Source organism: Natator depressus, chromosome 16 (genome assembly GCF_965152275.1).
Source record: "Natator depressus isolate rNatDep1 chromosome 16, rNatDep2.hap1, whole genome shotgun sequence".
Classification (NCBI taxonomy): domain Eukaryota; kingdom Metazoa; phylum Chordata; order Testudines; family Cheloniidae; genus Natator; species Natator depressus.
In genome coordinates, this window is record NC_134249.1 from 10,083,597 (window position 1) to 11,196,265 (window position 1,112,669).

Consider the following 1,112,669-nt stretch of genomic DNA (forward strand, 5'->3'; position numbering starts at 1 on the left):
CGCACCAGGACATCAGTGAGGGCTCCTACACTTCCCTGAAGAACCAGGTAAGCACAGCAGACGATAAACGGGTATTTTCAAAAGTGCCGTTAATTTCATGGGCAGTGAATGAGGGATATGCCTCCCTTAAGATTTTGACCTAGAGCTGCCACTGGTTTGTGACCAATGGTACACCTTGGTCCATGATGTATTTACACATTAAGATAGATGGAGAAGGATTGCACTTATTTAATCTCAGCTTTAGTGATTAAAGCAATAGGGGGTGGCGGGAAAAGGGCAGTTTGCCATCAGCCTCACATATGGCAATCGTTTCCTATAAGCTTACGAAATTGTATTCATTTCATGCAGTGACATATCACAGAAAGCCATCAATGCCAAGTTTCTAACAGAACCCCCTAACCCCTCCATTTTTTAGCTAGGGCGGGCCTCAGGTTTATTTGATTTTTGTTGTGGTTTTTGTCTTCTTTTCCTTTGTCTGCCCATCTTCTATTTTTTCCTTTGTTTGTTTGTTTGTTTTGTTTTCTTACCATATTTGAGGAATCTCTATTGCACTCAGAAGCTTGGGAGGAACGACTGGAATGTTTTGATTTCATACAGTTCTGCCTGCAACTTCCTTTCACAAATCAATTAATTTCTGCACATCCTGACAGTGTAATGCTAGGGAAGAAAAAGGAGCAAAGCCTCACGTGTGTGTGGGGGGGGGAATGGGGGGAGGCAAGGAGGAGGGGCTCTAGCATGGTTGTATGTTCTGATGTAAAGGGGATGGGAAACACTCTCAGGAGCTGAAGCAAAGCATATTACTGAAAGGGAGCAGTGATGGGTGGACCTACCTCCATGTTATGTCTGGCAGACAGGAGGATGAAAAAACCACCTTGTGCCATACAGACAGATCACTGCAGATGAGTGTCTTCCTTTGCCATCCCAGCATTTCCAGAACCGTGTGACTAGATAGGACCAGGATTTATGCAACGCTCTGATTGGCAGAGGTTAGTACAGGATTATATGCTCCTTCCACTCCCCTTTCCCCAACCCTTCTTTTGAACCCAAGGAACCAATCAGGAAATGGTTGAAGGGGTCCAATGGCCATTTGTAATTTGCCCTCTTTGCCATATCAGTAGTGCTTTGGGGCGGCAAGAGGCAAGATGGCTAGTGATTGTAGCACCTGCCTAGGACTGAAGAGACCTGGATTCAACTCCCTACTCCTTCACAGACCTTAGACAAGTCATTTAGCTTCTCTGTGCCTCAGTTCCCCATCGGTACAATGGGGATAATAGCATTGCCCTATTTCACAGAGGGCTTGGAGGTTAAATACACTACAAATTATGAGGCACTTACATACAGTGGTGATGGTCAGAGGTGGATTAGAGTTTTTTGGGGCCCTGTGCCAGAGAAAGTGGGGGCCCCTCCACCCACCCCGCACTTCTGCCAGGGAAATAGGATCAGGGTGCGAGGGCATGCAAGTGGAGCAGGACAAGCCAGCAGAGTGGGGCAAGCCCCTGCGCCCCGCCCCCTGCCAGGAGCACCAGGCAGGCAGAGAGGGTCAGGGTGCCAAGGCCAACAGGCACAGGTCCTGTTGGCCCAGTGGCTAATGCGCCACTGGTGATGGGGGCAATATCAGTACCCAAGGGCTTATCTACATGGGGGAAGACTGGACTAGCTATTCTGAACTAGCACCCCATGTACTAGTGCCGAATAAGAATGTCCACACAGGAAGTAAGGGTGGAATAGCTACTGCACTTTACATTTACATCCTAGCTATTTTGCACTAACTTTCCCATGAATTCCCCATGCAGACAAGATAGAGATTCTGAAACATATGCCTTTTATCAGCTCCATTATGTTGCTTGCCCATTCAGTAGGGATTGACTTACCTATGCAGAGTGACCTACCTTTCATTTTCATCCATTTCTTCAGTTCTTGTGGAGTGGCCATTTGTTATCATTCCTGGCAGGCTCCTGGGGGTCAGCTGAAGCCCCACAATCAGAGAACCAGGTGCAGTGCAGGGTTGATAGCTGACTGCTGCCAGCCAGCTGCTACTGTGGTGGGCGGCACTACTGCCTCACTTAGGGGGAAGGTTAAGGGCTCATCGGTGCGAAGAAGACAGGAGTTCATCAGGAAAGCTATGAAGGTATCTGTCCTGGGGGGAATGGGGCTGGGATTGGAGGACAAATCGGTCTGGGGCAGGCGTTAGGAGCATGTGGGAGAATGTAAGTTTAATCTACCCATTGGTTAGTTGTAGATGGACCCAAGCCACAAAGTTTGGATCAGGATCTGAACTTTACTAACGTTTGGGGTGTTTAGATCTAGGGCATTGATTTAGCCCCTTGCACTGTAGAAATAGGGGCAATTGCTAAGTTCAGATCTGATTGTGAAAGTTGGGGCAGTCTGGATCAGGCAGTTCAGTTTGGGCCCATATCTCGTGTGGATGGGACATTGCAGTTGCGTTTTTCAAATGCCATTTGAGTGAAAGAAGTAAGGGAATTTCTGAGGAGCAGAGTGAGGCCTTTCTCCTGAGCTCTCTCTTGGCTTTCATTCTATTGAAATAGTGTCTTTTTCCTGATCAGTTTGTTTATCACTTACTTGATTATCTTCATCAGCAGCAAGACAAGACAGGTTTTCCCCTTTGATCCTGTCAGCATCACCATTCAGACTAGAAAATTGGTTCTGGGAAAAAAAACACTTGGGTGTGTTTGACTCATTTGTGAAAGTCCTGGGACCTGATAGATGGCATAATATGCCCTGGCCTGACCTGATCTAAAGGCCTCTCCAGGTGGCTTTTGAATTTTCCAGGTTATTCTGGAGCCAAGTACTCCAGAGTACATTTCTATCCATCTCTGACCCTACCCTCATCACCTCATGCACACGCATTAACCAGCATAGCACCTTGCTTCCGGCTTTCAGACCAGTTCACTCAGCTCTTCTACTGTCATGCCATACCGTACTGACTCAGCCTTCAGGAGCGCCGAGCGAGCGGTACGCGGAGCACCACTCCTTGCTTCCCCATCTCCCAGACACACAGCTCCCCTCCAGAACAGCTGTCAATGCCACGCTGTCCTGAGCCAGCCACCAGAATCTCGGCGCGAAGGCAACCCAACTTCTCTGCCGCCCTAGGCTCCCAGTATCCCCTCCAGAATGACTGTCAGTAACATACCATTCTTTCTGTTTTCTTTTTTAAATGAATTATGGCTGGAGAAAGTTGCTGGATTGACAGCCCTGGAGACTGATGTCTTCCATGTATCCACAGAACAGGTACAGAATCAGTAGAGGCCGTATAATTTTCCCCCACTCCCCCGCACCACTGTGCTTTATCTTTATTGTAGAGAAAACATTACTAGGGCTAAGAAAAGAGTTCAGTCTCCATAGCCCATTCAGTCCTTGACCTCTCTGCTGAGACTGCCAAAAGGCAGGGGGGCCTGGGGTGGGGGGAGTTGCTAATTAACAGCAACCATAGTGCTGTGTTTTGTGTTATGGCTACATGCCCATTTGGATTAAACATATCTACTAATATATTTACAAAGACAGGGGACCCTTGTGTAATAAAAAAAGCCCCCTGTCTTTTCCGTCTTGCAGTTGATTGGCTGCCCAATGCTGGCTAATAAGGAGTTGCTCTTTGGTTTAGCATAAAGGTATTTTTCCCCACTCTGAGACAGCCTTTGTCTCCGTATTGGGAGGCTGCATACTTTGCACATCCTGGGCCACATTTTCAGAGGTATACCATCCCCACAGCTCCCACTGACTCCAGGAGGGGCTGCAGGTGCTTAACACCTCTGGAAACCAGGCCTTAAGAGTCTTGCAGTCTTTGGAGGAAAGCAAGGAGGCTGCTCACAAAGTAGTCCGTACAGAGTGAGTATGAATATTGATGAGTAAAGCAGCTGCCATGTGACAGTCCTCCTTGTGAAAGTCAAAAAACAAACAGTCTAATAGTCCAGGGACGAAGAACACATTGTCGTCTTTCATTTATGTTCATGGACAGTTGGACATCTTCCCTGCCCACCGCCCCCGCCCCAGAAACTTGCAGTAGTAGCCCATATTATCCTAATGATCAGATAAACAGATTTTGCAGGCAGAGTAGTCATTTACCAGATTTCTTTCCTCAGCATTTGACCTGAAGCCAGACATCCTGTAGATTTTAAAATCTTCTGATGAGACAGTTTGGGACTTCATCTCAGTTTTGTTCTGGAATACCAGATATCCAGTTAGTTCACCCCGGAATGTAGTCCACTTGTTTAGTCTGCTGCCTTTAGCCTACTTCTTAAAGTGATATACATGTTACGATGTCTTCATGCAATCTGGAAATTCTTTATTAGACAAAAGGGGGGTGGGGGTGATCATCGTGATTAATATGTAGCACTTTTGGTAGCAAATTCCATCTGAGGATCTCAAATCTCTGTGCAAACAGTCAGGTAATTCACTAACTAGGGTGACCGGATGTCCCAGTATTATTGAGACCATCCCAATATTAGGGGCTTTGTCTTATATACACAACTATACCCCTCTCCCCCTCCAGAAAAAAGTGTCTCAATTTTTCCCACTTGCTAGCTGGTCACCCTACACTGAACACACTTTTAGGTACGTGAATATTATTATCCTTGTTAAAGGAAAGGAGGAAGTGAGGTATAAAGTGATTGTGACTTCAGTGACTTAATAGGCAAGATGGGGATAGAGCCCTGACACCTGAATCCCAGTTATGTCCTTTATCTCCAGTACACGCTAAAAAGGGGCCAAATCTTCAGCTGGAGTAAAGTGTCATAACTTCATTGAAGTCAATGCAGCTGTGATCATTTAAACCGGCTGAGGATCTGCCCCCAAAGATTTTTACGTTATTTATTTTAGTTGCCATTCACTTCTACACAGAAGAGGGTATAGCGATCCCCTTAAGGAGCTTTAAAAATCCACATTATTATTTTTTTAATGTAAGGGTGAGTAATGTGGATTTTTAAAGCTCCTTAAAAACAACAAGGAGTCCGGTGGCACCTTAAAGACTAAGATTTATTTGGGCATAAGCTTTTGTGGGCTAGAACCCACTTCATCGGATGGAGTGGATACAGACTAACACGGCTACCCCCTGATACAAAGCTCCTTAAGGGGATCTCTATACTCTCTTCTGTGTAGAAGTGAACGGCAACTGGGAGTCCCTTGCATAATGACAGGTTTCAGAGTAACAGCCGTGTTAGTCTGTATTAGCAAAAAGAAAAGGAGTACTTGTGGCACCTTAGAGACTAACCAATTTATTTGAGCATAAGCTTTCGTGAGCTACAGCTCACTTCAACGGATGTGAGCTGTAGCTCACGAAAGCTTATGCTCAAATAAATTGGTTAGTCTCTAAGGTGCCACAAGTACTCCTTTTCTTTTAACTGGGAATCCGTATGCCCTAGACAGCCTTGAAAATGTCTCCTCTACAGACCTGAAGAGCTCTATGGAACTTGAAAGCATAGTATGTCTCTTTCACAAACAGAAATTGATCCAATAAAATATATTACCTCACCCACCTTGTCTCTCCCCTCAGTGTGTCCCTTTCTTGATTCTATCAGCTGGAGCTTTAACATGAGTTTCAGTAGCCCTGCTTGAGATAGACCCCACCCAATGCTAATAAGATCTAGTTAGATGGGAATCAGTGTTAGCCTGGAGCTTTAAATAAAGGACACACATGGTTCCTCCTGGAACAATTTACTGGTGTTTTGTCACTCTTGAGATTATCAGAGAACAGAGCAATGCAAACATCTTTTGCAACAGGACAAGAGCTCCTTTTGAGTCTGCTTTCTGCCCTCAGCTAGTACACACAACTTTAAAAACAGCCAGCCAAAGCCCTTACTACCTGTATCCTACCATAGAAGTCCAAAACACCATACTCTTGAAAGTTATTTGAGGTCATTGCTGTAGTTTATGGCATTGAACAGAGCTCTTTGGAGCGGGGAGGGCTTGTAGAGCAGACCCATTTGGTAGGATTAACACAAAGAAGAAGACTGTAGAATGCTGTAGTATTCTTAAAGCTTATTTTAGCTGTCTATGGGACAGAACGAAGCAGGAAATTCCCAAGTTTAGGGCAACATTTTTATCCCAGAAGCTGCATCTCAAAGCCAATACCCTAGTCTCCTTAAAGGCCCAGTTTTCGCAACCCCTGTTATGATTAGTGTGGCCCCCATCCCTGTGCACTGAAATCCATGGGAAAGGGATCACACGTTATGTATGCAGATATTCCCATTGAGCTCACTGAACTCTCAGGGATGGCTCTCTCATAGGGAAGACTTTCAGAAATTGACTTTACGTGTCCAGGTGATATTGATGGGAATTTTGTCATGCAGAAGGGAGACAAATATTGAGTGAAATCCTGACCCTCTTGAAGTCATTTGGGAGTTTTACCTTTAGCTTTATTGGAGCCAGGATTTCACCCACTGAGTCCATACTGAACAGAATATTGCTAAAAGCTTTGGCATAAAACTAAAAGGAGAATCTTTGATTTAAAATGATTTTCAGAATCAACCCCTGCTGTGTTACTTCACTGTAAATGCAGAATAATCCCACTGCTAGGGTTGCCAGTTTTGGTTGGCCGTATTCCTGGAGGTTGCTGGAGTTGCTCAGGATTTACACTGGTGTACTAAGGGCAGAATTTGGCCCATTGTTTATATAATCTATGGCAATCAAAATTTCTTTTCATTATAACCACAATGGAATAGAATTCAACTTATTACTCACCCCGCCCTTCTACCTCCGAAAAAACTGTAGAATTTATTTAATGAATGTAATGAAGAAAAAACAAACAGAGAATACATACTATCGTTGGAAATGTGATATTTCATGAGAGAAATTTGAAGGATAAAGTAACTGAATTCCAAACAAACAGGCTGATCAGCATGTCAGGGAAATGTACTTTTCTGCAGGAGAGAAGTTTAAAGTAAAAGTTTGCAGCCATGACTGACCCCTTTATAAAGTGATCAATATAGTTTTTAACTTTGTAATTTATTGCAATTCTTAATTGTTTTGTAGCTCAAGCAACATGTTTAAAATTCACAAGAGGTTATATAAAGTAATGGCATGTGTACATTTGTATATGGAATAACTGAGGAAATTACAATTGGTGAGTCTTTTATCCAGGAATCTTCTTCTCATTCCAAAGCATCTCTGCCGAGCCTGGGAGCAGTATAGTGGTGCCATTGATTCCTGTCCATGGCTTGTTCTGCCACTAAGCCCAGACTGGGCATGTCCTGGTATACAATGTCCTGCCATCTACTCAGAGATCTGCTTCTAGGTCTGAATGTCCTTTATTGTGTTTGCATCATTTTCTTTGGCATCCTATCATCTATTTGTCTTCTACAGTGTCTCCACCATCATAATCTTTTTTTTAAATTGCAGCCCATTCAGTACCCTGATTTTACATCCTACTCTCTTTCTGACATCTTAAAATAATTCCACTTTATATCTGCCATCTTCCAAAGAACTCTCATCTCTACTGCCTCCAGCCTTCTGACGTCTGTTTCATTTAATGAAGCTGCTTCCAGACCATAGAGTAATACTGTTAGCACACTGGTTTGGTAAATTTTCACGTTGATACAAAGTCTAATATTTTTATCAGTCCATAATTTCATCAACTTCTGCGCAGCACTTGTTGGTAAGGCACATCTTCCTTTAACCTCCTTGGTGATGGAACCATCGATAATGATCAAACTTCTTAGACGCGCACAAGGTTTCACTTCTTCAGTGACGTCACAGCTGCTGCATTTCAACAATTTATCTACAGTTTCTCCTCCAAGATACAACCACTTTGTCGTCTTGGCATTTATCAGTGCACATTGAGTATACCTATTTTTCAAAGTAATGAAGAAGATCATCATTAATGAAGACATGTCTGCCAGTGGTATGATGTTGTGTGCATAAGATAAAGAGCTTACCACTAGATCAGCAGTTCTCAAACTGTGGCTTGGGACCCCAAAGTTGGCCCCAACCTCATTTTAATGGGGTTACCAGGGCTGGTGTTAGACTTGCTGGGGTCCAGGGCTGGAGCCGAAGCCCCAAAGTCTGAGCCCCACTGCCTGGGGCCAAAGCCCCAGGGCTTCAGTCCTGAGCGGCGGAGTTCAGGCTTTGGCTTCAGCCCTGGGTGCTGGGGTTCAAGTTACAGGTACCCCGAACCGAGGCTGAAGTCCTCGGGCTTTGGCTTTGGTTCCCCTGCCTGGGGCGGCGGGGCTCAGGTTGGCTCAGGTTTTGGTCCCTGCTCCTGGGGTCATGTAGTAATTTTTGTTGTCAGAAGTGGGTCACGGTGCAATGAAGTTGGGATGATCTAGAGCAGGGTTTCCTAATGTCATGCCCTCCAACTCATCTACCATTCTTAATGTCCAATTTAAGAACCTAACAAAAAGTGATGGGATTCCATGCTTCCTTGTTTTACACCAAATTTGACCTGAACCAGTTGCCTGTTTTTTCTCCAATTCTTAAAGCATTACAGGAGTATTCATACATAACTTAGTAATATCCAGTAAAAACGGGGATATAATAACAGTAGCTAAATGTTTTAGGTTAGCATATTTATACACTATTTTGAATACACAGCAGTAGGCAGTAAAGGATCCATAACAATGGAACTTTGATGTGAATTGTATGCAGGTAACTAAGGCAGGGTGTAAACTTTATGTCACATGCACTCATTTTCAAATAATATGGAGATTAAGTAAAGATGGACAACTTGTTAAAGAAGAAAAATTAGAATCCCTTTTTTGAAAAATTGGCAAAGAGCCCCCATCAGCCTCACCCACTCCCAATGTTCTTTTGCCATTGTTTTCATTTTTGCTCTACCTCTGTATTTCTTGGTTCCACCAGGATCAAAAATGGAAATGTCCAAATCTCAGGAAGGAGGCTTTTTCTGTCCCGGTGATTCTGGCCCAACTGGCAGCCAAAATCTCATGAGAAATGCAATTTTTAGGAGATTGCTAGCCCAGATTATAGTTCAGAGCTTTCAAGTATGGCACAGCTCTGATGCTGTCCATGTGCACAAGGTTGAATTTCATTTGTTGTGAGAAAGGGAAGCAGGATTTGATGCATAGGCTAAGGGAATCCTATTAAGATGTTTGGTTTGGTTTGGTTTGGTTTGGATGGGTTGTTTACTCATTTGCTTTTTCTAAAAAAAATTCTGGAACATGCGTATTTATTATAGCTTACTTTTCGTTTACATTTTCTTTAAGTCTTTGTCGTAGAGCTGGTCAATACTTGGAATATCCAAATTAGAAAAAAAAGTTAAAATTTGGAATTTCCCACCAAATGAAAATTCCTTTTCAGAAATATTGAAACAACTTTAACAAAAGGTTTCGTTTTGATAATGCTGCAATGGTTTGTTTTGACTTTATTATTTGGACTTTTATATAATATATTTTCATCTAATTGTCAAAAAAAAGAATTTGAAATGGAACATTTCGACACTTTTTCATCTAAATATTTCAACGAAATCAATACGTTCATGTGAAATGTTTTGATTTCATTGAATCACCATTTTCTGATGGAAAATTATTGCATTGGAAATTGTGCGACCAGCTCTACTTAGGCCTTTTATTACTAAGTACTGCCCTTGCAGACCCTACTCAGGCAAAATTCCCATTGACGTCTGTGGGAGTTTTCCGAGTGGATAGGGCACTGGGTTGGGAATCTGGAGGACTTGTTTTTTATTCCTGGATCAGCCACTGATCTGCTGTGTGATCTTGGGCAGGTTCATTTAATTTCTTTATACCTCTGTTTTCCCCTCCCACCATCCATCTTGTCTATTTAGATTGTAGACTCTTTGGGACATGAACTGTCTTTCAGTATGGGTTTGTGTAGCACCTTGCACAATGGAGCCCTAGTCTCTATTAGGTCCTCTAGGTGCTACTGCAATCCAGATTATAAATAATAATTTAATAAGGTACTCAGATTCTGCTCCAGATCCTCTCTGTAAAGTATGCGTGTAATTGAATGTGCCCTTTCTTTTTCTGTCATTTCTTGTATTGCGGTACTTGCGCATGATTATACCATAGCATGTGTTTTGATCAGTAATTGCTAGTCTGTATCTGCCATACACAGATGTTGTGAGGCTTAATTCACAAGTACCTGTGTTGCATTTTGAGGTCCTTGCATGGAAAATGATATAGACTTACAAGGGTGGTTGGTTGGTTGGTTGTTTTTTTTTTTTTTAGATCATTATCCCAATTCGGGCTAATGCCTGGGAGACCCTTGACCTGGTCAGAGCAGTGCTGAGCGTCTGCAGTGCCATACTGACTTCCATGATACCCCTTGGATGCCCAGCACCTCTGAAATTCTGGTCCCCATTGTATATTCCTGAATATTTGCAAATTAGCAAGTAAACAAAAAATCCTCGCATATATTCACATTAATAATAATTTTTAAAACATCTAGGTTACTGACTGAAAGAATTGATTTTAGTTACTTTTTACATATGTATTCTAGATGTAATCATCTATCGTGAAACTTCTTCTTATACTAGTAGTATAATATGTCGAAGCAACGAGGTCATAATAATTGGAGATTTCACTGCAGCGACTCTGTTTTAAATGTTTGCAGAAGAACAAGGCCGCTAGTATTTTGGGGGAGGTTAGTGAGAGTTGTTGGGTTTGTGAGTTAATGTAATAGGAGGTAACCAGGCTGTAGCATACTTTTTGTGAATGGAATAGTAGCCTATGGATTTATAACGTACTACTGCTAACTCATTTCCACTTAAGTACTTAGAAAAATCCTTTTTGTTGCCATCAGGGGGAGCTTTTGAGATCTTTCAAGAGTGACTATATATATTTAAAAAAAAAAAAAAAAAAGAAAAGAGGGGAAAAAAAAAGAAAAGAAAAAAACGTCCCAGCTCAGAAACAGAGATCCACAAACCAGCAAGCAGCCAGAATCTTACCTGGCTACAACTAAGCCAAGGAAACCAGGGGAGCTGAATTCCTTAGATTTGAAAAATCAGCCAATTGAGAGAGGATTTTTTTAATCAATCAAAAATAAAATTAATAATTTTTATTATTTAAAAAAAAACCCAAACCAAGAGTCTTTGGGAGCATTCAAAAGGCAAACCCTGCTCTGCTGCTACAGCTTCTGGAAAGCAAATGCTCTTCAAAAAGCTTCACTCCTTTTTGCTCCTGATGATCGGATGGGGACCTTTGATGCAACATTTGGATTAGCTGCACACAACTGCACTGAGGGGGACCACAAAAGGGGGAGCCTGGCTGATTGCATAACTTTAAGAAAATAGTAAGAGGGAAAGAAAGAATTAGAGAGAGAGAGTGAAAAAGAGAAAGAAAGCAAGCAATTTTTTAAAAAAATCTGAGAATCAAGTTTCAAGACTCTTTATGTGCTGCAGAGGAGCATGAGGTTTACCAGCAAAGTGCAAAGGGGAGCCTGAGAGGAGAAATAGCTTACTCTTTTGCCAAGAGAAAACATAGGAATGTGTGTTTTGGGCTGGACTGAGGAGGAAAGCTGGGGAGATTGCAGAAAGGGGTGCAGGATTTTTATCACATTGGTACCTTCACATTAATTGCCCTCTTTAAAAAAATAAATACAAGAGGAAAGAGGGGAGGGAAAAGAACAGAAGGGAAGGAAAGGGGGGGGGGGAGAAATCAGCAAAAGTGTTTGAGACTCTGGAGCTATCTGCCCCTTCAAGCTGATTGATTAGTCATGATCCCTGCAGTTTTAATGGGAATCATTCAATTGGGAAGGTGGAGCACCCTTGAGTAGATTAGCATATTCTTGTTTACTCATCTTCTGAGGGGCTTTTTCTCTTTTCTTTCATTTTGTAGAGAAGAAGGGAGGGGGGAGAGGTTGGGGGGGGAAAGGAGGGGGTTGTGGCTTATGTTATAAAGGAGCCAAAAAATAAATAGATTAGAGCATCTTTTGGGGGGGAGGGAAATCAGTGGGTCTGTGTCTTGGAGAAAGCTGGGTTTTTTTTGTTTTTTTGTTTTTTTAAGAAGAAAAAAATAAAGGGAGCAAAATCCAGCAGAGAAAAGAAGAGAGAGAGGAATTCCAGCTGTGGAGGAATAGAGAAGAAGAAGACAGATAGAGTAGGAAGAACAGAGAAATACATTTTAACCCAGGAGGAGTTTTGTTTTTGTTTTTTTGTTTTATTTTATTTTAAAAGGGGAAAAAAATCTACAACCAGGAAAGAAAGAAAGGAAGAAAAAAAGAAAAGAAAAAGAAACTGAGAAGGGTTATAAAAAGAGCAAATACCCAAGAAGGGTGAACAGGAGAAGAAAGTCAAGGCAAGGAGGAGCCCAAAGCTGGCAGATCGGGAGGATTTGCAGGGGAGAAGGGGGGGGAAGATTGGAAATGCAGCTCTGGAGTTTGCTGCTGCCTCTTGCGCTTCTTTGTACAGCCGTAGCCAGTGGACCCGAATGTGGGATGGACGAGCGCTCCCGCAGGGCAAGAAGGGACACCAGGCACACCCGCCAGAGCCACTACGCCGCCCCGGGCACCTGTGCCACCAGGTTAGCCCGAGGCAGGCGCTCCGCTGCTAGTCTGGAGCCTCTGCCCGTCCCCCGCAGGAGGCAACAGCGGGAGGCAAAGGGCGAAGAGGGTTCCCTTACCCCAAGCAGGGCGCTCTATTTCACTGGACAAGGTGATCAGCTGCGGCTGAAAGCAGATATTGAGCTGCCCAGAGATGCCTTCACTTTGCAAGTGTGGCTGAGAGCTGAAGGAGGACAGAGATCACCAGCTGTCATTGCAGGTAGGTAGTTCCCTGTGCCTGTAGCATCCCTTTTCTATTTCACACGTCTGCAGAACAGCCGACTGTAGGCACGCGCGTGTGTATAATGTGTGAATGTATATTTAAATGTGTGTGTGTATATATACGCGTGTGTGTATGTACCTCCGTGTACATATACATGTACTGATGTATGTATACACGTTTGTGTGTTTATTAGAGATATCTCTACATTTGATGAACTAGAAACTCAGCAAACTGTCTAAAAGTGCGTGTGTGTGTGTGTGTGTGTGTATATATATATATACAGTTAAGTAAACTTTTGCCAGTAGTGATGGCATTATTCCAAATAGCCTCTTTATTTTTAAATCAATGTACAAATGGGAAGGCAAGTACTTTCTATACGTTTCTAATTTAATTTGATAAGGAAAAATAGAACTGTAGGAAGTGTGTGTGTGTGTGTGCGCGCGCACAATTCATGCATATGTAATTTGTTTGTGTGGGGATGTGCATGTGAGGATCCTATTTGATTTCCTTGGGTTTTATTAGCTTTTCTGTTTATTTCCGCTGTTACCTTTTTAGACAGTAGGTTAGCATGTGGTTCCAAAGAGCTGTAAAGGAACTTTTGGCTATTGTGAAGCCTCAGTAGTCAAATTTAGTTCATAAAGTTCCCAACCCCTCAACACTCAGCTAGTACTTGACTGGCACAGCATCTAGAGGATGGTTTTAGTATTTTTTTTTCTCCCCTTCGAAATCACAAGTGTAACACACATAATTGTAAGGTCAAATTGCCCTATGAAATTGTTTAGCGCTGAGACCAGTTATTGAGCTAAGCTGTCCGATCATGACAATAATGAGCAGTATTGCACTTTTCTTATTTAAAACTTATGAACCCATCAGGGATTTGTGTTCTTTTTCTTTCCCCCTCCCTCCCTCTGCTTTAGTGCTAAAGTGTGGTGAAGCTGCCATAAAATTGGATACTTTTGACAAAGTAAAAGGTTTACAAACCCTCATAATCGCTGAAACATTCATCTTTGCTCTGAAGGAAGCTGTAGAAAATGGAAATGCCCTTTAAACAAAACAAAACCAAACAGGGGTGGAGACAAGGGATGGGGGGGGGGCAGAGAGGAGGACATATTTTATAGTTCTTTTGGCAAGGAGATTCCCTGAAAGTACAATTTTTCCATGTCGTAGGATGCCTTAAAGAGACAGTGAGGGTTTTCCCTTCCCCTTTAACTAGAGTCATTTCCTACAAGAGACCAGCGGATGCTTTTCTTCTTCTTGATATAGTCACTGATCAGCCTTTAGGGCTGCTTTCCTCCTGCTCCCCTGCCACATTCCATTCTTTTATTTCCTTTCTCTTGACTGCACTATACTTGACCTATGGGATTGTTGTCACTCAAGAAAGTCTCTTCCTTCTCAGGAAAAAAACAAAAACAAAGCAGACTCGGCAGCAAATTGCTTTAATTTTCCCCTGTGCCCAGCTGTTGTGTTCACTTTTAAGGAGGTGAATGCGGTGCGTTTGTCAGAGTATGAGACATTGAGCATAGATTGTATTTCCTTCTGCCTATGGTAAGGAAAAAAGCTGGAGTCCAACTAGGAAGGAGAGATGAGTGATCTCAGGCAAGGAAAAGATTAGATTATCACCATTCCCCATTATTTATTATTCCCCCTCCTCCCTTATTCCTAATCTTGATTTACAACAGTAGGTCTGAAATTGCTTCCCTTTCAAGTGGAGAAAGACAGAGTCTAAGTTTACACTGATATTGTCAATGAAAATGCAAAGCAAATACATACATTTATTTAATCAAACCCCGGAAGCACTGTTTCACAAGAATGTGTAATCCACATGATGAGGGAGCTAGATAAACACACGCACAAAGATTGTTCGTAGTAAAGTAAAATATTTTAATTGGATAGGGGAGGTTAAGTTCTTGCTTGTATAAAACACCTGACCCGTTTTATGCACGGAAATGACCTTCCACTAGAAAAGAAATGCCCCAGTTTAGAAGCATAAAGCTTGTAGCTTTACTCCAGAGAATGCTGACTCTTTTTTTTTTTAAACTCCACCCCCCCCCCTTGAAGAGGAGCCAGGTTTGGCTGTGTGTGTAAACACCTGGAATAGATCCAAGGAGGAACTCGCTTGGAGTATCCTCCACACACTAACAGTCTCCCAGACCTGCAACAAGCTTAGGGAGAGATTAGACTCTTCCCTGAATGAGGAAATCAAGGGTTCCAGGTGCCCAGAAACTTGGCTTTCTCATTTTCACTCGTTTTGGATGTGACAGATTTAGGACTCTGATTCTGCCCTACGAGTCACATTGGTGTGACCCCACGGAAGTCAGTAGTCTGTCTAGACACTAAAACGGGAGCAGAGATGGGGCCAAATTCACTGCTGGTATAAGTGGCAGTCTTGGCCCCTTCAGTCTATCGTTGTCTTTACCACTGATACGTTGTGGGGAGGAGAGGGAGTCAGTGGGGTTGCACAGGATGTAAATAAGGGCAGAATATTACCTCAGTGAAACGAAACCTCTCATTTTCTTTAGTATCCTTCCTATCACTTCCTCTGCCCTCCCTCACCAAACCTTCTCTTCTCTCTCTACCCCTCCCCAGCCCCCCGTTCCCTCCGCACCCCACTGGTTCAGCCCCGGATCTTAAAATATTCATTGCTCCATTTGCAGGCCACAGTCAATAACGTGCACATAGGGGAGACTGGATGTGCACTGAATTCATTCATTCTAGATCTCAGGTAGAAGCCAGGTTGCCATCAGCTTCTCCAAGTGAGCCCTGAGAGATAAGGAACTGCTGTATTTCAGGCTAAAGGGAGCTTCCGTGCTGCTCAGAAGCCAAATTTCCTTGTGTTACCCTTTGCTGCTATATTCAATTTATTTTTATGAATGCCTAATTTTATAGAGCTACTATACTGGTTAGTCATCACTTTGAGCCACCTCCCCTCACCCCCGTCTCTGATGGTAGGTGGCCCTTGGTACCAGAGTCTGACGATTTTCAGACTGCTTTGCAGCGATGTTATTTCTGCCCTACTTGGATTCATGGATATCAGTTCTGGCGTTTTGCGAAGCAAAGCCGTGGAGAAAATTGCAGTTTGACCCATGAATATGTGCGGTGCAAAACCCCAGCCTCGATTGCCCAGAGATAGACTCAGAGCATGGAATATCCCTTCGCTACACCAGCCCATACAGCATACACACACGCAGCACAGGTGACCTCACAAACACCGCACAGTCAGGTCGCACAGCGGTTGCAGAGACACCCCCCACACACACATCCTGCATCACAAACACATTCACACACACATGCTCAAACAATGCTTTATGATTGCTTTCAAAGGCTGCAATAATCTCTAATGCAACCCTTTCGACAACGGGATGTATCTCTCGTGCATAAACGAAGGAGTTAATTTAACCAGGTTAAACCGGGGTGACCGTTAATCCACCTAAGTTGGATTACCTAAAATCAACACAATACATAGACTGCAATGCGCAGCTGACCCTGATTCTGTTGGACTCAAAGATAGTCCAGTTCTACAATGGAAATACATTTCCACCCTGAGAATTGCTAAGAAATGGGCTCCTCCTGGCTTGTTCCTGCCTGTGTGTGTTGTTGGTAGAAAGCTCAAGAGTTGGATGACCTGTGTTTTGTTAGCAGTGTGACGTTGACTCTTTAAGAGGTAGGAGCTGAGAGGATTGTGTGAATGATCAGACGTGGGAGCTGGAGTAAAAAGGCGTGCCTGCTCCGAAGAGTAAAAGTTATTTGTGTTTTGTTTTCTTTTTTTCCCCTTCACTCACACACACTCTCTCTCTCTCTCTGTCTGTCTCTATCCCTCTGGCTGCCAACAGAGAGCATGATCCCAAGTTAATAGCGCTTCATATGTAAGGGAGTGCCTGTGTTTTCCCAGCTTCCCTCTTTGGTGAACACACAACTGCAGCAGAATCCAAGGGGAAAGAAAGGCCAAAATCAGCACACAGTGGAGCTCTTTTAAAGTCACAGCCTCAGTGTGCCGTAAGCCATTTGAGAAATGCCTCCAGCAGGGTTTCAACAAATGGGTTAATGTGAAGGTACACAAGGGATACACAGTAGCTCTCCAGTGTTCAAACAGTGGCATCAGAGCAGGTCGACAAGCAGTTTCATATCCATGGAATTTCCTCCTATAATTTTGAATCTGCTCTCAGATTGATCCACTTTCGTTGGACTCCATGAGTGGGGTGAAATGGTGGTGCTTTTCCAGCCAGCCGATTTTATAGCAGGTGCACTTTCAGCTGAGTGACTGCTTCTGCACAGATGCTACACTTGATAGCCCCCCATACAAAGCAGATAGGTAGGTAATGTAGTACCAAAACGGACAGATAACGCCGCGTCTTTTGTTCTTCAACCGCCTGCAGTCTTTCACTTGCATGGATTTGTAATTGTTTTTTTTTTAAAAATCAAATCTCTGGGTTTTTTTATTACCATAGAAAGAAAGAACCATGTGTGACACGTGTTAGTCCCATCACTTACTGCATTGCTGGAAGGGGCTCTGATACCAAGGTGATGGGCATGGTATAAGGAATAAAACAGAAAGGGCTGGGTAGGGCAACAATATACAGTGGTTTTTTCTGTTTATCTGCATAATAGGTGCAGCCTGGCAAGCAGTGGTAACACAGTCTTCCACTAAGATCCTCTGCCAATGCTGCTAAACCCTGACCTGAATCTACCACCTGTGGGGTGAGAGGATAAATCGGTCTGACTCCATAGTGCACTGTATTTTTGGCCATTCTGCTCAAGGGTTCAAATCAGTAGCGCCAATTTTGGTGGCAGTTTTGTGCCATGGATATCTGGCCACTGAGATTAGGATTACTTATTCATTTCAAAATAGCCACTGATGGCTTGTCATTTTAGAAACACTTCGGTGCTTTTGTGATTTATTTCATTTTGAGAGCAGAAATAGGGACGGGGGATGGGAGAAGACAGCAACATTGAGGGTGGGGAGTTGCAAAACCTCATACTTGTTTGGGGGGGAAGCCATGGGGGGTTTAAAATACTTTTTCCCCTCTACCCATCTCTCACCTCCCCCAGTGGAGGCAAGGTAGAACTGGGGAAGGGAGGAAAGTTTGCCAAAGCTTGAGAAGGCTTTCAGTTCTAGAACCCAGAGAGTATTTAAAGGTCCTGACATTTGGGTTCTGCTGGCTACTCAAGCGGTCAGACCACCATATTCAGGAGAGCAGTATAGGAAAGAGTCTACAATTCTGGCTTTGCTAATAAATAGAGTAATTGTAAATAAAGGAGGAACGGTGGTCATGGTGGTGCGTGAGTGGAGGGGAGGGATGGCTGTGCATATGTAAAGGGTGGTAAATTAAGGCTCCCAAATGCTGAGGTTTGTCACAGGGTGAGCTGGTTCCCTCAAGTCCCCTATCGGATTTGTAGCCAGAGCTTGTGACAGGACTACACTCCGTAAGGCAAGCCTGTGGCTCAGAGTACATCGACACAGCAAATGCTGTGCTTAGGCTAGCTTACCTGAGCTAGCTTGAATCCAGCTAGCACGGGTAACAAGAGCAGTGAAGAGAGCACAACGCCGGATTTCGAGCAGGCTAGTGAGCCAAATACATGCCCAGGGTCTATCCTATTGGGATTCAGGAAGCGGAAGCCCGCCCACTACTAACGGACCTCCCCCCAGCCTAAGGGGAGTATCCACAGGTCCGGGATTCCAAGTGAGTATGCGGGGCAACTAAAGATAAAACAGGGACAGGAGTGAGGTCAAGGGGCTAAATGAAGGGAACCGGATGGGGACACCGAGCAGAGAACCCCAGACAGCGCCCACTGCTCCTCGAAGGTGTCAAGGGAGCCAGCGGACGCCGCCCAGAGGAACTCCGCCCGGATGCGTGAGCGGCCAGAGGAGCGGAAATAGGCCCCACAGTCACAGGAGACTCCGTAGGCCAACCTCCTCTCCCTGGTTTTGTAGATAGCCATTTTGGCCAGGGCTAGGAGGAGGTTGACAAGGAGGTCCCGTGACTTCGTGGGGCCACGCTAGGCTGTTACTCCTGCTCTGAAGCCCAAGCTGTGCTGTCATCATTGCTGTTACCCACTCTAACTGGATTCAAGCTCGCTAGTGCACAGCTTTTGCTGTGTAGGCATACCCTGAGAGAGGGAGATCTGCAGAAAGTGAGCTGCAGGGACAAGGACTGGCAGGCCCATATAGGCAGAAGGACCCTGGGAGAGTTTCGTATATAAGGGAGTCACTTAGTCTCTATCTGTGAAATGGGGATATTATTTTCTTTCTCCTGCCCCTTTGTTTGTCTTGTCTATAGAGATTGTAAGCTCTTTGTGGCAGTCTTTGTCATGTATTTGTCCAAAGCCTGGCACAATAAGTTCTGTTCTTTGGTACGGCCTCTAGACACCACTGTAATACAAATCAATAATATGAATAATGTCTTTTCTTCCTGAAATTGCTCATTATATCCCAAATAGTCCTGAAGCAATGCTCCATGTAGAATTGTATGTCTTTCATTTCCATCTTTTCTACTAAATACTAGCCCGGAAATAACAACCCTTCTATCTACATATTAAAAAAAATACTGCAGTATTTTACAGCCATGGCCCTGCACACTACAGGTTTGTTACTGCTTTGTTTGGGACAATGAATGAAGACTGCTCCAGTGTTTGTTTTTTTATAAGTGTAACATCTAAAAATAAATGTCACAGCCTGATTCTGAAATGATGCCAGTGTAAATCTGTAGTAATTCCCTTACATTGGTGTAAACGAGATGTGAATTTCTTTATTTTTATCACAGCTTTCTGTAGGTGGGGAAAAAATCCCTGGCTATTCTATTAATTCCTGCTCACCTCTAACCCCCTTCTATTCTTCTCTCTTTCTCTTACACACACACACACACACACACACACACAATTCCCAAAGCCCTTTTGATTTTTCTCGGATCAATAGAGCATTTAAACTCCAGTCATAAAGGAAAGAAAGCTTGTTTATTCTTCTAAATTGTTTGACACAAGTGAAGGATCCTGTAAATTCCGTGGGTTTCATTTAATGCATGTGTTTGATATACATTTCAAGCTCCACAAAGCCATACATAAAAGAAGGCATTATTACAATGGCCCATTGGGAGGAAAATCTGTGAAGAGTGTAAAAGCAGTGGGGGGAAAAAATGAGGGTTAGCCCACAGGATGAAAAGAAAACGAGAGAGAAGCCTGAGACAGTTCCCAGAATCATTGATTCTGCCACGCTTATTCAGGTTGATCGTAATAGAACTTCTCGCCGAGTAAACTACTGCTCCATCTCAATAAGGTTGACTGACCCTGACCCTATAGACACAAATTCTATCGTCAAGATTGTCAAAGTGTATAAATATGATCGGCCAGATGCTTAAATGGTGCAAATTAGTATAGCTCCATTGACTTCTGTTTACACCAGCTGAGGATCTGTCATGAGGGACCTGAAGTCAAAGGAAAGACAGGAAGATTGATATCAGTGGGCTTTAGATCAGGCACAAGGATTGTAAAGAGAACCTTTTTTGTCTTGTTCCCCTTCTGCATCTCTGCAGGAGAGTTAACATCCATTGGTTTCCTGCCCTATCTTGCATATAGGAGCTGGACTAGAAGGAGAAAATCACAAAGCCCTCAACATCAGAATAATTGGCGAGAGGAAGAAGTGGTTTTTGTTGTAATCCAAATCCCATTATGGACTCTGTCTCTTCCAAGCTATTTTTTTCATGGTTAAAATAAGTATTTATTCAAAATACACGGTCCAATTTTCAGGTCTGCTGGATGATGTAAGTGTGTAACTTTCCTGATGAATCCCTCTCATATGACCATCATATTCTGGGTTCTTCCCTGACTGTCTGGGGTCCTTGATTCCCCCTTATTTCCTTCCTTCCTGATAGGCAGAGTTTCAGTTTCTTTGCCTTTTGCCTGACCAGCAGATACCATGTATGTGTTGGTGTTTTAGCCGTGTTGATCTCTGGATATTACAGAGACAAAGTGGGGGAGGTAAAATCTTTTAATGAAGCTCTGCGTAAGCTGGAAAGCTTGTCTCTGTCACCAACAGAAGTTGTGGTCCAATAAAAGATATTATCTCACCTACCTGGTCTCTCTAAGTAAAAAACATCTGTTGAATAACCTTGAGCTCTTCAAAGTTCTGTTCATCTTTCACCACATGATGGTAGTGCACCATATGCCTCGAGGGACAACTCTTTGGTTGGTGCTTAAGAGTTTTTGCCACTCCTTGTTTGAAATCTACATGGTGGGTGGGGGCAAGTGCATGTGTGTGTCTTCCTGGAATTATTGATCCAGTTTACTATCCACCCTACTGCTATATGAATATGGAGCAAGCAGTCACTTGAATTGCCTGCACCCTTCCAACAATGGGGGTGAAGTGAAACTGAGAAGCATGGGATGTGCTTTGAGGGAGAGTCAGAGGCGATATTAGGTACCAGCTCACAATGATATGGTACCAGCTCACAAAAGCAAAAAGATTACTGTGTTAGAGTAGAAACCCAATATGTCCTGGGCCAATTAACTCCTGAGGGCTGGTAGGCTTTCCTCACCTGCTTCTCTTGAGTGAGATTTAGGTCTCTTTTATCTCTTGCCCTTCCGTTCTACTGCAGTGATTTATTCTCTCTCTCTCTCTCTCTCTATATATATGCATTAGATCACTTTCTCATACACATTTCCCTCCCTGTTGCTCATCCCCTCCAGCTCCATCTGATTCCCAGGGGTTTTCTGTGCAACTGGGAGAAGAGCAGGCCTGTTCCAGACACAAGTGCATCAGCTGCTGGCTCCATTTCTCCCTGTTTTTGCCTCCTCTCTTGGTGCTCAAGCAGTCAGAGTCAGGAAAGGATTCAAATAACTCAGGTTTTCGGGTTTTTTTAATATTTAAGGGAGCAAGGGTTGAGGGAAATTATTACTCAGGAAGATGTGCCAATATGTTTGATTACTGTCAGTTTTGTTTATTTTTGAATGCAGGGGATTTTTCACTGACCCTGATTATTCTAGAGTTATTTTTTTTATAATAACAATAACTGCACTTCTATACATTGTCCTGATCATTCAGGGATCTCAAAGCACTCTTCAAACAATGATATACTCCACAATTGTGAAGTTGGTATTGTCCTCATTTTACAGGCAGGGAAACTGAGGTAGAGAGGTGCTGTCACTGGGTGTCAATGACAGGTCCAGGAATAGAACCCAGCAGTCTTGTCTCCTGGTGTGCAGCTTTAGCTCTCTCTAGTGGTAGCATATGTTACTCCATAATCTGGGTTCTGTTCATTTAAAGTCAAGGCTAGGTCTCTAAATTCCTGTAGGACTTTTCCCTGCACCTGCTCAGATCTTACTAGGTCTTACTATACTTGTTGGTAAGCAGTGCAGTTCCAGTGGAGACTGGTGCAAAATCGTTCTTTCTAACATCACTTAGTTTAGTATGGTGGCAACAACTGAGAAAAGGGAAGGGGGAAGTGCAGATCATATTCACTGTTTGGGGAATGGGTAACATAAAAACAGAGATTGTTTGTTTTAAATTAAAATCTCAGATCCAAAGACCATGAAAGTCGTGGATGTTTAGATCCAAATTAATTGCTGTTATTTCTAACATGGAGCAGCCCCTGAACTTGGGAGAAGTGCAGATACAATCCAAGCTTCTCAGATCAGACCCATCTCTAGTTAAAATAGGATAGTTTAATACTTTGGGGAAACCATTGGTTTATTCTGTGTATCAGTGAGTACGTCTGTTTGCTGATAAGCTTTTTAGAAAAAAACGGCTATAAGTGTTTGCCATCTACCCATTTCATGAGCCTTATTCTAAACAATCAGCTCAGATTATGGGCCAGATTTTCAGCACCCAGCAGCTCCCATTATTCACAGTGGGACGTGTTGGGTGGTGAGCAGTTTGGAAATCCAGCCAGAGATGGCTCAGGGGATTGTCAGTGGGTTAGAGCATTTCACTGCCTGTCATCGATTTGAATAGGGGTCTGGTTAATAGATACAGAAAGGTGTTTCCTTCTGATGGTTGTTCCATGATTTACTGTTACATCAAATGTCCACAACCCCATGAACAACTGCATTTTTGTAGGCAGTGTCAACAGGGAAGCTAAGGATTGAATGAGCCATGAGACCAGTTAGAACTGAGGTGCCCAGGTAGACACAGGGGAAAGTTGCATTATTACTGTTTATTGTAGAATTCATGTGTTCTGTGGATAAACAGAAGGACTCTGTCTCTGGGGTTGTCAAAACAACACCCTTCACCAGCAATAGTTTAATTATCATTTTCAATGTAAACAAAACAAAAATTGGAGACTTCACACAACTTAGCTCTTGAACGGCAACATTAGGGAAGAGATGGAAAACTGGGAATCAAAGCTGAATGTTCACTGAGTATATTATGCACAGGATTTGGAAATGTGTGTTTGGCAGAGGAAAGGATAACCAGGGTGAGCCAGATTCTGCTGTTGAGTACATCAAAGTAAATCTGGAAGAACTCCATTGAAGTGGAGATCAATAGAGTTGCTCTAGATTTACACCTGTGTAGCAGAGTTTTGAGCCTAGAGGTATAATTGTCAATGGGGAAACAATGTGCCAAAGTCTGCCCCCCCTCCCCCACCCCCCGGGGTCTCCCTGAGACTCTGTTTGCTGAGGATGATTTAATCAGGGTGTGTGTTCGTTCTGGTGATGCAGTGGGAAGCGTTTGTACAGCATGGGGTTGCTTTTCTTTCTGAAGTATTTTCTTCATGTACCTATGGTATTCCCCCTAGCCTTGTAAAATCACACCATATACAGTTCACACAATAAGCCCGTTGTGTCGCTGACAACAAACACATGTAAACTCGGCTCTCAAGTCTTCTGGCCACAAACTGTTTTCCCTCTCTAATGTCCCAAATCCAGTAATAATATTGCCTCTTCTGTTTACAAACACAAACCCCAGGAGGAAGTCCAGAAGGTAGTTAATGAAAGGCAGCCATAGACTCGTCCCGAGGCTGGGGGTTGGAACCAGCAAGGTTACTGGATGTTTCCTACTGTGCATCTGCTTATGGATGTCTCTTTGACAGTATGTCTACCAGTGTATTTATGCGGGATGTGGAAGGAGGAGAGAAGCTAGCTGCTTCTAGCATCAATTCATTTTTAAAGATGTGTCAACCCAATAACCATTCAAGGTCCCAAAAAAGAAAAAAAAGATATTTGTTGAGATTGTAGTAGCCTATGTAGAACTCTGTTCAACCAGCTTTGGGTCACTGAAATTCATGCTTAACCAAAGGTTTATTCTGTCCCTCAACATCAATGTACATCATGCATTTCTGTCTACCTTCTCAATCAATATATTTACACTACAATCACCACCACAGGGACTGGGCTTATCTGCAATCCCATTTACCTGAAGGTTTCAGAGATCTCCAGAACTAAACTTCAACTTTTGGGGCTAGATGTAAACTTTCTCTGATTTAGGATTGTTTGTGGTTCTGGCTTGGTTCCCTTCTCAAGATGGGCCTAGGCCATTTTTGGTTGTATCTGGGTTCATATCTAAACATCCCCAGAGTTTGAAGGGGATCAATCTGGAGTTCTGATTTGGGATCATCTTCTACTAAAACCTTTTGGGTAAATATAGTCCTGCTGTCAAGTTAAGGCCTGATCCTGCAACCCTCAGTCATGTGAGTAATTCTTGGTCACATACATAGTCCAGTTGAGTGGAGGTTGCAGGACTCCTAGCTCATCAATCCATTGGAGCTCCATTTTGGAGTGACTCCTTTTGAAACACTGAAGGCTAGATTCTGGCCTCTGTCCCAGCCGCTCTAAACTATTCTGTTGGTGTACAGGGACTTCAAAGGGGTCACAACAACTCTGGGGAGAATTCCAATAGCGTAGGGCTGGCATACGTGGCCCTACACTTCCCCCTCATTCACCCTCTATCGGATGGGGTGTGGAGGTGGGCAGCGGATGTAGCACTCAGCTCTACAATCACTGGAGACTGTTGAGCAGGGCACAGGCAAGCATGGGGAGGCTATCATAAGTTAGAAAAGCCCCTGGGATGGCTTTCACTTGCCCTAGGAACCACACCAGCTCCCAGTCCAGGCAGAATCCAGGCAGCACAAAGGTGACCTGCTGTGGTGTGCCTTTTTGGCCCAGAATTAAAAGCAAAGTAATGAATGGTCTAGAGGGGGACAGTCACTCATTTGTTTGGCAAGCAGCATTTTCAGTGCCGTTTCTGTGGGGTGAGTCTTTTGAAAGCCGCTGGCAAAATATGCTGATTTGTGGGTGAGCGTTGGTCAGTGAACAAGAAATTTGACTGAAAAGAGCACAAGAGATGGGGCTAAAGCAAAACCCCACATACAAACTATACAAATACACCCTTGTTTCTGTAACGGACTGCGATGAAATCCTGGATCCCCAACCTTTAGAGAAGTTTGTGCTCTTCTGTAATTTTTAGCAATACTTCACTACCCTCTGGCAGTAGCTTATTTCTCTTCCCACTCCCGTATGTTAATGGCTCTTCTGTATACCATGACAGAGTGATCACAGGTAAATTGTGTGCACAACATTCTTCAAAAGCCAATCAACACAATTTGCCATTCAGCTGTAATGTTGTTTGAGTGCCATCACTGTGCTCAGAACATGCTGTTTCTGCCCTAAAGAACTTCCAGCTTAGTTCATACAGAAACACCACGGTTCAGGCATTTATCAGACACTGCGTGACAGAGTAAGCTCCAAGCAGCACAAGATTTCCTGGAGATGTCATCGTGAAAGGGCAGGGTTGCGAAGTGTGTTTTAAGGAAGAGAGATAAAGAACCTGGTTGGAGCACAAGGAGATGGAGACTCCTTGCTGATGAATTTGGGACAAGAACAGAGATTTTTCTCTACTAATAATTTAGAGGGGCTTGGGGTAGAGAAAAGGATGTTTGTGAATGAAAATGTAAAAGCTGCTCTTTAGGAGAAAAGTAATTTTTTCTCCCCTGACAAAGTGATGTGGAAGAATGAGCCCAGTGATAGGTAGAGGGATGTCCTGCGTTTTAATCCTGGCTATACCTCTGACATTGGGCCATCCACTTCATCTGTCTGTTTCCTTATCTGTAAAATGGGGATAATAATACAGACCTATCCTCACAGCAGTGTTAGTATACACACGATACTTTGGACATGTAAAGCGTTGGTTCATTTTATTGTGCCCAAAATGGATGGAAGAAGAGCTCTTTCTGCCAGGGTTGCTGTAGGTGCAAGGTATCCTCACAGCGCTATTCTCTCTGCTGTAGCAGTAGCGTTCAGGTTACAGAATGTACAGGAGACAGAAATACAGCAGTATATCTTGCATATCACATCCTTATCTATTTTTCCCGTCTTCTTTTTTTGAAAGACTCTTGCTTCTTGTGTAAGTGTGCAGCAGCCTGTCTCTCAGGCATTTGTTCCCCTTGTTCAATAGCAGGCTGTTGTCTGAATGGAGTGACTCAAGCAATCCTCCTTTGCATTCAGCGTTATGCAGACTTCTTGGGATGAAATTTGCATCTCTTGATCTCTTTCTTGGTTGGCGGAATATTGCAGCACTAAGAGTTCTGAAATATCTCTGCATTTTTTATGCCAAAGCCTCTATCTAATCTACCCATCTGTCCATGTATTCCTCACCATTATTACGGTATCTGAGTGTTTCTGAGGTGAAAGAACTCTATTGTCATGCAGCTATCACTGCAAAAATATATACGCCACAAATTGTCTAGTTGAAATAGCATCTTTCTTTAATAATTAACACTGTGGTTTAGTGGCTAGAGACAGGGACTGGGATGCTATTCCTGGATTTGCTATTTTGCTATTTTGGATGCTATTCCTGGATTTGCCACTGATTTGCTCTGTGACCTTGGCCTTACCACTTAATCTCTGCTCTCATTTATATCCCGCAGGATCCCCTTGGCCATGGTGTGGTTGCATACAATATAAATCTCCACGAAACTTGGTCCTATGCTCAGTCTCCTCACCAGCGAAATGAAGATAATATTAATCCCTCTTTGTAAAGGGCTTTGGGATCCTCTCATGAAAAACACTGTGGAAGTGCAAAGTGGTATTTATTAATAGACTAGAATATAAAATAAATATCTTTATTGTAAGCCCAGTCCCGTGAGAGACTGAGCACCCTTAGCTTACATTATACAGAATGGAAGTTGAAGGTACTCATTACCCGGCAAGATCAGGTCCCATATGTGTCCTGCACAATGGAACAGCATCAGACCAGTTAGTGGACATCTTTGACTTAAATATTCCCAGCCTTGTAACTTTCAGTAATAGATGCTTTTTATAGTCAACCCCACTCCATAACAGCAGGTTTTCCCATTTGTAGCTATACAAGGGGACACAGCAGGAAGGAAAGGTTTCAACCTTCTTTCTTTCTTTCTTTCTTTCTTTCTTTCTTTCTTTCTTTCTTTCTTTCTTTCTTTCTTTCTTTCTTTCTTTCTTTCTTTTTTTCTTTTCTTTCATAACGCTGCCTTTAGTAGCACTTCACAATATTTACAGACCATTCACAGCTCAGATAGCATTGAGTTTAAGAGACCATCCAGCCCACACTTGCCCATGGTCTGTATGTCTAGGACATGTGTCTGTGAATGTTTCCACTCACATGCATGCATGTATCCCTCCGTAATGCTCTAAAGCATTACATTTTGTACTAGTGATTCTCTTGGTAGAGTTTTGTACTTTATTTTTAATAAGAGAAGCCTGTGACAGTCTGTGATATACACGTGCATATGCCTATGTTTCCATATGTGCTAAGCATTCAAGTATTGTATATAGTGTGACAGGGTTGGGCTAGATGGCTATAGGAGAGTAATAGAAGGCAGATATATTAGCCCCAGGCTAAGTAGGTCCCTTTTCCCTGGGTAAGGTAACAGGGAAGTTTCCAGAACAATCAGGAACCTTCTGGAGACAATTAAGACAGGCTGATTAGAACACCTGCAGCCAATCAAGAAGCTGCTAGAATCAATTAAGGCAGGCGAATCAGGGCACCTGGGTTTTAAAAAGGAGCTCACTTCAGTTTGTGGTGTGCATGTGAGGAGCTGGGAGCAAGAGGCGCTAGGAGCTGAGAGTGAGAACGCGGACTGTTGGAGGACTGAGGTGTACAAGCATTATCAGACACCAGGAGGAAGGTCCAATGGTGAGAATAAAGAAGGTGTTGGGAGGAGGCCATGGGGAAGTAGCCCAGGGAGTTGTAGCTGTCGCACAGCTGTTCCAGGAGGCACGCTAGACAGCTGCATTCCACAGGGCCATGAGCTGGAACCTGGAGTAGAGGGCGGGCCCGGGTTCCCCCCAAATCCTCCCAGTTCCTGGTCAGACACAGGAGGAGTCGACCTGGACTGTGAATTCAGAAAAATGGCCAAGCTGAGGGCTACCGTGAAGCTCCAAGGTGAGCAAATCCACCAATAAGCGCAAGACCCACCAAGGTAGAGCAGGAACTTTGTCACAGTAGGGAAGACCAATCTTTTGCTATATTTATTTTGCAGTGTTTGGAGGGGAGAGGTGATGCACTTTCAGGGAAAGCTGATTATTTGCAAACTTGTTGTTTATATTATAGTAGGGCCCAAAGGACTCAACTTGCTAGTAAAAAATAGTCCTTGCCCCCAAAGAGCAGCCAATCTACATACACAAGACAAACAAATGGGTGGGAGGGAAAACAGGCATAAAGAGGTGAATAGACTTCCCCATGCCACAAAGCAGGGTAGCAGCAGAGCCAGGAATCCAGGTGTCCTAAATCCCAGTCCCCGGCGTTAAGCATTGGACAATAGTGCCTTGCTAAAGGGAATTCTGCCAATGAATATTTGAAATGAGAAGACACCATGAGAGCATCTTTGGTGAGATGGTATCTGGTAGCATTTGGAGATCCTACATCTAAGTCTTCCTGACACAAACAGCTCTGCCAGGGATGGACAAAGCAGTAGTGAGAAAGAAAGTGAGAACGAGCCTCAAACCAAGCACCAGACTCAAACAACATGATCAATTTGGGCAAGTATTATCCCTGATTCAATCCGAGGAACGTTCAACACTCAGCAAGACTCATTTGTACTTTTGCTAATATAACTCAGCCAATCCCTGCTGCATCTCAGCCTCTTCTGGGATGGCTGCTATTCATAAATCTCATGCTTCAAGAGTTGCTCTCTAGTCTCAGAGATACACAAATCATTCTGTCTCACCAGTGACACGGGAAAGCCCCTTGGAACCATACAGAGTGTGGATACAGCAGCCCGTCCAGCTGAAACTGCCAGATCAAGTGAGACCCACTCCACAAATGTGGCAGATTACCAGTAAAGGGAAGTTGGCCTCCTGGGGTGTCAAAACTGGCTTTGGCTTGGGTCAGGAAGATGTAGTGGCAGAATGAAAGGGGATAGTGGGTAGGGGAAAGGGATGATACATCAGTGTGTGGCTAGAGATTAGGAGTCACTGGGTTTAAGATGTGGATGCGGGCAGAGAGCTGATTGTACTTAGAGGAAGAGGTCGGAGATGGTTAGGCTTCAGAATCCCATAATTGTGAAGAATGAGGCAGGGGTAAATTCAGGGTAAGAGCAAAAGTCCTGATTTCAAAGAGAGAAAGATGGAAAGGTGGAACTGAATGTAAACGCACACTATACCATTTTCACCCATTCAAACTCTCTGCGGATGATATATCTGAATATTGACCTGTAGCATGTCCTGCAGTTCACCTCATTCATGATCTGCAACAGACAGCTCTGCTAAAAAACCTCAAACCAAACTGGTACTCTTTCCATCCTCTATTCTTAATGTTCCGTTCATGGGATCTTCACACAGCCTTGCCAGTGCACCATGCTGGTGAGTAGTAACACTCCCCGCTCTTGTAGTCGCACTGCCTACAATGTCCAGATTATGTGAGCTTCTTTAGTGGTGTTGACCAATTACTAGTGCCCTACCAAATTCGCGGTCCACTTTGGTCAATTTCACAGGTTGTAGGATTTTGAAAATTGTAAATTTCATGATTTCAGATATTTAAATCTGAAATTTCATGGCGTTGTAACTGTAGGGGTCCTGACCCAACTCGGAAGGCAGCAGTGCAGAAGGAAGGGTGGCATGGTATGGCATTGCTCCCCTTACTTCTGGGCTGCTGCTGGCAGGGTGCTGACTTCAGAGCTGGATGCCTGGCCAGCAGCCGTTGTTCTCCAGCCACCCAGCTCTGAAGGCAGTGCAGAAGTAATGGTGGCAATACCGCGACCCTCCTACAATAACCTTACAAACCTCCTCCCACAACCCTCTTTTGGGTCAGGACCCCCAATCTGAGAAACCCTGGTCTCCCCCATGAAATCTCTATAGTCCAGGGTAAAAGCATACAAAAGACCAGATTTCACAGGGGGAGACCAGATTTCATGGTCCGTGACACATTTTTCACGGACATGAATTTGGTAGGGCCCTACCAATAACTGCTAAGGACTAGCCTAGACTGGGGCTGTCAAATTCATTTTCACTTGTGCCCCAAGTAAGGCACAGAATTTAGCTCTCTGGTGGGTAAAAGGTTAAGAATGGAAAAAAATAGGGCCCTCTGTGCTTGGGGGAGGGTGGGTGGTGTTAGGGACTCCTCTGACCAGGGCTTTCCTGACCCCACACAGCTGCGGGATGGAGTGTCAGATGGAGTCTCACTCCAGTCAGACACAAATGGGAACCAGATCTCAGGCTCAGGTAATAAAACGGTCTTTAAGAAAACTCTTTTACAAGCTTAGGACCGTTGAATTTTCCTCCCGTACCAACTTCTACCAAAGCGTCAATGTCTGAGTCCTCCTTTAGACGGCAATAGTAATTAGTTTTGCCCACCCTGGTGCTTAGCAGGGACTGTCTTGTAAATCCTCCCAAATAGCAGAGCAGGATCAGTGTCCCATTATGGCTCTGGCACTTTAATTTGTGGAGCTCCATCGGCTGATTAGCATCAGACTGTGCTTAATGCTTTCACCATAGGAGCATAGACCCCAGGACCCTTGCCCCAGACAGGTGAAAGAACAGCAGTAAAATGCTGGTCCTGTTGACTTCAGGGAGCCCAGGATTTCCCCCCAGGAGTGTATCCTTCAAGGAGTGAATCAGAGGTCTCATCTCAAAAGCTGCAGCATTAATGCTTTGGGGGTTGTTAGGCTAACTCGTCAGACATCCTCTGAGAATAAAGAAGCAAATGCAAAAGGGTTTTAAAAAAACCCCTGGTGGTAACCCCTTTGGTGGTCAGCTTCTTTCTGGGTGGTCTGCCTCAGTCTCAGGGCACAACACCAGTCACTGTGGTATGTACACCGAAGGCTGAAATGACTTGTTCTAGTGACTTCAGCTGAGCTGCAGGCGCAAAGAATGGGGCAAAGAGTTAATGATGCTAATTAGAGTCCTGAGATAGGTCCCTAGCTGAGGATGGTTTGGGTCAAATAAGAATCTTTGCCCAAAGATGCAACCAGAAATTGAAGGGTTAAAATAGCGTAAGAAAGCTTGGATAAATTATATTTCCCACTGCCCAATCAAACACACGAACTGCCAGAAATCTTCCAAGGAAGTTTGTACTCATAACATTTTTGTCCCAATCTTGGAAACTCATGAGGGCCAGCTACTTTGGAGAGGCTTGTGCAAAATCAAACTAGAATTCTGATCTTCTGGAGGTTTGGCCATCACTTCCACATCTTGCCCTCTAAGAATTAAAGGTCAGATTTTCGCAGTAGCCATCACTTTTGCAGGTGTATTTTTTTCCCTCTGCAAATATCTGGGCCCACATTTTGCATCTGTAATAAATTGCAGGCATAACTGTTGGACGTTAAACATTTAACTATTTATGTTTGCAAATCAAGCAGTCAAATTACTTAATTGTGCTCAACGTTCATAATGTGTGCAAAATTACAGGGTTGGTTATTTGCAAGAGGAAAATTATACCCAAAAATATCAGACTGGATTAACACCAAACTGAAAATCTGGCTCGTAAACTACATTCTTCCAGTTAATATATGGAGGCTACATCCTATGAAGAACATATAGTATAGCAGTTAGATCACTTGAAAGAGGCATTTCTTTTCTCAGAAGGATGTTTCCTAGAAAGCAGGAGTGTCTCTGTGGTTTGGTGTATCGGTTTGGCACTTGTGTGTGAAGAGGGGAGAATTTGAGACACGAAATAATCATGATTAGAAGAGGGCAGGATGCTTTTCAAGAGTGACAGCAGGAAACGAACACAATCAATCCCATTCTGTCTGCAGAACGGTTATTGTGTCCTTCTGTGTGAATCAGACCTAAAAAGTTTAGTTTAAAGTCTGCATATTTCCTCTCTAGCATCTATACATAGAAAAAAACATGGAAAAATAATATTTAACTCTTGATTAGGACTGTAGCTTCCCACAGAGGGCCAGAACTTCAGGTGGTGTAAATCCATTGACTCCAGTGAAGCTATGCAGATTTACATCAGGTGAGAATCTGCTCCACATAGCCTCACAGTCCAGTTATATAACCAGCATGCCCATTTCACATGGAAATGCCCCTAAATTACCAACGAAATTCCCAGTTAACACTGATGTGATTTTTTTTTTTTTACCATCTCCCAGCTGGGTGTCCTGGTTAGCCCTGATGGAAGATTTTTTTTGTTTTAATGGAGACTTTTTAGCCATCTGTCGGGTCCCGGAAGGAATGGTTGCAAGGTTGTCCCCGCCCCCCCCCCCCGTCCCCACTTGCCCCCATCCTGATCCTCCCATTTAGTTTAGGGGCTGCTCGTGTTTCCTTCTTTGTTCTTCATCCCCACCCCCACGCTTCCTTTTGTGCAGTGGTGTAAAAGCCATCCCCTTTGCAGCTGGGAGTAGTAACTGCTCAGCTGGTTCCAGGGCTGCCCTCGGAGCCCTTGTAAAGGTCAGTTGAAAGGGAGCTCTGAAGAGCAAAACAAGTTATGTTGCCCCTCCCCCACTCTCCACCATGAATTTTGGCTGCATCACAGCCAAACTCACTTGTATACATCCCCACCTTGTTGCTCTGCTGTCTTGGCCAGCAAGAATGCTCTTTCAGGGCAGAATGTCTGGCCCTTTTCCTCTTCAGCTACTAGCTTGGCCAGTGCTGCCGCTGATTTACTTCCCTAGCACATCAGGCACAGGAGCTGGTGCGGGTTTATGAAATGAAATAGCATTTTGAACTGCCGGTCAGCTGATGGGCATTGTGTGCACTTGTCCAGTGACAGATATACTCCATAATCCCTCCAGAAGGACGTTTTCTTTGGGGACTCTCTGGCTGTCTGATCTACTTTGAGGTTCCGTGACCTCTCTTGACCCAATTTATGCACCAGCTTTCCATGTTGTCTAATATAAGCCCAGAAATTTTGAGGCCTTTGTTATTTAGATTACACTAGAATTATGATACAGCTTCTGTACAGAGCTTACTGCCTAGTGTTAGCCCTCAGAATGGAGAAGGAGATGCCACTGGGTTAGCAGGAACAAAGCTACGTTATTTTCCTATAGACCTTTGAAGGTTAATCAATGTTTCGGTCTAAGACAGAGGGGAGGTAAGAGCTGTGGGAGCAGAGATGTTCATGTGTGTGGATTCTTATGTGTGTGTGTATAAATTATTTGTTTTAATCCTTGTGTGTACCTGGGTATATATGTCTCTCCATGGGCGTGTAGGTAAATTTGTTAGTGTGTGCGTGTGATGCATCCCTGTGTATATACCTCTCCTTATTGTGTGTGCTCCTTGCCCGCTTGTGTATGTGTGTGTGTGTATCTTTGTGTCTGGGACTCTGGCTATGTACCCCCTTAAAGTCAATGTAATGTTACTACTGAATTTCTCCTAGAGACTATGTGAAGTAAAATAGGAACTGTTGAGAGCCTTTGCCCAAAATTCACTCAAATGTGAAATTCAAAAGAAATATTTTGAGGCTAGAAAGAGCTGGATATAGAATAGAACTTTTCATTTTTGCAGTGGGACTCTCTGCTTCCTGATTATGACAATGGCTGCAAGCAGAAATGATGAAACCCCAGGAGAAAATCTGTTCTTTCAGCAAAACTGGCTTGTTGGAAACAGGAAGTTCTGGAAGTCCAATAAGAAACCTTCTTCACACTTGATTCCTAGCCAGGTTTTGCTGACCCAGTTAGAAGTTCAGCTAGTTTGGATGAGCATCCAAACCTGTGGGTGCTGTACTCGAATTGAGCCAAACTCATGAATGTCTTGTCTCATTTTCTATATTTATAGAACAGCAGCCTTTCATAAATAACAAACACAGCTCTCTGATTGGTGGGCTAGATCATGACGGCCTTATTCTGTTAAGCTCCTATTGGAGTCTTGCCTGAGAAAAACTTGAGGAAAAACCTCAAGATTTAGCCTTATATATTTATTACATGCAAAAAATAAAGTTGTTAAAACATTATTAAGGTTGCAAAGGCAAGCATGGAAAATTTAGGAAATGCCAGAATTAAGGTTGCCTGTGCAACCTTAACTCTGTCCCCATGTGCATATGCATTATGATAGTCTTTAATTACATGACCACATACTGTTTCATCTCCACAGGACTCCACCCTCATATTTAGGTAGCACCTCCCATTTTAAAGTTTGCTCAACACTTCCCTTTATAAGACTCTTTTCAGTTGCTTATAATTTTGCCAAATGTTAACCCTTTAGGCAGAAATTTTCCATAGTGGGTGTTTTCTGCTGGGGCTGAATTAATTTTGAGAATTTTAGCCAAAATTATTTAGAATAATAGAATCATAGAAATGTAGGGCTGGTAGGGACCTCAAGAGGTCGTTTAGTCCAATCACCTGCACTGAGGCAGGACCAAGTAAACCTAGACCATCCCTGACAGGTGTTTGTCTACCCCTGTTCTTAAAAACCTCCAATGATGGGATTCCGCAACCTCCCTAGATAACCTATCATGCACATACACACCCCGTCTTCTTTTCTCAAGAAAAAACATGCTCGGTTTTTGTCTTTCCTCGTAAATCAGGTTTTCTAACCCTTAATCATTTTTAGTCATTTCCATGAATGAGACTAGGGTAAAATAAGTTGATTTGCCCATGTTAAAAATCCTTGAGACTTTTTAAAAAATGTTCTAACTCCCCTGTGATTTCGTGCAGGGATCTGAAATTTGGTTGGGGGCTGGGAGGTAGAGATAAACTTTGTGTCATGGATGTGGCTTTTACTGTCCTGTGAGAATCTACCCAAATGTGGCCTATATCATTTAGGTTTTGTGTAAGTATAGAAAAAAAAATCAAGTCATTACCACAGCAGCTGTTTGATGTTTAATGATCCATTGTCTCTTTGAGGAATCTGGATCACGAACAGTTACAATTTGTTAACTGAGCACCACTCTCCTCAGATCCTGCAGCAATTGTGAAATGCTTAGGGAGATTTAGGTAAGGAGCAACACCCCCCAGCAGTACTCCTTTATATTGATACTCTAAACAATGAAGCCCTTTAAAAAGAGGTACCCAACAGAGAAATGATGCTGTTAAAGTGCTGGCAGGTTTAGTACTGAAGCACACTCTTCTGTGCTGTCGGATCTTGCTGTGTGCTTTGAGATCTTACTCTTCATAATCTCTCATAATACAGTAAATTATCTCTGTCCCTACCCCACGAGATCAGTCTGTAGGAGGCACCTTGCATACAGACAGCAGGTTTATTGTCACAGCGAAGCTCAGTGATGTCTCACTCACGTTGTTGGGGCTCCAAGGTCCAGGCCAGTAGCTGCTCCGTTACAGCATAAATGATTTAGTTATCACAAAGCCAGGACTTTTATAAAGTTCATAACTAACCAGCCACTGCAAATGTATATATCTCATATTTAGCTGTGCTGTTCATGCCTCCCAACCTTGATACTACAAGGCATCATGTCAAGCATATGGGGCATAAATCAAATCCTGTAGCATTGCTTGTGAGGTGAATGGCAAATATCCGATCTGAATTCAGCAAGGCAGGCAGCAGCAGAAAAACAAGTACTTGTTCCTGGCCTGAGCAGTAAACTGCCACCTGGGCAATTCTGAGGTGCTTTGCTTGAGCCAATACTTGCCCCTGGGAGTGCCCCAAAGGCTGCTTGGCAGCATCGGAAATGGTACAGATGGAGTTGTTTTCTTAAGTACCTTGGAGTTTGAATTATTTAACTGTTCTGGAGGAAAGTGTGTGGAGGCTGGGAGAGAAGGGAGAGATTATTTCTTCCCTTCATAAAAGTATATTGGGTTCAACATTGTACCATGAAATATCCAATGCAGAACTCGAGAAGCTGCTCTAGTGGATCTTCCCTGACTTACCCAATAGCATGGAGCATGGGGATACTTAACCCAAATCTGTCTGTTTTAATTATTTTCCTCTGGACAGATAAAAGCTTTCTATAGGTTCCTGTAGAATATTTGCTCTGTCAAGCATTCCTCTGTGGCTTTGATACTAAACGATTAAAACATGCTAGGGGAAAAAAAACAGCCCCAACCTTTAGCTCCCTCTTCTTGGGCCCCTGACTGCAGCTTTGATTGTTGACCTAAATTCCCCTTTCATAACGGAGTCCTGTCACCTCTGGTTGTAGTCTCCCAGCAAAGCAGGCGTGGCCAACTTCCAGAAGTGCAAGGTATTATTCCCTCCCCGCCCACTTCTTTTCAAGGCTGCTGTGGACTCTACAGCACACCTGGTGCGTTCAAAGTCAGCTCACCCCGCCCCAAAAAATGGCACCACAAGCTCCCATCCCCCATTGCACAGTAAAGTGAGAAACCTGCTTTGAAGTAAAGATTTCAAACCTTAGCTAGTTCACTGGCTGGGTTGGTTATCAGGAAGCTGTTGTTAGAGACACAAGAAATAGTGCTGAAGTGATGGAAGGAGGCTTGGAGTTTGTTATTGGTCATTTGAAAATGGATTATAGCAGTTTGCACAGGTTACTTTAGCTCCCTTCCTTGTGAACACTGCCCACTGAGAATGCTACTTATAACTTTGGCACAGAGAGCTTCTAGCTGTGTGTCCCAGCCTCTCTGTAGCCGTTCCTGATCACCATCTGCTGCAACCTCAGCATCTTGAGTTTGGTTACAGCAGCGCCTCATAGAATCATAGGGTTAGAAGGGACCCCCTGCTAAGATGCAGGATTTGTCTCTAAACCATCCAAGACAGAATGTTCCCCCAATGACCTTTCTTCCAAAAGTTCAGCAACCGATGTCATATATTATATGCACAGTGCAAAATTCTCCCCCGTGCAAAGGGCCCGCACAAAGATAATTCACCATTTCAGTCCCATACAGTCCCTTAAAACAAAGTGGGACTTAAGTGGTATACAGGCCTTGTGCATGGCCTCCTGCAAGGATCAGTTATGATTAGCAGAGGTATACTGTAGCAATCATGGGTAAGGCTTCAAACATCATGCGTTTGGCTTAAAAATTGTGAGATTTAAAAAAAATACACTTCTGGTTATTTTTATTTGCTTGCTGGGTTTTGAGTCATTGGGGCTTACATTTTCAAGCTTTCATCTGCAAGCACGAGGGCTAAAACTTATTTTTTTCTTTGTAAATGAAAGCTGAGATTGTGACCTAATCCCCTAACTCCAAGAGCTGTGGCTCTGAGAAAGCAACAGATATCATGAGACTTGTGAGCTGGCAACACTGACAGTGCTCATCTCGCCTAAAGTGCTATCCATCCCTAGCAACTCAAGGCAGGCAAAAGTGAGGAAGAACGGCAATGTGAAAATTGTGCACTTTTTTCGGTGGCGGGAGGAGGGGCTTTGGTTTGGTCTCACACCATTTCATGGCTGAGAAACTTTGCTTTTCAAGACGTGTTTGTCAAATTCCGGTATTGCACTGAATCATCTGCAGAATCATTGGCCTAATTTTCCTGTACTCTGCGGACCCTTTACGCCGCTCTTGAAGTGTAAAGGGACTTTAAAGTAGGTGAAAATCTGCTGTAGCAGAGCAGTGGGAAGGGGCCTTAGTGGCTCTTTGTCCTGTATTTGTACAGTGCCTGGCACAGTGGCGTTGTGGTCCATGATAGGATCTCATAGGCACAACCACAATACAAATAATTAATAATAGTAACAATAAGAGTATAAATTATGTGAAAGTTGATCATGAGAACTACATTTATAAAATTTAAATTTCAGTCATTTTGCTCAAAAACAGGCTTGATTTTGGGGATGCAAAGGGGCACTTTTTTCTCAAAATGTTTTTAATGATTTCTAAGCGATAACTCACGCCGATGGACTCATTTTACAAAGTCAAAATAAACTGTGAAAACCTCTGATTTTGACGTTTTCCACATGTATGGAAATTATTTCACATGTCCCTATTCCAGAGCCCTTTCCTTTGTTGTTATTAGTGGGAGTGATAAATATTTATATTTTGATGGAGCTCATAGACCCCAATTGGGATTGGGGCCTCATTGCGTTGGGCATTGGACAAACACAGAAAAAGAGATTGTCCTCTACCTGAAAAGATGTATAAACCGAAGGTAAAAGCAGATGAAGGTAAGGGATGTGGATGTAACATACAAACAAATGGATATTGTGAAGGATTGGCACAGTTTTGTAAGTTACAGCTATTGTAGGGTTTTCCTCTCCTTTCCCCTCTTTTCCCTCTCCCTTAAAAATAAACAGCACACAAATATTCTATACATCCATAAAGCTAGTCTGTCTTGGAATGGAACAGCCTTGTAGCTGTGGTTGGATACCTGCAATGGTAAATGCTTGAGAAAGGAATATTGCATGAGAGATATGGTCATTTGGGTTGACTGATTGGCCTTTGCCCTAAACCAGAGAACATAAGGAATCAGAATATTAAACTGTTCCATCTCAGCAGCATTCACACAGGCTGGTTCATTAGTGTCCCCATTGTCACTACTTATGTGTCCTCTGTTGGCTATAAATCTTGAATTGATAGCAGCTGTTTGAGGCAAACTCAAGCCACATTGCATCACATCAGAGTTAATCGCACAAAGGAAGAAGGAGGTTTGGTACATTTCTGTAGTATTCCTGCAGCAGCTCCGTCTGTTCGACTGAGGTCAGTTGCTAGCCCCATGCAGCGCATAAGAAGAAGAGGAAGAGGGCTTATCATGGTCAAGAAGAGACCATTCTAACTTTCCTCTCAAATGTCCCTCATTTTGAGGGACCTCACTCGTCTGAGATCCAAAGTTGTTAGGATTTGATATCCTTGCACTTTAGTTAGTGAAAATTTTCTATTTCAGAAATAAAAACCAAGGCTACAGAAACAGATATTTACATTTTAAGATTTCTGTGTGAATGTTTTTTTGAGTGTCCCTGTGCCCCGGTTTTCAATCTCGGCAGATATGGATATGGTATTGTCATGTGCAACTTCTTAACTGTTCCTCTAGCAAATGCCCATAAAAGTCTGTATCTTACTATAGGAAAGGTGTGTCTTGCAGCTCTCTATCCCCCAGGTGTCCCTCCAGTCTGGGAGGGACTCTTTCCATACCAATACACACCTCAGGGCTCCCTCTATCCCATACTGGAGTGGGGGGATGCATTCTGGACTTCTAGTCCCGAGAACCTCTTATGTGGATGAAACTTGTCTTTCCAGTGTTCCCATCATTCACTACAGTATTACTTACCCAACACCATTACATGGTACTTCCATTGGAAGTAACATTTCACTTAGCACATTAAAAGGAAGCGCAGAAGAGAGGGCACATCTGAAAATGAGTGTGTGTATGTGTATACATATATATATATACACACATGCATGCGCACACACACACACACACACACACATATATATATAGTAAAGAAATAAAGCAAGCTGGGAGCCCTGACACCAAAACATCATTGGCAGCTTTGAATTTGATAGTATTCATTTCCTGGGTAAATATTCACCTTAGCCTGACTGGAAAATGTCATTTTTAAACCTACTTGTTTTCCTTCTCCCTTCTCTCTCCCTTCTCTCTCCCTCCCTCTCATGATCAGAAGTGGCAGTATAAGCTTGAAGCTGGTCTTGTAAAGGTTTTGAACTGAGTGCGCCCTACAGATGAATAAACACATTACCTTCCTAACCCTGGGATCTCTCTTCCAAAGGAAACAGGAAAAGGGGGAGCTTAGAGCCCCTGGCAAAATAACAGTGTGCAGAAAAAAGGCCTGTTTAAAAATTTTCAGCCTTCCCATCAGAGGATTTTGGGGCGGAGGGGAAAGGTGGGTGACAGAAGTGGGGGAAGGGAAAAAATACAGTGACTACTCCCGTAACCTTTGCTCTGTTGATATTAGACAAGACCACACTGTTAATGAGTGATTGTTAACAGATGGCTGTTGAGCAACTTGTCCAGCGTCAGAAGCAAAAGATGTTGTCATTTGGTGGTGATGGTGCTGGGAGGGTTAGGGTGCAGAGGTGAGATAGAGGGATATTTAGTCTTTTCACGGAGATAGAGCTGTCAAAGATTTATGATTTCAAGTCACTTCTTTTGGTGGCAGAGGGTGGGAAAGAGATTGTTTTAATGCGTTAGGGCTAGAATGCCATTTAGTACAGAAGTCCTTACTTTTTTTTCAGTCAAGGTGTCTACTATTAAGAGCTGAGGGGAGGAAACCTGTATTCCTTTATCTTCCTCAATCCCTGTATCTGACACTGGGAAAGGACTTTCTCTAAGACGGGGTGGGACAGGGTTCTGAGGTGGCATTGGGCATACACTCTCGCAGGTGCTTGACTGGCCGGTTCTTGTTCACATGCTCACGGTCTAACTGATCGCCATGTGTGGGGTTGGGAAAGAATTTTCTCCCAGGTCAGATCGGCAATGAGCTTGGTTGGTTTTTTTACACCTTCCTCTTCAATGTGTGTGAGCGGGCCACTTTCCAGGATTATCTGAGTCTATCTCACTGAGTGATTTCCCTGCCATTGTGGCGGCCTTGGGCACTGGTGCACCTCGGTCCCTCCTATTCTCTGCCTGTGGCAGAGTTGTGTCTCCTGTGGGTTGTAATACTTGAGTCTCAGTTCTGTTGTTGGGTTTAGTGTGTGAGTGGCTGGCTGGGTGGTGTTGGTGGCATGTGTCATACAGGAGGTCAAACTAGATGATCTGGTGGTCCCTTCTGTCCTGAAACTCTGTGACTTTATCACTGTGACTATGGTCTCTAACCCCCAGAGTGCTCTCTCTCCCATTTTGGGAAGTGATTTTCTCCATACCTTTATTCCCCCCACCACCACCCCATCGCTCCCTGTAACCCTGGGTGGGGGACTGCTTCATTCCTCTAGCTTCTAGAGCATGCTTTCTCTTTTCATTCCTTCCTCCCTTCCATTTCCCTTATATATTTAAATTGAGCTATTTGGACACACAATGAACCAGAGAGCGCTTTGCATGTAGGTGAGTAGAAACATGGATATGTAGTGTATGAGAGAGATCATTAGTATCTGTTCTGTTGTGGTGCAGTAAATGGATACACATCTTTGGATGTGTGGGGGATCTGGAATACAACTTGTTCATCAGATTCAATATAAGTGTGTGTATGTTTCTCTCACCAGTTCTCATTGGCTGGGATTTTAAAAGGAGCCTATGGAAGTTAGGCACCCAAATCAATCTCAGCAGGATTTGGTCATTTAGCCCTTAGGTTCCTATGGAAATCCCATCCATTTAGCATTTCTCCTGCTGTATTAAGATTGGATCTCATATTCATTTCTCCTGCTAAACTTTGCCTACAGGTTGTTCCTCCTGTTTTCAGGGGGAGAATGGACCCGGGGTGGGGGAGGCAGAGAGGGAGAGAGAATTAGCAATCAAGGACGTTTCATAAGACTCTATTGGTTTAAACCAGTGAGGTTAAATTTATGGCTCAAATGAAGTTAATGAGACTACACAGAACAGCTCTCCACTGCTTTGAAATTGCAAAACAGTTCTGGTCTTTGGCCAGGGAATGGGGGTCCCATTCACACTGCATGCCTCTGGCAGTCCTTGTCCTTTGATGCTAAGTTCTCTTGTATGGCCACGCGGCCACCAGATGGTTTAACACCACTGGTCTACGCCAACCCTCTTAATACCTCTATATTTTTAATGACAAAGTAAATACATTAAATAATCTGTTGTCACCCTTATTTATTCCTATTTCTTTTTTGGGGGCCCATAGGATTATATGACAAATGTTCTTACACCTCCCGTGACCGAGGATGGGTCCTGGGGATTAACACCGTCAGTGACCAGGGGAATAGAGACCCCCGCTATTTCTTCTCGCTGAAGACGGACCGTGCTCGCAAGGTCACCACCATTGCCACTCATCGCAGCTATCTTCCCAACCAGTGGGTGCATCTGGCTGCCACATACGATGGGCACTTGATGAAACTCTATGTGAACGGAGCCCAGGTGGCCACGAGCGGGGAGCAAGTGGGCAGCATCTTCAGCCTTCTGACCTTGAAGTGTAAAGTGCTCATGATTGGAGGAAATGCCCTGAATCAGAACTATCGGGGTTACATAGAACACTTCAATCTCTGGAGGACAGCCCGGTCCCAGAAGGAGATCTTGTTTGACATGGGCCAGGTGGTTCATGAACTAGACACCCCTCTACCTCAGCTAGTTCTTCAGGAGAGTTTACTGAATGTGAAAAACACCTGGTCTCCCATGAAGGATGGCAGCAGTCCTCAGATCGAATTCAACTATCACCATGGCTACTTGTTGGATACCAGTCTGGACCCTCCTCTTTGTGGGCAGACAGTCTGCGACAATGTGGAGGTGATCGCCAGCTACAACAAGCTTCCCCGCTTCCGCCGCAATAAGGTGGTGCGCTACCGGGTGATGAACCTCTATGACGACACATACCAGAACCCCACCGTCAGCCGGCAGCAGATCGAGTTCCAGCACCAGCAGCTGAATGAGGCCTTCAGCCGCTACAACATCACCTGGGAGCTGGAAGTGCTGGATGTGAAGAACTCATCCCTCCGCCACCGCCTCATCCTGGCCAACTGCGACATCAGCAAGATCGGAGATGAGAACTGCGACCCCGAGTGCAACCACACGCTGACTGGGTACGATGGAGGGGACTGCCGGCACGTACGTCATGCCCTGTTCCACAAGAAGAAGCAGAACGGCGTGTGCGACATGGATTGTAACTATGAGAGGTACAACTTTGATGGTGGGGAATGCTGTAACCCGGAGATAACTGATGTAACCAAGACATGTTTTGAACCAGATTCTCCTTACAGGTAGGCAACTTCTTAAACAAATGAGGTATTTATAATAATACCTGTGAACATCAGACTAATGGCAGTCCTGCCAGCTCTCCATTCCTCCATATTTATTGCTTCTCTTGTATTTTTTCTTTCCTTTGTGTGTGTGTTTGTGTGTGTGTGTGTAATTGGCGCACACTTAACCTGTCTCAGCACAAGTCCTCAGACCTGCCTTGCCACTGAATCCAAATTTACCCTCTCACCACCGAAGATCAGATTGTCGAAGATTTAAACAGCCAACTCAGGGAAATCCACAAGCTGTAGGTTATCAGCTGTAGGTTAGAGTGCTGAATAGCTGATTTTAGCCACAAGCCCTCAGAGTGTAGGAGTCAAAACCATAGGAAGGTCGCATTTGGTGAGGCTCTGAGGTGAGAGTGATTAAATACTTTTAGGCAGACTTCAGTTTACTGAGACTTCTTTAAAGGATAGACAGTTTATTCAGAGCCCTTTAATGTTATGTCAACACAGCTTTTTTTGTGCACACATAGGGAGGGAATGTCATTCTGCAGTTATAGAGAGGAGGGGTCTGAGTATGGGGGCAGGGGATGGATCACTGGATGATTACCTGTTCTTTTCATTCGCTCTGAAGCATCTGGCATTGGCCACTGTCGGAAGACAGGATACTAGGCTAGATGGACTTTTGGTCTGACCCAGTTTGGCCATTCTTATGAGTATCAGGACCTCTAGCTTCTGTTATGAGCTCTGTGTCTTTGAGCAAGTAACTTAACTGTCTCAGTTTACACAACTGAAAAACGGGGAAAGTATCCCTTCTCTTCCTGACAGGGGAGCTGTGTGGGCTAATTACATAACATTCATAAAGCAGTCTGAGATCTTTGGATGAAAGGGTCTACGTGTCTACATAAATACAATTTTTTATTTTGTATCGGGGTGTCAATCTCAAATCACTTGCACTGGTTTGACACCAGTTTAACGCCAGTGACTTTAGTGGAGTTGCTCCTGATTTACACCAGCATATGTGAGAGTAGAATCAGACCCTTGTATATTCAAAAAAACCCTCACCCTATGGTTTAAAGTCATTATGGTCTGTCTTAAACCTACATTAAATAGAAGGTAAGGGTGAAATTCTGTCCTTCACACACTATGGCTTATAGGGTTGCAGCTTATAGGGTTATGGGAGGGGGGGAGGAGGGGTGAGAATCACACAGCACTCAGAACACCCTGTGTTACCAGCCACCACAGAGCAGATTAAGAAGGAAAATGTCAGCTGTGAGAGAATTCCCTACATTGTGTTGGTTCAAGCCATCTCCTTAATATTTTGAGCAGAGAGAAGTTTTAAAAGGACACTTTCAGCTCAGTTTGGGCTCCAAATTTACAAAACATCTGAGAAATGCTTCTTCCATTTTGTTTATATAAATCCAATGTATCAATATTCCTTTGCAGCTCAGCTCAAACACTACAACCTTGTGATAGTGCAGGAGAGTCAGACAGTGAAATGCATTAAATACCAATTATAAAAAAAGGAAACTGACCAATCTACTTTCATTGTCCAGTCAGAGAAAAATGCAACTAAGCAAACACCATCAGTAGAGAAATGTAAATTGGATTTTTTTTTAAATCTGCAGTTTTCATAACCCATGGCTTTCGTAATAACATAGCTAAGATAATTTTTTTAAATGTTGTTTTTAATCTGACAGTGCCCTTTTAACATTTTTACTGTATCCAACATCACAAACATGCACAAACCTTTTAAATTCAACCTAACAAGAAAAGCCTAACTCAGTTTCTTCATCTGTAAAATAGGGATAAAGATACTTAACTCTTTTGTAAATTGCTTTGAGATCAACTAATGCAAAGTACTGTATAAAAGCTGGGTATTATTATTATTTATTATTTAATTTAAAATCACATGACCACATTTAAGACTGATCCTTAACATTCAGAAACTTTCAGGGCCAAATTTTCCAAACTGCATGCCCAAAGTTGTGCACAAAAAATGTACATGTGGAAGTTCAAGTATGTCAAATGTCATTTGCAAAATATGCAGTTCCATGGACAAAACAGGCATTTCTACACACTGTTTTTTCATGTGCAGCTGTTTATTCTTCTTCGGGTACCTCTGTGCACTGTCATTTGTGGATTTGGTGCCCCTGGCATCGAGCTCATGGAACATCTACCAAAGCCATGGCTTTTGCAGTTGTATGAGCTCCCCCTAGTGACTTCGGGGTCCCAGTGTATTTAAGAGAGCCGCAGCCCCCAACTGCCCAAGGTCCTTCTCCTCCACAGCGATAAGCACTGGGAACCTCTTTGTGTTGGATCTTCTTAGCAGATGCATATAGCCCCCCACAATTGATAAACATGATTGTAGCTTAGATCATCAAAAAGAGAGAAAACATAATGTGACCTCAGCACCGCCTTGAGGTTGCAACACTCTCATTGAAGGCCAGCAGTGCAGCTAAGAAGGTCTTTGAGAAACCTCACCTGTGTAAATGTCTATCCCGAATCTAATGTGAAAGTTGGATGTGTCCAGGAAATGCTCACACCTCATCTCAGCGCTCCATCTGTTGGGCATTCTCACTCTGACTGCATCGAAACCAACTATTAGGGGCTACAGGCATCCTTGATCACTGAGACTCTTGTAGTACAGGCCTCGGCATCGGGGGTTCAGGCTAACAATACAATTGGCAATAAGCCACCTGGCACTGCAGCCCTTATCAATGGAATGGGTAAAGCCTCCACCCCCTTGGTACTTGGCCTTGGTGCTTCCTTTCAGAAAGGTTCCATCACGACCGCTCCAAAGTCAGAGATTCAGTCAGCACCGACTGCACCCATTCTGCACCCATGCCAACCACGTCTGGCACCATGTATGGCCTTGCTGAGTCCTCAGTCCCTCTGCTGGAGGCCTCAGCACCTGTTGCGGAGAACATCTCTTTGTCCGCTACATGCTCTGCTCTGACTCCTGTCAAAGCTCAACGTCACATAAGATGCTGAGGAAAGGGAAACAGAACTCTGACTCCTCCGAGGGCTCCCGGGAGAAAAGGAAATGGTGCCAGACACATGATGATTCCTCGGCAGTGTGTCAAGAGGAGGTCTCAGCTTCTTAGTCTTCCTCAGCACCATAGGGCTCCACATTTCACTGATTTATATTCCCTACCCAACCTCAACATCACCTATACTGGACAGTCCGGTGCAATATAGCATCCTAGCATCCCCAGCAGAGGCACCAACTTCCCTAGATCGCGGGGGGTGCTTGGCCCCCACTCCACCCCAAGCCCTGCCCCCACTCCACCCCAAGTCTCCACCCCTGCCCCGCCTCTTCCTGCCCCCATTCTGCCCCCCACCCTACCTATTCCTGCCCCGCCCCTTCCCACCTCATTCCGCCCCTCATCCGCCTCTTCCTGCCCCTATTCCTTCCCCTCTCCCCCAGCACCTCCTCCTGCATGCCACTGAACAGCTCCTTTCCGTCCCCGCTGGGAGGAGACTGAGCAGGCTCCTTTCACTCTTCTAGCTAAGGGATATTCCGTGATTGGTCCTCTCAGACTTGATGCATTTATTCCATGGCCCCTTAGAATTGTTATGTCCCATGTTACAAGAAGTGCTGAGGGTGGTAATACAAATAATAATAGTAATAGACATTGCTCAGCCTGAACCAACAGGGCTGCCATGGCACTGGCCTCCAACTCTGCTACAGGTTCCTTGGAATCTCCTTCTGGCACAATTGGCAGGGTCCTCGAGTCCTTCAACACTGCCCTTTCAGTCACGGGCCCTGCTGCAGCCATCAGGTCACTGGTGCCAATTCCAGCACTAGTGTTGTCACTGGCTCCCCCTCCTTCCCTTCTGGCACTGATACAGACTCATAGGTGTTGTCTCTGAGTTACCGGGGGTACTCGACCCCCGCTTCGCCCCAAGCCCATACCCCCACACTGCCTTGCCTCTTCCCATCCCCACTCTGCCCCATTCCACCCCCTCCCCTGAGTGCACGCCATCTTTGCTCCTTCCCTCACTCCTCCTCTCCCAGCACATCCTGCATACCGCTAAACAGCTGATCTGCGGCGGGTGGGAGGCGCTGGCAAGGATGGGGAGGAGCTGATCCGCGGGGCTGCCAGTCGGTGCTGAGCACCCGCTATGTTTTTTCTGCAGGTGCTCCAGCCCTGGAGCACCCACGGAGTTGGCATCTATCTACAGACTTCTCCACCAAAGAGCCAACACGCCACAGCACTTGCAGATAGCAGTGGAGACAGTGACGGAGGACTTCTTTAGGATGATGTCAACGTACAAATGGGGAATGTCCCAAGGGATGGCATATCACCAGATGACAATACTGCTCCCTTAGTTGTGTCCCCTCTGATCAAGTTTCATCAATTCCAGGAGCTGCTGACCAGAATAGCTTATACGCTACAACTGGACGCTGGTGCCATACCAACTGAAGCATCTGCCCTTCTCTTTGATGTTCTGCAAGGGAAACCAAAGGATAGGATATCATTACCCCTACACAGGGGTTTGATTGACCCAGCCAAGGAAATCTACCTGACACAGTCTTCTCCAGCAGTTTCACGGAAAGGGGACAAGATGTTCCCAGTCATCCACCCACTCTCCCCATGGAGACAGGAAAGGTGCACTTGATAGGAAGACATATTTCTCTGATCTTTGGACATGCACATCATCCATTACCAGGCAGTGATGGCATACTACCAGTTTGACTTCTGGGAAACCATAACTCCTATCCTTCACCAAAGGATCTGGCTGCTGAATAAAAATCATAGTACATCACCAGGGATCCTAGTTTTCTGTGATAAAAAAAAACAAAGTTCTCCAATTAAAAAAAATAAAAATCCATGTTTTTCCAGGATTAAGATGAAACACTGAACATTAGTTTCCCTAGCCACAATATATAGTGGTATCAGTTGAACACAATGCTTTCTTGATATACAGTAGAACCCCATTTATCTGAGCCTCCATTATCCAGCTTTCTGTATTAACTGAACCACCAGCTTCTTGGGGCTCACAGAACTCCACCGCTGTCCACGCCAGGCAGCTGGTGGTTCGGTTAATACTGAGAGCAGGATAATGGAGGCTCAAATAAATAGGGTTTTACTGTATATATATATTTTTTCACAAGATGTCAAAATGAAAGATTCTCTGTACAAATGCAAATTCTGTGGTTTTTTCCATGTTTTCCCATGGCAAACGGATTTCTAGAATCCCTGTACATCATGCCCTGCATGTGGCATATGGTGCATCAGAGTCTTGTGCTAATACAATGGCCACCAGAATCACTGTTTTGCAGGTACTCATAGCTTTGCCCATCAGACCTCACTGCAGAATCTCATGGACAGATGAAAATCTTCCCCTTGATGGCAAAAGTCTTTTCAGTGAAAAGACAGGTGAAACTCAAAGCCACCAGAGCAACTGCAAGCTCTCTTGGACTCTCACACTTCACTGCCATTCAAGGTGGAAAGCCATGATGTGCAACTGATACCACAGACCTGGCTTGTCAGCGTCCATTCATACTTATGCATAGTACTGAAAGTGCCAGCAGACCTCCCGTTCTGCCAAACGGCAAAGAAAGACAAGAATGAACCATCCAAGGTCTGTAAACCATCCTGCTTCATCAGCCTGGAGGTTGCAGGTTTAATATCACAGTCAAGAGTCAGTTTCCAGTGTTCGGCATATCCTACCCTTCATCTACTGCCTCCTCCATCTTTCCCTCTCGAGACCATATTGTGCAGTCTATAAAACCTCATGTGAATCACATCAGATTTCTGTATAATACAGTAGATTGCGGCTACTCTATAGAGTTCCTTTCCATTGGACTACCTCCCTATTCTCCGTCTTACCCCACCTCAGGGACGCTGCTCGCACCACAACTCTATAGGGAGAAGTCAACTAATTCTTGGCAAAGGGCTCCATAGAGGAAGTCCCTCAAAAACTGAAGGGAAGGGGCTTCTATTCAAGTTACTTCCTGACTCCCAAAACAGGACACAGCCTCTGCCCAGCCCTAAACTAAGGGGACTGAACAGGCACCTCAAAGTCTTCAAGTTTGGGACACTTTCCTTGTGGAGCATAACTCCCCACATATCCCAAGGAGACTGGTATGCGACTCTTGACCTCAAAGATCCTTACGCTGTCACAGGGATCAGGCAGTCACCCCAAAAATGTCTGTGATTCCACCTACAGAATCAGCATCTAAAATGCAGAATTCTTCCCCATTGGCTTATCATCCATTAAGGTGTTTATAAAATGTCATGTGTTTCTGTATCTGGTGGCTGATGTTTATAGGTGCGCTATTGAATGCGACTGTAGGTAGCATCTCCCTACTAGAGGAGTGATTCCTCCATACATGCAAGACCTGCGGGCTCTGAAACAACGTTCAGACATAAGGGTTTGCTTGACCTTGCTAAGGAAATCTTCCTAGCACAGTCTACTTCACCAGTAGTTGCACTTATGGCTTCTTCCACATGTCATCCTTCATGGGAAATGTCATAGGAGATCTCTGCAACGCTGGCTAGTTTGAATGCACACACCCCAAATGTGGACAGCTTCAAGAGCAATGGACTATCCCAGCAGAGCTGTTAAAGAATCTTTCGTGATGGGAGGAGACAGTAAAAAGCAGGAATTGCATTCAGTCCTCCAGTTCCAAAGGTTGTAGTCACTGTAGGCCTCTCCAGCCATGGCTGGGGAGTCCACATTCACCTCCGGGTCTGTACAGTCAGCAGGGATCCAGACGATCCCTAGGAATTCTGGAACACTGAGTGACACATTGGGCATTGGAGTCGTTCCTGCCTTCCCTGGTGGTGAACACAGTACAGATACTAACTGACAACACCGCCGCAAGGCATGATGTAAACACACCAGGTGGAGCTCACTCCCCCATGGGGTGTCCGGAAGCAGTAAAGCTTTGGCTGCAGTGCATTCCTCATTGAACACACCGAATCGCTCTGCAGCTGCCAGGAGCAGAGAATTCTCAAGCAGACTGAACCAAGACCAACATAAATGGTTCCTGAAGGACTCGGGGACTCGGCACCTTTCTGCAAACGGTGAACTCCCTCAATAGATGTGTTTGCCACCAAGGAGAGCACCAAGACTCATCACTTCTGAGCTAGAATTTCTAACAGATTGGAGCAAGGACTTTCTGAATGATACCACCACCCATACCACTACTACTCAGAATAATACACAAGACCCAAACAGGGTGAAAGCTCTTCTGATTGCATGAGGGTGGCCCAGACAACATTGATATGCCAACCTATTACAATTCTTTCAAACTCCACTGTATCATCCGCCCTTATCCCTGGATCCCTTATCCCAGGCAGATGGGAGAATTCTCCACCCAAATCTACAGTCCCTATTCCTGGCAGCCTAGATGATAGACTTCCAAAGGGGCCTGACCTCTCTTGTTCTGTAAGAGTAAGTCAAGGAAACCTACAGTCATAAAATATTATAGACAAAAGTGGAAACATTTCACCTTGAGGGTAGGTAATAGGTGACTTGTTCTAGAGCCTCCTCCTCCCATTTCTGCAAGTCTGTGTTATTTGCTACACTTAAAGGAAACTGACTTATCTGTGGCATCCCTGAAGGTTATTTAGTTGCAATTTCAGCATAGTGCCAGCCCGTACATAAGTCTCTCACTCTACAGTTAACTGATTCTGTACAACCTATCACAACCCATTAGTGCCACGATTTCTGTATGGTTTGGTTTTGTGTGTTAGAAGGTTTGGGGTTTTTTTTGTTTGTTTGTATTATTTGAATTATTTTGAATGTTAACTGATTCTTTAAAGACTTTGCCGACACCTTTCCCTCAGCAGAGGAGTCTATTACCATGCGGGGTTGATATTTAGTATTTGCAAAGCTCATGGAGTCCCCATTCAAGCCCTTGGGAGACCACAAGTGGGTTACAAAACCTCATTCCTTATAGCCAGGCCCCTTTGGAAGTCTATGGCACTAACGAGTTAGCAAACTGTTGCGCTGTTCACGCCACTTGTGTGCTGCATTTCTTTCCCCCAGCACACAGTGGAACCAGAACCAGAGGAGGGCACAGCTCTGACAGGCTGGCTGGCTCTTTTCAAGGAACTTTCCTCCCCAGGCTGTGAAAATGAAGAAGGTCTGGTCCCAATGGTTAATTTCAGGATGAGGCCTAGGGAGAGATTCCAGGCAGAAAAGCCCAGGATGGGGGACAAGAGGGCTGCAGAGAGCAAGAAGGCTCCTGCAGTAGACCCCAAGATGCCATGGGAGAAAAGATTCCAACTGAAGTAAGACTGGGAGTGGTTTGCCAAGGCAGGGAAGGCTCTGGGCAGGAAGGTCTGGGAGGGGCTTGATGAAGAGTGGGGAAAGATGACTATATAAACTGTAAAATGAGAACTTTTCCCTGGGGCTTTGAGGACTTTATTTTGGAACTGTTTCTGATACTAAACCAGCCCAAGCCAGGGTGTTATTGGCTATGAGAAGAACCTCTGTGAAAATTTCTGAGGAGAGGGAAGCAGAGGCAGGAATGCTGCAGGGCAAACCCCATGCCACAAGGGAGGCTCTCTGGAAGCAGCCACCCCATTACCACAACTATCGTTCACCGTTGCGCCCACCCCTTCAGGTGCAATCTGTGCTGCTTGCTCTCTGTCCCCAGCTAAAGAATCTGTCCCTCTGTGTGTACATCAGATGCCCCACTTTGGGGAAAATGCCCTTTAAGAGCTTTTTACTTTAGTAATAAAAATATTAAATAGATCAGAAGACAAAATCCACTGCTGGAAAAGGCAGGGGCTTTTTTTTCCTGTTCAGAAACAATGGCTAGGCGCCTGCTGCAGTCTAACATGCACAAACAGAAATATATGGCATCAGATATTGAGACATACATGGTCCTTCCACAGGTATTCCATTTTGTGGAGGAAGCACATATTTATTAGTTGAGATCATCTTTAAAGTGCATGTGATGTCTCCCCAATAGGCCGTATGTCATGATAGCACCCACTGAAACGCCTATAAAAAAATCTGGAAGTGCTTTTTGATGCATTTGACAGTAATGGCTCCTTTAATGCTATCACGAAGGCCTGTGACACAAAGCCTTGTAACAAGTCTTTAAGGGCTGTTATGAGATGGCATTATCCCTGTGCAGCGCAGGGCTGTTGCAGTGTTTATAACACGTGCTTATTAAAGATGTGTTATAAAAATAATTTATGATGCTTGTAACAGTTACTGTTTTTTAAAATGTAGAGCCGGATCTAGTGAGAAGTGTGATGTTTAGGATCCAGTCCCACTGCTGTGGGATGGTCACACCTGAAATAGAGACAAACCTTGTCATTAGCATTTCAGTTTGCTCAATATACCAAGAGATGCATGAGAGGATGCACTTCGAAGATTCATAGAGCTCATCTAGATCTGAGCAAAATTCAGAATTCTTGTTTGGCAGAGGTTTATAAGAATCTTTCCTTCAGTTTTGAGCTAAGCAAGTTTACACCTTCTGGGTTTTTAGTTTGTATGAACCCCCAAGTTCTTAGTGAAACTCAATTGCGATGGTTTCATTTGGATCCCATTTCAACACACAACACCTTAAATTAAGAAAGGTTTGCATGAAAGTAGTTCCAGGTTCATTAATAATGAATGGATAAACAGACAATTCGGAGCTTCCAAAAGGCAGCTGTGTTGGAGAAACTCCATGTAACACGTACCATTTTAGGGGCATAACCATCTAATAAATGTCTTAAAAAGTCAGGAAATTCAGAGTGAAAGCTGAAATTCCATATTTAATGCACGGGGCCTATGTATTCTAGCACGTGTGCTCAGTTAGTTTGCTTAGAAGCCTGCAATATAGGGAACAGCAGAGGTGGTCTGAGGGTGGAGTTTAACCTTCAACTCTGAATTTCCTGGTATGTGCAAGTTGGAAGCGAGTGCTTAACTTTTCCCTATTGTAGTTTTTCATTTTTAATTTCCTTTTCCTTCTAATTAATGACAGCTAGGGGGACTCCACTGAGATTGGATCAGTTTCTTTGGACCCAATCTGATCTCAGTGAAACTATTTGGGAAAACTGGACTAAGCAAAATTCTTTTCTCATTGGGCTAATGGGCTCCAGTAGCTGCTCCAGTCCCAGTAGACACCTGAGAGAAAGAAAGTTCAGAGACGTTATTTTACAAGGGACTTTGATGGCTCTGGAGGTATGTAATGGGACACAGAACCTTTAAATGACTGGTTTAAATCCTGGACAGAGCTGATTGGTGATCATTAGTGACTGACACCTGAGTGAAATGAGTTGGAATATCTCAGTCTCGTTGCCAATAGTCAGGTGTGAAAACGACCTTTGCGGCTGGCACAAATTGCCCCACTTGGTTACGTGTCAGCAAAGAGACCTTGGACTAGAAAGGCTTTGGAGAGTGAGCTCCCTTCTGACCCCTAGAGATGGGTCCTGCAGGTCAGAACTGAGCTGTATTGTTCGGAGAACCTTGCACCAATGCTTCCTGTGTGTGTGCCAGTTGTGTGAATAAACAGAGGACTTCAGTCTCCTGGAGCTGTAACTTCAGCACTTTTCCCCAGTATTGAACACATTTTTAAAAATTCACTCCCATCAGCTGTTTAGCTAGAATTCACCAGAATGAAGCATTCATAGAGAAATCTGAAAATTTTCCTGAGTTGCCTGGCTACCGGTTTTGTAACTGACTCAAAATTTGGGTCAGGTTTATTATAAGGTGTGAGACTCTGGGCCTAGTTTCAAATGAACACGTTAGACATATTGTTTCACCTCAACATCTTGTGACACTTGTGATTTCACATGTATTTGACATGCAACTAGTGGAATCTCTGCAATTCCTGATGTTTTTCTTTGAGATTTGGGGTTCATGCAAACATCAGAGAGAAACTCTGGGTAAAGGACAGTGAACATAACATAGGAACTCTGTTAGTCAAACACATAGCTGAGGCATCTCGTCGCTTAGCAGAACCTACATTTAGGGAAATACCTTAGAAATACTGAGAATATGGGAAATTCCCTTTACCCTTTGAGAAGCCAAATTCTTCCCTTTCTGATAGATAAAAGCTCTTTCATCACCTTTACAGGATGCAGATGGATCGTTTTTGTTTTTTAATTCCCTGAGTCTTGTTCTGCCTAATCAGCATCATCATGTGCGTTTTCACCATTGACTATTAACACTGACCACAGCTGACAAGTTTAAATTGCCATAGGGTTATCCCAGGACCAGTAATAGGACTGGAGTAGCAGAAATGTTTAATTCAGTTAAACCAACCAAATGAAAACTTAGATTAGACTTTAAAACCTGCAACTGCAACTCTACCTACCACCTTCGACTCTATCTCTGAACAGCTCTTTGTTCTGTCTCTATTTCTGAGACTCAAGAGTTTATTGGAGTTGGGGGGGGGGGGAAGAAGGGGGTTGCTAAGTGAAAAAGCCAGTGAGCAAATGGAAATACCCTCCTATTTCCTCAGTCTAGTGCAGGAGTCAGTCTCTCTCCCTCCCTCCTCTGTTATGGGGGGCCTCCTTTTCCGTTTTCTCAAGTTGGCAACGGCCTTATTTAATCAGTTTGCTCTGACGTGGAGCCAAGAAGGGGCTCCGCTGGGTGATGTCGGGTCTTGTGTGCATTCAGACATCCACAGCTGTTAGTGAGCAAGGGTTGGCTTTTGACTACTGAGGGATTTTTTATAGCCACAGAGGGCGACTATTAATAGAATAAGTTTACCAAAACATAGAACTACCCAGCACTGAAAAGCTTGGGGAGGTGTGTATGTTGGGGGGGAGGGGGAAGCAGGGAAGCTATGGGATTCATGCCAGGAAAATTCAGTGTTGAAATTATACCAAAAGATAAAGTGAAATGAACAGCGCTGAGAAAAGGGTTGAATCTGTTCCTTGCACTATGATAGCATTTCTTCTCCTTTGTTAATGACCTGCCCTGACCTTACGGATTTATTTCTGAATTGTCTCCTTTTGAACAAAATTGTAGTGAGAAAAAAGATAACAAAAACGTGGGTAGAAAATGTCTACTTTTTGGAGATAACTTAGACTGTGGAATAATTGCCCAGGGGAAGCATTGGAATCTCCACCCCTTGAGACATTTAAATTTAGACTGGAAGACATATGTGGAGAATTGTGCATTAATATGGTATGAACTAGAGGACTAGAAATTTTTTTCCATCTATGATTTTCCTCATAAGATTGTGTGAGCTTTTTGGCCACGCAGTCACGTTTACAGGTGTACCAAGAAGGATTGATTAGTAAGCAAGGAGCAGAAGGGGACAAAGGTGCCAATTTAATACCTATTTTAGACAGTGGTAGGCTACTGATAAAGATGCAAAGTCCATCAGGAAATAGACTTGTTATTCCAACTCCTTATACATTTTGCTTTCCAAAGACACAAAAGAAATGTGCCCAACTCCCACTGACTTTTAAAGGGAAATGAGTGTCTAACTCTCCATTGTCCCTTTGAAAAGCTGCCCTTATATTGGATTTTTTGTATAAAATGGAAATGAGACAGAGACAGATTGATTTATCAACAATTCAGAATAAATAAAGAAATATAATACATTGTATAATACATGAGGGCGACCCTCAACAGAGCCAGAGTTTAGTTTGGTTCAACAAAGCACCACAAAGTTGGAAAACTTATCCGAACTGTCTCGGTCTGCAAACTGGTCTTACAGGAAAACTCCTGAAAACTCCAGGGCTTCCTGTTTCCCTTGAGGCTTGGAATACTGCAATACCATCTTTCCTTGCAATATGCCATGTTTCTGCTTTCAATCCCACCAGGAACTTGCAGTGGAGAGGTGTAGGAAAACCTGAGAAAAAGTAAAGGAGAAAGTTACATGGCCTTTTTGTAATGTCAAGGAAGCTCAGGTTAGGTTTTGGCTCAATATTTTGGGTGAAGGGTTTTTATTTCATCTGTATGTAGGACTTGCTTACTGTTAGGGCCTCATTCTGTGAGGTGCAGGGCACTTTCAACTCCCACTGACTTCGGTGAGAGTTGAAGATGCTCATCAGCTGTTAGTAGGCACTCAACACCTTGCAGGATTAGCCCCTTTGTCTAGAGCAGACTTCCCCTTTACTTCACATTCCTAAACATTCATTTCACCGTTTTCATTGAAAAAATACAATGTGCATGTATGTTATACTTTCCATCCAGACGGGGATTCCAAAGCATGGGCTTTCACCAAGGTCCTGATCCAAAGCCCACTGACATCAATAAAAAGACTCCCATTGACTTCAGCAGGCTTTGGATCAGGCCCTAGATTCATATAGTAATACTAATATAGAAGTCACTTCTGGGGTGGGGAAGACAGTAGCCAAGAGGGCAGCCAGTGCAAAGCAGCACACTGCACCAAACATAACGCAAAATGCTTCTGTCAGGCAGATGCAGTGGATATTTCTCCCATTTTGCCTGAGGCTCTCTGGACATTTTTTAAATCTTTCCCTGTAGGCCAGTTGGATCTGTCTAGAGGCTGAGAGTTCCAGGTTTCCAGTACCCCTTTCATATGTTCAGGATTCATCTGATAGATCTGTTGCTGTGGCTAGATTTACATCTGGATTTTTGCTTCTAAGTCCCATGTTTTCTCTAGCAAACCTAGACGTAATCGTTTAGATCTCTTTGACTTGAATGTTCAGAGAGTATCAGCCTACCTGCGTGAGATTCATATTATCTGAAGCATGTTATTTTTAAGCTAGTATACCCCATTTCAGCAGTTAATAAAAAAAAAATCTCCAAATGGAATGTCTCAGATAATTTTCTCCCCCAAAATGTTATACAGTGGGATCCCATTTTTACAAAGTTCTCACGCTTTTATTACGCTGGGACTGTGAAATTGAGAGAATCCATTCTGTCTCTGAGGGGGATATGAAGTCATTTCAGATTGAAATAAGTGTTGTAAGTTCCGGTTTTATAAAATTGGAGCTCTAATATAGTATATTTCACTATTTCACTAGGATGGTGGTGAAGCACTGAAATGGGTTATCTAGGGAGGTGGTGGAATCTCCATCCTGAGAGATTGTTGAGGCCCAGCTTAACAAAGCCCTGGCTGGGATGATTTAGTTGGTGTTGGTCCTGCTTTGAGCAGGGGATTGGACTAGATGACCTCCTGAGGGCTCTTCCAACCCTAATCTTCTATGATTCTATGATAGGCCAAAGAACGACTTTATAAAACTTTTTGCTTGGACCATCAAAAGTCAGATTCACAGTCACCAAAAGCTTAGGTTCTGTAGAAGACAGGGGGTTGTCATTTAGTGGCATTTTACAGCTTGGCCTGTAAAGGGAATCACCGTGACACTCTTGATATGTGGTTGGGATACGGCAACCAAGTTGTACTATGATACAATCGGCTCATGCCATGACAAGGATAACACCTAGACTGCGGGGGATAGCCATGAGCCAGTCTACCATATGCCTTTCCATTCATACACATTCCCATTTTTGCCAAAAGTGTGGCATGGGACTGTTATCCTGTAGATGAAAATCAGAGTGATGTGGTTCTCCTCTCTCATAGTGCTATTCACCAATGGAAAAATTATTTGATTGTTGTACTCGCTCTTTACTAGAAGTCTGTATTTGTAGTAGATTAAGGCAGGTCATTTGCATATAAGTTCCTTGGTGCTGAAAGGGGCAATTTTCAACTGTCATGTCTGAGGGCTGACAGGAAGTATGTGCGTAGTTTCTATAGTTTTCCATGACATGTAGGCGCATTATTCCATCTTTCATAAACTGCCAGTCCCATTTTGTGGGGTTTCAGGAAATGCATCCCCCAGGGAATATCCACAATCAGCTTGATCTGGACTGCTAATGCTTGCTTTCTGATCTTTACATTAGCAGATCCATATGACAGGGTACACATATGTCCTTCCATCTGTCTAGTGCCTCAGCATCTGATGTGGCTGCTGTCCGTCATTTACTTAAGGAGTAGAATATCTTTTCCATATGATATATCCTTCAGTTCAACTAATCTGCAAACTATTTTTTGCCTTGCCATACATCTTTTTGGAAGATCCATTAGGTCTCATGCACGTGTCGGGTGTAAAAACTGGCAGTGTCTAAGACGACACACTTCCACCCAGTAATGCAAAGAAGTCTTTCGTTCTGCTGCGTATCGCAGGCTTGACTTGCGGATCTGGAGGGAGGATTTTGACTTTAGGGAATTAACTATTTTAGCGATGTTTCCCAATCGTACAAAGATTACCTCCACCACCACCTTTCCTGCCATATGCTCCCCCTCCCAACCATGGTAAAGACATTCTTTCTGTCAGTGGCATTTAGGGTTACTTAAGGTGAAGACTAGAACTGGGTGAATTTATTTATTATTATTTATTATGTGTATTCTGGTAGTGCCTAGGAACTCATAGTGGGCCAGGGCTCTTTATTTGCAGGAAATGGCTTATTTGACAATTTTAGACTTTTGTCTGTTCATGAATTATCCAGAAACAAGTTCATTATGTGAAATTGTCCAACTGGTTCTTTATATGAACCTATTCCAGCCTATAGATTGTGCTTGCAAACTCTTCATTTAAGCCCTGTTCTTAATTCCCTGTTGATGCTGCTTGTTTGGTTAAATGCTCTTGTTATTTCTGTTTCCATCAAGGGCTGTCCAAGTGACTGCTTACAGTACAATTAAGAATGCAAATAGACAAGCAAATGTGAATTGGATTTGTGCCAATGGTTGAAGGAGGTGAAGGAAAGGGTCCAGGAATACCTGCTGAAGTGAATTCATGCCGTTTGCTGCATTGTTTGGCGTTATTTGTACCTGTGTTTAGAAATACGTTTTGCACTTTTAGGAGGTTGCACATTTCATTGCTTCTCTTGGCCAAGCTCATTGCACACACCAGGGGCTCCTTTAGGGTTACCAGGTGTCTGGTTTTTGACCAGAAATTCCAGTCAAAAAGGGGACCTGGCAGTGTTCAGTCAGCTGTACTGACTGGACACCAGAAGTCCGGTTACTTGGATGGGGGGAGTCACTGGGTCATTAACCCGCACTAGCTCCTGCTCAGCCAGGGACATCTCCTGCTTGCAGGCAGGCAGCAGGCTCTGAGTCAGGCTGCACCTCCCATCCCAGCTCTGGAACAGAGGGAGCCCATATAGGGGGGAGAGGGAGGTGGAGAGGATCCAGCGAGGAAAAAGGAGGGTGAGAGGAGTGAGCAATGGGAGGAGGAGGGAGAGGAATAAGTGGGGGTGGGGTCTCAAGGGAAGAGATGGAGTAGGAGGTGGGGCCTTGGGGAAGAGGCAGAGGAGGGGGGTCCAGTTTTCAGGAATTTGGCAATCCTAGGCTTTTTGCATCCCTTAATTCTGCCCCTCAAGATCCTGTGTGCCACCCTGCCATCACCCTCTATTTTAGGAAGGTGCTGCAGAAGCACTGGGGCCTTTGGTTCTGTGGCAGCCCTCCTGGCAGGGTACTGAGAAGCATGGAAGCCCTGGGAGCTTGAGGAGCCCCAGGTCCATGGTAGCTCACCTGGCAAGCTGCCTGGGAGCCCAGGAACTGAAATGTTCCCAAGTCAGTTTTGCTAGTGGAAGGTCGTTCTGTTGAAAAATTTCCAGCCAACACTCTTTCAGTGTTGACAACTCTGAGTCTCTTTAAGGATCTTTTAATGTTTTCTTAAAACCCCAGCTCCTGGAGTCCTGTGATTATCTGAGAACCTCAGCGTTACTTTTTTTAAAAGTAAATTCCTAGACCGCATGGTTGAGGAGAAAAGATTAATAATGTGACTTCTCAATGGCTCAAAAACCTGAAGGCAAATAAAAATACCCAATTTTTTTAATCTTGTGATAGCTGAACATTTAGGGTTGGCAGCCCTTCTTGGTGCTCTTGAATTGAGGCCTCAGTCTTTAAATTATGTTCATATTATCATCTTGGTCTCCTTCCACCCTCTTCTACCAGTTGGTTCCAAATATGGACTGAGAGGAGAATTCAGCCTCAATATCAGTGGAATCAGGTTTTCAGCTCTTCCTCAGAACTGAGGAAAGGTGAGATTATCCTAAACATAAACCACTGATGATCTGCCTGTTAACAAGGTAACAACATAATGTAGAATTCTTCCAGAAAGTTAAGAGACAAGATTTGAGAGTTCATTGTGGCGTTACAACAAAAGCAAAGAGAAACAGGATCCACAAAGCAAGGGTGTTATTTTGCCAGAGACAGAGCTGAGCTGGTTATTTTGGCCCATCAAGTATAGAAGTATCTGTAACAAACCTAGCTCCTTTGTGAACATATATGTGGGGTTTTATTGATGTTGTGGGCCTGGTTCCAAGCCTTTCTTTTTCCAATAGCAAATGTGTATTTCATTTTGTTGCATGGAGTTTATGTGCAGGAGGTCTCTGTAAATATTCAGCAGGGATTAATGTCAAAAAATGAGATGAGAGGAGCAGAGACCTTGAGCTTGTTCTCTTTTCTTTTCAGTTTTTACTACTGAATGCTAATTAGGATAGAGACCAGAGAGAGGGTTTAAAAGGTCTTGCATCAGGTAGGGAACACCCAGGCTCCCTGGACCCCCCCAGCTGCAAACCCCAGTGGGGTCAACTCAACTGAGAAAGACAAATAGAGTATCAGGCCATTGATTGGGTGGGTCTGTCACTGAAGATCTTAAAACGTTAGGTCCTGTCTGCTAGGCAGAGATGGCCAGATGCACAGAGGCTGGGTGAGAGGCCACAAGGGATGGATGGCAAGGTGCAAGAAGCCTCTTACTCCCTCTCTGGGTACGTCTACAAAATGCGTGGCAGTGAGCTTCCCAGCCTGGATCGACAGAGTTGGGCTTGGAGCTCAGGCCTGGACGTCTGGAGAGTGGGGTGGACTTTGGAGCCTGAGCTCCAGTCCAAGCCTCAACTTCAGAGCACTGTCTACGCAGCTGTTTTTAGACCACTAGCAGGAGCCCCTCTAGCCCGAGTCTGTCAACCTGAGCGGGGAGGCTGGTGACTACAGACTGAATCAACATACACCCAACACTATTATGCAGGGGCCAGCCACAGTGTAGCTTGGAGGCCCAGACCCTGCCCTGCTATCTGCCTGACCGGGTGTTGAAGAATAGCAACGGGGCAGGCCAGAGTCTCTGCCTCCCGCTTCCTGGGTCCACAGAGCTGTTTGGGCATGGAAAGAGGGAGCCGATGTGATAGCTTTTTTGTCAGTGTGTGTTGCTCAGGACCACCAGAAGGAGAGGAAATCTAAGTCTTTTGATCACAGTTCCTTTTAGGGTGTTTGGTGTCAGCCCAGTGGTTCCACACACCCCAGTGCACCTGAAGGATGTCAAGTGTATGATACAGCTTGTAGTTTCAACTAAGAACCAGAGATAGGACTTGGCTGTAATTAATATTTATAACGGAAAGTACTAGGCAACTTAAATATAGGGATCACTCCCAGCTCTCTCTATAATAGTGGATTCTGTGGAGACTTCTGGAAACAAACAGAACCTGTGGTTCTTTCTTGCTCTCTGGCTCTGAGTCTGATTAACACCGCCTTTGCTGTCTACTGTCACCACAGGGGATCTACCTATGTCCTGGCCTGGATCATGGGAAGGACTGTCGGGACACTAGACATTCATCAGTGCTTCCCTTAAGATCAAGAGTCTGTTCTGGTATCCTAGGCCATAAAAGCTTCTCCCACACCTAACTGTTGTGTAATGTGCTGTACAGTTACTGTCGGCCTGGCTGTTCCTGGACGCTCTTTGGGCTAAAAGGTGATATATAACTGTCAAATATTATTAGAACCGGAGCCACTCATTCATTAGAAGCAGAGTTCTGATTCCATAAGAGAGTCTGTTCATGGCAGAAGTTTGCCTGCAGCTCCTTCTGAAATGGTTAAGCTGATGGATTCAAAGGAAGGCTGACTTCTTCAAGTGACCACTCACTTTCTCTCTGTAGCGTAGGAGAGCTTCGGTGGGTCTCCTAGGTACTCTGACACTGAGATAAGAATGCTGGCACCTGCTCCTCAAATACTGCATGCATAAGAACATGTGAGCATGACTAACGAAAGGTATCTAATTGGAGAAAGGATGTAGTATGGGTTTGTAGTTAGCTCACAGTTCTTAGACTCAAGCAATTTAGTTTCTAATCTTAGCTCTCACACTGACTTACTGAGTGACTTTGACCAAGTCATTTTATCTCTGCACCTCAGTTTCCCCAGATGTGTAAGGGGAATAATGATTCTATTTCCCTTCTTCAGAGAGGGTGGAGGCTTGAGGCTTAAGCAGTTATGGTGAAATTCACTCTATTGCAGAGGACATCCAGCTCAAGGCCTCTGCACCACTCCAGTCCCACTTAAGCCCTCCAAATAGAACTTAAATCGAATGCAGAGGCCTTGTGCCAAGTGAATTTCACTCAATGTTTGTGAAGCATTTTGAGGCTCAGATGCAAGGTGCTACAGAAGTGCTAAATAGTATAACTGGATCTTTAGCTAAGTTGCTTAAAACATACATACATTAATATATTGTTTTAAATTCTTGGATATAAGAACGAGACTCATTACAGCCGAAAGGGCTTTGGAGGGACGTCAATTTTAACAGAACTGGTTTGTGGAAAATATCCTTACACCACTTCTTTCTTTATTATTTGATTTATCTCTGTGTTACAATGGTTCAGCATGTAGAGTCTGGAAAAACATCAGGGTAACGAGGGCAGAGTGAATATCAGATGGAGATGACGGATGGATAACAGGCAAATTACTGTATATTTCTCATGGGTCACTTGGCCTCAGTCTTGAAAAGAAAAAAAATAGGAATAAAAGAAAAGAAAAGAAACAACTGAAACAGATAAACCAGACAGTGTTGCTGATGATAGAGTATGGTGCAATTTATTCCCCAGAATGTACTTGCTCTTTGAAAATGTGTCCTCCTTGCAATTCACTGTAAATAAGTCCTACTTCCAGTCTAAAAAGGTTGTTGTGTAGAAAGAGCACAATTCAATTTGCCAGAACTTCACCATCGTGCCTTCACCCCACATCCTCCTTTTCCCTCCCAAAAGCTGGCCATCCAGGAAAAATTCTCACAGTTCTGTATAGTTAGTTGGCTTAATTCGCAGTCGGTCAGCTTAATTATTGATTATGAAGATAAGAGCAGCCATATTGGGTCTGACCAAAGGTACATCTAGCCCAGTATCCTGCCTTCCGACGGTGGCCAATTCCAGGTGCTTTAGAGGGAATGAAGAGAACAGGTAGTCATCAAGTGATCCATTGCCAGCTTCTGGCAAACAGAGGTTAGGGACACTATCCCTGCCCATCCTGGCTAATAGCCACTGGTGAACCTATCCTCTGTGAATTTATCTAGTTCTTTTTTGACACTGTTATAGTCTTGGCCTTCACAACATCCTCTGGCAAAGAGTTCCACAGGTTGACTATGGCTCCAGTTTTTCAAGCTGCTGAGCAGCCACCACTCTCACTGCAAGAATGAGCTCAAAGCTTTGTACCACTGCTAATAGTAAACCATACAGAGGAGGAAGCTACCGAGATGACACATTTGTGTTCCTCAGCAGCACAATACTATGTAAACCCATAGGTGTAGTTCCCTGTGAGACTGAACAGTGTAGCTGTTAGGGTGGGTGAATTATTTTGGATGTATTAAGAGTCACTGTGAATCTTTGCCTACAGCTCAGACTGAAACTTTGACATTTGAAATATATTGGGTAACCTTTTGCACCATTTCTTCCTGAGCCTCTACTGTTCCCCATCCCAGCCAGGACCAGCAGCAGAAGTGTAAAAAATATCTGTTCTCACTGTATTTCTGAATCTCAGCCCAAGTTTCTGCAAGGATTTGGTGAAGATTTATGAAACTTTCAAGAGAACCTGTGCTGAGATTTGAGCAAGCCCTCCTCCCTCTTTACAAAAGTGGGTTTAGTTGGCCAGAAATTAGGCAAAAACTGGTAATTTCGGGGGACATTTGCTTTGAGACTTTGAACTTGAATTCAAAAGTAAAATTTGATTCTGTTCCCACTTATGCTAGATTTACACTGGCATAACTACATTACAGCCAGTGGGGTTACTCTTGATTTACACCAATGTAAAGGAGAACAGAAATCAGCCCAGAGTACAAACCAATACTAGCCAGAAGAAAAAGAAAAGCAAGTGTAGTCCTCAAAACTTGGATCCAATTCTAGATTTTGAACAAACCAGAATCCAGGATTATTCAGATTAATGGTTGTTGTTCAGACCATTAAAGAGATATTAGCCATTTGGAACATTCAGAAGTTGCTTATGGGCATTTGTGTGAAATACAGCTGTATTTTGTATTAGGGATTCCTTAGGGGAAAGTCCAGTAGAGTAGTATAGGGATGAAACCAGTAGGATTCTATAGCAATTACTCCAGACTATTGGAATTTAATAAAGAATAACTTCTTATAGCAGGAATATGTTTATTCAGTTCTTAGTTTATTCAGTTCTGTAGAATGGTCCAAAAGTCCTGTAGAAAAGCTATAATTTTCTATCAAATGCTCTAGTATTTTTCTGTAAGGATGAGTTTACACTAAATCCGCCCAAAGTTTGCAGAAATTCCCCAGTCTGACTCTGGCTCTGGTCCCTATAGTAAACCAAAACAAAATCCAGAATCCAAATGTATTCAAAATGTTAGCTAGTTCAGCTGCATATTTGTTTAGATTGTAAGCTCCTTGGGCCAGGGACTGTCTTTTACCATGTGTTTGGCAACCCATTGTGTTATATACTGTACACTCTCCATTGGGGCTAAATAATAAGTAATTTGTATCTCAACCCAATTTTTACAACACTGCTGCAATTACTATTGAGACTTTTGATGATGGTCTAAAACATGACAAGCTTGAATCACCAGAACCATAAGAAAAGCCAATATGACCTTAGGATAAACTCAGTTTGTGGAAAGTTTATTATGTAGAACACCCTTGTATCAGCAGAAACAAAACACAGACACCTCTCATAAACATTCAGGTTTTTATCCAGTTGTTTACATCACTTTACGTCATCTCCTTGGAGTCCTTTAATTTATTTTATCCTCTCCAAACGTTTCTCTCTGTTCTTCAGACAGAAGAGCAGATCTAGGAAGTCTTGGGGACATTTTGCTGCAGTAAACAAACCAAAATTCCTAAACAGCTTCAAAGTTGTAAGTGGGACAATACTTGGAACGTATGTTTGTAGATTGAAGCCAGTTGTCTCCTCTTTTGGTTGCTGCCAGAACTACAATTTCAGGTTTGGATTTCTACTTGCGCATAGGCAGTGGGCTGGATTCAAATTGGAATCAAATACTTTGCTGTTCTTGCAACATTTTGGTTACACCATACCTCAAACATCTGCCTCTTCCAAACCATCCAAAGTAGCTCTGAAAGCCTTAGTCTCTATTAATTATCATCATCCTCATGATTTATTATTAAACACATGGCCAGTGTCACAGATTTATGCTGCTCTAAACATAGATGAGACATGTTTCCTGCTCCCGAGGATTTATTGATTCTGTCTTAAATGACTAGGAATACTGAGTTTACTACCAGAAGTGAGTCTTTATTGTAAGGTCAGACAAAATTGCACTGGAAACCCTGTGAGACTATACCTCTTCATAGGATGTAATCATTTTGTGCAGGTTTTTAATATGCACATAACATCACACTTTCAAATAGAAGAAAGTAAAAGCCCAGAAAATGCCTGTATTTTGGAAGGGTGTATCAGGTGATGTGATAAATGGAATAGATTAGATAGTGTAACTGTTAGTTGTGACAGAAGATCAGAAAGGCCTTGTTTTACTATAGCATCCTTCCACTGCATCTCCAAATGCAATAAGTTCTAAAGACAAAAGCTAGGAAATTTCAGTACACCCAATAAGGATCCTAATGAATGAAAATCCTCCTTGCCAAACAGGAATAGTGAAGAGAGCCATTAGTATGTCAGAGACTTAGGGTCTCTGTCATTTAGGTTTAAAGCATGATAGTGGAGGAGGAATGAAAGCGCTTGGGAACAGAGCTGAGGACAAAAATAAAACCAAACTGTCACACTTGCTTACACACACATATGCAGTGTAGTCAAGTGAAAGGTGTCTCTCTGCAACAGTTGGGTATGTAGGTGCTATGAGAAAGAGAGCTCCATTCCTGGCCACTTAAGATTGAGAAACCGCAGGGAAAGAAAAGTTAAAATATAATAATTCCAGGTCCCCATGCTGTATATCTGTCTGCCAAATGGCCCTATATAAGGGCCAGATGCTAGTTTAATTGACATCAGGGAATTTTGCCATGCAATGGGACCAAGATTTGGCCTGGAGTGATCATTGCTGATGATGTCTGGCATTGTAATGTCTGTAGGTGGTTATCCCAATGGTTGTTTCCCCCAGAAGATGGGTATTCAAATTATGGTTTGGGTAATATGTGAAAACCACTTTGGTGGCTGTTCTTTAGTACGTAGCAGACACTCGTTCACATACCAGACTACAGCATGCTTTGACATTACTGGCAGTCACTGTCCAAGATAGGCCCCAAGACTAGAATACCAGAGTGTGTTATAGTCTATAATGTATAGATCATGAATGAGGTGCATCAGCATCGCCTCACTGGGTACCTGGCTTGGAACAGGTGCAGGTCAGAACTGAGTTGCACTGGCAACGGTACTGGGGGAAGCGTGCTCTGAGCCTGCCTGAGTCTATAGCTGGTTCAAATCAGCACCTACCAATTCCTTTGAGGAGCATCAAATTCACACAAAATTTAAAACAGAGTGGACCAATGGCCAATCAAAGCCAGCTTATGCAACTGATTCAGCGATGGGATATCTTTATCCCTTGCAAATGTCCTCCCCTCTGTGAAAGGCCGAACTTACATACAAGGAGAGAAGAGCTGCGCTTTTGGTGGTTAGGAACTGACTCCCCTCCCCACTACATGGAAAGACAGACTAATGAATGCCTCCTTCTGGAGGTGAGCAGCATGCCTTTTAAACCTAGCAATGAGAGCAGGCAATTGGAGATTGGACTTGGAAGACAGAGGAGTACAAAGGCCCTCCTCTCTGTTTTGTGTAGTGTCCTGTGGATATTTCGTTATTTAGCCTCTTTGTTTTCCTGCTGCAAAGTGACACTTGTCTTTGAACTTTAAAAGCAAAACAAAGTCAAGTGAAGAAAAACCTAAGGACAAATGTCGGGAAACATTTCCTGACAGTGAGAGCTAGAAGGCTCCTCTCACATCACAGAAACAACCACATTTAACAACCGTTGTTAGGCTGGACTGCACTGCAACCCAGCTCATGTGAAAAGGATCAAGCCATAGAATCATCAGGTTAAAACACTGTGCTCTATTTCAAATCTCTGCCTGGTGAAGACATGTTGTTTTAGGCCCTCCATGCAGGTTAGCTCTGTCTGGGTCTAGCCCTGATGACTGAGCCACAATCAAGTGTAAAAGCTATCGGTAAACTTGACTGTATCTAAATACAACACGTTTTGCTAATATGATTTGGCACTGATATCCAGCAAAGCGGAGTTCAGCAGAGTGGTACCTACTGTACAGGAGACAGGGCCCACTGTATCAGGGATAGGGATCAATCGGTAGGTGATGGATCAGTTGTCCAGAAGACTGGCCTCACTGACAGGAAATGGGCCTGCTCTCTAGGACCCAGGGCCCAGATAGATAGGAGATGGGCCTGACAGACAGGAGAGGGAAATGGATCGATCTCCGTATATGGGAGATGATGTGCATGCTGGATGGGGGATGGAGCTGTTGTATAGGAAATGTACTGTTGGTTGGGCTATGGAGTCTGTTGGAAAACAGATGAAGCTGGTGTACAATGCAGCTCTGGAGTGCTCTCCACTCTATGGGCTAAAACTGTGCATTAGACAAATATGCCTGTGCGAACATTTGGGTGGGAATGTGCCCACAATCCAATACGATTCAGTGTCCCCAGTGGTCAAAAGCAGCCTGCAGCAGTTCTATGTCTAAAACAGATTCTAGCAGGGGAGACCTTTTACTAATGTACTAATGATCTCATCGTGTGTTTTTGAGCTAGCACACTCAAGGCGTCACAGGGTTTTTTTCCATTACAGGGGTTACATATGCCTTGTGTTGTGTTGTGTTTTGTTTTCCACACAGACTTGCCCTGACAGTTCCCCCATTCAGGTTTATATTGGAGGTACCATCTCGAGCCAATGGATTTATGAAATACGTTGCTGGCACTCACAGAGAGATGCATAAAGGAGTATTTCTAATGACAGCTGGAAGGGCTTTGATCCCTTTCCAAAACTGCACTCATGTCTTTGAAATGCGAGCTTGGCACCGGTGCAGAGGCTGGGTTCCTTGGTTCTCTTTGGCATGGGCCCACGTGACAGGCATTACGTCCTCTATAGTGGGACCCACATAACCTTGAGAAGAGTAAGTGAGGCTCATAGATTGCACTGAATCAGATATTCTGGACTGATAGCAAAGAAGCAGCAGCAGCCAGAGGAGAGTCAAATCAGTCCAACACAATAACCGAAAACTGTTCTGACCTAGTAATGGTAGGGTCCAGTGCCTGGATAAGAACTGCAAAGGTAGTTAATCTGTGTCTGTGTATGTGTGTACTAATGTGGTGATGAGGGATATAGACGGGAGATTATTAGAAACATGGGGAGGAAGGAAGGAATAGATTTCTAAACCATATTTTCTCTTGTTCTTTGCCCCACACCCTAAAGCTTTGCATGGAGCCCCATAAATATGCTCTGATCATCTTGCATATATACACACTCCCAAACTTACACTTGTGTGTGTGTGTGCGTGTGTGTGTGCATGTAGACATACATATACCCAAGGGACTGGCCTGAACATGATCTTGAGTGTGTTCATGAATATATGCAAAAGGTCACAGTGTATACGTGCCAGGGGAGTCACACACACTCTCCAAACACACCCCAGTTACACCCACCTATTATGTCCAGTCCTGTCCAGGGTCAGGAATCAGGGCCTACTCAATGCCTACTCAGTGCTCATGCCCACCGCTATGCCTGCTCCTTGTTCCGTCTGCCCCTGCCTTGCTCCCAGCCTTTCCTCTGTCCTGCCCTTGCCTTGAACTCCTCCTTGCCTGATACTCTGCTTGCTCAAGTGCCTGCCCTCTGGTTTGACCCTTGGCTTTGTCTTCTGACTACTGACTCCAGCTCTGACCCTACTTCTTGATTCCTGGCACCCCCTCTGACCACTAGGCCTAACACCCGCTCCGACCACTAGGCTAGACAGCCCTTGTCCCGGTTGGCTACATTCAGCCCCCTTGCAAAAACACTTTTCGCATCCTGTCCTCACACCTACATATCCTAATCTCCTTATTGGCTGACTTTGACCAACTCCCTATATAAAACAGCAGATGCTCTGCAAACCCCTGGGTGAGTCTGTACCACATTATGGGTCAAATTCTGAGCAAAGGTAAGCCAGTGCAACTCAACTGACTTCAGTGGAGTTACACCAGATATGAACAGGGCCCACAGTGAGGTACAAACAGCCCTGGCTAGTCAGAGGCTGATGCACTCAGCCTTGGGGAGATGGGTTAGCTATGGTAATATTCCATTTACAAACCATCCCAGAAGCTGAAAGAGTATATTGTGAGTGCAAGACAGAGGAAGGTTGTGCTAGGGGGTATGGGAATGGGATGTAGCTGGTGAATGGCTTGTGAACATATTAGGCAAAAAGGTAGCTAAGAATAAGGAGGTGACAGCTTAGCTTCTTTGGAACTACAGGAGAATGAGGATACAACTACTGGAATGCTCTAATGCAAGGGTTCTCAAACTGTGGGTCAGGACCCCAAAGTGGGTCGCGACCCCATTTTAATAGGGTGACCAAGGATGGTGTTGGCCCTGGGCCCCAGCAAGTCTGAAGCCCAAGCCCCACCGCCCAGGGCTAAGGTTACATGATGCCACTCACCCAGGGCAGAGGCTCGGTCTTTGGTCCCCCCCCCCCCCGCCCACCTCCCCGGGGTTGTGTAGTAATTTTTGTTGTTAGAAGGGGGTCACAATGCAATGAAGTTTGAGAACTGCTGCTCTAATGTACAGTTGTGAGGGCTTCACGTAGGCCCTACATTCTGTCTGCTTCTAGCATGAGCAGCAGTAGCCCCCTCTCCCTTAAACCCAGAAACTTTCTCTCTCCAGGGTCTCACACAATGATACACACACACTCGCCTATTTACACTTTCTCATACTCCGATAATGCTGCTCTCCTGCTATCTCTCATTCACTGACATACCATCTCACACGTGCTCTTGTACATACGCTTTCCCTCACACGATGTGACCTACTCTCATACTTAGACCTGCGTGTGTGCACCTACACAATTGCACACTCTCACACATGGGTCATACCAGGATGAACAGTGCACAGCAAAGACATTTCAAAGAAATGAAGAACCCTCTGGCACTAGATTAACATATAGAATCAGACCATTGTGCAAATATTTGCAGAACGGGCTTGGTGGGGGGGGGGGGAGGGAGAGGGCTGTGTGTTTATGAGAGATGAACTGAGAACAGTGGAGAAATGAGAAATGTGCAAAGGGTCACAGTGTTGGCCTGTCCTTCAGAACTTCAGCCACATCACAAGCCATTGATTTGAAGATAAACGCTACATGGAATGGAAACAAAGCCCCTCTTACTGATGTCCCCAAAGAGCATGTCTTCCTCGGTGAGTCAGCAGGGGCTTGGGGACACCCGGCCTCGAGCTATTTTGGAGATGGTGACTTCAGTGAGTGGCAAGGAAACTATTGCGGAAATGTGAGTCTGTTTTCCATTGGGGTGTCCTCCAGGGAAGGACAGAAAGATCTTGGTGCTGAGCCAGCTCCCCTAGGTTTTTTTGGGGTTTTTTTGCCCTTCTGGGAATGGAAGCCTTGTCAAGTATGCAAGGAACCCTGCTTACTGAATGTGAGTGCATTGAGTTCGTGAGAGCTGCACACACACACGCACACTCATAAGGAAAGAGGGACGACAGGGAGCAGTCATCTTGCAGAAGTATTCAACTCCCTATTAGAATGGGTCAGGAACTTTTCAACAAAACATTTTTTTCACCAGAAAATGCCAATTCGTCAAAAACGTTTTTGCAGAAATATATCAGTTTTGACAAAACTTTGCTTGGGAAGGTTTCTCAGGTTCAGTATGAAATTTCTGGCATGAGAGAAAAATCAGGGAAGTTAACCTGGGTCTCTCACATCCCAGAGAAGTGGCTTAACCACCACACTATTGTCTGTTCTAGGTTTGGTGGCTGTCTGGTTTTGACCAGTTATTCCATCTTGGACCTGAGAAACCTTTCCTACAAAAGTTTAGCTATACTAGAGAGAAGGGTTCTCTCCCTGATATGGAGCAAGGACTTGAACCCACAGCCCAGATAAATGTCCTACCCACTGAACTGACTCCCCTTCCCACTACATGGAAAGATAGACTAATGAATGCTTCCTTCTGAAGATGAGCAGCATTCCTTTTAAACCTAGCAATGAGAGCAGGCAATTGGAGACTGGACTTGCAAGACAGAGGAGTACAAAGGCCCTCCTCTCTGTTTTGTGTGGTGTCCTGTGGATATTTCGTTATTCAGCCTCCTTGTTTTCCTGCTGCAAAGTGACACTTGTCTTTGAACAATTTTTCACAATTTTTTTTGAAAGGCCTCAGTTTTGTTCTGCATGAGAACAAAACCAAATGTGAAAACCTAAAAATTATTCATGAAATGAAAGTCTTGTTTTCTGGCCAGCCCTACCCCCTAATAAATTATGCTTTATTCTCAGAGTGTTCCCTATCCATGTTGGTCTTAAAACCAAGGATGATTGTGGTGTAGTAGATTGAGCATGGAACAAGGAGTTATCCACTTGAGTTCTAAACTCTAACTTGGTGACAACCTTAGGAATCTCTGTGCCTCATTTATCCCATCTGACAAATGGGAGCAATGATGCCCATCCACATTTCATATTTCCTGGCACAGCGGTTAATAACAGGAGGTCATGTGGAGTGGGCCTAGAGAACCAAAAACAAGGGAAAGGGAGTAACATTACTCTTGGCACGTCTTTAAGGAAATCATATCATTTGCTATGATGGATAATCAGCTGAACATGCACTCCCAGTGTGATGCTGTGGCCAAAAGGGCTAATACAGTCCTTGGCTATATAAACAGGGTAATATCAAGTAAGAGTAGAGAGGTTATATTACCTCTGTATTTGGCATTGATGCGACCACTGCTGGAAAACTGTGTTCAAGTCAGGTATTCATAATTCAAGAAGCATGCTGAATGATTAAAGAATTGGAAAACCTACCTTCTAGTGACAGACTCAAGGAGCTCAATCTATTTAGTTTATCAAAGAGAAGGTTAAGGGGTGACTTCATCACATTTTATAAGTACCTTCATGGAGATGAAAACATTTTGATAATGGGCTCTTCAGTCTAGCAGTCAAAGGTATAAAAAGATCGAATGATTGGAATTTGAAGCTAGACAAATTCAGATTCGAAATACGGGGCACATTTTTAACAGCGAGGGTAATTAACTATTGGAACAACTTACCAAGTTTTTTTCTTTTTCCGGTGGATTCTCCATCATTGGAATTTTTTTAATCAATTGGATGTTTTTCTAAAAGATATGCTCTTGTTCAAAGAGGAAATTGATTCAGGGAAGTCCTATGGCCTGTGTTATTCAACATGTCAGACTAGATGATCACGGTCTTCCCTTCTGGCCTTATCTATGAATCTGCAAATTTGAATTGCTTCTCCAAACTGAGCCAAACCTCTAAAAACTTTTAAACTTTGTAAAACTTTCTGCATGGAAAGAGTTGTGCCATGGCTGTATTCTTGCAGCCCCCCATTAATGGGCTGATTCTGATCTCAGGTGAGTTTTACACCAATGTGACCCTACTGACTTGGTTGCAGATAGCTACTCATGATTTGCACTGGTATAAGTGAGATAAGAATAGTGGTGGGTGCTAAGCACCTTGAGGACTTGGCCATCTCAGAAACACATTTTCTGTATTTCTAACCTGATCTATTTTACATTTCTAGGGATGCTTACAAAGAAAACTTGTGTTGTTATGAGCTCATTTTCTCTCACTTCTTATGGCCTCATTTCCTCTGTCACAAACCACGTGGTTGGTGTGAAAATGATGATGGTATCCATAATGGTGCCGATAGTTGGGGGGGAACTCTCAGGGAACAAAATCCAGGCGTCAGTGTGTTCTAGTCATAATGCTACTTTGCACGTACACCACTGCTGTCATCTGAGAATTTCAAAGCACTTTACAAAGCTGGGTAAGAAGTATCATCTCTGGTTGGGGTTATCAAAGGAGCCTAAGAAAGTTAGGTACCTAACTTCATTTGACTCTCAGTGGGATTTGGGCACTTAATTCCCTTATGGTCCTTTGAAAATCCCAGCTTCCGTTGTTACCAATGGAGAAACCGAGGCACAAAAATAGTATCACCATGTTCACACAATGAGCCAATAACAAAGCTGATAATCTAATTCACCTTCCTCTGTACACTGGGAAATGGGGGAAGAGAAGAACCAGAAAAAATGATAACTCTTTCTATTGAGTTGTCAGCAGGGCTGAATGGCTAAACTCCCACATGTCGGCTTGTTTCTCAGGAGAGCTGGGAAGGGGATAGGTGAGGGTGCATTAAGAAGTCGAATGGGAAGTAGTACAAGCTTTATATCCTGATTATCGCTTGTATTTTTGACTCCCTGCATCCTTTGAGTGCAGTGAAACTAGTTCATTTCTTATAGATTTATTTTGGTGCAGTGCATTCGTTGAGTCTGAATGTACAGTATCTGATACCCTCAGTATTTTCCCATGAGGTACTGGCTGCTTTGCTAATGAGGCATCAAGAGAGGAAAGCAGGTTTGTGTCTTTGTGCCAACAACACCACTTTCGACATCAACTTTTCCCTCGATTTTTTGTCTGTTTCTGTTCTGTTAGAACACTGCCTGATTTCCTCACCCTCCCTTCACCTCCTTGCAGCTGCACTCCATTGGGTTAGAGTGTTATGGTACGACGGGAACTTGATGGGTAGCATGGCATATTCTTTGGCAACATATCTGTGCCTGTGCCCAGACAAGGCCATATCACACCTTTCCTGGAATACCCCAAGGGAGAGCTAAAGATACTCAGAAAAGGCATTGAGTTCAGGGGGCTGGATTTGCCTCCTCAAAGTCGTGTGCTCCTACAACCCTGCAGATATCCCAGGATTCACGAGGAAATCCCACAGTTCTTGGGGGATCTGAAACAGGCCTGGGGAATTTACTCAATGACCTCGTCCTAATTCTCTCATGGAGCACATCTCCCTCAGAAGCCCCATTGTCAGTGGTTACTAGGCCTACTCCTTCTTCAAGAAGGTAGATAGAAGGGACCAACAACCTGTGGGAGTAGATGCTGGTTCAGTGGGGATGATGCCATGTAGAACAGTTCTCACCCTGCTATCTGCTAAACCCACATAGACCTGACCACCCAGGGCTTATGTGGGGACAGAGGGAGAGGAGAATGCACTTGTAATGGCTTAGCTCCCCTCTCCACCCAAACACATATGAATACTAATTCAGCTTTAGAACCCCCACATTCAGGCTAAGTGTGGATTTTCCATTCTGCCATGTAATATAGACAGGCAAGAAGCAGGTATCACATAGCTGCCTCCTCTGACAGCACCATAAACTAGGTCAATTTTTCTTCCCAGTTTTCCTATTTTCTAAATTCTGTCTATAATAACCTCTCAGGAGCTTGCCGCTGAATTGTTTCTCTGCCGATCTTATCATTCTCCATTTGTCAAACATTGCTTTGCTTTGCTTCTTTGCAGTGTTTTAATAAACAAAATCTAACCTTGTTGTGTTTACTTCCTTCTCCGTGGTACTAGTTTCCATCTGGATGTAACAACGTACCATAACCAGGGCCCTCAGTCAGGCTTAGACTTTCTGCACCTCAGCATGAACTTCTACCACTTGGACTAAAGGAATAACACCAGAAGCTGGTAGCAGTAATAATCTGTTACCATCTGCTGCTGGAGTGAGGATATGAGACTCCTTGCTGTTGTGTTATGGAAGCAGGAATATAGGTAGCAATAACAAATTTAGAGCACGTATAAAAGGCAACTATTTACATAACTGGATTTACCAGCCATGATGATGATAATAATAAAGATTCTGCGGCTGTGTCAGGAAGGTAGACAGTTCTGGGTATTTACCTTGAATGTTGTGAGCCTTCATTGATCAATACTTAAGTGAGTTGAGCTCCCCAGATCAAAGGCACTATATAAATGCAAATTATTATGCCATATTTAGGATTTGAGGATTAGGATGTTAAAATGTTCTCAACTGCTTGCTGCTCATGGGTTCATGAGGATCTTTACCTGGCTTTCAGCGTCCTAGTACTCTGCCAGTGCTGGTAATGCTGTTTGTAATAGTTCATTTATCTATTTCAGAGCATACTTGGATGTCAACGAACTGAAGAATATACTCAAACTCGACGGATCCACTCACCTCAACATCTTCTTCGCTAATTCCTCTGAGGAAGAGCTGGCTGGAGTGGCAACCTGGCCTTGGGACAAGGAAGCCTTGATGCATCTAGGTCAGTCTTAGAGACGCTGCCTCTTTTGAAAAGTTTTCTCAGGGGGAGCAAGAAGGGAAGACAATTATGCATTAAGCCCAGTTTTGATTTCTTATCATTCCACTAATAAATAGTCAAGGGGAAAAGAATTCCATGATTCCCAGCTCCTGGCTCACAACCAGGAAAATATTAGATTATAAAGCCAAAGCATATTATGGTATTTCTAGATGATGTCAGGCTGAAAATATTTCACCTTTTAAGTGAAGCTACTTTACAGGGCATCAGCCCCATGGGAGCACTTTGCAGAGGAGGTTGTGGGGAGGGCAAAGGGAGAATGCTGGACAGCACTGAATTATTAACCTTTGCCCATTACGGTATTAACCTTAGCCCATTACCTAGAATGTGTGCAGTTAATTTTCATCTTAAAATGCAGTACAGGTTTGTTGTTGTTCTATATCAGTTTGCAAAAAAGCAACCTGCAAAATCCCCATGTTTCTAATGTTAAATTGAGTGGAACTGGAGAGAATTTGCTACCCTGCAGCTTGGCCTGTGTATTTCTTAGCTAAGGTTGCTGAATATAGCTGCTATAGCCCCAGGTATCCCGAGGAAGCCACACAACCTAGCAGACGAATCACTCCCTGGATGCTTACAGTGCCAGAGTACGTCCTTACATCCTTATGAAATGATGGATGAGCCTCAAAAGAGACAGAGGGACAGGTCACTTAAGCACCCAAAAAGTCTGGATATGCTTGTCTGAACTACACAAACCTCCTGGGGGCAGCAAAACTGGACTGGAGATCTCACGAGAACAATGTTGATCATATGTTTTCCAGAGCTTCCTGCATCCAGTGTCACCTGGAAGCAGCAAATGCAGAGTAAGTCAAAATGAACAACAGTGTAGAAAATAAGTACTGTCATGCAGACTTTTCTGGACCAAGAATAAGGTCCAGTTTAGATTAGATGGATGTTTGGGTGTGGCCATTTGGATCAATTCTGATATTATCTGAGCCAGACCATCTTCAGATTAAGAAAAACAACAAAGAAGTGGCAAATGTGAAGCCTCTGTGAGAGACATAGACAGAGCACAGTGTGAGTGTTCCTTCCTCTGTAACATTCTGCATGTGAATTGAACTACACAATGGCAGCCTCACTGCTGGCTGTGCAGCGTGGTCAGGGAGTCTCCTCTACATTCAAAACAGAAAGGTTTTGAAGGTCCACAGAAAACAGAAGGTTACCACCCTCCCTAGTCAAACAATTTAGTTGAAGCTGGCTGCTTCACCACAGGCAACCAGCATTTCATGCAGCATTCATCAGGGTCGCTCATACTACAGAAGACGGCTAGCTAAGTACCAGTATAGAGTTCCCCCAAGAGCCATCACTCCTATACCATTTCTTACAGTGATTCCTGCTGAGAGGGACTGGGACTGGAGTAGATGTGAATGCCCCATAGTCAGCATTCCTGTCTCATTCCCTTCATCATGTCCTCCTGGGTGAAGCTAGGACTTACACAGCACAGAGACTTCCTAAGAGCCAGTGCTCCTTCTGTAACTTCTTCCAGGACAGGCTGGATTTAGTGTAGCTGCAAGTTCCCCTCCACCAACACTCCCACAACATTCCTACCATGACTCTGACAGCCCAAGACTGGAGTAGCCTGGATTGTCCTTAAGAGCCTGTGCCACTACTCCTAGAATGACTCTTGCTGGGGTAAGATGGGACTGGAATAGCTCCTAAAGCTCCTACCTCTATAACTGTGGAGAGAGGCAGAGAACGCATGAACCCATGCATTCCTCTGCTTGGTAAAAAGTCCTTGTAGCGCCTCCTGCTGGACACAGAGAGATGGTGGCGCTCATTTGTAATTTTGATTAGTTGTCCTTTCACTTCTCTAAGGCTGATTGTCAACAGTGTGTCTTAACAAAACAGCTTAAATTCAGCTTCTACAGCTTATTGACTGAATTCATTGACCAGAGGGAGAGCTCACTAGAGAGCTAGAAAGCCTTTAACTGACCGTTTGAGGTTGACTCACAGTAAAAGTAATAATAATAATTTCCTGTCTTAACAGCCTTCCTGCCCCATGGTTGGTTTGTGAGAATGCTATTTTAATCTTTCTTTTCTCACTCTCTCTTTCTCTCTTCCATAAGTCCAATATGTATTTAATAAAAAAATATGAAATATGCTCTGTAGTCCAGATCTAAGTGCTGGACCATAGCTTGTCTGGGTGAGGTAACTATCTTTTCTGTAAAACTACAATTGATTTAGACTCTTGGCAGCTATGAAAAAGAGACATCTTCAACAAAGGCAAAAATAAAACAACTCTGCCCAGCTCCAGTGCTCTTGAGCCAGCCTTTATTGTGATTGCAACTCCAACTTTGGGGCATTGCCAAGATTGCCCGTGATGGTAAACCCAAAATGTGTGCTTCCTAAGGGGGGGGTGTCACAAATTATGTAACAGAGATTCTCCCTGGGTGAAATTCACTTACCCCACATGAGCCCAAACACTCAGGGATCTGTGTAGATGTAGTGCAGGGAGGATGGGAAGGCGAAGTTCACATGCTTCCCTCAGACAAAGAGCCAGGGTGCTGAGATAGCAGGATCCACCTAACCACCGATCCACAGCCCCTCAGTTTGACTTATGCAAAGCTGGCACAGAGACTAGTCCTCTGGCATGCAGGAGATGCGCAGCCACCCCTATAGGACTGCTAGGGGCTGACTCCTGGTGCAACCCCATGCATGACTGAAGGAGTGTAGAGGGCCTTGTGCTCTCAGGGAGAATTTCACACTCACACACCACTTTGTATCTCTCCTTTTTTTATAAGCATATAAAAATGTGTTTCTTTTGCCTTCTCTCTCACATGCTCACTCTCCTCTTTTCTCCCTTCTACACTGCCCCCCCACACACACACTCCCTCTCCTCGCTCATTCACACGCACCCCTTTATTGTTGCAACAAGAGTCACTGAACAGATGAGCATGAATAGAATCTGTGGTGTGTCATAACGTAATGATCTCATCCTCACAGTGCTACAGCCTCTGATAAAATTCCTCCTGCCAAACCTTTTTGCTCCTCATCTTCTCTAACTTAACAGTGCATCACATCCATTTTTTATTTTGCCAGTATTCTTTCGTAAAACAGTTTTCCTTTACCTGGGTAAGGCACCAGCAAGGTAGGTAAACACTTTAAAATAAAAGGGCTTGTGAAAAGATGAGTTTAACAAAGTATGGAAAGAAAATATGGAACTTCTCACTAACTCCAAACATAGCTGAAGCTCAGCTAAAAAATAAAATTCTAACCATCCCTTCAGTGTGCTGCTGAGCCTCGCTAGCTTACCATTTGCTTATCTATACATGCTCTAATTCACATGCAAAACCTGATCACCACTCACTTCTCTACAGATTTAATATCCAAGCAAATAAGTTATCACATTACTAAGATTTCATATTTTTTACAAATTAGATTCCATGCCTTTACTAGTGTACTATGCAGTACTTTTTCAGATAATTAAAGTTACAGCGGCTAATAAATGAGCAGAGTATATTTCATCTGAGATTTTCAAAGCTGCCTAGGTGATTAGGACAACCAATTCCAGTTGATTTTAAAGCTTCACCCTTCGTAATGTGGAATATCCTCACCTTTTTGTCCAGTTATTAATTTAGAAATACCAACAATAAGCAACATGCCTCCTAGACTTTAACAGTGTCTGCTCCTGCAAAAGGCAGAGCACCGCGTGTGAGGTGCAGACCACTCTGAGCTCCCTGCTCAGCACCCGGAAGGCTCAGATGCACAGTGAGGATCTAAGTATCAGGGAGTAACCATGTTAGTCTGTATCCACAAAAACAACGAGGAGTCCAGTGGCATCTTAAAGACTAACAGATTTATTTGGGCATCAGCCTTTGTGGATAAAAAACCTACTTCTCCACTTCCCCCAACTCCGACGTTCCAAGATAAATGAGACAAAAGCAACAGCTTCTCATTTTCTCCATGCAGGTGGCATCGTGCTGAACCCTTCCTTCTACGGCATCCCCGGCCACACACACACAATGATCCATGAAATCGGGCACAGCCTGGGGCTCTATCATGTCTTCCGGGGAATCTCTGAGATCCTCTCCTGCAGTGACCAGTGCATGGAAACCGAGCCCTCCTTTGAGACTGGAGACCTCTGCAGCGACACCAACCCTGCTCCAAAGCACAAACTGTGTGGGGACCCTGGACCTGGCAACGACACATGCGGTTTTCACAGTTTCCTAAACACACCGTTCAGCAACTTCATGAGCTACGCAGGTACTGAGGCTTTGCCAGAGGTGTCCCTGATACAAGAGGGAGGCAGAGAGGGAGGTTTGATTTTTAACATTCTGTTGCAGATGAGACATTATCCCAAGGTCATTGACGTTCCAATGACACTTTTCACATCTAGATATGGCGATTTGGGGCTTAACTTAGTCTGGGATTTCCAAAGTGAGGTAGGCAACCAGTTCCTCTTTAATTTCAATGGGAGTTGGGTTCCTAACCCCCTTTTGTCTCCTTTGGAAATCCATTGTCTCCCCATCCCTTATGGAAACAATGGGTGTCAGAGGGATATTCATACTACCAATGTTGCTGGAGGAGCATGAGATGGATAGATAATCAGACCCTGTTCATCCTCCTTGGGGTGTGGTCTAGTACCATTGGCTGGTTGTGTGAGCAAACCGTACGAGTTTGGTTTGGCTCGGGTGTTAGCGCTCTCATCTCTGGGTCACGTCGGAAGTTCAAGTCCTACATCATGAGCTGGGCTCTGTGCTGACATTGCAGTGTAGGGAGAGCTGAGCTACGAGAGCCCTTATCCTTCAGATAAGACATAGGGGTGGGATCCCTGCCCCTCTCCCTTGGCAGTCCAATGGGCAATGAAGGATTCCATGTTGTTTTGGGAAGAGAGTAGGAGATAGAGACAGATGTCTTCACAGCATTCCCCCTTTGATTGGGTACTAGGGCCTGATTCTCAGTTGCAGTAAGGCTCTTTTACATCACCCTGGCAATATAAAGGTGTCTTAAAGTGAGTGTAAACTATTACTAAGGCTAAGATTTTGTCATGGAAGTCACAGAATTTGTCTCAGTGGGCAGGTCCCCCCTACAACTCCCAGCTGCTGCAGGGGATGAGGGGACCCCACAACCCTGAGCCACCACCGTGGGCATCAGGGGGACCCTGCAGCTCCCAGCTGACATGTGTGGCAGGTATTCGTGCAGCCCCAAGCCACTGCCGGCAGGGGGACCACACAGCCCCAAGCTGCAGCTGCAGCTGCATGGGCGGCAAGGGGGACCCCGCAGCTCCCAGTCATGCGGGCTGTGGTGGGGGTCCCTGCAGCTCCCAGCCAACATGGACAGACCCCACAGCTCCAAGCTGCTGCCGGTGGCAGGGGGGACCCCGCACTCTCAGCCATCATGGGTGGGGGAACCCTGGAGCCCCAGCAGTGGTGGGTGCTTCCCTCCCCATTTTCTCATCATTATTTTTAATAAAAGTCAGGGACAAGTCACGGGCTTCTGTGAATTTTTGGTTATTGCCCATGACCTGTCCATGACTTTTCTAAAAATAACTGTGACAAAATCTTAGCCTGAACTATTACATGTACAGCCACTTTAAGGTACCTTTGCAGAGAAGGCAGAAACAGATTGTCCATGCAAAGTGCCACATGAGTACTAATATATCTGTAGAGAAGCAAATGATTAATATCATCCGGGGCAGAGGCTGAGTTAATTTATAACACTGCTGTAGATATATCCTGGATGCTGCCGGATCTAATGGGTGCTGCTGTTTCTCTTATTTTCCCACTCCTGGTTTCAAGGACAAGTATACACACGGTGACCTAGCTTTTTAGTACATACTGTGCACTTCTCATGATTTGGCCTGTATACTAACATTGTCGTTACGCAGATATACAGATTACAGCCAGAAACTATTCCTGCCCACTAAATTCTTATGATAATCTCACACCTACATGTAGAGGCCACCTGTTGTTACACTCCTCCCAGCAATGTGTTTGTGTGTGTGGACAAGGGCGGAAGATTTGGGGTGGGCCCGGAATGTTTCAACACTCAGAGAGCTCTTCTGTCCCGCGCTCGCCAGCTCTCTCAACAGATTTGACACAGCCAGGCAGGACACCGAGATACCTATCTGCTAGTGAGAGCTAAAGAGGTGCTGGTGTTGTGAACAAAAGCGACTATTTATTCTTGTAAAATTAAGTGAAGTAACACGATAGGCATCTCTTGAGCTCATGCATGAATCTGTTTGCTTTTCTGTTGTTCCCAGTGGAATAAAAATCATATCAGGATATCACATCACTGTAGAAATACCTTTGAAGCCTCTAGGCTGAGGTCATACAGCTCTGAACGACTGACTTTCTCTCTTTCTCATGTCTATATTGGTCTATCTATCTTATCTGTTTCTTACTTTGTCTCTGTAGGATGTACCCATACAGGCAACCTCCTATCTCTCTAGAATTCAGGGGAGCTAGAAGCCGGAGGAGGGTGATTTGCATTGTCTCGCCTGTCAAACAGAGTCATGGTGTCTCCAAGTAAACAAAACATTACTTCCTTAGGGCCACTCCCATTGAAGCCAGTAGGAGTTCTGCCTCTGACTTCAATGAGAGCAGAAGTCCTAATGAAGCCTGTTTCATTTCTCTGGTCATTACATCATCTGTGGATTTGTGAGCCTTTCCTGAACGCTAATGACTCTCTCTCCCCTCCCCCACCCCCAAAAGAGCAGCCGAGGCTGGTGTTTAGAGAGACACTTGAGCTGCAGCATAGACTGCATGTCATCTTCCCCCTCTGCCATTCTTTCCACGATTGAGTCCTATCTATATTTTATTGTTCCTTTATGGTGGCTATTCAAAGCCTTTTGTGCACTTTTGGGCTTCCCTAAGGAATATTTATGGCTTTTACAGGATGTTCAGGGATAGCCTGTCAATAATTATCGAGGAAATCCAAGGATTAAAGCGGCTCCTTGCATGGACACAGCAGCTTTGAGCTGGCCACTGGGATTTGATAGATATTTACAAACCAACTGCACCTGCCCAGTTTGTTTGTTTCTTTGATGAGGGGAAGTTAGTTACTCTGTGGAATTAGCAAAGGAGATGCACTGGAGAGGATATGATCCTCTAGCCATCCTGGCAGCATTAATTCCTGCAACACATCTCCTGGAAGGGTTTGGGGCTGGAACTTGGAGCATTGTTTCCAACCAAAGCACCCTCCTTGTGCTGTTGCTGGATGATGAGGTGGAAAGGACCCCACTAAGCAAGCAAGTTCCCTTTTTCTTTAGAACATTTTCACGTTCTCTCATTCCTCTTGTGCTCCACAATGCTCAGAACTGAAGGCATCTTGGCACCTACAAATAAATATAACTAATCCCCAAAATATCAAACTGGCAACATATTCAAATAACCAAGCAAGCAACCAAACTGTCCTCAGTAACCCATCACCCACACAAAACCGAATGCACAAGAGCTGTGTAAGATCATCGTTGTTTTTTGTATTACAATCATGCCTAAAGTCACTGTATGAGTTTGAAGCCTTGTTATGCTAGGTACAGACTATACATATATAATATAGTAAGACACAATCCTTGTTCCCAAGAGCTTCCAATCTAAATAGACAAGGCGCAAGCAAGAGCAAGGATAGAGATTAGAGTACTAGCCTGGGGGCTGTAAGATCTTCAATTCCCTGCTCCACCAGAGACTTCCTCTGGGACCTTGGGCAACTCATTTAGTCTCCCTGTGTATCTGTAAAATAGGGATATATAAATCCCTACCTCTTAGCAATGTTATGAGGAGGAATACACTAAAAGTTGGGGTCAGGGGACTCATGCTATGATAAATGGGGGCATGTAAGTACCTATGATAGCTAGATAGATAATTATCTCCATGTATGCATGGAGAAAAGCAGATGAAGTGATTTGCCCAGGGTCACCCTAGAAATCTGCAACAAAGCCAGGGAGTTGCAGAGCTGTTAAAAAAATGGAATGTTTCTGTCACCGAAAATGTCAGCATTTCAAGATGACTTTCCATTCTGATTCAGAACAGAAAGTTGAAATGTCAAAAAATTCTCATGAAATGAAACTTTCTGAAAAGTTTCAAATCAAGGATCAAAGAGGCTAATTTCGACATTATTAACGTGCTGAAACGACATGTTTCATTCTGAATCGACATTTTGAAATGAAATTTTTATTTGAAATAGACATTTCAAAACTCAACAGAATTTTGTTTGTATTCCCCTGATTGCATAACTTTAAAAAAAAATTGAATTTGATCTTTTCCCATGGAAAATTTTGACTTTTGGGAAAACAACATTTACTGGTGGGGGAAACAATTTGGTTAAAAAAATTTGACTAGTTCTTTTGAATACAGATTTCCTGAGTGCCAGCTCCGTGCTGAAGCCACAAGAGCATCCTTCTTAGATTCACAGAGTTTAAGGCCAAAAAGGACCATTAGATCATCTAGTCAGAACTCGTGTGTATCACAGGGTGTTACATTTCCCCATTTACCCCTGTCGTGACCCCAGTAACTTGTGTCTGACTAAAGCCTATCTTCCAGAAAGGCATCCAGTCTTGATCTGAAGACATCAAAAGATTTCATAAACGGTCACGTGACAAAACCGTCAACACCCTCTAACTGAGCCTGGTTTTAAAATGTGCTAGGTTCCTGGTGAAATTCATTTCCATGCTCACAACCACCTGCTCACCTCAAACTTTCAGCTACCCAGCCTCAATCCATCACTACTGCAGACCCAGGACCCCCCTACTTACTATTGCCAACTGGCCTGTGGGTAGAGACTGTCTCTTCTGCATTCCCTACTGCCTTCTGGGCCTCTGAGGGGTAACAAGTGGCTGATCCCACATTTTCTGCCTTTGGGGAGAGGGCCATTAAACTCACTTCTCCAGTTGTCTTTGGAGAGGCCAAGAAGCAGCTTGACACCCACTCCCTCACCTTCAAAGGGGAGAGAGAACCTGCATCTCTTGGTGCGAATGGTTCTGTATTTCCACAGGGGCAAGTAGCTCCCTGCCATACTCCCTTGTTACCACCCTAGGCCTTATGGGGCATTACCTTCCCCGAGGCTTAATGCAGAGACAGCAGTGGTGGGAAAGGGAGGACTTGGAGGATGAGGATGTGTGGGGAGTCAGTCCAAACAGAAAGGGAGCTAAAGAAGAAACAGAGGCAGGATAAGGAAAGCGTGGGGGAGAGTCGTGCTCTGAATTGCGCTTTCGTTCCATTCCCTGCCCACCTTTCCTTAAAGACAAAAGCTTTTTCTGCTCTCACATTCAAGTGTAGACCCAGCTCTGACCAGAAGGTGCTGCACTCAGGCTGTCTGGCTCCTTTCATACCTCTATGCATCACTGCCCTCCTTGGGGTGACCTTCAGGATCTTCCTGTGTGCCCCAGGCCATAGCAAGAGAGGAGGGCTGATGTTGTTTTGGTATTTTTTTTTTTTTTACTTCTGTTTCCTTTCACCTGTCTCCAGAAGTGATGACTGTACTAATTTGTTCACAGGCCATTAACTCCTGAGAGCAGGGAGAGCCCATTCCGACATCTGCAAGTAGCTTGGGAGCTCACGTTTGCCACATCATAATTCTCTCCTCTCTCTCTCCTTATCTCTCACTTTGTTGGTTTTCAGACGACGACTGCACCAATTCCTTCACGCCCAATCAGATGGCGAGAATGCACTGCTACTTGGACCTGGTGTACCAGAGCTGGCAGCCTGTCAAGAAACCCGCTCCAATTGCCATTGCCCCGCAGATCGTGGACCGAACTTCGAACTCCATCACTCTGGAGTGGTTTCCTCCCGTTGACGGTCATTTCTTTGAAAGGTGATCACGAGCTTTGATGTGCTGCAGCCCTTAACCTGAAAGAGTCAGGGGAAGGGAACATGGAAGTAACCAGATGCCCTACTTCAGGAAAGCAGTTAAGCATATGCTTAAGTGCTGTCCTGAATAGAGATGCTTTCCTGAATAAGAGCTAGAATCAATAGCTTATTGATCTATTTTCACCATCTCTATCAGTCCCTTTGTTCCTTTATTGGTCTGGAGCATTCTCTCTAGATCCTTTGATTGGGCATTTAAAGAGCAAATCTCCTCCATATTTGATCTAAAGCAGTGATTTTGGTTTTGCAATCTCTGTTGTTATTGCTGCCCATTCACAAATAGATACTCGCAAACAGCCCTATTATCTTCACCTCGGACGGCAAGTCCTTCCTACTCCCATGTGCAAAACAGGGCAAATCCTGCCTGGGCTTCCATGCTTCAGAGCCCAGATCCTGCCTCTGCTTCCCTGGCAGTGGAAGCTCTGCAAGAGGACAGCAGTGTTTGGGAGAGCACCCCGCATCTGCTGTACAGTAGCAGAGCAGGTGGAAATGGCGCAAGGGCAGAGCCGGAGATCCTAGCTCCTCTCTGCTCTGCAACTTTCCGAAATGACCAGTAGGGCTACTTCAGCCAATAGCCTTTGCAGAACATCTCAGCAGCCACACGACCGCCAGGAGGGTGGATTCTTTTCCCCACCCCACAGAACAATTAGTCAGTGCACGGACCAGCTGCTCAGGCTTGTAAGTGGCACGTATGATTTGGCCCTATAAACCTGATGTGTGCCCCTGGCTATATATCAAGTAGAACTTGTCTAGAAGAGGACGTGTGCATATGCAGCTGGCTGGCTGTCCTTAATACAGAACCAAGATGAATGCAATGCCGTGGCTGATCATTTCAACACGCAGCAGTCAGGCAGTTCGTAGTTACAGCTACCATAACTCAGCCCTCCACAGCTCTCGACTTGCCCAAGCCATGCTTTCCTGTCTACACTTCTGTTTTTAGCCATGGAGCATCCCGCTGCCTCTCTGCTGCTGGAGCCTTTCCCCGCTGCAGGTAAAGACTCCAGCAAAGGGGAAAAGCTTCGGCAGCTCCCCACGGCTAGCACCTTCCTGCTACAGCAGTGGGGGGAAGGTTCTGACAGCTCCTTGCTGCTGGAGCCCTTCTTCTCCGCAGGGAAAGACTCCAGCAATGGGAAAAGGCTCATCCTTTCCCCGCTGCCTCCCTCCCACCAGAGCCTTTCACTGGCCCATGTAGTTACAGGCTGCAGCATGGACGCAGCTTGCTTTTCACTGCGGTGGGTAGCTACGAAGACCCACTGGCAGAAGTGGTGTGTAGTGTAGAACTAGCCTCAAGGTGTATGCCATTAAAATATATTTATATGCAGATTGGCTGAGTGGCGGCAGCCATGGGAAGCCTAACTGAACTTCCTCACACGTTTACAGTCTCAGTCTTAGCATTGCAGTAACCATGCCAAAATAATACAATGCCAAATGCTGGGACTGGAGGACAGGAGGCGGATCACCTGTTCTGTTCATTCCCTCTGAAGCATCTGGCACTGTCCACTGTCAGAGACAGGATTCTAGGCTAGGTGGACCATCAGTCTGACCCAGTGTGGCCATTCTTTTGTAATAGCCTACTTTGTTTGCATTGAATTTCCATGGTTTTTGTTTTGTTTTTTTTTATAAAAGAGAAAACTTTATTGAACTCCCATTGGAACCAATGCAATCTGCAGTGTATGAGACTGAAGTGCAGTGTTCCAGATACAAGCATATCAGTACATGAATATCTATCTGAACACTCATATTTATTTAAAGGAGAGCACCTTGAAATATGGGGCATTCAGTGGATGTAATTCCCGCCTTGTGTAGAGCATCAATACAAGAACTGTGCACCATTTAAGACTCACTTACACTCTATTTTGTGGCTATAAGTGGTGTATAGCGGTGGTTCTGACCCTCTGGGCAAAGAGAGTGAATTTCACCCTTTCTGCATGGTAATGTAGGAAATGCCATACCAGATCAGATCAATATCTGATCTCGAGCGTTTTAGCTCACATGTATTTTGCTTGAGGTTTTGTAAACTCTCCATTACTTTAATTGTAGTTTTGCAGCAAGACAAACTGCTTTGACAATGTACTTCTGAAAATGTATAGCATCTTATATGAATCATTGAGAATTCTCAGGCAGTTTTGGTCTATATTCATCATAAATAGATTAAATTAAGCTTTCCCAATATGCATTTAATTTAGATTTCATAAGGAAGTTATTGTATGTTAAATAAATACCATCTGACTGTTAAAAACATATTGATATGGGATTAATTGTTATGTAACAAAATATGTCTCTATTACATATTTCTAAAACTTTATCAGTAGGTTTTTAATAACTCATCGCTAGTTGGTGCTTAAATGATACACAGTGGATAGCCTGTTAGTCTAGAATGTCATAACAAAGTTATCACATATTAAATAAATACTAATTTCTTCGAAACATATCCTTTGGGGCTTGACATTTATGTGATCAATATTACTATAGATAGTTAAAGAGACATTGTCAAGCTTAGGTCCAACTTTTGATCTTTTAAAAGTTTCCCATCCTAATGTAAAGCAAAATTTTCCTGTGACCTTTTAAACAAATACATTTAGCTACAATCTTTTTTTCCCTTAAAGGTAAATACCACTTCTTATATGTTGGGAGAACCAAGCACACTTGTGCCGTCATAGGGCCCAATCCTACACCTGCTTACAAATATGCTTAACTTTAAGTACCAAAGATGAGCACATGTAAGCATTTGCAGGTTCTGCGCCATAGTGAAAGAGAACTAGGAAGTGAGGCTGGTCATAGTCTCATCTGTGTGGGAAAAGGCTGTCGTGAAGGGCTTTTTTCCTCACAGCATAAATCATGGGCCAAATCTTGCTTCCTTTGCTGAAATGAGGAGAGCATTCACTTCAATGGGACTACTCATGTAAATTTCAGGAGTTTGATTCTCCACTGCTATGCACCTTGGGCCTAATTCTTATTAGACTGAGGGCCCTTTTACATTGCTCTGGCAGCATAAAGGGGCCTTCAAGTGAGCATAAATATAATTTATGCTCACCTTAAGACCCCCCTTACACTGTCAGAGCACTATAAGGAGGCCTCAGTATAAATAAGAATCAGGCCCATAAAACCTAGCCATATATTATCAAAGAACAGAGGGCATGTAATGCTGCTGTACGAGAGGCCATTAAGTTTCATAAGCTTGGTGAGACACAAAGCATGACACCAAGGGCCAAGTTCCTTAGGTGTCTTTTAGGAGACATTTTAGTGTAAATTCATATTGTCATCTCTTCTGATTTTGTCACAAGTCTTGCAATATTCATTGTTTTTCTTAAAGGCCCAGCTTCTACAGTCAGGTGATTACATGAGAATCTTAGCTTTCATTTTTAAAAAAGGCATGTTTCTGTCCCTCATGGATGCAGAGAAAAGCTTGAAAATGTGATCCCTAAAGGCTCAAAACCAGAAGGAAAATAAAAAGAGCCAGAAACGAATTAATCTAATTATTTTGGGCGCCTTGATCTGCGATGTTAGAAAGCTTTGAGTTGGTGATTCTGTGATCTTATTATTCTATAATATACGCGGAGAGGAGAGGGTTATTTATTTATAACCTCAGCAAACATAGTTATACCAGATACCTACACTATTGGTACATTCGGTCAATCCAGTGACTCCATAAGCTTTGTATTTTATGTAGTGTATGGGGCTAGTATGCCATGCCAGGGAGAAATCTGTATGCATGTCCCTAAATTCTAGTAGGTTACTGAGCCCCTAAGTCTTTTAACACTCAAATCTGGGGGTAAATAGTGCCTCTCGGTCACATGGGTCTAGAATAGAGCTATGCGGAATTTTGGGGGATGAAACATATTCAGGTTGACCAAAACATGTTGTGAATTGTGTTGAATTTGCCCATTTTTTAAATCCAGAAAATAAAGGAAGAAAAACTCCAAAAAATTGAAATGTTTAGTTTAGATATTTTCAAAAGGAAACGTTTTGATTTTTTTATTTGAAATTACTTTTCATTTTGAATTTTAGTTCCTTTTTTTTTGTTTCACCAAAAAATTGGGGCAATGGATTTTGGGTCAACCCAAACTGAAAAATGGGTTATTCACACAGCTCAGATCTGCTGTACCTGCCATCCATGTATTCTGCAGAGAAGGCCTGTCTCATGGAATAAAAGCATTACCAGAATCTGATGTCAAACATATGTGTTTAAAATAATAATAAAAATAAAAAAGAGGAAACAAAGGGGGAGGGAGAAACCCTGTTCATTTCCTGACTGTCTCAGACCTATTTTAATCTTGTTGTTATCAAGCGTCCATTCATGTGGCTACTGCTTGATATGCACAGTTGGAATATAAACAGTTATTGTTATGGGGCTGTGTCGTGTGGCTTGCTCAGGCAAGAACGGACTGAGTGCATCTGATCTTCCAACTCTTCATCAAGGCAACTGCATTAATTTCCATGGAACTGCTGATATCTCATTCTTTGCAATACAATATTTTGTGCAGCACAATTCCTAGATATAGATAACTGGGGGTTTTGTTGCTGTTTGTTTGCTTTAATCACCCTTGACAGTTTAAATGTCTCCAAGGACATGGAAGAGATTCTGAACTCCAAGTAAGCTATATAGGTGTTTTTATCTTCAAAAACTTTAATCTGGATGGAGCCAGCCATGGCAGGAGAGGATGGCATTTCTCCACTGTTCAGTTGCAAATTCATTTTAAATAGGCTGCTATAAGGTTTGTCTCAGTATAGGCTACTGAATCCATTCCACTGAAATGTGTAATTATGGGAGTACATCACCTCTATGCCATCAACTTCATACACTGAAATGTGCCCAGTACTTCGTTTCTCCAAAAACATGGAGGGCGAGATTTTCCATTACCCTGTACACCCAGTATACATGTATAAATTCAGTATAAATTATTGCCATTCTGAATTAGTAACATTTTAAACCCACTTTGTCCTCATTTGCAGGGTAGTGGAGAATCTGGCTCGGAGATTCACAAACCTGTAATAGCAAACTCTTTATCAGTTCTGATGCCCATGTCTGCTTACAGGATTTGTGTGCCCACGTGTGCATGATTAGACAAACCGAAAGCTTTAACCCAAGAGTCGTCCCTAGTGTAACGCTCCTTTTTTAACCAATGGAGTTATACAGGGGCTGAGTTTTGCTCCCAGTTTGGAAAAGTAAGAGGAGAATATCTGTTCACAGCCTATCTCACATGATGCTCCTTGTGATTTCTCTTACCTCCAAGTCATTGCTGAGAAAGGAAAATGTTTTTTCTGTAAGCCTATTGCTTTTTCCACCATGATAACCTATGATGAAACTATAGCTGCTCATTTAAGTAAAAAGCAGTCCTAAATGTGGAAACTTGGATTTCCATGCCCTGTGTTCCTCCAGGAGCAAGTGCTACTGCAGGAGTTTCTTTGTAGAGAGACTGAGAACTATTAGCTATTAAGGTCTAGTAAACAAATTACCATTAGGGTCTAACACAAATGCCTGGTGATAATTCTGTGTTTCACTTACTTAGTGTCTTTCATCCTAGGCTCTTAAAGCATTTTACAAATGGTAATTAGTTGAGCCCTATTATGTACTCAAACCATGACTAACTCAATAGTTAACATGTCCTATGAAATACTGTAGTGGAGTTAAACCAGCGTGTTGTGTAATTGGTCACTTAAAGTCACATGATATTCTTCTGCTCCCTGAATGGGTGGTCAACTTTTTAGAATGGAAGACCCACAAATGCTGAATAGCAGGTAACACATCATAGAAGTGTAGGACTGGAAGGGACCTCAATAGGTCATCGAGTCCAGTACCCTGCACTCAAGGCAGGAATATGTAATAACTAGACAGTTCCTGACAGGTGTTTGCCTAACCCGTTCTTAAACAGTGACAGAGATTCCACAACCTCCCTAGGCAATTTTTTCCAGTGCTTAACTACCCTGTCAGGAAGTTTTCCCTAATGCCCAACCTAAACCTCTCTTGCTGCAATTTAAGCCCATTGCTTCTTGTCCTATCCTCAGAGGTTAATGAGAACAATTGTTCACCTTCCTCCTTGTAACAACCTTATATGTACTTGAAAACTGTAAAGATGTCTCCCCTCAGTCTCCTCTTTTCAAGACTAAACAAACACAGTTTTTTCAATCTTCCCTCATAGGCCATGTTTTCTAGACCAGTGTTTCTCAACAACTGGTCCATAGATCAACGCCGGTCCCTGAGATCTCCGTGACACGGATTAGGAAGGCAGTAAGCTGGTCACTGGTAACAAAAAACATTGAGAAACGCTGTTCTAGACCTCTCATCGTTTTTGTTGCTCTCATCGGGACTTTCTCCAGTTTTTCCACATCTTTCCTGAAATGTGGCACCCAGAACTGGAAACAAGTATCAGAGGGGTTTTTTTTTACCCACGAAAGCTTATGCCCAAATAAATCTGTTAGTCTTTAAGGTGCCACTGGAGAACTGGAAACAACGCTCCAGCTGAGAGTAGAGCAGAAGAAGTACTTATCAGCATGGAGTAGAGCAGAAGAAGTACTTCTTATGTCTTGCTTTCAACACTCCTGCTAATACATCCCAGAATGATGTTTGCTTCTTTTGCAACAGTGTTACACTATTGACTTACATTTAGCTTGTGATCCACTATAACCCCCAGATCCCTTTCCACAGTACTCCTTCTTAGGCAGTCATTTCCCATTTTGTATTTTTACAATTGATTGTTGCTTCCTAAGTGGAGTACTTTGCATTTGTCCTTATTGAATTTCATCCAATTTGCATGCAACCATTTGTCCAGTTTGTCCAGATCATTTTGAATTTTAATCCTACCCTCTGACCTTGCAGCCCCTCTGAGCTTGGTGTCGTCCACAAACTCTATAAATGTAGTCTCTCTATGCCACATCTTTGAATGGATAATCTATTTGTGCCAAAATTTGTGATACCTTCATGGTCTGCAAACACTTTTCAAAAATACTTCCAAATGAATAAGACCCAGAGTCATTGCAAACTGCCGGGCAGGCCAGATCTTCAGCTGGTGCAAATCAGTATAGCTTTATTGAAGTCAATGGAGGTAAGACAATTTACACCCGTTGAGGTTCTGGCCCTGTGCACTTTTTAGTAAAAATATTTGTGAATCAGTGAGGTTGTTTGTTTGTTTGTTTTTTTCCCCATACTCTACCATCTTTGCTCACAGAACCGTATTCAGGTAGCTGTTATTAACCATATTTTACAGAGGGGGAAACTGCAGCAGAAGAAGTGCCTTACCTAATGTCATGCATGAAGTCCATGACAGAGCCAGGAATGGAACTGCACTCTCCTGATGCCTATTTCTCTGCTTTAACAACTAGACAGGGTTTTCTTTCATTGGGGTTTGATCCAGTGGTAGAGAAGAAAAAATAAATAACCCAGCATGGTTTTACAAGTTGCTGTCATTTTGTATTCTGTACTCATTTTAAAAACACAGATGCAGTCTTCACAGGCTATTAGCTGAACCCTACAGAAGGTCATGCTGAAAAGTGCAGTTTGCCAATGCCCTAAGAAAAGGGGGTTAAGTGGAATTGAATTCTAAATCTTGTGGCTTTTAGTATTGTAGGAGAAGCAGCTCATTCAGCTGTTACTAAGTTGATGTGTTCTTCTGTTTTCCTGGCTTCCTAGAGAAGTGGGATCAGCATGTGATCTGTGTACAGAAGGAAGAGTCCTGGTGCAATATGCCTTCGGTGCCTCTTCACCAATGCCATGTGATCCATCTGGGCACTGGAGTCCACGGGAAGCAGAAGGTGAGTCGGAGGGAGGGATGGCTCTGCCATGGAAGGGAAAAGGTGGGGGATGGGTGGAAACACTAGAATGGGAAAGAAGGGAGAAAGGGGCAAAATGAGGAAGAGATAAAGTTAACACTGGTTATCTTTTCATGTGGCATGAACGAAAATAAAGGGCAGATAAGCACACAGGACCGGTTTCCGCCATGGCATAGCTCATTAGCTGAAATCTGTGTGCTCAGACGTACCTGGACAGCTCCCATTTAAGTCAGTGGGAGCTGAGCATGAATGTCTGAGAGCAGAACTGTGCCAAGAAACCAACTAATCTGATTTGTAACGTGAAGTGAAATAGGTGCCGACAGAGAGGCCTGTTTACTCCAACCCACAAAAATGCAATATTTAATTTTATTTATTGAGGCCCAGATTCTACCACCTTTACTTGCATTGAGTAGTACCTTACTCCAGGAGTAGCCTCATTGAAAGCAGTGGGGACTACTTACAGAGCAAAGTACCCAGCAGCAGAAATAAGGGAGGCAAAATCAGTTCCTTGATTGATTAATGAATTGATTGATTAATTTCAATGTATCCCAAATGGCGAGTGCTGACTTATGGGGTGTTACTATGAATAGTCCTGCATAGCAATTAATGCCAAGAAATTTAAAAAACAAACAAACCAACAACACAGCACAAGTTTAAATGTTTACCTGCTAGATATGCAGTTTTAGCTCAACAAGGTTAGGAAAAGCTTGGGAGAGTTGATTCCCCACTCAGTTACACCCAGTTTATAACGTGTAGCTCTGTCCATTTCAATGGAGTTATACCAGTGTAGAACTGATTTAAGACAATGGAGAATTGGGCCCCAAATTTTTATAATCTACCTTCCTAGTGTATCTTAATATAGGATCCTTCATTGGTTTCTGGGGACTGCAGAACCTTTTCCATAGTTTAGAAGAAAAACTTTTTTCATCAGGAATCCTTGCAATATATTTCCTTTTCCCTCTTTTTATCCATATGAAGCAGATATTTGTCCAAGCACTGATTATTCCAGCTTTAGATTTAGATATTAAGCTGGATATTTTACAAACACTGCAATTGAGACACAAATCATGGTATGAAATATTTTTCTGAGCTTCGTAGAAATTGAACTGGTTTTCTATAAGAAGCTGTGACCCATTGTTGGTTTCATCTCATCAAGATGATCAGGGGATCAGAAATGGGCAAGGCAGCCGTCAAAGGTTTTGGTCTCCTTAAAGAGCATGAGAGACAGCTGAACTGTTCACCAGAAAATAGATTGCGTGAATAATTCACACTGAATAACTTATTCAGTGTATCTAGCCTCTTTTTTTTCCCTGTCTGTTGAATGTCCACAAGCAGATCTCAGTGCCCTCAAATGCATTCCCCATTCAAGTTCACCTGACACATTGTTCCCATTTTTTAAGTCTGTGTCTTAATCACAAACAGTGAATGGATGATACTCAAAAGATTAAACATGCATTGTGATTGGTTGTATAAATTCCATGCCATTGTTTCTGTTCCTTGACTTGTTGACTTGTAACTACTATAATCTAGAGGCGGTAGGAAGAAGCCAGTGGGGCTTTGTGTCTTTCAGGGTGAGGGAGCAGAGAAGCAGGATTAGAGAAATTTGGATCTAGAGCTGGCTAGAGGATGGAAGTCTCATCTCACAAAGGATTTTGAGATTTCAAACTCTGGCTTTATTCCGAATTGGACCAAAAATAGAAAATTTCTAAATTCTCCACGAAGGAAAATTCTCCCCCCAAATTAGTTTGGGGGTCTCAGTCAACCCATTTTGTTTCTGTTCATTTTGTTTACATGTCGATGTTATATATATACCTTTTATAATATATCATAAATATAATACAAAAGATAAACAATGTTAAAACAATAGGTCATTTCAAAACAAAAGATTGAAATGTTTCAACATTGTCAAAATTCATTCCTACCCCCCCACCCCACCCCCCATTTTCTTCCAGAATGAAATTCTGGTGAAATCAACCCCATTCCGCAAAGCATGTTGATATTGACAGACCCGCACAATGCATCGGAATATCTGGTTCTGTCTAAATGTCTCCAACTAGCGCTAATTTGAAACCACCTTTTCCTTTTGGATCACACAGGCCTAGCCAGAGGCAATATTGCTAGAAAAAATGGGCCACTGTAAGATATTATTAGTGGGCTGCAGAGTTTACATTTAATTTCCTCTTGTCACAGTGTGTGCCTGCATATTCTTAGCTATGAAATGTGCAGTCAGATCCTTATCTATCTCATTCAATTGCAGTTGGGCCATAGCTATGGCGAGGGGTTTTGGAAACCGTGTCTGGCTACTGTGTTAATCATCCGTGTCCTCTCCCGTATATAAGATCTACCAAGTGGATGGCATTTGCTGGTCTGTAATTTTCCGTCATCACCACCCAGTCACTGGCATACAGTAACTGTGTGTGTTTGTGTTTGCACACTTGGTCTTAGTTGCAAACAGCCTAGTTAGATCATTGCCTGACTTTGTTAATTGTCTCTCTGCGAGTATTCAGCAAGCTTAAAAACCACTTTCTGCAATGATTCATGTGTGTAAACACTCCACTACTTGAATGGTCATGGGAAGCAGCCTTGAAAGAGGAAAAAGCATGGTCAAAACAAGCTCATCTTAAAGTTTGAGCCAATATTCATGGGAAATACTTTGTGGTACTCTTCCAGCTTACCAGAAAACCACAGTTCTCACATGGATCAAAAGCTACAATGAACCCAACTGCTGCAATTTCAAGCCTTTAAGTTCTCTTTGTCAGTCAAGGGTAGGTTGTGGTTGCCTGTGTCATACTGATTAAGAGAAGCTGGGAACATGGAATAGCCACGATGGATCAGACCATTGAACAATCCAGTACTCTGCCTCTGGCAATGGCCAAATACATTGCTCAAGAGCAGTTCATTCCATATTCGAATTTGAGCTGTCTTAATTGGACGCATAGGTCACATGGTATGTTTTTTTTGCCCTGAATGAATGAGTGCAACTCAGTGAACCAGGGTTTAGTGTGGTCACTCATGGTTGCAAATCCAAAATGCTCTCTTCGTGTCCGTTCTGCACTGCTTGCATAGGATCTGACATTGCTACGATCGTTCCCGCCAATTAACTCATTTACTGGCATATTTGCAGAAGACGAATGTAAAAGGGGCACAAAGCAAATTTGTTTAAAAATGCTGCCATGCGTTTGGTACTTCTTCCTTTTGCCGTAGTCACCCTGCCGTAGAAACCCAAAGGTGCATGGAGTAGGACTTTTCACACTCTCCACAATTAAATATAAACTTTTATCTAAGCTCAACACAGTTTCTGACTAATCATAAATTCATACATTCCAAGGCCAGAAGAGACCACTGTGATCATCTTGTCTAATCTCCGGCATAACACAGGCCCTAGAACTCCCCCAAAAGAATCTTTTTTTAAAAAAAGCATCCAGTCTTGATTTTAAAATTGTCAGTAATGGAGACTCCACCATGAATCTTGGTAGATTATTCTGGTGGTGAATTACTCTCAGTGTTAAAAATGTACACCTTATTCCAGCCTGAATTTGTCTAGTTTCAACTTCAAGCCATTGGATCTTTACCTGCTTTATACCTTTATCTGCTAGACTGAAGAGCCCATTATCAAATATTTGTTCCCCATGTAGGTATTTTTAAACTGTTATCAAATGATCCCTTCAACTTCTCTTTGTTAAACTAAATAAATCGAGCTACCTGAAATTTTTTAAAGTAGTAACGTCTGTAGTTTGCTCAGGCTTTCAGTCTGTGCAGGGCCGTGGTCAAGCATACAGCGTAGCTACTCAGAACGGCTGTTGCTTAGTATGGATAAATGTCTTGTAGTATTAAACTCTCTGCAGTTGGAGTGAAATTCACCCCCTGTGGGGGAGTTAGCCCACTGGCTGTGTAAGTGTTGCACAAGCGTTGTGCTGGGTGGATTGCACCCTTTCTGAGGATGTCTCTCATTTGTGCCAAAGGAGTCTGCATTGCAGCACTGTCGGGGATTTGAAAACCTGGGAAAAGAAAAGGGGGAAGAAGGCGGGAAGGTGAATGGAAGAAAGACAATGTGGTCCAGTGGATGGGACGCTAACTTTTGGAACCCTGGGTTCTACTCTTGGCTCTGCCACTCATGCACTGTGTGACCTTTTTAAAAGAGCCCCATCTCAAGCCTGACTTTCAGAGGCGCCGAGTGCCCGCAATTCCCGGTGAAGCCAAAGTGAGCCACGGGTGCAGCACACCACCGAAAATCCTGCCCGATATGTCAGTTTGGGCACCCAAAAACAGGAAGACAAAGCCAGTGGCCACCTTTGAAAACCTGAGCCTGGCCCCAAACCACTCTGTGCCTCAATTTCCCCATTTGTTAAATGGTACTTACCCCCCCCCCCCCCGTCGAAAGTCCTTGGGGATATGTGGGTAAAAAGTTTTCTTCGGGCTGCTGTCAGGAGCTCAGTGTACCAGATACAGTGTAACCGTTGGACCTGACCGCGCATACACACTGCAGCAAATGTTCTGAGATAATCTGAGCTGGATGGATTATTTGCTACTCAGATTGATCAAACACTCAATACTTGTAAGCCTAGCAGGAATGAGGTTGGGGGGCGGCGGGAGTAGATGGGGGGCTCAGCAGTTGCCCTGCTGGAATCGTAAGAAAGGAGAGCTAACTAAAGAAATAGTACAGAGCTTGAAACAAAGCCCTGGCTTCCTTCAAAATATGTCACTGCTACTTGAGCTTGGGTCTCTTTCCATGCCTGAGGTAAGTGGCATTCCTGCTGCACAGGGATGTGTGTGAGGGGTAGAAAGGGTACGTGTGGAGGGGGCTAATGGGGAAAGGGTGTCACCGTTTGGCCCTCTGCCAGGACTGCATTTGCTATAGGGAAATCGTTCTGCATCTGGACTCCTTTTGACTGAACTGGAGAGTCTTTGCTACAAGCCAACCTTCAGGGAAATAAATAATAAATAATAAAACATATTTCTAACACTTCAGAGGATCGCAGACCATGAGAAAAACTCACATATTGGCATTTTCTTTTTAAATTAACACTCATGTCTTCTCTTAATTGTGTTTGACCAATGCTTTGTTTCCCTTCTTTTCTTCCTCTGTTACATTCGGCTGTGTGCTCTCTCTCTCTCTCTCTCTTTATCTTTACTTTCCCTTCCTTCTCTCCTCTGCTTTGTATTCTCCCTGTCCAGCTGACTCCCTCTCCGTGTGGTTATTTGGGAAGGAAGAGGGAATTTATAGCTCGCACTGGATTCTGTTACCGACTGTTCCACCCATCCGACCTCTCTGGATCTTTCAGTACATGATTTCATGCCAGATTGTAATGTTACCAACTATTTGGGAGCCCAGCAAGCATTGTGGCTTTCATTAGCTTTTAGTAATACCTCCTGTGTTGTAGAGCAAAGCCAGTGGTGAGAAATTTAAGAGCACATTTTCTCGTTATTTCATCACAACGGGTGAAATTCACGCAGCACAGAGCCAACACAAGGTCTATGCACCACTTCCGTCCAAAAGCCTGGGCTTCCATCACACGGCATCAGCCTTGTACTGGCCTTCAGCACAGTAGTGAATTTCACCCAAAGAGCCCTTGTGAACACGTCAACCTCTTAACAGCACAATGTAGCTGCCCTTCAGAGTAATCAAATGCACTTTATTTGTTCTTTGTGTCCTTTGGAGAGAAATGGATTATTTGAAAGTGATTCATAGATTCCTAGGCCAGAAGGCACCATTGTGATCACCTAGTCTGACCTCCTGTCTAACACAGACCAGAGAACTTCCCCGTCACTCTCACCGTTAAAAAATTATGCCTTATTTCCAGTCTGAATTTGTCTAACTTCAGCTTCCAGCCACTGGATCATGTTATAGCATTCTCTACTACACTGAAGAGCCCTGTACGAAATATGTATTCCCTATTTAGGTGCTTATAGGCTGTAATCAAGTCACCCCTTATCCTTCTCTTTGTTAAGCTAAATAAATTGAGCCTCTTGAGTCTGTCACTAGAAGACAGGTTTTCTCATCTTTTAATCCTATTCCTGGCTCTTCTCTGAGTCCTCTCCTTTTTTTCAACATTCTTTTTGAATTGTAGACATCAGAAATAGACACAGTGTTCCAGCAGTGGTCATACCAGTGCCAGACACAGAGGGACATAACCTCTCTTCTACTCAAGAGTCCCCTGTTTATGCATCCAAGGATTGCATTAGCCCTTTTCTCCAGTGTCACACTGGGAGCTCAAGTTCAGCTGATCATCCACCCCAACTCCAAAATCCTTTCAGAGTCACTGCTTCCCAGGATAGAGTTCCCCCATCCTCTAAGTATGAAATACTTTCTTTGTTCCAAGATGTATACACTTACATTTAGCCATATTAAAATGCGTATTGTTTGATTGCATCCAATTTACCCAGAAATCGAAACCAGTCTGTATCAGTGATCTGTCCTCCTGGTTATTTGCCACTCTCCCAATTTTTGTGTCATCTGCGAAATTTATCAGTGATTGATTTTTTGTTTACTTTGTCATTAATAAAAAAATGTTAAATAATGTAGAACCAAGAACAGAATCCTGCAGGACCCCACTAGAAACACACCCTGTTGATGATGATTTCCTATTTACAGTTACATTTTGAGACCTATCAGTTAGCCAGCTTTAAATCCATTTAATGCGTGCCATGTTCATTTTATATCATTCTCGTTTTTTAATCAAAATGTCATGCTGTACCAAGTCAAATGCCGTATAAAATCTAAGTATATTACATCAACATTATTACCTTTATCAACAAAACTTATAATCTTATAAAAAATCAAATTAGTTTGACAGGATCTACTTTCCATACAACCACATTGATTGGCATGAATTATATTATCCTCTTTTAATTCTTTAATCAAGTCCCATATCAGCCACTCCATTATCTTGTCCCAGCTTGATGTCATACTGACAGGCCCATAACTACCCGGAACATCCCATTTACTGTTTTAAAATATTGGTACAGCATTATCTTCCTTCCAGCCTTCCAGAATTTTCCTAGTGTTCCAAAACTTATTGAAAAGCAACATTAACCATCCAGTAAGCTCCTCAGCCAACTCTTTTAGAACTCTTGGATGTAAATTATCTGAATCTGCTGATTTAAAAATATCTAACTTTAGTAGCTGTTGTTTAACAACTTACTGAGATACTAGTGGAATGGACAGAACATTATCATCATCATCATATGATGAGAGAGCATCATCTGTTCATTTCCCCCCAAACATGGAATAAATGTATTTATTGAACATTTTCACCTTTTCTGTGTTGTTATTGATAATTCTTCCATTTCCATCCACTTATGGACCAGTAACATTGTAAGGATTCTTTTTCTTCCTAATTATATAATAAAATGCCACAAGAGGTATAGTTAGCAGCAATGAGGTGAAATTAAAGTAACGAGAATTGAGGCTGATTGTTGGAAAGAATCATTTGCCACTTTGAGCTCTTTCAGACTGTGGAATCATCACAGTGGTAGCAACCTTCACTTGAAACTGGAGATTGAAAATACGGGGCCAGGTTTACTGACACCTCCAGATGTTTTGTGCCTCTCTGGTGATGAAAGGCAGCCCTAAACTGGGCTCAGCCAGCCAATGAAACTGTGTTCGTGGTTCTTTTGCATGGCCATGATGTGCTGGCGAATCCAGCTCATATTGTACAGTACAGAACAATCTTGCATTAGCAGTTGGACAGGACAGATTACCTAAGAGCTCATTTCTCACCCAATTGCTGTGTCACACAAAACCTTTCTGAAATGCAGGGTACAGTTCTAGGTAGCCTCCTACTTCCTTCCACAGTCTCTCAGTTCTGATATCTTTCATCCTTCCATCTAAATATATAGCTTATCTCCCTGCCTGGAGGTGGCCTGCTCTACTCTTAGCTTGTAGGTTTGTATTTCAGAAGACTGTAAAATCAGTGCTAAGCCATAGTCTCTAACATCCTTTATCTCTCTTCTTTGCTTCTGCCTTTCCTTCAGGTCACCCTGATGTAGAGCAACCTTGTAAACCCAGTGTCAGGACTTGGAGTCCCAACTCAGGGGTCCACCAGCACACAGTACCGCCAGTCTGTCCCGAGCCCCAGGGTTGCTATCTGGAGCTGGAGTTCCGCTATCCCTTGATCCCAGAGTCCCTCACAGTCTGGGTGACATTTGTCTCCACGGATTGGGACTCCAGCGGAGCAGTGAATGACATCAAGCTGCTGACCATCGGCGGGAAGAACATCTCTCTGGGGCCCCAGAACGTCTTCTGCGACATCCCTCTGACCATCAAGCTGAATGCCAAACAGGTGGACGAGGAAGTGTACGGCATCCAGATCTACACCTTAGATGAGCACCTGGAGATTGATGCGGCCATGCTGAGCTCCATCCCGCGAAGCCTGCTGTGTACAGACTGCAGACCCATCCAGTACAAGGTGATCCGGGACCCTCCCTTCCAGACTGGTTCTCCATTTGTCATCTCAAACCTCAGCAGGAGATTCGTGGACACGTAAGTATCTCTAGTCAGAAGGATGGACACATGGTTTTGGAAACGTCTCTCCCCATAAAATTACACTGGAATGGCAGGGTTCTGAAATACTTAGAGAGGCTGACTCTCCTCAAGAGAGGGCACTCTCAGGGTATATGTCTGGAACTGGAGGTACCAAAATCACATGAGACAGCCGGACCTCGTGGGCTTTCCAGCCTAGATTTGCAGGCACAAGAAGTTCAGATATTTTTTTTACCGCACAGACTACCAAATACTTATCCAAATTCTGAACTTTATGAGAGAATCCATGAGAGGGTTTTGGGACTCGCATAGCGACACTCAGAAGAATATCTTTTGTAAGAAATATGTGTGTTGTGGTGGGAAATCATTTGGAGTGCTCTTATTGGGAACACCCAAAGCTGAGGTTGGCAGGTGGGTGGGAGAGAGAGAAGTGCATATATTTGTTTACATTTTTAATGAATTTATTTCAGCTACATTTGCATCCCTCTTATAATCACTTTCTGCAGTTGAGTTTTGTTAGCACAAAAGTTTGCAGATTTGAATGGGACTTACATGAAACGTGCCTTTTGCAAGTTCTCTGTGCACAGGTGAATTTCACACTGGGTTTTAGCCTAAAGCCTGATTAGAAGGGTTATGCTTATCCAATCAGGGAACATAAACATTACCATGTGACTTTTATTAGGCCAATCAGCTATGCACAACTTAAACCAAAGGAAAAGTAAAATAGTGTAATAACTTCAAAGTAATTCATGCTCTGTTCACAGACATTCCACAAACAGAAAAAAGCAAAACTGTTTAATAAAAGTATTCTTTAGTAATTATTCACTCACCTTTAGCAACACAATGAAGCCCTTTTGAAAATTAACATCAGATAAAAGGAACAAAGCTGCTAAGGAAAGCACATGCTAATTTTAAAAAAATATAATCTTACTACTAATAGCTAATAGCAAGGAAAACTACATTGTTACAGCTTTCTAAAGAGTTTTAAAATATAATAAAACAGAATAATTAACAATCCAGTAATTATAAGATACTGCCACTTTGGCAGCCCAACTGTACAACTGAGAGAATGCAAATAGTCTCTGAGTGCATGAGAATCCAGGTTAATTATTAAAACCAAAAAATGTACATCATTGGGGCTCCTCAGATGCTTAAAGTTTAGCATGCGCTAAAGTATTTTCCTGAACTGGTGCTTTAATTTGCAATATTACTGGCACTTACAGTAAATAAGGCCATTGGCCTTTTGGAAATATGGGAAATTGTGAATTTTCCCATGGTTTTTGCTGCAAAAGCATCTTTGCCTGAAAACTGGCCCATTCTTGTTGGAAAAAAGGACTGATTTTGCTTGAAACATATGCATTCCTTAGCACAAGTTCCATGAAATGGGCCGAATTCTGAGTTCATAATGAAACGTGGAGGAAAAAACCTTTGAATTCTGAGCACTGTTCTATCAAACTTTGTTCTGAATATTTTTCAGACCTCTATCTGATAGTCCTCTTAACTGGTTTTGAGAGAAGGAGGATGGTCTTGTGATTAGAGCACTGTCCAGGGATTCAGGACACCTAAGGTTCAACTCCCAGCTCTGCTCCAGGTTCTTTTGTGACCTTGGACAAGTCATGGGGGATAAAACTTTCAAAAGTATCTAACTGACTTAGGAGCCTAAGTCCTGTTTTTAAAAGTGGCTTAGACTCCTAAGTGCCACAGAAAGTCAATGTGTCTTAGTCTCTTAAGTTCACGAGTCCCTTTTGAAAATGGGGCTTAGGCTCCTGTGTCACTTAGAGCCTTTTGACAATTTTACCCATGGGCTCTTTGTGCCTCCCTGTCTGTAAAATGGGGATAAGAACACTGCTCTATCTCCTGGGTGGGCAGTGGATAATAGCTCAGGTACTATAGTGATGAGGACCAAATAGATCCCTAGGTAGATTGTGTAAGTGCACAATCTGATTGGTTCTTTCTTTTGTCATATGGCCGAATCCTTTGTATTCTCAGTTAGGAGCTAGATTGAGGCAGGATAAGCTTGCCATCATCAGTCTGGGCAGAGTATTTTTTACTCACCAAGCAGAAAGGAGAGGGCTGCTGGCGGCCCCTCACCAAGGCACCCATGAAAGAGAAGCTAGAATATGTCCCTACGTAAACACGTACATAAAATATTGCTTTGAAATATCTCTCAGCCCAGATTCTCTTCTGCCTGTGTGTTTGACTCTGTATACGTGGAACTCAGCATCCCGCTACCAGCTGACAGTGCAGCCCATCTGTCTCTCTGTAAACCCCAGCCCAGTTACCCCTCCTCATTGTTTTTGCATGTTTCCAGATTGACTAGAGTGGCATCCACACATGTATATAAAAATATTGTGGAGGAAGTTGCACATCTCTTCCCCTGTCTCCTCTGACCTTGGTCTCTGTTTTCTCTTTTCTTCCTAAAGAAAATATTTGCTTGTTCTGTTTTCTCTGAGGAGGATCTTTTCCCCAGGTGTGGCAGTGATGAAAGGAAAATTAATTTCTCATACCCTCTTCCTGCTGGTGAAGAGAACACCCCCTAAGCTGAAAGAGGAGACAGTCTTAATGGATGGCTCTTGCCTAGTCAGCATTAGGTGCTCTTACAGGAGAGAGAAAATAGCTAGAGTAAGGCAAACCTTTTATTAAGGAACACAGACCCATCCCAACCCTGCCTGCTCTCAGGTTGAATTAGAATCTCAGCTCTCAAGCAGGCTGAGATCAGGGAACATTTCAAAAGGATGGGGCTGAGATCTGAATGGCCCCTTCATCCCTGCAGATTATAGAGTAACCAGGCAAATCTCAATAGCTTCAGAAGACTTTGAATGTCCAGGTTTTCTTGAATCCATTAAATAAAGGGAAACTCATCAGCTATGAACTGACATAAACCAAAAATAGGGGGGGAAATAAATAAATAAAATAGTCAAACCAGCTGCAGTGTGAAAATGCTGAGTTCTTTACAGCTCTAGGAATAAGTAGAGAGGGGACTTGCCTGCAAAGTTCAGATCTGAGCGCACATTCAGATCCAAAGTTCCCCAATACTCCTGGGGGTTCAGGCTGATGACTAGAAATAATTAGGGATGGTCAAACCAGTTAACACAAAACCTTTTGAACCCAGCTGTAGCCTGGTATGCTGACCTAGTTAGAGCTGCCATGTAATCAGTAGCTCAACATTTGTTCTGGAGCAAAAACCCTTGAATTTTTAGGGAGAGTTTATAAAGTAAAGAAAGCCTGGGATGGGAAGCTTCCTCCAAGATGTCGAGAACCTGGGTAGATGTCACTCACAAAAGACTTGTCCTGTTTCATAGCCACAGCAGTCTCCACTTGTCACCCCCTTTTCATGAGTGCAGCCTTTTTATCAGGAACAAATGTTGGCGAAGAGAAGCCATCATAGAGCCGGCTCTCCCTGTGAAATGGTGGCAATGGGCAGCGTACAGACAGAGGTGATCTGTTCAAAGTTCTAATTTGTACTATAGCTGTACAGTGCGTGCTGGAACTCTGGGGAGACTGAGCTGTCGTTGAAGAGTCCACAGCTGGGTTGTATTGTTCCTGTGAATTCCTATACACACTAAAATCCTGAGATCTTGGTCCTCCCGCCATGGGGCATGCGTAACTCCCATTGAAGTCAGTGGCACTTGGCTCCATGGGGAAGAAATTCAGACCCTCACCAAAGATCCCACAGTAAAATTGGGACATGAGTCCACAGGGGATATAACAGGGTTTTCACAGGGTCCCTAGAAACCTAGGCTCCTGCCTTTATGTCTGTATGTGGCAGTTATGTAAACTGGTTCTGAGCCAACCATTCAGGTTACAGAACAGAGAGTTTAGCTATATCCTTAGCTACATGGCAGGTCATTCATGAAACATGTTTACTGTTTTTTATCAACCAGTCTGTTAGGGTTTAGATACAAATGTAAGGCTTGTAGCTGGCTCTGCAGGAGTGCCCAGGATAGGGAGAGGGTGTATGTGGCTTTGGCTCCTGTTATTTGCTTTAAATGGTAAGAGGCCGTGTAGATGTGGCATGGTTTGTATGTGGTAGCAAAAAAAAAACAAAAAAACACCAAAGCAAAAACCCTCTTGATTCTTCACTCTTCTATACCAGTTTGACACTGGTGAAACTCCATTGACTTCAGTGGGGCTTTACTGGTGTAGAACTGAAGTGACGCAAGGGAGAGAATCAGACCCCCAAGCTTCATCACAGCCTTACTTGTCTCCTGCCTGTGACACCCATCCCCACGATTTTGGATGGAGAAATCATTTGTATTGTGGGTCTAGGGTTACATTTTGCGGCAAGCTAGAGACTGTTAACCACCTAGACACGGACCAAATGTGCTTGAAGCTTTTTCTCTTTTGGCCAAGTCTTGGAATCTCCCTTCGTCAGTTGTCATTCAGTCCTCAAGCAAAAGTTTCAGTAAAGCCAACTACTGAATAAGGACTTCAGCATTTAGGGCCCGATCCAAAGCTTATTGAAGGTAACAGTCAATGGACGTGGAGCAGGCCATTAGCCAATGATACAGTTGAAAATAATGTGAAGAAAAAAAAGTATGATTCAACTAATCAGAAGACAGCATACAGATGACTTGAGCAAGAGAGATATTGTTGGTCCAAATTGCACATTGACAAACCAGGACTCTTGAATCCCATCTGTTGCTTGTGTATTCTTGTTAAGAAGCCTGAGGCTAGTCATGGGGAACTGTACAAATTGTTAGTAAAACTTCTGAGGCTTGGAGGCTGGTTTAAGTTTGCTTCCAGAGGTGTCATAGAACACTTGAAAGTAAGCAGCTCCAGATTCCTCTCCAGCATGAATGAGACTGCTAGTCCAAGACAAAGGACTCTGGCTGAAGTAGAGATGCTCAAGCACTGGTAAGATCACTGCCACCAGGCCCTGGGGGGGAATTATTTTCTCACCACCACACCTCTAACATACATCTTAGACTGGGCAGGGAGGATGACTAATTCTATTCACACATTCCAGGTATGAATATGTACCATTGCTCACCCACACACAGCACACCAAGTGCCTGGCAGAGAAAAACCAAAAAGAGAAAATCCACTTTTTTTTTCCTTTCTACTATTCTCCTTAATATTCCTTTTGGAGTGTTTCCTTCACATATGCAATGCTACTAAAAGCTAAAGTGTATGTTGCCATTGTTTACAACCTCCAATAGTGTGCTAGATACTTTACAGAAGAAGTAAACCAGGTCCTTGCGTCAAAGAGCATACAATCAAATGGTCGAGGCTAATATTGCTGCTGTTGCTAGGGATTATACATCTCCATTTAGCTGATCAGAGCTGGCAGCTGGCAGCCCCATTCTTTTCTTTTCTTTTCTTTTCTTTTCTTTTCTTTTCTTTTCTTATTAGTTTAGTACTGGTTTAAAAATGCCAGGTTATTTTTGCAAGAGAATGAAATCTGCTTCCCACCACCTACAGAATAGGCATTGCAAGCTTCCCCTGTACCACCCCCTGCCAAAGTGTTCTAGTCCTGACCTGGAGAAGCAAGAGGGCATGTTCGTTCTCCACTCACTAGGCAGTTTTCCTGTTAAATCTGCACAAAGGTGCATTAGCACCAGCTGTGGTGATGGGTCATGATTATTAGTTGTTGTGGTTACTTACGTAACACCGTAGCTTCGTGTGGCACTTGACAAAACACACAGCTCCAGAGTCTCTGTGCTGGCTGAGCTGCATTTGATGTAAGATTAGGAATGAGAGAGCAAAGGTGGGCTTATGCCTTAGCAGCTGATCCTGAGACAGGGCCGAGACCGTTTTTGGCCCCAGATTCAACTTAGGGTATGTCTACACTGCAGCTAGGAAGTGTAATTCCCAGCGTGGGTAGAAATACGTGTGCTAGCACACCAAAAATAGCCATGTAGTTAGGATGGCACTAGCAGCAGGTCAGGCTAGCTGCCTGAATACATACCTAAGATCTGTCATGGGAATGTACGCAGGTGCCTAGCCTGAACGGATATTTTCCACGTGCTAGCTCAAGCAGAGCTAGCATGAGTACATCTGCCTCAGCTGGGAATTACACCTCCAGCTCTGGTGTAAACCTTACCTTAGAGGAGCTTCAGAGTTGCTGTAAGTTACTCACAGCTGTCTGTGCCTCATGGGGTGGTTCCAACCACGGAGAATAGGTAGAATGCAGAAGCACTCTGACCATGACTATTTCCTCCCTAGAGATACTTGCTTCTCCAGGGGCTGGGAGTAGTGATGGAGAGTTGCCACTATGCAAAGAAAATCCTCAGGAGGCATGTTAAGATGGATTTGCAGCCCTATGCCCTGCCAGAGCCGTACAAAGAGGCTATAGAGGGGCCAAGGATGTGGCCCACTATTGAGCTGTAGACAGATAGCCAATAGAACGTGAACTGATACCACCAACTCAAGCCATATTGGCAACCAAGCAAACATTAGTTGAAGATGACTGATTGCAGTCACTACCAGCCATGGTTGCGTTTGAACTGGCAACCTGGCAAGAGGGTTTTTAGCTGCAAGGTGATATGAAGGTTAAATGGGACCTTTCCCATTAGGCAAAATAATTTATTGCAGGTGAAACAGTCTCAGAGCTGCAGTGAATTAGGCTGTACATTACTCATGGATAATTACTATTAGCTGATGTTTCCCTTCTTATGTACCTATTATTTGGGCTTCTAAATAAGGCAAGAAGCCCCAGGAATCTCCCAGGAGTAACAAATGCATGTTCTTTGCTTGATTGAGGAAAGAAATATTGGACAGGCATGTGTTATGCAACAATTTAAAAATAACTCCTTTGTAAAACGTGGACTGAGCCTTGAATACCACAAGAGAGGCAGAAATGTGTTACCTGCTTTTTTATCAGCAGCATCAGCTAGTCTAGTTTTCGCTATTACTTTTGTAACTATTGGCCTAATCAGTTGCTGGGCGCGTAGTTTTATATCTTTAATATCTTTTGCTGTGGGATTAAAATACCAAAATTTGATAAGTTCATGGAGGATAGGTCCATCAGTGGCTGTTAGCCAAGATGGTCAGGGATGGAAACCCAAGCTCTGGGTATTCCTAAATCTTTGACTGCCAGAAGCTGGGACTGAACAACAGAAGATGAATTACTTGATAAATTGCCCTGTTCTGCTCATTCCCTCTGAAGCATCTGGCATTGGCCATTGTTAGAAGACAGGATACTGGGTTAGATGGGCCATTGGTCTGACCCAGTATGGACATTCCTATATTCTTAAGCTTCTGTTAAAGTTGGAACTCAGAGTCAAATCAAATGGGGATTGAAAACAGAGCTAGACTGGCATTGCAATACTGCTCTTCCCTTAGTACCCCATTTGGATAGGACACTGATGGGCACGATAGAAACCCTTTTAGGCATATAATGGCTTACAAATATTCTGAACAAAGAGAGGGGCCTATGTCAACCTCTCAGGCTTGATCCTGTTCATTGTGACCAAGGCTTTTAAAAGTGACTACTCAGGGGTTGGGTTTTTTTTAAGGGGGTGGGGAGCAACCTGAAACACCTAATAGGGACTTGGTTATCAGGGAGATAGTGCTCAGCACTTTTGAAAACCAGGCCTCTTTAGGGTGTCTCAAGATGGGCATCCAAAATCATTAGTCATTACTGAAAATCTTGGCCTCTGAAGGTAAATACAATGAACTGGATCATTTGTTCACAGTGCTTGTTTTTAAGTATGACCAGTTGCAAATGTAATGACAAAAGAAGAAGTTAGCTCATGCTGGGACTTTAGCTGGGTAGAGAGAGGCCAGTGGATATAGGTTCCATCTGGTTATTAAACCACTGAAGAACCACAAGTGATCTCCTAGTAGGATTTGTCATAATTTGAAGTGGATTAAGCCAAGGCACAGAGCCCCTACAGAGGGAATCGTGACAGAATATTCCTTTGGAATAGACACATCATCTCCCTGTGTAAATGATAAGTACAGATACATTGTACACATGAGAGCATCCACATATATCAGCCCTATGCTATTTGGAAGCAGTATCCTCCGAGGAGGGGCTCTGGACTCTGTGATTTTTTGGTGCCGCTCCCCTAAGAAGAAGAGAAGTTCAGGATAGTAAAGAGGTGGCTTAGCTGAGAAAAGAGGAACCTCAAAACCTCTATGTGCACCCAGGTCTTGATCCAAAACCCACTGAAAATCAATGGACAGTCTCCCCTTTGGATCAGTCCCCTAGAGTATCAGCTTTCATGGCTCTTTTTCTGCACACTGAGTGTTTTACATCTCTTCAGGATTACACAGAAACATTAGAGTATTACATTCTGAAAATGAGGTCTTGGCTCAGGATTGTTGAAAGGAAATCCTAGAGGTCACGTCTAGATTCAAAGACACTGCCTTGCTAATGACCTCAGCCCTGGAGGGACCTTCCTCCCAGGGACACGCTCAGTGGTGCAGGACTGAACTTGCTGATGCTGGATCTTAAAACCAACTGAACTTCAAAACCAATCTGCAGCTGAACCATCTGTATGCTGAATCCTGCCTGGAAGAGCCTACAGACAACTCACAGGGTCCCCATCATTTCTGTTAAGAGCCTTTTTCAATTTAAATTAATAGGGTCTGAATCAGGTGTTTCCCAGGTAGCGTAGTTGTCAAAATCAAGTTAAAACAGATGCTGACCCCACTGGTAGCAGTCTTGTCAGTGGAATGCTTTGTGCATGGGTAAGAAATGGAAACATCATTAAACGTGTGAGTAATAAAATGCTGGCCACCCATGCTGGCCTTAATATCTCAAAATTATGGATCAAGGCTAAGGTTCAGCAGTGACTGTTGCTGATGATGACCCTTCCGATCTCCAACCTGCCTCCCGGTTGGTTTGCTCCCATCTCAAACTGACACACTGTAGTTGGGTAGCTGATTATTTGCCAGATCCCCAGCTGGTTTATACCAACTGAAGATGCATCCTGATACATTTTAGCTTCCAGAGTCCTTGGTGCTGGGTCAACTCCTAACAAACCTCTCTCTCTGAAAATGCTGAGACAGAACTTCACAGGAGCCTTTTCTAATTGAGAAGCTCTCATACCTCAAATGAACATCACCTGAAACCATGCTCAGGAAATGAACAAAACAGATTTCCCCCCTCCCTGCTTTTTTAATAACCAACAGGTGCTGAGCCCCTTAACCTATATACGTCCATAAAACTGCCTCTCGGGTACAAACTCCCATCTAAGACTGTGGACCTCTAACAGTTACTTTATCCTGGAATTTGTAACTTGATCCCATTAAGAAGCTTCAGAAGGAGCTTGTCATCCTTCTAAAGAAAAAATCTTATTTTGTTTAACCAAGAAACTTAAAAATTGTCCATCAGTGTTAAAAAGTTTGTTTTCAAACACAAACAAGAAATATCTTTGCGACCTTGGCTGCAAACTTTGTTTTTTATTAAATTTGCTACTGTGTTTTCAATTGGTACCAGGGCAAATATTTGTATGATTATATCAAAGTCTGCTGGAGTTAATCAGTTGCATATATATGTTTGCTACTTTAAAACGTCATGCTTTTGCATGAAGGAAGAAAATGATCTATTTAAAGGAAAATTTTTCAGTAGTATAATGTCCAAGTTATCTGCTAGAAAAATACATGGGGCTCAATTTTCAGAGTTAGGTTGCTATATTAACGTGTGCGTTACTGCATTTTGACCACTCAGAACAGCATCAGTTACCTATTATGGGAACCTATGTGCTGATCTGAGCACCAAGTATAGAATGGACATTTTAACCTAGGTTGGAAATTGAACTCGTTGTCTCATACTCTTTTTTTGTTACACCAGTGTAAATCTGGAGTAAGGTTACTGACATAAGTGGAGTCACTCCAGATTGATGCCAGTGTAATTGACAGTAGAAACTGTACCATAGGTGTGTATTTTTAATCTTGTATTCACGGGTGTCATTGTTGCCAGTGGTATACAAAAGCACGTTACGTGCAAATACCTGTTTCTAATTTATTTGATCATTGCTTTATCATTAATACCTGGGACATCATAGATGAGATGTGTAGGCTCCCTAGCATTGTGGAAGTGGGTAAGATGTTGATATTGATGTGGTACTAGAACTAGCTTGCCAAGACAGAGTTAGAAAAGAGTTGGCTGAGGGCCTGGTCTAGTTTCTGTTGAACTCAATGGAAAGGTCAGACTCTGGGTTGCTAGAACCACTTGGTAATACAAAATATGCTACACAAAGCACTCAGCTGAGATGAAAACTTGAGGTATACTTGTTATTTCCTCCGGCTATGGTTAATACCAACTGCTGAGCTGATGAGCAGGACATGTGCATCTCTTATATACTGCATGGAAAACCACTGTCCATGTCAAATGGGCAAACAAGTTAGAATCCAAGGGCCAGATCCATAGCTGGCAGAAATGGGCAGAGTGCTGTAGACTTCAATGGAGTTATGACACTTTATGCCAGCTGGGGATCTGGATCCAAACTTTGATTAATGGAGTTCAGAGCAAGGTGCCCAGGAATAGAATAAAAGGCAAATGGATTAGACTAATTAATGTCTATCAGGTTAGACAAAAATCCACTTGAAGTTTGTTTGTATATCCACTTGTGTGGGGTCTGAGGGGAGTGTCAGCCAAATCGAACTCTGCCTGTGTAAGTGTGACCATGGGAGGGGAGATTGGAACACAGTCTTTGGAGACAGGAGGTATGACCGGTAAAGATATAACATTTCCATGTCCAAAAGGTCCGAGTTGATCAGGCAGTTTGCTGGGGAAGACTTTGAAGTTCTTAGCCATTTGGAAGGAATGGTGCAGAGAAACAATCAGGCTGGGGAATGGAATAAGTGAGGACTCTTTTTTTGAAATGGCAACTACCTAAATTTCAGAAGTGGCATATGGTTCTGCACAAACTGCCTTTGATGCATAAACCTCACACGTTGTGCAAGCCGGTAGGAGATGAGGTAGCTAGTAGGGCTTGGCAGGACTTTCCCCAAAGATTCAGGGCTGGTGCAGTTGGGTACTTTGGTATTTGCAAACGTCTGCCCATGTTCGTGAATGGTTTATACACATCAGTTGAGGATGATCAGGTTGCAAACAACCCCTAGTCCTCCTCCCACTGCTCTTCCAAGAGGTGTCCCACGGACTCTGGGACCCTCTCCAGCCAACATATGTTTGCTGTATTGAGGGTCCTGTGTGGCCTGTCTATCCCTCCTGAGTTCCCCCGAGACCTCGGAGGGGTGTGTGTGTGTGTGTGTGACTGTTCTGCTCCCTAAACTGGTTCATTGCAGGAGTGAGGATGAAAGATGCTTTACATGGTTTTGGCTTCCTCCAGTACTTTTTCCAGTACTTTTTCCCCCAGTAGTTTTTAGGGTGGGGAAGCAGTCTGTACCCCTCCATCTCTCCTTCCTGCTCCCTATTCTCACTTCCAAACTGGCTTTCTGTGGAACACAGCACCCCATAACCCCTAGGGTAATTACTAAGGAGACCCATCTGGTTCCATAGCAAGTGCATGCTGCGCATTATAGGTTGGGGACAGGAAAGGCAGTGTGGATAGGGCACTTAGCTGGGACTCAGGAGACAGGATTCTATGCCTCATTTTGCCACTGAGCTGCTCTGTGACCTTGGGCATGTCACCTCACATCTCGGTGCCTCTGTTTCCCAACCTAACCTTTGTGTCTCTTGTCTATTTCAATTATAAACTCTCCCAGGCAGGGACTGTTTTTCGCTACGTGTCTGTGCAGCACCCAGCAGAACTGGGCCCTGGTCTTTGCTGGGGCCTCTAGGTGCTACTGTAATAATAATGTTACTACTAATAATAAATAAATAATAAGGCTACTCCTGGGCAAATCTCAGCCCAAACTTAGTCAGTATTCATCCTTGCCACTTTGTGAAACTCTCCATCTGTTCAGGTTTAATTTGAGTTTCAGGCAGAGGGACAGGGTAAAATCCATCCTGGCATCTCCAGCCTTTGCTCCAGAGGGAACACAGCCCAGGGCCTGTCAGGTTTATTTAATCCCGCCACTAATTTGTTTTGTTCTCCCTGGTGAACAGTAAAAGCCCGAGGACGGCACGTAAGCCCAATCCTCCCGTCAGGTCCTAGCCTATCTTCGTAGAGAGAGAAGAATCTCAGCGGCAGCCTCCTGGGTGATCGTTTCTTCTAAATCAACTTTGTGCCAAAGAGACAGGTGGGAGGATTGTTTTGAGGCCCTTGCATCTGCCATGTCGCTTGGCTTATGCAAACAGCAAAAGATCTGACGGCAGCTGAAATAATAGACAAGTGCAAGAACTCGAGATTTTTGACGTCCTTCTCTTGTTTACAAAATTCCACACATCCCCTCCCAGCTTCAAAATCAGACAGGAATTCTCTTCATTGTCTTCTACCATCACTCTCATGCCATTTTTATTTAAAAGAGAGATAGAGAGAGATTACGGAAGAGGGGAAAGCAGCTCTGTTTGTACAGTCAATAACAAGTGTGATCAATATGTCCTAAAGTGACCCTCTCCCCTGGGGCATCTGTTATAGGAAGAGCTTTTGTAAGTACCGTAGGCTATGGGAACATGAAAAGCTACAGTGGCACTTCCTAGGTGCTCTTCCTCTTGCAGTGGAAGTAAAGTCTAACAACCCTAGCTTCAAGCAGATTCGAAGAAAGGGTGGGGCAGCTCTCAGTAATCCAGGAGCACGCTTGACCACAGAAAAAGAGGTAGTTGATTCTCAACTACTTTACTGACCCTCATTTCTTGCCCTGAGCTCAGGACCAATCCCACAGAGCATCATCTCTGAGCTACAGAGCTCCCTCAGCTCCCATTAACTTAAATAAGGCCTCTTATTTTGGTGCCTAAATATGGGTTTGAAATAGCATGTGAACTTGGGCAAAGCACTTCTCTCTGTGTCGCTGTTTTTCCTCTCATCACCTTGTCTTTCTTGCCTATTTAGAAGGTCAGCTCTTTGGGAGAGGGACTCCCTCCCCCTGTGGGTCTACACCGTGCCTGGCACAATGGTACCTGTATCCCAATTGGAGCTATTACTGTAGTATAGGTAACAAATAACAATTACATTAATCAAGAGGAGCAGTGAAGACTTATCTAAGTTCTCCTGCCAACATACCTCAAGGGAAGAAGGAATTTAGTCTCTATGGGTCAGATGTTTAGAGGTATCTAGGTGCTTAACTCCCATTAAATCTCGCCCTATCTCCATTCCGATTTGTGACCAGATACCTACTCCCATGGAAGCCAATGGGGAAAACTGCGGTTGGTTTCAGTCAGTCAGGATCAGGCCTCTTGTGGCCAGTTGTGAAAGCTCTTGTGGCACTTGGACCACTAGGAGCTGATTGAGACCCCCCATCCCATCTTGTTTCAGCCTGAACATGGCTAACTCACTAGTGTAACATGCACAGTGGGGACTTCAGGACCATTGACCAAAGCAGGGGATGGGCATAACAAATATGAACATAGCAGGAATTTCAAAATGGCGGGAAATGGGTTCCTTGCCTGGACTCAGGTTTTCATTATGTAGGACAGCCACATTGTAGAGCTAATTAAAATGGCAAAATACTGGGCAGCTCTATGACTGTGGAGAACTGAGGTGGAATAAGGCAAGATCTTCAGCTCCTCAGGATTCAGGTTTGTGACCATGGTTGGCCCACCCTCAAGCAGTTGGTCCAAGGTATAGCAGCCAGAGAAAGTCAAGGCCACAGCTGGTAGCTGCCATCTGGCTTCTTGCTTTGCTGGACTAGGCTTCATCACTAAGGAAGAAAACCAAGGGCAAAGGTGCTGGAGAAAGCAAGGATTCAGCTGGGACATGTGGAAGGAGGGGCTGGTTCTGGAGAGGAGGGCTGAAGGAGAGAGTCTGTTCAGAGAACAAAGTCTTTGGGGGAGCAGGACCCAAACTTTTGGTGGACAACATCCCCATTTAGGAACAAATAGAGGCTGGGCCTTCTTGGGAACACTTAAGGTGTTGAGGATACAGAGATTTCCTTCACCCCTCCCATGCACCCTTGCTGGAGGCAGCCATAATTTGGCTGCAGGTACTCAAGACATTTGCGTGCAGTGGCTCTCCACCTTCTCCTTACATGATAGGAGCACCTGGCTAGCCTTCCTTGCAGCATTCATTATTTTATGGAAATCATGCTCTCTAGGGGCAGAAGCTGGGATGGTCTCTAAGAAGATGTTCAATTTCATGACAAAGGGGGAACTTTATAATTAAAAATCTATCTATCTATCTATCTATCTATCTATCTATCACTTATGCTACTAAAAACACACTGGCCCTTGCAGTGGGAAGAAAGGGTGCAGGGAGCTGCTTTCCCCCAGTATACCAAACAGGAGACATCTAGAAAGGAGCTGATTTCACTTGCAGAGTAGGAGGGGCAGCTCGTTTGGCCAAAGGTGCCGAGTACCCTAACAGGGGCATACCCAGGCATGCCTAGGGTGCAACCCTAGCTCCTGCACATCTGCAAGCATTCAGGGAGTGTGCGCTGCAACTCTAAAATCCACAGTCCGTTATGTCTAGGGCTCTACCAAATTCATGGCCATTAAAAACACGTCATGGGCGTGAAATCTGGTCTTCCCCCATGAAATCTGGACTTTTGTGTGCTTTTTCCCTACACTATACAGATTTCATGGGGAAGATCTGCATTTCTCAAAATGGGGGTCCTGACCCAAAAAGGAATTGTGGGCTGGTGGCAAGGTTATTGTAGGGGAGGGTTGCGGTACTGCTACCCTTACTTCTGTGCTGCCTACAGAGCTGGGCAGCTGGAGAGCTGCGGCTGCTGGCCAGGAGCCCAGCTCTGAAGGCAGAGCTGCAGCCAGCAGCAGTGCAGAAGTAAGGGTGGCATAGTTAGCAGAGCACAGGCAGAATTATCCTTCATCGTTTACATCTGCAAAATGCACCCACATTTTTGTACCCACAAAACCGTGCCACCCTTACTTCTGCACTGCTGCTGGCTGCAGCTCTGCCTTCAGAGCTGGGCTCCCGGCCAGCAGCCGCAGCTCTCCAGCTGCCCAGCTCTGTAGGCAGCACAGAAGTAAGGGTAGCCGTACCGCAACCCTCCCCTACAATAACCTTGTCACCAGCCCACAATTCCTTTTTGAGTCAGGACCCCTACAATTACGACACCATGAAATTTCAGATTTAAATAGCTGAAATTGTGAAATTTACCATTTTTAAAATCCTATGACCGTGAAATGGACCAAAATGGACTGTGAATTTGATAGGGCCCTACTTATCTCACCACTACTTGGGGAGGGAGCTCTGCCCCAGCATCCGGGTGGTACTGTGGAGCCCTTTGAATGTTATAGGAACACTGGCTGAAACCAAAACAGGAAACATGGCTGACAAGGTCACTTCTGAGAGACACAGGGGGAAAAAAAAACCTCAGCTGCCCACCCTCCCCAATAGAAAGAGAAAAAGAAATAGAAGACCCCGATATCTCAATCTCCAAATATCTCCCTTGCTGCTGGAGAGAGGAAAAGCAGCCCTTGTGGTATTTCACATGGCGTATTCTAATTCCTCCTCTAAACCGAGGAATTGAGTCAATGCTTTTCAGTAATAGTGCCTCCCCCTGAGCGGAAGCCAGAGTGATCAATACCCTTTACTCAGTTCTGGAAAAGGTCATTAAAAGACCATAGGTATAAATTTGAAAGAGCAGTTGCTCGTATCCTTAATATTAAAGATGCTCTTCAGCTTCAACTCCTTAAGTACCATCATGTGAAACAGCCATGCATCAGAACCGATTGACAGAGGAGTGGAAAGTGTGCATTATCATTATTACTGTCCCATCGGGTAGGTACGAAGGCAGATGGAAAAATACATGGTCAAAATCTTGCTTATATCAGTGCCCCCCAAAAAGCTTGTCTTGTTGACAACTCCAGATACACAAACTCTAATATCCACTTGAGTGCTCATTAATGTACCTGACACATGGAAGAAATGCAATGGCATTTCTCGTTCATTCTTTTGTTAATCTATCTGTTTTTCTATGTGTACACTGTGCTTATCACCATGGCTTTGCATATTACTGCCTGACGTACTAGGTGTATCCACTTTAAAACACTCATGTTTCTCTCCAAGTTTGGCACTCTAAAGGAATGCCAGAGCATTAAGTAACCACACACAGCTTGTGACAAACAGCAGTGGATGAGTTAATGTAACTTAAGTCCCAAGTGGGAGATTCTGAAAGGCCACTTTTGGTAAGCCAAACTGAGTAGGCGATTTGCCATTAATTGCAAAGCATTTGGCATGGTTAGTGCTGCAAACCCTAAGTCACGTGAGCTTAAAACGCCAGATCTACACTTTAAAACGTATATCGGCATAGCAATGTCAGTCGGGGAGTGAAAACACACACCCCTATCAACATTGTTATGCCAACAAAAAACCTCAGTGTAGACGCAGCTATGCCACAGAAGAGGGCTTCTGTCAGCATAGCTAATGTCGTTCAGGGCGGTGGTGTTCTTACGCTGGCAGAAATACTCCTCCTCTTGGTGTATGCTGCATCTACACTAAGGGGCTGTGCAGTCTCCATAGTGTAGACATAGTCTTAGAGTTTGTAGCCCAGGTGTTGCTCCACCTCAGGAACATCTGTAACCAGCGTCTACCTGTTGCATCCAATTGGAAGGGTCACTTGGAGCTGCCCACTCTCCCATTTCCCATCCTCTGTGGGTCACTCTAATCTAGCCTTCCTTTAATTGGAAGTGCTCAATCTACCTTAGACCACAGAGGTATCTGACAGACTGAATTTTCTTCTCTGTGTTGGATTATTAAGGTAGGGAGGCTTCTTAAGTTTGCTAGCAGTAGTATGCGCAGAAGAACCTTCTGAAAGGGCCGGAGCGATGGAAATCAGGAAGAAGATTGGTTTTGTGGTTAAGGCACAGTGCTGGGCACTTGAAGACCTGTGTTCAGTTCCTGGTTTAGCCTCCATTTTCCTCTGTGGCCTTAGGCAAACTGCTTAGTCTTTCTGTGCCTGAGGAGTGGTTATATATTTCCTAGTCCTCCACAGTTAGCAAAGAGGTCCAGGAAGTGTTTCAGTAGAGAAATGTCCTTTCTGCCTCCATCCCTATAGCTGAACTGTAAGAATCACTTGCTGTGATGGGAGCCATCTGTTGTCGGATCACGTGGGTAGCAGATTGCAGTTGGAAAACTCTCCCACCTCATTGTGTAACTGGTGGCTGGATTAAGCCAAAGCACACTGGGACAAACCAACCCAGCAGTCATTCTTCCCTGACATACACAGAACACTCTCCCTGTATTAACTCGTGCATTCAGTCCTTGACCACATAATTATGCACACTCAGTCCTTCCTCCATATGAAGTTTCCTTTCCAGTCTTCCAGGTCATATTCACGCACAAACCCAGTCCTCTGCAGCCCATTAACTCATAAACATAATCCTCACCCCATGCTTAATGTAGTGCCAGTCCCTCTGTTATGACGCTCTAGGACCAATTTCCCATCCCATAGTTAAACAAACATGAACTTTGTAACTCATTGTTTTCCTATGGAATTTCTATTATAGCAAAATTTTCCTTTGCTGAATGTATTTTCAGTTTGCTTACCCATGCGAATGTGCGCACACAGAGAAGATACATACACACATTGGCTGCACTTTGCTCTCAGCTGTATGTGCAGTCAACTATCAGCAGGAATTGCATGTGTGCCCAAGAGCAGAACCTGTGTGAACCGTTTCTGGGGAGGTTCAAGCTCACAAAGAGTGGCACATTCACTTTTCTGAAGTGACTCTGTGGTTATTACAGCTGCCTGAACTGTTAGCTCACAGATGATTTTGTGCCTTTCTTGGTTAGCAGAGCACAGGCAGAATTATCCGTAATCATTTACATCCACAAAATGCACCCACATTTTTGTACCCACAAAATCAGATGTAGGGGCAAATCTGGGGAGCAGGCTATTTCACTCCTGGATTTGTACCTGCAGTTAAGAGCTGCCGCTACTCAGATTTGCACTTGCTCTTGAATTGAACGTGGAAGAATGTGGGCACAGATTACTCCCACAAAAAAGGAGGGTGCCTTTCTGAAAACTAGTCCCATGTAATCCCAATCAAGTGATTCAGGAATGTTCTAGGAGCCTGATTGAATTAAGGACGTTTTCTGAGAAGCCTAGCTGCTTTTCAGCAGCCCCTTCTCTGACCTGCATTACTGACTGTATTGTGCTGCTCACTTACTGTTTCCTCTCTTGCGTTGTAGGGAGTTGAGTGACAGCATCGTGTACACGTACCAGGTTGCCGTTATTTCTGGGGCAGAGGAGAGTGAACCCTCCCCCATGACTGTATATACTCATGGAAGTGGATACTGTGGAGATGGGATTATCCAAAAGTAAGTGTGGAGTAAGCAAATAGATACAGCAGTGCTGCTTCCATTGATCCAGAGATTGGGGTTAGAAAGGAAATTACTGCCTCTCATACATAATCACTACAGATTTTGTCTTTGATCACCTGATGTCTCCATAGCCTAGGCTGACTCTCAGAAGTAGAGAGACAAGGACCCACGTCTCTGATTATTATCAAGATGATAACATTTAATTGGAACTTAGTTCGGTCCTGCTGTCCTGACACCTTTATTTACATATATATATATATAAATAAATTTCTTAGTGTTAATTGCTGACAAAAAAAGAAATGTTCACAACATCTTTGGTGCTGTCATTAAGTGAGAAGTCCCAGGCGGGCTGGCGGTTGATGGACAGCTGGCACATGGGAGGCCAGGTTTCCAGGGCAACCTCAGGGCAAGGTTGCTCTGCAGGCCGCTGGAACTGGGATGCATTTGGAGGTGACAGATTTGGGCTCCAAGGGAGAGTGTTAGTCATTGCAGGTTCTCAATCATCTCCTCCCTCTCCTTGCCTGCTGATCGACAGACCACTAATAATAAAAATAATTATGAACAATTGTCATTTATTTTTACTGTATTGTTTTTATAGCGTGAATGGGACCTGCTCAAAAGTCTCCAGGCGCTTTAACAAAATGTAATTAATTAACAACAAAATTAACAACAAACGCAGGTCCAGTCCTGCAAACGCTGTTCATGGGAAGCAGAGCTTCCTGTCAAAACAATGGGACTACTTATGGTCTCAAGCATGAGGCCTGGCAGCAAGTGTTTGCAATATCGGGCCCTAAAGCCAATGCATTCAAATTAAAATAACCAAGCCATTGACACATCTGGGGCAGCTGGGAGGAGAAAGATAGAGGTATTGGTTGTACTTTGTGTACCACTTCTCATGCCATTATGTTGCAAATGCTTTAGACATCCGTTGTGGTTTTGCCGCATGGCTTGAGTAAGGGGTAGCACATAGTGGGGCACGGCCCCAAGAGCAGACCCAGAACCAGACTGTGGCACAGTCTGGTCCTTCCTTGCCACACTTGCTCCTGTGGGGTCTGTGGGGGGAGAGAGTCCCCATGCCCATTCTTTCTGTGGTTCAAGTTGCTTCCCCCGCTGTGTGGGCTTAACGGCACTGGCTGGTGGGTTGTGGGGGCAAAGCCAGGATTCCATCCACTATCGGCCAAGTGCTCTCCATCCCATGCAGCTACCTGCAATCTGAGCACATGGAAGGCACTTACACCTCCTTATTCCCCTGTGTGGGCGCATTGCTGGAGCCACAATCTGGCCCTTTCAGACAGAGCATGAAGAGCTTCCAGAATTCCTGCCCTTCCAGGCTCTCCTCTGATCCCATAGCTGCTGTCTTTCCCCCACCTGCTGAGACGTCAGCAGCAGCCATAAAGGAAAGTGCTCATGTCTTAGCCCGGAAGCAATAGTGCCACCTAAGTGCGAGGGAACTGGAGGGGAAACCTTGTACCCTGGAATTGTCAAAGCTGAGAGATGGAGGAGAGAGAACAGGTGTTTTGAGGGCCAGCACAGCACTGAATTAAGCATCTCCAGGTTATGAGACAGGAACTGAGAGAGGTCTGAGAAATGCAGCTGTTTTCCATCTGATCCCTCGTTTTGTCTCCTGCCTGCAGAGATTTGGGGGAAGAATGTGATGACATGAATAAGATCAACGGCGATGGCTGCTCCCTCTTTTGTCAGCAGGAGCTATCCTTTAATTGCCTTGGTAAGTCTGGTCCAGAGCCCCTTCCACCCAGGGTGGGCAGCGCCTCTGTGCATGGTGCAAGTAAAAAATAAACAGCAACCTCAGCGACCTGCAGATGGGTCACCCTAGATGCAAGGGAAAAGGTGGGATTTCTGGGATTGACAGGCGTGTGTCCCTTCCCAGTTTCTAGTCATTTGGATGGAAAATTGATTCTGGTGGTTTTGTAACTGGCTTGGATTTTCAGCTGTGTTAGGGCCTTATCCCAAGCCTATTGAAGTCAGTGGGTGGCTTTTCACCCCCTGCAATAGGTTTTGGATCAGGCTCGATGTGAGGATATGAACTGATCCCTTCTGGTAAACAGAGGAAAGAGTGTCAGGGGAAGGGACTTGGAACAGAAGCAGCCCCAGCTGAGGTCACACCTGCTTTGAGATGCAAATCAATATCTGAGGATCAAAGGACCAGCTAATCCCCTTTTTTCAGAGGTGAAAACTACTTAATCAGATTTTGTTTGCAAGCCTGGTTTGCCCTGATTAGCAGGAAATGTAAACACAATGGCCAGAAGATGTTGCAGCTCTCTGGGGACTGCAGGGTTGCAGTTGTGAGCTTAACATATTTATTAAATCCTTGAGGCGAAGAGGGGGCAGAGAAGGGCAACTGAGGGCCCATCTACACTGCAGCTTCTGTGTAAGGCTAGGTCTACACTATAGTTTATGGTGGTGTAACTTATGTTGCTCAGGAGTGTGAATAACACCCCCCCCCGAGTGACATAAGTTACCCCGACATAGCACTGTCCACAGTGGCACTTACGTCTGCGCGAGAGCTCCCGCCACATAGCTGCCACCACTACTCACAGAGATGGTTTTATTATGCTGACGGGAGAGCTTTCTCCCATCAGCATAGAGCGTCTTCGCCAGATACGCTGCCGTGATGCAGCTGCACCACTACAGCGCAGTATGTGCAGACATACAGCACAAGGAATCAAGGTATGGCCTAGGCCGGGGACGAGCCTCTGTGAGCATTTGGTTTGGATGCTCTTTTGACCTATCCAGACTTCTTGAATCTGCAGAATCAGGCTGCAGATCACAAGAGAATGGATGTGCTCAGGTGATGTTATGCAGTTCCATAGCTGATCCCGTCTGGATGGACTGAGAGAGCAATCTATCTAACCACAGTCTATTTAATCTACTTAAGATTTTGATATAGCAACCTACACCTGAGGATCCAAGGCACTGATTCAGCAATACTTGGGTACCTTTAAGCACATGAATAGCCCATTGAAGTCAATGAAAATACACCTGGGCTTAAAGTTGAACATACTTACATTTCTGCACAGGTTAAAGTACCTTGCTGAACCAGGGCCTCAAGCATGGTATTTTGACACTACCCGTTCAAACTGGAAGTGAAACAATTCTTATCCAAACCTTTTAGGAGCTCCGAAAAGGTTTAGTTTGTGTTTAGTTCCAACAGTTTTGGTGGTGGGTGTTTTGGTTTTTTTTATCCCAGTCACATAGCTCATCTCAAGGAATCAGAGTAGAGCTACATGTGAGTGTGCAAAATTTGTGTCCTCTAACACGATGGACAAAAAATCAAAATAAATACAGTGCAAATCCCATTTTTGCAGATTGAAGTATTTTCAGTCTGTCTTCTGTGTTTGGTGTTTTAGGATGGATTTTTTTTCAGCCGGGGGGTTGTGAAAATGTAGTTAGTTTTCAGAGCAGCGTAAAGCTGTTCATTTTTCATAGGCAGGTGCAGAGTTAAAGCCGGTGTTTTGCACAGGTCCTAGTTTTAGAAAAAATCAAAATAGAACCCAGTTGTTGGTGAAATCATTAATATGTGGATTCAATAAGAGCCTGATTCGACTTCACTGAGATCTACGGAAAGACACCAATTGGCTTTCAGGGGCTCTGGATTACCAGTGATGAGTGTCTAGACAGACACAATACTGGTCTTTCAGCCAGACAGACATATTTTAACACAAAATAAGGCATTACCTTATTAGAAACCACTAAACCATTGGGGTGGGGGAAGGGGTTATTTTTTAAAACAAATTTTACTACTAATAAAAATGCATAACTAAAAACAAAGCAGGTAGCCCCCTTCTTGAAAGCCTGATAACATCAAACCAGATCCTGCCAGCATTAGTCAAGCAAAACTCTTCTTTGACTTCAGTCGGCTCTTTTGCTTGAGAAATGACTGAATGATTGGGCCCATGGCTTGAGGAATGGAAAAGAGGCAGAGAAACATATGCAATTGATCTGTAATGTTACGAGACTAGCACATGTTGTGGCCCTGTAGAATAATAAATAATCATTTCACATTGTACTGCTTTTATACTGACATTACTGTGATAATATTTAGCTCTCTTTAGCACCAGTGAAGCATACAACCCCTGTTTACCAAAGCCTTTAAAGGAATTTAGGCACATGCTTAAATTCTTTGGGGCCTACAGTTATGTCTACACTGCAGCTGGGTGCGTGCCTCCCAAGACAGACTCAAGCTGGCTCCTCTCAAGATAGTACAGCATGCTGAAATAGCGGTGTGGGCATTGTGCCACAGTCAGCAGATAAGGCTAGCCGCCCAAGCTTGGACACAGAGGGTTGGGAGGACTTGGACAAGGAGAGCTAGCCTGAGCCACTGCCCAGGTCACAGCATCAACACTGCTATTTTTAGCATGCTATCTTGTGCGGAGCTAGTTTGAGTTTGTCTACGTGGCCTGGAACGTTCACTCCCAGAAGCAATGTAGATGTACTGCAAAGGTCTGATCTTCCAAACACCACCAGGCATAGTGCTTACTTACCGTGAGCAGTTCTGTAGAAGTCAGCAGGTCTACTCACAGTAGTAAGCTATACGGCTGGCAGTAAGCATTATCCGGGCCCTAATTTATACAAAGTGATCACTAAACGTTTCAGAATCAAAAGTTTCAGAGTAGCAGCCATGTTAGTCTGTATCCGCAAAAAGAAAAGGAGGACCTGTGGCACCTTAGAGACGAACAAATTCATTTGAGCATAAGCTTTCGATGAAGTGAGCGGCAGCTCACGAAAGCTTATGCTCAAATAAATTTGTTCGTCTCTAAGGTGCCACAAGTCCTCCTTTTCTTTTTTCAGAATCAAAAGATAATCTGAGGTCTCCATGATAGGAGGTTTAACAGGCATGCACATTCACACCTCCGGAGAGACGACTCTCCTCACCTTCTTTGCTAGAGCAGAAATGCAATTAAGCAAGCAAACACTAGCAAGCTTAAATCTGCTGCTTTCCCTCTGCATCTCTTGCCATCAGGGCCTTTTATTTTTGTCTCTGACAGGTTCACTTTGTTTTGTGTACATGGCACACAGCAGCTCTCAGGACGCTTTGCACTGGTGCCTATAACTCAGTTAGGCTGCTTCTCTTTTTTTGTTTTGTTTTTGTTTTCCCTCATCCTCCCCCTTATAATCAGATAAGGCTGTGATCAATCTGCTTTGCCATGGGAGGGGTGGGGTGAACCAAGGAGAGAGGCGGGGGAGAAAGCTGTGTGGTCTTTACTGTCAGGCTGCCCTGGCCTTCTCAGAACAGAAAGCCGAGAAGAGAAAACAGATAAGATTAATAGCATTTAGTTCTTGCAAGATGCTCTCACACCAAACTGAAGAGCGACATGTGGAATAAATAAATAAATTAATTAAAGCATCTGGCAGTGCTTCCTTTTAAATGTGATACTGCAATGTCATTAGTCCTTCTCCAGCCCCAATTTTATTCTATGCCCACATCCACCAGTTTCTGCTTAGTGGATTTTTGCTCATGGAGCCCTTGTTCTTTCCCCACGGAGTTTGGAATTCGGTCCCTGGATGAAAGTTTCACCTCTCCTGTTAACAACATGCTGCAGGAGAAAAGCAAATCCAAGCTTTGCCCCATTGCAACACACACACACACACACCCATACAGCTGTCCTGTAGTTGGATGGAGATCCCTGATTCATTTCACATTGACAGTGAGGCCTCATGGCATGGAAATGATTTGGGGTCACTATGGACCAGAGCCAGGTTCAAACCAATTGCCTGAAGATGAGAGTCTCCATGAGCATCTTTTAATAAAACTTTACTTATCCAACTGGTCCTTACTTGCCCGAGTAAAGGCCTGCAGTGGTGGGATGCACATTCTCCTACCATTCTGAAGAAAGAGAAGGCTATATTGGAAAAGACACCAAAGAATATCAAAGAAACCTGTGAGAAGATATTATGACAGGAGCATAGTAAAGGCTGAAAGACAAGTTAAAAAATGTCTTTAAAGGAGTTTCAGGTCCTGCATCTACCCCTGAGTCTGCCTGGCAATTTGTGGGTTATTACAATCACATTTACTATTATTCTCATTTATTACTTAACTTCCCCCTCACATCATGGTGAGAAAGGCCCACGTAAACAAGTCAGGAAACCAACTGCACACCAAGGCCAGCAAAGCTTTGAAGTGCGACCATAACTTGAAGCACATGATCGGTCCCATTGAAATCCTCATTACACATCTGCTGGATCAGGGCCTCGTGCTGTCAAATGCCAAAAAGGAAACAAACTCCAGGAAAACAAAAAGGACAATTTTTATCCCCGATCTCTTTCAGCTAGAGTGATTTTCGGGGCTGCTTGGCACAGCGGTAGGTGAAAAACGTTCAGAGAGATAGATGTGTGTTTTTTAAGTTGCTAATGTCGCTTTAATACCACTGCTTTTCAGCTTATGCTTTGGCATCAACTTTATCATTCTACCTCTGTCGCCCTGGTCTGTCTTTCCCTGTTTGAAAAAGCCTCTCCTTGCAGTTGGAAACTTCCCTTTGTGGAGGATCCATCATTTACCTCGCCAATTTTCCATACATTAGGTGTAGCATTCTCCCCAGTCTCATTGTCTGGAGACTGTATTGCATTCAGGGAAATAATTAATATTCATGAGCTTGCTATCTCTATTTGGAGCATGAGCCTCTAGGGAAAATGCAATGTTAAGTGAGTGACATAAAATTAATTTTATATGTCTTTTTTTTTTTTTGACAGAGAAGTAATGTGCTTAAAATAAATTGATGGATGACCATCCATATTCATTGTGGGTATTTAGAGGAGACTGAGCTCCCATCCTCCCCACCACCACCCACACACCCACTCCTGCACAGGAACATGTGGTTTTGACAGCTGACTCCACATCCCTGTACAGCAGCTAATGGTGCTTTTTTTTCTTTTGAGAATGGTAAAAAGGTCTTTACAAATCCAGCCAGGGGCTGAGTGCACCACTGGAGTGGAGGGCACTTAGCCCCTTCCAGGACATGCTCAGTACCTCACTGGGTCAGGCTACATAAGAGCAGTGGTGTCCTAAGGCCAAAATGTGGACCCAAGTACCTTGGGGAATGAGTATTGCTGCTAACAAACTAGGCGGGTCTGTAGTAGAACCTCATAGTAAATGGAAATGAATTTTGCTAACTGGAGCTCTTCAGCCAAAATTCACACACACCCCAATATTCAGCTTCCAGTAAATACTTTGAAGCTCACCATTTCCTGCAGCCCTTGGCAGCATGTGGCTGCACATTCCAAGATGTGTAATTACTCATTTGGCAAGTTAGCAATAATACCAGTGTCAATTTTCAGGGGCTGTCATCATTAACAGGGTAGTTTTTAGCATGCAGACCAGTGGTTTGACTTTCTTTGTGAATGAAGCCACTTGGTTTTTCTCAAAGGTTACTTCCCTGCCTCTAAAGCAAATTGGCAAGCTTCTGAAAGGTCCACACTGCTAACTTTGTTCATGTTCAAAACATCTCCTTCCCCTGTGGCTATCACCCACTTCCACCGGAAACCCAATTAGCTTTTCAGTGTGATCTCCAAAAACCAGTTAATGAATCTGCACTAGTCCTCTCTGAAGTAATGGTGTATCATCAGCTCCATTTTCATGGGTGGATAGAGGCACAAAGAGTTTCAGTGACTTGCCCAAGCAGATAGAGAGAGAGAGGTGGAAGCAAGATTAGAACTCATGAGTACGTGGGTAGTTGGTTTACAGAAAAGATAAATAGTTTACTACTGCTGGCTAGCTATGGAAAATCTCTTTTAGCTCATATGACAGAAGTTTGTGTTTTTGGAGGTGAAGTATCAAGATTTTAGTCCTACTCACTGCAGGTGAGTTGTCATTTTATCTGTGGCACACAGATGAATTACATAGTTATTATGTTGAGCTAAGGCCACTAAATCGTACTGAAGATCCTAGTCACCTTGGTCAAAGGAGAAGCCCAGGGATGGCAGGCTGAGTTTATAGGAAGTCGCTGAATGATCAAAGGGTAATACTACACACTCCTTGTGTTTGCCCTTTCAGTTCAAAAGACGCTCCAAGATGATTGTCACCTTCCTCCAAGCCTCTGAATATTCCCCCGTAGAGTGTGACATCCACATTTACTTCATTTCCAAGAATGTCTATCTACCCATTTTATTTCACTGATGAAAAATGTCACAAGTTACTGAGATGTGACTTTATTTGGTGCAGTTTCCATGTGTCCTAGTCAACGATTTTTCCTCTCTTCAGTTAAAATCTACAGAAAGGAAAATTCATCTGAAACCTTGTATTGACAGAAGAAATGTAACTATCCCCAGTTTCGTCAAAATGAATGAGAGGGATAACAGACATCCTGGATTTCAAGCCTCCTCCCCGAGGGCTTGATCCTGCTCCCACTGAAGTCAATGGTAAAACTCCCATTGATTTGAATGGTGCAGAAACTGGCCTCCAGTGCCCACCTTCAAAGGGTAGCCAGTGGAACCACTTGTTATTTTGATATGGGAGCCTCTGAACAAATACCTGCTCATCTGTTAATGCGAGTTCTGTAGCCAGATCTGCAGATTAAATAATCTAGTGCAGATTATTAACTAGTGGGTCTAATCCTGGCTTTATGTAGGTCAATGGGTTTTGTTTGTTTTTTCCCCACTGACTTTGTAGAGACCGTGATTTGGCCTTAATCGGTCTGAATATTTCCTCTGGTGATTGGGAAGACCCGTATGCCAATTGTCATCTTCCTGGGAGGGTCAAACAGACCTTTAGGGGTTAAGATTTAATGCCCGCTCTGTTCCAAGAATCCGTTACTCTGAGACAATGTGTGTGCATTTTTGTCCCTTTTTGGGGGGGAGAGGGGAGGAATAGCTATGAGGCATGAGGGTTGTTGTAGTTGGAACTGTCCCTAAATAAACAGCTGAGCTTAAAAATACTTCTTTTTTGTCCGGACTTTTAAAAAAACAGTAGTTAATGTACAAAAGAAGACTATTCTGGTGCCAATCACTGTATTCTGAGCTGAAAACAGGAAGCTGCACTGGGTGTCTGTCCCCAGCACTTTGACCATTCTGCTTGGACATTAAAGGCCTTGTCTGAGGATGTGCTCTGTGCCGTGAATTGGGTACATCTTATTTTTTTCCCCACAATGTGGAAGGCTGCCCATCACAGATAAGTCTGTATCCTGCATGTCTGCTTCCTGATGTGTCCCAAACTTAATCAGTTTCACTGGAGTAAAGCTCTAGCCTCTCCCTGAACAGGTAGCCACAATCCTTCTGTGAACTACAATATTAGCAATGTTAGCAGCTTCCGAAAAAGGTTTACTACCACCTGACTTGCTTTGTACTTTCCCTTATCTCTGAACCCAGTGAGAAATGGGAACACTGGATGCTGAGAGCTGAATTTTTGCTGTGGGGAGCTGTGCTTGGGGACCCATGCGAAAGGTGGCTTTCCGTCCTCACCCCAACACGTTAGCCCCTCTATGATGGAGACGAGACTCAGGGCTGCTGTGGGTTGCAAAGTCTGGTTAAAGGGGGCTCACTGGAAAGCAGCAGCTGTCTTGCCATACCTCTTTCCTCAGACACATCACCTACACCAGGGTCCGCAGAGCTTAGCAGAGAGCTTGCATGTGCCATTCAGAGACTGTCCTGTTCCGGGGCAAACCTGTCAGCAGATAGAAAAAGGGGCAAGGTTTGGCTTAAAAATTCCAGTGCCTGCACTGATGGTTTTCTAGGGGGAAGGGAACTTGGATTGCCTAGATTATTACTTTGGTTTCTTTCAGAGTTCAGCTCAGGTCTTTGGGCATCTGTATCAAAACGTCCAGAGAGACTCCATCTCCCATTCCCAACTGCTGCCCCTGCAACAGTTTTGCTGTTCCAGATTTTGATTTGATTTTGGCATCTGTATTAATTATTTTATGTCACTCTTGCTCACAGTCAGCAGCTGCTCCGCTTCAGGACCCCTTCCAGGTTGAGCAGTTAAAATTAGACACAATTTCAAACTGAAAAGCAACTCCGTTAGTTGACACAGTACAAGGAGCAAGCAACTAGCAATAGAGAGAAGCACCACAGCAAAACTATTTTTATAAATGCAACTGGTACCAGGAGGTGAGATGAACCCTATTGTGCAAAGGAATCTGGGTCCAATCCAGTGAAAGGGAATGTCAGGAAATGGCAGATGGAGCCTGCAGTATCCCTTGTGTTAGGGAGGAGACCAGACTCAGATGTAAGTAAAATAAAGGAGATTTTTTGTTGAGGCTACTAGACACAGTTAGAGTCTAGGTTCTCTCTGGCTCTCAAGTGGTTAAACATAGTGGGTGCTGCCTACTGCCACCATACATGGTCTCTTTAAATCCTGGCCTGGTTTGTACAGCAATGGAGTGCACAACAGGGTCTGGTAAGAGCAGTAGCTCCTATCCAAGTGCCTTCTACCTTCCACCTAATTTGGTGCCTGATAAATAAAACAAAAAGAAGAGTCCACTGCAAATAATTCGGGGGAAGTGTCCACTGTCCTAAAGGCCCGTGCTTGTAGATTCTTCATAAATTGTGCTTTAGCTTAGTCCTGATCCAGTGATGAGTTTCACAGTGTCCACATGGAGCTCGTTGCAGCGTCAGGTCATGCAACTGTAGACCATGCTCTCACGTATGCGTATATAGGCGTAGCACAATTGGCCTTGATCCTGACTGAGGCCTAGCAGGGTAGACTGGAGGGTGAAATAGGCTGTTGGAAAAGAACTATCAATTAAAAAAACACCAGGTTATCATCACAGTTGTCTCGCAAGAGAAGAGATTATTGCTTGGCCAAATGTGATTGCATTCAGCGTCACGTCCTGCTTCCTTCCCTGCCTTACTTTGCACACATCCAGTCTTTGCCGCCCTTCTGACTTTGGAAACATTGCTTCCAAGGTTGGTGAAACATCAGCCATGGGTCTTACAAAGAACTGCTGTCCTATTCCGCTAGGAATGGAATAATCCCTGGCATAATCAGATTTGGTGGTTGGAGCTGGGTAAAGTCTTTCACGCGTTGCCAGTACATTCTGGCCAACCAAGGCTCTTGCCAGATTTCTCAGAATGATGGATAAGAGCAGTGTTGAAGAGTCCTTTATTTTAGAATGTGATAAAATTGCCCGAAAGAGTGGATGTATGAATGGACAGGAACCATGCTGAAGGGGACGTTTGGGGCTGATAAGGATGGGGTAAAGAAAGCTTGGATGTATTTGTTACTGCTGAGAGTACCTAGTATTGTCCTGACTATTGTGAAATATAGGGCCCACTTCTCCTCTTTCTGATTCTGAATCCATATAATTCCATTGACTGAGTGGAGTTATGCCGGATGCGCACCATGGAGGGACGACAGTCAAGCCCATAGATTTTCACAAGTAGTGAGGGAAGTCTCAGGAAGACCTGACCAGAACATTACCCAAGTGCGCTTTGAAAACTGTGGCTCTGATTCTCATCTGTGCTGAGCACCCAAAGCCCCATCTGAAGTCAACAGGAGTTGCAGCTGCTCAGCGCCTCTGAAAATCAGTCCCTCTGGTTTCCCTTCAGTCACCCACGTGACGTTAGTTTGGGCACTGGCTAGCATCTTGATTCTGATGTGCACCCCTTCTGCATCTACAAAGTTCGGAAAGAGGTCGGAAAGCTCAGCCTCTTGGGGTTCGCTCATATGCGAGAGTATTTATGTGATGAGGTTTGGAGGCATATTGAAATTCAGAGCCATGAGGTTGGAAACTTTCCAGTATTTATTCCCCCCATAAAAGGACATCTTTAAATGTTTCAGAATGATTTGCTAGTGGCAAGAACACATTCCCTTAAAAAGCAAAATGCAGTTGTAAAACCACTTTTCCTCCCTCATTTTTCAAAGCTTACATCATTGACTGAACACCTGATCTTCTATTGGCTCGCATAAGTAATGCCATTCAGCCAGTGTTACCGACAGGTAATAAAGGGCAGAGCACACTGACTCATTGGGACTGGAACTGGAGATGGGACACAACACACACCACATTGCTGTTTGCTAATCATCTGGGCAGTCTCCATTTAATTCAGACATCTCTGTCTCTCCATTCTGTTCCTCCCTTGGGTTTTGCAGACTCCGAGCAGACAGATTTATTGGGGTCTTAAACATAATCAGGAACAAATTAGCCTCTGTAAGAATCACACACTGGCCTGGATCACAGCTATTCGAAGGCAGCTTCCTCTCCATGTGAATATGAATTAAGTCATCTGATTGGAGCAGGTCTTGAGTATTCTTTTATCCCAAACACATGATGTTATCAGAGGCCCATTACATTTATCATCGCATTAGGAGGGAACATTTGGAAACAGTACAGGAGAACACTGGTTATATAAATTGTGTGCTTACTCCAGTGCCTATAGTGACAAATCAGTCTGTTTGTGGAGATTGTGTCTAAAGGCGTATGTGTAGGATGGATGTGTGGATGGAGAGTGTGTCTCTGTCAGTGGGGCTATCCCTGCATGGGGGTTGTGTGCATGTGTGAGTATCGGTGGGGTATGAGCGTGTATGTGCGTGCATTTGCACGTACATGTGTTTGTCAATAAATGCGTGTCTCAGTCAGTGTGTGTCCGTGAGCAAGCTGCCTCAGAGTGTCTGTACTTGCCATGTGTCTGTCTATAAGGGAAAGTCTGTTTTTTTTTAAGTTTGGCGGTCTTTGTTTGCTTGTACTTTTTAAGGAAATCGGTCTCTTTATAAGAGAACATAAAACCCTTTTTCCAAAGAATAAGTGGTGTTTTGCTTTGGGTTATTTACCACCATCTTTCCAGACCTGAATATTTCTTGGAGATTTCTGTTCAGATCCTCCCCTAATCTGGGATGTCGTTTTCCGAAAACCGTGCACAGCTTTGGCCGCTTGATACCAGAGTTACCCAGGCATGTCAGAGAGATGTCTAAAAGCGTTAGTGCATATGTGAAGGAAAGGTAAATAGAAAAAGAGCTGAAGAGGCATGAAATGGTGGAGTTCTTCTTTAGGGGACCACAGATGTCAGAAGCAAGGGAATGCAGCATGCAAGTGTTCATTGTCTTCTTGTTACCTTCCACTCTCTTGACCAGGCCTGATATTAAGGGATTAGAATCTTACATTGGGGTGGGTGGGGGGAGGGGAGAGAAACTCATTACATAATTGAATTATAATAAACTGATTTATTCTGGCTCATGCAATGATATTTCATTGTGTAAACTGTGGGGGAAAATAAACAGGGGGTTTCGTATTTTGGAAGTGACTCAGAATTGAGTGACTATTGAATTTTCTGACACCTATCTTCAGAAAGGACTCAATTCTCATCCGGGGTCACTTCCACCATTCCAACTAGCAGCTCATGCCAATTTCCTACCATTTTTGCAGTAACGTCTTTACCAGACAAAAATACAACAGCATGTTGGGACTGGATGCTTGGCAATGATAACATGATATAAACTGGGATACTGATAGGTCAGAGATTTAATTCTCAGTGAGGCCTTCAGTGACTGAAAGTCATTACTGGTCTGAAGTCTGTTTAAAAGAAGAGGGTTGGTCTCCGTTCAGTTCCTACTGGGTGAGCGTCACAGACGCAACCTCAAAAATCTGGCACTAATGGGCATCTTTGCTGGCGGTCTCATTAGAGAAGCCACAGAATAAATGAATAAAGAGATTTAAGTACCCTCTTGCTTCTGATCCTTCCAGGTCAAGTCTAAGTCACATCGGTTGGGGCGGTATGTGTGTGGCAAGTTTACCCTTCCGCTGCCCACGCTGTATCTGAATAAACAGATACATTTGGCCTTTAGTTTCTCCCTAGGGCTGTTCATTTGGCAGTGTTGACCATCACTGAATTTAGTTCTTGTCGTTTTGCAAGTGTCATTTAAGAACAAAAAAGGGAAACATTGTGGACCCAATTCTCTTTTGGCTTAACTCCATCAAAGTCAATGAAGTTCTGCCAGCTAAGAATTTGGCCCTGTAAGTGCATTTTCTTTCTCAGCACTAAGCTTTAGTAAGATCCTTTAAAAATGGATACAGGTAAAAATATGCAGGGAAGACACGGGCTAGGAAGTATCCTGGGGACTTTCATATGGCAGAAGAGCTGCATTCTTTCTTTGTTCTGCTTTCTAAAAATCATATCATCTTGCGCTGCTAAATGACCACTGCCATTACTGCACATGGACCTGGATGGGGGATGCATTACCACTTCCTTTGCCTGGCCTATTGTGACCCAAGCAACTGGGGACACAGGTGAGTGTGGGAAGTCCTTAGTAATTATTCCTCTTTGATTTCTCACTGCAGACGAGCCCAGCAGGTGCTACTTCCATGATGGTGATGGGGTATGTGAGGAGTTTGAGCAAATGACCAGCATCAAAGACTGTGGGGTTTATACCCCCAAAGGCTTCCTGGACCAGTGGGCTTCCAACGCGTCAGTCTCTCATCATAGTGACCAGGGGTGCCCAGGCTGGGTGGTCATTGGTCAGCCAGCAGCAACTCAGGTAAGAAAGACCAAGCCCTCTTCCCCTGCTATAAAGCTAAGTCCAACAATGCAAAACTTCCATCTGTAGATCCATCCAATTAACTTGCAACTTGGATCAGGAAAGCTACTGAGGTTAGCTGTCTTCAGTATGAGTCTGCCAAGCAGCAACGAGCTCCAGATTCTGCCTCTAATGACCGGGTAGGAACTGGCTCAAACTACTGGTCTCTCTGCTTCTGAATCCTATCTAATAGTAGCCAATACGTGGTGCTTCAGAGGAAGAACTCTGCAAGAGGCCATTATAAAATAATCTGCCCGCAAGGAAGGTTTCCTCCTAAAGCCCATTCGTTAAAGTTACCTTATGTACCAAAGCTTGAAGATTTATATCCCTTCCAAAGCATTTGTTTATTCGTATCTATTGCTTGTAAGGCTGGATATTCCTGTTATCTGTATTGATATTGAATCCTTTTTGGAATCTCTTGACTTTGATGCTATCTTGTGGCAATGAGTTCCAAAGGCTAACTGTGTGTTGTATGAAGGAATATTTTCTTCTAACAGTTTTGAATTTGTCACTTTTCAGTGTCATTGAATGTCCCCTCATTCTTATTTTCTGAGAAAGGGTGAACAGTGGGGATCAGTCGATCTGCTTTGTACCATTCATTACTTTGTATACTTTCCTCATGAGTTGTCTCTTCTCTAAAGTAAACAGCTCCTCACTACCTGTTCCCCTGGTAGAACTACCCATGATTATCTAGAATGGGTCATGGAAGGGCACTGTAGAGGGACGTGTAATGTCAACATATACAGCAAAAGATTGAACTGTGAATTATACATTCTAAACACTTCCAAGAGGCCTGCAAGCAAGAACAACTTTCACCAAACCACTTGGTCCAGTTTATATTGTACATGAATCTGTAACCAGTTAGTGACAAAGTCCACTCCAAAACCATAAAGTGCCATTAGTATTGGGTTAGTACCATGGCAGCATCACGCTTACTACCAGCCTAGGATTGCATGTGGTTGCCTTGTGGTTACCTGTTTGGTATGATCTTTTTATTCTTTCTGTGCACAGGTGCCCCTGCTCCTCCTCCCTCTCCATTCTCTGTGCATTAGAACATTCCAAAATGCATGGCCTAATATGCTTCTGGCGCTGCTCGGTGTGCGTGTCCCCCGGGCACTCTACCCCAGCTGAGGCACTACAGGATAGCAGATCTGTTTTCATAGTGTACTAATAAAAATACACGTAGGCAGTGAAGTGGGGGACATACAATCATGCTGTGGAAAAAAACCCTACTGTGTGGCCACAAGTCAAGCATGTTTGTTGTACCCAGCTGAGACGAGGTTGTCACAGCCTCATTAAGAAAATATACATACGGGACACTGTTGCATCACACAGGCTCAATGCATGTAAACATGTCTCCCCCTTGTGACTGGCCACAGTGCCCCTAAGAGCTGACACTCCCAGATAAAGGATATTCCTTTAGCTCAACAGGTAGGCCTTTGTACTTTTGGTGCTTAAGGACCCAGGGTGTGTCCCCGTTAACAACCATGGAGTCTGTATGTATGTGGCCGTGTTCCCATTGCACTAGTGGATTAAGTTCATTGACCTTCTGAAGTTAAAGACATATGTGTATGGCGCCATTGTTTTCCACATGACCAAGGCAGCTTCATATCTTGCAGAACAGCTCATTACATATCACCGTGGAACATTTAGACCAGGCAACGAGGAGTCCGGTGGCACCTTAAAGACTAACAAATTTATTTGGGCATAAGCTTTCGTGGATAAAAAACCCACTTCTTCAGATGCATCTAAAGAAGTGGTTTTTTTACCCACAAAAAGCTTATGCCCAAGTAAATCTGTTAGTCTTTAAGGTACACCGGACTCCACGGTCTGTATCTACAAAAACAATGACACGGCTACCCCCTGATACTTAGACCAGGCAGTACCCCATCAGCATCTTAACAAGAAGCCCTGACAGGGTGAAAATTAACCTAAGACCCCCCTCTAATCACTCCATGTGACAATCAGTGGAGCGCTGACTCCTCCAGCTTCATTATCTGCCCAAAGCACCCAAGCCTGTGGCTTTTTTTTCCTACTGAGATTACTGGTGGAAGGGATGCCTTTCCCCATCAGAATAGTATTCAGAGTTGTGTGTGTGTGTGTGTGTATTTTCAGTTATAGTTTTTCATGGTGTTGTAGTCTTTTGCTTGAAAATAAAGAGGCATTTGTGCTGGCTTTTCCCATCTGAATCCCCTGAAATGAGTGTGGCACATAATAATACACAAAATACGTAAGCTCACTGTTTGCTAACTATCCATGCTTTCCGTAATTAAAATGGCACGGTCAAGGTGCTTTAAAAACATTTTAAGTACTTTCTTTTTAAAGTCACTTTGGGTGTTTCTCCCCCTCCCCCCCCCATCTTTGGATATTTGAAATTGTTTTCTCACCACAACTTTATTTCTGTCAGAGGCTGCTCCCGAGCAGCAGGTTGTTCACATTTGTTAGCTACTGTCATGTCATTCATAAGTCTTGGGCTCGGTGTCTTTCCTTGATATTGTAGAGTGGCTTCTGAGTATTGGCCTGAACGCATTTATTAGCTGTTCTGGGTTTGTTTACAAGCAATGTACTGAGCCCAGTTCCTTGCTCTGGTAGGGCTGGTTGTTCATGAGAACTGTATTACACAAGTTTGTTTGATGTTCTAAGATTACCCGTGAGTACTGGATTGCCTGTGTTTTGTTATTGTAGGATTACTCATGAGTACTAGATTGATGAATATTGAAATACTAAGAAAAAAAGAGAAGCTACAATATCCAGTCTGTTTTTGGATATCCAATGTCCAAAATGCTTGTAAAGAATGACACCATCTTGGCACACAGGTATAAATTTGAAAAATGGAGAGGCCAAACCTCCCCTCACCTTTTAAGTAGTCACACTTTCCACAGAGGCAAAAATGATAGACCGGCCACTTCTATTTTCCTGGCAGCCACTGTTCAGAGCTGATTAAGAAATATTCTCAGAACTAATAATGTCACATTTAAAGCCAAATTGGACCAGTCAGCAACACTGCACAAATACCAAGCTACTTGTACCTACACCGTATTTTCTTGATTTCTAAGTTCTCATCCTCTGATGATGTTTCATGCAGGGATAACTAGTTATCTGTCACTGATGGACAAGGAGTTTCTGGGCAACCTACACACTGTCGGGCAACTCTTCAACCTACAAATCTTTCAGTAGGTTTTTAAGGATCTTCTCTTTTCCATAAATGCTTTGAGAATCATTATCCGGGCACGTGCCTTATGCATGTGGTGTTTCCTTGGAACTTTTCGTGTGCTGGAGGTTGCTGAGGCTGGTGTAATTCTTTACAGGACCTGGGCTAGATCCTCAGCTAGTGTAAGTCAGTGAAACACCATGAACAGCAGTGGAGCTAAGTCGATGTACAGCAGCTGAAGATAGGACCCCACGTCTGCATTAGCCCTGTTTCTTACAATTCCTTATTGCTATCACTGTAGGTGACACTCTAGTGGGAGTGCTAGTGTGGCCATTGGTTCTTTAATCACTGTGCCATAGAGACCTACTTTGAGAAGGCTAGAATGTTTTCCATACTGGAAGCCCCTGAGAGCCCCCTCTTCCCATTTAGCTTGCACCTCGCTGGGTCCCATTTAGATTAGTGCATCCCCCAGCCCGCACACTAGTAACCCCTGCATTAGACGACACAGTGGTTAACATGTCGGCTCTCCCAGTCCACTCTAGGACCTCCGCCACTGCCACCATGAGTAAAGGTGCACCAGTGGAGAGTTTTAAGGAAGAAAGTCTGCTGTGGACTAGACAGAGTGCGAATGGGAGGCCGCATTGCTTTTCATTGGGATTTGAGGCGGCAGGTTTGGCTAGAAGGCTACGTATTTGGTCAGCGTTCTCATTGTGCATGTGTTTCCCTTATTTTCCAACAGCACCATTAGCACTGGAGGAGGGTTTTGTTTGTTTGTTTTTGGAGCAGGTTGCATCAAATCACGCTCTTGTGTTTGGGGGGTGTTGTTTTGTTTTTGTTGTTGTTGCTTTTTAGAGCAAGCTTTCGGCACAGCTTTGCCTTTGCTAATATCCTTTACGGGAAGTCCACACAAATGCTAACAGGCTGGTTTCAGGAAGGATTGTTTACCTTGGAGATCTTCTGAAGGGAAATCCACTGTTTTATGAGAGAAAAGCAGATGGAGCGCTCGCGTGTGTGGAGTGACCACAGGGGGCCTGGGAGGCCATTTCGCCTCACCTCTGGTTGGCATCGCTCCCACTTGTGGATGGCTAACTCTTTTGTGGTTTAATTCCCATTGAGCCGTTAAGTGGTTTTAATAAAGGAATAAAAAGAGAATCTTTGGATAGCTTACTATTGCACTTACAGCGAGCCCTGCTTGTTATTATCCCACTTATATCAACATGGCGTGCAGGACCCAGAAGCTGATGTTTGCATTGGCGACCTTCAGTGCCAGCCCCTAAATAGCTTAGCAGGCCTTGATTGCATTTCCTCCCAATTGTGCAGAAGCTGATTACAGCAAGTCACCGTGTAAATATTCAGTTTATGCTTGCTGCTGGTACCTATGTTGTCCCCTGGATGGAAAGGAAGCAGGGCTCAGTTGTAACTAATCTAAAGGAGATTTTGTATTGAGTCTGCTGGACACAGAGAGACCCTGTGGTTCTTTCTGGCTTTTAAGCTCCCAGACTGACTCATATAGCCTGTGCTGCCTAGGGTCACCACACAGGGACTCCCATTGGAGTAAGAAGTCATGGAAAGGGACTGTTGTTCTGTTGTTACTTCTGTACCCTCTCTCAGTTCTTACACTTCTACAAACCCATGTGTATAAGCAATAAGCACATCACTCTACCTGCTGCAAAAGCCTTTCTAGAATTACAGAACCGCTGACCTGCTGATGTTCTGTGTGCTAGGGGAGAGACAGCCCCCTGCATAAAGGAAATAACAGCACTGCAAAATGGGGATCTGGGAGGGCGGGGGGAGTAGAGCAAATATGGTAATGACATTGACAAGGATGAAGAATCCACTCCCAGGTTTCTGCCACATAGTTTTATTTCAACAAATAAATATAGCTCAGAAGAGAATTCCCCAAAGATCTGGCAATGCCAATAAATATAATAATCCTGGATGGGGGTGGGGAAAAGAGGAAACACGCCACTTCCTTTGAGGTGACCTGCTTGAGAAAAGGGAAGGTGTCTGTCTCTTGGCCCTGCGAGTGGCCGTGTCCGAACTTCCCTGTTAGAAGCCGCGTGCTCCTGCTCGTCAGCAGTGACATGTCTGTTGTGCTTGGATTGAGAAACAATCCCCAGTTTTAATAAGATGATTTGCTTTGCAAATGTCTTGGTTATTGATAGCACATCCAGGCTTTGAACTGCTAGCCTCTTGGTTGACACAGAATCCTGCTAAGGGTATGTCTACACTGGAATAAAAGACCCATGGCACAGCCAGGGCTGGCCCAGGTCAGCTGACTCAGGCTCATGGGGCACGGGCTGCAGGGCTAAAAATCTGTGTAGACGTTTGGGCTCAGGCTGAAGCCTGGACTCTGGGACTCTCCTCCCAGGGAGCCCGAACAATTTTTACAGCCCAAGTCCAAGTCAGCTGAGCTGGGCCAGCCGCAGGTGTTTAATTGCTGTGCCGATATACCCTAAGAGGAACCATTAGTGGTGGAACCATGAGTGAGCAGAGGCTGTGTCAGGGTTCCTTCCCCACTCTGAACTCTAGGGTACAGATGTGGGGACCCGCATGAAAGACCCCCTAAGCTTATTCTTACCAGTTTAGGTTAAAAACTCCCCAAGGCACAAACTTTGCCTTGTCCTTGAACCCTATGCTGCCACCACCAAGCGTTTTAAACAAAGAACAGGGAAAGAGGCCACTTGGAGACGTCTTCCCCCAAAATATCCCCTCAAGCCCTACACACCCCCTTTCCTGGGGAGGCTTGAGAATAATATCCTAACCAATTGGTTACAAAATTATCAAAGACCCAAACCCCTGGATCTTGGAACAATGGAAAAATCAGTCAGGTTCTTAAAAGAAGGATTTTATTTAAAAAAAAAAAGAAAGGTAAAAATCATCTCTGTAAAATCAGGATGGAAAATACTTTACAGGGTATTCAGATTCAAAACACAGAGGATCCCCCCTCTGGGCAAAACCTTAAAGTTACAGAAAATAGAAATAAACCTCCCTCTTAACACAGGAAAAATTCACATAAAACAAAAGATAAACTAATCCGCCTTGCCTGGCTTACCTATATTGGTTGCAATATTGGAGACTTGGATTAGGATGGGTTGGAGAAGATGGATTTCAGTCCCAAGAGAGATCAACCACGTAAACAAAGAGCACAAACAAAACTCTCCCCCGAGATTTGAAAGTATCTTGTCTCCTTATTGGTCCTTTGGGTCAGGTGCCAGCCAGGTTAGCTGAGCGTCTTAACCCTTTACAGGTCGCAGGATGTTGCCTCTGGCCAGGAGGGATTTTATAGCACTGTATGTAGGAAGGTGGTTACCCTTCCCTTTATATTTATGACAGGCTGGTTCTGGAAAACAGTGAGCTGGGTCCTAGTTGCTTTCTGTTGCAAAAGAACTGTCGGTTTCTCTTTCAAGCCTATGCTCCGTTCATGTAGATGGATTTCTAGTACTGATCCTCCTGAGTGCCTGAATTCGGTTCAGTAAGTCCTTAAAACCAGACCTTGGCCCAGAGTCTACTGACCAGATAACTGGGTCCCTGGCCTAAAGGCTGTTTTGTCTTATGCCATCTGCCAGTGGTTAGTCCAGCAGCTCAGATTAATTTAATAGCAGCATTGTGGCCAGACCCCTTTTCTCACCAGCCATGCACCTGCACCAGAGCCAAGAACGGTCTGATGCAGGAGCTACTACAGTGGCCATATGCCACCCAAGCTTCCAGCACTCCAAAGGAATCCTCAGTTGGCCATTGATAGCAGGTTTGAGTCTGCCAAGGAGCTGGCCTCTTGCCACTGTGCCAAACTGGGCTGGAAATCTCAAAAGAATGGTCTTTCCCAGGAGACCTCTGGCACTTCCACTCCATGGCTCAATAGTGGCACTTAGTGCATCATTTGAAGATCTCAATTGCTTTACAAATATGAATTAATTTAGCCTCGTCACAGTCCCACTCTGAGATGGGGGGTTTCCTATCAGTTTAACAGATGGGGAAATTGAGGCATAGAGAGTGAAGTCACTTGTTTAAGGTTACCCGGCAGGTACACAGTAATAGAACCCAGGCCTCCTGAGTCCTAGTTGGTACCCTGTCCACTGGGCCACACTGGCTAGGATTAGACTGTCCTGCTTCCCAGAACTAGGAAATTCAGAGGCCCTCGTAAATGAAAGATGTTATCCTCGTATTTTCAAATCTTAAAGAAAGATTGGTTCAAATTCGTGGGTGTCTGTTCTTATCACCTCTCTCTGGGAAAACATGATTTTTCAGCTCTTTTGCTAAGGGTGATCAGGTGTTTTTCATCAATCTGCTGCAGTCCAACAAGTGTATCACCAGCCACCTAGTCTTGTTGATCTTCTGTCCCCTGCTGGAGGTGGCTCACCTGGGAGGCTGGAAGGATGTCCCTCAGTAGTGACACCATCCCTCCTGTGCATAACTCAGATCAGTGTTTTGAGGAAATCTACAGTTCAAAGTAAAATTGAATGAGAAGTAGGATTTCCATGTGTGCTGACCGGCATGAAAAGGCTGTATTGAATAGAGAAGGTTGGAAAAGACAGTTATCTTAATGGGCAGTCAGGGATTAGATAGTAAAAAGGGTAGAATGCTAATCACTTGACTGCATTCCCTGTTAGAACAATGGTCTGTCTCCCACCCACTTCCTTAAGCATTTATTTCATCTTTGCAGTAGTAAACCACCAGCCCGCATGCTGAATGTAGTAGTCTCAGGTCAATTCGTGAGAGGAGGACAGTGAGGAAACATAGTGAGATGTCAGAGGAGATTCCAAGCTATTTTACCAAACACTGGAGGGATTCCCTCCCATCCTTTGGTTTTCAGAATAATTTTTCAAGAGCACATGTGCAAGTCATCTAAAGGAAACAGAACAGTGAGGACCAGGGGCTGGTACACTGTGTTCCCTTTGTGTACTGTTCAGAAAATAGATAAAAGAAACAAAGGATGATGCAGCGAGCAAAGCCACCATCAGGACTTGCAGAGAGGTTTAATCTGACCTTTTTCAGAAATGAAGATCAAACTGAAAGTCCTCAGGTACTGGAAACTGCTCCTGCCTGGCTAGGACCTGGAGGCATTTACCACTAGCAAAACACGATCAGGAGTCCATAACACTGGTACTAAATTAAGGCCAGAACTTGAGGGAAGGTAGGTAGGTAGGTTTTCTCTAACGAAAAACCTCATCTGCATTTTCAGGGAACCAGTACAGTACATCATTTTATCATCCTGCCTGTTATACATACAGAGAACAGAAAACAGGCCTGGTTGGCACCCCCCTCTCATCAGGGAGATGGAAAGTGGGTACCTGGTACAATCAGAGTGCTCACTAGCATAAACTCTTGTGAATGGAGACATCTCCCCTCCTTTGCTCTTGCCACTCCACCTGCCGGTCTCTGTGCCTGTGGCTGCTGCACCCTTGTGATTCACAACGTGTACAGCAGTAAACGTGGGGTAGCTCCCCTACATCCAATCTGGATTGTTTGTTTCAGGTCTCTCTCTGTTCAGAGCAGAACGATCGGACATAAATGCATCACCACGTTCGCATTGTTCATGCATGAAGGGATCACAGCATTTCTCTTCCCGCCCCCTCCCCAACCCTCGTCTGACTCTCTCCCCCATGCAGCTTCACCGTAGTTTGCATAATTTCCCTTTGCAGCAGGAAATAAAACCTGCTTAAAGCACTGCCAGTCAATCAAGCTAGGTTAAAAATATGCTTGTAGATTAGTTTTGATTGAATTTAAAAAGAAGAAGAAGAAGAAGATGATGAAGAGGGGTGCAGGAGCGAAGCCAGCGTGGCCTTTACTATGTAATTTGGTTTCATGTTCTGCACGAGAAAACATGTAAAATATGTAAACAGAGCTCTCCAAGATTGTAATGTAGCTACAAAGCCACAGATACACAGACAGGCAGGGTGCTATTCTTCAGCAGAACGGAATGCCATCCTCAAAACCACACGCTCATTTCTTTAAGCCTGAAAGTAAACTTTCTCATGCCAGCAGTGGAGAATTTATGTTTTTCTTTAAATGAAGGCTTGTCTGGGCTGCTTGTCCAGAGCATTGTAGGCATTTAGGCCTACGTTGTCAGAAAGGGCCGGGTATCGCTCAATTTTTGGATGTCCAACTTGAGGCACCTTAATGAGGCATGATTTTCAGGGGATGGGTGCTCACTCTGCCAGTGTCTGAAAGTCAAGCCACTTGAAGAGGTGTCAGGCACCCAAGATCACTCGCTGGATTTGAAAATGTGAGACCATGGGGCCAGATCCGCAGCTGGTATAAACTGGCCTATTACCATTGGCCACTGGTTCCTCAACTCAGTGACCTAATACTGAGGAATCCAAAATTAGTGACCATGTTTGAAAATGTTGGCCTTGGGACTGATTTTTCCTGTTCCCTTTGAAGTCACTTCCGTAGGAGTGTTGGATGCTCAGCAGCTCCAAAAAGCAGGCTTAATTCTCCACTCAGATAAATGGCTGCAAAGCCCATTGGTATCAGTGGAAGCTGTGCAATGTATCTGATACCACAACTAGGCCTTCAGGACCCAGTTTTCAATCATGGATGCCTAAAGGTCATGTTGTGAACTTCTCACTCAGTGCTGCTGTTATTGACATGAGCAGTCCCACTGTCTGTGTGTGTGGGTATGGGATGGTGGCACACATTTCAGCAGAACATTTTGGTCTCCTTCCTAGCTGATTTCAGTCGGATTGCTCTTGTGCATAACTACTCACAATGTGAGTAAGAGGTTCACAGCATGGCTCGAAGTTGTTATAACGCTTTGCACTTCTAGCAGAGGTGACTTCACTATCACTTGTTAATTAATCCTTACATCACTCCTTTGAGGCAGAGCAATAATGAGAAAATTAAGGCCCAGAGTAGAGGTGACATGTTCACAGTCATGCAGTGAGTCTGAGCCAGGAATTAAACTTACATATCCTGATTCCCAGTGGCATGCTTGAACTGTGGCCATAAAGAACGCATGCTTGTGAGCAAGTAGGTAAATACACATACAAAAGTGGTGATCACCTACTTTCCATGCACCCATATATATTTGTGCAGACAGGGAGCTGGTTGCACGTGCACATTACTTGTGAACTCAATTTGCACATCTCAGGTTTAAAGATGTGGCCTTTGCTTCCAATATAAATGAAATGTGTGTGAAGGTTTAACTGTGCATGTGTTTTAATGCAGGCCCCAGAAGTCAAGGAATGGCAGATTTTCCAAGGTATTTAGGTGCTTAAAGAAATGCATGTTAGACACCTAACTCCCATTGAGTTTCAATGGGAGTTAGATGTCTAACCTGGTTTGGAGCTTTGAAAATCCCACTAGACACCTATCTGCATCTTCGGGCACTTCAGTACCTTTGAAAACCCAGCCTTCAGAGTCAAGTAGCTCCCTCCTTGATACAGACCTGCACTATTCCCAACCATAAACTATTGGAAAAGAACAGTATTGGCATATGGAGTTTCTGTTCTATCCCCGGTAGCGATTTCTGAGAAAGGCTGAGCCTGCAACAGCTGTGAGCACTCCTACTCTATCTTCTGAAGGGACTATACCTGGGAGAGACTGAGACTGCGGTAGCTGTGAGCTCTCTCTCACAGACAGCGCTCCTGCTTTATTCTCTACTGTGACTTCTGTTGGGAAAGACAGGGACTGGAGTAGCTGTGAACTCCCTCACTATCCTGGGAAGTTCTAGGGGGAAATGTTCCAAACAGTCTTCTGGTTTCATTAATCAAAGTTTGAAGCTCATCAGAGCTACCGGAGCTGTTCTGCAGCCTGATAAAAGTGACGGGCTTTCCCAGACACCTGCAGCAAAACTGCACTGGGATGCAGATGTGAACGGTTGCATGCCAAAGGAAGCAACTGGCTGCTGCTCTAGGAAGGGTCTCTTTGGATGGTCCAACTCATTTAGGGGAACTCATTTATGTGGCGGCAGTTTTGTTAGTCAGCAGTTTTCGTCCGACCACCAGAGAAGCCCTGGGAAGCGCGTGTGCTCTTTCTGGTTTACACCCCACAAGCCATCCTTTCGGGTGCTAAGAAAAACAAGCCACAAGACCATTTAATTTCAATTTGTGCCTGCTGACGTATTGCTGGATAATTGAGATGAGGCCAAAGTACTTTGATTGTTAAAGTATAAATGTATTCCTTCCCCCCCGCCCCCCCGCATCCCCATCACTGCTGCCCGCCAGGGTATGGCTTCTCTATGTATTTTCTCCCTGGATGTTGTAGCCAATTGAAGCCTGGTGACAGGCCAGAGCAAGTGTGTCCCTCTTTGTTGATACCCTTTAAAATGTGAGGCATATTTAAGTTCTCACATACCCAGAGAAGGTAACTGGGCATTTGCCTCCTTTCCTGCTTGAGTATTGCAGAGTGTTGGGGGTTGTATGTCATTTATACAATATATTGTCTTGGTAAATAACCCTACACACCACTGAAAAAACATGATTCTAACTCTGAAAACAAAAGGCCTGGAAACTCATCGTTTTCAGCACATGAAAAGGTTTTGTTCTTTCAACACGCAGATGTTTTTAAGTGAAAAATCACTCCTTTGACCTTTCCTGAATGGGACCGTGTGGTCAGAGCTGACATTAACTGCTGCACGACTGTTGGTTGTACCCACAGGCTAAGCTTAGCCAGAAACCTTCAGAGAACACGTGGAGCGCCTTTCCGGTCTCATCGTAACCCTCAAGCTGCCACTGATGGTTCTGTGCACTTGAGCTATTAAGGGAAAGAGATTGATGGCCAGATAGCTATTTAGGGTCCAGAGCTCCAGCCCTCGAAGCCAATGGGAGTTCTGTTTGACTAAGTATTGCAGAATTGGGCCCTGCACTTTTACTTTACTACTTTAAAAATGTATCTTAATTTTGTTTTTGTTTGAAATTTTGCTCATTGTCTGGGTTGGTTCAAGTGTCTTTATTGCCCAAGTATCTTCTTAGTCAGTATGTTCTTACTATGGGTAACTAATATTCATAGTAGAACGCCTTTTGGATGAATTGTTGTTGCTGCCTGTCTTTCTACAGCTGGATGTGTATTTGATCCATCCAAGTCCATCTTTGCTATCCTTTTGTGTGGGGCTAAGGAGGGAAAGTTGTTGGGTAGGTTTTAACAGGCCTGATTCTGCTCAGACTTGCAGGAGTGCCTCACCAGTGTCACTCCATCGAATCACTCCACTCCAGGACCATTGAGATCATTTTTTTGCCCTTCTGTCTGCCTAAATTCATGCCACTTTTCTCTGTTGTTGGCAACTTGACTTCATATTGGCACTTGATGCCAGATGGGTTCCTCCTTAAAAGACTCTTTGCTCTGCCCAGTGTTCGTAAAAGCCTGTTGAATGAGGTTGTTTGTCTTTACAGTGACACTAATACCACAACCCCAGCGAGCTATTACACAACTGTTTTGCCATAGGCTGTGCTTGCTGGTCCAATTTAGAGACATTTAAATTGGGAACCCAACTGTGCCAACGGTAATGTTCTGGCTAGTGTCTTTTGTTTACCATTGCCTCCTTGTGGACAAGATGTAAAATCTGCTAAAGCACTTAGCAATCTATGACGACTTCACACTTTTGTGAGTGGTGGTGTGAAAGGTGGATGCAAGAGCTACTGCTGCTGAGAGTTAGCTGAGAATTTATTTTCATTTTAATAGGAGTGACCTGAGGTTTTTGAAGCTAAAGGTACAAAAGTCCTACTTTGAGCTGTATCCTACATGCTTCATGGCCTTTTTATGTATATAGCTGGCATTTGTAATCTGTTTAGACATTTGAACCAATGCCCTTTCTTAGTGGAAAACAGCCATTATTTACACTCTAGTTACCAGAACTGCCACACTAGAACAGTTCCTAACAGAGCTAGCATAGGTGATGCAACTATTTCAATGCAACCGCTTTATTCCAAAGTACTCTGTTAAATAAACAGTAACCCTGTGATATATATAAACAGGAACACATGGCAAAATTGTGTTACACGGGATACCCCCATGCTTCAGATGAGTTCAGATTCTCTGTTGCTTTGCACTTTGTGCCATCATTTACTTACACCTACATTCACTTTGCACTAATGTAAATGATTGCATAAGGTGCAGGGTACTAGTGCATCACACTTGGGTGCCTCTAGCAAACCAAGAAATTCTGGCATGTGGCATAACTGCATTTATTAAACAAGGTTTTGCAATTTTAATTTTTTTAGTGACTGAGTAGGGCTGAATGAAATGTTTGCAATGAATCTCTGACCTATGCAAAATCACCAGGTTTGAGGTTTTATTACAAATTCAGAACTCAAATGAGCTTTGCTGAAAGGTTCGGCAAAGATCACTCACCTCTTGTGAACACTTGGGTGTGGATCCAGGCCAATTTGGGCCCGGTTCTGAGCCAATCTGGACTAAGTTATGGTTTTGTATTGATACCAGATGAAGTTCATGGTTTCATGTGATTTTGATTTGAAATTCATTAAGTTTTTAATGAATTTGCTTTGAGTTTGGGGGTACATTAGAACCAGAAAGACAAAGCAAAGCTCAGAATGTGCAAACCAAAATGGATTAAAAAAACAAACACAATGTTCACACAAACCTTTTGGAAGTGAAATAACCACATTTTGCATAAGGCCGTAATTAATAACACCTTGAGTCATGTAGTTATTTCAGACACTCTTACAGCCAGGGCCAGATCCTCAGCAGATGTAAATCAATATAGCCCCAGTGGACTTCTGTGAAGCTACACCACTTTACAGCCGTGGAGGATCTGCTAATTAGATACTGCTTTTTCATAATCTCTATTTATATACAGTACACTTCATAATGTCATTTTCCCATAAGAACAAATACTATCATTGTTGTTGCTGTTAACATAAAGGGCACCTATCCACATCTCCGTTACACTAGTACAATTCAGAAGTAACTCCAGTGAAGCCAGTGCAGTAACGCCGCTCTAAAAGCAATGCAAGGGAGACCCGTAACAGTGTTTGAACATGTGTAAAGATCACATTTCAATTAACCAAAAAACAAAACAAAACCCCTCAATGGAAAACTGGGATTCATCACTAGGAAAACTGCTAGAATATGGATCAAAGGGGCAATCAGCCAAGACAGCAGTGAGAATATGTATTGACAGACTAATTGCAACTTTCAAGCCACAGATGCCATCGGCTGCACCAGATTCAAATGGAAACTATTCTTGTTGAGAACTGGCTCAGCAGTCTGGTGCTAGGACTTTGTACTGCTGTGCAGAAGACATAGGTTTGATTCCCAGTCCTAGTGCCAAATTCAACTCTTAGTTACATTGGTGAAATTGACAGATGAAATTTCATCTCGCTCCTGAGCCAACAGAATCTGGGAGTAATATAGAATCAGTGTGTTCACCCAGAGGGTGGAACAGCCTCCAGTGAATTAAGCGAACTGTTGATGAGCTGCATACAGTTCTTTGGCGCAAAGGACAGTGGCCATGCTGTGGGTTTTTCTCACTTTGCCCCAGCTCTGTGAAAATGCAGGGGAACGTACAAGAGAAATAGGCCAGGGTAGCACAGATTTGTAATGGACTGAATAGTCTGAATAAAATAACCCTCAATCTTCAGCTGGAGGTTTACAAGCAAACTAGAACTGAGCCTTTGCTGGCTTTCTATGATGTTCAGATAAACTTTGCCTCAGTACTTCTTAGTTCTGAACAAGACAAGAACTAAAGGTTCTCCGCACCAGGAGAAAGGCTGTTCTTTGGGTATTTCTGGACTGGAATTGAAACTGAATTGCTGGATACCTCATGAGTAAGCCTGTTCCTGTGAGATTTCCATCACAGCTTTGCAGACTCCTGAGGTTTGGATAGTTCAGATAAACTGCCAGATTATTGGGTGTTTGTTTGAACCCAAACTCTGACCCTTTTAATGATTCACTCATCACTAGTATAGACAGTTTCACCTTCCTGTAACCCACAAGTCCCATTTCCTAGCTTAAATGAGGAGCAAAGAGCAGCAGTTTGGAGCCTTTAGTACAGACTGGACCCACTGTGCAGTAGTAGGGAAATCATGTCAGGTATATGTGGCAGTCATCCTGGCTTTAGGTAATAAGCAGGCAGGAGCCTTTCTGAAAACTGTCTGCTGCATCTGTGTGTAGCTTTATAGGATGAAATTAATCCTAGGTCAGTAAAAAGACATATATACTGGAGAATATGTCCTCTTGGTGACTGCGGAGGACAACCCCCAATTCTGACATCAAAGGGTTAAATATTTCATTTTGGAGGGATACGCGACGATGTTTTTTAAGTCTGCCTTTGAGATTCTTTGGCACCGCTTTTCCAAAGCTGGCCTGCAGACAAATTTGCTGGGGTGAATGTAAAGAACATTCTGCAGTGAGGCCAGCTAGAAACTTTAGGAATGGAGCTGTTTTTTATTATTATTATTATTATTATTACTATTTATTTGTGGCAATTCTTTCGCTAGCTCCCAAAGGAACCGAATGCATCCAGTTGGTCCTCCAGCAGGTCATATGTTGATCAAAAAGGTTTTCCTGCCCTTTGCAATCATTATATCTGCTCAGCGCTGGGTAAAACAAACCGCTAAGGCTATGTCTATACAGCAAAGAAAAACCCATGGCTGGCCCGGGTCAGCCAACTCAAGCTTGCAGAGCTTGGGCTGCGGGGCTGTTTCATTGCTGTGTAGACATCCAGGCTCGGGCTCGAGCCCAAACTCTGGGACTCTCCCACCTTGCAAGGTCACAGAGCCCAGGCTCCAGTCCAAGCCCAGATGTCTACACAGCAGCGAATCCGCCCTGCAGCCCAAGCCCTGCAAGCCTGAATCGGCTGGCACGGGCCAGCCACGGGTGTCTAGTTGCTGTGTAAACATACCCTAAGTTACCAGTAGTGTGCCAGGTGTACCACGACTCGGAGCCAAGTGCTGAAGGCGCTTCAGCTACTAGGCCTTCTAGTCACTAACCCTGGTGGGTCCCAGTAACCACTAAGAATAAGTCCATGCTGCAGTTAGAAGCCTGCGGCTGGCTTGTTGCTTGCTGACTCAGACTTGCAGGGCTTCGGGTAAGGGGTTTTTCCTTGCAGTGCAGGCATAACTTAAGACCCATGGCTAAAGTGAAAGGGTGTTTGACTAGGGCTGGCAAGAAGGGGAAAGGTGGCAGGTACTGTAAGTACAGAGGCTTTAACAGTTGCAGTCTAAAATGAGCAATAGCCGTTCTTGTTTGGGCCCCTGGGCTGTCCAGTCAAGGGTTTAGGCTCTTCAGGGTTAGTCGCTGGGGATGTCTTCTGCAGTCCAGTTTCTATGGAAAGCGAGTAGGAATCATGGAATCATAGAATCATAGAATATCAGGGTTGGAAGGGACCTCAGGAGGTCATCTAGTCCAACCCCCTGCTCAGAGCAGGACCCATCCCCAACTAAATCATCCCAGCCAGGGCTTTGTCAAGCCTGATCTTAAAAACATCTAAGGAAGGAGATTCCGCCACCTCCCTAGGTAACGCATTCCAGTGTTTCACCGCCCTCCTAGTGAAAAAGTTTTTCCTAATATCCAACCTAAACCTCCCCCACTGTAACTTGAGACCATTACTCCTCGTTCCGTCATCTGCTACCACTGAGAACAGTCTAGATCCATCCTCTTTGGAACCCCCTTTCAGGTAGTTGAAAGCAGCTATCAAATCCTCCCTCATTCTTCTCTTCCACAGACTAAACAATCCCAGTTCCCTCAGCCTCTCCTCATAAGTCATGTGTTCCAATCTCCTAATCATTTTTGTTGCCCTCCCCTGGACTCTCTCCAATTTTTCCACATCCTTCTTGTAGTGTGGGGCCCAAAACTGGACACAGTACTCCAGATGAGGCCTCACCAATGTCGAGTAGAGGAGAACGATCACGTCCCTCGATCTGCTGGCAATGCCCCTACTTATACTTCCCAAAATGCCATTGGCCTTCTTGGCAACAAGGGCACATTGTTGACTCATATCCAGCTTCTCGTCCACTGTAACCCCTAGGTCCTTTTCTGCAGAACTGCTGCCTAGCCATTCGGTCCCTAGTCTGTAGCGGTGCATGGGATTCTTTCATTCTACGTGCAGGACTCTGCACTTGTCCTTGTTGAACCTCATCAGATTTATTTTGGCCCAATCCTCTAATTTGTCTAGGGCCCTCTGTATCCTATCCCTACCCTCCAGCGTATCTACCTCTCCTCCCAGTTTAGTCTCATCTGCAAACTTGCTGAGGGTGCAATCCACGCCATCCTCCAGATCATTAGTGAAGATATTGAACAAAACCGGCCCCAGGACCGACCCTTGGGGCACTCCACTTGATACTGGCTGCCAACTAGACATGGAGCCATTGATCACTACCCGTTGAGCCCGACAATCTAGCCAGCTTTCTATCCACCTTATAGTCCATTCATCCAGCCCAGACTTCTTTAACTTGCTGGCAAGAATACTGTGGGAGACCGTGTCAAAAGCTTTGCTAAAGTCAAGGAACAACACTTCCACCACTTTCCCCTCATCCACAGAGCCAGTTATCTCATCATAGAAGGCAATTAGATTAGTCAGGCATGACTTGCCCTTGGTGAATCCATGCTGACTATTCCTGATCACTTTCCTCTCCTCTAAGTGCTTCAGAATTGATTCCTTGAGGACCTGCTCTATGATTTTTCCAGGGACTGAGGTGAGGCTGACTGGCCTGTAGTTCCCAGGATCCTCCTTCTTCCCTTTTTTAAAGATGGGCACTACATTAGCCTTTTTCCAGTCGTCCAGGACCTCCCCTGATTGCCATGAGTTTTCAAAGATAATGGCCAATGGCTCTGCAATCATATCCACCAACTCCTTTAGCACTCTCGGATGCAGCGCATCCGGCCCCATGGACCTGTGCTCATCCAGCTTTTCTAAATAGTCCTGAACCACTTCTTTCTTCACAGAGGGCTGGTTACCTCCTCCCCATGCTGTGCTGCCCAGTGCAGCAGTCTGGGAGCTGACCTTGTTCGTGAAGACAGAGGCAAAAAAAGCATTGAGTACATTAGCTTTTTCCACATCCTCGGTCACTAGGTTGCCTCCCTCATTCAATAAGGGGCCCACACTTTCCTTGACTTTCTTTTTGTTGCTAACATACCTGAAGAAATCCTTCTTGTTACTCTTAACATCTCTTAGTAGCTGCAACTCCAGGTGTGATTTGGCCTTCCTGATTTCACTCCTGCATGCCCGAGCAATATTTTTATACTCTTCCCTGGGGATGCCTTCTGCAGTCCAGATTCTATGCAAAGCTTGCAGATTTCCAGGCCAGGCTCCCTTGGTGGTGTTGGTCTCTCACATTGGGGCCCCTCTGCACCAGCTCCCTGCCCAGCTTCTGCCCTTCCAGCATAAGTCCCAGCTGAGTGTCTGACAGTCTCACCCTGCTCCACACCTGGGCCTTAGCTTCTGCTGCAACCTACTCTGTATGCAGTGCACTCTGGGTTTCTCTTCCCTGCAGCTCCTGGCTAGCCATGTCATTGCTGTTTCCAGGTCACTTGAACTTCTTGCTGGTTCAGGGTCTTTTCATGGGTTGTCTGCCCCTCTTCCTACCTGGCCCACTGAGAGGAGGAATGTGCTGTGGGGAGGGGGTTGATGGGAATCGTAGTTTCTTGCTTAGCAGATCCATCACACCTTCTACAGTTCCTGTGCAGGACTTTGTGTCCCAGGACAAATATACTTGTCACAGTGAATTGTAACCGTAGAACCCATTGTACTCATTTGGGGCTTGCTCTTTCGCAAACAGTACTGTGTTCGGCATGTTTTATCACAAAGGATCCCAAAGAAATTTTATTACTGTAATCCTACAAATAGGAATTGCTGTGGCCAGTGCTGAAATGCAGCCCCCCGCTACAGCAGGAAGCAGTGGGCCCTTAACAACACACCACAACGCCACATATCAGCATTGCATACGTAAACATTACATCCACTTTAAACTGTCTCACCTGAAAGCCACCCTGCTCATTGTCACCAGATGAGACACTGGTGCAGCTCTGATGATCAGCAGCAAGGCTTGATTTGGAGGAAGTGAGAACAGACCAGATCATACACTATGATCTTATCTATGCACTGGAGATTTGCCCTACTTACAGCCATCTGAGGCCACCTACCTGGGTAGCTGCACTGGCTCAAACTCCTGGTATAGATAGGCACAGCTGCTATTAATTGCAGATTTTTCCGTCTGTCTGTTTCAAGTAGGGGTGAGTCCCATCAGTGCAAATAGGAGCTTTGCTTGATTTCACTTGGGGGTTGCTTTGTCTGGGCTGAATGGTTGCTTGGCTGGGTTGAATGGTACATGACCGACACATGCTTGCTTGCAGAGGCAGATCCTTCATGTGTCTATAGGCCTCAACATGGTATCCTCTGAGTGCCTCTCTGTCTTTCATGGATTTTATCCTCACAGAAACCCTGTCAGATAGGGAATTGTTCCCTCATTTGTAGGTTAAACCTGTTGGGCTTCTAGTAATAAGGGTCTGAAGCTAGAGCTCTTTGGTGCTGTTGGCCGTCACATGCTCTGGCACGGCTGCTTGGACCTCACCTCAGTCCCTGGAAAAATCATGGAGCAGGTCCTCAAAGAATCAATCCTGAAGCACTTACATGAGAGGAAAGTGATCAGGAACAGTCAGCATGGATTCACCAAGGGAAGGTCATGCCTGACTAATCTAATCGCCTTTTATGATGAGATTACTGGTTCTGTGGATGAAGGGAAAGCAGTGGATGTATTGTTTCTTGACTTTAGCAAAGCTTTTGACACGGTCTCCCACAGTATTCTTGTCAGCAAGTTAAGGAAGTATGGGCTAGATGAATGCACTATAAGGTGGGTAGAAAGCTGGCTAGATTGTCGGGCTCAACGGGTAGTGATAAATGGCTCCATGTCTAGTTGGCAGCCGGTGTCAAGTGGAGTGCCCCAGGGGTCGGTCCTGGGGCCGGTTTTGTTCAATATCTTCATAAATGATCTGGAGGATGGTGTGGATTGCACTCTCAGCAAATTTGCAGATGATACTAAACTGGGAGGAGTGGTAGATACGCTGGAGGGGAGGGATAGGATACAGAAGGACCTAGACAAATTGGAGGATTGGGCCAAAAGAAATCTGATGAGGTTCAATAAGGATAAATGCAGGGTCCTGCACTTAGGATGGAAGAATCCAATGCACCGCTACAGACTAGGGACCGAATGGCTAGGCAGCAGTTCTGCAGAAAAGGACCTAGGGGTGACAGTGGACGAGAAGCTGGATATGAGTCAACAGTGTGCCCTTGTTGCCAAGAAGGCCAATGGCATTTTGGGATGTATAAGTAGGGGCATAGCGAGCAGATCGAGGGATGTGATCGTTCCCCTCTATTCGACCCTGGTGAGGCCTCATCTGGAGTACTGTGTCCAGTTTTGGGCCCCACACTACAAGAAGGATGTGGATAAATTGGAGAGAGTCCAGCGAAGGGCAACAAAAATGATTAGGGGTCTAGAGCACATGACTTATGAAGAGAGGCTGAGGGAGCTGGGATTGTTTAGTCTGCAGAAGAGAAGAATGAGGGGGGATTTGATAGCTGCTTTCAACTACCTGAAAGGGGGTTCCAAAGAGGATGGCTCTAGACTGTTCTCAATGGTAGCAGATGACAGAACGAGGAGTAATGGTCTCAAGTTGCAATGGGGGAGGTTTAGATTGGATATTAGGAAATACTTTTTCACTAAGAGGGTGGTGAAACACTGGAATGCGTTACCTAGGGAGGTGGTAGAATCTCCTTCCTTAGAGGTTTTTAAGGTCAGGCTTGACAAAGCCCTGGCTGGGATGATTTAACTGGGAATTGGTCCTGCTTCGAGCAGGGGGTTGGACTAGATGACCTTCTGGGGTCCCTTCCAACCCTGATATTCTATGATTCTATGATTCTATGAAAGGGAAACATGGGGAAGCTCCTAGCAAGTAATTCATGGAGGTACTTTGCGGTTGCTTTGTGACAATCAGTAATTGGCTAGAACTGAGAAAAGGATACATTCACCATGTGCATTAGAAGGACTACTGAAATGGTGAAATCTGTCAGAGAGTGGGAGAGTTAATCTAATCAGGTTGTTATGGCACAACCCTTAAGGAACTTGACCACACTAGGGAAATTTGTTATCAATTGCTAAGTCCAGCCTTAACAATGGTACAACTCCCACAGCCATTCTTAACACCACATGGATTAGACTTGCTCAGACCCCGGTCAATCACAGCTTTCCCCTTGATCTTTACCCCCCACCACCACCCGCAATGTTCTGAGTTGTTTGCAAAAGTAGTGACAGGTCAGCCTCAAAAGGTTGGGGTGCTTATCTGAACCTTTTTCAAACTAGCCAAATCTACTGAGTCTGCAAAATTGAAGTAGAAATCTCCTAGGAGCAGACTTTCTTGTGAGATGTTAAGGATTCTGCTTATGTTCCCAGATAGAACCAGAAAGAGCTACAGTTCACAAAAAGTGAAAACTAGCTATTTAAAAGTTATCAGAGTTTTTCTGATCCTCAACAATGGTTTGTTTTGGGTTTTGTTCAAATTTTTGGTGAAGGTCTGGGCCTGTTTTTAATATTGGTTCTCACACATCTTTTAAGTGGCATTTAAAATGAGCCAAACCCCAGCTCTCCTGTTTCTCTCAACCAGCTTTTTGTGCTGATAGAGTTAGTAGAGAAACAAGAATAAGAACAAAACAATATAAAAGCAGTGAGATCTTTGTTCATGTCAAAGAGTTCTATGACCATTTAAATTGCAGATGTGGGTAAGATACATTTCCTAACTGGATAGGTACAGTACTAAAATAAAACCCATGCTCCCAACAAGAGAGAGGCTGCTGAAAATGCAAGAAAGGAGAATTGTGAAATGATACATGTTGAATTGTTGGACTGGATTTCAAATGCCAAAGATAGTTTATGTAAAGTCTTGCACTGTTGTAAAATGTAACACTATCCACTGGCTAGCCTCAATGAAGCTTGGTCCCAGTTGTTTAAAAAAAAACAAAACTAAAAATCTTCTTCCAGCCCATTAAAGCTGATTTATATTTTGTGCATAGATTCCTCAGCGCTGGGCCTTTAGGGATTCAAATTATAGAAGCTATTACCTCACTTTTGGCCAATCCGATTGCTCCATTCCCAGGCATTCCAAGCACTCTCAGCATTTGCCTGCCGAGACCGGGAACAGAGTTCGGTGCACAATTACTGAATGGACACTGTATTTTTCACTATCAAAATAGCTCTTGTAATATGCTCAGTTCCCGTTTTAAAAACAACAACAACAGTGGTGTAGTTTCAGGGAATGGGCTATTTGCAATGTATTGACTTTGGAGCTCTCCGTTGAGGCCCCACTTTTGCAGCCAGACAACCCACTGCACCCAACAGAACATAGCGCTGCCCAATGCAGACCTCTGCACTTGTGGTCCCAATTGCAGAGTCAGGGCCTTAGACAATCGAGGTGCCTTGGCCTCCAGGTTTGGACTCTTGTCTCTGCTACCAACTTGTGTGACCATGAGGAAAACACTTCACCTCTCTGTGCCTCGTGTTCTCCAGATAATAATGTTGCTGAGTTTGCAGAGGGGCATCAGTAAAGGGCATTGAGATCGCTGAATGGAAGGCATCCTACATATGCAGTTGTGGTTTTAATGTTCAAAGCACTGCAGCTTTGCTGTTCTTCCATTCAGTTTTCTCCAGAGGCAGCACTATGGGGGCTAATAATTCACAGCCACATATATACATTTAAAAAACTATCTCACTTCGCTATGATGTTGCAAGAGAAAATCCATGTCATTTCCTGAAGATTATTTTTCACGTCTTCCATACTGACTGTGCTCTGCATTTCTTATGCACTTAAATCCCTGTACCCTTCCTAGCCCTTTTCACCTGTCCCACAATTTCAGATATGCCGTATTTGTTCTTGAGCAGAATGGAGAGGTTTGCAGATAATCCCATCTCATTTTCACCTCTGCCTCACCAGGGGATGAATTGTATGGGATGCTGTGGGAATTGTATGGGTTGCTATGGGAATTGTATGCTATGGGATGAATTGTAGATGTGAGAAGAAGGTTATTTTGATTAAAGAAACTAATTAATAAGATCACCATTTTCCTATCAGGGCCCATTTCAGGTTGGGTTGTGGAGGCAATGCTGATGGCATGTATTTTCAATTTCACATGGTCATCTGTAGCCATCCTGAAGAGAGAGCGAGCTAGTAACAGTCAGTAACATGCAGGGTTTAAATAGAAAGACACAGTGTGTAGAGAGTGCTGGCTGCATCCACAATATCCTATCTGTCTATGTATCTAAGAAGCGAAGTAGGTGACATGATATCTTCTATTGGCCCAACTTCTTTACAAGCTTTTGAACTACCCAGAGTCTTTTCCAGGTCCAGGGAAGGAGTGCTTCAAAAGCTCGAAAGCTGGGACCTCCACGAACAGAGGATGATCTAATAAAAGATATCACCTCACCTACTATGTCTCTCATATCCTGGGACTAAAATGGCTACAACAGCACTGCAAATGTCTCTCCATCCATCTATTATTTTAGTACTTTGACTTCAATGGGAGCAAAGTTAGACTGGGCACTTTTGAAAACTCCACCCTTAACCAATTAATCACAAAAGGAAACTTTCTTTTGGCAAACACATGGCCACTATGAGTCTGGTGTTCCTGTTCGTGGTGTCATTGTGGAATAATCCAGTGGTGTATCTGACCTAAAAATAATGATGTCTATTAACCTAATGGTATTAAAAGTTGCATTTTCAGTTTTTATGGACACCAGCACCTCTTTTGACAGTCATATCCATTTCATACTTGAATCTGAATCCATTGTAACATTTCCCTGTGTCGGTCAGGTATGCCGAACCAAGGTGATGGACCTGAGCGATGTGGTGTCTGAGTATGCCTGGTATCCCTGCACAGCCAACTTACCATATTCCCATATGGCTCAGACCATTTTCTGGCTCAAGGTAAGAGATATGCACATACCAGGGCAGTGACTTTCCTTTTTTTGTCTTACCTTTTTTGCAAAATTAAAAACCACAATGTTGTGAGCACAGACAAAAGAAGACTTTTGTGTGGTTTGTGACAGGAACTGTGACTGAAAAGTGATGCTTCAGATGTTGTATCTTAAAAACGTAAAAACCCATGACCCACACCCGTTCTGCACCTGATTTGCTATGCTTCCTTCTCACAGGCATATTTTTCTCAGCCCATGGTGGCTGCTGCTATCATTGTCCACTTGGTCACTGATGGAACACACTACCTGGATCAGAAGCAGGAAACGATCACTGTGCAACTGTTTGACACCAAGAAGCAAAACCATGATCTTGGTAAGACAGTTTTGCAATGAGCTTTGCCTTTCTTCTTCCATCGGTTTCCTCTGTTTGCTCCACCCCAATTCAGAGGAAGGCCGGTACCCCTGTTCAGCTTTCCCACCAGCAGACTGGTGTTGCTGGAGTAGAGCGCCAGCAGGAAGACGTACCCACTTCAAGCTCCAAGAGCTGGGGTTTATTGCAAGTCTGTGCTGCTAGTCAGGTATTGTCATGCCCACTGAGACTACACAGCAACTAATCACGGTGGGCTAGAATTCTGGAAGTGCTCAGCTCCCCTGTAGGCATCAAAATAAGGGCCACATTTTCAAAAGTGCTCATCACCCAGCAGCTCCAATGGGAAGGTTTTTAAAAGACCGTAGCAGGTTGGGTGCTGAGTTCTTCTGAGCTTCTGGCCCTGATGATGGGAGCTGAGCCCTTCTGAATATTTATCATAAAGCCTCTTGCTGCCATCCCTGCAGCCTTTGCAGATGGCTTTTGTTGAGGCTGCAGCCCCCAAAACCTGAAGAAGCCCATTTTTCACTGCTGTTATCCATACACCAGGTGTGTGTGTGTGGCAGGGAGGAGGAGAAGCCTTTGCAGGTATTCTGATGGCTGGAGTGCAGAGGGATTATTATTGTTGTTAGACACTCTCCTAAATCATTCCCCCTTTTCTGGATTTTCTTACCCTTTTCTGTCTGTAGAGAGGAGGAGGAAGGAGACCAGGGCAGAAGAAAGGCTATTTGACAGGTTTCCCACTCAAAATTAACTGGGCCTGAAACAAAGGCAAGTCTCTAGGGGTTCACTTGCAGCAGAGTAAATAGGAATTTATGTGGGTGACTCCCATTTAGCTCTGAATGAAATGTATCCAGATAAGCCCAGCGCATTGCTCTAGCTGAGCGGGTTTCCTTAAGCAACAGTCCCGGAGTATACAGCACACCTTGAGTCAGCAGCATCCTTCTCCTTACACAGCAGAGTGACTTGTAGTCTTCCTATGGTGGCCACCTTCTTAAATATAAATGACAGAGAGCTGACCATGGTAACTAACAGATAACATACAACTATACGGAGAGACAGACAGACTGAGAGGGCGCAGGAGAGAGAAAGGAGAAGCAGCGATCAAGGGCAAAGTTTTGCAATCTTGCAAGAAGTTGCAACATGAGTTTGGCACTCTCCAAACTGATGCCTGCAAATCTTCAAAGTCAAGGGACTCTCTTCATCATGGAAAGGCCCCATGGACCACCCCAGGCTAGGTTGCTTTTTGTAGTTGAATGGAAGGGAGAAATATGTAAGACTCAGCTCAGCAGTTCTTACTCAGCTACCATTTACGTCAGTGGCTGTTTTACTGACTGCAGGATCAGGCCCATTCTCTGCCTTTGTGAGGTGTGTTATGACATGAATAAAGACAGACTAACTACCTAAATTGAAAGGAGCCTAGAGGAATTGTTTCAGGGAAGTTCTGTGTCATATGTTAAACAGGAGGTCAGACTAGATGGTCACAGTTGCCCCTTTTATGGCCTTTTATGTACAGACAGTCAGCCTTAGGTATAAGAGGCAGAAAGAGACAACAGATTTCGCGACATTTATTAGAACATGTTTTTATTGTGTCTTCTGGACTTAGTAAAAAATGAGGTCAGGGGTCATGGTGCCTTGCCTAGGAGAGAATGTGATGAGGATTGCATTTTTACCCACCAAGACAGCATGTGAAAAATATAAGTCATGCAACCAGATAGATTAGACAGCCATGCAGATAGCTCTCGCCCATGTGGGTCTGCCCAGTATGGCCTAGTCCTGTCTTGGATGGGCTCCGTCTAGGGAAGAAAGAGAGAGTTCCATGTCCATAACCCGTTTTCCTTTGTTGGGAATTGAAGCACCAATTAGTAGCGCCCGTTGTGGTGATCTGTTTTGTTGCAGACACCTGACTGCTAGGAGTTCAATCAAAATGAATAACCAGCCCAACAGTGAGGACTTTGGGGCTTTCCATCAAAGACAGCAGAAACGTCCAAGGGATTTGGAATCCTGGGATTCCAGTGGGGCTCAATTTACGAATTAACTGCACCTGTTTCTAAGTGCGAAACCTGCACCGTTCCTCAGGGAGCTCATATCAAAAGACCTCTGGGAGGCAAGCAGACAGAGAGGTTATGTCAGGGTCAGATAGGAACCAAAGGAGAAGAGAAGCCTTTTATTTATTATTATTATTTATTATTTATTTATTTTATTTATTATTGCTGGAAGAAGGACAAGGAGATCAACACATAAAAAAGGGCAGTTTCAAAGAGAGAGGTTTAAAGAGAATGATCAGAAGCCTGTCTTAATTAACCGGAAATCACTTTCTAAGAAAAAAAAATATCCCCACACCCCCAACCTTGAGTCAAGAAACCTGAACGGGGTGGGGGTGGGGGGAATCTCTGAGCCAGTTAAACACGCAAAGAGAATTTAGTCTCAAATTTGTAAGTGTATCGGTGTCGCCAAAGGCACTGGGCCAAATCCATCACTGGTGGAACTCCAGTGAGGTGAATGGACCTGGAGCCAAATTCATCCTTTATGCAGCTCTGAAGTCAGTGGAATAAGGGCTGAACATTCATTGCTGGTGCAACAAATTGGAGTGAATGGAGTTGCAGTCCAATTGACTCCTGGGGTAACTCAAATGAAATCAGTAGGGTTACTGCAAGAATGAATTTGGCCCATTAAGTTCAGACTTTCTGTACTGTGGCCTGATCCCAGGAGGTGCTGAGCAGCTACTGAGTGTCCTCCTGTCCTACTGAAGTTAATGGGATGAGAGAGGTGCTCAGCATCTCTGAGGATGATGCACGGTACCTCCCTGAAATGGACAGACTTTGTACATCTTTGGCTTATTTTCACCTCAAGGTCACCTTTAAAACCTCATTTTCTCCCACCACACACCTGTATCTCTCCCCTGGCTCATCAACACAGTATTGCCCTGTTTGGGAAAAGCAAGAAGCTACTTTGTTTAAAAAAAAAATAATCAAATGACCAAACAAACAAACGGGTGTATGTCCTACATCCAGTGGGGAATTGCACACAGCTGCAAAGAAACCACTGGTAAACTGCCCATTTTGCACAAAGCTACCCATTCTGTTTGTGCAGTTACATGTTTCGGTGCATAGCACAAAAAGTCTAATCGTTTGCTTGCTTATGCTGTTTTAATAATAGTGTAACTCCATTGCCTTTAATATAGTTGCTCCTGCTTTAATAGGGTTTATTAGAAGTGGAGTAAGATTTAATAGAAATTATTCTAAAAACCTACAGAAATTACTGGAGAGAATGGAAGCCTTTCTTTGGGTTATTTGGACCATCCTATCTGATTCTACAGGAGAGATATACTTCTCTGTAAAATTTTAGGAGATGGTTCCCAAAACCTCCTGTATTGTAACTGTTAAATTCTGTAGGGCTTTTCCATAATGGCTGAATGCTTCTGAAGTGCTGATGGCATGTGGGTGTAATTGTGCAAAGTACTGACCCCCCCCCATCTTCCCCGGTCTTGTGTCTTCTGACAGGTGTCCACGTTCTGAGCTGCAGGAACAATCCCCTGATTATCCCTGTGATCCATGACCTCAGTCACCCCTTCTACCACACCCAGGCTGTCCTCATTAGCTTCAGCTCCCCGTATGTGGCCATCTCTGGGGTGGCCCTCCGTTCCTTCCACAACTTCGACCCCATCACCATCAGCAGCTGTCAGAGAGGACAGACCTACAGCCCGGCAGAGCAGAGGTGAGCCTGTCAGCACGCCGCCTCCTCCCCTAGCCACCCACCGACTTCAGCTCCAGTGGGTCTGATCAAGAGGTTAAAAGGAGATAGGAGGGGCAAGGCCAATGAACTCTGCTGACCCTTTTGTGTTGTTGGTAAAAACAGCAGTGTTCTCATTGACCAGGATGGATGGGACATTTAACCCACACGGGACACTGTTAGTAAATTATTTCCTACTCCTTTTTCCTCCCTCCTCTGTTATGAGATGGAATTGTGGCCAGCTGGCTCTATACACATTCTCCAATAAGGAGTGGAGTTAGCCTCTCACAAGTATAGTCCTTGCTCTAAACTGCATTAGCATTACTGTGGATGCACTTCCATGGTGAATTAAGGGATTCCTGTGCCTTTGTTAGGCCTGATTCTGAAAAGCACCTCATTGTAGGCGCTTAGTACCTATCACTTCTACTGATTATAAGGTGAGTCAAGGGCCCCCAGAACATTCTGTGGCCCTTTCCCATGGTCTGGAAAGCTTTTCGGGACCCTGTAGGATGAAAGGCCCTATAATAAGCTTATTGTTGTTATAGATACATATCAATAGGTCATCACCAATCCCTCCCAATCTCTGCTTTGCAGCATCATGAAGAGATTGTGACCTTTCACAGTCCGGTCTCTGCAGTCTCATGGATCTTTTCAGAAAGGCACTGAAATGATGTGGGGAGAACTTAGCAAAAAACATAAAAGTCATGGTTTTTTTTCTCACGACGGTCAAAGCTGCAAGTAATAGTCAAACTGTAGCAGCAGTTTGAGTAGAGTACAATAATAAAACAAGCAAGTTGCATTCCCTCACAAGCCCCTGCTCTGCCTCCTAGGATTTTAGCAGTACTCTCAGGTTTTTGATAGCACTCCTGGCTGGTTTTTTAGGACCTCACTTTTTATTCCGAGGGGTGGGGGAGTATATCTATAGCTAAATCAATTCAGTCAGTGTGTTCTGACCTAGATTCAATCATTTTGTGCAATAAGCTGTATAAATTCAGAGGCCCAAACTCAGCAAGATCAAGTTTCAGATGAGAGGTCTAGTTTGGAAGTCTGGCCAACTCCCAGTGCAGGAGGTAGAGAGAGAGAGAGAAACCGACCCGTCAGAAGGAGGTAGCTAGGAGCAATGTGGAGTTTGAGAGGATTCAGAAACAGTGCCCCATTTCTCTCTCTCGCTATTTTTCAGTAAAATTGAACCATTTATTGTGAAATTAGAAGTGCTGTGTGTTTAGAAAAGATATTTCCTTGATTTAAAAAAATACATTTCCCCTTAGGCAAGACCTCAGCTGCAACAGAGCAAACTAACCTTTCGAAACATTTCCTTAACAATAATAACAATTGCCCACTCTGTCTTCTCTCCATGTTTTTAATGACACATGGCTGACCCCCTTTAAGCCGCAGCCCATTGGATCCCAAACTTTCAAAGTAAGAGTCTCACCTATTCAAAATAGTAAAACTCAGAGACATCCGGGTTATGGCTAAGTACTAAATTATGAATAAAGCTTCCAATTTCAAGTAAGGAGTTAGAGACTTTCTGAAAGAAGGATTGAAATCAACAGGAGCATTTCCATTCCCTTCAATCAGGCCCTAATGGTGGGAATGCAAATCACTGCATGGTGAGACTGCTTGTGGTGACCATATATAGTTCCGCCCACCCCCCTCCATAAAATAGTTTGAATGAGTGAATGTTATGGGGAAAGGAGTGTTAAGACAGGCATCAAAGAGGCCAAGAAATGAGCAACTTCCCAGACCCCTGGGAGTTAGCTGCTATCTTCTTGCTTCATTTATTTACCCAATCTGAGATGAACTTAGAAAGAGGGTTTATTTTAAATTAATTCTTAACCAGATCAGAACCTGCATGTAGGTTTCCTGTTCCCTTCTGCAGAGCCTGCCAAGCTGTCTTGATGTATTTCCCATTTGGGCTGTCCTCGATGGTAGACTCCAGCTGATCTCATACAAGCATGCACATATGCATTCTCTTTCCAGGAACTGTCTCTCTACCCCTCTTTCCCATTAGCCCAGGTCTCATTTGATGAGGTGACTTTTGTTCAAAATTTGCTTTCCAAATATAAGATTTTCCTCCTTCATTTTCCTTAGATAAACGTGGATATTTTTGCCTCTAGTTTTGGCTTCAGTCTGCAAGAAAGATTCTTCCCCACCCCACAAGGAGAATTATTTTGGTTGGGGAGAATTGTACCCTCAGATATACAGATGCTTATAAGCTTGGGTGAGAGTCTGAATATGGAGGAGAGAGAGAAGAGGAATATACCTCCTTTTAGAGGTTCACACAGCTTTTATTTTGGGTGTGAATTCATCTTTCCCATTGTCACAAGTTGGTCACCCTAATGACTGAATAAAACATGCATTCCCTCTCCTTTTTAAAAGTATATATTTAGCGTGGTATTTTAAGAGCCTAAGGAAATTAGGAGCACAAGTTCCATTGAAATTCATTAGGATTTCTGCTCCTAATGTCCATAGGCACTTTGGAAATTCCAACCTTAATTTATAAGACATTTATGGAGTGTTTATAAAATTGCATTCTTTATTTTTCCACTGATTTTCTTTTTCCAGTGCAGCTGACAGTGGGACTTTTGACATGCTGTCAAAATGACATGGGCGGTTGTGACATGACACCCTCAGAGCCGATATCATGGGCGTGATTCTCCTCTCAGACTAGTTCTACACTTGTACAGCTCCACTGATTTCAGTGACGTTACTCCTTATTTACAGTAGTGCACAAGAGATTGAAGACAGGCCCATATAAGCATTTGCTTCCACCCAGGAGACACTATAGTTCCATGAAGATGTGTGTACGGTGATTGCGAGGGAAAATCAGTGGTTGCCAGACCTGGGTTTGAGATACTGTGGTTATTTCCTTTTCATGGTGCAGGGAGTCAATGTGATCTCTTGCGTGCCCACTGTTCTTGCGTGCTGACATTTTCATGGCAACCTCTGTATGCCTTGTTCACAAGAAGAGCTGGGCATCTCCTTCACTTTGTCATGGATTTGTTACTCTAATGGAAACTGCAGCTTCACAGCTTAGGCAGACACCTTGGTCCAACTGCTAGAATTCCTGGTTTCCCAACAGCATTTCAGCTTTACAGTTCTCCACTGACTCCTTGTTTATAATGAAGATAAGTTTCCCCTTTGTGGGAAGGCCAATGGTATCCTGTTTTATGTGGTTCTCTGGTACAGGTACTGCATGTTTTCTTGTTATATAACTATGTCACCACTGTGTGTATTTTATAGTTTGAAGAAAGTACATTTGCTTTTCCCAGTTCCATTGAACCTTGTTTTATTACTATCAACCTCACTGTAGCAGCCAAGAACCAGCTTATGCAGGGTGGGCTGTGTTTTTTACCCCTTTGACTTATGTCTATGTAACGATACACGTATACATATAAATCTCTGCCTGTATACACAGATACACACTTAACAACTCTTTATGTCATGGACAGGGCTGTAGGCAAAATAAACTAAAATAAAATCAGCATCTCCCAACTGCTTCTCAGCTCCCTGAGTGCAATAATCGGGATCTGAATAACAGACCCACAGTTTGTTTAGACATGGCTTGGAAACCATGCACCCTCAGCTCCTTCCACAGAAGTGCATGACCTGGCATACCTGAGCCAGCATAAACCATTCCTCAACAACATGCAATCCCCTCCCCTCACCCCTGCCCTAAAAAAATTCCTTCCATCTGAGAATTCTCTCTTCGATGGGCCAACACAACCCTCTCAGAAAGGTGGCCTCTCTCTCCTTTCAAGCGTTCGCTCAATTCTCTCCTGCTCTCTCTGTCTCCAAGAAGAAATTACTAAGGAGACAATCATCTGCAAAAGCATAACAAACCTGATCATCTTTTGTAGTCCCTTCTGTGACTTTTTTAAAGAGAAAACAAAAAAGAATCTCCTCCTCCTCTGATCTCAGACTTGTTATTTAATGCTCCTTTTCTTAACTCATTCTGCTATAGTTTCCACCTCTTCTGCTTTCTTTCATTTTACGCAATTGCGGTCAATCTGCTTCTGGTGAAATTACTGAATTTCTCAGAGAGCTGTTAATCATAGAAGTCTTGGCCCGTGACTTGGGTTATAATTCAATGGGGTTTTAACATTCACCCTGTTTTGGTAATTGGCAAACAGCATCATTTGGCTTTTATTAAGCTAGAATGTGGTGCGCATTTTTTTTCTCTTCAACACATTTTCACGGGGAGAAACTGCAAGGCATTCAGTTGTTAACACACACCTCCCAAATACTGCTTAGCTGCCTTGAGGTCTTAGAGGTGTTTTGAAAGCTTGAGCGTTTTGAGGTCTTCATTTCAGCAGAAGTCTCACTGGACATGATATTTCACAGAGCAGGAGAACCAGGTGGAAAAATTTTCACGGAGACCTGGTAGTGGAACCCAGGGGTCCTGACACCTGCCCCACCCTGCTCTAACCACTGTGAACCACTCCCCTTCCAAAGCAGGGAATGGAACCTAGGAGTCTGGCTAACCAGTCAGTCTAGTGGCTCTAATCAGTAGGCTATGCCTCTCCTTCCTTTCAGTTCACTCAGTTTTAGAGCCAAACTTTTTAGAAAGCTCTGAAGTCTTCAGGTAATTATTTCTCGCACACATGCATGCACACACACACACGCGTACCTTCTTTCTTTCTGCACTTCACTCCTATCAACATATACATGCGCAATTCCCACTGAGGTCCCTCTGGGAACTGGGCTGAGGTCAGTTTCACCCAGGTCATTGAATGAATACCCAACAGCTGGTAACTATTTCTGATCACTATCACGGATAGGATTTGAAGCAGAGAACCTAAAATGAAAGGCTCTGAACCCCATTCCAAATCCCCTGACCCATCCAATCCCCTCTGTCTAATAAATTCTGATATTTGCCTTACACATATTCAGAACTTCTGCTTCAGAACAAAGAAATCGACAAGATGTTAGCAGAAAGCTGGAGAAAAGAAACTAAACAGACAAAAAGATTTTCAAATCTTTCTTTGGTTGAACTGTATAACTGCAACCAGCAGTGTAACTGGAAGTAGCCTGATGCATCTGCTTTTCTAAAGCATTCATCAAAGCCTACTTTGTTTTGCGTAAAGAGAGAGAGTCTGCTTTTTCTCGGTTGACAAGTGCCCTCCAGACAGACCAGAAGAAATGTCCATCTCTGCTTTCTTGTGTCCACCTCAGTGAGACCTGGTGATGATGAGAACATTAGAAACATGGTTAGAGGATGTGTGTGTGTGTGTGTGTGTGTTATGTGCATTGTCATAGAATCAGTGTAGACAGAAATGTTTAAGATCTAAGGCCCAAATCTATCCTCAACTACACAGGTAGTTACATCTGTGTAAAATAAGATCAGAATTGACCCTCTGTTGTATGTCAGGGTGCATTTGTGTGTCTTTGTGCTTGCCTATACAAGTATATTTGGCAGAGAGATCATTAAGGAAATTACTTAAATAATGAGGGTGCACAGTGTTAGGATGAGTTCTTGGAAAAAAGTGTTTGACCTCAGGGTTAGGAAAAGATATTTGGCTGCTGTAAGCTTTACAAAGCAGGAGGTGTTGTTTTGTTTTTTGTAAGGAAGGAAGAGTTCCTCTTAATTGTCATAATTTTGTACAAACACATAACAATATAGATGTTTCCAGGATTGTGTTACTGGGGTCCCCATTCAGATCACTTAACTACATGCTTAAGTCCCATTGATGTCATATACTTCCAGTGGGATTTAAGCACATGTTTGAAGATAAGCTCATGTTTAAGTGCCTTGCTGAATCAGGGCCAATATTAGCAGAGGGGAATTAGAGCTCAAGTTTTGAGCATATCTAGATTAGAGATTGGCGAAATGGTTCAGATAAACTAAATAAGATAAAAGATAAAATAAAAACTAACTCAGAACTTCAGCATAGATATGATCTGAACTCAAATTTTCTGTGAAGCTCAAAATACTTTGGTTGAATATATATTTTAACAAAGTCACATGTCTCTTCTCCTTCCAGTTTCAATTGGTGCCACACTGTGAGATAGCCTGTCGGTGCAGTATTATTTCCAACATGGCTGAAAGCAAAAGGCCCTAGAAATCTCATCGAACTCACAATCTCGTATTTCTCAAGATCTCCAGTCTGCAAAGATGTGGATGAGTTTGGAGGAGTGCATAGTTCCCCTTCCCCACATACTTTTCCAGGTTTTCCTGATTTGTCCAGAAATGTTGAAAGCCAGCATCACAGATTTGAGTGTCAGAGGTTAGAGAGCTTTGGAGACAAGGTACTTGAAAAGGTATAGACAGTAATACAACCGTCCTTATGTTTCCAAACCAGTGGTATCTTCAGAGAGATGAGTCAGGAGGAATCAAGCTATGCAAAATGTTAATAGTGAAGATCAAAACCAAGTGGTCTCTAATTGTGGGTGTCCCAATTTTTAAGTGCACAGCTTTAAATGCATAGGGCCGGATTGTTGGAGTTTAGTGCCCCTGCAGCTGCTTTTGACTCCAGCTGGTGCTGCAGGTGTGGAACACCTCTGAAAATCACACCGAAGCGGTCTCAGGTTGGGCACCCAAATGTAGAGACCACTTTTGAAAATATTGAGTCATACCCTCTCTCTACCTTGGCTTCCCTGTCTGTAACATACCCTTCTTTGAAATCTGCTTAGCGACCCTCCATTGAACAGTGCAAAGTTTCATTAAGTCATTCGTTGAAAAACTATTGTCCACACTTAAGAAGGTGGATTAAGGTAAAAAATTTATTTCATTCTCAGATTTTTTACTCTTTCGTTCCTTAGGAATGTATGGTTTCTTGAACATGTTGTGTTTTCCCATTCCTACATGGTAGTACCTGAGAAAGGAATGGTGCAGCCCACTATTTTGTGCTTACGGGCATGATGGGTTCTGTCTGGATGTTTTTTCTTGTTGATATTTGTTTCGCCTATTTAATTCTGTACTTGCAGCACTCGGTTCAGGATGGTGACTCCCAAAGTCATTGGGATTTACAGCTGACAGTAGCTGATACCAAACTGGAACTAGTAGCAAGAGAGCCAAAAGTATTTAAATTGGAAACATTTGGTAGTGGTAGTTGTTGTTTTACAAAAAGTGAATGGTTGTATTGTTTTTTATGAAGTCATTCTTATAGAGTTACATGCCGAGAGAGCTGCTTGGATGAGCCTGCTAACCAAAGCATAATCTGGAGCCTCGAGGGATTGCTAAAAATGTTCCCCAGCCATTTGCTAAGACCACAAGGGGACTTGTAAACAGAAAGAGGAACATCACAAGAAGTGTTATTTAATGCTTTTGCCTCTGGCGTTTCAGTTCTGTACAACTATCAATGGTCATCTGGGGGCCAGATTCTTGTTCTCACATCCACCAATGTAAATCAAGACTAGCTCTGTTGACTTCAGTGGAGTTATTCCAGATTTGTACTGGTGTAAGGACAACAGAATTTGGCCCTAGTTTTTCTCAGGTTTGTTCCTTCCCATGATATCCTTCAAGGCTTGAATTCAGGGTAGCATCAATATGCTGTACATTGGTGCACATCAGATATTTACTGAAAAGGATCTGTTATTTTATTTATTTTTATCTGACTTTTGTGCAGGAGAGTTTAATTCTTCCTGCAAGATTTACAAGGTTCACAACGTGTATTTTTGAGAACAGATTTCTCCTTATTCGATATGTTGAATTATCAGTAATGTTCACTTTGTTCCTCAACAACACAACTTACTTCTCAGTGAAGCACCAAGGCAAAAGAAAGTCACATACAAAACATCACTGTCCAAAAATGGAGGAAAACAAAATAACAATTAGCCTCAATGCACAGGTGTAGTTGGAATGTGTAGTGAGGATTGGACAAACCATCATGGTTCAATATCCATTCCCTTTTAGTGGCCAGATTCAACAGCCTTATGAATGTTAAGTGGGAGCCTCTTCGGTAATTACTTCCATTCATGTCAACAGGACTACTTGCAAAGTAAGATGCTGCTCAATTTTAAGTAAGGGTGGCTGTCTCTAGGACTAGTTGAGGGAGTGCTTCTAAAAGACTCAGTACCAGAGATTTCAGTGGGATGGCTTATGGAGTAGGATACTACTCATTCAGAGTTTGGTCCTAAGTGGGAACTGTGGCAGCGTCTTTCAGATGCTGCGACCTTACTTAGGCTGGGAAGCACCAACCTAGAGGAAAGGGATAGGAATTGGGCCCATGGAGTCCGTCCGAATGCAGAGGATATAAGCAGCCCAACTCATTCCAGCAAAGGGCTTCCAAAAAGCAAGGGATGATTGAATTCCAAGTGTAGGTTACTTCCCAGGCGGGGTTATTTCCTAGTTGCAAGAGAAATGATTTGATACAGCAACAGAATACTGTGTCCAAGTCTGATTTGCGACTCAGGAAGTCCCAAGTTCTAAACCTGGCTCCACCTTTGACTCTCTGTGTGGCTTTGGGCAAGTCATTTCCCCTTTCTGTATCTCCTTTCCCAGCTCTAAAATGGGATTAATTGCACTGACCCAGCTTCCTCACAGGGATACCATGAGGTAGTTACTTAGTGCAGTAGCTCTCAACCAGGTGTCAGGGGCTCCTGGGGGGCCGCGAGCAGGTTTCAGGGTCGGCCGCCAAGCAAGACCAGCATTAGACTCACTGGGGCCCAGGGTAGAAAGCTGAACCCCCACCACATGGGGCTGAAACCCAGGGCCCTGAGCCACGTCACCAGGGGCTGAAGCCGAAGCCTGAGCAATGTAGCTTTAGGGGCATGGGGCCCCAGGCAGTTGCCCTGGTTGCTACCGCCTTTTATATGCAGAAAACCAGTTATTGTAGCACACGTGGGCTGTGGAGTTTTTATAGTATGCGGGTGGGGGGGGGAGGGAGAGCCTCAGGTTGAGAACCCTGACTTAGTGTCCATACAACACTTTGACCATGTAAAAATGTCATGTAAATCATTAAAAGCAGCAGAGTCCTGTGGCACCTTATAGACTAGCAGACGTATTGGAGCATAAGCTTTCATGGGTGAACACCCCCTTCATTGGATGTATGTCATGTAAATCATTGTATCTCTATTGTGTGGGTGCGGCCCACGTAACACACAGAGAGCTGCATATGCAGCCCACAGTATTAAATAGGTTGAGAACCACTGGGTAAATGCTCAAGTTCCTGAGCTGGATACGTTTTCAGTAGTTGTTGTGTCTGGGTTATCATAGACTGAAAGACTTTGCTGCACACAATCCTCTATGTGTCGTTTAAAAAAGAAATCACTATTTTGCAAATTGTTTTAAATGTTAATATCACTTCCTGCGAGGAAACAGAGAGGTTCCATCTGTTCAAATGCTTTGTGGACAGGAAGGCAGCATTGGAGTGATCTGAAAAGACAGCATACTACTCAGCTTGTTCAAACTGATAAGAGCTTATCACTAGCTACATACCTGGAGTTGTGTCCTTTGAGTCTCAATCCAGTTCCCCAAAAACAGGTGTCAGCATCACAAAAACACCGGCTTTATTGGTATGGTCTGACCCTTGTAATTTCAGCAGAGACCAAAGATTGGATGGTGCCTGGAGACCGAACAACATCCCAAAACCTTGAAGATGGTTCTTCTCTGGCAAGATTTGGTGGAACGCTGAAGGGAAGCCTGAGATGCTGCAGTGCACACCGTTCGTGTTCTGTGTATCCTGTACAAAAACCAAATGTCATTCTCAAGCATTGACAACCTGGCCCCTTGCACCAGCATTTTGTTCACACGCACAAGATCTATAATGTGCTGCAGGTGTCATTGCCAGCATGCACTCATTCAGCAGGAAGTGTGACAATGGTGCCTACTGTTCCCGGATGATTTTTGCAAAACTAGTTCAGTATGCAAGCTGTGTGACTTGTACGTGCTGCCCTACCCATGAAGCATTTGTCAGTGTAGCCTTGTCCTGCAAAAATGAACTAAAGGGGCCATTTCTTGTTTCCTTACTAGCTGTGTCCACTACTCCTGCGAAGCCACTGACTGTCAAGAGCTGGAGATTGAGAATGCTGTGCTGAACTGCACCAGTGGGGAGCTCTACAACGGTGCCCAGTGCAGTGTGCGTTGCAAGATGGGCTACATTCTGCAAGTACAGCGAGATGATGACCTTGTCAAGAGCCAGGTATGTTGGGGGTTCTCCGAAAGGAGAGATGGGTAAATATAAGTCTGGATAAAATAGGAACTGACCCACATTTTCATCTACATTTCAAAATCTTTTTCAAACATGCCTCTGCACTTCCTAGTCCCTCCCAGGCTCAGCAGCAGAGGAAATACTGGAACACCATAAGAAAGTCCATTCTCATGGTACAATTTCTGGTCTGATCCAGGAGTAGGACATACCAGGAGTGTCACAAGAAATCCTGTTTTCACGAGATTTCAAGGTCACTTTTACCAACCCAGAAAGTTGGAATAGGTTCACAGGAAGTTCTTAAATCGTGAGAGCTGATCAGAATAGAAAGTCCAAAGCTTTGGAGGTTCCTTCATCATCACACAGATGATAAAAAGTTGGGTCTTATTGTAGAAAGCCTTTCATGAAAGTATTTCCAACCAGATTACAAACAATTTTGTTGCCCCTCATAAAATGCAAGAGAGGTTGAGTATTACTACCTTCCTTTGCAGTTGGAGAAATTGAGGCACGGAAAGGCCAAATGGCTCACACAAGATCACACAGGTAGTCATTGTCAGGACTGAAAATTGAATCCAGGTATCCTCACCCGCAGATCTATGCTTGAGCTTGTAGACTACACTCCTTCCCAACAGCCAAACAGCTATAGCAAGATTAGATAAATCTGTAGTTTCTATATGTCTTCTTGTTTGAGAAAGGGTCAATTCTATAGAAACATGTTCTAATGATGGGTGAACCTCAGATGTTTCTGAAATTTAGAATTCCCAAACATTTAGATGGTTATTCTGACCTTATCTGATCTTATTAGGTCTGCAAAGCTGAACTGTGAATCTCACGAGCACGAGCTTTTTGGTGAAATTTCTGGTGTTTTCTCTTTTGTCTTGGCCTGATAATGTCACAGGCCACGCCTCTTTTGCAGCATTTCATTCCATCGGCTTCCAGCCAGAACCTGACAGTGCAGAGATTCACAAACATGAACGACGACAAGGGGAAAAGTGTACCTGGGTTTTTCAGATTTAAAAAAAAAGGGGGGGGGGGTTTCAGACCGTGATATGCTGCCTCCCCTTAATGATGAGCTAAGCCTCCCATTCCACAAGTGCATTTGTTGGCAGAGAGGGCAAGGGACAGGGGAAGCTGGTCATTTGTTTTCCTGTTTAAACAAAACCCAGAAGGGAAGGCAACACCACTTAGCAAATTTTACATTCATTTTGTGCTGGAAATATTTATACTTTGTTCCTGGAAAATCTATGGTGTGTGTTGATAGCATGGCAGAGTGTTCATGTGTGTCACAGGAAGCGTGGAGTGTGTGCAAAGACCTTTTAGAGGAAACCCTGGAGAACCCTCCTTGGAATCCTTTTTTCCCCACTCCCACCCCCAAATACCTGACACTTGCTACAATCTGGTGCATTCCAAAGCCAAACTATTTGCTCTTCAGAAGGATTCTTGTGCGCGCCAGGCATAAGTCATCTCCAGGCAGGGATGATTTTTCAGTGCCCGGAGAGGGGGCTGAACTCCATCAGAGCTGTGAAAATCACTCCGGCTTTCCCTGCAGTTTGCGGGGAGAGAGTTAAATGCGGGGGAGGGGGAGTTGTCCCATGACTCTCACATGCAGAACCTCCCTGGATTCATGTTAAGTTTGGGGGCAAAGCTTTGGAGTTTTCCGATACGCACACACTGGTTCCCTCTTCTCAGACTTGTGTACGTAAAACCAGTTGGGTCCTGCACGTGAGACCAACAGTGCTTTAGTTAAGGTGTTCCACATAGGCACTGTTTTCTGTGGTAGGGGCAGCAAGCGTGGTGTTGCGGGGGATGTAAAGGAAAACAGCCACACTCAGCAGCTTGTCTGGATTTGTAAAATACTGGGCTCTTCATAAGATCACTGAGGGGGAGACAGTGTGGAGGGGAATGAGTCAGCCCTTTCAACTCCATTACAAAACAAATACAGGACCCCATGAGCTGGGCCTCTTCCATCTTAATTGGCATCAGCACCAGAACCCTAGCTCCAGCTGAGCATTTTTGCAGACTAGAAAACAAAGTCTCAAACAAGCCTGAATGACTGACCAGGGAAATAGTTGGACTAGATCTTTACATTGAGAACACAGGAATCCACAAACCAAATAAAACAACTAAAATTGTTTCACCAACACCGTATCACTTAAATGGGAAAAGTCCCTAATGGGGAAGATTGAAGCCAATTATTACTGTATGGTTTTGATCAGAGAACCCTGGTTTCAAAGTGTGCTTTTTTTCCGCCCCCAAAGCATTCAGGACTTGATCTGATTCATATGACACAACTTGAGATGTTAATTCCACTAGCCAAGGAGATTCTCTGTCTGCCACAATGCTCTTATCCGAACCCTGATCCACCCCGCACTTTGCTCTCAACAATCCTCTCCCAAAGAGCCAAAAAAAAAAAAAAAAAACCCCACACCCTAGGCCAAAGGCTCTCTGTCTTTCTTATATTCTGTGCATTCATTATAGTGTGTATGTGGGCTTTGAGGCCCCAGTTCAGCAGAGTTAAGCATGTGCTTAAGTCCATCCCTCATCAGCAAAGCACTAAGCACATGCTTAAAGTTATGCATGTGCTTAGGAGATATCACCATGCTCCGCACAGGGGTTCTTTATTTCATTGCAGTCAGGTGCTTCAGGCTGGAATTTGGGTTATTTTCACACAAGAAATAAAATCTCTGAGAAATCCTGGAATTTAATTATCATAGTTTAGATTCCTTTCATTTATTTTTGTCCTTCCTCAATTGCTTCCCAACTTCCAATTTCTCTTCTGATGACAGTAGTTCAGAAGTAAAATAGGATGTATGGATTGTTGACTATCTATAACCAATGGCCTTTTTTGCCCTGGGTTAGGATGGAATCTCTGTGTTTGCACAGTGGTTTTTTGTGCAGAACTGGAAACATGTTCCTCTCATTCAGCTGAAGGAAACTGGAGAAAGGGAGAAGGAAAGCAGTTTTGCACAAGCTGGTATTCCATAATGTTGGGTAGGGAAGGAAATCAGGCATCTGAAAGAGAGTCATGAAGATCTATAGCCTTCTTGGCAGGAGGGACAGTGAGGACTGCCATGCTGATGAAAATGATTGATGACCATGCCCTGATTTCAGCACCAGAGCTGAATTTCTCATAGACATTTCAGGGTGAGGCTTTTTTAGGGACTGAACAGAGAGAATTCCGGGGCAGATTTAAAAAAAAAAAAAAGATTTAGGAGCACAAGTACCCTTGAAAGTCAACCTCTATCACCCTTTAGGCACTTCTGAAAATCTCCATCTCAGTGGCTAAAGACTGTTCAGCCTTTCGGTCTGTGTTGAGTCCCGGTCCTTACCCATTCCTGGGACATGAAGATAAGAACATAAGAACGGCCCTACTGGGTCAGACCACAGGTCCATCTAGCCCAGTATCCTGTCTTCCGACAACGGCCAGTGCCAGGTGCCCCAGAGGGAATGAACAGAACAGGTAATCGTCAAGTGATCCAGCCCCTGTCACTCATTCCCAACTTCTGGCAAACAGAGGCTAGGGACACCATCCCTGCCCATCCTGGCTAATAACCATTGTTGGACCTATCGTCCATGAACTTATCTAGTTCTTTTTTGACCTTCACAACATCCTCTGGCAAGGAGTTCCACAGGTTGACTGTGCATTGTCTGAAGAAATACTTCCTTTTATTTGTTTTAAACCTGCTGCCTATTAATTTCATTTGGTGACCCCTAGTTCTTGTGTTATGAGAAGTAGTAAACAGCACTTCCTTATCTACTTTCTCTACACCAGTCATGATTTTATAGACCTCAATCATATCTCCCCTTAGCCATCTCTTTTCCAAGCTGAAAAGTCCCAGTCTTATTAATCTCTCCTCATATGGAAGCCGTTCCATACCCCTAATCATTTTTGTTGCCCTTTTCTGAACCTTTTCCATTCAATCAGTGCTCTTTGGGGGGGGGCATCTAAGGGCAAACTCCATCAGGTGACAGAACCCTGAATACAGTGAAGCCATGTGCAGTAAACAGAAGTGAAGTGGTGGCATGGCTATTTACTGTAACTGTCTCTCAACCTCACCTAACTATATTGACGACAAAAGAAGCTCAGTGTGCGGATGGGGGCTAAATCCTCAATGCACCTTTCCCCACATAGGGCCGTTTTAAATTACCCGCTACATCTGTTTCTTCCTCTAGCCATATTTCATTTTGTCCCACCTTTCTTTTTCTCCCATCGTAATCTCTCTTGTTCTTCTTTTCCTCCCTCCTCTCTTCTTCTTTCATTACCTTTCTCTTGCTCCCCCTCCCCCCCATCCCTTTTTTGTCCTGCCTTCCCTAAAAGCCCCCGTCGCTTGGTTATTTGTTGTCATCTCTCCTTCTGGATGCCACTGCCGCTGCGGCTGTGGTTGCGAGGTATTACTTAAAACCCAGCAGCTCCTTAGTGTTGTGCAAAGGCATCATCAATCATGCCAGGCAAAGAAAGCACAGTTCATGTGGGTTCAATTAGCAGCACAGTAAGTGGGCAGCAGAGGAAGAGTACTTAGAGGAGAGCACACAGCTGTTCATTTTTAAGGAGGGGAAACTTCACACGTGAAACGACTCTTGAAGAAGGAGCAGACAGATCTCGAGTAGCGGGAAGGGGACGTGGATTCTCACAAGCTGTCAGAAGTCCCAAGAAACAACTTTTATGAGACTGGCTGAGTTTTAGTTCCTTTAATCTGCACCAGACACTGGGTGACTGTGTTTCATTTTTTCAATCTCTCCCTACATAAGGCTCATTTTGGAAGGCAGAGGAGTGAGGGCAGCAGTTGCTGGGGATGCCAGTCAAAGCAACGCAAAGTGCCCAGAGTGACAGCTAATAAACCCCAGGCAAAAGCCAAGTGCTGCACAGATGCGGCCTTGGGCTGTGTGGCCTTGAGAGGTCTCCCCAGCTAAGCAGGCTTGTGCCTGGTCAGTACTTTAGTGGAAGAGCTGCAAGGAAAAGCATGGGTGCTTCCGGATATGATGCAGCTGATGATTCAGGGGGTGGTGCTGCTCCCTCTGAGGCAGGACTGATTAATGTCCCACTGTGGAATTAAGGAATGCTCTGTTGCTGTATCTGCCATCTTTTGGACGAAGTCCTGGCCACCTGCGGCCCTCCTAGAGCCTTTAGCACATTTTGCAAAAGGAGGGCTATGAATGCTGGTTCCCTGGATACATTTACTATAACTCTGGCAATCTAAATTCCCCCTGCACATTGAAACAAATAAGTTAGCTTTCACTTTCCTTTCCTGAAAGCCATGACTGTGATGTTCTGCCACAAAGGTATGTGTGTTTCAGTATTCATTAAAGTGACGATGGTAGATGATCGGTATGCCTTAAAGAGTACAGTATCAATGACCTTGAAAACCAAGAGCCCCCACCAGACAATGTAGGGAACCAATTGCTTGAGAAGCCAATGATCTCACACTCTGATATGTTATTTCTTTGCAATGGAACACTGATGATGTGCACTGGCTGAAGGGTTTGAAGTATCCTAGTGATTCTTCTTATCCTGAAGAGGATGATCGTCCAGGTCTGGGTAAGTTCCACTGGAGGGAAGCCTAGGGCCGAATGCAACAAGAGACTGAATTTTCCTGTTACACAGCAGAGAATGATCATGCCATAGCAGGATACAGGACAGAGGCAGCAATAAGTGCAGACTAAGTGCACTGCTGATACATGATGTCTTCTAAGCTACAGGGCAATAACACAGTCACTTACCATTTCCAACAGGCTGCAGCTGATTGCACCTATACTATTCAACTAATATACAACACAGCTACTGCTGAAGCCCTTCAGGAATAGTGCAGTGCACGCTTGACTATTTCTTGAGTGGGTGGGCCTGCATAAATGTATAACACCGGGGCTCAAGGTTCTGTATTACTTCCCTGTTTGTGGGAGCAGTTCAAGGTGTTCAGAAAATGCTTTTAACACTCTGACTGGGCTGGGGGCCTGGTTAATGAAAAGATTCTTTAAATACATTAGGAGCCAAGAGAAAGGAAAAGGAAAGTGTAGATCCTCTGCTTAGCGGGGAAGAGAGCTAATAACAGATGATATCAGGAAGGCTGAGGTGTTGAATGCCCATTTGGCTTCACTAAAAACGATAATGGTGACCAAATACTCAGCAGAATTAATATTAACAAGGGGGAAGGAACACCAGCCAAAATAGGGAAAGAACAGATTAAAGAATGTTTAGATAATATGTAAGGAACTAGCGGAAGCAATCTTGGAACTGTTAGCGATTATCTTTGAGAACTTCTGGAGGATGAGTGAGGTCCCAGAGGGATGGAAAAAGGTAAACATACTGTGATAAAGTTCCTCCTCTACCTTGGTGGGTCCTGCACTTATTGGCGGATTTTGCTCACCCCAGTGATTCACAGTAGCCTTCAGTTTGGCCACTTTCGTGGCTCAAATCTGCCGTTCACTCAGATAACCTCATCACTGGCCAGCATAGGGAAAAAAGAGTAAGAACAATCCCCGCAGTTTCTGCTGATCCGCCATGTGGGTCGGGAAACAGCCTAGAGACCTTCCCCTCTGATGGAACCTCCTGTGTTGGGTCCGGAGTTGGGAGGTTTGGGGGGAACCCAGACCCGCCCTCTACCCTGGGTTCCAGCCCAGGGCCCTGTGGACTGCAGCTGTATAGAGTGCCTCCTAGAACAGCTGTGCGACAGCTACAACTCCCTGGGCTACTTCCCCATGGCCTCCTCCCAACACCTTCTTTGTCCTCACCACAGGACCTTCCACCTGATTTCTGTCAACGCTTGTACTCCTCAGTCCTCCAGCAGCATATCCTCTCAGTCCCAGCTCCTTACGCACACCTCACTAACTGGAGTGAGAGCCTTTTTAAACCCAGGTACCCTGATTAGCCTGCCTTAATTGATTCTAGCAGGTTCTTGATTGGCTGCAGGTGTTCTGATCAGCCTGTCTGCCTTAATTGTTTCCAGAAAGTTCCTGATTGTTCTGGAACCTTCCCTGTTATCTTACCCAGGAAAAAGGGAACTACTTAACTTGGGGCTAATATATCTGCCTTCTATCACTCTCCTGTAGCCATCTGGCCCGACTGTGTCACAATACATAGTATCTGTATTTCAAATGGGAAGAAAGAGGACCTGGGGAATTATAGACCATTCAGCCTACCTTCAATACCTGGAAAGATACTGGAAGAAATTGCTAAACAATCAGTTTGTAAGCACCTAGAGAGTAATAGGGTTATAAGGAATAGCCAGCATAAATTTGAAGAACAAATCATGCCAAACCAACCTAATTCTCTTCTTTGATAGGTTTCCTGGCCTAGTAGATGTGGGGAACCAGTAGATATACCTTGATTATAGGAAGGCTTTTGACACAGTCCCACATGACATTTTCATAAGCGAACTAGGGAAATGTGGTGTAGTTGAAATTACTCTGAGGCGGGTGCACGACTGGTTGAAATACCCTACTCCAAGAATAGTTATAAATGGTTCCCTGTCAAATTGGGAGGATGTATCTAGGGGAGTCCCGAAGGAGTCAGTCCTTGGTCCAGTACTATTCAATATTTTTACTAAGGACTTGGATAATGGAGTGGAGAGCATGCTTCTAAAATTTGTGGATGACACCAAGCTGGGAGGGGTTGCAAGCACTTGGAGGACAGCATTGGAATTCAGAACAACCTTAACAAATTGGAGAATTGGTCGGAAATCAACAAGATGAAATTGAATAAAGACAATCACAAAGTACTACACTTATGAAAATCAATGCACAACTGCAAAATGGGGGATAAATGGGAAGGTGGTTGTATGGCTGAAAAGGATCTGGGGGTTATAGTGTATCACAAATTGAATATGACTCAACAATGTGATGCAGTTGCGAAAGAAAGGCTAATATTCTGGGGGATTGTCATGGGTTACACTACTCATCACTGGGGTGCCTCCTTGCACCTGTGTCTGGGGGTTAGCTCTGCCCAATCTGATGCCCCCTTCTGTGTCTTGCTCATGCTACAGCTCTTTTCATGTTCCAGGAGTTGCAGGGCTTCCTCTTTGTGAGTCAGGATACTCCCTCTTCATGGCTGGGCCCTCCAGCCAGGTCACTATGTGTTTTCCACCTTCCAGAGTGTCACAGTCTCACTGGACCGGCTGATCAGGTATTCTACCCAGCAGTCCTCCAATCCAAGGCAATGCAACTTCCCCAGTGGCTGGTAGGAGAACCCGGGCCTACCCACTACTCCAGGTTCCAGTTTAGGAATCCTTAAATCAGCGGCCAATGTCTGTACTGTCCCAAATCTTGCTGCTGTTTCCCTGAGCTTCTTCCTACTCCACCCCATTAGTTTTGTGCTCTACCAACCTTCTGGGTAAAGCCATCCTTCAGGGCCAGGATCCCAGGGCTTCTGCTCTCCCCCTGGGTCTCCTCCTTTCCCTCTCTAAGCCCAGAGGGTGACTGCAGTCTTCCACATTACAGCCCCCTGTCTGTTGCATACTTCCTGGCTTTATACTAGCTCCACCTGCTCCCTGCTCAGCTGGACTCCATCCTTATCAAACCTAACGCTCGCTCAGATGTGACTTGTCGGGTTATTTAATGCCCTGTGAGCCACAATAATCCTTTTCAGGAGCGTCATATGCAAGCTACACTATGTAATTGTCCTGCTCACCTGGGGATTAGTGAGGCCTCAGCTGGAGTCCTGTGTCCAGGTCTGGGTGCCACACTTTAGGAAAGATGAGGATAAATTGGAGCGAGTCCAGAGGAGAGCAACAAAAATGATGAAGGGCTCAGAACATGAGTTCTTTGAGGAAAGGGGGAAAAAATGGGAATGTTTAGTCTTAAGAAGACTGAGCGGGGACCTGATAACAGTCTTCCAATATGTTAAGGGCTGTTGTAAAGTGGACAGTGATCAGTTGTTTTCTGGGTCCACTGAAACTAGGACAAGAAGTAATGGGGTTAATCTGCAGCAAGGGAGATTTAGAGTAGATATTAGGAAAAACTTTCTAACTATAAGGGGAGCTAAGCTGTGGACCAGGCTTCCCAGGGAGGTTGTGGAATCCCCCTCATTGGAGGTTTTTAAGAACAGGTTGGAAAAACACCTGTCAGGGATAGTCTAGGCTTTCTTGGTCCTGCCACAGCACAGGGGCCAAGACTTGATGACGTCTCAAGGTCCTTTCCAGCCCTACGTGTCTATGATTCTATTGGAGAGGCTGTCTCTTCCTCTGTATCCTCTCCCAGAAGCAAAGGTCAACTGGGAAGTTCTTGAAGTTGGTTACTACATTAGAACACTCCATACCCAGCAGCTGGGTTTCCTGAGCTGAACTCCCACACCTTTGGGATCCCTGTGCCTTCTATCAGAGCCTGAGTCCAGTGTCCTTCAGGGCACAGTGCAAGAGGCATGTATTTGGTTTAGCATTTGATTAACAGCTTTTATTTTGTGTTTTAATCTCTGAAATTGACGTGCCGAGCATCCATGGCCATAGGTTCTGTGGAAATTAGCAGATAATAATAATGTTTCTTATGGGAAACAGTGGCTTCCGCTCACCATGGAGCCACACAGCCTGGAGTGCAAAACCACATGCTGCATTGTGGTAGCAGGGAAGACTGCATGTCTCCCTGGTCTATAGAGGTAAAAGGCCTGATTTTCAGAAGCACTGAACACCCACTCCGACTGAAATATGGAATGGGAGCTGGCATCACTCAGCCTCTGAATCAGGCCCTGAACTCCTTCATTAACCCACGTGTTGTCCATTGAAAATAATGGAAATCTCAGTGGTTGAGAAATGCCCAATTTCTACTTCTGCTCCAAGGAGTGGACCAGAAGCAGGCGGGGGGGTGGGGGGTGGGCAGGGATGTTACATACTTGAACATTCATCTCTTCACTTTTCTTCTGTGGAGTCTCACACCGTAAAACATCTTTCCTGAAGTACAGACATCTCCAAGTAATTTTCTATCTGCAGTCTATAAACAATTTAAAAATGGTGCAGACAATTTGGAAAGCAATGAGGATAAAGTCCCTGGGAAACACATCCTCTGAAAGTGATGTCCATAATGTCAGTTTGCCTTAGGCTCTCCATGGATCCTGGTATGTTACGCTGTGGATCAATAGGAATTTGTTTTGTTTTGTTTTTGTCAACAATGCTTCCTATTTAAAGAAACTTGGTGACCTGGAAAAGGGGTTTTGTGCCCACTTGGGAAGTCTCCAGACTGTGGGACTGCTTTTTCCATTCTGAATACAACCATATATCAAAGGGAGACAGGTTCGAACTTCTGTTGAAACCATTAGGGTGTTTTGGCAAAAGGGAATTCCAGGTCCCTTTGATGTGTGCTAGAAAAATTTCCCTTGCTTTTATAAACCCAGATCAATGCTTGGCATTGCAAATCTCCTGTGACTGTGCCAGCCCTGAATAAAATATCCCCTGGAGGGACAGGACTGCTACAGTTCAGGCAGATTTGTGCAGGTATCTTTTCTTTCCTGCTCGAGCTACCTCTTGCTTTTCGGTCTCTTACATCTCTCTTATTTCTCCTCTCTATCCCACTCTATATTCTCCTGCAAGGAGTCATACTCTTGGGCTGGCCTTCCCTGGTTTCTAACCACAATGCTTTAAAAGAAAATTTAAAATATTGGCTGTGTTATTTGTTCTGTTGTCTTCACCCCTACCTGCCTGTACTTTGTAGTAAATTCATGGTCTTAGCAGTGGAAGGGTGGTTCCCTCACTTTCTGTGTCCTCTGCTATCTAGCGATTCCGGATATCTGCTGCATCTCTGGGGGACATTCCTCCAAACCACTCCAGGATGGTCTTGTGGCCCAGGCACTAGGTGTGACTCAGGAGATCTGAGTTGAATTTCCAGCTCTGCCACAGAATCTCTGTACAACCTTTGCCACGTGTGACCTTTCTGTGCCTCTGTTCCCCCATCTGAAAAATGGGGATAATAATATTACCTTGTCTGTTGAGATTACTAGGGGCATGTCCAGTGCCTACCACAGTGGGGCCCTGATTCCATTGGGCACTGCCATAGTACAAGTAAATAATAATAGCCACACTTAATGGATGACAGTGTTATCAGAGTAAAGGTGAGCATCTCCAGGAAATGGATCACAAAGCACAGTCCCTTGGGTGCCAGAGCACCTTACAGCTTGACGTTCAGCCCTGTCTAGGGTCAAGCACAGCAGCTGTTTCACAGCACATACAGCCGCACCTAAGGAGCGGAAGTGAAGAAGAGATTCACATACGGTGAAAACTGGAGAGTGAGTTGAAGTTGGCAAACAGGAATACCTCCAATTCACATTCAGCCAGGATGCCACGGTTAACATCTTAGTAGCAGAAAAATCACCAACGGTTCTATAACAACCACAGGTTATCAGGACTTCCCTTCTAAGTCCCATCACCAGCAACACAGCACTTTGGGGGCACTGGTTTGGTGCTAACTCAGAGGGGGAAATATCCCCTACTGGCTCACTGACACCATTTCCTTAACATCTGGATGTTCTTTGGGAGCCTCTGCTGATGATCAGGCTCAATGATTGGCCTGTGAGACCTGATAGGATAGCAAACATGAGCAGCAGTTAGGCTGTGGGTGGCTCTTAGTGGGTACTGGGAGCTATTTGGTTATTCTTAGGTTTGATCTTTCCCCTACTGGCTGTCATGTCTTTGGCCATGTGTCTCTTTCAGCTGGAGTCCAGCATCACAATGACTTGCACAGACGGGAAATGGAACAAACAGGTGGCCTGTGAACCGGTGGATTGTGGCATCCCAGATCAGTACCATGTCTACCCAGCCACTTTCAACTGCAGCGAGGGTACGATTTTCGGAAAGACATGCTCCTTCAGATGCCGACCTCCGGCGCTGCTGAAAGGTATGGAGGGCATTTTGCTGCAAGTTAAGGTTAGGTCTGTAAAAGGCACAGACAAGTCATTATTATTATTATTTATTATTCCATGGGGTTGAAGCATGAAAAAGAATGAGGGCAGAAAGTTACCGGCCAGGTTTTATTTATTCCGCAAGTTAATTTCCCCTTCTCTTTCTGTATGTTGTGAGGGTTTATTTAATACCTTGTCCCTTGATGACTGTGGGCTGGGAACAACAATGAACGCAAAAATTACGGCCATAAAATCAAAACTTTAAAAAGTAATAGGAATAAACAGAATCAGAACCGTGATTCCTCCAGGCTGGCTCCCCTCACTGGGAGGGAGCAGAGGATGTTTAATGCCATCAGTGAAATGTAAAGCTTGTATCTCTTCCTGGGGTGTGCAGGGGAAGGTGTTTATAGACATAGGGTGGGATTTTCAAAATGCCTAAGTCCCATTTTTAAAAATGACATAGAAACTCAGGAGTCCAAGTCTCAGTGAAATTCAATGGGACTCAAGCTCCTAAATTCCTGTGTCACTTTTGAAAATGGGACATAGGCTCCTATGTCGCTCAGGCGCTTTTGAAAATTTTGCACCGGCACCAGCTATGACTTATGTAGCTGGGAGCACTTTGTTCGTTCATTCTGAGCTACGTGATGAGAGTCCAAACCAAGGGCCAGTTTCTGACACCTTTACTCATGTTGAATAGCACCTTATTCCACAAGTGGTCCCGTCAACTCCTACTAGATTAGCAAAGTGGTACTCAGTGTGAGTAAATATCAAAATCCAGCCTGACAAAAGGAAACCTCTGGGCATTGATTACTATTACTGACATCTAAAGAAATCCTCCACAGTTTTCATCAGGCTCACACATGCCACCCAGACAGAAGCTGTAGGGAGGGCTTTGTCTGGAATGAGAAAGGCGAGGGGATTCCTCAGGAAGTAAAGAATGAAAGGAACAAACACACCCCAAAAAGACCTCTAAGTTACCCAAAATGTTCTGCAGGGGCTGAATCCTGAAGAGATGCTGAGCACTTGTAACTCCTTCCAACTTTGGTAGGAACTGCTGATGTTCAGAAGCTTTCAAGATTTGACCCTGTGTCAATAATAGAATATTTGAGAATCTCAGGATTCGTCTCTCTTGTTCACTGAGGTACATTTGGTCTGCCTTTGCGTCCGCACCCCTGTGAGGGGGGTACTGCTAGATGGATCACTAGAGCAGATGTCCCAGATGTGATCTCAGCTCCATCTTTTACTTTTTCCTTCCTGCCCCCATCAAGCACAGCATGTGACCTTGATCGTTCATAATTAGGGGTGGACCCAATTCAGACTTTAAGGAACTTCACTGGATGAAACCCAATGAAAACACTGCATCTGAACTTTGGAGAGTTCAGAGCTTATGATTTTGGCCCAGCTCATCTCACAGTCTAAGATGATGCACTGGACATAATGGTCCCTGGGGCTTTTGAACATCCCAGAGTTAACTGGATGTACTGATTGAAGCACAGCTGAGGATCTGGCCCCTGAAATGTTGTCCAAATGGAGCATGTTTCCTTGCTCTGTCTTCTTCCTTCCCATGTCTTCTCTATTTCCTATTCCAGTCTCCCCTTTATGCTCCTTCCCTTTGTTTTTGACGGCAGCAGAAGACTTCAGCCTCCCACCTCCCATTGGCGCACACTCAATTCCCTAAGGGATCTTTTCCTGATCCTCTTATCTCCTGCTGCCATCCTCTTTCCCAGCCCTCTGCACATCCCAGCCTGTCCCCTTCTCTTCTGCCTTCTCTGCCTGAGTCCATTAAATGATACTCCCCAAAGTAACACATGCTGCTCCTTTCTTTCCTCCTGCTACTGCCTTCCTTTCTCTGATGAGTGCCTATCCCAATTTCATGCGGCTTCTAGAGTGCTCATCCCTGCAATCTCTACCCTTCTCACCACTGCCTGATCTGATCTTGTCAGTACACCAAGAAGGCTTCTAACTTGAAAGAACGTTGAAGGCAGGTTGGCTTGTCACCCACCAACACTGAATTAATCCCTAACGTTACTGTAATTTAGGTACACTAGAGATGCAAGGCTCTTTTGTATGTATGATGTCAGCTCATCTGCTAGTGCTGATTCTGGATTCCAGATGAGGTGCATGAAATGCCCTTAATTTTGTGGGAGGGCGGACTGAATTCTCCATTCATGACAAAATTGTTGAATCCCTGCTTTAAGTGCAAAACTCAGCTCAACCTTAACTATGTAGCCACAGCCAACGCTTCCATAGTAAAAGATAAAACTGCTCAAAAGGCATGAGTTTCCCCTGTTGTTATAAGTTGTCCTATTTTTACAAAATGTCTTTTTTATTATTATTTTGCACTAACGTGGGATCTTCTCCAAGAGGAAGGTGGCATCTAATTGGAAATAATTGGGGAAAAAATAGTGGAATAAGTTTTAACTGTGACAGTCAAATTCAAGGGGCGCAAATTTGTCCACCACAAAGGGTGAAAATGGTCACACTGAACACTGCAGAATGAAATAAGTCACAAGTGACCGGATCCTCAATTGGTGAACACAGTGGTGCTAGGCTGATGGACACCAGTTGAAGATCTGGCCCTTAGTTTTGCACAGCTAGTATCGTACTTTTGGAGTGTAGCTTTCAAAACAATACGGCAAAACAGTGGTACCCAAACTTTTCCTGTTGTGCCCCCCCCTTATCAGGAATGGAATCTGTCCGCACCCCCTCCCGCCCCATTCCAGAGGAGCGTGGGCTGAAGATGGGGGATGGGGGAGGAGCTGGGGCTAGAGGCGTAGCTGGGCTGGGGACGGAACAAGGAGTGGAGTGGAGCCAAAGCTGGGCTTGTGTGGTGCTCTCTCCCCATCCTCTGTGGGGGCTGGCCTGCCCCCCCACCCCGATACTCCCCGAAACCTTCCTCTGTGCCCTCTTAGGGGGGGCATGCCCCACAGTTTGGGGACCACTGCAATAAAAATATCATTTGTTGCACAGTCACAGATGGTGACTAATAGGCATTGCCACTGAGCTTCTGGAGGATGGACGTTGAATGACTCAGACCTAATTCAATCACTGATGTCATGGAAGCCGCTGTTTGTAATGTCACGGTTCATTGCTTTGCGGTAGCAAGCAGGCTCTCACCAGTGCAGGACTGCAGAATTGCTGCATGAGTCAGACAAGAGAAGCAGGCTGGTGCTGTAGGAAAGAGCTTTGGTTTTCACAAAAATACCTCAGCAATCAGCCACAATTACGAAGGGAAGAAAAAAAAGCCACCAATGGTTTAATGAAGGAGGAGGGCTTCTCCGCATGCCTTGCTGTGCTCTGGGAATTCCTCCATTTTTCCTCTCTTTGAATACCAGCTTTGACATCTCATGTCACAGCTCTCATCCTTCCAGAGGAGAAAGACCATATGGGACTCAGTTTGGGACTTGTCAACGTGAGTGAAGCTCCCCACACTGTTTCTGAAGCACTGGGTTGGGGGGTTGATTGACTATTAGGTCTTTGAATGGTTATTGGCTCACAGCTGTGGGATTTTTTTTTTTTGGACAAAGCTTGTTCCTTTGTTACATACAACATGAAATGACAAAGAAATACAAAGCATACTGAGCCTGATTCATCCTGGTGTAACTCCAGTGAAATCAGCGAAGCTACACCGGGGATGAATGTGTCCAACCATATCTTCTACCTTTCAGATATTGGCCAAGCAAGCTTCCAAAGAAAAACAACACTTTAGTTGTTGTTATTATCATTATTATTATTATTATTAATTATAATAATTAATAATAAATAATGCTAATCATGTTCAGGTACTAATGCCAAAGGACCAACCCATTGTGTTAGGCACTGTAATGCAATACAGATGGTCCCTAGTCCCCCAAATCTCCAATCTAAATAGACAGGACAGACACAAGGTAGGGAGAAGGGGTATCACACCCAAGCAGAGTGAAAGGATGGCAGCAACATCATGTTAGTTCCATGGGGTATGTGTGTATGTTTTGGGGTAGCTCATGAATGATTTTGCAAACAAGCAAGCAGACTTTCCATGCATGGATATTTTCAAACAGAAAAGACCTTTTTGGTTTTTTTAGGTTAAGAGAAACCACAAAACAGGAAAGAACAAAGTAAAGTATCCATGCAAGAGCAGACAGTCAGTATGTCTCTTGTGTCACAGCCTTTCCTGAAAAGAGCACAGAAGGGCTACCTTGTCTTTGTGGACAGCAGAGTTCTTAGTTATTTAAAGGTAGAAGACACAGAAGATAAATGAAGAAAATATACATAGCTCACTTTGACATGCAAACCAAGGAATCTTTTGATCTGTTGTATGAGTTACGATACCCTAACAAAATAGCCATGCCTGATTTTGTTAACCCTTTCCACTGTCCTTTCCAGGAAACAACAGCAACTTGACATGTATGGAAGACGGGCTTTGGTCCTTCCCCGAGGCCCTTTGTGAGCTGATGTGTCGAGCTCCATCTCTAGTTCCTAATGCAGATCTTCAGACTGCCCGTTGCCGTGAAGATAAGCACAAAGTGGGCTCCTTTTGCAAGTACAAATGCAAACCGGGTTACCATGTTCCTGGCTCCTCCAGGAAAGCAAAGAAGTAAGTAAAACAGTAACACCAACCAGACAACGTATTCCAGAGAGATGTGGGTTAAAAAAAAATTCTGGAGAGGAAGATCTCTAGGTACTAGTGGATTGTGTGAGTAGCAGGGACTATTGTGGGGCAACTCACATATGCCAGCAGTTGTGGATAACGCAACGTTATCAAAGATCCCAGAAAAGAGAAGAGTTATAGAGGATATCCCAGGTGTATGGAATGAGAGGGATGAGAGCCCATAGACAAAGTTAGTTGTATACAGTAAAAACAGTGTTTGGAACCATTTGCTCAGATTCCAAACAGCTGTTTGGTTCAACCATATTGATGCCATTTTTATTCATTATTCCCGAACGTACTTTTGTTCATCCAAATGTTTGGGGAATGGTCGTTCTTCATACAAATACCCATATCCACATCCAAACAAAAATATTTTTATGCACCAGAAGGACTATTAATTATTCGGTGTTCATGATTCATTCTTCACCAGTTTAAAAAGCTTCAGTCATCCAATCAGATAGCAAAAACAAGGCTGTATGACTTAGGTGACTAGTAACACACCACTAATAATGAATAATAAATACTGAGTAGTCCAAGAAAATAATTAACTCACAATCCACATGCTGAAATTAATTCACATAAACTATTTGTCAAACAGTTAAAGTAGTGGCTAAATCAGTAAATATCAAAGTGTGTTTACCAACAGAAAAGACAGTTAACTTCAGTGGGTAATTTATCTGCAATGAATAATTGGACCAGCTGTACCACTAGAGATCCTATGAGTACAGAATGAGGATAGGGTAGGACGCAGATGAGATCCCAAAGGCATGAGAAAGAAGATCTTTTCTTGACACAGACTCATGGGAGTTCTCCCTATTAGTGATCTTCCAAGGACAGGGGATAGCACACCTGGTATTTTCAAAGGAACCAAAGGGAAGTAGGCACCCAACTGTCAATGGGAGTTGGGCGCTTAACTCAATCACTATCCTTTGACAATTCCAGCCTGTGTTCCCCAAGAGTTTACATTAAGGACCTACTTTACAAATATATCTTTGATATTCAACCTGGGGAGCCCCCTTTGAAACTCTGTGGGGAAGGCTTACTACTGTCATATTTCTGACCCTGTTCAACCCATTTCACACTACCCGCAGCCCACAAACTGGAGAAGCAGTGTTTTGGGAAATGTGTCAAAGGCAGAAGAGAGGATTAGATGAGCAGACTGAATGTTGGTTTTGCATCTCATCATTATTTTCGCTTTAAGACCACACGATGCAAATTCACAACTTGGTCCCTAGTGTGAAAGGCGCAAACACAGCCCTTTCCTGCAGCTTGCTAAACAGAGCTCGGGTTCTTCAGAGCTGTAGCTGACACAGCCACTCACTAAATATTCTGGTTTGTTTCCACATGGAAGGAGGGCCTTTAAGATCCAGTGCATGCAAGATGGCACCTGGCTAGCTGGAGCGTGCATGCCCGTCACCTGCGACCCGCCACCCTCAAAGTTCCATGGGCTGTACCAGTGCACCAACGGCTTCCAGTTCAACAGCGAGTGCAGGATCAAGTGTGAGGAAGATGACAATCAATCAGTGAGTTCCTTTTGTGTCCGAATAATTTAAGCCAACAGGAACTAGATTCTGGCAAGTCTTGTATGTGCCGCCCGGCTGCCTCAGGAACCAAATCTATGAGAGGCCGCACACCTCCTGGGAAGTGCTTAGCACCTGCAATTCCCATGGGCATCAGTGGGATTTGAGGATGCTTTGGGCCTTCTAGGATGTGGCCGTATAAACCCATCTTCATTGGATCAGACCAGTCCATTCAGCTTTGCAGAGAATGGCCACTGTGTTTCTGGTATGAGGTCTCAGTGATTGCTTGCATTGAGCTTCCCTAAGATAGGTGAGAAGGTTGCTGCAGCATGGGAGTATGGTAGTGGTCGTGCTGTGTGGTCACGTGAGCAGTCACCGTCCCAGGTTCAGGAGCAGTCTTCCATGGATATTAGAGAATGCACCGGGCTGCATAGTGTGCTATGCTGTTACCTGTAATGCACTGTCTCAATCACTACCTCCGGGTTCTGACAGGTGATCCGTGCAGTGTCCTAAGTAACATCATGCTCATTAAAAGCTTCTCGCGGTCATAATGGAAAAAACCGAGTATGCTTCTGTAAAGTGTCTTTGTGAATGGAGAGCAAGTGCCCAAGAAGGAGAAAATGTGGGAGTAGGGGTGAAGGAGAAACAGTAGTGTTATTAGTTGGGAAATATTTTATTAGGATGATAATTGTATTCATCATTTATGTGTGGAGGGCTAATGGTGTGTGCAGGTGGCCTTGCAGACAGGTAAGAGGGCAGGGTCTACGCCTCAAAGGTTTTGTAATCTAGAGAGACATTCTCTAATAGCATACTAATACAGGAGAGAGATGGGACACAGTAAAAGAAACTGACCGAGCACTGAAGTTTAGCCCTTGTCTTGGTTGTTACGTGGCTTTTGTTTGGGTGACTTTGTCTGTTTTTAAAGACATAAGTTTGGTTCTTGGGTTTTCTTTCCCTTGTGCAGTCCAGGCATTTATATCATATAGTAGTTTACTTTTATATGGATCTCGACACTTTAAGCAATACTTCAGCTTCACTGAGCTATAGTGTTTCTCTGGCTATAAGATGTCATTAAACAGTTAGGGTCAGATCCTCAGCTGATGTAGATCAGTGTAGCTCCATTGGCTTCATTGGAACTAAGCTGGTTTACAGCAGAGGAGGCTCTAGTCTTTATAAAGTTCAACAGCTAGTTTGAACTGTTTGGTTTCCTGAACCAGAGCGTAATTTCAGTTTGTGAGATGACTAAATTATCCTAAAAGTGCTACTGCTTGATAAATTTGGTAAGAGAAGGTGGAGGCCCTGGAAGTTACTGTGAGTGCACTTAGTTCGGAGAACAGAGAATACCCTGCCAAAATACTTTTTATTATAATTGAAATTTCTGAGGGTCTATTGAACATGGACTGCATCTGCCATCAGGCAAGTAGCCTGAAGGACACTGCTGATGTTTGCTCCAAATAATAAAAACACATAGCCTTGGAAGAGGGCCCAGTCAGGTTTTCTGTACTTAAAACTGTGACAGTTCTGCAAGAAAGTAAGAATGTGTTTCTTGTCATCCCCAACTCTCTCAGAGTTGACTTGCTCTCGTGGCGAGGAGTAGAGAAGGACTGAATCCTGTGCTTTGATGTGAGATTAACCAAAATGGTGCAGAGGCCTGGCTGGCATGACAAGGCTTGTGTGGCACTCTGAGGTCTGTGCTATGAAAGGAGGGTTGGGTAGTGTGTTACAAATGTGCAATGTAATGAAGGATGCGGGAGGTTACAAGGTCTGTGTGGTGTTATGAGACCTGTGGGGCGGAACGGGGGAAAGGTGGTGATGCCACCGGGGAAGTATGGCCTTATGAGGCCTATGCAGTATAACAAGGGCTGTGCATAATATTGAAGACTAAATGGTGCTACAAGGTTTGTGCATTTTTACAAGGCCAGTGAGGTGTAATGGGCAATGGAGTAAGAGTTAGCTGAGTTAATGAGGCTGCAATGGTGACACCAGAGACTCTTTGCAACACATTAGGGATGTGCTTATGCACTTTAAAGTAAGATTCTGGTGGTCAGTTCAGAAAACATCTCAAACAAATGTGCAAGAAGCAGCTTGGAAAAGGACCTCCAGGGAAAGATATTTCCAGATATAACGGAAAACAGATTACAAAAAAAAAAAGAGAGAGAGAAAGAGACAGGACCCCTGACCTCATCTGACCTGCCCAAGAGGTGTTAATTATCTAAGGAATAAAACCCACTAAGATTTTCTCAGATATACAAGGTGATAATGCATGCTTCATCCAAGCAAGAAAAACAGCAGGGATTTTCACAAGAGATTATGCAGGGTAGGGAATGATGGACAGGATATTACTATAGCAGCAGATGTCCTGGGAACTTGGCATCATCTTCTCTGATTCCCATCAGCCAGCTCTGCAAGCGACCATGGGGCTGAATGACGTCTGCCCACACTTTCTGTCTTGCACCAGCTTTACGGCTTTCTTCATCTTGAAACCTTTTTTTGTTCTATGTCATTCTTCACTGTGTCTATCCAATGCATCCTCAATCTTTCTGTTTCTAGTTACTAGCACTCTGGTATGTATCACCATGTATGGTATCCTTTCTGGGTCCATTCCTGACTTGTTTTCAGACCATCACAATTGTCTTTATTGAATCTTCTGTAACAGAGTTATTTCTAGCCCAAACTGTTTTTCTTATCACTTTATTTTTATTTTCTGTAGTCCTGAAACTCTCAGTATTCCACTCAGGCAGTTAGTTTCTTCAGTCAAAATCTTTTGGTCATCGGCTTTTCTCCATATTCCAGCATTCCAGAGTACTGGAATCTTGGAGTACTTTACAAATATAATACAACAGTAACCCAAGCACAGCCAGCTCTATGGGCATAAATCTGGGTCACCTTTAAAAGTCGCTGTTGAACACTGCTATCACATGTATTTTGAAAATTGCAACGGAAGTACAACCCACGTGTTACAATAACAAACCATGCTCAGTTATCACTGATCAGCATGTGGTACCTGGATTTTTATCCTCTGCTCAAGAGGCAATGAGGGTCCTGCCAAGTTGGCCAGATTTTCTCCTGCTCCACAGATCTGCTTCTTGCAGGAGTAGGGGGAGGCTGTCCGGGAGCTGGTGACGCCGTTCTGACACCCCCACCCTCGTGACACTTAGGGTATGTCTGAACAGGGATAAAAGACCCGCAGCATTGCTATGGCTGGCATGCTCGCAACTCAGGCTCACAGGGCTCGGGCTGCGGGGCTAAATATCACTGTATAGACGTTCGGGACCGTTCACCCTCGCAGGGTCCAACCCGAGCCTGAATATCTATACAGCAATTTTTCAGTGCTGGAGCCTGAGTCCAGTGAGCCCGAGTCAGCTGACCCGAGCCAGTCGCGGGTGTTTTATCCCTGCGTAGATGTACCCTCAGAGCTGCTCTCGGTCAACACTAAGTTACACCACTGATGTAGGGTCCTTAATGGACCACACAGCACAGCTTTCCTGCCCTAACATGGCCCCTATGCCCGCTATGGGAGATGCAGAGGCCAAGTAACACTCATCAGAGTTCTACACCAGGGGAGTCCTCTGCTGGAATTTTCTACCCGAGTTGAGCACAGGGGTGTAACTCACTTGAGAATCTAGCCCAAACCTTCTATTCTCATGATATCTCAGTCTGTAATGGACTGACCACCAGGTGTGCGGTGACTGTTTAAGCAGGTACACACAAATACTCCCACAAAGACAACAAATCTCTTCCTTCTCTAGCTACCGTGCATGCCCCAAATGAAAATCAGATCTAAGCTGTCTCTGCAAACCTGAGAAAAGTTACCACCACAAACATGAGGTAGGAGTTGCCGTACTAGATTGAACCTAGTACCCTGTCTTTGGTCAGTGGTCAGTACCAGATGCTTCTCTTGCTATCTCTGACAATACCTTAATGCCCAGAGAAGGCAAACAGAACCTTGTAGCCTGAATGAAATATTTAGTTCACTGTCACAGCATCAGATTCAGGCCCTTTATAGCTTGCAGGTGCAAGGTCACAGGAAAGAAAGAAGCAAGGCTTTTTATGGAAATTTCTTATAGTGTTTAGAGGCTGGGCTGCCATAATGCCATAAAGCCATAGGAAATGCCATAATGTGCTATAGGTACAAATCATAGGGGGGATGGACAACATGGCCCAGTAGGTCGTCTCCATGTCTAATTTGGATTACTCATTCACAAAGAAATCTGGGGAAATAATTCTTCCACTCAGATCCCTTCTCTTCCCACCATACCACAAGAACTTCTTGCTGCAGGGGAAAATGTTCCCTGCATGTAGGTGCTCTGGGCTGTCTGACACCCAGAGTCCAGTGAGCAGCAAAACAAAGCAGGGAGTTGAGGTTTTGATCCCTCACCTAACATTCTTCAGCTAGTCTGGACTTTTATGCTGTTTGCATGGTTACCCTTGGGCCACTGGGAGTCACAGGTACTGGTCTCTGCCAGACTGTAAAATTCAAATGATATCATCATCATTCATCACACAAACAAGCGGGCTGAAAATTCAACCCAGTAGCCTGCAGAGGAGACCAGTTGCATCACCCCGAACATCGTGTTCGTCAACACGCTCAGCAGGGAAGGATAAGAATGTCAAAGAGAAAAACAAATTTCCTCCTGGAACCAAGAGCAAAACAAAGGTGACGAGCAGCACAAGCAAAACACCAAGGGATGAGCTGGGGACATAGTGTGCAGATCCTGTTATGCAACCTGCACAAGACGCCTCAGGCACCTGCAGAGTGAGGCATGCGGGTCCCAGAGAATATCCCCCTTGCCTGCTGACGGCTCTGTCCCCCCAAGATAGCTCACAGAGAATGCCCAGTACACTCCGCTGAGTGACAAGTACAGGGATTACATTAAACCCCCCTTGCATGGCAGGGATTGGGAGTGAGATGGCCAGATCCCATAACATATCCAGTGTAGAACACCGCTGGGAGCTAGACACCCAGCCCCACAAAATATCCTGGTGCAGAATATCCCGTGTCTACCCAGTAACAACTAGGCTTGTGGATCCTGCAGAGCAGCTCATGCAGAACTCCCTGGGTGCTGCGTGCATAGATCTGATGAAAGAAGCCTTGTGCACTTCTTTGTTGTTTTAAAAGGGCATGATATTTCCCCATGGACTTTCATTCATTCTCCAATATTCCACAGGGTCTCTTTTTGTAAGACAAATGTGATATCCCGCACCCTCCCCCACCCTCACACGCATCCACACACACAAGATGATTTCTTTCTCTACCTCTGTCTCTGTGCTTCTCTATTGCAGTTTCTTTCTTTGCTGTCAGTCACAGCAGGCAAGCTATAAAGATTACCCCAGCTAAACCTCACAGAGAAGTGTCCTGCCTTTGTTTCTGCTTCACATGGGCATAGGGAACTCTTTGTTCTCTTCCATACAAGGATGATGTAACTAGTTAGAAAAGGGAAAGAAGAGAAAGGTTGACTGTCCTCCGCACAAACACCTTAAAATCAAGAAAGAGGGAACATTGGGTGAATGTTCCCTTATTCTAGTTAGCTTGGGTCCATTTTGAGAGCATCCTTTACAGGCCATAATATTACATAGAAAACGGTAGTGTGCATCTGTCTCTCTGGGCAGGATACAGTCTGTCTTTTCTTTGTCCTTTTGAAGAAGTCTGATTCTGTTTCTCGCTAAGCTAAAAGCCCAACCCCTAGACCTTCGCAGCTCCCAGAGAACATCAGCCCTTGATTCGATTCTGATTCTTTTTCTGTCACTTTTCTGACTGTATTTTGCTTTTCCCATTCTCAGGGACGTGGTAACAACGTGATTCACTGCCGGAAGGATGGCACCTGGAGCGGCTCCTTTCACCTCTGCAGGGAGATGCAGGGCCAGTGCTCTCTTCCCACTCAGCTCAACAGCAACCTTAAGCTGCATTGTGCGCACGGCTATGGAATAGGTATATGAGCTAAAGCCAGGGCCGCAGCTGGTCTGCCTGCCAGTGGGGAGGAGGGAAAGGAAGGAGACAGGAGTCCTTGGGTCATCGTGTCTTTGGGGCCAGTTTGCCCTAGTGGGAAGCAGCTAATTAGAGGATTTGCAGAGAACATCAAGCTTTCAGTTGCCACACACCAGGTAACATATGCTGCCTTCCTACTCCCTCACAGCATTTCCACTTCCACCACGTCCCTTGTCCTGCTGAGTTTAATGAGCAGTTCCCGGGATCAAACTACGAGAGCGACAAATCCAATACGATCTTTTTTAAAATAAATGAAGAAATACACACACATTTCCTCTCGGCCTTAGGTGAATGGTCACACACACACACACACAAACAGGCAAATATTCCCACTCAGCTACACATGTTCACGCACACATACAAAACTCACATACCCTCAGATATTCTCATCCCTATAGTCTCACCCACACCAACACAGAAATACGCACACGCGTATGTATGCACACACACAAACATGCTCTCCCACCCATGCATATTCACAAAGACACAAGTGCACTCCCCTGTGCGTAAATACTCCCCTTCAAATATAAATTCACCCATCCAACCACATTCTTTGTCATACACACAAAGCCACATGCTCATACATCGGAAGGCACACAAAAACACTTACCAGCATGCACTCTCTCATATTATCAGGTATTATGACTCATAGAAACCTATATCACTTTACAGATATGGAGGAAGACAAGATCCCTACCCTGGGGAGTTTATCATCTGCCTTAGACAGAACATAGTCATGTTGTGAGCCCTGACAACAGACAATGGCAGGGAGTGGGGAGGGATGGAAAAGGTGGAGGGTTTCACCAACAAAAATCATATGATTGCTGTGTTTGTGCACATGTGTGTGCGTGATTCCAACCTACCGTGTTAGCGCCAAGCTTTTTTATTTATTTGTACTCTTCCACATATTTTATTTAAAGAATTTATCAGAAGGTATAGAGGCAAAAGGTCAGAAGTGGGGTAATGGTGACAGGTTAACCAAAATAAGTGAAGAATAATTTGTGCACTTGGCTGGAAGATGTCTAGTGCATAGGTTACTGGATTGGGACTCGGGAGGGCTAGGTTCCATCCCCAGCTCTGCCACTGACTTGCTGTGTGACCTTGGGCAAGTCGCTTCCCCTTGCTGCGCCTCTGTTTCCCCACCCACCCTCTGTCTGCCTTGTCTGTTTAGAAGAGAACCTCTTCAGGGCTGGGTCTATCTCTTATTATGGTCAGTGCCTCACACAACGGGGCTTTGATCTCAGGTGGGGTTCCTCGTTGCTACTAGAATACAAATAATAATAACAATAATAATAATAAAGGAGACTGCCTCAGTCCCAGGGGCCGTGTGAAAACACCACAAAGTCAAGAGTGGGAGAAGGAGACAAAGGCTTTGTCTTCTCTAGTGCTTTGGGGCCATCTCCCACCATTGCAGTAGCACTAATGCAGTTCTGCCCGCAGCAACACGGGTACCAGGGCTACCACAGACTGGCGGTGTCACTGAACCTTGCTCAGAGCCGGTCTACATTACCCGGTGGCAAAGCCATTCGTTCTCTGTTTACACTGGTGCCCCACCTCTTGCCCCCATTTCTACCACCCATGGGGCCGCACCAGTGATGTTGGAGATTTGAAGAAAATGGTTAGTGTAGACGGGGCCAAAGAGAAAGAGAGAATTGGGTATAGCACACAAAAGAGGCGGAGGGGAATGAGGGACAGAGATGTAGGCCTGGGCAGAGCAGAGCATTGATGCAGAAGGAGAAGCCAGCGGGGGGGGGGAGGAGGCATTCTGGTAGTGGGCCAGTTCAGTGAGAAATACAGCCCTCCTCTCATGACAATTATAACCCCCGGCTAAGCATCCGGTAAGAGTGAGAAACCCGCATACCAATAAGTTCTTTGGGCACCCTCATAAAGGCCTGTCTTACTTCTGCCTTCCGTGGTCCCTAAGTACTCTGCGTGGGCTGCTATGCTTTGTACTGTAGGCCAGGTTCAGATTGCTGGGGGACGGGCTATATTTACCATTCCGCACACCGGGTTGCACCTCCCTTCCCCAAGGTCACCGCCCAAGCTCCATACTGGAGCATTCGAATGTGAGCTGTATTAGATGCAGCTTGGAGAGAAACCCTGGGCCCCTTCCTCCCCCTCCAGGCCCCTTTCCCTAAACCTCCTCCCCCCACTGCTGTCCCTTTGAACTTGGAGAAAGTGTTCCCTGTTGTGCAGATCTCTCATTATATTGTAACCATTGTAAGGTACCAGGAGCCTGCTTCAGTCCCGTCCCAGGGGAGAGGAACACAACCTGGATGAGATCACTGCTCTTTAATGGTGCCAATTACGGATCATATATCAAAACAATGGAGACCTGCTCCTTTCCTTGAGTGTAAATAGCACCGTGGAGTGGCCTGTGAGCAGGCAGCAGCGACTCTTAATTTGACAATGCATTTTACCCTTGAGATAAGGCGACCTTTGCTTACCTACCAGGGGTTGCCACTTTTTCAGAGAAGAAATATTGATTCCCTGTTCCCAGGGAACATCTCTCTGTGCTGGAGGCAAGGAGGCTTTTCAGCCCTTCTTTGTGCACTCCTGGCCCTTTTCACCTCCGTTCCAATGGATGCTTGTTAGTTTAGCTTACATTAGCCTTGTCCAGAAGACAGATCCCTGGGGCCCAATCCTGAGTGGCCCCCACACCCTCAGAAAAGCTTCAGTAGGAATCGAGGGAGCTCAGTGCACTGGCCCACAGCATAGACTGAACCTGGGACCTTGACCTCTTCAGCTAAAGGGGTAACTCTCTTAGGGGAGCATCTGAAGGCTGTTATCCTCCAGTGCAGTGGTTCTCAACCCGGGGTCCTGGGCCCCCTGTGGGGCCGCGAACAGGTTTCAGGGGGTCCGCCAAGCATGGCCAGTGTTAGACTCGCTAAGGCCCAGGGCACAAAGCCAAAGTCCTGCCCCAGCAGACTGCAGCCCGGGGCCCTGAGCCCCACCACCCGGGACTGAAGCCAAAGCCTGAGAAACTTCGCTTCACGGTGCCCCTTGTGGTGTGGGGCCCTGGACAATGGCCCTGCTTGCTACCCCCTAACGCCAGCCCGGGCTTTTTTATGCAGAAAAGCAATCGTTGTGGCACAGCTGGGGAGGGGGGGCCTCAGAAAGCAAAAGGTTCCTGGTCTAGAGGACCAGCCACTAGCTGGAGAAATTAACACACACTTTGTGAGTGTCTCACATCAGCACTTTTCAGGATCAGGTCACGTATTTTGGAAGTCATCTGGATGTCCCTCAAAAGAGGATCTTTTCCTTCCACTCATGGGCCGAGCCAAACCTGGCAGATATCCAGTACAATCAATGGAGTCACTACTGCTCAAACTAGAGGAGAAAAACAGAAACAAACCCTTCCTAATTAAACTAACTGGCTCCTGCTTTGTTCCAACTGGCTCCGCCACGTGAGAAAAAGAAAAAAGACAGAGGCTGGGGGGAAAAAGTACCCAGCCAGGGTCAGTGTGACCCTAACACCTTTCCTTTTCTCCACAGACACCTAATCTGCTCCTCCAGGCTGAAGTGACTTTTGAGCCAAAGGCACAGCCATCCAAACCACTCCACAGATTAATTCCCCCTCACGCTGATTGGAGTGCAGGATTCCTAATGATAGGGTTTACAGCAGCTGCCCCTTTCAGCAGTGATTTGCTAGGGGGGAAATAGTAATAGTCCAACACGCTAAGGCTTATGGTTGTGTCACCACATTACTGCAGAGCACCGCAGTGTGTTTTAACAAGGAAAGGATAGGATTCCCACAGGGCATGGCAGTTAATCAGAGAAAATACCGGTTTACACGTGAACAAATTGATCATTACCTCTCCTCTTACTTCTTGTTTAGCATGGGGCTTAGGTGATAACCAGCCTGCAACATCATTAGACTTGCTCACCATTATTTCAGGGTCTTCTAATTTTGGAAAATCAGGCCATTGGCTCGTTGTCCATGTCAGAAGTGAGAGGAATTTGGTGGCATCTGCTCAGTTGCTTCACGGCTGCAGAAAGAGCTCTTGAAATGGAACTGCCTTCAATGCCTCTGCCTCTCCGTGATTGCTTCAGGAAATGAATAAATCCCCCATTCGATCCATGGATTAGTAGCCACAGTGATATTTCGATACTGTAATCTATTGGTCACGTTAAGAAGCAAGCCCTTATGTATATCCCCACTCTGGTCCTAGGGTCACAAGCTGTGGGGTGTGATCAGAATCCTATCACAATGTAAATCCCAGGAGGTTGTGAGGCGCGTGGTGGTGAAGAGCTCCATTATGGGTTGGCTGTAATAATCGTTCTGCAGAGTAGGAAGATGGAGGCTATTCAGACAACTGAAATGATGGTAGGAGAGTGACATGGTGTTTGCTTTCTTCCTTCATTCCCCTCTGCATGTGCCATGAAGGAGCCGAATGCACCACCTCGTGTACGGACCACAACGAGCCCATCCTGCTGCGTGTGAATGAGACCTTACAAGACATCCAGCACTGGATGAACCCTCAACGAGTGAAGGTCAGTGGTGGGGCATGTTACTAAGTACCCCTCCCCGGACCCACAGACTTTCATGTTCCTCCAGAATAGGAGAACATGCAGCTTGACCCACAAAGCAGAGATTAGGGATGCAGAGGATAGCGAGGACCAGCAATATTTCATATCTGTCTGTGTAGCGAGACATCTTCCCTCCTTGGACAAGGTTGTCATCAATAGGGACTCCAAACCTGATTCTTGCTTACCCCACGGCCCTTTTCCTTTGCTCTAGCGGTGCCCATTTAACTCTGCGGTTTCCCAGTGCAACAACCTCTGGGCATTTCCACCTTGAGTTAAAGGGACCACGTCTTTGCCCTCTGATCCACACAGCTCCTAACTGTTCTGATCTGGTGGGACTTTCACCCCTTGCACCAGCACCATGGGGAGTGCAGACAATGCACTTACATACTTACTGTAGGAGAAAACAAAGGGGGACAAGAAAAACTGCACAGAACAGGTTTTAAATTCTTACTACTCTTCAGTTTTCTGTGCACATTGCATGGTAGGGAACTGTCTGTGTTCAGGCAGCAGAAGAACCTGATATGATGAGTATATAATCTCCCAAATTGGCTGAGGCAACTGATTCTCCTACATCCCCATGTGACAGACGTCTGTCTGCTCAGCACAGCATCCTTTTCAGAGGTCACTGCTCTCTCCTTCTGCACTCTGCAAACACACACTCTCCGATACACACACAGGCCAAACACTCCGATCATGCACATGCACTTATATGTACCCATGAAAACACACACAGGTGGACATTGGTTGGCACACTTACCTGCAGATGCGCACACACAAGTAAACACTCACAGATGTACACAAATGCATATTTACCGTCACCCATAAACACACCTACACAAAGAGTGCACATTTACACACACACATTCAACCACTACTGGAAACACACACACATATGCACTTGTGTAGATTAGACAAGCAAGCACACACATTCATCCAAAACCACACTCATGCTACCCATACATACCTAAATATAAGCTCCTGCATAGAAACCCACATAAATAGGCACTTACATACACACACTCACTAATACAGGTTAGTGTAGGCATATAAACACAGAAATGCACCCTGTGTGCCAGATTTTCAACAGCCCTGTGCACCTGGGGTGCAGGGTGGGTGCAGAGCATTTCTGAAAATCGGGCCCCTTTTTCATGCCTAAATTGGAGACCATTTTTTTTAAATGTCTCCCCAGTAGTGGGTGCTGAGTACTTGAAAGTCTGGCCCTGAGCTCTGTGGGAAATCTGGCCCTGCATTTTACATATCCAGGGCAAGGTTTTCAAAAGGGCTAAGCACCCACCAGACAACCAGCATGCTGAGCATATTTAACAATCCATCTTTTTAGGTGTCTACATGTAGCATCTTTGAAAATTTGGCCCTGAGTGTGGGTACTGAGCCCTTCTGAAGACCCTGGCTGTGCCGTGCTTGTGTGCTGCACACCAACAAGCAGGCAGAGCGATAGAAACGCTCCTGGGAGGTGACTGGAGGATATCACAATCACAGGCTGTCCCTCTGATCTCCTCATTCACTCCATACTCTCTGATTACATTACGGCCCCGGCCAAAGCTTTGCCAAGCTGCTGGTGTGAAATACATATCTGTAGAAACCTTATCTCTGTATGAGAGGCTATTTCTCACTGGCTCTGTCCTGAGCTCTGGAGTTCAAAGAGGTTTTGTAATTCATGGTGAAATAAAACCACAGCTTCCCTCCCAATCTCTGCTGTGCTGCCCTCATTTATTGATGCCAGGACTTGGAGGGAGCTGTAATGGGCAATTGTAAGCCCAGGTTTACAATGCAGCGTGGATGCTTGAGGGTCTCTGGAGGGCTCATTAGGCAGCAGGGGGAAAAATGGTACTAAAGGGGGAGAACAGGGGAGTGAGGTGTAAGGGGGGGGGGGTTGATGGTTTCCAGGAGCACAGTGGAAAAATCTGGGTCCATTTTGCCCCTACAGCAGTGATCTTACAAGATCTTTAGATTGTGACTGGTTAGGAGTTTGACCCCCTCACAAACACCAAAAAGGATTGGTTTGTAAATAGCAGGTTAAAGGGTTGAGTTTCTAAAATTATGTTAAAAGGTGGGTAGGACATTGAGTACCAAGTGAAAATTAATCCACTCTGAAGCCTCAATAAACAGACCTCTTTGGAAATGGAGAGGATGGAGCATCTCCCTAGAGCAGGTTCTGGTTGGATCAACTAGGGGATTGTTCTTAGAAAACATCTTACCGTCTCGTCACTTGGTATCAGTCTCTGCATAATTCTGGAAGGCCTGCAGCTAAGAAAGCAGTAACTTTTGCAAGTGAGCAGTGTTAGTGATTGGCCGTGGGGCCAGTCTGTAATCAGAGTTTGATCATTTCTGATCAGTTCCAAAAATTGAAGAGAAAAAAAAAGGAAAGAAAATGACACATTCACTTCCGCCTCCAAACCCCACCTGCTGTGAAACACTGGAATGGTTTACATAGGGAGGTCGTGGCCAGACCATCCTTTGGAGTCTATGCAGTGCAGAAAGATCATAAAATCTCAGGAGGGACCTCAGGAGGTCATCTAGTCCAACCCCCGGCTCAAAGCAGGACCAAGCCCCAACTAAATCATCCCAGCCAGGACTTTGTCAAGCCTGACCTTGAAAACCTCTAAGGAAGGAGATTCCACCACCTCCCTAGGTAACCCATTCCAGTGCTTCACCACCCTCCTAGTGAAAAGTTTTTCCTAACATCCAACCTAAACCTCCCCCACTGCAACTTAAGACCATTACTCCTTGTTCTGTCATCTGCCACCACTGAGAACAGTCTAGATCCATCCTTTTTGGAACCCCCCTTCAGGTAGTTGAAATCAGCTATCAAATCCCCCCTCATTCTTCTCTTCTGCAGACTAAACAATCCCAGTTCCCTCAGCTTCTCCTCATAAGTCATGTGCCCCAGCCTCCTAATCATTTTTGTTGCCCTCCGTTGGACGCTTTCCAATTTTTCCACATCCTTCTTGTATTGTGGGGCCCAAAACTGGACACAGTACTCCAGATGAGGCCTCACCAGTGTCGAATAGAGGGGAATGATCACATCCCTTGATCTGCTGGCAATGCCCCTACTTATACAGCCCAAAATGCCGTTAGCCTTCTTTGCAACAAGGGCACACTGTTGTAAGCCAAGGTTTGGGCTCAAGCATGGGCTTGGAAACCCCAAGTCCACAAGCCCCGATCCCAGAGAGCCAGCCTTTGTGTGCAGTACAGACATACCTTAAACAAGATTTAATATTTTTCTGAAAGATATGCTTTACTCCAGCTTCTGGTAGAAGTTCTGTGGCTTGTGCATACAGAGGGTCGGGCTTGATGGTCATCGTGATCCATCTGGCCTTGGAATCTGAATCTATTAATCCCCTGGTACGTCCCCTTCCTTCATGGGCCATGGGAAGAATGGAATTGCCCAACACGCTCATAACATATGTACCTTTGTATTATGATAATGGCTGTAACCTAAGCTCATTCCCAGGCACTGACATGAGCCCCAAGCCATTCCAGAGACATATGCCTCCCTGTTGACCCCCTATTTTATCTGCTTTTGCAGCACAGCAGCGCTCAGATTCATGCCTTACCAGGCAGCCTTGTATATTTGCCTTGGTCTTGTCCCCACCCCATAAATACCATTGGGTCACATCTGCAAGCCAGGCTCCAGGGGTGGATCTCTTAACAGTGGGGGCACCTCCCATTCCTCTTCTGCTCCGTATTTGCATTTATTTACTTCATTCGGCCCATGCAGTGCTGCAAATGCCCGTGTATTCATTAGAGCTACCGCTGTTAGGACCAAAGGCTGCAAATCAAAACCTCCCATATTTCCATACAGACAGAACTCTCCCATCAAGTCATTCCTCCTGCCCCTTCCTCACCCATGAGGAAAAGCCTTGAGGGGAACAAACTAGCCTTGCATTGGGAATTCAGGCTTTGTCAAACCAGCAAGAAAAGCCAAGTCCATAGCTGACGGCCTTTCTCTGAGAGGGTCCTGCTCCCATATTAGCAGTGTCAGGTGTTAGCGGGAGCAGCTGCAATGATCTCATCTGCCAAGGTATCACACTGGGCGAGAGCTGGTCTCTGAAGTCACCAGGACTGAGACCATGTAAATCTCCCAGTTATTAAACCCACCACCTTAAATAGCATCTGGAAATGACCTGGAACCAATGCAGATCACAGGTGGACTGCGCTTTGTACAAGTAGCAACTTTGTATGTTCTACTGCACCAGCTGATTTCTGGGTGTGTTTGGACTGTGCATGTCTGAGGAGGATTGTGGGAGGTGAAAACGGCCTTCACACACGCACACACCCACAACACCCCTTGTTTAATCTGGGTGCAGTCCCCTGCTTGCCTTGCCCCAGGCCCTGCTCTCTTGGGCATTCCATCACTAACATGGAGAAGGGAAAAGTGTGGTGTGGGTGGGTTTAGGGTCCCACCTCCCCAGACTGGCCAGCAGAAAGGTTGGCAGAGCAGCTGCTGCAACATGAACCCCACCCACTCCCCCAAGCCGCTCACTGTAATATGGACCCCCCATGTCCCTCTCCAGTCACAGCTCAAAAGCCCCTGGTCAGGTCCTAATTAATTCAATACAGGGCTAATCAGCCAAAGGCATCTTACAGGGCCCTACAATATGGCAAAGCAGCCAGTGGCTGCATTCCCTCCCTCTGGGTGAAATTGCCCCCTAGGCTAAGGGCCAGCACAAAACCTATCCACCATTTAACATTTGGGACTTACGTGGGGCATAGGCATTTTGTTAGCCCTTTGATTGTGGGGGGGGGGGGTACATAGCTACAGAGAGAAGACAAAGCCAAACAGTTGATGTGGTTTAATGCAGGTAAGTAGAGCTGGGAGACATTTTTCACACTAATTTTTTGGGGGGTGAAAAGTGCAGATTCAGAGTCACATACACATTTCACAAATTCATGTTGTTTTCACTGAATTGTTTTGGTCGAAAAACAATGGGGAAAAATATTCCCCCCAAATCAAAAGGTTTTGACTTTTCAGTTCAAAATTATTTTTTGTTCATAAATTTCCTTTAATCCTATTTTTTTTTTAATTTTTAAAATGGTTTATAATGGTTGAAACATGTCAGTATGGTTGAATGAAATGTTTTGTTCAATCTGAAATGATTTTTTTCCGGCTTGTCATTTCACCAAAAATTTCAAAAAAAAAATAATAATAATTTTCAGATTGAACCAAAACGATTTTTTTAAAGTTTTTCAGAATGGCCAGTGAACTGACAAATCCATTTTTCTCCTGGCTCTACTGCTGAGCTCAGTGAAAATAACCAATAGATCCTCTACAGAGAGCCAACTTTACTTGGCAACAGTCTTTCTGAAGAAGAGTCTTCTCCAAAGTTGCCTCCAAACTTACTGAGAACAAGTTTCCTCCCCGTTTATTTAAACACCACCTCCCTGAAGCACCCCGGTCTTGTCTGTCCACTTGAGTGGTGGCCTATGCTAGGTCTTTACTAGAGTTGTTCACCCACTAAAGCACAGTAAACAAATGTTATGGCAACGTGCATTGATTTGGGAGTTTAAGTAGTATCTATGTTTTTATGCAATTAGATGCTCGTGGCAAATTCATAGAATCATAGAATATTAGGGTTGGAAGAGACCTCAGGAAGTCATCTAGTCCAATCGCCTGCTCAAAGCAGGAGCAACACCGACTAAATCATCCCAGCCAGGATTGTTCATATGAACCTCAGTTTTGCAAAGTTTGAGCAACTGTAGACTGGACATCCACTTCAGCCCATGGATTTTCCCACAGAAACTATCCACTGTCCTATCGCTTCCAGTGTTTTAATTCTTCCTTTCAGTTGACTTCTTGCTAGGACTGTTTGTAATGGGATATGGAGTCTATCATCTCTAAGCAGTTGGTGTGAATCCAGCCCAGGTGGTTTCTTCAGGTATGTTGGCAACAAGAAGAAAGCCAAGGAAAGTGTGGGCCCCTTACTGAATGAGGGAGGCGACCTAGTGACAGAGGATGTGGAAAAAGCTAATGTACTCAATGCTTTTTTTGCCTCTGTTTTCACTAACAAGGTCAGCTCCCAGACTGCTGCGCTGGGCATCACAGAATGGGGAAGAGATGGCCAGCCCTCTGTGGAGATAGAGGTGGTTAGGGACTATTTAGAAAAGCTGGACGTGCACAAGTCCATGGGGCCGGACGAGTTACATCCGAGAGTGCTGAAGGAATTGGCGGCTGTGATTGCAGAGCCCTTGGCCATTATCTTTGAAAACTCGTGGCGAACGGGGGAAGTCCCGGATGACTGGAAAAAGGCTAATGTAGTGCCAATCTTTAAAAAAGGGAAGAAGGAGGATCCTGGGAACTACAGGCCGGTCAGCCTCACCTCAGTCCCTGGAAAAATCATGGAGCAGGTCCTCAAAGAATCAATCCTGAAGCACTTACATGAGAGGAAAGTGATCAGGAACAGTCAGCATGGATTCACCAAGGGAAGGTCATGCCTGACTAATCTAATCGCCTTTTATGATGAGATTACTGGTTCTGTGGATGAAGGGAAAGCAGTGGATGTATTGTTTCTTGACTTTAGCAAAGCTTTTGACACGGTCTCCCACAGTATTCTTGTCAGCAAGTTAAAGAAGTATGGGCTGGATGAATGCACTATAAGGTGGGTAGAAAGCTGGCTAGATTGTCGGGCTCAACGGGTAGTGATAAATGGCTCCATGTCTAGTTGGCAGCCGGTGTCAAGTGGAGTGCCCCAGGGGTCGGTCCTGGGGCCGGTTTTGTTCAATATCTTCATAAATGATCTGGAGGATGGTGTGGACTGCACTCTCAGCAAATTTGCAGATGATACTAAACTGGGAGGAGTGGTAGATACGCTGGAGGGGAGGGATAGGATACAGAAGGACCTAGACAAATTGGAGGATTGGGCCAAAAGAAATCTGATGAGGTTCAATAAGGAGAAGTGCAGGGTCCTGCACTTAGGATGGAAGAATCCAATGCACCGCTACAGACTAGGGACCGAATGGCTAGGCAGCAGTTCTGCGGAAAAGGACCTAGGGGTGACAGTGGACGAGAAGCTGGATATGAGTCAACAGTGTGCCCTTGTTGCCAAGAAGGCCAATGGCATTTTGGGATGTATAAGTAGGGGCATAGCCAGCAGATCGAGGGATGTGATCGTTCCCCTCTATTCGACACTGGTGAGGCCTCATCTGGAGTACTGTGTCCAGTTTTGGGCCCCACACTACAAGAAGGATGTGGATAAATTGGAGAGAGTCCAGCGAAGGGCAACAAAAATGATTAGGGGTCTAGAGCACATGACTTATGAGGAGAGGCTGAGGGAGCTGGGATTGTTTAGTCTGCAGAAGAGAAGAATGAGGGGGGATTTGATAGCTGCTTTCAACTACCTGAAAGGGGGTTCCAAAGAGGATGGCTCTAGACTGTTCTCAATGGTAGCAGATGACAGAACGAGGAGTAATGGTCTCAAGTTGCAATGGGGGAGGTTTAGATTGGATATTAGGAAAAACTTTTTCACTAAGAGGGTGGTGAAACACTGGAATGCGTTACCTAGGGAGGTGGTAGAATCTCCTTCCTTAGAGGTTTTTAAGGTCAGGCTTGACAAAGCCCTGGCTGGGATGATTTAACTGGGAATTGGTCCTGCTTCGAGCAGGGGGTTGGACTAGATGACCTTCTGGGGTCCCTTCCAACCCTGATATTCTATGATTCTATGATTCTATGATCCGTTAGGTGACTGCTCAGTGCGGTCATGTGGGATAGGTTTGGTGCTGTTAGGGCAGTTCTCAGGCTGTAGCAATTGTCCATCTCAACAGAGAGACAGAGAACTGAAGGTGCCGTGGAGAGGAGTCTCCTGGTCAGGGCTGGTGCATATCAACAAGACATGGTGATTGGGTGCTTGCCCTGCTGCTGCGAGTGCTTGACCTCTTCTGTGGATAAACACAGTCCTTCCCTTTCCAGGACGGCCGGGCCAGTCCCTTTCTCCAGCTCCAAATCCACATACTCAGTCACGTATATTGGCAGCAAATGGTTTTTTGGTTTTAATGTTGGTGTCCCAGGGAGCACAGGAAGTTCTTTGGAAATGCAGTTATTTTTCTCGTATTATTTGGATGGGTCTGGGTATGGAGAAGGGCAAGGCCTGTATTTTTCTTCAGTTCTCCTTCAGTTTAGCCCTGGGTTCAAAAGCTCCTGGAGGCAGTCCTTGCCTCTCCCCAATCCCCAGGTTTCTATGTTTTGAAACCTAAAAAGGTTTTCTCTTTTTTGCCCTGAAGCGCAGCAAATAAAAGGGGGAAAAAAAAGTCTTACCGTTTGTGGCGGCCTTGAAAGTTCCAGATGTCTGTCAAGAGCTCATTGGGAGCAAACTTGATGCTGTGGGGCCCCTGCGCCTTGCGGTCTCCCTCGCTGATGGGATAAACAACATTGGTTTCTCCCTCCTCCCCCGCCAGCTTCCCCGGCCTCTTCCCCTCTCACATAGACGGGCCCTGTTGTGAGACAGGTGGGGCAGGCCAGGCCTGACTAATAGTGGAAAATCCGAGGGTGTCGGAAAGATAAACAGCCCTGTGCTGATAGTATAAAAGTTCTTTTTCCTAGTGCACGTCAGGTAAGCCTCAAATGACAGAAACTGTACAAACATGCTGAGGTTCCCCTGCAGATGGCTTAAATTAGGCCTCAGATAAATAGGGAAAGGGATGGCTCATGCCACAGTCCCTTCTAAATGTTAATTCCTTTCTTTCCTAAGCCTTTAGCACAATCCTGACTGTTTGGCAAATGCCCCTTGGCACACCTCACAAAACCAGCGGTTGTGTCACCGTTGTTATCTTAATATGATTGTTCCCTCCTCTGTAAAGGAAATCAACCTTGTGAAATGAGTGTGACTGATGGACGTTCAGAGAGGGTGAGGATGAGAAGGCAGCATAGAGATAGCTGTCATGCAGTCCACGCAGTACTCCTTACTAAGCTCGCTTCCGGTAGGGTCTTTCTTAAGTAGGGGAGAACTGGTTTAGATAAAATAATAATCCTCTTTGGTTCCTCTGGACTTTCCCTCCTCTTCTCTCCACCCAAAGACTATCCAAACCCTCAACCATTTCTTGATATTTGAAAGAGTTTGGCTTAATCTTCTTTTTCCTATAGTTTCCATGTTTGTGGGTACCATTACCATGCTGTGTGTGCCTCCACTAGGGAAAAAAAGTATATTCTTACCTTGTAGTAGCTGAGACACGGTAACTAATGTGAGGTAAAACCCAAGTGAAGACAAGGCAGATTGTAGTTTTACACGAATTAGCAGGTCAAGGTAAAGACTATGGGGAAGACCTCATGATAAAACTACACACTGCCTTGTCTTCACTGGGATTAGTCTTCACCATGTTAGTTACCATGTGTCAGTTAACATGAGGTAAGAATGTACCTTTTTTCCTGATGAAGACAATGCCTCTGTGACGACTGGGGACTTGAAGTGAGAGTGTCATCAGAAATATACCTGCTCTCATGAGTCTCCCACTCCCTTCTGCAGACCTGTCGGGTTTGAAGAACTTTTTGAAATATCTGTGTTTTGCCCATGACTAGTCCTTCCCAGCTTTGCCTTACGGAAAAGTCATGTAATATTTGATGAAGCTGAAATAAATAGGGTTCTATTGAAATGACTCTAAATGTAATAGCGGATATAGCCCTTTTTATGGGTTATTTTGAGTGGTCTTGTGGGGATACAGTGCTATTTAAAATCTATATGAGGGTGCAAAAGACTTATAGAAAGGTTTCCATTTTCTATTCAATTCTAAAAGACTTTTTTCCATAAGAGCTTTTTTCCACCCCCAGCACTCGCCCCAGCAATCTCCTCATGCAGCATGGGAAGGATAGGCAGCCATAAAAAGTGGTACCTGGTGGCTCCAAAGAAGCCCCCTAAAGCCATTCCGAAATGTCTCCCCCACACTTCCCAGAGCTAGAGCCTGGCTAGAACGTTTCCCTTTCCCTGCCACATCTCCCCGCCATGAGTGAAATATTTAACATGACTTTTCAGAAGAACCTTAAGTATTATTTTAATCCCAAACATTCTGTTATTGCAAGTGTCAAGTCCAACACATCTTGTAAATAGTTGGAGGACTGCCAGATCCTGAAAATTCAAGAGGTGTTAGGAATGGGACTACATTGGGAGAGTTTGATGGGGTGGGGAGCATGTATGCAAGCACATTCGCTTTGTGCACACTGATTTCTTTGTCTTAGCCCATTTCTTTCTCTCTCCTTCTCCAGAGCGTTGTCTGCACAGCAGGACTCAAGTGGTATCCGCACCCAGCGCTGATTCACTGCATCAAAGCCTGCGACGTGAGCATTAGAGTTAATTAACTAAGCCCATCCACTTTGGTTTCCTAGGGTGGGTGGTAACAATGGATGCAGATGAATCAGTTTTAAATCTCTGTTTCTAAGGAATGGCCAAATCCGGTTTGGTCTTGTCTTTACTTGCAGTTACATGGTCTTCAACTATACCAGTTCTGACACCTATTGGCAAGAAAAAGTCATTTTTCTAGTGCAGAGCAGTGCTCAATGACAGCTGATGATTGGACAAGCCTTAGAGTGTCTAACTAAGGTGGACAACTCTTTGCTACTAAACAGGCCTGATTCCCTTCACTCGGGCATTCTCAGGGTTTGGCGAGTCATCACTGGACAGTCGCAAAAGCCTCCAGTTGTTTGCCTTGATGTTGAAGGTGTTTAAGGGTGCTCTGTCTGACTAGAAATTGAACTCTCTGAAAGTCCAGGGCACCTCCTCTCCCCTGAACTTTGGAGAAGAGATCAACGTTAGGAAAGAGAAAGGGAGCAAGAACAACCCAGATGTGGAGCTAGGGCAGGAATGACTGGGAAATGGCTGGAGGAAGGAGGACTGGAGATGGGGACTTTTAAAATACTGAGATTGGGTTGTTTCAAAGGGGCTTAAGAGAGTTAGGCACCCAACTGTCATTGAAATACAATAGGAATTGGGGGCCTAACACCTTTGGACTTCATTGGAATTGCCAGCCTGAATTAGTTTCTGAGTTGTTCAAAAACCCGGACACACGTCACCCAATACAACAGGGAAAATGGCCACTGATAGTAAAAACCCACCAAGTGGCCCCTCCAAGCCAAAGTTTTGCCTCCTAAAGGAAACGGTGTTGATGAACCCTGCCAGACAGGTTTTCTGGGCACTGAACTCATCCTGCTTATGAAGGACTTATGCCTCAAGGCCCTTCCCCACCCAGCAAAAGGTTCAAACCAAGGCATTCTTAGCATCTCGTACCCTTTCTATCTGAACAAGCATCCAGTCAGATCTAGAGCCATGGAAAGCATTTCCAATGAAACCTAAAAAACATATTAAACTCTCCTGGTTTCATCACACACTCAGCCCTCTGCCCTGAGATACTGAAAGGTTAACAAACCTCCCCATTGAATCTCAGCCCATTTTTGAGCAAATTGAGGCAGTTTAAGGGTTGATTCTGGCTTTTTAGTCTCATGTGCTTTTAACAATTAATGATTTTCAGGAAGTATGAAATATCTATTGGCTGCTTCCTTTAACAGTTGTAGAAGTCTTGACATATTTTGTGTAAAAGCAGCACTGGGCACCTCTCTGTGTGTCTTGGTGCTGACTTGCCCCCCACTGCTGTGTTGTCTGAACACTCCACAAACTTAACTTCACAGCCCCTTTGTGAGGCAGGGAAGTGTTATCCCCATTTACAGAGGGAGAAACTAAAACATAGAGGGATTAAGGTTCAGATCCTCAAAGGTCTTTAGGCCCCTAATTTCCAATGGAAGTTGGGGATATAAATACCATTGAGGATCTGGGCCTAAGTGACTCACCCAATGTTACATAGAGAGTCTATAGAAGAGCCAGGATTTGAACCCATGCCTCCGGAGTTCCATGCTGGTGCATTATCCTTAAGAATGTCTTTGCTCCTCTGAGCCTTCCGCTAGCACCTAACTGAGAATCCCAAGCACTGATAATACTCTCAGCACCCCCGTGCCATCGGTAGATATTACTCCAGTTTTACAGGTGGGTACGCTGAAGTGAAGTGACTTCCCCAAGGTAGCAGAGCTTGGAACGAAACCCAGGTCTCCTGACTTCCACACTAAATACTAGACCACTAAATACTAGACCATCCATCCTGTGTGGATGTTGTGCAGTACAACTTTCACATGGTAAAAGACAGGTTCTTCTTTGAGTAGACGTAGCCATGTATTCTGCGTAGGTGTGCGCACCCTGTGCACCAGAGCCAGAGAACTTTACCTATAGGGGCAGCGTTCACACCCTGCCCTGGCTATATAAGGGTGGCTAACCCCCTGAGGTCTTTCTCACCGCCCATGGCCAAGAGTCGGAGATCTGTGTGGTGTCTTCACCTCACAATTTCATCTCATTTTCTGCGAACTGTTGCTTGTATATAATAGTAGGAGTACCTTAGGTTTAGTTAAGCGTTAGTTTAATTTTAGCTAGAGTACTTGGCTGACTTGTTTGATGCCCTCACCAGTTGTCCAGTGTGTAGGGGGGGCATCCCCAGCATCGACTCCCACTTTAACGAGGGACATGTTAAAGACAGTGGCTCCATCTGCAAGTCATTCCCAAAGAGGACCCTGGTGGCGTGAGATTTGCTGTTTAAGCAGTACCTCCTGGAGCAGGCCACGAGGCCCGCTTCAGCACTGAGGCCCTCATCTGCTCAGCAGCCGCCTTCGGACCTGGCAGGTGATGCCACTCCGCATTCAGGCTCTGGTGTTTGCCCCAAGAGGAAAAGCGTTGTCCATCCTCCTTTGGTCAGCGAGGAAAAGGTCCCATAAAACAAACCAGGACCATTCCAGGGCTCAGGGAGACTCCTCCTCCTCCTCTTCTAAGAGGAGTGCTGACCAGCACTGGCATGTGGGAGGGAGCAGGTCTGTCCAGCCGCTCCCTGGCCCAGCACCGAGGGCAGCGAAGGCCAGTACTGTCAACTCTGGTTGTGGTCATGGGCATCCATTGAGTCCAGTACTGACCACATCGGCCCTACGCCAATAGCATACCAGGCAGCATCAGACCTACTTTGTCTCTCAATCCCGGACGCTTCATGATTCAGGAGTTCTCCAGTGCTCTGGTGTCTACTGGCTCATCCTCTATTCTCTAGAGAGAGCTAAACAACATCCAGGGACCATTAAGAAATGCCAGTCATGTGCTGATGAATCATTGGGTACCAACTCCTCTGCTATTTAAGAAGCATTCTTACTCAGGCAGACTTTGAAATGATGTAATGATTTACCAGAAGCTATTATTACTGACGTGCCTTTTTTCTGCTTTTTCTTTCCCATCATTGCTAATTGCCAGGATCCCTCTGTGTCAATAGAAACCTTCTTCATCATCGTTCTTTCAGTAGTGTCACAGCCTCTCCATCGAAATCTTTACCATGCTATTGGTTGTGGGCTACTGCATAAAACATGTCATCTGTGCAGAGAATGATCCTTCCAATATGTAGGGCGTTAGCCAAGAATGGGCCAGGCCATGTCCTCCAGTATTAGGGCTATGGAGGAAACATTCAGTATGGAGTCCCCTCCTTCCTGCATGGAGGGGGTTGAGCAACCTTCCCCATTATCCCAGGCCATGGGGAGGCAGTGTACTAAGCCAGTAATAACATGATTCTGCATTGATAGCAATGGGAGCTTTACCTGTGTAAAGTCTCTAAGAAGATGATTTCCTTGACTTTGCTTTTCAAAGTGTAACCCAGGCTAATGCAGTGTGACTTTTTGTCCCCTTCTTGTGGCATGTATAGAGGTTTTATGAGTCTACTACTGCAGCTGAAATAGTAGACGTGGTCTTTTTGCTAAAGCAGTAAAAGCACATGGTTTTAAATACAGAGGTCTCGGTTCAGTCCCCCCAGATGAGTCAACCGAGAATGTTCTTACCAAAGCAAAATATTTATTATCTTTCCCATTCTGTCCCTCCAGACAGGCCCCCTATTCTTGTGTATTACAATGGAGGTAAAAGGCATACTCCTCCAAAAGTCCCTGTTGACAGCTTTCCAGGGTGGAAAGGTGTGTCGAATAAGTAAATGGATTGGCAGGTTTATTGGGAGATTGCCCAAATATTACATATTTTTAAAGTGACCTTATCAAAATAAAATCATATCTTTTTTTTAAAAAAAGCCCTTGCCTGTATAACTATTAGCACATTAAATAAATAATACAGAAAAGCTTTTATGGACCAAAGCCAGTGCTAGTGTAAATCACGATAGCTCAATGAGAGTCAATGTGTTATGCTCATTTACACCAAGTAGACATCTTGCCCAACAATTCTAATTTTCTTCCCACCAGTTATGCTTTTTGTTTACTCTTTGCACATAGCTCATTTGGAAGGTGAAACTAGACTAGCCAATTTTACTTCCAGATTTTCTTACATGGGTACAGCGTTGTTATGTTTGGGTGTCCAACATTTCAAAAGAATATTTAAATTTGCAACAGTAATATAAGTCTGGGTATAAGCTGCTTTGTGGTGTCTTTTTAGAATACTTATGAACATGGCCATGGCTTTTAAAGAGGATGTGTCTGGCACTACCGACAGTAGTGCCAGATCCTTCACTGAGGACTGTATCCATATTCTCAGCCTCTTCATGCTGTTTATTTTTCAGCCTTTCATGGGGGACAACTACTGTGATGCCATCAATAACCGAGCCTTCTGCAACTATGATGGAGGGGACTGCTGCACCTCAACGGTCAAGACCAAAAAGGTAGGTCTGCCTTCCCCTCTCTTACCCAGAGCTCCCCAACAATGCAGGCTCAGGCTTGGACAGTAATTGGTGTCCAGCTGGAGATCCAGGATGTGGAGAGATCTTCAGCTGCACAAACATTTCAAGGGGCAATGAACATTGTCCTACCAAAGGCACTGAATTTCTGCTGGTTCATTTGAAAGTGCTCTCATTCTCCTTTGGTCTGCCTTTGTGTTTCCCATCATAGTCTGCCTTAGGCCCGTACAGCAGGTGCTGTTACACAGGGATATTGCTTTACCTCCTTCGTTCTTGTTCTAAACCAATGGTTCCCTGGCTGCTTTACAGACAACTGCTGGCGCCCCCTCGAGACTGGTTTGGCGTGTCATCAGTAAAGCGGTCCGACATCAGTTCTGACCCTGACTCTTGTGGGAATTACAGACAGGCACACTGAAAGGAGGATCTGCTGCATACAGTGTAGATTCCAAGGTCACTCACTAAGGGACTGACAGAGAATTTAGCCACGTGTTCATGCTTACGTACTGAATTTTGCACAGCTCTTTACCTCTTCTTTGGGATTTGTGGTTGGGACAGAAAGCCAAAAATCTTGATACTAACAAGGGAGGTAACTTAGATGGAAGTATGCTAGGCTTAGTGTGTTTCAAGAAGGCCAGTCATACCTGTCTAAGGAAAGGCAGTCTGTATACCATACCTGGAGGACAAAGAGGATGTCTCTGCAGGGAAGACAATCTTTTCTAAGTTGGCCCTCAGCACCAGGGTCTTTTTTCATCTTTCCTTTGGTTCACTTGGCCATGTCTACCAATTCTGTGCTGTGGCATGTCTCTGGTATATCAGGGATCATTGGAAAGGGGCAGTGAGCAATGACTGGTGATAGGTTAATGTCATCTCTTGGTAGCAGCAAAGAAGGGGTGCAGGTAGTGCTTTAATTTTCCTCATAGTGCCTCTTTTCAGCTATTCAATATATCTTTATTTTTAAAATGATTTGTGTGAACTGTGCAGGCAAAGGGGCAGCCCTGGCAAGGGAAGTTCTCTCTTTAGTCACAAATCACGTATTGCCTCAGCGGTGGCATGGGTATGATCGAGGATATCATGGGCAATTGCTTCCCGATTGATATCCCTCAACCTTTAACTGAACGGGCCACCTCTTGGGATGTAAGGGAATGTTCAGTTTCCAGGGCCTAGTCAGTCATTGGCCTCTCCGCTGGTATAGCCCAACAAATGTGGCAGTAGGTTTAAGAGGGGGTACCTCTCCACAAGGAACTGGACTAAGACCTCCAAACTTATTCCATATAGGATACTAAGAGGGGAGGGAAGAGAGGTTGCAAATTACTGTGCATTGGCCTGGCTCTGTTCCCATGGGCTTTCGTGGGAGTTTTACCGTTATCTTCAATGGAAACAGAGTTGGCCAATACTGAGGGCTTTTGAAAATCCCATCCTCAGTATTTCCTAATCATTCACAAGGGCCAACTCCTCAAATGAAGTGTTTTCTCCAGACACATGCACTCAGCTTTCAAAGACTTTTAAAACACAACAACAAGAACCCAGAAACCAAACAAAACACACAAAAGAAATGAGAAAACCAACCAAGTCCTAGGCTCTTCAAATCAAAAGTGAGATGGCCAGTGCCTAGTTTATTAAATTTATGGCATAATAATCTAGCAGCCAGACACATAGCATGATGTAAAAGTTTCAGAGGAAAAGGGTCGTTTGAGGCCAGCAGTGTGTCTCATGCAGTTCAAAGGAATGGCCACCAGCTCACAGACACCTGTTTGAATTCCCATGCAGACACTCAGCCATATGGGGAAGTTAGTTGTTTTCCGGTCTAAGGGCCCTTGGCTGGAGAACAGATTTTAGGCATAGCTATTCAAATACAGTCTCCTCCTTTGAAGAGCATTATGAGTGGAATGTTAAGGGAGATATTCCAAAGGGAAAAACAATGAAAGGTGAGAGAAAAGAGAGATGCATAAAAATATTCCACATACCAAATCCTTCCAGCACAATTTGTCACCTACTTAAAAGCCACAGCCTTAAAACACATTTTGGGTGTAAAGGCCAAAACCTGAAGGAGTCATAGGGAGGGGCAAACCCAGCTCTTTTAATTCCAGTACCAGATGATGGTGTATTTCTACGCAGTTGTTAGAAAGTGTTCAAGCATTTGAGGGAGACACCCACCTCTGCTGCCTGCTGTGTCAGGTTCACACACTGCAGTCTCACAAGGCTCTTAAAAGAGGACTAGTAAAATATTGTGTATTTGCACCGCACCTTTCATCCCCAAAGATCCCAAAACATTTTACAGTCCCCACTGAAATACAGTCCCCTCTTTTCAGTCCCCACTGCAATATAGTCATCTCTGAGTGTTTAGCGGTGCACACCGCCACCACATTTTGTTTTTAAAAAGGAAGTAAAGAATCATTGCATATCCGGTTGAAGCTGGAGGTGTTAACAGTCATGCCGAAGGCGAACTGAGGTCTTTATTGACCACAAATGGTCAAAAGTTTGGTTTTATGTCTCTTCCAAAAAAAGTGGTATCTCCAGCTGCAAAGCAACCACATAGAGCTGGGCAGTATGGAAATAAAAGGTTCCACCAAAAAGTCCCTGGAACATTGACACCTTTTCTGTTCACGTTCCACAAATGTTCACACAATCACGTTACACTGGTGTGAAAGTTCACAGAAAGGCAATTAAATTTGCATGCATAAGGATTGGCAGAAACCAAATTTTAAATTGGCGCACACATCTGTTAGAATAACATGGCCTTGTGCGCTCCTCCAGTCAAGGAATGGAAACAATGCCATATGACTTACCAGACCAACCGCAACTCGGCTGAAATAATCAATAGTGAATACTTGCCGAGAACTGCTCACCATCAGTCCACAGAGTTTAAAATAAATCATGAAAGAACTGCATGGAATACTTTGATATTCAGTGAACACGTTCAGTAATATTGAGGTGAATACATTTTGAGGCGATTGCGATCTGTCATGGGTATTTAGTAAGCAGGGAAAGGATACATTCGTCAGATAAATGATTTGTTGTGCATTCCTGGATCAGCTGCAGTGTCCCACAACACCATGCCCAGGAAAAGATTCTGGGAGAAGAGCACTGCCTAATGAATCATCAACACCACTTCCTGCAGCACCCTTTATGGAACCAGCCGGCAGGCCTGGCAGTTAACAATCAAAGGTTGTGCACCTAAAACTCAGGTTCAGTTTCTAGTCTAGTAGGGACTGGTACACGTACAGACAGCATGGTCAGCCCCTGAGGGAAAGAGTATGGGACACTGCTGGGCTGCCTGCCCCATGGATGACCCGGGAGTGGGTTTGAAGGACTCCATAGGGAAGGCCACCCAGCTCCCCTTGGCCAAAGGAAGGTCACCACAATGCATGTCCTCGAGGGAGAAAGGGCTTCTGTTGTGGATCCAGCGGGAACAAGGTCCTCCATTAAGGACAAAATAAAATCTCATTTCTTTTTAATGTCTGCAACCTCCTGACCTGGCACAGATTGCCAGCTTGCCCTTTGCCCAGCTGCGCTATAAAACTGCTTCTTGCTTTGCATCCTACAACACACAGCAGTAAGGTATTTATAAAACATGTTTCAGAAAAATATGGCACATTGTTAAAGTAAACAAGCAACTACCCAGGCATTTACTGGACATCTCTAGACTGGTTGTTGTCTGGAAGGACTTCCTGGTCGGTGTAACAGTCCAAGCCGACAGCATTCTGGGATCCCAGACAGCAAACATTAAGGCCAAATTCTGTCCCTACTTCCATTTGTGCAACTTCTTTGGAGTAAGTAGAAAGGTCTGGGTAGAGCTGAGGGAGAAATTAGGCCCCAGAGGCCAACGAAGGAGCAGCGCAAGGAAGTGATAGAAATTTCCCACACGCCCATCTTGCTGGGGTTATTTGCATCTTTCAGAACCAAACATTAAAGCTCTTGGCATCCTTCCAAATGTAAGGCCAAATGCACACAACAGCTTCACCTTCGATAATGCATGATTTAGCCCCAAGAGCAGATTGCCTCAAATCCCACTATTAGGGCTCCTTTGATTTAGTGTCTGTTCCTTTCCTATCCCCTCATTTTATAGAATCATATTGAATCATAGGACTGGAAGGGACCTCAGTCCAGTCGCCTGAACTCAAGACAGGACTAAGTGTTATCTAGACCATCCCTGACAGGTGTTTGTCTAATCTTCTCTTAAAAAATCTCCCATGGTGGAGATTCCACAACCTCCCTGTGCAATTTATTCCAGTGCTTAACCACTCTGACAGTTAGGAAGGTTTTCCTAATGTCCAACCAAAACCTCCCTTGCTGCAATGTAAGCCCATTGCCGCTTGTCCTATCCTCAGAGGTTAAAGAGAACAATTTTTCTCCCTCCTCCTTGTAACAACCTTTTATGTACTTTAAAACTGTTATCATGTCCCTTCTGCATCTTCTCTTCTCCAGACTAAACAAATCCAATATTTTCAATATTCCCTCACAGGTCATGTTTTCTAGACCTTTCATCATTTTTGTTGCTCTTCTCTGGAGTTTCTCCAGTTTGCCCACATCCTTCCTGAAAGGTGGCGCCCAGAACAGGACACAATACTCCAGTTGAGGCTTCATCAGTGCGGAGTAGAGTGAAAGAATTACTTCTCATGTCTTGCTTACAACACTCCTGTTAATGTAGCCCAGAATGATGTTTGCTTTTTTTGCAACAGTGTTACACTCTTGACTCCTATTTAGATTGTGATTCCCTGTGATTCCCAGCTCCCTTTCCGCAGTACTCCTTCCTTTGCAGTCATTTCCCATTTTGTGTGTGTGCAATTGATTGTTCTTTCCTAAGTGGAGTCCTTTGTATTTGTCCTTATTGAATTTCATCCTATGTACTTCAGACCATTTCTCCAGTTTGTCCAGATCATTTTGATTTTTAATCCTATCCTCCAAAGCACTTGCAACCTCCCCCAGCTTGGTATCATCCACAGACTTTATGAGTGTACTCTCTATGCCATTATCTAAATCACTGATGAAGATATGGAACAGAACCGGATTCAGAACTTATCCCTGTGGGACCCCACTTGATATGTCCTTCCAGTTTGACTGTGAACCACTGATAACTACTCTCTGGGAATGGTTTTCCAACCATTTATGCACCTACCTGATAGTAGCTCCACCTTGGTTGTATTTCCATACTTTGTTTATGAGAATGCCACGCAATACACTATCAAAAGCCTTACTAAAGCCAAGATATATCACTTCTACAGCTTCCCACCTATCCACAAGGCTCGTTATTCTGTCAAAGAATGCTATTACATTGATTTGACATGATTTGTTCTTGACAAATCCATGCTGACTGTTACTTGTCACCTTAATATCTTCTAGGTGTCTGCAAATTGATTGCTTAATTATTTGCTCCATTATCTTTCCGGGTACTGAAGTTAAGCTGACTGGTCTGTAAATTCCTGGGTTGTCCTTATTCCCCTTTTTATAGATTGGAACTATATTTGCCCTTTTTGAGTCCTCTGGAATCTCACCTGTCTTCCATGACTTAATTTCAGAGATCCTCCAAAAGTTCCCTAGGAACTTTAAGAACTCCTTGCAGTGTAACTACTCCCCTGTTGTGGGTGTGTTTTTTTTCTTCCCCCAGGACTTCTCCTGTCGAGTTGCCTTTCTCCTCCACTACTTTCCTCGTTTCTTTCCATTTTATGAGTTTTTGCTTGACAAGCATGGCGAGAAAGAACTTGTGCAGATCAAAATCATTTCTCAATGGGCCCTGCTCACATATTTTATTCTAAACTATCATTACGGACACTCTGTGTTAAATATTCTGCATCCCAGTCCCTGCAACTTGTTCAAGGTACACAACTTGAATCTAACCCAGAAGAATAAGCTCTTTAAATTCCGCAAAACTGGACTGTATTTGTAGTGCCACATTCTCCTCTCACTTACATCCCTGCCACTCCACTTCATCACAAGGGGGTAGCCCCAGTGCAGTTGAAAGGAGAATCTGTCTCAGACAGTTTCACAGCTCAGGTTAGACATCAACTACTTTGCCCTAATGCCAAGGATACATCACCTTGGCACAAATCTCCATTTAAAATGCCAAATCTTCCGCCGATTGATGTTCCATTGAAACAGGTGCACACCATGGAGAAAAAACCACAGAGTGGCTCAGTGAAAAACAAATGAGGCCTAGTGCTGGATGGAGAACCTGGCATGGTTCACCCAACGTTTTGTTTATCCAAAACCCATGGAAACTTATCTGAGCCTCTTCACTCAAGAAACCAGGACATAAAGCAAACGGACTTGAGCAGACATATTGCTTTAATTTGCAGTAGTATCGGCAATGATTTCCAAGGAGTGCGTCCATCCCACCCCCCACCCCAAAGTGGGATCCAGTGGATCCCTACCCATCTTCTGTGGCCAAAAGTAAAAGTGACAATCTGTGAGTACTCTGGAGATGTAAATACGCAAGTCTGATCATCTCTGAAACATGGTGCTTTCTTGCAATGTTCCTATTCCTGCTCTTCTGCCTGAAGCCAACAGTACTAACTGGCAGTGTTTAGAACGTGGGTATGAGAAAGCTCACATAGCCAGTGGCCTAGCTGCCACTGAGGAAACGATGCTTATCCAGAAGAGTGGATCTCCCTGACATGCCACCTCCAGTGCCCCTGGCAGGCTGTTCCTGTTCACTGTAATTAGCTAGAGAGGTACAATATAGGGTGCATGAAGGAACAGAGGATGCAATAAATAGCATTACTTCCTTTGTTTGGAAATGGTTCAGTGTTTAGTATGTGCTCCAAGTGCACTGTGTCATCCAGGCATTCGGGTGAACTTGCTTACTTGTTATGTTTGGTCCTGGTTAGCAAGTGGTTGTGTGACATGTGAGGGCATTTTTGGTCATAGGTGGTTGAGTGGCCATTTCAGGGCTCAGAGTTGGTTTGCCTAACACCAAAGGGATCCTTTTCCAGACAGCAATACATTAAAAGCAGTGATGGTTGCAGCCCGTGTTGTCTATCCTGAGAGCAAATTCTTGGTTGGTATGAGAAATGCTGTGTGTTTGTGGGAACCCCACAACACACAGCAATCCCTGGAGAGCTGCTAACTGTTTGCTCAGCCACCCAACCTTGCTTCATTAGCAAGTGTTACAGAAACCAAGGAACAGGGCTTTCCTTTCTGCACACCAGCTATTTGCCTCTGGGTGGTCAGGCTGCTCTGAAATCTTTGGTGCTTATTTAGACTAATTACATTCATGTTTTCACAATCAGTAGCACAGGGATTGGAAGCACAGTTGATTGCGGAGCGGCAGAGCTGCTTGCTTTCACACTCCGTGTGGTTTGCCAAACTGGCTCCCTTGCTCATTTCAGCCCCTCGACTGTCAGCATTACGAACGCAGATGAAGAGCAGGGAATTAAAGTAAGTTACTGACCTCCTTGTTTCATCCTCCCCTACTCTAGGGGGATGTCTACACAGCAACTAGACACCTGCGGCTGGCCCGTCTCAGCGGACTTGGGTTCGCGAGGATCGGGCTGAGGGCTGTTTCATGGCAGTTAGATTTCCAGGCTTGGGTGGGAGCCCAGGCTCTCGGACCCTGCGGGGTGAGAGGATCCCAGATCTTGGGCTTCAAGACCGGAAGTCTATACTGCAGTGCAACAGGTCCATAGCCTGAGCCCTGTGAGCCCAAGTCAGCTGGCACAGGCCATCCGTGGGTTTTTCTTTGCCACGTAGACATACCCTCTAGGGCCTGACACTACTCTCATGCTGGGTCTATGTCAATGTAATTACATTCATTTCAGTGGAGTTACCCCGATTGACACCCCAGGGTGAATGAGAGGCGAATCGGGCCTGTTGAGTTCAATGGGGTAACTCTTGATTTACATCAGGATGAGTGAGAAGAGAGTCAGGCCCATGAACATCAATGGGATAACTCTGGATGTACAACTGTGGGAGAGGCAAGTCAGGCCTTCTCAACCTTACATACTGTCCTGTACTGGGCCTCTGAGGAGCTTTAATCTCTCCTTTCCCAGGCCCTGAGGGGGCATTGACCTGGTTTGGGAGTGAACCCAGCATACCAGCCCAAAGAGTTAAAAGTCAATTTTTGCGTCATCTTAGAAAAGCCCTGGTGACCTAAATGCCAAAAGCCAGGGAGAAGAAAAGTACAAGACGTGTTTGTGCTTAAGAGCCCTGTTAGGGAACAAAGCCCCCACTTGGTGTGTGAACTCTGAGGGTACCGGGGGGAGGTGAGCGGCCACTGAGAACGGCTTGCTGCAGCCTGCCATGCTTATCTTGACCCAGCACTTTTATCCATAGGAGGGGAGATGGACGTGGGGGTTCTTCATACTTCCAGAGTTAGTCACATCAGGGAGATTTTGCAAACATTTCAACTTCTATCTAACAACACGCTGTTTCCCGACATGCGACGCTCCTCCCCACCCCCACAGCAGCACTTATGCCAGTGTAAATCAGCCGCAAGTGCATTGAAGCCACAGTGTGAAGCGGGGGTGGGGGAGAGGGTGTGGAGGGCTAAGAATCAGGCTATTTGTGTTACTGTTCTCCCGTCCCTCTCGGTACCTGCCTGGGATTTCACCCTGGGAAGGAGGCGAGTAATACCCTCAAACGCATTCCCATCTGTTTCCTCCAGATTGTCCTTTCTCAGCGATTCTCAGTGGGTTATCTGAGTCTGGATAGCATTAGCTGTGTGTCAATCCGTAGCTGCCCCGTGAGGAGGACAAGCTGCCTCTGGTCCATTTAGTTGACTGGATCCCAGCCATGCATCAGTGTCTCCTGTCTTTGTGCTGTCTCCTCTAGGACTCAGAGTGGCCGTGCTTCTTCACCGTCGGAACAGGACCTGTCATGTAATATATGGGCGCAGAAATTAAGGGCCGGATCGCAAGCCTACTGAAGTCAACAGAAAGATTCCCATTAACTTCAGCAGGCTCTGGATAAGGCTCTTAGATCAGAGATTGCAGAGATTTAGTTGGGGATTATGTCCTGCTCTGAGCAGGGGGTGGGACTAGATGACCTCCTGAGGTCCCTACCAACCCTGATATTCTATGATTCTAAGAGGGTTATATCCCTTCTATAGTCTGTGATGGATGTAAAGTTGGCTACAAATTATATGGAGTTTTTAGCTCAAAGAAAGGGGGAAAAACAAAAAATAACTTCTGGTTGTGAACCACAAATAGATCCTCTGAGCCTTGGTGTCACAGAGCTGACAGAGAGGTTTGAAAGGGTGAAATGTCCTCATACAGGTGGTCTCTCTCTTTTTCTATGTCTGTCTGTCCTCTCCCCCTCCAATGAAGCTGGAAGGCAAGAAATTTAAAACTGATGAAAGGAAGCAGTTTTTACACATCATATCATTTAACATGTGGAACCCACTGCCACATGATTTTATTGAGACCGAATGCTCGGTAAAATTCAGAAAAGAATTAGAAACATAAGGATTTATCTACATTTGAAAGATAATTTGGATTAAGGTGGGATGTGAATTTAAAATGCAATATTGATTCTTGAATAGCTGTGTGTGGATGCTCTAATTCCAGAATAATGTTTGCTCTGTGTTCTCCATGTCTCTTTGTCAGGCTTAGCCTATGTGCATGATGAGGACAAGGTGCCTTTGATTCCTTTTGTTAACTCTGTGTGTGTGTGTGTGTGTGTGTACACGTGTATGTGTGTGCGCATTAAAGACAGACCCAGAACCAACATACAGATTTTGACCCAAAATTCCCCAGAGTTCTGTGCTAATCCGTCCTGTGGTTTTTGGTTCTGGCCCATCTCTCAGATGTTTGTGCATGTGTGTGTGCATTCAAGATAGGCTCAAAGACCAGCATTCCGGTTTTGATCCATATGTCCCTGGAATTCTTTGTGGTTCGGTCCTTTGGTTTTGGTTCTGGCTCATCTCTCATATGCTAGTGTGTGTATATGTGTTATGCGCTCTCATTTCTCTCCCCTAACCCCTTTTCCATGTCCCCTCTTGGGCTGTGGTGTTCTCTGCCTACATCAGTTTGTTTGTGGATACAGTATCTTTGTCTGTTTCACAACAATCACTGAGCCAAGACCTGAGTTTTTAACATTCTGTCTTTCTCCTGCTACAGCAGCATTCCTGGGTGTTAGGCATCAACTGTTGCAAGGGGAGACACAAGGGAGCGCAGGTCTTGGTAGCTAAATAAAGGAAAACAGATTCGTTTTTAAATGTATATAATGTCTACATTAAATGCCTGTATTTGGACATGTCAGTGCTAGTCATATATTCTGTTAATGACTTGGGACCTTAAAGAGCTATCTGGAAAAAAAAATCCAGTTCATTTTAGAGTGTGTTCTTCTGGGCTCAAGCACCTAACCGGAGCATGGCTCAGTGAACAAGGAATGGAAGGCAGCTTCTTCTTAATGTTGTTTGTTTGTTTGTATTGCTGTAGCACCTAGGAGCCCGAGTCATGGACCAAGCCTCTGTTGTGTCAGGAAATGTACAAACACAGAAGGAGAAGATAGTCTCTGCTCCCATAGAGCTTAGGGCTGGATTTTTAAATGTCTGTGGGAATTAGGCCGCCAGTAACTTTTTGAAATCCTACTTGGTGCCTTTCTGCACCTTTAGGTGCCTAAATACTTGTGAAAATCTTGGGGGCTTGGAACAACCATATGTTTTCATTGTTATTTCTCTGTGAGAATGCAAGCCTTGCTCCTCTGCTCTTTTGTTGCTGCAATCATGAGATTAGCCATGCGTGTTTGAGTTTACCTGTCCTTATTGCCTTTTTCTTCCCTGTCAATGAGCGATTGGCTTACGCCCTGTAGCATGAGCATTTAAAGATTTGTATCCTGTCAGATAGGACTGTGGATGTTCTCTTTATCCATATAAATGTCCAGTACATCGTTATACAATGTATAATTATCCCGGGAGTCTCGCTGCTGTTAAGATATCATTGTGGTGAAGATTAGACAATGGGAACATTACATTAGATAGGATAAAAATATGTAAGGGGTATAAAGAGACTAACACAACCGTTCACTGGATTAGGAGGAAAGTCCCCTTATAGCCATGTTGTTCCACTGCAGAGAACTTGCACTTTCCTCTGAAGCATCTGTTGGGGACAGACTACTGGCCAAGTTGGACTATTTCAGTATAGAATCCTATAGGGCAGACCGTAGGGTTCTTTTCGGACAACACAGAGGAAGACATTCCCTCTCCAGAGGCTCTCACGGTGCAGGGGAATTATTCTCTTTCCGCAGATTGATAGAGTTTAAGGCCAGAAGGGACCATTAGGTCATGTAGTCTGACCTCCTGTATATTGCTGGCCGTTGCATTTCACTCTGTATTGAGACCTGAGATTGTCCAGTTCTGATTTCACGCGTCCTTGTAATTGTTTGTTAGAAAGCAAAGAAGGAGGGGCCGATGGAGGGGGGAAGGCTATAAGGAGAGGCCCACTGACTTCATTTCAAAAGAACACCAGACTGACATCAAACTGTAACGAACTCCAGAGAGCCAGGAAGTTCAAAAGTCAATATTTCGGCACAGCCCTGTGAGGTGCACACAGGGAAATTACATACCTGTAACATGCTTCTTTGAAGACATCATCTTCCAGGGTTCTCATTCTTGACTCTGGAGTTCCAAAGAGTGACAATGTTGCACTGATGGTATCTCTAAAGGAGATACCATCCCAGTTTACAGGGAGAATAACTGAAACACAGAGACAGAAGAGCTTGGCCAAGGCAAAACAGTGAGTCAGCAGCAGTCAGGAATGAACTTCAGGTCTTCACTCTACCCAATAGACTCCACTCTCTCATTTAAGAATATTTGGGACATTGTAGTTTGCAGTAGTCCTGCCCTGACTGGTTTAGGGATGGACCAAGTTGTAGACTATGGGTAAAGGTATTTGCTATCAAACCTCAGTGTGTTAACTGGGAATTCTTAAGTAATGAATATAATTAATACACCCTTACAGGCCTGAAAGCTCATTGCTTTACTGCCTTAACTTGTGCCTATGCCTTACCTAGCAAAATACTTATACCTTTAGGCTACAAAGTATCCTCTTAGCTCTTCCTGTTTTCTCCAGTTTCTACAAATTCTCTGATTTCTATTATTTGAATTTATTTATTTTTAGACTCTTGACATTTCTCTTCCCTTCACACGTGTTGCAGTCACTCGGTCTTTGATTCAGTTCTTTGGGCAGTGCCACAGTTTGACCCAAAACCGGTGCCCTACTCCACCTGAACGGTTGAGGTTTGTGAAGGTGAAGTCAGATGTGCTAGGTGGAGGTGCTGGAGAGCACTGAATCCGTGCCCGGCGTTGGCTATCTGAGCTCTTTTCTGAGCTGCATTGTGTCCCCATCTCAGGCTGCCTCGCTGTGAAATAAAGATCCCCCCCCCGCCCCGCCCCGCCCGCCCGTCTTTCCTGTGCGTGTGTGTAAAGAGAAAGGCACATTGTACACAGACACGCAGGCACACGTACGGAAGGGATAGCTCCATGGACAGAAATGGTAACTATGTGTGTAAGTGCATGGTCCACATTCTTCCATGTGCCAGTGATGGATGGATTCAGATAGGGAACAGACAGATCCGAGCTGTATGGCCTGGAGAAAAGTGCATATAAAACGAGGAAGCAAACATGTGGAAGCAGAGCCAAGCGAATGAGAGTGAGCAAATGCTTGCTGTACTTGCCGAGAACATTTGAACAGGTTGCAGCACTGTCCTGGAAAGGGTTGGGGGAGGGGAATTAGGTCATTAACTCTGTCTGCGCAGATGGGAGAGACTCTTGGGAATTCACTTCAGGCAAGCAGGACTCTCCCCCACCCCCTTCACTTTATGTAAATGCCATGATGCAATAGGCTGAAATCAACGTCTGTTAGCCAAGCACTCCAGGCTGTTACTTCGACTACTGCACGCTCTTCTTTAAACAGACAATGAGGAGATTTTATTTGCACAGAGCAATATCTCCCGCTCCCATTCCTTCCAAGGTTCCCACCCACTCAGTTGTTGGGCCTCTGTACTTTGAAAACACCTAACATTTAAAGGCTCGCTCTTGGTGAAACCCAGGCACCTTTTCATCATTGTTTAAGTGCTCAGTGATGGGCAGGGTACAGGGCCTGCCCCGAGGAATTTAGCCCAAGATTTTAAAGACTAGGGGCATAAAATTATCCACATGACTGTTGAAAAGTGTGTTTCCTCGTGCACTTCCCTGTGTTTTTGCCTCTGTCCCATAGGTTATTCCTTTCCCTATGTCCTGTGACCTACAAGCAGAATGTGCTTGCCTAGACCCCAACGCTCAAGAGAACAGCCAGAAGGATGTACGCAGCTTCAGTCGCGGGTAACGTCCGGCAACATGGAATGGACGATCACACCGCTAAAGGCAGGCTCGGAGAGATACCACATCCCTTTTTGGTATTGTCTTTAACATTTAGCTGCTCAACTGGATGGCATTTCTGCACCAGGGACCTTTAGAATTCAACCAGTCTGCCTTTAATTTTTGTCCAAGGAGAACTCAAAGTGGGGGGTTATGTATTAAGTATATCTTAAATAGCAAAAACAACAAACAAGCAAAAACAAAGAGTCGAGTCAAGACTTTTAAGTATCAAAACAGCATGTGTTTATGCAGTTGTGCGCCCACCTAATTTGAACTGTTTGTATCTAGATCTAAGGCGAGAAACAAGCCATATATATATATATACACAAATTTATAGAGATAAATAGAGAGATTGAGATCAAAGCAAACACACGTTCCCCTCTCCAGCGCTCATAACTCAGACCATTCATGGAAGAGGCTGAGTTCTCGGATGAAACCAGGCCAAGCCTATACTGATGCTGAATGCCAAGGTATCTCATGCCCAGGGAACTGAGGTTAGGATGGGTTCACCACGGGACCGTGCATCTTGGCAAATGTCTTTCCAAATGGCCAGACGGCTGAAATGGGGGTTGCATTATCTTATCATGGAAATATTACACCCAGGCTAGGAGCTTTGCAAACTGTACGGGGCTCTTCTGCGTGGCTGCACTGGCCTCCATCCAGCTTGCAAATTGCAGCCTGCACATGGGAGAACTCCGAAATGTTTGCTGGTGGGCAGACCGTCCCGTGGTGAAGCAAAGGCGGGTGCTAGCGGGTGGATGGGCTGAGGACTGGCATTGATGAGTTAGGCTGGCACTGAGGATTGGAGATTATTGCTCCTGAGGGAATAGGGAGGGTAAATCAAACCCCCATACTTTTCGTTTGAGCATGTCTGCTGCTGCTACTCCTGCTGCTATGTCCCATACAACTAGTTTCTTTACTGTGTCAGGACAGGGTGACAACAACCCCAAGCAACCAAACAATCTGCCTTAAAGCTTACCTACAACCTGCCTTTCAGACCCTCTGGTTTTCTCCTCAGCACTGGGGCAAGAAATCAGGACACCAGCCAGCCAAAGAGATTTGCTGCTTCACCTCCAGCTAGCCAATGGTTCTGCTTAAACCTCCTCCCCTCCCCTTTGGTATATTGTATTGAACAATGTTTTCGTGTTCCTGTTGGCACAGGAGAGGCCGGAGGAGAGGAGAGAGTGCAAAGGCATGAGCCAAGTGGAAAGAATGGCTGGGGACAGGATTAGACTTTTGAACCCAGTTTGTCAGTGTTAAATTCCCAGGCCTGTGGGCGATACATCCCACAGAGCGACTTCAGAGCAGGAGATCAGCTGCTTTGAATCTTCCAAAAGGAAGGGCATGAAGAGAGGTTACCCTCACACCTCCCATCTGCCCCTTCCTCCCCACCTCCAGTTCTGGTCCAGAAAGGTGCACTTTCCACCGGCCGCTCAGTCATGTCTTAATTGGGATTCAGCATCCTCTGGTTGCTTCAGATCCCATCGAGTCAATCTGATACCCAGTGGAGCCAGTGCAGACATTGCTGCTACAACCCATTCCGAACATATCCCTAAAGTCTGCACACTAACGGCTGGATTGGCATCCCGTAGTTTAGGGCTCCTGTTGACAATAATGCCTCCCTGAAAGGGTTAATTCCCCCTTCTGCAGGGCTTTAAAATGGGCTCAGACGAGAGGCAGGCCTGACATTGCCTGACAAGGGAATGGTCGCGGCATTTTAGAGCTTGGGCAGCTCATTTAAGTGCATTCACAAGGTCCACGGCTCCCCTTGAAGCCATCCTAGAACCGGCTGCAATCCCTTGAACCAATGCAGCCAGAATGAACTGTCCTGCTTGCCTGATATTTTAGGCTCTGGGGAAGGAAAAAGATTTTTTGGGGGGTGGGGGGGAAGCAAAAAATTCAAATCCATGGGAACATTTTAAGCCAGAAGAGGAATTCTTCCTAAACTCAGTGACACCAAAATCCCCCAATGCTTCGTTGCCCAGCTTGGGCATCCCAGTGGCACTCACTGATTTAGGGGCCTTAGGACCCCTCCCTAGACCTAGACTTTATTTCTGTCGAGTATAGTCAATGCCCAGCCTTCTACAGAGGCTGCAGCTCCCTTCCCCAGCCATGGCGCACTTGGGGAGCTGCCGGAGGCTGTAAAAATGGCTCGACATGGGAAATCAACAGGCTTGTAGAAACTGGGGTCAAGATTAAGGATCCAAAGATAAAGGGCCAAACACATCCCTGGACTCACTCCGTTAACGCTACGGCAATTAAACTAGGGATGGCCCCAAAACAATTCCAATCTGGGAGGGCAGGGGCAGTGACTGTGTCGTACATCTGCTGAAGGGTCCCACCTCCAAAGCCCTCTATTGATTCAGAGAACAGGTCCGGTCCTGGCTGTCAGGCAGGCGTCCCACCCACCTGTATGCACGCGCTCACTGCTGCCCTCCCAAGGACAAAAGGATTGGTCAGGCATCATGGCTCTCTCAGGGGGCTTATCTTGAGCATCCTCAAAACTAGCTGAGTAGACTGGGAGCTGCGGTTACTCATAGAGATCCCCTGCAACTTGCAGCCCCGAGTCCTTTGCCTCTCTTCTGAGGCCACCATCCACACAAAAATACATGTGAGACAGTGGCATTGCCCCCCCCCGTGCTGGCGGTTTGCTTCATGTGTCATCAAAAGGGCTCACAAGCCCCAGTTACCAACTGGCTTGTGTCCTCTATGCCCGCGACAGGTTGGCAGGAGCTCTGCTTTGTGTCCCATGTCCTACTTGCACCTCCCAGAGAGCAAAGAGCTGCTAGGCCAGGGGCAGCTCTAACTTTTCAGTGATGTGTATTAATATGGGTTTGGTTTTTATATATATATAATTTTATATATATAATATATATAATTTTCCCAGTTAGAAGGCCACCCTGCATAGAGTCCCAAAGACGCATACTTGCCTCATGCTCGTTGTGAGCTCCTGAGAACTCAGGGCCAAAATAGCCCCCTTTTGCATAGAGAGGGATCAATGCGGAGAAGATAGGGCAAGCTGCTGCTCACAGAGATTTGAGTCCTCCTTGCGTTCGGGGGAGAGGCTAGTGTGGAAGGAGGTGTGGCCTCTCACCCACACAGCCTCACATGCCAATTACCGCGCTGCAGTCCCCGGTCTGCCGGCAGTGGCAGTCCCCTCTTCAGGGCAGAACCTCCATGCTGCTATTTTCCCCTCTGGCATGCCTAGGCGGTGCATCTCCTCCCACGGAGCCCACAGCACCAGCAGCGGACGTCAGCGCTGTTTTGCACAGCGTTCCCTCCCTCCCATGGGGTTTACCAGAAGAAAACCTGGGTTGGCATGTGCGTGAGGGGGCTGCTGATTCCCAGCTCTGCCCACTTGCGCTCCCTGAACACAAGACTCCCATTGTGCCTTGCCTCTGTGCGTAGGTGGGTGAGTGGAGGGGCCACTTTCCCAACCTCCCTCTCACTTGTGCAGCGGTCCTGAGGAAAAGGTTAATCTAATCCTTGGTGTATAAGGGGTTAACTCTTTCAGGGTCCAATCCAGCCCCCATTGGCATCAGTGGAAAGACTCCCATTGACGTCAGTGGGCATTGGATCAGGCGGGAGGGACACGAGCCACCAAGCGAATGCACAAATCAAAAGTTATGAAGCCACTGAAGGCAGCTGCTCACTTGGTGCAGGTCCCGTGGCACCTGCCTGATTGCCAGAGATGTGGGGCCAACACTCCACCCCACAGGAGCCCTGAGTGAGGCGATCATCTTCGCCTGGAGCAGGCTTTGCCCAGGCTTGGCTCCAGCTGCTGATGGCTTCCATGGTTAGGAAGAGGGAGAGCTAGATCAGAAAGTGGCGAATCGTGCGTGACGGGGTGGAAAAACCCGATCAGCTGCTACTCTCCACCCCCAAACGGACTGCGCTGGTGTCCATGTTTTCTTGCACATTCTGCTGCCCCTCACCCCCCAAGGCTGAGACAGGAGGGTTGTGCCAGAGGATCGTTCAGAGTCAGGTTCCAGCTACCTCCCTTCCGGTTTTGGTTTCACTTGGTTGTAACTGTCGGTTTGTTCTAGGTTTTACCTGTGTTTAAAAAAAATATATTAAAAAAAAAAAAAACCAAACAACGGTTTCTTGCTGCAACTGATTCAAGTGGGGGAAAAAATAACAACAAGGCTTTATGGAGAGAAGAGAAAGAGGAGGGGGAAAAAGAAAGGAAAAAAAATGCATGATCCAAACCTGAGAAGAGCAAAACCTAGTTTTGTGTGTTATTCTGCCAACTGAGTAGAGAGTTAGACACTTATGTGTAGATTTCCCTAGAAATACAGTGAAGTGTTTATTGCATTGTCTGGAGGGTTTTCGGGGTTTGGGTTGTTTTTTTTTTTCCCTTGTGCTTTGTGACAAGTCCAGGAAATAAGGCTAGTTTGATATGTTTTCTGTTTCTTGCGGGGGAGGGGGCGGGAGGTTGGTATATTGTTGTTTTTTGGAGGGTGGGGGTGGGTGGGTTCATTGCATTTATTTTTTCCAGATTTTTTTAACATGTGTATTTGTGCTTTTTTACATTATCCAACTGTACATATACATTTATCCAGTATTTCACTGTGCTCAAATTACTGCACTCAAAAATCACTGCACAGTCTGAATTCAGAACAACAAGATAGAGAGAGAGAGAGAAAAAGAAAAGAAAAGAAAAGCTGCTAAATGACAGGTAATTCCAATTAGTTGGGATTAGGGGCACTAAACTTTTCCCCATTTCCTAGATTCCATCCCTTGATTTCCATTAGAGTCCAAACTAGAAAACAAGGAGGTGACTGAATGGGTTAAACTGACACTTAGGTTGGGATTTCCTAAGGGCGTTAGATGCCAGTACTTTGATGTCTAACTCCCTTGGGCAGCTTTGAGAATCCTTGCCTTAAGGCCTCATCTTGCAGTCTTCTCACCTGCAAAACTCCCACAGACTCCAGTGAGAGTTAGAGGTGTGTTCAGTCTGTCGCTGGGAGAAAGCCATGTGCAGAGACTTGATAGCTTCAAGTTACATGGCCTGATTCTGATCTCAGTCGTGTAACTCCATTGACTTCAACTGAGTTACTTCCGCATTACATCATCCTGGGGCCCAATCCTGTGAAGCGCTGAGTCCCTCCAAGAGGCGCTGAGCACCCTTAATTCCCGTTGACTTGAGGGTGTTCTGCACCTTGTTGGATTGAGCATTGATGGAGTTTAACCATTGAGCTCAAGGGGGCTTGATCAGGACTTACTGAGAGCAGACCCAAATCTGTCAAGCTGTGCTCCCTCTGAGCTCCAGTTCATTAGGGCAAATAGGGACTAATGCAAAGGCTAATGGGTTGCTCTTGCTCCCAGTGAGCCCAGTTTTCAAACACTCAGTGGAGTATAGTGGGACCAGGATGGGGATGATGTTTTCATTGTAGTAATATTTTGTAGCAAACCATTTCCCCCCCTTTTGGCCCCATTCTACAGCTCTGAGATTCAGTTAAAATCTAATTGCTTCCTCTCTGGCCAAGCACAAGTGCATGAGTTGGCTTGACTAGCATCAGATAGAGAGTCTTGGTGCTACCTGTGCAATATTGGCCTTGGGGGGGGGGGGGGGCGCAGAGCTAATGAGGGTTGCGTTTGAGCCAAAAGAACTCAGTTCTGAAAATGTTTTTGGTTCCGTTTTTTTTTTCAATCCATGAGGTCACAATTCAGCCACCCATTGTGATCTTCTGAGTACAAAGAACCAGGGCTGTAATGAGACATTTTTCACCAGAAATTCAAGAGGGAGGAATTGGAACCATTGTGGAGTTTGCATTGTATGGCCTCTGTAATCATTTACCTGTCTGTAGGTGTTGGGCTGGATCTTGTTCCCATCAATGCCAACAAGAGGTTGGGTTTTTTTTGTTATTGACTTCAATGGGAGCAGGATTGAGCCATTTTAGAGATATATATGCTATATATATATAATATTATATGTGTAATATTATATATATGTGTGTAATATTTACAAATAAAACTGTGATCTCATCTAGAGAAAAAATGTATTCATAGTACCAACTGCTCTTCCATATTTATGTATCATATTGTATCTTTTTATTATTGTTATAATTATTATGTTTATTATTATTATGATTATTATTATTATGGAATCTTTCTGGCACTTTCTGGAAGCCACGTCAACCAATAATCCAAGGAAGTGCTGAGGATGTATTGTCACAAGAATTCTACTGGTCTACTGTATACAAGAAAAATGAGAGAAAAAAAAAAAGAAAGAAACAGATAAAATACAGTTCAGCCCTTAATTCTGTACCTCACGCCTGTACGTTTGCTGCTCCTATTTTGGGTTTTTATTTTGCATTCGTTTGTTTTTAACGGATCTAATTTAAGTCTCCAAGCAATATATAAAGATGTAAATAGTAAAGCTTATTTATTAAGATTGTCATCTTTTTTTAATTTATATTTACACAATTGTTCATCTAATTTATTTCTTTTTTTCAATACAGTTTTTAACAGTTGTCCTTTTTTTTTGGTTCATGAGGGTTTTTTTTTTTTTTTTTTACCATTTTCACAGAATTTCTTTATACAGGTTTTTTAAAAAAAAACAAAACCAAATTCCTCTGGTCTTTCAAATACAGGTCACGTGTCACTTAAAAAAAAAAAAGCTATGTCAAAGACATAAGAAATATTTTGCCATTGTTGATTCCTATACTTTAAAGTTCTATATTATATAAATATATAATACCTTGTATGCTTAAATATTTAACTGTGTGATTTTGTATATATCTTCATACACATGCTCACACATCTAAGAGGGTTTATGTCCCCTGACGCCGGGAGAACAGAGAATCAAAAACACAAACAATATAAGCTTGTATTAAAGAGTTCTGAACGAGAGTGTTTTCTTGTGCCCCATCTTGTTTGGTTTCTTGTGGCAAGTGGACACTGGGCGTATTACTACCTAATATGCATTGAAAAGAACACCAGCTGTTAGTAAACACTTGGTTACATCTGTTACAGGGATCCGAGAGCCGGCTACCACAGGCATGTTTGTGTATTAGCTGCCTGTGTGTGTGTGTGTGTGTGCGCAAATGATTGCACTACAGGGAACGGAAAGACTTACAGAAGCAGCCCATATGGTGACTTTTAAATAGTATGGAGTCTTACTCCCTTGCTACCTGGTGTCTTTGTAATCGCAGAACTGGGACAGTAGCCTCCAACCAAATCACACTGGCCCCTGCTGCACCAATTAGTTAAGACCTTGAGGGTGTCATGCATGTTAGGGGTAGGTGGCCCCCATTCAGGAAAACATTTTACATGTTTAAGTCCATCCCTATTCAGGAAAACACTTAGGGATGTGCCTAACTTTAAGTATGTGCTTACATCAAGTTCCATTGACTTCAATGGAACTTAAGCAATTGTTATAGTTAAGCGCATGCTTAAATGCTCTTCCTGCAGAGTGATGTTTGCCTGATTTGGGGCCAGGGTCCTTCACATAACTAAATGCAGAGCAGTTATCTATTCGAGGTTATTGCATAGTTGCATGGAAAAGTGAGGTTTCACCGGTAGCTGCTCATCAGGCAAAAACATAAATTGCCCCCAAAAGAGCAAGCTCTGTGACATCAGATGGTGTCTTGAAATCCAGCATCCCTGCTAGTAACTTAAAAAAAATTATGAACATCATGGTAAGCGTGACTACTTAAGGCATAACCCTTAAGATAACAAAGTGTGGGTCCCTACAGAGTGCTTCTACAGCTATAGTCTCGTGTTGTCTATTGGCTCTCAGTGTTCCCAGACCACATCAGAGGATAAGTGAATCGATGGCTCACCTAACGGCCAGTGCCACAAGTGCACCCTGGGACCCGAAGGTCAGGCTGGGTCCTTTGTGGTTCATGCCTCACCAGTGAAGATTCTGCAGGGGGACTCCAGCCACTGTGGTCTCGACTGTACACAAGCCAGCAGAGAAGGTGGCTCTCTCTCACATAGCTGCTTGGGCTCAGCAGAGCTGATGGCAGGAACTAACAATTTAATTTTGGTCTCTGAAGTCAGCAGAGCAGTGTGCACAAAGACGAGAACACGGTTGTGTTTAGAACAGGGGCATGCACAAGGGTGGCAAAAGGCCATGCCCCCCAATCGCTGGGGGAAGAAGGGGGAGCCAGCTCCACCAGCCCTGAAGCCGCAGTGGGGAGAACTGGGTTTTCTGCCACGGGGGCTGTGGCAGGGGAGAGACAGCTCCTCTGGCCACGGGGGAGGGGAGGGGGGAGGGAACAGAGAGGGGGCCAAGAACTAGCTTCTCTGGCTGCAGGGGGCCCTTCTAAAGCAGGCAAATTTTTACTCCTGTGTATGACCCTGGTTTAGTGATACTTAAATTTGAGCAAAAGCCAGCATGGCTTGCATATCAGGGTACACCTGGGCTGGTCCTTGGTTGCTACCAGGAGCCACCAGTGCTTCTATGGTCATAACTCAGCATTAGCACTCCCCTTGCAGGTCTGGCAGGGAGGAACTGTCGCCGCCGATAGCTGGCTAAGCATGGTTTCCACACAGTATCACTGAATGACTGAGGTGCAGTTACACTCCCTCTTTTGCATCTTGGTGACCCCCCAGCACGATTCTTTTCTTCCCCATTACATAAGACGATTGGCCCCCCCCAGTAGGCCCAATTTTCTAGTCTTTTAAAAAATGCAAACAAAGGGATTTTTGCCCCCCTTTCACGCCAAAGCCAGAAAGTGGCCACCATAAAATCATTTCCACGCTGGGGCCACCCTCGATGCAAAGGTGTGGCTGAGGTGGGGGAGGGAGCTGAGAGCTGCCTAAATGCAGTTATAAAGCTGGAAACTCCAGACACTCTTTAGGCATCAAGCCTGTGGCCATACAAGAAAACATTCAGCTAAAGATAAGCGTCATTCTCCATGGGTCAGGCGCTAGCCAGGCCTGCAACCTCACTCCTGACCAAGGCACTTTGAAACCTCCCCGGGCAGATAAAGGCTACTCGCACATTAGAGTCCTGCTCTCAGGGGCTGTGCTGCCTGAGCATAGTGCTTCCCATTTTAATCTTGCTCCATTGTTTACAGGGCGAGAACATGCCTTTCGTTTACCTTCTAAAGAATGAGATTCTGCAATCCATTAAAATTGTTTTCATCTGTGCATAACTGGACACATTTCAGTTACATGCCCAAGGGGCTGCTCAGGTCCAAAAAGACAGGAAAAAAACCCCCACAGAACTGTAGTTTCTTGCTCTTTCATAAAAGGTACAACTTTAAAATCACAATAAAAACAAACACTGAGCATTTGTTTTGCTAGGGAACATGTGTAAAGTGATGGGCAGCCATATGGTGCCCCTATTTGGCTTCAAGGATTCGCAAGCACCATAAAAATTACAGGCTCACTTGTGACTTGAGCTATGCCTCCTGCAAAGGCATAAGACCACCCCTCCCACCCCCATTTTCCCCCTGTGGGATTACCAGCTCGTGGATCCAGGCCCGTAGGAGTAAGGCAGTGCTGCTGATGCCCCACTTCTGGGGCGGATGGAGGCAGGCAGTGGGCAGAGAAATTGGCCCCTGTAGCTGGCAGGATGGTGGAGGGGGCTGTAACTGTTTGCTGTGATAGGCCCGCAGCAATTTAATACCCCTCCTAGTGACTGAGAGGCTTGTCTCCCCAACCCACGCCTGGGCTGGCATAAATTACACACACTCACGGCCCTGGCTAAGGGTACAAGCCTAGCCCGCTGTGCTCAGGAATCACTCCAGCAGTGGCATATGGCCACTGCATAGCAGTGCCCAGGGATGCTACATCCCCCACAAGCTGGGAAACTAGGGTGACCAGATGTCCCGATTTTATAGGGACTGTCCTGATATGCAGGGCTTTTTTTATATTGGCGCCGATTACCCCCCCACACACACCTCTGTCCCAGTTTTTCACTCAAAGTTTCAAGCCATTGAAAGTGGAGGGGGAATTTAGCTAGTAAACACTGGCAGCATTAACCCAACTGCCCAAACACCCAGGCTGCCATGGGCTTGTTACTGATTGGAAAGGACGAGAACCTCCAGTTTATACAGCTCATCTTTAAAAAACCCAGCATAGCCAGTAGACAACTGCCCACTCGTGCCACCCTGGGACACCTGTTCAGCTGGAGCCACTCACCACTTTCTGCAGCACGTTCCTTGGAGCTCTTGCATCCAAACACCGACCGGCTCCACTTTGCTGAGCATGGGGCAGACTGGCCACCCTCCTGAGTGTCTCACGGATGGAGGTGCCACTGCCAGGGCTGTGTCTGACTCAGGGGATGTGTTTTTCTCCATACTTCGCTGGCCAGAGAAACCCGGTCAGCTTCACGTCTTACAAACAAAGCCAATCGTGTTTGAAAGGCTGGGATTTTCAGCGTGAGTCAGGGTGGGTTTTCAAAGGGGTTGGCCGCCCAAAGCCCTTTAGCAATTAACGGCAACGGGCCATAGACAGGCAGCGTTGACAATCCCGACTGTCGTTGCTGGTGGATGGGAGAGACCCACAGCACTGGCTGAAGAGCAGCAGACCCACCGCAGCCTCTGCTGCCGTACCGTCAGCACCATGTGCCGGGCCAGTCTTGCGCCGGCTTCCCAGAGCACACAGCACTCACCTGTAGACCAAGCCTTCCATACCTCTCGCCCTGTGCACCTTAGCCCTAACCAAACCTGCTTCGGTCCCACCTGCCCTGCAACGGACCCTGCTAGTCTTTGTAAGTTGTACTAAATGGGAGAGCCAGGCCTGGGGGACAGTTGATATCTATATATTACATCTCATCATTGGTAACTATAGCACCAAGGAGGAGCTTAGACAGCTCAGATCCATCAAGATGGGAGTTAAGTGACCAGCATTAGTTATGGCCTGACTTTTCAAACAACATTAAAATGTCCTCAAATGTTTCAAGGGGCTAATTATTTTCTTTTCCCCTCTGCATGCATGTAGTTATGGCCATCATCACTCTCAACTGTGGGGAAAGAGAGCATTGGTTTACCCAATGAGCTTTGCCGGAGGGCTGTCAGGCCAGCAAGGGCCTGGTGATTGTCAGCATTCTCCTGCAACACAACGCGGTGAAGAATTTGACAGGCAGGAATGCACACTCAGGTAGTATTAGCAGACGGACACGGGGTGCCCTTTAGCCTAAGCGAGTCTACAGGCTACTACCGAAATTCTCAAAGCTGGCTTGGGGACTTGGCATCCCCATTCATTATAATGGCAAGCCAAGCCCCTTCAGTGGCTTTGGACATCTCAGCTTTTGTCTGTTCACTGGGTTGGAACGCAGCAGCTGTTTACAGTGCTAAGCGGCCCTACAAACACAAATCCGCTCTTGTCAAGGCATGACCCACTGAGAGCTTTCAGCACCTCAAAGGGGCATGCATCTTGTTAGGGAACCAATCCCATGCCCTGTGAAGTCAATGGGAAGACGCCCATTAACAGCAGTGGGAATTTGAGTGGGCCCGGTTCAGGACAGGAAGTGCAGAAGCCTGATGTGGGCAGTTAGTGAGGTGGAATAGGAAACTGGCCAGGAGGTCACAGCTAATGCATCTCCCTGTGCAAATAACACTGAGTTTATTTAATGCCGAGAAATAACGAGGCTCTTCCTTTTCCATCTTATGTCAAAGACAACACCCTCCAGCACTTCTTGGCCCCATGCTGGGGCAATGGGTCAGCAGTGTCTCTCAAGGAAAAGCATCTTTTGATTCATTGACACAGCTTCCCGAAGCTTCCCAGCCAAGTTCTGAGCACACGCAACCCTGCCTAGCGTGCAAAAACCACTTGGCCCCCTGGCTGGCTGCAGGCCAAAAAGCACCCCACGGGGAGCAGTGAGGGTATTAACAATAGAGCCCTTGTGTCGCGTGGCCTGCATTTTCTCACCCTGACCGGCTGCCCTGGCACAAGACACAAGCCTGCTTGTGCCACTCAGAGCTTCCCACTCCTGAGGCAAAAGGCTCCATTCTTTTCACTCAGAGCGGGCCCCCACCTCGCTGCCTCGCTTTCTTCTTAACCCCACCCAGATTGGCAACATAAGCAAACAAAAGCAGGCGCGTGTGTTTTCATACACAAGAGCTGCTGTGAAGAGCGCCCTGCCCCCCCCCACACACACACAGACCCTCCCCGCAACCTCCATGCCAGTCCATGCTGCAGCAGGGTGCCAGGAGAGCTGGAGAGTATCAGTTCTCCTGAAGTCAGTCCTCACGTTTAGCTTCAGCGTGTCGAAGAACTGCTCGTGCCTCCCAAGATTCTGGGCCCTGGCTCTGCCTGCAGCCTCTGGACACAGGTACACCCTTGTCCCACAAGCATGTGCCACGTGCTAAACTTGCACTTTTGTTTACCTGAAATGTGTTTCAAGCCCCCGTGGTTAAGAAAACATTCAAAATGTAAACGGCAGCAGTGTTGTCATCCTGAAACTGCACCCAATCACAGGAGAGGCGTTAACGGTTGAAGTCGGCAATGGGATGTTAACTCTTGATCCTAATGAGGTAGATTCTTAACCCTAATGATCACCAATTAAATAGCAACCTTGTTCACTAATAAAAAAACTGCAGCCAATCACAGGAGAGGCGTTAATGGTTGAAGTCGGCAATGGGATGTTAACTCTTGATCCTAATGAGGTAGAGTCTTAACCCTAATGATCACCAATTAAATAGCAACCTTGTTCACTAATGGCTGTACAAGCAGAGACATCAAGCTACCAAGCATCTCCTACTGCCTCCCAGACTCACCCAGGTGCCAAAGGCATCATCCAGTCCATAACCTGCCAACTTCTTCACCTGTGCGATGAGGGATTTTGCCTATAAATTTCTGCAGCACACAGCACACGGAAACATTTGGGCACAACAGAAAAAAAAATAGACTGGCATGTCACCATGAATAACATTGATTGTACCATTTGGTGTCACACATAAGTCAATAAGAACAGCTCAGCTTTTTAACTCTCTAAAACTGCTGCAGAAATCAGAGTGGGCTAAGTCAGGAAGCTACCTGGAGCTGGAGGTCTAGCTGTCCAATTTTGATCAAGTTTGCCCCACAGACTAGCATAGAATCATAGAAGATTGGGGTTGGAGGAGACCTCGGGAGGTCATCTAGTCCAACCCCCTGCTCAAAGGAGGACCAACACCAACTATATGGGGATGGGTCTCTCCCTCTCTGTATATAGATAATGTGGTCACAATTTATATATTATATACCCCATTACAAAGGTTAATAAATGATTAACAGTTTATTATAAGCATGTTATAAACACGAGCAGCATGTGTTATAGATGGTTATAAGCACATCAGTAGAAGGGCTTGCAGATGGCTATAAGCAACTTATGACTGGTTAGAATCTATAACGATCTATAATCATTGGTCATTTATAAAAGTCATCTATTAACCCTTGATGTGCCTTAATATAACGGGTGACCCATAAATATATATGGATTATATATAGATCTAAATGCCTTCAATATGTGGATCTGGAGTTTTGGTTCCTGCTTATCTTGGTTTTTCTCACCAGCAACACAAGGATAGATAATTAAACTGTGTGTCCAATATACTAGTGACATGGCTCATTTCATGCTCCTGGCCAGACCTCAGTGCACTGCGCCATCATGGTGATGACGGTATCTTCGTAGCCCCATAGACAATTGAGTTGAGACAGGCTTACACCTCCTATGTCAAGCAAGACCTTCCTAAATTGCTTAGGCCCAGAGTCTCAAAGGTATTTAGGAGCCCAACTGCCATGAATTTCAATAGGAGCCTAAATACCTTTGAGGCCTTACTCCTGCTAACGTCAGAATACCTGCAACCCTTTCAATCATGTTTGTTTCATGACTTGTGCATAAATTAAATCTCCTGTACTAGGTGTAGTGCCGATCACGAATGGTGATATATTAGTGCACTAGTATCAAACTATCTGTAGCCATAACAACCCCGAGCATATTGCCTCTGTGCAATTACAGCAATCGCCCTAATAAACCAATTTAAGATGAATTGGAAAATCCCAAACCGCTCCATAGGGTCCTCTGACACTGCTCTCCAAGGAGAGTCAAAGTATGTGGAACTGAGAGGCATGAGGCCATATCCAAGCCAGGTAAGCCTGGGTATGGCAAATTCACAGCAAAAACTCCAGCCAGATAGTGCCCCCAAGAGGGACCAAACACCTCCTCAAAGAGGTCATAGGGGATGATGGGAGGAGCCTAATTCTGCTCAACAAGTTGGAACATTTCAGGACTATGAATGGTGACTGAGGCTGAAAGTCCTAACTACAAAGAAAACATGCCTTTGCAGTGTAAAACAAGGCCACATGCTGAACAAATGAATGCACAGACGCGCACGCTGGCACATGCATACATTCACACACATGCAAACAGGAAACGTCGAATGATCTGGCACTAACTTCTCAAAGCAAAATTCATCAAACGTCTCTTAGATCTTCAGGTTCAAAGTGATGTACTTGGGTTGTGAAGTGCAGTGAGATGGCCAATGAACAGAGGGTTTGGGCTTCTCTCACTCGGTGAGAGCCATGTAAGAGTCATGATGAAGGGCTTGAATCAGCAAGGGACGTAAACACAGGCTTAAAGTCAGCCACATGATTGTTGAATTGGCGCCTAAGCTTCTAGATATCTTTCCATTTATTTCTGCGGACATTGGAGCAGTCCCCAATTATTTTAAGAAAAAAATGGTTTGATTGATTTGCTCCTAGGAGATAAACAGCTTGGCGCAAATTGATTGCGTTTTGTTAATTTCTATCCTTTTGTCTACCTTCCTGACAAGTCATCTCTACACAGTTTCCCATGTCTCCCATAATTCTAGATCTTTAATGAGTACAACATGGAAATGTGCCTAATATTTAACTGAGTGCAATATCTCTCTGGCTCTTCCAGCATATTTGGCCCAGTCCAGGGAAATTCCTGGCTCTCAGAGTGGAGCCTTGGAAAGCAGTGATATGTGGGGATCCTGGGGCCAACGGTTTCAAAGCCCAACCTCTGCTTTTTGAGTGCCCAACTTGCGACGCGAAATCAAAAGCTCCTTTCTGAATAGGGTGGCCTGTTTCTTGGAGAGTCTCTATTCCCTTCACTGCCACATCCTCCATCTGTAGGGGAGACTCACGATGGATAATGTCAGGGACCAGATCAGATTGAGTTCAATAGCATTACACCCAAGATGAATTTGACACAGTGTCTCCATGACAGACCAAATTCCTCTCCCAGCCTGTTGACTGGGTCACCATGGTCATTACAAGACAGCCTTTCTCTCCTAGAGATTCCCAGCCACCCCTTCTTTCCAGACTGTAGATCAAAGTGCAGAAGAGCCCTTTCCTCCTAGGAAATGATGTCGTTTCCCTACCCCTTCCGTCCAAATTGGGCTGCCCTCGTCTGGGGCACTGGCATGAACAGTAACCTTCTTCCCGACTGTGGTAAGTGAGACTCTCCATTCTTTCCACCGTGGAAGAATGCTGCAAATCACAGAGGCTGTTAAATGACCTTACAAGAGGGGAGAAGAGGGGAATGGAGGAGGAGGGGGAGGCTGGAAAGAAAGGGGAAGGGAATCCTTTTTATTGGACAGTTTATTAGTAGTTCAACACTTTTAACTTTCCATCCAGTCATGCAAAACCTCAGGGCGGGGGGGGGGGGGGGGGCTTGTCAACCTCTGTGGTGTGATTTTAAACCCTAAGGCGGGTGAGAAACGTACTGAATTACAACTGTGCCAAGCAACCCTCGCGGTGGGTCGTGCCTTGCCCCCGTCTGCTCCCACATGCGGCCATGCCACCCCACTGAGAACGGGGCGGATTCAGCGGTGTATTAACTCCTAGGCCAACAAGGCCTAGGCCTAAGGCAGCAAATTTGCAGGGGTGGCAAATTTGTAAGAGCAGCCAGAGGCGCCAACTTCCCCCGGCACCGGTGGGCACTTGCGCCCCCCCCCCCGGCCCCACCCCAACTCCACCCCTTCCCCGCGCCCATTCCAACCCCTTCCCCAAATCCCCGGCCCTGCCCCCTCCCCTGTGCGTGCCGCGTTCCCCCCTCTTCCCTCCTCCCTCCCAGCCGCACGAAGCTGCTTTGTGCACAAACGCTGGCAGGGAGCGGGGAGAAGCAGGACCCGGTGGCACACTCAGGGGAGGAGGCTGAGTCGGAGCGGAGGTGAGCGGGGGCGGGGGGCTTCTGGGGTGGGGGTGGGGGCAATTATTTCAGGGCCTAGGGGGCGGCAAAATCATTAATCCGCCACTGGGCGGATTTGGCCTTATGTCATGGTGAGTGGCATTCCGAAAAGTGCTCAGCGTTTGGCCTAACTTTGCTCCCATTGAAGTCAACGGGAGGCTTTTAGCTTTGACTTCGAGGAGAGCAGAGGTTGGCCAGCACTTAGTGCTTGGGCCCCCACCATAAGGCTGAGCAATCACCAGGGCTGTCTCTGGGGGGGACACGGCCCGGGGAGGAAGTGACAGCTCCGTCTCATCCGGGACTGACTGCGCTGGCCAATTGCACCTGCCCGCGGGGGGAACAGGGGTCGGGGGGGGGGGAGTGACGGATTCGTCTCTTCTGGGACCGACCACGCCTGCCAATCGCACTGGCCCGTGGGTTCCCCCCAAAGCACGGGGCCCGGAACGGTCGCCCTGATGCGCCCTACCCAAGGGACAGCTCTGGCAGTGATGTGCTTGCCTGAGAAAGCAAGCCAGCGGGTGAGCTGCAGTCCAGCCTACAGGGAAGTTGTACTCAGGGGCCTGACCCTCGGCAGAATCCAAGCATTTGGCCTGGGTAAATGACTTCAGGATGGGACCCACTTATGCAGCCCCCCCCCCCCCCAGTATAACAATAGGGGGCTGTTTTGTGCAGTAGCTATACTAACTAGCCTGGGAATCAGGAGACCTGGGTTCCACTCCTGTCTTTAATTGTAGGTTTTGGCATGTTGCTACGCCTCCCCATGCCTCAGTTTCCTCATCTGTAAAATGGGGATAATGACACTGGCTGCCTTTGAAATCCATGGGTGAAAGAATTTGTGTTAGATGATACTTTTTTCTCTATGGGTGACATTTACCCCAGGCAGAAGGCCTTGAGCTAGGGCTTAAATGATGCACAGGCTTTGCCCTGCACTAGGTTGACCAGATGTCTCGCTGTTATTGGGACTGTCCCAATATTAGGGGCTTTGTCTTATATACACAACTAACCCCCTCCCTCCCCCCAAAAAAGTGTCCCCATCTTTCACACTTGCTATCTGGGCACCCTGCTGTGCACCACCACATGAGCATAGACGTCATCATCTCTAGCTTTGGTTCTGCTGCTCATTGTCACACTGTGGCGACAGGTGGGGAGCGCCTGAGACAGAAACACGGGCTGGGACTTCCAAGGAACCCAAAGGGAGTTCGGTAGCTGTGTATGCCCACATTTGTGCCTGTGTTCCAGCAATACATTAGGAGCAGACCTAGAGCAGACCCCACCCAGCCCACCAGGCTGTTGATGTAAGAGCCTCAGGTCAGGAGATTCCTTGAAAGCCAGTACAAGGTTAATGAGAAAATTCCCACTGCTAAAGCAGCCACAGATAAGACAAGGAGACAGGGCGCTGGACCAGCCAGGCCCCTGTTTGCCATACATTGCCAGGTTCCCACTTGCAAAAAAACCCCAAGCCCTGGCTCAGACCAGTGGCTCCTAGCAATTTCCCCTTAGGACTCGTCTACACTTGACATGCAAACGTCTAGGCGCAATTGGTCTGAGCCAGGGCTTGGGGTTATTTTGCAAGTGGGAACCTGAGCAAAGTAGCTGGGTAGACCTAACTTTTTTCACGTAGACGGGCCTTAGATACAGTGCTATGTTCACACTGTGTCTTGTGTGGAATGCCCTTTGACAAAGTCCTGATCAGCGCTCCTTTGCCCCCCCCCCCTTTTTTTGACAACAGTTGCTGTTTACTGTGAAGCAAAGACGTGGCATTTTATCTTTCAGCCTCACCCTTCCCTTTTACTCATCCCAGTGGCCTTTATGTAGGCCGCACCTTCTATGCTATATCATTAAAAAAGAACAGAGCCAGAGGGTCAGATTGGCGGCAGCTACGTCAGAGCCGGATCATTAAAAACAATAAAAAAAATCTGGAAAACCATAAAAACTTTTTGGAATTATAATGCAAATCATTGGCAAGGTGTTTGGTTTTTTTGAATAGCACTGAAAGTTTCCTGCAATGCCCTGGATATGTCTCCAATGCTCCCAGGGGGTGGTTGAAGTAGAGAGGTTGGGGGCAGCCCTGGAAGATAAAAATAAAAGCCCCCAGGGCTAGACCAGAGTTACGGTTGTGATGTCTGGGAAAATATCTCCTGGTGTAAAATGGTATCTCTGTTTGATGAAGAAACTGGGAGCACATTATTCAGGCAGTGTGAAGGCAGGTTCACTTATTTCATGTGACCTCCCTGGCATAAAAAAGAGCAGAACCAGTTCAAATCTTTTACAGTTGCCCAGGCATCCAATGTGGTATGCGTGGAATCTGAAAGAGGGCAAGGTACAGAGACAGTAACAAACGTACGGAGCCGGCATAGCCATGGCAGGGGTATGATTGGGCAAAGACATAGAGTGGCAGGAGAGCCATGGACGGTGCCCAAAGCTAGGGCCCTACCAAATTCACGGCCATGAAAAACACGTCACGGACTGTGAAAACTGGTCTCCCGCTGTGAATCTCGTCTTTTGTGTGCTTTTACCTTGTACTATACAGATTTCACGGGGCAGACCAGTGTTTCTCAAATTGGGGGGTCCTGACCCAAAAGGGAGTTTCAGGAAGGTCGCAAGGTTATCTTAGCCTGGATTTTCAAACTTACTAATGTATTCTCCCAGCTCCCAGTGTATATCTACAGTGCAGAGTAAATTTGGGCTTTTACATTGCTGCCCCTAATCTTTCTGCCCTGCCCCAATGCACTCTCACAACCATCTCACCTGAAGTTGCTGGTGCTTTAAACTCAGGTTAGAATCCATGTTCGTCTTTCACCTGGGGGGCTGGAACATTTTTTATAGTGGGGGTGCTGAGAGCCATTGAACCAAACTGTAAGCCCTGGATATAATAGAAACCACTTCAAGCCAGGGGTGCATCAGTACCCCCAGTACCTCTAGTTCCAGCACCTATCAACCCACCCACTTTGCAGTGAGGAGGCAGGCGAAACCACTCCAGTCCCTTCCCACAATTCCCTGCATGTGCCCAGAAGGACAGACAACTTCTCCCACAAGTCACGGGGAAAGAATTAGAGTGCGACTCTGCCGATGGCAGCGCAAAGAACTATGGGATTATGATGCCAGATGTCTTAGTGCCCCCCATGGGTCATTGATGCAGGTAGAGATTTGCAAGGTGACTGCTCACACCCAGCTAGGCTGATCCAGGTGCCAATCACACGATTTGGTGAAGCCATGGCCCCACTAAATTGAATCTCAGTGAGCGCTTGGTGTTTAGCTCCCTTACAGCTCCTTGGACGAGCCCAGCCAGAAGAACCCTCCCCACTATGTGCCCTGGATTTAGGATGGGAAAGGTGGGTTGGGCTATTTTATTTTAATTTTAGAAAATGCAAGTGGCTTAAGAAATAATCCCCAATGAATGGCTCAAATTAGTCACCTGAACATTGGTGAGGGCACTGCTTGGAGTGCACTGAGAGATGCGATGGGATTTGCAACATCAGGAGCGTCTGGTATGGCCAGAGTGGGCTGCTCGTTGTCATTCTGGATCCCTGGCACCCACCAATTCTAGTTCCATGCACATAACCTGCCTGCTGTGTTCATTCTTTTCTCCTCCAATTAATTTTCACTCCTCCCTTTCCAGCCCTGCATGAGAAATTCACTGAGGTTCTGAGCCTAGCTGTGTGACTGTGGGCAAGTCACTTTGCCTTTCTGTGTCTCAGTTTCCCCCTCTGTAAAATGGGGGCTAACGATGCTTACTTCCTTTGTAATGCACTGTGAGCTGTGTGGATGAAACACCCTATAGGAGAGCAGGGTGGTACAGGTCATATTACTTCTGATTTACACCTATGTGTGAGACAAGAATCAGGCCCTTTATCGTCAGCTTTAACCTTCATTATCACCTTTTCACAGATGAAACTGAGTAGGCATAGAGTACAAAGTTCAAAAGCACCCAAGTGCTTTAGGAGCCTAGGTCCTATTGCAAATCAGTGGGACTTGGCTCCTAAAACAGTTACCCCAGCTTGTTTGACATGCGTGCAGATTTCCAAGTGAGCTCAGCACCCAATGCGCACCCATCGCGCTGAGCCCTTCTGAAATGCTCCCTCCTAAGAACTCCTTCCTGTTCACCCTTTCCACCCATCACAAGAAATGCAAGGCTTAGCCAGCCCAGGTGGAAAAGGGCATTGTTGGCATGACAAAAATTGCACTGCTATTTATTATTTACATTGTAGTAGTGTAGGCCACCATCTATTAGGCATGTTCCCAACACAGAGGAAAATAGTCCCCAATGAACTTCCAATCCCAAACAAAGCCACACCAAGGTTGGGAGATATGGATGCAATGTACGAGGAGCTCCATGTGATGTAAGCTATGTGGCTTGGTAGCTACATGCTTATACGGCTGTTTTAAGTTAAAAATGATCCATTCCCCTCTTCCCATCCTCCTTCCATGAGTCAACCCCCTTGTCTTCACCTCCAATTCCCAGCATCGATTCCAGTGTCCTTACATCCTTGCCAACATCCCTCCACCCCCCCTAAACAGATGAGCAGTTCATGCTGAAGACAAAGCAGTGACTTGGAGAAGTAGGAGACTTGGCCAGTGAGTTTCCTGAAGGCGCTGCAGGAGGTGGGGGTTCTTTAGGGGGAAGAGAGGGGTGTTGTGCAAGGGGGAGGAGTTAGGATAAGGTTTCCTCTAAGGAAAGTCTGTAACCTGCAGAGAGAAGGCGTTTATAAATGCTCAGGCAGGGGGGCAGCCTGGTAGGCAGGGAACACTTTTGTACATATGCTACGACCTGTCAGCTCTTGTGGGACAGGAAAGTGTAACAGATTGGCTTGAAAGCCTGCGCATAACATCATCCAAAGTTTCCAGTGAGGAAATCCAGAAGCTTCCTTTCAGTTGTGAGATGTTTTATTTGCCACCTCAAATCATTCCAGGGTTTTGTTTGGCTCGGGCACCTAACTCTTGGGTACCATCACAGCACTCACCATGGCTCACTGCTTTTAACTAGCTTTGATCTTGAGGGCTATGCACATTGCATCACAGCTGAATATGCTGTCAAAGTGTGCAGCCTCCCTTCCTTTGTTTCTATCACCAGCGATACATACACACACAGCCCTGCTGGGCACATAAACACAGACATATGGGGCCAGAGTCTCTGCTGGGGTAAATCAAAGTTGTTCATAAGAACAGCCAATCAGATCAGACCAGTGGTCCATCTGGCCCAGTATCCTGTCTTCTGACTGTGGCCAATGCCAGGTGCTTCAGAGGGAATGAACAGTGATCCATCTTCTGTCGCCCATTCCCAGCATCTGGCAAACAGAGGCTAGGGACACCATCCTTGCCCATCCTGGCTAATAGCTATTGATGGACGTGTCCTCCATGAGCTTATCTAGTTCTTTTTTTATAATCTTGGCCTTCACAACATCCTCAGGCAAAGAGTTTCACAGGTTGACTGTGTTGTGTGAAGAAATACGCCCTTTTATTTTAATCCTGCTGCCTATTCATTTCATTGGGTGACCCCCCCCCGCCCGTTCTTGTGTTATGAAGAGTAAATAAAACTTCCTTATTTACTTTCTCCACGTCAGTCATGATTTTATAGACCTCTAGCATATCCCCCCTTATCATATTCCCCCAGTCTCTTTTTCAACCTGAAAAATCCCAGTCTTCTTAATCTCTCCTCACACGGAAGCCATTCCATATATCTAGTAATTTTTGTTGCCCTTTCCTGAACCTTTTCCAATTCCATGATATCTTTTTTGAGATGGGGCGACCACATCTGCATGCAGTATTCAAGATGTGGGTGTACCATGGATTTACATAGAGTAGAGGTGGGCAAACTACGGCCCGTGGGCCACATCTGGCTCGTGGGATCGTCCTGCCAGGCCCTTGAGCTCCTGGCCTGGGAGGCTAGACCCCGGCCCCTCCCCTGCTGTTCCCCTGCAGCCATGCTGGCAGTGGGCTGCGAGCTCTTGCCGCTCTGAGTGGCATGGTAAGGGGGTGGCGGTGGCGCGCAGGGCGGTGCAGGGGTTGGGCAGAGGATCCTGGGGGGCAGTCAGGGGACAGGGAGCGGTTGGATGGGGGCAGAGGTTCTGGGGCGGTCGGGGATGGGGAATGGGGGGGGTTGGATAGGGCGTGGGAGTCCCAGTGGGCCGTCAGGGGGTTGGGGGGGTGGATAGGGGCCAGGGGGCAGTCAGGGGCCAGGGAGCAGGGGGATTGGATAGGGGGTGGGCTCTCTGGGGGGGGTTGGGGTGGGGGGTCCTGGGAGGGGGCGGTCAGGGGACAAGGAGCAGGGGGGTTGGATGGGTCGGGGGTTCTGAGGGGGGCAGTCAGGGGGCGGGAAGTGGGAGGGGGCGGATAGGGGGCAGGGGCCAAGCTGTTTGGGGAGGCACAGCCTTCCCTACCCGGCCCTCCATACAGTTTCGCACCCCGATGTGGCCCTCGGGCCAAAAAGTTTGCCCACCCCTGACATAGCGGCATTATGATATTTTCTGTCTTATTATCTATCCCTTTGCTAATGATTCCCAACAGTCTGTTCCCTGTCCTTCACTGCTGAAGCACCAGCTGAGAATCTGGCCCACACGACACATCTACACGCTGCAGTGTACTATACTCACAAACCTGCTGTGCTCATACACCCAGATCCGACGATGTACATGTGTGTTTCATACACCACCACACATGAAAAGACACTACGCCCCCTGGGCCTGATTCTCAGTTACTCTGTCCTGACGCTTGGGCTACGGAGGGCTGGGAGTTAAGGTGACTTTACGCCATCTTTGTGCACCGTTTATTCTGCTTGCTGTGTAAGTCTGAGCAGCCTCAGTGCTGTTGTAACTGAAGATTGGCTTTCGATGGGCACTGTGCACTCTTTACCTCCTGCCATGACTTGAACCCTACATTGAAGGCACGTGCAAATGGCACAATCAGAAGCAAAACGTGTGCAAAAAGTTGTCATGACCAAATGTGCCCTGACTCACCCACTCAAGCCAGCCCAGCTTTTGGAGTGAGTCTTAGATCCTAATTCATAGGACATGCAGCTCTAGCTAGAGAGCCCATCTGTCTAGCAGTAGCCCTATGCTGTCGCTGGTATCTACCAACTTTTCTAGGATTACAGACAAAGCATTTGATTTGTCCACAGCCAACACTGCCTCCTTCCCACCGTTAATCCACAGATTTCCTCTCCCCCTTGGCACTTGCAGGTCGGTTTTAAGCCCGTTTTTTTTTTTAAAGCAAGAAATGACTCCTCCTTGAAAAACCAAGCAAAATTGTGTGTGTCGAGTATGGGGAAGGGACAGGAAATGGTCCAAACCCCTGTGCACCTAAAAAAAAAAAAGTGAATGAAATTTGTAAAACCTCCAACGCCTCCCGGCTCACCCAGCTCGCATGATGAGACACAGCCACACCGTGTCAGCAATACAGCCCAGGTTATACACCCCCTGCACGTACACTTGCTGGTCATGCACATGCCAGGCACGCCCCCCCCCCGAGCTGTCACATGCTATCACACGTGAATCAGGGGGTCCCCATTCACCTCTCGCTCACCCCCTTGTAAACCAGGCACAGTCAAGACAAGCTGATGGGGTTACCCAGGTGTAAGGATGGGAAGACTCTGGCCCAGCCAGCTGGGCGCTAGGGCTGCCAACAGATTTCCCTCACGGCCACGGCTGGTATTTTTCATGGCAGCACACGCAATCGGAACACAGCACAGCAGTGCGGTGCCAAAACACCAGCCAGGGCATCAAACAGGCCCTCATGTGCACTTCAAAGTTTGTTTGTGTTACAATAGCAGATTGCAACAAATAGTTCCTGCACCTTGTCTCCCATGTCCAGAATGAACATGTGATGCCCGGGGCAGCTGAGCCGCCTGCTACCCTATAGGGTCGGAACAAGGGGTGTATATTTAAAAGGAGCTGTACGAGCAATTCAATCCTGGCTGGCATCCCTGGCAGGCTCAGGAGCTGGAAAGGGTCCCAAGGGCTTGCCTGCACGAGGAGCCGCTGAGATGCAACCAGAATTCCCGCTGGCCAGTACAAACCAGTGTGCCCGCTGCAGCGTCACTGGAGAGGCTGCAGTGTGCTCCTTGTCAAGTGCCCGCTCTGGGGCGTGTGGCTGGCCAGGACAACCTCGCAGCCCTCTCCCGGCACGTCTCTGCTGCAGCTGGAGGTAACTTTGATGTACCCGCCGTTAGCTCCAATCAATCTAGACCACTAAAAATTGCAACGTAGCTGCGGCAGCATGAACTAGCTGCCCAAGTACCATCCGGCCCGAGCCCCTAGGTACGTACCTGGGTGAGTAGCCAGTGCAGCTGCCTGCACTGTGGTGGTGATGCTGTGCTTTTCAGTGTGCTACCTTGGTCAAAGCTAGCAGGGATACGTGCTGGAAATCACCCCCTCCCCGTGCTCCCTCCCCCCAGTGTGGATGCACGCTGCCTCCTCAGCTTTAGCCTGATTTCAGGAGGTACTGAACTGCCTCGCGAAGTCAGCGGAAGCTTGCACGGTCTCGGCATTTCTGAAAAAGAGGCGGTTTCTGTCCCTGGATGCACTCGGACTGGACAGGGCCTGCATATTGGGGCTGGCCCCTATGCATGGGCACGGGAGGTGCGGGGGGAAGAGGCTCTCTGGCCTTTTCATCTCTTCTCGCATTCTCTCAATGTGGCCCCACCAACGGCAAAGGGGATGGTTGACTAATGGGGACCGGTAACTCACAATCTCCTGAGGCCTAACGGCATGCAAAGCAGGAGCACGGCCCAACGGGAGGGAGAAGGAAGATCACAGTGTAGGGTGTTTTAGGTGCCATGGGATTAACCCTTCATCAGCACAGCAGCAGGCAGGACCTGAACTCCAAGGTGCTACAGGTCTGTATCTAAGCAAATTTGGGTCTGGACTCAGGGGAGCCGGGAGGGCTGCTGGGGGAGCTTACCACAGATGACTCTCTGAAGGTTATTGCTATTATTTATTGTTTGTCTGTTGGTAGCATCTGGAGGCCCCAGGAGGGACTGGGCCACATTGGTGTTAGGTGCTGTACAAACACATAGTGTTTTCACAGCCCCAGAAGAGCTGAGAAGAAGGGGTGTTCTTCCTTTGTGTTATCAATTATCCTTCCCCCACCCTCTCTTTCTTTAAGGCAAGAGGACTGGTCAGCCCCCATCTGCTCTGCAATGAACCCTGTGGGACCTCACAAATGAGAAATTCCAACCTGTCTCCATTCAGTCTTGGGCCTGCTTGAGTTGCTTCTTCAGCAGATACCAACTCAGGCCCAGACCAAACTCCTCTTCTGGACTGAAAGAAGAATTCACTGGCACCACTGAAGTCAATGGAAAGGCTCCCACTTACTTCACTGGGCTCTGGATCGGGTTCCTCTATCCTCAGCCTCCCACCTTGCTCCATCAGCGAGTGCCAACCTTATCCATCTCAGATGCTAAAAGATGATAGAGTCTCCATGTCTATCTAGCCCTTGGCTCCCTTATAGGGTTTTCCCACGAGCACAGAACTCTTACAACAACAGGAGCTGAGAACAAAGAGCTATCTGGCTTTATAGAAGGAGTCTGCAGACAAAAAGAGGCCCTCCCCACCCTCTTTAAATGCTCAGCTCCCATCACCCCTACCCCAATCCAGCACTGAGAAGTGTCTTATTGTTCCACATACTGGGATTCTTCTCTTAATCCTGTACCCGACACTCACATTTCTTTTACCCGAGCTCTGAAGAGACTCGTTTCCTCCCCAGGTCGTTCTGCAAAAAGACCCTGCAAAAAGGCCATGGCAGAGACGTGTGTTGGCAAAAAATACCCAGCAGACGGGTAAAGTGGACTTCATATGAATCTTTAATGCACAGAACAACCTGTCAGGAGCCCTGCAAATGAAGAGTCCACAAGCAGCAGTTCTGCAAACTCAGAGTGTTAAAAAACCCCCAGTTTGCCTGCAATGTCTTTGCACCTGCCCGGCTGGCGTTAATCTCCACGATCTTCAGTTTCAGGATGGTGCCTCCAGCTCCCGGTGTCGCCTCCCAGAACTGAGACGCTTCGCCTTGGCTCCTTGACACTCTAAGGCAGCGGGCCCCCTTTCCCACCTCGTCCGCTTCCAAGGCTAGCAGGGGAGGGCGCAGCTAGCTCTCCTGTGCCCTGACCTGGCTCTTTTGGATTTCTCCTCCTCTCAGATTTGGAGTGCGTAGTCCAGGAAATTCGGTAAGAAAAGATTAAAAAGGAGAGACGGTGCTACTGAGTCAAATTAGGCATTTTCATTTTAAAAAATAAAATAAAAAGGGAAATCAAAGTCCAACTGGCTGATTTCTTGTTTCTCCACCACCCGTGTCAAAAAGTCCAGTTTGGCCTCGCTGTCCCCTCCATCCGAATGTCACCCTTCCCCTAAGCCCACCAGCTACTCAGGTTATCACACGTCCATGACTCCTCGGAGTTCCCTTCCACAGCTCCAGGCCAACATCGTCCCTCACCGCCCCTTGGATTCCCCGTACATGTTGCGCAGCATGGAGACCATCTTCTCCTCGCACGTCACTTTGGTGTCCTTTAGGATGTTGTACCAGACCATGCCGGCTGGCCGGACCTCTTCGCTGCGGCAGAACAGGTACGGCATGGTGTCAGTGCGGCTCTGGATATAGGCACTGCGGAGCAGGGTCGAACAGTGGCTGCTAACTTTCTCCAACCTCCTTAAGATCAGGTGAGCTTTCCTGGAATGGAGAATAGGAGACGGAGACATAGCAAGAAGGTGGAAGCAGTTAGACCAGGGAGCTAGGAGCCAGGACTAGAGGTGGGTGACATTGTTTTGGGGAATAGTAAATTTGCCGAAAAATTCATTTTTCAGGTTGAATTTAGCCAATAGTTGTGCATACCCCTCCCACCAAAAACCAACCAACCAACCAACCAATCAAACAAAAAAGATCTTTTTTTAAATGTTGAAATGGTTTGTTTTGGCATTTTCAACATGAGCTGTTACAAAATGAGCTGTTAGAATCCCTTGGAACTGACATTCTGTTTAGAAAATGTCAATTCGAACAGACAACTTGTTTCAAGATGTTGTTTTGATTCAACATCCAAAACATTTTGTTCGACCAGACTGAAATTTTTTTCGTTTTTTTATTCCGGCAAGAAAAAAAATATCAATTTTGGTTCGGCCACCACCAAAAAACCCAAAACAATTATTCGCTTAGCTCTAGCCAGGGCTCCTAGGTTCTGCTGGTAGTTTGTCCTGTCACATACACAAAACAGTTCTGTTAACAGTTGCCAGCAGATAGATTGACAGAGTCTGTCTTCTGATTCCTAATTACAGTAAAAGCTTTTTTTGTCTGGCATGTTGGGAAATGGGGGGGGTGCTGGTAAAAGAAAAATTCAGGTTAACTAAGAGGGAGGGAGTTTGGATGTAGGAGGGGGTGCAGGAGCGGGTTAGGGCACGGGAGAAGTTTCAGGGTGCCAGATCCAGGGGGGCGCTCACCTTGAGCAGCTCCCCGCAAGCCGTGACCTATCCCTGCTGTTCCTAGGTGGAGGCGAGGCTAGGAGGCTCTGTGCATTGCCCCCTCCCTGCCCCGAGCGCTGACTCCGCAGCTCCCATTGGCTGGGAACCGCGGCCCCTCGCCAACTGGACTATACACCGGACTTTCTCTGAAGATTAGAAATGCCGGTTTATAAAGCTTTCCGATTGGTACAGGGCTGGATAACACAGCTTTTACTGTAATTAAATGTCTATAGCACCTGCTATGCAAGGATCTCAAAATGCTTTACAGATGATACAGAGGATAGGACAAGAAGCAATGAGCTTAAATTGCAGCAAGGGAAGAGTTAGGTTGGATATTACGAAAAACTTCCTGTCAGGGTGGTTAAGCACTGGAATAAATTGCCTAAGGAGGTTGTGGAATCTCCATCATTGGAGATTTTTAAGAACAGGTTAGACAAACACCTGTCAGGGATGGAATAGATAATACTTAGTCCTGCCATGAGTGCAGGGCACTGGACTAGATGACCTCTTGAGGTCCCTTCCAGTCCTATGATTCTATGACAATGAATTAAGGGTTATGGCAGCTATACTATTATTCCCAGTGTACAGATGTGAAAACTGAGGCACAAGGAGGTTTAGTGACCTGCTCTAGATAAAAAGTTGGGAATATAATTCATCATGTCTCTCAACTGCATTGGGTCATCTCACCTAGGCTGCCCTCTAGGCAGTAACAGCCTCTTCAGTAATACTGCCACATCACAGAAAGTTTCCAGAGCCCTGCCCTATGGCTTCAAAACTGGCAAACTCCCGCTGGGGCTAGGGCTTGGGTGGTATGAGCAGCTCAAGTAAAGCAACCCTTACCGGAATCTTTGGCAATTAGAGTAAAATAGATATATATGACTGATTTGGCAATACATTCCTGAACCAAAACTGTTCCTTCAATAACTCCCTGGAGACTCCAGAGTTTAATGTATGCTCCCTTCTTTTTTTATTTCTCAGTTGGCTGAAAGAGAGAGAGAAGCAAACATCCTGTTGGAAGCTGGGCTTCCTCCCCGAACCCAGGGGCCAAATTTGCCTCTCAGTTACACTGGTGCAACTCCAGTGAAGTAACAAGTTGATCACGATTCTTAAGAAGCCGATGAAACATGGACTCATAGAATATCAGCGTTGGAAGGGACCTCAGGAGGTCATCTAGTTTAACCCCCGGCTCAAAGCAGGACCAATCCCCAACTAAATCATCCCAGCCAGGGCTTTGTCAGGCCTGACCTTAAAAACTTCTAAGGAAGGAGATTCCACCACCTCCCTAGGTAACGCATTCCAGTGTTTCACCACCCTCCTAGTGAAAAAGTTTTTCCTAACATCCAACCTAAACCTCCCCCACTGCAACTTGAGACCATTACTCCTCGTTCTGTCATCTGGTACCACTGAGAACAGTCTAGATCCATCCTCTTTGAAACCCCCTTTCAGGTAGTTGAAGGCTGCTACCAAATCCCCCCTCGTTCTTCTCTTCCACAGACTAAGCAATCCCAGTTCCCTCAACCTCTCATCATAAGTCATCCACCATCATCCACCTGGTTTCAGAGTAACAGCCGTGTTAGTCTGTATTCGTAAAAAGAATTCGTAAAAAGAAAAAAGAAAAGGAGTACTTGTGGCACCTTAGAGACTAACCAGTTTATTTGAGCATGAGCTTTCGTGAGCTACAGCTCACTTCATCGGATGCATAGCATATCGTGGAAACTGCAGAAGACCATCATCCACCTATCCATCCCTTTAGCCATCTATCTATCACCATGGCACAACCCTCAAACTCACTGCTACAGGAAGCCACTGGAGAAGTGACAAGCCAAATGGGAATACCTTGCCCTCTCCTTCCCTTACTTATCTGGACTTCTCCAGAATACCTGCCTCCCCCCACTCATGCCTCACCCCAGGGAGGAACCCAAGCACACAGCCGCCCTCTCTGCAATTTGTCAAGTCTTCAGAGGGGGAATGGGCTAGGAAGAACCCAACTCTGTAACAGCAGAGAAGGAAACGTGCAACAAACCCAAAAGACAAAACAAAATTAAGTAGTTACAGGCCAACCCTCCCCTAGTGAGAGCCTGCAAAGTGCTAAATCAAAAGTGGGGAAAGAGGGTTTATTTGAGTGGTTTGAAAGTCTCAAGATCACAGATTATTCCCTCTCCCGCTGGTGCCGCAGCAAAGCTCTGGAATTAGGCTTGGGGTTTGTTACAGTTACCGAAGGAATGTCAATTCCCAATAATGACATGTCAGGGGCAGCGCTCTCAGTCAGCTAGGTATAAACATGGGGATTATTTGATTATGAAAGCTTTCTGGTGCTTCAGCCCCCGATTCTTTGGGAGGGAGCATGGCTATTTTCTGATGCGGCTGCTCTCTCCGAGGCATCTCACTAATTGAGATTTCAAGTAAGAATTCACAGTGAGTCACAAAAGAGTGCGATACAGACAGAAGTGCGTGACAGAGCGACAAGCCAAAACAGCAATGACTGGAGGCCAATCAAGCCTCCACAACCAGGTATGACTCTCTGTTTCTGGGGAGGCACATACATTCGATGTGATGGCTTGAGCTTTGACCAACACCTTCCAACTCCCGCTAACACAATTCCATTAAGTAGCCACCACCCTACCAGAGAGGTACTCCCTCGCCCTGAAATCCAAGATGCATAACTTCACCAATAACATACCACCCGCCCCGCCCCACCCCAATCCTTGCCAGAGATTGTTAAAATGGGAAATACTTTGGAGGTTTCCCATTATGGAAGTTGATATTTTCAGTGAGGATGCCATAGCTAAAGCAATGCACACCAAGGAGTCATATTCTGCACTGACTTTCACTGCGTAGAGTTCATTAACTTCGATGTGGATTGCACTGGGTGTAAGCAAGCATAGGATTTAGACTCATGTCTAAAAGAGTCCAGTGCTTCTGAACATTGTGTCTGCAGCAAAGCATCGGGACATGCCTGCTATTACTAAATGTAGACGGGAACGGGTAGATATAAAATGAGTTACACATTTTTGAATGACGAGTTTTCGTCAGAAAACAACCTTTTTTCTTGGGGGGAGGAACAAAAATGTTCATGAACCCTTCTCAACACTGTCCAAATTTTGTCATTTTTCATTCTTTCTGGGGGCTAATTTCCCCCCAAAATAGTTGTCAAAAAATAGTGAAAATACTTTTTGAATTTTTTATGACAGTAAAAAAATACAATTTTTAAAAAGAAATGAAGAAAAGTGGGCCTAGTTCAATAGAATGAAAACAACTTTGAAATTTCAACATTATTTGTGAAACCATCTTTCTGTGTTTTCACCAGCTCCAGTCAGACAGCAATGGCCATTTCCAGTTCATGCTAACGACATTCCCACTGAGCTTCTCTCAAAGTCAAGCCAGCTGGGTTGTGAGCTGGGCCCCGAGTTGTGAGCTCTCCCTGTCGAGTTTAGGGAGACAAGATCTATTAACATTCATGAACCCTTTACAGTGTGTTCGGAGAGGGGACCATGTGTCGGGTGTTTGCTTCAAAGGTCAAATCTTGCCAAAGAATGGAAAGGCTTATATGGGTGGGAACTACCCAGTCTGTCTGAATGAAAGGAAAGAAAACAGGAAGGTAGTTAAAGAAAGAAAAGACCAACCTATTTTGAGCACACATCTGGAAACACTTTCTTGTTTGGAAGATTGAAGGTATGTCTACACTGCAATCAGAGGTATGACCGAAGCTAGCTTTGATCTAGCTAGCTCAAACACCTATAGCAGTGAAGTCATGGCAGCATGGGCTAGCCACTGGACTACACAGATTCATAGATTCCAAGGCCACTTGATATCTAGTTTGACCGCCTGTATAGCACAGGCCATAGAGATTCTCCAAATTAATTCCTGGAACAGATCTTGTAGAAAAACATCCAGTCTTAATTTAAAAATGGTTGTGGTGGAGAATCCATCACGACCCTGGGTTAATTGCACTCACACTTTTAAAAATGTATGCCTTATTTGCAGTCTAAATCTGTTCAGCTTCTAGAGGTTTGTACAGCTCCTGGTGCTGTGGATTCATTACTAGCGTTATTCAAACTAGCTAGCTCACTTACGTCTACATGTGCTGCAGTCACACCTCTGACTGCAGTGTAGACAGACCCTAAGAAGCAGGGTGAATCAACACTCTGATACCTACACTGGGCTTGCTCTGGAGACAGCTGGTGTTTGGCGTGAGTTAGGACAGAGTGTGTGAGGGAGGTGTCATAGCTATCTTGGTATCAGTAATATTGTGTGGTGTTCTCTGCCCGTTGGGTGATTCGGGAAGAGGGGGTGGTCCAACTCTGGGCTGAAGTTGCAAATGGAACGACCTGGGTTATTCTGCTCGCCTTGGGACTGCCTGCTGGAGTGGATGCTATACTCTATTGCTGAGAAGGCAAACAGGAGACGGATGTGTGGATGGGCAGGAATAGCTGGGAGTTTGTCCCTTACGTGCTACAGTAAAGGGAAGCTGCATTTACCCACTAGTGAGTCCCCTCCACTTGCTCTAGGGCAGTGCACAATGCATGAATATCATGCCCTGCATCAAAATGGGTGCAAATAGGGTCATGCCTTGAGCTTCATAACCCCAGATCTCCAAGGATGGATTCAGACCAATGGTCCATCAAGTCCAATATCCTGCCCCTAGCCTATGCCAGATGCTTCAGATGAAGGCCTAGATCTCCAGGACATGCCTAAATGTGCCTTCTGTCCCATCTCTCCTCCATTCCATCTCCTATACCCTGTGTTTGCTTCCCTCGTCTTTTCTCTCCCTCTTCTGTGCCATCTGCTTATCTCTCCCTTTCCATTTCCTTCTTGTCCCTTCTATAGTTTCCTACGTCCCCTCCTCTCTCTTTCCCCCTCTCCATCCCTTTACCTTTAGACACCACTGAAAACTCCCTCACACAGCTTGCTTCCTCCAGCCTGTCCTGGGCCATTGCTGTTATGGCAGCACAGGGCAAACACACGCCACTCCCTCTATCTATCATCTCCTGGGGACAACTGGTGGGTTTGTTCTGTTCTCCAGCAGACATGTGGTTGCATCTTTCTGTCTCACTCCAGCTGCTTCGTTGGTGTCTGGCTCTGCTCAATGGCTGGGGAGCCTTAGGGAGTGTAACCATGGGAAGCAGCAGGTGATGGAATGGCCCAGGGGATGCACCAACTGCAAAGTGCTCCGACGGACAAGCAGAGGAGGCAACAGCTATATGCAGGAGAAACCAAGGAGGGGGCAGAGGAACATGCTGGAGTGGAGGATCAGGAGGGAAGTGGATACCTGGATTTTGCTATCCCCGGGTTGATGACAAACCCCCTCAGCAATGGCCAGGTTGCTTGGCTCTCTTGGGGGGAGCTGGTGTGGCTCACTTGTTTGAGAGGGTTAATGAAGTCATGCTTAAATGTTAGACTTTTGGCTGACATCTTTTCTTTATTAAAAAAAAAAAAAGGAAGAAGGAGAGAAAGAGACCAGGGGAGAGCAGAGAAAAAGAGAGAGAAGCCTGCTGGTGAAGGCCGGGTAATAAATTACTGAAGCAGTTCTTGGGCTGCCAATTTAACGCCATCAATCAAATTCTGGCCACCATCCAAGTGCTCTCTGCGGGGGGATGTCAGGCCAGAGCGACCACCTTTTCAAAGACTGGAAATGAAATCTTCCTAATGCCGAGCTACCCCGTTGCTGCCAGAAACAATCATTTATTCCCCTATGAAAGGGCAGGATCAGGAGGGGATGGCTGCAGAAGTCAGACTCCCGGGCTGGCTACAGCCAGGGCTGACACTGGCTGCACTAAGCCCCCTGACCCACCGAAGCTTAGCGGCTTCTTCCCCGCCCCATCCCCACATGATGTCATCCCCGCTCCACCTCGCCTGCCATAGCGCACTTTGCGGCCAGCTGGTTTAAACTTGGTGCCAGCCTGGGACTGATCTTGTTTGCTGTGAAAGTGAAGGATTTAGGAGGTCGATGCTGCGGTAAAAATGATGGAAGGGATTAAAAGTAATGGCCCCCTGCTGCCATTTTCCCCTCTCGTGTTACTGGGGCCTGAAGAGAGATGGGAAGGTGTGACTGTTCGGGCCGTTCGAAGTGCTCATGCATGGATAAAGGCACTGTCATAAGGGAGTGTGATACTGTGGTTAGAGTAGCAGACCTGGACTCCTGGGTTCTATTCCCTGTGCTGCCAGGGAGCTTGGGAGAGCTGGGTGTCTTGCATTGGCTACTTCCAGCTCTGCCCCGGGCCAGTTGTGCCCCATATGGTGCGTCACTTCACCCTTCTCCATCTCAGTTTGCCCATCTGCATTGGGAATACAATACTCACCTTGCTCCCAAGGCTGCCGTGGGCCTAGTTAGCTGCTTGCAAAGCACTTTGACATGCTAGGATGAAAGGCACTAGGAAAGTACAACGCAGGATTACAGAGCAGACAGGGAACAACAGCTGTGTTGGAGTGGAGCAGGGTCTCGCCCCAGGACTCTGACGGGAGGTGGGGGAGAGGGTCAGTGCCTGGTTGTCTTGTTCTCTTGTGGGGTTTCTTTGCTATAAATTCAGATTTTCCGCCCAAGTGATAATTGACCCAGGTCTGTCAGGCTCTCAGATGGGAGGATAGAGAGTCCAGCACTCCAAACCCTGCTATCACAGCCTCTCATCTGTACATCGTATTCCCTCCTGTTACCGTAAGGCAGCTGCTGGTGGAGACGCCTGCATTTAGAAGGATCTTCTCCTGCTGCTGCGGTCAGCAGGGGTCTGTTACTTGCTTTAAGAAAAGGAGGGGCTTAAAGCCCCATGCTGATGTCACATCCTGACCTGATGAGCACGGGGGTGGGGACAATTTAACCATGTCTATTTCCTCCACCTCTCGCTGAGAGTCAGACACTGTTGCGATGGCCACAACAACGCCCCAAAAATGCAGACAGCTGTTAAAAGAAGAGCCTGTGACATAACAAAGCACCGTCCCTGCACCACACAAGCCTGGGAAGGATTGAACAAATGCATAGTAGCATCAGGCCTTTATTGGTCTAGACAGATTCTTCTCTTTAGTTGGAACAAAGTGTTGCTGTAAATTTGGAGAAAGCGTCTCTTTTTGCGTGTGTTGGGGTTATATGGGGTTTGTTAGAGGAGACTAGCAGGATGAAGCAAACCAGGAGCCAAGTCCTGACCACAGCAAGTCCTGGTCTAGGGCCACCTATGAGCTAAGTTTTTTAATGTCTCCTTAATGTAAACCTTCTGTTTGAGACATCTGGTTGTCAGTGTGTCTTCTCGCGAGCAGCTGTTTGCAGTAACCTGTGGCTTTCATGGAAACTGGGCTCTCAAGGACTCCAGCATGATGTATTTATTACACAGAGGCAATAGACTCCCCTCTTGTCACTAAGTTTTATGAGTGAACATTTACGGTGGATCTGAGGCTCATCTGATAAACATTTCAAGGTACGAAAATGAATGCCCTCCTGGGAACGAGAACAGCCTGTCAGTTAAAATCTCATTACGAGATGTTCCCTTGGGAAATCCTCAGTCACCTCTCCCGCTGTCGGGGGCTCCATCGCTGCCAGAGCAACCTGAGAAATGAGGCTGGAGGATAGACGTTCGTTCTTGTCAAGAGACTAGAACTGCTTGCAAGCGGCAGGGGTATTTTTAGAAGCTTCCCCATGGCTAGGAGATGCTGGTTACTCAGATGCATGAGGGGCTGCTGAAAGTTCAACCGGAGATCCCTGCCTCTGTGTGGAAGGACAACTGCAGAATCCATGGATGTCTCTAGACATTGCTTTCTGTATAACGATGTGTCAAGGACATGCTGGAGAGCACTTTCCAAATCTCCTTGCTTGACATGGAGAGACAAGTTTGCCTGGCTTGTATTTTCCTGCTGGATAATGCCCTCAAATAGGTGCATCGTCACTCAGCTTCCAGAGATGCCCAAGTAACAGATGCAGTTACCGGGGAAACATAAAGAAAGCCAGTGGCCCCATGGATTTGTACAGAGAGGGACGACTTAAAATGACAAACATCTTGCAGTGCCATCAAGGAGAGGGGAAGAGAGTGGCTGCACATCAGAGGTTAATGAGCTATCAAAAAAATTACAATCAAGGTCACCTCTGAAGGAGGGCCAGTCACAGGCTAACTTGGATTTATGTCTAGGAGGGTCGTAAATTGTTGCAAGAAATTGTGGCATGGAGTCAGGAGTGGATCCCTGCTTGTGCCCAATATGCAGGGTGGGCAAAAAAAAGTATAATCTATTGTTATTATGTGTTTATTGTGGTTAATTGCTCCCCCCATCATCTGTACCTCCCAGTTCTCTCTCTCTGTTTCTTTCTAGCACTCAGAGAAAAGGTCATTTCTGAAACAGACTGCTGACAGCATGGCATTTGTGAAACATCTCTAAGCATGCTGGCCGAATCTAGAAACCTGAGGGAGCTTCATGTCACTTGCGGAATGTTCTTTGTGAGGAGTTATGGTAGCAGCTCATGAGCAGTGGCAAAAAGGTCGTAAGAAGACACCTTGTCCAGGAAACAACCCAGCTTACTCTCCCAGTACTCTGACATGGCATACTCCATGTATGCTCTATTCCACAGTTGTAGTCTCTCTGAACCTGCATGTTCACCAGTAATATACTTTTGCAAAAACCCCAAAACAATATTTGGGGTGGGGGGCTGTTACTGCTAGAACCATTGTTCTTCACAATCTCAGAGTTATCCAGCTGCTAATTCCCACTCTTAGCACGAAATTAAGGAAAAGGGAACACAGGTTTGTAAAATACATTTTCTGCCATAGCCTGGCATGCTTCAGTTTGCAGCATGGTTTTAGTGTGCACTGCGTTTAGAATTTGGGGAGGCCACTGTAATGCCATGTTATTATTTTAGGTGGGAGGGAGGGAGAGAAATCTAAGATCTTTAAGAGTATTTATAACTTGTAAAGTGCCCAGTAACCATGGTGAGGGGCAACGTATCAATATGTCACATTAGGCTGATTAGACAGACAGACAGACTATACATCTCATCTGTCTGTCTCTCCATCAATCAGATGAGAGAGAGAGGATTAATTCACCAGCAGGGGTTTAGGAGATATTGTGCTGCAAAGTCACAGTCTATCACATGCTGATAGTTCATTCACCAAACCCTAAGGAGATATCACAAGGGTAGAACTACAGATTCAAAAAAAAAAAAAAATCTGCTGTTTGTGAGACATGTAAACAAATGGAAGTTTTATCTCCACTCTCTCATGGTGTCAAGACAGTTTATGCATGTGAACCTTCTCCCCTGCCCCTTAAACAAAAGCTACATAAGGCCCTCATGCCTTGTGCCTCCAAAATAAAGGGGGAGAAAGAGCCTGTTTAAGCCTTCACATCTGTAGTGGGCTGGTGGGCCACAGCTGGGTTAATGGTTTAGATGAAGCTGCAATTCCAGCATTCACTGTCGCCTCAGTTAATTTTACTGCTGTTCAAAACCAGAACACAAGCAAAGACGATCGCCGTGGGACAGCCACTTTCACTCTGGAGATCTCAGAACAATAGGGCAGGATCTAAGTGGTAGAACATCCACTGTAAACTTCTCAAGAACACACGACACAGAGCTGGGGAGGGATTTTCCAACAAATGTGTTTGTCAGTCAAAAAGTGCTGATTTGTCAAAATCCCAAACAGGCTCCCTCTGCCAGTGCCCCAGTACAGTGCTCTGCTGCTCTCCTTCATCATCTGGACTTTTTCTACGTACCAATGCTACAGCTGTTAGAGGATGTGCTGATTGAGGCAGAGTCCTGGATACATCCTTAGGGTAAATTGTCCCTTTATTATTCTAGTCCTTAGCTCTCCAAACACCTGATACAATGCACCTCAGTCCTAATTTGCATCACTCTCTGTACTTCCACACTCATTCGTTCATCGAATCAGTGTATACTGTGATAATGCTGAAAGTATCAGGGCACATTTGAATCCTGGAAGAGTCACAGTCTCTGCCATGAAGACTCTCCAATGTAAAAAAGACTGGGGATCAGTGCTAATTTATAACAGCCTTGGCAGTTCACCTCAGTCCTAATGTATAGCACTGGGTCCACACAGCTTTATCAGTTCACTTAGGCCCAGATCCTACTTTGCAGCACTGCCTTTTATTCCCAGGACTGGTCTCCCAAACAACTGTTACAAATCACTTAAATCCTAAATTACAGCACTCCCTTGTCCCAATCCAGGGCAGATGATGGGACTGGTTGGTGAGGTTTACAAAACGCTACCTCTCTGGTATTAGGGGATCACCAGGGTCATCTGAATGGCCACCTAAACAGGATGCACTCAGCAGTGTAAGACACTAGGCCAGTCTAATGGGGTGGGATGGACTAACCACAAAGGATTATGGGAAAGCACAGCTACCTGGGCCCCAGCTCATCCTCACTGCGCCAGACAAAGTCTCCAAACTTCTCGTAGTGCGAGTTGTAGTGGTGCTGGACTCGGAAGAGCATGGACGTGGAGACCTCCATCAGCGTGTTGTAGGCTGTCTGCTGCTCCTTCCCACTGGTATAGCCATTGTAGAGGTTGTAGATTTTGTCGGCTAGCTCTGCAAAGAAGCAGGGGAAGGAGGAGTTTACAAGGGAATGGGAGTGCGGGAAGGGAAAACCGGCCAGTGGGGCTGACGTTGTGGGACTGGGGTGGCCACCTCACCCACAGCAGCTTGGAAGTTGGCTTTAGAGCACAGCCATCTATCTGGGCAGCTGAACCAGACTGAGGTCCTACATGGCTGGAACCCAGAGTCCCCACAGAGACCCAGTGACTTCAACAACTCCAAGTGGGTGCAGGGAGTCTGCCCCTGCAGAACCATTTGCAGGATCAGGGCTTGAAACCTCAACTCTGCCATCTCCCATTCAGTGATGCATCCTCTAAACCTCTGCGTCCAGTCCCAGTCAGCCAAAGTGCCGCAGCTGCTGAGTGGGAGCTGGCAAATAGTGATGCACAGAGGGAAGGAGATGCCAGAATACCAGGCACAAAAGCCTAAAGTGCCCGTAGTGCTCACCTATACCCCAGAGCTGGGAAGCACCGCTGTAGAGGGAACTGCTTGCTCAAACATTAGGCACCAGGGGCCAGATTTTCAAGAGCTCAGCTCTCCATGAGAGTCATCTTCACTGCAGATTTAACCCAGGCTCTTACTTGGGTGTTGCCCCTAACATCCCCATACCGAGCCCTCGCGCGTGAGTTGGCTGGTGTTTTCAATGCAGGCGATCTGGCTTGCCTGGGGTAGAGCTCAACTGCTGCTTTCTCTCGGGCTCGTAATCTGCCCACTCTGCGGCAACAACCCCGGCTAAACCCCTCGAGAGCTGCCAGCCCTCCAGTGCTTTCCCACCAATCCCCCAAGTCCTCCCACAATTCGCTGGGAAAGCATCAAAGAGCTGCTCAGCTTACAGCAGCACAAAAGAAGCGACACACCTATGGGGGGGGTGCAGTTACCCCCGACTTTCATTTTTCTGGGTGTGTGCTCCAAAGGGGTCTGCATCTCTAGTCAAAATTTTGTAGGGGTCCGCAAATGGAAAAAGGTGGAAAACCCCTGCAGTAACAGATCACACACATCAGACATCACTTGCATCCAATGAAGTGAGCTGTAGCTCACGAAAGCTTATGCTCAGATAAATTTCTTAGTCTCTAAGGTGCCACAAGTACTCCTTTTCTTTTTTCATCAGACAGACTGTGAGCTTTTGGTCATGCATGTACCCTGCATGTCCCTGTTTGGCTCTTCATTCTCTTACTGCTGTTCAGAACAGTCTGGCTATTCCAGCTTCACCCCTTGTTCTTTCTCTCTCAGGGCTTGTCTACACAGGGACACCCAAGAAAGCTAATCCAAATTATTTTTTACAGTGGATTAGTTAAACCAAATTAAATCCCTGTGTCGATGCTGTCATTCAAATGAATTAAGCAAAATCGAATTTAGGCCACTTTAATATTGAATTTCAATGAACTTTCGAAGTGTCCTCGTGTAGACAAGCCCTCATTCTCCTTTAATGTCTCCTTCAGTATCTCTCTCCCCTTCTCTTGCCGTTGTTCCTTTTCTTTTCTCTCTCCTCACCCCCGCTACATCATTGGCTGCACGGCAATCAGCTGTGTCTCAGAGGCCAGGGGAAGTGGGAAAAAGGAGGGTCAGGGGGTGATTAACAGGAGAGCTCTCCGGGGTCTGGAAGCAGGGGAATCAGGAGATTGAACTCTTACCTTCTGCCTTGCTGTCATCCACCAGTGGGCAGGCTGTTCTCAGGGTGACGGTGCTCAGCTCTGAATGCCTCCCTCGGGTGTCCACGGCATAGAGGGTAAATCTGGAAGGCAGAGAGAAGATCAGCTGTGATAGCCGTCACACCAGTTCCGCGATGGTACATGGACAAGGCTCCAAAACAGCAATGAGCTGTTCGGTCCAAGTTCGTTGCGTCCACTTCCGGCAGCTTGAGTGGGCTAGAGGAGAACAGTAGCATTTATAATGAAGAGGACGAAGAAGGAAAGCTGCTGGGGCCTCACTGCCCTGCTCACTGCATTTATGCAAGGGGACTGGTGTCTGGAGAGCTGTCCCACTGCACTGCAGCTGTATAAAGTCACTCACCTATGGGGCTGCTTCCCCTGCTGCACTGCAACTGTGCCAGGAGACTAGTTTCTGCAAGTACACTGCCTCTACCTCCATCCTTAAGTAACAGAGGTTTTAATTCCTCTCTTAAATGCCCAAAGTGGTGGTGAAAGCAGCTTGTATGCATCCTTTGAACAGACCCGGAGGTTGTCTTTTCTCCATTCTCTAGCCAGAGAGGGGTTAGGAAAGGCTGAGAGTGTTGATTTCACACTTGAAATGAATGGAGAGCATCTGACAGTAAAATACGGCACTTGTGCTTGGGAGAACCTTTGATCAAACAGGCCGTGGGCCTTTTTTTTTTTTTGGTTTTGAGCAACGAGTGTCCCAATCAGAGGTTTACAGTGTAAAACACAGAGAGCTTCTTATCAGCTTGCGGATCGGGTAAATCCTAGCATAATCCTCTGCACGGCTCCCAGTGGGCATCTTTCCATATTTATCCACTCAGAGCCAGGCGGTGCAACACACGTCTCCAGGGCTGGCTTTGACAAAGTGCAGGAGCTTACCTGGCCTCCTTGGAGGTCTGAGACACCCAGTGACGGGGCACCCGCTGACTGAAGCCAGATCTGGCCACTAAAGAGCACGGCCCAGCTTATTATCTTAATGTCAAACCTGACAGCTCTTGGGAGAGAGTGAAAATTGTTCTTTTAAAAGCTGTTGAAGCTTAAGTGGGATCTGGACTGTGCTGTATGTTCTCTTCGCTGTGGTCCGAGTCCACAGCATCCTTCCGAGTCCACAGAAGTAACATCCCCACGGATGGTCTCTCTACCATACATAGCTGAAGGGGCAATTTCCAGCCTGGGTAGATGTACAGGCACTAGCTGTGATTGAGCTAGTGTGCTGCAAAGAGCAGTGTAGCAGCGGTGCCACAGGTGGAGAAACAAGCTGGCGACCTGAGTACATACCAGGAGTCTCAGATAGGTTTGCGCTCAGATGGCTAGCCATGCCGTCAGGGCCACACTGCTCTGGCTAGCCATGCCGTCAGGGCCACACTGCTCTGGCCACACTGCTCTGGCTAGCCATGCCGTCAGGGCCACACTGCTCTGGCCACACTGCTCTGGCTAGCCATGCCGTCAGGGCCACACTGCTCTGGCCACACTGCTCTGGCTAGCCATGCCGTCAGGGCCACACTGCTCTGGCCACACTGCTCTGGCTAGCCATGCCATCAGGGCCACACTGCTCTGGCCACACTGCTCTGGCTAGCCATGCCATCAGGGCCACACTGCTCTGGCCACACTGCTCTGGCTAGCCATGCCGTCAGGGCCACACTGCTGTGACTAGCCATGCCATCAGGGCCACACTGCTCTGGCCACACTGCTCTGGCTAGCCATGCCATCAGGGCCACACTGCTCTGGCCACACTGCTCTGGCTAGCCAGGACACACTGGGCACACTGCTACTTGTAGCGTCCACAGTCGATCATGGCGAGCACGTGTACATCTGCCGGGGCTGGGAATGGACCCCTCCAGCTACAGCGTGTACTACCCACGCATACACAACGTACGAACCGGCTTCTGCTCTTTTCCATACACTGGCCTTGTCTGGGATTGGGATTAGCCCCAAATCAGCCATCGAGGGCCATCGAGCTATGTAGCTATGTCCTGCCCACCTCCAGAGTCGACAAGGAACGCTGTCATTTGCACCAAGGCAGCTCACAGCATTTCCAAGCAAGGGATACGCTCCATCAGTGCAAACAGTGTCTTTTCTTAGCCATATTTGGGGTCTGCATGGGCGCAGTTCTGTCTATACATCGCCAAGGAGTCTGCCTGCCCACAGGGACAGTTGTCATTTTGTGAAGCTCAGTTGATACAGCATGTTACGGAGAAGAAGCCCACGCAGTGCCCTCTCATGGAGACACTGCTTTTACCCTGTTATTGTGGTGCCTTCATCTAAAAGTGAAGTTGTTTAGACTGGAAGAATCAGAGCATATGGAAAACCATTGCAGCCCACAGGAATGATAAGGCCCATTTTATAGAGGGGTGAACTGGGACAATTGCAGGTTGAGCGACTTGCAGTGAGGCCGCGGTTAAAAGCGGCAGTGGAACCCAGGAGTCCTGACTCCCCGTCCCTGGCTCTCATTGCTGGACAGCACTCCTCCTTCTCCACAACCAGCTTAACACAAACGTGACAAGCTGCAAAAAGAGCGGACGACACAGTTCTCCCGCCAGCTGATGTTCAGTGCAATACCGGCGTCATTTGTTTCTGCATGTGCTATTTTTTATTTTTGTAATGTGTGAACACAAGTTTAATCCCTAACCTCTGCCCCAGCTGCAGCCATTCAGTCAGTCAAGCTCCAATCTGTGCCACAGCATTTTCCTTTAAAGCCGAGAGGTTTTATCAGCACATAATTGCAGCACTTTGTAATTAGTGCCCACATAATCGCTTCGACCGCAAGGGGGGTCAGAAGGTGGCGTCTCTGCCTGGAAGAGTGTTTAAAATATTTCAGCAGTGTTGGATGATGTCAAAGGCCCAGACCGGCACCACGTCTGACTCATCACTGAGCTCACCCTGACACAATGGGAAAGTTATTCAGTCACCAGTTCCAGGAACACTGGCAGGGCTGGGTTAATTGAGAAAAGGTACACAGCCTCCTGGATCATGGTTTATTAGAGCAGGGTTCCCTCAATACTATGCTGCAGTGGGCAGCGGGCCCTATGTCCCACACATTCTAACCTGGCTCTGGTTAGCTGTGTCAGAATTAAAAAAAACCCAAACTATCCATGTCCACTAAGCCACAACTCTCCAGCCCTTCAAGGATGTTCTGAAATTCCACCTCAGGAATCACAGGGAGTATCCTGGTCATAATGAGCCCAATCCCAGAAAGGGCTTGACTCTTGCTCCCCTTGAAATCCCTCATAGCTTCTGTGGGGGGGAAAGGTTGGAACCCGCCGTCCCTTTTTTTGCCTGGCTTTGTGTTAATCGCCTGTTTCTTACCCCCTGTACACATTAGAGCAGGAGTGGCCAGCCTGGGGCTCCGGAGCCCCATGTGGCTCTTCAGACGTTAATATGCAGGTCCTTATCTAGGCACCGACTCCGGGGCTGGAGCTAAAGGAGCCAACTTTCCAATGTGCTGGGGGATGCTCACTGCTCCACCCCTGGCTCTGCCACAGGCCCTGCCCCCACGCCACCCCTTCCCGCCCCCTCCCCTCAGCCTGCCGTGCCCTCGCTCCTCCCTCCTCGAGCCTCCCGCATGCTACGAAACAGCTGACCAGGAGGTGCGGGGAAGGAGGGGAAGGCGCTGATCGGCGGGGCTGCTGGTGGGTGGGAGGCACTGGGAGAGGGGTTGGGGAGCTGATGAGGGGCTGCTGACATATTACTGTGGCTCTTTGGCAATGTACATTGGTAAATTCTGGCTCCTTCTCCGGCTCAGGTTGGCCAGCCCTGCATTAGAGTGTAAACTCAACAGGAACCTCTGACTTGGCAGGGGTGTTTTCCTCGGTTGGGTACAGTGCTGGGCATGGCAGCAGGGCTATAATAAGGTAAATAAACAACAGAAGGAAAAGAAGATCTACACAGATGGGAGAGGAGAGGAATTGTTCAGGGTGTGGTCCAAGAGGGTGCAAATTAGGTGCAAAGGAATTAGCTACGGAAAAGGCCCTGAGGCTGAATGTCGGGGGGGAGGGGCAGGGAAGATGCCTGACAATGAGAGCTTATATTGTGGAATAGTCTTCCAAAGGAAGTAGGGCAACCACATTTCAGATATTTAGAACTAGGCTGTCTGGAGTTGCTGGGCAGAGTGGCCTCACTGTGTCTAAAGGAGCATTTCTGTCAATACCTCTGGCAATCTGTTACTCACACCACAGCAGCCACCTGTGCTGATTTCAAGGTCCACCCTCAGTTTAGTTGGTGAGTGAGTTTAAGGAGGCCAGAATGTATCCAGGCATTCCTGAGGGAATAAGGGTATGTCACAATAACGAAGGTGGTGACACCGTACCACAGGGCGATGATGAAATGATTTGCTCCTATGGGACATGGAAAGAGAAGAAAGGCCAGTATCTGACATTGAGCAGAGCTCTAAGTGCTAAGAACACATCAGTGTGGCACCTTTAATGAGTGGCCAGGACCTCACTGTTATGTCTGAAAGACGTCATTTTCCAACAACGCTGGCTGTTGAGAGGCCTTCACAACGTCCAGCAGCCCCCAAATGCAAAAAGCTCCTGTGTCCTGGACACAATTTGCCAGCGGCTCTAGCCTGTAAGCCCCTGTCATGTGACCCTCTGTTAAACCAGGGAGTGATTCATTTACTATAGAGAGGATGGAAAGCAGCATTCCCACTCTGTGACTTCACGTCCGCTGCATGGAGCAAAGGTCGCCCCACACCGGCTATTCCACCATCCAGGTTGTTAAGTTCAGCTGTTAACATTTCCAGCCTGTAGCCATCCAGCTACTGCAATCTCGTGTATTTCCGGTCATTCTCAAAGGGAAGACTCTGAAGAGGGGAGCCAGATGTTCTTGAGTTAAAGGGCCAAATTCGGAGATGAACCTCAGTAATTCTAGAGGGAGTGTACGGCTATGTCTATGCTACAGCTTACATCAGCATAACTTATGTCGCTTGGTGTGTGAGAATAAATCACTGTAAGTTACACCGACATAAGCACTGGTGTGGATAGCATTTTGTCAGCAGGAGAGTTTCTCCCGCCAACATAGCTACTGCTGCTCATGGGTGCTGGAACAGTTAAGCTAGGGGTGACTTTTGGCCTGAGGGCCACATCTGGGTATGGAAATTGTATGGCAGGCCATGAATGCTCACAGTTCCCAGCCAAGGGGAGCTGCGGCGGCTGCACTTGGGCCAGGGGCAGTGTGCAGAGCCCTCTGGCTGCCCCACGCATAGGAGCTGGAGGGGGGACATGCCGCTGCTTCTGGGAGCTGCGCGGAGCCATGGCACATGCAGAGCAGGGCAAGCCCCGGACCCTGCTCCCTGTCGGGAGCTCGAGGGCCAGATTAAAATGTCTGAAAGGCCGGATGCGGCCCCCAGGCCATAGTTTGCCCACTCTTGAGTTAAATCAATGAGAGAGCTCTCTCCTGTCAGCTTAGAGCAGCTACATCAGAGAGCTTACAGCTGTGCCGCTGCAAACTCTCTAGTGTATCCGTGCCCTAAGTTGGTGTCACTTCCATCGCCTTCCTCGCCCCTCCCAGCATGCACATCACACTAGGGCTTGCTCCACACATACACAGTGGCAGGGGCGTACCCAAAGGGGTGATCTGGAAACAAGCGAGTCTAACTGGTGCAACTTTGTGTGGTGGTGTGTAATCGATTTACACTAAACCAAATTCAATCATTCTTTAATAGGTTTAAGAGTGTCCACACATGGGTGGTGGTGGTGGTGACAATTTATCTCAAGCTGTTTCTAAACTGATTTAATTAAATTGGTGTCCAAACTGTGTAGACATGCTCAACGTTCTCTCCCTCAGATACTGACATGTAAGTCAGTCTGAGGGATTCTAATGGAGTGTAGAAAACTCTAAATTACACATCACCTTTGGATTGGGCCCAAATTGTGCAACAATTTGGTGCTGGTGAGTGGCTGAGCTTGGGAACGCTCTTTGTTTATCCACAGTCCAAATACAACATGGGCAGCAGGAACATAAGCTTCTCTACGTGACCCACTGACAGGCTCCACCTCTTCTTGCAGTTCGAAGGCTGAGAGATTAGTTTGGTCGCCAGACTCATTCAGTCTTTGGCGTCTCTGCTAAGAGACTGCCAATAAGGGTGTGACGAATGCTAACTGGACTAAGATCCAACAGTCTATTGCATACATGTTATTGAATGGCTGTCAGGTGGGAACGACTGAATCACGGTCAACATGGGACTGGATGAGATCTAGTGACCTGGAGGTGAAAGGCTCTGCATCCCAGTGCAAATCGCCTGAGCCTTCCAGGCCACAAGAGGTGCACACATGCAGTGTAGATCTCAATTCTGTTTCCCAGGTTTTCCGTTGTTTTTTTGGCATGGCCACTAACGCTCACACATCCGCCAGTGATTACAGGGTAAAAAGACCTCTGCATGAACATGCCTCACACTGCCGAAGCAGGTTGCTTTCCCAGATCCCTAGTAAGCAGCAGCTGCCAGCTAATCTCCTGTTCTCATGCTTTTGAGCTCTCCAGAACTGTCACTGTGTTGGCTCCTGATTTGCAAGGTCCCAGGTGAAGTGTTGGAACTCGGCCTTTTGCCTCCACCTCCAGCTCTCTTTGCTCTGCATGGGGAGTAGCCCATTTCCTTCCCTTACTCACAGTTGGCTCTTACACTCACACTTATCAAGGGGGTTTATATTAAGGCCCTCAAAATCCTCAGTAGCGCCTACATGCAGTGCTCGGAAGGGCTGCCCGGCTCTGTACCCACTTCAGTGATAGAAAGAATTGCTCTGCAGGCATGCAATGCTAGCAAAATAACCACATCTGGTTCTCCGTGGAGACCCCAGCAGGAAAGGGAGGCAAGAGGTGAAAGGTGCTTCGCTTCCATTTCCCCGAACTTTATTTCCCCCCTTTGGTTCTCTCTTTTCGTTTCTGTTCTGCAGTGACTCTCTTTTTTCTGGTCCCTCTTTTAAAAGTCAGCAAATAAATTCAAAAGGCGCAGGACTGACAGGGCTGGAGAGTGAAACTCACGATCCCTATAACAGGAGACAGCAGCAGGGAAAATTTTGCCAGCTGTCCCATGTCACAGACCTGCTAGGACAGCTTCTAGGTGGTCGGGCTTGCAACAAGGGCCTCTTCCTGAGCTGGGCCTATGGGCACTAACTGTGCTGGTGGCTTTTGTGATGCAGTGATTGGCCCGAGGCCCGTGTCACACAAGCCGTCCCCATTCACCCTCTCTCCTTGTCTAGCCTGCTCTACTGTCCTCACGGACACAACTATGATTGAAAGCAGGAAAATGCCCCCGACCTACAATTTCATTTTCTCCAAGACCGGGTGGCACAGCAGAGCACTGGGGACCCACTGGTAAATGCCACCACTGAGAGGACTGGGCAACTACAGGACTGAATTTATTTCTGCTATTTAGTGCTGCAAAACCCAAGAGACCTCTGGGTAGCCTGCCAAGCTCCTCTCTGCACTTGGCTCGGCGTGTGGGTGTCTTCTCATAGGAAAGACACCGCTGCCATCAGTAAAACAGCCCTCCTGCTGTGGCAACAATTGAATTCACGCGTTGTGCATTTCTGGGGGAGCGACAAAGGAGAGTGAACTCGCTGGGAAGTAACCTGAAGAGGTGGGGATAAAAAGCTGCCTTTTGGGGTGAGCTGTGAAATGGATGGAATTCCCTTTTCTTTCCTCCAGTCCCCTGCACCATCATGCTCTATCGCTGGGGAGCTGTGAACACCAAGGAGTGCAGAGAACTGCTTAGGGGGGCAACAGGGAGCTCCGACTAAACTAAACCAGCAACTTGCACTGAAAAATGAATGCCAATGCAATTCCCGATCATGATGTGAAGGGATGCTGTATGCACACTGAAAATAAATGGGACCTGTGGGACAAGTTGGGGTAGGACCATCCACGAGGTCATTCTACAGCCCCTCATGTGGGCAGAGGAGCCATGAGAGCCCCTGACCCCTGGAATCCCCATGAGAACATAAATCTCCCACAGGGAGAGAGCAGCAGGAACTGCTGAATTAGCTCTGGAAAATTTTAATAAGTTTGACCCTGTTTGGTTGTCTCTATAGGCAAGGTGACAGAAGGAAGTGTTGCCTAGTAGATAGGGAACTAGATTGGGATTCAGGAGACCAGGGTACAATTCCTTGCTCTGGCCTTGTGGGTGATCTTCGTCAAGTCTCTTCACTGCCCTGTGCCTCAGTCTCCCTATCTATGAAATGGGGATCATGCTACTGATAATGTAAAATTCTTTGAAATCCAAAGATGCAAAGACACTTTAGAAGGGCTAGGTGTTATTATTTGTTCTGATATCAGTCTTGAACCAAGAGCAGATAGAATGAGGGGCATATTTTGCATGGGGGAGGGGAGTCTGAGGTCCCTGCATGAGAGGAAAAGCAAAGGGATGAAAGGGGCAGGATTTCCATGAAAAACATCAAAAGAATTTTACAAAACAATTCCCCCAATTGTTGTCATGGAAATTTTAAATTTTCCTTTCTTTTTTTAATGAATGAAAAACCCAAAACTGAAAACAACTGAACAACAAACTATTGTGGGAGAGTTTTTAGTTATTTTTGGAAACTGAAACATTTTCATTTATTTTTTTTACAGGGGTGGGGAAAATTTCAAACTTTTCCATAAGCTCTCGGATGGGATTTTAACTGTGTGTGTCTGACTGTTTCCCTCTCCTTCCCCACCCTCCCCCTCGCCCTCTAGGGTACAGACCACGGACATCTAACAGCAGCCGCTTTCTGTGGGGACTGAGGAGGACAGATGGCACAAAAGCTTTCAGGCGCGCACCCAGTACAGGGCAATCAGTGGTGATGGTTGGCTAGGGGCGGTATCAGTCTGGGCTTTGAACTACACCAGTCCCTGGGTGGAGAAGATGTCTCCAGACATCACCTCAAAGACTCAGAAAGTAGCCAATCACTGCAACTGAGCATCTTCACTTGGGCTCCCAGGGGAAGAGAGCAGAAATAAGGCTGGGCTGCCATAGGTTAACGCAACGGTGTGTCCGCCTCAAAGCCCGTGGAGGGGTAGATTGACTGGGAACGTATCACATCACCTGGGGCTGGGGTGGAACACAGGGATCTCCCACCACTGGTCCTGGATCCAGCACCAGCACTCCCTTTGACACCAGTCAATGCCTTCCATCAGACACCTCAGATGGGACCTGTATTTAATCACCTTCACAAGGGTCCCACCGCTGACACCAGCCAACCTGCTGTAACCAGTGAGACTTGCTGTCTTGCCAGTCAGCCACACGACCAGAGCACAACTTCATGCCAAGTTGTTGCAGAGCTTTTGACCTGGCAGAGCTGATGTAAGGAGACCCTGGTGGTGCCAGAGAATGAGGATTGCCCTGGGAGGAAATGAAGCTGCTAAGGCATGCAGACACCAGGGCAATCCGCAGGGCAGGCAGCAAGATGACTGCATCTGGCCTGGTGGAGGCGACTGTCTGGAACATAGACATGAGGAAAACAAAAGGGAAGCAAGGCTAAGGGAAGGACTCAAGCAGAGAACACCCCGCCCTGGAGTCCAGCTCTGAGTAAATCAGCCACAACACTTCCTTAGCCATCAATTCATCCACTGGAGTGCATGGCTAGGGGGAATCTCTCAGATACAGGGTCCCTGGAGCTGCTGCCAAGCCCAACCCAGCCTTGTTTAAACTGTCCATCTGCATCTCACCACTCTGTGCAACGGAGACATTAGAAACAGAAGAAAACCCAGAAAGGCTCTTTCCAAGTGTATGTTCTGTGTGTATGGGGGGGAGGGGAGGGATAATGTAGGCAGACATGTGATATACACTGTATGTTCCTAGGCTGAGTGGAGAGACACAATACGACTACTTAGGCCATCACGAACTTTTGGGGCCAAACACAGACCCGATGGAAATGGGTGCAACTCCACTGAAGTCTATGGTAGGGTTGCCAACTCTGACTATTCCGGGAGATTCCCCCCATAATGTAACGTCATTTTCTTAAAATATCCTATTCAAATCTCCCGGATAGCTTTCAATCATCGCCGGAAGATCAATGCCGATTCCAGGAGACTCCAGGCCAATCTTGGAGGGTTGGCAACCCAAGTCCACCGAGATGTGCCCACTCACATGAAGACTGAGTTTGGCCCCTTAAATAATTCATGGGGAAACCAAGGCAAAAGAGTGGGACTAAGTGACTTGCCCAAGACAACAGGTGTAGAGTCAGGGTCAGAACTCAGCAGCTCCCAGCCCCATGCTCAAGGCACTACCCTACACGCCCGCTAATCAGAAATGCCTTACATTAAGATGTGGCAGGGCTTGCAACATAGCACAGAGGCATTTAATGCTAAGCTTTCCTCTAACAGGTCTTCTCATGTTTTCCCAGGTCTCCAGTGGGTTGTAGGCCACCCAGCCAGCATCACACACCTGGCTCTTTTCCTCTTTGATGCTCTTGGTTGAATAATATGAACATTACTTTTTATACAAATAATAAATATTTGGCTCCATCCACGCACTGCTATTCACCTCTTGGGTGAAATGCAGCAGCTGTTGAATGGCAAACACAGCAATGCCTCTCAAGACTTATCATCATGTATATTCTGCTGGAGCTGCAGGGGACATGCAGGGTAACAGAATGCAATTTCCTGATTTAGATTTGTCCAGGAAATCAGGGTTAAAAACCCAGCTCTTAAAAATTGCCAGGGTGCCTTTAAAAACGTGATGCTAGAATATCTGGTTTTCCCAAAAGATAGCAGCCCCGGCAGCATAGGGCCCCCTGCCATCATGCTGGGAAACTAGTTCATGACTTAGATGGAAGACCACTTCTGCTGAAACATAAAGTAAGTTGCTGTAGCACCTGAGAGATGCTATGACATCTTCCTGATAGGTTTCCCATCCAAAATTTACAACTCTTGCAATTTTATCACTCGTCTGGTGCTTTTCTTAAACCCCCAGCTCCTGGAGTCCTAGGGTTATGGGAGAATCTCAGCTTCCAATAAAAAAACAAAAAGTAAGTTTCTAGGCCTAGTAGTTGCAGAGAAAAGCTTGAAAACGCAAAACCCGAAAGGCTCAAAAACCAGAAGGCAAATAAACAGAGCTCAGAACATATTATTATGTTTTCAGATCCCATGATTTTAAAGTCAATGTCATGATTTTTGAGTGGCTGGGGTGGGCAGTGCTGCAGCCAAGAACTGACCCAACGTAACCACACTTTGTGTGGGAGCTGAACAGTTTCTGTTACATGATGACATGGATGCAGGCCCAACCTACCACTGCATCTCTCTGACACTCCACATGCTTGACTCTTGCTCTCTCCTGCCTCTGCTGTTTACTGTATATTTTGGGCTCTCGCAACTGCTAGATGCTGTGGGATATCACGACCTAACTGCCTGGGCCATGGGAAAATAGTGCCAATAAACAATCCCATCATTTGCCATATAGCGATGCTAAGTAACCATGTAGGTATATGGACACACTGGGTATTCAGTTATGGGATGATCACTGACGAGGACTGGCGGGAAAAGAATTCCATTTAGTCAAAAAATGTCAAGGTTTCAGGATTTGTCTCACCTCAGCATGAAAACTAGACCTTTCGACATGCTTCAAGAAAAAATAGGAGAGATTGAGAGACAGTCCCAACCTAGAATAGCAACAGCCCAGTGGTTGGGGATATAGGGGTCCCTCCTCTGAACGAGGCCCAAAACTCTGGGCTATAGAGTCAGTCTCTCCTGTTGGGACTGTTCCACTTTGTATAAATAATTAAATATTCATTGGCCCAGAGAACGAGATGCTGACTCTGTAGGTTAGAGCACTCAGCGAGAGGTGGGGGAGACCCGCATTCACACCCCTGAACTACTGGATTTGGATCAGGGACTTGAACGTGAGTCTGCTGCATCTCAGGTGATTGTCCTAACTACCAGGCTCGTGGTTACCATGGAGGATAGATCTGTCTCTCTCAGAATTCCATCCTGGACCTGAGAAACCTTCCCAAAGAAATTTTCATCCAAACCAACTTGATTCTGCGAAACATTTAGGTTGCGATGAAAAACATTTTGTCGAAAAATGACTGACTGGCTTTTCTACCAACCTTACCCTGTCACACGTATGACACTATTGTTGTATGCCTGGAGTCCATCACTGCCTGTATTACACTCTCATTTGAGCCTTCTGCCTATTGAGTTCTAACCCATTACAGTCTCATAATTACACTCCTCGATTTTGGAGCAATAGATCATCAGATCCACGCTCAGGTTCTGGAAATGCTCTCCCAATGAAAGCTGCTTGGCTGGCTAGAGGACTGTGTTTTGCTTTCAGGAGAAGACTCAGCTACAGTGAGCAAGGCTTTTGTTTCACTCTCTCTGGGTCTGAACACAACCAACACAAAATGCCTGAGGCCAGTGCAGAGTGCTGATGTGAACACATCCCACCTGCGCTCTGCCAGCTCCTCTGGTGCCTTATTCGCTTTAGAACAGAATTCAGAGCCCTGGTCCAGATCTACAAGCCCTCAATGGACAGGGATTCGGTTATCTCCATCTGCTTCACCCTTCATGACCTTCCAAGACAATCCCCCCTGCCCTCAGATGAGGCAGCTGGACTGACCCCAAGAGCTAGGACCAGAGTGTTCTTAGCTGCAGGACACAGGCTATGGGACTCAATGCCAGAAGAGATCAGATTGTGCCCAAACTTGAGTGTGTTCAGAATGAAGTGTGAGACACACCCCAGGAACAATGCCCATAAATAAATACATATGTAAATAAAATCATTGTACATATCACTTCACACCTCATAAGAACATAAGAAGGGCCATATGAGGTCAGACCAAAGGTCCATCTAGTCGGTATCCTGTCTTCTGACAGGGGCTAGTGCCAGATGCTTCAGAGGGAATGAAAAGAACAGCCAATTATTGCGTGACCCATCCTCTGTCATCCAGTCCCAGTTGCTGGCAGTCAGAGGTTTAGGGACACCCAGAGTATGTGGTTGTGCCCTGACCATCTTGGCTAATAGCCACTGATAGACCTATCCTCCATGAACTTATCTAGTTCTTGTTTAAATACATTTATACTTTTGGCCTTCACAACATTCCCTGACCACGAGTTGCACAGGCTGACTGTGTGTTGTACTCAGGGAAACAGAGTGAGAAAACACCATTCTCTCCAAGGGCTTGTGCTTTTTCATGATTTTGTTAAGCACTTAGGTTACTGAGGTGACAGGCACTTTTATAAATGACTATGATAGACAGAGAGATATAGACAGACAACCCAGTTTCTCCCAATACAGTTTGTGTACGTACGCGGGGTTGACTCCAAGTAAGTGTTGATGTGCCTATAGGGGAAAGTGTTGACATTTTAAGGGATTTTGTGTGGGCAAGCGTGCATGGGTGCATTTTTGTGTGAGCAGAGTTGCGTACTTGCCTGTACCTCAAGATGTCTGTGTGTGACAATTAATGTCTTTGCAGTGCTTTGCACATGAAAAGTGTTTATACAGGCTAAGTATTATTGGTATATCTCAAGATAAGGGTGTCTCTGCCTTGGTTTGTAGGCATCCTCTGTGTGAACGAATCTAAGCACGGAGGGTGTTTGTGTCTAATTACTGAAGATTGGGTGTAAATGTGCTATGCATGAGTGTGAAAAGGAGACTGAGGTTGTGTGCAACTGGCTCTAAAGCCTGTCTACACTGTGTCTTTTCAGGAAACCTCCTACCATTACACTAGCAAGGCATCCCCCGTGGGGGCAAAACTGAGACTGCTAGTGTGGACAAAGCTCTGGGAACAGCCAGCATGTTTACTGCTGTCCCTCTGGACCTACTCTGAGCAAGGTTAGATGCCCTGGTGGCAAATATGCTGCTGTCCTGTCTACACTAGTGCTTCCACCGTCGCTACCGCTGGCGGAGGTGCCCAATGACAGTACACAGGTGAGGGATTTCCTGAGAAACGTGTCCTGTGTGTTTGGGTGAGCAAGTGCGCGGCTTCATGACGGTGCTGATCTACCGTTTAAGTCAATGGAAAACTCCCACTGGCTTCGGTGGAGCGGGAGCTATCTGCCAAATGTGAGTCTGTAAGGGTGTCTTTGTGAGTGTTCCTATTCAGAAACCATTACAATAAAAAAATAAAAATCAGCCCCTTGACACAAGCCACAAGAATGCATTTCAGTGTATTGCTTGATGGTGACTCTGCAATTAAGAAACTGTTAACCCCCCAGCCACTTTGTGGTGAATAACAAGCAGACAATAGGAAGGGAGCATTCCCTGGAAGGGAAGGAATTTTCAGTTGCTTTTGTCAGGCTCTGAATTCCTGCCTGACTGGTCACGCTATGCCCGTGTTTATAGTGCCATTACCCAAGCAGGCGGAATGCCTTGTCAAGAGATCCACTGCACATTCCAACCCTGCCTCATGGCTGGCCTTGACTTCCTTATGGCTGGCACCACAAAAACCTTGCAGCGACAAGACAGTCCTGTTGGGCCACCAACAACGCTGGGCTGGGGGAGATGTGCTGTGCATAGGGGCAATATCTGTGCAGCTTTATCTATGAGTAGTATGGCCTATGGTGCATAATACGGTGACACAACTGACACATGCAACTCCCAGCTGCTATCACCAGCCCCACCAGGTCTGTTTCTTGCACTGTATGTACCCAAAACACATCCTGGAACAGCTGTGAAGGTGTTTGTTTAGCATTTCCATGGTCTATTGTTTAGCGTTTCCACAGTGAATACGTTAAGGTGGATGGATGGATAAGTGGATAAATATTGCTATTATGGAAAAATTCTACAGAATTTAATAAAGGGCAAAACCACTAGAAATGTGTGACAGTTCTATATAAAATACTCCAAAAAACTATCAAATTGAATAGAGATTTATCTGCGTTCAGGGTTTTTTTTTAAAAAATCATCTGACACAACCATCTTGGATTTGATTCTATCAGCCATTCCCATCTGATACAGAAATGAATGATCATTAACGTGGAAGTACTGTGTCTGAATACTGGAGCCCTATCTCTAAACTCAGATCCAAGGCAGCCAGCAAGTGGTTTTGAAGGATTACGCCTTCCCTCAGGGACGGTAAACATTTTAAAGCAGGCTAACCAGCATTCCCCAAAAAGTTGTTCCAAGAACAGACCACGGACTGGAGGGTGGGGGAAAGACAAATCTGAGCTGAGAATCAACTCGTGTCTGGGGGGGTTGGATTGGCATAAAGTTTTGCACATCGAATGAATGCTGGAAAGTACAATAGACGACGAGCGGGGAGGGTAGACAGCAGCTACCTGGATAGGAAAGGTTTCAGAGTAGCAGCCATGTTAGTCTGTATTCACAAAAAGAAAAGGAGTACTTGTGGCACCTTAGAGACTAAAAACTTATTTGAGCATAAGCTTTCGTGAGCTACAGCTCACTTCATTGAACGAAGTACTCCTTTTCTGGATAGGAAAGGCTTTCTTGCAAAAGGAAATGCAGGGAAAGGAGAAGCAGAGAAATAAGCTGCTGTGTTTGGCAGTGTAATGAGAAGGTTAAAGCACCGGTGAGAGACTCCAAAAAGGTGGGTTCAATTCCCTGCCCTCCTGTGTGACCTAGGACAAGTCACGGGGGGCTTGTCTTTGCTGCAAAATTAACTCAATTTATAATTCAAGTTGTGCCTCTAACTTGAGTCCCACCCCCACAAAAAGGCCCTTGAGTGTGGTGGTGCTTGTAAATCCAGCTGGCTGGCTCCTCAGAGGTGCAGGCTAAAGCTCACGTTTGCACCGCTCCCCAGCTGCCACCACCACCACTCTGCAGAGAGGACACAGGTTAACGCCACACCAAGTGCAGCTAGTCCTCCAGTGCCTTCCCACAATCTCCTGCCATGTGTCCAGGAAGGAGAAACAAGTTCTCTACAATTCACAGGGGAAGAAACATGGAGTGGCTCAGCTTACTGCAGCTCAAAGCACCACGGGATGTTCCCCCCAAAGCTCTAGCACCACGCACCAGCGAGTGCCGCTCCAGTGCTATTTTGCAGTGTGGCCGCTCTGCCTTGAACTAGGCTAACTCAAGTTCACTTGGCAGCGAAGACGCAATCCTCTTCTTTCTGTGCCCCCTCTGCGAAGTGGAGATAATAATACTTTTGATTTTGTCTATCTAGCTTGTAAACTCTTTAGGTCAGGGACAGCCTCTGACTATGTGTAAGTGCAGCGCTTACCATAACGGGGCCCTCAGCTTGGTCAGTGCCTTTAAGCACCACTGTAATGATAAACAGATGGTAAAAACTTGTATCTATCTCATGTAACTCTTGCTGAGAATGAGGCTAGTACATCTCACAGAGTGCTTCTCATGGGGGTAATTTGATTTCCCCCCCCCCCACTCTATTCTTAATAAAATCTTGGCCGGAAATTCGGCCATTTGAGTCAGAGACAGTTATGAGGTAGAGTCACTGGCGTTTGCCCTCAGAGGGCAGACGATGTGCTGGGCTCTTGTAAGAGGCGGTTGGGAAGAGAAGGGTACCGATCCTGCAGAATCAACCCCCCAAGAAGGGCCACCTGGCTGTTGATCAGTAACAGGCTGAGGAAAGGCAGCTGGCCATGAAGTGCGATGGGAAGAAAGGAGGCCTATGTTGATCCCATCCTATGGAAACCTAGTGCAGGGATGTTATTTTCTGTTGGGTTCTACAGGGTGATCCAAATAAAACAAAATACAATGGGAACATCCTCCATTTCTATGAAGGGTGGGGGTTCCCACAAAGGCTGCAGTATGCGTCCCACAATGCAAGAGACACCAGAGATAAGGAAACCTCAAAATCCTGTAGTTCATAACCCCTCCCACGCAGAATCTGGATTCCTTCCAGACAATGGCTGTTGATCCCCAACAATTAACCAACTGGGGGGGAAAGCAAAGGCTCACATGAGGGGATTTTCTGACTCTTAACGAGGGAGCTTTTTAATGCAAAAGGTAACGACCCCACAGGGGCACAGCCCCTGGGATACCTCTAGGGAAGGGAAGGCTTTGGGTTCTTTCCACCAGGCTGGGGTTCTATGGGAATCCGGGGGCAAAGCCATCAAGTGGAGAGAACAGGGTACAAGAGCTCTATAAACCTTCCTTCTTGGTTCCTTCCATTGAATACAACATGTTTTAGCTCAGCTATGGGGCACACTCACTGTGCTTGGGCTTGTTACAACGTGTAGTGGTGCCACCAACTCACCGGCATGGCACCTCCTGCTGGTCAGTCCAGGAATTAGCTCATCCAGCTCAGGAGCTCCCACCTCTGGCCAGTTTCTTGCCCTTGGTTACCTGGCCTGTTGTCTCCACGACCTCTGGCCCCATGTCCTTCCCAGACTCCGGTAACCCTTACCTTGAGGTACTGCCCCACAGCAGTTCCCCCCACACTCTGGGTCTCCCTTCCTCATGGGAACCCCAACCCCCTATACCCACCGTGCCCCAGTGGCTACTGCCAGTCATCATCTAGCCCCTTCTCTCAGGGGCAAATTGCAGGCTGTAATGGCCACTCATCACTGGCAAGGGGGTTGGACCTGCTGCCTTTTCTTGGCCTGGCTGCCTCCCTGCAGCCCTAGTACCTCCTCAGGTCTTTGCTGCAAGGCCTCAGCCTGGGAGGTCACCAGGCCAGAGCTCCCCAGCTCCGCCTGCCCTTTCCTAGCCTTGCCCTGCTCTGTCCAAGGTACCCCTGTCTCTACCAGGTAGCTAGGTCCTTCTCACTCCATTGCTGAAGCAAGACTGACTTCCTTCTCCCCAGGAGCCCTTCTTATACTGGGCCCTGATTGGCTGCCTCAAGCCTGCTCGTGATTGGCTCCCTGGGGCAGCCCTTTCCCAGGGCTGTTTTTAACCGCTTCCAAACCGGAGCGGGGTGAGCGCCCCGCTACACAACACCTCATTGATCTCTTTAGGTTCCATATCCCTGTTGGCCAGGATCCAAAAAGGATGGAAGGGAGAGAAAGAAATCGGCTCCTGCTGCTCCCTGAATCTGCCATTCCAGTGACGGTGGGGAGGCTGTGCCTGCACGTGGAGCTAGGGATGTGACCGAGCAAACACGCTCCCAGCAGTAGTGTGGCCCTGGCAGCGCAGGTGGAATTGAGTGGCGGCAGGGGCTAGCCGCCCCCAGTATGCCCCCACCGGGTCCAGGCGGATGCATGCTCAAGGTGGCTAGCCTGGGCTGCCACAGAGAAACTTCTATGTTTAGCACGCTAGCCCAATGAGAGCTACTGCCAGCACATCCAGGCGTGCTGGGAATCGCACCCACAGACCCAAGTGTAGACGCGCCCTGGGAGACAGAGCTAATTCCCCTCTTCTTGCCCCTGATTCCGAGGAAGGAAATCAGCCGTCCTGCCCCCAGTTCCAAAGTCCCAGTGACCCAGGGCTGATCTCCTGGAAACCACCTCTCTAATCCCCCCCCAGAACTGCTTTCCCCAGTGTGCCAATGTCCGGGACCGAACAGGAACCCCCAGGAACCCCGATCTTCCTGCTCCCTGGGTCCTGTAGGGTATCTGTGTCTGGGAGCTGTTCTCCCCCAAAGAACCCCCCCAATTAGCTCATCTCGCTGCTGGCAGTGCCTTGGCAACACACCCGGGGTGCTCTAGGTGGCCTCATTGAAATCCATGGCAAAACTCCCACTGATTATAATGGGGCCAGGATTTCACCCTAGGGGAGTCCTGGATAAGTCATCTTTCCTGTTTCTCTCGGTCTTGCAGATTTTCTCCTTTCTGACCCCTGGTCCTCAGGGCCACTGGCAACAAGCAGATAATTTGTCCCTCATCCCTCACACTCGATAAGGTTTCCATTTCCTGAGTGTGTGCGTTACATTTTGAATATGTCCTTTCAGAAAAGCTTTGCACCACTGATTAAGAAAGAGCAGAGCGAGCCTCCCCAGAGGGGGGCTGGCGTGTTATACAAAGCCCTCTGACGGAGAGCAAACGTGGCCCAGAGAACAGCTCCTTGGCATGGCAACAGGAGACCTCGTCCAAAAAGCAGCCCTGACATGAGATAACATTAATGCAGCTTATGCCGAGGGTCTAGGGCTTTTGGAATTAAGCTTGCTCCCAGGAGCAAGAGTCTTGGTCTTTATCAATCACAAGCAGCCCATCATGTCACAAGGATGTTCCGAAGGGATGGGAATGGAGCTCTGCAGATAATGGGCATGGCTGGGAAAGCAGGGTCACAGTGGAGTTTGGGGATGCCCAAAGGGGAAGGCAGCCCCGCTCTTCTGAAAGGGTTTACTTCCCTCTCGGAGGATGGGGAGGGGCAGGAAGGGATACAGTCATAGGGAGAGGGTGATCGCGTTGTGGTCTAGGCTCTGTGTTAACTTTGCTGCCCTCCCTGTGCTGCTGGGGCCTCTGAACAGCGCTGAAAAGCCAGGACTGGATGGGTGCTCACGCAGAGGCTAGGGACCTGCATGCAGCTATGCACCTCTCTCCACGCCGGAAGGAGGAGGCCGCATCTCATGTCACTTTCCCTCCCCATGCTGGAAGGAGGTGGACGTGTCCGGTGCCACCTCCCTTCCCCACCCCGGAAGGAGGACGTTGTGCTGAGTGCCATGTTCCCTCCCCACCCCAGAAGGAGGAGGCAATGCCAGGTGCCACACTCATACTCCTCAGCACAGCAGGGTCTTCTAGGAGCCTTCTTCTTGACCCCCACACACTGCAGTGTCCTTTGCCCTGTCCCTTCAGAAAGGCTGCCCCAGAGCACAGAATGTAATGCCAGCGGTGGCACCGTATCAGCACACCACACCTACAGGGTCAGGGATGGGGCCGAGAGGCTACTCCCAAGATGAGAACTCAACCCTAAGCCACCGCCATGGCGGAGACAAAGCGCTGAATGCAGAAGGGGGCTGAGCAGAGCAGGAGGGAGCGTTCCCTTGGATGGTCTGCCAGTCCCAGCTGTGAACTGAGGACCCATGAAACCCTGCAGAGGAAAGACAGGAGGAGCATTAAAGAGTAACCATGGAGGTACAGCGGGACGATCCTTTGTCTCCCTCCATACCTCTTGGCTGCTGTCTCCTCATTCCTTCCCCTGGCTGGGTCAATGGAAGTGAGGGTGGTCAGCAAACGTGCAGCTACTGGCATTATACTGACCTCCCGCAGAGCAGATGGAGCTGGGCTGAATAGCTGCTCTCTGCATTGCCCTGGTATGGGCCGGTGAGGTCCTAGCAGCAGCTCAGAGTCCATTTGTTGTGCTTTTGGCTGAACATGGGGCTACCCCTGGGTTACCACTGCCTGATCTCTCTGTCTCACAGATAATGGGGCACCGATCAGCTCATTCAAGCACCAAAGCACCATTGCAACTTGGATTAAACCCCCAAATGAAGTACTTTGGCAGGAGTCAAATAGGGTCTTTGCCAGAGCACTGCTCTCTACCATCAATGCCACCATGATGCTCTGGGGACCAGCTGCACCATTAGAATCTGGGCTCGGCTCTGCACGCTGCCCCAACACAATCACCACCTTGGCTTCAAGCTATTTGCAACTGCCTTGGTAGAAAAAGAAACAATTATAACTAGCCCCCAGCCTGACAGATATCCCCAAGCCTCCAGCCATGGCACCCTGAAGGTTACATGCTAACAGTCGAGCCATTAGTCAAAGGTTACAGCCTATCTGCTTTTCACAAGTCTAATGCCGGCATCACTTTGAGCCACATGTGAAAGGCATTGAAGTGCAAGCCACTGTACTGCACAGGTCTCCAGAGAGGTCACTTTTAGTGCCTTCCTCTATGTGGGGTGATTCATGGGGCAAATTAAGGCTGCAGGTGGCTGTGTGCGTACAGAGCAGAGATGGCTATTCAGAGTGAAGGAGAGGGAAAAACCAACCTCTCTCCTGGAGCACTTGGGAAAGAAGGGAGGCCAGAGAGACCTTCAAACCTTGCAGCTGGCTCCACAGCAGAAACAATCCCATATAACAACACTATCCAGTTAACCTGTACACTCTTTGTGGAGATTGGGCTCTAGGGGTTTTGCTGCCCTCGCTAAACTGGGAAACCTCTGCCCCTTCCAACCCAACAGTGGTGCCAAACAAGAAACAGACACTCAGCATGAGTTTGCCCCAGGAGATTAGCTTTCCTGTCTGCTTGGCAGGGCTTGTTCTCATCCTACAGGGTGCTCGGTTTAAATCTTGGCTGTAGCCCAGATTGGGAATGACTAAAAATGTTGCCACCTGAAGACTATGGAGTGGTTTATGTGCATGATCCAGTGGATAGGGCACTGGACTGGAACTCAGGAGACCCAGCTTTTAATCCCAGCTCTGCTGCTTGGCCTGCTGGGTGACCTTCGGCAAGTCACTACATCGCTCTGTGCCTCATTTTCCCCATCTGTAGAATGGGGATAATGATAATGGCCTCCTTTGTAAAGCACTCGGAGGGCTGCAGATGAGAAGAGATAGGTATTGTCATTCAGTGAGTTCAGGGGTCTCGGCTCCAACCAGCCCCCTATGTATACACCACACTATGGGCTCCTGGCTGGCAGTCTGAAGCACAGGGAGTGGGCTCTGCTTGTACGCTCCAGAGGACATGAGCACGGCGGTGTGGGGGAAGCTTGCACTGCTGCTACTCATGCCCTTGAAAAGCACTGATCAGGGGGCTTCAGTCCCCAGGTTTGTTACTCTGGCACCTTTCGCCAGCGCTAAATTCACCCCTGACAACGATAAGGAAACACGTGCATTGCGGAGGCTCGGGGATTGTCTAAATGGCAACTGGCGGCATGGCCTGCCAGGGTGTGACTCTACAGCAGGAGCTTGCTGCGCAGGCACGTCCCGTGCGGACACTGCGTTGGAGTGCCCAAACAGGCTCTTACGGCCCGGAAAGCCGGTGCACTATAGAGTCACACCCCCTGGCTGGCTGCACAGTAACTCGCTGGGTAGCCAAAGCCTAAGTCTGGGAAGCCTCTGCTAATCTCATTCTCAAAGTCCCGGATAGGGAAAATCTCAGTGTACATGCCAGCCCATCCCGTGACAAAGGGCATCACCCCCGCCCTCCCATCCCCATCCCCTAGAACTAGTATGCAACAGCTGCATACGCTGGAATGGAAAAACAATGTACAGCCCAACCTCAGTCTTTGAACCATACTCTGGATATTTGTACTGTAGAGCCCACAAACGAATGGCATAGAGATGGCAAGGGCAGAGGCTCACATCTGGATGGCACAGAGTTGCAGGGGTAGAGGCTCACATCTGGATGACACCGAGATGGAGGCGTAGAGGCACACATCTGGATGACACAAGGAGATTTGGGGAGAGGCCCACATCTGGATAGTACAGAGGCAGCAGGGGAGAGGCCCACATCTGGATGGCACCAGATATGGAGTGGAAGAGAGACACATGTGGCTGGCACAGAAGCAGCAGGGAAGAGGACCACATCTGCATGGCACAGAGATGGGACATAAGAGGCCCATGTCTGGATGGCACAGAGAAGATGGAGAAAAACAAGGCTGGCCAGTGGGAGCTCTTTTGGGTGCTGGCTGAAGGAGTGCCATGTGCAAATAAGCAGGTATGTACCAGGCAGGCAAGAGAAATCCAGCCAGGCCTGCAGTCTCCTTTGCCCACCAGCCTCTGCCCCCCAAGCCCTTCATCAGAGGAGGGAATGCACGGCAAGGTTAACAACTGCTGAGAAATTCTCACGGATCTGACAGGCGGGCAGGAGAGGGCGGGGAGTGAGAAACAAATAATAAAAACAAAATCCCAGTAAGCATGTTAGAATTCGTTTGAAGTCTGGGGAGCTTTCAGGAAGGGTTATGTACAGCTCCCAGCCTGCCGTGAATTACACATTCCTTGCAAGCAAAGGAATCTTCTCGGATTTGAAGTAAAACAGATGTTTTTATTCTTCTTGCTCTTTTTTTTTTAAAATCCTTTCTTTATTGAAATGACAAGTACCCAAGGAGCATCACCGAGAGCCCTACCACACCGAACGGGGCTGCAAGGCTACGAACTCTCAACCAGACATCGCCACCCTTCTTCACAAAGCATAGTGTCTCAGTAGTCACCACCAGTGAAATCTAGGGGCTAGGCTGTGGCTTTAGACACAGCCCTGAGCAGGGAGCAATGCATATGCTGCACCACTCCAAGGAGACACCTTCCCTCAAGGACGCCCCTGTGAGGCACCGTTCCTAGCCTTGCTTCCTCCTTGCTCCAGGCAGGGGAGTAGCAATTTACTAATGCTCCATTCCCTGCCCCTTCTCAATCACTCTGTGCCCACTCTCTCTGTGGGGGATGCAGGGCCTATCCCCTTCTGCACATTACGCTGCGAGGGAACCTGCACTGGGGTGTTTGTACATGGGGCTCTTCCCCTCCACCGCACCCTTATTCCCCTGTGTAGGTGAGCAGCCCAAATCACAATCTAGAAGTATTCATGGAGCATACCTAAGTACCTGAGAATTCCTCAGCACACCTAGGGATGGCAAAATCTGGCCGGTGGTGGGTACAAGCAATGGGAATGTCTCTCTTCTACCATTGTAACTTAAATATATTGAGAGGCAGGGTGGTCTAGTGGACAGACCTGGAGTCAGGAGTCTATTCCTGGCTCTTCCAGTGACCTGCGGTGTGACCATGGGCAAGTCACTTTACCTCTGGTTTCCCACCCACCCTTTGTGTTATCGGTTTAGACGGCAAGCGCTCTGGGGCAGAGACTGTACAGCCGCCTAGCACAAGGGACTCCCAATCTTGAAGGGCCTCGAGGTGCTAAGTGATACTAACACACAACATCCCGATTTGTTTGGGGATTTAAAAAAAAAAAATCTTGCTCAGTTCTTCACTGGTGGCATAGTGGGAAGCTTTATATGATGCGTTCCTGTCTCCTCGGGACCCGCTCCGACTCCCAGCGCAGTCTGGCACGTCACACAAGAAAGAGAAAGAAACGAGGATGAAGAAATTTCTGTCTGTCAGGAAGAACCCCCCCGGAGAAGCGCTTTGGAGCCGGCAGAGACATTTCATTCTCTTCCAGCCCCTCATTCCCGACCTTCCTGGTGGTTCTGTGAGTGGACACAATTCCACAGCATAGCTAGGAAGTCAGAGAGCTATTTGTTGTTCTCCACTATTTGTTTCAGGAGGGGTTTCTCTGGAGTCTACTAGAATTCAGAAATAACAGTGTACTCTTGACTGCTGTATTTTCTGCTACTGCAAAAGAATATTCCCTGATCCCCCCCATTATCTCTCCCCACTTCTCCCCCAAACCTCACCCCTTCACCTCTGCATGCATCTCTCTTTACCCTTCTTCCCTTCCCTTGTCATACCCATTTTCCCCACATGTCTTAACAATGTTAAGGAGTCTTTGTCTTTCCTATGGCCAGGCCTCCCCTTTGATTGCCCTGCAATGAATTAAAGAGAGAGTGCAAATCTACCTCTATCATCATCATCCTCACCCTCCTGAGCCTATGGGAAACTCTCCATATAAGCCAAATCAAGCCACACTGCTGCCTGATCAGATAAGAGTCCCCAGTAAATAACCTTGATGCTAGAGGTCAGAAAAGCCAGGGATCCTGTATCAGAACCCATTAATGATTTAGGATTGTGCAAGAGCTGCAGATGACAGCTAGGGGGCCCAATCCCTCTCTCCACCCCCACAGTCCTCTCCTTGGATTGCTCACGGCTGTTCTGCCTTAAACTGCCTTTACACCAGAATAACTTGCCGGGACTTACTCCTGGTTTAAGGTGAAAGAAACTCAGGTGCCGCTTGCCTCATCTCCACGCTCTCCTTACCCCATCCACTCACCATGCTCTGCGTTTACAGGCCTGGAGCTGGGGCAAAGCCCCATGGACAGGTGTGAGATAAGTCATACAACACTCCGCTGTAACCCAAACTCCCTTTCCCCTTCCCCACTGGTCCCGCAAACCCCTCCTTGCCCTGCCCGCCCCCGCACACACCTCAATTTCATTATCTCCGATCTGGAGCTGTCTATTGCATGCTTTTTGCCAACGTAAATATTTAATCCCGGCGCATTGCACAGAAAGGCCCTTGTGGAGTTAACGCGCCAACTCGCGTTTCCACTTGGAAAACGTCTCATCTGGTGACACTGCAGCAGGCATAAACCAGGGGCAGGGTCAGGATGCCTGCGATGGACTGGCGGGATGGGCTGGTCAAGGCCGACTGGGGTTGTCTGGAGGGCTGCACAAAGCTGTGGGGGCAGGGATTCGGGGGCACGCATGATGGTCCCCTGCAAAGGGGTGTTCTGCAGGAGCCGCGCATGGGCAGGCTCTGAGCCGACGTGCAAGAGAAAGAGAAACGTCCGCCGCCAGCTACTCCCCTGCGGATGGCATGAAGTGCAGTAAATATGGGATGCCATGGGGCATGAGCTAGGGGAACCAAAGGTACTACGCTTTGTCGGCTTTCAATAGCATTCAGGTGACGTAGTCCTCTGCCGCGTTATCCTTGGCCCAGTATGTGTGATTGCTAGTATATAATACACGGGCATTACAGCAGCGCCCTTGAAAAGGGATGAGAGCCAAGAGCTCGGAGAACCCCCTCCCAGCCCATTTGCCACACCATTCCCCACAGCGACTCCTTCTGGATGAGGCTGGATCTAGCACCTGGGAGCTCCCACCACAGCCAGCGCTCCTACATCGTTGCTGTCACTGGCTGCTGCAGGCTACAGGCGGGGTGCCTGGCACAAAGGGGAACGGTTCCTGACAAGACACAGGACAATCCTAAACCAACTGACATAAGAGCAAACGCTGAACAGGGATACCCCAGCCCCGCCCGTGGCACTGGGTTTTAAATCTTGGCTTTAGATCCCAGCCCAAAGAGGCACTCATGTTAGCCGAGGAACCGTCTCTCCTCTTAGCTCCTCTGCTTTTCCCTAGGCCCTGCACGGGCTGTTTAAAAACAACAATAATAATAATAAACCTCAGGCCTCTCAGTCAGAGCGCAGGGCTGTGGTATGAGGACCAAACACAACAAAATAATAGCAACCAAATGTGCTGGGGAAGCTGACCAGATCGACAAATGAAAGACAGCTGCGGTGTCAGCACTGAGAACACCCCAGCCCCTCTCACATACACACACACCCACACCTTGCACACCCGTGCCAGCACGGATATATACAGCAGGGCTTGGGCTGAAGGACTAAAAACGGCAGTGTGGACACTCGGGTGCGGGCTGGAACCCAGGTGCTGAGACCCTCGCCCCTTGTGGGGTCTCAGATCCCAGGTTCCAGCTCAAGCCCAAACTTCTGTACTGCAGTTTTATAGCTCTGGGGCCTGAGCCCTGCGAGCCCAAGTCAGCTGACCCGGGCTAGCAGCATCCATGGTGTAGTACAGACATACTGTTTGACACTGGTATGTCCCCATGCCCACACACTAATTCCGAGAGCTCCTACACTTCCCCACCCATACACAAACGGGCTTTCAGACGCACACCTCTGCACAAACGGCCAACTGATTAAACACAAATGTACTCCTCTATCCACACATACAACCATGCACAAATGCACACAACCAGCCACATATCCAGTCCCTATTTATACACCCCAACATGTACACACACCCATATTCAGTGTATATGTGTATATACCCATGTATGCATAGCCATAGATTAACATACCTATGTGCAAACTGCATCCACACTCACACAAAGCATCCACACTCCCAGCAACACACCAGCACTCACAGTTACATACAGCCTCCTCCCACATACACAAACTCCATTGTCCAGTCACCTATCCCTATCCACACTCACACAACATATACATCTATGAGCTAACCCCTACCCACACAGACACCACACACCCCCTCAAACACATGCCCAGCCACCTGCCCCCTCTCACAGGGCTGCAGGTGCCCATGCCAGCACAGGAGCAGGGCCCCAGGGGAACTGCACGCTCTTGGAAAAATAAACAAACACCAAAACAAACCCCAGCTGAAAGCAGTAAGGACGAGAGAGGATGGCTGGGGTCACATTGATAGTGATTATGTGCCTCTGAGCCAGGCTGCGGCTCGGATAAACACATTACAGAGAGCAGGGGTGTAGTGAAGGTTGGACTTTATTAGATTACCCGGACTCTGTGTTCTCTGGTTTGTGAATGACTATAGAGAACAAAGATGTGCAAGAACAACACACAAGCCCCACACCCGTCCCCCTTCTGGGACTGGACTATGCTTCCAAATCGCTGCTACCCCCAGCAAGTGTGTGAGGAGGGGAAAGCTAGGAGGCTGGAGACGAGGAGCCAGAATCTCAGGGTGAGGGCGAGAGAGAGAGAGTTGGGAAAACTCACCCCGATGACTGCAGGGTGCATGTATTCACCAGCCACACCACCCACTGGAGAGGACCCTGAGACAAAAAATCCCTCCTCTGATCCCAGGAATGTTACCACCTGATGCTACCTTTCCAAAGGCAAACCCAGCTGCAGCACTCCAGAACTCTGCCTCTAGCCCCCCCTTCACCTGCCATTGCTACAGGGTACGCGTGGCTGACACTACAGCAAGGGCTTCACTCTGCATTGTTATTTTTGTTCTCCTGGTTCCATGTGGCCCCCTCGTGCTGCAAACCTTTCAGGGCAGGTGCGGGAGTGTGGCCTGGGCAGAAGGTGGTGATAGAATAAAGACCAGGAGCATGAGGGGTATCTTCACCGATTTGACTCTGGTGGGGTTACTCTAGATTTACACCACGGCAGCTGAGATCAGCCGCGGGCCATAGGCAGTAGCTACCTTGCCCTGGGAGAAATGACTGGATTTTCCACTGTGGAACCAGGTCCCTAGATAGTGTTCCTTCCCTCTCCAGCCACGGAGGGAGGGATATTCAGGGGAGGAAGGCAGTGTAGTTAAGCGCCTGTAAGCAGTGTCAGGATGAGCTCCACCCTGACATCTGGTGGTGAGGTGTGGCAAGTTGTGGAAAAGAACTTCAGGTGCCGATCTCATTTGCATAGGCACACCCACCCCGCCTAGAATGAGGCCATAGCTGCCCAAATGGTCACTTTGGCTGCTGTGGGATCCCCAGTGTCTCTGTTATTGGGGCAGGAAGAATAAATTGTTATTACCCTGATTATGGGAACTGTGCTTGGAACTGTACTGGGCCTTTTGTTATGATGGAGGGACTCACCATCAACTAAGTAGCACTCGCTAGGCAAGGGTTGTGGGTTCCAAAACTCTGTGAATTGAGAGAGGCTGGGGACAAGTATTAATACTTGGTGGCATGGGTCCCTTGGTGAGGGCCTTACATGCTGGTTGCACTGCCTCCTCTCTCCATTGTAGAATATCAGAGCTAATTTTGATTCTATTAGGAGTCTAGTTACAGGCTGCTGAGCTCACTTTAGGCTAATGGTGCACCAGCACTGAGGCTCCCCCACTACAAGCTGAATTCACCTAAGAGCTGAAATCACTGAGCGTTGTGTTAAGTAGTGGGGGAGCCTGAAGATATATTGTGGAGCAGTTTGCGGGATGGCTGGAGTGCCTTGTGGACAGGCTGGTGGAGCAGTTCGTGGGATGGCAGGAGCTGCTTGTGGGACGTGGAGCAGTTCGTGGGACAGCGGGAGCTGCTTGTGGGATGCAGAGCGGAGCAGTTTGTGGGACGGCGGGAGCTGCTTGTGGGCCGCAGAGCAGAGCCGACCAAAGCAGTTTGTGGGGCGGCTGGTGGAGCGGAGCGAAGGCCTATGGAGCTGTGGGGCGGTCAGCTTCAGATCATGTAAGGTGCCCCTTACCTCTCTTCCCCCCCCCACCCCCATCTCCACCCAGGTTGGGAGGTAAAGCTCTGCATATAAACTTTCGAACTCTGGGGCTGCCCTGACCAGGGACAGAGACTTTTGGGTCATTGGACTTTTGGGACTTTGGGTGATTTGGGGTTGCTGGACTCAAGAACCAAAGGGAAAGGGTATGCCCCAAATTTGCTTGGGGTGGGTTTTTGCTCATGGGTTGTGTTATGAATCCTGTTGGTGGTGTTTCCCCAACATAATGCCACATTGTTTCCCTCTGTTATTAAAAGGCTTTTTGCTACACTCAGACTATGTGCTTGCGAGAGGGGAAGTATTGCCTCTTGGAGGCGCCCAGTGGGGGTGGTATATATTTGTCCCAGGTCACTGGGTGGGGGCTCGAGCTGGTTTGCATTGTGTTATTGAAATGGATCCCCTAGATATTGAACCCGGCCCTTGTTGCTGCCAACTCTGACGGGCAGAAGGGTTACACGCCATTGGCAAAATTTGTGGCTTAGGAGCCTATGCCCAATTGACTCTGTCCCACCTTAGGCACAGAAACCCCTAGCCACCCCGGCAGCAGGGATGTGGGGCGGGGAGAGGAGAGAGGTGAGCTCAGGCTTCAGAGCCCATTCTATCCTTGCCCTCTCTCAGCGAAGGCTACTCACCAGGACACCCCTTTATTCGCAGTGCTGGCAAGTTTTTCTGACCTGGGAACCCAGCACCAGGGACTGCCAGTCACTCTCCACCATACATCTAACCATCTTCAGGGAACTTCACAGTAGCAACAAAATAGGCTTGATCCTGTATTCTTCACCCTGGAGATTGCGCTGCAAAGCATAGAAGCAAGTGTGCCCCCAGCTATGCATCTCAATTGTGGGTGCTCTTCCGAGCGGGATCTCCAGCCCTCCTGAGTTTGGCCCATCACCAGCAGTGACCCTTGGCGTGGATGTCTCTCTTTGCATGGTAGGGTAGGGGTTATGGGGAGAGCGGAAGAGCTCAGACCAGCTCTGCCTCCAGAGTATTCAAACGCCCTCAGTTACACAACAGAAACAACAGCCCATTGATGATCATGTATCTTGTTTGAGTAATTCCCCCCACCCCGATCCTTCCTCCTCAATATGCCTCCTAGTTATACAAAGGAAATATTTGGAGGATTTTATTGTGCAGTCCTGCACCCCAGACAGATTGAAAAGAGAAACCCACAGGAGATGCAATCCCAGCAAGAATGCACCCGGCCTGGCTGTGTACACATCTCTTTGTGGCGGCACCGCAAAACAGAGAGCTGAACTGATGTCAAAACCATGACAGTGACATGGTCAGAGGGGAGAAGAGAGTAACACCAGCTCTCATCTACGAGGAGCCAGCAACCTGGGTCATCCCTGGCCGTATGATCGTCAGAGTGCTCCAGACATCTAGTGCTGGCAAGAGACACTGCACTGCCCAAGGGAAACCCAAGGTGGTACATACTGTAGGTTGCATTTCTCCCTGTGAGTCAGTACTAAACCTATTCTCCAGGATCATGCTAGTGGAGGGAATGATTTTCAGCTGAGGCAGTGAGAGCTTTTGTTCATGAAAGATCCCCTAATAACAACACCTATCTCTGCAGTTCTCTACAAAAGGGGGAAACTGAGGCATAGAAAGGTGAAGTGACTTGCACCAGGTCATTCCGTGGCAGAACTGGGAGTAGCATCCAGCCCTCTTGAATTTCAGGCCAATGCTCTGTCCATTAACCCACACAGCCTCCATGCCACACTCTCTGCAAGAACAGAGTCTTAGCCGCAGGGACCAGAGACAGAGCATTACATTCCCCAACCCAGAGCTCCCCCTGCAGGGTCATTTAGATGCAGAATTTTTTTGTGTGGTCCCACAGTGTAAGTGCAGCCTTGCTGCGAGACCTCAACTAGCTGCTGGGGAGAGAGGGTTCGGACAGGTTGAACGTCCTGTGGTCAACAGAGCAGAGCCCCCAGCCCCCTGAGGTTGAGCCAGGTATGCTGCCTCCTGCCTTGGGGAGCTGGCGAGAATCCCAGTGCCTGAGGGCCCTGAGCTCAGCCAGTCAGGATCACTGGGAGCTGCCCAGTGGCCAGCGGTGATCACACTCCCTGCTGGGCTGCTCCTAGTCTCCCTGGTACATACTTGGGTTGTAGGTATCTTCAGCTCCAGAGGAAGCGGGGGAGTTCCTCCAGCCCAGGCTGGGAGGACAAAGGGAGCAGCTGTTCCCAGCAGAGTTAGAAGGAGCATTGGTGGGTTCTGGAGGGCACATCCCGTGCTGCGATGCATGGCATGGGCTGGAGCCGGGAGGGGAAGATGGGGATCCACAGATAACAAGGGATGTGGTTTGGATCTTCACTCGCCGTGCAGTAAAGCCGGGGCCAGGAAAGCTGAACACGGAGAAATGGGCACTGGTTCAGGGAATGACTTTGGGAAGGGAGTCGGGGAGAACCCTGAGCCCAAGTCCAACTCTCTGGGATTGTAAGACTGAACTTGTCACCTCCTACTCTTGAGCAGAAGGGGGGGGTCAGGCCGGGGGGCACCTGGCCATGCTCTCAGGTGTGCAGAGGGGAGAGGGTCTGAGGATTGGCCGGCTGCAGTTCCAGTGCCTGAGGCAGCTGGGGACACGGTTATCATGCATCTGACGAAGTGGGTATTCACCCACGAAAGCTCATGCTCCAATATGTCTGTTAGTCTATAAGGTGCCACAGGACTCTTTGCTGGGTTATCACTGATTCAGCAATGAACCCCTTGAATTTGGGCTTCCTTCCCCCCCACTCTCGCTCGTCCCAGTTTGGAGGTTCAGGTTTCCACAGCTGGTCCGCCACCTCGCCCCGGAGAGGGAAGCTAATAGACTGGCTCACCCCCGGATCCTTCCAAGTGTGCTCAGCTCCCGCTCTGAGCAAGAACCACCCCTGCCCCCCTCCTTTTTTAAGAAGCATTTTAATTATGACATACGTTTTGGCTCTGTGGGTTTCCGGCAAATGCCAGGGTATTTTCTTTCCCCCTTTTCATAACAGAAACCATATTGCTGTGTAATCAATTCATCTTGCTCTTGAAGGATGGAGGGGAGTATGTGGGATGAGATCAGAAGCAGAGGGGGGAAAAACCTAAAGGTACCTCGTCTCCTTCCTCAAAGAGAACAACTGAGGCGAGTGTTCCTGACCTTGGCTGTGTAATGTGGCATCAGATCTCAGGGGTCTGGCAAGCTCAGAGACTATAGTCAGGAGCACAGTGTAAACACATGACTAGAGAGAACTGAAACCTGGCCCCTCAGTTATCCACTGAAGACAGCACCTGTTGGGCTAGGTGGGATGTCCATCAACATATACATGGGTGGAGCTCATCACACATGCCTACTGGGGTGCAATACACTCAGTCCACATTAAACTCCCATGGCAGGGATTTGATCTTGCTCCAGCAGGGGTGAGGATGTGTCTTCCAAGCAGAAAGGAGAAGCCAACACATCCAGTGCTGGACAAACCTTTTCCAAGTGAATGGATTAAAGGACCATCAGATTCCAGTAAACCCCACTAGAGTGTGAGGAATTCAGGATCTTGTCTCAGACACCATGGATGATAACTGCCCCCTCCACACTCCCAGCTTTAAGACCATGTACTGTGCTCTCTAAACCAGATTTTCAAATATTCTGCATCCATTTAAGCACCAATGCAAAGAGCTCAGCTCCCTCTGTGGCACTTTGTAGCAGCTTTTGCAGAGAACTCGTCATTCAACATGCGCTGGACATGCTGAGTTGGGTGCTGAGCTCTTTGAAAAACTGGCCCCCAAGGTCAAATGTTGAGCTTGGATGGTCATGCAAAGGATCCTCAGTTCGAACTGCCTTGCAAGGGCAGTCCCGACGCATAACAATGATGGATGGTGGAATGGCTTGCATACAATCAGAACTAAACAAAAGCTGTACTGAGTCTTTAATGAAGTTCAGAAAATGTCCAGATAATGTTACCTCCCTTTATTTTTCATTTGGTGCACATGTTCCTGTGCTTCCCCGCGGTGAAAGGACTGAAATACTAAAGCAGGAAGCACCATAAATCTTAGACAAAGGCCTGTTCTTGTGAGATTTCTTGCTAAGGAACCAACCGTTTGGGAACTTATCAACGGCGATCATTGCTGAGGGTACTCAGGGCATAGTTCGGGGCGATCACTGATGGAGCTACGTGGAGGAAGCTGAGAGGGTAATGCATACCGAGACGGCGTTCCCATCTTGTCCATGGAAAGGACAGATGCACCAGTAAATCTTACGTCCTCATGTTGCCTTCCAGTCATTCACTAATTAACCCTCACAACACTTTAATGTCAGGCAGGTAAGTTGTGTGATCTCCATTTTACAGATGGGAAAACTGAGGCACTGGGAGGTTTAAGGCAATATTTTCCAAAGTGTTCACTCATGTGGGGTGCGCCTGGTTTTGGTTGGCCAAATTTGGGCACCTTGGGCTTGATTTTTTTCAGAGGCCTTGAGTATGCACAACTTCAGTGGAGGTCAATGGGAGCTGCGAGTGGTTGGCACCTCTGAAAATCAAATCCTACGGCGGTCTCAAGTTAGGCACCCAGAAATGATTGGCTACTTTTGCCCATTTAAGCCCCACATTAGGATGTTGAGTACCTACACCAGGAACTGTGGGAGCTCTGAGCCTGTGAAAATCAGCCCTACGACAGGTGCCTAAAGTTGGCACTGCAAATTAGTGAACGCTTTTGATCATTTTGCCCTTCAGTGACGTGCCTCAGCAGCCCCAGAGAATCTGTGGCATGGTTGAGTCTAGAACAGGAGAATTTCAAACCCAATCCACCTGAACATACTTCCTCCAAAGCCTTGACCCAAACCTCATGGAAGTCAGTGGAAAGACTTGCATTGACTCCAGGGGGCTTTGGATCAGACCAAGAAAGTCAAGCAAAGGATCCAGTGATGGAACAGCTCAGAAAAGTCCAGGAGCGATTACACATGGGATCTCAGTTCCCCTCTCAAACTTCCCAGCCAAGGATTAGAAAAAGAAAACCAGGCAAACTATATGGAAAAACAATAAGAGAGTGAACGTTCAGTTAATGTATATTGGAAAGCAGCTGAGTCCAGCAACCCCCTCCCAACTCACCCCTCTGTGGAGGATTCCTGCATCCATCCACCTCTCCTCTGCAGCCCCCAAGATAACCACATTGGCAGACTTGGAAACATTTTTTGTCTTGAAACCTTGAATTGTAAGAATGGCTTGCACAGCTGGGATGGGTTGTTGGTGGAATCAAACCCTGATAAAAGGCAGCAGCAAGGCTTGGAAAGGGTGCCTATGACGTAATGCTTTGCGTAAATGAGAGATTAGGAGAGAAATATTAAAAAAAAAAATAAATTAAAAGAAGAATATGAAGCACCCTCCTGGAGATAAGGCTGGCGAGGACTTTGTGTGCCTTTGTTTTGGGTTTTTTTGTGGTTGTTACAAGAAAGCGGGATGAGGGGGAGTTGTTGCAGGTGTCAGCTGGAGAAAGAAAAAAAAAGTTTTACAGACGTACAGGCCAGTTTGACAGACACTACTACTGTGATGAGCTTTCAGGTCTCAGGCAGGCATGTCTCCAGAAGTTCTCACGTGGCACCTGTCACTGTAATGTCGGAGCTATGCACCACGGCGTGCGGAGGGGGCTTACTCAGTTGACAACTGCAGGAGGATTAATTTGTGGCTTAACTTGCTGCTTGAACCAGGACCACTTTAGAGGCCAGTCCAAAGCCTATTTCAGTCGATGGGAGGCTTTTCATTTATTTCAAGAGGCTTTGGATCAGGATGGAATTTTAGAGGCCCAGACTGGAGCTGTGCTTTCTGCACCTCTAGCCCTAATTGTAAATACTGAGCATTTGGAAATCTTGATTCATCCAGATCCATCCTCATCAGCAGCACATTTATGTACAGAGGCTGTTGCTGCAGAGACTAAGAGCCCTGGGTTTGAAGTTCCCCATGGGTGGAACAATCCTATTAAAAAGTGGAGTCACTTTTTACACATCCTGATGAACTGCTGGAAGGTTCAGGGGTGAGGACCAGCCTAGCATTCCCTGGAGAGCAGTAGCTAGCTGTAAACAACAGGCTGAACTTTTTCTAGAAACTTCCATCCTAAACGGTCCAAGCATTTGACCAACAATGAATGACTCCACACCGCAGCTGGATCACCACCCATTTTGCAGACAGGGAAATGAGGAGGTCAGGGGATGCAGTGAGTCAACAGCAGGGCTGGAAATAGAATCCAAGACTCAGATGGCGACTCCCAGGCCCCTCCGTTCCAACCACGAGGCAGTACTATGTCTCTGTATTAAATGCTTGATTTATCCCTTGCCAACCTTTACCGAGCACCATTTAGGTCCACCAACAACCAAAGTGGCCCCAGGAAGAGTTTACAGCATCTATAATTCCAGCTGGAAGGAACTGGCCTTACAATACGTTCCTTTCCCTATAGGAATAGGTGGGGCACCAGAGGCACTGCTGAAACAACTGGAGTGGGGCCCCTCTTACCTTTCCCTTCACCAAGGGACTGTCTTTGTCAGGAGGAAAGAAAAAAGGCTAACAGCAAGAGAGTGTTCCAGGCTGGAGAGTTTAGGGCACCATAACAACCTGGATCTCCCCCACATAAGCCCCTTGGGTACCCAGATGTTATCCCTACTCAGGAAATGGGAAAGAAGAGGATGGGGAGACTATCCGCTAAAGCAGTGTTTCCCAAACTTTTTTGGCCACGGAACACTTTTTAGCCTGGTATATATTTACGGAACACTTATAACTGAAACGTGCCAGAAAGGGGTAGACGCCAACAGGCTTGCGTGCCGCGTTCTGTTTACGCCACGATATTCAATACGAGATCTATCAATAACCGGAAAAAGAGTTTTATGTTAAATTATAGTCATTCAAAAAGAGTTGTAAACTACGCTTCAAATATGCCAAATTTAAAATTAAAAAAAAAATTAAAGACCCTTTTTAAAAATGACGATTCTTTCACGGAACAGCTAGTCACATCGTGCGGAACACAGTTTGGGAAACGCTGCGCTAAAGAAAGGTGTTGGCAAACTGTTGCTGGGATTCTATATACCATGCAGCTCTCGGCTTCTCTCTCTCTTGCAGGGGGTGCTATCTGACACCCGATCCAGCAAAGCGCATCATGCAAGTGCTTTACTGCAGTCGGGTGGCAGTGAGGAAAAATGATTGCTAGAAAAGGAAGAGTGTGGTCATGTTGCTACACCAGAGCACTTTGTAAGGCAGGACTCCTGGGTTCAATTCTGAGTCTTGCTCTCAAATTGCTGGGCAACCTCGGGAAGTCACTGCCTTTCTCTCTGCCTCAGTTTCCCCAACTGTGACATGGCTAATAAAAGAAAAGGCGTACTTGTGGCACCTTAGAGACTAACAAATTTAGTCTCTAAGGTGCCACAAGTACTCCTTTCCTTTTTGCGGATACAGACTAACACGGCTGCTACTCTGAAACATGGCTAATAAAAATAACACTTCCCCTCCTTCTAGGGCCAGCTCTCCCCTGCAGTGTTCTCCTGCTTAGATTAGTGAGAGTTACATGTGTCCGGCAGTGGCCAGGGGAAATCAAACCTCAGGGCTGGCCTGAGAGTTAAATTAGCATTTGTCCTGGTCATTACAATCACCAGGTGAAAGCAGCTGTAGAGTTCAGAGAATCAATATAAAAGCAACGGTGGAGGACTTAGGAGCACAAAGAAGCTTTTGCTGGCTTAGAAACGGACCAAAGCCAATAACATCTCTGTTTGTGTTTATTTCTGTAGCTCCCTGGGTCTCTTGCACTGTCTCTTCCATTACAATCAGAGAGATAAGGTTAGAGAAAAAAACCTGTTTACTAGTATTAGGTTACTACACACTCAGAAGTGAAAATAACCTTCAAGCACACAGATGAAAAGGGTTAGTAAATCTGCAATGGGAAACTGGTGGGACCAGTAAGGGCCAATTCCCCACCAGCCTATCAACAGACCAGGCTGATAGGGTCCTTTCCCTCCCCTTTCCTGTTAACATTTCCTAGCAGAATCATCAATTTTTACGTTCCTGTCTGCAATACCTTACACAATGATCTAAGAATTCCACCTCCTCCTCGCTCCCCCTTCAACTTTCCTATCTTGCCTTCCTCCTCCAGCCGACCCCAATGGACCCATGCAAATAAGCTCAGAGACGGCTGGGGGTCTACAGATCAGATGCCAGGAGCTTTATAGCAAAAATGCAAAGAATGTTATTTCATTCCTGACATCCTGAGGAAAGGTTGGGAAGAGGCTGGGCGTGGGGGGAATCTATAATGCTTGCTCTATTTCTGTTTACAGTGTGGGGTGTAGTCAGAAATGGGGGCAGGAGGGAGGGAAATTTTGCCTTTCCCAACAAAAGAGGAGAGAAAAGACCAGCTTTTCAGCTAGTGTAAATCATCAGGACTCCATTGAAAGCACTGGAATTACCCCAGTTTACACCACATGAGAACCTGGCCCACATGTCCAAGTTGAGGACAGTCAGAGACAACCTCTGCCCTGAGCAGTTTACAAGCTAAAAAGAAAAGACAGACATAGGAAGCGCTTGTCTTAAGATCACACAGCAGACCTGGGGTCAGAACCCACGTCTCCTGAGCCAGCACTCTAGCCACTACACTACGCTGCCTCTCCTGTAGCATGCTGGGCTTGGCACACCATAGAGCTGCTGTGAAGTTGAGAGTGGAATCTGAACTTCATTCAAGACCAGGTAATTTTGGAAAAAGGGTTTTGCTTTGGGCCCATCTCTCGTGGGCAAGGGAAGGCTGCACAGGGAGGGACAGAAGGAGGCCCCTTGTCACATGACCCAGCTGTTGCTGTATGGACAGGACAGTTCCATCCACAAGTGGCAGGGTGATGAGCGGGGAGAGGAGACGGAAGTGGTCCATCCTGTTGGTTGCTTGGGTAGGGAGAGAAGCACCTTGCTTTCTTTCACACGTTTCCATTTGTGAATCCTTTCCCAAAAGTGTATGCATGATTTTAATGCTGGTGGAAGAAGCCAGGCTTGGAAGCTGCCTGTGGGTACCACCATGATACGGACAGTCCGGGCAGTAGCAGCCCAACCTTCTCCCTAGCCTGGGGGTATCACCTGTACTAGTGAGGGGAGGCCAGGCCTCATGGTCCTTTCAGTCCTGGGCCCATCTGCAATGATCACCTTTCACAAGGGTCCATTAATGCCTGCTGCAGTTATATTTTGGTAGGCAATGTGGACACCTGTCAACTGGGAGCTGGACTTAACCCCTACAAACTCATGTCACCTAAGCCTACATTTGGACAGCCTGATTTTGCTGCAACTCTAAGATCTTGAAAGAAGGAGGTTCTTGCAGTTCAAGCCCAGGTCTGGGACATAGGAATCCTGGGCTCAATTCCTGGCTCTGCCACAGACTCCCTGATGAACTTGGGCAAGTCCCCTCATCGTTCAGTGCCTCAGTTCCCCATCTGTAAAATGGGGATGACAATACTTCCTTCTTGCGTTGTCTATTTAAACTGCAAGCTCTTTGTGGCAGGGTCTGTCTCTTACTATGTGTTTGTACAGCACCTAGCACAATGGGGCCCTGGTGTCACTGTAATACAAATATTAAAAATATGTAACAGGAATTGCCTATATGCGCAGCTCTTACTGACCTTCATGTATTTAGACTGTAGGCATTCTGGGGCAGGGGCTGTTTGCACAGCCTCTAGCAAAAGGAGACTCTGGATCCATGGTTGTGACTCCTAGGTCCTTTGGTAACATAATAAAATAAAAATAAAACTCAGGTATTAGCTAGCCAGGCTGTACAATCTATTGGAACTGCTCTGCTCTGAGATGACATTGCCAAGAATCCTGTATTTGTGTCTATGGTAGAGTGAAAGTAGAACTAATGGGCATTTTTAATGTTCAATGCTGAGGGGTGGGGAGGAAATCACATGCACACACACAAACACTCAGTCTCTGCTTAGTTCTCCATGACATCTGTCCCCCTTTTGCTGCACATGCTGCCAGTCCTTGATGCCCTGATAAGTAAGCAAGCACGGTAATGCATGCAAGACAGATGTATGGTATCATGAAGAAAATGGGGGCTACGTTTATTATTCCTTTAAGAATATCTTTAGACCTCTATTACTATTGTGATGTCTGCTACATGGGCGCAAAGAGTTAACTTCATGCTGGGGAGTGGTGGGTGGGGGTGTTATTGGCAGGAAGGCAGACAATGGTTGTAGATAGCTCCATCAGGGATACTTAACAAACAGCACAGGTGTCTAGAGCTGCTGAAGGTGTCCTTGTTCAATGGAGGCACAACTGAGCCGTTTCTGTTTTACCCAAGTCCAAGGGGCGACAACTGGCCAAAGACTATGGACTTGCGAATGACTCTGGTCTGCTGTAACAAACCCAGTGAGATTGGAGAATGGGGGAGGAAAACGGGTAAGGGCAGGAAGAGACAAAGGTGTTAGAAACTGCTGTTTAAAGAGACTCTCTCTAGCAAGGGAGGGCAGAGCAAAGCCAAAAGACAAGAGTGGGTGGGAGATGAGAGAGGGCAGAAGAATCATGACCTATCGGCTCTCAGTAAGGGTGAAGAACCTGCGGCAGGGTTTTGTGTGCAGGGTGTTTATTATTTCTCCACAGATCTGTCTATCTCTTGTGCTGTGTCTGTGGTTACAACTGCACTTGGAGCTAGATGGGTGACTCCCAGCTCCAACGGACATACTCCTGCTAGTGCACATCAGGCTAGCCCTCCAAAATTAGTACTGTAGCCATGGTAGCAGGGGCAGCAGCATGGGCTAGCTGCCCTGAGTATGTACCCACAGGGCTCAGGCAGGTCTGTATTCAGGGCAGCTAGCCTGTGCCACCGCTGCCCAGGTTACCACAGCGACACTACTACTCGCAGCGAGCTCCCTGGCTGAGAGCTAGCGCACGAGCCGGGAATCACACCCCTAGCTCCAGCGGCCGATATAGCCGCCGAGGAACGTGGCACTCTGAAGATGGCATGCATAAGCTACCGGGGAGACTTGGGAAGTCAGCACTGATCCTGGGGCACAGGGCAGTGGACCAGAGGGTCCCACTGGCCAGTGAAGGGTGCCGAACAGGGAGTATGTTTAAAAGGCCTGATATAGGGACAGTAGCTGGATGCTGCTCAGACCCAATAGGCTTAAAAGCACATGGGATCCAATGGAAGGATCCAGTTTTGCAGCCTGGTGACTGTCCAGAGGCAGAAGCTTAGCCAGGGCTGAGTTTCAACCTGTTCTGCTACGTCTTCAGCTACGTCTACACTACGAACTGGGGATGAGTCCCTGCTTGTGTAGACGTACTTGGCGAGAACTAGCACGAGTATAAGTAGTAGCATGGGCAGTGGTGGCCCAGCTTAGCTATGCGGAGCACAAACTTGCCTGAACCTCATGAGGATGGACTTGGCATAGCTTGCCATCGCCGGCACTATCCCGGCGACACGGCGCTCTACACCCACACCAGCTCTTACCCATTACGAATCAAACCCCTCGCTCGGAGGGTAGACATGGCCTTTGAGGATCTGCTGCTGCTGGCTACTGAGCTCACTCATGTGTCTTTCTGATATACGAACAATAACAATCCCTACCAACTAAAGAGCAGCAGGCATTTGCCAGCATTAGCAGGCTCTTGTATGCATATAAATAGCCAGACATGCAGTCAAAAAGGCATATACACTTTGCACAGGCTAAGCCTAGCTGCACTGGAGACAGCTGCTGTGCCAGCTAGCGGATTAAGCTGGCTAGCAGGATTTGCTGGCTGTGGCTGCAGCCCCACGTAGTAGAGTTTATTGCTGTTCTGAGGTCTGATTGTAGTCACATGGCTATAATTCACTTCCATCCAAGGGAACTGACCTTTCTTCCGCAGCTCCCCATCAAGAGCTCGAGACACAACGAGCCATTTCCTCTGGCTTCCAAGTTTCTGTCTCCTTGAGGTGATGATGCACAGCGACCTCTCTCCCCATGACCTCTCTGACACATTTGCACGCTCGGGATGGTGAGAGGCCTCGGGTCAGGTCAGCAACACACCAAGGTAGCCTATCTGGCATGGCGAGGGGAAAAGCAAACTCAGCGGGAGGCTGGAGGCTCCTTCTCGGCAGAAGGACACGCTCCAAGGAAGAGGCTCTGGAGGGGTTCCTGATGACTTCCATATTGTTTCCAGTAAATTTTGTGCTGATTCTTGGCACAAACACCGGAAATGAATAGGCTAGGTCAGGAATGTAAATAAAGTGAAACATTGGGATTTAATCTAATCTATAATTATAGTATCTCTGGTAGAGGAAAGAGCGGCTGGTGCTGCTCCTGCTTTCGCAGAGCCGATCTATAGAAGAGCCAGAAGAGGTTTCATCTCCTTTTCCAAAATCTCCCTCTTTGGCCCCCAGCTAGTGGCTTCTCCCCAAGTGCTTTGAAATAAACACGCTGGCTAGCAATCCCGTTCTCCAGCAGCTGATCAGGTACAGCACTTGGATGCGGACGGCTTTTACAGCTCAGTAAACTGGTGTCCTAAGTGCTCGGAGAGCAGCTAGGTAAGGAGATGAGACGGGGGAGGTTGGTTGCAGGGGTAGGGAGGTTGCGGTGTGCAAAAGGAGATAACCCAACAAGTCCCATTTAGGAGAGGGGAATAAAGGAAGCTGGTGGACCTCTGGGGTTGGGTTATGGGTGATGGACCCTCTAGGCTGATCTTTGCCTTTGGTCAGATGCAATGGACATTTAATGGCTGCTGTGCAATGAGCTACGGGGTCTCAGAACTATCACAAAACCATCAGTACAATTGGCACTAATTACGCCCCTTGCTGGTTGTCCCAGGAGCAGCCAAGCATTGACCAGACATGGGGGTGGCTCTGCCAGACCAGGCTTGGAGGAGTGAGTGGGTTGCCTGAGTTCTGTCTGTTCTATGGGGAGAGGAATTCTTGCTCATGGCACATTTTGCCAGCAGGATATTTAGTTCATCTCTCTCTCTCTTTTTTTAAGGGACATACACCAAATGCTGTATTCTCCAAAAACACCCACAAGCAATACGGCTGTGTATTTTTAAGTGGGCGTTCACATGTTTTCAGTATGGATTTGTGTGTACATGCATGCATTTGTGTGTGCACGTTTGTACGCAGGTATCTGTGTGTGTGCGAACTTGCATGTGTATGTGTTTACAGGCAGGCACGTGTGTATTATATCTGCTCGTGCTGTAGGATTGGTGTAACAACCCTAATGTTTTACAGGCAGAACAGCCCAAGCTGGAAGGCAACTTGTTCTCATCAAACTGAAAATGAAGAAAGACATACAATTTAGTTCTGCTTTTGTTAGTTTATTTGTTTCAATTACAGAAACCTCAAAAACAGAAAAATCAATTAGCTTGTTTGTTCAAAGATTTTGTTTTTCTTAAAAAACTGAATCCTGGCTTTGACCTAAGGACAGAAATGTACTGAGCGATTGGTCAATAGTGTTGCCTAATTGCTTTAGGTGATTCAAAACGAAAAGCCAAATGGACAGGACGTCAGATCCACATTTACGGATTTGATCAGCCTTGCGTGATCGCACAGGTCTGTCGCTCTCTTTAGATGATGTCCTCCAACTGTCCAGAGGGCAAAAGGGTTTGCCTTTTAAAAACACCGATGCAGCACAGTGCATGTGCATTCACCGGACAGCCTGAAAGAAATCTCAGCTCTTGACCGAATTGCTGCAAGCTGGATTTTGCCCATTTTAGAGTCTTCCAAGAAAGAGATTTTTCCACAAAAATAAAAAAAAGCGAAACAAGGAGAAGAAATTTTAAACCCAACCTTGTGCCCAGGGTTTTGTTTTAGTTATGTCTGCGTGGGTTCAGAACAGAGCATTAGCCTCACAGGTCACTGTCCTGACTTTCTGCGTTTTGTGTCACAACTGTATGGGTGTTTGCAGAGAACAGTCCTTAGGATTACACTACGTGTGTGTGGGGGGTGTGTGTGTGCATGTGTGTGCACGCACACACTGCATGCGAACATGTGTGTTTACAGACAGGTGTGTGCGCATACTGACGGGTGTATGTACCAGTGAGTGAATGTGTATGTTTAGATGTATACACATATCAGCCCCTATATACGTGTGTATGGACCAGTGTGTGTGCACAGATGCTAGCATCTGTGTGTACGTGCTGGTGTGCACGTAGCATTCTGGGATCCCCAGGGAAATGGCTGCCAAGCCCCACAGATCCTTAGTCAGATGCATGGAGCCTCTCTGTGTGCCTCCCAAATCCCACCTATACTCCCAGAACATCTGCTAGCTCTCCCAGTTCCAACTTGTCTTTGAAAGGCATGAAGAGAGGAGATAGAGAGCTAGACCCAAAGCCCATGTTGTCAGTGGAAAGACTCCCAGTGACTGCAATGGGAGGTGGCTCAGGCTTTTAGTACAGAAGGCTGCTGCATCATTGTATACACCAAGCTGTCACGGAGGTTTGGCCCACTTCCCCTGAAGGCGGACTGCACAGAGCAGCAGCTTCCCAAATCCACCCAGCCACACACTCCCTAATGCACACATGTTCTACTTGAGAGTAGCTAGCAGGGATGCTGGTGGCTGCTCGCTAATTGAGGACCACCTCTCCCCACCTCCATTGCTATGGGGTTCAGTGCTGTGCAGCAGAGAAGAGCCTTTGGCCCAGGGAGAGGACAACACTTTGTCTACATGCCCTTGGACAAATGGTAAAGCTTTGCACCTTTGACCTGAGAATCCCCAAACCCTTTACAAACACTGGTGAATTAAGCCACACAGCTCTCTGGGAGGCAGGCAAGGATCATGCCCCTATTTTGCAAATGGGGAAACTGAGTCATAGAGGTGCCTTGGCAAGTCATACAGGGAGTCTGTGAGAGAGCTGGACCCAGTACCCAGTTCTCCTGACTCCCAGCCCAATGCTTTAACCTCCAGACTAGCCTCCCCAGAGACTGGAAGGCCAATAGAATTGCTCATCCCTTCTGACAACGAAGGACCAAGCTGCCAATAGCTCGCAAGTGACGAGATTTTACTGGAGGCAAATCATTAGCCAGCTCCGTTCCAGACTCTTCCTGGCATCTGCTCATTCCCAGTGATATTAATAATTATATTACATACCTATATATATTTTAACAAGGAAACATTTAGAGTTATTCAATGGCAAGCACCATTTGGAGCCTGCTCCCAGATGCGGCACAGCACCAGAGTTGTGCAATAAAAGCTCTTCCCTCTTTGGAGGTTGTCAACGTACTTAATGGGGTGGGGAAGAGAGGGCGGAGCGGGAGGTGAAGGGAAAGTATTAATCAAGATCTTAAAAAGTTCTCGTTGACAGTCCATTTGCCAGCTCTCAATTTAACTGCCTTTGTGGTCCCATAAAAAGTTTCATTACTCACTACAAAACGTGTTTTAATTATTACAGCCGCTCTGACATTAAGGCCTGGGTGTTTCTCTCTCTCAACTCTTTTTCTGTCTCTCTCTCTTTTTTTTACGTTTGCTCTCCTACCTTTCCCCGTCCCCTGTACGCCAACTGAGCCACGCAGGGGATGCAGTGCACGGAAAGCACAGAGATGAGGAAGGGTGGTCTTGCAGGTAAAGCACAGGCAAGGGAATTGGGCCTATGTGACCTTGGACAGGTCACTGTGTCCTTCAGTGCCTCAGTCCCCCCCCCCCTCTGTAAAAATGAGGACAATGACACTTCCGTTGTCTATTTGGATTGGAAACTCTTCAAGGCAGAGTGTGTCCCTCATGGCGTGTTTGCACAGTGTCTAACACACTGAGGACTCTAAGCCATTCTGTAACATTCATAATACTGCCTCTGGTTGCCCTGCCTGCTAAGCGGGGAAATGGAAAGGGGAGAATCTGGCAAGGACTCAAACCCATCTGCTGCCTCTGAGGAACTCCCTTTAGGGTCAGATTCCAATCTCCCTGATGCTGGCTCAATTAATCAGAGTGAGGCAGACCATATCCCATCATGCACATGATATCAGAGAGCTGCGATAACCTCAGTGAGATCTCTTTTATCCCACTTACCCATTCATGGAACCGAACCAAACTCCCAGATCCAAACAGCCCCAGTCTCTCCAATGCTGGACGACGGGATCTCAGTTTCATGATCTGAGCCTGTCTCGGCTCCTAACGCACAGTCAAGACATGTGCACCCAACAAACCTGTTTGTACAGCGCCAACCTCAACGGAGCCCTGTCTTGGTACAGCCCTCTAGGCACTACTGCAATCAAAATGTTAACCAATAACTGCATTATATGCTATCTCTCAACCCTCCTCCCCATCCCACCCTACATCCATCACTTTCTTACTTGTACAGGCCATCTGGTTCCAGGCACTTGAAAATGACCGAATAAAGGCTGGTTTCTGGGACCTCTCCATGGCTCCTGCCAGCTGCCACGCAGGACGTTCCAAGTCCAGAGAGCAAATCATCAGCAAAGCTCAAGGATTCTCCTGAAGACCAAAGAGCAGAAGGGCAAGATTAATAAAGCTAAGCAACCCCATGCTCAATCTCCAGCCCTGGCATTCATTATTTCCTGAGCCTTTCCCTAAAGGACGCAAAGCAACTCATATACAGCACAGGCCTGCAGGTAATCAGAAAGGAAGAAGCTGCACCAAGGGCTCCTATAGGGTATATTGCCCATACACAGTGCAGGGCCACCAGCAGTATACAAGCCCATTGCAGGGCCCATACACTGCAAGGCAAATCCAGACCGAGTTGACTCACAGCTTGGACTGGGCAATATGAGCACTCATAGAGCATATAGGCAACACACAGATTCACTCCAGGGATGACCCTGCAAATGTTGAACCCTGAACCTACATCCTCTAATGGGGCAATGCATCCTTCTTTGGAAGAAAACAGACTTAGTGCTTTGGTCGGTCTTTTCCACCTCAAAAATCTCTGATTTCCGATTCTGTTTTTAAAGTGACACTACCACTTTTTCAAACAAGCACCTGTCACAGTCAAGCAGGTTTCTTCACCTTGGCTACTACTAACACCTTAGATGACCGGCATTGAAGGACATTTTAGAAATGCCATGTCCTTGTCACGGTTATGCTCTTTATTTGTTGCTTTTTCTCTCAGGCTGGCTGGACAACAAAAAGCAATGACTTCCCGTTCACAGACCGTCTCCCCGTCAGGTTCTAAACGCTGCAGAACTTGCAGTTCGAACACTGCAGGGAGATGATTGCTTCTTTTAAAGCCACCGTTTTTATTATAATTTAAAATAATAATAAATAATAATCACGCAGGAACATTTTTGTAAGTCTTAGGTTTTATACAAGCTTATTTTTACTACTACACCACTCAGTTTTTACAGCATGACCCAATTTAAGTTGACAGCATCCCTTTAATTACACTTCTAGGACCTGACTCCTCACTGCTTTCCCCTACGTACCGTTATTTATACCAGCGCAAAGTGAGTTACTATTTGGATTTTTCACAGGCAAAGCAGTGGAAAATCAGACCCAGTCCTTGCTATTGATGTACACTGGGAGTAATTCCATTGAAATTAGTTGAGTTACACTGGTGTGAGTGAGCTCAGAATCAGACCCTTCATTCCTGCTTGTGCCAGGGCACCTTGTATGGAAGTGCCAAGGTTTTATGGCTCATATCAGAGAAGAATTCTGTTCTGATCATATTTCTTTCTTTGCATTTTTAACTGAAAGTAAATCTGATTGAGGACCACAGAAATGGAACATAAATTTTAAACTCTTGGTATGAAATGTGAAAAGCAACACATTGGTGTAATCAACACGGAATGCATAATTCCCGCAGGCTGATTACCCAGATAGCACACACAAAAATTGTGTCTTGTCACAAATTACACAGTTCAATAACAAATGTCCCCCTTGACTGGAGAGAAGAGCAGCAATAAATTTCTTCCTTTCCTAAAGGAATCCAACTCTTAATTATTCATCTTAATGCACCATTCAGGCCCAGGCTCTCGGTATGATTTGCTGTTTCCAAACAATTTTTCAGGCAGATCCATTACTGCTCTCCATATTTTAACATTGTTATTAGAGATGGACCTGAACCAAATTTTGAGGAAGTCTGATTGAGAAGAAGGTTTTGGGTAAAGCACAGGACTGGGACGCAGAAGATCTGGGTTCAATTGCTGGCTCTGCCATGGACTTCCTGTGTGACCCTGGGCAAGTCACTTAAACTGACTGGGTTTCTGGGCAGATTTAAAAACAAAAAAACAAACCCAGCTTTGAACTGATTGGCCCTTGGTTCCAACCTTAACTTCCTGCCCTTTTCACACAATACATAACCAGACTGTAGAATTCATTGCAATAGGATGGTATTAAGGCCAAGAATTTACCAAGATTCAAAAAGGGGTCAGCCATTTATATGGATAACAAGAAAATCTAGAGAAAGAATAGTTAACGCTATGAAATTTTGGGAGGGATATTAAACTGCATCCTTCAGGGCTTAAATCAATCTTTAACTATTAGAGATCAGGAAGAGACTTAATGTGGGGGCATATTAGTCCACATCTGTCTTCTGTGGGTTCTTTTGACTTCCTCTGAAGCATCTGGCATGAGGTGATGCCAAAGGCAGAATACAGGAGTAGAAGGACCACAGGTCTGGTCCTGTCTGGCAATTCCTATGTTATTGCTCATGATCTTGGTGCCCACCTCATTCAATTGTGGTTTCATTACTGCTTAACTTAGACCTTGTTCTTTGAGACCGGATGCCCTGTACCTTTGAACAGACACAATGCACCCGAGCGTATAGGCATGGTTAACATTATAGTTCAGATACAAACTGACTTTCCACCATTACAGCTTTGTTGTCTGGAATTGCTGCTGATGTCTTGAAGGTTCCTGTTCTGAATACAGGGTCACAGGTTACTTGAGGATAACCAGAAGAAGTTTGGGGTTGAGGTGACACAGCACATTCTAGTGAGTCTAGTGCAAATGTTTGGGCACAAGAGAGATTATCACTGCTTGCTGCACAGCCAATGCTCTCCTGACTTAAAACAATAGTCACTCATTATCTGGTTTGATGTTATTTTGCAGTTGCAGAGTTTTAGGGAAACACAGCTATGTCTAGCTGGGGATTTATGGAAGCACCTGCATTCGAAATGAGAGTTAATAAATGCACGTGATGGGCAGAACATACAAGTGCTTTAGTGCTCTAAAGGCTGGTGGGCTCTTTCACCAGCAAGGGAAGGGAAGCAAACTCCATGCCCGAGTCCTTTGTAAGGGCCTTTGAACAATGGGCACAAACATAACAAACCTGAAAATGCTGGTTACAATCCCCCCAAAAGCTTTTTCCCTACCTCAAGCCCCAAGAGAGAAAGAGAACACACCCTTCCTCCCTCAACCCAGCCATGTGATAGGCAGGGATCTCTTATCCCTTTCCAGGCTGCTGCTTTCACTCTGCAGGGGATTCCAAAGCCCTGGCACTTCCGCTGCCAGCCCTAAGAGGTGACCCGGGCAAGCCAGAGAATGGCCTGGGTTCTGAGATCAAGTTAGAGCCAGGAGTCTCACACTGCTCCAACAGGCACTATGGGGTGTATCTGAGACCAGCACAGCACCCACACAGACACCAACATATGCATCTGGGTTTTTCTAAAGAGACCAGAACATCAGGCACTGAGCACTTTTGAAAATTGGACCCATCTGTCTAGTTACTTCTCTGGACCCCACCACTGCAATATCTGAGTTCCTTGCAAACATTAATGAATTTACCATCACAACACCCCTCTGGGGCAGGAGAGCACTAATGTTCCCCAGATACACTGGGGGAACTGAGGCACAGAGAGATGTGTTTGTGGCAAAGCCACCTATTGAACCCAGGTCTCCTGAGACCCAATCTAGCACATGAACATGAAAAACGTCCTCAAGTTGGCAGATAAATAGTTGCATAAGAACTGTGCTGACCAGAAGCCAGGGTGCTCTGGGAAAAGGTACCTTAGATAAAAGTCCTGCGTATTTCATAGCCACCGAATTTGCCATGGAATATCCCTTTGCTGCAGAATTGTGCTTCGGAATCTCTGCTTTCATATAAAATAAAACGTTTTTCTAGTGTAACCTGCTGGCGAGCGTGTGCAGGCCTCATCTCTAGCAATCTACCAAAGAGGAATAATTAGCAGTATTGCCTATAGAGCTTTAGCTCAAGCTATAGCAACTTACAGTTACAGCTCTGGAGGACCCTAGTTCAATCCTCGCTATAACATCCATCACACCCGTGCTTACAAAAATAACCTTGACCAAATATAAATTGACAGAGTGATGCCTGCAGAAAGCCTAGAACAATAACTCTGAGAGGTGTGGTCTGATGTGACCTGCCCTGTAGACTCTACAATTTTACAGCCTATGGCTTTTTTCCAAGATGCTGCAGAATTTAGCCTTTATGCGGCGGAAGTCACCATTTTGCTGGAACCAGACATCTGACATTTTGTTTTCTGTCTGCTGGGACTCATCCCCGGCATCCCATTCTCTCCAGCTTTTGACACCATGGCTAGTTATCTAGATCCCAGTGAATTCGTCCTGCACTGTTCCACGGAGCCAGGCAGCAGGAGGTTGGGCAAGAAGGGGAGTGAGACAGAAGCGCAGTTGGTCTAGAGAAATGACAAGCTAAGCTCAAGAGAGCTGGCACATGAGCGGCTAAGACTAGCTGCAAGCTCCCTGCTTCCATGGGACATACGCAGAGGCCCAACCTGCAGGGACAACGTTGTGGGACCGAGACCCAGCACGTGGAGCAAGGCCACCTGGAAAGCAAAAACCCCATCCACAGAAATAACCATTCTGCAAATAATCATTGACCAAGTTTATCACACTGACCCATAGCTGTTTGCATTGGGATGGGGGTGGAGTAGGAATGAAAGATGTTTACTGGTAGTATAATAGGCAGGGTTGGTAGGCTCACCTATTACTAAGGTTGCCTGACACTTCCCATTTTAAGACCCTGTTTTCAGTTTGCTTATAACTTTGCCAGAGTTTAACCATTTGGGCTGAAAATGTACACATTGAATGTCTGCTTCAGGCTGAATGATTTTGGAATATTTCACCCGCAGTGGTTCAGCCAGTTCAGAGAATGAGGCTAGTGAGAAAATATGTTGTTTTACATGTTAAAAATATTTGGAAACCTTTCTTTGAAATGCTCACATGCTTTGGAGCAGGGACTTGCAACTTGGCAGGGGGCTTCTCTAGAGAGGAAGATAGCGTGTAGCAAGCTGGGGTGTACCTCTACAGTTCTCCAGTGCTCTACAGACTAACTGTCCAGGTGGAGACTGCCACTGCAAATTCAAGCTCCCCAGTGCGCTTTGACCTACTGCTGTGTGAAACAGAATGTGCCTTTTGCCGTCCCTGTAATAATCTGCCCACATTTGGCCAAGTGATAAGCCTTTGAAACACTGCAGTTCACACTTGATCAGCAGAGACTTGCTAGAGCTGGGCAGGTAAATTCCTGGAGGATTCCATCTGCCCTGGGTACACTCCAGCCTAAAATTGAGCAGAACTCTCCCTTCAACAGCCGCTGTGGGCTAGTGCCAGATGTGTCAGGGCTGGGGCCAGCCACTTGAACTGAGAGCAGGGAGCCTAGCACTCCTGTGCTCTCAACAACCGCCGCCCCCCCTCCCCTATCCCTCCCACACACACATTGGGCCCTGGCAGCTTGGAGGCCAGGAGCACTTATGTGTAGGTAGTAGCCAGGAAGCCAATGCCTATGGTTCACAAGTGCAGCAGATGTGGGGGCAGGTATGGCCGCAGGTGTAACACAGCTCAAGGGAAAATTGGTTATCCCATAGGCTACCTAAAGGTCAACCTATCTACCAATTTTCATCTTAAAGGCACATCTGCATTTTGAACTCTCCCACAATTAAAAAACAAACCATGATTTTTCTTTAACGTGTGGGGCGGGGGAAATCTCTTTATTCACCCTGTCATAAACCAGGAGCAGCTGAAAGGAATTTGCTCAAACTTTCCGTAATATCCTCACAAACCAGAGTTCAAGTGTGGGGGAAAAAATGAACACAAAACCAGACCCCCAAAATAGAAGTTTAGGAAAGTTATGAGCCTCTGAAAGCAGCACATTTGGGCCAGATTTTCAAACATGGCTAGTGATTTTGAGTGCCTCCATTTTTGGGTGCTTCCAACTTGAATCCTCAGAAACATGAGGCCCCTTTAAGATGTCTCAAGTTGGAAGCACGCAAAATCATTCGTCATTTTTTAAAATCTTGGCCATCACAGTGTCTTTAATATACTCATTCACGCAAGGGCCACAGCCATTAGATATGGAAAATATCATCTCCCTCCAACAGCAGGATACAGTCACCCCCCAAAGAACATATTAGACCTTAATCTGATGCCACAGTTGATGTTCCTCACCAAGACTTTGCATACAGATGAAGCAGAAAATCAATGCTTTAAAAAGAGGTGGACTTTCCTGTCCAAGAACCACAACCTATGAGGTGCTGAGCACCCACAAACCCCATTGAAGTCTGGGAGGAGCTCAGCAGCCAGGAGGCCTGGATGAACATGGAGTCCAAATTCCTCTGTTGACTTGAGAGATGGCATTCCTTCCATATCACAGTTAGCCTCCAATAGTGGAACAATACAGGAAGCTTGGGGCTGAAATAATGTGAATACTGAATTGCCCCCCCATCTGCTTCCATAGCAAAGCTGCCCATATCCTTTATCGGACGAGGCAGGTCATTAGAAACCAGACCCCCATCAATCTAAAGAAGGAGGTCAGCCCCCTAAAACAGTATTGAAGCACAGTCACCCCAGCCTAACTGTGGCAGTTTTTTGCATTATTGGCCTTCAAAGAAAAAACAAAGATCCCCAGCTGAGTACATGACAGCTAATTAGGTCACCTCCCTGGAGCAGGAGAGGTTTGTATTGGCAGGCCAGCCTGGTGTGTCTTTAATTAGCAGGAATAAAAAATTCCCCCCCCATACTGATAAAGCAACAGTCAATAATGACCAGCTCCAATCTGGATGTCCCACCTGGGCTTATCACTTAGTGCCAAGATAACTTCGTCAGGATCGGGCCCCATTGCGCTAGATGTTGCAGGGACCCAGAGTAAAAGATGGTCCCGGCTCCAAATTCTTACAATCCAGCTGGCTAATAACACCAGTTGATGTCACAAATTACATGCCCTATCCCTCTCCTACCTCCGTGCTACCAGGGAATGGCCTCTCCATAAACATCCAGTTCCCTGGGGTGATTTTTGCACGATGGCTCGTGCACGAGCCCACTCTGCCTTGCAGTACATTTCAAAGTGCCTTTACAGGACCCCTTATTATTGTATCCACTGATAGAGCTATGTGAAACTTTGCCATTCAAACTGGATTAGGATTTGACAAACCTATTTAGGTTCTGTTCATAGTCCGCCCTCTGTGACCCCCCCCCGTGTCAGTTTGAACCAACTCGTAAAACTCAAAGCAAAATAGATGGCATATGTAGGAGTGGGTTGCAGGGGATTCAGCTTAGGTTTGTGAGCCTCCACAAGCCTTTCTTAGTCCCTGGACCAAGACCTGTGGTGGTAACAAAAGGTTCCCCAGGGGCTTTGTTCCTAGAACTTGCTAGGACAAGGTTCCTCATTAGAACCTCCTCTCTCAAGAATGGCTTGTGAACGCAGCATCAAAGCACCAGGTCAGCAATAACTTACCCGCCCAGCCACCCTGAGATTACAGGCTCTGTTTAGTGCAAGAGGGAAGGCTGGGTAGGCCACCAGAGTTATCTTTCTGAAAGTGCCCCAGGCTCTCTAACGCCCACCTGGCCAGTCCTTAGAGGGGAACTCAGTTTAATGCCTCATCCGAAGGCCATCGCCCCACCCTGTACCAGACTCAGCATCCCGTTCGGAGACTCGAACCCTTGGTCTCTCGGCCTAGCTGTGAGCAGGCTCTGAGTCACACGTCCTGGTATGAACTATAATCAGCACCGATGGCCTAATCCTCCTGTCACTGACAGCTGCGTAAATCACAAGCAGATTCACTCACTTCAACGGGACTTCCTTGGCTGTGCAGAGCCAAACGAGGAGAGAGGCGAATCAACCCATGAGATTCCTTGGGGGGGAGAATGTGGAAGCCCTTTTGCCATAGGGAATGCCTGCCTGTTTAACCAGATTGCCCCCCGTGCTCAGAAACCATGTCATGGAGAGAACGGCAGCACATAAAGCATGGGGAGAGGATGACTCAGCCAGGCTCCTTTGCGGGTGCACAAAGGTTCAGCCCCGGGTGCTGTGGTTCTTCTTTCTGGCACAGACAGGCCCGATGTGGTGTAGCGGCAAAGGAGGGAGATGAACAAGAGGGAGTGGAGGCTCTATAAGAACGGTCTGCTGCAATTCCTAGAAAGAAAAGGAGGAAGAGAACTCTCAGCTGTCCATTTGTCACTCAGGCCGGACAGCTTGTTTATTGGCCTAGACTAAACCCACCCCTATGAACTTCCCAGTCACTCTCCTCTGAGTGTGGTTTTCTTTTTCTCTTTCTTTCTTACTTTTTCTTTCAACCTGTTTTTAATTTATTCTTGTGCTATCACTGACTGTGACCTCAACTCAAAACTGGTGCTTGGGGGGTGGAGGGAGTGGGGAAGACAAGGGGGGGGGGAAGTCCTTAAAAATCATCTTTAATTTAGTTTGGTTCGTTTTGAAGCTTCAGCAGAAGGAAGATTAACCTTTTCTGCCTAACTTAATGAAAACAAGGGGAAAGTCGGTATGGACAAATAAATAGCCATGTGGGCATGGCGCAGAGGCTCTCACGTTACAGCCCCGGTGGAGCTGTAATGGGGAACAGGCACAAGCCTGCAGAGCAGCTCCCAGTTCCCTGTCCATTTTCAAGGAAAGAACAGCAGAATAGAATGTCAGAAGCCCAAACGGGCACCAATGACGGCGCCCAGAGGTGGCAGGTGGGGCCCTGCTGGGACGTCCGTCCCTGGCGGTGCCCTCTGGAGCGGTGCCAATGGGAGCAGGGGGGAAGGGAGGCCGCCCCTGCATTGCTCCTTCCTAGTTTTGTTTTCTGATTGCAAGAAACACCTGATGCAGCGAGGCCTCTAAATGCATCGCTTTTTTCTCAGTCCTCCTTGCACCCTCCCTTCCGGCCAGGGTCCGTCCTCAAGGCGCTGGGGCAAAGAGAGGAGGGCAAGTTTGGGAGCCTGAGATTTGCTCTGCTCTGTTTGGAGCGACAGATGCCGAGCGCAGGCCCAGGGTTGTTCTTCGGGAGACAGGCTGCACTTCAGTTCAATGGGCTTTCAGATCAGACCCCCCCCCATGTGAGGGGAGGTATCTCTCGAAGAGGCTTGGCTAGATCCTCAGCTAGGGTAAATCAGTGTGCGGACACTTCAGTCAGTGGAACTACTCTGATGTACAGGGTCCAACCCACTGATCATGCCAATCAAACGGTGTCCTCACTCCTGGGGACTGGAGGTCGGATCCCTCCTTCCACCTCACCTCTCTTGCCATGGTGCACAAAGGGAATTCACAAAAAATGATTAGCTCTTCTTTATATTTCAACGGCGCCCACAATGTGCTAGTTCCCGTTGCCAAACACAGGAAGACTGGGCCTCTGACCTGAAGAGTGTGTAGTCTACGAAAAGGTCCTTATGTCCTGGAATACCTCCAAGTGCTCTGCACACTATATACGGGAATCACCTTACCTGTACCTGTGATGCAGCCACTTCTAGAGTGGAACATGGAAGCTAATTGAGACTATGACTTTGGACAAGTCACTTAATCTTTCTATGCCTCAGTTCCCCAGTACTTCCTTTCTCCCATTCTTTGTCTTGTCTAGTTAGACCATAAGCCCTTTGGGGGAGAGGGACTGTCTCTTACTGTGTGGGTATTATTATATTAATTATTATTTCTATTTCTGTAGCACCTAGGAGCTGCAGACAGAGAGAAAGACCCCAGTGCAAGAGGTGCTGCACATACACGGAACAATACAGAGCCTATGTGCCTCTGTTACACCAATACATGAATAATAACAAAAGGCTCCATCTTTTATCCAGTCCCTTGAGTCTTCCAGTCCCTCAAGCAATGGCAGCTGGCATTTGTGCATGGCTAAAATGACAAGAACAGCATTTCCCAATGTGTCTAGAGTCCGAAAAACCCCAAGGATGGCTCTGTTAGAGCCTTCCGAGTCTAGGAGTCAGTGGATGCAGACCCCACACCAGATTGCAGGGTGCACTGCTGACCGCAATCAATAGCAGCTTTCTCAGCTGAAGGAAATGGTCTTATTTTGAAGGTGCTGCAATACCCAGCACATAGTGCCCCTCATCAGGAACACAGGGTGCATGGCTAATTTCTCAGATGAATCCCTTTGATTTAAATGGCACAATTCCAAAGGCTTGTATCTGTCTGTCTTAGGATTCCCTACACTATCCAGCACCATAGTATCTATGCCTTCTGGACAGTATCTATGCCTTCACAGCAGAACCTGATAGCTGCAGCAAAGACCTTCTGGAAAACAGCCCTCCGTTGGACGTGACCCAGCCCACCCTGCAGCCAGCATTACTATCCCTGTCCTCCAAGAAACCAGCATCCAGACAAAACGTGCACCCAGCCCGCTTGGCCTGTGCAAACTGCAAAAGACACCATCCACTGGGTGGGGTGAGATGGGAGATAATGCATTTAGCCCTGTCACTAATGCCTCTCCAGGCTCACCCACGGCATGCAGAGGCTGTCAGAGCTGGTTCTTCTGATCACTTGGCTCAGATCCTCAAAAAGATATTTAGGCACCTAATTCCCATTGATTTCAACAGGAGTCGGGCACCTCAATACTTTTGAGGATCTGGGCCCTAGCTTTCATTAGGGGTTGGCTGGGATTTCCAAATAGGTTGTTCTTTAAGGCTCAGTCACAGAATCATAGAAGATTAGAGTTGGAAGAGACCTCAGGAGGTCATCTAGTCCAACCCCCTGCAAAGCAGGACCAATCCCCAACTAAATCATCCCAGCCAGGGCTTTGTCAAGCTCAGCCTTAAAAACCTCTATGGATGGAGATTCCACTAGCTCCCTAGGTAACCCATTCCAGTGCTTCACCACCTTAGGTACTGTTCTGCAGAACTGCTGCTGAGCCATTCGGTCCCTAGTCTATAGCGGTGCATGGGATTCTTCCATTCTACGTGGGACTCTGCACTTGTTTTTGTTGAACCTCATCAGATTTATTTTGGCCCAAACCTCTAATTTGTCTCAGTCACTCTGGACCCTATCCCTACCCTCCAGCATATGTACTTCTCCCTACAGTTTAGTGTCATCCGCAAACTTCCCTACTTCTCCTTCTTTAATGGAATGATCCTTAGTGATCCTCATGAAGCCAGTTGCTAAGTGGGTAGCACAAGAAGTCCTCTTGCTCCCGGACTGGAAGAGTTCTGGCCTTGACAGTCTCCCACTAAGAGAAGCATCCATCTCATTATTATTTGTAGTGAAGTGACACCTAGAGACCTCTGCCTCATGCAGTAAGGCTCTGTACAAACCTATAACAAAGAGACAGTCCCTACCTCCAGGAGCTTAAAGTCTTGTGAGAAGTTCACTACCAAATTGCTCACAAAGGGTCACAAAACCGCTCAGGTGGGTTTGTCCCCACGCTTGGTTCAGACCCTTGCTCTCATGGACCCAAGCATAGCCCCGTGCAGCTTCGCTCTGTCTATCCAGGATGTTGGGCGGTTCTGGCTGGTTGGTGGGTGCCCAAATGCAGAGCGGACCAGCTTTCACCTAGGGGCACCAGGGATCTTTGCTGAACTAGGAGGAAGCCTAGTGGATGGAAAGCCAGCCCTGGTTGAATTCCACTACTGTGTCTAACATACCATCTGGCCTACCACAGAATGCAAGTAGGGACTTTGATCCAGCGAGGGAGCAAGAGAGAGCCTGCCAAACGTTGTGCTGCCAATCCCTCATTTTCAACTCTACTGATCACGCCCCCTTATGCCCAGCTCTTAAAGGCCAAATTCTCCATTGACTTAACACCCTGTGGGACCTCACTGATCGGGTGCAATTCAGTGCAGTATTGAATCCTCAGCTTTTTTTAAAAAAATCCTCCTCTCTACACATGCACCCTGGCCTCAAATCCCAAGGTAGAAGGGGGACGGGGGGAAGCATTTCCTAGAAAGGAACGCAGAGTGTATAATTAATCTCTAAAAACACAATTGCCCTGGGTAATTTGTCAAATCAAATCACTGTAAACTGATGCCAAAAAGCAATCCCCTGCTCTCTGCTTCACTTCTCTTTGCACTTTTTGGGTAAATGGACCTTTTGTAGCTCTGCAAGATCCCAAAATTAGTTCTACAGCATCATAGTAGCCTTCCCCCCCTCCTCGCCCCTTCCGATACTTCCTGGCTCAGTGCTGGAGAGCGGCTTGGACTAATGCACCCAAGTTCACTACTCTCAGTAGTGGCCAATTTAAAGCAGCAACTCTGTGTCCAGCCCAATTTTCTTCTGAATACAGCCAGGTGATATTGTCAGACGCTGATTTCTGCAGTGTGCTAGTGATAATGTCATAGATCAGGATTTTCAGAAGGACTCAGCACTCACAACTCGGGCTGGATTATCAGCACGTTTGAAAATCTGGACCTTATTCAGTTATCTCAATGGGAGCAGAGCTCTTTGGAACATCTGGCCTCCCACTGGGGTCTTGAACACCTGAAAATCCAGGGGTCAGATCTTCAGCTGGTATGAACTGTCCTAGCTCTACTGAAGACAACAGAGCTATGTCAATTTACAATCTCTGATGATCTACACCCTGGCTGTGAGTGATTTGGAATAACGGTGCCATACTGGTTATTACAGACCGATGAGTGATTTGGAAAAAAAGATAGGAATGTAGTGAACACTCTCATAAATAACAGTGTGGAGTTGCTTCACTATGACTCCTGGGGAATTATTGATCCTGATCAGGCAAACCTTTACACACGTTTAATTTACTCATGTGAGCCGTTCCATTAAACTCAAAGGAACTACTCAGATGCATACAGTTACTCAAGCTGTAGCTCACGAAAGCTTATGCTCAAATAAATTTGTTAGTCTCTAAGGTGCCACAAGTCCTCCTTTTCTTTTTACTCAGGTGTGTATGTGTTTGCAGAACCAAGGCAATAATTGGTGAGTACCCTGACAACTGGAGAATTTGAGAAAATATTGGTGAATCCTGAACATTTTATCACAGATGTTTTTCAACCGAAAATTCATACCAGGAAGTATATCATTTGTTATTCTCCTGTTTACAAACTTTCAGTCATCCAATCAGGGAGAAGAAGCCATGCCATGTGACTTAGGAGACCAACTACATATGCCATGACAACACAAATAATGCATAGCAGAAGCAGACAGATCACAAAGAACTCACAGGCTGGAAATCACCCATTCAAGCCCTTCGTGAATACAAGCGCAAGGATGGAGATCAGTTCTTGAACGAGGGCTATGTTTGTAATTAGGGTCAGTTCATAACCAAGATTTCAAATCAGATCTAATGGTGATCAAAGTGATTCATTCTTTTATAATTCTGATTATTTTTAATGAATGACTGGGTCGAATGAAGGCTGGAGCTGGAACTCTCTGAATGAGGATGAGTTTATTTCATCACTAGTATAATGGCCAACTGCCCCCATTCCATTTCTGGTGTGACTAGTGTAGTTCTCCATTCCAGCAGTGTCTGTCCTGCATCCCATACCAAAACTGGCAAGTTCCTTTAGACCTTTCCGAGTACACATGCCACATGCGTCTCCTCCATGAAACCCAGCTGTAATGTATGGGGATTGAGTAATATCCTTTTAAATAGTTTGTGAGCCCTCTAGTGACCTTCACTGTCTTCTCTGTTTCACAAGCCACCAGAAGGCTGCCAGAGCTGCAATGTTGTATGTATATGCAGGAAGGCCTTGCATGTTGTATGTAGTTCATAAACACGGCTGTCTGAACCCATCATGCTCATGTGGTTCCTTTGTATTATATATGTTATATAAAGAGCAGAAGACAACATCAGCAGAATAAGTGCCTCTAATGACCTGCACGTAGAGAATTATAGATTGGCTCTTCAGAGACAGCTGTGTCTACCACTGTACTAGCAGAAAGGTTGTCTAAAGTCTTCATGGCAACAGCCTCAAGCAAATTAACTAATAGAGCTGGTCAAGATTTTCCCAGCAAAACATTTTTTTATCTGCTCCGAAATGGGCAGAAAAGGAATGTGAACCTGAGTCTTCCACATTGCAGAGGAGTGCCATAACCAATGGGCTATTATGGGATGGGGCTCCACTCTATTTTTCATTAAATTTTTTGAAAGGTCTCAGTTTCGGGGCGATGCGGAATGAACTCAAATGCCAGAACCTCAGTGTTTTTTGCTAAAAAGGAATTCTTGATTTCCAGCCAGCCATATTTGCCAAGACTCTGGGCTCTCTGAGGCTTTCAGAGTTTTGCACGAAACAATCTGTTAAGCAGGGCATCATTTTCCCTTTGGTTCTCCTAAGAGAGGTGGCTAGGAAAACTTTTTTTATAATAGGGATTGATTCTGCAAGGTGCTGAGTACTCTGGCTCTGATCCACCAATGCACTTAAGCACAATGCTCAACTTTAACTCAAGCCATGAGTTTCACAGGCTAATTGTGCACTGTTTGGAAAAGGATTTCCCCACATCAGGTCTAAATTTATTGCCTTACAATTTCATTGACTGTCTCCTAGTTCTTGTGCCATGACAAAGGATTAACTGAAGAGCCTGACCTATCTTCTCTAGATCATTCATTGTTTTGTCTGCATCTTTCACGTCCTCTCTCATTTGACTCCTTTCTATGGAGAACAATTTCAACATTTTCCATCTCTCTTCAGATTGAAGTTCTTCCGTGTCTTGTCCTCTCCTTGCCATTGACTGTATCAGGATGTTCTCTGTTCCATTACTATTTCCACTGGAATAGACTCTGCCATGTTGAATCTTGAGCACTTACTCACTTAGAGATAATACTTGGCATTGATATGGCATTAGCCATCCAAAGATTTCAAAGCACTTCACAAAGATCGTTATTATTTATATTGTGATAGTGTGTAGAGGCCCCAGGCTAGACCTGAGTCCCATTGTGCTACACACACATGGTTGTTGGGTTTAGTGTGTGGGTGTTGAGTGATGTTGGTGGCCTGTGATATGCAGGAGGTCAGACTAGATGATCTGGTGATCTTTTCTGGCCTTAAACTCTATGTCTATGAGTGTAACAGGCAGCTCTCATTCTTAGAGCCTTTAATCGAAATAGAGAAGACAGACAAAGGGTGAGAGGGGAACAGAAAAATGACTTGTCCAACACTACATAGCAGGACAGCTATACAGCTGGGATTAGAACCCATATCTCCTGGTTCCAAGTCCACTCTATGTTATCTGGCATCATGCCCTGCTCATAAGTAGCATTAACCCCATTTTACAGATGGGGGGATTGAGGCACTGGAATGGTTAAGCAACATTATCACATGGCAGGACATTGGCAGAGGCAGGAATGCCCCCAGCTATGAATGTCAGACAACACAGCCTCAGCCACCAAGGCAAATTTATGGCATCTTGAGTGACTGCATCAGGAGAGTCTATTTTCAGAGGGGGCAGCTCTGGGGATGGCTGTCCCTCAATGTAATACTTCCTGGGAGTCTGTTTCACCTGAGAGAGGAAGATGCTGATGGCATTCACATGGTGGAATGTCTGAGTTGTTTTCCTAAATGTCTCACAGAATCATAGACTTCAAGGCCAGAAGGGACCATAATGATCACCTAGTCCAGTGTTTTTCAACCTTTTTTCATTTGTGGACCGCTAAAAAATTTCAAATGGAAGCGCGGGCGCCTTCGGAAAGCTTAGACATAGTCTGCGGACCCCCTGGGGTCCACAGACCATAGGTTGAAAACCATTGTTCTATGGTAATGACAACCTTTTGAGGACCCCTTAGACGTAGTCTGAGGAACCCTAGGGGTTCACAAATCACTGGTTGAAAACCACTGATCTTGTCTGACCGCCTGCACATTGCAGGCCACAGAACGTCTCCCAGCCACTCCTGTAATAGACCCCTAATCTCTGGCTGAGTCACTGAAGTCCTCCGTGCGTGCTCATAATCCCCAGTAACACCAGTCACTCTTAGACGGCTGCACTGTCATACGGAGATGGGTCGTAGCCAGCAGCCAAGTAATATCTCACCACTTAGAGAAGGGAGGAGAGGAAAGAGAGATTCCCAGAGCGAGCAGTGAGGGATTAAGCTAAGTGGGGAATGGACTCCACAGCTGCTCCAAGACCCATGCTAACGAGGGAGCATGTGCCTGGCGGTGAAAGCCTGCGAGCTGGCACAGCGATGTCATCGCGTCCTTCCCTTCTATGGAATCCAACCACTGCTTGATGGCTGGGGGTTTGTCAAAACCATAGGGAGAGTCTCCCCTGGCCCAAATCCCTTGGCTCCCAGCAAAGCCTGAAATAAAACCCCTGGCAGTCCTGTAACCCTCCCCCGGCCCCAGACACCAAGCATAGGATGCTGACATTTAGCCGGAGGGAAAATTACCCAAACGAGCCCACTCTCTCTTCTCCCCCCGTCCTATCCCCCGGAAAAAGTTCGTAAAGCAGAGCGAAAAAATTAAAAAGGCAAAAAAGAAAAAAGGGAAAAAAAAAACCCTCTGAGGTCTGTGGAAATAATGTGTGGAGGGGAAGGGTGAGTCAGGCTTACTAATAGTGCGAGGATCACCATTCCACAGAGCGGGGATGATTCACGAACAAGGGAGCGGGAGTTGAAAGGTGGCAGAGCCCCAAAGAGCAAGAAAGAAAGTTGTGTTCAAGCAGGGGAGAAAATGAGAGCTGGGAAGGGTCCAGGTTACATGCACCTTGCTCCTTATCAGGGAGCCACTCAACACCGCGTGGGAACTGACCACTATCTCCATCCCCCTTGACCGTTCCAGTTATTCCCCAGTGCTTTGGCTTTAAACGCACGTAGGCTATAATACCATAACTACCCCCATGTCCTTCGCTCCCCCGCACTCTCAACCCTTCCACGGGACGCTCAGCACAGCTGCGTCTTCCCTCGATCTTGTCACTTCACTCCCCCACCTCTCCCCTTGAGCAGCCACGGATCTACATGACTCTGTTTTCCCCATAAAAGATGCCTTCAAGGAGATGAGAAAAGCAGGCCCTGCTTAGGAGCTTTGCGCACTGTGGGGAGAAGGCCCTTTTGGAAGCCATCGGCGGGGAGACGGGACCGTTGGGGGTTCAGACCGTGTGAGCTAATTTCGCTACCCCTGAGTCTATTTCTTCATCCATCCGTTATCTCCCCCTCGCCCATCCCCACCCTCTTCTTTTTATCTTAAATAAATAAATAAATAAATTCCTCTCTCTCCAGTCCACAATGAAAGCTGTAAAGCTTTTGCAGTTTGGAAAATTCTCCCACTCAGTTTTTCCTACTGTTTAATCCCCGCTTTGAGTTACAGAATGAGTAAACACATTTTATAAGGTTCTAATTCATACCTAACCCATACCGTTGATAGCTTTACACAGTAAAAAATAAAATAAAATAAAAAAGAAAATAGCCATGACTCCACAGCAGCACTTCTGATCGCTCTGACATGTGCTCAGTACCAAAGGCAGCCTGACACAGTGAGGTGTGAGCTAGCCAGGCTGAGGAATTGTTTCCTTTCCCGATTCCTGCAATCTCCTTTGTAATAAATAGTCAGTCTCATTAAGGGAGTTGGAACAATCACTGCTTACTGTTTGGAGAGAGGAGGAATGCCACTGTATGGTATCGGAGGAGTTGCTCTGTCCACCTGCTGCCCAGCAAGCTGTCCAGAGCAAGGGTCTGTCCCTGGGACACAGATGGAGGCAGACCCATAGAGGTGCGATGAAAGTGGGGATGGCCTTAGCGACACTTAGCTGACACCTGTCAGGGATGGGCTAGACAATACTTAGTCCTGCCATGAGTGCAGGGGACTGGACTAGATGACCTCTCGAGGACCCTTCCAGTCCTATGATTCTATTGTGTACCAGAGGTAGGAATCCAGGCATACATGCCATCTGTCTGCAAGGCATTTATAGCTGTTATAGGTCATTATAGAGAATGGCAGGCATTTTAGTGTGAGGGAAAGGTATCCAAATGGACAGCCATGGGTTCTGAAGTCCTCTGCATATCCACAGAACAGGATCAGCAGGATTATAGAGAATGGCAGGCATTTTCTATAATCATTCTATAATGGCAACAGGATTATAGAGAATGGCAGGCATTTTAGTGTGAGGGAAAGGTATCCAAATGGACAGCCATGGGTTCTGAAGTCCTCTGCATATCCACAGAACAGGATCAGCATGGGCAGAGACATTGCATGCTTCTTGACACCCACCCAGCCCATGCACTGGCTTGGAGGCACCATCTGTATGGGTCACTGAGCCCTTTTCTTCTCTGGTCTTTCTGCCATGTCCACCAGCAAGGGGGGCAACTGTGCTGCTGGAGTTTGTCATGTGGAGACTGTCACGGTTACAGAGCTAGTGGTCTCTGGTCTCTCTGAGCGCAGCCCTGGAGGTGTCAGGCTATAAACTGCATGGCTCAGGCATGACCTCTCCTGGGGTAGAAGCAGTGATTTCTCCCATTTTTAGATGGCCCCTGGGCTACAGTACCCTGGGTATCCACTGTATTTAGCCATCAGGTCCAGCTGTCCAATGCCTGCAGTTCATTCCTTCCGAAGTCTGTGACTAGAGTGACCAGAACAACCTTCTAAATGTCTAAACAGTAGAAATAAAACAAGGCATAAGAAAAACAGGATTTCAAAACGAGAAGCAGCCTATATGCATGTCTCTCTTATCTAGAGGCTTACCATTAGGGCAGGGCTGGCCAGAAAACAAGAATTCTCTTTCACAAAAGATGTTGAGGTTTCAACATTTGTTTTTGTTCTACGTTGGAATAAAAATGAGAGCTTTCACATTTTTTTGGGAAAAAAAAAGAAGTAAGGAGAGAACATCGTCCCAGAATAGCCACTAGTCAGCTGGATTCAGAGCAGGTACTTTACCCCGGGTCCCCTGCACTGCAGGGGAGGGCCCAACCACCAGGCTGTCGAATCATTCTCTTGCTCTCCAGCCCAGTGACTATTTGAATATTTATACAAAGCGGAACTACTCCAAAAGCAGCAATTGTGCAGTCAGTGCAATAGGCTGGTGGCTCGGGCACTCACGTGGCATGTGCACGGTCCACGTGCTCTGAATAAGGGATAGCAGCTTTTCTGGGGCCTCCCTCTGTTTTGACCACAAATTCCATCCTGGATCCGAGAAACCTTCCCTGATGAGAGTGTCATTGGAACTGAGGCGTTTCTGTGAAAAGGTTCAGATCTGAAGAGCTGGCATTTGCCAACCAACAACGTTTTGAAGACAAATTCCCGACCAGCTCTACTGACTACTCCCTGAAGGAAGCCTAAGCTTTTCAGATATCCCCATAGGTGCCACAGCTCCTCAGCCACAAGTGCCCTGACTTCTGGACAGAGTGTGTCTTTTTTAGCTCTTTATAGTCCTTCTGGGCAGATGGCCCCCAGCACTGGCCAAACAAGTTTTGTAAGCTGGCTGGAGGGAGGTCCGATCTTCACAGTGAATGGGGTCAGGCATTGTCTCTTAATGGCCATGAAGTGGTTTACTGGGAGCTGGCTTATCTTGAACTATTGTTTCCCTTCCTGCTTGTCTTTCCAGCAGCCTGCTATTAAACTGAACCAGTGTATTCATATGGCAAACATCCCCATAACCATGTACAGTACTCAGACTCTTACACAGCAGGCCCACTTCCACCACAGACACCGCACACTCTGAGGCCAACAGCTCAATTCACACTCCCCACTTGAGATCAGAGGAAGGAGAGGTAGCAGCAGATAGAGGAAGGGACAATGTGAGGCTGAGGGGCAGAGTCCCAATTTATGCAAATCACTACAGAGCCAATGGCTTCGGTGGAACTCCCGTGATTTTCACGCCAGCTGAGCATCTGGCTCTGGATTTGGGTTCCCGGAGTAGCTTTCCAGTGGAGCTCTGTAAGAAAAAGGGGAACATGCCCAGCTTCTGAATTGTGTCACTCTCCAGGAAGCCCCTCCAGTGACAGATGTTTGAATGATGCTAGTGAGGAAGAGCTCCTGCTTGTCAACTTTCCTACCAGCCAGTCATCCCCCCGGAGCCCTCCAGATTTCAGTGATGTGTTTTCACCTCCTGGAGGAGTTGAGATTTATCAGCACAGAGACAGGCCAGTGGTAGTGAGCCTGCAGTCCATGTTATATAACCAATATATATCCAACAGCTGCAGTGAAGGCTCCTGACTCCTCCTCAGTCCCTGCCACCATCTCATTGTGCCTCTTCTCCTCCCCCGTCCTCTCCCCCAATCACTTCCCTTCTGCTCACATACAAAGGATAAATCAGTAACAGCAACACCACCACCAAACGCCATCAAGTGGCGTATAATGAAATCTAACACAGTTGCGTGGGCATATTTTTTCCTTTGTCATCTCTCTGTCTGACGCATCCTTCATTTGTTATTGCTATTGGGCCAGATCCTGTATATTAGTGTAGGTCCATTGACTTCAATAGAGTTATGCTGATTTACAACAAGCTGAGGATCTGGTCTATTATTTCCAAGTTAAGGCTCTGGTCCTGAAAACACACCTGCTTTACTCTCCTACCATCTGTGGTCCCACTGCAACCACTGGGAGTAGTCCTGGTACTAAAGTCACGTATGTGTGTGAGTGGTTGCAGGTTTGAAGCCTTAGATGGTAATACAGCTGGCGGAAATTTGTTGTTTGAAACTGTTTCAATATTTTTTTAATGGCCTTTTTTTCCCAATAGCAACATTTGTGGTGAGATGTGTTCATGTTTGCCCTTTTTTGATGAAAAAGAACCTGAAATTGAAAAACTGAAAACGTTTCAGTTCTCGAAACCAAATCTTTTTGTTTAGTTATTCTCCCCTTTCTCTACTTTCCTTTTTATGTGTTTGCTGTTTGTTTTTTTGTTGTTGTTTTGGTTGAAACTTGTGAACATTCAAAATAAAAGGTAATGAAAATTTTTTAAAAGACACAAAACATTTGTGTGAAACATCCCATTTCCTGACAGCTCTTTGAGGAGGGACCAGGCCATTCTTACATACTTCTGGAAGATGCTCAGAAACTACAGTGATGAGCAGTGTCTAAATGGGTAGACTCCAAATAAGCAGACAGATCGAAGGATTTACATCAGTGACTTGGCAACTCCACTTGTCCCATACGTGAACATTCAGAGACACGCCAACTTGTGTCTGTTAGAAGAGGTTTTATATGATTACAGACGGAAGGCCAGAGTGCAACAGATGGCAAATGCGGCCTGCAGATACCGACACTAAAGGACTGGTGGTCATCTTTATCAATAACACAGAAGACAGTGAAAGCAGCTCTGAGCAAAGATGAAATTTGCTTTGGGCGTCCGGGCTAGTAGATACAGGAAGCAGATAAGGATACCTGGCCACTCGTGTCAACACAGACCATTGCCTGATAGTGTCTGTCAGCCCCGAGGAAGATATCCTCTAACTACATGGACGAGTGCAATCTGCTCCATTACACACAAACTAGGTGCCAGCTTTTGGCATCTGGCAAGTCACTGCCCCGATCCAATCCATCAAACACTCTAGGGCAAAAATCACCTTCCTTGCCTGATACTGTGGCCATGTTCAATCCACCCCTCACCTCCACATGTCCCCTATTCTCTCCTGCATCAAAGGTAAGAACAAGTAGCTTGAATTCAAGGCCCTTGGTGATTTAATTCCTTTGCACCTCTCTACCCCTCTCCATCTTTGCTCAGCTGTCTGGATCCAGCTTTTATGTCTCTGTCCCATGCCCACTTCCATGCCTCCTATCAACACATCCCCGGTACACGGAACTTCTTTCCTAGCCCCAGTCAGCACATCTCACCTCTCTCCTCCTTTTACTCCATCCTCAAAAACTGGTTACAGATGATGGCTGAGATACCGTGCCATTCTTTCAGGAGGTGCAGCTTGGGAAGGCCTGCTCCGGTGCCGGAACAACTCCCAACATAAAGTAGAGGAACCAGGAGCTGCTCTATTTTATGGTGTCCCCTACTCACCTAGGCTTCCTATGAGCTGGTCTGCAAGACCACAGCTGCTGAGAATCCCCAAAGCTGCCCCAAAGCTACAGGGATTCCCCTTCAACCCCTGGGTCTGCCCGCAACAGGTTGCCTGTGCTCAGGCTTCCAAGGGGGCTCGCAGAGGGCAGCCTGCGACTGTCCTCTGCAGAACCGGAACACCCCCAGGAAATTCGCTCCTTGAGGCATTGTAGAGCTCCTCTGAGTACAGCACTCGACGTTACTGATTCTATCAAGCATCTTGAGCCCCTGTGGTGTTATACTACTAATTAATATAAAGATGGCAGTCATATGGGCCTCATTTGGGCACTTCTGCCCTGGCCTATCACACAGACACTCAGAACCAGAGCTAGCCTGAAAGCAAATGGCCTGAGGCTGCCTCAGCAGCTAGGCAGCCACCCACACCAAGATCTGAGGGGTTCAGGCACCGTCATGTTATTTTCATTGTCCTTCTCCTTCAAGAAACAAAAATGAATGTTTACTTCCTGCAAGCCCCGGTGTGAGAGAGGGCAAAACTTTCCTCTGGGAGCCAGGCAGCTGGAAAGTGCGCGCAGAGGCCAATATTGGCAGAATTTGTCAGTGAGCTCTTATTCAATTTTTCTTATTTATTCAGATGTAATATTAGGGGAAACCTGCTAGGGCCAGAGCACTGGGGGAGATGCCACTGTTGTTCTACTCCTCACGCCGGCCGTGGCAGAAAAAAAAGAGAGAAAGAGAGAGAGAATCAGAGCTTAGAAACAAATAGAGACCGACACAGGCATAAACACTCAGTGAAAGAGAGTGATCGCCCATACAGCTGGGCGGCATATGGTGGGGTGAAAAAGTTCAAGAATTGGGAGTGTTCTGCTTGCAGCCAAGGCACACGACAGCTCGGCAGGAGGCAGTGTGGGCCCGTGAATAAAGCACTAAGCGGGGATTCAGGAGAGCTGGGCTCTGTTGTGAGCTACACTACTGATCTGTGACATGACCTTGGGCAAGTCTCTGTCTCTGCTTGCCCTCCCAGCTTTCTATTTAGAGTGTTAGCTCTTACAGAGCTGGTTTCTTCCTCTGTGATAATACCTAATACAATGGAACCCTGATCTCATTTGGGGCCTTCAGGAGTTACTGTCATCCGGATAATAATTTACAGACAGAATTTCAGTCTGGATAAAAGCCGGATTCTGGACTGAACTGTGCCTTTCACTGCTGCAGTGAAGCCAAGACCCATCTGCAAGCTCTATTACTCACTTTTCTTTTCTTTTGCCTACTGTCTAGTGTTGGTGTTGCCTTGTTACATTGAAAGTCTCCAGCCCTGCTCTGCAGGAGAGTGGACCGGATGATCTGATGGGCCTTTGCCAACTATGCCTATGAGTGCTGCTGCTGAAACCTTTTCTGGTTCTTCTTATGTGGCCTCTGTCCCAGCCCTGTGGCTGGCACTCAAAGTGGCGAGGCCAAATGCAGAGTGGCACTGTGTGCAGCTGTTGTCAGCTAGCTCAGTGGTTCTCAAAGCCGGTCCGCTGCTTGTGCAGGGAAAGCCCCTGGCGCGCTGGACCGGTTTGTTTACCTGCTGCGTCCGCAGGTTCGGCTGATCGTGGCTCCCACTGGCCGCGGTTCGCTGTTCCAGGCCAATGGGGGCCGCGGGAAGCGGCGCGGGCTGAGGCACGGTCCGGTCCGGCCCGCCAGGGGCTTTCCCTGAACAAGCGGCAGCCCGGCTTTGAGAACCACTGAGCTAGAGGGATGGCAGCAGCCCTGCAAGACCCAGGGGAAGCAGGATCTGGAAGGCTACTACAGCAGCATCACCTTCTTAAACACACATGCAGACACAACGGCCGAAATCACTTCCCCAGACCCTGTGCGAACCCAGCTAATCACTTTGCCTCTTGGTATAAACGGCTCTTGCAAATTAGTGAAAGAAAGAAAGAAAGAAAGAAAGAAAGAAAGAAAGAAAGAAAGAAAGAAAGAAAGAAAGAAAGAAAGAAAGAGAAAACAAGCAAGCTTTCCCATACACTGTGGTTAAGGGCCCTGATGAATGCATACAGCAAACAGGAGCTCAATAGAGAGTGCACAAGATAATTTAGACAGGAAGGAGGATGTGTGGAAGCTCTATTTAGACTATATTAACCACAATTAATTTAGAGCTCATTGTCTGATATACTAATTGCAGTAGCACTTCGAAAGTTTTACGTTTTCTACATGCTTTGCGAGGAAGTTGGGGAGAGGGGGCAGGTTTTCAACAGCACTCAGCACCCAGCACCTTCCACTGTGGCACTTCTGGACAGGCTTTCAGATAAGACCTGCCTCCCAAGAGGCTGAGCTCATTTGAAAATCTGCCCTGTATCTTGGTGCCTAAATGGGAGCTGGGAATCTGGTCTAAAAGCCCACATTACTCCTTGCCTTCATGGTGCCGGAGGACAAAGCAAAGGCGCAAGACACTGTACCAATCCTCTGCCCTGGGAGCAGCCACCATCCCAGCCCTTGTACTCCTTGAGTTTAAAAGACCAGGAGAACGGTACCAAGCAAACGAAAGGATGCAGGGCACCTCAGCACTGACTGACAGGTAACAGCCAGCACTGTGGGGTTCTAAGCGCCACTCTTCAGCAAGTTCCTTCCTGTGTACTCTACTGGCTGAATGCCCCCACTGGAGCAGACACATCTCCAGCATCATTACGCCTCGCAAAGGCACAAGAGAGTCCTGAATAATTAATCCATCAAGCCTCCCATTAGGGTTAAATTAATCCCATTTTACAGATAGAGAAACTGAGGCACGGAGGAATAAAGACTTGCACACAGCTTCAAGAGGCATCAGAAACTCAGGACTTCTTGTCTCCCACTTCTATACTCAGACCACATCTCTCTCAGGATAGTTAGGCTTGGAAGAATTTTATTTTTATTGTAATTTCAATGGCTAGCATTAGTGTTTATTTCAAGCAATGTTTTCTATTTTTATAAATTAAATTTTCACAGTTGTGCAAAATTATGGATTTTTTCTATGTTTATCCATTTAAATGTTCACAGTTGTGGTACATTGTGGGTGTGTGAGTGCTAGACAATCATTTAATGACAGATGATGATGAGATGAAAAATGTTACAGCGTTACAACCGTTAAAACACAAGCTGTCAACATCTCATGTCAAAATACACAAAGGAAATCAAATGCTAAGAAGTTCTCAAGCAGCATTTTCCTTTACTTTGCCTATCTGTAAATTTTGATTATTATAGACGGAATTTTTTTTTCACTCATCTGGGTGTGTATGATGAAATCGACGATTAGCAACATTTACCGATAAAAATCTAATCTTTCCAAGCCTAGGTAGACTGTGCATGTGTACCACTGCCCTCTACTGGATGGAATCAGAATTGCTCACTGCTATGCCATGTCCCGGACTGCAAACAAGTGAGTGCAAATTCTCCTTTAGCTCAAGTAGTAGCAGTCTGTGCTTTGGTAGTGAGAACATCTGAGTTCTAGCATGGCTGTTACATGGTGTGCAACACAGTGCAGCCATGAAGTTTTGGGGGGCACAGATTTGCTCAAGCTACAGTCAAATGAAGCATCTTAAATAAAAGTTATGAGGAAATCAATGTATTACTTGACAGCTGGTTATTTGACTAATTACACTGTACAAGGTATGTCAGTTTTACTTTCCTTTACTATTTTGTGCCTTGAAAGAGAATTAAAACAAAAAGCAAAGATAACCAAAAAGTCAAGCACATTCTTTATGTGTTCTTTATTAACACATAAAGAAGTGTATGACAGGAACATTATGATTATTTTATTAATTATTATTATTTATTTTGCCAGATCAAACAATTATTAACCTGAACCTGATCTAACCTGGCCGTTTTTCATTAAACTGGGCTTCCCTTTACACACGGTCTTTAAAAAAAAGAAAAAGGAATCATTTGCTAAACTGAGCAGTCCAGGGCCTGATTTAGCAAATTATTACTTTACCGTTTTCAAAAGCCACTTTTAATGAAAACCGGCCCTCAAAATTTCAGCCAGAATGTAAAGCACCATCCCAAAGGAAACAAACCATGTTGATGTCACACCGTGTGTGGAGCAGATTTTACAGTGTGAGCTGTTTTCTTCCACATGCTTCTTTTTTTAAGATAGACAGATAGATAGATAGAAAGAATTGGATTTATTCTTAAAAAAAGCGAGAGTTTGAGCTGATGCGGGGTTGGTGCATTACCTAAGGTTGGCAAGTAGGATCGTCCCCATGTGACTGATGCGGGAAGAGGCAAAAGGACTGCACATGGCACTGACGACAGAGAGGGGATATGGGGAGGGGGGAGAGGCAAGCTCTCCGAGCTCCAGGGGGAGATTGGTTTGCCACACGGTGCCTGGTTATGGTTTTTCTCTTGGAGAGCAGCGTGAAGCAGGAAAGCAGATGGCAGAGACAATATTGTGACACCTCTCCTATCCTGCCACACTTGGTAAGACAGCAATGATTATCCAACTCGTACCACCCTGATCAGACAAAGAATAAACCCAAATAGGCTCTTACATTATTCACTTCTTTCCCAAAAGATTACAGGCTTCTTTAAAAAAAAAATTCTAGGCTTGCAAACTTCCTTCCCAACCCAACAATAACACTGGAGTAACAGGAGTCCTGGGGCTCGCAGAGATGGAATTTTACAAGTTTTGTTGAATTGGTTTTCTGAAGAGCAGGTCTTTTTGGCACAGACCAGAGAAGTCTCCTCTGCAGCTCAGGAACAAGGCTAAAGACAGTGCACACTGAAGGCCAGTTAAAGGGCCAGGATGCTGGGACTCTCCTTTCTGTCTCCTCTCACACTCTGTTTCTGTGGACATCATCTGTGTCAGGAGGGGTCGTAGCATCACTTTGCTGGTTCAATCTGCTGTTACCGCAGTGAGGTACAATGAGCATAACGTCCTTGCCCCACTGAAAGCTTCTAGCCATCCCCTACACCAACCTCCAAAGTGTAACTGATCACGCTTGTACCACCAGCAGGGGGGTTTAAACCCTGGACCTTCAGTGCTAAAATCACGAGTCTCTACCACTAAAGTTAAAGGAATAACCCTGCTAGCCAGCCGCTGTGGTAGACAAAGTCCCACATTCTCATAATGCAAATCATACAAGCTTCCCTCCAACTGTTCCCAGCTAAGGTGCTAAGCACCCCTGGTAACACAGCAAGTGTAATCCAGCCTCCACGACTGTTCAGTCTATAATTCCTCTGCTTCAGCTCCCAGAAAGAAAGCCAGTTAGCATCAAAGACAATTGTGTTGCTGCTGGGTACATGGACTCTAGGAATGGTGTATAGAAATTTCTGTTCCTTATTCCATCTGTCAACGAGGGCTAAACTTTCCCTACATCTCTCTGCAGCCAGCTCCTCTGTCCCCGTGCTTCACTGTCTGAGATGGGGACTCCAGCAACAATATACATTACAGGGATGCCACCTAAAGTTAAGCTTGGCCAACACTTCCAATTACATGTTTTCAACGATTTTTAAGTTTGCCAGATTTTAACCATTTGGGCTGAAATTTTCCATGCCAAGTATCTGCCTCAGGTGGAATATTTTGGAAAGTTTCAGCTAAAAATGTTTCAGTCATTTCCAGGAATGAGCCTGGGAAATACTGTGTTGTGTCGTCCATGTTAAAAGAAGAAACTTACAGTGATTTTGTAGAGAAGCCCTAGCATACCCATGCCTTGGGGCAGGGATTTGAAATTTGGCATGGGAGTCACCCTGGTGCCAGTGATGTGCCTTATGCCATCCCTGTGACAATCTGCCCAAATCTGGTGAAGCTACAAGCCTCCACAAAATCTTAGTATGCACCAGCTCAGTAGAGACTTTTGAGTTTGGCAGCTAAGTTCTCAGAAGATTCCATCTGGACTGAGCATGTCCCAGCCCCTCACAATTCCTGTGTGTGAGCAAACTGCATGCACACCAATCCCACAACACAAACTGAGCGTGTTCCAGCCCAGGGCTGCAGAGGCTGAGCAGGATATTCCCACCCATTGCTCCTCCTGGATGCTGCTCAAAAACTAGAAACAGTTGCTAAGCATTTCCCAAACGCTGGGCACACTCAGCAGGTGCAAGGGAGTAGAGAATCCAGTATCCCTGTTTGGCGATAAGACACCACTAGAGAAAGGGAGTGGTGGTGATGGAGAGGTGGCTTCCATCTGAGTTCTTTCCCCTGCTCTAGCCAAGCTGTCCTGAAGTTTTGGGGGCAAAAAACCTAACTGGCTTCAAGACTGAGCTTGATACGTTTATGGAGGGGATGGTATGACGAGACTGCCTACAGCATGCAGCCAATCTGCAACTGCTAGTGGCAAATATCTCCAAAGGCTGGTGATGAGACACTAGATGGGGAGGGTGTCTGGCTGGTGGGTCTTGCCCACATGCTCAGGGTCTAACTGATCACTATATTTGCGGTCGGGAAGGAATTTTCCCCGGGTCAGATTGGTAGAGACCCTGAGGGGGGGCGGGGTTGTCTTCTCTGCAGCATGAGGCATGGGCCACTTGCAGATTTAAATTAGTGCAAATGGTGGATTCTCTGTAACTTGAATTCTTGAAATCACAATGTGAGGACTTTAGTAACTCAGCCAGAGGTTAGGGGTCTATTACAGGAGGGGGCAGGCAAGGGTCTGTGGCCTGCAGTGTGCAGGAGGTCAGACTAGATGATCATGATGGTCCCTTCTGACCTTAAAGTCTACGAATCCTGAATTTCTACACTGAGTCTTAGGTCCTATTTACTTGCCTCTCTGCCTGGGGACTCAACGCCAAACCCTGGCCCTATCTGAGCTTTGCCACCGACTTCAGTAGGGCCAGGATTTCACTCTCCATTTTTAGGGCTGTTCAGAGAGCTGAAGAGGCTCCTCCTGCTGCTAGTTCTCACTGCCCTCTTTGCAGCCACAGGACAGACAGGAGGAAAGAGGGAGCTCTAGCAGAAAGAAGGGATCCCTTGGGTGCGACCATACAGAGGTTGGGAAAGAGAGAGGAAAGAGGGATGGAGGAGCAAAGAGAAAGGGGGGTGGCGGGGTTGAGCAGGGGAATAAAAAGGTAGGTTGAGAGGAAGGACATCGAGAAGGGGAACCTTGGAAGGGGGAGAGAGGAGGTGGATGTCAAGAGGAAAGGAGCTTAATAGGGGTGGGGAGAGGGATGAGAAACACCCACAAATGTGAAAGGGGAGGAGTCTGTGGCAGGCAGCTCCCAAGATACCTGTGCTGGGGATCAGGCCACCTCTCTGCCATGGAGATGGCATGGGAGGGATAGCAACATGCTGAGTCCTCCCTCACGGCGAGAGATGGGGGCAAGTGAGCCAATGGCTGCTTTAGTGGGGATCACAACGACAGCCTGTGAACAGCAGCAGCTCAGAGGCCTGGACAGTGGAAAGGAATAGAAAATACATCCCAGGCTTCAGCACAACACACACTTGTCCCTATGGCAGCCAGGAACAAGGGCCCCTCTAGCCCCTGGGCTTGTTCAGAAGTCTGTCTTCCGAAAGTAACTTTCAAACGCTAGCAACTACGTAGTGAGGATGAGTGACTTAGGCCCCGATCCTGCAACTGGAGGCATGCGGGCAGACGCTTTCACCAGTACAAGGCCTCACTAGTATGAGTAGGGCTCCGCACCAATCTGAGGGCATGACTGAGGCCTAAGGTTCCCGTCCCTCCTCTTGACCTTCCTGCCACCTCAGGAACAGGATAGTTTTGAGGTTTGCAGATTGGGCTCTTCTAGGGGTTGAGCTGGTTGCTTTAGCTCTTCTAGGGAGCCACCGAGACATCGCCAGCGGAGGCCTGATCAGCACAGACAGGGCGTAATCCAGCTCCCAGTGAAATCAATGCCCGAACTCCCATTGACTTCAATGGGGCCGGACTGAACCTGAAATATAAAGAGATTCTTCTTCTTCTTCTTCCTCTTCTTCTTTTCTGGGGGGGAGGGATATATTAAGAAAAACACCAGGGGAAAAATGGGAAACACTTTAAAAAAGAGTCGCTACTTTCTTTCAGTAATAGTGGCTAAAAAATGGCTTGTTTGAGTAAACCAACAACCAAAACCAAGCGGCTTATTTGTTTCAAGACCTCAGGGTTTCCTCCAAGTAATGAATCACCATCTGGATTAACACACTATTTTATGTTAACCACAAACATGCACCACTACAGGGTTTGGTGGCCCACTCCAATTTACGTGGCGTTAGGGGAGAAAGTGGCGCTGGGGTCAGAGTGTTACACTGGGACCTTGGAGACCTGGCTCCAATTCCCTGCCCCATCTCAGACTTCCCATGGGACCTTGAGCGAGTTATTCAGGGTTTGTCCACATTGCAGCCAGGGGTAGGATTTGCAGCTCGTGTAGACGTACCCACACCAGCTGCTCTCTAGCTAGCTTGCTAAAGATAGCAATGAGGATGTTGAAGGGTAGGCTCCAGCGGTGGCTGCACAAGCGAGTACCTACCCAGGGGAGCCACATCTATTTTTAGCTAGCTAGCATACAGATAGCTTCTGTACATCTGCAGGAGCTGCCACTCACACTTCTGGCTGCAGTACAGACACACCCTGAGTCTCTCTGTGCCTCAGTTCCCCATCTGTACAATGGGTATAACAGCTCTGCCCTACCACACAGCGGTCCTGTGAGGATAAATGCATTAAAGACTTGTGAAGTGTTCAAATACTACAGTGCGGGGGCCACAGAAGTACTTCAGAGAGAACAGAGCTTGCATACAAAGCCACACCCCTCAACTACTACAGCCGTTGCCCACTTTCCTCTGCCAACATTGTAAAATCCTACATCGGCTTAGTGGGGATGAAAGCGTAGCCACAACTAGGACTGAGGTACTTCGTGGAGCCCAGTGCAGGGAAAGCTGGAGTTCTGGCTGTACTGCTCGGAGATTAAATAAATGACTTCAGTCTTCAGGGCTATTCATCTTGTATCTTTCACCCACGCTTAAAAAAAAAATGGAAAAATAAATAAGACTAACAGAAACCAACCCACCCTGGAGCTGGCCTCAGCGTTACTCTATTAATAACATCCGTGAGAAGGAGACAACCCTGATGTGACACTCCTGCACAAAGGGTGCACCCGGTGACTTCTCCCGAGACCTGGGGAGGAGAGGTGGAACCTGGCAGGGTGAGTATGCTGTTGAAAGCAACCTAGAGAACACTGACCCAGCCACTGAGAGATTCCATGCATACTTCCCAGATATGCCGAGGAGGTTACATCTCTTCCTTGCGCTCGGCATGGCAGCAGTTATTAGGAAAACAAAATCCATCAAAAGTGACGATGATGCCTGGGCATTAATGAGATGTCCCCAGCTTCTCTGCTTTGGAATGCTGGCTCTGCTTTGTGGTCAGCAACAAGGCTCTGGGAACTCTTTGGTCACGTTAAGCTACGTTACATGACAATCCAGCAGCACTTGCAGATGCAGGGAAAGGGAAACAAAGCAAACCAGATGACTGTGGATGGAAAGGGATTGTCTGCAGAGAGGGGGAGAGAGAAGAGCATTCCTTTGGATACTTTTTTTGGCCAGTCACAGACTGTGAGGTTTACTAATATTTCCATAATAAATAAAATAAAATGTGTGAAAGGCCATGTCGAGTGGTGGCAGCTAGACAATGGAATCTGCAAGTGTAGGGTGGATTTTGAGCACCGAAGAGGTGCAATTTATTTATAGGGCATGAGAGAGCACAAAAAAAATGTCTGGCCCCCTTAAGGCCCCTTAATCCAAACCACCAATGCAAAACAAGAGGCTTCTCTCCACCAGAGTCTGAATGTGAAGCATGAAAGAAGTTAGAGCAACAATCTGGCATGGACACAGCACCATACATCCAGAAAGATCTGCACCTGATCCTTCTCTCATCCCGCTTTTCCGCCAGTGTAATTCCACTGACTTCAATGGAACGACTCCTGATTGACATGATCCCAGGGGAGAATCCAGGCACTTCGTATGCGGCTGTCTCCAGGGTGGGACGTGGCAGCTGCTTGGAGCATGACACAGCAGCTGAGCATGGGGACTGCTGGAAAATCTGGCGAAGGGAAAATTTTAGAGAGGGAGAATGGTATATTATTTACAGTGGAAAGTCACTAGGTCAGAATAGGCCTTCTTCAGCCAAAATCCAGTGTCTTTCTTTCCACAATCATCTGGGTGTACAGGCACCTAAGATACACCCTATTGGCTGTCCTCAGTCTCATTTGACAAGCGCCTTCCTGAGCAGGGCTGTTTCTTCTAGGGATCTGTCTTCACTGCAGAGTTAACTTAGGGGCTCAGCGCCTGGGTTTCCCTAGCCGGGGTGTGAGCTGCCATACTGAGTTATGGCAGCCTCACTGGTGCTGTGCTCCCCTCTGGGTGTCCCTAGAACATCTGGGGGCACATCATTTGGTTCTCTGTTCTGCCGGAAGACCAGTCGCTCTGTGGTTCTTTCCCAATGAACTGTGGGAGAACTTGACTGTCCTTCTTGGCACACGAAGGGAATTACGGGAAGGCATGGAGGACTATCAGCACTTGTGGAATTTCACCTGTCTACACTGCAAAATGGGCAGATTACCAGCCAAAGTGAAAGCATCACTTTGGTTTTAGCCTATATCCCAGAGGAGCCAGCTAGCTTGGGTTAAAAGCAGCACCACATTCAGTTGAGAGGGTTTTGCGTGTGGATGGGAAGAAGTTGCGGCAACACCCAAGTAAGAACCTTGGTTAACTCTGTAGTGAGGACAGTCCCTTAGTTGGAGGTGAAGTCTCTTCCCATCCCCCACATATACCCTGCTTATCCCATTAACCCTCATTAGCAGATTGCAAGTGCTTCCATACTCCATACAGGTCCAGCACTCTCAGGTCCTGTGTGGGATTTTACTCCTATAGCCCCATCACAATAAGGTTTATCTTGCTAGGGTTAAATATGAAGTTGAAAAGAACTACCCAGAAAAACAAAATTCTGCACAAATAAATAAATAAATAAATAAATACAAATCAAACTTCCTCTCTGCTCTTGAGCGTTGAGCGTAGGTTGGGCTTAGCTAGAATGCATTAGCTAATCCCGACTCAAACGCGACTGCTTTTCCTACTCAAGGCAAACTCTGGGCTACCGTGGTTCTATGCCAAGGATAGGGGAAGCCATGTTGTAACTTGTTTGTGTTTGTTTTTTCAGATGGGAAATCCCCAGTGCTGCATCTGTTCTCTCCCATCTGCACGCATGATAAAAAGATTGTGGTATAATGTGGAAGCCCACAGCTGTTAGTTAGTCGTACTGGCTCACCGTTCCTTTTGTAATGTCGATGTGCCTTTACAAATGCCTAAGACATCTAAGGTGTGGGGAAACTGAGGCACAGAGCTGTGAAATGATTTACCCGAGGTCACAAGAAGGAGCATATCCCCAGCTGGTGTAAATCCGCATAGCTTCTTTGACCTTAATGGCCCAGGGAGTCTGTAGCAGCACTAAGAATAGAAACAAGGGGAGGACTGATTCTCTTCTCACATCCTCCCATGTGACTCCATTGACTTGACTTACGCTGGCATGGGAGGAGACTCACACCTCAGTTCTGTTCCTGTCTTGGGCTTTAGCCATGAGAACATCCTGGAAGGAGAAACTCCCAGCACCCCCCAGTTCTTGACAATGGGGACCTTTGCTGGCAGCCTCAGAAGAAAGGGGAAGGAAGGAATGGGACACAGAGACCACACTCTCCTTTCATCCCTCAAGGGGATCTCTTCCCAACAGGCCTGGGTCACTCTGGAGGGCAGTGTGGGGCAGCTTGCCCTGCCCATCCTTGGTCTGTTCCAGAGGTGGGGTGAAAGAGAACTTTACCAGGGATGTCACTTGAGCACCTTTCACTAGCACCTCCTTCTTTTCCTTTGTTTCTGTCCCAGGAAAGCAGCTTAAAGGATCAGGCTGCAAAGTGCAGGCAGAATAGGATTTTTTTTTTGGCTTCTAATACAAGAATGCAAAGCATGGTCTCTTTGGGAGAAGAGTTAAGTATGGGCAAGTGTCTTGGCAAGCAGGTCACTGATGAGTATGGAAGAAGGGAGTGGAGGGGGAGGGAGAGCTGGGGGTCAGATGGCTGGTTTGGTCTTTTATACGTCTTGGACAGGGGAGAGGCACACAGATGGCTGTGTGTTCTAACATGATTCTCATCAATCAAGTCCATAATTGCAGTCAAAATGCCCGTCTCTCTCTTCCCCCTCTCCCTTGCATCACAGCTGAGCAAGAGCTGGAGAGTACGTCTGAAGACAGAATGGCCAGGGCTCCACGTGACGACAGATGGGGACGGTACGGAAAGAGTGGGTGAGCATAGGGGTTTTCAAGGATGTGTATGAGTGTGTGAGAGGGTGGGTGAGTGAAAGTGTAAGGGCAAGGGTGTGAGTGTGAGTAGGAGTGTGCGCATGCACATATGGATGAGTGTGAGTATGAGGAGAGAGTTCACTGTGCTCAGTTGTTTTCAGCGTTTCATGTGGGAATCAGAGTAACAGCCGTGTTAGTCTGTATTCGCAAAAAGAAAAGGAGTACTTGTGGCACCTTAGAGACTAACCAATTTATTTGAGCACAAGCTTTCGTGAGCTACAGCTCACTTCATTGGATGCATCGATGAAGTGAGCTGTAGCTCACGAAAGCTTATGCTCAAATAAATTGGTTAGTCTCTAAGGTGCCACAAGTACTCCTTTTCTTCATATGGGACTGTTTCTACTGTTTAAGGTTGCACACTAACCTGCCTTGGAGTGGTGGGATGGGGGAGTGGGAAGGTTCCTCCTTTCCCTGATTGGGGCTGAACTGCTGCAGAGGAATGCTGAATCCCCAATCTGTTTGGTCTCCGCCACGTGGAATATGCAGCCTTCCCTCTGACAGCAGGAGCCCAGGCCCTGGACTGTGCGGGGGACAGAGCTTCTTGCCATCTGGGTTTTCCATCAGGAGCACCACACGGCGTGAAGTCCCATCAGTTTCCTTGCCAAATGGAGCCAGGTGGAGAGGAGAGAACAACAAGAACCAGAAGGAGAGGGGCGGGTTGGAGATGGTCAAATGCGGCTGGGGAGGATGGAATTAATCAGCTCTCCGAGTGGAATATTAAGAGTTCCTCAGACCACCATCTTCATTCTTCCCCCTCCTTCCCAAAGACAGACACGATGAGAGACCAAGGAATGTTTCCTACTGTTCAAGGGAATTTGTCCACAAGGCCCGGCACCATGTGGAAGTCATTAAAGCATGGGAGTGATAGGTGTTTTACACACACAGCTCGACAGGACAGGGGGAGGGGAAGAGGATCGATGCAGGAGACTGGTGAGAACGTGTCCATAGCTGTGTGATTTATCTCGACGTTTCTTGGGCACCCGGCGCTGTGGTGCCTAGGCCCCGAGTACAAGGAGGAAGGATTGCAATGGTTTGGAGCAGCGAGCACATTGCTCCTTGCTGCTCCTTGGACGTAGCAACTGCATCCTGCTAGGGCAACTTGATGCTAGTGACGGGTGGCTCGGTACTTGGCAGAATGGGCACTAGTATAACTGCTGCTACTGAGTGGGGGTTTGGCGGCTTTTTTCATGACTTTTGCTGGTGCAACACGATCTTACCCCCTGCACCCTGCCAAAAGGTTCCTTCCAGCCACAGGTACATCAGCCTCCAGATGAGCTGAACAATGCCACTCAGGATTCCTGTCAAGTCAGGAGACGCTCAGCCTTACAACCTGCTGGTGGAGAACTGGGCCTGTCCATGTGTGGGAGCCCAGCACTGAAGGATCAGGGACAGTCAATGGCCCAGGAGAAGGTGGTCCCCTCTAGAAATGTGCTATCATCCGGCCGTGGCCACTTTGTGCCAAGGCATGTTTAAATCATCAGCTCCGGGAATCACAATGCCATTGCTGCCCAATGCAAACACAGGGAGAACCAGTGGGAAATGGGTTCAGAGGCATTGCTAAGACCAGCATTAAATGCACGTACGTGTCCATTAATTCCCTCTCTGTCTTTGCCATCTGTCTCTCTCCTGACACTAAACCGTAGGTGCTGGCCACAATTAAGTGAAACAACTGCTGCCCTATTTGACACATGTACCAGCTGCCTATGCCTCCCAAATACAGCCAACGTTCTTCCACCCTTTAAGGAGTAGATAGGGAAGAAGAAAAGCAGCCACAGAAACAAAAAACGTGGCAGGCCACATGAAGATGGAAACAAAGCAACGCATTTCAAAGAGAATGCAGCCTGCTGGAGGGTGGAAGAGAAAGTGTATCAGAGGAACAGCTTTTAATAGGATCCCCGGCTCACCCTAGTGAGATGAAAGCTTTATGGTAGGGGTGTCCAAAGGGCAGACTGCAGACCAAAGGAGTTCTACATGCAACCCACGGCAGCTGTCGCCTTTAATATGGAGGTGTGGCTCATGGTGACTACAGGTCCTAGGACATGATCTGAGCCAGCACTGAGCTTGGTGTTAAAGGATGAGAGAGCTGCAGACTGCTCTAAATCATGCTACCTAGGGGCAGGGTCTGGGTGCCTAGAAATATTGCAGAGTAGCTGGGAGGCGGGTGACATTTGGAGTGGAAGCGCGGTTCCACTGAATATTTACTTTTTATGAAGAAGGCTCTCGAGGACCGAGTGGCACACTGATATATACCTATATACCACTGCCAGGGGAAAGGGATCATTACAGAAGGTGAAGGCACAGATGCAGCAACCTCCGCAGTCCATATCACCGTTAGGGTTATGGGCAATGCCTGGAAGCACCCAGTTAGTGGTGTCTACTATCGAGCATCCTGAGAACCTTGTCTCCAGCAACAGTGTGTTTCTTTGAATACAAAGACTGCGCACATCCAGTCCATTCAGAACAGCTACCTCTCTTCTCCTCCCTCCCCCTCCCCATGCAGAGTTCTCCTTTTCTTGCCCTCTCTCTCCTACCACAGCTGGTTAAAATTACGCTGGAATTTTGTTTTTCTGTCAAGTGAATTTGGACCTGGTAAATCCCTCCCAGTCATCACAGTGGCCTCCCGATGAACACTGAGGCTGCATGTAATATACATGATTTAAGAAAGGTGCTGCTGGCATTATTTCCAAGCATGCTCCTGCAACAGGACAGAGAGCAGCTGAGTGGGGCTCCCTAGCTGACAGCATCTTTCAGACACATGGTGCAGGGGGAAGAATCCCAGGGTCATTACCAGGGATGGTCCAGGGCACTCTGATGGCCACCATCCTGTCACCTGGAGCGACTCACCTTGCAAGGATAATGGGGGTGAAGGGAGAACCAACACCAACTCAGGCCTGGAGAGATTCCAATTCTTTGCCTTGAGAGACCACAGGAGCAAACAGGAAAACCCTGCCCGGCGCCAAGCCAATGGGAAACCATGGCACAGAAGGAGAAAGACACTTTCTTGGCTGACACAAGGAAGCTAAGTCCCTTTAAAAAGTAAATAAATAAGTACATGAAATAATGCCCGTAAAGGCTGCAGCTAAAGGATTCCCTCCTTCCCCACTGACGCTTTGCTCTGGAATCCAGAGCTCTCCGTCGTCACCTCGTTAGGGGCCTTGTGTGTTTTCTTTCCCCTTCTCTGGGTTGTGTCCAACCAACCTTCTCTTACCATCACCCTCCCTCCCTCCCGCACGCTCACTGCACGTACTGCTGCTGATGGGAACACAGACAATCGCTTCCCTCCAGTCTCATTTCTCAAGTGTCCACTTGCTGATGTCCTGGAGATGGGCCCTAAACTCCTAGCCCTAATGCTCTCCTCCTGCCCCGGCCACTGGATAAAGCTATAGAGTGTGACAGCTTGTCACAATGAGCTGAACCCTCCAGTTTGCCTGGCTTCTATCACCAGCTGCATTTCCACCTGCAGCGTGGACAGCTGCTGGATGTGGACCACACCTTGGAAGGCTGCATGGGGGTGGAGAGATTACACAAGGGACTGAGATTCCTGTGATGGGTAGCTATGTCCTGAAACCATAAGTGGGTTTCTCATCACAGCCTTAACAAAGCCAGGCAGTTCTCACATAGACATAAACCAAGGTGCAGCGTGAGGAGAGCTAAAAGTCTGGTGCTTTCTGCAACCCCTCTGCACAGAAGCAATGCAAGGAAGGGTATTTGGAACCTTTTGCAGGATGTAACAGACTCTGAGTACCTCTTTGCAGGCAACCATAATACTCAGCTGTCCTCAGCATACATCTTAGTAAGCCCACTGCAGTGCTTCGTAAAGACTCTAATGATCATGGTCACCAACTGGCTATACTGCAAGGCAGTTGCAGAGAGCATATGAACATAAGAACAGCCATACTGAGTCAGACCAAAGGTCCATCTAGCCCAGTATCCTGTCTTCCGACAGAAAGGTAATCATCAAGGGATCCATCCCATGTCACCTATTACCCTCTTCTGGCAAACAGAAGCTAGGGACACCATCTCTGCCCATCCTGGCATAGGTGCCGACTTCTGTTCACGCCGGTGGGTGCTCGACCCCGCTCTGCCCCCGGCCCTACCCCAACTCCACCCCTGCCCTGCCCCCTCCTGCCTGTGCCCCGCCCCCATTCCAACCCCTTCCCCAAAGTCCCCGCCCCAACTCCGACTCCTTCCCCAAAACCCCACCCCGGCCCCACCTCTTTCCTGAGCACACCATGTTCCCGCTCCTCCCCCCTCCCTCCTGGAGCTTCTACGCCGCCAAACAGCTGTTTGGCGGCGGCAAGCACTGGGAGGTAGGCGGAAGACTGGGGATGCGGCGCGCTCAGGGGAGGAGGCGGAGGCAAAGGAGAGGTGGGGCAGGGAGGGGAGCTTGGCTGGCGGTGGGTGCAGAGCACCTACTGATTTTCCCTCATGGGTGCTCCAGCCCCGGAGCACCCATTGAGTCGGCGCCTATGAATCCTGGCTAATAGCCATTGATGGACCTATCCTTCATGAATGTATCTAGTTCTTTTTTTAACCCTGTTAAAGTCTTGGCCATCACAACATCCCCGGCAAAGAGTTCCACAAGTTGACTGTGCGTTGTGTGTCCTTTTGTTTGTTCTAAACCTGCTGCCTATTCATTTCAAATGGTGACCCCTAGTTTTTGTGTTATGAGAAGGAGTAACACTTCCTTATTTACTTTCTCCACACCCGTCATGACTTTTTAGACCTCTATCATATCCCCCCTTAGTCGTCTCTTCTCCAAGCTGAAAAGTCCCAGTCTTCTTAATCTCTCCTCATATGGAAGCCTTTCCATACCCCTAATCATTCCCTCATTCTTTGGGAAGAGGCCTGATTGGATCAAGAAGATTCTCGCCCCTGCTGTGATCATAGAATCATAGAATATCAGGGTTGGAAGGAACCTCAGGAGGTCATCTAGTCCAACCCCCTGCTCAAAGCAGGACCGATCCCCAATTAAATCATCCCAGCCAGGGCTTTGTCAAGCCTGACCTTAAAAACTTCTAGGGAAGGAGATTCCACCACCTCCCTAGGTAACGCATTCCAGTGTTTCACCACCCTCATAGTGAAAAAGTTTTTCCTAATATCCAACCTAAATCTCCCCCACTGCAACTTGAGACCATTACTCCTTGTTCTGTCATCTGCTACCACTGAGAACAGTCTAGAGCCATCCTCTTTGGAACCCCCTTTCAGGTAGTTGAAAGCAGCTATCAAATCCCCCCTCATTCTTCTCTTCTGAAGACTAAACATCCCCAGTTCCGTCAGCCTCTCCTCATAAGTCATGTGTTCCAGTCCCCTAATCATTTTTGTTGCCCTCCGCTGGACTCTTTCCAATTTTTCCACATCCTTCTTGTAGTGTGGGGCCCAAAACTGGACACAGCACTCCAGATGAGGCCTCACCAATGTTGAAGAGAGGGGAATGATCATGTCCCTCGATATCAGCATCGGAATGCTAAGCCTCTGCAGAATTTCCTGCTGAGAAGGACCAGTTGCTTGGTGGTCTCAGAAACCCTGCTGGTATCACCTTGCCAGTTGGTAAAGACCAGAGTGAAGGCACTGGACAAACTGCTGAGGGAGGCAGTTAATCTTTTGCTTTGGGAGTGAAGGGTCACCCTGGGCTAAAATGTACTGAAATGTAACAGAAAATGTGAAACAGATTTTTCCGAATGCTGACTTCTCGAGAGCTGTCAACAGAGTCCCCTTACATATTCATTACCGATACGACAATATTGCTGAGGGACTCCAACTGTGATTAGGGAGAGAGCTATTCAGGCACTCTGCGTCACAACGGGGTTTTGACGACAAATGCAGTTTTCATTCAAATAAAAACAACATTTTCAAAACTGTATACATTTCCACAAAAGTTCATGTTTGGGGAACGAAGCACCTCAATGATGCTGACATGTCCTGTTTCAGTGTGTTCAGAATGGCAAGTTTCACTTTTTCATTTCAAAATAACTTTTCACAACAAAATTCCTTGTGTTTTTTACACATATAGTTTAAAAAGGTCAAGTGAACTAAACGTTTCAGATTTATCAACATTAAATGTTTCAGTCAACCCAAATTAATTCCACTTTTGCAGGAAATGTCCATTTGTTGTTGTTCCACTTTGGAACAGAAAAACAATTGAAATCACAGAATTTCCCACAAAAGGGAAAAGTCGGTCCTCACCCTGTTCAAATTAGGACCCATTCGTGCTAGGCATTGTACAGAAACATCATAAGAGACAGTCCCTGTCCTAAACAGCTTGCAATCTAAATAGAGAAGACAGACAAATGGAAGGAGGGGAAACAGAGGGGAAGAGACTTGGCCAAGGTCAACCTGGAGATCAGTAGCAGGGCAGGAAATAGAGCCCCGCTCTCCTGACTTCAAGGTCGATACCTTATCCACTGAGCCATGTATTTTTTTCCAGAAAGATCACTGGGAAGGCGGTAAATGAGCCGTCCCAGGACCAATGAAGATTCTGGGTTTGGATGTGAGTGCATCGCAGAGAAAGTTGTGTGTACTTGTGTGTGTGTGTATGAGCATGCATACGTCTCCATCCCAGACAGGGTGAGCAACTAGCAGTGAATTTCCTGACTGGCAGTAAAAAAAAAGACATCAAAGGTCTAGTCTCAGTAAAAGTCAGTATTTTTTTTTGTAACATAGCTATAAAAACGGTAAATTAACTTTGAGACATTTCCCCCCCTTACTCCAGTGTAAACTTCTGAGTATACAAGAAGTTTTAATATATAATCTAGATTTATGGCCTTTTGCCTTTTTTTTTTTTTTTTGGCAGATGAAAAGGTGGGTTCTGAAAAAAAGGAAAAGAAAAAAAGCACACACATGGCCATAAATAGAAGTTATACAAATACAAACTTGTTTGGAAATCCTAATTTTCCAGGCTATCGTATGACTGTGTGTGTGCAGATATGATAAATATGTATATGGTATAAGTTTGATTATATATATATATATATATATATATGATAGTTTATTGACCTTTCTTACTGTCTGGAAATTTGCCAGTAAAAAAAACCTGGAATGTCAGTACACATATTGGATGTTGTCAGCAATTTTTTCTTTTTTCAGGTTGGCTTCCCTAGAGTCCAAGGGTCAAATTTAGATCCAATGTAAATTATTATTATTTATCTGAATTACAGCTGCACATCAAAATGCCTACCGAGAACAGAGCCCCACTGTGGTAGGTGCTGTTCAGATGCATAGCTCCTCCCCCATAGAGCTTACACTCGAAACAGATAAGACATATGAAGAGTGGGAGAAAGAAACAATCATCATCTCTGTTTTACAGATGGCACAGAGAAATTGAATGACTTGCCCAGGGTCACACAGGAAGTATGTGGCAGAGCTGGAGGAATGAAGCCAAGTGTCTTGAACTCAGCCCTGCCCCTTACTCACAGCCCCTGCTTCTCAGTAGACACTACTGAAATCAGACGCAATGTAGAGGGAGTGCAGTGCCACTGGAGTCAAGTTTACACCAGCTGTGAATTTGGATCAGGAGGTGGAAAAGTGAAAAGGTGTGTACATGAGACTGGGCTGGGGCCATATGTGCCTACGTCTTCTGCAGGGCTTCAAGCACCCATTGCGGGTGCTCTGAAATAATCAAGTGAGTGGACACAGAGGCATGTGCAAACTGGAAGGCGTGACCGTGTGCTTGTATGGGTGTCAGTGGCCATGCCCTGGCATTTTGGCATGTATGCACGGTCCCTTGCCCATGCAGAGGGAAGGTGAAGGTTTTACCTGTTACGGGTTTGCTCAGCTTTGGTTTGACGCATGACTGAAAGAGCTCCCAGCCTCTCTCCTTTTCTTCCCCTCTCCCACATGTGACAATACAACGCCACCAAAACAAGCCCATCCTCAGCAGTTGCTGGATGTATCCCTGGCATGCAAATAACGACAGACCATTGCCACCACTCTCCAGGCTATGACGCTCCTCTTTTGGACTTTACTTCAGATCAGAACAGCAAACCTGTGTCCTCGGATGACCCCACCAGCCCCCTCCCCCCCCGAAGCGGCCAAAGAAAACCGACATGCTATATTTGTTTTTCAAGCCAGGGCCAGGAACGATTCCCGTAAGGCTTGGCCTGGCTTAATGGAGCTGTGTCTGTGCCGTGCCTCTAAGCCTGCAGTTGGCAAAGGGGTCGGTGTTGCTTTCTTGCCTGGCTCGGATCGGATGCGGTGGCGTTTGCTTAAGGTAATTCAGAAGTGAGGAGAAGCGGCAGCAGAAGGAAAAAAGAAAAAGAAGGAGCGATGGAGGGGAGAGTGAGACAGGAGGAGGGGGAGAGGAACTACTATGATTTACAGCATCTCGCTGCTGGTCTGAAACAAACTTGGCTGCACAAAGCATTTCAAGAGAAGTCTGCGAAGAGGCGCGCCGACCGAACAGCTGGGGCTGCAGCGAGGTTCTGAGCACGGCATCAGGCGTCTCTGGGACCCTCCCAGCCCTGTCTGCATCACACTGGCTCGTTCTCCTCTTCCAGCCTCTTGCTCAATCGAGGGAGCAGGCTGGATGTTTTTCTTGGAGGTGGCCTCCACTCCAGTTGTTCGGGGGCAAGCTCTGCTGTCTCTTGCCCAACAACTTGGCCAGTGGCTGGCGATAGCGATGCCAGGCGAAGCAATTCATCATGGGCTGGAGCCGGAGCAGTTTGGGATGACTCTGTCCCATACGGGCAGAGAAACAGAGGTTAAGTTTTGAGACCCTTCTGGTCCTTTCTGACCCACTCAGGTCATGAGGTCACAAGGAATCTGCAAACTCGGTGCAGCTTTCCTAGGAGAAGTAGTAAAGGCGTTAACCTCTCCTCACTTCATCACCTTCAGCTGGGGACATTCCACTGGCTATCCTGACTCTTTGCCCCATGGGGACATATACAAGGAGGCAGAAGAGGGAGCAATGGGCTGCCCGGTTTTGCTCAGATGCTGTGGCCTGGGGCAGTTGCTGATAAACCACATTATTCATTGCACAAGCCATGGGAGGAGGTCATGCACATCCTTCATAGCCATGAACCCCAGAGAGGCACTGGAAAGGCTTGGGAATCAGAGGCAGGAGCAGCTCTGAGAGCAAGAGGCATCCAGACAATTGGCAAGAAGGTAGCCAGAGATATGGAGACATTTAAAGGGTTACGGTTATTTTTCTAAGATGCTAAGAAAATGTTGGTCTTAGCCTAACATCCACCAACACCAGAACAAAGTAGCATGGAGATGGGTAGCACCATTTTATGTGCCGGGGACAAGAGTACCATGAAAACGCTATGCAATCCTATCACCTGCCTCGCTAGACCAAACCATCTGTCTCGCCAATCTCCTCTCTCTTGACAGTGGCCAGAACCAGCCATTTCAGAGGAAGGTGAGAGAAAATCGTGCTCTAATAGACATATATGGCACCTCATGGCCACTGTACACCTGAATCTCCGTTCATTCTTCTTTGACTCTTGTAAAGTCTGTTTTTTCCCCATCTTGACACTGCCATGTGACGAGCATTTCTGTGGTTGCAGCTCTATCTAATCCATTCCTAGGGAGCCCATTTATATGGCATCTGGGTGTCATGATATGGAGGTTTCTTTACAAAGACAAATAAATAAATAACCCCTCCCTTATTCTAGTTTTCATGACATAGCTGCCTGAGCCCTGGGGATGAGCAAAGTGCAGAAGGTTTGCAGGAGCAATCACCTGCTTCCGGTTTGTTCTTGCTACAGGTTATTTAAGAATGAGGCAGTGGGCAGTCAGCAACCATAGGACACGATGGTGCTATTTATACTGATTTGCATTACAGTACAACCCCCTAAAACAACCAGGGAGAGGACTCCACTGCACACAGGAAAACAGTCCCTGCCCTGATGAGCCTAGAGTGTTTGGCATCAGATGGGGAATATGTAGGGCCAGGCGAGCAGAATGTGGGCAGCTGTATCAGGTTGCAGGAGAGCAGAAATCTCTGGGAGAACTGCAGCCCAGAATCTCAGTAAGGTGCGGCCCTAAGCATTGCTAGATCTTTGACTCAGCTAAAGAGCCACAACATTCATAGAATTAAGGAAGAGAAGGAAGTACAGATAGGCCTAATTTGCAACATTTGGATCAGGATCCAGATGTGAATCCAGCTTTTCCCAAATGCTGGATACTTTTGGATTCAGGGTTGGTTTGCTGTAAAATTTTGACCCAGAACTAAACTTCCTCAGGACGGGTCACGGGGTTTGGGTTCAAGCCCATCTAAAGCAGCTGTGCCCACTCTCCCTGAATAAAATACATGTCTTGTAGTCTTTGAGGAGGGTGAATCTGGCCAGAGCTGGACATATGATATTATTAGGTTAAATTCCACCCTCTTTTGCCTGTCCACCTCGATCCAGATTGACTGCTGTTCCAGTCCTAGCCTGTGGCTAGCAGACACTGGCATCTGACCCGATTCACAGTGTTGCCACCTTAGTTTAAAATCCAAAATGCTGATGCTTGGAGAGAGCAGGAAGAGATAGAGACTCCCAATTGTTTTGCTTGTTAACGCAGGAACGTGTGCCAATTTCATTCCCCAACTATCAGAATGTCTGTGCTGGGGGCCTGCTGAGCTTGATAGGACTCAGGCATAAGGGAGGGTAGGGATGCTCTTCTGTTACACACCCGCAAAAGAACAAACAGGTGGCATAAAACCATGTCCAACAGACTCATGAGCATCTGTGTTTCCTTGTCTCCTTTCTTGCCAGTCTCACTCTGGAAAGCAAGACTGCATCCCATAGGAATACTGCCAGCTGCACAGACCTGTGCTCACAGATTCACAGATTTTAAGGCCAGGTAAGGTCCGCTAGTCTGACCTCCCGCCGTAGAATTTCATCCACGCTGTAGTTTTACCGTGACAAACAATGACTTTTAGGGATTAGGATGAGACCTCACCAAACACACGTCACTTGGCATATAAGCAGACCACCTGAACTGCTGTATTTCAGCCTGTCAGGGCTTGTTTGAAGGGCACAGCTTTTGCAGTATAGCTATGCTGGCAGAATCACATAGTGGAGACAGTGTAAGCAAACAGAAGAATTTCTTCTGCCGGCATAGTTCACAGCACCTCCGTGAACATCAGCAGAAGCTTTTCTGTCTGCATAGCTGCATCTACATAGAGGGCTTTGCTGACAGAGCATGACAGTTAGGGCAGCGAGGAGGTGTGATTTTTTTCACACTCCTAGCTGGCACGGCTACGTCATCAAAACTTTATAGTGGAGACTAAGCCTCAGAAGTGGCAGCTCCAGGTAAGGGGAAAAAAAGAGTATTTGTAGCTTTTGATTAAGGAGTAATTGCCTAATTACTGAAGAACTTCAGAGCAGGCTTTTTCTCAATCTGTCTACAACTATGTCCACACACCAAAGAGTCAAATACTCCCCTTTTCCTGGGACTTGGCTTACAAAATCCTCAACAATAAGATAACAAAATTCAGCTCAAGCTTTCTCCAAGAGCATGGCTGCTCCTATGGTTCCTCCCTCAGGCCTGCTCAGTCCACACTCTAGATCCTCACTTCTCAGAGAGTGCTTCTTTCCTCCCTTATATCCAGATTAGGTAACAAGCCCCCAGGCCTCAGGGAGTAAGCAGAACCCACATCACCCTCTCCCTGCAGGAACAACATGTGCTAACAGGATGGCACAACACCTGCCATTCTTTTGCATTCAGATTTCTCCAGAATCAGCGTCCTGCCTGTATCAGGGGTTTGAGAACTGAGTGAATCCCCTAGCAATACAAAAGCTCTGCAAATGAAGAGCGAGATTGTGCCTTTGGGTGCAGCCCTGAGCAGGGGACAGCTCAGAAGATGCACCGCTCTGGGAGTACCCCTGGGAGACACTGCGCCCCTTCTAAGACACAAATCCGTCCCTACTTTCCCCTTGTGGCCGGGTAGTTGGGGGACACCTCACCTATGCCCACCGCCACTCACAGCACCCCTCGCACTGGCTCCGAAACATCAACCAGCCAGCAGGAGGAGTGACGCCAAGACTCCACCCATTCCTTGCCCATTTCCTGCTCCAGGGAGGCAAGGAGCCCCATTTGTTCCTCTGTTCCAGACCCCGAGGCCTGGTTAGCCTGTGTTTGTATATGTGTGTGTGTGTGGAGTGGGGCTCTGATTCCCTAGTGTGGGCACAGAGTCCAAGTCGCAAGCCAGCCGTTAAGAAAGGAAACACACACACAGACTGGAAGGGCTGGGACTGCCTGAGTTTTGAGAGACCCAGACTGGGCCCCCTCGCCTTCTCAGCCAAGAAAGGATGGAGCAACCCAGCTGTTCAGGCTTGGCCTATTCCTGCATGGCAGCTGGAAGAGAGAACCAGGCAGAGAGTGAGCAGAGAGGGGGAGGGGGTTACAAACTTTACTCTCCCCTGCTTTAAACCCCAACTCCCCCCCTCCCCCCAAAAGGGTGAAATCAGGACATAAAAGAAACAGAGAATCATTTCAAAGGGATTTTTTTTAAGGTTTCACCAAGGCTTCTGCTATACCCTAGGGTGTCCTTTGCAAATCAGGCCTCACTGCAAGGGCTATTGGAGACGACTCTGACGTCATCAGGGAAAAGGTCCCCAAACTCTCATTAGAAAGGGGGAAGATAGATTCCTCCCCCAACTACTTTAACCTTTTCAGAACAGTAACCAGAGGCTGGCTACAGAACAAAAAGACGGCAATCAAAAAGGCCCCAAGATGTGCTTCCCAGTGACAGAGAGAGAGAGTGTGTGTGTGTGTGCATGCACAAATACAAAGGGCTTCAGCAAGCTTTAATGTCGCAGACCAATCCCCAGGAGCTGCAGCTACGCACGGATCTGGCTGTGCCATACCAGCAACAGCCAGGGGAGACGCAGTACCCAAGACACACCGAGGTCAAACCAGTGCCACCTCACCAGCCACTGGAGACTTGTATTTTTCCCGGGTGTACACATATATCCTCATGCTTGCTCTTGGTTATAATTAACCCCTTGTTAGCTTTGAAATGGAAATCAGTCTTCCAGCCGGGCCAGTGGGTTACTGCACAGGAAGGAAAAACTGCCAGGTTTAGAATGGTGGGTGGGTTTGGGAGGCCGTAGGCGGGTATATTGGAGGATGCTTGTTCTTTTAAGAGGAGATGGCAGTTGGTAACATGATCTAGAGGTTAAAACAAGGTACTGGGAGGTGTGAGTTCTCTTCCTGGCTCTGCTGCCGACTCATTATGTGACTACCCCTCTCTGTGCCTCAGTTTCCCCATTGCTAAACCAAGGGGAGATGAAGTACACGTCTATTGCCCTCTTCATCTGATTATCTCAGGAGGTGAGTATCACAGTCCTCATCTTACAGGAGAGAAAAAAAGGCACAGAGAGGGTAAGTGACTTGGCCAGGGCCACTTGCAGCGGCTCTAACCCCAGCTGCCAATACTTCCCTGCCATTCAGGAGGGTTGTGAGGTTAGTCATTAATGTGTGTAAAGTCCGGGGTGATCCTCAGAGAAAAGATACTGTAGAAGGTAAGAGCAGGGTTATCTGCAGCAGGTTGTCCAGGCAGGATCCTGCTTTGAGGAATAGGCTGCTATTCCAGTGACAAATGAGTGTGTGAGGAGGAGATATAGAGGGGGTGGATTCAAACATCCAGCAGCCAGTGGGAGTTGCCAGAAAAATCAGCAAGGACCTACCATCTCTACGAGAAGCCCAGCCAAACCCACTTTCTTTTACCTGATAGAAACGATGCACCGCCCAGTACCTGAAACCATAAATTGGGCCAGGGTCACTCAAAAATGGTCCCTGCTTTGGGAACCCCGTTTCTGACAAATGAGGAGTTTTGTCTGCAGTGACACAGGCAAGGGAAGGAGGGCTCCACACCTGCTGAAAATGGAAAGAAGGATAGTTCAGTGGTTAGCCTGCTCACCTGAGAGTCAGGCAACCTGACCTCTGCCACAGACTTACTGCATGACCTCGGGCAAGTCACATAGGGTATGTCTACACTGCTGTCTGAAATATGATTGCAATCAGGTAGGCACACCTGTGCTAGCATGGGTACAAATAGCCGGGTAGGTGTGGCAGCATGATCTATACAAGAACCTGGGGGGCTTGTGGGGCTCACACCACATATACACTGCTATTTGTAACCTTGCTAGACCATAACATCAGAAAGGCCAGACTGGATCAGACCAAAGGTCCATCTAGCCCAGTAGCCTGTTTTCTGACAGTGGCCCAAGCCAGGTGCTTCAGAGGGGATGAACACAACAGAAACAATGCAAAGAAGGGTGTTTGGAACCCTTTGCAGGATGTAACAGACTCTGAGTCCCTCTTTGCGGGCAACCATAATACTCAGCTGTCCTAAGCGTACATCTAAGTAAGACCACTGCAGTGCCTCGCGAAGACTCTAATGATCATGGTCACCAACTGGCTGTACTGCAAGGCAGTTGCAGAGAGCATAAGAACAGAAGGATGGTCATACTGAGTCAGACCAAAGGTCCATCTAGCCCAGTATCCTGTCTTCAGACAGTGGCCAATGCCAGGTGCCCCAGAGGGAATGAACGGAACAGGTAATCATCAAGTGATCCATCCCATGTCGGCCATTTCCAACTTCTGGCAAACAGAGGCAAGGGACACCATCCCTGCCAATCCTGGCTAATAGCCATGGATGGACCTGTTCTCCATGAATCTTTTTTGAACCCTGTTATAGTCTTGGCCTTCACAACATCTTCTGGCAAGGAATTCCACAAGTTGACTCTGTGTTGTGTGAAAAAAATACTTCCTTTTGTTTGTTTTAAACCTGCTGCCTATTAATTTCATTGGGTGACCCCTAATTCTTGTGTTATGAGAAGGAGTAAATAACACTTCCTTATTTACTTTTTTACTGCTAGCATGGGTAGGTCTACCTGAGCTTCAGCAGTGCCTTGGGTTGCAGTGCAGACAGACCCTTAGTTTCTCTGTGTCTCACTTCCCCACCTGTAAAATTGAGATAACAGCACTGCCTACCTCAGAGGAGTGTTATGACTCAGATACAACAGTACTGAGGGCCATATATGTACCTTAGATAGAGTGGGCTTGCTTTGTCAAAGACCTGTGAGCTAGTCTTGCCACACATGGGTCAGAGCTGCCCCGACATAGCCCGGTCTGTGATGTTCAGAATGGGCGTGACTCCAAAGGGGACATCTGTTCAACACGTGGTGTTTTGGGCCAGGTTTTCCCAGCCTCAGATGGGCAGGCCCTTGCAGGCCTATCTAGCAAGGGGATCGTGAGAAGCCTTTTGAGTGTGATCATTCCCCAAAGCACAGCCCAGACAAATTAGGCTGAGATGGGAAAAGATGCAAAGAATGGCAGACTGGGCCACCTGATCGACGGGAGAAAAAACAGAGGTGGTCTGCTGCTCCGGCCTCCCATCTCTCATATCACCCACCCCGCAGTCTAGCCAGCTCCGCCCTGCCTCCTCTTTTGGGAATCTCTGCACTGGCTTCCCCCTTCTTCCACATGCATGGCGAACTTTTCCTCTCCTGCCTGTATGGGGACCCCCACTTCCTCCCACGTCCCCTTCCATTCTGGCAAGCCTTTTCTTCTGATTCCTACTTCTCGGTTCTGCGCCATCTCTCATGCTGCCTCCCCGCAGAGGGACAGCCTCCAAATGAAGGCACATCAGGCCTTGCCAATTTCCAGTCCCTTCTGACACCCACCTGCTCTGACAGTCGGCCAGTTACAGTCGCCAGCGTCCAGCTCTAAGGGTAGGTCTACACTGCAATTAGACACCCGCTGGCCTGGGCCAGCTAATTCGGGCTTGCAGGGCTCAGGCTAAGGGGTTGTTTAACTGCAGTGCAGACATTCCGGGTTTGGGCTGCAGCCCAAGCTCTGGGACCCTCCCACCTCACAGGGTCCTGGAGCCCGGGCTCCAACCTGGGCCTGAACATGGACACTGCAATGAAACAGCCCCTGAGCCTGAGTCAGCTGACAGGGGCCAGCTGTGGGGTTTGAACTGCAATGTAGACACACCCTTAATCTGTTCTCTGCTGCATCTGCTCATGCAGGGACCCTCTTACATGGCCCTTCCCACACCAAATAACAAATGGTCTCTCCCCACCGCCTCTACCAGCAGCAAATTATGTAAACATCTGCACCAGCTCAGCTGTACTGGCCAGCAAGTAGGGGAAGTTTGGCCAAGTCTCCATCCATTTCCTGTTCCCCCTGTGCCCAAGACAGGCTGTTTACTCCTGCGTGCTTGGTCCCAAAGTCTGGGTAGCCCATGTAGGGTTGTGTGTGGGCGAGTCTCTCCTCTCTCTCTCATTCTTTTATGCAGACACATTGTCCAAGCCAGTACAGCCTACAGAAATAACAAAGCACTTTGGCCATATCAGCCGAAGCAATATCTCTGAGTTAGAGTTGACATTTATTTCCCTTTCTTCCGGTGACATTAATACTGTGACATTTGTATTGCCATCTACCCGACACCCAATGTCAATCTAAGGCTGTATTATTCTCCTGCAATGTGTCCAAGCAGCCCTGTTAAGAAAGAGGCACTCTTCCTCTGGGACAGAGGTGCCTCTTTAAGGACTTGATCCTGCAAGGTGCCAGGCACTCATTTTAATGGGAGTGGAGAGTGTGCAGCCAGTCTTTAGTCACTGCACAAGGTGCTGGGTCAGTACAGGCAGCTAGCAGTGGCTCAGGAAGCCAGTGGCTTCTCCTGAGTATTACAAGGATTCGGAAGCATCCTCCCCCAAGTCCCAGGTAACAGTGGCTAGTTTCCTCTGACGCTGCTTGTATATAGCCTCATTCCTTCTGTACTACCACTGAATCAGGGTGTCTCTAAGCTAACAGGGTTCACTTGTTGAGTCCTTGGTACACCACATCGAAGGGGACAGAGACAGCTGAGGCTCTCCTGGAAATTTGTTGGGATGGCCCTTTCCCTGCCATGGCGCTTGTAGCACCCCTTCCCCATCCCTGCCCCAAGATGGCACCTTTGAAAACATTTGCTTTGGTTTCCTGTAAGCTTCCCCATTTTCACCTCTGCCCCAATCCCTGGCTTTGTAGAGTCTGGGGCCAGCACTGGCAGTTCAGGGCCAGAGAGGACACTGCCTTGATTTTACCCAGAGAGGTGCGCAGAAGGATGCCTATGTGCCAGCTCCAGAGGGGACTTTGTGCCGCACAGGCTAATCCTCATCCCCATGGAAATTGAGCCGTGTTCCTCACATAACACGGCTAATTCGATTTCGCGCAGTGCAGACAGACCTGCCAAACCTTTATTGTTCTTACGACTTGAGAAGTTTGCTATGGAAGGGCAAGGCTGCCGGGGGGGAGAAGAGGCGTGGAGGGCGGAAAGCAGCTATATGGCTCCCAGGAGCCAGAGAGCTCTGTGCATTGAGTGTGCCTGCTTTAGTCATTCCGACAGCTCTCAATTCTGCCTTCTCCCTTAAACTCTCCCCCACAGCGAAATCCCGAGGATAAATGGTCACTCTCAGCGCTCTTTAAGCATGTCTTAGTTGCTCTCCTTGCAAAACAGGGGAGGAGAAGGTTTGGGCGGGTATTTTATTTCTTATACATTTTTAAGTGGGTATGATATCTTTTGGCTTCCAGCAAATAGAGTGCAGACAGATGTTATGCAAGCTTCCTTCGCAGCTCTGTCAATGCACCCAGGACCCACCCTGCTAGTCCAATCCTGGGCCCCATTACAGCTCTAACAATGGACATTAGTCCTGACCTGCAGCTCCCCTCCAATCGCATTCTGGCCCACATGCAGCTCTGCCAATCCACCTTAGTCCAGACCTGCAGTCCCCGTCCAGTCCTGGGCTGACACACAACACTCTCTTCAGACCTCAGTTCTGACCGGCATTGCTTGTTCTTCCATTCTGGAGCCTTGCCAGAGCTCTTCCAATGTAGCACATCAGACCCTGTTATTTCAGTCCATCCCAATAGTTTTGCCAAAAAACCTCAATTCCAACCTACGGCACCTGGGAAATTCCAGACCTTTGCGCTCACCCCAGTCACATCTGAATGTCTGGTGATTTTGGGATAGAAACATCCAGCCAGTTAGGAATAAGATATGGACATATAAATCATTCCACTTGTCATCTCAGCAGAGGATGTAAAGCTCGGGTTCCAGATGGGAGCGGCTTATTTTTCCTCCAGCTTTTTCTTGAGTTTAAAGTTTCTCCTCTTCGGTTCCCTCGATGCCCTTAATTCTGTACCACTTCTCTTGATCTCTCATAACTAGTTTGGCGAGTGGATAATGCTGGGGCAGCAGTGAAGACTGGGGAAAGAACCCTTCTGAAGTTTGAAAGTCTATAGGGCTGTAATAAAGTCCATTATCAACAGCAATGATCATTCGAAGCGATACTCAAAGAAAGGGAACAATGCATCATCAAAAAGGTAGGCCACCCTTGAACAGCACACTGCTGTTCACTAGCCTCAAGATACCATATACAAGGGAGCCACCTGTAGGAATCTGTCAGTCCAGGTCCACTCAAATACTTGCACAAATACAAGTGTTACAGCACGCATTACTATGCAATTAAGGCTTGATCCAATGCTAGTGAAGTTAATGGAAAGGCTCCCATTGGCTCCTATGGGCACTGGATCAGGCTGTTGGAGAGTAAAGGCATGATCCAGTGGATTGACTACCAAATTCTAATCCCAGGTCTCTCTCTGTAATCCTGGATGAGCCATTTAAGACTCTGCTTCAGTTTCCCCATCTATACAATGGGGGGAATACAGGGCAGAAGCCACTATCCCATAGCTAAGGTTGGGAACTCAGTTTCCAATAGGAGCCCAATTTTGCCACCTCTCTCAAAATCCACCAAAAATGGAATATTGGCCTCAAAATTGTTATGTGCTGTCTGTGGCCAAGGTGGAATTTTTAAAATAATTTAGACAAGAGGTTCATTCATTAGGAGACATTTAAATACAGCCATTCATGAGAGTGCATAGAGTCTTCTAGAGGGTTTTTTGTTGTCCCACTATGTAAAGTAAATGAATTTACCTGTAGAAACTCACATGTCAAGGAAAGTTTAGAACATATCACAAATATTTTCAATTATGCAAACTCTGAGTAGATTCTTAGTAGAGAGGTATCAAAAGCAACTGCATTAATGGCATATAATTTTGCGCTCAGTTAGATCTCAGTTAGTCACTGAGCTCTGCTGCAGTGTCAGATGTTGTGGAGAATGTAACCCTTGGGCATATTTTGCAAAAATTAATTACCAGGGTATTGAGTTATTGTCACTTTAATAATAAAATAATAACATCTAGCTCTTCTATTGTATTTTATATAAGTAGATCCCAAAGCACTTGACACATTAGGTCACAGTATCACTCTTTGTTTTACAAATGGGGAAACTGAGGCACATGGCGGGGCAATGACTTGCCCAAGGACTCCCAGCAGGCCATTGGCAGCCCGGGAATAGAATTCAGATCTCCGGAGTCCCAGTGCAGTACTCTAGCCATTAGATGACACTGCCTCCCTTTAAGAGGAGCGACTTGACAGGAGGGACCTTGTGAGGAGGCATTTAAAGAGAAAGTGAAACTGAAATATCTGTTGGGAGCCTCCAGGCCTGACTGCAAAGAGAAAGAAACTGATGATTGATGCTCCAAGGAAAGGGTTTGAGTATCATTCGCAGCTGGTTACTCACCTGTCCTCCTGCTTTGGCTGCCTGAGTAGGCATCAGATTGCCCTGCTGATCTTACTGCTGCTAGGAAGGCTTGAAAGGAGATTGATGTGTGGAGCTGCAGGTGAGGTTATTCCTTGTTGGATGGGTGGTACTGCCGTGTAGTAAGCAGTCTCTTCCATAGGAGCTGAGTCCAGGCCAGGACTGAAGGAGGTGCAGTGTGCTGACAGTAGGCAGCATAGGCGGCCTTACTCAGTCTTGGGGTCGAAAAGAACCACAAGGTCTGTCTGCATCCAGCAGCATCAATAAAGAATCCCCTTTACAGTCATTAGGTCAATCAGAAAGGCTAAGTCACAAAATGAGTTACACCTACCAAGAGATATAAAAGATAGCAAGAAGAGTTTCTATAAATACATCAGGAACAAGAGAGAGATGAAGGGAGGCGTAGGTCCACTACTTAGCAGGACAGGAGAGCTAAGAACAATGACACCAAGAAGACAGAAGGGTTCAATGCCTATTTTGTTTCAGTCTTCTCTAAAAAGGTTAATTGTGATCAGATGCTTAACACAATTAATATGATCAATAAGGGGGAAGGAACACAAGCCAGAATGTGGAAGGAACAGATTAAAGAATATTTAGATAAATTAGATGCATTCAAGTCAGCAGGATCTGACAAATTCACCCTAACTTAAGGAACTACCTGAAGCAATCTTGGAACCATTAGTGATTATCTTTGAGAACCCATGGAGGATAGGCGAGGTCCTAGAGGACTGGAGAACAGCAAATGTATTTCCTATCTTTTAAAAGACAAACTTAGTGGACCTGATACCTTTGATACCTGGAAAGATATTGTAACAGATTTTTAAACAATCAGTTTGTAAGCACCTAGAGGACAAAGTGATAAGTAATAGTCAACATGGATTTGTCAAGAACAAACCATGCCAAGCCAACCTAATTTCCTTCTTTGATAAGGTTACTGGGGCCTAGTGGATAGGGGAAAGCGGTAGAGATGATATATCTTCATTTTAGAAAAAGCTTTTGACACACGACATACTCATAAGCAAACCAAGGAAATGTGGTCTAGATTAAAATTAGACGGGTGCAAAACTGGTTGAAAAACTATACTCAAAGAGTCATTATCAATGGTTCACTGTCAAACTGGGAGGATGTATCTCGTGGGGTCCCACAGGGCTTTGTCCTGTGTCCGATACTAGTCAATATTTTAATTAATGACTTGGATAATGGACTGGAGAGTATGTGTACAAAATCTGTGAGTGAGACCATGCTGGGAGGGGTTGCAACCACTTTGGAGGGCAGGATTAGAATTCAAAATGACCTTGATAAATTGGAGAATTGGTCTGAAATCAACAAGATGAAATTCAACAACAACAAGGGAAAAGTACAAATCAAACACACAACTACAAAATGGGGAATTATTGGCTAGGCGGTAGAACTGCTGAAAAGAATTTGGGGGTTATCGTGGATCAGATGAGCCAACAATATGATGCAGTTGCAAGGCAAATATTGTGAGGTGTATTAACAGGAGTGTTGTAGGAAAGACACAGGAGGTAATAGTTCCACTCTACTTGGCACTGGTGAGGCCTCAGCTGGAGTACTGTGTTCAGTTTTGGGCACCACACTTTAGGAAAGGTGTGGACATGCTGGAGAGAGTCCAGAGGAGAGCAACAATGATAAAAGGTTTAGAAAACTGGAGCTAGGGAAAGCATAAATAGCAGTGTAGTCTTAGTAACATGGGGAGCAGGATGAGCTGTGGCCAGGTACAAGCCCACGTGTAACCGGAAGGTGCTAGAGGAATATTAACAATAACAACTGGGGAGAAAGTAACTTGCTGGGCAGAGACTCAAATGCATTCCCAACATACCCTCAGAGAAGACAGGGGACATGACTGCAGGTCAGACTCTTCTGAATTTTGCTATTCTTTTCTTGCAAAAAATTTGGGAGACCATCTGGGGACCAAGGAACTCTTAAGACAGTGTTGATCAGGATTAAAAAAGTATCTTAATGGAAATGCATTTTGTTGCCTTAACAATTATGCATTGGAGATTTATACTGAACTGTGCCAACAATCGGGGGGAGGGGGGGTGCACGCGTATTTGTGTGTGTTTCTTCTTATTGCTCTGTATGCAGGGTAGGGAATTATGAAACTAAATTAAAATGTGAAAGAACTGCAACCAAAGCAAATGCCCAAGTGCAGAACAACGCTCTCTCTTCTTGTAGCCAATAGGAGGTTCACAGAGGCAGGGCTCCTCTCTGGATGCAGAGCGGCTTGCAGAAAGTTGAAGGAACAGCACATTGGGGAGGAAGGAGTGCGTTCCTCCACTTCAAAACACTTACAAAGGTGCAAAATCATTGTTCTTCTCCTGAGACACTCCTAGAGCCTGCAGTGGCATGGCTTTCCTCCAGCCTACCATAGAACCAGTTTAACAAATAATTAAATACATAAAAAAAAACCTAAGGAGCAATTTGGGGGGGAACTTTGCAAAAGCTGGCATTAAATTTGAAAATTCAGTAGCAGTGACCTACCTGAGTGAGTGCTGAAAGCCATGCTGGAGTTATTACAAATAAATAAAAACAGAAATTTAAGAGCTTGTGTTTCGTTTGAAAGAAGCTTTAAGAAGCTTGCCATTTTGTTTAAAAAAAGAAAACTAAGATGACAAAAGTATAAATTAAGTTTAATATATTAACAAAACTTGAAGGCAATTTTTAGTGAAATTATGTTATAGACAAGATGTTCTGGTGAAGTATGTTTTATACCTCAAAACAGCACATCCTAGGTTTTGTATAAACATGTTTTAGCATGTGTTTACTGTCTTGCCAACTTGACATGTAAGTTACCAGTGTTTGTGTTTTCAAGTTACTTCTTTTAAACCTTAGTTTCTAATGGTTGGTTGGTGGTTTTAAATAACTATCACTTCATTACAGGGCTGTTGGTTATACCTGTTTACCCTTAAATTACAGTCTTAGCTCCATATTAAAGTTCTTTGCCTGGGATTAATATTCTCACTCCCATAGCTCGGAGGGGTGCTGAGGGGATTACTTGGAGTTGGCAAAGGGCTTTGAAGATGGAGAGCGCTATATAAATGCTAAGTATTATTAAATCAGATGAGCTATTTACTGATCCAGATTGGTAATAAACAGGCATTCCAATTTGGCATTGGAAAGTGGAAGAGCACAATTCTTTTTTGGAGAGACAGATAGTGTGAGGTGCCAAGGAAAAGTTCCACCCGTAAAGTGATCCTGAAACATCATTTAAGGTCAAAAAGGGGAAGAGCTTTATTCCAGCTAGGAGCTCACACAGAGAAAGTCCCAGCACTCAGCTATACAAGGACGGGTGTGAGGAAATTACACCTTGAGACAGCTCCCAGAATGTACCTATCCATCCCTCCCCTTCATTAATTATGCAGCCTGAACTGCTGTATCAAAGTCTGTCTGGCAACAAGAAACAATCTGGCTCCCGAACACAGACACAGACCAATCCCTTCTTGTTTGGAAAGATCAGACTCATGTAACATGACATTTTGATGTACAGCTGTATTTTATCATTTCATATTCTGGTAGTTCCTAGAGGCTACAGCTGAGATCAGAGCCCCAGGGTGCTTGACACTGTAAAAACACACGGTGAAACGCCCCAGAGAGCATGCCAACTAATTAGATAAGGAGGGAAACAGAGGGGAAGTGACTTACTCAAAGTTACACGCAGGTCAGGAATAGATCTTCAGGTCTCCTGACTCCCAGTTGACTGGACCATGCAGATACGGGACTTGTCTTCACTTCCTGTCCTAAATTGTTCTGTGGCCGAGTCAGCATTGCTGTGATGGGTTAAGCAGCTCCTGTGTGTATACATTCTACAGGACTTTAAAGCCATTTGGGATGAAAGGTGCTATCTCAGCATGTGATATCTATAGCGATACAGGACACGATGGCAGAATAAGAGCTACCTGAGGCGGAGAATGCATCTTTCTCAGTCTTAGGATCTCTTCACCAGTCACCTGCAGGATTTACTGTCGTTTGCCGGTTTAAGGGAGAAGACAGAAGACAATCAAGGCTGGAAAGTGGGCCTCTTGGTTTTTGCAGAGTTGCTGAATAGGCACATATTCTGCAGAACCAAGGGAAGACAAGGCCTCTTCCAACGAACCAGAAATTGCCCACAGGGAGCAAGAGCCTGGGGGGCAAGATTTCCAAAGGGGGGTGCAGCCGCTGCCTTGCATGCAGAGACCCCAGCTGTGCACAGGCAATGCAGGGCACCACAAGGATACTAGCACACATGGTATGTTCAGCAAGCGGCTTCTGGTCCAGGACAATGCCTGCCTGCTATTCTATTGTGGTACCCAGGAGGGTCTGGGCAATCTGAAAGCACGTCAAAGTACACGGATATACTTCAGTCAATGCAGCCCAGTTACTATTGTTTATGCAGTGCTGTAAATGAACACACAGATGCAGACAACAGCACTGACCTCCTCTGTAGGTGAACAGTGCTATTTAAGAGCTAGATATTATTATAATCACATCTCAGAGGCTTGTAGGTGTAATTAATACAGACAGCATGGAGCTCCTCAGACAGTATCATGACTGCTACCCCATCAGCATCTCCCTCTCCATTATTAATCCTAAAACGTTTATAGATGGTAGCTGGGTAAATCCACACCACGTTTTTACACACTAGAGATGAGACCTGGTTCCCTGTCCCAAGACATCTGATCCAGGTGAACCACTGTTATCTCCCTGACCCAGCACAGCCTGGGGCTGCTGCTTACTCGCAGGTATGTCCCTTTCCTCCCCGCCCCGCCCCGCTCCCCGCCACCCCTGTTCTTGGAAACCCTGAAACACTCACGTCACTGAGCTCCTCCAGAGGGTGATGACTACACATACCAACGTCAGTTCTGTTTGCTCTTGTGGCCCATGGTACTGCTGGGACTTCCTCACTAAGGTGTAGCTACATTCAAGCCCCACCAGTTTGGTTCTCTCTTGTGCCACAGAAGATAGGGCTCCATCTTCAACCCACTGCCGGGGCTTTATCCACGCTACTGGGCCAGCACAAACAAAAACAAGGGGTAGTCGAGTGGTGGTGGTGGGGGGGGGAGGGGAAGGCAGGGTGTAAAAGCAGCCTTTTCAGATACTCATCACTGAATATACCGTAGGTAATTAAGAGGCTGAGCAAACAAGCATTTTACCCTCTACTGCAGCATGGTACAGATAACTCCAATTCCAGAACGCCCCATCGCTGACCTAAAATACCCAAATTGATCCAACTAGACAGAAACAGAGCATCTTCCAACTGCAGCATTAACAATGTCTGTGCAGAAGGACCTTGCAACTGATGGATGGTTTGCAGTATGGGTTTGCACAGATGCCCTGTTCCACCCCACCCCCCTGGTGCTAATGCAAAGAAAGGCTTGGAAGAATTTACCTTGGAAAGCTGCAGTGATTTAGGAAAGAGGGGGCCCAGGATGGGATCTAACAGAGTTGTAGCCACAGCTTGGGACAAGGAACTTGTTAGTAGCCAGGGTACAACCCTCCTTGTGTGATGAACATGGCTGACACTCAGAGGGAGTGCGGCCTTTTCAACATGAGCGGCTGTGTGAGTATGGGAGTGTGTGACTGCAGATGGATGGGGACGTTACAGGGCACATGTATTGCTGAGTGTGACAATGAGTGCAGAGGCGCTGGTGGTTGGGATGCAACTTGCCCCTCTCACAGAATTGCTTCGTCTGCTTAACAAACTGTTATAAAAATGACACTGTAACGTGCATGAGCTGGGAGCTGAGCCGCAGCAGCAACCTTATATCACAGGGTGGAAGTGGCCAAAGTGCAGCCTTGGCACAGGATTCGGCACTGCGGGAGAAATAGTCCCCAGCTGGATGGACCAGCGGCACGGCAGCTAGTCTGCAGTGCAGCCACCTGCCTCCCACTTGCGTCTGTCACAGGTAGGGAGAGAGCTGGGTGATGGGAGCCTCAGTGCACCCTGCGGAAACCATGCAGCCGTTTGCCTCCAGAGAGAGAGGGGGAGATAACAAGCGAAGGGGAAGAGAGGGGAGGGGCATTAAAACCCTGCAGACTCCCAGACCCATTCAGAGGCAAAGCCCAGTGTGGGTAAGGAAGTTTAAACTGGTGCAAGTCAATTGCTGGGGGGAGAGTGGTGCAGCCAGAAAACGAACCGGACAGTGCAAGCAGTAAACAGAGCGTCCTATTTTGGCTGAAACAGGCAAGTGATCGAGCTGCATGTGGTTTCAGAGTTGAAAATAAAACGGGATCAAGGGTGAAATTCACCCCCCCTTGCAAAGGGTCGGCACCAGCCCTGAGGTCTTAAGTGGTGCACAGGCATTGTGCTGGCCCTCTGCATATAGGGTGATCTGCACCAACTGGGAATGCAGTGCATGGGTTCCTCTGGCAAGGGGCCCCCAGCCCAGGAAAGCCAGACAGTGTACACCAGGGAAGCTGAACACCACAGCGGGGCTTGCACGACAATAACGTTTTTTTCCACCTGACTCTTCTAGTCACAGCTGGCATCAGTGGCCAGCACTTAGGGCTTGATGGGATAATGCGTCATGGGTCACCAGCCACTTTAGAAACGCCAGGTGATTCCATCTTCCCCCATCCCCTCCATTTCAGGTCTGCATGCACACGAACAAAGCGTCTGCATTTCCATAGGCATAGAAAGCCGGGCCCTCTGCGGGTAAGTGCTTGGAGTCTATGGATGATCAGTGCTTAGATACTTCAGTGATAGATGCTATATAAAAACCACTTGATAGATAAGACAGCATGATTGAATGTAAAAGCCAGTGAAGGAAATGGCCTATTAGAGCCTATCTAGTCCATCCTCCTGACAGTGTAAAGCTGTCCCTCATGGTACATTTTCTAATGCTTTGTCTAGCCTTGTTTTAAATGTCCCTGAGGAGAATATTTGTCAGGAATGGCATGTCGAGGATGGGGGCTCAAACTCTGGTCTTACGTGTGGAGCATAAATATACTGAGATTTAAATATATGAAAAGTTCTACCTGTTGGCCACTGGGATAGATCCTAGATAGCCAGTGGAAACAAACCTAATGACTAGAGCGGTTTGGGAAAGTTGTGATGAAAATTTCTCATCCAAAAATACCACTCTTTTCGCACGAGTGGGCCAGCTTTGGAAAAAAAAAAGGTTTCTCAGATGCAGGGGGGAATTTCTATTCAGAGAGAATAGCCAGTGGTCACTGCAGAATAGCCAATAGCCTGGTGGTCACGGCATTCCTGGGTTTGTGGGATACCAGGTGAAAGTACCCGTCTGAATCAGGAAGAGTATGGACCTGAACTTGGATCTCTCACAGCCCAGGCAAGTCCCCAAACCAGCAAGGTATGGACTATTCTGGAGTTGGGTTGTCTGTATCGTTTTATCTTGATATGGAACAGGAAATTTTTCACAGGCTGGGAAAATTATTTCCTATTAAGCTCTAATAATATTCCCTAACACAGGTCATCAGCAGGGTTTGAACCTAGGATCTTCAGAGCCAAAGCACTGCTTGAGCTAAAGGAGAAACTCTATTAGCTGGCAACGGTAAAAGGCTGTTATCCTCTTCCCGGATGTATCTTCCCGGATGTACCACTGAATGGAGATACAACACGCCTATTACAAGTGTGTTACACAGACACCACAGTGGGGACAAAGACCAGCAGAGAAGACAACCTGTCTGTTTATGAAATGCAACCCCTTTGGAAACCTACAACAAAGCACCCGGCAGCCCATCACCCTGCATTGTCCTCTTCCACAAGGAGTGCTCACTGTCTGCTCCTCTGTGGAACCATCCACGTCTGGCAGCATGGCGTGGAATCATAGTGAACATTGTTACAAGATGCAAAGGCTGCTGCAGCGTGGAATATGCCCAGCCAAACAAGGGAGGGAAATCGAATAGGGAAGGAATGCAAAGAGCACACACAAAAATGGATGTGCTGGATGCTGAAGGGAAATGGGGCAGGGACTGAGTGATATGGAGGATGCTTAGGCAGGGAGGGTGGTATAAGAAGACAGCTGCTGTCGTCACAAGGGGGTTAGGGAAGCAGTATGTGGACAGTGCTGGGGCGGAGTTACATAGTCTGTGCAGATAGGCAGGCAGTGATGAGAAAACAAAGTGAGAGCTGTCTGGGCTTTGGTCTCTGGGGGCTATCCAGTGCCACTACCAGCATTACTGGAGATGACGCCTAGATCTACAGTGATGGGTACTATAAAGATGGTACAAATGCAGGGAGGGAGGGAGGGGAAAGGCAGGTTTGTGAGGGTAGTAGCTGAGGTGGCAGATTGAAGCGTGTGGGCAGTGAAGGAATCAGACCAGGAGTCAGAGGACAGCCAACCAGCCGGAAACAACAAGAGGGAGATTGAATTCCCTGTCAGGGTCCTGCCAGCTCCATCCAGTCCTGAAGATGGAGGAATCCAGGTTGAGCCCATCCATATAAAGAGTAGTATCTTTGAGAACAGCCTTGTCCTGTAACAGCTGTTCCTACTTCTGGAGGTGCCAAACTGGGTTACCCTGGGAGGGTGGTTCGCATAGAAGTTCCCCTGGAGCACTCGTGAGCTCAAATGGGGCAGCTCATCCAACGATGCTGTCAACATTCGCTCACCGCTTTGAGCCGACCTTAGACATCATCCCTCTGTGCTCCTTTCCCATCCCACCCTTTTTTCCGTCTTCTCTCTTTAGACTGTAAACTCTTTGGGACAGGGCCTATCGCTGTCTGTAGACAGCACCTCGCACAATGGTGCCCTGATCTCGGCTGGCGTCTCTATGTTTGACTGTAATACAAGTACTACTAATAATTAATGGCTCCTAGGAACTCGAGGGGGGAAATTCGTGGAAAATGCTCCCTTGAACATTACACATTTGCCATTACATAGCTTCTTTACTCCAGTGCTGGCTGGCAAATGATATCCCTGAAAATTACTGGACATGGTTATAGATCAGCTGATTGAAACAGTGATCATTCTTAAGGGAGACGGGGAGGAGGCAAATGGATTGGTTTTTTCCTTGCTAGTTTCCAGAGCAAACAGAAATGGGCTGTTATTATGCACGGGGAGGTGAGGGGGGGTGGGATTTGGGGGTCATGGACGTTTGGGTTTTGTTTTTGATTTGAAAATTGATGGTTAAATATAATTTAAAAATAAAATAATGATTAAAACCAAGCAGCTTCATTTTGTAATCTCTCCCCTTCAAGGAGCTAAATACAAGAATATTAATCTGCCTTTCTATATGTTATTTCATCCCAGGGTCTTAAAATAGTTTATAAACACTCAGTACTTAAGCCTCATCACTGCTCTGGTCAGTATTATTGTCCTCATTTACAGATGGGCTAACTAAGGCATGGAGGCATGAAGCGACCTGCCCAAGGTCACATTAAAAGCTATTTATTGGAAGAGCCAGGAAGAACCCAGAAGTCCTGATTCCCAGTACAATGGACTAACTCAAGGGTAGCAACACCTACAAACCAACAAGCTTCGTGGAAACATTTAAGGAAACAGCTCCTTTCACAATACCCACTGTCTAATTTACTCTCCATTTTGGTGCTTGTGAGGGACTGTATGTTGGTTTTAGCTGGTGACTGACCAACTGCCCCAGGCTCAAAAGAAATGTCATTAAAATAAAATAAGATAAAATAAATAAACCCCAAAACAATGAAAGGCCCCACTTTAAAAATAATTTTGAGGAGAAGCAGAAGATTTGGGCGACCGTTAATTAAATTGGATTGCTGCAAACTCCACCAAAGCTGGCTATGGGCATCGATGTGTAATGGCTTCCCACAAGGGGTATTGTAGGCAGTGATTTGTGCTCTCTGCAGCCAAGCTCCAAGAGGGATCTACTCGGGAGCATGCTTGGCCAGCGTACCAGCCTGTTTAGCTTTACTCAGCTTGGAGGGGAAGAACAGGTGCTGCCTACATCCTGGAGGCTGCTCCCTGGGTTTCAATGTGTTGCTCTGGTGGCAGAGTCAGGGATGGAAAAGAGGGAGAACAAAAGACAGCAGCCCCCCCAAGGGAAAAAGCAAGGAGGAGGGAGGAAAGCGCACCCTTATTTGTTTCCCCTCTCCTGTCTCTGCTGAGAAACGATTAATAGGTTGTGAGATTTCCAGCGGGCCAGGATTGAGCCTTTTTTCCTCCCCTTTCGAGTGCCCCCTGCCTTCCTCCTCCAGTGACTGGGAAGCTGTGACTGCTCTACACCGCCGACACCTCGGCTGCTCTGGAAACCCATGAACTATTTGAGAAAGGTCAGCTGGCAGCCTCAGCAGCCCTGCTCGGTTTTGCTTTCTTTCCTGCATGGCCTTGGACGGTGCAGGAGCCCCCTCTGTCGGGGAAGCACTGGAGTTACCAGTCTCCCCCTGCTCCTTGTCAAGCCTCTTCCATTCCCCCTTGCCTCCTCCCGACCCTGCCTGGAGGCCCGTTGTCATGGAACTGAGCCCGCACAGGCTGCCACACGCGAACTAAAGAGCCATGGCTGTAGTGCTCCAAGCCGGCTTTTCTCCAGAATCAGGCTCCAGGACGAATACACACGGCAATAGGGTCTCCCCCCTTCGCCACGTTCCTTCTTGCCAAAGCCAGGCTTTCCCCAGTGCTGAGAACCCGCCAAGCCGGCCGACGACCCCACTTGGTGAACTGTCGCAAGCTCTTCTCTGGGCAGTGACTGGGGCCAGCAATACATTGCATGGCATAGGAATGGCCAAATGTCACACAGGATGCACCAGAGGCAGAATTGCCCCCAACATGGAGGCAATTTCAACTCTACCCAAAGGGGAGAGGGTTTTTGCGGGGAGTCAAGGGGTTGAGTTGAGGATGGGAAGTGGGTTCTGGCAACGGATATCCAGAATTATTCCTATTTCTAGCCAATTGTTTGACCCCAAAATCTGAAATACATTTGAGTACTAGCCACTGTTTACTGCACTACACCATCCCCTGCAGAGACTCCTGCTGGGAGAGGCTGGGACCAGAGTAGCTGTGAGCTACCGGTAGCTCCTGCCACTATGCAAGTGGTTCTCAGACTTTTCTACAGTGGGACTACTTTCCAGCCTGGACCCCCGAAAGAAAATCCTTCTTATGCATCCAGTATCTAGCCACAGTGCCTCTCCCACGTAGCAATATGGCAAGGGCAGGGTGGTCACAGCCCTCTGTGGCACCTGTGGGGTCCCAACTACCGGGTTGAGAACCCCTGCAATCAGCTGTTCCCTAGCTGGGTGATACAGGCCCATATCCATCCCGGACCCCCACTGTACAAAGCCATCGGGACTCCCCACCCTGCACAGGGGCACGTGCCCCATGACAAACAAGAGTGGAAATCAGGAACAAAAAAGCAGAGGGTCTAAAGGCAATTTGTATGCACCTTTGAATAACTCTACTTTCTCCAGAGTCCTGGAAGCACTTTCATCTGACACATAACATTATTCATTTTCATTCGGAGAAGTTTCAGCGCGCAACAAAAATATCTCGAGCTCAGTAATGAGGCAGGAAATCATGCTTACGTAGCTGAGCCAATCCAAGTCAGTAACATCACTCAACTTCCCTGTCCTTAAAGCACAAGAACCATGATTGGAGAATAAATTAATCCTAATAAATGTAAGATTCCGATCGTGCCTGTATAACTGGTGGGGCGGCCGACGTCTGAGTGACTGATGAAGTCATTGTTTCAAAGGTGCCTTGATAGAATTAGTCTCTTGCAAAACATGCAGCAGAGAAGAAAATCTTGCTTCCTTTGTTACGGAGCATGAAAATACTCCACACATCAGAGTGATTTATGGCTTACCGTGCAGCAAAATTAGAATGAGCAGCAATTAGGGTTGTTCTCTTGATAACTAAGGGATGGAAAGCAGAGAGGAGATGAGTGAGGGAATGGATTGGATGCAGACTGGCCAGACGAAGGCAAAAAGCCAATGCTGCATAACAAAGCTGTTGGTTTTTTAACAAGGGTTAGTTCCCTTTTTCATAAATTGTTAGAGCGTGGGGGGCTGTCCTAAAAACCGACGCCGTTTAAGATGAATTGAGACATTCATCACATCTACGGGCATCTGTAATTAGAGCCCTCAGGAGTCACAGCACAAGAGTCAAAGACTGTAACAGGATTATAGAAAGGGCTGGATCATTTTATGACTAATATTATTAGATAAGGAGAATCTGGCCACATGCTGTAGGATGTCGGGGGGGAGGGGGGAATGGCAAGAAGGAATTTCCCCACCCCATCTACAATATTGCACAGTTGGACTTAAATGCATTAGTCTCCTCTGCATCATCAAACACTGGCCATTGCTATCTAACCTAATCTATCTCTATGACATAGGGTTATCAGTTTTGGCTGGATGTATTCTTGGAGATTTCATCACATGACATAATCTTTAATGAACGATTCGTCTTTAATTCTTGGAGACTCCAGGGCAATCCTGGAGGATTGGCAACCCTAATATGCCCCCAGAAGGCTGACCCAGTATATTCCTTAGTAGATGCTGCAGTGGAACATGGGCCTTTAGCCAGGCAGGCAAGTTCCCTTTTCCCCCACTGTGCAATGTCAGCCAATGGGCTGATAGACAGATGGAGCTGACCGACCCTGCACATGCTGATGCCTGGTCAGTCTCCATCCAGTGCTGGGTTTGATTGCTGAATGCACCAGCTGAGTGTGTGTGCAGCACAGATGCAGATGAATAGCAGCACCATTGCTGTGCACTGCTGGTGTGGGCTTTCCTACTCTTGCCCAAACTAACCCTGCTGTTTCCCTGCTTTCCCCCTCCACAGGCACCCTCTCCAACACACACTGTTAAATCAGCCAGCCTCCCCGGCCAGGCGTGTTCCTGACAAGCCCAGACATGCCTGCTGCCTGCAGACACTTGCTTTCGCCAGACTCCCCCGGCTAATAAAGAATGAGAGCACTGTGCAAGTTGCCGGGACAGAGGAGGCAGAGTGAACTACTCCAAGGAGTCCTCCCCAGCTCCCTCCATCCCACAGTGGGAGAGAGCTGCCGCGGTGCCTGCTCCTCCTAGATATCCCTCCATCTCCCACTGGCAAGGGGGCTTTTTTCGTGGCATACTTCTAACTCCTAGAGGTCTCTGTATCCAACACTAAGAAGTTGTTGCTATTCCTCTAAACTCCCTCTGATCTGGTCTGTGAGAGTTCAATGTATGGCATAAGGGCCAAATAAGGACACAATTGTCTCTTTTCTGCTCTCGCCTCCAGTAAGCAAGGTGTCCCAGGGTAAGAGAACATGTTCGTGTTTTACCTAGTGTTTCGATGGTTCTGTTGTTGACCCAGCTGATCACATCTGTTACTTGCGATAGATAATAATAATGATAAGTCAAGTCAAGGGAAGCCAGCCCACCCCTCTTTGTAGGCCTAGAGAGAACTTCAGAATTCACCCTTTGCTTCTGACATGTCTATGAATTTTAATAGACAGAGGTGCCACTTGTTAGGCTCTGAACCACAGTCCTCTTTTTAGCTGGTTCATCCCCCGCCCGGTACTGAGAGAAAACCTGACGTGCATTTGTCCAGTATCAGACCGGGGATGCCATTTTGTAGAGTGTGTGGCTCTGCCCCTGCCGGTTTCACACCAGCAGGGGCAGGGCGGCATACTCTTCAAAATGGCACTCCCCCCTGTGGCATAACCTCACACGCACTGTGTGCGTGAGCTCACAGCGGTGGGGGTAGGCCCACCCCATTCCCGGAAGTACCAGAATGTCCACTGTTGCAGTAATGCATGAATGGGCACCCAAATAGTGCATCCTGCCATGCTTTTAATGTCATATCAAGGATACCAATGGGGAGGCTCTGAAACAAAAATAACTTCGGGAGGGCACGCGCCTTTCCCGAGGTTACCCATTGGAGCAGCGAACCACGGCCACTGGGAGCCGCGATCGGCCAAACCTGCAGACGCGGCAGGTAAACAAAGCAGCCCGGCCCGCCAGGGGCTTTCCCTGCACAAACGGCGGAACAAGTTTGGGAACCACTGCCCTAGCCAGCCAAGAAATTTCATATTTGTTCCATTCGTCCAAGTGTTTTATTACATTTCTCCACAATATTTATCCCTAACTATTTTAAAGGTTCCTTTATGCATTTAAATGTATGTAGCTGACAACAATCTGTTCTGACCTTTTCCAGGATGTTAATTCCTAAAATTTCATCCAGCCAGCCAGAATCTCTAGCCAGGTTCCTTGAATTTTGCCCTGAACCTGAATGAGTAATAAGTAATGTACAATGTAGCATGTTAACATTTTATTGTAACTTTGCTGTAACAAAAAGTTAAAAAAGAAAAGAAAAAAAGACAATTGCTAGGAGAAGAAATAGCCTTTGGGATGTGACTGAGTCGAGACGATGCAAAGGGGGGCTTTAACAAATGCCTGGAGATGTAAAGGGCTCTTATAGAGTGCAGGGATATATGTGTGTGTGTGGGGGGGGGAAGATTTGGACTCCCTTTTGACCCTCTTTCCTCCTAATACCGGCTCACCAGGTGAAACTTTGGATCTGTACTGCAGTGGCTGCTGCTTCTCAGGGATGAAGTGCTGTAGCTAGAATAGCAGAGGGGAATAAGGGTCAGGAATGAGGTGCATTGGCAGAGCTGGGTCTCAGGACTGGAATAGGAGGAGGCTGCATGTCAGGACTATGGTGCACTTTTATCAGCACAAAACCCCCACCAATGTCCTAATATCACCTTGCCTCCCCCACTCAGGAGAGATCTGGAGAAAGCAAGTGAAAGGTTATTTGGATGCACCAGCAATGAAATACCAAGAATGGCCATTCTTCAGCCAGGCGCCTGAGATTGCAATCAGAACAAGCTGGGGGAGAGGCAAGCAGGCTGCACCACTACACAGCGTGTGCCAGCTCCCCATTGTGTCTCTCCTCCCGAACAGGGGCTCTGCTCCTGGGCGGTCGGAACATAGATTCTGCTTCACGCACTTTTAAGTCAACAGCTTTTAATGGGTGCCAACTCCCACCGAAAAGCACCTAAATCAACCTGCTGTGTTTCCTCGCTCCCTAGATGGTGCCCCATCAGGCCGCCCCTTATTCCTTTTCTTTATTATTATTAATTATTATTTTATTTTAATAGTTACCCAAAATCTCACGGCCAAGTCTCTTGGGGGACGGGATTTTGTGTGTGTGCTGGGGAAGGTTCCGCACGCATTTTCCATCCCTGTTTCATCTCCCATCATAACATGCATTCAAACAACAGACAAGGGGATGAAAAGTAGTGTTCTGGCCTGGGCAAGAGACCTAGGTTACAACTCGAAGTTCAGGGTCTCTCCCTATGTCTATGCTAGAGTTTAGGTCAGGCTTCGATAGCAGATGTTATTCAGGGCATGTCTACACTACAGCTGGAATTATAATTTCCAGCTCGGGTAGGCATACCCACGCTAGCACTGATCGAGTTAATGTGCTAACAACGGAAGTGTGGCTGCATCTGCCCCAGCCACAGAAGGGGCTAGCGCCCCTCAGTCTGATCCTGTCTGAAACCCAATGTACGTACTCAGGGAAGCTAGTCTGTCTGGTTACTTGTGCTGCCGCGGCTGTACTGCTATTTTTAGAGCACTAGCTTGATCAAAACTAGTGTGAGTAGTGGTCCCAAGCTGGAGATTACATCTCCAGTTCCAGTGTAGATGTACCCTTAGACTGAAAGCTCTCTGAGCCACGGACTGTCTTTCTATTCCATGCTTGCACAACACCTAGCACAGTGGGGTCCTGATCCATGACTGGGGTTCCTAGGTGCTACCACAATAATGGTAATTATCGTCATCCTCTACCAGCTAGCCCAAGAAACTACTAATGTCATCCTCTCTGCTAAGTTTTCTGTGCCATGGGAGTTCTTTTTCCCTTGGTCCCCATGCACAAGTAAGGAGGACTCTAGAACAATTAAACAGCAACTGACTTAAAAAGGAACATTATAGAACATATGGTGCTTAATTGATCTGTGGAACTCATTGCTGCAGGTTATTACAGTAGAAACTTGCTTTTTTAATTAACATCATTTGCAGTTGCATGAGCTAAAGTAAAACAGACAAGGGCTATCAAGCTTCATGCTTCAGGGCATAAACTCAATACCAGCTGGGGCCAAGAAGGAATTTCCCCTGGTTCTGGCATTGCACAGTTGGTCTGATACCATGTAGGAGTTTTTAATGCCTTTCCCTGAGTCATCCCTCATTAGCTATTGCAAGAGAGAGGATGCCAGTCTAGATAAACCATTCATCTGGTCCAGTATGCCAACACCTATATTACTATCCAGAACTGGGATGGAATTTTCAATCCAAAGAGGACTGGGAAGGAAGTGCCTTCTGTGGACAAACCTAACCAGCAATCAGAAATTTAATTTAAGACCTCAGGACCCACTATTTTGGGACGGGGAGGGGATAATTCAGTATTGATGACATCCTGGGGCAGATTTTCAAGGACAAAATAAGAGTGAGGTGCCTGACTCCCATGGACTTTCAAGAGGAGTTAGGCATGTAAATGTCAGTTGTACCTTTGAAAATCTCCCTCCTCTTCCTGCATCTGTCCCAGAGTTTCACTTTCCAAGATAAGGCAGCTATTGCCGCCAGCTCCTGTGTAGATGTCTAGGAAGTGTCAGGAAGGTCCTGGAAGGTGACCTCAGAGGGAAATACGGTTTACAACTAACAGAAAGGGAACATCTCAAAGGAATGTGCTGAGTATGGGACCTCCATGTCTCCCACTGAGCCCTGAGCTTTCATGCCAGGGTGACAGCCTTCCCATACTGTTCCCTTGCTGGAGTTTGGATCCTGATTGTCAAAGGATAGCACTCCTGCTGCTCTTGCTCTTTCTCCTGGATTTGGCTACACTCCTCCCCTCTCCATCTAATGCTGTGGTGGTCTTACAGCACAAAGACAACAGGAGGTGTTTTCTAGCCTTAGGGCAGGGACTGGGAGTCAGGACTTGAAGCTGTTTGAAGCCAAGTCTGAAGCTGTTGAGCATGATGCAGGAATTGCAGGGTGACTCTCTAGCTTGTGTTGTGCAGGAAGGCTGACTACTTGATCACAATTAAAATCTACAAATCTATGAACATTTGTGCCTTTACCTCTCGACACCCCACTTTCCTAAGCTACAGAATGTGGTTCACAAAAGTTACCAACTATGTAAAGTATTTCGCAGTCATGTGTAAATGCAAAGCACTATTAATGATTGACATGCAAACTCTCCTCCAACATAAGGGCTGCACAGCTAGTTTGTCATTCCTTGCTGGCATCAATCCGCCACAGTTTGGGGGGAAGGGGGAGAGAGTTGGCAAGGGGGATATGGAGGGGGCGGGAACACTGGTCTCTCTGCTTTATTGAAACAGTGTACAAGTCCACTGTAGTTTCTTGAGAAGGGGATGCGAGCAGGTGGCAGAGCCAGATCCAACACTGGTTAAAGTCAATGGAAAGAGCCATTGACTCGAGTGAGCTTTGCATCAGGTTCACGGGTAACTCACAAGCGAGGGTTAAAACGCTGATCATTAAAGAGGGTTGGAAAAAGCCCTTTCTTCACATTAATCTCACTCCAAACACACTCCCAGGTTATGCTAAGAACATCCTGGCTGAGGAGGCTGGAATATATCCCGCATGCATCCCCCACTCTTTGCAAGGCGATGGAAAAGGAGCTGCTGGCAGGCGCAGAATCCGAACAAGGCATTTCCAAGGCCCATAACACCCTATTTCACTGGAGAGTTGCACAATCACCATTAACAGCCAATCCAGCCACTGGGCCTTTGCCACCACTTAACCTTATTGATCAGAAACTTCCTAAGTTAATGCCCATCCCACAACTAACATCCTGTAATCAACAAAACAAAAGAAGGGCTGGAGTGAGTGCTGTGGGCTGGTACCTGGGGCAGCCCTAAGCCAGTAGGGCTTATGGCGCTGAGCCCAGCAAAATCACCTGCCTGAACAAGCCAATGAGAGTTAAAGGGCAAGATTCCATGCTCCAGGGCACACAAGAGGGGTCCTCCTTAGCATCAGCGTGGCTGTACTGCTGTCTTTCTTCACGTCCCTGGGGCCTCCATTCAGGAAAGCATCCCTAATCAAGATAGCTGGGAAGCACCTCCTTTGCTTCAGGCACATGCTTCAGGTTCACTGACCTTATTTGGACGTAAAGCCCTACCCCACACCTTGCTGCTGTTTCCCTGGCCTGATTCCTAGGTTGCCTCTCTCAGGCTCCGACTCCTTCTTCGCCCACCTTGCCCTCTGGGCCAAGCCTCCGCTCCTCCTAGCCTCAAAAAGAGCATCTGCAGAACTTCCTGCAGCCCCTCTCTGCCCTCAGCTACCTGGCTTTATACCAGCCCTGCCTGTTCCCATCCAGCTGAGCTTCATCCTTTAAGGAGTCCTCACTGCTCCCTGGCTCCTCCTCCAGGTGCAGCCAACCCTTCAGGGGCTGGTGTGGGATAAGCAACCCACCACAGAGGGACTTAAATATGAGGTTAAATGCTGTCCTGAATTGGGGCCTGGAAGCACCTGTGGGCTAGCAAGCTGGAGATTTGTAGGCAGAGAGACGCTTGTTCCCGATGAAAAAGAGAAATATACTCCTTCCTTTTATCCCTGTGCTTGCCAACCCCTCTGGAGCACACAAACCCGCCCAAGCTGGGGGGAACTGGGCAAGGCAGGGGCTTGCTTGCAAGGGGAGATTTTCATAGCTTTCTCTCTCTGAGCAATGCTGCCCCAGTGTAGGAGGCCCCTGGGCATTCTCTATCGAAGTGGGGCTGGTGATGTGATGCCCATTTGAAATAGAAAGCCAGGCAACTAACTCCTCTCCTCTGCACCAAGGGGAGGGGAGTGAGTCAGTCCCAAGGAAGAGATCATAGTTAGATGCTCTGGAAGGGCACAGTTACACGAGCTGAACGGGACCAGAGAGAGGTTCTCCCAGCAAAGGTCAAAACCAGTTTGATTTTGTGGAAAGACCCCTCCCTGACCCCACAGTGCAGGCCTCCTGACAGGGAAAGGCATCAGGGGAATGCTACAGAATATCCATTCATCCCCCATAACCCAAACTTGCCCCAGCAGTATTTCCTATTATGTCTCCATAACCTAATCTGACCGCCCCCCAGGGCCCCCAGATTAATATCTGGGAAAGCACACGGACTCAATCACCCAATTACAAGGAGGAAAGGTTTAGCCTGTCTAAACAGCATGAAATGTGACGTAGCCTCCTTGCAAGAACCAGATCTTCCTCCACAGCAAGCTGAACAAACTGGGGAGGGGCCACCGGGGAGCGGGGGGATCTCTCCTACTCCCGTATCATGTGAAATGTGACAGAGGAGTAGCTATTTTAATTGGCAAGTGCCTCTAACTCACAGTACCCGCTTCCCCGAAAGAAAAAGTGATGGAAAGGGCAGATGCAGGGCAGTGCCTGGAGCCATGGTTCAACGAGGGGGTAGCACACTGTCTTAGTATATGGGGTGGGGAGGGGGGAAGAGAGATTTTGAGTTCTGCTTTTGGGCAGATGCAACACACAGGGTACAGCTCAGGAGGAGCAGGGGCAAAGGGGACTTTAAGACAGCTTTGCAGCACCCAGATCCTGTCTGTGCCCAGGGGCCAGAGCAGCCCCTGGTGTACATTAGAGCAGCCCCAAGGGCTGCACTGCTTTACTACCATGGTCTCGCTGCAGCTACCAAGGGACAGCTCCACAGCCCAGGAGAGCTGTAACACTCAGCACTATGGCTACTCTCCTTCCTGCCTCTGGCTTTGCCCCCAGCATGCCTCCTATGCTGGAGGCTCAGAGGTCAGTCAGCATATGCCAGCTCTATGCAATTTCTGTGCCAAAGGAATTCTTCACCAGGCTGGGGCAGCCCTTTTATAACCTCTGTACGCAGCCAGAGCGGTGGACAGGGGCCAGGTACTTTCCTTTTTGATGCATTCTTTTCCCATCACTGGAAATAATCCAAGACATAGTCATGCCCAATAGCCTTGCAAAAGACTCTAAAGCAAGGATACAAGGATAACCTTAGTACCAAAAATCCACCAACTTCAGCACCATTCCCACAGCAGTGGCTAAGACCAGATGCTTCCAAGGAACATGTACAAGCCTCACCATGGCCTCAGTCCAGCAAAGCAGTCTAGCATGTGCGTACTGTCAAGCAAATGAGTAGCACGGTTCACTCCAAAGGGACTACTCATGTGTTTAAAGTTATTCATATGCTTGAGTTCTTTGCTGGATCGGGGCCATATGCACCTAACTGTGCTCTAAGGGATGGATTTTCTGAAGAGCTCAGGGCGCATTTCCAAGCACTCAGTGGGGTCAGATTTTCACAGGAGCCAAGATCCCGACATGCACCCAATGAACTTAGCACTTTCAAAACTGTGGGCACATCTTTGAGTACCTCAATGGGAGGTGAGCTAATTTGAAAATCTGGCCCCCCCCCGGGTAGTTTCCAACCATATCATTTTACTGTCCAGAACAGTGTCTTTCCATAAAGACTGGTCCATAAAGGGTTTTATATAGATGACTACTGACCTGCATTCATATGCTACAATCACTCAGTCCAAATTCCAGGAGCAGCCTTCACTCTAGACAACTCTGGGACCTCACTACTCCAGACCTTTATTCTAGGGGATGGTTTTATAAACCTGGACAAAACGCTATGTGTGACCTCATTAACCTCCATTGTAGTAAGTTCAGAGTCGTTTTGGCGAGGAGGGAACATCCTACAGCTGCCGTTTTACCCTCTATCCTTGTCTTCAGTAAGAGCCAGTGTGGTCTGAACAGGCCAAACAAAGCCTTCGATTAACAATATACCTTGATGTGGATGACATTCCCTTGGCTCTGTCCCATTCAGCACACTTTTCAGTTCCCTATTTCAGAAGCGTATTGATGGATTTTCCTACTTCTCAAACTACAGAACCATTTGGGAGGATTGGAGGTGATGCCCTAATCCCAGTTCTGTCCCAAAGGCCTTCCTACAAGATAATGAACTGGAACTGCCCCACGGAAACATGATTCAATGAAATGCTGAGGCACGTGGTTCAACATTGGCCAAGAATCTCCTCTTCCTTCTTGCTTTCTAGGATTCAAAAATGACATTGGTAGGTAGAAACAACTACAGCTATCCCAGTGGGAGAAAATCAGTGCTCCCCAAATGAATGCAAACCCCAGAATTAACTACTTGCTAGATATTATTTCATAACACCTTCCAGAAAGCTTCTTCCAAAAATTTGACCTTTTTTTCAAAGACTTCCCTTTGTTTTTGATTTTTTTTTTAATACAAGCCAACAGCTAAGTGTGTTAGTGCTCAGGAAAGGCACCTGGGGAACTGAAGTCTTCTATTTCTCCATGCGATGGATACAACAGAGGCAGCAGCTGTGCTAATTTACACACACTAACCTAAGCCTGGATGGACTCACTTTGTGTTGGAGATGGGTAGTTCAGGTTCCATTCAGTTCTTGGCCTCTCTACTGACACTATCTACAAGGGTGCCAGTCAGTGCTCACTCGGATGATGTTTTATGTCATGTGCATAGCTGCCAACTAGGAAGTGGATGGAGGCCTATTTCATGTAAGCCACAAGAAGCTAGCAAATGGTAACATAACATTTGCTCAGTACTGACCTGAGGTAGAAGGCTTGATATTCCAACACCCATTCCCCAGAGCCACCAGTCTTCCTCTACTCCAGTGATGTTCAAAGACTTCCTAAGAGAGGTCACGACAGCCAGACTCTCCATGAAACAGTTACATATAACTCCCGGACTGTGAAGTCTAAACCTCCTAGATTTTATCAGATTTTATCACCTATGGTAGTCTCCTCTGAGACAAGCTCTCCAACAGCACCATGATAAGGAAGACAAGCAGAACCTTGGTGCACCATACAAACAACTTCCTTAAAACCAATAAAGGCCAACAGTATTTTCTTCCATTCCTAACCAGAAAAAAAAGACCCCAGCCCATTGACCAGAACCAGCCAGGAGTCCGAGCTGCACACAGCTGTGATTACAGGCCAAGACTGTAAAAAAGACAGTACTTAAATTATTAATTGTTAGCTCTTTGAGAAAGAGAGAGAGAAATATAGATATTAATAAAGCCATAGAGCTCAAAGCACTTTACAATGGAGGTCGGTATCATTATGCTCATGTCACAGATGAGGAAACTGAGGCACAGAGGAACATGCTGGTTGCTCAGCACTTTCAGAAATCAGGACTCTGACCTAGTATGCAGCTAGGAACCTAACTTCAGGCAATCTTGGCAATAGGGACAACGTCTAATCCCTTTGTGACCTTCACTGCGTTCACTCTGGCTATATCTTTATTCCTTCACGTCCATAAACAGATGTTCATATAATACCAGTTGCACAGCATTCACGAAGAAGATGTTTTGCTGGAAAATGGTGGTCACCATAATTATATTTACATAGCCAAGCAGTGACGATGTTTTAAAATGATTCACAATGAGCACACCAAAACTGCTGTAAATACAATTCAAGTAAGATCCTCTCAAAATCGCAACTGAAAATGTACCTTGTGAACCGACCAAAAAGGAAGCTTTCCATGTCCAGCACGAAGGCAAACACCTTTCTTTACAAGAGCCGGTGTTTTTCAATGGACGCCCCCTTGTAGGACATGGCATTCTAGAGGAGAGGTGGAATTTTAAGGCTTCAATCCTGTACTTTCTGCCAAAAGTTTGCAACAAAGCTGGGACCTCACTCTCCTCAAATAATCCTGACTGGTCCCGGTCTACTGCCCAACATACCGCCTTCAATTGATGAGCCAAGGTCTTCTCCTACTCACGTGGACACAACCCGGCTGATGTCAGCTGGGCTGGGTCAGCACAAAAGAAGGCTGGATTGACCCTGTGCAAACTGTTAAAATCAGGACCCCCCTACTCCTGGCCTGAGGGTTCTATTCCCAGCTCTGTCACTGACTTGCTGCGTGACCTTAGACAAGTCCCGTCCCTCCCTCTGCTCCTCCCCGCCCTTTACTCTGTTTTGTCTATTTGGGTTGCAAGCTCTTCAGGGCAGAGGCTGTCTCTTACTGTGCTGAGTACAATGCCTAACACAACAGAGCCCCAGTCTTAACTGGGACCTCTAAGTGTTACCTTAATAAAAATAATAATGGAGAGCTATGATGTCGAATGCCTATCTTCTAAGCAGAAGGGGGCACCTTCCAATGTGCACAGCAGGACTGCCATAGTAAGGCAAAACCAGGTGTAAACTTCACCTGATGCTCTGGAATTCCTCCCAGCTACCCAGGCAGGCTTGTCATACACATGTACCCGCACAAGAAGATCCAGTGCAAAGGGACTTGGAGTCTTCATTGCACGTGCTAAGGAATATCCCCTTCACAGCAATCCTGTGTCAGCACAACCTGTTCCCTAGGGAGTGCACCCATCCACTGAGAATCCCAGCCTGCAGGCTTGATGACACAAGCGCCATCACATTCTCCTAACCGTGTTAAGGCGAAAGAATCCTATGGCAGCTACAAGCCTGTCCTCTAACAGGAGACCAAAGGGTCATCGGAGGACAGTAGCAGCAGGTAAATTTAGAACAAATCCGATCGACCGATCTATTGAGAGCCTGCAGCCAGCCTGGTTTTAGTACAAAATCACTACGTAAAGCCCACGTTTAATTTTTTTTGGGGGGGGCATAAAAAGCTGGTGACCAAGGAGCCTCCTCCATTTACCTGCACCTGGGGACCAGCTCAATGCAGCCGGAGATAACACACTGCTGGCTCTACCACTGGAGCCAGAGAAGCTGGGAGGGACAGGATGAGGGTGGCATGAGCCAGCATGGGAAGGCACCAATAGCATTGCATGCTGCACTCTCTCATGCGGTGGTGGAGCTGCTTCTCGGTCTTCCTCCCCGGGAGGAATTTAGTTTGATCCAGCCTGCACTTCCCTTGGGACTCCGGCTCGCCGCCCTCCAGCATTGGATGTGGCTTTAAACCACAATCTAGAGGCTTTGTTTCAAAATACTTTCAATGTCTCGTGAATGCAGGGGATCGCACCTGATGTATCACAAGTCCTCAGGGGAAGGACCCCAGATGCTCCTCCCACCTGTTAGCTCCTTCCCATCATCACTGCTTGGGCTTTGCTAGCTAAGGTCCTCGGCCAGGGTTTGAGTTGTTGCAGATCAGGTGTGAACTGAGCCCTTTACATGGGCACCAGCTTTTTACGCCCCCACGCCCCCCTCAAAAAAAACAATGAATATTGCTGAGGGCCTGTGTGATGCTGGCAGACCAGGTGCCCTCTCATGCCAAGGCCCCTACGCCTCAACTGAACACTGACAAATGCATATCGGAAAACCGGTCTGGCTCAACTGTGTATTAAAATTGTTAAAACAGGTATTAGGTTTTGGTGTTTAGACTTTATGAAATGCTTGTGAGCTGCTTGCCTGCACTAATCTCACTTATAATATCTCTATCCCATGCCATAAAGTAATATTTAAGTGTTTGCTCTGTAAATGTAAAAGTGATTGCTCTGAAACTGTAAACCCCCATGGTCCGGGAGAAGCATTACCAAGTGTGAAATGGTAGTTTACCACAGGAGGTGTTATCCTCTGCCCCCCAAAAAAGCAGCCCATAGACACCAGGCAAACCATTGTGGAACATCAGAGGACAAAAGTGTGTGTTAACTGCTTGGACTTTAGGAGGGCAAGATTAAAGCAGATAAATATACACACACAAATGAATCACAGTCTTAGGTTCCAAAAGGTTATAGAGGTTGCTGTAATATGCAAGCACTATATGTTCTCTAGGACTAACCCATGCTAAGCAGCTGGGGATCCCTTGCTTATGCTTAGAGACATGGCCCTCCTAAAGTCCAAGCAGCACAGAAATACAATTTCTTCTTGTCAAGGATTTTTATTCCCTTCCCACAGAGTTCAGGGACGAGTCCACATGGATGTCTGATGGGACGAGTCCACATGCATGTCTGCTCTTCATGACTGGGGAGGGGAGGAGATCAATTAACAAGTCTCCATCCGTAAAACAGGGATAATACTTCCCTACCTCCCAGGTGCTGAGGATTGATTTATGAATGTCTGTAAAGTGCTTTGAGCTCTTCCTGTGGCACGTAAAAGCATAAGAACGGCCAGACTGGGTCAGACCAATGGTCCAGCCTAGTATCCTGTCACTAACAGTGGCCAATGCCAGGTGCTTCAGAGGGAATGAACAGAACAGGGCAATTCTGAGTGATTCATCCCTGTCATCCAGGCCCAGCTTCTGGGAGTTGGAGGTTTGGGGACAATCTGAGCATGGGATTGCGTCCCTGCCCATTTTGGCTAACAGTCATTGATGGAGCTATCCTCCATGTACTTATCGCATTCTTTTTTGAACCCCATTATACTTTTGGCCTTCACAGTGTCCCCTGGCAATGAGTTCCACAGGTTGACTGTGCACTGTATGAAGAAGTACATCTTTATGATTGTTTTAAACCTGCTGCCTATTAATTTCACCTGGTGACCCCGAGTTCTAGTGTTATGCGAAGGGATAAATAACACTTCTCTAGTCACTTTCTCCATGAAATTCATGATTCTAGAGACCTCTTTCATATCCCCCACTGGCTGTCTCTTTTCTAAGCTGACCTGTCTCCATCTTTTTAACCTCTCCTCCTATGGAGCTTTCAAAGCGCAAGGCATCATTACCCCTCTTAGATGAGTGCATGTGCACCAGACCCCTCTCATCACCCCTTTGCGGATGCCCGGGGACTCCACCCATGACAACTGCAGGAGGGCTATTAAGCTTCACTGGTGGAGGATCACCATGCAAAAGGGAAGCTCTTTTCTGGAGAGGCCCCGTTTATTCTGCCTTAGCTTGACACAGCCTCCTCTGGATCCACGTGAGCCTGATAGGAGGTTTGTGCCATTCGGCATCCTGCCCACAATTCAATCTGCTCCTGCTGCTGCTCCTGTTCCTTATACTGACACTGACAAACCCGCTCTTCTGCCTCAGGGGATGCGGCCACCAATCATTTAAAGGGGGGGGAGGGGAACCGTGAGAGAGAAATAAGACTGTGTAAGCGCCCTCAGCCTCTATTTACTCAGTGCCTCAAGGACAAGCTTTATCTGACTTACTGGAACCTGGGTGATTTGTAATGAGTAGATTAGATCACAGAACACAGCACCCACATTTCTGGACTGAGGCACCGGGTGTGTGTGTGTGTGTGTGTTCTGGACTGAGGCACCGTGTGTGTGTGTGTGTGTGTGTGTGTGTGAGAGAGAGATAGGTCAAACTTAACCCAATTGCAGAGTCCGGAGCTGAAGAGACAGTGGATTCAGACTGTTCCAGGACTGGGGGATCTCCACCTAGCTTCGAGAAAGGGGACTGTCCCTAGGGTTAGATTGCCCAGAGGTGATGATCCAGAAGTAGGAGTTTCCTGCTCATGTTCTGCTGGGCTTGTGGTTCAGGACATTGAGGGTATGTCTGCACTGTAATAAAACACCCACAGCTGGCTCAGGTCAGCTGGCTCGGGCTCGTGGGGCTTTAAATGTGCCGTGTACATGGTCCCAAACTCACTGCAGTTGTACAGCCCTGCAGCCCGAGTCCCGCAGACCCAGGTCAGCTGAAATGGGCCAGACAAAAGTGTTTTATTGCAGTGTAGACATACCTATAGACATAGCAGAAGCCTGCTGTGAGGAGGCCAAGAGAGGCCTGGCAAATGCTGAAAGGGAGAGGCCGTGGCCAGCAGGAGGTCTCTGCTCTTTGTTAGCTGGCAGCTACTCCCAGCAAGGAAAGCTCCCAGAGCTGTTTTCCTGTTTGTCATTGGCACGACACTGCTGTGAGGAAGCTCACCCAGCTAGATACTACCTGGCAAGCGTAGGGGACACTACTGTGAGGAAGCTCATGCTGGGGGAGTGTTCCTTATTCTTGGCAGGACACTATTTGATGGATGTTCACATGGTGCGAGTCCCAGCTGGCCAACGCGGGGCACTGCTGTGAGGATGCACCAATTGTTGTTGGTATATTCATGGTCACTGGCAGGCCAGGGCTGTGAGGGCGCTCGCAGATGATGGCAGGAGCCAAAACCAAACTGCCCAGGAAGGTAGGATGTGAAAGAATGCCCACCAGCACCCAGTAACACAACAACCACCCCCATCCTGCACAGCAACACAATACCCACGCCTGCCAGCACAGTAACACAACTACCCTCATGCCTGCTCACAGCAACACAACACGCACACCTGCCTGCCAGCACACGGTAGCGCAACAACAACCCCTACACCCGCCAACGTACAGCAACACAACCCCCACATCTGCCAAAGCACAGCAACACAACAACACCCATGCCGGCCAATGCACAGCAACACAACAACACCCATGCCCGCCAACGCACAGCAACACGGCCGTGACCCTCCACATCCCAACACAACAGCCACAGAACAGCAACCCCCATTCTCTGGCCTGCAGTGTGTGTGTTATAAACAGTGTCAGGCTGCCCTACAGTGCCCAAGGGCATGAGTACCAGCCTCAGGGCAGACTACTCAAAACCAGGGCACCAACCCCAAATTGGTTGTGAGTTCTGCATTTAGATTTCACCAACCAAGTATCAAGTATAAACTCCTCAAGTGCTATAACAGCCTTAATATGGAGTTACAGACAGTCCTATTGTGTACTCCGATCTGTCTTGCCACCCAGGTGAGCCTACCTTTGTGACAGATGGTCCCTTACACCAAGTATCACGGCAATATTCAAGTTACTGCCAGTCCCAGAGAACAGTCACTTACTCACGTCAATTGCATCATAGATTCTATACTAAAAACAACGCTTGTAGCCAACCCAATAATAAATTAACTACAATTTTTTAACTAAAGAAAAGGAACAAGAATCATCCACAAGGTTAAAGCAGGAAAACATAACACATACAAACAAGTTACAGCCTTAGGTTTCAAAAAGGAACAGAAGCTTCTATGGTAAGCAAGCTCTAGATGTCCTTTAGGGCTACCCCAGGCTAAACACTAGGGATCTTTTGCTTATGCCTAGTAATCTTTGTCCCCCAGCCCACCCCAGTGTCCAAGTAGCATAAACATACAGTTCATCCTCCTGTCCACCAGCACTAGGGCCATTTACAAACCCAAGCCACCCCGCTGGTCTCCTGTCCCTACATCGCTGAACTGTGGTTGGGGGAGTGAGGAGAACCTTCTTCATGGTGAAATTCACCATGTGGAGAGGACCTGCAAAAGGCCTAAGCACCCACAACTGCCCTAGATTGAGGGCTTAGGTGGGACTTAACTGGTACATGGACCTGCACTGCCCCTGTGCATGGGGGCAATTGCACCATTCACCCCTTCTTAGACTGTAAACTTGGGGCGGCGGGGAAGAAATGCTGTTCCCATGTGCTTGCCCAGTGTCTAGTATAAACAGGGCCTTGATCCAGACTGAGGTGTCCAAGAACTACCACGATGTACATAGAATCACAGGACTGGAAGGGACCTCGAGAGGTCATCTAGTCCAGTCCCCTGCACTCATGGCAGGACTAAATATTATCTAGACCATCCTTGACAGGTGTTTGTCTAACCTGTTCTTAAAAATCTCCAATGATGGAGATTCTACAACCTCCCTCGGCAATTTATTCCAGTGCTTAACCACCCAGACAGGAAGTTTTTCCTTACATCCAACCTAAACCTCCCTTGCTGTGATTTAAGCTCATTGCTTCTTGTCCTGTCTTCAGAGGTTAAAGAGAACAATTTTCTCCCTCCTGCTTGTAACAACCTTTTTATGTACTTGAAATCTGTCATCCTGCCCCCTCTCTGTCTTCTCTTTTCCAGACTAATCAAACCCAGTTTTTTTCTATCTTCCCTCATAGGTCATGTTTTCAAGATCTTTAATCAGTTTTGTTGCTCTTCTCTGGACTTTCCTGAAATGTGGCGTTCAGAACTGGACACAATACTCCAGTTGAGCCCTAATTTATAGTACATAGTATACAGGGATTAAGAGGAAGGATGATCTTGTATTGGTTAGGGTTTTTTATTCCTTTCTCCCCTTCTGCTTTGAGTTGCAAACTCAGCTGATGGCAGGAATTCCCTTGCAAGTCTCAAGTTCAAGGAGCATAGGGGGGTAAACAACAAAATCTTTGGTCCCTTTTAATGTTTCACTCTAGACCGCGTGAGGTTGACGGGCCTTCCTTGTCGGGCTGGACACCACACCTTGTGTCGGAGACCAGCATTTCACACTTAGATAATGTTTCTCTTCTGTCTGGTGTTATATGTGGTTACAGAGGCTTACAATGCAAAAACACTCAAATATTACCGTAAAATATGGGCTACGGAGGTTATGAGTGAGATTAATGCAGGCAGGAAATCAAAAGTGTTCCATACAGTCTAAATACTAACCACACTCTTATCATTCTAATGCCTGCCTTAACAATACTAACACACAGGTGAGCCAGACTGGTTCCAGCTATGCATTTGTCAGTGTTGTGTGGAGACCTGGGGATCTTAGCATGAGCTGGCTCTTGGTCTGCCAGCATCACAAGTACATTTTGTTATTTTATTTTTAAACCCTTTACTAATGTGGCTATTTTTATCTGAAGCCCTAAAAATCCACCCAAATGTCCTCCCCCGATGAGGTAAACAGGAGATGGGATTAGTGACATTACATTTAATCATCCCCTTTATTCCTACACAGGGGCTGGTTAACAAGGAGGCTTTTCTTCTCTCTGATCCATGTGTCACTCAGGGAGCATGCAGCCAAAGGGTTGTTCCTTTCTCCTCCTCTGAGGAGATCACAATGCTGAACTCTCATTCTTCCAGGGGCTGGAGTTACTTGGCATGGAGGTGTGTAATGCACTGATGCTATACTGCCACAGAGCTCTGAAAGCCTCAGCACTGAACAGCCTGTCTGCAAAGGAGACGAGTCACAAGGACTAACAGTTTGATGCCAGGACAGCATCTACAGGGACTGAAGCCCTCAGTCACAGACAGGCTGACATGGGGCAGCAGTTTCATGGAGGGACTGATTTCGAGGGGAGGTGCATGAACTATCAAGCATGTACAAAGTCCTATAGTGGGACAGTAGCTCCAGCAGCAGGAAGCGTGTGTGGGGGAGGTTTACAAGGACTCACCCACCCATACCAATTGAAAAAGAATCCAAAAGTTTCCAACTCTCGCTATCTTTTTGTTCTGTTTTGTACAGCACCTAGCACAATGGGCCCTGGTCCACAACCGGAGCTCCTAGGTGCGACTGCGATACAGCTAACAATATGAAGGCAGGAAACTGCTCTAACTGTGCGGGAGACGTCAGGGTTCCCCAGCACAAGACGGGCCTTATTTGTGGTTCTTCAGATTGGGATAGGATATCACGTGGGCATTCAAAGCCCGGCATCTCACTCCCTAGACTGCTACAGTGCCCAGGCCTGACCTGGAAGATGGACACAGGATCTGGTGAGTCCATTCACCCAGATTAAAAACATGCGCCTGAGAAAAGGAGTCGAGAGGTAGATCTACAACAGCAAAAAAAGAGCAATGGCAGCAACCCTCAGAGTCCGGGTCAACCGACTTGGGTTCATGGGGCTCACGCTGCAGGTCTAAAAATAGCAGAGTAGATGTTCGGGCTCGGGCTGGAGGCCGGGCTGCAAGATCCTCCCCCTTCACAGGCAGGAGAGCCCCAAATGTCTGCTCTGTTTTTAGCTCTACACCACGAACCCAAGTCAGTTGATCTGGGCTCTGAGACTAGCTGGCATGGGTTGATTTTTTTGGCTGTGTGGACGTACCCTGGATGGCTCAGGATTGTCAGTGGGCTCTGGAGCCTTTCCCCGAGCTTGCTGGATTGAACACTCCGGCTCATGGCCAGAGTGACTGTCAGGTTCTCCTTGTACACAGTAGATTGCAGGGCTGCGACCTGCAGGTCAGGCTTCTGTACTCGACCTGGACAAACTACAGAGCTTCCATCCTGGAGAGAGATACGAGAGATGTGGGACTGAAGACTGTTACCATCTTCTGGCTGTTTGTGGCCTACACGAGATGGGAAAGGAGGCCCCTTGGTTAGCACTGAATTGGAGACTGAATGTCCCTTGTTCATTGAAGGGGTTGCCCTGTTTGGGATAAGTGGCAAGGATACCTCACCACTGCCCGTGCCACACCTGTTGTGCAGAGAATCAGAGGGCTCACATCACTCTCCAGGGTAGCCAGCCTGACCCCATCCACCAGCACTAGCGCCATTTACAAACCCAAGCTACCCCACGGGTCTCCTGTCCCTGCATCTCTGAACTGTGGTAGGGTGAGTGAGAAGAACCTTCTTCATGGTGAAATTCACCTCTGTGGAGAGGACCTGCAAACGGCCTAAGCACCCACGTCTCCTCTAGATTGAGGGCTTAGGTGGGACTTAACTGGTACATGGACCTGCACTGGCCCCTGTGCATGGGGGCAATTGCACCACTCACCCCTTCTTAGATTGTAAACTTGGGGGGGTGGGATGGGAGGAAATGCTGCTCCCAAGTGCTTGCCCAGTGTCTAGTATAAACAGGGTCCTGATCCTGACTGAGGTGTCCAGGCACTACCACGATATACATCGTATGCGGGGATTGGGAAGAAGGATGGTCTTGTCCTGGACTGAAACTCTGGAGCGCCTTGTTCTGCCATAGGCTGCTGTGGGACCCGGGGGACGTCACTATGCATGGGATCTTCTAAAGCAGCTCAGGGAGACCACATCTAATGGCACAGGAACCGAAGGGGGTACAACTGGACTTGAATCTATTGAGGATGGAGATCAGAAGAGGATAGCTAACCATCAGAGAAGTGAGGCTCTGTAACAGCATCCCATCAGGAGTAGGAGGGGGGCAAAGAGCCTATCTACTTTTAAAATGGAGCGCGATACATTTCTGAACAAGATTACATGACAGAATTGCCTGCAATAACAGGGGACTAGATTGGCAACCCCAGCTGTGATCTCTCAGAACCTCAATTCTCCATCTCTAAAAGGGAGGCAACAGTCCTTCCTTTCCACCCATCCTTTGTCTGCCTTGCCTAGTTGGACTGCAAGTCATTTGGGGCAGGGACTGTCCCTCATTATGTACAGCACCTGGCACAATGAGACCCCCATATCAGTTGTGGCCTCTATGAACTACTGTAATAACAATGAACGATAATAATAACCTGGAGCCCTAGTCTGAACCAGATGGGGATTTGGACTGAAGTGGAACCAGAATAAAGAAATGAAAAGTACGTAGCACAGGGTTCTCGCTGCTCTGCTCTTCTTCCCCCTTCGGAGGTTCTTAACTTTACACTCCTTCCTCCAGAGGAGTTTTGAAGTCACAGAAAACATTTTCCAAACCTAATATTAGTTCCAGATGTTCACAGACATTTTGGTTTGTACCTCACTCTGTAAAACACATTTTCTCTCTCTTTTTTTTAAGTGCAGAGCCTGCTTTGTCTATGACATAATCTGCTAGCAGCCCCGCCAGTGTGCGCGCTCACTCGCGCGCTCTCCCCCTTCGAACAGCTCATGTTCGAACAAAGAGCATCCCTCATCTGCCAAGTTGTCACGCACATGGAGTTGTAAGTAATTTCCACAAACTTTAAGGAACAGTTCGGGATGCGATTGTTCCTTCTTCTTTTCTGGCTGCTGAGTGGAGAGCCGCTCTCTCGCCGTTGCACGGTGTTGAAAGTATGGTTTGCTTCGCACACAAATTCACCTTGAGAACAGTCCTGGTAACATCCAAGGTTTTGAGGGCTGTGTTTTTCTAAGCACCAGTAATAAGCCTTTAAAAGTGTATTTATTCAGGGAGTTGGGTGGGCAGGTATTCCCCGAGAGGCCTTCATTTCTCTCACCCTCGCTCCCCAGCACCTCTGTCCTGCACACCGAGACAAAGAAAAAGCAGGGCTGGCTCCTGACCCTGCTCCTGGATGAAGAAGAGGATAAAATTATTTTTGGCTCAGGAAAAGGGCTTCTTCCACTTGCCAGCAGAATAGGAGGCCAAGGGTTTTGTCGAGATTAGACGCTGGAGCCTTTGGGGGACAGGCAGAGGGCCAGATGCCATACAGGAGCAAATCCTGCCATGCAGCCAGAGGGTGGGTTGGCACAGTGCTAGCAGAGGGCATTGCCAGGAATCACAATATTAGGAGGTTATAACTCTAATTTTTCTTTAAAAAATACGGATTATCTTCCCACTCTTAAGACCTGGAGATCTCAGGAATAAACTCCAGCAGCATCAAGACCATAGCTGGTTTTTGGATGGTATGGCTGTGCTGCCAGAATGACCCTGCTGTCTCTCTGGGGGAGGGGGCATGGCCAGCTGCCCTACTGAGAGAAGAAGAGTGGAAAACCTCAACTTGCCCCAAAACGGAGGCATAGCTTTTCCAGGGGGCTCCTGTTTTTAGGTTTTTGCTATTGATTTTATGCAAAAGTCACACAGAGACTGGTGACGGGCAGCAGTATGAGAAAGCAAGAGAAAGAGAGAGATACTCACCTGGAGGCACCCAGGGGCTCGTTCTCCGAGTAGCTGGGCACCCACACGTCCCAATGAAGTCAACGGGACCAGCGGAGCTCAGCGCCTTGGAAAAATTAGGCCCCTTGGTGTCTCCAGTTGGACGTCCAAAAATCAAGGCATCTAAAATTAGTAGCTCCACAGGCTTGAGAAAGAAGGAGGGAACATTTGGATACAAACGACTGAGCGAAGAGAGAACTTTGGGGTTTGCTCTTTATTTATTTATTTTTTAATGTCTGTTCGTTGTTTTGGTTTTTGTGTGTTCAGAGTGAGGGGCATGCGGCTCTCGGGAATGATTTTCTTTGCATGTCAAACACATGGCAAAAAGAAAAGAAAATAATAATAATAATCTGTATTTCCTGCTGCAGCTGTCACACGGAGGTCCAGCCACATCAGAGAAGAAACCCCATGTTTCCCTCATCTGGCCTCACCTGACAAATGTGTGAGCAATCTGGAATCTCCATCCAAAACACAGTGCTTCCTTTACCGTGTTGCTTTCCTTTTGCACACTGAGGGTGCCCCTCCAATGCAAAGAACAAACCTGCCATGCTTGGAAACTGGAACCGTAACCCAGGCATTGCAACGGCATTGGATAGCTTTGGAAATGGAAGTCAGTGACAGGGAGGGAGGGAAACTTACTTTGAGACTGGGTCTGAGGTGTAAACAAATGAGGGGCATCAATTCTGACTGCCCATAGCGGAGGCCCCTGCAAATGATCAGTGGCCTCAGAAGGATGCGCTGATCTTTCCCCTGACAACGAAAATCTAGCCTCTGTAGCACAGATGCTTAGTAATGGGGGCCATATAAATACCTGAAAGAGAAATCTGACAGGAAGAACAGATGGGACCAAAAATCCCTGCTGGTATAATTTGGTGCAGCTTCCTTGGTTGCTCCAGTTTACACCAGAAGAGAATTTAGCCCATAGGTATTCAGAAAGTTACAGAGTGAATAAACCCACAAAAATCCACCCACCACTAATAGCCAAATTCTTCTCTCGCCTGCATTTCCCTGGCTTACCCCTGCCGAGCTGAGAGAAGGAATTGGTTATGAATGATCACAGTGAGATAGCGCCTCTGACGAAATCATCACACACTCAGAGTCCCAGGTTCCCAGGACTCATCCTCCATCAGTCATGATCAGGAGTCTTCTGCTCACTGCCAGCCAGAGGCACTTTAATGTCTCCCTGCCCCACCCTGGTGCGGGTGCCAGCACCCTGCCCTGCACTGAAAAGGTGCATGACCAGCTCCTGCTTAGTCTGCAACAACAGCAATGGAAAGGCTTTCTGAAGAGGAGCCTCTACTAGTCACCAGCCTGTGGCTTGGCGCACACACCCCTCCGTACTACCCATTTGGATACAAAGGTGTGTCAAAGTGACTGCGACTGGAGCGAGGTGTTACGTGGTGACAAGAGTATCCGGAGGGCGCTGAGCCTGCCCCAAAGAGAGAGCAGTAGTGAGGGAACGGTCTCAGAACCAGCAGGCCTCTGGTGGGCTACGCTCACCAGCGCAGATGCTGTGGGCACATCTGTGCAGGCCTCATGGAGAGGCTCAATCTGTCTGGTAGCGCTTCAGAGTGACGCCCACCAGCCGGGCCCGTTCCTCAGGCTTCTGCAGAGCATGGTTTAGTAATGCATACAGTGGTGGAGCCTAGCCCCTGCTAGCGCTGACATGTGTAGCCTCTAGGAGGCGCTCAGACAGCACGGCAATGAGCATGGGATGGGGAGACAGATAGCACCAGGAAAAACAAATGTAAACAACCCCACCCACATGTAAACCCCCTAGCCTGTGAGATTTGCAACACAATGTTCCAAAGAAGGAACCTGTAATATATATATATAGAGAGAGAAAAACCCACATGCACCATGACTTTGAACTTTCATAGTTAAATGAACCCCAAATCCTCCATTAATTGCAAGATAAGGAACTGAGTTTTGCCTGGTTTTCTCACTGAGCAGAGCTTGAGCAGCAGCTTTCAACACCTTTGGTGCTATGTTTTAGAATACATCATTTTTAATTACTCATCCAGACCCATCAACAAGTTTCACATCCTTCCACCTTGACCTGCAGGCCCCTGAATCATGCTCTGAGTCTCAGCCAAAACATTGACGAGCCTCAGGGGACTGGGTCCACGTTCTGTGTTTATAGCTAAACTCCAAAACCAGGTGAGTTTCAGGTGCTGTTAGCGAAGCTTTGCACAGCTCTAGCTGAGGTCTCAGTTTTGTAGGTTGCCCAGTTGCTACAAAACTTTTGAAATGCAAACAACTTCTTTGTAGTTACCAAACACTTTTCTCTAATTTTTCCAAGTAACAGAATCTACAGAGGCCTTCAGCAGCCACTCCCGGTGCAGGAGCTTTGACACTACACTCCAGCTGGTGTCTGTGTTCCGTACCCTTCTGCACAAAGCCAACAAAATCCCGAGGACAGAGCTCGGACCCATCTGTGGCCAGCAATCTCGGGCACAGAATCAGTTAACATTGCTGTGGCACTTCCGGAGCTGCTGCCCTTTGTCCTCACCTACCTATGTAGAGGTCAGTGTCCGTGTACTCATCAACCTTCTTGTGCTGAAGGATATAATCGGAGACCTTTGTCCCGATCGCAGGCTGGACGTCCAGCCACTCCAGAGAGACCACGGTGCTGGAGGGCTCTACGCTGGGGGATAAGCGCAACCTGGGCAGGGCACAAACAAAGCAGAACTCCTGGAGATCAGCTTGCACTCTGAGGAAAGGCAGCCTGTTAAAGCAGCTTCTGAACATATGCCTATGGGCTCTCTCGCACATTCAGACACAAACACATGAACACAAGAAACACGGAGACAATAGGAAGGGGAGGGAGAAAAAAAACAAAAAAGGAAACTTTCAGCCAGGTGGAGTCAGATCCTGCTGTATGCTGTTCCCTCCTCCACCTGCTCCCTGAAGAACCTTGGCCTCGTGACTCCTTCTGCATCAGCGTCTCTGGGCTATGAACCTACCGCCGACTGAGTGGCCAAACCCATCCCACCTGAAGGGCTCTCTGCCTTCTCATTAAAACCCTCATAACTACGTCCCTGCAATCTCAGATCAGCTCAGTGACCCTATGGAGAACGGATATCAAGCAGCACGAGAGAGTGAAAGAGGAGAGCAAGAAGGTCAAACTTTCCCTCCGTGTGTCTCCATGCTACCCAGCTTATACCCAGATGGGGTATAAGTGAAGAGAGAATCTAGCCCAGGTTGTGTCTGAATGGGAGTGAAGGACTGCAAGAGTGTGCATGTCCAAGAGTGTGTACGAGTGTGTGTGTGCAAGAGGGCTTGTGAGCGAGTCTGAGCATGTGTGTAAGCAAAAGAAAGAACGGGATGGATATGTACAAAGGGTGAGTCAGAGAGCGTGTGTGTGTGTGAGAGAGAACGGGAGTGTATGTGCGAGGAGAGAGAGGGGTCTGATTCTTCATGGTATGTGCCTTGTATCATAGAATTGTAGGACTGGAAGGGTTCTTGAGAAGTCATCTACTTCAGCCCCTTGCACACATGGCAGGACACCATCACCATCACTGACACCAGTGCAAAGAAGAGCATAAAGTGCCACCAGGTCAGAATCATGCCGACCTTGCGCCCCCTTAGGACTGTAGTCAATGACAACACAAGGTGCAGGGCTATTAACAACTAGGCTCTGAGAGTACCAGTGTATTTGCTAAGCTCAGGATGGGAAATCAATGCCGTCTGAGGGTACTGGCTTACTAAAACGATGTTCTCTTCCTAGTGGAGAGCTGGAGCCAGTCTCTCTTCCTGCTGTCTCAGCTAATTCCCCATCAGTTTGCTCCTGATTTGTTCTCACTCTGACAAGCCACAATGAATTGCATTGTAATTCCATTTCTTTCACCGTTTTAAATCCCATTCTACAAGCCGTACTAATAAGGTGATGAAAAACAACAAAGAAACCTCCCAGGGCCGCAGGCAGCATCAGGATATCTGAAAGGCCTCAGTCACACAGCAAGATGCACTGGGCCGGGGACCTGAGTTTGAATGCAGGAGCCAGGAGGCACCTGTGGGCAAAACCGTAACCCCACTCAGCGAACCAGAAGAGGACTGAGTATGTGCTGACCACACCACAACATGGAAGTCATTCACCAAGAGATACATACACAGGCTGAGGGAGAGGACTGCAGTTTGGGAGTCCATTCTCGTCGAAGGCATTCAGGTCACATCGGCACCAATCCTCGATAACGTCTCCTTTCCCTGAGCACCAGTATGAGCTCATCAGGGCTCCCCTGAAGGCCTGGAAAGTTTTATTAAAAAGAAACAAACATGTAAACGCTGAAAGCTCAGGGAAATCAGCTAACACCTAGTCCTTACCCTGCCCCAATTATCAATGTCAATGTCATTAGGTCTGGAAAGGATGAAGTAGGGGCTTGTGCATGCAATGGGACTCAGGAGACCTGGGTTTAATTCCCAGCTCTGCCACTGACTTCCCATGTGTCCTTGGGAAAGTCATTTAATCACTCCGTGCTTCAGTTCCCATGTCTGTGGGATAATGGGGGATAATGATTTGGTCTTGATTGTTTAGACTGTACACTTCTTCCAGCAGGGCCTGTATCTCTTTATGTATCTGTACAGCACCGACCACAAAGGGAGTCTTTTGAGATGTAAAAGGGCTCATGTGGTCCCCTGGGACTTTATTGCAGAAGGACAGGGATAAACCCAATTCCAACAAATCTGGGCTCCCTTAACTTGACCTGAAGTTTCAGTAGGATGTACTACTGTTCTTTACTTCCAACTTTTAATATTTCTTATGTTCCACCCCAGAACTGACTGCATTTCAAAGGTGAGTAGAATGACTCTTGAATAAAAAGCACCCAGAGGCCATCATGCATGCTGTACTCACACACTCCTGACTCATATGAGCAGTCCAACTGAAGTGAGTGGTGCTACTTGCTTGAGTAAGGATTACTCACAAGAGTAAGAATTGCAGGACTAGGTACCCTAGTCGGTACAACCAGAAGAGTTTGTAAAAGCACTTTAGGGAGTACATCTAATGGAAATTATTAATACCTATGCACTGCCATTAACATGACAAGAACTCCTCACTGCGGTTGCTACCGCCTCAGAGGACTGATACTACAATATAAGCTCAGGAGCAATGATGATCCTCACGGATCAGACAGCACGATTGGCCCTAAATTAGTAAAGGTGAAATCATTTTTAAAAAAATCTAACTTCCTTAGAATCTATTCCTGATGATTGTTCACTTTTTGCTGTTCACTCGGCTTAGGACAGAGAGACAGAGCAGGTCAGTTTCACTGCCTGGTTCTCACGCGCTAGCCCCAGGCTGCTGGAGCTGAGTTGCTAATACCGCAGGGGAATGCTTAAAACAAAACCAGCACCCCGGTCTAGTGGTTCAGCTCTGTAACTGGGTCTCAGGAAACCCGGGTTGTAGAGACAGGAGTCCCTCCCACCGGCTGCGTAACCTTAAGTTGCTTCACCTCTGTTGCCCCTCTCCTCCTTTGTCAGTCTCCTCTACTTAGACTATTAGCTCTTTGGGGCAGGGGCTGTCTCCCACTATGTGAACGTACAGCACCTGGCACTCAGGCGCTCCAGCCTCCGTTTAGGTTTCTAAGAGATATGGCAATAATGAAACTCTGACTTCACTGTAATTGTTTTTTAAAATCTGCTTCTATTAGATTTTGCAACTCCTTTCCCAAGGTATTAGAAGACCTACATTTTGGATCCCAAACTTCTGAGCAGTGTCCCCTATAGACCTAACAGCTCTCTTGGCTTTCCCGCCCCAGCCAGCTCTGACCTGACAAATCCCCAGTACTTAAAGCAGCACTACTTCACCCCCTTCAAATCTCCAAAAGTGCCCGATCGCAGCTGCCTGGCCCACGTGAGAAGACTAACTTTAAGGGCTATACCTTAAAGACTGAAATCACCCCTTGGAGAGGATAGGAATGGCTTCAGCAGATTTGGTATTTAACACAACACTGTAGTAAATACACCTTCCTCGAACCATTGAGAAAAAGGGTATAAATAGAGACATACGTCACACTCTATTGTTTCAGAGTAGCAGCCGTGTTAGTCTGTATTCGCAAAAAGAAAAGGAGGACTTGTGGCACCTTAGAGACTAACCAATTTATTTGAGCATAAGCTTTCGTGAGCTACAGCTCACTTCATCGAATGCATCTGATGAAGTGAGCTGTAGCTCACGAAAGCTTATGCTCAAATAAATTGGTTAGTCTCTAAGGTGCCACAAGTCCTCCTTTTCTTTTTACTCTATTGTTTGGGATTTTAACAATTTCCCCAAACACGCAACCACCTTTATAACAAGGCGCCTTGAGTCACCCAAGTCTGCAATAGTTCTGCTTCCAGGCATTTATTAAATGTTTCCCACTCAAAAAATAAAAATAAAAGGGCGGGGGGGGGGGGCAGAGGGAAAGGGATGAGAAAGAGAGCAAAAGAGAGAGAAAATACATCATTATTCTTTAGATCCTAAGTAAAAGCCTAAAAGCGGAAAGGGTATTTTTAGACAATTAGAGAATGTCTAGAACAGACAGACAGATCAGATGCATGAGAATGAATTGTCCCATGTTACAACCATATAATAATCTCTCAACCTGCATTACCCAGAGGGTCTGCTATAACTAACGTGACCAGGAATTAATGGAAAGGAAAAATACATAAGCAAAAATACATCAGGCCCACTCCATAACTGGGGGATGTGGGGGGCTGTACTGCTGACCTAGGTACAATGCCATAGGTGGCTGCCCGGGATGATTCTTTCTAAATGGGGCCACAGATTGGATGGGATTTCCTGATGGTTTTGAAAGAAGAGGAGAAACTGACACATGGATTTTAGAAAAGCATGAGGGAGCCTGAGAGAGAGAGAAGGTTGGATTTCCAAGAGGATTCGAAGGGCATGGAGCTGAGAGTACTCTCCAGCCAGGCCAGGAATGGGGAAGGAAAGACGTTAGACCATCCTTGGCCTTTGAACTGCTCCTCCTGCTCCATGTTATGTGTCCTGCAATAGACTCACTGTTTACAGCTCCCTGCTGGCCCACATGGGTGCGGGCTCCCCTCACATCTCCAGCCAACAGGGGAGACTCAGGGAGCTTGCTGGAGTGAGCGGGGCCATGTGCAGCGTGTCGGAGCAGAGCACCAGGTGGAGCCGAAGAGAGAGAAAACACCTGAGCCACTCAATAGGAAATAGCTTCCAGCTCTCTGAGCTCAAGGTCCGCTAGCGCCTATGGGGTGGGAGCCTGCAGAGACAGCTGTGTCAGGCTGCCCAGGAAAGTCACCTGGGCCCAAAGCAAAGTCTGCGAAGCAATGAATTTCCTCTCAGTGACTACACTGCTCTCCTGCCACCCCCGCACCCTGCACTGCCCTCCTGCCACCCCCGTACCGCTAGGGTTGCCAGGCGTCCAGTTTTCGACCAGAATACCCAGTCAAAAAGGGTCATGGCGGCTCCTGTTGGCACTGTTGACCGTGCCGTTAAAAGTCTGGTTGGCAGAGAAGTGGGGCTAAGACAGGCTCCCTGCCTGGCTCCATGCAGCTCCCGGAAGCAGCTGGCACGTCTCTGCAGCCCCGAAGTGGCCGGCAATCAGAGAAGCGCCGCACGATGCCCCCGCCCCCTAGCTCAGCGCCTGCAGCTCCCTTTGGCTGGGAACCGTGAGCAATGGGAGCTGTGACGGGGGTGCCTGCGGGCGTGGGGCAGTGCGCAGAGCCCCCTGGCCCCTCCGCCAGGAGCCATTCGGAGCTGGAGCTGGCAGGCAGGGAGCCTGCCTTAGCCCTGCTGCGCCGCTGACCCGCAGCCACTTGAGGTAAGCGCCACCTGACTAGAGCATGCACCCCGCACCCCCTCCCACACCCCAACCACCTGTCCCAACCCTGAGCCCCCCTCCTGCACCCCACACCACTCAGCCCTGGCCCCACCCAAGAGCCCACCCCCCAGCCAGAGCCCACACCCCCTCCACACCCCTTGTCCCAGCCCAGTGAAAGTGAGTGAAGTTGGGGGAGAGTGAGTAATGGAGGGAGGAGGGATGGAGTGAGTGGGGTCAGGGCCTCAGGGAAGGGGCGGGGCAGGGGTGTTTGGTTTTGTGTGATTAGGAAGTTGGCAACCCTATGCACTACACACTGCCTTTCTGCCACCTGCGCACCCTCCCCACTGCCCCCTACCATCCCCACACTGTCCTCCTGGACCCCCGAACCCCACACTGCCCCAACACCCCCTCACTGCACACTGCCCTCCTGCCATCCCCGCACCCCACACTGCCCCCGGCCACCCTGCACCGCACCCTACCATCCCCGCACCGCACACTACCCCCGGCCACCCCTGCACGGCACCCTACCACCCCCGCACCGCACACTGCCGCCTGCCACCCCCTCACCGCACACCACCCTCCTGCGACCCCCGAACCTCACACTGCTCCCTACCACCCCCTCACTGCACACCACCCTCCTGCCACCCCCACACAGCACCCTACCATCCCCTCACCACACACTGCCACCCCCCCTCACACACCACCCTCCTGCGACCCCCGCACCCCACACTGCCACCTGCCACCCCCACTGAGCTGCCACCACATTACCTGTACTGTTCTCATACCGTTACTCTTCACATCTATGGCCCTTGCTGTCTCTGCCAACCCATCCGAACACGTGCCCAGGCTGCTGTCACACCATCATCCGAAAGCCTCACAACCCTCAACCCCAAATGCTGCCGCCCCTGCACTCTCCCCCTACCAACTACCCGTGTGGTGCACGCCTGCCACGCCAGACACCCTGGCACCATCACAACATGCCCGTACATCCTCCGTCTGCGTGATGTCGCCGTGCACTCACACTGCCCCGAGGATGGTGCAGCAGTGGGTGCATGGTCACTGGTATTCACGAACACACGTGCTAGGCTTCCACAGAGTCAGAGGTCGGTGCTTTTGTAGCTCTTTCCCCTCGCCTGGGCTCGCTCCTTGCTGGATACCCTGGCCACCTAGTGATGTAATCTCACCCACCATGGCCGTGCCCTTTAGCCCCATCCAAGAGTTAATTTCTTTTTTGTTGTTTACAGGAACTACATGCTCCCCCCCCCCCCCGGCAACCCGCCACACTTTAATTTGATCCTGCAGGTACAGAGCCCTGATCTGCCTTGTGTCAACCTTTACACAAACGAGGTTAGCCCATCGATGCGTCCTTCAATTCCACTCATTAGGCTGAGCGCACCTACGCGCAGTAACAGAGTTACACGAGAAACAATGGGCCCCTGGCCCTGACAGCAGCCTCTATTCAATTTCGCTGACATTTGTTTATGGAGGAGCAGCCCGGCTGACGTCAAACCGAGCCAGGAGAGGCTGGGCGTCGGGCTCAGCAGACAGCCAGTGGGCAGGCTTCGGCAGAGCCTGCGCATTGCTTGTTTTAATCAGGGTTTCTAGTAAGTGTGTGCGCTGGGGAGCGTGTGCGTGGGGAGCTGGGGCGGGGGGGGATCAGAGGAAGGGAAGAAGTCAGGTGCTTTGGCAAAACAGGTCATGACAAAGGTCAAAGCAGTTCCTGAAGCAGGATTCCAGCAGGATCCTGCAGCCTCCAGGAAGCTGCATTACCCTTCCAGGACACCGCTGTACAATTCGGGGGCTCCAAATTCCCTTTGGGGCCACCGCCTTGCCCTCGGGGCTCCATGTCTACCTTAGCATACCCACTGTAACCTTCAGGGGTTCCCTGATGCCTTCAAGGGACATTGCCACAACATTCAGGGGCTCTGCACTGTGCTTGGGCGCCCTGCTGCAAAGTGGGGTGCCCAGCTGATTCCGCTGTAGCCTGTAGGAGTCCAGTATCTCCTCCTGTGGGACCCCCCAGTAAGCTTCAGGAATTCTCTGCTGCCCAGTAGGGACGTAGTACTTGATGAGTGGGACCCACCTGGCTCATTGGGTACGAATGTGTCTTTTGGGGTGCTATCTGGTCTTGGAGGGGCTCAGTCTCAGAGAGCGGTAATGCTCAAGGGCTATCTGCTACCCTGCAAGCTGGGCTGTCACCGTAACCCGGCTGCCTGCTTGCTTTCTCCCTCTCCTGAGCATCGTAAAGAAGGAAGGGATGCTGCACAGAGCCCGCTTACATAGACAAAGGTGAAACTGCAATCACTGTAATCCAAACAGTGACCCTCAAGGGGGAAAAAGACTGCTTGCAGATGGCAATGGTGGGACACATATGAAGGGGGAGAGATCTGCCATATATCCATCTTTGATTATCGAGTGTATCTTCAAACACAGCTGTGCTCGGGCCCAAAACACCTTTAATCCAGCCCCGACCCTGGGCGACTGAAGACTCTCTGCTCCCTGTCTTGGCATTAGGGCGTCTGTGACTGGGGGCTAATCCCCCGGGAGGCTACCCTTTCTTGTCCTTGACACAGCTACCTCATTGCTTTGGTGTCTGTGACTGAAAGGTACTTCTCCCCGCCCCCATACCCAAAGTTAACCCTTCTCTCTCTTCGACACCACCGTCTTAGGATATTGGCAAGGGAGGCCCACAGCACCATAAAGTTAATCCTGGATGTGCTGATTTAGGGCCCGATCCTGGCTAAGTACTGAGCCATGGCAAGTCAATGGGACGTGAGGATGCTCAGCACCGCACAGGGTTGGGCCCTCCATGTTGGAGGCGCCTGGGATGGCAGAGTAACTCCCTTCCCACAATGCACTGAACAGGCTGCTCGTCCTGTGGGAGCTAACCACTCCCCAGCACCCTGACCCTGCTCTGAGTCCTCAGGCAAATTTCTCCTTCATTTTAAAGTATTCAAATTGTATGGCTTCCCTGTAAGTCAGGGCACTTGGTTTACATCCTTCAGTGCCAGAGGTAGATTTATGAGAGTAGAAACTGGCTCAGAAGTTTTATTTTCTAAGATGAGGAGTCATGCCATTAGATATATAGCGTTATGAATCACCGCAACAGCATCAAATTTGCTCTTAAAGGTATAATAAACTGACACCCCACACCCACACATACTCATATAATGGATTGATGGTCCCCCCCCCCCCCCAAAGACGGCTACTTTGTTTGTTTTGACGTGAACAAGACATAAAGGGCCGTAAAACCCCATCTTGCCATACGTTGAGTCTATTCTTAACAAATATTAGGAAAATGAATGACCCACGTACCCCATCTATCATTGACGTGAGTGCAGATGGGTCTTTTCTTCCCTTCTTGTTTGTGCCACGGGGAACACAGGGCTTGCTTAGTTTTTCATGGCTCAGAGGCTCAGCAATTGAATACAGAAACATTTTAACAGTCTGCCGACAGTTCAAATCCGGGTGAGAAAGGGAAGGATGGAAAGTCATTCCTGTATGACCGCTTTTTGGTGGTCGCTGGGAAATGTCCTGCGGGCCCCAGTCCAGCTCCCAGGACCTTGAACACAAAGAAAGTTTCACCACCAGGGCTGACTGAGGAACAGCTGCAGGATAGTGGGGAGGGAGAATCTACTTCAAGTGCCCGAGCTTTCAGGCCAGCCTTCTCATGAGGACTCAACACCCACCAGGGGGCTCAGGATTTCCAAAGAGCTCAGAGGGTTGGGTGCATGTTGGGTGCTGAGCATGTCTGAAAAATGTGGCCTCAACTGGAGCTGCTAAGGATTGGAAATCTGGCCTTACTTATTCTTTGGATCAAAGAACTTTTGTGGTTAGTACATGCCTCATTTTCAGGAAGAATTACAGAGGGGAATATATGGATCAGGGGGAAAAAATGCAGGCAGGTTGAATGCGGAAGTGAATTTCTGTGAGGGAATCTGGCTATAGACTGTTTGGATGGATTATTCCAATAGAAATTGGCTATTCTGGTACATTGTGTGTCTTGCATTGGTTTCCCGGATAAGCCTCTCAAACCTTAATCTCTGTTTTCCCCCAGTGACTAACTTCTTGGTTAGACCAACCTCAGCAATAAATGAGAGTTCCATCTTTTTCTTGTTACTCCATGGCCTCCTTCAAACAGTACAGGGGACAGCCCCTTTGCCAGGAGGAATGGGTAAAGGGCTTGAAATCAGCACGTCTCTCAAAACCAAGAGGAGCTTCTAACCAAATGATGTATGCAATCATGGAGTCTTTTCTGCATCTGACAGCAGGGTGCTAGATGCCTGGGTTCCATTGTCAGTTCTGCTGCTCGTGCATTGGGATACCTTGGCCAACCTGCTTCACCTCCCCATGCCTCAGTTTTCCCACCTGTAAAATTGGGATAATAATCCTTCTTTATCACATCGGAGTGCCTGTGACACTAAAAGGAAGTCATGGGGTTCCTCTCTTTATGCCCATTTATCCATTTTGCCTATATATAAATTGAGTGCATGCTCTCATGATGGTGAACCTGAACAAGATGCTGAGAAGACTTATCCTCTTGCAGCTCATTGCAAAGGACGTTGAGAAAGGAGCACCCATCTACTAGGCCATTGTGGATCATCCCAAAAGAGTTAGATACAGATCTGATCTTTCTTATGCCTCCATCATCCTTTATGGGATAGCAGACTTTCCACTGTGACCCTCCATTCAATGGGCTGTTACTCAAAGCTGCTTTCCCTCTTGTGCATCATACATGCCTTGTTTGTACTGTGTAGTCTGACTGCCTCTAGGCCCCATCTGTTACTCTCTGGTCTCCGAGGTGCACCTGTGACCTAGCTATGTGGTCTCCATGCATTTCCAAGGCATCAATAACAGGTATCTCTAGGCAACGCTACATGAGTTCCAAAGTAACATCACATCCCTCTGGAAAGAAGAACCAAGGCCATGGCCCCATTCTTCCATTGTGAAGCTGCTAACTTAGCCAAGACATGGGATCGCTTGATCTCTGGTGGCAGTTAGTCCCACAGCCAAGACTAACATCCTGCTTTTCTGTACCACTAACTTGACACTGGGGTTCATTAACCACACGATCCTCCTTGTCAAACACAGCTACGGCTGTGGGGAGTGGAGCAAGGAGTGCCCTTCAGATACAGCAGCCAGTTCGTACCTTTATCATGATCACAGGGCAAATCCTGTGCAGATAAATGCTACAAGTTTCTACAGCACCTAACACAATGGGATGCTGATCCATGACAAGGGCTCCTATGCACTACAGTAATACAAATAATGCCCTGGGCATTATTCATTGGCATTCATTCATTGGCGAGTGAAGGTTCTGCAAGGATTAGGGCCATATAAGCACCTAGATAGACAGAACTGTAATCTCAGGTCAGACCTCAGTTTCAGTGCATTTCAAACCCAGCAGCATGGCTCAATGGGCTTCAGCAGGAGATAAATGCTACTCCATATAAGTTACAACATCTAATAGAGGAGATAAAAATAAAGGACTTCCCAGACCAGGGACTCTTTCCAGGATTATGGAGTTTGCGTCTGCAAGTCTGTTCCAGATTCAGAGCAAAGGAAGGTGAAATTTCCCTACTGTTGTTGGCAGGCGACCACATCTTCTAGTGCTCACACCCTCCTCTTCTCCGGCTGCTTCTCCCTGGGGAGCAGTATCTCCTGCAGTTCATCCTGTGAAGGGACTTCAACATTTTGCCAGAAAGCTCAGGGTGCTGGAAAGGATCCAGGATGGGCAATGCACTGGCTTCTATTATTGATGGGAACCAAGGGAGCAGCAGAGGAAACTGGAAAACCTGGCAGCATCAGACAACATTCATACTGTAGCGACAGTCCCGTCCAGGCGAGTCGGCTTTGCTTTCACACCTAGAATACAAAGCTCCCTATTATAGCACAATAGGGCAGATCAGAGCGGGCCTATTCACTAATGCAAGTCGGATGTGGACGAGATCCATATCAGGAAGAGGCCCGAGTGGCTAAACTTTGCACAGCGTATTAATGCAAGAATGATGAGTGCCAATTAATAGATATAAACGGCCTTCCCTCCCCCCACACACACACTCAATAACAACGTTGTCCCCAGTTGCTCTGGCTCCCTTGCGACTTTGTCCATGGAAAAATAAATTACTGGCACCGACCTTCCATGTCTTCAGACTCTGCTTTGGGGGAATTATCTGCGTGCACAGAATGTTTTCTTTTCTTTCAGAAGCTTGCCTGGCCTTCCACTTCTGCGCAGTCTGGCGGGACTAGGACCCAAGAGTGCTTGGAGAAGCTGGCGAGAGCTGCAATGTTGGAACCAAGGCCCTGTGAATGCCAGTTTCCCTGGCATTGCTGCCAGTCACAGGTACAGAGTTTTCCTCCCCTCCCCTAAAACAAGCAGCTCTGGGATACCACAGAGAAACATCCCTGAAAAATGTGACCAGTGGGAAGGGGCACAAATGTCTGTCTGCTTAAACAGACTTCAAGGGATAAGAGCAAAATATCACAACCTTGTATGCAGTGCCTCCTGGCCAGCTGTAGGTCAGAAAGTGCTCTGAGTAAATCCACATTTGACATGCTCTAGCTCCACTTTGATTGTTTTCCTCCCTGCATTCGCGGAGGCTCTCAGCACTACGGCATCCCGATTCATTTTCTCAGTCCATGGCTCTGGCTTCCCCAGGTCCAGGTTTGCTCTGCCTCCAGGGCAAACTGCGACATCATCAGAGAGAGTGATTAACTCATGGAAATCAGAGATGGCAAGGGGTGGCCTGGCCAAGCTGGCCATACCTACACTGGCTTGTGAGCCTCCCAGAGACCTTCCCAAGCTGATCTGCAGGTGCTTGGGTAGTTGACTGTCAACAAACCCTCCTGTCCTCTCCCACCTGTCATCAATTCCTGCTTCCCCTCTGCCCCAGAGCATCCCAAGATGTGTGTTTGTGGATCTGGGGAGATGCTACACTACCAATGTTCCCAGGGTTTTTCCCAGCAAACATAGATGTGCACTTCACTCCAATTCAGCCTGCGGAGCGCACCTTCCTCGGGGATGCTTGCTTTGCACATTGCTACACCTGAACATCATGTTACAGAGCAAATCCCTGCTGGAAACGTGTGCTACCTCCCCATGATGACAAAGCATCCCTGCGCCTCGGCTCATGTTATCCAACTGGGCCTTTGGATCACATTGTTACGGGGTTTCTTGCAGCTCCTTTCAATCTCCCATTTTCCCTGGCAGAAACTCTGGCACAGCAGCTGTGGGGAGCGCACCAAGACTCGCTGTCCTGGCGCACCCCCTCACAGTGAGACCCAGCACTGCAGCGCATCCGCCTCAGTTTCCCCACAATGATCTTAAGCCTATTCCCGGCATAGAGCTGACCTGACCCCCCAGCAAATCCACCTTTCCATGGTAACAGTATCCTTTGGATAAACTCCCAACCTCCTCCCCCTACCCCCCCAAAAAAACTCCAAAGGAATCTTTGGCCTAGCTGGGCTCAATGTCCAGCCCCCTTCCTTACAGGTAGGTTCCAGCTGCAATGGCAGTCTTCACATCCACCAACAGGTACCTGGGCTCTGGTCACCCCAACAATCCCGCCTCCTCCTACCAAGGGCCCTGGCCAGCCAAAGTCCTCAAACAGCTCATGGCCCTCACCCAGGCTTCACGCCTTCAGGCAGGAGCAATCTGTCTGCTCTCCTCCCAGCCAACATTCAGCTGCTGGGCTTTCCTCTGCAGTCAGCTCCTCTTTTTTCCTCCCCAGCCAGTTATCCCCATAGCTGGGCTTTCCTCAACATAGGCCCCACATCCAGAGCAGATGACAGCAGGGTGGGGCTAAGTGAACTGGGCTGACTGCCCCACGGATTCCTGGTCCTTAAAGGGGCGGGCCACCCTGTCACAGGGGGTTCAACCATCAGTGATGGAAAGTAAATTCTTTGCCCAGGTGCTCAAATACCGTGCAGGTGAGTGCAGCGTGAAAACCCAAACAGAATGGATTCCCCCCTCCACCCCGAGCATCTGCCTTGGGAATAGTTGGGCATGGATGTGTGATAGTGATATCAGCTTAAAGGCAGGTATCAGAGCCAAAGCCCAGTTGGAATCCCATTCTCAAATTCCTATTAATTATTATTAGCTGTCCTACAGTAGCACTTAGGGTATGTCCACACTAGATTGCAAACCTAGATGTACTGGACCTGGGCTTGTGGTCTCATGTGTTTCCAAGCCCGTGCTTGAGCATCCACACTGCACTGTAAACCTGCGTTTACCATTGCTGGACTCAGGTCTCACACCTGTACTAACGTATCCCTACTGTGCCACGCAGACTCTCTGACTCCGGTCTGCCGCTGGAGCTGCACCCACGCTGCAAAACAGGCCTTGGGAGGGACAGGTTAGACAGGCTGCCTTTGCTTTTGCCACTGTGTCGTCTAGACCTGCTCAGAGCGGTAACGACCCCGGCTCTTTGTCTGCAGCAGGACGGGGAACTTCTGAGAGAAAGCTTCGTGCAAACGCTGTCACAGAGTTGAGACATCTTGTGGGGGGTGCGTAACTTTCAATTACAGCCCCCCCTCCCAGCCCAGCACCCAAAAGAGCTTTGGAAGGATGGGGGAGTGGAGCGTGTGACGAAGGGGTTTCCCTCCCTCTCTCCTTTCATGGCCTCATTTTCATCAACGGGCCACAACTTTTCAGGCAGCGCAGCCAAACAAACGAAGACAACCCTGCGGTCTCTGAGGGGGGTCTCTTAGTTGGGGATAACTCCAGACTGCCTCTGTGGGTCAGGCTCAATGCAAACACTGCGCGCTTCCTCAGTCCTGAAGCCCCTCAGGGCCATGGGCCTGATCTCACGTGCTGACTGGAGCTCCTTCTGTTCCGGCACGGAGGCCCCATGGCCGAGCCTGGCTGGCTGGTGTGCTCAGGCTCGGTACCATCGGAGGGGCATCCGCTAACCGGAATGCCGGGAAGAGCCAGTGAGAGCCTTCCCAGTTGGATTTTCCCACTTGGCCGTTTACTTGGCCAGATTTAAGGAGGACAGATGGCCAATACGTGTCTGAGTCTCCTTCTGTTTATCCCATCTGCTCAAGGCAGCAACTGAGAGTAACAGAGAGAAGGGGCGGGGGGAAGGGAGGTGGGCAGCAAGCGGCATTTGGGGATTCCAGCAGAGTTGGTTTCATCGGTGGGGCTGCTTGCAGTTCCCTTTACGACCCATCACCGCCAGCCACAGCGTTCCAAGGACTCCGTGAGCCGGAGCATTTCCCAGACAGGCAGCACTGATGGGCAGACTCCTACAGCTGCCAAGGATGGGTGGGTGAAGCACTGATGAAGAGGACGGACTGGCTCTCAGGGGACAAACCTCAGTGCACATTTACTGATCAAGTTCCCAGCGCAGCCTTGTTTGTGCAGAGAAGCAAGCGGGTATTGTCCCCTCCTTAAAGTATATATTGGCCATACCGACACTTACAAGCCTGTGTAAGGGGAGAGACGGTAATAAGCATAGATAAAGGCCTCTCTAGCGCTACCAGGAGAGTGCCTTTGGTCGGAAGGGGGAGTACAAACAAGGCCATCATTTAAGGCCTCTGGCACACGGGGAAGTGTCAAGTGTTGGCTCGGCTGAACCTTTTCAGGGGAGGCCAGATCCATGCATAGACACAGGGGAGGGGGGCTGGATGAACACTGGCAACAAGAGACTGCAAAGTGCAGCCAGCGGCATCAGACAACAGGTAGTAATGAAGAATTGTGCTCCCATCTAAAGAAACTTCCCCTCCCGCAACACACACACACACACACACACACACACACAAACGCCCCCATAGAGTCCACCAAGGTCAGTATTGCTCACTGTACCCTGGGCATCTCCTTCAGCTGAGGAAGAACAAGGGTGCGAAGGGAGCCTGGCCTCTCCTCTTCCCGAGGCCATGTGGGAGGTGATGGTCCCTAGACTGCCATGGGTGTTTTTGACCATGCACTGGCAGCTCCACTCACGCAGCAAGCCCTTCCTGCAGGTTCTGTGCTGTGCTCTTTGCTGTGAGGGTGACACGGCGAGCGATTGATGCTGAAATTACTCACGTTTAAAATTAAATAAAGGTCCCAGAGGTCTCCTAAAATTCTAACTAGAAGTTCATTCGTCTCCTTACATTCAAAAAGAGCTTTGAATCAATCTCCCGCAGGAGACGAGATTAATCTCCCTTTGCTCCCCTTCCCCTGCAACCATCTAAGCATTTCTGCAGCTGGCCAAGCTGCTCTGGGAGAGCTTGTGTGTGCGTGTGCGTTTGCGTTTGATGGGGGAAAGTGCAATGCAAATGAAAATATTATCTTGCAAGAGGAAGATCCCAGCCAGTCAGGTGTGACCCACCCCCCCTCAAACCAGCATCCCTTGGCTTGCTATTAGTGCAGAAGGTGGATTCCTGTAGGTAACCAGCATACTATGCATGCACTGAGTCTTCTAGGTCTCAATACTGTGATGTTCAGAGTGTGTGGGGGAAAGCGTAAGCTCCATTCTCTTCCTGCTGCCTCTCTGGGTTAGCGGGCTGGCTCATTTTCCAACCGCCTCTTCCAGGGGACTTGGAGGTTTACAGAGTACGCAAACCTGATGTCTCTCGCTTTCTCAGCCTGTGCCTCTGGGTGATTATCACGAGCGGGGCTGCTAGTCAATCACACAGCTGCAGAGAGCTGAGAAGTCAAAGAAGCAGAAAGGTGAGAATGATAATATTACAGGCTTTGCCTCTTTTCTCTTTCTCCTGGTTGCACTCAGAGCTGGAGGAATTCCCCCTGCCCGGTCTTTGCAGGAGATGGATGCTCCCCCGGCTCAAAGTTGGAGAGCAGTGCCAGGGAAACTCCAGGTGCAATGAGAATCACCTTGCCCAACCCAAGAGGTGGATGTGAGGCCAATGCAGGGCAGGAATACATTGGTGGAATAGCATGGGCTAAGCCCAGGAGACCAAATGACCATGGCAGACATCTAAACCGCACCCTCTTGAAGGCAGGGTGGAGTGATTCCTTTCCTTGGCACTGGAGCCTGTCTGAGAAAACGCTGTTGTTACATGTCTCTTCCTGTGGGGCTGTTCGATGGCTGCTGTGTTCACTTGATTGCATTCTGTGCCAAGGGTCACGGGGAGAGGGAGCTTTTCCATAAGACAGAACAAAGATGTAGGATGGGCAGAAACCTTTGTGCTTCACTGCACAAGCCGAACTGACCAATAAATGATGGAGGAGAGAGAGAAACCTCAGAAATTTGACAGGAAAGCGCATGTTGCACCTCCCCCTGAAGCGCTGACTGGTCGCTGTCAGAGACAGGATCCTGGCACGGATGGACCATTGCTCAAACCCACCGTTTCAGTGCCAGTGGTGTTACGGTGCACAAGCAGACGGAAGCAGGACAGAGACAGCAGACTAGCCTACACGCTGAGACGGTCCCCAGAGACCTCTAGTGAGACGATGGCCCGCACTGCATGCCTTAGTCCAGAGGTGGGCAAACTACGGCCCGCGGGCCACATCTGGCCAGTGGGACCCTCCTGCCCGGCCCCTGAGCTCCTGGCCCGGGAGGCTCGCCCCTGGCCCCTCCCCTGCTGTTCCCCCCTCCCCTGCAGCCATGCTGCCGCACGCGCAGTGCTCTGGGCGGCGGGGCTGTGCACTCATTCAGGGGAGTGCGGCAACTGGTCTGGCTCTGGCCGGGCAGCACGGCTGCCAGACATGCTGCTCTGAGAGGCATGGTAAGGGGGCCAGGGCCGGGGGGTTGGAGAAGGGGTGGAGGGTCCCGGGGAGCAGTCAGGGGACAGGGAGCAGGGGAGGTTGGATGGGTGTGGGAGTCCCGGGGGGCCTGTCACGGGGCAGGGGTGTACACAGGGGTCGGGTCAGTTAGGGGACAGGGAGCAGGGGGGGTTGGATGGGGGTGGGGTCCCAGGGGGGCAGTCAGGGGACAAGGAGCAGGAGAGGTTGGATGGGTTGGGGGTTCTGAGGGGGGCGGTCGAGGGGCGGAAAGTGGGAGGGGGTGGATAGGGGGCAGGGGCCAGGCTGTTTGGGGAGGCACAGCCTTCCCTACCCGGCCCTCCATACAGTTTCGGAACCCCGATGTGGCCCTCAGGCCAAAAAGTTTGCCCACCCCTGCTTTAGTCATAGCCTCTGCCTATTTGCATCAGGCTCGACTTAGACAGGAAGCAGATGACTGGAGCTCACTCGAAACCAAGCTGGGTAGCTGTTATAAACTGAAGAGAGGCAACACAGTCACCTGCTCCACCCAAGACAGTTGAGTCGCATCAATTTGACTGGTAGAGCAGGAGTTCTCAGTGGAGAACAGCGCATCCTTTCACTGCAGAAACCTTCATTAACAGCCCATGCATCGCAGCACAGATAGCCAGAGATGGCCATGAATAGGTGTTTGAATTTTGAAATGAATTTCCTTGGGCCGAGCTCACCCCACCTGTTGCTGAGTCCCGCGGACACTGGCGCAGTTAAGTCGCTGGGAAAACGTTTGCGGAAAGAGAATGTTGAAGATCCATGTGTCCAAGTATTTGCAGGAAGTAAAGTTTGAATCCTCAGACCCAAGCACTGGCATAAGTGCTTGTGCATCCAATCTGCAATCAGAAATACTGTCCAGCATGTGACTTTTTGATCAGCTGCAGCCTGGCAACACACAGGAAAATTCAAATATTCACTATGAAAGAGTCAACCCACAGGTTATTTACTAAATAAATGCGAAGAACTCATTATCTGCTTGCAGATACTCCACAGGAGAGCAATAGCTACATCAATTGAGTATTACCCACTCCAACAGCAGACAGCAAACGGGAGTTTTTGGAGGAATAACTGTGGATCCTGTGCTTGGAGGAAAACACGAGACTAGTTTGTGGGTGATTCGTGTTGAATGGCTGCTGCAGTGAAGTCTATCTCTCTGGGCTGAGTATTCACACCAGACCGGACATCTTGGAGTTTGAGTAGGAGTCCTAGACACCTGCATTTGTTGTTTGTGCTCAAGGTCAACAAATATCTCTACCTCCGCAACTGGTGGAGACCAGCCCCAGTCCTCAAGCTTGATGCTGGAAGAGGATGCGTTGCCGGTCAATGTTTTCTTATCTTTACCTTCTGCTCTCTTACAGAGTTGCTGTTCCTTACAGCAAATCATCACCTAGGGCAAGTGTGTCATTTTACAGCCTGTGCCACTCAAGGGGCAGCAGATAGCTACGCCGCCCTGAGAGCAGGCCAGGAACCGCAGTGGGACTTCGATAGTCACCTGGTTCCTCCTGGTCTCCCCACACTCTGGGGTGGGGGAAGTTATCTGTGCCAGATTTATGCTTGGTACAGATCACTTCCCCATCAGTACTGGTGCATGGTGAGGGAGGGAGGAGTCAAAGCTCTTCCCACTGCAAGCCCCTGTCTGCCGGTTCATGCAGGATGGGGAGTAACCCTGCATTGAAAGCTGCCGTCCCTTTCAAGCACTGACCCATGAAATGGGGTAGCATGCGCAGGGGGAAGCTGGTGACCTCTTGCATCCTTGCTTTGGTGTGTAAAGTAGCTCACAATTGTGCCCTCAACAGGAAAGAAACATTCAAAGAATCAAAACAGGGCAAAGACTCAATGCAGGGGAGGGACAGGCAGAAGAATGGTGCACATCTGTATGTGCGCATAACTCAGCTCTGGCTGGGGAGGGTACTGCTCCCAGTGACTCCAGTGGAGACGAAGAATGGCCTGGTAGCTGGGCCTGTAGACTAGAACTCAAAAGAACCTGTGTTCAGTTCCTGGCTCTGCCACTATCTCTGTGTGACCTCACGCAAGTCACTAAATCTGCCCTGCACCTCTGTGGTGTAGGGTAAACCCCATGAACAGCTGTAAGCTGCTCAGATACTATGGTGAACTCCTCTAGTGAGATGGGGACTTGGTAGCCAGGGCTCAGTTTGGTCCTTTATCAGCTAGTAAAGTCCCCGAACCTAGCTCACTCCCTCTCTGCATGGGGAGGACTCAGAGAACGCTGTAGGAGTAGGAATTGTCAGTGTACGGAGCAGCTAGAACCTAGGTCTGCTGGACACTGAGCAGCTGCTTACCCATGTCACCACCCAACAGTTGTGGGCCAGCAGCGACCGACAGGCTGTGAGCCTGGAGGAGCGAAGTACAGGCCCTGATTGCTCCAGGCACACTATTTAAGCCTGATGGGGACACCAAGAAGTGGTCTGTGCAACCAGGTGGATCCCCATCTGGGTCTATGACAGACCCTGCTCCTTCGCCTTGCTTTGGTTCTTGGTTTCTGACCTTGGCGTCGGTTCTTGGTTTCCGACTCCGGCCCTGCCCACTCGGCCTGGCCGCCCATGCCCTGGCCGCGACAATTTGGTAGGATCAATTTCAGTAGGTAGTGAACTTAGCCCAGGGGTGTCATGAAAGTTTCCACTGCCTATTCTCCTACCAGCAATCCTGACCCTGTAGGATTCTTTACAATAGAGGGCCTGCGTCATTCCAACCCCAATTCTTTCAGTCAGTGGGGACGCTGCGCTCTCCCCAGTAGAAATCATGCTGAGGGCACCGAGCCTGCTCTAAGAGCGATGCCGTGAACATCTTGGCTCTCTCCCCACACTGGGACGGAGAGACCTGACTCAGTTTCCCACAGAAGCGACGGCGAGTTCTTACTGGGGGTTCCTGGCTGGCGGCTGTGAATTACAGCTGATTGGCTCTGAAGACGTGGGGAGCTGTCTCAGTCAACAGAGGATGGAGAGCTAAAGGGGGGGGGGAATAACCTGCTGAAGCACAAGGAGGAGAGGATCAGAGAAAGAGAGGAGCGGAGGGAAGGAATGGGGAGAAAGGGGCGGGCAGACCAGATGAAAAAAAGGTTTTAAGAAAAAATAAAAAGGAGGAAAGAGAGAAAGGGGAAAAGAATGGAACAGAAGAATGTAGGAAGTGATATGAAATAACTGAGAGAGAGAGAGATTGACAGCAAAAGACAGAGAGCAAGCTGTGGTGGGGGGTGGACATGGAAGACAAAAGGAGTTAATTACCTGTGTCCTGCCCCAGACAAAAACAGGGCCCCTAGCAGGACCGTGGGTGGGTAAGTGAGGCCTGTAACAAAGGCAAGCATCAGAGACTCCAGCCGGACAGAGGAGGCCTAGGCCGGGTTACAGCTGCTGTGCAATGGTGCCACATGGTCACCGTCTGGCACATAACATGTACTCAGCTGAACTCCATCCGCCAACACCATACACATCGACTTTCCCTGACCTTCCGTGCAGTGTTCTCCTGCACCCCTCCGCCTCTGCGACTCCTTCTCCTGCCGTTCTCAGAGCAGCCTTCCCCCTCTCTTTGGCATGGGATGCACAGGCGCAAGAGAATGTGCAGCTCAGATCCAAGCTCCGCCATTGGCAGGAGCAGCTGCTGATGCAGAAAGTGTTGGGGGAAGGGAGGGAAGGCTCTTTCTCCCTCAAATTTGCATGGAACCCCCGCCTGCAGAGACAGGCTCCCTTTGGGGGCATGCTTCTCTGTGTGCAAATTTAGCAGGTGCAGGGAGGAGCACGCGCGCATTAATCAAAGTCTTCGTAAAAGGGTGGTTGGTTTTTCCAGGGCCTCAGCAGAAAGTACAATTCGGGGCTCGGTTCCAGCTGCGGCCGGTGGGACAGTCTCTCTTCCGCGGGACGGAGGGAGGGAGTGACGCTGCTGCTGGAGAAACGCAGCCCGTGTCCAACTCACAAGCCAAACCGGAGGCCCTTCCAGGGCAGGGCACATGGGAACTTTGCTTCTGCTCGGAGCCTGGGAAGAGTGAGATCTGATCTCTGGGCACCCAAAGGGAGGAGGCGGTTGGGAGGGGACGACTGCATCATGGTAGCGGCGGAGGGAGGGGTGATGGGGCGCTTTGCAGGAGGAGAGTGAGATGAGGAGACTGGAAGGCCACACTGCCCCCTTGCACAAGCGAGTGTATGGGGAAGGGAGGGGTGGAGAAGCTGTCCTACTTCCTGGTGGATGAGCAGTAGCAGCAGGAGCTCTTTAGACTGGCTTGGTCTCTCTCTCTCTCTTTTTTCTCCTCCATTAACCCCTTGCCTGCTGGTGAACCCATTCCCCTTCCCCAAAACAAACTGACATCTTGCAGAGCATCCCGAGGGAACAACCCTGTCCCCACTCCCCATCGCAGTAACATCCCAACCTACCGAACGGCATAAGTGTGGCTCAGTGCCCACTCCAGGCTATTCGCCTGCTCACACACACACACATGGCCTACTGATTCCCGAATCCCTCTTGGATCCACCCTGGCCTTCGGCAGCCTTCACTGTCTGTCACTGCCCAACACCCTTACTGTGGACGTGTTGCTAGGAGTAAGGGAGGGCGCTCCGGAGACCGAGACGCCATTGTCTTGTTGGGTTATTCTGGCTGCCTGCGTGAAGCTGCAAATAGCTCCCTCCTGTCTTGCGGCCAGGGAAGAAGCCAGTGTGTGCATCAGCCTCCCGTTTGTCTCTCCCAGCTCTCAAAGGAAATCCCACCCTGTTCATTCCTGGGTCAGGCTGGGGGAAGAGGGGTTGTCAGTGTCCCAGCAGAAGTTCCCACATGGAAGGAGAAGGCATGCTGATGGGATGGTGCTGGTGGTGGATGCATGGAGGCTGCTTTGACACCAAGAGCCAGCAATGTCCATCGTCTATGCTCCCTCACTGCAAAGGGGGCCGGGGGAGAAGAAGCTTGCGCCGGCGCAGCCCAGGCTAGTATCATGGCTGCATCGGGGCCATGAAGTCTGCCAGTCTGAGGTCTCCAGGTCCAGGTGGGCCAGCTAGGGCTCCACCTGCTTCGGAAGACTGCAAGCCTCCTGTACTTCACCTGCCACAAGCGGGAGGAGCTCCCGAGCCTAGTTAAAGGATGGGCAGCTTTAAAAGCCATGATCGGGGCCGGCTGGGCCAATCCAGGGCTCAGAGGGGAATGGAGAGCCTTTGCCAAGGGAGTGCAGACTCTTCCTCTGGATGGAAGGAAGCAGAGGTTGGAGAGAGATGGAGGGATCATGAGAGGCAGCGGTAGTGGCAAAGAGGGACAGACTGATTGGGGGGCAGGTAAAGACGGACGGAAGAGAAACAAGGGGGACTGAGAGAGGATTGAGAAATGGCTACATGGAGAGGGGCAGGCAGATGGGGTGGAGAAAGAGACGGAAGGAGAGCAAGGGGCAGAAAGAAGGATGGACAGGCCCAGGAGAAGGGAAGGACGCAGAGAGAGAGAGAGAGGTGCTCTGCCCTCTGAGGGTGTGGGAGAGTGCGGGGGAATCGCACTAGGTGGCCACACCTCTACTCGGGGCTGGGATTGTTTCCAGACCTGCAGCTCCCCTCGTCCCACCCACAGCTGCCGCGCGCTGGCTTGCTCTGAGCCCCTTAATCAAGTGCAGGCTTGGTGCTAATAAGTGACTTTAAACAGGTCTGTCATTTTTGGATTGGGGGCCGGGGGTGAGGGTGGGGGGAGCAGGGACCGGGGAAACCAGCAAATAAATCTACATCTGATTAACATTTACGTTCCTGCAGGATTTGCAGAGAGCAAGAGACAGGAGAGAAACCAGTGCCAGAGGCAAGGCTGATCCTAGCCTCGCCTGCACCTGTTAGAGTAACAGTGACCTCCAGTGGCTGGTTGGGTGAATCCCAGGGGCCTGTTCCCAGGCCCTGTTCCCTGTGCAAGGGATGGGTAGAGATGTAGGTTGTAATTTGCAAAGTCCTAGGGCACTGAGAGTCTCCACCAGATTCCCCAGGCACATTTAAGGGGTGCCACTCCAGGTCCTGATCCTACATACAAGGCAGCCATTTTCCTGGTTTGTTGAATTCAAGGGGCGTCCATGGGAAAGACCCTGAGCTCTGTTTTCAGCCGTGGATGACCGATAGGGACAGAACGAACACACACATACACACACGCTGCCGGTACTGTTCTGCTTTGCATCCAAAGGGAAAATGATTTGGGGAGAAGGAGAGAGAGAGGGATTCATAAGAAACAGTGAGAAAAGGAGTGATTGGGGGGTGGGGAGTGGGGGGGAGAGGGAGGGATGCTCCCAGGCTGCTTGAGACACATGGACACAATGCCATGTTTTGGCCTTTCTATGGTGGTCAGGATAATTTGGGTAGGCTCTCAGATACTGTGGCGGCTAGTGCAGGATCAATGGCTATGACAGAGAGGTATTATTTGTTTTGCGGTAGTGGCTAGAAGCCCCAGTCATAGACCAGAGCCCCATTGTGCTAGGGGCTGTACAAACACAGAACAAAAATACAAAGAATTTCCCCAAAGAGCTTCCAAACTGGATAGAGAGATCGACGGGAAGAAGAGAAGAGGTGAGGAAAGCAGGGAGAGAGAGAGGAGTTTCCAGAGCAGGCTTCATCACCACCTCACTCACCTCCTTTGTGTCATTGTCCGGTATCAGAGTGTACAGGGGCATCACGCGGTTAATTTCCAGCAGCACCGGGGCTGGGCTGAGCTGCTCCTTGCCTGGGCGCCGACACAAATGGCAGGTGGAGGGGCAGCGGCCCTTTTCTTCGCAGTGGATCTCCACGCCTGAGATCAGCTGATCGTCCGAGAGCATCTGAGCTGTTAGCAGGCCTGAGAGGTAGGTGATGAATGGCATGGACTTGAGTTCCTTCTTGGTACCGAGTTCAGTCGTTTCTGTTTAGGGAATGGGGGGGGGGGGGAGAAGACCAGTGGAAAATACATTTCAGCCCAATCAAACATTTTCTGTCGCCAAACCGAACACCACAGCAGCCAGGATAAAATGCAGCTGCTTACAGCACAGGTCGTGTGGGACCAGGCTAGGATGGAGGCACAAGAGAAGGGAAGGGAGATAAAGAGAAACATGAGATTTTCACATTGCTGTTTGGTGTGGCTGGTTGAAAAATGGGATGTATTTTCAGTGAAATGTTTCTAAAGAAATGAACATTTCTGTGTTTAAATTTGCAGATTTGTTTGATTTTTCAATAAAATGAAAACCAAAAAATTTTGGTCTTTGGAAAAAAAAAAAGGTTTTCAGTTGCCCTTTCCCCTTTGTCTCCCTTATTTTCTTCCCTCCCTGCCCCTTTTTCCAGTGAAATAAAAGGGAACATACCCATCAGAAAAGAAATTTTTCATAGTATCGTAGGACTTGAAGGGACCTCAAGAGGTGATCTAGTCCAATCCCCTGCTCTCATGGCAGAACTAAGTATTATCTAAACTATCCCTGACAGGTGTTTACCTAACCTGATCTTAAATATCCCAACTGATGGAGATTCCACAACCTTCCTGTGCAATTTATTCCAGTGCTTAACCACCCTGACAGTTAGGAAGTTTTTCCTAAAGTCCAACCTAAACAGCCCTTGCTGCAATTTAAGCCCATTGCTTCTTGTCCTATCCTCAGAGATTAAGAAGAATATTTTTTCTCCCTCCTCATTGTAACAACCTTTTATGTACTTGAAAACTTTTATCATGTCCCCTCTCAGTCGTCTCATCGCCAGCCTAAATAAACGCAATTTTTTCAATCTTCCCTTACAAGTCATGTTTTCTAGACTTTTAGTAATTTTTGTTGCTCTTCTCCAGACTTTCATAGAATCATAGAATACCAGGGTTGGAAGGGACCTCAGGAGGTCATCTAGTCCAACCCCCTGCTCAAAGCAGGACCAATCCCCAATTTTTGCCCCAGATCCCAAATGGCCCCCTCAAGGATTGAACTCACAATCCTGGGTTTAGCAGGCCAATGCTCAAACCACTGAGCTATCCCTCCCCTCCAATTTGTACACATCTTTCCTGAAATGTGGCACCCAGAACTGGACACAGTACTCCAGGTAATACATCACAGAATGATGTTTGCTTTTTTGTGTGGAAGAAAACAGAGTCTTCACTTTTAGGTGGGTTGTAACAAATCAGAGACCGTTTATTCTCAAGCAATTGCAAGAGGGGAACTACACACCCGGGCAGGGAATCTGCCTCACTCCAGGTAGGGCTCCATAGATAAGCAATTGAGGAAAGCCTTTATACCTTTTTGCTACAAGCAGTAATGATCACAGCTGCAGTTTGTTTATACATATTCCTACCTGCTATCTTATTTTTCTCAACAAATTCTGCTACAGTCTACATTCCAATTTTATCAAAGCAAGGTCAAAAAACAGCATCTCAAACAATTTTCCCAGACGCCTAGCACAAGCCCCACTTCTACAAATCTCGCACTATTAATAATAAGGTTAGCCTGTCTTCTGCAGGGCTCTTGCCTAGCACAAAATGAGTACTACACTTCCACATTTTACAACAGCGTTACACTGTTGACTCATATTTAGCTTGTAATCAACTATGACCCCCAGATCCCTTTCCACAGTACTCCTTCCTAGGCAGTCATTTCCCATTTTGTATGTGTGCAACTGATTGTTCCGTCCTAAGGCGAGTACTTTGTATTTATGCTTATTGCATTTCATCCTATTGACTTCAAACCATTTCTCCCATTTGTCCAGATCATTTTGAATTTTAATCCTCCAAAGCACTTGCAACCTCTCCCAGCTTGGTATCATCCACAGACTTTATAAGTGTATTCTCTATGCCATTATCTAAATTATTTTCATTTAGGAAAACATAAAATGAAACAAACACAAACACACTATTTTTCATTGGAAAAAAGTCAACAAAATCAAAGCGGACCAGCTCTACTGCTTAGGAATGGTGTGGTCCAATACACCACCAACACTAATGGAAGCTCACCCAGAGACAGCGCCTTAATTCCAAACCAGGTTTGCTGGAAGGCTCCTGACCCTTTCAGACAACTTTGCAGGGAGACTGTGGCTGTTGTGGGATTTCAGGTCTCGGACATGCAAAACCAAGTGAAGCACTTTCAATGGGGTTTTGCTGTGGGTTTCTGGGTGCATCAAACCATGGGAGGTGCGGTCTTTGTGAGGATCAAAGACAGAAAGCTTCAGGCAGCTGAGGTCAGGAAGTAATGATGCCCCCCCAACCTCCCGTTTTTCCCCAATGCACAGAAACACACCACTTGGGGATGGCGAGCATCACGATATACTCTTACTCATCAAGTACTGGGCAAGATTCTAGGTTACATGAACCAGCTGTCTGGCCTGATAGCCCCATTGTCTGGTGTGAGACAAGCCCTGTGATCATTATAATTGAGTATTAATTAATTATTTATTAATTTTTTTTATTAATTATTATTATTATTATTATTTAAACTAGGGTGGTACCTAGATATCAATCACCTTAGGGCTCCCTGGGGCTGGGTTCTGCACAAATAGATAGTATGTGACAGTCCCTGAGCCAAAAAATGTTCCATCTCCAAAGAGGCCATGTCAAACTCTGGTTCAGATCCTGTTCCCTCCCCACTATTGCCCTGTGACCACTACCTATCTGTTGTGGAGAATATAGTAAGGAGTAGGGCACTGAAACTGACTAGAAAGGGGGTGGGAAATACATTGAATGTTAGAAATATGTTTCTCTGCAGTGAGGGGGACTGGGACCTGGAATGACCTTCTTGCTGCTCATGGAGCCGGCTGCAGCATGGAGTTCTACCGTTGCCACCTCTGAAGGTCTCTCCTCCAGAACCAAGCTGACACATCTCGATAACCCCTCCCCTCCCCATACAGCGTTGTCACGTGAGACCACGATGCTGGGTCAGTCCCAAATATAGATCAATGGAAGAGCTTGCTGGGTAGGGAACAAACCAAGCCCAAAGTGAAACAGCAGGTTACCCGACACAAGGCAAAGGAGCTTTTGAAGGTAAGTTGGAGGAAAAGGTTTCTTCTAAGAAGAAAATCCTGCTCCTGCCATGAGGATCGTAACATTCTCTACCCCAAGCGGGGGGTGGGGTGGGGGTGGTCCGACGCTCAATCCTCATTGCAAAGTGTTCTGAGATACGATGATGAAAGGAGACGTGTTATTAATTAATATTACAACATTAGCACAATGCTTTTTTTTTTTTTTCTGAAAAAGATTCAAGTGTTTGCAACCACTGTGCAACTTCCTGGCCGCCCTAATTCCAAGCAGATAAATCCAGAGGTCCTGCTTCAGCCAAACTCTTGCCAAGATCAATGAGAGCTTTGCATGAATAAGATCTGAGTGAAAAATTGAGAACAGGCTTCAGGCTTTTGCTCTCCCAGTGAGCGGCCTCTTCTCTGACAGCAGAAGTGGTCTCTCACCTAAAGAGTCTGAAACACAATTTAAGATCACAGCTTTATGGCTGCAAGAGGCTCCCAGGTGGGATGATCCAGGGGATAGAGTCTGTCTGCTTTCAGGAAGCCAATACAGCTGAAACAGATCTGTGTTACGTAGCCAAACAAAGAGCACGTGTAACAGCAAATGTCGAGTGAGCGCAGCAACCCCCAGGAAAGGCATCACGAGGGGAGGCTACATTCCAGATTTCAGACAGCGCAGGGGAGGGAGGGGATGTGAGGAAGGTGCATGGAAGTGGAAGAGAAGGGGAACCAGTTGACATAGGGCATTTACAGTGGGATATGGAGCCTTCCCTCCTGGCATCTATGGTTTGATGGGTATTGGCCAAAAGCCTCAACGTCTAAAGGTTGTGGGTGGCCTGAGGTAAGGTCTGGTAAGAGACACAGTCAATGGATGTTGTAGGCGCTCATTTGGGAGATCAGGCCCACAGTGGTCTCAGGGCACTGTCTAGTAGTAGGCCGATGTCCAAATCTCCCAAACACACAAATTGCTTCTTGTGTGTTTCTTGGCCTCCTGGTGGCCAGTCTCAGCAGAGGTCAAGGTAGGGTTGCCAACCCTCCTGCTTTCGCTGGGAGTCTCCTGGAGTCATGCTCTATCTCCCGGTGGCTACTTCAGCCAAACCGGGAGATTTGGGGTGCTAACAGTCCAGCGCGGCAGCGGGGCTAAGGCAGGGTCCCTTACCTGCCGTGGCTCCGCGCTGCTCCCGGAAGTGGCCAGCACCATCCCTGTGGCCGCGGGGGAGGGGGGGAATGTCTCCACACGCTGCCCCCGTCCCGATGAATTGCGGCCAATGGGAGCTGTGGGGGCGATGCCTGTGGGCAGTGATTTGCGGCAACCCCCTGCCCAGAAGCCACTGCCAGAGGGCTGTGCCAGTCAGTTTCGGGAGCTGCCCGAGGTAAGCGCCCCCTCACTCCCTCCTGAACCTAACCCCCCTGCCCCAGCCCAGAGCCCGCACCCAAACTCCCTCCCAGAGCCAGACCCCACACCCTCTCCCGCACCCAGACTCCCTCCCAGAGCCAGACACCACACCCCCTCCCGCACCCAAACTCCCTCCCAGAGCCCGACCCCTCACCCCCTCCCACACCCAAACTCCCTCCCAGAGCCGGACCCCACACCCCCTCCTGCACCCAGACCCCCTCCCAGAGCCCGACCCCTCACCCCCTCCCACACCCAAACTCCCTCCCAGAGCCGGACCCCACAGAACAACTGCATTCTACAATGCACCCTTCAGGAAATATGTTTGAAAATAGCCTAGCATTAAGAGGCAACATGGTCCAGTGGATAGAGCACTGGACGGAGAATCGGAAATCTTGTGTTCATTTCCTAATTCTGCCAGTGACTTGGGTAAGCCATTTCCCCTCTCTGTGCCTCTGTTTCCTCTCCTGCCTTTTGTCTGTTTTGTCTATTTAAATTGTAAGCTCTTTGGGGCAGGGACTGCCTCTTGATAGGTGTTTGTACAGGGCCTAGCACAATGGTGGTTGGGCTCTTAGGTGCTACCATAACACAGAAAATAATGACTGGACTGAACAAACATTAACCTGTGTTCCTTCCAGGTCAAATTCCATCATGCTGACCTTCATCGCCCCAGCCAATGGAAAGTGCCAGTGTGGGACAGAGGGCACGTGGAAGCGGGGGGAGAGGCTTAGGAGGTGTGGTACAAAGGAAACTCCAGGGACAAGAGGAAGCATGTAGACAGGTCCTTCCCAGCGTGGGACCCTTCTGGGATTATCCCTCTCTCTCTTACCCTCAAAGGAGAGAATGTGGATAGGTAGAAGAAAGCCCTATGTTTTGTATGCAGACCAAGGCAATCCCTGAAGAAGCCAAGGAGCAAATGGGCCATGAACTCCCCTTTTGCCCTCGAATGGGGTCCCAGCTTGTTCAGGATTAGAGCACATTGGCAGGGCAGCATAGAGAGAGGTTGCATCAGTTTTGACGATAGACAAAGGATCTCAGGACTTTGACTTGGACCTCGAGAGGTTGACCTTGGCTCCTTTTGGAAAATGGGTTATTTCTTGTTTAACAGCCAAATAGTTCAAACGGGAGTGCAGTCCATTCCCCTTCACCTGTGACCAATGGAAACTACCCGCGTCTTCCCCAAATTTTCTGAATGATTTGGCACCATGAACCTTGGTCAGAATGACTTCTCTTTGAAAAGAGAGCAAGGCGTTCCTGCTGGAGGTACTAGGATCTCACCTATCAATGTCAAAAAGCAAAATCAAGGTGCTAGGTCAACTGTTCCTTGAAAGGACAAGGGGACTGTGATACTTGTGCAGACCAGGGAGGTCCCTCACTGGTCAGCGAGCTTTGATTATGTGGCTAGTTCACCCTGGGCTCTCAGTAATGGGAGATTCTTCAGGGACTCAGGCGAGTCATGCTAGAATTGTTAACAAAGCATTCTTTGGGACAAGGTGGGAACTGGGCTATTTATGCCATTTCTTTATTACAATTGAATCCCTAAACACTTTGGACGGTGGGCTCGTTTCTCAGACTGGGCTCCCTTTGGTCTCAGGGGTGGTTGTTTCTTAGCTCAATAGTGCAATGGGATTCAATCAATATTTGGTGTTCCATTGCCCTGCACAGACATGGGGCGCAACTGCAAGCAACAGGGCTTGGAAGACTAGACAGCCCGGCAGATTAAGAAAGGGCTACAGAACTGTTTGGTGCTAAATTTCCCGTTCCCATCCAGCCCAGGACGGCAGTGCCCCAAAGACATCAGCAGTGGATGGCAGTTTTGGGGAGCCTTTGTGAAACAAGCCGGTGGGATCTCAGGTAAGTTCCTAGAAGCCAAATCACAAAAAAAATTGTCCGACCAACTTCCCCCTTTCGTAGCAGTCAAACAAGAATACTGAACCAGCCATGGAGAATAATCAACTTCCCTAGAGTTGGTCCCTCCATACCGTCCCTCTAAAACAGTCCTGCCTCACAGCTGAAACTTGCCATTAATTTTGTCCGAAGAGGAACTAAGAAGGGGGAAGTGAACTCCTTGGGCCTCTCTCTCTGATGAGTTTCAGTTGTCTGAGAAGATCAGGGTGCAATGCCTAAAGGCTGCGGGCTTTCTGATGTGGGTTCACATATGAGAAGGAACGCGGAGAGGGGACCGATCACTTTTTTGCCTTATTTAGAGTGGAAATGTATTCAGAGCTGGGTGACTCAGGTCAAGTGAATTACTAGAAATATGTTATGAAGACCTACCACTAGAACTTGATATTAATTTGGGAGATATTACAATGAAAAAAAAGTTACTCTGTTTTCCTGGAAAAAAGGCATATGCAAAATCCGCCAGGTACTCATCAAGAAACAAGCTGTTTCTTCAACTTAGAGAGAAGCAAGCAGGTTTTAGACCATTAAGCTCATGAGCTCACCATACTGTTGTTCTCGGAAATGTTATAGAACAAAGTGAGGAGTGGCAAGCAGCCACTGTGATAAGTTTTATAGATTTCCAAAAGTCTTTTGACACCATACACAGAGACACTTTGGAACATTAGGGCATACTACAGAATACCAGGAAAAAAAAATTAAAACAATCAAGGATCTATGTGATAATGCTGATTGTGCAGTCAGAGACGGTGACAATCAGCCAATAGCTTGCAGTGACAACTGGAATAAGACAAGAGTGTATTATGTCCCCACTATTATTTGCACTAGTCACTGATTATGTCGTGAGGAAAATAATTGCAAAAGGCAACGAAAGAATTTTATGGGCAAATGATAAAGTACAATTTTTGCTGAGGACATTGTCCTACTTACAGGTTTCAGAGTAGCAACCGTGTTAGTCTGTATTCGCAAAAAGAAAAGGAGGACTTGTGGCACCTTAGAGACTAACCAATTTATTTGAGCATAAGCTTTCGTGAGCTACAGCATCCGATGAAGTGAGCTGTAGCTCACGAAACCTTATGCTTTTCTTATTGTCCTACTTAGTTCAACACATCACTTAATGGAAGAAAAGACCCAGCTTTTGGCAGATACAGCAAAACAAGTTTGTTCCTTAACAAGGAGAAGACAAAATATATGGCTATCAATGTTCCAAAAGCAACCATTAGCCTGGAAAAAGAAACACTAGAAGAAATGTCATTTTACAGATCGAGGGAGTGAGATGTGCAATCGTGGTGACACCAGGCTAGATGTTAAGCAACGAACATAAAGAGTAGCAAACAACTTCCATAAGCATGAAAAGATTTGGAAAAATAGCATAATTGGCACTGACACAGAAATATGAATTTTTAATACTGGCATCATGTCTGTCCTCCTTTATGGAGCAGAGTCATGGAAATCTACAACAGAAATTTATAAGAAGATGAACTCATTCCAAATAAATGTCTGCATGAGATCTTCAGAGTTCATTGGAAAGAGAGGCTTGCAACATCAGAAATTCTAAGTAGAGCAAACTAATCTAAAACATCATCTATGGTAGGGAAACAACGATGGACATATTTAGGACACCCTTGAAGGATACAACCAACACAACTTTCACAGCAAGTGATATGATGGACAAGAGAAAAAAAAGAGGATGGCCTAGAGAAACATTATGCAGAACAACAGAGAGAGAAGCCAAATCCTGCCACATGATATTCAGAAGCCTGAACAGACCAGCTGAAATAAATGGTGGAAACTGGTGCATGCCCTATGCCTCTGAGGATGGAGGAGGCTAAAGAGAGAAAGAAGACCCAGGTCTTGGCTTCCAATATTTTCTTCCCTTGGAGCCCTTCTATACGAGGGAAATGACCCCTTGCTGACACTACTTGTCAACAGGCCCACCTTGTTCCTCCTCCCACTGGTGCTGAAATCTGGTGTTGAGGGGATGGACCATTTTCAACTCTGATGCAGAAATCTCAAGACTTCTCAACACACCCAACCTGTAATGGTCTCTTTGAAACAGGGCTAGAAAACAGGCTTGTCCCTTGTACATGAAGCACAGGTGACATGAGAAGTTTGCCTCCGGAAGTTACTCTCGTGGGTCAATGGGGCTACTCACTCCTTATCTGTGTGAGTAAAGGGCTCACAGCCTGGCCCTATCTCTGCAGGGTGAAATTGACTTTGATTTGGAGAAGCCTGACTTACTGCTGGGAGCTCAGTCTGGTTTTTGTCACCAGTCTCTGCGTGATATTCCCAAATGCCATTAGTCCAAGGCCCCGATAAGTGGGTGCTTCTTGAATTGAAACGCTTATGGCCCAACCGTGTACCTGGTGAAATAAATGGGAGTTTTCCCAGTGGCTTAGAAAGGATCAAAATTAGATCCTACAATGTAACACTGAAATGCCAGCACCAGCTTCCAGTGAAGCCAATAGTAACACTCCCATTGTCTTCAACGAAAGTTGGGCAGATCCAAAATAACTCAGCTTTACAGTGCAGGTCTACATAGGTACTTCTAAGGTACAGTATATCATCTCCCAAGGTACTCACACAAATACTCTCTCAAAGCGTCCTGGGGCCAGTGGGACAATGTCTTTGAGGGTGGTCACGTTTGGGATGACCCAAAGCCTTGTTAAAGAACCTTTAAGGGATGGGCGGGGCACATGCAGGGCATGACAATGGGGGCGGGAGTACAGTGTATCCACTGTGATGGATGAGCGATTCCTTATCTGCCTTTTTGTCAGTATGGGCTTTTGCTAGTGCTGCAGTGACTCAGTGAAACCAAGCAACATCTGTTTAGAAGCCCCACACGATAGATGCATCACGGCAACTTGTGGGAGTTATTAGGGTATTTCTCTGAAGGAAGCAAGGCACAGCACCTAGGAATCTGAAGAGGTAACCTATTGGCCATTCTGGGACAGAACTTTTTGCCTGCACGGTCCTAAAGCCGTTTATGCAGCCCCTCACTGACAGGCAAATGAGAACAGCATTCTGGAGTCACTGGCTGTGATGTGATAAGTTAAAATTGCAGGAGGATTTCTGTTCTATGGACAGCGCTTCGTAGTGCTGGGATGCCAGAGGGAGCTTAATACTGCTACTACTAAAATAATAACAATACCTAGTTCCTAAACAGTGCTCTTCATCTGGAGATCTCCGAGAGGACAACGACCTTGATAATGGCCCTGAGATTTCATATCATGCCTTTTGTTTTAAGGATCCAAAATCCTTCTAAAACTAGGAATCACTGCTGCAAAAATGCAGCAACCTCAGGGGTAGAGTTTAGAACAGAACAGGAAGAAAAACGTGGTATCCAACTGAAACTGCAGGAGGCATTTAGGGAGGCAGATGTGAAGTTATCCAGGACGGAATCTCCCCTGGTAATTGGGGGAACACATCTAACCCTTGTGAAAAGCCACTTGATCTTTGAGGATTCAGACCTCAGTTTTACATCTCATCCGAAAGTTCAGGCAAGTCTCCCGCGCACTGATTGCAGGACAGCTGGCAGCACAGCACAGGGGCGTGTCTACACTACAGGCACAATGGTGGCACAGCTACAGGGCTGCAGCTGGAGTGTAGATGCTTCCTACATCCGCAGAAGGGTTTTTTCCAGGAGTGTAGATAATCCACCTCCCAGAGCACCCCTAGCTAGATCAACAGAAAAATTCTACACTGGGGCTTCAGTCAGCTTACCTAGGGCTCACTGGGAATTTTTCATACCCCTGAGTGACATAGCTAGGCTGATCTAATTTTTAAATGTAGACCAGGGCTTAGACATTCTGCTACTGTGAGAGAGGGGAGTGGGGATGTATGGATGATGTGTATTCACTGCACCAGCTGTAGTTTCTTGGGGTTGCCAGTTTATTACTTAGTGCAATAATATCCCATTTGTTTGCCGGTTCCTCCAAAGGCAGTTAGAAAGAAAATCAATCATAGTATTTGCCTGGGAGTTTCTCCTGTATCAAGACGTTGTTAGAGCAGTAAACAACAGAGCTCTGAAGTAGTCTGACAGCTTTAACTCTGCCTGCTATTAGTTATGGGCAAACATTACTCAGGTCTGCCATGAAAGCCTGATTGCAATATCCACAAAGACCTCAGCAGGGCACCTTCAGTGCTATGTATCCACCTGTACAATAATTGCCCAATGCCAAGCACACTGTTGGATCTCAGTAAATAACAACAAGAATGCACAATATTTATACCAACTGAAATGCATTGCAAGGCTGCACTGTATTGAACGGAGCATGAATACATACAGCCAGCGTGAGCTGGGCACTGCAGAATCTCCCGTTGGGCTATACAGCAGCTAAACTGGTCCACGGCAGTATCTGTCCCAGCTGTGTGTGTGTGTGTGACCATGTGTGTATGCATGTAACAGTGTGAGCATGTATTGTGGAAACGTGGGTGCAGCAGCCTAAGCACATGAAGCCAGGAGTGTGCGTGTGTGAGAGAGAATGGGGTGTGCCATGCTCATGTGAGGGACAGTGTGTGTGTGTGTGTGTGTGCAACCAGCCTCATCTCAAGTGTATCAGGTGGGGCACATGGCTAAAGAATCTGCTTTCTGCGAGTGACTGCTGCCCTCTAGTGGTGTTCCAGAGCAATGGCTCTCGGGGGGGAAAAAAACCCAAAGCTAGATTATGTGCAGTGTGGTTGTAACCATGCTGTTCCCAGGATATTAGAGAGACAAGGCGGGTGAGGTACTAACTTTTGTTGGACCAGCTTCTGTTGGTGACACAGACAGGTTTTCAAGCTTACACAGAGTTCTTCTTCAGGTCTGGCAAAGGTACACAGAGCATCACAGCTAAATACAAGGTGGAACAGATTGTTTAGCATAAGTAATTAACACATTTCAAGGGACCACTCAAGGTGAAGTTGCCCATTAACATCTGTCCAGTCATTGCAGGCGGGGGGAAGTAGGGTTACAGATTGTTGTAATAACTCATAAATCCAGGGTCTCTATTCAGTCCATGATTTTTAATGTCTAGCAAAGTGATGAATTTAAGCTCCCAGGCTCGTCTTTTAAAGGTGTTGTGCATGTTTCCTTTGAAGACCATGTGGGGGTGGAAATTTACCGTGGTGCTGCAGCTGTCCTAGGGTTACAGAGTGCCACTCCGGCACGACATTCACAGTAAAAAAGAAAGGCAGCCCAGCTTGGTGCAGCCTGTTGGAGAGATAGAGCATGTGGGGAAAAACAAAACTAGGGGAATCCAGAACCCCTTCCCCAAGAGTGAACTAGGGTAGAGCCCCTGATCACGGAGTGTGGGACTTTCTGCAGAAACCTCCCCATACTAAATGCTGATAGGTCAGCTGAGAAGAGGCTGCTTTCCCAGATCGAACTGGTGGGGAGAAACGTCAGAAAGGTGTATTACTGGCTCCCTGCCTCCCAATACAAGCCCTTTGCAATGAGCCTAGACTCTCTGTCTGATGATCAAGAGGAACAGACTAGTGGATTGGAGCCTTTTCTCCTTGTCTCAGAGATTCCTATGCAGCCAAGGGACCATGTGCAGACACAGAGACTGTTACAGCTCTGGCAGGTGCTTGTGGCCTTCCTGCTCAGAAGAAGAGGGCTGCAGCTGACTGTAGCCAGACGGAAAGTGGGATACAAGGCAGGCGGGGATAACGAGGCGGGGGTGAAGCTGCCCAGTGTTATGAGTCCCCGAAGGCACAGATGGGGAGCTGCATTTAGTTGCTGCACCGGGCTTTCCTTTTCCAGACAGAGTTGCGGTGCTCAGTCGGAAGGCCACTGCTGCAACAGAGGCATTATGTGCCTAACAACATCACAGATGCATCTTATGGGGGGTGGGGCTGGAAATCTGCACAGTGAACCCCTCCCGGCCAGCACTCAGCAGGGAGCCCTGAGGGCCTGACTGCGACAGCTCAGCTCCTGCTAGTTTTGGACGATATCTCTCAAATGACTCTTTGCCACGGAAATTCCCTCCTGGCCCCTTTTCTGATACAAACCCAGGCCCGGACGCTGCAAGGTGCTGAGCCCCCTCAACTCCGACTGACCTCAATGGGACGTGACAATGCCTTGCAGAGAACACTCAGCACCATCTACGATCGATCGGGGCTGTGGCTTCCTGCTCAGCCACGTAACTGGTGTGGGTGTCAAGCTAACGCTGCAGGGCCACAGGAAAAGACCCTTTAGTGCTCGCCTTCACGTGGGTTCCAGCCCTGGAGTGTGGGAAGGTTCAGGGGCAGCTTGATTTGAGGAGCTGACAGGCGCGAGCCGGGTCCCAAGCTGGCAAAGGTATGGGAGATCATGGAGGAACTTGGGATGTAGGTTGTTCTCCCCACGGTTCTGTCTGGCAGAAATGCCTCCTGCCATGGTCCCTCCACCAGAGAGGAGTATCTGGGCTATCCTGGGGGTTATACAGTCCCTTGGCATGGTCTAGGATTAAGGCATATTTTGAATTTGCTTCAGATTCCTCACATTCCCCTTTCTTGAACCGGGCATGAGGAAAGAGGCAGTGGTGGAATCTCTCCACCCCCTAGTCCTCCACAACCTTTTCTGAACACTTCCTAGCAAAGGAATCTACCAGAGGAACCCTGCTTCCCTCTAGCAGGCCCATTGCGGGGAGCGTGGTTGGACTGTGTGGGCTGGCTCCCACAGAAAATCCACACTTCTCAAGGGGGCAGGCTGCCCCAATGGTTCGTGGGAAATGTTACGCTTGCTCCTCTGACCACTGACCTGGCTGGGTGGTAGACAGGCTGGGCGCTGAGCATTTGCTGGGACTGGGGCTAGGGAGACCCCGATACTGAGATGGGTTGGGCAGAAGCACGACTCGAGGTTTTCACAATTTAGTGGCAGATGCAGGCACCCTATTTCGACGTTCCTTGGGCTGGTCCTAAAGGTACCACAAGGAAAACATCTGGGATGCAGAGTCATTCCACAGCCCTCGGATTGTCCAGGCCTGTTCTGAGTTAATGTCAGGCTCAGACACGAGGACTAAATTTAGCAAGAAAATTTCCCAAAACCATAACAGCAGCCCAACAGCATATCCAGGCTGGGAAAAAGCTGGGGAAGGCTTTTAAATCGCACTAATAAACCCTATAAAAGGGGAAAGTGCAGGCATCATTGCTGAGCTGACTTTTACAAGGTGTTAGTTCTGTGGAGACCTGGGAGGCCCGCACTGTGACCTTACAGTCTGTGCACGCTATTGCGCCTGGCTCATTAGGGGAAGGATTGCAGACCTGCCCTCCTGCAAGATTGGGCCTCTCTCATTGCCCTCCCCTCCCCAAGCAGTTACAGGTCCTCAGAGGCCCCTCTGTAGCCCAGCAAACCCCTTGACAGTGCTGGAGTTTATCTCATGGGGTGCAAGTCAAGGACCACCCTTTCCACACCAGAAGTCCAATGTCTCACCCACTCCTCTCCGTCCCCATGGCTAATTTCCCCTAGGATTCCTATGGTTTACTGAGCCATCTCACCAAATCCTGCCTGGTTGCCTGAATCACCGCTAGTGTGAAAAGGCAGCTTCCCAACCATGAGTCACCCCAGCCTCGGTTAGGCGAGTCAACATGACCTTGGACCTGGGCTGCCAGTTCTCTCCCTCTCCCTGTTCCTAACAGCGTGAGGTCCCTACAACCTCGAGGTCCTATTAACCATAGCATTTAATCATTGTTGTGTGCAGTGTCATCGTAGCCATATTGGTTCTAGGATATTAGAGAGACAAGGGGGGTGGGGGATGAGGTAATATCTTGGTAATATCAACCAAGATGAGGTTGAGGATGAGGTAATATCAACCAGTTGTGCACCCATCTTACAGTAGATTTCATCTAGCCCACATTTCCCTAGTTTGCTTATGGGAACGTCATATGGGGACTATCAAACGCCTTATCAACATCAAGATATAGAAAGTTAGGTGGGCTATTTTTAAGTCTTTTGAAAGAACCTTGTAATAAGCAGCCTCTACCCCAGTGGTGAGCAACCGGTGAAACCGCGGCCACTGGGAGCTGCGGGCGGCCATGCTTGCAGACGGTCAATGTAAACACTATCTCGTGGCCCGCCAGTGGATTACCCGGACGGGCTGCGTGTGGCCCGCGGGCCGCAGGTTGCCCACCATTGCTCTACCCTGTCTTTATAGCACTGTCTTGCGTCGAACCTGATGCTGGGAAGCAGCTGGACTTTATAAAGAGCCTTATGTAATGCTCCTAAAAGCAGCCACATGCCTGTCCTGCTCACACAGCACAATTCCACCCATCTGTAGGCTGCCACAGACATCAGAAATGGAAAACGCCTATTAAATCATCCAGACCACCTTGCGCAGGCCAGGCCAGGATTGTGACCCACAGTGTGTTCCCCAGGGCTTTGTCCTATCTAAGGGCTTGTCTATACCTAACATGCTACAGTGGCACAGATGAAAGCTTCAGTACAGACACTACATACACCAGGAGAACCCCGCCTGTTGGCAGAGGTTATCCACCTCCCTGACAGGCAGTAGGTCAACAGAAGAATTCGTTCATTGACCTAGCGCTGTCTACACAGGGACTTAGATGAGCTTAACTATGCCGCTCAGGGGTGTGGATTTTTCACATCCCTGACCAACACAGTTAAACCAACCTAATTTTCTAATGTAGATCTGTCCTAAGACAGTGATTCTCAAACAGTGACCAGAGAAACATTGGTGGTCTGTGGAGCATTTGCTAACGGTCACGTGGTTCTGGCTTCTCTCTTATATGTCTACACTGCAAACAAAAGTTTATTCTTAACTCCGGTTAGCTAACTCAGGTGAAAATAGCAGTGAAGGCAAGACAATCCAGCTTTTAACTCAGGTTAGCAGCTTGAGTACAGTCCCAGGCTTTAACACAAGCTGCTAACTCAAGTTAAAAGCAGAGTTGTTATGTCTTCTCTATTTTAACCCACGTTAAGAACAACCCCCCCCCCTTTTAAATTTTTTTTGCATTGTAGACATACCTTTGGAACCCATGTGCTGCCAAATTGTGGTAAAAGAAACTTAACTCCCACTGAACCCTTTCCAAAAACAAGCAATTGCCATAATCACCCTGGGGATGTTAGGAGGGTGACGAGAAAGTGAAGCCACTTGCAGGAAGAGAAAGAGAAGTGAGGTGCCCATGAGATAGCGTGAACTACTTCTTCGAAGAAAGGCTATGGAAAAGCTTGAAAGCCCCAAGTCTGATACATCCATCATGGGTATGTTTTTCTAGCTATTCTACCTGAGTTATTTTTTCTTAGGCTCTGTCTGTCCTTGGGAACAGCTCCCACTCGGCGGTGGGTGTCCTGCAATTGGAGTACGGGCCCCACAAACTGGGGGGGGGAGGAACATCAGAGAATCACCCCCAAGTACAAGCAGAGGGAAACAATGGGGCATGCCCCCAAAATGCAAACGGGGGGGCACCAGGGACCCCCCCAACCAAAACCTGGAAAGGGGCGGGGGAAGCTACCAAAGTACAAAACGGGGGGTGTGGGGGGTGTCCTGTCAGCAAGGCCCCCCAAAACGCAACCCCGGAAATGCAAACTTGGGTGGGGGGGCAGTGGGGACACCCCCAAAAGGCAACGCTGGCAATGCAACCCCGGGGGGTGCAGTGGGGACGCCCCCAAAAGGCAACCCTGGGGGGACACTGGGGGAGCCCCGCAAACACAGACCTGGGAGCGGGGTACCCCGAGCCCGTTGCCCCGCGAGAGCGCTCTAGCGCTGGCTCCAGGCCCGCGGCGCAGCTGGACGCGGGCAGAACTACAGCTCCCAGCATGCTCCGGGCCGGCGCGGACGGGGCGGGGGAGGCGCCGGGCGCGCTGAGCAGGCTGGGAGAGGCGGCGGCGGCCGGAGGAGCAGGTCGGGGCCGGGCAGGTAGGGATGGGCCGCGCCTCCCGCGCCGGGCGGTTCGTCGGGGCTCGCGGCGGGGAGCCAGGGATCGCCGGGGGGCGGGCGGGAGGGAGGCCGGCCGGCCGCGCCCTTTGTTGTGGGAGAGAGGAACGGTCGGGCCCCCGGGGGTAGGCACCGGGGGGGGGGAGTAACGGGCCCCCGGGGGCAGGCACCGGGGGAGGGGAGTAACGGGCCCCCGGGGGCAGGCACCGGGGGGGGGGGAGGGGAGTAACGGGCCCCCGGGGGCAGGCACCGGGGGGGGGGAGGGGAGTAACGGGCCCCCGGGGGCAGGCACCGGGTGGCTGAGGGGTAATGGGACCCCATACTGAAAGGGGGGCAGTATGGGCTGGGGAAGCAGAAAGAGCGGGGGGAGAAATCTGAATTTGGGATGGAGATGTAGGGGGAGAGGGAAGAGCTCCCAGGGCAGAGCCAGGCTTGGGGTGGGCACCTGGGGGTGTCTCGCCGGTCTCTTTCCTTCCGGCTGGTACGGCCAGGTTCCAAGCCATTGAAAGATGCCCCCCATTTGAATACAATAAATAAAAGCCAAGTGTCGCTTTCAAAGGCGCTAAACCTGACTGGCCTGGTGCTGTGTGAGGTCAGTATCTTCTCTCTGGAAGGTGCCAACCCCAGGGGAGAGGGACGCAATGGCAGGATGGGCTCTGGGATGATGGGTAGGGGAGCAGAAGCGGGGAGCAAGAAGGACCAAGGGGAAAAATGGAGGGATAGCAAAGGAATAGACACACTATTGCTCACTGGATTATGATGACTAGGACCGAGTCTACACCTGAAACTTAGGTCAGTTAGCTATCTTGCTCAGGGGTATAGTTAAGCACATTGACCTACCTACTACCTCACAAGGAGGTGGATTTACTACAGCTATGGAAAAAATCCCTTCTTCACGGTTACAAGCATCTGCACTACAACTTTGTCGCTCTAATACATGTAGTGTGGACATACCCTAGCGTACTCGACTAGCAATGGGCATTAAGCTCTATTGACCACATCCCCACCTACAGGACAAACATTTTCAATCCAAGTTGAGGGAGGCTAGTATGTCTGCTTAACTCCTTTTGTCAATCAGGATTCGTTATTCCAGGACTGGTCTACGCTTAAAAGTTAGGTCAACGTACGGGCAGGGTGTAAAATCCACATCCCTGGCGGACGCAGCTATGCCAACCTGACCCCCAGCGTAGACACAACTGTGTCAATGGAAGAATGCTTCCATCAAGGTAGCTTCCATTGTTCAAGGAGGTGGGGTTCCTATGCTAATGGGGGTCAAAACAAAACAAACCTTTCCATCTGTGTAGCCTGATGTAGCTATTCCAGCATAGTCTCAGTAGCGTAGACATATCCCCATGTAGATAAAGCCTGGGGCAACTAGATCTCTGTAAGATTTCCAGGGCCAGTGTGGGACTGTAGCATTTCCTGCCTACCGTATTACACAGAGAGCAGCATTCCTTCTCCTGGGAGAGGCTGGAAGCTTTTATAAGAGAATGTGGAAATTCTTATAATTTTAGTTAACATGGATGCAGAGCAGTTACAGGCTAGGTTTTAGATATGACCTGTGTATGGATGATGGCTTTGTTTTGAAGTCCCTTCCCACCACTCCTGACCCCCCCAAAAAGTTCTCCCAGCCACAGCTGTCTTTCTTTTAAGGCTTGTTAGCAGGCAGCTTTATTATGTTTACATATGGCTTTAATTGTATCAGCAGTTAATTCCATTTGTGGTTATTCCCATGTTAACAGAGCCCCTTGTTTAATGAATTTATCTCCTGCTGCAGCAGACATGTCTTTGCTAAGGAGACGGTTGTACCCATGTTACAAATCAAACTTAAGTAACTTGTACATGGCTGTGCAAGAGTCTCAGGGCATCACTGAACTGAATCACTTGCGATAGTTTCCACTGTGCGTTCATCAGCCCATGCTTGACATGCTTGTGTTCACAAAGTGTATTCTTAACAATCCCAAGGGCACCTCCATTTGACTCAGGACTTACATTTGCTTAATAAAAATGTTAATCGATGGAAAGAAAACACATTTAGAGGCATGCATGGGACTTTGCTTCTTGGGACATAAACATTATTTTCTTTTTATAGAAAAATATTCTCCTGTGATCACATTGTATGTTTCCATTCCCACAGTGCTGATTTGAAAAAAAATCCTGCAATGTTTCTAGTAGCCTGTATATTCACTCTGAACACACATACAGATAAGGGTTAATACAAATAAAAGCAAAGGCAGGAAAATTCTGAGTTACAGGGATGCATTATTATTATTATTTATTCATTCCAGTGGAATATTTTCTTAAACAATTTCCCTGCAGTGTTTGTAGCCTAAATTTTGAAGCTTTGTCCTAGTGCCAGAATCTGATTGTAAAGTTGACTAAAATACAAAAGTGAAACTAACTAATTTAGTCTCTCAGTGCATGCTAAGAGAAACAAAAAACAAAACAAAAACAGATAGTGCAAAGTTATACAGTAATTAAAAAAATCACATATATATTTCTAACTTGACCCTCACCTAAGGTTTTCTCTAATTTTAACCCCTTGTGCTTAATGAACTGCCTGAACTATGATGCACAAGAGCACCTGTTAGCTGGAAACCTCTCCTAAGGGTTGCCCTCATGCGAGTTAAGGATGCAATTACAGCGATCACTGAATTGTTTTACTTCAGTGAGACCCACAGTATCATTCTCATAAACAGGTGTTTGTGTGATTTAAGACCTTGTTTAGTTCAGCTTGCTGAATATTTGAGCCACTTCAAAATGAATAGCAGTTTATTCTTAATGAACAGAGCTCTCTCTGCTTTGTTTTTTTAAAGGTGGTCGGCAACCTTTTATCTAAACTGGGATTCCTCCCCACTCCAATCACCTGACATCTTTCCCTATTGTTATCCCTCCAAGCAAAGCCAGCCCTCTCGTATATTTTTAAGGAGAATATATATAGAAGATAGGTCTTACACTGTGGATTTATCATTCTTAAATACTGATTTTCACTACTTTGAGGAACATTTCTGGCCTACTTGGCAGTGTCCTGGCTATTGAGCAATGCTTTCTGTTCCCGCAGCTCCTACGTATGCTAAGGATAAAGACAAATCTTCTATTTCAGTGCTAGCGGTAGGAGCTGCTGGATAACAGCTTAATTTCTGGAGACTGAAATGCTTTAGTCTAACCCAAGTTATTGGGCTATAGGGTAAGTAGGACATGTAATGGTTTGTGATATACAGGTCAGACTAGATGACCTAGTGGTCCCTTCTGGCTTTAAACACTATGATGCCAAAATTCCCCAGGAGCTCTTGAGTATTACATCCACAACACTGCAAATCCTGGGAGTAAAGGATCAGGTCCTCACTTGGTAGATAACTGTGATTCCCCTACACCGACTCAATCCCTGAAAATGAGGGCTCCAAAGAATAACAAACAGGGCATTGGTTGAAACCTACTGATGCACACTTTCTCTCTGTATGAGCACAAAGCACTTTCCTCCACAGCAGTTGTCTGCTCCCTTCCTTTGAGCAAATGGTCGTCTGAAGTATACAAAATCCTTTTGTCTCAGATGCTCCCAAGGATGAAGCAGGCAAGCTCAGCAGGGAAGCAGGAGAGTGCTATGTTCAGGCAGCCGTGATTCAGAGCACAGCGGGTATGTTACTTTTCTGTACAGGTCTCACAGCTCACTCTCTCTTCATGTTCGGGACCAAAAAAAGAATAGGGATTTCTTTCTTTTAATGGCCAGGCCTTGCAATAGTAAAGGTATGGAAACCAAGTCCACTGAATAATGGTTTAATGATGTGAACTCTTGTGTTCTTTTTGAGTGGATGCCTGCTTTAGTGAGAGAACTACTGCAATTCTTTAATTCAGTATGGAGGAATAATGTGAGGATGCTGAAGGATACAGAAACCCCTGGATAAGGGAGGTTGGCAATAAAGGTAGTATTAGATTGAACCAAAATGTAAGAGCAAGATGGATGCTGCAAGATTATTAAATCTGTAAAGTGAAACATTTTAAAACCAAACTCCAGAACGAATAATGAGCAATTGAATTCAAGTAGTTTTTACAAATGAATGGAAATGTCTAATTATTAACCTGTTCAGTGCCAGTGCCCACTGGAATTTTGGTACATCAAAGGTGTATTTTGTTTCATGTGTGGGGGAGGGATGTAACACTGAAGAGGTTAATAAAATATACTGGATTGAATCTTAGCTGTGAATGATTGCATGTTTAAAAAATGCACAAAAAACCAGCAGAAACTGACAAATCTCTTTCACTCTAATTTATCTTTCTGACAAACAGACAGGATGTTGGAAATTTATCATTTTGGTTGATTAACATCCAGGAAGGTAGATCAGAACAACCACATTCATTTCACTCATGTCTGAGGTCACATCTGAATCCTGGTCTCCAGAAGTAATATTCTAATGTCCTAAGGCACTGCACCATCTGGTCCCCCTTTTGATCTGCAATATTTGAATGCTTGATTTACTATCCCTGTGTATCCATAAATTGTGTAAACTCAGAGGCATGGCAGTGGTAGTTGGGTATCATGAGCAGATGATTTAGTCATCAATATCTATTGGGTTTCCTTATTGCTGCCATTAGACTTCTTTCAGTTTTACTTATAAATCATGTAAGTGAATCATTCAGTGTACCAGAAACTGCAAGTTAGTGTTAGAACTTGCCCACTGTGAGATTAGCTGAAATTAATCTGCCCCTTCAGAATGTGGAAGAGCCAAGTGGATTGCTTATTCGCCAGAGCTGGTTGATAAATCAGAAATAAATTGCATGTGTATGTATAGCCGGAGGTGGTAAGGAAATAAATCACTTTTCTCTTTTCTTTCTGAACAGGATCAAAGCACCTTGGAATAAATGTGAGTACAAGTTTTACACTAATTGAATCCACCTTGGAAAGCCATGGCCGCTGCCTCTCACCTGAACTCGGATGCACTTCGGGAAGTTCTGGAGTGTCCTATTTGCATGGAGTCCTTTACTGAGGACCAGCTGAGGCCCAAACTCTTACACTGTGGGCATACCATCTGCAAGCAGTGCTTGGAGAAACTCCTAGCAAACAGCATCAATGGGATACGCTGTCCCTTCTGCAGCAAGGTCACTCGGATCACAAACTTGGCTCAACTGACCGACAATCTCACGGTGCTGAAGATCATAGACACCACAGGACTAAGTGAGGCTGTGGGCCTTTTCATGTGCAAAGTTTGTGGGAGAAGGTTACCCAGGCACTTCTGTAAGAGCTGTAATTTGGTTTTGTGTGACCCATGCAAAGAGATGGAACATCAGCAACAAGGACATGGTGTTGTTGCCATCAAAGAGGCTGCTGATGAACGGAGGAGGGAATTTGGGATAAAGCTTGGCAGACTTCGGGAGCTCATGGGGGATCTGCAGAAAAGAAAAGCATCGCTGGAAGTGGTCTCCAAAGATGTACAATCCAGATACAAAGCAGTTCTTCAGGATTACAGCAAGGAAGAGCGCAAGATCCAGGAAGAACTGGCAAGGTCACGGAAGTTCTTCACAAACTCTTTGTCTGAAGTTGAGAAAGTAAATAACCAGGTAATGGAGGAACAGGCTTATCTGCTGAACATAGCAGAGGTGCAGATCGTATCTCGATGTGACTATTTCCTTGCCAAGATTAAGCAGGGAGATATAGCTCTCTTGGAGGAGGCAGCGGATGAGGAAGAGCCAGAACTGACGAACAACCTACCAAGAGAGCTGACTCTGCAAGAGGTGGAACTCCTCAAGGTGGCCCATGTGGGACCTCTCCAGATTGGGCAGGTGGCAAAGAAACCTCGGACAGTCAACATGGAGGAATCTCTGATGGAGACTGCTGCATCCTCATCAGCTACATTTAGGGAAACTGATGTGGTGCAAGAAGAGACTAGTTTGACCCCAAATTCCTCACCTGCCAAACCAAGGATGCCTGAAACAGCCACTAGCATCCAGCAGTGTAACTTCCTCAAGAAGATGGGCTCCAAAGGCAGCATGCCAGGGATGTTCAATCTTCCTGTCAGCGTACATGTCACCGTACAGGGAGAGGTGCTTGTGGCAGATCGTGGCAATTTCCGAATCCAGGTATTTACCCGCAAGGGTTTTCTGAAGGAGATCCGGCGGAGCCCTAGTGGCATTGATAGCTTTGTGCTGAGTTTCCTTGGAGCAGATCTACCCAATTTGACTCCCCTATGTGTCACCATGAACTGCCATGGCCTGATAGGAGTGACTGACAGCTATGATAACTCACTAAAGGTGTATACCATGGATGGACACTGCGTTGCATGTCACAGGAGCCAGCTTAGCAAGCCCTGGGGCATCACAGCTCTGCCTTCAGGGCAGTTTGTAGTGACCGATGTGGAAGGGGGAAAGCTCTGGTGTTTCACAGTGGACCGTGGTGTTGGGGTAGTCAAGTACAGTTGCTTATGTAGTGCTGTGCGCCCAAAGTTTGTCACTTGTGATTCTGAAGGGACCGTATACTTCACTCAGGGGCTGGGACTCAATCTGGAGAACCGTCAGCATGAGCACCACCTCGAGGGGGGCTTTTCAATTGGCTCTGTAGGTCCAGATGGGCACTTAGGCCGCCAGATCAGCCACTTCTTCTCAGAGAATGAGGATTTCAGGTGCATCGCTGGGATGTGCGTGGATGCTAGGGGAGACCTGATAGTTGCAGACAGCAGCCGTAAAGAAATCCTGCATTTTCCTAAAGGAGGTGGCTACAATATCTTAATCAGGGAAGGCCTCACCTGCCCTGTTGGCATAGCCATTACCCCTAAAGGGCAGCTCCTAGTGCTGGACTGTTGGGATCACTGCATTAAGATCTACAGTTACCATTTGAGGAGGTATTCCACACCATAAGGGTGTTTCCCTGGATAAAGCTACTCTTCTCATTATAGATTCTCCCCACCTTATCATCATTTGACAGAAGTTAGTGCTGCACTTGCAGGTGGATTATGTCCTAATCCGAGCTGTGCCACTATTTTGTGATTAGAAACAAAATAGCCTTTTTTATTTGTGTAATTTAAAAAAAAAACCCACCACCCCCACCTCCATGGAGCAAAGGATACTTATGGAGTACTGGTTGTGGGTTAAGTGACTGATCTCTCCCTACATTTTACTGCCTTGTACCGTAGCTCATACTCCCAGCTTCAACCACTGCAAGCGGCTTTGTGCCATAAATATTAACTGACTGTTCTATATGACCTTTCTTTAGGGGACTTGTGAAGTGATCTTCTTCCCACCACAGTCTTCACAAAGATCTCAGTCACAATTCTTCACAGACAACCACGGAAAGCTATTTCTGATTGCAACGCTGTAGTTGCATACGACAACACAGCCTCCCTAAACTGCACGAAATGCAGCTTGCATACAACTAAAGGGCAGGGCTGTGGCCCTCCCTGTTTGCAGTAGTTAGGAGATTATCCTCATGATGCCATTAGTGAATCCCACTTGGTCCACCAGTCTCTTCAATGTGAAGTGAGTACAGTGCAATCATGGAAGACTGATCGAGCCAGAGAACTGCCCTCTGATGGCAAAGAGAATTTCGTTTACAGTTTGATTAGCATGAGAAAAGTGTAGCGTGAGAAGGGGGAATTGACAGGAGAACCTATTTAACAGAATAAATTTCAGTCTGTTAGTATTCACAGTTGTTTTACTATTAAATCTGGCTTGGAACCTGTCTTTGAAGGGTATGTTTGGTATTTAAAGCTTTGCCAGGGGAGAGAGAAATTGAAGTAAACAAGATCAAATGTGACAAATGGTATGTTCTTCTGCACACTTCAATATTCTGCATTCCAGATCATTGCATTTACTGATAGGTTTCCATTAGTCTGCACTTTGTATGTGAAAGCTACTTGTTCATGAGATAAGGGAAAAAAAGGTGGGGAGGGAATCTTATTTTATTACTTGGAAGCTCTTGCTCTGGTGGTTTGCATCTTTGTCCATGCACAGCAAAAAGCTACATTCCTAGAGACGTTTTTTGGCCTTTTTTATGGCTCCAGCAGGCACCAGGTGCATGTTCATCTCAGCTTTGGGTCAGATGAAGCACAAAACTGCAGCTGTGTGAGTTAACACCCCCACAGTGTGCCTATCCTGGCTGATAAACACATATCTCAGTGTGGTGTTGCTTCTCTAAAATAGTTTACTGAAGAAAAGAAACATTTAAATAGGACACAGTTGTAGAATGTTAATCTGCCAAAGATCATGGTTACACAGCAGTGTAATTACTATGTGTTACCATCAACAATGTAGTTGCAAATTTGGGGGCACAATAGACCACGTAAAAAACTGGCTTTATCTGTCCTGTCCAGCATTTTCGAACTGTATTTGCTGTAGTATCAACTCTGTGCTACAATGTGTCTGTAACAGGTGAGTTTTTAATTTCCCACAAGCTGTCTGTACCTTCTTAGCTAAGCAGCAGTAAAAATAAGAGCTTCCTAAAAGCAGCTGCTGTTGTTTGTGCCTCTCCAGCCCGCTGTGTGACTGTAACAGGGCTTCAAGACCTAGTGGTAAAAGCAGAACCATCTTGATTTGTGGATTCCCTGATATTGCCAAAGAACTGAGTAGGACCAGCACATTAGCCCCAACTACTCTAGACCCATCTTTGCTGTTTGTACGGTGCCTAGCACAGGGAGTACAATGCTGATCAGGGCAATTGCATGTTACTGTATTATGAAGTGATGAGCGAGGAGAACTTTGGAGAGAAGGGAGCAGGCACAGAGGGAAGCAATGGATCTGTAGAGGGGAAGACACTGTGGCTTCTGAGGGAATTTAAAAATTCAGCCCTTACCATATGAGCTGTGTTGTGTTGATTTGCTGTAGATACAAACCCCAAACATGGATTTACACACTCAGCTGTCTTCTGGGCAAGTTTGCATAGGGTGTGTAGTAGCAGTCTGGAGAGTAACTTGCACTCTGGTGTGCATGTTGTTTGGATAGATCTACTTGTATTTGGACTTTGTTTGGATAATTACTCTGCTGCAACCCAAGCTGTTCTATAAACATTACATTGATGGCAGTTCCTATTGTACTGATCTTTCATGTTTAAAAATCTTACCTGTTCCTAAGAGCCATTTTCTGCAGGCAGCTTCCGTAGAACTGAATAAATGAAGCAATATTATCTTTCCTAATGAGCATCTGCATCAAACTCGGGAGAGAATATTTCCTAGAGGCCAGCTGGATACATTAAGTGGACTTAAAACCTGGCCTGTTCTGCTGACTGAGCAGTTGGTTGCCTAGGTTTCTCCTGGTGGCCACAGTTTAAATTAAGTTCTCCATCATCTCTTCCATCCTGTATTACAGATTCCAAGAAAAGGAGACACTATTCTGTGAAGCACTTGTAGAGTAAGGTGGGGGGGATTGGTGCCCGTGTGTGTGTTTAGCCTGTAGCTGCTATACTGTTCTTGTGGGGTTTTTTTCAGGCAGACGGGGAAGAGAAGAGGAATGGCTGTCCCCAGCTAGAATACGTGCTTCAGCTGGCAAAGCAGAATTGGCTATAAACTAGTTTCTCAGAGCTGCATCTTTTGCTGTGGTGTTTTGCTTTTTTGCCTCCCTTGTGATCCGCTCCAAAGGAGATGAAATGGAGTAATTAAAGATTGTGATGAAATAGTTTAGCTTCTGCTTTTCACCTGGAGATGGAACATGTCTGATTATGAGTGTGTTTGATTTTTAAAGATTGTGTAATAACGGGAAAATTGATCCAATTAAAAGTGCATTACAAATGGCTCATCTCATTATTAAAAACATTTCTCCTTATGTTCTCTTTGGTGGCAGACTGGTTTCCATGGCCATCCGGAATTAGGTTTGCTAACATATTAACTGCAAGATACCTCTTCTCTTCCTCTCAGGAAGTGGAGGATAAATCCACTCTCTGGCAGGTCTACAATAAGTATCTCACACTTCTTTCCCCACCTTACAAACATAAATACTAGGATTTGTCATATACGCTCAGATCAATAGGCCCTCAAGGCCTGTATCTTCGTGATGTATGTCGTACCTAATGCCTCAAAGGCAAACAACCGTCGCCCTTTCGTAGTGCAACAAATAAAAATAGTTAAAAGTGCGTCAAGTAGTTAGAGCCAGGAATCATGGATTATAATCCTAGATTTGCCACCAATTCACTTAGCCACTGCCTGCTTCAATTTATCCATCTGCAAAATTGGGACAGTATTGCTTATATTACTCCCGAGTGGCATGAGGTTCAACTAGTTGTTATGGATTGAACTGGGATAATCTGATAAGTGCTATCAGTATTCTTTTTAAGAAAATCTCATTTAGGGGAAGCCACAAGAGAGCCAAGCAATTTGCCATTTCGGTTTAGAGGACAACATCTCATCAGTGGACACACATCCTCTGATTTCCTTGTTACCAGCTCAGTTTATGTTACCCAGACTCTCTTCCTATGATGTGAGACAGCGCTTTAAGCAGTTGCTGGTTTATAAAATAAAAAGAACTTTGAAGAATGATAGTCATAATGTCCCTGCTAGACTTAGCACTGATCAACTGTTTCATGAAAAGAGGTGATTTCTTATGGCAGTTATAATTTCACTGTAAGCATTTATTCTGGATTCAAAATTGGCATGTGAAGTTTGAGGCTGGGAGGTTATTTTTAAAAATAAAGTTTTATTTTTTAATCAAAGAGGGCAGGGTTATAAAAGTAAAAACAAAATACAGGCACTTTTAGGTTCTTTGCATTGTATAGTTTAAGTGATTTTTCTGGGTCATTAGTCAATGTGAGGCTTTAAAGTTATTTCATTTTGCACAACTAATTACTGTACTCGCCTGGCAATTTTGGATTACAATGAGCAGGGCATAAGGTCATTTAGCAGACTGACTCACCGCATGTGCAGTTTAGTCTAAACAAAATTTCACAGCAACTGACTAGATTTTTTAAGCCTGAACAGTATGTTAAATCTGTGGTTTTAAAACATGTATCAGGACAGAAACTGCATGCTGCAAAGAGTTATACACTTAATATAGTGCTTGTTGGTAGAAACAGATTTCAAAGTGCTATAAAATTCTATAGGCTCATATTGTAACCAGACAATAAAACCAGGTATAGGGGGAAAGTATTATATCCCAATTGCCTAAATACTAAAATGGGTGAACTAGAGGGCATGACATTACATTAGGATATAATAGGCAACCCGGAAACTTGGTAGAATGAGGGTAATCAATGGGACACAATACATAGGAATGACAGAGTAGGTTGCGCTGGTGAGGGAGTGGCCCTCTATGTACAAGAAAGAGAGGCAAATAAAGTAAAAATCTGAAATGAATCCAATTGTACCATAGAATCTGTATGGACAGAAATTCCATGCTTGAACAATAAGAGTATAGCAGTAGGAATATGCTACCAACCACCTGACCAGGATGGTGACTGCGGTTGTGAAATGCAGGGAGATTAGAGAGACTATAAAGGTAGAAAACACAATAATAATGACAGGTTTCAGAGTAGCAGCCATGTTAGTCTGTATCCGCAAAAAGAAAAGGAGGACTTGTGGCACCTTAGAGACTAACAAATTTATTTGAGCATAAGCTTTCATGAGCTACAGCTCGCTTCATCGGATGCATCCGATGAAGTGAGCTGTAGCTCATGAAAGCTTATGCTCAAATAAATTTGTTAGTCTCTAAGGTGCCACAAGCCTTCCTTTACAATAATAATGGGGGATTTCAACTATCCTCATATTGACTGGCTATATGTCATCTCAGGAAAGGATGCAGGGATAAAGTTTCTAGACACCATAAAAGATGGCTTCTTGGAGCAGCTTGTCCTGGAACCCACAAGGAGAGAGGCAATTCTTGATTTAATCCTCAGTGGAGCCAAGAGGTGAATATAGCTGAACTGTGACCATAATATAATTACATTTAACATCCTTGTACAGGGAAAAATGCCAGAGAAACACACCACAGTCGGGACGACTGGGCAACACAATGGCAGATGAAGTTCAACGTTGATAAATGCAAAGTAATGCACATTGGAAAATATCCCAACTATAAGTACAAAATGATGGGGTCTAAATTAGCTTATCCCATTCAAGAAAGAGATCTTGGAGTCATCGTGGATAGTTCTCTAAAAATGTCTGCCCAATCTGCAGCAGCAGTCAAAAAAGCGAACAGAATGTTAGGAACCATTAGGAAAGGGATAGATAATAAGACAGAAAATATCATAATGCTGCTATATAAATCCATGGTACGCCCACACCTTGAATACTGCATGCAGTTCAGATCACCCCTTCTCAAAAAAGATATATTAGAATTGGAAAAGGTTCAGAGAAAGGCAACAAAAATGATTAAGGGTATGGAACAGCTTCCATATGAGGAGAGATTAAAAAGATGGATTTTTCAGCATGGAAAAAAGATGAGTAAGAGGGGATATGATAGAGATCTATAAAATCATGATGGGTGTGGAGAAAGTGAATAAGGAAGTGTTATTTACTCCTTCAAATAACACAAGAACTACGGGTCACCCAATGAAATGAATAGGCAGCAGGTTTAAAACAAACAAAAGGAAGTATTTCACACAGTGCATAGTCAAGCTCTGGGACTTGTTGCCAGGGGATGTTGTGGAGGCCAAAATTATAACGGGGATCAGAAAAGAATTTGCTAAATTCATGGAGAATGGGTCCATCAATGGCTATTAGCCAAGGTGGTCAGGGACGTAAGCCCATGTTCTTGGTTGTGTCCATACCCTTTGATTACCAGAAGCTGGGAGTGGATGATGGGATGGATCACTCGATGATTGCCTGTTCTGTTCATTCCCTTTGAAGCACCTGGCAGGATACTGGGCTAATGGACCATTGGTCTGACCCAGTATGGCCGTTGTTCTCCTTTATTAGCTAGGGGTGCATTGTTTCCAGGTGCTGAAGCTGTTTGCAACATTTGGTTTGCTGGGCACATAACTGGGCCATGTTGGCTCAGGCAGGGGAACTCTACATGTGTGCCATTTGGGGAGGAGAGGTGTAAAAAGAGCAAAATAAAATTAACCCAATGTTGGAAGGAAAATGCTGTCTGACAATGAGAACATAACCTCTGCTTCTCCAGACACTTCCCTCACATCCTTACCACTCTAAACCCCTCAGCAGCAGCTGCTTCTCTGGCTGTTAGAATCTTTTTATTCCCATCTCCATTGTAAGGGAGAAGAGTGATCTGAGTATTAGGACTGGGTACATCTGAGGTTTCATCGAACACTGGCTGCGTGGCCTTGGGCAAGTCACTTAACTGCTGTGCCTCAACTCTCTCCAGCTGTAGAGCAGAGGTAATCCTGCCTTATGGGAAAGGTGGAAGGTTTAGTTGCCGTCTGCACAGTGCTGTTAGGAAGAGTGCTACTAAAGGGCTTAATGCTAGTAGACTCTCTGCAGTATTGCTGATGACCTCTCCGTTTTCATCTGGGCCAATGACATTTTCAAATGCACATTTATTGTCTGTGGTCTGTTTATCTTGCTGGAAGTGAGGGAGACACAAAGCTTAGTTGTTTGAAGTTCCTCCTGGGATGTCAAAGTTGACTTGCTGAATAACTGTTCCCCTTTCCTCTTACAGCTGCCTTTCTCCCTCCATTCAGTCAGACTGAAGGGAGGCGCAGAGCAAATAGATCTGTTACAATTATTCTGCAGAGAATGGACCGGACAGTAGCAGGTGCATTTGCTGTAATGGGAGAGCCCTTCTTGGAAGGATTCCCCTACTTCCTCCTGCATGTGTTGTGACAGTGCCTTAAAAGCAACAGGAGGTGGCATGGAGTCCACAGGTGTCCACAAGCTGCCAAATAAAGATGTCCGTAGAATTGGTGTGAACGTAATGATGTGCTGTCAGCATTAAACACAGGCTCTAATGGTGGAGAAAACCGATGCAGGCTTCAGTGAAAGGGATCAACAGCAGGGTCAATTTCAAAGCCTCGGATCAGTGCCCACATCTGCCCTTGATGAGTTAAAGTGTTGCTAGGTAACGTGGAACCCTAGCCAAAGAGCCCCTGAAATAGGGCCTTTAATGATTTTCAATGAAATAAAAGGGGGAGGGGTTGTTTTGTTTGCCCAGAATCTAACTCGTTCTCCAGAGGGGAGATTGGAAGAAGGCAAACTTCCAATATTTGCCTTAGATCTAAAAGAAAAGCAACTCCTGATTTGTAATCTCTACTCAAAAATTCCCCTCTCTCTCTTTCCAAATATTTTATGTGACTGAAAATCCTTATCACAGGAAGGCTCCTGGATGGCGTCAGTTCAATTTCCAGGGATGACGTGTCTATACCTCCAAAACTATCATAACTGGTTCTCTTGCTTGCAGTCTCAGTGGAGGGGTTCAGGAGGCTGTATGCTCCTCTTGCCTTTTGAGGGGGTGCATCCAGAGCAATGTTAAGGTGGTGTAAGGTGATGCTGCTCATGCTATATAGGGGCGGAGTAGGGAAAACTGGCCCTCATCTGGCCTCTGTTTTGTCTCCAGGCCTGTCCATCCAGTACCTGTCACCAGCACGATGTTCATCTTGAACGTACAGGGTTTGTTTTTAATGGGGGAAGATTAACTCTGTAGTTCCCCCCTTTTGTTAATGGACATAGAAACCAAGCTGTCCATCAACCCCAGAGCACACCTCATCTCCTCTGTCACTAGCACAAATGAGAGAAGATGCAGCAGAGTGGAATCTCTCTCAGCTTTCGTATCATGCTCGTCCCCAGGGTGTCTGAGCACTCGGAGCGAGAGGGGCAAGCTTTCTGCTGGCTCGCCACAAAACCAAATCAATGTGTCTTGCATTTGGCTGGAGTAAATCCATATGCAAACACCTACGCCCTTCCAGGGCTCCCATGACTGTTCCTTTCTGCTGCCTGCTAGCGTGGTTATTCAAACAGTTCCAACGTTGGCAACTAGCCCGCGTCTGGCCCAGCAGTTTACAAGAAATCGGACTGCCAGCAGTACGGTTTTATGTTCGAGACAATGTTTTCAATTAGAACACAAACACACAGATTGTGTACTTTGTAGGCGGGCATCTCTTCCTGGGGCCTCCAGATTTATTTGTGAAGTTGATTAAAATATTTGGTCAGGAAGCTGCAAATGTGCTACAACTTCAATTTTATTATTATTATTAATATAAATTATTATTTTATTATTTTTTGGGCCATTCCAGTCAGCATGAGATTTTTTTTCTCCTTTATCAATTTCACCTGCTACCAAATTACAGGGAAAGTGCCCCTTTCATATAGTTCATAGACGTGCTGCAGATGTGTTCCCGGTGCAGGCAGGACATGGGTTGGCTAGCAGGAAGGCAGTGATAAGCCAGAGATGTTTCTGAGTTGAGCAGGTACCCAGTCGAACTGTCTGGGTTGGGGCACTTTAGTCATGTCATCCTCATTGTTTAAAAACAATAATAATTTGTGTTTTAGAGCCTTTCCTTGAAGCAACCCCTTAGGCAGGTTTCATGTCCATTTTTCAGATAAATAATGTGCCATAACGCTCCAGAATACAAGCAACCTATGTGGCTTGTCTTCCAGTGGCGGGGCATAATCACCAAAGGGCTAGGAGCCTTGGCCTGGTTGGAATGAAGACACTCCTGGAGAGAGGATGCTTTCCGCCTCCTGGTGGAGGAGACACTAGTGGCTTCACTTGAGCGCCTAGGCTGCTGAACAGCAGTTGAAGCCTTGTGGGTGATGACTTACTGTTCCACGTGGAAGGTGAATGCCATGGCCAGGGCTACTAAGAATGGGATGGAAGCGATAAGGGAGCTGGATAGGAAAGGAATCAGAACAGTGCAAGGGAGTGTCTTAGAACCACACAGGTAAGATGTTCACTTTCTCCCCACTGCTTTTGGGCAGTGAGTCCCAGTGCTATGTACGACAGCTGGAGGGGAGGGAGAGCCTACACAGAGAAGCCTTGGTAACGGCACTGCATGGAATAGAAAATAAAGTGCCCTGTCTGTGAGGACACATTCAGGTGAAATTAACTCACTGGGATGTTGTCCTTCAGAAGGCAGCTGCTCTATGGAACCAAGGTTCCCCTGCTGCCCCAAATGAAAGAGCCGAAGGTACAGATCTCCTAGCCATTCACCCCAGTGAGGGCCAACCTTGTTCCCTTAATGCACCTGTTTGGTGGGGGAGGCAGTGCACTCCAGGAGCTAAGGCAGTGGGCTAGACGTCAAGAGACCTGGGCTCTGTCACTGACCTGCTCTGTGATCTTGAGCAAGTCCACAGATAGCTTTGTACCTCACCTCACTCATCTGTAAAATGGGGATGATGTTACTCACCCACCTTTCTAAACTGTGTTGAGAGCTACGGATTAAAAGCACTACTGACAGCACTGTTGCTATTAGTTACTTTAGTTATCAAATCCAGATTCTACTCTAAATTATGCCCTTGTAAATCTGGAGTAACTCCACTGTCTCTCTGGAGTGGAGTCTCTCTGGATTTAAATCAGCATAACTGGGAACAGAATCTGGCCCTCTTGAGTATTTCACACTATCCCATTTTCAAAGGGATTCCAGGAAGCTGCACAGTCTGAATGATTAATAGCCTCACACATACGTATACAACGTATCTCCACATTTTCCTCCCCATTCGATGGCATTGCTATGGCAAACGTCCATTTATCAATATTTAAAAATAAAACAAACAAGAACAGCATGTTATAAATAACTCACAGGAACGACTATGGCTGGGATGCAGGTGAAAAATAGCTAAAGGCCATAGCCAAAGGTTCACAGAACCCCAGTGTATGCGTTAGTCTCCTCTCAATCATAGCATGTCAGGCCAGGCTCAGTATGTAGAGACGATAGAATGAAAGTGCCTTTGCAATCTCTGCTATTGTGAATCCTATAATATGTCCCATGTGTTCATACATACGCTGTGGTCCATTTGAGTGGGGAAAGATCAAGTCAAGGGACTATTCCGGGTTCTCCGGAGGAGGGAAATGAACTGGTACACGGAAGGCTACAGCAATAAGGGAGTTTTTATAAACATAACCTAATTGTATTACTTCAAAGGCCTGAAGTTTATTGCCCTGCTTAATGATGTGTCTCGTTATTTATAGTGCAGCGCAATGAGTCTGCTATTGATTTAATACACTTCCTTAAAGACTGTCATTGTCACAAGCAATAAAACAAAGCCATTCTGAGACAGCTCAATTATGTCACATTTATATAAAACAACCCAAATCACCCAGGGCATTCCAGGGGCTACCACAACAGGGTAGGGAAGCAAATGACAAGGATCATGGCAAGTACTTCTTCTCAAAACAGGGCCTGCAGGCGACAGCCCGGTGGGCAGCTGCCCAGGGAAGATGAGGGAGGGTGTGCGTCTGAGGAAAGGCAATGGTAGGAACAGGTAAATAGTCGATCCAGGGCCTAGCTGGAGTTTTGGACTGACTTCGGGACACAGGCAGGCTTGTGTCACTGGCCATTGGGTCAACCCAGGCCTTCAGTTTGCTTCTAATTACAGGCATGGCCCAAAGCGCCTGCAGGGTGGTGGTGAGAGGGCTGGGAGGGAACTGGGTCAAAAGGGCTGGGATGGTTTTGCAGCAGTGGGCGTGCCCGAGGCAGCAGCTCCTCCCTGGGGTCCCCTTACCTTTCTGGTACTGGAGCCAAAGCTGCTGTTGGACCTTCTTGCTGGGGAAGTGGATGGTGCAGCTGAACTCTGATCCATACAGTGCCTCTTGGATGTAGTGAGAGCCGTACTGCTGAATGAATGACAACAGCTCCTCCCGGCTGCTGTCCTTGCTTAGGATCTTCAGCACATTTGCAAATCCTGAAAGAGTGAGCATCTCATTGGTAAATACACCAGACAGGGCAGCCAGGTGTGGGCAGTGGGGACTCACATAGTTCCTGCTCCAAACTCTCTGATCCCTGAACACTCGTGTGCCAGCTGCATTTCCTCCTCCTCTACCTGCCTCTGTGGCTTACATTATGGTTTGCTAAACACATGCTGTTTACCTGGGTCTGCAGCTTTCGGACCTTTCTGTGGCTTCCCCCCCATCAGGGATTTCACATATAAGTCACTGGTGACAGTGCTGCAGTGCAGACACATGCATGTGTTACACAACTGAAGCTCCGTTCCTTTTTTGCAAGATGCACCGGAGGGTATGTCTCAGCTTCGTTTTGCAGTTATCACAGCCGGAGACGTTGCCCTAGCGAAGGGATTAATTTATTCCAGATCATACAGTGGAGCATCCACAGAGTTAATATTCTGGGCATGTTTGTTTATTTTAAAAAAAAAAAGCTGAAAGTGCCCTGGAGTGCCCTGGATGGTTGGGATGGGAAGAAAGTAACTGGACACAGACAGCTGGACTGCAGGTCATGTGAATTTCCCGGCAATCTGCCAGCAGCCCCAGTTGAAAGTGAGTAACCCTAAGGCAGGTGTCCCAGCTCTCCGGACTGTCACAGGAAAAGTTCCATTGGAACAAGGCAAGGAGTAGCCTGACGTGTCTCCTGGTGGCAGCAAAATGTGAGGCCACTGTCCTGGTTTGAGCACACCAGCCCAGATTCACAAAGGAATTTAGGTTCCTAACTCCCCTTGATTTCAATAGGAGTTAGATGTCTTCTGCTCCTTTGTGAATCTGGGCCAGTGTATCACAAAGAGTGCACAAAGGTAAAAGGGGTTAACCTTAACTCAGTTGTCCCACTCCTTTGCACAGGTGCTCAGGGGTGCTCACTGGTCACTTGGCAGACAGTGGGGGGAAATGCTTTGGGGTCACAGGACAGGGCTGGACTTGAGGGTGGGGAAGTCTTTTGGCTGCAAACTTTCTCCTGGGAAGAAAAGCCCTTGCAGACTTCATCTGTATTTTGTTTCTTCAGAGCTGGTGCATCAGGTTTGCTGGGACATTGCCCCATGATGGAACTTGGAGAACCATGACAAGGCAAAGACATTTTAATGCAGACATGACATTCGGATGCAATGAGTTTGTCCACTGGGGAAAATTTTTATACCAGATGATCAAATACAAACCAGATCGCAACGGGGCCAGTCTCTCCAGGTTTTCACAAAGCACCTGGCCCTGGAGTATCTGTGCACCGGCAGAAAGGCTGCTGAAAAAGGCTCTTGAGACAGTGATCTCGAGGATTTGTGTAACAGTGATGCTTAGCCAGATTGCTCAAGAACAGTCGTGCAATTGGAAACCTAGCAAGTCTAGGTCATTAACCTCCCTGGTTAATCCCGAGCTCCCACCATTCCGAGAGGTGCATGAGGGACAGCAGATGAGCTCAGGGTGAATGGGGAAAGGGAGGTAACTCTAATCACGTTGAACACACACTATTCTGATAGTACAGAGCAAGGAGGATGTGTCTCAGTGGAATAAGTCTGTATGTGTTACAGGAGGCGGGGTTTAGTTTAGAGAGGTAGTGCCTTGTGGCATGAGTAGGCGGTGGGGAGTCAGAAACTTCTGAAAAGGAAACATAACCAAGGGAGCTGGGAGCCAGGAGACCTGAACCTCTACCATTCCTCTGCCACTACTGTGTCTTCTTGGTCAAATCATTTAGCACAAAACATTTAAATGTGGTTGCTTAAAGCCAGCCACCAAAAGCCAACAGGAGCTGCAGGTGCTCACAGCCTCAGAAAAATCAAGTCCCTCAGTTAGGTGCCTAAGTAGGGATTTAGGTGCTTAACTTTAGGCACCCAAAATGGACAATTTTGACCTCAACCTCTCCCTGTGTTGGTTTCCCCCCATGTTTAATGGGAACAATGGTTTTTATCCCCCACTATAAAGAGCTGTGCATTCCTCTGTGAACAGTAAGGGCTGGAGGTTATTATTTCATTACCCTCATCCTGGCTCTGTCTCCATCTGTGACCGTGACCAAATCATGTGAACTCTCTGCCTCAGTTTCCCCTCTCTGTCTTTTAATAGGCAGCAGGTTTAAAACAAGCAAAAAGAAGCATTTCTTCACACAACACACAGTCGGCCTGTGGAACTCCTTGCCAAAGTATGTTGTGAAGGTCAAGACTATAACAGAGTTCAAAAAAGAACTAGATAAATTAATGGAGGATAGATCTATCAATGGCTATTAGCCAGGATTGGCAGGGATGGTGTCCCTTGCCTCTGTTTGCCAGAAGTTGGAAATGGGCGACATGGGATGGATCACTTGATGATTACCTGTTCTGTTCATTCCCTCTGGGGCACCTGGCATTGGCCACTGTCGGAAAACAGGACACTGGGCTAGATGGACCTTTGGTCTGACCCAGTGTGGCCATTCTTATGTTATGTTCCTATATAGAAAGCAGATAATTCTCTCTGCCGACCTTCCTGGGGGAGGGGATTGTGAGCATTAGTGTCTGTACAGAGCCTGGAGAAGCAAAGTGCTGGATAAGTGCTCGGTATTAAGGCATGGGTAGTGATGGGAGAGCCAGTGCCTACTGCCCACACACACACTCTCCTCCCAGCTAGAACCGTATTCATAACAAAGGCAGCTCTCACCTGCAGAGTGGGTGATGGTGCTGAGCTTCACCTTGTACAGGTTGCTTCTGACCCTCCAGTGTTGCACCATAGGGTAGCCCATTGCCTCATCATACCTGATGTCTCCTGTAAAAAGGAAGCCAGGGCTTAGAGAGTGGGGAGGAGACAGCTAAGGATGCACCCTGGGAAGAATTACTTTCACTCTGACTGTATTTTTTGCTGCATGGTTTGTGGCTACAGACACAAGGATAACAGAGACCATCACCCCAGACGGATCACACTGCCGGAGCGCTGGCTGCACGGCCAGGGCTGAGATGAGGAGGCTGACCTGCCACGAGCTCACGCTGCTGGAGAAGCTCGCATTGACACAGACAGGGCACTGCTGGGAGGAAGCTCACAGGGATGGGATGCAGGTTGGCATAACAACCGTGACTGTGGGCTGGCCAGTGTATTATTTCCAACAGACAGTAGCCAGCTGGACACATGGAAGGTCCTTGAGACTGAGGAGGAGAGCAGGACCACTGGGGAATGTGGGGAGATGGGGGGAGGGATTTACACATGGGGGTCAGAGACAGGGAGACAGAAAAGAGGGGGTTTACTTCTACGCACACCCCAGACACCTCTTTAGGGTGTTGTTCTCCGACAGGCGGCTGTGAAAGCCCAGCCCTGCCTGGGGGCCGAGAGCATGCCACCTCCAGGAAGGCTGCCGGGACAGAGGCTGCTTACCCGTGAGCAGCTGGAGGTCAGGCAGAGGCTCAGAAAGGACGCCGCGGCACTGCTCCTCCACGGGCAGCGGAATCACCATCAGCGCGTCGGCCAGCTGGGGGAAGTCCTTGATGAAGTTATTCTCCCTGAAGAAAGAAAAAAAGAAAATTCCAAAGCAACAATGCAGGGGACCTCCTGGCGGCGAGGCTGAGCGGCTGGTGGCAGGGCTCTGTGGGAGACAGGCACACACCCAGGGATGGATGGGGTGTTGGCACACTGTGGCTGTTGCTCCCACTGAAGTCCCATGGGGCACGGATCCGCGGACAGAACTGGATCCCAGAGATCCAACCTACAGCGTGTGATGGGGTTTTCATTCCTCACCCCGTCCTGTCCCGCTGGGGAGCCACTCTCCTCTGGAGCCCACAGCCGCCTCACCCCAACCAGGGACCGCAACACTCGGCCGACAGCCCAGACTTCAGCTGGCCACGGCACGTTCCTCAGAGGGCGCTGCTGTTGCCCCAGAGGCAGTGCTGCTAAGACACGTCGCCATGGGGCAATTAACAGGGACCCAATGGGGCTTGCGGGAGAGTCCCAGTTGAATCGTGAAGCACCTTAGTGTGCGCTAAGGAGGCACTAGCCATGCTTTCTGGGTGGGAGTGCGCATGAGTTTAAAGTAGCGACAGGGTCAAGCCAGCACCTGTCACCAGCACAAAGTTTGCAGGAGGCTTTTTGTCATAATACCATGGTTTTAGGTCCCTGGACCTGCCCCATCCCCTCTGTGCCAAGCTGAACACCACAGCTCCTGATGGCTTATTGAAGAGCAGATAAAAGTGTCCACCTCTCCCCTAAATGCCTCCCCATTTCCACCCTCCTAAGCCCCACACTGCAGGGGTCACTAGGGAGTGCTACAAACCAGGTTCCATCCCTCCCTCTTAGTGGATGTAGTGTGGCCTACTGGATGGGTCACTTGTACAGGACTCAAGAGAGTTGGGGTCTAATCCCAGCTCTGTCACCGGCCTGCTGGGTGACAATAGGCAAGTCACTTCCCTCTCTGTGCCTCAGTTTCCCCCTCTGTAAAATGAAGATCATGATACTGACTTCCTTGGTAAAGCCCTCTGAGATCTACAGATGAAAATGCTACAGGACAGCTAGGCATTATTATTCTGCAGGCCCGGGGATCTCAGCGCTCTAGGCCAGATGCCCACAGACTGGCCCCAGGAGCACCACGGTTAGCATTGTTTTTGCACCTCTCAGCGGTAAGAAGCAGGTTTGGTGCTTGCAGGCGGCAGAGGAGAGTTCAGAGAGCCTCTGCCTGGAGCGACAGTTGCTGTCAGCCATGTCCTGGAACGCCCGCAGATGAATCCCGGCGGATGGAGACAGCTTTGAGATCCGACTCTCTTGCATGTCCTGCCATTCAGTTTCAATCCCACGTTTCCTCCAAGGAAGGCGAGTCACTAATTAGTTCCCCTGGGGGCTGCTTCATTGTTATCCCTCTTAGCTTCCTGGCAGTGGCGATGATAGAAGAGCCTGCCTGTCAGGCCCGGGAATGCATTCGCTGCTTCCGCTCTGGCTGTTTAGCTGTGCCGCAGCGGTGTAAGGTGTCAGACCGGGACACAGGCAATGGGGCAACTCCCCAGGGTTGGCCACCTTCCATTAGCCACCTCTCCTCGATGGTCACAAAGAGCCAAATTCATCCCTGGTGCAACACCACTGCCTCTGATGCTGTTCCCCTGGGGATTCTCATGCGTGAGAGACAGAGCCCTTGTTGGAGCAACAGAGGGGATAACAAAGTGGAACAGATGCAGCCCTTGGAGCCTCAGGGCAGATTCACTTAGCAGCACCTTCGACTCTTGTCCCTCACCCTTCTCTTTATTTTCCATGGCACCCCATCAAGCTCTAAGTTCGCCCAACTCCCCAAAGCGGCCATCCCTTCCCCCTCTCGATGGCGTGTCCACAGCTCTCCACACTCCCACGGGACCAAAGCCAAAGGCTCAGTGGGCTGCCGTGGCAAAGGCACATCAGTTTTCCTGGCCAGCGGTGCACAAGGGCATGGTGTGGCCAGCACCATGACCGACCGCATTGGAGGGGATGTTCCAGGGGAAGAACTAGTGAGACTCGAACTGACAACCTGGAGGCCTGTGATCAAGATCCTGAACAACCCAGACACCACAGCTCCCCCTGCTGGTGCTGATCCAACATACCACAAGGCCCGACTCTCTTACATCCCCAGGTCCCTCCAAAAAGCCCCACTTGACCCTGGTCCAATCGGGGTTCCCATCCAAACCAGCCAATTCACCTTTAATTCCCTCTTGGATTTGGTCCAGTCTGCAACATGGGCCTTCTTTACCGCTCCCCTCCCTGCTAACCTCCCCGAACCTGCTCTCCCTCCCCCCATGCTGTTTCACCCGAGGCAAAACCTCGTTCCTGAAGGAATCAGCCCTCTGGCCTCCCCACTCCAGCAGCTCCCCAGTCCGTTCCCAATCTCAGCCAAAGAATGGGGGGGGGGTTCCCTCCCTAGTCTCCACGTCTGTGCCCCTTCTCCCCTTCTGCTAATGTTTTCCCTTATTGAACTCCGCAAAGCGCTTCGGGAGAGACCGCTGATATGAAAGACGCTCCACCAAATACACTCATGTTGATCTGTGCAGGGCAGGAAAGGAGAGCCAACCACAACTCCATGGAGTGCGGGAAGGAGGCGGTCACAAGCCCATTAATGCAAGGCGAGGGAGGGAGCCCAGCCCGCTCTCTGCACCCAGGACCCATACTCTACCTCCTTTATCCCCCACTTGCCTCCGAGGGCTTCAAGTATCTCACAGCAGAGCTGAGCTACACAAATCGATCTCTTAGCCCTGAGGTCTATGCTCCCTGCAGACAGAGAGGACAAGTCTTCATGGCGAAGGGCAGGAGGAGGGGGCTGGGAAAGCTCTCGATCATTGTTGGGGATTTTTAAGGGCTGGTGCAGATAGCGAGCCTGGCTACCGCTGACTCTGCCCTTGCTGGCTTGCTCAGGCCTCTGGAAAGCTATGGCTGTGACGAGTGACATTTATATTCCTGGCTGATGGATGTTACTGGAAAGCACGTGCTGCCCGCTGAAAACAGACAAGGCATGCTGCTGTGGTGACAAACACCACGGGGCTTTCTGGGAAACCCAGGGGCTGGGTTCTTTGGGAGCCATAACCGGGACCAGATTATCAATGCAGCTCAGCCCCCAACGTGCATGCCCTGGGAAACTGAAAACTTGGGTGCCAAAATGGGAGCTGAGCTGTCCTGCCAACCTGGACCCGACGGTGAGGGCTGGGGGACAGAGCCAGTGAAGTGCAGGGCAAGAGTCAGGATAATAAAGGGTATTGCACCACGGCGACAGGAACTGGGGTCTGGCTGTGGATTTAACAGCTGCTTGTGTTCTCTGCCGCCTTGCGTCCTGTTCAACAAAGGACCCAGCACCTTATTGCATCTCAGAGGTTTCGCTTCAAGCAACGACGACGTTTTATTGGTTGGGGGGCGGGGGAGATCTCTCTTTTCCTGTCATTCACACGGAAATCTAATATTGACCACACTCCGCTCCTGATCCCGGGTGGCTAAAGGGTGATTTGCCGTTCTCAGCCTTTCCCCGTCGTAGCAGTGCAAACGAGTTAGCAATTACTGCATCAGCCTCAAGCCTGGGTGGATGGGTACAGACAGGGGAGGGAGAGAGGTTGCGGGCATAGGGAGAGACGATCAATTTATTCAGCTTTCTTTCCAGCGTGCAAGTACAGCCTCAGCATAGAGGGAAACCATGCCACAATGAAGCTAATTTCCAAGACAGCTGAAACCACACAGCACCGTGAAATAATAGTGTTGGGCCAGGCCCTTTCCTAGTGCAGCTGCACTGAAGGCCATTTGCAGCGGCCTAGGCTCTGGTTTGTTTGTACCCATGACTAGCCATCACACCACTGGGGCTGAGGATTATGGGTGATGATGGGGCTGCTCAGCCCCCATGAGCACCTCCGCAAGGGAACCAAACTCCCGGGCAAGAGAAACACTTGTTGAAAGCTGAGCCGTGGAAGAGCAACATCTAAATGGATTTGGTCATTGCTCATGGAAAGGCTGCCTTGCAAACACCTTCCGGAGCTGAGCGTTTTATCTCCCCATGTGTGGCCTGTTTCATTCTCCATTGACTCTGATTTAATGCTGGCTGCCTCTCCCACTCCCTTCGCTGACAGCGAGCTCAGCATGGGAGACACAGAGTTCTCTGCCCTCTTGGCTAGCAGAGGAAAGTCTGTGGCATGAGCTGCCTCATGTGTTCAGAAAATCAGCTCTCCCCTTGCAGCAGCAAGCGTACCGAGGGGGCCATGCATGTCTGGGTAATGTGCTAGCCTAGGTGCATTAAATACCGATAGTGGCACAGGCTTTGCCATACCAGATGTGAGCCCTGGTCCACATAAATCTGGTGTCCTGCCTCCAGCACCAGAGGAAACACAAATAAAGGAAAATGACTCCCCCCACAGCCTTCCCTACAAAATGCACCTAGTTAATTGTGCAAAGCTGTATAACGGAGGATGATCATCCCTTATTCATGACTCAGACACATGTATGGCAACTGGGCAAATACTGATATCACTCTGCATGCATATTGCACTTCCAGTGACAACTATTTGTGCACTACACACACCATGTACATTATACAGAGCACACGTGGAGGGTTACACAGATGCAGCCAGAGGATCTGGGCACAACACCAACTTATTTGGTGTAAGAGCAGGATTTTGGCAAAACAACCACTGGGTTGGAGCGGGGTGGCAACCTGTGTGCCAGGGCAGCACCTGGGGACAGAGAAGAAGAAAGCAGAGGCAACTTGGAGAGGGTAATCTGAACGCAATGGTTTCTAGCTGAGGCAGGGGATCTATAAAAAGATTTTCACTGAAGAGCTTTGGTCTGTAATGCAGGTTTTGTCCTGTAAGCAAGGAGCTAAAGAAAAGCAGGTCCAGCTGCATTGGTGCTTGTGGTTGCAAGGGCAGGTGTGTGTGTCTGTGGTGTGTGGATTGTGCATTGATGTTGTGCCTGTACACGGTGGCGCGAATGGCCGCAATGCATGGCTACATCTGGCTGCTGTGTGTCTAAGTGGGCAGTTTTGATGATACATTCTTTGCTAGCTTTTCTGTAACTCCTCCCTCCTCTCTGCCCTCAGCTCCGTCTTCGGCACAAACCCTGCCTGTGCCACTATTGTGTGCCCGGTCCTCAAACTCAAATGCCTACCAGACACAGCAATTTAGAAGAAGAGCAACAGGGCAAGGCAAAAGAGCCACTAGGCCGTTTTAGCTGGTGCAGGACACAGCAGCCCGGGCCTCCATCACAGAATTGTAGGGCTGGCAGTAGCCTCAAGAAGTCATCAAGTCCAGCCCCCCTTGCTGAGGCAGAACCAAGTAAACCTAGACCATCCCTGACAGGCGTTTGTCTAACGTGTTCTTAAAAAGCTCTAAGGATGGGGATTCCACAACGTACCTGGGAAGCCTACTGCAGAATTTATAGTTAGAAGGTTTTTCCAAAATCTAAACTAAGTCTCCCTTGCAAGCAGATTAAGCCTGCAGATTAAGGATTTATTATCCTTCCTTCAGTGGACATGCAGAACCATTGATCACCGTCCTCTTTATAACAGCTCTTAACATAGTGAAGACTTACCAGGCCCCCTCGGTCTTCTTTTCTCAAGACTAAAACCACAACCAGCTGTTTTAACCTTTCCTCATAGGTCAGGTTTTCTAACCCTTTTATCATTGTTATTGCTCTCCTCTGGACTCTCTCCAATTTCTCCACATCTTTCTTAAAGTGTGGCACCCAGAACTGCAGACAGGACTCCAGCTGAGGCCTTACCAATGCTAGTAGAATGGGACAATTGCCTCTTATGTCTTACATATGACACACCTGTTTATACACCTCACAATATGAGCCTTTTCACAACTGCAGCACACTGTTGACTCATATTCAATTTGTGATCCACTGTAACCCCCAGATCCTTTTCAGCCATACTACCACCTAGCCGATTATTCCCCGTTATGTAGCTGTGCCTTTGATTTTTCTTTCTTAAGTGAAGTACTTTGCACTTGTCTTTATTAAATTTCATGTTGTTGATTTCAGATCAATTCTATCATTTGCCAGTATTGTTTTGAATTCCAGTAATGTCCTCCAAAGTGCTTCCTACCCCTCCCCGCTTGGTCCCATCTTTAAATTTTATAAGGTACTCTCTATCCATTATCCAAGTCATGAATGAAAATATTGAATAGTCCAGCACCCAGGACTGACCCCTGCAGGACTCCACTAGATATGTCCTCCCAGTTTGACAGCGAACCATTGATAACTACTCTTTGAAAACGGTCCTTCCACCAGTTGTACACCCACCTTCTAGTAATTTCATCTAGCCCACATTTCCCAGGTATATGAGCATGTTGTGTGGCACTGTGTCAGAAGCCTTACTAAAATCAAGATAGATCACGTCTACTGATTCCCCCCTACCCACTAGGTCAGTAACCCTGTCAAAGAAAGAAATGAGGTTGGTTTGGCATGATTTATTCTTGACAAATCCATGCTGGCTATTACTTATCACCCTATAATCATCCAAAAACTGATTGGTTAATAATTTCTCCCCCTGTCTTCCCAGGTATTGACGTTAAACTGCCTGGTCTATAGTTCCCCAGGTCTTTTTTGTTCCTCTTTTCAAAGATATTTTCTCCACGGAGAATTAATTAGATGATCTTTTCTTGGGAGTGGGCCCAGGACCGAGCTGATATCTGCTCTTACAGGCAAGAGAAGAGAGAGTTGGGGACGAAGGAGAATGACCATGAAAATCTCTTCTCTTTTCTCCTCCCCTTCAAATCCCCTGGAATTTGGTTTGGAGTGGCCAGAGCTGCAGATTAAGGTTTTAGCCAGCAGAGGGCTGTCGCTCCTTTTCATCTGTCCGTTATGATAACCTTATAGCTTCTGCTCAAGTAAATGCATAAGAAAGAGTTTCCGCCCGGCTTTTGTGCTCTTAAGAAGCACTGATCAAAGCCCCCACATGAAGCCCTGCTGAACTCTGTGCAAGGAACAGAAACATCAGAGAGGGGAGGAAAGGATTCAGGAGGGATTCAAAGACTCCAAATTACCAGCGGTGCAGGCGGAAAAGCGTGTGCGCATACGTCTAGGTGAGGGACAGAGTGTGTGTGTCTGCTGGCATATGTGTCATGATGTACATGGGTGTCTACATGCATATACACATGCATGTGTTTTCATGGGTATCTGCATGTGGGCGGGCGTGGGAGTATGTGTATCTGCATGGGGTAGTGCACGTGTGTGTCTGTGACCGTGTATGTTTGTGAGTGAGCAACTCCACGGTTTCTACCAACTGTGGAACAAACTTGGCTCCAATCAGATCCACGTGGAGTCCAAAATATCTGCCGTCTATGAACACCCCACAACAAAACATTAGCCCCCCCCATTACTTCGATCCCTAATGCTTCTGTTTTTCAGAGCAGATGGTTAATACTCAGTTCTAGTAATAACAGCGCTGTATCTCCTCAAAGTGCTGGTCTTTGAATTAACTCATTCGTCCTCACAACCAGGCCCGGATTAACCAACGTGCACGCAGTGCACTTGCACAGGGCCCCAGACCACCGGATCTGGGTAGGTGGTGTTGCAACAGGCCAAACCTGAGTGGTATTGTGACCCCACGCACCAGGTCGCAACTCTGCTCCCTCAAATTTGGCCCATGCCATGGGAGTGAGGGGAGGCTAAGGGGAGCTGCTGGGCAGCAGGTACTGGGCAGAGCCCCAGGTGTGCGCTTTTGGAGCAGATATGATGACACAAGCTTGTGAGAGGTAGTCATGGGCGGGGCTACATCCATCATGCATCGTCTCATGGTGCAATTCTGTTAAAACATGAGGTATCCTGTGCAGATGTTTGAACAACAGGCCTGATGTGCCATGGCCCAAGCTGGATATAACTGAGGGTGGATTTACATTTAAAGACAGCCAGAGCCTCACGATAATATCATTTTCCACTCGGAAAATATTCTGCTGAGAAACCCTTTTTTGGGGTCTGATGGGCACTGTCACTTCTTCCCTCATTCTTGGGAACTGAGACTTTCTCCTGACATCCTCATTATGAACCCATTTGCTTCTCACAGGATTTCCAGGGCTAGATCAGACCATCAGGCCAGCATGTGGGTATCCTGCCTCCAGCAGTGGTAGACAGGGGATGCTTCAGAGGACAGCAGCCATCATTCCCCTCCACCCCGCTCCAGTGCATCTGTGCATAGTGCATTAGCTGATGCCCCGAAGGATAAGATTTAATTACCCTTATCTTAGCTGGCACAGCTACTAATGAGAATCAAATTATCAGCCAGAGTGGTCATGTCCAGGAAACGCCGTGAAAATGGCACCTTTTCACGCCACAGAGCTGCTGTACCAATCTGACACGCTGAGTAGAATGACAAGAATAGGGTGATGCTCTGGTTCCTCTTAGCTTAGGGAGAGTGAGCCACATTCTAGCCTGGCCTGGGCATCATTTGAATTTTTAAGTAACTTTCAGTGGCAGGATCTTTACCACTGTGCAAGCTCAGAAGAGCCCACTTTTCTTTCCATCCCAGCTTGAGGCTGGAGGGCTGGAAATCTCTTTTTACTTGTAAACAGGGCACAACGGATCTAGAGGCACTTGGAGACAGTAAACAGGGAGTCCTATTTTTACAGTCACTTTGGAGAGGGTAAATCTAACCCCAGAATTTGATTCGCTGTCCTCCTGTACCAGTGAATTGCACAGGCTGATTATGTGCAGCATGAAGTAGCATTACTTATTCTGAATTTACTGGTCATTAATTTTGAGTGAGTCCCTGCTCCTGTATAATGAGACAGGGTAAAAAGAATAGACTAATCAGTTTTCACCGTGTCCTTCACAATCTTCAGTCCCCTCTAGCTCCCTAACTTGCTAAGCCCAAGAGCCTGAGTATCTGCAGTGTCTCATGGTCCGGCAGAGCCCTGGGCACAGAAGATAGGAGTAACCCAGAAGGCTCATTAACCCTGGCGAAAGGTGAAGGAAGCCAGCTTCACGTTCTCCTATTCCAAGGAGAGCTGTGATTTGCTAGAGTTACACCGGAGATGGATTTGGCCCAAGGTTTTGGTGTCCCTTACTGCAGTCAGTTACACACAGTTTGGAAAGGTCCGGGCTTCTGACACTGGGGCTGGGGCTAGTTGGAGAGAGCCCAGCAGAACGTGCCAAACCACCGGAGTGAGTGGGCTGGACAGAGCCAGTGTGGAACAAGGGGATAGACAGACCGATGTGGGAGTAAGAAGGGCAAGGGGTTAGAAGACTCTGGGGAGCAGAAGTCCAGAGACAGCTCAATGCCCCATGTGGGACAGAGGGGACCCTGCGGGGTAGCAGAACAGAGAGCCCGCTGCCCGGGGAGAGTGAGGACTCCAGCCGGTTGCTCTACAGTGGCAGCCCATTGTCCGGGCTGGCACGCTGCCTTGAAGGACAGTGAGCTCTGAGCCCCGAGCTTTCCAATCCCTCAGCTGCCGGCTGGAGATGCCCTTGCTCCAAGGCATGAGCTGTTTTCCACTGCAAGCCAGCTCCCGCCCGGCTCCTGTGGTAGGAAGCGGAGCACGCAGATGGTGCATTGCATTAGATCAGAGGGCCAACATGACAGCCTCTGGCGGCAAGATGATACCATTTGGTTTGTACAGGAAAGGGAAGAAAACCCTCCTTCTCTTGAGGAGAGCAGAACTCTCGGGGCTCAATGGAAATACAGAGAGAGGGAGTGCGGGGTGGGGAGAGAGAGATCAGATCTGACTCAGCTTCTTGGAAATGTGTCTCATTTCAGGGGCAATCAGCATACGGGGCAGAGGCAGGTTTTATTCCTGGGCTGATGCGCCAAGCCAAGGAAAGGGCCTTTCCAGGAGCTGCCCACAGCTGGGCCAAAGGAGAGCATCGTGGGGAAGCTCCATCCCGTGTGATGCTATGAGGCAGACAGACTGATGCCCAGGTGTCCCGGCACGGGGGCAGAGTGGCTGGGAAGCACACTGACACTGAATGAAGGAAACAGGAACATCTGTTCCCGTTCTAGTCTGGGGCTCCGGCGCTAAACACTTGGCGGGAGGGGAGGCAAAAGTGACAGGAGATTCAGTCAGTCACTCACCCCTCATGCTGTCAGCCGAGAGAAGAACTCTGCCTGCACTCCATTCCCTGCCCCTCCCTGGCACATTAAGAATATGTGCCAGTGTTTTAGCTCCATTAAGAAACAGCCCAACAGTATTCAATAGCTGCTTTACCCCCCTCAGTTCTGGGGAAATTAGCATTTAAATTGAGGTATTTCAGGAAGGTAAATCATGAGCGCGCCAGAAAGGGAGCGTATCCTCGCCTGCCAGGGCTGCTTCCCGGCTCATGCGGAGCTGCGTGGGTATGTGTACACACACAATCCTCTGGCTCCAAACAGATTGCCTGGTTGTGGGTCCACCACCTGCTACGGAAGGAGATCCGGTCCCAGGGAGGCGCTCAGGGCTGCACATTTGAGACGGCCTGAGACTGACCCCTAAAAGGGGGTGCGTGGGTTGGACAGCTAGATCTGCATCAGTGCATGGTGCACGGCGGCAGGTGCCAAGGGCCAATGGCTCTGCAGTTGCAAAGGCTGCAAACTCAATAGCACACACCGGTTTGGAAGGGCCAGCCCATGGGGTGCTTTGCAGCAAGAGAGACGTTACCCTGAGCATTTGGATCAAAGGAAGCAGAAAGCTGCCCGGGACCTTCCTGCTCCTGTCACCCACACCAGGTCCTGGGTGGGGGTGTGGCGCCGTAGTCCTGCCCCACGCGCTCCTTGCCTCCTCCTCTCCCCAGGGGTTACAGTGCGTTGATATAAAGTTATCTGCACCGTAGCTGTGAGGTGCTGAAAATGATTCAGTCCATCAGAGCTGGCCAAGTGCCTTGGGCTCTGTCTTGGCAGCTCTTTGATCCGAGCAGTGGAATACTAATCACGCTGCCACTCTCCCACTGCCGATGTCGCTCGGCACCGCAGCCAAGGAAGCCTCCAGACAGCCTAACCTGGGCTCCTCTTCCCTAATAGCATGAGATTTGAGAACACAAAGGCATGGCAGGGATGACACATGCCCACAGGAATGGGGAAATAAACAGGCAGCTGTCCGCAGAGAGAACGCAACTCCAGAGCCCTGACAGAAACGACACTTGCAAAATGCATGAGCTCCTACACGGAGCGGGACTGGGGAAGCGAGGGGGTCGGCTCGTGAAGAAGAAACAGCATCAGCTGTCTTCCCCAGTCTTCTCGAGGCCAGACTGCCACAGCAGCACACATGGCAACAATGGCTGAGCACGGAAACAGCATGGCCTTCGCTGACACCTAGAGATGGGGGCTCTGCTCTGAGAGCTGGGGCTGTTCTGAGCTCTCTTTCAGTGGAGTCTAAGGACCACTAAACTCCATCAGTGCCAGGGGAGGCCCGGCCGGCTCCAGGATGGCACCGGGGCAAGGGGAGGCCAGGCCGGCTCCAGGATGGCACTGGGGCCAGGGCAGGCCCGGTCTGCTCCAGGACAGTGCCGGGGCGAGGGGAAGCCCAGCTGGCTCCGGGGCGAGGGGAGGCCCAGCCGGCTCCAGGACTGTGCCAGGGTGAGGGGAGGCCCAGCTGGCTCCAGGATGGCACCGGGGCGAGGGGAGGCCCAGCCGGCTCCAGGACGGCGCCGGGGCGAGGGGAGGCCCAGCCGGCTCCAGACTGTGCAGGGATGAGGGAGAACCATGAGACGTGGGGAAGTGAAACTGACAAGTCGAAGGAGTACACGCTCACCCACACTCTCACCCACACTTGTGGAAAGCTGCTAAGTATCAGGCACCATTAACCCCCTGTTGGTTCTTCACCAGAGATCTCTGTCTCCGCAGTGCTCTCCATCCTCAGTGGCATGAGCACTTCCACTCCATCTCCTTTCAGCCCTGGCTCTCTGGAGCCAGTAGAAAACTCTTGGTGCGGAGAAGGAAATCCCAAACTCTCTTTGGGGTGTTGGGGTCCCATTGTAAGCCCTAGACCCCCCACAATCCCTTCAGCATGGAGGGAATTTAAAGGCCACATTTCTAATCTCAGCTCTGATGGCGACTTCCTCTGGGGCTTTGGGCAAATCACTTCCCCCCCTGCATCTCTGCATCCCCATCCGTCAAGCCAGGTTGGTTGCCAGACATGGGTGTGAGCCAAAGCCCCAAGGTCCAGCTGCCCCCAACTGTGTGGTGTTTGAAATCTTAGTGTGGATCCAAATGCTGAGGCCGGGACACATCTCCCAATAGTACCCCTGCCCATCTTAGCAGTGGGCTTGGGAGGCTCAGTTGGGGCCAACCAGTGCTTTGAAGATGAAGGCAGAGATTGTCAGCGCAGCCTAGCAGGCTGGATGGCGTGGCCAAGTCGGTCAGCATCACTCTCTAGAAATGTTGCATTATTCAAACTTGACCTTCCTAGCAGCGATCTCCAGCCATCCCTCCTTGTGCTGAAGACCCTGTCCTATGCATATGGGCCTGCCATAGGTTTCTAGTGCACTGAGCCAGTTTAGTTCAGCCTCTACAATCCCCATCCCTTTCTCCAAACCCCACAATCTTGTTACCCCGGGTTCCACCTGCTGTCACCATCCTCTGTGCAGCACATCAAGGACAACGGGAACTGGGTCAGCAAACAAGGCTGGGCAGAGACAGCTCCCTAGCAGAAGTGCCGGCCAAGCAGATGAAAAGCATCAAGACCTGGACACCGTTCGTGCAGCTGGATAAAAGACAAGTGCGGAAAAAAAACCCGGCTGACAGCTCCTACCACATGCATATGAAAGGATCCGAGGGGAAAAAGTGCACTCAGGTTCACGTCCGTTCCTGATGAGACCATCCCAACATCTTCAGGCTGACGACAGATCTGCAGGAGCATGACAGTAACTAAGCAATCCTCTCGAGACAAGGCCAGACTCCCTTCTTCCCTGGCTAGGACAGCCCCTGGGGGCTTCACCCAAGTCCCCACTAGACGAGAACACACCACAAAGAACACAACCTGGCACCCTCAACCTCTGTAGAGAAGCCAAAGGACTGAATGGGCCATGCAGTCTCAAACCATGTCTATACTACAGGCTTCCGTGTGAAAAGGTCTGATCCCTGACTGAGAGATGTGCTGACAGACACCACTTGTGTAAACGCAGTAAACCAGCAAAACTGCCTTTGCCTGAATAACTTGTTTCGCTCGGGGGCGGGGGGGGGTGGCTTTATGACACTCATACAAAGCACAGCTTTGCCAATACAGCTGTGTCCACACTGGGTGATGCTTTGCCAGTGGAGTATATGCAGTATTCCTAATACCGCTAAAAGCACTGTTGGTGTCGTTCCCAGCGGCGACTCCCCCGGAACAGGGCTGAGGCCCACGGCTGCATGGGGTTCTGCGCTACCCTGCAGTACCCAAGTTCTGTCTCCAGCATCGTCACTCCTCCATCTCTCACCTGCACTGCACCAAAACCATCAAATCAAGAACACCCTCAGCCGCCCAGCCATCCCAGCGCATGCCAGGGAGGACTGGTCTCAGCTGTGCAGGCAGACTGGCTTTCCAACAAGGCAGCCCGACCCCCCCTTCCTTTTTATTATATTCTGCTTCTCCTCCCCGCTCCCCCCATTATGCAGCTATTTATTTATTCTACTAAACTCTCTCTCCTGTGGGCAAAATCTTGCAGCAGGCTATGGATCTTTCTTCCTCTGGAGCGTCTGCTGGGAACGCACTGAAACACAGTGCGGTGTAAAAGCAGATTCGAAAAGCTATGGTTCCCACAGCAACGCCTTGTGCATATGGAGTGTGTGATGTTAATGTATACGGCACTAGATTTATACCTTAATTATGGAGTCATGATTGCTGGAGGAATTCCACGCTAACCTCTGTGGTTTCAGCCCCCTGTACAACTTTTGCAAAGAAATAGATCCTACCCTTTGGGGCTAAAATTTCCCTATGCTTTGCTTTGGCTCCAAGTCAATTTCTCACTGAGGGTTTCAAGGAAATCGGGCAAAATGGTCTTGAGTAATAGGAGTGAAATGAAAAATGGACAGCTTTCTGTGTAGCCAAAAAAAAAAAAAAAGAAAAAAGCTGCAACCTTTATTTTGCTCACCCGTAACACAGGCACAACTTGTTTTTCAAAGTTCACGCCTGTCAGACTCGCAATCCTCCATTAGGGCACGTGCGTGTGACACGGGGGGAGATTTGGTGGAGAAATAAGGATGATTATTAGTGGTCAGACTGGTTAACCTTTCCTAGCTGCACCAGAGCTCAGAGTGGAGGGTACAATAACATGCACCAAGGTAGCTCTCTCTCAGTGAGCCAGACCACGAGTCCCGCACTTACACTGATTGAGTCCGATCGGTTTTGATGACCTATTCGTGTCACTCCCTGCTCGCCAGGGTTAAGTGTCTATCTGCAAAGGAAGGTGTGCTTGTAGCATGGGTAGCCAGACTGCTTTAATCCAGGTAGCACGGGATAACAATAGTACTGTACACGTGGCCAGCTACCCAAGTACAAATCCACTGGGGGCCCTGGGTACGTACTCGGGTTGCTAGCCCGCCCTGAAGCCTGTGCCACCACGTCTACATTACCAGCATTAGCTAGATTAAAGCTAGCCTGGGTATGGCTACATGCTACAGTCTCATCTTCACTTGCAGTGCAGACAGCCTAACAGTGCTGTGATCTGACCCAATGTTAGGAAGTGAGAGGGCCACTCACTACTCCCAGCATAGGCACCAAATCAGTATCTATGACTACTACTGTGGAAAGGCTCCCTCCCCTGCCACCATGCATGCCGAGCCTCTACCAACCTTAGCTCAGAGTGAGACCAGCCCATCTTTCAGAACGAGAGAGGTCTCCTCCAGCAAGGTTGATGTGCCATCTGCAGAGCCTGGACTTTGTCACCTGGAGCGAGCCCGGCTCAACTCCTGACTTACCTGGCAGCCATAAAACAGGGTCCTGAGGAGCTTTAACCATGGGCCAGTTAGAGCAAACACGCAGGGCTGCACTGTGCCCTTGTTTTACTTGGTCATGCAGGGCAGTATGAGGGACTCACTCCCCTGCTCAGCCAAGTAAGACCCCTCTGGATCTTGTATCCAGCTCTGGTGCGGCACAGTCTTGGCTCGGGAGTTTGGTTTTAGGTCCGGAGCCTCTGCACTTCTGCTATTCCCCCCACTGCACTTGGGGGCAAGGCGCCTGCCCCTCCATTCCCCAGGCAGAGGAACAGGGAAGGAAATAAACCACAAAGCTTTCAGGTCTGCAGTCAATTACTCCCTTTGCCGCCAGGAGCAAGCAGGGCAGCAATTGCTTTGTGGCTGGGTCCAGCGATGAGACACCTCTCAGTCTGACCCGTCGTGCGTGACAAACACAATTGATCTACTATACTGCATAGTGTCCCTGGGAAACAGGTGACAGCTCCATTCTACAGGAGGGGAGACCGAGTCTCGGTGTACCCTGCCTTTCCTTAGCAGAATAGATTAGTGTCAGCACTGGGATTCAACTTGAGCATCCTGACCCCCAGCCCCATGCTCTGGCTGTCTTATCCAAGGGGCAGACTGTAGATGCTTCAAAGCAGCTGATGTGGCTAGCTGGGCTTGTTTTCAAAGGTCTGAAGCTGTTTAGTACTTGAGGGGGTATCTGGTATTCAACGTCTCCTGCTCCATTATGTTAATGACAGCAAACGGGAGTGACCTTGTCGGCTCTCATAAGCTAAGCAAGGTTCACCCTAGTGAATATTTGGATGCGAGATTGAACAAAGGCAAAGTCTGCAGAACAGCACACATGCCTGCTAGACTGTAGCTGCTCTGAAATGGACCGGGGTATGTGTATTTCAACACTTTATGTGAGAGTCAAGTGGATTAAACCAATTCGATTCCTCCTCCAAGCTTTTACTTTGGTGGTGACACGAGTCAAAGGGTTTGATCTCATGGATGTGTGGGCGCTATTTGCAACTGTTCAAAACAATTTTGCTTCAGCAATTTTATGATTGGTTGCTAATTATTATTATTTGTATTGCAGCAGCACCGAGCCACTCCCATCAATTTCAGTGGAGCCAGGACTTCACCCCAGATTGTGGCTGCCATTTTCAGAGGAGCCTATGGGAGTTTGGTGCTCATCTTGCATTGAATTCCGATGAGGTTTGGGCACCTTTCAAAATGTCAGCCTTGGTATTTTTTCCCCTGTGTCAGTGTGGGACTAGCAAGAGCTATCATGCCGGATACCTGTCACCTGACATCTTTCTGTACGGTTCTCTCCATCGACTGAGGGTCAGCAGCTGTTTGAGGGAAATGGGAACCCCTGGACCGTGACGCCGGGCAGGTGGGGAGCTCATTTTTAAATATCTGTCTTTACAATATAAATGCGCTGGCAGGTCTCCACGCCGCACGCACATAGATTCCCTTAACAACTCGTGATCTGAAGCATTTTTTCTTCTAATCTTTGTCGTTTACCTTTAAGGCTCAGAGGAGACATAAGAGTTTGGAAGGGACTAAGAAGGGGCTCTGGAAGCCAGGCAATATCAGTGCTAATGTTGGGCTACACATCACAGCTCTCTTGCTCTCTTCTCTGCTCTCCTCCCCCCCAGGGCAACTTGGGCTGCTCTTGGCTACCACCATGGGATTACAAACGCTAATGAGGTTTGGAAAATAAGAAACCCACTGCAGTGTGGGAGAAACTAATAGAAAAGGTTTTGTCTTATCTCTCTTAGTCATTAGGAGAGGAAAAACAGCCACGGGCAGTGGCAGATCTGTAATATCACCACACATTTCATATGCTGGCATGCTGACAAAGTCATTTCAACACAGCTAATGTGCCGACTTTTCCTCAGACCAGTGCCCCCCCTTATGCCAGCCAGGGCTGCTGCAGTGTGAGCTTCATGGCAGCAGTGCCCATTAGGGCAGCTTATGCCAGGTGGGCATACAGCAGCGCAAGCTTCCTCACAGCAGTGCCATGTCCTGTCTGTTTAGCTGTCAGCCTGTCTCCTAATAATCAGAATCAATGCAAACCACTTGCCTCCTGCAATGCTCACTTCTACCTCTAGTTTGGGACCCAGTGCCCGTTGCTGTGGGGTGTTTCCACTGGAAGGGTGAGCACCTAGATGCATCTGAAGACAGAAGAAGCCAAGAACGGAGAATCTCTCTGGGAGCCTCCTGCATCTTCGTGTCGGCACAGAAAGCAGCACCTGTGGATGAGTGCTTGGAAAACCAGCGATTAGGCAGCATGTCAGGCAGCCAGACCATATGGTTAATTAGCTAAAATTTGTGACGGCTTCTGCGATGCTGCATTGCTGTGTGTGAAGTTAATTATGGAAGCCGTGACATGCTGCCCTCGCTGAGCCGGTGCAGAGTGGATGCACCTGCAGCACTGGGTGAAGTTAACAACTCTGCTCTCCAGCCAAGTGAGAGCTAAAGACCCCAGTTTTAGGATCATGTGGGTAGATGCACATCCCTTCTGCCTTGGCTTTCATTGAGGTCAGCTCCTCTCTGCGCTACTTGCCATCTGCAAGGGACCTGTTCGTTTGCATCAATTAAGGGCCAGGCTTCTTAATGACAAGCGGCAAGGCCAGTTGTGCCTCCAGGTGTTCACTTGTTGCCTTCAGGTAATCAGACATCTGGTATCCGGTGCAATCCCCCTGAAAGCAGAGGTGGGGGCAGGCGCTGTGTCCTGCTATTCTGCGCCATCCACCTCACCAACTAAGCTGCACTCCCAGCCGCCAGCATGGCAGACAGGAGGGGAAATGAAGTGACAAATGTGCACCGAGCTTTCCTTCTCGAGGGATGCTGTTAAAGAGCCTGCAGGCTCGTGGGGAGACTCCAGCACCTGTCCCAGCCCTCAGACAGTCTAGAATTGTTGCTGGGAAAATATGGAAGGCAGAACAGAATGTGGGTATGAAATCAACAAGAAGAGAGGGGAATCCTGGATCAGTGCCGGGCGTCTGGACCTATATTTCTGAGCACCGGGCTGTGGCCATGCAGTCTCACATTGGGCATTAACCTCCTAGTGTAGAGATGGGAGGTGTCCAATGCACATCAAGGTTATACAATTTGCGGATGACGTCAAGCTGGGAGGGGTTGCTAGCACTTTGGAGGACAGGATTAGAATTCAAAACCACCTTGACAGGTTAGAGAATTGGTCTGAAATCAATTAGATGAAATTCAACAAAGACAAGCACAAAGTACTACAGTTAGGAAGAAAAAAAAACAAATGTTCAACTACAAAATGGGGAATAACTGGCTAGGCAGCAGTTCTGCTGAAAAGGAGCTGGGGGTTACAGTGGATCATAAATTCAATGAGTCAACAACATGATGCAGTATTACGAGGAGTGTCGTGCGTAACACACAGGAAGTCATGGTCCACTCTACTCAGCACCGGTGAGGCCAGAGCTGGAGTCCTGTGTCCAGTTCTGGGCACCACGCTTCAGGGAGGATGTAGATAAACTGGAGTGACTCCAGGGGAGAGCAATAGAAGTGACAAACAGTTCAGAAAACCTGACCTATGAGGAAAGGTTAAAAAAACCTGGGCATGTTTAGTCTTGAGAAATGAAAACTAAACGGGGGGGGGGGGGGGGGGGGCTGATAAGAGTCTTCTATATGTTAAGGACTGTTATAAAGAGGACAGTTATCTATAGTGCTCCATGTCCCCTGAAGGTAGGATAAGAAGTAATCAGCTTAATCTGAAGCCAGGGAGATTTAGGGTAGATATTAGGGGGAAAATCTTCTAACTATAAGGAGAGTTAAGCACTGGAACACGCTACAAAGGGAGGTTGTGGAATCCCTATCTTTGGAAGATTTTAAGAACCCGTTAGACAAACACCTGTCAGGGATGATCTAGGTTTACCTGGTTTCGCCTCAGAGCAGGTGGCTGGACTAGATGACCTCTTGAAGGCCCGTCCAGCCCTATATTTCTACAGTTCTTCATACACCCCCTGGGGCTGGGATGTGACAATAAGAAAGGGAGGCCAATCAGCATGTTCTCTGTGACTGTCAGCCTTTGGTGGAGGGCCAGTCCAATTAAGCCACGAAGAATGCCCCAGAGCTTGGCTTGACATCTTCACTGTCCATGTTAAAGTGTAACCTGCACAAGAGTTGGCCTCTGAAATGATAGCTTGGGACGGGGAACGGCTTTCTAGTCATCCATTCAATCTGTTCAACCAAGACCCACACAGTCTGGAAGCAGGTATTGTTTGACACCTGGCAGGGTCCAGGGACAACACTGTCGGGCTCAGAAATCTGCAGTCACACTGCCTGGAGCAATGATTCTCCAAAGCCATGCAATGCCACACTAGGTTAGCCCTTGGATGGGAGCTCTCTGAGGACCAGCTTGGTGCTCATAAGAAGTAGCATTAATGATCTAGTGGGTGTGTCTTCTCTCAGCGTTACTATTGAACCAATGTCTGTGGTGCTGGCAGGGGCACCGTTCTGTAGGAGATGGCGTCTTTTGTTTGACATACGAAACGGACCGCTTCTTGTCGCTGATGGTTCCACAACATGTTTTGCAGGGATACAGGGTGTTAACCCCAGTATCCTGACCCAGTTCCGTTTTTGGTGATCAAATCTTGCCTCCCTCCCCCTCCCCCACTCCCCCTGTATTTTCGGTTGAATATGGGGACTCTTCTTCACTTCTCATCCTCGAGTGCTGTGCCACATCACTGTGCCCTGCTGAACAATCTGCAGCACCCAACCCGAGGCAGCTGAATTCCAGCACGTGGGTGAAGCAATCCCTCTGGATAAGTCTGGGTATCACTTTAAGGCTATAAAGCACTTTGGGTCCCTTGGGACAAAAAGGGCTATATGAACAATGCAATAATCCCAGGCATAAAGAGAAGCATAAACGTTAGAGATGAGAAAGACCTAACAGGTCAGCTAGACAATCTCTAGCCAGAATCTGGAATGTTCCCACCCGGATAATGAAAGGCGGTGGGGGGGGAACCCTTCATGTATCTTGGGAGCTAGTACAAGAGGAGCCAAAACTGAACAGCAGTGCTGCGGGGAAGGGACGAGGGAAATCACCGAGTGTTTGAGAACGCAGCAAGGTGAACAAAAGCAAATCCACAAGCCACTGCCCTGCAATCCTCTATTCATCTAGGAGTCTGCTTCAGCATTTATACTGGTCCCCTACTGCCTTGGGGTGTGAATCCTGCACCTACTTTCATTGCTTCGGCTAAAGGAGTAACTTCATTAGCTGGTAACTGTAGTCAGCTCATATCTTCTGACGTGGGCTGACCACTAGAGGGGGAGACAGAGACCGATGTGGTGCTGGGGGGGGATTATACACTCATCAGCCCAGTGCCTGGGTCCAAGGCCCTTCTCTAGTTTCACTGGCCCATCTCTATCTGGTTCATTCCCACTCATTCCACCTCATTTCCTGATGGCACATGGACACTACTAGACTATTCAGGACTCCGGGCAGGGGGTAAATTATGTCCTCATCAGCCAGTTAGGATACAGAAGCCCTCTCATTTCAAGCAGCGCATCATCCCACACCGCTCTAGGAACGCTGACTGGCTTGGGAGAGGGACTGTCTCATGGGGACGTGCTGGCCTTTCCCACAAAGTCAGGTGCAAAAATCAAAGAACAAGTGTGCAGAGAAACAGTTCTGCTGGGAAAGTAACAACACTACTCGGGGGAGCAGCCCCATGTGCAATCGGAATCACGTCATTCGAGGGATGGGCATTCCCTGACCCAGCTCAGTGTTGTAAGAATCCCCCTGTCCCATACAACCTGTGCCTCCCGTCTCACGAGTGCTCCCTAAACTCAGGCGCTGAGTGTGGAGGCATATGCCCACCTTTGCATTGCACTAACTCCAGAGAAGACTGAAAATTCAGTTCCCCAAGATGTACCATAACCTCAGTTGTGCCCTCTCCACTCCAGCTGCTCAGCTTACACAGAAGAGGCAATTCCAGTCTAGGCTCCTGTTCTGACCACACTCCATCCCCTTCCCTGTTCTCAGCCCACACGCAGATGAGGTAATTCATCCTCTACACCTGCTCTGGGCCCGGCTTCCAAGTGCCTCGCCACTCTGAGGGAATAATTCTGCTCCCCCTTGCCCCTCCATCTGATCAGTTTTCAGGCTGCCCAGAGGGGCAATTCCACGCTGGGCCCTTGCTGTATCCTCCCCGACCCTTTACACACACACACACACACACTCTCTCTCTCTCTCCTGCCCCCTTCAGAATGGGCAATCTGCTCCTGTTCTGAACCTCACCCATCCCCGATACTCAGTCCACGTAAATGGAGTAAATCCATCTTAGGTATCCGCTCCGACTCCAGCCCCCTTTCCCCAGCAAAGAGGGAGGAGTCCATCCAGCCCATCTCCCCAGTGCTCAGCCCATTCAGAGTAATTCCATCCGGAGCCTCAGCTCCCCTTTCCTCTTGATGCTCGGCCTGTGTGGAGTGGGGATTGTTCCCTGCCTCCCCTCCTGGCCACCCACTGCATGGAGTGAGGAAGGATGCCATTTCCCCTCCTTTCTGTGGGGGTTTCCTCTTCCTTGGCAGATTAGTGTTCTGCCCAATTAGTGCCACCGGGTGACAGGCTCTGTTTGTGCTGGGTGATTATCTGTGGAAATGCAAATCCGAGCTTCCTTCACCACAGCCGCTAACGAGATAATGAATATTTTCATCAGCTGCAGAGAATACAAACATCTGCACAGACATGCTATCAGGGGTGGAGATGGAGGAGTGGCGGAGGGGAAGCCGCGTCTCAGTGGCTTTGGGGAGAAAAGCAGATGCTTCACTGCTTTGTGGAAGGGAAATTCTCCTAAGCACAAGCCTGATCCAAAGTCCACTGAAGTCAATGCATGTCTCTCCATTGGCTGCAAAGGTCTGGGAATCAACACGCCTGAGCAGCAGTCCAGTCGCACCTCTGGGCTGCACTGCAGACTGTTGCTCTGAGCAGAGTATCCCATGACTGCGGGCAGAACTGCTCCTCAGGACAGGAGATCCCAGGACTGGCTCCAGATTTCGCTGCCCACCTGTGGTCTGGTGGTGAGTTTCACTGAGTCACCAGTCAGGAAAAGCTCAAAGTTCACTTTCCTCCCTGTGCATGTGGCAGCTGGGGCCAGAGCTAGGGTCACAACTAACCTGGTATTTCTGTCTACCTGGCTGCTTATTATGGCCCCGGTCACCTGAGTATCTGAGCCCCTGGTTTCATCATCACGGACTCAACACGCACAGACTGGAACATTCATGGATCTTGGAATCCCATTCCGGGCCCATTATAATAGTCACGGTGTTGCAACGCTGGCGATATTTGCGGAGATCACGCTGTTCTGCGAGCAGCAGGGAATTTCGTAATCCATGCCTCTGGTCCCTGCGTGCTCTCTCAGTACAGAGGGGCGCTGCAGCAGGGTGACGTTTTGATGCAGCACCGTCACATCATGATGCAATGGCCCAGCGCAGTGACATAAATGTGACAGGATCACATCAGACAAGTTTGTCCAGTGGGGACAGACTAAGGAGGTGGTTCCCTAGGGGGTCAGGATAAAACCATTTGGCACTGAGAGCAGCTCTGTGTTTCTTATTCTCCTTGTCCATGGCACCTGGGCTTGGCACGGAGGAGGACCATTTCAAGAGAGCAAAGTGTGAGCGGGGCTGGGAAGTCAGCAGGGCCCTGAGCTGGATGTGGAACCAGATCCTCAGATTTCTCCATTGCTCTTGTATTTTATTGTATTCACAGTTCTCAAGCTGCTGACAGGTGCCTCCAGTCCAAGTTGAAAAGGACAGGTTCTCTACATAGACACTCCTTGAGTGTCTTAAAGGCCTTGTCACAGTTTGCAAAAAGAAAAGGAGTACTTGTGGCACCTTAGAGACTAACCAATTTATTTGAGCATAAGCTTTCGTGAGCTACAGCTCACTTCATCGGATGCATACTGTGGAAAATACAGAAGATGTTTTTATACACACAGACCATGAAAAAATGGGTGTTTATCACTACAAATGGATGAAAAGTGCTATGTAAGTGCTGGGTGGTGGTATTATTAATTATTATTATTTATTTATTATGCAATGTTATACACATGGGAAAGAGTAAGAGGGGGAGTTCCTTCCCGACCAGCCCCAGGAGAGTCTGGTGTGCATGCACTTTGATTACTCTTAGTAACCTAACTCTCACAGCTACGGATCCTGCTAGTGGTCATGACATTACCCAGCGATTTGTAGACACAGCTGGGGAAGGTGATCCCTGTTTCTGCTGTGTTGCACCAGCGTAAAGGAGGAGTAATGCTACTGAAGCCAATGGAATTAAACCAGGAGGAGGCCCCTTTCATTTACGCACCTTCCCCCCCTCCCCACTGCTGGCTTCAGTGGCATCTCCAGTTTGTGAGAGCAGACCATGGCCCTGTAGTCAGAAACAGAAGGTTCTCTGCGTAGCTCCAGGGTCCCTTGCAGGGACCGCTATGTTTAATGGGGTGAGCAAAGCGGATGAGCACTGGAGGTTGTTGTTCAGTGCTGGGCAGGGAGCGGGATAGTTCTGACAGAAGGAAAGTGGCAGGATGCACTTTAGGTCTCACTCTGACAAACTCTGCTTGCCTTAGCTGTGCTGTCTGGGATGCTTCGCTTTTAGGCTGGCTTTTAATTAGGGCCAACTCGTTACACCGCTGTGGCCGAGAAGGCCCTCCTCTCGCCCACCCCACTTCATATTTCAATCTATGCTAGCCACTGGCCAGAGTGGAACGAGGTCCCTTCCCTCCATGTCCCCCTGCGTTGCCAAATTCCCCCCCACCTTCAGTGGGAAGGGCAGGGAACTGCGCCCCAGAGCCTCTTCGCCTTCATCCTCTATACAAATCCTCAAGCACCGGGGCGTCACTGCAGTTTCAAGGGGACGTTATTCTCCACGCCTCCCTCAAGCCTTTTGCAGAGTCAGTTGCAGCAGCGGGCTCAAGGCAAGGCAATGTGGAGCTTGCAACGAGCTGAAATTACGCATCGGAAAGGCAATCCCACATCTGCTTTGAGCAGGTTCCCTATTGGAGGTTTCGTGGCATTAAATAGGAAAATGAAAAATGGAGTCAGCACAGCACCCTCTATCGTTCAGTTTAATATTACACTCATTTTATCGCGTCCTGCCCCTCAGGGTTTCAAAATTAACACCCCGTGGAGAAGACTGGGAGAAGATCACACCTCTCGGAGCTATTATTTCAGGCTGTCTCCAGACACCACAGTGTGTCTACACTAGATTTTTTTTTCAAAAAATCTAGTGTCGTGTAATCCAGAAGACAACACCAGTGGCTCTCGAGAAAAAAGGTGCTTAAAAAAATCCTCGCTGACCTTTTAATTAACATGATTTTACATACCACTTACCACCTCCTGTAGTCAGGGCTTAACACCTTTAAAAAAATCAGTTTGCTGGATCTGGTTAAGCTCTGCGAGCTTGTCCTGTCTCCCCCTCCCCCATGGTGGTGTGAATTGGGTGTTTTAAAAAGTGTTCATTGAAATCTATTGGCAAAGGCAGGAAAAATTAAACCGCCTTTATTCTGAGGTGGGGACGGCCCATGCTGGGTTACCCTCTGGTCGTGTTTTTAAAGCTTTCTTTGCAACCGTGCAGACTGGCAACGTAATTTTTCAAATGCAAGCTTAGACTCTGGGAAAAGACTTGACAGCAGGGGGTGAATATTGATGCAGATTCCATGAAATGCACCAGTTCCCACCTGGAGCAAATAAGAGGCCTAGGTAATCTTCTCAGGTACGTCTACGCTGCTGCTGGGAGTGAGCCTCCCAGCCCAGGTAGAGAGAGACTTGCGCTAGCTCTGCTTGAACTAGGGCACTAAAAATAGCACTTTGGACATTTGGCCCCAGGGTGGGTCAGTGACTATTACAGATCCTGCCCAGAATGTCAGCTGGCCACAGGGGCATCCCCAAGGCACTTCTCCTTCCACTTCCTCTTGTGGATGTACCATGTGAAATGATAGGAATAGACTTGATGGGACCCCTGGATTAGAGTGTTGCCAACTTCCGGCACATCTTCATCATCCTGGATTATGCCATGAGATACCCCAAGGCCATTCCACTACGATTGACTAATGCAGCCCCCACAGCAACTGAGCTCAGGAAACTGGTTTCCTAAAGAAACCCTGAAAGACCAAGGCTCAAATTTCACATCCTTGTTGATGAAGGAACTGTGCAACCTATTGAAAGTAAAGATACTGCGACCATCAGTCTACCATCAGAAAACAGCTGGCCTACTGAAATGTTTTCATAAAATGTTAAAAGAAATGTTGAGGAAGTTTGTGATTGCCGACCCCAAATATTGGGACCAACTACACCCACCCCTCTTATTGACCATCCAGGAAGTCCCTCAGTCCTCCATGAGCTTTTCACCTTTTGAGATCTTGTATGGAAGACAAACCACTCATCATATTGAAACAGCACCAGGACAAAAATAGTGAAGGAAAGCCCTCTCCCTGCCCCGGAAAGTGTGGGGTTGTAATCCGTCAGGTGCTTCAAGCAATGTTAGATGTAGAAGTGGTAGAGGAGTCCTACAGTGAGTGGAGAAGCCCCCTCACCTGGGTCCCTAAGTCAGATGGGCCACTACGCTGCTGTATAGACTTCTGCAAAGTGAATGCAATATCCACATTTGAGGTCTGTCCCATGCCAAGGGTGGAACGATTAGGATCAACCGAGTATATATCTACTATTGTCCTTTCCAAAGAGTACTGGTAGGTTCCCCTTACACCCGACTCCAGGGACAAGTCAGCTTTCTCAACCTCCTATGGATGTACCAGTTCCATACTACGGCCTTTGGATTCCACGGTGCAGCTGCCACATTCCAGAGGCTGATGGATGAAATCTTGCAACTCCATGGACAATATGATGCTGCCTATCTGGACACCATTGTCACCTAGAGCCAGAATTGCAGGGACCACCTGAAATAGGTAGCGGCAGTACTTCAATCCCTTGCAGATGCAGGCTTGTTAGCCAATCTGGCAAAATGCAAGATTAGGACCCACGGAGTTACATACCTAGGGTACACAATAGGAGGTAGCCAGTTGTGACCCTTGGTGGACAAAGTCCATGCTTTAATGAGCTGCCCCGTCCCTTCAATGAACAAAAACAAGTACAACCATGCCTGGGATTAGCCGGGTACTGTCAACATTTTGTCCCAGGATTGTCCACAATTGCAGCACCCTGAACAGGCCTCATAAAAGAGGGCCACCCCAGGTAAATACGGTGGACGCCAAACTGTGACAAGTTTCAGAGTAACAGCCGTGTTAGTCTGTATTCGCAAAAAGAAAAGGAGGACTTGTGGCATCTTAGAGACTAACCAATTTATTTGAGCATAAGCTTTCATGAGCTGCAGCTCACTTCATCGGATGCATACTGTGGAAAATACGGAAGATGTTTTTATACACACAGACCACGAAAAAATGGGTGTTTATCACTACAAAAGGTTTTCTCTCCCCCGACCCCACTCTCCTGCTGGTAATAGCTTATCTAAAGTGATCACTCTCCTTACAATGTGTATGATAATCAAGGTGGGCCATTTCCAGCACAAATCCAGGTTCGATACAACCGCATTTGCTCCAACCCCTCAGACAGAGACAAACACCTACAAGATCTCTATCAAGCATTCTTACAACTACAATACCCACCTGCGGAAGTGAAGAAACAGATTGATAGAGCCAGAAGGGTTCCCAGAAGTCACCTACTGCAGGACAGGCCTAACAAAGAAAATAACGAACGCCACTAGCCGTCACCTTCAGCCCCCAACTAAAACCCCTCCAATGCATCATCAAGAATCTACAACCTATCCTGAAGGATGACCCAACACTCTCACAAATCTTGGGAGACAGGCCAGTCCTTGCCTACAGACAGCCCCCCAACCTGAAGTGAATACTCACCAGCAACCACATACCACACAACAGAACCACTAACCCAGGAACCTATCCTTGCAACAAAGCCCGTTGCCAACTGTGCCCACATATCTATTCAGGGGACACCATCACAGGGCCTAATAACATCAGCCACACTATCAGAGGCTCGTTCATCTGCACATCTACCAATGTGATATATGCCATCATGTGTCAGCAATGCCCCTCTGCCATGTACATTGGGCAAACTGGACAGTCTCTACGTAAAAGAATAAATGGACACAAATCAGATGTCAAGAATTATAACATTCATAAACCAGTCGGAGAACACTTCAATCTCTCTGGTCACTCCATTTCTGATCTCAAAGTGACTATCCTTCAACAAAAAAACTTCGAAAACAGACTCCAATGAGAGACTGATGAATTGGAATTAATTTGCAAATTGAATACAATTAACTTAGGCTTGAATAGAGACTGGGAATGGTTGATTCATTATAAAAAGTAACCTATTTCCCCTTGTTTATTCCTTCCCCCCCTCCCCCCGTTCCTCAGACGTTCTTGTTAAACCCTGGATTTGTGCTGGAAATGGCCCACCTTGATTATCATACACATTGTAAGGAGAGTGATCACTTTACATAAGCTATTACCAGCAGGAGAGTGGGGTGGGGGGAGAGAAAACCTCTAGCTGTGAGAGTTAGGTTAATAAGAGTAATCAAAGTGCATGCACACTAGACTCTCCTGGGGCTGGTCAGGAAGGAACTCCCCCTCTTACTCTTTCCCATGTGTATAACATTGCATAATAAATAAATAAATAAATAAATACCACCACCCAGCACTTACATAGCACTTTTCATCCATAGATCTCAAAGCACTTTCCAAAGGCACTCAGTACCATTATCCCCATTTTACAGATAAGGAAACGGAGGCACCAGGCAGTGATATGACTTGCCCTAGGTTACCAAGCAGGATGCTAATTGTCTACATGCTTTATTGAGGAGGGGCAGTGCTGGCCAACCACTGTACAATCAGATACTAGCCACTGCTGGGATGCCAGGCTAGATGGACCAAAGATCTGACTGCTGACAAATGTGTCCAGCCTGATCAGAGACGGGGTTTACTGTGTCATTTTGTTCCCCCGTATTACGCCTGGATTTGTGTCAGGGGGACTTGGGAGCTCATTTGCTGGAGACATTGGCATGCAGGCCAGATTATCACCTTTCCTCTAGGCATCAGGACTGGACATTTAAAAATGGGGGGATCGCAGGAGGGTTCTGTTTAAAAAAAAAAATAAGGACTGTGGGGTTTGCAGCACAAGGCTGCTTAGAGCGCGGGATTCAACAGTGCTGGCTTCTCTGCGGGCAGCACATGGCCCTAAATTGCTAATGACGCATTTACCACCTCAGCCAGCACACTTTGGTCCAGTCCTTAGATGCTGTGCCTGTGGCATCAGGCTGGGCTGTCACCAATACATCTGCGGCTTCCGAGTCGTGAACGGTAATAGAATCACAGCAACAAATAATAAAGGGAATGAAATGGAAGCCAGCCACCGGAAAGGAGCTCTATACATTATCCAAACCTGAAGGGTAATAGGTAAACAAGCCAACTGGGGTACGGGGAGGTGCGGACCTTTCCGGCACTGGAATAATAAACAGCCCAATTATACCTGCCGCACTCAGGTGTTTCAAAGAGAAGATGGGGGAAAGGATCAATGAAATTAATTTAACATAGTTACAGACTTTACATTTATTATGCTACGGGGGCTGGGGAAGTGCTCGCCGAGGAGCTGCCAGGTGAACCAGACCCGAGCATCACAGTTCAGTCACTGCAAGGCGCCCGGGAATGGGGTGGTATGGCCATGCCAGCCATGTTGCTTTGGGTGTGCAACTGCCCTGCATTCATAAACAGTGCCCCCTGTTGGATCCTGGGGCTCGGCACCTATGTGGCACCTTACCCATGCTCCACCCCCCTTACTCACTTGCATAGGAGCTACAGGTAACCTGACCCACAGATCTACCCATGTCAGACAGCCACACACAACAAGATCCAGTGGAAAGGGACCTGAGCTGGGCTCGGGAGATGTGGGTTCTACCCCTGACTCTGCTACTGACCTGCTGTGTCACCTTGGGCAAGTCACCTCCCACCAATTTCCCCTTCCCCTGTCTATCTAGCTAGGCTGTGGGCTGTTTGGAGCAGAGACTGTCTCTGACAATGGGGACGTAGAACGCTGAGCACAATGGGGCCATGATCTTGGCTGGGCCAGTAGGTGTAATGATAGCGATGGGTTCTGACGGTGCACCAGGAAATAGAGATGCCAGTTTGGTGGGTTAGGAGCGCTCACGGCATGCTCTCACCCACAGCAACCAGCTCATTTTAAAATCACACCTGCGTGTGCGATTGCAACCATCTCAGCCAACACACTAGGGACGGAGCTGAGGACCTGCAGAGCTAGGAGCATGAGCTGCTAAAGCTCCCTAGCTGGAGGCTGTAACAAACTGGATTGGCACAGAGGGGGACCTGTAACATACACTCAGCATTGGGCTCGTGTACATCCCCTGGCAGAGTCCCTCAAAGGCCTGTGGCAATGCACATCTACCTATCCAGGGGCAGGAGTGAGCTCTGCAGCCAGCTTGGAGGGGGAGCCTGGAAGTTGGGCAGGAGAGATTGTTGGCATGCAGCTGTTGGCCGAGGCTGGGAGGTGCAGCGGGTATTTCCAGGAGTCCCCGAGCAGAACTTTGCAATGACTGACAGTGAGGCAAAGAAGCCACCCAAGGCCTTACGCCGGACCCAGGGCAAACTGGGAGAAAACTTTCAGTGACTTCTCTGCAGCTCTCCAGCTCAGCCAGACTTATTCAGCGAACCTGCCGGCTCATTCCCTTTGCAGGGAGTCTCAGGGTGTTAATTAGTAAGACCTTAGACATGACAGAAAACTTCAAGGTGTTTCCACATCCAGCCCATCTGAATAGATCCCAAGGAGAGGGCAACCCTGGGAATGGTGACTGAACCTTCGGTGAGCCAAGCTTCATTATTGACAGGAGCTCCTTCGGAAGACTTCAAGAAATAAAGGTTCCCTACTTCCAGCATTCCCCTTCATTGAAATCCCGTCCCCACTCCATACTGCAGCAGTCACAGCAAGACGAGGTTGTTTCGGGGGAGCGGGAGGGAGAACTGCTGTCTGAGCACCCTGACATTTGGTGCCTAAACACTATCCGGGGTTTGCTTGGTGCATGCGTGTGTGCTGCTGGGGGACGAGGAGGAGGAGGAGGGAAGCGGTGATGGGGGAGCGCAACCAGTCATTTCAGGCAGGCTCCAGCGGAGCTGTCAGCAGAGCCCCGCAATCATGGCGGAGTTTTATTACGGAACGAGAGAATGCGAGGGGAAGGAGTGACAGATTTAAAATTAACTTGCCAAACTTCCCGTCAATATTATGACAATTCCCCACATCAGTTCAGTGACCCGGCACGCTGCCTGACAATATTAACATAACTTTGTTGAAACAAAACCCTTCACCGGGCCCTCCAATTTGGCGGTGGCAGTGGGCAATTCTTTGCTGAAGATGGAAGCCCCTCACTCTCGCCGCGCTCTTTGATCAGCATTTCCCGCACAGGGCTCCCCCGGTGCGGCTGCGCCCTCAGGCAGAAACGCTGTCCCAGGGAGACCACGTCAGCACAGGGGGAGCCAGCCTGTGCTTCGGGAGGCCCTGCTCCTGGGGGACATTGCTACCTGGTGCCCAAGGCTAACAGGCAGGTGAGGCAGAGCCGTTCCCACTTCTCCCTGAGCAAGCACACTAAGGTTTTTACCCCCATTCCCCATTCTTAGGGGCCCAGCCCCATTTCTCTTCCTGTTCGCTGTCCAAGCATCTCTCAATCACGAGTGGATTTTATCTTGCCACGGACTCATCGCAACAACCTAAACTGCTTCAACCAGATTTTTTTTTTTGCACTCACATCAATCAAATGGCCACAGAAATGTTTCCTTCTCCCCACCCCCAAAATGTGTCACTTCCTCCCCTAAACTGCACTGGCTACATCCCCACCACCCAAAGAATCCGCAACAGCCTGAGTTCACTGCCCCAGAGACAGGAGAGCAAGCGAGCGAGGGGCCCACCCCAACCTGGAGCTGAGGGAGGAAGAAAAAAGAGACACAGCAGAAGATAAGGGAAAGAGAAATATCACATTTAGGGTCAACCGACTTGAGCAGGGTCTTTCCAATCCACTCCCCAGGGAGCGCTTTTCCTATGTGACAGTTACATGTTGGGCTGACATCCCATTCTCCACCTACCAAGAATATAGCAAGCAAAGCTCCCTGCATGAGCAGTAATTTGGGATTTCTGTCAACCAATTGCATAAAAGCAACCATTTGAAACTCCAAACAACTCTTAAACAAAAATTTTTGTTCCCTTGGGGCAAAGAGATGGCGCAAAACACAGACGGGACTGGCAAACAAGCCATTTGGAAGATAATCCCCCTGCAATTTGAGGACAACAATAGCTTTTGGTTGGGCCCCATTGCGACACAAAAACACTGTTAATCTAGCCTTTAGTGAGCTGGATTTGTTGCTGAGCCTCTCACCCAAACTGAGAGACGTGTGTGGAATAGATACATATTTTTCTTGAATTAGGCTTATTTATGAATATTCCATAAATGTAACATTTGGGTGGGAGGAAAGTGTGGTTTTGAATTTGTTGCTCACAATCCCTTGGGGGAACTTCCAAGAGGGGAGCAAAGCAGACTGTTGGAGTGTGGTTAAAGAGCATTCATCTGCCATCCTGGCATTCAGCCAAAGGGAAAGAAAGGAGGAAGGGAAACACATTGTAAGTGGGTCACTTTAGGGCACTGCCCTCGCTCTTTCAAACGCTCACAGCCAGGCTCATGGAAGGCTGAGGGAGGCTCAATATGCCTCCCTGCAATCCGTGTGTGTTACTTTAAATGAAGAGCACGAAGCTGGAAATCAGGAGTCCAGCAGGTGTCAGGAGCGAAGTGAGAGGCAACGGGCAGGTGGAGCAACTCTGTAACAGCTCAGCCACTGGACAGGACTCTGTGCCCTTCCCACCCCTGAGCTGTAGAGAGAGCTCTTTGGACAATTATTTTTTCCCTCCCATATGAAAAAAAAACGGTATTTGGAGTTTTGGATTTTGGGCTTTCAATTGAAAATGCCCAGGTTTTGTCAAAAAAAAAAAAGGAATATTTTCATCCAAAACACAGTAAAAGCTGTGTTATCCGGCCCTGGACCAACTGGAAAGCTCTATAAACTGGCATTTCTGATCTTCATTGAAAATCTGGTTTACAGTCTGGTTGGCGAGGAGCTGGTAGGCTCCCTACTTGGCAATATGTCCCTGCTGCTTCTAGGTGGAGGCATGGCTAGGCGGTTCTGCACGCTGCCCTTGCCCCACCCTGCCCCGAGCGCTGACTCCGCAGGTCCCTTTGGCCGGGAACTGCAGACAATAGGAGCTGCGGGGTCAGGGCCCGCAGGTGGAGGCAGGGTGCAGATCCACCTGGCTGCGCCTCTGCCTAGGAACAGCAGAGACATTTTGTTACTTGTGGGAGCCACCCGGATCCAGCACCCCGCAACCCCTCCTGTGCCCCAACCCCATGCCCTGAGCCCCCTCCCACACCCTAACTTCCTCCCTCTTAGTTAACTGGAATTTTTTGCTTACCAGCGCCTCCCCATTCCCCCAACATGCCAGATAACAAAGCTTTTACTGTATTTTCCCCCACAAAAGAGGTCATTGTTGACATCAAGTTTTCAACCCCCAAACGTCATCCAACTGTACTCATAAGCTCTTTGGGGCAGGAACCTCATCTTCTAACTTGTCTGTTAAGTGCTGTGCACACCCACAGAGCTATGCAATGACACACAGTAATAATTAATGAATGATAGCCCAGCTATGCAATGAATGAGCTATGTGCAGGGTTGTTAGCTGTTTCTCTCCACTGTCCATGAACTGGAAGGTGGCATTCAAGGATGTTGGGACAGGGACAGATGCTCATCACCATGGCACACACAGTGAGGGTGACATAATAATTCCTGTGGGGTAAGATATGCCTGCTGCTCCTAAGAGTTAGATGATGTGAGCTGCTCAGCTGATGCTCACACATTAGCTTACCGATCGCTGATGTACATGAACAGGACATATCCTCAGCGGCTAGATGAACGGGGAAGCGGATGTGCAGGCAAGAGAGCTTGTAACATGGTGATACTAAGGGACAGGGCTAAGATCTCAGGAATAATCTGATTCACCTGCTCCAGCCGGGTGTGTAATCCTACCAAATCCTTTACCTGTTCTAGTTCGAAAGGGGGCCACTTTACATCCCAGTCCTTCAGTGCCATATGAGGAGCCTGCCCGTACTCCAGCACAGCCCCTCATCTCATGCTGCACGTTGGATAGAAAGGCATATCCAGCAACTAACGGGCAGGGCCTACTGCCAAGCATTGGGTGGCAGTGGGACACTCCAGCACTTACCACCAGACCCTGAAACTGGGACTAATGGGGACATCCAGACTAAGACATGAAGGACAAAGTTTCTAGCTGCACGACGCCTTCCCCCAACACTGGGCTGCCATGATAAGTGGATGGAGACTATACTCTTTATTAAGGGCACTGAAGAGATGACAACATGGGAAGTGGGGAGCATTGAAAGGACTGTCACATCTCCATAACTAAGGGATCCCAGCCACGATAAATGCCTTTAAAATACTCAGCCCTTTGTTCTGATAGCAGGTTCTTGCTCCTACTTTGCTGAAACAGGTTTTTAATCCCTGGTATTAGGGAGTTTCCTGCTATGTTTCAAATGCACCAAATTAAGGGCTTCTTGAACAGCTGGCGCCTTAATGCTCAGAGAGGTTCTTGAATATATATGAAAATCAGAGGCAAATTACATCTTTTAGTTAATAATTTCTTCTCCATTAACCTCCTTTCCGGCCCTTGTTAGAGGATGATGTAATGGTGTTTCGACACCATAACCCTCCACAGAGAACAGGCAAAGGAACTCCAGGGGAGGGGGCTGAATAAATTTGTGTGCGGGCAGGCGGGGGGGCCTCCCAATATTTTTAGCTAATATTCTCAGAACAAACAGTCTCATTTTGAATAGGCAACAAAGCCAGTGCTGGCCTCCCCACCCCAGGGAACAATCTCTAAAGCCCAAGACCCTGGTATCCTGGGCGCTGAGAACGCTGCACGTTATACCGAGTCACGGATGTTAGCTAGTCGTATAGATGTGCGCAGGAAAGAGGATAGCAGGACTCCCGCCCGCCTTTCCCCAGGCATTCATCCCTTCCGGGTGCTACCCCTCTTCTCCATTCTCAGAGGATCCTGCAATCCCTCCTCTCCTATTCAGCGACCACAGCTACCAGCTCTCCCGCCCCTCCGGCGTTGCTTTCACCCCAGAGCTGTTCTGTCCCTGTCCTATACAGCAGCTGGGCTCAGGGCCAGATCCTCCGCCAGTCTAACTGTCATAACTCTGCTGGTTTCAATGAGGCCATGCTGATTTTCACCAGCTGAGGACCTGGCTCCTTGCCTGCAAGGCACAAGGCCAATTTTTGTCCTGATTTGGATATCGTCTAATCTCCCCTCGTTATAGCCCATGTAGATTGTGGTAGGAGCTCTCTCGGTGATGCCAGTGGGGCTGGAAACCCACAACTCACATGCCCAAGAGGCAGTCAGAGTTTAAGGCCACCTCGTCTGACCTCCCGTCTATAACCCAATAGCTCAGGTTAGACTAATGCATTCCGCTGCTCAGGAGACTGAACTGGTGTGGGCCACAGGCAGAGAACAGGAGCGAGCCAGGTGTCCCCAGGGCCTCTGCAACGTCAGGGAAATGAGCTCAAAGAGACATAAACTTGTGCAAGGTCTCATGGAGCTCGGGTGCTAAATCTAGAAGGGAGCCATGGCAGCGGGAGAGGCTAGCTGTCCCGAGCGCGTACCCGTCGGAGACGATAGGTCCGTACACAGGGTGTCTAGCCCTTCCTGCCACTCGCGCTGCCTCAGCTACCTTCTGGTTTTAGCACCCGAGCTCCATGAAACCTAGCACAAGTTACGTCTCCTTGAGCTGGGAATTACAACCCCCGGCTGGAAGGGCAGACATACCCTAAGGAAGAAGTTTTCCTGTGCCACCTCAGAGCACTCACCCTCCCTGTCCGTGGTCCTGTCTCCAGCTGTGGCCAAGCCTGATGCTTCAGAAGAAGGCCACCCCCTCCCACCCAGAATACATCTTTCCAGCAAGCAACTCTCTGAAGCCCTGACGCATGAGATTTGATTGCAGTCATTGTCTCAATGCAGAGCTGCGAGCATTACAAAGGGCAGCGCACAGAGTTCTGTGCAGGTTTCACATCAGATGGGGAAAGTGTGTTTATGGTCTCACCTCCCACCGGCATCCTGCCTTCGCCTGGGAACCTCCAGCTGAATCTCGGCCTGGTAGCTAGAGCTACCGGAACCAGCTGAGGTATTTCACACTCTCCACCGGTCGGTGGCTTTTTGGACTCTGACACCTGGAAGGTTTGGGAGGCAGGTGTAATACACTGGGGGGAGGGGACAGGTGGTCCCCTCAGATGACTGGGAGAACTTCAGCTGCAGCACACAAATCCTGGCATGTCTCAGCAGCTGCAAGCAAATAAACCACACTCCTTGGAGTCCAGGGCCATGAAAGTGGCACAGATCTGGATTGAGGTAGAAGGCACCTGCTGATGAAGACCGAGTGGAGAAGGGGGAATTTTGCCCAGTGGCATCACTCACCATGCAACAGTATGAAGGGAAAAATCCCCAATGGTGCTGGGGCTAAGTGGAGTGCTTAGGAGAGTGCGGTGGGAAATTCCAGCCATAAATGGAAAATATTACATAGGCAAAACTGTCGGGGGAAGGGGGGCTTCCACCTTGCCATCACAGAGGGCCTGACGCACCCAGAACAGCAAGGTGCACCCTCTTTGGCTGAGAGATCAGCTCACAGTACACCAGGCATGGCCTTATGATTTGGATTTGGGCGTGACTACCAGCCCACGGGAGAAGGGAGCCGAATCGGGTCTCCCCGTCCAGCCCTCCAGCCGGGGGGACAAACTGGGTTGGGCCTGACGCTGAATCAGCACTGGACCAGGAAGAGTCTCTTAGCACAAAGCCCCGAGGCTGGGTGGTCTCTTGCACTGCTTGGGCCCAAAGCCAGCTGACCACCAAAGCCAGGAATGAAGCGAAGCGTCTCCCAAACGAAAATGGAGTTATAAAATCCTTGCGAGATTTATGGCTGGTATTCAGCCTGGAAGATGGTTTCTCGCCTGCTTTTTAATCCCCACACCAACTGGAAGCACCTGGCAGGGTCAGATAAAGGAAGCCCCGATGCTGTCTAGGGCCAGTATAGACCAAGTGGCTCAAACACGCTGAATGGGATCGGGGGATGGGAGGGAGGCAGCGCTCTCCCCAAGGATTCACGTTTGTTGTTATTTCCTTTTTTTTTTAAAGCATCTTTCCTCTGAGAACCAGAATCCATCCTGGCTGCAGTAGCGGCAAAGGAAGAAACCCGTCTGCCTTGGAGTCCCTGAGCCCTGCGTTTCCTTTCAGGCAGCAATAAGCAGCCCCCTCAATCAGGCTGCTGTTTGGGCAAGGAGAAGGCTGCCTTTAAACAAATCCCTCAGCCCTAGCGCAGTGCAAGGAAAGGCCACGCTATTACAGGAGCGGGAGAGGAAATTAAAGCCCCAGCAAGAGGCGGCTTGGAGCCCAGAGGACAGCAGCAGAGGCGGGAGCTGGTTAGGATGCAGGGAGGGCTTATGTGAGATTGCAGCCATCGCACAAGGGGCTCTTTAGGCGGACAGGTTTCATGAAACTCCCAGTCCTGCTCGGCCATCAGGAAACAAAGCGCATGGCAAAGATTTCCAATCTGCATTCCTGTCTCTGTTCAAAAGGCCCCACCAAGGGTTGCCACAAGGGGAGGGGAACTGAAGGAGAAGGCGCTAGGAAAACTGTCTCCGCACACAGTCAGTTCTCACTTCCGGCAAAGGCCGCTGATCTACAGAGGCCAAAGTGTGCGCTGCTGAGAACCCCCGAGTGCTCGGTTTGCCAATGCTTTCTGGGTGCAGAGCAGCTCCTTGTGGGTCGTACTGGTTCTACAGCCCACATCGTCATAGCAAAGGGCCAGAATTCAGCACCAATACATCACCGGGGAGATTTTACAAACGACTGGAGAAAGCCGCAGGACTGGACTGTAAGAGATGCAGACCACACGCAACTCGGACTGACGACCATGGCAGCTGTGCAGCCTCAGGGCTTTGGAAGAATGAGGCCACTGGAGAACCCTTTGTGTAGAACAACCCTGCATCAGACCCTGCAGTGGTCGGGTGGAATGTGGAGTCACTCCTCAGTTGATACACATCGGCATAGATCCTTTGAAGTCAGTAGGGCTAAGCTGGTTTACACCAGCTGAAGTTCTGGCCCCACTATGTGACATACCTCAGACGGAAACAACCTCTCAGCTCTTTCCCCTCCTCTGTTTACTTTGTGTTGCCCCCAGCTCTTGTATGTCAATGTTACAAGACAGAGCTCTTGACAGCTAAGCTTCCCACCACCCTCACCTTTGACACCCTCCCTTCCGACCTTCAATATCATCAGGGTACATCTTGCAAATCTACCATGTTACCTGACCCAGCTAGGGGGTGGGGCAGTACCTGAAGGTCATCTGGAACACCTGGCCTTGGTTGACATGCTGGGTCCTGTTGTTGTACCCGTGCAGCATCTCGCCAAAGAGGGTGTCATTGAATTTGGTGTCTGGCTTCAAGCACTTGGGGCCCTCGCAGATGTCAGACAACATGAGGCAGGATTTGCCATCTGGAGCGAGTCTGTATTCCTCGACACAGCTGGGAAACAACACAAAGTAGGTCAGAGAGAAAGACAGAGCCACATGCATGCAATACCCAACCCCCAAACAGGGCTTGTAGTGACATGAACCCTGCTCTAGAAAGACTCTTCTCAAGATAGGAGAGTCAGGGTGATGCACACAATCGAAGTCGAATAAGCCAGCTGACTGTAAGGAACTCCATGAGGATCTGGGGAACCAGGGTGCAGCAAACTACTCCAGGGAGTCACATCACTTAAAACCTGCACCGGGTGGGTGCACTGGGCCTGGAGAGCCAACAAAGTATTAGCTCCAGGCTTGGCACTCAAAATCTAGGCTGGGGAGAGCTCCTGGAGACTAACAGCTGAGGCCTGGGAGTTACCAATGCTTGTTATTCTTGCAGCTTCAATAACAGCTTTCTTCAGCACCATGGACAGCTGCAGCAGGGCTGACATCCACATTGGCTGCCAGCTACAACTGGTGCCAGCAGTGCGTATTCTGGGCCTCCCTATGGGTAGGCCTGGCAGCGTAGAAACGCCAGTACCAGGGTCACAAGGCAATATGTTCTTGCTGCCTCGGTCAGGTGGCAGGGGAAAGAGAATTCAGCTCAAACATGCTGCCCTTCCCAAGGTAGCCAGTCCCCATCTACCAGGGCAGATGCTCACAAATCCATGGGAATGACGCCCTGTGCCTGATGGCAGAATTGGGCGCCAATGCATATTGTCTATTTAGCTGCTTTATTTTACACATTCCCTCCCAATACTAGTACAAACACCCACGCCAACGTCCCCCCAGCCAACAGCACAAGTAAGCCAGAGACACTGCCCCTGTTTTTATTTAGCTGTTCTGTCCCCAGAGATGTGAATCCAAGGTTTTTTGTTCCTCTCTCCCACTGTTAATTTCCAGGGCTTCTACAAAACTTTGCAGTTCTAGTTGGCAAAACTCTTCGCAAAGAAGGAAAGTATCATCATCCCTGTTCTACAGATGGGGAAACCAAGGCACGGAAAGGGTGAGGTGACTTGCCCCCAGGTTACACAGGGATACCTGTCGTGCAACCAGAAATAAAAAACAACTCTCCAAATTTTTGCTCCCACAAGACATGAAGGATGATTTTGTGGAGGAGGCACTGAACTGGGGCCAGGAGATCTGCATTCAATCCCCAGCTCTGCCACAAACTCCACATAACCTTGAGCAAGTCAGTCATCTCTCTGCGCCTCAGTTTCCCAGCTGTAAAATGGGGATAATAGTGCTGTCTTTCTTCCACCCTTTTTTGGCCTTTCTTGTTTATACTACAGGCTAGGGCCTACCGGTCACTGTTTGTACAGCACCTAGCACTGTGGGGCCCTGGAGGTGTAGTTATAACACAAATATGACTTTACCCTGTACTCATCACCATGGTATTTGCTTGGCCCAGCTGAACTAGTTTTGCTGGCCTTCCCCGCGTACGTAACATATTCTGTTGGAATGCAGAGCCTGGCTGTTTATCCCCTTCCCTGCCGAACCTGCCCCACTTCCCAAAACTCCTGCATAGCAGCTGCGGAAGCTGGGTGTTTTCTCTTTCTAACACAATCATTCCAAGTAGCAAAGCAATAAAGAAAGGGGAAAAAAAATAAAAGGAAAGAAACTGGCTGAGAAAGCTGGGTCCCCTGAGAGCTGTGAACGGCTGGGGCTCAGCGAGATCTCTGCCGTCTGAGCACCTGGATGTGTCAGGAGCTGACAGATGTTCCTCGGAGTTACTTTTAGGAATTTGTTTCTTCACTTCACGAACTGTAACTCACATTTCCTTGAAGGTCAAAGTGCTTTTCTGACTGGCAGCAGCCACCAGGCAAGAGGCGGAATGTGTCTGGGAAGCTTGGGGGAGCCTGTTATATAGCCTCTATGCTCCTTTTCTGCCTGCCGGAGCTGGTGGAGAACTCCACTTTGGGACCCTAATGCACAGGGGATATTGGAAAGATCCCCGTTTGATTGTGATCAGCCAGGCTCCTGCTGCTGGCTGATAGGTCCCCCAGCTGCTTACAGGAAGAATGGTGGACATTGTGATGCTGCTTTTCCCTGGGCACCGAGAGGAAAACAGATTTGTGCTGTCTGAGCAGGGCCAGAGGAAAGTGGTGATAGACCAGGCTGCGCACCTACACTCTGGGCCTGTCCTGCCAGTCCCTCTCCATCTGACGTGACTTCAGGGCAGTGACGCATGAAGGCTTTGTGTGTAATGCAGCTTATGGCCTGAAAGCAGCATTCTCCAGATAAGCAGCACTGGGGGAGAGGGGATTCACCAGCTCCCTGCCTGTAGATGCTGGCTGGACCCCAGAAGCACAGGTGCTGGGAGAAATTCCCCCCCCCCCGCCCCTTTCCAACACACAAACCCCAGGCTCCCTCCCTCCATCCAAACAAACCCAAACTGGAACAGTGGCTATTATAAACTCAGGAAGGTGCAGCCACTCTGCCTTTACCAAGCACAACACTCCCCCGCCCCGGCAGGAAGGGCAGCGATGTCTGCAAAGGCCTAACAGGGCAGGCGCCCATCAATGCTCCCTGCAGTTTTTTTTTCTAGTTAGGGGCATGGCTTTCCTGTTCCTCAGTGCCCTCTTACTCTCCACCACCCACCAGTTTTAGCCAGATGCCGCATGTCTCCCTCTACTCTGTGCCTCTGCATCTGCTGATGGGGTATCCTACTACTTTCCCACTTGCCTGGGAGCCATTTGGCCTTTGCCTTGAGCCAGGCTGGGTACTGAGATGCCTCAGAGTCCCTGCCTCTGGAACCTCACTGTCACCAAGGCTGGGCACGGGGTTCTGTGATGGCTTTTACTCTCGCACTGTGACTGTACCCTCTCCCATGTAAGAGTTTGCTGTGAGCCTGGAGGCCCCTCTCATTCCTCCTTGCGTGTCAGCCTGCAGTCATGTATATTAGGGAACGGTGGCATGTAGGCACTCAGATGCCATAGCGCTCAGTGCAGGATGAATGGATGCATCCCTCCATTTCAGTGCATTCTGCTGTAAATCCTTCTCCCTCTGCACTTTTTTGCTACCTTCCAGGGGACGACTGGGCCCAGATGTTTCATTCACTAAATGGCTTCTTGCTCCCTTCCTTCACCTTCCCATTACCACCTCTTCCCCTGTAGCTAGAAGGTCTGAAGTAGGTTAATGCATGTGCTCACAATTATGTGTAAATGCAGATACGCATTAGCAAAGGTGTAGCCAATAATCTTACTTTATTATTTATTTATTGTGTGATGTTATGATTTGTCTTTCTTTCTTTCTCTCTATGTTCTTGATTTCTTTACAAAGGGATACAATCTGCCCCGCTTCTAAACCAGGGCAGTGCATAGGGCGGCTTGTGTGATGGATGGCTATTTTTGCAGCCGTGCCGCATAAAGCCAGATAATCACAGAGCTCCCTTTGGAGCATTCTGTAGTTGGGGAGATTTTCCTTAGAGAAAATGCTCAATCACATCGGATTCTAGGATCCTGGCCAAGCTCTGGGACGAAACTCTATTTAAAGAGAGGCACAGCAAAACCACAACAACTCGACACAAAATAGTTTGGGATTTATATAACAAGATATGGACTGACTTGTACAGTCCCTTTCTCTTTCTCTCTCACACAGAATCCTGTAGGAGAGAGAACTGTCCGTCTGCACACAGATCATTCCCACGTGCTTAGACTGCAGGCCAGAAGGCATGTACATTCACCATCAAAAACGGCATGTGTATGCAATCGCAACTTGTTGCCCCCATGTGAATAATCTTTCCCCCCATGGGGGCATGCAGCACATACAGTTACTCATTTATTTTCACAGATGCATACTGGGTCATCAAGCTCTTGCATGGATGTGCAGCTAGAACAGAATTATGCTTCCACACGTGCACACACACAGGCCACTTCCACCATTGCTCTGAGCTAATGTACTTCTCTACTGCCTCCATGCCAGACAGGTCCAACCACGCAGACAGAGAGACATGCGAGTACAGACGCAGACATGGCTCAGAGGAATCCAGTGGGAGAGAAGAGGGCAGAGGAGGAACCAGCTGCTCAAGTCCTCCGTTCAAGCTGCAGAACCCCTTTGACACAATGGTTCCAGGAGACTCACCCGCAGAACATGAAGATGGCGCTGGAGGAAGGGTCATATGGCAGGGGAAGGGTCTGCTGGAGGCACAGCTGCTCACAGCCACCATTGAAGCCATCCGAACAGTCGATCCCCTTGGAATAGTCGTAGCAGCCAGTGCCGTCCTTCATGGGCCTCAGCTCCTGCGGGCACTGCAGAGAGAGGGGACATGTTAAGGCGAGTGGGATGCTTCACCCTGCTGGTTCCCAGGGCTGGGGGTGTTTTCCCTGCAGGAGGTGACGGTGTGACCACTGGAGGTAAGCCAGTGCCGGGGACACAGCACCCTGCTGTGAGTTAGCTCTCTGCCCTGGGGAGCCACATTCATTCCTAGTGGAAGCAGGCTCCACTCCAGCGAAGTGGACGGCGTTATACTGGTGAACTCAGGTCTGTTGTCGGCATTAACAGAGGACACACGAAAACCCGACCTCAGGTCTCCACAGGTGCAAGTTCACCTGGGAAGCCGGTGTGGACTGGGACGAGCACCGGATTGGGACGTAGGAGAGCTGGGTTCTACTCCAGGCTCTGCCCCTGGCCTGTTTCCCTGCTCTGTGCCTCAGGCAAATGGTGCTAATGATACTGACCCCCTTGGCAAAGGGCTTTGGGACCTTCTGGTGAAAAGAGCCATTGCAAGGATCTTCACGGCACACCCCACTCAGAGCCTGCTGCAGAGCCCCACCTACCTCTCTCCCTGGAGTCCTTTACCCGGGCAGCGTCTGGGCGCTAGGGAATGGCAACGCGTGACGCTGAATGGGAGGCACAGGCTATGGAAGGCATCCCAAGTAAATGGACTCCTGTGAGTTTGGTCCTGGCCCTCCTGGAATCAGTGGGGATTTTGGCTGGGTATCGGTCATTTGTTTAAGCCTGCAGATGCATTTTATTCATGGTTGGGGATCTCAACACCACCCCCCCCCGCCCCGTTTAAAATCATTCCCAAAAAGCAGCCCAGTGCCTCTTTGAAGTAGGCCGGTGGGGCTCTGCAGCAGCTCTCGGCAGGGGGCAGCCTTCCTGGCTGACACTGAAGCAGACAACTTGAGAAGGACAGATCCTCACTGAAGCCAGCAGAGCCGGGCCGCTTTGCACAAGCTAGGGATCCGGCTCTGCTCTGGGTTTTCATTTCAATTCTCCGGCTGGCTTTCCCTGTCCCAAAAGATTAAAAACAGCAGGCACCTAATGCCATCAATCATCTGCCACCCTGATTAAAGTGCTTTCCGTGTCCACCTTTGCTATTTATTTATTTTGTTTTATCCAAAACCAGGACAAAAAAAAAAAAAACAAAAACACAAAAACCAACCTAAAACACAACAAAAGGACCAGTCCTCGGAAAAAATAAATCTCACCTAGGAACAGCTCACAATTAAAAATGCATTACTGAGTTCTTGAAGATGAGTTAGCTCAGAGCCTGCACATGTAGCAGTGAAGGCAGGTTATAAATGGCCTCTGTCAAGCAGAAGAAAGGTTATAAAACTGCTATATTTTGTGCTTAAAAAAGAAAATCAATTTTCTGTGCGAGCAAAATGCCATACATGTAATAAAAGTCCAGGAGATCCCTCCTCCCGAGCTGGCTACCCAGCCGGGTGCCGCTCCAGACCCAAGCTGCCAGGTCTGATGGATGCCTGGGCATCAGGCCATTAGCTGTACGATGACAGCTGAACTCTGGCTGCTCACGGTGCAAAGCCACACATGCCCAGGATAGTCCTGTAGCTTCTCAGCTGGAAAGCTCCTGTCACCTGCCTCAGTCCCTCCCCTCTGCTGCGCTAGCTCCTTAAAATAAAACTTAATTCATTCGAGCGATTGCTGTCATTCCCGCAGGCGGTGCAGCCTCCCTGTAGGGCCAGTGCAGATGTAACAGGCAGTGAGCTCCCGAAGGCCACTCCTTCCTCTTCAGCTGAGCTGCGAACTAGGTGGAATGGACCATGAGAGCCTGGGATCCTCGGTTCAGCCACTGGAGCATGGGCCGTGCAAAGGAACAAGGAACAGCAGGAGAGGCAGAAGGCTTCTCTGTCCAGAAGATATGGGCAAGGGAATGATGACACCTCTTTTCACAGGACAGGGAGAGTGAGGGCATGTCTAGCCATGGGGAAAGGGCCAGGACTGGCCACACTGGAGACCGAAGCTTCTGATACCCATAAGTAAGACTAAGATTTTGTCATGGTTATTTTTATGAAAGTCACGGACACGTCATGGGCAATAAACAAAAATTCACGGAAGCTGTGACCTATCTGTGACTTTTGCTGCTGCGGCTCCCTGGTTTCCCCCACCACCATGGTGGCTGGGAGCTGCGGGGTTCCCCCTTCCCCCCCACAGCGGCTGGGAGCTGCAGGGTGACCATATTTCCCAAAGAGAAAACGGAACCCCCCCCAACCGCTCGCCCGAGACGTCCCCCTCTCCCCGCATGAGGCTGTTGCCCGTCACTGGAACCCTGAGGAGCGCCCCCTCGGGAGTCTGTCACCTGTGGCTGGAACGTTGCAGGGGGGCCCTGGCACTTGTCGCTGCTGTTGCCCGTTGCTGGAACCCTTCCAGGGCCCCACTGGCTGTCAGCTGGAGTCCTGCAGCCCCTGGGGCTGAAGCAGAGAATGTCAGGAGGTCTCTGGAAATCGGAAACCGCAGATTCTGTGACCTCCGAGTCTTACCCATAAGGCACCAGAGGGGGTTGCAGCAACCTGCGGCAAGCTTTTTCAGTTCATACTCCCAGCATGGATATAAAGAGGGGACAGACGCCTCTCGCACGTGTTACATTTTATTGCTAAACACTCTGGACAAATAAGGCTCAGAATAATTGTGGCTGTATAGATACAAGCCACATTTCTAGTCTGTGCGGATCAATGGAAGAGCAACAGGAGCTGTGCAAACAGGCAGAAACAAAAGGGGGAAAGATTCATCGACTGCAGTAGTGGCCAAAGTTTCTCCTTGCTGCCCTGGCTTCAATCTCTGCACTGACTTTGCTCTTCAGCCACTGATGAGCATGGACAGCACCTTGTGTAGCTGAAACAGAGATGCCTCTCGTTCCAAGGGGTCGGACCATAACAACAGGGCTCCCACTGAGGTGAATGAGGATCCTTCCATTGACTTCCAGGGGAACTGGCGGGGCTCCTGCTTTAGGGTCACACCCATAGATTCTGTTGACTTTGGCCTGGCCTAAACTTACAATTTAGGTCAATATAACTCTGGCGCTTTGGGTATGAAAATCCAGAGTACCGGAGCTACGCCAACCTAACCCCCAGTGTAGACACAGCTAGGTTGATGGAAGAGTGATGCTTCCATTGGCCTAACTAGGATGGTTTGAGGAGCTGGCGTTCCTACAGGGATGGGAAAGCCCCTTCAGTCACTGTGGGTTGTATCTAGAGTATAGGGTTAGGCTGATACAGATACAGCTCTGCAGCTATGCTGCTTAGACCATGCAGTGTAGACATGGCCTGATTCAGCAGCTGCAGGTTGGCTTTAAGACAGATAGTGCCATGGAGAGATGGGAGCACCCTTTTCTGTCTCTGGCGGAAGAGGCTGGCACCTGTGGTAGCTCAGGGTGGATTGGACTGATGGAGACTCACCCCGGAGCGTTCTCCGTGGTTCGTAGCCACGTTCTGGTTGAGGTTTGCCCCTTGGAATACTTCCCCAACTTGATTTTTAATCATCAGGAAGCGTGCTTTGTTTCTGTTTGTAATTATGCATTGCCATGTGCATTAATTACTGAACGCAAATTGCTCCAGCGTGAAATTTGCAAAAGAGAGTCCCCTTCCCTCACCTCCACGCCCCCAGCTGCAGGGAAGTAGCTCACAAGCCAGCTGTTGCACTGCAGCAGAGAGTACCCCTGGGGAAGAAGATCTCCTTGACACCGCACAAATACTGGGGGGTTCCCTGGCAGGGTCAGAGGCATAACAAGCCCTCCTCGGAGCACACAGTGAGATGGGCAACAGCCAAAGGGAGCCGGTCCGCTTTGCAATTAGCAACAGGCTGTTTAACAGACAGACACACAGACATGGAGGCAACAATAAATTCAAGCCTGAGGGCTGGGAATCTTGGCTGTACTTTGTACTTCAATTTAAACCTTTCCCTGTGTAGCAAACTACTTAGCACATGGGCATGTTCAGTCTTTGGGCTTGTCTACATTTGAAATGCTACAGCAGCGCAGCTGCTGTGCAGACATTCCCCACAGCAGTGGGACGGGTTCTCCCATAGGCCCAGGTAATCCACGTCCTGAAGAGGCAGTAGCTAGGCCGATGGAAGAATTCTTCCACCAGCCTAGCGCTGTCTACCCTGGGGGTTAGGTCGGCTTAACTACGTAGCTGAGGGGTGTGGATTTTTCACAGCCCTGAGCAATGTAGCTGGGCTGACCTAACTCTTTAGTGTACACCAGACCTGTCCCTGAAAGTGTTTCGGAGTCACTTGCAAAGCCTAGGAGCCTCAGAGCTCAGCAGGAGGGGTCTGAGAGCAACGTCAGTTCTGAACCCTGATTGGATGCAGCAAGTTAGGGAGAGGTAGCTGCAAGGAGCTCCCCTTCCTTGTGTTATGATGGTTCGTCCACAGGGACTGGACCTGGTTCCTCTGGATCTAAACACATGAGACGCTGTTGCTTGAGCTAACGGACCAACTCCTCCACCTTGGAGGGCGTAGAAGAATCATAAACCTCTCCACTTACAGAGGGTCAAAAAGCCACAAAGGGTTAATGTGGGTTAACACAGGGGGCTGGACACCATTAGTCTCTGGGCTCAAGACTGCTCAAGGACCATGAGGGTCAAATCTTCAGCAGGTGTAAATCCACTGACTTCAAGGGAGACACACCAATTTATAGCAACTGAGGCTCTGGCCCAATCTACCAAGCAGGGACCAGCAGGGAGGGGACCATGGAGCTGGCCAGGATAATGCACCTGGGTTTCCAGAATGCCTCATGGAGACCCCTACTCAGGGCCTAAGTGCTGTAATTTCAGCTCTGCATGGTCTCCGGGCAGGCAGTGCTCAAGAAGGCTGGTCTCTTGATCTCCATCCAGCGAGATCACAAGGGTCAGGCTGGCAACTGATACAGGGAATGTGTCGGTATATTCTACTCAGGGAGAGGGTAGGCCAGTAGTGTAGCAACCTTCCACGTGCCAGGCGGCGGCATACGCATGGATCTCTCTTGCTGTCTTATTTTTAAAATTAGCTTTTTCTATTTACCTCTTGTTCTCTGCCTGTGGTATGCAATAGTTTAGTCTCCTGAGGGCTGTCATGCTTTGATCTAATTCTAGTTGGCTGGCTTGGTGTGGCTGTGTGGTGTGTAGTGGCCTGTGATATACAGGAGGTCTACCTGGGTGAGTGGGGGGTCCCTTCTGGCCTTAAACCTGATGACCTCAAATGCATTTAGTCATGGTATCACCAATCTCCAGGGAAAGTAGGTGGGTGTTTCTCTGCAGTCAACAGGGCACTCAGCACCTCCCAGGATCATGCCCTCATAATTGTACTTCTATCTTTCTTGAGAGAAGAATGGAACTTTGTTGCTTGCCTGTCACCAATAAAAACACTGCAGCTGATCAAATTTGCCCTTACCTCAAAACTGTCCTTACCCAGCAGTTCTATGGGAAGAGCAGCTGTGGACCATAAATTATGTGTCCACAGGTTGTATTTAGACACCTCTGTGCACAGGATAAGCTGCTCTGGAGGGCTGGTCTCTGCACCCAGGGGGACTTATGCGCACGGTACTTGGTGTGCATTTTCTGCGCTTTGATAAAGAACCATATCCATTATTGCTAACATTCATCTGTCTGGCTTGAGCAGCAGAGACCCAATAATTACTGTGAGTTCTAATCAATCCAGCATCAATCCAGCTGCAGTTCAATTTGCAATCTCCTCTGCAGTGACACAGGATGAGGGAGGACATCATCTGAAAATGATTAGAAAATCAATAGCTAACTCGGCCAATAATTCTGTCTGGGCAATCCTTGGTGACACAACCCTCACCAATTCCCCTGCTGTGACCACGCCATGAAGGATGGAGGTAGGCAGGGGACAGCACTCTGTATCCTGCTAGCCAGATAATGCCATTAAACACCTGGAACAAATCAGTAGTTACCCTGACTCTTTTCTCCATGTAGACTAATAGCTTCTGCAATCCACTAGCTGTCCAACAAAATCACCCTCATAAGGGCTAATGCCTTCTTAGCTCCTGTAATGCTTTTCAGCCAAAGATCTTAAAGTACTTTACAAAGGAGGTCAGTATCATCACCACCATTTTACATACAGGGAAACTGAGGCATGGGGCGTGAAGTGACTTGCCCAAGGCCTCCCAGCAGGCCGGTGGCAGAGATGGGAACAGAACCCTTGAAATCACTAACCATAAGAGGAATACTTGAAACTTCTAGATCCTTGGATGAACAATGCTCTAAGGTCTTTTTAACAACATTTACATAATTAAACCTCAACTCAGGAGGTAGTTCAACTATCTGACTCCTTCTACAGAGCAGGAAACTGAGGCATGGAAAGGTTAAAGAGTGACAGCAAATGTCACATGCTTATTGTCACTCCAAACTGCTCAGGTTATAGAACAAACAAATGTGTTTTGTTCCCTCCCACCTCTCCAGCCTTAAAAACTCCACTTGGGATCCAAGAGTCAAGTTAGATTCCTGCCTTCTGGAGCAACGTAACTAGTAATAAATATTCTGCTGGATAAATTAGACCCCCAGCTACTCCCATGCAACCCCACTGCCATCAAGAGGTTTGCACAGGTGGCATTGATTGCAGCTTGGTAAACAACCCGCGGATGATGAACAGTGGAATAGATTCCAGCTCACTCGCTCTCAGATGCCTTAGCTCTGCAGGTATAGCAGGAGGAAAAGCTCGTCTATTTTTGTCACTCCGGTCAGCAGAAAGAACTCTGTGTGTGCATGGGGAGCAGAGATGCTGAATAAGAAGGTGCTATTTTTACTTAGGTACATTTGGGCGTAGAATTGCTGTTTTTAAATGACTTTGCCCAAGGGCACACAGCGAGACGATGGGGATCGAATTCGAGAGTCCTGCCTCCCCAGCCTCTGCTCTAACCCCTAGACCACACTAACCAACCTCACTGGCATTCGGTGTCGCTAGCATGATACCAACAACAATAAACACCTTTGGCAGATCAGCAGCCAACCACTGATCAACTGAAGGCTAGAACAAGGTCCAGAACCAAGGTCCATTCACCTCGGTAACATTAAGGTGACTCACCACTGTGCAAATTGCCAAATCCTTTCTCTGGGTCCCAGCTCAATCCACTGGCCAGCTAGGACTCTGAGAAGATAGACTCTGTCTAGACTCACCTGCATAATCAAATCCAAAGCAGAAAAGATGCAGCTCTTTGAAGACGAGATTAAAGAAATGACAGCTGAAAGCCACAGAGGACTGTTTCCCCAGGGAAATGAGTGTATGGACCGGCCCCTGTTTATTTCACTAAGCAAAGGCACGCTTTTCATCCACACTCACAAAGCACGTTAGAAAGGAGATGGGTGCCGGGGTCACTGGAAACATCAGAAATGCCTCATTACTGACACGAATGAGAGGAAACTGACTCTCCAGCTAAATTGCCTGACGGGGTTTTTGCAGCTCGGCTTCCCTTTTTTATTATTAAGTTTAAAAAAAAGAATATTTAATGAAGTGGTTCTGCAGAGAGTAAATTGCCCGTTTTTATTATTCTGCTGTATTTTCGAAATATCAGCTGCCTTTTTGTTGGAGATGTTTATGAGATGAAGGCCCAGATTCCCCCAGCAAAGCTTCAGTGCTGTGCAGAGGATGGCGGGTGTCCAGGGATGGCCTGGCAGTGGTGGAAGCAAACAGCAGCATGGAGGTGAGCTGGGGTCTCCACTCTTTTCAAAACAGTTCTGGGGAATTTGACATTGCTCTTAAGCCCTGCACCTAGCTTGTGGTGCATGGGATAGCAAAGAATTGGCTCCCAGATCCATCAAGTCACCGAAGCACATGTCTGACTATAAGTATGTGAGTAACCCCTATTCTGAATAATTGACATCAATGAGATTTAAACATCTGTTGAAAGGTAAGCCCACGCTGAAGTGCTGTCCTGAATAAGAAAGGACTTAGCCATGTGCTTACATTGCTTTCTGAACTGGGGCCTAAGTGCTTTGCTGAACTGAGGCTATCCAAAGGGTTGGCTCAATCCTGCAAGGTGCTGAGCACTCTGTCCTGATCCAGCGCATGTTTAACTTTAGACATATAAATCTAAGCACTGATGTTAGTGGGTCTAAAGTTAAGCATGTGCTTAAGTGCTTTGCTGGAAGGGGCCTGAAGGAGGTTAAATGCAAAGGCTAGGAAAGTTTGAGCCAATGCAGTTTCGATTATTCTACCTGCTGCTCTATGCACCTTGCTCATCCAACCCCGCCATTCCTCCTTTACTAATCTTTGGCTTGCTGATTTGGGGCTGGTGAAACGTGCCAGATTCGCAGCCTGAAAGACTAATATTTCACAGAACAGGCACGACACAGACGGCAGCAGGGCAATCTTCCCCCCGCCCATGTGACTCAACCCTGACCTCTAGAGGAGAGTATGGGGAGTTCCATCTATAGGGTGAACTCAGACTCTCACACTTGTCATAAATATAAAGGGAAGGGTAAACCCCTTTAAAATCCCTCCTGGCCAGAGGAAATCTCCTCTCACCTGTAAAGGGTTAAGAAGCTAAAGGTAACCTCGCTGGCACCTGACCAAAATGACCAATGAGGAGACAAGATACTTTCAAAAGCTGGTAGGAGGGAGAGAAACAAAGGGTTTGTGTGTCTGTCTATATTTTGTCTTTGCCGGGGATAGACCAGGAATGAAGCCTTAGAACTTTTAGTAAGTAATCTAGCTAGGTATGTGTTAGATTATGATTTCTTTAAATGGCTGAGAAAAGAATTGTGCTGAATAGAATAACTATTTCTGTCTGTGTATCTTTTTTGTAACAAGGTTTTTGCCTAGAGGGGTTCTCTATGTTTTGAATCTAATTACCCTGTAAGGTATTTACCATCCTGATTTTACAGGGGGGATTTCTTATTTCTAATTCTATTTTTATTAAAAGTCTTCTTGTAAGAAAACTGAATGCTTTTTCATTGTTCTCAGATCCAGGGGTTTGGGTCTGTGGTCACCTATGCAAATTGGTGAGGCTTTTTATCCAACATTTCCCAGGAAAGGGAGGGTGCAAGTGTTGGGAGGATTGTTCATTGTTCTTAAGATCCAAGGGTCTGGGTCTGTAGTCACCTAGGCAAATTGGTGAGGCTTTTTACCAAACCTTGTCCAGGAAGTAGGGTGCAAGGTTTTGGGGAAGTATTTTGGGGGGAAAGACGTGTCCAAACAGCTCTTCCCCAGTAACCAGTATTTGTTTGGTGGTGGTAGCGGCCAATCCGAGGACAAAAGGGTGGAATATTTTGTACCTTGGGGAAGTTTTGACCTAAGCTGGTAAAGATAAGCTTAGGAGGTTTTTCATGCAGGTCTCCACATCTGTACCCTAGAGTTCAGAGTGGGGGAGGAACCTTGACAACACTCCTTGCCAAAATTACCAACGGGGGTTGAGGGCTGGGAACGGGACTGAAGCCACCAACTTTCATTTCACACAAGCCACCCAAGAGCTACCAGATGGTAACAACTTTCTCTGCCCACCTGAGTTGGACTGGAGACAAGCTTCAGTGGTGGTGAGAAATGGCACAGACTATAATTAATCCCTGGAGGCATTCATTCCTTCACCCACAGCCCAAGACAAACAGCCACCCTCGGTGTTCCTGTCATTCCGTCACACGACAACATTGTACTGAGATCTCAGCTACGCACTGGCATGCATCTGATCTGCTCTGAAATGCAATGCAAATGCCTCAATCATATGTCTGTGTGTCTACGTCTATTTAGACGCTTATGTCTAGGATATCTGCATTATTAGCCACACAAGGCATGCATTCCAGGATGCACGAATGGTTCTGGAGACTGGCAGTGGAAGATCCAGTGTCTAAATCACCAGTTTCAATGCAGCTCAGGTTGAGGGTGACCAGCTGTTGCCTCAAAGGACTTTCCAGTGTCTTCAGAGTTCTATATTAAGGCCAGAAGGGACCATTAGATCATTTATTCAGACCTCCTGTATATCACTGGCCGTTCATTTCCACCCAACTACCCCTCTATTAACCCCACAGGCTTGGGACTAAACATATCAGTCCTCAGGGCAATAAACTGTGTGTCACAGACAGAGAATGGGAGAGACCAAGGTGCACCAATGTCCAAGGCAGGGAACTGATTAGGTGAGATGGAGTCAGATGGTCTCAGCAGGTGAGACCCCATGCTGCACAGAAAGGGTGGGGGAGAGTCCCAGCCAATCTACCCTGAAAATTCCTTTCGGATCCCAAATCTGGCAAACAGTATGACCCAGAGCATGTGAGCAAGACACACCAACCGGGCATCTAGAAAGAGGATTCTTTAGACCCCCCTGAGCAGACTGGTCCACCCCATCCAGTGTCCCATATACAGCTGTGGCCAATCCCTGACGCTTCAGAAGAAGCGGAAAAATAAAACAACAACAAAAAACAAACACCACAATACGTCTGGCCAATCGTGCATCAGGGAAGAAAAATCCTTCCTGACCCCCTATGGGAGGCGAGTTGCCGGTCTCAGTCCAGTTCTCAGTGGCTACACATCCACATGCTATAAATCCATCACCACAGGTAGCACCGCTGTTGAGTTCCTGGGCTCAGCGAGTCATTGAAATGGAACTAACCTCTTTGTGCAAAACGGTGACCCTGTTGGCTCAGAAGAGCCTGCATTGCTATAGCCAGGGCTGTGCTCGTAGACAGACAGGGGGAGGAGGGATGGAGGGGAGAGTGTCGGTCTCCAAGGCTGTCAGTGTAAGCACCTTTGGGAAGCAGTGAAGTCATTAAAGCAACCCAATGGCCAAGGTTTTCATAAGTGACTCCAAATTTTGCGTGCCCAACATGAGACACCTCAAAAAATGGGTGCTCAGGACTGGAGCTAAGCAAATAATTGAGTTTTTGATGCCAGGGGCCAAACCAAATTTTTTTAAAAAACTGATTAGATTTGAAGGGACACATTTTTTTAAAAAAAATTATCGAATTGGAAAACACAAAAATGTTGAATGTCAATCAAAATGTTCCAAATTGATACACAACGTTATTTTTTTTCTAATTCATTTTCAGTTAATGGAAAAGTTTCAATTGATTCTAAACTATTCCCCTTCTCCACCCCTCGCATACCGCCCCCAAGTATTTCATTTGGATTTTGGGTATTTTTCAACTTTTTGTGCATGTTTTAAACTGGCCAGTTTTAAAAGCAAAACACACATTTTGACTCTTCAAAATGGTTTTTCCCAAGCAAAACTATTTACTGAATTCAATCTAAATGTGGTAAAAAGTTTCAGATCCCCCCAAACTTGTGTGTGTGTGTGTAAAAAAAACAATGTGCACAGAAAAATCCACCCAGCTTTAAAATCAGGGCCCTTTAAAGTATCTCAAGTGGGGAGCCCAGAACTGGAGCTAACCCACGAGAACTAGTCTCTTTAGAAAATCTCGCCCAACAATAACTTACATGACTAAAGTGATCAAAGAAAAAAGCACACCTTGGGAGGGGCACCGCAACATACAGACAGCATCAGCCACTTCTGTGTACAGTGCGGCCCTGCTGCAGGAGCAATGTCGGCCTCAGACACTTGGCTGGAAATGGCTGCTGAGAGGCTGAATTTTTGCTTTCCAAAGTCCTTCCATTGTACTTGTGGAGCCCGGTTTCCTGAGTGCTCCTAGCAGTACGCGTCTCTGCTATTGATTTTCACAGGGTGACAGAGTTCTCAGGAGCACTTCCACAACGATTTCAAGATATTTTAGGGCCAAATGTTGAACCGCCTCTAAATTTGCCTCTGCAATGAAACGTGAGCACAGTTCGCAGTCGCTGCAAATCACAGCACTCAGACATCTCGCTGGCTGATGGCGCCTGCAGATCATGCAGTGGGAGAGCCATATGCCATCATTTGTGGCTGCAATCAATTGCAGCCACAGAATCAGAGGCCAGGTTAAGGCCCCTTTAAAACTGCAGGCCTATAATTCACGTATCCGTGAGAGCAAAGGCACAGTGTCCAAGAATCATCAGAATTAATCAGACCTCGTTTTATCGTTTTAACATCCCTCTCATTTTAATATCTGTCTAACACTGAAACGTATCTTCTATCTGCCCGGAAAATACCTCAACACCCAGCTCCTCAGCCAAGTAGCCACCAAACAACAAGCTCAGTTTCCTTAGCCAGCAGTAAAGGTTCAATCTTCCAGCCACCACAAAGGCAGGACTCCCTTGGCCAGAAAAGCTGCATCGCCACATGGGCTTGTGCCATGGGAGAAACATGTCCATCACCATGATGATCCCCCACAGGGTGAGCCCAGAGACCCACCTATGGCCACTCTGAGCCTGCCCTTCCCGATGATGAGAAGCTCTCTTCCAGCCTCCTTCGTTGGTGGGAAGATCACCCCTCCTCCCCCCAGCCCACCAATGTCCTCATAGACATTAAGGTCAGAAGGGACCATCATGATTATCTAGTCTGACCTCCTGCACATTGCAGGCCACAGAACCGCACCGACCCACTCCTGTAACAGACCCCTAACCTCTGGCTGAGTTACTGACATCCTGTTCCAGGCTTGTGAGCAGGCAAAGCAGTTTTCTTGCAAACCTCAGTACCTAGCCGGCCCACAAGAACACTGAGCTGGAGGTGCTCCTGCCTGTCTATCATAGCTACGTGCACATCTCCCATTAGAATAGTATCTGAGCGCCTCCCCCTGTGTAACAAATTTATCCCTCAAAAACCGGCTTGGAAGGTGGAGCAGTGCTATTATCCCCTTATACAGATGAGGAACCGAGGCACGGAGAGGCTTAGTGACTTGCCAAAAGTCCATAGCATAGCAGGGACTTGAACCCAGGCCTTCCAAGTACTAGGCTGGTAACACTACACCATCCTTCCTCACTTCCATGTCAGTGGGATGAAGGGGTCTGTTAGCTTTCATGCAGGTGAATTTGGGATGCCGGTCAGCTTGGGTAGAATCCCCTCACTTGGAAAGGACCCACTTTTGTCCCAGCTCTGCCCTGCACCATTTGCAAGTGAGGAGGACACCCCAAACCTTCTCCCCTAATCCCGTCTCTTCTCAGCCATACATGCATGAGCGTGAAAGACCTTTCCCCACAAAAGCTCTCCCGTTTTAGGACCAAAGGCTGTTCCTCTCTAGCTTCCTGTGACTGAACTCCAGTCTTTATTCCCTCCATTCCCCAGCCACTCAGATCTCATCTGTCTCCAGCGCTCTTGTTGCTAGGAAAGGAAGATACTCAACACCAAAGAAAATTAGAAATGGAGTGTGCCACATCTGTAAGGGGCGCAAACAATCTCATTTTCTCTTTGCCATCCCCCTGCTCTTCCCCTTCTATTCAGGGAAGATCATTGCCTCTCCCTCTCCAGAGTAATGATGTCCGCAGAGCTTATCATCATCTTCACTGGCTGGGGCAGTCCCACTTGCAGCTTTTACACTAATATTCAGGACACTCCTGGAGGGTAACACCTCTTGCCAGAGCAAAATATGTTGCAACTGCTTTCTGAAATAACAGCCACTATTTTCCATACTTTTCTCCCCCCGCCTTTTCAAGATGATCAGTCATTATTTTAGTTTCAGATGATCAAATCCATCTGTCTCTCGAGCTTCTAATCACACGTTGTAATATCTTGCCTTTCCCAGAATACTCTCAAGCGACAACAAACACAGGGAAATCAGTAATGGATTTGGAAATTAAACAGAATGACACATTCCCTCCTAGATTACATTTATTTTTATATATCTATCTATATTTATATAGATATAGATATAATTTTAAAATGTTCATGCTATCGTTTATGGACCTGTTAGAGCAGATGACTAGGAGCCCGGGCTCGTAGGTACTGTGGCTGGCTCTCACTGACTTCGGGGATGGTCCTAAGAGTTTGAACACTGACAGATCCATTGAATGGATCCTGCCCCCCTTGTTTCACTGAATGGCTCATGAGTGAAAGCTGCAGGATTGGGCCCCCAATACTGGCGGACTATTGGGTCGCTAATGTATGCATATGTTGAAGCTACCAAAAGGGGCTTGGGAAAGTCCGTGACATCTCAGGATGGAATTCAGTGGGAACTGTGGTTGCTGAGCACCTCTAAGGATCAGACCTGTCCGGTGTGATCTTGGGCAAATCACTACCCCACACCGCACTACACGTGTCTCAGTTTCCCCATCTTTGAACTAGAGATAAAAATACTTTCCTGTTTCAGACATGTTCTGAGGCTTAATGAACATGTGCGTAACACACTCTGAGTTCCCCCAACAAAAGAAATTAGGTAACTGTGAATTCCTGCTCAGATTTCCTTCTGGGGACCAGAAAATGGTCCGTCTAGATGTTAGAGTGACAGCTGTAATGCACTGGGTTGTGTTTGCTTATAGCCAGCATGGGAGAGATTGGCTGGCTCTAAGAATCTGCCTGGGGATACGGTGTTCGTCTGCTAAGTCACCCTGAGAGCAGGTGTTCGAACCTTGCACCAAGATGCACCGTAATTCTGCTGAATCGTACTAGCCAGTGGATCCAAAGAGCTGCAGTCTGAATGTGTGCAGGATTGCAGCCTCCTTCAGGAGCAGACAGAGGTGGCTCTGGGACAAAGTGACCCTGGTAAAGAAAACCCTTGGGAGAGCTGAGCAGAAAACATCTGCTTTGCTGTTAAAGTTATCAGTCAAGGCAGAGCCCAGAAAGGGGCTACGCTCGGATTCATAAAGCATGTGCGCACTCTGTTCAGAGCAGGCTGGAAACTTCCCATACTTCAGCTTTTACCAGCTATTTATTTGTACTTACTCTTTAATTTAACAAGCCCTTTCCTGAACTGGCAGTGAGGTCCATGCCACACAATCCCTTTTCTTCGTCACACTTCTATGTGCATCAGGGACTGAGCCAGGCCCAACTGCTGCACTGTGATGTGCCAACCTCTGCCTGGTCTTCAGCTGCTATTCACCCCTGTGATGACAGTCCCTTGGTTCAAACCCCCTGGGGAATGGCCACCCATCACCCGTCAAACTGCTCCTTGTGAGACACCTCAGATTAGCAGTTGCTTCTTTCCATTTCATTACTGTTCTGAAATACTTTCAGCAACATCTGGGAGCTCTGACACATGCTTGCTGTAGCTACTGTAAATTTAGGCTTGGTTTTAGCTCCTTCTTGGCCACATTTCTCAATATTTCTAACACTGGTAGCTAATAAGGAAAATAAGAGGAATCAGAGATTGTAAATTGTTTGGGGCAGGGAGCGTGTTTTTGTTCTGTGTTTGTACAGCACCTAGCACAATGGGGTTCTGGTCTATGACTGGGGTTCCTAAGTGCTCCCACAATACAATTAAATAATCACGTTTCAGGGTATTAGCTGAAACTATAGGGGTCAGAAAGGAATCCTTCACTGCACCCATGTACATCTCTGCATAACTGGCTAGGTGCATAATAACTAGAACTAGTAGAAAATTTGCTGACTGAACTGTTTTCTGTCCAAAAATGCTCAATCAAAGAAATCAAAACATTTTTGTGGAAATGTCCCATTTTCATCAAAAATTTTGACAGAAACATTTTGTTTCCACTTTATGGTTTCAACTCGTATGTTGCAATATAATGATACCAACTAAAAGTCAAAACGATAAGGTCAGAATGAAACGTTTTGACCTTACCAAACTGAAATACCTCAAGGAGATTACTTTGATGTTTCTGAAACAAAATGTTTCAGAATTTTTGTTTTGTGATAAGTTTTGAAATGTTGATATTTTGCTCTGATTCAAGATGAAAGACAAGTTTGAAATGCCAGAATTTCCAAGGAACTGAAAATCCAAGTTTCTTTCATTATAATTATAAACCCAACCCACCTTTCTCTGAAACATCATCTTTAGCTCATGCTGGAGGAAGGAGAGCTGCTAGAACATTTTATGATGGAACAGGTTTCCACTGGAAGATGGTGATTTGGCAAAATTGAAAGTTTTCTCAGGAACGTAACAATTTCAACAAAATTTTGAAAGGAAATTATCAAAATGTTTTGTTTCCACTTTGTCATTTAGACTTTTATGGTATGACAACGTAAAATGTGAAATGATAGAGTAAAAACAAAATGTTTCAACAAGGTTATTTCACTGTTTTGGAAACAAAATTATTTCACAATTTCCATTTCATGGTAAAACTTGAAATTTCAACATTTGGTTCTGATTTGGGAAATTATGAAATGTCAGGTATTCCCAGTGGAATGGAAATTCCATGTTTCAACCAGCTCTATTCATATCTACAGGCCCCCACCACCTTCCACTGGAACTTCATCTTTAGCTTGTGCTGGAAGGAAGAGACCGGATGTGATGGACCACTGATCTGATCCTGTATTGCACAGCTTATATCCCTAATGCAACAGCTACATTCTTAAATCAAACCATTTTGCAACACTGCCTTCCAGCACCTCAGGAATATTGCATCATTTTGATATGAAAATAGAAGGGGTAGCTCAAGACAGGCTGAGCAAAGGCCTGTATGTCTACCAGGAGACTAGGATCAATTCCCTCTCTGTCTAAAACAGAGGTGGGCAAACTTTTTGGCCCAAGGGCAACATCTGGGTATGGAAATTGTTCATTGGGCCATGAATGCTCATGGAATTGGGGTTGGGATGCGGGAGGGGGTGAGGGCTCCAGCTGGGGGTGCAGGCTTTGTGGTGGGACTGGGGATGAGGGGTTTGGGGTGCAGTAGGGTGCTTCATGGGATGAGGGGATTGGAGGGCAGCAGAGGGGATCAGAGCTGGGACAGGAGGTTGGGGCGCGGAGGGGTGGCTCAGGGGTGCAAACTCCGGGAGGCGCTTTGGCTCAGGGGTGCAAGCTTTGGGCAGCGTTTACCTCAAGCAGCTCCCAGAAGCAGCGGCATGTCCCTCCTCCAGCTCCGACACAGAGGTGCGGCCAGGCAGCTCTGCTGCAAGCTGCCCCATCCACAGGTGCCGCCGCTGCAGTTCCCATTGGCCGCAGTTCTTGGCCAATGGGAGCTGCGGGGACAGCGTGCGGAGCAGAGCCCCCTGGCTGCTCTGACACATAGGAGCCAAAGCGGGGACATGCCGCTGCTTCCCGTCTGGAGCACCAGAGCAGGGGAGCGGGGTTTCGGGCTTGCCCAGTGGGAGCTCAAGGGCTGGATTAAACCCAGCTCTCCTGAGTCCCAGCTCAGTGCCTTAAACACAAGAACATCCTCTCCTCTTCCACAATCAACAGGAAGTTGTGAATGGTGACCCATCTGGCCCCCTCCCTACATATCTGAGTGACTGGCCTTCACTGTCTCCATAAATCTTTGTGCTCTCAGCTGCACAGGGGTTGGTATGGCAGGAAGAGATCACTTCTGGGGTTAAGATACATCACATTCTTTTTATAACCTCTCACAGACGGGAAAGCTCAGTGAAAGAGAAACCAGAGAGGGGATTATTAGAGGCATCTCTATCTGCTCAGCCGTGGGATTCTCACCAGTCTCCCCTTACCATGAAGTTGAAATTCTGTGGGCTTTGTCAGCCGATCTCCAGCTCTGCACTCCAGTCCTGAAATCTCTCCTAGTAACATCCTTGGCAAGAGTACTGCAGCCCAAGCCCTTTGCCAGGGAGAAATCTCACAGCTCTGCTTTCACCAGAATTCTCCGGGGAGGCACATATCGCTGATCACAGTGCCAACCACCTGCCAATAGTCACGGATGCTCTGTCCCTCAGCATTTCTGACAACAGAGCTTAGCTTTCCAGATCATTCGTCAGCTGATACCAATTTGCCTGCTCATTGAGCCAGTTTTGCTTCTCCTGCGGAATCCCACATCAGTCTCCCATTGATATTTAAACAGAGAAGAAGACAGACAATTCCCAAAAAGGTCGAGGGAGTGACCATTTGAGAATCAGCTCTAAAATGTCTCCCAAAGGGGGAACTCTAACAACTTGACTGAAATCGCATCAGGCCAAGACCAGCCCTGCATTCCCCATGCAACTAGCTCAGCAGGGCTTCCGCTGGGCTCCAGCTGGGCTCCATGCGGGAAGCCATAGGTTCTGGGACTAAGGGTGCAGGGGGTGCCGCAGCAGGCTTGGTGCGGTTTCCATCATATGCAGGGGTGACAGTTGGGTTCAATGGCTCTCAGCACCCCCACTACACACATTGCTGCAGCGCCTCGAGTGGAGCAGCATGAGACAGTCCAGATCTAGAAAGCCTGCGCTTGCCCCAGAACCACGGCCACCTCCCTTGCTAAGTAGGAAAGTTGTCTGGACAGAGGAGGATCAGTGCCAAGCCCTGGCATAGCATGGAGTCCTCCCTCCCTTTGCAACGCCGCCTACATTGGTGTTCTATTTCTGCAAGCGGGAGGGAGAGAGGAAGAGATGAAAAGAGAGAGGAACAAAAGAGAGGGTGAGGAGATTAAAGCATTGTGCCTCTAGCACCTCCCATTGCAGCACCAGCTTTTCCTCACGAGACCGGCGAGGGGAGCAGAAAGAACTCCACTTTCTGCCTGGAAGTGGCATGGATCCTGGCGACTCACCAGTCCAAGGCTAGCCCCGTTCTTCCCACACCAGGGCCGCACACTGGTAGCAAAAAACAAAGGAAGCAACCCGGAGTGTGTGTGGAGGGGCGGCCCTGGGCAGCCTAAAAACAGCAAGCACCCCGCCCCTTCCAGCTCCCCACTCCCACCTAGCAGCAACTTACACCCAAATGGATGCTGCTCTGTCTCTCCCGCATAGCTATCAGGGACCAGGATTGCACTCCAAGGTGACTGCTCACGCTGATTCTCCATCCCATCCCCGACCCCCCTGTGTTTCGTTCCCATTAATTATAGCCTACATTTAGGCATAGGAGCAGGGTCAAGGAAGGGAAAGAAGCCCCATTTTCCCTGAGTGACATGGATTTCAATTTCCACCGCTTCATGGGACATGCAGGGAGAGCCAGGCCTGTAATTTATTGACAATTTCTATCTTTTAAAAGGCGGCATCTTGGCGGCGCTTCTCTGTGGCGCACGGCAATCGGAGCCAGGATTGTTTCTGACAATATCTGGGAGGCACGTTACTTTTCAGGGTGAATTGGCAAAAGAGAGAGAGAGAGACAGACAGACAGACAGACAGACAGACAGACAGACAAGAGGAAGGGAAACCAACTGTGTAAGGACCCACATTGTAAAGTGTTGCCCGTAACGCACCAGTGCTATTAGGCGGCCAAGCTAAATGTGCTTAACAAGCATTCGGGGATGGGGGGTGTCATAAATATAAAGGGAAGGGTAACCACCTTTCTGTACACAGTGCTATAAAATCCCTCCTGGCCAGAGGCAACATCCTGTGACCTGTAAAGGGTTAAGCTCAGCTAACCTGGCTGGCACCTGACCCAAAGGACCAATAAGGGGACAAGATACTTTCAAATCTTGGGGTGGGGGAAGGCTTTTGTTTTGTGCTCTTTGTTTATGTGGTTGTTCTCTCTTGGGACTGAGAGAGGCCAGACAGAAATCCATCTTCTCCAACACATCCTAATCCAAGTCTCCAATATTGCAACCAGTATAGGTAAGCCAGGCAAGGCGGATTAGTTTCTCTTTTGTTTTATGTGAATTTTCCCTGTGTTAAGAGGGAGGTTTATTCCTGTTTTCTGTAACTTTAAGGTTTTGCCCAGAGAGGGGATCCTCTGTGTTTTGAATCTGAATACCCTGTAAAATATTTTCCATCCTGATTTTACAGAGATGATTTTTTCCTTTCTTTTTTTTTTTTAAATAAAATCCTTCTTTTAAGAATCTGACTGATTTTTCCATTGTTCCAAGATCCAGGGGTTTGGGTCTTTGATGATTTTGTAATCAATTGGTTAGGATATTATTCTCAAGCCTCCCCAGGAAAGGGGGTGTGTAGGGCTTGGGGGGTTATTTTGGGGGAAGATGTCTCCAAGTGGTCTCTTTCCCTGTTTTTTGTTTAAAACGCTTGGTGGTGGCAGCACAGGGTTCAAGGACAAGGCAAAGTTTGTACCTTGGGGAAGTTTTTAACCTAAGCTGGTAAGAATAAGCTTAGGGGGTCTTTCATGCGGGTCCCCACATCTGTACCCTAGAGTTCAGAGTGGGGAAGGAACCCTGACAGGGGGATAATGTTAAGAGCCACCCGGAGACGGCACCACTCCAGGCTGACCTTTCTTGGCTCCTGTGTATAAACATCTTCAATAAAGAAAGAGACACTTCACTCCTGCTTCCGCAGAGCTGAGGAGGGGGCCAGAGAACGCTCCTGCAGGGAATAGGGCGGGTTTGGAGAAGGGGTGATGGAGGGGCTGGGAGAAGCATCTATGGCTGTGCAGGTGTGCGTGAGAGAGAGACTGAGTGTGACTATGAGAAAGACGTGCGTGCATGGAAACCAGCATGTGTGTGTGTGTGTGTAGGGAGGTGACAGTGTGTGTGTGTACACATGTGCTGAGGTGACAAAGAGTGTGTATACACATAGAGGAGTGTCATTGTCACTGGCAATCTGGTGTGTGTGTATGAGATGAGTTCCAGATTGGCCCTGTGTGCCAGTGACAGAGACTGTCAGTGAGTGTGTGTTTGTGTAAAGTGTGTAATGATGCAAGGGCTCCACTGTGAGCACCAGGAGAAGGATCCCATTTTAATCAGCTTGTTTTTTCCAGGCTCTTTTTACAGAAAGAAGAGGACTGATTCTCCAAGGTTGCCAAGTGACTCTGTTGTACAAGGAAACCTCCCCATCCCCTGCAATGGTGTCCCGTTGTACAAGGAAACCTCCCCATCCCCTGCAATGGTGTCCCTTTATTCATATTAAAAATCAACCTACAGCAACAAAATTCCCTTGGAGAGGACTGTGATGCTGGAAGGTGTTAATGGCTGCCATCAATCACAGACCTGGATAAAGTCAATAGTTGCGCTAAGCACCCTTCTTTCAGGCTTATGCCTCTTCATGTAATGAGAGCTGGAAAGAAGAAGAAGCTACTGCCCAAGGCACTGGGCAGCCTGGCAAAACCTGAGCAGAGTTAAGCAGTGTGGTCCGTGGGATTTCCAGGGGATTGGCTGCAAATACAGGGACAAGGGTATTGTTTGGCAAGCTGTGAATGTGCGTGCGTGAGAAGCAGAAAGCGAGAGATGCTGGGGCGAGCGTGGCCATGGGAGGAGGCTGAGAGATGGAGCTACTTTTCGGCGCAGAACTTGCTGGAGAGGCAGACTCGGATTTCTGAGCCAGGAAACTGCCTGTTGTTTGTTCCTACTGTGTTTGGGGAAACAGGATTTTTGTGCGTTCTTGGAAAACAAACAGGATTGCACCAAAGAAACACCTCCCTCTATCATGAGTTTCTCCTCCGAAGGGAAACAACCCTGAAGAAGCGGCTACCCACTGGGGCCAAAGAGGTGGCACGGGGCTTTGGGAGGGGCACAGTGCATGAGGGAGGAGCTCCCAGAAAGTTGGGAAGCATGTGGGCGACAGAGGAGACAGCAAAGTCCATTTCCAGTCCACAACACTTTGGCAAGTATGTGACAATCGACTCTGCATTGCTCAGCGCGCCTTTGAGCTCCCGCCGGACCTCTGGGGGCTCCGTTGGGCTGGAGAACAGGTTGTTCATTACTGAGGCAGAATTCGCACCTGTGGCATTCCCCAGGAGCCCCCACCCCTCCCCACAGCTTGGACCATTCTACCAGCCCTGTTAACATTCCACAGGACCCTCGGGGCATCTCTCCAGCTAAGGCCAGAGCAGTCTGCTCCCACAGAGCAAGGCAAGAGAGAGAGAGAGAAGACAAAAGGTGGGACAAGGAGGAGAGGGAGAGAAAAGGAAAGAGAGATAGACAGACACACAGTCCCACTGCCCAAAAAGGCAACAGAGATTCCCTTACCCAAATCCATGGACAAAGAACTAGTAACTCCCACCCAGGGCAGCCGTGACAACATGCCATCTCTCTACAGCGCTAGTCACCCAGTGGCATACATACCACACAGCCCGTGGAGTCCACTTTGCGGTCCGACACACACTTGAAGTTACGGGTGCAGCCACCATTGTTGCGTGAGCAGTCTCGGACCGGCCCAAAGGAAGAGAGCAGGTCATTGATGGTTTCGAAGTAGGTGGACAGCATCGCTTCTTCCCTTGGAGAGAAAAGGCACTGTTAGAACTGGCGACCAAGCAGACTCGAGACAGCTTGTCTATGGGTGGCCAAAGGGTAAAAGGGGGGGTAACTGGATGGAACGTTTTACATGAAATATTTATGTGAAATATGCTTTGTCATTGAAGCTAAAATGTTTCATTGGCCTAGTTATGGTCCTCTGTACAGGGGTGAATTCCACCCTATGGGCATAATTCCTACCCACCATGCAGGAATTCTGCTTCCAATGCTACAGTGACTGGTTGTGTGGCTTGCAGTGTTCAGTAATCCATTTTAGGGGGAAGACAAAAGGGTGGGATTTCAAACGTGCCGGAAGGCCAGATTTTCAAAGGTATTTAGGCCTCTAAATATTCAGATAAGCACCTAGTTGTATTTTCAGAAATACCTGGATGCCTAAAATGCTTTTGAAAACCTCACTAGGCACCTGTCTGTATCTTTAGGTGCTTAAACACTTTTGAAAATCTGGGCCTAAGTGACTTAGGAGCACAAGTTCCACTGACTTTCAATGGTCACTAAGGCACTTTTGAAAATCTCACCTCTTAGAGCCACATGCACAGTCCATTTTGCAGGTAGCGAAGAATTCAGGGGTGAATGTGTTCTTCCCATTTGATTCCTGTCAAAGGGGGTTGGGATCTTTGTTGAGAGCACTAAGCACTTATAGAATGTTTATCTTCTTCAAAGCGCTCTCCAAATATTAACTCATCCCCATAACATCTTGGGGAAATAGATATGATCATGCTGTTTTACTGACGGGACACTGAGGCACAGGGAGGTGAAGTGACTTGCCCTAGGTCACAGAGTCACTCCCTCTGTTATTTCCTGTCCATGTTTCATAAACCTCTTGGGTCTCTTTGAATTAGGGCTGGTCTATACTGGGCACTGCATCAACAAAGCTATATCCCTCAGGGTTATGAAAAGTCACACCCCTATGAGACAAGGCTATGCTGGCCTTTCCCCCGGTGTAGACAGTGCTGGGTCGACGAAGAATTTTTCTGCTGACATAGCTACTGCCTCTGGGGGAGAACCCCTTCCGTTGCTGTAGTGAAGCCAGGTCTACACTAGGAAACCAGGTCAGTATAACTACATCGCTCAGGGGTGTGAAAAATCTACATCTCTGAGTGAGGCAGTTAAACCAACCTAATCCTTGGTGAGGACAGCACGTGGCCGATGGGAGAGTCTAGCTACCACCTCATGGGGAGGTTGATTATCTATACCAACGAGAGAAGCCCTCCCATCAGTGTAGGTAACATCTTCACTGAAGCCCTACTGCTACACCATTTTAAGCATAGACAAGCCCTGAGTGTCTACACTGTAGCATTTTAACTGCAGACATAGCGTTGGTGCTCTGTCCTCACTAGGCTTTACAACTCCTCTCAAGTGTGTGTCTGGGTGTAGGGGGAGAAAGAGGAGGAGATGTCTCACAGCTATAGTGCGGCTGGGATTCCAGGGTCAGATCCTCAGCTGGTGTAAATCACTGCAGCTCCCATGACTCGAGGCAGAACAGGTGTGCAAAGCTGGGATGGCCCTTCTATTGTGTTGCACTAAAACCAGAGCAACGAGGACGGTGTGCAAGCTAGGAGTTGGAGAGGGGGGATCAATTCTCTCTTTTAATTAAATCTAGAAACACCGAATGAAAGAGGCTTTTGTGCCTCTTGTACGGCCGGTGATTTCTGCTGGCAGCGATTAGGAGAGAGGGGAGGGGAACGGCGCTCTCTGAAATTATGCCTGGTGTAATGGATCATCGCTGACAAAACAGGGGCAGCAGCTGATGAGCCTGAATGAGCCATTACATGTATTAAAATATTAACCTCCTCAGAAGCAGGGGCGGGAGGGAGAGAGATGGAGGGAAGCATTTAAATGTCACCTCTGAGACGAGCGGGGTGACAGCACCTTCTCCAGACAGAGAGGCTGTTTGGCTCCGGACGCATTGATTCCTCATAAACGTTTGTTACGTTGGTGGAACATTGCTACAACACCAAGGCCTGACGGGAGGAAATGTCACACAGAGGAAAGGATGGGTGGCGAGCTCCGAGGGAGCTGGGAGCAAACTTTGCTTTTGCTGCATCTGAGAGGGGCTGCTCAGCTCTCCGGAGCCAGACTCTGCGCTCCACAGACACGGACACGCTCAGCTTTTCTTTGTAATGTTGGGGTGGATTTCAGCGCCACAATATTTAATTAACCATCTCACACAACAAGACAGGGGCAGACGGGGTCACAGGCAGCGGGTGATTTTCTACACAGAGAGCTCTGCCTCCGCCCAACAGTCTAGACCTGCAGCCCCCTCCTATTCCCGTCCTAGGACCCCCACCCTACCCTGCCAATGCCCTTCAATTCAAACCTGCAGCCCCCTGCTATTCCCGTCCTAGGACCCCCACCCTACCCTGCCAATGCCCTTCAATTCAAACCTGCAGCCCCCTACTATTCCCGTCCTAGGACCCCCACCCCACCTTGTCAATGCCCCTCAATCCAGACCTGCCCCACTTTATTCCAGTCCTAGGACCCCCACCCAGATCTTCCAATGTTTCCTTAGCCCCTCTCAACAGCACCTCCTACTGTTCCAGATCGGGGCTCAGCAAAACCTTTGCCAATTCACCTTCTTTCTGCCCTAATGCCCCACCCTTATCCCAGTCCTTGGTTGCTCCAATGGTTCTGCAAATGTACCTCATTGCTGACCCACAGCACCCCCTGCTATTGTAAGTCCAGACTTCTTCACAGTTGTGTCAATGCACCTGCAGCCTTTATCACCAAATGCCTAATCTGGTCGAGCCCCACTGCCCAGCCCTCCCCACCGCGAGCAATCACACACGTCCATGCATCTCTGCTCGTGCATCTCTGCACTGACCTGTGAGTCTGTTCCGAGGCATGTCCCTAACAGAGCCTGCAGAGTGCGTATTGTGAGCTGGAAAAGCCCTTGACTAGGACCTTGACTGACATCGCCAACCCCATTTCTTCTGTGAGTCATTAGATGGGGCCCAAGACTCGGAATCTTTAATTGTATTCCTGGCTCTAACTGGACTCGCTCAGTGACCTTGGGAAGTCAATTAAACTCTCTGAGCCCCAGTCAATCATAAAGGGAGGGTGGTGGCTAGCCGTGCTCACCCACCGTGGAGAGCAGCAGGTGAAAAGCCACTATCTAAATGCTAAGCATGCCAGAGAGGTGAGAGGCGAGTGCTCTGACATGCTGTACCACTCAACCTCTTCATCAACATTTTACTGACTCCCACCAACTATGCTCTTCCGTCTAGGACCAGCGTGAACGTTAATCGTCAGTGGTAATGCACCAAAGGGTATTAACTAAAAGACAAATCCAACCGGTTGGCTTTATGGGCAATTCAGCAAGACGTCTCCTGTCTGACTGAGGTTTAGATCAAAAGCCTGTTCTCCCCCTCCCGGCCTACGGCTGGTTTCTGTAGAACTGACATCTCGCCCAGAACTCATTTCACCCTGTCAGTCTGAGCCAGATGCTTGGATTTACACTGGAAATAAATACAGATAACAGATTCTGACATGTCCCATTGTTAACACATGCCCTTTAAGGTCAGTGTCACTCACGGAGAGATGCTAATGCTCAAGTCAAGATGGAGAGCAAGAGCTGTGTCTGATCTGGAATGTTTAGCAGCCTGGGCAGAGAGGGGAGGGAACAGTCCCTCTCTGAGCAGCTGGAGAGGAAATGCATCTTCTAAATCAGGAAGGTATCCGCAAGAACCTTTTCTCCTTCCCAAAGACAGGCATTGCAGCACCCCCTGAGCCAGAGGTGCATTTATTTCTGCAAACACGCCTGAAATCCAGACCACCTAGTCACCTTGACCAAGAGTGGCTGGGTTTGTCATCCAGGAGAGCTCATGCAGCCACTGCAAACTGAATCTCTGACTGCTGCACTTCATGCCACCATGATGTCCGGCTGCCCAAGCATATGCACTGATCCTTGTGCCTGTCTGCTTCCAGCACTTAGGGTTCTGTGCTCCCAAGGGAACAAAACACATCTGTTCCCGTATAGCTCTGTGTTTGTCCCCTTGTTAACCACATCACTGCTGGCTTCTCCCCCGTGACTGCTGCGGTGGCTACATTCCACTGCCGGCCAATGTGAAAATCTGGGGTTGCCACATCAGATCAGACCACCAGGCCATCATGTCTCACCTCCTGCTTCTGATGAGCGACAACACCCATGGTTCAGAGGATAGTGGAAGGGATATGGGGGGGGGGGGGCAGGGGAGTCTAGCCAACTGTGTATAACTGTACATTAGGGGAAATAATCCCTCTTTACCTCAGGTCAGCTAAACCGCAGCAGCAGCATGGGACTGGATTATCCTTGATGTTTGATTCTGACTCCCTGCAGCAGTGAGTTCCATAGGTTGCCTTGAAAAATGTTTCTCTTCTTTGTTATACCTTTGCTGTTAAATTCACTGAGTGACACCATGATCTCTCATAACAGGAAAGGATACTAAAGAGGGGCTCCTCAGTTTGAACTCTGCCGTTCTGTATCTCAGAAACTTCAAGGAAGTGCCCTCTGACTCCTCTCTGGCCCAGGCGAAATAACCCTAGTTTATGCAATCTCTCATGTATGTCAATTTCTGCTTGGGCCCTAACCATCCACTGCAACACCATGCCTGTACCGTATCCCAGCTCCCAGAATGCTACACCTATGCTGGGAATTCAGCGAGCTGTGTGGGTCAGAAATATCTGATACACAGAGCAAATTTTGGATCCGAATGCGAAGAACATTTCAGAGTTTGTGAGCAAATTTCTGCTTCCTGAGACCTCTCCCCACCACAAAAGGCATACGTTTAAATGAAATATGCCTGCCTCGCTGCTAACCCTGCTGCGAGCCCCTGTAAAACAAGGCTCTCTGACTAGTTATATGGCAATACATTCTTTGCATGATACCCAGAGACATTCGTTTTTGACCAGGCTTCACAATGGTTCCTGAGTCAGTCAGAGTGCTGCGTGTCATCTCCCACAGCCTGCACTTGCTTTGACTACTCATTTGTAAATACTCTTCTCTTCTCCTTCCCCACTGCTCCGCATCCTCCTCCCTTGCCCCATCGTTAATAAAACAGCATCAGTGACAAATACTGCTGGGGGTTACTTATTCATGAAATATCAGTGCCAAGCAATTCTAAAAGGCCCCAAAGCACTCATCCCACAACAAGCTCATCACGCCAGTCTCCTGAGCTTCACAACAACCCTGTCTTCTGGGCTGACCCTGGGAGGGGCTGCTGGGGATGATTCCCCTCAGCTGCCCTCTCCTCTATACCTGCTCTGTCCCTAACCCACAGACCTAACCACTAGTGAGACCCTGATACATCCCCGGCATCGGCTGCCCTGTGATCTACTCACAGCACTGGAGAGGGGCATCAAGCTACAGCCTTGCTGCTCACGAGTCCCAGAGACAGTGAACGCTGAGTGGAAATGGGGTCGCTGCATGCTCTGTGAACTTCAGCATCCCCCCCTTCTGTGTAGGGAACTGCACACCCCCATCCCCATACACTAGACAACAAAGGAAAGGCCCAAGCAGAGAGGGGGACATCTTTGGCTCCAAACACAGAGCTGTCTTCTCTTTAGCCCACCAATACAGACTATACCCACAGAGAGGGCTCCCCACTGCCCAACCCCCTGCCACTCCCCACCCCAGCCATACTCAGACAGGGTGCTCCCCACCCTGGCCAGACCCAGAGAGGATGCTCTCCACTGTCCATCCCCCCACCCCCTTTACCAGCCCTGGGCATTCCCAGACAGGGTGCCCTGTGCTGTCCAGCCCCATGGTACTCCCACACACACTGAGAGGAGTTGCCTTCTACTGTTCCCTTTCTGGGTACAAGGCAGCTTTTTGCTATCCCCTCACCCCAACAGGGAAAGCTCCATGGGACATGACCTTTATCCGCCTTCTAATGAGCTGCTCCGTGGATTCCCCAGCAGGGAACTGGCAGATCCACGGAATGACAGGAAGCAGCCAGGCTGTGGGTTAGAGGTGGAAATTAACCAGACTGACTCAGGGCAGCCGTTGAATTGGCTGTCAATGAGCAGCCGGGATGAACCATGCCCTGGGGCAACCGTGTTCACACCAGCTTAATGCACACAGCTGACATGGAGCTCTGTCCCAGCTGGGGAGGAGGGCTGCTGTGTCCTGTGCACAGTCCGTGAATGCCGGCAATGCCATTCCTACAACTTTCAGAGTAGCAGCCGTGTTAGTCTGTATTCGCAAAAAGAAAAGGAGGACTTGTGGCACCTTAGAGACTAACCAATTTATTTGAGCATAAGCTTTCGTGAGCTACAGCTCACTTGTTTTAGCCACTGGGGCAGGGAAGTGGCAACCACTGTGGGCAGGAGGCAGAATTCCACTGGTGACAGTGGTCTGTGATCTGGGGTATACCTCCAGGACTCCATAGTGCAGTGCGTAGAGGAGCTCTCACTGGTGGCGATGGCAGGTATGCACAAAGATGAGGTGTAGCAGGTGATTAGGGCCAAGCACCTAGTAGTTTGATATGCCTCTATTTTTGGGTGCCCATTTGAGACGACTTAAAGGAGCCTGATTTTCAGAACGCGCAGCACATCTACCCTCCAAAAAGCAGACCCCTCCAAGGTATCTCCACATGAGCACCTGGGGTCAGGGCCTTACTGCGCCAGCCCATCACTTTTCACTTTCAAAAATAGAATGTGCTCATGTAATGAAAGACTCCCTTGGGGGGGAGGGATAGCTCAGTGGTTTGAGCTTTGGCCTGCTAAACCCAGGGGTGTGACTTCAATCCTTGAGGGGGCCATTTACGCAAAAATTGGGGATTGGTCGTGTTTCAAGCAGGGGGTTGGACTAGATGATCTCCTGAGGTCCCTTCCAACCCTAACCTTCTATGATTCTATGACACCGCAGACTCCTGATTACGCAGATGCCAGTGGGCCGAATTACAGTGGCACAGGCAACCTTAACTGTGGAATTTCCTAACATTTACATATCACCCCCCTCTCCCATATATATCCGATACCGTCAAAGCTGCCGAGGGGAGTGCTGCCAACCCAATTCCCACTGATTTTAGTAGGCATCCAAATATCACAGGTGGTTTTAAAAAGATCAGTCATACAGGCCAGATCCTAAGCTGGGGGAAATCAGTGTAGCCCCATTGACTTTGGACGATTAACTTCAGTGCAAGTCGGCAGCTGGTTTATATGAATTTTCCTTAGTACTCCCATATCTTATGATAGTAGACCTTATAAGCCCCAATATGACAAAATTTATATATATATAAAAACCATGATTCAAAGTGTGACAGGTTCCCTACAAGTTTGCAGTAATATACTAGAGATTCAATAAATCCAGCGCTACATCGGCTGCATTTAGAAGCTTATCCTGGCAACCAGAAACTTAATTAAAATAGAAAAAAAAAGCGCCCCGAGTCTGTAGGAAACATCAAATTCATCCTTGGGGATCCCAGAATCTAGGGGTGAAACTGACATGTGTTTAATTATCTGGGACTGATCCTATGATGCTCTGCATAAGGAATTCCCATCAGGCCAGTGGCCTCTTTTATGGTAAAGTAACAACCACACAGAAGGGAAGAGAGCTCAGAGATGTCATATGCAAGGGATAGGGCCAAATCAGCGATTCCATATAAAGGTAAGCAACTATTCTTTCCCCCCTTTGCCTTAGCAAAGAATCACGATCCCCTCTTCAACGCTGAACAAGTGAGGTGCAAGTAAGATGCCCTAGCTATACACTGACACATGTCTGGTCTCCTAGGCAACCTTTGCTAGGGGAGATTTAAGAAGAGGCACATTAGATCTAATATAGATGATAAACCACATTCAGTAAGAGCCTTGCGATTTGCATGTCTCAGTTCCCAGTTCACTGCGGCTCTCATGGCGCATAATTATTCCCAGATTCAGTATGTTCGATTTCATGGGTGGAACCATCTTTTTTAAAAGGTTGTGCATTTCCAGACACCAGTGGCCGGATGATAAAACACAGAACACTTGATTCAGAGCACAGGAAATTCCAGCTTTTGTCAGGGCGATAAGCTAGGGTTAACCACATCAGAGGATGAAGGTCTAGAACACAGAGATGGGATTTCAGAGACCTCTCTCTATTCCTACTCACATCCTAGAACACACACATCCACAGAGATCACTTTAACACTTTCTCTAGGCTGCTCCAGAGCCCTGGCAAATGGGTGGTGAGGGCGGAACAAACCTTGGTTTTCTTGGTACAAAAGGGTTGCATTTAACCCAGATCCCAATGGATCATAAGGAACATATTTAGGGCTTGATTCTCATTTACATTAATGCTCCTTTATACCACTCTGAAAATGTAAAGTAACCATAAATTACTCAAATGCCGACCGCTTTACATTGCTAGAGTCAGTATAAAGGAGATCCAGGCCCTCAGAGTTACATCTGGCATAAGGGTGGCCACGGTTTGAAGAAGACATAAGAAGCTTCTTAGAACTCAATCCTGCCACAATTAAATAGGTGCATATCCTTGCTGCTCACTCATACATGTTTGAGGAACTTATTTGGTTTAGCACTTGCAGAATCAGAGCCTTAGAAAGTCTACTCTTTGGGGCTGGAGACATGTCTTCCTCTGTGTTTGGAAAGTGCCTACCATATGTTGAGGGATATCACAATCTAAATATTGATTAATGTTAATAAGAATTATTCCCTACCCATCCAGACAGAGCTGCTCAAAATCAAGTATTGCCAGTGCTCATAATTTGATCACGTCTTGCATACTTGTTGTTTTCCTTAAAGCTGCAGCTTCTGGAGTCATGTGATTATGTGAGAATCTGTGCTTTCATTTTTTTCTCCCAGTATGTTTCCAGTCCTCGTGGTTGCAGAGAAAAGCTGGAAAATGTGACCCTCTAAATGCTCAAAAACCAGAAAGAAAATAAAAAGACCTCCAAAATTATTGTTGTTTTAAATCTTATGATTTTGAAGGGACCTGGCTTGTGAATTTTGAACACTTCGGGGTGGTGACACTGGCTCGGCTACATATGCTGGGTAGTGAAAGGAACAGCTTGGAGCAGTGAGATACCTGTTCACCTAAACCACAAAGATCACTTAGGAAAACTTGCAGGAAAGGTTATCTGTAGCTGCACAATATTAATAATTTAAATCATTAAGATGAGAAAAAAAGATGTGTCCATTCAACAAATAACTGGCAGTAGTAATATTTAGTAACTGATGGTAATTGAACACTAATTAACTCATTTACTGAGTAATGTATTTACCCAGTCCAAAAAAAAAAAAAAAAAAACCCTCTCTCTGTATAATGGCAGAGGTTTATATGTAATTTGAAGCAATGCATAATTTAAAAAAATGCAAATGAAAATTACTAAGTGATTTCTCTTTGCTTATTAATATTTTTATTAGTATTAAATTTGCCAAGCAATTCCCCCCACCATCCGTCTTCTCAAAATGTTAATTTTAAGTTCAAACTAAATCTTAGTAAGTAGCATAATTGTTTTGCTTGGACTCAGTAATTAAAAAGCGCTATGCCATTTTCTCTCCCCTGAAGCCTGTGAAACAAGCACTCCGATAACATGCTGATGACTGGGGTACTAAAAAAATATCAAAATGAGTTGTCTTGCTGTTCTGTGACATCGGATGACATGTTGAATCTTCGGTAAATGGGTGTGGTTCGTGACAGGGGCAAGATTTCAATCCAAAACCCATCCACAACAGTCTTCCCATATATCAAAGGTTGTTATAGAGAGGTCAGTGATCAGTTGTTTTCAATGTCCGCCGAGGGTAGGACAAGAAGGAATCAGCTCAGTTCACAGCAGGGGAGATTTAGGTTAGATATCAGGAAAAACTTTCTAACTGTCAAGGTAGTTAAGCACTGTTCCTAGGGAGGCTGTGGAATCCCCATCACTGGAGGTTTTTAAGAACTGTGTAGAAGAAACACCTATCAGGGACGGTCTAGGAGCTTTACTTAATCCTGCCTCAGTGAGGGGGACAGCCTAGATGATCTCTCAAGGTTCTGTCCAACCCTCCATTTCTATGATTCCATGGGCTGGTCTACACTGAAACCTTACATTGGTATAGCTATGTACGTCTCTCAGGGGTGTGAAAAATCCACACTCCCAAGGAGAGTAGCTATGACAACCTAACCTGCAGCACAGACAGTGCTAGGTTGATGGAAGAATTCTTCTGTTGCTCTACCTACCACCTCTCGGGAGAACCCCTCCTGTAGCTGTAGTGTCTACACTGAAGCACTGCAGTGTATTAAGTCTATGTCTCAAGCTATGTCTACACTACAATTAGACACCCATCGCTGGCCTGTGCCAGCTGACTCGGGCTCACTGGGCTTTGGCTTAGGGGCTGTTTAATTGCAGTGTAGATGATCAGGCTTGGGCTGGAAACTGGGCTTTAGGACCCTGATAGGTGGGAGGGTCCCAGAGAGCCTGAACCCAAATGTCTGCACCACAATTAAACAGTCCCTTAGCCCGAGCCCCGCAAGCCCAACTCAGCTGGCACGGGCCAGCGGCAGGTGTCTAGTTGCAGTGTAGACAAACCCCAGTTAAACTTCAATGGGCTTTGGAAAAGGCCCCAAAGGAAGAAACCAACTCCTATCAATTAAAACAAAACTGCCCCACTGAACTGTGCTGATGTCTCACCGCAATTCACTTCCTTGTATCCTGAATGATGGGGGAAAGGGACTTAACTCTGGGTAAAATGGGCTTCCACCCCTAGTGAAAGTTGGGTTATTGAGGGGAAGGGAAAGCAAGAGGGTGTTGCAATGATCGGTAAGAAGCACAAACTCTGGCCCAAGACTCTCATATAGTGACTGGTGAGAGAAACAGTCACATATGGTACTTGGAGGGTGCTCTGTGCCTGGTGTCAGATCACTTCAGAGCCCCCACACAAGGAAAGCCAGGTGACTAGACAGGGACAAACTTCCTGCAGGGAGAGGAAGAAAGAGTGGTGCCAGCTCCATCCCGGTTGCTGTTCATCTCCCCTGCAGCCAGTCTATCCACGTTGATCTAGTTCTTTATCTACTCACACTGAAACCCACCAAGAACCCAAATTTACCAGAGACTCTCAGAACGGAAAGAAAACTCTACCCCTGCTCCCCTCCTCGCTCCTACTCAGGCAAGTCAGAAGCCCAAATCCTAGGTGGCTGGTGCATGTAGGACATCCAAAAGCAATTAACAGTCAGACTCAGACTCCCAGCCGGGCAAACCCTGGGTTCTCGGAAGGATGTAAGGAACACAACTGTAGCTCTACAAACCTGGGGATATACAGGGTAACACCTCACTAAGTGCACAATTGGAAGGTGCTCTCACACTGAGGGGATGAGGGTGGTATAAGAACCTATACAGAATTACACACCAAAAACTGTGGTTAAAAGAACAGTATTAAGGTTGCAAAGTCTAGCACTCCGAAGTTAAGAAATGTCAGAATTAAAGTGAGCCATGGCACCTTAATTCACCCCCTTGTGCATCTGCATTATGACACTGTCTTTAATTACCCGAGCACCTACTAGTTCTCCCACAGGACTCCTGGTGCACATGATGGATGGTGCTCAGTTTGGACCAGATATTTAATGCTCCTACACATATAGATGGGGCCTAACAGGATTTTAAGAGCCTAAGGAATTGGAGTTAGATGCCACGCTGCTCTGCATGACTCCCAGTATCCTTGCCCAACCACTCCCAGTCATAACTTCTCTCCCCGCTCCAATTCCTTTCTGATGAAACTCCTTGCCCCAGTCCATGCCTTTACCTCCCACTCCAGGTCTGGCGCTTGTGCCCTCTCCATTCAAATCAGGCAACTTCCACCTCCATGCTGTTTGGGTGCCCACAGGGGGGTTCATTGAGAGCACAGGAGAAATAGTCTTCCTGGCTCTCGGATCTGATGCCAAGCCCCACTCCAGCCCAAAGCAGTTGGGAGCAGCCTTTACAGGGACACTCCGGCTTCGCCCTGTACTGGAGCATGCTCCGTCATTCTGTGGGGATGGTGCACACAGTCTGGTGAGCACTAGGCTCGATGAGGACCTGGAACATGCTCAGTGAGGATGGAATCTTTGGAGATTTTTGTCGCTAGAACAGAAGTCTCCATTGAGCAGGCGCAAACTACAATTTTTCAGAAGCTTATAACTTAGCCAAATTTAGGTTCATTTTCACGGGCACAGCAAAAGGCATGTTCCTGACACAAGGGCAACCCCTGTGCCAAAAGTCAAGTCCCTGTTCCAAAGCATGGGGGCACTACAGCTGTTCAAAAAAGAGGCCACCGGAATTGTTCAGCATGGCCAATGCAATGTTTTCCTCTAGCCCTGTTCTAGCAAATGGATGAACTGTTTTGGTTGAATTTTTCCTAAAAAGTTTAGCTTGAGGCAGACATCTGGCATGGAGAATTTCAGAACAGTCAAAGTTTGGTAAAGTTATAAGTGAGTAAAAATAGGATTTTATAATGGGAGGTATCAGGCAACCTTAATAATAGATTGTTCTTCTAGCCCTGCCTACAATCAAACAGAAGAGAACCAATTATACAGGGGACTAATTTTATTTCTATTGTAGTTCAATGGCGAAAGCTCACATCAGTGTCACCGGTATCGGACAAGATCCTCAAGCAACACTCCTCCTCACATGTATCCATTCCGAACGAGGCCACAATTAAACAGGTGGGACATTGGAAGGGAGTTGATCATCCAATCACCATTTTTTTTTCTGGCCTCTCAAAATAATTAGCATCCAGCAAGCCCAACATGTAAGGTCACTGCTCATTCATCACCCCCAAAAAATGGCTGGTGATTCATTTGTCACAAGCTAATGTCCTGCATTCCCCCCTGCAGGAGGCTCTCTGGACTTTCTGTCTGCCTTCCCTCCATCCCCGATTTACTATTCAGTGAAGGTTGGGAGGAATAAGAATTAAATATTCTCCTGCCACTTTGCATACTGCCCTGCTGTGGATTAATGTGTAGTTCGCACACACAGAGGTATGGTCCACACTGCTGTCATGGTAACCACATCAGCTCGCGATTTGGCTAAAATACATGAGAAGCCCTGATGCAGAGCTCTGGGCTTCAGCCTGCTTACAATGATAGACGGTCTTCCCCGCCTCACCCACAAGGACACGCTCAGCTGAGGTCTGCATGGGGAGAAGGCCTGAGGAAGTCACAAGAAGAGTGGAATGCTGTGTGGTGAGCGTCAGGGGAAAGGCCGATTTTAGAACCCACATGCACCGTGTTAACCCCCAAATGAGGTCGGCCCCAGTAATGAGGACACAAGTCTAAATCCTTGGGAGATCTGGGTTCTGCTTTACGTGCTTCCCCTCTCTCTGCCTTGCATTCCCTGACTGTAAAATGGGAATAATTACACTCCATCCACAACTGTAAAGAGCTTTTCACAATCTGCAGCTGAAAGATGCTATGCGTGCCAGGCATTACTGTACAGACCCACTCATCTTCATGCCACGTATGGGTGTAAGCAGTCACTTGTTCTTCCTCGATTATCCTGGTCTTCCTCAAGAAGCATTGTGGGAAATGTTTCTGTTCTGATGGGCTGCTTGACAGATACATTGGCATTTGATGCCAACTAAGGAAAGCGATGGGATGTCGTATTTGGTAGAAAACAAACAGGGGAAAAGTTTCCTCCACTTTTCCCAGGAACTTAGCTACTTTCTCTCTCTCGCCCACACACATACCCCAGCTCCCAGCCCCAAGCCCGGCCAGCTCTCATTATGCTGCTGCTGCTGGTTTTTAAATCCAAATAAAGTTCTTGGTTGCAGCAGTGATCAGCACTTTAGAAATGCCGATAGAACTGGATGAGATAAATAGGGACTGGCCAGTCGTGCAGGAGCAGACATCTACGCCCTGGTTTGTCACAGCTGCTGAGCGCCTGGCGCTCCCATCGATTTGCTGGGAGCAGAGGCTGCCAAGGCACCTCCAACAATCTGGCTATTAGCAATCACCGAAAGTTCAGTCTATGGGGCGGGGGGAGGGAGAAAGAGTGTCAACACTACGCAGCTGGCTTCTAGGGCATCTTCTCCCTCCCGCCTGCTACTCCCAGGGGCAGGGGAGGGGAGGAAACGGGTGTTCAGACTGTGACTAGGCTTGTTCCAGAAGAGGTGTGGGGACATTTTGTCTCTCCACAGGTGGAACTGTCCTTAAAGGAATGAACCCGTCAGCACTACACTCTTCCTGGAGATTACGCTTCCCTTCAAGCTAAGGGTGGAGACGGCCCCGGCCCCAAGCTGGCGGTGCTCCAAAGGTCCGGCACGTTACATTACTCGCCGACCACCCCCTGCGGCAGTGAGCTCTCGTTATCTACCTGAGCACAGTGTGGGCGGCTGGGTCGCACCTACTGTTAATCAATACAACATCCCCTCGCCTCACGGCTGGCGGTAGGGAAAGGCAACAGGACAGCTACCTGAAGGCCCTCTGATCTGAGAAGCCCTGAGCTTTCTGGAGGCTGCTGAATATCAGCACAAACACCCACATGAATGGCCCTGAATGATCTCAGAGCCCCATTAATCAGGAGATTTCACCCCACCTTCCCCATTCCCCCTCCACATGCAGAGAAACCTTTGAGGCTGGGAAACTGAGGCCTGGTCTACACCTAAAACTTAGGTTGCCCTAGCTAAGTCACTCAGAGGTGTAAAAAAGTCACGCCCCTGAGAGACGTAGTTAAACAGACCTACACCCTAGTGTAGATAGTGGTACATGAATGGAAGAATTCTTCACTCTTGAGGAAACCCCCTTCTGTCGCTGTAGGAAGTGTCTACACTGTAGAATTACAGCTGCTGCTGTGCCATTGTAATGTAGACATGCCCTAAGGGCTGTTCTGCGCTGAAAACTTACATCAGCTAGCTAAGTCTCACAGGGGTGTGAAAAATCCACACCTCTGAGAGACGTATGCCAACCTAACCTACCGCCTCTCGAGGAGGATTAACTAAAGCTGTAGCAGTTCAAGACTAGGCACAGCCAAAGTTTAATTTCATTCTTACACAGGGATGGGGGCGGCGGGGGAGAGGGGGACACGTGGCGATGGGGGAATTGTTTGTAGACCAGAGGCAGAAAGGAGGTCAGGGATGGAGCCCTGAATATTATTTTCTAGAGGGCACTTCAAAAGCTCGTCCATGCACCACGCTTTACAAAACGCTGTTCAACAGGGCTGGTTACTAGGGAGGCTTCTATGCAAATAGATATTAAAATCCTTTGTTCTTTTAGAATGTCTTCTATCAGACGCTCCCAAGGCATTTTTTAAAAGTAAATAAATATCACCATTCCACAGATGGGGAAACGGAAGCAGAGACGTTACCTAAGGCTAAATTTTCAAAAGTGGGCCCAACTTTACACATTTAAGGTATGTCTTCACTGCAGTGTTAACTTGGCCTCTTACTTGGGTTTTAGCCCAAACCCCACTACTGTCCCCACACAAAAACTTCTGGGCTAGCCAGCCCAGCTGGGATAATGGGTGAGAGCCTGGGCTCCATTTTAACATGGGCTGCAACGTACTCACTTCGTAGTAAGGACACAGGCTAAATCACTTGAGCATTGACAGTCCGCCAATGCCTTCCCCCGGAGGACACACGAGTTCTCCCACAATTGCCTGAGAAAAAATCTAACAGCGTCAGCAAAGAACCCTGGGATATACGCTCCATGAGGATATAGTAATGCAGGCTGGGCTTTGCAGTGGGGAACGCTCACACCCAGCCTAGGCTAACCCAGGTGCCAATGGCCCAAGTTACCTCTGCAGTGAAGACATACCCTTACGGACAGATTTTCAAAAGGATTCAGGTCCAGAGCCACAAAGGTATTTAGGCTCTTGACTTCCACTGAAATTGGGTGCTGAGTCCTTCTGAAAGCTCCATTCCTCGGGGTCTGATTTCCAGAAGTGAGGAGCACCCAGAAAGTCCTTGAACTTCAGCAGTCACGCCCTCACCTCTCAACTGGTTGGGGACACATGCAGTGAGAGGAAATATTCTCAGCAGGGTGAGGGCAGGAAGGGTGAGAGGTAGGGGTTTTCTGTGCTGAGGGAGGATGGTGGGGAAGTCATGGTAAGAGGAGATTCTCAGCAGCAAACCTAGAAAGAGGCATGAACATGTGGAATGAAGATTCAAGCACTCTGGGTTTGTAGGGCAGTTAGAGGAGGGGCAGCTTAGGGAGTTAGGGGAGGGGCAGCTGGGGAAAGTGTAGAGGGCAAAAGACACCTCAGAAAAGGATAGTGCATGGTTAAGGTGCTAGCCTGGGACTCGGAAAACGTGGGTTCAATTTCCAGCTTCATCACAGACTTCCTGTGTGGCCTTAAGCAAGTCACTTAGTTTTGTTGTGCCTCAGATCCCCATTCTTTAAAAGACTGTGAGGTGCTCAGACACTATGGTAAACGGGACCTACAGATCCTAGATAGATAGTGGAGAAGAAGAAAACACAACAAAAAAACTCACAGCAAGCCATTATAAAGATGTGAGCTACGATCCCTTTGACCACTTGGACTGCATGGGCAGACCTCTGTGCCCATGCTGGGACCTACTGACTGCTGCGGGGCGGCTTGCAGGGCGTGGAGTTCAGGGCAGGACAGGGACTGAAATGATCAGCTCTTTGGGGCAGGTGCTGTGCCTTCCCCGGTGGGTGGAAAGCCCTCAGTGCAATCTACACCAGTGGTTCTCAACCCAGGGTACATGTACCCCAGGGGGTACACAAAGGTCTTCCCGGGGGTACAACAACTCATCTAGATATTTGCCTACTTTTAAAACAGGCTATACAAACAGCACTGACAAAGTCAGTACAAACTAAAATTGCATGCAGACACCGACTTGTTTTATACTGCTCTATATATTATACACTGAAATGTAAGTACAATATTTATATTCAATTTATTTTATAATTATACAGCAAAAATAAGAAAGTTAGCAATTTTTCAGTGGGCTGTGACACTTCTGTATTTTTATATCTGATTTGGAAAGCAAGTCGTTTTTAAGTGAGGTGAAACTTGGGGGTAAGCAAGACAAATCAGACTCTTGAAAGGGGGGCAGTGGTCTGGAAAGGTTGAGAGCCACTGATCTAGACAACATCTTTGAAGTATCAATTCCAGACCCTCCTGGCAGAATGGTAGCTTCTAGTGCAGATTAAGCTTCATACTGGAGTGTTCCATCAACAAACCACAGCCACAGACAGCTCAGGGACAGCATCAGCTCTGGGAAATTCCTTCTCTGTAATGAGCTGACCCTCAAGCTGGCTCCCAGCTCTTCAATTCCAGAGGCAACTGCTCTGCATTTTAGCCTTGCCTGAAGCCGTACTGTGCAGGAAATGCTACCTAGTCACACCTGGGGCCAGGTGTATTCTAGAAAGATAATCCACGCGAAAAAGAAGAAAAGAAAAGAATCTGGATCTGAGTTCTGTTGCATCCATTTTTGTTCCTACAACCAAACTGGTTGCCACCACGCCTGATGGCAGATGAAGAACACATTGACTTTCTGCTTGGGTAAATAAACAAGATAAATTAAGTGGCAAACTGATCATAAATTGGTCATGATTTACTTGGGGATGGGGAAGGAAGATGGTTAAAGGCAGAAAGCAGCGGACGGCAAGTGCCTGGACTGTATTATAACCCAATGTTCAGCTCCCCATTTTTGCTCGGTTTTGGGGGCTAGGAGAGTTCCAGCCCAGATGAGGCACTTGTTTTGTGTGGAGCCTGTTTTGTGTGGATTTGGTTTTTGGGGGGTTGTGAGATTTTTGCTTTTTTTTTAAACCAGGACAAACACTAATATTAAGCTAGTACAGCCTAAGAGACCAAATTTACAGATTAATTTACAAGAATTTGTGTTAGCATAACTGCCACCTTCTGGTGCCAATTGCATGTTTGTTACACTGGGCACAGGCACCGGGGTGTGTAAACTACAAAACATTAGACACTCAGAGGCCCAGATCTCTGAAGTTACCTAGGTGCCTAACTCCCATGGGAATTACCAAGCTTTCCAGGACGGACCATTGCTGCAACAGAATGCTAAACTGTATTACACTGTCCAGCCACTAGGTGGCACTCCATGTAAAATACTGTATTGAAACAAACCTCAGCCTTACCTAAATGACATGGTCTCATGATTAAACTAACACCAGAATCAGAAGGAAAACAGCAACAAAGGTTGCAGATAGAACGAAAAGTGCAACAAAGATTGCAAGAGCTCATCAACATGTCACTTTTCAATGTCCCAGAGAACTTCAGCTTTGACAAACCTTCACAATGGACAGATTGGAAGCAGATTGCAAATTGCAAACAAACTCCACTGGAAATATACAGATGTCTTCTTTAATTTATGCTATGGGGAAGCAAGCAGAGCGGATCTTTAAATCCTTTGACTTTACTGCGGTCAATCACAAAGATGACTATGAAAGGGCTCTGGCTATGTTTGATACATACTTTATACCTCAGAGAAATGTGGTTTATGACAGAGCACGTTTTCACCAGAGAATTCAAGAACCAGGGGGAAATGCTGAATGTTTTATAAGAGCTCTGCATACATTGGCTGAAAACTGTGATTTTGGGAATGGGAAACATGAAAATATTAGAGAGAGATTGGTTATTGGGTTAACAGATAAAAACCTGTCACAGCAGCTACAAATGAACCACGATTTAAGCCACACAGACAGCAAAGCAGTCAGAATTAACAACAGAACAAAAGGCAGGAGCACCTTGAAAAAACCTGAAACTAGCTTAGAAGCTATAAACAGACACTTGAGTGTTAGAAGTCATTATCATAAAATCCCTGAGGCAAGGAAAGAGAATTCCCAGGCTAAGAGGGACAAATTCCAGACTACATGTACAAGGTATGGAAAAAAAAGTCATATCTCAAGAGAGGATGCACTTCCAGCCAGAGGCGCTTGGTGTAATACATGCATGAAATATGGATATTTTGCAACAGTTTGTCACACCAAAGCAATCAGGGAGTTGGACTCATATTACAGACAATCAAGAGCCATTGTTTTTTGATCTATCATTTGTGATGACAGAGCCTACCGAGAGAGTGAAACTGGATATTAATGGCAAGACTATTGACTTTAAAATTGACTCAGGAGCTGATGTCACGGAAGGGACTTACAACTATCTTCAACCCCTCCCAGAGCTGAAGTCACCTGACATAGCCCTGACTAGCCCTGGAAGTATTCTGAACTGCACGCACCAGGTTTATCACAGAAACAACATAGAAAGCTATGCATTCAGAGTGCATGTGATCAAAGGCTCTAAGATCAGCAACCTTATCAATCATAGTGTGGCAGACATGATTGGCCTGGTAAGGAAGATGGAAGAACTCGATGGAGGATTTGAGGATATTGGAGTTTTGAAAAGAGATCCAGTACAAATGAACTTAAGAGATAATGCTGGGTCATGCAGTGTACAAACACCTCTACCAGAAAGACCTTGGAAGAGTCTAGCTGCAGATTTATGTAGATTCAGAGGACATCATTCCTTGCTCGTTATGGACAGTTTTTCCAGGTATATAGAAATAATGTACTTGAAAAACATAACACGTCACAGAGTTACTGAGAAACTGAAGTGCACTCTTGTTCTCTTTGGTATTCCAGAACAACTAGTGTCTGACAATAGACCACAATTCGCTGCAGCAGAATTTAAGTCATTCCAAACAAAATATGATTTTGATCATATTACTAGCAGTCCACATTATGCAAAAGCAAATGGAAAGGCTGAGAGAGCTGTACAGAAAATCCTACAGCAAAAAGACCCATTCCTTGGTCTTCTGAGTTACAGATCAACACCAGGTTTCAGAGTAGCAGCCATGTTAGTCTGTATTCGCAAAAAGAAAAGGAGTACTTGTGGCACCTTGGAGACTAACAAATTTATTTGAGCATAAGCTTTCGTGAGCTGTAGTGCAGCACAACTCCTGATGGGAAGACAACACAGAACTACTGTTCCAACTTTGGAGAAGAACCTGCTCCCAAAGTGGCCAGACATGAAGACAGTAGCCACATCAGATAAAATGGCTAAAAGAGATTATGAACACTTTTACAACAGATGTCATAGAGGACTGCTGGATCGAGCACCTGATGACCATGTTCAGGTCAAATCGGATGGAGAAAAAGGATGTACAACTTCATCTGTTGTAAAGAAAAAGAATTCAGTGTCCAGATCATATGTGATTGAGTCTGACAGCAGGGAGCTCAACACAAACCACTGACAGCTACAGTTTGTTCCTCAGAAACAACTCTACAAAACAAGAAGATGAAGACTCAAGCATTTCAAACCCACCACAGCCAGTCACTGCAAATAATGGACAGCTAGATGACCAAGTTATTATGTGTTTGGGTCACATAATTAGAAAACCAGTACAATTCAGAGACACTAAACAGACTGTTACATACTGAACTTCAAAGGTAGTATGACAGTGTAAATGGTAGGAATGAAGAACTTAATAGTAAACTGTATTATACTGGTCAGCTACTAGTTGGTGTTGTGTCTAAAATACCTTGTGTAAGCCAACCACAGCCATACCTGGCAGAGCATTACACAATCTTATGAGGAACACATCTGGTGTGTACAAGCAAGCTCTGTAGCCAGTCCTTATCTGATAGAGAAGAACACAATTGTCTTCTTAATAGTTTATAAAGTGTGATTCACAGCACATGAGAGAAATATAGCCAAGCCAACCCTACTATAAAGTGGGTGCACAACTGGTTGGAAAACAGTAATCGGCGAGTAATTATCAATGATTCACAATAGAGGATCTGCCCTGGATCTGGTTCTATTCAATATCTTCATGAATGATTTGGATAATGGCACAGAGAGTGCACTTATAAAATTTGTGGACGACACCACGCTGGGAGGGGTTGCAAGTACTCTGAAGGACAGAATTAGAGTTCAAAATCATCTTGACTAACTGGAGAAATGGTCTTAAATTAAATAGGATGCAATTCAATCAGCACAAATGCAAAGTACTCCACTTAGGAAGGAACAATCAATTGCACAAATACAAAATGGAAAATGAGTGCCTAGGAAGGAATACTGCCGAAAAGGATCTGGGGGTTATAGTGGATCACAAACTAAATGAGAGTCAACAACATAATACAGTTGCAAAAAAATCAAAGATCATTCTGGGATGTATTAGCAGGAGTGTTGTAAGCAAGACACAAGAAGTAATTCTTCCAGTCTACTCAGCATTGATAAGGCCTCAGCTGGAGTACTGTGTCAAGTTCTGGGCACCACATTTCAGGAAAGATGTAGACAAATTTGAAAAAAATAATCCAGAGGAGAGCAACAAAAATGATTAGAAGTCCAGAAAACATGACCTATGTGGAAAGATTGGAAAAAGTGAGTTTGTTTACTCTGGAGAAGAGAAACTTGGGCGCGGGGGGATGGAGGGAGAAGAATGCACGGGAGGACATGATACCAGTCTTCAAGTACGTCAATGTTGTTGCAAAGAGGAGGTTGATCATTTTTTTTCCTTAGTCATCGAGGCTAGGACAAGAAGCAATGGTCTTAAATTGCAGCAAGGGAGGCTTAGGCTGGACTTTAGGAAAAATGTCCTAACTGTCAGGGTAATTAAGCACTGGTACAAATTGCTTAAGGAGGTTGTGGAATCACCATCACTGGAGGTTTTTAAGAACAAATTAGACTAACACCTGTCAGGGACGGTCTAGATAATACTTAGTCCTGTCTCAGAGCAGAGGACTGGACTAGATGATCTCCTAGATGAGGTTTTTAAGGCCCCACTTGACAAAGCCTTGGCTGAGATGATTTAGTTGGTGTTGGTCCTGCTTTGAGCAGGGGATTGGACTAGATGACCTCCTGTGGTCTATTCCAACCCTAATATCCTATGATTCTATGACCTATCGAGGTCCTTTCCAGTCCTGCATTTCTATGATTCTATGATTAGGAAAACAAAACAAAAACAAAAATCAGTATAAAATGATGTATGCATCTGGTAAGGGCCAAGACAGACCCCTCCTCTTCTGGCAGCCCCCACTCTAGGATCAGTTTTTGGACCCATGCACCATGCAGATTGCACCCAGAAGAGTTGCACCCCAGCAATGGTTACAAAAGATTTCTCAGAAGTTCTGAACACTCAGGGGTTAATGATGCCTGCTGAAGGCAGGTGTGCATTGGGAGGGATGCCCCCCCACCCCCACCCCTTATGTCCACAGCTGTGCAGTTATCAGGTTTGTTTCAGTTGACAATGTAATTGTGACGGATATTCAGTTTGAACGGCAATCCGCAAGGGGAGACACTGGTGTGTGGGACTTGGGCATCACAATTCCTGCCTGATTAGATCTGTCAAACAGATCAGACCGAGCTATGCCTTGGAATCTGCTCTCCAGCTTCACATTTAGCGGCAGGCACCTGATCAGAGGAGAAAAGAAAATCTTGCCCTGACATTTCAGGGTCTCTTTCTTTCTCCCACCATCATTTTCCCCTGGCCTCCCCCCTTTTAATACCTATTCCAATTCAAGGAGCTATGGCCTCATTGCTAATGCAGGCTCTGAGTGTGTCAGAGCCAAGGGGACGGGAGAGGACTGTGCAGAATACAATGGGATTCCTTTGACAGGTACTAGAGAAATAAATATGAAATCCATTGTCAGCGTTAAGAAGGCAGCAGCAGGAACCTGCCCAATGCTAAAAGGGCATTTGTAGCAGTGGAAAACACTTAACCATTTGACTAAGATATGGAGTGAATACAAAGGAGAAAAGAAGCGTTCCTGGGGAATTAAACTAAAGGCACTCTGCAATGAATACAGGGGAACAACTGAAAGCTGTATCGCCTATGCAAAAGGACAGTTCTTCTCCATATAGCCAGCAGCTCTCATGAAACCGAGTACCACTGACATGTGAGGCTCAGGCGACAAACTCTGAGAAACCCCTTAGCAAGCCAAGGGGGATCAGCAGAGCTTGGAGGGTAAAATCGTTATAAAGGGAAACTTTCTCTGCCTTTCCCAGACACTCATTATACTATTACACTGGAATCCTAAAATCATAGAAAGATACGGCTGGAAGGGACATTGAGAGGTCATCACGTCCAGCTCCCTGCACTGGGGCAGCACCTAGTAAACTTAGAGCATTCCTGAGAGGTGTTTGTCCAATCTGTTCTTAAAAAAAAAAAAAAATCCACTAAAGGGGATTCCACAACCTCCCCTGGAAGCCTATTCCTGAGCAAACTATTCTTACAGTTAGAAAGTTTTCCCCTAATGTCTAGCCTAAATCTCCCTTGCTGCAGATTAAGCCAATCACTTCTTGTCCTGTGTTCAGTGGAGCTGGAGAACAATTGATCACTGTCCTCTTTACAAAAGTTCTTAACATATTTGAAGGCTGTTACCTGGTCCCTCCTTCAGTCTTCTTTTCTCAAGACTAAGCAATGCCCAGTTTTTTAAACTTTTCTCATAGATCAGGTTTTTTAAACCTTTTTATCATTTTTCTTGCTCTCCTCTGGAATCTCTCCAATTTGTCCACACCTTTCCTAAAGTGTGGTGCCCCAAACTGGACACACTGCTCCTGCTAAGGCTTCATTAGTGCTGAGTAGAGTGGAACAATTACCTCCTGTGTTTTACATATGACACTTGTTAATCCACTCCAGAATGCCATTAGCCTTTTTTCACAACTGCATCATCTTGTTGGCTCGGGTTCAATTTGTGATTCTCTATAACCCCCTGCCCGTTCCCTTTCTGCAGTTCTACTGCCTACCCACTTATTCCCCAGTTAGTAATTGTGCATTTGATTTTTCATTGTAAGTGTAGTATTTTGCACTGTCTTTATTGAATTTCATATTGTTGATTTGAGACCAAATCTCCAATTTATAAAGGTCATCCTAATCCTGTCCTCCAAAGTTCTAGCAACCCATCCCAGCTTGGTGCCATCTGCAAATTTTATAAGTGTGCTTTCCACTCAACCATCCAAGTCATGAATAAAAATATTGACGAGAACTGGACCTAGAAGTGACCCCTCCAGCACCTCACTAAATATGTCCTTCTAGTTTGACAGCAAACCATTGATAAATAACATTTTTGAGTACATCTTTCAACCAGTTGTACACCCACCTTATAGTAAGTTCGGCTAGAGCATATTTCCGTAGTTTATGATAATGTTATGTGGGACTGTGTCAAAAGCTTTTCTAATATCAACATACACATATACTGCTTCCCCCTTATCCACTAGGTCAGTAATCCTGTCAAAGAAGGAAATTAGATTGGTTGGCAATATTCGTTCCTGACAAATCCATGCTGGCTTTTACTTCTCACCACAATATCCTGTAGGTACTTACAAATTGTTTAATAATTTCTTCCAATATTTTTCTGGGTATCAAAGTTAGGCTGACTGCTCTATAATTTCCCAGGTCCTTCTTGTTTCCCTTTTTAAAGATGGATACTATGTTTGCCCTTTTCCAGTCCTCTGGGACCTTCTCAAAGATAATTGCTAATGGTTCTGAGATTGCTTCAGCTTGTTCTTTAAGTACCCTATGGTGAATTTCACTATGCCCTGCTGACATGATTACATCTAATTTATCTAAATATTCTTTAACCTGTTCTTTCCCAAGTCCAATTTGTGTTCCTTCCCCCTTCTTGTTAATAGAAAATGTGTCAAGCATCTGATCACAATTAACCTTTGCAATGAAGAAGAAGCAAAATGGGCATCAAACACCTCAGAGTTTTTGATCCAGTCAGAGACCTAATTAAAGCCAATGGTGGTGTCAAGCACCCTTTCAGATTCAATGGGAGAGCAATTAAGTCCCTTTATGTACAAGAGGCAGCTGCAAGCAATGGAGGGACTGCCCAAAGCACAGGGCAGGTCAAAGCAAGGACAAGAGGTTCCTTGACTGGAAGCCCTGGGGCTATGATATTGGTTTGACAGCCTGTGTGTGTTAAAGGGAGAAAAGGGCTGGAGGAGTAGTTGTTTTCAGGACCCAGGGAGTCATAGAGTTTAAGGTCAGAAAGGACAAACTGATCATCTAGTCTGACATCCTGTATATCCCAAGCCAGCAATGCCACCCAGCACCAGCACACAGAACCCGACAGCTGAAATTAGACCAAAGAAGAGGTACAAGGACAGAGCTACTTGGGCATAGAGCTTGCTGGGGTTGCAGACTAGGAGGTTGCTGAGCAAGGGAACTCCCTGCCATTTTATTTCTGCTCTATTCGGCGGCTGTGTACACACTTTGTTATGACTAAACAAGACTACTCCAAACAATGTACCTGACTCATATCGCCGATTTCTCATCCTAATGGAACCAACCCTGCAAGGCCCCAAAGAACGGTTCTGGCCAAAGGGGCAGCAGTACTGTACTGGAGCCATGCACATCAGGGGAGTCCCCCTCAATCTCAAATTCACTGTCACTGCGGGAGCAACACACACCTCTACCCAGGGATAAGTGCACTCTAAGCAACGGACATGACCTTCAAGCTCCCGAGGGGCTTGTGGAGAAATCCAGGGACAAGTTTTCCTCCAACTCCAGTCCTGATGCCAGAACTGAGCTGGTCCAGGAACTGAGGGTCGGAACAGAACAGCCCTGTCTGGCTCTGTGTTTCTAAGCTCCCCAGCGTTGCAGAGCCCAGGGCTGTGTGCTATCCCGATAGCAGCACTGTTCCTCTTTGAAGAGGGACTTAGACCTCTCTGCTCCACTCACATTCAAGGGTGTTTTCTAGGTTGGATCATCAATGGTAGTTGTCCTCCAGGAGGAACGTTAGTTACCAAATGCAGCCCTCATCACTGACGGGAGGCCTGTGGGAAGAGATGAGACTGACTTAGGGCCCTAGAAGGCCCTCACGGTTATCCTGAGCTGCAGGCTGGGAATCTGAGACCGGGTCTACACTCAAAAGTTTGGTTGACCCAGATACGTTGCTCAGGGGTATGAACAATCCATGATGCGGGTAAGCCAACGCTCTACGTAGATGGTGCTAGGTTGACAGAAGAAGTGTTCCATCAACCTAGCTACTGCCTCTCAGGGAGATGGTTTAACAGCAGTGACTGGAGCATTCCAAGTGTAGACTAGCCCTCAGTCATTGTCCATCCACTCAAGTTGCCCTATCCCAAGTCTCTGAGCATGGCACCCTGGGGAGACTGTCCATCAGCTCTCTATACCAGCCTGCTGTAACTCTGCCTGTACATCCTCTAGACATGTAAAGTCAACGTTCCCACCAGTGTCATTAGAAGGAGCCAGGCTACAAGAGGTTCAAACTTGGAGGGTGAAGGAAACTGGAGCAATTTTATGGTGATGCCTGTACTATGGAGAGTCCTCTGGTCTAGCATTTCCAACCGCTCAGATGCCTGGGGGAATTCTGCGCCACTGCGGCGCCGCAGAAGAATACCCCCCGCAGATTCTCTTTACTTTCCACCAAAAATGGGGTCTGTGGGGAAGCAAAGAGAAGCTGCACCAGTGCTCGCTCACCTCGGACACACCTGTTTGGGCAGTCGGGGAGAGGTAAAGCACTGGGGGAGGGAGGTCTGGGGATGCCCCAGCCACCCAGGGACTTTAGTCCCAGCTGGGCAGGGAGGAGGACAACCACGGAGACAGATTTCCCCCTCCCCCTTCCCTTCCCTGCACAAAGCAGCCAGGGCTGGGTCAGATCAACCCCCAGAAACTTCCCCTGGCTGCAGGAAGCTCTGCACCTTGGGGGTGGAGGGTGGGGAGGGAGAAGGGTGCTGGCAGGGGTGTGTGTCTGGGTGCGGGGGGTGAGGCTCGGTGGGGAGGGGGGTTGAGTATGGAGGTCCAGATGCATGGGGGTTGGGTGGACGGGGGGAGCAGCTCCTCATTCATGCTTGTGAATGTGCTTGTGGTGTTTTCCCAAATTAATGCCTAATTTCTTTTACCTTCCAATAAAAGTTTTCTTTTGTTATACACAGACTCAGTGCTTGTGAATGGAGAAGTATTGCCTCTTAGAGGCACCCAGGGGTGGTGTTAATTTTTCCCAGATTACTGGGTGGGGCTTGAACCGGTTCTGTTTGTATAATTAAGACAAACCCCTCGATACTGAATCCGGCCCTTGTTGCGGCCAACTGCGCCTGGCAGAAGAGTTACATTATGAATGAGGCCTCCACTTGTTCCATTAAGGGTGAGCCTCAGCAGTGTTCTCCTAGACTCACTGTGAATTGTTTCCAGTGGCTTTACCAGTACTGTTATTCACAGGATTTTGACTCTGCATTACAATGCAAGAGCCTTGAAACTGTTAAGAACACACACAAACAAAACAGAACACAAAAACCAAACAACTCCACATTCTCCAGGAGATTCTTTGCTGAGCACCCGGAGCAAACCCTTTATAGAAACAGGGCAGAAGGTGCACAAGCCTGGAGATTGAAAAACATACAGAGTCATCTCCAGGCCTCCCCAGGTAAGGTGACCAGATGTCCCGATTTTGTAGGGACAGTCCCGATTTTTGGGTCTTTTTCTTAAATAGGCTCCTATTACTCCCCCACCCCCTTTCCCAATTTTTCACACTTGCTGTCTTGTCACCCTATCCCCAGATGATGCTTTCAGATTAATGGTTTGCTATCATGCCCTCTCTCATCACAGTGCAAGGTACCACTTAATGAATAACAATCTCCTGCTTCCAGAGCTGATAAATATCATCCCCCTTTGACAGAGAAACCGGGGCACAAGGCAGCAAAGTGACTTTCCTGATGCACTGGAGGGAGCCAGCGGCAGAAAAAGGCACTTAGATCAGTTGGCTTGTCAATTCCTTGGAGCAGGGATGGTCTGTGTGGGACGCCTAGCACCACAGGGTTCCTGGTCCGTGACTGGGGCTCCTAGGCACTGCCGCAATGCAAATAATATGTAATCACACTAATGAGGCATTTGGGGTTAGAGCGCCAGGGGTCCTGACGCTCTAACCCCAAAACAACACTGCACATCGTATAAACATCAGGCTACCCAAGCACTTCTGGGGTCTGCTCACCCTAGCAAAGAGAGCATGTCGGGAGACCAGGGGATAACCGCCAGGCGACCAGGTTGTATTGCTGCTCTGAGAAGATCGGGGCGGTGGCACAATTCTTGGCTCTGCAGACAGGACCTACCCATGGTATAATCACAATCCCCCAACAAGGTAGTGTTGAAGATGTCAGCGGGCCCTGAAACGGCCAATGACAAGACACTTTAGCAGACAACTGACAGCAGCCTACATTCAAGAGGAAGGATGGTTCTGAGGTTAAGGCACTAGACTGGGACTCAGGAGACCTAGATTAAATTCCTGGCTGCACCACCGACTCCCTGCTCCCTTTGACCAAGCACAACTCTCTCTTATGCCTTGGTTCCCTAGCTGTAAAGCCGGGATAACAATCCTCCTTTGCTCCTACTCCGTATCTCTTTAGATTATGAGCTCTCCAAAGCAGCGACTGGCTCTCATCTGTACGTACAGCACCTAACACAATGGAATCTCGATCTTGGCCAGGGCCTCTAGGCGCCACCGGGATACAGTTGATACCCACTGCAGATTTTGAACCAGACATGTCTCCAGTGGGACAGTGTTTCTGCTCTCCCGTCCTACTGCCCTCAGACACGTCCACCTGCAGGCCAAGACATGGTGCGGCGTACAGGCGCGCTGGTCGGTACCCTGCAGCTTTATTTCAGGGGCTATCGTTTCGTTAATCTGGTTTTTAGTCATTCATCCCTTCCATCTTAATTTTGGTAGTGGCTGAAAATCCCTCATAAAAGATTTAAGGGCTCTCCCTCTAGCTGCAGGGGGGTGACTCCCTTGGCAGAATCCAGGACTTTGATGTCTTGTCTCGATTCCTTCTCCCTAAAGAAGCTTCACTCCTGTTTATTGCCGCCTCGCAGGTAAGACATTCTTGTCGAATTTTGTAGCATTTAGACGCTCGGTCAGCATTAATAATTCAGCTAGCCTGCACACCTTGGGCCAATCACGCGGCATGCGAGCCTCTGCCTTTTATCAATACAGCTGCCCCTGGTGCAACAGAACTTGACGGGGGCAGGAAAAGCTGCACCAGGCCCAGGCAGTGTTTCCAGCCTCACATGTGCCTGAAGGCGGAGGGAAATATCACAGGTGCCAACTGCATTGTTCAAAGAATACCCAAGCTTTTACAGCCCTTATATTTCATTCTCTACTGCCGGAATGGAGAAACATGCCGGGGTTTTGTATCCATAATTGGGGAAGAACAGATGTCAGTGGCACCGTTGGAAGTAATGCGTCCATTAAAATAATCTATACCGCTTGTAATTCTCCAGCATGGGAGAAGGCGAGCGGAGCCTGCCTTCGTGAGAGCTCCTGGTCCTGACCCTGCCATTTGCCATGCTGCAGCATGGGGGGAGGGGAGGGGGTGCAGTTTTCTGCAGCTCTCGAGGCAACGAAGGGGTTGGCTGGCTCTCTTTTGAAATAGGCCTTTGCGCTGCACGTGAGCGAAAAGGACTGAGGGAGGACGTGATCTGCTCTCCTGCAGGTCTGTCCTTTTCGGCTAGCTAGCTATTTTAGGTACTTATATGGCTTCAGCTTCCATAGGATCTGTGTGACTCACAATCTTTAATGCACTTATCCTCATAATACCTTTGTGAGGTAGGGCAGTGCTATTATCTTTCATTACAGATGGGGAACTGAGGTACGGGGACACAGAGCCAGATTTTTAAAGGCTCCAAAAGATGCTGATTAGCACCTAGTGGGATTTTCAAACAGAGTTAGGCACCTATCATCTTCATCATGGCAAATCCCCAAGGGAGGAGGCTTCCTTGCAGATCGAGTGCCACCTGGCTCGATCTCTGGCTAGATCCTGAAGGCGGTCTGGCTGGATCAGTGTTCGAGTCATGCTGGAACGCTCCAGAATGCCATTCTAGCACTTCTTTAGGAGCATTCTGATACTTCTGATCATTGTAAAGTAAACTGCTCCATGAGTCATTCCGTGCGTCCTGTCTGTCGGACTGCATGCTGGCATCTTTTTTGGGGACTCAATATTGGACTGGATATTAATTTTCTGTCCATAATTGGCAATTTGGTGCTCGCCGAACCTTTGGGTGCCCAGGAGACCACTGGCCACGTAGTGGCATTCCTTGGTAAACTTGCTTCAGAATTCATTGGTCTTCCATTCTAATGACATGCTCACACCAAGAAAGTCGCGGAACCCCACTCGGTGTCTCCATCTTTAGATGCTTAAATACCTTTAAAAATCTGGCCTATGGTTAAACAGGATGTCTGCAATAGAACAGGGAATTGAGCTCACATCTGGTGCCTCACCACTCGGCCATCCTTCCTCTCTTAAGAAGAAAGGGAGCCAATCTGCCAAGAAGCAAAGGGTTTATGGCTGCAAAGACCAGAGGAAACAATTTGCAAACATTTCCTGCACAAAGGGTGTTGGGTGTTATTTTCAGAGGAACCTAAATGACTTAGGAGCACAAGTCCCACTGAAAGTAAATATCAATGGGGGCACCTAAGCCACTTTGGCTCTTTTGAAAATCCCATCCCCGCCATTTTCCATTTCTTGTTGAAATTTCCCAACCAGCTCTGGTGTCCCTTTGAAGTTTGACCTGTCCCTCTTGTAGAAATTCCATGCTGATGTGGATACAAGGGAAGCCCTCCACTCTATGAAGAACATGCCCAGCACAGGTGGATATTGTAAGGAAATCATCCAGTAGCTCCCCTGAAGATGAACATAGTCCATTGGCATTTGCCACTTCTTCAGATGCAAAAGGACACCACTTTAAGGGCAGTGTGGCACTGGGAATGGTGAGAGACCCAGTGAATGCTTGTGTGACCCCCCCATGGCTGACAAACAGGGATTGAACTGGGGCCAGCTAAAGGTCCAAGGCTCTGCAGCTGGGGGCTGTAACAACTCGCATCTTCTGTGCATTGGAAGAGAGGGGGACTTGTAAGGCACACTCACCACTGTGATACGCTTGCAGTCATACACAGCTTTGGGAGTGTAATCATGCCAGATTTCAAGCTACACAGGGTCAGCGGGTCAGTGCCTGCATGGCAGCCTGCCACCAAAAATCCGAAGTGCGGCTGGTGAATGGCTCTCGCCCTCGGGAGTCACTGCTATTGGACCAAACACCGCAGCATGATGTTTGGAGGGGCTGTGCTGCTGGAGGTACCATATTTCACATGAGATGTAAAACCAAAGGTGTGGCAGGTTTGCAATCACCAAATACCATATGGTGTTCCTTGCAAAAATAAGGATATTCAGCCCATGTCCTGGCCAAACCCCAATTATCTGGACAGTTCTGTTCTACCCTATTAAATTCTTTCTGCAGCATTAACTGGATGCAAGGTTCTTCTTCACGTCTCGCTGTGAGCTTACATACTGTTGCTGTGCACTATTAAACAGTAGCTACTTTCCCCCCCAGTGGTGGCTGCATTACTGTGCTGGGCGTAGTGATGCCTGGATACGTAAAGTGCTCTAGAAACCCATTCATAACAAAAGGGAATATGTGAACGTGACATATCATCAATGGGACACTATCCTGGCATGGAACCTTGTCCAAGAACCCTGTTGCCTCCCACATGGTGGAAATAATCCATGAGGGTCTGCAAATAGGAAAGAAGGAATCCTATGGTAAGTACCAACTCTGTTATTCCAGTTCCCTGGAAGAGGATGAGGATTGAAGGCCACTATGATCCACTGCTGAGGAGAACTGTGATGTTGGGAGCAACTTGCTCTACTGGGCAATCTTCAGGAACAGGGGCACTAGCTGCAATAGTGAGCAGAGGTACCTAGGTGGGGTGGGGGGAGTGGGCTGTTTCGCACAGAGCTGGACAGAACAGAAGAAAGTTGGGGGGAAGGATAGCTGGAGCAGAAGACAAGGATTATTTTTCTATAAGGGGAGTAGCAACAACCCCTGTGTTAAGGTTGCCAAATCCTTTCTGTTCACAGCACTGAACAGCCTTTCATCAGATAATGGGACATTTACAATCATCCCACAAGCCAGGTATTATCACCCCCCCCCCTTTTTTTTTTTTTTTACAGATGGGGAAACAGAAACCCAGCAAATCGGGGCAGCACTGGGAATAGAACCCAGGAGTCCTGATGCCCCGTCCCCTGCTCTACCTACTAGACCACACTGCTTCCATGAATACCGTCCCCCGGACAGCAGTGAACTTGTTAGTCTGAAACCTCCATGTTCAACTCAAAATCTTTGCCATGATCATATGAGCAAGCTCCTCCCCAAAGCCTCACCCACTTTCCTCCCCCCCCGCCCCTCTGCCCCGAACATACTGGAGCCACCAGGACATTACCTTGACAGCTGGCTTTGCTTTATGGAGCTGTAAATATTTTTTAATAGAATGGAAGCAGGAGAGATGCGTTCCAGATTCCACAGCATCCAAAATTAACTGAGATTAATTTTAAAAAGAGAGGGAGGAGGAGGGAGGAAAAGCGAGGCTGAAGCCAAAGGAATATAAAGCACTAAAGTGACTATTGCAAAGCCAGAACACGGCTGCCTTCTGGCTCTTGGATGAGAGACGGAGAGCTCAGGCAAAGCGAATGTCACAGAGAGTGGTGCCTGACCTGTGCTACGTTATTCTGTCTCTCCTGGGGTGGGTTCACCTGGCACATCGGATAGCAGGAGGGTAGAATTAGCAGTAGGGGATCATTTACACTGAAACCCATTAAACACGGTCAGTTTGCTGGGGGAAGGTGGTGTGACGGTCCTGCTTTACCTGGGACAGAGGGTCTGCTGGCATCTTGATGGAGCTGACATTGAAAGAACAGGGCAGGTATTGACGTACTTTTTTGATCAATCTGAAACATCAGCTCCAAATCTGTGTACCTCAAGCAGAGCTGTGCACACAACTGATTTTTTCAGTTTGGTGGCTGGACTGAAAATCATCGATATTAGTTTTGGATCAACCCAAAATGGAGAGTTTTCTCTTTTTTTTTCCCTCAATGAAAAACAAAAAAACAAAGTTTCACATCAATTACAACATTTTGTTTGACCTAAAACATTTTTGTTATTTTCTCTTTATATTTGCATTGTTTTAAAACCTTTAATTATTAATTGTTAAATCTAGCTAAATTTCAAAATGAAAAGCTGAAGTATTTCATTTCAAAGCATTGACATTACATGTTTTGATCTTTCAGAAAAAAATATTCATTTTTTTTCCAGCTGAAACTATTCATTGAATTCGACCTGAATTCACAAATAGTGTCCATCGCCCCCAAAGTGCATTTATTGGCAAATAAACTATTTGTCCAATACATTTCACACAGCTCAAATCTTAAGGACTTGGTTCCAACTGCTATGGCATCCGAGTGCCTTACAATCTTAAATATATTTATCTTCACAATGCCCCTGGGAGGAAGGGACAGGCCATTCTCTGAGACACAGGGAGGCTAAGTGACTTGCCCCAGGTTATATAGAAATTTGAAGCAGAGTATAGACTTGAGCCCACATCTTTCCAAGGTGTAGGCTAGTGCCCCCTAATCACTGGACTATCCATTCTGTAAGCATTCACATACGCTTCGCCTCAGTACTCAAACACAGAGCAGCCTGTTCACAATTACCCCATCAGTCCACACAGGCCCTCCATTTCCCTCCCTACAACCAACAAAACTCCAGCCTCTCCCCACCTGCCCCAATCCCCATCCTCCCTCACACCTATACGCTCCCCACACTTCCCTTACAGTGAGTGAAGTAGGTCTGTTCACAAAGTCAAGGCGAATGGAAAGGGGTTTTCATATGCCAGGGCTGCTTTCAAGGGCCCATCTCCAGCGCTAGATGAGCTAAGATGGATGGGTGGGTGCTGGCATGGGGTGAACAAAACCGTGCTCGTCTCCAAATTAAAAGGGAAATATAATGCTCTACAGCTAGACTTGGCAGAATTCAATTCTATTTTTTTTAAATAATTTTAGTACATAATATCAATGTTCAGATTTTTAGCGACTTGAATTTTCACAGTTGTGGGAAGCTGTGGGGGAGTCAGCTAATGGGGCGGGGGGCGTCAGACAATAATTTAATGACAATAGAAGCTGAGATTCAAAAAGTTAAAGCTTTACAACCATTAAAACCCAAATTGCCAACATCACATCAAAATATACACAGTAAATATCCTTAAATCGAACTGTAATACGTTCTCAAACAGCGTTTTTCTTACTTTGCCTCTTGTAAATATTGAGTATCATCGCTGGAAATATTTTGTCAGTTTGGGGGGTACGCAATGAAATCAGTATTTGCCGATGTTTACTGATAAAAACCCTTCCAAGCCTATCTGTAGTAGTTCCTCTAGGTTTCAGATGGTTCTGTAACAGCCCCCCACCAAGTCTCTAGCTGCACAGGTTCCTACCATGGTTCTCAAGCAGAGGAGCAGCCCAGAGTAGATCAATGTTGAACCAAGTTAATCCCTGGAGTACCTGCTTTGATTGCAACAGTGTTACTCCTGGGGTGGGTTTAGCCCACTGTGTTCTTCTTGATATATTATGGGCGAGGTTGGTAGCCCCACCTATATTAAGGTTGCTTGACCTTTCCCATTTTAAGACCATGATTTTGGTTGCTTATATTATAACTTTGCCAGACCTTAACAGTTTGGGCTGAAATTTCCCATGCTGGGTGTCTGCCTTAAACGGATACTGTTTTGGAAAATCTCAGACAAAACCGTTCAACTGTTTAGAAGAACGAGGCTAGAGAAAAATATGTGGTTTCACCCCTGTTAAAAATTCTGGGCACTTATAGAGGCTTTAGAGCAGGGACTTGAAATTTTTAGCCTTGTGATAATCTCATGACCCTGGGCGACCTAAATGCAGTTACTGGTGCCCTGCGACTGGGTTTGAACAGGTCATTGGTCATTATGGTTCAGGCATACCCAATGATAACTCTCGCCGCTTGCTTACATTCTGTGCCTCCAGAATCTTTCCATTCTTGGGTCATGGTTCAAGCGGCAATGCATACACCAGATGTCATGGATCTCTCATGAGGGTGTCACTCAGAAGGAGTTGGACCACATCATTACAGACGCTAGGTGTCTCTTTGCCTTCTGTAGAGTACATTGTGGTGTGGAATGTGCAGCGAACACAGATCACCATCTAGTAGTTGACGCTCCAAAGAGCAGGTAAGCCCTCTGCAATGATGAAGAAGTTTGACATTGACGCGCTCCATGTGCCAGGTTTAGCCAACAGGTTTTGTGTTGACGTCAGCAACTGATTCTCGGCTCTAGCTAATCTGTCAGATGATGTGGGGGTTGCCCGGTCCCTGTTCATTTCTACCCTCAACCAATCTGCTGAGCAGACAATTGGCTATAGGCATCCAGCATCGGATGAAGGAGCCTGGCTATCGGAGGAGGCCTTCCAGATAATTAAATTGAAGGCCGCAGCATGCCAGCTTGGTGATAAGCGCTCTCGTAATCAGCTGAAGCAAAAATTTAACACCCTGGCACTCCGCGATCACGTGGCATATTATAACCAAGAGGCAGATGATGTTAAATTTCGCTTAGCCAGGGGCAACTTGAAGCCAGCATTCCACACCATTCGCAACCTCAGCAGTCAAGAGATAGTCAATACAAATGGCATCCTGAACGACAGCCAAGACCATCCATGTAAATCGGATGATGACAATCTCTCACGCTGGGTGGAACATTATCAAAGTGTCCTGAACCATCCTCCAGCTGCCGCTTGTTCAGAGCTGAATGATCTGGCAGTCACTGCAGTTCCAGATCCAGACATTTGTACTGATGCATCAACATTGAATGAAATGAAGTGTGCCACCTCCAAACTGAAAAACGGATGTGCAGCCGGTGCTGATGACATCCCCTCAAAGCTGCTAAAATGTGCTATTGATCCTGTAGCAGAATCACTTCTGGCCATCTTTCGTCTGGTGTGGAGAACTGGAACCCTGCCAACTGCCTGGAAGGACGGTATTGTGATCTCACTCTATAAGGGCAAGGGACCACGCAGTGAATGTAAGAGCTACAGGCCGATCACCTTGCTCTCCGTCCCCGGGAAGGTGTTTGTGCATGTTTTGCTGGCATGCCTGGAGCCTTCGCTACATTGGAAGCATCGTCCTCAACAGCCAGGATTTATGAGAAAAAGGTCCACCTTAGACGCCATTTTGGCCCTTCGCTTGTTGTCGGAGATACATCGCGAGTTCAGGAAGCCCCTAAACGTAGCATATGTTGATCTTAAGGCTGCATTTGATTCAGTAGACCATGTCGCGTTATGGAAGGCCTTAAAGGGCGTAGGTGTCCCTACCACTCTGCTGGACTTGATTAGAGAGCTGCATAATGGAACCACTGCCCGTGTCCGTCTAGGGAACCGGATGTCATTGCCTTTTAAATCAGTATCTGGTGTTAGGCAAGGTTGCGCTCTGGCCCCTGCACTCCTTTGTCGGGCAATGGATTTCACAATGCAGCATTCCGTCAGGTCTATAGGCATTGAGATCGGTGATCTCTCGCTCACAGACCTTGACTACACTTTTGATGGTTTTTTAGTACAGAGCCCCGACAGGTTTTGTGAGGCACTCCAGCATAGGGAGGAGGAGTCAGCTAAGATTGGTCTCTGTGTTTCATGGTCAAAGACAAACATGCAAAATCCAGGACCAGGTCCACCCGCGACTCCAATCTCTCTGAACAACAAAATCATTGAATCAGTTTCCAGCTTTTGCTGTCTGGGATCTATACTTACCAGCTCCTCCAATTCTCACATGCAAGTTCTCCATTAGATTGGCATCGCAGCATCTGCCATGGGCCGTTTACAAAGGGTATGGAATCCACATCATCTTAGTGTGGCAACCAAGTTCAGGATTTATTCGAGCTGTATCCTTCCCATACTGTTGTACGGCTGTGAAACATGAACACTACGGCGCTCAGACTGGACAAAGCTGGAGACTTTCCACACAAAATGTCAATGTCATATATTGGGAAGAGAGTGGAATGACTTCATCTGTAATGCAGATGTTAATGGTCACTCGGGTCCACAGACTACTGGGGCCATTGTCCACAGGCAATGCCTTACATTTTCAGACATGTTGCAAGGATGCCACAAGATGTTCCAGTGAACGCCGTTCTCTGGGTGGCTTGTGACATCCAGGATAAAATGCCACCAACGGAGGGGAGGAGGTGGCCCAGAAGCAGAACCATTATTACATGGGTTCATCAAGTCTGTTCCGATGTTGGACTTTCAGGCCCTCAAGCCTTTGCGTTTGCGCAGGAATGGACCAAATTGCAAACGATTGCGACGGCTGACTGTCTAGCTAAGCGCTGAAGAAGAAGCAGCCTTGTGTCAGGGATGGATGTGCCTTTTGCTATCTCCATGAAAATCCATCCAGATTTGGTCAAGTTGTAAGCCTAAAATAATCCCAGTCTGCACATGCTCAATAGAGACTTTGGGGACCGTAACTGATACATTCCATCTGCACTGAGCATGCTCCAACCTGAGTCTAAGAAGGACTTTCCCGTCCTTTCTTTTTCCTGAAATCCCCTACCTCATTCACTACACACCTTCCAATTTATACAACAAATGAAGCACGGGTCCTAGAGAGAACAGCCTTCTTCACTATACAACTACGGTTAAAGCCCGGAACAGGTCCATCCTGTGCACTGAATGAGGCAGGAATCCTGTGCAAAAAATAGAATGTGCTCATGTCATTAAAGACGATCATAAATTAAAGGTTGCACAGGCAACTTTAAGTCTGCTATTTCCTAACGGTTGAGTACATGACTTCACAACTTTGATAATGCTGTCTAAATGTAAGGGGGTGTTTGTAATATAATATCTATACACATAATATTTGAATAAAGTAAATACAGGAAAAAATGAGAAGACACTAGTGTTTTAACATTAGAGGGACAAATCTACTCATATGTTCAGAGGGGGTGGCGACCGCACACACCATTCTGCCACCAGGGTGGAGAACCCACCAGAGGAAAGGGCGTGGTCTGGTCCCACTGCTACCTTCCTCCAGGGATTCTGCCTGGAGAGGGAAGCTTTAAGTTCTGGCCCAGGCTTCACAGGAACTCTGACAGCTGACTCAGTCCTCCCCAGGGTGCCACGGCTATTTGTTGAGCTGTGGGAAACACTGAACCCAGAGCTGTATGTGACGTGCTACCCACTGGAAGCCATTTGCAGTGCAGAAGGTTTTGGTCCTACAAAATTCACATACAACATGTTCCTGAGCACCCCATCTGGACGTGTCCAGTCCTCTCTTTCACTGAGCCAGGGTGCACCAGTCAACAGCAGGCTCCTGGCCAACTGTCCACTCTTGAGGAACCAGAGCCCGGGTTCTGCCCCATGTGTTTGATGTTAATGTACAAATAAATATACGTAGAAAATTAAATGAGTTTATCCTTCACTTACTGAGCCAAGGCCTTTGCCACCACAGCTACCACCTAAAACTGCATAAGGAATCCAACTCCACCCTCTCCTCTGCTATAATAATCTACACATCTAGAGCACTTCCCACCTGAGAATCTCAAAGCAATTTGCAAACCAAGGATCCAGGCTCAGAACGCCCCTGTGAGGCGGGGAAACCGTTAACGTCAGTGATTTTGGAGGGGGAAACCAAGGCACAGAGAAGGGAAGTGATGCATTCACCCATCTGTGGGTAGAGCTGAGTACAGAACTCACATTGGTTGGCTTTCGGGCCTGGGTTTTTAGCTTGACTAAGAGGCAGCTTGATCCAGTGGATCGAGTAATAGAATGGGAACCAGAGGCTGGGATTCTATTCCTATGTAACTTTGGGCAAGTCGCTTCACCTCTGCGCTTCTGCTTCCCTCCCAAAACTTGTCTGGTTTGACTGTAAGCTCCCCAGGGCAGGGACGCTCTCACTGTGTGTTTGTATAGCATCTAGCGGGGGGGGGTGATCTATTTGGGGAGCTCTATCTGCTACCCTATCACAAACAGTAATACGCTCATCCTGCCTCCTCTTTCCAGATGCCCCAAGGCAGCTGCAGGAAGAGCACAAAGCCTGAACTCCAGTCTGGGAAGGGATTTAAAAGTCTTTCAGGTCACCTTTAAAGCCAAGTGAGCTTCATATAACATGTGGCCATGACAGAAGGGAAGGAGGGTCCCTCATTAAACCTTCACCAGGCAGGCTTTGGTGGCACCTCATCCTCCTTCGGGCACCGGAACATTAAGTCTGACGTTACTGCCCCAGCGCCATTCACCGCCACCTAATCTGAATAACCCTTTCGTGTCTAATTTAATTACCCCAGCCCACAAACTGACAGACAGCTGTTAAAAATGGTTATTGCATTATTAATACGCTCCAGTAATTTCCCATTAAAACTGTACTGTTAATATTATTTCCCCCCTGTATTTCTTCCCTCTTAATTAGTCTATTTAAAACTTTGAAGGAATATTCTCTTCATGCTAAATGGAAGCGTCGAGAAAATTACATTTTTGATTGAATACTTCTGTGATAGGCCAGCAATAAGACCGTTGAGTTGTTAATTATTGTCAGCGTTCCACACGATGCCTGCTAATGAGGCAGTCAATCTTTTCTGCCATTCCCAGAATATTAATGGAGGCCTTTGGTATTGATTTTGTTGCTTGGAGAAGCTGGGAAATCCTCCGCCTCTTTGTGTAGCTTGGGGTATTGGAGGAAGGGTAAGAAGGGGACTTACCCTAGCTGGCAGGGTGATCATTGGTCATACACAGCAAGGAAGCACCTTCTGTTGAGGGCAGCAGTATGCATCTTGGCACAGGAAATACCTTCGTCCATCAGCCAAGCTGGTGCTGAGTTCATTGACAGGAGGGTAAGGGAAACAGAAACCACAACAATTCCATGTGCCATCTGTACCCTCCCTTGCTTAATGGCCATGAGCTTGCACACCTAGAAGTGTTCATGAGGCTTGGTCTACACTATAAAGTTAGGTTGATGTAAGTGCCCTGTTATGGCGACGCAATAAAATCACCTAAGAACCAAGAAGAAAACAACTTGGGAAACAACCTGTTCATAATACGGTGTCATGGTTTTTGGAGGGGACCAATATGAATGGCTGAGGTACTTCTAGGCTAGACCGTTCTTGCAGTAACTAGCATCACTAGTCCAAATGATACAGCCTCATGAGTAAGGAACCTACCCTCATTTCGGGAAAATACCTAAGTGCAGATTTACTATGCTCATGATGGAGCTAGCAAGCAGAAAGCCACAGTCACAAGATACACCTAATATGGGGTCTCACGCCTACTGTGCAATGCAGCTCAAGGAGGGCCTTGTGGATGATTTACTTGCAAGCAATAACTGTGATGTTGCAGCTAGAGAAAGCACACTTGGATGGTGCAGTACTGCGAAGTGTTCCCCCAGTACAGCCACCAGGAGCCCTGCTTGGTCTAGGTAACCACGGCAGGCCATATTCTCAAGGGAGAACCCACTGTGTCCCAGAATTTTCAGGATAAAAATGGGGTAAAAGCATATACAGATGTGTGTGTAGTGACCCAGCTTACATGTGCCAGTCACTTGCCAGGAGCATATCTGTACAGCCCACGAGCAAAAATATCACTCTGCATGTGCAAATACAGAGGTGAGCAATGTCACCTTGGAAATCTGAGCCCCAATTCTGTTGACTAAATCTGAATCCTTCTCACACCATCAAATGTCGCTCAACACACAAACAAGGCCCCACAGTCCACGTCTAGCCTGCTCTTTGCAAGTCCTCTGTTGCTAACCCTCTTTTTGCCAGAAGCTGGGAATGAGCGACAGGGAGTGGATCACTTGAACCTGTTCATTCCCTCTGGGGCACCTGGCATTGGCCACTGTTGGAAGGCAGGATACTGGGCTAGATCGACCTTTGGCCTGACCCAGTATGGCCGTTCTTAAGTCTCCCTGCTAAAGGTCCCACTTTAAATCAAGGGGACATTCTCGTTTATAAAAGGCTAATAAATGATTAATAGATGTTAGAAGCATGTTACAGACAAGAGTAATGTGTGTTATAGATGGCTATAGGCAGCTATTGACCTGTTGGTCTCTATAACAATCGAATAACCCTTTATTAAAACATCTATTCACCAGTAATGAACCCTTTATAAAATATTTATAAAGAAACACTCAATATAAAGTGTGATGGAATGGAGTTTGACCCAGAATCTAATCTGAATCCAGAGTTGTGGGATTTTACAGCTCAGTTTTTGATTGGGCCCATTTCTACTTAATATATATTGAATACAAAGGAACTGGATAAAGAATCTTGTATTGCAAAGGCTCAGTACATATTTACACAGTGTCGTTAGCACTCAGCTTCTTCATTTGTGCCATTTTAAGCCTTCCACCTTTTTGGAGAAGTATTAGCTTGTGCTTAATTCTGTGTCGCTGGGGTCAGTGCAGGTCCCAAAGAGCAAGTCACTTGAGCCATGTCTACACTACCAACCTTATAGCAGCACAGCTGTCCTGATACAGCCGTACTGCTGTCAGATCTCTCATGTAGCCGCGTTATGCTGATGGGAGAGAACATTCCCGTTGACGTCATAAAACAGCTCAACGAGCGGCGGAAGCGTGTCGGCGGGAGAGTGTCTGCCACCAACAGAGGGCTGTGCACACAAGCACTTATGCCAGCAAAACTAATGTTGCTCAGGAGGAGTGTGATTTTTCACATCCCTGAGCGAGAAAAGTTTTGCTGACATAAATGCTAGTGTAGACATGGCCTTGGAGATCTACTCCATCCCACATCTGAGAAGAGACTGAAGGCTGGTCTACGCTAGCATACCTATGTCTCTGAGGGGTGTGAAAAGTCCATACCCTTGAGAGATCTAGCTATGCCAAGCTCAGCCCAGTGTAAACAGTGCTAGGTCTAAGAACATTTCCCTCTACCTGGCTACTTCCTCCTGGGGAGGTGGATTTACTGTAGTGACAGGAGAACCCCTCCCATCACTGTGAGTTTTTATACTGAAGCCCTAGAGGGGAGCCACTGAGCCACTACAGTGTTTTAAGTATAAGCAATACCCGAAGGTAGGTTTCACACCTGAGGCCGGTGTTTCCACAGATGCATGCTGAAGAACCAGTGCAACTCCCCAACAGGGAAGGGGCAGGGCTGTGCAACCTTACCAGAAGAAAGAATTGGATGGACAGAAAAGAGAATGTGTCAGAGCAACAGTGCCATTTTACACAGGAGAAATGCCACAATGGGCAGGAGAACTATTCTGATTTGCATCACAGTAGCATCTATGGGCTAGAAATGATGATCGGGGGCCCCCTGTGCCAGGCGTTGCACATACACATACCAAGAGGCGGACCTTACCCCATAGAGTCTGCACTCAAGAAACAAGACAGACAAAAAGTGAAAGAAAAGAAATATTTTAGAGTTGTTGAACTGGAGCAGAGAGAGTTAAGGGCCTGATTCTCGTTCAGCTCTGGCGGTGTAAAGGGTAAATGTAATTTACATCCACTAAGTCCCCTTCACACTGCCTGGGCAGCATAAAGAGGCCTTAGCACAAACGAGAATCAGTCCCTAAGTGACTTGCCCGAAGTTATACAGGAAGTTCAGTGTCTTAAACACAAATGTTTCCTTCACATGAGAACGGTGCTACAAATATAGTAGCAACCGCTCTACAGGGAGACAGTTCTCAGCCCCGATTCCAGAACAAGTGTGCTCTGCCCATCTACCACACCCTGTGTTTGAGGCTCTCCAGCCTTTCTTATGCCTCGGAAACCTCCCACATGCCAAGAGCTAAGTAACATCCGCCCCATTTTACAGCTGGGAAAACTAAAGCACTGAAAGGTTACGAGCCTAATTTTCATCCTAGGGACGCCTAAAGTTAGGCACCAAAATCCATCTTTAAGCACCTAAACGCTTATTTAGGCATTTAATTTTAGTCACTTGTATTTGAAAATGGGAATCCAAAGACCTGGTTTTCAGAGGTGCCAAGCACCCACTGCTTCCACTCGCTTGAAATGGAATTGTACATGCTCAGCCCTCTCAGGAAAAAGGGGTGACAGAGAATCAGTGTCACAGCAGGGAATAGAACCCGCAACTTTAGATCAGCCGGAATTGCTGGGTGAAATTCTATCACCTGTGTTCTGGAGGAGGTCAGACTAGATGATCATAATAGCCCCCTTCTAGCCTGAAAATCTAGGAATCTACAAATTCCTATTTTCAGTGGTAGCTCTAACTATCACTCCACATGCCTTCCGAAGCTGGCTTGAGACCTTGTTTCTCGAAGTCATTATTTCTAGCTACGGCATGGACAATGCTTAATTCTACAAGAGACCGAATCCTCTCCAAACAATCAAATCCCTCTTGCCTTTTGTTATCCTGTTTATTTCCACTGCTGTTAAAGTGTCTGCCTGACTTGACCTGCAGCTTGTGACGGGTTGTGGGGGCCAGAGCTGACGTCGTGTGTACTTTTTGTGTTGCTGTGCAGTAGTGGGTCCCTAACTACACCAATCCATATTACAATAAAAGCCATTTGGTTTAAGCCAATAGTAACTCATTCTGATAAAAACACCAGAGGAAACGTCTGGAGTAGAATTGATTAGTGCTCGGTAATTCATCAGGCAATGAAATCAGGGCAATTCCCACAATGGGATTATTTTTGCTAGGTATTACTTAGTTTTTCTTCATCTTTTTCCCCCCCACCAACTCCTCACCATGTCCTAAGCATTTCTCATTCCATTTAGTTCCTTGAAATGCCATTCTGCTTGGAACAGTTCTATGCAATGCCTAGCATGTTATCACCCACCCCCCCAACAGCTCAGAATCTGTACTATCGGAGAGGTCTACCAAGCAGATGCATTGCCCTGCAACTTCACAGGAGCCATACTGGGGGGACTGGTAAAACGTCTATAACCAGAAAAAGGAAGAATATAGTGAAACCTGAACTGATGAAGGCCAAACAGCACATGATTTAGGGCTGAAACAACAAGCTTTGGCTGTAATATCACCTCTCGACCGCTGCAAGGCACAGCCGGGGCTAAGATCCCAGCACAGGGCATGTAAATCTACACAAGCAGATATTAAGTACTGGTGAGAGGTGTCAGACAGCTCTGGAGTTCGAGCCGCTCTGCTCAAGAGGAAGAGCACTGCTGCACCTTTCTTCCCCCACCCCCGTCTCTTAGCCAGATGATCCAGTGGAATCTGGGCTACTCAGTGGCCAGCAGAACATTTCCCCTGCGTTAGGGGCTCTCCCTTGGTGGAGGGGATAGGGAGAGGCACGTCAGGACTGGGATGGGGAGCGGAGATGACGCTGCTATGTCCGATCTTCCACTGGCACCGAAGGATCTCACACCGGTGGCAAAAGCTAAAATTATTCCTCAGCATCCGGGCTTCCTCAAAGGGTTAGGCTGGACACACAGGATCAGGCTGTCGTGATTGACTCCCTGATGAGAATCTAGCCCAAGCCTTTCTGCTCAGGCTGGCCAATGAGGGTGCTAGTCATGGTGAGAGTTTTATGAGATGTGAAGCGCAACCCTTTGGGAACTGGACTGAGAGCCACCAACTCCTTTCCCCCAGGACACCAGACACAGCCTGTGATGTGGCAATGATTAGATACATCACGCCCTAGGTTCCTATTGGACATACAAGAGTTGATCCCTGCCCTGAGAACCTCACAGACGAAGGATGGACAGACACGCACATCAGGAGATGGAATCCACCCCCCAGATCCATCTCTTCTCTCTTTCTTTCTCACCCTGTGGGTTGTTTCCATCCTTCATACGAGCTAAGGTACTCATCACACATCGTTATTAAACTCCCAGAAAGTTTTGTCTCTCATGAATGTATTAGTTTTGCCCTCTGGCTGCAGAAATCCAGGAATAATTCTTGGAGGTTAAAAACTAGGGAGGGAAGGAGAGAGAGAGAGAGAGACTCAGGGCTTGTCCAGACTGGAAACATTACAGTGGCACGCAGCTAGTGTGGTGACCGCGTGCTATAGCATGTCAGTGTAGACACTGGCTCCTGTGACAGAAGGAGTTTTGCTGTCGCTGTAGTTAATGCACCTCCCCGAGAGGTAGCTAGGTGGGCAGAAGAATTATTCTATCGACCTAGCGCTGTCTCCACTGGGGGTTGAGTCTCCTTAATTACTTCGCTCAGGGGTGTGGGTTTTTCATACCCCTGAGCGACATAACTATGCTGATATAAGTTCCTGGTGTGGACTGGCCCTTATTCAGACAAGCTTGCAGGTGCAAACTGAGGTCCATACAGAGCTGGCTGGTCACATGGTGGTGGCTCTTCCTACTAAATGTCAGGAAAAGAAGCTAAGAAAAATAAATTAAATCTTTTCTCTAACATTACTGCCCCACAGAAGCCAAAGCTGTAATTGCCCAAGGGACATTATGTGATTGAACGGGGGGAGAGCTGCCGTGGGAACATAGCACTGAAAGGGACCTTCTGGGTCACTGAGTCCAGGCCCCTCTTATCACAGACAACGCAGTCATATAATCTCAATCATAAATGTATCAAGCGTCACTTTACTGCAAGTTGGGTTCTTTGCCCCCACTACTCCTGTTGGGAGGCTGTTCCCAAGCCTCCCTCGTCTGATGGTTGGAAACCTTCTGATCTCCAGCCTAAATTTATTTATAGCCAGTTTATCCCTATTTGTTCTGGTGCCAGCATTGTCCCTGAGCTTAAATAGCTCTTCTCCCTCCCTGGTGTTTACCCCACAAGGCATTTGTAGAGAGGAATCAGATCCCATTGCAGCCTTGTCTTTCTAGGCTAAGCAAGCCAAGCTCTTCTAGGGTGCATCTATAATAGAAATGCCACAGCAGCACAGCTGCAGCCGGGCCCCTGTAGCCTTGTAGTGTGGACACTTACTACAACCATGGAAGGAGTTCTTCCGCCGCTGGAATAAATCCGTGGCTCCGAGACGCGGCAGCTGGGCCAACAGAAGAATTCTTCTGTCAACCTAGCACTGTCTCTGCTGGGGCTTTTCTTCCCACAGCCCTGCGCAATGTAGTTAAATTGACCTAACGCTGTAGTGCCGACCAGCCCGAAGGCTTTGTCTACGCTAAAAAGTTAGGTCAACCCAGCTAGGTTGCTATGGGGTGTGAAAAATCCACACCCCTGCGCAACTGAGTTAAACTGACCTAACCCGCCATGAAGACAGCACTACACCAATGGACGAATTCTTCCATCAGCCTAGCAACCGCCTCTCAGGGAGGTGGATTAACGACAGCAATGGAAGAATCCCTCCCGTCGGCTTAGGTAGTGTCTACACGGATGTGCTGCTGCAGCCGTGCCACTGTAGTGTTTCAAGTGTAGACAAGCCCTAAGTCTCCTCTCAGAAGGCAGGCTCTCCACCCCCTGATCATCCTCGTAGCCCTTCTCTGCACCAGCTGCAGGCAGGCAAAGGTTTAGAGTTGCTCCAAGCATGAGGTTGCATCCCTGACCATCTTGGCTAATAGCCATCGATGGACCTATCCTCCATGAACTTAGCTAGTTCTTTTCTTATACTTTGGCCATCACAACATCCCTATCACATGCCTGTTGCAACTCTGGCAATGAGTTCCACGGATTAATTGCACTTTGAGTGAAGAAGTACTTCTTCTTGTTGGTACGAAACCTATGGCCTATTAATTTCATCAGGTGACTCTTGGTTTTTGTATTGGGTGAAAGGGTAAGTAACACTTTTCTATTCACTTTTTCCACACCATTCAAGATTTTACAGCTCACTATCTATCATACACACCTTAGCCATCTCTTTTTTAAGCTGAACACCCTAATCATTTCAATCTCTCTTCATATGGAAACCGTTGCATGCCCTTGATCATCTTTGCTTCCCTCTGAACATTTTCCAATTCCTCTATATCCTATTTGAGATGGGGTCACCAGAACTGGACACCGTATTTAAGGTGTGGGTGCGCCATGGATTATATAGTGCAGTGGTTCTCAAACTGTGGGTCAGGACCCCAAAGTGGATTGTGACTGCATTTTAATGGGGTCACCAGGGCTGGTGTTAGACTTGCTGGAGCTTAGATTACAGGTCCCCTGCCTGGGGCTTCGGCTTTGCCCGCCACCTGCCCAGGCGACAGGGATTGGGTGGATTCAAACTTTGGTGTCCCCCCTCCTGGGGTCATATAGATTGTTTTGTCATCAGAAAGGGGTTGTGGAGTAATGAAATTTGAGAACCCCGATATGGTGCCATTATGATATTTACTGTCTTAATTTTCTATCCCTAAATACCACCACTAAAGGTGGCAGTGGGCAGGAGGGAAGCAGGGGGAGAAGAAGAAATAGAAGAAGAAGAAGAAAACCCCTTTCATGACAAAGTAGTTTTTGGATTGTGCTATCTGGCAGCTCCCCAGCTGCACTGAGTATTTGCATCACCTCAATGCCCCTCCCTGCACACATTGTATTCGTATATTTCTCATGATGTCTGTTCAGTCCCCTTCCCGCAACAAAGAGGCTGTTTGAAGGAGAATGAAACCAGGACTTCCTAGGTGTTTGGACAGCTGAGCAGAGTGGGAAGCCTGTGGATGCTAGCATAGTGTGTGTCCATCATTATGAATAGTAAAAATGACAGAAGAAGTCATCCCCCATTTCTTTTGAAGATTTGGGGTAAAACACTGAGTTAGGGGAAGCTGCAGAGTCCAATAACAGTGTTTTAAAAGCTTGTAATGAAAAGATCCAGAGAAAACAAAAGAGCATTACAAATACGTTCACATTTGAAGAGGTTTTTTTATTTATTAAATTGGCTCAATAAATATCTAAACAACATCTGTGGGGAGGTTTTTTTTAGTTCGTTTTTTTTCCCTTCTTGACGCTGAGGCATCAGCGCCAATGCAAACAGCAATCAGACTCAGGGAAAACCCAAACCATCTCTTGAGACTTTGCAGGGTTGGTCTCTATGGCACTGGGTTTGCTAAAGTTTGTTCCAAAGTGGTTTTAAATGGCCCAAAATGCTTCTGTCACTTTTCCTGGGGTGGAGTTTTACAACTCAATGGCAAGAGGCTGAGAATTTTGTAGGATTAAAAAAAATTAAAAAGGACTTTTATACTAATGACGAGAAGACTAAGAGTTACAATAGCAAGAATTAAAAACAATAACAATAAAGAACAGAAACAAACCCCAAGAGCTTTGGAAGGGATATAAACCCCCATGCTTCAGGGCATGAACCAACTTCTAATGTTTGGGGTCAGGAAGAAACTTTCTCCAGGTGCAGGTTATTCCATAACTTTCTTGTCTCTTCCTTGGAAGCAAATGATGCTGGCCAAAACTTGAGGGTGAGGGGATGGTTCGTGAGGGGTTTTGTATTTCCAATTTGCTTTCATCCCGATTCAGGATTTTATTCCAATTCAATTTCATTCCAGGCAGGGCTCCAGGGGCTGGCAGTGCTCCCTATCACAGAGGGGGATCCTAGCAGCCCCCAGAGACCTGCCTCCAGCTGGGGTTCCCAGGACTGCCAGGCTCCCTGCTGCGGAGCTCTTGATCCCAGAACACCATCAGGTTTCCAGTGAAAACTTGTCTGTGTTCCGGCAAACGTTTTGTCAAATCTGCCACAGAGCTGGCAAAACATTTTGCTTCAGCAAATCAGCATTTTCCGACAAAACAATTTCAGAGCAGCTCTACTCAGAGACAGGATACATGGACCTCGGTTCTGGCCCAGCTGGGCAATTCATAGGTGGCTTTCAGCATAAGTTTTCTTTTTAACTAACATCATCTGATCATCATCTGAATTACACCACATTGTACAGCCCTAAATAATTCCTATCCTGCCTTGGCGTTTACATCCTTCAAAGTGCTTTCACAAGGGTAGGTCCCTACTTAGTCATCCCTTAGCCAAGCTAGAAATAGCTGGCTCTTTTCATCTGCTCTCATAAATCAAACTGGGAGGCAAGGAAGAATTCCAAGGAGCAGCCGGGACCCTGTCAGGGGAGATTACAAGCACAGGGCTGGAACGCATTCTCATTTGTCTTTCAGCAAAGGCCTCTCCTGTTCTGTGTTTTTTTTGGGAGATGCTGTCCACAGATGGTCCCTATCCCAGCTTTAAAGATTTGAGGCTCCCCTCCCCCACTCCCTTTGGAAACAAGGAGCCCGCCAGGGTGATGAAAGCCATCAGCCCGTGCAACAGGGCTGTTATCTCTGGTGATGACACAGCCACCGTGACATGCCAGGTAATGAATCACCCTCTTTTCAGAAATGAATAAGTTGTGGTCGGTGATGCAATGATCAATTTGCTTCATCATGTTAAGCCGTCCATTCATCACCAGCACCTGCTGTCAGGGGCTCAGGGCCACTTTTATTGGTGCCGGCTGCTGCCATTATCGACAGAGCAATAGTCTTTGAAGGTAGCTCCTTGCGGCTCAAGGCTGCCATTGATGAAAGGGGCTGATAAAGGCCTTGCTTTGCGCTCGCCCATTCTCTCTTCCAGCAGCAGCAAATGGTTTCTTACCGGAAAAGCATCTCCCTCAGCAACCTCTTCCCCCCTGATGCCTGGAATGTCCCAAAGCCAAACCTCTCTATCAGGAGGCCTATCAGACAAATCTTCTATATAGCAGGCTGCAGGGGACTCGATTTCCCCTCAGCACCCGCTGTGACTCCAAGGGGCACAGAGCTATCATAAAATCGCAGGATATTGCAGGCCCTGTAATCAGCCGCGTCCTTCCCATCCATCACTGGCGTGCACCATCCAATAACCCCAGCCCTGGCACGCTGCCTGGCCAGCCTTGTTTCCTTAAGGTCCTGCAGACAAGCAGGTGGTGTCAAGATGAATGGTTCACTCAGGCAGAACGGAGAAATGCAGAATAGCATGAGTGAACTTGGAGAGAGAGAGAGAGTGCGCGCAACTGGGAAGAAGCTGGAAACTCTTTCTATGCTGCACCAAGAAAAGCCAGCTCAAGAGTAGATCCTGGAATCAGTTCTGTGTGGTTCGATGGATAAGGCACTGAACTAGGACTCAGGAGATCTACACTGTATTCTTGGCTGTGCCACTGACCGGCTGGGTGACCTTGGGAAAATCACTTCCCCTCTCACCTTCAGCCTGTCTTGTCTATCTAAGCTGTAAGCACCTTGCAGCAGGGACTGTCTATGAACAGCACCTAGCACAAGAGGGCCCGGATCACTGTCGGGGCCCCTGGGCAGTACCATACAAGGAATACTAGTAAAAATGCGAACAAAAGGAATCTAACATGGCACCAGCCAGCATTTTCTCAGTCTCTGCAGGCAGCGGGATATTGCACGATATTGCAGGCCCTGTAATCAGCCACGTCCTTCCCATCCATCACTGGCGTGCACCATCCAATAACCCCAGCCCATTTGCATAGAAAAATTGTCACCAATAGAGCATTCACTCTTCTGCACAGATCTCAAAGCATTTTATCAAGGTGGGTATTATAATCCTCCTATTATTGATGGAGAAACTAAGGCAGAAAGAGGCAAAGAGTGTGTTTCCCCCACGCAAAAAGTACCCTAAGTCACTGAAGAGCTACAATCCTATTGACTTTCAATTTGAGCAAGTTTCCGAAGTGCCCAAGTCACTTTTGAAAACGGGTCTCAGGCACTGCAAAGCTGAGTGCAGCGTCCCCTAAATAACGTTTAAAAATCTGATCCTTAGATGCTTTGGAAAACGTTCCCCGAAACGACTAGCTGGAAGGTCACCCACCAGGACAGCAGCAGAGCCTGAGTCAGGGATAGAATCTGTGGCTTCAGCCAGCACGTGCTCCTGCAGCGCTCCCCTTTTCGGCTGGGTAAGTTCGGAGACGGCGGACGGAGCTCCCTCTCTGTCCTGCCGTTGAAAGGAAGACGCATGTGCAGTAGTGAGAGAAGCGAGAGAAAAAAAAACAACAACCTGTTGATTGGCCAAAGAATGCAGAGAGCAAAGGGGCTCAACTTGGGAGCAAAATGGAGATGAATCGACAGCGAGTTCAAGAAAATTCATTCTTCCACTGAACACTTGCCTCTCCATCAGGGCACCTCAAAGGCTTGTCAAGCAAAAGCAGGGCTTTTATTTGTTTCTATGGTTGCCATAACGATAGAGCTGTAAGTCATGTCAGCTGGTAGCTGAGGCTCTGCTCCTGTGATTTATAGCTGCTCGGGCTAAATTAGAAACTTTTCTTTGGAATCAGTGACAAAGTCGGAGTGCGTGAAACCCCCACTTTGGAGAGGGGAGAACATAAAAAAATATATTAATAAATAACCGAGCACAGACAATCGGCAAGTGTGAAAGGAAAAGGAGATCACAAGCTTCAACCCAGACCGCATGGGCACCAGAAGGTGCAAGAATCCCTACCTATTTACCCACCAATGTGTCTAACCCCAGATCTCACAGGGACCATTTAGGGGAAAAAGGGGAGTTCAGGCTCTATGGCCCATTCAATCCTTGATCCGCTCTGGCCCAACTGTCAGCAACAAAGCTAATTACTTTGGTTTGTGATGTGGACAATTGCTCGGTAAATTTTGGACTAAGACAATCCACTCATTCCACACAAGTTGCCAAACAGCCCTAGAATCATAGAATATCAGGTTTGGAAGGGACCTCAGGAGGTCATCTAGTCCAACCCCCTGCTCAAAAGCAGGACCAATCCCCATTTTTCACCCCAGATCCCTAAATGGCCCCCTCAAGGATTGAACTCACAACCCTGAGTTTAGCAGGCCAATGCTCAAATCACTGAGCTATCCTTCCCCCAGTACTGCCATCTGATATATCGATTTTTGGTCACTAGAGCTGGTCCGGATTTGAACTGATCCCAGAGGTGAAAGGTTCTCCCTTTCTCAGTCTCCTTAGCCATGTAGTCTCTGCTCACCTATGACAATGCTCACCGGAGCTAACCATTTTCTAGGTCATAATTATTCCCCTTTCCACTACTGGAAACGATCTGTCAGCATTGTTTACATATGTCAAACTGGCTGGGCATATCTAGTGGGGTCCTTCAGGGGTCTGTCTTGGGTCCAGTACTATTCAATTTTTTTAATTAATAACTTGGATAACAGAGCGGAAACGTGTGGATGACACCAAGCACTTGGGAGGACAGGATTAGAATTCAAAACGACCTCAGCAAATTGGAGAATTGGTCAACAATCAACAAGGTTAATTTCAATAAAGCCAAATGCAAAGTACTACACTTAGAAAGGAAAAATCAAACACATCCACAAGATGGGGAATAATTGGCTAGGTGGCAGTACTGCTGAAAAGACTCTAGGGATTAGAGTGGGACAGGAATATGCGTCAACAATGTGATGCAGTTGCAAAACAGGCTAATACCGTTCTGGGGTGTATAACAGCTGTGTTATATTGTAAGACAGCACGGGTGAGGCCTCCATTGGAGTACTGTGACCAGTTCTGGCCATCATACTTTAGGAAAGATGTGGACAAACTGGAGAATCCAGGGGAAAACAACAAAAGTGATAAACAGCCTATGAGGAAAGGTTTAAAAAAACCCAAACTGGGCATGTTCAGTCTTGAGAAAAGACTGAGGGGGGACCTGATAACGGTCTCCTGTATGTTGTGGGCTGTTGTAAAGAGGATGGAGATCAACAGTTCTCCAAGTCCACTGAAGGTAGGAAAAGAAGCAATCGGCTTAATCTTTAGGAAGGGAGATTTAGTTTAGATATAGTTAGACTCTTTTCCCTAATAGTGATAGTTAAATAGTAGAATAGGGAGGCTCGACATTATTAGAGATTTTTCAGAACAGTTTAGACAAACATCTGTCAGGAATGGTCCTGCCTCAGTGCAGGGGCTGGGCTAGATGACCTCTCAAGGTCCCTCTCAGCCCTTTATTTCTATAATTCTATAGACACCATGCTGCCCCAGTACTGCACTGCACTGCCATTTTTTACCAACCATAGACCAGCTTACACTACAGCTGGGGGATTCAGTGGAGAAATTACATTGGGAGTGCAAGGCTTGCCAGGTATATAATGAACTGATAACATTCACGGCGCTGTGCAATACATAAAGCTTTAGAAAGTCTCTGTCCCAACAGAGCGTGCTGGCACAGATCGAGAAGGCAATGCACTCTGGGAGACACCGAGGGGAGAAATAAGGGTTTGGATATTATGAACTTGCAACTTGTGGGAAATGTGGGATTGGCATGAGGAGAGATGTGGGTTGCAAGCCAGGGCTGGGAGGTCAGTTCATTCACAGCGAGTAACACGGGAAAAAACACAGAGATGCCGGAGAGCAGGAAATTAACAGATGTTTTAAGAAAGGGAGACAAATACTGATTGATGGTCGCATCAGCAGAGGGGAATCTGGGAGAGTCCATCAAGCCTAGTACTCTGCTTCTAGCACAGCCAATGCCAGATGCTTCAGGGCTAGGTGAACAGCCCCATAATGCACTGGGCCAAATGTCCAATAACAAAGATTCCAATCTGTGTTTGGCCATGCAATGACATGAGACTGATATCAACATCATACAATGGATCATATTGTGTGGCTGAGGAGGGGACACGTAATGCAGTCTCTGATGAATTATATATGTAAGTATATTAATTATACATTCAAGTTTCATTAACCATAAAAGAAGGCATGTGCCTAATTTATGGTGCACAGAATTAAAACAATACACCATTGTAAGTGATGCATGCAAAGTTATATCCCAGCTCATCTCCGGTAAAAAATGTAACATGGGGAACAATCCTGCATTGCCAAAGAGATGGGACTAAAAGAATTGATAGTCCTTTCTGTCTCTAACTTCTATGATAACAGCTTCTCTAAGTCACAACTTGAAACTCCTTGAGCTATCTAGGGCCTTTCACCAGACCTGCAGCTAACAGCTGGGACATGCAGCTGACTCTCTTGTTGAGCTATTTAGCAGAGCAGCGAACGAGTACAACGTTCCCTCTGAATGCCGGCAGGAAGCTGGAGTCGGCACTTCACTGAACAGCCATTGAAAGGCAGATCTCCATCTACTCTTTACACACTCTCCGGCGTCTTCATAAAAACACAAGGCCACACTCAGACCTTTCCCCTCAGAGTTGTAAAGACTTCACATGCTTCTTCAAAACTAGCCCCCCTGCAATTTCCCTCCATTAAACTCTTAGAGACAAGTGACCCCCGAGCCAAAGGGGACAGACTAATCAAAGGCCTGAAGGAACGTGGCACACTTGTTACCAAGGACATAAAAGAAATACATGACTGTTTTACTGCCACCGTATTACCGTACAGCAAATGGGAACCTCTCCCAGCACCAAGACACAGCTGCATTACAGTTAATGCATTTCAGCACTGAACAGGAGAAGCCCTGGCGCTGAGATGGGACCGCATTAGTGCTTATGCATTCCAACACAATCAGTGGGATATTGCAATCCAGAGACACGCCTGCACTACTACCTCCGTATTACAGCTCTGCAATGGGAAGCTCCAAGGGCAAAGACCCAGCTGCTGTACGGGGACTATATTACAATAAAATGCCCAGGAGTCTCCAAGGGCAGGTTGTATGTTACAGGTCAGTATTGGGGATTTACAGCCCTGAGAGACAAGTTCAGTATCTCCCCTCCCAGACTATCACTCTGAGGCTATGTCTAGACTTAGAGGTAGGGGGGTAATTCCCAACTTTGAGCAGACATACGCACACTAGGTCTCACTGAGCTAGCATGCCAAAAAGAACAGTGTAGCCATGGTAGCACAGGCTACCTTCCCCAACTACATACCCATGGGGTCCGCATGGGTTTGTACTCAGGGCGGCTAGCCTGTACCACTGCTCACCACTGCCCGTGCTACACGACTATTTTGCGTGTGCTAGCTCTGAGTGCTAGCCCAATGATGTCTTTACGAGTTGGGAATCACGCACCCCTAGCTCCAAGTGTAGACACGCCCTGAGTGTGTCTCAGTCCACAAGGACAAAGTGAAGGAACTGGGAAAATATATTTGATTATTTCCCAAACAGCTAAGCTTTCAAAGTAGCTTTCTTATTACAAGAGAGCACTTGAGAACCTCCAGTGCTGAGATAGGCCAGCACCAAGCCTTCTTAATAGCGGATGTAACTCCATCACCTATTCTCAGCATTGCAGTGAACCTCCAGCACTGGAACATGATTGCACTGCACCTGTCACTGCATTAGAGAACCTGTAACACCAACCTACGTGTGCATCACCTTGGCTGTCATCCACCATGGGACACCCGGGCCCTGGAGCTGACAGCCTGATCCCTGTTTGAGCAGTGTTTAAGTTCTAATGCAGAGATAATAGATCATTTTTCGGTTTCCACTGTATCTGTGAAAACTTCCATAATTCAACATCAAATATTTATTATTACGTTTATTAAAGTTTTAATAATTTAGCACCTCCTGCATGTCAGAGTCAAGCTCAGTGAACTGTTCTCCCTTTATTTTACCTGGGTCACTCCAATATTTATATCCACAATTGTAGATTCAAGTTTCATTTACCAGGGAGCAAGTGACATTCTCGGCACCTGAAGCTTCCCCTCACCTCCACCCCCTTCTGTTGCTCTTTCACCCCCTCTGCAGTGGCAAGTAATCCCAGGAATCTCCCATAGGGATCAGTGTTTGAAGAGATTTACTGCCGCCAAGAGAAAACCAAGCTTAATAGACTTTGCTTTTATTAAAATAGCTTGGACTAAATTTGGAGGTGGAGAGAGAAAATATTCTCCTGGCTAGATGTGCTGGGAGATATTAAAAGTGCACAAACATGTTAAACCTTCCCCAGCACCTTTCACCCCAGCACCACAAAGTGCTTGGTACAAAGTGAGCAACTCACAACAGCCCTTCAAGGCTAGGGTATATTATTTTGTAGGAAAAGTGAGCCCAGAAACTAAAGTATAAAATGGGGAGTCAGGAGTTCTTGGGCTGGCACCCTGGCTCTGCCACAGACTTCTTGCATGACCTTGGGCATGACATGAACCTCCAGGCGCATGCATTGCCCAGTCTGTGAAGGTCTCTTCCAACCCTAATATTCTATATTCTGTGATAACTTGACTTTACATTTTTACATGAATGAACAGCAGCTCTCCCTGACAGACAGCTAGCAATGGCTACATCAGGGGGTAGATGCCTTGTAGGTGTCATGGTCAAAGTAGATCTTCAGGAGGGATTTGAAGGGGAGGGTGGTGTCTTTACAGACAAGGTAAGGGAGGTGTTCTATAAGCAGACTCATAGACTTTAAGGCTAGAAGGGACCATCACGATCATCTAGTCTGACTTCCTGCATATTGCAGGCCACAGAACCTCACCCACCCACTCCTGTAATAGACCCCTAACCTCTGGCTGAGTTACTGAAGTCCTCAAATCATGGTTTAAAGACGTCAAAAGTTACAGAGAATCCACCATTTACACTAGCTTAAACCAGCAAGTGACCAGTGCCCCATGCTGCACAGGAATGCAAAACAAAAAAACAGGGTCTCTGCCAACCTGATCTGGGGGAAAATTCCTTCCCGACCCGAAATCTGGAGATCAGTTAGACCCTCAGCATGTGGGCAAGACCCACCAGCCAGACACCTGGGAAGCAAAGGGAAAGAAGGAGCAAAGACGACTATTGGAGAAGTGGGCTAGTTGGCAGAGAGGAAAGGGCAGGGGCATTGTGATAAAATTATGGAACCGAGGAGTACTGACTCCCAGTTGGTTGCTCAGCACACTAGACAACACTGCTCTCCTAAGGTTGGGTTTGTGCCTAGCTTGTCAGTGAAGGAAGAGAGGACGCACACCTGACCATCGCCTTTCTTGAGTGAGTGAGTGGATGGATGGATGTCTGAATGTTCAAAGATAGAGTTGCAACACTGATGAGGATCCATGGGGTAGAGAAGTGAGGTCTCACATTCATGAGGAAAGTCTTACCAGAAAAAAAAGAACCTGAGGTCTCAATAGAACCCGACTAGCTTATTCTCACCCAGGGATTGATTTGGGAGACTCATGATGGTTGAGGGTAGGGGTATAAGAAGGGGAGCTCACACTTCCATAGCTAGGAGGGCAGCATAGCTAAACCCTCATGTACGAGGTGGGGTGAGACTTGCCCTGCACCTGGGTTAACCTCGTTCAGTTGACAGCCACCACAGCGCCAGCAGGGGCAGTCTCTAAGGCCCTGTCCTATACTTGGTTTTCCCTCTGGCACACGGTGGACACGTGACTTGCCCAAGGTAACACTTATAACCACAGAACACCTCTGCTTCCCAGCCCACACTCAGTACACTTCTCCTTCACCCAGCAGAGGTTCCCTTAGATCCAGCTTCTGAAGTAGACCAGTACCAACCAACCAAAGTCCGGGGAACAGAGTGAGCCACGCCAGGGAAGCCAAACAAAATCCACCAAGTTTACAGAGAAGCATAGGAGAAAAATGTATAAAAACAAGACAAGGCAAGGTGGGCTCTGTTCACTAGGGACCAGCTTTGACCCCACAGCCAAGTGCTGGAGGCTGCAGCATAGGGGTATAAGACAGTCTGAGTATGTGTCTGCCAATCCTCCATCTCCGCCTGGAGCCAGTGCCTAATGTTTTAATACCCAGGAGAACTGCTGGCATTTCTATGAGCGTTTCTGAAAGATGAATAATCCATTTGCCAAGTCAAGCAAGCAATCTCTCCCCTCCACTCCCTGCCTTGCAAAGAGCATTCCCAACTTGTGCTTGTCACAGTCAAATAAGAGCATGTGATTCTTGCTAGCCACTTGATCTCTTGACATCCCTGACCCCTTATTCTTATTTAGCTCGCACTGGAGAATGCTTTGATGTAAGATACACCAGTATAAGTCAATTGGTTTAATTTAAGAGAATCCATCCAACATCTGCACTAGTTTAGCTGCATGGATTGAAAACACGCCTTCAGTTAAAATCTGAGCAATTGTGTGTGTAGGCCAGCCCTAAGCTCAGAAGAACTAAACAACCTAACAGCATCCGTGTAGGCCTCTTCCCACCATGCATATCATCTACAATGAAGGTGGCTCTCCACTGACTCAAGCATGTAGAAAGGTTTTTGGAGCAGACACGGGCATGGAAAACACATTCTCCCTCAAGAAACCGACTCATGTGCAGGACTGCCAATGGCCAGGTCAACACTGAAATATTCAAAGCCGCACTCAGCCCGAGAGACAGTCCCGTCTGGAGATAGGAAGACATCCCACCAGAGGGGTACTGCATCTCGGCTTCTTACAAGGAGCATTGAGAGTCATCTCCGCAAGACAGTTTGGTCCCCTACCTGACATCTGCCGGGTCTTCCGTCACCAGGACGTCTGTCTTGCAGCTGGCGAGAGGGTTGATGGAAAGCTCCACAGGAGGCACCACGAAGCTCTTACTGACAGGCAGCCAGAGGCCCTGACCCAGACTATAAGTGGACCTGAGAGAGAGGCAAGAACGTAGCGTAAGCACATGAAATACAGGGCAAGCGCTAGGTCCCCCTTCAGTGTCTGAACGTCTGGAGGCTGGTTGGATGGTACGGTGGGGTGGGTTACGGAGCCTGTTTGGTATCTTGCTCCAGAAAGCCAACACTGGGGAACGGACCCAGAACAGGGGAGAGCAGGGAGAGGGGTAGAAGGGCAGCCTGAGCACAAGTGGGCAAACTGGCCCCTCTGAATCTGGAGGACAGAGTGGATCGCTGGGATCCACTTCACGCTTCCCTCGGTTGCTTCCTGACCCAGGTGCATGCCAAAGGGGATGGTGACCGGAGGGTCAAACCCTTCCCCCCCCGAAGGTCTTCCAAACTCACTGACTACGAACGGAGCCCGTGCAGCACAGGGAGAAGAACAAGATGGCGGCAGGAGCTAGTGACTGCAAAGCCTGCTGGAGCGGTTCCCAAAGAGACCCGATGTGCCCTGGCAGCCAAGTGCTCCAACTCCCAACAGACTGACTGACTAGCCATTCAGCTTACCTGAGAATCTTCTCGGGCGCTTGCTCTCCTGTGACCAAGTCGTAGCCCCTTTCGAGCGTTGTGTAGGGCCAAGGCCTGAGAGACAGAGAAGGACAGAGAGCACCGCACGTCAACCGGCAAGGAAAGGTAAACACCCAGGGACAAGCTCACCTAGCGATGCCAACAGGTGGGTCTAGATCCAACTATACACATCAGGAACTGGTACACAAGAAAGGGGATCTGGGAGAAAGGTAAAGCTCCGTTTTCCCCATCCTGACATTAAGGGCTCATAGCACCCGTCACAGGGTGCCTGACCCTCTGACGGGCTAGACTAGCTGTGACAGGCTCTGCTAAAGAGAACGAACCCAGCCAGATCCACCCGTGAGTCGTTTAATTGCATAGGCGGCCAGGCAGCAGCTAATTAGCTAAGGAACACCTGGGCTTAATAAAGGCTTGAGGGTTCAATCAGAAGGTTCCAAAAGCTCTGGAGGAAAGGGACTGCTCAGGGGAACTCCCCAGGAAAGGGGACTGACGAAAGGTACTCCTGGAGGGGATGTGTTTCAAAAGGCAGGTGCCATCAGTGACAAGTCCCTCCAGAGAGCTGGTCCCAGTGAAAGGACTTTACCAGACAGCAGCAGGCGATCCAGATCCAGAGAAGCATTGTGGTGGTTCAAGCTCTGTGGGATCCCTGAGCCCAGAGAAGGAACCCTTCCCCAGCTGATGGCAAGAGGCCTAACTCCAGAAGAGGGTCTTGATTTGAGAGGGCCTCACAGGTAAGGAGCCTGGACGGAGAAGGCAAATGGACTCGGTTCGGGCAGACATTTGCCGCTCCCCCAGCTAGGACGCTGGGCAGAAAGCTTGCTTGCCTGCCATATTCAGCTTTTAGTTACATGAATTAGATCCCTGAAGGGGCGTTGTTCACTATGTGAAAGCCTCACTGAACTCATAAAAGCCTATTGGGGAAACTGAAGCAGCAACGTAACCCTGGATCTGCACTGAACCGTTGGGCAGTGTGTGCCACTGATGACGCCAGCCTGGACCCAAGGGGGCAGTCTGGGGGTGAGTGTCCACTTTACCATCCCCACTCACCCTTCACTGTGCCCCCAGTCACTGCGCACGCACAGATGCCGATGCACTGGGTCAGGGGCGTAGCCTTCATGACAGCTGCACTCACCTAAAAGGGAAAGGAGAGAGATTCAACCTCTGTCTGCAGAGAGCGCATGAGGAGTAACTGTATGCGGCTCTCCCACACCACCATTCCTCTCCCTGTTCATCCACAGCTGGCCGTTCTAGCGTTCTGCCTCCTTACCTCAAGGGCTCATTCTCTGATTCCCCCCCACCCCATTCCCCTCCTGACAACATTAGTGGAGGCGTCATGATTTTTCCACACCAGAGACCTAACTACACTTGGCCCAGATTGATTCTTTGTTTGGTAGAAATACATAACCCGGAGCGAGAGATGGTGGAATAAAAGATTAATTGGATTTGCACATATAGTCGCTGTTAAAAGCTTTTGTTGATTTTTTTCCCTCCAGCCCCGTCCCTTTCTTTTCCCCTTCAGCTCCTGTCTTCATTTGACAGAGCATCGGACTAAGTCTTAAACACAGGCAGAGTGTGTGCGGGGGGTGGTGGTGGTGGAGGGACTGTTCAAAGCAAACCGTTCCCTTTAGTTCTCTCTGCCCACACCCCGCTATGGCCACAGTGAAGGAAAGATGTTGTGGCAGAATGGGGTGTGGATACCCCAGACAGAGTTAACACAGACTGACAAAATACCCATGCTTTCTTTGGGCCCTATGGAAGACCTCAAAATGTCTTAAGGGTATTGAAATAAGCGCTTTCTTTGCAGAGGGAAGGAAACAGGGGTTCAGCTCAAAGACTGTGAAAAGAACAGTCTGCAAAGGGGGGGCGGGGAGGAAGCAGACAGCTAATGATGTGCTCAAATGCAACAGCACCTTCATGAAATATTCACTGCTTTAAACACGTCTAATATTAAAGATTAAACATCCCGAGATTTGTCCTGGTGACTCTAGAGTACTGATTGATGATCTGCCATAGCTGCTAAACTCATGATTCATAAGGAGCGGTGGAAGCACTACCTCTCCAAAGGGAAAGGGACTCGGGGAAGAAGGCTGGCTGTATTGTCTCCCGCAGGAGTTCAGACAACAAGGCCAAGCGTGCCTGCCCTGGGATGTGGTGGATGGAGTTTTATTCTCACACACCATCAATCGAAAAGCAGTTATTTTTCCAAGAGTGCTTAGCATGCAAGTTTTCTCAGTTGCTGCGTGGATCATTAATTCCTGACGCTTATTACATAACAAATATGTGTTCTGCAAATGAGAGACATCTCAAAGTGCTTGCAAAGCAGAGCTGTGGGGCTGCAGGGATGTTGGCCCGTTCTCCAGCTTCAGCCCCTGCCCCAGCAATTACTAGAGCTGTAGGCTGGAGTGCACCCACTGAGAATTCCTCGATGGATCCATAGGGCTGTAATAGACCTGTATTTTAAGGGTTGGCACCAAGGAAGGTGTGGGGTGTCTTTGATTAAAGTGTTTATTAAAGGGTTTATTTTGCCCTCCAGTTTGTTAACTATTTGCAACCACCAGCAGGAACACTGATTTTATTGACTCCATTCCCACAATGCCAACAGCTGAAGGTTGTGCTTGAGGGTTTACCGGAAGGTTTATTTCAGTCAAGTAAAACAGCAAGCAACACTACCAACTTCCCTTCTCATCCAGATATTAAACTCATTTCAGAGAGCAGAGATGAGAGAGACCCAGGGACTGGGAATCAGGCCTCCGCCGTCTATCCATGTGGCTTGCTGCCAGGCCTGAGAAGTCATGTGTGTCCAGATTTTCAAAAAAGACGAGCATGCTGGGTGTTAAACCATCAATGTCACAACAGTAGGAGCTGCCAGCACTGAACTCTTGGCAATCAGGTCACTAAACTCTCCATGCTGGAGTTCCAAAGGTATTTAGGTGCCTGAAGATGCCGACAGGTACTTAGTGGGATTTGCAAGCGGGCCCAAGCCAGCTAGCCCCTAACTTCCATTGACTCCCTAGCTGCATCTTTAGACACCAAAATACCTTTGAAGAACTGGCCTTTTGTGACTCAGCTCCTCCCTTGCAGGTGTGTTGTGAGCAGAGCTGATCACAGCAGACTGACTGGCAAGAACTTTGCTTTAGATTCATTCCCTATGGGGGCAGGGAGCGACCTGCATCTCAACTCTCCCTTCTGAAAGAATCCGTGTTCTTTGTTCTTCAGATACAAACAAGCTGTTCAGAAAAACTCAGCTGGAGGTGCCAGATTTTGCATAAATGAGAAGTCAAGATCATCAGTCAACTCAAGATCACTCTAAGTCTGGATTAGGCTCATGCACTTGACTAGAGTTTTGAGTCAGGGACAAAACTCCAGAGCAACAAGTTGCAGGTAGCTTCGGGTTTAGTTACAAGCATTCTGTGCAGCTCTGATTGTGAGGGGACAAAATTAATTAGTATTTAGAAAGTACTTTGAGGCTCTTTGGGTATCACACCCTGATGGCACATACCTAACTGTGAATAGACAGCCTCCAATGCATTTCTACCCGTTGGTGAGTGTGTTGCAGGTCCCCGCTGCTGTGACTCATTCACAAAGGATATGAGTCTGTAAGAGTACATCTCCACTTCAAAAACACCCCTGGAAGGAAATCTCAGAGCCCGGGTCAACTGACTCAGGCTTTTGGGGCTTGAGCTGCAGGGCTAAAAACAACCATTCCTGCTAGGGCTGGAGACCAGGCTCTGAGGCCCTCCCCACTCCCAACAGAGGAGGCTTGGCACTTTAGCTTAAGCTCTAGCAGCTCACGCTTTCAGGTCTGGAGGTCTCCGGTTCACTCCCTGGTGTGTCACCCAAGATGTGGCACATTCCTTTAGGCTGGCAGGTTACAGATCGCCCATATGCGAAGGGTAAGGAATATCCAGTACGTCACTATTTTATCGGAAGATATCAGGAGGAAACCACCTCGGCGGTGACCAGCTACTGGAAAAGCAACGGCCGATAAACCCAGAAATGGGGTATGGTGATTCCCACAGAACACAAGGCGGGTTTTGAAGGGGGGAGCCGCAGGCCCCGGATGGCAGTGAAGCCCCTCTAAGGCAGGCTGTGCAGCTGCCAAACCAGAGCGCTGCATTTCTTCCAGAGCCCTCTGGGGACAAGTCAGCAGCTGCCGTCTCTGCTGAGCACACAGAAAGCTACAGAGACCTGGCCCTGCGGGGTGCACATGGCCTGCACATCCCCCACCCCAGCATCGCGCAGCTGAACCAGACAGACATCGGCAAGGCTTTCAAGGCATGCATGGTACCAGGTGCCTCTCTTCACAGGAGATATAAAACTGAGCTCCTGCTCACCTGTCCAGGTGGTGCTCACAGTTCAGCTACTTCCAACAGCCAGGAAGCTGGGGAGCGCACCTTTGTTCTCTCCTTCCTGCTACCCCGTGCTGATGCTCAGACCCAGCTGTTTCTGAACGGCCACTTGTGGGTTTATATTAGGCGGGAAGGATCGGCCTTGTGTTCCACATGTTCTCTCCTCGTTCCCAGTTGACAATGCAACCACAGTGCAGGAAAATTAGCAGCTAAGAGGCCAGGTCCGATGGGCTAAGTTCTCAGAGCCCCTAATCTCAGCCACTAACTGATGTCAGAGATTCCTTGGCCTGAGTAACTGGGATATAGAAAAAGAGGGCGGACCTGAGCAAGCCCATGACTGGTTCACCCTTCCCCCGGACTGGAGCAACTCCAGCATGGGGCCAAGGTGGCAAAGCACCTTCCTGGCTTGCCAAGCGCTGGTTACAGAATCACTAGCAGCAGACATGTGAGGAACTTTCTCTCGGAATGCAGTTCCATGACTGGAGGGACGGAGCACGAATAACGGAAGAACATGCAACAAGAAGTGAGCTGTCAGTCTCAACCAACACATCAGGGCTCCACATCTCTGACTCCCAATGACACCAGAAGAGAGGAATGGGGGAGCACTGTAGTTTCCAGCTAGCTCACCTTTCAGTACAGGGTCAAACATCATTAACAAGGACAAACACAGGTTTCAGAGTGGTAGCCGTGTTAGTCTGTATCAGCAAAAAAAAAACGAGGAGTACTTGTGGCACCTCAGAGACTAACACATTTATTTGGGCATAAACTTTCATAGGCTAAAACCCACTTCATCGGAGCCATGCAGTGGAAAATACAGTAGGAAGATATATATACACACAGATAACCTGAAAACGTGGGTGTTGCCATACCAACTGTAACGAGACCAATTAATTAAGTTGGGATATTATCAGCAGGAGAAAAAAGAAACTTCTGTAGTGCTAATCAGGACGGCCCATTTCAAACAGTTGAGAAGAAGGTATGCTCTCCCTTCCCCTGCCTGTCCTCCCCTGCAGGGAATGAACGCTGGCTCTAGCGTGGGGGATACACAGCCCGTTGTTGCAGCACCTACAGACCCCATCGGAGATAAGGGCCCCTTTGTGCTAGGCGCGGTACACACACAGTAAGTCAGTCCCAACCTGATGAGTTTACAACTAAACAGTCAAGAGGAACAAAGGGTAGGAGGGGAAACAGAGGCACAGAGAGACGTGACTTATCCACGGTCACATACCAGGTCAACGGCAAAGAGAGGAGTAGAACCCAGGCCTGAGTTGCAGTCTGATGTCCTCTCCCCTGGACCACACTGCCTCTCAAACTGGCTGGGCTATCAATGGGGCCCAGATACAGTGAGGGGTGCATTGAGAATCCTTGAAACCCGTTTTTCTGTGCACAGGATGCAATGCCTGTGCCCATTCCCCAACTTCAGGAAACTCTACCCCCAACAGTCCCGTGCTGCGTGTCAGTGACCAATTCCAGGTCACACTGAAGTCTCTCTGCTGACTTTAGCTTGAGGAGATGCCCTTTTGCCTCAGCCAGCACGCCTGGGAAGACGAGAGAGAGACACCTGTGACCCCCCTCTGCCTGCTGTGCTTTTAATTTCCATGGAAGGTTGGCTCGGGAGGCTTCCGTTGGCTCACGTGAAAGTGCATCCATGCAAAAAGGAGCCAGCGCAGCAGGGTAATAATGAGCCACTCTCCCGGGGAGGGATGGAGATCCAAGCAGAGCCTCGAGCCCCTGGACACCTCTGACAGGGAGTCTGCTGCAGGGATGGAGCCTACAGCTCTGGCCCACTTTGTGCAGCTGCGGCAATGACCTCTATTGGCTATTTAGGGAAGCTGGGGGCATTGCAGCTCTGCCTGAGGCTGGCAGCGCTGAAAAGGTGGAAGAGAACAGTGGCTCTGCGCGAGGGAGCAAGGAGAAAAGTGACACCTTGTCAGGAACAGGTGAGTCCCTGGGAGTGGAGAGAAGCAGTAACAGGAGATGGTGTCCTTCTCTTTTCGTGCCAAATAGTTTCTCTTTTCTTTACTGGCAGGAGAGATTTTAGAATTGACAAGGAAGAGCATGTTGGCTGCTGACCCATCTCCCCAGCCCAGGGTGGGCTCATGCCCCAGCCAGAGTCCGTTCAGACCCTTGCTCTCAGGGCTTCAAGCTTTACTTCCAAATAAAACTGGTAGCACAAACTCCACATCAAGCCTGTTCCTTCCCCTGAGCCTGCCTTCTGCTGACAGCTCTTCCCCAGTCCTCCCTGAGGCCATCTGTCTGGGGGCCCATCCTCTGGCTACACACCCGCAAGAGAAACCAACCTGCTTGCTGCAACTCTGCCCTCAACTGAGCTCTTTCCACTTTTATAGGAATCGGGTGCTCACCTGGCAGTCATGTGACCACTTGCAAACTACCAGGTCCCAACTGGTTCTCAACAGGGTGCTGGCCCCTAAAGAGGCAGAGCACCCTGTGATGATGCCCGAAAAGGAAATGCATCCATTACAAAGCACACTCTCAGGGCAAAGGACAGTAATCCCCACATGTTGTATCAAAAGCTGCACACATGGAGAAATAAAAATATCCCAGGCCCCAGCCTCTAAATCAACGAGACCTGGGATTTTTTTGGGGGGGGGTGTCTCTTTTGTACATTTAAAGTTGCAAAATTATTTTACCCCATCCCCTAAAATCCAGCGACTCTTCTCCCCAAGATTTACTATTCGGTTTTGTGCCCTGTTAAAGGTCTTCCAGTTCATCTCTCTTCCCAAAGTAGCCTTCCCAGGAGAGGCTGCCGAGCAGCCGCCTGTCAAGAATCGTCACTCCGAAAATTCTTCCTCCTCCCGCCAGTGCAGCAGAGTAATCCTGTTAGCCCTGGTTAGGGCGAGCAGCTGATCTGCTGTGATGATGCTTTAGGGATTCCTTTAATGCCCAAACACACCCAGACAGAAGGCTCCACAAATCTATCTTCTTTCCCAGTCATTTTCTTCTCTCTCCGCTCATCATTTCAAATCTGGGGACAAAGCAATGTCACTCGGTGTTTTGCACTTCCGGTATTTGAGCATCATAGCTGGGCCACTCTTTGCTGATATCTCCTATTCTTAGCCTTGGTCTACACTTAAAATTTAGATGGACTTACCTATGCCGCCATGGGGTGTGAAAAATTCACACCCTGGGCGCCAAAGTTAAGCTGACCTAACCCCTGGTGTAGACACGGCTCGGTCGATGGAAGAATTCTTCTGTCATCCTCGCTACCATTGCTTGGGGAAGTGGATTAACTACAGGGGTGGAAACACCCATTCCTCGATGCAGGAAGCACCCACACAATGGTGCTAGAGCCGCAGAGCTGCAGCTGCACCTGTTGTGTAGACATGCCCTAAAGGCTTTTTTACACTGGAGAAACCGGCCGCACTGTAACCACAGAGATGGAGTCACACTGGAACACCTCCCCCCAGTGTGGACATGCGGCACCAGTGTCAGGTCGGGCTGGCACTGGGGCAACGTACTCTACGGTAAGCCCCTTTTTCAGCAGGTCCAGTGTCTCCATCCTAGGGGTCCTGCACGGGTGGAACTACAGTGATGTGGTGACATTAGTGAAAGTTTCTCTAACGAAGACAGCACCTAAGTTTGTCCATGCGAGCTGGGGTCCTGGGGAAGATTCTGAGTCACACATATCACCGAACAATAGCAATGTAAGGCTGGAAGGGCCTTTGCGAGGCCATCCAATCCATTCCGCCTTCGCTGAGGCAGGACACAATATATCAAACCATCCCTGGCAGGTGTTTGCCTAACCTGTTAAAAAATCTCCAGTGACAGAGATTCCGCAGCCTGCTCCAGTACTTAACTACCGACAGCGAGAAAGTTTTCTCTCATCTCTAACATGAATCTCCCTTGCTGCAGTTTAAGCCCAGTACTTCTTGTCCTACCTTCAGTGGACACAGAGAGCAAATGATCACTGACCTCCTTACAACAACCTTTTACACATCTGAAGACTTATCAGGTCCCCTTCAACCGTCTCCTCTCCAGACTAAGCACACTCAGTTCTTTCCACCTTTCCTCACAGGTCTGCTTTTCCAAACGTCTTATTTTTGTTGCTTTCCTCTGAGCTTTCTCTAGTTTATTCACATCTTTTGCAAAGTGTGGTGCTCACACCTGGACACAGCACTGCAGCTGAGGTGTGCCACCTCGCTTGCTGACCCGTGGCTCCTTTCCAAGATCTTGTCCCAATTTCCTCCTCTATGCCAAGAAACAGGAGTCCCTCCCTCCCCCTGCATGGCTTGATATTATAAATTTGCATTCACATACACTCCCTCTCTCTCCAGGGGTGTTTATTCCGGCCAATGCCCTTGTGGCAGCTTAAAGCAAAGCTTCGACCCCTTACTCCTGCAGCCTGTCCCTGGCTCTGTGGGTCAGCTCCAGATTGGGCATGGGAGGACATCCAAAAAGAAAGAGCTTTAACACGCATGGATGGACAAAACGGGAGAAAGCATCTGCCCTGGGAAAGCACTTTCCACAGCCAATGAGCCAGCGGGAAAGCATTCCTGGAAATAACATAGGCCATTTCCCCGCAGCTCTCAATTCCCATCTGATGCCAGCTCCAACCCAGCAGGTGCAGCTGCGTTTCCCCCGCCGCATGCAGGGCCAAGAGGAGACAGGACCCAATTCCTATGTGTCATCCGCAGGCAACTCCACGGCAGGGGGGAATCTTCAGCACAGCCACCCCGTAACAGTGTCGGTTGCTTCCCCCTGGCTGCCTGCCTCTCCTGCAGAACGAGGGGGAGGGGGAGTGCCCCAAGAGAGAAAGCCCCAGCTGTAATTGGTGGCCCAAGGTCGAGCATTATTCAGCTCACAGAAGGACCCTTTCAGTGCCCCCATTTCCCAGACAGAGCATGGCTGACTGCCCCCAGTGTTCACTACATTGCCTGCACAAAGGCGGGCACAATGCCCCTCTTTTCTGGGTGAGCTGCCTTTAGCAACAGCGATAGGATCCGGATGGAGAGCAGCACCACTTTCTGGGCTCGCATTGAACGGATCACTGCGGTTCCAATCACGCTCGGATAAGGCTCTTTGTTACGGCATGCGGAGGGGATCTCGGGTACACGCAGGGCCGGCTCACCTCTCCCCTTTGCTGGCTGTGTGCATGGTGCTGACAATGCAGAGGAACAGGGCCGACTTGGCTATGGGAGCCTGCGGGTCCTTCTCCGCAACAGAAATCTCTGACCCACCCCACACCTATGGAAAGGGCCTTTCTCCAAGGCTAGAGCAAGAAAAAGCTGCCAGGACAGGCATCCCCTGGCACAATCACTCCCTGGGTGAAGCCAGAGCACAGGTAGGATTGAAGAGCAATGGCACACTGCAATCCCCATCTCCTTCCAGAGAAAGGAAATGGAGCAGGGGAGCAGGCTGGGGTGCCCTCCTCTCCATTTAGAAATGCTGCTTGCAGAGGGGACAGGCCCCAGCTGGACGCCAGCAGCCAGCTCCATGCTCGCCAAGAGGAACTTTTATACAAGTTAAGGCCATTCTGTGGGTAGCATCAGTGACAACAGCAGGAGCGACTGCCAGCGAGGCATGGCCTGGACAGGGGGCACAGCACCAGGAATACCTCCATCACACTCTTGGAGCCCCAGCCCACACTGCTCCTTGCCCCAGACACACGACAGACCCGGCTTCACCACCAAATGGGTCTGGGTGTGCCCTGACCAGCATCATAATCTAGCCCTTACGTGACACGTTTCACCAGTAGCTCTCAAAGCACTTTACAAAGTAGGTCAGTAGCATTTATCCCCATTTTACAGATGGGGAAACTGAGGCACAGAGAGGGAAAATGACTTGCCTAAGGTCATCCAGCAGGCCAGTGCCAGAGCCAGGACCAGAACCCATGTCCCCAACCAGTGCTCACCGGCCATCAAAATCCATGGCAATTTTGCCATCAGCCCTGAAGCTTTCTGAGTGGCAGGTAGAACATCAGAGAAACAAGTTCTTAATTCAACATCCTGAGCAACTGCCAAATGGGTGGGTCAAAGCCCGTCGCTCCGCTCTGCCATTGGAAGCCCAGGATTTAGCCCTGCAGGCCCCTCTGTCTGTCCTCCCCCACATTTTCTCATATATGGAGCCTCACTAACAGAAACAGGTTTGGGGGGCTCAATGTATGCAGGCACTGATCTCCCCCCTGCCCCACGCTCTCCAACCGGGGGACCTGCAGTCCAAGCTGAGCATTAACACCGGTCGCACACTGGCTAGTATCAGGTCTTGGTGCTGCCCGCACAAGCCCCCTTGCCCCGTGCGATTTCAGTTGGATACAGTATTCTTCATTTTCTGTCACAGTGCTGTCAGCCAACGGTGCTGCCACGTCCCACTGCTGAGGTGGATGCATTATTGTACACAGAAGGCCTCCTTCCACATACACAGCTTGTCGTGGCATGCAATGTTCTGAGGCCCATGAAAGATGCTCTGTAAATACAATTTATGTAAGAGCTCTGCTGTGGCTTTTGGCCACAGCCCTCCATGACGGGCGGTGTTGGAGCTGCAATAGCCCACTCGGACACCGGGGGGGAACTTTGGGATCTATGGTGCAATCGCCCTCATTGCCCCCAGGCAGGCACGGGGAACATGCCCGGGCTACATCCATTTGGATGATTCATCATAGGGACCTCTGTGCGGCTTGCAAATTCTTCTGGCTGGTGCTGAGGGAGACAGGGTCATGGGCCTGTCTCTTCCCCATCTGCCAAGGAAGCTACACTTAGGGTGCAGGAGTTACCCACAAACTGGCCTTGGAGAGCAGGATTGCTGCCAGTGCTGTTAAAAGCCAAGAGACTGGATGAAAATGCCTTCTTCACACACTAAAATTAACACAGAAACTAGACAAGGAGTAAAGCTTCACCCATCACTGAAAGGCAGCCACCCCTGGGGTAGAATAAGGCAGCTGTTTAACAGCACACAGCAACGTTACAGAAAAGTTGAGGTCTGGGAAGGAAGAAAAATGTCCTATCCAACGGAAACCACAAGGGGGATTTAACCAGACCAATTTTGATTATCCAAACTAGGCCCTGGGGTTAGCAGTCCTGGTCTGACAAAACTGCCATGGAATCTGTAACCTGCCATATAATCAGAATTTTGGCGTCTATAACACATAACACCCTCCACCAGCACAGCACCCCTGATGCGATTTAAGGGCACTGGGAAAAGCATTACCTACAATATCTCCAGCACCATTTCCTATAACACCTGCGATTTCCTACCGGGTCTCCCATCCAAGCACCGCACTGACCCTACTAAGGGCTTGTCATCGCTGCAGAGCTCGAGCTGGAATCTGAGCGTTGCCTCTAACCTGACTCCTGCCCTCACACAAATATCTCTCACTCAAGTTAAGGGATGCTTTAAGCTTGAGCTAGCCAGATGGGGCTGATGGTGTCTGAGGCTCCAGAGCTGCAGATGCTGGAGCTAGTAATGCCGTGGGGATACAGCAGCCCATGCATCAACTGCAAACCCAACCACACTGCGTAGCCCCATGCTGTTTCACAACGTGGTCACTTGAGCTAGGCTAGCTAGAGTGCTGCAACTCTCAGGGAGTGTCTATTCTGCAATCGGGACAGCCCATGTGGCTATACCCAAGTGAGCACGGAGCTAACTTGCTAACAACAGCAGTCAGTTGTTAGTTAACAACAGCCGCAGCGGCATGGGCTAGTCACTTAAGTAGGGTTGCCAACCATTCAGGATTGTCCTGGTGCCTCCAGGAATCGAAGATTAATCTCTAATGAAAGATTATGTCGTATGATGAAACCTCCAGGGATATTTTCAACCCAAACCGGTAACCCTATTTACCAAGATCATAGCATGAGGCTGTCTGACTCTAGTTCCTTTGGTAACCAGCGCTGGAGGTGGTAAGGGGCACAATTCCCCACTTTCCTCTGTTCCTTCTCTCTACAGCAGTGGTTCCAAACTTTAACAACCCGTGAACCCCTTTCACTAAAATGTCAAGTCTCGCGAACCGCCTCCTAAAAATGAACATTTCTAAGGACTACCTCCTTTAAATTAGCTTGGCCCACCCCCCAGGTACAGCGTGGCACCTGCTCACTCTGCCCTTGATGCCAACTTCCCCTGTCCAACAAGGACAGGTGTCCGAGCTGCCACCTGCACGCCTGGCGTTTCAGCTGCCGCCCTGCCCACCACAGGGCTCAGGCTGCTGGCCCCGCGCCAGGGTCTGGGCTGCTGGCGCCGCACTCCGTGGCGCTCCTGCTGCTGGACCCCGTTGACCACCCCGGTCAGCTGAGCTCCACTGAGCTTGGGCTGCAGGTCCCGCTGACTGCCGGGGCTCGGGCTGCCGGCCCCAAATGCCCGGCCCCGCTCTCCCTGGGGCTCGGGCTGCCAGCCCCACGCGGAGCGCTGGGGTTTGGGCTGCCGGATCCCCCGCTGATGGGGGCAGGGCTCGGGATGCCAACCCCAACTGCCCGGCCCCGCTCTCCCTGGGGCTCGGGCTGTCTGCCCTGCAACCGGGTCCCACCTGCTGCCTCCAACACCCGGGGTCCTCTGGCCGCCATGAGTGAAATTTTTCTGGGAAACCCCCTGTACCATTCTGCGAACCCCAGTTTGGGAACCACTGCTCTACAGTATGGGCTCCCAGTCTAGGGGTCATGAGCTTCAGAAGAGATCTTGATGGAGGTATGAAACAACCTGCCCTTTCGTATTGCTCAATGGGACCCCCGTATGGGAAAGGATGGGAACCTCTGCCCTGTGACATTAGGCCACCAAATGGCTGTCTCCACATTGGCCTTTTTTTCATAACCCTCACTGGTCCAGCTCCATCATGGCAGCAGCAGCAGCATAGATAAGCTGCTGGAGGAGTTTCAATCACTGTGTCCCCTAACCCTGCTCAGAGCAGGTCTAGGTGACATAGTGACAAAATTGCCAGACCCCAACACCTCACGTTCACCAACAACCTCTCCGGATGAACAGCGCTGATGGAGAATGCTGTGCGATGCTCTGAAGGCAAAGCCCCTGGGAGATGAGGCCAGAACATGCATGTCCACAAGCTTTCTTGCCAGGCTTGCCAGCTGCCAGAGAACTTATTAGCTGTGCTGATGAGCAGAGAGTCAACCCCCCTGCCAAATAATTAACGAGGCCACCATGGGACAGCATGGCAAGATCTCACAGCTCCCCCTGCCAGGTGAGGAGATTCACAGAACATTAAATACGAAGAAAGAGATCCTGATAAATTATGAAATGCTGACTTCAGTGGAAAGCCGCTCCTGGCCAAGAGTGCTGTCTTCAGAGAGCTCCTGGCCAAGCAAGCACCAGCTAGAGACTGTGAACTGCATTCGCGAATAACCGCAGCGGCGGTGACAGCCGCAGGAAAGGTTGCTTCATCGTTTCCATTCCAGCCACTGGTTACCAGTCATTTCTAACTTTCTGGGCTGACGTTTTCCAGGCCTGGTCTCTTCCCAATAGTGATTTAATGAATAAACAAACACACACACACAGTTGAGCTATTTAAAATGAAAAACACCTTCCTCTTTAGACCTTTTTTTTTTTTTGGCGCTACAATTCTTTAAACAGCTGGGGTAGAGGGGTGAAATTTGGCAGGGAAAGCACCCTCCCTGAGCAGAAGCCCCTTTGAGTGTTGCGAAATCTGGCATTGATTTGCCAGTTACATCCCATTGAGCTCCACCTTTCATGGTCCTGATTCATCAAAGCACTTAAGCATGTGCTTAACTTTAAGGAGGCGCTTAAGCCTCATTGCATCCAGCCTAATTTCTGCTGTGAAGGCACACACCAAAGGAGGAACGGTTCTGCCAGAGCCCCGTCTCAGGCACTTTTTATCATCCAGGCTAAAAGCTGCACTGCTCCTAAAGAGTCACAGCTGAAAGGTGACCTCCTACAGATCTCATCATATTTATCAAGTAGTTTGGCTTAGAGGGGCCTGTGCAAAAATAGCTCCACATTATGGAATCCTTTTTTTCTTTACACAAACTCAAAAATTCCATTATGACAACATTAACGGTTGCACGGTCAAACCTGCAAATGGTAGAAAGTGAGAAAGCAAAGTCAGCACAGGTAACCTTAACTCTGCCCCTTTATGTGCATGCATTTTGATTATATCACTTAAGCCTGAAGCTAAACCAGCATGGGAGTTAATTGCCTCATGCTCTGAGTTGCACATAAAGCAAGCTGTGCTGATGGATGAAAAGAAATCAGATATTACATGGCTGCTGACCAAGTTATTAAAATACAGACCTTAGAGAGAAGGGACCTCATCATACACAAGTCTAAGTCAACAAAGACGCTGGACCATTATGAAAATGAAAATAGCAAATGGATACAAGAATAAACAAACCGTACTAGATACTGCAGAAAAGCTGCATGATATTAAATTGCATTACTTGGGATCAAAGGGTGGTTTTAATATACACAAAGGGAGGGGGCACTTCCCAACTTACATGCTCAACCATGCAACCTCCAAATTCTCTAAAGGGGAGTGTGTTTGTTTGTTAAATGGGATATGTTTAAAAACGTCTTTTCTGAACCTCCTGCTGGCAAGTCCCCTTTTTGCTGGAGACAATCATATAATCTGTGACTACAGTGGCAAAAGAAACCATCTGGAAGACACTGGAAACCAATGCCATTGCCAATTTTTAAAAGGGGTCTCAACAACATCTCTACTCTTCTTTTTTTTTATCTTCAATCAATTCTGCTCACCGTTTTGTTGAGGCAATCAGCTCTACAGATGATACAATTTAGAGGTCTGATTTGTGAGGGCAAAAAAATCACGTGCCCCTATTAATCAAGGTCGTTTTCCATCTCATTTATCTCATTGCACTGCTAAGTGCCAGCACGAAGTTTGAACATTTCAGCATTTGGCCCAACTGGACCAGTTTTCCAGCAGGCCTCCTAAGATGTGCCCACAACATGTGAGAGTGAATTAGTTGCATGTATACAAAGCAGGTAATTGCGTACACAAATCAGTATTTGCACATGCCACAGAGAAGGGAAAAAAAATAGATGCCCTCATAAATGTAACCGGTGCTGATAAGGGAGGCCAGTGAAAAGGCAGCCCCTCACTGATTTTATGAGACTGCATCATAGTGTGTGGTACAAGCAGCGGCTTTGTCATGCGCACACAAAGCTTTGAGACACAGAGCTGGCAGACTCAGCTCCAACTCACAGCACAGCACAATCCCTCCTTATCCTCAGTTTGCAAAGGGCAGCAATCCAGTCCCAAGCACGGCATGAATTGCCCCTTCTTGTTGGTAATCTTTATAGCCAGCCATGCCAACAGAGCAGCAGCTCTCACTCATGTAAATTTCATGGAAGGATGGATGGCACTGGCTTGCAGAAAAGGGGGCCTGAATCAACCTAACCAAGGTTGGTGTGTTATATTGGTGTGTTACAGGCAGATGAAATGCCAGCCAGCACTTCATAGCTACACAGTATCCAGGGATCTGGGGGTGGCGAAGGAAGGACTCTAAACTTAATCCCTTTGAAAAGCAGGGATTCCTGCCAGGGTCCCCACGGCAGCTGTATCACATGGTATTAGCCCTAAAATGAGATGTCAACCCCCTCACACCCTCTCCAAAAGTTACCTTGATGGTAGCAATCACATCACCCATAAAACCTAGGGCACCCTGAGGCTTGTGAGTGGGAGACTAATTTGTGTTATTTGTACTGTAGTCGTGGCCCAGGTCCCCATCATGCCGGATGCTGTCTGAACACAGAAAAGATAGTCCCTGCCCAAAGAGCTATTAGGAACTTGAAATGCAAAGGCTAATATGTCAATGCACTGCTGCCCTTCGCAGCATGGACTGCATGCACCTGTTCACATGTGTCACAGGCCCCTTGTACAGCTACAGCTAAAGGAGATCCCCTTTAGCTCACATGGAAGAGGTCTGTGCTTCTGGAGCAGAAGGGCCTGAGTCCTATCCCTGCCTATGGCTGACACACCCCAGGGGACCATGGATTGACAACAGAGCTCTACTCTTCTATCCCAGACCCAGGCTTCATTGGATGATTACAGCAGGAGTTCTGGATTCCAGTCCCAGCTTTGTCAATGATTCACTCTAGCTCCTTGAGCCAAACCCACGCCCCCCTCACTGCCTCAGTTTACCTACCTGTAAAACAGGGATAACAACACCAAGCTGCCTTGCAGGAAAGAGGCTTAACTAATGCCTGCGAAGCACTTTGAGACCTTCAGAGCAGAAACGCTACGCAAGGCCAAGGGGCTGTCACTAGAAGGGGGGCTCCCTCATGCTACGTGGGTCATTCTCCTTCCCCATTCCAGACCTTAGCCATCACTTGCCATAGGGCCTCTCCTCCCACCAAAAATAAAATAAACTTGACCTATGAACAGGTTCTTCTCCCACCCACCCCTCCTGAAACATTTCCCTAGCAGAGAACTTTCTTGCCAAGTAGCCATATCACAAACATACTGGCCATGATTGTCATTGGGTGCCTAGAGATTCTGACTGTCTCACTTTCGGGGGGGCTCGCTCAACTCTCCAGGTTTTCAAAGGGTGAGCGTTCAGAACTTTCTGAGAAATGGGTCACTTTACATAGTCTCAGAGTTAGGCTGCCAAAATCACTAATCCCGTTTTAAAATTTGCGGCCGACGTCTTCCCAACAGCAACAATCTATCCCTGTTTATCAACCAGTCTGGAGGGAAGATGGGATCAGCTTTGTAATTTCTGCCCTTGATCTCTCTTTCCTTGATTTTAAGCTTAAGGTTAAGAATATCCAGGTTGAGATCAATGCTGCTCTTTGACTCACCTCCCTGGGCCTACATGATGCATTGCTTGTGACCAACACTTTCCAAGACCCCGGAGAGAGAGAACATATGTGCTGCAATACGCAGGCATAGTCGGGTGAGTCAAGAGCAGCAGGACAGGCTTAAGAATAGAACACTTCTTCATGGCAGGTCCCCGTACTCAGACACCTTGTGTGCCAGATCTGCTTTCTCACCCTTCCTGATCTAGCTATTCCCGGGCCTTCATGAGTTCCCTGTGGTTGGACTAGACATTACAGGTGAGGGCTGAGCTCATCCTCTTTCTGTTGCTCACGGCCAGCAAGCCCCTGCCAGGGACTTCTAACTGATTTATTTCTCAGCCAGATCAGTGATACAGCAGGGTCCAGGAGGGCCGACACTTGGATCAGAAAGGGGCCCAATCAGCCCATCTTCCCACGGATTTCTACTGCACTCAGTAAGGGGCGGATGCTCCTTTTGAGGGATGTGCTGAGGAACGTTCCTGGCAAAAGGGCAGAGGCAGCCAGCGAAGGTGGAATACAGCATGTCAAAGGCGCAGAGCAAGCCTTGCTCCATTCCCTCTGGCTGAGTTCTGTCATCCTCTGCTAAAGCATGGCACGGGGGATGGGGGGAGCCAGCCAGAGGAACCAGCTGCTCTCACAAGCCAGAAAAGCCTGAGCTGCTGCCGTTGTACAGATGTGGCCAGCAGCAGTCTGTCCCACACCGCAGAAACTGCGAGAGAATTAAACCAGACAGCATGGGGCTTGCAAGCAGAGCTGCCGGGCTTGTTCTGACTGGGTAATTGCATTCTGCCTCCATACGTTCTCCCCGCAGTTTCAGACGGATGAAAAATTCTTTACTTGCTTCTCTGAATTGTGGTGTAGTTACAGTGGGCTGCCTCCCGCCCCAGAGGCGACAGTGCTTCTCTGACGGCTGGAATGATCTCTCTATATAGTTTACAAAGGGCTTTGAGATATTTGGAGGAAAAGCTTCTATGTATATATCAGCCCTCCTTGCTGGGCTGGTTCTTCCCTTTTTCCTGGAAGTCTGGATTATACTGAGGGTTTGTCTACACAGGGAAATTGACCACCGTAGCTATAATGGAAATATTATCCTGCTATCGGTGTGCTGGTTAATTTCCCTTTGCAGACAAGCCCTGAGAAAGAGAAACACTTAGAAGGGAATAAAACACATCTCCTCCAAGCTACTCCTGGACACAGATATTTGACCCACTCTTGAGAACACAACCCAGCCTTAAATGACTCTCAAGTGTCTGATGTTTTATAATTGCAAGTCCCCCCCCACCCCACCCGCCCTTGCTTTTGGGACTCCTTTCTCCCATTATCTGGACCAGGACAAAGCATCTCCCGGATCCCAGATGGTGTTTGTATCTCCACAGCCACAACGGCCCCTGACCTGTGTGGGGTGGCAACTTCCTGAGATGGGAGCAAAGAAAATCAGAGCAAAAAAAATTTAGCTTGAGCCCAACTCTATCCCCCGCTCCCAGTTCAGCCAGTTGACAGAGCTCCTCCTCCACACCCAGAACTGGGCTGCTCCAGTGCCTGCTGTGAACAGTCTGACAGCCACAATAGTGCACTGAGAAGTGTCCTTAATTAATGAATGAGCAGCTAAGACAAGGTCTGGAGCCCCCACCTAAAATTCAGCCCTCATGAAGCTGTGGAACAGATTAGCACTATCCTCATACAGTCACTCTCCAACTGGTGTATCTGGTGCCACTGCCTCCCATTGTGGTCACTGCAAAAAGATGGAAAGGACAGAAATGGGGGAGGGATAGCTCAGTGGTTTGAGCATTGGCCTGCTAAACTCAGGGTTGTGAGCTCAATCCTTGAGGGGGCCATTTAGGGATCTGGGGCAAAAATTGGGGATTGGCCCTGCTTTTGAGCAGGGGGTTGGACTAGATGACCTCCTGAGGTCCCTTCCAACCCTGATATTCTATGATTTTATGAAATTGCACCAGCCTTGATGTCAGCCAGAAACAACCCTGCTCAGGCAGGGAGAGAGTCTGATTTCTCAGGGGGGAGGGTCTCAGCTGGAACTCGGACAGAGGACATAGAGAAAGCTTTCACAGCCTTAAGTGCTGAAAGGGTTGAAAATGAACCCCCTTTCTTCCTCGCAGGCTGCCGTGGGGGAAGCGCATTCCAGGGCCTGATGGCATCTCAAAAAGGCTTTCACAGCCACAAACTGCCCCTCTTCAAATCTAGCCAGCAGAAACCTGAAAACACAATCCCACCCTGCTGCTGGGGATTTGTGGCTCTCCCTGGCACTGGCTACACAAGAGGGAGGTGGAAGGAGGGGAAGGTCCGATGCTTCTCCTTCCATGAGCCAAGGGTTATCCCATTTCTCTTCTGGGAGGCAAGGTCATTTGCATGCTTTTTCGATTCAGCTGCAGGCAGGGAGTTTTATCAGCACCGAGGCCACTTCCCTCCAGCCAGCCAGCAAAGCATTCCAGGGAGAGGCACCGGGAAATGGTAACTCTCCCCAAACCCTGCAGAGGGCACCAAGGACCCTCATCAGAAAACCAATCACAGCCACAGAGCCATCTTCCCATGCAGAGCGCCCTGCTCCCTCATTATCAGTGCTGGCAGCAAAGGAGGTGTCAATGGAAAGTGACCTGAAAACGAGCTTTCAGTTGGCCACAGCCATGAGTTTATTTGCTGACAAGTTTTCTTTTTAATTCCTTTCCTTTATTTGCTGGTTGTACAGCTGGTTTCTTTTCAATTCCTCTCTAATTACAGGCTCTGGGGACAAGTTTCTCACAGCTGCGCTGAGAGGCATTAGGGCACTGAACACAATTGCACGGGCTTGCAGTTTCTGCAGCACCTCCAACAAGACTGTGATCCTGATGCCATGTCTCGACGGTGCAGGGGAAGGCTATTCAGATGACAAACAACTCTCAACAGCAGAGTAACTCCCCATCCTGCCCACTGTCACGCTGGAGAGCTGATCAATGTCTAGCACAGTGGGGTCCTGGTCTATGACAGTGGCTCAAGGAACTAACACAATACAAATCATAATAAAAAGATAGAGTGTTTCTAGGGTAGAAAAGACAGTACTCTCCTTTCTAATTGCGTGCTGGAGAGCTGCATGAGAGATCATAGCTAAATTGCATCCTTGTGGAAGGGACAGTAACTAGCAGTCCAATGCTGAAGGGCTGGTAGATCAGTCATTCGTAGGTTATGAAGGACTGCAACCCCACCAGCACAGACACTCTTAATACCAAGACAGACACCTCCAACGCTTCCCCAAGTCTCTTGCCTGCCGCTTTCCACTTACCAGTCTCTGGATCACACAGCTGCTCACAGGCATCGGTGGTCCTCTGCCCACAGAGATCTCTCACCCAGGGGGAGGTGGCGTTAATCTGATAGTAAAGGGAGAGCTTGGCTGGGTTTAACCAGTCAGAGATGTCCAGGTAGCTTCCCTCGCTCACAACAAAACTGCTTCCTGTCGGGGGGAAAACAGGGAAAGGGACAGTTTGTTAGTCGGGTGTAATCAGGACTCCAAGCACTTCGGCATAGCTGGAGAGGGTGAGAGGAGAAGAGGACAGACACATCAGACAAGATCCCAAATGGCATGCACAGAGCTTGGGTAGAGCATCATCATATGACCACGCAGTTGCTCTTCCCACTTCCCTCTTGGCCCAGTTGTGCTATTTGCAGAAAGCAAACTCTTGCCAATCTCATGTGTAGTGCATTAGATGCAATTGTGCTGAGCAACCTCCTCTGTGACACTCTAGAGTTACCGTCCCCTGGTTTTCCAGAGCTATTCCTGCCAGAAATGGATGATTGCTCTCTTGCTCCGTCTTCTTGATCCTCAGCCACTCCCCAAATCACACAGAGCCCTGATGCAGGAATGTCACACCAAGGGTCTTCTGGGGGCTAAGGAATGGAGCGAGCTGTAGATGTCACTCCCCTCTTTCATTGGTTATTTGGCCCTTTCCACCCCTGTTTTTCTCCCTTCTGCCCCGCTTGCTGGAGGGAACTATCTGCCCCAATGTCAGTACATTCATTTTATCAGGGGATGCGGGAGCTCAGGGTGGAGGATTATGGCTCAGATCTACAAACAGGGTGCTGGGGCTTCATTGCATCGCATCAGCCCAATCCTATGCCCTCTCATAGCTTGGTGCACCCCCAGAGCTGCTTTCCACCACCAGAACCAGGCTTGTCCATGGCCCCAAAGCAGCAGCAGGAGCTCAATGAACAGCCTGAGAGCCACAGCAGAGCACAGAGGAGTACTGAGAGCCCCCCGCCCCCAAATCTGAACCTGCTGTTCAGCTCACATCTTTATGAATTCACCCTGAAGAGGAAGAGGAGTCCAGCCTACATGACATCAGCCCAGGACTCAGAAAACCTGAATTCACCACCTGGCTCTGCCAGACTCTCTGTCCCTACAAATGGATTAATTTGCTCCCCAGCTCCTGATCTGTAAAAGGGGGTGAACACTTCCCCATCTCACAGGGTGGCGTTTCTGAGGCCCACAGATTCTAGGGAGATGAGGGCCATATACGTTCATAGACAGTAGCAGCAGAATGCACCACCAGGCTGCTCTTGGCTCAAGAGGCATGAACCTGCCCCATCTGCCAATTCCCCTGAAGAGGAGCTCTGTGGAGTTCGAAAACTCGTCTCTTTCACCAACAGAAGTTGGTCCAATAAAAAATGTTCCCTCACCCACCTTGTTTTTCTCACTTCCCCGTATGAGCAGTCTTCTCTCTCCTGAAACTCCCTTCCTCCAGAGGTCAGTGATTGAGAAGTAAATCCCTGCCAAAATCCTTTTCCTAAGAAATCTGATGTTTCTTTATTTGTGAAATGTATTCTTCCCCCCCACACACACACCCCACCCCCCGGCTTGTGGGAATATGCATCTTCTAATTAGCCAAATAGATTTTCAGTTCAGCCCAATCATTTCCTTATCTAACATCTGAAGCCCAGCATCACTAGGGGGATTTCACAGACGCAGAGGTCCTCATTAACTCTGATCTTCAATTACATTGATTAGAAGACTGCATCTGTAATAGTGCTGCATAGATCAGAGGTGAGCCAGGGAACCCTGGCCATTACACGTAGCATTTTGTGAAGTAACAGGTAGAAGCCACTAAAAGCAGGGCATGGAGGCCACTGGGAGAAGACACCTTCAGAGAAGAATGGTGGAAACAAATGTACTTTGTGGACTATAAGAGAGTCCTGGAACTAATTTGTTTCATTCCTTTAGAATTCCAGGTCTCAATATAACCTTTAAAATAGAGGGCAAAGAATGCACTAGATTTTTTGAGGATTCAGAGCCTTCCAAAGTGACTGCCCAGAGTGGGAGCCTCTCCAGAAACTGGGTTTATCCCTTTGCAGCACGGAAGACTCACAAGACTTAATAAAGGATTCAGTCTTTAATTTCTGAAAACAGTGTGTGAGGTTTTCGTCTCCTGTCTCCCATTAGCACCAATGGAAGCCAAGCGATTAAGAAACCCCATCAGGACAAGAATCGGCGCACATGCATCCGTTGGAAAATTAGAAGTTAACTGCCATGTAAATGAGGATTGTCAAGGCCTAGTGAGAAAGAAACCTCTCAATCACCTTCCTCCTGCCGCACCAACCGAAGATTTATAAAGCAGGAGTCTCAATGCAGGTGCTTAAATGAGTGGCCTGGGAAAACCCCATGAGAAACAAGTGCTGAGCTCGCAGCAGTTCCAGCTGATTTCAATGGGAGCTGCCAAGAGGTTAGCAGCTAGGAAAAGCTGGCCACTTATTTGGGTGCCTATATTTGCATATTGGACATTTATACAATATACAGATACACACTTTATATATTCATATATGCAATATGTATATTAAAAAAATCTTGCTCCTCATTTTCATTTTATTTATTCTGGTGGGAAGGGTGGTTTTGGGACCCACACGGGGATATTTCATGAGGGCACCTGTAGGGACAATTCCCCCTGCCCTAAAGGACTGAGCAACGACATGGACCAGCACATTACACTTTCACCAAAGCTCTCTACCCAGATTTAAAATGCAGCCAACCCCAAATTAATAGAAACAAAATGAATAGGCAATAAATTAAGAGCAACAAACTAACCAAGAAGCAAAACAACAAGACTATTCAAAGGTATAGAAGCATAGAGACATGTCTTGGGGGATGGTGGATGGGGAGCAGGTTGAAAGTGGAGCTAGGTATCCAATACCCATAGGATTTCAGGCTCCTTTGAAAAACTCCTTTGAAAGCTGGAAACTGTGTGTTTGCTGTTGAGAGGCAAGTAAAAAAGAGAAAAGAAGTTTATGCAAGCACTATACACAACAACACGCGAACATGCCACTAATGGGGGACAACGATAGCCCTGTGGACTTTCAGAATTCAGGCCAATGTGCATGTAAACTGGGGGATCGATTCTCTCAAATAACACAAGAACTTTTCACAAACCCACACACTCATATGAATATTTATTTATCTGTCCATTCACGGACCAGCTCATGCACAAGATAGTGCAGTGACTAGGAGTCCTGTCCATTTATGTGTGTCCCAATTCCCCCAGCTCAGATTTTCAGACAGGCTCACAGGTATCCTCATCACCTTCACACTTAGTCACCCTCCTGCAAAAAGTGTGTGTGTGTTGCCCACTGACCCACATGTATTGGGCAAGGTGCTTTTGGTTTCTGTTGCAGGAGTTCTCACCTCCACATCTGTCTGTTCCCTGCCCAGAAGCTAATTCTGACCCCAACCCAACACTTCAGTCCCCCCTTCCCTCCTGCAGCTCTTCACTCCCCCTCTCCCAGGCCTGCGGCTGGTGGCTGTAGCAGGGACCCCTCTCTCCCTTCTAGCAGGAACTGGGGGGCAGCTCCAGGGGCTCTTTACCTCCCTGCCTATTCCAAGGCCAGGTATGGCAGGGAGGGAGAGCAGAGGAGACACCTTGTCCCATTGCTCACAGGATGGGAGGGAAAAGAAGAAAGAAGGTTGCTGAGTTGCTGGGCCCTTTCTGCTCCCTTCTCCTTCTGTGAGGCTGGCTTAAGGTTGTCGGCTGCAGGGGGACAGAGCTCTTCCTGCAGCAGCTCTGGCTGGATGCTCTGCCTCAGGAGATGGGCAAGAAAGTTGGATTTTCTTGTGTCATCACCAGTCTATGCTCCAGCCCTGGCTGAAATCCCATCACTTATGAAAAATCCAGAGTGCTGACAACACTGAACTCTAAAGAACAGTGAGATACCACAGTCAGGCCTCCCTATAGTCCCAGCTTTCAAGGGAGTGTCCTGCTTGACCTCCAAATCTAGCTGTCCCGATTAAAGCAGAACATTCCCCACATTGAGGGACACCCACAGCCAGGAAGACAGGGGGCAATTTACTCTGGATCCCCCAAATTGAGAGGCATTGTGACTCGGCACACAGGGTCACAGCACAACTCAGGTTCGGTCTGGCCACCCCTCCATCTACAGTGGGGTGGCTGGGCCAAATTTGAATGGCCCTGCAACCCTGTGCACTAGGTCGCAATGCCCATCAAATCTGGCCCGTCTGCGCCTCTGTCTCTGTTGACAAAGGGGCAGATGGGCCAAACCAAAGTGGTGCTGCATCTCACGTTAGCCGCATGAAATGTGCGGAGGTATTCATAGTCTAGAGCTGAAACTTTGGGCCCACAAAGTCAATTTCAGAACTCCCATTCTCGACAATTGTGCCAGCATTTCACCTCAAGCATCTCAGCCATTGGCACCAAAATGATCAAGGTATTTCCCAGTGCTAACCAGCTGCAGTCCTAGAGACGCCAAACATCACTAGTGTGCAGGAAGAAAGGGTCTTTTATTCCGGAGCAACTCAACATTATTCAATGGAATTCACCCAGCAGGTAGAACGTTAGGCCTCAGGACCAGACTGTCATCAATGCTATGGCATCCGATTGCATAAGGAAGGACAAAACAAAAATGCAACAGTTCTGAAGCTGTCTGCACAGAGTCCCAATAAATCAAGTAGTGACTGACGCAGCCCGGCTCCACCGGCTGTGAGAAATGGAATGAGAGAGAGGCAGAGGCAAAGAAAGAGCGTGGCTGGCACAGAGCATTTCAGCACAAAGCTACGTATGTCTTTTGGCCTCAAACGTAGCTGTTTCCCAGAACTACAAGGTCCACAAAGACTTGAGGCTATTGTTTTGTTTGGGTTTCCGCCCCCCTCTCTCAAATGTTGATCAAAGTCAAGCCAGCTAAGGCAGCTTCAAAAGTTCATGAGTCTCGTCCTGAGGTCTCCCTCAAAGTTCAACAAGACTGTTTAAGCTTGACAAAAGAGGCTTGAAGTTTTGACATTTCAAAAATTATTTTCCAGAATAAAATAGGATAAAACAGCTCAGAACACAGATATCTAACAAGGGAACAAAACAAAGCACCCAAAAGGCAGCTAGAAAGGGTTGGCTTTTTTAACTCTCTTGCTCTCTCTCTTTTTTTTTTTTTTAAGAGATGTATTATTTTTTACTTCCACTTAAGAATTTTATTTTTCCCCATTTTGTCTCTTCTAGCCCATTGCTACTTCTTGGCGAGCCAAACTCCCTTTGATCTAAAATTAGCATTTCTTTCCTGACTGCTGTGGCTGGTCATACTAAACCCCTTTCTTAATGCTTCTGCCCTTATGGGGAAGTCCCAATAGAATTAGATCCCTGCTATGGAATTCTAAAGGATGGTTAAAACAAAGAAACAGAGGCAAAAATTATAGAAGGGATCATATCCTCTGTTCAATTCTATAGTAATTTATTATTGTAGCGCCTAGAAACCCCAGTCATGGAGCAGGACCCCAACGTGCTGGGTGCTGTACAAACACATGGGTACTTGGAATAACCCTTTTATATTTCTACAGAAAACTATTATTTTCATTTCTATTAAACAGGAATGGGCTTCTCCCACTAGGATAACACGAGCCACGCTCCACTGACTGGCCCCCTCCCATCCCTATACATATAAAATTTTAAAAATACATTTTGCTTCTCAAATTCATCACAGAGAAGCAGCCAAGGGACTCCATCCATGTGATCCAAAATACACTGACCTGGGAGAGAAAACTGAGGAATGGGAGGGGAAATCTGTCCACAGATTTCCCTACATACCAGCAAATCTGATCTCTGCTATGGGAGAGTGGGACACTTCACTCCATGACTTCCCTGCATATCTCTGGAATGGTGGAGGTGGGGTCTCCCTTCCTCCTTGAGAGTGTCCACCTGCTCTCTGGGGGAGAAAGAGGAATGAAATCCTCAGATTCACTCGAGCTCTGGGGGTTTGATTGTGTAGAACACACACGTTAATTGTAGAAATGGACCCAAATGGAATCCCCCAGCTGAATGGTGTGAGCAGCACTCCCTGTGATTCCACGGGGAACACGGCTGTGGGGGGCAGGAGAGAACTGGACCAGCATTTGGGAGGGAGGGGTTTGGAACGCAGATCCAAATCACTGACTGTAGTTTGCTCCTGTTTCCATAAAGGGCCAAGGCTCAGATCTAAACGTGCCCAAACTCAGTGGAAATTCAGATCCTGGGACTCAGGCAGATCTGGACTCGGCGGCTCGAGGCTGTTACTAATGATCACATTTTGCACGCCAGCCAAAGCCGAAGCCACTGAAGAGTCTCTACAAGTTTTAAATTAGTGATTAAAACCCTGTATATTTCTACAGCTGACACCAGAACCATCTCTCCTGCGGGATGGACTTAGTTTGATTTTTAATTGTTAAAGCTCTCTTTATGGACAATTATCTGTGCCATTAGCAGTGCATCTCTGAATTTTGCTGGAGATTCATCTGTTCTTGACATTTTCTATGGAGCGCTTTGCAATGGCAGTTTCCCAAATGAACCCCCGTGGCCTGGTTATAACTACGCCCCCCATGCTGTGCTCCACTGTATGGTGTCAGTCTTGCCCAACGAGGGGCCATCTGTTTGGGGAAGAACAGCGTACAACATCCTCCATCCCAGCATGCTGCTGCTGCTGCCAGCTCCTCCATTCAAACTCTGCATGGAAGCAGGCAGCCAAGAACACCCAACTGGAGAGTCCGTCCCTAGGCGAGCGCGCCACGTCAGCTGCACTGGGGAGACCTGCATGGATGAAGATTCCAGAGCTGGGCTCAAGGTGGCATAATTCCGCTGAGTGCGGAGGAGGCTGTCTCAGAGGCACATTCCCCTCTGGAATTGAGGAAACTGAGGCAGATGCAGCCGTTCCACCCCCTCTCTCCAGGAGCCAGAGGGTTTGGCTAGTCCCGATCTCAGGCCCGCCCTGAGCGGGCCAGGCTGCTGCCCATTGCATTCTCGTTAGCGTCCCCCTTGGGTTGAGGGATAACAGCAAATCCTCCAAAAGGCTGCATGTTTCCAGGTAAGGCTTCTGCTCTTCCCGGCATTCCACCTCAATCCAGATCTTTAAATTGGCTTGTATCCCTCCCCCCCCTCACTCTCCTGCAACCCGATGACATAAGAAAGCAAAGCTATTAATTATTATTATTATTATCAGCAGCAGCAGCATCTTAGGTTGATAATTTGGCCCCTCTGAACACAGGGAGGCTGAAAATGAAATCAGATTGTCAAAGGAAAGCTTCTACTTAATTCTCAGAGCCTCCAAACTCTCACGGCACAGCCTTGGGCCATTGTCCAAACACATTCTCTGGAAACTGGACAATAGTTCAGAGAAATCCAGCCTCACTCTCATTGTTCTGCAAAGTTTATGAAGGCCAGGCGATGATAAAGGCTCAAACAAGATACATCTGCATGTCAATGGAAGAGATTCTGCAGCTAGGCACAACGAGCAAACATCCTCCTTGCTGTACAGCACCAGAAACAGCAGAGCAAGTGAAACATGCCAACTCGAGATGCTATGGGAGAAGGCAAAGAAAATGTACGCTCTGTACTCATCAGGAGAGCAGAATTAGATATCCAGGATATTTCTTGCTGAAGGATTTTTTAAAAATGCCAAGTTTTCCATACGTCCCAGCAAAAACTGGGAAAGTTTTGTTCCACATTTTGTAACCCCCCCTCCCCCCACCCATGTCAATCAGCTGCAGAAATTAACCACAGGCCGGCTGCATGCATGTATTCCACAAGGGCCTCCCCCACCTACCACCCATTGGACATGCTGCGGTGCTACCTTTCTTCCTCTCTCCCAGTTAGGGTTCCCAATAAGCTCCCCTTTGCCCCAGGATGGCAAAGCCCTTCTGTGCACCTTGCCTACTCTGTTTTCCCCCACTCTGAAATGGAAACTGACATAAGCGACGTTGAAGATACCACCCTTAAAGAGGTCCCAGCTGATCAGATTCCCAGCCTGCAGTGCTGGCACATATATCCCCACACCCTGGTGCCTTGAAGGGGATTTGAGGACAGGCGTCACCTCAATTTCAAGCTCCTCCTTGCTCAGAAAATAGAGCAAAGGAGAGAGCGAGAGGTGGTCACCTGCCCTCCTAAACTAAGCTGGCAACCTGGGCTTCCTGGCTGGGTGGCCTGTGCCTGTTGCAGGCACCCCTGTCTCTCGCTTGCGGGAGGCAAGCCACCTTTTGGAGGGAGGGAGGGGGAGAGAGGCAAGCAAAGAGAGAACATCTCGGGATCAGAAGCCTGTCAAAGGAACGATAAAAACATGATGTACTTCAGTCTGCGGAATCTATTAGCTCTTCATACAAAAAGTGTTTGTGCTGGAAAACAGCCTTTGATCTGGGCTGATGTAGCCCACGAACTGTTGTTAATATTTAGAATGAGCATCCAGCTGTTTGCCAACAGTTTCTTACAAGCTGAGGGTACAGGAGCAAGGCTATGCGTTATTGGGGAAACCACGATGACTTGATGATTCAGAGCCCGCGCGCACCCCACACAGCCACAGAAATGCAATGGCATTCAAGACAAGCAGCCCTCAGATATGGTCTCTTGAAGAGAAAGATGTATTGCCTCGGTCAATCAGACTGACCAGTGTCCCTAGAAGGGGAAAACACTGCTTACTGTGAAGTGTTTGTACAGGGCTTCCATGATGAAATGCAACAGCACGATTGCATATTCAGGTACTACCAAAGGGAAAGCCTGGTTCAAAGTCCACTGAGTCCATCTGTTGATTTCAATGGGATTTGAATACGGTTCTAAGCAGGGTCCCAGGTGACAAGCAAACAGGAATAGGATTCCCTCTTGCAGTTTGCAGCGGTGAGACAGCTACATGGAGGGTCAAATCTTGCTCTCTGTTTCACTGGTGCAAATCTGGAGTTCCTCTGTGGGAGTCAGTAGGCTAATTCCAGATTTATCCCAGTGTCCCCAAAAGCAGAATTTAGCCACAATGCCAGCGGAAATGCAGCCAGCTCCCCAGATTGAGAGTCTAACGTTTGATGTTAATGTCATATGCAAACGCATGTGCGGGGCATGCTGGGCACACAAGACTGAAATGTCTGAGGAAACAAACGAATGCCTGGTCACCTCGGAGAGCGGCTGAAGAGCAAGCGAAAGCAAACAATTTAAAGCAACAAATTTAATTAAAAACAAAATGAGAAGTGGTTGCAGGCCCAACGTTGCTGCCTGAGGAGCCCAGTCAACCTTCGGGGGAAGTTAGCGAAAGCCGCTAATAGCTGCATGGATTCCACAAGCGTAGAGGAGACGATCATGTGGGAAGGAGATCAATCATTTTCAGATGAAACAATTAGAGATCAGCTGCATGGCAATCATGGAATGGCATTCGTCAGGGGCAGGGGAAGTTACATCTTAAGATCCTGCTGCCCTTGTAAGGGGGCAATCCGAGGGGTTGGCTTGGACCTGGAAAACCTCATGGGGTTTTCAGCCTGTTTCCCCCTCCGCACAATTGGGACAGCGAGATTCAGCTGACCACTCCAGCTAACAGCAACTGGATTGAAGGGCTGCTGATTTGGCCCTGATTTCAGGCACCAGCGTAGCTGCCCCATGCAGATGGGAAAAGCTGCCAGGAGAGGAATCTGCCCCCCCCCTGCCCCCTTGAAACTAGGGTAAAAGTGCCTCACAGTGCAAATCGCTGCTTATAGGGGTTCAGCCCGTCTGCTCCAGAGGTTGCACGGGGACCAGCTACACTTGGGGTTGAAATTGGGGTAAATCTTCAAGGGGGGCAAGGCCTAAATGTTTGAGTGGGAGGGAGTTTCACAGAACGGGGGGTTGGCTCACGGCCCTGGCTGGCCCAAAAAAGTCCAAGTCCACTGACTTTGAAGGGCTGGAGCAAGGACTATCTTTTCTCGAGGTTTGCTGGAGAGTGGACGGGATGGAGAGGGGAAGGAGCGGGGTGAGCTTCTTTGAAAAACGCTACAATCCACTCTGGCACATGTGCTTTGAGTTCCACAACGGGGCATCGTTTATAAACCAAAGACCCCCTCCAGACTGAACATCGCTGCCGCCTCATGCTCCAGAGAGTCTCCCCAAGCTCCCCCACTAACACAGCCAGATGTAAACACATGCCCCTGCCGTACACAGGTTGTGAGAACGGGGAGGGGGGGAGTTAATGGATGCCCCATTTCAAACTGTTCTGCAGCAAGGACACACCCGAGGCTAAGTCCTCCGGGTCTCTTTCTCCAGCCGTGGTTTCTCTACAGGCAGTTCTTGTCACTTGTATCTCTACATTTTAAACGATTCCTTACATGAAAGAACCATTGTGAGTGCTTAACTGAGGAGTGGCGAACATATTCTTAGGGGATTTTGACAATTCAACCAAGGAGCTCTTTCTATTTTTTTTTTGTTCCCTTCTTTCTTGCTGCTGATAAATGATACTTTAAGTAAGTTGAAATCCTCACAAAAGCTACTCTGTATGAGTCTATAATTGTGATCCTGCTCTGAAATTAGAATGACGTCTTCCACTCACCGTGGGGTGACATGGTGGTAGGATCTCGGAGTTTCTGACTGTGTCAGCTGGAAATTTGGGAGCAAGTTGTCCCAGGCTGAGGGATGGGGGAGGGAGAGTAAGAGGGAGGAGGGAAACTCCCAGAAGTTCCCCTCGTGGAACGGCACCCAAATATTTTGGGGAGGAGAGAGTGGGGCTTGCCCACTAGTGAAATGAAAGAGGGGATTCCCCACCAGCACTCATGGATCCCCCTGAAAAAAATAATGCAGATCCCAGGAGATTCACAAGAGGACAATGAATCTGGGACACCACCCCACGGTAACATGACTACATTGGAGAGGTACTGACAGGACGTCCCCCACTGGCAGCTGCCCCTAGACCCCCTCCTTGAAAGTGGGTTGCACAGCACTGGGAAGAATCCCACCAATGGTCATAGCAGCTTAAGCGCATGAGAGGTGGGTGGGGTTTTTGTTTTGTTTCGGGTTGTTTTCTGCAAGTTGCCTGCCTGGCTTAGGCTGGGGGTTGGGGTGGAGCAGTACCTTCTGTCTGTGTGCCCTGCTTCTAAGCCCAAGATCCACTCTGGCAGGCTACCCGGGGAGGGGGAGGGATGTCCCACAGAGGCAGCTGTGCAGTGCAGAAGGAAACAGACTCACACACAGGCCATCTCCCCTTGCCCCTTCCCACAATGACTATGTCAATGTAATTACCTGTGCTCTGCCATTCCCCTGCATTCTGGCAAGTTGTAATGGAGCCAACTCCCACCTCTATAATGCGGGGCACGTCTGACGAAACCCCACAAAACATGGGGATTTAAATGTAAAAGGTCTATTACAGATATTTTTAAAAAGCAGAGGGAATCGAGAGAGCAGCAAGTCGCCTGCGCCAAGGACCCTCCAACCTCTCCGACACGAGCAGGTACTGGGGGGGGGGGCTGGGGGGGGGCGGACGTTAGCTTGCAACCAGCTTCTATTTATTTGGCTGCCCCATAACATTGAGACAAAGCAGCAATACAAAACCTGAGGCTCATTGTTCTGAGAGGAGGAGAAAAAAACAAACAAATGAAAGAAAGAAAATGAACGGAGAGAGAGAGAAAAAGAGCAATAGAGACGGTTTGGTTATTAAAGCCACCTGGTGCAATAGACTCTCCTCTGCCCCCTTTTGCTTTCGTTCGACATCTGTTTCCATTCCTGCATTCATCCGTCTCTGGACCTCTGCAGCTCCAATTCGCTCAGCTGCCCGATGATGCAGCTTGCTCTGGGGGTGGCTTCTCCCTGAGGCCCAGTGGCCCACACTGCTTGGCTTTTATCCAAGCTGGCTGTGGAATGCGGCACATCTGAGCAAGCTCCCATTTATCTGCTACAAAAGGACTGGGTTTGTTTGTTTTTCCAGGCTCTCCCTTTGACAGCGTTTCTTGTAGAGCTGAGGACGCTGGTAGCAGCGGCTCCACTCTGAGATTTGCCGCGGCCACCGGCTTCTATTAAGAGACCGTGCCTCAAAGGGGATCTTTGAGGCCAGTCTAGCCTCACACCTGGGACTGTGTTGAACAAGTGCCACCAGCCCTCCCCTTCCTCAGAGGCTGGCTCATCGCTCCGCAAACACCAGAGCGTGCTGCTGACGGAGCCTCGAGTATTTATGTTCACGGCAACGTCTGAAAGACGTTGAGCACACGCTTATGGCTCACGCAATACTCTGCTTTAACACTGATCAAAGCTCCAAAGGCTTGTCTAACCTGGGGAAGCTTGAAGGGGTGTCATTACATCCATGTAGCTCCAGGGGCACACACCCCTGATGAAGACGCTGCACCAGTGCAAAACTGGGCTTGAGAGCCCTGTGCGCAACTAGCATAGAGCCTGGCAGTGGGACTGGGATTCTGTGGGTCCTGCCAGACCCACTGCCATAATAGCCGGAGTGGGACGGGAGCGGGATTGCAAATAGTCCCGGGCAGAGCTCTGTGGTGCAGCTCATCCCAGTAAAAAACCAGGGTCAAGTCACTTATGTAAGCCCGATCTTTTACCAGGGCAGGACATCTACATGGTGATTTGCACCCACTTGTGCTCAAACAACCCAGTATAGACAAGGTCTAACTCTGAGAATGAGCCACTAGCTCCATCTTCCTTCTGGTCCCCAAGCCAATTCCCTTCTGTTCCGCCCAATTCATCCCATGCAGAGCAGGAGAGAGGAAATTTGCCTCTCCTCCCTCCTGCCTCCTCTCTTTTCTACACACATTAAGGGCTGCTGTCCAAACAGAAGAATTAGCCTCCGGTTTTGAACTCGGCTATTCCCTTTGCCGAAGAGTGAAATTAGCAACGATCTGTGCTGGGGAGAAACCAAGCCAAGAACACTTCCCTGGGTGTCATTAAAATTTCCCACCCCAGCTCAATGCTGTGATCTCCTTAAATGTTTTATAATATTTTGCTGCCAGCCTAGCACTACCTGGGGATTTGTTGTTATTTAAAGGAAGGAATGGCTCTAAGCAATTCTCTGTTCCAAGACAGGGCCTCCGAGTGCCGGTGCATCTCATGATGAGATTTCAGGAAAACAGATCTTTGCTGCAAATTGTCTCTGTTGCTCCCAGTTCCATCTGGAGCCCTTGACCCCATTTCCCATTACAAAAGAAAAAAAAAAAGTTTTCACAGTTTATAATGATATTTTACAGTTTTGTTGCAAATCTCATTTCCCTTCTCCTGCAAACCTTTTCACCACTCCTCTCACCACTTTCTCTTTAGAAAAGTCATTAAGGCGGGATGGGAGATCAGCCTGTTTTCCCCCAGTTCCAGAGAGATTAATCTGTTTTATTGGTATTTCATTGTCATCTCTGCTTGAATGTTCTGGGTATTTGAATAATTTGCAGTACCACCCTCTTCCTGGAGACAGGAATATAACCGGCTCCATTTTCACTTTAATTATATGGAGTCACCTTATATTTCATCATAGTTTTCAAGGGTGCAGTGTCATCAGATGGTTCGAATTATGGACCAGGAGTCTGTGACCTTCAGCAAGTCACCTTAGCTCTCCCTGCTTCAATGTAGCTGACTGTGAGTTAGGAATAGCACTCGTTTCCTTCCATGACTATTGGGTGTCTTGACTAGCATTTGACTACCATGCATTCATGCGGAGCCTAACATAGCAGGGCCCAGAACCTGGCTGGTGGTTCCAAGCGCTATCAGAACAAACAGTAAATAACAATGTATGAATACACTACGTTCCTTGGATGCAAGTGGATAGAGAAGGAGCAGCAGCCTCTCTTATCAGGGCAACGGTTGCTTGTTTTCTTTCCTAGTCACCGATTACTCATCAGCTATGTTCTATGGAAACGCCACTCACTCCAGTCTAAGGTCTAAGCGCTCTTTTTATTTATTTGAAGGCTGCGGAGAAGTATCTTGTTTCGTTTTGACATCCATTTCACACACACGCCCTCTCCCTGTTCTCAACCCTGAATTTTTCCAACTTCAGCCTACAGCTGCAAAATGGAAATACACTCAGCATTGCTGGTAAGGGCCCAAAGGTTTGCTTTTTATAGGCTATCCAGCACGTGCTGAGGCAGGATTTTCAAAGCCTAGCATATAAGTAGCACCCTCAAGACTTACATCTGATGTTGCAAAACAGGTAACTGCCCACCTCCGTACCATACTGCACCGAGGTCTGCTTGGGTCTAATTTTAAAGCCTGACCTAAACCCGACTAGCCCACAGCTGGCCTGACCCAAGCCTGAGAGTGCCAAGTCATTTTCAGACCCAATCCGAATCTTGCACTTGCTGCTCTACCTGGGTCAGCACCCCTGTCACTGTTTCATGCTTGGGACGTGGCCAGGGGAGGCTTCCTGTTCTCCGTGCCCACAATCTGTCTCCAGGCTGTGGGCCCCGCTCCTGCTGGGCAATGCCCCCTGGCTGCTGCATGCGCGCTATGAGTGAGAGGCGCTATGGCTCCTCGGCGCATTCGCGATGCAGTTCAGTGAGGCAGTGGCAGCCGGCAGGAGTGGGGCACGCAGCTGCCACTCTGCCAAGCCCCCGGGCAGGAGAAGGTGAGCAGAGACAACCCAGCCCAAGCGTGTTAGGTTATTTTCAGGCCCAAACTGAACCTAACACATGTCATCAGGTCCCACTGGGTTCAGGTCTAGTTCCGCAGGCACATTAATCCAGCCAGTGCATGTAGTGCTCATGTGCACAAGTACCGTTTTGGGGTGCACTAGAGATCAGTGCAAATTTTGTGGGTACCAACCTTGGAAAATGTCATCATAAACACCAGGGTTGGGATGCGTGGTCCATTTGTGGTTCTGTGCAGGATTAAATGGCTGTGAATTCATTTTGAGGCCAGAGGGGGACCATTATGAGCATCTAGTCTGAACCCTGCGCAACATGGACCAGATCGTTTCACCCAGTGAGGCAGATGTGCCGTAAATTCCATCTCACCGCAGTTGGCCCCTTCCAGGGTCACTTCCTTTGCTGCTTCATAAGCCTTTGTCCTCCCCAATGCTAGCACCTCCCCAGTCTCCGGTGAACAGCCCCGGACTGGATCAGAACCGGACGCCCAGCAGTGCAGTATGGGTGCAAGCTAAGAGTGACTGCAGCCCCCTAAGCAGCACCGAATTCTTTTGGACAAAAGCCCACCCTCAGCCTGTCCCAGGCGGTAAGGAGAGCGCAGGAGCTAAAGAATTGGAACCGACTGAATAATGGGTCCCGTCTTCAGAATTTTGCCCTCATGTTACTGAAAAGTTACACTTGACGCTCACTGCACATTATATGGAAAAGGTCAGTGAAACAACAAACACAAGGAGGCAAGCTGGCGAAAGCAATAAATAGTGACAGTTGCCTTTGTCTAATTCTTCAGAGCCTCTCGCTCTTCACTCCAACACTGGCAATTTCACGTTCTCCGGAGCGGCGAGCGCCAGAGACAAACAGCTTCACTCTGACAGGAGGGAGAGCATCCATGCAGCTTCCCGGGGTTCGCCGGTGAAGCCCAGTGCTTCACTTCAGAGCAAGCAGGGATTTCAGTTGGACACAGAGTTATAAAACAGAGGTGGGGGGAAGATTTCTGCCTCCCCCTCGTGCCAACAGCTTTGCATGCTTGGGTTTTAGTTCCAGGGCCTGGCATCTCTCTGTCTGAATTGGCTCTGTATGCACAACCAGGGAAGTTTCCCTTGAGGTACAAATATAATGCACTCGGCAGCTCTCCTGTTGGGGAGGGGGAGGAATCTCAGAGGAAAGCTGAGCGGCTCTGATGCCAACAATACAAATGCAACATAAAAGGACTAGTCTCCCTCCCACACAACCAAACCCATAAATCACTCCATACTCGCCGCGTCTTCCTCACAACCTCCCCGCCCCCTTTTCAAGTGAGAGTGAATGCGGTGCTGCTGAGGACTTGCCAGATTGCCAAACCCCCGAGACTGAAGCCTTCTCTTTATGCAAAAAAATAAGTATGCACAGACAGAGCCTGATGCAGCAGTGAGCCTCAACCCCGTCCTAGAGAGCTCTCTCCCTGGAGGTAGAGAGGGGAAAGAACTCTCCATGGCAAAAGTCCTTTTCCTCTCCCCGCTGGGGATGTCAACGATTGTTTTAGGGTTAGTGTGTGGGGTGCTGGGGAAAGGGAGGAGTTAGTGTCCTATAACAGATTGTCCCCAGGTGTTTTTCTAGGCCGTCCCAGCGCTGAGGAATAAAGCGAAGGGTGGAAAGTCCCCTGAAGGGTGGTTTGAGAAAGGGGAGTTCTAGGAGGCACTTGGGAATGTCACAAAGCAAAGGACTCTACTGACTAGATTGAATTGGGAAGCTCCAGGGCCCCAGGATGCCAAGTCCTTACACAGAGGTGTCGCTCTCGGGATCTTACCGTCTGCAATGAAGTGCTCGGGCACATGAAGCGTGACCTTCACTGTCAAAGGGCAGGACAGCTGGGTGCCACACACCATGGCCAGGATGCAGGAGCTGACTGCAATTAGCATCAGGGCCGTCTTGTTCACCGGACTCTTCAGAGAGCCTGAAACGCAAACAGACACGCATATATACACAGAGGCCAAAGTGAAGTAATAGCGTCTCGAGCTAAAGGGGAAAGACGTGGATCCAGTTTGCATCTAACCCATCATGAGCAGCACAAAAGAACAAGAGCAATTCAATCTAACTCTTTAGGGCCCTACCCCATCGCTGTTTCTGGATACCCATCCTCACCATAGTGTCTGAGCACCTCACACTAACTGCAGGATTTTATCCTCACAGCAATCTTGTCAGGTTGAGAAGCATTGTCCCCATTTTACAGATGGGGAAACCAAGGCGCGGGGCAGATTAAGTGACTTACTCAGACCATATGGGAAGTCTATGGCTGAGCCAGGGATTAAACCCAGGGCTCCCCCGTCCCACTCCAATGCCCTGTCCACTCAACGACTCACCTGCCTCAGTTTCCCCATCTCTCACTTGGGGATAACACCTACCTGCCTGCCTGCCACGGTGGTTGTGATGCTAAACTCATCAGTAACTGTAAGAAGGCCATGCTAGGGGAAACGTATGTTTTAGTAGAAAAATGCTTCAGTTAATTATGTCTCGTGCTGAAAGGCACTGCAGTTAAGAGCAAGCGATGTTTGAAGACAAATTAGTTCTGTCATGTTAAAGCTTGAAGAACATAGAATCACAGGGTTAGAATGGGGCGCAAGGATTTTCTTGCCTAGCGCCCTGCCGAGACGCAGGGTTTGTTGTGTCTAAACCAGCCAACATTTAGGGGATGTCTGCCTGGCACACTAAGCCCAGGCTCTGACTCAGGTTTTAGCCACTCTCACACACAGATCAGTCTGATTCAGATCAGCCAACACTCAGGACGAGGGTCCTAGGACCCTTCTGAGGAGGTGGATCAAAGTCCAAGTCCCACTGTAGCTCGAATCCAAGCCCTGTCCTTTTGCAGTGCGGATGCAGCGTTTAAGCTGCAGACCTGAGTCAGAAGGTCTGTGTAGTGGAGTATGGCCCTGGCAGCATGGCTGTGAGACCCGGGTCCAGCAATTGTAAACCTAGGTTTATAATGCTGGGTGGATGCTTTAGCACAAGATGACCTGTGCCTGCTGACTGTGCGGGGGCACAACCCTGGAACAGCTTGAGTCACTCCCCTCTCCCGGCAGCCCTCCCCCTTCTGGAAAGCAGCCCCCTCGCCCCTCTGGGAAAGCAGCTACCCCTCCGTGCAGCTCCCAACTCCTCCTCTGCCTCTCCCTGCAGAGTTAAAGCAGCGGCACCTCTGAGCAGCTCCCAGCTCTTCCTCTACCCCTGCCTCTGCCGCTCCCTGCCCAGCACAGCTCGCTGGCTCAGCTGCTCTGAAGGTAAGGGGCCCTGATGCACTGCTTGACCCCACATGCCCTCCCCCACATGTCACCTCTGTTGGAAACCCTGAGTCCACAAACCCAGGTCTCACAGAGCTGGGTTTACAATGCCGTGTAGTCATATCCTCAATGACTTCAGTCTGAAGCTTTTCCATCCTGTTATTTCTGGTGTTGGTTGCGTTTTGTTAAGATTAGTCAGTCCTTGGATCAATCCCTGTTAAAGCCCAATCTTTCAGAAGTGGCTAGCAATTCTGGGTGCTCCAATTTTTAGGTGACCCAACCTCAGCCACCCTAAAGAGGCCTGAATTTCAGAGAGTAGGTGCTCTGGGCTTTTTGAAAATTTGACTCCTTTAAAGTGCTTTAAGTTGGGCATGTGCAAACTGAGGGCCCCCCAAAAAAGATCACTCCTCATTTTTTAAAATGTAGACCTAAATTTTCATTACTTCAATGACCAAATCGATTTTCTTCAAAATTGGCTTGTTTTGCAGATCTTGCTGAGTCTTAAAAATATCAAGCCAAGTCTCCAGGCTGTGTGCAGTGTGTTATCATTAACTACACCTCGTGTCATACGTTGGTACAATATTATATATTGCACTAATTAACAAGTGATACCTAGATGCTAATTATTAATATTCCTATACTCACAAACATCTAACAGTTAATTCAGTGAGCAAGAAAACAATCTGTGCAGAGCAAACCAGAGCCAGTGGATTTTACAAGAGGAGTTTTATTTTGTCAGGCACAGATGTTTACTGTTTCTCTCAAAACCCAGCTCACAAAGGGACTCCCTGCAAGTGCTAGCTAAAATATTTTCTGACAGTAGGAAGGCAGACTCCAGTTCAGGCCAACGCCATGCTGAAGGATCCCAATCCTACCCTGACACCAGAGCGATATGTGGGTCACACTGAGCCCTCCCTCCATCTCTGTGGGCCATCTGTCTAACACCACGGATCATAGAACATTGGCACCTCAGTAATAATTCAGGAGCGGTGGTGCCTTTGAGGCGGAAGAGAGAGCCCAGATCTGCAGCTGCCAGGATTAATGCTCTGTCTCATCTCAGAATATGGCACAAAGCTCGGTGCGAGCAAGGTTAGTTTGATTTCGGTGTTTTTAGCGAAAGGGATAAAGTGAAAAAAGAACTCAGCCGGCTGCAGCTCTGGACAGACTGGGCCGGGGACAGAACCGGCTGTGAAATCCTACAGCATAACACATTGCTAAGGAGCCCAAGCCAGGCCAATGGCCCATTAGCTTTCTGGCAGAAGAGGCCAACTTGCTAGCTCTATACAATGAAAGGGAATTGAATCAGTGAATGAGATGGAGAACCACTGTGGGACAGTGGATTACCTCATGGGACACAAAACTATGTACCAATGGCTCCTATTGGGCCCAGGGTGGTAGTGACCAAATGTCATTACCATCTGCCAGCTGCTTGGCAGTCCATGCTGAATGGAGTCTGTGGTCTCCATCTGCTGCCCAAAGAGGCACCATCACAACTGGCACCCATGCTGGCCCTCTCCAGAGAGGCCAAAGATGGTGTGCTCCACTGCGGAGAAATCACCCTCTCACCGACAGCAGCCCCAAGATACATTAGTGGGGCAGGCTGGAGAAGCTCGAGTCGCTACTGTTCGGGCTGCATCTGCTCTCGGTCAGAGGACTTCGCTCTCCCATTAACAGATTGCACAAGCACTAAAATGGACTTAAGGCAACCTTGCGTTTAGCAATTCTGGGATGTTTGGGAAGCAGCCCTGTAGCATTTTGGAACCTTTTTTCAGGAATATAAAGACACTTAAGCGAGAGCACTGATCTCCAATTAACTGCAGCCTCTGTGACAGTCTGACACAGATCACTGAATTCCCAGCAGAGCTGACTCTATCTCTGTTCAGAATTCGGGGAAAACTATTTATTTATTTCTGGAACTCGGTCTCCTTTCTGACCCCCACCTCCACACATGCACAAATCACATCAGCAAAGTGAGACCTAAAATGCATTTGTTTGAAAACAACAGGAAATACATCCACTAAGATACTCCAGTGCTCTTTACCTCATAATTTGATCGATTCTGCTTTTAGAAATATTGGTGTCAGAACAGAGAATCTCATTTAAGTTGGATTCAGAGCACAAGCCAGCTTTGAAGCTAATGGGAATATATGCACCAAAAATGCAGAGTTTTTTGCAGTGCGCTGGGGGTTTGCAAACAGGGTAAAAGTTTGGGTCTCGGGAAGGCATTCAGCACTGAATTAGAGGTGCTGATCCGCTGGACAGCTCCCTGTGACAGAGGCGAGGAGAGTACAGAACAAGGGATATTTACACAACACATTTCACATTCCACCTGTCCCCAAAGAGCCGTACAAGCACCTTCCCCATTCCCAAAATATACCCACTGCCTAAACTTCCAGCTCTGCCACCGACCTGCTGTGTGATCTTGGGCAAGTCACTTCACTTCTCTGGGCCCATCTTCCCTGTCTTGTTTATTTAGATTGCAAGCTCGCCAAGGCACAGACTTCTCTATGTGGGCATACAACCAAGCCTGGCTGGGGCCACTCAGTGCTTTTATAACGGAAATATATCAGTGAGAATGGAAACATTAAGAGTCACAATAGACTAGAGAGCAGATAGCAAATGTGTATTATTTAGCCCTTATAAAGCCCCTTTCAGCCCAGGATCTCAAAGTGCTTTATAAAGATTAACCCGCAAATCCCAGGGAGATAGGCAAGTACTACTCTGCTTTTACAATTCAACTGAGTCACAGATACGGCGGCTTGCCAAAGGTCACGCTGTGAGTCAGTGGAAGAGCTGGGAGCAGAAAGCAGGGACCCTGACTCCCAATCTCCTACCCTTCCTACGTGCACCACTAGTGCCATGGCTCTTGATGCTCCACCATTCACTCCCGAACTTTTTTTTTAAAGAAAGCGGCACATGAACCAAAAAAGCAACCGCTGCGCCAGACCCAACGACCTCCTCTTCCTGCGGAAGAGCAAAACGTTTGAAATAGCCAAAAGCCTGAGCAGCTGAGCTCCCGGCAGATGGGGCTGAATGTCGGAGGGAAGGAACAATGTGCTGCCGTTCTCATTTCACTGGCCCTCCTCCCACGTCTCCACCCCTGCTCCATTGCCCTGCTCATTTTCATCTTGTGTATCTAATTACTGACATCCCGAACAGTAAACACCATCGCCCAAGGGTGGCAAGCAGGGGGCTCTGTTCAACCGAGCCGCAACAACGGGGCTTATGTTTGAGCTGAAATTAGATTTCCGATTCAGCTCTTTATTGCTCGAGGCCAGTCTGCTGCCAGGTTCTAAGGAATGCTAACCGAATACACAGCTCGTTCCCTCGCTCGTTAAACAGAGGGGCATTTCTCTCGTTTTCCATCCCATCGCCTGCTCTTCAGACCACTAACACTTCAGCAGAAGCACTTCTGGGCTGCGTTTAAATACCCATCTGGAGATAAACAGTTTAGTGCCAGATCTCTGAAAAACCCAGGGAAATGGACATGTTACGACCTGTGTCTAACTAAACACACCTCTAGGGGTTAGCCAGAGGCAGTTGGGTTTGTTTGAGAGGCACAAAACAAAACAAAAATCCAACCCCACCCTTGCCCCAGGGGTGTCCAAACTCCCAGGTATTGCAATAACCGTCTGCAATCATTGAATTGTCTTAGGTGACTTAGGCTGGAGACCCAAGCTTTGCTGCTCTCAATTTCTCCCCCCACACCCCTTCCCACAAGCCTGGGACTACCACCAAGATGTTCGCACAGCAGTTTGCCAATCCCAATCCCATCTAAAGGCTGGCCCCAGGTTTATGCTCTACAGGCGGGGAGGGGGCAGGGAATGGAGGCTCTAGATGGAATGAGGCTGCGAGTTGGGCAGCAGGAGGCCCAAGGGGGTGAGGGGAGAGAGGCGAGGGTCGGCCTCCTTCCCACGCAGCGGCACACAGCTCCTGCCAGCTGAGAGCTCCATCGGATCTTTGTCGGCTGACCCAGTGCCCCAGTGGCAGAGCGGAGAAGGACCTGTGACTTGGAGTCATTATCCCCGTTCTGCTCTCACCTTATTCGAGATTATATAAATATATCACCTTCTCCACAGAGCAGCATTACCCACCCCCACTCACTCCCATGCACCTGGCTGGGGGTGCGGGGCAGAATCAGGTCTCCTTTCCTTCCTCTTGCATGCATGGTTTGGGGGCAGGGTGAATTGGGCAAACAGCCTCTCTTCTCTTCACAGCAGCCAAAGGCACAATCTGAGCAGGGGGACAAGGAGGGGTCTTACTCCTTCTCTGGCTAAGTAAAGGCCTGAGTAGGGAAGACAGACGCTCCGGGGTAGACTCCTTGCAGCAGGTGAAGGAGGAGAGGGGCGATGCTGCTGAGTATTGAGGCACATGAAGGTGGAGGACCAATGCTCCTCCAGGTAGCAGGTAGCAGAAGGGATGTCGTACTCTCTAGGGTTCTCCACCCTCGGCCTTCCACCTGCACTTTCGCAGTCACCCAGCCTTATAAATAATAAGCAAGCTGCCCAAAAAATAAATCCCTCCTTTCCTCCACCCCAAGGCAGGGCAGTACGAGAGGCCAAAATGGTTGGCTTCAGTATTCACAGCCAGTGTTCATACCAAGTCGGGAGCCCACGTGGAGAACCTGCCGCTGACAGAGAGCGTCTGTCACAGATAGGAGGATGGTAGGGCCCCAAACCAAGACAGTAGGGTGTGGTAGAAGGAGTATGAGGAATGAGACTGGAAGCCATGAACTTCTGGACTTCAATCCTCCTTCCACCAATGACTTTGGGCTTGTCAAGAAGCAAGTTAGCACCTGGCAGGCTGGGGTATAAATCTACGGCATACTAGCAGATCACTCACTAACTGTCCACGCGGACCCTGCTGCTACGCACTAAGAGTTCCCTAGAGCGGTCTGAGCTACTGCTCTTTGAAACAGGAGTAGGTCAACACTCAAGAGGGAACTTTTAATGTGCGGCAGCAGCATCCACACAGACAGTTCACGGCACGCTACACTCCAGCTTGTCGCGCACTAACTGGTCATGTAGACAAGACCTTAGGTAGCCTTGGGCAAGTGACTTCAACTCGCTGTGACTTAGTTTCCCAGTCTGTAAGAGGTTGGATAACACTCCTTCATAGGGTTCATGTCTGACACAGGCCCAGATCTGTGGAGTCCTCCAGTGGTGTTATCTGCCCGAGCGGCTGGGTTAGAGTGCAGAAACCACAGATTTGCTTTCCTTGTTGCCTTTGAAGTCTCCGCTCTAAGGGTTCGTGAACACAGTCTGTTTGCATGCAATCTGCTTGGCTTGAAAGTGAAAAGTCATCGGTGATCCCCAGCTGAGGATGAAGGAGGAGGAACAGTCAAGGAATTATGATGTGATTGGAATAACAGAGACTCTGTGGGATAACTCACATGACTGGAGTACTGTCATGGATGGATATAAACTGTTCAGGAAGGACAGGCAGGGCAGAAAAGGTGGGGGAGTTTCACTGTATGGAAGGGAGCAGTATGACTGCTCAGAGCTCAAGTATGAAACTGCAGAAAAACCTGAGTGTCTCTGGATTAAGTTTAGAAGTGTGAGCAACAAGGGTGATGTCGTGGTGGGAGTCTTCTATAGACCACCAGACCAGGGGGATGAAGTGCACGAGGCTTTCTTCTGGCAACTCATGGAAGTTACTAGATCGCAGGCCCTGGTTCTCATGGGAGACTTCAATCACCCTGATATCTGCTGGGAGAGCAATACAGCGGTGCACAGACAATCCAAGAAGTTTTTGGAAAGGGTAGGGGACAATTTCCTTGTGCAAGTGCTGGAGGAACCAACTAGGGGCAGAGCTCTTCTTGACCTGCTGCTCACAAACCAAGAAGAATTAGTAGCGGAAGCTAAAGTGGATGGGAACCTGGGAGGCAGTGACCATGAGATGGTCGAGTTCAGGATCCTGACACAGGGAAGAAAGGAGAGCAGCAGAATATGGACCCTGGACTTCAGAAAAGCAGACTTTGACTCCCTCAGGAAACTGATGGGCAGGATCCCCTGGGAAAATAACATGAGGGGGAAAGGAGTCCAGGAGAGCTGGCTGTATTTTAAAGAATCCTTATTGGGGTTACAGGGACAAACCATCCCAATGTATAGAAAGAATAGTAAATATGGCAGGCGACCAGCTTGGCTTAATAGTGAAATCCTTGCTGATCTTGAACACAAAAAACAAGATTACAAGAAGTGGAAGATTGGACAAATGACCAGGGATGAGTATAAAAATATTGCTCGGGGATGCAGGAGTGAAATCAGGAAGGCCAAATCACACCTGGAGTTACAGCTAGCAAGAGATGTTAAGAGTAACAAGAAGAGTTTCTTCAGGTATGTTAGCAACAAGAAGAAAGTCAAGGAAAGTGTGGGCCCCTTATTGAATGAGGGAGGCAACCTAGTGACAGAGGATGTGGAAAAAGCTAATGTACTCAATGCTTTTTTTGCCTCTGTCTTCACGAACAAGGTCAGCTCCCAGACTACTGCACTGGGCAGCACAGCATGGGGAGGAGGTGACCAGCCCTCTCTGGAGAAAGAAGTAGTTCGGGACTATTTAGAAAAGCTGGACAAGCACAAGTCCACGAGGCCGGATGCGCTGCATCCGAGAGTGCTAAAGGAGTTGGCGGATGTGATTGCAGAGCCATTGGCCATTATCTTTGAAAACTCATGGCGATCGGGGGAAGTCCCGGACGACTGGAAAAAGGCTAATGTAGTGCCCATCTTTAAAAAAGGGAAGAAGGAGGATGCTGGGAACTACAGGCCTGTCAGCCTCACCTCAGTCCCTGGAAAAATCATGGAGCAGGTCCTCACGGAATCAATTCTGAAGCAATTAGAGGAGAGGAAAGTGATCAGGAACAGTCAGCATGGATTCACCAAGGGCAAGTCATGCCTGACTATCTAATTGCCTTCTATGATGAGATAACTGGCTCTGTGGATGAGGGGAAAGCGGTGGACGTGTTGTTCCTTGACTTGACAGTGGACGAGAAGCTGGATATGAGTCAACAGTGTGCCCTTGTTGCCAAGAAGGCCAATGGCATTTTGGGATGTATATGTAGGGGCATTGCTAGCAGATCGAGGGACGTGATCATTCCCCTCTATTCAACATTGGTGAGGCCTCATCTGGAGTACTGTGTCCAGTTTTGGGCCCCACACTACAAGAAGGATGTGGAAAAATTGGAAAACGTCTAGCGGAGGGCAACAAAAATTATTAGGGGACTGGAACACATGACTTATGAGGAGAGGCTGAGGGAACTGGGATTGTTTAGTCTGCGGAAGAGAAGAATGAGGGGGGATTTGATAGCTGCTTTCAACTACCTGAAAGGGGGTTCCAAAGAGGATGGATCTAGACTGTTCTCAGTGGTAGCTGATGACAGAACAAGGAGTAATGGTCTCAAGTTGCAGTGGGGGAGGTTTAGGTTGGATATGAAGAAAAACTTTTTCACTAGGAGGGTGGTGAAACACTGGAATGGGTTACCTAGGGAGGTGGTGGAATCTCCTTCCTTAGATATTTTTAAGGTCAGGCTTGACAAAGCCCTGGATGGGATGATTTAGTTGGGGATTGGTACTGCTTTGAGCAGGGGGTTGGACTAGATGACCTCCTGAGGTCCCGTCCAACCCTGATATTCTATGATTCTATGAGGAGAAACCGGGAAATGAAGAGATAAGGAGGGGAACGCAAGAGACGGGTTGAGGAGGAAAAGGACTTCTCCTGAATTGGAGAAGGAATTGGGGCCCTCCTCTCCCACCCCACACTCCCCAACTTGTGAGCAAGGAGAAGACAGAGGAATGTGAAAATTAAAAGCAAACCAATCAGTTTTAGGGCAGAACTGCATCAGAGTTTCTTCCTGCTACCGATCCAATTAACCACTGCTTAATTAGACTGGAATGCAAAAGAAATTCCAAAAGAAAACCTCTCCTTGGAAGTCTCTGATCCTGACACCAAGCGCCAATTAGACTGGCTCTGGTCTGCCTGAGAACACCCAAGTCCCCTCTGCAGAGAGTTTGGAAGCAGCCTGCAAAGGGCCTGAATATTTTGCACCTACTGCAAGAGGAAGATAAATTCAAAGCCACCCCCTGCAAACAAACACTCCACATGCAGCCCTGTGTCTCATCTAAAATATCATTTACTTGTGCTGCCAATTACTCCTCCTTCCACTGCCTCCTCCCCAGCCCCAATATCTGGCACATAAAGGGCAAAAAACTCGGATCTGGCACTGCGGCACTGCTGAAATTAAAAAGGAACATACAGAATACGTATGGATTTTAAGCAACACTAAAATCCTGCTTGCTTGGCAATATGATGTTTCTAAATCAGGCTCAAATACATGCTTGGGAGATTAGTCTATAAAAAATAAATTTTAATGACTCCATCTTTCTCAGCACACAGCCCATAGCATTGGCCATATGTGGGTGTTAAACACCAAGTACTCTTCAATCCTTTCCCCCCCAAGATATAATAGTTTCATACATAATGTTTCAAGACTGCTTGGATATTAAAACATATTTCTACCTCCCAGGAAAGACGGGGATGTAGAAATCAACCTCCTGAACTCCTTAGCAACTGAACTCCACCCGCGAATCAGAAAGCAGCATTTTTAACATGGAGAGGGTGTGTTTCAGCTTGAATTTTGGCAGCACAAAAATGCACCCACCTCTGGGGTGGAGGGCAGGGAGTCACCAGCCACCTGATTATAACCTTAACGCAACCGACATAGCGGAATGACCCTGATGTGGTATCCTGCCCCCACCCACAGCACACCTCAGACAACTTTCCTTGCTGGTCTAGGAGGGCTACCTCCAAAGCACTCAGCTGTCCTGTGCATGTGAAGTAAGTTCACTGCCTCTAATTATCTCCCTTTATGTTCCAGTGGAGGCTCATTAATACAGTACAACAGCGTTTCCCGATGCCCTCACACACAGAAACATCTCAAGGTGTTTTACAAGCAGGAGATCATGTTAAATCAATTCAAATACCAATTAAAGATTAACAGCGATGTTGGAAGGCTGCTCTCACTGGATCGCACCGCCCACTGGGAAAGAAACACTGCTTTCTGTAGCTGCTGCCTGGCAGGCTCCTACCCAACCCCCAAGCCAGCCACTCCCCTTTACCCCTCCACACAGCCCATGCCCCAGCTGCAGAACCCACATTCAGTCAAGGCACTGTCCCCCAAAGAAGTTCTAGCAAGCAAACCTTCCCTCCCCCATTCAGTGAATGCCCCAACCATTCTCCCCATCTTCCCAGAGTGTCCAGCCCAGAACCTGAGCCAACACCCCTTATCTGGACAGTCCTCTTTCCCCCCTAAGGTAACCAGCCACCTCTGAACCCATGTCCACTGCCCTCCTCTCCACAGAGTAAGCCCAGAGCAGCAGACCTTCTCTTCTCAAGTTTCTGCCAACCACACACACTGCCTTCCACGTCCATATCCCAGGCCAGGCATTCTCAAGCCTGCCGAGACCTTCTTCCAACCACACTCCACATCCCAGACTCTCACCCACAGGGGCAGGACAATACACTGTGTGTTTGTGTACGTATTGGGGAATGGGGGGGGGAGGTTTGCGGGAGAGAGATCATGCCATTAACTCCATGGGCCACATCCAGCGCTTGGCGAAGTAAGGGTGTGTGATCCCTGCTGAATCTGCAGGGCATTATACCTCCTCACACAAGAGTCCAGCATTTTGATCTAGCTTTCAGCGCCCCCCCCACCCCCCGCAGCCCCCATGCATTTTGGTGCTGTCAGAATCTGGGGGGTTTGGTCCGGGCCAGTCTGTAGTCCAGGGGTGAGTAAACTTTTTGCTCCAAGGGCCACATTGGGGTTGCCAAACTGTATGGAGGGCCGGGTAGGGAAGGCTCCCCAAACAGGCTGGCTGCTGCCCCTATCCGCCCCCTCCCACTTCCTGCCCCCTGACTGCCCCCCTCAGAACCCCCAACCCATCCAACACCCCTGCTCCTTGTCCCCTGACCGCCCCGACCCCTATCCACACCCCTGCGCCCTGAAAGGGCCCCCCCCCCGAACCTCCAACCCATCCAACCACCCCCTGCTCCCTGTCGCGTGACTGCCCCCCTCAGAACCCCCAACCCACACAACCCCCCCTGCTCCTTGTCCCCTGACCACCCCATCCCAGGATCCCCAGTCCCTACCCAACCCCCCCCCCCGCTCCCTGTCCCCTGACTGCCCCAACCCCTATGCACACCCCTGACAGGCCCCCCTCGAACCTCCACCCCATCCAACTGCCTACCCTGCTCCCTGTCCCCTGACTGCCCCCCAGGACCCCCTGCCCCTTATCCAAACCCCCACTCCCCACCCCCTTACCACGCCGCTCAGAGCAGCAGGAGCTCACACCTCCACCATGCAGCCGGAGCCAGCCACACACACCCACGCTGCCCGGCAGGAGCAGACGGCCAGAGCCCTGCCAATGCGGCGAGCTGAGGCTGAAGGGTAGGGGGAAGCAGGGGAGGAGCCGGGGGCTAGCCTCCCCGTCTGGGAGCTCAAGGGCCAGGCAGGATAGTCCCACAGGCCGGATGTGGCCCGTGGGCCGTAGTTTGCCCACCTCTGTTCTAGTCCCAACTTACAGCCCCTTTGTTGGCAGCATGGACTGGACTTTGTTCCATCCGCCCTGTTTTGACATTGACCCTGAAACTCGAGTCTTCTCCCCCAAGAAAGCAGCTTCTTTACAGAGACTGGTCCCTTTGGATAGCTCTGAGGAAGGAAGAGAAAAGGTGAAAGTAGAGAGAATGGACCAAGGGTCAGAGATGGAGGAGGAGGAGGTGGTGAAACATACAGGAAGGCAGATGTGGGAGGACTAGAAACGTTCAGGTTTATTAAGAGCTTGATCTTGCTTAAGCGTAGAGCAAAGATGACCGATAACACTAACAGGTATGAATGATATCAGCCTGTAAACATTTCCTCCGTCAGAGTTCGAGCTAGTTTAACTGGTGTTCCTAGAGGGGGGTTATTTGGGGGCAAGGAGTTTGCAGATGAAACTGTTGGCAGTTTTGATAAGGGAGATCCCATCAGTGAATGCAGGAGGCTCAGGTGCCTTTCTCAGTATCGTGAGTTGGCTCCTGGATTCACACAGAGATCAGGGATTCAGCCAGCCCGTAGGAGCCTAAGCAGCATGGGGAAGCCAACTCCTTCCCTGTGCAGCCTGCATGTTCCGTTCAGCGTGAAGATCCCATGACGCCTTTGTTGATCTGTTTTTAATACCCTGGGTCTCGGCCAGTTATATACTTTGAGTTTTAATACCCGAGGCGTTAAAGAAATGTGTCTGGACTTAGTATTTATAAAGTTTCAAATATTGACCTCTCTCTCCCTCTCTCTCTCTCTCACACTCTCATTCTCTTGTTTGAAATACAGGGCCTGCCGTTTGTGGAGAGCGATGCGTGGGAGAGAGTCAGTCATGATAAGGAGGAGGACGGGGAGAAGGGAGGGGATGCCGGCGGGCAGGGCACATAGAAACAGAAGGTGCAGGAGAGAGGGGGAAGTAAGGAGAAGGGAATAAAAGACAGATGATGAACCAGCGGAGGCTCTGGTAGTTGTTCTCCTTTCTTGGATGAGAGGCGAGAGGTTCCTTGCCATGGTCACCACCACTAGGTGAGCTCTTGGGTAAAATCAGCAGGAATCACCGTTTCCCAGAGAAGCTCCCATCATCCTGAGTGTTTCCTGCTGAGTCGGTGGAGCCTGAGGATTCAGCAAGGAAGACCCCAGTACCCTTGCAGGGTGGCTGAATCTCAGTGACAGGAAACTGGACAGCTCTGGGCTCACATGCTACCCAAAGAGGACGCAAGGCAACAAACTACTAGACACTGATCGGCAGAACAGGCTGGCTGCGGGTCCTCTGCTAACAAGACGTTAACTTTGGCACAGGTCCCCCTCTCCTTATCCAGAGGCTAAGGGGAAGGAACCTAAGAACAGCCTGACTGCAACTGCGGCACTGATCTCCTTGGGACGTGATCCTGCTGGCGAGAAGAGGAGATGGGGAGGAGGAGACATTTTGCAGAGGTAGGTGGGCCGGGGCCAGCTTTAGCTTCCAGGACCTCCACCGCACTCACAGGAATGCCTCTGTCTATCCCCAAGCATCAATCCCATTGCCCCCAGCAGTGCCACCACCCAACAGGGGTTAACAAGAGCATCCTTAGAAGCTCTCAGGGAGGGAGCAGCTGATTTGCTGGCAGGATGCAGCGGAGGTATTGCCTCTACAATGGATGGCACAAGCTGGACTTCTCCGTTGGCTAATGCAGGTACTATCTGCCCTACGTGTGGGCTGGGGAGATGAGCTCAGAAATCCGGGGCCACCCCCCCAAAACAACTCAGCATGCAGAGCAGCGATTCAACAGCTGCATGTCAGAGGCTCTACACTTGGGACTAGCTCCAAGCCAGCTCTCAGTGCCCATCAAATGGAGCAGCTACACCAACACTGACAAGAGCAAGCCAGGGCTGCCGCTGCTTGGAGTCTATCCTGATTATAAGCGGGGTAAATCTTAATTAGCTCAATCAGCAAATGCCCCCAGCCTGTCCTTGGACACACCCAAGTCCAGATTTTTCTAAAGAGCTGTGCATTACTCTCTCTGTCTAAAATGGTATTACCGGTTTCTGAGTCACTGCTAACTCAGAAGAATAAGATCTTGAAATGCTTATGGATCAATGTCCTGACAGATAAAACCCAAGGCAGGGTATCAGTTGGTGCCTGCCAGACCACCATATCACACTAGGGAAGCGGCATGACCTGCTCCTTACATACCTAGCTATAATCAGAATTGGAAGGATTAGATTTTTACTGGTAAACATTGATTTCACTGTACACACACAAACCGATGAAAAAATATTTCCATCAACAATAATCCAAATTTACAGATAGGCACAGAAAGAAAAATGTTTATTGAGAACTTATTAGTGTTTGATTTAAGACTATTTACTTTGTATATTTTGACATATGATGTTGATAATCTGTGTTTTCACCATTATGAAGCTTTAGCGTTTTGAATCTCAACAGCTGTCATTAAACAATTATCTGACACCTCCCTGTTGTCTGAACCCATGTCATTTCCCACAACTGTGAACATATAAATAGATAAAAATTGAAAATAATGCTTAAAACCCCATAATTTTGTGCAACTGTGAAAATTATAAAAAATTTAAAACATGCTTACGATAACCATCAATATTCTCTGCCAGAATGAAAAAGAAAATAAAGATTGAGTTCTGCCAAGCCTACCTATAATGTGTAGGGAAAAAAAGCTGTGTGATGATGGGGGATTTCAATTTGAGTGACATATGCTGAAAGTCTCCTGCTTCCAGTACTAAAACATCCTTGGAATTTCTAAATATTATAGATGACAATTTCCTAACTCAAAAAGTGTTACAACCACCAGAAGGAATTCTATATTAGACCTCACCTTGACAGATCAAGAGGAACTGATCACAGAACTAAAAATTAATGTCAAGTATCAGAGGCGGAGCCGTGTTAGTCTGGATCTGTAAAAGCAGCAAAGAGACCTGTGGCACCTGATAGACTAACAGACATATTGGAGCATAAGCTTTCGTGAGTGAATACCCCCTTCATCAGACGCATGTAGCGGAAATTTCCAGAGGCAGGTATAAATATGCAAGCAAGAATCAGGCTATGGATAACGAGGTTAGTTCAATCAGGGCGGATGAAGCACTCTTCCAGCAGTTGAGGTGTGAACACCAAGGGAGGAGAAACTGCTTTTGTCGTTGGCAAGCCATTCACCGTCTTTGTTTAATCCTGAGCTGATGGTGTCAGATTTGCAAATGAACTGAAGCTCATCAGTTTCTCTTTGAAGTCTGGTCCTGAAGTTTTTTTGCTGCAGGATGGCTACCTTTAAATCTGCTATTGTGTGTCCAGGGAGACTGAAGTGTTCTCCTACAGGTTTTTGTATATTGCCATTCCTAATATCAGATTTGTGTCCATTTATCCTTTTAGGTAGGGACTGTCCAGTTTGGCCGATGTACATAGAAGGGCATTGCTGGCACACGATGGCATATATTACATTGGTGGACTTGCAGGTGAATGAACCGATGACTGTGTGGCTGATCTGGTTAGGTCCTGTGATGGTGTCGCTGGTGTAGATATGTGGGCAGAGTTGGCATCGAGGTTTGTTGCATGGATTGGTTCCTGAGTTAGAGTTACTATGGAGCAGTGTGTCATTGCTGGTGAGAATATGGTTCAGGTTGGCGGGTTGCCTGTGGGCGAGGACTGGCCTGCCTCCGAAGGGCTGTGAAAGTGAGGGATCGTTGTCCAGGATGGGTTGTAGATCACTGATGATGCATTGGAGAGGTTTTAGCCGAGGACTGTATGTGATGGCCAGTGGAGTTCTGTTGGTTTCTTTCCTGGGCTTGTCTCGCAGCAGGAGGCTTCTGGCTACACGTCTGGCTCTGTTGATCTGTTTCCTTATTTCCTCGTACGGGTATCGTAGTTTGAGAATGCTTTGTGAAGATCTTTTAGGTGTTGATCTCTGTCTGAGAGGTTGGAGCAAATACGGCTGTACCTCAGCGCTTGGCTGTAGACAATGGATCGTGTGGTGTGTCCGGGATGGAAGCTGAAGGTAGACATAGCGGTCGGTGGGTTTTCGGTATAGGGTGATGTTAACGTGATCGTCACTTATTTGTACCGTGGTGTCTAGGAAGTGGACCTCCCATGTAGATTGGTCCAGGCTAAGGTTGATGATGGGGTGGAAGCTGTTGAAATCGTGGTGGAATTCTTCTGGGGTTTCCTTCCCATGGGTCCAGATGACGAAGATGTCATCAATGTAGCATAGGTAGAGAAGGGGCGTGAGTGGACGACAGCTGAGGAAGCATTGTTCCAGGTCAGCCATAAAAATGTTGGCATATTGTGGGGCCATGCGGGTGCCCATAGAGGTGCCACAGGTCCGGAGGTATATATTGTCACCCAATTTGAAATAATCGTGCGTGAGGATAAAGTCACAGAGCTCAGCAATCAGTTGTGCTGTGGCATCATCAGGGATACTGTTCCTGACAGCTTGTATTCCCTCTGTGTGTGGGATGTTTGTGTAGAGAGCCTCTACATCCATGGTGGCTAGGATGGTGTTTTCTGGAAGATCACCAATGCATTGTAGTTCTCCCGGGAAATCAGTGGTGTCACGGAGATAGCTGGGAGTGCTGCCGGCGTAGGGTCTGAGTAGAGAGTCCACATATCCGGACAGTCCTTCAGTGAGAGTGCCAATGCCCAAGATGATGGGGCGTCCAGGATTTCTGGGTTTGTGGATCTTGGGTAGTAGATACAATAGCCCCGGTTGGGGCTCTAAGGGTATGTTGATTTGTTCCTGTGTTAGTGTAGGGAGTGTCCTGAGTAGATGGTGCAGTTTCTTAGTGTATTCCTCAGTGGGATCTGAGGAAAGTGGCCTGCAGAATTTGGTATTGGACAGTTGTCTGGCAGCCTCCTTTTGGTAGTCAGACCTGTTCATGATGACAACAGCACCTCCTTTATCAGCCTCTTTGATTATAATGTCAGGGTTGTTTCTGAGGCTGTGGATGGCATTGCGTTCTGCACGACTTAAGTTATGAGGCAAGCGATGTTGTTTTTTCCACAATTTCTGCCTGTGCAGAAAATTATTTTTTTTTAAAAAATGAATGGTAGCTTAGGTATAAGTGATCATGGTTTGACCACAATTATAATGTGCAAACAGAATAACATAAGCAGTGTTGTTGTAGCCATGTTGGTCCCAGGATATTAGAGGGAGACAAGGAGGATAAGGTAATTTTTTTTTTTATTGGAGCAACTTCTGTCTGTGAGAGAAACAATCTTTCGAGCTTACACAGAACTGAAGAGCTAGACCCTCGGGGGTCTGTTCTGCATTCCATATTATTTAACATTTGTATCAGTCACCTGATAGAAAATATGAAATGACCACTGGACAAGTTTTCAGATGACACACAAACTGGGGAAGTGGTAAATAATGAAGAGGACAGGTCACTAATACAAAGATCTGGATCATTTGGGAAACTGCGCATAAGCAAACCATATGTGTTTGAATATGGCTACATGCAAATGTATACCTCTAGGAACAAAGAATGTAGGCCATACATAACAGGATGGGGGACTCTATCCCAATGGTGGATAATCAGCTGACATGAGCTCCCAGTGAGATGTTGTGGCCAAAGGGGCTAATGCAATCCTGGGATGCATAAACAGGGGAATCTTGAGTAGAAGTAGAGAGGTTATTTTATCTCTGTAGTTTGCACTGGTGCGACCATTGCTGGCACACTGGTATCCAGTACTGGCATCCACAATGAAAAAAGGATGTTGATAAATTGGAGAGGGTTCAGAGAAGAACCACGAGAATGATTAAAGGATTAGAAACACTGTGTTATAGCAATAGACTCCAGGACTCAATCTCTTTAGCTTAACAAAGAGAAGGTTAAGGGGTGACTCCACTGCAGTCTGTAAGTACCTACACGGGGAACAAATCTAAGAATGAACTCTTAAATCTAGTAGAGAAAGTAGAATATGATCCAAAGGCTGAAAATTGAAGCTAGACGAATTAAATCTTGAAATGAGGCATAAAATTTTAACAGCCAGAGTAATTACCCACTGGAACAATTTAACAAGGGTCACGGTTTAGTCCTCGTAACTGACAGCTTTAAAATCGAGATTGGATTTTTTCCCCCCTAAAAGATATGCACTTATTTTGGGGAAGTTTGCAAGCCTGGGTTCTACAGGAGGTCAGACTACATCACAGTGGTCCCTTCTGGCCTTAGAATCTGTGAATCTTTGCTGGGTAATGAGCCCATTTGAAAAGCTGGCTATTTCCGAGCCAGCTACACCTTTGACTGCATTGGGGCTATTCCGCAGTGTAGACCAGATCTTGCAACACATTGAGAACGGGAGCCTGGGGCGCCGGAACAGGGGGGCTATGGGGGCATGCCCCTGCTTTTTTCCGGCCATAAGGACAAGCAATTAGGGGGAGGGGATGGAGAGGAGCGAGCGGGGGTGAGGTCTTGGGGGGAAGAAGCGGCGCGGGAGCAGGGCCTCAGGGGAAGGGACGGTGCGAGAGCAGGGCCTTGGGGAGAAGGGGCAGCAGGGCCATGGTTCGGGCACTGTTGCCCCCCCACACTTTTAGGGAACTTCTGCCACTCCTGACTGGAGTGGGCTGAGATGCGGGCTTTGTGCAGACAGAATTACTCAGCACAGCGAGACACAATCACAACCAGCAATGGCTTTTTTCATAAGCAAAACCAAGGTTGTAGTGCCCTGTTTGGCATCCAGCCCCATCCTGGGACACTTGGGTATAGCACTGCCCTTCCAAAGGCATCCGCTCCCAGAAACAGCCACTCAGAGTCCTTTTGCTTCCCAAGGAGAGGGGAAGCTGACCCAACATTAACCCCTGGTTAGCAGACCTGACATATCATCAACCTGCTGGAAAGGACAAGGGGATATTTTATTAAGTGTGGAAAATTCCCTGCGTGGGTGGCATGCAGGCAGACTAATACCATAGTTAAAGGAACACTGTCAACCCAATCATATATTGGGATCAAATTCCTTTGCCTGTGTTACTAAAATAGCCTTAGCGTATTGAAGTGGAAAGAATTTTTTTACAAATCCAATTTGCTTTCCCACTCTTTATGCTGTTTACTTTTTGCATTTCTCTGGCCACGGACAATTAAAATCAATGAAGTCCATTTCACTTTCATGTTCTCAGCACTGAATCGGTTGAGATGCAATCACTTCAGAGATGCAGTTATATGTTTAAAGACAGCAATTGTTTTTACTGGAATTGTCTTTCACGTAAATCAGTGGAAACTCTTCCACTGGGATTAAGGTTTGAAAATAAAAACAAACCAACCCTGTTTTTACAAATTACAACTGCTGGGTCAAATCTGAGTTGAGACCTTCACTTTAAAGGTGGAAGACAGTTTCCAAGATAAGCATAATTTAAACCCTGTCCCAGAGGGAAAATATTATCATTCTCTATGAAATGTCCCATGTGCAGTCACTGCCCAGAGAAGAATCTTTCTGGAAACAGAGAGGTTCAGGGAACAAAATATAGAACCAGCCAAAGTGTTAGAAGTAGGGTGACTAGATAGAAAGTGTGAAAAATCGGGACGGGGTGGGGGGTAATAGGTGCCTATATAAGAAAAAGACCCAAATATCAGGACTGTCCCTATAAAATAGGGACATTTGGTCACCCTAGTTAGAGACCATGTTAGAACATGATACAAACTGTCTGGCCCCACCTACACTCCAAACCTACACCATGCCAAGGGGCTATGCTTTCTTATAACTAGGTCCCCCAACATTGTCTCTCGGCTGTAGCATGTGAGCATTGCACAGTCAGGGAGTGTATCCTCAAACCACCCCGTGAAATAGGGAGGATGTATTCCCACATTACAGATGTAGACTGAGAGTAACTTACCCAAGAAGCCACACAGGGCGTCTGGGGCAAAGGTGGGAAATGAACCCAGGTCTCCTGAGTCTCACGTCAGTGGTTTAACCACACAACCGTCCTTCCTCTCCTGGCTACTTTGGTACCTGCGACTGTGTGGCCAAGTGGCTAGAGCACACTGGACTGGGAATCAGAAGATCTGGGTTCTATTCCCAGTTATGCCACTGGCTTTCTGGATGAATGTGGGGGCAAGCCATGTTTCCTCTAATGGGGATACAGTGATACTGACCTCCTTGGTAAAGTGCTTTGAAATCTACAGATGAAAAGTTCTCTAAGAACTAGCTGCTATTACAGTGTAGGTGGGCACAAGTCACCCTACCTTTCCTTTCGTCCTAGCAAGGAGACCAATGATCTGACACCATCATGTCATGGATGCACAGAGCAAATGGGCCTGTTTATCGCCAAGGTACCGACTCCCACTCCCTCCCTTTGCATCCAGCACCAACAACGTGTTTACAGTTTACTGCCTGTGACACAAGAGGCTTGTTGCCATGCGGAGGACGACAGCAGAGCGATTAGAGAAATTTGTTACCCACATGCTCCAAACAAAATTAAATTAAAAGAGCTGCTTTGCTGTCAAGATAAGGGCCAACCCAGGGAGATAATTTTTCACTCTCAAACACTCAATTACTCAGTGAGGCTGTATCAGATACAATAAAAAAAAAAAAAAAAGCAAAGCCCAGCCTCCAGGAACAGATGTAAAAGCTGTTATCTCTATCGCAGGCCAGGGGACGTTAAAGAGGCTGGGGCTGCAGCTGTGGTGTGGCGGGCCTAATTGCAGTGGGTGGGTGGGCGAGCAGTGCCTCCCCTCCGAGTTCATTGCCACTCGGTTAATGATGGTCTTCACACAATGGCTCCATGGTTGCTTGTTCAGACATTCTACAACCAAATCGACAAACACGTCCAGGCCAAGGGCTGCAAGAGGACAAGCTTGCCCTGTGTACAGCTCTATTGGGGTAGTGCAACAGTAATCGTTAATGACAGGTTTCAGAGTAACAGCCGTGTTAGTCTGTATTCGCAAAAAGAAAAGGAGGACTTGTGGCACCTTAGAGACTAACCAATTTATTTGAGCATGAGCTTTCGTGAGCTACAGCTCACTTCATCGGATGCATACTGTGGAAATTGCAGAAGACATTATATACACAGACACCATGAAACAATACCTCCTCCCACCCCACTCTCCTGCTGGTAATAGCTTATCTAAAGTGATCATCAAGTTGGGCCATTTCCAGCACAAATCCAGGTTTTCTCACCCTCCGCCCCCCCACAGACAAACTCACTCTCTTGCTGGTAATAGCCCATCAAAGGTGACCACTGTCTTCACAATGTGTATGATAATCAAGGTGGGCCATTTCCTGCAGAAATCCAGGTTCTCTCGCCCCCTCACCCCCCTCCAAAAACCACACACACAAACTCACTCTCCTGCTGGTAATAGCCTATCCAAAGTGACCACTCTTGGAGGGGGGTGAGGGGGTGAGAGAACCTGGATTTCTGCAGGAAATGGCCCACCTTGATTATCATACACATTGTGAAGACAGTGGTCACCTTTGATGGGCTATTACCAGCAAGAGAGTGAGTTTGTCTGTGGGGGGGCGGAGGGTGAGAAAACCTGGATTTGTGCTGGAAATGGCCCAACTTGATGATCACTTTAGATAAGCTATTACCAGCAGGAGAGTGGGGTGGGAGGAGGTATTGTTTCATGGTGTCTGTGTATATAATGTCTTCTGCAATTTCCACAGTATGCATCCGATGAAGTGAGCTGTAGCTCACGAAAGCTCATGCTCAAATAAATTGGTTAGTCTCTAAGGTGCCACAAGTCCTCCTTTTCTTTTTAGTAATCGTTAATAAGCTGGCAAAACTTTCTAGTAAACCTGTAGCTTACACCAGCAAATAAGTGATTTTGCTGCTCTAGCTTATACTTGTTTGGTGAACTAAATAATCGACACAAGCAAACGGATTTTTTTTGTCTGTGTAACTACGTATACACTAGGGTTTGTACCATTATTGAAATGTTATGAAAACAAGGTCACACCCCTACCTGCCATTGCTATACTGGCAAAAGTTTCTAGGTGTGACCAAGTCACACACACACATGCTGCTCATTTGTAAAAGATTAGAGAGAGAGAGAGAGAGAGAGGAGAAAAGGGGAAGAGTGATCTCAGGGCACGTCCACGCTACAAAGTTTTCCCACCGCAAGTTGTGTTGCTGGGGTTAGTATATCGCTTTGTGCATGCGGACGTGGCCCCTTGCATTGCTGCAGCACACGCTCACCAGGATTGCTTGTGTCGATTCACAGTGCGGCGCAGCATGGGTAGGTATCCCAGTGTGCAAACCGCCACCCTTCAGTGACTCCTGGGCAGCGGAGCTCACAGTTGGGACTAGAGCGGTCAGAGTCAGGCCTTGTGAGACCACTGCTGGAGGACTGTGAAGGTCGACATGAGAAACGCTGTGTCTACACTTGCGCTATATCAACCATTGTTTTACAACGAGTGGGGAGGTGGTGTTACTGTGTCAGCATAATAGGGCACTTACATCGGTGGGAGACAAATTTCAGTGTAGATGCATGCATAACTGGGTTGACGCAAAGCAACCTATGTTGACCTAACGTTGTAGTGTAGACCAGGCCCCGGATGGGATAGTATCAGTGGGATTTGGGACTTTCCATCCATTAAGAGAAGACACATTTTGCCTTGTCAATACTGGAAGGTTAGAGAAGTTAGAGATCCCCTGGTTGCTTTTTGCAGTGTATTCGCATGTTCTGTTTAGCAATGGGGCCTCCATGGGAGAAACCATCTAACTGTCCCTGTCTGTCTGCACAGTTTGGAAAGCACTTTGTATTCCTTCAGTATGAAAAGGGTTACCCAGCGGTCTCATGCTGGGTTGGGGTGAGGGCAGGTGTCAGGGTTCCTTCCCCACTCTGAACTCTAGGGTACAGATGTGGGGACCTGCATGAAAACCTCCTAAGCTTACTTTTACCAGCTTAGGTTAAAACTTCCCCAAGGTACAAATTAATTTTACCTTTGCCCTTGGATTTCCACTGCCACCACCAAACTTTATCTGGGTTTACTGGGAAACGTAGTTTGGACACATCTTTCCCCCCAAAATCCTCCCAACCCTTGCACCCCACTTCCTGGGGAAGGTTTGGTAAAAATCCTCACCAATTTGCATAGGTGACCACAGACCCAAACCCTTGGATCTTAGAACAATGAAAAAGCATTCAGTTTTCTTACAAGAAGACTTTTAATAGAAGTAAAGGAATCACCTCTGTAAAATCAGGATGGTAGATACCTTACAGGGGAATTAGATTCAAAACACAGAGAATCCCTCTAGGCAAAACCTTAAGTTACAAAAAAGACACACAGACAGGAATAGTCATTCTATTCAGCACAGCTCTTTTCTCAGCCATTTAAAGAAATCATAATCTAACACATACCTAGCTAGATTACTTACTAAAAGTTCTAAGACTCCATTCCTGTTCTGTCCCCGGTAAAAGCAGCATACAGACAGACATAGACCCTTTGTTTTACTCCCTTCTCCCAGCTTTTGAAAGTATCTTGTCTCCTCATTGGTCATTTTGGTGAGGTGCCAGCGAGGTTACCTTTAGCTTCTTAACCCTTTACAGGTGAGAGGATTTTTCCTCTGGCCAGGAGGGATTTTAAAGGGGTTTACCCTTCCCTTTATATTTATGACAGCAGGGAAGCTCCAAGAGATGCCAGAGCAGTTGCCTCAAACTTTATTTACTGCTTACCTAACATCCAAAGGATCAGAAGAAAAATATTCAGCAGTAAGGAAATTAACAATGTGGGGTGCCTTTCTGGGGAAATCCCACACGTGTATGTTGGAGCATTCCCTCCCTATCAGAGGCAGCAATGTGTTCCCCTTGCTCTGGGACTTATGGAGAGTCGCTGATGGACCAGCCCATGGCAAAGTCCTGCCTTTTATATTATCTGTTAGATTGATTCTGAACCAATGCTCAGAGGAGAGACTAGAACCCTCTGCCCCGGTGCTCTGCCCATAAAGGTCTGCTCACTCAGGACTCTCCCTACGGCAGAGCTCTAGTTTCTGGTCACTTGCAGGCCTGGAGAGGCACAAAAAAGAACCGGGATGACGACAGATGTCCTGGAATGCGCTGATAGCTTCCCCCTCACCCTCTCCCCCCCCATGCTTCAACTGTGGACATTAAACTACATCAAAGGAATGAAGAGCCCCATCTGCAGTGATTAGGGATGCAGCTCTGACATCCTGTTTGTTCTGAAGTCTGTAGGGTGGTGTGCATGTCCGTGATGCATCCCTGAACTAGGAACTTCGGAATCACCGCACTGGATTAGAGCCAAGGTGCATCTAACCCAGTAGCCTGCTTCCAGCTGTGGCCAGTGCCAGCTGCTTCAGAAGCAGGAACCCGCAGTAGGCAGTTCCAGGATCACCTGGCCCCAGGGAACGTAGTCAGAAGTTGGCCGATGCTTGTGAGTAACTTCAGGAGATGTGGCGGTCAAACTGTAGGAGATCAGCGCAGTGACACAGAGGGGGAGGGAGGGAGGGAGGGAGGGAGGAGAAATCGTTCACAGTGCTGGGGATGGGGGATAGCTGAGCGTAGCTGAAAAGCATTAGCACTGGAGAGACTGATTATTCCCTCTTGCTAGTGTAAGCAACGAAAAACGACATGTTTGGTTTATCGTCTTTTGTCTCCCATTTGATTCTTGACAGGCATCTCTTGGAGTTTGAAGTCTGCCGCTGTCAGGGAGGCAAGCTGTGCTGGCTGGTGAAATAGGTGCAGACCCAGAGAGACAATTTAAAACCACTGCATTCTCCAGCAGCATCTCTGCCTCAAAGAGACACATTTGAGACATGGTGACGTGATTCCCTTCCAGTGCTCCCTGTTTACTTAGCCCTTATGTTTCCCTGCGTTTCAGCTGCGAGGGAAGGAAAATGCTACCTAAATTTCATTCTGCATTTCCTTTCACTCCCTGTGAAATAATAAGTGTCTGGTTTGCCTCCGGAGACAGGAGAGGATCAAAGGGAAGCTTCCTCGTATGTAACAGATTTCAAATACCTAATTTTCCCTTATAAAGGGCCTTGTTTTAAACACCAAATACAGAAGCAGATCAAAGCCCGGCTTCTTGCTCCTCTAACAGCTCTCAGAAGGCTCTACCAGCCAGAGACACACATATAGAGGCTGCTGCAAATCCGAGGAAGATAATTGGGCTCTGCTAATTTATCTGAAATATCGCTGTGTGCTACAGAAACAATTGGGCATCTAGTACACACGGACCCCTCCCCCACGAAAAAAGAACAGGATGTAGGCTAAGCCCACTCCCCTGCCTCTCTCTATCTGCACCTCCCCAGTCCACAGGCCCTCAACACAAGGAGGATCCAGATCCACCCTCAGCCTTTATCTCAGCCAGGCAGTATGCGGAACTTATCACCGGACAACAGGAACCCAAATCCCCAAGCTTTTAATTAGGCCATAATGGGAAGACTGCGCTGTTTTATGAGGCAACAACATGTCCCCTGGGAGGCCAAATGATGACTAGGATGCGTGTGTTATCCTGACAAGGAAGCCAGATTACTGTGGAGGAGAAGACGCTGTCTGGCCCAGAGCAACGCAATCAAACAAGGAGCAATTTTTCTCTCCCTCTTACCAGGCTGGTGGAGAAGAGATTCAGAGTTGAGGAAGCTGCCAGAGTTCTGCTCTTCTGGGGTGGGGACGAATGGGAGCTGGCCTAGACAATTTATTCACTGCAGGGCCTGTTCGGAGTGTCTCCATGAAGTATAAATGGCTGCTTAAAAATAATTTGCATCCTATCAGAGAGACAAGTTATTCAGCTCACAGGGACAATCTCCTTCCCCGTTTCTGGGGCCACTGGACGAGTCATCAAGCCGCCATTATTGCAATAATAATACTTTGCACTGACATTCCGCGCCAGAGATGATTTCATCCGACGCTTCCGAGCACTTTATAAAATTAACCCTCTGTGAGCGGCCGGTGGAGAGAACGGCTCCAGACACAGCTGGACGGGAGGCTGAGGCAGCCCCTCTTTAGAGCAAGGAGGATTAGGATTCCAGCAGCATGGAGGAAAGTTGTTCTTTAAAAGAAGAGGACTGGACTGAATGTGCCCCACTCTGCGAGAGGGAAAACGGGAGCGTGATAAGTACACGGAGTCTGACATCTCCTATGGTGGGCAACTGCAGAGCTGCATACACATCTCGACAACAATGACGGTTCTCTTTATACGACTGTAGTGATGGTGAAAGATGCATAGTTTGACAGCCCTGGAGACGGGAACCTTCTACGTACCTGCAGAACAGGTACAGAGCATGGGAGCTCCCCCACAGTGCCCTGCCAGCCCTCACTTGACTGGAATGAGCAATGAAGTTTGCTTCTGTGGCTCGTCTGCTGCTTGGCATCTCCTACGGAGGCTGCCAAGGGGAGCACCGGCACTTGTGCTGGCGGGTTTTGATGGTGCAAATGCATTTTGAAGGGTTTATTAAAATGCCCATCATTGGAGTATTCTAGTGCAGTATTAAAATACGCACAATTGGGGGAAGGAAGACAGCCAATTCCCTGACCTAGCCTAAGTCTAATCATAACTTCTGATTTTGAGCACCATGCTAGCCCTCCGCCTTGCTCCAGTCTAATAACGGGCTGTTTGCTTGTGGATGCCAGAGGGTTTTCCGCTGTCCGGTTCGCTGAGGACCCTTGCCTTGCAGCATGACTGTAGGATGGCAAGCGGGAGACTCTCATCTCCTTGGGGAGGCTGTTACAGGGCTTAGGTAGCACAACAAACAGGCTCTGCTGACTGCTGCACTAAGTCCGTATGTGGCTTCCAATATAGGTGCCGACTTCCCCTCTTTCCCATGGGTGCTCGACCCTCCCTCTGCTCCCGCCCCGCCCCCACTCCACCCCTTACATGAGGCCCCACCTCTTCCCACCCCTTCCCCACCCCCATTCCAACCCTTTCCCCAAAGTCCCCACCCCAACTCCAAGCCCTCCCTGCCAATATTCCAACCCCTTCCCCAAATCCCCACCCCGGCCCGCCTCTTCTCCACCTCCTCCCCTGACCGTGCCACGTTCCCACTCCTCCCCCATCCCGGAGTGTGCTAACGCTACCAAACAGCTGTTTGGCGGCGGCCGGGCGGGAAACACTGGGAGGTAGGTGGAGGAGCGGGGACACAGCGCACTCTGGGGATGAGGGGAGCTTGGCTGCTGGTGGGTGCAGAGCACCCACTAATTTTTCCCCAAGGGGGTTCCAGCCCCAGAGCACCCATGGAGTTGGTGCCTATGGCTTCCTGTAAGCATGGCAGACCAGGTGATCATAGCTGCTGCCAAGGGTTCCTATAAAAGAGCAGGTCTGAGATAACATGGATCCCACCAAGGGCTTTGCAGAGCAGTGAATGGGACTGGGTAAGGCATGGAGCACCAGTAAAGGATGAGGTGCAGTGGTGTGATTAGGAGATGGGACAGTGCATTGTGTAGCAGTCTGACCTGCAGCTGAAGAACACATGAACAGCCATGGCCAGGTCTTCGTTGGAGAGGAAAGGACAGTTTTGTTGTCCGAAGAAGGTGGAAGACAGCGCTTCTAGTGACTGCTGTTTGATTCCTCATGGTCAGCAACAAGCCAGGATGACCAATAGGCTTCATACAAGAGTCCATGTGCCCTCCAACAAGGGCAAAGAGATGGTGCTAGCCAGCCCCTCAAGGACCTCTCCTGATTAGCATTGAGCTTTAGTTCTTTCTGGATTCAAACCCCACGCCTTCATCCAGCCTCCAGTTTCCACCACGAACTCGACTGAGCAGACAGACAGACATTGAAAGGGAACATTGCACCACTGACCAAGGGAAAATTCTCCTTTGTTTCCCCATGTTTCTTCCCATCATCTCCAAGGTAATTCCAAAGACACAGGAACATTAGTGCCTACCAGTGAAGGGATCCAGCACTATAAGATGGGAAGATCTCTAACATGGTATGACTGGGATCACAGAATTCAGAGATTAGAGAGAGAAGACTCCCACTACATCAACTAGTCTGTATTCCTGGCCAATGTAGACTGATTCTCTCTTTTATATTCTCAATGCTTTGTCCATTCCAGTTTTAAGCAATCAAGCAGGGAGGTTTTAACCCCTTCTCATGAGAGGCTATTCCACAGTCAAAGAGACCTCACTGTTAGGAATATCCTCCTCCTCACCCACACAAAAACAACAACTATGGACAATTTATTTATGTTCCTTTGGCCTACCCCCTCGAACAATTCCTCCTGCATCCCTTGATGTGTGCAACCTGCAGCCACTTGCAACAATTATAATGTACAGCCACCTAACTAGCTTACTTGACCAAAGCACAAAGAAAATCCATGTGTTACCCTGCATTTACAGGATCGTTTAGACATAAATTGAAGTTATTGTGCAAGCTGTAACTAACAAATCACATACATCTGAAGAGTTCCCACCACATCAACTCTGATAAGCACGACCAATGCTTCAGAAATTGTACTCTGTCCTGCAAAAACCGGTCTAAGGAGAGAAATTGTGGGGAAGATCTCTCTCATTGGACTCACTGACTATCCCATTGCACCTACAATGACACACAGCCACAGTGGAATCAATATTAGAACATCATTGTAACAATAAACTGTATCTGAGTCTGCACCCTTCTCTATTAGAATGATGAGCCTCTCCAATTATGGATCTTTGTTGTAGCGGTAATTATTATTTTTATGCTGTAACTTCCCACTAAGCTAGTGCTTTCTTCACACAAGGGAGCGAAGATGATCATGGAAAATTTCTTCCAAGACACCGTTAAAGGTAAAGTTTAGCCAAGCAACAGGGAAAGGCAATGGAGTTTTATTCAGGGAGCTTATTTATTTAAAAACCAAAACAAACCAAAAAAACCCTCTGGTTAATGGAGAAATAGCCAAGGTCATTTGTGCATCTAGCAAAACCAGACTTGTCGTTCCATTGAAGTGACAGATAGTTTATTAGATCATCTAGCTCAGCGTTTCTCAACCTTTTCAGGATGGCGACCCCTTATTTGAGTTCAACAAATCTGGGGGGAGGGATAGCTCAGTAGTTTGAGCATTGGCCTGCTAAACCCAGGGTTGGGAGTTCAATGCTTGAGGTGGCCATTTAGGGATCTGGGGCAAAAATTGGGGATCGGTCGTGCTTTGAGCAGGGGGTTGGACTAGATGACCTCCTGAGGTCCCTTCCAACTCTGATATTCTATGATTCTATGAAATTTTGCAATCCTCCCCCTTTACCTTTTTCACTCTTACTGTTAAGTATAAGTAATAACCAGACAGAGACCACTGACTTTGAAGAGGAAGGGAAAGGAGGAGCAAGAATTTATTTGCTTTAGATTGTAATAAAATCTCCAGTGACTCATGACCCCCCGATTGCTTTGTGTGTTTCCCTACCCACACCCCCAGAGGTAACAACCCACTGGTTGAGAAACAAACACTGAATCCCATGGGTGGGGTTTTTAAAAGTGTCTAAATGACTTAGTACCCTAAGTCCCATTTTTAAAAGTGACTCCTTGAAAATCAATGGGACTTGGGGTCTAAGTCACTTCGACGCTTTTGAAAAATGTATCTTGTCTTCCAGCCATTGCAGGATTGCTCTCTACACGACTGTTTGAAGTGGGAGAACTCCTTTCACAGCAAAAACTGAAGCATCACTGAAGAATTCACTAGCCCCTTTTCCAAAATTGAGGCCTGTATCTTTAACAAGACTAAGGCAATGCTGCCACGGGAAGCCTTTGTTGACTTTCCGTGCTTAAAAGGGCAAGTATAATTCCAGTGAAAATTTATGTAACATTGGATTTCCCTTTCTTCTAAAAGAATGAAGATACAAGAACACACCTGAACGCAATCCTATTCCACATAAATAAATGCAATGTGTGTGTTTGTTCTAACGTGAAATCACTGGGCCAACCGTAGGTGTGGAGGTAATTTCACATTGAAATAAACATGTTATGCGCATTTATCTGAATGCCTAATCACGGAAATAAATGGAGCTGTATTTAGTTTGGTGGGCTCTGGCACCTATCTAGAATGCTGCACTCTGGCTCTGCTTGGCTTAACAAAGAAAACAAATTCAGGACTCAGAGCCATAGGTGCAATCTTAAAATCACTTTCCAACTTGGTTATTTCTTAATGGTGGTTTTCAGACTTAGCAACAGCAGCAACAAAAGTCACCTATTTCCCCTATTGAGAACTAAACACACACTAGATCAGAGGTTTAGAAACAAAGTGATCCCTGGCATTATTTGAATGGGGGAAAATGTAGGAAGTAATTTTAAAACCTGGAAGAGACTTTCTCTCTCTTTTAACTCACAACGTGACTTACGAGATTAAGTCCCTGCCTCAACCTCAATTTTGTGTTTGTTTTTTAATTGCTTTTGGGCTGAGAACAAGCATGGAAAATTCAAGTCCAATAGGAAATTTGCTGAGAAACTTTAAGTGACAGAAATTGAGCTTTACGTATCCTCAGGAAACTTCACCATTACAGTCACAGGTGGCTGGACCAATAGCATGGCTCTACCAACGCAAATCCCTAGTGAAGACACTTTGAGCACCACTGCCATGGATAGTAAACTTCCCCAGTACAAGTTGTGGCTTATCACACTTGTGTGTGTTGACATCAGAGGTATGAATTGGTGCAGTGACACCAGTGGCTGGCTGCCAGTGGCTGAAATGCCTAGTGTCTATAAGGCCTTAAAACAGGATGTCCATGATACTCTTAGCAAGGCTGTACTGAAAACCCACTGTAGTTATAATATAATGCACTGGAAATGGTACTTAGCTGGAGACTTTTGAAGGGCTGTGCTTCCCCATCCCTCCCCTTTCCTTAATTCAAATCTACAGCTTAGTGTTTCAGTGCACTCTCAGCAAATTTGCAGATGATACTAAACTGGGAGGAGTGGTAGATACGCTGGAGGGGAGGGAAAGGATACAGAAGGACCTAGACAAATTGGAGGATTGGGCCAAAAGAAATCTGATGAGGTTCAATAAGGATAAGTGCAGGGTCCTGCACTTAGGATGGAAGAATCCAATGCACCGCTACAGACTAGGGACCGAATGGCTAGGCAGCAGTTCTGCGGAAAAGGACCTAGGGGTGACAGTGGACGAGAAGCTGGATATGAGTCAACAGTGTGCCCTTGTTGCCAAGAAGGCCAATGGCATTTTGGGATGTATAAGTAGGGGCATAGCGAGCAGATCGAGGGACGTGATCGTTCCCCTCTATTCGACACTGGTGAGGCCTCATCTGGAGTACTGTGTCCAGTTTTGGGCCCCACACTACAAGAAGGATGTGGATAAATTGGAGAGAGTCCAGCGAAGGGCAACAAAAATCATTAGGGGTCTAGAGCACATGACTTATGAAGAGAGGCTGAGGGAGCTGGGATTGTTTAGTCTGCAGAAGAGAAGAATGAGGGGGGATTTGATAGCTGCTTTCAACTACCTGAAAGGGGGTTCCAAAGAGGATGGCTCTAGACTGTTCTCAATGGTAGCAGATGACAGAACGAGGAGTAATGGTCTCAAGTTGCAATGGGGGAGGTTTAGATTGGATATTAGGAAAAACTTTTTCACTAAGAGGGTGGTGAAACACTGGAATGCGTTACCTAGGGAGGTGGTAGAATCTCCTTCCTTAGAGGTTTTTAAGGTCAGGCTTGACAAAGCCCTGGCTGGGATGATTTAACTGGGAATTGGTCCTGCTTCAAGCAGGGGGTTGGACTAGATGACCTTCTGGGGTCCCTTCCAACCCTGATATTCTATGATTCTATGATTCTATGATGGATGTTCTTCCAATTAGCTGTATACTGTTCAAAACTGGGAAGACCAGCTCCATCCATCCATCCAACTCCACTTCCAGCATGCTGGGGGTCCAGTGCATCAAGGGGAAAGAAGGGGAGGAAATGCTGGGGTCACTGATCAGTGCTTCCTAAATCTTTAATGTGGCTGATATTGGAAACCAGGGAATAGCCATGAACAAGCAACCAAGCCAATTAATATAATCACTAGGAAACTGCTAATGTCTCCCACATGCTAGTAGCTGGCAGGGGATAGTCCCAGGCTGGGAAATCTTTATGAATAGGCTGATGTTAGCTATTGGGCATGAAGATTTGTACCTATGGACCGAGAGTCAAATTATTTCAGACCTCTTAGCTAGGGGTGCAGCGAAAGGAGGTAAACTGGAGTGTTTGTTTCTTTTGCCTCTCACAGCTGCTGTGTCACTGCAGGTTCTTTTATTTTACCTTTGCTCCGTCTCCGGCTCCTATACTGCTCGGTATAGAAGGTCAGCTGGGTTTCGTCATCTGCCTCTGAGCCAGAGTTTCCCTTGGCACGTCCAAATCCAATTCCACCTGAAAGGAAGTGAGGAGAAAAATCAGTACTGCCATCTTAGGGGCTCACCCACAAAACTTAGCTGTGCGCTCCTCAGCAAAACTCAGGAAATCATTATCCAGCTTCCCCTTCTGCCATCTCTTTAAATCCTTGCTTCTCCAAATAAAGACACGGGCTCATTAAAGTCCGGGTATTATTATTTGTATTGCAGTAGCACTTAGGAGCACAGTCATAGATCAGGACCCCCAGTGTGCTAGGCCCTGTACAAACACAGAACAAACAAATGCCCTAAAGAGCTTTCTATCTACATGGCAGTGAGGACCTTGAGTTTAAACCGCTCTCCTAAGGACCCAAGCACAGTGAACCACATTGACTGTGTCATATCTGCCTCAGAGGCCAGCAGGCGGAGATGAGAGGCAATGTGGTCCAGAATACAGGACATGAAACAGAGTCAGGAGACCTGGGTTCTGTTCCCTGATCTGCCACCGACCGGCTGTGTGACCTTGGTCAAGTTGCTTCCTCTCCCTTTGTTGCGTGGGTCTAGACCATAAGCTGTCTCTGCTGTGGGCCTAGGGAGCTGTGGTCTCCGTTGGAGCCCCTAAGCTCTACCGCAATACAAACAGCAGGGAAGAAAAATGGAGCTGTGACTTCACCCGCCTCCTTTGCTTTGATGTTCCCAAGGAACAAAAACAAGCCGTGGAAAGATGAGCCTGCCCATGCCCAAAGGGTAACACGTCCACTGGTCTGCTACATCCCCCAGCTAGGGGCGCCCAGATGCATTCAGACTCATTTGACCAGGCAGAGCCCTCCTCCCCCCCCTCCCCCGCACCAGTGGTTTTAAACATTTAGGAGAAGCAAAAGTTAGAAAAATCAACTTAGGAATAGACTTGGCATGAGTCTGCCAATCCTCATGGAAAATTAAAAGAAAAGAGACCTCTAGGGGTTGACGGTGGCCCTCTGAACTGCCATTAAAATATTTTACTGCTTTAAAACCCCCTTTATTCTATGCAGAAGTACAATTTCCACACTTCTTGGCAAGGGTCCAGCAAATGAAAGTGCACTTTCTGCCCTGTAAAATTCTTAATCACCGCGATGAGTGGGAGGGGGAGAGAGCTGGGGAAATGCACGGAACGGACAGCCCTGGAGACCGGTGTCTGTCGATCAGCAGAGCACGTAGGCACAGACAGTAGCAGTGCCAGCTTCACCCCCATAGTCTCACCAACGTGCCTCTGCCCTTGGTCACTTGGCCCGTTCAGACCTTAGCCTCTGCTGAGACTGCCAATAAGGAGGAGGAGGTGGAGGGCAATATATTGTGAAGAGAACACTCCCCAGCTAGGAACTAAATCAACTCATCTCACATTGGAACCCAACAGCCTTCAGATAGGAACAAGTCTGGTCTCCACCAGCCTAGGTTGCATTCAGACCATGGATGCAATGCAAAAGACCAGGAATCCCATTCAATCAATCCATTAAGCCATCTAGTCCCTCCAGGAGAGGATGCTGTGTCAAGTCCGCCCACAGTCCGGGGCCGAGAATGGGCCCCGCTCCTTAAAGGGGAGATGACAAAGCCAGCCCTCCGCTGCGGCCACACTGCTGGCCGTTTGGAAGCGGACCCCCGGACAATGCAGAACTGGCACCTTGGGGCTTGCTGCACCTCTAAGAGTTTGCTGTATCAATAAGGGAATATGACCTATTAGTCATTCCTTCCCTGGTGCAGCGGGAATGGGTTTGAACACAGGTGTCCAGACAAACACAACCATCCATCCATCCAGCTCCTCTCACCCTCAAAGTGCATAGCATGAGACGCCAGTGTCATCACATGGTTGCAGATTAGGGATCCTCCCAGGACTCAGCTTGCTGAGGGCACCTCCAAAATCCTGAAAGCAGCCCACAGGCAGGAAAGGGCTGAGGGTATGCAAGTGGAGGGTGGCAAGCTCTCAAAAGCAGGTGGCTTGAAAGCTGAGTATGGGCACTGGTCTCAAAAGCTCCAAGACAACCCAGAAGGCACCAGGAGCGATTAAGGGTGCTGCAATGATTCTTGCCACGGCGAACGGTGCCTGCTGCTTGGTATTTTTTACCGAGTGTGTGATTTAGGGCACTAAAGTGCAGCCGTTAATTACCTGCAGCTAGGTGAATATTTCCACTAAAGTCCTAAAAGATAGCAAATGATTGGAACGTGTTAACGCAACGGTAAAGGATTATCAGCATGTGGAAATGGCTATATAAACTGCTCCGAGGCTTCCTGCCACCTGTGCTCATGGCAACAAGGCAGAGGGCTTTAAACAATACCCTGTGACCAAGAACATAGATCGTCAAAGCGGGCGAGCCATATCGCCTTCCTGCCACGTCCTAATCACTGTTAGCACCTAGCATCTGATTTCCACACAGCGGATTAATGCCAGACTACAAGGGCATGCCGTCAGGGAATGCCATTGCAAACTACCAGGCTAGTCGACAAGGGCCAGCATTTACCCTGGGGAAAGAGCAGGGCACTTTGAGATGAAGGCTGCTTGAGAGAGCCATGTGCGAAAAGTCAGCAAGGAAACCTGAACGCCTGTGGAGCTCATGAGGTTACAGGTCCCATCCCAAGCTTGAAACTTAGCCCAGGGACATCAGAGTGTTTGCCCAGGGTCACAGAGAGTGCCTGGGCCGATGCGTGGGTCTGAGCGAGGGTTCTGCCAGCTTCCCTGCTCCTTGTGGAGCTCAAACCAGGTGAGACTCTGCAGCTTCGATTCAGAGTGAGATTCAAAACTCAGGGCAGCGAGAACCCATGCAGATGGGAATGGAAGCACACATAAACCCTAGTTATCTGACCAACAGTCTCTATGGCTACATCTCCACCACAGCACTTATGGCCGTGCAGCTGAGCCACTGCAGTGCTTGTGGGGGGGACGCTCTATGCCGACAGGAGAGAGCTCTCTCGTTAATTTAATAACTCTTGCCTCCACCAGAGGCAGTAGCTACATTGGTGGGAGAAGCTCTCTCACCAACATAGCGCTGTCTTCACCAAAGTTTAGATCAGTATAACTTACGGCGCTCAGGGGTGTGGATTATTCACGTCCCTGAGCAACTTAAGTTATACCAAAGTAACCTGTAGTGTAGACAAGGTCTCCCACCTCTACTGCTTGGGCCATTCTCTGTGTTGAGGAGTAAATGCCGTAGCAAAGCCCAAGCAATCCAAGGTTTTAGGGCTTGCAGGAAAGGAATACAAGCCCGGTTGTGTTCCTTTTGCAGCCACATCCCGAAAGGGGTTAACATGCTCTCCACGCTCTTCGCTGGGAAATGGACTGACCAGCAAGCTTCACAGCCAGAAGCCATCTCCGCCCCCTTCAGTAGCTTTTCACATGTTTGTGGGTTGCATCTCTGTGATGGATGGTGCTGACATGTAAAATTACTCAGGCTGAGTGTCTTCAGCGAGCCGGTGACAGCATTTGCTGATTACCTAAAACTGTATAAATATGGGACTTGGGAGACCCACGTCAGGGTCCCTAGGCTGGAAAAGAAATGCCTCCCCCAGCCCACCCAGGAAGGGCAAATGTTAGCCAGCTGGCAACAGCTAAGCAAGAGAGAGAGAGATGTCTCTGCAATTCCTTTCTGATCTGCCTAAAACTTCAAGGATGGAGTGGAAATTTACCTTCCCGGTAACTCAGCAGTTCCAGGTTTCCCATCACAACACACTCCCAGATACAAGTCTGGGTGAAGTCAGTTGACATCATCTGTAGGAAAGCAAAATCTTAGCACAGCTGAAACTTCACATAAACCTGACTTCACACTCCAAGCCACCTGGGGAGATGTTTGGGTTTTGTTTTGTTTTTAAATTGGCCCCAAAGTCTTGCTCTGAGTAGCTCAAGATTTGGGATCTCTTCCCTCGGTTGACCAACACGGCTACACCAACACTGCATACTATATTGTCCCTGTTTTTCTTGCATACCCCCAATCTTGCCAGCCTCTCTCCCCCCCCCCCATCATCATTCTTTTTTGACAGGGACAGTGGGCTGCCCCAGGCAGATGAGACAGATCGTTGCATATGAGCTGGATTTATCTGAGCACAAGCAGCTGACAGAGTGAGAACAGGAAGCACCTGATTAAAGACAAAACAGTCGCCCCTCGTCAGCGATTCCTTTATTTCTCTTAAACGGGGAGGGGACAGACAGACAGGGACTGCAGAGTAATAGAAACAAGATTATAATCACTGCAACCAATTACAAAGCAGAATAAATCACTTGGAAAAAAGCGTCCAATATGCAAAATTCTCCATTGATAAGGTTCATCCGGCACTCAGCAGCACACATGTGATGATGCAGGGAGTTACTGGGAATGGCATCATCTTGGCTCATGGCTCCAAACACAATGTGTCACAAGAAAATTCCCATTCGTGATGTGAGTGCAGCCATGGTTAGCAGACATCAGGTACCCAGAATTCCCTCAGAGCTCAGCCTCCCCTGTTCATCTCGGCACCGAGCTCCACCATCTCTTTCCTCACCTTGCAGCCCATCAAAGCCTCACACTCCCACTTGCATGCCACCCGCTACAACTGGAACTCCCTCTCTCTGCACCCCAGAAGGTCTCCCCACCCTCATCTTTTCTTCCAGGCCCTTCCTTCCATCCTGATTTTCCTGTGAAGCCTGTAACTGCCACAAATCCACGTCATCCCACAACCTCAAAAATTCACACCCCCCCCCAAGAATTCAGGCTGAGGCTTTTAAAAGAGCCTAAGGGAGTTAGGCACCCAAAACCCTTTGAACTTTGACAGGAGTTGACCACTAATTCCCTTCAGCTTCTTTGGAAGTCCCAGCCTGAAGCTGCTTTGCGGCAGAGCCATCCCCTGGATCCTGCAGGGTGTCAGTGCTGCTTCTCCATTTAGGCTGTGCGCTCCTCAGGGCCTAAGTTCCCTCTAAGCTTCGCGGCCGTGCAGCAGCCTATCAAGGGCAATGCAGGCGCTCAGGGATGTGGTGGGGAGGCATGAAGGTGCCAGCTTCTCCTGCAGCTCTGGCCCCCAGACCTGCTACGGCCCGGGAGAGGCAGGGAGAGACGCTCTCCCCCAGCTCCGGAGCTGCCGCAGCCAGGGAGAAGCACCTCTCCCCGCCAGCCCAGGTGCAGCTGTGGTGAGAGAGGGCTGGGGGAGTCCACTCTCCCCACTGCGGCCCGGGACAGCCTGCACGCCAAACCCCTCATCCCCAGCCCCAGCCCAGAGCCCGCATCCCCAGCTGGAGTCCTCCCCTCCTCCTGCCCAACCCTCTGCCCCCTCTTGCACCCTGAACCCCTCATCCCCAGCCCAGAGCCCACACCCCCCAGCCAGAGCCCTCACCTCCTTGCACCCCAACCCTCTGCCCAAGCCCTGAGCCCTGCACCCCTCATCCTCAGCCCGGAGTCCGCACTCCCAACCAGAGCCCTCACCCCCCACCTACCTCCCAACCCTCTGCCCCAGCCCTAAGCCCCACACACACACACACACACACTTTGAACCCTTTGGCCCCACCCTACATCAACTCCATATTGGTGCACATAACAAAATTCATTCTGCACATGCATGGGAAAAATTAGAGGGAACATTGCTCAGGGCAGGGACCACATGTTCCCTGGTGCCTCACACAGCACCTGTTGGGACTTAGCTAATGGTGCGGCCTCATGTCCCACCTGTCTATTAACTACATTGCAAGCCCCCCTTGGTGGCCCTCATGTACCCCCAGGGCCTGGGTGGCGTTTGGAAAGAAGAGTCCAGACTGCGCTTTAATTTTTAAAATGCCTGGGGAGGGGGGGAAGATGCATTCTGGTTGGGCTGTTTGTTTTTTAAAGCCTGCCTCCTGGGGGGAAGAGCATAGAGCAGCAAGCCACCCCCAACGCACACACTCCACCACCTCCTTCACAACAAAGGCTCCTCGCAATACTCTAGCACCAGCTGTCCTCCCCCCTCAGGAGCTTTCTTGGCCAGGTGCTACCCAGACCAATATTAAATTACTGTGAACCACATCAGCCGCAGCGGCCAGGGATGGAGAAAGATGGAGAGAAAAAGAACGAACAAACTGACTGTCTTGGATTAGATCTCCCTGCAACCCAGGTACTAACAGACTTTGCAGACACCCACTGAGTTCAAGGCACAATCCATTGATCATCTTTATTTAAAGCATGAGGACCTAATCCAGCCCCGGCAGAAGCAGATGCCTCACCCTAGGGTACTTCCAGGGGAATCCCCCCACTTACACAGGAGCTACATTCAATTTTACAATTTGGGTCCTGTTAATTATTAAACCAGGCCAATAAAACAGCAGGATTGCAGGGTTGCAGAAGTCCCCTAGTTGCATGGAAACCTGGAAGCAGCCCTGCTGAAATCCTCCTCAGGAGCCAGAAGTCTCAATAAAGGTGCTTTTATCTCTAATCCTGTTTGCAGATTTACAAGCTCATTAATTCACTGAAACTGATCTCAGCTCAGGGACAAGCAGGGCAGGGTTTCTTGCTGTTTTTGAATGAGATATTAATGTAGATGGTGAATGAGGGAGGGGTCTTGAGGAAAAAACAAGATGTCATGTAATCAAAGACTGTATAATATAATATGCAGATGCACAAGGGCGCTGAATTAGAGCTTCATGGGCAACCACAGTACTGACATATCCTCGATTCTGAATGTTTGACTTTGCAACCTTACCATTCTTTTTAACATAGTTTGCATGTGTAATTTGCTAGGTTTTAAAACAAGCAAACTGCAGGGGGAACCTAATTGCATCATGTGGCAACACATGGACACCCACATGGGTTATCAGATGGGTTGGTAGGTTTAGACCCACCATTTGGGCTAATGAACTGCTAGCAGTAGAAGGTCATCCTCTATGAGGACCAGCACTAGAAGGGGATGAGACACACTTTGCCAGTGGGTTTCAGATATTTGCCAACAGCTGAAGAATGGGGAGACTCAGGGATTGTGGGTTCCAATCCACATTCTGTGCTCCAGTTGTCATAGAACCCTCCATCCAATGGCCACCAAGCCTGACCCCAACTGACCCATCCCCTCCAGCCTGTCCCAGTCCTTTGTCTCCCTCCTGGCTTTTCGTCCCCGGCTCCTCACCTAGCTAGTCTCACTCAGGCTCCTTGTCCAATCTCAGGCTCCCCTCCCCCTGCACCCATTCCTCCTAATCTCCTTACCCCAGCCAGTCCCAATCTCTTCCTGCCCACCTGCAGCAACTCCCAGTTCCAGTTCACCCCCAGGCTCCTTGTCCCAGTCTATTCCCTCCAGTCTGGCTCTTGTCCCCTCTGCATTTGAGGCAGACTGCTTCCTCCATGTTTCCTGGGTGCCGGCAGAGGGAACAGGCTGATTTAGAAATTCCAACCCCTGACTCCACACAAACAGACCGACGAGGCTTCCCCAACGCATTGCGCTCTGCAGTACGTCCAGTCCTGCTTTGGTGGGGATGGGAAGCCAAGGGGGGTTAGTTACCTGGAGAAGCAGGTACTCGAGGGAAGCAGGCTTGAGAAAGCTGCAATGCTCCTTTCATTTCCTTCTGGGTTTCCAATTTCCCCTCCTAGCCGGTGCACCAGTAACTTCTGGTAAATTATGGTGCAGTAGAGACCTCTAGATGCATTAAGACAACCCTGATCAACAGTAAATTATCTGCTGGGCAGCAGGATCTATTAATCACTTATTTATTTTAAAAAGGAAAGATGCTCATTGAACCTCTTTATTTACCTTTGGCAGTTTAGATAACCACCATATTTCAGTGCTGGCTTTTATCCACCAACAGCTTTATGTTCAGAGGCTGGAATCCCTTAGCTGCCTTAAGCAGCTTTCACTTTGATTTGTTTTTTGTTAGATTGTCAGTTCTCATGCCTTAAAAAACCTTCTGACCCGTTCTGCTGTTTTTAACCATCTGTCCCAATAGAGGGCGCCATACACCCCTATTTGAATATTGTCACCCAATCCAAAAGGCATATTTTCCTGTCTCCCAGTCCTGTGCTCTAACCACTACGTCACGCTCCTTCCCTGCAGGGGTCGTTGAGTTCCACGTTTCAGCTGCACTCCAAGTACAGTCTCTATCCTCAAATCACCCGCTGTGTTTCCAGGTGAATATGGCATTCTTCATTTCCTGTTTTAAACCACTGTAGAGGAGATGGGTGTCTTCTGTTAACTGCAGCTGCTGTGCTCCACCCCAGAGCAGGCTGCATTTCAGTAGAAGGTGAATCTAAATGGGCATCATGGGTACCCAGCACTTCCTGGGAACACAGTCCATAGTTGGCAAAGGGCGTTGGAATACACTGTGTTGAAAGGTGCCATACAAATGTAAAGTAAAAATGGAGCTGGCTGGAAAAGCAAGAGAAGGGGAATGATCGTACTGGAGCATTGATAGCGCGACCACCTACACAGGCAGCCTAAAAAGGTGGAGCTAGGCGAACCCAGCCAGAGGCTGATCCAATTAGGATATTGATTAACAGATGCCCTTCAAATAGACACTATAGACTAATAATCAAACACATTGGAGCTTTACACCTAGATGTAAACATTATATTTTTGTATTCCTATTTAAACAATAGTCACAGGGGTCCATCCTACTTACCAACCACTGTCATTGAAAAATGTGACCTAGGAATGTAACCTGATTAACTCCCCCCACATTCCAACCCTCAGAACCCTTTGTCAGCTTCTTATTCATCTCAGCAGTGAGACTCATCTCTGTGGCTGTAACTAGAGTTGTGCAAATAACTGATCTTTTCAGTTTGCGGGGGGGGGGGGGGGGGGGGGATAGATAGTGGACAAAAATTGTTTCAGTTTTACCCCAAACAATTTAAAAAAAAAAAAAAAAAAAACTGATGAACCAAAAAGTTGGGCAGGAGGAATCTGTATGTTGAATGAAACATTTGATTTTGAGCCTGTTGTGAGTTTTGGGGTTTTTTTACATTTTTAAACACACTTGAAGGAAATTTCAAAATGAAAAGCGCTTTTGAATAAAAAAAAATTAGAAACATTTCAAAAATGCTGAAATGAAATGTTTCGATTTCTCCCCGCCCCCCCCCCCAAATTTGGAGTTTTACTTGGCACCCCCTTAACACAATTTGGAAAATTCACAAAATGTTCTGATCGACCGAAGTCTGCATTGTTCTCTGGAAAAAATAACCACAAAAAACCACCACCACGAACTATGCCCAGCTCTAGTTATAACCTGCCATGGATTTGCCTCAGATGACCCCTCAAGACCCAGGCTTTACTCAACTCCCCTTTGTTCTTTCTCCCAACCAACAGTACAAATACTTAGCTTTTACACAACCTCTTCAGTCCACAGCGCTCAAAGCACTTTACAAAAGAAGGTTAAGAGCATTACCTCTGTTTTATAGATGGGGAAACTGAGGCACAGAAATTTAAATGATTTGCCCAAGGTCACACAGCAGGACAGTAACAGAGCTGGTCATAGCATATAGGTCTCCTATCTCCTAGCACATTGCCCTGTTCATTAGGCCACACGCCCGATGCACAAGAGCCTTCTCTCCTGCAAATACACTACTTAGAACAGCCTCCCTGTAACCTGTCTGTCTAGCCAGCTCCCCACCCACAAACCTCAGCCAAGGGGTCCTTCCCCTATCCTGCCCCCTTCTGTGCCCACACCTCTATTAACTCTAAATGTGTGACACTTGATAGAAGTGTTTCGGAAGAGAGTTTGTAGGAAAGTGGTATTGTTCAAAATAAAGTTAGGTTATACTATAAAGGAAAAGACTTTTTTTTTTTTTAAGTAAATGTTCTCAGAGACATATGACCTTCCCCATAGCTGTTAGAAACACTTAGCGAAAAATCAGATACAATGGCAACCATTTAAAAGCAGTTAGTGTGGGGAAGCAAAGCCAGGGAGGTTTATTTGCAATTTGTTTTTTCTTGAGTGGGATGGTGGTGGTTTGTTGCTGAATTTTTTACAGCCAGGTGCTCAGAGGTTCTCAGGGAAAAAGGCAGTCCTTCTGCCACTAGCAGTTCCTGCAGAGAGAGAACTCCAGCTGCAGGACTCTGATGAGGTTAAGCATTAATTAAATCAAACTGCGAGAAAATAATTACACACACACATCCGTCAGGCCAAGCTGACACTACCCAGTAACAAAGCTGGATGCAAACTCCATCAGCGGAATTGTCATGCGGCTGTTAAAAGGAAATAAATGCATCCCAAACGGACAATTTCATTTAGGGGAAGAAAAAAAAAATTGGATTGCAAAGGATTAATGAGGCAAAGGGTTTGTGTTGGCAAATGCATGCAAAATGCAAACATAGTGAGTGGTGATATCATCATTTAACCTTAATGTTCAATAGTGTTCCAATCGCTAACGCACCAGAGGAGCAATTAAACGCAAGCCATAAAAACAAAAAACTTCCAAAATGGGAGAGGAGCTGAGAAATGAATAGAAAAAGACATGCCTGGTTGCAGCAGCATCACAGAGCTCCTGGCCAAGGTTTCCACAAACAACTAGGTGCATGAAGTTTTCGGGAGTTCAATTTGAGGTGCCATAAAGGGGTTTGATTTTCCATGGGTGAGTGCTAAGCTCTTTACTGAAAATCAGGCCTCTTAAAGGCGTCTCAAGATGGGCTCAAGATCACTCATCACTTTTGAAAATCACGGGTGGGGGGGGCGGGGAGAGGGGGATTACATTCTGAATATCTAAGGCAGCATGCTACTGAACCTACTAGCATCCCTATTGAACCCGAGAGCATGTGCCGTGATGAGAGGGAGGGCTTAGGGTGACTATGCAGCATGGAGATGACCTGGAGGAAATGAAGTCACAGAAGAAGGTGAGAGCACAGGTGATAAGGTCTGCATTTGCTCCTCCCTGGAGGAGAAAAGAAAGCATCCAAGAGAGTTACCCATTGGAGTCAGACAAGAAGGCACTAGGAGACATTCTATACAAAGCCCTTCCCATGAAAGGAGAGTCTCAGAAGAACACTCTGCTTCCCACCCAAAGATCGCAAAGCACCTCCTTAATACCCACGAATTAAGCCCCAAAGCACCCTTCTGAGAGAAGCATCATTCTGCCTTTATGGATGGGACAACCGAGTGAGTTGTCCAAGGTCACAGAGCATCAGTGACCATCGTAATAGAACTCAGTAGCCCCTACTCCCAGCCCCTAATCTCATCTCTGACCACATTTTCCATGCACCTCTCTCCTCTTTTAGCTGTTATGGCCTTGTTCTGCGGACCCCATTTCCGAATGGATTTTATCCTTCCTGCCGAGGAGAGCTCTCCCTATGGAATGGCTCAGCTTGGTCCCCAAGAATCCTCCACCCTAACGAATGAGACACAGGGAGACAGATGCGGAGGGCACACACAGAGAACAAATCCCACCTACCCACAGTGAACTGAGCCAGCCCCTCAAGGAGTGGAGAGCAGGGGAGAGTCTGAAGACCGACATGGTTTTCTGAACAACCCATGCTGACACGCACAGAGGCACAAGTACCAGGCATATTCCTGGGTACTGCTGGCCTAGAAAGGTCCCCTTTTAAACAGCAGAGAGGTTTATGCCTCTAGCCTGGTACTCTAGCCCATCTCGGTGTCACCAGGAGAAATTAAACTCAAGCTCAGGAAGACATCCAGAGGACTGGTTCACCTTTCCTCCCCACCTTTCCCCCGTCACCTGGCACCACCTGAGACCAGACTCCCCTCCAAGATATGGGCTTGTGAGGACCTGTTTTGCACTGCTGGGCCAAGCACTGCCTGCTGCTGAAATAAGAAACCCAACATATTTCAGATGTGCACCCAAACGCCCTGAAGGAGACAGACACTTTCAGGAAAGCAAAATACTATGAAAAGCACATCAGGGAAGATTTATCGACAAAGCAGCTGTGAGCTCCGGTTCCAAATCAGCCTGCTTTTCACAGGCTAGCTTAAGCCAGAGGCAGCAGGACTAATGAGAGAAAAGCCCTACACCAGACTCCTCTAGAGAAGATTGAGTTTGGGGGTAAGGGGCGCTGTGACACTGATGGAGCCATCAATTACTGGAGAGACAAAACCAAGGTTCTGACCACACGTGGTCATGGCAATTTTTACAGGAGTAGGGCTTTGATTCCGCATGGCTCAGGTCTCTCTCCATAGAGGATTGTGAAGGTTTCCTGGTGGGAGTGTGAGGAGATGTTACTACGGGAGGTAGCATGAGTGGGTCCTGAACTGGAAAAGCAAAGAGGAAGGGTTCAGTTTCAAAACCCCTGCCAAGGCCAAGATCACAAACATGTCCCACTCTCCAGTGTCCATCATGCCCCAGCACGAGCATTCAGAAGGCACATGTCTGGGAAAGAGGGGTGGATGAGGGAACCGAACAGTCCAGAGGAGGATTATTTGTTCCCTTTGAGGGGAGCGCGAATGGAAGAGTCTGGGAGATCTCAAGCTAATGCCTGCTGGGCATTTCTCCCACATTGCTCTAGCAGGCCCAACAGCCGTCAAGTCGCAAGAACGGCCAACTACCAGACCATCTGCGTGGGAGGTTACTAGTTCGGGAGGGCTGCCGGGGTTTTCACTAGGAGTAACGTGGGGAGATTAAGAAAAGGAAGCATTCGGCTGAATACAAGGAACATTTTCTTAAAGGCAAACAGTGTTAGGCTGCTGACATCTCTTCACGAGTCCCAGGTGGTCAGATGGTCACAGGGCAGTGGAGAGCCATTAGAAAGTGGGTGACAGTTTATCCAGGAGATCTGGATTCAGGGACCTCGCTCCTGGGCTAATGGGTGCTGGGAAAGTTTCTCCATCCCAGGGTTCTGAGCAGCACTTTAGGTTGGTTGAGGAACACCTCTGGCCACCCAAAGACCAGCACTGGTGGAGAGCATTGCTAGCTTTGCTCAGCTGCTGGGGTGACTAGAAAATGTCTCCCAATCAAGGGCTTTAAAGGAGAGAAAAGGTAATGTTTGGTGGAGGAGAGGAATCTCACAGGGCAGCCTGTCTGACCCCAAAGTCACCCACCTTCACCTTTCTCTGAAATACAGAGATGCATATTTGAGTAACCACAACAGACTAACCAAATAATTTAAACAAGTTAAAGAGTCAGAATATTTTCTTCACACTAAGTGAATAATTTATGGCCAGAGATATAATAATAATAATAATAACAATAATAATAAAAAAAGCCCTCTCCAGTCATCTACCACAGGAAAATGTACCCAGAATAAAAGATCACATTTCAGGCTCATAAATAAATGAAAAACAAAACCCACAGTAAACAGAGAGGAAAGCGTTTTTCCCCAGGCTTCCCAACATTGCTGCAGAAACAGCCATGCAGCCGACCCGCACTGCTCTAGGCACCAACATGAAAAGCATACCATAGCTGCTTAAATCGAGGGAAGGTTCTCTGCGTCAAAGTCATAAAATGACCCCCCCTCTCCCTGCCATCCACCAGCATGGTTCGAACCCTGGAACCTCAGAACCAAGCCACACATTTCAACTATGTGAGTTAAAAGAGGAACTCCTTTAGCTGGCAGCACGGGCAGGCTATTATCCTCTGTGCAAACTAGCCACTGGAGGGGGACATAAATACTTTGAGAGTGTTACACTAAGCAGCACAAGCTGAGTTAGGCAGTATGGGAGCTGGAGAGCCACAGAGATTTTTCCATGTCCAGCAGGCTAAGTAAAGAACCCCCTTTACATTCATTACCGCCCAGCCGGTCTCTTCTCCTCTGTAGGGGAATTACAGAGCGGCGGGCACGGTGTGGCGGGAGTGCTGTACTGTGCAGGGTTGATGTATGGCTGGGCAGGAAGCAGAGACACTAGAAAGGTGTGGGAGGGAGGGCTAGAGGAGGAAGTTCGGAGCACTGAGGTCTTAATGGCCAGTAGGAATGACAGGCCCAGGATCTCTTCGCTGCGGAGTCACCTTCTCCAGAAAGGCTGAAGGCCCCCATGGCGAGGCAAGTGGGTTAATGAAGCGCAAGGACGCCATGTGTTCTCTGCATGGTGCCAGAACGCCAGCTGCAAATGAGACCATGCTGCCCATTGCACCCTGCAGAGCCTGAAGGGGAAGCCAGACAGCAAACAACATCCCTGACAGTTTCAGAGTCACAGCAGGTCTGGCCCGCCGGGACCGGTGCAGAGCACGTGTTTCAGCATGGCCTGTACAAGCCAACCTGGAACTCTGGGTAATTACTTGGGGGGCAGCCTGCTCTGAAGAGCGTATTGCTCCAGTACCCAAAGTAGCTAGATTACAGCTAGCTCAGGGACGTCTGCGCAAGCTGCAATCACACGGGGTAACTGCAGTACCGGTAGGAGCCAGGAATCCTTTGAAGCACCATGGGAATTGGAGCGGGGTTCTGGGATCTGGAGACATGAGGTTAAGAACAGAGCGGGCTGAGAACTTCGGACAACTTGTTGGGGGGTTTTTTGGTGGGAAAATGCTGATCCATCTAAACCAAAATTTTTCTGCAGGCCAGGGTCCATTTTGAAGGATTTCTTACATGAAAAAACCTGAAGTTTCAAAACTGTCCTAATGTTTGTTTTTATATTTTCTAAATGAAAACTGACAGTTTTCTGGTTCAAAATGATGTTTGGTTTGGAAATTGTAGCAAATTATATATATTTAAAAACAAAAACATTTAAATGGTTGAAGTTGAAACAAAGTGTTTCAAACTTATTGAAACAAAACATTTCAATGGACCAGAGCCAAAGTTTTATTCGGATTTTTGGTTTGCAAAAATTTGAGATTTTGACATTTCATTCCAAGTTAGTAAACAGCCAGATGTTAATGCACAAAGGGCCATGTGACTTCTCTGGGCATTAATGTTCTGCCACTGGGTTATTAGCAGCTGGGCACCAACTGTATGTGTGGTAATGTACAAGGCCCACACTGCAGAGTAACCAGGAACCTACATCAGTGCTACACAATACCCACAATGAAGAGCAACATCGCCCCCTGCTGCTGAGTATAACCCTACCCCCTACTGACAAGTTCTAAGAGCAGGATCACAACCAGTCAAAATCTAGAACATTTTGTGCAGGGGTGTGGGGGGCATGACAAAAACAGTGCCACAAACCAAACCATACTATCAGGCCATGTTGTATTATTCTTTGAAATCCATATAAACATGCTACATTGTACATGATAATTCTCACACCATTATTCTAAAATAAAACAATCAAAAACTTTCCCCCAGTCTGTCTGAAGCCATCTCCCCAGCTAATCTAGTCCAGTGGAGCTATGTGGCATGTCCCTATTTTTCCCCCTTTATTTCTCTAGGTCAAAGATTGGCAATTGTGCAACACAGAGGAAATCCGAGGATGTGAATTTTGGGTGATCAGAAATCCATTTTGCCCCCAAACAGCAAAAAGATTTGCACAAAATCTGAATTTCATTTACCTACAACTCCCGTTCCTCCACCCAGCTAGGTCCATGGGGATCATAACTTTAAGGACTAACATTATAGGCCTAATCCTGAGAGGGGCTAGGTGCCCTCAGCTTCTGCCAACTTCAAGAGTTGAAAGTGCTCATTGAGTTGGAAGGGACATTCAGCATCAATCAGGATCAGGCCCAGAATGAAACAGATTTGGGACATGGGCCAACCCCATTCACAAGCACCACCACCCAACTGCCTGTTACAATCGGAGGCACATCCTCTTAAGGCACTGCATCTCCTCCATCAAGCTATGGAGGGACTTTGTGACACCTCTAAGTTTACGTGGTCAAGTGAGCAGAGAGCCCCAGCAGAGCCCTGTGCAGCAAGTCCCAGCTTGCCACAGGCTCGTGCTTTGGCCTCTGGGAAGCAACGGCCTCCGTACTCATGACCGGTTCAATGGTACAGGAGAAGGAAGTGTGACATCACCCCAAAGGGGGGTTTCCTACCTCGGGGTCTGCTCCTGCGTTTCCGCCTCCCCATCGACGTGCTGCGCAGGGCCGGCTGGAGCTGGCCGATCTCAATGGGCGTGTTGGTGCGGAAACTCTCCTTGAACTTCTGCATCAGGGACTCCACCGTCTCCTGCGTCGCCTCAGCGGCTACAATGTGGGCAAGGGGGTGAAGGTTAAAAGACGTGTGGACATCGAGCGCTGAGGCGCTTCCTAAACCTTGCTGGCCACTGCGGCACCCGCCCACCCAGAGCCGTGCAGGCCCGAGGCAGTGGGTAGCACTGGTCATTTGGAAACAAAGGCTCAGGTCTGTCAAGTCACCTCACGCCAGACAGGCGAGCAGGGCTTCCCAATGCAGACAAGGGGCATGAGACTGAAACCCTTTCAGTCATTTCAGGCCATTCATTGCACTTCTCAGGCACACACCTGCATTGGGAGCGTCCTGCAGCCACATTCCCCAGCAGGGCTGCAAGACACTTCCAATGTGCCTGACTCCAGAGGGTGTGCCTGCTGCAAAGGAATAGCTCGTGCCCCTGTCGGGGCCCAACCAATTCTGCAGGAGGGATGTCATCATGGCCCCACCTTCTACCCACCTATTTTGGGAGTGCCGTTAAGTTCCTGGAGGATAGGTCCATCAATGGCTATTAGCCAGGATGGGCAGGGATGGTGTCCCTAACCTCTGCCAGGGGATCAGCAACAGGGGATGGATCTCTTGATGCTTACATGTTCTGTTCATTCCCTCTTAAGCACCTGGCATTGACCACGGTCAGAAGACAGGATACTGGGATAAAGGGACCTTTGGTCTGACCCAGTGTGGCCGTTCTTAAGTTTAGTACCAACCTTGTGGAGTCCTGGCATTCCCCTGAGCACAAGGACCAGATTGTACCTATCCCATGACCAGAGGAGCACAGGGCAGGGAAAGTGTCTTTGTGCTACCCTCCCCACTTGCCCTCACCTAGTGCTGAGCACAATCCTGCCTTATGTTTGTAGGTGTCCTTACACTCTCCTATACCATGAACTCTTCGAACACTGGCCATTGATAGTACAGCCATAGGAAACCCTGAGTGAGACTGCACTTTCCCGAGCTCAGCCTAGGGAATTTCCAGCTGAACCGAAGATGTGCAAGCTTTTCCAAAAGAACCAGGGCCTAGTTACACATAAAGCCGGGGCTGATTTATGGGGTTGCAAAACGATGAGAGGTTCACAGCTTCAAGCCAGGTGGAACACAGGGATTTTGCCCAAGTTTCACATTGAGGTTCTAGGTTCATTTGAACTGAGGCTCACGAGGTACCAGCACATTCAGATCCCAGCTAGGCATGCTTGTGCAGCAAATCCAAACCCAAAGCCAAGTTCTGTACATTTTCTACTGGCTCACCAGGAGTAACAATGGCTTCCCAAGCCTAACAGCTGCAGCTACCAGCACCTAACCCCAGCAGAAACTCCCCTCCTTCCAAATTCCATCGGGGAGCAACAGCAGCTGACCGTGGAAAATGGGGCCCTGCCATGGCACACGCCGAGGGAACATTTCTCCGTATTTAAAGGACCTTTGCCTTTAAACCCACACCTAAGAAGCTGCAATGAAAAGAAATTAGAATTGCTCCATCTAATGCACCAGCAAGCCAGGCCTGCAGAGAAGCGGGCAAGTACGGGAAATAATGCAACCACAAGCACACAAGCATGCTGAATTCCAGTACCAAGCCAGCCTTATGCAGGCCTCTTCAAAGGCTACAGTCACCCAGGTTTGGGCAAGTTGTTTGTTCCCTGATATTTCCACAAATATAATACTGGCCTCTGCTCCTGCATCCATTTTGAATTTCACATCATCGTCTTGTTATCAGTTCCACAAGCCATCCAAACCCCGGGGTTCTGGCCTGCTTTGGAGTTGGCACAGGTCACCAGCCCTAGGAATAAACTGCCCATAGACCACTCCCATGCAGGACATTTTCCTTGCCCTCTTGTAGACACTTGGGGGGCTCCTTTGCATTAAAGGCTTCACCACCACCCTTGCCATCTGCTGGGCAACTCACTGGGCCATGCACACATCCACAGGGTTGGCTCACCTCACCCAAGCCCCGATTGGCTCACTTTTTAGGCTTTGTTTCGGTCATTCCTAGCGTTGCGTTCTTCCATTCGCTAAGACGCGCAATACAGTCTCTATCGTAGTGCCCCTTCTCATGGTCTGGATTTGGACGCTCACTGCCTCTCCTGCGTGGCAAACGGCTGGGCTAATGCCAGGCAGAGGCCCTTCTCCTAGAACAGCTCTGCCAATCAAACGTCATATCCTGACCCGCAGCACCCCGAATCCCTCTTTCACGACCCCCCCCCAGCTCTGCCGATCCCCGCCTTTCTGCATCCACGGCCAGCATTGTGTCCATGCTCCTCTCCTAAGCAGAGGCTCCCAGTCGTGCTGCGTTCTGCTGAAGGATGCAGTGGTTTGCCACTGTGGACAAATGTCAGCTGGGGAAGTGGACTGGCAAAACTCATTCGAGCTAGTGCTTTCGAGTTTATACTGCCCATCCAGGATTAAAAGGCTAATGCATTAACCCGCTGCTCTTTCCCGGCGCGGAGATACATCAGATATGTATTTTAATTGGAAATACTCTGGCACCTGGGGAGCTTGGGCTCTGTAACAGCCATGGGCCGTGGACTCCAATTCGCTTGCCAGCATGAGGCAGAGTCCATTTTAACAGGGAACAGGAGGTCCCGTGACAGATCCCATGACAGATCCGTTGAGCCATGCGTGTCTGCACAGGCAACCACAATGTGTTCAAGGAGCAGAGGACAATTCCCCAGGAAGCAAGAGCTTGTGAGTGGAGAATGTGGGCAGGAGGGAGTGGAGGAAGAGGGAAAGAGGACAGGAAAAAGGGAGGGTCTGGGAGTGATTGGGAAGGAGATATAGCGTCTGGGCACTTTCATTCCAGTCCAGTGTCGCGACAGGTCCCTCTCTCCTGGGCTCGGATGTAATCAGGGGCTGCTCTGCCCTTCCTTTGCTGGCAGTATAATTTTACACTCAGTGGGGTGACAGCGCTGTTCCTAATACCGTTAGCTGCTGGACATGTTGATGATTCCCTGTTCCTTTGAAGGGGTTTCACCAGAGCCAGAGATAATGCACCTGAATCTTCCAAATACCAACTTCTAAAGAGTTCCCATTCCGGAGCAGGCTTATCAGTGCAGACAGCCACGGCTCCGGGATGGGATGAGACCCAGGCAGGAGCTGCTGTCTCCAAGGGAGGTGGGATTGCCCATCAGCAAGCAGCCCCAGCATTAGAGCTCCGAGACATCAGTCTGGATAGAAAGGATGTGTCTGTTACAGGCCAGTGCTGGGCTGTTAATACAAGCAAGCGGCCACACCAGCACACAAGCCCTTCCCTTGCTTTGACTCCCAAGAACCCTGATGAGGAGCCCCGAGCCAGGCCTGTAGTAACAGACAACGCAGACACGGTGACCCTCCCTCCCCACCGATGTTATCCTATCACAGGGAAACCTGCTTTCATGCCCTCCCTCCCCCAAAGGCAGCGCTCCATCTATGTGGGCCTTCCACCAAGGTTTCCAGCACAAGTCTGTTTAAGCTGTGCTGAAAGGCTCTCTCCTTTGCAAGACCCCCCCATTGGCTCCAGCCGCTGAGGTACCACAGTTGAAGATGCCCGACATCAGCAAACCCTCGAAGCATCTCCCCTGTGTTCCAGGGGTTGCCCCCACCAGCTGCATGCTCAGTGCTGTCCATCTGAGCAGAAATCTGTATGGACATGGGCTAGCTGCACCATAACTGGACAGCCTCACATCCCTCTCCAGGGCCCTGAAGAGGGTTTGGTTGAACGTAGGAGGCCTTTTCCAACTCCTGTCTGGAAGCTGCAGGACTCTCTTGCAAGCAGCAGCAGACGAGCTGTGAAGGGTTACCCACACACACACTCACTCAAAGGCAGCATCCCACTAGCCTGGGAGGAAAGCTCTCACACCTGGATGCACAACAGGTATTGCACCACGGTGCTGCATCAAATACAATTTAAAAGGAGACGGCATCAAGGAGCAATGATGCAATAGGTCAGAGTGGAGATGGCTTCGGGCTCCCCTTTCAAGGGACCCCTAAGAGGCACTGCTCTGCTGAGGTGTTTGTGAGAGTACGGGGGAAGGGACTGTGCCCATTTCCAGGGGCATGGGCCAGGGAGAGGCACTGCAGGTGGGTAATACCCGGTGGGAATACACAGGCCACAGCAAAGTGAAGGGGCAGGATATTATCCTGCTTTCCCAAGTGACTCAGTTCCTTGCTCTGAGTTCTCACCTCCTCTTGCAGCTGCCTGGGGACAGAGACTGTTGCAGCAAGGCTTCCCTGTGAACAGAGGGCAATTTCTTCGAACCTTGGGGCTGTGTAATATGTAACATGTGCGAGTAGTACAGCGATCTTAGGAACTACGTGAAGAAAGCTTATTTCCTGGAAGGAGGCCGGGCAAGAGATTAGAGGGGGTTTAGATTAGACATGAGAGGGAATCTTCAACTAGCTAAGTATTGTAGAGGTCATGGCCCTTCCATGTCCTTTGTTCAGCTGACAGGCATGATCAGTGAGGCCGTGATTGTGCCCTATCTAGGCACTGTACAGGCGCATCAGTCCAGAAGCATCTGTTTGAACGTCTGTCATTGGAGCGGCTGCCGAGCGCAGGGAGGTGTTATCCTCACAGAAGGAAAATCCCAGCTGTCGGCTATTTGCAAAGTGACCCTCCCCCCGCCCCCGCCCCATTCACTCATTTGTCTGGGTCTGAGAGGTTGGAGGGGGAAGAATCCCAGTGCTCAAAGATCCTCTCCACTCTGGTATCTTGCACATTTCAAGTAGCAAGCAGGCAGCCAGGCTCTCCCCCCGACACACACACCCCGAGGCACTGCAAGGCAAAGCAATTGCTTGTGTGGGCTCAACAGATGGAGTTTGATCTAAGTAGTGTGGCAGACCAAAAAACAACAACAAAAACCACCCTCTAATTGAGAAGTGAGGGATTGTTGCACTTAATCTGAATAAATCAACCAGGCTCCTTCGCTCGCTGCCGGCAGAGATGAAGGGAGGGCAGATGAGGCTAGCGAGGCCAAGTGGCACGGCAGAGTGGACCAGTGCCAGGATACATGCCCCCGCCCTTTTCCGGGGACACCCACACAGGAGTTTGGGCTCACCCACAACCCCCCTCACAAACTTCACACAGGCTTGTATGTGTGATGGCCACTATCCTGGCTATCACACCTGGGACTGAACTGGGGACCCCCAGAGCGAAAAGCATGAGTCTCCACAGCTTGAGCTAAAGACTCCAGCGAGCTCTGTAACTCTCATGTACCAGGCCCCAGGGGTACACGCCATGCTGACCAGAGGACAACTATTCAGTCAGACGCCATGCACATCGCACACACAAGCTAGGAACAGGGCTGTCAATGAAGCAACATCGGTGCAGACATAAAAAGGAGTTAGAGTTATAACAGGGGCCGTGCAAGCATCATCTCCTCTGGACTTAAGAATATAGGCCTGCTGCAGCACCTCCGTGTTCAGTCCTTGGATCCCATGCAGCTCTGTCTGGGCATTTCAATTCTGACCTGCGTGACCTCCGTTATTCTTGTCCTGCCCATCTCGACAAGACCAGCCCAGTGACGCATCACTCACTATAGTCACAGGCCTCTCCTGACAATTCTCAGTGTTGGCCACATTAGTTTTAGAATTAAAACCACTGTTCACTAAGTCTGCCAGTTCAAGCCCCCCACACCCTCCTCCTGAATTCTTCTATCAGCTCCGTTCCATTTCTGGTTTCCAAGGTGAATGGGACCGTCCTAGAGACATTATGTAGCATGTACCCCCCCATGCTCGCTACCCCTGATGGTTCACAGGCCTAGCCAAGATGTTGAGCTTGTATCCATCTGTAACTCCTGGCAATTTAGAGACAACCACAGGCATCAATGGGAATTACAGACATTTATGACAATCTAGTCCACCTCACTAAAGAACCTCTATGCTGTAAACCCAACTCCCAGACAGGTCAAGTCAAGGCCCTACTGTTGAGTCCAGCCTTTCTACACCATCATCTCATCTCCTTTGTTGGCTGCTTCCAGTCTTTAGGGCTGATCTTCCTAAAGGAGGTTAGCAGTTCCTTCTACATACCCATCTCCTCTTCATTCTCCCTCAAGGCTATATTGCAAATGATTTACCCTCCTTCGGGTTACCCCACTCCCACACGGGCCTCACGGGGAACAGTCCACCGCCGTACCCTTTTCTCCAGAGAATGCATTCTACGTTTCCCTCCGCTGGCAGAAGGCTCAGCGAGAAGAAAGGTTATTTGGTGACGGGAAAAACAAAAAAAACAAAAGAAAAATGCTGAAAAAAAACACCCCTGACAGAATGAAACAGCTGGGCCTTGGGCAAAAATGCCATGTGACTGAGACAAGAAAGGGGCCAAATTCATCCCCAGTGGAAACTCCAGAGCAGCCAGTAGAGGTCCACCAGGATTTCATTTGACTCAACGTGTTTAACAAATTACAACCCATGCACAGGATTAATTTACAACCTTGCAGCCAGCAGAGCATGATAGTTGCACTCCGGGAGGGGTGCGGGGGGAGCCCACTCCCCACGTTACCGGAGCCAAAGGAAAATATGGTTTGCACCATTCCTGGCTATGCCGCAGTCACCTCCGCATACGGCTGAGTCCATTAACTTGATGGCAGGGACATCGCACACCTGTCACTTATTAATGAAAACATAAATAATCCTTCCAGACTAATGGGAATTCTTTCCGCTAAATCCAGCCCTTCTGCAGATCCTGAGGGTAAAGCAAAGAGAAGGGTGCTTTCAAACACACCCCCAGGCTCACACTGAGATGATGCATGCGCACACACCCCTGCCTCTCCAATACACGGATCCAGAGACATGGTCAAAGGCCCAGAACAAGGTTCAAACACCTTCAAAATCCCTTGGACGTGCAGCCGCCATTGGCTGGCTGGCAGGACAGTGGCCGCGAGGCAGGATTTGGAAGGAGCAATATTCCAGGCGCCTTTGCACTCTCTTTGCCTGGATTCTGCTATTGAACCCTCAACAGTGCCGCGATGCCTTATGGTCTTTTGGGGACACAGGGATGTCTCACGCAGTGCACTGTGGGGGACTGTCCTCAGTCATCCATTGAGGGTACCCAGTGGGGGGACTCTTTCACTGGCTGGTACGTGCCCTCCCACCCCCCATGGCTGAGCATGGCCCAGCAGTATCTTCAGCTGGCACCCCATCGACAGCTACTCAAGAGCCTGGGGTGGTTTGCCCCCTTTCCATGACTCAGCTCTCTGGCCAGGTCACTTATAGTCCTGACCTTGCCAGGGTAAGAGTCAATAAAGAGAGAGCCTAATGACCTTCTCCCCAGACGTCAGCCCCACCTTTATCCCCGATAGTCCTTGTCCCCTTGCATCAGGGGGTTTTTACATCCCCTCCCTTGGGGTTATTAGGGAAACCCAGGCCCTCCCTCTACTCTGGGTTCCAGCCCACAGACTCTGTATTAAGCATCCATGGTCTGTTACTGCCATTTCCCTGGGCCACTTCCTACCTTCATCTGCCTCCACGCCCCCCTTTCACAGAGCGACGCCTTCCAGAGCTTTCTGCCTCAAGATTCTGGCTCCTTCTGCCACTCCCTCCCAGTCTGTGGCTGATGCAGGGTCCCCTCTGGCTCCCTGCAGGCTAGGGCTCCTGCCACTGTCTCCCAAAGTGCCTTTCCCGGGTACCTCTCCTGCTCTGCTGTTCCCTGGGAGCATGTCTCCTTAGGAGCCTCCTCTCTCTGGGAGCACCTTCCCCGAACTGGGTTCTGGTGCAGGTGTTCATTAGCCAATTGGCTGCCACCCAGCCAGGTAGGCAGTTAATTATTTCCAGGTGAGCTGAGATGGGCTCATCCTCCTTAAAGAAGCTCATCAACATATAGGCTGGGCTCCGACTCCCCTGTCCCATGACATCCCCCCCCCCCCCCGCCCCTGAACTCCCAAGCAGAGTTAAGTGCATCTCAGGCACTCTGTAAAGTCATTGCATTGGGTCCCCTGGATGCAATGCCCCTGAGTCAATATGAAACTGCCCCAGGACTGCCCCTGAGCTGTTGAGCCACAGACACATGGGTGGGGGAGGAGGGGGCAGGGATTCAGAAAGTATGTCGGGGGGAAGGGTAATGTCTGGAGAGGGAGATCAGAGACATTTTGGACGGATGATTCCTGTTGAACAGGAGTGAGGGAATCCGTGATGTGCCCTAGACAAAAGGGGAGGAAGTCCCAGTTACCTTAGGGTTGGCAGCGTTCAAACAGCAGAGCTCTTTGTTTCTAACAACTAAGGCCTGTACAGTACACAGAGCAGCGGCCCAGGGGGCAGATCCAGCCTCTGGAGACGCTATTTGGCAGCCTGTCAGAGCCAGGCCAAGCCTGGGCCATGGACAGGCCGGCACTCTCCTGCATTCTTACAGTGCACAACTGCTGCATGGCACCAACCACTCTGGGTCTGGCATGAAAGGGAGCAGCCTGAGTTTCAACAAATGAATGAATGGAAGCCACTGGGTAGACACTAAGGACATCCACTGACTTCCTCCAGCCTTGCTTGAAAGGTAATTTTAACTAACAAAACTGGGAAATAGGAGTCAGGACTCCTGGGTTCTATGCCTCACTTTTCCACTGATCTGCTATGTCAGCTGGACAAGACGATTTCTCTGTGCCTCAATTTTCAGTGTGTAAAACAGAGCTGTGAATCTTAATAGCTCAAGAGCTGCCAACTCTCGTGGTTTTCTCATGCATTTTGTGATATTTGATGTTTTTCTTAAGGCTGCAGGTCCTGGCATAGTGAGAATCTGTTTTGTTTTTAAAGTAAGATTTTAGCTTCATGGTTGCAGAAAATAGCTTTAAAATGACCCAAGTGAAGTTCCTAGGCTCAGAAACTAGAAGGTAAAGGAAAAGACCCAAAATATGTTTTGGGGGTTTTTTTAAACAAAGCTCCTGATTTGCAGGCTAAACCTGTGATTTCTGAGTGCTTGGAGTTAGCAGTGCTGCTTGTAACACTCCAAAAGCCTTGGAGAGAAGGTGCTATAGCATGGCACAATATCATTAGTAAAGCTGGTCAAAAAATGTCAACTAAGCAGTTTTCGGAAAGTGCTTTGACATAATCAAAATGTTTCCTGGGAATATGCTGAATTCAACTACATTTTTGATAAAAAAAAAGTTTGGAAACATTTGAAATCAAAATGGAGTATTTTGTTTTCACTTACTTGTTTCTTTCTGACTCATATTTATATTTATTTATGCTATTTAATAATTAATGTAATTCACTTGCATGCATTACGTTTACAATCACATATGTGCAAGTATATTTAATATCTCTCTCTATATATACACACTGTGTTTAACGTATATTATATTGTGACATTATTAAAATGTTTCATATTGCTGTCAAGCCAAGAGCGGTTGGGGAGGGGGGAGAAGCGGCTCGGATACACTTAATGAAGCCACACCAGGTGCATAAGTATAGTTGGTTTTATTGCTAAAATACAATAAGCTTTTCAGCCTTTACGCGTTACTAAATACGTGCTATTCAGCAACCAACCAAGCAAGCAAGCAAGCAAGCATCAATGCTTACGCCCCTTCCTGCTACGGACAGTCCCGGACCCTCCAGCCCTATCCTTGAGGGCTCGTAGCAGGCGCTGCTGTAGCATGAGGAATTTCTGGACACCCACAAGCCCAGGGTCCGCAGGTGAGACTGTTTGTCTAAAGCAATTTGCATAGCCGTTTATTATTTTTTTTAAGGGGGGGGAGGTGTATATCCACAAGCAGGCTCTGGCAAGAAACACGACTGTTTTCTATTTTCACACTTAACCTTTTTAGGCCCTCCTTATTTCTTGTCTTGTTTATTTAGTTGAGTGGCTGCAAGCCAGCCCGGCCGGTTAAAGCCAGTTCACTACTAGCTCCCCCCGAACCATTCTGTAACAACAGGCCAAGGTAACTTGCGGTCAGCCCCAACAATTGCAAAGGTCGTTCAGAAATTTCCAAAACAAAATATTTCAGAATTTCAATTACATGACATATTTCAAGAATTGGACTTTTTGTCCCTGTCAAACTGTCAGGAGTGGCTCACAAGAGAGAGTACCAACCTCGGGGCAGACTGTGAAGAAGCAGGGCACAAACCCCAAACGGTTATGAGTTCTAGGCTTAGATTTCACCAACCAAGTATCAAGTGTGAGTTCCTCAAGCACTGTAACAGCCTTAACATGGAGTAACAGACAGTCTCCTTGGGCACCCCAGTCTATGTTGGCACGCAGGTAAGCTGCCTTTGTGATGGATGGTCCCTTACAGCAAAAATAGCAATAATATTCAGGTTACTCCCAATCCCAAAGGACCAGTCATCAGGGGAGAGGGATAGCTCAGTGGTTTGAGCATGGGCCTGCTAAACCCAGGGTTGTGAGCTCAATCCTTGAGGGGGCCATTTAGGGATCGGGGGCAAAAATTGGGGATTAGTCCTGCTTTGAGCAGGGGGTGGGACTAGATGACTGCCTGAGGTCCCTTCCAACCCTCATATTCTATGATTTACCCCAGGTCAATTGTACCTTAGATCCCTATATCAACACTTGCAACAAAGGTCTGTGCCCTTTAGCTGGGGATCCCTTGCTTATGCTTAGCAATTTTTGCTCCTCTGAGGCCAAGTAGCGTTCTTGTCAGGGCTTTTAATCCCTTCCCCAACAGTTCAAACTGTTGGGACAAGCCCACCTGCGCATCTCCTCTCCAGGGATGTGGAGGGAGCAATCAACAAAGTCTTTTGTCCCCTGATGTTCCACAATGGTTTGCCTGATGTCTATGAGCCTTCCTTTGTTGGGCAGGAGATTACCACAAGAGATGTTAACTAGTATTTCACACTTGGTAATGCTTCTCCCTTGACTATGTGGGTTTACAGTTTCAGAGCAAATACTTAAACAAATATACACATTTTTATAATTCTAAATATCTGTTTTAACAATTCTAACACACAGGGGTGCCAGACTGGTTTCCAGCTATGCATTTGTCAGTGTTCAGTGAGGTTCATAGTTTAAGGCCAGAAGGGACTGGCATGATCATCTAGTCTGACCTCCTGCACATTGCAGGCCACAGAACCTCACCCACCCACTCCTGTAATAGACTCCTAACCTCTGGCTGAGTTACTGAAATCTTCAAATTGTGATTTAAAGACTACAATTTACAGAGAATCCACCATTTACACTAGTTTAAACCTGCAAGTGGCCCCTGCAGAGGAAGGTGAAAAACCCTCATCTGACCCAGGGGAAAATTTCTTCCAAACCCCAAATCTGCCAATCAGTTAGACCCTGACCATGTGGGCAAGATTCACCAGCCAGACACCTGGCAAAGAATTTTCTGTAGTAACTCAGAGCCCTCCCCATCTAGTGTCTTCCCGCCGGCTACTGTAGATATTTGCTGCTAGCAGCCGCCGATCAGCTACATGCTATTGTAGGCAGTTTCATCCTACCATCCCCATCCATAAACTTATCAAGCTCAGTCTTGAAGCCAGTTGTTTTGGTTTTTTTACCCCATTGCTCCCCTTGGAAGGCTGTTCCAGAACTTCTCTCCTCTGATGGCTAGAAACCTTCATCTAATTTCAAGCCTAAACTTGATCATGGCCAGGCCTAGAGGCCTTGGCATGAGCTGGCACCTGGTCTGCCAGTGTCACAGTTCCAATTTGGGACAAAAACAACACTTGAAATGTTGGAATTTCCCACAGGGTAGAAATTTCTATTTCTGACTAATTATTAGTTATTAATTAGAGGTTGTTTTCTGAAATATCAACCATGTTTGGTATTGGTCCTGAAAGGCTGAATGTGGACTGATTTGCGCAAGTACCCTGCCAAGCAAAGAGCAAGAACTAGAGGTCTTACAAACATCCACTAATTAATATGCATAACACTCGGTGCACTCAATGAAATAAATTATCCCCATTTTTTAGAAGGGGAAAATGAAGCACAGATGGGTACCGTCACACAATAAGCTAATGGCAGAACAAACAACAGAATCCAGGAGCCCCAACCCCCAGTCTCCTTTCTCCAACCACTGGACATCTTTATGTGGCTCCTGTCTTCAGCAAGAAAGTACCAAAATCTCAGCAACGTTCTGGTAACAGTCTCTCACAATTCGTCAGTGCCATTTTCAATTGCTTTCTTGCACACATGGATGGGCAGATTCCAAAGCACGCAATGATGTTGCTGAATGCACAATGCTGCAAAGCAATCATCAAATAAAAAATAATAATAATAAAAAAAAACAAGCAAAACTGACCGCGCATTGTAGAAATGCATGTGAGAATGATAGCCTTGAGAAGTAGGTATGGTCTCCAGTCACTTCTTAGATCAGCCAATCGGTTGAGATTATAAACAAGGCATGATTGTGGTCTGTATTCCTCTCTCTTCTCCTACACCCAGCACCCCAGCCTGTCTACCTGACTCACATAAAATAACAAAGAGAGAGAGCAAATCCATCCAGCTTGGAGAAATTCTTCAATGCAAATTATATTTTCATTGCCCTCCAGTTCTGTTACAACAGCTCCATGGCTCCAATATCTCTTTTAAAAACCTTTTATTGCATTTGGAACTCTACTTTTTATATTTACCCCCCCTCCCCCTCCCCACACACACACTTTGTTTGGCGTTATAATAGAAAATGAATGCATCTCATTAAAACATATCTATCTACCTTATTTTCATGGTCAATGTCTTTGTTTGTCTGGGGGGGCGGGAGGGAGAGACCCTTCGTTCAAGATGCTGTCTCCTTTGTGGGAAGCTGAACAAATATATTTTCCTCCTTCATAAATTCATAAGACAGTTGCTTCTCGAGCCCGCTCTCCACCACCCTCATTGTTCTGGGCTAGGAGCCAGCACAGCCCTTATCTAGTACCGGGCAGGAGAAAGGAAAATCTTGATACAATCGTGCTTTTTCAGTAGTTTAACAAATCTGAAAAAGTCTCAGTTGCTTTTTAATACAGCTTGGAGCGGGCGATGGCTATGCGAAAAGGGAGATGCTCAGAGAGACTGATATCCAACCCCTCCGGTCCGCTCCTGGGCCGGCAGCCTGAGCTGGAACATTTCCACGCACACCCCCGAATCAGGGAAGGGAGTAACACAGAGAGGAACTCCGTGGCAGTCGGGGAGAAAGCCAACGGATCAGACGGGCTAAGCCATCGGTGACTGGGAAGGACGCTGGCCCTGTTTGTTTGTTTTAAATGGAAGCACTGTCTAGGGCAGCAGTTCTCTAAGAGGGTGTGTGGCCCACACATGGGTCTCTTCAGATGCCCTTAGCAGATTCCACTCACTGGCTCAGGGCAGCAAAATGCTTAGGTCACTCAGACTCAGCAGCAGCCGAGGCATGAAAAGGAGACAGCAGCTTGCTTCTAGGCCCGCACAGCCCCAGCTCCACTCTCCTCTCTCCGCCACTCAGCCCAAGTGCTGCTGTTCCCGGCACCCAGCTCTGAGGCTGGGGGAGTAGCATTGCAAAGGGGTGTGCAGCTGGCTTTGCAGCCCCTCAGAGCAGTGCTGAGCATGGTGTGCGGGGGAAGGGAGTCTCCCCTCACCCCAGAAAGATGACAGCCATCCCAGACCCATCGTTTTTGATCTGAAACCCACAAAATAGCTGAAGACTGAAACCATAACCCAAATCCCATAATCCTTTGCGGTCCCAAAGGATTGTGGGATATATGGGTCACATAGTGATTTTTTTTCCTTTACCATTTTGGTGGACTACGGACCAAAAAATGGTTGACAACTACTGGTGTCGGTGACTGGGTCACGGGACCTATTCCTGGTTCGGGTACGGACTCGCTGGGTGACCTTGAGCTGTCATGTGTGTGGGAGCTCCCCCATGGCCACCTCTGGGCCAGGGGGCATAGCCATGGGTGGGCCACTGCCCACCCACATAGCATCCAAATCGCACCCCGAGCCCGCTCCCCAGCAGGAGCGGCGGTAGGAGCAGGACAAGCCCCCGCACCCCGATCCCATTTCCCTGGCAGGAGCACAGAGGGGGAGAAGTGGGGAAAGGAGACTGCAGGCAGAAGGGGTGGGATGGGACTCTCACTTGCCCAGGGTCCCACAAAACCGTAATCTCCCTGTGTGGCGGGGAGGCGACCTTCCTGTCTTTGCCTGCCCATCCATTTTTCCTATACTAGCTATGCCATGGCTCTGGGCACTCTTCAGAGGATCTGGGTGCGTAGGGCCAGGCATTTAGCCAAGGGGTGGAGGGAGGGTTTGAAGCAGAATGTGGGAAGTGCTCACTCTGTACTGGGTACCCAAGTAATACGGGTGGCCCAGGGCTCAACTGGGTAATCAGCTGTTTGGGACTTCCCAGACCTCAGCGCTAGACGATGCTGTCGTCTCCAGCCACTGCAGTTCTCCCCCACTGCTCTACAGACACTCAGGGCACCAAGCACCTGCGGCCTGCTGGGATGATACATCAGGCCTCACCCATGCTTGAAATGACGGGAAAGCTTCAGAAATAGGAGGGGCGGAGTTGGTCTTATTTATTTAAGAGGGGAGGGTGGCCCACTGGTTAGGGCACTAACCTGGGACTCAGACGCAGGATCAGTTTCCAGCTCTGCTACAGACTTTCCCATGTGACTTTGGCCAAATCACTTGGGCTCTCTGTGCCGCAGCTCTCCTTCTGTACATGAGGGGTCATAGCACTGCCCTACCCCACAGCGGTGTTGTGAGAAGTACACAGAAGACTGAGAGATGCTCAGACACTAGGGGGAATGGATAAGTGCCTTTTAGTCAGATTCGGATGCAACTTTTGAACTCTGCATCTAAGTGCTGCAGGCGACGAATGCAAGGCAGGTAGGAGGCAGATTTTTTTCCCCCCCACATTATGGCCAATACGTTCAGAAGCTGGAGCAGGAGCACGTAGTCCTTCGACGCTCACCGTCCGGAGCTCTGCAGCAGGCAAGGCCCAGCGAATTTTCAGGGCTGGGCTTTGGCTGCAGGCAAGTTCCTTGAGCGGGATTGTGGAAGCAGCCACGCCCAGTTCCTAGGTGCTGTGGACTGGCTGGGAATGCCCACTGAGACTGGTTTAGTGGATCCGGTGCAAGTCTCCATGTGGACACACCCAGTGGCCAATCTACACTGAAGCTGGTAGGTGTAGTTTCCAGCTTGAGCAGACATACCCGTGCTAGCTCTGATCAAGATATCATGCTAAAAATAGATGTACAGCTGCAGCAGCATGAGCAGCAGGATGGACTAGCCACTGTGAGCACAATCCTCTGGCCCCCCTGAGTACAATCTCACCTGAGACCCTCGGCATGTACTTGGGCCGCCGTGGCCACTTGTGTATTTTTAACGCGCTAGCTCAGTCCAAGCTAGTGCAGGCATCTACTCAGGCTGGAAATTACACCTTCTATCTCCAGTGCAAACATACCTTTACATGGGTTTGAACTTGCCTGATAGGGGTTTAGCTTGTACCTAAATTACAGCTAAACCAACGTACACCAGGTACAAATCAACACTTAACTTCAATCAGTGCAAACCCTTATATCGCATCTCTTCCCCCAGCAGTTTCAGCAGAGTGCAAAATGACAACATCTGCTATCTCCAGCTCTAAACCAGGGCAGCTCAGCTCTGAGGGCTAGAGTCTGATTCAGGGAGCAGTTCTGGGTAGGAATAGCCCAACTAACCCAGGCTGGTCCAGAGGATCCAGTGCTGAATAGCAAAGCCCGGTTGCCCAGAGACCAGTTCTGAACAGCAAAACCTGGCTTCATGAGCCACGCCTGGAGGGTTTGGTTCTGGATGGCAAAGCCTGGCTCCCCAGTTCTCTTTACCTATTTTATCCCTTCCATATTTCCACCCCGCATATGAAGCTCCATCCTCCTCCTCCCCATGGGGCCCCCAACCCCAGCTGGGGCAGGCAGTAGAAACGATCAGAAGCCATTCTCACTCCAGCTGCCAATCTTACAGCCAAGCATGTCCCAGGAGACATAGGCACAGGTGACCACAAGAGACCAATTTCCAGACCATTGTGGGGCGGGGGGGGGAGTGCGGGGGAGGAGGAAGCATAGCAGCAGCTGGGGAGTGTAGAAGGAAAGTCTGAAGAGCCGCCCGTCCCTTGGCTGCCACGCGCCCTGACCCGTCTTCATCCTGTCTCCAGTCACGGCGCTCAGCTAATTGCCTCCACTCATGTGTGCAAACTAACGGTTTACTGGAAAATGCCACGGAATGTTAATTTCATTTGGAACAGGGTAATTGCAAAGCACTTCCCTTTTTCCATTTTTTTCCCTTTCATTGTAAGGAATGAATAAGTATTGTATTAACAGCACCATTCGCAATTACAGCCACAATCGCAGCCCCACCGATCGGCAACTGCCATTATTTCCCCCCCGCGCACGCTTTCAGTGCGTTCCTTCCCCCTTCCTTTCTCTCATCGTGGTAATTCAGATAATGCTGTACAATTATAAACACGTAGTGAAAGATCAAACACTTGAGAGCTGTTGTCCAGCATCCCTTGTCTCACACCTATGCACTGTGAACACCATTGAAAGCAAGCAGTCAATTAGTTTCTTTGGCCATGATGTCAGGACCTAGCCAGGACTCCCTGGGAGATGCTGCTGTATCCCCGGTCTGGGATGCTCCTTGGCCCAGCCCCTCCCGTGTCCTGCAGTGAGGAAACTCCCTCCACACGGCACTGTGATGAGGAAGCTCCGTTGCCCTCCCCGACCAGCATCCACAGGGCACTCGGTCACCCTGCCCTTCCCTCCCACCACTGGCACCCATGGGGCACTGAGGCGAGGAAGCTCACCCCTTAGCTGGCATCCTCACTAGCACTAGGAGGGCACTCTCACGAGGAAGCTCACAGCATCCATCCCCTTGGCTGGTACGGCCATGAGGAAGCCCACACAAAACTTGTTAGAGCACCTTTTAGCATGCGCAGCCAGCGAGCAGGAGCAGAGAGCCGGGATGGCTAACGGGTCCTTCCCTCTGCAGCTGCCAGCGCTCTTCAAGTTATAAAATAATTGAAAAGTTAAATCAAAACACTCTGGAGGAAGCTTCCCGATTTGGCGCTAATGGGCACGTGGCAAAATCCCAGCCTAATGTTCCATGGAGCGGGGAGAGAGAGATCAATAATCTCCAAGTGAGAACAGAGGAGCTGCCTCCGCCCCACCCCTCCTGGGTAGCCAGCAAACGCCAGCAAAGGTTATTAATGACAGCGCTTGAAACGGAGAATGGAACTTCTTCATGAAACGTGAGCGGGGAATGAGGGCCCCTAGGCCTTGTGGAGCCAGGGAGAAAAGTCCCATCTCCGTCCCTGCAGAACGCGCTCTTGATCCTCTAGGGCATGAGGTGGCCGGCACTAGAGACTTTCAGCATCCTCGGGAGGTGAGGGAACGTGCGCTTCCCATTGACCAGTGCTGGCTGGGGAAAGGGTTGGGCCGGCCATACCAGAGCCTGCTCTGTGCCGGAGCAGAACCTCTCCAACCCAGGGAAACAGCCGTCCTTCCTAGAGCTTATCCAGACCTCTGGCGGTACCTTTGAGTTCAGGGTCTTTTTTAATATATCTGGGGGCCCCTAAGGTGGAGTGGAGTCTCATTGTCAGCGGCCTCCCTGCACACAGCTGTTGGAAGTCATGGCAGGATGACCCCGAGGAAGGGGTTGTGAAATGGAAAGGAAGGGCCCAAAGGAGAGGCGGGGTGGGGCTCTCAGGGAGGGTACCTCCAGCAGTAGCAGCCCAGAAGTCCTTCACCCCATGCTTGGGACTGACTCACAGGGGAGAAGTCCACCTACCGGATCCCCATCTCAGCATTGCCCAAGGAGAGCCAACAGGATGGCTCTGGAAAGGCATCACATTGCCAGAGCCAGACGATGGCAGAGCTTGAAAGCATGGGTCTCTGTTCTGTAGAATCCCACCATGGTGCCAATCCAGGCAGCTGTCTGCAGCCCTCGGGCAGACGCTGCCCATGGTGCCCATTCACCCCAGGAGATGCTAGGAGAGCAAACAGACTGTTCCTCCTGGTTAGGGACAAAAATGCAAACCTAAAGCAGGCCTATGCCAGTTAGAAGGTGGCACTGCAGCTGGAAACACCTGGGTTAGAGCTCAGATGCTTGTCACTCTGGAAGGATCAGCCTGTCTGCTTTGATAGCCGTAAATGATGCTTCTTTCTGCCAAAGCCCAGGGAGTGCACTTCCCTCACCGACGGGCACATGCCCTGTCTCTGCCCTGCTACAGAAGGTGGATGTGTGGGGGAGAGAAGACAGATCCTTGTCTTGAGACCTTTGGGGCTGTTACCAGGCCTTGACCAGTCATCACTGTCTCCAAACCGTGTTACTCAGGAGGTCAGACTAAATGCTCATAATGGTCCCTCTAGCTTTACAATCTATTAATAGAATCAGCAGCTTGGCCATCACCTTTTGGTTCCTGCTGCTTGGCCTAAATCTGCAGAGTAAACCTGCACCTAATCGGTTTTGATGTGGTTAACAGACAGTTCATGTAGAGAGAACGCCTATCCGCCACCCTCTGTAATGCAGCCTGACCTTAGCATCCCTCCCTCTCCATCCACCAGGACACCTCCCACATGCTCATCCTCTCTCGGGCTCCTTCACCTTTCTCCCCAGCAGAACTGCAAAACATTTGCAACACGGCCACCACCCTGTTTTCTGCTCCAGAGACCCTGGTGCGATAGCCAAGCCAGGACGAGCAGGCACAGGGGCTCCCCAGCAGTTTGTCCTTTTTGCCAACAAGTTTGCTCTTCAAACTTTCTTATTCCTTGCCCAGCTGGCAAACAAATGCCAGCACCATTCCCCCTGTGCAACTGCCCTGTGGAAGCCTGTGCACATGTTGAGGAGGGAGCTGAGAATGGATGAGCTCAAGCAAGCCGTGTGTCAAAAAGGAAGGACAGTAACTCAAAGAAATACAATGCAAAGTATTATTGTTTTTGTTGCAGTAAAACCCGGGAGCCTTCATCATGGACCCCTTACATTAGGTGCTGTACAAACACACAACAAAATTCTTCACGTAAGTTACACAGAGTAAAGCACCATAAAGAGCATTGCAAAACATCTTAGTAAAAGCAATTAACAATCAGTCAAAGAGCTGCCATCTCAACCGTATACGGGGGGCACCGTGTGGGAGGAAGGTTGAGGTACAGGAAATTGGTGGCTTGGTGACTTAAGGAGAGGTGACTTGCGTATTCAGGGGTAGGATTCTTGCTTTGGGTATGCCTGGAGATCATGTTCCTCGTAGAGTGCAAGTTGGCACGTATCTTCAATATTAAAGCATGGAAAAGTGACGCTTAATGTCAGGAGAAATCTTCCCTTGATCTGTTCAGTTCCCAAAGTGGAAGAGCACTCTCCCATAGGAAGTAGTAGAAGCCAAATTGTTCTGGATGTTTAAAACCCCACTGGGGAAACACGAGTAAACGTACAACAGGGAACAATCCTGTGTTGGCAGGAAGACGGAACAAGAAGTCTTTTGTATTTCTAACTTTATCAGATGCAGCGGGCAAGTGGTTGTAAGAACATGTGGAGCAGGCGTAGCGCATTCTCATCCCTCGTCTGTTGTATGTGAAAAGTAGGGAGATCTATTCTGCACTAGCTAAAGCAACAGAGTGGTTTGCGAAGGGAGCCGACTGTAAAGGTCTGTTACAGGATGGCAGCTCTGTCACTTCTGTGCTCAAGACAGCCCTGGCGAGGTCCCCATCTCAGCAGAAAGCACCGTCTTCTGGCCCATGAAAGCATTTCTGCCTACCACTACAACCTGGGAACCCAGAAGAAGCCAAGATCGGACACGACCTCGACAGGCTGTGGTTACACACGCTCACAGCGATGTCACATACCCTGGGTGGCTTCCCACTGCCTACAAACAGCTGGTTCGAGCAACCAGACCCAGGCTATGTCTATACATACACCACCGAAGCACTTCAGCGTAGACACTCATTAGAGCGACAGGAGGGGCTCTCCCATCACTGCAGTTAATCCACCTCCACAAGAGGTAGTAGATAACGCAGTCTACACCGGGGCTTAGGTTGCCATAGATGCATCTCTCAGGGTGGACACAGCTGTGCTGATCTAGCTTTCACCCAGGTCCCTTTCTCAGACTGTGAGGGGAAGGAAGCCACTATTTCCAGGTTTACCAGAAGAAGCCAGATCTAAGCAGTGTCAACCACACTGTCTCGCAATGCCTTACCACCTAATACACAAAGCAAGAGGGGCACCAGAACCCTGTGGCACCCTATAGGGATGAGTCACTGCCCTAGTACCACTCCCTACCGAGTGAAAGGAGTCAAGTTTTAGCAATGCGCTCTACCCTCCCAGTCCCTCACGTAGGTCACTGCCTCAGGATAAATGACATCAAAAGCTGCCGGTAGATCCTCGATCCATCATCCTTACAAGTGAACTGACAAGACGGACGCAGAACCAGTGCTACACCCAAGTGAAATGTGACTGACAGAAGGAGGATAAGGACAGGGAGCAAAGCAGATACTGCTGGAATTGGCATAGCCACTCCCTTCACCGTAACCTTCCCCCTAAGAAAGTCTGCTCGCAAGACTGTTTCTGAAGCCAGGGCCAGACCACAGGGAGGGGGTTTAAGAGTTCCCGGAAACTTGACCCCCTAAGAGAAGCACTTAGAGAGCGAAAAGGACCCATCCTTGCTCACACCCCAGGCTGGAGCGCCTGAACTCCACCCCAAGGCACATCATCTACCTAGCTATTTTTAGCATCCTAACATGAGGCCCTGCAACATAAGTCTCTGGGCTTGCTCCCAGATGCAATGTAGACGTATCCAAAGGGGGACAGAAAATACCATTCTTTGCATCAGGGAAAGAACATCTCTAAGCCAGTGCTGGTCAACACTCTGCCTACAACCTAGCTAGCAGCAGCGACAGGGCCATAAATAATGTAAATGCTTTATCAAACATTCATAGTTATGTACAAAGTGATGAACAATGCCAGCCTGGGATTTATATTTATATAGTTCCTGACGGCTTGTTTTCTTTGGATAGCCAACGTTTCACAGCTTATCATCCATGTAGTTCTGATTTTGCTTGGATGAAAAGCCTTTCAGACACCAAGGGAATTAATTGTTATCTCATGCATACACGAAATCACCACGGCCTCCCAACCAGCAGCTAGGGTCTGACATGACCTCCCTGCCCGCCCCGCAGACATCGAAAGAGCTGCTGATTCCATTGGCAAGAAGGTTACGCCGCTTCAGTTTACACACAGAACCTTCTCTTCAGACTCAGTGAAGGAGACCTTGCGACTGTCATTTAGGGGATGCCTGTACTTCGAGGTATGGGGGCAAATCCCAGCCCGGGGAGACGTGCCCACGCTAGCTCTGAGCAGGCTGGTACGCTAGCTGCAGCGGCAGGAGGAGCAAACCACGCCGAGGACAGTCCTAGCGTCTCAGATGGGGACATACTCAGCTCGGCCAGCCGCTCCCGGCTCCTGTCCCACCGCGGGTACACTCTACTTTTAGCATGCCAGCTCTATTAGAGCTAGCCCGGGCATGTCTCCTCGAGCTGGGAGTCACTCCGCCCACTCGAAGGCAAACATACCCCCCGTGCTACTGTGAAACCAGACCAGCCTCGGTCCGCCTGGCTGACTCGCAAAGCAGTTGCTTGGAATCATTGACTCTGTGTTAGCACTTACAGGCACAACCAGGTCAGAGCCCCATCAGGCTAGGTGCTACAGTCAATAAAAATCCCTGGCACAAAAACTTCCAGCCTTTCCAGGGCTCTTGGAGTTTTTAATTTGTTACAAGACCTGAAGTCAAGAGAGACTCAGGGGCCAGGGGGTTTTGTAAGGACGTTTTCACCTCACTCTACTGCTGACTCCTCGTGGGAAGCTGTATGCACTTTAGAAACCAGTCTGCTGTCTCTTCAGCCTGCTCCCTAAGCTGTCCTAATAGAACTGAAGGTGGAATTTTATACCAGTTTTGCTCAACCAGTGCATCTTTGTGTGTGGACACTCATATCCGTTTGAACCAGGCTTAAGCCTGGTCGACATGCTTGTTACTACATCAGGGAAAGGTCTGATATTTTTAATCGATACAGTTATGCCAGTAAGAAAAGGAGTACTTGTGGCACCTTAGAGACTAACCAATTTATTCTCTAAGGTGCCACAAGTACGCCTTTTCTTTTTGCAAATACAGACTAACACGGCTGTTACTCTGAAACCCGTAGTTATGCTAGTGCAACCCACTGTAAGAATGCAGTTATGCTGACACTCAAGAAACCCTGAAAAATATATATTGCTAACTAGTGAAACAGAGCCATGTCCCTCCTGGCTGGTAAAAGCCAGCGGAGAATAGCTATGCCCACCGCTAATGGAAATAGCCAATGCCTCTGTCCCAGGAGCTCACCTACAAAATTCAAAAAACACATCCGATGTACCAAAAGTTGTTGTACGTCCTGTTAAGGTACTGAGGTGGGAGGAGGGGGCAGAAGGCTGATCTCTGTTTCCAGCAGAGGAAGAACTTTCACTTTAAACTAACCAAGCAAAGGATACCTGAATTGCTGCTCAGGAAGCAATGTCTAGAGGGGGGTGGGCTATCCTGGCTAGCGGTTCTGCCTGGAAGGGGAACACATTACAATGGTCCTTTACCCTTCTGTGACGTCCATGTGATCAGCAGCATCAGCATTCCACCTTCTTCTCCCCTCCTCGCTCTCCATGTCAAATACAATTGCCGAAGGGTACCAGGTAGAGAAGGGGGTGGGGGGGAACACACTCCAGGAAATCCAAGCTCTGAGCAGTCTCACAACAGCAGCTGCTGCGGGACACAGCAAGTCCCCACTGGGCTGCTCCAGCCATAATGAAGCCATTAGACACACGCCGGCACAACATAGATATGCCCGATGGACACGCTGGCTCAGCAGCAGCTCCACAAAGCTCCCGGCTGCTGCCCTGTGTCCCCGGGACCCTGGCAGGATGCTAGAGCAGACAAGGCACTCATGCCTTCCCCGCCAAGCCGGTAACGCTGCTCAGAGCAGGTGGGGCAAAGACAGAGACTGTCCCGATGACCGCCCGTCCCCCATTCCCCTCCTCACAGCATGGAGGGTTAAAGGAAGACGTGGACACAGCAATATTCCCTGGTTACTCAAATGCTGCTTTAATAAGTCAAGTGAACAAATCCCTCCCTTATCTCCCTGCCACTGGGGGTCCCCCCCCAACACTTTCCCCACTAGCACGGCGCTGCCCCCATGCGCACTCTCTCCAGCCAGCCAGCCAGCCCACCCTCGGCTCCTTTCTCCCTCCGTCCCTAAAAGAGCTTGGCCCTAGGCAGCATGGCAAGACAGGCTGTCGGGCAGCCTTGGTGGGGAGGGTGCTGCAGTTCCACCAGGGTGACACCCAACTTTCCTCCCTGCTGCCACCCCCACCCGAGCGGCACTCTCCCGGCTGTGGAATGGAGACACCTGCTCCAGGGAAGACACCAGTTTCACCATTCACACCACTCCCCCGGCAGCCGGCGCCTGTTCCCCCATGAGGAATGGATCGCTGGGAGAAGGCGCCAATACCACCCTGCAGCACTAACAGCCCGCAGGATCCCCAAGCCTTCCCCCTGCCTCCTCACCGCTCGCCTCATTTCTACTGAGACGCCTCTCCTCCTGCTTGGCTCATTAAGCGGGGGAAAAAGCCTCGTTCCATCCAATTCCATTTGTTTTGCTTGATGAACTCAACCCTCCCTCCAGAATAAAACACAAGCTGCCCCCCAAGTCCCCAGGGCGACCCAAACTGGAGACTGAAGCAATCAAGGTTTCAGAGTAACAGCCGTGTTAGTCTGTATTCGCAAAAAGAAAAGGAGGACTTGTGGCACCTTAGAGACTAACCAATCTATTTGAGCATGAGCTTTCGTGAGCTACAGCTCACTTCATCGGATGCATACTGTGGAAACTGCAGAAGACAGTTTCCACAGTATGCATCCGATGAAGTGAGCTGTAGCTCATGAAAGCTTATGCTCAAATAAATTGGTTAGTCTCTAAGGTGCCACAAGTCCTCCTTTTCTTTTTGAAGCAATCAAGTTCACTGAAGGGGGTGATCAGAAGAAACCCAAAAGCCCAGCACAGGAGCTGTCCGTTCAAGCCAGAGAGGCAACTGACATATTAATTAGGACCAAGTGGATGGATCTGGAAAGCAGTTGTTCTCTTCAGCAAGTTAAAACAAAACCCCACCTCCCCCCAAAAACAAACAAAACCCCCCAACATTATGTTCAATCAGCATTGCTACAAAATTAAAGGGCCTGAAGCCACAACCATTATAACTCCTGCAAATAATGTCCCTGATTGAACAGAACAGCCCTATTCAGAAAAGCACTCCAGCCCAGGCTTAACTCCCACTGATTTAGGTGAAGCACATAAGTGCTTGGCTGAATAGAGATAGCACTACGCACTTGCTTTAATGAACTGGGCCTAGTTCTTATCCCATAGAGGCCAAGGTTTAGTTTTTTTTCTAGGCTGAAATTTGCAATGGGATGTTTTAACCAGGAATCAAAGGGCTGCTTAGAATAGTCGAATAGCAGGCATTTTGACTGTGTCTTTAAACAGTCTTTATAAAATACGGGGGAAAGTTTGCAGGGACTGGATCCAGAGCAGGCCTGGTCAAATATAAATAGGGTCATGGGCCTTTTTGGTAACTGCTAGAGCAGGGTGGAGTCCCAAGATACAGCAGATACCAAACTGATGCTCTGATCCCTCTTAGCCAGGTGGCTATGTACCCATGCAGCCAAGCAAAAATTGGAACCAGAATTTTTTTTGTTTTGTTTTTTTTTAGGATCAAAATGCCTCTGATTAATATTTTGCCCCCCACCTGTCCATTATGATTCATTTGTACACTCTCGAACTCAGCAGAGAGTCCGAGCCAGGAACAGGCTGCACTCAGAGAAAGCCTGTTCCTATCCCAAAGCTCCCCAGACTCCCCCTGCAGAGCTCCTGAGTCTTTGTCCTGCCAGCGAACTTTGCATACTGCTGGGATCATGCCCCATTGCACCCCTGAGAGTACACTTTGACACCACAACATATGGCCTAGTACTTTGTTCACTGGAGTGGGATTCTGGAGACCTGGGTTCTAGTCTCAGCTTAGCCACTGACCTGGGGTAAGTCACGTCCCCTTTGTGCCTCAGTTTCCTCATCTGTAAAATGGGGATAATGATACTGACCTCCTTTGTAAAGCCCTTGGAGATCTGCTGATGAAAGAGTTAAGTCTGAGTATTATCCTCTCCCATTTTTGTTTGCAGGTGCATGCAAGAAACTTTTGCTTATCTATCTACTTTATATGGCCCCTTACCCTAGTATCTGAGCACATCACAGCTGTTAGTGTATTCTTCCTCACAACACCCCTGGGAGGCAGGGCAGTGCTGTTATCCCCATTGCACAGATGAGGAACTGAGGCCCAGAGAGACTCAGTGATTTGCCCAAGGTCACACAGGAAATCTGTAGCAGAGCAGAGAATTGAACCCAAATTTCCCACCTTCCAACCCAGCACTACCTACTAACCCAACCCTGCTGCTGCCCTGTGCCATGTGTTACCTCCCTTCCCTGAGTAGAAACACCACATGCTTTACAAACAGTTAAGCCACACAGCACCGCTGCAGGGAAACAAGTGTTGTCTCCCCTCCACAAGAGAGCTAAGCAAACACAGATATTTCAAGGCAACACAGTGGGTCAGAAGCAAACCCAGACCCAGAACGCAGGAGAGGTGAGTTACAGACCTCTGCTGTCAGCGCAAGGTGACAGTCCTGATACACTGACTGCATCAATCAACTGGATCTGTGCTAATAACTCACCTTTGGGCTTGCAGGCAATACACACATTCTGGAGCCTGTGAAGTGGGCAGGAAGGCACGCCTGAAAATTACTGGAGACACGAGCCAAGACGTTTGGATGCTACTGAAAAAACAGAAGATGATTGTTTTTTGCTATTGCACCTGCTATTCCTAAACACCCTTCAATTTCACGTGAATATTGATCATGCAGCAACTCTGGCTCCCTTGGTCCTCAGAAGAACCTGTTCAGGCAAAGACTTCACTCCTTTCTGAACCACTGGCTTCTCATGTTGGGGAGGGGAAGAATCCAGGACTGCAAACAGCACCTCTGCCAGCGCTGAATAGGAAACAGATGGCAGGTTACAGTGACAATCCTGACATATTTTAATTCTTCTCTTCCATCCTGGTTAGGTTTTTATACAGAGTCCATCACAATAATATCTGAGCACCGGTGACATTGCATTCTGGGATCTCTTCAGTGAACCAGTAAGTACCAAGAAGATTTCACAGAGGATGTTTTCAAAGTTAGTGAAAATCTTATTTCTGTGCTGATTGTCCCCCAGACCAAGCCTTCTTCAAAGGGTGTTTGGCCCAGAAACTTGTGGCTCACTCCATTCTCACTGTTGCTTCACAGTTCATATTTAGCATTAAATCAAACTCACTTCTCCCCCCCCCCATACCTTGGTAACTGATGCAGCTTCTCTGCCACATCATAGGGTCCGATCCTGCTCCCAGTGATAGACTGGACTCAAAACCCTTTGCTACAAATCTCTCCCAGTCACAGTAAGAGCAGAAACCTTTGTTGGTTATCGCTTGGCTGGACAATGTAACAGCAACAAAGAAACAGACTGCTCATGCTGCTGTAGGAGTGGATGCTATTGGTAGAGAGAAGAGATAAAGGTGTTAAAAGCTAACAGCAACTAAATTAGGAATTCCCATTGGAAGCGTGCTTCTGGCCATCATGTAAGAGGAGATACAAGAGGGCAGAAATCACAAGCAGTATTGGCACCTCCTCTGCTTGGACAGACGAGTTACAGTTCAGGGTGGAGACGTGTCACAGAGAGATGGCAAAGGAAAGGAATTGAAAGACCAAGAGGTGGAGTGGGTGGGGAAGAAACCCAAGGCCAGAAGCACAATCTGAACCAGATCCCAATGTGGAGGGGAATAAAAATGCCTACTTCTCAAAATGCACCACTGCCTAACCACACCCAACCCCCAAAGAAAGCACAGACCCCAGAGACTGCAGTCATGCCAAACCTCTGAAACTTACAATGCCATGCAGAGCGGCAACTGTCCCAACCTGCTACCCTGATGAATGCAGAAAAGACCCCATCCCACCAACCCAGTTTCCCCTGAGTCCCACATCCCATCCCACCAACCCCCCTTCATTATTCAAAAACCATCTACTTGGCTAATGCGATCTCCCAACGGATACGCTTCTTTAAAAAAATAAACCCTGTTTGTATTTCTCTCCCATGAGCGGTATACGCAGGATTTTCTTCTGTCTAAATTCATCCGGGTTCTCTGCCGTGTCACCAGGTCAGGTCTACTCCTACTGCAGTTCTAATTTAGTTTACTTTAGGTTTGCAATGGGGCTCTGGGGCATGGTTTTTTTTAATAAAAAATGATGTCGCATACTAGTTATCATGTTAATAGAAGTTGTCATAAATATGAAGTGAAGGGTAACCACCTTTCTGCATACAGTGCTATAAAATCCCTCCTGGCCAGAGGCAACATCTTGTGACCTGTAAAGGGTTAAGAAGCTAAGATAACCTCACTGGCATCTGACCAAAATGACCAATGACGAGACAAGATACTTTAAAATCTGGAGGGGTGGGGGGAAGAGACAAACAAAGGGTGTCTGTCTGTCTGTGTGATGCTCTTGCCAGGAACAGAGCAGGAATGCAGGTCAGAACTCCTGTAAAGAGTTAGTAAGTAATCTAGCTAGATATGCGTTAGATTCTGTTTTGTTTAAATGGCTGGTAAATAAGTTGTGCTGAATGGAATGGATATTCCTGTTTTTGTGTCTTTTTGTAACTTAAGGTTTTGCCAAGAGGGATTCTCTATGTTTTGAATCTGACTACTCTGTAAGGTATTTCCCTTCCTGATTTTACAGAGGTTTTTCTTTTACTTTTTCTTTAATTACAATTCTCTTAAGAACCTGATTGTTTTTTCATTGTTCTTAAGATCCAAAGGTTTGGGTCTGTGTTCACCTATGCAAATTGGTGAGGATTTTTATCAAGCCTTCCCCAGGAAAGGGGGTGGAGGGCTTGGGGGGATATTATGGGAGGAAGACGTCTCCAAGTGGGCTCTTTCCCTGTTCTTTGTTGAACACACTTGGTGTTGGCAGCATAAGGTCCAAGGACAAAAGGTAAAAGTTTGTACCTTGGGGAAGTTTTAACCTAAGCTGGTAAGAATAAGCTTAGGGGGTCTTTCATGCAGGTCCCCACATCTGAACCCTAGAGTTCAGAGCGGGGAAGGAACCTTGACAGAAGTGTATGACGTGTCCAGATTAAAGTCTGCTGCCTGGGAAAAAGAAACATCTCACCTTTGCCCTGCTGTTTATCTATCCATAGCAGAGCCCTATATCAGGTCAGATCCTGTAATTTCATTAACTTTATCACTCAGATGTGCTTGCTGCCAACTGCCATTGCATGCATCGCGCCCGTGTTCGTTTGCACTGGGTTCCAACTTCAGCAGTTCAAGTAGCACACGTGGGGGCTGGTTTCCTGCTTGCTTAGCTGCCATGCACCAGGAAAGCACTTGGCCCTATGGCACCCTCTGCTCAGCACACCTATGGTTTGTGAAATAGACATTTCTTCTAAATAATGTCCCAAGCCTGGCAGAGGTTTCTCCATCGTTGCATGCAGCCAGAATCCTCCTCGAGATTGGCAAACACGACCCCCCCTCCCTAATCAAATGAAAACAAAGCAGGGGGGGAAATGCTACTCCTCCAGGAAAGTGCCATTGATCCTAACAGCTGGTGGCTGCCCGGTGTGGTGTGCATGGATTCCTAACGACAGGGGAGCTTCCATCACTGCACTGCCACAAGGCCCCTTTCCTGCCAAGCTGGCACACCCATGGATCTGACCTCATGGGCGTCCAGCATTCATCAAACCTCTTACCCCCCAGTTAATCACTTTGCGCTGACTGCACACAACACCTGTCGAGTGCCAGGCCACGTATGAGAAAGTAAGAGGAATAGCAAATGCCTCAGCTTCATCTGATTCACCCTCCAGGGCAGTTACTGCTGGGGACTGACACGCAAAAGAGTCTTTTGGGGCAGCTTTAGTCATGTCACTGTCTGCAGCCTGGGGACAAGTCCCAGCCGATGCATTGTTAAAATGCTGCATTGCGAGAACCATCTTCCTTGGATGCTAAACTACCCACTGGAAAGCTGGGATAGCATCGCTCCAGCCTAGTGGTGCCTCTCGAGACCTGACTGCCTGCTACAAGGTGGGTTGGGGACCAGGCTGATGGGTAGAGAGGTGATGCAGGAAAGGCAGAATGGGGAAAAGGCAGCCAGCTTTATACCCTAAGGGCTAGATCAGGAGTGAGCAAACTACGGCCCGAGGCCTGCATCCAGATGTTTTAATCCACCCCTCAAGTTCATAGAATCTTAGAATATCAGGGTTGGAAGGGACCTCAGGAGGTCATCTAGTCCAACCCCCTGCTCAAAGCAGGACCAATCCCCAATCAAATCATCCCAGCCAGGGCTTTGTCAAGCCTGACCTTAAAAACTTCTAAGGAAGGAGATTCTACCACCTTCCTAGGTAACGCATTCCAGTGCTTCACCACCCTCCTAGTGAAAAAGTTTTTCCTAATATCCAACCTAAACCTCCCCCACTGCAACTTGAGACCATTACTTCTTGTCCTGTCCTCTTCTACCACTGAGAATAGTCTAGAACCATCCTCTCTGGAACCACCTCTCAGGTAGTTGAAAGCAGCTATCAAATCCCCCCTCATTCTTCTCTTCTGCAGACTAAACAATCCCAGTTCCCTCAGCCTCTCCTCATAAATCATGTGTTCCAGACCCCTAATCATTTTTGTTGCCCTCTGCTGGACTCTCTCCAATTTATCCACATCCTTCTTGTAGTGTGGGGCCCAAAAGAGGACACAGTACTCCAGATGAGGCCTCACCAGGCCAGGTTCTTGCCAGGGAGCGGGGTTGGGGGCTTGCCCCGCTCCATGCGGATCCTGGAAGCAGCGGCATGTCTCCCCTCTGGCTCCTATGAGTAGGGGCAAACAGGGGGGTTCTGCACGCTGCCCGCACCACAAGCACAGTCCCCGCAGCTCCCATTGGCTGGGATCCGTGGCCAATGGGAGCTGCAGGGGCAACGCCTGCGGACAGGGAGGCATGCAGAGCTGCCTGGCCGCGCCTCCACATAGGAGCTGGAGGGGGACATGCCGCTGCTTCTGGGAGCTGCTTGAGGTAAGTGTCTGCATCCCTGACCCCCTCCCACACTCCAACCCCCTGCCCTATCCCTGATCCCCCACCCGTCCTTCGAACCCCTCAGTCCCAGTCCAGAGCATCTTCCTGCACTCCCAACCCCTCATCCCCAGCCCCACCCCAGAGCCCGCACCCTGAGCCAGAGCCCTCACCCGCACCCCAACCCCCAATTTTGTGAGCATTCATGGCCTGCCATACAATTTCCATACCCAGATGTGACCCTCGGATCAAAACATTTGCCCACCCCTGGCCTAGATCCATGAAATCAGTGGGAGCTAGGTGCCTAAATAATTCTGAGGATCTGGGCCTAATGCGCCAAGATTTTCCTTGGCAATCCAGGTGCCAGGCGTTTGGCTCAGACCAGGAGTGCCTGGCAAATACAGGCAGTTGTTTAGTAAAAAACAGACTAATGTACCAGTGGGGGCAGGCGAGCTAAACCTATTACTGGCATGAGTCTAGGGTGGCTGTAATAGGAAAGTAGCACACATACTTTGAAAAATCTCCTGCTAAGGGCATCTAATTGGCCTGGTTTTCAGAGGTGCTGAGCGCCTGCCACTCCCACTTTAGTTAATGGGACTAAATTAAATTGCACCAATCATGGGCCAAATCTTACATCACCCGAGAGGTCAAAAGCCCCATTACATCAGTGGGAGTTTAAGGAGAGCCAAGAGCACAGGACAGGGCTGCTCCAGCGATATCCTCACAACAAAGTGCTGGGGCACTCCATTTCAAAGTGACAGACGAGGATTGAGCCATGGGGGTCAAGAAGGCCAAATGGAAAGACAAGTCTGTATCCACACATTGCTCTGAATATCTTCCCAGGTTTTCCCTCAGCTGCCTTGTCTTGGGCAAGGTCATTTGCACAGTAGCTAGATCACAGGATCAATCCAAATCCACAGATACCTCTGGTTAAAGTACTTGGAAAGCGACGTAATTTCTGAGCGGGGTTCCCCCTACCCCTTTTAGTTTTAGATTCTCCTCAGCTCCGCTCTTACAGCCTAAGGCCACTTCATGGAGTAAGGTATGGAGAAGGGTAATTGAAACAAAAAAAAGTTTATTAATTTAAACTGAACAGTCGGTAACATTTGCTTACACAACCCAAGGCTAACAGACGTCTGCAGGCATCTTTGGCAACGCAGATCGGCTATTAGAAGCCATACAGAAGGGAAATTTACCAGTCAATGTAAAACATATTTTATCACCAATTCCTGAAACCCTCGCAGAGTTTAATATTCTGCCCTAGATCTTGTTTACCGTTCTGCTCTCAAAACTATTGAAAATTCAGTTATTTCTGTCTTTCCCAACCCATACAACCCTAAATAATGTATAAAAAAGCAAAACAAACAAGAGAATGTTAAAGAATAAAAAAGCAAATGCAGGCATGGCACACGAAGATTCTGTCACAAAGGGAAGAACCAGGGAAGCGTTTTGTTAACATTGTAGGCCCGATATCTGGCACGTGCATTCAACGGAGGGTGCTGAAAGGACCTGCTCAGATCGGCACCTAGGGGCTGTAAAAGGGCACTGGGGTATCTACATGCTCATTGGAGCACAACAGCATAGGCATAGGAAGTAGGAGTGCGGGGGTGCTGCAGTTTTTGCATAGGGTCCCAGCTGCTGGCCCCATACCCAGGGTCCAAGCTGCCGGCCCCAGGATTCGGCTCCCGGCCCCGTGCCCGGGACTCTAGGGCCCTGATTTCCAAAGCTGCTGAGCACCCATAGCTCCACTTGACTTTGATGACTCAGCATCTCTGAACATCAGGCCCTCGGTGATTTTGCCCATGGTCACAGGGTAAGTCAGCTACAGAACTAGAACTCCAGAGTCTTGACACCCAGGCATTGCCGCCTTAAAGGCTCTTGGTTGCAAACTGAGCTTCCTATAGTATTAACAGCGACCTCACACTTGAATGGAGTTTGCAAGCATTTACATGCTGAATCAAAGCCTGCTAGCTTCGAGAATGATGGCGCTAGGAAAGGAAAAAGTTATTCCCACTCCATTTGAGAGGGGGACTTGTGCAGCATTGTGATCTACTCCTGCCCTAAATATTGCTAGCAGGTAGGACAAATGCACTTTGCTTTTGTTTATTTGGATGTATTTTACTGTGTGCTGCAGGTTAATGATATTATATGTTTTAAAATGACATTGCAATAAGCGGAGGTGGGTGTTACTGTTTTGGAGAGACAGGCTTTAAAAATGCAGGCAATCAAATGTGCATTAGCCAGAGCACTCTGGGGAAAGCGCTTTCCCTTCTGTGCAGGAGAAACAAATCCACCAATTGTGCAGTTTATCAGATCTTCATCCAAATAACTGCCTAGAAAGCCCACACCTAACAGGGAGCATGCAGGAGCAAAGCTGGATTGTCTCCCCAAGTTCAGTTCCTCCAAACACACATGGTCTGGCAGAGTGAATTGTATCTTAGGTTGAGAGCAGAACTAAAGAGTCAGTCTGCTCTATTCTAGATAGATTTTTACACCTCCCTGATGACTGTAGCATCTGAGAACCTTCCCAAGGTGCATTAAATGACATCACTAACATCTGTCACGCATGGTTCATTCTCTCTCATATCCTCTCCCCAGGGAGTAGTCACAGAACTGAATAGAAGATAACTTGTCACATCTGTATCCTCAACCTGCACCGGCAAAGCCTGCCCAGAGATCGCTACAGCTATGTTGAATCCTGTGCTCACCTGGACCCCTCCCTGCTTCTGGATACGCCAAGAGCTCACTCTGACTGCCAAACAGCCCCTTTTTTTAACAGATGGGGGGCGAAAACACTGTGCGATTCAGACACAGCCATCCACCCACTGGTGACCACCAGGCTTGGTTATTGTACCTCTGTCCCTACATTCTGTACAAAACGAACCACATTAAAAGAGCTATAACACAGGCTGATCAGAATATATTGCCCCAGTGCCCCATTCTCTGGGCTGGCTCCCCATTGAATTCTGGGTCAAATTCAAGGGGGGGTGGCTCTCGTCTGCAATGCTGTCCATGGGATCGTTCCGCATTATAACCCCCGAGAGACCGCCTCACGCTGGCCATCTTTTGGCCTCCCACAACAGCTACATGCCACTAGATTCATCGGCCTCAACGGAGACTTGCCTGCACGTAGCTCTCTTAGCACTTGCCCCCACAAGAGACCATAACAGCTGTGAACCTCTGTGTGACGGGTTGGACCCCTTGGGAAGCCACCTGATGCGCTGAGATACCCCTGAGTCTACCTGTTCTGCCAGTGTGGGCCCCCTTTAACCTGTCTTGCTGAGCCAGGCTCTTAAAACCTCCTCGAACACACACACAGGCAGGGCCACACCCAGCTGCAGATCAGCTCCAGGAAGACTGCGCTTAGGGGACTTGCTCCAGCACTCAGATGTCCACCTCCCTTGGAGTGCAGACCCAAAGATCTATTCTGAAATTTGCCCCCTCCCTCAATGTGGAGAGAGGTGTGCACACTTCTTAACCCCTCCGTTAGAAACTACAGAATACAGCCTGGCCTAATTAATGCCTCTCTGCTAACACCCAATTGAGGTGGGACGTTCACCCTTTCCGGGATGCTACTGTCTGTCTGTCAAGCTGCAGCCTTAACAGATCTGTCTACAACCATCAGACTTGCAGCCATAATCCACCATCCACGCAGCTCTAAAGTTGTTATTACTATTTATTATTTTTGTTGCAATTGTACCTCCAAGCCCCATTCACGAACCAGCACTCCACTGTACAAAGCGCTGCACCAACGCAGACCAGAACGGTCGTCCCTGCCCCAGAGCTCCCAGTCTAAGTGGCCGCCACCCCAGAAGCTGTAGTGTCGGTGAGATTCAGGCATTCAGGGTTGTCTACCATCATGTTGTACAATCCATGATGACAGTAAAGACCTACGATCCCTGTCCACACTGCCGCTTCCACCACTGCCGGCACCAGTTGTGCTGGACGGGCACAGAATTACAGCTAAAAGTTCGCTAGCCCGGCAGGGCACGCGGTGGTGAAAATTCTTACGCTTGTTGGAAATGGAAGGTTTCAGACCATTCATTTTTCAAGGAGGATTCAACGGGGGAGAAAATAAAGTAAAACGCATGGGAAGCTGTAACGCCACCAACTTCCTACGCACACGGGTTTCTCTGGTACTTCGCTTTAATGCTGCATCATCTGACCAGCAAAGCGAGATTGCCAGGCTGGCTGAGGGACGTGTGTGCAATCACACGGCCTGGTCATCGCAGAGCCAGGAGCTGCAGAGTTCCAACTGCAGCACTCCCACCAGTGCCCTCTTCAGCCTAGGACAAGTTACCAAACTGTGCTGCAGTTTCCCCCTCCTTCTGAGAAATGGGGAATATTCATAAATACCAATCTTAGGAGAGGGGGTGAGGATCAGCGTTTGTGAAGTGTTCTGAAGATGAAAAGCTCTCCGTTAGAGGCTAGGCTGTGTTATTTTAAAGCATGAGAATCTCTCTTTCAGCACCCCGCCCGGCTAACGCTATAAAGAATCCCCAGCGTGAAAACCCCTGGCAAGGATGGTTTGCCAGGAACGCAGGCCACGGGCTAAGGGAGACGATGCCCGAGACCCAGGACTGGCTCCCACCCGAGAAGCTGCGATGCGGCACACATGGCACGGAGACCTCGCTGCACTATGGTGAACAAAAATCATCACCGAATCAGAGGCCCTGGCGGGAGTTTCCCCCCTTTGAAGCACTGATCAAGAATATGCCTGCAGTACAGTCGCACATGAGCGAGCGAGCAGCCAGGTTCCCTATGCGAAGGCTGCTGCCCGATTCTGTTTTTTTTTTTAAAGCATTTGAAGCTGGGTGTCTCGGAGCATGCACTCAACTGAGCAAGAGGAGAGCGGAGACTATGAATGGGATGGCTGCCAACCAGCACCTCCGAGATCAGCTACCACCTCCTAATGACCCTCTGGTACATTTGGGAGCCAGCTGTTTGGCCAGCAGGGAGGGAGTAAATAGGAAGGAAAGCGACAAACCTTTCTTCTCGTACTCGGGCTTCTCCTCCCCGCCCCTGCCCAGGCTCTCCAGCGTCCGCGTCACCTGGCTGCCGAACTCGTCTTCCCTCGCGCCAGGCTCCACCTGCTGCGGGACCTCGTCCTCGTCCTCGAAGTCGTAGTCATCCAGGATGGGCGTCTCGCGGATGGGCATGCCGATGACGGAGTTGTGAGCCTGCAGGCGCGAGTTGCGGAAGCTCTCCCGGGCCTGCGGGCCCAGCAGCACCGAGGGGATGTAGTGGATCTCGTGGGTGGCTTCAGTGCTGGCACTCTTCTGGGGGATCCGGCGGCGCCTGTGCCATCGCCGCTGGGCATACAGCGCCACCGTGAACACCAGCAGGAGCAGAAGCAGAGCGATCAGGCCACCCTGCCGGAGAGCAAAGGAGAAGCATTAACAGAAGCTCAGAGTTTGCATTGCTCTGTTCCCTCCAGACCCCGCAAGGGACCAGGGCAGCATCACCATCTCCCCTCCTCCCCCATTTCTGGAGCACCCTTTCATCTGGGATGATCCCAAAGCACTTTGCAAAGTGCCAGCTGTCAGGAAAACCACCTGCTGTCAGGAAAACACACACTCCTGAAATGCAGCCACCTCTGGGGTGGAGGCAGCAGCCAGGAAACCTAACAAGCACACAGCATGTTGCATGGGCAGGAAAGCTTCTGGCCAAGGACAAAGGGCCAACACTTTAGTCCAAAAAACAGGGGTGGGGGGGAAAGATCTGAAGTCTCAGCAGAGCAGAGGGGATGTCAGAAGGTCTCAGCCAAAAGATGCCGGCACAGCAAACTGCATGGTACTCAATTTCCATGGGGCAGGGTCAATTCTATTAGCGGCTGATCCAGCTAATCTGACTCATTAGATATCAAGCTACATATTGCAATAGCTCCCACTCCCTCCTGGTAGCAACGGGGCGATTATCTAAGAACAGAATGAAGATAAAGCAAAGTGCTCCACCATTGCAAACCCCCGAAACCAGATGCGCTGCACCAGTGGGAATTATCCTGGTTACCAGCACTTTACACCAGTGCAGCACATCTACACTGGAGGGGTTGCACGGGTGCCATTACAGTGGTGTTTAATGGAGAGCGCACACTTCAAGAACTTACAGGATAGGGGTACGTCCACACCGCAGCTCAGGTGGACGTACCCGCACTAGCTGTAACCTAGTTAGCCGGATAAAACCAGCAGTTGAAGATGAGGCAGCCTGGACTATACCCTTGGAACGTACTTGCATATCCAGCCCGTAATGAAGCCTGCACTCTCACTGATGTTTTTAGCCATCTAGCAAGATTACCGTTAGTGTGGGTACATCTGCATGAGCTGCACACCACATCCCCAGCTGCAATGAAGACGTACGTATCTGGCCCCCATTATCATGATATCGGAGGGCCTCAAAATATTTATGCATTTATCCTTAACACCCCTGGGAGGCAGGGCGGTGCTGCTATCCACATTGTACGGCTGGGGAGCGGAGACAGAGACACCGAGTGACTTGCCCAACGTCACGCAATGTTTGTGGCAGAGCAGTGAATTGAATCTGGATCTCAGACTAGCACCATCGCCATTGGGCCACCTTTCCTACAGCTGGTGAGCAACACCGCTCTTCAGGAACCCCTCGGACAATTCCGGGGCCCAGTCTTTCCCTCTCCAAGCCAAAGACGATCTTATCAAATATATCACTGCAATGGATTTATATATTTATATCTATTATTTACATTGAACACCTCACCATCACTAAATTTATCCTTACCTCCCCACTCCCTGGTCAGGTAGGGAAGCTTTATTCCCCATTCTGCAGATGGGGAGGCTGTGGCAGAGGCAAGAGTTGACCCTGGATCAACTGCCTCCCAGCCCAGTGCCTCAGCCCAAGGCTACCCCTCTGAAACAGTATCGCACACGCCCTCCTGGCAGATGCACTGATGGGAACAGTGGTAAAAGTGCTTCCTAATGCAGGTCCATCCTCAGAGGTGATCTCTTCAAGTGAAGTCACCAAGGCTGGGCAGCAATGGAGAAGTCTTCATTGTCACAGTCCACACTGCACCTGTTCTGGAGGTCTGTCTTTCAAGTGGGCACCTAACGCAGGCAGGCAAGAGAAATGCACTTGCCATTTGCAAGCCGCTCTGAGACCCCCGATGCAGCTTCCAGTCAGTTTCATATTGTGGCAGACAAATATCCCAGGGCAGGTAAATCAGGAGTGGCGTGAACAATCAGGGCTTTATAGCGTGACATGTAACTGCTGGGGCAGGGGAGGAATTTATATTGGAAAATGAATGCCCAAATCCAGGAACTTTACAAACCGTGTAACTGACATGTAAATATTTCATCTGTATTCAGTAAAAACACTGTGAGTGCACAGAGAGATCTGAGACACAAACAGGATAATCTATAAAAAGCTAGTGTCTAAAAAATGCGATTCACAAGATGAGTTAGCTTGGGAGACAGACCCTCAGCCAACGACAGCGGGATGGATCCAGCAGACTCACTCGCTGCTTTCACAATAGTGCAACCTTTGCCCGTGTTCTGAGCCGGTTCCACCCTAATGCAGTCACACTCAACTTCAAAAGAAAGCCGCCGAGGAATACACAATATCACACGTGATGCAGATGGCGAGATACCATGTACACCCACAGGGTCGTGCACGGCAGTCTTCTAGCACGCCCCTACGCCCCCTGCACATTCATGCATGGTGGGTGGATCTCACAATCGCACCCACAAGGTCACGAGTGTGGTGAATGGGTCCCCGTGCACCCCAAAACCCACACGGCCATGTGGGGTGGATGAGCATCACCCCTCCACCCCCACAAACTCCTACTCATGTACAACAGAACGGTCTCATGCTCACAAACCCGCCTAGTGGCTTCTGGTAGACACATACACAGCCGACACGCTTGTGTATAGTGGATGGAATGGGTCCTCTTGCAGTGTTGTGTATGGTAAAGAAGCCGCTCACACCCCCAGCCTTCAGGCACAGGTACCCATCCACAGCCTATTTCCACAAGTTACACCTGCTTTTTTATCCCCCCAACCCCTACCCAATGGAAAACCTCTTGGCCTCTAAGTTACCAAGAGTAACGGAGGCAGTGTCCCTGTCAGAGATGGAAAGAGATCAGGAATAGAGAGGTCTGCTCAGAGCCCGGGGTGCCCTGGGACGTGGGGGAAGTCTCAGGAAGTGTTGGTTTGGTTGCGGAGGGCTGGGAAGCGTGCGAAGCAGTCCTTGGTTGCTAGGTCCTGGGGGCACCACCTGGACCTTTGCTTCTCCAGTGGTATATTTGGTCATGAATCCAGCAGCTGGTTGCCTGGAGCACCAGGGAGCAGCATTAGGAGGCGAGGAAAGATTGCCATAAGGAGGGGGCCTCTGAGGAGCCCACAGCTTTCCTGGCCCAGCCCAATCTGCCGTAAAAACGCAATATGGCAGCTCTCATTAGGATCCCCTCCCCAGCCTCATCTGTTTTCTCATTTGGTTCTGTAATGGACACTAATAGGAAGAAGGGCTCAGGGAGGCGGAATGACTTTGCTCAGCATGACTTTCCCAATTTAGCAGACAGTGTCTGTCGGGAAACCGAACGCATTAGTGGCCAGAAAAGACTCCTGCAGCTGTGACTGGGAGAAGGGCACACAAGGGGAGGATCACAGACTGCGTGAGGATTCTTCCTCGGCGCTCAGGATCAGGGGAGACTAAGGGTACCCAAGAGAGTTTGAAAAAGAGGGAATCCATCTTCTGTTCCCCTGTGTGTGTGCACACAGTGCCTTGCACAATGGGGTCCCAGTCCATGACTGGGACTCTAAGGCATGACAGTGATATAAATTATAATGTTTCTTGGAGCTCCGCATCCAGGCAGGTCATGGCCTCTTGGGAGAGTCATTCATGGGGGTGGGGAGTTTCCACCTGTTGATTTATGACACACCCAGCTGTACCACTTCATCCACTCGACCACACAGCCATAGAGACCCTGTAGTAAGGGTCTCCCCGGAGGGCAACATGGCGACACCATGACATAAGGGCGATGCACAATCCCCACCCTGCAGTGACTGGAACCCCTGGGGACGCTGGGGCCATTCAGCTGCAGCAATCCTGCATGTGTAACCCACCGGTGGGGGTCTTAAAAGTCCCCCTCCGTGCTGAGGTGCAGAGGATACGAGTTCTTACAACCCCTCCACTACAGACTGTTAGCTCAAGCAGTGGCAGCTCAAGATTTTAGCTCTGGAGCATCCCGGTCCAACCCTGAGGTCAGCCAAGATGGCGGCCTTCACGCACGACGAGGTACAGCACTTCCTATGACCGTCCAGTGGCCTTACAGCGGAGCTGCCGGTGGCATCACACAACGCTCCTGCAGCAGCCGGCGGACGAGCTCACGCTGTCCGGTCAGTCAGTTTCATGGAAGGGGAGGTAGGAAGCGGGTAGGCTGGATTTACGAGGAATGAGGCCGCAGAGCTCTGAGCTCCATCAGATAAGAAGAGCGGAGGGGGAGACGCAAAGGAATTTTTAGAAGACAACACCCTCACCCATCCCACCCTGGCCTCAGAACCAAGCGGGAGCAGGCAGAGGCTGGCAAACGAGAATCTCTTCTGGGGTGTTAGCCTCTGGCCGCAAACAGGAGATCCTCCCGCAAAGCACATGCAATTTGCCAGCAGGAGCTTTCCATTACCCAAGTGCTGTGTATCAGCGTTCAGGTGTCTAAATGCAGGGCCTGCTGGAGATCATCCCTGCTGCCCACCTCCAGCCCAGGGACACAGCCTCGTGGCTGTTAGCTTAGGAGGAGCGGCAGAGCCAGACTGGAACCCACCTATCAAGCTGCCTGAGTGAAAGCGGCAGCTGGAAAGCTAGGAATGGAGATGTTCAGGCTGCCTTAGGCCAGTGAAAGCTCTGCATCATTCAGCACCGGACCTGGGCTGTTTCCTCAACAGCAGGAATGGACACCCCAGCGATCTGAGTGCATTCAAATAGCCAAAGTGTCACCCCACAGCTCTGATAGGCTCCCCCCTGCCCTAACACTCGGAGCCAAGAAGGGTGCCCTCTGCTTGCTCCTAACGCCCTACCGCTCAGACAGGGAAAGGGGACATGCCCCCTTATACGCTCACCAGAGCAGGTCAGGAACTTTTCCGCGAAATCATCCTCAGAAAATGCCAACTCCTCAAAAATGAAGCTTTTCTCAGACACGTCCCTGTGTCTGTTCACCAGGAAGGTTTCTCTGGTTCAGGATTCAATTATTGGCCAAAACCAGAGACCCACCCACCCCAGAATAGCCAATAGCCTGGCGCAGGGCCCTCACCTGGGATGGGGGAGACTGTGGAGACTTTCTAGGAGGCTGAAACAGGCACAGCACAGCTCTGGACCTGGCTCTCCCAAGAGCATGCTCTAGCCAATGGGCTAGTGGCTCTTCAGGGGTGGGATGTCTCTCAGAACGCAAGTCTGGTTTTCCGGACAGCCCTAATGCTCAGTGCCCTGTTCAAACAGTCCCCTGCAGGCACCGTCCTCCACAGACATTTCCTCTCCCTACCTAGGGGTCTGCAACTGATCCAGAAGAAAGTCTGAGCACTGGGGGGAAAAGCCCTGGACAGCCATGGACATTCCTACCATTGGAAAAGCACCTGCCAACTGGAGCCAGAGGAGGGAAGGAAAAGTGTGAAGGGATCAAATGTGACATTAATCTGAACCATCGGTGAAAGTGGAACCACTCTGGCTGCCAGGGGCCTGCAGCTGGCACACCAGATTAACACAGCATCCACCCACGGCTGCTGCAGTCAGATGTGGTTTGGGGAAGTAGCTTGAACCACGACAAATAAAATTGTCAGTCTATTGTATTGGGCCCACCGAGATGTTTCTGGTTCAGGGATATCACAAACTGCACAGAGCCACAGACATGATTAGTCTGATGTTCCCTCCTCCGGCCTGGAGTTAGCCTATACCATTGAAGATTACAAGGCTGGTGCAAGTGAATCCCCTGCCAAACCACTTGGTTGAATGCCTTGTCTTCAAGGCCAAGGGCAGCTTTCTCTTCCAACTCCTCCTCCGCACCAAACTGCTCTGCCAAGGAGAGAAGGGGGGGAGAACAGGTGGGGGGCCAGGTCGGATGTGTCTTTTGTGCAGGGAAGTAGGGGAACACTGTATAGAGGTTTCCTGTTACATTTGTGACAGACTCCAGCCAGTCCCTGATGGGATGGGGGCCCCCCATGACCTCGAGCGCCCCTGCAGCAGCAAGTTGGGCAGCGGGGTCTGAACCAACTCAAGCCGGCTGGGAAAGGGCAGAAATGTGCAAATCCTCCCCCTACGCAAATCATCAAGGAGGCGGCCTTTTAATCCCACCCCGAGCGCAGCCAGGCCCCAAGCTGCGGGCAGCAACGCACCGATGTGCGGCGAAATGTGGCTCATGTACTCAGACTGCTGGGGGAGCGCACACGGGGAACACTAACCCTCAGCATTCCTGGGGCCGCTGCCCGGAGCCAGCACCGCACGCCCTACCGCTGCACGGGAGACTTCTCTTGGCCAGAGCCACAGGCCCCCTGCTCTCCCCAGTTCGACACAGGTCGATAGCCCCTGCGGGCTGCTCACTGCTGGTCCCAGGAAGACTCAGTGCACCTCCCCAGGCCTTCCCTGCTCTGACAGTGCTTGGCGGAAGCAATCCATCGCACACCGGGCACCGCTACCGAGCGGCACTCTTAAAGAAAAGAAAAAAGAAACAAAAAGGGCTCCTCATTTGCAGCTCATTCTCTTTTCCGTCCCTGACCTCAGTGCGGACAGCCCCCGGTTTACACACCACACACACACAGATGGGAGAGCTTCCTGAAAAAAAAAGTCAAACTTAGGAGGCATTGAAGCCGGCCTCATTTTAATCTATTTTTCATGTTAAATTATCCAACTGAGGGAGAGGGAGAGAGAAAGGGGAAGGAATGGATAATATGAGAAATGTTTTATTTGACAATGTGTCATTTGGAAACTGATTATTTCTGTCTCAGGGCTTTTTAATATTCCCGAACAATGGCCGAGTCGCGAGGGGATTGGGTATTCTAAGGCTGGATTTATAATACTCTGTTCTGCAGTGATAAGAACACAGGCCTTTAATCCTCCGAGCTGTGAACATGCATATTCTCCCACGTAATGTCCTTCTCCCTGCACTGCTCCGTGCCCCCAGAGTCAGCCGAGTCCCGAAGGGGAATGGGACCACCGAGACGTGAGGGTGCTCTAAGCAGGCTTCCTCAGCCCATCCAACACAAGGGACTGGTTGAAGCCCTCATGAAGGCAACACCCGATCCTAACTCCTGCTGCTGAAGCCTGGGGTGAGCATGGACATGCATACAGTCGTGGTGCTCACAAGTCAGGCTCCAGGGATAAGGGGATCAGGATGAAGGCAATGCAGTTGCAAGTTGCCAACACACAGCGAGGGCAGGGGAGCGCTCTCCCCCCTGCTCCAGGGCTCTAGGGATTGTGGGCATAAGCCAAGTCTACCTGCAACAGAGGTGGCTTGGGAACTGGGTGTCACCATGGACGTCAGGGAAAGGAGAGGTAAACTCAGACCACGAGAGCTACTGCTTAGCACTGGGAAAGGGGGAAAAGTGAAGCCAGCCCGATGTAGCAGGAACTCTGGGAGGACTGCCCAGCCATCTTAATGGCATCCACAGGTGTCTATTTAGAACCAGCTAAATACTTCTCCACTCCCGCGACATGGATGGCCGCTGGGCCACGTAGATGGGGAACACAAATGGGGAGCGGGTATGGCAGAAGGAGAACCAGAGTTTGAAAGAGTAAAATGAGTCACCTGTACAAAATGCAGCTCCAGGACTCAGCAGTTGGTGGAGGATGTGGGAGACAAGAAATCTGTGGGTAGCAGATTTGATTCAAAGGATTAAAGAAAGAGGAGGGCTCCCTCCAAGCCCGCATCACTACCTGGCAAGCGGAGTGAGAGTTTGTGTAGTTTACGTGAGCTACAAAGTCCTTGATGACAATATTGTTACCCATGGGTGAGAAACAAACACTCAATGGTACCAATGAATTTGGGTGTACACCTAACAGGGATAGCTGACAGATTCCCAATAGCAAGGTGCTCCAGTGCTAACAGCCAGTGTTAGAAACACCATGGTAACCACTGCTATATCCCATAACATGTCTAGATCAACCCTAAGTAGTATAAATACAGCACCGTGACAGTCTGTACCCCTATGTTCACCCCTTTTACAAGGCTAAGTTTAATTCTGTATAAAGCATACTGTGGAAGGTATCATTTGAAAACTCATGATTTGCTGATCGTTATTGTCCTGGTAAAATGTGTGGCAACATTGTTAAGAATATAAAATTGTACCATATGATATTACCAAGACGTGTTCTGGAGGGCAGTCGCATACAATTCCCCAGAGAGAAAAGGCCAGCCAACTCTTCAGGCAAGAGTCACTGAGATCAAATAGACCACCACCTGACTAAGTGCTCACTCTTCCCCAGCGGAGAGGGTGTGGGCAAAAAAAACCTAAATTTTGACAAAGAAGCAGTTTAAGGCCCCTGGCCACACAGACTTTCGGTCTCCTGAACATCAGCTGGATACAAGTCTTGTGCAAGAAAAAGGGCTTTAAGAGGAGAGGGCAGACACCCCATCATCTCTCCCTGGCTCTCTACTCACGGCCTCGTCAACACCTGAAGAACAAAGGAAGCAGCTTTGGACTGGGGGAGAGATCCCGCCTGAAAGAGGTTTAGCCAGTAACATTACTGGAACATGCGGTGAGAGAGACCTTTGCTTTGTAGTCACTTAGCTTGTTAAGTCAGGTGTTAGTTGTGTTTTACCTTTTATTTCCTTATAACCAATTCCACCTTATGTGCCTCATTACTTGTGATGACTTAAACTGTATCTTTCTGTAGTTAATAAATCTCTTTTGTTGTTTTAGCTAAACCAGTGTGTTTGGATTGAAGTGTTAGGGAAACTCCATTTGGGATAACAAGATTTGTACATATATCATTCTCTAGTAACAAATGACAGATTTTAGAAGAACGTGTACTGTCTAGGAGGGTGCGGGGCAGTACAAACGCACATATCTGGGGGAAAGTCTGGGACTGGGAGATGGCTGGTATCCTAGTGTAAGTCAGGAGCTATACAGTTTAGGTGGGAGTGATATACATGCTGGAGGCTGGGTGTGAGCAGACCAGGAGTGGGTGCTTTCAGAGTGAAGCAGTGCAAAAGGCACCCCAGGATGGGGAATTGAGGGGACACCACCATTCATCAGTCCAGACTGTAACTTGGGTACTGTCATAGACACAGGCCTCTCATACAGGGCCCAGGCCTTGCCTTCTCCTGGGCTTGAAGGCATTCGGTTCTCAACCCTGCCCGGGCTCAGAGAGAAGGAAGAGTAAGGGTTGCCCCTGAAGTTGTCTCACCTGCAGTGAATTCTGGTTGCCATTTTTATCGGAGAAGTGGACCTTTGGGACAGGAGCATGTGAATATTCTTTTCCCAGGTGGACAGTGCTCAGACGGAGGGCTGCAGGGGAAAGGCAGGGCTTGTCTACACTACGGAGCCAATGCCGGCGTGAGCCCCTTAGCACAGATACAGCGCACACTAACAGATTTTCTGCTGGCACAACTACACCTCCCACCCAGGCATGCGGACAGAAGCGGCAAAGTTGTGACTACGTGGGGGTTTTGGCCAGCATAGCTAGGTCTACTGGGGGGTAGGGAGGGGGATTTTTTTCCCCCACACTCCAAGCCAACATAGCGAGGCTGGCAAAACTTTGTAGTGTAGACTCATTCTTTCCCCACCCATTCTACAAACCTAGTGAAGGCATACCCTAAGTCCAGAATTGGACATCACTAAAAGGGAAATCGAACCTCACACCTCTAGATCTTAACACATGGAGCTTTCCTTCCTGAGCTAACAGCACCCAGCCCTCTTAGCTAGGACTATAGCAGACTCAACAACTTCTATCTGTGTGTCAGCCACCACGGTGGGAGAACAAAGCGCTGCGTTGTGTGCACGTGCGTTACATCTGCGCTCGAGCTTCTGGACTCGATGTCACTTGAGCTAATGGATTGCCAGATTCATCAGAGCTAGCTCGCGTGGCTGTAAATTCTAGTGTTCACACTCCATAAATGTTTGCTCCAGGAAACATTTGTTCCTGGTCATAGTTCGTCCTAGGCTGAATCCTAGAGCAAACCACAACCAGATGCCGACATTTGGGAGCATCTACAACAGTGTTCGTTAACTAGCAACCAATTAGCTTGAGGTACAGCACAACCAAAGCTTTATGTAGACAAAGCCCACAGAAGAGGTCTATCAGCTCCCTTGTCTGCAGTGTGGTACTTCTGTATACACATCCTGCAAATCGTATCGGCTTGTTTGGACACAACACCACATTGCAAAAACTCCTCGTTCTCCTCCTTCAAAACCCCTCCTTTGCCGAGATGGCTGCAAAAGACTAGGCAATGCTGGTGTACTGAGATCACTTCCTATCACAGTGACCAATGTGGTCTCATTGTTTCCTTCTAGTCCTCCATGTGTCTGGATCCATCTGCTGTCTCTTGTCTTCAGTTGTAAACACTTTGAGGCAGGAAGGGTGTTTTTGTTTGTGTTTGTACAGTACCTAGCACAATGGGGTCCTGGCCATGACTGGAGCTCCTAGGTGGCACTGTAATTAGTAAGAACAACAGCAAGGCCGTGTGAGATTGACTGTCGGCTCTCATCCCTAAGGCCTCCTGCTTCTCAGATCTCTCCCTCCCTCAGGCTGTGCTTACACCAGCATTTTTCTTCAAGTTTCCATCAGCGCATTAGCGCCAATGCAGCTCCACCAGAGGTACCAATGACAGAACTGCTGGCATCGAGCACCCTATCATCTAACCCTGCTCAGAGCGGGGTAAGCCACCGCAGCAAAGCTCCCAACACAGGTACTTCTGATGGAGCTGCACCGAGTGGTAGCTTGGAGGAAAACTGCCATGCATGTCAGAGACTATATTGCCCAGATACATGTAGGAGTTCACGTTTCTCCAGAGCAAACATCAGTCTGTTATTTCCTGCCCACATTAACCCCCTCCCCAAGATCCCTTTGTGTTATGGCTCCATCTTCCCTCTGTGCAGCACCTCCCAATGTTATTTTTTCTGCAAATCTTAATTAATGTGCTGTTAGCTCCTTCCTTCAGCTCACTAATGATGATAAATAAGACTGCTCTCAGCAGAATGCTCTCTCTCTTACACACGCTCCCACGTATCATGCCCTTCTTTGCATCCTGTGGTTTCCACACACCCCTAGGCCGAGGACTTTTCCCTATACTACATTTGTTACACAAGCTCCTTCAAACCCTAGAGGAACCATTAGGTCAGGCGAAAGGCCCATCCTAGCAGTCCTTCTACAGTCACCTTCTTAAATTACCCCCAGATCTCCACTGCAGCTGACCCACATTATCTCTGAACAGTATGGAATGGCTTTGAAAAGCACATTGTGTCACTAATGGTAATAACACTCTGCCCCTTCTGTAGCACCTTCCAGCTGAGGCGCTCCCAGGAATTTACAAACATTAATTAAACCTCACACGCCCTGCAAGGTAAGTTATTGTCTTCATCCCCATAGTAGAGAATCTGAGAAAACTGAAGTCAGTGCAGAAACTGAGGCCAAGAGGTTGCCCTGTTCTGTTCATTCTCTCTGAAACAGCTGGTACCAGCCACTGACAGATGACAAGATACTGGGCTAGATAGACCATTGGTCTGACCCAGTACAGCCATGCTTATGTTCTTGGATTAAATGACTTGTTCACGGCCACACAGGAAGTCAGTGGCAGAGAAGAATCCAAAATAAAGCTTTTCTTTTCACCATGGCTGTTTGTGGGGGAGGAGGCCAGCCAATGGGGCAGGATTTTTATGGGAGATGTTGGAGATGTGGGTGGGAAGGAAGTGAGAAGAGTTAGGTGTAAGGGGAAGCGATCAGCTCGGTACCTAAAGGATTTCAGGGTGGACATGTCAAGAGTTAGCTCTGCTTGTGTGTCACTAAGATACATTTGTTGCCCACCTTGGCTGGCAGTGTATTCACTGATAGCATGCAGCTTTTGTGGTCTTCAGTGGATAGCATTAGCCTCTCATGTTAAATAGTTACAGTAATCCTTGCATAGCACAGATCCACAATGAGCTAAAGAGACACTAGAACTGCATGGCTGGCAAGTATTGTTATCCGCATTGGGCAGATAGGAAAACCAAGGCATCAGAAGGTCAGAGAGTAAGTCAATGAAAGAGAGAAAACTGGTTTAAAATAAACAGCAGCTCAGATCACTAGACCATATCCCTCTCCAAAAAAAAAAACGCCCCAATGAAACATGATAAGAGGCAAATCGATCAACTAATAGGGCACGTTCTACCTACATGTCCACATCCCCTTTTGAGCCCGGAGTCAGCAAAGCCCACCGCAGCATGTGCTTAACATTACGCATGTACTTAAGTTCCATTCAAGTCAGTAGGGCTTAAGCACATGCTTCAAAGCTTTGCCCAATCAGGACGGTTTACTGAACTGGGGCTTTGGACAGAAGCGTATTATTTCCTGTATTCCTCCATAGCTCTCCTGACACTCAGATGGATCTGAGCTCTCATGATGACTGGGCACCCTCTTTTTTATCCTGGTCCCATCTACCCCTGCCCAGAGGCGACAAATGGTTGCAAAACTGCCTTAGCAGCGACACACTCAAGCGCTCTACTGCTGGGAACATGAAGATAAGTGGAAGGGGCTAAATTTGGCACTGAAGTTTACTGGTGCAGATGGATTTACGCTGGCGCAGCCACATGCAGAGTCTGGCCCAGGAATTTAAGAATTAGGGCTCCCACAGTAACACTAAGTCAGCCCCCATGTGTGTGCCATATGGATATCTAGCCTATACGCTACCCCACCCATACGCACACAGCGCATAAATTTAATAGCATACACAGCCCTACAAAGCCTAGCGTAAGTACAAGAACAGTTACAGTTGCTGTGGGAACTACAAACTTTAAAATCCCAGACCCATTCGTATTAAAAATCTCAGACAAAGTCACATTTCCCTATAGTTTTATTTAAAAGAAAAAATACATTGAATGTTGTTTTGCTGGGGACAAACGGCAAGGTGAGCCTGCCAATCAGACAGTCCGTACCATTCAAACGTACAGTGTGATGTTCGTTGGAATGGTCTCCCCGGGATAGTCTATACGCAGGCATCGGAAGAAAAGCAGCTGCTGAACAAACAGAACACGCCGCTAACTGGAGCTACACATCTTGGGAGGGTAACAGTTCAAACTATTTCTACGCTACATTTCTTCAAATCATTTGCCCTTGGTGGGCTAGGTACAAAAGGTGATTTTATTAAAAACTTGCCAGCCAACGTGTTTTAAAATCTGAGCCTAGACAGGGCTCATCATTGCTTTTAACAGGTCAGCCAGTTTAGAGTTAACCCTCGGCTCCCCTCTAGGATTCACCAGAACCAGCTAGCACAAACTGCAATTTTCCCAGTCGGTACTCGGAGTTTAAATGCATTAGCTATCACGGTTTAACGATCACATTTCCAAACGTGGACAGCCCAGCAGAGTGCAAGGTCCAGGATAAGACCAAAGCTTTTTCAAGCAGCTTGAGTTATCCAAGCCCTCCCCCCCCCCCAAAAGCACCTGAAATGTGCATTCTAGGCACACACACTGATTTTTCTTACTCTGATCATTCAAACCGATCAATAGACTTCTAGCAAAGTAAGAAAAAAGAAGTCCTCTCAAGTCAAGAACTGAAAGACTGAAATGTAACAGAAAAGAGTCTGATACCAACAGTAAAGCTCCTCTATACCGCACAGATCTTAAAGCGTCATTTACTACGCACTTGTACAGCCCCTGACACAACGGTGCCCGACCTAGCTGATGCCTCTAAGTGCTACGGCTATACAAATAACACGGCTAATATTTAAATTACTGTTTAAACAAGGACTTAAATGAAAATGCCTCTTGAAAAGGCAAGCACAGGAACCCTGCTGTTCTAACCCACAATGGCCAGGCTCCCTTCTTAAGAGGCTTTTGGACAGCAGACAGGAAAACATCAGTGTCCTACAGACAGAAGAAAAGCGGCTAATTCAGTGTCCCTTCCCAGCTATTCTTTGCAAAAGGGAGCGTTAATGTTGCCTGCCTCTCTGGCTCTAAAATAATAATAATAATAATGTTTCCAGGGGACTACTTACCAAAGCCTACTGCTACTCTGAAAAGCAGGCAGCAGATTGCATGCATGAACTCTCAGTGGCAGATTTCCTGTACTTGGTTCTGAGAGACACATTAAACTGGGTCACAGCACAGTAACCACATTCGCTTCCCCTAGCTGCCCTCTGACCCAAGCAAATGAAACCTAGTTCAGACAATAAACACGTTGAAAGGCTGTTGGAGCTGCTGCTAAGACATTTATGGCATCCTGCCCGCGCCCTGCCTCCCTTCCTTTCCCACCAACCCAGACAAACAAGGACTGGTACAAATCAGGAACTTTCATCTAATAAACAGGCAACCAGGTATCTGCTCAGCGATAACTAGGATGGCTGAAGAGGCTTGGCATGGCCCCAAGCAACTTGAAAACAAACAGGGGAGAGAGCTGGGGAATGAAAAGCTCCAGGGATTGGGATTTTTAGGCTTTCATCACCGAAGCTCTTCAGGGCAACAAGAGCTTGGCAAGGATCCCCCCAACCAGCCTTTCCGCAGAGGATTGTTCCCTCTACGCCAGACGGATGGTCCTTTTGATGAGAGGGTCATGCCCATCATCTTCCTCCCACCAAGCAGCTGTCCTGGACACTAACTCCCATCCCAGAGCTCCATTATGACTCCACACACCTTCACCCAGCTCACGGCAAAGAGCCCCCTGAATGTTCCTTCGATGCTGCTTGGGAGGAAGGTGGTGGTGGCCTCCGTGGTGCAGAGAAAGGGCTTCTCCTTAGTCCCCGAAAGGAACTCCTTCAATCACGCTCTCTGACGCCCCAGATACCGCTGCTGGGGCATTGCTGGAAGTCCAAACAGCTCATGTCCAGGCACTGAAGGACGCCCTCCATTGTTGGAGCCCAGGCAGGCACTGCTAGGAGGAAGCACAAACTATTGCCAACAGGGCGCTGCCGTGAAGTGGTAGCTTTCATGACCCGAAGACACCATTATGATCAGCTAGTCCCAACTCCTGCACAAGACAGGCCACAGAACGTCACCCAGTGGTTCCTCCACTAAGCCCATAACTTCTGGTTGAGCTAGAGCCTCTCTACCTGGGAACAATCAGCCACCACCCTGGGTAAATTGGCTCCAAGCTAGTATCACTGTTCCAATGAATGTGGCAGTAGTGGTACTACCAGAGGGGGGAAAGCACACAGGGTAACCTGACTGACCAAGGAATGAAAACACACAGCTTCTTTGAGAAATACGATCTTGTTACAGGCGCTGCACCGGAACAGAGCTTTGACTCCCAGCTCTACCACACGCTCCCTGTGACACCTGGGTGAGTCACTTCATCTTTGTACCGCAATCCCCCATCTCTAAAATGAGGAACACAGTCCTTCCTGTCTCGCATCCTTTGTTTGTCTTGCCTAATTAGACTAAGTTCTTCGGGGACTGTCTCAGCACTATGGGCCCAAGATCTCAGCTGGGGCCTATAGGAGTGACCTTAACGCTAATGAGAAAACATAATAATAATTACAGCAGAACCCTGCTAATTCACGTACCCCATAATTCACACTGACAAAACCCAGAAGCTTCTCTCTTCTTCCCGATAAAGTTTTAACAGATGCTGAAGCAAGGTCTCAAGTTACTCTGACTTCATTACTTTGTACAAAATATATTACACCACATTAAGTAGCAAACTATGAAGTATCATAAATAATTAAAACTAAACACAAGTCAGATCAGGGAACAAAGTACATTTGCTGTTGAAAAACAATTGCCTGTTTGGTTTTTTTTCATAATTGTGTTTATTCGCTTCCTTGTTAATTTACAAAAACCCCAGTGGATTCTCGGCGGATCGCCCGCTCATTAGTGCAAATTAATGCTGTTCCCACTGTATATTCCACATATAAATAATACAAAAAAAAATCTAATAAAAACCACGTATCTCCAAATGATGGAACATAAACACAATTCAGATTGTGCCTCCAGCCCTTGGACGACATGTTAGAACATCCTCCTTTCTGCTCAATTAGCCAATGCATTTCTCAGAGCTGCTGGTTTTCGGACAGCTGCCCGGAAGAAGTGGTAAGAAAGGGAAATGAACTTTGCAAAGCATAAGGAGAAAGAATCAGAGTGAAGAACCACAAGTTAATTATTAGGACTGTCAAGCAATTAAAAAAAATTAATTACGTGATTAATCGTGTTGTTAAACAATCATGGAATACCATTTCTTTAAATATTTTTGGATGTTTTCTACAGTTTCAAATATATTGATTTCAATTACAGCAAGAATACAAAGTGTACAGTTCTCACTTTATATTTATTATTGATTACAAATATTTGAACTGTAAAAAACAAAAGAATTTTTCAATTCACCTCATACAAGAACTGTAGTGCAATCCCTTTATCATGAAAGTTGAACTTACAAATGCAGAATTATGTACAAAAAATAACTGCATTCAAAAATAAAACATTGGAAAACTTTAGAGGCTACAAGTCCACTCAGTCTTACTTCAGCCAATCGCTCAGACAACCAAATTTGGTTTCAGTTTACAGGAGATAATGCTACCCGATTCTTGTTTACAATGTCACCCAAAAGTGAGAACAGGCATTCGAATGGCACTGTTTTAGCCGGTGTCGCAAGATATTTATGTGCCAGATGTGCTAAAGATTCATATGTCCCTTCATGCTTCAACCACCATTCCAGAGGACATACGTCCTTGCTGATAATGGATTCTGCTCGACAACGATCCATAGAAGAGCGGACTGATGCATGTTCATTTTCATCATCTGAGTCAGATGCCACCAGCAGAAGGTTGATTTTCTTTTTTGGTGGTTTGGGTTCTATAGCTTCTGCATTGGAGTGTTGCTCTTTTAAGACTTCTGAGAGCATTCTCCACACCTCGTCCCTCTCAAATTTTCGAAGACACTTCTGATTCTTAAACCTTGGATCGAGTGCTGTAGCTATTTTTAGAAATCTCACATGGTATCTTCTTTGCGTTTTGTCAAATCTGCTGTGCAAGTCTTCTTAAAACGAACATGTGTGGGTCATCATCCGAGACTCCTATAACACGAAATATATGGCAGAACGCGGGTAAAACAGAGCCGAAGACATACAAGTTCTCCCCCAAGGAGTTCAGTCACAAATTTAATTAACACATTATTTTTTAACGAGCATCATCAGCATGGAAGCATGTCCTCTGGAATGGTGGCTGAAGCATGAAGGGGCATACGAACGTTTAGCATATCTGGCACGTAAATACTTCGCAATGCCGGCTACAAAAGTGCCATGCAAACACCTGTTCTCACTTTCAGGTGACATTGTAAATAAGAAGCAGGCAGCAGCTTCTCCTGTAAATGTAAACAAACTTGTCTGTCTGAGCGATTGGCTGAAGTAGGACTGAGTGGACTTGTAGGCTCTCAAGTTTTACATTGTTTTGTTTTTGAGTGCAGTTATGTAACAAAAAAAATCTGCATTTGTAAGTTACACTTTCAGGATAAAGAGATTGCACTACAGTACTTGTCTGAGGTTAATTGAAAAATACTATTTCTTTTGTTTCTCACTTTTACCGTGCAAATATTTGTAATAAAAACAATATAAAGTGAGCTCTGTACACTTTGAATTCTGTATAGTAGTTAAAATCAATATATTTGAAAATGTAGAAAATCATCGAAAAAATTTAATAAATTTCAATTGGTACTCTATTGCTTAACAGCACGATTAATCACGATTAATTTTTTTTAATCTTGATTATTATTTTTTGAGTTAATCGCGCGAGTTAACCACAATTGACTGCCCTAGTAATTATTATTTGTGATACTGGAAGTCTACCAAAGGGACAGACAGACGACTAAATGCCTTCAAAAGCAAATGCCTTAGGAAAATACTTGTTATTAAATGGAATACATTTGTAGTCAAGTGCCGAGGTTCATCAGACAGTTCGACAGCCCTTCTCTCTAAAGCAATTCAGCAAAGAAGATGGACATATTTGGGGCCTGCGTGAAGAAGCAGCAGCTGCCACGGGAGAGGTGCCATTGGGCAGCTGGAGGGACACGCAAAAGAGGCCGAATGAAACAATCCCCAGAAAACAAGACTCAGAGGGAAAATTTATGGGACTTCACAACACAGGGGACATGCAGAGCAGCCCAGGACAGACAGGGATGGCAGAGCCTTGTTTTGTATCCTAAGCGATGTCTGATGGCACAGGAAGCATGCAGATTACCATATTGCTCTCTCTTATATACATGTAAATAAAAGGCATGAGAGAGAGAAAAAGAGAGTGTGTTGAATAGGATTTTTTAAATGTATTTCTGGACATTCAAAACAATTTATGGAGCCGGGAGCTGATGGGAAGGCGTAATTGTGCTCCTAGGAAATCAAGGGAAGGGAAAGCATTCTTTTTGTTGTTGTTGTTGTTTTTTTAAAAGGTTTATTACTGAGCCAATAGCTGGCAACTGCCTTGGGACCGATCCAGCCGATTGTGTAAATATGTTTAGGCAGGTTTTTTAAGTGCAAATATTTCAGTATAATGAGCGTTCTGTAAAGTAACAGCAGAAGCTGCCGTTTAACTTTTATTACCGTCACTGCTTTCCAAAGGGGGTGGGGGGCACTTGGAGCAGAATACTAAGAATCAGAGCTGTGTGAGGAGATTTCCCTTCGAATCTGTCACAGATCCACAGGATATGATCTATGCCCCGGCCGGGAAGCAGTCTCTTGGGAGTGACCCCTTCAGTGTGCCAGACCCTGAGGGTCCACACGGTTCCACAGGGGCAGGCCCAAGGCCTCCATGATGTCAAAACTGGGGCATACTGGTGCCAGCAGTCCCCTTCCATCTCTGAGATTCCCTGCAGCAACTCCAGCCGCGGCAGACTCCTGCTGGAGGTTTATGTTTTACCCCTTCCGGGTGCAATGCTCTCAGTGAGCATCTGCAGTGACACCAGGCAGCCTTTTCACATGGTGACAATTTATTAGACACCTGGCATCTGGAATCGGAAAGTCTCTGTCCCCTTGTCTTTAGTCCCAGCCTGTGTGTGCTGTCCCCTTGGGGAGCTCAGCTGTCTGTGAGCACAGACACCTGTCACCCTTCTTTGTTCTCCACTCAGGGCCTTTGCTCTGCCTCCCTGCAGAGAAGGGAGCGAAAGACTCCGTCACTCCATTCACATGTGTAGACTGTATTCAGTTGGCTAACGACCATGATCTCCCGCCAGGCTGCTACATGAGAAACTCCTTCTCGTTCGCTCTGCAATGCAAAGCTCAGAGGGAAAGTGAGGCATGCATAGGAATCAAAAATATTACCAACGCTCCCACATTACTCAGAGCATCTGAAAGCACTTTGCAAAGTATGTGCTTAGTGTGCCAAGTTGTAGCCCCTTCTGGGGTGGGAGAGTGTTTCCTAGGTTCATGATCCCTTCACCACCGCCCAAAAAATAAAATAGCATCCAGTATTTTTCCAGCGGGAGACGAAGGTCTACAGAGAACTTCAGTTAATGTTAACTTCCATTGTCTTCAGTGGGACTTAAGCGTATGTTTATTAAGTGCTATAACACTTCAGTGTAGACACTACCTAAACCAACAGGAGGGATTCTCCCATTGACATAGGTAATCCACCTCTCATAGAGGCGGTAGCTAGGTTGACAGAAGAATTCTTCCATCAATCCAGCACCGTCTACACAGGGACTTAGGTCATCTTAGCTACACCGCTCAGGGATGTGAATTTTTTATACTCCTGAGCAATGTAATTTTCTAGCGTAGACCAGGCCTTAGTGAATAAGGATGGACCTTCAGGTTAAGCATGCTTAAGGACTTTGCTGACTTGAGACCTGTGAATGGAACAGTCCCCTTTATCCAAGCCCACATCAAAGGTCTCCAAAATGTTACAGAAGCTCAGTGTTGCAATATGGATGAGGATTTCTGCAAGGAAGGGTTTTTTTCTCCTGATGTACCAGATCTGGGGTTACTGTTTACCCATCTTAAGACTCTTTGTTCTGCAGCACACCTGTCAGTGCACTCGCTGTATACTCAAGGCTAAACCATCTCACTGAAAAATTGTAACCCGTGCTCCTAGACCTCTTGCTGTATTGATCGAAAACTGGAACTATAAAGAGTCTGAAACGACCCTGCTGTAGTTTTGTTTGCTTGTTTCTAAATGTTCTAACAGGGACTGGCCCAGCGACCTTATTACCAAAGGAATGAGATCTAAGCTAGCAGAGCATTGGGAGCCAGGGAAAACCACTACACCCCATTGCCTGATATTAAGGGTGAGGGGAACACCTGGAAAGCAAACACCTTGCATTGCTTTAGTGGCCAATCCTCTGCACCGATGGGCCAGCAGGATTCCACCTTGCTATTTGTTTGTATGGTGGTAGCACAGGGGCGGGCAAACTACGGCCCACGGGCCGGATCGGCTCGCAAGTCGCACCATGCGGCTCGGCCCCGCTCCGGCCAGGGCATTGGGTCGGGAGCTAGACCACGTGCTCAGCCTCGCTCAGATTGCCCCACACAGAACCCTCTCAGTCCACACCTGCATCCCCCCACACTAAGCCCCTCCACACTTGGATGCTGAGCCTGCCTGCCCACACGGAGGGGCAAGGCCCTGGGGTGTTTCTGGGGCAGGCCTGGTCCTTGCATTATGTCAGAATTGGGTGCAGCCTCACTGCTGAGTCTGTGTCCCAGGGGAGCTGCAAAGTGATCTCTCACCTCTGTGCAGCCAGTGGCCTGTGCTCCCCAGTGCTATGCTGGCGCCTCCACATTTATTTGACAAAGAGAACTAGCAGAATTTTGCAGAATTTTAAAATATTGTGCACAGAATGTGTAGGTTTTGGGTGCAAAATGCCCTCAGGAGTAACATTTCGTTTTCCCAGGGGAGAGGGCTTCAAGTTTTCACTTTTGAGCCTCTGAAGTTAAAGTTAGGCATCACGCCTGGCTCTAATTACAAGGCATTCTAACGAAGAGGAGACAGCTTTAATTACAAGGAGCTGGCTGGGGACACACATGTCCCGCCACGCATGCTGAGGGCTTAGAGCCAGGCTTTAAAAAAACCCATAACCCAAACCCTGTTAACATGCAAGAGCTTTGCAAACTGCTGCATTTCTCCTCCGTGGGCATCAGTTCTGAGCTTCGCGCTCACAGACAGACGTAGGACACTTTCCCTTCCACCTCTGTGTTACACTGGCTTGGGATCAGGGATCTCAGTGTGCATGGGCTCTGGTTTCAGGACCGTGCCATGGACAGACACTCTGTGCCCTCCCTGATCCAACCCGTGAACCAAGCCAGATCCTCCTCCATTCGCCTGCGGGGGAGGAGCGCTGCGTCCAATACAGCGACCCAATTTATACCTTCTAGTCTACTTCTCCTGCACTAAGCCCTGACCTCCTCCAATCACAGGCTCTTCCTTCCCATCGCTAACACAGACTCCATCACTTTCATTAGCTGGCGAGCCACTAAGTCCCGGGAGAACCTTGACCGGGCAGCAAAAGTAAACAAGTGATTACAGAACCAAAACTAAAGCTGTGTCCTTCTAAAAGAGCCGCTAGAAATTCTCGACGCGTCTGCCTGCTGTGGAACTACACATCATCTGCTTTCAAAGGGAGGCCACGGTGCAAACGCGCTCTGCCAGGCTTCTCCTGAACACTCTGGCATTCCCTGGCAACTCTCCCAGCCCCACCTTTGTTGCTCAGTCCGTACTCCTCCCCTCTCCGCGACCTCCCACTTTGGAGTCTGGCTCCCACCCTGCCTCATGCCAAGAGGGGCTTTTATCACCCACCTCTGCACTGCTGCTCCCTGGCACTTTCCTGGCAATGGAAGGGCAATGCCTCCCCCCAGCGCCCCGCAATGGGCACAGAGCTAGGGTGAAGCGATGCCACCTACACGGCCACAAACGTCCCCCGCTGAAATCACTCTCACCACGCAGGGGCCGAGGGAGGGAGCGGATGTTCCCAGCAGGCACCCCGCAGGGACAGTAGGCTGTGCCGGCGGATGTTTCACTTGGGAGCCGGGCAGCAGCGGTGGAAATCTCACCAGGTGGAGCGGGCAGAAATTCAGTAGCCACTCGGGGAGATCGGCACGCCCTGACGGAGTGGGGGGTGGCTTCCGGCATGACCACCTGGCACGCACAAGAGTGCTCCACAGCGCAGAGTTTTCTTGGGCAGGGATGGTGCCTGGGCCAGAGGGGCACCTTCCCCTTGCATCTGCCATCCATGGGCTTTGGGCACTTTATCAATGCCAGTGAATTAAGCTGTACAAACCCTTCACCTCTGTAGAGGGCTATGGGAGACTGCGACACCGGGCTCCGCCCAGAGCCTCAGGCAGAGATACCCAATAGCTTTCCGTGGACTATTTTTCGATGCACCGCTTCAGGGATTGACTGACAGTGCTGCTGCACTGGGGCGGGGGTGGTCTCTGTTAACACTAGCGATTTGCCCCACTCATAGCCCTCGGCGTCTAGTCCCCAGCATCGCTGCACCAGTACGTACCCTAGCGCAGACAGGCCAGGCTACCGTCTGCACCTGGGAGGCTTAGCCCTGCTTGAAACTGGGGCAAGCAGCACCGGGGCAAATTAGGGCTTTTAATGGTTTAGCCTGTCTGCACTAGGCTCAACTACATTTATCGGGGCGGGAGGGGGGCATTCTTAATATAGGCAATGCCTGGAAGTACCAGCCAGGATGGCCTGTGCTCTCCTCTCCCCAGCTCTGTACTCATGTCATCTCTCTACCTTCTGTTTTCCTCATATGTAAATTAGGGATTATAATGGACTGCCTGGGAGAGGAGGCAGGCTGCAGGGCTGATACACTGTAATACTCCCTCCCCCAGATGCTCTGGCAAGTCCCATGACTGAGGCTGCTCTGCACGTTTGGAGGGGCTGAAATCATTTGGGATTTTACCTTTCTAAAAGCAGAGGGCTTGTACCGGATCCCAGCAGGCCACCGGCGCACGCATGGAGAAAGAAGAGCTCCATCCCTGATGGAGAGAGAAATCAAGGGCACCGGCTCACTTCAGCCCAGCTGCACCATGCTGTGACAATCTGTGATAGGAAATCTAGGCGATGTGGCCCATCCCCTGCTCTGTCGTTAACGGTGGCAGAGGACCCAGGTGGCAGAGGACCCATCCGTTCAGAAATGGGAGAGAATTCCTTTCAATTAGACGTGCCTGGCGCGCCGAACAAAGCCAATGAACTCTCGCCATCTTAAAGCGGATTAGCCGGGATATCTGGGTAAATGGATAACAGGCGGCTAATAAGCCCCCTCATACCCGTTTTGATGCCGCTGGCCATTTTTGAAACAATATTGTCAATGTAATTGCAGCATCTGTGAATAATCTTCCTGGAGTGAATTAAGCCACTCGGTGCAGGCTGCCACATGGCTCAGCAACAGGCTGTGATTGGACTGTGAGGCAGCTTTTGAGCCAGACTGAGATCTTTTCACCTGGTTACCTACCTCGCATTCACCCCCATTCCCACCCCTTTCTTCCCCCTGCTAAAGCAGCAGTGGCGTGGAGGGCCATTGTCACAAGGAGGCCGATTCAGCTGGGATACAAATGGAATTGGAAGCCATAGCAGAGGGGAAGGGAAGTGTGTAATAACAGAGAGGGAGAGATCAAAGAAAGTGATAAGCAAGCAGGAGAGAGGGAGAAAGGGTAATAAGAGAATGATGAGAGAGCAAGCAGAAAAGAGAGGGAAATGAATGATAACCGGAACCCCATCATAACCAGCGGCGGGGTGTTTAATTTTCCATGCATCTAACTATCAAGCTGTGTTATCTGACCCACGTACTTTTATTACAGAACTCCACCGTAGCCACGTTGAATATTTCAGAGGGCACATCTAGAATGCTGGGGGAAGGTGAGAACTGAACTCCTTTGTGGCTTCTACCCCTGGCACTGCCACAGGATTCCTGGGGGACCGTGGGCAAGTCCCTTCACCTCTGGGCCTTTGCTCCTCATCTGTAAAATGGGGATAATAATGATCCACACCTTAGACCCTCTTGGCCATTTGGACTGCAAACGCTGCAGGGCAGGGACTGTCTCTCTCAGGCTATATCTACAACAGACCTTACAGTGGCACTGCTGAACCACTGCAGCTGGAAGGTCTCTCGTGTATCCGTTCTTTGCTGGCAGGAGAGAGTTTTTTCACACCCCACACCAACAAAAGTTTTACCCACAACAGTGGTAGTATATACAAAGCCTCCGTGTGTGTACATGCAGCATCTCACAAAATGAGGCCTTGACCTCAGCTGGGATCAATGCAAACAAACAAACAAACTAACTATTTCCTCAGACGTTACTAGAGGCAATTTAGGTAGTTCTCAGAAGATGCTTGCTGGGGATATTTTGGTGCTCTTCCCTGAAGTTTACTAACAAGGCTTCTTCAGTTTTTCAAGGCCCTAATGTCCTCCGTTTATTAGTGGCTACTCTCTCCCTGTGGCTGTTTGATTCATCTCCCTCTCTTGCCTCCTCAACGCTCTTGCTTCTGCATTACTAATGCACTGCAGAAGCAGCAAAGGAGAAGAAGCTTGTGCGAAGTGATCGCACAGTGGTAATGGACTGTCCCAGGACACAGTCTCTGGGTTAATCTGTATGTCGAAGGATCTTCAGACCCTGCCCGGAAAGCCCTTCTTTGAGCTGCCAGCACGTCTCTCCCTGCCCAGCACTCATTACCACAAATGGAGTCACAGACAACGAGCATCCAGAACGCGCCTGGCTCCTTGAGAGGGTTTGACACCAAGCTCCGGGACCAGATTAAACTTCCTGTGATGGTGCCATGCAATGCAGAATCCTCATTTCCGAAAGGTTAAGGATGTGGAAGAGCAGTCGCATCAGCGTGGCTGCCTACCTCCCTGCAGACTGCCTGCTGTCAGAACCAACCCGTGCACGCCTCAATTCGGAGCTGGAGGGAATGGTCCCTGCTTGGGAAGGGAGGGAAGGAAGGGAAATGCACTCCCCACTCTCATGCAGTCCTGGACATCAGCCAGTGAGCTGTTCCCTGATGGGAACAAAGGAGACTTCGTTCTATACTGTTCCCCTCAAGGGACTAGATCAAGGGTGGACAAACTTTTTGGCCCAAGGGACACATTGGGGTTGCTAAACTATATGGAGGGCCGGGTAGGGAAGGCTGTGCCTCCCCAAACATCCTGGCCCCCACTCCCTATCCACCCCCTCCCACTTCCCGCCCCGACTGCCCCCCTCAGAACCCATCCAACCCCCACTGATCCTTGTCCCCTGACTGCCCCCTCCCAGGACTCCGGCCCCTAACCACCCCCCGGGACCCCAACCCCTATCCAACCCCCATGCTCCCTGTCCCCTGACTGCCTCGACCCCTATCCACACCCCCGCCCCCTAACAGGTCCCCCATGACTCCCATGTCTATCCAGCTCCCCGCTCCCCATTCCCTGACTGCCGCCCCCCCCACCCCAAACCTCTGCCCCATCCAACCGCCCCCTGCTCCCTGAATGCCCTCCGGGCCAGAGCGTTGCTGGTGCAGTGCACTGAGGCTGCGGGGGAGAGGGAACAGCAAGGGAGGGGCCGCGGGCGAGCCTCCCCGGCCGGGAGCTCAGGGGCCAGGCAAGACCCCCAAGAGCCTGGGTCAGCTGGCACAGGCCAGCCCGGGTTTTTCTTTGCTGCATAGTCGTAGCCTCAGAGCTCCTGTCTCAATGTGGCGCATCCGAGACAAATTCCCTCTGCCTGCCAGGCAAATAGAGAGGGGGAAATTAGGTGAGCTGCAAGGAGAAATGTTAGTTACGTGCTACGCACTGGGGAGCAAAGTCCTTCTGATGAACCATGCCCAAGACAAACAAATCCTTGCCAAGGGTCACGACAGGGACAGAGCCACCTTAATCCTTAATTTCGTATTGTGGGGAGGGAAGGAAAGGAGAAAATTGAATTTGCCTGCATGGACAATACATATGTATCCAAATGCATTGGGAGGAGGATGCGCAGGTGGGATAGAAAGATAAGATCTTTACAGAAGGATGAGTTCTTTGCATGCTGGCTGGAAGCCACTGGACTGAATTCCTACACACATACACACACACACACACACACATCTAAATCATAATAAGCCAGGCCCGCATGCTGCTTCTGCATTCGGAGGAGCCTTGGCTCCCTGCTGGAGGAAGGGCTCTGCCTGAGGGGGAAGAGCGTGAGAGATGAATATATATCCATATGGTCCCAGAGAAGTTTGTTGCTGCAGCTGTGGGAGTTAGGAAGGATGAGCGCCTCGGCTGCGCAAAAAGCTCGGCTGTTACAGGCAATGTGGACTAGCGGATCAACGCCAGACAGACAGGAATGTCTAAATTCGACCTCCAACGCCGGCTCACAGAGTAGCCTGGGGCGCCCGAGGTTTCCCACTAGCCTTTCTGTGCCTCAGTTTCTTCCCATCGAGGAGGGGGAAAAGGAGACGGGACACTTTTATCTCCCCCCTCCCCCGAGCGGCTGCAGTCTTTCCAGTGCCCATGCCCTGAAGGGTTTAGACTCTGCCAGTTTAGGCCTCCTGTATAATGCACCACCCGCCCCCAGACAGCACCCCATCCCCTACCCCTTCCCTCCTTTGAGTCACAAACTCCCTGTGGTCTCTCCAGGCTGTTGCGACCAGGTGCAAAACAAGTTTATTGTTTTAACATTCCCGGCAGTACCTTCGGGCTCCCTCACCAATGGACTCTCCCGATAAAATCAATGAGACAGCCAGGCAATTGCTGAAGGCAATTTAATGTAATAGTCCAGATAGCATAAAGAAAGGAAAAGCCTGCCTGGAGAGCACAGGGGGAGTAAAATTACACACTCAGAGGACTGCCTCCCCTACTGCCCCTGTAATGCCATCATGGAGCTAAGGACCCCGCCTCAGATTCAAATGCAAGGATGAAAGGCTGAGGGTCTGACTGGGACAAGCACCATGCAAGGCTGCTGGCACAGAGAGCCCTGCCAGAACACCTTCGTTCTAATCTGCAGTTCCTCCTGCCAATCCAGGGTTGGGCTCGGTGGAACAGTCATGCCATGTGGTATGGCAGAAGACAGGTGGGCACTCAGAAATTTGCTCTTCAGCATTAACTTTGCTTTCCTTGTACTTGCCGTTTCCATTTTCATGTCCCCTTTGCACGTATCACTCTGTCACTGGTGGCACACTTTACTGGAGCTGGGCAAAATTTGGGGGGTGAATAGTAAATTCACCGGAAAACGCACTGAAGCTATTTGCAAATTCAGGAACAGCTTCAGCTAAATAAAACTTTGTTTCTTTGAAATGTCAAAACATTTCAACTGAAAGTTTCCCTTTGGAAAATCAAGATTCAAAATATTCCCTTTGACCCACACTTTGTTTCCCGCCTTCATTTCAGCAAGAAAAGCCACAAGATCAGTTTCAAAACATTTTTTTTTGTGGTTCACCAGCTGAACTGAAAAAGCAGATTATTCACTCAGCTCTATTCTAACTCCTACAATTTATGCCACATGGTTCTTGCAATAGACCACAATGTCAATAAAGCCATTTTATTTCCTATCCTACCCAGTTGCCTAGCACTGCCGTGGGGCTGTGAACCACCTCCCCCCAAGAATGGATGCTCTGCAGTAGCTGGTGGAGTGGACCCAGGCTGTAATAATGCATGCTGCAATGAAAGGTGCTAGATAAGTGGCATTATAACACAAGGGGTAGAAATCCACCCCGAACTCCAGATTTTCCACCGTTCCAGAAGTGACTGGCCCATAAAGTTGGGATGCTCATCCTCCAACACAAGCTACTCAGACTGAGAAGGTTATGCCAATCATAAGGCAGAACGACATCGCGCTGGCATCATGCACTGTGTGGCAGCGAGGCGGGAGCAGAGACTTCAGAGGTTAGTGGAAAAATGGTTTATAGTGTTACAACCTATTTCTCATCCCCGCGCCATCATCTGCTTTATTCACCTGTTGTGTCCTGACGGCACACGCCCTGGCGCAGGGGCCTTCTGCGTGCGTGTCTGTGCAGCACCTAACACAACCAGGACCTGATCTCTTACTGGGGTTTCTAAGTGCTACTGTAACACAAATAATCCTAAAGCTTCCATTTCCAGGTGTGTTTCCCACCCACTAGATCAACATCCTAGATGACTGGTGGGAAAAGGAGCAGCCCATCATGTGATATTACTTAATATTAAACACACGGTTTCTGGCTTAACACAGAAGCGGGCCTGGGGATTAAGGCATTGTACTTGTATGTAGGAGGCTGGGTTCAACTCCCAACTCCTCCACAGTCTCGCTGAGCTTGGCCAAGTCATTTAATCTGCCTCTCTGTTCCCCTTCTGCAACATGGGGCTAATGTTTCCCTACCTCGCAGGGCTGGTGAGAGAACAAACCCATTCACCTGTGATGTGTTCAGCTACAGCAGCGGGTGAGGGTCGTACAAGAAGCCAGACGGACACAGAAACCCAGCCGGTCTCACACTATATTACCAGGCTGCGTACACACCCAAGTGCCGAAGCACCAGAGCAACGAGTTTAGTAATTTTGTTGAGAACAGCTGCTTGACTTGAGCTGCACAAACTGAAAAAAAGGAGCCCTCGAGGAAAATAAAAAGCACAGAGAACAAGGGTGTTTGCAGCAGGGGCATGCCACTCCCTGCCTCAGGCACCACATAACCAGCCTCCTGCAGAAACAGAGCCGTTTGAACCAGGAGGAAGAGATCTGTGGCTATGTGCAGCAAGGTACCCCTTGAAGGGACATGCTGAGCACACCCCTCCTCCCTTGACAGCTCCCTGGAGGCTTCTGGGTTCTGTTTGGAGCCTGGAGGAACCGGCAGCTTGGGGTGGGGGGAGACATGGAGCAGTTGTTTGCAATTTATCAGGGGGGCACCTTGACAGAAAATTAGTGAAATGCTTAAATCTCTTGTCTTAAAAGTGCTTCCTTCCTGTGCCACTGACGTACGCTCCCCCTGACCCTGACTTCTAGTTTGAGGTGCGGGTTCTTCCTTTCCCTGATTAGCATCTCCCCAAAGGCTCCACAAGTGGCAGGTTCCCTGTTGCAAAGACCTTCCCTCCCCCTTCCCGCCCCGACCGAGTGTGGAGGGAGAGACAGAGGAGCTTCCTATTTGCATAAACACCTGCTTAGCCACCTTGGGCTTCTGCACAGCACCCCGCTTCCTTCTGAACCCAGGGGGGACTGGGATCCTTTCCTTAAAAAACACCAATTAGATGAAAAGCCAGACCCATGCTTGGAAGTGTCTAGGTAAGGCAAGGCAAGCCCCATGCATGGCTCCTTTAGAGCTCTCTCCCCTACTCTGGTGCCCCGGTCCTAGGCAAGAAGCTTCTCCCTTTATTCTTGTTGGAGGCAGCCTTGCTTCCGGCACCTGTGCCCGCTTGGTCTCATCGAAGGCTGCAGCATGACGCACTTGCCTTCATCCTCTTCTCCCTGAGGATCCAGGTTGCGTGGCTCTTCACCTTGGCATCAGCCCCTGGGTGCACATCTCCATTGGAAATTTGAGTGCCAGGATCCTGGAAGGAGATGAAACAACCTACCCACCCCAGGCTGGGACAGAGAGAGGCAGAAGGACGCTGGCCCTGAGACTATGCAGAGCCAGCGCTCCTGCCTTCTAAGGAGAGGAAGGTGCTTGCAGCTGCTTTTAACCCTTTAAGGGACTAAACCAAGGCAGTGATTTACAGGGGGAATGATTTAAATAGTTTGTTTTTGTTTTTTAAGCCATTGCTGTAAGTTAGGGTGAGGTTAGGCAAGACTAATTAGCAAGTGTGTGACACTGCAATTTGGGGTTAAAATTCAAAATGAACTAAATTACACACACACACACAAATATATTGCACCCCTCCTAATACCAAATCTTATTTGATTTTTACCAAACTGCTATAGACAAATCAGTGCCATTTCTCCTGTGCTTAAAGTTTGGTGTGTGCATAAGTGATTGCAACATCAAGGCTAAAATTGTACCATGATTAACAGCTTCTCTTCATGGCAAAGAATCTTTGTCTTTTCAAAAGAAAAATAAATTGTTCCTGTGTTAACAATTAACATTATTTAGGGCCAGATTTTTAAAGGTATTTAGGCATCTAGTGGGTTTTTCAAAAGCATCTAAGTGCCTCAGACTCATAAGAGCACAAGAACCACCACCAGACTGGGTCAGAGCAATGGTCCATCAAGCCCAGTATCCTGTCTCCGACTGGCCCATGCCACAGCTTCAAGTGTCGTACGCAGACCAAGGTAGTTGGAGTGGATTATACCGTTTAACTTCATTGTGTTGAAAGTCTATGACCTCTCTTATTCACAGAGGACAATTAAAAAAAATAGAAGCCCTGTGCTAGGCTCTGAAGGCCATATATAATAATATAAGAGAGAGACCTTCTCAACAGCACCCATGTGACTTAGAAGCACAAGCTCCATTCCTTTCAGACTGCAATACTGATGGAGGCATACAGCCTGGTCAAAGCAGGTCAGCTGTCTTGACCTGAGGAAGTTCAATCTTTCTGAAGATGGTGTTGGTTGATAAAATAGAACGGGCTGTTTGCTTATCCCTGCTGTGTTTGAGTTTGTGTTTACAGTAAGGATGTTCATGAGGCCCTGGGTTTGTCCTTTTCATTGTAGATAAGCATTTTAAGTATACCATTGTTAGCGGAAAAAGATCGGAATCTGAAATTCTACGAACAATTAGGAAACTATGAAACAAGTAGCAGACATCCACTTTAGCAAGCAAAAGCTAAAATGTGAAGTAAATTAGCAATGCATACATAAAAAAATATTTTTTTAAAAAATCCTGACTTATTTAAATCATGATTTTAATCCACCCTGTGCTAAATGTTTATCCATTAACCCTTTCTGGATAGACTTCAGCCCATACTCATGATGCTCATTCACCTCTTCCTGGCATCCTGGTGCAGACATATGCAGGGATCCAGCCAGCATAAAAGCAGTGGGATGGAGACATGAGATTTCATTTATTTCTATGGTGCTGATGGAACAAAGCATCAAAGGGGAAAGAGGGAGTCAGTCAATACACTCCCATACAACTGGCTCCCAAACAAAGAGCACACAGGCTGGAGATGCGGGCTAGCTCAAGTCTATTGCCACCATTAACAAAGGCAAAGGCGAAGGAAGCACATGGCAAGTGAGCTAGATGCTGGAAGGAGAACTCCCCTAACAGCACTGCCCAAATCACCAGGTACAGTTTTTGGGGAGGGGCAGTATGAAGAAGTGAACTGGTCAACATTCTTCCATAACGTCAAGCTGGGAAACTAGAATGGCCAGTGCTCTAGTGAGATATGGCAAAACCCAGTGCTCTCAGATAGCATGCAATGCGTTCAGGGCTGGTTTTAGCCAATAGCACACCAGTCAACTGCTTGGAGGATGTTTGTGGAGAACAGAGCCAGTCAGGAGAGACAGAGAGAGAGAGAAAACCATTTCCATGACATTCCCCCACCCCCAATGCCTGGACCAATGGGTTTTCATGGAAGATTTCCCATCAGCTCTAATGAGGAGTGACACAGCCCAGCCAGGCTCTGCCCTCCAAACCCAAATCCCCTATTCATCTAGGAGCTGGCACATAAGGACTTGGAGCCCTAGAAACAATATCTCCAAATCCGACAATGAACACGTTGTACAGTCTGCACGGCACCTCCTCCCCTTGGCACGTGAGTGAAGGGGACAAGGCATCCACCCCTAAGGATCTGACCGGGATTTTGCAAACTGCACCAGTAGTTCACGGTGCCTTACTATAGAAACTCAGCCTGGAAAGAGGACCCTCATCTCCTCCATTCTGTGAGTGAACCCTGGGACCAGAGAGTAACGGTGCTAAAGACCTTCTACAGAAACTGTGTCTGCTCTGTCAGAATATCAACGATCCCATGGCACATCCCTTGGCATTGGGCTTCGTCTACTGGCCTTGACCCCATTTGCCCAGTTTTATGCACTGCTCACTCATTGCTTGATGCCCCAGAGCTGGCCGCATTTCGTTGATGCTGGGTTTAGTCCATAAAGCATTTGGGATCCCTCTTGGAAGGAAAGCTCCACCCTCCCCCAAACACACAGAGCAACCAGAAAAACGAACCACATTTCCAGACCGCAGAGATAAGTTTGTAAAGGTGAGAGACATCACTGAGTCTGTGAGTGGAGAGGCTGCAGCCCCAGCTCTCCAGGAGAGACACCCCCCTGCGCCAGAACATGGGATTCTATTTATATGGTCAGAACAAACATTATCTCATCGCCCCGTGCTTTGATCTGCCTGCCACTGCACAGTGTTAAAAAGTCATTAACACCTCGCGCAGCGGGGAACCAGCAGCCGTGCAGCGACGGACAAATCCTCCCAGGGTGGCCGGCGGTGGAACGAGTTGCTGCTGAAATTCTCTGTCTAGACATGAAATTCTCTGTCCTCCAACCATTTCCCAGCACAGACACATCCATTTAATCCTGCAGAGAGACTCCAGAGAGGGATTCAGGGTGAAAGAGGTCTGGGATCTCCTCCACGGAATCTTATGGATTATTCAGTGGAGACTGAGGACTTGGTCCAAAGTGGATGACGCTAAATCGGAGAGAGACATTCTTGTTCCAGAATAAGTGTGTCCACATGGGGAGCTATTCTGCTCAATCTCCTATGTAGATAAGCCCTGAGGTGCTGTAATGAGGGGAGCAGCTTGATGGTGGGAATGAGCACAGAGGAGAGGCGTCTGGGAGTGGTTAACAGAGGGACTATCATGAAGGTGAAGGTAGAGGACGGCGCAGGGGCATCTGCCAGGAAGAGGGGGCAAACGTCTCAGAGAAGATGCCAAGAGGTGAGCCCAAAAGGGAAACATCTTAGAACAATTGCCTTAAAGTGGCAGGCTGGAAGGCTGGTCTCGTGGTTGAGGCACTGGACTGAGGAATCCGGAGATCTGGGTTTAATTCCTGGCTCAATCCCAGACTGTATGTGTGGGCAAGTCATTTAAATTTACTGTGCCTTGATTCTCACCTGTATATGGGGATGATGATACTCCCTTGCTCCCACCCATTGTCTGTCTTGAGTATTTAGATGGCAAACTCTTCAGGGCACAGGGTGTCTATTACTATGTACACGTTTAACACCCAGCACAAAGAAGCTCAGCTGGGATCTCTATTCTAACAGCAGCAACATTGTGACTGAAACTTGACCAGATGGCTACACTGAAATTAGCTCCGGGGATGTCCCTTGCCAACGGCCTAGAAGACAGGAGCAAAGGGGACAAGCGGAGATCTGTCTACTGCCCACCTCCAACCCCAGCATGACCTCAGACTGACCTTCTTGCAAGAAGAATGCCTTATCCCTGAAATTTCTGCTCACCAACTGCTGTCCACATCAGACTTAATGGTAGGCAAACATCAACATCTCCTTGTAAGAAATCTGATCTACCTGGAAGAAAGGAACATGGCCACACAAACCCGGGCTATTTTGTTATTGAGGTAGGAGCTAACGTGAGCAGGAGGAGAATCAGGTGTTTTTGGACTGGCAGCTTCTCTGATCCCATCTCAGCTTCTCCGGGTATTCATCTCCTCTTCCCACTCCCATCGCCCCCCTCCTTAAGCATTTCTGGGATATCTTGCTCTTGCCTGTTTTTCTCCTCAATTTAGTCAGACCCTGCAGTCCTCTCACAGGCAGAATTCCCTTTTGATTTTAACTGGAACTTTGCCTGAGACACCAGTCTCAAGTTCCGGAACTCCCCTCTCCCTGGGCTATTCCCCAAAATGTCTGCTTTTACTCCCTCTGCATTCTGCTCTCCCCCTGCAGTATGTACCCCAAGGCTCATACAGAAGCTATAATACCATCAAGCACAGAACTGGCCAGCAGGACTCCTGGGTTCTACTGCCAGCTCTGTCACCGACCTCCTGTGCCCCTTGGGCAAGTCACTTCCCCCGTCTGTAAAATGGGGGAATACTTCTGGCTTTTGTGAAGTGCTTTGAGAAGAAGCTGAGGAGAGTTACAGAAGCAAGCGCTGTTCCCAACTAAAGCAGCTGTTCCCATACTGGATCCCAGTGTTCTTTGCTTGTGGCTCAAAGGACAGACAGTGGAAGGAAAGTGGGTGATTACACGGTCCACTTGCTATTTCAAAGCGGTTGGTGGACTGAGAATCAAACCATTTCACCAAGGAAACTCGTCTCCAGTAGTGGATACATGGGACTGTACATACACGACTCCCCGAACCCGCTCTGTACTCCTGGAAACGGCTCCACTACACCGTGGGTTTAAGCTGCCACTAATAACTTCAGCAAGTTTCTTTTAACAAGCTTTTTTATTATTCCCCCCCCACACACCCCGTTATTCCTCTTTCCTTCTGGGCATTTGGCTGATTAAATGTAAAGTGGGGACTAATTTATTTTGGGGCCCCTGACACTGCTCTTTGTCCTTATTAGCAAAAAAGGACAATTATTGTTTTAGCGGAGTAGACCACTGCCACTTTGGATCTAGCTGCAAACCAAGGGGAAGACTAACAGTTCGACAGAGGTCTCTTCAAAAGTTGCAAGGCGACTCCAAGAGTGGAATTTTCCCTCTGCTGTTTCCCCAGCGATCCTCCACCAGGACCGAGCAGCAGACAAGACAGATCTCAGTGCCTCCGGTGGTGTTTCACAACCTGCCTTGTCTCACACACACCTCCCTGAAAGCACCTACAGCAAAGCTGAACAGCCTGGAGGGGGTCAGCTGGAACATCATTTCAGCAACATGCCAATGAGGTACATTGCCGCTCAGCAGCTTGGAAGAAGCCTCTCCCACCTCCAATCAACGCTGCAGGGAAAACAGAGTATGCTCATCAAGCACAAGCATCCCCTCTAGCCGATTACCCTACTCTGTGACTGCTACAAGAAGGGAACAAATTGGAAATGCTGCCCATAGAAAAAGCCCTGCCTACTTAAGGCACCCAAATGCCATGCTACTTGGAGTAGACTGTGTATATGCTCAAAACAGACACCATTAATGGCAGCGTCTTGGAGCAGCCGATCCTGGAACCCACAATGGGGGAAGCAATTCTTGATTTAGTCTTAAGTGGAGCACAGGATCTGGTCCAAGTGCTGAATAATCAAAACAAAATCAAATAAATTCATGTTAAATTTAACACCTTTGTAGGGGTAAATATCAAAGAAACCCATCACAGTGGCATTTCACTTCAAAAAGGGGAACTACACAAAAATGAGGAAGCTAGTTAAACAGAATTTAAAAGGAACTGTCACAAGATCGAAATGCCTGCACGCTGCATGGAGACTATTTAAAAACACCATAGTAGGAGGATCAAACTAAATGTATGCCTGGAATTTAAAAACAAAACAAAACAAAAAAAACCCACAACAGTAAGAGGACCAAAAAAATGCCACCGTGGCGAAGCAGAGTAAAAAAGGTGGTTAGAGGCAAAAAGACAACCTTTAAAAATTGGAAGTCAAATCCTACTGAGGAAAGTAGCACGGAGCATAAATTCCAGAAAGTCAAGTGTAAACATATAATTAGGCAGGCCAAAAAGAATTTGAAGAACAATTAGAAAAAAGACACCAAAACTAAGAGCAAAAATACTTTTAAGCACGTCAGAAGCAAGAAGCCTTCCAAACAGTCAGTGGGGTCACTGGACCATCACGGTGCTAAAGCAGCACTCAAGGAACACAAGGCTGTTGTGAAGAAGCTAAATGAATTCTTTGCAGCAGTCTTCACTGCAGAGGATGAGAGGGAGATTCCCAAATCTGAGCCATTCTTTCTAGGTGACAATTCTGAGCAACTGTGCCAGATTGAGGTGTCAATAGAGGATGTTTTGAGCAACTAGGTACATTAAATAGTACTAGATCACCAGGACCACGTGGTATTCACCCAAGACTTCTGAAAGAACTCAAATGTGAAATTACAGAACTACTGTGGTATGTAATCTATCAAATCAGCCTCTGTACCAGATGACTGGAGGATAGCTACTAGAATGATGATTTTTTTAAAAGGCTCCAGGGGCAATCCTGGCAGTCCAGGCCAGTAAGCCTAACTTCATACCAGGCAAATTGGTTTAAACTATAGTAAAGAATGATCAGACACCTAGATGAACATGCTAATCTTGGGAAAGAGTCAACACGGCTTTTTGAAAGGGAAATCATGCCTCACTACTCAATTATAATTCTTTGAGGGTGTCAACAAGCAAGTGGACAAGGGCGATCCAGAGCATATAGCGTACTTGAACTTTCAGAAAGCCTTTGCCAACATCCCTCAACAAAGGCTCCTAAGCAAAGTAAGCAGTCATAGAATAAGAAGGAAGGTCCTCTGATGATCAGTAACTGGTTAAAAGATAGGAAAGAATAATAACAAATGGTCAGTTTTCACAGTGGAGAGAGGCAAAGAGTGGAGTTGCCCAAAAATCTGTACGGGGGGATCTATGTGACCACCAGTTTCATAAATGATCTGGATAAAGGGGTAAAGAGTGAGGTGGGCAAAGTTTATAAATGATACAAAATTACTCAAGATAGTTAAGTCCAAAGCTGAGTGCAAAGAGTCACAAAGGGATCTCACAAAACTGGGTGACTTGGCAACAAAATGACACATGAAATGCAATGTTGATAAGTGCAAAGTAATGCACATCGAAAAACATAATCCCAACTATACACACAAAACGATGGGGTGTAAATGAGTGGCTGTCGTTCAAGAAAGATCTTGGAGTCATCGTGGATAGTTCTCTGAAAACCATCTGCTCAATGTGCAGTGGCAGTCAAAAAAAGCTAACAGATTGTTAGGAACCATTAAGAACAGGATAGATAAGACAGCAAATATAGTCTCACTACATAAATCTACGGTACGCCCACATCTTAAATACTGCATGCTGTTCTGGTCACCCCATCTCAAAAAGAGATATATTCGAATTGGAAGTAGTACAGAGAAGGGCAAAAAAAATGATTAAGGGCATGGAACAGCTTCCATATTAGGAGAGATTAAAAAGACTAGGACTGTTCACTTTAGAAAACAGACAACTAAGGGGGATATGATAGAGGTCTGTACAAATAATGACTGAGGTAGACAGAGTGAATAGAGAAATGTTGTTTACCCCGTCACATAACACAAGAACCAGGAGTGGCAATGAAATTAATAGGCAGAAGGTTTAACACAAACATAAGGAAATATTTCTTCACATGACACACAGTGCACCTGTGGAACTCATTGCCAGGAGATGTTGTGAAGGCCAAAAGTATAACTGGATTCAAAACAAAATCAAATAAATTCATGTAGGATAGGTCCACTAATGGCTATTAGCCAAGCTGGTCAGGGATGCAACCCCATTCTCCAGGTACCCCTAAACCTCTGCCTTCCAGAACCTGGGATTGGACGACAGGGGAGATGGATCACTTGATAATTGCCAAGTTCTGTTGATTCCCCCTGAAGCATCTGGCACTGGCCACTGTTGGAAGACCGGATACTGAGCTAGATGGACCATTGGTCTGACCCAGTATGGCTGTTCTTATCTTCTAAATATAGTGAGACAGGCTCTGCTGGGCTACATTGGGTTCCTGGGGTTTGGCTCTTTCTCAAATGCGGGAAGGGAGAAAGTGATGGCTCTCTGCCAACCACCGCCCACCCCATGGCACCAGGAGAGTGAGAGATCTCCATATTATGATCCTCCCCTCTCCTTTCTTCCAAGCTGGGAACTTCAGTGAACCAATTCACATTAACATTGAAATCAGCATCATGGGGCATTTAAGTTAACACTTCAGAGGGAAAAGGGCGGCTTCATGCCTCTGGGAGGTATTGTTTCAGGTTCTCTGCAGACTCGGGCAGGCATGGCTACACCTCTTACACATGGTTCACACTTTCAAGGTTATCTTTGCAGTCATATGGGGATAGAGAACCCCCTTTAAAAATATAAAAGCCAAGATTATGGAACACAAGATGGCAGCTTGGTAGAGATGACAGTTCTCCAATACGTGATGTACTGCTCCAATTTGAGCTCTGGCCACCAGCATCGCAGGGGAGGGTGGTGAGTGGCAGTCTGGTATCCTCTGGCATTACTTCTGTTAAGATTTGTGTTAGCCCTGGAGGACTGCGTGCTGGTCTCACAAATCAGTTCCCTGACAAAGACAACTGAATGACATGAGACAGGTGAGAATTATCCCTGTTCTGCAGATGGGGTAACTGAGGCACAGCTGTATAATGACTTGGCCCAAACTCACACAGAAAGTGAGCGGCAAAGGACAGAACAGAACCCAGGTCTCCAGCTTTGCAGTCCCTAGTTCTAACCATTACCCAGCATTCTCTCTCAATGGGAGCTTGCCTGTGCACCTGCGTCCTATTTGTGATATGGATTTACACTGCAGTTCCTCTAATGCAGACCCATGGAATGCAGAACTTCTCCCATCCAAGGTGGCTTCACTCCGGTACAGAAGTGAAGGTCACTCCCCCTGGACTGGAGACAGAAGGGAGTGCACACAATGGGTTAAGGGAATAGTATCTTCTCACAGCCCAGGTTCTACCTTCCTTCTCCAAACAGATCTCTGCTCCAGCAGTGATTGCCCTCCCCTTTGAACTCCCCCCATACTGCAGTCTCCACCTGGCCCATGTGCCCTAGTCTGTCTTTGCTGACAGGCACCCTGAGATGCTGTAACCTCCGTCCTTCTCAGCAGCATCCTTTGGGCAAGAGCCGCCCACTGTCTTGGTCTCGTGGGATGCTTCAGGGGGCCAATCAATCAACTTTACTCCCACCGTCCCCCTTTCCAGAGCTTCACAGCCAAGAACTCGGATGTTGTGCCAAGAGCAGCATGCAGAAATGTGAGAGTGGAAAGGATGCGGGGGGGTGGGGAGGAAGGAGAGAGAGACCAGCCATGCCAGTGGGGTACAGCCAGGCCTTACTTTGGGCACAGTACAGTGGCAAGTAGCTTGTCTTGAACGTTCGGCTTCTACCTCTTCCTGCTCAACGGGCCACCTGCCAGAAGCTTTCACACAGGGTTCCCTACTACAGTGCTACGCAGAGACAAAGCCCCTCCTGGTAGGGATCAGAGCTGAAGGAAAGGAGCAGGAGCAGCCGTAGGGATGAGGTGTTTTGCAGGCTTCTTGTTTTTACTGAGAAAGGAAAAGAGCTAATTTAGGGCTCTTGCTCCCTACACCAGGGCAGCCACCCAGGCTAGGGGCAACTAGAGTTACAGCAATAGCCAGTCGAAGCAGCCATATCACCTCCTTTCACTCGCAAGGGCAGTGGTGAAAGCCGAGGGATATGCGAAATGAGAGCTCGGCTACAGGATACTCCACCCACCCCGCTCAGGCCCGCCGTGCCGACATGCAACCGGCTATCTTTAAATTGGTTAGATGAGGTTAGTGCAGCCAAGCTGGGACCCGAGCTGTGGCCACGTGTAGACAGACCGCACCCTTGGCTGGCCGGCTTTCAAGGCAGGAGGGGCACAGGAGAACTGATCTGAAAACCAGGCCCCTCATGGGGTCTGATGCCATTGTGTCCCAAGTTCACATACCCGGCCTGGTCTCTGAGAGGCACCAAGCGCAGTCCGACCTAGGGATCAGGGCACTGAACAGGGATTCCAGAGAGCAGGGTTCTAGTCGCAGCTCTGCCACTGATCTGCTGTGTGACCTTGGGCACATCACGTTCCCTCTATGCCTCAGTTTCCCTTCCTACCCTGTCTGTGTCTGATCTATCTACAGTGTAAGCTTTTCAGAGCTTCAGGGTCTGTCCCTCGCTATGTCAATGGTCAGCACCTAACACAATGGGACCCCAATCCCAATGGTGTCTGTAGGCATTACAGCAATGCCCGTCAATAATAAATGGAGATCAGGTGCTTAACCCTCTGCAAGCATCTCTGAGCAATGCAAGTCTCCCAGGAGTTAGAATGGGGACTGGGAATTTACAGATCTGGGTTCTTCCCAACTCGGCCCATGGCCGAGCAGTTGAACAAGTCACTTAACCTCTCGGTCACGCTGCTCCCCTATTTGTAAAATTGGGACACAGACCGATTCACCTCCTCTAGATCCTGGGATAAGTGGCATTAAGTAGAATTTAAAACGGGCCTGTCTCAAGTGTTTGGAAGGCAGCATCTCAACGGCGAGACCTATCCTCCAGCCCACACTGCTCTCCCAGAAGCTAGGAGCCTGCAGGCGAGGGTGGAGTTCCCACTAAGAGAAACCATTCTGTCTGAGCCAAGCACCCCTCACTCCCTTGGTGGCACGGGGAAGAGCAGCAATCCTGTGGGAGCAGCCTCTCTGCCAAGCCCATATACTGGGCAGGAGTTTGCACCAAGAACATGGCAACTCAAACTGGCCAGCCAGCCAGCACAGGCATTCAGAGCAGCACTCCTTTCCGCCAGAGACGAGCATGGAGCTCCATGGAGCTAGCCAATGCCCCGTAGGCAGCATTCAGCTTATAAAGTCCCCAGCACTCGGAGCAGCATGCGGCCGGGAGTGCACATCTCGAACAGAAGGACACAGAGTGATGTTTCATTGCCATTTACGATGGCGGGGAGGAGAGGAATGAGAGCGAGCGAGCGGCTCGGCAATCAAACCCAGGGACAACTCGAACTCGGCACAGCAGCACAAATCTCCCACCAGGGTCACAGCTTTGATAGCCTCAGCTCCAAGTGGCACGTGCTGTTAAACAGCCTTGTTTTATCTCTGTGGCAGAAAGCGCCCTGGTGCACCAGAGCCCTGCACAGAAAGACCTGTGCATATGGGGAAAGTCACAAGATACCAAGTACCAACAGAGAGAGGCAGAAGGCAGGCAAGACCCGGGCTGATGAAGTGTATTCGCTTTAAATTAAAATGATGGCTGACGGGGGCGGGGGGAGTGTATGCGCGGCACATTGCTTATCTATTATTGATGCCGTTCTCCTCCTCCTCTGCACATCGCACCGCCAGGCTCAGCCGCTGCATGCGGGAATGCTATCGCCGTCCAACCGCGGAGGCTGGAGCACGCACCACGGACTAATCTCTGACCTCGGGAGTCCTGGGATCAAGTCTTCCTTCAGTTACAAACTATACAAGCGTGGTCGGTCTTAATTTAATCTCTCGGGAATGGCTAGCTGCAGTACTAACCACCACACAGGAGAGAGAGCCGGGTCTGGAACAACAGGGAGCTATCCGTGCTCAGGACCGAGATGCAGAGGCGGAGCTGTGTGGGTGCTCAGTCCGGGAATACCAAAGAGACGACAGGTCACTAGCAAGGTGCATTGAACAGGTGGCCCGTGGGTCCAAAGCAGGGGCTAGCCCACGACAGACCAACACTGGCAGAGGAGTTTGCCAAGTGCCTATTCATAAGGTGGGCCCAGTTCTATCCACTTACAGGGAGCCTCAAGTGCACCCACAGAACCGGACAGTCCTGGAGGGAAGTCGGAGAGACAGTCTGCCCAGGAGAGGCGGCGGAGGGACAGCACGAGCCAGGGGAAGACATTTCTAACTAGTTCCCCCCCGCCCCCCCCATACAAAGCGAACAGCGGAGAGAGAGAGGAGTGTGCCGTCTGCAAGGTGAGACTCCAGCCCCCAGGAGAGAGGGAGGCAGGCCTTGGAACAGCTTGGATTGCACCCCTCCTCCGCCCGCCCCCACACAACTGGAGACCGTGGAGCAAAGGCAGCGGTTCAAGTACATTCGCTGTGAGAGAGGAGAATTAAAAAACATTCTTAGCTTGCAGCTGCCAGAGCGATAAGCCTGCAGGGGTGCCAGGATGAACGCTAGCTGGGTGGACTAGGGCTCAGCACTGAAGTTCTCCTTACAGGTGACACCCTAGGAACGCTTCTAACCTCCTCCTCAAACAACCCGACACCCCTCTTCCAGCACACAGTGCTCCCCCAGGCATACGGCTTTCCAAGCCCTCCCAGAACAGCCACAGGGAGCAAGTGGGGGATAGGAAAAGCGAGGGAGGCAGCGATCAGAGGCGGCTTTGCCCCCACACGTCAAAGGCTGCAAGGCAGGGCGGCTCTCTTGAAAAGCCAGCTTTGGCTCTCAGTGATTGAGGCGCAGCCCCTCCACCTCAGCCCTGATCACACAGTCAATGGCAGAGGATCTGGGCCTGCCCTGACCTTTCCCCAACCATAGAATATCAGGGTTGGAAGGGACCTCAGGAGGTCATCTAGTCCAACCCCCTGCTCAAAGCAGGACCCATCCCAACTAAATCATCCCAGCCAGGGCTTTGTCAAGCCTGACCTTAAAAATATCTAAGGAAGGAGATTCCACCACCTCCCTAGGTAACCCATTCCAGTGCTTCACCACCCTCCTAGTGAAAAAGTTTTTCCTAATATCCAACCTAAACCTCCCCCACTGTAACTTGAGACCATTACTCCTTGTTCTGTCATCAGCTACCACTGAGAACAGTCTAGATCCATCCTCTTTGGAACCCCCTTTCAGGTAGTTGAAAGCAGCTATCAAATCCCCCCTCATTCTTCTCTTCCGCAGACTAAACAATCCCAGTTCCCTCAGCCTCTCCTCATAAGTCATGTGTTCCAGTCCCCTAATCATTTTTCTTGCCCTCCGCTGGACTCTTTCCAATTTTTCCACATCCTTCTTGTAGTGTGGGGCCCAAAACCGGACACAGTACTCCAGATGAGGCCTCACCAATGTCAAATAGAGGGGAACGATCACATCCCTCGATCTGCTGGCAATGCCCCTACTTATACACCCCAAATGCCATTGGCCTTCTTGGCAACAAGGGCACACTGTTGACTCATATCCAGCTTCTCGTCCACTGTAACCCCTAGGTCCTTTTCTGCAGAACTGCTGCCTAGCCATTCGGTCCCTAGTCTGTAGCAGTGCATGGGGTTCTTCCGTCCTAAGTGCAGGACTCTGCACTTGTCCTTGTTGAACCTCAGCAGATTTCTTTTGGCCCAATCCTCTAATTTGTCAAGGGCCCTCTGTACCCTATCCCTACCCTCCAGCTTATCTACCTCTCCTCCCAGTTTAGTCTCATCTGCAAACTTGCTGAGGGTGCAATCCACACCATCCTCCAGATCATTTATGAAGATATTGAACAAAACCGGCCCCAGGACCGACCCTTGGGGCACTCCACTTGATACCGGCTGCCAATTAGACATGGAGCCATTGATCATTACGCGTTGAGCCCGGCAATCTAGCCAACTTTCTATCCACCTTATAGTCCATTCATCCAGCCCAGACTTCTTTAACTTGCTGGCAAGAATACTGTGGGAGACCGTGTCAAAAGCTTTGCTAAAGTCAAGGAACAACACGTCCACCGCTTTCCCCTCATCCACAGAGCCAGTTATCTCATCATAGAAGGCAATTAGATTAGTCAGGCATGACTTGCCCTTGGTGAATCCATGCTGACTGTTCCTGATCACTTTCCTCTCCTCTAGGTGCTTCAGAATTGATTCCTTGAGGACCTGCTCCATGATTTTTCCAGGGACTGAGGAGAGGCTGAGTGGCCTGTAGTTCCCAGGATCCTCCTCCTTCCCTTTTTTAAAGATGGGCACTACATTAGCCTTTTTCCAGTCGTCCGGGACTTCCCCCGATCGCCATGAGTTTTCAAAGATAATGGCCAATGGCTCTGCAATCACAGCCGCCAACTCCTTTAGCGCTCTCGGATGCTAAAGACCCTCCGCCTCCTCTTCCCTCCGGCTTCACCAGCTCTGCCCTGCGCCTGGCGCTCTGCCCGCTCCACCGCCGGCAGGACCTCTGCTGCACCGCACAGCCCTGTGCAGGTTTACGGAGCCTCATCTGGTCGCACAAGCAGGTCACAGAGTTCAAATCATTAATTTCTGTGGCAGGGAGAGTGACACAGACCCAGCTCCGACATGAATAACGATGGAGAGGCCAAGCAAAGCCAGCAGCTTAATCTACAGTCTCCCTCTTTGGGGCATTAACGCAGGCCAAGTGCTTGCCAGCCAATCGTACCCCATTTCAACTTCATGCTGCAAATTGTGACCATGCCGCCACTGCACTCGACATTCCACCTCAAACAAGGTTACCCAGCTGCTTAGTTTTGCCTTTTTGCCACCTGCCATCCCCACACAACGCTCACACTTCCCTCTCTCGGAGCTAGGCGAAGCTTGCACCTTTCAATGCACAGTGGTTTGCACCCTGAAGTTCACTTTGGGGCTTGCTCACCCCCCCAATCCCCACCCCAGCTGCTCCCCAGAAAATGCCCTTTGATGCAGCACTCTGTTGCAGTCGCCATCAAGTTCCCCCTGATTTCACTCAAACGGGCCAGCCTTATGGAGCTTTGTGTGACAAGACTACCCGGAAGCAGCATGCATCCAGACCAAAGTTTGCTCAAGAGGTTTGCTGGGAGTTCCATACAAGAACTCGAACCCAAGGCGGCAGGAGGCTGGGAAGGAAATATGCACAAAATATAACCCAAAATAACGTGACTCTGCTTTACCCACTTGGCTTCTCCCCACCAATGGAGAACACAAAATGAATGAAACATGCTGGGAGAAAAGTAAGGACATCTGGCTAATAGGTGCAAATGCCTCTTGGTCCCAGCTCTGTTACAAGACCATGGGCTCTCCGCATCTGCAGGAGGTGGGGGTATGCCGCTCCCTAACACACCTGCTTTGGCAGTGGCCCTTTGCCATGTGAAGGATTTCCCCTTGTCCCTGCTGGAAGCCCTCTGCATTGTCTGGGGCCAGATCCTCTGCACGCAGGGATGTAAGAAGGGACCCCAAACACAGAGCAGCTCTCCTCATCCTGGATGCGCTGCCCATTGACAGTTAATTAATCAGCTGCTCAGGAGCAAGAGGGAACAGAAGAGGAGGGGGTTGGGGTGGAGGGAGGGGGGAAGAGAGTTCCTTCTTTATTTCCCGTATTTCAACAAAGAGAACAATTCAACACAAGGGTGTCAGAGCCTGACAGGAATTGGGGGGTTGTGTGGACCCTGCTAAGGTCTGTCCCAGCAGTGGCTGAAAGTTGGTACTCAAAGCTTTCTTCTTTTCCTAGCCAGTAAGTTAATGAATCCCGTCTGACCTTGGAACCGCTGAATGCTTGCCAGGAAGGAGACAGAGGAGTCAGGGCTATGTCCAAGCTGGGGGTAAATCCGATCCATCTGGACTATTTTGCTTATAAAAATATATATATCCTTATTTTCCGGGAGTTTTAGATAATTGGATTTTAAAACAAATTTAATGGTTTATTCTCTTTGTGGCATGCAATGAACACAAGGCTGCACCTCCGAATTCACAGAGACCTTTCCAAGGCTAAAACAGAGTGGGTTCCTGATTGCAATCGGAGGCAAGGGGAAGGGGACAGAAAGTTGAGCAGGAACAGGAACAAGTTAAAAATAAGAATCCTTAGCCTGAACTTGGTACCAATTAAGTCAACAGGAATTTTGTCACTGACTTCCCATGGGAGCAAGACCAAGTCAAACATGGTCTCTTATTTAAAGCCCTTATCGAGGGGTTTAAATGTTCAGATCACTAAAATAAAGAATTTTGAAGAAAATTTACCTTTACTTTTGAGTTTGGGGGTTCCCCCCCACACACACTTTTCTCAGCTTGGAAAGTGAAAATACACTAGCCACTTTCACTTTGGTTTCTAGCCCATTTCCTCGGCAAGCTTTCACGCACCAGCAACGTTCTGCAATGTCTAGGGATTGGAGACCCTCAGTGGGAATGTTTGTTTAAAGGGCATTTCTGTACCAAAGAGACTGGCCTTGTCTATATTCCAAGTTACACCCTTAGGGCTGCTTAGGTTGACACAACTCCGTTGCTCAAGAGGTCTGAAAAATCCACATCCCCGAGTGACGAAATTAAGTTGACCTAGGCCCGGGCTAGACAGTGGTAGATTGACAGAAGATTTCTTCGTCGACCTACCTACCACCTCTTGGGGAGGTGGAGAACCACACCCGTCAGCGTAGGCAGTGACTACCGTGACGCTGTAGTGTTTCAAGTGTAGACAAGCCTTACGTTCAACCAGTGGGATTTTAAACCAATGTAGTTACGTTTGTGAAAGCCTGGTGTTGTCACTCGTAATTCAATTTGAACTTGGCTTGCAGCAATTGATCTCACCCGGAGCTAAATTGGTATTAATTAGTCAAGTTTAAATTGAAATAAGAACATCCACATGGGGGTTTTCATTTGCTCAACTAAATCTTTCTTTGTTTTTAAAATCACATCTTTCGTTATACTAGCGTACTGAATACAGACAAGGCCTATGTAAAAAGGCACATCCTCACTAAACTGCTCTGCTCTGTGTCCATATCTAGATTCAGCTCTTGAGTTTAGTGATTGATGAAAGGTTTGGTTTGGTTTTCCCCCTGCTTTCTAGTCCCATTAGCTCTGCAGAGTGAGCACAGCCAGGAGACAGAGCTGCAGTCTATTCCTCCACGTGCTTCATCAGCACAATTGCTAGGTTCCAATCAGTGACATCAGGGCAAGCCTGCTGCTGGCAACATGGCTGCCCAGGCATAACCGAGGGCACGACCTAGCCCGCAGGACCCAAACTACTGGTGACAATGGGGGACCTCAGGCCAACCCTGCAGGGCTGGCAGTTCGGAAGAATTTTTTTTTTTTTTTAACTACGAAACTGAGCACTGTCGATCTGGTCAGCAAGGAGAAACAGACGCTCATGGTGCTATTTTCACAGAACACCACACCAGAAAGAAATGGGTTTCCACTGGAAATTGCTCAGATTTAAATTTCAGGGAGATGTTACAAAGGGTCGTTTTAGGGGCACACTCGACCCTGCAAGGTCTCTTAACACAAGGTTCCACAGCGGCAAACCAACAGACTTGCAAATCCAGCATGCCTCCAAGAGCCATTCGGATGCCCAACCAAGTTTACAGTGCAAAGACTATATCAGAATAGGTCTTGGACCACCCACTGAATCATCTGTAGTCACCTCTCACCTGTGCTTCTGTCTTTGCCCAGCACTCCCCCCCACCCTCCACCCCCCCTTCAGAGCTCAGCACCAGGAATATCTATGCAGGTATGTAATACTTACTGCTCTTCCGTCACCCCTTTTTTCCCCACCAGCTTTTCCGTTCTGGATTTTTTTTTTTTTTTTTTGAGAGGGAGGAGAAAGAGGGAAGGTTTTATTTGAGTGGCTGGTTCTGTAGTACTAAGCAGAGTTTGGCTCCATTTTCTATTATTATTAGACAATGTCCCAGGGAGTTTTGAGACTGGCAGTTTAAAATTATGAAGTCTAGGCCAGTGATTACAGAATATTTCTGCAGTTACTCCAACACATCAAAGGTGCCTATCACATACTCTAGGCTCTTTGCACTCAGCCATAACACACACGATTAGCACCAGGCTCCTGTACAGAATTGCTTTCTCTGAAACACCTGCAGCTCGGCAGAACTGGCTGGGATCCTGTATCAGGGCAGAGAATAACCCTTCCATGCAAGACCAGTATGCTCCATCCGTGGCCCCACAGCTCTGGTCAGGCGTGAGCCCAGCAGCCAATGAAAGTGACAAGAGTGACGCCTTCCTTTCCCTTTCCCTCTGCTTCCTTGGGCAGGAGGAACTGTGACCGAGGAAAGGAGGGCCAAGGGCAAAATACACTAAAATGTAGGTGACAAAGGTAGAATGAGAAGAGATTCAGAGGTAAGGGAGGTAGCATGATGTAGTGGATAGAGTACTGCGATGCAAATTCTATTCCCTGCTCTGCCACTGATGTGCTGTGTGACCTTGGGCAAGTCACTTCACCTTTGTTTCCTCATCCACCCCATCTCTTGTCTTGTCTGTTTAGACTGCAAGCTCCTTGGGGCAAGGACTTGCTGTGTGTTTGTACAGCACCTCGCAGAATGGGGCCTCGATCTCAGCTAGGCCCTCTATACACCGATGTGATACAACATAAATAAATAATAAATAAGGCAAGATGAAGAGCACTCAAATGCAGAGGTAGGATGAGAGGCTCAGTCAGGGAGTTGGACGAAAGTCTGCAATACAAATGTCAGTTCAAACACTGTGGACCCGTGATTTTTTCCCCAACTTGAGTGCCACACTTAAGATCAGAGTTTGAGAGGCATCATTTAATTCATAGCCCAATGAACAACCATGTATCAGTAAAGCCTGTTATAAGGAAGTCCGCACTGTAGGTAGAAAGGTACGGCTATAACTCGCTTCTCAGTGCTCTCTAGAGCCACGGGCATCTCAACGTCTACCTCACCCCATCAAAATACTGCTCCGACTGCTGCTTCTACTCCTAGGATATCTGCTCCGCCCCATCCCAACTTCATTCCCCTGGCCCTTCTGAAGCCCATCTGCCTGATTAGCTACCCTGAAATAACATTCTTCTGCCAGCGCTCGCTTCTTTTAAACACGCATCGTCGGGGAGCGCGTGCCACCCACCTGTTCCTCTCTGCATAAACAAGCATCTCCCGAATGCTTCCCATGCTGCTAGTAGTCGTGGTCGCTCTGGGGAGGTCTTGAGAAAGTTGGTTCGCTGCCCAGTCTAGGTACATCCTAGGGGGATGGACTAAAATGTATTCACCCATTTCTATCAGGGATGCAAATTGAGCACTCCAGTTACATATTTTAACGGAGGGAAAAACCTGCGAGACTAGAATGCTACAAAGTGTTTAATGTATTCAGCGTAACTACAGTAGAAAACATCAAGGCCTCTGCTGAGACTGGTGCAAAGTTATTAGCATAACAGGTGTCTCTGTCACAAGAATGATGCTTTAAAGACCTATCCAAAAAAAAAAAAATTTATTCCCTCAATGCAGGAGCACCTCGTTCATTACACTTAACGCTGGTTTTATGCTGTCTTCATAAAGGATCAGAAAATCAGATAGAGGCTTCTTCCTCAACCCTCAAAAAGTTGGTTAATGGAACATTATGGAAATTTTCAGACAGATTTGGAGATGCTACTGACAGCCTAGAGGGAGGAGACTGGACAGCTTCCTTCTTGCTTCACTCAACCAAGCTGCTGAAGCATGATTTCATCTGCGCTTTCCCCTCTGCGGTGCTTCTACTTTCCCTCCCCGCATCCGTGGGATGATCTGCAGGAGGATCCATTTATTTCTTCGCATTTTCTATTAAAAGCCTCCTGAGCCAAATCAGGTGGCGGCGGGGGTAGACACTGTAGGGCTGGTAGCTCACGTAAGAAGAAGTGAACTGGGATGGGATTTCTGTGCCCACCTGCACCAGGGTCTAGTTGCAGACCCCATGGTAAAAAGATCTATGCCCATTCGCGTACAGCTCCCAACCAGAGCCCTGATTGAACAGCAGCTTTGCCCCCGACTAGGGAGGGGGACCAGCCCAACTTCCAGTGCAATGGGCTCCTGTTAATGCCACTATTATCAATGAGAAGTGCAGGGACTCAGCACCACTGGAAGTTGAGCCATTAGTATCTAGTCTGGAAGGAGGTCCCATTTGCATCCTCACCTGGGCTTCAGTTCTGCAAAGCAGTGGAGGGAAGGACTTAAGTGCACACCCAGCTGGGGCCCAGATGAGGATGCTAATGGCATCTCCATCTGGGACAGATACCGATGGCCTGGGTTTTAACCATGCAGAGAGCTGCAGCTGCCGGTGGCTGGAAGTGGAGGATGCTCAGCCCATCTGTAAATGGGGCTCTAAGCTCTTTTCCCCCATCCCCAGTAACTGGGAGCAGGGACAGGACTCTCGCATGGGGCCGGCGCTGAACTGGGGTGGGTGTTGGGCGGGTTCTTTGGAATGAGGAAGCTCATTTATTTGAGATAAATTTGGTTTTTATAACTTTCAGATAAGGCTATGTGCTGAGGAAGCAATTCTCTCCCTCTCCTAATTAATTCCGACACAGATATCACAAGCTGGAAGCGCATGTTTTATGAATCTAGTTGACCTCCTGGTGAAGAAATGACGACACAGATGTTGTGCCTTCTTCATTACCTCATTATTCAAGTTACGCCAATTTCTTCCACCGGAGACAGCTGACAGACGAGAAGCCAGACGGCAGCACAGAAGCACATGCTCCCCCAAGAGGAGGGGGCTTGAGTGTCCCTGCATCGATTGGACCCTTCCACGCAGCCGCCAAGGACACATCGAGAAGGTCATGCTTTGAGCTAGTTGGGCAGGGGGTCTCCTTTGGGAGGGCTCGTGTTCAGAGGAGGAGAACAAACGTAGAGGACTCTGGAGACAACAGGCTATCTGTTAAGTGCCCAAAACATGGGAGCAGTAAGCTCGGGGATTCTGCCGGCCAAGGTACAACTTCAATGAAGCCTCAGGCAGAGAACGACCTGGAGCATTTGCCTGACGCAAGCTAACCCACTGGACACGCCCCAGAAACATCAGGGATCTTCCGGATCCATTCACTGAGCGTGTGTCTACACTCAAAAGTTGCACCACTTTAACTAAAAGCCAGAGTAGTTAAAGCAATAACCAGCTCCCCGAGCGCAGACCCAGTTATACCAGTATAAACATGTTGTGGGCTGGGTCACACCTTGCTGCTGTGGGTCAGGCATACGTTGGTAACAGTGTCAGGGTAAATGTAAAGAGGTGGCTGAAGCAACAGCAGAAGGACCCAACATTCAGGTACATGGAAAAGCTTGAGTAGAAGCTGAACCATGTGGCCCAATGCTACAGCTTGGATCAGTGGAGCAGCTTGTCTGCATACGTGAGAGAGAAAGGGTGGGCAGAGACCAAAGTAACCAGAAAGCTAAGCAGATGGGAACAGAAGTGCTGGTAACGTGGCCCTGACAGCAAGCTAAGAAAGGAGACTTTTGGGGCACAGCATGCTGGCTGGAAAGGCAGGTTTGGAATAGCAAACAAAGGAATGGTCTCCTGCTGTTTGATTCCTTCTGTGCTCAGGAAAACAAGACTGTTTTCTACCATCAATTTCTCTTTCTAGCGGAAAGGGCCCAAACTTTGACTATCCACTTGTGTCAAAAAAAGGGGTAACAATGCTTATACCAGTATAGAGTAATCATCACATACAGGGAGGGAAATAACTATTAATGCATCCACACTAGGGGTTGTACCAGTATAGTTATATTGGTAAAATATCACAAACCACCACCACACAGTTATATCAGGACAAAACCTGCATATAGTTCAGACTTTAGAGGAACATGTACAATGCAAGGGACTCCCGCAACATTTGAGAACAGAAAACACAGGCGCTTGGACAAAAACTAAACACACTGATCAGAACTATTGTGCAGGACAGACATGAAGCCACACAAGGTACCTGGCCCCACCAGAGCTCAAAGGGAAAACTCTAGTCAGAGCTGCATTCCTCCAGAAAACACACTCTGTGTGGGATGGAAGTTCTTGCCATATGGTGCACAGATGAAAATGCAAATTAATGCACAGGGACAGAGCTGGATGCTGGCAGGGAGCCTGCAGAAAGGAAGATCCTGAAATGAGGTGGTAGCCACTTAAAAAAAAAAACCCTCCACCAACCCCTATGCAGATACTAAAGCAAGAACCCCAGGGCCAAACCCACAAGGCAGGGATATGAGACAATCGGCATTCGCTGGATTTTAATCTCCCTAACCAGCGTAATCAGGAGCAGCTCCAATGAAGTCAGCAGAGTTAAACAGAAGTCACACTGGTATCAGAGCAAGTCGACTCAGGCCCACTGCACCCATCCCCGGGCTGCACTTCACAGCAGGCAGGAAGAGGTTGCTATATCAGAGTGAAATGTTTAAGAACACACCTTTTGCCCAACTCCGAAGCTGGCAGAACACAGCCCCTGCGACTGATCGTTAGGGAATCATCAGGATACATAAGAACAGTAATAAAAATGGTAACGTATAAATAAGAGCTGAAGTAGAACAGAATCCACAGGGAGAACTGGATTCCAGCAGCTAGCTGGCTAACGCCAATGACAGCCAGGCAGAAAGTGGGTGTAGGAAATCTGACGAGGCTGGTTTGCTTTTTATTCCAGACACTCATGTATTCCATAGCAGGGAGAGAGGAAGGAGATGAAACAAAGCCGTGAATTTGCTCATTACATTTCCCTGAAGACAATAAGAGCCTGGTACATTCCAGCAATAAACCCAGCAGAGTCAGTGGATGAATTTGTCTGTGCAAACACACACCTGCGTGCATTGTGCCAGCATCTGATTACACATGCACGTCCCTGGCACTATTGACTTCAGCGGAGTCACTCCTCTCACAGCAGCATCGGGGAGGGCAGAATCCAGCCCACAGCATGCATGACCAAGGGCCTTTTGCAGCTGGCAGGGTTTAGAAATTGCTGCTTCACCAGTTTCTTGGAATGAGCCATTGCACCAGTCCAGTTGGTAGATGGGTTTTAGCCTCCAGGCTTTGGGCAGTGAGTTGACGCAAGACTAGTGCCGGTGGTGTTTACCTGAAGCATATCCCTACCTGGAGGCCGCACACCTGGGTGCATGCCTCGCCTCCCCAGGGATCCTTTGAACTTTGCGCTCAGACTCTGACCCAGCACAATTCTGGTGGCTTTGAGCAGGGCTGATTTACCTCTTTGCTCCCCCCTCCATCATTGGGAAGATTCTTGCCCTGCCTCCTTTTGATCAAAGAGGAACTCATTATTACTCTCAAATCCATTTTTCAGCTCACGGAGGGCCGTACTACAGCAAAGGGAGAGGAATCCTGTCAGGGTTTGGCTTCAGACATTTCTTGCGAGCTTGCCAGCAGGCAACAATGAAGCCAGCTCCTTCTGGGAGGTACCAGTATCTTCAACTTCCCGTCATCAGGAACCTGATTCCATCTGGCTTGTGGGCTGTAACCACCAATGCTGGCTTTGGTGATGGGCTCTGCTTACATGGCATTTAGCATGTGATACATGATACTCCACTCCAGCTAGCTTGGGAGACCTGGGTTCAAGTCCTTACTCTGCCACAGACTTCCTGGGTAACCTTTGGCAAGTCACAGTCTCTCTGCGCCTCAGCTTCCCACATGTACAATGTGTCCTACCACATCAGGATCAATACATTAAAGATTGCGAAGTGCTGAGAGAGGCCACACAAAGTGCAATAGATAATGTGCTCAGTAGAAGCACCGAGAACCAAAAGAGCTACTTTGTAGAGATTAAGCATGCTCCTTTCACCAGCTCCTGCAGCACTCCCCCTAGAGTCCCCTAAATAAGACCCATCTCCAAGCCAGATGCTGTTAAATGCAGCTCTCGGCATGGATTTATAGTGGCCCAGAACGATAATTAAACAGGGGAACAAGCTGGAGGGGGAAAAAAAACTGAGAACTGCGTGTTTTGTTTAATTCAGCAATTTAGAGGGCAAGAATAATTAGTGGTTTTAAATGTTTTGACACAAGCAGCCCCAATAATCATGATAAATCATATCAGGCATATGCCCAGATCCTTGAAGTGACAGATGACAAACAGAGCAGTGACAAGACGCTCCATCATGCATGGAATCATTGAGTTAATGGAAGAATTATTGCTTGTGAAATCCACTCCAGTCCTATTGTGGGGAACATTCCAATTTATCAAAGCCAAATGAACATTAATTGCTGCAGCCTGGTAAATTTTCGAGCCGCTCTGACCTTCATTGAATTTTAATCCAAAACAGATAAGATTTACTTCCACACAAGAGGAAACAACACAATTAAACCCAAATGACAGCTAAGATTATGGAAAAAAACACAACAGGCGTAATGACAAAAATATCGATTCCTTTCTACATGTCATTGCGCAAAAATAAATAAATAAATAAAAAAAATCCTGCATTTGCCTATTCCCTCCCCCTTTTCATTCAGGAGATGAATTTTGGATGCTCAAGCCAAGACGAAAGGGGTGGCAGACAGTAATGGAGACAATTCCCTCTAACTGCGGTAATTAATGTTATGTCTCATTGGGGAGAGATTAGGAAAAACAGTGAGGGGGAAAAAACAAGTATTATTTTGCTATTAAAGATGCCCTTGAGCTGGGGAACATTAGCAGCAGAAGCTGGATTTGGGTAATTGCTGTACTGTATTCATGGTTTGTACTCATACCCCAATGACCAGAAATACAGCCACGTGTACCTATCGAATGTATCCCCATTCTTAACCTTCCAGGCAATCCCCGACGTTTATCCATTCCTATCGGGAGAATCTCTTACTCCCCATTACTGCCAGTTCTGGGAGCTGAGCTCTGGTTCTCCTCCCCTTCCCCAGGGGAAGTAGTTCAGTGTAAACACAATTAGCTGAATTTAAAAGGATAAAAGTTCCTCGCGCTTTCACTGCATTAAGAGTATAATGCAAAAGAACCAAAACCAGAAGCATCAGAAGACTAAGTGAAGGATAAAGGAAAAGCAACTGTGAAAGATGCCAAGTACCATTACACGGAAGGTGTGATAGGGTCACTCCTGCAGCTCATTTGCATGATGTTATCCTCACCCCCACCGTGAGCTGCACTCTGCTCCCCAGCTCAGACCGTCACTGCAGAATTGCATGGGTTCCCCCTGCTTTTTCGGTTCCGCCTCCCGACTTGGAGCACTGATTTTAGCCTGTTTACCACAAGTGCAGCAAACACAGAACGTACATCTGCAAGCATCTCAGCCTTCAGGACCTGTATCCCCAGCCCCATCCTCTTGCACCGTACACTCCAGGCAGAGAACAAGGCTACCAGAAAACCACGCAGTGCATAAGCAGCACCAACACCACCACAAATCCAAAAGAAAAATGTTTCTTTAAGATGGCGTTCAGTCAAACACTCAACGCTTCCTACAGCGCTGTCACCCAATCCCAGACACAGATATTCCACAGCAACCTTAACTCTGTCCCTGTACCCTGCCGCGCTGCAAATCGGACACAGAATGTGCATGCAAGTAAAGATAAACAGCACAGCTCCTTAAATCAGATTCAAAGATAAGCCCAGGCCATGCCAGTTCCCTCCTGTCCCCTATGAGAAGCAGGTGAGATCATAGCTCTATCTAGGCTGCTGGTGAATGGGACCCACAGATAGTGTGTGTAGAAGGGGTGAGGTCGCAGTAGCTATTCATCTCCTTCGGGGAGTGCAGGGGTGGCCTCAGAACCACTTCTGCATAGCAGTCAGGATGTGTCTCGTCTACAGAGGGGGTAAGTAGGGGAGATTGAATTTTTTTGGCATAAAGTGGAATAAGGGAGAGGAGAGTGTTTAGCAAGTCTAATGAGTAGGGCCCTACCAAATTCATGGCCGTGAAAAATTCATCATGGATCATGAAATCTGGTCTCCCACCGTGAAATCTGGTCTTTTGTGTGCTTTTACCTTATACTATACAGATTTCACGGGGTGTTACAGGGGGGTTGGAGAGTTATTGGGGCGGGGGGGTTGAGGTATTGCCACCCTTACTTCTGCACTACCTTCAAAGCTGGGCGGCCCGGCGGCTGCTGACTGAGGGCCCAGCTCTGCAGGCAGCAGCCCAGAGACCATACCACACCCTGCCATCCTGACTTCTACGCTGCTGCGGGCGGTGGCTCTGCCTTCAGAGCTGGGCTCCCGGCCAGCAGCTGCCGCTCTCCAGCAGCAGTGCAGAGGTAAGGGTAGCAGTACCGCAACCCCCGCTACAATAATCTTGTGACACCCCCCCCCCCCCGCTCCTTTTTGGGTCAGGATCCCGACAATTACAACACTGTGAAATTTCAGATTTAAATATCTGAAATCATGAAATTAACCATTTTTAAAACCCTATGACCGTGAAATTGACCAAAGTGGACAGCGAATTTAGTAGGGGCCTACCAAGGAGGGCAAGAAAATGGTGTGGTCTGAACTAGAACGGCAAGATGGAATATCTATGGGGACAGCAAGAGGTTAGGTACTGAGTGAGCACAGGCGCGGGGGTCTGGCACAGCAGGTGGTAGATGACACTGCAGGGAGAGTATGGGATAGTTATGGGACTCCTATGGGAGTAGCAGAAAAGGTACAACATGTACGTCAGGCTGCCTTGGGATGTAGGTCAGGGATAAGGCAGGGCATAGAGAAGGCTGTGTCTACACTTAAAACACGACAGCTATGCTGCGGCAGTACGTCGGCGCGGATATTTATTACAGCAACGGGGGGCGGGGGGGGTCTCCCGTTGCTGTAGTGAATCCACCTCGCTGAGAGGCAGGAGCTAAGTCAGCAGAATTCTTCCATCCACCTAGCGCTGTAAAAATGGAACTTCAGCGTAGTTAAGCCAACTTCTCAGGGTGTGGATTTTTTTATTTTATTTTATTTTACACACCCATGAGCAATGTAGCTGGCTCAATTTAATTTTTGAGTGTAGACCAGCCCTACAGCTATTTGAGCAAAACACACCCTCAGATGAAAAATCTCTTCTGAAAACAAAGCATTTCACCTGGTTTTGCGTAAGCTGTAAATTTCGCATGGTTTTGAGGCAAAAACCATATATCTGCTCCCATTCACTCAAAACTTGGCCTGGATTCACTTGAAAAGTTAATGAATCTTTCAACCAGACTGGGCAAAGTTTCAAGTTTGTAATGAAACCCAGCACTGGGGTTTCACTCAGTTCTGCGAGATTCCTGCAGGCTATTCCACATGGGAACACGCATATGAGCCACCACACCAAATCAGACCAACGGTCCCTCCAGGACCACATCCTCCCTCCAACTCTGCTTAGGAGAGAAAGGTGCAATTATGGCATAAATTTACACCTGGGAAAAGTGTCTTCCTAACCTTGACCACTTAGTAGTTGGCTTATGCCCTGAAACATGAGAGTTTATATTGCTTTTAAAAAATTGATCCCATCTAACATTAACTGTGAATGTTCTCATTAGCCACATAAATGTCTAATCCTTTTCTGAATTCAACTAAGCTCTTGGCCCCAGTGATGTACTGTGGCAATGAGGTTCACAGGTTAATTACGTATTCTGAAAGAACAGGATTTCCTTTTCATGTTTTTAGGTTTGTCATCTTTCAGTTCCATTGACTGTCCCCTTGCTTATGAATAAGAGCATCCAATTTACTTTCTCCATCCCATTCGTTGTTATGTATGCTTCTATCATGCCCTCTTTCCTCTCCTCTCTATAGTCCCAGCCAATTCACTCTCTCTTTATATGGAAGTGTCAAGGCAATGTATCTTTTTATAGATACCTATACTTGATGTCCCAGCTAAATCCACAACCCATTTCTGTAATGCATTTAGTGAACTTGCTTATGTAGGTCTGATCTTTTAAAAAAGTGGAGCAAGTCCCTGCTCAGGTGGAAAACAAGGATCCAAGTAGCCCAGAAAAACCTAGCAAGCACACGTTCTGAACCAATGCACGAATTCAAAGCTATGAACACATACATTAAACAGGCGTGGATTGGAGATACCTTCCTACAACTGCCCTTTCCGTGCATTCTCCGCCGTGCAATGCAGTTGAGGGCACTTTCTCAGGAGTCTATGATTTCAACCCCCCAGCAAGACCACTCAGCAATGAAGAAGCAACACAAACATAACCATAACAGCTAAGAGAGTAAGGATTGCTCAGTGGTTAGGGCTTTAGCCTGGGATTTGGGAAACCCAGGTTCAATGCTAAGCTCTGCCACAGACTTTCCTTGGGCAACTAAGTCACTGAGTCTCTCCGTGCCTCAGATCCCCATTGGTAAAATGGGGAGAATAGCACTTCCCCTGTCTCACAGGGTGCTCTACGAATAAGGACCCAGATCCTATGGTAACAGAGGCCTCAGTACCGAAGACAGACTGATCCAAATGCTTGGGAAGGCGGAAACTGCTTTTGCAGAACCCTGCAAGTATCAGATTGGTTTTGAATGACAAAATGACACAGGATCCGTCCGCTGCTGACACCCATGTGATGGGTGGGCGTCAGCTTATAAAAAAAAAGCATTAAGACATTAACTTGCCCCCACCAACTTGTCTCGTGTCAGAACTTAACACTGGTGAGAAGTGTTCCATATGCAGCACACAGAGGCAAGGGAGGCGTCCGTATGCATCACCCCTGCCCGGGAGAGAATTACCTTTAGAAACAGGAATAACTCATTTTCCAGGCCCATTTGTCTTGCTCTGCCAAACCCCAGTAACCAGCGACCGCTACGTTGGTTAGGGGATATAGACGTTTGCACACCGGAAGCTGGACTGAGGCAAACCAGCCTATCACCCTTTTAGCGCCCCCATCTCACTTTCATCCAGCCATCAGTCCCTCCCAGCTGCTCCTCTTGGCCCACCAGATTGGGCAGGGAAGGGAAGAAAGATTCACTCACCATGACAGAAATGTGAAGAATGTGCATCTGCTCCTCCACGATCTCAGAAGGCTCTTGAAGGGTGGGCGGGGTGGCCCGGGACAGCTGCTCAGCGCTGCTCATGGAGACGTGGAAATACAGGGTGCCGTTCTCTAGCCACTGCTGCTTCCAGTGCACCAAGGAAATATCTGCCACAGTCCCAGACATCTCTGCAGTAACAGAAACAACTGGGGTTCAGTTTCCGCACTCACGAGAGAGCTGCATTCGAACACACGTCCCACGTCACTGCACAACAGACAGACCACCTGAGAGAGAAACTTGCTCCTCTCACCCTAGTGCTTTGAGCAAGGGACTAGGAGCCAGGACAACTGGGATCGATCCCCAAAACTGCATCCGATCTGCTGGGTGACCTGGGGCACGTCACTCCATGTCTGTTCCTCATTTCCCCCATATACAGAATGAGAATACTGCCCTTGCTTCAGAGGCTGGGGTAGTTGTGAGGCCTAATTAATTACTGGCTAGAAAGTGCTTTGAGATCTTTGGATGAGATGTGCAACAGAAACGCAAGATATTTATTGTAATCTGTTTTTAAACACTGTTCAGCCCTTGTGATAGGGCTGTTATGTAAACCTGGTCATTCTTTTTTGCAAATTAGGAGACAGAGGAATGGTGTACACACACACACAAGTTTCTTATGCAATGAAAGGCAGAGGATCTCATCCCTGAAATACAAGGTCCCTTGACTATCCTCCAGCTGTACAGATGCTCAAGAACAACATGTAGCTCCTAGGGATCTGAGGTGTTATCTCAACAGGGGTTTTGCCATCAGTTCAAATTGGAGGAAGAAGCCAGAGAGCAGAGATCAGCGGACAGTTATAAGAAAAACACCAGGGTGGGCAAACTTACTGACCCTCTGAGCTGCCTTCAGCAAATTTCCAGACGTTCGTGAGCTGGGCGCACCTGCCAGGGCTCAGGGTTTCTGCCCTGCGGCAGGGTGGTGCAGCTAGGGGATTCAGCACCACCATCCTGCCACAGGCAAGAAGCCCCAGCTTGCCTACCAGACTGGTAGGCAGAGAACGGGAGAGGTGGGACGACTCTGCGAGCCGCACTTTAACCGTAAAAGAGCCACATGCGGTGGCTCGCAAGCTGAAGTTTGTCCACCCATGAAATACACCTTCCTCCAGGACTAGCTCACTGGCACAGCAGTTATGTTTGGCACAGAAAACCAGTCACAGCCATTTCCTCAGCACGGTGGAAAAGCACAAGGAGACACCAGCAGGAGGCAGTGCCGGTGGGAAAGCAAGCTGCTGCACGAGAGGGACACACCTGGAATGACTCCTTTGTTAGCCTTCCTCTGCTGACATGAACTCCTGCTCTCATGCCCCGGATACTCAAATTTACACCGTAAACAGCCTGGGGCTGGGATTGTATCATACCAGGTTTTGCAAAGCACTTCGTGCACCATAAACAATCAGGGGCTTGGAAAATTCAGACCCCTTCTAGCCAAAAGCAGATGCCAAAGAGAGGGAGCCTCCAGCACAACCCAGAGACAGCAGCAGCCTGAAACTAAACAAGACCCTGGGCAGCCTCACAGCTGCCAATAAGGTTGGGAGCAGCCGCGGTGAAAGAGACAAGCCTGGTCGGTTTCAAACCGGGGCCTCCAGTCAAGGGGCTGATTAGCAGCTGTCAGTCTGCAGACTCAGGAAAACATCGCAGGTGTAAGGCTCTCCTAGTAGCCACCAGGCGTCTAGCCTTCGACCCGTTTCTGCAGAAGTCAATGGTTCCATTCAGGCCCCTTCACTCCGCAAAGAAAGCCCCCTGCTCTTCAGGGGCAAATGGATTTTTCCAGCCCTGAAAGCAACACACGTTTTGCATCAGAAAACACACGACTCCTACGGTCATTGTTTTAGACCAAGAGAACAATCACACGCTCAAAGAGAAAGCCTCATCAAGAAATCCAAACCTTTCCACAAGGCTGGGTTTACCTGTCGATCAGGTTTCTACTGTGCCACAGCAGGCTGGATCCCTGGCTGCAGTCTGCAGCGACAAGGTTAGGCCAATATTACACACTCCCTTGCTCACCACCTCGCTAATTATTCTATCGACATATCGGAGACAATGGCACCACCACCTGAATCTAATGGGAGGACAGCTAGATATCTCGACCTTGCAAGCACAGCGACCACTAGTTTGCCCACTCTGTTGAGAATAAACTCCTGCCCAAGCCTGGAATACAAAACAGAGTAGGTTTGCACCTCAGAGATGCATGAATTCACTGTCACTCCGCCACCGCCAAAGCAGGTTTTCTGCAAATAACCCAGTCCCCATCCCAGCAAATAAATAAAGCCGTTTCCAGGAGCAGCACACCAGCAAAGGTGGCCCTTGCATTTGGCTCCCTGCAAAACAAAACTGAACCCCAGAGGTCACATTCAAGGACACTCTAGGGTTAGATAAAACTTAAAAGGAGTCTCATAAAATTAAAATCCCACATTCGTACAGCATCTTGCACAGAGTTTACCTCTCCCATAAGCGAAACATAGCTCCCTCTGGGAGGAACCTAGCATTGCGCCTCCTATAGGACACCAAGGTATGAAGTCAGCCCCGTGTCAAAGGAGGGAGAGGTTGGGGAGGCAGAACGTGATCTCACAAGAGCAGGAGGGCTTGTCCCGGACACAGCCCAACTGCAGTCTGGGGAAAGCGCTACAAGCCCTTTCAATGAACACAAGGAGATGGGGACCAGTTTAAATGTCTTTTGAAAGATGGGACTTCCATCAGCACTGAGCCGATCTGCTGCCACACGGAGGCACTGCAGCCAAAGGGAAAAGTCCCTGCCAAGTTTCAGAAAGGAGGTTCAGCCAATCATTTTTATTCCTAGGACTATGGCCGTGTCTACACTTAAACCACTATAGCTAGAACAGGGCCCCTGCAATGTAGAGAGTGTAGACACTCACTGGGGTGACGGCAGGGGCTCTCCCATTGCTCTAGTTTATGCAACTCCCTGAAAGGCGGTAGCTAGGGCAACAGATGAATTATTCGGTCAACACTGTCTACACCACGGGTTAGACTGGCTTAACTACGTCTCTCAGGGTGCAGATTTGTCACACCCCTGAAAGACGTAGCGATGTCAATGTAAGTTTCCAGTGTAGACCAGCCCTGAGACGGAGAATCTGTGCTGATGCTTCTTTGTGGTTCTCAGGCCTTGCCTCCCAGGCTGGAAACACTCCAGAGTCAACATCCCCCCCCAATCCCTACTCCTTTCCAGGAACTTCCTCCTCCCTGCCTGAATGCCTGCATGTGGTGCCTCTTGGTCAGAGCAGAACGTTTTGGGGAAGTTTTGAAGTTAGCTGAAATACAAGACTTCAGTAAGCTAGACTCCTCGGAAAGGAAAACGTGCCATATTCATCAAAGCCTCCTCCCAAAGGCGGCTAGTCTGGAAACTTCAGCTTACGCTTCATTCCACAGTTTTACTGGAAATCCTGTGTCTAGGCAATTTCTGATAAGGGCTGGGTACAAAATTTGGGTGCCATTTACCACAGATTAATAAACCTCAGAACACACTAGCCTATGGGTACGTCTACCCTGCAGCTGGGAGCGAGCCTCGTATCCCCCCCGCCCCCATTGTCAATACAGGAGGATCCCATCTGCATTTTGGCAGCGACTCCCCCTACTGTGCGTGTACTCCTGGGCTCACAGCTGCACGGACTTCACTGAACTCCTGTCTGCTGCTAATCCCTCTCCCTGCCCCTTTTCGCCACCGACAACCCCGCTCGTATACGCCTCTCCCAATCTCATCACTTCTGACTCCCCCCTCCGCCAGACTCTCCTTAAGGTCTGTCACCACCCTCAACCCCATTCTCACTATCCCCTCTGCTGCGCTCCTTGACCAGCTCTCACCTTGATTAGCAAGGCGCTGTTTGACCCCACTGCCTCTCCAACCTCCAGTGTGGCCGGAAGGCTGCTGCTGAAGGTACCTTCTCTGCTTCTACACTGGCATCTTCCCCCACCTCCACTTCCTTCAGGCATTCCCATCTCTCACCTCAGCCCATTCAGCATCTTCACCTAGAGGCCTGGGCCTTCACAAATCCTCCCCCACCAACATGTCTGCCTCATCTCCAGAATGCCTAATTTCACTGTTCCTTTTGCCTCCTCCCATTCTCTGCACCGTATCTCAGAATGCTCCCACCTATGCCTGGCTGTTCTCGCCCACCCAACACCCCCTCTTCTCCTTGTAGCACCACTTCAAAATCCCCTTCTTCCACGCATCCTTCCTGCCCTCCCCCACACCCACCCTTACCCAAACTCTCGCCCTGTGACTCGTTTTCAGTTCGCCGCCTCAACCTTATGCTGCAAGCTCTTTGGGGCAGGAAGTGAGTCTCACCCCGTCCTATCAAACACAGGTACATTAACAGCAACGTACAAGGGGTTTGTTTTATTAATAGCCATAGGCATGATGAGATGCTCCTTCTCCTGCAACCAAGATGGTGTCCATTGCCCCAGCAGAAGGTCCGGTTAGGGCGAGCTAAAGGTCCCATCTGGCCATAAGCTCTATGCCCTTGCAGAGTGGCAGAGCCTTTCCCTGCCCCCCAAAAACTTTGGTTTATGTAGTAGCCCAAAGAAACCAAGCAATAGCTGTCACACCCCCACTGTTGGGAACAGATAAACAGTCTCTTATAGCAGAACCCAGGAACTGGGCTTGAGCCAGCCACTAAGTCACCTGCTCGTGAAAAAGGTCCAAGGCGAGACCGAGGAGTAAGATCCCTTCCGACTTTGTAATTCCATTTTTTCTTTTGCTGTTTCTACAATCCTTACATATAAACATTTCATTGAAGTCTTCAAGTCACATTACTATCAAACTTAAAAGAAAAAGGGCCTAAATGCATTTGGTCGAGAACCAAGACGATTCCCATAAAAGCAGATTATGCTGACAAGATGAATATAAAATGAAACAGCAGATATTAAAGTTGGAGAATTGTTACTGCATGCCTTCCAGCTCCAGGCCGGCTCAACCCCCTCCTGCTCCCGCCCCCTTTGTTTTACTGAAAGCAAAGCAAAGCAACCACAGCCATTTCACCTTTCTCCGATTTCCAAAGTGGGCTGCAAGTCTTGAAATATTCAATAGCCTAAACCCATTCCCCCACCCCACCACACACACCTCCTCCCCAGCCCTTGTGCAGTGATTTAGCATTCATCAGTTACTCTGGAGGTTGCAGCCCTGCCTTATCTGTCATGGAGTTTTACAAAGCATGTTTTGTATTTAATTGGCTTGTTCTTTCTCATCTGCCCTGCTTATTGTATTTTCATTTAATTCCTGAAGGTCATTATTAAAATAAGCCAATCTCTGGAGCATCTCCCCATGATAACCGAGCATTCCTTGTGCTTTGCTTTCCTTCTTCCCGCTCTCTACTTTTTCCAGGTTGCTGGAATCCGCCAGGCTTGTCTACGCAAAGGACCAAATCCCTAGGGGAAAAAAGGCTCCAGGGAATTTCCAGCACACAGATCATGTCCTCTATGCCCCTTTACCCAACACCTGGCCTGGCACCCTCCCAACAAAGATTTCACTCAGCCCACAAGGAGACCAAATTGTTACCACCATTGAAAGAGACCAGAAGAAACTGAGTACGGATCTGGGGAGTATATATATTTTTTATAACGACCATGCTTGTGAACTGATCTCATGCCGGCTAGAGCCAGACCTAGCGCTGTCAACTGCTTTGGAATCTTCTCACCCGCAGCTCTATTCTGCCCTGCAATAAGCCTCCCGCTATATGCCCTGGGTTTCTTCTGCACTGAGGTACCCACAAATGTAACCCCCATTTAAACGTTATTCTGTAAGTGCTTCAGTGCTATCTACCATTTAAGATATAATCCAAAATTATGCAGCATCTCCCAGACAGAAATCTCTGCCCGCCCTTGGCAGCACAGGATTGCTCCCTACGGAATTGAGTTTTAGTGCCGCGTTCAGATTAGTTTCAAAATGACTCAAGCAACGGGGTTTCCCCCACATCCCCTTGGAGACTACTCCACAGACAGGCCTAACTTGGAGGAATTTTTTTATCCCACTCATCAGCTTGCACCGTCCTTTATTTCCCACTTTCAACACCGCTTTGTTTTCTCAGGCGTCTTTCTACAAACTGCCCTGTCCCCACAAACACACTTCACAGGGAAATGTACGCACAGGTGCACAACTGTGAAAGGCAACAGAGAGGGAAGAAAAACTCAGAAGGTTAGGAAAGGAGGAAGATGGTGAAGGTAGCATTTTATCCCATTACTCTTAATTATCTCCCCTATTTATGTATCTACATTTAACATCTTTAGAGACATCTCCCGAGCCTCTAGGCATCCTGATAACCATTTACCACTCAAACCACTAACAACAAAAGCAACAGAACAGAAGACGGGGCAGATCCCAAACACAAAGACAGCCATGCAACAAAGACACTTCGCTCCCTCTTCAGACCCCTAAAGAAGCCCCTCACCCCAGCCTTCCCCAAGGGCCCACTGAGATGGGCTTTGCACTATGACTGACTATTTGGGAAGGGAGGGAGTTCCAGAATCAAGGCAGGTCTCTCTTTCACACCAACTATTGCATGGGGTGATGTCCCAGGCCACAGGGGACTCTTCCTGTGCAGCCGGTACACCCTTTGGAGTGCTGGTTAGGCACCCTGCTTACACAGGGAGCTGCCTTGTGCATTAAGCTTCAGCTTCTGAGTGGATTTAGGTTGTAGCCCCAAGTACAACACGTTGCTGAAGTCCAGACTAGAAGTGCGGACAACTAGAAAGGGAAAGGACTCAAACCTCCCAGAGATGGAAAAAGGCACCCTGGCACTGCTGCTGTTACTTAAAAGTATCTCAGGTTCTGTGAGGGGAAGTGGGGGTGGCTAAGTTGCAAAACCGGGCAGCAAATGCTGGTTGCACACCCTCAATCGGTGGACCCAATGCAGGCCCTGCCAAATCCACTGGCTGCTTCTCCCAACTCTCCATAATCACCTCCACCTTATCTGGGTTGAGCATTGCTCGCATTCTGACAAGGAGACATGCTCAGCCACTCTCCAAGCTTCCTTAATGGGAGACAAAGCTGGGTGTCCCCAGCACTGTGCCGGCATTCCCACCCACACCTCCTCATTAAGCCTCTGGAACGGCAAGTAAGAGCCAACAGCACCTAACACTGCAGTGCCCTGAGAGTCCCTCTCCCCCACAGAGCAGAGCAATTCACCTAACGCTGGGCTCTGCCAGCAAAGGGAACAGAAACCCTCCAAGCCAGACAAGCCAATACCAAGTCACGATCAAAGGTAGCTGATATAGGTCTAACGTCAGCACCGAATACTGATCTTTAACCATCACCCGATACAGATGTGCCCTTGTACCACCTCAAACACTTCCTTCCCCTCCTTGATGTTTATGTCCTTCAGATACACCCAGCACTGTCCTACCACCCTCATAAGATCTCTGCTGGGCTACAGGGCTAATCCACCCACCCCCACCCACACCCCCAGCCCACAAAGCAGTTCATAGGGTTGCCAAAGTATCAGAGGAAACTCAGCGGCTGCAAGAACAAGCTCTCCCACCCTCACAGCAAAGGATTTACCATGAATCCTTTGCCTCGCCACCCCCAGCATTTTGGAAATGCCAAGGATTGTGTTGCATTTGGTCTCTTCTGAGCAGAAGTCACCAAGGAGGCTGAACTAGCTGGTGCTTTTGGCCATTTGGAGGAGGAACCACGAAGCACCCAGCTTGTTTTCGCTTGCAGAAGGCGGGAGCCTGAGCTCTCAAAGAGATGCAGGACCAGTGCATGCACCTCCTTGTGCTACCACCCTCCTAGAAACCTCCTAGCATGAGACCTTGGAGATTTACACACATTTGCTCAGGTTCTCCCCTCAGGCACTGGGTTCAGTGGGAGTGGGCTGCACATGGCTGAAGGCAGCATTTGGCCCAGTGTTTATTCCTATTGCTACGTTCATTCAGCCTTTGGTTTCTCCAAGGCAGACTATGTATTCTGGCTGGGAGCTGGAACAGCTCCTCTTTGCAGGGATGGTGGCTGTAGCAAGCTCTTCAAGGCAGCGTAGAAGGATCTCTGCAACAAGAGCCATCCTCCTTGCCAAGCTGTCACATGGTCTAGTTAGGGGAGAACAGCAGCTGAACCAGCTATTCCAAGAGCTTCTAACTAACAAACACTGATTGCTCTGCAGACATTTCCATTAGCACAACAGTGACTCGGCAGGCGCTAGCACCAGCTCCTAATTAAATCCCAGCCCCTCCAGCTGAGCACCATCCTCTCAGTGGAAGCCCGCAAGACGTCCCTTCAACTGAGTTTATACCAGAATAAGCCTGCCGACTTGCATGGAGTGACTCCTGATTTACTCTGGGGTGAGTGGGCTCAGAACCAGAGCCAACAATCTGGATATTCCCCCACTCCCCAGGACTGGTTCATAAACCCACATTTGGCATCATGCTTTTAAAAAAAAGAGGACTAAATTTAATTAAAGTAAGTGTAAGCTTGGATGTAAGTTAGAAATCAGGACTGAGATTCTGGAGATGAGAGAGAAAACGAAGAGGAGGAAGAGACCAATTCTTAACTGAGCAAACCCCACCCCCGCCTCCGAGTTGTCAGAGGTAACGGGTGGGATGGGGCCTCCCAATGCAGATCTTACTCCCCGTAGGCTGGACTCCCACCCAATGTCCCCACATCCCTTCCCCGTTTCTAATCAAAGTCCTCCTGGCCCCTATTTGAGTGAGTGGTTATTGATTTGCCAGCAGTGCGCTGTCTACAGATCATAATCTGACTCTATATCCTTTAAATAAGCGTGGCGCACATTCCATGTTCTTATGGCTGCTTTGATTGTAATTCAGTCTCTAGTACATTACCCTTATTTATAATGCCAGGGTTTCAGCACGGTGCCTCAGGCAGCCTAAAATTATTACAGAGCCCTTTTGACTTTCAATTCCATTCCATTCAATTCCATTTTTATTTGTCAGTGGAGACTCCGATTGACCAAGGACGTGCGCACAACAGAGCACAGCCATGAGCAGGGAGGCTGCCCGGCTGAGTGTTCAGAACAACCCTTATGAAAACCACTCTGTCTCTGCTCCAGGAAGAGATCTGGAGACTGGAATGGCAGGTGGCTCTGCTGCTCGCACGTGAAGTTCGTTTACGTCGCTTTCTAGGGGAGCTGCAGTGCTTCGGGGGCCCTGGATTCGACTAGGGGGATGCACTGCAGACCCGGGCTGGGATGCTGTGGCAGAGCTGGGTTTAGCATTCACTAGAGCAGATGTTCGTTAATTTCCCACAATCGCTAAATGCCTCTCTCCTGCCCCCACAACGTCCCATACGCCCAGGTGATGCAGAGTCCCCATAGGGCCTTCTTCCCAAAACAGGAGAAGGAAACAGATTTCCTGGAGTTACCGGTTGCTGTGCTTTAATAGCAGGAGACATCTAGCTTGGATACAAGCACGGGTGGAAGTTTGGGCAGGGCTGGGAATGGGAGGGGCTGGCTGGTGTTACCTATACAGGGTATCAACTCGTCAATTAAACCATTTCTCCATCCCATGCTGCATCCCTGGCCTTATTTCAGGCTAGATGTCAGTAGGATTCTAGGAGGACGCAGCAATGTGAACGCAGACCCAGAACACCCCTGCCACAAGAGATGCTCTTTGGCACCTGCTCCCCCTTCCTCCCAACCCCAGTACGACAGCCAGACTTACCCCATACAGCCCGGATCGCTCTGTTAGCGTTTAAGAGCAATGGTGCCCAGAATAAAGCCACTCTGCAATTCTGATAAGCCCTTGCAGGTCAGTGACTGACACAAGCCAATGCACCGTGCGAGTGACCAACAGGCACAACAGAAATCGGACGTTTCAGGACATTAGGAACCTAGCGCATCGTATCAGAGTCCTCGCATACAGCGGCCTGGAAGTCACCCTGCGCATCCTTGTACAACACCCACAATCACAGTGGCCTTGCTCTGTGACTTCCTGAGCTCCTCCAACAGCAAGATCCTCACCATTACGCTCCGTTACTCCGAAAGCTCTGCCAGCCAAGACCACCGGCAAACGTGCCCAGGCCCCTCACTCTGCTCAGCTCCCCGTGGCTCTTCAAACCTGTGCGCAGCATTACATGGTGTGAGAAGAAAGAGTCGGCTCAGGGTGAGGCGTTTGCACACGGCAGTGCTTTTTCCTAAGGACTCAAACTTCCATTTCCCTCCGGATTCCCGATTCCCCCATTACAGACACCCATGTCACTCACAGAGACCATCTCGAGAAGGGATGGAGACCAGTCACGCCTCCCTTCTCCATCAATATAAACATCAAGGGATCTGTCCCATATACTTGCAGTTCTCTGAAGAGACACCTGGGAAAAGACTATAGCGATTGCATGAGATCGTTATTTCACCTGAGCCACAATCCCAGTGAAGGAGCCGCAGAGTACAAAAATACTTATTTAAAAGCCTCCAGCACCACCTCCTGATTGATAAACTGCCAAGCAAAGCTCTAAGGAAGCCATGCAGCTTCAGCATCCCTTGGAGTGGAACAACCCTTCTATGGATGGAGGCTGCACAGCTCTTGTCAATCGACTCCAGATAACAGGCCTTGGCAACTCGACAGTATCTTTTCTCTGAGGATATCAAAGACATTTGTGAACATTAAACCTCAACAACCCCTTGAGGGGTAGATATTTATCCCCATTTTACAGGTGGGTAAATTGAGGCCATGTGATTTGCTAAAGGCCACAAACCAAGTCAGTGACCTCTAGACTACCTGGAGCATGTCCCATTCTACAGAGCAGGCAATGAAGAAGAAACCAATGCCCACGGAAATCACATGGTCAACTCCCTTGCTCACCAGACCTTGGAGGAGATGGGACCCTCTTCTTGTGGGCTGGCCAAGTCTAGACCTGGAGATGGAGGGGGCACTTTCCCTGCCACTGTTACATCGTACCCAACGCTCCACTTCGTGCCAACAGCCAGCGTCTCATGCCACCTTCTGTACATGGAGCTTCTGGACCAGCAGATCAATGGCTGCTGCATCTCTGGCGATTAAAGCTCGGCTCTGTTCAGCAGCCCAGCTGCTCCAGAGGCTCAAGGGAACAGTTTCAACCAGGAGGTTTTAAAAAAAAAAAACGCACCTGCCTGGCAACTGCTGGGGAAAGAGCAACACGCATAAGGAGGGGGAAACATACCCACTCTTTGCAAAATGTTCTGACTCGCCACAGACAAGCCCGCCGTGTGAAATAACAGTGCAAGCCCGGATCCTCGGAAAATACAGCTGGGCTGCCATGGGAGTAGCTAGTCCTTTATAATCCCACTTCCAACAGCACTGCTCCCACACCCATGGGGCCATCCATGGCATACTGGAGCAAAGAATGCAGCCACGCCATGGAAAGGAGGACTGACCAGACAAAAAGGTTTTGACAGGCCTTCCTTTAGTTCTGTGTGTGGGGAGAAAGGGGACTGGCTTTTACTACAGAGAAAAACTGGCTCCCTAAAGTGAGACGCTAGTATGGCTTTTTTTTTTCCCCCCCAAGGCAGCACAAGGTTTCCAGCCCCTGGAGTGCGATAAACCTTTCGGCTCGGTTTGGAATGTCTGTTGGTGCCCTGGAGCACTGAGCGGGGTGGTTGGTAACCCGGGCTAGCATGCTGGGCATAGCGCCTGGCAAGCACAGAGCCAGGTTCCCAGGAGAACTCTGCCAATACCATCCCAATCGGGATCTGCAGAATCCCTAACCTCCCAACCCTTCTCATCAAGCCCTTGGCCTTTCCTGAGCAAGACTTAGTCAAGGGGGACGGTTTCCCTGCAGAACTAAGACGAGACCCAACAGCTCTTTCTAACCTGACCCGTTTTACAACTACCCAGGATCTTTGCAGGTGAAAGGCCAAAGCACGCACCAACTGTGGAGGCATCCCACCCCCTTTCATTCCCTGAGCCATAGATCCAAAGGGGAGTATGTTGTGTATTAATAAGATAATTCTGTAGCTGCGGTTGCTAACCAGGTATTTAGGGTCTGGACCAGGGATGGAGAGAAGCTGCCCATGATGAGCTAAATATATGTATAGGGAGGAGATACGCTCAGCATTCCTGCCTCGATCTACACACCAGGATCATGGGGGCAGAGAGAAATTAATCCCTACAATCTCCTCATTAAAGGAAGTAAGGAGGAGAACAGCTTCTGCAAATAATTCTTGATTTCCATATGTATCCCCTAATTAAATAGGTTCCCTGGACGACTCTGCATGCAGGCTGGAAGGTAATGATTTAGAGCCCAGCTTCTGATGGGACTGCACTGACACATGTTTGGAAATTTCCTCTCTCCTGGATTCAAAGGTCAGGTGCCTGTATCCCTGTGCCAACATACCCAGAACAGACACCGATCCCTCCTGCCACCTGGAACTTTCAATCAGCAGAAAAATCCAAGCTGCTGGTTTAGCAGCGCCATGCATCAGGGGCTCCCATTAACCTTCTCGCTCCTGCTCCTCTGCTCCAGCCCCTTTCAGAGGAGTTCTTCCATTGGCAGGAGCCCAGGGCAGGATCAACAGCCAGAGGGGACGACTTCCGCACTCTAACGTCTGCACGGTCCCTAGAAGATGGGCTTGCCCAGCAGGAGTTAAGGTACAAACAGAATTGCACAGCTTAAGGGGGTGGACGGGGCGGGGAGGGGGAAGTAGGAACGACAAAAACTCTCTCCAAATGTGCGATAGCTCCCTGCATCAATTCCCTGGCAGTTCCACTCCCCATCTATTCACTTTGCATCTTTCCCAGACGTACCATCCGGGTAATACCACCTCAGGATCCTGGGATAAAACGAGACTACAAGCTCCGAAAAGTTTAAACACATTTTTCACTGCTGTTCTGAGGGGAGCTCCTTTTAGGCAGCCAAAGATCCCCAGCACGCTCTGAAGCCGGAGAGCCACTGTGGCTTAAACAGAGACAATTCCTGAGCTACACTTCCATGTTGCTGCTGACATTCTATTAACTCCTGGAACTTCTCCGCCAGCTGATTGTGCTTTGAGGCCAGAATTGCAATTTCAGGGTAAGCCAACAACAGGGGACTTCAACACTGACCATTCTCACGGAAACTTCCCTCTCTCTGCCCAAGCACTAAGATTTTTTCAGGAGAGCGCCACTCCCATTCAGGCACCAAACCAGCCAGCTAGAATTTCACGAGCACTTCCAACATACTTTTTGAAATCTCCCCCCTTGTGGCTTGCCTTGTTCTGCTCTCCATTTGTGGGTGGGAGACTGGCTTATGTGGACACTGCTCACACTTGCAGGTAAAGGCACAATCCCACGAATTAAGGAGAAAGGTTCACTACCAGTTCCAGGTATGTATCACACGAGGTGCCAGATCGCTGGCATTCTGGCTAGAGAGAGCATGGCATTTTTAGCAGGACTGTGCAGGCATTCAAGGCTGGACCTTGAGCCATTTCAGCCTGAAACCTTTAAAAAAAAAAAAAAAAAACCAGAAAAGACGCTCTGTGCTAATAAATCCAAATACCAGATCCCAGCCACATGTAGATGAGAGTTGTCAGTGCACCACCAAGTTAAGCTCTTTCCCTTTATAGCAGGGGTTCTCAAACTAGGGGTCAGGACCCCTCAGGGTGTCGCAAGGTTATTACATGGGGGTTCGTGAGCTGTGAACCTCCACCCCAAACCCCGCTTTGCCTCCAGCATTTATAATGGTGTTAAATATATTAAAAAGTGTTTTTAATTTATAAGGGGGGGGTTGCACTCAGAGGCTTGCTATGTAAAAGGGGTCACCAGTAAAAAAAGTTTGAGAGCCACTGCTTTATAGGGACAGCAGCAGCTGCCTGCATTTGTCCACAGCCTTTTCTCCCAAGGGAGGCCCAATTAATTTTGGAATTAAGGGCCTGACTCTGAGAAGTGCAAACCTTTACTCCCAAGTGGATGTCTGGGACCTTCAATGATATTGAGTATAATGGCCCCCTGCGTGCAGATCCCTCTGCTACATGAAGAGTATAAGACCCTGGATCTTACAAACACAGCTGGTAGGTCTCCGCTGCAATCGGAGGTGTGATTGCAGCTCAGGGAGGCATACCTGCGCTAGCTCTAATCTGGCTGGCATGGCTAAAATAGCCGTGACAATGCAGCAGCAGGTGCTTGGGGCAGACTACACAAACCTGCCCAGAAGCTCCCATCCCTAGCCCACGCCAGGGTCTATGCTGCCACACCTCCACTGTTATTTTAACTAAATTAAAGCTAGCACCGGTAGGGCGATTCTGACTCACGGGAGCAGCCCCTACTCATTCAGATAGTCTCACTGGCTTCAATGCAATTACTCTCGCAAGCAGGCATTTGCAAGATCACGTCCTTAATGTATTAAAATATTAAATCCCTTACACAAACTCCTCAATGCATGTGCTTAGATAGTAAAATACATTAACAGCTGTTTGGTCTAGTGGATCAGGCACAGGACTGGGAGTCTGGACATCTGGCTCTGCCACTGACATCCTTTGTCACCTTGGGCAGGTCACTTTGGGCCAGTTTTCAAAGGTATTTAGGAACCTAAACATGCAGGTAGGTGCAGTGATTCACAATACCTCAAACCAGCATCCTTTAACCCCCATATTCCTCATTGGCATGTGGTTGTGATATTTCATACAATTCATGCCTTGTATGGTGTCATATGAAAGCTCACGATCTGCTGAAAAACTCATTGTTCTGTAAAAATGTCTGTATCCTCACATCATGTCCACTATCCTTTGATGAAGTGCCTCAGTTTGCCCACCTGAGAAAGAGCATCCTCCTTTGTAAAGTGCTTTGAAACCTATGAATCTGCTATATAAAAGTATTACTCATTGCAAAAAAACAAAAAAAAACAAAAACACACACAACAAAGAACAAAAAAAACCCTACTTGTATATAAATAGAAGTTTGTAATTTAAATGAAACCTGATTTTGTACTGAAATGCTGAGCTCTTCTGCTACCAACACGGATTCCTTTTCCAGAGGCATCTTTTTGCTCACCTCAAGCACTCTCAAGGCAGAGAAAATTCCCTTCGGAACCAAAGCAAATTCATAATCTAGCTCTCCACCAGCGACCAAATTGAGCGCTTCTAAGAGAGTTTTAATGCAGAGCAAGTCAAGTCTTGAGGCCCCGCTCCCCAAGGATGTACACACATAAAGCAAGGGAAATCTGTGGTTATTAGAGTTTAGCTTTATTGTTTTCATAAAGCACAATGAAGATCACATTTATGATTCTGGAGCAAATTAAACCCACTATCCTATTGTTTAAAATTACGAACACAAGCTACTCCAGTGACTTTTAAACAACCAGCAAACACTTTGCACTTGGAAGGCACTCGGATTTCAAAAAGTCTCTGCAAAGGTGAGTATTTGCATTGTTTTATAAAGAGTAAACCGGACGCACAGAGCGGGTTTAGAATCTTCCCCACATCCAAAGATGGTGGGATGCTCTCAGGGTGAGAGCACTTGCCTACAATTAGAGAGACCTGGGGGAGGATTTTCAGGGCACTTTTAAAAATGGCTTAGTAGTCAAAGGCCCATTGATTTTCAATGTCACTTTTGAAAATGAGACTTTGGCTACCAAGTCACTTGGGCCCCATTTAAAAATTTTACCCTGTGTTCCATTCCTGGCTCTGTGACCGAGGCACAGAGAGATGAAGGGACCTGCCCATTTGCCTCATCTGTATGACAGGGAAAACAATTCTCAGATTCAAGCGCTCTGAGACCTTCTAATGGAAAGCAATTTACCAGGGCAGCATACCCGTAATTGTCTGTTCCCACCCTCAACCCTCGGCAAGTCGGTGGCAGCTGGAAGACAGTCCAGGAACCCCAGCTCTCTGCCCTTAAGCCACTAGACACTGCTGCTTCCCAAACAGCTTGTTACCGGGATGCAAATACAAGATCACTCCTCCCTTTCCCACTGGAGACATTTCTACCAGGAGGCCAGCTACACAAGGAGCTGGGGAGGGGAGAAGGGTCTGATTGGTTATAAGCAGTAGGATCAACTCCAGCCTACCCTAACCTCAAACTTCCCAGAAGGCTGATGCAGGCGACTTTACTGTCCGTGGTCTCCAGGGAAAGCAAGGTACAGTCCATTCTGGGCAGCACTCTGTCCCCATGGCACAGATGCAATGCCATTCCACCAAGGGCCCAGCACTGAAGGCTTACTCCCTCAAAGACGTCTATCTGCACCGTGTCCCTGTTCCTTTTCAGGGCATCTCACTCTGGTTTTGAGGAGGGATTTGTACAAATAATTTCTTGCCTCCCAGCCAAATTGCAGTGCTCCAGGGACACAACAATCTCCATTACTTCTCTCCTTCCTCCTCTGCCTGGAGGAAGGGCAAACCAGAGGGTTCTCACCCCCTCTTCCCTCCCCCCCCCATATGATAGAAGCTCCACGGGGTTATGAATTATTGAACGGGAGCTGTCTCTTGCATTTAGCAATCTGATGATGGAATGGAAATGCAGACCTCAGAAGGTTACTGTCCCCAGCACGGCAGCCGGCATGCATACATAACACCGCCCAGAATGCCCTTCCCCAGCCAGCTCCCATCAGGGGAAAGGGAGGGCAGGCAGGAGGTGGAACACAAGTCAGGCTAGTTACCAAGGTATTTAGTTGTCCCTGCCTGTCAATCAGTGCGTGACACCTGCCTAGCACCACGGGCACCTTGGGGACTGCAAATCTGCCTGGCGTTCAGGATGGAGAGAAATGTGCATTCACTGTCACGGGGCGGGAGGGAGGGAGGAGCCGCAACATATCTGACCCGTCCACACCCCTCAGTATCCCCAACTTCTGTCCCCAAGACAGGGGCAGCTGGAGAGAAGCTGTAGCCAGAGCAGCAGCTGCACTGTTTCAACTGAAGCACCGGGTGGCCATTTGCTGCATAAGCATCCCTCTCCCAGCTCCAACACAGAAGGAAGCCGGGCTCCCCACACCCCTTGGCTTTCACTGCCCTGCGTTCCTTTACAGATCTCCTCCTCAAGCCCCAGGCCGCGGGCCGCCCGTCCACAGGCATAACAAGGACGCTCCGTTCTCCTCAGCCTGACCCACTCTCCTTTCGAAGCGTCTCCATTTCCCTCGTCCCTGTGACAGGCGGGAGGACTAGAGCTATTCACACAGGCTTACACTCACCAACAGCCTCCTCTTTGGGCAAGGAGCCTGGTGGTTTATGCTCCTCATGCGCCCCTCTTGAAAAACTACATATCATGACCGATGCCAGATCTGCTCTCTCCAGGCCCCCGTCGCTAGAGTCAGATGGCCAACCTAGAGCCGCAGGCCTGGCACGAGTAGGTATTTCTCGAGGCACCTGCAGAAGGGAGCGGCCTGGGGCAGGGAAAGCAGAGAGCGGTGCTGCCATAGCGGGGGCTCGGAGAGATCTTCAAGCCAAGGGAGCAGTGTCAGGGCTTAGCATTCTGGCAGTCTCCTCACCTCCCTTTTGGAAGGGGTTATGGCAGGCTTTAAATCAGACAATTAAACAGGAGCCTTTAGGGCTCGCAATAAAAACAGTGAGGTTTTTTCCTAGCACTGAATTAGAGAGTCTGGAACGCACTGAAGAAACAGACTAAAGGATTCCAGTTGGTCCTGCTTTCTCCCTTTGGATTTAATGATTTTTAGCACCCACAGAGGGGTCTGCTTCACAGCCCTCGAGACTGGGCTGGGCGCTGGTGCACAGGGCAGGTGCAGCAGAGTACAGCTCTGCCTGCAGTTCGGCTCCACCCCCACTTGAGGATGTCAAATACAGAAGCCAGCGTGCCACTAAAGCATCCCAGCACCCAACCGCCTCGGCCGCAAAGCTCACTAGACACCTCTTTCTTGGCGGCCCCTCACACGCTCTCCCACGGGCGGTGTTGGAGTCAGTTCATGCCCAGCAGGACAACTGATTTCAAGGGGGAGTAGGAGAACTAGCACATTTGACACAGCTAGATCCTCAGCTGGGGTAATGGCAACAGGCTATGGCCGCAATGCAATCTCCACCCACGTTGCCCAGCAACCTGCATGAATCCTGGCTTTGCAGGGACACCTCTTGCATCTCCCTGGACCCGTCAGTCCCTAGACTCTTTGCAGAGACTTTCAATCACCATGCAACTTTGGGTACATCTATACCACAGACAGAGGGGCGACTGCAGCACGCGTAGACAGGCCTGAGCTAGCTTGGTCGTTAGCAGCAGCACTGAAGCCAGGGCAGCTCAGACTGCGGGCTGGGCTGAACAACCCGGCCCAGGACCCCGGCTATGTATTCAAGCAACTAGCCTGCAATGCCACAGCTTCCCGGCTATTGAGATCCAGCTCGCTCGGTTACGTCTACACACGCTCCCTGGGGGCACCTCACCACCACCTGCCCTTAATGCAAAGCAATCATGTGCATACCTGCATACCTCAACTGCCTGAAACCACCAGGCCCTGGCAGCACAAGCTGCCTCTGCAGGCCTTCCTCTCTCTGTACAGATAGCGACAGGCACAACCTAACTCCCCGTGTATTCCCGGCAGCGCCCAGCCATTGAGCACGCTCAGAATTTCCAGGCCTGCTGTTCCCAAGGGAGGAGTATACGCCAGTTTGTAAGACTCAACTCAGCACCCCAGCACTCAGGTAAAACAAGAATACGTTTATCATCAACAAACAGAGATTCAAGTGACGGTGAGTAAGAATATTGGAAACAAACAGTTACATACCAAACAAAATCACCATACGTTTTCTAGAGACTGAACTTTAACTAAGACAAGGAGGACTTGTGGCACCTTAGAGGCTAACAAATTTATCTGAGCATAAGCTTTCGTGAGCTACAGCTCACTTCAAACTTGAAGTATTTTCCACTGAATGCATCCGATGAAGTGAGCTGTAGCTCACGAAACCTTATGCTCAGATAAATTTGTTAGCCTCTAAGGTGCCACAAGTCCTCCTTTTCTTTTTGCGAATACAGACTAACACGGCTGCTACTCTGAAATCTTTAACTAAGACATTATTCTTTTGTCTTAAGAAGCTTTTCTTCTCACCCCAAGTTCATCCCAGTGTTCTCAGCCAAACCTGGCTGAGACCCTGTTTTCATGAAGCAAAATTGCTATCCTTTCGACTCTCTCAATGCAGGCTGCCCAGGTGTCTTCTCTACCCCCCAGCAGAGTCAGGCAAACCTTTGAAGAGCACCACAAGACAAGGTTCCCTCCCCTGCCATTTTTCCCTTCCTGTTTGTTAATTTCTTTCTGAAGTTCTCACAATCCTTTCTTTGCCTTCAGTTTAGACTGATGACAGGAAGCCCACTGTGAATGGCACAATACTCCACTTATATGTAAACAGAGAGATGGATAAACACCTCTTGTCTGATGGGACTTGTCACCAGCAAAGATGCCAGACAAGTACCTTGATTCAGACTTTAACATATAGTAGAACCCTGGAGATATGAACACCAGAGTTATAGACTGACCAGTCAACCGCACATATGGGCACAGTTTGGGGAGAAGGCACAGGGGCATTGCCCCCCCCAAACAGAGACACTGAGCGGGGGGGCAGACACACACAGGGTCACGTGCCACTGCCCCCACCCCCGATTTCTGCAAGCACCGAGCTGCCCAGGGCTTGCTCTTCTTGGCCTGTCCTTCCCACACTGCACATCCCTCCCCGGCACGTTTCCAGCTTGCTCGCCCCCTCTCCCCGCAAGCCAGGCCTGGGCAGGGATCGGAGCGGGTGGGATGGAGCCACATCTCCTGCCAGGTGATGGAGGGGGCTCACTGCCTCTGCAGCTGGACGCCCCCTCCTGGGTCCTAGTGCCAGTTGTCTTCCCCTTCCGTGTGTGCTGGGAGCCCTACATGGCCACCATCCTATTTCCTGTTACAGCAGTGAATGCCCATGATGGGGCAAAGAAAGGAGGGGCTGGGTGGGACAGGGAGAATGGGGGAAGGGTGATGGGTTAGGGTTAGCATTTTTCTTCTGCAGAGTAAAATGTTTCAAAGCTGTATTAAGTCAATGTTCAGTTGTAAGCTTTTGAAAGACCAACGTCCCAAGGCGTTCATAACTCTGAGGTTCTACTGTATTTTCAGCAGGTGCACATAACTCCTTACATAAAAACAAGATCTGTGCTTACGTATCACAATGATATTGCTGGCCAGTGTGGCACCAGCTTTCATTTGAGATCCCATGGGACATTCTTTGGTCAGCCAGAATGTATATGTAAGACTCCAGAGATCCCTGTAGTCCCTCCCCACCACTTGCCCATTGGCATTAAGAGGTTCTTGGGTCACAGTCACACTTCTGACTTCAATGGAGACATACCGTTCATGTCAACTGTGGTGAGACTTGTGTGGGGGCCACCTGTCCATTGGAAACAGCAAATACCTGCCAGAAGGGGAATGCTTTTAAATTCTGGTTGAGGTGGGCTGGATTTAAGCCCATGGGGGAAAAAATAAGTCATTGTCGCTCTCGCTAGTCACCAAGCCAGAGATGTGTTTGGAGACAACTAATCCGAGCCCTTTTCAGCACATGCCAAACAGCAGTCATAGCTGCAAAGCACTAGGGTAACTATGACCTGGGAAGGATTTGAACCTGCAGTCCAGGTCTTATCTCTGCCACAGCAAACATCTTCCCTACCCATTCACTGTACGGGAAGCAGCTGGCCTCCAAAGCTGGAGAAACCTAGAATAATTTCTTTGCAGAAAAACACCATGTTGGATTATAGCAACTAGTGGACAGTTTCCTACGGGTTTCCTCACACTGCCCTCCTTTCTACTGCATCTCAGAAGGACTAGTGGAAATGAATGGCCTGATTTTCAGAAGAGCCAAGTATCCATGACTCCAGCTGAAGGCCATGGAAGCTGCAGGTGGCCGACACCTCTGGCGCTCAAGCCTGGATGTTTTATTGCTAAGGAGTGTCAAGTGCTCCCCTTAATACAATATCCAGGCTACACTATTTTGGTTCAGTTATGCTGTGACACATCACTTACCCTCTCTGTGATCCTCCTACAGATTCCAGTTGTGCAACTTCTTAATTAGGTGGACTCAGGGAGCCAGAGCTCTGTTCTCCAGGCTGCATGGGATGGCTCAAGAGAGCTAGTGGGTTCTCCATTCCCAGGAAGACCTCACTGGCCCCTACACACTGATGGTCTCCCCATCCTCCTTCCTTCCTGCTCCTTGCGTGACTCCACTTAATTATTAAGAAAGTCTCACCAATCCCACCCTAATTACCACTGTAAAGTTGCCCTCCTGAAGAAAGAGAAGGGAAGTAATGAGGATGGACCAGCAGGGATTACAGAGCTCTAAAACACTTCCTTGTCAAGTTTCAGAGTAACAGCCGTGTTAGTCTGTATTCACAAAAAGAAAAGCTCACGAAAGCTTACGCTCAAATAAACTGGTTAGTCTCTAAGTTGCCACAAGTACTCCTTTCCTTGTCAAGGTAATGCTGCTGCCCAACCTTAAAGGCAACAAACAAGTCAGAGTCAATGTTAAGCAGCCTTGGAGCCTGAAGCTGGAGGACTTTGGGGTGGGAAGGATGGTCATATCACCAGGCTGGCCTCTGAGCCAGGACCTTACAGCAACAATGAAAGACATCATCCAAAGACCATTTGGTGGCCTATATGAAATGGGCTGATGGTCTCAGTTCACAGCAAGGTGGCTAAGCCACCCCCCACCCCAAACTGGCACCCTTGGGGGCAATCCCAGGAGAAGCCTAACTCCCCTGACCCGTAGCAGTCAGCGCTGAGGTACATGGGGAAAGCAGTGTACAAGATGCACTGACACTCCCTGTGCTGTGTCTGGCGTGAATGAGGCCAGCATGGCCAGAGCTATCAGATCAGCACGAAAGATAACATGAACCTCTAACCCATTTGGCCAACATGACAACTAGGCAGAAGAGAGAAAGACTGCAAATGGCTTGACAAGCTGTCAGGTAACCAGACAGGCACGTATGTACCTAGGCATCTGTGCGAACCACAAACACCCCTTCAATAGGCACACATGAACATCACGTGATCCAAGGCTGCATTTGCGCTGTGTCACTCACCAGATCCCTACCCCTAACAGCAGGGAGGAGGTAGACTCCGTGCCCCACTCCAGGTTAGCACAACCAGCACCTTGGTGCACTACAAAACAGTGTATTTGATGACCAGTTGTCTTCTCTTCATTGGTCTTGTTTCACTTCCCAAGAAATGAGGGCCAAGTACTGTCCCTGTCAAACTCAAAGGCAAGATAGAAAATGACAGGACTGTTCCCTGTTGGCAAGAGGATAAATGTGACTGACGGGAGTAGGCCCGGGGCCCCCAACAGGGTTCCCCCATCCCGTCCCAGACAGGAGCAGAACGGACATCCTCCAACCGGCCTAGAGTGGCTGCAGGGGAAGCAGCCAATCAGAGGCCAAGAGGGCCATATAAAAAGGAGCAGCAGAGAGAGAGCCAGTCAGTTGCTGCCTGGAGCTGGAAAAGAGAGGACCTTGATTCTGACTGGCTGAAAGAGCAGCAGGACCATGGACAGCTCAGTGGGGGCAGGGCCTGGGCCTGGGGAGGACTGCAAGATGACATTGTCTCCAGAGAGGAAGCCCTGTGGGTATGACCCCATACCAGGGCTGGGAGAAGGTAAGGACTGTATGCCCCAGAAAAAGGTTTATTCTGTTCCACCTACAGACCAGGTGTGAGACTCGGCCGGAGGGCTGAGTCACTAAAGACCCGCCGAAGAAACCGTCGCCTGGGGGGGTGGGGGGGCGCTCGCGAGAGATGGGTGCCACCCAGTTACACCACCACCAGCTGGGAGACTGCAGACACACGCATTTGACCAAAGGGGGCGTTCACGAGAGCTGGGTGCCAACCCTGTTAGAGTGACATTATGGCAGCACAGACTCACTCTGGGAATCTGGTTGTGCTAAATGGACGTCTGGGATCTACCAAGAATGATAATCCTTGGCACTTCATCAGTCTTTCGTCATATGACCTGACATGCTTTCCAACCCTTACTTCACTGGCAGGTGTCTTGTGGATGGGGCACTGGAGCAGGACTCAGGACATCTAACCTCTGCCACAGACTCCCTGTGTGGCTTTGGGCAGCCTCTCCTCCCCAGCTGTACAAAGGGGTATAAACACCCCCCTCCCACTCTGTCTCCTCGGCTCAGTTTGTAAGCACTTTGTACAGTGCCTAGCAAAAGGAAGCCTGATCCCAGCTGGGGCCTCTAGGCACGGCTGGAATACCAATAAAATAATCACAATATGGGTATGAGGAGGCACGTGGAGATTTAATAACTTATCGAAGATCACCAGTGAGTCAGGGCAGAGAAGAACCCAGGAGTACTGACCCCCAGCACCCTGCTCTCGTCACAAAAATACTGCCTCCAAGTGTCACCCGTTCTTTTGCTTTAGACATTGATATTTAAACTGCATCTCGAAACACATCCCAGATTATTTTCTGACAACATGGCAATTTCCAGAACCCTGAGTTGAAGCATTTATAAGCGATACATATGCGAATGCTCTGTTCACCTGGGACAGAAAAGCTTTACTGACTCAATTGTCAGATTTTTTTTTTTATTCCTTCTTGCCCTCAGGCCAGTCAAATCAGCCCAGTTAATTTTAATTTCTGTGGACGAGCGAAGTCATCTCAAGGTTGGTTGTTGGTTGCTTTTCAGTTCTAAGTCTTGGGGATTTTGCAGGGTTTGGAATGGAGGTTTTAAATGATCTGCTGCATATTAAACTGAAGAGGAGAGGGTCTCATTAACACCTGGGGTAATTGAGGGCTGAAACAAAAGGGAAATGGACATGAACCATTTCTCTCTCTAGCAGGGCAGAGTGAGGGACATCAGTAAAGCTTTTACAAACATTTTAGACAAACATATTTTAGCCTAAAGGTGCTTTATATCCAAGCCCAAACGTTTCACAGAGAGGTTATTAATTTTAATCACTTTCTATAGAAATTTCTTGAGGTCTGTCCAGGGTGGACTTTCTGGTCAGAAGTGACCCAAATGCATAGCCTGACCTTTCCAATCTGCAATATCTGCCTGCATCTACAGGCAGCCTGACAGCAGCCCACCGCTGTCAACTGCCCCATTCATCTGCACAGGATGCTACCTCTAACCTAATCACAGACATTTCAATATCAGTATTGTTAACCATTTCACGGCTGACCAAAGTCCATGAGAAAACAAGGGCAATGGAGATTGTACGATCTACTGTGAACGTGTCCTCATTTTGGCATGAGGAGTGGGAGAAACTTGGGGAAATTCCACCTCTGACTTTTTCAGTCTGAGCAGGGTTGGTAGCGGCTACAAACGGTTATTTGATGGACCACAAGAGCTGAATTTCAGCCTCAGTCCAGCTCCCAATGGGTAGGGCTCAGAGGCTAATGACTTCATGGGCCATTCAGGTTTGGCTTCCTGCTCATGTCTAGAATTAGTCTCTCTGGTTCAGGGTAAGGCCTAAAGGCAGGGCAGGGCAGCTGCCCCTGCTGTATCCCATTCCATGGGCAGTCTCCAGGACCCTTAGTCTCCTATCTTTCACCACTATTGAACTCTCAGAGGAAGAATGCCAGCACTCACAGGTGATTTCCAGTTTAGTGAAGTCACTAACTGGAATAGCCTCTCCTATGCTTCTTAGGAACCGTGACTCTGCATTCTAATGGTATGGCACTGCCGGCACCATGCCCGCTGCACCTCCTCTGTCCACGGGCATCGATTAGACTCTGCTGGGGAATCTGGCAAAGTGAGCCGTTAATGGCAAGAACGGCCGAAGTGCAGAGGCTCTGTAATGACTCCAGTCTGGGGGCGAAGCTCCCTAGCGTTCTGCCTATTAAGCAGTTTATTTTTCAAGTCAATACATTCAAGGACTTCATTGTTTAACATTCATACAAAACTCATTACCTGGCAGGTCAGGATAAATTAGGTGCGTGCATACACACACGTTCGACAGACACTCAGAGGCCTCGTCACACTGAAGCATGAGATTAGCTGCTGCGATTAGCGATCAAACTTAAAAACAAACCGTGTATGCTAATTCCAGGGGCGAAAGGGGGAGGCGGAGCCATCTGCTGGACTACGATGTAAGCGATACAGGAGGGCCACAGTTTTAACATGCACTACAGAGTCAGATGAACTGGACTCACTGGCTGCTACCTCTGGCAGTGTTACCGTGAGGTATCTGAGCAGGCTACTGACGATGTTTGCAGCAGTAGCTTTTACAAATCACTGTACAACCCACCCAGCCACCCAGAGATGGCCCCTACTGTGGAGAGCTCACAATCTAGAATGGATGAAACGGAAAATCACCCCCAGAAGCCCCAATAAGCACTTGCCGTTCCAGGCAGGGAGAGTCTTAATTGTTTTTAATAGCACTAATCCTCATTCCCGCACACACGTTTTGTTCCAAGCCCATAGTTTTAGGCAGGCGTTGCAAAATTTCCTCGCCGGAGGCAAACAGGAAACTTTCCCAGGTGAAGTGCAGCAAAAACAAACACTCAGGTTCTACAGTAAAATGAGTGGTCAGTGGGAAGTCGCTAGGCCTCATGGCCATGAAGGAAACCTTCCAAATGCAAACTGGAGCTGTGCCATTTTCCTGAGTCTGCAGACAAGCTCCGGTGCTTCAGCTCAGCACTCCCTTTCATTACCCTTTATTTATTATCTTGTGGCCAGCAGTGAATGACATGAATCTTACCCATTCCACTCTGCCCCTGCTTTCGCCAGCCAAGAGCTGAGCAGAGGAAGGCAACGCTGGAGTTATGGCACAGGGGTGGGAGGAATCATACTACTAGCATAGCTAGGGTAGGGGAGGATGGAGTGACGTGTACGTACACACACACACACACACCCTCCCCCCCGAGTCAGGAGGCTCTGGAGAAGCAGGCACAGTAGGGCTTCAGATTTAATCAGACACCATACTGTACAAAAGAGAGAGCCCTGAGCAGGTTCCACCTCAGTACAAATCCCAGCACCTTCCTTTTTTCCTAGAAGCTGAAAAAAGGGAAAAACAACAACAGTCTTCTCATCAGAATGTCATCCCTGGACCTTGATGGTGAGTTACAGACACCCTTTTCAAACTGGCCTTTTGCTATTGAGTGTCCAGTAAGTTTCTCAAACCCTGGTTTTAAGGCCAAGCTGTAAAATAACCCTCTAGGTGAAGAGATGCTGCTTCTGATTCAAACTAACCCCCTACCAGAGCAGTATTCAGGTTGCCAGAGCTGTGGAATACTTCTGCCCCATCCCAGGTCTGTGTAAGGCTACAGAAATCGACCCACTGTTCTTTATCCTCCATGCAAACAAGAAAGATCAAGAGACTAGTCTGGCAGATTGGGAAAGGGAGGGAGGGAAAGGAAAAAGAAAAGTGAATTACTCCCACACACCACAAAAAAAAGGGATTAGACACTTAAATGTTTTGTCCCAGCTAATGTCATTGCAGAGTTGATTTATATAAGTAAGAGTTGTTTATTCTCATGCTTCAGGGCATTAGATGATCACACCAGCTGGGGACAGGAAGAAATTCTCCTTATTCTAGTATAGTGTTTGGCCCCATAGAGGAGGGGAGTGTTAGGTGCAGTTAGCGCAGGGCGCGCTGGATCAGGATTCCTGGGCTCTATTCCACTCTCTCACTACTCTGTTAAATGACTATGTAAACTCCAGTTTGTCTGTGTTGGTTGATTAGTTTTGGTTTTAACTCTAAGGAATCCACTAATTTTAGGTGTCTTGATTTGACACATGCTGAGATTCAGAGACAGGCTGAAACCTAGAAACCCCAGCTGAAGTCAATGGGAGCTATTGGGGTTCAGCACCTTTGGACCAACCCCCTTCCCCCAACAAAAAACAATCAACTCAAAGTATGGATTTCAGAGTAACAGCCGTGTTAGTCTGTATTCGCAAAAAGAAAAGGAGGACTTGTGGCACCTTAGAGACTAACCAATTTATTTGAGCATAAGCTTTCGTGAGCTACAGCTCACTTCATCGGATCCACAGTATGCATCCGATGAAGTGAGCTGTACTCCTTTTCTTTTTTCAAAGTATGGAGACACCCAAAGTTAGTGGAAACTTTTGAAGACTTGGGGCCGTTATCTCTGTGCGTCAGTTTGTCCATACAGAAGTGGGTTTAATGCTCGCCTTCCCCAGTGCGGTGCTGTGGGGTTTAAATCGGTAAGTGCTTAGAGATCATTTGACATACACCCTTAGAGCGATGGGCCCTCTAACAATTTTTAACCTGCCTTTGAGGCATTCAGCGCTGGCCATTGAAACACAGGATACCAGACTAGATGGATCATTGATCTGTTCCAGTCTGGCAACTCTCTAGGCTCTTTACAGCAAACTGGATGGGATTCAGACTTCTACCATTTCCATGCAAGCCCTGCAATGAAAACCTCTCTGAAAACCAGACAAGGGGGAGATGCACAGAGGATCCCGAGATGGTGACTTCCCCTCTTCCCACCAGACAGCAGCAGAGGGGCAGAGCTTTAATACATCCACTCAGGATCTATCATCTATTGTGTCACATCTGGCCATCCCCCTGCCCCGGCACCATCTGTACAATCTGCCCATGAGGAGAGGTGAACAACATGAGAACAGACATCAATTCTGCAGCAGGTGGAAAACAAAACAGCCGGGGTTTGACCCAATACATGAAACCAAACCAGAGTCACTAAAGCAAATGTCAAAGGCAAGTGGCTCTCCCGCTCCTGACAAAAACAGGACATGGATAACCGCTCATTTCTAAACCTGTACGGCTCTGCAGCTACAATCATCTCAATGTCAAGAGTGCTTCCTAGACCAGCATTAAACCATTAATAGGAAATGGGAAGAGATGGGGACGGAGAAGGAGGGCAAAAACAGCTTAGAGCATTTGGCTGCAAAGAGAGGTTTCCTTCTCCGTGTGTGTTAACTGGCCAGGCAGTGGTTAGTTTTAGGCATTCAAGAGCAGTTAGTAAAGTCTTGGAAAGAATGAGCCATTGATCTCCGAGCACAGAGCATGAAATTAACCAGCAGAGGCTAACACTCAACAAAGAGGTTTCATTCAAATATGCAGTAGGGTCTGCTGGTGTGTGACTGAAACGCGTGCAGGGCCGGACCCCTTCCCAAAGGGCATGTAGTGCCCAGTATCCATCCAAGCATGCAGGGAAAGGCAGAGAACCTGCACAGCTCTGGAATGGCAGCTGCGGCCTCACACAGGAGCACCATGGACTTCAGTGCGTGGAGAGCCACAGGGAGCTTCAAGCAATGGGCCTGCTGATGGGAAGCGGGTGCTGAACAATTGACTAAGTGGGGAAAAGAAAAAAGCGACTGCACGTTTTTAGACTGAGCCTGCCTGTTTTTACACAGCTTTCAACGTGAGGCAAAAAGCCACGTGTACCATCATTAATGCATTCTGGAGCCGGGGCAGGTCAGACTGACTCTCTTCGCCACCGCTAATGCGAGTTCCGAGAACTCCATTCCCAGCTCCCTCCTCCAAACCCACATCCCGACTCCTCTCCCAAACTCACTCAGAGCCTGCTAATGCCGACGAGCCAGATATTGCACGTTTCAGTAATTATGGACCTGCCACAGCCACCCCAGAGCTTTAATTAGAGGACACTTAGTGCCATCAAACACTCCTCCAGATCCTCCCCCACGGCTGGTCTCTTCAGCAGGGAAGTCGGACAGACGAATAGTTTCAGCGATTATGGAACAATTCTACAGTAGCGGTGTCGTTTCCAGAGAAGTCCGAACACGGTCAGTCTTAGAATTGCAAAGGCGACTTGTCTTCTAAAGAACTGCCGCTAAACACACCTGTCCTTGATGAGAGCTAGTGCAGGAGTTCCCAAACCACGGCCCCTGATGGCACACGAGCTTCATGTTCCACCAATTCACATCACAACCATTTTTTAAGCATATGAACCAATAAAGTTTGGGAACCATCAAGTGAGTGCATAGGTCTATTACCTTGCACCCAGATGTCTGTGGTAGGGGCTAGCTTGTAACATGGGACTCCCCATCACCGGGGTAGGAAAATGTCTCCCACGGGGTGCAGGTGAAGCTACAGCAGGTGGGCAGAGCTGGAGCTGGCTGTGTTCAATCTGCCCTTGGGTTTGGGGGTGGAGAGGGGCTGTGGCCCTCCCCTGAAAATCAGTGCATTCTGCAGACTGACTCAATATCTGAAAAACACCCAGCTCAGGTCCACTAGCTCTTTCTGGCATATCCCAGAGGCCTCAGCCTTGCCTTTTAACCCTGTCCCTGGAAAAGAGGCCATAAGCACCATGAGAGCGAAGAAACAAAGCAAAAAACCAGCGGTAGGGTAAGTGCGAAGGAGAAAATAAAGAGAATTAGATTCACCAGCAATTACAGCCATTCAGTGAGCAAGTGAAAGAAACAGCCTGTTGCCAACTAAACCGAGCCCCCATGATTATCACCAACACAGCTGTTCCAAGGCCTGTCTGTTTCCATAACTCAGGGGAACAGCACCAGAAATCTTCAAAAACAAACAACAGAAAAACAAACACCATGAGCGTGCGATCAACACAGCAATAAGTCACCGCGCCGCAGAGCCAGCTGAGCTCGGACAGCTGGTGTGGCCGCTTCCTTGCGGCGCGGAGAGCTGGAAGGGGAAAAGCAAACTGAGGTCTTCATTCCCCCCCAATTCCCCACAAAAAATATATATCTTGTTGTCCGCGTGCTGCCGCATTCAAAAAGTCACTGGACTGGACTCAAGAATTATGCGTCCTATTCCTGGCTCTGCTACTGGTCTTGAGCAAGTCACTACATCCCTCTGTTTTCATTCCCTCCCCTTTTGTCTGCCTTGGCTATTTAAGACTGGCAGCTCTGCGGGGCAGGGACTGTCTCATGCATTACAGTTAGGGTGACCAGACAGCAAATGTGAAAAATTGGAATGGGGATGGGAGGTAATAGGAGCCTATATGAGAAAGACCCAAAAATCGTGACTGTCCCTATAAAATCAGGACAGCTGGTTACCCTATAGTCCCCAGCACAACAGAGCCCTGATCTCTGCTGGGGCCTCGAACTTCAACTGTAACACAATTTGGCTGAGAAGGAAAGGAAAAGAGGGGTCAATTAGAAACCTACCCTGATCTCCTCTCCCCACAGCTCACTCTAAATTAGAAAATAGCTCACTGTCCAGGAATGCAGATTTGCAAGCACCTAGCCCAGACTTTAGGCAAAAGCCTTTCCACTCAATGTAAAATTAAAAAAGAAACTTGTCACTTGACAGATTTTTTTAAACCACGCAACTAGGCAAACAATTCCTAAAAGAAAATCTAGATTATGTCATAACAGTATCATATTACGAACTGACAGTGGGCTGCAACGGTTACTTAAGAGAAGCAGGAGTGATATGCAAAATCATGCAACCCCTTTCTACATCGATCACTTGGGGAAAAAATCCCAGACATCAATGAGGTTGCCACTCTGTTCACATGGGTCCTCTGGTCCATCTCCACAGATGGGTTAAAATTAGAACTTTAAACTGTATAGATCGAACCCCCCCCCCCACCCCACACACACCCCCTACATGTCATACATCTCAATTGTACCTCCTTAATGAGACCCCACGCAGTTCAAAGCGAAGTTTACCTCCCCCCCACGCACTCCTGTTCTTATCTCCACAGCGTATTCCTGTGAATTGACAGGCAATGCAAGACCCTGAAGCAGTTTGTAAAAAAAGAAGTTCAAGATGCTGAAGATAAAGAGCATCACATCATAAGCGTCTCTATTCGGGGGAGGATTTGGGTGTGTTCTGGTTGGCGGGCGGTCTGTCACTTTAACAAGTAAGAGAGCTCTGTAGGTGTGGTTTGAAGCAGAGAGACTTGGGTACCACACACCGTAGGCTGTAACTCTAGCCCAGCTCCAGGGAGGGGCAAGGATCCCAAGCCAAGAATTACATGTCTTTTTGAAGCAGTCTGATCTTATACTGGTTGCATTTTGGTTTGTTTCTTCGAAGATAATTCCATTTGAGGGAAAGTCGGGCACAAGTTCAGCAGTGGGAGTCAGAGCTGCTACGGGGTAAGCAACTACTGCCTCATTATGTATGAAGTCCCAACAATGTGGAAGGCGCAAAATAAAGACAGGCCCTTCCCAAAAGGCTACATTCTACAGCAAGGGGGCAGGGCACACCGGGAAGCCCAGAGAAAGGGGCCACTTTGTGCAGCTCATTTCTTAGGGCCTCATTGAAACAGCCACATATTATTATTAATTTGCACTATAATAGCATCTAGGGGCCCCAAGCTAGATTGGGGTCCCATTGTGCTGGGTGCTGTAAGAGCACAAGGCAACGAATGGCCCCCGCTGTGAACAGCTTGCAGGCTAAACAGACAAGACACAGGACAGGAGGGATAAGAGACTTACCCAAGGTCCCCCAGAATGTCAGTGGCAGAGTCAATATTAGAACCCACCTCTCCGGAGTCCAAGTGCCACATCAACCAGGCCACTCTGCCTTCTCACCTGAGGGCAGATGAGCTGGCTCGTTAAGAAGGGGTTCCTTCCTCTAGGCAGCTGGTTTAAATCCAGCTTAATGTGGGACTAACCCAGAAGCCATTGCTATCCAATTGACCTTTCGAGGCTGGTGGGTGAGCCCTGCTTCTAGAGGGCAACGCTGACCTCAAAAAGCCTCTGTCTCCAACGGCACCTTGCTAGGAGTCTCAGCAGAGGCATGAGACTGAGCACCCCTCTAGGCACCGAAAGGCTGCCCCTACACAGCAGGGAAGGAGCTCTTCTGCTACCTACTGTCCGTTACATCAGGCCCTCACAATGGATTTGGCATTGTACGAGGGGCGTAAATAGAGCAACTTCACGACCTGCAGCAAAGTCGCGGCTGCTCCTGAGGCGCTCTTCACTCGTGCCAAGAGGCAGTGTGGCCTAGTGGAAAGAGCACCGGATTGGGATTGAGGAAATCTGGGACCTGTTCCTGGCTCTGCCACTGGCCTCCTGAGTGACATTGGGCAAGTCACTTCAGCTCTCTTGTGCCTCAGTTTCCCCATCTGTAACACAACCAGATCGACTGATGAAAAGCACTATACATGAAGTTTCAGGTATGGTTTTAACACTGCTCCCTGCCTTTCCCACACCCAGTTTTCTAGGAGCGTAAAGAGATGAGGAGCGTACAGCTCCAGTCAGGCTCAGCTAGAGCTGGGTGACATCGATTAGATGATTTTGTGGGGGGAGGCAAATAAATGTTGACTCGGTGACACCAAAATGTTTCGTGACTTGGAGGCAGTTTCACCAGAAACGGCTTGGGTCAAAAACAAAACAAAAGTAAAAAATCCCCAAAAGTTTTATCTTATTGGTTCAAAATGACTCTGTTTTGATCGGTCTTCAAAGCTTATTACAAAACATGCAAAACCAAAAAGCTTGAAATTAAAACGAAAACATTCAACCCAACGCGACTTTTCCCAATTGTTGGGAATTGCCAGCAAACCAAGAGATCCATTATTCACCCAGCTCTAGCCGCAGCCTGTGCAACTGCACCAGATGGTCTCACAGCTGCAGCAGATCAAATCCGTGTTTCGTAAAGGCCGGCGACAGCAAAGATGATGCAGCAGGAGACCGCAGCACAAGAGAGTTCATCAGCAGTGCAACACAACCCCAGCTTGCAAGTCACTTGACATCCAAAAGGGCTCCCACCCACCATAAGCCACACACGTCCTGGTTAGACCGTCTACTCCTGGGGGAATTCTGCTCCACTGCGCAATGCAGAATTTTGCAGAAATTAACGTTGTGCGCGCAGAATTTCCTTTCCCCCATAGAAATGGGTTGCAATGATGCTAGCCGCCACTAGACTTGGCAGAGCCCAGCTTTCACATAACAGACACTGCTGGGGGGCAGAAGGGGGAGCTAGAGGGTTCCTAGCAGCTGCAGCACCCCCTGAGGGAAGGAGAGGGCATAGCAGAAAACTCCATGCAAGCCTGGGACCGAGCATCAGGCTGTTCCTCCCTCTGGATCCCTGGGCTCAGGGAGGGGATGGGGGAGAGGGAGACGGGTGTCTGGGCAAGGGGGGCCCCATAGCTGGGCTCTTGGGGAGGAGGGCATGCAGGTATCTGGGCTGGGGGGGCCCCCGTGGTTGGGCTCTGCGGAGGGGGGCGGGGTGGGGGGAGAAGAGAGGTTGTGGGTGTCTGGCCCCCTGGGTGGACTCGGGGGAAGTGCAAATGAACAGAAACAAGGGTGTCATAGGGGTTTCTTTAACTGTCTACTTCTGGGGGAATCTGTGAATGTGTCTATTGTTAAAGACATACTTGCTGACAGCTATTTTGAAATCAACTATCAAAGTCATTGAAACTGGTGCGATTACAGTGTTATTTTGACCAAAAAATTGCAGAATTTTGCGGATTTTTAAAATATCGTGTAGAATTTTTAATTTTTTTGGCGCAGAATGCCCCCAGGAGTATACTGGATGCATGAACATGGGCACAACAGACATGCACAAGCCCTTGTGTACAATGCAACCCCCTCTACTACCATGCGACACTGCAGGACTTTCAAGACGACAAGCGAGGCTGAATCGCTATGGGTACGTCTACACTGCACACTAAGCTCCATCTGCAGGTCCGAGGGGCTTGTGGACTTGGTGTCTCCAAGCACAAGCTGGAGCATCCACACTGCATTGAAAACCTGGTTTTACAATTCCTGGACCCTGGTCTCACAGCTGTGCTAACACATCCGTCCTGCACTTCGAACTCGGGTTTGTGGCTTGACCTGCATAATGACAGGGCTTGGACTGACACAGCAGGACATGGGCTCTGACCCACCCCTCGAGCAGGGTCCTAGGACCAGGTCTTGAGTGTGTTTGAGTCAAACTGATTGGTGTGTGGACGGAAGGGAGACTCAGGCTCAAAACCTGACTCACAGCCTGGGCTCAGTGTGCAGCGGAGACATACCCTATAAGACCAGGGATGACCGCATGACCCCCCCCACTGAACCTGCCACGGGGCCTACCAACCTGCAAAGATCAGCATGAAATAAATGAGCCTGACTCCTTATTTACTTAGGATAAAAAAATAAATAAAATCAAAACCAGAACAAAAAAGCAGTGGGCCACACGCTGCCTCATTCCTTTTCCTGCAGAAAATCCCCCTCCAGGGCTCCAACAGCTTCCAGGAGAGCTATTTTTCATCCTTTTAAACGTCAGCAGCCCTCCATTTTCTAATGGAACCTGACACTAACGGAGAAAAATGGACACATTAATATGGAGTTCATTAGTAAATAGATTATCCGAGTATTTCAGGGTAGGGGAAGAAAACGCACGTGGAGTCCGACATAATTGCACGAGCTTCTCTGGAGGACCAGCGGCTGATTAAATATTTATGGATTTTAATGCACTGATCTGTTAAGTCCGGAAACAGTCCTTAAAAATAAAGACCGAGATGCTGCCTTTGCAGAGAATTCTTCAGCAGCTGCACAGGTGCGGCAGATCTCAGTGAGTGAGGCAGGAACAACTCGCCAACAGGAAGCCGCGAAGACAGGGGTTTCCCAGTCACCTCTTCTTGCAGGGAATATGGAAAAACTCCAGCCGGCAGAGTCAAGTCAGGGGCAGAGATGGGCACTGTGAATCCTGGAACAGATTTAACATGGGCACTTTCCAGTTACATTTCCCATGTGAGGAATTTACTTTCGGGTGGCATTTTTATGGGGGGAAATTAAATGCCATTGTTTGATGAGACATAAACCCCTCCCCAACCCCGGTGTTTCACACCAGCAACAAAAGTCTCTGCAACACCCGCAAATGGCATGTTCTTGCTGTTGTAACATTCTGCCTTCATCTCTCTCTGCCACAGCATTTATCTGCTAGCTTTTGCCAAGTTAGGTCTTCGATTAGAAAAATCTTTGCCTCGGAGATCTGACAAAGAGGCCCGACTTCCAGAAGGTGGGTGTTCAGCCTTTCTAGAAAAATATTTAAATTATCTCCAGTTTGGCATCCAAAAATAGAGGTGCCCAAAAATCGCTAGCCACTTTTGAAGCCACAGGCCCCTGTAAGGTGCTGAACACATTAAATGTGTCATTCCTGTAAAAGTCTACTGTTGAGATAAAAGCTGTTTGGCAAATGGCATTCTCCTTCTGCAAGAAATTTTGAGGTTGCTTTCCATTCCAAACTGGAATAAAAAGTCAAAAATATACATTTCCCCCCCCCCACCACACACGATGGACCATTGCCAGAAGGTTTTGAATCAGAAATGTCTCCACGATTTGATATTTTGAAATGAAAAGGACATTTGTCTCAATTCTCCCAACTGGAAAGCCAAAAAGCTGTGTCTGTGTGTCTGTGTGTGTGATTTTCCCATGGAAAATTTCCTATTTCAGTGAAACCGTGTCTCCAAATGGGAAAATGTCTATGCAAAATGAAAAGAAAAAATGCAACCATGCCTAGCTGTGATTTACCAAGCATTCATGGGAATTAAGATACATCCATTAGTCCATTAAACTTCTTGGAAAATTCAGTATGGCCAATTCTTTTGATTTTACTACGAGTCTCTCAATCAAGAGCATCTCAGCTCTCATTTAAAACCAACTTCTGAGCCCACAAGTGCAGAGAAAAGCTTGAAAACATGAGCTGAGTACCATCTAGAAGCTCAAAAACCAAATTACATAAAGATAATTTGTGTTCTTTGTAACTTGTGATTTCTGAGCGCTTGGTGTTGGCAATACTGAAAACCTCAATCATATACTGTATTTTTTAAAGGAAGAGAACAGAAGAGAAGGCATATGGGAGTGAAGTCACCACCTTCACCCAAACGCAGAGTCCCATTGAAATCAAAGGGATTTGCAAGCGCAGGTGAGTGACACCAACTTCCTGCGGAGGAGCCTTGCAAAGGGAGAAGTTTTATTCACAGCTCAGCAGCACAGCTGCCAAAACATTTCTGAATGAAAGAGAAGGAGCACCCAAGACAGTAGCTCTTCATTTGATCAGCAGCAGAAGCAGCTCCTCTCTAAACAGCCCCAATGCAATCGGCAGAAAGACCATGCAATGCTCAAAAAAGGCTTCTTGTATTCCAAACAGCAGTGACAACTCTTTAAAAGTGTGAGCAAATGCGCCTTGATTTTGGGCTTTCGTTGCCACATTTATTAGTAACATGGAAAAAGGGGAGAAGAAATACACAAAGGGCGGGGGGAGGCACAAAAAAAAAAAAAAAAAAAAACCATTTTGTTCCCAAATCCTCCGAATGTGACTCACTTTGTTCTATTGTGACAAACTGAAAATGCCTCTGAGGAGTTCATTTCACGTCTCATCCATTCTCTGAATAATGGGAAAATCCCTCTTTGTTTCTCTAAGATATCAGCACACACTGTGCGCCACATATACTCAATTCCATTAGACATAATGGAACGAGATTGTCCCAGAAGTTGTTTTCAATTGCTTGAGTGCATCCTTCATTTAGGGAAACAAGAATATATGAGCTTTTCTACCCAAGGCGACGTGCGGACGCAAGCTTTAAGCTGTAGCGAGGGCTATTTGTTTGCTGGCTGGGGTCTGGAGCGGGAGGAAGGTTGGTTGGGGCTGTCCTCTATTCAGGATGTGCATGAAGGACTCAGGAAGTTTGTTAATGAGCAAGAGGCATGGCCTCTGCACTATCCCCCAGTGAAAGGTCTGGGAAGCAAGAGCTGCCGTGACTTGCTCATCTCCGCAGCATGCCATGCATGAAGTGGGAGGTCATGCTGTCACTGGGTGTAGGTCCTCCTGCTGCATTTCAAGCCTGGAGGCTTCTATTAGGCATCTAAGCCTTAAGAAATCATAACATTTACACCGCGACACTGAACAAGGAAGATGCAAAGCTGCAGCATGTGATGTGGATGTGCACTTGCCAGCCCGCTGATCCACTTTCCCCAAGATCGCCATAGTCTCCCAGGGTAGATATGCCATTACACGCCATATAATCACTAAATTACAGTCAGAGAATCGAGTCGTGTGTGAAGAGACCCTAATGCAGAACAAAAACCCTGTTTATGTGCCATGGACAATGTTCCCTCAGGGAATTTAAGTGACCCAGTAGTCAATGACTTGCCTCCACCCCTGGGTATGAACAGAAAGTTTGGAAGCCTGGGAACAAATCAGCCTGAGTAGAGTACAAAGGCTATTCTCAATAACAAGGTCACCAGCACCTTGCCATAGTTCTGCAAGTAAGTTTGAAGGAGAAGGGGAGAGGGGACAGGTTAGGCAGCTGGGGTCAGAATCCCCAAGTAACATTTCAGGCAAGAGCGTAGCCCTCTGTCGTCTTCTTAGCCAGCAAACCGCGTCTTCTACTACTCACCACCTTGAGATATTTTATCATGTCAACACACGGTGTCACAACACAGTGTCATACGCCCCCGGGCTCCTATTCAGCAAAGCACATGCTTAAAGTTGTTACTGACCAGAGACGGACTTCAAACATGCTATTATAACTCGGCTCAGACACTTAAGTGTGTTTCTGAAACAGGACCAAAGCTCACAGATCGAGAGAAACCCCCCAACCCCTCAATTGTCACTGCAGGACGACAGCAAAAGTCATGCTAAAGCGGACTGAGGTGGGCAGGGAGAGACGCAAGTCAAAAAGAAGAGGAAATGGGCCAAGAGCCTCTAGATAGAGCCAGGTCTATATAGCAAGGGTGGCCAAACCGCGGCTCGTGAGCCGCATGTGGCTCTTTATAGTTCAAGTGCAGCTCGCAGAGTCCCCGGACGCTCCCCCATTCTCTGCCTACCAGGCTTGGCCGGGGGTGGTGGGTCTCGGGGCTTCTGCCCCACTCCTGCTGAAGCCCTGATTCCCGAGACCCCCACCATAGGGCAGAAGCCCCGGCAGGCACTCCCAGTTCTGGAGCTTCTGAAGATTACCGTATGGGGCTCGGGGGTCAGTAAGTTTGGCTCCCCCCTCACCGCTATATAACGGCAACAAAAGAGAATTAGCAGCAGTAGTCTGCCCCCTCCAGCGCTGCATCGCTGGGAACTGTCCAGCAACCCACCCTCCAGAAGGGCTGCCTGGCTGAATCCCAGACACACCAGTGACACCAAGGACACAACGTCGCTTCCTTCCCATGGCTGCGCGATGGGGGCAGGAGCTCCCCCCCGTCCCAAAGAATCAGTGTGTGCTCCAAACACACAGGCCCTGACTTGGAAGATGAGTCCCAGGACGGAGAGTGCCTCGGGGTCTGGGTTTGTACGACACCTAGCACGGCAGACAAACGAAAACGCCCCAGCGCCGACTCCCCACTGTCCGTGCATTAGATTGCTCCTCTCAGACCTGTCCTAGCCTCCAGATCAACGAACTCAGGGGCATTCTGAATCATACTTTTCCCCCAGAGTTGACATCAGGCTCTCCTTCCACAGCTTCTCTTGGCTGGCTTTCAGCTGCAATAGGTTTTATTATTATGCCTTGCTGCCCTAATTTTCTCCAAAGTAAATTTTCCACTGACAAGTTGGCATGGTGGTTAAGTTAGCTGGCTTCAAGCAGGCAGGAGGTTAATCTTGGGTGTTCCAAACCATTTTGGGGGTGTACATTGTTTGGAGGGTGGGGGGCATCTCCCTATTATCCTCAGGCAGGTAAGCCTCTTCGTTACTGGTGAAGTCACATGATGGGAACCCAAAGAGACAGCCTTTGAATGGTCTGCAATGGTGATGTTCGTTCTGTTGCAAGAAATGAAAGACTAAACAAACAAGTAGTTAATTGGCGGGGTTCAAACCCCCTAAACCCTCCCTTTCTGAGGGCTTTACGAAGTTACTTCTGAGGCTGGCTTCATGCTTTCTGTATGCTCCCCTGCCACCACAGTGGACATGGTCCTTACCTCTGCTCTTCCAATCCCAGCTAAGAAGTGACATGCTTTGAGAGGCAGTGCACCTCCCCATGCCTCAGTGAGCCTCTCCGGGCCCGAAGCAGGAAGAAACAGGCCCAGCATTCAGAAGCGAGCCCTCCTGCAGAGGGCCAGTCAGGAAATGCTTTTTTGTGCCCAGGAAAAAAGTTTCCACTAAGTTTGATCCCTGATTTGGGCTTTCAATAAAAGCCCCAAGAAGCTTTTGTCTAAATTAATCAATCTTTTCCCTATTGATGAAAAAGGGGGTTTTTTGGTCAGGAAAAAATGGAATGAAAAATGTCAGACAGCTCCACTGATGGGTATGGTGCTGGAGAACGTCTGGCGGAATGCTCCCCCCACCCTGATCTGTGGCCCAACCCAGCCCCTGTGCTTCTAGCAGCCTGATCTTCCCCGTTCAGCCAAAAGAGCCTGGAGACACGGTCAGTGGCTGCCTGTGCTAAGGGGTATAAGAGCAGCTGCCAACTCTGATGAAGAGGAAGGGTCGTGCTAGGATCCAGCCTGATCTCTAGTCTACCCTTCTCCATCCAAGGAAAAGCAGGAGGGATGGGGGCTGGTGGGGGAAATCAAGCTCCTCCTAGCCCCAGGTGCTAGGAGTCATGTTTACAGGGTACACTGAGTGGAGTCAGGGTGTACTGCCCCATGTTACATGAGAGGGCAGCAGAGGGGGGCTGGAAAGAGAAGAATTATGTCCAAAGGTGCAGGAAAATGGGAAGAAGAAAAGGAAGGAAGATGGCTGGGGCAATACAATGGCACCAATGGGTGATGGAATCAAGGTCTGGAGGGAGAGACTGAAAGTTCATGAAGGGAGAGAATACAATGGGAGTGAAGGAGCAAGGAAGAGCAGAGGGAAGGAAAGGAAATGACAAGATATGACAGAGCAGAAGGAAAGAGTAGAAGGTAAAAGGCCTAAGAACAGCCACACCGGGTCAGACCAAAGGTCCACCGAGCCCAGTGTCCTGTCTGCCGACAGTGGCCACTGCCAGATGCTTCAAACAAGCGAAAGACATGAGCTAGAGCAGCAGAGAACGCAAAACTGGGGAGCATTCAAATACCAAGTGTTGTTATAACGTGAGCACACAGGCACAGCATTTGAGTGTGTAAGTTCCTTGGCTCTGGTGGATTTCATCTGACTCCGGATGCTGCTAGGCCATCATTGCCAGGGTCGAATCGTCCCTACAGCTTGGATGCTTCTGAACCACCTTTAAAACAAACACACACATGCTCCCTTTGGCATACACCAAAGAGCAGCAGGACAGCGTTAATTTTCTGTTTAATGCCCAAGAGAGGATCCCCCAGAGTCATTCATTAATGATCTGAACAATGGGATGAACTGCACCCTCAGCAAGTTCGTGGAGGATGCTAAGCCGGGGAGAGAGGTAGATATGCTGGAGGGTAGGGATAGGGTCCAGAGTGACCTAGACAAATCGGAGAATTGGGCCAAAAGAAATCTGATGAGGTTGAAACAAGGACAAGTGCAGAGTCCTGCACTTAGGAGAGAAGAATCCCATGCACTGCTACAGGCTGGGGACCGACTGGTTAAGTGGCAGTTCTGCAGAAAAGGACCTGGGGACTACAGTGGAAGAGAAGCTGGATATGAGTCAACAGTGTGCCCTTGTTGACAAGAAGGCTAATGGCATATTGAGCTGCATTAGTAGGAGCACTGCCAGCAGATTGAGGGAAGTGATTATTCCCCTCTGTTCGGCATTGGTGAGGCCACATCTGGAGTACTGTGTCCAGTTTTGAGCCCCCCACTACAGAAAGGATGTGGACAAATTGGAGAGAGTCCAGCGAAGGGCAACGAAAATTATTAGGGGATTGGAGCACATAATTTATGAAGAGAGGCTGAGAGAACTGGGCTTATTTAGTCTGCAGAAAAGAAGAGTGAGGGGGGATTTGATAGCAGCCTTCAACTATCCTAAAGGGGGTTCCAAAGAGGATGGAGCTCAGCTGTTCTCAGTGGTGGCAGATGACAGAACAAGGAGTAATGGTCTCAAGTTGCAGTGGGGGAGGTCTAGGTTGGATATTAGGAAACACTATTTCACTAGGAGGGTGGTGAAGCACTGGAATGGGTTACCTAGGAAGGTGGTGGAATCTCCATCCACAGAGGTTTTTAAGGCCCAGCTCGACAAAGCCCTGGCTGAGATGATTTAGTTGGGGTTGGACTAGATGACCTCCTGAGGTCTCTTCCACCCTAATCTTCTAGGATTCTTTTATGATTTATGAGTCCCCCCGAGAGAAGATACACCCTCCCCTTGCAAAGGCTCCTTCCTCATGCCGGCTGATCAAAAAGAAGGCACAACCCCATGTTACTTTCCAGGGCTTCTTTAACAGCTGCAAAAGCTAAAATGAAAAAGCAGCACCAGACCCTGAGCTCTCCCATCAGCACCAGCAAAGACGGAAGGGGCAGGAAGTCATAGGAAGCAGACAGACAATCTATTTAAATTCAAGAACTTATTGAACTATTTGACAGAAGGGGCAGCAATGTTTCTTTCAAACCAGTTGTGAGAGACGGTATTCCTGGCTCAAGGGATTTGACAGCAAGTGGTTAAGAAAGGAGTCTATAGACCACACTGAGGTCTGCCAGTCTAAGCTCTCTCCTTGTTTGTGCAGGGTTCTCTGCAGTGCTTGGGGACATGGTAATTTTGTAGGTCTCAATGTCAAGCCGTGGGATGTCAGCCGCTTCTTTTGGAAAGAGATGGGGATTGGGGTGGTGGGTCTGAAAGTATGGCTGGTCTAATGCAATTCTTCACCAATAGCCTTCTGAACCAGCCGATGCCAGAAGCCTGAACACCTGGCCTGTTCAGGGTCACACCATAGATCCCTGCTAGTTCATCAATGCCAGCACGTCACACTTGTTTGCAGGCCCACCATAAACTGCATTTGTAAGGTGCATTCAGGCTCCCAACCAGGGACAGCCTAGCAGGCAGGGGCAGCAAGGGGATGCCTGCCAGCGAGGGCTCTGGTGGTCCCAGGCTGGGGAGGGGGGAAAGCATCCGTCTGCAGCTGCCTGCAGAACACAATTCCAAGGGAAAGAATGGCCTGTGATTACAATTTGAAAGGATTCTACATGCTGAAAAGGAACTGATTCGATTGTGCCACAACTTCAGAGTCTGTCAGCAGTCAAGGCATGCTCCCCACTCCAATCACCCGAGGCAGAGAGTGAGGGAGAAGGCAAAATATAGCCTGGGTGATGGCAAGTTACAGAAAAGAAGCTCATTCTTCAAGAGTAATTTACTTTTAGGATCAGCAGCCACTTGTGAGGAGAGGGAAGGGAGAAAGGCCGTGTCTTTCCAGAATGCTGTAGCAAGAACAAGAAGCCACAAAGACAGACCTCACCCAGGAAAGCGGAGTTCATGCCTTTGAGTTGGGGGGGGGAGGAGGAAGCACTTGATTCGTGAGCATCTGGATTTCTGAGGTTCATTTTGTCACTGGCTCCCCCCAGCAGTGTCAGGAACGAGGACTTGCAACTGCACCAGCCCAGCCTCCCGGCAGCCTCTGAGCACAGCTGAACCCCGGCCGGGCCACCTGACTGACTGGCCGAAGAAGTCAGCAAGCTTGCTTTTCAGCCCAGCAGCAGAAACACCTGATCTCTGGCTGCTCGACGCACATGTCTGCAGCTGTGAACTCTCCTCCATCCTGCCTTCTTCCCAGCCTTGCTCCTGTGCTGCCCACTCCTATCCCAGCCCCTCTCCCACTTTGTTCCTGGCTCAAACTCGGACCATGGTTCCTGACTCCTGGTCCAACCCAAGGCCTGACCGCCCATGTCCTGGTTCACTTGGGCAGTAGGCAGCATACTGAACCTCAGCCCAGCGCTCCTCACTCAGCGCCCTGCTCCCCCAGCCCAGGGTCTGTTCTTTTAACTGCAACCAGCCTGCTGCGCTCTGCGGCTTGTGCCACATCACGCTGGCCCCCACCTTCACTAGAAGGGGAGAGAGCACAGCCAGCCACTCAGATCAGATCCATGTCCCAGGAGCCCTTCCCCAGCCTTCTGGGACAGACAGTCAGTGCAGATGATCCAGGTGAAATTCTGGCCTCCCAGCAGCTTTGCCATTGATTTCAGCGGGGGCAGGATTTCACCCTCTGTCTCAGTTTTGCAGCTTAAGCTGAAGGATACCGGCCCCCCTTAACCAGAGACTTCAAGAAGAGCCAGCAATTATTCAAGTGCCGCCTTAGATCCATGGTCTGTGTAATATGGTGATAACTGTGGGCACTTTAACAACACAGCCACGGCCAGGACAGAACCACCAGGGCAGGTTCACATATCCCCCTCAAGTTACCTCCACTGCACACCCCAGCACTAACAGGGGAGTACAAAGACCTACCATTAAGCACACCCAGGTGGGAGGGCTATGGAACAGGTTAAGCAGAGCTGCCATCCACTAACCAAACACAAACACGTGCAACCTAAACCCATCTGAGCACCGGCCTGGCTCAGAGCCCCCCAGGTTTTCAGCAGCATTAACAGGGCTTGGAGTGCACCTGGCTGTTTGCACCCAATTTACACAGCTGGAAACTAAACCCTGGAAGATTTGGACTCCTGGGTCAGTAAAGGAGTTTAATTTATTTTAAGGAGAAAAGCACAGTGCCAGAACTTTGAGTGATTTGCTTTGCCACAAGCTACATTCAGCCACTAATCACAAAACTGAGCCACCAGCGTGTTCAGAGCAGAGACACGAAGCGTGCAAATTATTTTATAATTTATGGAGAAACGCTGCATGAAAGTGACTTTTACAGCATCTGCTCTCCTGCAGCAGCAGTGGCTTTCAGCACTCTGTAGTAGGAGGAGTGGAGAAGACGATGGCTTAGCTGTCTAAGCAATGGGCAGGAAATACTTTCGACTCCCAAGAAACCACCAGGGATGATTCAAATCCACCTTTTCTGGAAAAGGTTTCAGGCAGATTGCTCAGTATGGTTCTTACAAGCGAGACCTTAAAATAACCAACACCTCCAGGCTGTCTGCGCTGAGGGGGCAGGAAAGATCCCCTGGCACTTTCCATACAAGGGTCCTTGATGATGCCCTCCCTCTATAACCTCCCTGTTGTGCAACACTACACATGTGCTGTCACCCAGAAGTGGCTGCATTTCAGGTCTGCTGGGGTTCTTTTGTTTGCAAAGCACTTCAAGGGAATCCTACATGAAAAGGCACCTGATACATAGAAAACATTGCATTGTATGTCTATTTTCTCACACGCACAGGCAGGAGTGAGGCAACAGCAGTGACAGATCTTCCAAAGAGTCCAGCGAGAGACTGCTGAATTGGAATTCATTTGAAAATTGGATACAATTAACTTAGGCTTGAATAGAGACTGGGAGTGGCTAAGTCATTATGCAAGGTAACCTATTTCCCCTTGTTTTTTCCTCCCCCTCCCCCCGGTTCCTCAGACATTCTTGTTAAACCCTGGATTTGTACTAGAAATGGCCCACCTTGATTATCATACACATTGTAAGGAGAGTGATCCCTTTAGATAAGCTATTACCAGCAGGAGAGTGGGGTGGGGGGAGAAAACCTTTTGAAGTGATAAACACTCATTTTTTCATGGTCTGTGTGTATAAAAACATCCTCACTGCATTTTCCACTTTTATGCATCAGATGAAGTGAGCTGTAGCTCACAAAAGCTTATGCTCAGATAAATTGGTTAGTCTCTAAGGTGCCACAAGTACTTCTTTTCTTTTTACTCTGACAGAGAGAGGCAGAGAAACACTTAAGTTTCCTGCTCTAAGTGGGTTCCCATCCAAAGCCCAGTCTCTGCGCTAGGCAGCAGGTCTGGCTCTCAATCAGGCAGAACGTTCATTGCTCAGAGGTGGAGCGTTCATTCACGCAAGGGAAAGTCAGCAGGATCCCCAACAGAATAACGCAGCTGACATTGTTTAGAGTCCTGAGCAGGAACAGCAGCAGACAGCTTGGCCGACGTCAGCAGCATGGACCTTGCAGCTGGCCAGCTCTGCCCCCGTCAGCCAGCATCAGCGCAGTTAACTAAAAGGACAGGGGACATTTGGAGCACGGGAGGAGGCAGGAAATTCTATCCCTGCTCCAAGAAAGCCTCACTTACAGAATCCAGCGGAAATCCACAAGAATTCATGCAGCACAATCCCCACTGCAGGCTGCCCATTTCACAGCCAGTCCACACACGCACAGGCCAGCTCCCAGCCTTCGTAACAAAGTTATTCAGCCGAATCGGCTTACACGGACATGCACCCTATGGTCCAATTCCCTGACAGCTAACAGGGGTACTGTTCTTGGGAGAAGCCCAGGTATTTAGTCTCACCAGACTGCACCTGGCTGTCCAGCCTTATTCAACAAGGAACACTTCACAGACAACCCCTTAAACGCTTCAGCCACCCTACGCTGCACACCCATGAAGGATGGACAGTGCCAGGAGATACGAGCTGTAGCTTCATCTATCATTGGGACCATCACTTGAATCGAAGGAGGGGCTTCAGCCCCAGCTCCAGCAGTGAGGTTGTGCTCAGAACGAGGAATTGAAGAGCACAATAACAGCAAGAAACTATCCAACACCTTTAGGCCGAGTAGCAATTGTATTTAATAAGCTAAACAGGATCGCCCACACACTGCAATATAGCGAAGGGGAGAGAGCGCATACAGAACGTCCTTGCATTACTTACATCAACCCTTATGGGGAAACCAGATGTGTCAATCAGCTTCATTGTCATTGTTCTCACCACCACCAGCAGTTGTGATCCTCATATACCCTACAGCACACAGGCCAGGGTAATATCTTTTGTGTGTCACACTGACGCCGCCTCCCCCACCCTGGATCTTATGCATATTTATGATGATTTCAGCCCTTTCCCCTTATTTAACTTCCACCCCCCCATATCTTTGGGGATACTCTGTTACTGACTCACCTATTCACCTCACTCTTACCAGCCTTTACCTCAATTAGTTACCATGGTAATTCTGTGGTGAATCGTGCAAGTTTCCATTATAATTATCCCCTAAACTTATCCTATCACCTTTGTGCTGCTGTTCCCACTTGCCTCTGTGCTCAAGCGTGTGACTTACTGTCACTCATGTCTGAGCTCTTTATAGCAAGCTACTCACATCAAGCTGGACTTTCGTTCAGCTAAGCACCCCACCAGATGGGCTTTGGGCCTGCTATTTGTCACTTACATCACAGCACTGAAACTTTTCTTACCCCCATATCTATATGTGAGCAAGTGTGACCCTAAAAACCCCTTTATGCCAAAGGGCACTCCCACCGTGCTACTGTCAGAATGTTTAGCCAAACAGTGTCTTGTAAGGGGTCGTTTGAAAACTGGCAACACGCGGGTGATGAATATCACTGCATGATGTGCGTACCGGTTGTGTATCAAGAGCTACAGGTGTGTGCTGCAAATATAGGTGTTCGAGACAGCCGATACACAAGCCTGCCCTCACCAAAGGAAAGCGTATTTACCTGTCAGCATGGGTCCAAGCTAGCAGGTGGATGAGAAAACAGCACAGCTTGATTGCAAGCAAAGGACATTTGCATCTAAAGTAAACACAGCTATCAAGCCAATCGTAAAACTGAACGGACGAGAGGCTGAAGAAGGGGCTCTGCACCTGCACTCCAGGGAGCAAGCAGCAGGAGAGAGGAACTTTGTCTGGACTTGCTTTTCAAAGAATATGTTCAAGGTTTGCTGGGCTATCCAAGGGAAGCAAGGGGACTCCTTTGTTATCCGGCACTTAAGGAACAAAAGAGGCCAGCCCTCTTGAGCCATGGATCCCGTAACTATGTGGGTTGAAGACTGCAGGTGAGAAATTGCCCGAGACGAGGATTGTAATCTGTTTAAAATTTAGACAATAGAAACAGTTATTTTATTTGGAACCGTTTTCTGTTACCTCCGCTCAGTGTCAATTAAATCTCTGTTCTTTTATTAATAAACGTCAGCTTGTTTTCTTACAACTTTATCTCAGTGCTGCTATGCTTCAGCGAGGCGTGCATCCTAAGCTGAGCCAACAGGCTGCCGGGGATTCTGTCTCTCTGGAGACAGCGAACTCGGTAATTGCTGAGAGAGTGTCCAGTAGTAGGGGCTGGATATCGCAGAGGAATGCTCCTCCAGGAACTGAGATTCACCGTATGTTACGTGCCAGGCAAGGTGAAGACTGGCAGAATCCCTGGGAGTTTACTGGGGATGTGGACAGAGTAGCATGGCAGGGAGCTGACGTACAATTTAAGCTCCAGCAAAGCTCTCCGGCTGAGGCAGGGGGTAACAATTACTGACTGTTCTGGGTGCCCAGAGGAAGCATCACAGCAAGGCCACAGCAGTGCTGAACTTGCACCCGTCTACTGGCCCCAAGGATTTCTCTGCAGGCGGTGCACTCCACTGGCACACCAGTTAAGGGGGGACTGGGAATAGAGATCCCTGGGCTCCGTTTTCAGCTCTGCCACTGATTCATGGCAAAACCAGGCAAGCCCGAATTTAGAGCCTGGTTTTTCCATCAGTAAGGAGGGGGATATTACTTCCCTGCTGCCTAGCAGGGGCATTGGAAGGTTTAATTAAAAGCACCAGATCAGTGCAGTCTGAGTCATGCCGAACCCCTTGGCTGGGCTCCCTCCATCAGGGCAAGGCAGCTAGGAACGTGCTTTTGGGAAGGACACAGTCAAAGTGCCACTCGCTCCCCAATCTAACTTCCAGTGCAAGGGGCAGTTTAAGGGAATGAGGTCCTGAGGACATTGGCTTCAGCCAGAGTTAAAGCTTCCCCTTTAAAAAGGGGTAGCTGCCATCTAGTGGGCTGAGTGTAGTGTGGTGGAGGGTGGGAATCATGAAGCCTGGCTTCTTGTCCTAGCTCTCCCACTGATGCATGCTGTGGCTTTGGACAAGTCTCTTCCTCTCCCCGTGCCTCAGTTTCCCTCCTCCATAAGCTAGAGTGACACCTTCCTACCTCTATGACGCACGGCCGAAGTATAAATAGTAACATTTCAGTGGCAGCCTGGAGCCCCTTCCCGATATTCCAGCCTGGATCCTGTTGAGGGGTGGAGGGAAGGCGACAATCTTCCTACCCACCCCCCGTCCCCTAAGACTGAAGGGATCTGATCTTGCATTGCTTTTACAGCTCTGCTCCGTGGCTGTCTCACTGATCTATGGCCTGTGCAATCTCAAATGAAACAGCAGTTGTGCAGGTTTGTTTTTAAATAAAATCAGACACTTTTACTGTATATCCCCCTTCAGAGAATGGAAGCCAAATTATTCATTCCTCAACCCAACTGAGTTTAAATCCCAAGTTACTGTAAATCTCTGCCAGGCCAGACATAGGGAATAAATTTCTTATTCCCAGAGGTGCCTACTCCATTACCAGAATATGGGGAGGCTGGTGCCATGCAGACCCTTGACTTCTTGGGGGACAGACTGAACCCTGCAATCCATGCCACTGCATCATGGACCAACGAACCATCCCAAGAGAAGGAGGGCATGAGAACTCTGAAAACCTGGCTTCTCCCAGCCCCACAAGCCTTTGAAAGAGCAAATGCCAATTTTCAACTATCTAGAGGACCCCAGCATGTCACCACACTGAAAGGAAAGGGTGGAGGAAGGGAAGAAGAGACTTTTTCCTTGTTTCTCACACTCACTGAGAGAAGCCTTCAGAATGATCGCACTCTGCTTGGAGAGGTAGTAGTGAGAGTGAGCTCATGGGATACCAATAGATGTAGCCTTCCGGCAATTAAATAATCAAAGAATGATAAAGACCATATATCTGGGACTCCCAGAAAAGGGGTTCATTCTCATTGATTTTAAGGGCAGAAGAGACCGTTCTGATCCTCTAATCTGACCTCCCACATTACTCAGGCAACAAAACTCCACCCACTGATTTGTGCCTTATTTCTAGCCTGAATTTGTCTAACCTCAGCTCCCAGCTGTAGGATCTTGTCATCCCTTTATCTGCTAGATTAGAGAGTTCTCAACGTGTCTGGTCAGTTCCAGGTTCCGTTCCAAACAAAGGAGGTTCTGCTCATTCAAAAGCTATTTTCCCCACAAACTTTCCAAACAGAGCTGTGCCATAGGAACCAGCCCCAAGAATGCACCTCTCACCCCTCCCATTACGCCCAATGGGAGTGCTTGAAATGCAGCCAAGAAAAGAGTCTCCAAGCGGGAGTCTGGTTTGAACAAAACTCAGCTGTGCCAAGTACCGTTCCTGTGAAAGAAATGGGGAAGGAGAAGAGGACAAGCTGCCAAAAAGGACAGCAAAAGTCATTTGCCCCAGATAGGTGATAGGGATCTAGAAAAGCCCCATAACTTTAGAGACACCAATAATGATGGGACAAAGAATTTTCTTGAGCCCTGGACCTATCCAACTGTATAAAACCACAACCGCTCTTCTGTCTAGCAGACAGCAGGATAATAAGATCTCACTGCTGGAAGCTGAAGCTAGACAAATCCAGACTGGAAATAACAGTGAGGGTAGTTAATCACGGGAACAATTACCAAGGGCTGTGATGGATTCTCCATCAAGGACTATTTTTAAATCGAGATTAAAGATATGCGCTAGTTCGAACAGGAATTATTTTGGGGAAATTCTATGGCCTGTATTATACAGCTGGTCAGACTAGATCACAGTGGTCTGTTCCGGCCTTAGAATCTAGGCAGGTACGGGGAAAGACAAGATATGTAGCGGGAGATTTTCAGAATCATCTAAACAATTTAGGATAAATCCTATTTACTTTAGGGGATTTTGCTGCATAAGTTTCATTAACATGCTTTTAAGAGCTCTCAAAATCTAGTTCACTCTGTAAAGTTTCAAAATACCCAAAGTCACCCCCATGGCCAACAGATCCAGCTTTGAGGCAATTTTTTGTATTGGTTGATGTTTGGCAGGTGCTGTCCTATCATATCAAGCTACCATACAGGAGACAAATGGGACATTCATTACATCAGTGTGGGGAGCTTAGATCACTTGGGCATTAGTTCTACCAATCACTCCACTTCCCAATCATCATGCATACCTGAAAAGTCATTCAATCACTCTGCAAATCTTCCCCTCTCATTATTGGCCTAGGCTACTTCCCCTTCCATATTTGCCTTGAAATATAAGGGAGACTGGCAGGGATATGCAGTTTATTTGTCATAAACAGCAGCTGCTTTTCCCAAAAAGCCATAAAGTCAATAAAACGGTGCTTTTTCAAAACAGAGGGAAAAAATCCATACATAGAAATGTAGCGGAGGGGATCCTGGGAATTACCGACCCAAGAGCCCAGCTGCAGTGGAGTGAAAACCGATGCAGAGTCTAATTAAGGGTCAGACTAGTACAAAACTTGGGTAAGTATAATCTGATCAAGTCAAGCCTGCACAGTTTCAATAAGGGGAAAAATTATGCCTCTAACCTGTTAGAGTTATTTGAAAAAGTTAAAAAAAAATAAAGGTGACCCAATTGGAATAATTTAGGTGGATTTTCAGAGAATTTATGACAAAGGTGCCTCATAAGAGATTAAGGAAAATAAATACTCAACAGGTAAAGGGCAAAGTCATGTAAAGGATTAATATTTGCTAAGCAAAAGGAAACAAAGAATGCTCCCTAAATTAGAGAGAGAGGTTAACAGGGGCAGCCTAAATTAGTGATTTGCTTGAAGACATGGACAGTGAGCTGCAGGAGACTATTGTCTTTGCTAAGCAGGATGACCTAAAGAATTTGAGAATCTTCAGATGGATTTACAGCAGAATGGGGGAAACGGGATGATGGAACTCATTTCAAATAAATAAGGCTAATAATACACCCTGGCAAAGCAAATAAACTTATCACGATGGATATGGAACTCATGTGGCCATATCAAGCTCTATTTAGGAGCCATCAGTGTTCCATGAAGATGTATGCTCTGTGGATCCCATTACTTTAGAAGCAGGTAGGATATTTTTGGTACATTTTCAAAAATAAGGGAGATAATGAACAGTGATAATGTTCTTCCATAGACCTAAAATTTAGCCGTTTCACCTTTGATGATGCTGATAGGGGAAAGGATAGCTGGATATGGAGATACTAATCTCTCATCTTAACTAAGTAACTCAGAATATTCAGCCAGGAGAGAAGAGCCAGATGAATCAATGGAAGAGTTCAAGATAGTAACCCAGGATAGTGAAAACTGATCAGGGACCACAGTCTGACTATAGCTCAGATCTGAACACAAGGATGACTGGAGAAGAGCAGTGCCTGAGGCACTCAGAAGGAATTGAAAAAGACACTACAGAGTTTATGACATCTAACCTGGAAAATTCACTGCTACAGGAACTCAGAGCCAGCTAGTGTGGCTGAGTTTTAAACAGCACTAGATCATTGACCATGAACATCGGTTATAATGCCCGTTAAGGTAAGGAATTCTATTCCTAGCTCTAACACGGGAGGTGGGACGAGTCACTTCACCTCTTCTGTACCAAAATGTTTCCCCCGTTGCACAGTGGAGATAATGCTGACCAGGCTTTGGAGTTCATGCAAGTTACATGCGTTCACGGAGATCACCAGACGGAAGGCTCTCTGGAAGCAGGAAGTAAAGCTACTTGATCGCAGGCTTGAAGGTGTAATCAAATGCCTGCAAAACAGAGGTGGTGTATCAAGAAGGGCTTCCCACCTTCCTCCTGTGTCGCTTTGCAAGCTTTATTTAAGAGTGTTATAGAATAGGAAGCAGTTCCCCATACTGGCCGTTGCCAGAGGCACAATACTGCACGAAGTCTGATTGGGTGCAGGTAGACCATATCCTGTGGCATGGCAACATCATTTGCTCTAGACCCGCCCCAAGCTCTCAAGTCCTGCACACCTCATTGGGCTCCCAGCATGAGCACAGTCTGAGGACAACATAAGCTAGACTGTTTCTTTTAAGACAAACAGTCACACAAACCACACAGCCAACCAGAGCAATCAGACATTTGTTCTAAGGGCACCTATAAGGTGAAGATGGAATGGATGCCCTCTTCGGCCCACGCGTTCTGCTGTTAGCACGGTCAGACCTTCAATAGCATCGTTTCATAACGAGAGCAATACAGTGCAGCACACGCTACTGGAGGGGAGCTCTTTGGTCAGCTCACTAACCATTCATTTCCTGGTGACCTCTAGGCGGTTTGTTGTACAACCTCTCCTGGCACTTCCAATGCCCTATACTTTGCCCTTCTCGCCCAGCGTCACCGGTTCCCCCAGACAATCCGCCTCCAAGGGTGTGTGCATTTAACACTGTGGCCAGGCTTCAGCCCGAGGGACACATACCTGGGCTCTGGATATTAGGCACATCATACACACAAACTCCCCGTACTGAGTCAGATTGGGGGAGCTCTGCCGCACACCCCGAGGGACATGCATGCTCCTCCAAGTCATCAAGGTTCAGTGCCCAGGACTGACATGAGCTTGTCTGAACATTAAGAGAAAGTCTATGAAGCCACCTGAAGATCACTCCATCCCAGCACCCATATAATAGGCATACAGTGTACTAAGACTTTAAAGAAGGATCACTGTTTCCAGCAGTGGTTCCCATAGATGCTTCACACCCAGGAGGACCTAGGAAAACAACATGAACATGCTGATTCAAAGCGTGTATTCTCTTTGCTGGAGGGGAAGGACAAGGTATTTGGGGCACATTAGCATCGGATGTGTGCGTACAGCCTCATTTTTCAGCCTATTTAGAATGCAATCCTGGCTGCCTCTGGACAAATATTTGACATACACTTTTTTCTTGGCCTGACAGCTCATGCAAGCAAATTCAATTTAAGGGAGGTTGGTTCAGTACTTTTCATTAACAATACTCCAAGAAAAAAAAATGTAATTCCCAAGACTAAGGAAAAAAAACTTTTCATCATGCGAAACAAACACAGAGTGAATCAATCAAATCTGGTTCTCCCATGACATGAGAGGATGCATCATTGAGCAACACTGATCACTCCGAGTTAGTGATTTCTTGCCTCACCTGCAGAGGAGAGATTTGGTGCCCAGGGGCCACTGAAAAGGCTGCAAAACATCCCATGTATACTTTCACCACTTACACAAATGCAATGCTATTCAGAGCAAAACTTCCTTTTGCCAACTTAAGGAGAGCACAATCAACACTCTTGGATCTCGGATTATCTTCCAGTTAATTTAGTGTTGGAAGATGCCAGGCTGACAGCCCTCCAGACTCAAGCCCCCTATTTCTGCAAAGAAGGTTTCAGGGGCTCAGATTTTGAAAAAAAACCTAAGGGCGTTCACCGCCCAATGGAATTAGGTATTTTTAGAGTGCCCTTCATCACAATACATGAAGGTTGGATTGTCAAAGGAAAATCCAGAAGTTAAGTGCCTAACTCTAATTGCAACGCATTGAGAGCTGGGCATCTAACTTCCTTCTGTTTCTTTGCAAAACCCCAGCGCTCATGCATCACCATGCAGGGAGCTCTAGAAATACATAACAAAGAACAGGAACAGCACACGACGAACGCACATACACACGCCTGCTCCAATCAATACACCTCATTCCTTCAAAGTCATCATCTTCCAGGCTGAGAGGAGAGTTTCCATATGTCTCCATGGCCCAATTTAGCCCATGGGGCCAGGGACCATTTCATACCTAGACCACTGACAATTTGGTGGGTGTGGGAAGTGCCATGCTTTGGCATTTGGTAGCTGGATAGTGACAGCTAATATCTGCCCTGAGCCTTTAGTTGCCTTTGTGGTCATAGGCCCATCTGCACTGTAATAGTCATAATGCAAGGCGAGGCTGGGTTACTTTGAGCGGGGAAGTAGAAGATTTTATGTTTTAAGCCCAAGTATTTAAAATAAATCCAAGATGTTGAGAGCCTGGTTTATGTTATAACGGGAGAGGTGCGTTAGTACACAGCATCCTACAGCCCAGCTGGGGCATGGAAAGAGCCAATAACACATCAGACCTGACTTAACGGAAGGGCAAGAGAACGGCAGCGCTCGATAAAGGCAACACACAAGATGCCGCTGCCAGGAACATGCCAACGGTAGTCTGGTAGAGCGGTGCTCAGATTGGACCATGCTAGGACACGGCAGAATCCTAGCAGCTCCCCAGCCAGTCATTCTCTGCCACGGAGAGAGGCACTAGCACAACTGGACAAAGGGAAGATGCTTTGGACTCCCCTTCCATGGCGCCTTATCAGGTAGGCGCGAACACGGTACTGCTGCTTGCTTCTGCGCAAGTCTGGCATCTCCTTCTCCTCAGGAACAGCCAGGGAAGCCCCTTCAAATGGGATTTCTCCCCACTGGGTTTTTCCTCCAGTGCAAATCTATTTCAAGAGAAGGAAAGATAAAGCATTTCCAGCCCGTCTGAGGTTTTATTCGGCGAAAGCTCTGGCTCAGGAATAATTGCTGTTTGCTATAATTGGAGAGATGCAGGAAGGGAGCAGATACAAGCGGAGCCTGGTGCAATTTTGGGAGATTTGTTACGCTTAGCTCACTTCTCTCAATTTCAGCAGCTCAGACACTTATGACCCTGTTGCTCAGCTTATTGTGAAAATAGCTTTTATTTACTGCACTTCCATTAAAGATGAAATCCATGCACCGGGTTCACAGGGCAGAAAATCACAGTTTACGTCTCAGCTTATCTCCCTTCAGTGGCCTCAGCTCATTTTAACTCTGGCTCAACCCCAGCTGCTGTTCAAGAACCACTTCAGAGTGCGCTTTGGAGTGGCAGAGGCCCACAACGGGCATGAGCCCATGGGGATGGGGTGCATTTAGAGTCAGGTCGCATGGCATGGGCTAGCTCTAAGCAGAGGAAAGGACCATGGTGCGTGTTGGCTCCATGTCCCTCTGGCAGGTGGTATCTCAGTACCGGGTCGGGATGTGTGATCGATACTTCAAGGGGATCCCACAAAGCTTCGCTCCCACATGCCAGGGATGTGCATGCTCACAGAGAGAAGGACAGAGGACTGGGACATACTCTACGTCCTTCCCTGGAACACATTTTAAATACCTGCAATTTCATGCAACCTGGGCCAGTCTAAAAGACAAGAAGTGTTGCCCTCCAGCTGTATTTAAGGAGACCTAGAGGGTACGTTCTCTCTGGCAGGGGTGATTCAGCAGTATTCCAAGGGAGAGACCCCCTCGGAGGCAAGATTTTAACAACAGTCCCTCCAGCACTTCCAGGGGCATGTTGGGAGAGCTGTAACCACGCCAGCTTCCAGCCACAGGTTTGTGCCCCAGAGATGATGGTTTGCATGAGGAAGGGGAGTCAGGGAAGGAGGAAATAGACAGAGCACGAAGATAGCCCCATAGGAAAGGCTATTGAACAAGAGGATGACAAAAAGTTCCTGGCTCCCTTTGCAGAAGCTAGGGGAGGGGCTGAGAGTACAGACAGGAATGGGAAAAATCCAAGTTGCAGTGAGAGCTGCTATGCTGCAAAACTCCAGGAAAGAAGCGGGAGCACCACCGATGGAAACCTAACTCAACCAGACAGTGCAATGGAGAATATAGGACAGGGAAGAAGCCTACCCCGGGCTCCGCGGAGGGATGCGATGCAAGGGAAGGTCTCTGCGTCTCCAGTTCCTAGAGGCTCTGGGCGTGGCCACTCTCCAGGAGTCACCCTGCAACGGCTCAGCAGAGCTGCTGGGTCTCAACACAGAGCAGAGGCGCAGTTATACAAAGCGGGCTTGGGCGCCACTCCTCCCTTCTGCACCCACTCGCTTGGCAGCACTTGGGCCCTGCCTCTCCCAGAGCTACAGCAGCCATGCAGGCATCAGAGAGCCTGTCACTCCAGCACGTCAGGCAAGAAGGAAATGAGCAGAGACTCGGTGCAGTTGTCTCTCCATTTGCTGGCTCTTCCCCTTCAGTGAGGTGACACTGCGAGCCGCATTAACCTCGGTGTCAGGGACAGAGACCCTCAGCACAAGCACCAGGCACTCTCCTGGCCCTTCCGAGAGGCCATTTAATGCCAGACACGCTGACTCCAAGGACAGTTGGAGATGGGTTCCCACTGCCAATGTGGAGTTGCTAAGGTTACTTACTCAGCTGCCTAATTACAGAAGCCATCACTCTAGCAAAGATCAGGAAGAGAGGACAGAAAAAAAAAAACATTAAAAAAATGCAGACAATTTGTACGGCACTAAGGCAAGAAACTGTCACCTAATGGGGCTGCATGTTGGAGCAATTATAACCCCATAGCAACATCCTGTCTCCTCTTGCCCGGAGGACGGCACACAAAGGGAGACAAGGTTGTTGGACAGGAGAGTGGGGAGCAGCAGCCGTCTCAGTCCTTAGGAAGCAGTGAGTCCTGGTTTCAGAGTAACAGCCGTGTTAGTCTGTATTCGCAAAAAGAAAAGGAGTACTTGTGGCACTTTAGAGACTAACCAATTTGAGCATAAGCTTTCGTGAGCTACAGCTCACTTCATCGGATGTAGTTCACGAAAGCTTATGCTCAAATAAATTGGTTAGTCTCTAAGGTGCCACAAGTTCTCCTTTTCTTTTTGCTGGTTTATACAGGCCATTTAAACTCCCCTTCGGGCCCTTAAGAGCCTTGCCTTGGGTTTAGTACCATTCCCTTGCCCCCAGCTCATTTAACGGTCACAGCCCCTTCTATCACAAGAGAATGAACGGGTCCCAACACCACCACCAAACGAACAAGGCAGGCACTTGGATAGCACTTTTCTGTAGCTCCTCAGTATCCAAGCTCCTCTAAATGCTGTATGGTACAAACATTAAGCCTCTCCGTGCCCCAGTGCAGATAGGTAGATCTTATCCTTGTTTTATACCAGTGATAACGGAGACACAAAGATAGAGAGTGAGCTGCCCAAGGTCAAGTAGCAGCTCCAGGAATAGAATCCAAGAATGACTCAATCACAGCTCTAACCACTACAGAACACTCCCTAGACTGTGCGGCAGATAAGGAGAGAGGCTGGCTGGCTCTAGAACTGGATACTTGCTCAGCATAGAAACATAGGGCTGGAAGGGACCTTCCGAGACCACCTAGCCCAACCCCCTGCACTGAGGCAGGACCCAGTACATCTAAACCATCCCTGAGAGGTGTGTGTCTAACCGGTCCTTAAAAACCTCCAATGTGGGGGTTCCTACAATCTGAGTTGAGAGCCTGTTCCAGAGCTCACTACCCTTATAGTTAGAAAGTTTTTCCTAATATCTAACCTAAATCTCCTTTGCTTCAAACTCAGCAGATTACTTCTTGTCCTACCTTCAGCGGACATAGAGAATAATGCATCTTCGTCCTCTTTATAACTCAACATATTTGAAGACTTATGCAGACTTATACCCCACCCCCTCACTCTTCTTTTCTCAAAACTAAATGTGCCCAGTTTTTCTAACCTTTCCTTATAGGTCAGGTCCTCTAAAACCTTTCATCATTTCTGTGGCTATCCTCCGGACTCTCTTTAATTTGTCCACATCTTTTTAAAGTGTGGCATCTGGAGAGCCAGTTTGGGATGGTGACTGCATAGCTTTACGGCTCCCTTCCCCAACTCCTCTTAAAGTGACCTGCCCAAAACTGGACACAGTCCCCCAGCTGAGGCCTCAACAGTACCAAGTCGAATGGGACAATTACCTCCCCTGTCTTTCCTATGACACTCCAGTTAATACACACCAAAGTGACATAAGCCTTTTTCACAACTGCATCAAAATGCTGACTGGTATCCAGTTTGTGATCCATAATAGCCCCCCGATCCTTTTTGCCACCACTCCCACTTAGCCAGTTATTCCCCATTTTGCAGTCATGCATTTGACTTTTCCCTCCCTAAACACAGTACTTTGCACTTGTCTTAACTCAATTTCATCTTGCTGATTTCAGACCAATTCTCCAGTGTATCGAGGTCATTTTGAATTCTAATCCTAGCCTCCAAAGTGCTAGCAGCACCTCTCAGCTTGGTGTCACCCACACACCTGGATCTTTCCTAGCTTACAAAGAAACTGGGCACCAAGGTGGAGAATTCAGAGATCCACTGAAGAAACAAGACCAGCTGAGGCTTCTGCCTTAGACTCATAGACTATCAGAGTTGGAAGGGACCTCAGGAGATCATCTAGTCCAACCCCCTGCTCAAAGCAGGCACAATCCCCAATTTTTTTTTTTTGCCCCAGATCCCTAAATGGCCCCCTCAAGGATTGAACTCACAACCCTGGGTTTAGCAGGCCAATGCTCAAACCACTGAGCTATCCCTCCCTCCTCCTCACACAACAAAGAGGGAATGCACAAAGAGAAACACCCACTCCGAGTTGGGGTTGGTCTGCACCTGATGGTTAGACATTCCTTTTCCTGGAGCAGCTTTTCACACAAAAGGCCTCCTGCTCCAGCTTGTGGGACTGAGAAGTAGGGGAAGGGAAAAGAACCCATCTTTGAAAAGCGTTGGCAGGACCGATGCCAATGCTAGGCCATGAAGTCCACTAGGTCAGGACAATGTAACCGCATGAAACAGTGTCCCGTTCCACCACACCAATTACACCAGTGCCAGACTTAATATCTGGCAGCGTTATAGGGTAGGACCCAGAGCAGCGCAGCATGAGGTCTCGAGACTGGGCCACCAGGGTGGGTTCTCTGTTGGGAAAGGAGGGGTCAGGAAGACGTTCACATTGCCAACGGACAGGACTCTGAGCGGAGAAGTCTACTCTGTTGCTATTCCGAGGTGACAGTAGCGCCAATGCGTAGCTGTATTTTAAAAAGGTAGAGAGCAGCAAGAGAAACAGCAGCGTAAACCGCAGAGAGAGAGAGAGAACCCCAGAAATCAAGAACTCATCTCAGTGTCTCCGTCGCACTCCCACCGTGCTCCCATCCCCTCAGGGACTTGTCAGACTGGCATGGTAAAGCATATGCTCGGAAACAGAAAAAGCACTCTTAAATAAACTTGGAATCTAGACGTTGCAGGGAGACAGAGGTAGGGCTGGGGAAGGCATCTTTTCTCTTAGCAGAAACTGCCCGACAGCTCGTCTGCTGCCGTCGGGAGCTCATGGCCTTGTCACTCACGTCTCCACAACCCCCTCAGAGACAGAAACAGATTTATTTTTAATTCTAGGCTACAAACACAAAGCTGTCTGGGCATCTAACAAAATCCAAAGAAAACCAGAACTTAACAGGGTGTGTGTGGGAAAAAGAGATACAATCAGCACAGCCCGATGATAGAGGTCTATAAAATCATGACTGGTGTGGAGAAAGTGTTATTTACTCCTTCTCATAAACTAGGGGTCACCAAATGAAATTAATAGGCAGTGGGTTTAAAACAAACAAAAGGAAGTATTTCTTCACACAACACACGGTCAACCTGTGGAACTCTTTGCCAGATGATGTTGCGAAGGCCAAGACTATAACAGGGTTCAAAAAAGAACTAGATAAGTTCATGGAGGATAGGTCCATCCATGGCTATTAGCCAGGATGGGCAGGGATGGCGTTCCTAGCCTCTGTTTGCCAGAAGCTGGAAATGGGCAACATGGGATGGATCACTTGATGATTACCTGTTCTGTTCATTCCCTCTGGGACACCTGGCACTGGCCACTGTTGGAAGACAGGACACTGGGCTAGATGGACCTTTGGTCTGATCTAGTATGGCCATTCTTATGTTCTTATGTAATCCCTTTGGAAATTGGTGAATTCAGAGAAGAGGGACTGCAGCCAGCTAAGGAATTCATCTTTCCCCACAACACCAGAGCAGATGCTGCACAGGGTTTTGGGAGCAAATGAAAAAGACGTGGTAAACGTTCACCCCATCTCTGCATCTGAGCATCACTGATCCATTCTACCCAACGTGTGTTCCAGCAGTACCATTGTGCGTGGGGCGGTACATACACAGAAACAGCCTCTGCCCTGCTCCAAAGAGCTTCCAGTCTAAAGAGGAAAGCAGATGGGTAGCGGAAAGGCAGGAGAAAGGACACGTCTGGGATTAGAGCTGGGCAAATAATGGGTTTTTCAGTTCAGTGGCCAAGCCAAAATAAAAGATGAACTAGAATAGGTTTGAATCGAAAAAAACAGACAATTTTCTTTTAAAAAAAATTGTCAAACCAGAAAACTTGAAAAAACGGTTTCAAAATCTATCAAAATGTTCCAGTCGACTCAACATTATTTTGGTTTCGCTTTATTTAGTTTCAGTTTGCATGTTCCAGGTGTTTTCACCTGTGTGGGGGGATTTAAACTGGCTGCATTTGAAATCAAAACACCATTTTGAATCAGTTTGACGAATAGTTTCTAGGTTCCCCCCCCGCGCACCCGCCATCTCCCAAAATGGATTTTTCCACAAAATAATCATTTAGTAGAAAAAGTTTCATTCAGCTTTTGTTGGGATGAGGAGTAGAGACAACGTGATTTGTCCCAGGTAGGGCAAAATGGCTCCAGCAAAGACAGGAATTGAACCCAAAACGCCCATGCCCCAGTCCAATCCCTCAACCACAAGACCATCCTTCCTCTGAGTGATCCTGGGGCCTCACCCCCCACCTGCCTGTCTGGTTGCATTTATGCTTTCCCAGCCACACAGATGGAACAGTGGCGAGCAAAGCCGGCGTGATGCCTGTAAAGGATGCAAACAGCTGAGGAGCAGGAGCGGCTAGATGCTGTGGCATCCTTAGGGCCACTCCTCTGGAAGCCGGGTTGCCGTCTGCTCTTGCTTCTCCCTTCGTAACTGAGCCTGTGCTGCTTGGATAATCCATTAGGCAGGTGCCTGCTAAACAGCTGTGAAAAATTTGTTTTCATTCGCAAGCTCTCAAACTCTCCTCCCTTAACTGAAAGCAAACAGCAGCAAGGTTGGAAATGGCAGGAGGTGTAATGAGGCTGGAGGAGATGACCGTTTTTGGGTTAAAGGAGAGGAGCAAAAGCAACCAGGGCTGTGCCAGCCTGTCCTGGCTCACCAGTCACCTCCTGGGTTTATTCCCTCATACCAAGCTTCCTCTGCCTTTGACCTACTAAACAGAGCTAGTGCGACACGCCCAAGAGGAAGCAAGCACTGAAGTGTATCAGGCCACTCTTCAGAGCTTTTGTTCACCACTCTGCCCTCTTCCCTTCTTAAGGAAAATTCTTCCCTACCTCAGGGTTATCCGGCCCTCACTAATCTATTCCCTCAAGCATGGTCCACACCAGGGGCTTGCCCATGCCAGGAAAATGCATGGCGTTAGAACATGTTAACACTGTCTACTTAGACCTGCTATTGCCCTTAGCATGGACAAGACTGGTGGTGCTTCAACAGTTAGCTGGTCGTAGCTAACTCTAGGACAAAGTCAGGTTTAACTGTACCTTCCTCATAGTATAGACAAGCCCACAGAGAAGTACTTATGGCCGGCACCCACTGTGTTCACCAAGCCTTTGAACAGAAAAAATCCCTTCTCTTCCCCAGTTCTGCATAGGTTCTTATACCACGGTCATCCCTGTCATATCTGAGCACCCTCCAGTCATGCAATTTGACTACACATCTCACAGGTTTGTTCTCTCATCCGCTCTCCAAGGGGAGCGGAGTGTCTAAGGTTTTTTAAACCATACGTGTTGCTATGTATTTTTGTTAGCAAAGGTGAGGTCAAAGAACGGGCAATGTATATGGTATTGCATCGAAATGGAAGATGATACTTCTCCCCTGAATATAGGGCATGCGCCATCCTCCATTTTCCCCACATAATATCAGAAGACAGAAATTATTCCACAAGGGCAGAGCAGGGATTTGTTGGCAGCCATAAAACAATGTTGCCTGTTTTAAATCCAACCTTTTCCCATTGCAATGCCCCCATTTAAAACCAGTTAGGGGGACCAATGATTTCTTAGAACGCTTTGGCTTTGTCATTTCCCAATATGAACCAAAACTGGAAGCCACTTTTTTAATCTGGTGTCCCAACCTGTTCTAGGATTCCTATTACAACAGCTCCCAAAGTATGTGGGTACTGTGCTGATACCTAGGAAGAGACTGTCCCTACCCCAAACTGCTTCTAGCAGCCACTTGTGGGGATGGAAAGAAAAGGTCCACTAGGAGTAAGTGGCCCATTTGCCATATCATGGCAGAAAGGATAGCGTTACCCATTTTATGCCATCACAGGGAGAGGAGTCAAGTTTTATATGAAAGCTTAAGCTAGTACCCTGGACTAATTTATATTTAAGTTTACACCTTCTGTCAAGGCACCTTGCAGCCATAAATTAAGCTTCACATCTTCCCAGCTGGTGTTCTCCATTTCACAGATAGGGAAATGGAGTCATGACCTCAAGCTCATGAACCAAATCAGGAGTAGGATTTTCCAGGTCTGTTCTTTAACCTCTGAGTTTCTCTGGATTTATTTTCAATCTTCTCTCCAGTAAATATGTGGAAAGACCTTCTCCACCATTAGTGACCAATATTTTAAGCTGTGGCTCCCAGGCTAGAATCAGACATTAGACTTTCAAGCCAGAAGGGACCATCATGATCATCTAGTCTGACCTCCTGCACATTGCAGGCCAAAGAACCTCACCCACCAACTCCTGTAATAGACCTCTAACCTCTGGCTAAGTTATCAAAGTCCTCAAATGTTGATTTAAAGACTTCAAGTTGCAGAGATTCCACCATTTACACTAGTTTAAACCTGCAAGTGACCCGTGTCCCATGCTGCAGAGGAAGGCGAAAACCCCCTAGCATTTCTGCCAATCTGACCTGGGGGAAAATTTCTTCCCAACCCCAAATATGATGAGTTAGACCCTGAGCATGTGGGCAAGACCAACCAGCCAAGCTCCTGGGAAAAAATTCTCTGTAGTAACTCACAGCCCTCCCAGTCTAGTGTCTCACCTCCAGCCATTGGAGATATTTGCTAATAGCGGTTGTGGATGGGTCATATACCATAGTAGGCAACCTCAACATACCATCCCCTCCATAAATTTAGCAAGCTCAGTCTTGAAACATATTAGGTTTTTTGCCCACACAAATCCCCTGGAAGGCTTCTCCAGAACTTCACTCCTCCAGTGGTTAGAAACCTTCATCTAAATGCAAGCCTAAATTTGCCGATGGCCAGTTTATTTAGTGCACCCTGGCCACAAGAGGAGCCCTGTGAAAGCACACTTCCTTTGCTAGTATGACCAGAGCAGAGGTCTCCAGTTTTTACACACCCTCCCAGCATCAGGGAAGAGACAAGGAATCCCACTACGTAGGAACCTGCCTTTGCTGGATCAATCTAATTTACTTTTTTCCAGACACAAGCAGCAGGATATTAACACCTCCTTGCATCTCCCCCTGGATACCTTTAGAGGAGTTGAGAGAGAAGCAGCAATCTGAACCAACAGAGATAAAACAGTCACCCTACGTTAACTGGTCATTCTTGGCTTTTATGCGACTGCCAGGGTATATATTTTTTCTATCCCAAATACTTCCTCCCTGTTATAAAATTCCTCCATTACAGGCTGGGAGCAGCCTTGCTCCAAACCCCCTCCACACACAGAGTCATCTCACCGCCCTGACCCCTCAATACAACGTCCCCAGAGGAGGCGGGGAGATATGAGAGAAGGTGTTCAAAAATGTGTGGCAGGTTATTCAAAACCAAACCTGAGCCCATGCCTGCCGGAGAATGGATTTATGGGCTGAGATGTTCTAAAAATTTCTTTTGAATGACTCTCCGCACATCATAAACTCAGCAGGGAAGCCTGCCAGAGAGGAACGCCAGCCAAACCCATCCCTCCTGGATCGCTCCCAGCCACACCAGGGATGGTGGGGAGCAGCTGGGAGGGTGGAGAATGCAGTCGGGAGAAGAAACTCAGCAGCTGTCTGCAGAGGGAGGTCACCCCTCACCTTCTTTAGCAGCCCCGAAGGCGGTGAGGTCTAGGTCTGATCCTAGGGAGCAGCCTGTTATTCTACTGGGCAGCTGATAATTGGAAGGTGGAGTATTATGCCAAGTTACGAGCACAAGGGTTTTGGGGAGTGAAGGGGGATTAAGTGGCTCATTGAAAGACATTGTAAAACCCTTCAGCACAAGGGGGGAGACATTTTAAAACTGCCTTTCAAACAAACCTAGGGGGCGAGGGCATCTCTCTCTGCACATGTGAGACTTGGCTGGTCGGACTGTACTGAACGTATGCAGCTCGGCAGAATGCTCTTGGGCAGAAGGCATTTGAGCAAGGCAGCAGGTGGGGTCCTGGATGGAGAGACCTGAAGTGGTCCCACTCCCACGGCTTGAAGGCACATCCATCCTGCCCAGATCAAAGCTCTCATGCCCCCCACTCCAGGTTTCACTTTCAAGCTAAAATAAAGGATAGTTCAGAGGTTAAGCAGAGAAGAAAGCCACTTTCCGCAATGCAGAACAAACACCCAGCAGTGAACCTTGCATGTCTGTCCACTGCAGGATCCTAGCTGCTTTAGAAACACCCCAAGCCACCCAACACCAGCCCATGCAGCCAGAGTCCCAGACCTCCTCTCTGGCTGGCACTCCATGTGATAATGCACTGTCCTGATCGGTCCAGCGCTGCCCCCTTGAAGCCACAGAAAGCCAGCAATGCAGAGAGGACAGTCATTTGGCCTGTCTGGTGCTTTGGAAGTGAAGAAGAGCAGCAGTGCTGGAACTAATATCATTAGTGTGGAGTAGTCTAATGAAGTAGGTGGTTTTTTTCCAAGTCCCAGCTCCTGGAGTCATGTGATTAAAACAAAGAGATATATGTTTCTAGTCCTTGTGGTTGTGGGAAAAAATCTGAAAAATGTGACCACAGAGAAACTCAAAAAACAAAGAAACCCAGAATGTATTACTTTTTAAAAATCTCATTTTAAGGAAATTGACTCATGATTTTTGAATGCCTGGAGTTGGCCACACCACAGGCCCTACTCCTTATCTAATGGTACAGTGGCTGCTGAGCTTACTTCCCCAGTGGGTTGATTGGTAATAGATCCCTCAACTCAAAACAGCAAGAGAGGTGTTTAAAGAAACATTAAGACAGCTTTGCTCCCTCACCTCCCTAACCCTAAGGAAGTTCTGGATGCTGAAATTTTACAACAATCGCTACCACGTAAACACAGAGCATCAGTTGGTTTAGGGGCTTCAGTACAGATCAGAATGAAGGGAAAGCGGGGCTGAAGAGGGAAATGCCCTTTCCGCCAGCACCACTCTCTTCAACACGGTCCCGTTACACCATTGCAGGCAAATTGATGCAGGCTGTCTTTGCCAGATCTCACAAGCGAAGCAAGTTTATGGCCGGATTAAAGACTACAGGAAGCTGTGAGCTTTAGTGTTGGTAAATCAGTAGGTGGGTCACTCTATTGTTTGTCAGGATGGAGCCAATGACCCAGCCTGCTGCCAGGAGGCAGTATGCTGCCAAAGGTGTGGTAAGACAAGACTTCCTGATTGCTTGTGGTTGTTCACAGTGCATGGGGAGCTTCGGGAAAGGGGCATTAGCTCCAGTGCTGGGGCCAATTAACAAATTTCAATATATATAAATAGATTCTGCCTCGCTGAAACTTACCCTGTAATGTCCATGGAGAGGATATTCCACTTCCTGTCAGGCACGGCTTCTGCCCACCCCAGGGGCAGCTGCAGCAATTCCGGAATTTAGAAATTGTAGCAAATACAAAATAACCCCCCGGCTTGCTCATTACCTTATTCACTACCACAATGGTGCCAAGCTAAAACATACCCCTCAGGAAATGCAGAGCTCATGTTGCAGAAACCTTCACTTAGCACCATAGCACAGCAGAGATGTTTTGTGCACTGGGACACATTTCCTGGGAACCGGTTAAGGCCGTTTTTGATTTAACAGTTTATGGCAAACATTGAACAAGCTACCCAGGATGAGGAAATGTATCTCACAAACAAACGGTTAAACAAAAACTGCCTCTTGGGTACCATAGCGCGCACACAAAAGTTCAACACGAAATGCATTTCCCAACTACCTGTGCACCTGTAATGCTTCTTTTTGCATGCAGTGTCCTTGTTTTATTAAAATATGTTTTAGCACTTAAATGATCCCAGCTAGGCTCTATATCTGACACTCCAAAGATGGGACCTTGGGCAAGTCCCTATACGTCTCAGTGCCTCACTTTTCCCATCTGTAAAACGGGGATAATTGCCTCCCGATAAATTGCTTTGAGATTTACGGATGAAAAGCACAAGGTAAGAGGTAGTGGAGAAGTCAAGGAGCAAATGCATTCCTTTCCTTCCATCGGTCACTCAGGTTGGAGATAGTTTTCTGAAAGGCTGGATTTAAAAAAAGGCCAGCAGCACATCTGTTTCTGAATGTTGCAAAAATTGAAGGAGACTCCACAGGAGAATCAGATCCGCAATTGTTTCTGAGAGTTCGCTTTAAAGGGCGGGTGAGCGGCAAAGGACCGGCACCGTTAAGGTTTCAGCAAGACATTTACAGCCTCCCTCATGAGTGCGGCCCCAGCCGCAGCAACCCCTGCCTGTCAGCTGGGCTCCTACCGTGTCTATGGCCCAGGAGTGATTTTTTCCCCCCAAGCACGCAAACGTGAGTGTCGATTTCTTCAGGCTGTGGAGGATGCACACCTCCTCCACGAGCACTATTTCTGCCAAGCTCCAAAGCTGCTGGAGCTGTGCGTGGAAGTTATTCCTACCCACTGCCACAGTCCTGGAAGAATAGTTCCCCCTGCCCATCCTTTCGGAACTCAAATGGAAGCACGTATTTTCCTCCAAAAACTCACGTTCGGGTCCAGAGCCAGCCCACGGCATGGCTGATTGGAGAGGAGAATTCTTTAGGAAGTTACAAGGGAGTGGGGGGCGGGGGGGCGGTGCAGAGGCCATCTGCTGCCCTCACTAACAGCATGCTCCAGTGAGGCAGGCTGTAACACTCGGCAGCTTGGAAAGCGCCTTGGATCCTTCGAGATGAAAGGTGCAGTATTCTCGGAATTTAGGATATCCAGGGGCTTTGTTACAGTACACAGTGCCTAGCCCAGTTTTATTGCTAGAAAACCGAGTTCATCTGAAGCCTGGGGCTGTTTGGGTGACAAATGTGCCCCCAGGGCCTTTCCTTGGCTCCACAGGATATTGAAAAGATAAGAGCCCTGATGTGAACAAGTCAGGCTGAGCAACAACTCCTCCTTCTAGGGGCGGCTTTTAGGGGTGGCTCGCAAGGACCTGCCTGTTTAGACAAGGGACCTACCATTCACACGCCTCCCGTGGGGCGTCTCAGTAGCATTCCATAGGCTTGATCACCAAATATGCCTGCCCCACACCTGGAATGCTCCAGGGATGAATGGAAACTCTACCTGGTTCATGTCTTTCCTCCCAGGCTAAGCCAGAGGGTCCTTATGGGCAGCTGTCCCTCCAGTGCCAAAGTCATCACCACAGCCTCTCACAAGGCTCAGCCAGCTTCCCTGCATTATTCCATCCCTACCCCAGGCTGCTGGGGGAGCTTAAGTGCCAGCACTACGCAGATTCCCCCGTTCCTCTCCTTTACATGCAATGTAACCAGCCCCATCTCCCAAAACCAGCCCTGGCCTAGGCTCACCTTTAGCCACATGGAGGCCATGCTGGTAAGGAGAGGGACACGCTTGAGTGAACACACCTTCTGTGGAACATCCCCCATTATCAACAGCATCTACCCTCCAGTAGTTGTCTGTCTGCAGACCTGGCTCCTTTGGAATTCCAATGCCATGTAAACCAGCTGACTGTGCCCCGTCTCATCAGGCACAGAACCGACCCTGGTCACTTTCAGGCCTACGATCTAGGAACGAAGCCACCCTGTGAACAGGGTCCAAATGAAGCCACGCCCTGAGAAAGCTCCAGCTGGTACAAACACAGCGAGCCCATCAGCTGACCACCACCCAGGTACACTCCACTCTACTCAACAGGGAGCCAGGGCAAAGTTGAGTTCAAGGTCTCACATTCAAAGCCCTCCGTGGGACAGGTCCAAAATATCACCTCTCCCTCCTTGAGCACAACCTGCCACGGGGTGGGTTGAGGGGGGCATGGATCAACCAATAGGAGAGGCTTGGGAATGCAAGGCAGTGATTGTTCCTAGGAGCTGGGCCCAGACTGGGGAACTCCCTGCCACAAGAGATTTAGAATGAGTATGGGCCTTGGGTGTCCAGAAACAAATGCCCGAGTCACCTCTTCGGCTCCATCCTCCGTGGCCCAGACCCTACAAACCAATCAACCTCTGCCCTGCCGGCTACGAAGGAAGAAAGAAGAGATTGTTCATTGTTTCTATTTTTAAATGCCTAGAAAGGCGCCATGGAAGTACCAGAACCTAGAGAGATCGCTGTTGTCCACAGCGGAGCAGGGGCTGAGGAAAAGAACACACGCAATCAATCACATTAGCTGGAGGAGAACAACGATACTCACCCCCAGTTCAGCCAAGAATTGCCCTCCCTGGGCCCCCCTTGCTGGGTGCCCTCTGCTCCCAGTTTCCCCTGGCAGGAGAACAGACCTTGGGGCGGGTGAGGCCCAAAACCAACACCCAGAGGCAGGGTGCTGACGCCCTGGAAGAATTTCCTGGGCAGGTCACCGGGCTGGAGGGAGAATTTAATGAGTCTCTTTAATTTAGATTAGAGGTCCCCCCTCCTTTCACACAGCTGCTCTCAGGACGTGTTTAGGATGAGAGTGCAACGCGATGGCAGGAGGTGGGGGTGGATAAACAGGAATGACAGACCTGGTTCTCCCCACACTCCCTGTGACAGCCACTGTACTGAAAGCTCCACACAAGGGGCTGCTGTAATCCCGGAAAGACCAGGTCAGGGTTTATAGCCCTCTCAGCCACAGGGCTGACCTACAGCAGAAGAGGCAGCTTTATAACGGAGGACTAAGTGGGGTCAATCGACTGGCATCTGCACTGGGGTCAGCCCCCCTGGGAATTCCTGGTTCAGTGGTAAACGGACCTGTCACGAGGCAGGAGTGCAGAGCAGAGTGAGCACAAGGGGTGAATCCCGCATGGATAACGAGGTCACCGGCATGTCAGCAGCTCTCCCCCAGCTCCTCTCTCACCCCAAGGGGCAGGTCAGTAACTGCGATGGGCTCCCAAACTCAGCGAGAGCAGCCACCCGTTAGGAGCACCACAATATCTGAGGGCAGATCCACCTTGCTCAGGCCTTCCCCGGCTCCCAGCTTTCCTGCCATACCACACAGGCCTGGTGTTTGCTATTGCAGCAGGCTATTGACTCGGGAGCACTGAATCATGTAGATGACCTTACGGAACAGTTGGTTAGAGGCAAAAAGCCCACGCCGTTGCCAGCAACTACTCTCTGTCACTCAATCCCATATTTTAATGTCCCACACGCAGCCCGTGGTAGGCAATAACCCAGGGAACTAGGAAGCGGCAGGGAACAGATCGACAGCCTGGGAAAGAGACATCTGAGCCAGCAGAAGCTGGGGAGGGGGAAGAATTTGCTGGACACCTGGGATGCTCTCTTCATTTGGGGTGGGAGGGAAGACGACTAAAGGGAGAGATGGTCAGCACACAGGAGATGCTAAAACAAGGCTTCCATTTCCTTCCCACAGTGGGTGCTGAGCAGAATCCCAGCCCTCCTCCCCACAGCTGACTCATATGCAATTACTGCAGCAGCCTCCGAGCCCTTCCGTGCTCCAGCCCAGGCTGCGGACCTGGGGACGGGCGAGAAGACAAGAACCGAACAAAGGTCTCACGAGCGACACCAAGCCCGTCAGCAAGGCACAGTTACCTCTTCAGATGCGGCTTGGCAGCACATGGATTGCTTTGCTGTAAATCAGCCTTGCCCACCCTTTACTCGGTAGCCCCAACCGCAATCAGGGCCCCATCGTGCTGGCACTGGATAGACAGTCCCTGCAACACAGACAAGCGATGGGCAGGAAAACAGCCACAGGGGGGGTGAACTAGGTCACCGGCAAGCCAGTGGAAACAGAACCCAGCCCTCTGGACTTGTCAGTCCAGTGCCCTAACCTCTGAGCTACTGTCCCATTCCTTCCCCTCCTCCTCACCTCTGCAGCTAAACTGTGAGCGCTTTATGGCAGGGATCATGGCTTTTTATGAGCTCTGGAAAGAGACTTCTTGGGCACTGTAAAAATTATGAATACTTAATAATGGAAACAAAAGCCACAAGGTCCCTGGAGCGTCAGAGCCAGGCGAGAGAGATGGATTTACGCCACAGCTTGGACATTGGCTCATGTCCTTGGTACTGAGCATGGCTTAAGACCTCCATGCCTCTTCACACTCTCACGCCTATGAATGAAAACTCGCCCTGCCCCTGCATTCCCAGCCATTCCAGGGTGCCTTCCCCACCTTCCCCAGCGCCACTCCGCCTGGTGTGCCATTGGGTGCTCTCCTCCTCCTCACTGCAGCTCATTAGTGCGGCTGGCTGTGCAATTTGAGTTTTATTCTGGGGGCATCAGAAGGGCACAGATGATGCACCGGAGGCAGCCAGCCCTGTAGGTTTCCGCCATCCTCCGACCACGGTGCACCACTTCCTGCTCACCTTACAGGAGATATGTGGAAAGCTACACTTATCAGGATCAGAAACAAATCTGGGGGCAGTTCTCCTCTGAAGGCCACATCTCCAGGCAGCCAAGAAACCTGGCCCTTGCCTCCTCTCCTCTCCCTTAACAGGATAACCCCTGTGCATATCCTTGGGAGTAATGCAGCCAACTCGCAATAATCTTCCTAAATTCAGCAGTTACCAGGTGCCTGGGAAATTTCTTTTACTGCTGATGCTGCTAATGGAAAATTTCTTTCCTTTCTCTGCTGCTTGCAAAGCCAAGTCATGGGTTCCCTAGCTCCTACAGGGTTTGCCTTTTAGAGAAAGATAGGGAGGCTGGAAGCATGGGGTTAGGACGACGTAGGCATTGTGGGGAGCACATGAGAGACAGCTGGAAACATGCTGGTTCCTTTCTTTCCTGTATGAGCCTCATTCAGGACAGACGGGGTATCGTCTCCATCCAGGACTCAGCCCCTTCTGTCGCAATTAGCAACAAGCCAACTTGTCCCTCTGTGCCGTGTTCTGCCGCCTCCTTGTTCAGAGCGGGAGGAACATACTGAAGGTAACTGAGGGATTGCACCAGAGTAACCCAACTTCCTCACTTGCCTGGCAGATACAGAGTAGATAACACAGGAGCCAAGCAGTGTCCTCTGGTCCCAGGGGAGGCAAAGAGTTACATACCTGTTGTTCAAAGGTACCCTCAAAAAGATGTATCCAGACATCGGACACCAAGAACAACCGGTTTTACATTCTGCATGCTTGGCATCTTCAATAAATTAGCTGTCTCCATGCTGTCTGGACACTAGGAATCCTAATCGAATTAGCAGAGCCCCAGCAGCAACCCGAAAACATTTGATTATTTTACATGGCATCACTTCCTAAGTGGGCTACTGACAAGGTTCCTGTCTGTTTCACTCTGCTGCTGTTCCTACAGAGCAACGGATGCAGAACCAGGGGCTGAAGGCAAAAGGGGGAAGAGAGGGAATAAAGAGGAGGGAAAGGACGATATTGGTTTCCTCTCCCTGTGCATGCAGCAGTAGTCAGAGGAGAGACACTCTCTCGTTATTTCCAAATCATCCTAGATGCACTTGGGATACTGCACACAGTGAGAACTAATGTTACTGATCTCAAAAGCTTCCAACGTCAATGCCTTGATAGGACTTCACTTAGTCCGAGCTCTCAGCCTCACCGCTCCCTTCTCCCGGCACCTTGGTCAGGCCTTTGGCTTGACAATGGGCAGGTTTTTCAAACCATCTGAAAATGCTAGGGCTAGATCTGTATGGAAGGTGGTACAAGAACAATCCCTCCTCATCAGCCAGCCACCCACAGCAGGGAAATAACTTCTCCACCTGTCTCAGAGAACACTGGTCCCAAGTCAGCGTTCCAATGACCTAGGGATCATGTAACACACGGAGAAAGCCGACGGGTCTGTTTGGGGTTTAGGAGTCAGGCAGTGATGCGTGTTAACCTCACACCCAGAAGCAGAATCAAGGTCCATGCCAATTTGGTCTCATCCACATGGGTCAAGCAGATATAGGGAGCAAGGTCTATACCTAACACAATGGGGTCCTGGGCTCTGACTACAATTCCTCTGCACTATGGCAATGCATATAAAATAAATAGTCTGAGACATTCAGTAACTGCTTTACGGAATGGGTATTTTGAGGGGCCCGCCCTTCTGGGCCTCTTCTGTCTCCCCTCCCACCCTGAAAAACACACACACATTGGGAACTGAAGTTCCCACGCCTACATTGCAAAGAAGTGCATTTTACACTGTGCCGTGGCCCTGGGAAAGGCAGATCTTGGGTGACAAGGTATCTAGGTCAGGTAATTGACCCCACTTCTACCCCCTCCCTTTTCAAAAGGGAGCAGGCAGAGGAACAGAAAGTCGGGAAATGAGGGTTAAACCAGCTCACCCCACAACTGCAGGCCTCCTCTAGTAATTCCTACCCACTGTCTGGCAATTCAGCTGGAAAGTATGGGTTGCTTTCTCTATAGTTAATCTTCTGTTGCCACTAGCTGGTCAATATGGGTACTCTTGGAAAGCAGCAATTCTTTAAGGATGCTCTTGTGCTCAGATGCCAGAGGTAGTTTGAACCAAGTTCCCCCCTCCAACAACCCATATTAAAAAAGGCATTTATGGATGACTAAGCCCCCTCAGGAAGGACGAACTGCAGACACTGCTTTAAGAAAGGGATGCATAAGGGATCCCCCCCAGAAAAGTTATTTCTCAGTATTAGACAGCAGCAGGCATCACTTTGGGGCAGTTGGGGATGGGGCACACTAGCCAGGCAGCAGAGATGTGTGATCGGGACCACTGTGTGGCCAAGGTCTAACAAAATTCATGAGACTGATGGTTCTCTCTAGGACTGTCAGAAGTAATAAGCTTAAATTATTCCCCATCCTTTTACCTCTTCAAGAGAAGCAGGAAACAAATATCAGCTGGGTATAGGGAGATCTGAAGAGGGAGTAAAAGCTAGAGATTCAAGCATATTTCCCGACTCGGTGGTTGGGATGTTAGTACCTTTCTGAGAGCATCTGTGGCTCTTTACACAGTACAGGAGTGAGGCACAGAGAAGTTAAGTGACATTCCCAAGGTCACACAGCAAGTCAGCAGCAGAGCTAGGAATAAAACGCAGGTTTCCCTACCGCCTAGCCCATTACGCAGCTGCGCAAAGCTGCCCATCTTAGTCAGCTGTTTGGTTTAGAACAGTTGGAATGAATTAGACAGAACAGACACTGCTTCTTCCCACAAGGCCCATTCAGATCCACTGACAGGTGTTCAGGCCATGAGCCACCTCCTCCTAAAGGCGGCTTCTCTCAGTAAGCTGCATGGACGACTAGTGGCACCAGTCACACCCGCTTCCCAGCCCTGGCATTGAGAGACCCCGCAGGCCTTCTGTATTGGCTGTACAAAATCTCCTTAAAAAGAGTTGTATCTACTGCACTTAGACCCACGAGATTGTTCTTAACAGAGGCCATGCCTCCCGAGCCCTCCCTCTCTCTCTGAGCCATTACATTCACATCAGTTGCAAAGAGCTTCGGTGTCAAGGCGATTGACCATGAGTAGGGCTCCGTGTTTGTCACGGAGGTTGCGGAAGTCACGGATTCTGTGACTTCCTGCGACCTCCGTGACTTCTGCAGCGGCCAGTGCGGCTGACCCCGGGGCTTCCCTCCCCCCGGCAGCAGGCCCCCAGGGGCTCCCCCACACCACACACAGCTGGTGCCACGGCCTCCCCGCAAGATTCAATCACAGGTATTTTTAGTAAAAGTCACAGGCAGGTCATGGGCCACAATTTTGTGTTTCTTGCCCGTGACCTGTCCATGACTTTTACTAAAAATACCCGTGATTAAATCGTAGCCTTAACCATGAGTCATTAACTTAAACAGGCAACAACCCACGGCCCCTTTCAATATCTTTCCTCTCTCACCCTCCATCTGTTCTGCAGCCTCTACTTTGTGTAACACCATGGAAATGAAAGCCAGGTGGAAGCAGCCAGACGCAAAGTTTGTTCCATTTTCCCTTTCATCTTTGCACAGCCATGCCTAGTAAACAGCACACCCCCGAAGGGATTTCTACCTGGTCCAAATGGATACATTTTAATAGAGGTTGTTCCACACAAACAGGCATCCCTCAAGAGGGAAAGCTCCTTGTTCTCTGAATCAGGTGACATCCCCCTTGCTTCTCCCTCCAGGGATTCCTCTGAAACAGTAGTTTTTTCATTGCATTCCCATCAGTGCTTTTGTGTGGCAGGGCTGGGTTCCGATTCTGCAGGAGGCAAGGCTGTTCAGTGAGTCTGGAAGTGGCTACCCTTTACCTGACTGGGCTATTTTGCATACAGCCAGCAAGAGGCAAGGATACACCCAATGGAAGAGTGTTATGCCAACCAATGCCTTGCTCAGAGTACTGCAGACTTGTTCCAGCCCAACACAAAGGGTCTGTGCAATAGAAAAGGAAGATACTTTCAACTAATTTGAGGTCAAGTTACTTCTCACTACGCAGTGGAACCCAAATATTGGGAACCGTGCCATTTGCGGTCCAAAGTTGGTTCAGAGCACCAGAGTGCAAAATGCAACTCAGGTGACAAGGAAATACTCAGGAGTGCAATTCTGTTCAACATCATGGTTTCGCTACAGACCTGATCCTGCTTTTCAAAGAAAAAAAAAAAGTCCCACCAACTAAAAACAGCTGCTATAAGCAGATTGTATTGTATTGTTAAAGAAGCAGCAACAAATGCATAGACATTTCCATTTTTGCCCTCTTTTCACTTTCCAAAAATCCCACTTTTGGGCAGGCAGCAAGCTTGGAAAAATTCCAGCTTAAAACAAAAAGATGCTTTTTGTTTCTTTTTAAAGAGATCTGAGACGTCAGTTCAAATATTCTGAAAGGAGAAAAACATTCTCCCTATTAAAAAGATTCTGTATGGGGTTTTTTTGTTTGTTTTTTTTAAAGACAGCTCAAGCACCCAGATGGCTGCAGTAGAAAGTCAAAGTGTATCAAAACCAGGAATAAAGAACCTAGGAAAATGCATTAAAAATGACATTAAGAGGATGTTAGGATTGCATAGCTAAGGATCAAGAACAAAAATCGGGATGTGAAAGCAAAGTTGCACACACCACTTTAGCTCATGCCCCTTGCATGTGGGGGTGTTATTAACGATTATCCCAATACATATGCAGAAACACACTTTTTTCTGACACCCATAGATACACAGCATCTTGTAGCGCTACATATGCCAGTCACACAGAAGCCATCGAAGTCATTTACAAGAAGTACACAGGAAATTGTTCTTACATAAGATACTACAATGTAAGTAACAGATCAATGGTGAAAATTTGCCAGGATATATATAGGCCATCTAGTTTAGCTTGGTCGCTAACTGCTTCATTCTCTGAACTGCACTTAAAGCAGGCTGTGTTGCCTGGTGAATAGATGTTGTACAGTGCATGGCTGCTGAGTAACTCAAGATACACGCCCCAGAGTGAAGAGGCCTCATCAGAGAGCGTCTAAGGTCAACAAAGATGCTGGACCATTAAGCCAGTGAAAACAATAGAAGAATGAAAAGGTACTGCAAGGTGTAACTGGTGTATCCAAGGTCGTAGAAAATCACGAGTGATGGTGTGTTATCTATCAATGCATAATGCAGATGGACAAGGGGCACAGCTGAACTTGTCATTGCCAGCCTTTTGAGTGCTTTGTGCCCTGCAAGCCTGGGGTTCTCTTCATGGGGTTTTTTTGGGGCGGGCTGTAAGTTAAGACAGGGAAAAGGTTTATGAAACATGCTGAGCATTGGGGCCAGAGCCACAGAGAAATGCAATGACGTGTATGGGCATGCAAGGAACTAACTCTCATGGGAGTAAGAAAGCCAGGCTAGGCCAGTGTTTTAGCTGGACATCCCCCGGGGCGATCAGAGGAGGACTCAAGTTAGTTAACCCTTTTTCGGGGTCTCTGATCCAACGGCAACACCGCCAACCCCACAGCTGGTTTCAAACCAATACATATAGATAAATCCCTTGCAGAAGAACTCTGCACAGCCTTGGAGCTTATAGAGTATGTATCTCCAGACTCCAACACCCCCTAGTGGGCTAAAACACTCCTCCAGCATGCCATCTGTACACACACTGTCACAACTTTTAAACATTTACACATACTGGGAAAGGTGCAATTAAAATCTCTTAAACACGTCCTTGGAGGTCAGGGTTATGGAGCATAACCACAGGGGAAGAAGCTTCTTTCTGATGCGGATCACCCCATGTCCTTTTAGTAGAGTATCTCCTCCCAGGATTCAGATTCTCCAGCCTTTTTAGCCCACATCTCTGCTCGAGTTTGGTTGGTTTGTTTATTAGCAGGTTTCCCACTGTTACAGTTACAGCTACTACGGAGAAGGTTCCCACAGCCACCAGACTTTAGCAATGTATCTCCCAGCCTTGCTTTGAGCAAATCCAGATGGCACTGCATGACGAATGCTAGCAGACGTGGGAGCCTTATCTACACTCCGGCTCCCACCAGTAGAAATTTTTAATCAAAAGACACCTATTGTAGGCAATGCCCCTAGTGAAGTCACACTCCTTTCTCCACTCATGCAGAATTGCTTCCCTACAAAATAAGTCGGTTGTGGCCTTCGGAGAGTTTTGGGGCATTAAGAAGCAGTCTTGTGACCCAATTAGGCTTCAAGAAGGGGCACTTCAGCTGTGGACATTCACAGGAAAGGAAATAATCACGGAGATAAGAAAAAAGGGACGTGTATCAAGATTCTACAGCGGTGCCTGACAGAAGCCGCCACAAGTTACTGATTCATCCCCACAAAGATGTTACCATTAATAGATGAAGAGACTGTTCCCATAAGTTAGGCTCTTCTTTGTTTTGTTCTCAGCGACCTTTCCTTCAAAGTTCTTGGTACCAGCACTGCCATCAGCTCTGTTTTATGCTGGTTCTAGCTCAGATCCTCTAGGAAGCTACTCAGGGAGACGGTTTGGGACCAGCGCCTCAGAAAAGAGGTAAGGACGCATCTGGGGCCATCTGAAGATGAAAAACATTCTGCTTCTCACGGAGAGAACGAACCAGGCACCTGTAAAATCAGAGCTCAGAAGAAAACTTGCCCACAGAGGCAAGTCTATGTACGGATTTCTACCATAAACCCAATCAATAAGTCCTTGACGTCTAATGGCAAGCACTACTGCAGCGAGGAGGGGACTAAGTGTTTAAGGCAATTTCCCTCACCACCCAAGAAGATCAGAGCTACTGGCCTCCCCCTTTTCCTACATTTGCACAGAACCTTTCATCCCAGAGGAGCCTGGCAAGCCGCACAGCAAGTACAGCTGCTATTTAGAGTTGTAGGGCAAGCAGCAGAGGAAAAATCTACAGGGATAGTCACCTTGGGACAAGGGACCACACCTGAGAGAGCTTACCACAGAGCTTTACTGGTAACTTCGTTCCTGTCTCCCCACACTCCACCACACACAAACCTTGACAACTCTGGGGTCACGCCAAGCCAGAGACAGCGGGGTCCATAGCTATTGCTAGTACACAAAGGCCTACCGGACTTCTATTCTAACCACCCCACTATTCACTGTGCCCAAAAAGCAATCCCACTAGCCAGCAAAATCGTTTACAGTGACTGTCCAGGAAAGAGTTAAATAGGAGAGGACCTCTTGCCACTCCTGGAGACAGAAAAAAAAAAAACGGCAGTATCAAAGTATCCACAAAAAGAAAAGGAGTACTTGGGGCACACTTCACTCAATGAAGTGAGCTGTAGCTCACGAAAGCTTATGCTCAAATAAATTGGCTAGTCTCTAAGGTGCCACAAGTCCTCCTTTTCTTTTTGCAGATACAGACTAACACGGCTGCTCCTCTGAAAAGTATCCACAGCAACTCATGAGACAGACCTTGGGAAAGGAGAGGGGGTTCCCTTCTGCAGAAGCAAGGCGCTCATGAAGTTTAGAATCGTGGCAAAGCCATCCCATGTGGGGAACGTTCCCATTTATACTCTGCGGCAAGTTCAATATCTGCTGGTTTGGGGGATACCTTGAGGTGTCTAGCACACAAAAGAGATTGTAACAGAAGCCAGCATTGAGAAAAAGTTGGGGTAATTGTGAGTCCTAGTCAAGGCACAGGCTCGCTGAAAAGTAGGGAAATTCTTAGGCATACTGTGTCCCTCAACCAAGTCACCCATTGCAATGGGGTTTGCCGTACTAGATCAGACTGCTGCTCTGTCAGGTCTAGTACCCTTCGCATGGCAGGCACCAATATTTAAGGCTACGTGCAGGTGCTTTTTCCTTCCTCTGATGCATTTAGCTAGGGATGTATAGTGGGGCTAGGGAGAATCCACTCCTGATCCCTGCTGTAACTGCATTTTGCCCTGAAACCTCAACTCAGTGAATCGAAGTTTCCTGTTACCTTTTTTTCACTCTCCTGTATGGTAAAGCCAGCCCAGCACATCAGGGGCTGTTCCTTGAGTCTGAGATTTCTTACCTAGAGTACAGGGTTTTTTTAAGTTCTAGATTTGTTGTTGTTGTTGTTTGTGATTGACTTAAGATGCCTAGGAAGGCAAGCAGACTGCAAAGCGAGGTTCTGACAAGCTCAGTTTAAGAGGCATCCAAGTATTTATTACAAGCATTTTCTATTGGAAGAGCCTCCTAGGGGGTTAAAAGACCATGAGATGCAGTTAGTTATTTCACTTCTGTGGCATATCACAATCCCTGAAAAAACAGTCACTTGTAAACAACAGTCTGCAGCTAAACACACAGCTCTGTACCAGGTTAGCATGCATATAGGCTAGAATAGCTTGACATGCTAAATGCATAGAAAACAATCCACACAAAGTCACAACAGAGAGGAGCACCTTCATCAGCACCAAAGACATAAAGCCAAGCAGGTACTCAAATTACAGGCGGCTTAGATCCCAGAGAAGGAGAAAGCCAGTGGATAAAGAGGAGATGTTTTGAGATCAACAAAAGCCTTCAGTCTTCTGCCACAGCAGACACCATGCTTTAGCTACAGAATTCGAAACAGTTCACTTTTATGGAGCAGAACAAGTCAGAACGAATATATAAAATAGGATAATTGTGACAAGACGGAGGAACATCCCATGTTAGAGCAAGAGATCAACTAGCTTCATGCAGGAAAGATGTTCTCATATCCCATTTTAATTGTTCTTCGCTACCAGGAAATCCTAGAAAGTATGGAGAAACATGCAGGCATGCTGTAATAGACCGTGACAGCTAAAGCATCACACAAAGCAGGGGTAATCAGAGAGCATTCAGCCAAAATATTTATAAGCAATCAAAGGAAATCTCCTCTTGTGCCCTACACTCAGTGGTAGCTTCTCCAGGGCCAGCCATTTCACAGGACTGCAGAAGACAGTTAAGTAGGAGTAGTGCCACCCAGCTTTGCAGGCTGAACCAATATGTTCCAAACCGGTCATTTGACAAGCCAGCAGGCGGCCTTGAGACCCTGCTACAGCTCTTTCCCCCCCTTCCAGAAAAATAAAAGTGTGCAAAAAGGCAAACATTAAAAAACTCTAAAAGATAATGAAGCTATCAATTACAAGGGAGGGAAATCAAACCACGGCAACATGACAGCACTAAAGTGACTCCTGCAGGATCATTGCAAAGAACATTTCTGAAATCAAACTGGTTGGCAACTCGGTGATGAGGCAAGATCGTGCCACATAAAGAATGTCCTATATTTTACATCTGCAAGGGCAGAAGAGTCCTGCCCAAGAGGACGAGGGTAAAAGCCCCTTGGTGCGAGAGCAAACGTAAATCACTGTGCATTTTTGCGACAGGGAATGAAGGAGAGAAAAAGCTAGGAGGAAGTCTTTAAACTAAGAAAAGCAGGTACAGCTACAGGTATGCAAAAAGCCCAGAGGAACACACCTAAAAAGGCACAAGAGCTGTATCAAGTCAAATGCTCTCAACTCCTGAGCAAAAATGAATATAAATATAAATATTTCAGCCACAGTGAAAAGAGATAATGCCAGCTAATCTTCCCCTGAAGCTGCATCCCACCAGGAGAGAGGACTTTAAGGGAGACGGGAGGGAAGATAGCAGTGGAGGGGGGGGGAGACAGACAGGGACCCCCAGAGAATTAGCTATGAGGGGTTGTGTATCATAGCCCCCACCACCACAGCTTCTGCCCCAGTCTTATTAACGCCTCAGCGCTCCACATGCCCTGGAGCAGTGGCAGGTACTTTGTTCCACACTCTTCCTCCAAACACCAGCCCGCCGTAGGGGTGGGGGCACTGCCCACCAGCCAGCCCTCCCACACGGCCCCAGCGGCTCGCTCCCACAGCCGCTTCTCAGCCCCAACTGCTGCCCCCCAGAGTCACTCCAGCAGCTCAGCCCTCCTCTGCTTCCTTCGATCCATCATCTCCCCCGCGTCCTCCGAGCTGATCCCAAACAGGAGGGCAAGTTCCCCGCCAGCCAGCCACACATACACACCCCCCCCAGGGGCAGGGCCGTGCCTCAGCTGCCCCCTCCCCACACCCAGAAATGGCCCCCTGCCCGCAAAGCGGAGCCCCTCGCCTTGCTCAGCCCCGTGCGGGGGCCAGAGGTGGCCCCATCCAACCTCTGCTCCTTCCCCGCGGGGGCCAGAGGCAGATCGGGCGTGTGCCCGGGTACCCACCCCGACCCCCCGCGCCCCAGTGCTCCCCGCCTCCCTCCTCCCGGGGGCCGAAAGCAGCTGGCTCAGCCCAGCTCCCGGTCCCCCACGGAGCAGGGAGAAGTCCGCGAACTCCGCTCCGGGCGCCCTCCTCCCGGGAGGCGGCAGCTCCCCGCCTCGCCCTTCTGAGCCGGTGCCCACCCCGCCGGTGCCAGGGCGAAGGCAACCCCGGACCCCCAGATCCCCCCCCCCCTTGTCCCCTCCCGACCTCCCATGCCCCGGGCAGCGACCCCCGGCGCCCCGCCCGCCCCGCCGCACCCAGGGTGAAGAAGGGCAGCTCCGTGTTGTCCAGATCGTCCTGCACCGCGATGCGCCCGGGCAGCTCGTTGCGGACGAAGAGCAGGAGCCGGGACTCGGCGGCGGGGCCGGGGCCCGAGGGGCCGGGGGCGGCGGCGCTGGCGGCCGACGGGGAGCCGCGCCAGCTGATGTCGTTCTCGCGGAGCACGGGCAGGGTGGACACGGTGACCGTCTTCGCCCGGCACGGGCTGTCGGGCTCCCGCGAGGCGGACGAGCCGGGCCCGCTGGCCAGGAGCAGCAGCAGCGGCAGCAGCGGAGGCGGCGGCGGCGGCGGGCACCGGGAGGTGGCGGCGGCGGCGCGGAGCCGGCTGCGGCGCGGGGGAGCTGCCATGCCGGGCCGGGCTGGGCTGGGGCGCTGGAGCCGGAGCCGGAGGCGCACGGAGAGCCGAGCGGGGCGAGCCGGCCGACTGAGCCTGCCGCGAGCGGCCCCTCCTCCGGCCGCCGCCGCGCCGCGCCCCGCCCCCTGCCCGCCCCCGCGCCGCCCGGGACCCTCCCGGCCCGGGGCGCCGCTGGCCCCCGCCCGGGGGTCCCGGGGGCTCCCAGAACCTGCCCCCGCTCCAGTGCTGGAGCACCAGGGCCAGCCCCGCACCCCCCCCGGCTCCTCCCGACTCCCCCCCCAGCCCTGGAGCACCAGGGCCAGCCCCGCACCCCCTCCAGCCCTGGAGCACCAGGGCCAGCCCCGCACCCCCCCCCGGCTCCTCCCGACTCCCCCCCCCAGCCCTGGAGCACCAGGGCCAGCCCCGCACCCCCCCCCAGCTCCTCCCGACTCCCCCCCCCCAGCCCTGGAGCACCAGGGCCAGCCCCGCACCCCCCCCCAGCTCCTCCCGACTCCCCCCCCAGCCCTGGAGCACCAGGGCCAGCCCCGCACCCCCCCCACCAGCTCCCCCGACTCCCCCCCCCCAGCCCTGGAGCATCAGGGCCAGCCCCGCACCCCCCCCAGCTCCCCCGACTCCCCCCCCCCAGCCCTGGAGCACCAGGGCCAGCCCCGCACCCCCCCCAGCTCCCCCGACTCCCCCCCCCCCCAGCCCTGGAGCACCAAGCCCAGCCCCGCACCCCCCAGCTTCCCTCCCTCCCCCACACCACCACCACCACCCCCACCCCTGGAGCACCAGGGCCAGCCCCGCACCCCCCCCCCCAGCTCCCTCCGACTCCCCCCCCAGGCCTGGAGCACCAGGGCCAACCCCACACCCGCCCAGCTCCCCCGACTTCCCCCTCCCCCCCCGAGCCCTGGACCACCAAGCCCAGCCCCGCACCCCCCCAGCTCCTCCCGACTACCCCCTACCAGCCCTGGAGCACTAAGCCCAGCCCCGCACCCTCCCAGCTCCCCCGACTCCCCCTCCCCCCCCCAGCCCTGGAACACCAGGGCCAGCCCCCGCACCCTCCCAGCTCCCCCCGACTCCCCCCCCCAGCCCTGGAATACCAAGCCCAGCCCCGCACCCCCCCCAGTTCCCCCCCCCCCAGCCCTGGAGCACCAGGACCAGGCCTGCACCCTCCCAGCTCCCCCTGACTCCCCTCCCCAGCCCTGGAGCACCAGGGCCAGCCCCTCACCTTCCCAGCTCCCCCTCTCCCAGCCCCGCCCCCACAGACCCTCCCGGCTGTCCCTCAGCCTCCTCTTGGCTGCTCATTCCCAGCGCTCCAGCCCCCCCTAATCCCAGGAATCCCCACTGCCCTTCCCATCACCTTTCTAGCCTTCTTCCTGGGGGGAACTCTCTTTAGGCCTTCTCCATCCAAGCTCCCCTTCTCTTTCTTCATTTACCACCATAACGCCATGCCCTTCTTCATCCAAACCTTCTCCCCAGCACGCCCTTTCGTGCCCCCCAGTTTCAGCCCACTTTTCTTTTCTCAGAACTACTTCACCTTCCCAGAACTAGCTTCACGGATGGTTCTTTCCCTCCTTTCTAAAGGAAGTAGACTAAGGAAAGTCCAAGTCTTTCGCTTCTGAGTATTCCTGTCTTCCTAAGCCATATAATTCCTGCATCTCCCTTCCTCTGGTCTCTATCCTATCCCTCCACTGTAGTTCACCACTCCCTCTAATTTTCACTTCAGCCAAAACCTTTCATTCCACACTGCCTTCTTATTTTCTTCCACTAACCCAACCCAGTTTTCCACCCCCTTCTTTTCTCCAGTTCTAGCCCCCTAAATGCAGGGGTGGCCAACCTGTGGCTCCGGAGCCACATGTGGGTCTTCAGAAGTTAATATGCGGCTCCTTGTCTAGGCACCAACTCTGGGGCTGGAGATACAGGCGCCAACTTTCCAATGTGCCGGGGGGTGCTCGCTGCTCAACCCCTGGCTCTGCCACAGGCCCTGACCCCACGCCACCCCTTCCCACCTCCTCCCCTCAGCCTGCCATGCCCTTGCTCCTCCCCTCTGCACCCAGAGCCTCCTGCATGCCACGAAACAGCTGATCAGGAGGTGCGGGGAGGTGCTGATCGGTGAGGCTGCCGGTGGGCGGAAGGCAGTGGGAGCGGGGATGGGGGAGCTGATGATGTATTACTGTGGCTGTTTGACAATGTACATTGGTAAATTCTGACTCCTTCTCAGGCTCAGATTGGCCACCCATGCCCTAGGTCTTTTCTCCAGCTTTCCCTCCATTGCCTGACAATTATTATTCCATTCAATCTCTAAGTTCTTTCATCTTCCATGATGTCATCCCCACAGCTTCTTTCCCTCCTACCTACCACCTTCATTCACCCCATCTTCCCTTTAATTGCTTCCTGAATCTATATTTAAACCTTCCTTCAATTAGTCTGGTTCAATCCTCATTTCCCCCAATCCATTAAACCACTTTCTTTCTCTTTAGCTCATTTACTTTAACCCCACTCTTTTTCACTTTATTGAGCAAAAAGCCCTCAACACCTCTTCCAGTAAGTCTCGGGGAGACAGTTCCATGGCTGATGTAATGCCACGGACCGGTACCTACTCTTCTTGTCTGTTGCTCCTGTCCATCCACCAGTTTATTTTATCAGACCGCTTTCTTACCATCTGCTTTTTCTGCTCTCGGTCATTCTGTCCTTAATCCAGCCTTGTCTCTTACTAACGCAGTTTTGCTTCTATCTTTCGCATTCTCTCACTGCCTTTAGCAGCCTTCCAGTTCTCCCTCCACCTGCTCGCACGTTAATCTTTCTGATCAGCTCTTTGTTCTCTTACCCTTCCACTCAGTGGCTTTTTCTCTCCCTCTCTTTCAGTTCACCTCCTTTGCCTTTTCTTTCTCTCTGTTATTAAGTTCTTCTTATGTCTATACTGCCTTTTGCATCTAATTTCTTCCTCTGTCTTATTCATGGAGTCCAGGCCTCTCTTCCACATCTCCCTCTCCTTTCTGGAAATGGTACCTAGTTCCTTGCTGGGTATACCCACAGGCTAGTCATTCCTGTTAGACAATTGGCTCTATGCAATAACACGGAAGAGTGCTTTGTGTGAGATTTTGCTGGTTATTACTATTTTATGGGTAGATGGGCAAGTCCCTAGACAGAAGAAGAGATTGCCTATAATGAGCTTAGTTCAGGCAAACTTGAGACTGAAGGCCTTGGAAGAGACTTTTCAACAGTGCAGAAGTATTCACAATACCATAAACCAGCTTTATAATAAAAATTAGCTAGCACTACAAAAGGGAAATGTGATCACATACCTTGTCTTCATCAATATAGAAAAGAGAGAAGGAAAAACCCAACCACTCACCAGTTGGAAGGAGCACCAGCTACCCACAAAATGGCCCCTTTAGAGCACCAGCTGCTTGGCGCTGCCTAGTTTAAAGAGCCAGCCCCAGAAAGGCATGCTGGGAAAAAAGTTTTTATAAGAAAGTCACCTCATTATAAGGTAACATAGTAAAAACTCTGTAGTTCTAGGGGAAGGTGTTATTTAGAAAGGGGGGGGGGGGGTTTGTTGAGGTGTATATAACTTAGAAAACAAAAGATTAGAGCAGCTATGGAGACTGAATTTTTCCTCACTTCCAGTAATGATGCCCTAGCTTCTCCTGCAAAAGGATGAGATGTGGAAACTAATACCACTGATAACTGTGCAATACTCACTGAATTCTGATAGTGAAAGGGGGCTGAAATGGCAAGGTCATGCTGGTGAAAGGTGACTAAGTCCAAATTTTTATTATTTCAGTTCAGGCTTATTTCAGTTCAGGCACTCACAATTGTTTCAGGATATTTCCAGCATGTCCCTCTTTCTGTAACTTTTCACTACAAAACCCAAACTTCCTGTGGTGAAGCTTGGTGCCAGACTGCTTCTGAACAGGCTTCATCTATGGGGCAAGAAATTATTTTGGCCGCTAGTGCTAGGAATGAAGCCGTTGTTGGCTCTCCTGGCCCATAAGGTGGTAGCTCTCTCATATCAGTACCATACCATGTAGAGACCTATAGCATGATCTGGATTGTCTGTAGAGTGCCCAACACCTGGGTTTTTGGTTAGCTCTTAATTGACTGGGTGCAGTTTAGCTGTAGGTCTGACCAATCAAAAATAAAGTTACAGTTGTACTTAAGTTCTCTGTGTTCTCTTGTTCACAATCGAGCCATGACAGCCACATGTTCTAGGGATGAGAGCAGCAAACTGGACAGTAGGAAATTTGGCTTCCGTTGCCAGCTTTGCTACTAAATATGTGACCTTGAATAAGGCATGCGACCGTAGTATGCTTCAGATTCTCCACCTGTGAAGTGCAGCTGCTACCTTTGATAAGCATTTCTTTGGATGAAAGGTGCTACTGTATATACGTGCAGGTGGTTAACTGTCTTCTAACTGCTTTCTTTAAAGAGACACTATGGCTCTTTAAGTCCGAAGCCCAAAAAGTGTAAACGCAAAATCTCTATGAAACCATTTACATCAATAAAAACATTTCCATGGCTCAATTCTTTGCTCTGCCACAGATTTCCTGTCTGAGCTTGGGCAAATCATTTACCCTCTCCGTGCCTCAGTTTCCCATCTGTAGGAGATGATGGCACTGTCCTGCCTCACAGGGGTATTGTGAGGATAAGTGTGTTAAAGATTGTAATGTGCTTTCAGATTGACTGATGAAAACTGCTACATAAGAGTTAGGTATTATTGTTTTAAACAAGTGTAAGTGACTTCATGGATTCCTGTTGACCAAAATGAGCACCACTCAAAAGAGAAACAGAGCCTGGGTAGCGTGAAGAAAATGGGATTTAAAAAAAAACAAAAAACCTTTCACTTAATAATAATGTCCTAGTGACAGCTATTTATGGAAGTTTGCTTACAATGTGGTTTTTTTACACTGTGTTTGCTTTAAGCCAGGTGCATTTACGTACTGAAAGCTGAAGGTTTCAGAAACTAATTGGCACTCCAGTATAGTGCATGACCCAGATGTGTTTCAACCCTAAATTAGGTCCCAGCCTTAACTGAAAGGGTTCCATGTAGTCTCCAGGGCCCCCGACCCTTTTCTCTTTGAAATCAGTGGCAGTTTTTACTTTAACAGCATCAAGATCAGGTCTGCCACATAAAGCCACAACAGAAGTGGCCACCTCTGTTCAAGAAAAGCCCAGGAGTGAAACAGTAGAGAATATTGCAAGTAAAGTACAAGTTACAGTAAGGCTGTAGCAAGCCAATGTGGTCTAGCTCTAGCAGATAACGTGCTAGAACAGAAGACAGGGGTTCTGTTCCTAGCTCTGTGACTTTGGGCAAGTCACTTCACCTCACTTTCCACCCATTATCTTGACTATTAAATAATAAACTCATTGGGTTTGAGTTTTCTCTCAGTGTGTGCATGGAAAAATTGCAATGGAACCCTTTAGGCACTGTTGTCGTACAAATAATTAGATGTTTTGGCCCACCGAGAGAATATTTATATCTACCCCAAGCACAGGCTGATAGTAAGGTCTGAATCTGGGACTTTCAGCACAAAAAACGCAGACCTTTGCTGCTTGAGAAGGAGGAGTAACTAGCAGAGTAACTCTGTTAGTTGGTAGCAGTAGTAGGCTATCTACTGTGTGGACTAGCCACTAGAGGGAGACAGCACACATTTTACAAGCAGGTTGCATGTTGACAGAACTGCATGGGGAAGCTGGATGGGCTGAAATCGGCCTGCGTTAATTCTATACCCTCCCCTGAGAGGATTTTAAATGGAAACCCAGAGATATTTTCTTTGATTTATTTTTAAACGTAGGCAGGGTAAGTCAGCAGTGTTGCCATTGTCTCCTGTATTACAATATCCTGAATGTGATTCAGCCTGTCCTGTGATTTGTGCCTCTCTGGGTAACTGCATACAGACATCTTAACTGGGAAATACTTAAAATGTCGATACAATCCAAGTTAAAAAGGAAGAGGCGGGGGAAAAGCCAGTTTGGTCTAAGTGGCCACAGGTGAAGCATTCTCTTTGACTAACAATCGCGTGAGCTCGTGTTGTGGACAGCCTTGCTTAATGCATCTTTTATCAGCTGGTGCAAAAGATTAGGAGGCTATTGAAAAGATATCAGTAGAGGCTTTCTGAAGTGGTTTTCAATTGGCCCTATTACCAAAGATATACAGCAGCGATCATTAAAATGTACTATATATGTATTTACAATATATAGAACAAGGTATACTGTCTGTAATGGATATGGCAAATTGTGCTGTTGGTGAGTGGGGGAAAGATAAGTCATATCACACAGCTATGATGTCATCAGAGGCGTCTGTTTCACACTGCAAGGTTCACATCCGCAACAAAAACTTTGCCAAGGGAGAGAGCTGAAGGATTTTTATACGCCAAAGGAAATACTACAGAATTAATTTTGCTCTGAACTGGGGTGTATAAATGCTGGTTTGCAGCCAGATGGTATCCAACTGTGGTATACAACCATACCACTCAAGCTGCGCTCTTTGTCAGCTCTCACAAGCTAAATGGGGTCAGCAATTCAGTGAAACGCCACGTGAGAAAAAGCTAGGCTAGGCGGGAAATGACACTGGCGATTCAGTCGGTGGCGTTCTTGCCTCTGGGTTAATACTGATCCACCGTCCCCATGTCGCGGGTCTGCTAGAGCAGTTGCCTTTCATAGAAAAGGCAGATGAAAGCGAATGTTTTTCAAGCTCAGGGAAGTTAGCCCCAATTTCCTGGCCAGTCTTGGGTAATGCATGTATAGCCAGCCTCCTAAAATCCCCTCTATAATTTGAATGGGATACAGCAATCGCCTTCCCATCCTGTGTTAAATGACTTTCTGTACACAGTTAACAGTTGCTAAATTTCAGCCCCGAGGTGGGTGTACTTCAGTAGCAGGGAAAGGGGTTGGTGAACATGCTCTATAAACAAAAGATTGGTTTCAGTGTTAGTCTGTATCCGTAAAAAGAACAGGAGGACTTGTGGCACCTTAGAGACTAACACATTTGTTAGAGCATAAGCTTTCGTGAGCTACAGCTCACTTCCAATGAAGTGAGCTGTAGCTCACGAAAGCTTATGCTCTAATAAATTTGTTCGTCTCTTAAGGTGAAACAAAAGATTGTCATTGCAAAGTCTGGGGTCAATGAGACCGCAACCTTGCTGTTCACCTGGGAGGGGAAATTCTGCGCGGGTCCTTTTCTCATCCCTATCACTACGGTATTTGAGCACCTTCCAATTCTCAACCTCGGCATTGATTTGCTGTGTGCTACAGAAGTCCTGTGTGCTACCCATCTGCTCCCCTGCAGTGCTTTGTGTCTGCAGCAATGTATTATTATTTACCCAGCACCAACAGTGGGCTAGGAACTTTGTGCTATTCTTATGTAGCACAATCAGTTTGGAAGGGGCCTTGCGAATCAGAAAGCCTGACCTGAGCACAGCTTCTGGAGCTGGGCAGGAGTTTTGCTCTGAGTCACCACTTCTAACAGCCCTGTTGCCAGAGGGGAATGGTGAATGGGCTGGTCTGACCAAGGGTTTTTTGAGTTAGCCTAAGCCTGGCATCTAGAGGCTGTGTGGATGGGTGCCTTAGAATCAAGAGACAGAATGTCAGGGAGGGGCCAAAGACACAAACATCAGGAGATCACTTGTGTTGCTTGTGCCTAAGGTAGGCCCCAGATGGGAGTGAATAACCACACACTGTTAGTACATTTTGCTGGGAGGGGAAACTTGCTTAAACACTGTATTGTCCTTTCCCTCAATACAAGAGAGATGCACAAACTAGCTAGCCATCAAAGCCTGCCCTCAGAAATTCTTTCCCGAGAGATAACAGCAGGTGTCTGCTGAATGGCTCCTCTCCTTTCAGAGATAAACTCTAAACACATGTAAGACTTCTTAATTAATCAGTAGTTGCATTAGAAGCTTAAACTTCTTTGATGCATGACATGGGGGAGTATTGTCTTTATCACTGCTCAGAAGCTGAGATAGATGGACAGTGCAATTGACAGGAGAAGCTGCAGACAGTACATCCTTCAACAGAGTCTGTGTAGATGGATGCCGAAGTGAAACATGCTCACACGTACCCTCACGCTCCTCCTTACCTCTGTTAGACAGACAATTTTTATTTCACATCCAAATCTCACAGGCTCATCCGGATTCACTCACACAAGGGGACAGTTCCTGATTACATTTTCATGACAAATAATCTCTCGTTGATTCATTGTTTTATTCCATGGCTAATCCAAGAATGTAAAAGTAAAAGCCCTGTTCTGGAAGAGCCAAGCTGGCTTTCACTCAGATGGAACCGTGAAGAAGAGTGGGGGAGAGCACATTAGAAAGCTGAGAACCAACAACCTTGGGATAGCTCGTAGCCTGTCTGTCTCATTTATTATGGCGATTTAACCAGCTGTATGTGGAAGGCTTGTGTATGAGAGAACATGAGGAAGAGAAAACAAAGCAGCCTGTCTGTTCATTGGACAGGGTCTCTGTGTGAGGGCACATGGGTGGTTGTTAACATTTGTGTTCTGGGACCCCCACAGGAAGTCGAAGCTCCATTACTGGGTGCTGTACTAACCCAGGGAGCAAAGGACTCACATCCTCAAAGCAAGGTAGGTGCCTAAACATCTTTTAGGATGTGGGCCACAGTCCCTGCAATCTAAACAGTCAAGTCCAAGGGTGCAAAGAGAAACAGCGGCACGGAGAGGTGAAGTGACTTGGCCCAAGGTCATACAGTAGGTCAGTGGCAGCGCTTGGAAGAAAACGTATGTGTCCTGACTCCCAGCCCAGTGCCTTAGCCATTACTCCAGACTTTCTCCCCTTATATGCCAAACCATTCAAGATGCCTCTTGGAATGAAGTGAATTCCTCTGAGAGGAGCCTCGCTTGTCTAAAAGCACTTTCCTGCATAGCACTTTCCAGCAAAAAAACATGAAGGACATAACATCTACCAGACAACTCAGGCCAAACATGCAAGTAACAGGTTGCTAAAGAACGAATGATAACAGTGTTTCCCATATAATCTGTATGGAGGGCAATAAATGGGTTGATTGTATCCACCACAGAAGTTAATTAGAGCATCTCTGTTCAATTATAAATCTCTCTTTTCAGGGGTTTACAATTTGGACATAAAAATCTGCTCTGGTCTTACATATGACACACTGTGTCTCTGCACCGGTAGCACTCTGGTTTTTTAAACTAATTTAAATAAACCATTTTGGGGGACCAGATGGCTCTGGGGGGTTTTAATGAAGATACAGGGCTTTCCACAGCACCGTCACGGGGTCATCTCTAAGTCCAGTTAATAGAAGTGGATTGTTGTTACTGTCTGAGCGCTGATTGGTGGCCATGCATGGGAAGTCATGCATGTCTCAATCTAGTTCCTGATGGACAGGAGTCTTCATTGCAAAACAGATTCAGATTTTCTGCTAATTGGCCTCTTCATTGGCCATGCAGGGATGCCAAGGACCAAATGGGTGATAGGGGCTGAACTTCCCTCTCCCTCCTAGAGGTGATACGTGCAGGTCAGGGAAGGGCAGGGGAAGCTATCACACCTGATGTCCATGCTGTACCTGCTTTCTGGATGGCCTCCAGAAGGTCTCTCAATCTCCCTGTTGCCAACTGTCAGGGTTTTGTTGCAAGTCTTGCAATGTTGGGTGTATTTCATAAAACCCCAGCTCCTGCAGTCATGGGTTTTACATGACTGGATGACATGAAGAACTCAGCTATTTTTTAAACACTTTTCTAGTCCTCCTGGGGGTGGAGAAAAGCTAGAGAATGGGACCCTGGAGGGCTCAAAAAGCAGAAGGCAAAGAAAAACAACCCCATACGTGTTTATTTTTAAAACTCATGGTTTTTTAAGCTAATCTGGGGCCTGAGTCATGATTTTTGAATAGCTGGCATTGGCAAAACTGAAATCCGGACCCTTTTGCCAGCACTAAACGCGCTTTAAAAGAATGTGATCATTTAAAAATAATGATGGTGTTAAAAACCATGTTTGCCAGCTGCAGTGGCTGTTTTGGGCTCAGTTAACACCAACATTCAGTCTTTGGCATTTTTGCTCATTGTGCCACTCAGTTCATAGTATTCGTTTGGTGTGGGGGGGGCATTAGGATCCTATTTCTTCCTAGAACTGGATGGAGCTTTCACATATGCCAGACAACTCTCAGATGAGAGACACAGAGTTTCAGACCAGAAGCAACCACCAGTCTACCTAGTCCTGACCTCCTGTATATCACAGGCCAATAAACCACACTCAGCCACCCACACAAGCCCGACAACCAGAATGAGACCAAATTATTAGAGCCCTCTGGAAACTAAACTGGTGTGTGCTACAGGCAGAGAACAGGAGGGGCCAAGGTACACCAATGCCCGTGGCAGGGAATTGATTAGGTGAGATATGCCCAGATGATCCTAACAAATGACCCATGCCTAATGCTACAGAGAAGAGTGAAAAATCCCAGAGGATAAATTCCTTCCCAACCCTGCCTATGGCAATCAGACCTCAAGCATGTGAGCAAGACCCAGCAGCCAAGTATCTGAGAAAGAATTCTCAGCACCACCTCAGAGCACTGGTCCGCCCAGTCCAGTATCCCATCTCTAGCCATGTCCATCTCTGACGCGTCAGAGGAAGGAGAAAAAACAAACAGAATACAATGGGGGGAAATATTTCCTTCCTGACCCCTACCGGTGGCTGGCTGAAGCCCTGAAGCATGAGATTTTAGGAATTTAAGACCTACAGGTAAAAGATTCCATATCCTGTTACCAGTGACCTTAGCCATTCAGTCCCCCTTGTTCTGTGTACACAATGAAAACACTGGATTCTGACAAAGGTAGCTATGGAGAATCTGCATAGATTCCAAGGAATAGTGCAGATCCCTGCTCCTTCTGTACAAGATTTGACCACGTGGAGGTGTGAGTATGTTTTGCAAAGCATTTTCCCAAGGATGTTCTCCTACTCAGAGCATGTGTCCTAAATACATATTCACTTGATACCCAATAGATTTGTTCTAGTTTAAGTCAGACACCAGCAAGAAGGAATACACATTTAAGCATCAGGTCATAATAGTTTATTATCTGTTGGGCACATATGTTTTAACCCTTAAAAACACCGACATTTTCCATTCTGCCAGCCAAATTACTGCTCATTGGGACTAAGATATATGGGATGAATTACCGGTAACAAAGATAAAGAGCTATGGGATGGATTAATCAAATTGTAAATTTCTTAAATCTCCACTGTAGTCAATGAATCAAATGCAGCTGTGTGTTTCTGGCCCCATTCAGCATATTAACTATAGCGAATATAGCCGGCATTTTCCTAAAGTAGATTCAGATTGCACAGGTGGCCAGCTTGAGACATTTTAGGGCTGGATTTCAGAGGTGTTAACCACTCACAACTCCGACAGACTGATTCTCTTGCACTTACAGGTGCTCTCACCCCTGTTTGCAAACCAAACTGGCCTACCCTCCCCAAACCAGTGGGCACATGTGAAAGTTTCAGCCAATGTGTTTACAATCACCATAGGGTTAAAACCAAGTCCTGAGCCTATTCTTATGGGGCAGAGATAATGATTCACCTTCACTGATGGGGAATCTACTATTTCAAGCCCTGTGGGGCAGCATGGTAACAAGGCTCTCTAAGGTGCAAATGAGTTTTGTTCTCCCCTGGCTCCAATAAAAAGCTATGACTCACTACCATTCACATAGCTAAAAAAAGCAGGCCCCACTATGGGGAGGAAGAGTGACCTGCCTTCCAACACTTGCACCCCCGTCCCTAATATTAACTGTATCTACCCCCTCTGCCTCCTTGCATGTGCTGGGCCTCTCACTGGCGTTTTTTCTTCTGAGATGATTAAACCCCCAGTGCTTTTCCTTCTGAAAGTGGAAAAAAAATCCCCTGCAAAGACTTCTTCTATCCCTGACCCCCACATGGGACCCTGTCTATAATCTAGTTTTGACTGGGGCACCAAATACCTTCAGGCAAGCTGTGGGCGTTAAAGACCTGTGCATCGGACAGACTGGATGGTCTTTGATGGAGGTGATTCTTTCTGGTCCGTGATGTCCTGCATATAGGTCTTAACAAAATACTAGACACTATCGGCTCAGAGCTATTCTGATGTATTGGCCAAACATCAATGTGTATTTACCAAGGGGAGCGCATGGCTTTAGAAGTTCAATTTCTTTTCGGCCCTCTTAAAGAGACGTGAAACAAGGAGATTAAATGCCAAAAAGCCACCTACAAAGAACACTGAGGATATAAACCCCCAAAAGCCAGGACATTCGCAGTGAAAGGAGCTGCCCTTTCCTCCACTCCATCGCGGTGTTTACAACAGCGTAGAGCTGAGATCAGAACATCCACGCCTTTGCTTTGAACCCAGCTCTCTCTCTCTCTGCCAGGCTGTATGGGGATCTCGCTTAGACGCTGTTTATCAAAATCCTGCCTTGACCAAGATGCTGCAGTTGTATTATTTTCCCAACCAAAGCAGAAACCCCTGTGGGAAAGCCTGTCCACTTAACACTGCAGACAAACAGTTAAAGAGGAGTCGGACGGAGAGAACACCGCACATTGCCAGGGAAGGGTGAAAAATCTAAAGGACCTTTGCTCTGACAGAGGCAATAAGCAGAAAGGTTTGTCTGTCCTGCAGCTCTGCTGAACTAAATGCTGATGCCCTCTGTTGGCACCTTTTGGTAATGCAATTGGCAATGCCAGCTGATAACTCTTACAATAATCCAAGACACGACTATTATTATGTATTATTTGTAGCGTGGTAGTGCCCAGGAGCCACGGGTATGGACGAGGACTCCATTGTGCTAGGCACTGTACAAACGCAGAACAAAAAAGACAGCACCCTACTCCAGAGAGCTGACAAGCTAAGTAATAAACGATACACTTGCGTTTGGAAGGGAAATGATCACATCGTTTATAAGCCACCAATATAACAACGCAAACAGTATATATAGGCAATGGCGCCTAGTATTTAGAGCAGGGGACTGGAAGTCAGGAGTCCTGAATTGTTTTCCCAGCTCTGCCAATGATTTGCTTTGTGGCCATGGCGGAGTAAGACCTCTGGGCCTCAGTTTACCTCTTATCTATTCCCCCTCCTCTCCAGTCCCCAAGGGAAGGGGGGCATTTTGGGGATAGCTTGGTACTGAATGGGGAAATCTAACACATTGTGAGCTGCAGCTGCTAGCAGGAAGGAGTTCAGCTGAACAGCAGCAATGCAGAAGCAAGGGCCACTGAACAGGTGGCCTTTGCATCCAGTAGATCTGGGTGCTGGGACTCTTTGCCTCTTCCTCGGGGAATAAACCCCCACACAGGGGAGAGCAAACCCCCCAAACGGCCCTGAGAAAAGAGTGAAAACACTGTAGTCACTTTAACTGGATTGGATCTGCTGCTAGCCTCATCCCCAGTGGGATGTCCCCACCCCACGGACCAACAGGCTGCAAAGCCGCCCCTCTTCGAATTGAGTTCTGTGCCGCCTTGTGTATCGTGGCCAAAGTTGTCAGCCAAGCTCTTGTTGCAGAGCTCTTTACTGCTGGGGGATGATGCAAGAGGCAGGAAGGGCCCAGCTGGATTGGCAGCTCCCAAGGGGATCTTGCAGAGCTGGATTAATCTCCTCTTGTTTTGTAAACTGTGTCTGGAAGCCACTGAGAGATGATGCCTGGGGAGCCCCGCCATGGCTTTTATACAGAGGAAAGCTGCACTTCAAAGGGCTGCAGCAGCGCTCTCTGTCCCCGACAGGGGAATCCCTCGGCACCCTCCTCCCCGGTGCGTCTTTGGATGAAAGAGACGGTTTGTTTGGAGGGCTGTGTCCCCGTCCATGGCCCTGGCAGACGGAAGCCGCACGCAGCGTCTGTAGATGCTAGGGCCCCTCTTTCCCCTACATGTGACAAGTGCATAGTAACTGCTCTTTCTGTAACAGGGCCCCTAGGTCAGGGTGAGAGCAGCTGCTCCACGGAGGCTGGAGGGCGCATCTCCCAGCGGCTGTGCCTGTAAATCTGAGTGGTGTGTTAGGACTTGTTAAAGCTCCCCCTGGAAAGTCCCGGCTTTGCGAGGGTGAAGGAGTCGGTGACTGATACTGCCCTCTAGTGGCTGAGCCACAAAGTCTCTGCAGCACCTACTACTGCTGGGAACCGACAGTGTTTTCCTGCATGGTGCAGTGAGAGCTGGAGGCCTGGGGTGCTAGTCCCAGCTCCGGGCGCATGTCCCTGCTGCACGTGGACTCCTTACACCCTCGCCATGGGACTACGCTGGACATTAGCAGCTCTACCCTGCCCGGGGGGTGAAATCAATGGGAACCAAGGGCATCCCTTGAAGGCTTGGTTCCTGTATTCAATAATGATCCATTCCTATTTCCCGCTCCGGCAGCTCACCCACATCTCTGAAGACCCTTCCTTGCTGTACACCTCTGCGGAGGCAGCTTGTACCGCCCCCTGCAGGGTTTGTGGCTTGTTTGGATGCACCAAGCCGCCCGACTCCATAGCCAGCTTTGCACCCCCCTTTGCCTCTGGTTGTGCAATGGGAGTGGAGCTGCCCCCCCGCTGCAGTCTGAGTCCCAGCCAGACTCCGTGGTAACTCCACGTGGCTACATATCTTGCTGTCAGCCCATTCCAGCAGATGACAGAGAAACCCCCTCCCCTGCAGGTGCCCCTCGCTTGTCTAGAGAGGGGCTCTTTGAAGCTGCCGCACCAGGGTATGTTTCTCCTGGCAGGGCAGGTGTCTCTGGTCATAGAATAGCCCTGTGGCCTATGTCAGGTGATAGGCACTGTCAGACTGGGCTAGCAGTCCTCTACTGCACAGCAATGAGGGGGGAGAAGAAAGCATCCCCTTGCCCTCCCCTCCCCTTCCACCACAGCCCGAGCGGAACAGATGTGAACCAAATAGGGCTCCTTCTACATCCCCTAGCCTAGGCGCCGAGGCTTGGCAGCCATCCTAGGACATGGACAATGGGAGGCTGGCTGTCTGTGAGCCATCCTGCGCTCACTCGACAAGAGTCGTTTTCTGCTGCCTGGCTCTGGGAAGCAGCGCAGGGATTTCTGGGGCTAGGCCTGCCAGCATGCTGGAGTATAAAGGGAGAGACGGCTCTGCTGTGCTGCCCCGCTGGCCTTCTGCCCATCTCTGAGTGCGAGGTGACACAGCCTTCCCTTACACAGTGAACCCCTGGGGCTGGCACGGAAAGGAGGCCGCCTGATTTCCCCTCACACACTCCCCAGAGAGGGCATCCAGGTAGGACCAGCTCCAGGTGCACTGGGTAAAGGACCACATACAGCCCCATGCATTCTTCCTCACCTCTTCCCTTCCTCAGGTGGAGAATTTGTTTTCTCATCAGCCAGCCTCCTTCTGCAGCCTGCCCGGCAAGGGGCTAGGTCCCAGAGCACAAGGGTCTTCCAGCCAGCATCCTCCTGCAGCCTGCACTCTGGCAATGGGCCCCAGGGGACAAGAGTGGCTTATGGCTGGGCAGCTTTTTCCTGCACTGGATTTTCTCCCAGTCATTGGGGTCAGCAGCCCATCAGGACAACACTTAAAACTGTCGGTGCAAGCGGGGTTGTGGAGTTGTGTCACAGTATGGAGGGCAGGGAGAGGTGGCTGGACCTTTTTCCCCCCATGGAGATTTGGGACTTCCTGCTGAAAAAAATCAAAAGCTGAAATATTTAGATGCAGAAATGCCTCATGGGAATTGTAGTTTGGGTTCCTCATGCTCCCGTCTTTCTCTGCTGGCCAGGCTTCCTGGTCAGACTACCTCTCCTATGATGCATCACAGTCTCCCCAGTTGGGGGAAAGAAGTGATGCATCATGGGAGTCCCATGGCCATAGTGCATCATCGGAGAGGTAGTCCCCCTGGGGAGCCTGGCCCATATTGGAGAAAGGGGACAGGAGCGAACCAAACTACAGCTCAGATGAGACACCGTGAAAGCATTTAATATTTCAGTTTTCAGGCATTCAGGTTTTCCATGAAAACTCAACATTGTCCACCGTAAGCAGAAACCTTTTGGGGAAAAATTATTTAGTTGAACCACAGTTTTGACTGACAAAGTTTGGAGCACAGTTCCCCTCCTCTGCTGAAGGGCTTTGTGAAGGCTCAGTGAAAGCTCCCCCACAGTGAACGCTCCCCTTCCAATCTGCCTGGTGCGGGCACCGCGCCACACCTCATCTCAGTCGGCTTTAGTCACCTGATCAGGCGCTGGTGTCTGGCGGAGGTGGTGCAGGGAGGGAATTTGCTAGCAGAGCTCCCTCAATTACACTGGACTGGTGGAACACTTTGGGAGGCGTCTTGCATGGATGGGGCATCACAGGAGCGCATTAGCTGTGCTGGAGCGTGACGCACTTCAAAAGCATGCAGCCGTGCAGAAAAGAGAGATTAGGTTTTTACTCCCTCTAACTGGCCACTGCTGCATCAGCATCCTTGCTCACTCTCTCTCTCTCTCTCTGACACTGCCATCTCCTACTTTCATGTCCAGCTGGACAGCAGGACTCATTATACAAAAGGAAAGGAGAGAAATAAAGCATAATGTTGCCCCTTCTTCTGACACCCGCTTTGCTCCTCTGCTGATTGGGAGCAGATGTCTGGGGTCTTGCCATTCAGTTTCGCAGTGGAGGAGAAATCAGTGATGTGGTGACTGGCTATGTATTTTATTTACACACATACACCAGTTCTGCAATTAGTCAAGCAGCAGGCAAGGCATCCCTTTTTCCAGAGCTCTCAGCCCCAAACTGGTGCCTGGCTCCCAGGGAATGCAAACAGAGCTCAAGGCAGAGAGCACTCTCTCCTGCAGGTCCCTGTCCTGAAGCTCTGCACACAAGCCTTGCACAGCTCAAATCTAGAAACAAAACATATCTTCCCAAGAGTTAAAACTTGCTTGCGCGCCAAGAAAAAGAACATGGAAGACTGTGTGTAACAGCTCCACCTGGTGAGACCTGCCATAACAATAAATTACATTAGCACCATAGGAATTGCAGAATGGGTCAGACCAATGATCCGGAGAGTATCCAGTCTCCAGCAGTGACCAGTACCACGCAGGGAAAAGTTCAAGAAACCCCATAACAGCCAATTATGGAATAACCTGCCCAGAAGTCCTGTCAGTTAGTGGCTGGTTTATCACCTGGAGCAGGAGGGATTATATCCTCTCTAAACACTTTCTCCTCTTATCAGTGGATATTTGTTATCCCTATACGATATCCATCCTTGTTTGAATCCTGATATGCTCTTGGCCCCAATGGTATCTGTTGGCAGGGAGTGCCACAGGTTAATTTAATCCTCCCCTAGTTTTAATGTAACTGGATATGTATCTGTTGCAAAAAATGCCCGAATTTCGGGGACAAGATCTAGGAAGACACACAGACTATGATCTCCTACTGGAGAAAGTCTCCTCCTTCCTCCCCACTTCCCTGCACCAGCCTCAGTCTGTTATCAGGGCCTACTTGGCCATGCATTGCTAGATGATAAGCTCCCTGGGCTAGGGACCTTGTTTTCTTACTCGGTCAGAAAGCACCACTCTCACCTATGGTGCTATAGAGAGAGGCAGTGTAGTCTATGTGATAATCAGCACACCTGGGTTTTCTTCCTGTCTCTGCTACTGCCCATCTCGGTAACCTTGTCACTTCACCTCCCTAAGCTCATCTTTCCTCTCCCACCCTTTGTTTCTTGTCTACTTAGGCTGTTTTCAGAGTAGCAGCCATGTTAGTCTGTATTCGCAAAAAGAAAAGGAGGACTTGTGGCACCTTAGAGACTAACAAATTTATTTGAGCATAAGCTTTTGTGAGCTACAGGCTAAAAGATCTTTGGGCAGGGAGTTGTCTCTCTCTGTATTCAGAGCTGAGTCCGAGGGGGCTCTGCCCCCTCTTGGCTGGGGCCTCTGTGTTCTACCACAATACACATCATCAATAACAAGAGCAAAGCAGCGCTGTGTGATTTCCAGATATTGGTCCCAGCTAGTTGAATGGGGCTGGATAAGCAGGTGGCTTAAGCCCTCCCAAGCAGTGGAAGATGGAAATGGAAGAGAAGGGGGAAGCAGTTGGGGTGTAGTTTCAGTTTGCAAACTGCTCCGCTGGGTCCCGCTGCGGGGTAGGGAGCAGTTTTCACTGCCCACTGTTGACGAGGAGACCCCTGCATGCCAATGGGTAATGGGGTTCACTAGCTGACCTGTTACCCACCGCTCTATCCCCATTGAGGGCACTACATAATAAGGAGAGAGGATAATTTCATCTTGCCTCCCTAAGAAGAGCAAGGCCACATCCCGTGGGGGAGCTGGAGACTGGATGACAACACTCAGATAACTTTCCTTGGATGGCATCCCAGCTCCTGCCCCTCCCACTCGCAAAGGAGTTTTATAACCAGTGTTGCCCCTTTGGATATGACCGGCGGCAAGGCACGACTGAGGTTATGGAATGACAGACTACGTGCAGTTGGATGCACTGAAATAGATCTGGAACTCCAGGAGGACCTTCCTGGAGGGGCCGATACAGATCAGTGAATGTGGCGATGTCTGAGGCTTTGTCGGCAAACATTTGTCAGTCAGGGATGCGGGAAAAACACCTCCCTGACCACCGTAGGTATCTCCGACAAAAGCGCTGGTGTGGACCACGCTTATGTCAGCAGGCGACACTCTCCTGCCGACACAGCTACTGCTGCTTGTTGTGTGTGTGTGTGGGGGGGGGGGGTGTTAATTACCCTGGCGGGAGAGCTTTCTCCTGCCAGCACAGAGCAGCTACATGGGAGACCTTACAGCTGCGGTGATACAGCCGTGCCACTGTAAGGTCCGCAGTGTAGACAAAGCCTACTGCCTGCACGTGCAGACTGGCAGACTCACAGAATGAAACGGGCTATTCTAATGACCCGAAGACATGCAAGTGCAGTGAAGTGCAGACCCTGGAGCACCTGCTCGTTTTTCGAGGACCTCACTGCAGCAATGGAAAGCGCCATCGCCTATGTCCATCTCGTTTTTGACAAGGACATGAGAAGGACAAGAAGAAATGGAAAAAATTGTCTTCTTGTCGAACCACCCGCCTTTCCCCCCCTTATGTTTGGGTTTTCCAGTGGAACAGCTAATTTCCTCGAGCAAAGCAGGCATTTGTGAACATTTCCATTTAGTCAAAAACTCCATCCAAAAAACCCGGCACAAGTTTGGACAGAACATTTTTGACAGCCCTTGCTGAGACCTGCTAAGCACCTGGTTTTATGAATGAATGGTTGTAGGTCATGGCTATAAGTCAAAGGCTCCTTACCTAACTATTATCAAGCCCTTGAACCATGCTGTTCTCCCCTTGTTATGCTTATAAGAAGCACACAGGATTTTTTTAGGGGAAAAGGCAATATGCCGCATTTATTGAAGATACAACAATTAGCATATGCATTCAATTACACCACACACTCACTGTCCCACCAGTAGATGTTATAGTTACCAGTTTAGAGTCCAGATCAATCTAGTGGCCAGCTAGGTGGATCACGGGTTGGGAGGAGCTGGGTTCTGTTGGTCACGACACAATGCTCCGGGGAAGTCTTGGCGGGACGAACCCAAAGTTTCATGGCAAGGCCCCCTGTTTCTATAGTGATTTTTTTTATTGGTACCAATGAATTTTGCACCGTTATGCTGTAATCAATTGTTGTTTGACGAGGGCTTGTTTTTTTTAACTTTTTCTTTTATTTTTTATTTTGTTTTTTTATTAGGTTTTTTAGGGAGTTATTTTATGCTGGTTTTGATTACAGCTATTTTGTTTTTATTGATAGGTGCTTGTTTTATTTTTAGAGTTGTTAATTTGCCCTCCTCTGACATTTCAGTAGGGGCGTATTGCAGCTTCCTGGTGCCCTTGCATTTGTCTTTGGGGGTTTTTTTTATATATATTTGGCTTACCGATGGCCTTTACATTAATTTTTATATATATACATTTTTTATTTATGTACAAAACAGAGTTAATGTACACAGAACATTTTAAACAGAAACATTAAGTTGCAATGCACAAGGAAACAATTATGACATTTTTAAACTTATTTAAAAATGCTAAACCTACTACTTTGTTTTAAAAATGCTAAACCTACTCAAAGGTCTGTCACTGCCTTGAAATTAGCACAGAGACAGATTTTGGCTGATGTATTTTTACCAATGGCCCATTAGGCCATTCCTTTTTGCTATTTAAAAAGGGAGGCTGGCAGGATATGATCAAATCATACACCAATACATTTAATACATGCTACATTATTATTCTTTATTTTTTATTTTAAATTATATAAAATACAAACATACCATTTTACTACTACACCCTCTCCAGTGACATGCATGAGAAGGACAGGGTCCACATTTATCTGAGATATCTCGCACTGTCCTAGAGACAGTCCCGGGTTTAGAAGGTGGGAGAGAGTCACTTCTTTGGGACTGAACCCAAAAGCAATGTCTGGCCCTTGCAGAGGAAAAGGGGCATGAAAGAGCACACAATAGGCAACAGGAAGGAGGATTTTATTACAATTCAGGCTGCTGTCCCCTAATGCAAACTAGTTGGAGCTTGTTTGACAATAGCAGATCAAAATCCTGGATTGAAGTGATTTCTGGGTATCTTAAGTATCTTAATGGGAAATTCTCCAGCAACTTCCCAGCTGCCTTTATCTGCAATTGGATATTAACATTTCAGAGCAGAGTACTTTTCAGGTAGGTGAGGGTGTGAAATATTACAAAGTCTCGCTGTCTATTTATGCCATTCCCTCTCTCCCATCCCTACTCTCGGCCTGATCGGGGAAACAGTGAGAAACAGACGAGAGCGGAGAAAGAGAGAAAAATATCCAGGAAAGACTGCAAAGGCGAGATAATAGGAGGCTCTTTGCATGCAGTTCTACTTGTGAGGCCTCTATTAACAGATCCTCCAAGATGCTCATGGATATCCTGGCTGCAAGTCGCGTTACCCAGAGATTTATTTCTGTGACACGAAAATGGGGGACCTGTCGGTGGGGAGATTATAACTGGAATCTCTTTTTAATGCAGACCTGACCAAATATCCATCTCCCGGAAAGGATTCTGCCGTCCAAGCCCCCCACTCCTTCCCATCAGAACACTTCCAAATATATTGGAGGAGCAGCGGGTTCGCTTTAACCGATAGAATCCAGTGCTTTTTACTGTGCTATTCATCCACATGACAACGCCGAGAAGGGAGCCCATACTTCTTCCTGAATTTTTATTGCTTTTCAGCCCAGTGGGAACCAGAAGACATGAAAAAAGTACTTTAACAGCAAAATGTGTTTAAGCCTCGTTTCAAGGAAAGGGGGGCAGATCTGAAGGCAGCAGGAAAAAAAAATACAAGGCTGACCAGTGAATATAATTCTAGCTTACCATTGTGGGGGAAGGATAGTGAGGACTCATGTCGGCCTTCAAGGGCTGGGACCATCCTGTCCTCTGCCAAAGGGTCTGTCTGCATCATTATCTGTGGACTTAATGGAGGCTGCAAGACAACTCGGGGAGACCACACCCAAGGCTCTAAATGGGGTCGGAGGTTGCAGGATGCCTGATGCAGACAGAGCTGGGGTTGTGCTCTTCTCTCTCTGGGAGATGGTCTCCAAGATTGTGGGCTATCTCTAGAGGCGAGTATATGGGGGGGGCGGTTCTCCTTGGGGGCGCAACGTGGGCTAGTGCCCCAGGTTGCAGGCCATTTCTGTGTTTATTTTGAAAGATTCTGATTCACTTAGTGACAGACTCAAGGAGCTCAATCTATTTGGTTTAACAAAGAGAAGGTTAAAGGGTTGACTTGATCACAGTCTATAATTATCTACGTGGCGAACAACTATTGAATAATGGGGTCTTCAATCTGGCAGAGGAAGGCATAACATGACCCAGTGGCTGGAAGTTGAAGCAAGACAAAGTCAGACCAGAAATAAGGCACAAACTTTTAACAATGAGAGTTATTAGCCATTGCAACAAATTAACAAGGGTGGCAGTAGATTCTCCATCAGTAATAATTTTTAAATCAAGATTGGATGTTTTTCTACAATATCTGCTCAAGGAATTATTTTGGGGCAGTTCTCTGGCCGTTCGACAGAGGTCGGATGTGATGATCACAATGGTCCCTTCTGGCCTTGGAATCAATGCATCTATGAATTTTTAAAGGTGTCAGTGGAGTTCAGGCTTTGGGGCATGTTGGAAAGTTCTCATCACACGTGTGCCTGTGTCAGAGCTATGTCCCAGCTCAAGAAAGCCAATGAACCACTGTTCGGGTTCCAATAAATGAACCCAAGATGGAACCAAGACCCAAAAAACCACAGTCCCCAAGCTTTAGGAAAGATTGAGCCAGATCTGAACTTTGCAGTTCTGGCTCACCTCCAAACTAAAATCAGAGGAGATTCCCACATCCGGAGGTCATCAAGTGTTTGAATTTCAAGAGAGCTCAGCTTCTATTTAGGCACCAAAATGATGAGTGCTGAACTCAAAAATCTGACCAAAATTGTCACAATGGAAACTGCTGGATAGAGTTTGTCAGAAAAACATTGATGGACCAATTTCTGTTAGAGAATGGCATTCTGTCAAAGTCAAAACACTTTGTGGAATCATGTCGATTTTGCTGAAATTTCATTCTGGGGAAAAAGTTCCAACAATATTGAAATATCCCATTTCAACATTTCCAAAATGCAACATTTCAATGTTTTGTTTTGAAATGACTTTTTGCTTTGAAAGTTTTAAAACAAAACTTATCATTTAAAACAAAACTGTATTACATATTATGATAGAAATTTTTAAAAAAGCAAAATCAAAACTAAATGTTTCAATTTTGTAGAAACAAAATACTTTAACTGATCCCAAATGACTTTAAAAAAAAATTCATGGAGAATTTCAAATGTTTCCAGTTTCTTTCCTAATCAGAATAAACACAGATGACAAAATCTTTCAGTCTTTTCCAAAATGCAATTTTTGTCCTCCTCACTGATCTTCTACCGGATGCTGAGCACTGTTGAAAATCCAACCTCACCTGCAGAACTGGACCCTAACCGAGATCAGAAGGTCTTCCTGCAATCAACCTTAGCTACTCCCAGGTCAGAGCAACCGAGCAGCTCCGAACCTGCCATGAAAGAGCCTACTCAGCTCCTTTCTCTTATAGCCTCTCCCGATCAAATAATTCTCTACCACTGAGCCTAGCCACCGGGCTTACCAACTGACAGCAGACACCTGTGTTAAGTCTCTCCTGCTGAGTCAGAATGTGTTAATTCCTTCCCTGCCAGCAGCTGGACAGACCATCTACACCCCATCACAAAGTGCAATAGCGTGTGCCGGAGTGGTGTGTGTTACTGTTCACACATGCGTGTTTGCCTTATGTGCTAGGGCCACATGTGGGTGCATGTATGTGTGTGGCACTTTGCAGGTTAAAAAAAAGATTATGTCCCTGCCCCAAAGATCTTCCAATCTATTTAAAGAGAAACTCGAGCTGATGAGAGAGATGGTAGCAAATACTGGAGAGGCAGGGACAGTAAGAAAAATAGCCAGAAATCATAATTCTGTTTAAAAATAGAATGAGGGCATCATCTGAAAACCCCACTTGCTAATATCTGCACTTCTTGGAGTATGTAGTGGTCTGACCTGCTCTGTGAACTTGGGTAAATCTCTTAGGCCAAGATCCTCAAAGGTATTTAGGCACATAACGCCCATTGAAATCAATGGCCTTCACCTCAGTGCTTCAGTCATTCTGTCTCTAAAATGAAGATGCCATGAGTTTTACTTACTCATCTTTGTAAAGCGCTTTGAAATCTTTGGATGAGTGGCACAATGTGCAAAGTATTATTAATTCAGACATCAGGAATGTATTAAAACTGTTTCACGACTGCACAGAGGATGAAATCTCCCGATCTGCAAAGCCTTAGAGGGGATGTAATTTCTTCTGTGTATAAAGAGAGATGCTAGCCCTGTCCTTTAAAATTGCATCCTTCTTCCCCGCCTCCTCTGCTGGATACACCTGCGCTCTAATCACTGTACGAGATTGCTTTCATTATAGTGTGTGGTCATTCTATTCTGGTTACTTATTTGCTCACAATCAGGGAGGCCAAATACCAATCTGTGATGATGATTTCAGAACTCCTGCTGCTCTCTGAAAGGTAATGGAAACATACTTAGGAAATTAAGCCCTCTGACTCTGCACAGATTCCGCCTTCCTTTGCTCTTAGCTAATTTTCTCCTCTGTTGGGTATCTTAAGCCCAGTCTACATTGGAGAATTTTTCACCCACACTAGTCCGAATGCAGACCTGCTGCCCCAATGTAAAGGAAGACTTGCCCTGGTGCAACTTCATCTTATAAATTATATTGGTGCAAATACACAAGTTATTGGGTTCAGTATGTAAGTAACGGGGTGAAATTAAATGGCCTGTGTTATACAGGAGATCTGACCAGATGGTCCCTTCTGTCTCACAATCCATGTAATTTCTCCAGTGTAGACATGGCCTTATAGCTGAGCTTACGTTTGTGCAGGGTCCAGGCCATTATTTACTGGAACCCTAACATACAAGTTCTATAGGATTGAATAGGGACGAAACCAAAGGGATTTAATAGAAAATTAGCAGAAGTCTATAGAAATCACTCAAAACCCTGTAGAGCTCTACAGGGAGTGTATAATGTTCTGTTACATTCTCCAAGACAGTTAAAGGAAAATAAAAAGGTTCTGAATCTCTTTGGCCTCCTCTCCTATAGGTCTTTCTCCCACAGGCAGTGTTAAAAACCCAGCTCATCAAAGCCCACGGGGATGACTCTCCGCTTCAAGGTTCACTTCCCAAAGTCAATTTCAATTCAATGTAATGACTTTACTGGCACTACAAGCTCGACACGTATCGCCAAAGTGTAAGGAAGAGACAGACCTCTCAGATCTCTCTCGGAGGCAGGTGCAACCCACCTAGGATGAGGTCACACATTGTGTTTGGGGACTGCTCTCCTGTGTCCATGTATCATCCCTGTCCATTCCTGATCTGGCTTACGTTGCTATGTAGCGCCATTCCGTCTCTGCTATCTCTCCCAGGTCCCAGTATGGGTTTCCTCATTGCCTGCTTTTTGATGAGATGTCTTTTATGATTTCTGATCATTTGAGGAAGCCTTCTTCTTTTCCTGCCTCACATATGGGACATTGAAGTAAAAAGTGATTCTGTCTCTATCTATCCTCTGTCACAGTGGCTGTATGGTCCTTTCTCTTTGGGTTTAGTCCTTTCTCTTTGGGTCTTTGTGCCTCCTGATTTCCACTTCCTGCTTTTGGTCACTGATTCTGAAGTCAGCCATGAATATGGCTTAGCTGGAAATCTTTTGTGGAGGGCTTCAAAACAGCCTGTATTCCAGCATGCACTGGCTACAAATCCGTATCTGAAACTGACAAGAAATTGACGAGTTTAGTTTCCTTCTATAGGCTGGGTGAAACCGGTAAGCCAACAGCCAACAGAAATCGTTTCAAAATGTTGAAACATCTGTTCATTTGTGACCAATCGAAAGTGTTATTGATAAGGCAGGGTTTCCTCCCCACCCCCCATCCAAGATAATGCTTCTCTTTTCACACACTGCCTGTATTTCTATTAGAAACCAGGAGGGTTAGAAGAACTCACACATGGGCTGCAGCTGGAAGTGAGTTATTGATTTGTTTACTTTTTACAAACTGCCATTAGATACCATTTGACCATCTTTAAAGGACTGCTTTGGGAATCTTGTTTCTCAGGGCTGGGGGTTGTCGTCAACTCTGTTGGCAAACAGGGATTGTTTTCACTTACAGATACTACGCCTGGTGCAAAAGAAGGAGAAAGGGCCGTCTGATTTTCAGAGGGCTTGAGCCTCATGACTCCTATTGGCTGCAGTGGGCACAGTATTGCAGTCAGCACTGTGAAAATCTGGCCACGATCCCACAATATGAAGGAGGCTCTCTGAAGGTTATTTTCTAGTTAAAGAAAAAAAATGAAGAACAACAATAAATGGGGTGGTGAATTGTTCATCACTGATATATTCTGGTGATGACACCTGCTCTGAAACCTTCCTCCTAATGTCTTTCCCCGATGCAGATGGTGCCAGTTTATTTGGTTTTCTAATGACTAGCATTCGTTTGTATTAGATGGATTTTCTATGATTTCCTTCTGCCTGACTGCAAAGCCTGGGAGCAATTCAAATTAAGATCAGCTCCCTGTGCCCCATCTGGCGACAGCAGATCCCCCCATTTACATTTGCTGCCTTCTCAGCAGCTCTCCTCCTCTTGCATCCTATCATATTTCTATCTGTCCAAATTCTGCAGGCCCGCGGCATTTCATAGACACCTGCTGGGGTTAATTCCAGTTCAGACCTATTCATTTTAAGCAACTCATTCTGGGATGCAAGGTTGCGGGACGGGGGGGAGAGAAATTTGTATTAGAGAGCTCTGTGCAGTGGGAATTACACAGACGTTGCAGGAGGGACCAGTCACTGCTCCACCTACCTGGCTAAACCACTACATAGAAAGCATAAGCAAGGTGATGGAGCCAGTGCTTATAGCACCTGGGTAAGGTTCTCCACAGAAATCACATAGAAGGTGACAGGAATGGGAGTGGAGAATGGTTGTGTCTGAAACACGGACCTCAGCCCTTAGCAATGTGCTCCCCTCGGGTACCTCCATCCTGCTGCCAGGCTGGAGTAGTCTGCGGGACACTCAATAGCACTCTCATGAATGCAAGAGAGGGGCCCCGGCACCCTTCAACCTGATCGGTGTTGTTTACTTTGGGCTCCTAACTACTTGTTCTGTGCCGGAGCAAGCCCTGCATCTGCCAGGGTTCCCTGGAAGCTGAGTGGGCAACCAAATCAATCTACTCCATCGACGTTCTACGGACACTGCAGCAGGGCATGCCCTCTCTTGTGTCATTTCGGCATGCTGAGCGCCGGGGCTCGGCATAATCTGAAAGGCACAGGCCGGTGAGTATGGAAAATGTTAGGAAAGAAATTAGCTGAACGCTTTGGGCCCAGATGTGGTCTAGGCAGTTTGGCTTGGTGGATGTTTGTGGTGAAGGCTTAACGTGGGCCTGATCTTCGGCTCCTATTCCAGCTTCTTTGTGCTGCCCGACAGGCACATCTGGGTCTTCCTGGCGGGTTGGAGAATGCCTGGGGGGTGTCGAGCTGGTGTAGCTGGCTCTACACACCTATGCCCCGCTAGGTGAAGGGATGTATTGGGGCAGGCTGGGGTGAAAGGAGACATGACAGGTGGGCTCAGAGTGCGGTGGGTTGCAGAGATCCCTCCTGGGGGAATGGCTCCTGAGGAGCCATGCCGTAGAGGTGGAAGTCAGAACAGCCTTTTGGCCTCTCCCCTACAACTTTGCCTCTCCCCACACTCAGCCGCAGGGTGTATCTAAATGAGCTCACCCCGAGGAGAGGATTTCCCAGGCTGTGTTGGCGGGGATTAGATTTTAAGCAGGCACAGTTCTACCTGACTGATTCCCTCTCCACTTCCTTCTTTCCCCTTCCCAGCGACCACTTCCCAGAGGGGGACAGGGAGGTGCAGAGGGGTTGCCCAAAGTCGCCACATTTCAATATCCTCAATGTCTGGCTGGGGATCCTGATGACCGACCCCTAAACCCCCTCAGATTGGCCAGCTAGGTCTTTCTGTTGATGTCACACACATGCCCCGGTCTCCCAGCAGTGTCCAGTTGGGACCCAGTCATTGATGAATGACCCTAGGCCAACCCATTCTATTGGTGTCTGTCAGGGAAGTTAACAGGGGTGAGAAAAACAACAGACACCATCTGTGGTGGGGAGGAGGTGCAGAGTGTCATCTCAGGGTGATAGGAGCAGAGACATGAGGGATGTCCACACTGCAAGTGAAGGTGTGATTGTAATGTTGGTAGGCAGACCTGGGCCAGCTTTAGTTGACTAGTGTAGATGTGGCAACACAGGTCAGCATTGGCTACCAACCTGAGCACATACCCAGGCTCCCCATTGGGCTTGTAGTCAGGTGGCTAGTCTAGGCACAAGCCCATGTCACCACATCTTCACTGCCATTGTTACCTGTACTATCCAGTTTAAAGTTAGCATAGGTATGCCTACCTTTGCCGCATTCACATTTTTCGCTTGCAGTGTAGACATGCCCAGAGAGGCTGGGGTTACACTAGAGAAAAATAGGTGATCAGCTAACATGAGTTAGCTAACACATCTTAACTAACACGTGTTAAAATCCTAGTGTAGACAAGCCATGTTGTAGTTTTAACATGTTAGCTAGTAGGGGTCATCTCAAGGGTTTATCACGACCAGCTACTATGTGTTTAAACTGCACCATGCCTTGTCTACACTAGGATTTGAACAGGGGTGTGTTAACACATATTAAAAACACCCTTTGCTCCCTAGTGAAGACAAGGCCAGAGGGGCTGGAGGAGAAATTGGAGGAATGTCAGACTGTCATGGTGCCCTTTGCAACAGCAGTTGGGGACCTGTTCCACATCCACATCTGGGCGGGGGGGGGGGGGGAGGGGAGGGATGCTCCAGAGCCCTTTGACCAGCCCAGACATTTACACCAGTGCAGAGTGGTTGTAAAAGGCAAATACATCAGAACAGCACCAGTTTATACCCCGCCTTTGCACTGGTGCAAGTGACACCAAAAGGCCCAGGGCAATGGAGAATCAGGGCCAGTTTGTACAATGGGAACAGAATTAAACACGGCTGCTGGGCCATTCAGAGCTGACGAAAGGGCAGCTGGGGCTTCTTGGGAGGGGGAGAAACAACCCAAAGCAAAATACCTTCGTACGAGGGATTAACAGTATTTGCACTACAAGTGGTGCTGGCCCCAATTCCTGCAGCCCCTCTGAGGGGGAACAAAGGAGGAAACAAGGCCCCTGCAAAGAGGCAGATCTGGAACTGCTGAGTGTGAAGAGGAGGTTGAAGGGGGCAGGAGAATATGCAAACGGGGGAAGAGGCAAACGACAACCAGGGATGGGCCCACGCCAAGCGGAGATGTAGGAGCTGATCAAACACAGCTAGGTTAATGAGAGTGTCATTCCCAGGGCTGCAAAGAAGCAGGCAGAGCTGGGGACAGGCGGACAGCGGGCTCTGAATGCGATTCTGTAATTAGCTGGCAAACAGAATATGATATTGAGTGTAATTGCTTGGAATAATGTCTTGCAGCCAGGATACATGTGCTGTGGGCCGGGCGCTGCCTCCCACCTGCCACAGCGACTTTGCTTCCTTTTGTTTCCCTTCACCTGCCATTTGTCATCCCATCGTTCCCAAATTTGAGTGCATCGTCTTACAGCTTGAGTTGCCAGGGGAACACCACAAAGTTGGTGGTTGATGCAACGCATGCCTTACCCCTCAGAGGATTGGCTATTTGGCTGCTTCACCTTACCCCCCCCCGATCTGCCATCTTTGCTGCCCCTGGCAGGGCCTGATCCTATCACATGGAAGTCAATGGGAGTCTGGCCATTGATTTCACTAGGGGCAGGAGCCGGGGCCTGCAGCCCTGGGTGGAAGGGCTGGAAAAGTCATTTAAAAGGGGAGGCAAAATCGAGTCAACTTAGTTGTATCACAAGGACCTGATCCAAAGCTCATTGGACTCAATGGGAAGACTCCCCTTGACTTCAACAGCCTTTGGATCAGACCCCAGAGGGGCACCCATGAGAGGGGATGCACGAGACATGCTCCCCTGCAACTCTTCCCTGCCCCATTGGTAACTCACGGAGTGCAGCTGTAAGCCTCAGGCCTTTGTGGGAATGTCTCCTCTCTCTCCAGCTCTCCTCACTTGGTTGCACCTATGCTGCATGATGCCAAGGACTACTAGAGGACGTCCTGCTGGGGAATCCCCACCAGCAATGCACCTGACCAGCACGCACAAGGCACCAGAATCCTAGAAAAGGCTCCTGAATTGCGCCCATGTTTGGAGGATGAGATCAGATTCCAGGGCATTCTCAAGGAGGGAGGGAAGAGGGCCGGGGGGTTTGATGTCTGCTGGAGCCGATGACGTGCAGGCACATGCCACATTCACCACTAGGGAGAGACGCGTCTTCATGCCCTTGTTGGTGGTTGAGACCCTGAGGGTTTGTCTAGATTTAGAAAAGAGGTGGTGGTTAGCTAACAGGTTTTACTTAACCCTGACCTCAGCATGGCCTTTCCCCTAGTATAGACGCAGATTACCCTTTAACTTCCATTTAGATCAGGGACCTCAAACTCAAATAACCACAAAAACCACATGAGGACTCGTACATTGGCCCGAGCAGAGCACCCTCTAATTTTTCCACGTGGGAGCTCCAGCCCCGGAGCACCCGCAGAGTCGGCGCCTATGGCGGGTCGCAGGAAATAACTCTGTGGGGCGCATGTTTGAGATCCCTGATTTAGATAGTCAAGCTCAGCCTTAGTGGGGAGCCTAGAGGAAAGGCCAGGGTTAACCTGCAATATGTTATGTCACCCTGGCCTAACCTGGACCCCCTCCTCCCCTTTTCTAATCTAGGCTAAATTTAGGCAGAGGAGCAGGAAATGTGTGAAGGATTTGTAGGGAGGTGAGTGTCCATTTGTGAGAGGAGTGTGTGTGTTGGAGAAGTGTGGGTGCAAGTGTGCATTTGTGAGACTGTGTGCATGCATTGTGAAAGTATGTGTGTTTGTGTGTGTGTTGTTGTGAGAGGGTACTGAGATGTGTGTGACATGGAGTGCAAGAAGGTGTGTGAGTGTCTGGGTGACGAGGCGATTGTGCACTCGTGAGTGGGTGTGTGAGCGTCGAGGCGATTGTGTGGCAGCATGCGTGTGTGAGAGAGGCTGAGTGTTGGATAGCATGGAGGCGTGCTGTGAAAGGGTCTGTAGGCGGACGTTGGGGTGTGTTTGTGAGAGTTGCATGAGCTATTGGGTGATTGGCTAGGTGTGAAAATAGGTGGAGAAAGGCTGTGGGAGTGAGTGTGTGTGGGGTCATTTGTGAAAGCGGAATGTGTGTGTGTGTGCGCGCACAAGTGTGTGTGTTTGCATTTGCAAAGGTGTGGGTGCAGGCTGGGATTGCAGGGGCAGGACCCCCAGCCTCTTTAGAGCCATCACCCTGATACCTCAAGAGCTTCTCCAAAGCCAAGCCATTGACACCGGAAGAGGGTGGCAAACCGGGTGAGGCTCTTGATTCTTCAAGTACCCTCCATCCCCCCACTCAGTCATCTCTCCCGTGTCTGCAAAAGCCAGGACTGGTGAGCTCCTGGCTTTCAGACAATGCAGGGAAGGGAGATGAAAGATATTGTTTTTCAGGTGGAATAGCTTCCAAAATGGTACATTTGCAGTCAAAGAGCTGTTTGGAATGCATATGCAGCACCGCCTGCAGCCATGGGAAACAAAGCCGTTAAAGTTTAGATCGCCGTGTTTTCATTTTTAACCAAATGACTCAGTCCCCCTCTAGCTCTGAGCAGGAGAGAGAGAGAAACTTAGGCTACGCAAGTTCACAATGCTTTAACCCCACTGGGATCCTGCCGCAGGGAAAGTTCAAGCCGCATGCTCTGGTTAATTGTGCCTAGCAAAGGTATTTAACCAAAGTTGCTGCTTCAAAGCTGCTCAGGGGTTTTTGAAAGAGCCACAGAGATTTCAGGGGAGTTTGTTGTATCTCTCCCCCCTTCCTCCCCAATGCAATCCAGTACCCTTCTGCCTTCTACCTCTTACAGGTACAGGGCCCACAGCCGAGAGGAGGCCGTGACGGGAGGTGGAAAAGGGTGTGTGCGTGTGTGTGTGCATGAAGGAGAAAGAGTCAGGGCTGTTAATTTCTTCCATGGATAGGTTAAAATCAGCACACGCTCTGTGCACTGTGTCGCCATCGGTACCCGAGGCAGGAGTTGCTTGTTGCACCCACTTGTTTGGGGGTGTTGGAACCCTGCAGGGTGGTTGACTCTTGGAGCCGGTGTGGGTCATTAACTCCAGCCTGGATATGAAGTAACTCCCTGAAAGACCTAAGGGCTGGGGAGTGGGAGTCCAAAGGTAGGAACCCTAGGAAACAGCCAAGCCTGTGGACAAGTCTTGGGCTGGAATACAGGTTCATTGAATTCTCTTGTTAATAAAGCTCGCCGCAGGAAGAGGGGTGAATTGGGGCACTAACCCAGAGTGTGTGTGTGTATGTGTCGCCCCCTAGTGGCTGAGCACACTGTGCAGGTGTGTGGGCAGGAGGTTGTATATTCTCTGCTTGAGCAAGGTGAGGACTCAGCCTTTCCTTCCAGATGTGCCCATCATGCAGGGGAGACAATAGGTTTCACCCTCTCCCTTACAGCCCAGGGAGCCACCTAGCATTCTACTAACCGATCCACCCTCTGTGTGGATTTCTAAGGCACCAGCCACTGTGGCATCTAATGGCTGAGATGCCATTAGATAGAATGCCATGGAAAACCCTGCACTCTTGCAGGGAGAATGGACTGTTCCAGCCATGCCCAGGGGCTCAATCCCGAAAAGCGCTGAGCCCTCTGCCCCTGCTCCAGCAAAGAACTTGAGCACATGCTTAACTTTAACCATGGGCTTAGGTGCTTTGCTAAATCAGGCCCTGAGCGCTCAGCAACTTGTTTGATCTAGCCGCAGACGCATGGAGAATTACAGCCATGCCTCCATTTACTTCCCCCTCCAAAGTATGTAAATGTATGCAAATATATATGCGAATGAGATACAGGCCCTGGGGCTGCTGGCAAGTCAGCCAATGAGCCATTGGTGTGCAAAATGTTGGCCACTGCTGCCGCTCTAGGAGAGCAGAGTGCTATGGATGAATTATGTGTCGTAAATTATCCAGGGTGGGGAGAAATGAATCTGTATTGGTTTTGTAAAAAGAGGTTTACTCTTCTCTTAAAACCAGAAACCCAACGCAGCGCTATCCTGACTGTCACAAGGAGGGCTGACTGATCAAAGGGGCATCACTCCAGTCTCGGAAATCCCAGCAGCGTCACCCACTATTTTGCACATGGAGAAGGTTTCCCTTGCCTGAGTTTTGCATATGTAAACACTGGGATTTAGGTACAAGCCGTATTTGGGCATGTCACAGAGTTTAAGACCAGAAGGGACCACCAGATCATAGAACATCAGGGTTAGAAGGGACCTCAGGAGGTCATCTAGTCCAACCTCCTGCTCACAGCAGGACTAATCCCCAATTTTTGCCCAAGATCCCTAAATGGCCCCCTCAAGGATTGAACTCACAACCTTGGGTTTAGCAGGCCAATGCTCAAACCACTGAGCTATCCCTCCCACCATCTATCTCATCTGGTCTGAGCTCCTATGTGTCACAGGCCAGAAAACACCACCATTCCCAGAGTTCAGTACGTTGACCCATCAAGAAGTTCTGGGCACCCTAATGGAGTCCCAACCTTGGACCCATGGGGCATATTGTCTTCTGACAGCCTGACTAATGCGTGAAAACGGAGCGCCCATGCAGGAGCAAATCACTACTTCAGCAGCGTAAAGAAGCTGACAGCTGGCTTAACTGGACAGCTATTCATGGCTCTGTGCCACCACGAGCACCCAGTTGGTATAGGGAGTGTGGGCTAGCAAAAGGGGAGGTGGCCAGACTGCTTGTGCACTCCAGCACTCCTCAGATGGCAGACAGCTCCTTGCGGGGGTTTTACTGGCCAGCATAAATTAGAGCAGCCCCAAGGCTCCTTTAAATTGTGCTGCAGCTGAACCAGTCCCTGACTGACTCCTGAATTTGGGGAAATAGGGTGTGTCAAACTGACATGTAGCCCACCTGTGCCACCCCCCTTATCTGCGTTGCGTGGAGCTTCACCGTACCTGAAGAGTCAGCCGCCAAATAAATGTTTTTGCAAAAGAGTCCTGTGGTTAAAAATTTAGCACCATTATCTTTTATTTTAGTTATTTTGCTTAAGTTCAAACTGTATTTCTTTGGGGCGGCTTTTGATTTTTCTCATTCAGCTTGGAATTGGAGTTGCAGAAGGCTGGGGGAAGATGGAAGTTTGAGCAAAGTGCCCCTGGAAAAAAGCTACCTCTGTAAATTACAGCTGAAGAAACCCAGAGCTGTGGTGGTTTCTGGGCTTGTTAATAATTATTTGAGGTTCAAATGTTTTTGACATCTTCATTACCACTTGCGCTTTGAACATGTAAAGCTCTCTCCAAGTGCTAAGTGTTATTATTGTTTCAGAAAGATTTATGTCTTGGCTAAATTGTAATTTGGGTAATTGCATGCCGTCTACCGAAATCTCCCCTGCAGTTTCATTTGGACACAATAGCCTTCTTCGCTCCCTGGCCTAAACTCTGTTGTGCAGTGTTTCTGTGCATTGTCAAACAATTGTCACCTGCCGCCCAGAGTGTGGGTGCATTCTGGTTGTGTGTGTGTGGGGGGGAAATGATCTCTCTCAATAGTACTCTACTCATGGTAGCAAATATGAGCATTCGTTTGCAAGAGCGGGGCCACAGATTGTAAAGGGGATGATGGAGGAAGCTAATTTTCAGAGGTGCTGAGCATCCAGCTGATTCCATTCAGGTCACTGAGGGCATGTCTACGTGGCATCTGGCAGCGAGCCTCCCAGTCTGGGTCCACAGACTTGTGCTAGCAGGCCTGGCACTAGTGCTGTGAAAATAGCAGTGTTGGGCTGGAACTTGGGACCTCAAGCTCCCCCGCCCCCTACACTTCCAGACTTCAGAGCCTGAGCCACACTGTGTTTTTTGAGCGTTAGTGTGAACCCCTCTAACAAGAGGCAGTGGAGCCAGGCTAGGAGGCTTGCTCCCAAACGCAGGGTAGACATGCCATGATGGGAGCTCAGCACTGCAGATTTAGGGGCAAGATTTTCAAAAGTAACTCTGGATTTGGGGTGCCCAGCTTGAAACAGCTTCAAGGGGCCCGACTCTCAGATCGTGCTGAGCACCCATCCTTGGAAATTCAGGCCCCTTTAAGATGTCTCCCGTTGGGCACCCAAAATTGCTGGTCATTTGAAATCCTGCCCTTGGGAGGCTAACTTGTGGCTTCTGTTTCATTCCACTGGTGAGGCCAGTGCCCTGAGAGGGACAGGATAACGAGAACCCTGTGGTATGCTGGGGTGGGTCTCACAACAATCAGAAAGACTCACGCCAAGGCTGTCATGCTTGAGGTACCAGTTGAAGTGGAAAGGTCCCACTTAAGCACCAGCTCACAGAGGGGCCTGATTTTCAGCAAGGGCTGAGCACCCACAGCCCCCATTGACTTTGACAGAAACGGTGCATGCTCCCCAGCATCTGAGAATCACAGTACGGCTCCCGGGGATGGTTTGGGAAATCTCCTGCCACAATTCAGGGCAGCTGCACCTGTATTTCCCCTCAGTGGTCCAGGAAGGGGAACAGGATTCCAGCTCTCCAGCTGTTGCCTTTTTCGGGTGGAGAGTCACCTCTGACTCCGCGCTGACTGGGGTATTTCCAGGCTGCACCGTTCCCTGCCTTCACTGTGTTATTCCCAGCAGAGACAGGTGGCTCAAGCACGCCTGCTGGCTTTCTCTTCAGAGATGGTGAACAGGTCTAATAGCTACAGCTATAAGTTACCACAAAGTTCTTTCTATGCAAGCCTCAGAGAAAACATATCAAACCAGTAAAAGAACCTCTGCACATTAATTAGCTTACCAGAGATCACCCTAACCCTAACATGGATTCTGGCAGGGGCAGTCCTTCAGCACCCCACCCAAGGAGACTCCCTGCAATTACAAGTTCATCACAGCTTCTGTTTGGAACAAGCACCCCACTTCTAGAGGGCCTCAGTAGGCCCAGGCCTTCCAACTCTCCCCTAAGGATTGGGGGCTTCTGTGGATTGGGGTCCTGTCCATTTGCTGGATCAAGCAAAAGGCCCTGAATCAATTTAAAACTGGGCTACCGATGCAAAAATTCTTTCTTTGCCAACTGGTCCCTGGAGAATCCAGTCTGACGTAGTATATGCGCCCTCTCTAGAGGATGCTTCAGAGGGCTGGTAACAGAGCCTCCCCTCCTACTACAGAAGGTACAGGCAGTGCCACAATAACACAACACAACGGCATCTTGGTGTGTGTTTACACCACACAAGCCCTGAGCAGGTTAATGTGGGCCAATTAACCTTATATGCTGCACCTTGAGGGAAGAGAGGGATTGGTAAGGCCTAATTGCAGATGAAACCCAATGCGGGAGGAGGCCTGCAGCCATTCCCTAAAAGAAAAGGGAGTTGGCTAGGAACAAAGGGAAATGTAGGGGGACAGTTATCCCTGGGGTATTGTCCTAGACTAGGGAATTGGACAAGAGGCCAAGAGGGATGAAATAGCCATGGGAAGTAGAGGAAGCTGCAGTGGCAAACCCAGAGATAGGTAAGAAGGTAGAGAAGTGGGGTAGGAAGGAGCCTCGGGAAATCACAACAGATCCTGAGACTGAGCTCTGTGTTACTGGTCATAGGGTTCCTGGGCTGGAACCTGGAGCAGTACATGGGCCTGGGTTCCCCTACCTGCCGGCACGGGACCCGGAGTTGGAAAAGAAGTCTGCCTGAAATTGGCATACAGACAGCTTGTCTGGTGGAACTTGGTAACCCCAGAAGGGGGACTCTATAGTGAGCTGGCCAGAGGGCTCAGTCATGAAGAGCGAGCCCCCTGAGTCCCTGCGAGATGGGGCCACCGCGGAAGCAATCAACTGATGGTGGCACCCGATGGGACGAGAGCCTCTTCCCAGACCTAGCCACAAGGAGGAGCACCTGAGCCCCTTCACTGACCCCCAAAGGTATTAAACTTAATTCAGTAAAGTTCATTTAGGCGAGTGCAGGAAATTGTCACGGTGTAACATACACAATTTATGAATGCTGGTTGGTATTATGAAGCTGTTACTATGAACCTTGTTGTATTGTGAATGCCCGTGTGTGTGTGTAATCACCATGAGCTGCAGGGCTGTGTCAGGTCTCTCTGCCAGCCCAGGGACAATGGTGCATCTTCAGAATTCAACCACAACCTATTGAAAGCTGCTTGGGAGAAAGGGTGGCTCCTGCCCAGAGACAAACAGTGTTCTCTTTCCTGTCTGCAGGGGTCTGGACTGCATGGAGTGGAAAGCTCCCCAACACAGAACAAAGAAGCCAAGACTTGAAATACACCAAGAGGAGATATAAACAGGTTCAGAGCCATCTTGGGGTGAGATTCACAGGAAGTTCCAAAAGAAGGAAGGAGGGGGTCGGGCTGGCTAAAGTGAGAGGAAGCAAGCTCACCAAAGGAGAAGGCTCCACAGTTAGGAACATTTGTGCTGGAGCAGGAGGACTCTGGACAACCCAAAGTGCTGTGACCTCTGCCCAAAGAATGCCCTAGACCAGTGAGGAAACTGAGGCAGGAAAACGGGTATAGGGTTTATTATTTTTGTATAGATCTGTGTATGTCTCATGATTAAGTAAAGAGCAGTGAGGGTTGGACTTCTGTGCAAAGTGTCTGCGTGTGAGCTATATGCTATGCCTACCATGTGGCCCCTTGAAGAGGTAACCGAAAGGCTCACCGATTTGGTGGAGTTCAGGAAAAGGGTGTGATTACGCTATATGGGGAATTTGGGGGCTCAGCGTTAGTTCCAGGGACTGGCTAGGGGACCATGTGGTGGCAGATCTCAACACGGGGTGCATCTTGAGTCTGTGCTTAGGGACCCCAAGGTAGATGCCTGGGCTTTGTTCAGACTCCAGGTCTCCTCCCAATAATCCGGTGCGTCGCCAGCAAGGGGAGCCCAACTAGATCTGTGACATCAATCCCAGCATTCCAAAGAATCCCCCCATGAGATAGGCTTTAAAATCATGAGTGTTTAAAAAACAACAACAATTGGATTCCTTTTATTTGCCTTCTGGCTCTTGAGCATTTAGGGTGCCCAGCCAGGAGGACTAGACACATACTTTGTTTATTAATAAAAGCTGAGATTCTCATGTGATCACTTGACTCCCGAAGCTGGGGCTGTAAGAAAAACACTTAATATTGTGATTCTTTCAATGAAATTATGAGACCTGGCAGGACTGAAATTAGGACAAAGGTGTCTTCAGTTGGCACCACAAAAACAGAGGCATGCCAAGTCACCGGCCGTAAAGTCTGATGGGGACCAGGTCTGGCAGCCATAATTAATTTGGGGAGTGCTATAGTGTTGAGTCATGTTGAAAACCAGCAGATAGGTGGAAACAGGAGAGAAGCAAGAGTGGTAGGGCCTGGAGAAGACTCTTCCCCTGATGAATGTTTACTGCCTGAGTCTTGTTCCGAGTGAGTTTCTTTTGCAGTTTATGCCTGTAACTGAGAATTCAATTTCTTTTAACGGAAAACCTGATATAGTGAAAAATGTGAAATAAAGCAGAAAATAATAAAAGAGGAGGTGGGGGGAAACCTATTCAAATAGAGGGGAAAAAATCTTCATTTCCATGGCTGTTATCTTTCCCTTCAGGGCTTGGGATTAGCCATTTCCCCTGGTAAATTCAGCATTTTTCAGGGTAGGAAATGTAACCTCTTCCTACTTACAGACGCTTGTTATTTCCTACCTTACTGCCAGCGAGGATCTTAATCAACCAGAAAAACTGAAAATGACAAACAAAGAGGAGACAGCTTTGCTATCTGAGGTTCATTAGCTCCCACAGACCTTTTAAATCTGTATGAAACCAGGAAGAAAAGTACAAGAAAGGAGAGGGCTTTCAAGACACCTTGCTGGTAATTTCCACCACCACCCCACCCCCTGTGCTCCCGGTATCCCTTCCTGTAATGAGTGGCATATCTTGATTGTTTTCCCAAGGTTTGCATTTATCAGAGTAAACACCGAGTGGAGCTCTGCCCCACTGAGGCGAGCATGGGATGGGAGGCCGACGGAGGAATGGCGCATGCTTTGTATAGCGCAAGGTTATCTGAATCCGTCTCTCAAGAGCGTTGTCATCTGTGAGGCTTGAAACACAGGGAAAGGGGGAGCGTATCACACGCTCAGTATGAACACACGCCAGGGAGCTGTCAACGCTGCTCATCTGCAACAGCTTCAGAGGGAGGTGCATGTGGCAGCCAGCTCAGATCTTGACTCTGGAGTACGTCCAAGGCTAGGACAGTGGAGCAGGAGAAGGGTTGACTTCGAAGGCTAATTCCCCCGGCCACAGACACCCTGGCGTTGAGCCAGTGGAACCAAGGAGTGAGAAAAGCTAATTGAAAGGATTAGCCCTTGGTCAAAGACATGCCAGGCCAGGGAGGACCAGAGCCACGTCTGGTATAAATCCACGTCTCTCCATTGGCACCAGCGCTAGAACCGGCTAGAATAACTTTGATATCGGGATATGGGGTTCCTTTGAAATCGAAACTGTTTGTGAAATCGAGTCCATTTCACAGGAATTTTGTTTATGAAGAAACCTGGGGGGGGAGAGGGAGGGGAAATCCCAACAACGTGGAAACATCCTGTTTTGACATTTTCGGAATGAAACGTTTTGATTTTAATTTTTTTTAAAAAACAACTTTTGGAAGGTCTACATCAGATGACAGCAGCGGGGAGGGATAATTTGCCATCTGTGCAAAGTGATTTCACTCTGGTGCTGCTCGTTGCAGTAGAATTGCAGAGCTGGAGAGAGACCTGGTGCTGATGGTGGATGAAACATCTGCAGTAAAAACCCAGGCCACTTTATAGCCTGGGAGTAGTGACACGTGGGAGAGCATGGACCAGGGGTACCATGTACAGCTCTCAAAGCACATGCTTAAGGATGTAAAGAGGCAGCAGGTGCAAGCAAGGGGTGTCAGGAGTTTGGGAAGAGCTGCTGAGAAGAAGGATCAGGCAGAATTAACTTCCACAGTCTAGTCAGAGGGAGACTAAGGCATGGACCCTCAACATGGGCAATGCCAGCACCTTGCTCTTCCTGTTGTACTCCGAGGGTGGAAAAGGGTGCGACCCACCCGACTACAAGGGGTGGCAGAGAGGGGAGGGGAGAAGATGATCTCCAAAAGAGATGCAGGAATTGGAAAATAAAGGGATGGATTAAACTGCTCCCTGGCCTAACAAACTCAAGCTTCAGGCGAAAGCCAAGGATGGGGTCGCCCCAAACAAGGCTGAAAGGGGGGATGGCAGAAAGGAGAAAGGCATGACCAGCAGCTCATGGAAGAGCTGGAGAAATCTGTTGGAAAAGGGGAACATGGTGGTGGAAGCACAGGCTAGCTGGTGAAAGTAGGAAGATAGGGGATGCGAGATTCCTATGGGGGACTGTTCCATGTCCCCAGAGCACCTAGCATGTGGTATAAAAGATATGGGCTATTCTAGGGGCTCTTGTATTCCTATTACTATACACCCTACTTTGCCAGCTAAAAGCACCAGGTAAAGTGGTGGACTCTTTGATTTTTAGGGGCTTTCCAGAGAATCCTAGCTTTGATTTAAAATCAATGCCTCTCCCAGCCCTTTCTGCTGAGCAGAGCTAGCGTTTGTTGTCTAAATCAGCGAGCTGTCAGATGGCTTTGGGAAACTGCAGCCAAGCAAGCAACAGCAAGGATATGATGAATGCCACTAATGCTCCTGCCCAGCCACTCCAAGGCAAAGCCTACTCAGGACTGTTTACGAAGAACTCCTCGGAGCTGGGGCAAGGGATGGAGTTTGGGGGCAAACTTGAGGCAGGGCGGCCCTATAGCTTGTGATTGGGGCTAAGAGCCTGGGATTCTAAGCCTGCGTCTGGCGTGGACTTGACGTGTAGTGTTGGGCGAATCAATTAACTTCTTGGGCTTTAGTTTCTAAGTGTGTCAATGGGGATAGTACTCGTCTACCTAAATTTGTTCCCCACTGGGAGCAATCGGGAAGATTAATAAATTAATGTGTGTACAGCTCTTGCGTTTAGTGTGTTGTTGGAACTGTACCTTGAAGGAGCTTTGCTACTTAGGAAATCTGGGGGAGAGACGTTGCAGGAGAAGCCCATGCTCTGTTAGGCAGAGACGGGTGGTAACTGTGAGCAGGTCTACACTACAAAATTACTTCAGTATAATTACATCACTCAGGGGTGTAAAAAATCCATCCCCTGAGAGACGTAGTCAGAGCTGTCCCTTGGGTACGGCGAATTGGGGCGACCGCCCCGGGTCCTGTGCTTTGGGGGGCCCCACAGGCAGGGAGGTGTGGCGGGCGGGCAAGCGGGGTGAGGAGGAGAACGGGGAGGCAAGCAGCAGGCGGATAAGGAGGAGCCCCCCCTTACCAGAACCTCTCCGACCCCAGTGCCTCCAGCCCACCGGCGGGCCCTGCCAGTTAGCACCTCCCCCCCCCCAGCGCCTACCACGGATCCGATGTTTCACGGCATCGTTTTGGTTTCACGGAAGGGAGCGAGGGCGCAGCGTGCGCGGGGGAGGGGGTGGAACTGGGCGGGCAAGAGGCAGGATGGGGGTGGGAAGAAGCAGGGTGGGGCCTTGGGGGAAGGGGTGGAGCCTGGGCGGAGCCAGGCGGAGCACCCCCTCCGGCAGATAGGGGCCGAGTTTCTAATGTCCCGGGCCTCAAACCCCCTTCGGGACGGCCCTGGACGTAGTTAACCTGACCTAAGTGTTGGTGTAGACAGCGCTACGTCAGTGGGAGAGCTTCCCCCACCAGCATAGCTGCCACCTCTTGCAGGGGTGGATTCGCTACACCCGTCGGCATAGAGCGTCTTCACTAAACTGCCACAGCGGCGCAGCTACCTTGGTGCCGCTGGGCCGATGCCGTGGTTTAAGCGTCGACCTGCTCAGTGTCACTGGATAAAGAGGATCTGTTTCAAGCCCCTGGGGCCCAGGGTAATTCCCGAGCACCGCACGAGACCAGGAGGGAAGAGAACTTAAACACAGTAACCCAAGCGGAAGAACGACGCAGTGAAAAGCTCCACCAGAGCTGAAACCCTCTGGAAATACAGAAGACAACGGGAAGAGATTTAAACAGCACTTCACTCTGCATCGGCGAACAGTGGCTGCCAGTGAAGAGGAAGCAAGGTCCAGCTGCTCAAAAACTGATTTCAATGGCATTTAGAAGCCTATATACCTTTTGAGGAGCAGGGCTTTAGGGTTGCTAAGCCAATCCAAAGCATGGTGAGGGTGTGCCACCTCCTTCCGCCTGTCACAGGGTGACCAGACTCTTAAAGGGGAACAGCCTCAGCTCTGCCATAATTAGCTGCCTCCCAGCCTGAGAAAGTGGGACTAATGGGGCCAGGGTTTAGTATGGCCAACACCTGCTCCTCATAGAAAGGGCTGAGAGAGCCCTGTGAGGAATTCCAGGGCCTCCTGAGGGAGGATCTGCAGATAGGTCCCTGGGAGAAGCTACTAGAGTCCCGTGGAGGAAAGGCAGTGGGAAGCTGCTAGGGAACAGGGCTTCCTGGGAGGAAGCTTGGTGAGGCAGTGATCAGCTATCAGGGCAAGGAAGAAATGGGCAGGGCCCCAGAGCAGAGAAGAGCAGGGAAGTCCAATGAGAGAGGGACTCCAGGGAAGGCAGCTTGGGAGACGTGCTCTATAGCAGAGCGGGGAAGACGCAAAGGTAGCCCAGAAGGCAGGTTGAAGAGTAGCCCAAGAGGGGCAGAAGAATCTTTATGTTTGTTTGGACTTTTAGTTGCACTTTTGTTACCTGGGAGGCAGTTGTTTGTTGCCTTGTCAAACTGCATCCCCCAGACAAGCCCATGTGTGTGGAGGGGTGGGGTGGGGTGGGGTCGAGGGGACCCATCTCAGAGGAGGAAATTGAGGCAGCGAGTGCCTGTAATCTGGGGGAGGGGGTGACGTGGTAGCCACACCCTGTGAGAGACCCCGAGGGACCCTTCCCCTCCCTGGAAGAAAGACAGGCTAGGTAGAGATCTAGAAGCTCTACAGAAACACTTCCACTCTGGGCCCAACAAGAAAAACTGCGGGCATTTTATGTAGTCAGTTCTTAACAGCAGTGGGGCGGGGAGTAGGAAAGAAAACGATTGAGAACCCCTGCTTTAGAGCAGACAGGGTAAAAGATGTAGTTAGCCATTCCCACTTCGGGGAAGGGATCCAAGAATCAACAAAAGTTACTGTCCGTAATAGCAGAAGGCTCTTAACCCCTCATAACAGAGGACTCAGTAGCCAGCTGTGAACCAGAACTTCCCCAGCTAGCCCCACTTCTTGTGATTCTGCTTTTGGCCCATTTTATGTGTTTTGGCCTTGCTTACACTCATCATGGCCCTGCTTTCGTTACTCTGGCACAAACCCCTGCGTGGCCACTAGCTTGGTTTAGGAGCAGCTTATTTCAGGGTAGCTTAAACCTGTTCCGAATCGCAGTTAGCGTAAGCCACTGGGGAGAGCTGCCATACCGCCTTTTTCATTGGCTCAGCTAAACCCGTTTAAAATCACACCGTTAGTTAAATCCCTGCAATGTTGAGTGTAGCCCCTGGGGTGCCCAGTGGTTGATCTGCCCCTGTACTTCCAGCAGAGCTCAGCTAATCTTACGCTTCTAGTCATTAGTAGCCCAGCAACCACAAAGAATAGCTTTTACCCAGGTGTATGCATTTGTCCTCAGTTCTCTGGGCAGGATAGAGAGACAAAATGCTACAGTGGCTGACACAGAGGAAAGCAAACAAAAGGAGAAGATGCTAGCTGTTTAACTCCACTCCCACACTCCTCGTGCACCAGAGAAGGACACCCGGGACCGGAAAAAGCACGGACACTCAAAGGGGGCAAACTCCCAACAAAACCACCCCCTGCAGACTCCTAAAGAGACAGGCTACTGCCAGAGCCTCTCCTGAAAGCAGCCAGGTTAGGAAGTGAGGGTCCTGAAGATTGTTGGGGTAGGGGGAGGTTATGGTGGGAGAGGGTCTATCCGGTTCCTAGCCATGCAAGCTCCTTTGCCTCGGTTCTGCAGAACTTGGGTGAGCAAGGGCTGTAGTTTGCAAACACGCTGAATCCGGAACCCAATGCGAGTGCGATTGGGCTTGAGGTTCACTGTAAAGTTTCTCCTGGAAATACATAGAACGCTCGCCTAGAAGCAAAGAACTTCCCTTCTATGACTAATTCTACCCCATTTTGTCCAAAAAGGGCTCTTCTTTGCGTATCTGTGCTCCGAAGCACCCTGGCATCTGACCAACGTTACCCCTCCTCCCTTCACTTAGCATCCCCAGTGCTGACTTTCTCGCTGACATCCTTCGCTCCAACTCTTGCACCTGACACTTAGTCACTCATCTCAACCTGCCTAAGCTAGACTGCAAGCTTGGTGGAGTAGAGGCCTCTTCTCCTCCATCTTTGTAAAGCCCCATGCCCTCCTCTGGCACTGTAGAAATAAAAGATCATAACAGCCTAAGTATTTTTCTTCTTAATTTCTCACTTTTCCCTGCAGCCGATGTGATGTGCCGCCCCATCTCCAGCTCAGGGATGGACACATAGCTCCTTTGAGTTTAGCAGCAGCTACAAACTTCTGCCCACATCACCTGACATGGACCGGGATCTGTGCAGTTTCAGGTTCTGTGCTTTACCCCTGGATGTTTAGTGGATACATTATTGCCCTAACCTGTTGCAGGGAAAAGAAGATGGACTCTGTCTTTGGTCTTGGGTCACTCACATGGCTACATGATGTAGCATTATTGTGTTATGTGAGAATTTAGATGAGTATGTCTGGTGCAGTGGTAGATCTTCAGTAATCCATGCAAGACTGGGGATTATGAGACTCCTTGCTCCTATGTTCTAAAGTTAGCCTGCAGATTTAGGGCAAAAATTTCAGCTGGATTTGCCAGTGTTTGTTTCCAGATTCCTGTTGGCGCTGCAGTCACCGGCATCAGCAGCAAAAAGGGAACTTGGTGGCCCAGGGGACTAAGAATGGGAGACAGGCCTCTTCCTTACTGGGTTGTGAGTTTGAATCCAGCCCAGGCCACTAGGGTTTACAAATTGTTATCCTGGAATGGCTGCTCACTCTCAGTCCAGTTCTTCCTGGACAAGTCACAGCTGTCTACAGTGCCAACCATAGCCTCCCAGTTAACTCCTTGCTGGTGGGCTCAGTAAAGATTGTGCTACAGAAAGGGACTATTGTGACACAGCTGTTGTCAAACACTGCTCCTTCCAGCACACCCTCAGCTTCAATCTCCTGCGCGGTCTGCCTGTCTCTGGCACAAAATTAATTTAAAATTCTGGAAGGGGGAGAGGCGGGAAATTGGGGAAAACATAGCGTCTAAGAGTTCCATTGAAAATCAGTTACACAGCAGGTGGGGGTTATGCCAAGAACAACGTCCTATAAAAACATTAAAATTCCCTGCAATTTTCATCAATCCCTTCTGCAGTTTCTCTTCCTTTCCCCCACCCCCTCAATCAGTGGTGACGTTCAGGAGAAGGATGTCTTTCTCAGATTTTTTTTGTCCTGCTGGCTATGGGCGGGTGGAAAAGGGGAATGAGAGAAAAGCCCATTCCACAAATGTAATTAGGCCTGTATTACGCTGTGAATTACTCATGGTATTTTGTTTAGAGCCATTATTGGCTGGAATGGCCCTGAAATTGAATTGTGCTGCAGACTGGCAGTCCCATTTCATTTTCCTCGCATTCATTTGTGGTCAGGGATTGCATTAGAATCAGAGAAGAGTAAGTATGGGCGGGGGAGGAGAAGGAGGAGGAGGAAATCAGGGCAGGGGGGAGGGATCTCCAGCAGTTATTTCCTCTTGGAGAAGATTTCATGAGGTGGGCAAAGAAACCAAATGAAAACCAAGTGTTTGCCCCACAGAGCCGTGGTGGTTTGATGTGTGTGTTATAGGGTTTTCCTTTCTTTTCAATAGCATTTAGTGGTTGGAGGAAGGTTTTTTTCTGACTCAATTGGAAGGCCAGACCTCACCCCTCAAGTGAGGGGTGAAAGGTGCTGGCTTGACACCCTTCGCTTATGTAAAGGAGAGCAGTGGCACATGTGGCCCTGGAAGCTCCTCTTGCTAGTTCTACGATCCTAGGACTCAACCCTATCTGGAAAGGGCTACCCTGGGAAACAGAGAAATTAGTTCAGCCTCCATGGCTCACTTAACCCATAGGCTCTTCGCAGAAACTGTCCCTGGTGGTAGAGGAGTTTCATCTGTGTGCAGACACCCACCCACTGGGAACGGGCCTTGGATCAACACAACAGGAATAAGAAAAGGAGGACTTGTGGCACCTTAGAGACTAACAAATTTATTTGAGCATAAGCTTTCATAAGCTACAGCTCACTTCATTGGATGCATGCAGTGGAAAATACAGTAGGGAGATTTTATATACACAGAGAACATGAAACAATGGGTGTTACCATACACACTGTAACGAGAGTGATCAGGTAAGGTGAGCTATTACCAGCAGGAGAGCTGGGGGCGCGGGGGACCTTCTGTAGTGATAATCAAGGTGAGCCATTTCCAGCAGTTGACAAGAACGTGTGAGGAACAGTGTGTGTGTGTGGGGATAATAAACATGGGGAAATAGTTTTACTTTGTGTAATGACCCATCCACTCCCAGTCTTTATTCAAGCCTAAATTAATGGTATCCAGTTTGCAAGTTAATTCCAATTCAGCAGTCTCTCATTGGAGTCTGTTTTTGAAGTTTTTTTGTTAAAGAATTACAACTTTTAGGTCTGTAATCGAGTGACCAAAGAGATTGAAGTGTTCTCCGACTGGTTTTTGAATGTTATAATTCTTGACGTCTGATTTGTGTCCATTTATTCTTTTACATAGAGACTGTCCAGTATGATCAATGTACATGGCAGAGGGGCATTGCTGGCACATGATGGCACATATCACAGTGGTAGATGTGCAGGTGAACGAGCCTCTGATAGTGTGGCTGATGTGATTAGGCCCTATGATGGTGTCTGCCATCATGTGCCAGCAATGCCCCTCTGCCATGTACATTGGCCAAACTGGACAGTCTCTACGTAAAAGAATAAATGGACATAAATCAGACGTCAAGAATTATAACATTCAAAAACCAGTCGGAGAACACTTCAATCTCTTTGGCCACTCGATTACAGACCTAAAAGTGGCAATTTTTCAACAAAAATACTTCAAAAACAGACTCCAATGAGAGACTGCTGAATTGGAATTAATTTGCAAACTGGATACAATTAACGTAGGCTTGAATAAAGACTGGGAGCGGATGTGTCATTACACAAAGTAAAACTATTTCCCCATGTTTATTCCTCCCCCCCTACTGTTCCTCATACCTTCTTGTCAACTACAAAAGGTTTCCTCCCCACCCCCCCGCTCTCCTGCTGGTAATAGCTCACCTTACCTGATCACTCTCGTTACAGTATGTATGGTAACACCCATTGTTTCATGTTCTCTGTGTATATAAATCTCCCCACTGTATTTTCCACTGAATGCATCCGACGAAGTGAGCTGTAGCTCACGAAAGCTTATGCTCAAATAAATGTGTTAGTCTCTAAGGTGCCACAAGTCCTCCTTTTTCTTTTTGCAGATACAGACTAACACGGCTGCTACTCTGAAACAACAGGAATAGGTCACTGAGAATGCTGACTTTGCCCTGCTTTCAGTCAGTACTGAGCTGGGTTAGATTTGAACCCAGGATCAGCTCTGTCGTCTACTCCCAATCCATTGGGAGCCCTCAGCTCTCTTTCTGCTTTCCCTCTGGAGATGTGGTGAGAGACTAATGATTGACAGAGCTGCCGCTGGCCTCTCATCTTCTGCAGAGCTGTCTTCCTGATTTCTTTTCGGTTGGGTTGTTTGGAGCATGAAGCCCACCCCCCCCTTCATCGGCCTGCTGAAAGTACCTGGGGAAGAACATGTGGAAGGGTGGATGGCAGGGAGCATTTTATACACTGGACTGTGGGTATGTTGGGGCGTGAGTTTATTCTGGGCTTGTGGGCAGAATCTAGCGAGTGAGAACACGTACGCAATTTTGTAGGAATGGTTTGAATGCATGTGGTGTGCAGGGGTTAGCATAGAAGCAATCACAATTGCTTCTGAGTGGTGCACATGCAAATGGGGAAACACAGAGAGAGCAAGGGTGATCGAATGCAGTGATACTCTGACTGAGGCTAATGAGCTCGAAGTGGCTCTTGAATGTGTCTCCCGCGGCTGCGGCTCTTTGCAGCACATGATATTAAACCAGTGTGTGATTTTAATTAATAACCAATCAGGAGGCTTTTAGTATGTTATTAACCAACTGTAGTGGATAAAATAATAATATTTGGTCAGTCATTTTTCTGTGAGAATTTTTTTTTTATATACACACACTAAATATCTCCCCATCATACTTTTGGGTAATTTTGATCACTAATTTGGCTCCTGAACCACTGAGGTCTGAGTATCACAGATCTAGTGGTTAGGGCAGCGGGAGCTTGGACTTGGGAAGGTCTCAGTTCCCTGCTCTGCAACCGACATCCCATGTGACTTTGGGCAAGTCACTTAGGACCATGCTTTTAAAGCTATCTTAGCACATCGGCCCCCAACGCCCCTTAAAATCAATCCATGTGCAATGCATCTTTACCTCTGCCTGAATAACTTTATATTTCTGACTTTTAGCCTTCCCGTGTCTCAGCTGCCCTTTGGTAAAATGGGGATAGTTGCGCTGCCCTGACTTGCCCCACAGGGGCGTTGTGAGGAGAAATACGTTAGAGAGCGTGAGGTGCTCATGTACTCCAGTGACAGAGGTCAGCTGCGTACCGCAGACAGGGTGTTGGTCTATGTGCATGCACAGGGTGTTGGGTGAGTGTGTGTAAGGGGAGCTAGAGCACGTATGTTAATATGGGAACGTGCATATCAAATGGCATGTTCCCATTAGGCAGCAAACTGCTTTACAGCTCAGGTCTCTGCTTCCTAGGGAGGCTGACAATGCTCCCGGCTTGCTCTCAGGATTGCTTTAATGAGCGGAGAGGCAGTGGATTAGGATTCTACATACACCCAAGTGCAAAGGTTGGCTTTGTGATCTTGCACATGGGATCACAGCTCCCTTTGAAAGGGTCCCTGGAAGGGCTGTGGCAGGAACAGACTGGAAAGCAGCTGGCATCTGCAGCAGGAAGATTTCCCCCCCCCCCCCATCTTTAAACCATGTCTCTCCCCGCCCCCGCATTGGAATAACCCGGGGATTATCTACCGGCAGGAGAGGTGTAATCCATTTCTGCCACTGTCCATATGTCAGGTATGATTTTAATTTCAGATAATGTCAAAACCAGATTAAAGCCCTATCATCTATGTAAAAAACCCAGCCCTCCTCCCCACGGCACTCTCCACTGAACTACTGGGTCGGCAACCCCTCACATCTCTTCCTGCACAGACACGCTTGGCTGTCTGCAGCATCTCTGACCTCACACACGGATCTAAACAGGGGCGGGTCTCCCAGGCCTGGCATCTCTCCTCATGGACCCTGAGCTTGGATGACCTCATGGCCCTCAAGTTCCCTTCAGCACAGCTGTATGCAAAGCTGAAGCAGCAGCCCCTCATCATACACACGTCTTTCCCATCCTGCATTTACTGCCTTCGTGGCTGGGATTTTATTTGTTAAGACTCAAGGCCCTGGAGATGGGTGATGTGGGAAATGTAGTCACTCTACTCCCGCCTATGGGCATCGATTAAATGAGATGCCAGTGTAGAGGGATGGGGGTTAAACGATGCTTACACCTCCAAGGAAGGGGTGAATCTTAGTTCTTTGGGGCAGAGGTCGTCTTTTTGTTCTTTGTTTGTACAGTGCCTAGCACTGCAGGGCCGTGGTCCCTGCCTCGGGTGCTGAAGGGCTACGAGAACACACACAATAATACCCAGCTCTGGCACTGCATCTGCAGAGTAATAGCAGAGGAGGGGGACGGAGCAGGAAAAAATGCCAAAGATAGTAGATGTGCGAAGGTTTTAAATCCTGAATCTGTGTGTGCCTCTGTGCACATGTGTGTCTAGGCATGTTCAAATGTGAGGCAGGGTGGGATTTTCTCTCCCTGTTCTGTATCTCTGCTTCCCCTCTTCCTTTTCATTCTGTACTTCCCCCTGTTGCTGGTTGTAGCCTCCCCTCCTCTGTCTCCTTCTTCCTTGATGATCTCCTCTGTTTAGCCTTTTTTGCTAGAAGATCTACAAAGGGTGACTTTCAGGGGGTGAGGGCCTTAGCACATTCCTCTTGTCTCAGAGGCTAGAGCGCCTCCCAAAGGACCACTAGGGCACATCTCCATAGCTGTCAGGTGCAGGGTGTGCACACAGCCATCATCTGGGCTATTCCACCAGGTGGGTCATTCTTTCTCCTTTCTAGCGTCTAATGGCTAAGGGGGCCAGCACATTCATGACCTCTCCTTTCCATCTCACACATCCTTGCTCTCTGCCTCGCCTTGCACATCCCCGGGCCAGTCTTGTGTATAAAATGCAGGACTATGAATCTGGGTTCTAGTCCTGGCTCTGCTAGAGCCTCACTGTATGAAACCAGGGAAGTCGCTTAGACCAACATTGTGAGACACAAAGGCCTACAAATTAGACACCTGAGTCCACACCTAGGCACCTAACAAAAAACAGCCTGAATTTCACTGACATCACCGGGAGCTGCGGGTCCACAGCCCCTCAAAAAATCAGAACATTTTTTAAGATGCCTCAATATGCATTTTGGTTGCTTAACTTGAGGCACCCAAGATTGAAAATGTTGGGCCAAATCCTCAGCTGATGTAAACTGGGGCCGCTCCATTGACGTTCATTTTGCTACACTGGTTTACATCAGCTGACATTCTGACTCTGTGGCCTTAACTAATCTGAATCTGTTTCTTCTTCTGTGAAATGGGACCAATAAACTGTACTTGCCTCACAAGAGTGAAGGGAGACACAACACTTGGAAAAGTGTTTTGAAATCCTTGCATGGAAGGTACAAAGTACTTTCATTACTTCTAGCTTTCCTGGGTGAACATAGACACATCTGTTTCTGCCTCTGCTCATACAACATTTAGCCCAAACAGCTTCTGACAAACAAGGGAAAAATGGACTTTATTAAAAATAAACAAATCTCTTGTCATCTCTAATCCCAGGTGAAAATAACTCATTCTGTTGCATTATTATTTTGTTTTTATTCCTCAGCTGCTAGAGATGCCAGCTATAGAGAAATGCTCCTCCTGTTTGATTACAATGGGCCTGCCAGTGAGGTGTGTGTGTGTGTGGGTGAATTGATGTTATCATCCTATGGAATTAATGGGCTGCTGGGTTATTTTCATTGCAGCTGCATTGTAGCAAAGGCAGAGTAAATCCAACCAACCAGCTGGGCTTTCCTTTGGAAAAAATTCAGAAATGCGATTGAAAATGATGATGATGATATGATAATAATAAAGGAACAGTGTTCAGCAAGTGACATGGCCACCGTAGGGACCCTGTTCAAAGCAGATAATACCTGCCATGTCACATGGACATCTTCGGAGATGGGCAACCATAACCAAGCTGCCCAAGATGAGTGGCCATGTGGACTGGGCTGTGGACTGAGAGATCTGGGTTCTCTCCCCACCTCTGATCCCTTGGACAAGTCACCTCTCTCTGTGCCTCTTTTTTCCCCATCTATAAAATGGGAATAATAATGCTTACCCTTCTTTGGAAAGTGCTTTGACATCAGTGGATGAAAAGTGCTCAGTGTTATTACCTGACACTTTCTAGCTTTTGGCATTGGGGGTTTGCATGGAATATGCCCTGCGTCTGATTGACCCCTGCTTTGGGTTTTACAATAACTGACCAACAACCTGTTGTAAAACCAAAATCATCCCTAGTTTTTGTGCAGTTTCTAGGCATTTTTACAATATTTAAAACGTGGTTAAAATAGCAAAGCTGCCTGGAGGGGGTGGTCACACCTCCATGTATTTTCACACTGCAAAATACAGTGCCCACGGAGCTGCCTTGCTTATGTGGGGCAAACCCAAGGGATTCAGCTCAAAACCTGCCACAACAAATACGTAGGGCACTGAGCCCTACAGCTGTGCCCCCTCCCCACCTCCAACTCTGCTTCTGATGACCTGTCCGAGGGAGCAAGTGATCCCAGCTGGTCTCAGTTGTCATGACAAAGCACAGGGGGCTGCAGCCATTCAGGGCTCTAGAGATCATGGACCAGATTCTCAGGTGGCCCCATCAGGAAATCTCCTCCAATTTACACCAGTTAAGGATATGGGCTTATAAGCAAGAACTGAATATAAGGGTCTGCTTCACTTTTCACCTCCACCTTGTGCAGTCATTTAAACAAGTGGAAAGAGGGAGCAAACCTCTATCACATCGGAATGGCAGCAGTTGGAGCTCACTTTGCATAGCTCTCATTGAGCCTGATTCTCCTCTGTTACCCCTGTGTAAATGTGGAATAATTCCTTTGAAGACCATGGAATTAAACTGGTGTGAATGAAAGGAGGAGTGGGCCCCAAAAACATGACAATAGTGAATGTTGCCCAAATTATGGCTAGAAAAATAAGAAAATCTATTATATCTTGGTTATGTCCCATAACTATTCTTTATATATGTACCTTCTGAGCCACATTGGTTCCCTGGGTGGACAAGGAAGAATTGTAACTGTACTATAGCTTGGAAGACCGAGGGCTACACTACATGGCCTCATGAATCACCCTCAGAATTGCCTTTATTGTTGGTGATGTATGAAGTGGTTCAAAGAGAACACGGTTTGATTTTCACATATGGGGTTGAGCTTTTGTGAGTGCTGGCAGCTAAAAGGGGTGGGTGGAAATCTATGCTTTGATTTGCAATCCAGGCACATTTGCTATGAAAGATCACGGATGAAGAGTGAATCTGGAAACACCCAGATGCCATTTCAAACGGTGTCACTTTTTTCTGAACAGAACGGCACTTTAGTAATGTCAATAGAGTGGGACTGAATGGCTCAGGGGGTTGGCAATGGGGAGACAGAGCTGGCCACCGATATGAACCCAGCCCAGGCTGATAGTGATGAAAATGTGCCACTGTGAAATGAGTTAGTGGGTCTCAGTTCCTAGTGGACAAGTATTCACATCCCCAAATCACCAAAGACTGAATGGACGACGGAGAGTGAGCTATTATTGAGACTGTCCTTCCAGATTATTGCAATTTATTATGATATCTAGGGATGAAGCCACATGATCTGAGAAAGCCCTAAATGGCACAAAACATAGCAGTGCATCATCTTGGCAACACAGGCCATGAACATATCACTCAGCTGCTCTGCACTGGCTCCCAAATGAACACAGAGTCTGGTTCCTATATTTGTAGCCCTCCATCCAACCAGTACTCCTGAGGGCATTCTGCACCAAAAAATTAAAAATTCTGCGCACAATACTTAAAAATTCTGCAAGTTTTATTTATCAATAAATAAATGCAGAGGCTTCAGAATGGCAGTGGGGAGCACAGGCCACTGGCTGCATGAAGGTGGGAGATCACCCTGAAGCCCCTCCAGCCCTCCCCTCTGGGACACGGACTTAGCGGTGAGGCTGCAACTGACCCTGACAAGCACAAGGCCTGGTCCTGCCCCAGAAACACCCCAGTGCCCTGCCCATCTGCACCAGGTGCACCAGGTGTGGGGGAGGCGGGCTGGACCAGGCAGGATCCAAATGTGGAGGGGCTCAGTATGGGGGGACCCAGGTGTGGGATGAGATGGTTCTGTATGGGACTATCTGCATGCAGGAAGCTCAGTGGGGGGGTCTAGGTGTGGGAGGAATTGGATGCACAGAGGCTTGTTGCGGGGGTTCTATGGGCATTGGCAATGGGACTCTGCAGAGGCTTCCAGGTGAAGACAGTTGGGGCTCAGCAGAGGGCTCTGGGTGCTGGGGGAGTGGGGCTCGGTGGGGTGGGGTTCTGGGTGCAGTTGGGGATAAGTGGCATTGGGTTCTGGATGTGGGGGCTCAGGTTGGTGCAGAGGGTGGGGGTCTGAGTGCAGGGAGCTCAGTGGAGGGGTCAGGGTGCAGGGGGTCTACGGGTGCAGGGGTTGAGGTTCAGTGGCGTGGGGTTCAGGTATGGAGGGGAGGGATAGGGGAGTTCTGGATGTACTGGGTGAGGCTTGGCAGAGGCGTCTGGGTATGGGAGGTCTGGATGCATGGGGATTGGGTGGATGGGGGAGCAGCTCCCTGTACAGTGACCCCTCCCCCCACAGCTGAGGAGCAATGGGGGGAGGAAGTAGGGGAGGATGCTGAGCTTCCTGCATCTGGGGTAGGTTTCTGGGGGTGGGTCTGACACAGCCCCAGCCACTCCTTGCAGGGGAAGAAGAAGTCCCATCCTCTTCTGCCTCTAGCCCAACTGGGGCTAGCAGCTGATCCTGGCTCAGGGTAGGAGCCACTGGTTGGGGCGTCCCCAGCCCCGCGGTGATTTACCTCTCTGCCAGCTGCTCCAGGGGCCTGAAACAATGTACCTGCGCTGGTAGGGAGTGGGGCATGACGACTCCTGCAGCTTCCCTGTCAGAAAGTCATTTTCTGCAGGGAAGCAAAGAAAACTGTGGGGGACATGAATTCTGCGCCCGCGCAGAGGCGCAGCGTTCCCCCAGGAGTAAACCGGTTTTGATTATCTGGAAGATTGCCTTTCCCTGTGCTACCATGACCTCTCATGACAGCTACATGCTACCAGAACAATGAAGCAGTCAACCAATAGGAGGGCTGGAAATGTGGGAGATGTAGCAACTGTACTTAGATAATGGAACTCCTTTCTTGAAGAGATAAGGAGGACCATTGGTCTCATTGCATCAGATCTATATGTAAATCCCATCTCTGTCTTAGCTTCCTAGCAATGAATTATTCTCTCTCACTCATACTCTCACACACACTAAAACAAACAAACTGTTTTTCCTATGGGTAGGGAAGGAAGGAAAAAGAGTGTGGGGTTGTCACTGGGGAATCTTGAGTAGGAATAGGGAGGTTATATTATCTCTGAATTTGGCACGATTGAGACCACAGCTGGAATACTGTGTCCAGTTCTGGTGTCCACAAATCTAGAAGGATGTTGAAATTGGATAGGGGACATAGAAGAGTCCAAAGAATGATTAAAGGATTGGAAATCAGGCTTTATAATGATAAATTCAAGGAGCTCAATCTGTTTAGCTTTACAGAGAGAAGGTAAAGGGGTGACTTGATCACAGTCTGTAAGTACCTACATGGGGAACAGAAATTTGATAATAGAGGCCTTTTCAATCTAGCAGACAAAGGCATAACAAGATCCAATGGCTGGAAGGTGAAGCTAGACAAATGCAGGCTAGATATTAAATTAGCCATTGGAACAACTTACCAAGGGTCACAATGGATTCTCCATCAATGGAAGTTTTTCAACCAGGGTTGGAAGTTTTTCTAAAAGATATGGTCTAGTTCAAACACAAATTAATTAGGGGAAGTCCTACAACCCACATCATACAGGAGGTCAGACTAGCTGTTGATAATGGTCCCTCTGGGCATTAAAATCTATGAATTATTTCCAACTTTAAATACCAGGGAGGTATTCCGATACCACAGTGATGTGCACCAGCTAAGTATCTAGGTATTATCGATAGGGAAAACTGTCAGTGTGGCTGCCTTTAGTGCAGTATCTGATATGTAGCTAAAGAGGTGTTTTCATTCTCTGGTAGCAAGGGGCTAAATCTGAAGGTTGGACAAGAAGTAATGGGCTTAATCTGCAGTAAGGGAGATTTAGGTTACATAGTAGGAAAAGCTTTCTAACTGTAACGGTAGTTCTGCTCTGAAATAGGCTTCCAAGGGTCATTGAGGGATCCCCATCATTGAGGTTTTTAAGAACAGGTTGGACAAACACCTGCCTAGGATGATCTAGGTTTACTTGGTCCTGCCTCAGCGCAGCGGGCTAGACTTGGCCTTTTGAGGCCCCTTCCAGTCCTTCATTTCTATTATTCCATAAGATGCAACATTTGGCTGTGGATCCCGATTTCAAACACCCTCAAAGGCCAGGTCTGTTCTGATCCGAGTTTTGGTTTGGCCCAGTATAAAGTTCCTGTAGGAAAACTTGGATGAAGATGTTAGATACACCAACATGAAGGGTTGTTGAGGCCTACTGCCAGGTTTCTGGCACCTTCTTCTGAAGCAGCTGGCACTAGCCACTGTCGAAAACAGCATACTAGGCTAAATGGACCTGCTCCAGTCTGGCAATGCCTATGTTCCCATCTCTGTCCTCTAGGGGTGGGCTATTCAAAAATGCTCAACACTGGCCGAACTCTGTGACCATTGAAGTCAATGGCAAAACTGCCAATTGACTTAGAGTATGTCTACACTGGAGACTGTAATCTCCAGTTCCAGTGTAGATATATCCTCAGATGGCAGCAGAGTTAGGCCAATGAAGAGCAATGGGCTTCAATGGGAGCTGAGATGGGCCAATGGTGGGAACTTCTGAGAACCCCACTCTTGAGCTCTAAAGCTAGCAGATAGCAGGAACACTTATCTATCTATATATTTAATAATTAAGCTTTTTGTTTTGTTTTTACATTCAAAAGCTATGCCCAAGGAAAATGACATGCCAGGCCAGAGCCCTGAAAGCCTTCTCCACCCGTTCTCATTAACGCAAATGGCTCTGAGAACGGTGATGGACCGAGGAGTGTTTGAAAATGTTCCTATTGATTGAAAATGAATAATTATCACCCTCTCCTCGTTCCAGGGCTTTGTGGTGAGCGGAAGCACTAAGCGGGATTAATAACTACTTTTCATTACTTTTAATGCAAACTATTGATTTTAAAGTGTTGTAGGGTATGACAGTTTATTACAATAAGACAATAAAACAGACTATATGAAATAATTGAGAAGAATCTCTTCCTTTTTCCTGCGCGATGCTAGGACATTATGTTCTGTGGATGCGGAGACATTTATGGCAAACTCTATCCAGCAATGGCAGCTTAAGCACTCTATAAAACAGCACTTTGGAGCTGGAGTATTATAAATAATAGGCAATAAAACTGGTAAATGGGGCTTTAATTTGATTCCATTATGTCACGGAATGACAGCAGGGAGGGGGCAGAGCAGCGAGGGGATTGGATGCTGCGTTCAGTTTGTCAGCGTGATGTGAACAGGAGGGCAGGGGCAGTGCCATGGGTATCGCCACACCCATGTGACCAGCAAAAGCAAGCATGGATTCTGGACCTGATCCTGGGAGATGAGATGCTAAGAGCTGCGACTCATGGGCGGGGGCCATAGGTCAGGACTCTTCCCTGCCCTGTGTCTGATATTTTAGACAATATTTGTGCTGCTACTGTAGCCGCGGATTCACCTGCAGGTGGCATGAACCCACCGGCTGCTGTGTGCCACCTTATATGAACCTGCCCTCCCGGCAATGACTGTTTCTGCTGTTCAGTCTGCATCTGGCATGCATCCAATGGCTTCCATGCACACTCAGCTAGAATGCACAAAACTTCTTTCCAAGGCACCTTGCTTAACACGCACCTGGTATGTGCCACCAGCATCGTCTCATCCAGCGTACAGTGATCCTCATCCTGGATGGCCTCTCCTTATCTGCCTGCAGAGCTATCCCAACCACAGTCCAGGCTGACTCCTCTCCAGCCACCTCTGCCCGCTCTGCAGCTGCCACATTATTAGTAGTAGTAACACTGCGATCTCACTTAGAGGATCCAATTCAGGATCAGGCCCCATTGTGTTAGGTGCTGTACGTACACACGAGACCGTCCCCGTACCAAAGAGCTTCTGTAACCCCCACAGCTCCAGGGTGTGGTGTTGCGTCCCATCTAGTGGCACCTAGATCACTTAGAGAGAGAGGTGAAATGAGTCTGCTCTACCGCCTTAGCTAAGAGCCAGTTGGCTTTCAGTTCATGTGGTACAGGCTTATGCTTTAAGCTCCAGAGGCCCCAGGTTCGAGACCGGGGTCCGTTGGCATTACACTTCCACTCCTCATTGGGTTCCACTTGCCATCGCAACCAGACCCTCAACAGCCTGTCACTTATCCTGCACTGGCCATATACTTGCTGCTAGTTAATTACACCCTCATCTGGAGCCCGCAAGGAATTCCCCTGAGTCACTGCTGCTTCTCTCATTGCCGAACACATGCCACCTTCCGCAGGGTCGTCCTTCCTCAGCGAGAGCCTGCCACCATTTCCGCCTCTTCCAGCGCTTGGCACAAGCTAGCGGAGGCTCATGAGAGGGAGCAGAGCAGGCCGGGTAGCCAGTGCGTGTCCCAGTGTGGCGTTAGCAGCGCATGGCAGTAGCAGAAGGGGCCGAGTAGCAGCCTGGCGGAAGATCTCTGCATGCATTTTACTACACACAGCAGAAGCACAATTGATTGAGAACAGATTTCTGAAAAAGACCCAGGGCAGGCAGGACTAACATGGCTTGAATCTAATGTGGCGGAAGAGCAGTTTTGATAATGGGCTCAGCAAACAAATGCGCACTTAATTCCCGAATGCTCCAGAAAATCAGCACAGCGGCTCCTCGCTGGGCTTTCTTCATCTGTCTTTTGTGAGCGGTATGTCTATGAACTGCCAATGGGTGTCACTGCCTGGCAGCCAGCGAGCATCAATATGCGTGGCCTGTTCCTCTTCGGAAAGCAGAGAGAGCACCAGCATGGAGGATGCAGTCGTTCGGGGGGACTGGATGGCTCAGGAGGCTGGTAATGCGATACAAAATCTATCGCCTCAAGGCTACCGGCTCAAATCCAGCCACTGAGAGAAAGCTATTACCATCTGAGGCCTAGTCAATATCTAGTGATATGTGAAATGAACTGGGGGTCTCAGCCCAGTAGGCTATGTTCTAAAACCACTGGCACTAATTGGGCCTCTGGTTGTTAAGGCCAAGGATTGAATAGGACACGGAGCTAAGAAAGCCTCAGCGTTGTTTAACTGGTGACACATACACCGTCTTCGGGTCCCTTCAGTGTGCACATTAAATCAGCTCCCTTGTTACACTCACACCCTCTCCCCAAAATGCAGGTTGTCCCACTGAGTCCAGGTGTGCGGGAGGGAAAAGAACCTGATCCACCAAAGCACTTAAGCACATGCAGAACTGCACATATAGGAGCAGTCCCATTGACTCCAGTTCCGGGGTTCACGTTGCTGGATCGTGGCCTAAATTAACCTCAGGGGTGCGTTTATCTAACTTACATCATCTTTGGATGGCACCCAGCCCTTCCAGGGCAGGGGCAAGGCACTGCGGCAGTAGTTAGTGTGGGAGTGAGTATATATAAGGTCGGCCTGAGCTGTAGGATCTGGGTTCTCTGAAGCTGTTGGACACCCGGCATTTTGGTTCGGCTCACGATGGACAGAGCCCTAGACTATGTGTATAGGGTCCAATTGCTAGATCATTTGGACAGCTTTGCCCTTCTTGGCACTCAATCTGGCACAATCCCTGAGCGCTAAATCAGCTTTAGATTGGAAGCTCATTGGTAGGTGACCATATGTCCCCTTTTGGCCAGGACAGTCCCTTTTTTAAGCCCCGTCCCAGCAGTCCTGAATTTTTTGGCAAAACTGGAGATTTGTCCCGTTTGCTTTTGCCCAGCTGATCATCAGTTGGCAAGAGCAAATGGGACAAATGCCCAGTTTTGCCAAAAAAAAAAAAAAGGTGGGGTGCGACCCCTAGCGGGGCACGGAGGAGCGTTCTGGTGGAGGGGGGAGAGTGGCAGCCTTGAGCGGAAGGGAGGGAGGACTGGGGACAGCCGCTTGGGCCAGGCCAGCCCCACATGAGCAGGCGGGGAACAGGGGGCTTCAGGCCAGCCCCACGCGGTGTCCCGTTTTCCCTTTGGGAAAATATGGTCTCTCTACTCATTGGGGGAGGACCTTCCTTTTGTTCTGTGTTTGTACAGCACCTTGCATGATGGACTTCTAGTCCGTGACTGGGGTTCCTGAGTGCTACAGCAATACAAACAAGTAATAACAGCATTTAATACAATAGATGGGCTGGGAGGGTGAGTCAGCCCTCCGGACGTGGGACCTTTTGCTGAGCCAGGTCTGGGCCAGCCGCGGTAGAAGCAGAGGGTCTGGGAGAAGGGGAAGCTGATTGGCTTATTGCCATGGACGCCATCATGGGTCTCTGCCCAAAGCAAAACAGGGGCTGGTGGGTATTGCACGGTCGAAGCACAGTGGCTGGTGGTTCATGTAATGGGATAATACAGTCAGCTGCAGTGCGCCAGTCCAATCAATACACATTCAAAAGGCATTTTGCAGGAGTTGCGCCAAAGGTCAGGACTTAAAAAAGGCTACGGAGGTGAGGCCTGCCCTGAGACCTGGCAGTATAGCAAATTTTTATTATTAATTTGATGGTGGTAACATCTAGGAACCTCAGGCATAGAGGAGGACCCCAATGTGCTGCATGTTGTATGGATATATAGGTACCTCCACCCCTTCTCCCTCTTTCCAGCCCTATCGTTGGACACCAGTGGGCTACTTTAAGACAGTGTGCCAGCTCCTTCTGCCCTGGCTGGCTGGCATGTCGGCCCCAGTGTTATTTAAACATTATTGCTCTTCTGCTGTTGGGGTTTCCTCAGGATATTTTTGCATTTCCTTCTTTCTTTCATTTTCAACCCTACGTCAAATCTTTCGTGGCTCTTCTAAAGACAATATTATTGATATCACTGCAGCTTTTCCAGCCTCTTGCCTAAGGGCATAATCAGGCAGGGCTGTGTTTTTTAGAGAGGGGATTACACGCACAATACAGATGCCGAGCCCCATCAGAGCTATTCCAGTCTATTTGGATCTGCGCTCTAGACAACGTAAACATCCGAAAGAGAACTAAAGGACTAACTTTGCTGCAAGCGCTATGCAGACAGAGGGTTGTTTTTTGTTTGTTTGTTTGTGCTTGGCCTGGTCTTCTTCTGTGATCTTATGAAGTGTTTTCGCACTGCGACAGGATGTGTGTGCCATGGACACTCTGCCCGGGGCATGACAGCAGCGCTGGCGTTGCCCGTATAAAGCCGGAGCACAGAAGGCATCAAAACGGTCTGTCAGAGAGGGACCACTGAACAGCATGGCAAAGGCCATGCCGTTTGGTGCATTGAGAACTGATCCATGGGTATTTCTTGCAATGCCAAAGGGGCCTAGTGCCAAAGAGCAGCTGCGTGATGGGCGAGAGGGCAAGGGCAGCTGCTCAGAGTCCCTTAGGGGAAGCGGCCACCACAAGGAAAGAGATCTCAACTGATAAGGAAGGGAGACAGCAGCTGGGAGACCCAGGAGAAGGAGACAGGCCAAGACAGGAGAGGAACAGACTGCAGTTAGCCAGTTGCCCTGGGCACTGAAGCCAGCACAGACCAAGGGGCCAAATTCATCCCTGGTGCAACCCCGATAGTGTCATTCCTGGGAAATGGAATGACACTCTAGGGGAAGAGGCTAGCACAGGGGAGAGACCCCAGCTGGAAGACGGGCTTGGGAGAAGGGACAGGGGAGGAATCCGCTCCAGGCTTGGAGAAGAGCCATGCCCAAGGAACCCAAGTGGGCAGAAGTCCGGGGGAAAGGGCAAGCAGAGGGGATGGTGAGACCCCAGGAGGGTGATGCACCCTGTGCAATCTGTGCCCTGCTTGTACCCGCCCTTTGCCTAGGCCCTGCATAGTGGCAGCTCCTCCATGGCGGGAGGAGGGCGAGCGGGAGGGAGGGGGAAATGGACTTTGTTCCTGTTAATCTATGGTTAGCACCAGAGGCTTCCTAGGAGGGCGGGGAGGTGGAAGCGGAAGGAAAATGTGCCAGACAGCTCTGCCCTGCTCCGGGATTTGAGATGGGGAGGAAGCTTTACACCAGGAGAGAAAACAGCAGTGTAAACAACCCAGGCACTTGAGGGTTCTTGCTGCCGAAAGCCCCGGGTGAGAGGCACACGCAGTCTGTGAAGAATGTGGTTATAGCAGGCTGCCTGGATCGCAGCATTTCCTGGCTGTCCCACCTCAGCCAGGGTTGGGCAGGGAGACCCTGCTGCACTTAGAAACACCCAGGGCGGTTGCTGTTATAATGCCTGGCCTCGAAGGAGCTCAAAAGCCTTTCCCCCAGTGCTTAATGTGTGCCAGGGCTGAGCCCTGGTACCTCCGGGCTTGCCGCGTCAGTTATGAAAGTAAAAAACGTTTCTTGAGCCTTGTCACCTCTTTCATTACAATATAAGCAATGCTTTCCACCCTGGCAGGAATTAAGTCTGTTAACACCGCTGTTTGTGTGCATGGGAGCAACAACCCCCTGTGTACAGATGAGGAAAATAAGGCAAAGTGGCTTACCCAGTGCCTGGCAGCGAGTCAGCGTCTGAGCTGGGGATAGAACCCAGGGCTCCTGTCTTGTAACCCATGCTGGCGCCATTCCCTTCCCCTGGGAAAGAAGACACAAAAGGAAGGGCTTTCTGGCCTCTCCCCACGGATTTGGAGTTGTCATTGCTGAGTGGGAGGGTCTTTCTGTCCATCTCACCCATGTGTCTAAGATCTCTGAGAGAGTGTCAAGAAGGAGGTGTGGGTTACTGCTCATACCTGCTTCTACTGGTTGAGGGTGGAGGTCCTTTCCCAACTTGGACAGGGCTTGGATTGGAGAAAAGAAGTGACTGGTGAGGGTCTCCCAAACTTCATCTACAACTCAAACTCTGCCTGCAGCACCCTCCTGACTCCAAGATGTGAGGACACTCTCTGTATGTCATGCAGCTCTGAGTAATATTATTTTCTCTATTCTTCTGTGTGGCTTGACCAGCAGTGAAATAGATAAGTGCTGACATTTAAACATTCATCATTATGCTTCAGAGTTAACATTGATTGAGACAAACAGGAGCAGTTCACACCTCTTGGACCTATCGATTCAGCCTCTCAGGAGACTCAGGTGCCGGTTACACTTGATTTATGTTTGTAAAGTCATCGGTGGAACTAGAGAGACACTTCAAGCTTTTTCAAATGAAAGCTCTGCTCCAGACTTCCTGTGTGACCTGGGGCAGGTCACTTAGACCCAGATCCTGAAAGGTATGAGGCGCATAACTGCCCCTGAAGTCAATGAGAGTTAGGTGCTTAGACACCTTTGAGGATCTGGGCCATAGTGTCTGTGCCTCAGTACCCCATCTGTACAATGGGGATAATAGCACTGCTGGCTAGCTCACAGGGACATTGTGAGCATAAATACATAAAGACTGTGAGCTGTTCTGATACTACAGTGTTGAGGGCCAGCCAAGTACCTCAGCTCGATTTAGTTTTAGATTTTTGGGGGGTGACTAATCCCATCTAACCAAATGCCTACGGAACTGTTTCAGTAAATAAAGTACAATTCCCCCTCCCCAAACCACCCATGCACACCCCTTGTTTCCATTCAACGGGGAGGTTTCTTTGGTAACTAAAATGCAGGAAATCTGGAATTAGGGACTGAAGAAAATACACCGACCCTCCACTACTACTGCGTGGCAAATGCAATCCGGAGGGAAACAAACTCTAATTTCAGAGCGACTGAGGGTGAATTGATCCAAGATTGTGGGGAGCGTGCAATAGACTTGCCCCAGCTCATGGGATGAGAATGACCCCCCACAAACAACATGGGAAACCAGACAGCTGAAAGAAGAGCCTGAGGGTGGCGAAGGGGAAGGAAGGGCAAGGGAGAGCCCAGAGAATCTCTGCTTGAGAAATCAGACCAGGGGGATGAAAGGAGTGGAGGTGGGTCTCTTTCTGCATGCATCACATGGGGGAACAGGCAGCAAAATGGAGGGTTGAGGGCCGGGAGGGGAGCAAGGGGATATTTCTGCATACCGAGCGAGCATGTGAGAGCAGGTGGCAGAGGCCAGGCAATGGGGAGGGTGTGGCCAGAGGATGGTGTGTGTGCTGAGAGGAGAGACACCAGCTCTCCTCCTCCTGTGCACAGGTCCTCGGGGAACCTGTTAGCAGAGCTGTCGGAAGGAGGGAGCAGGGGCATAAATAACAAGCCCAATAATGGACTTTATTCCTGCTGTTGTTTCCTCTCCCAATCAACCCAGCTTCCCTGGGAGGAATGAGCTGGCTGGAGCACGGAGCGAACGCCGTTTACACCCCAATCACAGCAGGTGTAACGAGGGACGGAGGAATAGCCTCTTAACCCCAGCCTTGTGTCTGGATGCCCGAATAGCCTGGTGCCATAGTGGGCTGGCTCTGGTCTTGAGAGCACGGTTTGAGACAGGAATGGACTAATTCCTTAGAGAGAAAGGATGGGTGTGTTCACTGGGCATTTGGGAGGCTTAGGGCCACTTTACAGCTCTGCCCTAGGCCTCTGGGCTGACCCTGGGCAAGTCCCATCACCTCCTCGAGCCTCGGTTTCCCACCTTTAAAATGGGAAATTAATACCCCTTTTGTCTGCCTTGTCTAGTTAGAGGGTAAGCTCTTTGGAGCAGGGACTGTCTTTGGCTATGTGTCTGTATAAAGCCTAGAACCGGTGGGCCTCTATATGTTACACAAACAACAGCAATAATAGATGCACCCATTAAAACGTTCTGCTTCTGGGGTGGCCCAGCCCTAGTGACATGAGATATTGCACAGTTATAGCGCCTTCCGTCGGTGGATCTCACACCCCGCCTCACAACAGCACTGAGAGGTGGGCAAATATTATGATCCCCATTTACAGATGGGAAAGCTGAGACCCAGTGACGAGGAGTGACTTGCCCAGGGTCACACAGGCAGTCTGTGGCAGCACTGGGGATGGAACCCGGAACTCCCACCCCTGCGCCTTGAACACCAGAGCAGCCTGTTGCCCTTGCAAAGACCTGCTCTGCTCACTTGTAGCGTGCGCCGCTGTGTCAGTGTTAGGGAGATATTACAATTCACTTTTCTGCTCCTGCACCGTTCAGTGGGAAGCCCTGGCCAGTGCTGTGAGTCATAGAATCATAGAATATCAGGGGTTGGAAGGGACCTCAGGAGGTCATCTTGTCCAACCCCCTGCTCAAAGCAGGACCAATCCCCAATCCCTGCCCCAGATCCCTAAACGGCCCCCTCAAGGATTGAACTCACAACCCTGGGTTCAGCAGGCCAATGCTCAAACCACTGAGCTATCCCTCCCCCCGGCTCTTGCCGGTGAGTCACGCACATTGTGCTCTCTCTCACAGAGACATACGCAGACAGGTTTGCACCATCTTTCCCTGGTGTTTCCCTTAATCTCCAGTCCGAGCTGAATGTCCATGCTGCACTCGCTGTGCATGGAGAACAGTATGTGCCCGATTATTGAAGTGGGCTGTGCTGTGCTTGGTGGCTTCTGAAGTCTTCCATTTAAAATGCCCCTCTCCATCCACAAAGAGGCAGGGAAATTGCCCAGCACAGGTCGTGCTTCCAGGTTTATTGGTTTTATTTAAAACACTTTGCTGGCTGGGGCGGCCCCAGGAGATGTGCATCTCATTTCCCCAGCCATACGGTTGCACGCCAGCCAGCCCAGTCCAAAGATAGCGCTGAGCACCACCTGAACCGAGGGTCCACGGAGCAGACTACTTTCACTCCAGGGAGAAGCAGAGGCCAGAGCAATTGGGGCGGGGGTGGATCCGCATGGTTCAGACCCAGCAGAAGGGCAGGGGGTGGCAGCAAGGTCGGGGAGGGTTCTTGGGACTCAGCTCCTGGCTGCTAGGTGGTTCTGATCAACCTGATGGGTCTGTCAATGTTCTTTCAGTGACAGGGACCTGAGAGTCGGGAGCACGGCTCAGCTGAGTGTATGATTGGATTATCAACTGATTAGAGCTGTTAAGGATCCACTCTTGAATAATCAACAGGGTTTTCAGCTGCTGGGTGCCAGGAGTGATTAGGGGGACAACATGACAGGCAGCCCAGCTGATGTGATGCACTAAGTGAGCTGATGGGCACGTTGTCAAGGGGTAGAGATGGACAGCAGTGGGTGACCATGGTACATGCTTTCCCCCTCATCTTTTATGCTCCACAGCTAATACCTGACTAGGAAACTGGCCTTTGCTGTCCTACCTGCCAAAACATGACAGCAATTAGGTTGCTGTTGTGTTTAAATCAGTGCCTGTCATGCTGACAACTATTGTCTCATTATTTGCTTGTATTCCTCCATCTGTCTGTACCCGTCTGTTGTCTCTTGTCTTATCCTTACACCCTGAGATCTCTGGGGCAGAGACCGTTGGGTTATGTTTGTACAGCGCCTAGCACAATGCGGTGCGAACTACAGGAATACAAATAAATAATAATAACTTTAAACCTTCAGGGTCCCCTCTTTACACAGCATCAGCTTAGGATTGTGGGTCCCCTCTCAGTGATGTTAGGGTTAGAGGTACCCTCAAATTACCCCGTGGAGATGCCATGAAGCAGCATCATGGTGTGGTGACATCAGGTCTCCGTGTCATGATACTGAATGATGTCACAGCATCACTGACACCACTGCATTGTTTCCTTGTACTCCCCCATCTGTCTCCAGCTGCTGTCTCAGCTTATACTTGGACTGGAAGCTCTTTGGGGCAGGGACTGTCCTTTGGTTCTGTGTTTGTACAGCGCCTAGCACAATGGAGTCCTGGTCCATGCCTGAAGCTCCTAGGTGCTTCCATACGACACCTTGTAAATAATAATGAGCATTGTCATCATCCCACACTGATGCAGCATCTTGCCCCTCCATTGCTGTGAGCAGGGCAAGGGATCATTCCCACCCGAGCCCTTTCTTTTCCTCGAGCCACCACTGCCCTTGCTATAAATGCTGACCAGACATGCACCTCCCAGAGAGCTCGGCAAGGCAGAAGGGGATTTCCCATTGACAAGGGTGCAGAGCTCTGTGCATTTAACAAGGGCAGTGTGTGGCTCAAAGCCTGCTCCTGGGAACAGCTGTCTGGCATGAGTACTGCCCAGATCCACTGTCTGGGGCTTTAGACCTCACTGACCAAAGTGGGGCAGGTAAAGGGGAGGTAACCAGAGCATTGGAGTCTGTAGCTCTCTGGTTATCTCCTTGAAGAGGGGAAGTGCAGGGCTAGGATGAGGAGGAGAGAGAATCCGACAGCATTTCCCCCAGTGAGTGCAGGCACCATGGGCAGATTGGAAAAGGTCGGCATTTGAGACCCACCTCTCGCAAATGGGAGCCTTCAGGCAGGCTGGGGTGGGAGCTGGAAGTCTTTTAGGTTCCAGTGAAGCCCAGCAGCAAAGCCCCGGCAGGGGTCAGGAGGGAGGCACTTTATTGGATTGCTGGTGTGATGAAGGGAGGGGCAAGAGAGCAGGAAACACCCAGGGAAGGAGCTGAATTTGCAAAACAATTTTTAAAACAATCAGTGCAATTTGGACACATTTTAAAGGCAACATAGATGTTGTTCCCACCCTCATACCTTCTTCTCTGTAGCAATCACCCAAAACACTGCAGTGCTTGGGTACGCAACTAGAGAATACTACAGAGTAAGGGCTCCTGGTGTACTCCCCTTCCTAATACCTGAAGAGGCTGTTTTTGTGGCAGGGCCTTCTGTATGGGAGCTTGGAGTATAGGCAGACAGACAGACTACACTGCAGGCTGCCATCATTGTTATATTTACAGCGAACACACAGAGAGACAGTAGATAAAAAAGTAAATACTCCTGCTGGAAGGTTGCAGTGTAACGGTACTTTGTTTCTTAGTATTCAGAACAATAACACACAAGAACAAAATCAGAGAGCAACAAAGCAGGCTGCTCCCTAAAACAGAGAGGCACAGCTCAACCCATCTTACTCTAGACTTGAATTCTGCAGACTGACTGCTGCTAACTAGGCCCATTTCACACACTACCCTCCAGAGCCCCCAAGCCTGCAAGCAGGATCGGGAAAACCCCCTGACATTTAAAGTGACAACCTACAATTTTAACACAGATTTCAATACACCACAATCATGTGGAGTGAATATTCCCTGTGGCTACAGCTATCTGGCCATGGAGCAGGAAGAGCTCCTTGGGGAATTGTCCAGTGGTTTCATTACCACGTACTGGAGATTTTCCTCTGGAGATCATTCTTCTGTTTGCCTCATTGAGAACAGGCCAGTCAGCCCCAGAGCATCCCTCCCTTCCCCACCTCCACAGGCAGGTCCTGGCAGCTCATGGCTAGGACTGGGTTTGGAACTTGTGTCTCAGCACTGGCATGGAAGAGAGATAACACAGCCAGGATGGATAGAGAAGGGTGGGAATATTCCCTCTCAATCCCCACCCAGCCACCACCACCTGCACGTCTCGCGTCCCTTTATGATTGGTTTGGCCTGTCCCTCAGTCACTGCTGCTTTAGCTATGCTGGATACGCTGCTCTTCATCTAGCTTGCTGTGAAAGGCGTAACCCTGCTCCCTGAGGCATTCTGTGGTGGTCTTATCACCCGGGAGGTGGGGGGGGGTGGAGGGGGTGCTGGTTCCTCTGTGATTCTCTCTGGTCTGAGGTTTCCAGTCCAAATTCTCCTTTCAATCCCAGCTATGATCTCCACTGAAGTCAATGGGATTGTCCTGGTTTGACCGGGAGGAGAATTCGGCATGCTGAGATTACAAGGCATGCCCAGATATGCTGGGATAGTGAGGCTGTGATAAGCTCTGAGGAAAGGAGTCTCTCTCTCTCTCTCTGTGTCTCTCTCTGAGGAGCTTAGCACCATCTCCTCCAGCGTTCTCCTTTCAGAGACCTGTAGGGGGCAAAGCTGGATTGCACAACAGAGTCCATCCTCCTGCAAGGAAATCAGAGCATTACACAGCCCACTTCCTGCTTAACTATACTGCAGTATGCCAGCAGGTGGCTAAGTGCCCACCTCCCACAGACTACAACCTGGTCCCCGCACTCAGGTGGGCTGGGAAGGCAAGCCCCTGCTGTGCCGCTCTCTTTCTATCCTCCCTCCATTAATGCTGTCCTGCCAGGCAGGAGAGCAGCATTTCTCAAGAGCCATGTTCCCCGCTCCCCACAGAGTGGGGTAAGGCGGGGCAGGAGCGGGAGGCTGAACTAGACAATGGATCTCCCTCTTCCCATTACTGAGCCTGTTTCAGACATGCACAGAGAAGTAAAGGGGATGGGGAAGGGATGTAACCACTAATATGGCAACTTCTGGAGAAGGCCCATGCTGGAAATTCATCTATAGCCGATGTCCGCCTGCACTCTTGCTGCCCATCAAGAAGCACAAAGGGCCCTCGCTTCTTGTTTCTGAAGCAAGCCCCATTCTCATTGCAGGTCGAGGAGAGCTGGGACAGATGCGCAAAGTCCAAGGACATTAGGCTTTGAGTCTGGGCCCATCTGCTGTGCTGACCCCACTGGTCGGTCAGTGGAGTGATGCTGATGTACAACACCAGCTGAGGCTGTGGCTTGGTAACTTTGGATCTGGATCCAGAGTTTGGCTCTAGGGTTTACTATCAGGAAGTCGATTTGGGTCCCTCTAAGACAAGGCTAGGGCTCATTGATAGAATAGTAATGGGAAAAACCCAGCGCTGAAAGAACAGAGCTCCGTTCACACCCTATGAGGAAGCAGTCCCCTGCCAGGCAGCATCAGGGTGCAGCATAGGCTGCCTCTTGACTGGCTATCTCCAGTGAAGCCTAGCATCTCCAATTGACAGACACTCTGGGGTGTCCCTTGGAAGTACTGAGAAGGCTTGCCACCCAGACCAGCTGGAGCCCAGAGGCAGCCTCGCTTCCAAGGAACAACCCAGTGAAACAAAGAAAGCAACCCCTGCCATTCTCTTCAAGATCCCTGCAGCAAGGTGACCCCAGCACCCCACGTCCTCCAATCAGAGCAGCCATCCCGTTCCGTCTGTCCGAGGGCTTTTGGAGGCAGTGAAGACTCTGGGGGTGATGATTGGGAAGATGGATGCCCTGTCTGTTAGACTATAATTAAATTAAGTCCCTGAGAGTAAAATGGAGGCGGTAAATGATCACAACAGGTTTCCTTCCCCCCTTGCACCCACCTCTCTAAATGCTGAATTATTTTACAGTTGATAGTTCCCTAGATTCGCCGACCTTTAAAAGCTGAACACCACATGCCTGTTGAATTTTAATCAATTTATTTTTTTCGACTGGAAATGTCAGACTTCGGTGTGGAATTAGTCGGCGCTGGCTGATGTGACAAAGACTCAAAGTTCAGCATCTGAAGTCGCGGAGGAGCAGAGAACTGCGTGCATTAGAAGAGATAATTTGCAGGATGAGGAAACGAGAAAGAGAGAGTGAGAGAGCATATATTTTTCATTAGCTTTGGTTTAGAGGGTTCTGGGACCTGCATTTATTTCATCCAGCGACCTCTAGCCTCATTAAATCTAGTCTGGGGTTGGTAATGACTGGAAGTAAGAAGCTGTGAAGGCCACCGAAGGGCAGGAGATAAGTGAGTTTGTTGCTGAAGCATGGAGTGAACTGCGCCAGGGCAGGGGTGCAGGGAGAAAGGTAACCTTTGGCTTGACTGGGCCACTGCCCTGGGAATGTGTGAGCGATGCCTCCCAGCTGCCAGCCTCCAGAGCGCAGGAGGCCTGTTCATTAGTGGATAATATAGCATGAGCTTCACCCTGCTCCCTTCAGTGTGCAACCCGAGGGGGCACTGCGGACAGTGCAACCCCTCGGCACCAAAATGGAAAGAGCCCGGCTCCCCCCGTCTTCTGCACCCGCGAGGAGAGAACTACCATTCTCACAATGAGGTCAGCATGGCTGACCCTGCAGCTGCCCAGTCAGGAAGGAACACATTGAATACAGAGGTCTGAATGGAGCAAAGACCATCAGTAATGGAGCGAGGAAGCTTACTTTATTTAGGGTCCAATCCTGCACATAAAAGTAGCCCCACGGACGTGCTCCTGGTCCTGTTGGGGTCAGTGGGACCAGGTGAGAACCCAAGCAGGATTCAGGCCCAAACACCTCTGTTCCATTTTATCGGTCTTTATGCCTGTGATTTTGGTAAGCATGGAAGTGGGCCCTGGCTGGGGCAGGCGCTGGGCATGTTCGCCCTGCATACAGCTCTGCAGAGTGACTCCGTTCTGATCAGCAGCTGTCTCGGTCCTGGGCATGTCAGTGGGGTCCTGCACCCCCCTCCCGCTCCCCCCGCCACCTTGTGATGCCGATCACGAGTGATTCCAATCCGGGGTTGCCCCTACTTGTTCTGCCAGTGGACTTCAGTGCTCTCCTGAAGTACCCTCTACTGTTCCAATCCTCGACAGCAGCAGCTCGACAAATGTACGCCAGCCCTATTAAAATTAAATCCCTTCTTTGGAAGGGAGACTGCTCATTGGACTGAACTGGAGAGGCAAATGTGTGCTCAGAGGACAAGGACTGAATATCTTTAATCTTCCTGTCTCCCGTTTCCAAAACTGCTCCTGACCTGTGTTCTTGGTGCCGGCACATTAAAATCAATAATGAACCTTCCAAAGCAACCTGTGATAAAATATGGGCTGTCCTCTCCCATGGACCTCCAAATTCCTCCATACGCCTGAATGCAGCAGAGTATCATGCTCCCCTGTGAAGAATCATATACCTTGAAACATAGGATCATACGAACATAAGAATGGCCATACTGGGTCAGACCAATGGTCCATCACAGCTCTTTGACCTCCTGGTGTCCTCTTGAGCCAAGGCTGGACTTCAAACACAGGTCTACTGAAGAGTAGTGCGGACCTTTGTTAGCCTAGCGTCCAACCTCTGCAACGCTCTCATCCCACTAACCCAGGCCTCGTGAATGGATCTGAATCAGTAGGTCAGGCCGATGTTGTTGTTATTGTTAATTTGTATTACTCTAGCACCTATCAGCCTCAGTCGCAGAGCAGGGCCTCTCTGTGCTAGGTTCTATACAAACACAGTCCCTGCCCCACTTGGACCCACCTTTCCACATGCCCACAAAGCCCAGTGCAGACCCATCCTGATGCACGTGCTCTGACAGCCCCACGACTCTGGCTCTGTCACGGCCCGATAGCACATTACGGATGGCTGTGTTTAAATGAGGTCCTGCTCTCCTTTTATAGCCCTCTCAGTCATTCCAATGGGCTCCTTCACCAGCCTTTTGCACTTCTCTGTTTGTTTCAGGTTATGAAAATGTCAAGCTCATTTGGAAGTTCTGCACCCTCCCTGCATTGCAGGAGTCATTGCTGGCCCATTCCCTGCTAGTGGAAGCTGACATTTATATCACAAGCCGGGCTGGAAATGATAATGGTTAAGCAGGACTTCGCTAATCATCGGCTACCTTCACCTTTGAAAATGAGTCTGGTTGGCCGGGACTCATTTTCCTCCTTATTTCCAATCATCTCCTCTCCCTCTCCCCTACCCTTTCACTGTCACGATTTATTCATCGATCGAGGTTGCAGCATCAAGGTGGCATTGAATGAAAATACAGTTTAACAAAAAATCACTGTAACTTCAGAGACCAGAATAGACTTGTGTGAGTTTACTCCTGGCCCTCTCCCCCTCCTTTCCAGAGCTCCCAGCAGATGAGTTGCTAAAACCCATTTACAGAGCTAGCATGAAGCAGGAACTCAATATTCAATCAGCCGGGCTTTGCTAGAGGCCAGGGGACCTACCAGCTTGGAGGAGGAAAAAAATGCAGAGAAAGGTTGCCACCCAGGACAATCTAGGAATATATTGCGGCATCCCCTCCTGGGTGGAAATGCAACCCAGTGCAGATGGATACAAAGGGGACATAACCCTTGTGCTGGCCCTCTGCACAGAGGTGAACTTCACCCCAGTGTGTTAATTAATTAATAATTATTATAGGCCGTGTGGTATCCTTAAAAGCCCCCATCATGCACCAGGGCCCCATTGTGCTGGGTGCTGTAAACATCAAGGAGGGAGCCGAGTTATTTAAGCTGAAGGACCATGTTGGTAGAAGAACCAATGGGGCTAAACGGGCCATGAATAATCTGAGGCTGGAGATTTCTTCCATCAGCGGAGAGGGGGAGGGCCAAACAACCTAACTTGCTTTAAGACGGCGCTTGATGAGTTTACAAATGGGGTTGTGTGATGGGGTTGCCTGTGACTGCAGGGGACTGGATTCAATGACCCAAGGAGATCCTTTCTGGGCCCATGTTCCTGTGCTGTACAAACTCTGAACAAAAAGGTGGCCCCTGCCCCAAAGAGTTTACAATCTGCAGCCTTTTATATCTCCTCTGTCCCGCCAAAGGCCACCAAACCATACCAGAGGGGCTCCATGGTGTATCCTACCTTAGCATTGCAAGTGCGGAATCTCCCCTGATGTTAATGAGGAATTCACAGAGAGAGTGCAGAAATCTCCTGTGAACAGGGCAGTCTGGGGTGGGAATTCCCCTCTGTCCTGCTCCCAGCACAGCTGAGAAGGCTTGGGGAACAGCCTCTTGGGATGGGATCTCAGCGCTTCCGCTTCCCGCCTCAGCGGAGACCAGACGGTGCCAAAGCGAATATGACTGAATACTGGAGTAATTGGTAAGGTTTGGCCCTTGTGGAAATGCTCGGTTCTGGTGCAAAGTTGTCTCTTGTTGTTTTCCAAACTGGTCTACACAGCCCTAATCGAAATACACAGGAGAGGAGAAGGACCCTGCCTCCTGTGTTTCCTCCCAGAAGACACTCTGGGCCTGATTCCCCAGTGCCTTGCACTTCACATGGCCCAGGCCTCAGAAACAAAGGAGATATGAGTGAGTTGAGAATGCTGGTAGCGTTTCTCACTCCCTGTGCAGAGGTGTAAATGCCGACGCAAAGCACAGGTCGGTGGAGAACCTGGCTCACCACCTCTCTCTTCCTCTCCCAGCCCTGAGAGAGAGCGGCAGTGAGCAGGTTGACCCACCTAAGTTCTCACACCATGCCCAGCATCTTACACTCCGAGGACCTAATCTTGCTAGGTGCTGGGCCCACCCACAGACGTACAGGGCAGCCTATCCTCCCATTTGCACCCAGTGCCATGCAGGAATTGTTCAGCACTTCTCAGGATCGATCCCTGAGTGCCTAGGGGCAATTCACACTTGAGAACACTGGGAGGAACAGAGCGATGAGAGGAGGAAGACAAGATGGCTGGAATAAAGAAAGCATTTAAATTCTACCAGCCGCTTACCTGCTTACGTCCAAACACTGCACGTCCAGAGAAGAGAACTGGCATTCTCCACTCCCCAGTGGCAGGCTTTTTGCACCCTATCCTGCACAAGCCTGACATTTAAGGTGCAGAGCAAGGCTGGAAATAATGGCTTTCCACCAAGCCCCTCACTAATCACAGGCTACAGTCACATTTGAAAATGAGTTCAGCCCAGGACTATTGATTCCCTTCCTTGCTTTGCTCTGTGTGTGTGTCTGTGTGTGAGAGGGAGTGAATTCTGGGCTGGGAACGTAACCTTAAAGTGGTGGAACACCTCTCCGCCAGCTCCTCCTGGCTTCTGCGTACCTCCTGCTTCACAGCCTAAAGTCGGGATTTGATTGAAGAGCATCACTCCAGCAAACTGGAAATGCAGAGAGAGAAGGCATGGAAAGAGCCCATCGTGGTGACAAGGCCTTGGAAGCTGAAGAGTGAGGATCGAGAGATGCTGTAGATGTTACCAGCTGTTGCTTGTAGCATGGAGGTCCCATGGGATCATCCCTATGGAATTCTTCAGGCCTACCAATGTGTTCCCTTGCTTTGGCATTGCCCTGCCCCCTCTCTTTTGCTCTGCCCCTCATCATTTGTCCACTCTGGTCACCTCAACCCCATCCCTGCCACTCCACCAATGATACCAGCCTTGACTGCCTACTTCTCTGATCCTCCCCCAGCTGACTTAGTACCATCTTCCTCCCTGCCCTTTGTACAGGGAATACTGGCCCTGAACTGATCCCAAAGGCTACCGGATAGGGCATACAGGCCCTACACTGACAAGGAAATGGTTAATAAGTGCCTGAGGACCCAACTAGCCCCATCCCGCTACACCCGCAACATTATGTCAGGTCTGGGGAGGGGAGTTAAAAGGAGAAGGCCGTGCTCAGTTTGTGGGCTGACCAGGAAGGAGAGCGGAGCTCTGCGTCTCCTTCAGGGAGGGAAGCCTCATTTCAGTCAAGAGTCTGAGACAGATTGCTGCTTGGATGAACATCCTGGGGGATGGGACGACCATGCTAGTTGGCAGCCGGTGTCAAGTGGAGTGCCCCAGGGGTCGGTCCTGGGGCCGGTTTTGTTCAATATCTTCATAAATGATCTGGAGGATGGTGTGGATTGCACTCTCAGCAAATTTGCAGATGATACTAAACTGGGAGGAGTGGTAGATACGCTGGAGGGGAGGGATAGGATACAGAAGGACCTAGACAAATTGGAGGATTGGGCCAAAAGAAATCTGATGAGGTTCAATAAGGATAAGTGCAGGGTCCTGCACTTAGGATGGAAGAATCCAATGCACCGCTACAGACTAGGGACCGAATGGCTAGGCAGCAGTTCTGCGGAAAAGGACCTAGGGGTGACAGTGGACGAGAAGCTGGATATGAGTCAACAGTGTGCCCTTGTTGCCAAGAAGGCCAATGGCATTTTGGGATGTATAAGTAGGGGCATAGCCAGCAGATCGAGGGATGTGATCGTTCCCCTCTATTCGACACTGGTGAGGCCTCATCTGGAGTACTGTGTCCAGTTTTGGGCCCCACACTACAAGAAGGATGTGGATAAATTGGAGAGAGTCCAGCGAAGGGCAACAAAAATGATTAGGGGTCTAGAGCACATGACTTATGAGGAGAGGCTGAGGGAGCTGGGATTGTTTAGTCTGCAGAAGAGAAGAATGAGGGGGGATTTGATAGCTGCTTTCAACTACCTGAAAGGGGGTTCCAAAGAGGATGGCTCTAGACTGTTCTCAATGGTAGCAGATGACAGAACGAGGAGTAATGGTCTCAAGTTGCAATGGGGGAGGTTTAGATTGGATATTAGGAAAAACTTTTTCACTAAGAGGGTGGTGAAACACTGGAATGCGTTACCTAGGGAGGTGGTAGAATCTCCTTCCTTAGAGGTTTTTAAGGTCAGGCTTGACAAAGCCCTGGCTGGGATGATTTAACTGGGAATTGGTCCTGCTTCGAGCAGGGGGTTGGACTAGATGACCTTCTGGGGTCCCTTCCAACCCTGATATTCTATGATTCTATGATTCTATGCTCAAGGAGCCTGACCAGGGAGACTGCTTGAAAAGGAGCCCTGAGGAGAAGACAGAGTCCTGCCACAGGCTCATTGGGCAATCCGGTTTTGGAGTTGTTAACATTCCTTTATTTTGGGATTTTAATACCCCAGAAGGGGTAACATTCCTGGGTGCCTTAGCCAGCGGGGTAAAGCACCATGGCACCTGGCCCTGGGAGGGGCAGCTACCGACCATTGAAGACCCTGTAACAGCATGAGGAGTGCACCACTGGGCGGCAAAGGGGCACCAGAGAGGCAGGCCCAGTTTCAGGTGACAATCGTTACCTCCTTCAAATCCCTTCTTGAGACCCCCCCCGTCTCCCTCTCTCTGCTGCAATACCTACCACGAACCAGCAATCTGTTCATGGCTAGGTGGAAGGCAGACAGGGAAAGAAGATGGTGAGTAATTACAAAAATCAAATCAAATCAAATCTTGCAAATCTATATGTATAAAAAGTCTCTGTTTTACAGTCTCCCTTTCTCCCCACGCTTTGTCTGTTGCTTGTTTTCTTAGTTTGGAAACTTTAGAGCAGGGACAACCCTTTGCTGCATGTGTTATCACCACAATGGGGCTTCTGCAGTGTGCCAGTGGCTCCTGCACACCATCCGCCTCACTCCATTCTTGTCTCATGTCATGCTTCAGGAGCCATTGGGCTTCCCTGAGACATAATACCTTCCTGGAGCTCCCCCAGGATGGTGCAGGTCGGCTGCACAATCTCGTTCACCGTACCTAAAATGACATTCAACCCCGCCTATGTTTAAAGTAAGTTATTAAGGTTGCAAAGTCGAGCATTCCAAAACGAGGAAATGCCAGAATTAAGGTTGCCGGTGCAACCTTAACTCTGCCCCTTGTGCTTGTGCATTATGACAGTCTGTAATTACATGGTCACATGCTATTTTTTCCCACAGGACCCCTGTCTCATTCAGTGCAGTGGCCAGGTGAGGCTCAGGGAATGGTGAAGGAGGCTGCTCCCTGTAGAGCTCCTGCCTCATTCAATGCACAGGAGGAACTGTCTCCCTCATTACTCTGATCAGTGTCTCCCCCACACTGCTGTTGGCCGCACATCTCTCCAAGTGGCCCGCAGAGGGAGGAAGTAGAACCCTCTCCAATCACAGCAGATAAAGAGAAGGAGGTGCGACCTCTCTAGCAGCCCCTCCACCACACGAGAATTTTTGCAGCATATCAACAAAGTATCCCGAGGCCAAATGGAAACTTGGCAGCAGACCGCTGTGCGTGCTGGGGAAAGAAATGCAGTCAGTGAGGTTTTTATTAATTAAAACATTCCAAGGAATGACACGATCATTAGTGCCACGTAGAATTCAGTTCAGAACTTCTGCATAGGTTTCTTATGCATCCTCCTGCACTCCAGTCAGCCACAGAACTGGGCACCTCTGGGTTATAGCGATCGGGGACAGTGCCACACACAGGAAGCGTAGGGTGCTGCAGGGAACATGGGGTACTGCTCATAGCTCAGTCCCTCCAGCCCCATTTGTGGGGAGGGATAGCTCAGTGGTTTGAGCCTTGGCCTGCTCAACCCAGGCTTGTCAGTTCAATCCTTGAGGGGGCCATTTAGGGATCAGGGGCAAAAATCGGGGATTGGTCCTGCTTTGAGCAGGGGGTGGGACTAGATGACCTCCTGAGGTCCCTTCCGACCGTGATATTCTAGGATTCTATAACAATCATTGTTGCCCTTCTTTGAATGCCGTCTGATGGCCGGATTTTCAGATCGGCTCAGCACTCGTGGGTGGCACCAGGACTGTCGGCAAGTCAGAAAAAGAACGTTGCTTCGGGTGTAGTGAAGCTAGGGTGACCAGATGTCCCGATTTTATAGGGACAGTCCTGATATTCGGGGCTTTTTCTTATATAGGTGCCTATTACCGCCCACACTCTGTTCCGCTTTTTCATACTTGCTATCTGGTCACCCTAAATGAAGCATTACTTTCTGACAAAACCGAAACAGCTTATTCAGATTTCAACCATTTTTAAATGTGTTTGATTTAAAAAAAAATAAACTTAAAGGAAATTTTGAAACAAAGTCATCTGGAACCAACAGATCAAAATGTTTTGGAATTTTGTTGTTGTTGCTGTTTTTTGACTGACACAATTTGGCAAAACCGACACACGATCACAAAGTGCTTCAGGGGATCTACATTTTTTTGCTGAAAAAAGTTCCAGCCAAAATCTTTCACCCAGCTGTAGTGCGTGGAGCTCTTTTGAAAATCTGGTCCTTTGGGTCACAATGGGAGCTGCTCGGTGCCCGGGTGCTGCTGGGAAAATCTGGTCACTTCTTCAGGTGCCCTTTGAAAATCTGGCCCCGACTGGGGTCCTGAGCACCTGGAAAATTGGCTCTGCACTCTTTGAAACTTGGCCGTGTCTACACTTGGAGCGGCAGATGTGGTCCCAACTCGTAGAGACGTACCCGCGCTAGTGCTTGTCGAGGTAGCATGCTAAAAATAGCAACAGAAACGGCACTGGCAGCAGCAGCGAGTGGCGGCATGGGGCAGCTGCCCCAGGTATCGACCCACCTGGACCCAGTGGGCACTTCCTCAGGGCGGCTACCCTGTGCTGCTGCTTGCCGTTGCCCATGGTACTATGGCTACACTGCTATTTTTTAGCATGCAAGTTTGATCAGAGCTAGCACCAGTATGTCTGTGCGAGCTGGGGCTCACACCCGCAGCTCATCGTGTAGGAGTAGTCCATGTGTCCGTATGTTCCTGATAATGAGGTGGCCAGAAATAAACACGTTATGTGTCATTTCGATGGACTTAGGAAAACTATCACCCAGCTGCCTAATGGGAAGCCTCTGGGTATGCATCCCAAAATTGCATTAACCATTTTTGAATCTGTTTCACACTGCAAACTCCTGTTTATTTGCTGTCTGTTCTAACCTCTAGGTCTCTGTATCACTGTTTCCCAGCTCCCTCCCTCCCATGCAGCATACCTGTGCCATCCATTTCCCCCGGGATTCATTACTTTCCAATTTCCCAATATATATATGCAATTTTCTGCTTCTATTTCTAAGGTCTCCAGGGGCCTCATTCAAAGCTTAGTGAAGCTAAGGGAACTCCTTCCATAGACTTAACTGGCTTCAGATCAGGCTCTGAGTTCCTTTGAGTTATTTCTCTGCCTTCATTAATGCTTACACAAGCTCCCATTTTTGCATCACTTGCAAATTAAAGGCAGGAACAGTGGCAGACGGGGCAGCAGGTGCTAATGCTGTTTTGAAAAGCTACGTGCTGCCCCTTCCACAGCACTGAGAGTCAAGCCCAACCTAGCCCTTAGTAGAGAGAGAATGGGCCAGTTACTATTACCCCATATATAGCGTCTTGCTCCTTCTCCTTAACTCCTTTGACTAACGTCCATTCAGCTGGCTGTTCCCCCCTATTGTTTTCCCCCAGTAAGCTGCGTGTTCACCTTAGGTTACTTCCCCACCACCCCTTTGGCATTGTGTTGGTGCTATACAAGTAAAAAACCGTGCCAAGTTTCAGCCAGGATCTCTCATCCACTTCTTGCAAAGCCATCCTGGCCACTTCTTGTACACGTCATTCTTCTTTTCCAGGAGACTGGCAGTCTGGTGCTTTCCAATTACAGTGTGGTTTAGGGGCCCCCAGCTGTCCTCTGCACAGGTGGATTCCTAACACTTTCCCCCAACACCCTTCACTTAGCTTTCGTGCTTCCCCTGCAATCTGCTCTCCTGATAGCGCCTCCCTTTGTGTTGCTGCTTCCTGTGGCTCCATTGCTTAACTGTGGCAAATTCGAGGAGCCAGATCTCGACCTCGTTTGTGCTGGTGGCGGCATGAAACGACATTGGAGTAATAAGTGAGAGGAGACACTGGCTAATGGTGCCAAGGGGGTTACAATCAGCTGGCTTTCCCCAGCATTTGTCAAGATCTCTGGCTCCCTCATTATCAAATCCTTTATCCCTCTCCCTCTGAGAGCACCACTGAGCTCCTTGGTGCGGTGGAGGTCGGAAGTGTGGAGGAAACCGACTAACAGCTGTACAGATTGTGTCAGTCTTAAGAGAGCAGCTTGGGAAGCTGCACAAGTTAGAGAACAAAGGATTAGAGGACAAAGGATCTGTGAAGGCATGTGCTGCCCCTTTAAGGGACAGGCTAGCTAGAGCCTACAAACAAGACAGCCTGGGAAGAATCAAGGGAACCCCCCTGTCCTGGGGCTGAGCTATTTAAACGGGAACAGGAAGCTGAGCAGGAGAGAGGGGAGTAGGTTATGCAGGTGGTTATGGGTGGTTACTGCTCTTGCAGGCTCCAAGGGACTAGCTTGACTGGACCCAGAGAATCTGTTTTGCAGACGTGAAGTTTGGGAGCCCTGAAGCAGGGTCCTGAGGGCAGGGCTTTATGAGCTATTGTTACAGCTGCCCCTTCCCTAAGACCTTATTAAAGGAGACGTGCTTATATTGTTAGTGGGTTTTAGCCTCCCCCCAGCTAGGATCCTTTTCATGATCAAATGTGACAGGGGCACAAAAGAACCCAAGAGCCTGAGTGGTCCACTGCATTCAGTGGAAAGGATCCCAGTGACTTCACTTTGGATCAGGTCTCATGTGAGTCAACTCCCATCTTTAAGAGGTGGAGGTGGAAGGGAGTAGGAAGAGCCTTGAACCATCATAGATCCTAAATTCAGAAGGGACCGTTGTGATCATCTAGTCTGACCGGCTGCCTAACTTCCCCAGAGTAATTCCTGGAGCAGAGTTTTTAACGAAAAACATGTAATCTGGATTTTAATATTGCCAGTGATGGAGACTCTGCTGCAACCCTTGATAAATTGTTCTAATAGTGAATTGCCCTCTCTATTAAAAATGTCTGCCTTATTTCCACTCTGAATCTATCTTTAGTTTCCAAAAATTGGTTCTTATTATGTTTTTGCTGCTGGCTTGAAGAGCCCATTATCCAATTTGTGTTCCTCATCTAAGTACTGATAGACTGTGATCAATTCACCCCTTACCCTTCTCTTTGTTACGATGACTAGAGTGAGCTCCTGGAGTTTTCCCCCCTATAAAGCATTTTTTTTGTATCCTTTCAGTGTTCTTGGGGCTCTTCTGTGGACCCTCTCCAATTTATCAACATCCTTCTTGAACTGTGGACACCAGAACTCAACAGAGTATTCCAGCAGCAGTCACACCAGTGCCAAATACAGAGGTGATATAACCTCACTACTACTGCTTCAGAGTCCCCTGTTTATACTGCCAAGAACGGCATTAGCCCTTTTGGCCACAGTGTTGCATTGGAAGCTTGTGTTTCAGCTGATTATCCACCACGATCCCTGGATCACTGCTTCCCATCCCAGAAGGAAGATCTACATTCTTTGTTTACATTTGGCTGTACCCTTTGATAAATTATCTGAGGGGGGCAGTGTGAGGACATGTGACAGCCATGAAAGGTTGGTTAATCAGCTTTCAGAAGTTGCTAGGAAACATTATCTTGCTTCTGGGGTCACTCACCTCCATTCCTCCTGCCCTCTGTTCTCCCCTCCCCACATGTGGGTGCCTGGCCTGCTCACCCTCCTATGGCAGCGTCTCGGGGCATTTGGGCGGATGAGCTGCCCCAAGGGAAGGTGCAGCCCAGGTGAACTGGTAGCCCCTTGTTAAACCAGAGGCCAGAGATCTTTCTCCCCCCTCCCCCTGTGCTAGGGAAGATTGGGGGCAGCCACACAGTAAAACAGACTCCCTTTGCATCAAGCGCAGATGTCCCTGTTGTTGACACTGTATAAAGGGACTCATTGATGAGTTTGCGGCTTGGGTGACTACCCCTGGGCTGTTCTTCCCTGCATTCCTGCTATGGGGGCCTTGTCATGGGTGGAGCTGGACCCATCGCCCCTTAAAAGAGCCAGGACTCTAGCTGGGGACCCCAAGCTTCTGTTATGCGATAACAGTATAACCAAAGCTGGGCCGGGCCAGCCATGCTCCAGCGCCGGACACCTTCTTCGTTCTCCTTCTGGATTCCTTGAGCACGCACCTCTCCATCAGCAATGAGCTTCGCTGGTCCTGTCATTATCCTGGCTCTAATGATGAGATAATAGCTTGCTGCTTAGCATTTGCCAGCAGGGCTCTCTTACGCACAGCTGGCATGGAGTTTTATCCAAGCAACGGAAAGAGCAAGAGCATTGTCCACTGACTTCGAGAGCAGCAGGGGGCTCAGTGGGGCTGCTTTGGTGGTTTTTTTGGGTCCCGTGTATGGTTCAGCTCGGAAAAGGAAGCACTGCCGATTGACATTGCTCAGATAAGGCCTGTGTCTGGAACCATGTAGGTATGTTCCCTCCATGCTCCTGCCCAGGTTTCTGAAACAAACCAACAAATCCTTATATTAGGGGGACAAGGTGGCAGAGGTGCGGTCTTTTATTGGACCCACTCCTGGCCTGATCTGCTGCTTCTTTCGTAGATCTCAAAAGTGCTCCGCAAGCTTTTAATGGATTTTTCCTGACCTCACTCCTGTGAGGCAGGGCAGAGATGTTAGCCCTCTTTTACTGATGAGGACTGAGGTGCACAGGGTGTGTCCACAACAGCAAGCCTCCCAGCCTGGAGCTAGTAGGGCTCAGGCTATTGTGCTAAACATAGCTGCCTAGGCAGCACTTTGAAGTTGCAGGTGAGGCTCTGACACCCATCGCTCTCCCTAAGCTTCAGGGACTAAACCACAAGGTTTACACAGCTATTGTTAGCCCAGATGCATTGACCCAGGCTGGAAGGCTCACTGCCACAGGCCAGATAGACATACTTAGAGAGGCTAAGTGACTTTCCCAGGGTTACAGAGGACTTCCACAGTGGAGCAGGGACTTGAACCTGGGTCTTCCACATTCTGAACCAGTGCCCTGACCACTGGACCATCCATCCCCTCAGAACTAAGGTTTGCGAGGCAGGTGGTCAATTTGATGGGGCATTGGTTTGAGGAGTCAGACGATCTAGATTCTGTACCTGGCTCTGCCACTGACCTTAATGAAATCCTTTCCCTTCTTTCTGTGCCTCTGTTTCCCTTCCCACCCTTTGCCTCTCTCATCCATTTTGATTGTAAACTCTTTGGGCTGGGGCTATCTCCTACAAGTGTTTGTACAGCGCCTACCAACATGGGAGTGCGCCAGTACGCGACTGTCACACAAACAATAATAACTAGAGCTGGGTGAAAATGGTCTTCCTGTCCTGTGAAAATATTCAAGATATCAAAAAAGTCCCCAGTCAAGATGAAAAGTGGAAATCTCAGAAATGTTGGTAAACCAAAAAATCTGAAAAATATTCAGGTCAACGAAAATGTGTTTTAGTTTCAACCGTTTTCTATTTTCCATGGTGTTTTTTTGTTTTGTTTTGTGTTTTTTTTTACTGTAATTAGCTCACATTTCAAAACAAAACTTTGTTTGGAAACAGAAAAATTGACTTTTTTGGCCTTGAAAATGCCCAAATGAAATGCCTCAATGGCTGTCAAACTTCTTTCCAAAAATTTTTTGAGTAGAAACATTCAACAAAACCGACCGTTTTCCTGTGAAAAGCTTTCTTTCAACAAGAAAACATTTTTGCACAAAACAAGTTGCTTCTAAAAATTCCCAACCAGTTCTAATGATAACAGGGGCAGCCACAAAAGCATCTCCCTGATACATGCTGGGGGAGGACTTTGGGATTTGTAATTCATATGGTGTCCAGACAGACCGGCCATTTCTAAGAAAACTGCCAGGTCTTTGCATTAATAATGTGAGTCTCAGTGCATTAGCTCAAGGCACTGAGCAATGGGACATGACACGCTGTCCTTAGCTCTGGAAAGAATTGTCTAACCCGAGGCTTCATCCAGCTGAGACATCTCGCTCCCACCCAGCGAAGGGCTATTTAGGGCCACCATCCATTAGAAATTCAAACTAACTTCCCTGCCTGCTCACGTCTTGTTTGTTTGTTGTTTTAATCTTCCTGCCCTCATCTCTGGCGTGAGGCAAAGGGGCTGATTGACAGCATAACTGTTTCAAATCAATATAAGGAGGACTTGGAGATTAAAGCAATTTAAACAAGGTGTTTATGTGGTTTGGAGCTAAAACTGCACTTGAAGCAAACAAGCCAAGGAGATGAAGGAAGTAGGTCAGCGGTGAGACACAGAGAAACTGGCGCGAGCGGAGGTGAGATTACAGCAATAGGCTGGGATGGCTTTTTTCATCAAAGAGAGATCACTTCTTTCCATACAGGGGCCCTAATCTCAAAATTGCTTTAGCCTCCAACTGATTGTTCCATCGATTTAAACACGCCGGTCCTGGCCCTTCTCACTTTCCCGATGGTCTCTAATCTCTGGCACATCTCTCTCTCTCTCTCTCTCTCTCTCTGATCTAAAGTTGTAGTCACTTGGCTTGAGTAGCAACACCTCATGCTGGCCGCATCCTCCTTGCCTCCTGATAGCCCGGGGGAGTGCCAGGGTGGGAGGCTGGCACAGTGCATGCTGTACAACCCCAAATTTCCCACTGCCATTTTGTTCTACCTTGTGGCCCCTTCCCTTCTATTAGATACGTTGCCTTTCCCCCGTCTCCAAGGTAGTTGGACAAAATAGGTTTAATTGTCTATCAGGGATACCTGACCCAGTTCAGACAGAACAAGAACTGACCTGACCCCTTCCCCATCCTTTAAATCAAAGATTTTTGGGGTTCAGAAAGAATCTGAGTTCATTTTTCCCCTTTCCATTTTTATAACTAACGGTGGTAGCGCCGGAGAGCCCTAGGCCTGGACAGGGCTGCACTGTGCCCAGGGCTACGGTTGTTGTCTTGTCCCATGATAATCATATGAGGGCACGAACTCCGAGGATGAATTCTCTGTACAAAGAGTTTACAATCTAAGCAATGTCCGTGTGCCTGGTTTCCACGCTTAGTTGTTATTTATTCGTACTACAGTGACACCTGGAACTCCCAGGTGACGTCACATGGCCCCATTGTGCTAGCTACACACACATAGGAAGAAGCAGTACCAGCCCTAAAGCGCTTGTAATCCAAATAGAAGACAATGGGGGGAAAGGGGTAGGCCCAGCTACTCAGAAGTATTAAGGCTTCTAACTTGGATTGATTGAGGAACCGAGTCAAAGTGACCTACCCAAGGTCACACAGCTGGTGAGTGGTCGAACCAGGAACAGAAACATGGCTTCCCAGTGCCCCACCCACCAGCTACCTCTCACCACCTCTAGAAATGCTAAAGGATCACAAAAGGGTCTCTTTTCATCTTATTTCCAGGTGTGATCAGAAGTAGGAATACCCAGATCTCTTTCGAAAAGTCTGTTCTTGCCAGTTTTCCAGTTTGCTTTCTGGCAGACGTCTGGCTGGGCTTTTCACCAACTGTGAGGGCTGGGGGCAGGTTGGGCAGATTGGCATGAACCCCTTTGCCCAAGAGTTTGGTCAGCAGGAACTGTCAACATTTTTGCCTAGGTTTAGCCCTGATTCACTGAAGCACTACTACGTTTATAGGTCAAGCTGCATGCTGACAATGTTTCCAGAACTAGCCCAAGCCCCAGAGCCCAAGTCCAAGTTCAGATCAAACTTCCCTGGAGTTTTTGGGCTTTCAGACCCAGGTGTTCTGGTTTGGCTCATTAAAGAGACAGGACATATATTTCCGGATCTGGACTCCCACCAAGCATGGGAGGCATTGGTCGATCCCAGCAGCCAGGCTGGCCAGCAGTGTTCTGGCTCGGGGAGATCCCTAATCAGAGCAGCACATACTCCTGAGGCTGGTAAGAGAGAGACTCCAGCAGTGCTCAGCACTGGTGAGCAGCAGGCCCGAGAGATGGGGCTTTGCTTTTCAGGAAGGTTTGTGCAAAATATTGTCATTCAGTTTGCAGCCCCAATTTCAGCAGGAGTTGAAATAAGCCCCCCAAATCCAGCTAAATCCACTGAGCATTGCATGTTTTCCCAGGGTTATTAATCAGCTCAGGTCTGCCTGAACTTCACACACAAGCTTGGGCCGAGACCCTTGGTTGGTGTCAGTCAGAATAGCTCGGCTGAAGTCAATGGAGTTATGCTGACTTACCCCAGCTGCAGATTTGGCCCTGTCGCCAAATCAGGTGAGTTTCACGCTGCTTCTGATTTTGCACAGTCATAGCCAGGCTGGTAAATGCCATGGCAGACAATTGTTAGAGCTCCCGGTAGGGCAACATTTCTTATGTCAAGGGTGTTATCCTTCATCAGGCCTTTTAATTAAGTGTGCTGCCAGATCTCCCTCTCTCGGTGCCCCTGCTGTGATAGTGACCCTACAATAGCTTGGGTAATGGTGTTCCTGTGCCGGAGGAGCATCCCGAGGGCTCGCAGACGGGCCCGTGCATGCACACGTTGCCATTGACCCCCATCAGTCATGACTTGTTAAGTGCACACTGCGGGCCAGGTTTCCAGCTGGGGAAAATCACTGTAGACCATTGATTTCCATGAAGCCATCCTTATTTTTACCAGCTGAGGATCTGGCCCTTTGTGCTCAGCTCTGTGCAAGATGCAGAATGAAGAGCATCCCTGCTCCACAGAGCTGGAAGCAAAGAGAGAGGCTGGATGCTTTGGGAAGATCAGAACAGAGGAAAGGTTAGTTCTGATTATATATAATTACCATCATCAGCTGGTGTCAATCAGCCTAGCGCCATCGACTTTAACAGAGAGATGCTGTTGAGGATCTGGCTCCTTGCATTCATTTCTTGGAGCCACCACAGAAGAAAGGAAGAGCTGATTCTCCTCTCCCTTAATCTAGCTTTACACCAGAGCTGGTGACTTTGTTAGTTATTACTGCATCAGTGAGGAGAAATCAAGGCCAACTTCCATAGCAGAGACTTGAAAGAAGAGTGGGTGGCAAATTGCTATTTACACCTTTGTATCTCTGGAAGCATGCAGTGAAATTCTGCGCAGCCGATGTTACCATAAGAGCATTAAGCAGAAACACCTGCTGAATTACGTGTGGAATCCTGTGTATTCGGAAAGCCACGGAGATGTAACCTTGATTCATTCCACTTCTAACGATTGATTATTTTCTACGTTATCAATGTCCAGTTGGATTTCCAATGAAAACATCCGCACAATGTGTCAACCAGCTGTCATTAACCCCTGCAACTAAACACAACTCCCCCAAACAAAAAAATACTCCAATCTCCTAAATCAGGCAGTGTTAGACTTGGAGCTCAGGACTGGTTCTGAGTCCTCTAAACCAGTGCTTTTCAACCTGTGGATCCTCACACTATGTCTAAGAGGTCAGCGAAAGGTTGTCGTTACCCTAGAATAGGGGTTTTCAACCTGAGGTCCGCGGACCCACTCTGGGTCCATAGACTATGTCTAAGATTTCCAAAAGGGTCTGCTCCTCCATTCGAAATTTTTTAGGGTCTGCAGATGAAAAAAGGTTGAAAACCTCTGCTCTAAACTACACTGCCTTTCTGTGCACTGGCTGTATCTCATCCCTCTTTATTGCTCCAACACAAGGGCTTTACAGCGCCTAAGTCCTATAGAAACAAGTTCATTCTTAATTAGCTTCTAGGGGAGTTTGCTATAAATTTCAGTGTAGGAGGTTGGGTGAGGCTTTGGATTAGGATTCAGGAGATCTAGATTCTATCCCCAACTCTGCCCCTGGCTTATTTGCAGATCTTAGACAACTCACGTCACTGCTCCGTGACTTAGTTTCCCCTTCTTTAAAAGAGGGATAATTAGATTTACCTGCTTGGAAAGCTGAAGCTGAAAAGGGCTGTGGAAGAGCTAGTTGTTTCTAGTAATATGAATCTTCAGTAGAGAGGCTCTGCTTTAAATCTTTGCTGAGAGGCAGGGAGAGATCACTAAGTGATAGGTGCATGTGAAGACCATGTGGCTATGTACTACAGAAGTTTGGCTCTCACATATGATGGGCCCCTTTCCAGGAGGACAAGCCATGTGGCTGGGGGGAGAGAGACAGGATCAGCCTGGGTTGTGCAGAGGAGCGGAGGTGGTTCTGCTGTTTTACAGGAAGCGGCTTTATTTAGCAGATGCAGCGGGAACGCTCACTGTACGCCACTGCCTGGCATGTACACACATCAGCGTCCTTGAACGGATGAAGCATATGCAGGTGTTGGCAAAGGCCCACAGAGAGCGAGATAAGCCTTAGTGCTGCTCATTACTGAGAGAGTCTCTCCCAGCAGTACACAGTCCAGGATGCTCTTCCCTTGGTGCTGCATGGATGTGGTTTGGCCGATGATGGCGGTGTTCGTATGCATGCAGCTCCGGGATTAGTTACACCAGGTCAGACCGAGAGAGGCATGTGAGAAATGCAAATCCATGGCTGGGCAGCACAGAGCCTTGCTCATCCACAGCGGCAGGCCCGGGCAGCTCAGAGGAAGCACAATCCAAATCAACACTGGAGTGAGAGAGAAGAGCTCTTGAACAGCTGTGCACACCCTCTGGTTTCCCTCTGTGTACCCCCACTCCCGCCCCCATTTAGTATCCGGGCAAGAACAGGAGGTGCTGATTGTCCAGAGGAGAGGGCAACTTTGCTGTACTTGCCAGCCAATCAGCTTTCCAGCCTTCGAAGCCCCATCAGTCACAAACAGCTAATGTTTGGGATGAACCCGGGACCAGTAAAGGCCATTGCCCCATCACTGGAGTTCCCTGGGCCACTGGCTCTGTGATTGGAAGGGGAACCTACCTGAAAAGGGTGGATAAAGGCACCATGTTTGTTGCTTTTGCTTCCCCTCCTCCCTAGGCTCATGCATGATACATTTGGGTCCGTTCCTTTCCCTCCACCCCTGCCCTCGAGTAAGATCGGAGCTCCTGCATATACATTATCTGCCAGCTGACAGCTTCAGCAGTGACAGATTAGCCAAGCTGGAGGTGGGCCACTTGGATCCTGGAATGCTGGCTGACAGCAGAATCCGCTTGCTGGCCAGCAGGAATGCAAAAGGCACACAGGTGTATTTTCCTGCCTAACTTTCAGAAGACCCAGGAAAAAAAAGGGAAGCAAGGAACAAGGCTAGAGCAGTGGTTCCCAAATCAATGGTCCTGGACCTCTTGCTGCAGTACTTGGCTGGCTGTCCATCCTCCACGGGCTTCTCCCATTGCTCCCTCTTGCTTCTCGCCTGGCCGGGGTGTTGGGTTCCAGTGTGCTCTCACGAGCCAGCACATATTTAACTGTGTCTCCACTGAAATGCAGCCAGGGGAAGTGGTCAGCCAGTTAACCGTTCCCAGCAATGTAGGAAAGGAAATAAAGAATACTGATTTATAATAGGCCTGTCCCCAAAGTGTGCCTGGCTCTCCCACTGAAACTGTAGAGGGATTGGGCAGCACTCATATTACAGAGATACACCAGGATAAAGTGTAGTCATTGTGCCTGATTCTCATCTGGTGTAAATGGAAGTTGTCCATTAACACTGACTGAGCTATGGCAATTTATACCAGCTGAGGCTCCGACCCCTGATCTGTGGGCCAATAGCATATAAAATGCTTCCTGTTTCCCCATGGGAAAAGAGCTGCATAGACAGGCAGAGTTGTAGGAAAGAGATCTTTATCAAGCATGCTCAGGCTCTTGAGTACGACCAGCAGCTTGTGGCCTAGCTTGCATTCATGACCCCCTGGTGCCACCTCAAACTGTGTCCATCCAAAAACCTGCACAGCCACCCAATTCCACAGCCCCCGCTGAATATCAACAGAAATCTCCCTAGATTTGCTGTGCACTGCCAGGCTAAATGGTGAAAGGCTAGCCTGCCTGCATGCTGCCGAAGCTGGGTGGAGTTGAGTCTGAAGAGGCCGGCTAATAATACAATACAGATGAAAGCTATGGTGAGCTGCTGATGGTGGAAGGTGCAGATTGTTGCCTCTTCTTGAGGTCTGCCTAACTACTTAAAGGGCTACTACCCCTTTCCTATCTACTACATCGATGCAGAAGAACCATGAACAGAGGGAGATGGAGACATGTTGCCCGAATCAGAACATCGCTTCAGTTCATCCCACTCACATGCAACATGGCTGCCATGCCCATGACACCCTTCATGGATTACCTCATCTAAACACTAGGCTCTATTCATTTATTCAGCCCCTAGATGGCATAATATAGAACATAAATGGCCATATCATCCCCTACACAAGGAAAGACCTTGTAAGAGAAAGGAAGCTCCTTGAGTTTTAATCCCATTGTTGGCGGGGGGTGCAGGGTTTGCAGTCTAAGTCCCTCAACTGATGGACCTCCCAATATCTGGAGGCCAGAGCCATCTGGGTGGAGGCCCTCTGCAGCTGCAGCTCTTCCTAGCACCCATAGAAGCTCCGTGCGAGTGATCCCCACAAGCAGCTATCCCAACTACGCTGTAATGGGGCCCAGTCTGCACTGTTGAGACTGTGGGTTTCCATGGGGATAATGTCATGATGAGCAGCCATCACCATTCCTCCCAATCCACATGGCCCAGTTCCTGCTTTCTAACTACAGTGGGGCTTCCACATGAGGAGGTGCATTAGTGGGAGTGGTGGAGTGATAAGTGATGTTGAGTGAGCAATCCCTCTCTTCTGCATCCTCCAGGCCAGATGTGAGCAATAGGAATCAGGCCAGCTCATGGAAACAGAGGGGCTGAGGAGTTTCAGAACACAGCTGAGAGTAAAGCCTGGGTTAGCAAGCATGCTCTGAAATCCCACAGCAAATAGGCCTGATAATCATAGAACCATTGGGCTGGAAGAGACCTCAAGAGGTCACCTAGTCCATCCCCCTGAACTGAAACAAGATTAAGTAAACCTAGATCATCCCTGAGAAGTGTTTGTTTAACCTGTTCTTAGAAACCTCTGCGGATGGAGATTCCACAACCTCTCTAGGTACCCTGTTCCAGTGTTGTGTAGTAAACATTATGAGGTCATAGGATTTGCCTCACTGAGTCACTGAGTGCCTTCCATGGCTTTCTCAAACTGGATCGCCACTTTATGGCAGTAGCTACTACTGGATAGTTCTGAGGAAGGGAAGAACCTGTTATGGGTAGACTTAGGTGGGAATAGTTTTCCTGACCTGCTAAAATTTTCAAGATTTTGAAAAAATTTCCCCTCCTAAATCAGGCAGAAATTCACAATCTCAAAAGTTTTGTGAATTGAAAATATATATATATATTTTGTCCAGGTTAACTGAAATGTTTCAGTTTAATTTCAATTATTTTTTTTTTAAAAAGTTCTTTTACTCTAATTTGCAACACGAAAAATTGTTTGGAACCAGAAAACTACCATGTCAGAAGTGTCAAAACAAAATGTTTGAACAATTTCTAAACTTTTTTCCCCATACATTTTGAGTGTTGAGAAATTCATCAAAGCCGACAGCTTCCAGCCAAAAAATCCAGTGTTGATGATCTTGGCATTTTTCAACAAAAAAACCTTTTCATCCCAAAATTTCCAACTGCCTATTGTTATAGTGCCCTTACCTGGCTGTGTGATGTGCCCTGTAGGCGGTGAGGGATATTCTCTTCTTGACAGCTGCTGTGATCAGTTTACACTCTGAAGCTTAAGATTTCATTGCTAGCCCCTCCTCCCATATTCACAGGCATAAAGATATGTACTTAATGGATTTAAAATTATAGAGCTCCTTTTTAACTGCAACTCCAATACAGCACACTGTGACCTCCTGCCGAAGTGAATTACACAAGCTGACTACACAACACACTAGGTGGCATTTCTTTTAACCTGTATTAAATTTACCTAACCATTAATCTAATGGAGTAACACCCTGGTTCTCTTCTTATGGGACAGGGAATGAAGAGAGATGGATCATTTTTCGCTACAGCTTTCATAATTCTAAATACCCCTGCCATCATCTCTTCTTCCCAGGCTAAATAATTCTACCACAGCCCTTGCCACTTCTTGTCATATATAAACCTTGTCCAGACCGCTAACCATTTCTGTTGCCCTTCACTGGACCTTTTCAATCCCAATTACATCTTGTCATCTTCCTTAATATTAAGTGACCAGGCCTAGATGCAGTGCTTCACAGGACATACAAAAAATTAGGTTTCTATGATCAAACACAAAACCTTAGGGACCGGATCCTCAGTTGATGTAAATCAGCATAGCTCAGGGTTTCTTCACATTAATGAAATGGTACCATAGTAACAAGGATGTCCAGACTGCATCATCATGTTACTATATCCTATTACGATATTATTATTTATTATTTGTGTTATTGTATCACTTCTGAGTCCCAGTCATGGACCATTTGTATTATTGTAGCATTTCTAAGTCCCTAGCCCATTATGCTAGGCGCCGTACAAACCCAGAACACAAAGACGGCCCCTGTCCCAAACAGCTTACAATTTACTGTGTAATAACTGATCATGTGCATTTAGAGAGTTGGTTCTCTACAGCACATGGGATGTTGCTTAGCCTGGCGAGGAAGACTTTGGATGCCTCTTTGCCATCCCTACTCCTGGATGCTCTAAAATGGAGCAACCAGTAAAGGTTATTTCATTTGGATGAATATGATGCTAGACTAGGCTTCCAGAGAGTGAGGCATATTCATCACCCTGGCGTAACTCCACGGACTCATGCCAAAGGAGAACTCACAGTGTGTCTTGGGCCGCAGAAGCAGAATGACTGTGGCCCCAGGTGAAACAGTCAGCAACTTCTCTCCATTTACCAACCGTGTTTGACGTTTCTGCTTATGCACCAGGCTTCATCAGTTTTCTGGGACGCCACAATCATGGCTCAACACAAGCCTCCCTGCCACCTCTGATGCCTTGACGTTTACGACCTTTGTCTGCTGCAGTGTGCTGACCTAGCAGATGCCTGTCTTCAGCGCAGGAAGAGCTATGGGAAACCATCTGTGAACCGGAGAAAACTAGGACATTTCTAATACTCCTACTAATAAACGGTGATTTTATAGCGTCGTTGGTGTGAGGATTTCCAAGTGCTTTAGAAAGGTGGGTGAGCATAATTGTCCTTCACTCACTGATGGAGAAACAGGGAAGCAACGAAAGGAAATGTCTTGTTCGAGGTCACACCGCAAGGGAGGATCAGGAGCCCAGGGACTCCTAAGCCGCCCAGCCTCACGCTCCATCTACTAGTGTGTAGTAACTAGACCATGCCAGATGAAGCTGCGAATGAACCCGGGCTGCTGATTGGCGACTCCCTCTCAACATACCGCTCATCTCTGTAATACTCTGGATCCAGGAGATGAGGTGGCTTGCTGCAGGTATTGATCATAGACTCTACACAGGAATCCCGCAGTCTGATTGCAAGGCTCCCAGGCACAGAAAGCACCAAGAGCTCACAGGAGGTCCAGGTTAAGCTAATGAAATCCTCTCTGGGGTTTCAGTTTTAACTGGCTATCTTTTGACCAAACAAACCAACTAAATCTCTGGCCCCATCCGTCCCCTTCCTGCAGCTGAACAGCTTATAAGTGCCAGCCAAGTCACATAAGCAGGATAGTTCACATCTCCAGACAGTTTTGTCCTGGCTTGTGCTCAGCAAATCCTGTCCTTTCTTCCCATGAGCCTAGCCCAGTCCAGGCCCTTTGAAAGGGTCTGCCTCCAACTAGGCTCAGCTGTACCTGTTTGCTACCTAACAGGACAGTTTCCATCTTGGATTTAACAATCCTCTTCCCCCCCCCCACACCCCCAACCACCCCAAACAATCCATCTCATCCATGTTCCTGGCTAGAGGCACCACTGAGATAGGATGAGTCAGGGCTGCAGGGCCCTCTGTGGGGACCAGTGCAAACAGCCAGTACAGCCCCTCACAGATACACAGAACCAGCTAAAATACCACAGGGGCGGCAGTCTGGATACACGCAGACCACGCAGGCTCCAGAGAGAAGCTCTGTCAAGAGGTCTGCTGTCCCCAAGCAGGTCTGAACAAGAACAGCGTATGCATGAGCCCGAGCATGTGCTATAGGTCATTCTTCTCTAGCCCTATTTCCACCTGTCTTTTAGCACGGGCAACTGCTTCACTTTGTCTCTACTTGTTTGTTTGTTTTTTTCCTTTCCTCTCTTTCTCTCCTTCCTCCCTCCCAACCTGAGAAACAGAACTTTTGCTCTGGCTGTTTGGTGAAGACTGCTGCATGGACGGACTTATGTGGAGTTTAGAAACACCTCTGGGATGATGGAATTCTAGTTATGTTTAGGTGACTCCAAAAATCGCAGCCTCTGGGGGCTTTGGTTCAAAGCCCAGCATTTACTATGGCTAGGCCAGCTGCTTGGGTTCTGGGGGAGGTTTGGGGTACCAGTTATGAATGTTCAATGCAAATGACTGTAGGATCAGGAGAAATGCCAGAGAAACAGCAGATGGCCTTAAAATGAATGCGCCATAGCCAGTGCTTCCCCAAAAACATGCTGCCTGACACCCTAACTTCGTGGGAAGGCTGTGATCTCAGCCATCCCAGTGACCTAACATTGCACAGGGTAAAGACACTTGGGACAGGGAAACTCCCTAGTCACTTTAGGGGATGCATGGATCTGAAAGAGGCAGAGATGCACATGCAGAGAGACATTAGGAAACATACACACTTACAGAGGATTATCATACAATACAGGATGGTACTATTATTTCAACAGCAAAGGAAAACAGGGCTGAGAATCAAACAACCATTCAATTTATGACTCTGTCATTGCACATGCGTGAGGGCTCTAGGGATCTAATACTGTATGAAGACCATTTGAGTGCAGCGCTATGGTCAAATATGGCCCTGCAGATAATCCACAGCCACTCGCCCCTGTCCTATTTCTTGCTCAGGGCCAGATTTAAGCCCTGGCAATGGGTCTCTTCCATGCACATGCATTGCACAGAAGCCAGCCAGACCTGAGCACTGAGATTTCAGGATGTTGAGCTTGGTATAAACAACCGGTGAGACAGATCTCCCACTCCAGCAACAGGACTGGAAAGAAGAAGAAACTCATGGCCTGTTCCTTCACCATTGAAGGTGCCATAAATAGTAAATCAACTTTCCCATAGATATAAAGGTTGCGGCTCACAGAGCTTAATGATGCTTATGATAGGCCAGAGCCCCGTATCTGTTGTTTGTCCCTAGCAGCTCTGGAAATGCCTCAGGTGTTTTAATTTCACTGCTGCTGAAGGCAGCCATTTCTGTTCATCTGCCAAGAGAGAAAAATACAAGCAAATATTATGGCCGTGAGCATGTGCTGTGAGTTCGAAAGGGTACGTGAGCGTGTGGAATGAAGGGAAACTGGGCATTCTATTGCACCGCCCCTGGGATTTCACAGCTCTTTACAACAGAACAAGACTCACATTTTGCCCCAAAGGATCCAATGAAACCTAGGGTCCCCTCTCCGTCCTGCCCCCACTGACAGCAATAGGAATATTCCCCCCATTACAGATGCGGTAATGCGGCACAGAGGTGTTGATTTTGGGGTACTTCCTCTCTTTTGGGTGGCCCAGCCTGAGACACCTTTGGCCTGATTTGCAAAAAGGCTGAGCATCTGTAACTTCAGCTGAAGTCAGTGGGAGCTGTGGGCGCTCAGCACCTCTGGAGATCGGGCCCAGGGTGTCTCAAATGGGGGCATGCGCAAAGGAAAACTGGAAATCTGGGTGCATGTGACGTGCCCATAGGTGCACAGTGAGTCAGTGACAGGACTGGAAAATGAACCCGGAAATCCTGACTCCTAGTGCCATCTTCTGTTTTAGTCGTTAAACCCTATTGCCTCCTACAGACTGGAATGGAACCCAGGAGTCTGATTCCCACTCCCCTTTTCCAGCTACTGGACAGAGGCCCCTTCATTAACGGAATGAGTGTTGGCCTTCAGGCCCATGTCACTCTCACTGCTGCAGAGTTTGGGCTCCTGGATTTATAAGGCTCCCAGCAACCTCCTTACATATTCTGGGCTATGGGTGGGTCCATATGCTGGTTCCAAGGCCTTCTCTTTTCTCTTTAAATCCAGTCTGTCACTCCCAATGCCCCTGAGTGAGAGGGATTGTAGACCGCTCCTCCAGACACCTCATGATGGAGCCAGAGCAGCGTGAGGACGGGTGCTCTGAGCTGGACGAGGCTACCTGCCAGGGGAGGGCTGTGGGCGTCCGTGCTGCTCACTGTAATTTCTCTAATGGCTTTCTTCAACTTGATAGATATTGAAGGAAGGAGCTTGTTGCTGGGGCAATTTCCATGGAGAGATAATAAGAGATCATTTTCAAGTGAGCGAAACTTTAATGACACATTCTGGTAATGAGGCAGCGAGGAGAGTAATGACCGGAGACCTCGGCATGTGAACACAAGAGGGAGGAGGGTTTCCTAGCTCACTGCCTCCGAGTGAGACAGGGCCTGATGCTGCTCCAATTGATGTCTATGGGGAGTTTTGCCATTGAGGACAATTGGAGTTGAATCACAGCCTCGGAACTGACAGCAGGGCTGGGTGGCTCCGTATAACGGTCCCTGTGAATTCGTTCTAGGAGGGGAAAGAGACCGGTGGTGCCCACACTCCGAACCTGCCTTCCCCTTCTTTCTACGAGGCCAAAAACAAGAGCCCTGAGCCCCAGTTATTCCACTGCACAATATCGCTAGTCCACACCATAACCAATGGGAATTATTGGTCTGCTGTGTGTATGTGGGTGTGGAACTGGCCTGAGTTCACAAACATCAGACAGCTGTGGGAGTGTGGAGACTGCTTCTGTTTTAAACCCTGTTTCCAGTGAGGGAGGTCTCTGGGACTGGATGTAGCACTACTGGTCCAGGGGCCTCTGGTCACAAGTCATTGCTGGCCAGAGTTCACCAGCCATTGGGAATAAGGAAAAGGAGAATGAGACAAGTCTTTTCAGCTTTCATCCTCCAGGAGAAAACACATACGGCTCTCTGGCAACCTGTGCAAGTTTGTATATGTAACCCATTGGTGGGGGGGTGAGTGTTACATGTCCCCCACTGTCTCCAATCCACCAGGAGAGATGTGAGTAGAGCTGGTGGGGAAGTTCTCGATAAATTGCTTTTTCATTGGAAAATGCCGATTGGTCCAAACCAAGACTTTGAAAAACCAGGGTCAGGGACCATGAATTTCCTGACAAGAAAACAGGCTGAGAAAATTTTGAAACTGGAGCAACGTTTCTTTTTGACATTTTTGAAATGAAAAATCCTGTTTTTCCTGTTTGAAATGACTTTGTGTTTAAAAACAGTAAGCTAATTTAGATTGAAAAAAAGAGAAAAAATGTCAAATCCAAATGAAACACTTTGCAAATAATGAAAAAAAAACATTTCAGTTGACCCGAAACAATATTTTTCCCCTTGGTTTTTCATCACAATTTGGGTTGGGAAAAAATTCTGAACTCTCAAAAATATTCACAAGATGGGAAAACCATTTCCTGTTACAGCCACACACTAGAAAGCCCTGGCTCTTTAGCTCAAGCTGGAGCAGCTTGTGCTTTTAGCTTTGGAGGTCCTTGGTGTTTGACAAGATGACTGCTGGCACATGTACAAGGCTGCTGGGGGTGTGTGTGTGAAGTGGTAGAAGCAGGGGTGAGGGGAGTTACTGGGACTTGCAGGGGGAGAGCCAGATCTAGGCTTGGACGGGGGGTCCCAGGTGCCACAGTGGCCACTCCAGGTCCTGCTTTTGTTGCCCCCACCCCCCACGTATGTGTGAGTTTACGTGGGGGTGGAGTCCCCCAATGGCCTCTGGTTCCACCACCCGAGTTAGCCATGGTACCAGCTTCAAGTTAGGTCTGAGAAAACCACTTCAGGGATGGTAAAGGGATAACAGGACTCTTTCCCAAGAGCAGAATGGAGCCTTTCTTGAGCTTCACAAATGCTTGTTTCCCTCCTTTAAACTCCAGCCTTCGGGCCTGCTGCTTCGTTTCCCTGAACTTTGCCACTAGGGCAAAGTCAGTGTGAAACACCAACATTCTGATGTGGTAGCTTTTTATGCCCACTTTGCACTTCCATAAATGACTGCAAAAGGTGTGAGGCAATGGAGAATCCAACCCTCCCTGGGTCCACTCCAGAGGTCCCTCGAGGAACGCTGTCCTTCCCAGATTCCCAGCCCAGGTTTGCAGACTCAGGAGGTTCTGAGAAGCCTTTGGGTGTTTATCTGAGCCAGCGATAGGCTTGAGCTGTGAAATTTGGATCAGGATCGTAACCCCCTCAACCTTCAGATCTCTTTGTGCCCAGGACTTTGGTTCTGGTCCATTCCTAATCTGGACTGGACCTATGGAGATTTGTCCCGGGATTAAACAGAAAACAAGGACTGGGATATCCCAACATGGGACACCCAGCCTTCTTGAGTTGCCTTCTGCATGGCCTGTAGCTTTTGGTGCTTGTCTTATGATGGCCACTCTCCGGCCGTTTCTTTTGGCTGGCCTAGAACAAGTTGTTTTGGGCTGTTGTTGTTTCTCTCCCCTCACAAGAAGGAAGGCGACGGGGCCACTTCCCTCCAGCTTCATTACCAATTGTTTCATTAATCACAGTTTTCTCTTCAAAACCAGAGACAATCTGTCCAATTAACATTAAGGGCTCCGGCAGTTGCTTGCGACGGCAAGTCCTTTTGCAAGCGGTGCTTTGACAACCGTCACTAATAAGTCTAACATTTAAAAGCCACGCGCAAACAAAACAGCTTGACTGCATCTTGTTACTGCCCGAGCACTTCCCTACTTTAACAAGCGGTAGAATCGTCCCGCTTTCTGTATCCCCCTTCACACTGGACCTGAGGACAGCCTGCCTGCCAAAACACTTGTTTACCTTCCCACAACCCCCCCTTCTTCTCTGCCCACCACACCCCAGAACTACCCTCCATCTACCTACCTCTTCTGCTGGAATATACATCCCTACTGGCATCCCTGTTTTATGACACTTGAATGGGCCTATGCCCTTGATTGTCTCCTGCTGTTCTGGCCACTTTACATCTCTCAGATGTCCAACTGAGGAGAGGCTGAGGGAACTGGGATTGTTTAGTCTGCGGAAGAGAAGAATGAGGGGGGATTTGATAGCTGCTTTCAACTACCTGAAAGGGGGTTCCAAAGAGGATGGATCTAGACTGTTCTCAGTGGTAGCAGATGACAGAACAAGGAGTAATGGTCTCAAGTTACAGTGGGGGAGGTTTAGATTGGATGTTAGGAAAATCTTTTTCACTAGGAGGCTGGTGAAGCACCGGAATGGGTTACCAAGAGAGGTGGTGGAATCTCCATCCTTAGAGATTTTCAAGGTCAGGCTTGACAAAGCCCTGGCTGGGATGATTTAGTTGGGGCTTGGTCCTGCTTTGAGTCAGGGGTTGGACTAGATGACCTCCTGAGGTCCCTTCCAACCCTGATATTCTATGATTCTATGATTCTAACCGACATTCCCCCCGATCCCTCGGTTACAACCTGACCAGCAAACACTAAGGGTATGTCTACACTGCGATCAGGAGAAGTGCATGCAACATGTATAGGAATACCGAGTTAGCTGTGATCAAACTATCTTGCTAAAAATAGCAGCATAGCCACGGCAGCTCAGACAGAGGCACAGACTAGCCACTTGAGTACAATCTCACCCAAGACCCTGGCTATGTACTCCAGTGGCTAGCCAAGTGCAGTCCTGCCCGGGATCCTGGGTATGTACTCGAGTGGCTAGCCCATGCCCCCATGGCTACACACTGCTATTTTTAGCCAGCTAGTTCAATCAACACTAGCTTGCGTATGCTAACACCTGCTTCAATCGCACCTCCCAACTGCAGTGTAGACATACCTTTAAGGTTCGAACTGTTTCTACCCAGGGGTTTGGAATCATGTTAGCAATTTTTGTAAAATTTGTAAAAAAGTGTTAAAATTGTAAAAAAATGAATTTTTGTAAAGCACCTTTCCCCCCTCGTCTATTCCTCAGTCTCTTCTGTGCATGAGTAACTTATTCAACTGGTCCTTGCATTTTCCTGGTGCTTTATGTTTGCCTCATTTTCAGGCATTTCATGAAAATGGGATGAGCACTTGTTGGGGAGCGAATTGCAGATTCAGAGGCGCTGCTGGGAAAATAGCCGTTGGGTTGGTAGGAGCCGGACTTGGATGTAAAGGGACTGTTCACACCTTACCTGGCATGGGCCCGTCGTGCGGAGGGCTTGGTGTCACAGCTTTTATTATTGCTGCCAACCATGCTGGGATCTGGGAGGTGACTCAGGTGAAATCAGAATGGGGAACAGCACTGCTGTTCAAGGTGAGATGCTTCCGGGAGGAGAAGGGGAGTGGAGAGGGCTTTAGTTACCCTGCCGGGCCCCTTCTCAGGTTTGGATCAGCAGCACTCAAGTTGTAATTACTTGTAAATGCTCAGCACTGTGGGGAGAAGGGTGTTTAAGGGAAATTTGAAAGAGTTTTTGTCTCCTGTTGTGAGTATTATATTAGCTGCTGCCAGGCATCCAAGAGTCGGTAATGGATGAGCTGGGAAGGTGGAGGGCTGTGTAATAGGGATTGGTGGTGGCCTGACATCTCTTTAAAAGGAAGCCATGTGCCTGGCTGCATACTGAGTGGAATGGATGGACTGCCTGACCCTGTAGACCTGTGCTCTCTCTCTCTCTTCCAGCCCCCATATGCTTGCACAGACATGCACATTTCCCCCTCCATGTGAATGCATTCATCTCCACGTTGGACTCTCCGGTATATCCTCGTCATCACCAGCATCATACTTTGCATGTCTACAGCGCCCCGATCCTTGAATCTCAGGATTGTTTGCAAACAGTAACGCATTAACCCTTACAATACCCTGTGCATTGCAGTTGATACAAATTAAGGTCCTCATTTTGCAGCTAGGGAAACTGAGGCACAGAGTGAGGTGGTGACTTGCTCAAAGTCATGCGGAGGCGTTGTGGTAGGGCTGAGAAAAAGGCAAAGGAATCCCGACACTCAGACCCTCATTCAACCACGACAAAGAACTAAGTCTCCTGAGCTTTAGCAACAACAGTTTCCCTCCACATCCTTAGTCAGAAGTGTCTCAGTACAGGGCAAGTATTTGTTCCTGGGATTGGGACGAAATGCACACTTGGGAACCATTCATCCCCTTCCCTGGTTGTATGCCGCCCCCTGCTGCGGCAGTTGATGAGCTCTCGCTAGGGACTACGTTCTTGCAGAAGACAGCTGGGCAAGGGCCAGAAGTCCTCTCTCTGACGTGCGCGGGGTGTAGGACTCAGAAGCCTGCTCTGCCTTCCCACTTCCTCCGGGATCGCCGTGTTGACAGGCTGAGGGTAAAGCTCGGAATGCCAGCATTTGTTCCTTCAGAAAAAGGTCAATGCTCTAGCGAGACTGGGCTGTGACACCAGGACCTTTTCAAAGCACAGACAGATGGAAAGGGCGGTGCTGAGAAAGGACAGGACAGGACAGGACAGGAGGGCAGCAGGCAGCTTTTCAGAGAGTCAGTTTTAGCAGCAGAACTTATACAGGCCTCCCCCTCTGCAAACACACAAGCGGTTATGGTCAGATCAGCAGCTGCTGCAAATTGGTATAGATCAGTGTACTCCAGGCAAAGTTCTAGCTCACCTTCACCCTCATCTACCGTCTCTGTTTTCCTTGGCCAAATTATTCTCCCATTCCTCCCCAGACATCTGTAAATACACACAGCAGATTCCTTTTTCTCATCTCCTTGTTCTCTTAGGGCCTGATTTTCCACTTTCTGGCACCTGGTGCAGTAATTTACCTCCGAGCAACATGGGTATAGATGCTACCAAATCAGAATTCTCTACTAAGGCCACCCGGCCGTCACATTTCCCACCCACGCGGCACAGATGCAAAGGATGACACAGGGGTAAGGCAGAGGGGAAATGAGGTTGTTAGCCCTTCATGTGCTCTCCAGTCCCCTCCCAAAGGGACATTAAACAGTGATCTGCAGAACATTGGTGGTCCATACGGGACTTGCAGCTGGCCCATAGCGTCATCTCCAGCATGATGATGCTTCACCACTTAGTCTGCAAGAAGTGATGCAGCTGCCGAGTTCTAATGTCATCCAGGAACCAGATTCTCTGCTGGTGTCACCCCAATGAAGTGAAGGTTGTTATGCCGGTGTGATAGTCTCCATTTCGACTGACAACAGGGGTTGAACTAGGGACCTCCAGAACTCAGTGCTTAAGTCTCTAAGCTAGAATGAAAGAGCCATCCTTTGTGGATCGGGCACGGGGGCAGTTGTGTAACACCCTGACCTTTCAGTTACATAAACAGAGAATTATTTGGTCCCAGGATTCTCACAGCCACATTTTCAAAGAGATTTCGGATGCCCTCATTTTTGGGGTGCCCATGCTGCGATTCCAGAGGCTTTTTCTGACTGACCAACCTCAAAAACACAAGCTCTGCCCTGCGTGTGACTACAATCAGATTTGTGCATGACACCAGGATCAGTAGCGAACTCACCGGGAGGCAGAAGCAAACCAGAAAGAGACCTGAAGATATTAGGAAAGTTGGTGACCAAAGTCAAAGCGGAGCGATTGGGGCCCAGCAAAAGTGTAAAACCCTACACCCAGAGAGAAGGGATAAATAGCAGAGAAACAGAATGGGAGGATGGAGTCACCCACAGAACTACAGTGAGGTTAGTTTTATCTTCTTATTGCCGTCACCTTACTTTGTTTTTTTTTTTTTTTTTGCCAAACCCTCTGTTGTCCTATAGAGAAGGTCTGGGATTGGGCTGAGAGAAAATGGTCTCCAGTTTAAGAAGTGCATCTGTGACAGGGTGTGGGGCAAAGGGTTGCTGATTCAGCTGTCTGTCAGGTCAGCTCCCATGTAGGGGACTAAATTGGAGCTGGCTGGAGATAACCTGACCCTAATTGGGGAAGCAGAGACAACTGCTGCCTAATTAGACTGGGGCTGTATAAAAGCCTTAGGGGAAGGAAGCCAAAGTGGGAGCAGGAAGAAAGGGAAAAGAGAGGGGGTGGAAGCAGTGCTCACCTCCCTTCTGCAGATAGTAAAGGGCCAACTGTACATGGTGGTGAGAACAAGCGTATGAATAAACTGCACTGGTGGTTACTAAGCTGAGGATTTCAGGGTGACTTTGTGGACCTGGCAGAAGCTGAGGGGGCCTTGCTGTGCTCTGTTACAGGGTCCCAATGTGGTGGGCTGGTGTCATGGCAAACAATCCCTGAGGTGTTAACACTGAGACTGGAGAAGCACAGGAAACTGTAGTATAGGGAGTAATTCTGCCAGGGGTGCTGGAACAGTTTGCATAATTGGGGTGCTGAGAGCCATTGAACCAAATGGTACACCCACGATGGAAACAATTTCAAGCAGCACCCCTAGTTCTGACACCTGTGAATTTGGCACCCACTAGGGAGGTGGGTCGAGGAAGATAACTAGACCCTTAGTTGGTGTGATAGATTTGGTGTTGCCTTTGATTATCTATGAATACTGTATTTCTAGTACTGTACTGTATGTGTCTAATAATGTGTTAATTCCATAGAGCTTTGGTCAGCAGGAAACCAGGTGCCCACTTCTCAGCAAAGACTGAGACCTGATAAGACATTACAAGGGCAATTAGCACTTACACATCCAGCCTTGTTCTCCCCTGGGCCAGTGGAATGAGTTTGACCTGGCTCCTGGGAAACAATTGGCCTGCAGCAGGGTATGTATAAAAGGACATGGTCTGACTGAGGGGGAGGCTGGTGCTGTGAGTTAAAGGGAATAAACTGAGGCCAGCGCTGGCGGGAGCTGAAGTAGTAGGACATACCAGGGTCCCCAGGTGGAGGGATGGGAAGAATCTTGGTAAGAGGCAGGAACGCACCCAGAGTTTTCAGGAGGGGGACCCAGAGCTCTCCTTCCCCTGCCCTCAGCGCCAAGATCTCTATCACAGTGTCTCCCTGTACCCAGCTCCGCACCTACTTCCCTCCTGCTGCCCCACATGCAGCTCTGAGTTCTGCCCCCTGCCCTGTCATCTCCCTGCCCCTCCCCATTGTCCCACTCTGAGCTCTGCTCCCTGTACCCAGCCCTAAGATAACCCTAACCCACACCCAGCCCAGAGCTCTTACCCAGAGAGGCAGTCAGGCTGAAGAGCACCATCCTTACCAGGGGCCAGGCAGTTCGGGTAGCCCCAGACTCCATCCTCCTCCTGCATCTCCACTGTCCCAGGAAGCACCAAAAGCCCAGCTCCAGTTGCTGGTGCCTCTTGCTATGCTTCTCCCTGAGGGCTCTCGGCACCTAAGGGCAACAGGTTAAAACATAGCCCCAAATCCTGCCATCTGGGGCCAATCCTGCTTCTACATGGCTGGACTTCTGTACCCACAGGCAAAACCATTGAAATCAGAGGCGCTGAATGTGGACGGATGCCTTGAGGATGGCAGGGTTGGGGTGTTAATGGGCCAAGTCGTAACGTAGCAAGGTACTTCATTATGTACCTAGCTTTAAGCATGTGCGTAATCCCATTGAGAGCAAAATGGGGCCATTCATGTGCTCAGAGTGAACCAAACTGGGGCCCAAATACAGAACCCAGAGCAATAACTTTGTATGCTGAGCTGCCTCGGAGGTGAGGAAAGTGGCTAAAAGAAGAACCCATCCTCTCGGGAGAACACAGTTGGGTAAAATTGTCTGACTAGCCAAATGAGATGAAGTGTGGAGCAGATTTAATTTGTGTACTCCATTCTTGTTAAGAACAATATCTAATTAAGGCAGCTGGCGACAACTTAATGGGAAGAAAAGGGGGAAAAAATCAAGAGGGCTTTATTTAATTTTTTTTCTACTCCAGCTCTCTAGATTTGAATGAATCCATCACAGGGGACAGAACCTTGTGTCTATCTCAGTCTCTAGCACAGCAGTGTAAGTTCAGCTGTATTATCTTGGACCTATCACTTAAAATTAAACTCTTCATTCTTGTGAAGACAACTGCTTGAAGGGGAAATTAACCTTTACTATGGGACAAGGGTGATTGTTGTTTATGCCAAGAGTCGGTGAAGATTGCTGGGGCCTGGAGAAAACTGGAAGAGGGCTTGTAATTGGAGACTGGAGGGGTCCTACAGTCTGGGGTCACACCCCATCCGTTCTCAGAAGTCTGATTTTTATTATGTGATTGCCAATATCAAAAAAGGGATTTCAGAGGTTTGCTTAGGTTATAAACTCTTTGTGAAAGGGACTGTCTGTTCATGATATGTATGTACAGTGCCTAGCACAATGGGGTCCTGATCCCTGCCTGGGGACCCTCCATGCCATTGCAATACAAATAATAAAGTACTCGGACTGCAAGACTGTATTACAGTGACACCAGCATTGCAAAACCTTGTGGGCCAGATCCTCAGCTGATGTGACGCAGCATCGCACCACTGAAGTCGATGGAGCTAGCCTGATCTACACGAGCTGGCGGCCTGGCCAGTTGTGTGTAAAGAAAAGTGGAGTCGGTTTATCTATGATAGTGGGGTGTCTTTGTTTCCTGTGTAATGTGCCTTTCCTTTTCTCTGAACCCAGCCAGCCTTCAGAGAGGATGGCCATTTTGTTCCCAGAAATTCTGCAGCCTGTTCCAGAGGAGACGCACACACTGTGCTCTCGTCTAGAGACTTCACTTTTGTTCTTTCTTCTTGTTGGTTTTCATTAACATACCCTACAGCAAAGTTGATTTTTTTTTTTTTAGCACTAAGTCTGCATGTTGGGATGTTGAGGGACTGACACCATAGACCGTGATCTTCCCTCATTTATACCTTCAAACACTAATCCCACTGGCTTCCAGAAAGGTTGAATAAGTGTAAGGGCAGAAGCATGCCTCATATTCCCATTTGAATGGGTTGCCGTAAGACCATGCTGAATTGCTTTTGATCTATACTTTCCTACCGTGATCAATCCTCTGCGATAGGACATGTGCAATTAGCCAGCACGACCACTATTAATATCCTTTGGTATATTAAGAGAATGGATTGGAGTTACTTTGTGTTATTGCCTTTCTCTGTCTGACCCCTGTTTAGATGAATGACATGAAGGGGGAGGAAACAAAGAAGGAACTCTTAAGAGTAACTGAATGTATATTAGAGTTTATGAAGAGATCATTACAACCGCTTTATGTTTTACCTGGAGGAGTAGCTGCTATTTGAACATGTCAGTGTGCTAGTTTCCTTGCTGTGATCTTAGTTCTCAGATGCTTTCTCTGTATTAACTTGAAACCACGCTTGCCCCAAAGTCATTGAACAGAGTCTGACTAATGATCTGAGCGCAAAAATAAAGGTGCGACTAGGGAATGAGACGAACACTTGGCATTCAGAGACCTCAAATTGGGCACCTTTAAAAAGGTGGCTTGATGTGTCAGAGGCGCTGAGCACCCAGCGAGTACAGCACCTCTGATTGATATTGCAGTGGCAGCTAGAGAGCCAGGGCACAGTGTGGCAGGCGCTGTGCAAACACAGCAAGAGACGGGGTCCTGGCCCCGAAAGAGCGTCCCGTCTAAATAGACAAGACCGACCAAGCGTGGGAGAGGAAATGGAAACACAGAAGGGTGAAATGATGTGCCCATGGTAGCACAGCAGGCCCATGGAGATCCAAGACTAGGAATCCCACTCCAGCACTCTATCCATGGCCTTCAGAGAGCTACATGGATTTAAGTGGGTGACTACACTTCCTTACACCGGTTTTAATGCTGCCGTGACTCCATTTGTATCAGTAGAGTCACACAAGCATATCACTGCCGAGAGACAGTGGAGAGTCATGCCCTGAGAGGATACCTTTGGGCCCAGGGCCAGATTCTTAGTGGGTGTAACTGGCATAGCTCCATTGACCTCAGGATATGGAGGTGGAAGAAAGAGAGCCACAAAACCTAAAAAATGCTGCTGATTTTTAGAATGCTCCCCTTGTAGGGAATACAGCAGGGGGACGGGACCCTTCACACCCAATTATCAGGCTGGATTTCTCACTGAGATACTCCCTTCCAAAGGATGTTGTGAAGGGCAAGATTATAACAAGGTTCAAAGAAGAACTAGATAAGTTCATGGAGGATAGGTCCATCAATGGCTATTAGCCAAGATGAGCAGGAATGGTGTCCCTAGCCTCTGTTTGCCAGAAGCTGGGAATGGGCAACACGGGTTGGATCACTTGATGATTATCTGTTCTGTTCATTCCCTCTGGGGCACCTGGCATTGGCCACTGTCAGAAGACAGGACACTGGGCTAGATGGACCTTTGGTCTGACCCAGTCTGGCCGTTCTTATGTTATGTTCTCCCTTCTCATGCACACCAGCACCACAGAAAAGCACCTTCTGCCTCAGCACCCTCCAGCCTGGCTCTCTTTCCTCACTCACCTTTCCTGTCCTTTTGTCTTCCCATTTCCCCCTCTCCGCTCCCCTCTCTCTTTCACTCTGACCTTTCTCTGTCTCTCCCATTCTCCTCTCTTTGCTCCCTTTCTTTCCCCCTTCCCTCTCTTTCATCCTTTTCCTTCTCTCCTCTTGTTCTTTCCCTCCCTGTCTCCCCTCTTGCTCTTCCCCAAGTTCTCTTTCTCACATACACGCGCTCACAGACGCAACATCACTTGCACACTAGGCCCTTCCTGTGCTGTGATAGTGCCTGCAAAGCACAGGCCTGATGCCCTGTTGCCCATCCGTCGCTCCTCTATCCCGCTTGGAACCATGATCCATTGCAGGCGAACGGTCACCTCAGCCAGGAAGAATGATGTTACAATTACACTCTCCTTCAGCGGCTCTTTTCTCCCCTTCTCCTTGCTGCTGGATATGGTGGACTAGAAAAATCTATTATTACTCTCCAAATCATATCCAATATTTATCAGGGTAATTCTCCTGTTATCACCACCAATTGCAGGCCTTAGCCAGGGTAGTAAATCTAGTTAGTGTGTCAGCTCTGGGAAGGTGGCTCATCTGTCTTCCAGGTCTGGCTCAGCATAAGCCAGATTGCTCCCAGGAGAGCCCGGCTTGTGGGAAGGGCAGCCGAGAAGAAGGAGTTGGTCAGAGAAGGTGGCGGGTGGCTCAGCGGTTGGTTGGTAGGGTTGGGTGGGTTCTACTCATCCCACCCCCTTGTATTGGGCTCAAGCCACAAAAAAGTGGATCTGGATTTGAAACACCCCGGCTTCTGGAGTGTTTGGATTCTTCCCTTCTGGATGCAAGGGGCCAGATCTTTTGAGCACCCTCAACTTCCCATGGAAGCCAAGAGGGAGGCAGCACCTTGCCAAGAGGGAGTTCTAGAAGAATGTGTTGTAGCTCCGTGTCTCTAGGAGCCCTGTGGGCCAGGTGGTCAGCTGGGGCTGTTCAGTGGGCTATACCGCTTTACACCACTGGAGAATCTGCAAGCTGCAGCTTTAGTGTAGAAGGCCCCAAGTTCACTCCCCCCTGACAACATATGTTGGGGGTTCTTATGCCAGCCTAAGTGGTAAAGAAGGTTTAAATGGAGATGGGAGGAGGGGAGTTGCTTCTCTGACATTCTCCATGTCCTCGGTTACAGGCCCCAGGCTCTCCAGTGGGATGAAGGCAAACACAGATCTGGAAAAAAAAAAAAAAGAGACTTCCTTCATTCTGCCGGGATGGCCGAGAAGTGCAAGAGCCACCCCTTCGTACTGCTAACCCTTTCGCTGGCGGTCTCCATAGCAACTTCCATGTGTAGCATCCCATTAGCACGTCAGTGCTCCAAAGCCTGGCCCAGGTGCATGGGGCAGCAACACTCAAAGGATCATTATTTATTTCGCAGTAATGCCCAGAGGCCACACTTCAGGTCAGACCCCTGTGTGCTAGGCTCTGTACACATAATGAAACAGTCCTGTCCTGAAAAGCCTACAACCTCAACAGGCGAGGCTGACAGAGAGTTTTTTATCATCCCCGTTTGACAGATGAAGAACTGAGGCCCAGAGAGATGAAGTGACTCATCTAAGGTCGTCCAGGGAGCCTGTGGGAGAGCCGGGAGCTGAATGCACATCTGCTGAATCCCAGTTCAGTTCCTTAGCCACAAACCATTCCTCTTCTCCAGGGGTTAGATAGTGGCAGGTTCTGAAGGGCATTGTTCCTGGGTGAGATGTTGTAAAGGTCTTCACTTGGGGTCTGTCTGGGGAGTGTGGCCTAGTGGTCACGGCTGCAACTCCTGACTGCCAAGGGGGTTGTGGAGAGGGAAGCCCGGGATCACCCAATTCACCAGGATTCCGACCCAGAGCCCTTTGGGTTACCAGTAGTCTGGCAACCAAGGCTGCTTAAGGCTGTCCTCCCTGGGCCTCATCTTGGTCCAAGGGATACTTCCTTCTCTGGTTGTCTCTGGGGTGGGTCCTCCCCTCCCTCAAGGAGGGCCCCTTTGGGCAGCTGTGTTGGAGCCTTTAGGCTCGGCACTGCACTGCACTGTTGGGACTGTGGGCTGCAGGTCTGCTCACCTTCAGCTCTGCCACCCAAATTAGCCAATTCCCTGCTTTTTAATTCCTCCAGCAGATGGAGCATTTGCTACGGGTGTGGTTGGGCGGGGCTGGTTGAGCCCAAAATAATCCCTTAACCCCTTGTTGCCCAGTGTGGGGTTTGTACACCCCATCAGAGATGTATAAATGGGAGTTAGTGTAAATTCATGACAAACTTAACATCGCTGATAGTGATGCTAAGGATTCTCCCCTCCCACTCACACCATCGATGGAAAAAAGATGACCTTTTTTGGCACCGAAATGCCTCCAGATTGCACCTATTTTTAAAACGCTTTTTTGGGTCAAGCCTGGACAGCTTGGAGATTTCCACCCTCTCTCCAGCACATGTAGCTCATTGCTGCGAGGTTAAAGAAAGAGCAGCGCGTTTCCTCTGCCAGCACCAATCAATCTGGCACCTGTCATCATCATGAAACCAGCTATAAAATATTTAATGTCTTCATGATGAATTGGCAGATTGTTTGAAAAAGACAACAAGGAAACAAAGAAAAGGAAACAGACACTTGCAATCTGCAGTGCTGCTCTCTGCCAGACTGAGCATCTGAAGCCAACGAAAGGGAACTTGTTTTGCCACCTATGGTACCTGACAGGGTTGCCCTTTAATAAGAACCTGCCCTTCGCCTCGGGAAGTTTGAATTCAGCCTTAGCTACCCCACTGGCATCTTCCTCTACTTCTAATTCCAGTTTCCTCACAATAGATTTTAATTGGGTTGTACCTTGAAAAGAGTCTTTCTCCTCTGCTGTCCGCAGTGGAAAAGTTCTTATCTTCTGTAGGGGGTCTTAAACTCCCAGCTCCTGAGTCACGTACGTCTTCCCAGACACTGGTGCTGATGCCCCAAGCTAGGTAGTCTACCTCAGTGATGAGTTGATGGCTGCCATTTTGTACAACACATAAGGGATTGATGGGGGGATCTCCAGGGCTAAGACCCTGAGCTGCTACAGCTTGAGCTGAAGCTACCTAGATGGGGCTGTAATAGACTCACATCCTCTGCAGGTCAGGCACAGGGCGGGACCCACAATGCAGGTTCACCAATGGGCTGCAATGAGATTCTGTGTTATGTCCTAGCAGGTCTCTGCTGCCCGCCTCCCTTGGGACATAACACCTGGACATGTGCTTGTAACCTGCTTTGGAACTTGGGTAACTCTAAAGTCTGAGACTGCAGTTTGGAGCATTCCCAACTTCATTGTGGGTTGGAGCACACACATCTGTGCAGGGAGCGGCTAGCTGCAGCAAAGGAAGAAGCTGAGTCTCTGGGTTAAAGCACAGGAACGACAGTCAGGAGACATGGATTCTATTGCCAGCTCTACCTCACGTTTCCTGGGTGTCCTTGGGTGAGCTGCTTAACAGCACCATCCCCTATCTGGTGAGGATATTTACCTCCCTCACGGGGCTACATGGTGGGTTTTGGAATGGTCCTTCTCACAAGATACCTGGTGTTTCATAAAGCCCCGGCTCCTAGAGTCCTGTGATCACGGGAGAAGCTGAGGTTTCATTAAAAACAATGTCTATGTTCACAAGAGACTTTGACACCGGAGGTGGGAAACCCAAATTCAATTATGTCTCCACCTCAAACAAAACGGGGAATTGGGCCTGGGTCTCCAGCATGAGTGGCCTAACTCCTGGGCTAAGGATTACAAGGGGGCCTGCTGCTACTGTTGACAGCTCCAAGAGCAGGTTCATGGCTGTGACTCCCAAGTCAACCGAGGGACCTACCCTCTTTTCGGGGATGGGGCTTAGACCACTTCCCTCTCCTCGGCATTCCCTACTGGCTCCCTTAGGCAGCTTCCCGCTCAGCATGTGGGCTTCTGTGAATCCCACTCTAAGGCCCCTCAGTCTCCTCATGCATTGCACCAGGGCGCCTGACTCAGGGCTGGGAATTCCACTCTCTGGCCGGGCAGCCCCTAAGAGGTAGGCATGGCGACACTCCATGTTGCAGCAACTAAGTCTCTTTGTGAATCCAGCCCTATGTTTTTAGCCTTCCCTAGTTGTGGAGAAAAGCTTGAAAACATGAACACGAAAGGCTCAGAAGGCAAAGTAAAAAGAACCCAACATTTATGATTTTTTAAAACTCATTCTTTTTGAGACGGGGGCAGGGACTGACTTTTGATTTTTAAAGACTTGGTGAGCCTGTTTTGTGTAGTTGGCCTAGAAGAACCTGGCTGAAAGCTTGGCTGGCACAAATGCGCGACTAGCAGACTGTATAGACTGTCCCCATGTCTTCATTCTGGTGCTAAGAACAAGCTAGGTGGGGAACAAGCCCCTGTCTAAGGCTTTGGCTACATTTCTGTAGCTGCCACCAGTGCAAACTCCGAGTGTAGATGGGCTAAACAGTTATAGTTTGCAATTGACACTGGTGCGGCTTAATCTTGTTTCAAGGACTGGTCAGTGTAAATTGCAGATTTGCCCATCTGCATGAGAGGTCTGCATTGAGGCAGCTACTGTCATGGCTGAAATAGGGGCAAATTGCAAGTCTAGACGAGGCCTAAACTTAGATTCACAGATTCATAGATAGTAAGGTCAGAAGGGACCATTATGATCATCTAGTCCGACCTCCTGCACAACGCAGGCCACAGAATCTTACCCACCCACTCCTGCGAAAAACCTCTCACCTGTGTCTGAGCTACTGAAGTCCTCAAATCTTGGTTTAAAGACTTCAAGGAGCAGAGAATCCTCCAGCAAGTGACCCGTGCCCCATGCTACAGAGGAAGGCGAAAAACCTCCAGGGCCTCTTCCAATCTGCCCTGGAGGAAAATTCCTTCCCGACCCCAAATATGGCGATCAGCTAAACCCTGAGCATATGGGCAAGATTCACCAGCCAGATACTACAGAAAATTCTTTCCTGGGTAACTCAGATCCTATCCCATCACAGGCCATTAGGCCTATTTACCATGAATATTTAAAGATCAATTAATTACCAAAATCATGTTATCCCATCATACCATCTCCTCCATAAATTTATCGAGTTTAATCTTAAAGCCAGATAGATCTTTTGCCCCCACTGCTTCCCTTGGAAGGCTATTCCAGAACTTCACTCCTCTGATGGTTAGAAACCCCTTCATCTAATTTCAAGTCTCAACTTCCCAATGACCAGTTTATATCCATTTGTTCTTGTGTCCACATTGGTACTGAGCTGAAATAATTCCTCTCCCTCTCCGGTATTTATCCCTCTGATATATTTATAGAGAGCAATCAACTTGAAAAAGTCTTTCAGCCCCACAGCGCTAGAATGAGGTTTCAATTATTGTTTATTACTTGGTGTCTGCAAACCGGTCACGCCAAGCTGCAGCATTCTTATCAACAACGTTCAAGGCATGAAGACCTCCAGGAAGTTGAATCATTTTGCAGTCCTCAACAATGTGCGTCATGAGTTGTGGCTGCCCATGTTGACGTAGTGGACTGTCTCTAAAATCCCACCGAAATTCTGTGACAGCACAAATTCCGTGCCAGTACGAAACCAGTTGAGAAGGCTCCATTGCCTTTGTGGTAAATCAAGCCCAGGTGGACGTTGAGTGGGGTCCAAGACAAGAGAATTATTTGTCACTTTCTCTGCAGACCATGAAGCTCGCCACACATCCTCTACCGTAAATCCCTCACCCGGTAAACTTCTCCCCAGCAGGCGCCATGAGGGCAGACGACCATGTGGTGGATTAAACGAGTCTTTAATTAACAGTAGATGTGGCATATCACGCAATTTCGTCACGAGCTTTGCTACGCTTTCCTCTCTGCAAACACTGGGTGGAGCAATATTGCAGAGAATCAGTAACCATGGTAAGAGGAGTAGATTTAAGTGTGCCTGAAATAATTCGCATGGTGGAATTAAGTTGTATGTCGGTCATCATCATGGCTTTGCAATTAGGCAAAATGAATTCCCACAGCCTGGCTTATAAGAAAACTCTCCAAACCAAACAAGAAGACACATTTCTATAAGCCACCGAAGCAGGTTCCACTGCTCTGCACCTGGCAGTTTTGGTACAAGGATGAGACAAAACCCAAGGCGGGTTTCTTAATTCCGGAGCCACCCAGCCCATCTTCCTATTAGCTCTGGGTTCCTGTTTCGTACATAAGATTTTTCCAGGAAAAAAACACCACATTGATCCCGGATCTAATCTCTCGTCAAAGGGCTTGAATGAGAATCAGCCTGTTTACTGCTAATGAAAGCAGGGTTTCTCTCTGTCTGTGAGTCGAGCCAGTGGAACGTACCTTCCCCCTCGGAGACCACCAGATGTTCAGTGGTCCGGGCAGTCCCCCTGCCCTCACCCCACCATAAGCGAGCTCACAAAGTGGTCTGCTCTCTCTGTGTGATTGATCAGCACATTTTCCAGATACATAAGCAGGTAATTAGAAAGCCAGCAGCTTATATATAGATATTGGATTGTGCTATCTTAAGCTTCAGGGAAGATTGCTCCCCCACCTCTTATTGAAATGAGATGATACGCAGCCGAAGGCAGGTGAGTGGATAGAGAGTGGGACAGGGGAAGGAGGTGGAGTAGGGCTGGGGGGAGGATGGATTGAGGCCCCCAGTTCAGGAGAATACCTAAGTAAATGCTTAAATTCCATTGGGATTTAAAGTTAAGCACATCCTTAGGTACTTTCCCAAATAAGGCTTGAAAAAATAAGTTCCTGATCCTATGTGGCTGGTATGTAGGAAGGTCTGGCAGATGGCCTGGGTTATGATAGGTGTCCTCAGAGCAAACAATGCTACCACAGTGGAGACCAGGACCCCCCTTGTATTCTTGCTACATGCACATGAGTTGCTGTCTCAGCAGAGAGGACGAGGGTTAAATGGATCATGCCTTCCCTTCTCACTCTCCACCCCAGGCCAGACTGATTGTGGGAGTCATCGAGTTTAAGACCAGAAGGGACCTCCCGATCATCCTGTGTATCACATGCCTCTCAACACCACCTAGCCACCTCCACACCAGGCTGGCAACCAGAATTAGACCAAATGATTACAGCCCTCGGGAGACTCAATTATGAGAATAATTGGGAGCCAAAGACTGAGAAGAGGCGGGGCTGAGGTGCACCAGTGCCTGGAAGGGTGGTCTGGGAAACCGGGAACTTCCTCCGGCTCAAAGTGCCCTATGAAAAAAATATATGAGAGGTAAATAAAAAGAAAAAATTATTAAGGGTCTGACTCTGCATTACCCTGGTCACTGTGTTGTCACCGAGACCAGTGCACAGGGAGTGTAAAACCGTATCATTCTGATCTACTAGCATGGTATGCCCACTTTGCGCTGTTATAAATTAGGGCTGGTTGAAAAATTTCCATCAAAACTGCTTGTGGACAGAAAATTGGGTTTTTGACGAACCAGACTGAGTTGGGGGAGTGGGGCAGGGGAGTGCCTGCTTTCTGCAGGGCATTTTATTTTTTCATCAATGAAACCAAATACCTGAAAAACAAACTGTGATGCACCCTGGGAGATCTAGTCCACCCAGGGTGGCTGGCCTATAGAGGAGAATGGGGAGCACAAGGCTCCTGAACGACAACTCCCATGAGGCACCATGGCAGCGTTTCTGATTTGGAACGCTCTGGTTTTCAGTCAAAGTATATAGGTACTCAATATGTCGCCAAAAAGTCAAAATTTCTGTGGAAAAGGCAGGCAAAAATGATTTTTTTATTGACATTTTCCATGGGAGGGGGCCATTTTTCTAGCCCGTTCTAGTGTAAATGACTGCATGACAGTTATAATGTAATGGAAACTCAGCCCCAAAATTTCTGCTTGCAAAGAGTGCCTTGCCAGCCGAGTCCAAAGCAGCACGCTGCAGACATGCAGCCTGAAACAAACAGCTCGTTTATTCCCTGCATTCATCTCTATGGTGCAGTGTTGCCGAGCCTTGTGATTTTATCATGAGTCATTGTAATTTGTTGTTATCCTTAAAGTTTTAGCTCCTGGAGTCATGTGAACAGAGGAGTTGAATCTCAGCTTTCATTTGAAAGGAAAAGTGAAGCTAGCCCCCATGGTTGTGGAGAAAAGCCTGGAAATGTGACCCCATTGTACTCAGAAGGCAAACGAAAAGAACCTGCATTTAGTTGTCATGTTTTTAAGTCAGTTTCTTGATTGTTGAACACTTTGGGGTTGGCAATCCCGATGAGGGGGTTTTAACACTGCAGATTGTCTGGGAGGACAATTTAAACAGTGCTGTCAAGAAAGGCTTCCCAGGCAGGGGAAAGGGAAGACATGACCCATTTAAAGATCTCCAAACACAAATAAAACCTCACATCAGGGGAACTGAGTAACAGTGAAATGAACGGTTTCAGAGTAGCAGCCGTGTTAGTCTGTATTCGCAAAGAAAAGGAGTACTTGTGGCACCTTAGAGAGTAACCAATTTATTTGAGCATAGGCTTTCATGAGCTACAGCTCACTTCATGGGATGCATTCAGTAGAAAATACAGTGGGGAGATTTATATACATAGAGAACATGAAACAATGGGTGTTACCGTACACACTGTAACAAGAGAGTGATCATTTAATGTGAGCTATTACCAGCAGGAGAGCGGGGGCGGGGGGACGACCTTTTGTAGTGATAATCAAGGTGGGCCATTTCCAGCGATTGACAAGAACGTCTGAGGAACAGTGGGGGGTGGAGGGGGGGAATAAACATGGGGAAATAGTTTTACTTCTTCAACAAAAAAACTTCAAAAACAGACTCCAACGAGAGACTGCTGAATTGGAATTAATTTGCAAACTGGATACAATTAATTTAGGCTTGAATAGAGACTGGGAGTGGATGGGTCATTACACAAAGTAAAACTATTTCCCCATGTTTATTCCCCCTCCCACCCCCCCACTGTTCCTCAGACGTTCTTGTCAACCGCTGGAAATGGCCCACCTTGATTATCACTACAACAGTTTCCCCCCCCCCCACCCCGCTCTCCTGCTGGTAATAGCTCACCTTAAGTGATTACTCTCTTGTTACAGTGTGTATGGTAACACCCATTGTTTCATGTTCTCTATGTATATAAATCTCCCCACTGTATTTTCCACTGAATGCATCCGATGAACTGAGCTGTAGCTCACGAAAGCTTATGCTCCAATAAATTTGTTCGTCTCTAAGGTGCCACAAGTCCTCCTGTTCTTTTAGTGAAATGAAGTTGCTAGCTCAGGAAATCTGTGGTAGAGGAAGGAATTGAACCCTGCATCCTTGTCTAGTGCCCAAACCACAAGACTATCCTTAGAGAGCCCTGCATCTAGCTCTTCACGTAGCAAATTAATGTGTCCCATGTCAGATTATGGGTTTTGGAAGGTCTGTCCTAACGAGGCAACGATGCTAACTAGCCAGTAGATGGCACTGTCGATCCCAAGTTGAGCAGTGCCCCGCTGAGCTTGGTCCTCTAGGAAGCAGCCCAGGAGGAAGCAGGTTGCAGGGCAGTTGCTGGTGGCTGGGCTAATTCGTCGGTGGCTTGGAGCAGGGGCTGGTGCCGTTGTCTCCCCTGCACAGCACGGGTATGCTCCGCAGGGCGTGGGTGGCGCTGGTGAGGCAGGCCAGCGTGCCCTGTCTTGTGGAATGGGCATTGCCTGGTCGGCGTTTCGACAGTACGGACCTCGGGACCGGCACTGTGTGGCGTGCGCAGTGCCCAGCACGACAAGGTGGGGTCCCTGTGCAACAGCAGCTGCAGATGTGCTGCCGTCGGGTCCTCCGGCCTCGTTCTGCCGCGGTGCGTCCTGCCAGCCGTTAATCCTGCACAGGCCCGAACGCTGCCAGAGTAAGGCCCTTCTCCTCTCCCGGAGCCAGTGACGTCACGCCAGGTTGGAGGACAATGCTGCCCGGCCAGGCGATAACGTTTTATACTTGGCTGCTCCATGGGTGTTAAAGGCACCCGAGTCAGAAGCTGGCCACGGTGCCTGGCTGCAGACGAGCATCCGGGGTGCAAGGCTACGGTGAGGGGGACCCCCAAGGGGCAGTGGGGGCTGGGGCCTGCAGTACGCTCAGTGTCGTGGCTGTAGAGTACTGCAGGGGTGTGATTTACTTGCAAAGGCGCTGGAACTAGGGGTGCGGGGGGTGCCACAGCACCCCCTGGCTTGAAGGGGTTTCCATTATATACAAGGTTTACAGTTTGGTTCGATGGCTCTGAGCACCCCCACTGTAAAACTTGTTCCAGCACCCGTGTTTGCTTGTCTACAAGGGAGTGTCTCTGAGATTGCTCGGTTCTTTCTAACAGCGAGACGCCTTTAAGTGTTTGCGCCTAGAGGCTCCTGTGACTAGCATGGTCTGAGAACCTGAGCCATGAGGACGGAACAGGAGTGGGGAAGGCACAATGGGGCTTGGGGGCTTTGGGGCCGAGATCTGCAGCAGTAACATCAGCGATTCGTAGATGTTTAGTCGGGGGTGGGGGGAGGGAATCCTTATGATTATCTATTCTGACCGCCTGCACTGCACAGGCCAGAGAAACCCACCCAGTTCAAACCCTTCCCTAGCCATCTGGGGAATGCAAAGGGACTGTACTGGTAGCCTCACTTTACAGGTGGGGAAACTGAGGCACAGAGCAGTTACTATAACTTGCCCAAGCTCACATGGTAGCTCAGTGGCAGAGCTGGGAGCACAGCCTGGGCCTCCTGGCTCCCAGCCCTGTGCTCTAACCCCTAGGCAAAGCTTCCTCTCATTGCTGCAGGATGGCAGAGTCACATGGCCAGGCCCGTGGCACCGTTAACTCAGAGATGTGGTCTGATGGCCCGGGAAGTGGAGGAGGAGTCCTTAGGAGAGGAAACCATGTAACCAGCCCTGCCCAGAGGCCAAAGACAACAGAGCAGGCCTTTTGTGGAGTGGCCTTCCTTAGAGACAGAGCCCGCCCATGAGCTAAGGTTACTCCCATGTCCCTTAAGGATCAGTTTTTCCTCTACCCAGAAGCCACCACCTGTTCCTGCCTCAGGCTAAAGTCCTGCTTAAACAGGCCACGTAAACTGTGGCAGAACAAAATCCCTTTCGATGGATGTTGGCCCTGTCCGTTGGCTTGGTCCCCGTCCTTCCCTCAAATCCTGGAGGGGGGGTTGGCGGTGCCTCGGGACACAGGCACTGCCCGATGGAGGAAAAGTGGGCTTGGCAGAACACGAGTTTTATTTTTTGATCATTCCAATGAATATCAATGCTCATTTTTAAGCATTTAGGATCGATTTTTAAATTTTCACAGTTGCACAAACTGGTGGGGTTTAAGTGTTATATTTTTCTGTTTTTATCCATTGAAATATTCAAAGTTGTGGGAAATTAGCGGAGAGGGTCAGACAATGCAGGGATCAGATGGTAAGTAGTTAATGACAGCTGAGATTCAAAAATGTAAAGCATTGTAACCATCGAAACCCAAATTGTCAACATCCCATGTCAAAATATACAAAGTAAAGCTCCCATGTCAAAATATACAAAGTAAAGCTCCAATAAGATCCCAAGCAGCATGTCTCTGACTTTGCCTCACTATACATTTTGATTGCTATTGATGGAAATATGTTTTTCCTGGGTTTGGGTGTATACAGTGAAATCGACGTTTACCAACATTTACTTCGAGAAATCTGACCCTTCCAAGCCTAAGTAAAACACCCAGAGCAGAGCTTTAGGCCGGGTGAGCAGCGGGCGATCGAGTTTGGCGAGTGATTGTGTGGGGACCGGGGGAGTGCGAAGTATTAGGAGGAGACACTCCTGTGTCCCCAAGTAGAGCTTTGCCAGGCAAGAGGCCAGGCTGCCAGATGGTTCCTGCGCAGATGCTGAGTAGAGAACTCGCCTGGCAGACTGCCCATGCTCCCCTGGATGGGGCTGGTTGGATCTTGCTGGCTTGCAGGGCAGGAGCGTGAGTTTTGTCACTGCTTGCAGGGGAAATGCAGAGATCCAGTCCCACTGCCTCCCTCCCAGGGACGGTTCTGCCGCTCAGCCTCAGTGCCTCGTGGCCAGCTCCAGGAGAGCTTTGGGCTGCAGCAGGAGAGTGGAACTTGTAGGGCAGGGTGCTGGGAGAGACAATTGATAAGCAAGGGCCAATTGATAAGCTCACCTGTGCATGTTCCCGTCTGCTACACGCCGGGCCGGGGAGATGGCTGCATGGAGTTGTAGCTGGGCTGGCAGAGGGTCTGCATGTCCAACAGGGCTGGTAGCTAGTGCCCCTTGCACCTGGGGATCCTTCACATTCCTCCTGCCCTGTGGGGTGAGTGCCATTGTTGGACACTGGGTTCCTGTCACAATAGCTCACTCCCTGTCTGCAGCAAGGCTGGGTTAGTAGGCTCCAGGATCATATGCCCCCCCCACTGCAATCCCGCTCCTGTTCCCCCGGGCTCACGTGGGGCCCAATCCTGCGGTCGCTGTATGCCCAGAGTTTTGTACTTGGAGGAACTGTTGAATCCTCGGGCCCTGGAAGGTATAATGGGAACAGTGAGTGAGACCGGGAGGGCCAGTGGGGATTGGTAGTCAGGGCCGTGTCTCAGGGGATGCTGTGCAGGGGGCTGTGAGACGGGGAGAAGGTTTGCTCCCGATTTTGCAGAATAACTGCACCACCGCAGCTCCTCGGAGTCAGCGCGAGAATGGTGGGGTCAGGGCTTGGGCAGGGGTCGTGTCAGTGCCCCGTGATGCCCCCCTGCCAAGAGGGCTCCAGCGTTAGCACCCTAAGTTGGGGTTAGGCCCCTGTTAGAGTAGCGGATGGGTTGATGGAGGCGCTAAGGTGTGGTGGCTCCAGGGGCAAGTCTGCTGTGCCTGGCGCATTGAGACATTTGCTCCTTTGTTGCCCCCCCCCAGACGCCCTGCAGAGCCTCAGCAGGCCAGGGAGAGGATTAATAGAGGGCAGGCTCGGAAAGGAGGGGAAAGGGGAATGCAGAGAGCTGGATAATGGCACCCAGGACTGTCTGAGCATTGTCTGCAATGAGCCATCCTGTGAGAGGACATTCATTCCTCTCCTCCCTGCTCCCAGCACTGCCCTGGGCAGCCCCTCTCTCTAATCCTGCTGGATCAGTGCTGAGAGTGCAAGTGGCTGCTGCCATCACTCATCTGGGCACCTTTGCGGCGATCACTCTGGGTGCTGTCAAGGTCCCCGCGATGGCACTTGTTAGCCTTGTTAATGACCACTTGCTCCCAGGGACCATTATTAACACAGGAAACGGGCTTAACTCCATGGCTCGACTCTCGCTGACATGCGTGGCGGAGCTGCCAGTGCTGCATCAGGGCTTATTAAGATGAGAGAACGGCTGGTTGGGAAATTTCCATCGCAACAAACTTTCCAACCCAAAACGAGGGCAAAACTTGGAGGACATTTTTGAGCCCCTCCCTGACCGTTTTCTGCCCGTCGATTTCTTTCCTGGGGAATTCTGTTTTTGGGGTCACCTTTTTGCTGGGCAGGAGGAAAGGTATGGGTGGCTTTGCAGGAGGACTGTGCTCTCTGCACATCTGTTCGTAGATCCGGATGTTGAGCCTGGGTGGAGTTTGGCTGCTGTGAGCAGGTGGCTAAGAAAAGGAACCTTAATGTAAAAAAGAAATCCTGGTGCAGCCTGGATTAGCCCTGAAATCCCACTCCATGCAAAGCCTCAAGGTCCCTGAATGTTTTTAAAGGACCAATCACCTTCAGTAAGAGAGACCCCACTTGTGTTGCCTATGAAGAGCTCACTCTGCCGTGTCTACCAAATGTACCTTTAGAAACTCACGTCCTTGTGGTCTGTAGGCAGCCCCTTGACCAAGTGAGCTACCCAGGCCAAAGCAAGACAGTGCTAAGCTCATCTCATCTGGAGGCTTCCATTTCACATCTCATCTCACATCTGCAGGATCTGCCGTGAGCCATCCGGTGTCTCCAACATCCACTTCAGGTCGTGGGGTTGATTCAGTTCATTGTAGGGAAAAGAGCCCGTTGGGCTCTTTAGATCCCATGTTTGTTTCAGGGCCATTTCTGGAATTTCCTGCTGGTGTCACTCTCCCCCAGCTCCAGTTCAGTTGGGTGTGAGAGCGATCTCTGCTGATGGTGAGCGTGTCCTGTGTCTTCCACCCCCTCTGCCTTGTGCAGCTCTGCTCAGATTTTTATATTGTCACCCACGCAGCAGCTTAAAGACGTGCAATGCCAACTGTAAAAGGATAAACTCCAAGTCAAGGTAGAGCAGAGGCGGGAATGCGTTGCAGTGATGAATTCATGATGTGAGGCAATGACGGAGTGACAGCATGAGCGAATTGTCAGCCGGTGTCTGTACGGGTGGGTTTGTGGGTCACAGACCAGGCTCTAGTGCAAACTCCAGGTGAGATTTTCAGCTGGTTTGGGAATAGCATGAATGGTCTGCTGGTTCCCAGGGCTACTGGGCCTTGGACTAAAAGCAAGCGAGACCAGTTGGCAGACTCGAGTGGAGTGGAGTGGAATTTCCCACCAGGGCAGATAGCCTGATCTGGCTCCTGACCTTTCTTCAAACCGGAGCCTTTGGGATTCAGCAAAATTTGGCAGGATGGGCATCAGAGCTACGTTTCCCCATGACTTGTCCGGTCCTGGCTCCAGCAGGGGCAGGGAGCAGAGGCCAAATCACACGTGGAAATGCCCTTCTCTAGATCCAGCCCCCGGGGCTAGGGGTCAGGACAGCTGGGCAGGATGTTAAAGTTGGAAGGTGTCTGGCCGACTTCACACAATAAAGAGGCTTCGCTAACCCTTTGCTGCAATCTCTGAACTGAAGCCTCTGCGGTTTTGCTGACGGCTGCTAGAAGTTCCCCAGAGCTGCACTCCTGGGCTGTCTCGGGGACACTCAGCATCTGTGTAGTTAGCAGCTGCCTCCTTTTAAGGCAGGGTCACCTAGGCTTTGCCGAAAGAAACAAGGCCGTGCTGGCCAGTCGCCCAGAACATGGGACGTGCACCCAAGCTTGCAGTCCCCCTCATCCAGCCATAGAGATGACAAGCCCCCAGCACACGAGGCAGCCAGACCTCTCTGGTCCAGATGGAGCATTGTCGGCTGGGACCTGACGTCTCTGGGACCCAGAGGGTAGGACTCTCTGGGCTGCATTTGGCCGCCTCAGGGAGAGGGGGATGACTGCCAGGTGGGAGCAGGGAAGCACCGTGCTACAGTCAAACTCCAGGAGACTAGGGACTGGGGGCAGCAGAGACCTGGAAGGTTCTTACAGTGGCTGATTCCTTCTTTGCTTCTTCACTCCTCTGAGCCTGAAGCTTGCTGTGGTGTGCACACTACGGCCACACGATGGCATTGCAGGGCCACGGAAGGGCCCGGGGTGTCTCCGTAGCCCATTTGTCTGGCAGGATCAAACTTCTTAACCCTTGGCAGGGGGCAAAGTTGCTTCGACCCCCCTGGGCCAGCTGAGTTCCAGGGGGAAAGCGTGGGGGGTGGGTGGGGGGCACAGAGGTGAAGGTGGCCTTGCAGTGAGGACAGAGCCGGGGTCCGTTCATGCTGCCTGCCCTGCTCTGCATCAGTGCCTGCTGCGCAGGGCATATTTTCCCAGAGACGTGTGTGGGTGCATTGGCGCGGCCATGCCCGGATGTGCCCGGCTTCTTTTCATGGGTGGAAGGGGTGTGTGCATCAAAGCTAGCGGTGGAGGGATATTTTCACTGACAGTGTGTATGTGTGCTTGTGTCCGTGCCACATGTGCCTAGTTGTGCCAGGCATCTTTTCGCGGGCTGAGCGGGTGTGTGTATTAGCATCAGGTGTGGGGAGATGATTTTCACAGAAGGTGTGTGCGGGGGCGGATGCAGCAATGCCAGGGGTCCCTGGCAGGTTCTCCCAGGGGTTGGTAGTTGGGGACAGGTCCATTCTCTCTCCTCCGGGAGAGGAAACAGCTTTGGAATTGCAAGAGAAAGTTCACTGAATTATGTCTAAGCTCAGGTATAAACCAGCTCGGGTATGTCAGTCCCACCTCTGACTGCAGCGTAACCGGACCCGTAGAGAGGTGGAGGGAGAGAATTGTTGCCTTTTTTAGGTGTCCTTCTCCCCAGCTGCGTTCTGCCTTGCGGCATGCAGCACTGTGTGTTGGTTATTAAATGCAGTTGATTGATTTTTCTCTTTCTTCTTTTGTGCTTGTTTATTTTAATATAAATAGATCTTTTTTTTAAACCAAAGTGATGCTGGTATGTCTCCTCCTCCCCCCAGCCCCAGCGGTGGATGGTTCTGATGGTTATTGTAATGGTTTTAATTTGTTTTCCACTTGTCCTGCTGTGCTGAAATGGGAGGGACAATCTTTCGAGAAGTTGGTTTTTCTATCTGGTTGGAGCGAGAGACGGCTGGGGTGGGGGAGGTGGAGGCTAGAGGAGTGGAGTCAGACTGGATGTGTTGTCATTTACTAGCCTGTTCTTGCAAGGGTGCAATAGGTGGTTTAAAAAAAAATCCCAGTGTACCTCACCTGCTCAGTTACTGCTAGAAGACCATAAAGATTTATTTCGCTATTTCTCCAGCATGACAATGGAGAGCAGCACACAACCTCAGGCACTGGGGATTTTTGATAGGCTGGCCATGAATCAAAATAGCACCTCACCCCCGGGGATCTCAAAGTAAATTTCCAGCCATTAGTTGAGCTAGGCAGAATCTCATTGTTATGGCCATTTCGCTGATGGGAAACCGAGGCACAGAGTGGGACGGTGATTCGCCCAGGGTTAGATCAGGTGAGTAGCAGAGGAAGGAATAGAAACCAGGAGCTCTGATTTCCATTCCAGGAGAGGAAGGCTGGTCCAGGGGTTAGGGCATGAGCCTGGCACTTGAGAGATCCAGGTCCAGTTCTCTGCTTTGTCACGGACTTCGTGTGTGACCTTGGGCAAGTCACTTTGTGCCTCAGTGCCCCCTCGGTGAGATGGGGATAACAGCCCGGCCTACTCTGGTAGTGGTGTTCTGAGGATAGGTGCAGGCAGTCTTATGACATACTCAGGAAATGGGGATGATGTAGGTACATACTTTAAATCAGTTGCCCAACTTTAACCCCGAGGCAGCGTTGCCACCGAGTGGCAGCTGCAGCCAGGGAAGAAAGAGAATACTCCAAAAAGAAGGGCTGCCGATGAGGCGGTTGTGTGCTGTGGGACAGCACAGAGACTTGCCACGAGCTGCGACGGGCCCTGTGCGGGGCGACGGCTGCATTCCAGCCCTGGGAGCCTTCCACAAAGAGCACTGTGGTCCTGAGACAGACTCGTCTAGAACCACCAATCTGAGGGTCTCCGCTGATCCGAGCTGCTGGGCTGGCCCATGAAGAGCGGCTGGCGTCCAGACAGGACCCCACGCCATGAAGGCTCGATCCTATCGGCCCTTGTAGACACTTTGCCTTGCACCTGGATCTGAACTGGGAGCCATGGTGCTGCGCGGAGAGGAGGGGTAACAGGCTCTGTAGGGACTGTGCCATTAGCTAGGCTGGCAGTCATGTTCTGCACTCGCCGGGATGCCTGAGTGCTCTGCAGAGATAGCTCAACTGCATTGCGGCGACCCAGTGGCGAAAAGCTAAACACTTGGGGGACTGGTGAGGGCCCATGCTTTAGAGAGAAGGCTGTTCTCTCTGGCTCCATCCTCCCCGTTCCAGTCGGGTACACCGCTGATCAGGGGTGTGCACAGGAATTCACATTTGACTGCTTTTGGAGGGGCATGTGAAACAGATGCATATTATACACATTAAACCCTATCGACACATGCACCTACATCATATGCATAGAAATAAACAGCAGGACACTCACCGCATCAACGAAAATCCACGTGCCGTGGAGCCATCTGAATACATGTATCCGCAAGTACTTGGCTGTGGTGGGGTCACAGAGTGCCTCTGGCCTTGGTGGGGAGAGAGAGAGAGAGAGAGCTGGTCCCGGGGAAGTTCTGTGCCCCCTCTGTGGCCCTGGGGCCAGGGGAGCTCTCTCTCCCTGCTGTGGCCCTGGGGCTGGAGGAGTTGTCAGTTCTGGCCACCGCCCCAGGACCGGAGGAGCTCTGTGTCCCCTCTGATTATTTGGGGGCCTGTGCCCTTGCTTGCCCTGCGTTGTGCCTGCCCCTGGGGCTGATGGTCCTTGCGTCCTCACCCTTGGCTGAAATTGAGTGACATGTTCTAAGTGCCAGATTCTGGCTGGTTTGTCTCCTTCCTGTCCGGGGCAGCAGACCTCTGAGATTCAGCTGTGGAGACGTATCCAACTCCCATCAGGACTGCAAGCTCATCGAGGCAGGGACCATGCCTTCCTGTGTGTGTGCGTGCAGCACCTGACACAGCAGAGCCCCCAGTCTGAGTGGGACCACTGGGCTCTATTGCAAGGCAAACCGGGAATAATTAGGAAGCTCCCCAGTGGCAGTTGAAAGCATCTTTGGGTGGCTGCGGTGCGAACAGCGTGTCATGCATCCGATGAAGTGAGCTGTAGCTCACGAAAGCTTATGCTCTAATAAATTTGTTAGTCTCTAAGGTGCCACAAGTCCTCCTTTTCTTTTAACAGCGTGTCAGAGACCCTTATTTCCGTTCAGACCCATGACGAGCAAATGTGCGTCCCAAGGGAAACCTAGACAGCTTGAGCCTAATGGGTAGAGAGAAGGCCCAATCCAAACGCCACTGAAGTCAGCGCAGAGACTCCCATCGATTTCAGTGGGCCAAAGGTCCTCAATCCATATACAGGGAATTTAATTTTTTTTTTTTTAAAAGGGACAGTCTTTTTGGTTTTGGTTTTGGTGGTTTCTGGGGTGAGGGCAGGAGGTGCCTTCTGCTTGAAGATAATTGCTTTTGCTAAATTATGTCTCTCTCTCTTTTATTTATATATATATATATATATATGTAGACTGCTGTACAGTTTACATTTCCTGCTGCGGCAACAAATACTTCAATTAAAAGGGAAGAAACAAACAAACAAACAAAAATGAAAAAACCCTCTATGAAAATAGACCCGGGCCCAGCACCTACTGGTGGAGCGCTGGAGAAAGAGACAGACTTTTCCCCAGACAGGCGGTAGTTTGCTTGATTTTTTTTTTTTCTTTTTAAAGCTGTCTTGCTCCGTGCTAGGAAGCAGCCTGTGCCGGACATGTTGCATCTTGAGAGCTATGCAGCTCGATTGCATTTCTCTGAAGCAAGGAAAGACGACTTCTTGACCTGTCTGACCTCCACGTTCTGTGGAGCCATTCATGTGTTGAAGTCACCACGTGAGGGACTGAGGTCTGAGTTTGCGGTCGTACTGTATTGCTAGGGAGCTCAGTAAGGCTTTGAGCCGCAGAGACACCGATTCGCTGTCCCCTTTCTACAGAGTCCAGGGAATGGCGTATTCTGATCTGAGCACGTCATTGCTGGGAAAGTATCCCCGAACCGGAATGGCAACAAAACCGGTCAGAGTGGGGCGGATGGGAGGGGGTGAAGGCATTGGCTTGAGGGAAGATGAAAGCAGCTAGCCCCCGATCCTGCAAGGAGTTCCCTGCGGCACAGCCCCCTGTGTCTGTGCAGCACCCCTTATAGGGTAGTGATGCTCCATGCAGGTGCGAGGCGGGGGGAGCATCCTGAAAGCAGCTCCTTGCAGGGTCAAGGCGGTGATGGGAGCATAATAGCCTGCAGAGATTGGATGGGTTTCAACAAGCAGGAGGGAGAGGAATCATTTAGGGTGCTGCAAGGTGCCACAGTTAGCCGTGCTTAGATTGTAAGTCCCTTGGGGCAGGCACTGTCTTTGTTCTGGGTTTGTACAGCACCTAGCACCATGGGGCCCTGGTCCATGACTCAGGCTCCTAGGTCTACTGTAATTATTATTATTATTACTTGTAAAGGGGGAATATGTAGGGTGCATAAGGAAGGGCGGACAAGGCAACAAACAGTTTTAATGTCACTGCCACTGCCCCCCCCCTCCCCCCACATGGCAGACCATCTTCAACCAGCCATGGCCACGTTGCCATGAGCACCCAGTGGGCACCCCCCATCCCTCTCCCCAGTTCCCAGGCCAGTTGCTGTGAGAAGAACCCATCCAGCAGAGCAGGGGAGAGGAGCTGACCCAGGGGAAGGGGTTGAAAACCCCAGCAGCTCTCTTCTCCAGAGAGTGACCTGGACCCCAAAACCACAGTCCTGTGCACGGGGCTGGGGAGGGGGCCCCCTTTAGTCCAGCATAGGTGGGAAACTAGATGCCTCCCCCCAGTGAATCCATCCCCTCTTTCTGTCCCTGCATTGGGGCCCAAGGCCGGTAGGGCGGAGCTCAGACGGGCTCACGAAGGGTGTGTCCACACGGCAGCCGGGAGCAAGCCTAGGGAGACAGACTCACACGAGCAGAGCTCGAGCTAGCGTGCTAAAGGAGCAGTATGGACGCCATGGCATTGGTGGAGGAAGGGTGGCCACTCCCGCATACCTGGCATACCGGCCGTTCCGGTACTTCAGGAACGGTGGGAGGCTGCCTCTGCCGGCGTGACCCCCCCCTTCCCCTTGGTGTGACCTCGCACGCACAGTGCGTGCCATGCAGGATGCCATTTTGAAGAGCTCCCTGCCCTGTCCCCCCAACCAGCGTGACCTCACACGCACGGTATGTGCAAGATCACGCCGGCAGAGGGGAACACTATTCAGCATGGTGTCCCCGGTCTGATACAGGGCAAAGTCACATCCGGTTTGTCTTAGTACTGGACAGGCTCCTGGCACATAAGCTGTGGACCGTAGTGGCACCTGGCACCCAGCAGGGAGGCTTCTGCAGGGTCAGAGCCCCCCAAGACAGTTCTGGGCTGGGAAGAGTCAGGGCACTATTGCTTGGCAGGGTCTGCGTATCCAGACTCTGGAGGTAGAGGCTGCTCGGAGAGGTAGCTATGGGGGCATGAGAGGGCGAAGGGCAAGAGGAATCCCCGTACTCAGCGTTATGCCTCCTGACTGTAGTGACAGACAGATACGTTTCATCGGCTCTTCACTCCGCTTCGCCCTGCAGAACGCACGCAGCCGCAGGCAAGTGAGCAGAGATGAGTCCACACCGTGCTGCGTCGACAGGCTTGGGTACTAAGGCCTTCTCAGTTATACCCCTGCAAACCCCGTGCAGGTTATGGCACTGCACAGGTGTCATCAAGGCCTTAATTTGAGGGCAGTGACGCACAGTCTGCTGTCCAGCTCCTGGTGATGATCCAGGAGAAGGGAAGATCCCAGTTTGGTTGGTTGATTTCTCCCCCCACCCCATTATTTCTTTTAAAATGAGCAACTTTGATCTGTGGCTGACCAATAAAGAAACTCAGATGCTCAGTCAATTCTGAGCAGCCCTGAACCAGAGCCAAGCTGCAGGGGCACAATTCAGATCAGTTTGCGGGGGGCTGTTTGCCCATCGCCCTCACGTGATGCATCTCAGACTCCTGGCAAGGAGGCACTTAACCTTCCTTCTTTGAAACGATTACCTCTCGCTGATGCCTTGCGAAGCAAACGTCCCCCTGCACCTGGATCAGACGGAAGCCTGTCTGGCAGGAGCAATGCAATAGCTTGAGACATTCAGATCTCACCTACTCCTGCAGTGCGAACCCCAGGCTCCCTGGGGAGGGGGAGCACCAGTGCCCTTGCTTTTAAGGCAACCACCAAAAAAAGTGGCTAATCCCCCCAGCAGGGTCTGGGAAAGCAGGAGATGCCAGCGCAGCTGAAAGGTCTCTTCATTGGCCAACGGGCAGCTTTGGAAGAGCTGGTTTTGCCCCAGATAATCAGCCTCACGAGGCTCCCTTCCAGCCGCCGAGGGGGAGATGAATATAAGGCACCGTCAGTTACAGGCTGCCGGTTTCTCCTGCTGTGCTTGAGTTTGTCTCATCTGCTCAATGGGGCTAATTAGGCGATCGCTCTCAGATGGAGGAAGCGGAGCTCTTCCTTCCTGCGCCGTCCCTTAAAGAGCGGGAGTGCATTATTGTGGCTTTACCGGCCTGAGCTCCCACGTGTCTGCTCCAGCTGCATCTCTGTCCCTGTATAATTAAGGCTGTCAGTCAAGCTCAGAGGCCTAAACGCTGCAAACTCTACGGCTTGCTCACAGAACTGCCTTGCTTTGCCGGCAAAGGTGCCATGCTCTCTGCTCTTTGGAGGGAAGTATTATTATTATCGGTGGAGCAAGCTCTGGGGCCATGGGGAGAAAAATTCACCTCATGGCAGCGTTTAGGTAACTCCTATTGGTGACATCCCCTTTCACTGTGTCGTTTTAGGGTAACTGGTAAAAACAACATCTCCTACCAACCCACCCGCCCCTTGCCCGGCATGCATGGAGCAGCCCAAAGCAAAAGGGAGGTGGGTGAGTCTTTCGGCGCGGCCTTTCTTCCATTTGCTTGGGGAGTCTCAGCAGGGGATGAAGCAGAGTGAGGCGTCTCCCAGAGACTCGATTGCTAGACATTACCCGGAATGCCGGGTCAACGTAGCCAGGGCAAACGCAGGCAGCTGTCGCACGAGCGCTTGAGAAGGATCCCTGCCTACCATTCTGTGCGAAGTCTAATGTCGTGGTTCACCAGTCCTTTTGATTGATGAATTGATGGGTCACCTCTGTTAGTTTCCTTTGCAGGCCAGGAACGCAGAAGCTGCCGATATGAATATTGAGGGGCTCATGTGCTCCAAATCGCAGGGCAGATTCATCTTTGTCTTTCTCAAGAAGCTGTGGAAGGTGCTGAGGCTTCTCCTGAGTGTGGGTAAGAGAGCTTGATCTCACGCTGAGTCCTGCCATCCTGTCCCCTGCCCCACTTGTTATTTGCATATGGTCACCAGGATCAAAGCCCCACTGTGCTGGGCACTATATAGTGAGAGACAGCCCATTATCTGAAGAGCTTGCACTTCAAGTAGACAGGACCCAACAAGTGAGTGTGGCAAAGGGGTAGAAGGGACGAGGGAGGTTGGAGTTGAGTGACCAGACAGCAAATGTGAAAAATCGGGACGGGGTGGGGGGTAATAGGAGACTATATAAGAAAAAGACCCCAAAATCAGGACTGTCCCTATAAAATAGGGACATCTGGTCACCCTAGGTTGGAGCGTGGTAATGGTAACAGGAAATGTGGTTACATAGATCAGCTACGTGCAGAGCTAAATAGCTTCAGAAAGTTTGATGTCCGTGAGATTTGTGGAACCACCTCTACTCCTGGTGAAGCAAAACAGGCCTGAGGCTTCTCTGGCTCACGGCAGCATGATGGGAATGAATATGTGGAGAATCAGGCCCAAAGATGTCGGACGGGATGGAGTGCACCAGCCCTTTGCCACGGTCCAGGCCAAGGGCTGGAGTCTGCAGTCCGTACCCACACTGGGGAACCTTTACTCCCATGAATCCTTTGACTTCAGGGGGACACTTGCGTGGGTTAGTGCTCCCGGGGCGAGACAGGTCTCTGCCACGTGGCCCTAAAGAGCTGCTAGTCAAGGTTGTGTTTGTGCGGCTCTGCCACAGCCAGCCGTTCTTTTCCAAACCGAGCACCCGATCTTGCGAAGACTTCCTAGCATTTACTACTGCGAGTAATGATGCTTTCCTCAGTGGAACTACTCCCAGTAGTAAGCACTGAACCTGTAATAACCCTTTGCATTACAATCATCGGGTGCCTAGTAACACTGCAGGTCATGGGCAGGACTATGTTTATACTTGGATCTAGGTTATTTGTAGAAAATTGCGTCACTTGAGCTGTATTTGCCTGTGTGGTGGGGAAGAAAAGATGATTTTTTTTTAAAATGTGAAAATCTCCTGTATTATTTCCCACACTTAGCGCAAAACAATCCAGGGGAATGTCACTGTAATCTCCTCCCAAAATGTTACCTTTGTGCTGTGAAAGAATGTGGATAATTTCAGTCCAAGTTGTAACTTTTTCAAAAATTGTAAGTACCTGAAAACAGCAGCTTAGGCCGTGAAGTAGCCATGGTCTCGGTTCAGTCAACCCCGGTACTCATGAGGAGCTTCCTACAGGTTTAGAGTTAGAGCGTGTGTGTGTGGGGGTGGAGTGTAGGGTGACCAGACGGCAAAGGTGAAAAATCAGCACGGGGTGGGAGATGGTAGGCGCCTGTGGAAGACAAAGCCCCAAATATTGTGACTGTCCATATAAAATCGGGACATCTGGTCACCCCAGTGGATGGGTGGGTGGTCCAATGAAATCCACCAGGAAGACCAGTGCTTGTGAACCCCTTCCACAAAGTAAGTGTGTCCTATTTTCACTAGAAAGGCTGTTTTTTTGTCTTGGGGAAAATCATTGCAGCTTTCGGGCTAAAAATGCATCTGTCAGACCTTCAGTTTGAAAGAAGTCCTCCGGGTAGTTTAATGACCATTGTGTTATTTGACATGGGACATTATGAGAAAAGTCAAATTAAAATCTTTTGTTTTCCAATCAAAATTGGGCTTAACTAATAGGTGTTTTTTAAAAAATCTGAAAATCCATATTCCACTTGACTCATTTGGAGATGATTTACAGCCAGCTTTGTAAAGATTCCTGGAGGAATTTTGCTCAGCAGAAGGCTGGCTGGGTTGCAAAGATCTAGATGTTTTTACACATAAGATCCGTGAAGGTCATGGGTGAAATCCTGGCCTCACTGAAATCAATGGCAAAACTCCCATTGACTTATGCCCAAATAAATTTGTTAGTCTCTAAGGTGCCACAAGTACTCCTTTTTTTTGTTTGTTTGTTTGCTGATACAAATTAACATGACTACCACTCTGAAAAGGATTTCATGTGGAAGTCATGGTTGTGACACACATGCAGCTTTATAGACCAGTTTTCCCAAAATGGCCTGCAGGTTTTTATGCCCATCTTTATTTACACACACCTACCCACGCCAGAGCCTGACTGTCAGGAGCATTGAGCCCATTTCTCTACTGTGCTCATTACTGTGGTAGCTGAGGGCCTCCGCGATGTCCTGCTATCTTCTCAATGAACGTAGAATCATAGAATATCAAGGTTGGAAGGGACCTCAGGAGGTCATCTAGTCCCACCCCCTGCTCAAAGCAGGACCAATCCCCAATTTTTGCCCCAGGTCCCTAAACGGCCCCCTCAAGGATTGAACTCACAACCCTTGGTTTAGCAGGCCAACGCTCAAACCACTGAGCTATCCCTCCACTCTTTCAGAAATCAGCTGTTCTTCCGGAAATCAGGCCCTGGGTGTCTAAAGCTGGGCACCAAACACTCCAAATTAGCCTCGTCAGCCTGGGAACACCTGCATTGGGCCATTTGCTCCTGCTGAGCTGATGTAACAACAGCCCCCGGCAATATCCTCCAGAGATGGCCTTAGTGACTTTGCTACCCACGCTCACAAATGCAACTAACTCTTGGCCACCACGATCGAACAGCATGGCCTGTGGCCATGAAATGTGTTTGCTTGGCCTTTTCCCTGGCATCTATCCCTGTGCTGCTCAGTTCTCCTAGGCCTGGCTTGATGTGGGCCGGGGTGTTCTGCTGGGGAGGACACGTCGCTTGGTAACTTCAGACTCTATGGCAGTGCTGAGCTAACACGAGAACCGCGGGCTCCAACGGAAGGCGAGAAGCGGCCAGGTCCACTGCAGGTTGATTTCCTATTCTGGGTATGCAGGAAACAGCAGGGGAGCTGGCAGGGTCTGTTACAAACACAAAGGCCGGCTGGCTCGGTGCGGCTTTCCCCATTAGATCACCCCCGTTCTGGAGCTTACTCTGGAGGCAGAGGTGGAGTATTTGGGGGCTGGCAGGCACCTGGGAGATGCTGCCAGTCAGTGTCCCGCAATCCCACCTTCCTCAGGTCCCTTTGGGAGCACAGTTAGGCCTGAGCCTGGGCCTTTGGGCTCCTGCACCACCTGTTTCTCATTGAGTGCTCCTACAAAGTGCTTCAGACCCCTGCAGAGACTGCTACCGCTTCAGGGAGCAATGGAGCTAGAGGGTATTCTCAGTGAGGCAGGGCAGCCTTCTCACAAGGTGCCATTTATTAGCCAGCTGGAATACAGCATCGGAGCATGCTCAGGTCAACAAGCATGGGCAAGCCAAGCCTATGACAGCGTGTGCGATGTCCCAATGTTCCACGCTCTCCCAGCATCCATCTCGGCTCGCTCGCTGGCTCAGCGTCTCTGTCTTTCCAGCAGCCGCCTTTAAAACACCTCGCTCCTCTGTGTCCCGCCGCAGCCACGCTGTGTGAACTCTCTCTGGCTGCCAGGCGTTCAAAGGGAATTTTCGGTGGCTGAAGCTGCCACTGGCTCTGCAGGACCTTCCGTGCATATGGGTGGATTCCAGCCGGACGTATCTGGTTCCAACCCAGACAGGCCTCTTGCCTTTGTGATATCCAGCTATGCCTCACGTCCCTTTTATACTCAGTAGGTAAACTGAGTCACACGTATTGTCCATAAAAATGTTACAGGCCATTTCCCCTGCTCCGCCCAGGGCTGGAAAGAGGGTGATGTGAAGTTGTGCCTGTGCCCCTTGCCTTCCGATGGGGCTGAGAACGGCTGTGTTGAGGGGGCCATTACAGCAGTGTCTGTCCCCCTTGATTGGATCCCTCCTGTGGCTGCTCTCCTTCACCTCTTCTGCTCCCCCATCCTTCCTACTTAGAGGGTGTGCCCCCCCCCTTCCCTGCTGATGGATGGGAGATAACGGGGAGGCTTGATTTGCTTTCCCCTCCCCAACGGATGTGTGAACAAGTGCGGGTGCTTGCACTGATATCTTGAATGGGGGAGACGGTATGAGATGAGGGGAATTCCCCCCCCGCCATCCCTGTCCCTACACCCAACACTTCAGGGTTGTAACCTCCATATCTCCTTATTTCTGGCCCTGCTTCAGTGCAGTATCAGACACCCCTCACACCTGGGCTGGTGTCCTGCCCTTGGGGGGGGGACTGGCTGCTTTCCCCTCAATCTGCAGCTTCGTGCATCTCGGAAGCCCAGAGGTATGGGGGCCCAGGGAAGGCAGAGTTATCATTCTGTGTTCATACAGCACCTAGCGCAGTGGAGTCCCCCATCTTGGCTGAGTCCTAGGCACAATTGCAATAAACATATTCAATGTCTGGGTTTTACTGCCCATGCAGAGTGGAGAGCCAAGAAGAAAGGCAACGCAAAGGAGACAAGATGTCTAGCGTTCTTTTGGTGTTAAAGGGCCTTTCCTACCCATCTATAGACAGGGGCCAATCCTGTCTGTCTTTCTTCCCCCAAACTCCTACTGATTTCAGTGGTGCACAAGGAATGTAGGGCTGGGCCCGTGGTTTTCCCTGGCAGGGACGCTGGTTTCCAAGGAGGTGGAACATTATTATTTATTATTTGCATTACCATAGCAACTAGGGGCCCCAGGCATGGACCCGAGCCCCACTGTGCTAGGTGCTGTACAAAGAAAGAACAAAAAAATGATTTTTTTCTCTGTTCTGCAGTCCTGTGTTTTTAACCCACATTTTGGGGGGCAGGATTGGGGTTCTGGCTGATTGTGTTCTTTCCAGGTCCCGCTGGTGGATGTGCTGGGGTGGGGGGGCAATGACTCCCTGTAATAGAAACATGAGAGGTTTGAAGGAGCCTTCTCTCTGCATCCCCTAATCTGTGCAGATACGAGGCCGTTGAAGAGACAATGAGAAAGAGAGAGAGCTGGGCTCAGCGTAAATGAAGCCTTTGCCAACTGTGTCCAGCAAAGGGCATGCTCAGGGTTGCGGATGTAACTCAGGGCTGCTATCTGTAGTGCCCTGTGGTTAGAGTGGGGAGGGGGCTGAGACTCAACGCTCCGGGGTTCTATTCCTGGCCCTGAAAGGGAGTCTGTGGCTTAAAGCAGTGGGCTGGGAGTCAGGGCTCATGGGTCTTCTTCTTTCTAGTTCTGCTGCTAACTTAGTGAAGGGCTTTGACAAGTCACTTAACCGCTCTGCGCTGCTATGTTGCCATTTTACAGAGGAGGGAATAATACCTACCCTATGGGGGTGCTGCGGGTCGTAATGTTTGCAACGCGCAGCAAGGGCCCGGGATGGAAATTGCTGTAGAAATACTAGGGATTATTAAGAGAAAGTCCCATTCAATCCTGGCCAGTGAGGGACTAGTTCTGCTCTAGCCACTCGGGGGCTCCCCTGTTCTGGAACAGTATCTGCAGGTCTTCAGCCCTATGTGGTTGAAACTCACGTCAGTCGGGTGTGCGTTTCGGGGGCTGGGCGGCAGGTGAGCCCAGCTGTGGTGCTGCTAGGGCGGAGGGATAGCTCAGGGGTTTGAACACTGGCCTGCTAAACCCAGGGTTGTGAGTTCAATCCTTGAGGGGGCCATTTAGGGATCTAGAGCAAAAAGAAAATAAGGGGAAAAAATCTGGATGATTTAGTTGGGGTTGGTCCTGCTTTGAGCAGGGAGTTGGACCAGATGACCTCCTGAGGTCCCTTCCAACCCTGATATTCTATGAGGCGTTGCTTCCCTGTTTCAATGTGTCCATCTTGTGTCCATTTCCTTCAACAGTGCTCAGTGTGCAAGTTTTCCAGTACTGCAGGAGGATGTCACCTGATGTTCCCTTTGAGTAAGTCACCCTGCTTCCCCAGGCCTGATCTGCATGACATTAGGCTCCTAGCGGGGGCTCAGTAGCCAGAAACACACCTCCCCTGTAAAGCTCAGACCTTTCTGTCCTGGGACAATGGAGACTGCTCGCTCCCAGTGTGGGGTGTGGGGAACCATGGGGAGTTTGGGAGAGCTGTGTTCTGCCTGGTGAGGAGATGATCTGAATTATGTGGCAGGAAGGATGGGGTGGAAGGAGAGGAAAGGAAGAGAAAAGTAGCAGGGGGGAAAAAATCACGGAAGGACTCAATTCTAAACCTAAAATCTTCCCATAGTGTGGGATCCCTGGCAGGTTGTGGAGAGGGAGCCGGAGGGGTGTGCTAATGGACAGTTCTGGAGCAGACTCATGGAGGGCTAGAGAGGGGGTGGAGGCAGTCAGAAGGCTGTGAATAAATGAGCCATGTGTCTTTCACAGGAAGGACATCAACATTTGCAGGAAGCGCTTTGCATGGAGAAATCCCATTCTTGGCAGGTTTGTTAGTTGCTTTTGATTTGCCCTGGGGATGTTGGCGAGGGAGGGTTTGACGCTCTGACCAGTGTACGTGGAGGGGCAGGGCAGTCCCGGTGTGTGGGGAATCCAGCAGACTGGAAGGGAGATGTCCACTGTGAGTGTTGGTACCGCTGTGAAGTCAGTGAACAAGCTGAGGTGAGACACGCTGAGGAACCACAAGAGGAAAAGCAGACCTCACTTCCGCCCCAGGGCAGAGCAATTGAAAGATGACGCAGCATTTCCAAGACGTTGGCAGGCCAAGGCAAGGGGAACACGTTGGGGAAGTTGAGTGTGGGAGCTCAGAGGGGATTTCGCCATCGCAGGCCGGGCTGAGACATGGGGTGGAACCAGCCAGGGCTAACAGGGAGGGACGTGGTTCCTTTTCTAGAAGCGCTTGGGGAGAGCACAGAAGCATCCAAGTGCCCTCAGTCAGTGGCTCTCAGCCTTTCCAGACAACTGTACCCCTTTCAGGAGTCTGATTTGTCTTGTGTACCCCCAAGTTTCACCTCATTTAAAAATGACTTGCTGACAAAATCAGACATAAAAAATACAGAAGTATCACAGCTCACTATTGCTGAAAAATTGCTGACTTTCTGATTTTTACCATATAATTATGAAATAAATCAACTGGAATATAAAAACTGCACTTACATCTCAGTGTGCAGTATATAGCGCAGTATAAACAAGTCAGCGTCTGTATGACATTTTAGTTTGCACTGACCTCGCTAGGGCTTTTTATGTAGCCTGTTGTAAAACTAGGTGCATATCTAGATGAGCTGACGTACCCCCTGGAAGACTCTACATACCCCCAAGGGTACACCCACCCCTGGTTGAGAACCACTGCCCTAAATGAGCCTGGACGCTCAGCCCATGTGCCGAGGCTGTGACTGGCATTTTCTCCCCTGGACCCTGCTGCGGTACTAACACCCAGGCTCTCTCTTGCTAGGTTTGAGCCTGACTGGAAGCCTTTCCTGACCAGCAGGGAGTTATTCTGGCAGGACAACACCCCTGCCAGGAGACAACTAAACTACCTTCTCCAGTTCCATATGCTTCCCTTTGGACTGAAGAGCTCGGGTATCGGTCTCCCCCTCCCCAAGCACACCCTTTGCTCGCGGTTAACTCGTGGGACTGTGGGGGCCCACTGGGCATCTCCATTACGCAGCCACACGGAGATATGGAAGGTGCGGGTGGTGATAGGATAGAAATATGCCAGGGCTCATCAGAGCTGGACAGCAGGATTTCCTGGGTAGGTGGTCAGGCTGGAGGAGTGTCGGCTTTGCTCCCTGGATACGACTGTGTGAGGATGAACATGGGGAATGGGGGAGATGAAGGAAGGAGGAAACTCTTTAATTCCATTCTCCAGCAGGGCCAGTAGGCCCATGAATAGAATTGATGAGTGCTGTACTGTTAAAGCTTCCATTGCAGTCCACGGTCATAGTCCCATCGACCCCCGCAATGGGCTGGTATCGGGGCCCTTAGTTCTGAACCGTCCCAGCGTGTGCCCTGATTATTTGTATGCTGGGACACTTGATGGAAAACCTAGGCAAAATATGATCCCTGCCCTAAAGAGTTTGCCAACTGCCTGGTGCAGTGACACGGGGAGTGAAAGCCCTGGGCAGCAGGGGGAATAGGGAGAAGGGAGGGCAAAGGCTACAGCGATAGTTTCCTTGGGGCAAGGGGCTGCGTGTTTGGCTGGGCTCCCCCAGTGCAATGTGTTGTCCATGTCTGTGCCACTGTATAATTAATAGAGATGTCTGACATTCATCTGCTCCAGGGCTTGTCTGTACAGAGACACCGTGCACGGCAAGCTGGGGTGTCAGTCTAAGCCCGCTGGGTGCTCAGTGGCTGTATGGACTCTCCTGCCGCGCATTCGAGTTCCCTGGTGCGCTTTGGGTACTGCAGTTTGAAACAGCAGCAGATCAGAACGCAATGTGGACATTGGAGTGCATGGCAGTGCAGGGTCCACGCGGCCACGTAGTGCGTGGCAGGCTACTGCGCTGTAGATTTACACCCCAGCTTGCCGTGCCCTGAGTCTCTGGGTAGACATACCCAGGATGTGGAGACTATTCGGCAAACAGGAGGAGGAGCGGATGAAACCAAGGAGTCGTGTCTTCGGGAAGGGATCACTTGGCCCAGGCAGATGATTAAGAACATAAGAACAGCCAAACTGGGTCAGACCAAAGGTCCATCTAGCCCAGTATCCTGTCTTCCGACAGTGGCCGATGCCAGGTGCCCCAGAGGGAATGAACAGAACAGGGAATCATCAAGTGACCCATCCCCTGTCACCCATTCCCAGCTTCTGCCAAAGGGAGGATAGGGACACCATTCCTGTCCATCCTGGCTAATAGCCATTGATGGACCTATCCTCCGTGAATTTATCTAGTTCTTTTTTGAACCCTGTTATGGTCTTGGCCTTCACGACATGCTCTGGCAAGGAGTTCCACAGGTTGACTGTGCGTTGTGTGAAAAAATACTTCCTTTTGTTTGTTTTAAACCTGGCTGTTCATTTCATTTCCTGACCCCTAGTTCTTTTGTTTTGTTCTTTTCTTCTTGTGTTTATTGTGTTCTTGTGTCATTGTTTAACCTCTTTCTCCTTTCCGTCCAGTTCTCCATGCGTTCCACACATTACAGCTCCTCCCGCAGCAGGGGATGCCAAAGTCCATTGAGTGGTAGGGGGCTGGGCTGGTGGCTGTGTGTCGGTGGGACAATGGTGGGTGTTAGTGGTGGGGAAACCTCAAAAAAGGGTTTAGCAGCTTGGTTTGGCACCTTTGTATCTGAGGCTCATTAAAGTTCTCCCATTCTTACCTCCCCTCCAATCCATCCCCTCTGCTGACACCCTGCTCCCTCTCCTCGCCTCCCAAAAGGCCCCTTCTACTCTCCCTGCAGGCCCCTCCAGCTTGCCCTTCTGGGCCGCCTTGGTGCCCAGGGCATCAGAAAGGTCACTAGCCGCTGCCCTGTAATTTCTATTACACCCTGCTCTCTCTCCTCCTCCCCCATCACCATCTACCTCCTCCCAGGGCGGGGCCGCTCAGGGCACACAGAGGTACGTGCATATGTCTGTGGTGCTCGTCCACTACTGGCTGTGAAGCATGGTCCGTCTGCTGGGCATCTGTTAGCCACTGGATTGCTTCCCTCTTCCACCAGTGCCTTCTGGCCCTTCCAGTACAGACTGTGTTACCATGGCTGCCTCCCCCTCCACCAGCTTAGCCAAGGCCACACGCAAGTTTCTTAGTACGCTGGGGAGACTCCATGCCTTGCTCCTCTCACTGGGGCATGGCCCACATCCAGCCGAGCGGAGTGCAGCATCCCTGTGTTGCAGGGCTAACCAGGCAATAGATGGGCTTTGTGGGTTGGACTGGCAGCGCTCCGTACCTTGCCAAGCCCGCTCCTGGTATCTGAACACAGCAGGAGCAGCTGAATTCTCCTGGGGCCGGGCTGAGTTCCAGGTTTCCTCTGCGCTGCAGTCGCATGGCGTTGTTCTGGGGAGACCCATCAGTAGTCCAGACAAGCCCTGGGCGATATTGCTCTAGAGGGGGAGGAACTGGGCCAAACAGGGCCTCACATGCATTCCATTGGCTCCTCTGTCCAGTCTTCGGTGCCGAAGGTGCGTCGTGGTCGGCAACAGTAACTCCATTCGTGGCCGAGGCTTCGGGGCAGTGATTGACTCACACAACATTGTCATCAGGTACCGGATGCTCCCTGGGACCAACACGCAGAGGGGAACCGATGGCTTGTTGTACATGTGCTTAGCTCTTTTTGTATAGCCAGCTTGACCCCTGCATTCAGGGAGCCTCATGACCTTGGCCAAACACACAAGTAGATGCCATGGTTGTCAGAATTCACAGCCTCCAAAATTGCAGGCCTTTTCTGTGGGTGCTCTGTGGGTACAGCTACACTGCAATAAAAATCCTGTCTGTACTGCAATTTTTAGTCCCACAGCCCGAGTCCCGCAAGCCTGAGTCAGCTGACCTGGGCCAGCCACCCCTATGCTGTGGGTCTTTTATTGCAGTGTAGATGAATCCTTTGACCTCTTCTATTTGCTCATTCAGTAGAAAGGAGAATGGTCTTGTAGTCAAGGTCTTGCTTTGGGACTCAAGAGATCTGAGTTGAATTTCTGGCAAATGCCATCGATTTCCTGAGTGAAAGTCACTTAATTTCTCTGTGCATCCATTCTCCATCTGCAAAACGGGGCTAAAATCATACTGCCATCTGCCGCCCTTTGTCTGCCTTTATGTAGCTTTTTGGATCATGGACCATTTCTTACTATGTGTGCATGCATTGCCTCGCACACTGGAGCTGTGATATCAATTGAGGCCGCGAGGTGTTGTAAATAACAAAGTAGAAAAGTAAAATAAACCCCCACACGTGAACAAGTCTGGCCCTGGGTTCCATCCGGCAGTGGCACACGACCTGTTCCGTGACAACCTGTATATCTGGCATGCTCTCAGCACTCTGCCTTTCACCCCTCAGGTTAAACAATGCTCCAGTGAAAGAGCACAAGGAAGACGTGGGTGAGAAAACCAGCATCCGGCTCTTCTTCCCCGAGTCTGCTCTGCCCAACCCTCTGGATAACAATGACAATGAAACGCTGATGGTGCTCGTTGCATTCAAGAGCCTGGATTTTATCTGGGTGAAGGAAATGCTGCTGAAGACAAGGACTAAGGTGAGGCTTCTCAAAGGGCTATCGGGAGGTGCTCGGCCAGGTGGCATGAGATAAGGGTGAGTGAAGAGGTTTCGGGGCTCTCTTGTGCTCTTCCATATCACATAAGCAGCCTGCCACGAGCAGTGGGGTGACCCCAAGCTTCTGGTCCAATCTGGCTCTCAACTCATCCATCATTAAATGGGAAGACTGTCTACATGGGAACTAATCCTAGAAGGCTGATGGCATTGGGAGCAGGAGAAGGGACCAGACTTTGCCATCCTTACTCAGCGGAGAGTCCGGTTGATTCTAATCCTGTAGCCAACTGTTACTCAGTGCAAACATGGGCAGCAGAGTCTGGACAGCACCAGGGTAGATGCAGGCTGGGATTTCGACAGTCAGGCACCCAATTCTCATTGAAATTCAGTGGCAATTGGATGCCTCACTCTCAATTGCACCTTTGAAAATCTTCCCCTTAGTTACTAACCACTTGCCTGTTACTTGTTGGTACTGACCTGTCTTGTCAGGTTACTTATGTCTGCTACCTCCACGCGATCTCTCTGTGCTAATTCCTGTAGCCATTGTTATGTATTCATTTCTTATTTGTACTAACCACCTGCCCTCCTATGCTCTGCTGCTTCCTAATGAGTCAACAGGCTGGGATATTGCAGCTGGATCCAAATCTCTCTCTCTCTCCCTCCCCTACAGACTGTACAGGGGTTTTGGCGCCAGCCTCCCAGTGAATGGAAGTGGAATGCCTCTCACCTGCGGATTCTGCACCCTTACGTCACCTACGAAGCAACATACAAATTGCTTCAGCTGGAGAAGAGGGGCAAGGTATGGCCCTGACTGCCTGGCAGGGAGAAAGCTCCAGGATGCTACTTGCCTCCTTTAACTCTGTGCCTTCCTGCTTCACCGCAGTACAGTACTGCCCAAAGCAGAATCGCAGAAGGAGATGGAGGGGTGGAGGGGAAAGTCCTCTTTGATCATCCAATCCATCTGCCTGCCAGAGCCGGGTGCATGCCTTTAGCAGGATTTCTGTTGCCGTGGTTGACCTTGCTCTAAATGGGCGACGGGGGTTTCTACCCCATCCACTGGGTCTGTGTCTGGATATTACTGACATTCAGCCTAAATTTCCCTTTCTTAATTTCATCCCACCATTCCTTGCCATGCCAGGCTGAACAATGTCTCCCCAGCTTGATCAATGCTTAGCCAAGCTGTGTGTATTTGGTTCTTCTCTTTCCCCATCAGATGGACCCATACTGATAATGGGCTTCTAAGGAAGAGAGGAATTTAGGTTTGCATCCCTTAAAGCAGTGAGGTATGCAGGAAAGCTCAAGTCTAATCCTGGCTCTGTTGTCAACTCCTTCTGTAGCATTAGCTTCCCCACTCATTGGGGGCACCGAGGATTATCTAGTTAATAAGTATAATCATTCTTTGTCTTTTGTCCTGATCCTCAAAGCGCTTTGCAGCCATTAATTAATTCAGCCACCACCACGAATTAGGGAAGCATTGTAATTGGCATTTTCTGAGGGGGAAGCTGAGGCAGGGTGTCTAAATGACTTGCCCAAGGTCAGGCAGTGATTCATAGCCAGGGCTGGGATTGGGACTGGGACCCAAGTCTCCAGATCTCCAAACCCATGTACTGCAACGTATCCTCGCGGAAAGTGTTACTGTCCATGCGGAAAGTGTGAAGTGTGTACTTAGAGACCGGAGACCGGATGGTGTTGTCGGTAGCTACCGGTGAGGTGCTCTGCTCTGGTTCGATGATGATAACAGTCGGCTGCGTGCGTGTTCCCTCTGTGTGCTGCCCCAGTTCTCTGCAGATAGCTGACACAGCAGACCCCGAGAGAACCCCCAAAGACCACAGACTCTAGTAAGGCACCTGGCCAGGTTTATTGTCCAACGAAGCACAGTAATAGTTTCATGTAGACTCTACAGGACATACTACGAATATGTGCCCCCTGGCAATGGACACAGCTCACTCCACTGCCCCCTAGGCTGGACAAAGATATGCGCTCCGGGACCTATTTTTATACAGTTGCCGGACAGATTACTCATCCCTCCTGACGTACTGAGGTACAGCCCCTTGACTCATTAGGGCGCTGTCTCCCCCTTTGATCATGTTGGTTCAAACAAACAGCTCTGTCCATCATGCTGTCCTTTTGACCCTGTCTTTGGGATGCCCCTGCCTGTTCCTTGTTATCTCTGGGAAGTGTCCTTGTATCAGGATGTCCAGGTGCCATCTTGGCACACGTTCGTTCCTCTTATTACTACTTATATCATTAGCGCGTGCTTTCTAGGAGCCCTTTTCTTGCCATGTTCTGCAATTAGGGCCTGCCTCTGGCTCGCAGCCCAGCTTTGCTTAGCAATGCCTGGAAGTACTTTGGTTCAGGCTTTAGGCCTCAGGCCAGGCCTCTGATACAAGGGTTTATATTTCAGGGCCTCTTACTACAGATGTTACGTTGGCTCCGGAGCTGAGCTTTGTAGCTGTTCTGCTTGGTCTCATTTATTTTTTTTTTAATGCAGGTGTTCGTTTGTGAAGGCCGGTGTCGCCTTTAAATGACTGACGCTGGAGTTTTGTAGCTTTTAGGCTGGAATTTAATGCACGGGCTTGAATTTAGAACAACCCTAACACGCCAACCAGAGAGAGTACATACCCAGACAAGGCATACCCAGAATTTCGATAGGGACAGATTGCATGCTTGCTCAGTCGTATATGCAGGCCTGCAGTGCCTGCTGGATTCCTTCCAGAAGCTTATAGATCTCCACTGTGGTTAACATTTGACTTTTCCAAAGGCCCCGTTCTCACTACAGGCCGCTCTGCTCTGCCCAGCGTCACTTTAAAAAGTTGCACCTTGTGGTTTTGTCACAGAAACGGCAAGACCTGTAAACTCCGCCCTTCTGTCTGTCTTGGTATTTTTCTGCCAAGTGGGGCATGGAGGGGGCAGTTGGTCCCAGAGGTAGCCAGGTTGCTTGGGGCTGGTGTGGTAAAAGTTGAGACCAAAATGCATAATGCAATTTGAAAATGTGTCATATCCTTTTATCCAGAAATATTCCACCACCGGAATCATCGCTTTGAACTTAGCCCTCCATATCTGCCACGAGGTTAACATCATAGGATTTGGGTACCCTGACAAGCGTGACAATACCACGCCAGTACACTACTATGACACGGAGCATCTGAGCCAGGGCGTGGTAAGATTATCCTCGTTCTGTTAACCTGTTCCTTGTGATGCCACCCGCTGGGAGAGGCTGGGACTGGAGTAGCTGGCAGCCCCCCACGCTTGGTGCTTCTTCATCATTCCCCATAGCGATTCCTCTTGGGAGAGGCTGGGACTGGAGTAGCTGCTGGGAGCTTTTTGAGAGGACTTCAGGTACAGACTCTGTCCACTGCAGTACAGCATTTGGAATGGCAATATGGGCCCAATCCAGTGTCCATTGAAATCAACGGGAGTCTTGCTATTGATTCTGAGAGCTGGTCTCCCCTCCTGTTGCCTTCACTGTCTTGTTTGTCAGCTCCTCCCTGGTGCCCATCGTCATGCTCAGGCACCGGGGCGTGCAAAGCCACCTTCCTGATCTCATGCAAATCCCCCCTTAAGTCTCACTTTTTCCATGCCACCTGCAAGAAATTAGCCAGCTGAGCCATTCATTTGTTTAAAATACAGAAACCCAATCACCCTTATCCCGCCATGCTGCATAATTGCATTACTGTAGTGCTGTTAACCCTTGCCATTCCTGACCCTTTTCCTTCCCTCCTGTCTTTTTACCCCCTTTAATTAAAGTTATATCATTAATAGCAGTGGCACCTGGAGCCTGTAACTGAGAAGGGGCCAGTCTTGTGTGGGCACTGTACACACACTACAAGAGACAGTCCCTGCCCAAAGAGCTTACAGACAGGATGGAAGGACTAAGGATGAGAGTGGAAATAGAGAGACAAAGTGACTTGCCCAAGGCTATGCAGTGAGTCACTGGCAGTGCTGGGAATAGAACCCAGGTCACCTGGTCCCCAGTTTAATGCTTGAAGCATGGCACCATACTGCTGTTAGCTTGTACATTTCATGGGGTAGGGATCTTTGGTCAGATCCCCTGCTGGTCTCAATTGGAGTCGCTCCATTGACACTGATTTACACCAGCTGTGGGTCTGGCCTGCTCTCTGTCTGTGCTGGGCAACATTCAGCACACAGTTCTGGGTGCTGTAAGAAATGATCCGTAACAACAGCACTTCTCTCTGCAGTTTGTGGTGCACAACATCAGCGCGGAGCAGGCGTGGCTGCTGAAAATGATGGAGCGGGGGATGATTTCCGACTTGTTGCGCCCTTCCTCCTGGTCCTGGGGCCCCTGAGTGGGGGTGACGCTGCGTGATGTTCCAGGAGCCGTTGCTCCATGCACCAGTGTTGGGCCACGGTTGGCTTTTACTCTTGTTGTTGTTCTGATCTGTATCGGACAGGGCAGGCGTTATCCTGTTCTGTACCTGGTGGGCAGTAAGCCATGGTCCTCCGGCGTTTGACTGCATGGCTTTTGCTCTGATGGCCTGTGACCTTTGCCTCTAATCACTGATCCATGGCTTCCTTGGTGGAGGAGGAAGCGTGCCATATGGTGCTTCCCACACCTTTTGGAAACAGCCCTCCCTGCTTTGCCTGCTAGTCACTTGTATTAACCCTTGACTTGAGAGGTTAAGGCCCCGCATTAGGGCATTGAGGGGTGGTCTTAAGCCAGGTCCCTTACAGTTCTCAGCCCCTTTCTCCGGAGCCTCAAGTGAAAGGAGCTGGTCCCGTTGACTTGGAGAAGGACTCTGCCGAACCCTCAGAGGATCCGGTATCTCAGGTGATCTTTGAAACGTTGGGGAAAGTTATTGGCAGTGGGACCGTGCTGATGAGTGTTTCTGTTTGGAAATAAAGACAGAACTGGTTCTAAGTGGGCCTGGGAGTGTCTCTGATTGGCACCAGGGTTATAGGGAGGGGTTGTCTGGAGGGGACTAATGTGGATGACGGTACGCAGTGTCACTACAAACTCTTTGCTGCTCCTGGATCTACAGTTACTGCCCCCCTTCTCTGCACACTCTTGATGGCTTTGCTTGCCCCTCCCAACCTGCCATGACTGCATAGCCACCCCCTGCCCCATTGCTCACCCTGCCAGAGCTGGGAAGTTGCTGGCCCGTTATGCCAGAATTCCTCCTTCCGTCAAATCTCACCTGTAAAAATCCTGTGCACGACTGGCTCAGACACCAAAATTCCCCCCACTTACTGCTTCCTTCCACCCTCTCCTCCAGGCCTCCTTCCCCACTGCACACTTTCCCCTGCCTCCTTCCAGTGCTCCCTCACTGCCACGTTCACCTTTCCCCAGCCCCACTCATTGCTGGGCTCATCTTTCCCCATGCCCAGTACAGCTTCCACACCCTGCTTGCTCACCTTTCTCCAGCCCTCACTAGAAAGCCTTGCCTAGGTGGGGAAGGTTTCTTGGTGTAACTTGTCCTAAGGGGTGAGTTTAAACTGATACCGTGATCCCAGTATGTCCCGGGGTGGACACTTTGATTTGTAGCTGGTAGACAAGGCCTTAGCCTCCTCCGTCCCCTCCCTGCAGCTAGTGTGCAGCGCTCTCTGTGCGGCTGTCTACGCTCCATTTCTCCTTGGTGACTTCCCTGGCTTTGACTCTGCTCCATCTCTGCCCCAGCGTGTCTCTGCATCTCACTTTGTACAGCGTTAACTTTCTTCCTTTCAGTCCTACTTCTCCCCTGAAAGCCAAGCCGCTGTGTACAGATGTGTACCCTGTATCCATCGAACTGAAACGTGTCACCGCGGTGAGTGTGTACGATTCAGAACGGAACCAAAACGGGGGAAGGTGCCCTGTGTCGGGGGTGAGGGGGAAGAGCCTGAGAGGTTGGCTGCTAAGCTGAGTTTGGGGATGAAGTCGCTGGTAGGCAGAAGGAGAGGGCCAAGAATGGCTAAGCGGGGGATTCGGACTCCCACAATAACACGGATGCACGCTGGCAGAGCTGAGTCAAGCTGCCAGCCCTGGAGGAGGGGAGGTGGGGATCTGTTAGCAAATGACGGGATGTGTTTTATTTTTATTGGTTTAAGCATTGGCTTCAGGTTTGGCTCGCTGCGAGGGCCCCACAGAAACAAAAGCTAGGGTGCAGAGCGCCTTTATTCTAGAGGAGATCTCAGTGCGTCCTCTTCCCTGGGCAACAACTCCTCCCACCGTGCTCCTGTGCTCCCCCCAATGAAGCAGCGCGCCCGCAGTGGCTCTGTCTACCATGACTTACAACTCCCTGCTTGTACCTGGCTTATTGCACAATGGAAACTGGGTAAACGACAGAAGGGCTTTATTGAATAGGCAGCACTAGGGAGGTAACCTCCCTATGCAACATAGCCAGGGATGATCCAGGCTTTCCTGCCATAGCTGGGCACAGTCACCGAGAGGGTAGAATCCAGGAAACCTTGTGATTGTCATTGTTGGAGGCCAAGAATAGGGCAAATGCATCCGACGTGGGAAGATTCATCGAATCATAGAATATCAGGGTTGGAAGGGACCTCAGGAGGTCATCTAGTCCAACCCCCTGCTCAAAGCAGGACCAATCCCCAACTAAATCATTCTCCTTTAACTTAGTGCTACTGCGTTCGTTTCAGAAGGTCACCGGTCAAATTCCTTGTAAGGATTCCTCGCCAGAGGCCAGATTCAAAGCCTGCTGAAGTCAATGAGAATATTTCCACTGACTTCCGTGGGCTCGGGATCAGACCCTAGGGAAGAAATTCACCCCTGCAACGTGGTCACCAGTGGCAGAGGCATAGAGAAGGCACGAGCAACCTCCCCTCTGTCCCTGCGCTAGCCCGAGTGCCGGTGTGGGGCTGAATCTGGCCCATGAGCTCTGGAGGAGGTGTCCTCTGTGTAGCTGAGCCTGTTCATTCCGCCCCCCGACACCTTCCCCGCAAAAGATTGCCAAGCAGGGCATAGCTGTGGCCCTGCCAAAGGCCAAGAAGACTGGAGCCGAGCTCGCTTTTGCCTGCCGGACGCCCACAGTGGTTTTCTCCCCTGTTGCTTTCCTGCCCACGGTGATTTCCCTGGAGAAAGGAGTGTCGTACTTAGCACCGTGTACAGAGGTATTTGTGATTCACTCTGCCTGGGCAGACTTCTTGTCTCCATCTCCGCATCCTCTGTCAAGCCGCCCACCTCTGCAGCTGAGCACTGCAGGAACAGACACAGCACGGTCCGCTGCTCTGGGGCCTTGCCGGGACACCCAGCCCCCCCAGCACTACCATGATAGACCAGACCCATACAGGGGAGACCCGCCTTCCTCCCGAGGCCACTGTGACCCAGGTGGTACCTTCCCTCCCACTCCGCCTCGCCATGGGGAAGAACTTCGGAGAGGGGTCAGCCAGACATTCCTGCCAGTCGGAGCAGCTGCAGAAGCAGCCAAGGCAGAGACCTGTGGCCATTCAGACCACGTTCTCGGGTTTGAACTGGACTTGCTCTGGCCTGTGCTGACTGGCTCTTTGCTCCAATCCTCTCCCTCCCGCACCATCTGTTCCCCTCAGCTTCATTCCACACCTGCCCCTCTTTCTCCCTTCTCCTCTTGTTCCCCTTCCCTGCCACGTCCCTTCGCTCTTCTGATCCCCTCCCAATTAAAACCACCCACACACCAAAGCCACGTCCTTGTTCCCTCTGCTTGTGCCTTCGCCCCCTTCCTCCACCCCGTGTGTGTCCTGGCTGTTTCGATTGTGAACTCTTTAGGGCTGGCCTGGTCTGCTACTTGGCAGAGTGCCTAACGCAACAGGGTCCCATGCTCGGTTGGGCCTTAGGCACTCCTGTCATAAACATGATTAATAATAATAAGGACCGGTATGTGAGCCATCCCCTGGCATTCTGGGGTAATGCAATTGAAGAGCAGTGTGATGGTTCAGTCTGAAGGAGCACCCTGAAACACACGACTAAATCTCAAAGGGACATGTTGGTGCACCACTTTAGTCACAAGGAGCGCTGCCTCGTTTGGTCTCCAGGTGGCAGGATCGTTCATTCTCTTCTCAGACCCTAAGGACAGGTGAGGTGATAAATGTTCTCAAGGAGGAAAAGGCCTTACCAGTGCAGCCACTGATAGACAATGCAGGATCTGGAAGAGTGTGGGCTAGTGGTTAGCGCATGCAATTCTCAGCGAGGGCTCCTGGGTTCTATTCCTAGCTCTGCCACTGATGTTCTGAGTGATGGTGAATAAGTCATATAACCTCTGAGCCTTGATCTCAACTACAAAGTTTTGCCAGCACAGCTGTGTCAGCCAAGAGTCTGGGAAAAAATCACGTACACCCAACTGTGATAGCTATACCGGCAAACGTCCTGGTGACAACGTAATGAGACATCCTGCCGGCATAGTTTATGTTGTTCGGGGAAGTAGTTTAACTATGCTGGCAAAAGAATTCCTTTTGCTGGGATAAGCTGTGTCTTGTCTTGGGGTCTCTGACAGTCTAGCTAAGCCAGTACAGCAGTTGTACAGCATTTGTAGTGTAGACAAGCCCTCTGCAAAAGTGGGGATAATAACACTTCTCTGTTTCACAGGGGGCTTGTGCCCATTTGGGCCCATCTACATGGGGGCCTCCAGGAAATTAACCTAAACTGTGAATTTGAAGTGGATTAGTTAAACCGCATTAAACCCCTGTGTGAACAACCTCATTCAGAATTAACGTGGCCTTAATTTGGTTTAGTTTAATTTTTTTAATGGGGTTGAATGCGGTTTAACTAATTCACTTCAAATTCACACCTTTAGTTAATTTGGATTAATGTTTCTGGGTGTCCCGGGGTAGAAAAACCTTTAGTTAGTATTTGCAAAGTGCTTTGAAATCTGTTGGTGAAGTCCTCGGACAGGGTATATTTATATCAGGATAGGAAGAAATGGTCTGAACGCAGCACTGCCAGGCTTGATTTTCGATTCTCCCCAAGAACCAGCATCTGAGAAGGCACAGTGTCTTAATGCTGGCATGGCCAGAGCCGCTCTATCCTGGTACAAATCACGTCTGTAGGGCTGTCCAGGATTGGGGGAATGGAAGAAGGAGGAAGACATCTAACAGCCTGGGGCAGGCAGCATGAGATGAAGAGCTCTCAACTTGGCCAATAGCTGTAGATACATCTGAACAAACAGCAGTGTTTAACAAAGTATGGGCCCAATGCTTTGTGCCCTAAGTGCCATCCCAGCCAGGTGAAAGCTCCTTTGTGCAAATCCACACCAGCAGTCTCCTTCCGACTGGGTCACTTCCCAGCCCCACCCAGCGTGTTTTGCTCCCTGCACATGCCTGGTACCTTCCTGCTCGTTTCCGGCAGACCTCTGCTCTGCTTGAGATGGGAGCATTGTGTAATGCCGGTATAACCTCCCCCGCTCCTCTAGTCTGTATGGTACGACGGGCAGGCAGAGGTTGTGGGGGTAAACCCAGTGCCAACACTGGATGCACCTAGTGCATTCAGATGTATTAGTGTGTGGGATGGATGTCTTTTCTCTCCCAGGAAAGATGAGTTCCAAAGGGGTGGGTTTCCTTTTTATTCCATCTTAAGCTGAGGCATTAAATGATTGCTCTGATGGGACCCAGGCACCTCTGGGCTTCTTGCCCAGGAGGTCATGCTTTCCTGTAACTTCCTCTTCTTTACAAGCAACTGAACGGAAGAGTGTTGTTCTCAGAGCACGCCTCAGAGCTGCCTTGTTTTCAGTTTCACTTCCCTCTCCTCCCTCTGCCGTTGGGAGGAGCACTGATGGTGGGGTGAGAGTCTTGCTAGAGTCTTTTATTTTCACTTATGGTTCTCTCCACCGGATGGTCACCTCCTGAAGATGTTCGGGAGAGAAGCTCTCTCCTTTCCAACCTGCTTTGTGCTGTCTTTGGCTACACTTTTCCTGTCGCAGTTAATGGCCAGCAGCCTCAACCCCTGTGTGGAGGTACGTGATCTCTAAATAACCAGAATCCTTTTGTTTCTCAAGAGCAGCTTTCCCCAGCCTGTGTTATTGGTGTCTCTGATGTGCTGAGTGCTCATCTTCCTGTGGGGTGCGTTGTCTTTTCCAGCAGTATTACGCAGCTTTGCAGAAAGCATACGCCACCATGGAAATCCTGGACTAAACCAACTCTCAGCACCAGAAAAAGTAGCGTTGACCTATTTTAGCTTTGTTTCCATAGGCTTGGTATTGCTGAGGTGCAGTTATTAACCAATGGATCCCATTCTCCTACAGCAATAGACTCAGGCCATGCCTACGCTACAAAATTAAGTCGACCTAACTTTCGTCAGCATACAGCTGCCGCAGTAATTACATTGCTTGTGTGTGTTTGTTCTTTGTTCCCTGTGTCGGCGGTGCGAGCCCTCACCAGGAGCACTGGTATCGATTGTAGCGTCAGCGTGGGGCATTGTGGGATGAGTGCTGAAAGCCAGTAACCGTCGACATAAGCACTGCGGTGTCGACACTGACGCTGTGTCGACCTAACTACATCAACCTTGATTCTACGCTGCTCATGGAGGGGGAGTTATTCAGTCGGCGTAGCAGTGCAGGTGTGTCGGCGGGAGTGAAATTTAAGTGTGAACACTTCCATAGTTAGGTTGACGGAAGCTGTCTTGGGTCGACCTAACTCTGTAGTGTAGACCAGACCTCAGACCCTGTAGTATACTACTGTAAGCTCTGATATTTTAGGTTATTACTGTAATATGCTGCAGAGTTGGTTTTGCAGCCACTGGTCAGCAACTTGTTGCTGAGTTGGTTGTTTCCAGACGTCACTTTTATAAATAAACGAGTGCTATAAGAAATAAAGTTAAATGTTAACTTGAAGAATTAAGTTTAATGCTGATTTTGGATTATTACTGTCTGAGAGTATATCTGTTCCCTGGTGTATTACCAGCGTCACAAAGAATCTGGTCTTTAAAAGCTCTGGTCCAGATTCACCACTGATATAAGTAGGCACATCCCAGTGGGCTTGCGCCTCATTACACTTGTAATTATATTGGTTATTGGTTTAGGAAGCAGAGATGCTATTACTAGAATAGGTGCAGATGCTTGGACTTCCTGTTGCTCAGTGCGGCCCAGAGGATCTGTCTGTTACAGAGATATTTAGTCTGCACTCGATAGTTTTCTAATGGATTAACTTTCCGGCACTTTGTGGAATCTAGATGTTGATCTGTGGATTGGCTCTGTGAATATTTGCAGGAGATCACCAACGTAACTTACAGATGCATGGAGTTGAACCTCTCTGGAGTTCCCGCTGAAATCCCACCTTCCACGCAGAACTTGGATCTGAGTTTCAACCCACTGGAGTCACTGACCTCAAATTATTTCTCAGCAGTCCCTGCACTGAGGTTTCTGGACCTCACTAGGTATGGAACCTTTCACATTGGTGTTGTCCTACTGGATGCAGACAGGGCTTTTGCGTCACACTGATTAATCCTGTTTCAGACTCGCCAGTCCACTGACACGGGGACAGGCACGTTATTTTTGCCCTCTTTGCTCTTGTGTCTGTGTGGCTCAACGGGTGATTCTGGCTAAAAAAGGGTTCTAATCCTGCACCATAATTTAAGATCGTGCCCAGTGCTGTCACAGGGATACTGTTCTAAGGTGCAGTTCCTGCACTTCATGTCACTCGTGTTCATTCCTTGGGGCATTTGGCTTTACTACTTCTGTTAGACTGTCAGAGACAACTCCACGAAGGGATGATGGGCTGAAGTCCCTTCCTTCTTGTGCATCCGCAGCAGAGTTGTTTCCTGAGTCCCAATCAGCGACCCCTTGTTTTGACAGCACATGGGCGGTGAAGCAGTTGCACGGGTGCCACTGAGGACATAACCTGGAAACGATTGGGGGGGGAGGGGGTCACAGAAGTAAGTGAAGCCCTTATTTGTCTTTCACAACTTGCATTATGGGTGACAATGCACAAGATAGATAGTACCCCGTGCAAGTGTCACGTGGCATTTTGTGGGTTGCAAGTGAAGAAATGGGCATCTTTTTAGTGGTAAATAGGGCACATTTGACCTGGAGATCACCTAGAGACAGTAAATGTGGAGACCCAGTGACACCACTCCTACAGAGCTGACCTGCACTTTAAAGATTCAATGGGAATGGTGAATTATATTAATAATAATGATTACTATTGTTTACATAGAGGCATTGGTACCCGGGGCACTTTACAGACATGTCAGAAGAAAAGCTCCCTACCCCACAGACCTTGCATGGTAATTAAGACCAGGTTCTTACTGGCACATCTCCTCTGATGATGGAATTCTCTCCAGCTCCAATGGCCCATTTCAGACTCTACACCCACTAGAGCCTCACATGAGATCTGAGCTGTAGTTTTAAGTGGTGCCTTTGGCCTTGCATCAGGGATATCTGCTTTGGGATGAATTCCGCTTTCAGCATAAGAGAAATCCCACACCGGGTCTGAGCAATTGCTGAATGCTGCTGGGCTTGTCAAGGATATTCCCTTCTAAGTTCAGATAGCTGTTTACTGTGCCTGTCCATAGGTGCTGGAACTAGGGGTGCTGCACCCCCTGGCTTGAAGTGGTTTCCATTATATACAGGGTTTACAGTTTGGTTCATAAGCTTTCGTGAGCTCATGAAAGCTTATGCTCAAATAAATTGGTTAGTCTCTAAGGTGCCACAAGTACTCCTTTTCTTTTTGCGAATACAGACTAACACGGCTGCTACTCTGAAACCAGTTTGGTTCAATGGCTCTCAGCACCCCCACTACAAAAATTGTGCCAGCACCTCTCTGTCTGTCTCCCTCCAGCCCAATGAGCTGTTTCAGGGCTGATCTACGCTGATAACTAGCATGGGCATTGCTAGTTCTCTCAGGGGAGTGGAAAATCCACTCTTCTGCGAAACATAAATGCCAACTGACCCCTGGGGTAGACAGCGCTAGGTTAACGGAAAAGTTCTTCCGTCAGCCTAGGCCTTGTCTACTCTTGAACTCTCCAGCAGCCCAGACGTGTCAATGCAGCGTTTCAAGTGTAGACGCTATCTGTGCCAATGGGAGGGGTTCTCCTGTCAGCGTAATTAATCCACTTCCCCAAGAGGCAGTAGCTGTGTCCACGGAAGAATTCTTCCATCGACCTACCGCTGTCTGAGGTCAGCTGAACTACGGCGCTCAGGGGGTGGACTTTTCACACCCCTGAGTGCTGTAGCTGGGTCAGTCTAGTTTATAATGTAGACCAGTCCATAGCTACTGCCACCCGGTAAGGCGCATTAACCACAGCGACAGGAGAACCCCTCCCGTCGCGGCAGTGAGTGTCTACTCTGAAGCACAGTAGCATTTTAAGTGTAGACTGAGCCACAGCATTAAGGTTTGGAGGTTCAGGGTAGAACCCTGTATCCCTACACGTTAATCCCTCACTAACTCTCCTTGCTTAGAGAAGCAGTCGGCCTTTCCTTCCCCTCCGGATGCTAGGAGCTGAAGCTGTGTTCTATGTTGTTCTAGGGACAGTTTCCTTTAGACTAGCAATCAGAGCTCAGACTTCATCTAGGACTAAAATACGTGTACCTGACTCCTTATAAGCCTCCGCTGCTGGAACTAAAGTTCCGATTGAGCAAAGTATTTGAGCACATGCTTAAGTACACCCCCTAGCCAGCAAAGCACGTAAGCCTGTGCTTATCTTTGCTCAATAGGGACGGACTGCTCAATCCAGACCTAAATCCTTTAGGCCAAGTGGTAGAGGTTCATGTGTATGGTGCTGAAGCTCCTGGGCTTAAACGTGGCTGTTGAACCAAGTGGGATTGGTTAGAGTGTATGGGTCATATAGGAGATTTGGTGATGGAGGCAGTGTTGCCCAGTGGATGGAGCATTAGACTAGGACTCAGGAGACCTGGGTTCTATTCCCAGATTTGCCACTGGCCTTCTGGGAGACCAAAGGCAAGTCACGTCACTGCTTTGTGCTTCCGTTTCCCCATCTGTAAAATGGGGATAATGATACTGTCCTCCTTTGCAAAGTGCTTTGAGCTCTATGGATGAAAAGCACTATAGGAGAGCAAGATAGTATTATTATTATAGAATGGGTATTCAACATGGGGTTTCAACCCCACTAGACCTTAGACATTCAGGATGAGGTTCCCTAGGGGAGGTTAGCTTTTAACCCATACTAGGACTATGTGGGTTATTTTCCACATTTCATGCCTGAATCACGTAAGCGGTTTACGACTCTGCTATTGTTTCTGGCTGTGGCATTTTTAGTATGTTAGTTCAAGCGATAGAGGCTCATGCTTTTAGCACTGAAGGTTCTGGGTTCAAATCCTGAAGACTGCCCCTAGCAGATTCAGTCACATACAACATTCCGCACCCTGATGTAGATTTAGGGTCTTCCCATGGATTGTTGGTAACTCCGCGGCACTCTTCTGAGTTTAAGGTTTCCTTTTGTTACAGAAATGAAGGCTGAGATTGTCAAAGCTCCCTGAGGAAATTGTGTCCAGTTCCCATGAACATTAACTGGAATGAGGTACCCAGATCTCCTAGGTGCCTTGTAAACGCTCAGCCTCTGTTTTAAGGCCTTTTGGTGGTGAAGAAACCCTGGAATGTCAATGGGTGCTTTTGATTAGGACTGTCAGGTGGTAAAGAAAGCCTGCACCCTGCCTCACTGTAGACGTCTCTGTAAATCCCCTGCTTTCAAATTTAATTCCAGATTTAGGCAGGGCAGAAGAGATGTGAGAGATGTGTTCTATGTGTCAGCATTCATTTCCTTTCCGCTGAGCTGATTTCTTTTTGCCTGGTTGGGCAGGTCTGCATCTCTGGGCGATAATGCTGTGCTCACACATAGATCTGGTGTGATAATATTGCCCCAGGTTTGATAATGGTGTGTCTGCAAAGCTGCCTAGCTTGGTAATGCTCCATACCCATGTGCACCTGGCATAATGACACTGTGTCTGCACCCAGTGCAGTAACGCGGTACCCATATGCATGTGCGTGCGTGTGACAGAAGTGATAATGCTTCATGTATATTGTTCTCTTTTCTTGCGTAACAGGTGTCGCATCCAGACAATTGAAGACTATGCTTTTGAGGATCTTCATAACTTGCTCACCTTGATTCTGACTGCAAATCCCCTCTGGCATCTGGGTCCAAAAGCCTTCTATAGTTTGACATCCCTGCAAAAGCTGGTAGCTGTGGAAGATAACATATCCTCACTAGCTGACCTGCCCATTGGACACTTACATACTCTGCAGGAACTGAATGTGGCCAAGAACAATGTCGACTCTTTGAAGCTCCCCAAATATTTCTCCAACTTGACTTTTCTCCGATTCCTGAGCCTTCAATCGAATAAGATCTCATCTATCTCCACAGGAGACCTGGATGTTTTGCAAGGAGAGAAGGGGCTCAACCTAACATTAGTGCTTTCTATCAATGATATAAAATGCATTCAGCTGGGCTCCTTTGAGGGGATTCATCTTCATGAGCTGTCTCTGAGGGCTTGTTTTGAGAACACCAGTGTTATGAAGGCTGGCATCCAAGGCCTTGCTGGCTTACAGGTCAACAGACTAGTTCTTGGAGAGTTCAGGAACATTCGGAGAGTGGGGGACTTTAGTAGTGGGCTCCTGGATGGACTGTGTCAGGTGCAGCTTCAGGAGTTTGTGTTCATTTGCTTCGAGAGGTTTTATAATTGCACAGACACTCTCTTTGACTGCCTGGTCAACACCTCCATTATTCGGATGGTGGATATCTACCTCAACCAGGTGTCAGCGGTCCCTACTGCCTCCAGACTACACCAGCTGGAATGCAAGACCTGCAAGTTTAGTGAGGTGCCTGCCCTGAAGCTGTCCTCCTTCAAAGAGCTGAGAGTGCTTCGGATCACCAAAAGCAAATACCTCACTGGCTTCCTGCAGACATTTGTGGATCTGCCTAACCTGGAGGTCCTGGATCTGAGTGAGAACCGGCTCAGCTTCATTCAATGCTGTGCCTTTTACCTGTCTGGGACCCCAAAGTTGAAGCACTTGAACCTGAGCTTCAACTCCAAAATCAGCGTGTCCGGAAGCTGGAATGTCAATGAGCTGGTGTCTCTGGACTTTCAGCACTCGAAGCTGAATGGTCCTGGCTCCTTTCCTGTCTTCCTCTCCCTTGGGAAACTCATCTACCTTGATATTTCCTACACCAACACTCATGTTGAGTCCCAGTGTGCGTTCTGTGGCTTAGAGTCCCTGCAAGTGCTCAAGATGGCCGGCAACTCCTTTAAGGGCAACAACCTGGGCGACAGCTTCATGAAACTGACCCAGCTGCTCACCCTGGATGTTTCCAGCTGTAATTTGATACAGGTGTCTCTGAGCGCATTTTCTACCCTTGGTAAATTGCAAAAGCTAAACATCAGCCACAACCAGCTGCTGACCTTTGACCACCTGGCCTACAAGCCTCTCCAGGCCCTCACTGTCCTGGACTTTAGCAGCAACCAGCTGACTGTCTTGACAGAAAAGGCTCTGGAGAGCCTGCCGAGCAGCTTGGTCCACCTGGACCTCTCTTGCAACCTGTTTGACTGCTCCTGCAGCCACCTGAGTTTCGTGAAGTGGGCCAAGGAGCACGGGGAGCTGCTGTGGAGCACCGAGCTGATGGTCTGCAACAGCCCCGAGCACCTGAAGAATGTGAGTGTGCTGGACTTTGACCTCTCCTCCTGCCAACTCAGTCCCGTTCTGATGGCCATCTATGTGGGCCCGGCCCTCGCTGGAGCTCTGTTCTTGTTCCTCCTTTATAAATACTACTTCAACCTGTACTACGGGCTGGTACTGCTCAGCGGATGCCGGCGGTATGCGGACAGGGATGACACCTACGACGCCTTTGTCATCCACTCCAGCAAGGACACTGAGTGGGTGAGAAAGGAGCTGGTCGAGACCTTGGAGGGGGGAGTGCCCCCCTTCCACCTCTGCCTCCACTACCGGGACTTCACGCCGGGGGTGCCCGTTGCTTCCAGCATCATCCACGAAGGGTTCCTGAGCAGCAGGAAAGTCATCGCGGTCATCTCCGACCACTTCATGGAGAGCAAGTGGTGCAGCTTTGAGCTTGAGATCGCCCAGTCCTGGCAGTTCGTGGAGGGCAGAGCTGGCATCATCCTGATTGTCCTGGAGGAAGTGAATAAGGCGCTGCTGAGGCGCAAGCTGGGGCTGTCCCTCTACCTGCAGAGGAACACCTACCTGGAGTGGAAGGACAGGGAAATAAGCAGGCACCTCTTCTGGAGGCAGCTGAGGACGGCCTTGCTAGCTGGCAAAACAGAACCAGGAATCGGGGGAAACTAATGGGAACAAACTGTGATGGTGCTTCCCCGTTCCTTGCTCTCTCTGCCTGGCCCTGGCTGAAAGCCGGGGTTCATGAGCTGGGTCTCCAGGAGTTGTTTCCTTTGGAGCTGGAGGAATTTAATTCTTCTGAAGTACAAGAGTGGGGACCCAGTGCAACTGTAGGCCAGGGTGGGCAAACTTTTTGGCCCAAGAGCCACATCTGGGTATGGAAATTGTATGGTGGGCCATGGACGCTCACGGAATTTGGGGTTGGGGTGTGGCTGGGGATGAGGGCTCTGGCTGGGGGTGTGGGTTCTGGGGTGGGGCCAGAAATGAGGAGTTCAGGGTGCGGGAGGGGGCTCCGGGCTGGGGGAGGGGAGCGGGTGGGGGAGTGAGCTCTGGGGTGCAGGAGGGTGAGACTGAGGGGTTTGGAGGGTGGGAGGGGGCTCAGGGCTGACGAAGGGGTTGGGGCATGGGAGGGGATCAGGGGTGCAGTCTCTGGGTGGCGCTTACCTCAAGCAGCTCCCGGAAACAGCGGCATGTCCCCCCTCTGCCCCATCCACAGGCGCCACCCCTGCAGCACCCATTGGCCCCATTTGCTGGCCAATGGGAGCGGCACTTGGGGCAGGGACAGCGTGCGGAGCCCCCTGGCTGCCCCTTACGCATAGGAGCCAGAGGGGGGACGTGCCGCTTCTTCGAGGAGCTGCGCGGAGTGGGGCAAGCTCCCGATCCCACTCCCCGGCAGGAGGTCGAAGGCCAGATTAAAACATCTTAAAGGCCAGATGCGGCCCCTGGGCCGTAGTTTGCCCACCCCTGCTCTAGGCCCTTTGTTCAGCAGCCTCCTCTAAGGGAGAGCTTGCGAACTAAGGTGTCAGGTGCAGCTGGGATGCTTCCACATGGACAGGCTGGCCTGACGGCCATCGGTGGCCGCAGCCACTCCAAGCTGGTCTGGCCTTGGGATGAGAGGCAACAGCCCGGCGGTAGTGCTTTCATAAGGGGACACTCTTGCCTGGGATTCAGTCCTGAACTACTGTCCACTCACAGTGTTATGGGCAGGGGGCAAGTAAGCTCTTTTGAGGAATTGGCCCTGACCCTCCAAGAGCGGCCGCTGCAGAGCATTGGTGGTAGCTCTCCGGTCCACAGCCACCTGGCCCCAGCAGAAGGTAGGGCCGCAGGGGGCCTGCTCTTACTTCCACCGCTGGCATAATGGGCCCTACCCCAGTGGAAGATCAGAAATAACAGCGCTCTGCTCAGCGTGGCCTTGATACACCCTCTCCTCCCCATTATGCTGGGGCAGGGGAGGTGTGACTGGGACAGGAAGTGAGGTCTCTGCCATCGATGTCACAGCTCAGCCCACGTCTGAATTTGGGAGCCGGTGGGATGAAGTGGCCTGTTGACACAGCGACATATGGAATCACTGTCCAGCGTTCCGCTGTTAGGTTATATGGGGTGGATCCTTGTTTGGAAAGTTTTGCCTTTCGTTCAATGGGAGCGGCTTTGACCTTTAGTATAATGCTGTAGCAGAGCTTAGGCCTGTAAGAAATGAGAGGAAGGGGAGAGGTGCATGGCTGAATACAATGGAGAACTGTATATGTCCTACTGTTGGGAGAAATAGGGGCCAGCAAAGCCTACAGTCCCCCCTGATTGACTAGGAATGATGGTGGCGCTCTTGGGGCCTGAGTTACCCAATGGAATCTTGCTCTTTATACAGCTGGATGGAAGGTTTTGGGTGTGAATCTGAGAGTCAGTCCAGTTTGACTATGGTGTAACCCTGCTGAAATCTGTGACGTTATCCCAGCGTAAACCAGGCAGGGTCCCGTGAGGAATCAGGTTTATCATTTAGTCAAAATGATGGCCTGATTCTGATCTCACTCAGGTGCAAATCAGGAATATTTCCACTGAAGCCAGGTGTGAGTGAGATCAGACTCACGCCTTATATTTGCAGAAGCCTGCTCCCAGGGAGGACCCAGTCTCAGTGGGTGGCTTGTGCTGGCATAAGCCCAATTCCCTTTACCTCCCAATGTGCTGTATCACTACTCACCAGTGACGCAGTCACCTCTCTAGTGTCTTTGTGTTTCAAGAGAGGAACTGTGTGCAAAATACTCTAATAAAACTGGACTCATGCTGCATTTGCATCCTGCAGTGAGTTTCTCTCCATTTTGCATTTGCTAAGTACTGTTGCAGTCATTTCCAAAGTGCTCTGTCTCTTACTTCAGGCATTACTGACAGTCTGGGAGCGCAGCGCCTTGTCAAACAAACCTGTCTCCTCGCTTTAGGGTGGAGGCAAACCTGTCTCCTTGCTTTAGGGTGGGAAACCAGAGGAGGGGTTCTGCACAGAGGAGAGATTTCAAGGTGCAGTAAACAAGGGCATTTCTCAAGTTTCCTCGGTTCAAGGCTAAAGAAGAGCGCAGAGGACGAAGTAAATATAAGTCTGGTTTTCAGCAGGTACAATTTAAATTAGAAAATGAAAGGGGACAAATCAAATGGCGTGGGAGTTACTGCTCCTGAATTGAATGGCACTGAAGCTGCAGGTCTCTCTCTCTCTCTCTGTGTCTCTTCTACAAACAATTCACGGTGTAAATGTATTGCAGGTACAAATCGCAGTGTCCTATGATTCTTGATTATCATTGTAATGACGGGTTTCTGAAAGCCTGCAAGTGGTCCAGGGAATGATAATAAGGGTGCATGACAGACGTGTTGTTTCGACGGTGAGGGTTTGTTGGATATCAAGCCAAGTTTGGCAGAATAGTTACTGGGGCTGTGCTTGTCAGAAGCTCCTAGATCCACACTTTAAAGGCAGGCTGGTTGACTGCCATGCCCCTCCACTCCAGACACTTGGCATTGCCCATACAGACTCAGCTATGGACGTGGCCCCAGGCTACCCCAGTTAGATTGTCCTGCTGGCTGTGAGTGCATGGGAAAGCCATCATTGCTTCTGGAAGGGGTAAGCCAACAGAAAAGGCTAGAGGCCGGAGACAGGCTGTGGCTCTCTGAGCATTCGAGACAGCGTCACACGCAAGTTTGAGGGTTTGTTTGATTGTTTTGTTTTGTTTTTGCAAGTTGGAAAATTGTCTATCCCCTCTCAGTAAGTGTGACTGCTGTCCATAGTATCACACGGCTTCAGTAGTGCTGCGCTTCTAAGAACATGGCAAGTTCATTTCCCTTGCTGAAGAGAGTGGAGGAGACAGTAGACCCCTGCATATGGTAGCTGCTTCCTCAGTGGCTGGAGTGAATTTCAATTCTGGGGGATCACAGGGTTTTTTTATGGGCAATACCAGTGCTGTTACGTCAGGGAGCCTGTGTGGCTAGCAACATGAGCTTCCCTGGATAGACTCCTGACAGCAAGCAAAGGTTTACCAGCTTATCCATTGCAAATGCACTAAGCAACCTGCAGCATGTGGGCCAGAGAACAGCATACAGAGTAGAGCTGGTCAGGAATCAGGTAGAGCAGGGACTGAATGTGGGTCTCCTACATCCTGGGTGAGTCTCCTAACCGCTGGGCTATTGGCTATGCTGGGGAGTCTCTCTTTTTTCTCCCTGTACCCTTTTCCAGGTGAGCAGCCAGAAGGGCCTGGGGTCCTTGCTGAAGCCATGACAAGGACAAGTTAATTTTGCTTTCCTTCTCACAGAGCAGCTCCAGCTTTGCCTACACTCCTGGTGCATCTCATGAGAATGGAGGAGAAGACAGTCCTGCTAGCACTGCAGTGCCCGTCCCAACACCCGGAAAGTATTTTGTGCTTGTGGCACTTGGGCAGGAAAGGCTGACCATCCCTGTTCTAGATGGTGCAAGTAATTGGTGATGAGCTGGTTACAGAGCTGACCATGGACCCTTGAAGGCAACAGGAGCTTTGCCATTTACTTCAGCGGGTGCAGGGTCAGGCGCTGAGTTCCCATAGCGTTCCCCATTGAACCTAGGTTCTTAGATCTCATCTCCATTGGGGATTTGTATCTGGACCAGTGCAAACACCTACTGTGGACTGGCAAAGCCATTGTTTGCATGGTAGCTGTCTGTCTGTCTGTCTGTGTCTCTCTCACACACACACACAGGGAAATTTGGGTTGTCTCCCAGAGGATTGTATTGCCCATGTATCCAAAGGAAGTGGCAAAAATAGTTTGGCAGGCCTGACCCCCAAAATGCTAAGGCCAGCTCGGGCTGTGCCAATCAACAATGCACAGTCAACCCATGGAATTCTTTGCCAAGGATGTTGTGAAGGCCAAGACTATAACAGGATTCAAAAAAGAACTAGATAAATTCATGGAGAATAGGTCCATCAATGGCTGTTAGCCAAGATGGCCAGGAATGGTGTCCCTAGCCTCTGTTTGCCAGAAGCTGGGAATGGGCGACAGGGGATGGATCACTTGATGATTCCCTGTTCTGTTCATTCCCTCTGGGGCACCTGGCATTGATCACTGTCAGAAGACAGGATACTGGGCTAGATGGACCTTTGGTCTGTCCCAGTATGGCCATTCTTATGTTCTAATCATCACTGGGAAGGTAATTTCTCTAGTAAGATCTCTGATTTGAGCCAGGCCCTTGCAATCATGAAATATTGTGATCTCCAGGCTGTAGAGAAGAAGTTACACAATAAGAATCCCATTGCCTTGAGACCAGTCTTGGCTCTGGCTGGCTGCAGGAGTGGCGCAGGGTGAATGGTCCTTCATGCAGATTTATCCTTTGAATCCCCAGTGCCTTAGCAAAGCCCACCTGTCAGGCTGTCCTGCTGTGGCTCCAGAGCATGAGGACGACCCTCTGGGCAGACTGTTCAGAAGCAGGAAACAAACTTCAAATTGGTTGTGAATTCTGTACTTAGATTTTACCACCCAATTATCAAGTGTAAACTCAGGCACTGGAACAGCCTGAACAAAGGCGTCAGAGACAGTCCCTTGGGTATTCCGATCTCTCTCGCCACCTGCGTAAGCTTATCGTTGTGATCGATGGTCCCTTACACCAGGAATTGCAACAATATTCAGGTTACTCCCCGTCCCAAAGGCCCAGTCACTTACCCAAGGTCAATTGCAGCTTAGATCTCACACCAGAAACAATGCTTGTAGCCTATCCTGTAATAAATGATATACAGATGTATTAATCGGAAAAGGAAATGAGAGTTATTTACAAGGTTCAAGCGGGTAAACATACACACACAAATGAGTTCCAATCTTAAGTTTCAAAAAGTAACAGAAGCTTCTATAATGAGCAAGCTGTATATGTCCCTGAGGGCTAGCCCAATCTAAACACTAGAGATCAGTGTGGGATTTAAGTGGGAGCCGGTGTAACGGTAACGATTCTGTGGCTGCCTGAATGCTGAGAATAGAACCCACCCCTCCCCTCCGCACCAGGCATAAAATCACCCCTAGGCAGAGGGCTGATATGCTACTGAACCCAGTATATAGATGAAGCCGCATCTAAGCCCATATGTTCTTCATTTCTGTTTTGGTACGTGTAATCGGCGTGGGTGAAACGCTGTGTAAAACATTAGCAGGGCTGCTGCCTTCATCTGAACCCTGGGTTTTTGTGTGGGTTCCTGCAGTAGTGCGCTCCCTCCAGGCAAGGGCCCCTGTTGAGAGGTCTCCTCCTAGGGTACGTCAACACTGCAATCCGCGGTGTGATTGCCGCATGGATGGACATACCTCCACCAGCATTATTAAAAAGAGCCATGTAGCTGCAGCAGTGCAGGCTAGCAAAGCAAGTATGTACCTAAGGTCCCCGTCCAGCTTGCATAGCCCCCGCTGAACCCCGCCCCGCCGTGTCTACATGGGTGTTTTTAGCCATCCTAGCATGGGCAAAGATAGTGTGGCTCCATCTGCCCAAACTGCAGTCACACCTCAATTTGCAGTGTAGACATAGACTGGGACTGCAGTGGCTTCTCATCAAACCCTACAGTGAATGTGAAGGGAAAGGCTGGGGAAGGAGGGGAGAGCGCCCCTGTGACTCATGCTGAGAGAGGCTGAGTTTGCGGGAGCTAAGAGCTTTTCACGTAGGGCTCCTACCCCATTCCCTACGCTGAGTCCTGCAGGTAGTGGCTGGCATTGGAATATCTGTCTCAGCAGGCCATGCCCTCTATAAATTCCAGTCCCAAACAGTATAAAATAATATGGTGGTTTACATGTTTCTCTCCATCAGTATCAGCAGTTACAGCAGAATGGATTAGCCGGGGCTATTTTTCATTACCTGCATTAATCAGCCTGCTCCTATGCACGTGGTGAATGGAAAGAGAGAGACCGAGTCACCCTTTAAATCTATTTAAATGCAAATGAAACTCTTGTCCTGAAGCCCGCTTATGTGCGCAGTCCATGCTGTGTTCATTGCAAAAAATCCTCACACGTGTTCTGAACCGCCCCGACTCCTGTTACGTCTGATCTCGGAGACTGCAATCAGAATGATTTCATCTGTCTCTCTATCGGATCACTCTAGCTCATTAGAGAAGCAGAAGCAGCACCCACAGCTTCACGTTTGTGCCTCCATTCTCAGCAGATTCTGCCTTCAGGACCTTGCTGATGTTGCCCTGAACCCAAGCTGGGTGTCCGTTCGATCCCTGAGGTTTGGTGGGAGCCGTCCGGTTATGAGACCATTTCTGCCGACAGGGAAGATGCTGGGGATGGCATTGTTCAGGATCTCTGCCAGGCCTCGCTTTGCCAGGCTGGTGGCTGGAATCAAATGACAAGCAATGTCCTCTAGAGAGTCCAGGTGCTGAAGGGCAAAGCCATCCCTCCCCAGCGGGGCCTGTTGCTGTTAAATCCCTCTTGTGCATTGCCCGGGGTGTGCGCCCCATGCCACCTGAGGCATGTTCAGGTTTTGGTTTCTCACAGCAGTATCCACAGGCACGTTTAGAAAGACAGAACTCAATGATACGTACAGAACTCAGTCGAAGTACAGTTATTTATTCCCCTTTCCGTAAGGTGCATCTCGTCCAAACTCTAAGTACAGCTGTATAATTTTACAACGATATAAAACCCGCTGGGGATGGACAGCTGCTCCTTCAAGCCAAACCCCACCTCAGCCTAAACAGCTCCAAGAACAGAATATGTCCCTGCATCCTTCTAGCCCTCCGCTGACCTTCTGCTCCCCAAGCCAGTGTTCCCGGTGGTATGATCCAGGCTCCATCATCAAACCAAATTCACAAAGAGTTTGGGGAAAAGAAAGAGACCCTAGGAAAGCTTTCCAGAGGCTGGCAGCGCCAGGCCTAGTCTGCACAGCACATAGGACATAACCACCTTTAGCACTGCCTGGCACCGGTGGCATTACACTGGGCGTGGCCCAGAGGGCAGAAGACCAAACTCCCCCTCTTCTCTTAGCGTTGGTCTCCCCAGGTCAGGGCTTAGGCGCCTTTGCATGGGAGCTCGGGGAAACTTTGCTCCACTGCGACGGTACTGCACCGGTTGCGGGTAGGCCCCGATTCAGCAAGGCAATCAAGCACGTGCCTAAGTTTAAGCACATGTTTTTCCCCAAGTGACTCCAATGGGACTGCTGACGTGCTTAAACATAGGCAGATGCTTAAGTGCTTTTCTGAATCAAGCCCACACATGGAGGGCATCAGGCCTACTCCATTTACCCTATGTTATCACCGTGCAAAAGGGGTGAAATTCAGGATAAGGGCCTAGGTGCCACTTCTGACCTCCAATTAGAGATTAAGTGGCACACAGAGCTTGTGCAGGGCCTCTGCCCAAGGGTACAGTTCAGCTGGGATGAATTCCTGCTACAGGAGTAGCTACACACTAGCTTCTGCTCCTATCCCCTTTTTGCTCGATGTGCCAAAGGAGGCAAGTCCTGGGAAGCTCCAGAAACTCCTGAGGTGGGTGTTGAAGGGGCTCTGGAAACCAGGACACAAAGCGGCGTGCTTGTGTCTTTCCATCAGCAACATCTGGGATGTGGACCCAGAAGGAGAATTTTGTTTTCTTTTGTTTTTTCCCCTTCTGCTAATGTTGCTCTGAAGCTATTAATTTCAGACCAGGGGCCAGCACTTCAACTGGTGCAAATGAGAGTAGTCACATTAATTTCCGTGTAACTCTGCTCATTTACACCAATGGAGGGGCTGGCCCCATAACCACATCCACTGGGCCTTCAGATAAGATCCAACTGTTACATGATCAAGTACCAGTCACAAGCTCTCTCTCTTTCCTGTACTTGCTGTCTCTAGCTGGTAATACCATGGTCGCTTATCGCAATATCTTGAGTACTAGGTAAATGACAATGGTGTATTGTTGGGAGGGGAAGATTTAATTGGAGCCGACACTCCCAGAGTGGGTAACATGGAGCGTCAGTGCAATTTTAATCTCCCGTCTTTATCTTTTCTCTTTGTCGTTTTTCCCCCTGTTCCTCTTCTCTTCGTTCTTTTCAGATTCCTGGTCACTGTTTGGTGCAATGCCAGCCAGGAGAGGGGAACAAATCTGCACCAGCACTTAGGAAAAGAAGATCCTCTCCTTTTTTTAAAAAAAACAGACAAACCATTCTTTAAGTCCTCTGGAGTGGTCCGGCCCCAGCGTGGGATTAGCAATAATTCCCCTGTCATCGTTCGCTTCCGCGAGCTGACAATTCATTCCTTCAAAGATCCCTTAGACTCGCTGCTGCATACATTAGCCGGAGGACAATGGAGCAGGCCTGATTAGACTGTAATAAGTGCGGGTGACTTTTCTATTATCTGGATATTCCGTTTCATGTAACCACAAGGGGCCAGTGGGTGCGCTTATTACCCTGGAACGGACACAAGCAGGGCAGCGTGGTGGCTTCTTGTCATACTGCGGCATCGTAATGCCTGCTGGTGCGGGGCTGGAATGGCAGCCTCTCTGGGGTTAATCCCCTGGAAAGTCAGGTCTCTGTACTTGTGAAGGTGCAGGGCTGCTCAGGGCTGGACTAATGGCTCCATCATGGAGGGAGACGGACGGCCTAGTGGAGAGGCTGCGGACTGGGACTCTGGGGAACTCCGCGGGGTTCAATCTGCAGCTCTGTCACGGAGTTCCTGTGTGATCTTGGGCAAATGTGCCTCAGTTCCCCATTGGGGATCGGGCCTTCCAGGGGTGCTGGGAGGAGGAAAGCTATGGACTGTGAGCTGCACAGATGCTACTGGCTCTGAGGTCTAGCTACTGCTCCTGCTCCATGAGCCCGGACTGACTGTTCAGATGTCTCTGCCTGAGGGCTAGATCCCTCAAACACAGCACCTTTTGCTCCTCGCCTCCACTTTCCCACTGTTGGGCTGTCTGTCCTGGAGCAGCTCCCCCTCCCTTCCTCCTGCTCTCTCCCAGTGCTGGAGTGGCTGTGGCGGAGGGGCAAAGCCCCTGCAGTCAGCCCTTTCCTTCTCTTGGAATCTCTGTTGTCTGACCCTCTGTGATTGAGGTCCCAGGATCGGTTGCATGGGACTGCTTGTCTGTGACTACAGGCTAAACCCCTTCACATCAGCCCTTCTTGAGCACTAAGCCAACCCACTGTCCCCTTTTCGGGCATGGGTTTGCCTCGGGGTCCTAGCTCTTTAACTGAATGTGTTAGTGGATGGTCTAATTTTGTGTCACTTAAAGTGGTGTAAATCTGGAGTAATCCTATTGCGTCCACTGACTGCAAAGGAGTGACTCTGGATTTACACTGCTGTGACAGAGAGCAGGATTTGGCTCTGAATGAGAGGTTTCTGTGTGCTTTTAAGATTGTGGCCCAGGAGGATCTGAGGGTAAAGCTTGAACTTTTCGAGGGCAGTAGCTGCCCAGCTAAGAAGCCCCCACCACATTATCCAGTTACTAAACGGCTTCGTTAATGTCATACATATTTAAAAACAATCCATTGATAAACCCTCCTCCCTCCACCAAGTCCTCCCCCTCATCTCAGGAATATGGCCAGTGGGTTTTGCCCCACTGCTTTGGCTGGGGTCAGCAGAACCGGCCTGGCAGGCCACCAGCATGCTTCAACTAACCTGGCGGTTAGTGTTAGCTGGTGGGTCTCGCTGTATGCACACCAAGTCACCAGCGAGAGCTCTGCTGTGCCTGCCCCAATTCTCCCTGTGCAAGTCTGTCTGTCTCACTGTGGAGGAGGCCAGGAGCCCAGCTTGGCTGGGCCAGAGAATCTGGCCCCTAGTCCCAGATGAAAACCGAGAATGACAATGCCACTTAGCTGGAGAGTTTAGACCCTCAAAGGAAATTATCGGTACCAACTGGGTTCCGAACCTGCACCTCCCAGGGCTAGGTGCTGGGACGGAGCGAGGCCTGGAGCTCACATGCTGCTCCCAGATCCTGAGGGAATGTCCCATTGTTCGAGACCCATTGAGGCAGACTCAGCCCTTCCTCCATGGCTGTGGAGGACTCCTCTGCAGTGGAACTAGTGCAGTTCCACCATGAAACGATGTAACATCCCACCTTCTGCCTGGATAAGTGGCCTGCATAGGCAGCTTCAGCCACTGGACTGAAATAGACTTGGTGGAGCAGCTCTGGCTGTGGGCAGAGGTTTCCTCCTTTCTAGTCCCTCCACGCCTCTACCTAGCATCCAGCTGGCCCTGCTTGAGGCCTGGAGTTTGGCTGCTTCCCTCCCCCCGCCTCCTGAAAGCTGATGGGGGAGAGGCTGAGGAGCTGATTACCCTGCCTGAGAGCTGCTTCTGCAGGTGAAAGGGAATATTTTAAAAAGAGCAAAGGCCCCACAGGCCTCAGAGCGTGAGAATGGAGCATCCCCCAGATTGGCCTGCTAGAAATTACTTCCTTCTGGAGCTGCTGAATAAAAGGTACAAAAGCCCATCAAGAGGAGGGATTATTTTCTCCCTTCAAACCATGATGGGATGCACACACAAAAAGGGTGCGGGGACTCTTTGGGTCTTGGCTGGTAGCATTTGTCAAGGGCAGAGTTTTCATGGAGAGCTCCCTGGTTGCTAACACACTGTGCCGCAATCCACAACTTTAATAACTCGGTGACATACAAAGGAGATTTTGATGCAAAGTGGAGTTGACAGAGAAGCGGAGGGAAGTATCTGCTTTTTCCAGGATTGTGCTCAAGGTGGCTTCAACCTTCAGCAAGGGCTGGTGTGCTGTTTTTTTTTTTTAAAAAACTGCTTCTGGTTTTAATAGTATTTAACAAGAGGCAGACGGTTGTTTTGTTTTTGTTTTTTTTCTGGTAGGATGAAATGCACAGGGAGAGGAGGAGAGAAACATGTGAACAGTGTGTGTGTGCAGTGTTGTGTGTGTGTGTGCTGTGTCCCGTGCCAGATGAAAGAGCTGTGTGTACGGACACATGTATGTGTGGTCATGTGGCTGGCAACAGGGCTGTGCAAGGACAGTGGGGTGGCCAGAGCTGTCTAGTTGTGGAAACACAAGTCTGGACACGCGTGCGGATGCGTGTGTAACGCAGCACGTGGACACGGGTCGATTTTTGAAAACATGCATTTAAGGAGGCAAATAGGTGACGAGGGCGGCACGCATGGAAACGCGTAGCTGGGTGCATACCGTCTGTGCGCGAGCGGGTTTTTCATGTGGATCACTGTTGTGTGCTGGGAGAAGTGATGTGATGTTGAAGGCACCGAGCTTCCTGGAAGCAAAGTGTCCTAGTGATTGCCTGATAATGCCCTTCCCTCTTGCCTAACAAGGCCTGTTGGCAATGCCATTGGACCTTCTCTGAGAGACCATTGCACAGCCCCGAAAGTTCTCGGATGAACTACGGATATTTGCTAGCCACAGGGATTCAGCAGTGGCCAGGTGTGATGGGGTATACAAACCCTGCACTAGACAGAAAGGGGTTAAAGAGCACCTGTGGGCACAGGTGTCCCTGCCACTGCAGCTGTGAAGCATGCCGGATTGGAGGAGGAAAGGGAGAAGCCCAGCTCAGAGGGCCTCAGCCTCAGGATGTGGAGAGACTTCTCATTCTCAGCTCCCAGAGAGAAGCACAGCAGAAAGCCAAGCTGTCCTCGATGTCCTACCAAAGGTAGGGTCCTAGCATGGCAGAAGGCCTGGGTGCTGCTCTTTCTTTTTGTTTGCTTATTTTCTTTCTTTTGCCATGTTGGGAACGGGGAGCAGGGGCTTGGCATGTGTGTGTTTGGGTAGATGCAGGACTATGTATGTGTGAGCGTAGGAAGGTGTGTGCGTTACGCCATGAGTGCGTGCAGGTATATGACACTGTGACTGTGTGTTTCTGGGAGTGCGTGGAACCGCATGTGACTTTGTGTGCGTGAGTGTGTGCAGCGGAGAGAGATCAATCCTGGTGGAAACATCTCATTTGCTTTTAACTTTCTCGTGCTGCCCGCTTCCAGGAGCCCAAGTCTCAGGGTGACAGGAGCTGGGGAAGGCTGGGCAGGGCCGGTTCAGTAGAAGAAAGGGGTAAGCAGCACAGCAAAGAGTCACCTGTCATGCAAATGCCACTTTGCAGCTGCTGTCACCGGTGTTTGCGCCGCAAGCATGAGCTGGCTCGTGGGTGTGTAGTTATCTCCCGACCAAGCTGAGAGCAGATTCCTTGGGATATGTGAAATGGATTAATTTCCCCTGGCTTCATGGGACAGATGGGTGACGGACATGCACTTTATCACAGCTCTTTGCATGTGAAATCCAAACGACTTGCAATTCAGTGTAGGGTAACGACAGCAATACGGGCACCCCTGACGCTATTGCTCTGAAAATGGGGCCACTGCCCCTCAGCTAAACTCTGAACTTCTCTCTCAGCGAGGGAGCCGTGATTAGACTCATAGATACTGTATATTACAGGGCACCTGAAAATTCTCAGAGAGCAGCACACAACCAATTTTAAAAGCACCTTCTGGCTGCATGAAGGGTCTGCGAGGGATGCCAGGAATCCTGCTGTTATTGCAGATTACTTTCTGAACCTTTAGAGTGTGCTCATCACATGCAGGATAAAGGAAGGTGCTGTTTAGACCCAGGTAATAGAGTTCCCAAAAGGGACTGGTTAATTCATTTTGCCCAATTTCAAACTCACTCAAATATTTTGGGTTAGAAATCTGGACTTGAACATGCTCTGGGTTGAAGAATCTATGAGAAAAGGAGAAGAGTGAAGGAGAGAGAGATTGCACTAGAAAGATACAGGGAACATTATTCAAAAGTGCATAGGTGATTTAGTTTCAGAGTAGCAGCTGTGTTAGTCTGTATTCGCAAAAAGAAAAGGAGGACTTGTGGCACCTTAGAGACTAACCAATTTATTTGAGCATAAGCTTTTGTGAGCTACAGCTCACAAAAGCTTATGCTCAAATAAATTGGTTAGTCTCTAAGGTGCCACAAGTCCTCCTTTTCTTTATAGGTGATTTAGAAGCCTAAGTTCCATTTTTTTCAAGCGTGACTTAGACCCTTTTGAAAATCACACTAGATGCCTATTTGCATCTTTAGATGCCTAAGCACCTTTGAAAATCTGGCCCTAACGCCCATTAATAGGAGTTAGGTGCCGAGGCCCTGCTGAAAATCACATTAGGCACCTCACTGTATCTTTTGGCACCTACAAAATCTGCCCCTTAGGCATTTAGTAGCTGAAAGTCAATGAGATTTAGGCTCCTAAATGCCTACATCACGTATGTAAATGGATCTTAGGCTCCTAGGTCACTTGGGCCCAGATTGCAATCCAACTTCTATTTGAAATGAATGGGAGATAGGCACCCAAATACTTCTGAGAATCTGGGTCTTAGGTGATTTTTAAAATGTTATGCACAGTCTATATACCATGTATGAGGCACCCACTTACCCAGTTAAGCTTTCGGCTAGGTGTGAGCAGAAAAGGTTCTCCTATTCCTTAACACATAGGCTTCCCTTTAACTGGAAAAATACATGTGGTTGTTGCTGAGTTTGTATTAACTGAAAAATAAATGTGAGCTGAAGCTACTGGAGAAAAAGGGTCACAAGCTCAAGCTAGATTTCTGAATCCCCCCAAATAGCCTGTGAGGTTCACAAAACCTTGAGTGCTATGAAGTCCATCCATGCCTAGTTCAAACATACATGATACCAGGTCAAGGGAACAATATGAAAGTGGTGCCGAGGGTGGACTGGAATACAGATTCTGGACTTTAGTTGGGGATTGGTCCTGCTTTGAGCAGGGGGTTGGACTAGATGACCTCCTGAGGTCCCTTCCAACCCTGATATTCTATGATTCCATGACTCAGTGGGAGTTGTTGAGAGGGCTTGTGGGAGAAACGTGCTGAAAGTATCATTTGGAATGAGAAGCAGGAGGCTGTCTGATACCTGAGAAGACCAGACGGGAGTGCCAGGTGTAAGGAGAGGCGTGGAGAAGATGCCAAGGTAAGAGTGGAAGAAGGAGATGAATGGGGTTTGGAGGTGGGCGGATCGAGCGGGGGTGTAGAAATGTGTAGCCAATCCAGTTACAGCACAAGTTACAGTTACAGTTGCAGTGCTGGGAGTGGTAGAACCCAAGAACCTTGTCTGAGAAATCACGGACCTCCCGCACTTGAGCTAAAGGAATGGTCCTTGCTTGCTAATAGAATTAAGCCTCCTTCTATGTGAGTGGCGAGATCACGCACGCTGAGCCAGTGTGTAATGCACAAGAGGCAGAGGAGGAGAAAAGAGCAGCAAAGACGAGGGAGTGAATGGGCATCGGTATGAAACTGACACATGGTGTGGTCAAGGCAGCATCAGTCTGAGGTCACAGCTACAGAGCCAGGGCTTCTTTTCAAACACAGGTGGGCAAAGGCTGCTCTCAGTTGTGCTGCCGTGTTTACTTCGGTCACTCTGCGCCCCGCTATGGCACTGTGCCAAGAGACCCATTTGGAAGACACCTCCCCTAACACCTTTGTACAGACACAAATTAAGGTGTCTGCCAAACTCTGAGTCGAGGGGCAGTGGAGTGGGCATTAGAGTCACATGGCCTTCTTTGTGTCTCGTGATTGGCTGAGCCAACCTCTACGTTCTACTGCCACTCCCGACCTAAATGAATTTCACTGCTGCGCAAAACTTGTTTCTTGGTTAAAAGAATCGTGGCTGCAGGCCACCGACTAGCTGTTTGCTAATGATGATCAAAACAAAACTCCTGTTGAACAAATGTTCACTTCGAGCAGATAACAAAGGGGTGTGCGTGTGTGTGTGTGTAGGGAGACAAACAGGCTGTGTGAAAACCCAGTTTTTCATTGGCATGCAGTTCATGAACAAAAAGAAAAGGAGTACAGCTCACTTCATCGGATGCAACGGTAGCTCATGAAAGCTCATGCTCAAATAAATTGGTTAGTCTCTAAGGTGCCACAAGTCCTCCTTTTCTTTTTGCGAATACAGACTAACACGGCTGTTACTCTGAAACAGTTCATGAACAGGTTTTCACTCTATTCAAACATAGTTTCTCCCAGTCTCTGAACAGAACCGTGGAGGTGCATTATATTTCCCTCAGTCCAAAATGTCCCTATAAGCAGAAGTGACCTAGAGTCATTAACAACCTAGTACTATTACACAACAGGGACTTAAGTGTGTGTGTGTGTGTGTGTGTGTGTGTGTGTTTGTGAGTGTTTGCCTTTGTGCCAACCTGTGTGATAATTATAAATAAGAGACTTGCTGGAGGTCTGGGAACAGAATAAACGGTTAACCCTTTGAGAGCAGGTCTTTATTCAGTACGTACTTGAGGACCACACAGGTTTCATTACCACAAGCTGAACCCTAGTATCGACTGATTTACCCAGCAGCCAACCTCGTTTGTTTGACGCAGGCTGACAGGGGTTTGAAAAACGTTCCATTTCGGTATAAAAACACTATTTTTAAAATGGAGCATGAAGTTAGCCCTTAAATTGACTTTCAATTTCCTTCCACTTATGTTTCCCTGGCAACCCTGGCCATTTATTTTTGTGTTTAACTTTCCCCTGTGGTATTGTTTCAGGCCGATGTGAGTGGCATTAAAGGGTTAACCCAGCTGCTAGAAACCGGAGTTTTAAAGCCACGCTTTGAATTTTTTTTTAAGGCTACAATGGATTGTGGTGTATTGAAAACTGTCTGCAGAATGTTTGCCCTGAAGGATTCTTCAGGGGAAAACAAGCGCAAGTCACTCCCCTCTTCTATTATTACTGTGCTCTTCATTCTAATAGAGCATCTAAACCCGCCGTCGTGCTGGCTATGGCAATCAAATAGGCAGGTAGCAGGTGAGATTTTGCTTTCGTGACACTGTCATTTAGTTGAGAGTTTCTAAACACGCGTGGTCATAATGGTGAAAGCTCTGCACTCTGGGCTCAGCTGTGCAGTTTGCAGAGAGGCTGTGTAGGGACCAGGGAGAGCACTAGGAGAAAGTGCTCCATGGTCTCTCCTCGGGAGGAGGGTTGTTGCATCATCCCTCAGAATGGGGCAGATTGCTTCCCCTCACTGCTTCTCGCTGCCCTGTGAACTGCCCCTGCCTCCCTGATCCTTTCTGGGTGATTCGCTCCCTGCAGGGAGCAAGGTTGAGCAGTCTCTGTCCACAGCCATTGTGATCTGTCCGTACATTAAGGTAGATTCCTCTCATGCTGCCTCCCTTCACACCTGTGCCGCAGCTGGATCACAGCACAATGCCCTATAGTTTCCATTGGCCTAATTATCTTGCAAGAACTATGCGGTACCGTGCTACTGCAGACCTGTACACCCCTTCCGAGATTCCAGGGAACCACAGAGATGCACTTATGACGAGAGCTGGATGGGAAATAGTTTTCCCGTCACACAAAAATTTGCAGATTTCAAAAAAAATTCCCATTCCACCCTGGGACTCAACCAAGAGCTTACATCATTTTTCTGAGAGAGAGAGACCCAACCCAGAATAGCCAATACCCCAGTGGTTAGGAAACTCATGTGGAATGTTTGGCAATGCATGTGAAACCAGAGTCTTCCACCTGAGTGCTCCAGACAATGAGCCAGTTTGTCCTTCATAACGGCTGCCCACAGTGGAAAGGTGTCTCCAGCTGGGATCCCAAAAACAGAGACACCCAAAACCTGTGGACACACTTGAGTGAGTGCCTTAATCACTGGGCTACTGGCTAGTGTGTCTTGCTCTCTGGTTTGGACCAGAAATTCCCTTGCAGACCCGAGAGGCCATCCTGACGAACATTTCATTGAAACGGATACGTTCCCACAAAAAAGATTTGGTTTTTGATGACTCGGCATTTTCTGACAAATAGAAGTTTTATCAAAAATTTCCTGACCAGCCCTGCTCATGCCCCGGTGAAATAACCTTGTGATCTCGTGATTCTTGGAACTCTTACACCCACCTCATCCCTAATTTTTGTTACTCATCCACTGTGTCAACCTGCCACCCAAACTTCAGGAAAGTTAAGATCCAGCCTTAGAGTGTGACATGTCTGAAACGAGATTGTGAGCTCTCTTTGGCAGGAACTGTAGCGGGGCAGAATGGCCTCCCTCCGGACTTGAAAGCAAGGGACCACTACTCTCCCCCGGGTAGGTGGAGTCAAACCCGCCCCACCCCCCTCACTGGGACTGCCCAACCTTGGCTGGGGCTTTGGCTAACGCAGACCAGAATGCCACTGCTACTCAGTATGGAAGTGCTGGAGCCAGAGAGAAGCTCAGAGATTCCACTGCTGTGTGGTGAGACATCAGCAGAGAATCTGGCCCTCAGTCTGTGTCCGGCCAGCTTTGGATTCACTGCAGTGCTGTCCTACTTGTTTACACTCTATGGGAATGCTAAAGGCTCCCCACAGCTGCACGCAGCATTCCAAATGCATTTGCATCGTGGCTGTACCCTGCCCAGCTTTCTGACGTGAAAGCATTTGCATACAGAGCCCAGAATAGCAGGAGCTTTCTATTGTGTTTGCGTTGCTTATAACACTGGATATTGCTGCATTTCTCCACTGCTCCCCTCCAAGGATTTGAAAAACTTTTTCAAGCATTATTGCATTCATCTTCGTAATAGCCTTATCAGATTGGTTAACTATCACCACCTCCCTTTTACAGATGGGAAGACGGAGGCATGGTGATATCAACCGAATTGCCTAGGAGCATGCAGTTGTTCAGTGGTAAAAGTGGGACTAGAACCCAGGAGTCCTGGCTCCTCCTGCCTGTGTTCTGAAGGTTACGCTCCCTCACTGGCTGAAGTTGCATCAGGATACAGGAGAGCACAGGCCCCGTAATGCTCCCTAATGTCTAATGTGAGAGTGGGTCTGGAACTTTTTCGAAAGGAAGTTGTCTCAGGGTTGGGGTCTGCTGTCCAGGGGTGGTGAGAATACTGGACGAGCTGTGTGTGTCTGGCGAGCGCATGCGCACTATTAAAGAGAGCAGGGACCTGTTGGAGGAGTGGCTTCGTATGAATCCAACGGCAAACCTATTCCAGGGGCTGACCAGTAGGAGGTGCTCCTCATCTGCAGCGAGCAGGTGCTGTTTCCTTCCTCCCATCTAAAATTCTGGCTCTGAATATAGCTCAGTAATGAGCTGAAGCTGGATCCTAACTCCCAGCCAGACTTTGGGGAAGGTCCGATCCAGGGCTCTAGTCTTGACACGCTCCATAGATGCCCTCCCAGACCCTTGTGTCCTGTATGACCTATAAATGGCTGTTGGTGATGAGTGTCTCTTCATGCCTCTCTCCTGTGTTTTATGCATGACAGACACCTTTAAGGCTTGTGTCGTAGACACAGGGAAACAGGTCAGTGTGGAAAGACGCTACTCTGGATTCTCTGGTGGGCAAATGTGCTTTGTTTCCTTGAGTCCCGCACACTGCAGCAGCCCAGACCGGAGTTAGGGCAATCCACGAATTGGTGACCATCAGCATCACCTTTTTATGGATGGGGAAACTGAGGCACAGAGACCATAAGGTGACCATTTTCAAGAGTGGCCACTGGGCAGGGGCGTCTCATGTTTGGAGATCCCAGCTGGAGACACTTTAATTCTTGCTGGTGTGGGCAGCCATGATGAAGGGCAGCTGTCTCAGCACCGAGTTCTGAACAAAGTGCTTTCCTCCCGTGGCACCAGAACTGCAGGACTTCAGTGTATTTCACTCAACAGCTTAACAGCAACAGCAGAGGGGAGCATTCAGGATACCCTGCTAGTGCTGGAGTGAACCCGCCCTCTGCTCTGGAGCCAGCAGGGTCCCTGTGGCTGCTCCCTTGGCAGTAAGACAACAGGGGACACGATCCTAGGTGCCTTTCAGCTGGAGATCGAAGTAGAAGGTTGTTATTGTTGATGGCTCTGCAGGATGAAAACCTTTGGGATCTGGTCCATAAAAGGGCTTTCTCTCTTTAGGAAATGGTCTGTGGAGTGAACTGTTGGGAGGGAGGGCTGGATAGGAAGGAATTTAGAAAACCAGCCATTGACTCGGTAAACACCGATCACTCCTGGCAGGTGGTCCCAAGGAGCAAGCCAGGTAGCAGCTGGGGGGTTTCCAGCTGGACATATTGCTCTTATGTTTTGTGAGCAGGCTGTTGTAGGGGGCTTTGATGTCTTCTTTTAGGTGGTGCTACAGTGGGGTCTTTTTGTCCTGGGAAATTCGCGCTCTGGGAAGCACACTAAACTCTCTCTGCTAGGCACACAAAACGGGCCTCTTCCTATCTGATTTCTTGTCTATCAGCAAAGGCAAAAAAAACCCCAAACAAACTCCTCCTAACTATCAATCAAACCTCAGTCTGTGGACTGGCTTGATTGCGAAATAAAATAAAGAGCCAGAGCCGGGAGAAGCAATTTTTCGGCACGAACCTGGCCGGTTGGCACTCCTAGAAACAATGAATACCTTTGCCCTGTCCATCACAACACAAAGACCCAAATGAATGCAACTAACAATATTGCTGCTGGCAAGACACTCCTTCTTCTCAAGGTTGCTCTATGTGAAGGGGATTGTTCCAGCTCTCAGGAGAAGGGAATCCTGCCAAGAGTACCTGTGTCTCAACTTTGATTGTTCTCAGTACAGCAGCTTGGATTTGAGTCTCTATTCCCTGCAGACATGATGAAATCCACACATTGATCCATTTCTTTTCAAGTCATATGATTTTTCCCCCCTTCTCCAGCAGCTCCAGTAAATGGTGTGAACTAGCCAGCTGACCACTCCTGGAAATGCTACAAAGAGGACCAGCACTGGGAAATTTGAATAAATCAGCCAGAGATCCTGTGGTGGAAATAACTCAAGTAAACGGGAGAGGAATGTAAAATTGGGACAATTCTTTTGCTTCTTTCCTTCCTTACACAATAAATGGCTAGAGCTGGGCCTGAACCAACACCCTGGAGCTAAACGCTCCTGCACTTTGGGAAAGTTCAGAGGACAATTTGGTGGCTCCGTAGTAGGATATGCCTGTAGGAAACCCAAAAAGAAACTGCAGCCAAAGATAGATCATCACGGGAAAACACAACATGAACCAGTTGGTTGCTGTTTGCGAATAAAAGAGAGGAAAATACCAGTGGCAAATGTAAGCATCCGAACAAGACTCCTCTAGAAGGGAATGGTGCCTAGATGGGGTAAGGAAATAGTGCTTAACAGATGGCCACATCTCTACAATAGACCAAACTAAAAGGCACTTAGGTACTATTGGAGAGTGCAGTGTAAATGCCTAGACAAAGAGAGAGAGATCTGAAGAAGAGGCAGCTCAAAAGCTTGACTCTTTCACCAACAGAAATTGGTCAAATAAAAGACATTAGCTCACCCACCCTGTCTCTCTCCTGGGACCAACACAGCTGCAAATGGCCAGCTAGCTAGATCTGTACCACCCGGCACCTCCAAATTTTGGGAACTCCAGATTTTATCTTTAATCCTAATCCAACCTCTATAAAAGAAGTCCTTGGTAAATAGAGCCGTCTTTAATTATCACTGAGCAGTCGGGTGTGTGTGACCTTTGCATGGCATGTTGTGTGTGTGCTCTTGTTCATATTTGGCTGTGTGTAGGTATGTGTATGCCAGAGTATATGCAATTCTGTGTTGGCGTGTGCACTGGTTGTGCTATGTAAGTATACATCCTGCTGGTGTGATTGTGCGTACATTTCTGCTTATGATGTATGAGTATCAGAGGGACTGAGAGAGTGCATAGAGGTGTGGGATTATTTCGGTGTCTATACAGGTAGGTGAGCATGGGCTGGGGTAGTGTTTTGTGTCTGCGTGCGTGTGAGAGAAACCAGGGCCCAGAGCCCAGTAGAGCCATGCTGAGTCATGAGTCACCTGCTGAGACGCTCGCCCTTTGTGTTTACAAGTGCCCACGCAATTCCATTTGGGATCAGTGACGTGGAAGGCTGCTTGTATGTGTAGCTAACCCTGGAGGTTACGAGGCTGCTGGTGAGGAAGCTCTCCAATCTGAGAGGGACTTGAAAGGCTTGATCAGTGAAGCAGAGGACATCTTGAGCATAAGAAAAAGCTGGCTAGAAGCCACCTGATTTTAGACGGGAGCACAGAAAAATACACAAGGTGATTGTCTTGCTACCATTATTCCTTACCAACTGGATGCTTCTGTCCCTGTAGCCACAAGAATTGTTTCAAGTACAGATGAGCCCAAACTGGGAAACTTTTATCTACCCCTCTCCCTTGAACTTCAGTGGCTTGGATAAAATGGAGCCTGAGTCAGAACCTCCCCTGGAAAATCCAAACCAGTTCCATCTCCAGTTACAGCATGGGGGACTGGATTTGGTTGCTCTCTCTCATGGAGAACCCAAGGAGATATGGGTAGGGAAATCAGGCTGGCCAGGTAAGGCACCTCCTCCAGTCCCCCCTAGAATCATAGAATATCAGGGTTGGAAGGGACCTCAGGAGGTCATCTAGTCCAACCCCCTGCAGTCCAACCCCCTGCTCAAAGCAGGACCAATCCCCAATTTTTGGCCCAGATCCCTAAATCCCTAAATGGCCCCCTCAAGGATTGAACTCACAACCCTGGGTTTAGCAGGCCAATGCTCAAACCACTGAGCTATCCCTCCCCCCTATGAGCAGACAGGCAAGACTTTGGTAAGAGCGGTGGGACCAGAGGGCGGAAGATGGGATGACAGTTCGCTGCCTCTCCAGTGCTCAACTTGTCTCTGACACTTGGGTCTCTCCTTCTCCAACCCAGGAGCTGAGGAGCACAGAACAGCAGGAGGGTCATATCCATATGAGATCCCGCCCCCCAAACAGAGTGGGGTAGCATGATTAATTGGTGCAAGTGGTGTCCGGTTCCAGGCTATGCCCCATCCCTTCTCTCCCATTACTGGCGCAATGAGCATGGCGCTTGCTGCACCCTTGAAGAGGCTTTTATTAGGAGCCAGGTGTATTTTTCCTTCTGCTTAGAATTGCCTCTACCACTTCCAGCTCCCTTGCTGTTTCCAGATGGGCCTATTATACTCTGGGAGTGGAGGCATCTGGAAGTGTTGCCACAAATGCCACTTGAGCAGCATGGGGTGGGATTGCCAATCCGCCTCCAGAGCGCCTGACCCCTGGGCAACCTTCTTACTCATGAGAGGTGCTATGGTCCCCTGAGGGTACAGGACCAGGGATCTGCACTGAAGTAGCTTTAATATTGTAAGTTGTGCACCCCTGTGGCTCATAAATCCATACAAATAAGCAAATACAAACGCTTATGGTGGTCTAGTGCGGTGGTTTTCAGCCAGGGGTCCGGGGTCCCCTGGTGGGTTGGGAGCAGATTTCAAGGGGTCCTCCAAGCAGGGCCAGTGTTGCTGGGGCCCAGGGCAGAAAGCCAAAGCCCCACCACAGGGGGCTGAAGCCTGGGACCCTGAGCCCTGCCACCAGGAGCTGAAGCCAAAGCCTGAGCAACTGAACGTCATGGTGGGCGCTGTGGCATGGGGCCCCAGGCAATCGCCCTGCTTGCTGCTCCCTAACGCCGGCCTTGGCTTTTATATGCAGAAAACCGTGCAGGGCCGGGGAACTTTTATAGCATGTTGAAGGGCCTCAGAAAGAAAAAGATTGAGAACCCCTGGTCTAGTGGCTAGCACCCTAGAGTGGGACTCAGAGGCACAGGGATGGAAAATGACTTGTCCAAGGGCACACCAGGTCAGTGGCAGAGCCGGCGCTAGAATTAACAGCTCCTGTTACCCCTGCTGACCACCGGCTGTCTCCTCTGTTTAGATTGCAACCTCTTTTGGGGCAGGGGCTGTCTCTGGCTACATGTGCACATGCAGTGCCTAGCAAAATGGGGGCCTGATCTCAGTCGGGACTCTGACCGGAATAATAATAATTCTGAGCAGAAAACAGCTTGTGGCAGGAGAAGAACTATAACACTACCCCTGAGTCTTGGGCTTGTCTTTGCATGCAGCCCTGGGGAGGAGAAGACGCTAGACTGGATTTCTATGGACCCTGACTACAGTCCTTGGAAGGAGAAGAAATTGAAATGGAATTTTGCACCCACCTGGAGAGGCCTCTGGATACAACCCTAGATTTTAAAGCCAGCAGGTGATTATTTTTACAGTAAATCTATATTACTGCCTAGTGGAGATGATCGCAAAACTAGTCCAACATATTGTCTGCTAAATGCAGTGACAGCTGGCTGAACCTTCCCTGCCAACAATGAAACAATTGCAGTGGTCCCCATTGTTGTCACTTGCACATGTGGGATGAAATCCTGGCCCTGTTGACCTCAATTGCAAAACTCCCAGGGCAGTATGGGCTTCACCCATAATATAGTGTCACCAGTGTTCTTTAGAAACGCAGCAGGGATTTCAGAAGCAGATGCCTTTCTCTGCGGCAGTTTCTTTGGAAGCACCCAAACTATCCTGTTGTGTTTCTCTGGCAATGCTCTTCCACAGAGATCTTTCCTCACAGGATGCAGGGCATTTTTCCATATGTGAGTCGCACCATAATGTGTTGCTGAGGGACTGGAACATGGAGGTGGTAGGAAATCCAATGAGGGATTCTTCCAGAGTAAGAACCAGTAGCAACCCTAGCCTCCAGAGAAAAGAAATGCTCATCCTTCACGTCTCTGCCAGCCAAAAGGGCTGTGTTTTAAGTCTTACACAGGATGGGCCCTGTTATTGCTGTCAGACATGTCTGGGGATAGACTCTTTGCCTTACAGGAGTACTGGTTTAGGTGCCTTTCTAACTGAGGTGTGCAGCAAGATGGTCTGCCCTCTTAAGGACACCATGCATGTGAAGTCATGCTGGCGGGGACAGGCCAGAGTGATCTTCAGAATGACATCCCCCGTCCAATACCAGACCGAACCATGTGTGATTCTGTGTCAGTACAGGATGGGGGACAAACCCTAGAGAAGCCGCACTGTGTGGCTTAAAACCGGATGAATGGCCTGCCTAGAGAGGGGAATAGAGTGAGAGGCTCTGGGCCCCTGCAGCCTGTGTTGGTCAGGGAAATTGCTTTGTTTTGTGTTAATTTGCAAGTTTTTGTTCAAATCAATAAACTGTGACCTGAAGGAAAGGACCAAGAAGAGATCTGGGCTGGGGAAAGAGGCCAGTAGCTGTAAGGCACGTAAACATTTGCAGTGAAAGGGGAAACTACTCAAAATGGGAGGGGTTTCACTTCTTATTTTGTTCCAGGCTGAAACATGGATTTATTTCTCTTACAAAATTGCCAGGTTTGGTACTTTATTTTTTTAAGTGAGCCCATTTTGCAGTGGAAAAAAGGGCTCATTTCTGAGCAAAACTCGGCCAGAAATTAATTCAGAGTGTGCAATTTTTGTATGTTTTCACTGTGGAAAGATAGCCATTAATTTTGACCCAAAAAGTACATCTCAAGAGCATAGAACAGGCTGATGGGAACTGACAGAACTTCTGCAGGTGAAAGCATTGATGTGAAGCTTTTTTTGGAGGTATAACTGCCAGATTCACCCATCTCTATTTCCATAATGCGCCCCCAGTCCTCCTGGACCTACTCACTTGATATGTAATACTGGGAGCTGGCTAATTGAGCAGCATAATCCTTGCACTTCCATGCCACCAAGCTGACCCTAATCCAGGCTGGTAGTGACCAGTCAAGGGCTTGATCAGGAAGAATGCTGAGCATTCTAGCACTAATCCAGCAAAGCACTTGAGCACATGAGCCGTCCCATTGAACACCAGCATGTGCTTAAGTGCTTTGCTGGATCAGGGTCAAGGTGCTCAGCACCTTGCAGGAGCAAGCCCTAAGAAGGCTTCAGGTCTAGTACCGTCGTCGAGGAGATGGAGCTGAGAAATGGTGTATGACTCTCAAAAATTGGACTGGGAGTTTTGCCATTGACTTCAGTAGAACCACAATGTTATCCCTCCCCCAGTGCCTTCTGAGGGCTTGTCTTCTGAGGGGAAGATCTACCGCTATAGTTAAACCACTATAGTTATACCTGTATAACTTCCAGGGCAGACACGAATTCTGGAATCAGAGTGCCTTTTTCCGGCAGTTGCACTGCTTCCCATGTGATATAAACAAAACAAAAATACAGAAACAAACCAACCAAAAAAGCCCACTCTGCTCAGAACCAGAGTGCCCATAACCCACATGCTTTATACTGCAGCATTTCACTTTGTTCAGCCCAAAGAAAGGGAGAGAAGCTGTTGGAAGGAGACATGGCTTTTAGTTAGAATATCCTGTGTCTGTGCAGAGTAATGCAACTCAGCCAGGAGGCCCAGAAACATCTAGAAATAGGGTGGGGCAGTTACTAAACAAGCTCATTGGCTGTTTCTGAAGCTGTATAGACAGTTAATCTGCCTGTCAGGTCACAGCCAATCACCTTCAGGGAGCTGAGCCAATCAGAGTGTAAGTGGGTGGGGGTAAGAGTTATAAATATAGGGCTTAGACAGCCTTGGGATGCTGACAGATTGAGGTAGGACCAGGAGTAGTGTGTGTTGGGAGGGCTGGATCCCACTTTGGATACAGGTGAGTGCTAGTCTAGTTTTACTTACTAAGGAAGCTATCTGTTAGGATAATGTTTCATCCACTGTGGTTTTATGGACCTAGAGGGAGAGATAGGAGAGGAGCAGCTGTCACTCCTAGAGGCCATACAGTCTGGGCAACTTACATGTAGCTATCAATGAACTGCTTAAAACTAGGTTTCCATCTCTGCTAAAGAGAATGGGACTAGTGCTGCATGAGGTGAGGGTTTGTAAATGCTTGTCTGACTTAGCTGGGTTCATAGGGGGAAGATAGTTCTCCAGAGAATAAGAGTCTTATAGAGATCCATGCAATGGATATTTGATATGCTGAGCCCAGCACCTGTAGCACGTTGGAGACTAGCTAAGAATTTCTGCTTCACCAGCAACAAAGGCCTGGTTAACTATTACCCCAAGCTGGAAGGCTGCTAGCTGCAGAGATTCCCCAGACTGTTTGTTTACTACCAGGGTTCTGAAGTGTTTGGAAAAGAGATGAGATGCTGCAATTCTTCTCACCCTCTGAAGAGTCCAGGTGACATACTCTAGGGATTATGGCCATGCTACAAAACCTGAGAAATCATGTCTGAGAGATCAGAGGGGAATGTGTTTAGGTGTGGGTGCTACTGTATAGAAGTGTATTTGTTACACTGAAACCTTCTATCAGAATATATGTAACAGCAACAAAGTGGAAAAGTCTATATATGCCTCACCAGTAGGTTCTAACAGCTTTTGTGTAAAAGATATTCATATTATTCAGAATACTATGTACAATTGTTTTCTGTAAATGTTTGTTCAAGAAGGAGTTCTATGATGTTGACTGGGAAGTTTTAACACATACTTATCAAGGTTTTATGTAAAGTTACTCTGAGATTTACCTGTGTAGTAATTGTCTGAAAAGTCAGAACTCTGGTCTGGGCTTTAGCAAAGCGTTAAGTTGAGGTGCAGGGAGTGTAATAGTATTACATAATATTGCCTCGGCATCCGCACAGGGAATTATACCAGTATAAAAATAGCCGTTTGAATTCTCACCTTCTCTTACACCAGTTTAACTTCTTATGTAGACAAGCCCTTAGTAAGGGGTGCACCTTCCAATCAAAGTCCTGGCTACCTGGTGGCCACTCAGTAAGCTGTTTCAAATAAATGTGGAGGTTTTTATCCAGTTCCTAGTGGCCAGAAGTCCTTGTTACCAAAGTCACCAGCACCCCCTGGTTGAGTAGTGTTTGATTAGAGGGGTCAAGGTCTCACTGGGCCAATGGACTCTGAGGAGGCTTCTTCTAGCTCGGGGTTGAGGTATCATAGTATAGACAATACAGTAACAGAAGAGATTTTTTCTCTTTAGTAAATCCACCCTCTCAAGAGGCAGCAACTAGGTTGACAGACAAATTCCTCCAGCGGCCTAGTGGAGGCTTAGGCCAGCTGAATGACCTCTATAGTGGGGTCTAGTGGAGGCTTAGGCCAGCTGAATGACCTCTATAGTCTATAGTGGGGTCTAGTGGAGGCTTAGGCCAGCTGAATGACCTCTTGCAGGGGTGTGCCTTTTTCAGACCCCTGAGTGATGTAGCCTGGTTGCCCATGCCCAAGTGCCTGAGGTCTGGTCTACACCTAAAAGTTGGTCAATGTTACAAAGCTTCCACTCTGTGGTTACTGCTCTGATAAACAGAGAACGTCTGTATTTTGTGCTGTCGATCTAAGACCTTTTTCCTGCATTAGAAATGTACCTTGAATGAATATAAAAAAACAGCAGAAGCTCTTCAGCCAGGGTTGGTTTTGTGTTGTAGCCTGCACAGTAATGAGCAGTTTGTCAGTGTTTAGCAAACTTATTTATTATTATTGGCGCTGATCAGGGATTTTCTGTTGAAATGGTTTCTATAAGATCAAAATTATCCATGGGGGAAATTTGATTTTTGCTGAAATTTTTCATTTTTCTATCACAAACATCTAAAAATATTTTTTGTTATGGGCCAGGTGGACCTCAATTGAAACACATCTTGGTTTGAGGAATTGAGTAAAACTGTTTTGTTTAGGATCAACTGACTGCATTTCTCTATGGCCAGTGCTCCTGATTGGACTACGTCCCCCATAATGCACTGCAGTCACCTTTCCAGTTGGACTATCATGGAGTAGGGAGTCACAGGACCAAGATGCACCATGGGAAAGGTAGACCTGCCCATTGAGGAGAATGGGGGCAAGAGGCACCCTAATTATGCTCCCATGAGGCACTATGGCAGCTCAAGGGTACATGGAATTAACATTGAACTGAACTGAAACAAAATGTTTCAATATTGTTCATAAATCAATATTTTCTGGAATTCTCCATTCTGAGAAAAAACTTATTTCAACTTTTCATCCCACTTTGGGACCAAAACAAATCAGAGAATTGTAGGACTAGAAAGGACCTCAGTAGGTCAGTTAGTCCAGTCCTCTGCCCTCAAGACAGGCCTAAGTATTATCTAGACCATCCCTGACCGGTGTTTGTCTAACCTGCTCTTAAAAACCTCAAATGACAGATTCAGCAAATTTCCCTAGGCAATTTGTTCCAGTGCTTAACTACTCTGACAGTTAGGAAGTTTTTCCTAATGTCCAACCTAAACCTCCCTTGCTGCAATTTAAGCCCATTGCTTCTTTTCTTAGCCTCAGAGGTTAACAAAGATAATTTTTCTCCCTCCTCCTTGTAACAACCTTGTAACCATTTCTCCCTCCTCCTTGAAAACTGGTATCATGTCTCCTCTGTCTCCTCTTCTCCAGACTAAACAAACCCAGTTTTTTCAATCTTCCCTCATAGGTCATGTTTTCTAGACCTTTAATAATTCTTGTTGCTCTTCTCTGGACTCTCTCCAATTTGTCCACATCTTTCCTTAAATATGACACCCAGAACTGGACACAATATTCCAGCTGAGGCAGTGTCAGTGTTGAGACATTGGCCTTTCATGCAGGATAGAAATTCCAGTTATCAACCATCTCTGTTACTGTTACTTTATGAACTAGGGAATCTTTCTTTCATTTGAAAACATCCAAAAGCACTGACCCTGCAAACTCTTGCTTACATGGGTGATCATCAGTGCACGTATCATGACTGATGTGAGTCATCCCATTTATTCAGGTGGAATTATACATGTAAACAAGGACTCCTCACATGAATAAGAGTTTGCAGGACCCGTCCTGAAAGTGTGTGTGTGTACGTGTACACACACACGCTCTGAGTCATGTTTCACAGAGGCTTTAAAAGCAAAACTTTCTTGAGAGAGAGTTAAAAATATAACAGTCCTCAAAGAGCCGTCTGTAAAAACAATCAGAGTCCCCTAACTCCCTGCTCCTTTTGGTGAAGGAGCAGCAGAAGACCCCAGGACCTATCAGATCTCCCAGAGCAAAACCAAAAATAGTATAACAACAATAATAATAGCTGCACAGTGAAAAGCTCAGTCTGGCAGATCTGATAAGCAAGAGTTAGTTCCCCCTTCCGGGCATTGATGTGCAAATAGTGTCTTAGATTTACAGGCTGTGCTGAGTTGCGCTGTTTTCACCCAGAATCTCTCCAATCATAATAAGAAAAGCTGAAGGGAACTCTGTAGGGAGCATAGCATTTACACATCCCATTGTGTAGCTGCCCTGTATTAGAAAATTACGTTTGAGACGTGCTTTCAAGCCACTAGTCCCTTTCAAAACAGGACTTTGAAAGCCTGGGCTCCCCTGACTCTCTGGACTGAAGTGAGAGATTTCAGTGCCTTTGAGAAAATGGTTTATAAAATATATTTAAAAAGAGAAAATAAAAGGATAAAGACTATTCTATCATCTTTTTTCCTCCCTTTCTTTATTTACTAAAAGAACCTCTAGGGCTAATGGCATTTTTTGTGGTCGCTGGGAGCAGAGATTGAGGTTTGAAATATGAAAGGTTTCAGAGTAGCAGCCGTGTTAGTCTGTATCCGCAAAAAGTACAGGAGTACTTGTGGCACCTTAGAGACTAACAAATTTATTAGAGCATAAGCTGTCGTGGGCTACAGCCCACTTCATCAGATGCATAGAGTGGAACATATAGTTAGAAGAAATATATATACATACAGATAAGTTGGAAGTTGTCATACAAACTGTGAGAGGCCAATTAGTTAAGATGAGCTGTTATCAACAGGAGAAAACTTTTGTAGTGATAATCAAGATGGCCCATTTAGACAGTTGACAAGAAGGCGTGAGGATACTTAACATGGGGAAATAGAAGCAATATCTGTAATGACCCAGCCACTCCCAGTCTCTGTTCAAACCCAAGTTAATGGTATCTAGTTTGCATATTAATTCAAGCTCAGCAGTTTCTCCTTGGAGTCTATTTTTGAAGCTTTTCTGTTGCAAAATTGCCACCCTTAAATCTTTTACTGAGCGGCCAGAGAGGCTGAAGTGTTCTCCTACCAGTTTTTAAATGTTATGATTCCTGATGTCAGATTTGTGTCCATTTATTCTTTTGCGTAGAGACTGTCTGGTTTGGCCAATGTACATGGCAGAGGGGCATTGCTGGCACATGATGGCATATATCACACTGGTAGATGTGCAGGTGAACGAGCCCCTGATGGCGTGGCTAATGTGATTAGGTCCTATGATGGTGTTACTTGAATACATATTTGGACAGAGTTGGCATCGGGCTTTGTTGCAAAAATAGGTTCCTGGGTTAGTGTTTTTGTTGTGTGGTGTGTGGTTGCTGGAAAGTATTTGCTTCAGGTTGTGGGGCTGTCTGTAAGCGAGGACTGATCTGTCTCCCAAGGTCTGTGAGAGTAAGGGATCGTCCTTCAGGATAGGTTGTAGATCCTTGATGCGTTGGAGAGGTTTTAGTTGGGGGCTGAAGGTGATGGCTATTGGCATTCTGTTTTCTTTGTTGTGCCTGTCCTGTAGTAGGTGACTTCTGGCTCTGTCAATCTGTTTTTTCACTTCAGCAGGTGGGTATTGTAGTTGTAAGAATGCTTGATAGAGATCTTGTAGGTGTTTGCCTCTGTCTGAGGGATTGGAGCAAATGCAGTTGTATCTTAGAGCTTGGCTGTAGACAATGGATCATGTGGTATGTCCTGGAAGGAAGCTGGAGGCATGTAGGTAAGTATAACGGTCAGTAGGTTTCCGGTATAGGGTGGTGATGTGACCATTGCTTATTAGCACAGTAGCGTCCAGGAAATGGACCGCTTGTGTGGACTGGTCTAGGCTGAGGTTGATGGTAGGATGGAAATTGTTGAAATCATGGTGAAATTCCTCAAGGGCTTCTTTTTCATGGGTCCAGATGATGAAGATGTCATCAATGTAGCGTAAGTAGAGTAGGGGCATTAGGGGACGAGGTCTAAGGAAGCATTGTTCTAAGTCAGCCATAAAAATGTTGGCATACTGTGGGGCCATGAAGGTTCCCATAGCAGTGCCACTGACTTGAAGGTATACATTGTCCCCAAATGCAAAATAGTTGTGGGTGAGGTCAGTCACAAAGGTCAGCCACCAGGTTTGCCGTGACATTATCGGGGATAGTGTTCCTGACGGCTTGTAGTCTATCTTTGTGTGGAATGTTGGTGTAGAGGGCTTCTACATCCATAGTGGCCAGGATGGTGTTTTCTGGAAGATCACCGATGGATTGTAGTTTCCTCAGGAAGTCAGTGGTGTCTTGAAGATAACTAGGAGTGCTGGTAGCATAGGGCCTGAGGAGAGAGTCCACATAGCCAGACACTCCTGCTGTCAGGGTGCCAATGCCTGACATGATGGGGCATCATGTGCCAACAATGCCCCTCTGCCATGTACATTGGCCAAACCGGACAGTCTCTACACAAAAGAATAAATGGACACAAATCTGACATCAGGAATCATAACATTCAAAAACCGGTAGGAAAACACTTCAGCCTCTGGCCACTCAGTAAAAGATTTAAGGGTGGCAATTTTGCAACAGAAAAGCTTCAAAAACAGACTCCAAGGAGAAACTGCTGAGCTTGAATTAATATGCAAACTAGATACCATTAACTTGGGTTTGAACAGAGACTGGGAGTGGCTGGGTCATTACAGATATTGCTTCTATTTCCCTAAAGTTAAGTATCCCCACCCCTTCTTGTCAACTGTCTAAATGGGCCATCTTGCTTATCACTACAAAAGTTTTTTCTCCTGCTGATTATAGCTCATCTTAACTAATTGGCCTCTCACAGTTTGTATGGCAACTTCCAACTTATCTGTATGTATATATATTTCTTACTATATGTTCCATTCTATGCATCTGATGAAGTGGGCTGTAGCCTGCGGCTGCTTATGCTCTAATAAATGTTAGTCTCTAAGGTGCCACAAGTACTCCTGTTCTTTTTGAAATATGAAAGGTTTCTCTTGTTTAACAAGTTTGGATCACTCTAGTTAACTCTCTGTTTGAGTTCGAAGCAGAAGAGGAGACAGACCAATAAAATCAGGGTTCCATTAGAGATGGGTGGAAAATGTTTTCCATCCAGGTAAACTCTTTGAGATTCTGAATTTTCTTCATCCTGAATTTGGCTAAAAAGTCCATCTCAAACTTTCACCAATTGACAATGCAAAACAATACCAACAACAAAAAAAACCCACCCCAGTCTGAGTCAAATGAAACATTTTGTTTCAATAATTTTGAAATGTTTCTTCTTCTAAAAATATAATTTCTTTACTTTTTGAAACTGAGTTGTTTTGAACCCAAAATGGAGTTTTTAAATTAGAAAATGTTAACATGGGTTGTTTAGACAATTTCAAACCATTTCCCCATAAACAGTTTCAGTTTTGACAATTGGCTTTTTCCAGCCAAAAAAAGTGTTTAAAAAACCAAAACCAACAATAACAAAAAATCCCAACCAGCTCTTTTCCATAGCTCTTCCGAAATGCCAGGAAGGGTTGGGGGGAGTACATGGTGATAAGAGATTCAGAGGAGCAGGTCTTGGGAGGGAGTTGGGGTTGGGATGGGAACAGTAGTTTGGTGTCTTCAGTCCTGTTTGAGACTCATAAGCAAAAGTTTTGGCTATAGGTGGAACTAAAAAACTATGGACCTGCTCCAAAGCCCTTTGAAGTCACTAGGACTCTTTCTGGTGATTTCAGTGGACTTTGGATCAGGCCTGATCTTAATATCTCCTTTGAAAGGGACAAAGTTAAAATCTCAACTGAGGAGTTAAAACTCAAGAGCTAGGGTTGCCAGCTTTCTAATGGTACAAAACTGAACACCCCTGCCCCACCCCGTTCTCTGACATCCTGCCCCCCCCGTTGCTCGCTCTCTCCCACCCTCACTCACTCTCACCGGGCTGGGGCAGTGTGTTGGAGTGGGCAGGGGGGAAGGGCTCTGGCTGGGGGTGTGGGCTCTGGGGTGGGGCCAGGGATGAGGGGCTTGGGGTGTGTGAGAGGGCTCTGGGCTGAGGCCAGGGGTTGGGGTGAGGGCTCTGGGTGGGGCCAGAAATGAGAGGTGGAGAGGGCAGGGGCAGGGGATTGGGGTGGGAGGTGAAGGCTCTGGCTGAGGGTGTAGGCTCTGGGGTGGGCTCAGGGATGAGGGGTTTGGGGTGTAGGAGGGGGCTCAGGGATGGGGCAGGGTGTTCAGGTGTTGGGGGGCACGGGGGCTGGATCCCAGGGGTGCTTTCTGCAGCTCTCAGGAAGTGGCCACCAGGTCCCTGCAGCCTCTAGGTGCGTGGGCAGACAGGGAGGCTCCATGCGCTGCCCTCGTGCCCGCAGGCACCATCCCCACAGCTCCCATTGGTCACAGTTCCCAGCCAGAAGGCACTCAGGGTTGGGGCAGTGTGTGGAGCCTCTCCAGCCCTCATGCACCTAGGGGCTGCAGGGACCTGGTGGCCACTTCCTGGGAGCTGTGGTAAGCACTGCTGGGACCCAGCCCCCCCACAACACCCCAAGGGTGCCTAGGGGCCTCAGGACCTGGCAGCTGCTTCTGGGAGCTGTGCGGAGCCAGGGCAGGCAGGGAGCCTGCCTTAGCCCCAGACCCCGATGGTGTTGCCGAGCACATCTTTAACAGCCCGAACGGCAGTGTTGACCGGCGCCACCAGGATTCCTTTCTGACCAGGCATCAGGTTGAAAACTGGACATCTGGCAAACCTACCAAGAGCAGTGGCTTTGAGGCCTTCTGTAGTTCTTGAGTTTGTTTTAATAAATGCCTAGAGCTTAGGAGCTATTGAGTTTGCACCCTGGCATTGGAGTTATCACCGAACCAGACTTTCTGATGAAATTTCTCTCAGCTCCAAGTCATGCCAGAAATTTTCTGGGAACAGCCTTTCCTGTAGTGTTTGGTGCTCCCACTTAAAATACAGAAGTCCAGCAGCATAATGTAAGCAGTTAACAAGGAAGTCAACCAAACTTTTTCCACCCTCAGAATGGCTCTGGGGGGTTTGGTTTGAGTTTCTGGTGAAGTTCTGTATGTTCAGTGGCTTTTGCATAATAGGAGTTGGTTTGTCAGCAGATCAGAGGTGCCCACCCCTGGAGAAAAGAAGGAAGAAGAGTCTCTTAGGTCATGGTGCCTCCAAGACAAGTCACTTCACTTTGATGCCCTTTGCCATATGGGAAATGGGGCAATGATGTCTCTACCACAGGTAAGATCCTAGTATGTGCAGCTTTACGGTACCTTTGTGTAACACCAACAGAGCCTAGTTATCAGTGGATGGGATCGAACCTGGGACCTCTGAAACTCAATGCATGAGCCTCTACTGCATGAGCTAAAAGCCACGTGGATACTAGTTAAAGCTGTAGCAGACTTATTAATCTCTAAATGGTCTCGGTGCCAGTACATGGGACAGAACCCCTCAGCCAGGAGGTGTGTGGGTTGCACATGGAGAGGCAGATAATAGGGAAATAAATATTATCCCCAGTTTCCTTATGGAGAAAGCGAGGCAGAGAGTGGCTTCTAGGCAAGTCACTAAGAGGATTAGGTATGTGATGGGGAGAGGACTCAAGGTCAGAAGAACCAGGATTAAAATACTAGCTCGTTAGGGCTCCCAGCTCCCCTCTGAAGCAAGCCAAGAACACTATCCCTGTTTTTTACAAGAGATCATGTGCCTGGCCCATGGTCAGAAAACCAAAGAAATATCCATGAAGTTGTCCATTCAATCCTGTTGGTGGCAAAGGTGGGAGGAGAATGTCCTCTAGATGATGCCAGAATCTTAGGCTAGGTGTCCTCTTGATGAAGCAGTATGTGCACTGGCAGGCAGCTTTCCACACTGTTCATCAGAAACCTGCACTCCACTTCCTGACTGACGTTTTGTTCACTCCTTTCCAAACAGCTACTCTTTTGGGATGGAATTTCTTTAATGTGATGGATTTTTTTCATAAACTCAGGACTCTGCAAACTTGATGCCAAAGTCTTTTCATGGTGAATATTTCATCCAGATTGTCTTCAGGGGCTCTCATCCACACCAGGGGGCTAGGATGTCCCCTCAGATAGCACCTGAAAGGTATACTTACGTGAGGAAATGTGGGTACATTATTCTCTAGGTGCAGTGGGATGCGCTATGGATCCAGGTCAGGCAGCCCTAACTGGGTTGCATGGTGGAAGGACAACCATCAAGGAGGAGCCTCTAGAGAGGGGAACAGGCTAGATTTAATGGGGAATTAGTCCTCAGTTGCAGACAGCTAAATACTGAGAAAAATCAGTGTGGGGAGCAGAAAGGAGATTGATCTAGAGGACATCAGCCCTTTGTCAGACCCTCCCCAACAGTGGGCCAGAGGCCTTAAGGAGCAGAATGGGAAAGTCCTAGGAAACTACTCCTCGGTCACACCCCAGCCCTGAGGTGGTACAGAAAGGACTGGTTTCACCGACCCTGGGGACAGCAGGTTGAGTGAGCAGGGCGGGCTGGTTCTAGGGGGATTAGCCCTGACAGGCCAGCACCAGAGAAGAGATCATGGCTCTTTCCCTCCAAGTCTAAGTGTAAAGTTTAACCATTAATTTCTTTATCAGAACTTTTGTGCTAAGAACCCTTATCTGGATTTTACAGGCAGGCTCTGGCACTGGGCCAAGCATAGAGGAAAGCATTTCATTCTTCTCCACTTGCTAAATGAAGGCAATGTTATAAGCCAACAATATTATTCTCATTAATGGGAAGGGAATGTTAATGATGGGAACGTATGTGCTCAGCTTTCAAATGAGACAAGCAGTCTATCCCTGCTTCTGACCCGGCGTGGCTTAGCAGGGCTAAATTGCTTTTAAAAACCGATCGGAATGAACCTTAATTGAGGCATTAAAAATACACTCATTTGATCTTACTGGGACCCACAATTCTCTCATTACCAATGTCCTGCTTCTGATTACCCAGGCATGCAGACGGAAAGGGACCACAGATAAACGCACTGCCAGAGGGCTGCTGGGATTTTTCTCCCTCTCTCGCTTTCAAACATAATTGAAAGTTTTAACCGTATTTATTTATCTGTTTGATAGATTTGAAAGTGTAGGCGCTTTGATCACTGCATTCATTTCCCTGCCCTTTAATGTGGACCTGAATCGAATCCTCGTCTTTCAAAGCTGTTTGTTAGTTTCACTGGAAACCCATGCCCCGCCTCCCGTTCTGGTGGAAATATAGAGTCTTTGACCGAGTGGCCAGTCTCAGATACTAAGCTGGTCCCCAGTGGAGGGTGCACCGTGGAGTAGAATCCTAATACCTAGCTCTTTTCATCTGTTGATCTCAAAGCACCTTACAAAGGAGGTCACTGTCATCACCCCCATTTTACAGAAGGGGAAACTGAGGCAAGGTGACATGATCAAGGGCACCCAGAAAGCTAGTGGCAGAACTGGGAAGTGACTCCAGGTCTGCCAAGTTGCAGTCCACTAACCCACATAGCTTCTTCTGGGAGAGGCATTCTTCTCTTGCCCTTAAACATGGGCTCTCCATGTCTGGGTAGGCCACATTGATGGGACATCAGAGGAGACACTTCTGCTAATGCTACCTGGCCCTTTACCTGCTCGTCCATAAATACAGGCAGGCACCTTACAGCCTCACTAAATCCACCATGTCTTTTTAACTGCACAGGGAATGTTTTCTGGGGAGTCTAGTTGCTTGTCTGCCTTGTCACTGAGATGCGGAGATAAGTGGATGAAAAGCGGGGCTTGGGGCATGCCGAGGAGACTTTTCTGCTGTACAAGCTGTCACCTCGTGCTGTCAGGTCAAGCCTGGTGGGGAGAGCTGTGATAAGGCAGCTGTTTGCCGAGTATCAATAACTCCTGTAGTGCCGAGTCTGTGCCCTGGGGGGGATGCAGAGAGCGGACGAAAGGCTTCTCATTGATGAAAATGGCTCCTCTTCCCCCCGCCTTGACTATCTTTTTATCCCTTTATCTTCACCTGGATTTGATAGATTAGTGCACGTCTCTGCAAGATAAATGCACTCTCACATCTTCAGGAGAGGCAGCCTCTGAAAGCCAGCGCTCAGTACCTCCCTTTGGCTCCTGACAAGGTGGGAGCATGAGACGACCTTCAGTCAGCTCTGTCTCCAAGGTGGTGGCTGAGACGCAAGGCTGGCGCAGTTATTAGCGGCGCTCCCACTAATGCAGTTTGACGCATCCACTGCGTGGGGCATGCGTTTAATGGTGCTCCCTGGCAGGGCAAACTCCTGGGAATCTGACTAGACTTTCTCAGGCACAGAGAGAGGGAAAGTGTTAACGAGAGAGCTGGCCAAATTTTTGGCTTACATCGCTTCACTGAAGGCAATAAAGCTACCCCCAGCTGAGAAGTTGGCCCAGGGTGAGTTCTGAAATGGAGGAGAGGGAAAGAGAAAACAGGAACTAGTGAGAGAGAGGCTCTGGAGGAGAGGGAGCAGGGAGAGTCTGAGAGGCAATAAGGTGAAGAGAGGAAAGTGCGTGGGGGAAAACCTATCCATGATATTCTCTTCAAGGCCTGCCACTATGTGCTGAGTTTAGAGCGCCCCAGGAGCCTGGATGTGCCGCTGAGCTGGGTTCCCTATTGCCTCTCATATGAACAATCTAACCCTTTTCCACACCAATTTCTTCCTGAAGGCATCATGTTGAGCCACATTCTCTAGCTTCCCGCCCAGCACAGATTTCTCAGCTTCAGTTGCTTCTGTCTCCCTGGCTCATGACCAACGCCAGGGACCTCTTGCCACTGCTCTGCTTGAGGTGATTCTTGGTCTAACATTAGAAAAAACCCTTTGGGTATACAGCTGTCTTGAGAAGACTGTGGCTCGGTGGACCAACCTCTGAACTAGATTCATAAAACCTAGGTTCTGTTGCAGCTCTGCTGTTGACCTCCAGCAAATCACTTCTTTAGACTGTAAACTCTTCAGGGCAGGGGTTATCTTGTAGGGCTTGTCTACACACAAATTGTACACTCTTAACCTCACTGACTTTGTTCAGTGCTTTTGCACAATGGGACACTGGCTTTGGTTTGTATATCTAGGTGGTACGATCATATAAGTTTTAATAGGAGAGCTTTCCTTTCAGCATCTCACCCGCCCTTGCTTCTGGTCCCAACTTGAACCTGAACATGCTGGGGCTGCCACCAACAATGAAAGAGTTATTTGAACTTTTTGGCTACTCCAGAAATGTTCCCTAGGAATCTGTTTTGGGTCTCTTCTCTGGATAAGCTGTTTGGGTTTTGATAGTCTTGGTTTCCAGTAAAATTTCTGATTGGAGCTGGGTCATTAGTGGAGAAGAGAATTTGTCAAATAGGGTGAAATTTATGCAATAATTTATTTGCTGAATAGTGTTTGACCCACCTGATATCCGGTCATTGAGAGATTCAAGGGGGGGCCCCAAAACTGGCATGGCTCTACAGAAGCTGTGCTCACTTATACTAAAGAATCAAGCCCTCTGAGTTGAAAGCACTCAGGTTGAGCTGACTATCTTTAGACAATATTTATTTAGAAAGAAATGTACTGGGGTGAGGGAACCCCACTTAGGGGAGCTACCTCCCACTAAATTCTTCCCCAATTCAGAGGCAAGCAGAACATTTGAGATGACCTTGAGGGGTAAAGTTTACATCCCTGATCTCAAACACTCCAAGGTGTAGGGGTCTTTGGATCCTGGGTTTTGCTTCAGGCCCAAATCCTGGATCCAAGAAATTATCAATAGAAAAGAACAGTTGGGTCATCTTGTCCATGCTGCATGTGTGCAGAATTGTTCCCTAGTGTGGGCTAGATATCCAGCTGGTAGAAATTGGTGTAGTGAAGTTGAAATCAATGGATTTAGATTCATGTAACCAGCTGTGGACCTGACTTGGAGTGGTTTGTTCAGTCCAATTCTAAAGGTCCCAAATTATGAGGCTTCCACTACTTTCCTTGCGTGACTATTCCATAGCCTAAGTGGACCTCACGGTTCAGAATTTTCCAAACATGCCTAAGGGATGTGAACATCCAATTTCCATTCAAATTAATGGGAATCAGGTGTCCCTTAGCAATTAGGTGGCTTTGAAAATTCCACCCTCATATCATATTCCCAGGATAGGCTTTCATCTAATGTCTCCTCTAGCAGCCGGGCGTATTAGTTCAGAGTTCTGAGCTGCTGCTGTGTATGAGGATGCAGGAGGAGGATGGGAGGGGTGGGAATGGGACAATTACCTGGGGCTCAGGAGAGGTGGAGGCTTCTGTACACAGAGCTTAAGTGATGGCTCTGGGGTGTGAGAAAATGTAATTCTATTGGAGCAGTTTGTAGACATTTTGCAGCTCGCCCTTGTGAATTAGGGGCCCAGTGAAGTCATTAAACCCTAATCAAAAGCAGCTAATCAGGAATCGGTGGGAGATCTTCCAATTAATCAGGGCTGGTGCTCCATGAAGCTGAAGTGCTGGAGGCTGGGAGAATAAAATTAATGAAATTAACAGGAGCGTGGTGCTTTGTGGAATCCCTCTTTGAAAGCATTGTGCAGGGCTCACTTGCCTCTGCCACAGATTGCTCAGTGCCTAGCTATCCTTCAGGGCTGGGATGTGGCTCTAGAAACAGCCTGGAGCTCTGGCCAAAGCCAGGGGAACATGGCGGGGCTATTCTGGCACATGCTGCTGCTTGTGAAATGATGGGGAGGGGTGTTCAAGGCATCTAAGCCAGTTCTGGCTTTGCTTTTATCCACAGCCAGCCATACCAGGAGGTCAGGACTGTATTACACTGATAGACTGGCCTAGATATGTCATAATGGCAACACTATGCTCTTCTATAGCATCTTTCATGGTAGGAGGAGCTCTACGCACTTTACAGACCCGGTCAATAGCATTGCCCTTTTTACAAGTGGGGAAACTGAGGCACAGGGAAGTGCCACGACTTGCTCAAAGTCAAATAGGATTTGTCCTCCCTGGGAATGTAACTTGGATTCAATGGTGAGTTTCCTCCTCAAACATATTCCAAGTGCACAAATTGGCACCACTCAGCCATGCCACAGTCTTGCTGTGTGGTGAGGCAGCCCTGTCCTGAGGTAAAGGCCAGACCCTGAGTTAGCTTATCTTGTGTTTTGCTAACTCAAGTGACTGCAGGGAAGATGACCAACCACAGCCAATCCCAACAAGCAATAGAAGATGGTCTGCTAGAACACTGTCTTGCCATCTACCTGTGCTCTGACCCCTGACTGGAGCTGCTGCTTCCCTCTTCTCCAGGCAAAAAGCCACCTCTGAAACACTTCCCACCCTTTGTAGAAGCTGCCATCAAGAAAGGCACACCAAGAAAGACTGCCTCCATGAAAACCAGCTGTTGTCCATCCTGGATGTTGCAATGAGCAGGATCCGTAACTTCAGCCCAGGGAGGTAACAGCTCACCACCACACTAGGTCTTGCTAGGAGATGACTGTCCTGGGCCGTGGCCATTTCTGCCCCAGCAAGTTGTCCTGCAGCACCCTGTGAAAACGAGCATGGGGCCACACAGTGAATCATGTCATTAGGAACTAGAGGATACGTACCCAGATACCTGTATTGTCCCTTGCGGCCTGTGCCTTGACCCTGTGGGTCTATAATTCTATGTTGCTATGACACCGTGCTGGGGTGGCGGTGTGGTGTGACAGCAGCATGTGGAACCTGACAGTGTGCTCATGCGGTAGCCAGTTAAATTATTGTGAGGTAACTATAAGGATACATCTACACTATAGCAAGGACCCTGCTTCCCCCGCTCAGACAGTTAGCATGCCAAAAATAGCAGTGTTGGGAGTAGCACAGACAGCAGCTCAGGCTAGCAGCCCGATTACATACCCAAGGGGTCTAGGCAGGTTTGTACTCAGATAGCTAGTCTGGTTTGCCACCCAGGCTACCACGGGCTGTATTGCTATTTTTAGCACACTAGCTCGAGTAGAGCTAGCGGGTGTCTGTCTGAGCTGGGAAGCATGTTCCCAGCTACGGTATAGGCATACCCAATGTCACTGTTGCCCAAATTGTAATTAGCCTGCAGTGAAGACATAGTCACAGTGAATAATACTGGAATAAATTGCCCAGGGGGGTTGTGGAATCTCTATCATTAGAGGTTTTTAAGAGCAGGTTAGACAAATACCTGTCAGGAATGGTCCAGATCAGAGGTTCTCAAACTAGGGGTTGGGACCCCTCATGGGGTCACGAGGTTATTACGTAGGGGGTCATGAGCTGTCAGCCTCCACCCCAAACCCTGCTTTGCCTCCAGCATTTATAATGGTGTTCAATATATAAAGTGTTTTTTTAATTTATAAGGGGGGGTCACACTCAGGCTTGCTATGTGAAAGGGGTCACCAGTACAAAAGTTTGAGAACCACTGGTCTAGATAATACTTAGTCCTGCCTTGAGTGCAGGGGACTGGAGTAGAAGACCTCTCAAGGTCCCTTCCAGTCCTGTGATTCTATGTGTCAGTAGGACAACTAGGGAGCAAAACCAAAGACGTGTGACTCCAAGTTCATAGCATTACACTCCCTTCTGGAACTAGAGGGAGGAGCAGAACCCAGGAGTCCTGACTCCCAGTCCCTTTTGCATACTGCTGGATCAATCTATTGTGTATGTTTATTGAGATAAGTTAGATCTATTCAAGTCAGCAGGGTTTGAAATTCATCCTAGGGAATTTAAGAAGCTAGCTGAAGCAATTACCTTCAAGAACCCTGGAGGATGGGTGAGGTTTCAGAGGCCTGGAAAAGGACAAGCATAGTACCTATCTTTAAAAAAAAAAAATGGAATAAAGACGTCTCAGCCAATTATAGATCAATCAGCCTAACTTCAATACCTGGAAAGATACTGGAACAAATTATTAAACCACCTGGAGGATAATAGAGTTAGAAGGAAGAGCTAGCATGTATTTGGCAAGAACAAAGCTTGGCAAACCACCCTGATTTTCTTCTTTGAAAGTGTTACTGGCCTATTGGTTATGGAGAAAGCAGTAGATGGGGTATGTCTTGATTTTTTCAGTAAGGCTTTTGACATATTCCCTAATTTGCTTATGAGACCATCACGTGGGACCATGGTTTAGATGAAATCATTATCAGATGGGTGCACAACTGGTTCAAAAACTGTACTCGGTCGTTATCAATGGTTCCCTGTCAAACTGGGAGGGCAGATCGAGTATGGTCCTGCAGGGGTTAGTCCTGGGTCCTGTATTATTCAGTATTTTAATTAATGACTTAGACAATGGAATGGAGAATACACCAAACTGGGAGAGGTTACAAGCACTTTGGAGGACAGGATTAGCATTCAAAATGACCTTGACAAATCAGAGAATTGCTCTGAAATGAGCAAGATGAAATTCAATACAGACAAGTGCAAAGTACTTCACGTAGGAAGGAAAAATCAAACGCACAACTACAAAAAGGGAAATCATTGACTAGAGATAGTAGGGCTGAAAAGGATCTGGGGCTTATAGTGGATCGCAAACTGAATAAGAGTCAACAGTGTGCTGCAGTTGTGTAAAAGGCTGCTATTCTGGGGTGTATGAACAGGAGAGTAGTATGTAAAGCCTGTCTACACTAGAAGATTAGGTCAACATAACTACCTTGCTCAGGGGTGTGAAAAATCCACATGTGCAGCGTTGTTAAGCTGACCTAAGTCACTGGTGCAGACAGAGCTCAGTTGACCTTGCTGGTGGATTACCTACGCCGATGGGAGAACCACTCCTGTCGGTGTAGGTAGTGCCTAACGGAAGAGCTGCTCTGCTGTAGCGTTTCAAGTGTGGACAAGCCCTTAGACATGGGAGGTAATTGCCCCCTCTACTTGGCACTGTGAGGCCTCAGCTGGAGCACTGTGCCCAGTTCTGGGTGCCACATTTCAGGAAAGAGGTGGACAAATTGGAGAGAATCCAGAGGAGAATAAGAAAAATGAGAAAAGGCTTAGAAAACGTGACCTTTGTGGGAAGGTTAAAGAAACTGGGCATGTTTAGTCCTGAGAAAAGATGAGGATGGAGGCTGGGGACCTGATAATAGACCTTCACATATTTGAAGACTGGTAAAAAGGATGGCGATCAATTGTTCTGTCTCCTGAAAGTAGGACAAGAAGTAATGGGCTTAATCTGCAGCCAGGGAGATTTAGGTTGGGTATTAGGAAAAACTTTCCAACTCTAAGGGTCGTTAGGCTCTGGAATAGGCTTCCAGGGGAGGCGGCGGAATCCCTATCAGGGGAAGTTTTTAATAATCGGTTAGACACACATCTTTCGGGGATGGTTTAGGTTTATTTGATCCTGCCTCAGTGCGGGGTGCTGGACTTTAAGACCTCCGGAGGTTCCTTCTAGCCCTCCATTTCTATGGTTCTGTGTAGTCTCCAGGGATGTTTTCAAGAGGAAAACAAAATCCAGGGGAGTGGGAAACTGGATGCTCTGAGGAAAGGGTACCCTCTAGGCAGCTGGCAGTGCTATTCGAAGCCTGGACTCTGCTCATCTTCCCCTTCGGATCAGTTGTAAGCTGCGGCTGTTATTGCGGATGAGACCAGTTTTGTCTTTATCTCTTCTGTTTAAAAACTTGACAATCCCTTCACACTGCTGCACTCACCAGAGAAAAGAGCCAAGATGTGAGAACAGTCCTCTCTCAAATTCCCTCCCTGCTGACTCCCACTCACCTCCAGCTCTTTCCATAAAGCTTACTGTACTTTTAATTCTCTCCTTCTCTCTCCAGCTTCTGCTCAACTCTCTCTGTCTCTGACGTTGCTCTGCTACTGTTACTTTCAGGATGCTCTGTTGAAAAAGAATAAAGTCAAGTGCATTGTGGTGTCTTGGGTGCAGCTATAACTTCTCTTCAGGTTGGATCTGGCACAAATTGATTTTGACTGCACCTGGTTCAGAGGTTTCCCTGGTACCATTTAAACTTGCCAAAGAGAGGAAGCAATTTAGGCTAAGTAATCAAAGTGAAAGTGAAAAGGCACATCATGTTGTTACAGTGCTTTCACCTCCGAGGGTGAGGGCTGAATCAGACAGGCATGGTGCTGAACTCCGAACTCCCCATGGTAAAAGGATGAATCATGCATGCAGCAACATTTACAGAGTGGGTTTTCACCCCCCTCCCTTCAAGGTTTGCCACATAGGGCTACATTTCCCAGAGACCTCACCTCTCCATTCATTAGGCAGCAAAATAAGTTCCCTGAACGAGCTCGGTGCAGTGGGTGCATGCTGGCTGCTGAGCTCTGCTGGCAATCTGGCCATCTGTGTTTCAGCAGGAACTGCTGGGGGTTGAAGAGTGGTGCAAACTTGGCCCCTATTTCAGGGCCAAAATAGTTACTGAGCATTCTTGAAAATCAGCCTCTGAATGTGGGAGCTGAGCTCCTGAAAATCTGAACCTTAAGGTATAGAGGCATCACACTGGGGGTCAGGACACCTGGGTTCTGCCATTGATTGGCTGTGTGACCATGGGCCAGTCACTTCTCTGTGCTCTAGGTTCCCTCTCTGTAGCCTGGGGATCATTCAACCCATGTTTGCAAAGTGGACCGAGGTCTATGGTCACTAATAGTGGTTGTTTGTTATTACAATGAGAGAGTCTCTTGGTGAAATTCAGAACCTCATTCAAATTCTGGTCTCCTTCCCTCCCTAATGCTGAGGGGTATTCAGATTTGGGAGCAGAGGTTTCCTGTTCAGGCCCATCTCCATAACAAGCTTCATTTCCCCACTATCTTCTCTGCTTGTAAATAATTCTGCTGAAATGTTAATTTCTGGCTTGCTCATTTTGTAGAGGTTTTTTTTTTTGGTACCACAGTAGGAAGATGGAGATAAATTGTCTCTACCTTGGATCTTGTGGTGCTTCCTTGAGGTCCCCATTGCTGTCCTCTTGCTGCGATTTCACTGTCAAGCACCATCCTGGCCCTCTCCTCGGCTCCCAGGAGAGCTATTATTTATGGCTGGAGGAACAAAACCAAATGACTCAAGCTTGTTCCCAGCCTCAGAGAGGACATCCATCAGCAGGGGCTTTCAGAGAAAAGCCCTTTGTTTAATTACTGAGTCACTCAAGGTCTTTCCGATCTGGTTTGATTTGCCACATACTATCGCTGAGTAATCCATGTGGCAGTTCCTCCTCCATGGGGGGAGGCAGTTTGCATGACCACAAGTGATCTCTAGATATCACCTTCCTGTTCAGCTATTGGTACCAACGTTTCTTTGCTGCTCTGAATATTCCAAAACAGGGGAGAAGGATGCAAGGAAACACTGCTTCATATTCAGAGCAGGTTTGGAAACAATAAATATTGTCCAGGAAAAATGTCAAGACAGAAAACATTTTAACTTTTTTTTCCTGATATTTTCCACAATTTTTTTAAAGGGGGGGGAAAAAAATCAAAAACCAAACCCTTTTTCATTCTTAGTACAAATGTCTGTTTTTTATCACAGAATGGGAAAATTTTCCATGACATTTTCCACTAACAAAAAAAAGTCCAGTTTTCATTGAAGAAAAGTTGTGATGGAAAATGTTTGCCCAGCTCTATTTAATTGACTGACGTTTGACTGGTGCTCATTAAAGCAAGGAACGATATATCGGTGTCACTTGGAGTAACTCTGATGCAGTAAGGGTGGCCGCTAAGCAAGCTTCATCCTTTCAGCTTTGCCAGCCCTCCTCTGTCTTGCCCTTCGCCACTCCCTCCTGTTCCAGTCCTAGCTTTCTTTTTGGTTGGGTAGAGGGTGACCATATTTTCCCAAAGGGAAAAGGAAACACTGCACAGGGCCAGCCCGAGGCCCCCCACTCCCCTGCTGCATGAGGTCCCTCCCTGCCACCCGCCCACAGGACTGGCCCGAGGCCCCCCTGCTGCCCGCCCACCCACCCACCAGCCCAAGATCACCCTCTATCCCCTTTACATGGGGCCAATCCAAGACCCCCTGGCCCCTACCCACACAGAGTTGACCTGGCGTGAGCCCTCCCTCCTGTGCAGGGCTGGCATTGCCCCTTGCCCCTCCCTCCTCCACACACATTCCTCCATGCCACACTAGGGGTCACATCCCACTTCTTTGGCAAAACTGGGCATTTGTCCAGTTTGCTCTTGCTAACTGATCACTTGGCAAGAGCAAATGGGACAAATGCCCAGTTTTGCCAAAAAAGCCAGGACAGGGCTTAAAAAAAGGGACCGTCCCAGGCAAAACGGCTCATATGGTCACCCTGGCTAAACTGGGTCACTAAATTGGAGGGGGGTTTTGTCATGTGAAATATCCACAAATGCCTTGGATTAGGGGCTCCAAAACGTATCATGCGCTAAGCCAGATCGGCGCTAAGCCAGATTTGAACAGGCTGCTTCAGAGAGAGAAGACCCATTTCTCTCCAGCCCAGTGCAGCACCTTTGTACCAAGTGCTCTGTTTACCATATTTCCTTTGTAGAAGATGTGGCAGGGGTAGTCCAAAATCATAACATCACCCGTTGGAAACCTATCTGAAGGCAGACTCCAATTTCTCTTCTGTTCAGTAGTAGCCATGGCATACGAGCTGCTAAGCCCCCACCCCCCAATTAAAACATCTGTTAAAATCATTCACGGTGTAGCTCATCCAGGGGGTTGTTACTACAGAGAATTGAACTCAAGATTTCTAGGGCCATGGCTTGAGATAAATCCACTACCTGTGAGCAGGAGCATGCAGTGGTACTCTGGCTCAGCCCCAGAATGGGGACCAACACCCCCGGCTGATGTGCTGTGATGCAATGAATGGATAAGGACTGTCCAAAGAGAAGCTATCAGTCAACCATCCACAAAGCTGTGAGGGTGATCATTAAGTGCCCGGCTTCTTGCTTTTACTGGCTCGTAAACTTCAGTATTTCCCAACTCCACTGACCATCCTGCTCTTCTGTGGATCCAGAGCCATTTGACTGTCTGGGCTGGAACATAATCAATACTGGAAATGGGTTGTCCTAGCCAGTCTTTGTTTCTGGGGTGTGCAGTAAAGTTAGAAATAGTAACAAACCAAGCAGTTATTGCAGAGAGTTCAGAGGTAGGAATAGGAGAGGGGTCATTAGCAGGTGGGAAGGATAGTGTGGTGGGGTGAAAATGGGTAGTGAGCTTGGCCCTAGGTCAGCTATTTATTAAACAATAGTAGTAATGACAGGAATCAGTGTTCCAGGACCAAGCTGTCTAGGGTCCTCTGTCTAGATAGTGCCTGAGCATTTCCCAAGCATGAAGACATTTCCTCTCACAACACCTATGTGGGTAGGGAAATATTGTTCTCCGTCTACACGTGAGGAACGGAACACAGAGAGATGAAGTGATTTGCCCAAGGCCACATAGGGAGTCTGTGGCAGAACCAGGAACTGAACTCAGAGACTTAAGCACAGAACCATGCTAATAAACATGGTGGCTACAACTGAGTGAAGTGCAGAATAGAATCCACTTTAGCCTTGCCTAAACTTACGAGATTTGCCAGTATAGCTTCATCTGCCAAAGCCACTTTGCCACTATAACTGCATCTACGCTAAGTGCTTTTGCTAGTAGAGTTTGATTTGGTGAGCAAAATACCAGTAAAATGACTTTTTTTTTTTTGCCAGTAAAACTGCATATACATTAGGACTTTTGGCAGCATAATTAGGTTGTAAAAAATAATTTAAAAAATCATCCCCCAAACCATCATAGCTATGCCAGCAACACTTTCACACATCGACTTGGCTTGTGTCCTGGACTACTTTTTAAATTCAACAATAGAGCATTAGCATGAGGATGTCGGGGGGGGGGGGGGGGAGGGGGAGAGCTGGTGACACACAGTAGAATTTGCAACCGTCTTGTCTTGCATAAGTATCAGACACACTGAGCAGTTGTCACATCCACCTATGGAGCATGCTGTCACACAAATCAGAAGGGATGGAGCCTGTCAAGCTGTAGAATGTCAATCAAAATGTCTGTTTCCACCCCCATCCCTATTAAATACGGGACAAGGGTGTTCATTCTCATTTGCATGGGGAGGAGAAATTCATGTGAAGTGCTTTAGTGCTTGGTGCAGTTTCAGCTCAGAGCATGTGCATGATGTGGCTGTTCGGTACCCACAGACTAGACTTGGTAATGGGATTTGAGGGGCTAAATTACTACATGGTATCTGGAAAATCTGTCCCTTAAAGACTAATCATATACATCACTGGCTTTCCAAAGGGTGAGTAAGGATGCCTCACCCCCAGCCTGTCACTGGGTGGTTTGGTTCACAGCATGTGGTCAGCAAAGTTATTGCCATAAGAGACTTGTATGGGCAGTGCGGCCAACACTTGTGGTTTATATCACAGGGCTTGTGATTAAACCCCCAGCTGCTGACATCAAGAGATTGCTAAAGTTTTCATTTTAAATGGAAGCAGAGATTCTTATGCAATCATGTTCAGGAGAAAAGTGTGAAAAAGTGAGGCAAGGACTCAGAAACCAGAAGGCAAATAGGCTTAAAAATCATGTCTACACAGCTCACAGTTTTTAAGCCCATCTCATGATTCTGAGATGCCTCATTTATTATATTTGAACACTCAAGGTTAGCAAGGGCTGAGACTGGTGCCATCGAAAACGGCAGATCAGATTTCCTGCCCTCTGTCTTCGCTGGCTCCCAATTGTGACCGAGGGCAAGTCTACACTACAAAATTAAGTTGACCTAAGTTACATTGATGTATTGCCACCTAAGTTCCCTCTAAGCTGCGTGGCCGTGCAGCGGGCTATAAAGAGCCGCGCAGGCACGCAACCACAGAGGCCTGGAGAGGAGAGGGGTAGGGGGTGGGCAGAGAGGGGAGCAAGTTTGGGCATGCAGGGCTACTGTGGGGAGAGGCCACCACTGTCACATTTTCCCACCAGTAGTAGTTACCGCCATGTAAGGATGGCCCTTGCTTACCCGGCAGAATTTGGTACCCTAGTGGTCCAGGGGTAGCGACTTCTGAGGGTTATGGGTTCTGAAGCTGCTGCTGGCAAGGAGAGGGCTGAGGGGGGCTCTGGTGAGAGAGGGCTGAGGGGAGTCCTCTCTCCCTGCTGCAGCCCTGGGGCAGCCTGCACCCCAAACCCCTCATCCCCAGCCGCACCCCAACCCTCTGCCCCAGCCCTGGGCCCCCTCCTGCAGCCTGAACCCCTCATCCACAGCCCCATCCCAGAGTCCTCCCCGCCCCAGCTGGAGCCCTCACCCCTGCACCCCAATCCTCTGCCCAGCCCTGAGCCCCCTCCCACACTCCAAAACCCTCAGGCCCACCCCTGCCACACATCACCTCCATATTGGTGCACACAACAAAATTCATTCCGCACATGGATGTTTAAAATTAGACGGAACCTTGATCACCGCTGCAGTAATTACATTGCTTTTGCACGTCCCCGCTACACTTGTGTCAGCTGTGCACAACCTCACTAGGAGCGCTTGTACCGATTTCATTGTCAGTGTGGGGCATTGTGGGACGGCTTCTGAAAGGCAGCAACAGTCGATTGTAAGTCACGTGGTGTCGACACTGACACTGCGTCGACCTAAGCACTACGCCTCTCACGGAGGTGGAGTTATTAAGTTGGTGTAGTGGGCGAGTTACCTCGGTGGGAGTGACATTTTTAGTGTAGACGCCTAGGGAGTTAGGGGGACTGCCTTAGGTCGACCTACGTCTGTCGGAGAGCAGGGCTGAACGGGAAGTCAAGTTTTCCTTAGAACTCAGGGATGGATTTCTAAGTGCTCAGAGCCCACAGTCAGGGCTAGATTTTTCCAAAGTGTTCAGCTGTTGTTGCAGTCCGAAATAAAAGGGCCCGATTTTCCGACTGGCTCGGCTCCCACTGTGAACCCCGCAGGCCGAGCACTTTTGAAAATTGGCCATTTATTTAGGTGACTAAGAGGGAGCTGAACACCAGAGCCATTATTCTGTAATTTTGAGTGGTCTTGGATTTTTAGAGGCAGAAAACTCCCTTACAGTGTCAATTGGTGCCTGCAGGTGTAGGCTGATCTCACAGCTCAGCTATTCATTACTGGCGGGGCGGGGGGGGGGGGGGGTCTGTGAAGACCTTCCTGTACCTTTTGGACTCTCCTGAGGTAGGATCACCCATCTACGGAAAAAAAGTTCCCTAATCGTTTCTTGTTGTGGTCCAGTTTCTCCAGCTATATTCTGCCTTGGCTCTGTCTCAGAGACCCAGGGATGCTACAAAGGTTCATAAGCCTTTGTAGCAAGGCCAGGTTAATAGAAATAAATAAATCTGGTCAGAACATGGGATTTCTATTCCACAGGAAATTCTGACATTTCAAAATTTGTTTTCATTCCAAATCCAACTGAAAAGCTGAAATTTTGAAATTTCCCATGGAGTGAAAATTCAAATAAATAACTGGATCAAAAATAATTTTGTACCATTGAAAGGCTTCATTTTGATATCTTCAAATATTTTTTTTCTTTTGTTAATGTCAAAATGTTTATTTTCTCTCAGATAAAAATGTTTCATTTTGTATCATGTCCAAACAAAATATAAAATGTATTGGATATAATATAAAATTAGTAATTCAATATAATATATAAGCCAAACCAAACTGAATCACAAATGATTCATTTTGGCTTTCTCATCAAAAACTTTATTGAAATCGACACGTTCCCGTAAAGTGGTTTAATTTCTACAAAACGGCATTTTCTGATGGGAAACCTGTTCTGCCCAAAATAAACTTTCGAGCAGCTCTAGAAAGAAGAAGGCCACAGGGTGCAGAGGTCTCTATCAAGAAGTAGGAGGAAGTGTTCTGAGGTTTACGCATTACCACCTTGAACCTCCCCCCTCCTCCCACTAGCTGTCTAGTTGGAGCAAATCCCTGCAATTGTTATGTTATCGTAACCCCACTTGAGATCAGGGCCCCTATGGTGCTAGGCGCTGTAAAGATACATAGGTCGTCCCTGTAGAGCTGGTCCACACTGAAAAGTGACATCGGTATAGTTACTTCTCTTGGGGATGTGAAAAATCCACATGCCCGAGTGACGTAGTTAAGCCGACATAAGCCTTGGTGTCGACATTGTCAGGTCGATGGAAGAATTCTTTTGATCATGTCGAAACAAAATAAAACATATTATCTGTAACATATCAGATATAAGAATGTTTCCCTCGACCTAGCTACCAGGTCTCGGAGGTGGATTACCAATGCTGACCGGAGAACCCCTCCCGTCGCTGTAGTGTCTGCACTGAAGTGTGACAGTGGTGCAGCTGCAGTGTTAAGTGTAGATACAGCCTTACACGCGAAGGCCCAGATCCTGCATCAGTAACTTCTGCCAAGATTTTCAATGCAGGATTAGAGCCTAAAAATGCAGTCTGATTCCTAGCTTAAATCTTTGTGTTTCCATCTCCTACTGGGGTTAAGCGAGCAGTCGGCTGAGAGCGATGTCGGGGAGTGAATCCAGCCATTAACAGAAGCACAGTAATCGAGCCAGAACTGTATTATTATTATTATTATTAGTTTTTCATTTTATTCTTTCCCTTGATTCCATGGCAATAAATCCTCCCTGGGCTCGCATCCTGCCAATCTTCCCCCTCCCTTTAAGCTTAATTCAATTTATGTGCCTCTTCTTCCTGGTAGCACGGTGAAAAATAAACGCTGTCTGTCTCTGTCCCTCTCTTGGTTACTGTTTCGCAATCACAAACACTGTGTCTATTCTGCTGCAGTCCTCAGGGGGAGACCTATAAAATTTGACTCATGAAGGGAAAGAGAAGGGGGCGGCGGGGGGAGGAAAGAAGAAAAGAAAAGCAAATCTGGGAAGGGAAAGTAATAGGGGCAAAAAAATGAAAGATTTAAAGCAGCTATGAATCGGTGGCTGTTCCAGCTTTAAGAGTCTGTTGAAACAACATAATAAAAGGCAATAAAGGTAGGATTTATGACCTACCTAGGGGAAATGGCTTGCTGCATCCATTGTGCAGGGTGAACCCATCCTATGAGTCCTGGGGGGGCTATAGTACCACCCAGCAAAGTTACATCACTGGTACATGCAAATAGCACGGTTAACCACTTTAAAGGGCTATGAGCCAGTCCCTTGCCTCGTTTTCCCGGCCTTACGAGGCCCCATATTTATGGGCTTGGCATTTTGTGTTTTAAAGACTCCATTTTGTTCAGTTTGACTGGTAAAATCACTTCGCAGCGATCAATGGTGCTGTGCTGAAATTTTAAGGGCCAGGTATTTTACCACTGGGGTTGAATCCTCAAGCTAAATCTTGAAGGAAGGGAAGGGGGAAAGCATGCAGATGGCGGAGGGAGGGTGGGCGTCTCATAAACCACCAGTACAGGTTTAAATTGCAGTAAAATCACTGGGGGGGAATAAATCTGCAAAAATAGAACAAAACACGAGAGTGGAGGTTTTTACTGCTGCTGTCAGGGACGGAATGACCCTTTCAAAATGCGGGTGATCATAACAGCCGCCACTTAAGGCAAAGCGTGGCCAGTTAGGGGTGTGTGAGCCTTTATGGTGTAGCTTTTGGGCTGGTGTAGTTGGTATTCTACAGACAGAGGGAGGAGCAAGGATGCAGGCTGGAGCCCAGGGATGCAGTCTGTTTTAGAGCAGGAGCTTGGTAATGAAATCCTGGCTCCACTGAATCTAATGGCAACACTCCCACTGGCTTTAAAAGGGCCAGGACTTTCACCCCTTCTGGGGGGGGGGGTCTATTCCTGACTCTGCCACAGGCTTCCTGGGTGACCTGGGGCAAGTCACTTGACCCCAGCTGTGGCTTAGTTTTCCATTCTGTATAATGCAGCTAGCGGTGGTCACACTTCTTTGTAAAGAGCTTTGAGAACTAAGTGTGGAAAGCTCTACATACATGCTGAGTAATAATACTCAGGGTTGATCCTGCAAAGTGCTGATGTAACAGAACCAGCCACTTACATGGAGATGCCAGGGGCTGACAGCAGGGATCAGTCCTGGGGCCTTCCACTTCAAGCATGTGAGCCCCTGGCCTGAATTCGTGGGGCTACTTGGCGAGCCGCGAGCAAGCAACAGGTGGTTATCCTTGATGCGAGTCAGCCACTAGAGGGGCTCAGGATCACATGCACCCAGGCAGTGTCCTACACCTAGTGCTCACAAGCCGGCGCTTTCACTTTCAAGGCACTTACTGATTTCAGGTGCTTCAATTTTGGAGGCATCTGGGGCCTGAATCTCAGAAAGGGCTGAGCAAAGTGCAGCTGACGTTGACGGGAGCTGCGTGCGCTTAGCACTTCCTGAGCATCAGATGCCTGGGTGTTGCAAGGTGGCCACCCAAAAGTGGTGGCACCTCATGCCAGAAGGATGGCCCGGTGGCGAAGGCATGAGTCTAGGACTTGGGAATTGAATATAGATCTCCCTGCTCTGCCACGAGACTTCCTGTGTGACCTTGGGCAAGTCACTGGGTCTATCTGTCCCGCACTTTCCCCACCTATAAAATGGGGATAATACCACTGCCCTACTTCTAAGAATAGATGCATTGCAGATTGTGAGGCGCTCAGATACTATGGGGAGAGGGGTCATATCGGTATCATAGACGGAGGCCTCTTTGGAAAATGTTGGCCTTAATTCCCATTGGCTGCCGTGAGAGTTGTGGGTGCTGAGCACCTGCTAGGATTGGGCCCTGCATGCTTTATCCTGAGGCCCTGGCATGGAGCCTTCTCGCGTCATTTGTCCCCCTGCCTTTCCTCCTAGGAAGGAGTTTTAGCCTTCTCCCTGTCACTCTGCTTTCCGGCCACAAGTTACATGCGTTTGTTTTGAGAAGTACAGTAAATCTTAACTCCGGAATGAAAAGCCCTGCCATATCTGATACCGTTTGTTCTTTTAGAGGAAGGGAAGAGGATTGGGGGTGCGGGGGGGGGAGTTGGAGGGGAAAAAAAATCAATCTGCTATATAAAGAGAGCTGTCGCATGGCATAGCATCTTAATCCAGTGGAGCCGGGGAGAGCGAGCGAGACAGACAGATCTGGGACAGAGGAAGGAGGGGCGGTGGGGACGCAGCAATCTGCAGCCCTCTTAAAACCCCGGCATGGAACAAAGCCCTCATTAGTGGCAAATAAGGCTGGGGGAGTGGCAGTAAAAGGCTAAATAAACTCCTATAAAATCTGGGATGATAACTGCAGCGAGCCAACACCAGAGTTGTGCCATAAACACGCCAAGATGAGATGGTTCTAATTGTAAAAGCCCAATCAGAGGGTCCAGTGGGCATGAAATGATGGATTAGTTCAGGGACATTAATGCCAGCCTCTCGCAGGGAAGCTGCATGTGCCCCCTACCCTCCTCCTCCCTTGGAAGGGTTTGATTGCTCTTTAATTGGCCACCTTTTGGAAATTTGCACTTCGGGGGGAAGGCAAAGGTCAAGGGCAGAAATCCCTGGCACCAGACCTGCTGCTTGGCAGCGAAGACATACAGGATCATGGCTTTCGGTTGCATATGGTGTGGCCTTTCTAGGACATGCGCATCCATCCTTGTTAAGGCAGAGGCAGTTCAATCCAAGGGGGAAAGTGGCGCGCCTGTGAATGTTTACGTGCATACGTGACAGGCACCATCTTAGCGATGCACTGGGGCTTGAACGGGGGAACCTCCAGAACTAAAACCATGGGGGGTTACCACAGCTTGAGCTAAAGCTCTGTAGCTGGGCATGGTCCCAGATGGTCATCCTTTGTGGACTGGCACAGAGGGAGACCTGCACCAAACACTCATAAGCGGCTCACCTGTGCACCCCTGTATGTGTGTGTGTGCACACACACGCCTTAGTGTAGGAATGTGCGTGTCTGAGCAAGTGACCACAGGCATAATATTATAGTAGCAGTAGCACAGTAGGATCGAGGTGCTCCAGTCGCTGTGCTAGGTGCTGTACAAACACGGAACAGACTAAAAGATGGTCCTTGCCCCAACAAGCTTAAGGAAGGAATAAGCTACGTAGGCATGGGAGCTGCAGCTCTTCAGGGGTGTGTGGTACGTTCGGTGGGGCGCATGCAGGTGTGTTTCTCTGCACATCTGGGTAGACATGGGCATGTGCATGTGAACATGTGGGGGTGTCTGTGAGTGTGTGGGGAGATCCTCTGCAATAAGCCAGAGCAAATATGTACATGGATCACGCTTACACAGGCATCACGCAACCTTCCATTCAGCACCTGGTTGTGTTGAGCCTTATTCTGAACACAAAGTACAATGGCTTCTGAGGTGCACAAGCTGCAGAAGGCTGTATATGCTGCAGCTGCTTGTCTGGGGAGCTGACCTATCCAGGAGAAGATCCTTCTGGTTTAAAAGAGGGGAAATACACTTATTCCCCACCCAGGAGTAGCAGAGCTATGCAAGGAGAGGGAGTTTATATACATGATGGCCAGTATCTCAGAGCAGTGCCACTCCTGGTTCAGGGTGTGGCCACATTCTGCCTACTACGGCTCTGTAGTCTGTGAGAATTACTAGGTGGGCAAAACCCAGACCAGGTCTGCACTAAGAAGATTTGCTCTGCCAGCAAACCCTCCTGGTAGAAACATGGCTTAGACTCTTACAAAGGAGTTCTTTTGCCAAAATAGTTTATATCTGTTCCCCAAATTAATTAAGCTAAACTGGTAAAAGGATTTTTTTGCCGGTACAACTGGAGTCCACACTAGGGCATTTTATGACATTTTTATAGCAGCAAAGAATCATACCTCTAACTGACATTATACCTACAAAAGTTTCTCGTGTAGACCTGGCCCAGATGTAGCTTTAGTTTTGTAAAACTTTGGCAGTCAGGCTGGTTCAGAACCAAGTCCCAATTTTTCCAGGTCTGAGGATGGGGGAGTCAGGAAGATACAGGATTGTTGGATAAATTGGTTCTGGATCTGGCTCATTAGTGCTACCCCACAGTTGTCATAACTCCATCTGCATGGCTCCAGTTGGAGAGAAGCAGATACAGTCTTGTGCTGATCCTTTCTAAAATAAAACAAATTGCATATCCCAGTTCCCCTGTTGTATGGCTCCTTTCCCAATTACTTCACTGCATGGGGTTTGTCAACCAAAAACTTCTCCTGACAAAGGAGCATTTCTTTAGTACTGTCCTTTGCAGTTTCTAGGTACCCAAGTTAGAAAAACATTGGCATGGATTATTAAAACTAAAATTATTTTAAAATCTCATTTATTTTTCATCCTCTATGCTGTTTGTTTACTTTTGGAAGCTTATTCATTTCTGGACAATGAAAACTGACTCGTCAATTTCACTTTTGCTCCTAATCAATTTCACCCTCGGGCTCTCATGCTCTCTCAGAACACTGTTGCAAACACTCCAGGGAGAAGGTTTTTAGGCCAGTGTCAGCTGCATTTTAAAAAATTAACCAAGTAAAAATGAGATTATTTCCACTGGGCAGAGGGCTGGTTTTGCGAAAACTTCCTGTGGGACCTGCGCAGGTTAACATTTTTTAAATTTCCAAATTTTGTCAAAAATACCCCCCCCCCCTTCAAAAATCAGGAAAATAAATTGACAAAAGGCTCACCGATCTTGCCCTGTTTGTTCAACCAACTATGGAGCTGGTCAAATTTTGTTGAAAATGTTAAAATCCGCCCCCCACTTTTCAAGCAGTTCTGTTTGGAGCATTAGTTGGTCTGTTGTCTCTTTAACAATGAGGAAAAGTCCAGACCAGCAAACAGAACAATAGCAACATACAGCTGAACTTCAGACTTCTCAATACAGTAGAACCCCAGAGTTACGAACACCTGGGGAATGGAGGTTGTTCATAACTCTGAAATGTTCATAACGCTGAACAAAACGCTGTGGGTGTTCTTTCAAAAGTTTACAGCTGAACGTTGACTTCATAGAGCTTTGACATTTTACTGTGCAGAAGAAAAATGCTGCTTTCCTTTTTTTTCTCCTAGTAGTTTACGTCTAACACAGTTCTGTAATTTTTTTCTTATTTTAATTTTTTTTGTCTCTGCTGCTGCCTGATAGTGCACTTCCGGTTTCAAATGAGGTGTGGGTTTGACCGGTCAGTTCATAACTCTGGTGTTCATAATTCTGAGGTTCTACTGTACAGCAGAAGATAATCTCATTACTTCTTATCAATTTTATAACTTGTCACAACTTACAATACCAGTGGTGACCGCTAAGTCTGTACATTTTGATTGTTTATCTCTTTAGGAATGCTCGTGCTTTAGAGCAGTGGCTCTCAGCCTTGCCAGATTACTGTACTCCTTTCGGGAGTCTGATTTGTCTTGCGTACCCCAAGTTTCACCTCACTTAAAAACTACTTGCTTACAAAATCAGACTTAAAAATACAAAAGTGTCACAGCTCACTATTATTGAAAAATTGCTGACTTTCTCATTTTTACTATGTAATTATAAAATACATCAATTGGAATATAAATATTGTACTTACATTTCAGCATATAGTATATACAGCCATATAAACAAGTCAGTGTCTATATGACATTTTAGTTTGTACTGACTTTGCCTAGCTTTACAAAAGGCTACATAAAAAGCACTAGCAAATATCTCGATCAGCTGATGCACCCCCTGGAAGATCTCTGTGTACCCCCAGGGGTACATGTACCCTTGGTTGAGAATCACAGCTTTAGAGCCTTACCATCCTGAGGATACAAATTCTGCACCACTTATGACCTTGGAAGACCCTTTTATACTCTGTAAATCCCATCCACACACATGTGAAAGATGGCGTTTCCAGTGGAATGGAAATTCCAAGTTTCAAGCAACTCTCACGTTTCTACATTTGTTTTTGTTCTGAATTGGTACTGAAGCAATTTTTTAAAACTGTCCCAGAAAATGAAATTTTTTAGGGGAAAAATACTCATTTTGGGTCAATCAAAGCGTTGTTCTGATTTCAACTTTTTCCCCTCCCTGATTTTGAATTATAACTTGAGAACAAAAAAATTTTGAAATGAAAAATCGGAATGGTGTGTTCTGAAAAGTCTTCCATGCTCTCTAGTGGGAGTTGTTGCGGATTCTGATTGGAAGTCGCACAGAATCTAGTCTTCAGCTCTTAGTGTAAGTTGAGTTTTGCATAACTTTGTTCACAAATATTTGTTTGAATTCCAAAAGGCTGCCTGCTCCAGCCATGATTGCTGTGTATATTTTTGGGTGGATGTTTTTGTTGGCACAACTGATGTTAGGAGGGTGTTTCTGAGCAGTGGGGCACAGTTAGGGTCAATGCTGGAACCTTAATCAAATCTTTCCACGCTTTTCAGCATTTGGGATTTTTGAAAAGCTGGTTGTAAATTCACTGATTGGCCAATTTACATTTTACATCTTGCCTTTCAATATCCTGACTTTCAAATAATATGGCATTTGTTTGTTTTTTAACATAACTACAGTGTTCTAATTATGTACTTGGAAATTAATTGTCGTTTACCAGCTAGTTACCACCTTAACCTATTTTAACAAAGATTTTGCTTGGGAATATATTACTAATGGAAAAGCGTTGGCATCTTAATACTCACATGGGTAGATCGTTAAAATAGATTCCAAATGCAATTGAAGGACTTTTTTTAACACCCCCCCCCCCGCCTGTATTAGCAGATAAATAGGTGCGGCCTTCCTTTTGAATAATTGTTTACAACTTCACAGAAATTCCATTAGCTCCATGCTCCTTGCTGCAAATGTGTCTGCTGCAGATGGTAATAATGGTGGGGGGGACGATTGTGTGAAAAGGACAGGAGCAGCTGATGGAGGGAGTTTGTTTTTTCTGCAGAGGAATGGAGAAAAAAGGGAATTCTCCAGAGGCGGAAGCAGCAGCATGGGGGGCTGCAGGGAGGAATATTGATCTGGGCCAAGAGAGTTTTAAGTGAATTGCTGAAGGCAATTACACTACCGGAGAGAGCAGCATTCTGGGAGTCCTGAGGAAGATGATGTTTCGGGGGCGTTCATTTGCATTGCTCCTTGCTGCTTTGAGTCACAGCCGCATCGGTGACTGCAGGGGCTGTAGGAAAGGCACAGGAGACACCTGGGTTTTTGGAAGTGGTAACAATTGCAATCCTGGCAAGTCAGCGACTTCTGCACTTATAGACACTTGAGCCTGGCTACTTGTACAAGACTCACTGCGGGGCGGGGTGGGGGAGTGGGACACAGATTCTTCCCTCCTCATTCTCCTCCCCTCTGGGTAGAGACCTCAGCATCCCACCAGGAGGCTCATTCACAGGGGCCACGAGTTAAGAAACCAAAAGGCCCTGGAGCACTGACTACCAATGGGGCACTGCACGGAATTCTCAGATTCTAAGGCCACCTGGTCTGATCTAGCCAGTTTATCCAGTGTGACCTTCCATAAAACACAGGACTCTGTACTTGAGACACAAGCACATGTCACAGGGGACATGGCTCAGTGGGTTAAGGATGAAGCTTCAAGGAATAAGGCAGACGCTCAGCCTCTGACTCCACTGAACCATAGAGAGTGAAGGGGAAGGATGGGATGGCTGGTCCGTGGCACAGATGCCTCATGTCCCAGCCCTTTGAGAGAGGCTGATCAAAGTGGCACAAAGCACGGGGGTACGTCCAGAACCCCGTCTTTGCTCCCTCCTTGCGGTAACACCCATTCTCTTGCATTTCCCCCACTCTGTACTTCCCAGAGGTGTGTGTCACTATGGGGCTGCCTGGAAATCTGGCAGTGTGTTGGCAGCCTTCAGATCCCAAACTTCTCCTTTGGGGATAGTGCAAAAAGAGATCTGGGAGCAGGGGAGTTTGGAGCAGGCCCCAAGTGCCTGGATTTGAGCTGGAATTTCAGAGTGTTGCCAACTCTTGTGATTTGATGAGTCTCACTATTTTGGGGATTTTTTTTAAGGCCTCCAACTGCTGGAGTCATGTTATTGCCCAAGAATCTCAGCTCTGATTTACATAAAGTAAATTTCTAGCCCTCATGGCAGCAGGAAAACACGTGAACATTTGCACCCTAAAGTCTCCAACACGAGAAAACCAATCAAATGAACCGTACATTCATTATTTTTTAAAATCTCGTTATTTTTCAACCCGTCATCATTATTTGCACTGTAACTCATGATTTTTGAAAGACTTGCTGTTGGCAATACTGTTTAGGTGTCTGGATCCCTCCCTTTGAGCTGGAAATAACAAGTTGCTTTGGAGCTCTGTACAATTCTGGGCTTTATTGAACCTGACTGCAGCCCTGGGTTGCAAGGGTTCATAACCATGCACGCTGTTCTCCTTGCTCCCTGGCAAGCCACCACTACTCCCACAGATGCATCTTGCATTTGCTGCAGCCCCCGAGAGAAATGCCAGTTTCCCTGGAGCAGCTTTCAGAACTGGTTAGTAACAACAGCATGGGAATTGAGAGGCAGCTGTCCTCTGCAGGGAGCCCCATTCTCCAGGGCAAATCTCACCCTTCTCTCTTGTTGGAAGTCCATGCCATCTTTCTAAGGTGGTCAGCTGAGAAGTGCGCAGAACCTCCAGCAATTTGCCCTGTGGGTTCTGCAATCCAGTGGGCACCTGATGCCAAGCTTGTTGCATTCAGTTATCATCTGGTTCTGCCCCGCCCTGCACGTGGACTGACAGTCTTTCTAACCGATGGCAGGTTAACATGGTGCTGTGCGTGGTGGGGGCACCTGTAATAGTATTGGGCATTATCACCTTCCAAGTGCTTCATGCACATCAACTCATTCCTTCCTTCAGGGCAGGAGGTATTTATCAACCCCTTTTAAGGGATAGGGAAACTGAGGCACAGAACTTGTGATTTACTCAAGGCCACAGTGTCAGGTATCAGAACTTGGGAGCTCCCACGCTAGATCCCCCACTGGTGCAAAGCAACGCAACTCTGTTGACACCAGCTGAGGGGCTGTTTCCCGCAGCGCCGTGCTCAGACCATTGGACCATGCCTCTCTTTCATCCACATGAGTCCTGGCTGGAGAATGACCGATAAAAACACCAAATGCTCCTAACCTATGGAGATGTTTGGCTCCAACTGTCGATCCAGACTGTGTGGCTTTATCCCTTCGTTTGCCCAGACACCTTGACAGCTGGACAGTGCCCTGCTGGGCCAGTGACGCAGTTTGACTCTGCAGATGCTGAGGATCTCACCGAGTCTCTGAGCTCTGCTGCAGGGTGGGGAATTTTAATCAAGAAAGAAAGAAAGAGAGAAAAAGGGACACATTGCAAGGAAACTGACCTTATTTCCTGCAAGCGTGTGACTAAATTGTACGGCTAAAAATAGGTGAGTGATTTGCTTTGGTGCAGGAAGGTTTTGCTGATACTACTTGTGTTACATTGAATCTCTATATTTATGTGTGTAATATTTCCCTGGTTGCTTTGCCTGCGATCAAGCTATTGCTGAATTCTCAAGAGTGGCAGCTTGTCTACTGCTTGAAGCTGGCAACAAAAGGATAAGCTCTGCCGGGTTTTATTCCTAGCCTGCTACTGACTTTCTAAGCGGCCCTTGACCAGACACTTGGGCCAAAGGTTTCAGAAGTGGCCACTGATTTTTGAGTCCCTTCATTTTCTGGGTGCCCAACCTGAGCACCTCAATACCTGAAGCAACCAAATCAGCGGCCGCTTTGGAAACTTTTGGCCTTAAACTGCTCTGTGCCTCAGTTTCCCCATCTGTAAAATGGGGATAATACAATGTCCCTGCCTCACAGGGGTGTTGTGGGGCTTGATTAACAGATGTTTCTAGATGGCTGAGCTTCCCGGAGGAAAGGTGTTATGAAAGAGTGAAGTATGAAGTTCTGGGGGAGCGCAGGTGGCTGTTTGGGAGAGGATAGACCCAGGACCATCTAACTTTCTCCATCCTCCTGCTGTTGTTAGACTCATCCAGGAAGTGGGAGGTTGAGGATGAGGTTCCCCCATCTCAGCTGGGAAATACTGGTTTATAAAGACATGGGGAGGGCACTGAGGACAGAGTCCTGGAGAAACCCAGCACGTAGAAGGATATGGAGGGGGAAGAGAAGTCACTAAAGGAGCAGCCTGCAAGCACCCTGAGGATGGATCCTGACAAGATGTCTTCCATTTAGCTGGGTTTTTAGTAGAGTGGCTGGTTTTATCCCTGTCTGTGATTAAATGGAGGGTGTCTGGGGTTTGAAATATACAATCTGAGAGAATTATTTAGTGCTAAACAATTACTCTGTTGCATAAAAGCTCTTACATTTGTTTACTGAGAATCCTGTACTGAATTCAAGCCCTCAGACGTAACTGTCAGGGAGCCGGAGAGCAGAGGCTGGAGTTTATGTAAATTTGACATCTTGTGTTTCACAGGTGACTATCTCTTAGCTTTTGATTGCCTTCTGTTGTTTTCTCCTCTCCTTTATTTCAGTAAGGCTCAGTGCTCTTGGTGCCTGGGTCTCAAACTCCCAGCCTGCTTGGTGAGTCCTCAGCCATCCCTTTCAGCACTGCCACCTTCCCCTAGATCCCTCGCAGTTCTGCTTCTGACTTCTTCCTTCCACCACTGGACCTCTTCCATGGGAGGATCTCAACCTTGCCATGCCCCTGACAGCTAGGGAAATATTTTTGATTTAGTTGGGGTTGGTCCTGCTTTGAGCAGGGGGTTGGACTAGATGACCTCCTGAGGTCTCTTCCAACCCTAATATTCTATTCTGTTTGTTGTTCCCACGTGACATGGGGAAACTGAGGCACACAAGGAGGACACGACTAGTCAAAGCTCACGCAGTTACTCTGCGCCGGAACAGCAAACAGAGACCAGGCTCCTAGACCAGTGTATGAATCCCTACGTCTTGGCATCCATCTCCATTTCTCTAGCTGTAGGGTTGCATTCTCTGCTGCTCCTGGCTGTCTGGAAGAGCTTTGGAGGTTGCTGCTGCTATCCCCTCTCTTGCTTCCTTCCCACAATCCAACCAGTCCTCGACAAAGAGGAACATGTGTGTGAATGAACTGTGCTCCTTGCAGGGATTTGAATCGATGAAGTCAGTCCTGCCTGTGGCTGGAACCCTGCTTCAGACAGGCCCTGTTTTGCTGAACCAATTCCTTGCAATGGGCCAAGTTAATTTCCAAGTCAAAGCATTTACACCAGAGATCTGGCTGGCCTGGTAAATCTGCCACAGAGACCCTGGGGTAGAATTCATTTGCAAGTGTCCTTTCACAAGGCGTTCTCTGAGCACTGGCTCAGCCCGGCAGCTGAGCACAAAGCTCTGCTTCTACCGCAGGCAGCCTGCTTGGCTCAGGGGGACTCTTAGCTACCACAAAATGTGCAATTACAAACCCCTCCTACTTCAAACGGTCTCAGCAGACTCCCAAGCTAGGCAAACATTCGAGCTGGGAAGAGACAGTCGTGCTTTCCGCCTGCAGCTGCAACTCGGCTAACCGACCCAAATCAACGTTTGCAAATCAGAGCAGCAATCCCCATTGCGTTGCGGCATTCTTCAACCCTGCTGACAAACCAGTTAGCCAGGCCCATGCTCATGGGGTCCCGACCATCTTGTTGCTGACCTTGTGCTAGGAAAATTAATGTACTGCTTCTATCCAGCCTCTTGGTCCAGTTGCTCAAAGTCTTTTATAGACGTGAATTGAGCTAACGTGCCTGCAGGTTGAAGTATGACTTCATTGTACGTAAAGAAAAAGGGGGGTGTGTGTGTGTGTGGATTAGTTAAATTGGGTTAAAAGAAGAGTGAAGACACAGCAAATGCTTTTAAGTAGTCTTAGCAGCTCAGGGTAAAGCCTATTGGAGAGGTTGGACTTTAATGTGAGCTGCTAACCTGACTTACAACCCATGTTGCCTTGTCCTTGCTGCTATTCTAACTCCTGGTAGCTAGCCTGAGTTAAGAACACCCCCCCCCACACACACAACTTACCCTCAGAGAAGTGATTATTATCTCCATTTTACAAAGATCATAAGGTCATATGCAGAGCCAGTTGACATTTTTTTGCTCAAAACTACATTTTTAACCCATGAGACTTTTTCATCAAAATGGAAATTTCCATGGGAAGTGTTCTGATTGTGGTGATCTTTTTTCAAGTTTTCCATGAAAACAGCTGAAGAATTTTGAGAATGAAAACTTTCTTTTTCTTTAATCAAAAATGTTCACAGGAACAACCCCCCACCCCCTGTTTTCCAATCAGCTCCAGAGATATGGGGGCACACGTAGAGGTGAGTTCTTTGGAGCAAGGATGATGAGATATTTACTGGGAGGTGCCTGGTAAAGCTAGCTGGGAATTTTTCATTGTAAAATGCTGATTCGTCAAAACTGAAATTTTGGGCAGAAACATATTGGTTTTGACAACGTTTGTTGGGAAGGTTTCTCAGGTCTGGGTTGGAATTTCTGCTCAAACCACAGAAGAGAGAGAATCAGGAAGAGCAGGGATTTGAACCTGGGTCTCCCACATACGAGGTTATTGGCTAGTGTGGGCATACTCTTCCCTGTTCTTTCTGATTTGTTCATGAAACATTTCAAAAGGTCTCATTTTTGTCACAAGGCAGAATGAAAACAAATGTTCACAGCTTGAAATTTTATGTGAAACAGAATTCTTGTTTTCTGGCCAGCCCAAGTGCCCGGTGTGCTTTTCAGTGCCATCCAATGAAGAATAATATATCAAATATAAGAATGAAGTGACTTTGCAAAGGTCACAGAGTGACTTGGTGACAGAGCCAGGAGTAGGAGGCAGGAGCTCAGGCTCATGGTGTCCTGCTCTGGCCCCAAATGAGGAGGCATGTCTGGTGGTTAGAAGTCCCCAAGAGCTCAGCTCTCCTCAACTCCTACCAAGGTACTGAAGCGAGGACAGATTTTCAAAAGGCCTCAGTGCCCAGCAGCAAAGGAAGCTGCTGTTGCTGAGCTCTGTTGATAATGGCAACTTGAAATGTTAGATGCAAAACAAAGACCAACTACTGTCCCTCCCCCTGGGCCTGTCACGGATAGGATCAAATTCTCAAAAGGGCTTAGCACCCAACTTAGGAACTGAAAATCTGTCAAGTGACGTGACTTGCCCAACATCATACGTTGAGACTGGGGCAAAGCTAGGAATTAAACCTGGTCCTTGACCACTAGATCAGCCTTCCTCTCTCGGCCACCTGTCCTACCTGAGTTCCCTTTCCCCTCCGTTTCCCAAGGGCACATACTTCGCATCCTGTCTTAGCTGACCCAGTTCTCATGCATCCGGCACTCGGATTCTCCCGCTGCAGGATTGCTCTGGAACAGCCAGTAGTGACTTTCCAGTGGTGGGATCTACTCCTGCCTGCCCCACCACATCAGTTTTCTTCTGGTGGGAGCTTGTCTCTAGTCACTGTGCCCAGCGAATGGTGCAGCTGCAGTTTCTCTTCCACCGCAGTGCTGGCGATGCAGAGACCAGCGATCTCACCGCCATATGCTCCACTGGGCTCAGCCAGCCAGCAAGCCGATCCAAAGCACCCCCCAGGGAATCGAGCACTCACTCCTGCCTCCACCTCCCCCACTTCCTTCCGGAGGTGAAGTTAATAATTGCACTTGGAAACTTTGCTGATGTGTTTTTCCTTCTGCGCCCTCTTCAAACAGTAACACTTCCTCTGATCCATCACAGTCAGCATCCTTATCAAAAGGGAACGTCTGCCGTGTGGAAACTCACATAATCAAGCAGGCTCCCCCACCCCCACATCCCCCTCTGCAAGAGGGAGAGAGAAATCCCACTGTCCTTTCCCTCTGCCGTCAGTGGGACATATGCATACCCCTGCAGTGGAAGGGCTTGGGCCCAGAGTTATCACCCTGACTCGTGATTTCGGGGGCCTCTGACTTTGGATGCCCACCTGGAGACATCACACACCAATGGGGCTCGGTGTATTTAGACCAGCCGAGAATCTGGCCCCTAAGTCTAAATCGGCAAGGCACAACAAGGGAGTGTGGGGCAAACCATTAGGGGGAAGGGAGGGTGAGGATACCGAGAAATGGCAGTCGCGCCGGTTAGCGATGTTCAATTGCATCTGCTCTGTTCAGATGCGCTGGTTTCAAGCCGATCGTGCCCAGGCTGGTTTTGGTCCTGGTGGGATGGACCAGCGTTACCAGTTGTGCTAAGGCTCTGGGCTGTGCTGAGCGGGTGGAATGATTTGGTAACATGGTTAACATACGGTTCAAGTCCCCTCCATGATGGCAAGAATTAAATGCCTTGGTTAAACATGTTGGACTCAACTGGGCTGCACATGGGACCAGGAGCACGGCAGACTTTCAGGCTACGTCTGCACTGGGATTAAAAACCGCCAGGTCTCAGAGCCCAGGTCAGTTGATTCGGGCTTGCGGGGCTATAAAATTGCAGTGCAGCTGTTGAGGCTTGGGCTGAAGCTCAGGCTCTGAGTCCCCTCCACACCGTGTGTATTTATATACACACAGAACAGGTCATCTTAAGTGATCACTCTCCTTACAGTGTGTATGATAAACACCCATTTTTTCATGTTCTGTATGTATATAAATCTCCTCACTGTATTTTCCACTGAATGCATCCGATGAAGTGAGCTGTAGCTCTCGAAAGCTTATGCTCAAATAAATTGGTTAGTCTCTAAGGGGCCACAAGTACTCCTTTTCTTTTTGCGAATACAGACTAACACGGCTGCTACTCTGAAACCCATCAGGCTTGAGGATCCACAGAGCAGCTTCTCTCATGCTGTCTTGACACTTCAGGTCACATCCTCCTGCAGCTGCACCAAAGTTAATGGTTAACCAGCTGAGGATCTGGCCCTTCCTGGAGCCCAGAGGTGCAGATGCCCAGCAGCACGAGAGCCAATAATTAGCTGACCAAACTTTTTCAACCCTCAATGAAGATTGAGTTTGCCTTCGGAGTCCAGGTCGAGCTTTGGGGACAGGTGGCCACGTTGCCTTAGAACCGGCGTGACCATTTCCCTGGATTCTCACTGTCGCCTCTTCTAGTGGATCTCAGAGTGACGGACAGCCAACAGTTTGGAGCTGTGAAGCGCTTCAGAGGTAAAGGGTCTGTAAACGCCTGCTTGCTGTGTGCATACCTGGCAGCTCCTAGCAGTGGCCTGGAAAGCCGTCCCTGCTAGGATAAGCACTCCCCGCTGAAGGGGTTCTGGGAGCGTTGTTTCCCTCCCCCAGCGGATGACAGTATAGATTCTGTTGTTCCCATGGATTCAGAGATCCCTGTTTGCAGGGATGCCTGGTGTAAAAAGGCAGGAAAATGTCTCTGATTCAGAGAGCTGCTCACAGCAGGGGGCGTCAGAGCTCCACGGCAGAGACCCGGGAACAGACTGAATGGAGCTGCGGATGGTCTGGAGCCGAGTGAAAGATCAGCCTTGAGAAAGCAGCCTGGCAGGCCAGGAAGCTCATCCCACCCCTAATCCCCAGCACTGGGAGTTCTTCTTGCTTGTCCGATTCTCCTCCCCGCTAGCACTAATGACACTGGCCCTTTCAATGTTGCCTTCCATTCAGGGATCTCAAAGCATCGTACGACTTCATGGAATGGCGATTCATCACAGCCCCTTGCAGCCGGCAAGTGTTATTCCCACACAAATAATCGGGTGCATTTCACAGAAATCTGGCCAATGCCCATTTAAAAACCTAACGCTTAACTACAGAGGGTGTACAGCTTCCCGTGACTATCGAGAAACAAACAGCCAGTTCCCCATGGCAACAAACCCTCATCTCCCCCTCGATTCATGCTGCCCATCTAACCTTAACTCTGCCCCCTCTTCTAATCTGCACCTTCCACAATGGGGTCCTGGTCCATGAACGGGGCTCCCTGGTGCTCCTATGATACTAATACAACAAAAAGAAATGAGACAATCCTTTCATTCTGCAGTGCTGTTGGATGTGCACCACTGGTTTTATAGATGGTTTATTAAGGATGATCATAGGAGCCTGCTGGGGTTAGGGAGCCCACTATGGTATGCTCCCATTTATCCAAATCCGTATCATCTGAATCTCCACATTATCTGCACCCCCAACATGCTGGGGGACAAGGCCGGGACTGGGATAAAGTGGAAGTTGGGATAAGAGACCAGAGATCCCCAACCAGGGCTAGGACGAGGATGTGCCCCCAGCCACAGGGGAGGACACCTTGCTGCTGAATGTCTCGTGTGGCTATGCAGGGAGCCCTCTGCAGCCCCATTGTCATGGGATTGAGTGGGGCTGTAAAAGTTGAGCTGCGGAGGGTTCCCTGCCCCGCCGCAGGGGCAGTGACGCCGGTCCCTGCAGGTGCAAGGAGGGCTGCGGTCCTGGCGGGACAGAGTCCTGGCTGGGGGTCTCTGCTTTGCACCTTGCGCCTGCAGGGATCTGGGGTCACTGGATACGTGGCAGTGCAGAGAGTCCCCTGCAGCCCTGCTATCATCAGGCAGAGCAGAGACCCCTGGGCAGGGCTGTGAGGAAGAGGAAGACGAGCCCCCAGCCATAAGGGATGCTGATTTATTCAATTATCTGAATAAAATCCCTGTCCCCATTGCTATTTGGATAATGGGGACTGCGCTGTATTTCAATGAGGTATATGCCTTTGAAATGTGTAGCAAAGCTTTGAGAGGGAATGCAGTCTCAATGTGCATTAATGCAGAGTGCTCACAGTACAGGGTGTGGGCAGAGCAGAAGAATATTCCTATAAATAGAACTGGACGGCTGTTCCGTCCGGTGTTCTGACATGTAGATCAGCTGGTGGGTTGGATTTGGGTCAGCACATGGAGAGCTGGCTAGGGGAGCTGAGTGAAAACGTGGAATTGCCCACCCATGAGAGATTACCAGATTCTGGAATGTTGTTTTCTTCCATATCAGAAGGGAAAAAAAATAGAAATTCAGCATTTCTGGCAAAATAGACTAATGCAAAAAGTTTTGTTTTGAGCTGGGCGCAATGTTTCGCTTCCATCATGCTGATGAAATCGAAAATTTTGTTTTGACTTAATTGTTTTAACTCTTATTTTATAGTCCATTATAAAAGATGATAAAAGTCCTTACAAAAGAGTCAAAGCAAAATGAAAAAGTTGAAAAGAATAGTGTTGAATTGAAATTTTGTGTTTACAGTGTTTTCATTTACTCAAATCAACATTTTTCTGGTGGAAAACTGTTCCATCAGTTCCACAGTGCCACTTCTACCTTAATTGAATTGGCCTTGTTAGCACAGATCCCCCACTTGGTAAGGCAACTCCCATCTTTTCATGTGCTGTAATATATATACTGCTTACTGTATCTTTCACTCCATGCATCTGATGAAGTGGGTTTTAGCCCACGAAAGCTTATGCCCAATTAAATTTGTTAGTCTCTAAGGTGCCACAAGGACCCCTTGTTGTTTTTGTACCATCAGAAGATCTTGACTGGCTCTACTTGCTGGCTTGTATTGGTGATAACTAACTAGTGGGCCAGCTGGCATATGTAGTTTTCACATTGTGTGTAACCCAGCAATAAATGTTAGTTTTGTAGGGCTTAGTGCTACAAGATGACGACTGCTCTGGCCTTGATACAGCAAAGCTCAAGTACATGCTTCACTTTAAGCATGTGAGTAGTCGCATTGAAATCAGCAGGATCTCTTGCAGGATTGAGTCCATAGTATGTTGGAAATGGCTCCCTTGAATAGGAAACAGCATGTTATCATCTCAGACAGCCAGATTCTGCTACCCTTGCTCAGTGTGTGCACGCCCTGGAGCCAAGGGCAGTCCTCGGGGAGGAAGGTATGTGCAGTGTGAATAAGGGTAGGCGATGCTGACCTTTTGACATTTGTTGTTTTGAACTTGGCAAATTTCTGTGTGTGCAAATTTTGAGGGCCAAATTTATGGTGGGACGGTGGTATAGAACTGGGGAAGGAAAGGGGAAGGTAGGGAGGTAGGGTTATATGCCAGAGGAGACATTGAGATCCCTTAGGCCTGATCTGCACTAAAAAATTAGGTCGACCCAGCTGTGTCACTCAGGGGTGTGAAAAATCCATACCCCTGAACGACATAGGTAAGCCAACCTAGCCCCTGGTGTAGACAGTACTCGGTGGATGAAAGAATTCTTCGATTGACCTAGCTGCCTCCTCTCAGGGAGGTGGATTACCTACACCAATGGGCGAATCCCTCCCGTCAGCATAGGTAGCATCTACAGCAGGGGTGGGCAAACTTTTTGGCCCGAGGGCCACATTGGGGTTGCAAAACTGTATGGATGGCTGGGTAGGGAAGGCGGTGCCTCCCCAAACAGCCTGGTCCCCACCCCCTATCTGCCCCCTCCCACTTCCCGACCCCTGACCGCCCCATTCCAGGACCCCCACACCCTGACAGCCCCCCCCCCCGGGACTCCCACTGTGACAGGTTGGATCAGACACCCCTGGGAGCTGCCACCTGATGTGCCAAGACTACTTCTGCTCCTGCTTTCCTGCCCTGGCAGCTTAGGACTTCAGTGCCCTGCCTGGTTTGAGCCAGACCCGCTAGCCTGCTGCAAACTCAGACCCAGGTCTGAACCACGTCCCCTAACAGCTGTAGGCTTAACTGAAAGTAGTTTACAGAAGTGTGCCTGTCTTTAATACTCAGATGCCCAACTCCCAATGGGGTCCAAACCGTAAATAAATCTGTTTTACCCTGTATACAGCTTATAGTAGCTATACTTGAACAAAAAAACTTCAAAACCAGACTTCAAAGAGAAACAGCAGAACTAAAATTCATTTGCAAATTTAGCACCATCAGTTTGGGCTTGAACAGGGACTGGGAGTGGCTGGCTCATTACAGAAGCAGCTTTGCTTCTCCTGGAATGGACACCTCATCTATTGTTGGGAGTGGACTACATCCACCCTGATCGAATTGGCCCTGTCCACACTGGTTCTCCACTTGTGAGGTAACTCCCTTCTCTTCATGTGTCAGTATATTTATCTCTGCAGCTGTAACTTTCACTCCATGCATCTGAAGAAGTGAGGTTTTTACCCACGAAAGCTTATGTTCAAATAAATCTGTTAGCCTTTAAGGTGCCACCGGACTCCTTGTTGTTTTTATGTATCTTGAATGTCTCCAGGAGGATTTCTTATGTGGATTGGAGCATTCCAAGATGCATTGTTCCTTAAGTGCTTCTTGACTGGGCACCTAACTTTGCGAATTCCTTTCTCCAGGAACTGACCAAATGCTCTACTAAGGTTATTTAGAAATCAAGCCAGTACACGGACAATATTCATAACTTTGAATACAAAAATGATACATGCATACAAATAAGAGTAATAGATTCTGTAGATCATAACCTTTACATAGATATGTTACATGGCATATGTAGCATAGAACATATTTCAGTTCTGTGTTATATATAAATAAGCATATTTCCATAAAGCCTTATGGGGAGCACCGTTACACCCACTCCCTATCAAACCCCCCCTGCTCTCTGACTGCCCCGACCCCATCCACACCCCTGCCACTGGAAAGGCCCCTTGGGACTCCCACACCTTTCCAACCCCCCCATCCCCTCACTGCCCCCCCAGAACCTCCGTCCCATAGAACCTCCATCCCATCCAACCTCCCCCTGAGAGCCCACCCGGGACTCCCACACCTATCCAACCGCTCCTTGCCTCCTGACTGCCCACCGGCCCAGGCCCCCTTACCGTGCCGCTCAGAGCAGCATGTCTGGCAGCCACGCCGCCTGGCCGGAGCCAGACACGCTGCTGCGCTGCCCTGCAGGAGCACGCAGCCCCGCTGCCCGCGCAGCGTCGTGGCTGCGGAGGAGCGGGGACAGTGGGGGAAGGGGCTGGGGGCGAGCCTCCCTGGCGGGGAGCTCAAGGGCTGGCCAGGCCGTAGTTTGCCCACCTCTGATCTACACGGATGCAGGTGTGCTGGTGTAGCATTTCAAATGTAGGCAAGTCCTTAATCATGTCCACCTTTTTAGCCTTTGGGCTTTATTTATTTCAATTCAGAACAAATAGATACAGGGGAAAGGGCCAGTCCAGGGCTCCAAGTGCCGTGACTCAAAATGAAATATACAAAGAGGCTGTAGATTTTGTTTCTGTGAAGAAATTATTCCAGTAGTGCCTAAGGGATCCAATCAAAGAACCGTACCCTGATGCGCGAGGTGCTGTCCGCAGCCTTGTTAAAAAGAGAGTGCCTACCCCCAAAGAATTTACAGTCTAGGTTAGTGGATTAGAAAAGGTGGATTAAATAGTCTGGTGTTGGAGAGTAAGGGGAGAGGAAAAGGACGAGGTAATAAACACGCATCTTAGCACAGAGAGCAGTTGCCATAGCTCATCATGTACCTAACTATTGTCAGCTGGCAATGTAGGCATTGTGTTAGCTAGACTCCAGTTAACTGCCCAGGAACGCCTCTTCTCACAGCCCTAACTGCACGTGGCTCGCAGAGTGCGCGACAATGCAATAGGTAGCACAGAGCAATGCTGTGTCATTCTGCATAGCACTTTTCCTAAAATCTCTATCCCAGATCATCTCACAGGGGGAGAGTGAAACAAATTCCCCCCAGGGGATGAAATGATGGAGGGAGGCTGTTCCAAGCAGTGGGAGCTGCAGAGGAGAAGGCTCTCACACCGATACCGGGGAAAGGAAAGCTAGGCCAGTGCTGGGTGAGCAGAGAGACCATGGAGCAAATCCCAGCTGTGCCTTCTTTCCTCACACACATCTTCATCCCTCTTGTCTCTTCTCATCCCAATCTCTCCCCTTCTCCTGTCTTTGCTCTTCCTGTCCCTCATATTCTCCTCTCTTTTCTACCCTCTTCCCCATCACTGGTGACGGCTCCATGTAGAACTTCCCCAGCTCTGCCTACTGGATCCCTATAACGGTCCTGGACCCCCTCTATGACCAGCTCCCCAGTACAGTTAGGCTGTGGTGCTATCACGGAAGAGACCCATCTGGTTTCCTCTCCCCCCTCCTCCCTGCCAACACAAATAAATCGAGTGAGGGAGATTCTGATGAGAGCCAGTGAGCCCGGTGTCCATGGTCTAGAGACAGGCCCTTGAGATGTGGTTGGGCCTGCCTGTGAGAGAGATGAGAACGGACTCCATGTCATGCAGTGGAAAGCATGGTGAGGACTGTCAAACCGCAGGGCCTCATGCTAGTTGGAAAACAGCCGCACTTTGACTGGAAGGGGGTTGGCACTGAGCTGTTAGGCCTTTTGGCTCCTGGGTGCTGATTCAGACCAACCCAGCTCATTACAGACCCAAAGTTGTTACCAGCAATTTGGTGGCTTATGGGAAAAGAAATGGGTCTCTCCCAGATGGAGGGGAACCTGAAAAGGCTTGGAAAGAGGCATTTGACGGCCCACAGTGACCTTGCCAAGGCTCCGTGTTCCAAGGAGGGACGGGAAGTGAGGTAGGGACTGTGTAGGAGGAGAGGGCCATACCAGTGTGGCTCCGTACACAGCATGGGGGCTTAGTGGAGGGTTCATTTCCAGAGGGCTGGAGCAGCAAGGGGGCTTGAGAGTTTCTGAGGCTGGGAAACCCAAGGCAGGGGAGCATCCCAGGACCATAAGTGGGCAAAACCCAGTAGAGGTTGATTCTGCAGGTCAGTGTCCACAATAGCATAGCAGATGTGATGTTTGTGGACTCGGGCCCATGGCTGGTTCTCTCCATAGTCCCATTTCACCCAGCGTCCAAAGCCACTGGGTCTGGTTTATCAACCCAAAAGACAGCTATTGGGAAGCGAGGGGTGGGTGGGTGTTACTGCTCTGCACCTACAGTCAAGGGATGGGTGCCTGAGGGGGAGTGAAAAGATGCAGGGAAGGGCAGTTGGGATCGGCTCTCAAGCAAGGAGCTGGAGAAGCTCAGCTCTGGGAGGTCACCTGGTGGTCATTTGCTTCGTGCACCATGTGTCTCATGGCAGATACCGAACTGCCATTAAGCCAGTCTGAGGGAGGCTGATAAGACAGGGGAAAGGCTGCCTGAGCCTTCCCGGAGAGCAGCTCTTTGAAGGAGTTGTGAGGCACTGGAATTACTGGCAGGAGATATGAAGGACCTTGAAAATTAACCAAGTGAAGGTCTGTTCCCTAATACCCTCGAGCTTAACTTTATCAGGGAGGCTGTTTGTGCCGGCAGAAAGCAATAATCATTCACAGCAGAATGCAAATGCACTGGGAGAAGGCAGCTCGCCAGAGACGGGCTAACTTTCCTGTATCGCCACTGTGGCCAACTTTCTAACCGTATGGTCATCTTTCCCTCTGCCTTGCCTTCCCGAGCAAGTGACTGTACCAGAGAACCACACAGCACCGCTGCTATTGTGTCCTTCCTGGGGAAAGTGCCAACATGAAAAGCATTGATGCATCTAAATGCATGATGTGGTAGAATGTATATGTGTAGCGATATGTCTGTGTGGCACATGTGTGTGTATATATGCACAGATTTGTATGTGTGCCTTTGTACGGGTTGCTTTTGGGGGGGGGGGGGTCGTATGTATTTGTCTGTGTGTCTTTCTCTGTTTGTGTGGGGTTGCTCTGTATGTTTCTGTGGGTGAGTTGAGCCCATGCTCTTGTATGGCTGAATCTGTGTGCCTGGGTAAGTTTGGCACCTATGTGTTAGACACAAACTCGCACTCATATACTATCTGTGATACCTTTGGGTGTGATTGTGCATATGTCTGTTTGGGTGTTCCTGCGGGTGTCCATGTGTTGTGGGGGGAGTTCTTTCTTTTTTGGATAAACATTCTGAGTTTTTACCTGGGGATGCAATTTATTTTTAACGCGTTCACGGCTGTCAGATGATGCAGATCGCAGCAGGATGCTGAAAGGGACGAGTCATTGCAGTGACCAAAGTGACAGCCATACCAGCTGCATGGGATAGCAAACTTCTTTGCTCATTCCCTACTTTCTAGCTATCTCTCATCCATGCTTCTTTCTATGCTTGGGACTGGCATGACCTGACATGTTCCAGTTAAGAGAAGGCCAGGAATTTGGAACACCATTCCAGACCTGAGTTTTCTCACAGTGGTGGAAAACTAATCCAGATGTAATAGAAGCGCCAAGTCTTCCTCTTGGGGGGGAAGTGGGTGAGAAGAGGGAAGGGAGTAGGTGGAAATCCAACTCTGGACTTGCACAGAGACCAGGAGAGGGAGAGAAATCTGTAAGATAGAGAAGAGAGAGTTTTCTCCACTGTAGTGACTACAAAGCTAGTGCTTTATTTAGTTTGCCAGACATAGACTGATGCCTCAGTGTTTCTCCAAAGCTCTCAACCAGCCACACTGGCTAATGCATCTTGTGATGCCTGCTGTCTCTGCATGGGGCCTGAACTAGGGTATGTCTACACTATGAAATTAGGTCGATATTATAGAAGTCGATTTTTAGAAATCGATTTTATACAGTCGATTGCATATGTCCACACTAAGCGCTTTAAGTCGGGGGAGTGCGTCCTCACTACCGTGGCTAGCATCGACTTACGGAGTGGTGCACTGTGGGTAGCTATCCCACAGTTCCCGCAGTTTCCACCTTCCATTGGAATTCTGGGTTAAGCTCCCAATGCCTGATAGGGCAAGAACATTGTCACGGGTGGTTTTGGGTACATGTCGTCAGTCGCCCCTCCCTCCATGAAAGCAACGGCAGACAATCATTTCGCACCTTTTTTCCGTGTGGACGCCATTCTGCTTTCAGCAGACGGTTCAGTAGGACTGCTAACCATCGTCATCCATCGCTTCCGCTGCAACTCTGCTCTGCTGCTATTGTCTGAATAGCGAATTTCTCCATGTTGTCTGTCATGGGCTCCCGGGTACATGTGTTCTTCCTCGGGAAATGTGCGCGGTGCTAACCGTCATCCTCCACCGCTTCCGATGCAACTCTGCTCTCATGAATCCACCTTGCAGGTCCTCTCGTCGTTCTCTATAAATATCTATTCTCGTGGCATCCGTCAGCCACCGCTACCGCTGCAACTCTCCTCTCCTGCAGACACCATACCACGGCAAGCATGGAGCCCGCTCAGATCACCGCGGCAGTTATGAGCATTGTAAACACCTCGCGCATTATCCTGCAGTATGTGCAGAACCAGAACCTGCAAAAGCAGGCAAGGAGGCGACGGCAGCGGAGTGACGAGAGTGATGAGGACATGGACACAGACTTCTCTCTAAGTATGGGCCCCAGCAATTTGGACATCCTGGTGGCAATGGGGCAGGCTCATGCCATGGAACGCCGATTCTGGGCCCGGGAAACAAGCACAGACTGGTGGGACTGCATAATATTGCAGGTCTGGGATGATTCCCAGTGGCTGCGAAACTTTTGCATGTGTAAGAGCACTTTCATGGAACTTTATGACTTTCTTTCCCCTGCCCTAAAGCGCAAGAATACCAAGATGAGAGCAGCCGTCACAGTTCACAAGCTAGTGATGATAGCCCTCTGGAAGCTTGCAATGCCAGGCAGCTACCGGTCAGTTGGGAATCAATTTGGAGTGGGAAAATCTACCGTGGGGGCTGCTGTGATCCAAGTGGCCAGTGCGATCACTGAGCTGCTGCTACCAAGGGTAGTGACTCTGGGAAATGTGCAGGTCATAGTGGATGGCTTTGCTGCAGTGGGATTCCCTAATTGTGGTGGGGCGATAGACGGAACGCATATCCCTGTCTTGGGACTGGACCATCTTGGCAGCCAGAACATAAACCACAAGGGGTACTTTTCAATGGTGCTGCAAACACTGGTGGATCACAAGGGACGTTTCACCAACATCAACGTGGGATGGCTGGAAAAGGTACATGATGCTCACATCTTCAGGAACTTGGTCTGTTTGAACAGCTGCAGGAAGGGACTTACTTCCCAGATCAGAAAATAACCATTGGGGATGTTGAAATGCTTATAGTTATCCTTGGGGACCCAGCCTATCCCTTAATGCCATGGCTCATGAAGCCATACACAGGCAACCTGGACAGTAGTAAGGAGCAGTTCAACTATAGGCTGAGCAAGTGCAGAATGGTGGTAGAGTGTGCATTTGGACATTTAAAAGCTCGCTGGTGCAGTTTACTGACTCGGTTAGAGCTCAGTGAAACCAATATTCCCATTGTCATTGCTGCTTGCTGTGTGCTCCACAATATCTGCAAGAGTAAGGGGGAGATATTTATGGCGGGGTGGGAGGTTGAGGCAAATCGCCTGGCCACTGATTATGCGCAGCCAGACACCAGAGTGATTAGAAGAGCACAGCAGGGTGCGCTGTGCATCAGAGAAGCTTTTAAAACCAGTTTCATGACTGGCCAGGCTATGGTGTGACAGTTCTGTTTGTTTCTCCTTGATGAAAACCCGCCCCCTTGGTTCACTCTACTTCCCTGTAAGCCAGCCACCCTCCCTCCTTCGATCACCGCTTGCACAGGCAATAAAGTCATTGTTGTTTCAAAATCATGCATTCTTTCTTAATTCATCACACAAATAGGGGGATAACTTCCAAGGTAGTCCGGGAGGGGTGGGGGAGGAGGGACACACCAGGTGTGGTGGATAAGGGGAGGAGGGAAGGACAAGGCCACACTGCACTTCAAAACTTATTGAATGCCAGCCTTCTGTTGCTTGGGCAGTCCCCTGGGGTGGAGTGGTTGGGTGCCCAGAGCCCCCTGCCCTGCATTCTTGGGCATCTGGGTGAGGAGGCTATGAAACTTGGGGAGGAGGGCAGGCGGTTACACAGGGGCTGCAGTGGCGGTCTGTGCTCCTGCTGCCTTTCTGGCAGCTCCACCAGATGCCAGAGCATATCAGTTTGATCCCCCAGTAGCCTCAGCATTGCATCCTGCCTCCTCTCCTCACGCTGCTGCCACCTCTCCTCTTGCTCCCGCAACCTCTCATCTTGCTCGTCCCTCCTGTCCTCAAGTTCATTTTCTGCTTTCCTGGACTCTGCCATTGTTTGCCTCCATACATTCTGCTGATCTCTTTCAGTGCAGGAGGACTGCATGAGTTCAGAGAACATGTTATCGTGAGTGCGTTTTTTTCTCCACCTTATGTGCGCTAGCCTCTGGGACGGAGACGATAGTGGGAGCATTGAAACATTTGCAGCTGCGTGAGGAAAGAAAAGGAGAGTAGTATTTAAAGACACATTTTAGAGAACAATGGGTAGACTCTTTCACGGTGAACCAAGCTGTTAACATTACATAGCACATGTGCTTTCGGTACAAGGTTGCATTTTGCCTCTTATATTGAGGGCCTCCCTGTTTGGTGTGAGAGATCACACACGCAGGGACAGGCAACAGAATTCGGCTTGGAGGCAGCCATGGTAAACCACAGTCTTTTGGCTCTTTCCACCTTCATAACATGTGGGAATGGTTTCAAACAACAGCACCCTCCTTTCCCATACCAAGCACCCATTGCGTTGGCCATTTAAAAGGAGGGGCTGCGGTTTTCAGATTAACGTGCAGCAACCCCCCCGCACACACACACACACCCAATTCTCTGGGATGAGCGCTTCACCTGTCCTCCCGCCATGTGACTAGTATCAGGGGAGATCCCTACCAGCCAAACGTGAACAACGCTGCATGAATGCCCCCCGCCCCCCACCACCGCATGGCTAAAAGCGGCGATGATTTCTTTTCAGCCACAGACAAACAGCCCAGGAGGAATGGCCACCTCTGAATGTCCCCTTAATAATGTCCCTGGAGGATTTATGCTCCATTCCCAGACATGTTAACAGACTTTTCCAGTAGCTGTACTGGCTGCGAATGCATCCCAAGTCTTCAGGGAAAATTAATCATTAAACATGCTTCCTTTTAAACCGTGTATTATAGTTACAAAGGTACACTCACCAGAGTTGCCCTCTCTGGCTTCATGGTCCGAGAGCCCGCCTTGGGAGGGTTGGGAAGGTGTTGGCTCCAGGGTGATAAACAGTTCCTGATTGTCAGGGAGAACAGTTTCTCCACTTGCCTGTTGTGTGCTCTCCTCCTCCTCCTCCTCATCATCATCTTTCTCATCCCCAAAATCCTCATCCCTCTTGCATGAGACTCCCCCCCTTGCAGATGTTCACGGACAGGGGTGGGGTAGTGGCAGGGGCACCCTCTAGAATTGCATGCAGCTCATCATAGAAGCGGCATGTCTGGGGCTCTGACCCAGAGCAGCTGTTTGCCTCTTTGGTAGGCTTGCCTGAGCTCCTCAATTTTCACGCAGCACTGCTGTGGGTCCCTGTTATAGCCTCTGTCCATCATGCCCTTGGAGACTTTTTCAAATATTTTGGCATTTCATCTTTTGGAAAGGAGTTCTGATAGCACGGATTTGTCTCCCCATTCAGCGATCAGATCTAATACCTCCCCTTCGGTCCATGCTGGAGCTCTTTTGCAATTCTGGGACTGCATGGTCACCTCTGCTGATGAGCTCTGCATGGTCACCTCTGCTGATGAGCTCGCCACGCTGGCCAAACAGGAAATGAAATTCAAAAGTTCCCGGTGCTTTTCCTGTGTACCTGGCTAGTGCATCTGAGTTGAAAGTGCTGTCCAGAGCAGTCACAATGGATAGTTCCCGGAGACCAATACCGTCCAATTGCGTCCGCACTACCCGAAATTCGACCCAGCGATGCCGATTTCAGCGCTAATCCTCGTTGGGGAGGAGTACAGAAATCGATTTTTAAGAGCCCTTTAAGTCGACAGAAATGGCTTCGTTGTGTGGACAAGTGCAGGGTTAAATCGATCTAACGCTGCTAAATTCGACCTAAACTCGTAGTGTAGACCAGGGCCTAGGCATTCATTAACAGTCACTGCCTTGAACGGTGCTCGTGCCAGCTCCAGCAGGGTAAGTAGAACAGGGTGGCTTGCCCCTGATGGGCTGGAGCTAGCCATGCCTGATTACAGAATGGAAAGATTGGGTGTGATTGCGCTATAAAGAGCAGCAGGAGGCTGCAGTGCAGTGGGTGACGCTGAGGGAATAGCTGAGAGGCTACAGAGAGTGGGGAAGGCTCCTGAGACCAAGGGAGCTGAGACAGAGGACTTCCTGTGATCAGGAAGCTACTGACTCAAAGAAGGGTTTGGGCCTGGAAGCCAGAACCAGAGGGCTGAGAGAGGCTGAGCTTCAGCCAGGGACAGCCTGGGAATATGGGCCCAGCTGCTGCTAGAGACCCTGACTGGAGGAGGGTTTGGGGGCCTGGAAACCACGTGGCTGAAGAAGGCTGAGCTCCAGCCAGGTAAAGCCTGAAAGACTTTGAACTGGAACCTCAGGAGGAGAATGTTTTAATTTACCTGTGGACTGTGAGTTCCTAAGGGGCTCTGAAGTGGGAGAAATTGATAGCAGGGCACCAGAGAGAGACCTCTAGTCATGAGTGGGTGCTCATTAAGCAGCCATCCTGCTACTAGAAGCCCTGCAGGGCCTGCGCAGGGCCTGGAAGGCAGGTCTCCAAAGTATCGCAGGTAGCAGTGCTGACTCCATAGACAGATCTTTCTTCGGAGTCTGTGCGGGACCAATGCCCCAAAGTGGGACTAGTAGATGCTGGAATCTCTGATGTCCAATGAGCTCCTAGCCATGTGTGGTCATTAAAGACTTCAGGGTACTTTTTGTAAGAATAAGGGTGTTAACCCCAGGGTCTTGGCCAAATTCCAACTCCACTAGTTAAATTTTGCTGGCCTCCGCTGTGCTCTGCAGTTTCCATTTGATGCAGCATTCTTCCCCTCCTCTCCTGGACTGTTGTGCATTGCTGGTCTGGGGTGCTTAAACATTCTCTGCATTTCAGGGTGGGCGGAAAGGGCCCCAGATGTCCTTGACCTACTTCACAGGGGGGCTTTGTGAAGCTTAATTCATGTTTCAAAAGAGTGTTGAGTTTCTGAGGAGAAAAGTGCTCTAGAAGAGCAAAGCATGATTCATTTATTATTGTTTCTATAAATTCCCACTTGAGATTCCCTTGGATACTGGGACTGACTCGCCTTTCAGGCACACTGGGTTTAAAGCAGCGAAGCTCTGTTAGTTTCAGTTGGGGTTATTCTTGATTTGCTCTGCTGTAAGTGAGAGGAGAATCAAGCCCCAAATTATTTCCTGACTGCTCCAATGGGCATTGCTAAATAGCTGCACCCCTGAGGGGGCAGTATTCCAGAGGTGTGTGTTGTGGGGGAGAGCCCAGTACTGTATATCCCTTACCAGTCTCATTTGCAGGGGGTGGGTTGGGAAGCTGAATTCATTCATATTAAATATGTGAGATGTCAAATGAAAATCACTGTAACAGCCTGAGCAGAAGCCCCTTGAAGTCAATGGAAAGAAGCCCACTGAATCCAGTGGACTGTGGATCAGGTCCTAAAAGAGCAATGTACGATGATGATTATCTGTATTACCGTAGCACCTAGGAGGTCTAGTCATAGACCAGGACCCTGTAGTGCTAGGTGCATCCCCAGAACAAAAAGATGGCCTAACAGAAATCCAGAAAATCTCTCCCTGTCATGCTGCTGTGAGTTCCAATCCAGACCCTCATCCTGATAATCAGACCCCCCCTCCACCCCTATGTTAAAAGGGGCTTTGCTCTTTTATTGTGCTTTCCACTGTACTATCTCAAATCATTTTACAGTCCCACCCTTCCCCTCACTTGGTGAGTACTAACCCCGCTTCACAGGTAAGGAAACTTAGGCACAGCGAGGCCAAGTGACTCACCCAAGGTCCCACAGCGGGTCAAGTGGCAGAGCTGGGCTAGAGCCTAGGTCTCCTGACTCCCTTTCTACTACTTCAAGCATAAGACTGTGTCTTGGATACTGAAGGAGTCCCCCAACCCCCTTCTCTGTGCATGATACGAGTCTGCTTCAAATCACAGTTGCTCTGACGTCTGCTATAAATCAAACACTTCTTGCCTCTAGAATGACGTTGCTCCCATCCCTGGGCATGCCAGGCTCCCTAGTTCTGCTGGGCTGGGGTGCTGAGTCAGCATCATTTGCAAACCTCAGGCTGTGTTTTACGCCCCCGCCCAGCTTTGCCTTGCGATTTGTCTTTTAGCATTGCCTGCCCGCATGATGGGAGCACTGGAAATCCACACCCCCACCCGGTTGCGAGTGTTGGTTTCCAAGTGGGAGAGGAGGATGCTTTACCGGGAGCTCACCCTGTTCATATATCACTGCCTAAACGCTGCCGACAAACAGCGAGACACTGCCAGCCGATCATAAATTTATTTGCTTGTTAATGCGGCTTCCCCAGTTCATGTTTTCCCTAACTAGGAGCATCAAAATGTCAATCTGTCCTCAGGGGTGTATCAACCTCCTGAACTGAACTCGGTAACAAGATTAGAATCTGTGCCATTCAAAAATGCTGGCGCTCTCTCTCTCTCTCTCTCATTCGTTTTCCCCTTATCTGTTTCCCCCCCCCCTCATATTTTCATTTCTTTTTGTCAGTTCCCAAGGATGAGGAGAGTTGAGGCTCGCAGGACTCAGAAAGTCTCTTTCTTTCTTTCTTTCTTTCTTTCTTTCTTTCTTTCTTTCTTTCTTTCTTTCTTTCTTTCTTTCTTTCTTTCTTCTGACTCCCCCACAGGAAAGAGAGTGAGGCAGGAATCTGGAAAGAGTAGCTATGGGGGTGTTCCTAGACAGCCTACTCTGCCACAAGAAGCCAGGGCTTGCATCCAATTCGCCCTCCCCAGCTGGATGTGAAATAAGTCACTGTGGGTTAGAAGGTTCCGTGAGCACGGAACAAACTGCAGTAGAACCGGGGCCGGCGAGAGTAGGCCGGGTGTTGGTTACCATGGGGTGAGGAGAAATGCCACGTCCATGCTGCTGTAGGTCTGAATGTCTTAGAGCTGGAGAGAGGGGATAAAGAGCAAGACACCTCCATTTAGTGTGGGAGAAAGGGGACTCTGGGGGATGGAGGTGTTACAACCATAGAGACAGGCCCCTTCCACTGGAGGGAGAGGGGGCTACATATGTGTAGGTGGGGTTAGAAGTGAAGGGACCTACATTTCTATGATTCCATGTGGACTCATCTCCCCCGCTTCCCCCCAAGTCCTGTTGTGGGATGCAGAGAGCTCCGGGGTGGGGTGGGGTGGAGGGGTTAGTGGCTCAGTGAGGCAGAGTGAAGTCCAGTCATGATGGTCCCTTCTGACCTTAAAGTCTGAGTCTACAGAGCCCCTGCTAACGCGGGATGAGGGGATATGTCTCACAGCCCAGCCCCAGCCCAATAGCCCAGATCTCTCCACGCAGAGAGAAGAGGGAACATTACCTTTCACCACACTTTATTTTAAAGTTTTATTTCCAGCCCCTTCTTTATTAACACGTAGTCACCTGCCATGGCAGTGAGCAGCATGCGTGATTAATGGCCCCTGAAATATTATCGAGTTTGAAAGGCTGCTTGTTTAAAATTTATACTGAATGTGGTTAGATAGGATTTTTCCAGCCCGGCATTCATTTCACAACATAATTGCGAGGAGTAGATAATAAGGCTCAGGCAAGAGGTGAGCACAATGAGAGCAGTGCTTCTATGCAGCAAGCAATAACTAGGACCAATCAATACCTTGATCAGAGCAATATCCCCCCCTAAGCAGCTTCCTACACAGCGGCAAATACTGCTTGGAACAATATCTCCTACCTTCCACCCCATGCCCATTCACTGCAATGCTCCCTCCCTCCGCATGCTACTGCAAACCCTGCTTGAAATGACTGCTCTGTGTTTGCAAACTCTGCTGCTACAAGAAATTCTGCTCAGAGGAATTGCCTCTATAAAGAGATGGCTCTTATGCTAATGTTAACCCCTTTGGGGGAAAGAGCACCCCTCACTGCTGCGAAAGGGAGAACAGGTGGTTGAAGTGGTCAGTGAGAGACGGCTGACTCTCAGGCGCGGGTGGTGAGTCTCAGACCTTCATTTACACTCCCCCACTATGCCTGGAACCGCATCCTACTCCCAGCAAGCCAGGGCCCCCAGCTTAGAACAAAGCAAAGTCCAGTCGCGCGAACATCCACCTGTAAACTGCTGTTGCTGAGCTGATGTCACTGGCTGGTCTCTTAAACAGCCTTAACGCTCCCCCCCCCAACCGCTCCACGGGCTCGTCCACATTTTGCGCCAATGTGACTTCACCCGGTGTAAGTGCACTGAACTGGTTTAAAACAGGGCTTGCAGCAGCATGGCTTACGTGGGTTTGAATGGGCGTAGAGCTGGTTGAAATGTTTTGGCTGAAAGACATTCTGGACAAGACAGGAGGTTGCGTCAAAATCTAAAGCTTCCTAGGACATGTTTTTTGGAGGAAATAAGAAAACCGAAGCATTTTGTTTGGACTGAAAGTGTGGCACATGCGCCCTTTGACATATCTCAAGCTACACTTTTATGGGCACGGCTCAGTCTGAACATTGTGGTATTTTGACGTCCTCCTGTTTCAGGACAAACACCAATGTTGAAATCAGTTTACTTTGCTATTCATAGTGTGATAGAACCCAAGAGCGGGGACTCATGGACTGAGGGGTCCAGTGTACTAGGCACGGTACAAACAGAAAAATGGTCCCTGCCCCAAAGAAATTACATTTGATGTAGGATGGAAATTCAATTTGTGAACAGCTCTCATTTTACACTGGCACAGAGTGTCCAGTCAGGGGCTTGCACTGGGGTAGCGATGGCATTGCAAAAATCCCCTAGACACACTGTGAGTGTTCTCTGCATCTCCTAGAGCCTCTTGTGCGGTCCATTGTAAGCTCTTTGGGCATCTTCTCTTTCTGTTTCCTGTATGCGTTGTTGGGGTTTAACACAATCATCATTAATAAAAACACCGGCTGGGTTTCTGCATCACAGAAACCGCTGGCACTAAAGGGCCTCTTCACGGGCAGGGAATCCAAGGGCTAACGGGGCTCTGAATTGGTTCCAGACCCAGACACGGTTCCCTTTAGCAGACACTGGCCGATCAGCATGGGCAAGCTGCCCCCCACTGTATATAGCTAGGGCCACAGCCCCTCAGTCTGCCAAGCCAGCACTAGATTTATTCAAGCTATGAGTGGAGACATGGACTGAGGCCAGCAGGGGAGATATAGTGCGACCTCAGGGACAGATGGTAGGAAGCTTGCCTGTTGCCCCTTCCTTATGCGTGATGAGGAATCTTTCTTTTATTCCTCTCACCAGGATGCCTCATAGGGCTGCCAACCCACAAGCTGGACTTGGAGCTAATAATCCTGAAACCCTGCACGGCCTCTGCTGGCTGGAATGTTTGTGGGTGTGACTGTAGCCCTTCCTGGTGCAAATGTGTTTTCCTAGCAGAAGCCCAAGTCTTTGACTTGAAAATGGGCCAATCTGGAATCTCGTGGAGATGGCTCTCAGAAATCTCCCTGTTGCTGCACAGCGTGACTTGCTGTGCATGTAGCAGAGAGCTAGACCCACTGTGCAAGCCAGCCTGGGTTCAACAGCAGTGAAAGGGGGCCAGTTGCCCAGTGGCCAGATAGCAGGCACTAAACTTGGGAGCAGCCTTAGTTTCATGTGATCAGGCTGGCGCAGTGTGATGGGGTTTGACTCATCACTGCGGTGCCTCCTGCTGGCCATCCTGGGAATTAGCTTGGGAGTTGCCACTACACTCTTCTCAGGTGGTGTTTCGCCCGTCATCTCATCTGTCTCCATCTCCAGGACCCCTATCGCTCCCCGGACCATGTCATCCTCTTCTGGACACAGCCCTCTGGCGGTGTCCCAGTCCGTCCTTTCGCCCCTTCCGGGGGACCGACAGTCCTTAGTCCAACCACTTGCCTCCGTGGTGAATTGCAGTCCTGATGCTAGCCGCTCGTCGCAGTGGCAAACTGCAGTCCATGCACTGGTCACTCCCCTCAGTGGCAAGTAGGGGGGAAAGGGGGCAGGACCCAGGCCACTACTCCGGGTCCCGACCCAGGCACCCTATAGCTGGCAGCCACATACTGCCCCTCCTCCAACTCCGCCGTCGCCTTCCCTGGGCCACTTCCCCGCAGCCCCAGCATCTCCTCTGCCCTTGGATCAGGGCCTCAGTTGGGCAGCCTGGAGCTGTCTCCTACTCTGCTGACCCTGCTCAGCACTGCTCTGTCCCTGGTCCTCCTCCCTCAAACCCCAGGGAGTGACTGCCCTCTGCTCTGCAGCCTCTTCTTATATGGGCCAGCCTGGCCCTGATTGGCTCCTCCAATAAACCTTCCCCTAATTGGCTGGCACTGCAAGCCTTTGCCTTATTGGCTGCTTTCCGCGCAACCTCCCCAAAGTTGCTTTAACTCCTTACATACCAGTGAGGGGCAGGCGCCCCATCACGCACAGATACCCGTAGAGATGATTCTCCTTTGCAGCCTGTGGCCATGGAGAATCCTCAAGAGCTACAATGGGTCCGGACCGAATGGGAACGGAGTGGAAGAGCAAAGAATCGGTAAGGAAGATAGTACCGTTCCCGAATCCCAACATACCTGCTTTGCCAGAAGGTCTAGAGGCAGTGGCAGATTAGCCACTGGGCCAATGGGGTCGGTGCCCAGGGTCTCAACTAATTGGGGGCCCCAGAAAAATGGTCCCCCCCATGCCCTTACCTGCTCCATCAGGCACTCCTTCTGGGGAGTGGGGTCAGGGTCCGGGGGCTTGCCCTGCTCCACCCAATCAGCCCTCCTGCCGGGGAGTGGGGTTGGGATGTGGGGGTTTCCCTCGCTCCCCTGCAGGAGTGCCAGGCAGGTGGAGTGGAGCAAACCCCTGTGCTCTGACCCCATTTCCCTGGCAGAAGCATGGGGGCAGGGGGACTGGAGGCAGAAGGGGTTGGGAGGGGCCCCCATTTGCTCTGGCCCAGGGCCCCACAAAACCCTAATCTGCCCCTGTCTAGAGGTCAGTGGGGATTTCTCTGTGCTACAGTGAATCATCCTACAGATCAAAGAGCATCCTCTGACAAGGCCCATTAAGAACACTAGGGATGTAGCCTTGTCCTAGCATGACCTGGATGCCCCCAGCTGAGTGGGAGCTCTGTTGGGCTTGAGAGTGCAGGTAGGTATGTCACCCATGCAGTAAGAACCCTGTGGTCCCCCTGGGCTGGCCAGGGACAATCTGACTCGTGTGTTTTCCTCTGAGTAAGAGCTGGCACCAGTGACCCAGCTCCAGCCTTTCATCCCTGGAGCGCTGAGTTCAAATATTGCTGAGGGTCAAAAGTGGAGATAAGTTTGGGGGGCCTCAGTTCTTAGCGGACTCTTGTTCACACTGCAGAAGCACGACGGGCAGTCGGGAGCGGGGGCTTTCCACTGCTAGAGCTGTAAGCAGGGGCTCAGGGCTAGACTAGGGGGATGCTCTGGATCGTGGATACGGTGCATTGCCAGGGATGGGGAGGCAGGCACAGAGCTGGCCTGCATTATAGAAGAGTTGGGCCAGAGCCACAGTCTTTGGACATGGGACATGGTTTGGACAAGGTCTGCATTTAGAGCCAGGATTACAGTTGGGAGACATCACTGCAGACCTGGTTGGAGCCATTACTCCCTCGCTTTCGCAAGCGTGAAATTCACCCATGAAATGAAGGAATTAAGGAATGATCTGTCTCAGGGCCTGTACGTGATTTGGAGCAGAATAGTAAGCTGAAGGCACAGGCTGGGCAGCTGCCTTTCTAACTATCTTATTGGTACAGATGGGCCTGAACCCAGAATCGTTTAGCCAGCACCCCTCCCTTCCAGAGCCCTTCCACACTTGAACTTGAGTTACGTGAAAGGGGATCCAGATCCATCTCACCCCTGGTTTTTTTGCAGAACCGAACCAGGACAGTCGTCTTGAGAGACAGCATGGTCCCGTGATTAGGACATGAGACTAGGAGCCAGTGTAAGCCGGTGTGTGTTGCAGGTCCCTCCTTGGTGCCCTGAGTCTGTTACAGCCCTGCCTAGGGAGCTTTAGCGCCTATTTTTTTCATCTTTGGAGGTCCCTGGTTCAATCCCCGGTGTGTTGGCTGGGTAGGCCGCTGTCACGCCAGGACTCCTGGGTTCTGTTTCAGGCTCTGCCTCTGCCCTGCTGGGTGAGCTGGGGCTACTCTCATTTCTCTATGCCTCTGTTCCCCTCTCATCTCTTGTCTAGTTAGACTGTGAGCTTTTTTGGAGCAGGGACTATCTCTTCTATAAACTGGTACAGCACCCAGCGCCAGTGTGGCCTTAATCTCTATTCTTTGCCCAGCCAATCCCAGTTCTTCCCACATCACCCCCGCTTCCTAGTCAGAAATAGTCTCCAGTTTCCTTGTCCCACTGATTCCCAGCCCCAGTCTCCTTGTCTAGCCAGTCCCAGTCTCCCCAGTCCTGGCTTCTCATCTGACCTCAGTTTCCCTCCATGCCAAATGATTCCCAGCCCACCCTTGTCATCTCCCTCCCTAGCTTTAGCTGCTACCATAATATAAATGATAATATTTCTAAAAACAACTGTTCCTGGTTCTGTCTACTCTGTAGGACCTCTGAGGTGACTGGTTAGACAGGGATAAACATAGCCAAAAGTTCTTCTAAACCTGACTGAGGTTCTGACTTGCTCTGTGACCTGAGGTAAATCACTTGACCTTCTTGTGTCTCAAGCTAGCTAGGAAACTAGCGAAGGGAAGTCAGCTCCACTGTGGGAAAAACAGATGCTGTATCTGAGCTGAGCTTTCCTAGGGTAAATAAATCACAAAATTACTTTAAAATATCTTTTTACTTCCATATAAAAACAAGGAAATGAACGTTCCTTGCATAATTGCTGTAAAGGGCCCAAACCAGCCGTTTCCATTTGCAATTTCATATTTCAATAAACTTTTATTTATTTCCATTTGCAAGTGAATTTTTCTGCTCATGAAAGGACGGGACTCAGAGTGCTGGTGTCTGAAAGGCAGGCAATACACTGAGGTTTCCCAGGGCAGAGCTTTGATGATACACCTCTCTCTAGACCTAACCTCACTCCCCCTTGCTTTTGGTAGGGATGTTAGGGTACATTGCTTTGGAAACAATTACTTATGATACCCACCTTCTATGTAGTGCTTTTAATCACTAGATGTCAAAGTGCTTCGCAATCCTTATCCTCACCACAGCCCCGGGAGGTAAGGCAGAGCTGTTAACCCCATTGTACAGATGGGGCATTGAGGCACAGAGAGATAGGAGCCTAAATATCTTTGAGGAGCTGCCTCATAACTCCCATTTGATTCACTTGGTTTGGGGATGTGGATCTACATGACTTACCCAAGGTCATACAGAAAGTCTGCGGTGAAACCAGTCTCCTAAATTCTAGGTTAGTACCCTAACCACTAGATAATCCTTCCTCTTTGCCTTCAAGCTTCCTCTCTTAAACTGAAAGCCAAACAGAACTTTCTTCTGAGTGGAGTTAAAAAATCTTAGGTCTTTCCCTCATTATTGTTCTTTTTTCTCCTTTCATGGAGGCTCAAGAGATTCAGAGACCCATCTCTACTTTGGAATGCTAAGTTGAACCAAGCCATCCCTACATCCATGATATAACCAAAATAGCAACTGGAGGAGATTGCTCCCGCTTTTTTTCACTTCTGGTTCATAGATTTTAAGGCCCTAAGGAACCCTTATTATGATTGCTACTCTGACCTCACCAAGTAACTTCTGCATCAAGGCCACAACTTCTGTCTGAGCTAGGCTATGGCCACGCTAGAGAGCTTACGGCAGCTCTCTGATGTAGCTGCTCTAAGCCAATGGGAGAGAACTCTCCCGTTGGCTTAATTACTCCAGCCCCCGTGAACTGCGGTAACTATGTTGGTTGGAGAAGCTCTCCTGGCAACACAGTGCTGTCCACACTGGCGCTTAAATTGGCATAAATTATGTTGCTCCAGGGCTTAGCTAATTCACATCCCTGAGTGATATAACTTATGTCAACTAAAACTCTCGAGCATCTCATTGATTCTGCAGAGGCATTTGACCTCAGGTCTCTGGGAATGATTGCACACGTGTGTCACTCACATGTTCCAAGCAATGCCAAATCTAAGGAGCACTTGGCGTGTGCCATTGGACACGAATCCCCCTGTACTATAATTAGGCAGGCCAAAAAAGAATTAGAAGAGCAACTAGCAAAAGACACACAAAATAATAGCAAATTTTAAAAAAAGTAAATCAGAGGCAGGAAGCCTGCCAAACAATTAGTGGGGCCACTGAACAATCGAGGTGCTAAAGGAGTACTCAGGGAAGACAAAGCCATTGCGGAGAAGCCGAATGAATTCTTTGCATCAGTCTTCACTGCGGACGATGTGAGGGAGAGTCCCACACCTGAACCATTCTTTTTAGGTAACAACCCTGTCCCAGATTGAAGGGTCAGTGGGGAACAATTGAATACATTAAACAGTAATAAGTCACCAGGACCAGATGATATTCACCCAAAAGTTCTGAAGGAATTCAAATATGAAATTTCAGAACTACTAACTTGGTATGTAACCTATCGTTTAAAGCCGTCCATGTACCAGATGACTGGTGGATAGCTAATGTAATGCTGATTTTTAAAAAAAGAGTGCTAGAGGTGAGCCTGACAATTACAGGTTCGTAAACCTAATTTCAGAACTAGGAAAATTGGTTGAAACTTTAGCAAAGAATTATCAGACACATCGATGAACACAATATGTTGGGGAAGAGTCAACACGGCTTTCGTAAAGGGAAATCATGCCTCCCTAATCTAGTAGAATTCTTTGAGGGGGGTCAACAAGCATGTGGACAAGGGTGATCCAGTGCATATAGTGTACTTGAATTTTCAGAAAGCCTTTGCAAATGTCCCTTACCAAAGGCTCTTAAGCAACTAAGCAGTCATGGGATAAGAGGGAAGGTCCACTCATGGATCAGTAACTGGTTATAAGATAGGAAATAAAGGGTAGGAATAAATGGTCAGTTTTCAGAATGGAGAGAGGTAAATAGTGGTGTCCCCCAGGGGTGTGTCCTGGGAGCAATCCTGTTCAACATATGCATAAATGATCTGGAAGAAGGGCTAAACAGTGAGGTGGCCAAATTTATAGGTGATACAAAATTACTCAAGATAGTTAAATCCAAAGCTGACTATGAAGAGTTACAATGGGATCTCACAAAACTGAGTGACTGGGCAACAAAATGGCAGATGAAATTCAGTGTTGGTTAAGGCAAAGTAATGCACATTGGAAAACTAATCCCAACTATAGATACAAAATGATGGGATCTAAATTAGCTGTTACCACTCAAGAAAGAGATCTTGGAGTCATTGTGGATAGTTCTCTGAAATCATCCACTCAATGTGCTGCAGCAGTCAAAAAAGCTAAGAAAATGTTAGAAACCATTAGGTAAGGGACAGATAATAAGACAGAAAATATCATAATGCCACTATATAAATCCATGGTACGCCCACACCTTGAATACTGTGTGCAATTCCAGTTGTCCCCTCAAAAAAAAGATATATTGGAATTGGAAAAGGGCAACAAAAATGATTAGGGGCATGGAACAGCTTCTGTACCAGGAAAGATTCAAAAGACTGGGATTGTTCTCTTAGAAAAGAGACAACTAAGGGAGGCTATAATAGAAATCTATACAATCATGACTGGTGTACAGAAAGGGAATAAGGAAGTGTTATTTACACCTTCATATAACGCAAGTACCAGGGTGATCCAATGAAATTAATAGGCAGCAAGTTAAAAACATACAAACTTCTTCACAGAACGCACAGTCAACCTATAGAACTGGCTGCCAGGAGATGCTGTGAAGGCCAAAAGTATAACTGGGTTCAAAAAGAATGAGAGAAATTCATGGAGGATAGATCCATCAATGGCTATTAGGAAAGATGGTCAGGGACGGACCCTCATGCTCTGGGTGTCCCTAAGCCTTTGACTGCCAGATGCTGGGACTGGATGACAGGGGATGGATCACTTGATAATTGCCCTCTTTTGTTCATTCCCTCTAAAGCATCAGGCATTGGCCACTGTCAGAGACAGGATACTGGACTAGGTGGACCATTGGTCTGACCAATATGGCTGTTCTTCTGTTTTGTTTTTCCTGTTGAAAGGATTTTTTTTTTTAGTGCAGTTTGTTCTGGGCTGTCCCTCACAGGCACCTGGATTTCTCCATGCATCCACAGGGCTGGCATAAACTAGGCATTGGCCATGTGAGCGTCCCATAACCTGCCCCTCTCGAGGTGAGAGAGTAACTAGGTCTCTGAGGGCTCTGAGTTGAACCGTCCAGGTGCGGCAAAGTGTTTTCTTATCAGGTGGATACTTGTTCAGTTGGGACCTGGACTGAGGCCAGTTCATTTTACATAGGAGGCTCAGCAGCCATCAGATGGTAACATCTAGCAGCCATCCCCATCTGGGCTGCATGAAGCTTAGAAGTGAGGGGCCCATTTGCAGTCCCGTCTGCCATCCATTCTCCCAAGGAGCCAGCGTGTTCTTGCCTGAGGTCGCTTCACATGTGAGCTCTAAGATGCTGCTCCACGCTGGTGTGTGAAGGAGAGGCAAAGGCCGGCTGCCTGGCACAGGAGGATGGGGGGCTGGCAGCGGGGGAGCGAAGGCTGCTGGAGTGAGCTCCGTCCATATGGCCGTGGGCATCCCTGTGACCGGCGCAATATGGAGTACTTCAGCTTTTGATGAATGTTGTCATTAGTGTTTACGGCACTTACAGGCCTCCATTTATCCTGATCGACAGTGATTTATGTCCAGGGCATGTGTCTGGGTGGAAAAGAAAGGGGTGGGGGAAAGAGAAGAAAAGACTGCAGAATCTAACTGCAGTGTAAAAGAGCCAGGGGACTGGTTCGACGTGAGGGAGCCATCCCCACCCTGCCGTCCCTCTCCTGCATCACACAGCCCCCAAGACACACTGGCCAGCGCTCCTTCCTCACACAGCCCTCCCTGCTTTCCCTTGAAGTTACATGTTGCTTCCAGAGCTTTGTGCCCATTGCCAGGCTAGCCCATTGCTGGTACTCACCTCTCCCCTGCCAGCAGTCCCACCCTCACTATCACCACAAGCTGCTCTAGCTGTGGGGCACGGCACAACCAAGAATACTGCTACCACCCTGGAGAAGTAGCTTTTAAAGGCTTTTCCTTCTCTTCTCTCAACTTGTCTCCCTTCCCTCCTGCCATATCTCTTCCCCCCCCCCCTTTCTTTCTCACTCCCCTCCTTTTTTCATCCACCTCTCTCTGTCTCCTCCTCACTCCCCAGTCCTGTGCTTCTCAAAATGGACATAACAAGTGCATTCATCGACAAGCTGTCTTTTCATGGTGCTTAATTGCACCATGGTGCCGGGCATCCCCCCAGTGGTGAACACCTGCTGAGAGAAGCTACTGGTCCCAACCAGTGGTTAATATCATCGCCTTAGAATATTTAAACTGGTGTAAATGAGGAGTGATTGTAGCGCAGTCAACGTAGCTACACTGGATCTGATTTTTCCCATTGAGACAGCTAAATAAATGGCCAGATTATGAAAAGGGCTCAATGCGAAGGGTGCAGATTGGGTGTGGAGCCCTTTTGAAAATTTGACCCTGATGGTGGGAAGTCAGAAAGTGGGACGTCATTTTTACAAACCTTTTTGAAAGAGACAAAAACTTAAAAAAAAAATCACCTTTTTTTTCTGTTTTTTTTAATACAAACCGATTTTTAATTTTTTTTTTTGGTTACATTTTTCACTTTTTGGATTTTGAGAAACATTTTTATTGTTGTTGAGCGGAAAAAATAACATTTTGGAGTGAGTGAAAATTTTAATTTTTGGGGAAAGACCATTTTTCATGGGGAAACATGTTTGGGTGGAGAATGTTTGATCACGTCTAATGCTACCCCCTTGACAAGCTATCCCTGAGCTCCTGAGGGAACCGAGCCCACTGGTGTAAGTGTAAGTGTAAGTGAGAGGACAGTCAGGGTCAGAGACTCTAGACGCTTATTTTTTAACCCTAATATTGATTGGATTTGATTCTAACCAGGGGTGCAATATTGGCCTTTCCTAAAGAAATCATGACGGCCTGTTTGGTTGCATTTTCAGACCTTTATTTTCCATTTCTATGGCATCTTTCGTTCAAGGAGCTCAAAGTACTTTACAAACATTAATGAAGATCCAGAGCACCCCCTTTCACAGATCTGGATTTCAATGGGACCTGGGCACCTAAATGCCTTTAAAAATCTGGCCCTGTGTGATTTATCCAAGGCCGTGCAGGAAGTCAGCAGCTGAGCCGAGGCTAGAACACAGGAGCCCTAAGTCTCATATGCCGACCCAGGCTAGGGGACCATATTCCATCACGAAATATGGTGCCCACCACAAACTGTATGCTGTGAAAATCCAGCTGTTTACCCAAGGGAGAAATGTTGTCCATATGTCTGCTGTCCCCATGGGTGGATAAACTATGCAGGGCCAGGGCTTTGCATAACTCATGCTGGCAGATGTAAGTTTTTCTCCTCCTCTGGTGGCTGGACCACATAGAGAGTCTCCCTTAACTCACAGACCGTAGCAGTTAATTTTACCTCAAGCAGTAGAGGCTCATGCTTTTAGAGCCAAAGGCCAAGGCTTTGCATCCCACAGACATCTCGACCAAGGGCGTCTAATGACTGCACCGTGCTCCCTTTCTCCAAACACACCATCAGTCTCCTGAGCAGCTCCTGCTGCCATCACTAGAGACCCCTTTTTGAAGGTCCTGCCATGCTATTGGGGGAAGATAGCCTAGAGCTTAGAGGTGGCAGCCCCTGAAAAGGAAATACGGTACAACTGTTGGAAGGCAGGGGGAGTGTGCTGCTGTGAAAGGAAAGCAATGCAGGTGTTTGAAGCTTGAAGACACACCCCTTCAGAGGCTGTAATGAACAGGCTCTTCTGGGCATGCATGACTGTCCCCTACTGGCTGGCATGTGTCATACCACTCCCAGCATGCTGTGCAGTCACTTGGGAGCTACCTGAGTAGTGAGTTCTATTCCCCATGCTGCGTGTGTCAGTGGATGGCTTAACATTAGCTGTATAAGGCAGTAGCTTGTTAGTAGGTCGGCTGGCATGGAAGGGTTGAACCCTGGTCTTTGGGGTTGTTTTAAGTGAGCGGGGACTGACTGGCTTCTCTGCCGGCAGTGCTGCTATTTTGCTTTAGCTTGTGAATGAACAGTAACTATCTCATTCATTGGTTCTAGCCTCTTTGGTGTGAGTGTGTGGGAAGGTGGGGGGAGAGGAGGCAGGAGGAGAGGATGAGGTGTGCGTTAAACTGTGTGTTCTTGTTTTGATTCACATTGAATATGAAAGGCAAGCAGAAACCCAATTAGTAACCTCTGAACTAGCCCAATGTTATCTCCTGGAACACATGCCATCTGCCAGCTGCTCCCCCTGCCTCTGCCGTCTCTTTCCTGGTGAATGTAACAGGTGGTGGAGCCACTTCCTGAGCTGGAGATGCCCCAGAGGGGCCATGATTTTGTGAACTATCTGCATCTTCCTCGGCCCCCAACACCCCACCTCCCACTGTCTCCACACCGCCCTCTCCTCCTGCATTCTGGCTCAGAGTAGGAGAAGGGAGTGAAGTGGCTGATCAGTATCTGCAGTGAGGTTTGTTGCTAAACACAGACAAACAAGGGGGCAGCCTGGCTTACGCTGATGGGTGCTGAGATTGTGCTACGCACACAGCCAATGCTTTCCTACCTGGTATGATTGGGGCAAAGCTGTCCCAGTCAGCACTCTAGATGGCATGTGGAGGGCACTGTTCTGAAGAAGCTTGCACTGCTAATATGGTCTGAGCATTGCTCTGGGGAAATACACTGCTGGCATCCACTCTGGCAAGGCGCAAACACTGCTGCAAAGAAATACCCTGCTGGCATTCTAGCTGGCATGGATAGGAGGACGATTTCTCCGGTGCAATCCCAGCCCACATGGCTATGGCCCTGCTGATAGGAAGCTCACACTGCTGGCATGGACATCAGAAAGCACAGTCCAGGCTCATTCTGCTGGCATTCTGGATGCCATCAGTGTGGCATTGCCGTGAGGAGATTCACGTGGCTGGGAGTTCTAGCTGACTTGGCACGGCACTGCTGGGAGGAAGTGCACATCCCTGGCTACTCTTCTCTCCAGCAAACACGCCATGAGGGCTGTTGGGGGGCTTTGATCGAAGCTGTGATGCTCGGGGCTCTGCAACTGCCAGTGTGCTGCTCTGTTCCTTTGTGTTTAATTCCAAATTTACAGCAGTGATTCCTGCGCTCTCTGAGGCTCCCCGTACGTCACGAGAAGTCAGCGAGGTTAATAGCTCTGATTCCCAGCTGGGAGGAAGGATTCAGAGAGCCCCATTAAAGCAGAACAGGAAAGGAGGGCACAGACTCTTATGCGCCAGAGCACCTTGCTGGAAAGGAGCGAGATAACATGTAGCCAGGGCTGACCAGCTCCCCGGCTTGCCCGCTAACCTCCAGGGGTCGACTGAGCTTTTTCGGCAGCTCAGTAATTGTGTGTTTACAGTAAAATTGACAGATGGGAGTTTCAGTGCTTCTCAGAGACAGATGGTCTGAGAGGAGGGTGGGAAATGTCTGGCAAGCGAATGCCAACCGGATCTCCTTGTGCCAAAGCTGCAGCATGTGTCTGCCTTATGCAAAGCACCCATGTTTCCCCCCAGAAAAGTGATTGCAGCTGTGTTGTGGTTTGACAGTGCTTTTGCCTGGGTCTAATGCTGCACGGTGCAGATGATCAGTGAGGGGGGTGTCCCTTTCCCAGCTGGAGATGGGTCCAGCTCTGACACTCTGCCTTCTCCCACAAGAGGTGAGATTTGGAGTTAGAGCAGAAAGGTGCATTGGGCCCTAATCTGTGTCCAGTCAGATTGAGGCTGTGGGTGCCCAATGGGGGAGAGATTACAAGGGGTCTTGCCCACTCTGCCTCGTGGCTAGCCCTGCTTGCAGTGCCTTTGCTCTCCTGAGTGCTCCCTGCAGTGCGAGTCACTGCAGAGGGGGATGGGAAGGAGGTCCACCCCCATGTCAGCTGCACAGAGGAGCATGCTCTCCACAGAAGTGTGCAGCAGTGCGAATCTGTCCTCTGCAGCCCTGGAGTAGAGTGACCATATTTCCCAAAGAGAAAATGGGACACCCCCAGCCACTCACCCAAGCCCCCCTCCCCACACGAGGCTGTTGCCTATTGCTGGAACCCTGTGGGGGGGCCATACAGGAATGCTGCCTCCTCCCGACCTCTTTCTCGCCCCCTTCAGGGAGCTGGCATCCCCCCCCCGCCCCATTCCCCGCATGTTCCTCCGCACCGTATCCCACTTTTTGACAAAAGTGACCATTTGTCCCGTTTGCCCTTGCTAACTGATCAAGTCAGCAAGAGCAAACGTGACAAATGCCTCCTTTTGAAGAAAAAAAGTCAGGATGGCTGGGACAGGGCTTAAAAAAGGGACTGCCCTGGCCACGTATGCTCCTTATCCTGGCGTTATATAATGCTTCACAGAGGATACCGGTAGCACTTTACTCTCCTCTTACCTCCCAGCACTGCATGAGCCTCCTTACTTTCAGTTCTTCCTTGCACCAAAGGGAATGGTTGAATCCTAACAAGCTTGGCAAACGTCGCTTTCCTTTTACTGTGTGGACAGAGAGCGAGAGAAGCTCAGGGAGGTAAATCTGGTCCTGCATTTGCTTTGGACTCTCATGCTGCTTCATAACAAGGTTTCTTCCTCCTGCCTAGCTTTGGACCATACCTTCTGCTATGATCCATGAAAACGCCCGGCTCAGGGCGGTGTCATTATTTCCAGTAGGATCCATGCTCTGCTCTCTTCAGTGTTCCATCTGCAATGTTCAATTCTTGTGCCAGGGACAGCTTCCCTGAACTCATTCCCCCAGCCCTACCCTGGCCATGCTGAAGTCTGTTTCACAGACCCATGTGCCATGGTGAAGCAAAGCTGACTCAGATACAAAATGCCGACTGTCAGTCCCCTAACTTCCATCTGCTTGTCCGAATGACCTTAGACTGTGAGCTCCCTGGAGCAGAGACTGATCTTTCCTCAGTGTTTGGAAAGGGTTGGTCACGTCTTAGGTGCCACCATAAAGAATACTATTCATAGGGGGAAGAGGCAGGCAGAAAGCTACAAACGCTGCTGAAATGAGCACCGGAGCTGTTGGCTTCTTCCGTGAAGAGTAGCTCTCACCCTCACAGTGTGTTGCTGTGGCCCTTTCTAACCACATACAGATGTGGATGAGCTCCTAAGGCCTCAGCTAACACAGCTGGTGTAGGTAACTCATGTTTTTCGAGCCAGACATTTTCAGTTCAATTTCTGCTGCTGGCAGACTGGGTGCCATGCTAAATTCAGCGTTGCGTAACTGAAGGACCAATAAGAGAAAAACTATCCTGGGCATTTCTAGAGCTCTTGACCTCCAAGCCACTGATAAACATGGATCACACGTTGTATTAAGAATCCATTCATAGATGGATTATAAAGGGTGAATAGGTGTTAAAAGCCTGCTACAGCATGTGTTCTAGATGGTTATAAACACATGCGTACAAAGCATTATAAGCGATTAACCATGTATTGTCAGCTATTAATCCTTTATTAACCTGGTCTTACTACAAAGAGCGATCCAAGCATGCATGATAATTAGTACGTCCTCACAGCTTCCCTGTGAGGTAAATACATCAATTTTATTCATCCCATTTTACTAATGGGAAAACTGACACACAAATGGCTAAATTAATTGACAACACTGAAGTTACACCCCTGGAATGAAGCCACATCTGGGGTGGAATGGGGCAGCTGTTGAACAGCGTGTGGCAACATTACTTACAGAACAGGATAGGACAGAAAGTGAAGGATGTTGTACCCATTCAGAACTGTCTGGAGAATTTAGGTAGCTAGGTAGGTAGGATAGCTGAGTTGAAGTTTAGCCAGGACATTGCATTTAATGCCGTATCTTTATAAAAAGCAGCATGGGATAGTTAATGACCACAAATGGTCAGGGCCTGGGTTTTACGTCTCCTCTGAAAGCTGTTTTTTCTCCAGCACAACTGTCAGAAGCACAGCTGCTGGAATCCAGTTTTTCAAGATCTTTCCAGTTTTTCAGTATCCTCTTCAGAGCCCCTGCTATTAAGTTGTCCACAAGAAGCCCGTTAAGCGAGGAGGACTCCACATTTATGAGGCGGAATGGTAGATTTGGGAATTATCAGGCCACACAAACAATAGATAAATCACGGGAAGCAGTTTTACTATTGGGGGAGACCACACTTGCGAGCAGTAGAGGCTACATACAAGGGAAATGACAGGTGTAATGCAGTTCAGGGACAGATCGCTTAATCCTGCAAGGTGCTGAATGCTCTCAGGTCCCGCTAAATCCAGCTGGGAGCTGAAGGCTCTCTGCACCATGCTAGATCAGGCCCTTAGTTGATGCTTGGGCTGAATCCTTTAACAGGAGTCTGAGAAAACTTTCCTGCTGCGGGGACCTGAGGGACCATGTGATTGATAGCCACCAAGCAAGAAGATTGCATCCGTGACAGTTCAGGAGACAGAGAAGTCAAACACTGGTGTTTGAAACACCATGTGCCCTGTCACTGTGGATGTCTCGCTGTGACAATGTCGTCAGGTTTATTAACTGGACTTCGGGCAGGAAAGCCTGTAACTGAGTCCCGGCATCTAGCCTCAGTCACTTGCATCGGAATCAAAGAGAAAACACCAGACCCAAAAGGGGCTATGAATGCCCCTTTGCCTCGCACGGTATAATCAATGGAGGTTAAATGTTATATATCTGGGCCATGGATAATGAAACATGAGAAAACGGCCTGATTTACTCCATGGTGCTTGGCAGACTTGTGGTGGCCAGAGAAGGTTTCACAGGAGGTGAGGCCAGTTCCTTCTTTCTTTCTCATTTTTTGTCTGGCATAATTAACAAAGCAGAGGCACTGGCCCATGGGCAGGAGAGTGGTTTGTTAGGTTTACACATGGGAATTGCAGGCAGAAGAATGAATCCACTTCTGGAGCATTCATTTCCTTCAGCAGACTGGTTGAAAGACGTAGAGAGGATTCCTGGTCCTTGAAAGGCCTAGCCAAGACACTGCATATCTGGGCACCTCTCCTACAAGCTGCTAATTTGAGTTATGGAGTGTTAATAAAGCCAGATTTAGGGGTACTGCCCTTTTAAGAACCGCTCTGTGATTCTGATGGGGATTTTGGAGCAATCAAAGTTCAGCCAATTCCTGAAAATCCATCCCACGCTGGGATAGGACTGAGGGAGATTTAGGGCATTTCCCACAGACAGCTATCCTGCTAAGATGCATTGAACGAAGCTGTAACTTCTTTCCATGAACAAAGATTCTTGGCATACACGTTTCAGGCTCTCTGAGACACCGCAATCCACGGGCATTAGCCACTGACCGTATCTCCACAGCCTCAGCAAATTCCCACAGGATATTCAGACCCCACTAGTCATATTCACAGCTTCCCTCTGCTACTTGTCCTTGCATCTCAGAGCCTTTACCAGGACTCAGTGATGTCTAGCCCAGGACGTGGGATGCTGGGTAGTATCAATGGAGTGGCTTCAACTCGGCACTGGACAGACCAAGGTGATGCAGTGAACATCATGCTCTGGACTTGTAACCTTGAGGAGTGGAGGAAGCATTCAGCGAGGGTCAAGGACCCTTTCGAACACCCTCAACTTACAGGGCTAAATGCATCCGTGATGAAACTCCTTTGAGTTACATGGGATGAATCCGTCCCCGGCTGGTTTCCCTTTCTGGGTATCTATCTCAAAGCCAGCCAGCTGCAGCACAAGCTATTCATTCCCCCTCAACCCCATGCCTTTAGGAACCATGGCTCTGAGCCCAGGGCAAAGTGATCTGTGGGCCTACTGCACTGGTGAATGTGGAGACAGAGATATCATTCCACTGGCCGCACGGGGGGTAGATGTGATGTTCCCGCTGCCATTGGGCCAGACAGCATCTCGGCCAGCTTGGTTGACTGATCTGCAGATAGCCAGAGCTGTTGTCTGTCCTTTCACCTCTTCCTCATCTGCGGGTTTTTCCCTCCCCTGTATTCTCTTCTTTGTGTCCTTATCTGGCGAGGTCCTATTACCTGCTTTTATCTGCAAAACTGTCTAATCTCTGACAGCACCTGGCGTTTGGCTAGATATGGACAGAACACGCCAGCTATCTCTCTCTGTCTCTGTCTCTTTTTTTGTTTTGATGTGAGACTTTAAACCGTCTCTTAGGTCCCAGGATCAATGCTTTTTTTTTAATTTTATTTTCCTTCTTTTCAGTAACATTTTCTCATCTCCTTTGCTCGCAGGGAGAGGGCTCTGTGTGAAGGATGAGGGGCTGGAATGGAATGTGCGTTGGTAACACTTTTTGCTTATTTGTATGAATACGTGTCAGCCTTACGAACCTGCCTTCGCTAACTGAGGGGCTCCAGAGCTGCTTGCTAAGTAGGTGAGACCTAAGCCAAGGTGGCAGCGTGGCCTAGTGGGTAGGGTGCTGGACTAAGACATTGAGCTCAGTGAGAGTTAGGCACCTAAGTAACTTTGTGAATCACGCCCTGGGGTTCTATTCCCAGCTCTGCCAGTGTTTTGCTAGGTGACCTTGGACAAGTCACTTTACCTCTGGGTCTGTCTACGCTGCAATCAGGAGGTGAGATTGCAGCATGTTGTGTAGACATACCCGGCTTGCCTCGATCTAGCTAGATCAAAGTAACGATAGCCCCAGGACCTTTAATACATACTTCAGCAACCATTGCCTATGTCGCCATTGCTTCCCTGCTCTACAGGCACACTTCCCAATTGCAGTGTAGACGTGCATCCTTTGCCTGTTCAGACGGACAGCTCTTTGGAGCAATAACTCTCTTCTTACATGTATTTTCGGCATCTAGCACAGCTGGGCTCTGATCTTGGTGAGGGGCTTGTGGCGCTACCGTAGTCAATAATTATAAAAATAGCACCTTCCTTAAGAGCTGTTCTGACCAGGAGCAAGAGTTGATGTTTCTCTGGGTTCCCACTGTCAAGGTGGTTTTTGTTCTGAAAGTTTAATTCTTAATTTTTTTTTTTTAGCAGGTGTGATGCTGGGGGAAGGTGCCAGACTAAAGCCTGGAAAATGACACTCACTAATTATTCACACAGCAGATACATCTCAAATCCCAGCAGTGCAAACATCCCCCGAAACTGCCCTGGACATGTGTCTGAGCTTTCCTCATCAGTTAGGGGTAGGAGACACTTCCATCTAGCTGCACTGGCTAGCTGCACAATCCAGTGGGCAGGAAACTGGACTGGGAGTCAAGGGAGCTGGTTTCTAATTCCAGATCTGCCACTGACCTTGGGCGAATCACTTCAATGTGTGTGCCTCAGTTTCTTCACCTTTTAAATGGGAGAACAATACCCTCCCTTCAAATCTATGTAATAAGTGTCATCTAGTATGCTTCAATCCCCAAGTTATCCAAGTGCAGCCACAATCCCATTCAGTCTTTGACATCACTGTAACCAACAAGGAGGCAGACAGGATCTTGTATTTTATGGCCCGTTGAGTCACCAAAGAGTCTGACCTGAACCTTATATTAATGCATTATTAATGTCTCTGTTACTAAAGCCAAACCGCAGGAAGGGGGGTAAGTTTTGACTCTGTCCAGCACATGGACTTTGGTTCAGAGCAGGTGGGGGAAGTCTTTACTCATGGGCAAAACCTTTCACTGCTCTGTGCCTCAGTTTCCCTAGGTATCATGATATTATTATTATTAAAGTTCCTTTTCAGCTTGTTTCCTCTTAACTCTGCAAAGTAATACTAAATTAATGAATTTATGTGTGTTGCCATAGCACCTAAGCGCCCCAGTCCTGGGCCATTGTGTTAGGTGCTGGTCAAAACAGAAAGACTGCCCCCCCTTGCCTCATGGGAGTGTTGCGAGGCTAAATTCATTGTTGTTTGTGAGGTGCTCAGGTGTTACAGCGATGAGCCCCACAGAGGAGCCAATAAAGAAATAGTGCAGTTTTTGAACGTTCACCAGATGCATCCACCTCTTTAAATTTGACCCGGCATCTTCAGAGAGCAACAAAAGCCCCGAATGGCTGCTGTCTCTGTAGCTGGTCCCACTGGAAAGGAAGGTGGTGAAAGATGAAATGAATGTGGAGGTTCTTGTTCAACCTGGCAGCTGCAGCAGCTGTAAGGGAGCCAGGGAGGAGTAAATCTGCCACTCTGGGAAGGAAGGGTGTTTTAGAAAAGGGCTCGACTGTTTGTGACTCGACGGGGAGAAGAAGAGAAAAACAGGAAAAAATTTACACTACCTCAATGGTGCTAGAAATTCATCTTTCTTTGGTGGGTTCCTGGGCAAATACAGAGCTTCATTCAGTGACTCAAAACATCTGAATTCAATATAATATAATACTGGGGATGGCAAAGAGATTTAAGGCATGGGACAAGCTGAAAAGGAGCTTTGATCCACTGGATGATGGAGTCAGCAAACTGATTGAAATGGGGGGCGCACAGCTGGACACACATACTGGATCTGATTGGTTTCCCCCTCCCCCCCTCAAGGCAAAATTCTGTTCCCATGTGACTTGATCTGAACGATCCAAGTGGTGAGAGCATTAAAGCAGACTGAACAGTAGGAGGGAGCAGAGGGGTGAAGGAAAACAAGCGAGAGGGAGGGAAGGAGGCGTACACAAACCAACAAGGTGGGCAGAGAGGCCTTGCCATGGTAGATGAAGAGGAAGGTTAAAGTCATATTGATCCATGCAAAGAAAACATATTCTCATGGCTTTTCATCCTCCTTTCAGATGATCCTGCATCAAATAAAAATGGGTCCATTTCCAAGGCAGACTTTAGAGATCTCTCCAACGATACAGCAGATAAATGGCCGTTTGCTGATAGAGAAAGTGCCAAAGGGATTTTTGATGATACGAGCTGAGCAGAGGGAAAAGAGGATACTGAACATGATAAAATGCAGAGGAAGGTGATGGGAAAAGCAGGAGCCAAGGACACCAGTCAGGCAGCTGAGCTCAAGGTGAGAGGGGTCGAGGATGCAGGTGAGAATCAGAGCAGTAAATTCAATGAATTTCCACTTTGCTGTTACTTCTAAGACTGTGTATACTTGGGAGTGTCACGAGGATTGCTGGGTGTTGGCGTTTCAGTGTAACTGCACCTGAATTCCCCCTCCATAGTCCACCCACTTAGGGATTTCCAGTTCCCAGTAGTCACCGCTCTTGGGCAGAGACCCATGTCTCTCTCCACCCTGAGCAGGCTTTTTACGGCTGCATAGTTCCTTGCATTACACAGTGATATTCTCAGCAAGCCAGACTACCTAAACAGGCTTAGCGTCTGCACATTGCTGTCTCTCTGAAAGCTCTGAACAGTGTGTTGCCAGCAGTTACAAGTTACGGCTCTTACTAAGCAAGCACATTTATTCTTAAGGTGAAAACATTACAAAGAAAACATATAAAAACAACAAACATTCCTATACAAACGCTAGAAAGCTTACCAAAGATCAGTCTTATGGGGGGCCTAGTAGGTCAAGCCCTTTCAACTCCTCCGCAATTATTGCCCACGCCCAACCTTGAGGATCCTATCTGATTGCTGGATCAGAAAGCAGGCCCTGAGTCCATTTAAACTCAGGCAGTTTATCCAAAAGACCTTTTTCTGCCTGTTGGCCTCTGGAGAATCCAGTTCGAACTAGTATACATCAGCATCTCCAGGTGGTGGTTTCTCCTGGAATGGGAGGCGGTGTTACAACCTGGCTGATTGGCTGTAATCACTCCCCACTGTTTTTAGGTCCTGGAGGAACTGGGGTGTAGCCCTCCCCAATGGACTAGAACACAGTCACACACAAACTATTCATTTAAACCAAATGACCACAAAGATATTGCAGGAAGTTGCCCTGTCTGTCATACTGGGTAGCCAGGAAAACACCTAGCACATCACAGCAATGACCTCGGTCTCTAGAGCTGGTTGAATAACTGATCTTTTGGTTTGGTGGCAATTCAGAAAAAATAAAAAAGTTAATTTTTTTTTAAATGTTGGTGAATTGAAATAGTTAGTTTGTTTTGGATCTGTTTCAGAGCTGGGAGTTGAAGCTGGGAGATCTCCCAGAAGCCATGTGACTGCCTTAGCCGCTGGGTTAAAGGTTACAGGGTCGGGGTGCTGTGGGGGGTTTCGAGCAGCAGCAGCTGCCACCTCCTAATGCTGTTTTATGAATGGGCAAAACTATTGATGTCAAATTAGTAAACAGTTTCGGGAGGACCAAAACTGTACTTTTTGGCAAATAAACTATTTGTCCGAAATTTTTTTGCCCAGCTCTCTTGCTCACTCATTTTAGCAGCAAGGATTATTTAACTGCGAATTCACCCCAGACAGGACAACGCTCATTCCTTTTTGTTATTCTCCTTTATAAAGAATTTTCACTCATCCAATCAGGGAACAGAATCAATACCATGTGATAAAGGTGGCCAGCTGTACAACACAATTCGTGAACAGCAGAAGCAAATGGTGTGTGAGAGGCCACTGTAGCCCTATGCCTACAGCAGCAGCTGCATGTGCCTCTCCAAGGAGAAGGAACTTCTGGGAGCTCAGTCTCTAGCAGGACCTGGAAATGAAAGATACCACCAGCTAAAGCCAACAAGACCAGCCCATAGGCTAAGGCGTATAATCAGGTAGATGAAGCCAGTCCAGCTAGTGATACCTGCCATTTCCCTGTCTCTGGTGGTTCTACTGGAGGGTAACAGCCTCAAGCTCTTGCTGCTGAAAACAAGATCAATCATCAGTAAAGCATCACTATGTGACTTTGGGCAAGACCCCTCCCCCCTCCAGTTTACATCACTGAGGCCTGGTTGACTGTCACCTTTAGCCCAACTGGTCCTCAGAGGCTACTCAGTCCAACACAAACAAAGGAAGACCCCAGGACAAGGCAAAAAGCAGAAAAGAGGAGACAGAGTAACAGAGCCATTCCCTCCAATCTCAGACGCAGATGGCGCCCCACCCCAGGCACACATGCCTTTGAATGTCACTGCATGAGCTACACAGTGAAGAGCAAAAGGAAGCTTTGCTGAGTAGCTTTAGCCCACTAAGAATCAAAGACCCTGTCTGGCACTTTTCTAGAGGAACTAAGGGACCTATTGCCCAGCAGGTTGTTGGAATCCCTTAGTTCATCATCTTTAGTGACCAATTTCCACACAGACAATACCAAGGGCACCCCAGCCTCCAATCTCCTATCCCATATGGAAACCAGGAGTCTCACTCAGCTCATCTCCAAACTCCCACACGGAGCTGCACACACAGACTGCAGCTGATCTTCAGCCAAGAGTGGGTACTGGGGACATCACAAACTTCTGTCTACTTTCAAGCTGGAGACAGTTGATTCCCTAAGTAATCAGCACCTTTGAGAACGCTCTTCATGCCTTCTACATCAGTTGTACTATGGGAGAAGGACACGGGACCGAGCCTTGTTTTTTTCCCTTCAAGCTGAAGGCTAAACCCTCGGTTTCCTTTGAAAGATCATCTGTGCAGTCAGGTAATGGTTAAAAAAAAAAAAAAAGGATACATATTAATTTAGATGGAATATATAGGCCCAAAGGGTCAAAGGTGATAACAGAACCCAGTCACTGTTATACAGCATTAATGTACATACAGCCAACATTATACAGCATTAAACAAGGTTCTGGGTTTGGTGTACAGAGACCTCAGCCTGCTTAGTACCCTGGCCAACACACCATTAACAATCCTTTTAACCATTTATTAAAGATACAGAAAAGAAGGAAAACCAAGTAAAGCATTAGAAAGGTAAAGTATTCTGTAAGACTTTTGTTTTAACAACATCCCATGTTCCCTTTCCCTTTAGCTGGAGAGAGTTTTTAGAAAGAAGAAAACCCTTGTCTGACAGTCTTTTGAATGGTATCAAAGGTCCCTTTGAGGAAAAGAGAAGAAATTAGTTGAGATGGTCTGGAGCTGTTGTTATTGCTAAAGTCCAATCTCGTCACTTAGAAGACAAAACAAGACAAAGACACACAAAAGGGGAGTGAAAAGAGCAGCAAAGGTAGAAAATGAAGCTCTGTCTCTGGTGTTGACTCTCTCTTGCAACTTCACAGAAAAACACAGGTACAGTCCATGGTCTTATCAGCCACTCAGACATGGCAAACTTATACCAGCATCAGACTGGTTAGGGCATTGCTTTCAGCTGCCTTTTTCTGGTCACAGGCTCACAGCAGTGCCGCAAAATATACAGTCTTGGCCGGCTACGCCAGACTCTTATTAGACAGAAGGGAAAAGGGGAACAATAGGAAAGAGAAGAAATAAGGTAGGGAAGGAAAAGGACACACTGGGGAGATAACGTCTCACATTCCAGATGGTATTTGGGATTTCACTGGAGCTAGTGAAAGGGACGATGTTATCCGGATCTTTCTCTCCCAGTCTAGTCAGGACATGCCTCTCAAGATCAGGATGACAAAGGCCTGGGGTCCCAAGAGAGGGGGGAAGTGGCAGCCATGATGGTCTTGTGGCACCTTAGAGACTAACAAATTTATTTGAGCATAAGCTATCGTGGCTCACACCAATTGCCAGTTTTTCTCCCAAAGTCTTTCTTTATGGACCCAAAAGGGAGTGGTGGGTGGGATAGCCCACTCCCTCATTATTTTCTCCACCAATTAGGCCTAATTCAGACACACCAATTTTGTATCCCTGATTTCCAGTTCCATGCTTTTCTTGTTCACCAAGCATGATCTGAAAGCATACCTTAAGGCCTATTTGTTTGGAGTAATTCAGTCTTTCAGTCTCGTTTTTGCACCTGTTCCCATCCACATTTGTTGTCATAGGTTATTGTGACATCTTATGGATTTTCACTCACTTTTCCCAGTCAAGCTTACAATTAGGGTAAATTTGTAGGCCCAATTATCACAACAGTCCCTGAGCTGTAGACATGCTAGAGAGTATGTAGAGGGGAGCCAGTCTGGTGGCTGTCTGATAATGGTCACAAGCCGGGCACTGCAGACTCTATTATGGGGAGACACCCACTCAAGAGAGGTGGTAGCTGTGTTGGTCCCAGAATATTAGAGAGACAAGGTGGGTGAGGTAATATCTTTTATTGGGCCAACTTCTGTTGGTGCGAGAGACAAGCTTTTGCACTTACACAGAAGTTGGTCCAGTAGAGGACATCAGTCACCTTGTCTCTCCCACTGAAGAGTGCAGTTTTCTGGGCGCTGGTCTCTGTCATAGGTTCTGCTGTGGTACTATGCATTTGGGCAATTCATTTATGTCTTCTCTTGTGCCTCAGTCTCCCCGTTTGTAAAGCAGGGATGATAGTGCCCATCTTTATAAAGCACTCTGAAGTACTCACGTAAAAGGCAGTGTTATTATTCCACACCTTTTGGATAGTGCCTTGAGATGTCTTGGAACGATAAGGTGCTGTAAGCTGGAGAAGTTGTGCAGAGATAAATTCCCTGTGAAATGTGTTTTGCTAGAGACATTTATGTAGCATATAATCTTATCAAGGAACTTTGCCCAAGAAACAGATTGAAGCCCCTTTATGCAGGCGACAGAATCAAAGTATCGGCTCACAGTTTTGGGAACAGAAATGCTGGGGAGTTGTTAAGGTTCTCCCGCCAGGAGCTGAGGTGGAATATAATCAGCAATGACATAACTGTCAGCCTAAAAATATAGACTTAAAAAAAAATCAATCCACCTGAGCCAATGCTGGAATAACAGGGTGGAGGTTGATTTGCAAAGCAGATGGCTGAGAATTTGTAGGTCAGAAACTGTTGGATTGGCTGGACCAAGAAGGGGTCTGGTCACCATATGGATGAAGGGTAAGGAAGACAGCACATCCAGAGTGTGTGATGCAATCCATTAGCCCAGAAAAGTACCAGCCACTCAGAAATAATAATTGCTTTCAGGTATAGTTTACATCATCCGGAACCAGAACAATTTACTGTGACCCAGAATAAAACTGGAGCTAATTCAAGGTTAGATTGTGACTTGGACTACAATACTCATCTGAAAGAGGAACCCCCTCTTACACCACTGCCCAGGCTTCCACACCCTCTCATGCCCCTAGCACACCCACTCCCATGCTTGACCTTGCCCCGCAGTGTGTCCCTATGTCAGAGCTTGCAAGGAGGGTACCACGCACCCTACTTCACTGTGTCCCGGGAGCTCTCCTACCAGGCACTTGCAGGCTGTTATGGTCCCTTTACACAACCCAATAGCAGAGATTCACCGCCCATCCCCTGAAGCGGAGATGTGAATCAGTCCCTTAGCATAGACTAGTTTCAAGCAGTGCGTTAGGTGCCTGATGGCAAATTTCAGTTTAGGGGTTTGCACTGATAGAGCTCTATCTGCTACCGATGGCTGAAATCCCCCAGCCCAGCCAAGGTCTCAGTTCCCAAAGGCCAGGAGCCGGCTGAGTGACTGTAAAACAAGGCAATTGCTGAGCAGGAACCAGTCACCAGCTCAAAGGTTGAGTCCATGCTCCCGAGTTGCTGGAGCTGATCTTTATTTTCCTTAAACTCTACAGACAGCATCTTCAGAATTTAATTTGATTTTGATTGATTTTTGAAACTTGAAACACTTCTAAACTAATTTTCAGTATATTAGTCTTGTCAACGCTTAAAGATTTTGTCAGTAAGAATTTGCTGAACAGACACAGTAATTTTGTTTCTCATTTTGGCAGCTCACCCCTAAAGAGGAAAGTGGGGTGGGAGGGGGGTTATTATAGCAGCAGTTATTAGAATATACATTACAATTATTCTGCTGCTATTTATGGGACGTTTAGAGCAATTTCTCATGGCAACCGCTAGGAGATGGATCTGAGCTAGCACACAGAGAGAGAGAGGGGAAAGGAAAGGAAAGGAAGCAAGTTCCCTTAATGTCTCATGCTGTGCATCCCCTAGACAAAGCAGAGCTTTACCTCTGGGATGGGCCCACATCAGACCCCTGGGATCTGAGCTCCTCCAAACTTCAGATCCAGGTTTGAATGGCATAGATCTAGCCTACGTTGATCATGGTCTGAATCAGAAGACCCAGGGGTTCTCAATCCAGGGGTTGCAACCTCCAGTAAGGTCATGAAAAGATGTTGTGGAGTCACCACCACCCTGCTTTCCCTAGATCGCTAAATGGGACAGGAATCCCGGCTCGGTCCTGGTTCATGTGTGGGGGCAAGCTCGGGGCACGTATTTATGTTGTGCCTGCAGTGCTAACGACAGGTGAACTGTGCCAAACAGATTGCAAGTTCCTGCCTTGGGCAGCTTACATTCTGTACAGTCCAGCACAATCCAAAACAAATACAGGATGGCCTGTATACTTCATGGAACATGGATATTTAGAAGACAGAAGCAACAAAGCTTATACTTTCTTTTATGCAGCCCTGTCTTGCTGACAGTTTGCCAGTTAATATAGGGTAAGCCTTGATTCCCCTGTCACCCCCTTTGAGAAGTGGGGGCAGATTTCAGGGCCTTGCAGGTCAGTTTCCCATTGGAGAAATCAGTGTGGTAGAAACTAGGTATTTTCTTAGTGTATCTTGTTTCATTTACACTATATATACCAGTCCTGGAACAGAGATGGTCAGGCAGCATGCAGCCCAACCCTTCTTTCAGGAATCTCAGCAAAAATACCAATACCCAAGCTCCAGGGAGCAACTTTGCTCCAAGAATTGACTCTAGTTAGGGAGATTAAGGCAGAGAATAAACCCTCCAGCAGTTTGCAACAGCTCCCCAAGCATTCTGCAACAAACTTAACAACAATGCAGCATTTCTTCTAAGAGTGAACAGTGCCCACAGGCTAAGGAAAATAACTTGGAAAACTACATGCTATAGTGCCATCAGGTGACTCCCATCGTACACAACGATGCCCTCAACCTTCGGGAGTCATTTAACCAGTGTAAATGGAGCATACAATGCTACCAAATCATTCATGTTGCACAGGTGAAGTGGTTACACAAAGTTGCAAGACAACTGCAACTAGGGCCCACAAAATCTAGTGTGGGCAAAAACCACAAGAAGACTGGTTACAAGAGAAGTATGGCCAAACTGAGAGTGGTATATTTGGAGGGGAAGGAAGAAATGTATGTGTTACTTTGTGGCAATGCAGCCATCTCTGAGGAGGGACTTGACAACTATTGAACAGCCATTAGGCCAGGAAATAAAGAGTAGCCCAGTTGCTTTGTCTGACGAGATGAATGGGTTTTATTTTTCCCTTTGATTTGCGGATGTTCTTCCTCGTTTGTGTGTTTAATTGCATGACACTGGCTAACATATGAAATCCTATAGATACAATGACCTCCCTGACCTGGCCTGCGTTTGTATTCATGCGCTCCGTTTCATTGCGGCTACTGGCAGTTCTCAATTCAGAGCCGTGTCTGGCGTTCCGTGGGAGCCGTATCTCTTAGGCTCCTCGGGGACGGCGATATTAAAAGTCCATCATTGAGCAGCAAGAGAGGAATAACATTAGGGTTATAAAACGCGTCTCCCTTGCTGGCTCAGGGATAAAGATGAGCAATGACGAGAAAAGGAGTACGGGGCAAGAACTCTGTGCTGGCACCACAGAGACGGCTGCAGTCCCAGACAGCAGAAGGCCCGTTTCATGAAGAGCTTAATGAAGGCGACCTTTCTGTGATGCTTCTTAGCCTTGGACATTTCAGTACATCCATTGCGTCTACTCCAGCCATCTCCTTGGGCCATTTATCTCTGTCCCCTGGTTTCTCCTGTTGCATTTCTACATTGGGGAGTTTGCTTTAAACCTTTGCCTCTTGGGTTGCACTTTCCTTGCTATGTTTTGACTAATGCCTGATTTAATACCAGGTCGTCTGGGAGAGAGATTTTTTTTAAAAAAATCCTACAATCGTTAGATTTGGCTGCTTAGAAGATTTTTATATCTCACCAGAATGCACGGTCCCCCCGTTCGCCCCCCTCCCTTCTTTTTCTCTTTCAACTTGCTGCACAGGGAAAGACTTTTATACTCAAAGAGAAACATTAAATGCTCTGATTTGCTTGGACTGTTTGTTCAAACTGGCCCTTTTAAACCATAACATGCAGAAAATAAGTTGGCTCTCCTCCCCCCCCCCCCCCAAACAGCAAACAAACCAATTGGAAGGGCCACTGGCCCTGTGATCTGCACAGCTCGGGACTTCCCGCTAACGGGGCAGAGGATCTGCTTAATATTCACCTGCTGCCTCTTGTATCTATCATGAATTACCATCATCTGAGGGATTGATATTGAAATGAAATGGCCGAGGGATCGATAGGAAGTAGAATAATGGAGGAGCATTCGGTATGAATTATATTTTTGTCATTTCGGCTGGAGGGGGCCAGGGTGTGTGGGGGGAGGAGGAGGGAGGGAGGGAGGGCCTTTGGAACTGCACGTTAACA

At 48.0% G+C, this 1,112,669-nt stretch overlaps 5 protein-coding genes and 1 long non-coding RNA gene across 9 annotated transcripts; 4 read left to right on the forward strand and 2 right to left on the reverse strand.

Moving 5' to 3' along the window:
• Window positions 1–777: 777 nt before the first annotated feature.
• PAPPA (pappalysin 1) lies at window positions 778–230,174 on the forward strand. 2 transcript variants are annotated; one of them, XM_074973627.1, is made up of 24 exons: window positions 778–986; window positions 3,197–3,249; window positions 12,098–12,682; window positions 41,619–42,687; window positions 74,924–75,069; window positions 79,030–79,323; window positions 84,678–84,870; window positions 92,551–92,672; window positions 100,665–101,172; window positions 119,280–119,408; window positions 121,046–121,137; window positions 133,634–133,830; window positions 157,775–157,888; window positions 158,116–158,251; window positions 161,749–161,962; window positions 171,891–172,059; window positions 183,690–183,873; window positions 188,243–188,453; window positions 189,859–190,030; window positions 195,809–195,956; window positions 200,401–200,507; window positions 210,751–210,822; window positions 215,109–215,207; window positions 228,374–230,174. In XM_074973627.1, the coding sequence occupies exons 3-24, from the start codon at window positions 12,286–12,288 to the stop codon at window positions 228,479–228,481; spliced, it is 4,881 nt and encodes a 1,626-aa protein (XP_074829728.1). In that variant the 5' UTR covers window positions 778–986; window positions 3,197–3,249; window positions 12,098–12,285; the 3' UTR covers window positions 228,482–230,174. The 2 variants fall into 2 exon arrangements, with proteins under 2 accessions (XP_074829728.1, XP_074829727.1); XM_074973626.1 differs by lacking the exons at window positions 778–986; window positions 3,197–3,249 and adding an exon at window positions 10,420–11,482.
• Window positions 223,892–229,609, reverse strand: LOC141999830 (uncharacterized). The gene is made up of 3 exons (XR_012642091.1): window positions 229,493–229,609; window positions 226,722–226,851; window positions 223,892–224,028 (listed from the first exon to the last, which is right to left on the reverse strand). It is a non-coding gene; the product is annotated as an uncharacterized LOC141999830 (long non-coding RNA).
• Window positions 230,175–254,390: 24,216 nt separating the features above from the next.
• Window positions 254,391–844,017, reverse strand: ASTN2 (astrotactin 2). 2 transcript variants are annotated; one of them, XM_074973795.1, is made up of 23 exons: window positions 843,648–844,017; window positions 763,373–763,560; window positions 705,401–705,785; window positions 670,258–670,407; window positions 654,402–654,509; window positions 622,269–622,415; window positions 605,972–606,139; window positions 586,673–586,757; window positions 585,605–585,679; window positions 584,936–585,073; window positions 526,972–527,122; window positions 505,033–505,199; window positions 500,780–500,968; window positions 463,367–463,491; window positions 462,662–462,766; window positions 459,823–460,002; window positions 425,836–426,101; window positions 403,892–404,025; window positions 402,296–402,444; window positions 312,956–313,097; window positions 268,194–268,294; window positions 266,373–266,556; window positions 254,391–255,262 (listed from the first exon to the last, which is right to left on the reverse strand). In XM_074973795.1, exons 1-23 carry the CDS (start codon window positions 844,015–844,017, stop codon window positions 255,025–255,027), a joined length of 3,945 nt encoding a protein of 1,314 aa, XP_074829896.1. In that variant the 3' UTR covers window positions 254,391–255,024. The 2 variants fall into 2 exon arrangements, with proteins under 2 accessions (XP_074829896.1, XP_074829897.1); XM_074973796.1 differs by lacking the exon at window positions 843,648–844,017 and adding an exon at window positions 818,418–818,515.
• Window positions 442,212–451,973, forward strand: TRIM32 (tripartite motif containing 32). Of its 2 annotated transcripts, none has more exons than XM_074973798.1 (2): window positions 442,212–442,282; window positions 447,137–451,973. In XM_074973798.1, exon 2 carries the CDS (start codon window positions 447,203–447,205, stop codon window positions 449,144–449,146), a length of 1,944 nt encoding a protein of 647 aa, XP_074829899.1. In that variant the 5' UTR covers window positions 442,212–442,282; window positions 447,137–447,202; the 3' UTR covers window positions 449,147–451,973. The 2 variants fall into 2 exon arrangements, with proteins under 2 accessions (XP_074829899.1, XP_074829900.1); XM_074973799.1 differs by lacking the exon at window positions 442,212–442,282 and adding an exon at window positions 445,880–445,934.
• Window positions 844,018–972,935: 128,918 nt separating the features above from the next.
• Window positions 972,936–988,325, forward strand: LOC141999904 (CMP-N-acetylneuraminate-beta-galactosamide-alpha-2,3-sialyltransferase 4-like). The gene is made up of 10 exons (XM_074973775.1): window positions 972,936–973,059; window positions 978,759–978,816; window positions 979,267–979,323; window positions 980,288–980,415; window positions 981,947–982,010; window positions 982,931–983,077; window positions 983,812–984,004; window positions 984,689–984,817; window positions 987,032–987,178; window positions 988,218–988,325. The coding sequence occupies exons 1-10, from the start codon at window positions 972,960–972,962 to the stop codon at window positions 988,323–988,325; spliced, it is 1,131 nt and encodes a 376-aa protein (XP_074829876.1). The 5' UTR covers window positions 972,936–972,959.
• Window positions 988,326–989,775: 1,450 nt separating this feature from the next.
• TLR4 (toll like receptor 4) lies at window positions 989,776–1,001,189 on the forward strand. Its single transcript, XM_074973500.1, has 4 exons — window positions 989,776–989,780; window positions 993,786–993,890; window positions 995,142–995,308; window positions 998,934–1,001,189. The coding sequence occupies exons 2-4, from the start codon at window positions 993,786–993,788 to the stop codon at window positions 1,001,182–1,001,184; spliced, it is 2,523 nt and encodes an 840-aa protein (XP_074829601.1). The 5' UTR covers window positions 989,776–989,780; the 3' UTR covers window positions 1,001,185–1,001,189.
• The last annotated feature ends 111,480 nt before the right edge of the window (window positions 1,001,190–1,112,669 follow it).

Coding starts and splice junctions, on each gene's coding strand:
- PAPPA (XM_074973627.1), top strand. CDS start 12,286: ATGCAGCTCTGGAGTTTGCTGCTGCCTCTTGCGCTTCTTTGTACAGCC. Junction 119,409..121,045: donor GGAGATGGGATTATCCAAAA/GTAAGTGTGGAG, acceptor TCCTGCCTGCAG/AGATTTGGGGGAAGAATGTG. Junction 133,831..157,774: donor GTCAGCCAGCAGCAACTCAG/GTAAGAAAGACC, acceptor TGTGTCGGTCAG/GTATGCCGAACCAAGGTGAT.
- TRIM32 (XM_074973798.1), top strand. CDS start 447,203: ATGGCCGCTGCCTCTCACCTGAACTCGGATGCACTTCGGGAAGTTCTG.
- ASTN2 (XM_074973795.1), bottom strand. CDS start 844,017: ATGGCAGCTCCCCCGCGCCGCAGCCGGCTCCGCGCCGCCGCCGCCACC. Junction 585,680..586,672: donor GACTGGGGGCACAGTGAAGG/GTGAGTGGGGAT, acceptor TCTGTCTCTCAG/GCCTTGGCCCTACACAACGC. Junction 266,557..268,193: donor GGATGACAGCAAGGCAGAAG/GTAAGAGTTCAA, acceptor GCTTCTTTGCAG/AGCTAGCCGACAAAATCTAC.
- LOC141999904 (XM_074973775.1), top strand. CDS start 972,960: ATGAATATTGAGGGGCTCATGTGCTCCAAATCGCAGGGCAGATTCATC. Junction 984,005..984,688: donor TGCTGAAGACAAGGACTAAG/GTGAGGCTTCTC, acceptor CCTCCCCTACAG/ACTGTACAGGGGTTTTGGCG. Junction 984,818..987,031: donor AGCTGGAGAAGAGGGGCAAG/GTATGGCCCTGA, acceptor CCTTTTATCCAG/AAATATTCCACCACCGGAAT.
- TLR4 (XM_074973500.1), top strand. CDS start 993,786: ATGTTCGGGAGAGAAGCTCTCTCCTTTCCAACCTGCTTTGTGCTGTCT. Junction 993,891..995,141: donor GCCTCAACCCCTGTGTGGAG/GTACGTGATCTC, acceptor GAATATTTGCAG/GAGATCACCAACGTAACTTA. Junction 995,309..998,933: donor AGGTTTCTGGACCTCACTAG/GTATGGAACCTT, acceptor CTTGCGTAACAG/GTGTCGCATCCAGACAATTG.